At 52.4% G+C, this 1,136,012-nt stretch overlaps 7 protein-coding genes and 1 long non-coding RNA gene across 51 annotated transcripts; 3 read left to right on the top strand and 5 right to left on the bottom strand.

Annotated features, from left to right (window-relative positions):
• Positions 1-4,255: 4,255 nt before the first annotated feature.
• ADAMTS8 (ADAM metallopeptidase with thrombospondin type 1 motif 8) lies at positions 4,256-25,171 on the bottom strand. The gene is given in 12 exon segments (XM_030021179.1): positions 4,256-7,888; positions 9,658-9,833; positions 9,945-10,117; positions 10,443-10,626; positions 11,165-11,463; positions 11,668-11,835; positions 12,354-12,486; positions 12,739-12,978; positions 20,816-21,439; positions 21,441-21,549; positions 23,816-23,883; positions 25,052-25,171. Coding segments are annotated over 12 exon segments (3,027 nt in total). The 3' UTR covers positions 4,256-7,155.
• Positions 25,172-30,747: 5,576 nt separating this feature from the next.
• Positions 30,748-43,160, top strand: ADAMTS15 (ADAM metallopeptidase with thrombospondin type 1 motif 15). The gene is given in 9 exon segments (XM_030023356.2): positions 30,748-31,535; positions 31,537-31,879; positions 36,431-36,563; positions 37,249-37,416; positions 37,688-37,971; positions 38,320-38,497; positions 38,621-38,802; positions 39,421-39,596; positions 40,037-43,160. Coding segments are annotated over 9 exon segments (2,823 nt in total). The 5' UTR covers positions 30,748-30,957; the 3' UTR covers positions 40,818-43,160.
• A 19,168-nt stretch (positions 43,161-62,328) lies between these two features.
• Positions 62,329-198,607, bottom strand: SNX19 (sorting nexin 19). 17 transcript variants are annotated; one of them, XR_005932964.1, is made up of 19 exons: positions 196,608-198,607; positions 196,047-196,185; positions 195,224-195,324; positions 194,947-195,066; positions 194,540-194,670; positions 193,219-193,315; positions 192,754-192,940; positions 190,344-190,473; positions 175,748-175,932; positions 174,812-174,899; positions 169,567-169,739; positions 158,373-158,465; positions 155,491-155,585; positions 151,591-151,767; positions 87,203-87,362; positions 81,751-81,841; positions 70,314-70,402; positions 68,730-68,889; positions 62,329-63,459 (listed from the first exon to the last, which is right to left on the bottom strand). XR_005932964.1 is itself a non-coding variant. In XM_041125259.1 (12 exons), exons 1-11 carry the CDS (start codon positions 198,141-198,143, stop codon positions 169,592-169,594), a joined length of 2,862 nt encoding a protein of 953 aa, XP_040981193.1. In that variant the 5' UTR covers positions 198,144-198,607; the 3' UTR covers positions 163,076-168,337; positions 169,567-169,591. The 17 variants fall into 17 exon arrangements, 4 of the variants coding, with proteins under 4 accessions (XP_040981193.1, XP_029878387.1, XP_040981194.1 ...); XR_003924607.1 differs by lacking the exon at positions 70,314-70,402; XR_005932963.1 differs by lacking the exons at positions 70,314-70,402; positions 81,751-81,841.
• Positions 198,608-304,604: 105,997 nt separating this feature from the next.
• LOC115344448 (protein CEPU-1) lies at positions 304,605-656,971 on the top strand. 9 transcript variants are annotated; one of them, XM_030021741.1, is made up of 9 exons: positions 304,605-304,801; positions 514,514-514,598; positions 604,176-604,408; positions 627,288-627,413; positions 648,269-648,403; positions 649,113-649,233; positions 651,039-651,190; positions 654,367-654,399; positions 656,029-656,971. In XM_030021741.1, exons 1-9 carry the CDS (start codon positions 304,726-304,728, stop codon positions 656,127-656,129), a joined length of 1,062 nt encoding a protein of 353 aa, XP_029877601.1. In that variant the 5' UTR covers positions 304,605-304,725; the 3' UTR covers positions 656,130-656,971. The 9 variants fall into 9 exon arrangements, with proteins under 9 accessions (XP_029877601.1, XP_029877604.1, XP_029877600.1 ...); XM_030021744.1 differs by lacking the exon at positions 304,605-304,801 and adding an exon at positions 340,457-340,537; XM_030021740.1 differs by lacking the exon at positions 304,605-304,801 and adding an exon at positions 444,537-444,624.
• LOC115344450 lies at positions 656,870-660,469 on the bottom strand. The gene is made up of 2 exons (XM_030021755.2): positions 659,470-660,469; positions 656,870-659,330 (listed from the first exon to the last, which is right to left on the bottom strand). The coding sequence occupies exons 1-2, from the start codon at positions 660,368-660,370 to the stop codon at positions 659,317-659,319; spliced, it is 915 nt and encodes a 304-aa protein (XP_029877615.1). The 5' UTR covers positions 660,371-660,469; the 3' UTR covers positions 656,870-659,316.
• Positions 660,470-660,580: 111 nt separating this feature from the next.
• On the bottom strand, positions 660,581-975,966 carry OPCML (opioid binding protein/cell adhesion molecule like). Of its 8 annotated transcripts, XM_030021749.2 has the most exons (9): positions 975,842-975,966; positions 975,499-975,689; positions 780,041-780,125; positions 695,964-696,196; positions 682,439-682,564; positions 681,966-682,100; positions 681,755-681,875; positions 681,143-681,294; positions 660,581-663,674 (listed from the first exon to the last, which is right to left on the bottom strand). In XM_030021749.2, the coding sequence occupies exons 2-9, from the start codon at positions 975,557-975,559 to the stop codon at positions 663,574-663,576; spliced, it is 1,014 nt and encodes a 337-aa protein (XP_029877609.1). In that variant the 5' UTR covers positions 975,560-975,689; positions 975,842-975,966; the 3' UTR covers positions 660,581-663,573. The 8 variants fall into 8 exon arrangements, with proteins under 8 accessions (XP_029877609.1, XP_029877608.1, XP_029877611.1 ...); XM_030021748.2 differs by lacking the exon at positions 975,842-975,966 and having other exon boundaries at positions 975,499-975,787; XM_030021751.2 differs by lacking the exons at positions 975,499-975,689; positions 975,842-975,966 and adding an exon at positions 899,416-899,480.
• Positions 775,326-776,225, top strand: LOC115344451. The gene is made up of 2 exons (XR_003924524.1): positions 775,326-775,427; positions 775,971-776,225. It is a non-coding gene; the product is annotated as an uncharacterized LOC115344451 (long non-coding RNA).
• Positions 975,967-1,052,458: 76,492 nt separating the features above from the next.
• IGSF9B (immunoglobulin superfamily member 9B) lies at positions 1,052,459-1,103,079 on the bottom strand. Of its 13 annotated transcripts, none has more exons than XR_003924612.1 (23): positions 1,100,404-1,100,913; positions 1,094,762-1,094,959; positions 1,093,501-1,093,647; positions 1,091,779-1,091,930; positions 1,090,471-1,090,588; positions 1,089,512-1,089,653; positions 1,089,250-1,089,395; positions 1,086,624-1,086,766; positions 1,085,595-1,085,735; positions 1,084,152-1,084,268; positions 1,082,389-1,082,481; positions 1,082,135-1,082,285; positions 1,081,681-1,081,804; positions 1,078,609-1,078,784; positions 1,077,736-1,077,962; positions 1,077,490-1,077,574; positions 1,075,949-1,076,110; positions 1,075,134-1,075,179; positions 1,072,129-1,073,757; positions 1,063,327-1,063,448; positions 1,062,672-1,062,915; positions 1,061,943-1,062,335; positions 1,052,459-1,061,684 (listed from the first exon to the last, which is right to left on the bottom strand). XR_003924612.1 is itself a non-coding variant. In XM_030022536.1 (23 exons), the coding sequence occupies exons 1-22, from the start codon at positions 1,100,561-1,100,563 to the stop codon at positions 1,062,692-1,062,694; spliced, it is 4,383 nt and encodes a 1,460-aa protein (XP_029878396.1). In that variant the 5' UTR covers positions 1,100,564-1,100,915; the 3' UTR covers positions 1,052,459-1,062,335; positions 1,062,672-1,062,691. The 13 variants fall into 13 exon arrangements, 10 of the variants coding, with proteins under 10 accessions (XP_029878396.1, XP_029878395.1, XP_029878389.1 ...); XR_003924613.1 differs by having other exon boundaries at positions 1,052,459-1,062,128; positions 1,062,221-1,062,335; XM_030022536.1 differs by having other exon boundaries at positions 1,052,459-1,062,335; positions 1,072,129-1,072,476; positions 1,072,597-1,073,757; positions 1,100,404-1,100,915.
• Positions 1,103,080-1,136,012: the final 32,933 nt, after the last annotated feature.

The raw sequence follows: 1,136,012 nt of genomic DNA, 5'->3' as shown, positions 1-1,136,012 counted from the left end.
AAAAAAAACCCAAAAACCAAAACAACAAAAAAAACCCAAAGAGGCCAAACTCGCACTCCGCCATAAAAACCCTTGGACCATTTTAGATGATTCCTTGCAAAACTGGGGAGGCAACCAGAGCCCCAGCAATCTCCAGGGTTGGATTCTTAATTCTCTCTTAATTGCTGCTTAATTCTCCTTTTGCTGCTTCTTATGTTGGCTTTATATTCGCGGGGAGCTGTCGTGCAGCCCCGACGCACGGCTGCCTCCCGTCGCAATCTACTCCCATGCAAAGCGGGAGCAAAAATTCCCCCCATTTCAGCCGGTTGCACGTGTGAACGGGTTGTTCCCGCTATAATAAGACGGAATTTGCAAGGCAAGGAAGAATCTGCTCCTGGCTATCCGTGGTAACTCCTGAATCACGGAGGATTAAGCAAGAAACTCGGGCTGCCAGCCTTCACCTTCAAAATGCTGCTCCGAAAAGCGTCGAGCTTGCGGCGTTTGATGGTGAAAGTGCTGTAGATCGAGTGATTTTAGTCAACCGACAGCCGTATCCTGCTCGAGGCTTGCTCTGAGCAGGTCATGGCCTTTGCATGGGAAGGAAAGAGGGTCCAAACTACCCAAATTCATGTCTGGAAGACAGTAAAATTCGGCGTGGTCTACGTCCTCGCCGTGCTTCGGCAACATAACAAAATCCTCCCAAGTAAAGCATTGAAACCAACAGCCTTTAAACCCGCTACGTGCGGCCTGCAAATAAGCCATAAAACTGCACAATGAAACACCACCTTGACTTTCTTTTCAAGGAATTTGTTCGTTACACATCAACACCCCAAAAATAAAGCACGGCCCCAATGTCAGGAGAGCGATAGGGCAGCGGGTACCCCGTTGGGATGCCCCAGGCTTCCCCTGGAGCAGAGACGAGCACGGGATGCTCGGCCGGTGCAAATCGGTGTACGGAGGTTGGATTTTCCTCCGAATCCCTGACGTTTTCCCCCTTGGGAAAGCAAGCTGCCTCGGCCGACGGCAGAGTTTGCACGGTGGCGAGCTGGCCCACGCACGTGCGTTGATTTCCCCCCCCCAAAAATCGCCGTGTCTTCAGCGATTCAAACCCATCCCTGCGGGGGGAAGCCCTTTATTTAATTTCTTCCTCTTTCTCCCTTTTTCCTCACCACCTCCTGCAACGGCACACCCGCCTCCGGGCCGCCATCTCCGCTTGGCTCGTTAGGTTTCCAATTAACAGCGGGGCCGTTTGGGTGCGGGAAGCCGGGAGGTTTGGGATACGGAGCGCCCTGCACATCATCATCACGAAGGAGCACATCAGCCTGACTCCGATACGAATTTCTTCTCGCTCCAGCAGAAGAGGCCGGTTTATTAATAACAATTTATTAGCCCTCGATAGCTGAAGAGGTTCTCCAGCGATTCCCAGAGCCACGTTGTTCACCAGAGTAAATCGGGGAGGGAGCCGTATTGATTTACACCTGCTCGGGTTTCCTAAGCTACCGGGTCATCCTTTATTACCGTTTGTTTTTTCTGCGGAGTTGAAGTTTCTCGGCAAGAGGCGTCTCGATGAATTGCCAAAATACCAACTCCCGGTATTTTCCCGGTGAGGGGATTTGCTCTTACGCACGTTTTACAACACCGCGGGCTCAATTCATGGGCACGGGTGGAGCACCGCTGACATAAACCCCGAGTAATTCATTGGTAAATCTGCTCAGTGCATCTACTGCTCATTTATAGGGACGTGCAGGGACCTCGGGAGTCCTTTGGCTGAACCCGCTGGAATTTGGTGGGTATAAAACGCTGGTGGGAAAATGAGGAGAAAGCTTTCAAAAGGCGACTCTTAGCCTCCACCTTCGGCTTTTAAATGGGATGCAAACTGCCGGAGCCGGGGATGCTTAGCAGAGCAGGCCTGCATCGCTTTCGGGGCTTGCTGGCAGCAGCCGCTGCGAGGAAAGGGGTCCTGTCTGCAGCACGATGGACGCAGCAGGAGCCTGTGCCGTCCCCTTGAAGCCTTCCTTGTCCGTCTAAACAGAAATCGTCGTTTCCCAGCCACCAGAAGACACTCGGCTACGTCTCCCGTCCGTCCCCCACCCGTCAGAGTGTCTGGCCCTCGCTTTAATCCTTGACTCTCTCCCTCGCTTACCCCGTTCAGGCAATCAGAACGTGCGATTCCTGGCTGGAGGGTGCTTCACCCTCTTTTTGCAGCATGCGGGATATGTTTTCCCTTCGCTTCAGCGGCTCTCGGAGCAGATCCCGTGCTGCTAGGAGCCTGCTCTCCTGCTCCTGGCAACATGCATCCATTAACACCGAAAGCAAATGACACCTTCCCTGCACAGCCTTCCTCTCCTCTCCCTGACCTTGGCATCTCCGGAGGGAAAAACCTCTTTGCTCCCACCCTCGAGGACTCGCTGCCTACTCCTTAATTTACCACCAGCGTGCAGGAGCCGTCTCCTCTCCATCCTCCAGCCTGTTGCGGTCTCCAGGGCTCAGTTAATTTGCTTTAGCTCAACCCTGCTGCCTGCTCTCTTTGGCAAGCCCCAGTTTTCTCCTGGCATCGGGAGGATTTGGGATTTACGTCCTCTTCAGACCTGGGAGGGCTTTACTTGGTCCTTCAGTGAGCGCTATCCCGGGGGTTGAAGCATCCTGGTCGGCAGGAGAAGAGGTTGAAGCGGGCAGTTTAGGAGAGGAGCCTGTTTTCTAAGATGTTCTGAATTGCAACAGCCCCTCTGAAATGCCATCGCCCAGGAGCTCTGGGAACCAAACTGCTTGCTTGGGCGACTGAGGATGGATTTAACAGGTATCCGTATGGAGAAAGAGAAATCCAGAAGAGCAGAGGGGTCATAAAACTGGGATGGATGAGCTGAGCAGAGGATAACGGCAGAAAAGGGACATTATGGTCCTAGGACGTGTCAGGAAGGATGTTTCCATCGGGAATAAGGAAGGATTTGTGGTTGGAGCACCAGGTGCTGGTGTGACCTTACCAAGACACTGTGGTCACTTCTGTCCGGGGATAAGAAGTTCAGCCCAGAGCTGAGGAGGGTATTTTACAAGCTCAGCCTACAGAGCTTGGCTTGCAAAGTTTAGCAAAATAAGGCTGAAAGAGGGTACAGCTCCTGCCTACAAACACATGAGAGGGGAGTTATAAACCAGGGAAAGAGGAAAGCTGTTAAACTAAAGAAGAGTATCAGCACAAGGACAAGGTCTCTGGGGTACCATCATGGATACGGTGAGAGAGAACCTCCCATGAGGTTTATTTTCGTACCCCACTATTCTTTTTTAAAAGTTAAGTTAAGCTGCTCTGATTAATTTCCTACCCGGTAATATCCCAAAGCCTTTGGCATTGTTTGAAATTCCAATTATTCATCTCAAACCCAGTGACGGCAACAAAATGACAAAAAAGAAAGTGGGGGAAAAGCCAGGGCAGGGCTGTCGCCTTAATGAGCCGAAACCCTGGACGTGGCTGTACGGGCGCCAAGGGAAGTCATCTAAAATGAATGTCACACCTGGTTATAAATAGGGTGGCATGCGTCGCTGTGCCCATTAACATAGTGACACGTCCCACAGCGATGAGTTAACCCTTTCCCTTGCCCTCCCATGGGGCTAAATATAGGCAGCCTCTGCCCAGCCAGAGCAGCAGCAGCATTTTCTAGCTCCCTCAGTGGGTGGAAATCACCGATATACAGAAAATAAACCACAGCCGCTATTCAACATCAGGCCGTGCTTTCAGCTAGGACATCTAGCAGCAGAGCCTGTTTGACCCAAGCAAAAGTCATCCACATTACCTTGTGATGAGCCCATGCTTATTCCGATGAGATAGCTCCAAAACCTGCCTTGCCATATACCGATGTTCAGCGATCCTGTGTTTCAGAGGACACCACCACACCTAGAGAGGCAGCACCGAGTTCCTATCATCTCTGGTTATTATACAGTTAAGCAAAGGAGCCAGCATCCCCTCTGTTTTAGCCCTGTTTAGGCTGTACGTCCTCCTAGTAAGTAGCAGAATTATCTATACGTATGCACGCATAGAGAGGAGGTAGATGCTCATCAGCGGTCTGCAAAACAGCGACGATTCAAAATCTCTGGGGAACAATTTTTGCGCCCTGGGTTTTGTCTACTTTGTCATGTAATGTTTTGGTTTAGCATCTTAAAACTGAGTTAACCATTTATTTATAGCTGAATAAGCTATGGAAAAGGGAGATTTAAAGTATTGCTCTTGGGATGGAGATTAAAAAAATATATCCTGAGAAAAGTGCAAATAGAGACAAATGCAAAAAGGTAAGAGGCAGGAAATCCTTTATTGAAGGGGTAAAGGCAGAGTCACAGACTGTTTTCAAAGTCAAAACCAAATACAAACAAAAGGCTAAAACCCAGAAAAATTATATTGCCCTCCCCCCCCCTTAAAATGAAAGTCCAAAGCTTAATTTGGGTTGGATTTGTTATGCTTACGTAGCTCGGTTGGCAATCGCACCCTGATTTGGGGGCACCAGGGAGGAGGGAGACACCAGTCATATACCGAAGTGGTTAAACGGTGAGCAGAGACGTCCCCTCTCTGACCCCACTGCAGGTTTCGGAGTGGGGATGTGGGAGCAGCATGTTAAAACACAGACAGTCTTTTTTTTTTTTTTTAATTTCTTTTTTCCTTTTTTTTTTTTCTCTCCTTTCCAGACAGCTACTGTACAAAACCAAACAAAAATTTATAATAAATACCTAACACAAGAGGCTCAGTACATTGCTACAATCCTTCACTGAAGGGAAACATATATATACATATATATATCCTAATATATAACCTCTTTGACTTAAATCAGCGTAAAGGCTACGTGTTTCTACAGGAAGGCTAGGGCAGGAATCCCACTTACCATCACCCAGACCCCACACCTCAACCGAGCATCGCCGCCTGCGGTCCCCCCGCTCCCCACGGGGTCCCCATCCTCCTCCTTGCTGGAAAAGCAGCAGGATTTGCCCGCGGCAGGGAGTTTTTGCATCTAGGAAGGGAGTTTTTTGCATCTAGGAAGCTCCGGCTAAGCGACCGCGCAGTGAATATAAAAAAATTGGAAGAGACCCTTGGCATGCACGACTCCTGTGTGATAAATACAGACGTTTTCCTTGGCACTGTCTCAGGCTGAAATTTCTGACCCATCCTAAATGCTGGTTACAACGCTGGAGAGGAAACACACGCTGGCCTTTGAGTTAAAACCCTCACAGACTCAAAGGGGAAAAAGAAAATAACCCTGCAAGGCTATATGACTTTAGCATCCAGCTATTTGTTAGAGCGAGAGAGGGCTTAAATTCCTGGAGATTAATTAGCAGACGCAGAACATTGCCTGAAGGTAGGTCTGAACAAACAGCTCTGTATCCAAACTCTGCAGCTGGCCTTTATTTTTTTTTCTTGCCTAAAAAAAAAAAAAAAAAAAAAAAAAAAGAGGAGCCAAGCCCTTGGTACCCTCAGTCCTTGGCTGTAGCCCCCTTGGTTTCAATAGGAATCACCTACGGGAGATAAAAGCTGAATATCTCGGGCTTTCAAATGAAGGGTAGGGTTTCTGGCAGGGCTCTGGGGGAGCGGCTCACCCCACAATCCTATCCCGAACCTGCCTGGCCAGCGAGAAAAGGGTTTCACGTGAGCTTAGCTCAGGCAAAGGAGGCAAGAAAAAGGATTCACTCCGCAACTGCAAATGGGGAAGCGCAGACATCGCAAATTCAAGTCCTCCTCCTCCAGCTCTTCTCCTCTTCCTATGAAAAAAAGGCTGTTCCCACTGGAAAGTTGACATTTTGCTGCCAAAAGGGGAGCCAAAGCAGGGCATGGGCATCCGCAGGAAAGCGGCGAGGGGCATCAAGAGAGGAACCTGGAGATACCGAATCGCTCGTCCAGCGATGGCAAGACCTTCCCAAATTCCGTCCCCGCTCCCCAGGCACCGGCTGCTGCCAGCACAGGGATGGTGATCACTTCGAAAGAGGGAAATTTCAGGGATTGCAGCCGGGCTGGGGAGAGGGGGCCTGGCTGTTCCCCGCCGGGAAGGAAGAGCTCCAGCCTTGCCAGGCTCGGTTTTAGACCAAGAATTGCTCAAGCAAGGCTGGAGCCCGGCACCAGATCCAAGCATCCTCACGTATCCCAGGAAAGCAGAGGTGAAGAGCGGCACCGGTCACCGCGGCGGGCTGGGGAGAGGGTCAGCATCTGCAGGTCCTGGGCTCCTCCCTGCTGCAAGCCAGGTTAGCAAATTATCTCGAAAATTAAAGCAGAGCTGAGAAAATGAGCACGCAGGGGACTGAAAGCCAGGGATGGGAGAGGAAACGCTGGTACACCCAAGTGTCCTCTCCCAGGGGGGGACGGGGTATCGCAGTAGGCATTTCACAGTCAAAGCACTGCAGAATCGGTAATTAATTAGTCCTCACGGCAGCCCTGCAAGCCAGATTGGGTGTAATTAAGCCTTGGTTTTATGGCTGGGGAAACCGAGGCATGGGGTCGCAGCTCTAGGGATAATTCTGCAGATGCTGGGAGTGTTTGGAGGCAGAGGTTCGTCGTTGCCTCGTAGATTATAAATCCCACAGAAACCGCTGTGACCATCTCACCTGTCCTCCTGCCTAACGCGTGCCAGGATCAGGCCCTCGGCTCGTTCCCGCTCCCAGCCGAATGAGCGAGTTATCTCCCAAGCTAAACCCACAGCCGATAAAACGCTCCTCGGGCTCAAGGACACCCACGCTGCTGCAGGGAGGGGATGGCCATCCGATCCAAGCCTTTTGCAAAGGGATCCCGATTTTATCGGCAAAGCCGCCCACCCTGGACCTCCTCGACCTGCAGCTGGGACGGAGCAATGCCAAAGCCAAGCTCCTCATTTTTTCCAGCGCCAAACCCCAGCGAACCTTGCAAACAGAGCCTGCAACGATGTTTAACGACAGCTCTTTGGAAACACCCTACAGATCTGCTTATTTTTCCCCTTAAATTACGACTTGCCTGCGAGCAACCAGCCAGAAAGAAAGGAAAAAAGAAAGGAAAAGAAGTGATTCCTCCCCGTTTTGCCACCGTTATTCCCCCCTCTGAGGTAGACGTCGATGGGGTGGGGATGAACCGCTGGAGAGTGGTTATTCGTCCGGCGAGCGAGCCCGCGGCATCCTCGCCGTCCTGCCCCGGCGTTGCCGGCGCGGCGCATTGCCGCCGAGCCCGTCCCGACGCGGTGCGGCTCAGCACTGCCGTAGCACGCAGGCGGCGGTGACCGGCGGTGGTCCCGGCGAACTGCATTTCTCCGGGGCGGTGATTTTACCGGCGTAATCGATGCAAGAGGCGTTGCGCGTCCGCACACCCTCGCCGCAAGTTTGGGAGCAGGGGGACCAGGGACCCAGGCGCCAGAGCGGGCAGGGGACGTCTCCGCAGGGCTTGATGTCCTCGGGCTTGAGAGCTCTGTCGCAGGTGGACGAGGTTTGACCCTCCACGTCCCGGCAATCCACCGTCCGCCTCTGCCAGCCGGAGCCACACGTCTTGGAACACTCGGACCAGTCGCCCAGGACCCACTGGGAGGTCAGCATCGGTCGGATGACGTTGGCCGACTTCTTCTCTTTGCCTTTCTGCTTGCTGAAGGGGACGTCCTTGGGGATGAAGAAGGTGTACTTGACTTTTGGTGGGAAGACCTCGCTGGCGATGGTCAGCAGCTGGACGGTCAGGGGCTCCGGGAGCTGTCGGAAGCTCTGCAGCCTCTCCAGGGTCGTCATGGAGCCGCTGTATTTCAGGATGGTCCCCTTAATGAGGATGTCCTGCTCCATGGCCGAGATGGCAAAGTCTCCGTTCAGCAGGTACTTGCCCTCGAGGGTCCTCAGGGCCAAGTAATTCCCGTCGTGACGGACCCCTCGGTGGCTGCGCTGTTTGATGTCGATGTTGGTTGCCCCGGCGGGGATGGTGACGATGTCGTTGTAGCCGTATCTGCACAGGGCAAAGGGACACGGTTATTTTCCTGGACTTAAGAGGAGACCCGTGCAGGGGATAGCGCTTGGCGAGTGGGATCGTGGCTCTGAAGCCATTCCTTTGTAACCCAGAGCGCTCAGGAGCTGGAAATATTGCAGCAGTCACGGCAGATGTGTGCTCGGCTGGAAGATTTTGCTGAATTACATGCAAAAATGAGCAATGCAATCAAAGGAACAGCCCCATGGTTACCAGCCTTGCTGGGAAATTCCCCTTACCCCCTTTCTTTCGAAATGGGTAAAGTGCTTGGGACTAAAAGCCTGGCTCTGCCCAGTGATGCTGTCACTGGTGATGCTGAAGGATAGCATCAGCTATAGATACAGAACAGCAGAACAGGGGAGAGTCAGGGTGCTGCTGGCATTGTACACACAGAGGATATGTACATTGGCCAGATGTTGCTGCTAAAACCAGATCAGCAGTCAAACAGTTAACCCGACAGACATCTCCTATTGTAGATGACTTGATATTAACTCAAAAGCCTTTCCTAGAAGACCGCAAGTACTACGGCAACAAAACCATCCCTATCCACGGGCGGGCATCTCTGCGGCCTGGGCTTATCTTTGGAAAGGTTTTGCAGCCACCACCACGATGCAGAATTGCTCCCGTTGGAGGGCACAGAGCACGTTCCCATGCCAGGGGAGGATTTCCCTGCAAAGCCAGCCAGAGCCCATCCCCGGAGCACCACGGTTCCTGGAACGGCACCGGGAAGGCTTCAGTATTTGAGCCCTCAGCACCCCGTGCTACGGTAATTCCTTGCTACTATAATAAAATGCCACCCTGGCACGACTCACGCCGCGGGGCCGGCGGGATCGTTTTCCACGCATCCCCACGGTTGATGCTGCGGTCAGTAATTAGGTTTAGAGTATTTTGGAACAAAGCCTTCGGGTCAGACTCTGCTCTCAGTCAACCCGGCCTCCCTAACCCTGATCTTAATGGGATCTCTTCTTGGCTGTAGCTACCACGCTAATCTCTCTTTAGTCAACCACAAACAATTCATAGGAGAGTGGAAGCCCCATTTCAGCTGGCTCCCTGGAAGGAAACCATTTAGGAAATCTAAATTGACTGCGTGAGTCACCTCGCCGCATGGAATTGGACGCGTTGGGCTTTTGTTACAATCTTTTCAACAAAAGCCTTAAATTCAGCTCTTTGGCAAAGCAACAGAGATCTTGGGCGAGGGAAGCGGCTGCCTCGATGCCCATGTCCCAGGACTGAAATTCACACCCAAGCCCAGGGAAAAGTTAGTGAACTATTTATATCCCACATCAGCCCTTGAATATGTGTCCAACTCACTGCATTGGGGTGAGATGCATATTGTAAACTCCTCGGGGCAGCAGATTTACTTGCAGTGGTGTACCAAGCGCATCACCAGCATCATCACCAGCTATTATTTTAGGAAATAAACTCTGCTTTGGCTTGCAGAATGCTGCCCCGAAATAAACTTAGTGTAAGCTCCGGGGTTTGGGGAGGAGAGCAGGCTGTTACAAGGTCATCACAGCTGCAAGCCCTGGTTAACGGCACGGAGGCTAAGCCAAGCACTCCTCGAGCCTGGCTGCAGCAAGGTGTGATGTTTCGGGTGCGGAAAGCAAACTGGCTTTACGTGACTTGGGCGGAGTCCTAATATTCCTAGCCTAGCAGTTTTGCGATAAAAAAAAAAAAGAAGAAAGGAGAACAAGAGGGGAAGCTGGTTTTCCTCCCCCCAGCCCACCTCTGCAGACCCCTTCCCCCCTTACTTGGACCGGTTGAGCGAGCCGGATATTTTCCTGCAAGTCGAGCCGTTGCCGCCGCACACCCCGCATTTGTCCAGCTTCTTGGAGGACCCGACTACGTGATCGCAGCCAGCCTTGATGCACTGCCCGTGGACGCAGATGGAGAGGGTCTCCGGTCCGCACAGCGTCCCATCGATCACCTAGGAAAGGGGGGGATGCGGAAGAGCAATTAGGGCATGGCTGCGTGCGTGTGTTTGATCTGAGATGGGGTAACGAGGGGCAACAGTAATTATCATCACCAGGTATCTTACTTTGGCCTCAAAGACTTTAAATTCACTCCTCCCTCTGGCTCGGCAAAAGAGCTTGCACCGGTCTCGCGGTGACACTCCTGCGTACTTGGGAACCCACTCTAGGCGATTCCCTTCCAGATCCGTGAAGTTGTAGCTGTTGTACTTCTCGCATTGCTGCTCCCGAAAGCTTTTCCCTGAAAGGAAAGGCAAAACGTGACCCAAAAGCCACGGGAAGCCGGCAGGAACCTCCTCGTCCGTCGCAGAGATGTGGGAGCGAGCTGAGGATAGCGGGAGAACGCAAGCAGAGGAGGGATGCCGCGCACCTCCCACCCAGCCGGAGGGGATCCCAACCCCCGGCAGAAGGCTATTCCCCACTCCCCCCTCAAAAAAATATGAATAATCAAGGGAGAGCAATCCCTGGTGACGGGTTCTGGAGAAACGGGGGCGGGCAGTGAGCGTGCGTTTGGGAATTGCATCCTTTGCCTCTGCAGATGGGTGGATTTGCAGAGCTGGGCTTACCGTCGGGCGGGCACTCGTCGGTGTGGCAGGACTGGTACTTGGCACGCTGGCCCTCGCAATACCTGCCGCCGTGCTGGGGCTTGGGGCTGTCGCAGTGACGGTAGGAGAACTGCACGCCGCCGCCGCAGGTCCGGGAGCAGGAGCCCCAGGGGCTCCACGGGCCCCAGCCGCCGTCCACCGCCGGCTGCAAGAGGCCACGAGAAGCTGCTAGGTTCCCTCCCCGAGCCCCTCCATCCCCGGCTGCTCGCTTCCAGGGTGAGCGAAGGTCTGGAGCAATGCTAAAACGTCCCCCCGGCTCCAATCCCCGTGTCCCCGATCCAGCAAAGCACTGAAGCACGTACTTCGCGTGAAGTTATTACTGACTTCCACCACTCTGTTCGTGTGCTTAAAGTTAAGCTTGGGTTTAAGTACTTTGCTGACTGACTCGGAAATCGCTGCTAATTCCCCGGCAGGGCAAAAAGTGATGATTTAATTGCAGAACTGCGGCTGCTTGCTCTGGTTCAGACCAGCCCGTGCCTCAGCAAAAGGCACGGCAGCGTTTATCTACGAGCTGGGCTTGCCGGTAATAAAGATTAACGAAAGGTGCTGTCGAAGGAGAGGTATCCGGAAAACAAAGCGGGCAAATCCAAAGCTAGCCCAAGGGATGGCAGGACTGGGGTAAGAGGTTTGGGAATCCCAAAGGGTCGAGCCCCAGCCCGTCGGTCCCCGATCCCCTCCATTACCTGGGGCTTCAGGGCATCCTGCGGCACGCAGCGGCCGTCCCAGCACAGCCCGCCGGCTTTGCAAGGGGTGCCGTCAGCCCACGGCAAGCTGCCGTTCTTGGTGTGGCAAAGGGGCTCCCCGCTGTCGGTCCTGCACCAGAGCTGGGCGCAGACGTCCTCCTCCGTGGTGTTGGGGCAGTGCTGGAACTCCTTGCCGAAGATCTGCTGGCATTGCTGGTCCAGGCTGTACAGGGGTCCTCGGCCGGGCAGCTCGGCGGGCAGGGCGAGGGGGTCGGCCGGGGCATCGAGCAAGCAGTCGCCTGGGCAAGGCGTGAGAATTAGGCTGGAGACTCATCAGGGCTTGACGCCAGGGACTGCGCCAAGCACGGCACCCCAAACCTCTGCACGTGGTCTGATTCGACCCCCCCCCCTTCACCCCGCACACCCCTCCGGGCATTGCAAAGAGCCTGAGCAATTAAGGCAAAGGTCGTTTTGAGTGACGAGGCTACTGATCTGAGCCTTACCGTGCCCTCCATCCAGGAACTCGGTGAGGTACATGGCACTGCAAGGAGACCAGGGCTGGGTCTTGTTCAAGTGGATGAAGAGAGGGGCCATCATATGGTGCTTGCCGAGGGGCCCAAAGAGCCGCTCGCAGGTTTTGGAGTCGTCATGGGGCATGCTGAGCACGTGGCCTGGGGAGCAGAGAGCATCAGTGAGCTGCAGCCTCCCAGTCCCGGCCCTGCTCTGCTGCAGATGGTGCATGGGCAGCTGGGAGCATCTATAAGTTATCAAGCAGTTCCTATTGCTGCAAAAGCTATTCGCTCGGATAAATCAGAAGCGATAAACAAAACGGTGCGTTCTCGCTCTATCTTAGCAGTACAGCCCGCTGGACGCAGGGCAAAGCAGCCCAAATTAGTCAGCGCATCTCTAGGAGCAGCAAACCGAGGGGGAGAAGCGCTTGGCCGCACGCCTTCGCTCATCACGTCAGGCAAATGCACCGATGTACACCAGCTCGGGCACTTCTAAGCACCTTTGCTGGCGCAAAGCAGCTTCTGCCGGTGCCAGAATCTCCCCAGCGCTTCCCAAGGCTTGGCGGGAGGTACCCAGCCAGGAGATGCTGGCACTGGGCTGCGCCACATCCCCTCCCAGGAGCCGGGCTGGCCGTGCCGGGCTGAAAAAACCAAAACCCCCTTGGGAAGGGATGCATTACCCAGTTCGTGAGCCAGGGTGTAGGCTGCCTGCAGGCCCTCGTCCTCAATCACCGAGCAGCTTTTGTTGCGGTCGCACATGGTGCCGATATCTGCCACTCCCAGCGTGTCGCAGCTTTGGTGTCCGCAGAAGTCCTGTTGGCGAGCGGCGCCGAGGGGAGTAAGGCAGGGCGAAGGGGTCCCACGTTCGGCAACCCCAACATCTCCCAGCAGAGCTGGGCAACCCACTGGTGGACTGCACCCCAAATGCAACCGCCCCCCAATTGCTTTGCTGCGAGCTCCATTCATTGCGCGGTGCGGGGATCCCTCCTCTCCCTCCAGGGACACCTCGACCCTTTTCTTTCCCCCCACCCCGGTCCCAGAGCATCCCCAAGGGACCCTTCAGACCTGTCTCGTCAGCAGGATGGCAGTATCGTAGTGCTCCGGGTGCCGGTCGCTCAGGGGGTTGAACTTTTGCTGCCAGCTACAGAAGTTGCGCAGGGTGAGCCCGCCGTTGTCGGACACCTCCGGCCCTGCTGCTGCCTCGTCCACCACCAGCACCTTCACCACCACCAGGTTGATGGAGTTCTTCAGGCTGGGGTGCTTGTAGATACGAGCCGCCATGGACATCAGGGTCAGGATGTGGTTCTGCGGGGAAAGAGAGGGGCAGGCAAAACCTGGGTGAAACCTTTGCTGCGGGGCGCTTTTTTTTTGGTTAGGAAAGGAAAAATCAACCTCATTTACGAAGCCTACCGCATCCAGACCGACTCAGGCAGCCAGCTGGGTTGACGTCCTAAGTGCTGCCTTTTCTATACGTGATGCTTTACGCCTCATGCCAGCGGGAAGGACGGGCAGGACAAGCCCACCCCTGCAACCCCTTCTCCACCTGCCATGAACCCTTTGCACCCAGAAAACCTTCGGGAAAACCTCACGTGCCCGGCCGAGTGCTCTTGCATATTCCCAAAGCATTAACCCTGCCCTCGCTGCCCTGGGGCGGGAACCGCCTCACGCGCAACATCTCGCTGGTGCAAAACCACCCTCGCATCGCTGTAAAACTCCTGCCCGTGCTGGTTGGCAGGGTTTGAACCCAACGTCCTCAGTGACAAACCGGGGCCAAAGCACTTTGATGGCCAAGTCTTCGTCCAGCAGCATCCCTGCTCGGGCGACTGGGATGACCAGAGATTACTTAATATGTCAAACGCGCCAGCGATGTTTAGGCTGATGTAAACATCTTATCGGAGCATCGAAATTCCTCTTCTGCTTGGCACCCGTTCACGGCCCCGAAGTCAGGAGAAAAAAATGCAGCTATTACACAATATCATATTGGGAAAGAGAAAGCGGCTTCTCTCCTCCCCAGATGAATTACACCCCATGGTCTTGCTTCAGCGCCACTACCTAATTAAACTGGAAGGCCTCAGTGGAAGCCCTCTCCAACGGCTGAGTTTCACCCAAAATACACATTTCCTGAGTGGAGCCGGCTCCGCGTGCTCATCCATCGCGAAGCTGCCAGGACAGCGATACGCACAAAATGCCGTTTTCTTAGCGAACGAGGGAGATGTTTAGGGAGCTACCCTCCTCCACTAACAGCGACGGCATATTTGCTGCACCGAGAGCCGCTCGCCCAGGACAGTTGTGGCTATTTTAAATTGTTCTGCCACATTTTATCCCGTCACTGGCAGCTCCATGTGAACAGATGTTTCGCTTCAGCAAGACTTATCCCAAGTACCCTCCAGCTCATTATCCGAGGGCAGGCCCCAGCAAGGATGATGGGAGCACTGAATAGACTGGTTTATTTAGACTGGCCAGATCTCCGCGACATGACTCATGTCCCAGCCCGAAGCATGCAACAAATGTCACGGAGAAGTCACCGCCGAGGCAAGAAACGCAGGCGAGATCCCCACAAGCGGTTGCTCCGAGGGACCGGGAGAATTGTTTACCCCACGGGGAAAGTCCATGGGGAACCTTCCTAAAAATATCACAAAGCCTTCCTAAAATTACACGCATGAAGACCAAGAAGGATGCTCTACACTGGCGCCGCACATCATGGGACGATCCATCATTTCCAAGGCAGCAAATCCCGCCCCAACCTTTTCTAACCCATTACAAGTTTCTCTCCATCCCGGTAGTTGTTACCTGGGAGCTCTCAGTCCCTACTGCAAGTCCCCCAGGACACCAATGCTCACATCCTCAGGGTTACATCCAGCCAAGAAACTCTTTCAGCGCAGGAACAGAGGGACTCGGAAAATATCTGCCCGCCTTCCCTTCGTCTGGAAAGCGAAGATGGAAAGCGAACCGAACAAACAGCTATTTAGTGCAGATTAAAAGGTCAAATTCACTTGTCCCACCATCTGGTGTCTATTTATACCCATCCCTGGGCCGTGCGGGAGTTGGTTGGGTTTCGGATGGACCCCGACTGCTCCGGGGAGAGTGGCAATCCACCTGCACCGTCTTGGCTGGGCCAAGGGTTTGGAGCTGGGGCCAAAAGCAAATTACAGGATCCCCAGGGCTCAGGAGAGGCTGACTGAGCGCTTTTGGCCAACAGCCGGCTGCGGACGAGTCGAATCCCGCTTGTCCCGTCCTCCCCGTGCTTTTGCAAACAGGCTCTGGCTTGACGAGCCACCCAGGAGGGAACGTTGCCTTCTCCGGGTTTTCCTTCCCAGCATCAAGGCTGAGGATGTGGCTACTGGGATCGGATGCGGGGCAGCCACGGGGGTGGGTTTGGGGAGCCCAGAGGCACAAACGGACTGGTTTCTGCCTCCTTGCAAGGCACCGCAGCACAGCAGGCGCACGGCGCTTCCCTGCCGTTTCCAGCCAGCATCCTGGGAGATCTTGGCAGGATTTCTGTCCGACTGGTAAATACAGCTGGAAAATCAGCCCTTTACCTGCTCTGGGGGGAGAGGATACCAGCCCGATCCCGAGAGGATTGCGGGAGCACCCCTCCTCTGCCCCATGCGCTTTTATGGCCAGGCATGAACATCGCATCTGAGCCACCCCACCGGAGAGGCAGGGCAGGGGTTTCTACTGCCCGGTGATGCTCTCCAAATCCTTGGATCCCTCTGGTCTCAAGAAGATCAAATTCCTAAAATGGCGGGGGGATGCCTTTTGTCTGACACACCTGCATTACAGCAGCTCCCATATCCCTCCTGCCACAGCATCGCTGCTGCCGGGAGAGCCCTAAGCCAGGTACCACCAGCACTGCCCGACGCCGGACTGCCAGCAGCAAACAGCACGTGCAGAGGGTTAGCAGTGGAAAAAAAAATAAAAAAATAAATCAGAGCATGAGGAACTGAAATGGTTGTTTTAACCTGATAATGTTGAAGGATTTCACTTTCTGATGCAGGTTCTTGCAAAATCTCTTCTTACAGTCTCCTTTGTGGGAACCACTTGGAAGCTGAAGTCCGCAGAGATTCCCAAACCGTTTAGTTTTTTCTTTTTAATTATTATTATTTGGGGGGGGGGGGGGAAGAGAGAAACTGCTGTTACACAGACATTAACTATTATTGTGGTATGCACATAATGATCTAATATTGCCGGACGCACCCAGTGCAGACGGATGGCAGGGAGCACCCATGCAACACCCTGGCACAATTCTCCTCCCTCCGACACGCTCCCCAGCTCATGGAGATTAATGCTCAACCCGACCTGGGGCTGTAGGTTTGTTTGTTTGTTCATTGGGTTGTTGGGTTTGGGTCTTTTTTTTTTTTTTTTTTTTTTCCCCTCCTTTTTCTCTAGAAGCCAGCATTTCGGGGCGGGAAGGGGGGGAGAAATGCTGAGATTTCTGGAGTGCAAACAGATGGAAGGAAGAAAACACGGGGTCAGATGCGAGGGCTGCCCAGCTTTTAAAAAACAACTGGTAAAAACATATCCCAGCCTGTGTCTCTCCCCCGAAGCGACGTCTGCATGCTGGCCCCCCAGCTCGGATACCCGCAGCGGCCAGCGGCCGCCTTGCCAGCCTCCTCCTGCAGTTTGAAGCCTGGGCCAAGAATTTCCCTGCAAAAATGTGGGCAGCAGCCAAGGGAAATGGGGGACAAGCCGGAGGAGAGGGGGACACCTTGCCAGCCTGCCGGTGTGCCTGGCTGCCCTCCTGCCTTCCCAGCTCTCTGCCCCATGACTTTTCTGCTTGCCACATGATTTTTTTTCCCCCCTTCTCTTTCCCTCTTTGCTAGATTTTTGGGGCTGACCCACAAAAGAAGCAATTACCCCTTTTCAGGGCAGGGGAAACTGAGGCACATGCTGGATTGCCACCACCTCTTTGCAGGCACGGATGAGCATGAAGCAAAACCCCATCCCGAGAGCATCCCGGGGCAGGAACGCTGCAGTTTGCGATTGCTCCTGGGTTGCTTTGGTGGGAGCCGGCTCCCTTGACGCTCAGCCTTTCATACCGAAGCCCTTGATAATCGGCGGTCACCGCGCCAGCGGCGGGGTTGAAACGCGGCAGCTGTTTAACATTACGGGGCGACGCGAGGAAGCGAGTGCATCGGCCAGGGGAATATTTAGGGAGGCTGCCCGGTCCTCCGACCCCTTGCACCAAAGCGGATGCAGGATCGGGGTCACAGCCCGCGAGACAAATCCCGGAGGAAAAGCACCAGCAATGCTGGCGGATGGCAGCATCGGCGCAGGTCCCCCTTTGCTTGGCAAAGATCCCCTTTAATCCCACCCCGGTTGCCTTTGGGATGGGCTCAGGACGGGCCGGCTCCTTTTGTCAAGGGATTAAGCAAACTCACCCTCTCAAGCTGCACAATATCCTAAAGCGAGCCTAGGAGCTGGGCACGAGGGGACCTGAGGCTCCAGGGTGGCTTTGGCTTTACATCCAAGGTCACTTTGATGGTCAATCTAGGTGCGGGAGAGCCGGCAGCAGGACCCCGTGCCGCACACTCCAGCACCCGTCTGGTCTTAGAGGGGAGGGATGCAACAGCACTCCTAAAACCTCGTAAATCTGCCTGGAAAAAACACAGAAGTCAGGCGAGGAATCCCGGCTTAATCAGACCGATCTGATTTTGCCCCGGTCCTCGGTCGTTACCAGCTCTCGGAGTCAGGGATAGCAGCTTCCTCGCTTGCAAGAGCAAAGGGGAAAGAAAAGGGGATCGTAGCCATCATGTTTGCAGAGGAAAGCTTGGAAACGCGTCTCATCTGCACCCAAGAGACTGGAGAAATCCCACCACAGGAATCCGATTCTGCTGCCAACTGGCTGGGGATGCTGCGGCCGGTTTTTGTAACCGCCTGTTGCTTTAGGTGTCTCGGCAAACATCCCCTGAGCCTTGCAGAGCATCTCTGCAAGTGCAGCCTGCGCTGCAGGTGCTCAGCCCAAACGCCCTTTCTTCTGCACATCAGAGGGATTAGCCCCTACGCTGTCTCCTGCCTCAGTTTCCCATACTCAAAACCCCCACTTAATTCCGTTAGTGATGCTCACTGTCCTTTTTTCCTTTTTTTATTCCCCCCCCCCAAAGTGTTTTGGGTTCTCTGCAGGAAAAAAGCAAAGGATTAACTTGTGTGTCCAGCCCAGGACCTCACACCCTTCCCTATATAAGGGGGCTCTTTCTAATCACTGCAGGTCACATCCTGCCAAGTCCTCCACAACCTGCCGGCTGCTCACAGGTGTTATTGCTCAGCACTGTCCTGCTGCTAATACCCCCCCAAATACCCCATCTCCTGCAAGCATCAAGACAGAAGAATGATTAAACCCCCAAATTTCAGGTCTGGTTCTGTTCTTACTTCATCATTTCCTCCTGGTTTACATGAGTATTGATGGAGGTAGAATTAAGCTTTTGTTGTCTAAATCAGGTTAACAGCTGAGCTATAATGGCTCAGATTGATTAGAAATAAATCATTAATAGCATTTTCCTAACAACAGCGTGACATCGATTATAACTTGCAAGGCTTGAATGCATCTTATGGTGACTATCTTCTACTGGAGCAGTTACAGCTTATGCAAGAAAATAACTGGGAATACAAACAATGCTTGTGACCTTTAATAAATACTTGGTAATTAAAGTGTGGTTACGGGAAGAAAAGTCACTATATAAATATGGTTTCTTCTGACTCAACATTTCTACTCCCTGGGCATCCTCTAGTCAGCTCTCCAAGATCTCACTAGCCTGAGCAAGCCATCACTTTTTTTTTGGCCCACAAAATGTAGGTATTTAGGGACAAGTGAGGGCTATTTGGTCTCCTGAGTTAGCAGCAACCATGCTTCTCCCTGCATTTTTGTTGCAGAGAACAAAAGACACAGAAACACAGCAGGTGGCTTCCCCCCCCCCGCCCCCATTGCTACACGAGAACTGCTTGCTGTTTTCTCCCAAATACTTAAATCCAAACCGAGACCTTTAAAGGCTTCCTTCCCATCAAGAAATATCCTGAGAGATGATGCAAAGATATTGCTCTTGGGGACAAAGAGGAGATAAAAGGGTAAAATGGGAGCCAAGCAGACTGGAAAGTCACTGATAACTAAGGAAGGAGCTGTCATGGACCCACCAGGCAGCATCACCCACCCCCAGGGCTGTACCACCCAAACTGGGGCAGGGTACCAGCTTTTCCACCCCTTGGTTGTGTACATGTGCAGCACAGCAGCTTTTGGCCTTCAAGAACTGCCATGGCACAGATTTACCCAGAGGGTTGTTGCTTTTTCCCCAGCTCGAGCTGGGCGTTATCAGGATTTCCCCCCGCAAAAGAGATAACCTTATTTGTAGCAGGAGGCAGACCCTTGGGTGTCGCTTTAAAACCGTTGGGTGCCCAGCTGGTTGCAGAAGATGCAATACGCTATTTTTCCTGTCCTCTTGGGGAATCAGAGACCAGCTTCACACTACAGGGAGAGTAATTTCCACCACTATTTACATGCCTGTTGCTTAAAAATTCAGATGACTCCATTGAAAACTCTGTTTTTGACCGGCTGTAAGCTCGGGGCAGTTGTCTCCAAGTGCAGCATCCATCACTCCTTGACCCTCCGCTATCTGTTCCTGCCAGCCTGGCTTGGTGGCATGCAAGCAAAACCGACCAAGGGGCGAAACCTGAGCGATGCTGAGCAGCTGAAATCAGCTGGAGCTCTGAGGTTTAGCATTTCTCAAGGTCCAGCCCCGCCTGAGGCAGGCTGGAATTAAAACACTGCTTTATTAGGAGTGGAGAAGCTGGATGAAGCCCCCAGGGGAAGGATAAAGCGGGCAGAAACGGCAAAGCCAGGCTGCCAAAGCGCAGCCCCTGGTTTCAGCTGCCCTCCTGCTCCCTGCTGAGCTCCAGCTTCAAGGACTCCTCTAACAGCCCCATACCCAAGCAACCCACGGCAGAGGACGAGCGACTTCGGTGCACAGTTATCCCTCGCAAAGACCCGAGTGCGTTTCAGACCGTGCAAACCTATATTGGGACCCGAGGACCCGAGCAACCCATCACTGCAGGGAGCATGGCGGTGGGGAGCTGGCTTTGCAAGAGGCATGAAAAATAACGCGATGCCGATGAAAGCGGCGGGTCAACAGCCCTGGAGATGGACGCGGGGGCTCAGAGGCCAGCATGTCCGCTCCTGGGGTCTCCACAAAGCCTGGCCATGGGCAGGGTCTCCGCGGCCGGAGCACGTTTAAAGGAGGGGGAACATTTCTGGCGGTGGTGGCTGGGGGAAAGGGCTGTTCGTGCATCTGCTCGGCTGCTAACAGGTGGCTCAGGAGCGGGACTGCGCATTACTCAGCCCCTGGTTTATTTACTATTTGGCCCAAGCTCCTATCCGGAAGGGAGTTAAGCTCATCGCTTTGCAGCACAGCTCTTTCCCTGTAGCAAGAAAGGCATTAACCCCCTCTGTCCCTCATCTATGGGGACACCAGACTGATGGGACATCACGATGTCCAGCCTGTGCAGACAGAGGCTCCCCGGGACAGATGCTGGGTCTGGGAAAGGGTCCCCAAACACTGACCGAACCCTACAGATCAACTCTGCAGCCGTTGCCCCAGGGATTTACGGCCCCTACACGGCAAGGAAAGGTGGGGACAGAGCCAAGGTCCCCCAACCCGTCCCCAGCTCTCTACTCTCTCCCCAAAGGTGATCCCTGGCATCCCAGGGCTGCTTGTCCCTGCGGAGGCTGGGTGGGAAAGGAAGGTACCCAGCAGCGGGCAGGGGACTGGGGATGCAGGTGGGGGACGGAGATGTAGCAGGGACAGAGGGCTGGAGACGGGAGGAGGTGGAGAGGCAGCGGGGATGGGGACAGGAGGGGACAGAGGGATGGAGGGGATGCAGGGATGAAGGGGACAGCCGCATGGAGGGGATGGAGGGGACAGCTGGATGGAGGGGACGCAGGGGACGGCTGGACGGAGGGGACAGAGGGATGGAGGAGACGGCTGGATGGAGGGGACGGAGGGAATGGAGGGGACAGCTGGATGGAGGGGACGGAGGGAATGGGAGGGGACGGCTGGATGGAGGGGACGGAGAGATGGAAGGGATGGAGGGGCAGGGGACGGAGAGATGGAAGGGATGGAGGGGCAGGGGGACGGAGGCCACGACCAGCCCTTACCTCCACATCCTCCCCGTAGAAGCTCACCATGGAAGCATCAGCCACCAGCAGCGTCTCCACGTACCGCGCCTGCGAGACGAAGCGCTTGGCTCGGCGGCGGCGGAGCGGTTCCCGGCTCCCGGCTCCCGGTTCCCCGCTCCCGGCAGCGGGGGGGTGGGCTCCCGGCGGGGGGGCGCGGCGCTGGAGGCGGTGCAGACCCCTCCAGGGCGGTCCGGGCGAGGGATGCCCGAGGGGTTGCAACTCGTAAGCCTCCCCGTCGAGGTAAAAAGCGGCTCGGAGTCCTCCTCCTCCTCCTCCTCCGCAGCGGCTGAGCACGGCGGGGGCGTCGGGGTTCCCCTCGACGGCTCCGGAGTAGAAACAACCCCGGCGGGACCAGCTCCGCGGTGGCCCCCGCCGCCCCCCCAGCCGCTGCAAACGGAGCCGGGGGGCTAAAAAAGCGGCGTCGGGACGGAGCCGGAGGACGACGGAACGACCGAAGGCGGCCAGCCGCAGGGCCAGCTGCCCCGGCGGTGCGGGCAGGCGGGCGGGCAGCAGCGGTTGAGCTTCCCGCGGAGGCGGAGGTAGCGCCCACGCGTGACACAGCAGGAGCAGGTGGAGCGGAGCCCGGCCCCCCAGGAACCCCCCCCCGCCGCCCCATAGCCCGGGCCCGGCCGCCCCGCCGGGCTCTCGCCGGCTCCCCCGCAGCCTCCGCGCCGGCTGCGGAGCCCGCTGTATTTATACTTTCTCCCCCCCGGCTTTGACATAAGAGGTTTATTTTTGATCTCTCGCTGTTCCCCCCACTCCCCTCCCCTGCCAGCCAGAGCCTGGGGGAGGAGGAGAAGCGAAAGAAAAAAAAAAAAAAAAAAAAAAAAAAAAAAAGAAGAAGAAGCAGAGAAAAAAAAACCCCAACACTAAAAAAAAAAAAAAAACCAACCCACTTTTGGATGCGATTTGAGGCCAATCAGGCGCCGGGAGCCCCGCCTGCCTCCAAGTGTCAACTCCAGCCTGTTACTCTCCCAGCATTAACCCCTTCAGCCCAACCTCTGCCCGCCGGGGCCTGATCCTGCCCAGGCGGGCAGCAGGAGGTGGTCCTGCCCCGGGGGCTGGGGTTTAGCACCCTGTTCCCTAGGAGGATTTGCCCCGGGGTGTGTGTGTGTGTGGGGGGGGGGGGGGGTGATTCCTCTCCCATTTCCCCCAGCATCCCTTCACTGCTGGAAAGCACCAGGCCTTTGCCAGCTGGAGAGCATCTCCTCTCAGCCTGCAAGGCAGAAGGTGCCTGGGGAGGTTTTGCCCGGCGGTTCCCATGTCCTTCGCTTAGCCAGGGACAGAGCGGGCTTTGGGCCCCGGGGAAAGCTCCAACAGTGACACACGCAAGGAGGTTTCCATGCCCTGAACGAACAGCTGGGTCTGCATGGGGTTTCCTCCGGCTGCAATAAGGCAACGGGCTAAATCAGACTTGTGGAAAATACCTATGAGGATAAAACAATGCAGCCAGCGCCTTCTGTCACCTTTTTTTTTTTTTGGGGGGGGGGGAGAGGTGTTATGCGACTTCATTTAAAATCCAGATCTCCCCCTGTCAGACTGAGTTTTTCTTCCCATCCGCATTCCCTCGCAGCGAGTGAAAATCCTACAGCAGTATAAAAGTCTCAGGCTGTAAAACCAGGTAGCTACTGCCATGTGCTCAACGGTGGCAAACATCAGGAGATGGGCAGAAACATGCTGACTCTGGCTGGGAACCTGCTCAGCACCAGGGAACAACCAGCTGTAACGGAGAAAGGGAAATCTCTCCATATGTATTACTCCTTCTTTCCTCTTAAGCCCTCCTTCCCCATTAGTTCATGAGATTCCTGGCCTCTGGAGCGCCCTTTGTGCAGCACTGAGATATCCCAGGACGTCCTTGCTGCACTCCGGGGGTGGAGGGTCCTATTCTGCTCCATACCCTGATTTTCTAAACTTTTTATGGGGAGCAGCACACGCTCAGGACCGGGCTTGTGCTCCTTTAACCTTGCTGTGGATGCAAGCGCAAGGACCAGCTCCTCTGCACTGTGGGTTTTGTTTTGGTTTTTTTTTTTTTTTTTTTTTTTTTGCCCTTAGCCTAATCCTAAAAAGATCTAAAAGGGTAAAGCAGCATTTAGCACCTCAGAATTCCTGGGAAACCAGAGTCCGGCCGCGGCTGAGCAACGGGGCGCAGGGTTAAAGGCTGCTCTTCCTTTACTCGAGGATGTATTTACATCTGCCTCTCTATTATTATCTCCACTTAAAAGCCACATCCCTACCTATATAGTAAACACACAGCCCTGGCTCTAAATAGCAGTGGTGCCCTGGGGCCAAGGCTCTGATTACTTCTCTTCTTTTTAAAGTGTGGTTTTTGCCACCGTGGGAGGGGAGGAAATAATAATCATAATAATGATAATAAAAAAAAAATAAAATAAAAAAGCAACCCCAGGCACGGTGTAGTTCGGTCTGGGACATCTCTCCAGGGCTGCGTATCGAATGCGCTCCCTCGACACCCAGCGCCTTGGCTGCTTTCCTGCGACAGCCGGCTCCGGCCGCAGCCCCTTCCTCTCCTGGCAGGGAGCTCAGCCTGCAGCTGGAGCAGCTTCTTCGTAGCAGCCAGGGTGGGTTTTCCTCCCTCCCCAGCTTCGCTGGGCTGGGGAGAAAACACAGTTTGCGTTTTAAAAAAAAAAAAAATCAGCAGGAAAGCGCAGAGGCAGGACCAGAAGCCAAAAGCGAGCCCCGATTCTGTCTCCTCCAGCCCCAAACCCCAATGAAGGTGCCGGCATTGGGGCGTCCATCTCTCTAGGCTTTTCTTTGCCACCGGAGGGTAGGCAAGGAGATGCGGTGCCCCTGCTCTGAACTAGGACAGGTAAGGCTGCAGGCGACACGGGGCACGTCTCTCTGACAGGATGCAATTTATTCCCGGCTTTCCGCTCTCAGAGCCGCATATTTGATCTCGGAGGACATGCTTGCATCTTAGCTTGAAGGCACCGCTGGTTTTCATTAGCGGCTCGCTCTGCAAACGGTAGCTGGAATTTCTTGTAGCCGATACGAGCCTCGCCAGGCTCGTTACGAACCAGCTCGAAGGCATGCTGGGAGACAGCAAAACCTCACCTGGCTGCCCCTCCGCATCTCCTCCCAGCAGAGGATGAGGCACCCCAGGACTTTTTGGGGTTCCTGCTTCTTAACTCCTTGCAGGACACGCTGCCACCAAACCTTGCCTGCCACTCGGGGCTGCCGCTCTCATTTCTATGGGGCTGTCTGAGCATGTGAAAGCCATTAACTCCCTAGTCACTGTGATTTAAAGACCCTTTTGATCAAACAGCTTTGCAAACATCTGCCCCGCTCCCCTCTTCCCATCCCCAGCTCTGCAAAGCCAGGCAGCGGGCAGTTCCCTCCTGCATCCTTCCCGGAAAGCCAAGCCCTGCGCTCCTGCCTCCCGGCACCCATCTCCCAGCGGAGTTTTGGCTGCCAGGGTAAGGCCCACGTTGCATTTGCTGTTCCTGCTCTGCAGCAGCGAGATTGTCCCGTTTTCGTGTGTGTGTGTGTCTCTGGGATGCTTTGCTGTTCCCTCCTTGTTCTGCAAATGGGATCGCATCCAAACCTGAGGTGCCAGGCTGGTGTTTTAGGTATTCCCCCGCGTGCTTTGCCCTCAGGCCAGGGAAAACATTTGGGAAAATTGTTTGAGCTATCACCCAAAGCAGCTACAATCTCAAAAAATATTACCACTAGATGTCAGTGCCTCCCCATGCTGCCTGGTGGGAAACCCTAAATCCATCCCTGCACGATCCTGCGGCAGCAAAAGGAGAGTGAAGGGGGTCCTGCAGCCAGCACAAAACTCACCTGATGTCAAAAGAAGCATTTCCATTAGTTTTCCCTTTAAAGTCAGTGGGATGAAATGTCTCCCAGCAAAGCGGCTGGGCTTTAAATCAGGGCCCTGGCCTTGTGTCCTGCCAAGTTATCTTCAAGTGAAACCAGCTTAGCTGCAAAGGTTGGCAAGTGGGATTCAAGGAAACCGTTACTTGCCTAAGTTTGCAAGAGAAGGGAAGAGCTGGGCTTGATTTGGAGCGAGTGAGAACCGGCAAGTGAATTAAGTAGCAAAATGTGCAGTCCTAGTATATAAATCAGTAATCTCAGAGTTGAACGCCCCCCACTGCCTGATCACAGCCACGAGAGGGCCCCCCTGCCTTACAAGTGGTGGTTAGTTACCGTTTGGTACCTCAAAACCCTCAGTACCCCGTAAAAAAAAAATGGTTTTACCTTCCCCTTAGTGCAATATTTGACATCCCCAACCCGCCCCCGGTGCAGCAGCCCGTCCCTGGGAACCGTGCACCGACAGCGCAGGAGGTTCGGCAGCTGTGAGGATGATGCTGGCGACATCCGTAATTCCTGCTGGGTCCCTTAAACGTGGGGAAATCAGATTTTTAGGGTTTAGGAAAGGGCAGGGACAGCCAGGCTGGGACTCGGTTCGTGCCACCTCCGAAATCTCTTGGCACCGTAGATGCACCATAAGCTGGGTCCGCCAAGAGCAAAGGGCCACGGTTGTGATATGAGTTGAATTGATTTGATTTGATTTGCAAGGATTCTACCTCTGATTTCTAAACCATCTCAAGGCACCTCCAAGTTTATTCTCTGGTTTTAATTGCCTTTTGATTTGGAATGCAATTCATTGCATTCAATTACGTTTCATACTTTGATTTTCAGAGCAGGAAAGTGTCACCAGAGGGCAACCTTGCTTCAGGGTGGTTCTGGAGCTCCAGTTGTGGCTGTAAGGCAAGCAGGTTTACGGCTCTCCAAAATCAAGGGCTAAATCCTATTTCCAGCGCTGCAGCCTCCTCCCAGGCTTTGCCTTCCCTGGGGAGCTGCTTCTCCACTTCCCGGCTGGGTCTTGAGGTTTGCAAGGTGTCCTGAGACCAGCACATCAGCGAGAAGAGCCTGGTCCTTCCCCAAACCCCTTGCAAAGCTGTGTCCGACCTGGGGTTAAAAACCTCCAAATTTGACAGAGACCTCCAAGTCTGCCCTAGGGCTGCTTTTCCTATGAACCAGTCCATAAATAGTGCTAAATAAATACAGTAAGTTATAGTGAAAATACTCAAGAAACCATCTCCCCATTCCACTCTCGCGTGGTTTATGGGCTGACAAAAATGAATGAACTTCATAATGGTTTGCCTGAGTGACGAGCATCCTCGGCAGCTGGCTTGTGACTCTCCATCACCCCGGGTTTATTCCAGATGTGCATAATTTGGAGAACCTTTCAGGCTTACCCAGATCTGCAGCTTCACCCTTTTGCAAGCTTGGCGTCTTTAGGCATCTTTGGTTTGTATATTTCTAACGTGAATGCCACATAAAGCTAATTAATCAAGGATGGACCCTGTCTCAGGCAGGTGGATACAATATAGAGCTGTGTAGTCCTGGGCCATAAATCTTCAGGCTGAAGCTGTGTGTATGAACGATAAGAAACGTGTGATACTGTTTTGGGGGGATATGTGGGACCATCACCTAGCTCCTCTAAATTTCCACTTACTGTTTTAGAACACCCTAGAAAAACCTGTGTCTATCTTCCTTTAAACAGGAGAGGGCTTTAAATACCAAGGGAGGTGAAGAGGGAGGGGAATTTTGGATGCTTTCTGGGTATACGAACTATCAGCAACCCCAGGACCTGCAGTGCTGGCTGGAAATCAGGCAAAACCAAGCTTTATGATTTTTTCAGCACGCCTCGGTATTCCCATATCGAAGCCCTGCCAGAGGTGACATTATGTGTCGGGACCGTGCGAGAAGGCAGCAAGAGATGCTCCTGCTCCAGGAGCAATGAGGCAAGGCCCAGGGATCCTTCTCCTGTGTCGCCTGTGCATGGCGGGGGAGCAGGCTGGTTTGATTTTTGTTGTGTTGCACATAGCTGTGTGCTTGAAGACATTTAAAGCATAGATCCTCTTCCGTCACGGGGCAGGGAAAGTGCTGCTGCCATCCCTGTTGCGTAGAAGAACTGCGAGGGCTGCATGGGAAACCCAAGGCAGAGCATCCTGCCCATCTCCAGTCGCTATCATCCGAGCCAGAATAAATCTAATTAAATTCAGCATCTTCCTGGACCAAGGATGGGGCAAGTTTTAGGTTCCCAAGACCTCCACGTGCTCAGGTTTCTTGCGTACCTCTCCCTCAATGACCTTATCTAGACCCGGCCAGGTTTTTTTCTCCAAGTCCTTCTTTCCTGGAAAGCCGCCTAACAACTCGCTTTGACTCATCTTCAGTCCCTGGAGAGGATCCTCCTTCCTGCCCATGTGGTGGGGAGCTGGGAGAGCACAGCCTGAACTTTTGGGTGAAAGCCCAGGCCTCCTATCTGCCAACCTTTCAGCCGAAGACTAGTGAACGGTTTGCAGCAGCACCAGCTTTTCCCTGCCTCCAACCTTTCCTCTCTATCTTTGGCCTGGAGCTCTCAGACGGTCTATTTAAAACTGTTTCTTTTGTGAACTGCAATATCCAGGAGATATGTGAGGTTTGGGGTTTTTTTTTTTACTCTTCTTTTATTTCTACCTTCACACCCTTGGCATCGCAACGATGATGAAAAAAAGACAGAAAATATCTTGTCGTCACTTCCCAGAGGTGCTTGGGATGAAGCAGGAGGAAGGTGGGAGAAGGAGGGTCCGCACTGCAGACCGGCTCACGCCGTTATTTCAAGATCAGGGTGAGCTATGGATTAGGCCTGGGTGAGATAGGTTTTACCTTAAAGTGGTTTCTAGGCAAAAATCAAAGTAGGAGCTGAATTTACCTTACATACCTCAATATACCGTATTATCTGTAGCTGTTCGGTGGAGTGCAAAGGCATCTTCCATCGCCATTCCCTGCTTACCACGTGCTCTCCTTTAGGTCACCTATACCCAACCCATTTCCATTAAAGCCAGGCAAACCACAGGGCCTGAAAAGCAGACAGATTCAGCCTCAAGCACCTGGAAAGACATGCAGAGTGAGACCACGGCGTTATCTTGGGCCGGCTCCTTCGTGCAGATGTAAAGGGCTGCGGGGTGCAAGCGACTGCCGGGAGGTCCCCAAAGAAGGGACCTGCCTGCTCTCTCCTGGCCCTCACCCTCCCAGTGTGGCCGATGGCTGTAATCTGCCCCTTCGTGTTGGCAGGAGACAAAACAGAGATATTTCCCTTTGCCCACCCTGGTTCGAGATAGAAGCGCCCCGAGCAGACGCCACAGCCCTGGGACTGCTCAAGGGCTTTGTCTGGGTCCTCTCTGATGGCAGGGACTGGGGAAATCACATCACGTCCTTGAGCTAGAGGAAAAACAAAATAAAAATATGCCTCCCTTCTTGTCTGGAGCACTCTGAGACACGCCGGTAGCCCCTGGAGCTGCCTGTAATGGGTGAGCCCTAAGGGCAGTATACGCTCCATATAGTCAGCAGCTTTTCTACTCACCGCGGGCAGGAAAATGAAGGCAGCAGATGATTTGGCTTGCAAACAAAGCTCTGTCTCTGGGTAGGTGATTCCCACCTGTTCAGAGAGCGAGTGAGGACGGGGGAGGCTGCGAAAGAGCAGCCAGCTGATCCATCCCTTCGCTTCAACCCCAGGGATGCTGGCCCACCGTAAACATCATGGGACAGAGCGAGCCCAGCTAAAACCCAGTGTCTGACGGGATGGAGCGGGTCTCAGCTCAGGCAGAGCCAAAACGCTTCCATTTTCTGCCTGCCTTTCCCCATCAGGAGGCAATCAGATGTTCTCCAGGCAGGAGGTAAAGTCCTGCCAGTTCGCTTTGACTCATTCTTTTTTGCTGGAGAAGATCTACCAGATGGAGGGGCTGGAGCTCCTGGGGCAGCAATGACTAACCCTGGCTTGATGACCTCCTGGCTGGGATACCTGGAGCCAAGGTGCGGTATTTCTTCAGGGCAGAGACCTCCTTGCAGCTCAGTGTACGTGCCAGCCTGCGGGTCTTCTGCCATGTCTTTCTGCAGTGCAGAACACCAAACACCGCCTGAGATGGTGCAAGCGCTGCTGCCCACCCGTCGCATGTGACGGGAACGAGTATTTACTGTCTTTAAACATGAAGCCACAAAGAGCAAACAGAGCGGAGGTGGGGATGGGAGAAAGCACGACAGCTTCCCCATCCCGCTCAGGAACCCGGCACGGCTTCCAAAATAAGCTTCGCTCCCAAGATGTCCCCAGGAGCCACGGGCTCAGCCCAGAGCTGGATGCTGCTGCTGTAAGGTGGCACCTCTGGGACCATGTTACACCCTGGATGTTGCTGGGATAAACTCATCCTGTTGAACAGGGCAGTGCCGTGGGAAGGAGAAGTTCCCTCCTGGCACCTCAAGATGCTCAAGGTTGTGTCCTTTTCTCCTTGCACCTCCACTCTCTGTGCTGCCCGTTTTCTCTTTCTGGCCCTATCGACATCCCTGGACACATTGCACTTTGGCCAGCAGACAAAATCCCTGATTCACTGAGCCCAGCGCAGTCAGATGATTATTTTGGGTCACAAGTTCAGCTGCAAGGCACACGACTGAGCAAACCACAGTATGGGGAAGCGCTGGCACCAAGACGAGCCAGGCTGCAGGCTGCGGGCTCTGCATCTTGAGCAACAGCCTTGGCTTATATTTCATATATGTGCAAATACTTAAGCCACGCTTGCAGACTTTGTTGAGGCTTAAAATCACATCAGAACCAGCCTGTCTATGAGAAGGACTTAATTTTATCATGAAACCAACCCAGAGTGCTGGAAAGGAGCATGGGCTATGAGGACGTGCAGGACTTGGGTGCCCAGTGATAGCTTGGGAGCATTACAGAAAAGTCCATCCTTCCCTGTGGGTGCAAAACCAGCTTGTGTGGAAACAGAACTGCTGCAGGGGAAAAAGACCCACTGGGCAAGAGCTGTGCAGCCTGTCCCCATGTTGGCGTGCTTATTGCTGTCAGTAAATCTATTCCTCAGGCACAGATGGTTACTGAGGACTCTTCATCGCTCTCCTTTTAGCTGTCCCGCTCTCAAAAAAATCCCACCCACAATGAGATCTTTCTATCTATCTCCCAATAACATCAGCTGCTCCAAATACTGGTCCCCAGTACTCTTCTGATGATCACTGTGTTTGGTGGTCATGGGGAGATTCTGATGTACTCCGTGTAGCGTGTCCTGGGGTCTCGGAGGAGGGGACGTTATGGGTATTAACACTTAGTGAGTGCTCCCTTTGGAGACCCTTGAGATCTGAACGGGACTGGGCTAGGGATGCACCAAAAGCTGGTCCCCTGGGGAGAAGAGCACTGGGGTGCTCTGGAGGCACAGAAAGTGGGGCGGAATTTTGCGAGGGCGGCAGGTCTGAAGGTGCGTGGAGGGCGCTAGGTTCACCCGGGCCGTGAAAAACATGTTAATATCTTCCCGAAGAAGTCCGAGAGCTAAACCCTCGGCTGCCAAACAGCAGGTCAAGCCCGCTCCGCTGAACTGTCCCAAATACCAGCGCGGAGCAGAGGACCTTCCACCTTCACTTCGCACCCCTGCCCCCAGCCAGAGACCTCCCCTGCGGGGCCACAGACCTTCATCCTGCCCCTTCGCTTAGAGCGGGACCCAGCACCATCGCAGGACCCAGCACCATCGCGGGGGAGCAGACTGGAGCATCCCTGGGGGGGGGGGGCTGCAAGTGTCCCACCCCCCCCACAAGAACACAAGTGAAGAGGGGGTGGGTGTCCCCCCCAACATCTCATACCGCCCCCCCCCCACCTCAAGCCCCACGGCGGTGCCTTGTCCCCCCGCCCCCCGCCAGCTCCGGGGAGGCGGCGGCGGCGGCGGCGGCCCCGGGCGGAGCTCGGTTCTCCCGGCCCCGCTCCGCTCCGTACCGGAGTGGCTGCGGCGGGGCCAAGCCGCGCCCCGTTACCCCCCCCCCCTCCCCGGCCTTAAACCCCCCCCCCCCCCCCCCCCGCCCCGGTCCCGCCGTATATAAACCCGATGCGCCCCATAAGGCAGGTAGCGGCGGGGCAGGCGGCTCGCACGGCCGCTCCGCTCCCCTCCAGCCCTCCGCCGAGTTTTGGGAAGAGGAGGAGGAGGAAGAGGGAGGGAGGGAGGGAGGAAGGAAGGGGGGGGGGCCGGGTCCTGCTTTCTCCCCCCCCCCCCCCCCTCCCGGCTCCCCCAAAGCCCGATGCCGCCGGCGTGAACCAGCCCCCCCCCCCCCCTCCCCCGGGCCCCGGGACGATGCTACCGCTGCTGCCGTTGCTGCTGCTGGGCTCCCCGGGGCTGAGCCTGCCCTCGGGGGGTCCCCCGGGGGACACCGAGGTGGTGACCCCCCTCCGCCTGGACCCCGACATCAACGGGCGCTCTTACTTCAGGCGAGGCTCCGCCGAACCCCCCCGGGGAGGGCAAGCGGTTGTTTTCCAGCTTTCGGCTTTCGGGGAGGATTTTTACCTCCATCTCTCCCCCGACGCCCATTTCATCGCTCCCGCTTTCGCCGCCCACTACCTGGGGGTCACCCCCGGCTCCGTCCGCCCCCTCCCCGGCCTCCGCCACTGCTTTTATTCGGGGGATGTCAACGCCGACCGGGAGTCTTTCGCCGCCCTCAGCCTTTGCGGGGGGCTCCGGGGGGCTTTCGGTTACCGTGGAGCCGAATATATCATCAGCCCGTTGGCGGGGGGGGCGGCCGGCGGAGCCCACCGTCTGCAGCGTCGCAACCCCGGTCGCCCCGTCGGGGCCGGAGCATCTCGTTGTGCCGTGGGCTCCGGGCTCACCCCCGGGGTCCTGCAGGCACTGGACAAGTATCGGGGGCGCGGGGGGGGGGAAAGGGGGTCGGGCGAAGCGTTTCGCCTCGGTCCCCCGTTACGTGGAGACCTTGGTGGTTGCCGACGAGTCGATGGTGAAGTTCCACGGGGACGACCTCCAGCATTACCTGCTCACCCTGATGGCCACGGCCGCCCGCCTCTACAAGCACCCCAGCATCCGTAATCCCATCCAGATCTCCGTGGTCAAGTTCCTCCTCATCGGGCAGGACGACAAGGGGCCCAAGGTCACCGGCAACGCCGCCCTCACCCTCCGCAACTTCTGCGCCTGGCAGAAGAAGTGGAACAAGGTCAGCGACAAGCACCCCGAGTACTGGGACACCGCCATCCTCTTCACCAAGCAGGTGGGTGCAGGGGGGGGGATGACCCGGAGGGCTGCCCCCCCCCCCCCCCAATTTCGAGGAGCCTTGCACCGTGCTAAGGTCTCCTGCCACCTGCCCCCCATCTCTGGCGCACGCTGGAGGAGGTCGTGCTCGTGGCCGACCCCCCTTTCCCAAGGGACCCTCCACCCTCAGATGCCGGGGACGCGGTGGGGGGGGAGCAGAGGTGCGGAGCAAGCCCGCTTGAGCCAGCCCTTGTTGTCCTCTGGGCTGGTTTTGGCCAGCAGCCCCGGAGAAAGCCCTGCCAGGGGGTAAGCGAGGCCGGGAGGTTGCAAAGGCATGTTGCCCCCACGGGCAGAAACCTGCCGCTCCATCCCCTGCCTGCTGGCAAAAGCCTCGGCAGCCGGTGCCCGCCGGCTCTGGCACACAGCGGCCACCACCCCGAAACGCGGGGTCCGAGCCCAGAAGAGGAGGAGCGTGGCCCCGTTTCCCCCCTCCCGGCTGGGAAGAATTCACTGTGCCACCTGCCAAGAAAAAAAAAAAAAAAACCCAAAAACCAAACCACCTCTCCCCGCTTCCTCTGACTCATGCGCGAGGTCCTCCTGAGAACCTGGACCTCTCCTCCCCGTGCTGGCTGCTCTGCGTGGACCCGGTTCAGGGCTGGAAGAAAAGCACCGGAGCTACAGCCAGCGCTTGCAGCCCTCGGAGGGGAAGAGGCGAAAGTCTCCTTCACCTCTGCCGTGGGGCTGGCCGCGTCCCCAGGGATGGAGCGGGGGGGGGGCTTTGTCGACCTAACCTTTTGCTCGCCTTTGGCAAGGGCTACGTGGGGTGCGGGGTGCTTGCCGCGCCAGGATGAGCTCTCCATCCTCCCGCCCTGATAAACTGGGTGACATGGAAGCAGTGACACCGCTCCCAGAGCCTCCTCCCCAAATGCTTCTCTTCCCTGGGGTCCTGTCTCAGGGTTGACGTCGGTGCGGTGCCCAGCTGGGGTGTTACGGCCCGCACCCCCAAATCGCTAATGGGAGGGGAGGAGGATGAGCCCAGTTGGAAGGGGACGGTCGTGTTTTACCCTGGCTGCAGCAGGCTTTGCCAGCAAGAAGCAACTTGCTTTTTCTCCTTCCCCCATCCCTGCCCAGATGTCTTTGGATTAGAGACAGGTTGGGAACTCCCCTCAACAGCAGGGAGACCATTCCCAAAACGTTTTTCCAGCTCAGGCACTCGTGGGTGGGAAGGATACAGCATCCAGCTCGGTTCAGCTGCCCCTAGCCTGGGGTCAGCGCGGGCTGATGATGGCCTGGAGCAGGAACGATGCTGTGCGGGACGTGCGAGACCTCATCCCACCCATCCTCCTCGTCCCCCCCGCCCCGGGCAGGGGCCGTGTCCTCCGGCCAGCTGTAAATCCTGCCGGAGCAGAGGCAGGGTTGAATCCCAGCCTGCTGCAGCAGCTCCTGCCTGCGCGGGGTAAGCTGCAAAGAGGAGGATGATGCCTGCTGACACCCCTGCGGGGATGAGGCAGCTCCATCTCTGGTGGAAACCTGGTGAGATCACCGGAGCCACACGTGGGACGGATTCGGTCCCAGCAATCCGAAAGCTGCGGATCACGGCCGGGCTGCATTTTTTACACATTGCTAAACCAGCCATTCCTGAAATCCCAAGGCGAGCTCGGTGCAAAGGCACACGATCGAGGAGACATCTGCCTTCCTTGAGTGCATCCATCTGTGGTCCCCTGACACCCCAAAGCTTATCTCCCTGCCAAAAAGCTGTTATATAAGCCCCCAACTTAAATTTCATCTCAAGCCCAGTTGATAGGCAGTTTCCAGTTGTGTCAACGAGTGGCTGATGAATGGGGCTGTCCCATCCCGCTCGGCTTTGCTCCCACCCGACGTCGGTCGTGCTGGACTGCGGATTTGCCTTTGGGGAGCTCAGTCCCGCTCAGCCGGTGGGTGCAGATCTGCAGATCAGCAACTTCACCTTCCTACCTGAGCCGGCGCTTGTTGGAGGGTCCTGCAGAGCATCCAGCCTTCGGCTGCGCTCCTGCCTCTTGGAAATAGCGTCGCGCACCAAGGCGAAGGGCTCGGCCGTGCTTCCCACCCATCCTGAACCTTGACGTCCCATCGGCAAAGCTTTGCTGAACATCTTTGGCCTGCTGTAAAACCGAAGGGACGTCGCACCAAGGAACACCTGGCTGCAGCCTAGCACGCGGCAGATGCTGCGGGGGAATTTGGGAACCCACCCTCTGTAGCTCAAAGCTCAGATTTTCGGGGTTGCTTTGGGCAGACGTGAGAAGCTTCCATGGCAGGGAGAGCGCTTATGACCTGGTCTCCGAGTAGGCGAATTAATGTGCCCAACTGACCCGCAGAACATCTCGAGAAGTTCGCGAGGGGATGAAGAAAAGCCTTGGAAGCGCCCTCAGATGAAGGTCAGGCTGGCAGGAGAGCCCTGGTGCCGCATTGAGCGGGTTGCTTGGAGCCCCTCGGGGCACTGGGCATCCTCCCTGTATTTGGGCTGGCAGCGGGCGATATCGATGACGGTGAGCACACCGTGCAAAGGCAGAGCTGGCCCGTCGCATGCCACTTTCGCACCTTAAACCTCTCGCATTTCTCTCTCCTCCTCTCCGAAGCTCCATCCTTGCATTGCCTCCCCTCCTGAGCAGGCTGGACCCCCGGCAAGGCTGGAGGAGGCGTTTTGGGGGGGGGGGTCAGGACCCCTCATTAGATCCCAGAGATTCTTCCCAGCCTTTCAAAGAGGGCTGCCCCTAGGAGGCTGTGGCTGGAGGGGGTGGGTTTAGGGAAAACCCCGTTAAGAGCCACTCGTTCATGTATCCCCGTCGCCGGCAGGCGAGGTTCAGAGCGAGAAGTGGGTCAGTGTGTCAGTGCAGGTGTTGGGCCGGGAGCCAAAATCTCGCCGCGCCAGCAAGGAAACGGCAACTCTTCAAAGAGCAGCGAGCGGCCGCCTCTTCCCCGTGATGCTGTGTCATTCCCCCCCTCCCCGTGTCCACTTTCACCCCCAAACCCCCAGCGCTGGGACTGCCACAGGGGAGAGCACGGGCGGGGGGTCTTGGGCAAGCTCCATCCCTGGGTTAGCTCAGCATGGGGATGGCACTGGCTCTTGGTGGCATTTTTGGGACAGGGGACCCAGCGTCCGGGCTTGCCAGCCCCATTTATTCACCCTACGCTCGCCGACGGTGGCCCCGCCACCGGGGATGCGGGGTTGCCGCCTGCATGTCCCTGCCAGCATCAATGCGCGGTGGGATCAGGGATGCAGCCGGGTCCCAGCCGACAAGGAAAACTGTTGCAGAGCAGAGACATGAACCCGGTTGTACGACGGGGTTTTCCACCGGCTGCGATAGCCGGCCCGGACCCAGGCGCTTCTCCGCCTCGCCTCTCCAGAGATCATGGTCTCGCCTGTGCCTCCAGACTTTGTAGCCACAGGTCTCCTGTTAAAGCCATCTCAGCCCTGGCCGGGGCTCTCTGAAGTCATCAGGACTGTTATTTACCCGCGGCTGAACCTGCCTGCACGGGAATGCCTTCAGCTTGGAAACCTCGCTGGAAATGTTGGCAGAGCCGCTCATGCGAGATTTCGAGCAACCCAGGCGCTTTGGCTGGGTGAGCGCTGAGCATGAATCACGCTTATTTATAGCATGGGAGCGCCCGACGAGTCCCTTACGTTTTCTTTTCATGTGGAAAGCTGCTCCCTGTCCCCTGCACGGCCTCCCCTGCAGCTCCCAGCCCGGCTGGGACAGCACCGAGGGATGGGGACGATGCTCCAGCCTTCCCAAGTCGCCGACAGACCCCAGCGTGGGAAGGGGGCATGCGAGGACAAGGCTATTGCCAGGCTGCAGCGGCGGTACCTCTTCGAACAGGGACTTTTTAGTCGCACAAGCACCTCTGGATCCCAAAGAAGGGCAGATCCAGCCATGACGAGATCCTTCCCGTCCTCTGTCCCGGCAGCATCTACGTGGGGTCTGGCCGTCCTCGATTTGGGGGTGGAAGGCTGGGCTGGTTCCTTCTTCAAGCAGCGGGGCTCGGTTGCTCCTTGAGGGATGGCTGCAAAGTGTCTCGGAGAGACAGGAGGGCTTCCCTTAGCCTTGGGAACCTCTGGACCTGGTCCAGGGGCTTCTTGTTCCTAGGAAGAAGTTGAGAAATGAGGCTGAGAAATGGGCCGGCTGTGAGCCCAAGGCCAGGTGTCGTCCCTTCCACCCGTCTGCGTCCGATCCTTGAGCTCGCGCTGAAGAAGGGAGCCAGACTGACTCTTCCATGCCAAAACCATCTCCACCCCGGCCGGAGGAGCCATTCGGGTGGGAAAAGCCGTTGCTGAAGGCACGGGAGGATGCTACACACAAAAAGCGTCCCCGGTGCCAGGGTTAAATGCAAACACGTCGTTGCAGCCTGGTCTGGGTCAGGGTGAGGTTTCCTGCCTCCGCAGCCTGGTGCGATCCCCATCCCTTTGGGCTGCCTCTCCTCCTCAAGCAGCCTGGGATCGGCTCCCCGTGGGATACCGGGGATGGGGTGGGGATGGGGAACCGTGATGCCCGTGCCGGCGCCGGGACTAACCCCTCGCCTCCGTGCCTCACAGGACCTGTGCGGTGCCACCACCTGCGACACGCTGGGGATGGCGGACGTGGGCACCATGTGCGACCCCAAGCGCAGCTGCTCCGTCATCGAGGACGATGGGCTGCCCTCGGCTTTCACCACCGCCCATGAGCTGGGTAAGGCCCCCCGCTCTCCTCTTCCCCTCGGGAGGAATGCCAGGAGCTGGTGAGGTTCAAAATAACCCTGATTTCAACCTCCGGAAGATCAGACAATAACCGGTATCCGGTGATGGGGAAACTCCACCTTGGGGCACGAGAACTCCCCGAGCCGGGTGGGAAAGAGCTGCTGAGAAAGCAAAAGGCTTTGCCGTTGCTGTTGCTACCTCAGCTGGGTTTCCAGGATTCGGGAGTCCTGAAATAACAGGCGGAGGGCACACCTACCTCCGGAGACACTTGTGGTGCTCGGCAGGAGGAGGAGGAGGGAGAGAGGCGAGCGCTGAAGTCTCCTTCTCTTTGCAATTTCCTTTGTCCTTCCTTTCCCATGTGCTTTCCACATGCACGAAGCAGCCGGGACCGAGTGCCAGAAAGCTCGCTGGCTCGGGGACGCTGCCGGCAGGGTGACTCACGTGTGCCGGTCCTGCGAGCTCCCGGTCCCTGCCTGCAGTCCGAGCCAGGGCGTGCACGAGCATCATCCTTCCCCGGGTGTCTCCTGGGCTACCCACAGCCTTTGCAATCCTTGCAAGGGTCTGCCTCACTCTGTGCCTCAGTTTCCCTCATTGCAAGAAGCTGTGGGGGCCCTCTTCTGCATGCCAAGTGGGGTTATTCATGCTTCCCCCCCCCCCCCCCTTTATCCCTCACTCAGGCCACGTCTTCAACATGCCCCACGACAACGTGAAGGCTTGCGAGGAGGTCTTTGGTCGGTTGAAGACCAACCACATGATGTCCCCCACTCTCATCCAGATCGACCGCGCCAACCCCTGGTCAGCCTGCAGCGCTGCCATCATCACTGACTTCCTCGACAGCGGCCACGGTGAGCCCTCCTGCATCCCTCGCCCTCTTACCTGTGTCCCTGTCCCGTGGGAGCAGGATCCGTCCCTGGGGCTGGTTACCGGGAGAGGCTAATGGGCTGTAGAGCAACTCTTCTACCCCCTCTGCAAACAAAGTTAGAAGGAAACGGGGAGTTCGGTGGTGTTTCTGCACCGGGCAAGCTTTCTTGGTGCCGGGGTGTCCCCAGCAGCGATGCTGTCCCTCCCCACGCTGGTCCATACAACCCCCCCAAGGACCCATCCCCACTCCCACAGGAGACTGCTTGCTGGACCAGCCTGCCAAACCCATTCCGCTGCCCGAAGACCTTCCGGGGACGAGTTACAGCCTGAACCAGCAGTGTGAGCTGGCTTTCGGGGTGGGCTCCAAGCCCTGCCCGTACATGCAGTACTGCGCCAAGCTCTGGTGCACGGGCAAAGCGCGCGGGCAGATCGTCTGCCAGACCCGTCACTTCCCTTGGGCGGACGGCACCGGCTGCGGCGAAGGGCGCTTCTGTCTGAAGGGTGCCTGCGTTGAGAGGCATAACATCAGTAAGTACAGGGTGAGTACCTGCGACGTGAACCCCCCCCCCCCAAAAAACATCCCGCGGGGGGGGTCACCTCGAGTTTTTGCGTGGGTGCTGGCTGGGCAGTCCCCTGCCTGCTGGTGCTGGGGACCCGGTGCGGGGGGGAACACCGATGTGCAAAGAGATGGAGGTCCCTTGGGTATTGCATATTTGTCCGAGAGGGATGCCGTTGCTCTGCTCCGGCCAGCCCTGGGCAGGTTTGGGGATGTTTTGCTTGCGAAGGGATGGGCTCCGAATCCAGAGACCCCCCCCCCCCCCGCCCCGTTTGGGATGGAGCCGGTGCCAAAGGGGGATGCAGCATCTCACCCCGCAGCATCCCCGCAGGTGGACGGCGGCTGGGCGAAGTGGGCACCCTACGGGCAGTGCTCGCGGACGTGCGGCGGTGGGGTGCAGCTGGCCAAGCGGGAGTGCACCGACCCGGTGCCTGCCAACGGGGGTTCCTACTGCGAGGGCATCCGTGTCAAGTACCGCTCCTGCAACCTGGACCCCTGCTCTGCTGCAGGTAAGGGGCCAGAGCTCAGCTTGCCGGTGGTTGTGTGTGCGTGGTCTGTATAACACCACCATAAAACCAGCGCCGGAGGTCTGGGCTAGTCCCCAATCCCATGCGCGTCCCCTTTTTTTCCAGTGCCAGGGAAAAGCTTCCGCGAGGAGCAGTGTGAAGCTTTCAATGGCTACAGCCACAGCACCAACCGCCTCACTGCCTCCATCTCCTGGGTCCCCAAATACTCCGGCGTCTCGCCCCGGGATAAATGCAAGCTCATCTGCCGGGCTAACGGCACGGGCTACTTCTACGTGTTGGCACCCAAGGTTGGTGAGAGACCCGCCGGGGTCAATGTCTTGGCTGTAGGATGACTCCAGCATGCCTGGAAATGAAAGGATTTTCCTTGTCTGGTGGGCAGCTTGGATTAGATGAGGTTGTAGAGGAGGAGAATCCACCAGGCTGGTATGAATCAGCCTGTATGCGTCTGGTTATTTATTTCAGGGCTGGAGTTGGTCCGCGGAGGGTTTGCAAAGGTGCCTCTGGGATAGGTGCCCATCGTTCTGAGATAGAGGATGATAATTACAGCGCCGGGGATGTGATGTGCGTGCCAGGCAGGGTGGGCGGCCAGATGTGGGACTGAGCAGGGTGGTGTTAGCTGTGTCCCCAGGGCAGCCCGTTCCCTTTGCACCGATGCAACAGAAAGGGCAGAAAATGATGCAGATGGAGAAAAAAAGGGATGTAGTCCCGCACAGCTCTTCTCAGAGACCCTAAAAAGCTTGACTGCAAAGCAGAGCACGAGCAAAGGGCAACACGGTGCCTGCTAGTGTCTCCTCAGGACTTATCTGCTGGATTCGGGTAGCCCCGGGTTGGAGGGCTGCAGCTGGGAGGGCTTTGTGGGGTGGTAGAGAGAAATGCGGCAGCTTGTTTTGCTCACCCTCACGCAGGTTGTGGACGGCACCCCTTGCTCCCCAGACTCCACCTCAGTCTGCGTCCAGGGTAAATGCATCAAAGCAGGCTGCGATGGGAAGCTGGGCTCCAAGAAGAAGTTTGACAAATGCAGCGTCTGCGGAGGAGACAACAAGAGCTGCAAGAAGGTCTCGGGCTTGTTCACCAAACCCATGTAAGTGTTAGGTGACCACATGCGCTTCCCCCTCTCCCAGCTCTGCTTTTTGGGGTGGATGCAGGAAGGTCATGGAGATGGTAATGGGGGCTAAGTCCATCCCGAGCAAACTCTCCCGGTGCTAGCGGAGACGTGGGCTAGCTCTGAAGGAGAAGCAGGGCACGTTTAATGCGCTGTGGGCTTCTGCTGATGGAATTAGCTCCAGTACGTCCGTACTGTTGAGCCAGAGGAGCCGAAGCATCTTCCCGTATCGGGGTGACCTCAGCCTAGATGAAAGTCAGCGCAGGGAGGAGATTCAAAATGATCTTCGCGGGAAGGAGGAGATAACTGTAGGGGTGGGAAGATCTCAGGGCTGTAGCTGCAGAGCTTCAGGCTGAGGCCACGTCGTAGCAGGACGTCCCCCTGCCTGATGGCCTGCCCTGCCTGCTCGTCTCTTCCAGGCACGGCTACAACTTCGTGGTGGTCATCCCCGCGGGCGCCTCCAACATCGACATCAGGCAGCGGGGTTACAAAGGGCTGATCAGCGACGACAACTACCTGGCGCTGAAGAACGGGCAGGGCAAGTACCTGCTGAACGGCCACTTCATCGTCTCCGCCGTGGAGAGGGACCTGATGGTGAAGGGCAGCGTCCTGCGGTACAGCGGCACCGGCACCGCCGTCGAGAGCCTCCAAGCCTTCAAGCCCATCCAGGAACCCCTGACCTTGGAGGTGCTCTCCGTGGGGAAGATGACCCCTCCTCGGGTACGCTACTCCTTCTACCTCCCCAAGGAGAGTAAGGAGGACAAGTCCTCCTACAAGAAGGAGGGCAAGACCTCACCGGACCTCAACAACAGCGTCCTCAGCCTGTCCAACCGCTTGGACGGTGGGAGACCAAGCTACAAGCGTCCCTCCTACAAGTGGGCGGCGGGCGGCTGGGAGGCTTGCTCCGTCACCTGCGGCGACGGGTTGCAGAAGCGTTCGGTGGCTTGCCGCGACTCCTACGGCCAACCGGCCGCCGAGTGCGACGCGGCACAGCGACCGGCCGATGTCCGGCTGTGCGGGGAGCCCTGCCCAGCGTGGGAAGCTGGACCTTGGTCTCCTTGCTCCAAGAGCTGCGGTCGGGGTTTCAAGAGACGGGCGCTGAAATGCTCGGTCCCGACCGGGCGCCTGCTGCCCCGGGAGAGTTGCAATTTTCGGAGGAAGCCACAGGAGCTGGATTTTTGCACCTTGAGGCCCTGCTGAGCGGGTCAAGGGGTGTCTGCGAGGAAGGGCATGGTGTTCCTCTGGCTGGATGCAGCCGAGCAGCAGCCAGGGGTTGGGAGAGGGGGAGATGTCCATAGCACATAGCAAACGGGGTGGGGGGGGGGGGGGGGAAAGGGAAAAAAAGGGACCTGGGTGTGGGAAGAGAGCACGCATACCCCACGCGCCCAGGAGAGAGGGCTTTAACCGACCAGGTCGCTCAGAGACAGAGCAGGAACGAACATCTACCTCGAAGCTGCCGAACGATGCGGAAACCCACCGGCGGAGGCTGGGAGTCAGGGGGGACGGATGGAAACAAGAAGGATCGCTGCCCAGGATGGATCTGAGTTCAGGCAGGGAGATGCCTCTAAATTGCACTGTCGAAGACTCCCCCATCTTCCCAGGGCCAAGCCTACCTCCCCCCTCTCCGGACTCCCCCGACACTCGTGCTAAACGGGACCAAAAGGATTTACCAATGCAATGATGGCAAATTATACTGTCCAACCACCGGTGTGACGAGGTGCTGGGACTGATGCCTCCAGGGCTCGCTGGTGATGACTTTGCAGCCTGGGTGGTCCGGAGAGCCCCAGCAGCATCCCCGGGCCACGCTGGAAGGTGGTGGCTTTATTTTCATTTTCTCCTCATGTTTATGACCTGACCAGTGTAGATTTTATGGTGCTTAACTCTGTATTTTTTTTTAACCTCCTTCCTCCTGCCCCGATGGATGTAAACCTTGCGTAGCAGGGATGGTGTTATTCCCGGTGGGCTCTCTCACCTGGCTGAGGTTTTCCTATGGTGCTTCGGGATGGGGCTGTGCGAGCATCCAGTGTGTAGCTGGATGCTCCTTTACACCCCGGTCCAGGGCAGGTTGTAAAATGCCCGCCTGAAGTTTTTCAGGGATCACTTATGGACCTGAGATTTGAGCTGTCATTCCAAAAAAAGCAACAAGCAACTGTACTGTAGTACCATGGCACGGTGCCATACGCGGTCAGACGCAGTCCTGCGAGTTGCCGGTACTTGACTCCACTCTGGAAACGGTGCTCGCTGCTCAATGGGACCAGTATGCTGTACCCAGACATCCCACCGCCCTCTGCCCTCCAACCTTTGGGCCAGGTTGGGCTATTTTTCCTCTGCGTTAAGCCTCCCTGAGATATCATGAGCTGAACTCTAGCAGAGCTGGGGCGACTTCCCCGCCGTCGCTTTTGAGCTGCGGGAGTGGAAGATAAATTTGGGTCTAGGGCTTTCCTGGGGGTAAGGGGCTCAGCGGGGTTCAGGCGTGCGGGGAAAGAGGAGGCATTGAACATCTTGCTGCTGCGGAGCATCTACAACCAGTTTCCCCCTCCAGTGTTTTGTGCAAGGTTTTATTCTGTACCTCTGATGGTTATGTAGCATCGTGCCCGTTGTGGTCGGAGGCTGTCTTACCTCATGCACCGCCCTCTTCCCAACGACCATTTAACGCATCATTTAGGTGTCTTGCTCAGACCATTTCACTTTTTGCTTTTCCACTGATGAAGGTGCCTCTTAATTGGTTAGCTGTGACTGTGGGCAAGCCAGAGTCTCTGGGTCGAGCTATGCAGTTATTGGGATCAGCAGAAAGGGACTACAGAGATGATACACAGGTCATGGGTAGGCAGAAGATGCTGTCTCAGCAGCTAGAGGCTTGGAGCCTACCTTGCTGGCTTGGTCCCATGCAGGTATAGCGTGGAATCTTCTTGTGCCCTTTGGTCTGCTCTGAAAGGTCTCCAGCTGTGGGCAAGGTGAGAAAGATCACAAGAAACAGGACAGCGGTAGCACAGGGGTTTCCTCGCTAGACCGTTCCACCAGCTTAGCAAACCCCTCGTGACAATGTTTGCAGACCCATCCTCCCAGGATTTATGTATTGCCTTTTTGACCGCAATAACATTTTGGGTCTCCACGCTGCTTGATAGAGCCGGGAGCAGATGTTGTGGTTGCTCTGCACAACAGGGGGATGGGATTTAATGTTCTAGGAAATCCCTTCTTGGTCTCCATTCCCATGAACGTATCATCTAGTTTCGGAGGGTTTTCCTGCGTCGCTGAGCTTGCCGTGCTTTTCTTTGGGGACAGAGCTCCGAGGAGCTGCCTTTTTGTGTCTTGCCATCCAACAGATGGTTTCCAAGCCACAGAGGAATTGTCACCCTTGTTCACGGGGAGGGGAAGGATGGGGCAGGAGGGATTTCTTGTGTGCGGTTCTTTTGCCGAGTGTGCAGCAAAAGGACGGAGATGCCGATCGTACTGGCTGCTTTGTGTATACCATGTATACTAAACATCAATCTCTGCTGTTTGTGCGTCAATAGCAAACCTGAAATAAAACTGTATTTAAAGTTACACCTGGATCCCCGGGGGACGCGGTCGTGCCCATGTCATTTAGTTGGTAGCTGCAGAGCATTTCTTATTGCGATCCCGGCCTCTTTGAAGCCTCAACTCATTAACTGCAGAAAAAAACCCCCAACCTTTGAATGCCTAACAGGTTTATTCTGACTTGCTTCTGCTACAGGATTTGTTATTGGCAAAAAAAAAAAAAAACCCAAACCCCAGCCTGAAGGAGCCCAGCGGTGGATTAGTCCCTGCAAGCCCCGGGGCTCACCTGCACCGGGACGTTAAATGCATGAGGCTGGTTTGCTTTGGCCTGAAATCAGGATGCTTTTTTGTCAGGATAACAGCAATATAGAGTTAAACGGATTAATGTAAACTGGAACAGCACTCTCATATCCTGGAACAACCGTGTCTGCACATACCATTTTCCGGGACCGTCCCTTCCCGATGTGCTATTCTGGAGTCATCCGCTCCGTATGTGGACAAAGCCTCAGTCACGGCCCCTTGTCACATCACCTTCGGATGGTTCGGGAAAAGCGAGGTTAGCTTTACAGCTGAGCCAGCCTGGCACGGCTGCGGGGTCGCTGGGTGCCCGGAAAGCAGTGTGCGTTCCTCCTGCCGATTCCCAGCACACCCTCCCTGAGTCAGAGCCCTTTTTCCCCCGTTATATCGGGCCAACGGTGAGATAACCCTCTTCCTTTTAATGGGACACGTCAGCTCAGGGATGCCTGATGTCACCCCCTCCAGCTCTCACCAGGGACAGATTGCCTGGTATTTTATTTTCCCCCAGCAAACGCAATTTTTTTCTCTCCTATGTTGTAATGATTTGGCAAAATTAATGTGTTTTATTGGGGGCAACCTCGCTTTGCTTTTCATTACCATAAAGAAACAAACACGACACGCCCGACCGAGCACCTTCCCCCTTGCTGGCTCCTACAGGGAAATAAAGGATTGATTGCCTGCACCTCTTCCCACAAGAAAGTTCAGTTTCAGCGCAAATATATCCCACGCTGCAAAGGCTCCAGCTGCAAACAGCTTTATTAGGAACAGAGAGGGAGATTTCCAGCCGGCACAATACCCCGTGCCATAGCTTTCCCCTTGAGTATCCGTTCAGGAGAAGAAACCCAAGTTACAACCAACACCTTGCTCCTCCAGCACCAGATGACAGCCACGCTTTTAACCAGGTGCCCTTAAAAATCGCCCAGAGACACAAAAAACCCACACAAGCCCCAAGTATTTACCTGGTAAGGAAGGAAGAAACTGAGCCCCGATGCCAAAAACACCTGCTCAGAGGGAAGGCTGGTGTTTAGCCAAGTCATGGTCTGTTTGCTCAGGGGTCTTTGCCCCAGGAAAGCCACGGGGACTTAATAGGGCTGAGCCAAACACCGACACCTGGCACCAAGGGGGTGACACAGGTGATGTCCCGCATCCGTATAAAGCCCGAAGCCGCAGGAATAGGCTCCTGGTGAAAGAGAAATGATATGGAGCATCATATGCTGAGTCTAAGGGGAAGGGGTAGCTTCTCCCAGCATCATGAGACGGTGTCATCGATGGCTCTTGAGCTTCCTAGTCTTCTGACACTGAAATATTTTGTGTTTTGCTTCCCTTCACTGTGAATTTGTCTTCTTTGGATTCTCTGATGTCTAATAAAAGGCTGAGCTGGCTGCTTCTCCCTTCAGGGGACACTGATGCATCTTCAGCTGCATCCTCCAGCTCCACTAAATGCGAAGGAAACCTGTAGCTTTGAAACCCCAGCTTTGCTGTGGTTAAAATGGGGTTAAAAACAGCCAGGGAATTGAAGGGGGCAGACAGGTTGACAGACTGAAGGGCATGAGACTCATCCCCTTAGGCCAAGGAGTTGTGCCCAGCAAAGGGCAAAGCCGCACGCTCCCAGAAGTTACTTATACCCTGGGAGAGGCACAGGAGGTATTTCTGAAATGCCCCTCTGGTAGCATTTTATTTTTCTGTTTCCTGGCTTTGGCACATGGAGAGCACTGTGGGGTTTTCTGTAAAAGAAAAACAGAAACCTACCAAAAAAAAAAAAAAAAAAAAAAAGACCGACTCGAGTCCTCTGCTAGCACAAGTGCATTTAGTTCCTCCAGTTATTTTAGCCTTCCATCCACTTTCTTCACCCTTTTCTTGTGCACTTCCCCAGGCATCTGCTTTTGGCCACTTTTGGAGAAAGATGCTGGATTAGATAGACCTAATACACCTTTTCTTACTTTTTAAGCAGTAAAAATAGCATGAAAACTGAATCTATCCCCATGGCATAGTAGCACGAAGCATGGCTGGTGTTCATGATGGGACATCGAGATGTCCAGCCTCTTAAGCTCTCAACACATATAACAAGTGCTAAACTCTCTAAATGAATTAATACACAAGGGGATTTGCTGAGAACGAAGGTCCCGCGGTGCTCCAGCCAACCCACCGAGTGCTTTGCTCCAAACCCATCCCTGGCTGAGCCCGAGGATTGAAGATGGCTTGGACGGTCCATGGCGAATGCCTTTATGAAACTAAAACCCGATCCCACATCTGGGACCGCCTGCAAATCTGCTTGTTTTCATTTGTCCTAAGCTGAAACCCAAGAAGCTTGGAAAAAAATGTAAAAAAAAAAAAGGGAGTTACCTGAAGTATAATGTCAGGGAGAGAAACCATCGAGGGTGAGGGCAGCGCTTCTGCCTCGTCTACCTTTCTGGTCAAGGGCTTCGACGTGGCTGCAGATCCGCTCCCTGAGGTTGGGATGCTGCCTTGCTATTATTATTGCTATTATTATTATTATTATTATTGGGTTTTGCCAAGAGACAAAAGCAAAACCAGACGTAGGTTGAACAAATGGACCTAATTGATAACACATGTCCTGCAGAAAACCTCTCCCGGGGTGGGAAATAAACTGGGAAGGGCAGCGCAGCGCTCTGCTGTGCCCCGCGCCGCGTGGGGAAAATGGGGATGTTCGCATGAGGTCGGGGATATAAAATGAAACGCTGATGTGGAGAAGAGATGGGAGACCCCGGCCCCTCTCCTCCCTTCTCCCCATCGCCTCTCCCCGCGCCGACAGCCGTGGAGCTGATCGCCGAGGACAGACTGTGCTGGTTACGGCCGGTCCTCCCCGCATCTGGCAGGAAAAAAACCTGCTCTCCAAGCAGAAAAGGCCTTTTTCCCCATTCCGGCGGCTCTGAGGATGTGTCATTGATCCTAACCCCGGGTCAGGCGCTCGCAGAAAAGGCGGGCAGCTTTTCCGCAGCCGGGCGACGGAGACGAGCTCCAGCCCCGCTGCAGGACCAGCTGGGGAGGGATGCCAACCCCCCCAGCGATGCCGACCCTTGCTGGTTACTTGCAGCAGACTAAACTTCCCCCCGTCGTCCTCCCCAGCCAGCAAACTGACACGTTCCCACAAGCATTTCTGCTGGTTTTTTGTTTTGTTTGGTGTATTGGTTTTTTTTTTTTAATATTTTTTTCTAATTATACAACGCAGTCGGTGCCAAATTTGTCAGGCCAGCTCTAATCTGGCAAGCAGGGCTCGTGGATTTACGGCAAGCAAACTCCCACCTCCTCACTGACCGGCGGCAGGAGCGGGATTTTATCTTTTTGGAGGTCTCCATTCCATACCTTCGCTCCTATAAATGCATAATCCTTGAAGAAGCGATGGCAGAAGGAGAGAGACGGCGTTCGTCAGCCGAGGACCGTGTCAGCATCTCCGAGGGAATGAGCTGAGTAAATCAGGCAGCTGTTAAAGATTATAATCCTTAACTAGGTAAAGCCCTTGGAAATTGCAGCCATGGGGTGAGCGGTGAGAGCTTTCCAGCCGACTCCTGGGGAAGGTGCTGCGTTTGGATTTAGCCTAATTAATATCAAGTTCAGCCAAGCAAGCCTGGGAGGCGGATGGTCTCCCAAATGGTTATTTAATGTGGCTTGATTATTTATTTTTTAAAGCTTCCCCGCCCACCCCTCCTGTAAACGAATTTAGCGCTGGTGAGAGGTGTTGGATTGACAGCTCTGGAAATATAAGCCCTCAAGGAAAAATGTTTTGGAGTCGTGGAAGGAACAACACTGTACGTAATCCAGGCGTAAGGGTAATTATTTGCAGTAACAGCTGCTTTTTGCTCTAAATTAAAAAATAGAGACCACAGGGATTCAGCAGAGCATCTGAGACACTTTCAGGTGGCCGAAGCGTCGGGCACAGCCGGAGTTGGCTAAGCAATACACTCTCTCCCTCAGCCACCGAGGCACTCAGGGCCACATTTCGGTGTTTAATTGCTATTCATGCTTAAATACCGCACATTTTTCTCAGCCCTTAAGCATGTTCTTAATTTTGAGCAGGCACTTCAGCACTTCCCTGCTCGGTACGGCCTGTAAGCAAAGCAAATTCACACACATGCTGGAAGTTTACACCGAGGCTGAATCAAAGCCTTTTGGGGTGTACAGAGCTGAGAAAATATCCTAAATATATCCCTCCCCACGTCACAGAATAGGCTTTTTTCTTGCTAATATACTGCTTTGGCCTTTTCTGCAACTCTATATCGTTCGGAATATTTTCAAAAAGTGCAGCGCCCAGGCTCCGGATAGCAGAAACACATGTTCCCGAAATTATGGTCACTATAGGGACCACATCATCATGACAGAGATAATTAAGGCTCTCTGTGTTCTCGATGACATATGTTGTCCAGAAGCAGCCCCACATGCTATAGAAACACAGGCGTGAGAGGTAGGGGAAGGACATCTGGACAAGGGATGGAGGGGACGGTGCAGCGAGATGATGAGTAAAGAGTAGACTGAGTCTACTTAAGCCTGGTCTATCTGGGCATCTTAAAAAATCCCAGGGAGTTTGGGAAAAAAACCAATATCCCCACGCTAGATGTTAAGTGAAATTAGGGAGACTAAAGGCCACGTCTTCATCCATCTTTAGATACCTCCAGGATTTAGGGGGAGGTGAGATCTGGGTTTAGGGGTCTTGCTCGGGGTCGCACAGGATGGCTGCGGCAAGGTATGGCCTTGATCATAGTTTCCCCAAGTTGCCCATTAAGCCCCTGGCTTCAGCACTTACTTTGGAGGTGAGGATATATTACGTGGAAAAACAAACACGGAGGAAAATGGACACTGAAAGACAGGGAGAACCTGGGCTGCATTTTCTTCTCCCAAAGGCAGGAGAAAAAGGAGTGAGCAGGGAGAAAAGGAAACAAGGAGAAAGAAGAAAAACAAGGGAAAGCTCATGAGGGAGATGCTAATGCAAAGCAGCTGTTATCCCACCTGAATCCCGTTTTTTTTTTGGCTTTTCCACACCCCCGGAGCATTGCAGAACTGCTGGAGACCCTCCGTGAGTCTGTGTCTGCTGTGCTACGTCGTCCCCAGAGGGGCAGGTAAAACATGGCTGCCAAAAGGTGATGGGGGGAGGAAAGGAAAAATCATTTTTATGTTGTTTGCAGTGTGCTTTTTTTGGTGGTATAAACCTGTTTGAAATGTGTGTCTTTTTGTAAAGGAAATCTTTGGCTCAATCCCTTTTAAACTTTTTTTTTTTCTGCTTTTGAGGAGGAGAAAGGGAAGTGAAAAGAAAAAGAGACAGCATGTATCCCCCTTGCAGACCTTAGGACCGTCTCCTCAAGAGCAAGGATCTGACGTCTTGAAGAAAATGTGAAGCACGTAATTTTAAAGCATTTAAGCTCCTCTTTATTTAAAAAAAAAGTCCATCTCCAGTATAAATGATTCTGCATAATTCCTTGCATCCATTCTTCCTTCCTTCCTTCCTCCCATCCCCAATGCAGATGCAATTAGAAAAGCTTTAGGGATTTTGTTTTCTAATGCAGCTGAAGGGTTGCTGGAAGCGCTCAGCTGAGGTGGTTTTCTGATCACGGCCGACGTTTCCTATTTGGACCTGAAAAAGAAAAGTCCGCCTTAATTAGCGCGTCGCGTGCGTGTGCGGGGGAGTCAATGTTTTTGTTTCCTTTTAGTAAAGAAAAAAATTAAAAAAGGCACAAAATTAGCTCTGTTGCAAAGCCAATGGGTTGGTACAAAGTGATGGGCATCCAAATGTTTGCTTCTGAGCCACCCCAGGGGAATGCGCTCGGCCCCGCCACGTGCCACACCGGAGTCCCTTACCTCCACGCCCAGACCTGGAAAATATTCACCAAATCCGGCTGAGATTCGCTTCTAAAAATGCCATGGGGGGGGTATTTTTTTTTGGGGGGGGGGGGAGTTTACATGGGAAAAAAATAACGCTGCCCTTCACTTTGCCCTGGGTACCAGACTGCACGGCTTTTCTCTCCTCGCTGCCAAGGATTCCTCTTGCATTTTATTTTTGCATTGTTTCTGCTGGTGGGAAGCCAAAAGCACCAGGGAACCTGTTTCTGATTCATCCTCTTTCTCCTCCCCGCTGCTGGGAGCTCTCAGCCCCCTCCGTGGTGCGGAGACACGGCTCCATCAAGGGTTAACTCTTCCACCCGCCTTTTCACATTTTTCCTTTTTAATATTGCCTCTGAAGAAACAAACAGAGGCGAATCCCACCCTCTCCCCGGAGACTCTTTCTTGGCTTATTCCAGAGAACATGCAAATAATAATTATTTGTCCTATATTTTCTTTTTCGGTGCCTCATTTCAGCGGCCTCGGGGACTGAATAAACGAAACGACAAAACGAACAAGGAAACCAATAAACCCAAATAAATAAATAACTGATAAAACTGGAGTGGGAAGGAGATAAAAAAACCCGACAACATTCCCCTTGTGGTGCGGAGTGTAGGGGCTGAAAATGTCGATAAACCAAACAACACGGTGGGACAGACAGACAGTGGCTGCAGGGCTCCGCTGATGGATGCCAGCAGTGCGCTGCCGGAGGAGAGAGATGCAAGCACAGACATCTAGAAAAAGGCCCCAGATCCTCCTTATTCTGGGTAGCGAGTCCAAATTTTGGGGGATAAATCCTTTACGGAGCAGCAGTGAGATATTTCAGTGCCTACGTTTGCTTGGATTACGGTGACACTCCCTTGGGACGGGACCTTCTGGTTCTGCTTCCCACGTGCTGCTATTTCCATTCCTCCATGCTTTTATGCACCTTTTAGTCTTCTCCGCATGGCTTTTTCATCCCTCAAACTGGTTCGCCTATATATATATATCGCATATATATATATATATATATATATATACACACCTTCTCTCATCCTGTGGCCGTAGGCTGTTGCGCCAGATGACCTCTGAAGCTAGAAGCAATCCTGAACTCTTGCTCAAATCCGGGCTGCAGAGGCTCAATCCGTGTTCAAGCCGTGGTTGCCCCTGCGGGATGGACTCCAAACCCATTGGAGCTGTGGTAGGGCTCGGGTTTGGACCACGAGCCAAGGGTGAGGAAGAGATATGTAAGGCGTTTTGCACTAGACAAATGGGTATTTGCAAGAAATCACATTGCTTTGCTGGATCAGAGTCTAGCCAGCTGCAGGGGACACATAAAACTCCCCTCTTGACCCATCCAGTCCTTTAGTCTGCTGCTTTGCCTCTTTTCCCGGGTTCAACTTCAATTTCTGTGGGTGACTCCTAAAAAAAATACATCCTGCTGTACAGAAAGAATAACACTTTCTTTTTCCCAAATGGAAAAAAAATAGCAAGTTGCTGGGTGCACCCCAAGATGCTGTGAAACTCCTGCAGTCCTAATGCAGCATATCTTCCCGTCCAGGCTGCAGGTCCTGGTTGTGCCTGTGGTGTGCATGCTGGAAACACTGGTGCTCTACGTTATATACGCAAAAAGCCAATATTGTGCTTCTCCAAGCAGAACTATTTGGGGTTTGCCCGAAATATTGTGAAAAACAACGCAAAGAATGTGGCAAAATGAGGAAACTGGAAAAGCGACGTCACAGGTGTGGAGATCCTCTTTTCTCCACTTTCTGTCAGATTTTCTTTGCTAAAGCAACTCATATGCTGCTCATAGCCCACATCTGGTCACCCCTGTCAGGAGTTTGGGCTACCTGAGTTCACATCTGGATGCAGCCAGTATTTCCAAGGCATTTTCACATCTTACCAAAGAGAGATCTCCTATTTTTCTTTCCCAGAGCAGTGGATTTGTGTGCCTTTCCCCCTAATCTCTCATCTCCGAACTCCTCGAAGCTGGTAATGAAAAACTTCCCGCCGCATCGGGACTGCTGCTTTTCTACATTAAGAAATGCTTCTCAAGGAAGCCGACAACCATAACAAAACCATTTGCTAAGATAACATTATTTCAGGATCGCGGCTGCTTTCCTACACGTGCCGCAGCTTGGCTCCTATGGATACTAAATGGCCCCGACCTACAAACCCTCCCAAACCTCCGGAGCACGCCCTGCAAAGGTGATATCCATCCCAGCACATCCCATAGATGATTTGAGTTGCATGCCGGGCTGAATAGGGGCCAAACAAGAGGTACCAGGCACATAGGAGGGGTTTTGGGGATGCTCCAGGCTGCACCGCTGCCTCCCGCATCCCACCGCCCGCTGACACGTGGGTCTCGCCCACCGAAAACGGCCGGCTCTGGCACCCACATCACCTTTCCCTCTTCACCCACCGTGGAAGGAAACCTTTTACTTTAGCCTCCTGGCACATCCCCGCCTGCTAAACATTAACATCTGCTGAGTATAAACTGGTTAGCCGGGAGTGTTTGTACAGGCTTTGCAATCTGCGCTTCCATGTTTACTCACATTGGGCTTGTTTAAAGCCGATTTGACAGGAAAATGAATGTGCGTGGCTTTGTTATGACTCACGGCAATCTGACATCTCCCCTCAAGCCTGATATCACTTTGTTTCAGGGACAGCAGCCCGATCCACAGCCCGCTGCTGTGCACGGAGGGCTTTTGGCGGCTCTTAAATCGGGGCTGGGGGGGCGGGAGGGGAGGTAAACAAAACGGGGAGTGGTGAGAGGAAAATGAATGGTACAGGCGATGATATATGTATTTTATTGTGAAGAGGGGAGAGGCACGTCGGTCCCGGTTGATGTCACCACCATTTACACCCATTGATGATGAGAACTCTCCCATCTCAGGGTTGGGAAAGCGGACGATGGGGGAAATGATGCTAGAGGGCTCAGCTCTTGGGGTTGGGTTACAAAAAGCATTCAGCATCCCTTCCTCTTTGGAAAGCAGAGTCCACAAATCCTCATAGATGACACTATTTCCCTACAAAGGTGAAAGTGAGGGTGTGGGAGAGGAGCAGGAGGGAAAGAAATATTAATGCAGCCCCTCCAGACATGCAACCACAAATTGGGATGCTCCTGAGCTTTCAGCCACTACTTAGAGATTAGGGGAGCTCAAAAAAACGTGCCTTATCCTAAATTGTGCAAATCACATCCCAAGGAATCCTATAAATGCCCGGCGGAGGAAGAAAGCAGGGGTCTGATTGCACCTGATGGCAATGGGACGGTTCGACAGCAGGAGGCTTTTTGGGGCAGAAGGATGGTGGGAAGAGCTGCCACCATGGGCAGTTAGATGGGTTGGCCTCGGACTTGCATCGCTGCAGGGGGAAGGGAGATTCCCCAGGGAGGAGGGAAACAGGAGCCTCAAAGTAGGGAGAAATTCCTCCTCATTCTTTGCTTTCTTCAGAAATCCAAATACAGCAAATAGCCTGAGAAGGAGACTGCTCAGCAAATGGGATTTGGGCCCTTTTGGGAAGCTTTCTATCTCTGCTGCTGGGAATCTATCACGGGAATCTGATCTCAGGAGGCTGCAAAGCTGCAAACCCAGGAGGCTTGGGTAGCTTGGGAAATTCAGAGTTATGCCTTGCCCTGAACCTTGGATGGGAGCCCAGCTCTGATCTCGCTCCGCTTAAGCTGTGCCACTAAGCCCCTTCCCCAGCCTATGTCGATAGACCTTGCCCTGGTGAGTCCAGCTCTGCAGGGCCACCCCGAGTCCCACAGACTGGAGCTGGACAGATTAAACAGCCCCAAGCACGCAGAGAAAGTCAGCTTCTGTCCCAAAGCCATGTCCTCAGCCCCTTGCTTCTTGAAAGGACTCTTGCATCCCAGCCAATGTCGTATCTGCTCTCATCAAAGACTTTCCCAGTGTCCTTTCCTGGCACTGGTGGCTTCCTCCAGCTTTTTCTGGATGTCCCCTTTCCTGGGGACATCTTGCACTCATCAGCGCAATCCCAGCCCTCCCGCTCATTGCACAACCTGGGTCGAACGCCGAGACCTGGGAACTGGACGGCGTTTCTTGCTGGACTGCTCCGAACGAACCTTGTGGGCAACTTATTTATCTCCTTTGCGGTCCCTTGTGCAATTTGTATAAAAGCAGGGCGCTGGCCTCCAGCAAAACACAGAGAAATGCTGTGGCTGCTCAGATTTCCCCAAATGTCAACATTTTGACTAGGGGAAAAAAAAAAGGGGGGGGTGGGTTGAATTTTCCATCAATTTTAGGGAAATTTGGTGAAGACTGCAGGGATTCTGGCGGAGGGTAAGGCTGAATCAAAGGAGACCTCCACTTGGGTTTCAAGCTGGAGAATTTATCAATCTTTCTTTTTTTCACCCCTCTGCTATCTAAACCAAAAGACAGCACCTCATCAGCACGCGACCCAGGCACGGCGAGGTCCAAGAGGCAGCAAAGCATCCTCGTATACAGCATCTCCAGCACAGTATCCGGCAAAGGTTTGGGGGGATTAACGACAGGGATGAGAGTTTTCCAAGCTCTGTGACATTTTGGGGATAGCTGCAACCCACTGAGCTCTGGCCAGCTCGTTCCTTTGGGTTTCCTTTGAAAAATCCCAGTTTAGCACCTGCTTTGCAGACCTTTGCCTCCTTCCAGCTTTCTGTGAAGGAGGGAAGCAGAGGTCGGGTCGAGCATTTGGTGGGTCCCAAACCTGCGTCATGGGGTCCAGCCAGAGGTGCTAAAATAAGGGTGTAATTGTGGGTTGTGCTTTAAGCGTCTCTGGATGGAGAGGAACGTGGGTTGCCCCTATCGCGGTGCCTCCCCAGAGCATTGGTTTTCACTCTCGAGTGCTTAATATCTTGTGTTTACGAGAGCTAAAAATATTTACTCGGGGAAGAAGGGGCAGGGACAGGGGACATCGCTTGAAGATTTTATAGGCCCTGTTTTGGAAAGAGGCTTGTATAAAAATAACATGGTACTAAAGATAAAAAAAAACCCCAAAAACGCAACCAAACAACAACGCGACACCGAGCAGGACAAAGTCTCTGCACAACCCTGAGGACGGGGCTGGATGATGGAGACCCCGACAGGAGCCAGCCCCTTGGAGCCCTTGCCCACCTTTCATGGCCAGGAGGGTTTATGTTGTTATTTGGGCTCTCCTCAGCATTTCACCCAGCCTTTTCCAATGTCTAGTTCCTACCTCGCACATTCGCTTTTACTGCCTGCTAACAGCAGTTCCTGAGAGGAGGGAGATTTGGGGGTGATGCTGATGCCGGCAGCTCTCCAGGGAGAAGAGATCAGATGAAACCCAGCCGGGGCTGCTGGCAAAGAGTGGGAGGAATTTCGGCACGGGACAGCAGCAGCCTGGATGCCGGCCGGCCGGGCTCTTGCTCCCGACTTGCATGTTAGAAATATGAAGTGCTAATTCCCTTCTCCCTGGGGGCCTGGGCCGGCGTGAGCCGGGGTTATCGGCACGGGCACGGCACCCTATGGAAAAGGCCATGCACGGGGGGGACCGGCGGTATTCAGACTGAAGGCACAGCCAGTTCAGCCCCTTTTGCTTTATTTTTAAAGGGCGTTTTGTTTCCAGCGAGAAAAGGGAATAAATCAATGACGTTCATCGCCCTGAGAAAGGAACGCCTGTACCCCGCCACCATAAGACCCTTTTTGTGCTGCTGATCATCAGGCCTCCAACGACATTGTATCGGTGCTACGATGCGCTGACGTACACAGTCTGCGCATTGTGCGAGGCATTTCCAAGGGCAGATGGGGGCCCAGCGATGCTGCAGAGCGTCAGCGCGACCCCCTCCATTGGCATGAACCCCTCGGGCAATCAATGGGTTATTGTCTGCTAAGAGCGCCGGGTGGCACAGAGCAGCTTGGAGCGGTGGCAGAGAGGTCAAGAACATAAAGGTGACCCAAGAGGCTTTCACTTTGCTTTTTAACACCACGCGTTTTGCTTCAGTTCCAGCACACCTTGCATTTACGAGCTGCCAAGCACCAATATTCAACAGCAAAGCCTGACAAGACCTAACGAAGGAGCTCGACCTACAGGAGATGTCATCTAGCACAGGAATGGATCTGTCTCTGGGGTGGCAGACGGCAGCAGACAGGCAGGGCAGCCAGAGCTCGCATCGCTGCTCCATCGTGAGCATGGTGGAAGAAACGACGTGGTGCTCAAGGACCCTGGGAGTGCTGCCAACGCCATTGCTTCGGACCAGGACTTTTAGATGGTTCGCAGGAAGGCACATTACTGGGAACAACTCCGTGTTGCGGTTCAGAGCCCAAATATGGGTCTGATCCAAATTTTGCTACTTTGCCGTCGTTTCTGTCATGAGATGAATCCAAATGCGGGACTGAGACAGGCTCAAAGTGAAGCGAGCTTAGAAACCTGGAGCCGTGTTCACATCTGCCATTTCCAGCTCGCAGCCAAGCCTTACAAGTCTCTTGCAGGATCGTTAGTGCTGGTGACGAAAAAGCAAGAGCGAGCCCCACGCTCCCGCCAGCTCTCGGCTGAGCCTGCAGGCTTGGGAGCTGAAAAATAAACTCTCCATTTGTAAATGCAGCAAGTTTTCATCTGGGGCGATGAGTACAGAAAGATGCCCCTTTTTATAGCCAGAACCAGGAGAAATTGCTGCTGAAATTCCACCCTAAAGCCTAACCTCAGCCTTGGGGAAGCTGCATGCGACCGCACTACATCCCATCTCTGCAGATCGGGTTCGATCATGGAAACACCAACGTGGGTTTCGGCGGCTGGCTGGGCTGGGCCAAATTACTCGCTAAATGGCAGTATTCATTCACCACTGATGCTCGGATCTGCTGTCGCATGTTCACACGTGAGCAGATGTAAGGAGAGGAGCGAGAGCAAGGTCCTTGCACGGGGTGCGGCAGCGTGCAGGGGTGACAGCCTCCCCGGTTATATAGGAGCCTCGTGCCAGCAGGTTTTGGGGTAATCGGTGACAGCAGCTGCATTTGCTGAATCTTTCAGTGTTTTGCAAGCCAGGAGCATGGTGAAGTCAATGGAAACCTCCTGCGAGTTTTAACAGGGATGGGGTTGGGGCCGGAAGGAATCTGCAGTCTAAACGCCCACAGACCCTGCGGACATCTGGACATGGACCTGACCTCCTCCTCGGTCCTTAGCCGCGGCTGAGATCACATACTTTGGGAGGAATAAGCCTCAAATATCCTTGTTGCAGACGAGGAGTGGGCTTGTTCAGCAAAACCCTGCCTGGTCGCAGGGAGCGATCGCACCAGGAGAACATCTGTCGTCGCGAGCACAACTATGGGGAGCTGGCACATCCCATTGCATCTGGTTGTGTGCGGGGATGATGGCACCACCAAGAAGTACGGCTTGATGCTCTGCTTGGCCTCCGAAAGAAGAAAGCCTTGGTTGCTGGGGTTGATGAGATCCCCAGATCCCCCACTGCTGAGTTCAGGGGGTGTCTGATTAAAGGATGGGATCCTCAGTAGATAACCACGAGAAGAAGGAGGCAAGGTCAGTACTGAGCAGCTCTGTTCTCAAATTCCTGCTTCGTCCACATGGGATGATTTTCCCCGCTTGAATTCCTCACGTCTATTCAGACCACATCTGACTTCTATCCCCAGCACGTCTGTACAACTGGTTAGAGAAAACAAAAGTTGGGAGGATGGAGATAAGGTTTCTGAGGCTGGACATCTGTTTATCCCCTCGGCCCTGGGGGCTACCTGCAGCACGTAAGAAATTCTCCACGAAAAATCACAGGTTTCTCCAAGACTCCCAGGAAACCCCTGCCTTCCTGCCTATCTCACAACGCATCAGTGCTTTGCAGACAAAATCTCCCTCTGTGCCCAGCACAGATGATTTTTTTTTGTGCGTCTTGGCCCCACCAAACGGCCGTGAAACCCCGCCATAAACAATGAGTCAGCTAATCCAAACCACACGGCAGTAAAACGCTGGAGGTCAACCCAGGGCACGGTCCCGATCTTGAAAAGCAGAATTGCATCTTGAGCAAAACCAATAATAATCAGATATCGGTGGAGAAACACCCTCCCGCTTGCGTCGCAGCAAAGCTGAGGCCCCAGGAGCGAGCGAGACAGCGCCCGGTGTCACCGAGGATGGGTGCCAGGTCTGGTGGCACCCACTTGGGAGACGGTCCGCGGGGAGGTGTTGGCTTCTCCCGTCCCCCGGACTGCCTTGCTTTGCAGATGCTTCCCACTATGCAGTCTCTGGATCAACGTTTCTACTCCCTCGCTGCTCCATCCCTCTTCCTTTGGGGGTTATTTCCATCCCCATTTTGCTGGGCTCCCCTTTCTTTTGTTTCTCCCTTCATCACCTTTCTCTCTTCGAAAGGCCGGGCTTGGACACGCTTGCGTGGAGAAAAAAAACGACCTCCAGCCAGCTGCCAGCTCTGCCTTTGGCCCATTGCTCCGGTTTCATGTTTGACTCTAATTCCACAATTTATACAGCGGAGAGCTCTGGGCCAAACCGAATGTCTCAGGAACCTGCCAGAAACCTCAGCTTTTCCTAAGCCCTATAAACAGTTTCCTGCCTCCATCTCTGCACCTGCTGGCCGTGCCACGCTGCCGGCCAGGGATGCCGGTCCATCTCAGGGGGGGGACACACGGGATGCCCCCGGGCTGCCCCACGCTGCCCTATCTCACCGCCTTCCCCGGCTGCTTGGCAGGCACCGCTGCAAAGACTTTGCTTGCATCGAAACCGGCTGCTCCCTGCGCCGATGGGAAATGAGCTAATGACACTGCTTCCCCCGGGACAACGCCGTTTTTCCTGGCAGGCTGGGCACCAGCCCTATCCAAAAAGTGCATTTCTGCTCTAAGTTGTTTGCAGTTTTTTTTTATCACTTGCGTTTCGCAGGCTGGAGCATCCTTTGAGGGCTGGGTGCCCATACGGCCGGTACCTGGTCCCTGTGGCCCAGACCCCAGAGGAGGTCAGGGTCTAAAGGAGAAGGGTTTGTTATTGCTGGTCCCTTCCCACATCTGAGAGTTTTGAAATGCTCACTCGAGGCTGGCATAGTGAAGAAATTCAATGTCAGAGGCAGCTCCTGCGTGACCTTGGGGCAATCCGGGAGGAGGTGTGCAAGGAGCGGGTTATGGGAGGTGAGGAGGGAGCAGGCGAGCAGGGACAGGGACAGGCATCCCAGGCAAAGGGCCGTCCAAGAAGGTGCCAGCATGTAAGTCATGGAAACAGGAGAAGGAAAAACACTCAACTCCTGCCTCCGAGGGCACTTGCTCATCTGAACCATTGTGTTTCATATTTTTCCATTTGCACATGAGAAAAACCAAAGCAACCGTTGCAGCAGTTCAGCGATGGAAGTGGAACATCCATGGGAGATAAAGCGAATGATATGATTAGGAGTTTTATCTTCCTGGGGCACTGAGAGATTCTTTTGAAACTGAACTGCAATGTCTTTTTTCATGTTATTTCCCTCTCCGCCCCCATAATGTTTTCTGAACAAACAAAACCTCGGGGATGCAAACAAGCAGCAGGATCAGGGTTCGATGCCTGACTGCAATGAAAAGGTGCTTTCCTTGTTAACGCCGCAATGTGTTTGAAATAAAATTAGCGTGATGCAATAAACCGTGCCTCAGCTTGCTCTATTGGCAGTGGTACTTTCAGTGCAACAAAAGCTTTTTAATCCTCCTTCTGAACAGCCTTTTGCTGGGGATGGACCACTTCATCCCAGGGAGGATGCTGCAAATTATTGAGCACCATCTGCTGGCACCTTATTTATTCACTCACTATTTACTTGTATGCGACACGGGACGCCCTTTTCCTAATCGACCCAGCTCTGCTTTGCCAAACAGCCAAACAACCCCCCCTCCATCTGGTCTTGCTCATCACTGCAGCATCCCTGCACTGAGGCATCGCGGAGGCTTTTTGTGGGTGTTATACGAGGGTGGTATCGAAAATATACGTAAAGGTGGGATAAGAAAAACAGACGGGCAGCGTGTGCTGGGTAAACTGTTGCTCGGCAGAAGACTAAGGCAAAACCTCCCACTGAGGGCAGGACTTCACCCATAAACCTAATCATAATAGTGAATTCACAGCCTAAATTCATTAAATTGGCAGTGTCCTTCCCGAGCGCGAGATTAAAACCGGGAGATTTTGCAAGTCTTTATTGGCGGGATTCAGCACTCCAGTTGAAAAGGACATAAAGCCATTTCCTCCTGTATAAATCACCTGAATATTTTAGCTCGCTCCGAGGCCTAAAACAATGATTTCAGACTCAAGTTTGCTGCTTGGTAATTCCTCCTGGCAGCTGGCTCCATCAATCTCCGGCACAGGCACGTAACTCAAGCCTCTGACAAGTGCTGATTTACGGCTTCGGCTAGTAAATCAGCAGAAAATCATCCTAGTACTCACTAGTATTTTTCCAAGCGGAGCCTTCTCACATGCAAGGCGAAAGGTCCTGGGACCCAGCGTGACAGCCCTCGAGCTCATTTTGGGAGACAAACTACAGGCTGTTCTCACCCATGTCCGAGGTCCTACAGGCACGGCTGCCGCTGCCCCGGTGTCACTGCAAAGCGGGTGTCCAAACCAAAATCCCTGTGATGTGGAGGGATGGAGATGCTGGGAAATGAATACAAGGGCGTTTTCTGCTGTGGAGGCAATTTGTGCACGCGTTAAGTTGGCATTGCACCACTCTGGGAGTGCAGAGTGGATGGATGCAATATTATTATAGGGATTTAAGCACGGGGTCTATGGTAGCGGCGGTCCCGAGGGCTCCCTCAAAGGCCAGGGGCATGTCCTCCAGTGTAAATCCATGTGAGACGCAACTCGCTCCCTCTTAATTGCAGAGGAAGCAGAGGGTAACGATGCCCTTTAGGTGAATTAACTGAGTGTGTAACGTTATACGGGATGATGCTGGAGCAGCGTAAATGAGCCAGGGTCTGTGTTTCCCAGCTTGTATGTCTCTCCTGTGCACTGTTCTGCTGGCAGTACAGGAATGTGAAATTTTCATGACTTCAAAGCCACTCTTTCAGTCTGGGCTGTGTGATCCAAGCCAAAGAGCAGCCCTAATCCATCATCCAAAAAAGGGGTGTTTGTATATTTGTGCAAAATGACAGATTGGAGAGACCCGGAGCTGGAAACCAGATGCTTTCCCAAGAAATTAAAAGGGCTAAGGATTTAGAAATGCACAAATGCAGAAAGAGCTTGTGGAGAAAACATCACTGCGGCTACTGTCTTTAAAAACACTGATCCTTGGCTTTCCGTGGGCTGGAAATGGCAGCACCTCCATGAGCATCACAGGACATCTTTTATGGAGGGGACAAGGGAGATGAGACGAGATGACCAAGGTCACATTGGTAAGTCAGTGCTGGAGTGGAAAGCGGCAGCCAGTCGTCCCTCTGGACAAGAGGAGGTTCTCCTTTTTCAGTTCCCAACTGTTTCACCATAAATGAGTAAGTCCTTAACGGGGCCAGTTAAGCCAGCGAGTTCAAAGAAACTGCAGAAGTCAACATCCGCCGTCATTTAGAGCTCACTCTCTTTCCAAACAAATATCCATCAGTAAGGGTGGATGTCTGATGAAAAAGTTTGTTTCCGTCAACAGTCTCTTCATCGCACAGTCCCACCGGTTCCTCCCCGGCCGAAAGTAAAAAGCAAAGGACAGTAGGGCTGAAACCCATCCCAAAGCCCTACCAAACTATGAAAGCACGTGGTGATTTCGTTCCTGGCTTGGATTTCTTTCTTTTTTTAAAAATTTTTTATTTAATTGTTTGGATTTGGTCATAAGCAGGAAAAGCTGATCTCATTACAGCTGAAAATCCCCCGTGAGATCTGATGTCAGGCTCAGGCTGTGCAGGTGGAAGGGAAACCTCCCGTGTGAGCCCACCAAAAAGGTGGGCAGCTCCTGCCGCCCTCCAGCATCTTGTGGGCAGCAGCCAAAGTCCTTCGCACCCTCTGCTGAAAGCTACCCGAGGTGGATTAAAATCCCTCTGTGCATTTCTGCAGGGCCTTAATAGACCTCAAACAGCCCCTGGGTGGAGAGGCGTCTCCCCAGCACAGTCCCATCTGCGTGGGGCATGTTAGGAAAAAGCATTTCCATCACTGATTCAGTGGAGGATGCTGCTCCAGCCACGGCTGGGGATGCACTCCCGGTGGGATGGTGACTGAGAACCCGGCAGGGTGTTAACAGTTTGACAAAGCTGCTAAAAATGTGCACGGGAGGCTGGCACGCAGGCTGAGTCTGTAAAAATAAAGATCAGTCCCCAGGTGCTATCCAGGAACAGGGGATATTGCTTTTTTCAGGGTGTTTTGGAAGTGCTGGGAAGCTTCTCAGCCATCAAGATGGGATCAGCTGCCGGCTCCCGGGTCCTGCCGGTCCACGGGCGCTGGAAAACCAGCAGGATTTGTCGCGCTGCCTTGTGCTGTGCACGTAAGAAGGGGGTTCTGCACTGACATGCCCAGTGGTGAAGCACTCCCTGTACAGCACAGGCTCTGGCTGTTGTTCCCAAAAGCCCATGCAAAGAATCCTGTTTCATTTTATACGCCGTGATTAGCCACGTGTACGATGGGGTTGACCGTTGGTATGCGTGGCAATGCCAGAAGTAAATGAAACTCCTCCCTGGGGAAAAGGGTCAATTACTTTTGGCTGCAAAATTTGCAAAATTTTCATTATTTTTTCCAAAATGCCTCTTTGGAAAATGCCTCTGCATTTTGATTCAAAGAAAAATAAGCCCACGCTTTTGATTGTGCAAGTTAAAAAAAAATAATTTATATTTTTGAAAGCTGGATAATTTTAGCCAAACGTGGGGAACAGAATTTGAATAGGATCCATGGCCATTGGAAGGGCTTAAGAGAGCTTCGAAGAGTCTGCTGACAAGGGAGTATTAGCCTGTTGACACCTTTCAGATGCAATGAGTTGAGCTTACTGCTACAATACAAATAAGCAGTAGGGAGGATGACAGGCAAGCCCTTGCAGCCATAGGTGCTGTGAAAGCACGGATCCAGAAGACCGTCCCTGCATTAAACCGCTCGTGCGCTGGGACCTGGGATGCTTCTGCCTTATCCTGAGCTTGTAGACTGCCAAAAACAAAGGTTGGAAGAAAGGGATGGTGGGGAAAAAGAGCATAAAAGATAAAAGGACAGCGAGAAACACTGGTTTTTACAATTTAATTTCCTTCTTTGAGTGGGAGCTGCTTTAATAATATGCACAAAGAGTGAATAATACTTTAAAATATTCCCAGAGAATGAATAATATGTAATAATATTCACAGAGCATTTATTTGACTAATTTCCCCCAGTGTTTTTGGACCAAGATCTAACAGCCCTGGATCTTAAAGGGGAGATCTGCATTTGACTTCCTTGGGTCTGGATCAGGCCCCAACCACCTAACGAACCTGTGATCAAGCAAGCATCACCAAAGGGTCAACCAATATACCTCCAGTAAATGGGTCACTTTTCCCTGCTGATCTGCAAATAAATTATCTGCCAATAAATGGAACCAGAAGTGGCTTGGCCAGATGTTCCACCGGGGCCCCAGGGAGTCGTGGTGCAGAAAGGGTAAAATCGGGGGGGGGGGGGGGGGGGGGGGGAGAAAAAAAAAGCCAATAAAAAATAAAATATTAACATCCCAACCTCGTTTGCCGCTCGGTGCCGGCGTCGCGCTCACCTCCCCGGCCGCAGCAGCTGTGCCCGTGCTACGGAGCGAGGTGCAATGCCCCATCTGGGAGGACATGCCAAAAGCAGGATATGGGAAAAGACTGTTTTCAAACACAGATGGATTAAACCTTTATTCCTTTTTAAATTACATTTTAATGCGCTGGCTACTCTGGAGATGTCGGCAGGGCATGCTGGGCTTGAATAGGTTCGGGGTGAGTGTCCCCAGGGCATCTTGCTAACCCCGTCCAGAGTGACTCAGGTGGCCCTGGCAGATCTCCGTCCTCCCCAGCCCACCCTTCCCCATCCTCCTGTTATTTGCAAAGTACTTTTGGCAGCTATCGCAGCACCCACTCCTTGTGCCCCGCATCACCTCTAACTCCTCCAGGTCAGCTCCATCCCTTTTTCGGTGCTGTGGGGGTCCCCAAAGCAGCTCCTCTTTCAGGTGGTGGGATGCCTCCCAGGGTTTGTCCCACGGATACCTGCTCAGCTCCCGTCTCCCATGGGAGAAGCACGCAGGTTTAATGTCTTTGCACGTCCTGCAAGGCTGGGCTTGCTCCTCTTCCAAAACATGCAGCCACCTCTTGGAGCATTTTGTGTCCTTAACAGAGCTTCTTGAATCGAAGAATCGCTGTGAATTAAGCAAGAATTAAAAGGCTTGGTTACTTTGACAGCATAAATCGGGGCTAAGTGCGTGCAATGCGTACCTTGAGCCCCCTCTGCCCCGCTGGGGGTAGCACTCTGCAACCCCAGACCCAGACGGTGACACTTTGGTGCAAGATGCCACCGTGCGAATAAAAAGAAACCCGTAGATGGGTCTTGCATGAGACATGACGTGTTGAGCAGTACGGGTGGAAAGGGATCTTGGCACACCTGCAGCCTGCCACTTCTTGGGGTTTTTGGTGGGCAGTTTGACCGAGAAGAGGTGACAGAGGGGCTGTTTGGGTACCTCAGTTGGCATTTATGTACAGGTGGGAGAGCTGGCAGAGGGAATTCGCCCCGACCTGCAAACCTCAGCGTGTGTCTCAGAGGGCAACAGGTCCGAGCGCTCTGTAACCCACCAGAAAGTGGAGATTTACAGATAAAGCAGAAGGACATTTTATTTTGTTTTGTTTTTCCAGCTGGAAAGAGAAAGAGAAGGGAACGTTCCCACAGAGGATACAGCGTATTTACGGGGGTTTTTTTTTGCTTTTTTTATTGTGGTTGAGCTGAACTGTACCAAGTCACTTCAGCTCTCTCGAATGCAGGATTTTCTCACTTTCCGGTAAACTGCAGTTACCATGGAGAAGGCTGAGACAAGCCAAATGCAAAACATTGGAAACTACACCCAAACTCACCGCAGCCATATCAAACAGTTAATTAGAAAGACCGTCCATGTGTTTCCCATTCCCTGGAATGGTTTGAATCAATTGCCCTGTGATTTATCACCTGTTTTCTGTGTGAACGGTTCAGCTCTGCTCTTGTGCATGTGTTGGAAAGGGGATTTGTGCTGTACAGTGAAGGAGGGAAGGGAGATATTAAGGACTTTTAAAAAAAAACCCAACCCAATCATCAAATAACCAATTCTGCCCCTTCCCGCAGTATAAATCTCCCACTGGAATGATACACTTAGGATTTTGATGGGATTTCTAGCCTCTAGCAAGAGGGAAAAAGGAGAGACAGCTTTTGCCTTGCTTTGATTTTGGAGAGTGGAAGATCATAGCGTGCCTGGCCATTCCCAGGTCTGTGTTATACTGTGCCCAGATGGAAATTCAGACCAGTGTGTTTCCCCGGGGCTGTTTCCTTTCCCACCGCACATGAAATTGGGCGGGTGGGTGGGAAGCAGGGAGGGGGTGGCTGGAGGGGAGAGGAGAGAGGGAAAAGAAGAAGAAGAAGAAATCCAAACTTCCCACAAGATCTCCTCTTGATGGGTGAGGTTGTCCACCCGCTAAGCGGTAACACCTCGTCGCACATCGCGACGGTGGCAGAGATGCTTCAGTGACACGGCTTGTGGCCGGAAAGTCATTTGGAGATGGTCCTGGGCTGCCAGGCGGCGAGCAGAGTCCGTCCGTCTGTCCAAAGACATGGCTCTTCTCCAGCCTGCCCACGGTGAGCCGATGGCTGCGAATCCTCCTTCCTTGGGTGCCATCTCCTTTCGATGAATGCTTTGGGGTGACCCCTCCGCTGCTCAGGCGTCCCATCGCCATCGTGGAAAGCGGCCGGCCGGCCAAGCGCGTAACAGCGACAGGTTGATGGGAAAGAACCCGGAAAGTTTCATTCCTGAGCTTGCTGCGTCCCTCCCCGCGTGAGCCGGGGCTGCAGCCCTGCCATTCCTCCGTTCCCCCTTCACGAGGCGCGGGGGGAAAAAACACACCTCGGTCTCGCCTTGCGTGCAAGTGCTTCGAAGCGGGGTTGGTTCCTCCCGCAGGGACAGTCCTAGCATCCAAAAGCAGCAAAAGATGTCTTGGAGAAGATCCCTCTGCGTTTCAGCTCTTTCCAAAGCAAGCTGACCTGGTTTTATCTCTGCCATCTCCTTTCGCATCCTAAACTGCCAAGCTGCGCCTTTGCGGTGGATTTGCGAGCCGGGATCACCCGAGATGAATGCGGCATTATTAGAGTCAGCCATTCCCCCGCACCCGTGCTCCGGTGAAGTCTTCTGGCTGGGATGTGTAGGGCTGATTGGAAATCCTGCACATTTATCTAACCCATCCCCCAAAGCAGCTGTTGGCCTGAAAGGTGGCTGCACCTCTCACGATCCACATTCCACCTTTCCTGCCAAGACCGGGGGAGAGAGGGAATAAACGTTGCTTTCCTATCATTAGCAGATGATTGAAAAACCTTGCAGCTCCCCCAGCCAAGCGTGAGAGACACCGGCCCCTTTAAGAGAGAACCAAAAGGGTTTGACTGGGAAGCTTGGGGGTGAGGGTCACACCTAAGAGGGCTGGAAATGGAGATTTGTGTAGGATCCCACAGCGCAGATGACGACAGAGAAAATCTCTGTTCGAGGGGAAACTGAGGCAGCGACAAGAAGTGGAGCACAAGTGTGCCAAAATTGTCATTTATCCACACTCCTCTGTTCCCACAGCGAACATATAATGCATGCACTGGTTTAGCTTGAACTAAATTTACCTCTTCATCGCTCTGATTGCAGCCAGTCTCACTTCTGCCCTGACTCTGACCACATAAGTGCAGCAAGTCCCCTATTTGGCACATGGGGCTATTTGCCCCACCTCTTCAGATCGTGCAGAGGTCTGGAGAAGGTCTCCTTCTTCAAGAGAAAAGGTCAGGTCTGTGCCTCAGTTTCCCCTCTCACTGCAAAGGAAACATCTGGTGGGAGGGGACGCACAGTGCTGTCCTGGGAAGGCGTGAAGCGGTGACCCCCCTGTGAAATGGCTGAAAGACCTGGAAGGGCAGTTTGTTCTAGCTGGCAAGTTGCTGTTTTTATTGCCTGGGACCCTGCAATCTGCAAGGAAGGAAACTGGCCTCAAGCAGCAGGAAAAAAAAAGAAATTTCCCAGGAATTTCCAAAGGTTTTCCCACCCTGGGAAAAAATGGAAACAGCGGATGTGTGCCCTGAGATTGCTGCAACCCCTGGCACTACCCTAACCCACGAGACCCCAGCCCCAGCGTGACAGCCCTGGACCGGGGTTGAGATCCTGCAGGCAGCAGGGATTCTTTTGGTACAACCCTGCCGTATTTCGCGAACGCTCATTAGAGTTGGAGGTACTTCTCGACACCCTCTCCTAGATTTGCCGGAGCTGCTCCCTGGGAAGCTTCTGCGCTGGATTTCATCTCAGCCTTGCAGCAGTGACCCTGCGAAACCGCAAAGAAACCACTGACGCCTCATTTTGGGGCTGCGGGATGTTCTCCCCAGCCTCAGGCTGTCAGCGAGAGCGAGCTCCACTTGCCGTTTCGGGACCCTATGATGAAAATGGACCTGTTTTTTACGGCTGTCGGTGGGCAGAGCTGCTCGTGGGAAGTTTCCCAGCAAAGCTGAGCAAAGAGCAGGCGGTTTTGTTAGGGAAAAGGAGGAGAGAGGCTCTGCTGAAGGCCCCGAAACCTCCCAACAGGAGGGAAGAAAATGGCAGAGAGATTTGCAAGGCAAGAGGGAATGAGGCTTGCAAAGAGGAATGACCTCTGCAAAGTGCTCCGAGGAGAAGCAGCTTGGAAAGGAGGATCACAGCTACAGATGTGTGAGTGATGGATCCAAGATAATTCAGCTGGGATCCAGCTCAAATGGGCGGCTTTTCATCAGTGCATACGCTCCCTTCCATGACAGCTCCTCTTCAAACGCTCTGCTCTGACAGATTAAAACCCATTCCTCCTATCTTTGTTTTCCAAAACCAGAGTCAAGTCACTGGTCATTTTCCTTTCAAAAACATGGCCATGAAGCGTTGCGGCATTCAGGGGACTCTTTCCCTAATCTGAGGAGGGATGAAGCTTTGCATCAGGTTGCATTAACTTCCTTTGGTCTTACCCATTTTGGTGAGCATGTCTCTTAGGACTCTACCGGCACTGCACAAATCGAAATAGAGCTGCCAAAACTAGAAGCCTACACACATCCCAGGGGCTCACAGCGGCTGGCAACAGAGTGTTGGTCACCCCTGCAACCTGCAAGAAGTAGTGAATATGGAGGAGCAGAGCCAGAATTTGCTTTACAGGCATACATACGCCTTACCCAAGGGCAAAAAAACCCCCAACCTGCTTAAAAACATGAAGAGCTAAACCTGCTTGATCTGCAGGTCCCAGTGTGCCGGTGTGACACACGAAAGCTCTGCACAGGTGGGAGTGATGGTAGTGGGTGTTGCTGGCCAGAACGTGTGCGCTGTGAGATCCTGGAGTCGAGCCTCGTGATCTCAGACTCTGCAATAGCTTCAATTAAGGATAATCATCCAGGTGAGCACAGGGCACACTACATCCCTGCTCTGGGCGAATAGTAGGACGCAAGTTTCTGTGTTTGGAGTCTAGGTTACACTGCCTTTTCATTTATCAGGGAGACGCTGTGGTTTTTGCATTTTATTATATTTAATGGGGTATTATTTTTTTCTCACTGGCTATTTGTTTGAGAAATTTCTCCCAGGGGAGCTTCTTTTGATCGCTCGGTTGCCAGACAGAATGACATCAGACAGACGCTCAGAGGAATGATAAAAAGGCAGAGCCTTATTTCTTAATAACAGCCTCTGGCAAAACACAGAGCAAAGTTAAACACACTGGAGAGCACCAGGCCCTGATCCTGCTTGGGGTACAGGGCAGGGAAGAGAGGAGGAGGCTGCTTGTCCCCAACTTGTGCACCAACACCCCCCCATTAGCCAGGGATACTGCCAAGGTGTCATACTCTTCTTCAAAGCAAAGGAGAAGGGGTGGCAGACGATGCCAAGTCGAGTAGGTGCTAATGTCTTGCCCTGTCCTAATTATCCCTTATCATTTCACAGGGAAGCGCTGTGTGTCTCCTCTACCCTGGCTTAGCCTAGGTTTTCTGTTTAATCCTTGCACCCCACTGTAGCACTGTTACTGATGTCTCCAGCAGCCCCAGGGACTGACCCCCCAAAATGGTACCAGTTAAAGAAGATCTGAGGCCTTATTCGCAAAGGGGAAATCCTGTGCCTTGAGCAGCTCTCAGCCTCGTCCCTTGTCCCCATCCTGGCTGACAGAGGTTTAGCCGAGGATGTCCTCCCCAAAGGAGCACTTGCCAGCTTGCTTGCGTTGCAGGAGCTCGCTCCAGTTACTAGTGGGTGGTTTTCTGCTTTGCCCTCCTCCTCAAAGGCCACTTGCCCCCGCTGTGAGCATTGCACCTTTCCTCCCCAACCCATAGCTGTCTTGATCTTCCCCTCCTTAGCAAAGCAAAGGTTTGCTTGCGCTTCTGGATCGGTTCGTGCCAGAGTATGAGCGTGTATTGAGGTATAACACATGAGGCATTGCTTACCTGTTTATTTTGAATGATTTCTTTCTCTGGAGCCAAGCCCCCAGGACGTGCCTTCAAGAGGAGCGGGTCTCTGCGCTGCTTGGGGCGTTTCGCAGCTCCCGAGTCCAGGATTTCCCAGCGTTTCCGCTGATTCCTTCTGCTCTCTTCCTCATACCAGCATCTGAAAGCAAGAGTTTAATGAGATGGTCAGATAGTCACTTTTGGAGACGGGCAGAAGACCAGGAAATAAGTGATCAAAAGTTCACAGTTGCCTCAATACCCGATTACAGACATTGCAGAAATCCGACGGTTCCCAGTCAGAGCCCCTACAAAATTTGAAACTAAACTAAAAGCCATCTAAAGCTGTAGTTACATCTGGCTTTCAGTTTCTTTTCACTGCCTTCTCTTTTTAAGTTGCTCATAAATTCTTTGGATAAAATTCCTTTTGGGCTAAAGTTTTGTATGTTTGGACATTCCTCAAAAGTACATTTAAAAAAACAAAAGCAGAAAAACTGAGAAAATGGGTCTGGCAATTCACATATTTTGTCATGCAAAAATCCTGTCCTCCCCCCCAACTTTCCCCAAACCCTTCTGCCGCCTGCTCTGGTCAGCCAGACTGCACCAGTGTGCAAACTGGAATAACATGGCCAGAGAGCCGCGTGAGACCCGCGGAGGGGCCGGGTGGAAGAGCACTCGGATCTCCTTCGTCCCAGCCCCTTCCTCCTGGCACTTTTGCAGAGAAACAGGCCAGATTATTTTCTTTACAGCTCCTCTCCCACGGTTGTTCCCTGCTCTGCACCACCATGGGATGCAATGCAGAGGCAGGCAGATACGGGGTTTGCAGGCTGGGTAAGGAGGGGACAGAGTCTATAACAATTTTGGGATAGCATCAGCTAGGGAAAAAACTCATCCTGAACTCCCACAATCATATATAGCCCCCAATACACATGTATTCTCCAGCTAATACTCTGCTTCTTGACAACATGCAAAAGGTGGCACATGAAAATGCTAAAGCCCACTGTCCTCCACACATTCGGGGTGAATTTGTGCTCTCACCACTCTAAGAGGTGGCTGAGATGGTTTCAGGTAAACATGAGTCTTTAGCGAGCATCGTCCGACAGCCTGGGTATACCAGAGGGCTTTTCGTCCTCTCTGTTTCCTTGCTGTGCTCTTATAAGCAGGCTTTGTGGAGGACTCCTGAAGAGCAACCAGTAAATAGTGCTGTAAAAGAATGTTCTCCCTCTCCTCTTTTTTTTTTTTTTTAATGTACTGAATTATTTAGGAGCAGTAAGAAAAAGCAATGCAGCCAGCAGGAAGATCAAAGCTGGGATTGCCTGGGGTGGGAGCACTCCCTTCGCCCAGGAGCTGAGAACTTGCCCAGGGAACAGAGAACCGGTTGTCAGCCCAACACAGGAGATCATTTTCCATTCATGCTCCACGACCATTGTCTGGACCACAACGGCCATCCCCGGCCTCGGGCAAGACGGTGGTACCACGCTCCGGTGGGTGTCCTGCCCGGCGGAGGATGGCTGTGCAGACAAGAGATACAGTGTGGTCACTCCTGGGTTGGGGAGGAAGGGGATGCACGCGTGAATTCAGACTTACAGAGGGGAGTTTGTAGGAGTCTCGTATTTTCTGCTTTTGTTTGTGTTGACGCATTCCTCTAGGCTGAATTCCCGCTTTTCTGGTCAAGTCTGCAGAACATGGACACCCTGGTTTAACGTGTAACACGCAAATACAGTACTTGAATAAGTAAATCCACCAAAACTTAGTTCTTATAGATTTATGGGATCAAATTTCTCTTCCAGTTTTTTCAGGGGCGCCTATAGCATTCAAGACCGGTGATATGAATCAGGATTTCTCCAACTGAGGGCAAGTTTGGGAAGGGCCTTTGTGTACTTTAGATGGTTTTGCCTCACTTAGATGACTCTGCTTCAGCTGCAGATGCCTTAAAGAAGCTTAAAAATTGTGGTTTTGTCTCCGAGCTTTGGAGAGAGAGCAGGACCTGCTTTACCCCCTCAAGGATGCTCTCACAGCAGGGATCCTCTATCCACACCCAGAACTGTCCTGGCAGTTAAATTAAGGTCCTTAATACAGCACTTGTCTTCCTTGGCCCCTTCCAAGCCCTTCAACTCGAATGCAAACACAGCTTTACCGCTGCCCACAAGCACACGGAGATGACTTGACCCTGTGGGGTTAATAAATCTGGATCTGAGAAAAAAAAAACCAAAACCTAGGCGGGGAAAAATACCCCAACGAGACCCCAGTCCCAATGCCCGGTATCGCATCCCCTGCTGCTAAAACCCATCCGGCTCCAGCCGAGATGGACCCTGGGCTGCAGGCGACTGGCCTCATATGAAACAGATGATCTTGAGAGGTCTTGGAAGAGCTGGCGGGGCCGGAGGCGTCCCTGGAAGCAGCACTCCGGGGTGGGGAAGGGCAGCAGGAGGGTGGGACGGCAAAGGCTTCTTCCAGGAAAGAGCTAGCTGAGATTATTACACGCAGCTTGATGGAATTTCCAACGAAAAGGGGCCTGGGAAGGCTGGGGTGAGAGACGGGCTTTCCTGGAAAGAGGGGGGTCTGGGTGACTGTAATCTGGACAACACATGTGCACCCTCCTTGCCTCCGTGAACCCCCTCTGCTTTCTCCTCCCCGCTCCCGATTTTCCAAAAGGTGGAAAGTTTCCATTCCTGCCTGCTCCGGTGCCTGCGGGTTTACGCTGTCCTCCAGCTCGACACCCCGAGGGAATGGAGTTGCTGGACGAACTTCCATCAGCTGGAAGAAACAGGTGCCCAAGCGCTGGCAGGGAGAGCCCCCCAAAAGCAGACCTCGACCCCCCTCCGCCCTGAAAGAGCCGGGCGAGCAAACACGTGCTCCCCAAAACCGCGATTCCTGGATCCGGCATTGCCCAGAAACATTGCCTGAGAGTTAGGCTATTAATAACTGCAGCAATAACGCTTAACACGTGGACTGTGCCTTTTGCTGTCCAACTGCCTTTCCTGCATTAACCGCCTAATTAACTGATAGGGGAAGGAAGCAGGGAACAGCTCTTTCAGTCAGAGCCACAATGAGAGACGAAGGACGCATTTCCCCAAACTTAAATTCGACCCTTTTTCCTCTTGCCAAAACAAGCAAACAAACAAATAACTGAAAGTTCAGCATGGCTTTTTGTGGGACTATAAGCGATGGGGACGAAGCTAATTTTACAACCCATCTGCGAGATCGCTTTGCTGGCAGCCTGCAGGGACAGAGATGGGAGCGTTGGCTCCGACGGAGGACGACTCGCTGATCCACGTACACGGTTGCCTTTGCCCCGGGGACAACGCGGGTGACAGGACATAGAACAATGGCCTGAGACAGAGCTGAAAGGTTTTGACAGCAGCTTAAATCGGGAATCAGCAACATTCTTTCCCCTGGAGGTTACCGTGGCATAGATTAAAGGAGGACTAAAGTTCAAGGAAAACGTGAGCCAGCACTGCGCAATGCTGGCAAAAGGTCCCCTTTTGCGGAGAACGCTTTGAAAGCTTTGAGGATGTGGGGAAGAAGAACTGTGACCCCATTTTTAGCTTTTCTTCCTACCGCTGTGCCACCCAGATGGCCTCCAGCAGGTCCAGGTGGATCTGCTGACCTTTCCAACAGCGGCCCTGCCATTTGTCAGTGCGAAGGGATGAGGCGAGGCGACGGAGGGGTTTGCTTTCTCTGACGGCCCTGGGTGTCACACAGCCTGCTCTGGGGACGTGCAGCTCGGGCGAAACCAAGGCAAGAGGCTGTTCCCCACACCTCCTCTGTCAGACAATTTGGGATGCTGGTATATTTTGGGATTTCTTGGGTTTAGATACAAAAGGGGGCTCGTTTTCGGCGCTCAACCACAGATAGGGGTCCAGGTCTCCCTGCAATGTCTACCTGCATCTTTGGGACCTAACCACCCGTGAGTGCGTGGCTTGGCATCCCTGTCCTGGACTCTTTCTACCTAGCTTTCCTTCGCAGACCATGATACCTATTTTCTGAGCCAAAGCCATCTCAAACCTGTCCTGCTGTTGCTAAGGACGATTTGGGTTTCAGCTGGCAGAGAGATTACTGCCTGTGCATCCTCTGAGCTGCTGGTGCCTTATAGACCCTCATAGCGATACGTAAAACCCATGGTCCCCCTCTGTGAACCTCCTGCTTCGTGCTCGGTCACTTGATCCTGCAAAAGGGTTTGCAGTCCCGAGAGGGCTGAGGGTCCTGGGTGGTTTAGGGGAAGAAGGACCCCAGAAGGGTCCAGGCTAACCTCCTGGTGTCTATTGCAAGGAAACCTCGCAGGAGGTAGGAGGTTTCTCATGGGGGTTTTACAGTTTCTTCTCCATCCTGCCCTGCCGTCAGATCTGTGCAAGCCCCTGAGACTGTCCCACACCGACACACGCACACACACGAGGAGGTGCCGTGGATGAGACCTCGGGTCGCAGCTCTTCCCCTCTCCCCGCTGCTGGAATCTGCAAAGTCAGCAGCAGCCGCCGCGCAGCCTGCGAGCCGGGAGCTGCTGGATTTCCCTGCGGCAGCGTGGTGGCCCGGAGCCGAAGCATGTCCAGTGATTGCAGCGGGGCTCTCCACCCCATGAAAAATCATCCCTGGCAGGGTAGGCAAGGGAGAAAGTAACATGCCCAGCGTAGCTAGAATTAAGAAATTCCCTTCTCTCCCTGCAGACAGAGACACGAGCCTCTAACATGCAAGACCGCTCACGCCTGCAGTTTCACCACGGCCAGATGAAATCTAGGAGATAGGCTAGGAAAGCAGAGGCCCAGCTTTGATGTGCAACCACCGCCCGTCTCCTTTCTGTTACGCCTTCTCCCTTGTGCCAAACCACTATAATAGATGCTTCTCCTCTGCCCCCACGATTCGGGGGTCCCTGCACAGATGAATTCATCACTCAGATAACTATCCAGCAGCCACAAGGTGGGGAAGGCCAAGGTAAACACGCATCCATCCATCGGCAGATGCATGACCAAGCTCTCCCCCTCTTTGGGGGATTCACCCTGGGAGTTCAATCACAAAGCGATGGCTGTAGCGAGGCGGAGTGGGAGGGAAGTCAGCGCTCACCAAGATGGATCAGCCCTGCAAATCCCATGGAGCCACAGAGGATGCTACCAGCATCCCTGCCAACATGATTCATTGGGGAGGAGCACAGCCCACCTCTGAGGTGGTCCCAGCCTTTGCCGACCAAAGTGATCTTCTCCCGCAAAAGTTGCCAAGGGGAAGGTGTTGGTGCTGCATGTGCTGGTAGCTTCGGCGAGAAGGCAGCAAGGACGGGACGGATGCCGTCAGCTCACAGCCATTGACCTTTCTGAACTGTAGAAAAACAAAAATGGCATCCTTGCTGTTTAAAACATCCCCCCAAAAGGACAAAAAGGAAAGGGAAAGCGAGACAAATTCCCATGAAGACAACAAAGCCCTGAGCGTGTCTTCACCGTGTCTTCCCATCTTGCCTTCCCACGGAGGCACGGAGGGACCCTGGCTGATCTCCAGATCCCAGCTGGACAAGCAGCAAAAATTTTCCAACGCAACAAACTGGCTGATCCATGTGACGCAGGGAGCTGCCTCCTGAGCGGGGGGGCACCGAGCAAGATGCTCCCTCCCTTGCCCACCCCCATTGCAAGGAGCAAGAATTTGTGGCCTGCTGGGCCAAGCGAGATAAAAGATGTGCCGTCACCACGCGGCACGGAGGGGCTTCTCTGGGGGATGCTGGGACTGAAGGGATGGGGTTTTTTGGCTAAGCTGGGAGGATGAGTCAGGCTCAGGGTTCACAGCCGACCCAAAGGCAAATCGGGGTGGAAGGAGCTGGGCTGCCCAGTACCAGGCGTTAGCCAGTAGAGAGTGGGGCTGGTAACCACAACCCCACGCACATGTCTCATGTCTCCTGACCAGCTCTCCCGGCTGCTCTCATCAGGACTAATTTTAATCTTGATTAATCCATTCTTTCCACAGACTGTTAGCACATGACATGCCTCAAGGAGGACTCCTCCACCTCCCACCTCATACCAGTAAAGCCTGTTGGGTGCAAACCCCTCAGAGAGCTGCTCTACCTAGAGCTGGGTTGGTCCCTCTTCTGATAAGGGTGACCTACGGTGCATGCTACATTGGTCTTTGCAGGGTTAACCCTACAGGAACACAACTTTGAGACCTCTGTCTCTATGGGATGTGATGGGAGCTGGTCTGCGCCCTGAGGAGAAGGAGGGTTCAGCAGACACATCCACAGAGCGGCACAGCCGTGGGAGCAGCTGGCCAAAGTCAACAGTGATACTGGGAGAGGAGCTCAGATGCTAGCTGGGAAAACAAGGATCAGACCATGATGGATCTGAAAACGTACCGTGTTTGCCTGGAGCTGTCAAAGAAACGAAATTTATGTGCTAACAGGGTGGTAGCAAGAAAAAATCAGAGAAACAACAAGAGGGTGTAGCAGGTTCTTTCTATGCTTTGGTCTACCCTTCAGTCCCACCCTTGGGTTGATTTGGGTCTCTTTGGATGGAAGATGGTGCAAGAGTAGAAATCTGGAGGGAAGTCAGGATCAAAGCCTTAAGAAGTTGTTTGCACTGATACAGTGTAAGAAATAGGTGCATACTACAACATTTTCCTGCCATTGGTGTCTATTTTCCCCTTACCCTTTGCACGTTACTTACAGCTCTGCCCTGCGACTCCGTTGAGTTGGCTCCGATAATAAACCTAATTTATATCTGGTGGGAGCCCTGACTCCTCCCTCCCACCAACTCTGCGAGATACAAGTGCTCTGCCTGTATATGCTGATATAAGGGAAATGCGCTGCTCGCAGTGAGCACTCAATGCTGTTCCCATTGGCATGTGATATATCATGATTAACAGTCTCTCCTTCATGATATTACTGGCCCCAACCCGTGATCTTGGGAAGAATTCAAAGTCTGGCTTATCAGCAAAAAAATAAGCTAGTTAAACTTAAAACAGCAAGACTCAGCTCAGGCTAGAGGATGATTTATTAACAATCATGGACTTTGGAGACGAGAGAGGGAAAGGAAGCCACAAACCCCACATACAGCCTGTAAAAGTTCCAGTTTATAATCTAACACGAGTGACTGTACAGCTCAGGCTGAGAAATCATCTGGGATTCATCACAAGGTAGAGACAAGCAGCTGCAACGAGTTCACGGACAGGAGCGTCGCTCCTGTGGGCACGATGCAGAATCTAGCTCCTCCTTTTGAGCTGCTCCCCCAGGTACCCCCCTCTCCTGCGCTTCCCAGGCTTGGGGTGGCGAGGGGGACATGGCAAATCTCTGGGGGTGCTCGCCCAGTTTGGGCATGGCCCGGATCTAAAAGGAGTTCACAGCATCTTCCGTTTCAGTTCCAAGTAGCTGCAGTGCCCCTTTTGGGCAGCATCCAGTTGTTCCCTCTTAACCAGGCAGAAATATTTCCTTTCAGTATCTAATCATTTGTTAAAAGTAGGCATCTCTATTATAAATATGTATCTGAATATAAAATCTCACCTAAACCAAGGCAAACGACCTGCATCAATACTTTACACTGGCAGTTTTCTTACAAGAGCAAAATGAAGTGCTGGAAATAAAGTGAAAAGAAGATATCAGAAACAAGGTGTCACTTTTGCAAAGCCTTTTGATTTGGAAGAAACTCACTTTTTCCACTAGGAAGCCGTTACATCCCAAACCTTTGGCTCACACTGCAGGCGTTATTAATGATCACTAAAAGCTGAGGACCAAAGCATCCAAGCTGACACCTCCCTTTCTGCAAAACACTTACATTCATTCATAAAATAAAAAAAGAAACAAACCACCTGCCAATCTGATACCATCAGCTGGAATGAAAATAATTCAGGAAACAAAGCAGCAAGGCTGGATTTCTTAGCTTTGGCCATATAATTCTCATTAAGGCCTTGCATTTTAATACAGTCCCTGGAAACATGCAAAAACCTGAGGTTCCCTCAAGGGCAAAATCACAGCTTGGCTTTCAGAAGGGTCCCAATCAGAAGGGGACAGGTAAAATGTATTAACCAAGCCAGAAATTCTTACGGGAGCACTCATCAGGGGAAACCTTCCCTTCCCTGCTGACCGCCCAAAAGGTGTTTTGCTGTAAAGCGCATTATAGGGATACGTGAGCTGTTATGTGGGGATGGGAATGTGCTTGGTAGGGCTGTTAAAGGCAGGGCTTTAATTCCTACCAGGGCCAAGCCTGGGAGAACAGCTGAGCACGGCTGCTGGCATTTAATACCCAACATCTGCATCCTTACTGCTTTGCCGCGTGAGGACCACCGCCGTGGGATGGAGACAGATGCGGGTGGCAGCAGGTCCCACCGAGAAACCTCCCGTGCGTTGCTCTTGGAGGAGGCAGCTGCTCTTTGCAAGGGCTCCTGGGACTCGTCGCACCATTTTTTGGCAGCCAAATGCCAATGTCAGATACCTTTACCTGTGCTTCCTCCCAAAGCTGTGAAAGCAGATATCGCTCAGCTTATTGGAGACATCCTACCTGTGGGATACCCCAAACCTGAAGTCAACAGGGATGGGGAACACCTGCACATTTGGAAGAGGGGGAGAGGATGGGGGGCTGTCCCCCAGGAAGCAAACTCCTTCCTCCCCGCCAGATCTGCTGCCTTTCGAGCCGTGAACGTCAGCAGATACACGGTTTGCTATCTGCTTCCCAGGAGAGCGGCGATAGCTCGGACCCTGGGCTTCCTCGTGTTTGATCCGGAGCTGGCACCGGGGGAACAGGACGGGGCAGGCAGATAAGAGAGTTGAGTGCTGCACTCCGGAGCCGTCATCTCCGGCCAGGAAGGCAGAGCGTCACGGACGAGCGGGAAAGGCTCAGGCACGGTAAGGACATCGGATAAACTCCTCTCTCCTCCTCCCTGCGCCACAGGGAACGGTGAGGGTGTCCTGTCTCTGCCTCTCGCCTCCATTTCTCCATCTCTGAAACGGGGATGGAGCAAACCCTTCCGTTAAAGGGCTTCTGAGGTTTCTCTCAAAACCAACTACCTGTCGGGAGATGCAGATAACCCAGACACTGCCTTTGGTGCGCAAGGAGGGCAAAACCCAGGGGAAGAGCCCTTCGCTCCCCGGTTTGGCCCCCCTCCTTGCTGGGACCCTGTGCAATGCCCCTTTCCTATGATGGGGGCCTCATGACAAGCTAGTGAGGGCAGGGAAAGGTTTGCTCTCTGCAGCAGAGGTGGCAAAGCCTCCCTGCGAGGGTCATTCCCCTCCAGCCCCCGAACCCGCTCCCTTAGCGAGAGCCTGTGCTTGTGCATTCTTGTTTTATAGGGAGGGAAAAGCCAGCAAATATAAACCGAGCGAGCAGGGAAGCTAACGAGCTGCTCTCAGGCCTCGCTGCCCATAAAAACGAAGCTGCAAAAGGCAGCGTTGGCCTGGGGCAAGGGACCGGTGCCTGCACGGCCCCTGCAGCGCGAGGGTCTGCTAACCAGGGCTACCGTGCCGAGCTCGTGAGATGCCAGACCCCATGCACAGAGCGTTTCTACACCTAAGAAAAGAGTCTACGTGGTCCCATTTGGGGCTGGTTGGGTGCTTTCAGGTTCGGGGTCTGTACTGTGCCCACCCTCCATCCCAGCCATCATCTCAGGCAGCAGAGCTTTTGCTGGGAGGACAGCCTCTCCCAGCAGACACTTGCAAACCAAGCAAGAGTTTAGGGCTTTGAAGTATTGCTCGCTGCAGCAGCTGCGGAGGGAGCAGCCTGACAGCAAGCCTGCGTTTTCCATCCCCGCCTCTCTGAATCAGCGGCACAGGACGCTGGAGGAGCCTCCGGGCTTTTAATTTCTACAGCCAGGAATCAGCGGAGTCATGGGACACCACGAACACCAAACCTCGACCAGATCTTTGCTCCCTTGAAGTCGTAGCCAGGCTGGTGGAGCGCAGAGGGGTCAAAGCGTCCTGCTCACTTGCTTTCCGCTGGGGTAACTCCAGTTATTTCCATAGAGCATTTACGCAATGCTGACTGGGGGTTGCACATGCGACTATTTTGAGGCCCGAGCATCAGGCTGGTGTCTCCCAGGACCTGACCCCAAAAGCAGCAAGGACTGAGCTGGGAGGTTGAGGCACTTCCCCACTGTGTCCCCAGCATCTTCCCCAATTCAGCCGTCACCTGAATTTTCACCTCTAGCCCCAAACACTTATCCCCCACGCCAGTCAAATGCTTTTAGCTAAAACACCAAAACCACACGAAACGTGTGGTTTTACAAAAATTTCAAGCCAGCTACGTGGAAAGCAGCCTGGTACCGCAGTGACACACACGCCGTGCACGCCGGACCCTCTCCCTCCGAACGTGGGCGGTGCGATGCCTTTCCGCCACGGAAATCTTTCCAGGGCTTTGGAAATGGGGAGCCCTGGGTGCAGTGAGCTGTGCTCGTTCTCAGCTTCGCTACTTGGTCTGCCTCTGGTGTTGGGTACTCTGCTTTCAAACACCAAAGCCCTGCTCTTCCTAGCAGCTGAGCACCGATGGTTTTTATCGCATTAGTAGGCACCAATGGCATTTTGCTCCTGAGACAGCCCGGTCCCTAAGAGCAATGGTGTGAGTCGACCCCCCTCCGGCTGCCAGCGCAACCGACCGCTTCATTTCCAAATTATCCCCATCGGCCCCCACGGTTTATGTAACTTCACTTCATGTGAAGTGCATCCACTTCCTTCTCCCCGGAGAAAGAGATAAACATAGGGAGGCAGCTGCCAAACGGTGCGCGGCCAAACCGAGCCCAAACCCAAGGGAGCTCGCGCTGCACCCCAGGACCCTCTTTGGACATCTGGGTCAGCTCTGGGTTTTATTCTGAGTCCTCATCTACCCTAAAGAAACACGCTTGCATCGCTCTGATCCAGCCAGCACTCCAGTGTAGACAAGTAAATAAATGACCAAAGCTAAGAAGACCTACTGAATGGGAGTTTAGCAAGTGCAGACCGAAAAACAGACTCCTTTTTTTGCCTCCTCCTGTTTTAAAACCGGTCAGAGGACATAGGCAAATGCTTTCACTGTGGCCCAAGAGCCAGACGACGTTTCTCTGGGACTTTCCTAAGAGGAGGCAGAGAACAGGCTTCGTTCCCTGTCACCATACACTTTAACTCAAGTGGGTTGCACAAGAAATCACTTACACCTAACAGAAACATTCAAACACCAGCCTGACGATCCTGAGCCACAACCCCATCTGAGGACATTAGTCACCACTCTTGGAAAGACCCAAATCTGAAAGAGATCAGCATTGCAATGAGAAGTGGAAAACCGTTGCATATTAATTCCTGCTGATCCTAGCTGATTTTTCTCTTCTTGCTCTTATCAAGTCAGGAAACCCAAGCTGAGTCTTGATAAAATTTTAGATAAATAAAACCCAGCTTCCCTGGGTTTAAACCTTATGACCCAGTGGCAAGCAAAATACATTCCCTCCTCAGAGCTGGGCCTCTTACATCCCAAAACGGTGACTTGGCACCCCTCATCACCTTTTCAATATTGATTTTTGCTGTTTTGATGACTATTCGTCTCTCATTCATAAAACACCCACCACTTGGGCTCATGCAGGATTTGCATTTGGGGGGAGGCATTCAGGTCAGCTGAATCCACCGAGAAAAAAAAAAAAAAAAAGCCCACGCCAGCCCCAAAATCTCTTCTTTCTTCTGCATTTCCAAATACATGCTGGTGGGAAGCGTGAGGCCTCAGCACCACTGGCCCCAGGGGCTCAACGCCAGGAGGAGAGGGCAGAGGCATCGGTCTCTGCATCCTGCACAGAGCTGACATCAGTTCCTCCCGGTTTTATTGACACGGTCCCAGCTCTGGCCTGATTTTTTAATTGCCTCGTAATTCCTGCAGCACTTAGAGTTTTTATAAGCCTCCTGCTTTCCCCAAGGTCAAGAATGAGTGCCCCCAGCTCCCCCGTTTTCTTAATCACCAAATAGCGAGTGAGCAGTAAAAGAGGAACGCAGATGCCATTTCCTTGCACTGATGGGGTACGCGCGCTGCGCGGGGCGCTGCGGTTTAAAGGAGGAAAAATTACTCACAATTTAAGTAGCTTTGTGGCCTTGCTTGGCCCCCTCCATCCCTTGGTGCCAGGAGGTATCCAGAAAGGTGAAGAAGATGTTGGAAAATGACAGACGTCCTTCATGCCCTGAGCACTCAAGGCTCCCACTTTGGGGAGGGTTTTGAAGGTTTTTTGGTCAGATGCTTTGGAAACGTCTTACAGGAGACGGTAGCAATAAGAGGTGAGTTTAAACCTGCGCTGTTCACCAGGAGAAGTGGGCCTGGTGGACTGCCCGTGGGTGGTAGGAAGCAGGTGGGGTTTGGCTTGCTTTATGGCAATTAGGAACAGATCGAAGCTATACGAGACTCTCTTAAGCAGGGTGTAAGGGCTGGTTTGAGTCGCAGCCAGGCGGGGTTTTCTACAGAAGGTTTCTCATTAAAACAGCCACCACGCAACAAACCCGAGCGTGGCTGAGCACAGCCAGTACTGATGGAGACAATCCCATCTCACACTAGTGATGTTCGCATCGCACACGAAGAAGCAAAAGTCTCTGCTCTGTTATCTGGCCGAGACAGAGAGAAGATATTTTCCTCCCCAAACAACCGGGCGGATCCCCTGGGGCCCAGAGCCAACCCCTGCTCAGGGCAGAGAAATTCCTCTCCAGCAGACACCCAGCAGGCAGCAGCCCCAGGGCCTGCGTTTGCAAACAGGAGATATAATATAATATATGTTACTGGGTCACTTGGTCCTGTTTAGGTTGGCTGGGCGACGCGGAGTTAGCACATCTGCCAGGATCGCCCAGCTCGCAGCATGGTCACGCTCTGCAGCCCTGGGAAAACCCGCGTCCTCCCTGCAGAGCACTGTGGTGGGGGAAGCCGCAGGTTTATCTGCTGTGAGCGGCTCGAGCTATTTTAGCGGATGGTTTTGCAATGCAACTCCATAAAGGTGACCCATGCCGTATTGCATCCCCCACCTGAGGCTATACGGAACAGGTCCCATGGGAAGAAGGTAAGCTGGTTTTCGGTGACACATAGAGAAGGGCCAAAAGGACAGTGTTTGGAGGGAGGTATAAGCCAGAGGTTATTACCTGATGTAAGCTCAGCAGCGTGTAGCTGGCTTTGCAACATACTGTCCATCAGCAGCTCACCTCCGGGAGGGTCGGCAGCCAACATGTGAGCCTGCACAGAGATAGACACTGATTAATCTGATGTGAAGCCAACAGAGCAGACTGGTGCAAATACATCTAAAAGGCAAAGCCTGTGCTGGTTGCAGCATTTTCACTCCAGGACCATGAGCCCTGACACGTCGCCTCCTCCCGCTTTGAGCTCCTGTTCTCCCATCATTTGGGCAAGTGCAACGACGCCTGCAGAAACCTTCCCTGTACCAGAGGCGAGCGGTGGTCCCTGGAGAAGGGCAATGCTCAAGGGTGCCTGCACCAACCCAAATCCATCACCTGCATGGGAGCTGGAGGGAGGATGAGCAATGCAACATCCCCTGAAAACATCCATTAAAGGGAGAGAGACAAGTCCTTTTGACCTGCCAGTCAAACCAGTTACCCAGACTGGCGAAAATGGCCGGCCACGTGAATCCTCCACTGGGGCACTGGAGCTGCTGGCAACAGCTGATCGTGTTTATTCAGATGAGAACAATTTTCCTTCGCTTGTGCTCTTAACAGACCCAACCTGGAGGCCTCCAAGCCCGCCTGCCAACAACAACACGAGGGTGGGATGGGGACCATATCTATTTCCAATTGAGCTGTCAGCTGGCCTTGGGGGCTGTTGGGTTCACTGGACCGCTGATTGAACAAGCATCCTCAGCCTTGAAAGGGAAATGTGAAATCACACAGCCTCCAGCGCGCTGCTGGACCCCCCTCCTAATAATAACAACTCACCTTGGAGCGCTCACACCCCATCACTGCGGTACCCGAGGCCACGGGGATGGACAGCAGGGGCTCGGCCAGGGCCAGCATTTGCCACGGGGGAAGAGATGTCAGGGAGACTGCACATGCACAAATACACGCAGGCAGGGGGTAATTTGGAGGCCTGGGCCTATTTGGAGGCGCTGAGTCCGCTCTTCCCGTGAGAAAGTCAGACTGGAGCTTCCAATGAACCCAGTTAAGTTCAGAAATACCTCGCAGCAAGCCCTCTGGTAACACTGGAAAGGGACACAGCTTCTCCTGACCCCTGCTTTCCCTGGGTACCAGGATGAACAGAAATAGCACGGGAGACAGGGACTGAAGCAGAAAGGTCCCAAATGACCGCCCCCGTGTCCCAGGACAGGAGGCGGAGAGCCACTTCCCTGCACACGACTGTCTCCATCCCTTTACACGCTTCCCGGGAATGCCTTGTGTCGAGAGCGTTACAGACCGCACGTGCTCATCGTCTCAGGGCTGCACCCCAAGAGCTGCTTTTACAGACACCCCCCTATACCCTTCCCAAAGCGAGGGGCATAGACAGATAGGATTGGTCACAAAACTCAGCCTGCTCGCACCCCGAGTGCCTCCAGAGCCTGAAAGACTAAGAGGAGACAGCCATAAGACACCCCAAGCTCACACACTACATCGTTTTGGGGTAACACCAGCTTCTCGCTGCTGTCCTATAACGCCTAGACAACCCTATCACAGTGCTGATAAACTCAAAGATATCTAATGGTTGCTTGATTTCACATGCTGGGGCCGAATAATTTCATTAGCATCTTAAGTGCCAAAGAAGAAAACATGTATTTGGCTCCCAGACTCACCGAGCTCAGAGACATCCAAGAGTGAATCGAACCGCAGAAGGAACAGGAGCAACAAAAGTGAAATTAAAAAAAAGTCCTTCAATGTTTTTTCAGCGAGTTCCTGATGCTAAAGAGGCAAATCATGATTTGTGGGCACCTAGAGATGGAGAAGGGGAGACCAGCTGAAAAGGGAGTGAATAAGTAAGACTTTGTATGAGGTCTAGAGAGATAACTTGAAGGGAAAGAGAGCTAGACAGTGTTTTTCCAGCTGAATAGAGTTTTGCCAGACAGCATTTTGCAGGCATGTTTCAATTTGATGAAAACACCTATTCAGGATTATGAAAGCATTGGATTTCAGGAGGTTTAGTGCCTTGTACTGTGCCCTTATTCCTCTCTCGTATTCGGTCTTACTTGTAAAGACAAAAGGAAATATTTCTTCTTGCAAATATTTCTTTTTAGGTGAAATTCCAAACTTCTAAATTTAAAGAAGATCCCGACAGTCGGAAATTTTTGAATTTCTGACAGGATGGAAATTCCTTATTTCTTTAAACCCCTCTACTTTCTGCTGGTGGGCAGTCCTCAGGGGAGACAGAACCACTCCGGGACCACCAACTCTGGGGACTCTCCTGCCTCAGTTTCCCCACGCACAAAGCAAGGACGAGGCTACGCTTTGGGAAGGGGCGAACTCGTCTCCGGCACGTGCGTCGCATCAGGGCTGCCGATCCCCTCCGGTTCCCTTCCAGATGGCCGCGGAAATCCAGACGGAGCCTCAGGCTGCTCGCTCCTGGCTGCGCGAATACCGGCGAGAAGCTAGACTGAGCGGAGAGGGTCGGCGGAGGGCTTCCCCTTGGCGCTCGCAGACAGGCTCTTCCTTCTCACCAGACGTCTTGGCTGACGGCTCGCAGCGAAAGAAGCGCCAGCTTTGTCTCCTGGCACATGCCGGCGGCGGTGATGGAGGGCAAGACACACGGCGATCGAAGGGAAGCCGGGTCGAGCCGGCGGCTCAGCCTCCCCTAAGTGCATCTCCAGCACGCGGCCGCCCGGACCGCGCCGCTGCCTCTGCCGACAGCTTTATTGCTGCTCTGAGGGCTGAGAGAGGTCCGTGGGGTGACCTGGCCCTGCACCGTCCCTGCTCCACAGCTGCTCGGGCAGGGAGAAGAGTTTTGGAGAAGTGGGGGAGAAATCCCCTGGAAAGCAGCTATGGAAAGTTGGCCACCCTCGGGGAAGTTTCTGCTTGGCCTTCCTGGAGCTCAGAGGAAGGCTGGCAGGAAAAACTCCCCAGATGAGCTTTTTCTAACAGGAAAGAGGAAAAAAAAAACCTAAAAAAACTGCAGAGGTTTGCTAAGACTGCCCGTCAGCTGCTCTCGGCCCTTCCTGCACGTTGCCTCCTAGCCCTGACCCAGGTCCTCCCACAGGTGGGATCTCACCCTCTCCCCCACAACAGAGCCCAGCACTAGCCCAAAGGCAGTCTTTGATAGCCCCAGGTGACTGGGGGGCCATTAACCCCCCTCCGGCCCAGCGCTACCAGCACAGCCCTGCTTCACTCAGCTCCCCCTTTCCCCCAGACCTTGCTCCTTCTGGGATTTTAGCCATGCAAAATGCACGTTTTCATTTTTTAAAAGCAAAAATAGCATTTCATGGAGGAAAAGGTCTGCACGGATGGAGAGAACCACCGTCCTTGACTGGGCTTAGTCAAAGCCCTGATTTCCCCCCCCTCCGCTTTTCTTTCAGCATTGCCCAGAGCAATTCTTGGGCATCCTCGCTCGCTCCTGCAACCACCTGCACCCTCCCCAGGCTCCTGGTACCCACCGCACTCCACGCCGTGACGACTGTGGAGCATTTCAGACAGAGCCCGTCACCTTGCAGAAGACACACGAAGCGACGCGGGGAAATATCTCACAGGAAGGGAGAGCCAGGGCTGCAGTGGAAACAGCAAACATCTGCGTTGGATGGGATCACGGGGAGACGGGACGGGGGTGGCAGGTCCCTCCAGCCCTGCAAGCATCCCACCCACACACTGACATCTGCCACTGCAGGGAGGTCAGGCACGGAAATAGCACCTGGCGATGAAAATATTTGGCCGTGCCGGCAGCCCAGGTAGCTGCTGGGTGCGAGGAGTGCCGAGGCTGGGAAAGTTTATAAGGTGGGCTGCGGAAAACTGGCCGGCGGCTCTGCAGACAAAGCCTGCTTCCTTCCAAAACAAACAGCGCCCGCTCCAAGCACCAGCACATGGGGCTGCGGGGCTCCCAGCCACCACTGAGGCATGGCGGGGTGTGAGGGGGACACAGCAAAGGGAACTGGAAATAACTCTGTCCCTTAACCCTCGCTGCCCTGGCTGCTTCTGGGCTTGCAGTGCTGCTGGAGAAGGCTCCAGGAGGATGTTTCATTTGCACTCTCAGCAACAAGCCACCAGCCTAGAGCACCCACGCCCTGTCCCCCTCATAGCGACGTCCAAATGAACCGGTTTTAGGAAAAGATGTTAAAAACCCCATAGCTGACACCGGTTGTGCTCAAGAGCTGAGCCCAGGACCCCTCTGCAAACACAGGGGCCATCTCCCCGGCTGCTGCCTGCGATCCCCGAGCACTGACCCCGTCCCCCCATCCTCCCTCTCGGCGCGATTCACTCGCGGTGCCCGACGCAGACCGGTCCCAATAAATGCCAGTGCCCAGACGTGACCTAGGTGTGGAGAACGGTGGTGGGCGATGGCCGAGGGCCAGCTGCCCCGTTATGAGATCCCCCACTGTTCTCCACAAAGAATAGCCCCTTGTCCTGCCCCGACGGCTCCCCCTTGGCCAAGTGGGCCGGGGGCAGCAGGGCAGCATGGTGTTGGGGACAAAAAGCGTTAGTTTGGAGACCCAGAGACAAAGGAGCCACAAAAGGGGGTCAGACAGGGCTGCCCGAGCCCTTGGCCCATACCCAGCAGTACCGGAGCAATGGCTTCGTGCCAGGGTGCTGGCACTCCAAAAGGCAAAGAGCTGCTGCCCCTTCCCCACGAGGCTTTGGTTATTCAGCACCGAGGAACACATCGCACGAGTGACACGTTGGGGGACAGTGCCGAGGGGATGTCGGGGGAGTGAGGGGAGTATCACAGACATCTGCCTTTCCTTGGCTCGGCATGGAGCGGTTTGGATAGGAGCGAGTCCTCCTGCTGCATGGCAGCATCTCATGCTAAGCAGGGGAGGCACCAGGCAGACATTTGCTTCAAGCTGCGATGAGAGTTTATTTTTCCAGCTAAAATAATTTAATTTAGTGGAAATTTTTCCCCTTCTCAACCTGTCTTTTCCTGTAACCAGCCCATCCTCAGGAATGGCTGGTCAGTTGGATGGGAACCAAGCTGGATGGCATGTCAAGTCAGAAGGCACATGAAAAGCCAGCCCAGGTTATGTCATTTATTTTCCAACTGAGCGTAGCTGGGGGGTGCTTGTTTTCTTCTCGCCACCAGAAACATAAGGCCCAAAATGTCATTGCTAATGGAATTTACTATTCCTGATGTCAGAGCAGATACACGGGAGAGGGGTATGCTATGCTGCCTATGCGCTAGTATGCATGCATGCATACATTTTGTGCAATTCTGCAAAGCTCCCGGTCAGCAGCTGGAAATACTGCTTTTGCTGCCACGCTGCACGCAGAGATATAAAGGGTTTATTTTAGCAGAGCTCGCCCAGCTACTGAAGTTGTAAGCACTAACACAGCTTTATATATGTTGTCTTGCTGTTCTTACAACCGGAACAGACAGCATGGCAAAGGTGGAACAAGATGCACTGAGCAATGCTAAAAATAAGCAGGTAGCAGGTCCACGGCCGGAGCAAGAGCTGCTCACCTGCTAGGGTCTCAGCAAACCCCCTCCTGGCGAAGATCCTCGTACAGCAAGTGCAAGCACCAGCCAGGATCCTCGTGGGACGTGGAAGAGTTGGATATCTGAGCTGAGATGTCCACCTGTGGTTTTGCTAATATCTCCTGAGCAGCAGAAGTTAACGAGCCTGTAGAAACAAAAAATAGCTTGCAATTCTTTATAACAAGGCTGCCAGCTATACATTACGTTTAATAGGACAGTTATCGTATGTTAAATACTGGCATGATTGAAAACATATTTATAAAGGATTAACAGCTCTGTAATGGCTACGTGTCTGTTCTGAGGCCATTAAATCTCCCAGAATATGTTTCTAATCATCTACACAATAACCATCTTAATAAACCAGAATTAAAGGCATATTTGGGTGAGCGTGGATTCTAGACTGCACCTGGTGGGTTTTTGCAGAGGGGAAGTGGGGGGAAAAAAACTCAACAAGCATAAGAGGTTTGAAGAACACACAACTGCTGTTCGTGGAAATCCAGCAGGGCGTGAACATAAAGAGCGTTTGATGGAGACACATCAGTTTTATCTGCAGGTGCCACCTCCCTGGATCACCACTGACCACAGGTTTGTGGGACTAAGGTAAGGAAAGGCATCATGCCTGCAAGCCCAACCATGCTGCCTCGCTGCTGCATTTCCCACCTGCTAAAAAACCAAGCGCTGTCAAGAGAGAAACCCCTCCACAGCCCCCCGGGGCAGGAGAAAGCCTTTAGCTTGGAGCTAAAGCATGAAAGCACCCAGGACAGATTACTACTGTGGCTGCTCCAAAATTTTCCTTGCACTTTGATTTGGTGCATTTCTCGCCCAGCATCGCAAGCTCACACTCCAGCCACGCTCCTGGGGATGGATTTGGGGCAGCGGTACCCCGCTGCTAGCAAAACGTCCAGGCACAGCGAAGGCATTTAGCAAAAATAAACGCTGAGGCAGAGTTTGAAATGTTTATTTTCCAATTCCAGGCCATTCATCCAGTGACACCGCTCTATTCCAGTGAGTCCCCCTCTGTTTATATCAGATGATTAATGAGACACAGATTGTCTTTAGCCCTGACGGATGTTGCAGTCACCAGGGGTAAGTACGAATTCGGGCTTGATCTCCCCCTTTCTCCTCCCACCTCTGTCTGCAGCCACCACGCCATCCTGATTGGCCTGGAGAACAGATTTTTCTTCCCGTTTCATGCAATCAAAACCAAGATTTTATCACACCCTTTTTTTTCTGGCCTCTTCATCTGCCCTCTGCAATCAGCCCTCTTTTGGCTGGTTCATTTCCCATGATAACATGGGAAGGGAGTCTGAGCTGCAAGAGAAGTGAAGGGACAGATCAAACAACAAATAAAGGAGGGAGCCAGAAAGGTAAGGCAGAAGACAACTTGGGTTTAGCCTGCCTAAAGCATGCTACTGAATTACGGGAGAAAGATCTGCCAGGACACATACAGGGATGCTCAAGAATACAGCAACCACTGGACACTATCACCAGTTACCACAAATCGGCCTAAAACCAGTAGGTTTTAGGTACAGATTGCATTTCCAGAGAACACAGGGCTGTCCCTACTCCAGAAAATGCTACTTACAACTTCAGCATCACCCACAAACTTCTTTCTGCTGGGCTACCTACCTGCTCAACCAACACCTTTCCTACGCGGCACCCGTTAGCGCATCTCCCATCTTCCTAGAGAGGGAAGATCTGCAAAGCAGCTCAGCTTTTCCTGCTTCAAGAAACTACCGTAAAACACTCCCAACGGTTTATTTCTAACAGGCATGCTGCGTCGCAATGGAGAGGGACTGGCAAGCGAGGGCTGAAACCGGAGGCGCGGGGTCTAAATCACGGGTGCGGTGGCTCATTAGCCCCACTAATCAAACATCACTAGGTAATCATGATGCATAGAGATGGGGAAGCTGTAAGAAAGGGCAGAACATAAATCAGTGAGCTCAATTAATAACAATAATAGCAAAGACATCTGTGCAATGGCGATCAAAAGAGACTTCAGGGCCTTGGGATGGTCGGTAAGGGAATCTGGAGCACAGGTTATTTTTCCCTCTCTCCTTCCAGTTGCGGGCAGCGACACTGGAAGAAACAGACAGGCCCAGTCTATTAATACATAGCTCCGCGGCTGCTGTTACCACCACAATTTTGGGTTTTTCAATAATGGGATGGCCTACATGGCAACAGTCTTGCTGGCGTCGGATGGGATTCACCTTTCTCAAAGGGGGAAGAGGGTCTTTGCTCACAAGCTAGCGGGGCTCATCGACAGAGCTTTAAACTGGACTTGAAGGGGGAAGGGGATAATAGCAGGCTTGCCCGTGACGAGCTATGGGTTGACACGCCAAGGTTAGAGGGACGGGGTGCTAGCGAGGGCCCTCAGCCCGTTGCTCTGAGACGTGCTAGGTGTTCCTCTAAGAAGACGACACAGCCGACAGCCCAGCTGAAGTGCCTTTTCACCAACACACCCAGCATGGGCAACAAACAGGAGGAGTTGGAAGCCACCATGCTGCTAGAAAGCTATGACCTAGTTGCCATTACTGAAACTTGGTGGGACGAATCCCATGACTGGAGTGCGGCTATCGATGGCTACGGGCTGTTCAGAAGGGACAGGGGAGGAAGGAGGGGCGGAGGCATTGCCCTCTACATCAAGAAATGGATAGAAAGTGAAGGGCTGTCTCAAGAATAGCCACGAGCAGGTTGAAAGTTTATGGGTAAGAATAAGAGACTGAGGCAACAAAGGGAACCTCGTGGTTGGTGTTTACTACAGGCCACCCGATCAAGGGGAGCCTTTTGATGAAGGTTTCTTACTTCTGCTACAGGAGGCATCGCGCTCGCATCTCGTCCTGCTGAGGGACTTCAACCACCCTGACATCCTCTGGGAAAGCAGCACGGTGAGCTGTAGGCAATCCCGGAGACTCCTGGAATGCATTGAGGATAACTGCTTAAGCCAGGTAATAGACAGCCCTACCACAGGGGATGCGATACTGGGCCTGTTGGTCACCAACGCAAGTGAGCTAATCGGTGACATCGAGACTGGAGGCAGCCTGGGCTGCACTGATCGTGCGCTGGTGGAGTTCGCAGTCCTGAGGGATACGGGTCAGGTGAAGAGTAAAGTCAGGACCCTGAATTTTAGGAAAGCGAAATTCCATCTCTTCAAGGAGTGAGTTAATAGGACCACCAGGAAAACTGCCCTCAGGGACAAGGGAACAGAAAAGAGCTGGCAGCTCTTTAAGGATGCTTTCCATAGAGCATAAGAGCTCCTGAGCCCCAGGTGTAAGAAATCAGGCAAGGAAGGCAAGAGATGAGCACGGATGAGTCAAGACCTGCTGGTCAAACTAAAGGGCAAGAAGGAAATGCAGAGGCAGTGGAAGCAGGGACAGGTATTCTGGGAAGAGTTTAGGGACACTGCCCGGTTGTGTAGGGATGGGGGCAGGAAGGCCAAGGAGAAGCTGCAGCTGCACTTGGCAAGGGATGCAAAGAATAATAAGAAGGGTTTTTACAGGTATGTCAGCCAGAAAAGGAAGGTCAAAGAAAGCGTACCCTCCCAATAAACAAGACTGGCAAACTGGTAACACCAGATGAGGAGATGGCTGAGGCACTCAACTTTTTTGCCTCAGTCTTCACCGGCAATCTCTCTTCCCACATCTCTTGAGTGGGTGGACCTCCAGGCGGGGACTAGGGGAGCAAAGTTGCTCCCACTATAAGAGACGATCAGGTTCATGACCACCTGAGGGACCTGAATGTATATGTCTATGGGACCTGATGAGATGCATTGCAGAGTCCTGAGGGAATTGGCTGACGTAGTTGCCAAACCACTCTCAATGTTATTTGAAAAATGATGGCGGTCAGGTGAAGTCCCCCGTGATTGGAAAAAGGGAAACATTGCACACATTTTTAAAAAGGGTAGAAAGGAGGACCCTGGGAACTACTGACCTGTCAGCCTCACCTCTGTGCCTGGGAAGATCATGGAACAGATGCTCCTAGAAGCACATGGAGGTGATTCAAGACAGCCAGCATGGCTTCACCAAGGGCAAGTCCTACCTGACCGACCGATTGGCCTTCTATGATGGAGTGACTACATCAGTGGACAAAGGAAGAGCTACAGCTGTCATCTATCTGGACTTCTGTAAGGCCTTTGCTACAGTCCCCCACAACATCCTTCTCTCTAAATTGGAGAGATACGGATTTGATGGGTGGACTGTTCGGTGGATGAGGAATTGGTTGGATGGTCGCATCCAGAGGGTAGTGGTCAACAGCTCAACATCTGGATGGAGACTGGTGACAAGTGGTGTCCCTCAGGGGTCCATATTGGGACCAGTACTGTTTAATATCTTCACCAAAGACATAAAACAGTGGGATCAAGTGCACCCCCTCAGCAAGCCTGCAGACGACACCAAGCTCAGTGGTGCGGCTGACGCGCCTGAGGGACACGACACCATCCAGAGGGACCTGGACAAGCTCGAGAAGCGGGCCTGTGTGAACCTCATGAGGTTCAACGAGGCCAAGTGCAAGGTCCTACACCTGGGTCAGGGCACCCCCCGGTATCAATACAGGCTCGGGGATGAAGGGATTGAGAGCAGCCCTGCTGAGAAGGACTTCGGGGTACTGGTGGATGAAAAGCTGGGTGTGAGCTGGTAACGTGCACTCGCAGCCCAGGCGGCCAACCGTATCCTGGGCTACATCGAAAGAAGCATGGCCAGCAGGTCGAGGGAGGGGATTCTGCTTCTCTACTCAGCTCCTATGAGCCCCCCCGCCACCAGAGTACCATGTCCAGCTCCGGAGCCCTCAGCACAGGAAAGACATGGACCTGTTGGAGCTGGTCCAGAGGAGGGCCACAAAAACGATCAGAGGGATGGAACACCTCTCCTATGAAGAAAGGCTGAGAGAGTTGGGGTTATTCAGCCTGGAGAAGAGAAGGCTCTGGGGAGACCTTATTGCTGCCTTTCAGTACTTAAAGGGGGCTTATAAGAAAGATGGGGACAAACTTTTTGGCAGGGCCTGTTGCGATAGGACAAGGGGTAATGGTTTTAAACTAAAAGAGGGTAGATTTAGACTAGATACAAGAAAGAAATTTTTGATGATGAGGGTGGCAAAGCACTGGCACAGGTTGCCCAGAGAGGTGGTAGATATCCCATGCCTGGGAACATTCAAGGTCAGGTTGGACAGGGCTGAACAACCTGATGTAGTTGAAGATGTCCCTGCTCATTGCAGCAGGGGTTGGACTAGATGACCTTTAAAGGTCCTTTCCAACCCAAACTATTCTATGATTCTAAATGGGGCTGGACTGAAACCAGCTTGAATGTGTCACTGCAACAAGGCTTTTGCATCCCCCCCCAAGTACGGCTCGGGGCAGGAGCAGTTGACACATTTCTCCAACACTCAAATCTCAAATTGAAAAGCTGCCATTAACATTGAAAGGAAAAAATAGCTTTTTAAAAACTCCATACATTTCTCCCCCCCCCACCCCCCCTTCCTTTCCTTCTTTCTGATTCACCCTTCTGATATTTTGCTTGGACTCCAATCCTAATGCATTCGTCCTTCTTAGCACATTTTTGGGCTGCTTCCACCATTGTTCTTGGAAACTTTTTTTTTTAAGGACATATATTTAGATATACAACCTGGTCTCCCACATTAAAAATCCTACCTCAGGCTGGAAAAGGAAGAGCATATAGAAAAGGGAACCAGGCCCCAGGCCAAGGCTGCTGCCCGAGGCGTGCATGGAGTGTGTGTGGCAGGAGGCGCATGCTGCAGAGCTGTGCAAGCATGTGTGAGGTGTGCATGTAGCTGGGTGTGTATTTGTGCACGTGTGTGTGCAGTAGCTGGGCCAGAAGCACATGCGGGTGGTTACCTGGCTCTGGGTGACAGGGACCTCTTGGTGGCAGCGCCAGTGGGACATTTGTCTGCGTGTGGCATTCGACGGGTCCGTCTCCAGCACAGAAATGTCTCCCCAAAAGCTTTGCCAGCACAAACTGGGGGCTGGTTGCTGCAGCCATCCCCCACGTCCTCCCCGTAGCACCCACTGGGGCTGAGAGCAGGGCTTCAACACAGCACCGCGGCTCCTAATCATCCCTCTGCACCTCGCTCCAGCCCCTAGCCCGGGTCAGCGGGACATGAGCATGTCCTTAAATCGTGCAACGCACTCAAACAAGCAAGGTTTTGGGGAATGGCTAGGGGTTGCACCGGCCGCAGTCACCCCACGCCGGTCCCCAGCTGGAGGAGGCTGGGACCGTCCAGGTTGCTACAGATATCGCACTTTGCCAATGGAGCGGGTGGGTTTGGACAGGCTGGTTTTAATAACCCACGAGTGCTCAGCCCGCACCCAAACATCTCATTTTGAAAAGGCAGATCGGAGTCCAAGAAGCACTCGCAGGCTTTTCATAAACACACTTTAATAATCTTCATCAAGAATTTTAATACAGAGCGAGCTGCCTGCCAGGAAATGCATTTACACTGTCAGCTGCCGAGAGAAATAGCACTGCACCACTGCTCAATACCAGAAACACCCTCTCTCCCTCCCTCTGAGCTTTTCCTCTCTCCCCCTTTGTATGAAGTGTGGTGCTTAGGAAACTGGAGAGGCTAAAAACCCTGGCAGGGAGCCAGGCAGCTCCCTGTAGCATCCCCTGAATGGGGTGCAGCCCCTTCGCTTCGCCCCTCCGCGTGCCCACTGCCATCCTGCTCCCATCTCTTGCCAAGCTGGACATCGGCTGGCCTCATGCTTCACCTCTTTTTTTTTTTTTTTTTTTTTTTTTTTTGGGGGGTTTAAAGGCTGCAGCCAGCATCTTTCCTTCTCTCCCGTTAACCTGCTGAAGGTGGGGTTGCAGGCTCTGCGCAGGGCGATGGCTAGAGAAAGGCTGCGTATTTAGACTATGGGAATAACAGGGGGTTTTGCTAGCTACAGATACAGTTACAAAAGCTCTTCTTTCACAGCAAAGATTAACGGGATCAGAAAACATTTCCTTGCTGGCTGTGGTATTAAACAATTAAAGGGATTAGTCGAGGGCTTTACCATCCTCTGGCGCATCAGGTTTTGGTTTCTGCCAGAGGCAAAATACCCGATTTGATGTACTCCAAACCCAAAGGGCTGCTTATGGTGGGAATCGTATTTTACAGCCTTTTTCCCAACAGCTGAAAACGCTCCGGCTGTAACCACCCTCCATATGCTGCGCCAAGACACATCCGCGCCCAGCTAAGCCTGCTCTCCCTAGGTATGGATGGATGTCACCCCTCTATGTCCCTAGGCAACTGCCCCAAAGCCGAGTGCCACCTGCAGGGAAGGGCTCAGAGACTGGAGAGGGGACAGGGGGAGGTTGGAGAAATACCCCAGGGTGACTTCAGCATCAACAACTCCTTCCACACACTTCTTATCAAATCTTATATTACTTGCAGGGAGGATTTTTGAACACCGATTCCTGGCACGTGGGACAGTTCATCTATTTATAAGTCTGCTCCCAAGTGACTGACAAAAAGAAAGAATGAAAAAAACCATCCTGATCCAGTGAAATAAAATGATGAGATTAGAAATACACATACCAGATGGCCTCTCTGAACCTCATTTAGCAGAGGTGGGGAATGCCAGCTTTCCAACAGGAACAGCAACATCACCTCCACCACTTTTCCCTGTCCTTGTGAAGTTCTTGCCTTATTTATTTGCTTGAGATCAGAAAAACTGAGGGAAGCCGCCTGGCAGAAATACCAACCTTTTGCCAAATGTTTTGAGGTTTCAGCACAAATTGCCTTTTACAGGGAGGAGTGGGAAGAGGTAGAGAGAAGGTCATTTCTGCTTGAGGAAATGCCCAAAACACTTTGGAGAGCTGAAGGGGCTTTTTCATCATGCAGGCAGCCCGCGGAGGGGCAAGGTGCTGGATGGGTTTGGGGAAACGGCAGTGGGAAGGATGGGTGGGAGGTGTCTGAGTGGTTATGGCACGCGTGGGCTCCAGCCCTGTTACTACCAGGTCAACACAGGCTACAAGACACCTTAATAATAAACAAACCTTAAAATCAGTAAGAACTTAAAAGATGCTATCCCCCAAAACCTCTCCAGAGCAGACAGCAATCTCCCGTGGACTTCCTGAGCGGTGCAGTGCGCCTCAACTTATAGATACTCATTACCGCCCTTCTTCAGGTCTTTAAGGCATCTACAAAATTGCTTCCACCTCCTCCAGCGCTCACCCCCTTCCCCTGCCCGAGCGATGCTGCAACTTTGGGGCAGCGTCTGTCTATCCTCACATGCTCGCACACCGCTAAGAGCAAACTTGAGGCCACAGCACAGAGGCGGTAAGATCCCGTAGGAGCTGGTGCTTGTGGGAAACAATGACCGCAGACCTGGGAGGAGAAGAAACTTATAAAAACCTTCACCAGTAACACAGGACTCTCCGGCCAATCGACTGCAACCAGGAGCTTCCTCGGCACAGAGAAGCTATGGGCAGTGTTCGTCCAGGTGCATCCTTGCAGCGGCTTCTCCCTGTGCCTGGGGCATCCTAAAAAACCAAGCCCTGGAACAACACAAAAGCCACGATCATGCACTGAATGGCCACGGAGAAAATCTAGGTATCCCGGTGCCTCCTGTCAAGCAAGCTCGAAGCAGCGGGCTGCACCGCCGCGGAGCCGCTGCTCCCCGGGGGCTCAGCTTTCCACCAGCCGGTAGAGCAAGATGTTGTACCTTGTTTATGTTTCTATGGTATTACCCTGCCTGCTGGCTCCCATCCTACAGCCCCCACCGGCTAAATCTCTGCGAGGTTAATTTCTAACATGAAAAACGGCCTCCCAAGAGCAACTGCGGTTGATTTAAAATAATAAAAATGGAAATCTCAGATTTGATGACTAATCCCAGGAGACCAGCTTAAATTAGTGCTAACCAATCGGCCGCAAAAGACCAGAGGAAAATTCCTGCTGGACTTCCCAGTCCACTCCCTGGCTTCATTTTCCATCCCCAGATCCTTCCAGCCCGCAAACATATACAGTGTTGCCTCGGCAACTCGGAGACGAGATATATGTACATGAAAAAATGAGACAATCTCTTTCCTCGGTGATTGCCTGGAAGGTGGAAAATGTAAACCTATTCTAGTCTTAAAGCGATGTCAGCTTGTACCAGACACACTCACACCCCAATCTGCTCCTAAATGTGCCACCTCCAGCTCCCACATGAACATAAATAACCGTCCTCTCGTGGGCAACGTCCCGCCCCGCCAATGTACCTGTTCTCTCATCCCACGGGAGGATGCTCAGGACACGCAGACTCACCAAAACACACACCTTGCCCAAAGGCCTTTTCTCTCTTGCACACACAAACCAGCTTATCCCACCGTCTTCCAGGAGCTCGGGTTCATTTGTGAACTCCAGTTTAAGAAGTAAACACGGTTTCAGTCTAGGCTGGACCAGACGGACTCTGCTCAGCTGGGCTATTGCTGAGACACCATCCATCGGTGCCCCATCTGTGCCACGCTTGATCTTTGAAAAGTTCCTGCGCCCCGGGGCTTGTGCGTACATGAAAAATAAGCAGGCGTCAAGTACGCTAGGAGTTCAAAGCGGAGTATCTATGCCATATGGCATCTCACACCATCTTTAAATCCTGCTCTGGGTCCCCCTCCTGCTCTGCGCACCATCACCCTTTGCAGCCCACGGTGCCCTTGGAAGGGCAGCACGGCCAGCGGGGATGAGGCTGTCCTGCAATAACACAGGAACACAGGGATGTGCATATAGATCTCCCGCGGGCTGCTGCGGCCATCACCACCAGCCCCATCTGCCTGTGCAACCCTTCTTCGGAGCAGCATCTGCACTGTTGCAGATTACTCCCCCTTAGCTCTGTGCCAAACGTATCCCGATACTGGAAGTTTCATCTGCATTATCAGCATTTTTTCCTCTCTAACCCCATACCCTAAGGACCTGCCTGACCTGCAAGCAATTAACGCACTGGGTCTCATGAACTCCCTGTGATGTCTTGGCTGCAAAAGGACACGATGAAAAGACCAATTCCCCCCACTCCACCTCGGCACCAGTCTCTGCTTCCCTGCGAGCTTTGTTGTGAACTGTGGCTATTGGAGCGCTCCTTAGTCAGACGTTTCCCATCTGGAGTCAATCGCTTCATTGGTCCCCTCAACAGGCAGGAATCCTGCAGGATGTGCCTGATTGATTAAAACATGAACAACTTATCACAAATAACAGGAGGGCTCCAAAACAAGGAAAATAGCTGGGTGAAGAGGGCCGCTTGTGTGTCGTGGATACAACTGGCTTCCCTCCAGACATACACAGCATCCTTCCCTAAGCCTACCCAACCAGGGCTGTGTTCATGAAGCACTACTTTTTTTCTGCCCAGCCATACAGCACTTCAGTGTAATGCAGCGACAGTGGTATTTTGGGAAAGCCTGGGCAGGCAGTGCCCGCTACCTGGTGATGCCCCAGCTGCAAAATAGCTCATGAGTTTGTACCCAGGAGATATCTCTCTGCAGGGGTAAGAGGAGGATGGGAAACACCTTCTTCCTACCACAAGCGAGAAGCAGGTTGGACTGGCCAGGGACATAGATTCAGGGGCTGCCGTCTTGATTGAGCAGTAAAGATAAAACCCCCTTTGCTATCCTACTACAGCTGAGCACGAGTCAAGCTGGAGGCTCCTGGGGAGCCGTTCCTTTGGCTCAGACACCAAGTCCTGTGCCTGGGATGCTGTGAAAAGCTTAAAGTGAAATTCCGGCTTTCTCAAAAGCAGCACAGGCTTTGCCACAGGTCTCAGCGGAGCCAAGAAATCACTCCTTGCTTCCAGTCCCACCACCATCTTTTTCAATAAAGTTCCTCTTCTGACATTTGCCCCATCAGACAAATGGTTTAATGGTTAAAACCCACCGCCCCCTGTGCCAGGGGTATAACCAGATCCCCACCTGCTCCACAACTGCACTACCTGTTATTAAATAACCTCATCTCACATGGAGATTGTCATTTGCAAAACTGGGACAGCAGCGTTACCACCCGCTGCTGAGACATCCGGGAAACTTCCTTCGGGGGTGACTTTGAAATGCAAAACTGGGATAGCGGAGGATGACACATCATTACTCATAAAGACAAGGCAAAATATGCTTTGCCAAAGTGTGAAAAGTATTTATATCCAAATACAAAGTGTCTCTCAAATTTGCAATTCCCTGCACGCTCAGGAACCTGAGCCATATTTGTGGAAATGGCTGTGAAGGTAAGCTCATTTCTGCCATTAAAACGTGCCAGTGCTGGGGTACAGAGAAGATGAAGTGAAAAAAAAAAAAAAAAAAAAAAAAAAAAAAGGGTGGGAAGATGTGATTTGATCTGCTTTTTAAAGCAATAACAGTTTCACCGAAAAGCCTTACAAACTATAATGTGTAGGGTGGAGCAGGATTAAGATCATAAATAACTCCCAGAGAAGAAAAACGATGCCCTTTGACATGCTGGTAGCGTGTTATCTTTAAAGCCAAAGAAAGATAAAATAACTGTCTTCAAATATCACCACCTTTCATCCAGGATTGTTTTTAACTTGTTTTACAGGGATCGCTTTTTTCTATGGATACAGCGCGGCCACCTTTGGGCTGGAATGCAGCAGCAGCTTCACGAGGCAGGACCATGCTGTGGGAGGGGATGAATATTTATCCTATTAAGATGATGAGCTGGCATTGCAGATGTTATTGATAACAACCTCTCTGGATGGGTAATTAAACACTGTATTGAAACACTGGCTGTGAAGCCAGTCTCTAACTAGCAGAGACGAAGGTGAGGCCTGATCCAGGGGCAGAGCATCTTCTATGCTAGAAAGCAGCCCGGGACATGACTGGAGTGGGGATGCTGGATCGCCCCCAGTCCTGCTAGACTTTTCCCCCCTCCGCTCTGTATTTTTGATAACTAAGCATCCTGGGTTTCTACCACAAGACCTGTTCCACCTCTGAACAAGCCTTTTCCCTTTAAAGATAAAAGCTTGAGATCCAAACCGTAAACCCTACCCCAAAAGCAAGGGGTTTGCTTCCCCCAAAGGGGATGAATGCCAGATTCTCAGCTGAATTAGCCGTATCGCTAAAGCAGTAGCTATTTTCTCACCGGTAGCCCTGATGAAGGGCAGAGGTACTAATTCAGACCTATTGATCGATGGTTGGGAATACAGACCCGGTACCGAGTTAAAATGCAGGTGGAATTTTAGGTAGTTGGGATGCATTTCCTTAAACTGGAATTCAGGCAGGAGTCCAAGACTAACACCCCCCCGCCTCCTCTCTCGCAAATAGTGCCGAGGGCTCTTTAACGACCACGAGTGGTCTAGGCCTGGGTTAATGTCTTATCCATAAGTTATTCAGTATTTCCTTTTAAAGACAAAATACTTGGAATACCTCTCTTTCTCTCCTCAAATTGCAGTTGTGGCGGCTACAAAAAAAACCACGCAGCCTCTGCACTATTTCCATATGCGGCACTGACACTGGGAAGTGTCCGTTTCATGGGAGTCCCACCTCTTGAATTTTTATGGGAACTCCAGTGTTATGAAGTTTATAGCGGCGCTAATACCAGCAGAGATAAAAGCAGCCTCCTTGTTACCATCCGAGCTTGGTGGCGCTGGGAAAAGAGGCTCCCCAGACTGCTGGTCACGTCTCAGCGTATCCCAGGTGGTTTTTTGGGGTAGGCGCATCTCCCGGTCCTTCCACCGAGGTGACATCAGAGGGGACGATGTCCAGCGGGGCTCCCCAAGAAGCGTGAGCTGCACCCGCTGTCCCAAACCAAAGCCCGAGTACCAGCCTCGGGGCAGCTGCAGTAATCTGATTTTTCACCAAGTGTCCCATATATAGTCAGCGACCTGACTATATCCTGGTCCTGAACACCTTGGAAAACTGGGAAAGACTAACCACAGGTTTGGATCCATCCAACGTCTCCAGCCTGCTCAGGAAATTATGTCTTCTTCCCATGGCAAAGTTTGATTAACTTTCTTTCCCCACTCCTTCCTTCAAGTTTTTCAGGCCTTTGTTGAAAAAAAACGAACACGGAAAAGCCAAAAACATTTTGTTTTCTGGCACCAGAACTCCTCTTGGGAGGCTAATTCCCACGTAATGGATCTCATTGCTGCGGAGATACAGCTTTAGATACAGACAAATCAAACAGGCAGACTGAGCACTGCAACGCCCTTCGCGGCACAGAGCAGACAGGGTTTGGCCGGGATGATTATGAAGGGAATCCTTTGCTAAGGCTCAAGGATGCAACCTAAAACCGAGGCTCTTTTTGGCTCCCAAAGGGTAATGTTTTCCCAAGTGCCAAAAAGCCTTTAATCCTAATGGGATTTAGGGTTTAGTTTCTTAAGCAATTTGGAAACGCGTCCCAGGAATGATTCTCACATATCACTGCAAGGCTTTGTGCATGGACTGGCGTGGATTTAGGGAACACCACCGACCACCTCGTCCTCCTCTTTTGCAAGAATTATTTCACATGGATGCTTGCAGGTAATGGGGATTGGGTCTTTGCTTCGATGGTCCCAGTGTTACCGGGCCCCCCTCTTTGATATGAGCTGCTAATGGCTACTGTAATGTTACAGCTGCTACCGAGGAGCTGGAAAGGCCCTTGACAGGAGAAGCTTTCCATCCATCCATAGCACAGACATCAGCTACATTTTTGGAATAGCTCAAGCAATCAGGATTCCAGAGCTACATCATTAGGAGGGGAAACAAATGACATGGGGTTTGACATCCTGTGCTGCACTCAGTGCTGTAAAAACTACATATATATCCATACACATGCATATGTACATATGTATATACACACACAACACAAAGGAGATTCCCTGCTCCTGGAAAAAGTGCTCAGTAAGCCCAGCTCCCCTTTAAACACTTGGTAATAGCATCAGGCACAAGGTTAGGTCAATTATAGCAAAAAAGACTTCATACAAATTTCTGACTGGCTTTTTTCCCCCCTGCAAAAGGAGACCCATTTTCTGGTCTTCCTAACCCCATTGTTGTGAAGAGGAAAAAAATAACAAGCAGATAAAAAAATGGGTACTCTGAAATGTCACTCTTCACGATTTACAGAGAGAACCTCTGCCTAATCCCTGCCTGTGCTGCCAGATGCAGCTGAATGTACAAGTGGTGCGTGGTGAAGGTACTTTGGCATCAGCTTGGAGCTCAGCTTAACTGGAAAGGGACAAACATGGCTGAGTTTAAGGCATTGCAGAAGACAACCCCTGGTGAGCTAACAGGGATGTTTTAATGCTGAAGGTTTCTCTACAGGTGTGCCAAGAGGGGGTTTGCAGGCCGTTAGGTGCTATGAGTGCACATATTAAGCAACCATTCCTGTCCCAAGGAGCACAAACGTAAACCTCAGGCTTCCTCATTTACAGATGGGGAGCTAAAATGCAAGGGAGATGCTTGCAGCACTCCCTGGAGGAAACCCCGGTTCTAAATGCTGGGCTTTGTATTTTTGTTGCACTCGGCATTGGCCATAAACCCTCCCAGTTACGGCTTCAAGGTGCATTTGGAGTGACTCAGAAGATAAAGCCACATACGGTGCTTTAAGCCTTTGCTCCAGTTATTTACAAGTCACAGGATCCCTCTGATGAATGGGGGGGGCGACCAAGGGCTAAGAGGAAAAAATTGTCCGAGAGCACAGTATTTTCATGAATTTTCATGAAAGATGAACCAATGTTCATGCTGCTGCCCATTTCTTTCTTCCCTTCCCTGCACGTGTTTCCAATCTGCAGCAATATATGAGGACAGCACGTGGCAGCCTGGGTGGGTCTCCTCCATCTCCCTCTCCTACAAACGTTCCTGCAAATGTCCCCCCAGCCAGGCTGCAGTCGCCTCCCCAGCAATTTGGCAGCACTGGGACATGTTGGTGTCACTTTACTTGTCCCTCTCCATCCTGCTCTGGTCTCGCCCCGTTTTCCTGGGATAGGGGAAAGGCTGCCAGTGGCACAATGCGAACCTGCCGGTGCTTGGCACGAAGCAAACACACTTTCCCACTTGTGCAACACCTTCTGTGTGCTGATCAGCAAGGCTTTCAGGCACACTAGTGCTTCAGCTTATTAGATGGGAGGATTATTGCAGATAACCTGGGGAAAAAAGCCTCAAGCGTCAGGGAGGGAAAGGACTCGCTCCAGAAAAACGCTGGGGCAGAGTTCTTTGCAAAAGCCACGTCCAGTCCACAAAATCCCATTCCTTCCCCAACAAGTTCTTTTCTCAGGTTTTACTGCTGATCACAGTTACCAAGCTGGGACCCCATCTCCTACAACAGCTTCAAAGACAATTTTTCAAAGGCTTCTAAAAGAAAAACCACCCAAGTCACAGCCAAAATCTTTACCATCATGAACCCTGCAGCTGCAGCTAGCAAATATACTCAGGACAAGGGATGTAGAACAGCTCTTCCAAAGCATTCACACCAAAAAACACACACAAGGAGCCATTTTCCCTACCCTGTTTTCACATTTCTTGACAGGAATGGCAGCAGCTGCAGTGAAAGTGGAAAAGAAAGGCCTGGCCTAGAGCTCTTTGATATGTTGGTAAGGTCTCCTAAACGCCCATTTGCATTTGGATAGAGGATCTGGGTCACTCCGTAGTCTGTCAAAAAATATATTTTGGTTTTGTGAAAAATGTCAGTGAAAGAAAAAACATTTCCTTTGATATTTCTCTTTAAAAGGTTTCAGGCTTCCTTTGAAAAGAATATGCCAGAACCTTGCAAGAGAAGAAATATCCAGTTTGGACATTTCTAACAGAAAACTTTTATTTGAAAATAATATTCCCCCCACCCCCACCCCCAGGATCCCTCTCATCTTGTCTTCCCCCTCCCTCTGCTTGAACAGCAAATTGTTTCCATCTCCAGATTAGCGCATACTCAGTCCAGATTAATTCCTTCATTCCTGCCAGGTGCAGCTTCAGTTTCACTACAGAAGCCAGCAGACCTAAAGGAAGATCCCACAGTTCACTGAAGACATTCCACCGCTGAGCATTTATTAGCACCAACTCAAAGGTACCTGTTGTTTTACCAAGTCGCCTCCCTCTTTCCTAGTCCCCTTTGCAGCCCTCGTGTAAAATAGGAATACGAGAGGATGAACTTACCAGACATCTCTGTCTGGTAAAGAGACAGATAATTATAAATTGATACAGAAAATTTGTAAAAATAGATAATGGCACATCCTAGGATAGGGTCAGGATCCCTGCCTGAAGTTGGGTGGGAAATACCTGGTCCAGCTCTCCCCTCTGCCTGACTCCAGCCAAGGATCTAAATATTCAGGTGATTTTTGCCTTGCACATTCAAGGCAGATAACCTGACCTGGAGGCTGCTGTGTGCAGGATCTCTCTCCAGCTGGCTTGTTTGAGCTTTCCTTCTTTAGGCAAGTAATAATTAAGTATTCTTGGGCCTCTATTGTCCTATGGAGCCCACACTTAAATCCTGGCTTTTACCATCACACTGCCTTCATGGGCTTAATCCATAAAGGCAGGTCTGGAGAGGTGTAACACCTTCTCTGGTTCAGAGCCGGTCCAGATTTAAGCTTGCGTTTCTTTACTTCTATAGCCCAGGGACTCAGGCACTCCCTCCCTGGCCATCTCGCGGGGTCTGAACCCAATTTACCTACTACCAGGCTGCTCCGGCGGCCGAATGGAGAGGACAGAGATAAAGCAGGGGGGGAGACGAGGGGACAGCGGCTGCGAGCCGTGTCACCTCCGCTTCCCCGGGAAACGAGGAGCCCTCCCCTGCAAAAGGCTTTGGGCTCCCCAGATGAATGGCACTATTGAGATGCCTGTTACTAAACATCTCTCCAGCTCCGAATCACTACACAAATGATTTTTTTTGGATGCCTCGAGCCATCAGTAAAAGTTTCCCTTGTTTTCATCTTCTCAGCAGCTCCCAGCCACAGCAGAATGTTCTTCTCCTGCCAGGATAGCCAGAAAAACAGGAAAGGCCAGAAAAATCACCCCAAAAAATAGGTGTCGTGCCGCTCATAGCCACCCTCCACCGGCACACGTGGGGTTTGCTGCACCCACCAGCTATCCTGCAGGCAAATCCCTGATATTTGAAAACTGAAAAGGAGAAATGAAGGCAAGGGGAAGGCTGGACTTGTCATCTTGGGTATACCTGTATATGCCATTTTTTCCTGAACCATTTTCAGAGGTCCACAAATAGCACAACGGACCACAAGTTCACGCTGGTTTTGCAAACTGTTCCAAAAAGAAAAAATTTTGAGGGAGTAAAAATAGTCCCCTTGGACTTTTTCAGACAGCCTAGGCATAGGTTTGGTTTCTCTCACGCCTATGATTTTCTGATTCAAACTAGATTGCCACTTCTAAATATTCACCTTTTAAATTTAGTTGAAAGAATGAGAATGGAAATGGAAAAAAATTCCCTACAGACCAAAGCAAGTCTTGATTCGATAAGAAGCCCTTCAGATTTTTTTACTAGCTGAGAAAAATCAACAGAATTATTTGGACTGAGCCACAAGCACTTTCTTAATTATTAAGCTTTTAGGAACTGCCCGTAAACCACAGAAACCATTATTCACACAGGTCAGGCTTTGTATACCTGACCTAGGAAACCTCGCAGAAGGCAGAATTTAAGACTTCCTGAAAATTATGTCAAGCCAAGCTTTTCAGATGGACCCTCGCAGTCACCGGGCACTTGGGGAAAACAGCTTTAACCTCTGCCTAAAGAGCTGCAGATGCCACGAGGGGGTTTGGTCTGGGATTCAGCTGTGTGAGAACTCGATAGTTAACGAGATGACAGTATTAGCTCAGTTTATAAGGCAGTTTTTAAGCTGTTTTCACGTAATGTTTGCAAGCATGGGAAGAACAGATGGGCTGGGGACCGAGGTTTGCTCATCCTCGCTACGCGTGATTTGGATGCAGGCGAGGCGATCGCTCGCCCTTAGCATCCAAGCCCGGGGTGTGGGAATTGGCAGTGGCGGAGGTCGAGAGGGGAAATTTGGGTGGACCCCGTGCAGAAAAGGTGGATGGGCAGCCACCGCAGGGCTGACATCACCCCCGCTTACGTGGGCTGCAGATGATTTAAAGCAGGCGTGGGGCTGGGTGGGCCTGGGTGCTAATTCGGTGGGCTGCTGCCTAGAGGAAGCCAGCCCGAAATTTTGTCCCGAGGGTTCGGGGCTGAAATACTGGAACAGCCTCCAAAACAACCCCAGAGCAAGCAGCGAGCCAGGGAGGTAAATAAAGCAAGGGGCTACTTACTGCAGCCACCAATCTCAGCCTCTCCCCCAAAATACTTAGGAAATATCCAGTACTCCACTAACTTAAAGGCAGCACCAGTAACCAGGAGTTCTTTTCTTTTTTTTTTTTTTTTTAAGTGGGTTTGCCCAACCAGAAAATAAGCTAAAACATGTAGGTGTGAGCAAGCTGGCTTCCCCTGGAGACATAAGAGAGCAAATGCAGAGCTCATGTCTGTAATTTGAGGGGAGCTTTTTTGCTGAACATAATAGGTTTGTGGCCTCGGTGGTTAAAACAGGGGAAGGAAATAAAATAACAAAGCAGGAGAAACTTGCAGTTTGAGTCAAAAGTAACTGACTCTTTGGAGATTTTTCAGAAAAAAGCCAAATATAAACAAAATTGCTTTGGGTCAACTTAATATTTTCTCTGATTTAAAACAGTATTCTGTTTCACTTTGATTCATTCTTTTAATTTGGTAGTTTATTCTTTTAGTTTAGTAGAACATTTTATTCTCTTGGTTTGGTCAATTTTTGAAAATCCCCTATACAGAAAGAAGGGTCAAAAGGGTTTATTTTGAAAAATGTCAAAGCAAAACATTTCTCCATCAAAAAAAATGACCCCTTTCTGGCCAAAACGTACTTGCCAAATTAGACTGGTATTTGTGAGTCACTTCACCACATTTTTTAGTGAATTTACTATTTGTCAAAAAAAAAAAAAAAAAAAGGTTAACCTTACTCTAATGAGACCACGTATACATTGGGTTCACATAAACATACTTTCTGAAGAAGAAAAGGTATTGGAAAGATCTTCCACTTACTTTGCATTTGTTTCAGCATCTGTCCCTGCACTAATTGGGTGTAAAATAGAGGCACACAGATAAAATACAGACACCCCCCACCTCCCTTCCTATACATATTTCTCCAGCAAGACCTGGGGAACCACACACCAGCCCCATGGAGCAGAGCGATTCGGGTAACATATTTCAGCAGATATGCTTTTAGGTTTATTTAAACATCAAAGTGGGGCGCGGTGAATGGGATTGTTCAGGAAAAAAAGCCACTGGTAGTGCTGGCATCTCTCCTCCAAAGCAAGTCAGTCCAGCCATTAGCAGGATGTTAATACATATTTTTTTCCTCCTTTCCTGCACATTGCCCCCAAAGGCCCTTCTACTTTAGGGAGACTTTCTCCTCCCTCAAATGATTTTTGAGATATTGACTTAAATAAAAGCTCCTGATTGCCTAAATTAGAAGAAGAAATGGTGAGTCCTTACACGTGAGCTGTCAAGAGCCAAACCTTAGTCTCTGCCACTGGGGTGAAAGTAGTTTTTTGAAGTCTCTGCTTCTAACGAAATTAAAAATAATGGTGACAACAACAACTAGGGTCCAGCTAACAGCACTGAAAATTTAAGCATCTCCAGCCTCTAGACTTAATAAACCACAAGTTTTCACGCTTGTCATCTCCAAATAACTCTGGGCAGCTGTGGAGGATGAGATCAGCCCATGCTCCCTTGCACAGAAGAACTGCAGACCCATGCTCCAGTGTGTAAAATGGACCTTTCTGGTCCATTCCCATTCCCTGTACACCCATCCGACTGAAAAGCGTTTTTGGGAAGATTCTGCTAGCACTCACGGCCCAGAAATAGCCCACCTCTTCAAAGTAGCCCAAAGTCATACGGGATGCATGGCAAAACCTCCAGTTCCCCAGGCTAGGATTTGCCCCCAGGATTTACATGCACCAGTCCGAACAGTCCAGAAAAACCAACACTAGGACAAATTAACATCCAGTGAAGGTGGTAAATACAAGAGCTGTAATTACGGTCTCTGATAACACTCTACTGTCCTGGAGTCCCCAGGCTCTGCTTTGCTCCATATTTCTGCTATGGAGCTTCCTCCCTTCAGGCTGAACTACAAAAATCCCTACTAGGACAGCTTGAAAAATGTCCATTAAATCATTTTTCCAAAGGAAGATTGTGCTTTCATTTAAATAGAAAAAGCTCACAGAAAGCATCTGATTTCCTTGAAAGTGTTTGACTTGTTTTATTGGAAAATAAAAAGAGACCAAAACCTGAAAATTGAGAAATTCCATTTTGAGCAGACGATGATCAAGTTTTGGTCACTAATACCTTATTTCTTTTCCAACAAAAGTCAACATTTTCCTTTTTTCCCCCAGGCACATCACAAATGAACTTTTTTCCCAGGCAGGCAGCACATGGACCTTAACTTTGCATTCAGGCATCTGCGTAAGACCAGGAGACACACAGGACTACGGTTTTCAGCTGCCTGCACAAAGATCTGAAAGCAATGCTTGAACGGGGCCACGCTTACAGGACCGCTGGAGCACATAACAAGGACAGTTCGTCTCCACAGAGTTGCAGCCTGCCCCAGAAGAACATTTTAGCAGTTGTGCTATTTGCAAGCAGTAACGAGAGGGGCCACCATGACCATGTAGGCTGACACCAACGTCTACCCCCAAACCAGGCAGCTCTTTAAAGCTTTTTTGGGTTTATTCCACATCATCTGCCCGCAGATCAGACAGAAAACAGCACAGTTCCTTGCAAAGGAGGAAGGACAAGACCTCTGTGTGTACAGAGATGCTGTGGATGCAAACAGACCCTGTGCTGCTCTCCAACTCCCTTGCTTTCCCATTGACTAGCCCTCCATATAATATAAACACACAGCCTTTCTCTAAATCCGTCTTCCTAGTGCTCTGTTGTTAGAGGACAGGAGGCTATCTTCACTAAGATTGATTAAACCCCCCACATTTGCAGGGTTAATGGCATAAAAAGCTTTAGATTCAGCTGTTCTGAAAACAAATTTCCATCTCCCCCACACCCTGAAGCTCCCTCAGCTCAACCAGCACTTTGGTCTCCCCTGAATAATTCATGTCTTTTCCCAAGGTTGCTGTTTTTCTGCTTCCCATGAAGGCAGCCTATGAATACACCTGCTTGTTCTTGATTTTGTTAATGAATAATCCTGAATTATCCATGAAATGCTAAATGGCACCATGATCTCATCAGGCATTAACCATGCATGAGACAAGCTTAGCAACCAGGCAAAACACAGCAGCCCAAGCTGGAGACCACTTCAGACAAAGATGGACTTTCTGAGTATTTAGGCAAGGCAGGAAACAACAACATCTTTCCTGGTGATAAGGACATCAGCACCAGGAGAGATGAAAGAGGCTCAGATGGGGCTGGGGCTGTGTGTGTAGTGCTTGGGGATTTCACTCCCACCCTGACAAGCTTTATCAGACTTGGTTAAATCCCATTTTTCTCTTCCATTCTTTTTTTCCTTCTCCTTCCTGCTGCTTGTCCCATCTTCCCCATTTCTGGGCTGCCTGCTGCAGTAGAAGCATCTGTGGGAAGAGACTAACAGTTTCAGTCAATGCTTTTTCAAGGGCATCATGGGCAGAAGAGTCTCAAAGCGGGGAAATTTTTTTTACTTAATTTAGAGTCAAGCAACAGAAAATTCTGATCACTGGTTTGGGTATTGAGGAAAAAAACCCAATTAAACATTTATACACCTTTCTTCTCTCTCCCTTTTCCTCCCCTATTCCTAGTCTCAATTTCCCATGTTTTCACTGCAGGTTACACTATCTGTCCCATCTCCTTTAGGCAAGGTGGCTGCACCTTGTATTTTAACCTGTCCTTGCTGGGGTGCACAGGTTCCCTGGTGGGCTGATGTTTCAGTGCTCAACACGGTGTTAGGGGTGTTTCAGATCTGGCTGCAAGCAGCTGGAACCAGCAGCCAGCAAACAAACCAGGTGCTCATACACGGACACAGCAAACCCTGCAATTTATTCCCAGTATAGACAGGATAGAAATATCTAACCTACTCAGGTCTTTCCTTCTCACTCCTGACCCAAAGGAAAAACAGCACAAGAGAAATCGTGGATGAGTGGGATGGCAGTGCCTGACATCTTTGCATGAGCAAAGGGGCAGCCGTGCCGGGGAAGGAGGGCTGGCGCAGGGACCTGCAGGCACAGGACCGTCATATTTCACCAGTGAGGAACCCATCAGCTCCTTAATCCACCTGGCATCCCTGAGAGGTGGGAAAGTGTTTGCAGATGGGGAAACGGAGACACACGGTCACAGAGCGAGTCAGTACCAGAGCCAGGACGAGGATTCAGGAGGTCCTGGCACCCACAGCTGGGCTCAGCCCACCTGGCCTCCTGCCACGGGGTTGGGGTCCCTCTCCAAAGGCTCTGGGTTCCAAAAGGACCACCCCACCTCCTTTGGGGCATTAACCCGCCCCAGCCCTCCATCCGAGAAGGTATGACAACATGCAATGTAAATCACTGCAGCCCTGGACCGTATCAGCCAAGAGATGGCAGGTTATGGGCTAAACCTCTCGCAGACAGAGACGCCAAATCCAAATGAAATTGTGGGAGCCTTGGAGACTCCCAGTCCCTACTGACTCCGTTCAGAGCAAGATGCAAATGAGATGCTCTTCAAATTACTCTTGGCACCGGTACATCACAGCAAAGCAACAGCACTGGGGAAACTGAGGCACTGAAGGAGTCAGAGACTTGCCCCAAACCAGAAGCAAATCCTGAGGCTGGCTCGGGTACTTCAGCTGCAATAATCTGAGACTTCATTTAATCACAAAACCATTTCTCCCCTCGGCCCCAGGAGCCTGGCGTGCTTCATTCGATTCTGATCAAAGCCAGCGTAAGCTGTAAAATAAGGATGGTTTACAGTTATCTAATCATCAGCTTTTCAGTCCCTAGACATACTGGAGCCAAAGGTTTGAGTCCCACCAGGATTCACAATGTTGTTTAGCTCTAGGAGGTTCCCTTCTGATGAGAACTTTAAACTCCAGCTCTATACTGGGGAGATCTTTCCTAAGAGGGAACAGACAGGTAGCCAATTGCAGCCCAAATTGTCTCTTTTTCCTGTACTGCTTTGAGGTCCATGATCTCCATCCTCTCTGTTCAACAGACATCCTTACTCTCCAGGTCCAGATTCTGCAAAGAGCTTCGGCGTATTTACATGGGAAGAGGCTGCTAATTTCATATTTAAACAGGCTCCTACCCTGATATCCCATGCCCTGCGTGCTGACCCAATGGCTTACACAACACTTCTTGATCTGGAGGAAATGGAGTGATTAATGCTAAGCAAAACACTTTTGCAAGCTGACATGAGAAAGTAATTGCGTGAAGGAGAAGGGCTTAGCTAGTAACTTACAAAGCTCAGCCTTACTCAAGTTAACCCCACTTTGCCAGTAAATCCTTGAACACAACCTGCTCTTTCTGGGCTGGGCATTAAGTCCTGTTTACAGCTGTGCTAGCAAAGCCCAAGCAAAACACCGAAAGCTGGAGCAGCTCTTTAAGACACAAGCATGCACATGGGTGCACAGAAAGACACACTCACAAACCAGTTATCCTCCTCTTACATTATTTTGGTGCCTGGGTTTACCGAGATACCTAGAGAGACAGACTCTGGGAGTGTTTTCACACTCCAGGACTTTGTCACAGCATCTCTGCCCAGAGCTGGTGACTTACAAGCCAGCTCCTGCCCTGGCATCCTTTGGACGAGCAGTCAGCAGCAGCAACTCTTTACATAGACCTAGTCACCTCCTAACACCAAAATGGGATTTCCAGGCTCCGGGTGGAATGAGAAAGTGGCCCCCTTTCTCTTACCTTCTCCCTCTTCAGCGCAGGGAGAAGGATTTTATTGTATTTGCACAGCACCCTGCACAGGGGACTTTGATCTCTTTGATGCCTCCAGCTGATACTTTAGAGCCTCAGTAAACTCATTGATCAGGAATACAATCAGAGGAGGGGAAAAAACCCCATCCATCAGGATGTTTTTACGCAAAGTATTTGTTATCTCCTCGCTTTTCTGGATGGCTCAGAAGAAGAGTGAGATCAGAGTCTAATACTATGTCTACTTAGCACAACTGTTATGCTTGCTATTTAGGGATGCCATTCCATACTCAGGCTTTTCTGCTGGAGCCAAATATTTATCGCGTCTGGAGTAACTAGCTTGTAAAATGCAGAGGTGGGAAGTTTGTTTTTCTTGTTGAATAGGCTTTGAAGCAAAGTGCCTTTTGCCTGCCTTGTCTGTAGAAGTCTACAAGTCCACCAGAGGTAAGCCGTGTTGGAGGTCACAGCAGGATCTAAAAACATCTGCATTTTAGCTGGCGCTGAAGTGGTACAGACCCAACACATCTTGGACTACAGCAGCAAAACTTAGCCCAGTTTCAAGCACAGGACAGGAACTCATGCAAGTAAACTCTACCTTTCTATAACACTACGAATATCCTCCAAGTCCAGCCCAAAAGAGCAACACAAATAGCTTCAGACAAAAATCATGTTTTCTTTTCTGTCGTTTTCAGCTCCCCCCCCGCCCCGCCAAAATAAAATCACAGCTGATTTTTTTTCCATTGAACACTGAAATATTCTGCAGAAACATCTCACATTTTCCAGCCAATTCAGAGCAACGCTTGGTGCTAAAACATACACAACCCATTTCACTGTAAAGTGGAATATTCAGGGAGCCAGCTCCACAGCAAAATCCCTATTGCTGGATCCCGTTCGTCCCTGGCAAGGAGCCGTTGAATTCGTGGAGGAATCTGGATCATTTTTTGTCCAGTTATAAGGCAGAGACGTCAGAAGGCACAGACGCAGCCACTTCACAGCCCAATTCTCATCTCGAAGCATCATTTCACTGATTTCAAAGTGTCCTCTGAGCTAGCAGAGAAATCAGAGTCAGACCTGTGCTCATACACGCTTGTGTGCAACACATGTTGGGCTGACTTAACATATTTCTTAAGAATCATATTCTTAAGTACAAACTGTATTTAAAACACTGGAGACGCAGTCATCCGCTTAGAGTGGAAGTAGAGACAACTGGGAATGATGTTAATTCTCAGAAGTAAATTGGAAAAAAAAAAAAAAAAAAATGGCTGGGGAGTCAATGAAGCAACAAGACACAGGCAGGTCAGCCCAGATGGTAAGGGAAGCTGGAAGAGGGCAGTAAGGGCTGGCCAGGGACGCAGCTGGGCCTCGGAGGATTACGACGCTGTGGGAGAGGAGCAGAGGGAGTTCAAGGGGTCCAGGTCAGAGGGACACGTTAAGTGGATTTAAGGGAACAGAGTTGATGCAAGTCCCATGCTTTGGGCTTGGAGGAAGGTCTGATTCATACCGACGCCGAGTCATTTTTCCAGGTCAGCCTAAGGTCTTGGAAAGCAGGCTGACCGGCAATCCTGTCATGCCTTTTACCGACTGCTTTTCGACGCAGGGACACCGGGTACAGTCCAGATACAGGAAAGGTCTGAGCTTCCCTGCATTGGACCATCTCCAAAGTCAGCTCCATCAATGCAAACAGAGCTTTGGAGACACAACCGAAACACCGTACAGCCAGGGAGGTGCAACCCACTGCATTTATGGACTGGATATTCCTGGGAAGGACTGGACCTGATCATTACAGGCTTGAAAGCCAGTTTGCAAGAGCAAGCTGTGCCAGGAAGATGGCACAAAATGGAAACTAACCCATCGAAGAAAGCAAATTGCAGAGCTCAGCAGTCACCGGGCAGCCAGGAGGATGTAGGGGTGGTAGAACAGCAGCGGGATAGGCTACGGTAATAGCTTTCCAATGGCTTGGAATTTTGTTGTAGGTCGTCCTGAGATTTTTCTAGCCGAACCCCTGTGCTTAATGTACTTCGGATATTTGTGCCCAGGTGTTATTGTTATTTTACCATGGTTTTATCATCATCTAATAATGAGTGGGATTCCTTTTTGGCATCCTTTGCTCCTGACTGCTTGCCTGAGTCCCGAAGCGACGCACGGTCCCTGGCTTGCTTTCCATACTCACTGCTTACTAAACGCAAGGACAACCGAGGGGTACCCGAGCCCAGACTTGCAGCCTGATTCTGCAAAAACACACACGGCTCTGGGTGCGCAAGCCACCCCCGTGATTTTGGTAGGCAGGGGTTAAGCAGCAGCAGAAGAGCCTAAGTGCTGTGGCCTTTATCTGACAATTCAAGGAGCCGCAGCCCCCACTAGGAATTAAAGCAGCACGGAAAAAGCCTGCTGCTTGCAATGCCCACCCATGGAGACGCAACTGCAAGGTCGGGTCCTAACATCACATTGCAACGCGCTGCAATTGCTAGAGGCGGGGAGAGAAGGAGCCTCCCTCCTTTGGATGCTGCAGGGGGAATAGAGGGGAAGAGGCTCTGTTTTACTCAGCGGGCAGTATAGCAGGGCTAAAGCAGCCTCCCCCTCCTCCCAAATTACTATCGCAAGCAAGTCTTAGACAATATTGCAGCAACCTCAGCCAGTTTTCCTTCTTATCCTGGACCAGCTATTCTCGCCACGAAATGGCGGCCGCGTCCCCACTGCATCCCTCCCTCCAAAGGATGCTCAGGTGCTCCAGCTTCACGCAAACACAAGCAGATACCAGGGCAGGATCAGGCCTTTGGGGAATGCATCTCCCCCCCACCCAATGGCTTGCAAACACTAGCTTGCAAGAAGTCTTAAAAAAAAAAAAAAAAGGCTGAATTCCAGTATATTCCATTACAACATATAGTCTCAGATTAAGGTTCCCAAGCATGCCTTTAATTTAAGCTTAATAAAGCTGTTATTGTCCAGTCATTAATGACTGCTTATTAAAAACATATTTATTGCATATGGTGCTGAGAGATCTCACAGAGAGCGCCCGAGGCAACAATCCCTACCTCCACCCCATAGCGTTTAATGAGAGATACATGTGTATGGGGCCGTTAATTCACAGCAAGTATGTTTCTAATAAGCACTTGCGTCTCGGCTGAGGTAGCGTGCACGCATACCTGTATGTGCGCCGACACAAGATATAAATGAAATGCAGATTTAGGAACTGTGTTTTGACAGCATTAGCAGTTGCTTTGGGACAGGATGAAAACACATTACAGTGTGACACCTAGCAAAAGTCAGGTTTTGCCCTATATTAATAACAGTTTTAAAGATGTTTAGTATGGGTGATGGGCAGGGCAGGGTCCAGACCCCACTGCATCCTCCCTGCTGCCCAGCATTGCCCCCTACTTAGACACTGGGACCACAGGCCTGAAAATTAATTTTATCCTAAGAGGTTGACAGACTCGCTGAGATCCAGAGATAGTATATCAGGGAATATCAGGGATAAAGTCCTGTGCAAACACCAGGCCTTGTGTTTCACATAAGCCAAGGATAAGAAATAATCTGATATTAATGAGAGGCAAGCAGGCAGCGCTGAATTTTATGAATAGGACTTGCAGAAAGCAAAAGCCTTCTGCATCCCAGAAATTGCATTTTCAATTCCACGTCTATAAAGAGAGACTGTTCATTTTGGTACCTTAATCCCAATTATTGAAATATCAAGATTCTTAGCCACACCACAGATAAGAAAAGTACACGAAGAAGAAGAGGGAGGTGGGGTTACAAGCAATCTGCTGGGAATGGCATCTGACCTCGGCACCCACCCCTCTGCTTCGTGTGCCCAAAATACCATGCAAAACCTGTGTCCTGAGCCCCCTCAGGGAAATCGGTCCACAACAGGACAACTATTTGGGATGGTGATTTACAGTAAATTTTATGGGCGCTCTGTGCCCAACAGCCTGCTGAATGCCTCGGGATCTGCCAACCAGGCTAGCCACCAGCTTATTTTGTGAGGGGAACATTTGTCCCTCCTTGGGCCCATTTGCCCCAGCAACAACGATGTATCGGATGTACGAGTAATCAACCCCCATCTGCACTGCTTTGCCCACCTCCCCAGAGCCACCCAACCCACTTGTCCAGGTTTATTTGCTCAGCTCAATGAGCCTTGCTGTTTCTGTCAGTGGGTTTTTTTTTGAGGTCTGCTTTTGGAGCATTTCAAAACACTGCCCCCCACCCTTTCCCTTTCTGTTTTCCCTTGAAGCAGCTTAGCCAGAGGTTGGGGGTAGGAGGGGAAACGCTGCCAGAAAAGCTCCTAACAACCCTCTTTGGAGACAGGGTTTATACGCTCAGCTGTCCCTTGTAAACTAAGCCCTGTGTGAGATTTTTTTTCCTAAACCTTTCAATTCCCCCTCCTTGCTCTCACTCCTCCTGCTTTGCTCACGCTGCAAGCATGCAGAAAAAAATACTTTGGTACAAGAATGTCCTTTTGTGCTGCAGGAGAGAGGGGGCAAGAGGAAAAATAAAATCAAATTAAACAACCCGGGCTGCAAAAAGGCGGCGAGGGGACATCAATATTTCCTTGGCCATCCTTTCCCTGAGGGTTCCAGAGGGCTTCGCTGGAAAGAGAAAGGTCCCTCTTCCAGACCCAGGTCCCCCAGACCGCAGCATGGCCAAAAACCTGTTGCTCACCACCGCAGCAACGTCACCATCATGATCTGTAAGTGGAAGTGACAGCACAGGGGGTTTCTGCTGGGATCGTTTTCCTGTAGCCTGTGCACTGAGGGGTTCAAATAATGCCTGAACACAGACAAGGTCGAGGTCTACAAAAGGAACAGTCCTTGGTGGGCACTACTGATCCAGAGATGGAGCAGGAAAGGGGAGTCCCATGCAGGGTGGGGAGATACTGCTTTTCCCCAGAAGCAGGGATGCTTCATTGGTGTTAACTGGGTGGGAACTCACTTGTTTTAGGTGCAGAGGGGACCTGTCCCACTTGCATCCCTCTCCGAGGCTCTTGGTGCACATGGGGAAGAGAGAAGACAGCTGCTGTCCCCGCAGAACCTGACGTGGCTCAAACACTTTGGAAAAGGGAAACACTAAGCACTTTCTGGCTTGGAGCAGGATTAAAAAAAAAAAAAAAAAAAAAAAAAAACAACACAAAACAAAAACCAAAACAGAATTTGCTCTGTTGTGGCCAGAGCGGATGTGTCAGCACAGCAAGTCTCCAGGGCAAAGGATTTCTGGCTCCGGCTGGGACAGACTCAGTGCAGAAGAGAGGGTCCCAGAAACATGCGTCCCTGCTGACCAGATGTGCGTTCTCTGCATGCCCAGGAGAATAAACTCCAGCTAATTTGACCGAGCCAGGGAGCTGCTGTCACATCCCTGCCTTGCCAGCCCCAGGCGGGATGAAACACAGGCGACAGCAGCAGGTGCCCTGTGCCGGCAAGGTGGCAGCACCAAGCATTACTTAAAGCATCCATAAGCACAGCCCACATCTCCCTGCCCCATGATGAGCTCAGGAAAAGCTCAGGGCTGGGTGATGCTGTCCCAGGAGCCGTCACATCACGAGAAGGCATCGCCGCTATCAAAGCAGGTGTGAGTCTCCATACTGGGGTCTCACTGTCCTCCTGGCTGCTCGCTGACATCTGGGTGATAGATGAGCACCGTTATTCCAGCTACGCTGCCTCTCCGACGCAGCCTGGGCCTGGAGCCCGAGAGTTTCGCTCCCTGAGTTAATGGAAATATTATACACATGGAGCTGGCCCCTTCCCAAAGACAGTCCTGCCTTGCAAAGGGAGCCACTCCTCATGGCTGTCTGCTCTGCAGATGGATGCATTGGAGGGGACAGAGGGAAGAAGGAGCCAAGAGCCATTCAACAGGCAGCAAGACATGGCAAAGAGCACTTCTCTGTCCTTCTCAGTGCAGGCTGTGTCTATAAGATAGGGGCAGAAAAAACAAGTGGCCGCCTCCTGCACCCCAGAAAGGCTTGTTCCAATATGGTGGGGCAAGAAGGAGCCCAGGGCTCACCCATCACTTCAGGCATGAGGTGCAAAAGCAGCAGGACTCGTCCCTTCCCAGGTTGTCCTGCACTGAGAGGCCAACCGAGAGAGATAAACCCCCCTAACATCCCACTCGTCCAAGCTTTACATGGTGCAACAAGCCAAAATTCAAGACAGAAGAGGTCAGAGAAGGATTTCTGCCATCAGAGCATCCCTGACAGCTCCGCGGTGCCTGCGGCTGTTTTTAAACCACGTGCAATGCACTGGCCTTCCATCCTAGCCATGGAGTCCAAATCCAAGGAGGGTCTTGTTTTTATTAAAATGTTTTACATCTTTTATAACCTCTCTGCCAGCTGGACAGCTGCACGCTCAGGGCAATTATATGCCTCATCTAAACATCATCTAGAATGAAAGGACTTCATTTAATTAGGTTATTTAAATGACACGTTTGATGGAAAAAGCCAAGCAGACTTAACAGGATATTTAATGCTCACGTTAGTTTGCATGCATACAGAACATTATCTGAAAGCCTCAGAAATTAATGGCAAGACTTCTGTTGATTTCAGAGGCTGTAGACCAGATGTCTGCAAAGAGATGATCAGAGAGATGATACAGGGAGCTGCCACCTGGAGAGCCTGGGCACCGCTGCTGCACGGGAGGTTGCCGAAGGGGAATTTTCACTTTGGTCAGAAGTCTGCGGTTTTTCTTCCCTACAGAAATAGAACTGCCGCAAGTTTCACCAAATTGTTTTTTCCTCCTGCTTTTCTCCTGATTTCCTCTATGTGGAAAAGAAATCGGAAAGACGGTTTAAAAACGGAAAATTCCTTCCCTTCAACAAAACCAAACCTGAAAGCACATCCGTTGTTGAAAAATAAGAAATCTGGTATTTTGTACCAAAACAAAGAGGTGTACTTCCGATTCTTTCAACTCCTTACTCCCAAATTTGAAAAGCCTAAACCAAAGTGCAGATTTTAAGCTTATTTTAGAAGTGTGACAGAAAATGCTTCCAATTTCATTATCCTCTAAAAACCATGCTCTGCAGGTGCAGAAGGCGGAAGATGCACAGGGCATCCACAGATGGGAAGGTACAATCTCAGGCATCACACCGACAAGCACAGCACTAAAAAAAACAAACCATTTCGTACAGACAAGCTGCATTTAACCTTTTCAGATGGTATTATATCCATTCTGCTGCAATACGGCTAGCCGAAACAGCTTCTCTTTCTGCATACGCAAACGTAATCAGTGCTGAGAGTTAAGAGCCAATTCCTATATGCCATATTCAATATTTTCCCACTGAAACACAGAACAGCAACTGCAACAGGGAAACAAAGAAAAGAGAAAATACAGAGAATTGTCCTTGAGAAGCAGATAGGAAAGACATCTGTAACACTTAAATGGGAAATTATTGGAAAATTTTCAGATTTCACTAACTGCACAAAGTGTTTTGAAACATCCTTTTACTTTTTCCTAGCGGATGCTGCTTCTAACAACTCCCAGTTTCTCATGGAGAATGAGAAACTAACCTTTCATGTTTTTCCTAGATGCAACCCAAAGTTATTACTATCAGTAATGCAGCACCTAGAAGTCCTAGTGCTGGACCAAGACCCTTCTTGCCAGGCAGCAGAAGGCAACGGGCATCCCTCCGCGATGCCCCTCTCCTGCAGCCCCGTTGCACAGGGCAGTGAGCTTTACACGGCCCCACTTTTCCCTCAGCCCCTTCCAGCCCAGGAGGGCAGCCAAAAATGTCAGCAAGTGAGTCACCAGCAATGGAAAGACTTGTGCCGCTAAGCCCAGCTCCTGGCCCTGGCTCTCGCAAGTGACACAACCATTTTGGCACTTGGCCCTCGCTCTCTCTTTAATCTATAGATCTATAGTCCCCGTTACTTTGCTCCAGAGGTCTCTCGTAATTTTGCATACACACGCACGCGCTCCTTGGTCCCCATCTCTCCCCAGCGCTGCGGGACAAAATAGTCTATGGGGCTGAAGGAAGAAAAACAGAGGTGCCTCTTGAAGCTGCAGGAGCCGGTCTTAAATCCTGACACTTTTTGGACGTGAAAAGCTCTGGGAGGAAGAACCAAGCTAAGGAAAGCAGTAAAAGCCTCATGCTTGTCAGGAAGGTAGCAGGGAGCGTAATGCCAGCCCTGGCAATTTCCTGGCCATGGGCAGCCTACAGCTGTGGGACTGCCCTTTAAAATAGGTACGAAAGACCGTGGGCTGGAGGCAGCCGAGAGCAAATGAAATGGGAAATATTACACACTCATCATTAGTAGGTAATCTGTGCAGACAGGGAGGAGCGTGGACAGGGAAGGGAAAGGGTACGGGCACGGCGGCAGTGCCGGAGCTGAGACTCATGGGGTGCAGATGCCCCCAGGAGTAGCCTAGGGTGGGGTGCGTTTCGGCACCCGACGGCTGCCACAGGATTTGGCCTGGAAGCGCAGCTCAGCGCTAATGGCAACGACATTAAGACTCCTGGCATGCCACATATTCTCTGTACGAAGACATTTAGACCCAGATGCTTAGCAGTGCATCTTTTAGAGAAGATAATTTTCATTATCTTTTAGCACACAGACCTGATTTGATGCACTACCCCACCTCACGCTGTCTACTTTCCTGCAGTTTATACACCCCCTCCCTGCCGGGACAACTGTTCCCTAACTCCAGTTGCGCTGGCTTTAACTTCCATCACTGGCTCTTCCTAGTCCGTCTGTGAAAGCTCAGCATAATCTGTAAGGCCTGTGCATTTCCACGCAGCAGAGGTTTATGCAAGGAGAAAGTGTTTCCAGCAGATTCGGGAGAGTTCAACACACCATTTCCAAACCCAGCAGAATCCTGGGGAAACCTGTCCATGGCTTGGACCCTGCAGTGCAGGCGCTTCGGGAGGTCTGTGGGGAGGAAAACAGCCCTGGAAAATATAAAAGTCTGAGAAATTTACTGAGCTTGGCTTGGTACATGGTTGTGCATCAGAGCTGGGTAAATGAAGATCTCAGGAAAAGGTTGGTTTGGCTCAAGCCAAAACAAACTTTTTCCAAAAATGAATGCAGAAACCGAAAACCAGATCCACGAATAGCCTCAGTCCCTTCCCTGCTGTTTCCAAAACTCCACTTCTTTTGGTGAATTAACTTTTTGGACCTCCTACAATGAAACAGGCACTGCCGAAAATGAACAGAGGAACTGAGAGCACATTCAAATAAACACTCTCCTTGTGTATATTTGAATCTTTCATCATGTACTAAGTTTCTGTGTAGGACTTTTATTTGTATTTGTAAACTTTGAGATAAAGGTACTCTGAGAGTTTACTTCTTTCTAACATTACACAACCAAATAACCAGGGGAGCACAAATCCCACACAGACCTGTTTACCTTTCCCCGTATTTCTTTCTTCAATATCCTCCTGCCCAAAACTAACAACAACAAAGCAAACTAAGGAAATTGAACACAAACAACCTTGTTAGCATGATGCCTGTCTGCAAAAAGTTCAAGGATTCAATCCACAAATCCAGCCACAAGACTCCAGAAATGATTGCGGTATTGGCAGCAGCAAGAGATTAATCAAGTTTAATGATACTTTACTTCCCCCCCCCCCCCAAATTAATTTAGGTCTTCATGAACCATTTGGTTTCAAAACGGGTGAAGAAAACTGGCAACAAGATATACCAAGAAAATGGAACTGCTGGGTTCAGTGTAAGCCCACAGTTGTTGAGTGTTACATCCCTGTTTCCTCACATGGTACAAAACACGCTGGCAGCCTCATGGGACGTGGTTTTGAGATGCAAGATATCCCAAGCAATCACTAAATAGATGTGAGAGAAGGCAAAGTGTGTCCTTCTTTCTTTGCACCATAAAATGCAAACTCTGAAAAGACAGTCTGGAGACGCACTAGGATGGAAGCGCATCAATGTCTCCAAATTTTTCAGTCCCGCATCCGCTGAAAATGCAGACATTACCAAAAGCATCCCAAGAATTGTATCCAGTTATACTTTTACCTGTCAGCAGTGAAACAGGGCACTTGTATTTTTTGTCCCATCAAACACTTAGTGCAGACAGAGGACAAAGTCTGACAACTGGCCCAAGATGCAGTACCTGTGCAGACCTATTTCAAGTGCTTCTCACCAGGGAGAAGCAATTTCCACCATTTACACCTCACCCCGGCTCCTACCCAGATGGTTTTTAGGGAAAACCTATGGGGTGCAGGCAATACACAGCCTCCCTGAGCAAAGGGGGTGCCGAAACTCCTCCTGCGATCAACTCATTTTCTGTTTAATAATGGAACAAGCAAAAGGAACACGGGGGAAAAATAATAACCACATTCCTTCAAAAACTCCTCAAAGAGTTTCCTTGTGAATTATATGCACAAAAATCATTTGTGTGGGCTCTTATTTTATCAAAACCATCCCACTTCCTATGTCAATAAAGGGCCATTACCGGTTACATGATATTTCTGGCTTATAACTTGATGTCTTGCCCATATTTCTTTGCACTGGAATCAAAAATGTCTTGTCTGTGAAGTGCGGGTCAAATAATCTGGGTTTTACAATTGTTGGCAGCCCAGAGATCTTTTTTTTTTTTTTTTTCTTTCTGTTCACAATTGTTTGCTTTCTTAAACCAGTCAACACCTCTGCCCTCAGTTATCTCTTCTCTCCAGTAAAGCAAACCCCCCTACTGAAAACCCTGATATTACACACCACGCATCCAGGACAAGTCTCCATTGATTGCAGCAGGAGCCACAGGCATGGAAACCCACCCAGCCCTAAGCACTTGCAGGTAGTTTGGGGGACTGTCAGCAAGGAATATAACCAGGGACTTAAAAGATCCCCCGAGTGGTTTGCAAACACCTTGAATCGGGCTGAATCCAGGGTCTGATCCTGTCTCAAGAGACCACTTCCTTCCTCTTGGATACACAAATCGAGCATAAATTCCCACAAACTGATGGGGTTACACTAGCGTAGGACCAAACGAGAAGGGGAAGAAATGCCCTGCTGCATCCCTGCTCCGGGATTAATTTTCTGACCGCTTTAGCTTTGCAAGAGCTTCAGCTCCTAGATGGCAGCTCTGCAATAGCAAAGTTCCACTGGCTCGCAGCAACAAGCGGCGCTTTCTCAGGTTTTATTAATTGCAATGTAACTACCTCCACATTGATGTTTCTCTTTCTAGTGATTTCTTGGTCTCTGGGAGCTGCTGATATTGTGTCTGTCTTCTCAGGCTATTTGATATCATGATATATCTGATTCTCCTCAGCGCCTTTCTGTGCTTTTGCTGCTGACTGCGGTCCCTCCCATTGCCTTTGTAATTCTTTACCTCTGTGCATCAGCAGCACAGAGGCTTCCTCTGACTTTCAACCGAAGCCAAAATTGTCCTTGTCCAGCTGGGTCTGCCATTAGTTTTATTTTAATTTCATGTCCATCTTGCTCCAGCAGATGGGGATGAGGCAGATGCTTTGCCGCGGGGCTGCAGTCAGGCTCCGTGCTCCTCTCCTTACTTTCGGAAGCACCGTAAGCAGGACCAGGTTATAAATTTCTCCAGATTGTTTTGAAGCTGGAGGGGGAAAAAGTGCAGAGTACCCGGCATCCTAGCTTTGCTGCCTCAGTTTACAGTTTAAGGGAGAAATAAGGACCCTTGTGTTTATTTCACAGCTCTCCAGGGGCTCTTCCAGTGCTACATTAAGTGAAAACAGATGAGCTGAATGCACTAACCTCTTTGGGACACTGTCTCCAAACGTCTTGGAAGTCAACATCCTTGAAGAAGCATTCGATTCCCTGCAAGGTGAGGTTATTCCTAATGAATCTCTCCAGGGGAGCGAGAAAAGGGAGGTGGAATTTTTGCACATGCAACTGCAAATCCTGGAGATGGCTTTTGGCTGGACTGTGCTAATAAATAAGGACTAATTTTTGAGAGCATAACTCATGCTGGTGGGAGATAAGAAAGGAATGCAAGTTCCCTCTGAGAACAGCCTAGGAGAGAGTTATCCTCTGAGATCAGAGCAGAAATCATCAAGTCAACAGCAGAGGCCAGTCACCAATAATAAATCCAACCTCGGCAGAGCAGACCCTGAATCGGTGGAGCGAGGCACCGTCCCACCCGGCAGGCAGCAGGAAAACAGGAGGCGTGCCAAACTCTTGTCCCGGAGCACGAGTTTGGTGTTCTCGACACAAACTCCATTTAAACAGCAGGCCGTTTATCTCGGTTGTGAAGCGAATGCATTCCTCCAAGGTGAGGCAACGGGCCCCGTGGACGGGAAACGGTCCTAGTCCTTCCAGTAGTGGTTTCAGTGGCAATCCTGTTTGGGGAATGGTCAGGGCAGAGGTAGTCAGGTCCAAGCAGTTTGAAGCTGGAGGGGCTCCTAAGAAGCTCCAGCCCTTCTCTGCACTCACGAGAAGCGAGCCTCCTGGTTCCTTCTCCTCTTGTACGACTGCTGCTCTGCCTGCTCCTCATTTACCACATTTACCAAATGATGGAGGTTCAACCAGCATCTGAAAGTGCACCACTGTTTAGAGACCCTCATATTTCTTCTGAAAAGCCACACCTTCCTTTGCTCTCTTAGTTAAGCTTTTGGATTGATTCAAAGTATTGTCCACTTTGGATCTTGGAGACGTCAGGTAACCTTTACCCCACCACCTCCAGGCTTCCCTACATCAGGCTATTGATGTACAATCCCCTTCCCTGATCACTCAGTTTTTCAGAAACCCTGGATAATTGAATTAATCTTCTTGCCCTTTCTTTCACACTCCAGCTGTCTAAATCTTCCCCTCTAACTTTGACCAGAAGAAGGTTTTCACCACTACTTGTCTTAAATGATACTGCAGTTCTGGCCTGCATGGCTAGTTTGTCCCACTCTATTCACTTATAACAAGGTGATTCTCAAATATGGGCCCTGACTCATATCCACGTGCCCAGTAGTCATTCTGTAATGGAGAAATTAATTTTTAGTTGGGAATCCCGACCCAAATTCTAAAATCTGAACAGCCTAAAACTTGCAAAATTCTTAGTGCCTGTCCTTACTCTTCCAAACCCAAAGCTGGTTTTTAAAGGAATTTAGGTCTTCTAATCCTAGATACACACTCAAAAGCCTACCAAATACAAAACTGCATCCAATCCATGGGTGTAACAAAAGCCATTCTGCAGGATGTTTCCCATTCCCCATGCTTTTCCACAGAATCCCCCATTCTCGGTCTCCGGGGGCTGCGTACGTATCTCCCTCTCCTCATCTGTTACAACATTTTTTTGGCAGCCAAGCTCTCACTGTGGTGGGAGAAATGGGCTGACAAAACTCCTAGTGCAGCCTGGTCCCTTCCTGTCATTTTGGGACACTCACTGGTTTCGCTCTCGCTGCTCTGTGCCTCGTAATATCACTGCAGCCAGGTGACATCATGGTCAGGGATTATGAAATGCTCTTCCCTGCTGGCCAGGTGGGGCGTGACAGCAAAGAAACACATATTAAGTGGCCAGAAATAAATGACAACTACACTCCACGGCAGCAATCCTACTGCTGGTACCACTATAAATCCCGCCAGCTACAGCAGAGCATCCTCACTCAACTGATGCATACATCCAGCCTCCGAGCATGCCATTTTGGTACAGCACCATAGAAAACAGCTGGTTCTTGTCTCTTGTCTTTGCTATCAAGTGCAGTGTGGACTAAAGGGAGCTGCAGCAAAGCAGCAGCTCAGCAACACTGGAGGAGCCAGGGGCTTGTCTTGTTGGATGCCTCTTTCTTGCTCCACATGGAAGACGTTTGTCTCAACTGCTTCTAGGATCCTGCCCAACATCTAATAAGGGCTTGTTGACACTGGACATTAAGGAATAGTCATCTGAATCTTTCTGGATTGTATTAGCTTAATGGTATCAAACTCCTACATGGTGTTATGTTCAAATCTTCATTCGCTTTGGGAAGCCTGGGGTCTACGCAGTCCTCTCGTGTGTTCTGACTGTCCCTCTTGGATTAACACCTTCAGTTAGCTCAGAAAAACCTTTTTGAATGTTTTGGCACAGGCAGGCCAAGATCTTTGCTTCCTTCACCCAGTTTCAGAGACGGCATGATGCACGAGGACACTGTTAATTGAGCATTAGACCTTGTGCCAGGTCAGACTCCCTCCCCGGCCGGATCTTCTCTCTGACGGGAGCAGGACCGAGCTGCAGTGAAGCCAGAGAGTCAACAAGTCCCAATTTAAAATTGGACACCTGCCTATCAGAGAAGACAGCAGAAAGACAGCGCTGCTCCAGAGGACTCACAGTTGTGCAGGAAGAAGAGCGCTGGGGGCCAAGTTTTCCCCCTGCTCCCCTAAACTGTGCTGGGACAGAGGGAAAGGGACACCACAGACCTCTGGAAAGGGGGAGCTGAAGCCCCGCTCTTCACCACGGATCAGACCGTGTTCCTGGAGTGCTTGCTGCACCTGCTCTGTATTTACAGACCACTCTAATGGGAAAAAGTCAAGGCAATGGGACTGGGGAGAAAACAGGGTGGGAAAATCAGATCTCAGCTATGCAACACTGCATTTTTCTACGAGGATATTAAATAAAATCTTCTATATTAAACCAAAGCCACATTGTTGAAATCCTAAGGGGCTAATCCAGTTTCCTATCTAATCCCGCATCTCCCCAGTGCATCTTCGAACAGGCTCTCAGAGATGTGCTCTAAGTAAATGAAAAAACATGAAAAAAATTCACAGCAATCCTTTAGCCCACGTGTCTTAAAAATTATAAAGGAAAGCTGCCTTGAAAGTGAAGGATTTGGGGCTTTGCTGGGGCTTTTCAGATATCAGAAAACATGCTGTTGTCAGACAGTTACCCAGTGCATTGTCAAATTGGCAAAGACAGGCAATTCTGCCACAGCAGGCACTGTGAAATCTGTTTCTGGAATAGGGATGTGTGTATTAATGAGTCACAGCACCTACGAAGCTAACAAATAAAGTTTCAGCATCGGCTTTCCTGTTTACTGGCAACCATACCCTCTGCTCAACACACAGTAATTGCTATCGGCTCAGTAACATATTTGCGGGAACAGCTCATTTCAGTAGAAACTCCAATTTCAGAGCAATGGGCTCTTCTGGGGACATCAGCTCTCAGCAGTGACTCTCTACGGCCAGATCTTGCAAGCCATCAGTCAGCACATGCCAACTGATAGGAAAATCACCCCCATCCTTTACCCAGAGAGCCACGTCTCTCAATAAGACAGAACAAGAGGAATAACCTCATGTGAGAAGGGGAGGACGACTTCTTAGCACACACATCACTTAAAGCCTACCTTGGGCTCAATGAACTACGTTCCTAGTTTCAAATCCACCTTGTTAATTCCAGTGGGACCACGCTAACGTGACTGAGGACCCAACTCAGCCCATTACCTGGACTCCAACGCCTCCAAAGTCACTTTTTCCAAAGCCCGTTTTCCCCATTCACCACCCTGCCATAAAAAAACCTGCAAACACCCAACATTAAAACCTGCTGCGAACGCACTGGGATTTGTAGCAGCAAACACTGGCCAACATGACAGACACATCACCAAATAGCTATGCAGAGCACTCTATTTTTAAACCTTCGCCTTGACTACCTATTAACTCCTTTTCTCCTGGGACAAGGCGCAGAGATTCCTTTAAGTTTGCAGAAAGCAACAGGCCCAATTCCTGCCTTTTAACCTTTACGATTTGTTTTTATCTCCAGGAGGGAGAACTGCACCCCCTGGACTCCATTTCAAGGCCCGGCTGTGTTAGTTTTGGACAGGTCCTGAGCTGTTTCATACTTTGCACTGGCACGGACTTGTTATACCAGCTGCTTAATAACAACACACCTGCATGCAAGCTGGGTCTGGGGGCTGCAAAGTAACCAAGCAGCGGTCTTAATTATTGCAGGGTGACACAAGTGATGTCAGCATGACCTCATGGTTTACTTTAGCCGGATGATCTGATGCGATGAAGAGCACGTGTTTTCTCAGCTGTCCGTGGCCCCTCCAGGAGACCAGACTGACCTGTGGGCTAAACCTCTGGTCCAGAGGTGGACACCTGTATGTAGGAACTAGAGCCGTTCACCCATCCTTAATGAAGTTGCATCTCTTCCCTGTTGATGTATAATCAGTTTTCCTTTTGGAATGATTTATTGAAAGTGGTTTGGGGTTTGGTTTGGCTTTCAAAGCTGATGAAAAGACTAATTCTCTCTTTTGGAAATCCATGCCTTACTATGGCTGCCTACAACGGGCCAGGAAGCTACAAACCCAATGGCATCCACATAAAGACTGGGAAAACATCTCTGCGGCAAGCTGAAGGCTCGTGCAGGAAAATATGAGACACATTTACGTAATAATTATAATTCACACTCACACAGAACCTTTCAGCAGGGGATTAAAAAGCACTTTGCGAACATTATCGACCACAAGTCTTCTGTGAGGTAGGTAGGATTCCTCCTTTCTCTATAGGAGAAGCCAAGGCAGAGAGGTGTTTTTCCAGCCCGTATTTTGAGAAGGCAGCCTGCACGTTTGGAGGCCTCGGTGTTTGGATGTCAAACACAAAATCACAGGAGGCCTGAATTCCCCACTGGATTCAGTGCCTGCATTTCAGAGAGGTGACAGCTTGGGTTGTGATGATCAGTATCCTCACAAACCAGCTCTGAAATGTTTTGAGAAAGGCAACTAAGAGGCTCATACACCAAATAGCAGTGGCTACTTTTACAAGTAAGAACATAAGAAACTTTAAAATCAGGACTAGAGTCCAGGAGTTCTAATTACCAAAGCTTGGGTATAAATGCATTATTGCAGCATTATTATTGTGCTAGCTAGGAGAAAAACAACATGGTTGTTCAGTCTTTATGTTTTAGGGAATAATCAGATGCATCATGGAGCACAGTTCACCCCGTCTTCATTAATGTTTGAGTTTGCCAATAAAATTAATAGATTTTTGCTCTTCTCCCAAAACCTAACTACAGAATTGGAAGATACTAAGCCATACTGGAGGCAAAAAGAGTTTGAAATCAACCCACTTATGGTGCCCTAGAAGATCATCTCCTTCCTCGTCCCTTGCAAATAGGACTTAGCCAAGACAACGCGGAAACCAGGAGCTGCCAACACAGGAGGAAAGAGTTGCGACTGCGCTCTCAAGCCATCTCCTAGAGCCACAGTGATATCACGGCACAGGGGTTTTGAAAAGGTCCGATATGGGCCCTGGAGAGAGAGTGTTTATTTACAGACTGCTCTTGGAAACCTGACATTTAGACATATTATGGCTGAGGGGAAAGGTGGCCCAGAGCTTGCTGCAAGGGTTAATTCGTTAGCCCTGCTCCTAATACAAACATGTACAGACCTCAGTTATGCTACCCACATTTTTAAAAGGACAATAAAACATATATTGCATTGGCAAGATAGTCAAAAGCACCCCTAGGACTTCTTGTGCTCTGTACTCCTTAAAGAGGTTTTACTTGATTTGATTTTTTTTTTTTTTTGGTTGGGTTTGGGGTTGTTTGTTTTTTACTTATCCAATACATCTGCATTATTGTGAGGTATGTGCGTAAGCTCTAGGAGATTAAAAAACTTCTAAGTATTCGAACTATATAAATAGATTGCACTGGACCAGAGGTATCATTTTCAAAATACCTGAGTATCTGTCATCTACCTCCCACTGACTGCCAGCACAGCACACGCTCCCAGGTCCCTAAAGCCGTGCTGAAGTGAAAGCATAGACTCCCAACTCATCGGATGCTTTTGAAAGCTTTGCTCTAGACCACTCCAGTCTCAGCATTTTTCCCCAATTTCAGCACAACTGCTCCTCAGGCATGCAAAGTAGCCTTAAAATGTGGCTGTATTCAGAAAAGTAACTGTATAAAAATGACACCTCATTACCACAAACATCTGCCCCACATGTTTCTGGTGAGTCATATTTGCTCCATTTACAGAGCAGAAACACAAACACATGTTCTTACTCCTCTGACCAACACGGTGCCAGTGCAACTCGGGAAAAGCCCGTGAGGGTCTCCGTTGCCTCATGTTGTCATCGCAAAACGGCCAACTCCGCAGTCCGCATGGTAACAAAACAACAGCCTCCTTCCCCACACAACACCTTTTGTTCTAACAAATGCTCTTATTCCTTTTACAGGTAGGGAGACAGAGGCACTGGGGTCCAAAAGGATTTTCTTAAGATCAAGAACAGACTGATGAAGAGCCAAAAATGCCGACGTCTACAGCAATAGGGGTTGCAAAACTTCGGGTACACCTGACATGACCATCCCCTCCATAAATTTGCAGCCTCAAGGTATCACTGCTCTAGGCTTAATAGTGTGTTATTGCATTAGGCTAAGCATAAATAATATGCCAAGAGGCCTGCTGATGAGCTTTGGGAGCAGCTGCTGTTATTGTCATTTATTGAGTGGGGAAACTGAGGCACAAACCCACAACAAGCAGATGCCCACTGTAATTTAAGACAAGTTCAAAGCTCAATACACAGAAGTACTGAGTGATGTCAAAATACAGAACTAAACCTACACACAGGCGCTTCTGCTTGAGCAGAAGATGCAACTATTTCAATTCAGGTGAAACAGAAGTGCAAAGTCTCATAACCCAAACCGCCTGACAAAAGCATGTTTTCCCGCACTGCGATGCTATTGAACAAGCTCTAACACTTTCCCAAATCAGGGAATGCATGATAAATGGTATCAGAAACCAAACTGAGTTCCCCATCCGCACCCCCAGCACCTCAGTAACTTCAAAAGGACTCTCTGGGTAAAACACAGCAGCGCAACACAGTTTGCGTAAGGAAACACCTACTCCAACCTTAATCTACACCATGGAGAGACCAAGGAGAGCAGACTTGGCAGCATACATTGCCTTTCATGAAGCTGGGAGATCTGCAAGGGAAACGGACACTCAAATTATGACTAGAGTAATCCAGGTGTTTCTAAACCTCTGCGTGACACAAAACTGAGGGCTGGACCCAGACCTGCAGCAATGCAAGTATTACAGGTTGGGCCCACCTTGCACCGATGCCTCGGCAGTTGCTTGCCGACAGCGTTCACGCTGCGGAGTTGCAGTCAAGCAGATGAGACAGCCTCTTCTGCTCGAGTTTAACTGAGTAATATGAGATTATCCATCACTAAAATGCACCCAAAGCGTCTGCTTCCCTCCTGAGATGGTTTTATCTTATGGTGCCAGGAACTACATAATCCTGGAAAAAGCCTCAAAAATAAGTTTTCTTTCAACAAAGTGCTTGGGACCTACAAAACAAGCCCTGTTCAGTAATAAGCACATCCTCAAATGCTCTGCTGAAAACAAGCCTTGAAGTCACTTACTAGAGCACCAGCACTGCAGCACTTTGCCACAGCTTAACATATCAGGTCAGCTATTAGTTATTTGTTAAGAGAAAGAAAAAACCACCCCATTGCATACACTGAGCAAAGGCTCCAGGGCAATCGTGTCTTCCAGTCACAACCAGACAAGGCATCACTGAAGGGCAAGTTAGAGCCAGGAGAAGGCAGTTTTTCAGGCTGAAAAGGACTATAGTTGAAACTCAGAGGTTCTTCTGACCATCATGTGTTTCTCGTTTTGACCCTTCCTAATTTCACAGCCCCCTGCGCTTGCCATGGAGGGTGGTCACACAACCTCCAAGCTTTGACAGTATCCAGAGCCCATCCGAGATCATGCTTTGGCATCTATGTACAGCCTCTTCCAGCCAAAAATGGCATGCAGGGCACAAGCTCCGATTAGGAAAAGCTGTTTCACAATGAAATGCAATTACAGGACAACTGGTGGATTCTGCCAGGAAGAGTTTATTTTGGGTTTTTTCAAAACAAAACTAAACCAGAAAAATGTGTGATTTTTATTGCTGGTGAAAGGTGGTGGATTTGCACTCAAAGGAAGTACAGTATTGTGAAATGAGCTGGAGAGAAGCGATTTCTCTATCTGATTAGGTTCTGCAGTATCCTGAATTTCTTCACATCCACATCACAGCAGCAAGAACTCAGAATTACCTTTTTTTTTTTTTTTAAAGGATTTTACATTAGCTTTGATAACAAAAGTTACCGGCTTCTGACTGTAAATCAGAATATCCGACTTAAGAACTGTCAAAATTAAAGTGTTCATATTTCTCCCCTAAGATTTTTCAGCAGAAAAACCTCAGGTTTCCTACAGGAATTTTCAGGGACTGAGAAACATTTAACCAAAATCCTTCTAGAAGAGGCTAGTAGCCAGCATGGCAAGCAAGCCTCAGCAGGGGTCAAATCCTCATTCTACATCTGCAGATGAGTACACCATGAAGAACGACTCACCCTTGCTTATATCGTCTTCCCACCTCTGATGGTGTAATGGTTTGTGGTATTACCCCAGAAGCTGTTAAATAAGCCATCTGGGTTTAAACACCCCCCACCCTACTACTAAAAAGGCATCAGCTAATACATAATGTTGGAGAAATGGGAAAAAGGAAGCAAACTTCTGCACTGATAGTGGCAGAGAACAAGATGACAGAGGGAGGTGGGGTAAAGACAACCTCTAAATCCAACTCCCCTTTAGCTAAAGCATCACTGACTTCAACATAAGTGCCTACAATGGCAGCTTCAGCTGACAGCTCTAACAAATCACAGTATACACAGGCATTTTACTTGCCCTTCCATTACAGAGGCATAAGAGCACATAAGCAAAGAAGAATTCTGTTCTATGGGAAAGAAAACAGAAATGTTCTGCTGCTTTCAACGCAATTCTGCACGTCAGGGAAGCGTCCCCATCGCAGGGTCTCTGCGGTCCCTTCTCCAGCACCCATTGCGTTAGTCAACACACGAGCACAGACCAAGCGCAGGGATCTATGGTTTCAAAGCAAACACACGAATCTGGGGTTGCTTTACACCCTCGGACAATGTTCTCTCCATCATTTATCTTGGCTAGTGAAAAACTTGCACTCTTGATCAATTTTGTTTAAGGAAGCAGCAGTGAATTCCAGGCCACAGTGCTCTGACGGGACATGTGGATGGAAACCACCACTGCTGAGCACGCAAGCGCTGCTAGGAAGTCTTCCTTCAGAGAAGTCCCCAGAAGTGCTGAACCCTTCCCAGGGCACAGCCGGTTGCACCAAAGCTTTAGCATCGCCCAACAAAAGCAGTGCTGCAAAGAATAAGAGCTGGGAAGGAGTTTAGGCGGTGCCAGGATGCAATTGTTCCAAAGAACTCAGAAACCACAAAATAACTTCCCCAGTCGTGTACAAAAACAATCATTTTGGAAAAGCCTCCTGTGAGTACATATACTCATTTACACTCTGTTGTTATTATTATACATGTTATTCTCCATTGGTGATGAAATCCATATGTCTGCTTTTCCCTTCGTTCTTTCTACATTGCTATCTAAGGCTTTGATTTATTTCCTGGCTTTCTAAATTGATTATTCAGAGCCATATAGGAGGGAGAACATGATACTAGAGACCCAAAGTCATAAGCAAAAACAAAGGCGGGGGGGGGGGGGGGGAGACCATAGTGCCAAGTATCACACATCTGTAGTGTCTCTCAACAGAGGTGGAGGAAAACATTGAGCTGTTCTCCGAAATGAAACAGACAGGGATTTATTGCAAAAACTACGGTAAACTAAACTTATTGGGCAAGGGTTAAGAAACTAAGGACCCGATCTTATAAACACTAAAGCACATACTTAACTTGATTTCGACATCAAAGACTACTCACATGAGTGAAGTTATTGAGCATGTGTTTGCAGGGCATGAGGGGTTAGCGTTACAGTCATAAAAGTCTGAAAAGACTGGGACAGAGAGCACAAATAAGCAAGGATTAAAAATAACCAAAACAGAGAAAGCTGGCAAGGAACTTTTGGCAGCTAAAATAATAATAGTAAAAACCTCACATAAATTAAAACATTGTTAACATTATATATGCGAGGGATCCTCAATCTGTTTGTTTGCCAGACTGAGCAATGAGATGGTCTTGCTGTTGGGACCTTTGTTCTTTATCACCCCTCTTACTGCACGTCTAAAATTGGAGCCTTGTATATGAGAAAACAGCTTTATTTGCTTAAATCTTCTCACCCAAATAAGACAGCCTGCAGAGCAGGATGGCTGCAGGATCAGCACTGATGGTAACATCTTCCCAGTGGGACTTTCTCTTCCTTGATGTGTTGCTCCTGCTGTAACAGTGCCCGATGCCAGCACGTAGATGAAGCAAAAGGTTGTTTAAAGCTAAGACAACTTATCTACATAGCAAAAGCCGAAGCTGACCACCAGTCCTATTCCTTTTGCATCACTGCTAGAGCATCTCCAAGCTCCCGTCGTAGATGAGGGCCACAAGTCAGCCCATCCCCAGTAACCTCAGCCTCAGGGTACACATTCCCTGCAGTAAGAGCTGTACAGAGCAGATCTAACCAGGCAAGCCTCAAATGTTCCTGCAGGTACCACAACACAGCCACCGTGGGCCACCTTACCCTTTGAGGGGCCAGTTGTCATCTTCTAGAAAACCTCAGAAAAAGAATATGTTGCAGAAAGTTTATTATGGTTCAAAAACGCACTTTCAGACGGTGGACTCCTGCCTACTTCTAGATGGCTCTCTCCAGCAGAGAGGAAAAGCCTCACCCATTACTGCCCTTGTCCAACTTCTGCTAGCTCAGAACAAGAGTTACACTTTGAAATGTCAAGCTCAAGCTGGAAAAAGTTAGAGACAGCAAGAAAGTGAGGAAAAACCCACCTACCCACAACTTGCAAGTTTCCTGTGGGAAAATTAGAAAATTTTTTTGTGGAAGGCTGTCAGAAAAGGGATTTTTCCCATAACTTTCTTTCAGGGGGAAATGCTGGAGTTGCAGCCAGCTCTGTTCTAAAGCTCTTAGGTTTCCAGTATTAGGCTGGGAATATAATAAAAATAAGCTTCTTTGGAAGAGTGCTGGTATTTCTAACTCCTAATAGAGCTGATTTTAGGACCAGCACGAACAGTGACTAGTAGTTTTTAGAAAATTGTCAATGGGAGATACAGCAGTAACAATTAAAAATGTCAGTAGGAGCTTCGGAGTACAGTTTAGCTCCCACTCCCTTCCCCAAGCCATTTCCTTTGCTGTATTTCTCAGACAAATTATTATTCTCAGAGAGATGAGGAGGCTTTTGTAGGTGTCCGTCTCTGCTGTTCAATGTCCGCTTAAAGCATGGGCTACCAAACCTTGGCCGAGGACCTTGATCAATTTGGTTCTTTAGCCACCTATTCCCCCGCACTGCTCCCTCTGCTCAGCTATAAACACCTACCCCAAAGCACTCAACAGCCAGATGTCCAAAAAACCAACCCTGACATACAAGTCCCCTCTCAAGGGAAGCGGTGGGAGCGGCTCACTGTTCTGGCTGCTGGCAGCAACAGCTCTCCTTAAATCATCCCCCCCTCCTTGTTTCGTTACCCCATTTCAGATTGGTGTGAGGTCCCACCACATTGGACCGGGAGAGATCTGCCACCAGAGTCCTTGGAAGCTGACTTGCAGAAGAGGCAGCTTCTGCTGGTTGTCGCACATCAGCAATCATGGTTTCTGGGCTCTGCTCCTCCACCAACTCATCATTCTTAACAAGGCAGCAAGTCCCATTTCAGGTATTTAAGGCAGTTACGGGATGAAGCCCTCACGGCTCAGATACTACAGGACGGTCCTCTCCATTGCTCCTGCTGAAAATGAGCAGCACGCTAACAGAGCAGGGGTTGACAAGAGATACCCATTTCCTATATTTTAAGGAAAATCACATCACCGTGCTAGGAATTTCACCAAGTAACTTTTTTAGAGGTTCCTCCCCACATTTGTTCACTGGAAGAAGCTAACAAAAATAAAAGTGGAAGAAAGCAAAGCTGGCCACAAAAAGAAATAAGGGGTTTGTTAAAGTCAAACCCTTGCTTTCCTGGAATAGTTGAAATGACAATCCCACAGCACCGCACTCCAGTAAAACCCAAGGCATGTTTGCTAGAGCAGTTGATTTCAGACAGTCGATATCTAGGGACTAGATCAGCACAAACTACATGCAACAAGGAATGTGGTGCATTTTTATCCCCAACTTCTTCCAGCAACCATTAACTTCCTTCCTCTACTCTTGAACTGTCTGGGTTTTTGACATTTGGTACCATATCCCATACTCAGAATTGGCAAGAAGATTAAAGAAGTCTGTAGTTCTTGTCTTCACAAAGCATTGCAAAGGGATCATGTCATGGCTAATCCCTCCCCCACCACCTATCACTTATTATTACAAGAAAACTAAATTGCCTTGGAACCAGGAAAGTCCTTTATTTTTTTTTCATCTTAAGATTGTCTCCACTTACAATCTACAGCGTAACATTAAACCTCTCTCTCCGGTAACACTAGCCCCGCTGGGTGTCTGATCTCACCAGTGAAGAACCATCCTACCAGAGCCACGGAAGTGCCAGCAGACAGAAATACAGGATCCAGACTTCAGCTCCATGGGACAGGGAGACTACCTTGTGTTCTGATAAGACACAGCAGAAGGAAGAAAGAGCCTTAGGGATTTTCAAGAGTCAGTGAAGCCTTACAGCTGGATGAGAGAGAGCAAACACAAGGCTCAGTAGTTATTGCTGAAGAGATATTGCAAGAGAATACATCTCTTCCCTTGGAGATACCATCTGGGCCAATAAACAGTAACCTGAGAGGGGCTGTGGTTACTGAACTATGCCAGATAACACCCTTATACTGTCACCAAGACCTAGACCCACCCTGCTCCAATCACCGTCCCAGAAGGCTAACTTTTTTCCAGGCATTGCTTTGTTTTTTTGCAGAAAAGTTGTCCTGCCATTGCCCTGCAGACAGTTTGTTGCAATACGCTTTTGTACCCGCACCACCAACGACAGCATCCTCTCTGCTCCTTGATTAGTCATGGCCATTTGCAGGCACCCTGAAAGAAACACTGCAGCATCCCTTTACTTCTTTAACCACCACAGGTATAGAGCGGATGGTACCAGCGGCACTGAAGTTTACCAACACTTACCAAGGGAAGAACCGTGACTAGATACAAGCTTGGGATAAATAGAGGGAACCTATTTGCCCCCCCTGTTGCAACACAGAGGCACGAGCAGACACCAGGGACCCCTGACTCCCAGCCCTGTGGTCTGTCCAGCCTGGGAACACCAGTAAATTTTGCCTGCTCCGTGGCTTCTTGCCACAAATAAAAGCGATCATGCTTCAGGGGCTGCGCTTTCTTCCCATAGACAAGCTGCCTCTGCACATTCCCAAACAAAGCATTACACTATGTGAAAAGAAGGCACAAGCCCTGCAAAGCCCATCCCGCTGGCTAAGACAGGAAATATCTCCCATCATCTCAGCTAATCCTCCACCAATACAATGAGAAATGATGTCCAACAGCCGCCAAAAGATCATTAAGTGAAGAACAAAAATACTGCACCGCCCATTGCAACAGAGCCAAAGGCAATAAAAGGGGAAATACAAACTGCAGCCAATGCCTGGAAGGAGGAGGGGGCGAGGAAAAGCAGCAAACAGCAGGCAATGCCTTCAGCAAAGCCCCAGTGTTGGAGTACAGGTGGTTCGAGGACATAACAGCTTAACCCCAGCTCCTCAGGAGGCAGTATCGTCCTTTCCGCTGCACCAGGGCATCTCTTTTGCTGGAAAACAGGCTTACATTTCTGACAAGTTGACAAATACACAAGAGAGGGCACGAGGACTAAAGTAAGGCTGATGCGCCGATGGTAAAATAAGAGCAGACTCGAGTACGCAAAGCTGCCAGATACAAGTCAGGTAACCAGAAAGGTCTCCCTGGCCGTGCAAGCTCAGGTAACACCACATTTCACAGCAACATGCCAGCCTGACATTGCATTTTCTGTATGCTCAACAGCTTCTCCCCTTAGGTTTGGCTATAATGGAAGGACACACAGACCATGGCTTGAGTTTAAAGTACACCCCGACACCTGCCTCCAGCTAACACGGAGCTTCTAGCAACAAGAGACATCACTAGCAGGGTCCTACCTCTGCATCCTACCACAGAAGCACTATTTTTCCCCTTTCATCAGCACATTCAACTAACAGATTGGCTTTAGCCACAAAGATGCAACTAGAATAGCCATTTTAAATACTGTGCTCCCTGCATTCAGCATGATGCTGCTTATGTATTTCAGCACCAGGATATTAAGAGTTCTGGGTTACCCGGGATAATCACACGTAGCCCAGCATTAGCATGCCAGCTACTTTTAGGAGCATGACATTTGCATGCTCGGGACAAAATTCTTGCAATATCTCCCTACTGCTCCTCTCCCTGGTGCTCGAGAAGGTCTGTGAAATTAAACAAGGCCTTTGAACGGTCAGCACTGAGGGAAACTTGGCATCTGCTTAAATACCAGCCTCCAAAAAGCATTTCCCAGGTTGAATAACTTGTTTTTAAAGGCAGTATTCCTTTTTTTGTTTTGTTTTGTTTTCCAACAAGTGCATTTAAGGCAAATACATTTAACTCTTGAAGGAGCAGCATAGATAATCCCCTTTCCTTTGCTCCCTCTTGGGGCAAATCTGCCACTTCCAGTATTTTTTTACAGAGTTCACATACACAGTCCTGTCGTGCTGCTGCCACGGGAAATCTTGCTTTGGGGAATTCATCAGGAAAAAAAATTATCCCACCAGGAAGGTTTAGACTTGATTTATTTTTTCTTTCCATGTGACAAGAATAAAACCCTCTAATTTTGTGCTTGAATTCATGTTTTCGGTTAAGAGCAGTGTTTTGAAGTTTCAAGCTTTATCTCAGTAGAAAACTTCCACATTGTAAAGTCCACCCTTACCAATCAGATCTCCCGTTTAACCTTCTCAACATATAGCTCTCATCCTACATAGCAAACCTTGCCTGCCACCTGACCTCTATGCCATCCTCACAGCCAAGGACACTCCTTAGCTGACAGTGCCAAGTGATGCCAGATGATGAGGTGCTTTAGCTTCAATTGCCTACATGGCTCTTAGTGACAGGGAATATAAAAAATACATTTTTTTTTTTTCAGCCTACAGCTTGCAGACACCCCCAGATACCCTTGCACACCTAATATTTCATCAGCTCTTCTATATCTATGCTGGTTTACACTTATCTTCCTTTCGGCAGCAATTCTTCCACTGCTTCAGAGCAGACCTCGGATACAGAGGAGAGCTGTGCTCTGCAGTGGTTTGCAGTGACAGAGCAGTGCCAATTGCCAATCCCCAACAGCTGAAGCTAGACTTAATCCCCGGTACAAACAAAGGCCAGGGAAACAAATATAATTGGTTTTAATTTGTTGTTTGCTTACATTTTTGATAACAGACAGAGATGTTGGCGCCCTGCAGAGCACAATCTCTCCTCCGTGAGCTTTTCATTGCTGTCTCATTTCCATGCAGTGATATTAACTGATCCTCTCGCTTCAGGGAAACATCTCTTGTGTGTGCCGGAGAGAGCATGCTGACTTATATCCTGCTTCACAACACCACCCGGCATTCTCATTCACCCCAGACATTTGGGAACACCTATGGATAAGTTCGGGCTCACGGGTGCAGGGCAAGATAGCGTCAAGAAATTAAGATGGATGGGAATTTGCATAAACCCCACACACCAGCCCTTAAAGTAATGCTTAGATCTCAGCTGACTCCCCCAGGCAATTTTCACCCATCCAGATTTGAAGGCAAGCAAGCATATTATATTCAGTTTTGCAGTCAGATGCTTGCAGAAGTATTCGGGGAGACCCAGGAACCAATTGTCTTGCAGCACAATAAATGCCCGGGTCTCATTTTCGGCAAGGCTGAGCTCCCATCGATTCTGGTTAGTGACGTACATTACTGAGAATTGGGCCGTTTCATTACAGTTCAGCAAAACACATGAATATGTGATAAAGTCTGTGACTGGGCCCCCTCAGTGGCACCACAATTATGCTAATAACGATAATAAAAAAAGGATGTTCCCTCCCAGAAAGTTTATAGTCTGAAGAGACAGCCAGACAAGACCGGAGCAAAGGATTATCATTATCACTAGTTTCTGTGACTCAGAGGCGCTTACCCAGAAGTCACATACAGACTGCAATGGTGCTGGGAAGGAGTTCAGCATCCTAATTCCCACACCCGTACCTCCCACATGCAGAACTTCAGCAGCTCTTCTCCCTACACCTTCCCTGCTAGCGGGACCATCCAGGTTTGGAGACTAAAGCTATTTTTTGGAGGGAAGAGTCCTGCTGCTACTCAAGTTATTATCATATCCTCCAGTTTCATAAATACCCAAGACACTTGACATCAAAGTCTGGTTTATGACAACTCCCAGCTCAGATGTCTTAATTTCTGCACACAGGACACTGCAAGTTGTTCTATAACACATCATTAAAATCCTATGGGAACACTAAAGTGTTTACACCAAAACTGAAACACCCAACACCTTCCGGGAAACCTTAAAGGTGTTTTCCTTAAACTTACTCAACAAATCCTTTGCGACAGAGAGTGACCTATTCCAGTGTTTGGGTATTATATTCCCACTGTGGACCTATTGCCAAATTTTCCACATGAGTAATACTGAGTAGGTGGCACAGAGGGAATGCGCATCCTCGCTTCTCGTCGAGCTTGAGATCTGCCACAGGATCCGAACTGGCAGTGAGGCAAGGGGGGCCCAATTCCCACCTCCGCTGTGCCATTGGAAGTCACCTGCCTTCCAACAAGGTACTGAGCAAACTGGAGCGTGTGCTAGTCCTGATGCTTTGGGTGCTACTGGGTAACTTCATCACTTGGGTCTGGTCTGAGTTCAAATCCCACGTAACTGTATCCTCACCTAAAAGCCGTCGTTACTGTTAAGCAGAATCATTTTCTCCTGGAAGACTTAGGAAGAGGGTGGTTTCCAGTGGAGGTTGCTCCCTATTAAACTGTCAGATTTGTTCCAGGGCTCACAGCAGCAAAATCAAGTTTGCTACGTGGGGATGGCTTTTATTCAAAAGCCTGATGACTAGACTCCTCATGCAGAAGCTTCACCAGTTCAAAGCTCCCAAGAGAAGTCAATGGAGAGAGGTAAGGTGCCACCAGGCAGCATACACCTTAGTTGTTCTCCGTCACACCCCGAAGGTGCTCGTAAGTCTATAGAGAGCCTAAGATGCACATATTCCTGACTTTGACACCTAAGTGCGTATGTACATGTAGCACACTTAAAGATAATCCCCCCACCATCCCAGCCTACGCTGGCAACTCCTACAAGTCACAGCTGACAGCATGCTAATGTGGAATTTGAAGGCTTGCAAGAGCCCTGTTTATACATCCCAGCACGATACTTGTCTTTTTATTTGCAATAGAAAACCACATGAGACCCAGGTCTAGGTCAACTCCAGACCCTCCCAGGCAGAGCTGTTAGCTGGCCAGTCTTTCTTCCTCCTCTATTTATGCACCTGGTGATTTATGTACAAACCTCATCCATGACAAATTACATCCAGGGTTTGTTCCCCACCCAGAAGGGAGGGTGTTTCTCTCCACTGCGACAGTCACCTCAAATGCTAATCTCATCCTCCGGCAGGCTCGCAGCACCTCCCTGACTGGCAGCACTGACACACGTATTCCCTCTTCTATCATCCAGAGCCTCAGGGATTATGAAACACTTTGGGTTTGAGTGGTTTTTTTCAGGCCTGGCAAAATCTCACTTAATAAAGCTTGCTGTTTTGGCAGTGAACCATTAACAACTGTTCCGTGTCTGGTTTTCTCCTGCTTACATCTACCTTTTAGCAGCAGCTTCCAGACCACGCTTCCCAAGTTAGAGAAAGGTCCACAACATAGTGCCAACAGCCTTCAAGTTGAAGATATACAAGTTTACTCTTCCCTATCCTCATATCTGGTTACCCATCAGGAAAGGCAATTAAATTACCTGGTTGAGAATAAATCACCAGTAATAGCCATTATTCCTTGACATTTACTTGTTTTCTTCTATGTCACAGCAAGTACTTAAGTAAATATCAGGCAAACAACTACATAATTCAAGCATTCAATTTCAAAAGAGTTTCTGGAGCCATCACAAGTAACACAGGTCACAGGGGTAGAGTTTCTTTGCATTGACACTGCCAGAATTGGCGTCTATTTACGTTCAACTTGCCCAAAATTTCTAACTCTGGATCTATTAAAAGGGCTAAACCCTGGGGTAGCAGGTATTCAATTAATGTGGAACCAGAAAAGCCAACAGAAGCATGCATGGAAGCTCTGGGCATGTTTTTATCCCCAAACAGCTCACCTGTTGCACTATAAAGCTTACCATCTCTACATAGGTCTGCAGGAACATGCAAGCAATTGGCACACAGGCTACTTTTAAACTGTCTGAAGCAGAGAGAAAAGCATTGTTATAGGAACCTGGAAGCCACCTCAGCTTATTATCGAGCAGTTATTGAGCTCCCATTCTGCGCACAGTTGCTTTTGCACCTACCAAGACTGGCAGAAAATAGATCTCCCACATAGGATACAGTACTCTGTTTCAAGAGATTCAGAAAATGACTGTGATAAAGCATAAGTAGCAGCAACAGAAGTGATCCAGCAGATGTTTCTCTCTGATACTTTTCCAAAATGATGCTCGTCTTTAAACAGCCACCTAACATATGTACAGAGCAGTCACCCTGCTCACCAGTTTGGCCAGACAGTATCAGACACCAGTTAATATCCAACTTCCTATTTCATGCAGGAATCACCAAGTTTTCCATTACTAGAGACCTCAACACCCACATTGTACCATTTTGCCCACTCGCTTCCACTCCCTGTCTGTGGCCAATGATTTTCTGCATTCCACTTCTGCAAGTCTTCCCAGCACATTGCAGTAACAGATAGGTCAAGCTCATACTCAGATGTGTAATGCCAGTTCCTCCACTGGTTAGCCAAGCTCTTCACATCCATGTGGTAGCAATTAAAGGATGACTTCCATTCTGCCTCTGTTTTGCTGTTGCTTCCCTGGCTTACTGCTAAATCACTGTTTCTTTACTCCCCTTCTCACCCTTTTATTCCTATGTCAGTAGCATCTCTCCAAGGAGAGTCTCCATGAGACTTCCTGGAGTACTCTGGGTTAGACTGGTCTTCTCTTTGGCTACCCCTTCTCCAAGCGCAGATGCCACCTCTTGTGCCAGTAATGCACATAGACCTCCCCTCAGTGCCATTCCAGACCGCCTTTTTACACCTCCTCCTCCACCCGATCGTTGTCTTGCTGTGATCCGAGAGCCCTCGCTCCTGGGGCCATACACATAGCCCATATGCCACTCTCAACACCTCACAGAGGTTTCCTGAGCCTGGAGATGAATGCACTCTCCATCCTCCCACTATGCCATATTCTTCACTGCTGAAGAGCTTTCTTGCTCCTCTTTCCTTCACTCTCTGCCCCTGGACCGATGTTCTGTGCTTACGTACAGTGCCTCACCTCACGGTGATGATTTCCCTGCCTGGAAACAGAAAATTTCTGCATCATTCTCTTTGGGACAGACACCTGGAGTAACTCTAAAGGAACAAACCCCCTAACAACAGTATTGGCTTAATGCAATAAGTACAACCACAATTAGCCAAGCAGAAAAGGGGTACATCCACAGCTCCAAGGTATTGTAACCGCACAAGCAGCCATTCTATATTTGAGAAGAAGCCATGGGATTTATTTGTATCATGCGATGATGAAATAGCTTCTAATCCAACAGTAACTAAGAAGGATGTTAAGCCACAGCTAGTAAATGAGGTATTTTGAAATCAGCAAGCCCAGAGAACTTGTATTCAAGATTTAAAAGGGACCTGGCCAAAGAGTGCTCTGGATCATTAATGTTGACTTTTAATAAGTCTTTGGAACACTAAGGGCTGGAAGAAAGCTTATGCTGTGCCAGAGTTTTAAGAGGATAGAAACAGGATGACCCACATAATTATCCACCTGTGACCCTGACTCCTATCCCAGGTGAAATAATGGAACAGCTGTAAAAGAACTTCATTAATAAAGCATTAAAGGAGGGTAACAGCAAATGCCAACAGCTTGGGTTTATAGGAAGCAGATTTGTCACTAAGTTGAGAAATTTTTTTGGAGTTGAATATGTTCCTTAAGCTTGCAGGCTGGATGTAAAAAGAGTACAAAGTTTATTCAATTTAAAGCCAACTGAGGCCTTACAAAAACCTCAGCCTTCCTATCCCTGTACAAGGACTACCAAAACAGTTACAGAAACCCTGATGCAAGCCAGGAAATTGTGGGGTAAGGCAGGCAAGCGATCCTTGAGTCGCCGCGTGCTGCGGAAAGGCACAATCACATGAGTGAAGGGAAAGGAGCAGCCATCACGGGAATTTCCCCGGTGTGAAGTGCAGAACATCATCACTCCCTGCTCTGGATTTCCTTGGCTCAACGCTTCCACTACCGAGAAGCCCACTGGCTTCTAATTAGTTTTGTCTTCAGTGCGACATCAACATGACATTCATAAAGACTTCATTTATTTGAAACCAAATCCATAAACTGAAGCGCAAGCATGCATACCAGAGATGTTTCCAGGTACACACCAAAAGATGTGCCTCTGACGCTCAGAAATGGCAGTGAGAGCCAGAACAGAACAATATCCTACTGGTAAGGGACTAGTAAATTCATTACACATCATGAAGGCTTTGGGTTCTTGCCCAAGGGTAAGAAGAGAAATGTGGGGAAAAAAAAAGTAAAGTTGCTGTTCACGTCATCTTCCGGTATGAAGCAACGGGTGATGAACAGCCAAACTGCCTAACGCTTTTGGGTCCGATATTACACAAAGGATGGGCTTCATCTCCAGCAACATCTCTGCCCTGCCTGAGGCTTAGCAGCCCCCCTCCTCCCTCACCCCTTCCTGGGAGGTCAGCTATGGTGTGACCTTTATGAAAAGGCCAGTTTTCCAACCCAGGAGCCAAAAAACCTTCAGCCACGACCCTGTCATCTTCCCCTTGATTTATGCCTGCACGAGAGTCCCTAACAGCTCCAGGTGGAGCAGTGGCAAGTTGGGGAGAAAAGCCATTCTTCACTCTAAAATCATGAGCACACAGCAATGCACATCAGGTATCACCCCCACTCTGCCAAACAGCTGGGCTACCCTGGGCATCTCAGGGACAGATAGAGGGTCTGTGAACAATTTCAAAATCCCCCTGATGGTCATTGCTGAGCCTATATGACTTCATCTCAGTTACTGTTATGTTTTTGAGAGTCAAGAATAACATTAATTTTCCATATCTTGTGGTTTTTGGAGGGTGTGAATAAATTCTCTTGCTGTGAGTTATTTAGGTATCAGTAAACCCAACCCAGCAGCGGTGAGGCCATTGAGCAATACAGAAGGCCCATGACGGACATGTGGCAGGCAAAGACTCACCAGTATGACACATCATGAGGTCCTAAGTGCCAAGTCAGAGCCATCAAGAAGAATTGCAGATACTTCCTATGGTCATGGTAGGTCTACTCGGATAAGTTACCCAAATTCAAAACTTGTGAAAAATGAATTTACCTTCCTTTTCTATGTTTGGTTTCCTACCTTATACACATGCGTGAATACAAAATGCCAAAAGACAGCAAACTTGTGCCCTTTCACACTGCCAGGAATCACGTAAGCCCCCAAATCCTTCAGAAAAATAGCTTGTTGGCATACCAACAAGAAAAGCTAAGCCATTGTGATCTCTCACCGCCATGCTGTCTCTTCCTAAAGACGTATCTCAGCAGGAGCTTTAAACTGAAGTGTCATTTGGTCCAATGGCCACTGAAAGTTAAGCACAGCTCACAAGGACTTATAGCTAGTCTCTCACACCCTTATTTGCCTGATGTTGCCCATGTTGCCTGCTGGAACTACAGAGCAGCTAAAAGCTAGGACTACCGGTTCGGCCACGTCAATCAGAGGACTACAAAGCACACTCTGGAGAGCCAAGAATCAAAGCTGCTTTTGGTCTCAGGTTTTATTCAGCTCATCTCCATGTTTAGAACTCCACTTGCACGTATTTTCACCAGCTGATCCTTGTGAATTCTCAGGGTTGGAAGAAGCAGGGAGGGCACAATGAATGGTGTATCACGCCAAAGCCTGAATGCTTCCTGAAGGCAAACTCATACCCATGGTGGTTAAGGCTACTTTCCTCCCTCACCTCTGAGTTTCCCTTCCCTCCTTCCTCCAAAAAGTCTTGGTTTTTTTAATGTGTTCTCCTCAACTGAGCTAAAGCCCACAAAAAACCACGTGGAAAGCCTCCATTTTACTCAATGGATTTTTGAATCCAGCTCAAGAGGAACAAGCCTCCTACATGAACAAGTGCAGGAAGAACAGGAGGAGAAGGAGAGACCTCATTTAAGACTATACAAGGGGAAATTGCAAAAAATTACCTAAACCTTTAGGAACATATTTATATTTTGATTTCATGTAATATTACTTCCTGGTTTCCAGCACATATTCCCTGGGCGTCCCCTATCAAATATCAGGCAGTATTAAATCACTGATCCCCGATCCCCGTAGCTCTCAGAAAAACATCTGTACTAATTTGTTGGTTTTCCTTAACATGAGGGCCAGATGAACTCCTCCAGGGCTCAGCCAAGTGAGATCGCTGACAGATGCAGAATAGAAGTGCAAAGATTTTTCCTTTATTAAAAATAAGGTTCCACACTCCAAGCCCTGAGCTTGTCATTTGCCAGAGTGATGAAATGACACGCGGCAACCTTGACCCAACACTGTTGTGGATACAAAAACAGGGTTCTTACCTAATGCTACTCCACTAGCAAATGATTTCTGACAGCACACCCAGATTGGCATGGGCCAACAAGGTGAGGGGTCTGGCAACTGGATACAGCCCTTTTTTACTAGGGGTCTCCAAAATGTCTCAAAGGCATATAGTTATTTAAGTTCACTGACCTGTGAAGGCAGCAAATCTGGCACCCTGCTCACCACTTTCAGGACCCCGACTCCATTTCTGACAAAATTTGCTACGGCAGTTCAACACCAAGCTGCCTTCTTAGCAGGGGCAGCAGATGCGAAGGTAAGCCAGCTCTTTGTCCTTGCTGTTCACGACAAGGCACCTCAGTCCAAATCACCAGCGACAAGGCACCTCAGTCCAAATCACCAGCGAAGGCCCCTTCGCTGGAATAAACCGCAAAGCCCCGGAGGGATGCTAGCTAGCACCATCTTTGGTGGGCAATCCCTGACATCTTCCAACTCTTTCTTTCTATGCACATACAGTAAGTCAAATGCATGCTATAGGTGTACCAGGTAGTTTGCAGAAGCAAGCAGTCAGGAATTAAGAGGGGCAAGCCGCAGTTTGCTCCGATCACCTTAGCCATGATGTTTTGCATCAACGGCCTCATGCACCCCAGCAAGGTGCTCACACAGGCATTTATTAGCAATCATGCACATGTTCATCTCAGCTACTTCAATTTTCAACCACCACAATAAGCAGATCTAGCCATATTCCTATTTTGCAGATGAAGTTGTGATTGATCCTCTTCTACTTTTACCCTGGTGTGCAGAAGGCACTGTACTCCAAAACCCAGTTAATTGCAACTCGGTTGAACGACCAGCCTTCCTTTGAAACAAAGGGTAATTTTCATAAGAAAAGCTCCCTTCCAAGTTCAGAAGAGTCCCAAGGGAAGGTGCTGTCTGCACACAAGTAACAGTATGAAGCCTTCGTTTTCTCCCCCTCTGGTGGGCTTTGTGATATGGACGCTTCTCTTCTGCAGAAGAACTTGTACACTTCATACGGGATGCTGAAGAGGTATCGGAAGCTGCCCTTGCATTAATAGGAATATTAATTTAAGTGCTAGCTAGCTGCCAAGGAAAGACCTACTTGCATGTATAACCTCAGGCGTGTGTTTAGCCCCAGAAGACTCACCACAAAACTTGTCAGCGCCACGTATCTCTGCACAGGAATGACTTGCACCCCTTTGCCGATGCTGGTGGTTCACGGTGGGCATTCCCCCTTCAGGAAATTCTCTCCGGTGATGACCCAGTCAAAATGCAGAAAAAAACCCACAAAAACAGAACCCTTCACCAGAAGCCTGAGGATGAATCCCAGCCAGGGGCATTGGTCAGCCCATTGACAGGCTGTATCTGCTTTCAATAAACTTTTATAGCCTGTCAATGTGCTGAATCCTACGCAATAAAATTTGTGTCATAAAAAAAGTCTTGCAGTGCCAGTGTCTCTTTCTTCCCTCTTTTTAATTTGAGGACAGCTGGGAGGGACTGATTCAAGGGCCAAGTTTGTAAGATATTTTTTTTGGGAAAAAAAAAAAAAATCACTTAAAATTACAATGGGAATTTTCAGAGCCTCCTTCTGGGGAGAGAAGCCATTTTCAAAAGTGACTTCATTTCCAGAGCTGGCTTACCTCCCAGTATTTGAACAAGCAAGGAAAGAAACGTTCAGAAAGTAGATAGGTTTCAAGTTTGCCTTGATTGGTTTCAAGTTTATCAGTCATAAACCAGCCTTTAAAGTTCCAGGCAATTTCTAGGATGGTTTAGTTTATCAGGCTGCCAGTCCTGAACTTCAGCTCACTGACCAGAAGAGATGATCCTGCACAGCATTGCCTTCAGTAGACATCTTAATGCATAAACCTGGCACAAAGAACCTGAAAACCCTCGGCTGGCAAATCTGTAGATTTAATCCTGCAAGCCTTCTGCATGAACTTTTACAAGGGGCCAAGGTCTGAAACCCTTGGTTTGCATCCCTTCCCTGGGATGCACTGTTGTGGCAGTCGTTAAGGGCCATATTTAGCCAGCTTAAATCCCTTTCAAATCCCTGCGCCTAGTGAAATGGGGAGCAAGGGACATTTAAGAGCAATTCAGAGACCCCAGTAAAGCACCAACTGGAGACACAGGGACCAAGGAGCCTTTAAGGGCAGCTAACAGTCTCTTTATTCCCTACCTTTAAGATGCAGATAACATTGTTTTCTTAACGAGCATGTTAGGAAGATAAATATGCTGCCAGTGGTTAACAGGCTCCATAGCTCTCAGGATATGCAGCCCAATTCCCAGTCCCACTGATGGCTGTTTAGGGCAGTTCTCACCCCAGCTGATAGTTGTTTGTAATGCCTGGTTATCAGGCAGAGTTCTCCCTGGGAGAAGCAGGGCTTTGATAAAGCTCCTGTGAAAAGCTAAGAGTAAGCAGGAGGAATTTTCCCTGTTCGAATTGTTTGGACTGTCAGTCACCCCTAGCTTTGCTACGAGTAATACATGAGCCTAGGAGAGAGCTGTAAATACCATGTCCCAGCATGTGTCTAAGGGAGAGGGATTCACGCATGTAGGGTGCAAACAGCTGGAGCTATAGACAGCTGTTCTCCACCACAGCACATTGACTGATGGGGTCTCTCACTGAGATGTCAGCTTTCGCTAGTGTTTTAGGAAAGATAAGTCGCTAATGACCGCTGTTTAAATGATTCTTGGCAGGAAGAAAAACACAGAGGTCCTTTATGAAGAGTTGCTCTTTATCTGTCAGAATAGCAGCGCCAGTTAATTTTTTTTTCTTTTTTTTTTTTCCATGCTACATGTTGTCTCTGGGGTGGGTTGGGGGATGCACGTGGGGCAAGAACTGCTTTCCAAGCCTTCTAGACTAGATGTTAATGTCTAAGACTTGATGGACTGCCTGCTAGGGTCCCCCGGCTCTATCTTCTAATATCACCTTTTCAATTTTTAAGCACTTCTGTTTCTGGTGAAAGGTGGGGGATTGACAGCAATCAGTTTGAACAGCCACAGGAGAGGCGAGGAAAGCTGCTCTGCTCTGACACAGAGGGACCAGCTCAGACTGACAACACTGCGATCCATCCCAGGCGGATGATTTATACTGACGGGTGGCCTCTGGTCAGACTGGTTTCCCACAGGATCCCAAGCAGCAGCTCCTTGGAGAGTTCTGCCAGCAACCTGGCTGGCCAGAAAACAAGTAATCAATGCCTATTCTCCAGGTGGCATCACAAGAAGAAAAAGCAAAGACAACAAGCCATACCCTGATGACAGAAAACTTACTCTAAACTTGCATGACTTCATAAGTCACTCAGTTTTGCCTTCCTATTTACCCTGTATGTCTCGTACCGCTTTGGACTTCAGCCTCCACAGTGCACAAGCTTTTGCATGGCAGCAAAACCCAGCTGCATGCTTCTTGATCCAAAATAAGTATACACAAGGTGGTAGTATTTGCCAGATCCCTTCATAAGGAGCAGCGGAGGTTCCTATGAGACCGGTGGCACAGTCGCAGTGAAAGGGCACTGTCTAACTGCAATGGGCAGAGCAGGTTCTGGGGAATCTGGGTCCAATCCCCTCCTGTGTGACCTCAAAAAGGTCATGCTTTTCCTCCTCAGCCTCCCCATCTGCACAGAGATGGATAGCCAGACTGCCCTACCAAGTGGTGAGAATTAACTAGTGCCTGTAAAGCACGTTGAGAGACTCAGATGACAGGTACTATATAACTGCAAACTCTATTATATCATTCCACCATCCCCTTTGCCAAAAATCTGCCTTTGCAGAAAAGATCCAGACACCAAGTACGTTATTAAGTGAAGATGTCTGACAGTAGTTCAGCTACGTAGAGATGTTAAATAGTAATAATAATGAAACAATACTCAGCATTTGAGGATGCTGTACATCTTCAAAGCACTTCACCAAAACATTAACTGATTATACCCAAAATAAATTGCTCACAGATGTTTGAGATCCATGAGGTATTCAAAAGAAAAGGATGGAACATCATCCATCCTGGATCATACAGGGGATGCACGTGCTATAGCGTAATCAAGAGCTCAAAGGAAATAACTTGCAGGGAGTTCAGCTTTTAGTGCTCTTCTGTACACCTCAAAGCACGGTTTATTGTTAGAAAAAGAAGCACAGAGGCCTGAGCTCCCTCCTCTCGACTGCAGAAGAAAGTTGTGACGGAGCCAAAGTCTTATTCAAAGTTCAATGTCATACCGTTAAAACTCCTATTTCAACTTAATCTTAGCAGAAAAAGCTGCATGCCAGACAGCTTAAGGCATCTATGGTGTTTATAGCCACAACCAAAGGAACATAATTTGGCCCTCTTGTAGTAAACACAGCAAGCTCGTCCAGCAACCCCTTTTGCACTCATCTGTCTTAATTTAAGCATGGACCTCACTACTGCAATCCCACATTATGTTGCAGAATTAAGACTACCTCCCCCCAATCAGTTCACATCCATAGCTTATAAAAGCATCATGCCCCTCTCCTCTGTCCACCTCTCCCACTCCCAAAGCAAGCAGCTGCAAAAAACTGATTTCACGTGCATAACAAAAAGCTTGTTGCTGTAACTGCCTGGTCACACACATGCACTCAAAAGAGCACCAGGGCGCTTGCATCTAAATAAACCCAGGAGAACTATTATTTCCACACACAATTATTGGCTAGCTTTCCAACACTGGAGCTAGTTCCTGGCCTGTTCCCTGCCAGAGCACAGCATCTGCCTAGGCAGATGCCTGGAAAGACACGAGCAGGGACCTGGCATCTGCAATAACCATTAAGGTATAAAAGGTTGTTTGTTCACAGAGCTGCAGACTCGCTCATTTACAGCGCATGGCTGAACACTGCCATGGCCCTGGTGTTTGCCACTGACCCACTTTGTGGTTTGCCTACATTCTCTCACAGTCCCTAAGGGCAGAGCTCAGAAGAAAACAAGCCCTGAGAAGCCCCAAAACAATCACCAATTTAACACCACTTTACCACAGCATTAGGCCTGGCCTGTTTAGTCTGTCCCTTCCAAAAGCAAGGCAGCCAGCTCCGTGCAGCATGAACACCTGATCCCTCATCATCTCACAGCAGGAGTGCAGCACATCAGGGCAGATGTGCTGTAGCACAGCAGTAGAGAAAGCATAGAGTGTGGTCCAGGTCCAGGGTGGAGCGCACACAGAGCATCATCTTCGATAAAACCTTCAGCAACCGGCACAAATCAAAACCGAGAGGTCCAGCAGAACGTCATTTTGGGGGATGAGGCTAGCAAAGGACAGAAGAGCAGTGTCACCGTGGAAAGAGCAGGCAAGAGACAGGTCAGGAATAACACACTCCTGCCAGCACCACACAGGCCCAAGCCAGGAGCTTTCCAGGTGCCAATGACTAAGATAAAGGCAGAGCAGCCAACCTTGTGTCCGCACAGGATTCCAGCACGCTGCCAGGAGCTTATATCAGATATTGGGGAAGTCAAGGCTTGCTAGGAAAGGAGAACAGCAGAGTGATAGTGAAGACACATTGACACAGCCTGCATCCAGAAGAAAGAAAAGCAGCCTCTCGTTTTCTTTAGTATTAAAGCTTACAGCATGCAGAGTCTCACAGGAGTTTTGGTTTCAGCCTTTTCTACCATTTGCACGCTGCGTACTGGAGATCATCCTGCCACACATCATCAACATCTCCAAAGAATCCCAAGATGACTGCATTTAAAATGAAACCTCCAGTACCCTCCAGGAAAGCCAACGCGCCCTCAGTAATGGAGACAGCAACCTATTTAAAGATGAGCTATTTAAAAGCAGTAGCCTGTGGTACTTTGCCAAACTCTTTTCACTCCAGGAGAGCACCATAACACATCTCTCTGGTTTGCCCCCAGTTCACAATACTCCAACTCAGAAGTGGTGGGGGGGTTTCTTTTGCAAACCATATTGTAGTGGGGGGTCACTAGGTTTGAGTGCTTTAGGCTCTACAAGACGGGAATCACGCCCTTACACTGTGCTACAACTTAACTGGGTTTATATAGATTATTTTAAAGAAACTGTTCAAACACAAGCCGCACGCCACACCGGCTTGAGATATACACTTGAGGACACAAGCATGGAATAGTGGCTGAAAAGCTCACCTCTGCCTTGTGCACAGTTGAAATATCCTCATAACATCACACAGCACACCAGCTTGAGATATTAGGTATGGTCTGATATCAAGGGACAGTGCTGCATTGGACAGAAGGATGCTGCAAGAGGCACTGTGGATGTTGGTCAGAAGAAACATCTTTTGATGCGGCTCTGTCATTTAGGATCTGTAGCATAAAACATAAGGCATGCTGTCAGCAGGTTGCATTGCTGAAGTCTGAAAGTACAGCTTAAAAAAAGTATCTCTGTGTGGGGCATCAGAGTGGAAAGAGCCAAGACCTGCTGCAAATCAGCACTGGAGTGCATTGGCAGAGCCACACACGAGTTCCCAGGGCAGGTGCGAGCCACGTCCAGAGCAGAGCACTGCAGCGATGGGTCAGACACGGGCTGATTTTAGGTGCTTCTTGTGGCCATCCCTCACCCCACGTGCTGTAGGAGGGTCTGTGCACCCGCACGGTCACGGGAGGAGAAACGTGGAAGGGCAAAGCACACACAGCACCTGCTCAGGCTGTGCCTGGATCCAGTCAACACTGTCAGCCTCTCACTTGGAAAAAAAAAGCCACCACAAACACAGTTTCTCCCATCCAAGCCTCTCTCCTTCCCCCTCTGAGCTCATTCATGGCTCAGGCTCCAGGACAGCTGCTGGGTTGCCAAGTCCCCCCAGCTCACTGAAGCACAGAGCAACACGATCGGGATGATAGCTGGGCCAGCTGTTAGAAATCACTGCAGGACTCAAAACAACTAAAGACCAAGCAGGGGAAAAAATAAACCAGCAGAAAGCCCCTCGCTCCTTTTCCTTTGCCTGCACATTGTGGTCTCATTGTTACCACCATTCTTAAATCGCCAAGTGAGCCCTGGCCAAAATGACAGCTCATTAAGAATATTTAAAAAATAAGCTGGGTGGGGACTAAGGAGCCCAGGGAACAGGGACCAGGCAGTGGATTTTTTCACACCTAAGTGATTGTTTTGAATGCAGCTCAGGTCAATAGAAGTGACCTTGATCCTGACTGGGACCAGTGCCAGTGGACTCCAGTGTGAAGTCCCCCCCTCCAGGCATCAGCAGAGCCACACTGAAGTTCATGGTACTGCAAGAAGGCGAGCTGTGTGCCTGCACGACCTGCTGGTACAGGAGGGCTCATACACATTTCCATATAGGCTCTGCTTGTAAGAGTTGCCCAACTCTGCAATCTACAACCTTAAAGCCCTCTCTACAAAAAAGCTCTTTCTAACTACAGGGAGGTACCGTCTTCTGCAACAAAATCCAAACTCATTTGAAAACACCATTTTGTTTAAATTAGAGCACATTAAAGCAGGCAACAATGCCCCCGTCTATGTTTATGGGATGCATGTTGTCTTCCCCTGGTGACTTGCACAGTAGGCTACCAAATGTCCTCAACTGACACTAAACATCAGCAAAGGGACACGGAGAGGACGGAGAAGAGCAGGATGTCTGCTCCCTGAACATGTAGCAACCAGGAACAACAGAAACTCAACAGATCGGTAAGGAAGATGAGAATTTGAGACACAAATATGCACAGAACCCCCACTGACAGCAGCTGGGCTGCAACTCTGGCTTGTTCTCCCCAAGAGAACAAGGGCAGGGGAGGTAGCTGACCAAAAACGTTCATGCCAGCGCCCAAGTACCAGGTCCTGCCTGGGATGCCCCTCGCCAAGGGGGAGCGGGGCAGCGATCTGTCCCTGCACATCAGGTTGGGATGGGGCTTAAATGCCAAAAACACTGGTGATGGTGACAGAGGACTGCGTGGGAAGCTGAGGAAAAGCAGCAGCACTCAGGCACTTAAGAACATAGTATTTTCTCAGCATATCACCTTACTGCTGCTCCACAGCCTTCAAGGCAGGTCTTCCCAGCCCCTCTGTTTTCAGCAGGCAGGATGGGGGCTTGCAGCTGATTTCAATTTCAAGCCATCACCAGGGGATAATGTTATTGTTCCACAACCCCTCTGCTCTCTGCCTGGCAGGGGCTGTCTCAGTGGCAGTGCTAGGCCACCCTCCCTTTATACCCCACTGGTTGCAGAGGGCCCAAGCCAAGACACAGAAGCCTGGGAATCTCCCTCAAGATTTTAGGTGCCACTCTGCCTCTGGGGTGGGAAGGAGGCCAGGCTGACATGTCACTCTGCACCACCATCACCAGCCCCACAGGTGCCCAAATATATCCTGAGCATCAGGCCTCTTAAGAAGTATCTCCACACCTCCTTCATGCTGTGCTAGCTCCACAGAAGTAGCAGAGCCCCAGTCTGTCAGCTCTATTTAGCTTTGCTGCAAGCACATCTGATGAAGCAAAGCCAGAGGTCATGCTCCCCATTACAAAGCTGGAAATAAGGTTGCAAGAAAAAAAAAAAACCCAGAGCGGACACAGTTCTAGGCTGTGCCTGTCATCAAGATGTCTCCTGAGCTGTTTCCACCATCATCTCCCTAATGCACAGCAGTGTTTCTGTGCAGAGTGCTTCTCCAGCACTTGAACCCTCCCCATCTTTACTCGCCTCTTCAGGGCAGCATATTAACCCTGGTGTGTGGCCATCCAAAACACCCTGCCCCTCTTGGCTGTAAGTTAAGCACAGTGTTTCATGGGGGAGAGGAAGAGGACTGCACCTCTGCTGTTCAAGAGACTCTTGGCTCTTCAGAAGGAGCAATCATTGCACATACATTTCAGCAAACCCATGGGCTCCCACATCCTCTCAGCACTTTAAGAAACAGCTGACTAGTTAGTTATTAGAGAGTCTGGTCCAGATGAACTCCTCCCTTCCTGTCCTCTGCCTTCCAGAAAGCTGGTCTCTCCCTTTGGAGAAGTCTCTCACCTACAGCAAAGGCTCTGGCTAGAAAGCCCAAGGGTTTGTCATTTTTGGTGAGTACAGGAGCCACTACAACCTCTCTGCTGCGATTGCTTTTCTTCACCAAGCCTGCAGCAGAAGCATCCTGACAGCTTGCTACCCTCTTTTCAGCCCCAGCTCCCTGCACCACTTCTTCCTGCACCACAAGCTCGCCCCCACTGTCTCCAGGTGCATAAACCAAGAATGTTTCTGCCTAATTACTGCTCCTGGGCAACTGGCTTCTTTCTCTTCCATTCCTTCATCCTCTGAGGCTTTGCTGCATGCACAGAAGACAGGACAGAGGTACAGGCTGCTGCAGCCCAGGGTGCCCTGTGGGACAGTAATTGCAGAATGAGGTAAGGCAGAAGGAAGTGGGTGCTCTAGGATGAAGGGAAGGACAGCTGTGGCTGTTCCCAGGATCTGGAGCAAGTTAACTGATAAAAACCAGAGTTGGACCTGAAGGAAAGCTGGGCATTCACAGCCAAGAAAGCCAAACTGCTTTGGAAGAAGCCCTGACCTTTGTTGCACAATCTCTAAGCGAGGCACTCGCTGTACTCGGAGAGCAAGAGGCAAACTAGGGATAAGCAAACGCACACCCCCTCACTCAGTCTTGCACAGCCCAAAACACAGCTCACACAGGCCTCCAGCTTCCCACCTACCAAAAAACACAGCCTCCAAAAGCCAGCACTGCAGCTTATCCTGTGCAGCTGCCCCTAGAGAACTCAGTGTAAGAAGCAGCAAGATTTCAGCCTCCCTCAGGGCTCAGAAAAGCCAAAGGCACACACCATCCTGTACAGCCAGTTTCTGTAACTCTCTGTGCTCGACAGCCTTTGAAACCTCAGGGGAGAGTCAGCAGCAACAAGGACCTCAAGCATTCTTTCCAAAACAACATTAAACATACAACCGACTGCTAGGTAAATAAAAACTGCAAACCCTTTAGTTTGAAGCTTCACAACATTCCGCAACACAATCTTGTGCTTCCCTGGACAGTTGCAGTGGACAATTCATTAAAAGAAAACTTTGGTTGGTTCCCACCATCCCATAAATTCATCCAAATCCTACCTTATCATGCAAGCAGCAACTCAGATCCAGCCAGGACTTTCTCTGCTGCACCAAGCTGCCACGTGGTAGCTCAGGACGCTCTGTTAAAGAAAGACCTAGAAACAGGGAAAAAGAAAGGCCTAAGTCCTCAGAAAAATCAGGGTATAACATGCTTACATCCTCCTTGCTACTCCTCAAGTCTTTAATCTCCTAGGTCACTGCAAGCTTCTTACCACAAAGAAAATATCAAACGCACCAAGAGAGCTGCCCCTCTCATCCCTTTCACTCAACTGAGCCTGATTTATATAAATTCCCTGCCCTCACACCCCTGTGAGGACAGGTTAATTGGAGCCGCAAGGTTAACCGCCTTCTCTTCTATAGGTGGGATAGTTTACTTTCTTAGCTTTCTTCCTCTTTCTTGTTTCCCCAACAGTCACAGGTGGCACAGGGAACTGCCTTTTAGATGCGCTTTAAAGTCTCTGTGGCTGACTGATACTGGAAGACTTGGGAAGTCCTGTATTTTTCCACTTTATCTAAAAAGCTTTGTAAGGCTTAGAGAAAGCATGGGGAATTACTGTGCAAGCGACCTCATCTGAGTCACGGTTGTGCACCTGGAAGCACATACCTAAACCACCTGTACAACAAATACACATTATGCTTCCCTTCTTGTATGTGCTAACACATCCACAAAATTACAAGTTAATTTTAAACAAAAATCACTGACGTGCACTTCCAGCTGCAGCAGTGGGATATAAACAAAGCCTGCGTGTATACACACACGCATATGTACGCACACGCACACAAAATACACGTGCACACCCTTGTGTGCAAATTATCTGTCTTCCGTTTGTATTTGGCTTGGCTGCACAGCCTGCTCTCTGTGGGCTCGGCCAGTAGATATCCAGGCTAAGATAAACACCAGACAGCTGCTGGGAGCCAGAGATATTTTGGTGATTAACAGCTGTGTGGGGCTATACAACAGAGCCCCCCCCCGACCTCCGCGATCCCTCCAGAACAGGCTGTTTCATTTCAGATTTCTGTTTGTCAAGCGAAGGCTGGAAGCGATCAGAAGAGATTCGCTGCAAAATGCGCAGGTGGGAAACCTGGCGAGGAGAAGATGTTGCCCAAAATCCAATCTGTTCCCCGGCACGCTGGCCGTGGCAGCCTGTGTTGGCTTTGCCCAGCGCCTCTTGAGCAGCGCTCATAGCCGCAACTGCAAAAATGTGATTGCTTATTTTGAGGCTTCTTGAATCCATGAAGGAATAGCAAAAAGCTTACAGTGAAGCCCGTTCTCCTGGCATTTATGGTTTATCATAACCGAATACTTCAGAAGAAGGTCTTGCAAGTGTTTCACTTCAGGCTGTTTGCAAATGGGGTCTTCTATTCCAGTACAGGCATGCAGCAAGTGACAGTCTTGTCCTGGAGAGGAGAAGCTGGGAAAAGGAGATAGGCCTGGGCTTTGGAATAAGAATGGGGCTGATACACAGGGAAGACAAAAGAAATATTATTACCCCTTCATATCAAGATGGAACAGGATGCATAAATGACTGTAGCTGATAATTTCCAAAGAGCACAAGGAAATTCCCAGTCTGACTTCCCCAGTTAGAAAGGGGAGCCGCAGCCACGGCAGGACTGCGGAATGGAAATCCATCCTGAGCAGCAGCAGTCTAGGATGCCTTACGCACAACTGCGAAGCCAAAGACGTTTTGACAGAGGAAAGGGGTGAAAAGTGGGAAGTTGCTCACAATGCAACTACAAAAACAAAGTCTAGGGATTGGTTAATAATGTGTGGTCTGAGACAACAAACACATCTCCCCATAAAGACCCTAGTTCAAATAAACTGGTGCTGTTGTCATTAAAACCCACCATCTGCATGTCTGTTTTCCACTGGGTCTAGTGTGAAATTTAAAGGGACCACTGCTTGGAGAAACAGTCCCCCAACATCATCCTTTGGGGCACTTCAAAATCCGGATGTGGCTGAAAGACACCGTGACTTGGACTCATCCCTGCATAACATTTGTACTGAAGCTAAATGTATATAGCGGCAAATCCTTAAGTTTTTACGCAGGAAGCCTAAGTTGAAGGCAACGGCTTCTTGTCTTCAAAACGATGAAGCCCGCAGACCCTAAAAAGCCAGCAAATGTAGGTGTGTGGAAAGATGGCTGGTTACACCCAAGGCGACTGCATGCCTCATGGAGCTCTCCACCTCCTTTCCCTCTTTGCTCCCAGCTCCCTCCCTGCAGTGCAATAGGTAAAGCCCTGGACCTGAGAAACCAGGTCTAGTACTAAAGCTCTGCGAGCTCGGTGGGGGAGTGGAGACCTCCCTGGCTCTGCTCAGGTCACCCTTTCATGCCTGATTGCAGCTCATCAAGGCCCAAAGTCTAATAATGAAACAACCGAGGCCGAGAGCTCCCTCTGACAGCTTAACTGATGGTTGTAATTAGGGACTAGCCCACACAGCTTTTCATTAGTGCACCACACAGCGCAAGACTTATTATGACTGTTGTGGAGAGACTGCGCTTCACGTCCAGGAAAAAGGCATCAAGGCCCCAACCTTCAGGGAAAAGGGGAGCAGAAAGGCTCGGTGCAAATAGGGACCTCTCTGTGCTCTTATGGATTCGTAAATGGCCACCAGTGTGCATTTTCAGTGCAAAGCGAAGTTTCATTTACATGGAGTTTGCATTCTGGGTACATCCAAGCACATTTATATTTCACTGCACGCGGCATATTCATCATTTTCTAAACTTATGCGGCACCCTGATTATTCCCCAGACATTGGTGACTGCAGACAGTCTCCTGAGTCTCTGCTTCCTTCTGTCCAGACAATCTAAATAGACCTAGATGAGCCTGACCATCTCTTGCCTTAGTCCATGGGTCACTGGTTTTGGCTATGATTCACTTACCAGCCTTCTCTGAGTACTGGCTAAGATCTCCCGACGCAGTTGTGGTGATGCCGGGTAGCTGGGGTGTCTATATCACTTCCTCTGTTTTGCTTCCTGAAAAATTAAAAATATTTTCTTACATAGCAAAAGACTAACCATACTAAGAAATATGCTCATTTTCTAGACGACAGGTAGAGCAGAGTCCTCTGGGGTCCCTACTTTCTTCCTCCCTTCTGTCTTTCCAAGCAGAACCTGCTTCTCTCTCCTACACTGCAAACAAGACTTTGGTTTTTGTCAGTTTGATTCTGCAGCTTCGAGTTTCTTACTCCTGGGCACGGTCTGCTCTTCTCATAGCTGTTTTATAGAAGAACTTGTGATTGTAAATGGCAAAGTGAAGGAAAAGGAAGTAAACTGGTTATTGTGCCAGAATCAATCCTGGCACTCCTCCCATTTCTATTTTCTCTTACATTATAAAGCTGGAATAAATCAGAGGTGAGCAGTACACCGGTAAACTGATGAAAGGGGAGCAGAATCAGCACTCTCGTCCCTTGCACTGGTATAAAAAGGTGTAGTCCCATGCAGGCAACAGTTAGCCTGAATTACAAGTGGTGGGGAAGGAGAATAGATTCAGAGTGTTTATTAGCAGTCATAACCTTAATCAAATAACACTCAAGGATATGTAAAGAAATCTGTTCCACTGCAGCCTCCCAAGCCAAATAAAGGAGTAAATGGGACTTCTATCAAAAATCCCTTTTAAAACTCATGCATGTTGGGTTCTAAAAAAAATATCCCAATTTCTTGGGGAACCGCCAAAGCTCCAGAGGAGCCGCCCTAGATCAAACCAGTGGCCCACCACGCCAAGCATTCAGCCTCCTGCTGTAACCAGCTCCAACGCACTGGAGAAAGGTGATGCCCCACGACGAACCCGGCTGCTTGGGCAACTGTGTCCACGTGTGGAAGGAAGGGGATGCTCTCCCCGAAGCATCGGCCCTACAGGCATCTCCCAGCTCAAAGATCTCAATCTACCCATTTCACTTTGCATAGCAGGAGCCTGATTCGCTCCCTCTCCCCCATCCATGGGACTGCTTTAGCCGACGTTTACATATTATGTAGAATTACATGGGGGGGGAAAAAAAAAAAGAAAAGAAACAGACTCTGTGTAATAGAGGTGCATGTAAATAATCACTGGCCTAATCCCCTTTGACAATGAAAGATATCCAACCAGAAAATGTTCACGTCTGTAACTCAACCTGAAATTTAAGCGCAAGGAAGTCGTGTCAAAAGGGGACTTGGGTTCCCATAAAAGCCTCTCTACTTCCAGACCCTGGGCCCCCTAGCCAAAAAAACAGAGCAAACTTCCAGACATAACATCTGAGAAGTGCAGGCCTCACAAAGGGACTTGCTAACCTCTGCCGGAGAGACAACCACCAGGAAAACAAGCAGAGCGAAGGAAGCCTTCAAGCCCAGATGAAGTACCTGCCAGGGAAGAGAGGCACGCTTTCCATCAGAGATCTAGCAGGCTGTGGTACATTATCCCACGAGGGCTGCCGAAAGCCCTCTCAGGGGAGTCATTCGAAACCAGACTGGACAAAGCCCTGGAGAAGATTCGTGGCTGGTGTCTGTTCTCCTCTGCTCTTGTGCAACAACTCTGAAGTTGATGCGTGACAGAAGACTCTAGCTCCGTGTAGGAAGAGGAGCCCCTGGGCAACGAGAGGTGGATTAAATGACCTAATTGTGCTTTCAAGTCTCTTGCTCGACGACTTCTGTCCCACTAAGGATACACAGGTCCTACATGTGTGAGGTCCACCAGCATTGCACGGGCAGGACTGAAAAATCTTCCTGAAAGAAGCAGGCATCAGCTGGGGAGTGGAAGGCACCTCCAACGGAGCAGGCACTCATCTCTGTATGAGGATGCACGAGGTTAATGGCTCCTTTGCAGTCAATGGTGATATTAAAGAAGAGAAGCAACAAGACCCAAATTTTGGGCTACTTTTAAGAGTAAAGGGCCAGGTCAGGACCTGGGTTCTGGTTTTTCATGAAGGGAGAGAAACCCTAAGATGGCATCGTCTTTTCCAGGGCTAGCAGCTAGCCTGCTATATTCCCTGCCTTGCCTGCCCGCTCCTCAGCAGCTTCTCACATACTGCCAGAGCACCACGCTGCCAGAAACTCTGATCGTATTCTTCCAGCCATGAAGTGGGCACTTGCCAAGGGTGGATGAGAGTCCACCCTCACAACAATGTCCCGTGCTCCATCACAAAGAGCCCTTACGGGGACAAGAGCCTGTTATTGCTCTAGAGGAATCCCAAACTTAAAAAAGAAGAGCTGTCTCCATAGCACACACAGAAATCTCCTCCAGCCTGGTTAAGCCACAGGACTAGGGACTGGCTGGGGATACGTGAACACCATAACTCAACAATCAGGCCTGTTCGAAAGCAGGTAACTTGCTCGTCTTGGTTTCTCCCATTCTCTAGAATTGCATGGCCCCCTTTTAGCGAAAAAACCCTACCGAAGGCAGGGTGAACCACCGGCGCATCAGCTTGTGCTCCTATTGCCTCCATGCCCCTAACAGGTCCTGCCTGCGCTGCCTGCCGTCTGTAACGCTTGCACGCTGCACCCTCTGCCTGCACAGAAAGCAGTGACACCCTGATGAAAGAAATATTAAGAGGAAAGTGTTGGGAAAACGGGCAGCAGGCTGCAGAGAGCAAAGCTGCTCAATTGCAGGACTTCACGGTTTCCCCTCTTGCCGTGAATGGTGCTGGCTGCATTTTGTCTTTCTTTACCCAGAGCCTCCAGACACAAGACTCCACTGGTATTAAATTCCCACCGTGTGCGACAGTATCCCTCCCCTGGTACACTGGGGAGTTTCTCTTTGCTGGTTGGGAATTTTCCGATGAGATGGTTTCTCATCGGAAAATGCCGATACACTGAAATCAAAGCCCTTTGTGGGAACGTACCAGTTTCAGGGAATCTTTCATGGGAAAATTTTCTTCAAACCCAGGCTGGAGCTTTCCGCCTGAAAAGTGTGAGCAAGGGTGCTCCGCATCCAACATCCCCATCACCTGGCAGAGCTGGCGGCCCCCCCGGGATGGGGACACTAACACCCCCTCTGTATTTTCTTCTCCTCATCTCCCCACTCCTAGGACCTCTCACCGTGAGGTTCACGTCTCTGCAAAGTCATGAGACTTATTTTACCTCTTATAAATGCTGTAATCCTCAGGGATACAGACCCTTCAGCCCCGTGGGCAGGACATTATCTTCGGCCACGGGGAAGGGCAGATCTGGATGTGAAGCCACACTCGCTGGCACGTGTCTCTTTCCAGATCACTTGTCCATTGGCTTTTCCTGAGAAAAACCGGGCAGAACCTTGGGTTTACGCTGAAGCAGGGCTGGAAATGGGCTCAAATTTGGGAGGAGTTCCCACCAGGGAGCCGAGCCCTGTCCTGCACAGAGCTCTAGCTCGCAGGGCAGTGTGGTGGCATGGTGGGGTTCACGAGTGTCCCCTCATCCACCGTGGCTTTCCCTTGTCCCTCACGGGCTCTGCGATGGCTGAGACAACAGCACCATCTTGTGCCTCTGCTTGGCCTGGGGAAAAAATTTAAGGGACAGCCCCGAAGCTCCCTCTCGTGGCTTCTGCATCGAGCAGGTCACACCAGCCAGGAGCAGATGTTTCTCTGCACATCCCTTGACATGCAGGGTTGTGAGAAGGTGTGAAGGCAAAGCAGACCTTGCTGCTTGCTTGCTTGTTTCCCAAACCAAAGCATTTCAGAGAAACCACTCCTGGGCACGGCAGGACATGGCATGTTCGTGCCTAGTCTGCCCCCAACTCCATCCACAGCAGCTGGGGTCCACGCGAGGACATCGTGCAGGCAAAGGTTTATCCTCCGGGCAGGCAAGTCTGGATTTGATAGCTCAGACCTGCTGCCGCAGAGCATGGCGCGTTATTTCAGGAGCTACCAGGTTTCCCTAAATTTGTTCCCCAAACACCATCTGAAGGGCTGTGGTCCTTCAAAAGATGTTCAAAGCCAAGGGAGGTGTCTCCATCCGTGACCTGCTGCTGCAGTGCTGGGGCCCGTTAAGCGCTAACCTTACAGGCAATATAACTTAAACTGACAACAAAGTTGGCAGTTCAAGGTTGTTTCAGGAGGATGCTTCCTGCAAACGTGCCATTGGAACGTTGACAGTGGCTGCAAAGGCTTTCAGCACCTGCGGTTTCAAAGCTGGCACTTTTAACCGAATTCGACGCAGAGCTGGGGGGGATCTGCTCATATGAAGTTGTCCCTATTCTTTCCCAAGTGATTTCTTCCCCTACTGCAACCACTTTCTAATTTCACATCGTGACGAAATTGGGTCCTTCTGAAGTTTTCCTCCAGAATGATCCAGAGGGCTGACAGATTGCAAAACCTCTTAGTGCCGTCTTATCTGCCAGCGCTTGTACCGCACTCCAGGCTAAATACAGCTGCTGCCGAGCAGAAACGATGAACTTTTTCTTAAGGACAATACGATCTACAGACCAAACGTAAGGAGCTTTTTAAAGGGTATTAGTAGCTTTAGATGCAGCTTTAGCTACATCTTTGCCACCCGAGAAAGGTAATGACAGAAGTCCTGTTCCCTCACACTAATCTTATACCTGAATGTTTCAGGGTACCTGATCTGCATTCTTCTCTCTCTCTCACCCACATAATTTTCCTCTCAAGCCACAATACAGAAGTGCAGTTTTCAGTCCTGTTCCCCTCCTTCCCTCTGTGCGATCTCACTTTTTCATTCCTAACCATTGCGCTGTGCAACCGTCCTCAGTCCTTCTGTGTCCTCTGCCTCCCACAAGCACGGGGCCCTCGCCTACGCTGCTCTCCAACGTGACAGAGATACTTCGCCGAGGCTGCCAGCCAGGATCTTACCACGCTTGACTAGCGCAAGCTTAGCATTGCGAGTTAAGCCTGCCTTCCCATGTCCTTCACCACGCACGCTGAACTTTCCAGGGAATATCGCGCCTGACGGCGTGCCAGCCTTGTTGTTCGCTATCGATGAGATAATGTCTCTTAAATCTGGATCCCTGACACGGGAGCGTTCAACCCCCTTTTGCTTGTGGCTGCATTCCAATTTCAGGACAGAAATGACCAGGAGAAATATGAGAGGTTAGTGACATTCTTGGCTTGGAAATCGTCAGCCTGTCGTGGAAAGGAATGTGATCAAAAAGAGACATCGCTGGTGTTTATTTCCAAGCCCTTGATGTGTGATGCACTTTAATACACGCTGTTCTAATGCAGCTTTTGGGCTTCAGGTGAACCTTGCCGAAGAGGGCGGAACAGGTTATTTTTGTTGGCGGAGCATATTGGGTCAAGAACAGCCCTTAAAAAGGATCGCAGCGCATCGTGCCTATTTATACCCTGGACGCCGTTTTCCTCAAGACAGGAGAGCCAAGGGATGGACAGGCCCTGCATCCTGCTTTTCCACGCAGGTGGTGGCAGGAACGTTGCCAAATGCCATTTTGAACGCCTGCCTCAAGGGATAGGGGGATTTTCAGACGCTCCATAGGGGCTGCTTTGGAGATGCACATGAATCTCAGATAAAGCTCTCGAAACAATGTGTTTGTGCTGAAGTGTGTTGAAAATGACAGCCATAAGCTAGTTTATTAGAATTCGCTTGCACGGACAAAAGCAAAAGCTTAATACAGCTTGATGGAGTGTACGGAGCCCAGAGCAGACTTGGTTCAATAAAAGCACATTGCCTTCTGAGATAGTGATGAAGTACACTGCTGGGAAGGCTCTTTAACAGTCAGTCACGCTGGGAAAGCTCTGGTCACTTCATCTTCATCACTTCGTCACAAAAGGAGCAACAAGAAGCAATCTCCATCCTCTCAGAGTTATTCAATGGTTCCAACAGCCCTTTTTCTAGAGGAGCAACTTCCTCTCCCAAGGCCACATCCAGAGGGGCATGGGAGGTAATCTGTGTGAGAAATAAAGCATGCTGTTTGTGTGTTGGTGTTTGCAGCGTGTGCGTGCTGGAGACAAGGGAGGAATCCAAGAATTTTTATTGGCCTAATCAGACAAAAACGTTGACGAGATCCCTACCGGCGCAGGAGCACGCTCCCGTTGCACAAACAAATTCCTCCAGTAGCCCCGACTGTACGGGCGGCAGATAGCATCAGAGCATCTGTCGAGAAGAGGAGATTACCGAGTGCTAATGCTCTAAGAGGCCTCAGTTCCCCCAGCGGCTGCAAACATGAGCAAACTAGAGAATATGTTGCAGACAGACCATCCGGCAGCATTTTCGCAACAAACAAGTCACAAGCGCTATCAGCCATCAGACGGAGGGCACTAGCTGTCAGCGGGAAGAAAGCTCAGCTCCGTTAGCTGCGTCAGGAGCAGGGCGTCCTGCATCCTGTGCCAGCCAGACACGGAAAGGATGAGCCATCAACCTGACAACCTCATCTTAAGTAATACAAGCTCAGCTTCCACGGCTCTTTCTCACCGTCCTATATTGCGATAGCTCCCGAGGCACCCAGAAATGGCATCGATTCTCCAGGGGACACGGCTCACAGCCGCCCTTATGGCACTGTGCCCATCACAGCCTTGCAGCAATCAAGTGAAGCTATTAAATATCAAGTACTTCCCATGAAGCTGACATTTCTAATCCCCGCGCTGCCTTCCCTTTTCACACACTGGTGGCTGGGGCCTTTCCCCACTGCGAGGGGCTTTTTTCCCCCCCACTATTTCTCCAGCCTTATTGCTCCCTCCCACTCGCAGCTCAGAATTAAAAGACATAATAAAGAGCCCTTGAACCGGAGGGGGAGCGTCTGGTGGGGGAAGAAAAAAAAAAAGCAGGTCCCTTGTTTGAGCCCGGGATTCATCTGCCTCTCCCCGCGGAGATAAAGAGGCCCTTTCACCCCAGCAACCAGAAGGTTGAAGCTGGATATGTGCTTACCAGCGCGGCCGTGGCTGGGAGCTGCCAGCCTGGGGTCTGACGGCAGTGACATTTCTACCTCAGATTAGATGGTACGGTGCAAAAACGCATTAGAGTTGCTGGGGAGACTGCCCCTTCATAAGGCTGCACGCTTGGGAGCGAGCCGCTGTAGCTATGAAACCGGACCATGGCGTGGCTTCAGCCCCTTTCTGCAGATTAAGGTTAATAAGAGCCTCCCCAGCCCGCCGTGCCCACCGCGCTCTCCCAGCAGAGAGCAGACCGGACGGAGGTGGGAGCCCAGCGCCTCTAATATCCCCACTGGCGAGCGCGCTGTGCCCCTGCTTTTGTTCTCCACTTCTGCCCAGTGATTTTCATTACAAATATCCTCTTATCATGCACGCATGGGGGGAGAGGGGAAGGGGACCGGGCCCACACAAAGAGAAAGAAAAGGCTGCTTGCTAGAAAACCAGTAATTACAGGGCTCGGGCTTTCCTTACGGAGGATTCATACGGATTCGACATGGCAGTGTTTCACACATACGGCCCCTCCGGGGGCGAGCTCCTGTTTTGATTTCATTATAGGCAAGCTGGGCTGCCAGGGGAACTTTTGCCCCGAAATGAGTTCCCAAAAGGGGACAGTTGCACTTCTTTTATTATTTGCTTTGAAAGCAGTTTCGCTGCGGCTCCCAGAAGCCTCTGCGTTTGCTCGGGCGCACGATGGGAGAGCACAAATGCCATGAGTTGGCCTGTCATCGCAGCGCTGCTGCTGCCCTTAAGTATGGGAAACCTTTTTATACATGGTCACCACCTATTTTAGCAAAATCTGTATGTGTTGACTCTACCCCTCAAATGTCTCCTAACCCCACGCGTGACTTGTGAAGGCCGTGCTTTCAAGGTGCTTATAAAGATAAGCAAATTCTCAGTTTGTCCTTTTACAAGGGAAGTAAAACATCACCCACCTATAAATGGATGTAAGGAAAGCCTTGCAGGACCAAAACTTGACCTTTTGTACTCACTTGCTATAGGTATTGCGTGATTTTCTTCAGTTCAAGCTGAACGGGTTAGCAAAGTACCCAGAGTTTTGCAGAGTTAGGATGTCTGCACAGCTCTGGGTCAGGTTACCAACCCGGTTTTACAGCTGGGTGAAATGATGGCTCAGAACAACCAGGCCAAGTTCATGCTGGAGGTCCAAAAGAAGAGGAAACCAAACTGCCTCCTCCCTGCTCAAAGCGCGTGTTAGCAACAGACACCCCTCCTATTCACTAACGCATGCTTGTATATTGTACACAAAGCTGAAAGGGGGCCTGTTTGGGGTAATTGTACACAATTCCTCTGGGGAATGTATCTTGGGGCCAGTTTTTCACCTTCCTTGGTGCTTTGCCAAGAACTCTGGGACATTTGTAGGACACCTCGCAGTGGCAGGACTGATGACGAGAGCCAGAAAACTCCATAGGAAAGATGTTTCTCCCATTAGCGCATGCACTTTTAGGCAAGCTACCCTGATCCTTTGTGCTTTTATGATGTGCACAAGACAAGGACCAGCACATCAATCCACTCTGCAATCTCAGAGGTGAGGTACAATCATTTGATGACAAATACTATGAAATCTGCTGTCATGGACAGAGCCCCATAGTACTACAAGTCACTCCTGTCCCTGAAAGATCACAAACGCAACATTTACCTGTGTACTTCTAGGTGCCTGGATCCATTATTCTTGGGCCAAATGCAAAGTGCGGAGTTGGACTGTAGCTTAGGTTTCAGGTAACCCCAATCTGCTACTAAAAATGAGTCCCAGGTTTATGGTTTGGCTCCTCATAAAGACAGGACCATTTGCAAAACTCAGACCCAAGCCCGGCATTTGGTTTCCAAACATGCTGAATTTTGCTTTGGTTCTGTCTCTTAATTCCCATCGTCTTTTCTTTCTCTCCTTATTTACTTGTTAATTTCCATGGGTCTTAATTTCCTGCACCCCGAGCCCCGCTGAGACCAGCCTTTGCCTACATGGGATTGCACGCTACAGCCCTTCCCTCTTCGGGGAAAGGTCAGGAACGGAGGTTTAGTATGCCGAGAAGAAAGGCAGCAGCAGACAGACAGAGAGCACTCATAAAGATCTGGCTGTGAGCCTCTCTGAGAAAATGTCAGGTTGGGGAGGCTATAATAGCTTTAATCTGCAGTACAAGGGGATTAAAAGACTCGTTCTCACAGGACAAAAGAGAAAGGAGCGGAGCGGAAGGAGCGGAACAAGAGGAGAATGAAGGCTGCAAGGGGAGGAAGGGAGAAAGTTAAAGAGCTCAACTATAAAGAGCATCGGGATTTTAAGAGCTCCGTCTTCTAACGTAATAAATGTGAAGTGGCCTGCATGGAAAAGGGGCTTTAGCCAATGGCTTTGCTTTTGCTTTTTCACACTAAGCACACACACTTCAGCCTTCTTCAATCAAGGCAACTTGTTATGTTTGGCTTTGTTGATTTTCAGGGGCAAAGGAGTAGGAGGGGGAAACAGAAGGTTAATGAGGCTCTGCCAGATGCGACACTCCAGAGAAGCGGTGGGCATTATATTTTTTAAACAGTGGTTTATGGTCTTTGATCCTCACCCCTGCTGTCCCTCTTCCAGCACGTCCCTCAAACCCTCCTTGTCCTCAAGGGCCGTGGAAGAGCAAAGGGGCCTGGGAACAGGAAGGAAGTACGGCAAATTGCGGGACGCTCTCCTCAAGTACTGCTTGAGCAACCTTTTCAGCCGCTCAGCGAGGCCAGGAGATGAAGTGAGCGTAATTGAAAGGGTAAGGAAAGAAGGCGACTTTAAATACTTTTCAAAAGGGAAAAAACAACCCAATGCATCAATTGCAGGAGATGTAAGGGCCACCAAGCCACCAACACGGACAAGCGAGCTGCGCTCCAAAAGGGAAACCAGGTACTCAAAGCCAGCTTCTAGCATTGCTCACGTACTGCAGGAAACAGAGTTTCTTAGGACTGGATGCTAACCTCGAAGCAAGGCAGGACTGCCCCGCTAGATTAGCAGGGAGGTTTGGACATATTTACATTAGGACACTGCCAATGTTCTCCCTGAAGACAAGAGGTCTCTTCCCCCACCTGGAAGCAAGGACATACTTTAGCCTTCAAAAATCTTTGAAGAAATGGCAACATGGGAAGGTAAGGCAACCACCCAGGAGTCCTGTGTTTCCTCCCATTAACACACTCACCACCCTAAGGCACTCCGAGAAGAGAGAAGCGGGTTTCTAGCAGTCCACTGGGTTAAACAGGACTGAACCCCTTGCTCTGATCTTTTATGTTATCCACCCTCTCAGCTCAGGGGGAGAGATGCTCCAGGACACCACCAGGCAGTCAGATGTCTAAGGCAGGTTGTCTCGACTATTTTAGCAGCTCAGCATAGTGCTGGGGGCTGGCTAGTGCTCTGTGCACAAGTTGTACTCAGAGGGAAAAAAATAAGACTTTGTAACATAATAAGCAAGTTCCAGACAGGAATTAGAGTATAGCATATCCAGTGGAGACAGGGGGCTGGAGTGGCATTAAGGTAGGAAGAATATAATTACCTGAACTGGACTGCGGCCAGGATAATGGTATTAATTTATTTCAAGGAAGCCAGAAGTGCCAAAACCTGGATTTTACATTTAAATCCAGAAGATGGCAAATCACAGCATCCTGATTCCATTCTTCCAACTTTCGGCTGGAAGGAGAGGTCTCCTGATAGGTTTTCACCCCTAATGCCTACCGCCTGTGGCCACAATGGGAAAGCTCACCCTCAGCTTCATTTGGGAAGCCCGATGCCACCCCAGCGCAAAGCCCTGTAGCTACCGATGCTCTGCTACAAGGCACACATCACCGAGGCAATGCCTGCACCTCGTGGTACAGACAAAACATCACCCCACTCCCTCTAACTCGCCCGCAGGCAATAAAGCCACACTCAGTCACAAATATAGTCACAAGCAAGCTCTCTCGAGCGTAGCCCCTAGTTCGATCTGCTATTAATTACCCACTGTTCTGCAGAGATAAATGCTTAATCCTCTGGCTGTTGACACTGGAAATGGACCAATCTACCCTGGGGTGGATATTATACAGGGGAACTTGGCTTCAGCTATGATCCCCACATCATGTGCTGTACAAATGTTCACTGGCTTGTAGGTAATGGATTTCATAGGGTGTATGGGATTTTTCCATGGCAGAGCTAATCCAGAATAATACATGACTCAAGCATTCATTGTATCAGGTTTTTCTTCCTCCCTCTATTTTTTTCTTCGACGTCATATTTCAAATTTCATGTGGAATTTCTCATTTTCATTCTCTATTTCCTTATAGCTTACCAGCTTTCCTCCTCCAGGACCGATATCATGGTGAACTTCCTAAGCAGCGGTGCCCAAGGGATGTGGAGATGGGTCTGCACAATCCCTGCTTCTCTGAATCTCTTTCACTTTCTTCCAGGAGAAAGGCCAAAGATCTCCACATCGCTTCTCTGGTTTCACACTCACTGGAAAGCCTAAATCAAGAAGTTCGCTTGTCAGGAAGAAGGAAGCCATGCTGATGCTACCAGAGATGGGAAAACTGTTTTTCTGACCAAGCTGCTAAGAACTTTGGTCTTTCCCATGTCTGAACAGTCCCACTGATGCCACTGTGTGCCAGGAGGGCAAACCACTGTCTCAGACCCACTGTCACCAGCCCTGCTGCCCTAGCCAGGCATTTCAGGACACTTGGGGAGATCCCTGCTCCCCCATTCCCACTCCCACCTGGGCTTTCTTGCCTCTCCTCTACCTGCTCTGCTTTTCCCTTCCCAAGGGCTGTCTCACAGGCCGTTACTTGGCAAAGGTGAATTTTAAACCCAAACGCAGAAACAAGTTTGAAACAGAGTATTATTGTACACCGAGTCAGAACATAAGTCACAAGTACTTGGGAGCACCGGTTTGCTCCCCATTTAACAACAAAATAGGTTTTCAAGACAGCGCTCTTCTACACAGACTTGAACGGCTGCACCCACAAATAGCTGATACAAGGGCTTGAATACAGGAAATACAACAGGGAGTCAGTGCACGGTGGCACTCTTTTTTCTTCCCTGAAAACACAGTCAAAAAACCAAGCTCTGGCTCAACACAACAACTACTATTTAGCTTATGGTGGTGCCTTGAAGCTCTGTACCACTGCACTCTGTGTTGTACATACACACGAGCAGCCCCTGCTTCCAGGGACCTTGCAGTCTAACTAACCAATGCTGGGGGAAACTGAGGCAGGGGGAAATTAAATGCTTTCCTCGATGCCACATAGTCAGCGAGCGGTGGGGTGGAAGCAGATAGCGTGTGTCCAGTAGGACCTAGAGAGCTGAGCACCCACCTGAACCGTGTACTGCTCTACACCTAATATGACAGAAGCCTGCAACTTTTTCTTGAGATCAAATTTGGCCACTCTCACCACCCTCCCTTTAGCAAGAGGTGGCTAGAGCCATCTGCACAAATTCCTGCAGAAAAAGGGAGCTTGCTGGGAGTACGACACACACAGAGCGAGTTAAAAGTTTTTCTGTTGGCCTTGTCTGTTTTACCAAAGCAGCATTTCTGGTCTTAGTCCAATGGAAATACACTTTTAGCCCACCTGAATGCAGAAGTTTGCCTTTGTCACTGTCGTACTCAATTTAATCTGAAAATTATAGTGAGGCAAAGAACTGGCGTTAGAAAAAAGTTGAACTTTTTCTTGGATTTTGTATTCCTTAACAAGAAGATACAGAGAGGAGCTACTTGTTCCTACACTGTTCCTGGGCAGCTTCACCTTGGCTGTGGGAATGGACTAAGATCTATGAAGGAGAGAATGGGAGTTTGAAGCCTAGCCAGTAAGAGCATGAGAAAGGGCTCCGGCAACCCTGGTTTCTGTTTTCCTCGCTCTAAGAAAAGAAAGGGGGTTCTAGTGATTAAAACAAAGATCTTGCAATCCAAACTGCTGGGGTTTGTTGCCGACTCTGCTGCTGACTTCAGAGCGTATGCAAGTAAACCTACTTCATCTCTCTCTGCCCCAGCTCCTCCCACGTAAACTCAGAGGAGATGTTGCTACTTCGCCACGTGAGCAAGTCTGCAAAACGCAGGCTTCGAGGCCCCTGCGTGAAAGGTACAGAGGACGCACAGACCGAGCAGTTGTCTGGTACAACCACAAATCATTGTTGCACCGTCCCAGAAAAGCGCTGGCTCTCAAGCTACGCTCCTTAGAGCCTGCCAGCAGAAATCGCAAATTATTTCCATCAGGAGGATTGAATATCGAGTCATTTGCATAATTTCAGAGATCAGGGTTAACGGCAGGGATGTTAGGGCCTTCTGGCAAAGGAGAAATGTAAGCTCGTCCTTCCAACGCCACATTCAGTGTCTGTAAGGACTGTGCTAGACTTTTGCCCTCACGTGGAGCTGGCAGTGCATAGTTTGCAGTACATCTCTGAATGATCCTTTTCAGCAAACAGTCTCTTAGTGATATCGCTAATCAATAGCAGACTACAATCTTGGAGCTCCAAGCCCATAAAATTAACAAGGAAGCAATAGCAAGCAAGCACACCAAGAGCATCTGGGAAGCCACCAAGCACAACAGGGCTATGCTACATCATCCCTGGCTGATGGCTCCTTCTCCTACTGCCTTCTCCCACTCCTCAAGACAGCTGATATAGTAAATGGAAATCGTAGAAAAAGAAGGGAAACAGGAGCATGGCAGCGAAGGAGAGGGTGAAGTGGCTGCTCCAAGCAGATATTGCGCTTAAGGATATATAGGAGTCCTGCTTCTCAACCTGCTGCTCAGCCATTTGGGATTATCCCATATGGAGCATTCTCCAACCTTTGCCTCATCTACTCTTAAGCTACTTAACGCACGTGCTCCCTCCTTTTCCAAGCAGGTGGCAAGTCTACCATCTCAAAAGTGTCATTGCTGAGAAATGGCTCTGATAAGCGATGCAAAACTGCTTTGCTTCATTACATTGGATTCTGCCTAGTCTTGGGATGTCCTTGGAGCTCCCTAAAAATATACCTGCTGGCAGCAAGCTAATCCTTCCCTGTATTTTCACACAATACACGCACACAAACAACAGAAGCATAAAGAAGCACACACCGCCGTGTGTCCACTATTAAGCAGGTGCCTCTGGAAAGAGCAGCGTCTCTGCTTTCAGTAGTACGCGTGTTGGAGTTACATGACATTCTCTCCAAAAATGCCACAGAATATCCAGCTCCAAGAAACAGCAGGCTACGTGAAATGCACTGTTTGGTACTGTAACACGGAAACTAGCCATCGTCCTGCATGCTTCCCTCTTGCGAAGTCTCCTCTTCTAAGCGCTTTAATCTGTAGAAAACACCAGGAGCAGCGTCCCCTTGATCAGCAAAGTCCAGCACTGGTCAGTTCATATTTCTCCCAGGAAATACACCAAAACAGGTCACCAAACTGGTCTATTGGTGTATATTCTCCGTGTCCATATTCTCCGTGTCCATTTGCCCTCTCACAAACCTGACAGCCGGGCAGCATAAGCCTGCAAAACCACTCAAGTCTTGGATGACCCGGAAAAGCAGCTGCCAAATTGACATGCCATTCTGTGCTGGGTGGCACTGAACATCATGACCTGACAAGCTTTCTAGAGCCCTCTGCACACAGCTGTTGCAATAGCAGTCACAGTAAACCAAACCACGGTGACATAGCAATCCACAACAGAGCTAAGGTGGTGCTCTCAAGCCCATCGCTGTGGTCTAACCTGCTGGCTGTCCATGACACACGTCCAGTATTCCTCCTGGGCTCAGACATGCTCACTCCTCTTCCAGAGCTTGCTGTGACAAGCACTTTTGTGTGGGAGCTGATTTACTTGCTGTGTGTCACGTGTGGGTCAGCTCCTTTTCTCCTGTGCCTTCCAGGTGACAGCCTCTGGGACTAAAACGTGACTCAGCAGGCAAAACACACGGTAATCCTGAAGTCCAGCTAAGCTACTATTCTGCTGTAGCCTGGGGACAGTTCTCTTTTCCAGGACCACAGTCTACCCTGCTTGCATCCTGCTGTTCAGGCAGCAGAATATGCCAGAACGAGACCATATCAGAGCAGTGGCAGCAGGAGGCCCCTTATCTTTGTCCCTAAGGCAGGACAGCAGCTTTGATTTCTGTACTGCTTTCAACCTCCCAGTTATATGGGCAGTGGGGATGGGTGCCTGACGCTGACTTCAGGGCTATCAACACATCTCCACGCTCCACTCTCTCCCCGTCTTCCTTCTGGTAAAATGGATGGTGCAGCGTAGGCACACGGCAGGCTGCTTAGAGAGCAGGGACAGCATTTGGTCCTCCCTTCACCTCTCCTGGAGAAGCATCTATCAACAAGATACAGCCACATCAAGTCTCTGCATGCCAATGCTAGGAGGAGCCTGAGGCCACAAAAGCAAACCTTATGTGCTGTCTGCCTTTGGATGTTAGAGATGTTCAGAAATGTGGGGCAAGACAACAGGGTTTGTGGGCAGCCTGCATATCCTTCTCGGACTGTCCAGCTCAGCAGAGGTCAGGCATCTTCATTCCAGGCTCTCCAGCAGGTCAGCAATGGAACAGATGCTACACAGCAGAAAAGCATCTTCAGCCCCTGCCACTGGGTTTAATCCATCACCCAGCCAAAACAGAGAAGCCTGGAAGCAGCCTCATTTAGCACTGGCTAGAAAAATTCTTTACAAGAAGCTCCCAGACATGTTCAGTAAACACTGAAAATCAAATCATCTCATGCCTGTGGCTGCTTCTCTCCTCCACTGCTGGCTACACCAGCCCTGGTTAATGTGCTGAAATGCCTGCTTTGTCCAGGCCACTAGAGGCAGACGGCGCGACAGCTGCGGTCTCAAGCTCATCGCTGGAGCCCTTCAGAACCAAGAACTCCAGCAGAATGTCCAAGAGGCAGAAAACCAGGTGCCTGAAATGGAGAGAAGACAAAGCTTAGGCTGGTCAGGGCACAGCAGAGCTGGGAGATTGGCTCCAGACACGCAAAAGCCAAAGCTCACACAAGGAAGAAGTATTCTGACAGCCATCAGGGGAAAGACAAAAGATCTCGTACCCTAGAAGAAATCTTTCAAGGGATGGTTCAGGTTTTTTTCCACCCCCCAAACCAGTGGGTGTTTGAAGCTGCTGAGCAGCACAGAAAACACAAATGCATCTCCTGGAGAGAGGTGGCACATGCATTTCTCTGCACTTAATCACAAAAACATTGCTTTCCAAATGCACAGTGATGGGTATCCAGAAAAACACTATCTACACATATATGCAGCTCCCTAAACTCCTCTAAAAACAACAAACTAAACCAGGTTTCATCTTATTTCCTCTGACAGTCCCCTGACATCCACAAACTAAGCAGGCCCAACAACATAATTAACAAGACTGGCTCAATGATCTCCAGCCAGACCGAGGTCCTAGACATGCACCTTCATAATAAGCCAGCCAGGTGCCCTTTGATAGTATAAGCCTATGATAATTAGCCAGGTAAGTTCTGTGCCAAGAAGCTGGCAGTGTGAATCTCACGGCGAAGCCCTGACGGTAGCTTACAGGCCCCACAGCAAAGGCTATCAGGGTAATGAGACTATAGTCCATGTACCTGTTTATCACAGGCCGGCCCAGGGACTCCAGTACCAGGTTCCAGCTCATCCGACATTTACTGGTTCCAAGGATTTCTTGGATCACATCTGTCAACATCAGAGACAAAGCTTTAGGAACTGCACATTTCCACAGTAGTAAAACAGGGTCAGGTCTTCTGCTGGTGGGTACTAAATCAAAGTTTGTGACAGTGCTCTGAGCTTGAGGCATCTCATGCCCAACATTACCAGGACTGAAAACAGCCAGGGACAGGATTAGAATGCCAGAAAAGCATTCCAGCCTGGAAGGGCATATACTGGTAGTGCTTTTTCATCCCCAAAGGAGAGTAAGGGCCCCTTACACTGCAGCAAGGAGTTAAAAGTTCAGACTGCACTCACATGGATTAGGCAGCAGCTGCTTTAATGCCAAAGGTCCCCGTGTCAAACTTCAAGAGAGGGAAATCCAGTGCAGCTGGGCTCATGATTTCAGTCCAGTGGAAAAGCCACTCTTCAGAGCGAGAAGCCAAAGGCTTTGCCTTACGACTCTTCCCAGCAATGGTATGCTTTGGCAACAGGTGGAAGCACAGCGTGGCGCTGGCTTTCCTGAGCCCTACCTCATTTGAGGTGGCTCAGCGGGAACTGCACCACCAGCACTAAGCACAGAGTATGCGGCCACTCTGCTTCTGGGTATCACCAAGACACACGTCTTTTCTCTCTTGAGCTGTGCTGCTCCTCAAATGGTTATGCAAACTATCTAGAACTGGGAAACTGTGGTTTTTGCTTGCAGGAAACCATTCAAACCTCAAAGGTCACGAACATTTCCCACTGCCTTGGCACAAGCAGGCTCCATCTCTGTGTTTAACCACATTTCCAGAGATGCCAATGCACTGGAGGGTTCCCCAGCCACCCATACTGCTCCTTTCTCAAGGGCAGCTGACGTGTCCCCGGGGCACACTTACGAGGCAAGATGCCCATCAGGCTCTGCAGGGCCTGCTCTGCTGCTGCTTTCTTCTGTTCCTCTGTCCTGGCTGGTTTAGGCACTGCTGGCAAAACTCCTCCAGGCCAGATGGATTCCTGTAGCAACTGGAGGTACTGGACCCAACGCTGGGTGCAGGTCAGGTTAACCACCTGGACTTCCAGCCACCTGTGGGCACAGGGAGAGAGAGAAAGAGGTCAGGAAAAGCCAGGAAAAGGCTTGGTACCAACTCAGAAGCTTTCCTCCCATCAGAGGCCCTGGAGAGAAATATCAGCTTGCTGGGTTAAGTTAACATGCGGCTTCCAAGTCTATACGTTAAACATTTTCACAAGTATTAATTAGCTGAGTTTCCCCATGCACCAGAAGTATGTATATGATACCCATCTTATAGACAGAAACACTAATGCAAAGTCACAGTGGAAAAGCAAAAGCCAGGAAAACCTCCATCGCCCTGCTGCCCGCAGGAAACCAAATGAGTAACTGGTCCCTAAAGGGAGCATGGCTGAGGGATCTGACTGGCCTTAACCTAAGTTATGTCTATGCACAAGCAGCTGAGACAGCTGGGAGAAGCACCAGAATTGGTGTTTTAACTTGAAAACAACTGCTGTGACTGACTGGAAGGACATGAGCATGGTCTGGCAACCTCTGCTCCTCTCGTCAGTCCTTCTGCTACCTAGAGTCAAGGGTATCTCACCTGGAGACCAAAACACATGCTCCCAGGATGGCAAGGCACAAATATCCTGCTGCTTCCCTGCTGTCCAACCCTGCTCCATCCACTGGTGGCAGGCAATGAAATCATCGCCGCTCCCATCCAAAACCCCACGCTGCACATCTATTAAAAGGAAAGTTAGGTACCTGCCAACAAAACTGCTGGTCGACCCTCCTGCTAGGCCAAGACTGTGCCCTTTATACGGTAACAACCTGCAAATCCCGAGGCTGCGGGAACGCCACTCCACATAAGGGCTCAGAGACGTTTCCAGCCTGCACGGGGGAGATGTGTCCGCACCACCCAAGTGCTGGCCAGGGAAAGTTTCTAAATCAATCATGCAGACCCTATTTCCCAGACGTGAAGTCACTTCCCTGTGTAATAGCAAAAGCCACAGCCGTCAGTCAAAACTCGCCAGTGCTTAAAATCATTCCCCCTGGAATAAAGAGAGGTCAGCAGAAAAATCCCTGACACCACAGAGGCCAAGAGGAGGGTGCCCATCGATTTAGCAAGACCGGGACTCGGTGGTGCGGCACCAACGGCAATGGGCCGCTGACGCCGTCCTCATCAGCGGGAGGCTCCAGAGCAAAGAGGGGAGCGTCAGGATGGGCTTGGGGTAGGGAAAAGGCTTGCTATTTCACCAGTACTTCAAGAGTCCCAGAGGAGAGGAGTCCACAAGCAGGGCCAGGAGACCCGTTCCTCTTGGCAGCTGGCGTTCGTGCTTGCAATTCCGTCACCACTACGCCCCGGCAGCTCATAGTACATCCAAGAGCATGGGCCCTGCCAAGGCAAACTTTATTTAACCTGCGCTCTGCCAGACTGTCTGCATTCTTTTCAGGCGAGGCATTTGGGCCAAGGGCGTCCTTCCCCACGCAACCAGGACAACGCGAGCGGAGAGTTGGGAATAGCAACACCTAAAGGTACCCAGGGGCAAAGGAACGGCAGGTAGCCATCATTGGGGCCAGGGCTGCAACACGATGCTCCCTTCTTCAGCATGAAACGAGGTGCCAAGCTACAGGTTTTGAAGGATGGACACCTAGGAAATGCCAGCTCCAAAAGCAAACACCATTAAAAAAAACCTGAAAAAGCACCTTGGTGCAGCAGTAAGGCCTGTTATGTCTCAGAGCAAGGTCTAACTGGAGCATGGGCAATGCTCCTGGTGATCCCAGTAATGGCACTGGAAATGAAGAGACACGGATGTGGTGGGTTGACCCTGGCTGGATGCCAGGTGCCCACCAAAGCTGTTCTATCACTCCCCCCGCCTCAGCTGGACAGGGGAGAGAAAATATAACAAAGGGCTCATGGGTCAAGATGAGGACAGGAGAGATCAGTCAACCAATTACCGTCATGGGCAAAACAGACTCAACTTGGGGAAAAAACCACTTAATTTATTGCCAATCAACCAGAGCAGGGTAATGAGAAATAAAACCAAATCTCAAAACACCTTCCCTCCACCCTTCCCTTCTTCCCAGGCACAACTTCACTCCTGGATTCTGTACGTACCCCCGCAGCGGCGCAGGGGGACAGGGAATGGGGGTTACGGTCAGTTCATCACATGTTGTCTCTGCCACTTCATCCTCTTCAGGGGAAGGACTCATCACACTCTTCCCCTGCTCCAGCATGGGGTCCCTCCCACGGGAGACAGTCCTCCACGAACTTCTCCAATATGGGTCCTTCCCACGGGCTGCAGTTCTTCATGAACTGGTCCAGCGTGGGTCCTTTCCATGGCGTGCAGTCCTTCAGGAGCACACTGCTCCAGCGTGGGTCCCCCACGGGGTCACAAGTCCTGCCAGAAAACCTGCTCCGTGGGCTCCTCTCTCCACAGATCCACAAGTCCTGCCAGGAGGCTGCTCCAGCGCGGGCTTCTCACGGGGTCACAGCCTCCTTCGGGCACCCACCAGCTCCGGCATGGCATCCTCCCCAGGCTGCAGGTGGAGATCTGCTCCACCGTGGACCTCCCTGGGCTGCAGGAGGACAGCCTGCCTCACCATGATCTTCCCCACAGGCTGCAGGGGAATCTCCGCTCCGGCACCTGGAGCACCTCCTCCCCCTCCTTCTGCACTGACCTTGGTGTCTGCAGGGTTGTTTCTCTTACATGTTCTCGCTCCTCTCTCCAGCTGCCGTTTCTGTGCCTGCTGCAACTTTTTTTCCTTCTTAAATATGTTACCACAGAGGCACTACCACTATCGCTGATTGGCTTGGCCTTGGCCGGCGGCAGGTCTGTCTTAGAGCCGGCTGGCGTTGGCTCTGTCGGACACAGAGGGAGCTTCTAGCAGCTTCTCACAAAAGCCACCCCTGTAACCCCCCTGCTACCAAAACCTTGCCACACAAACCCAATACAACGGCCCTGATGCTCAGCCTCACCAGGGACCCCAAGTACTGTTGTTGCTACAAGATAGTGCCAGAGATTCAAAGCGTAGCTTCTACCTGTCTTAGAGGACAAAATGTCACAGCACAGTCTTGCCTGGGAAAAGGCCACGTTTGAAATATAATTGCTTAAAAGGGTTTTTATCTCCAGCTATCAGCAGAGTTTAACACCGTGGATCATGTTAACCCCTCCAGCCATCCCCAACCAAATTAAAGTGTTAAACTGTGGCTCCTCTAGGGGCAAGAGTTTTCATTAACATGGTTTTTCATTAACATGTTTTCTTATACAACCTGCTTTCCTAATTGAGAAAACATTTGACAAGCAACAGAAGTTCAGAGACTTGGGGACAGACCTGCAAACAGTACAACCCTGCATCTAGGGAGATCAGACTGAACATTGACTTGAAATTCATCTCAGCAATAGTCACTTACCATCCTTTAAAAGGTTGCAGAAAGCAAACAAGCAGCTTTCTTTTTCTTAGGAATGTTCCTAAAATAGCAAAAAATCAAGCAAATAGTGGGCAGAGTGAAAGCTGAACTTAGAGAAGACAGCATGCGTTTCCAGACAGCTCAAGAGTGGACTGAGAACTGACAAATGCTGGAAGGCCCCGTACAAACAACTTACCATTTCTAGCTCATTTATTTCCACAAAGTCACCAGAACTAGGCAATGAGGCCTAGAAGTAACACCTATAAATCTGGTCACATGTGCACACACTGCGATTATGCAAGTGCTTACAGGTCTTAGTTCCCACAGCTGCAAAACACCATAGATGGTTTTTTTTACTTAGTCTGGCAGCTCACTGCCTTCCACTTTGGACAGCAAGGGGCAGGATCTGAGAACGGCTCCGTCAGTTTTGCCCCACCTGCGCCGATGCGTGCTACAGTTCCATGCAAGCTCCTGAGGAGAGGCCAACTTGCCCCATTGCATGGTGCTCAGACAGCAGGATACTCACTGCTAGGAAAGGGGGAAGAGGCACCCAAAACCACAAAGTATACAAAAAAAAAAAAGAAAAAAAAAAAAAAAAAAAAAAAAAAAAAAAAAAAAAAAAAAAAAAAAAAGAAAAAAGAAAAAAGAAAAAAGAAAAAAAAGAAAAAAAGAAAAAAGAAAAAAGAAAAAAGAAAAAAGAAAAAAGAAAAAAGAAAAAAGAAAAAAAAAAAAGAAAAAAGAAAAAAGAAAAAAAAGAAAAAAGAAAAAAAGAAAAAAAAAGAAAAAAGAAAAAAAAAGGAAAAAAAAGAAAAAAAAAAGAAGAAACTAGACAGGAAAGGGAACAAGAAAGAAGGAAGAGAAACCAAAGCTGGGTGCAAACGGAAGGAAGACTAAAGTCACTCTGCTCTGAGGTCCCTTTCACCCATCTATTAGCATGTGGACCCATCCCAAAAGCACTGGGAAGAGAGGAACTGTCAAGACTGGTCCATCTGGCTCAGCATCCTCCCTGGGAAAGCACCTGACGCTCTCAGACACTTCGAAAGAAAATATCAAAACAGACTAGCCTGCCACGAAGAGTTTTCCTTCCTGCTCTCAACCTGAACCTGTTAAAAGTCACCGCCAATGCCCACTTTGGGGGGATGCACACTGCGTTTGCAGAACACACACAGGGGCGTGCACGAGCAACAGTTATTAAATGGTGAGAAGCAAAGTAACTCCTCAGTTCTCACAACTGTAGTTGCACCTCAGGGAGGGTCACACCAAGCTTTATTGAAAAATCCTACCTGAGCAAAACCCAGATTTCTATGGCAAATTGACCTTTCCATCAGGCAGACTTGCTGCACCAGGATCAGGATTAACAGCTCACACTTCTCACACAGGAACTCCAAATATGTGCTGGTCCAAAGCTGACCTTCGCCAGCAGATCACAGATGATTTTTCGTACTATTAAAGGTCTAAGCATTTGAGACCCATGTGCCACATCAAAAGCACCCACACGCCCGCTCCCAGGTAGAAATAAATCCAGCAAGAAATACAAATAGACCTATCTTTTTTTTTTTTTGGATGGCTGATGAGTTACTATTTCCATTCTGCTATTTCATGAAGAAATAGCCTTAATAAGAAAGAAAGAAAAACAAACCCATCACCAAACCATCTCCTTACACTTCAGTTGAGACCAGAAATAGATAGAAAGTGACCTCCTGGGCTCAGACGTTCAAAATGCTTTGATAATGCCCAATGCAAAGAGACAGACTGCAAAGGCTACGAAGTCCTGGACATTAGTCTGGAGGTGCATAACTTGCCCATGTTGTAAGGGTCCTCTGTTTGAAATAGCTGCTGATGGAGGAATGAAACGGCTGCTAAAAAAGAGCTGATTTAATGCCATGGCTTAAGCTGGAACTCCAAGGTCAGCTGAAGGGACTCATTAAGATAGGAACGGCAGAAATGCCCTGGGAATGAGAAACAAGGCCTGGGGGGTACATACCTTGGCCCTCCTCCGGCACCTAGAAGCAACAAGGGCTGCTAAGATGAACAGCCTATGGTAAAGACAGACTAAGAGTTAGGAACAGGCAAAACACAGTGTATGAACTTGGTTTTACCTGGCTCCTGCGAACTGGATGTATTCACTTAAGTGGACTACCCGGGGGGTTCACCTGCAGATAGAGAGAGCTCAACTCAGCAAGTAAAGGTTGGACAGATTAGATTTGCTTAGTCTGGAAAAGAAAGACGGGCCGAGAATGGACAAAGATCCAAAAAGATCTCCAAATTTACAAACGGCTGCTAGAAGCTGGTAAACCTCTGCTTTTCTCATCCATCAAGGTTAGGGTAAGAATTGCTAAGTTCACTTGAGCCAAGGAATGGTTAAGTTAACTATGCTGATTGTAATTAAAATCTGCAGCAATAGCAATTGTGATTCCCCCAAAACTGGGGATTTTAAGGATTTAGAGAAACACAAACTGGAGGCCATGTTAGGAAGAAGACAAAGATGAGAAAGCCTCTACTAGTCTGCTTTAGCTGTATAAATACAAATAGGTCTATAAATATACATGAGCTGTGCATAACAGTAGCAAGTCCAGCTCAACATCTACTACTTTCCACCCCAGAACAAGGCCTCCGTTTCCCTGAGGTCAGTTAACACAGCATGGTTAACCAGAAGCTCAAAAAAGGCCCGTGGGACCAAGGCAGTGAAAAAGATTTAAGAAGAAGACAACATCTGGAAACGCACAAGGCATTCAAGCATCTGACTCATGAAATCAAGAAAGGCTGGTACTTAAATCACCAGACCATCCCTCCCTTCGCAGTACTTGTCCCCCAAATTCCTCCCTAAACTGTGCCTCAAACCACAAGAATACCCTTAACTCAAGGGCTCAGAAAGAGCAACATTTCAATGCTTTGACTGTAAAACATTTCTGAGCAAAGCTTGTAAAACTGAAGAAACAGCTGCAGCGGGCACAGTTAGAAGAATGGAAAAACACAAATGGAGAGCTTTCGCCCCCAGGCTCAGCTTTTAGCACCTGCTACTTGAGCCCACGTCCACCTTCTCCACACAGCCGCCAGCAGAAACACGTGCAGCCGACTGCTGGCATGCTCGGCTCAAACACCTTCAAAGCAAACCCACACTTGTTCAGGCCATCAGTAAACCCTTCGCAGAGGAAGGAAACAGGAAAGAAAAGAAAAGAAAAAAAGCCCTCCATAAATCAAAGAATACAAAGCATCCTGAGTCCTTTTAAACTTCTGGCCAAACACACACATGCAAAAAGTAAACTATCCTTCTCGCCTTACTGGAAATGTTCCTCTCCTGCTGCCCTATAAAAAGTTTACAGTTGTATATGCTATGAACGATACGTCCTGTACCCCTGCCCGAGCACACGGTAATGAAGTGTTTGACCAGTGAGGCAGCGGTCCTGTGGCCGAGTGCCTTCCCCTCGAACACAGTGTCTTGCCAGCCTCGCACCTCCCAAGCACAGTTCCCCTGAGGGCAGCTGCACCAAAGGAAGCAAGAAACAAATCAAGCTGCAAGGAGTTCACGCTGGTAGCATTTCCATCTGACGTGATTAGACTTACCCACGCCAGCGCCTTGCCAGCGTAGGGCAGTGGGATTTTTCTACCTGCTTGACCCACGCAGTGAGAGGTGGAGCTGGCAGAAGCCCTGTGAGAAGTGGGTATGCAGGACTTTTTGCTGTGGGGCAGAGGAGGAAAAACAGATCATCCCCTACTGCCTGTAGGCATGAAACCACGCTTCGGTGTTGGGATTTGGGGCACTGCTCTCTGCCGCTTTATGTACTGCTCCCTCCAAAACACACCTGCCGCAAAAAGAAATTGTGTAAACACACAGGGCTCCAACTCCAATGTCTTCTCCCCCCGGTGAATTAACCTAGCTGCTCTGTTTTTCACTTTTCTCAAGTTAGATCTCCCTGAGACGCCGTGGGGCTCAGGAAAGGGGGAGAAAGCTACGTGATTAAGAAAAAAATCATCCTCAAACCCCCTTGATTTTTAACAAAGCATCCCGGCTTTCGATAACATCTTCATCAAGTATTTATTGAGCCAATTAAGCTCTCAGCGGTGCCCCAGGGAGAGGCCAGGCTGTCTCAGCCAGGTCCTGCTCAGAGCAGATTGCTTCATTAGCCCACTTCAGAATCAAAATACAGAAAAACACCATTAACCCTTCACAAGCCAGGGAAAACTAAAGCCAACAAGGAGACATTTCCTCTCAGTCCTTTTCTTCTTTGCCTGTTCTATTTGAAATAGGAAGTTGGGTTTTTTTATTTATTTTAAAATCTAGGAAAAAAGTTGGCACGTATCTAATTGCTGAAACAGAATCGAAAGAAAAAAAGAGAGATGCAGTTAAAATAATGTTGCAATTGTTATCAAAGCACAGAGTGCTTGCTTCATTCTAGTGGCTGTTTTTGGAAGAATGCTGCTTCTAGAAAGGAAAAAAAATTTTGTTTGGGACAGAGATTCAAAGCCAGATCCAAAATTTCCAGGTGCTTGGAGACAACTGAATCGAGGCCCATTTCCAAGTTGATTTTTATTTACTTTACATACACACACGAAGACACACACAGTCCCGAAGATCGCTTTTGCTGACATACCATAGGCCTGTGATTTCTACCGCTCCTTGCAGCTCCAGTACAAATAGCCAAATCCAGAGATGAGGAGGAAGGTGCCATAAGGTTGGTTCCTTTATATACAAACTCTGTTGCTGGCTTTTAGGCTGGGGTGCACATCTGAACCGCTGTGGGAGGGACAAGACCTTTGCTGCCATGTACCTCAGCCTGCCAGCACAGCCCCTCAAAGCACAGTTGCAAAGGTCTTCACTAAACGTGCCTAAATCAACTCTCATGGGGTAACAAGCCAGAACAGCGAATGGATTTAGTTGCCCCAGCTGCACTGACATTGCAGTGTTTTGGCAGCTTGTTTCTGCCAGCAAAAATCAGAGGTGCTGCCCAAGCCCGGAGTGGTAAGCTACCTGCCAGCTACAAAGCCAAAGGAAAGCGGGCTTTCCCAGCAACCGCGCTGGGAACAGCTTTAGCACAAACCTTCCTGGCTTCTCCTAGCACCTGAAGAGCACGAGTCAACCCTTGGCTTTAATGTCTTTTTCAGAGATAACGCAGGGAAGGAACGGGGAGGCTCTGCAGCAAATGCCTGCCCACGCACAGCCACGTCCCACCCCAGGATAGCCCCTATGCTGGGTGACACATGTGCAGCCCAGCTTTGTGCTGACCCCCGGTGCAACCCGGCACCGAGATGAGGTCTAGCTCACCGTTTCGGCTGTCGCACATGGACCCTGCGGGGCTCCAGACAGCCAGGGCTGGGCAGAATTGCTTGCCCACGGGCAGCGTGTTCCAAGCACGCCTGGGGTTGCAGGTGCTTGGCTGCCCAAGCGGGCAGGTTTACTCAGGGACATTTAAGAGGGTCAGGCAACACTACATGCCAGTGGCACTTTCAAGTCAAGAGGATCAAGGAGGCTGCCAAGGGTCTTTGTTTTTGCCAGTCCTGTTGGCACAGAGATCAAGGAAGAAAGAAGCGAAAAACCAAAAAAACCCCAAACCCACCCAGCAAGCAACTCCCTGAAGCTATGAGCTCCTTGACTCACAGCAGCAGTTGCACAAGTGCCCACGACACCTGGCCCGGAATCGACGGACTCCGGCACACAGCCCCGAAGCCAAGATGACAGCAAGAAGGTGAGGGCAGCCTGGGGTTGCGCACGGGGGTAACCCCCAGTAACAGCCCACCTGAACCCATCTTGTGCAATGGTCGGGCACCGTGCCACATCCCTGCCGAAGGAGGGATGGGAGACGTGCCGTGAGAGCAAGCTGCAGCACCCTTTGGACTGGCACAGATGTCCAGACTGCCGAAGGGACCCCAGGCCTGGCTGCAACGACCCTTGGCCGTCCCAGTAAGGACCTTTGTCAATCACAGGCCATGGATATCGGTCCGAGAAGTTCTCTCTTGGTAGGTCTGGAAACTGAGCAAGGCCTCGGTGGGAGGGCTAATGAAACCAGCCACACTGCTGAACAACCCCTCAACACACACAACGAAGCAGGGATGGAGGGGTACGCAAAACCTGACAGCATGGAGAGCCAGGAAAGGACAGAGGGGAGGCCACGTCAATGCGACAGTCACCCTGGAGACGGGAGGCCCTGTTGCTGATGGTGGTTTTTTACCTCTGCAGGGAGCGACTTCCATAGCAGCCAGCTCCGAGACTGCTTCAGGGGCCAAGGAGACACATCTTGCTCCCCCCAGCCTTGCATCTCCCGACAAACGTGCACTGAATGTGCAGGACAGCATTGGAAAGGACAAAATCTGGAATAAACCACAGCCCTGCAGGCTCCAGCTGCCTGCACAGGCTGCAGCCCCGCTCGTGTCAACCGCATCCTCCCTGTACCCACCCTGGAGTGTGGCATCGGCTTCGTCCACGTGCCATAGCCATACCTTGCCCAGATCGTTTCCATAGGCAAGCAGGGCCGCCTGCGTCGAGGCATTTGCTCTTCACACCGCAACCTAGCCAAACTGTTTATCCAAACCCTAGCAGACCGAACCCTCCTGCCAAAATCTAGGCTGCAACAAGAATTCGGATGCTGCAGACCTACTGCTGATAGGATGAAGGCTATTATGCCTCTGTGGCCTTGCCCAGCTCTTGATCCCCAGCAACGCTTGGCAAGATCTAGCACCTCAAATCAAAGACAACCCCTTGCTGCTACAGCCTTCCTAGGACCACTCAGCCCCGGTTTAGTGTATTCAAAACCTGTCCTGTGTACTGCCCGAGTGCTCCTTCTCTCCTCTGATCCCAGCCCAGGGCTCGGTGTCCCTCACCACAGCACCCAAGAGCCAGGCTCCCTGCAAGACCACAGCCCAAGACTCAGCTCCAGGGTGGATCTGAGCTCAGACGGAATTTCCTTTCCCATGGTAGTTCAGCAGTGGCTGAAACCCTACAAGGAAAACAAGCCAAAGCTAGCCAGATTCACAAAGGCAACCAAAGCTCGAAGAACTTGCAAGAAACTGCTCTCATAAAAGCCTGACAGTCATTTGTCATCAGTCTCAAAGCATCGCTGGCTCTCCCTCTACATCTCACACAGACTGGAACATCACCTCCCCAAATCCACCGGCTTTGCCGAGGAATGATGGGACAGGGGACAAAGCCTGGAGGAGCACCAGAGTGACCCAAAGTAAACAGCAAGCCAAGCAGTGCTGAGCTCCCGGCTAAGGCAGGGATGATTTGCATTTATTTTAACTCATGCTCAGTGGAACACGACACCATCAAAGCTGCCTGCGTAGTTCCACGCGCTCCCTTATATACACACAGGCGCTTCCGAGCCCCAGCACGCACTCTGCGCCCCAGCCCCGCTCAGGTTACAGGGTGCAGACAGCCGGGGTGTGCCGAGACACCTTCCCTCTGCTCGGTGGTTTGCACTGCCGCAGCTTTCTGTTGTGATGCATGGGAAGGAGCTAGGAAAAGCATACAGACCTGGATCTGCACCTAAAATACTCCCAGGTCCATCCCTGGGATCCTGGCACTCTGCTGGGGCTCCCCTCCAGAAGGGGAAGCAGATGTGGTCCTGGGAGAACCCCAGCAGTGGCTGAAGGGCACGATGAGCTGGTACCCGGTGGCTGTCACCCCGGCTCCACGGCTGCCCCCGGCTCGTCGCGGCACTGGCAGACCCCTGACCTAGTGACCATCGTGCCGTCGGGGACAGACCGAGGGCAGGGCGCAGGGTCACAGCCATGGCGCGGTTCGCGTGCTTGCCATGTATTTTTAACGCTGCTTTGACTCACAAGGCTCTAAAAAGCACAGGGATTCTCCAAATGCTTTTTAGCTCTTCCACCAAACATCTCCGGATCCCAGAATAGCCCCATCTACTCCCCTTTGCAAACAGGTCCCTGTTGCAGCCTCCCTATGAAAGAGATGAGATCTGCGTTTCCAGCCCTTGGGAGGGAAGCGAGAGCCAGACAGAGAAGGGGTGCGGAGCCGGAGCAGGGCAGCGGGTTTGTTTACAGGCACAGACCCAGCGCGCAGAGAGGCTGCTGGAAGCAATCCTCGGCCCCGGGGTCGTCCCGGCTCCCAGCGAGCCTCCTGGCCCCTTTGCCTCCCCTCTACCCGCCTCTCCTTTCGGCTCCGAAAAAGGATCACTCCCTGTTACATAACGGGATGAGCGCCGCGCGCCGCACAAATGCGGGCTTGCACGCACAACTTCTCTTTTACTTAACAATACCTTTTTCGGTCATACAGCCTTCCCCTCCCCAGCTGCCATTAAACTGACAGTCAGGCGAGATGGATAGTGCCTGGCTCCAGCTATTTCAGCTACGGAGAAGAGGGGAAAGAGGAGTGTGGTGGGATGCTCCACGCACAGAATGGCGAATGGAGCAGGGTAGGGAGGTCCCGTAATCAGCAACAGTGTGGTCAGAGCGATCACTCGATGTCACCGCAGGGGATGCTGTGGGCACCGCAAGCCCAAGGGATAAAGTCCCCAAAGGAGAGGGGGTTTGGCTCTCTGGAGAAGCTGGACCTTGTTCTTGGTGTTTCTCTGTTGATTCTTCTGCTCCGGCACAAGGCACACTCGGTGCAGAGCGGTAGCAATGCCCACGAAGGCAGCTGCGAGAAGGCTGCAGGAGCAGCACGCTACTCACCAAATACATGCTGGCAGAGTAACCAGCAGCAACCCCCTTCCTAACACCCAAAACACTGCTAGGACACGTCCGTTCCACCCACCACCTAACCCAGCCACTGATGGGAACAGAGAAGGACCTCATCTCTTGAAGGGACGATGCCTACTTGTACCTTGTGACCAGCAACGGTTAGAGACAGGATGCGTGCCCATCTGCCGCCCCGTGTTTGTCTGCCTGTTCTCAGAGGCGGGAGGAACGATGCCTTGAATAGCACATACTCCCAGAACAGCTTCTGGTATTTTCTCCACCTGTAAAGGGTACCCAGACACAGTGCCCGCCAGAACGCCAGTGCCAGGGCTGTGTCAGGTCTGGCCGAGCAGCGATCAAGTTGCAAATACTTAAATGGAAGACAAATGCCACCAAATCCACGCCGTGTCCCTGGATAGGCAGCTGGCAGCAGGTCTGTGCTAGAGAATTCTTGATCTGCTCAGGACAGCCGTGGCCACCTGGGCCAGCCATGACTACAACAAGTCTCAGCCACCCTTCTGTGTGGTTCAGGGACAGGGTGCAATGGCAAGCCAGCACGGAGCCCCCCCATTCCCAATTCTCCTCCACTGTGGAGGTAACCACATGCCTCATCTTGAATGTCCGTCTTGGGCATTATCTGAACAATGCTCTCATACCAGATCACAGCTTTCATGACAGGCAGACACTGACTGCTCTCAGAGCAGTTCCTGTGCCCACTGCAGTATCCTGCTGAGCCCCAGCCCTCCACATGGGCTTCCAGAATCACTAAAAAACTGCCACCCTTGATTCGAGATAGAAGAACTTCCACCCTAACACTCCTCCCTTTCAGGAGACCAAAGCGCTGTCCCAAGCACGGCCTTCTGGGTTGGGGTGGCGACTTCAGCAGCAGTAACAGTGGAGGAAAGTGTTCCCTGCAGCAATCCACGAGTAACACCATCCTTCTGGCAACAGGTCAGTTCACACTGTGCAACTCCTTCCCCCGTCCCCTTCACACCAGACCTGCGGACTCCTGACTGTCCCAGAACAAAAGCAGAGCCAGCATCAACATGTGGATTTCAGCATGGACACGTACAGTCCCAGGGACACAGGGTGAGTTCAAAAGGTTGCATTTGCACCCTGTCCTGATCATGACACCAAGGAGTCACGGGACTTCCCAACATCACCTCCAGCCAAAGGTTTGCCTGCAGCACACGTGGGTTCACCCAGACCCATTGAAGCAGAGCAGCTACAAACACATTCACCCTCGTGCTGCTCCACTAGCACAACTTGTGGAACTCCTCCACTTTCCAGAGCCAGGCGTGTGCTGTGTGTATGACAGTTTCTCTAGTGGAAAATACCAATGCCACGTGTCGGGGCTGCAGGCTCCCCGGGTGACCGGGACACAGCTTATTAGGAGGTGATGACGTGCCTATTCAAGCTCTCATACTTCTGTGCTTACGCACAAGGATTGGGTTCCAGCTCATTCCCCAAAAGACCAGAGCCCATTTTGGAGAAATGGGAGCAACACCCACCTCCTTCCACCCAAGGAAACAGACTCAGGAGTGATGGCCAGCAGCTCCTGACCTCAAAGCACTTTGGCAACCTCTGCTGAGGGCAGCTTAAATTACCAGATCGGTTATACAGTGATGACCTGCACATTCTGACGCTGGCTTTGAAAGCCTGCAAGAGAAGAAAGTGGGCAGGAGTGGGAAAAGCACTGCTCCGAGACTCCCCCTAGCCTTCCGGGAAGGCTTTCCTTTTACTCTGAAGGACCATGTCCTCAGCAAGTGATAGTCACCGACCTACACAATAAAACAGAAATGCTCTCTGTTTGTGTGTCTTGGCCTAGTGCCTTACCACACAGAGGCACTGGCCCCAGAAAAGCTTGGCAAGTGCATGCCAGCTGGAAAGGAAGTCTTTCCCTAATACATCTGTGGGTCACTGCCCAAGGCACAGGCACTAGCGGCCCACCGCAGATCAGAGAGGTGTGCATCAGTGAGAGCAAAGGCCCTGGGAGGCTGCACTCCGAGCTGGTACTTGACAAGTTGCTGTTTCCTGTGCCTGTTTATTCTCCTTTTGTAGAAAAAACAAGCTGAGCCCCTGGGCAGCGAGAGACCAGGAGGCCAGCAGAGGCCAGTCTCTCCCTAGAAAGCCAAGGAGCTGGGCACTCTTACCCCTTCATGAGGCAAGAAGCATCCCATTCCCAGGGCTGGATCCTTCCCTTCCCCTGTTGTTAAAGGACAGGAGGCTGCCTGCTAGAGCTGTGCTGCTGCTCACGGGGTAAACAGCTCCTACTGCATATCTCTGAGATGTTTACATAAATACGATATCTTCTTTACAAAACCTTGTTGTTTCATGTGACGGAATGCATTTATGTGCATTCAGGCAAGAGCTCCATTTTAGACCGTAACTCTAAAGGCAATGCCAGCCCACAAAGCTGTGAGGTTGGTCGCTGAGGCCTTACCTTTGAATGAGGGTCCCGAAGAGCAGGTGGAAGACCTTCTGGACGTTCTCTGTGCACAGCCAGCTCCAGTGATCCATCAGCAGCAGACGAAGCACATCCAGGGCCACATCAGCCAAAGCTGTCTCAGAGTCTGCCGGGAGGAAGAGGACGGTCAGATGAAGAAGCCAACTCGGTGCCTAAGCAAACCTGGTGGAAAGCATCATCCAAAACTCACTCTTTTGCGCAACAGCCTGCCTGACACTCTTCTCCCCAGCCTAATACCCTGCGCCACAGGCAGATGACCTGCTGCAGCACGGCCAGCATGGGGAGCCTGGCCCCACTCTCTTTCCTTTCCACTTTCATCCAAGCAGCCCCAACCTCCCTACCAAGGGGCACACCAGACCAGAACGTGGCTGCTCCGAGTACTCAGTTCTTTCCCAGTTAAGCTGAGGGATTATCAAACCCCGGTCCACACACGAGGATGGCAGTGTGCCCAAAACAGGTGAGAAAGAAGGCAGTGACTGTAGCCAGGAGAAAGGTACATTGCTGAGGACTATTTTCCTAGTCTTCACCAACACTTTCCTCTCTTCCAACGTGCAGTTTTCCAGGCGCAAGACTCCGGTCGGTGTCTGCAGGCTGCCATCGTGTGGCAGGTCCGAGTCTCAGCAGCAAGATGGATGAACCACATCTGGATAAACCAGATGCATCAGTTAAAACAAAAACCCCCACGCGTGCTCACATATCCCTGGTGACACAGACCTGGGACAGCAAAACCTCATTCTGACCCTCAGGAGGATGTCAAAGCCTACAGCATAAACACATTCTACTTGCTAGAGAATTACTTTTATGCTGCTTGGCCCCAAAGCATCATAGGTGTTATGCTGAACAAGCTTATTAATGTACCACAAACCTGCCCGAGACAACCACTCCTAGGCCAGCGCTCCAACCTGAGGCTACTGCATTGGCTCTGTTGGCAGAGTGAGCTCCTGTACAGCATCTTCCCCTACTCTGACCTTCCTCCACGCCTGATATTTCAACCACTCTGCCTACAGAGAGCCAACGAGACTGTTAACGCACAATTTACTGCTGGAGATAAAGGAGAGAGGGATACTGGACACCAGCACCTCTCCTTCCCTCCTCTTCCTCTCCCTGCGCATACGAGCTGGACTAATTAACTCCAGACCATTTCATTTGCAAAAGACAGGGCGAGTGCATTTGGCGCCTCTTGCTCTGGGCCATGCATAAATTACTTCTCGCTTGCTTTGCCCTTTGAGACTTGACTTCCCTGTGCAAAAACTGGAGCAGGCTGTTTAGCTTCAGCATAACCCCATACAAAGCTCATCATCAGCAAGCTCTGTTTATTCCTGTAGCATCCAAGTCCCCTTCCTCAGAGAGCTGCTGGCCAGCTTCTTCCGAGAAGTCACCCAGTGAGCAGATACGGACACTGGTTGCCTTTTAAGCCAGCCGCTCCCCAGACATTTATTCCCCTTACCCTGCCAGACCAGCCTGCCCTGTCTCGGCTCTGAATCATCACAGACCTGCAGGCATTTGACATCATTTATGTTAGATTTCCTTAAGAGTTCAGCTAACTTGGCCTGCCTGTCTCTTGTGCTCCATGCAGAGCACTGGCCTCCAATTCCAGTCCTGCTCCCCAGCAGCCCCAAAACAACACTGGGCATGTGTTCAAAGATTATAGGCAAAGCTGGTAGCACAGGCTAGGTTCTAGAATACCAGACCCATCCTGTCACAAGCACATGCTTTCAGTCAGAGCTCGCCAAACTTGAACCACTGGAGTGAAATTTTTTGAAAGTTCCAGCTGACACAGCTCAGCTGTTCCAAGAAAAAGATTAGAGAACATATTTTTGCTCATGTTCAGGATAATCTTGTAACCGCTCTGAGAGGCGGTAGCACCCCTGTGCTTCAGAGGAGGGATCTATAATCAGAAAGGGAACATCGTTCCTTGAACTGGGATTACGTATTTGCTATTCCCACCAAATCTATCCAAACTTAACTGAATCTCAAAAGGTCCTCTTATAATGCATGGACATTATCAAGGCTAACTTGAGACTACCAAGAAACGGTCATTTGGCCGTTTTTCAGTTTCTAAGAACTTGGTTTTATAACATTGGCAGTTTAAACAGTGTGTCCTTCAGAAACTTATTTATGCAGTAACTGTACTGAGTACACCAATGTGAAGATCTACACTGACACAGCTGAGCCAAGACCCAATTTGCTTCCACTAGCATTAAAGACCAGAGCAATCACCTAACAGGACTGGAGAAACTCAGTTTACTTTCACTTTAATCAAGGTGCAACAGGCAGGAGACTAGGTCCTCATAGTAAAGACCTTGCAAGCTGAGCCTGCAGGTGCTGGAGCTGTTGCAGTGCCAAGGCAGATACACTGAAGCACTAACAGAGGGGCTGAGCTCACCAGAGTCCGTGTCCGGACGTGTCCCCTGCTCTGATGTGCGCAGCCCGTCCATGTTGTCCTCCATGGAGCTTTCCTTAGCTTCTCTACCTCCCTCGCCTTCAGGAGCTTTGCTGGGGACTGCCTCCAGCAGCTTCTCCTGCTTCTGGATGAAGGACTCCATAGCAGCTAGTGACAGGGTGCCAGAGACCTACAAAAGCACCGGTGCATTAGTACCACAGTGGTGAGCTGCATACAGCCAGAGTTGAACAGATATACGAGATCTCCACTGCCCAGACAGCCTCCCACCACCTGCTTTGCACCTTGCTGTAGCCAACAGCACAACTAGGGCTGCTTATTGCCTTTCTTATCGCCAGGAACAAGGCTGCAGCAGCCGCAACCCTCGTGCACATGGATTATTCCAAGCCAGCACCCAAACAGGGCAGTGATTAGGATCATGAAAGGATTGCAGGAGGGATCTGAACTTACAGCACTGCCCTCCCGGATAGAGTACACAATCCTGTCATGCGCTTCATTCACACTCAGCACTGGAGCAATTTTACTGGATGAGAACCTCAGCCTGGACCTGAAGAGGAGAGACACAGCAGAGTCAGGGTTTTCTCCACAAGCTGTGAGTGATGAGTTTCCTAGCCTCAGCTAAGAATGGCGACCAGCCTCAGCGAAGAACCTGGACCAGCTATCTTTGTCCACTGTCACGTCCAAGCTAATAAGTCTGATCAGACCTAAAGTGGTTCAAAAAAGCATCCGCCCCCAGGATAACTAAGAGGTGGCAGTAAACCCATGCAACAAAAGCATTAAAGCGCTTTTCCTCAACTACACGTGGGCCTAGCCAAGGCTTTCCAACATCCAGCACATATACACACCTTCTTCGGCAGGTATGTTACATATAAGCTTACACGCAGATATAGGCATTTCTGGTCAGCAAGGTGTGAGCATTGCAGCATACACAGGAAAGGGTTCAGAAAAGCCTCTGAGATGAAACATACTCAGCAGGATTGTGAAATCCAATTCTAAACATGCACACACAGAAAGGAGGATATGAAAGGGCGTTTGGGATTGTGAGACAAATTATAAAATAGCCTGTTTATCATTAAGGAATGTCCTTTTTGGCCAAGATGCTTCAAAACTTGTACTTTTTTGGTTTGTCTTCTTGTTCAAAGAAGCTTTTTCTAGCAAAACTTCTCCCTTCTGGAAAATAAGCCATACTCATGCAGAAACCTTCCCTTCTTCTGTAACGGAAGAATCACTGATGAGTACAACAGGGCTTGCCATTGCCAGCAACACCAAATAAACACCTGGTGAGCAACGTAAGTGCAGTGACCTTAAACAACTACTCCTAAATAAATATTCAAATGTTTGCTGGGCAAGGCGGCATGCCACTGTGTGAAACGCATGAGAGAAGCAGGAGTGAAGCTGCAGGTAGACAACTTATAGCTGTATTTTGCAGTGACTCACAACATATATAGGTTATGCACATGCTTAAGGGTAAAAAGGAGTTCTCCAGCAGCATCAACACCTTGGCCAGCAAATGCCACCACCTCACAGCTCTCTCGGGAGGAAACCCACCTTCTGTGAAAACCTGAGCACTCTTAGAAAACCCTTTATGAAACAGGAACTCAAATACCCTTGCTCGGTATGTGAAAGAGCAAGCAATTTAGCTACAGTACAACAGCAGTGTATTATCCACAACAGGTAAAGCACCAAGTCAGTACTTCCCCAGAATGGAATCAGTTTCTGTAAGAAATCCATGCTCTGCATAAAGCACAGAGGAAGCTGAAGGAGCCCTTACCTGTTAGCCTTCTTCCCGTCTGTCTGAGATTTCCCATCCACTTCAGACTCACTAAGATCCTCCGTGGGGCTCTGGGGCTCTGACCTGGGGAACGCCGTCTTCAAGGTGTCCACGATGGCATTGACAACGATCTGCAAAAGCCAGCAGTGCCATCAACTATTGAATATATACTATTCCTTGAATATGAATTAAGAATTTTCAGACTTGCGCTCTATTTTCCATGATAACCCCCAGGCTCTTTGAGATGGCCTCTGACTCTTCCTAGCTTTATGGCTTTCTGGGCAAGCTGAGCCTTCCAAGTTTTTTGGCTACTACCGCAGCAGCCATATATGTAGATATTGAAGCCCAGGAGGCATGTCTAGGTGCAGCTGTAAGTGGTTCAGATAACCAGTTTCCCACTTGTCTACCTTGTCTATCCTGGAGACAACGAAGGGCTTCTTGACGAACGCGATCCTGGCGTCAGTGTTCAGGGCGAGGAACTCCTGCACCTCCTCACTGTTTGCAATCTCAGGGACTGCACACAATTGCTGCATGGAAAGATGTAGCTTTAGGTCTTTTTTGAGTCAACTTCCCTTTGATCACGTAAAGTGCAGGTGGAATAGATCTGATGTGCTCCACTGTCAGTACAGAGCTGTCCTGAGCACTGCTTTCTAGCTCACAGGGGCACACAAGCAAGTATCTCACCTTCAAGAAAGATTCTAGCAGACTTTTTCTGGCTTCCACTTTATCACTGTCCATGTTTCCAAATGGGAGATCAGGGAACAATTTCTTTGGGCCTTTGATATCTACAAAGGAAACAAACCCATTAGCAAGCTCAAGAAAACTGCGACAGTTGTATTAAAATCTTAACGCTCTCATGCTTAAGACTACCACTACACACTGCCCAGCATCAGCCCAATATGCCCCTCGAAACAGGGTAGCTGAATCAGACCTTAAATCCATGCAGAACTTGCATTCTGCTGCTATCGTATCATCCATGCCTTTAACGTTAAAGAAGTGAGAACACCAGTTTAGCCCAAGGACTCTAGATCACTCAAAGAACCCAAAAATTCTCAACAAAGCAGTTTTCCAGTCAAAACTCCAGATTTGTCAAAACCAAAGCATTATGCAGGAACACGGCAAATTCAATGAAGTTTTATACGTAAGTAGCGTTAGAAGAACCATTGCCTTCTTTTTAAAAAAAGCTTACGTTCAACACATATACTCTCTTATATGCAAACAAGACGCTTGCAGATACCAGTGTTTCTATTCATTGCTAAGGTACAAAACTACAAAAGCAAGTGTTGCGATCTGAATGCCAACAAGGATGTTTTGAAACACTGGAATTTGCTGTCAAAAGAAATAAATTTCTGCTCTAGCCAGCTCTGCACAGAACAAGGACATGGGCATCACAAACAGCCCAGCATCCCGAGCTGCACAGGCAGGGCAGGATACCCTCAGAGCAGTGGAGCACGGACTGGGGTGAGAGAGAGAAGGATTTTCTTAGGAAGATAACGCAGGCACTGACTTTTCAGGAACTTGCGGAGCTCCGGTTTCTCCTCCAGTCTGGTCTGGAGGTTGAGGAACTCCCGGTAACGGCGGTTCACGGTGTGGTAAGCCATTTGCTGAAGGCTGCCCGCGCTCTCACCCTCCAGGGCTGTCTCATACTGAGGAGGAAGGCAACAGTCAATAACCCTTACAGACGCCAAAACAATCCTGATGTGCTGCGGTCCCTGTTGGCCCCACAGTCCCCAGACCCCACGGAGGTCCCATCGAGCAATTCTTCAGATTGACCCTTCCCTGAAGAACAGTGGCTGCACAGCACGCGAACCCCTCATGACAAAGGGAATGGTGAAAACAGGATACAAAAGACTCAACCAGCCCCACACGACCCTTGGCCATGAGCGGGAACCCCTATCCTGCACCCGAACGGCCACTGGAAAAGCCACTGTGCCCAATATTCCCCACTGCCTGACAAAATTTTTTGTCGAGCCACACACAGAGCAAGTCCTCATCTCCAAACACCACACGTGCTCCCCTGTCAGGGCAGGGATCTCAGAAAAGGGGGGAGCACCGGGGGAGCCTTTACCTTGACAGTGTACAGGGTGTAGGGGTGGAAGCCAGTCCCGCTGTGCTCTCGGGCAGTGATGGTCCCCGTTATCCGCAGATTCTGGATGACGACCGGCCCATCGGGGCTGCTGAGGGGTTCAAAGCTGAAGGTGCTGACGGAAGCCGTTGGGGAGGATGAGAGCAGGGGCAGAGTCTGCCCAGGGTCTGGGGGGCTTTGTGGTGGGCCCTCTACTGCTCCCAGATCTTTCCCCAAGCTGGAGGGCCTCTGCGAGGAGGACTTCTTGGGGACAGCTGGGCCTTCCTCTTCCTTCTCAACTGCTGGGTCGATCTGGATGTCAGGGCAGGAGGTCAGTGCAAAAGCAGAGGTGGGAAGCAGGCCAGCATCCAAGCTAGGGGCAACACCCTCCTCCAGGTCCCCCATGCCATCCTCCGAAGCGGCCGCTCCCTCCACCACAGTGGAGGTGTCCTGGGGGGGTTCATCGAGGAAATCCCTCATGGGCGATGGTACCAACAGGTCCGCGTCCTGGCCCGCATCGGGCACGGGGGACTCCAGCTCCAAACCCTCGCAGGGGAAGAGGGAGCCCAGGGCTCGCGGGCGGAGGAAGGGCTCCTCTGTGTGGCACAGCCCACTCGCTGAGTCCTCTCTGTCCTCGACAGCAGCCCCTGCCTCTTGCCTGGGCACCTCCGTGGCCCTCGGGGAGGGGGGCAGCCCGGCAGTGGCGGCATCCGTCTGCGCCACGAAGGGCAAGAAATCAGGCACTGGGGGTGCAGGGGGTGGCTCCACACCCCGGGGCTTCTTGGAGAAAGCCCCGATGAGCAGCAAGTTGATCCAGTCAGGATCAGACATCTTTCTGATGGCCGGCAGCAGCACGTTGCAGGCAATCAGCTCCACCACAACAAAGCGTCCCGTTCGTGTCTCCAGGTGGGGCCAGGGCACCAGCGCCCGCAGCAGCGTGTCCACAGCAGCCCGGGCATAGCCCACCTCAGCCGCCGGGCTGCGGAGGGCCGGGTGCGGCCCCGCCAGCCGGCTGTACTCCAGCCACAGGGTCCGGCCACCCTCCGGATCGCCCCTCAGGGCCTCGCGGGCCTGCAGGTAGCTCTGCAAGTGATGGCCGTAGAGGAGGAGGAGGCGGTGGGCCAGGGCTTGGCGGTCCACTTGCCCCATCCGCCGCCTCAGCTCAGTGGCCAGGCCTGTCATGGCCTTCTCCACCTCAGCCTCGAAGGCTGGCTCGCTGCTGATGGTGCGGTACCAGGAGGCGACGAAGTCCCGCACCATTTTGTGGATGGTGCCGGCGATCTCCTTCTCCAGCCGCCCCGTGGCCACCGGGCAGTGGGGCTGGGGCTGCAGGGAGCTGACAAAATGCTCCAGCCGCAACCGCCGGCCGGGGTGGCTGAGGGCCCGGGGGCCCAGCCAGCCACCCAGCACCGCCAGCACCCCACAGAGCAGCCCCAGTGCCCGCAAGTCAAGAAGCAACTGCAGGGCCAGTAGCCATCCCAGCGCGGCCACCGACGCCAACAGCACCCGACGGACCCCCCACGGCCCCTGGCCTGTCATGGCGGGGCTGGGCAGGGGAAGCTGCCTGGGGCTCTGCCGACAGCTCAAGTTTGTCAAGGCTCAACCGACCGGGCTCCTCACCAGGCACCAGGGCTCGACCGACCAGCGTCCTTACTGGGCACCAGAGCCCAACCGACCAGGCTCCTTGCAAGGCACTGTGGCTCACCAGAGCCCAACAGACCGAGCTCCTTTACTGGGCACCGGAGCCCAAGTGACCACCAGGCACTGGAGCTCATCAAGGCCCAACCGACCAGGGTCCTTCACCAGGCGCCGGGGCCCAACCGACCGGGCTCCTCACCGGGATCGCTCTACAGTCGTCGGAGCTCACAACGCTGCGGGATGACAAGCCACACTCTACCAGCACCGACGCAACGAAGCCCACCCTGTCAGACTTCACCGCCCGGAGCTGATCCCCGACACCGCCGCAAAGCCTCCCTGCCACCGACCGCCATTTCCGGCTTCGCTTCCGGTACCTCCCCTCCCGCCCAGGAGAGCGGCCTAGAGGGGGCCCCGCGCCTCCCCGCAGCGCCCCCTGGCGGGCGGGCGGGCGGGCTCGCGGCGTTGCCGTTAGGATTTAAAAAAAAAAGCGGGAAGTTTGCAGCCCTGCGCGAGGCAGAGAAAAAAGTTCCTTCCGCCCTCTTTTTTGGTTTTTTTTTTTTTTGTTTTTTTTTTTGCATGCATTGGGAAAAGCGTGCAGCCCTGCGCTGGGTTTATTTTGTAGGTGTTAAGAGCAGCAAGAGTTTAAATGCACCATTTTCTTTGATTTTATTTGATTTTTTTTTTTTTTGCAGGCATTAAAAAAAGAAGCGTTGTATTTATTATGCATGCATTTAAAAAAAAAAGATGAAAAAGTTTGCATCTCTCTCCTATTTAAAAAAAAAAAAAAAAAGGAAAAGAGCCTGGTGGTGTACACAGGCAGCTCGGCTGCATTCCGGGTGCTGAGTACCCTGGAAAACACCTGGGCCACGTTAGCCTCATCAAGCCAAAAAAGCAGAAAAACAAGACCAAAAAAAAAAAAGGTGCATTGGGGTCAAATAGGGTTGGGGATGATTGCCTGCAGCTGGTGATTAATTGGAGGCAAAGCGCATTGATGCTGCTTATCAGCGGTGGGGCTGGGGGAGCAGCGGCTCCTTGTTGTTTTGTCGTGGATGTGGGGGGCTCCTGCTCACGGTATTTGGTCTGGATTTTGGGGTTGTGCTCAGAGGATTTTGGACTGAATTGTTTTGTGGTTGTAAAACGCAAGGATTTCTTTCTGTCGCAGCTGAGGAGGCGCGGATTCCGCGGAGACCCCCATCTTCTCTCTACGAGGGGCTCCCCAAAAACCACTCGTGGAGATGCTGGGGACAGCCTGAACAAAAGGATGCACGGGACGGCGGCAGGAATGAGCCTTCTCTGCAAAACAACAAAAAAAAGTCAGAGTAATTTTTAAAATCTTCTTGAAGCGATGTGGGGAGGGGGGTCGGAGGGGTCCCTGCTTTGTCCTCGGGGACCTTGCTGGGTGCAGCCGGGTTCTGGTGTTTGGAGCGTTGGGGGAAGGTGTTGCTGCAAGATTTGTTTGTCCTGAGCGATGATATTTGCGTTGTGTGGTTAAATACCGAAGGGCTTTTTGGGGCCGAGAGACCCCCTGGCTGCGTTGTGCAAAACCTGCCGGGGTTTTTCGGTTTCTCCTTCGTGCACGGTTGCAGCTCTTGGGTTTGTGTGAAGAGTTAAAAAAAAAAAAACCAAAAAACCAAAAAACCAGGAGGCAGAGGATGCTCCTGCCCATGGGAGCTGGTGTTGGGTGGGATTTGGGTGCTGCAGATGGCTGGGATGGGGACCGTGGGGTGAAATTGCCCACTCCTGGGTGGAGAATTCTGCAGTACTGTAAAAATCACCCCAAATACGTCAGTTTTGAGAATGTCTTTTAGCTGCGTGTGGGCACTGCAGGAAGACAGAGCAGCAAGGAAAACTCGGTGTAATCAAAACCTTCCTGTTTGAAAAAGCATCCGTTTGGAAAAGACTTTCAAAGGGGCTCTTTGCAGCTTGAATCCCCTGGGAAGCAGAGGCGTGACGTCGGTCTCTGTCCCAGCGTGGTGGGTCCCTGGCACCGCTGCACATCCAGGCGTGTTTCTGGGTGCTGGAGCTGCCTGTGTGCAGGATTGTGCTGTGCCCCTCATTCCCTGCGTGCTCCCACCCCCGCTTTGGTGCGTTATGGTGTAAACAAATACGTTGGACAAGTGCAGGTACCTGGTGCCGTGTGTTAGATGGGTATGAATAAACGATGAAGCAGGTCTGGATTTTATTTTATTTTATTTTATTTTATTTTATTTTATTTTATTTTATTTTATTTTATTTTATTTTATTTTATTTTATTTTATTTTATTTTATTTTATTTTATTTTATTTTTTTCTGCAAGTGAGCAAAACGCAGGTCTTGCAAACTGTTGCTGCCTCCTAGGCACGCTCCAAAATACGTGTATGCAAGGGAAAGCTTGAGCTCTTGGGGTTAACAAAGCTGAACAGCAGAGCCCGACTTCTGCTCCAGCGTTGAACCTCCAAGAGGTGTACAACCTCCTCCTTCTCTGCCGGAGCACGCCGCGCTCGCCACGTTGCGGTTAAAGCCTCGTGCCTCAGTTTCCCCCTTGCCTCCAGCCCTCCCCGTCTGCTCTGGTTCCCCTTCCCTCTTCGAGAAAGACTTTGGGGAGAGGAGTTTCTGCAAGTTGTTGCGTGGACTCGGCAGCCTTGCCCTTATATTCGGGTACCGGAGCTGGAGAATTCCGAGCTACCGGAGCGATGCCAACGCATTTTAATTGTGATGCTGGTGGTGACAAACATCCTCATTCCTCCACTGGCTTTTTTTATTGCGGGTGGGAGGGGGCAGTGGGGTCCTTTGGCAGGTACTAACTCTTCAGTGACATATAACCGTGTGGCATAAAGGACCCGTGGGGAGCTATTGTTCCCAAGTTGGGCTGGGAAGCGTGGCCAATTAAAAGAGATTAATTTATAACGTGTAAGAACCAGGAATCTGACAGCTTATTATTAATGGATAAATGCAGAAGAGAGCACGTGGCGCAAGGAGCAAAGAGCCTTGCTGATCTCGGGAGGTGAGATGCTGTGTACAAACCAGCTCCCGCCTGCCCGTGGGGACGAGGGTCCTCCCAAAAGGCTGATATTCGGGATTAAATCACCTCCCTGAGATGCTTTGCCTTTCTCAAGCACCTCGCTTCATTCAGATCACAAATTTTCCTCCTTGCAAGCATGGGGGTTGGGTAGGGAAGAATTTTGGGGGTCCTTAAACATTTATGCCTTAGTTAAATAGCGCTTTGCTTAATGGGCCACTCTCGGGAAGGGCAATACCTCTGCGAAGGTGCTTTACGAAAGTTACGGCTGCCTGGAAGTTTTAAAGGGGGTGGATGTGAATGATGTGGGAAAAAATGAACTGGCTCGAGTGCGCCATCTCCTAGAGCTCTTCCCAGGAGGAAAAATATCTGCAACTCCCTGGTTTGACAACAGTTTCCTACATGGGAAATAAGGTGCGATTCCTTTTCTTGAAATTTAGATGCAAAAGAGGTGATGGCGTAGCAAGGCACTGCTAGAGCAGGCAGCTTCATCCCAGGGCTGCTATCTGGTCTCTTTCCCCCCCAAAAAAGCAGGAACAGTTTTATTAGACGGATGGAGAAGGCCGGTCACATAAATCCCATCCTCGATCATTCTGCATAGCGAAACTGGGGCTGTCGCCCATGTTGCTGCGCTGTTTGGAGGACGAGTACCTTACGAGTGCAGCATCGCAGTGCTTCAGCGGTCAGGTCTGCCTAAATATCTGCAAATGAATGGACTTTTGCTTTAAAGTAGGAACTTGGAGGTCAAGCGTGGAAGACTTAGGCACCCAACTTCTTCTGTCATGACTTGAGCTCTGATGTGAGCTGCAAAGCATCTCCAGCACAGCCCTACAAGGCTGGTTATGAGATTTTTTTAGGTGCCTGCACCGAGTACAGGTGTTTTACAAGCGATTGCAGAGCCTTCCCCTGGCTGCATCCCTCCTTGCCTAGGTATTAGAGCAGACTGGCTCCCTACATTTGATCTTGTGGGTGGTTTTTTTGTTTCCTGCCTCCTTGGTAAGCAGGGTTATAAATATGGACACAGTCTGTACAGTGTCTGGAACAAAAAGACCATGGTGGGACCCTAGTTGCTATAGAAATGTTGTAATTTGGAAGGTCCTTTGCCTCTTACGTGAGCCTTTAAGTGAACAAACAAGTGTGTTGTCGCTTTTCTGCGATGCTCCGCCAGCTTTGAGCTTGGCTTTGCGCTCACTGTCCTGTGATGTTGATTTTTAAGGGGCTCTTGGGCACTGGAAGCTATTCTTCACATAAATATCCTGAAGCTGGGAGTCTTTCTGCTAGGGATGATAGCTCTGATCTACCTGGCTGATTTAGCAGTGCAGCTCTCCGCCTGCAAGGGAGCGCAAGGCGATAAAAGAGCTGTTGTCATACTGAGATGCTTGAGAGATAGCCAGCCGTTCCCAGTGCCACTTCTGCACCGTACAGGCTGAAGATGTCCCTGTGCATCGCTCGTCCCTCCCGGGAGGGTCCGTGTCAATAGAAGAGTTTTCTATGGAAACCCATCAGGTCAAGAGGGGAAGAGTCTCTTTGTAGCCAGTCCTGACCCTGGGGGGGATCTTGAGGTGTAATCAGGTTGTCTGGGTTTGAGATGGATCCTGTGTCGGGGAGCTGGAAAGGGGCAGGATGAGCGGTCCTCCTGCTGGCCACGTATACAAGCCCACCTTAAAGGATTTCTGGTGCCCCATGGTTTGATGAGCGTGGGTCACCATTGCATCCAAGCCTGTCAGCTGGACCCTGGCTTGGAGACCTTGCAGACTTGAACCACACAGGGACCACACTTTATCATATCATATGTATATGTGTGTGTGTATATATATATATATATATGTATCTCCCTTAAACCCTCCACCCAGGCTGTGCCCTGCTGGGAGGCAACTTCCCCACTGAATCCCGCACTTGGGTTGATTAACATACTCCTAGCTCATAAATCTGAGAAAGTGGTTTTGGGGAAGAACTTTCCTGCCTCCAGTAAAACTTGCCTTTAAATTATTTAACAAGCTTCTTAAGCAACTCAGCCATTTTGCATGGAATTTGTCAAGGCTCCATCAGCTATACACAGTGCAATGTGACAGTCATACTTTTATTATGAGCAGTGTATTAATCTTGGAATAGTGCTATTTGTTTTCCTCTCTTGCTTTTATGGTGCTTAAAAGCATGTATCTTCTCCTGAAAATCAATAACTAAAGCTATGAATAATAAAAAACACTGCAGTGAATGGCTCATAGAGATCCTATGGATGTAAGTTGCAGCAGTAATGACTCTGTTTGCTATCCATTAAGTATGTGAACTCAGAAGAATTATGCAGATTATAATAGCTGTATCAACATAAGTATGTTTTGCTGATAGACTTTCCTGATTGGATCCACAGGATATAAGTCTGCTAATCCCCTGTGCAGAGGACCTGATTATATTAGAGTGCTCTGCAGATCCTCAGATAGAAAGTTAAGAAACAATTAAAAAAAAAAAAATGTTGGCTGGTATGTGTGGTTTCTCAAAAGCACTCTGGTTGCTGCTGTATTTGGGTTTTTCTTGAAGCAGATGTGTGTTTTCTCCGTGTCTTTGGTGGAAGCCAAGAGCCCGACTCCAAGCCCTGGTGAAAATGCAGACGTGGATGGTTTATGTATAATAAGTGAAATTTGCCCCGCGCTGAGCCTTAAATGTCGCAGCAGCTTTGCGCTGCAACCGCTCAGCCTGAGGCTTGAGGAGCGATTTGGTGCTGGGAGGGGACCTCAATCAGTGCACGCGTGGCATAGCCTTGGTAATTGCTCATCTAAGCGGCCAGCTACCCTCACGCGCGCTGCTGGTGTGTGTAACTGCTAATTGCATGTGGATGTTAGATACATGCCTATGGACCCTTTTTTATTTCCCTCCTTGCCTGCAGCTTTCCAGTGGTTTCTTGGCTGAAGCTAATAATGGAGCTGCAATGGAAAAAAAAACAAACCAAAAAACCAACAACACCCTGTAATTAAAATAATCAGCTTGCTGTGCACTTGACACAAGGTTAAACGTCATGCAATTTTGTACGTAAAGTTTTGCATGTAAGATCTGCTTATTAATATCACCTTGCTAATACAGCGTGTCACCTCAGCAGATGACAGTATGCTCTACAAAGTCTGCTTCGCTCTCTTCGGTTTTCTTAAAAGTTGGGGAAACCGAGGCTGTGCCACAGGGAAGCAATGCATCCTGCTTCCATGGCTTGTCTTTCTGAGCTATGCTGCTTCCCTAGATAATGACCTAAACCAGCTGAACCATTTCCATAGTGTATGGGATGCACAGCCATATGTAATGTGTCTAAATCCCCCATCCGTGCGTCCGCTAAGTCTCCTTGGTCCCGTCATTTCTTGTGCTGCTGTGGGCTATTTGGTCACAAGCTCCTAGTGCCTGACAAACACCTTGGCTCCCCTCTGCCTTTTGCGTCAATGTTTGGAGATACTCTGGCAGTTGCTGAAAAGAGTGGAAAGGAGGTCGCTGCGTATTAGGACTCAGCAGAAAAAGATCTCTCCAGTCAGCAGAGATGCATACAAAATATGAAACATGCTTTTTTTTTTTTTTTTTTTTTTTTTTTTTTTTTGAGAGAGAGAGAGAAGATGAAAGCACCTTTCCACCAGAATATCTTCCAGCATCTCTGCTCCGTGCTGAGTGATTGCCTGTGAGGTAGGGGAGAGCAGCATCACAGCTCTGCGGAGCTTTGGGTATCGCAGCGGGGACTCATTTGCTCTGTGAACTGAACGAGTCTGGGGCAGCATTTGCAGCAGAACTCCTTTGGTTGTTGGGAGATATCAGATGTGGGATGGATGGCTTCAGCCATCCCTCGGCGTGGGCGAGGCTTGCAGCCAGCAGAAGTAGTAACTGGAGTGAGATTTTTGTCCTTGCGCCTGTCTCCTGGCCAGCACTGGGCTTGAACTTTTTCCTAAATTATGGCTGAAAAAGGAAGTTTAGGGGTTGATGGTGCCTCACGATCCATAGGGTGAACGTTTATAGCTTGAATCCCATCTGGGATGTGAATGCACTGAATTTTGGTTTCCAGGCTGTTGGGGGAACTCTAATGAAGGGTGCTGCATCTGTATTATAACATCAGCCATAGGGTTGGCTTCAACTTCTCTATACAAAGAAACTGGAAGAGCAATGGTATGGTTTGGGTTAGCATGAGGTATTTATTATCAACACTGGTTATTCTGTGGTTGGGGAACCTATTCTGCTTTATGCTGTCCAGACCGGGAAGCCATCACCTCATGCAGCAGCAGCAGCCTACCCTACACTGGCTAGCATCTCATTAGCAAATAAAATTGTTATTTTCGGGATAATGCTGTGAGTTAATGTGATGTGTGCATCACGAAACCCCAAACGTGCTGCATGCAGAATCGGGCGAGTTGCAGTGATGAATGTCATGCAAAACTCGGAGGCGCTAATTGAAGGTGGTTTCAACAGAATATTCAATTAATGCTCTCTGCGTCGCAGACAGTCTGGAAAAGGCGCAGTTTTCTCCTGAGGATCTGTGTTACTGTGCAACAAACAGATGAAAATGAACCATTTTACGGCCTTCTAATTGAAAGTCGATGCACCAGTTTTATTAAAATTTTCATGGTGGGGGGAACCGGGTGCCTCAAGGGCCCAGTAATGGGATGAATAAGCTCCCTCTTCTCTGCTGCCTCGCATCCAGCCCCGGGCAGAAGTGACTGAAAATAAATGCCTGAGATATCCCTCGTGGGATCTGTGACCTCGGCACCTCTTCTTGTGCACGCAGATCCATTTTATCTGCGCCCGCTGCACCTTTGGCGCACCCTTGAGAGGAGTGAGGATCCCTGGGAAAAATTGTTTTTACGGAACAAAGCAGGGGACTGTTGGGTGAGAAGGGAAATGATTTTTCCCGTCCTTCTTTGGGCAGAAGGCTAGGTTTCTTCTGGCTTTGAGCCTTTTGCCCTCTTTCTTGGTGCCATCGTGCCACGCGCTGGGAAGCTGGAGCTTATTAGTAGGAGGATGGAGCAGAAGGAGCTTCTCCGCTCTGCCCCATCATGTCTCCAGGGCAGGCTGTCCCTTAGGGTGAGGAATGAAATAATTGAATGAACTTTTTATTTTTATAGTCTGGCCTCCTGTCATCCTGCAGCACACCCTGTATCTCCGTGTTTTCCAGCCAGCGTTGGCTCCCTGGGTAGCTGCATCTCTTCCCAGCCTGCCCGCGGGGTCGTGGCAGCTCTTGAGGACATGGCTGGGAGCGAGTTGTTTACTCCCTCCATCGTTTTATTGGCTCCTCTGTTGCCCGATCTATCTGTTCCCAAATGTTACTGGCGTGAAGTTGCTGTATATATTAAGCAAAATGCCCAGACCAATGTGGTTGTCGTTACTGGTGCAGCTTCTGGTGCTGTCTGGGTCTGAGGAAGCAGCAAAAGGAAGATGTTCTCCATGCAACTTCCAAAAATCTGTGCCTTTGCTGGCTGATGCATGGAATCTGTTAGCTGAGGCCTTCCGTGGTGTTGCATATGGGTACTAATTTATACTCTTGCATCCAGTGATGATTTAGCTATTTTAAAGCATTATTTACGATGAGTTCCTATACCCATTTTGCCATGGTGATAGTGTTGTGATAATGGGAATTTACAGTTCTTTCCGACAAGAGACCGTAAACCAACCGGCTGGATATTTTGTTGTATTCCTACAGGCCTAATTTGTAACATAAAGCACTTAATAATTGTTATTAATGAACCTGCTGCGGTCGGTCTATAGACCCAGCTGGAAATCACATCTGCTATCAGATTTGCAGCAAACTCTTGTGAGTTGCGGGAGGCCTGAGCAGCTGACGTGGCCAGGAGGAGATGGCTTCAGCTGGCCAAAAGAAGTGCCCACGGATCAACTGGAGCCGTGCTCGGGCAGTGCGGTTTTGGGGAGGATCATGGAAATCTTAAAATCTGCGTGGCTGCTGAGTGAGGTAGGAGCATCATAATAAAGAGGGGAAAAAAACCAAGAAACTGCTGGTTTCTTAGGGACACAGTGTATTTGGGACAATTAAATGTGTGTTGATAAACAATTGCCAGGGACTTTAGTAAACATCCTTAGGGATTTTCATACCCATTCCTCACTTGAACAGAAAGCAGCCAAGATTTTTACAGCCAGCTAGTGGTTTCTGACCGGTTCCAGTTTCGGCTATCCAACCTGGGATGGAAAGATAACGGATGCTTCTCATTTTTTCCCACCTCTCCCACCGGGTTGTGTGTGACCTTGAGAAAGGCGTTTAATCTTCATGTGCCTGGGTTCCTGGCTGAAATAAGGCGATGTTGTAGTCTTCTGGGTTGCAGCCAAAATGGTGTAAAGATACAAGCAGCGCAAGCTTTATTGGCAATACCTTTTATTAAACCTTGCAAATCTTGCTCCCGGTAGTCCCTCCTGTTTATTTAGATTTTGGGATATTCACGGACTTGCGATAAGGGGCTCAGCACTGGGTGGAGGCATCTTCATTACTGGCATAGAAATGACAAATTAGAATATTTTTTTGGAAGGTGTACAGATGCTCTCAAGCGATGATGTCAGTAATTAGATGACTTCAGAGGGTTTAATCATCCAAGCATCCCCCAGCTAAGCCCTCATCTCCTGATTCACAGCCCCGTGCCTTGTCCACGGCGGTTGAAATGAGGTAATGCTTTGAAGTATCACGAGCAGATCTTTGCAAGGAGGATATTTTGCATAATTGGTTTCTGACAAGGCCTAAAATACTATTTAGAGTTACATGGCTGAGTGTTAATTTATGCCTGTACTCCTAAGCGTAACTTTGTTACATGAAAGCGTTATTTACGATGCGAGCTCAGATCTATTGTGTGTTGGTGATAGCGCCGTGATAATGGAGATATATAGCTCGTTGTGGCAAGAAGCTATAAAAGAAATGGGTAGATGTTTCTCTGCAGTTATGGACTTAATTTTTTAATGTGAGATATGGTAGCGATTGTGAGTGATGTGATCTGATAGTCAATAGGAAGCAGGATGGCAGAGGTTTTTCTTTTTTTTTTTTTTTTTTTTTTTGAGAAATAACTTTCTTCTGGAAGATGCTTTTTAGCTCATGCTGAGTCTGATCGCTTCTACCAGCATTTAAAGTGACTTGAAATCAAAATAGTGGGTATCGACTTGTCGCTTCTCTTTGTTTCTCTTACATATAATTCTCACATTTAATTAAAGCTTAAATCATATAAAAAATTAATCCTGTATATTTAAGATGATAAAATTTAGCCTAGAAGTGATGAAACAAATTGTGTTTTCCTGTAGTCATTTTGATGCTTCTTGACTATTTCAAGCATTTCCCCTGGGTGGAAAGGGTGACTCCTCTGTCCTCCTCCGAGGTGTGAATTTTGAAATACATAGATATTTTTATGCCCTTCCACCAGCAAAATTATGTCTTCAGCTGTGAGTTTTGGTGACGGTGGCTTTGTTTTGAATGGGAGCAAAAGGCTGGGTTTCCAAACTCCTTCAAAACGTTACAGGCAGGAGCACTTCTTGTTTTTTGCATTAGCTTATTTCTGTCTTACTTGATAAAGCACAACGGGGAAACAATTGAGGGAAAACAAGTTGAGGTCACAGTTGTTTCGAAACAAAGAATGCAAATACCAGATTTTGAGGAGTATCAGAGCAGGATGATTCAAGCTGTTGGATGTTATTTTTTTTTCCCCCTCTTCTGTGAAATGAAATTTCTGCAGAAAAAGACCTGACTCTGCAGAGCGTTTCACTTCCAACAAATCTCATTTCTCTGACGGAAAGCGGTTCCATCCCAGCTTTTTCCAGTCAGACCTGCACCTTACCCTTTCCTGGGCCAGATGTATTCCTTCGCTCAACGTGTTTCCTTGTAATCGAGACGGCCCCAAAGCACTGGGAAAGGAATCAAAACAGCTCCGGGTACTTCAAAGGGTGGAAGTCACTCTGGCATGTCGTGTTAGATGTCCTGCGACAACTAATCCAGTGTGTGATGTGACCCCTTTCCGGGTGTCCCTGCCTCTTTCAAAGACCCTGAAAAGAGCCCTGATAGACTGAACTCAACTTCTGCTTAAATCACCTGCCTATGATGCTTTCCCTGTGAAAATGCAGGGGACTGGGGAATATGAAAGACACGCCAGCCGGATGAAATGAGAAACAAGGGGAAAGCAAGCAACACGCACGGGCAGGCAAGGTGTTAGCAAGATGGAAAGAGTAAAGGCTTTACTGCAAACAGTAAAAGCCAATATGAAGCTATCACGCTGGACATAAAGCTAACAATTTACCAACAGCCCCGCGGCAGTAAATCATGGTTGAGCTCAATCTGAATATAAGGAGCACTGATGTGTGGACTGCGTAGGCAGTTCGAGATGGGGGAGAAAAGAAGTTTGCATGAGCGAGAAGGTCCATGTGCCGTTAGAGGATGGCGTACGGGCTAAATATGTGCAAACCTGAGGCTCATCTCGGTTGGGTCTGTAAAAGGCAAATTATGGGCTTCATGGGACAGCCTGGAGAAGGCAGTGAAACTGCTTGTTCTTGGCTTCCCCGCAGGCTTCCCCGCATATTCATAATTTCCTGGGAGCTACCTGTGGGAGTAAAACTACATCTGTGCTTTAGTGTATTGAGTATTAGAGTAATGCCCATAAGAAATGGAGGAAATCTATTGTTTAGTCTTAATCTTATCCCTAAGTGATGCAGAGGATGCTTCTTAATATTCTCTCTGAAGGCTGTTCATGATGATTCTTCACTTTTCACATTGCATTTAAAAAATTTTCCTTAAACTGCTATCACTTAAAATCTTCTTAGCAATTATGGTTGTTTTAAAAAAAAAAAAAAAAAAAAAACTTTAAGAAAATCCCCAAGGTCAAAGCAGTCTCATCTTTATATGGATTGCAATAAATTACTTCAAGTCTATTCATAGCATAGGGAAGACCTTTTTATGTAGAAAGGATCATTATAGAGTTGCCAGGTCGTTAATTACATTGGGTTCTTCTACTTGCTATGTGAGTCATTTCCATGAAGCAGCTAAGATCATGGTGAGAGATAATGCTGTAAAAAGTGCATTAAAATGCTTCAAATGTCCTTTTGCTCATATCTGTACATCAGTCAAAACGACAACTGATTCAAAAAGGGCACTGCCAATTTAAATCAATAAATTTTTACTGGTGTGGCTGTGGCCAGTATAGATATTTTGAGTCCAGGCAGGGGGCTGGTAGCATGCTCGTTGTTGGTGCTCAGAAGTATTAAAGTTTAATAGACTCTCCAGTCCCATTCTGGCTGCCTGTCATGTTGGTGCAAATCCAGAGTCGCTCCATCGCAGTCAATGGAGGGGTGCAGGTGCGAGAGCAGAATCTGTCCCTCTGTGCCTTATTTACCACTCCAACCACCTGCTTTAGGAGATAAAGCAGCTGCTATCTTTCTAGCTTTAAATGTGACATTCAGCCAGTTATATGCCTGGTCCCCTCATCACTTTAGATGCTTGTTGATTTTTCTTAAATGTCAGAAGAGTTTTTAAACTTCATTTGAATTCGGCTGCCAAGCTTCAGTGGCAGCGCTGTCTCCTCCCGCGTGGCTCTCCCACGAGGTCTGTCTGCCGTGTTTGGGAGTCCCGTTGGCGTCTGGTTGTCTATTAAAATGTTGAGGTGGGGGGAAATTAGCCCTCTTCTTTACCTACAGGGAGAGATTTTTTTGCTGCGATTTACCTCCCTTAATGCTATCTCTTTTCGTAGGCATTGGCGTGTGGCTGGGCAGGGGATGGTTCCCATGATGGCCAGAGAGGTGACCAGTAGATAAGAGCAGCTTGGCTTTTTCTAACGTGCTTGTTCTTAAAACGGTTGCCAAAATAAATGTTTTTGCAAGAGTAAAACTCAGCCCCTTCTGTCTATGTTTTCCTCCTCGAGCTCCATCAGACTGATTTGGTGGTGGGGAACTGCCTTCTCTTTCAAGTTGAGGCATGATCTTTCTCCTCTACTCACCTTGGTGGTGATGGCATCAGGAGGAAGAGGAGGCTTCATCTTCCAATCTTGCTTTCCAGAGGGATCCCTCATGGTGTGTATGGGGGGGAAAGAGTCAAGGGAAAGATCTTTGAAGCTCTTGGCTCTGTTTCTGCCCACTCTCTGTTCAGGTTAGGTGTCTCTTGAGGGGCCTGTGTGAGAATGCAGGCTGTCAAGAGGAGACTGTTTAATTCTGGTTAGTACGAGAAAGAAATAGCAGCTTGTCCAAGCTGATCCAAAAAGCAGTGTCGGACCATGGGGCTGCAAGGCGAATCCGTTCTGGATTTGGCTCCCACAGGAAGGGCTGTGTAAGGCGGTGTCAGGTGAACCCAAATAGATCTCCTTCTGCCTCCACCACCCCTGAGCAAGGTGGGTTGTGGCTGGGAAGGCAATCCATCCCAAGCCATGCTCTTCCAAGGTCTCTAAGCCCCAGTGGCTTGCCAAACCCTCCTTAGTGGGTCTATGAACGTAGAGGAGAAGTTTCCTCTGCATGGAAAGGTCCATTATCGTCACCAATGTGGCCATCTAGAATGGTTCACGCTTAAGATTATCAACATCTTCAAAACACGGAGCTCATCAGTAGCTGTTCTAAATCAGCATCGCTTTGTAGGCTTAAAGCTTTCTATCAGCTGGAGATCATCTCAAAGCTCGAAAACAGTGGTTTTTCTAAAGCTGTGCAGACAGACATGTGTGTTGTGAGCACAGGGAGGAGGAAGAAATGAGATGTATGGCCTCAGCATACCGGGCACTGCTTTTGTGCCAGTCGAGTAGCGTTTGGAGCAGCACCGAAGTGCCTGACCTGAGCTCTGCTCTCCACTTGTGCAAGGGGCAGGGTGGCCATGGGGCAGGCACAAATGTGCTCTGTCTCATCGTGAGCTCAAAGCCTTCACTATCAAACCTCCAGCTCTTCACAGTCTAATTACAACTTGACTGGTGCATTGGTTACGATGAGCAATGAAGATATAATCACTGCTGTTATTTGTCCTTCCCGGCTCCAGCTGTTAAAACAATTCCTCCTTCATAGCCCAGCCAATTTCATGGCTGTAATGTGTCCCCACCGCTCCCAGCCCGCTCCCGAGTCCTGTGCACGAGGAGCGATGCACCGGAATCTCCATGAAAGCAGCCTATTTCCTGCATGAAGCCCGTGAAATTGGGGAAGATAATATTTTCAGAGCTGCTGGTACCCTGATTGCATGTTTGTTTGAAATGACAGTTTATGTTGTCTCTCTCTTTCATTAGGGAGGTTCAGCGATCGCGATGTTATTAACTAACAACAGCACTCACTGCATATAAACATGATTCCACAGAGACACTCCAAGGAGCACTTGAAGGCAGAGGGGAGGGAGATGGAGAAGGAAGAGAGATGTGATGTTTCTTGCCTGTTTTGTTTTGTTTTGTTTTTTTCCCCCTCCCCTTCCAGAGGAGGGAAGGTTTGGAAGAGATTTTTAACTAGATTAGAAGCTCAGAAGAGTTTCATTTTGTACTGAATTCCCTGACAGCAAAGGGGAAGCGTAGCACTGACTCGCCAGCGTAAGATGTCTGGCAGTTCCCACAGCGCTGGGCTCTGCCAGGGCTCAAGGACTTCCAGTGCGCCAGGAAGCTGCTTTCTGTATAGACCCATGTCTTAAAGATGGGTCTCAAACAAAACCTTACATCTCTAAATGCTTGCTGCTGGCAGGGCGCAGGCTCGATCGGCCACTTGTGCCCTGAGGGTGGGCAGATGATGGTCTTCTGATCCCCTAGCAGATCTTTTCCAGCCTAAATCATCCTACAAAGGGGGCTGAGCTGCACCTGGTGAGATGCAATGTGCCTTGCTGCAGCTGTATCTACCTTGCAGTGTCCGTAGTATCTCCTGAAGCAGCTCCTTCTTCAACCTAAAACCCCCTCACAGCTCCAGCTCTGCACCAGGCAAATGCTGTCACTTAATTAACAGACCATGACTCCATCCCAGGCAGTCACTACATGAAGCCTCATCACCAGCCCTGTGAAATCCCCTGTGACAGGGCTGCTTTGCTTGGCGTCTGCGAGGAAAACCAGGACTGCAGGCTTGTCTTCTCTTGATGCAATTTAGAGATGGGAATCAGTGTGGACTAATGAAACTGTTGCTTGGGGGGGGGGGGGGGGGGGGGGAAGGAGGAGGGGCCTTTCAGATTTTTTATGTTAAGGACATTATTGGGTGGTGAGTTGCTGGAGTTTTCATGCACATAGGCTTCTGCAACTAAAATACCCCACTCAAAATGCCAGCCAAATCCAGAAGCTGTAGCTTTCCAGGGGTGCCTCAAAACCTCCCTGAACCAAAAGTCTTGCTGTGCAACCTAGGGGCAATTGGGCTGCAAGAACAGCATCTTCCCCAGGGTCTGCCGGCACTATGGGCTCCATGCTAAAAAATAACAGTGTCTGGGGACTGGAGGCTGATAGTGAGGATGAAACAAAGGTGTTCAGCTATGGCAATTGCCCTTGGAAATACCAGAGGGGCAGCCCTAACTGTGGTGGCTGTTGCACCCCTTGCTGGGGTTGCTAAGAAAATAGAGGAGCTGGTTATACTGTCAGGACTGGGGCTCGTTGGAGGGTTTTGCCCTTATATCTCTCCTGTGTGCGTGATGGAGGAATAAGATGAATTGGTTTGGCGTGTGCATCAGCACCCAACCTGCATCGCGGACGTGCTGCTGATTTCCCATGCTGCTGGTGCTGCCTCTTATTAAACATAAATAGCTGTGAAACGGACTGCTGGAGGCAGGAGGGGTTTATCTATCCTGAGGTATGGAGCTTGCTTTAAATGGAGCCAGCAAAGTTGCTTATAGCCAAGACTGCCCATTATAAGATCCTGTTTGCAGCGAGTTAACTCTCTGCCAAGCGATAATTGTTCAGGCTAAAAATTTCCATGCTGTAAGTCTGCCTCGGGCTATATGAAATGGGGGAGAGGGGATGGTTTTTTGTCTGTTCTTTTTTTTTTTTTTTTTTTTTTTTAAAAGTAACTTAACAACGGAGCTGAAGAGATCTAGTCTCTCCATGAGATGGAGGCAAAGACTTGGAGTTTGGCAGGGGGATGCAAAGGCTGTGCAGAAGCTGAGATTCAGTGGTGGGTAAGAGCAGGGAGAGGAGCGATGGGTCTAGTGAGAGATAACTGTCTATTTTCATTACTACCGACTTGTAAACAGGAGACTCTGCTGTGGCTCTAATAGCTGCTGTCTCGTTCATCCCCGTATGGGCTGGTTGGTTAATGTGGTTCTCCTGGCTAGATAGGGAAAATATTCACGAGAGATTGTTAAAGAAGCTTGATTAAAGGTATAGCAATTTAGGAAGTAGCAGAAGGCTTCTCATTCAGCCTTAATTTGGCCATTTGCATGGGTTTGTTCACTGTGATTGTTTTGAATGATGTAATTGGGTGTTATTTTCTCTATGGGAGCCCTTTATCTATTGCGAGGAAGTGCTAGCTACAGCGCAAACATCCCTCCCCGGGTTCTGGTTTGTGTCCGTCCTGCCTGCAGGAATAACCATTGACAACAAAAAGACAGGAGAGGCTGGAGACATCCTTTGGATGCTGGTTTCCAGCAACCTGTGGGTTAGGGAATTTCTGAGCTAGATGTGTGAGATTCTGCTCCTTCTCCAAACCTTTTTCTCCCTGAATTTGGTCTCTTGCTGACCTTGCCCAGATTTCTGCCTTTCACAGCACCCTGTTGCAACAAGTTTGATGAGCTAATTGTATGTGTGTGTGTGTGCGCAGAGAAAACACTGTCTTTGGTTTTGCACTTGAAGGCTGCAAAAACCAGTGTCTGAACTTCAGAGCTGCTCATCCCCCATGGCGTCAGTGGAGAAAACCAGTGAGCTGCATCCTTTCCCCTCTCCCCCGGGAGGGGGATGCTGGGCTGCGGTGGTACCCAAGACCCTCTCCCCAAAGGTGAGGCGGTGGGCTGGCACTGCTGCGGTGGAGCTGGGCGTTGTAGATGCATCCCTGCGTGTGCCAGCTGATTAGAAAGCAGAAGAATGGCAAGAGAAAATGAAAATGGGAAGGAGCTTGACAGCCCATGGAGAGGTATTTCAGCTGCAACACAAAACATTTGGTGGTAATTATAGAATAACCTTCATTTAAATGCAAATAAGCCTGTAATTAAGATAAGGGCTCTGTCATTTGCCAGTATTCCTCCTTCCCTCCCTTGCCAGCCATGGGTTTCGAGATGTTCTCCATCTCATTGTGGCGCTGCCTGTTTGTCTGAGGCCTCCTATGGCGAGGGATGGTGAGATGAGCAATAAAGGAAACGACTTCTGCTGCACTTTCAGCCCATCCCAGCCAAGCAGAGGAGTCGGAGATGGGACTGCATGTCCTACTTGGACCCTATGGCTGACAGCTTCAGCTAAAACCCTCGCTCCAAACACTTCTCAACTCTCCAAGGCTCAAAAGCTGGATTTGGGGTGTGCTTGGATATTACCGAGATGCAGATCATCTCCACAGGCCGTGCTGGAGTCTGTGCTGGGTTGTGATGCTCGGCAGAGGCTGCGGGAGCAGAGATCCTCTGCCATGTCCTGCTGCTTCTGGGAAGAGCTTGGGGATGAGCTCAGAGCCTTGTTCAAATCAAAGCTAGGGTGGTCCACAGTTCCCATTGCAAATGTGAGGCGCAAGCGGCGTTGTGGAGAGTACTTCCAGCCTTGCTTGTAGCTAGGACTTTCAGGAGACTGGTCTTTGCTGGGAGAAAAAGATGTTACCCTTGGCCTTAGCCACTAAGAACAGGGTAAAGACAAATTGGTAGGTTGAGTTGGAGTGAACTGTACACGTACGTCCACACAGGGCTGGTGGACAGGGTGTAATAATGCAATGACTACGTTTAGGCACTCCGTCCTGGAAGCATCAGCATCACAGCACTGACAAAAAGCAAATGATGACTTGTAATACTTGGAAATATCAGTGTATAGGGAGGCAGCATCCTGCCATTGCTTGCTGGGAGCACTTGCACAGGCAGCAGCTGGGTTTGCACCGGGCCTCCTTGCTGGGGAGGGAAACTGGAGCGCTGGAAACAGCCGTTGCTGGAAAGGTTAGCCAGCAACCTTTGCTTAAACTGTCTCAATCTGTATGAAATGTTATCTCTCTGCCTGACTAAAGATATGTGAGCCGAGGGAGCGGAGATGCTCCCAGATTGTATTTATCTAGCCCTTTGAAAGGGCGTTTGAGGAATTAACTCGGCAGCTTAGGAGAACTTTAATGTATCGATAAGTGGCTGGTGCCGCGTCTCCGCCTGCCACAACGTGACACCTGCGATGGAGCATCTCCGTAGTAGAAGTGGCCTGGTTAAGAGGAGGCAACCTCCTTGTCCCAGTTGTGCAAAAGCTGCCAAACTCCCCAGTACCACTGGTGCCCCTTCCTTCCCAGGCTCTTCCCCTCCCATCCCGCTGGGAGCTGGCAATGCTGTCTGGATCCATCCCTTAGAGCTGGGAGCAGGCGATGCTCTGGCTGAACTGGCTTCCCCGAGCCCATCTGCATTGCAGATTCCCATGAAAATGATGCCTGGTATATTAATGTATTACCTTTTTTTTTTTTTTTTCCCCCTCCTTCCTTCTCTGGAGGCTTCTGCAGGTGTCGGGGGAGGACTAAAGGCAGGCTCAGACCTCGTTGAGGTGGAAGTGGAGGCAACTCCAGCCTGCTCTGGGAGCAGGGTCTGGGGTGCTTTCTTGGGATGATGGTGGGATTTGGGAATTACAGAGTTGAGACCTTGCAGCAGTGAGACTTTCCTGTTCAGTGGCTCCTGGGGATGGAGGCAGAAAGGCAACCAGAAGCAGCTGGAATAGATGGTGGTGTAGATGCTTCCCTCTGGACTTCTCCAGTAACGTATCTGCAGGGGAGAGCAGAAGACCTTGTCATCTCTAAGCTGCAGTGCTAAAGAAGTCACATTTCTCTTAAATACTGGCAGTGGGATTTGATCCTGAGACTGCTGAGCTGAGCAAAGGAGGCAGGAGAGGCTGGAGTGCAGGTTTTCCTTGCTGGAGAGGACCAGAATTTTACAACCTGCTGGCCCAGATGATTTCTGTGCTCCCAGCAAGGTCCAAACGGTCTCCATCCAGAGAAAGAGCGTGGGGGAGCGTAAAGGTGCAATTAAACAGCAAGGCACACCAGCAGGCCTTCAAACACGCCAAAGGAGGAAAAAAGGAAAGAGCAATTTACTGGTGAAAGTGTTCTTGAATATACAAAGAATATGTCAATATAACTCTGCTTTTAATATTTGATACTGGCCTATGAATAATTCACCTAAACGTACAGCCAACTTGGTGACCTCTGAAGCGATACTGCATGCACCGGTGGAGCGGAGAGTGCATGGGCTTGGGGAAAAATGCTTTATAACGGCAAAGGGGACAAAGAAGCCTTGGGGGAACCCACGGGGGAAGAGTCCCCGTGCTCTTTTCCCACTGCCCACGAGATGGCAGACGGTGCCCACGCAGGCACCCACACCTGAGCACCCACCGGCTGGGCAGGTGGGAGCTCGGTTGGGGCGAGCGAAACCTCCCCTTGGTCCAAGCTGCCTGACTCGCCAAAAACTCAGCAATTTGGGGCTTTTTTTTGCCACACCCGAAGTCATGAGTTGCTGTTGCATCCCAAAAGGTGCGAGAAGCTGAAGAAGCTCAGCGCTTTGGTCCCCTGCAGAAGGGGAGGAGGCGATAGGATTGCTTCTAGAAGCTGGACTTGCTGCTTGGCGAGGCTAAGCTTCTCAGAGGTGGCTCCTCAGCTGAAACGCCTATGCTTGGGATCCTCCCAGAGACAGAAAGGACCCTCTATCAACTTATTTTCTGTAAGATGGAGCTAATGCTCATTCCCTCTCGTAGGCTGGCTGATGGACCCGCTCACGAATGCTAACAAGGAGCCTTTAATGTGGTGATGGACATGGGAGGGGAGCCCCGTTGCCCTGGGGAGGCACTGCCTGCAATGCTGGGAGGGTTTCCCATCATTAGCTGTCTAATTGTGCTCCCAGGCTGAGCAGAGGTCTCGGTGTCAGGCTCCCGATGCTTTATTGATCACTACCACTTGTAACGCTTCATTTTCTCCATTTTCTCCATTTCCTCCAAATCCAAGCAAGCTGGCGGATGTCTTTTTTTTTTTTTTTTTTTTTCCCCCCCCCTCCTCCTCCTGGCCCCTCTGAAATCACTTTGAAGGTTTGTTTGTGATTTCCTATGCATTAAATCTGTACTGAAGTTGAAAAAAAGAGTCGTGAAAGGACTCAACCCAGTACCTGCCTGCAGAGGGGATGCGGGCTCTGCCTTGCGCCCTGGGGGGGTCCGCAGCTGCTTCGCCTGGGGTAGGCGGGGGGGGATATTTAGGTCTGTACGGTTTGCAACAGGAGGGGTGTGGGTTAGTGCTCCCTGTTAGTGCATTGGGGGTGCAACCCTGTCGTCGTCCCCCCATGCCAAAACTAGCAAAGGAGGCCACTGTCCCCCACGCTGCCGCAGCACGGCAGAGGGCAGCAAGCCCCCGCCAAGCCAGCCTGTCCCTGTGTCCCGTCCCCCCCCTTGCATTGCCCCTATTGCTACAATAGTTCATGTGCTACAAACAGGCCCAATTACAGTATTGATCTCCTACATGCTGGGAGCTGCTGGTAGGTCCCTCCCCAGCTGGCTTGGTAAACAGAGCTCTCCATCAGCAGGCACTTCATGAATGTCACAGAGCAACTTTCTCATCATCCCCCTGTGGCCGTAGCGGGCGGAGTGCCGTAAGGAAAAGGCGAATTGTCTTGTGAGGAGTAGGAAGGAAGTGGGTCACCCCTTCCCCAGCCACCAGGCATTTTCTGTGTCCTAAAACTGGGTTCGTTTGCCAGAAAAATGCACGTGGGGGGCTGCAAGAAGCGGGTAGATGATGATGTCCCATTTATGCTACCAGTTGGTCACTTCTTGACGGTACTTTATGGGGCTTCCCATTTTCCATGGGTTACTTAAACGTGTTGCTAAGAAAAGCGAGTGCTGCTGACCAGAGAAAGCCTTCCTGGAGAGGTGGGAGAGCTGATCCTTGCTCTGGTTTAGGAGGAAACATGCTCAGGATGTCCTGTAATGCAGTCAGCATGTGTTGCTGGGGGTGCGAAAAGGGGATGTGGTCCATGGCCCAAGTTGGGGGATCCAGCTTTTTTTTTTTCCTTGCATCATGTGTCTAAAAATGAAATTACTTGCTCTGGCCTGAAGGGATTTCATCACCCTGAATCTTGTGTTTGCTTTTGTTTTGGTGAGGAAGGGGAAAACACTGAAGTTTGGTTTGGTTTGGTGTCTGCCAGCCTTCGTCGCTTTCATGGCCGAGACAAAATCCATGACTTTGCAAAGCCCTGGCTGCAGGGCAGGTCCTTGAGGATGGGGGAGTTGAATATCCTCCCTGGAGTGCTTGAAGTTCAGAGCAGACACGACTAGACAAGTGTGGTGTATAATGATGGGTCATGAGTGGATGAGACCTGCATTTTTTATTTTTTTTTTCTGGCTGGTAATGTAATGTACTGGATGGAAGGCCTTTACTGTGCAAAACCGCTGCAGCATATTGGGCATATTAATTTGCTAGGCCTCTAATTGGAAAGCCCCCTGTGCTCTTGGGAGCTGGACCGCAGCTCAGGAGGGTGCTGCTGTCTCTGCAAGCCCAGGGCGAGCAATTTTTCTCATTTTGCCGATCTGGTCACCCTGTGCTGCTGATACGGGTGAAAATTATGAGTGTGCAATGTTTGCTTAAAAGCAGTTTCCTTGTACAGGTGGTTGTGTAGGAAAGCTGCCTCCCTTCTCTGTCCCCAGGCAAGGGATGCTGTGCTGAAAGAGTGAAGGTTTCAGAGGTAGTGTCCAAGCTCCGGTGGAGCTGGTGGCATAGCATTGAGGATGCATCACAGCCAACGAAAGCCGTGTCCGTTAAGAAATGGAGTCCAAAGCATTGTTTTCATTGACTCTAATTAGAGATATTGTGGAAGGGTCCAGGGGCATCCCTCTTTCCTTGGGGTGAGATGCTTGAGGAACAGAGAGGAGGGCCGTGCTGCTGCCGTGCTTTGGCGGTGCAGGATGACTTGGTACCTGCTGGTGGAAGCAGCCTTGTGTTCCTGAGCTGTTAGTACTTGTTATCTGAGTGTTTGCACACAAGGTGATAAAAACAAACAGGGAAAGGGACAGGAAAGCCCTTGGTTTCGGCTTCTAGGTGTGCTCTTGCATCGGCTGAACTAAGTGGTCCCAAGCTCAGCTGTGCAGTCCTGCTTGAACATAGTATCCTCATCCAGAATGGGTTGAGTTGACCTTAGCTTGACTCCTGATACGTGTCTGGCTTAAATTATTACTAAGCAACTGTGGGAAAACTTGTCACAGTAGGTGTGAGATGAAGTGGGTGACACTGTAATATTCATGTCTGCTTGGTAATGAGGTCCTGCTCAAGCTCCTTTGGGGTGGGAGCATGCTGGCGGTCTTACTTAAAGCATGTCGTTCCCTACCTACCACAGGGTACAGAAGACTCTGCTCTGGCTTTGCAGGCTCCTTGAGTAACAATAATAAGAGCAACCCAATGGGACAGTTCTTTTTTTGTGGGGGGATTTACCAGGAAGGCTAGCAAGCAAGAAGGATTTAAAACCCTATTTGTATTCGTCCAGTGTTGCAATTTGCAGCCAAATCGTGAGAGTTAGATGCCGAGAGAAATCCATAGTTGCCATAACAACCAACAAACTATAATTAGTCAAAGAGTTGAGGAGAGGGGTCCAAAGAACAAATGGAAAAAGGAGCTGCTCTTTGAGGGATGCTGATAGAGATCAGAAAGCCTGGTCACAAGCGTGTTACGGGAGAACTAATCTCTCCAGAAGCCATTCGGTCTTTAGGCCCCTAGTGGAGTTGTTTGAAACCATATAAACTCTGGATTTTCTGATGTTTTCACTTCTAGAGGACAGAAAGATTAGAAACACCCCATGCATTGAGGCTGTTGCTTTTGAGGTGTGATTGGGTTGCACTGGCAGAGCCGGGTAGGCTGATAAAGGGGTTGTGGGTTTTTTTCTTGACCCAGAGAGGTGGGGTGTAGGATGTGAGGAAAACCAGAGCTTAAGGAGCCAGGCCGAGCTGCGGAAAGGAATCCTTTAGCTTGGCAGACACGTGAAAAGTGAAGGTTTGACACTGCCGAGTAGCCAAAATGCGTGTTCCTGCATTGCAAGACGGACAAAACTCACCGTAGCACTAGCAGTAAAACTTTATCAACGGTATTTCAAACTCTGCTGGCTTACCCGGAGAGGCTGGAGGTCTTGGGGCCGTTGGTGCTTGTGTTTGGTTTTACTTGCTCTGAGGCTCGGCTCGGTCCTCCTTGTGTGATCGGGGCAATGGGGATCCCCTTCTTGCTGGCTCCTGCGGTCGCACGAGCCTCTTGCCGAAATCGGGTTTAGTATCCCGGTGTATCTGGGGAGGTGGACTGGCAGGGCTGGTGGGCTTCCTGGGCTCTGCTCTGCTCTCCTACTGCAGGCTCCTGGAGGGTTGTGCCCTTGGCTTTCCTAAAAACAGCTTCTCCTCTTTGGTTTTGCTAATTTGGGACTTGGCTGTTGCTAAGACTGAAAACTGTTACCGAATTTACAAGAACAGCAGAAATTGCTCTTAGCGGCAGAAAACAATCCGGTGGCAATTTAGGTCAGGATTAGCATCAAAGTCCTTTCACGGGCCCTGGGACAGAAATCCCCATTTGCTGCATTTTTTTTTTTTTTTTTTTTCCCCTTCTTATTTGCAGCCTGTTCTGATACGGGCTGCTCTGCTATTTGGTGTCCCATTTCTGCAAATGGAGTACCAGCAATAAAACCACGTGTAGTGTGGGGAAAGATAATTAGTTCAACCACGACCCCGAGCAGCGCTGCCCCAGCTCTGCCCTCTTACCCCTTTGCGTGCTCATTTCCAAGGAGGCTGTTCTCGTTCATGCAGGGGCAAGAGCAATGCAGGCAGCATCCACGTGGAAAAAGTCATGCTCGCACGAAAAAAATACCCATGGAACACCTCACAGACAATATAGAACAAAAAAAAAAAAAAAAAAAAAATTATAATATGTCTGGAATACAATAGAAGCAAAATCTCCTGGCAGCAAACATTCATGCACTTGACTGCCAAGAAAAAAGGACCTTACAGAAGATGAGACATGAAAGGCATCCCTGCACAAAAACTAAAAGTCGGAACACAATAGTATATATTTCAGGCATATGAAAAGGAAGTGCGGTGGTAATACTAAGGAGACAAGATACTCTAACACAACCGGGAGCTGAGGAGAGAAGAAACTCAATCAGCAGTGACACAGGAGGCTTGGAGAAGGCAGCTCTTTGAATGGATTGGAGTCCTTTTTTTTTTTTTTTTTTAAAAAAAAAAAAAATCCTGCTTATTTATTTTATTTTATTTTTTTTGCTGGGAATTAATCTTTCTCCATTTTTCTCAGCTTGTACAGGAACAAGGGAGCACATGAATAATACATCGCCAAGACCAAAAAGATACAAGGGGCTGCATGCATGGGAACTCGCGGCATCGATAAAAATATTATGCTGTGTGAGGATGACGCTACTGGCTTTCGGCAGTGGCAAGGGGTGTGCAGGGGAAACGGGAGCCGGGGGGAGATGAGGAGTGGGCCTGCTGCTGGGTGGGCTCCTCGGGGGAGACTGGGGATGCGGCGAAGGAGCGTAGAGCGAGATGGGGCTGGGTCCAGGGCGGTGCTGGAGCTCACGCTTTGCTTCTCACCTGGGTTGGTGCCTATCAAAAATAGGCTTTTTTTTTCTGTCAACGAAGATTTGCGTCGACTCCTACTGCGGTTCCAAGGGTTTGGCATCCGTGTGGGGCTTGCAGTGATGTCTGCAGGAGCCTTTCCGATGCAAAAGGTACCGGCGTTGCTCGTGTTGGTGCTGGGGGTACCGCTGACGGTGCTGCGAGGGAGGGATGCTCAGAGAGAAATCCCCGAGCTGCTTCCTCGCTGTCATCCTGGTGACAAGGAGGGAATTCCCAGCTGGGTGTCTTGCACATCTCTTCCCTGTCAAACCCTAGCAAGACTTTCTGCCTAGCCTTAGAAAAATTTTTTTTTTTTTTTTTTGTGTGTGCGTATATTTAACAAAAGAGATTATTTTTGTCCCACTAGAGTGACTTGAGCTGGTGCTTCAAGGGGAAGAACCTATCACTGAGCTAAAACTGCAGGAGTTCTCAGCGCCTTGACTCTCCTGGCCAAATGAATTGGTGCCAAAGCAGTACAAGAGCTGATTTTTTAAAAATTAAATATTCAAATAGAGTTGGAGGGCTTAAGCCTGGAGTTTTTCTGTCCTTGAAAGGTACCAGTGCCCGGAGGCAGAGAGAGACCAGGGCTCTCCAACAGTTTGATGGCTCTATATGAGGAGTTAAATTCCTTTTTAATAGGTTGCTCTCTCTATCCAAGATCAGAGAGCTCGCCTTTCCCCTCACTCATCCCTGGCAAGGCCCTGCTGACTGCAGTTCAAGCACATACGTTATTTTTAATGATGTCCTGTAACAAGAAGCCCCCTGCAATCCTCCTGTTTAGATCTGGAGCCTCTAAAGGACGGCTTGGAAAATCTGAAGTGCTGAAGCACCTTGGGAAGAAACAAAAACCTCAGCCAGGCGTTTCCATACCGTGACAGTGTGGGTCCCGCAGCCGGGAGATTGCAGCCCTGATGCCACAGCTGAAGGCTGGAAGGGGGCATTGATTTGATTACCTGTGATTTCCCCAATCAAGCATCATTTTGGGGCCCAGAGGGCAGCAAGGGAGATTTTTGGTCTGACCCAGCACAGCTCTGCTGATGCTACTTGCCGTAAAGCAGGCATTTGGCTGCAATCTCGTAGGCTGACTGGCCTTCAGAAACAAAACAGTCAGTTTGGGGTAGCCTTTTATTATTATTTTTCATTTGTTTTGCGAGAAGCGAGCCTTCAAAAAGAAAACTCTGCTGCTATTTTAGTGGAATTTATTCCGCAGGCCAGGAGGAGGATAGGTAAGGATGAAAGGATCCCATTCCCAGGCCAGAAATTCCCAATACCTAGAGCTAAATTCAGCTTGTCTCTCTAGCGAGGGGCTGGCTGGGGGTATAATCTTACGCAGCTCGCGCTGAAGATGAGTCCGCAGAAATGCGAGAGGCTGGTAAAGAAAGGCGAGCGCAGCTTGTACAAGCGTCCCGTCCCCGGGGTCCTGTCCCGAGGGGCTCGGGGAGGATGGGACCTCGTTGATTTGCCTGGCTCTTACTTTGTTTACCTGTCCTAATGCTTTTTATGGGGCTGCCATAAAAAACACTCATTAGACAGTGTTGATTTTCAGTAATGTTGATTCACCAAAAGCTTAATCAATCTTCTGTGACCAACGACCCCATTCCCGAGGGAGAGCAAAGCTGTTGAACAAATTAGCCTTACAGATTGGAGGTAGAGCTTGCAGATGCGACAGCCTGGGTACCAAAAAGCGGGCGGTATGTGGATTTGTGTAACGTGCCCAGGAACAATGGCACTCAGCTGCCTCTTTTTTCTTTTTTTTTTTTTTTTTCAATTTACATCTTGACTGAAGCACGCTGGCAAGGCATCTCAGCCCTTCTCTTGTCTCACCTTCCCTGTTACGAGCCCTGCTGTCTGCAGGCGTGGGGAGATGGAGCAAGGAGGAGAGTTGTTAATGGAATCGGCTGAAATGCAGATGCTTTCCGTTTGGTGCCTGGCTCCGCTGCAAAGTCCTGCGGTGGCTGTCAAGTCCCTCGTCTCTCGGTGCTGTGGTGCCTTGCCCTTAATGATGAGTGCAATGCTTTTTCACCTCCCGGGGTGCTGCGAGGGTATAACCACATCAATTGAAGATGGGTTGGTTTTGCAGCGGGAGGTTGTTAAAAACAGCCGGCATCGAAGTGTACTCTTCGTCTCTGCTAGACCAAACTGCTTGCAGCGTGCTCGCTGGGAGAGGAGCGTAAATGCTTCGAGTGTTTTCTGTAAATGGGAGGGGATATCCTCAAGCTGTAGCGAGGGAGGGGATGAGATGCTGCTAAACACATCTAGGAGGACGGATCCGGACCCCACGCCCTGGGAGAGAGGGTCTGCAGCATTCCCGCTGGCAGAAAGCGATGGGACTTGGTTGCGGGGAGCTGGGGAGGGTGCTCTGTCCCGCTCCCGCCGGCTTTGCGACCTCAAACCGGTGTTGCTCAGAGGCTCTGCAACCTGTTCCTCGTGCTCCTCGGGGCTTGCAGACCCACCGACTCATTTCACACCGGTTGCCACCTGGCCGTCAGGTTGGTAATGACTTTCTTTCTCCCTCCTGGGCTGGATTTGAATGGCTGGTCCGGAGGTGAAAGGCCCCCGTTCCCATTACCGATCCAATTTCCTGGACTTTTACCGGGTAGATAGGAATTGCCAGAGCGGAACAGCCTGATGGGCCATCGAGCCCGGTGTCTCTTCTCTGACAGCAGCTTGTGTTTGGCATGTAATTAAAAAGCCTTAGTACTATTTGACTTGTAATTTAATATCATGCTGCCACATACATATCTCATTCAAGAAAGAATAGGCCCTGACATTCGCAAAGACAGCGACAAGCCCTCTTCCTCGCGTGCCGCATCCGCGGGGTCAGCTCTGCATCCGCGCTGTGCATCGCTCGGTGCGCGCGGGCAGGGACTCTGTGCCCTGAGCGTGCGTTTCGCGTGAGGTTCAGCATGCCGGCGGGGATGCTTCCCGCCGGCACGGGGGAAAAATTTGAGGAGAGCGGAGTTCGTAGGGAGCGGTGTTACGGCTGCTGGTGGGGGAGTTGCTCTGTGATTTATTGGGTTCTGCTGCAAACACTGAGATTAAGTAAAGTGCCTTAAATGGTCCTTAAAAGCTGGCTTCGGCAGAAGAGATGAGCCTGCATGATTACAGCCTGTCTGCCTCAGCGTGGGTTTGCTTGAGCCCCTCTCAGCTGACATTGCTGCCTGACTTTGCGCTGGAGCAGATAAGGAGAGTGCACAGCCCTATCCATCAGCTCTGCTGCAAGGGCAGGATGGGGTGCGGGAGGCAGCACCGCATCAAGCCATGCTCAGAGGGTTTGCTGGCAGATGTGTGCCTACTCTTTTAGCCTTAACACAGGGGCTGGGTTGCTCTGCCGTGCGGCGATAACCACGTGGGAGATTGCAATCTGCTGTTCCCGCGTTCGCTGCGCTCTGTCCCGGGTAGGTGTCTGTACTGTGGGTAATGCAAAGCAATGCGGCTCCATACGTATGTGTTCTGCACGGTGCTTTCCCTATAGCTTGCCCTTTGTTCTACCGATGGGCTGGTGGCCACCCTTCCCGGAGGGGCTGTCCGTCACAGGAGTTGCACATCCCAAAACGCAGGAGCAGGGCACTGGACCGAGGAGAGACCGCCTGAGCTGGGCGCAGAGGACTGGGTGCGAAAGCCTGTGGAAGAAAGCCTTGTGGGTCTCAAATCACTCTGCTCACGATCAGAAGCAGAGAGAACTTCTGAAACTCAGTTTTAGTGGGACTAAGATGATGCTGCAAACCTTGCGCTGGCGGTTTTGCAAGGCTAAAGCTCACCTGGGAGGGGGTTGCTCGGTGAGGGTTTGCATCAGCACCAGGGCTTGCCAAACCCCTCTCCATGGGAGGGGTCTACTTAGGACTGATTAATTAGGCCACCTGAGTGCTGTTCCCTCTAATTGACTGAACCTACAAGAAAACAAACCTGGGCTGATCAATAGAGAAATAATTTTGCAAATTGCGGGCATAAATCATTCCTGATCGGCGTGTGCTCACGTTCGTTAATGAATAAACCAAACTAAATCAATTTTCTTTATTAAAACGCAATTGTTTCATCTATTATTACTTTAGGCAGGCGGCGTGAAGAGGGGGACAGCGGCTGCTCACCTGCCGCACGCTCGCCGTGCTGAGATGCGATCAGGGAACCACCGGCTCCGGTGTGTGCGTCGCACCAGCGGGCGTACTGTGCCGGTGCCCTGGGCAGGCAAGTGGAGTGAGGAACATCTTTTTTTGGGAAGCCGTATGCCCAGCCAGCCAAGTGTCATGGGGTATTAGTTAGCCTCATTACCACACTATTTCTATCTGCAAGGAGGAGATAAAGGACCCAGGTGCCTGTGGCAGTGTTTTGTGTCGCTGCTGTTTTTACCCAGTGCTCGCACCGCAGTCGCTCAGCCCCTGGGATGGGAGCCCAGCGGCATCCTCCAGCTCTGATCTTGGGTGCTGGCTATTTGGGGTGGTTCATCCCGCTGCTCTCTTTCCCTCCGGGAGATCTCCCTTCTTTTTCTGTGCGTTTTGTTGCTGTCAGAGCCAGAATGGACCAGCCAGGCAATTGATGCCTTGCTCTGTCCTTGGGCCTTTCCCATCAGCAAACGGTGGTGATTTCCCCCCCCCGCCCCTGCCATAAAGCGCTTTCAGGTCCGGAGGGGCTCTGATCTGCCTCTGGGCATCCAAACCGCTGCCCTACTCAGAGGTGAAAAGCAATTTTCTATTCCCTCAACAATAGGAGAAGGATCAGGGCTGCTTTGTGTGCTGATTTACAGCCTTTCTGGCCAGGAGGAGAGTTGCTCCGGGTCATTTGCCTCTTGCTGTATGTGATAACTGCCTTCGAGAGCTGTGCGGGTGCCCTAAGTGTCTGTTTAGGGAGCCCCATCTTTTTATTGATTTTTGAGTAGTACAAATGAACAAATAACAGTGCAACAATAAAAACGGGGGGATAAATAATCTGGTACTTGGCATGCTTAGCTGAACGGGGCCAAGTGAAATGCAACGCGGACGCGTGCTCGGAGAAGGTCAAGTTTTTAAATCTAAACTGGAGCTAAGTAAAATATTGGCTAACTAACTGGATTCCAAAGCTCATAAAATGTTGATAGTGCTGAATGTCGGCCGGAATATATCTCCTCATCTTTTAGACAGGGAGCTGGTGCTTTCCTTGATCTTCCCTCCCTGGGGAAATGCTCCTCGGGAGCAGAAGGGAGCCTGTCAAGTGGCTTGTTTTCCTCCATGTTGGCAGGGCAGAGCCGGAAAGGTCGCTCAGGTTAAGAGCAGCAGCAAAAGCTAAGCTACAAGCGGTGCTTCAAGTCGCCGTGCTTTGATTTCTTAAGCTGAGCCGCAGGCTGGGATGGTTGCAGAGGATGCTTGGGAGAGGAGCTCTGGGCTCAGAGCCTGGCTGAGCGTTTCCCTGCCGCTGTTGAGCGTAAGGAGAGAGGGTTTGGGTGCAGGCAGTGGGAAGGTGTGCCCATGTCTCCTTGGCTGGGCGCCGGTGTCCCCCTGCGATGCAGGAGAGCACCCTTGTAGTTCATGTCTTGGGCTTTGTCTGGCATGGACTTACCATGAGGGTGGATGTTGTTCCAGATGAGATCTTCCGCTAGATCATCTGTAATGGCTTAATAAATCTGAGGGTTCAGGTTGATGAAGAAACCACTTGCGCTGCCCCTTCTCTACCCTGGCAGAGCCCACCAGCTCCCAGGGAAGGGTAGGTTGGTACCCAGGGGACCTGCCCCTCGCTCGGCTGCTGAAGCAGTGTTGGACACACCAGCTTCAAACCACAGTGCCTGCAAAGCTTCGGGCTGGGGCCTGAACCAAGCTACTCCTGCAGTACAGAAAATAATAGTGCCTACCACAAAGAGGTGTTGGGAAGACGAGTCAGTTAACGTTCGTGCAATGCTTTCAAACGGGGAGGCTTTTGAAATCGGGATTCGGTTCTTTGCTTTTCTTTCGCCTTTGTTCCCTCCGATGCTCTGTAAGGAGTGTGGCTCAGTGGTGTGCCGGTATCAAGGTTTGATGGCCTCTTGCTCCCTGGGAGAATTACGTTCTCCCTCGATGGCTTCACTTCAAGGCAGCGTGTTCAATTGGTATTCTCCGTATGGCGTTTGCTCTTGTACATAGTGCATTTTTATTCAAATAATGGTATTGATCGTGGAAAAAGTAATGGAGAAAATAAATGAAAACAAATAAACACAGAAGACTTGTACTAAACTTTTTCAAGGTCTGGTGCTGAAAGTCAAGGAACTGTCTGTGTCCTCTGTAGGAGTAGTGACCGGTGACGCAGCTGGTACCTCTTTTATTAGCATGTAGTTGCAAGATGCCTACGGCAGCAAAAGGGGTATAAACATGCAAATCATTGGGGCAGGCACCTGCTTGTAAATACCGATCACAACCGTTACGCAGTCTACCCCAGTTATGAAGATATCCTGGCAAATATACGTAGCAAATGGGTTATTGGACCAGCTCAGCTCATGGAAGAGGAGATGGACTGCTGCACCTCCTTGCCAGGGTACTTTGTATGGTCTGCTTGGCTTGCTTTGGCCAGGCTTTTAGCTTGTGATAGCCTTGAAACATCTAGGCTTGTGTTTTGGGTCACGGTCCATCTTCTATCATTTGTTGACTTGAAAGCTGGCATAACCGCCCTGCTTTTGCATTTGATGTCAGGAATGTCATCAATAGTTTGAAGCATCAGAAGCATCATACTGATCTCATACCATTTGAAGATGATGACTTCGGCATAGAGCAGAACTACAGTTTTAAAAATTACTCTTTCCCCCCCTAGAACACATATTTCACTGATATTTCTTGCTCCTTTGAGAGTTTTGTGGTGGGGAGAGGCTCTCATTTTTTTTGTTAGAATCATTTCCAGGCCTTGTGGTTGATATGAAGGCAAAAGACACTGTCTGAAACAGTTGGAAGGACTATAATTTTAAACTTGTTTGTGGTTTTGGTGTTTTGTGTTGTGTTTTTGGGTTTTTTTTTTTTGAACTAGCCCATCATGGGGAGAGTGTTTAAGGGTGAGTTGCTTCAGCAATACTCTATTTTTGCACCCAAAGGATAGGACTTCCTTTCTCATTTGTATTGGACTAAGTATTTCTGGATAAAAAAGCAGACAAAGAATCAAAAGTGCAGTTTCTACTCGAAAGCGCCAGCTGGGTTTAGGGATGCCCTTTCCCAACCTGGTGCAGAAAGGCTGCTGGGGTGCAGAGATGGAACAGCACAGCCAGCGAGGAGCAAATGCCCCAAAATTGCATTCCAACCTGTTCCCCAGCCACGGGGAACTCTCCTCTCCCAGATCAGATGTGGCCTTCAGGTGGTCCAGGTGGGCATTTTACCTCGGTCTTGCACGTGGCTCCCCCAAAGGTTTGCGAGTGATGGAGTGTGCCAGGGGAGCTGGACGGTTCCAGCTGACAAGATAATGAACTGCCAAATAAAGCACGGGAGAGAGGGAAATCCATGATAAATCCACCTCTCATGTGCTGTGGAGGAGACGGATAAACTCCCTCTTTCCTCCTGACAGCGGGATTTTTCTCTCCCCCACCGGCCACAAGAGACGTGGCGAGGATGCTGCTCCCATCGCTGCCCTTCTCCGGCACGAGTGGACAGACGGACAGACACACGGGGCTGTCCGCATCGTCGCACCGTGTTGCATCACGTCCTTCTGGAAGGCTGTGCGTGGTTGGGGACAGAAGAGCTGTCCCCAGCAGTGGCACGTCCCTTCGTAGGGCTGTCTCTCCCTTCAGTGTTGCTAAATGACTGTTGAACCCTTGTGCTCAACCGGTGACAGCTAATTTTGAGGCCGTTGGGCTGTTGTTCCCCCCCTCTGGGATGAGGGGCTCCTTCCCCCCTCTCCCCTTGCTGTGCAGTGGCTGAAGCTGCTTCTCCAGCTGGATGCCCCAAAGTGCAAATCTAATCCCAGCTCCCAAATCCAGACCCTGCTACTCCCACTTCTTCCATTCCTCTCTTCACGGGGGTGTGATGTAGTCTTAAATTTTCTCTGAAATCAGTGAAACGCATGTGCTGATGAGATAAATGGGGGTCACGGGAGCCTCTGGAGGTGGAGAGCTGGGGTATTTAGGGTGTGGGGTCGCTCGCTGCACAGGCTGTGCTGGCAGTGCATTAGCGGAGAAGCGGGGCAGGAGATGAGGTGCATCACAAAAGCAATTTAGCTTGCGGGCCGCAGACTGGAATAATGAGAGCGGTGGTGGGTCAGCACTGGGGTGTGTCGCTGGGGCCAAGCAGCCCCAAAATAGTGCCATTGGGGGTGTCCTGCAAAGCCTGACGGAGCCGTGCTGCCTGCCCGGGCTGGGGTCAGGCTGGCTCTCGGCTCTCCCCGGCTTTGCCCAGCATCTCAGAAGAGGTTGGCCTCTTCTTTTCAGTGCATTCACTCTCCCAGCTCTTTTTTCCATGTCTGATTAATAAATCATGAAGTTTGCCCAAGACTCCCTCCGTCCCCACCCAAATACAAACATTCCCCGTCACTGCCACCTTGCAACTAGCAAAGCTGCTCCCTCTGACAATCAATTACCCTCCGGAGATGAAATTATTGTTTAATGGCTTTTGGAACAGGCTCTTGCTCTGACATTCATCACAATCAATAATGCATCAGCGGGGACAAAAGAAATTACCTGCCTTCTGCTAAGTGAAAGAGTCCATTTGTATTCTGCACGGCCCCTTCACGCCCACTGAGCCGGCAACCACAGGTGGATCGCGCCGATGGCACGGAGGGCGGCTGGCTCCGGCTGAACTCCAGTAAAGTTTGCTGAAACTTTGTTGTCGGCGCTCTTATTAGCGGAGTTGGGTGTGAGAACCAGGATTAGGGAATGGAGGATGCCTAGGGATGGGGGATGCGGGTGAGGGTGTGGTTTGGGACAAGCTTTCCTTAGGATAAGATTAAGGTTGTGGCTTGCTGAAAATACAGCTGGGATGGAAACCTCACTGCTGGAGTAATGAAGGCATCTGCGGTGCGGAATCAATGCATTGGGGCAGGGCAAGGGGTGGGTGCTGGGATGGGAGGGCTGCGGAGGCACTGGGAGGGGTGGAAGGAGAGACAGGACCACGGTGGGGGAGCCGAGGAGGCGGTGGGTATCCCTGAGCAGAGGTGCTAAGCCTGGCCCAGGTTGCCTTGTGAGCATCCTCTCCCTGTGGGGATCACTGCTCACCGTGGCTGTAGTTCGGTCCTTATCTCCAATAAGGCAGGAAGCTGCTTTGGTCTTTGCTCAAAGCTAAGAGGGCAAAGCATCCTCCGAGGGTTAGCTCTGATCTATCTAACTCATCTCCTGAGATGTGGTATGATATCAGCGTGTCCCTGCAAAGGGATCGGCGTGATCGATGCATCTGCAATGTGAGCAGCGTGTCTCTTAATGTGTCTGCAACACGGTGTGTCTGCAGCCGGGCCTCCGGGTTATTCAAGGTCCTTGGTGGGGGGGAGCAGGGGGGGGACCACTGGGTCCAGCGTGCGATGCTGCAGCATTAGGGAGCAGCGCTGCATCCCAGCAGTCTGAAAGAAACCAGTTGTTACAGCAGGCTGGGTGTCTGCAGGGAAAGTTTTGGTTTTTTCTGCCTTTAAATCTTCATATAAAAAGCCCAAATACTCAATAGGCAGAGGATGGTCCTGGTGCTTCTTCCCTTAATGTGGCTTTTAAGGTACCATGCCTCCGGCAGCATCAGTCTCCCAGCGTATGCCATGACCTGTGCCTTGGAGGATCTCACGGTGATTAAGTAGCACTATTTTATTTTAAGCACCCGTCCCAATTAGTGATGAAGTGGGGAGCCTCATCAGCTCAGCGCCTTGAACGCCGCTTGCGTTAGAGCCACTTGATTGCTATTGTTTGTTTTCCCACCTCAGCTGCCGCTTTACCTTAAGCATAACCGTGGGAGCTGGGATCAAGGCAGCAATGGGTCAAGCGGGACCAAGTATGCTGGGCAGGCTGCCGAGGGTCCCTGTTCCTGCAACGCTCTGAGCAAAGCGAGTCCCTGCTGTTGGACTCTGGGGTGGGAAGTCCCAAATTCCCTAATTCTTTCCTTTACTGCTTGAAAAAGACCATCTTTGATAGGGAGCCTGTTTCCACAAAGAGTTTGAGAATTTGGCAGCCTCTAGGGCTTCCCAGGATATAAACTGGCTCCCACTGGGAGATGGTGTATGAGCAAAAGCACTTAACTTCTCAATTTCCCAACTTGCATTTGCTTTGGCTCGTTGTGGGGTGCTCTGCTGCTGGTTTCAGCACCGGGCCACCTTTTCTTGCATCAGGTGTGTAAGCCCTGAAGAGCGTCCTGTGCAGCATCAGTGCTGCGTGGTCCTGAGTAACACCACACTTCTGCGAGGGGAGGATTGTACAGCAAATTGTGCTCAAGAGATGTGATTTTTTTTTTTGGGGGGGGGGGGTGGCGAATTGGCTCCTTGCTGAAGGTGGGTTGAGCAAAGGGTTTCGCCTCCCCGACTGGCTCTGAATGCATCCCTTCAAGCGGAGTTTCATGGTTTTGGGGCTTGCTGGCGGGTGGCTGACTAAAGACCAGCACTTGCTAGAGACCATCCCTTGCTGTGTGATTCCCGGGCGGCAGCGAGAGGATGTCGAGCGAGAAGCAAGCAAACACCAAGGCTGGAGAAGGGGAGAGGAGGCAAACGGCATTCGCACCGGCACCTTGTTTAGCTGTAATCTAACATGACTTTCCCCTCTGTTGGCAAAGGGGCGCACATGATGTTAACATTCATTATCATGTCATATTCGATTGACTGCCAGAACGCATTACGCTTTCTCCCGTAACGTGCTGAACGCTGACAAACCCCATTCGCTCGCTCCGCAAAGGTCTGCGCCTCTGAATCGTCGTGGTGTGCTGGGGAGGTGGAAGGCCATCGATACAAACGTAATGAGCATCGTTCCCGGGCGGAGGGCTCCCCTCCGCCGCTGCTCGCGGGGGCAGTTACCGCTCAGGTTGGGATGCTGCTGCGCGGGGTGGCTCCTTTGCAAAAATAAATTATTAATAATAAAAACTAATGAGAAGATAAGCAGGGTGCAGCAGGAGAGAGAACGCCCTGGGGGTGTGCGTGCATGTGTGTGTTGCTGGACTATGACTAGTGTGGAGCAAGGCGGGAGGGTGATGCAGTAGTCTGATTCCCAAGGCTCAGTGATTGGGGATGTTGGCTTTTAAATGCCACCTGCAATCCCAGAGGAGACCCTGCATTTCCAAGCAAGCTCCGCTCGGGGCTTTGCCCCTGTGTTATCGCCTCCGTGCCCAGAGAGGAAAACAGGTGCTTGCAAAGGGAGAAAAAAATCCTGTTTGCTCCCTGTGCAATAGCCACTAGACAGTGAAACTCCTTTTTCTTCCCCCAGGTCAAATTTAAACCTGGCGAGGGGGAGCACAACCCTGGAGTTCCCTGCACAAATGTTATCACCAGGTGTGTTTTAGGTGGATATACACATATATGCTTACGCTGCATGCAAGTACCTAGTGACTTCTTCTGCACCTTGCCTGCCTAATGCTTCTCCCACGGGTTGTTCTTTCAACCTGTGGCACCTACAGACTTGGGTTTGGTCTCCAGATGGCCCGTGCAGCAGATATTCAGAAAGCCAAAACCTCCAAAATCCTCTCTGGTGTTCCCCCCAGTGCAGGCCTGTAAAATAATACACCTTTGCCCTGACTTCTCCCAGGCTGAGGTTTCTGCAAGTCTACAAACTTTGCCCAAACTCCCTATTGATTGACTCAGTGATTAAGCTGTTGAATCAGCGCTGCCATATTCGTAGTGTCTAACTGTCATTTTTCTCCCAAGATCTTAAAAGGATTTTTAACTGTCAGCTATATCCTGCATTTGCTCCTAATAATCAATATTGATTTTCTTGTAATACCGTCCATCTAGATGCCATGCCTTATTTGTTGTAAGATTAGAATCTCGATGAGCTTATAAAATAAAGCACATGTTTTTCTCATGCAGGCGTGCATATGCAGAAATACCCTGTTAAGATAATTATCTTGCTTCTGCTGGAAAAAAAAATTGAGTTATGCTCTGCAGCTGCAAAAAAATACGCAGCTTTGGCCACTTTGCTCTTGCTCTAAGGTGACTTGTCATTAATATGGTGACAGAGGTACCCTGGCCCTGGGATGCTGCTTGCCCACAGGCAGGGAGCCGGTCAGGGAGGCGAGTCCTGGCTGCTGCTGTTGCAGTTTTCTTGTGTGTGTGATCCTGTCCGGGGAAGATCTTAGCTGTTAGACTGCGAGACCAGGGTTTATAAAGGCTTTTTAAAAAAGATTTTTCCTCCACAAAGGGACTGGTTTGCATAATGATCATCTGACATTGAAATCTGCTGGAAGTTAGTGGGTTTAAGTGTTTTTTTTTGCAATGGGCGGTGGTACGTTGTTGTTAGAAACCATGAAACTGGGTTTATTGGTTGTGTTTAATCCCCCAGTGCCTTGGGGCTGGCCGAGAATCAAACTGTTCTGCTACGCAGTGACATAAACGCTAGCCTAAATATGTGGCTAATACGTTCTGCATGGCCAAAAAATGGTATTCCTATGCTGAGTGGAATTTTTTCAGGAATCTTTAAGCTTATTAGTGTTTTTGGTTAGAGTATGGTAGGATCTGACTGGAGACAAGCTCCCATTTCCGAAGCAGGAAAAGATTTTTCTATAAGGAGAAGCAGCAGAGATAACATTAAAACAAAAGGTGACTGAATGTGACTAAAAATGTGCTGACGAAAACACAGGGTTTTACCCGAACTGTTGGAAGAAAAAGTCGATTTTCCCATTTTTGACAGAGGACTGCCAGATAAGATGCTTCAAATCGGCTTATTGAATTATAAAACACCGACATTTCGAAGCAGAACGCTTTGCTTTGAAGTGAAATGCTGTGATTTTTCATTCTGACATTTCCCAATTGATATGTTTGGTAACTTTCTGCACACCTGGTAAAAGTGAGACTGGGGGGGCAGGGAACGTGAGGCATTAAAATAACTGAATTGCTGAATGGGTAAAAAATTCTATTCTCTAGATAATTCTCATTAAAACCAAGCTGTTCGGTTTCGGCTTCATCTCTCCATTGCTATTCATAATCACGGCCCAAAGTACCCATCAGCCTGAATATTTTTTTTTTTTTTACCAAGCATGTCAAAGGTCCTGTTGAGTTTTGCATCTCTGAACCATTGGAGGGGCTTTCTTGAACATGAAGATTTTTCTCTTCTTTTCCACTCAAAACTTCCTGATTATTGAAATTAACTCCCAAGGGAGGGGAGGCGGAAATCTTTTCTGCTTTGCCATGGTTTCATGTTCCTTTTTTTTGCTTGGTATAAAAATATTGTCTCCCTTTGGGTTTGCTGTGAGGAGGATTTCGGGGACAAAACTTGATAAATTATTCTTGATTCCACACAATTCAATTTGGAGTTAAGCAGGATAATAAAGTTGCTGCTCTTGCCAGAAATAGCTGTTGCAGTTGAGACAGAGTTGAATTGCTTTGGGTCATTTTGAGTTTTCCTAGTTCCTTGACGTTCGTTTAGGATGGAGGGAGCAGAGCACAAGATGGGGGTCACCACAGAGCCTGGAAAGTATTTGGGGGAGGAAAACAGATTGGAGATCTCTTCGATTCCCCCAAGTAGCAGTCCATTTGTGTGTGTTGGCTTCAAAATCTCTTCTGGCAGAGGATATGCAGCTGTTTCCCATAGATCATGTTTGGACTTGGTCTTTCGCGGATGCTCGCTCCTCATCACCCCCTCTGTAGGCTCTTGGCCATAGGATGGGATTTGTCTCCCCGCTTTCTGCAACAGGGATGCTTTCCGCAGCGACCTAAAGAGGGGAATGTGCTTGGAGAGAAGGCTGGAGGGTTGAGAAAGGCACCAAAAAGTGCCTTGAAAAAAAAAAAAACAAACCAAAACAAACCAAAAAGAACCCCAATCTAAGGAGAGAAGGAAAATTAAACATGAAAAGAAATGAAAAGGCAGCGAAAGACAAAGAAAAGTTCTGCTTCTCAAGCGTCTTTTGTGGCTCTCTCTGCACATCCCGCTTGGATTTCCTCTCGGTTTGGGGGCTGGAGGAGGGGGGCAGAAAGCTGCGGCTGAGCCAAGGATGCTTCGTATGGTAATAACGCCTCCTGAGAGTCCCTGAGCGCCGCACACATGAAAGCCCTGCCCCTGGCACTGCTGATTATACAGCCTCTAATTGTCTCCCATGTCTGCTCACAACATAAATACTGGAGAAGAGACAAACCTAGATACTGTTTGCTGAGCTGGCCAAGCCAGCCAAGTTCCTAAAATAAACCCCCCTGTTGCATTTGGGGAGAAAGAGTCGGGTACATGGGAACCATGGGTCCTTCCCGCCTGGGGATGGATGGGTGGGCTGAGCAGAGCTCTGGGCCAGGAGCGGTGATGCCAAAGATCTCCCCAGCTTGGTGCCTGCAGGGAGAGGACGTGCGTTTGGGTTAGTTTTGGGTAAAGCTTCAGCTTAGCCGCATGTACTCAATAAAGCTTTTAGTTCAATACCTCTTAATGCTAAGCCTCAGTGTATTAACTCAAGACTTCCCCGTGATCGGGGCATAAACATACACGAGCTCTTACTGCAAAGAAAACATTAGATGCTTCCCTTAATATAAGATAAAAGCGGGATATATCTTCTCCTCTTCTTCTGTATATTATCACATAGTCGAAGCTGCCCATTTGCTGTGACTCACGTCTAGGACCTTTTTTGGTTCCAAGAGGACCAGCATCATCCCAGCACAGCCCCGGGGGCGATGAGGAGGGGGATATTCCCATTGCCTCCTCGCTCTCAGGGTCTGTTTGCAAACGCCTAGCCAGATGCTCAGCTCCGCATGACAAATATTTCAGGCAAGTGTTGCTCTCGCATCGTGTGCATTTGCAAAGGAGCAATTTATCAGAGCGATTTTTATCCTCATTAAGGCAAATTAAGCCCACAAAGCTGGCAATGGAAGGGGAGAGAAAAAAAAAAAAATTGGTGTTCATGAAATATTTATTAAAAACAGCCATTGTAATAAATATTTGAAACCTGGTTATTAACATTAAATCATATCAATGTCAAGTGCGTGTTTCACATCGTCTGTTCTGCTAATTGGGTGCAGGGGTCGGCAGACCCGTCATGCCGTGGGGTCAGCCGGCGCTGGGCACCCGGTGCCACGCCGGGGCCGATGGCGATGCGTTGCTTTTGGAGGGTGAGGGCGAAGCCTAAAATGCAGTAGATGATAGAAATAAGTGGAAGGAGAGCAAGCCTGAGGGCTTGCTGCGAGTGGCGTGGCTCTTCTGCACCCGTATCCCCGCATGCGTGCCCCGATTGTAACCCGAACGCCTCCGTGTGAGAGCCGATAATTATTTTCCAATACAGTATAAGCACCGTGGTTCGCCGATGGGGCAAGATAATTATCCCGAGGAGGCGTAAAATAAGGACTTGTGCTATAAACCACCTGTCTCCATGAGATGCAAAACAAGAAAATAAATCTCCAAACTGGGATAATAACACAGGCAGTAAAATCAATATTGATTATTAGAAAGGGGGGCAGGAGGCAGTAAAACTCTCTGCGAGGCAAAAGTAAGATTATTGTGGATAGCTGCTGTTTAAGTGATGAGCAGCGTGGGAGGACGAGGGCTTTTCCTGGGGGACACGTGTGTGGTTTGGCTCTTTATCAAGACCTTTGTCTTGATGTATGTGTCTGTAAAGGATGGTGGGGTGGAGGAAGGGGCTGTGTTTTACCCAGGAGGTGGTTTTGGGGTATCTCCACCTCTACGGCGGGATGTGCCAGCATCAACCCTCAGATGGGGCTGGCAGGAGCCAGGTGAGACTTTTCAGAGGCGGCCCTGCAGAGGGGAAACCCCAAACGTTTGGCCATGTTGCACGTTTTTCCCCAAGCTGTTGAAGTCTGGGAAAAAAATAATTAAAAAAAACTCGCATAAAAGTGTCAATTAGTAACAGAAGCAGTCTTTGGTTCAGCTGACCTTTTGTTTGAATTTTTATATTTATATTTATTAGAAAACAAAAAAGCAATAAAAGCTTGAAAGGGAAGCAAAACACTTGGTTAAATCCCAAACCCGATTACCCTCTTCCCCCGCTTTCTTGCAATAACTGCTGGAGACGGAGGTGCCTTGTGGTTGGTACTCATATGGACGCGAACTCGCTGCCTCGAACGGGTAGGGTAGAGACGTGGACATCCTTTGCTTTCCTTGCACACCTACCACCGCCTTACTACATGGCCTTTGGCAAGTAATGCCTCTCCGTGCCTCAGTTTCCCTGCCTGGAGGTGGTTATTTACTGCATAATTATTCAGAGACTGGTGGTAATTATTTAACGCATAATTATTTAGAGACTAGTGGGAGCATAAAGTGTGCTAAGCAGCTGGATGGGCACCCAAAAGCTGCAGACATGAAGCTCCTGGCTCCAGGTAAGCTCGGTCCTGCTCATCCCTCGCGGGCACCAGGTCGGGGAAGGAGGATCCCGCTGCTGGATCGGCTCGGCTCAGCCTCCTCCCAGTGCGGGTGGATCCATGGTGGCTCTGCTCTGTCCAGGCCCCTTTGCAAAATACATTTGAGTGATGCCAGCCCCTCCAATCTGAGCGGTAGTGGGTATTTTTTAAAAAACTATTTGAAACAAGCAAATAAATAAATGGTAATTTAGTCGTGGACCCAGCCCAGCCTCCCATAAAAGCTGATGCAGACCAGATTTACAGCACCGTGCTGAGATGCTTTTATGTGAAACAGAGCTTCAGAGGGGAAGCCATCTATCAGGCAAGGAGCTGGAGTGAATGAGATTTAAAAGGCAGCTTCCTTTTGTTCCCTAATAGGTTGGACACTTTGGTGTGAAAGTGGGGGAGGTGGGAAGGGGGAAATCAGAAGGTGTTAGGAATGACATTTATAACGGCAACACCACGCACCTATTTTGGTAATAGGCTTTAAACATTTAAGAAGGTGAATCCTCTTATTTCCTGTGTTTATTTTCTCCTTTGTTGTAAATTTATCAGTCAGGGTCGACTCTGCTGCAAGCTGTGAGGAACCTGATGCAAAACAAGAGACCTTGGGTCCTCGTTAGTGCGGGGAACCTGTAATTTCCCAGGTTGCGAATCTCCTGTGTTAATTTGAGTTTGCTTTTTAAACTTACTGTGATCGCCATGTCTGGTGGCCACGGGCAGCTCTTCTCCTCTCCGGCACCCCTGCTCTCCTCTCGGTACTTGGCTGGGGCTGGGAGATGACATCCCTTGGCTGAGTGCATCTGGCACGCAGGACCACTGATTCTCTCGCCGTCTCTGTATCTGGAGGCAGGGGCTGGCCGGTGGCCACCTCCCTCACCTCTCAGGTAGCCAGCCTTGGGTGGAAATCCCCATGCTGGCGAGCCGAGGCTGGGCTAGACATCCCCCCAACCCCCAAACTTACCAGTAAAGCTCCTTCTGCTGCCTTTTAGCTGGAAATTAGGGAGCTCTAGCCTTGTTTACCTAAAAACTAATTTTCCCCTGGGGAAACCAGGCCATCGCCCTTCCTCATTTTTGGGTTGAGGTTGGAGCAATGCTGGTCCCCCGCTTCCTGAAGCTACCGTTGCTCCTCTCCACACATGCAAAGGTGATTTGCAATGTCATTTGCACTTGCTACGGGCTTTTTCCTCCAGAGGAGTACAGGCCAGTAATTCCAGTCTGCCAAAGCGGGGTGGGGAATCATTAGCTTTAATCTTTGTGAAGGGGAGAGAGCAGGTGAGGGAACAAAGAAATAGGGACAGCAGAAAAAGAAAAGGGTGGATGAGACGGTGTGGAAGGAAAAGTCAGCACACGGAGAGATCAGATGGGAGAGACAGCGTTCAAGGGTGCGGACGTGAGGAAGAGGACAAAGGGCTGAAGGCAGGGGCTGACAGCGTGCAGGGAGGCAGAGCGCCGAGCAGGAACCCCCCCACCCCGGGACCTCTCGTTTTGGGGGAGCTCAGTGCCACCCACGTGGGTGCCACGTCCCCACTGGGTCCAACCCAGGCTCCTTCTCCCCTCTCCGCATGCACAAGTCCTCTCCTTGCCGTGGCATGTCCCCCCCCCCGGGTGGCACGGCGATGAGGAGAACGTCCCCCCCACACTCCCCCCCATCTCCTCGCCCCTGGGCAGCCCTTGCTCCTTGCTTCTGCTGGCTCCTTCCCAGCGCCAACAGGATCCAAACCCAGCGGTCACGGGCATCGCTGCCTCTGAGCTGCCGGTGACTCAGACAGAGCTGTTATAAAGCTGTCCGTAGGCTGTAATTCTCTAAAAAGCCTGGGCTTAAGCTGGGGCTATTTATCTCTCATCCCCTGGTAGAGCCAGAGGTCGGGAAGGAAAAAAGGAGCGGGCGTTGTGGGGAGGAAACTGGGATCCTGCAGAAATTGGAGGCTGCGGCCGTTGCTCGCGAGGTTTTGCACTTCTCTAAAGCATCTTGCTTTGCTGTCAGCCCTCGGGATGGTCCCAGCAGAGCTGGGTCCCTCCGGTCCCTCCGGTCCCTCCCTCTGCCGACCCGGTGTTCAAGCAAAAGCAAAGTCTGCTTAAGCACGAGCTTCGTGTCTCCCCGGGGAAGGGATGGGAAAACCAACATTTCTATCGGCTGTCGTGTAACGTCTAAGGCATGGCTGGAAGGTGCTCGGGTGCTTCAGCGGTAAGCACGTTACAAGGGACTCTATTAAGGGGAAGGTGCACAAGATCTGCTGGGAAAATAAGTTGTCCCTACAATGCAATATCCAGGTGATTCAGATTGACACAAATCAGCCCGCTGAATGAGAAAACAGTTTCTAAAAAGACAAAACGCATTGGCTTTTTATTTTAGATTTGAAATGACTCAGCAGCGCAGGTGGCTGGTTCTTCCATGCTGGCTAACAGATAAAAAGAGAAAACAAAAAGGTGGTGGAAATGCAGAGTTTTGGGGTGATCAGAGGCTAGTCCCCGCTGCCCTTCGGTTTCCCCTTTCTCCCCACTTAGACGCAGGCCAGAAAATACTATTTTTGCAGGAGGACTAGAAGAGTTGTCTGGTTCGGGACATCTCTGCCCTGGGATCAGGGTCTCCAACGAGGAAGCAATTCCCCATTCAGCTCAGAGGTGCAGGCTGGAGCAACGTCTGGAGCGAGCGCTGGCTGAACGTTTATAGGATATGATTTCAACTATTATTATAACTATCCTGTATTGCATCGTCTAATAAAGACATCAATTTAAACCCCTTACAAGTGGCAATTACCTAATAAAATGCAGTAAGGATCTTCCAACTTGGCAGTAAAATTAGCATTACCAGGTTTTAATTAATAGCCCAAGCCTGAATGGCTCTTCTATGTCCTATGCAAGAGGAATGGCTGCACGATCGTGCATGCAGACGGGACAAGACTGGGAAAAAGAAGTCAATTAGCCCCGAAAGGGCTCCGTGCCTGGGAGACAGATGGGTGCCGGAGGTGTTGAGCAGCGGAGGGGACGTGTGGGGTCCAGCTTGTGGTACTGGAGCGAGCGATGGGACTGCCGTGCTGTCTCTGTGGGTCATTTGCTCCTGACGCCGCTCGCCTACAGACCGAGCAGCAACTCCGTTGGCGTCGCAACCCTCTCGCACGAGAAATCCACGTGAGAGCCCAAAAGCTCCTTGCAGCTGAGCCGGTGGCTCAGGGCTCTTTGCAAAACACTTGTTCGTCGAGCCGTACGGCTTTGCCATCGCCCCTTCTCCTCCCCCCTCCCACCAGGGGTGATGTTGTGCTTTTTCGCTTATTTTTCCCAGATTTGTTCAATACCGTGCAGCCCCCGTCCAGGCTGGATGCCAGCAGGGTCCCTTCCCTGCCGAAGCAGAGCTCTGCGACGATGCTGCCTCTGGGGATTCGGGTGAGCTCTCCCTTGCCGCTACAGCAGCACGCACAGACAATATTTGATCCAGTGTAAAACGGGCTGCTACAAAGTCAACCTGTCAAAAACCGCTGAACAAATTTGAAATGGCAGGGTGACTTTATACCTCGCTGGCGCCTTGTATCGTGTAACCGCAGGATTTTTGATGTGCTACAAGAAGCCCTAGAGCTAGGCTGACTTGCGCTGTCAAACCCTGGTCCTCCCTGTCCTTTTTCTTCGCTCCCCATCCTGTTTTCCTCTGCGAATTGGTAGCTCGTGGCTAGCTGGCAAGCTGCCTGGTCGAAGCAAATGGCAGGGGACGCTGCGCCGATGGAGGGAAGGACCCCCGGCGCGTTTCTCAGGAGGGTGGCTCCATCAGATGGAGAAATCACAATGCTCCGGCAAGATTGCTTTTCTGGGGCGGGGGGGAGAGAGAGAGTGCGCAATCTGCCTGCAAATGTGCATGTTGGAGAAGGGAAAATCAAACAGCTGCATTTAGCAAAGCCAATTTCCTCTCGGACTGGGAGGCGGCGGGGCGAGGGAAGTGGAAGCTTAGATTGGTGCTTCCTGAGCTAATTGTATTGACAAAATAATGAAAGTATTTGTATGTGCTTGGTCTTGTTGTGTGTATACAAACTATAGCAAATAGAAATCCACGGGATTTTTTTTTTTTTTTTTTTTTTTTTTTTTTGGTATTGCAATTCTCAGGCAATTTGGAGCTGGGAAATGGTGGGAATTCACTGTGCTGGTGGGTTGGCAGGAGACTTCATCTCCCACCTTACTCTTGCTCTCGCTGCCCAGTGACGAGCAGGGGGACGGAGAGATGGGGTTTAGTCATGCCTGTGCCGCCGACACACCTCGTGGCCCTGCCAAAGTCGCACACCATCTGTTGTCTCCCCCGATGCCCCTTAATTTAAAGGGTGGCTTTTGATTAAGGACCACGAGCTGGGTTGATGTGTTGGCTCTGAGGCAGAGTCCTGGTGCGGCAGCCAGCAGCTTCCCGAGCCCTCGGGATCTCTGCGAGCGCGGGGCTGGTTTCTAGCAGAGCTGAACGAAATGCCATCCCGAAACACATGGTTCCTGTACCCACAGCAGCTGCCCACCTTCCCTCGGTCAGAAAACCTGGCTGCTTCCGCTGACTGTGTACTACAGCGTGATTTTTTGGGGTGTTCTTCCTTTTTTTTTTTTTTTTTTTTTTTTGGCAAATCTGCTCCTTTAGCCCGTTTCCAATGCAGCATCCCTTCCCTTCGCCTTCCCTTGTTTTACGGCATGGTTCATCGCATGCTTGTGCATGAGCGTGATGATGGAGAATGGTGCCGCGTGAAGAATAATTGCTTAACATGCTTGCTGATCCCCGATCTGGGAACAAGCTGCCAATATTTAGACAGTTTGGAGCTGGGGATGGATCCCGCATCTGTTTGTGGTCTTTTCAGGACTGCGCATCGCTTGCAATGTGATACTGGAGCTGCAGGCGTAGCTCCGTGGGACAGAGCCTGGCGTCTTTTGCTCATTCAGGGTTGTGGAACCCAGATCTGAGACTTCTGGGTGCAGCTGCAGGGTGAGACAAGGGATCTGCTCCGGGAAAGCCTTGCAGCATTTTGAACAAGGGGGGTCACTGCAAATATCTCTGCTTTGTGGACAGAGGGGTGGAGAAAAGGAGCTAAATGACCCGTGCTGCTTCTTTCCAGGCACCTTTGTGGTCTTTTTCGCAAGTCCTCAGCTCCCTCATCCTCTGCCAGCGCTCTGCAGGAGGGAGCCCTGCTGCTGAACAGCCCTTTCGGCATTTCCAGCCGCCCTCCCTGCCCGGCTTATCCAGGGCAGCGCTGGCAGAGGAGGGACCGATAACTTTGGAGACAGTCAAGAGAAGCCAGGAGCCCTTCATGAAGTGTCACTGATGTGGAAATACAGGATCAAATGAGTAGCAATTCGTGTGTCACCGCATGACAGAACAAAACCCTCTACCGAGGAATTAAAGCCATAAATATCCTACAGGGCCCCTTCCTGCTAACATGTTCCTGACATCTGGAGTGGCAGCCCACTGGAACCTATCTGCTGTCAAAGAGCTGTTGCAATTAAGTCGTGAATGCAGAGGGGAGAAGGGGGAAAACAATTTTTTAAATGACTTGGCAGGTGATGGAAAACCAAAATACCCTTTTCCATTAACGCGAGCAAATTTACCTTAAAAGGAACTGGGTTAGAGACTAAGTAAGTTAATTGCCGGAGTCATTCAGTCAGTTTTCAGTCTCCTTGGGGCCGGTGTGGGAGCGATGGAGGGTCTATGGTTGGGTTCCCACCTAGGTCTATGCTGCCGCAATATTTAACGCTTTCTCGGGCTTCTGTGCTCCGCCATGGCTTGATGGGCACGCAATGGCGTGGAAATGCAGCCGTGGCCAGCAAAGGGGAGGCAAGTGAGGGTTTTAGCGAGGTGATGCTGGGGTTTGCAGTGCCAGGCAGGAGCTCTTGGGATTTTTGTTGGGGGGCGGGGGGGGGGGGGGGGGGGCGGTGGCTACTGCCTGGTGCTCCCATCGTGTGGCAAAGGATGGGGGGACTAAGGAGAGCTGCTGGGTCTGGATGTTGTTAGCTGGGACTAGAGGGGAAAGGGTATCAGGGTGGTGACTTGTGGTGCAATTAGCTCGAGTCGTGCCCTTAGGAAGCTGGAGGAGCGTGTCCCTGCATCCTGGGCTCTTGGGGAGCCTGGTGGGTGCAAACAGCAAAGACCCAGGGATCCCTCTCTGGGTGAGCATTGCCCCGGTCCTTGCTGCAAAGGGGAGCTGATGCTTGGAGATGGGAAGGGCAATGTGGGGCTCACTGTGTTGTAGTGACGGTTCCTGAAATGCTGTTCTCAAAATCAGTGGGGTATTTTTTTCTCTCCCAGCCTAAGGAGGTGCTATGCACTCCCTTGCAGATGGTCCCCACCCTGCCGTCCCTCCTGCGCTGCAGGATTTCAGATGCCTCAACGGGGCACTAGCCACGGCATCCATACAAACCTTTACCACCCTGCAGAGAACCACCAACACGGTGCTGTGCAAGCGGGGCGTGCAAGGCTGCCCGGCCTCTCCATCCATCCCAGCCATCGGCAAACGCTGCAGCAATGGTGCCTGCAAAGCCTCATTTGAATTCTGCGTGGCTGCTCGGTGCCATCCTGCTCGCTCGCCTTTCGGTGCTCTTCGCAGAGGTGGGACTGCGCTCAATGCAATTTGCATTTCTGGAGTTTACAGGAGGTGTCACGAAGCAGATATACTGGCAAGCTGTGTCTCGCAGAGAATTTATTTTGTCGGGGTTTCGCTCCCTCCTTTCCAATCTGGCCGGCTTGATTTCGATTAAAGCATCTAGCTGCTCCGCTAGATTATAAGACACAAAACCCAATGGCAGGCTTTGTGTTGGGCTCGTTTTTTCCTCCTCCTTGCCCCGCCATTTGGCTCATCTCCAAAGGGCCAGCCGTTGTGAGACTGCCGCGTACATGTCTTCACTGGAAATTTTTCTCGCTGGCCATCTAAAAATCAGGAAGCAGAATTGATCCCGTATGCCTCAGATGACCAGGCTGAGCTCAGAAATATTGGATGGCCGTTATTGAAAGGCTGAGAAGTTCAAAAGTGCTTTGGTGACTTTTTCCTCTTCATCTTATTTAAGGTACCCGTAAAGGGACCTGGTGTTCAGAAGGAAAGTTCCCAGCCCTGTCTGAAGATTTGTCCTTTTAAGATACTGAAGAGGCTGTTTGAAAATTGCCAATCACTTTTGGCTGCAGTTTGCTAAACTTTAAATTATTCCACTGGCAGCTTGGTCTTGATCAAACTGTTTTCTGTAATTCCCCCCCACCCCCATAATTTGTTGCACGAATGGGGCGGGGGGGTGGAAAGACCTAAGCTGAATAACCTGCGGCAAGCGGTCGGAGCTGTTCCCGTGTTCGCTCCCTTTTGGTTTAAAAGCGATGATATTTTCTTCCCAGCCCCGTCTGATTCAGCACGTGCTCTCAAGGGCTCTTTGGGAGGGTTGGAATTGCTTGTATCCGAAATAAGCACAAGGGCTGCGGCATCACCTGGAGAGGAGCGTAGTTCTTGCTGTCCTCCTGGGGTTGGGTCCATCTCTCAGAGGCAGGGGAGAAACCCATCCTTTCTCCTTGAAGGAGCTCCTAGGAGTCCTTGCCTCTCCTCTGCTGCCCTGCAGGCAGCTGCTGAGGGCCTATGTGCTTTGGACATTTCCATTTGCTTTAAAGACGGGCAAATTGTGGCCTCGAAGAAGTTTCTCAGTGGTTTTTTTTGGAGGAAAGGGGCTAAAGCAGCACCGACCGAGTCCTGCCATGCGCGCACGTGGCACGGAGGGGCTGAGCGAGGAGCAGGGATGGGGAGGAGAGAAGCGGTGTGCTGTCTTGCCAGCTCTAACGAGCAAGGCAATTGCAGGTTTGCCGCAGCGGTTTCAAGGGCAATGCCTTCATTACACACCATCCAAGCTGTTCCTCACCGCGTGCACCTGACCGCAGGGTCCATCTCTAAGCTCGAAACACTCACCAAAATCAGGCAGGGCTTTGTCTTCTCTTCAAACCTCACCTTGCAGAGCCCATGCTGGAGCATCAGCCAGGTTGCTCGGGCTACAAGGCCATGCACTTGTATTATTCCGGGTAAATAACGTTTAGTTTCTCACTCGGAGCGAATGGCCTCTGAGTCCATGCAGTAATTTCAGGCCAGTTTGCAGTGTCTGGGAGTTTAACTCTCCAATTTGGCCTGCAACAGCGCTGGGCAAATTGCTTGCAGCAACTAGTTTATTCACCCCCAAACGCGGTTTTGTGCTGACCCAAGCGGTTTACTCAGCACATGTTTTCAGCCAGGAAAAAAGAAATTAAAAAAAAGCAGCAAACTGTTTCCAAATGGTGCATGTTTTCTATAGAGCCAGCTATACAGAATTTTTTTTTAAGGGATGGTGAAGGAAAAAAGCCATCTGAAAGCAGTCTATTTCAGCTGGTTCAACTGTTCCGGTCATGTTTTCAGCCCTAGAAACACACATACGTGTTTTTTAATTGACCCGTTATGTCAGTGGCTTGTTGTTTTGAGTTTTATCAGGAGGCCAAACATTCTGTATGTCTTCCCTTTACAGGAAAACTGAGGAGAAAGCACTGAAATAGGAACTATCTTATTTTGCACACGCTACCGGAGAACCCTTTAGACCAATTTTAGATTTAGACCTGGATGACACAAGGTCCCTAGGCATCATCTTGATGCTTTCCTTCAGTGTGAAGAACCACTGGCTTTTAAGGAATAGCTTAACCCTTTCCTTCAGCCCCAAATACCGAGGTCCATCCCTGCTCCAGCTGTTTTCCAGCTGTTTTCCGGACAAGCGTCAGCCTTGACTCTCTCAAGGTCACCACAGCGAATGGTATTGAACGCTTGGCTTCCCCAGGAGCCAGCTTTGGATGGCTGTTTTGCCACATAAAGCTGAAGGGCACCTCTGTCTCCCCCAGCCCCAAACCCTTCTGGCTTATATCACGCACCCGTTAGGCTGCTTGGGAGATTGGGAACTGCCAGCTCCCTAATAAGAAAGGACCTGGAAACACAGAGTGTGGGGACTGCGGTGTCTTGGCAGACTCGTCTGGACATGTTTATTGCCCAGAGCCTGATTATTTATAGACAGCTCTGTAAGTCTTTCACTACGTCTTACTAAGCAGACCTGATGTTTCCTCGGAGAAGGGCTGCTCAAATGCATGCCGGAGCCGGCCACGCGCTGCTGCCCGGGGCACCTGCCTGCAAAATCCCACCTCTGGGCACGTGCTCTTGGTGCTGGGATGCTACCGCTCTGTGAGGGGCAGCCGGCACGTCTCGTCATCCCCTAAAACATCCCACGGCCACAGCAGCTGGCACTGGTGGCCCTTCCCATGCCAAGGCATCAAAAATACACGCCAAAGGCTGTGACCCCAGGTCCTAGGCATCGCTCGCCATCCTGGGGCCACGCTTTGGCTTCAAACAGCGCTCCGTGAATTTATCTATGGGATTATGAGCCTTGGGGGCTGCAGCTTAGCATGGTGGGGGGGCTGCCTGAGCAGCGCTTGGATCTGCTGCTGAAAGTTTATGGGTGTCCTACGGCAAACGGGCTCCCCAGAGAGAGGCGGCTGCAGAGATGAGGCACTTTGTTGGAAATGGGTGAAACACTGCAACAACGGTTATGATTAAAAAAGGAGAGCGTCGTCGATGGTTTTGTCTTATTTAATGCTGACATCCTGAGGTCAAGCTGTTCCTCTCCAAGGAAAGCACAGCAACATTAGTCAAACACAGAAATCTCTAGCTTTGTAGTTTTGCTGCATGATTTATAAGCCACGGGTAAGAAGAAGTTTTTCTCTGAAAATACTAGGGAATATTTCTATCCTTTAGTTTTTTTGTTGTGTTCCCTTGCTCATTTTAACTTCAGTTTTACAACATCAAAGCGCTGGAGTCGAGCTCTCTTGGTACCCGTTTGCAGCATTCGGTATCCTACCATGTCTGGCTGCTCGCTCTTGCCAATCGTACAGCAGTAATACATCACATAGACACCATCCCACGTCCCTCTAGATTTCTTTAAATGAGTACCTCCTGTTCAAAATAGATGGTGAAATACTAGTAATGTATATAACGCGTTGCATCATCTGGCACAGGAGGAAGAAATCCATCTTCAAGCCACTTGGCAATGAGTGGCACGAGCTTTGTCGGTGCTCAGAGCATGGGGCACCTGAAAGCCAGGTCTCTGCCAGCATCGGGACAGAGGATTACTCTTCCAGTCCTGAGCCCTGCCATGGTGTTAGGGAAATGTCAGGTTTCCCTCATGTTCCCTGTGACCATAAAATGGGTGTTTGAGGGAAAGGTGGTTATTGCTGCTCTCGACTGGTCCTCGCATTTTGGCTCAGGGACTAGCTGGCACCGCGTGAACTGCTGATCAGGTCAAAAAGTAAAACTCCCTTTTAGTAAAGATTTCAAAGTGACAGAGGGCTTTGTTTCATTTTGCATTTGCAACTCTAATGTAGTCTTCCCCTGCACTCCCACCCACTCCTCACACTCAACCCCAGACTTTCTACTCACATGGCTATCAGTGTCACTTCTGAAACATGTCTTTCCTTGAAAATCCAGCTTTTCATCAATTAAACATTTCTGACAGCTTTTCTGAAACAAATCCTCTTCAACAAAAAAAAAAAAAAAAAAAGACAAAAAACCCTCTTTGCTTTCCTGCAAAGTTTTGGTGGTTTTACCTTAAAAGACTCCGGCAGCCCTACCGCGAAGGGGCCTGGGTGATGCCAGCAAGATTTTGGGGCAGCTTTGGGCTGTTCCCATGGGTGCTGTGGGGAAGAGCCCCATGCCTGTATCTTGTCACTGTCACCGTTGCTGTTAATCAAGTGCCACTTAGCACTTGTGCAGGTCACTGGCAGGGTGGGTTGGAGCGGGCTGGGATGGAGGTGTGTGTGCTGGGTGTTTCTTTTGTGCAGTGCGTTGCTGCTATGTCCTCAGGTCCCCAGCTGGCTCGTTTGGAGGATGTTTTATTTCTCCTCCTCTCGCATCTCCTTCTTTCCTCCCCTAAAAGCCCTCCAAGTACGAACGCACCCGTCCTTCCCACGTAGCCAAACCCCCTCTCCCCGTCCCCTGCTGCGCACCTCTGTCAGCGCACTTGTGTCGCTGGTCAGGCTGGTTGGGTTCTGACTTTCTCCCAGTCCAGCCCAGCTCACCACCGGCCGCTTCTTGCGGCGACTTCCAAGCACAGGCAGATAAAACGTGACCGCATCGTTTCTAACGAGGGGCACGTTTCTGGACCCATGGTCCCACGGCATGAACCTCGTGCAGCGTGGGCTGCAGGCGTGAGGCTTGCGCAAGGTGTTCTCTGCCTTGGCTCTAATCAGCTGGTGAGCTGTTTTTCTTGGAAGAGCAGGTAAATCTCTTGCTTACTTCATCCCCTTTATCCTCTTCTGCTGCCTGACTTGAGTCCTTCAATGTGACAAAAGAGCTGATGACCTGAAATCAGTCTCTCTCTCTCCCTCGTACGTCCCCTCCTGTGGTTCCCCCTCTCACCTGTATTTGCACCATCCTGCCTTTGGGGAGCAGGGGCTGAGCATCACAACCCCAACACGCCAAGTGCCTTATAAACTGTAAATACAGCAATCGCAGCATCCTCTTGGTGAAAAGCAGAAAAGCTAGCAATAGATCTGCAAATCTAACCTCTGCGGCCAACTTTGCCCAGACCTTGCCCTTTTGCCCCAGAATAGGTCCCATATGTTACGTCTTCTAGAAATGCACTTTAAGACAGTCTACTCCCCTTGATTTTACTGAAAATACTTGTTTTTTTCAGACATCCTTCTCCTCCCGTCTGAATCGGATTTAATTTTCTTGCCTAGTGGCACTTTGAAGCCCCTAATGAACAGAAGGTCCCGTCCCTTAGTGCCAGTCATACAAAATTGGTTTTGTGGGCATACAAATGCTTAAATGATAAGACTGAACTGGCAGGACATGATGGCTTTGCAATGACTTGCAGACTCCTTTAATTAAGGTGAACATGTTTAGCTGGAAAAAAGCACAGTCCATGAAAGTATGCTAAGCATGTTGATTTAATTGGCAATTACTGAATTTAAAGCAAGCATTCAAGTGCAGCCAAACCCCTTGTAAGACAAAGTCTTAGCCCAAAGTCCTCCGAGGCAAGCACCAAGAAAATGAGGCTGAGAAAGATTAAATGCCTTGCCCAAGGTTGTGTGGAAAGATGTGCCAGCGCTGCGAAATGAGCTGGTTTTTACTGGAGCAGGCAGTCCAGTGGCTGTCCTTCCTCTGCAGCATCTCCTCATTGAACAATGCTGCTCCGGCAGCCTCGTAGAGCTCGGGGAGGCTTTTTTAACATAATCTTCTCTTGTAAGTTGGCTTTAATGACTTGGTGTTATTCCCTTCCCCCTTTCCAGTGGCATTGGGAACGTCATCGAGCAGCTGGCGCGAGGCTTGTGGTCGGTCTGAATCTGGTTTTTGTGCTACTGGCCCCAAAACGGTCTCCTGCCATCTTTCCCCTCCAAACGCATCGGTGTTTCGGTTCTGGGGCCGTGTCTGCACCAGCCACAAACCAGCACACCAAATCCCGGCCCCCTTAACCTTAGAGGAGCTTTGGGTTTTTTTTCATTAGCAGCGGGTGCAGAATTCTAATTACGCTCATTAGGGGTGTTTATGCTCCCCTCTATTTTCGAGCATCCTTTGGCATTAAAAATCCCTTACAAAGCGGGCGATGTGGGCGGGGAGAGCTGACAGTCGCTTCCAGTCCCTATAACATAATAATCTGCCTCCTCCCCGCGGCGCAGGGAGCCCAGGCACAGATGTGATGCCGTGGCACCGAGCGCGTTTGGAGGGACAATGTGTAAGGAGAGAGGCTGCATGCAGCCAAGCGGGACAGCAAGCACCAGCCAAGGACTGACAGAGCTCATCGGTGCTGGCCGGGAAGCGGCACTTGTGCTTTTTATTAAAAAACGGACGTTCTTTGCTATAAAAAGGACTAATGTGTGAGTTTTCTCGAGGTTTGGTTGCAAGATCCTCTAAGCTCCCCTTTGGGGAGGAAATGTTTCAGTAGGAAGGTTTCGGGGAACCCCAGAGCTGTTACGCCGAACCCTTTGTTTGCCGCAAAGTGTCATTTAAATTATGCTTTTCTAGCAGGGAAATGTGCATTTTGCAGCCAAGCATCTGAAACAGCCGGTGCCTCCCCGAGCTTTGTGAAGGAGGGAAACTCCCTCCTGCAACAGGTGCCCTTCCAACCGCAGCGATGGTTTCTAGGACTGCCTTAATGCTTGCTAAAGGAAATATAAATCCTTGCCTATATGCCGAAACACGGGTCAGTCCCCGCACGGCTGCTCCTCCGCGTGCTGCTGGCTGCACCCATCGCGCTTCAGCACTTCTGAACTTCCATCGAGGAAAAGCGGAGAAATCAATTAAATCTAGCACCGTTTAAATTTGTTTTCGTGCGCCTCCAAACAGCAATAAGTCGCGGCGCAGCTGGGGAAAGCTTTTTGCGTTTTGAAGCTTTGCATCCCGTATCTGGACGGAGTGGGAGTTGCAGGTAGTAGCGAGCAGTGAATATAGATAGGCGTTGCAGAGGTGCACCAGGCTTACGCAGGGACGGGGACGATAGAACAGGCTTGTACGGCGTCGCTACTTCTGCAATTAGCTACTCAGGACCTAACGGAGCGAGGGATTTCTGTGCAAGGTGCTGACCTATAGATGCGATGGTGCCGTGCGTGTGAAAACTGGCTGGAGGCCAGGTGGGCGCGCGAGGAGGGAGAAGGGGCTTTGGGCAGAGACGGAGGGACTTCCAGCCCGGCGAGGAGGCGTGCCAGGGAAAGGGGCCAAAAATCCAGGGAACGGGGCCAGGGCAGGGTTATTATAATTCCTTGGAGGATTGATTTGCCAGCTACTAAAGCAAAAGAAAGCAGCACCCTGAAATGGAGACTAGCTATTTTGCGGCAATTAGCTGTCGCTGCCGGCTGCTGCTTTTGGAGGGGAGCCGAGGGCAAGCTGAGGGGCTGGGGAGGCGAGCGCCCGTGTTGGTTTGGGGTGGGCTGCTCGCACCCCTCGCTGACACGTTGGGGATGTCCATCAGACCCTCGTGCCGCGAGGCTCAACACACGCATCGTTTGGAAAGGAGGGGGTCGTTGCTGTCCTCCAAAGCGAGGAGCTGCTGTAGGATAACATGATTTTAGGTCCCTGTGGGTCTACAGAGGTACCATAGCCAGTTACGGGGGTCCTCAAATTAATAAATCTGACCCTACTTGGCGAGGCCAGGGGCATCGTGGCGTGGGAAGGGACACTGCTCCCTGCGAGCCTCGTGGGCTGCCTGCGAGGGTTCAGCCCTCTCCAAAGCCCCTAAACACAGGACCTCCAGCAAGCGAGGAGCTAAACGGACACGTGCATCGCTACGAGTGCCTGTATCAAGCGCGTGGTGTATTTATATATGTGCCGCTTATGTTTTTACATGATGACCATGCACATAGCACATGGAAGAAGGTGTACATGCTTTGCAAATATCTGCCAGGATGCCAGCATTGTGCTGCAGGAGAGGGAAGCGCGGGACGAGTCAGTTGATGGGGGCGGGAGGATGATGGCAGAAGTCTCTTCTTTTTACAGAAAGTGAAAAATCAATCCTTGACCTTTAAAGTAGTTTATGAATTCCTGGCTTAGGGATCAATGTGCATTGATTTTTGTGTGTCTGCGTGGGCTCGCCATGTACACTATCAGGTGATGAAAGCTGAGTTTTGCTGAGTCTGGAGCGGACAGAAGCAGGTGCTGTCTCTGCCAAGCTGCCAGGAGTGAAAACATTATTTTTCCTCCTTCTTCCCTGCCTTTTTCTCTGTGGCAGCGGTGAGTCTGGGGGGCCGAGGTCACCCGGAGATACCGCGTTTGGTATTTCGGTGACATAGCACCTCCCTGCCTCCTGCCAGCTGCACAGAGGCTCTCCATTATGCTGCAGAGCATCCAAGAAAATGCTCCTGCCACCTCCTATGCCGCACAAACCTGCCCAGGGATGCTGCAGGCTGTCTCGCCTCAGTATTTAAAGGGTCTGCAAGAGAGGGAAGCTGCTGCCTTGTCTTGGGGCTCAGCACCACTGTCGATCCCCCCCCCCCCCCCCCACGTAATTCAGGATGGGGCCATGCCTGCTTGGTCGAGGGGTGATTTTTGGCAGCATGCAGGCCCGGCTGTGTTGTGGTGGTGGAGGAGAGGACAGAAAGCTGCTCCGGCGGGTGCATCACCATGCAGAGACTTGGCGGCTGTTGCGTTTGTGGCTCTTGCATTAACCCTCGGACGAAGTGCCCAAGCCCGGGCTAGCAGAGGAGGTGCTGGTGGGAACCCAAATGCTGGTGACAACTGCCTAGGTAGCAGCAAGCAAAGCTTTCCCATTTCTACCCCAATAAAACAGCACTTTTCTCTAAGACTGCAGACTCAGCCAGCGCTGAAGTTAGCTTAATGAATTAAAACTCTGTGTGGCTTGACCCCGGAGGTGTGACGTTCCTCCTTGTGAATGAGGATTTAAGGGAGGAGATGCGCTGGCAACCGTTTCCCGACCTGCTCCCACGAGACGTGCGAGCAGAAGCAAGGCCCTCCTGTGCACATTTCTATATATATTTGGTGTATATTCATGTCCGCCCACTGATCTCCCGAGATGAAGCCGTGCGAGCTGACAGCTGCAGAGGAGCCGAGAGGTGCTGGGGGTGGGATGGGAACAGAAGGCTCTGAAGCCTGCTCAGCTGCCACGGGCTGGGGAGGGGAGCAAGGAGACAGAAAGGCTGACGTGTCTCAACTCACAAATGTTGAAGAAGGCATGAAATATCGGTGCCCGACAGCATGGGCTTGAGTCGAGCCTCCGGCATAGCGTAAGGATAATTGCTGTTTTCTGCAGCACGCCCCAGTTCCTAATGGGCCAAAAGCACCAGCTGATCTTTAACGGGACCGTGCTGGGGTTCGGCACAGATGGGTTTGAAGAGCTCCGTCTCCATCCCGTGAAGTGTGGGAAAATAAGGTTATGAGGCTTGCTCTCGCAATGGGGAAACTGAGGCACGGAGGAAGAAGTAACCCATGGAGTCTGCAGCAGAGCCAGGAGGCAAATTCAGGCCCATCTCAAGGCGTTTTTCAGAAGATCCACCTTTCCCCCTTGCATCCTCTCCCTCAGGGTATTTTCCAAATCTTTGATCTACAGTGAAATTTGGTAGGAAGTATACTCGCCTCTGCTGTCGTAAAATCTACCTTTATTAATCGGTAGCATAACAGGGCGCCAGAATTGTCCCGAAATGTTGCAGCGTTGCTTGTTTTTAGCCATCTTTGCTACCTGTGGTGGATCCGTAGTGAAATGCAGAGGCTCCCCAGCCTTGTCTCTGACTGTTTTCCTCTACCGTGGCGAGTATGACAAGAGGAAGATGCTTTCCTCTCTTCTGGTGGCTTTCTCACCGCATCCACAGATCCTGGCTAATGCATGCTCCAGGACTTGGTGTTGGCAGTGTCGTGCCAGATCTTCGCTTGCAAAAAACCACCGACTGCCCCTGAATCCTAGAGCTGCCGGTCCCGGTGTGGTGGGAAAGGGTTGGAAGGAGCAAGTGGATCAGGAGATGGGAGGTGGGTCCTGCTGACACCGGGGGGCTTTACTCCCTACGCCAGGACCCTGTTGGTCTCTCCCTGGTCAGTGGTGCCTGGGCAGGGTTTGGGGGTCCACAGGGCGGGAGCTGCGAGGGAAAACAACCCGCCTGCTTGGTGGGGATTCTGACGCCACTTTATTTAATCCGACAATTTCTCCAGCCTCTCCTACTGTCTCTTCTAATGTATTCATATTTGTTTGATCTCCTACAAACTTCTCCTCTCTGATCTTCTGATGAAATAATAAATCTGGGGCCCTTGAAGACACTTCACGGCAGGAGAGTCTAAACGAAAACCCTTTTAAGCATTTAGAGTTTTTTAATGTGACAATCCCCTCCTGCAAGGGTACCGTATATACTGGATTGCTCGTGGCTGCTCCCTGTGAAATGCAGGGCCATAAAACCTTGTTATTTCCAAGGCTGGATCAGCTTCCCCGTCTGTGGAAACACAATGAAGTGGAATATCCTCCTGCCGCATTGCTTAACAGCTGATGAGCAGATGCAGAGGATACCCGTACTTACCTTCGAAAAGACGGACACCTGTATCCACGGTGTGATAGGTATAAGGCAGACATGCTGTATGCATGATGGGGAGGAAAGAGAAGTTGGAGGGCAGATGTTGCTTATTTTCACTCCTTGAACTGCTTTAAAAGATAAAAAAAACCAACAAAATGGGTAGGAATGGTTTTTCTGATGCCCGGCTGGTGAATGAAAGGAATGGGGGTAATTACGGGCAGCTCTGCTCATTATAAATGGTGATAACAACCTTTGTACAAGCTGTGATCCGATCTGTTTGCAGTCCTTGCTACTCTGCTACTTTAGTTGTAAGGCAGGAATTAATTAAAACCAACCGCCTGGGAACTGCAGACAAGTTGGATCCAGGTCCCGAGTTTTACTGGGAGCTCCTTAATGGCAGAAAAGCTCTCAGAGTACCCACCGATGATACCAAAGTCTCCTTCTATTCGACTTGAGATATTAGAAAGTGCCGGAGTATAAAGTGATCGGGCAGCTGCAACCACGCCGAGCGCTCGGTGTCCTGTCGCAGAGCTCCCTCCTGCCCGCGGTGTGACGGAGAACACCTCTGCCCTGGATTGAAATGGAGTTTAAATGACGCTCTTAGAGAGACGGCTCCGCGCTGCTCTGCCGAGGCTGCCGGAGCCACAATCATTAGAGCTGCTGAGCGGTGACCCCGGCTCGAGCATTTTCCAGCGCTCGGGCACGGATGCCCTGCAAAGCCTCTCCCGAGCCACTTGTGCTGAGCCTGCAGTGATTTGCGGGGTCTTTGCAACTTCCCTGCAAAACCTGAGCTTTTTCCTTCCAGCTGTTCCTATGGGCACAGCCGGGGAATGGTTGTCTTCTGCTTTAATATTAATGTTTCAGGAGTGTCGCGCCGTGCTGTCCTTGCAGCTCTCTCCTTACGGCAACTCCGAGAAGCAAAGCAGCCATCCCCCTTGCTATTGCAAAGGCAAATGCTGCATTGTGTCTTGCACGGCCGGGCGCTGCTGCAAAACCCGCTGAAATCAGAGGGCTCTGGAAAACGCAGTGCCATCGTGTGGCTTTGCTCCTGGTACCTGCTTGCAAGGCAGGGAGAGAGGCTTGGCGTCCCCACACAGCTCCGCAGAGCTGGGATGTATTCCCCGTCTCTTATTTCTTTACAGTGTGTAATGATGTTTTGTCCGTTTAGTGGTTTCGGCTGCTGCTGCTCTTCATTGCATTGGATCCCTCAATCTGCAGCGTCTGATTACATCAGTGTCTGGGAGCCCCCTAATCGCATTTGCTGGCGTTTAGGTTTTGCGGAGGATGAGGGCAGGTTTTGGGAAGCCAGCAGCAAAAGACTATCTAAGTGCTGGGAAATGAAGCGGCTCTGATCCGGGTTGTGTGTTTTTGCAGGGCAGAGCCACGTTTAGGGAGTCTCTGGAGCGCGAATCTGCGTGCGACGGCAGCCCACGGGAGGTCCTGGCTCTGCGATGCTCCGGTACCATGGGGTTTTGAGCTGCTGGGTACTCGGAGGCCGGTAGACTTCCAGAGCCCATCCTAGCTCTGAAACAGCAACAGTTCACCACGCACACAGCTAGTGCCATTGGGTAACTGACCCACCGGGTCTGCACCCAGAAGCCGTACCCCAAAATGTCTTCAGCCGTACATGCGATGCCCTGCAGGATGATAACGTGCTGCAAAGGCATCCGCAAAGCCCTCCGAGCTGCAGGGAGAGGTCCTGCTGCTCTCTCTGCTGTAAAGGGAGGGAAGCAGCTCCGTCGGTCCCAGTGACGTGGCCATACAGGTTAGAAATGCCACCGAATGGCTTTGGGAAATCTGTCGTGTGCCAGCTCTAGACCCTGAGCCACGCAGGGCTCGTGCAGACCTCTACGAGCCCCTGCCAGGGGCCATCCTCTCACCGGAGGCTGGCACAGCCCAAAAGTGCATAAAAATTGCAAATCTTCGTTTCTAGCCAAGGGGAGGTACTTTCCCTCCTCCTGCCTTGGGGTGGAGATGATAATTCCCTTTCTCATGTGCTAATGGATGTCACTAAGTGCTTTGCAAAAGCATGCATGGCTGCAGAAGAGCCAAGCGCTGTCATGATTCGCATCCCAGTGGCATTGCGAAACTTCAGTCAAGAGCGAGAACAATACTTTGTGCTGGATTTTGCACGACGGCTGGCCGCAGCTCTGCATTGAGAAAAAGGGGAAGGCAATGGAGATGGAGAAAATGCCTTACCCAAGGTCACTGAAGGAGAGAACAGTCCAGGTATTTTATTTCCAGGACCAATAGCCTTTCCTTGTGCTTCTTTTTATCATCGTAGTTCTCCCCTTTTTTTTTTCCCCCTTTCCAATGTTGGCACCTGCTGTTTCGATCCCATCCTCTGCGAGTGTTTGAGCAGTCAAACACCCGGATTGGCTAAACATCCTTAAGTGATTTTAAAATGAGGGGAAAAAAACAAGCTAGGAAGAAAATAATGAAGTTTGTGGCTCTGAATCTTAAGCAGTCGCTTTGGTCGGGGCTGTGCAGTGCACACGGATGAACTCACCCCTTTGCAAAGCTTCCCAGCCAATTGGCGGTTCCCTCAAGCCAAGCTGCTTTATAATTAAGTGATAATTGTTTTTGCTGGGGAGCACACAAGAAAGATAAACAGCTTGAGGAATCAATAAGCATCAAGGTCATAGGCTGAGTTATTTACTGAATCATCTGCAATTTATCTCCCAACTTTTCTGTACAAAAGAAAACAGTGACTATTTCACAGAGGGTTTAGAAGTACTGGGGTGAGCATCGTTACTTTAAAACAAAACGAAACATTGCAAATTTGGTGGCTTCATTTGAACAACCTTCAGAATTAACCAAGGAAGATTTGGGGGCAAACTGTCAAGGTGCAATAGAGTTATCCACGCACATGCATACACACGTCCACACATGCACTAGCTCTCTTACATTGGTTTAACCAAATCGATGTAAAGCCCTGCCTGGACACTTACTTCTCATTAGCTTAAATTTGTCCTTAATTGACGTAGACCAAATGGCAGCGAACTTGGTTTAAACTGAGCTGAGGACCCCCTCGCATCTGTGGATTTGAATTGCTTTGAAGCTGAACTCTTGCTCGGCAGAGGCCAGTTTGCAGCGTCAAGCAGTCGTTGAGCACGGCGGCGGGGTGGAGGGAGCAGGAGGACCTGCGGAGATCGACAGCGACGGGTCCTTTTTTGCCAATGCCAGCTGAAAGTGGCCTCTCTGTGTGAGGGCTGTGTGGCGGTCCCAGCTTCGCCCTTGGCTTGATCCAGTTGCGAAGGGCTGGCTAGATGCATGCTGCCCTAAACTGAGAGACTGCTCCTGCGGTGTAGCTAATGCATCGACGCCTGTAGGCGACAGATTTGTTGTCTCCTCCTTTGGGGTAGGAGATTTGTTGTCTCCTCATGCAGGCTTTGCTGGAGACCCTCTGCATGTTGTCCAGTCCCTGAAATAACAACTATGGAGCACTTTCCACCGGGGGACCTCAAATCTGTTTATTATGCCTATTTTATTTATAAGGCAGTAGAGAGGACCCAACAGGGGATTTAATTTGCTCAAGGCTATCTACTGAGCCAGCAGCAGACCCGGGAGTCCAGGTCCCACCCTGGTACGTGATCTGCTGGGCAGCACTGTCCCCTCGCACCGTGCACTAAAGGGGATGTTTAATTTATACAGCCTCAAGGGAAGTGCAGGAAAGACTTTTCCCTGGGTGGTGACACGCATTATCCTCATTACCTTACGTGAAATCCAAATATTAGTGAGCTGCAGGACTGAGAAATGAATAAATCGCCCAGATGTAGGACCCACGTTTCCAGGACTCCGGTGCCTTGAGTCCTCTGGGTAGGAGAACATCTCTATTTAAAATATTTCCCCTCTGCCGAGGGTTCGGAGGAAGGTGTCTCATGCTGCTTCACCCATGGCAGTGCCGCACTGCTGGCTGACCCCGAAACAGATTAATGAGATCCAAATCAATCTGGCAGCTCGCTTGCTGGTGCGAGAAGGCTTTTGCCAGCACCATGGCCGCGAGCACCTCTCCCACCGCAGCAATCTCTTCATGCCGGATCCTGCCTCCCTGCGTCTCGCTGTATTGATTAAGTAATGTGACCGCCAGGCTTGTTTCAGATAAAGTAGCTTTGTGGACGGCAAAGGGCCGGATGGAGGCAAGCGCTGCTGGCTGTTGTGGCAGGGGGGTTCTGGAAAAGCTTGAGCCTGACCCGCTCCTCTCTGATCACTGAGCTTCAGTCTGCTGCAGGACCGTGCTCTGCGGCTTCTCCTTTGCATGGGCTCCCTGCAATGCCCTTGGAGACGCTGCTGGACCCTCCGAACCATACAGCTTTTAGCATCCCTAATCTCTCGCTGGCTTTCCTAGCTCCTTCCCATTGTTCTCCCTAAGAACGTCCCTCCCCTTTTTCAGTCTCCTGCTTTGTAATACCCTGACGATCTCCATCACTTTGCTCCCCCTCCGACCTGCAGCATTCATTAGTCCCCCTTACGTGGCTGCCAAAGCCTCCTCCTATTTCTCCGTCCTGGTTTTCTGTGAGCAAAAGCACCAGAACAGGTACTCGGAGCATGCCGTGCTCGTTTCCCTGTGGCGTTGGAGCTGAATTTAAACGAAGGCTGGAGAGGGCCGGTTCAGCGAGCTACCAGGTCCCTGGTGCTTGCAGATGGCAGTGGCAGGAGCTGGCGCGTTAGCAGGGATTATACAGCCCGTAGCTGTGTCACTACCTACTGTCCAGTCCTCTGCACCCAGCCTGGACAGCAGAGCAGATTTCCAGCATCAATTTTTTACATCTCTACTAGCTGCCTTGTGTAGTAGCGTTTCAGACAAGGTCTGCGGTCCCCCTGGACTTAGGGGAATGATATTTCATTTTTCCCATCGTCTGCTTGGTCAGTGTTTTGAGATACTTCCCACGCTGTGGAGTCCATGGGTTCAAGTAGCCATTAGAATGATATAATGTGGCTATCTTTGATGGGGAAAAAGTAGGGCTGCTTGACCCAAAGGTCCCTTCCAGTGCCCCGTACAACTCTCTTTTGTTCAGCTTTTTACTCTAATGTAAACCCGGCGAGTCATGCCGCAACCCCCTTTCCTGCACATCTGCGCTTCGTGCCACCAGATGCTTTCTAAGTACCGTGCCTGTTATCTTGGGTTCCTTTATCTAATGAATTTATCATATCAAGGAAGCAATTCACACACCTCCTTCACTCTCGTCAAAGGCTGGAGTGCATTACCCATCATGCTAGCGTCCAAAATTACAACTTGGCATAGATCAATCCTGGCTTTTGAAATCCATTTAAATGGATGTAGCGATCTCCAGCAAGTAAGACTCGAGAGAAGAGATGCTGTGTTAATCTGTAATGAAACAAGAACTAACCCTGAAGGGAAGGACAAGCGCGGGTGAATGGGGCTCTTGTTGGAATGAGTATTTCCCATGATGTTCTCATTCTCTTTCCATTTTTGCTATATAGCCTCTATTTTTCTCGATCCTTTCTTTCTATGCGTCGCCTTTTTCCTTTGGAGATGCTCTATATAATGATCCCATCACTTGAGTTTTCCCAAACAGAAACGAGCTCTTTCTTTTACTTCATTTGCTCACGACCCTAAGAAATTTTAAATGGAGATGGTGTTAGTGAAAAGCAAGCTGCAAGCGTGAAGATGACAACCTTATATTATATTTATAAAGTCTGCCTTTAGATGAGTTTGAATATACTTTCTGTACTTCAGGAAAGAAACTTTTGAAATTACTCTCCCACACTACGATTAATTTAATTTCTTAGAGTTGAAGTGTTTGCAAAGTCAAAAAGTGCTTCCATTCGCTGTATCTCTGTGTCATAAACTTTCCGGCTTTACAACACAAATTAAATTGTTTTGAAGCTCCAGACTGAAATTTTCAAAAATGCCTAAAGCACTTTGATTAGAGCGGGTTGAAAAAATTTTCTAATGAATCAGTTTTCAAAATGAAAAACACAGATTCACCGAAATCAAATCATTTTGTGGGGCCATCATCATTTTCTCATTTAAAATTTCATCAAAATGTTTTATTTCAATGAAGCCAAATTCCCTTGGTTCGGTTGATCATTTTGCGTGTGGGCTAAGTTGCATTTTGTAGTAGGAAACAGCATTGTAAGAGGAAAACAAAGCCCTTGATGGGATTGTTGTGATATTGCTGAGGTCAACTTTTGGTTTTTTAAATTGTTTTGGGGAGGTGGGAAACTTGCTTTTCCTGGTTAATGAAGAAAACAATGCAAGTTGGAATTTCCCAAGGAAAAAAATGTGGTGTTTGCTCCAGCTGTGGTCTGGGTCCCTATTTCTGTTGAGGTTTCTCCTAGCACTGGCCCCATCCACCCACCACTTTCCCATCTCCCCTGTCAGAGGAGCTCAGCTGTCGCCGCAACTCATAAATCAAAATTTTGTCTGCAGTGTAGCTGGGACGAGATTGCTTTGAAGATTAATTCCTTTGAAAGATTAGGGCTGAGGGCAAGATTAGGACCTTTCTCACCCCTTGAAATGGCAGCGGCGATGTGAAATGTCTCGAGGTCTGAAGGAAATGGCAAGGCTGGGTGTTTGCAGACGTGGTTGTGGTTGTGTTTGGGGAGGGCTCGCCTGGAGTGGTGGGGCAGCGGGTCTCCAACGAGCAGAGGTTGTGTTGGGTGGTGGGTCACTGTTTGCCACGCGTGCAACTCTAGCATCCTGGTCTCCATCTGCTCTTGGGAAACATGCCTCCGTTGGAAATGTGGGAATTGCATCCTGGAGGCTGTGGTCCCCCAAATCCTATCCCAGTGCTGAGCCATGGGAACCTGCTCTTCTCAGTGCAATCATGCACATCCCTACGGTGCTTTTCACATCTCTGCTGTGCTTTGGTTGCCGTCGATTGTGCACCAGCCTCTCTATATGCAACACCAATTTCTAATTCTCTCTAAACATAAAATATTATCTTTTAGGGTATGGCCTGCATGATAGGACTCCATCTGAGGTCAAACCCTCCTGTGCTACTTGTTGAAAAAAATTAAGGAATCATCCACGTCTTGAGGAGTTTCATGTCTAGTAGGTGACCAAATCATGGCGGGGAGGAGTGGAAGGTATTGCCGCCCTATATCGTATGCCACAAAACAGCGCTGAGCTGACTCAGAGAGAAGCCACCATCCTAATAAAAGACTTTCCCAGTCTCTTCAGAGCTCAGCCTTGCTGCCAAACTCCCACTTTTTGCAAACCCAGTTCTCGTAGGTCCCTCATGCCCATGCCATTGGTATTTGCTAATTTTCCCCATTTTTTGCATGATACCTGTAGAGTTGGCAGAGTTGGGGTGAAAGTCCCACCGCTGAGGTCCTTTGCAGGTGTTGCTTCCAGTGGACCTTGACACCCCTGTGCCGTAAAATCCCACGAGCGCGCTGGGCTGGCCGGCCAGGAGGCTTTTCAATTTCCCGGTGCTGGCAGGTGCAGTGCGAGGGTTGGGATTTAGGGCTTGGCCCAGCCATTTCTCCTGCTTGCTTGCCAATTAATCCCCTGCCGAGTAAATACATTCCCTACGCTTTATGATCCCGCAAAGAGTCTTAAAGACAAACAGAAAAGCAAGAAGGAAACAAAACAAGCCTCCCGCCAATAAATTAAATGCACCAAGGAAAACACAGAAAAGACCAAGCAAACCCCAAGCAGCCCCTTCCTCTGAGTTAATTAATTGGAGCCCTGTTTGATGACAGGCACCCTCTTAAATCCCCCATTGCTGAATGCAATTTTCTCAGTACAATCACTCAGTGTCCCTGATGGACAGGAGCCCAATCACTTCTCGACAGAAGGCGAGCGGTGCTGCAGCGCTGGAGTGAAAATAATAGATTTTTAACACTACTGCAAGGCTTGTAAATACCCAAAGAGAAACAATTCCCCCCCCCGACCACCCCTCTGTCTCTCTGAGGAGGCCACCACTGACAGGAGATGTTGTTGGGCTTCAGGTGGTGTTTCCTACAGCAGGAGACATGGTGGTGATCGACCTCTCCCACCGGTGTTTGCAACGGGTGCGGTAACCTGCAAATGGCTGGGCTGCGGGCTGCGGTAGATTATTTTTTGTGAAGGCAAAGACCACGCTGCTACCCCCTGCCCATCCCTGGGGTGGCAGGACAACATCTTGGGGTGTGCGACCACCATGCAAAAAGGCTGGGAAGGAGAAAGGCTGGATGGGAGTTGCATGTGTGAAAGCGTACGGCCGGCGTAAAACTCGGGATGCATTTCGCGTAGCTCCGAGTGGCTTTTAGCTGTTAAATTGCCAGCTGCGTCCTTGACTATGAACCAGCCCTGAAGATTTTGGTGGCTGCCTATGCAGCGCCGGCCAGCCGCCGTGGGTCGCGGAGGTCAGTGCTATTAAAGGCCTAATTCTCGGGCACAAGGCTAACGACTTAACTATGTTTATAATATTAGTGAGAACCCATGTCAAATCCATTGTTGCATGATGTGACCAAATCCATTACTGCACACATGGAAATCAATTACTGCACATTAGGGAACATTTAACACTTGAGCCTTTTCCACCGCGTTGTTTGCACGGCGTGGCTGGAGGAATCGTTATCTGCCACTCTGGAAATGGATTTTCCCTGTTTTTGTTTCTTTTTTTTTAACATCTGTAACAAATGCGCACAAAGGTACGGAGCAAAACATGCAAGCAGAAGAGCTTGGTTAATGGCGAGGGGCTGAAGCAGAGCTGGATGGGGCCGATGGGTGGTACATGAGCTGGCGTTACTACCGACAGCGCTTGCCCCAAATGAGTGGGAATAAATGTTTCCCTCTGCCGTGTTCACATGTACTCCTCTATCTGACGTTTCTGTCTCTCGGAGCCACCTCTCCCACGCAGGCAGCAGACACCCCCGTGCTCATTGGCCCACACTTCTGCATTTCTTTTATCTTTTCTGTGTATTTAACCAAAAAAACCCCTGACACACAGATAACCCTGCATGTTCATGCTGGTGTCACAGAGGATCAAGCAAGAAAACAGCGCGTTGGGACGTGCTTTGGTGCGGGAGAGCCTGTGCTTGCTGGTGCTCGGGGAGCTTTGGCTTCACCTTCCTCTTTAAAAGCAGTTGCCTCCTGATGTTTGCAAGGGCTGAGAAATGATTTGAGGCCACAGATAGAAAAAGGCAATGCATAATAGCAGGAAAGGAGAATCCCCCTCCTGCGTAACGGGATTGAACGGAGCTTTTTCCCACCCTGGAGCATCCCTTCCCATCTCGGGGCGGAGGGTGTCTGATGCATCTCTCCTTTTGCAGCAGCCCTGTGCACCCCTCTCCTTGCACCCTCTCCTAAATACGCAGCCCCACATCGGGTTTTTCCTTTCCATGCCTGCTTGCATGTCCCACCTTTCCCCCAGCTCTAAGGTGTTCACTTAGCAGGTGCTCGCCACCTTCCTTCTCTTGCGCACACCCTCGCACACGCACAGAGATGAGGGAAATGGATGAAGGTTAATTTTTTTGGTCCCTCTCATAATGACTCATCCATAACGATTTCTATTGGTTATATTTCCTTGTGTGACAGAAACAATTTACTGCATTCCTGCAAAGCCTATTTTCTCTGCATGATCTGCTTGTGTGGAGGTTTGGGGAAGTAATTTACAGATATTTTGCCTCAAAATAGCTTACAAAGACAAAAGAGTCCTGTTGACACCAAGGTGCACTCCTCGAGAGCGAGGGAAACAGGATAAAACAGCTTAAAAATAAAAACACTTTATGATAGTCACTGAAAGTCAAATTCTACATCACACACCACGGTCAAAAGCTTTTTGCCGGCGGGGACTGGGGGAGGCGCAGGGCTTCTCCAAGGACCGCTTTCGATTCGGGCTCGGGTTTAGGAGGATCCTCGGTGACATAAATCAGCAGGACCTTCAGTGGGGTTTTGGGATGCTCCTTATGGATCTGGTCCCGTACGTTGTGCTGGAGGGGAAAGCCAGCCACAGGGTTGCCATGGGTCATGAGAGCATGGTGCTCCCCAGCCTCCTTTGGGTACGATTTCGGTGTGTCTTGCTATAGGATCAGGGCCAGAAGCCCAGGAGGAAGCAGGCGATCATGAAACGATGCATTTTGGCAGAGCCCAGGTTTTCTTTCTGTGTTAGTGCCCACCGGCCCTGCCATAACCTGCCCGCCTAGCCAAGCTGCTGCCGGCGCTTGCAGCTCTCTCCCCATTCCGTGAGCAATGAGCTCTGAGATAATGACTATTCAAAGTAATTTGCTCAGGCAAATGCTTCTGCTAACGTGCTCGATGCTCTGTGATGGATAGCTCGGTTATTTCTTGGGTGTCCACTACTCCAGGACCTAATCCCCCCTCCCTTCTTGTTTCTGTTGTCCCATGAGCTCGGCATCTCCTGTGCCTAGCAGGGCACGGGAATCACCTGTGGCTGATTCAAATGGAAGCGGCGGGGGGGGCATTTCGTGTTTGCTTCTCCATCTGCTCGTGCACTTGGCCTTGAATTTAGTTAGTGGGCATGGTGGCAGAAAGGTGAGTGTTGCCATCCGCTATGAAAGCAGGCAGGGCTCTCTGCCTTGTCCTGCAGTCACTGATGTAGATAACGACCCCCTGGGCTGGGAGCAAAGGCTGCCGGCGCTGTCACGCCAGAAGCTGCATGGGGATGGAGGCAGGTCGATGTACCAGGCGCTGGGTGCCTTGGCCAGGCACGGGGGATAAATTAGAGAGGGCGAGAGGAGGGGGAAGTGTTTCTGTGCTGAAGAGCTGGGCTGCGCTGATGGTCACGGCTGGAGTCAAAAGGATGCGGTGCACGCGATGCGTTTGAAACCTGAGAGACGGAGCAAGAGCATTTGGCGTGAGCCTGTGCTGGTTTAACCTGAGATGGGGGAGCACAAAAAGATACCAACTGGCCTAAGCTTTGCGCTTTGCACCCAGACTGAATCCGATCTGGGTGCTGTAACTGGCTCGTTAGTGGTACCTGCCTCCTAACTGCTTGGGATTTACTGGGAACTATGAATTGCCTTTTTGCTTTCCCATATTTCCATGCTCTGTTGTTTTTGGGGAAAAGAAAATGCTAGTTTTGTAATATAACTTGGTGCTGTGAAACCTAAACTGACCAGAAATTTCTTAACACGTGCTGCTTTAACGCATGAGGCTCTTAGGAAAATTGCAAGCTAATTCCAGGTGTCAAGGTCAGGATAAGCATTGGCCGTGTCTCTACGTGCCACTTAAAATGATCCACTGCTCTTCAGCCTAATGTAGGGGTGTATTTTGGAGGCAGAAGGATAAAGGGGCTGTGTGTCAGCAAGGTGGTAGGGGCTGGCACAGCCCTTCTCGGTCCCACTGCATCCCGCAGGGCTCCCCATCAAATACCGTGTCTGGAGGAGGTGGACGGAAACCAAAGTTTGGCTCTTGCTTGGACCCCCCCCCATATTTTTGCAGAAGCTGTTGGTGTTCTGCTCCAAAAGAATGGATGTAGGCACGCGGTAGAGCTGTGGTGCTCGAGGGAAGTGCTCGTTGCTGCCGGCACGGCTCTCCCTGCACCCCGGAGAGCCCAAGTCAGGGACTTGAGCGCGGTACCCGCCTTCTTCCAGCACCCGAGTGCCCCTTGCTGTCCCCTCGCAGGGCGTCAGCACGATGCTGGGGTGTTGGAGGGGGTCAGGGCAGCCGCGGATTCGGGCGCGGGGAAAGGCAGCCGCTTGTTTGGGGGAGCGGGTCAGCTGGTAACGCCGGCGGCAGCAAACAAGGGCTCTTTATCCGCCTCCCGCCCCGCGAACACAAGCCCTTTTGTTGCTGCGCATCGCGCTCGCGGCAGCGCCCGAGGACCGAGTTTGAGTGCTGCTGCAGGCTCGGGCCAAAGGCTATCGTTAACCGAGGCTGTCAAGGGGCCCTTTGTGTGGGAGAGCAAAGGCAGACACGAAGCCGGTTACCCCTCCGCGTGCTGTGGGTGACCAAATACGACGTGGCTTTGTTACCTCGGTCCCTGCTGCAGCGTGGGGTCTCGGAGGGACTTGGCTGCAACCGAGCGCCCGCAGCCCTGGTTGCATTCAGTGCGGAACAAAACTAGGAAGAGCACAAAGCAGCGTCCTCATTCTCCATCCTCTCCTCCACGTCATCTTTCTCCTCCTTTTGCTCGCTTGCCCGGCTCCCCTGGCGCAGTCCCAGGGAGCTGCCTCCGGGAAGGTTCAGGGGCCGCTTTTGCAGCTCAGGAGCATCGGTAGACGTTGTCCTCCCCGCCTTGAGGGCTGCAGAGCTGGGTTTGACCATCTCCGGGAGCTTCCTGGAGATGAGAAAAGGTGGTGCCTCTCCTCCCGGGAGCAACGGAGGAGACGGCATCAAGGTTTTAACCCCTACTTGGGGAAAGGCATGTTGACGGGCAAACGCCAGCCTGTGTGAGTGGCAACAGGAGAGGGGAATCGGCTGCCGCAGACGGGCCAAAGGGCAGCTCCACGCTTTGCCGTGGCTGTGTGAGCCCGATGACAGCCCCGCTCTGCTCATGCACGTCTGGCGATCGCATGTCCTCATCTGCTCCGGCTGCTGCGTCTCTCAACGTTGCCCCAAGAGCGCTGGTGAGAGCGCGACGGTCTGCACCAGCTTGTTTAAATAAGCTCCATCCCTTTGAAGGTAGGGAGCTGTTGGCGTTAGGTACCGTCAGGCGCGCACACGCGGTGGCAGCAGTTGCCACCAGGTCCAGGTTGAGGTCTGAAAGCAAGACCAGTTCGGGCTCAAGGCTAATATGTGACGCCAAGGGCTGGTTGCTGTGCTGCTTTCCCATTTTTTTTGAGGGAAACTTGAGGTGCTGCACGTTGGCCCAGCCCAATTAAATCCATTGTAGGCAATTAAGGAGCTTAATTGGCTGATTGGATTTGGGAGGCAGAAGGCCACAAGTTGCCTTTCTGTTGGTGTACTCTGCATCCAGTGGACCTGAGAGCAGGGCTCCTGGGGTAAAGCTACTGATCTGGGGTTTGTTCCCAAATTCAAAAGAACTGGCTGATCCCTGACACTGGGTGTCTGATGCAACCCCGCTCCCAAAAAAAAGTTATAAATTTTGAAAAGTCACTATTAGAGCTATTTGGACCCAACTTTCCTTGTGAAATAGCAGGGGGTGATTGCCCATAATTTTGTTGATTTTTGAATTTTTAGACCGTCCATCCAGCATTGACGCAAAACTCTCACCTGAAATTTTAGCTGTTGAAAATTCCCCTTTTGAAAATATAAAACGAGTTCCCTGGACACTGAACACATTTTTTTGCAAATTTTGTTTGAGGACATTTTTACTCAGGGCCCTTTTTAAAAAATTGCACACAAATCTGGAGGATATTTTCTTCCTTGAGCCATTCTGACCCACTGTGAATATTTGGTTCAGTCCCAAATGACACCAGACTTGGAGCAGATATAAACTTCACCTCTGTGCAGAGGTCTGCTCTTGTGCCCATTCCCTTGAAGCATTCAGGGAAGGATTTAAGGGATGTACACACCTTTTGTGGGTTTGTTGGCAAAAGGCTGAACTTTTCCCTAATTTAGGCAGCTTTGGTCATGTTTGAGGGTCTGCATTTAATGTCTTTTTTCTCCCCGTGCCTGTTGCAACAGGACAAAACCCCGAACCACCAGCACGCAGAGCAGGTAGCAGGGATCTTGTGTAACCAAGCCCCAAAAGAGCAGCCTCGGCCAGTGAGGCTCCTTTCTGTGCTAATTTGAAATGAGGTGAGCGATGGCAAATTGAGTTTCAAGGGCAGCAGAGACAACTTGTCAATTTAGCCTCGGCTCCTCTCTGTCAGCGCAATCCTTAGGAGCTGGATCTGAGGCTTGTTTACGGCAGTGGATATAATAGCTGCAATCCCCCAGGTAGATTAAGCAATTTCTTCATTTAGGACTCTCAAAACTCTATGACATTTTGAGGGATTTTTCTTGACCTTGCGAAGGGCGAGCACCACCTTCCCCTGCCACCCTCATGGCTTTTTCTAATGACTCCAGGGGAAAAATAGTGCTTGTTGGGATGGAAATTGCCGTGGGATTGGTTTAGTCAGGGAGGTGTGGGTCTGAGCCGTTCTGGAGCGCAGGGAAGTCTTCCCACCACCTCCTCTGTTGGGTTTTAGTGGTTGCGCTCCCAGCTGGGGATGTGGTTCTTTGCTGAGTGATGGCTGAGCAGGTCCTGTCCTCTTCACGTCCCTCAGTTTCCCTGTCTTAAATGACCCTTTGTTTAAAAAAAAAAAAAACCAAAATAAAACCACTTGGAGATTTGCTGGCAACATGTGTTGGGCAAAAGGAAGGAAAGACTACTCTCCTGGTAGCATCCAAAATCAAACAGGTGCTTTGTGAATACAAGAGTAGCCCCAGTCTTAGCACTGAAACACTTAAAATAAAACATCAGACGATGAAGCACCGGGGGAGACATCGAAGCAGCGACAATGTCAGGGAGAAAAGGCGTGAGCCAGCTGCTAAGACCGCTCCCCCAGACGCAGTTTTGGAAAGCCCTCAACCTGTGACTTCAATATAAAGCTCAAGTTTGTACTTGTTGAGTGAGAGGGCTTACCTGATCCCCTCGGTGCTAAAGCCTCGTCCGTGGGGGTGGATAAGCAGCTAAAGCTGGAAGCAGCTGCTCAAGTACTAATTTCTTCCAATGTCTACGCGCTGTCGAGGGCTGGAACGTGGTTGCAATGTGAGCTGTAGATGGTGTTGTCTTAGCTTCTCCTGGGCAAAAAGGCAGCTGAGAACTGCTGTGGGGTTTTGCAGGGGGGCCAGTGGAGCAGAGACCCACAGAAATCTCAGTAGTGCTTGAGCAGGCAATGCATTTACCTCCTGCATGGTTCAATGGGGAACAGGCACCTCTGGCTTGTGCCTGTGAGAATCCCATCAGGCAACTGATCTACGTCTTTAGGTACCTAAACGCCTTTGCAAATCTCTCTCTCAGTAGCTGCCAGAGCGGCTCAGTGCGATAGTGCATCCAGTCCAGGACCGTGTTTGCAGTTGCGGGCATCCCTGGACACCCAGGGAAAGGTGGAAGGCAGTGGTGGAGCAGGCAGACAAGGTCAGGGTAAGGGGTGGATTGCCATGAGCAGGGATGTTAGTGGGCTAAATGGGCAATGAGGCATCTCTGCTTGGATGCTGAAACTCCTCAAGCAGGGAAAAAAAAGCAAATGCAACTTTTTAAATCTGAAGGGAAAAAAAAAAAACCAACAACAAACCAGTAGCAACCTGAAAGCTTTCAAGGCAGGGGAGCAGTTGGTGACATCCCTTCTTACCTCCCTGCTCCGTTTGCAGCTGATACGCTGTCTGATTAAGTCTCAGTAGCATGAATGTTCACAGCTGCATGTAGGACATGGAAAGTGCCTAATGACTGCTCGAGCTGGCGTAATTCCTAAGTAGGTATGGCATGTGGTTGCTCTGTAAAGGATTTCGGGACTGACAGTCTGTGAAAAGTGATAGAGGAGAGAAATGCCAGAGTGGGGAATTAAACACATGCACAGATTAAATGAACTCAGCACTGACAAAGCAGGACTGCTCTGGTATTGCCTGAGCCTGGCTTGGGCTCACGTGGCCAGGGAGCAGCGAGCGTTTTGGGGCGCACACACGGACAGCGGGTGAGGACGGTGCGTGGATGGGAGGGGACGTGCAGAACGAGCCCCTGGTCCACCCCATCCTCATCTTTTGGTGATGCTTCTTGGGGTTTCTTGGATGCTCTGGAGGTTTCCACGTGGAGCAGAGACCCACCAGCTGCCTGCTGCGGGTGCCAAGCCCGAACTTGCCTCCTAACAGCTTTCTGTGCCTTCTGAGCCAATATTTAGGGTAGAAAGGTGCAGGATCCATCCCCCTGGCCTTTGAGTCTGGGGCTGTCTGGCCATACGAATGCTTGCTTGGGGGAATTGTGGCTTATAAATCCCCTTCCCTGCTCGTCTTCACCTCTCCTGCTGTCCCACCAGCCCTCCCTCCCCTCCACACACACATCTTCTCCCCAGGTTTTCATTATGATAATTAGGGAATTAAAATAATTTTCAATATTTTTAAACCAAATGATGAACTCACGGGCTGCTTTTGCTACTGCCATATTGCTAAGTGTCTTAATAGGCCTATTTCCTATTTAGATATACTTCATATGTCATTGCTCAGATGGTCAATGTGCAACAGCCACTATAACCGTTCCTGGTTATGCAGTGAGAGTAAGTGACCAGTTTGTGGAAGCCTAATAAAAGAAATTATCAGCATTTTGGAACAGAAATAAATACCTGGCAAGAACCGCGTAGCTTAGGAGGACGGTATGTGGATGCAATGATATTTTAGCGTCAGGATGCCAGTTGAAATGCAAATGAAAGTGGAGTCCTCCAGGCTGTGCGTGCCCATGGCGGGGACTGCCTGGGTCACTTGTTTTTATTCCTTGTACCCCATTGGCAATGTAGGTGCATGGCGGAAACCAGCAGCAAACGGGAGGTTAGCAGGGAGAAGCTTGTGCACTCCAAAGATGGGTTCTTAAATTCATATTTTGGGGCAGGATACCGCTCTGGGCTCTTGGGCTTGATCCCCAATGTTAGAAAAACCTCTCACTGGTTTCAACAAGCTGCTAAAGCTTGCTGAAAAGCAGGAGTTTGGTTTGCTCCATGACTCCGGGGTGTTCCAAAAGGCGAGCAGGAGCCCAGCCTGGCTCTTAACCTGCACAAAAGGGGCACGGGTAGGTTTGCTCTCAGCTGGAGCAGGTTTTCTTCCATCCCTCCCTTCGGGGCTGTTGGGGCTATGATGAAGCAAATGAAATAAATAGCCCAGGGGAAAAAAAAAAACCCAGACCCCAAAAGAAGTCAAAAGTATCATAATAAAGGGTAAAGTGTTGGAATAAATATTATTAGAGCATCTTCGGCAGCAATAAAAAGATTAATTTGCTGTTGCAGGAAAGAAAAAACCCAACAATGTGCTTATGCTAAAAATTGCTGCCAAGAATTGCTTTTCATCTAGTGCATTCTGTTTTACTAGTTTTGCCTTGTCGCCCTCCCCTTCTTCCCCCATCTCTCTGAGATATCTGTATTGCTGTAGGTGATTGTGAAGGTCTTGATCTATTGGTAGGATATCCCTCAAACGTCTCACACGCATCTCCCCAGGGCTCTGCGACTCGGGATTTTACTTTTTTTTTCTTTTTTTTTTCTTTTTCCACCCTGAAGAAACTGATTTGCCACCCTTTGCTCTAAGAGGGTTATGCATACTAGACTGGCAACATCTGATGTATGGCCACATTTGGAGCCACAGACTACAGCAGCCTTAATAACATTCTTCTTTACAAAGTGCTTACTGTTAAATATTTATGAGACGATGAAAGAACAACCACTGCCATCGTCCCTGAGTGCACGAGCATACCTTCTCCCTGGGGTTTAACAGGCCTGTGTTTTGGAAGGCAGGTAGGCAGCCTCCCCTTTATTATTCCTATATAGCTCTGGGCTCGCCAAGCCTCGACCTGTCCTTAATAATTGTGTTTTCAATGGCTGAATATTGGGCATTACAGATTTACTCAGGGCAAGGGACTCTGTGTGGAGTCAGAGGGCTGTGTTTTTTAAGTCCTCTTCACTGCTCCAGCCTGGCTTGGGTCCAGGAGATATGATTTTTGTTGATGTGCAGAGGATGGAGGCTCGTGGCAAGCGCTTGGCTGCGGAGCAGGAAGAGTTGGAGTGAGATGAGGTCCTGTTCTGAGATGCTTTTTCTGCCCTTTTTTTTTTTTTTTTTAATATGTTCTCAATTTAGGGCCAAACTCCTCCTCTTACCTTAGCCCCCACCACCCCCTGGGAGGTCTCTGAGGCTTTTTACACCTCCAGTTTGGCTCTCATCCCACTTGTAAGTCTTTTACAGTCTCTGAATGCCAGTTAGGTGCTGCCGAAAGAGTGGCTGGAGGGGACAGAGGTGGCTTTTTTCCGCCCACGGGGAGGATAAAAGCGCCGCCGCCGCTGGCTAACGATGCCTTTCCTTTGGTTTGGGAGGGTTTATTTTGACAGTCGCAGATCCTGGCTCTGTTCTCCACAGTGGGAATGTATCACTGCTGGCAATTCTAGCGTTACTTACATGCGGCATCATTAAAGCAGTTATTATATCCCAAGGGGAGATGGTCTAAACTCAACATTTCCAATTGTTTTGAAGTTATCTGATTTTATCCGAGCGATAACAATCTACAAATTGCGCTAGTCATCTCCGAAAGCGGGCTTTCCCATAATGTCCTCTTTGCGTCGGCTGCCGGGGAATTGCTTTAATAAGCATAACTAGCTCTTATTAGCATTTCCACCCATAGGTTTGGAGCTTTTTTTACGGAGGAGGTGGCTTCACCCGTCGCCTTGCAAAGAGGGAAAGGGAAGCGCAGCCGGTGAAGCCCGCTGTCCGGGATGCTGCCGGAGCACCAGGCTGCCTCAAGGCGCGTTGGCACTTCTGCCGGAGGTGCCAGCCAAGCTCCCGAAAACCCGCACGAGTGTGTGAAAATGCGCAGAGCGGCTTTAACTCCTTCAAACATTGCCTTTGATAATTTTTTAGCCTCGGGAAGGGGGTTTTGGTTCGGCGCCAGGCTGAGTTTCCAGTTGGCGCTTCCTTATTTTTATTTTATTATCTGAACACTGAGGGGATGGCGAGCACATTTGTAGCCTCCAATTCAGCATAAAGTGATAACGCCGCGCAACTGAAATGCTCTTTACTCCAGTAACTTCTACTCAATGATAGGGAAGGAGCTCTAAACCCTGTCACGGTGGCAGAGCAGTGTTTCTGTACAGCCTACTGCAAGCCAAGGCGCCTTTATTAAAGAAATGAGATTACAGCGAGGAGGCTTTTAGGGTAGACAAATTGGGGTGATTCTCTAGCTTGCTGCTTGCTACCTATTTATTCAGGCAATGGGGAATGCTGGATGCGGGGTTTCACTGCCACCCCGTTATCTCTCCCTCGTGGTGAGCAGAAGTGGTCCCTTAGGATTGCCTGCGCTCAGAGGAGATGCAAAAATACAGTCAGGGCTGTGCAGTCCCAGCCCCTGGACTATTTAAGGTGAAATTGTGGCTTTAATCTTCCAAGAGGAAGTTTTTAACCCTTGTAAGAGAGAACAAGGCGACTGCTGTCAAAGGTCAAAGAAAAAGGACCATGTATTTATGTACTCTCATGATTTTTATGATTACCTGAGGACGTTTGGGGCATGGAAGACTTACTGCATATATATTTATTTATTTCCTTAGTGTATCTGTATGGATGGCGCATACATGGCATGTGTGTATGCGATGTGTAGGCAACTCAGTGCCATGGGGTTGACTGTGCTAGAAACCTTCGCCTCCCAACATCTATATTACACTGCCAGGGGCACAGTGACTGATGACCAGGGGATGTCTGGGTGTGTGAAGCGGGGGAAAGGGATGAAGGACCAAGCCCAGCGATTGAACAATTTGGCAGGACGCTGGTGCTGGAAACATCACTTGGTTTGACAGTTGCTGCTGTAGGCTTGAAACTATCCCAGCCATTAGATTGCTTGTTGCTGCCGGGTGAGCCCCCAGGATGTGCGTGTTGAGCTGTAAATGGGACACATAATATTACTAATAATTTCACAGACAGCTCTGTTCATTTCTGAAGTGAGAGGAGACACTTGTGCTATTCCGCCTGGCTCTCTTTATGGTATAATCTCCCATTGAGATTCAAGGCACAGCTTCGCTAATTAAAATGATGAATGCCAGAGGAAGGGCTTGGGTTTGGATTTTTTTTTTTTTTCCTTCTTCTGGTAGGTCTAGCTGGTATCTGCACACGCAGAGACTGCTTCAGGCAGAGGATATTTGCTCGCTGGATGAGTACCCAGGATAGATAGAAACGCTCCCGTACCCACACACAAATACTGGCTGAGAGATACCTGAGCCCCACTGAGAACTCGTGCAAGCCTGGGTTTTGTGTTGGTGCACGCGACACGAGAGCTGCCGTCCTGCAGCAACCACCTCGCCTGCCCGCAAGGAAGGTGCCGAGCTTTGGGACGAGGTGGCTTCGTGGGTTGAGCATCCTTCCCAGGGCGAGCTGCGGCTCTCCTGGGGACGCCGGCCTTGGGATGGGGGGGGGCGGATTTAGGGTCACTGCTGAGCTGGGGTAGCTGTAGGGCTGCTGGCACGATGCGCTGGAGCTCCTGCAGAGACGGGGACACCTCTCCGCTGCTGTCCCATGCTCCCCCGAGCGTTTTATAGAGCTGCCGTGCTGCTCCCTACTGGCAGCCACGTATTTGTGACACGACATTTATTTTTTTGCGGATGAAGCTAGAGCTCTAACTTGCCTCATCCCAGCCCCCGGGGCAGAAAGCAAGGAGCATGGGCAGCTTGCGCATCGCTTACCTTCCCAAAGGCGCTACCAGGGGCTTCGATTTTAGCTGCCCACCAACACTTTTCTACTTTAAATGTCTTGTGTTTTAATTAATAAAAAGACAGGCTAAATTAAGAGATCTGATGGCCTCTCTTATCCTGTAATTAAAGCCTTTTTTTGGAGTACAGCCTTGAGTACAGGCATGGAGGCACTCGAGAACAATGTTTCCATGCGGTGGGAAGATCTGGGAGCAGATGTGTACTCCAGCGGGTTGCGAGTGGAGGGAATGAATGAGCAGAAATGCATCAGGATGGTTTGCGTGGGGGATTGAAATGTCTGTGTCATGTGCTGTCACCAAAGCAGAGCTTTAAATAGGAGCTCTCTATAAGGTGTTTGCATAACTGGTGTGCTAATATTAGTTCCTGCATGGGGCAGGGACGCTATATCGGGAAAAGGGGCTAATCTAGAGAAAGCAGGATTATTTTTTTCTTGGGGTTTTTTTTTTTTTTCCTTTTTCTTGTTACATCCTCTTTGCCCTCCCTGTGTTTGTGACCCAGCGGATGGAAATGATGGTCAGGTTGGACATGCCCCTGAGGGTTACGTATGCAAAGGAGGGCAGGGAGGCTGCCACGTCCCCGTGGTGCCGTATGGGCCCGTGCCGGGCAGGGAGCTGCCCGGGGCATTCACTATTGTTTCTCCTCCCGACAAGGTAGCTCTTGTCTGAGCGCTGGCTCTCAGCTGGAGCGTCCCGTATCCCTCGTCGGAGACGTCCCAGGGCCATGTAGCAATCCCCCCAGTCCCGACGGATGGACAGAGCTGCCTCTGGCTTCCCCAGGACAGCGAGGGCTGGAAGTGTTCGCTGATTCACGAGTAAAGTGCAAAAAACCCCCATACTTGGGCGAGAAGGAAAAGATGCCCAGTGACTTGATCAGTGCTTGCTTGCCAGCACGTCCTCTGACCATGCAAGGAACAAGTGACAGCCTCGGGAAAGGGGTGGCATGGATTGCCCCAGGGTCCCAGCCCAGGGAGCAGAGGGGATGTGTGTATTGCCCTGCCGAAGTTGGTTTTTCTGCTCTGGGGGTCCTCCCTTACACCTTCTGAACGGGTAGTGACTCTGCACGTGCTTTTCTACTCGGCTCCTCTTAAATTCTGCAAAACCCTGGACATGGTGAAACTCAGGTCCTCCATGTGCTGTCACCTAAGTCTCCCTTTGGGATGCAGCTCAGTGCGGTGAGATCTCGTCCCTATGCACTCGGGAACGTGTGAGCAGATAGTTTCCATCTTCGGTCTAATTTCCATCAGTCTTTGGCTGGCAATTTTGCAGCTAGCTCCTCCGCCTCTATCCCAACAGCTGTGCTCATGGGGGCATGGGAAGGCATGAAAATCTTCAGGCAGATGCTCTAACTCGAACTGCTCTTTAATTCGGATGATTTAAATGGAAATCATGAGAGCTTACTGTGGGATGAGTCCAGCCGCTCTGCAGCAGTTGAGTGTTGTGCATTTTACGATCTGAGCTTTTGCAGGACTGGATTAGTTTGTTTTCATTTCTCCTCTTGCCTGCTGATCACCCAACTGTCTCAGTGTTTGGGTGAGATGCAAAGATGCTTAGAAATACCAATAATAATTAAAAATAACAGGCAGTGGAACCAAAAATGCAGCCTGCAGTTTGGCTAGCGGCCATAGGAAACAGCTCAGTCCCGAGGCACAGAGATAGGACCTGCATGAAAACCCCGTGTCCTGGAGGCTCTGGGTGGTGGTGGTGGGGTTTCGACAGATAGCAGCCCCCGACCCCTTCTCTAACTCTCCCCGGAGCACACATTTTAAGAAGTGTAAGATGTATTTTCTATCTACGTCGAGTCACTCAACTCCAGCGTCCCACCCTCCAAATCCATCTGGCTTTCTGCCCACAAGATTATGTTATATAAACCACCCCTAAATGCAGTGTCTGGGAAAGTGCCTTTATGTTTTAATTTCCAAATAGGCAGGCAAAATTGAGTGCTCTGATTGGCATCTGCAATCAGAGCCCCATTCAGCAGGAGCTGTGAAGGGAGCTGATTGCAACAAGCGCTGCTCTGACCTTCTGGGGCCTTTGCTGCTGCGTCTGCTTCATTAACAGGATAAATATTTTTCCAGAAACAACATTTCTGAGCTGCCAGAAGTCATGACAGGGATGAGGACTATACTGTGGCACGGTCTGCGTCGAGGCAGCTCTCACACACACTCTACAGCTTAAGATTTGAGGGATAAATAGGTATTTTTAGCAGGCTGGTGATGCTGCCTGGGACGTGGCTGGGGACACCTGGGCTCTGTTCCCGCACTGCCACCGAGTGGCACAGTGTGATCCTCCCTCCTTCCACGCTTGCCTTTCCTCAGCAGCTTTCCTCCCTCTTTTTCCGTTGAGCTTATGAGCAATGCAGAGCAAGGACCCTATTTTGGGATGTTTTGTCTAATGGAGCCTGGATGTGATCCCGGTGGCTTGGGATATCGTCCCGGCACTTTCAGTGGCAATGATGGTAAAGAGCAACTGGAGATCTGTGTCCCTGGAGCACTCCTGGAGCACATCAGGGACATGGGCATGGCTGATAACCCTCAATCCTGTGCTGTGACCGCGCTGCTGTGCCCGCGAGTTGGTACAGCATCAAATGCCACGGAGTGCCAGAGCCCGTATTCGTATAACAGCATGTGCGGCATCAGCTGAGCCCCTCCAGTGAGTTACAGCCTGGTCTCTGCTCCTGGGGCCTCTTAGCATCCTGCAGCCGGTAATAGATGTTTTTAATTCTCAGGGAATTATTGAACAAACATCAGGGAAATATGTTTTACAGTCCAGAGCCGGCTCTGAGCATCGTTAACATTGTTATTGGAGACGAAGCGAATGATTTAAGCAGGGACCTCTGACAAAGACGCACACCTGTCCATGAATAAAAGGCTGCAATTTAATACCCACGCTGTTAATTAAGAAGAGGATGAGGGTCAAGTGTAGTGCCCGTTTCAAAGGTCTCCCGAGCCCGGCAGGCGAGGTGACAGCTCTAATGCCTCCTTCGCCGCTCCTTGGCATGCTGAGCGGGCATCGGCTGCGAGAGGGGGTCTCGTAAGGGCACACAAGTGTCGGGCACCTCATGTCAGCTGTGGTCCGATGCCACGTAATCTCAGCACAGAGCCAGGCGGTGCGGCGATGGAAATGAGCAGATGCCGCCAGCTCCGAGAGCGGGAGCGCATCCGTCTCCTATCAGAGCGGAGCAAACTGCCCTTCTGGCCAGGCACTGACAGCCGTCAACATCCACCGCTCCGGCTGGAGTGGGGAAAGGCTGGCGCATCCCTTCATCATCGCACGCCAGCGCCTTGGCGGCAACACCTTCCCCCCCCCCGACCTGCCGGCCTGCCCCGATGCCAGGGTTTTGGGGTTTCATCCGTTTGTTATGCATTGAGCAAAAGACATCCCGTCGCCCCGTGGCAGTGAGCTCCTGAGCTCCTGCGTTGCCAGAGACGGCTCAAGGCATCTCACCAGTGCTGGAATAAGTGGATTTGGCTTTGCCCAAGTGAGGGGCAAATGCAGCCAGCTCCGACGATCCTAAACCTGAGCGGTCGCATCCACGTCGGCAATGCAGCTTTGTGTGCAAGTGCTCAGGCCAGTGTGTACTCTGGCCGTTAAGATGACACTATTTGCTTTCAGGGTGGCTTTGCATGGTTGCACATCATTACTCCTTGCTCTGGAGCTTGTCAGGGCTTTGCGAGGCATGAGTGCAACGAGGTGATCACGTCTCCCACGTGATAGATCCCAGCTGGCCACGGCCGCTGTTGCAGGTGCAGCGGCACCAGAAATGTTGTGCTTGTATCAGTTTGGCGTATTCGGTATAAATTGACATAACTCACGTGCCAGGGCGCACCACAGCAAGTGCCCCAACAGCCAAGCGATGCCAGAGCAAACGTACCTGTGAGCTGAATTCAGAGGGAACGGTGAAGCAGGGAATCGCATCTTCACAGTGCTGTGGGCTGAGATGGTAAAGGGAGAACTCGTGCAACGGACCCGGGGCTGCGGCTGGGAAAAAGCTTCGTTTCCACTCCCTTTACATCCTCCCTTGCTCTGCTGAGGTTCCTCCTGTTGTGTTAGGGCTTGCAAAGACTCAGCTGGGCTGCTTGAACCCATCTGCCTTGGTCACAGCTGGCTCACGCCAAGGCATGGTACACCCTGCCCCGCTTGCTCCTGCTCGCCTCTTAACTTCTTTGCTACTGAAAAGGCTGATTAAAAAGACGGTGCTAGAAACATGATAATCCTAGGAGGGCCTCAGAAGCTGAAATCTTGTATTTTGGCTGTCAGCAAGCTCTAGAAATGCTGGTAAACACTGATTTTGCTTCATTTGGATGCAGAGATGAGCCTATGGGAGATTTTGGAGAAGCAGAGCTTGTTTGCATGCATGTTTAAGCGCACAGGCGTATTCGTACACATGTTGGCGTACAGTTTGGTTCACTTCACTTGCATCCTGCGTAGGCAGCCATGCAAGGAAATTACTTCTGCATCAGTTGTGTTGCTCTATTACAATAAAGGACCGGCAGCTGGTGAGCTCCTACCGCTCCTCATCCGCCTCCCCTCGGACCAAACACCATCTCTTTTCCAGCGTAACTTATCTCTTCTCCACCCACACATCTCAAATTGGTTTTGGTGTCGTACTCTACAGCTTTCCTATTGCCCATGGCTCCTAGGAGAGAAGGGGGGCTGATGCAAATGCTATATCCGTGGTGGTGAGATGCTGGTTTTTGATTAGGAGGAGGGCTCTGTCCTGCTGCCTGCAACATCTGTGTTTACTTCTCGTGCGAATGGCTCAAGTGCCCATCTTGCATGCAGCAGCGTAGCTTGGAAAGTCTCTGGCAAGCTCTTTGCAGCTGGATTTCTGGGGAAGCGGCTCCCCTGGGGGTCTGCATGAGTCTGTGATACTTTTGAGTCTTTTCAACCAAATTGCGCCCAAAGGTAGTAGGTTTGGTGTAGGCAGCTTGGTGGGGAGGGGGGAAACCACCCAGTGAAAGCTGCTGCGGGAGGAGAGGCAGAGGCGTGAGCTCATCCTTTACTAGAGCCTTGGAGGATCCCCAGATGAGCGTATTGTTATGAATTCCCCGACGGTGGGGAAAAACTTTGATCAGAGCCTGCACCTCATTAGACATCAGAGAATTGAGCCATGAGACACCGATCCATAGGCAGTCAGGCTTCATTAGTTTTGCTGCTCATGGGACTGCCTGTTTAAGGAACACGTAGATGCTACAAAATTAACTTTTGTTTTTAATTATTTTTATGAGGACTTGGTGTCCCCCATGTTTTTGTGCTCAGAGGGCTCTAGCGAGATCTTTGTAGCAGGCTTTGGGTGGCCAAAATCGGTATGCTTTGCTTTGTCAAAGCAAGCCAAAGTTTTCTTTTAATTGAATATTAATATGCCTATCTGTCTGCCGTGCCCAAAGGATCGTATTTTGGATCATGGGCCACATGGGCCAGGTTTCCAGCTTGGGTTCCCGATCCTCCGCCGCATGTCGATGTTTCTCCTGATGCTGCATTGCAGGAGCTGAATCCCGACCTGTGTCGAGCCGATGCTTTGATTCAGCCCAAAAAGCCCAAGTTAAACATTGCAGTTCAAGAATACCAGGCAGCAGAAATGTCAAAAAGAAACATTTCGACATTTCCCAACCAAACCTTTTCAGAACTCTCTGAAAACAAATAGATGGAAGAGGCAGAGGGACTTGTCAGCCGTGGTTTGGAGGCAAGCAAGCAGATTTCAGAGCAGCAGAAGTCCCCGCGGGATGGAAATCTGGGCTGGCTTTAGCCACTGAGGCAGAACCGGCTGCAATTTGGGGCTGGGTTTGAAGAGCTTTGAATTGATGGGGTTGTGTGAGCTGAGCTGCCTGGTTTCCGTGCTCAACTCTGCCTCTGCCCTGCCCTTGGTTTTGGAGGAGCCTCTGCCTGAGCATCCCTTCTCGCAGAGTGAGGCGGAGGACAGCCCTGAGCGTGGAAGGCTCGGCGGTGCATCCGTAAGAGTAATTCCTGTAAAACTTCTCGGTTGAAAGATGTGGAGGGAGATAAATGGGGCTCTGAAAAGCCCGATTTGCACCATTCTCCTTCTCAGCTGTGCTCTGAGGAGAGATGTGGCAAAACACAGAAGCCCCACGTGCTACAGACAGACCCCACAGCTGAGGGGAAGGAATTACTTGCTCGCAGACCGTGTTCCAATCGAGATCACAGCTCAGCGAGAAAATAGAAGCAGACAAGGTAGTCCTGCTATTGCTTCCAACCTACTTGATATAGAAATGGAGAAGAAAAGCCGAGTGCAGAGCAGATGAGAGACACATTTGCCTCCTTGTGTGCAGGCTGACAAGAACCGGGGACGGACGAATTCATCGCAGGTTCTCTGTCGAGTGGAGGCAGGGAATAGGAAGCCATCCAAGCTGATTAGTGAGAGGTCTCTCAAAGAGACAGGCTGGCTGGATTTAATTCCCTAGTCAGCATTCCCAGTACATTGATCTCCTCCTAAGTAGGAGGGAGGGGGAGCAGAGAAGAGGGATGGTGGGGAGGGGGGAGAGGAGAGAAAAATAGGTTAGGAGGTGGTGAGAGAATGAAGGCAGAGGTTGAAAAATGAGGAGTGGAAGAGGAGAGGAAGAAAACGGAGAGGAAAACGGCAGGGATGCAGAACCAGCCTTGGTTATGCTCCAGCTGTGCCATCAGCCAGCACCAGAGCTGCCATGTGTGATGGAGGCATTACTGGTGAATAATGAGGGAATCCAGCTTGGTTGTCCTCTGCTAGGTCCTCCTCGTCCATGCTAGGGACGCAGCAGCCCTCCGTCACGCTGCTGGCTGTCACCGAGGAAGGGCAGGGGATGCAGGAGCAGTTGGACCTACGCCTGACCTGTCTGGGTGGGGAAGGAGGATGATCAGATGCTTACAGATGTGCTCCAGAGCATGGAGCAAATGCAGGTAGCTTTATCATTCGATATCTCCTCCAACACCATGGCTGGAGATGGGAGAAAGTCTTTGCATGACAGGTCCCCCACTTGCAACAAGCATGAAGCTTTAATTTCTAGCCCCAGCTGGTTGTGAGATATTGGGCATTAAAAGCACATTATTCTGATTACTGTCTTACTTCTTTTTCCACTTTTATTCCTCACTTGGATTCCAGCTTGATTTTAGTGTGTACTCCCTCAAGATCCACAAGTGCCAGAAGTCAGTGCTGTATACCATTCGAAAGCTCAGCCTCCCAGCTTTCAGATGGTATAATTAAAGCATTAATCTCTTACTCGAGCAGTCTGTAAGACAGCAGCTGCTAAAATAACATAGAAGGACTGCTACAAAAAGGTGCTTTGCTTCCAAGATAACTGCAACAACTTTTAGGGTCAGCAAACACCCTCTTGTGCTGGGGAGGGTCCAGGGGCAAGAACAGTACTGGCCTTTGAAACTAGAGGCTGCTATTGAGTCTCAAATCTGCTCCTCCCTAAACAGTTGCAACCTGCTATAAGGCAAAACATATTTGAATCTCTTCATGCTTTGTTGAGTTTGGGTTGGGCTGGTGGCTTCTCGCGTCCAAACCTGCTTCGCTGTAGCTGAAAGACCTTTGGGAAAAGCAGCCTTGAGCTTGGCGTTGCTGGGAGAGACGGTGCCGTGTGAGTCGAGGATCCGTAGCGATGCTGTTGGATGCAGTCTCAAAAATTGTTGGGCTTTTTCTTGATATGGGAACGCTGATTATTTTTAATTTTTTTTATCATATTTGCGGGAGCTCTGTTTTTTGGTTTGGTTTTTTTGTTGTTTGGTTTTTTTTTTTTTAAGATGCTGTTGTGAGTAGCTGCACTTAATCTCTGTGAAGAACATTGATTTCTGGAGCAATATTGAGCCTTAAGAGAAAGAGGGCTCTGATACCCCATGTGGGAGCTCTGCAATAAGGGGCAGCTCCCTGCCGTATGGCCGCAGCGGGACTAAAGAGTAGGTACCGGGGTGTGACTTCATCGAGATTACTGCTCGCCTGTAAGGCTGGGGATGTTTGCTGTCACTTGACAGAAGGGTGACAGTGAGTGTTTAGCCTTGATTAAACACCAAGTATTGGCTTCAGAAGTTCCCCAGCCCCACCAGAGCCCCAGGCGAGCCTGAATCCCTTCTCTCCTGTTCCTTTGGTATCTAGCTGCACAGGGCAAAACATCTGCAAGGTACAAGGGGAGGTTTGGGATCTTCACTCGTCTTCACAAAGGTCCAGTTTTGCGCTTGTGTAAATATGGAAGGCTGAGTAATCCGTGGAGAAACGATACCCTGGAGCTTGTGGAAATGCCCTGCTTGCTTGCAGGCTGGGATGGCACCGTGCCCCGGGTAGCAGGACCCGTGGCTTTCCGGAGCAGTCCTTGGAGGGGAGTGAAGCCTTGGTTCCTCTCAAAAGAGAAGCAATGAGCTCTGCTAGGGGGAGAAGAGACTCTTCCCGAGGTGCTGTGGCCTCCGAACCCATGCAGGGTCTGGTGGGCTGATGCTGGCTGGACTCCAGGTGCCCACCCAGCCGCTCTATCACTGCCCTCCTCAGCTGGACAGGGGAGAGAAAATATAACAAAGGGCTTGTGGGTCGAGATAAGGACAGGAGAGATCACTCACCAATTACCATCACGGGCAAAACAGACTCGACTTGGGAAAAAATTAATTTAATTGATCACCTATCAAATCAGAGTAGGATAATGAGAAATAAAAGCAAATCTTAAAAACACATTCCCCCCACCCCTCTCTTCTTCCCGAGCTTAACTTTACTCCCCATTTTTCTCTACCTCCTCCCCAACAGCGGCGCAGGGGGACCGGGAGTGGGGGTTGCGGTCAGTTCATCTGCTCCAGCGTGGGCTCCTTTCTCCATGGATCCGCAGGTCCTGCCAGGAGGCTGCTCCAGCGCAGGGTTCCCACGGGGTCCCAGCCTCCTTCGGGCATCCACCTGCTCCGGTGTGGGGTCCTCCCCGGGCTGCAGGTGGAGATCTGCTCCACTGTGGACCTCCCCAGGCTGCAGGAGGACAGCCTGCCTCACCACGGTCTTCATCACCACGGGCTGCCGGGGAATCTCTGCTCCGGCGCCTGGAGCACCTCCTCCCCCTCCTTCTGCACTGACCTGGGGGTCTGCAGGGCTGGGGCTCTCACATCTTCTCACTCCTCTCTCTGCCTGAAGTTGACAGGGTTTTTCCCTGCCCCCCCTTCTTAAATATGTTATTCCAGAGGTGCTACAACCGTCACTGATGGGCTCAGCCTTGGCCGGCAGCAGGTCTGTCTTAGAGCCGGCTGGCATTGGCTCTGTCGGACACAGGGGAAGCTTCCAGCAGCTTCTCACAGAAGCCACCCCCGTAACCCCCCCGGCTACCAAAGCCTTGCCATGCAAACCCAACACACAGGGTTTCTCTTCATCAAGGCAAGAGCTGCCGATGATTTTCATAGCTTGATTAACGCTCTTCAGACAGATTTCCATTGGCTGCTGCAGAGGAGCAGAAAAAGATGGATGTTTTCCATTACTTGATGTAATGACTATGAGGCAGCCTAATGAAACCTTTACAACCAAAGTTTACAGAGAGCCCGCAAACAGTGATCAATAGCCAAGCTGGAGCTCCCGTGCATAGATTAGTGGGGGCCATGCTGCGGGAGACCAGTGGGGAGAGACAGAGGATGGAGTTGGGAGCACCCGAGCAGGGAAAGGATAGAGACGGAGTGATGTCTTGGCTGTGAGACGGGTTACACAAGACGGGGAGGTGGGAGTCGGTGGGTTTTGTCACTCCCACAGCACATGCCTGCATTGTTCAGCTCTCCAGTGCAATGTCACTGGCTTTTCCATTCCCTCTGGGGGTAAATCTTTGCATGTCCAGGCTCTAAATTGTCTGCAGAGCTCTCTTGCTACTTTCCTTCAGTTGCAGTGCCCTCAAGGGAGAAGGAAGGAGCACAAAATCCTTGGGAATTGGTAAAAATTTCTCCCAGAAGAATCAAGGTGGCTCTATACTGAGAAAAACCTCTTAGCCACATCCAGGAGCCACTTTAAGCTCCATGCTGTCCATCCAACCCAGGGGAACGATGGCCAGAAGCAAGCCCTGACCCAGGCTGCTCTGTGACTCGGATGAGGCGTTGCATCAGTCTCCTCTATGTACTGGCTTAGCAAGTACTGCTGAGTGAAAAATTAGTGCAGCACAGCCGGTTTTAATTGACTGGCCTGTTGGTAGATAGATCACTTTCCCAGGGTTGTTGTCCAAGTGTACACTTAGGGCCATCTTTGCATGCATGGCTGCAACACGATGCTAGAAACTTGCTTTACGGACCTGGACTTCATTACACTGAGAGCAGGGAAGTGCGTTCCCAGCTGAAGAGAGGTTAGTCTGTAATTTTCGGCTGAGCGAACAGGTCGGGCAAGGTGTCAGCGAGACAGCATCTGTGTTAAGCAGGAGATGTCCTAGCTTTTGCTTATTGCAGAAGACAACTCCTTCAGGCTCCTATCTCCTCCCTTGTAGCTGGTGGCTCCCACCTGCGGGAGCCGTGGTGTTGGGAGGGCAGGGACGTGGTGCTGTTAGCATCGCCAGGCGCTGGCAGTAATGGGATCCACCTGCTAGCACACAATGCTGGAGAAATAAAATATGCTCCATTGTGCCTCCGGAATAGCTGCAATTAACAAAAACCGAACAGCCGAGGGCTGGATTCATCTCACGGAGGCCTTGCGAGAGAGCTTGAAATGTACCCACGAGCACTGATTGGGGTCTCGAGCCTAATTAGCCCCCAGAAGGCACCCAGATAGGATGCAAGACTGATGAGGTGTGGGCTCCATGCAGGTCTGTCCCCCACAGGACCGTGTAAGCTGCTGTGAGGAAGGGCTGAACGCCGTCCTCAAGATGCTGTCAACCTGCAGCTATAGCCAAAAAGGGCACGTGGGCACTATCAGAGCCTCTGCTGTGCTGGGCAAAGCCGTCACCCTGCTACCTGCTGCTGAAATGCTGCGAGAAGCCATCTCCAGCCCTGAAGACGGGCTTGGGCTGTCCAGACTAGATTGCCAGGCTCCATCAAGCGTGATTATCTGCAGTTTTGCCGGCAGGCTCCGAGCAGAGCGGCTCACATCCACACCCTAGGATGTGACCGTTCTGACCCTCCCTCCCCAAAATGGAGGAGATGCCTCCAGACCATGGGCGCTTTCATCCCCCTTGGTCAACAACCAGCCAAGTCCGTGAATCCAGACGTGGCACAGCTGTATCCAGGCAGGTCTCTATCCTCCTGGGAAGTGGTGCTGATGTCAGGCAGAGCCCCTGGGGTTGTACTGAGGAACACTGCGGGTTATATATATTTCATAGGGACGGAGCATTAGATTATGGCTCTGGACCTGTGTTTTATTCATGACTCAGCCATTTCCCCATCTACAAAATGAGGGTAATGATACATTCTTCCTTTAGAAAGAGCTTGTCGTCTCCAAGTGTGTTAAAAACTCTGGCAACAATGCACGTTAATTGAACATTTTCACTTTTTCGAGTTCCAAGAGAAAGTTTTCAGAGAGGATAATTCTTATTTTATCTGTATTTAATACTGTGAGGTGCGTGGCAGAGTAAAGATGGTCACATCCAAGGTGGGAAGAGGAGAAGGGACCCTTTGGGTCCACTCTGTTGTGGCATTGGGTCTCAACCTGCTGAGCGAGCACTTGTAAATCAAGCCAGCAAAAATTAAAGGCCCCAGTAATGAGTTGGATTAATCTGCTCTGACTTTTGTGTCTAAAAGTTAGATGTCAATGTCGGGGTTGATCGCCTCAGGCTCCCTACTAGTCGGTGGAGAGAAATAGGCATCTTCAGAGGCCATTTATCTCCTCCCAGACAGGCTGGTTGGATGAATTGCCCTCTGGAGGTGCTGGTCTCTCTCCACTGACAAAAGGAGCTCCTAGTACATCTTATATATTTATATTAAAAATATATGGGGGGGACGAAGGTGAATTCTGCCTGTTAGGATTGAAAGGAGACAGGTCTGCAGTTGTATAGGGACTTCGGGTGCGGAGCTGCAGGGATGCTCTCAGCAGCTGGTGCAAGTCTATACCTAAAGCGAGGTGATAACCAGCCTTTTAGGAGTTGCCCCCTCCCACACCTTTTACATCCCGAGGAGTGTTTCCCTACCGAATCTCCCGACCAAAGCTGGAGTTTCTCTGGCATTATAGCCACATATACTTCATGCTTTGGCATGAAAACCAGACGGATGCCCTGCAAGCATTTACTGCATAGCTGCATCTTGCACGTATAGGCAGGACCCTTAAACTGCTGGGTTTTGTGAATACCAGCAAGCAAATAACACAGGTTCAACTGCCAAAGATTTGCATGTAGACACTAGGATGATGGGCAACATTATAAAATCATAAAACGGAGGAAATGGAAATACTGGGCTCCTAACTACCAAACCCCTAAGCTCCGTGTGTTTTGTCTTCCTAAAAACTGTTCCAGAGATGTCAGAAACAAACTACTTGCTTCCACAGTCTCTTGTGTCCTCCTTCTGTATTTCAAATGAATAATAGATAAAGGAATCATTTTATTTAAAGAGAATGAGTTGAATGGAGTTTGCTTAAAAAAAAAAAAAAAAATCCGCACAAAGAAGTGCCACGGCACTCGTCCCTGATTGTTATTATAAAAGAAAACTTCCCTTTTTCATTTATTATTGAAGTAAATTAGGTTGATTGTCAGAAACTTGCGTGTCGGGTAAAAACGTTGCCATTATGAGTTGCGGCGAGATGAATGCATTTAATTTACCCCTTCGGTACGTTCAGCAGGCGGCCGGTGAGCGGCTCCGGCTCTCGGCTCCCCTGCCTCCTCCCGGCAAGGCGATCGCCACGTTTCCTAGGGGATTCTCCATGGTGGGATTTTGTCTCTGCAGGGTCATCTTGTCCCCCCCGCCCTAGTGCTGGGTAGGGAAAAAGAGGACAAGGAGACGTGCTGGTTTCTTCCCTCCTCCCTCTGACAGTGTGCTGTAGCAGCCAAGTCCTCGCCTGTTTTTTTTTTCAGAGCCAGAAAACTGCCTGAAAGCTGCTCAAAACAGGCAGGAGTCAGGTGTCGCTTCCAGATTGCCTTGGCCTGTGGTTTTCTCCATCGGAGCCGCTGCCCGCGCGGGAGCAAGGCTGCATCCCCGGGCAAAGGATGAATCGGCAGCCAAAGGGGGATGCAGGCTGGCTGGCTTTCGGAGGCTCGCTGGGTACCGCGGGTCCGTAACAGAGTCGTATCAGAGAGACAAAAGTATTTCGGTGCTGCCGCGGGCAGTCCGTGACTTCGTTGGAAGTCAAGCTGTGGATAAACAGTTTTCGGCTCGGGACAAGATCTGTTGGTAGCCTTCCAAAACCACCGTTTCTGATCTTGCTTGGATCAGAGGGATGCTGCTGACTTCAGGCCCACATCCAGCTCTTCCATGGGTAAATGCAGCCCCCTCCTAGCTTGCGATGGAGAAAACATCGCTCCTGCCTTCCTCCGGTGCTTCCAGGTGCCAGGAACAAGTCAAGAGAGTGTTTGCCTCTTGGAAATCAGAGCAGTGGGATGCTATTAAATGCGCTGCAGGAGTGCGGAGGGTGTGAGCGGAGCTTCTGGCAGGGACAGTGCAAGCAGAAGTGTTCATCAGCCGGGGTTAATGGGACTGATGGAGAGGGAAGACCGCCGCCGTTGAGGTTTCAGCCCCAGTGCATGGTGAAGGAGCCATTGAATTTCAGGTTATTGCTTGTTCACTGCTCGCGCTGTGCAGGCCAGCCAGGCAAAGGCTAAATCTCTGTGTTTCTACTCGCTGCACACCTTGAGTGCACGCAAATCCACGTCTGGGTCAACGGTGGTAGAGGCTGAGATAGGTGGAAAATTCCTGGGGGAAGCCCAGGTCGGGAAAAGACATTGGTTGAACCGTGCGCTTTGCTGCTAAATACTGGCAGTGCAGGGGAATCCTTTGGTGGAAGAGCAAATGAACCCAGAACAAATGAAGGGCAACGTCTTGAAGCGGAAAGGGAGGTGGGGGGTTGCAACCAGGTCTGTGCTAGAAGTGGTTGCTGATATAAATCAGCAGTTAAGGGAAATCTTAAGAGGAGGGTGATGCTTGGCTCTGCTCTCTGTATGTGTTAGTTTAATGCGCAGGTGAGAACCTTTCCCTGTTCCTGCGTGTTTGTGCCGAATTTGAGCGTTTGAAACTCGTTTCACCCAATGTTGTGACCATGCAACATGTCCTGGGTGCTGTCCTTAGGCTGTGCAGGAGCCCTGGGTGTCTTTCAGGTGGTGCACAGCGCAGTAACCACGAGGTGAGCTACATAAAGCTCCAGTGACTTCCGATAATCACTGAGCATGAGAGCTCAGGGCAAGAGCAAATGAAGGACATCATCTTGGAGAGGAAAGGCAGAGAGAAGGAGCCACAGCAGACCTTGGCACTCAAAATGTTTGCCGCTATAATATTGCTGGCGGGAAGCATGGTTTTTTTCTCTGCCAGTAGGTCTATGTACACAAAACTTCCACCGTGGTTGCAATTACACCGCTCTAAAGTGTTTTTCTGTCATTGCTTGTTCTGTCCAAGGAGCAGAACAACCTGTCCCCGTAACCCGTCCACACTGTAGAGCACAGAGCCACTCGTATGCAGACAGTTATTTGGGAGCCTGGCAAAGCCAGGGCAGCTGTTTGGGTCTATTTGTTTCTTGTCTGGATTTGCAAAATTGAAGCCAGAAGCAACTTCTCAAGAATAATCTCTCCAGCCACCCTTTTGTGCTTTATTCTCACCAAAAGTCAACTGCAAATGGGCAGGAGGAGAAGGCAAAGAAGGAGAGGGTTTGATTGAAACTTCCCCCCACTTCATCACGTCTGGTTTAGCTGGAATTTCAGCAAGTCGTGGGCAGGAGATAGCGATAGCAGAAACATAGAGAGCAGGTTCAATGACAACCTTTGGGTTTTGATTTCAGGGTTGGCAGTGCACGATTGTGCTTCCCAAGATCAATTGAAGATCAGCTGCAGCAGCGCAATGAATTTAGGGCCAGAAGGGACTTTTAGATCACATAAACAGGCCTTGGAAAGTCATTAGATACCTCTTTCCTGAGCCTAGGATTTTGTGTTTGTCTAACATAAATCTTCCAAAAAGGTGTCCAGGGTTGATTTAAGGATCTCGGGAGATGCTGAATCCAGGACTGCCACTGGTAGTGGATTTTAAAGGTTAATCACCCTTGCTGCTAAACATTTGTGCTGTATTTAATTTGTCTGTCTTTAACTTTTGGTTGTTAGTTATTGTGGTGTGTCTATCCCTGCTAGGAGAAATCACCTGGCATTTTCTCCTTTGATCAAACTGGACCTCCCTCTTCTCTCACCCCCCTCCCCAGACTAAAGAGTTTCTCAATGTCCTTCAGCTCAGCTGTTTTTTATCACCCAATCTATCCTTGTAGCTCTTCTCCCTTCCAGGTTTCTCCAACTTCCCTTTTGTAGTTATTTTTTTAATATGAATATTAGAAAAAAATTTAAAGGGCTCTGCAAAACTGAGGGGAGATTTTAAAAGCCAGCAGGATTCAGGGGATAGGAGAGGGTAAGGTCTGTGTCACGCTCCTCCACCACAGAAATAGTCCAGCTGAGCACAGGGGGAGCCCGGCTACTGCTGGGCTTGGGCCAGAAATCAGGGAGAAAAATAAAGCTTTGTGTTTTTAAAAATGTAATAGATTTTAAATTGCATTTCCTTTAATGAATGAGTCACCCAATTACCACAGCCTGAACACCTGTGCCCAAGATTTGAAGTCTCCAGAGAGACTTTCGCTTTTAACAATATTTATTATGATGAGTGTTATTGCATTAGATGGAACCAGCAAAGGAGGGAGGCTGTGGTCGTGGACAGCATCGGGACAGCGGTGGGTTATCTTCCCCCCCAGATGCTCCAACGCCACAGCGGTGCCACCAGCATGCATGGCAAGATTTTCCAATTCTGTATCTCCCAGTGATGTCCCCAAAGCACTTTGTCCCTTTCCATCCTGCTAACCCCTCACTCTCACCTAGCTCTCGAAGGAGGACAGGAGCATGCTTTGCCCAAAACTCTGCATGTTGTGGGTGGGCTGGTGGCCCAGAACCGTCCAGATGGGGAGATTTGCCTTGAGATGAGCTGGAGACACCAAGGGCTCTTTTTTTTTTTTTTTTTTTTTTGGTTTAACAAGTCAGGGGTAATTCAAGGAGCAATTGCCATGCAGTTACGTCTGGTTTAATGCCTGCATAGTTGTGCAGGCACTGGGGGAAGGAACTAAAGGAACCAGTATCTGCAGCAGAAACTCAGAGAAAGCAGGGGCTTGTCTGCTCAGCCCTTGTTGCTGCTGCTGCCTCATTGCTGAAGGAGCCTGTGGAGTTTACTGGTAACCACAAACCTGAGCCTGACGCAGCTCGTTGTGCTGTGAGCTGCAATGCTGCTCAGAGGAATTGGGTTTTGCTCTTCCTGGGACTGATAAATTGCCTCCCAGGTGGTAGGTGTTGGTGGGTGTCGTGGTTTAAGCCCAGGTGGTAACAAAGCACCATGAAGCCGCTCCCTCACTCACTCCTTCCCCTGGTGGGATGAGGAGAAAATGATAAAGAAAAGCTCATGGGTCGAGACAAGGAGAGGGAGGGATCACTCACCACTTAAGGTCATGGGCAAAAGACAGGCTCAACTTGGGGAAGAAACAAAATTGGTTTCATTTACTACCGATCAAATCAAACCAGGGATAACGAGAAGTAAACCCAAACCTTAGAACACCTTCCCCCCACCTCTCCCTCCTTCCCGGCTCCACTCCACTCCTGGGTTTCTCTCCCTCTGGAATGGGGGTTGGGGTCAGTTCTCCACACCTTGTCTCTGCTCCTTCCTCCTCGGGGGGAGGACTCCTCACTCCTCCCCTGCTCCGGCGTGGGGTCCCTCCCACGGGAGACAGTCCTCCACGAACTTCTCCAGCGTGAGTCCTTCCCACAGGCTGCAGTTCTTTACAAGCTGCTCCAGCGTGGGTCCCTTCCATGGGCTGCAGTCCTCCAGGAACAGCCTGCTCCAGCGTGGGCTTTCCCACGGAGTCCTGGCCATCTTGGGGGGCATCCCCCTGCTCTGGTGTGGGCTCCTCTCTCCCCAAGCTGCAGGTGGGCATCTGCTCCCCCTCTCCCCTCCATGGGCTGGGGGGGACGACAGCCTGCTGCCTCACCACGGGCTGCGGGGGCATCCCCTCCTCCGGTGAACCCTCTTCCCCTTCCTCCTTCACTGACCTCGGTGTCTGCGCAGGGGTTTCTCTCACATTCTAATCTCCCCCCTGGACAGCAGGTTCCCCTTCTTAAATCTGTTCTCCCAGAGGCGCTACCACCGTCGCTGACGGGCTCGGCCTTGGCCAGCGGCGGGTCCATCTTGGAGCCGGGGAAGCTTCTAGCAGCTTCTCACAGGAGTCACCCCTGCAGCCCCTACCCCTGCTACCAAAACCCCCGCCACACAAACTCAAAACAGTGGGCCACCTCGTCCTCGGATAAAAGGCAGGCAGAAGGGTGGTTTGGGCAGACATACAGCTCTTTGAGTGGAATAGGTGCTGTCTGGTGGGAGAAATAATTTTATTTTCGGTGTCACGGGCTGCGCTCAGGAGCTTTGCCAGCAGGTGAGTTGGCCTCTCCCGTTTGCTGTCTGGAGACCTCGTTCTTGCAAAATGGGAGAAGGCTTTTAGGCATTAATCCCCCACCTCGTGGCTGGTTGCTTTTGAAGCTTCGGCCAGACCTGGTCGTGTGGGTAGCATGCACTGCATCACTTTGCGGTGGTTACTATCCATCTCCTCTACCTCTTCAGGTGAAGCCATAGCTCGAGAGATGCTTTTGACCCTGCTTGTGCCCGTGCATGGGCTGCTAGCCCGGGACGTGGTAGGATCTCTGGCTTGAGCTATCAGGTGTGTGGCCACGGGGCTCTAGGGTGAAGTGAAAAAGGACGGGGAAGGTGGATGTGCAAGATGCAGTAGGAGGCAAATGCTCTTTGCTCCCCATCCCCTGTTAGTTTTGAAGCACGTCCAAGGCTGTGCTTTCTCCTGGGGCAGAGCCCTGCAGAGCACGGAGGTTTGGCTGTGCGTTTTGTGGGAGAAATGCCAGTAAAACTGGTGCTTGGGGGAGGAAATGGCTCTCCTGGTGTGTATGTGCTACCTGTGCTCTCTGTCTACGTGCCATGCAGGCGAGCCTTCTCCAGAGCAAATTAACATTGCATCCCTTAAGATAGCCAGGAAGGGGCTATGCTGTGCTGTGCCACCCTCTCCTCTGTCATCTCCCCCACCCTGGGCAGCAAAAGAAGGCAAAGACCAGTCCCAGACTGAAATATTAGTTGTTTCTTGCTTAGATGTAAAATTTCTGAGGGTGTTGGTGCGGGCACAGGGAGGGGGAAGATGTGTTTTTGCAGCAGCCGGGTGCCTGTCGGGCTTTGAAAAGCCACACCTCGGAGGCATGGGTACCGAGACGGTTCAATTTTGACACCTCTTGCAAACCAGTGGATGATTTGAGAAGGGAATTAGATAGCGTCTTGCCTGGTAATTTCACATCCCTCCCACTCCAGCGTTGAGCGGATTGGGGCCAAAAGCCCGTTGCGTGGGGATGGGCAAGCTGTTTCGGAGCATAACCCAGGCGGTGGGCTGCGGCTGTGCTGGCTGAACGGAGACAGAGGTGTAATTATCCTGGCTCCCGTTGCTCTTTGTGCTCTGCCAATGCTTCTGCAGGCCAGAGGGCTGAACTGATGTATTTACGCACCTTCCCCTGTCTGTGTTTAAACAGCACCTTGGAAAATGCAGTAAAAGAAGCCACAACTCTTCTCAGTGTCCTCTAGGGGTTTTAATTTATTTTTATTGTGTTGGATGCTTGCTTCATTGTGTTTTTTTTAGGTTTGGGTTGTTTTTTTTTTTTTTTTTTAATGCTGGAAGTTGGCTTTACTGCAGAGCAGAGGTGGTGCAAAGAAAGAGGCCACTGAATAGCAGTGTTAATAGGTATGATAAGTCATGTTAGCACAGAGGGATGTGGTAGAGCTGTCAATAAGCTGTGGGGTTACTTTAGCTCCATGTTTAATAGCAGGTCTGTATTTTTCCCCATAGTTATAATTGTTTTGGGCCCCTGTTTTCACCGGGGCGCAGCCTGAATTCCCTGCTCTGTTCATCTGCACAACCAGGCACTTCTCCTGCATCCTTGTGATGCAGGCTGAGGGTGATCAGTGCTTGGGGACAGTGTTCCCTCCACAAAAAAAGCAACCCAAAAAACTGCTGTGGAGTTTCTTACATTTTCCAGCTCAGGACTGGGCTGTGCAATGGAGAAGGTTTCTATGCGTCTCCTTAGGCCATTTTGTTATGCTCATAAAAATTTGTTAGAAATTATTTGCTGCCCCAGTAACTAAACTGGCAGCAACAGTTCAATTCTCTGCACCTGGCATGAATGAGCATTCTCTTCTCTTTGCAGGCCCGGCCAGGCTGACTTTCAGACACGTCGACTCTCCTGACCATGCTGGACTGCTGCATCACCTCGAGGAGAAGACATCTCCGAGGTACTGTAGACTGGGGTTTTGGGGATGGTTTTTTTCCTGATTACAAGATGATGTGTGTCTGAAGGGCATAAATCTGTTTTCAAAGCACTGAAGGTGGTTTATTCTGTGTCTGTGAGGTGCGAAGTTTTCCATACGGTGAGTTTTTGGGAGTGTGTTTTCATCTGACTGGCATTAGGTAACCCTGCTTAATCGAGAACTGGAAGCTTTTGAAAGTGATTTTGAAAACCTGGAGATGTTTCAAGCTTATGAGGCTTTTGACCTGCCTTATTTATGCTCGCCTCTCGCATTGCTAAGGGAGAAGCTTAGAAATGTGAATTACGTGAAATACGGTGTGAAATCTTTTGAGATATCTAAATCGTGTGCATATACACATAGGTGCTTCCATCTTCTTAAAACTTCATCTCTCCTTCCTCAGTCGATCCGTGCCTGGTTACATTATGCTACAGCAGCTGTGGGCAGAGTGGGTAGGAGCAGGTGAAGGACGTGGAGTTATGCTCCCCATCTCCCTTTCCCGGTGGCATCCTGCCCCTCTTTCTGCTTTCCTCTTCGTGCTCTACCAGGATCCAGATGCAACGTCCATATTCAGATCCTGACTCGGATGTGGGGATGGTGGGAACAACCTCCAGCAGGCTACAGGCTGCGCATTTCTGAGGCTTACGTGTTTTTTTGATCTGTTTTTTTTCTGTCCTATTTTGCAAAGCTGAGAACCATGTCAGAAAGTATGGCTATTAGACTGAGAAATGAATATTTCTACCGAATCACAAGTTTCCAGAATCTACCTGTTTTTCATACGTGGGTTGTGTGCTCCTCCTGCTACTTTTCCTAGCAGACGCTTTGCTGTTGCAAGGCTCAAACCTGTTGGTCGTGCTTTGGATCTCTCCTGCGCTGCACAGCCGTTTTACATGGCCTTCGGTCTTGTTGAAGAAAGAAGAAAGCTAAGCGAATGCCAGGCAGTGTTGGAGGTGTGGGGGTGCGGGTGGGCTGTGCGTCATCTTTCCAAGCATATTGGTGAAAAAACCCAAAACTTCCAAGCTTTTGGAAGTTGCAGCTGATAAAAGGTGACCCTCTAGCTGCTGGCTCTCCAAGTCCCGTCCCACCTCGGTGTCTATAATCCCAGTCCAGTGCCGGCAACCCGCAGCACTGCTGCAATGCCCGTGGTACAGTGGTGAGATTGGAGGGCAGAGACCAACTTTCTTCCTCCTGTGGCATCAGAGCTGCGTGAAAGCCCCTTCCAGAGGCTGCTGCAGCTGAAAAGAAGGGATGGAGGAATGGAACAGCAAGGAAAGGCAGAAAGAGGGAAAGAAATGGAGGGAGCAAGCCAGGCGGCTTGAGCAACCTTAATGATCGCAGGCTTTTCCAATCATTTGGTGATGCTGTGTGTTTGCCACCTAATTTCATCCCAAACACCCTAAACTGAAAATAAAGTGCTGTTTAATAAACAGCAGTCGGCATTTCATTTCCCTGAATGTTCTGGTAGCAACTGCTCATTATTCCAATGATTTCCCCCCCACTGTAATTATTCGGAACTGACTATTCACAGATTCCTCCATTGACTTATATATCTGTACACACGCATGCTGAAATATGTATATATTTTGGTGTCCTATTGAAAATTCAATAGGATCCAATTTCAACCGCTATTGCCTTCCCCCTGTGCCTCCCCTCTCCAATTTGTCGATGCTACAGCTGCACGATGGAGAAGAAAGGATGCAGCGTCTAGCACAGACATAAACAGCAACGTCCAACTGAAATGGGGAGAGAAAAATTACTTCCTTGTACTACCACGCTCTTGACAAGAGCTGGCTTTTTCTTTTTTTCTTTTTTTTTTCCCTTCCCTTCTTTTTCTACTATGTTCAATTTTCTGACTGTGCCGTGCAGGTTACAGAACTAATCTTGAACGTGCTTTGAGCCTACTGTACAGCACCACAAGCCCGTAAAGATTGGGGCGGGGGGAGAAGGAAAAGGATCATGCAAGGAATGCAATTAGTTTGGGGTAGCAGGACGAGCCGGAGAAGCTAGAATTGCAAATGCAGGTTATTTGGGGAATGCGAATCTTGTTCCTCCCAGGGCTGGCTTACCTGGGTTTCTTTTTTGGCAGCTGAAGAGTGGGAGACATGACTTTAGATGGGACAAAATCCCTAGACAGGCTGCAGGGTCTCAAATGGCACTGTCATCACAGAAAATGTTTTGTAACGTGCGCATTTATTTTTCCCTCTGCCTTCATCTGGAGTACAAAGGCTCTCGTGTTTGAGGCCTGCCAAGGATAGACCGGTAATTAGAGGCTGTGCTGGATTCAGAGGTGTTGCATCGGCTCTCGAAAGCAAAATAGGTGCTGGGTGTGTTTGAGCACTGCAGCAAAGGCATCACTTCTGCTGCGCTGAGGGTGGCCCTTCCAGAATTAAGAGTATTGGTCAATAAATAGCGTCTGGTGGCTTTCCGTGTGTTTCCCAGCTCCTGGTGAGTTTGCTCAAGGTGAGATTACCTGGGACATCAAGGTGGCTGCAAGCTCCTTTATTGCCCGCAAGCCAAACCGGTGCGCTGGGTCCGTGCTGAGCCCTGGCCGTCTCGCTGTGACCGCTACCTTCAGAGGGGCTGGAGAAGAGCTGTGCAAGGGTTTTCACCCCCTGAAATGAATATCCTGTCGTCAGTTTTGAAAAAATGGTTGGAAATGTAAAAATGCAAGAGCTCTGAGGACAGGTATTTTAAAAACAGTATGTCTTGCGACGTCTTCCAGGGCGGACCCAGGCAGCTGGCTGAGTCTTTGTCTTCACTCTCAGTGTCCCGGAGAGGGTGGTAGAGAGCTTGATGAGGAAAAAAAAAAATGAAAAGAAACATAGGGATGTGCCAGGGCTGTGTCACCCTCAAGCTCAGAAGCACGCACAAGGTAGTAAACATCCTCTATCTCCTCGAGCCATCTGTTTGCAGAGTCTTTGCCCATGCAACAGTGCCTCTTCCCTGGGTGGACTTGTTGCCTCCTTGTAATCCGTAGGTAAATAGACATCTAATCAACTGGAAAGCAGGGAGCGGAGGCGGTGAGCCGCGATAAGAGTCCGGTTGGGACGGGGACTAACGGCAGCACGTGCTCAGGCAGGTGGGTGCTGGAAAACGTTGCTGCAAAATCTTTGGAATAAGGAGGAATCTGGTTCATTTGGGGAAAGGAATAAATTAAGGGAATAGTGGGGCCAAGCAGACTGTGGCCATTGAGCGCCTCTCCAGAGGCTCTTACCACCTGGCCAGGTCAAACCCTGCTGTTTTACTTCTGTGTTGCAACATGCTTGAAATTGGGGAAATTTTATTCTGTAGGTAATGCAGATGACCGGTCCTTGCACATTAGGCGAGGGCATGGTTTACAAGCATGGTGCTGTGTCCATCCCCTCCCTGCAGGGATGCAGGTCTCTCCTCCCTCTGAGCTTGTGGCTTTGAGAAGTTTGGGGACCAACCCAACACGGGAAGGCGTACATCAGAGCTGGGTGGCTCTTGCAGGGTGCCATCTCATGCCCGGGCGGGCACATTGCCTGGCTGAGCCAGCCCCTTCTCCATCCGCTCGCTCTTTTTGCTGTGAAGATCATGTTGTCCGTCAGCACGTAATTTGCCATCATAGAATATCTTGAGTTGGAAGGGACTTATAAGGTCCATCGAGTCCAACTCCAAGTTCAATTTTAATGGGAAACGAGGTGTGCTCAGCACCAGAGCTGCTGGTTGCTGGGCTGTTTATCTCTAAAGGGTTCCATGCAACGTGCTCCGCTGGGGCTGCTGCTTGGGAGAGCCCGCCGCCGAGGCTGGCGTGCATTAGGGCTTTGCAGACGTGAGCTAAGAGCAGGGCCAGCAAAAGGCACCTGTTTTGGGAAGGTGTTACGGGGCATTCGGAGCTGGGGTGGTGACCCAGTGCCCTTTAGTACATGGCATTACCGTGTTTAATGTACTCGGCGCTAATCTTTCTCTAAACAGAAGCGATCTTGCTGAGTTCAGCACTGAAGGAGCAATAACCAATGAAGGAGATGAGATTAAGAAAACTCACAAGAATCAAATGTGCTAGAAAGGGCTGGGGAAGTGCCAGGGGCACTGCAGTAAATGACCTCCCTGGGAATCGAGGACAAATAAAATCCATGCCCCGTCTCTCTTCTCCCAGGCGCCTTATGCCGATGCCTTAGCCCTCCCCTCCCTGGTGAGACCATAGACGTTGCTTTCAGGGTTATTTTTGCACCGGAGTACAACAAATCCTCTGTGCTATGGGGCCGAGACGAGGATCCGTGTCGCTGCATTCAGAAAAACTAACCTCTCGAGCTCAAGGAGAGCTGCTTCAGTTGGCAGTAGCATTAGGTGCTTTATTCTGTCTGGAACAGCCTTGAGAGGGCAAACAAAACCTCTGTGCTGTGGCTCTTGTTTCCAAAGGCGCTCTGCAGGCAGGGCTGCCGATGATAGTGGCTTTTTTTTCTTCTGCAAGCCAGAAACGGAGCCCAAAATTTGCCCAAAGGCCATCAGGCTGGGATGAAAACAGGGTGCAGCAACCCAAGGGAATCGGCAGTCCCAGTCCAAGCTCTGCCGGGCTCGGTGGGGATGTAGAAAAGTCTTCTGCTCAACTTGCCGTGGAGCCGTTTGCAGATGTTCAATGGGGATCGTGGGGCTTTCACCAGAAATGGGGAGGAGGTGACGGGAGCGGTAGGGTTTGATTTTTTTGCTACCCGAAAGCAGGGGTAGTAAATGTCTCGGTGATGGGCTGGATGGAGGTTTTCCCCCAGCGGGTTTACTCGCCACCAGCGTGGTCCCCACGGCCTCACGGCAGCACGAGGACGTCCTTCACGGAGCCTGGGCATCCCAAAACGTCTCGGTAGCGGCCGCTGCCTTGGATCCCTACCCCTAGCGCCGTGCAGGCTCGGAGGCTGCAAGGATGACTTGGCAGTGATATATTTACTACAATTACCATCTCTCTTCCCAGAGGAGGAAAAAATAGATGAATAATATGTTTTGAAGGTGTCATGGAGTGAAAGCAAGAGAGGAGCTTGAGCCTGAACTTATGAATAACTTATAGGCTTCCTCCCTTCATGCAGTCACTCCATTTGGGCTTATCTTTCTCACCCGTAGGAGGTGTAATTAAAGGAGCAAAGCCGGGCATCCACGTGCACGGCGGCTGCCTGTGGGCACTCGTCTGTCTGGCTCCGCGCATCCTGTGCACACAAGGGCACGGGAGTGCCGAAATGCTTTTGTATGCAGACGTGGGCTGGGGTATGTGTTGGGGGAATTTGTAAAGCTTAACTCCCCTCAGTCGCTATCCCTCATTAAGAAAAAGTGTATTTAGCACATAATTCATCTTTGATATTTTGGTATAGCCGGTAGCATTGTTCCCTTAGCTCTCTCTCCCCTTGCACTGGTGAAACTAGGAGCAGAAGTAACCTAGGATGGGGAAAGGCTGCAAGAGGAAGAAGCCAAGTCCTGCAACCCTTACTTAAGATTTGGGAGATTTTTTTGTTCAGTCCTTGACACGGCTGGAAATTCCCTTCCTGACCTCGTGCGGCGTGTTAGCCTTTCCAAGTCTTATTTTTCTAGCCATAAAATGAGAAGTAATTTGCTCTTGTCTCAACACCTTTCTCTGCTTTCTCTGTTTTGACTTTACGAGCTCAAGGGAGAGACTGTTTTTTACCGGGTGTACATACAGAGTCTAACATAATGGAACCAGGATCTTATCAAAGGCTTGTGAATGCTATTGTAACGCATATAGTAATTATAGGTATGTATATGTAGGGATGATGAAAAAAATCCAATGAAACATGGCATTTCCCTCTGGAAAAATGTTAGCGGAATAAAACCACGCCTGGGAGTATGTCAGTTCCAGCAAAAAATGTCTATTAAAAATTATGCAGTGCTGTTCAGCAAGGTCACAACGCTCCTTTTAGAGCCAGTTAGAGGTTTCGTTTCAAAGCAGCATGTCACTTTTTTTTTTTTTTTTTTTTTCCCCCTGCAGACTTTTAGCTAAGGTGTTGTATTTTGGTCTTCTGTTCAGATCCGGCATGTAGGGGGGGAGACAGTCATCTAAAATTTTGTGGAAATCTCTGCCAAAATGTGCCTTCTGCAGCTCGATATGCATGGAGGTATGGTATCCCTGTTTAACACCATATATATGTGTGTGATTTCCAATGAATAACTTCTTCCCCCTGTCCCCCTATCTCGGGAGTGCAGCCCTGCTATCTCTATGTTCATATCAGTCCGGCACATAGATATGTATGAGTGTAATGGATATTAGGCATTTATTGCAAGGCATTCTGTTGAACATCACCTGCTGTTCAACATGAAAAGTTGATGTTCCACAAAGCCACAAGCCGAAGGCTCCTTAAGAGCTGTTCTGGTGCATCGGGTAAATATACGTGCTCGGAACAAGCACTGTGTGAATTAATAATGCATAGAGCAAATCTGTAGGAAGAGCAGCTACTGCATAGGGCCGCCTTATAAACTGCTCTCTCTGCTTAGGCAAATAGACAGGGAAGTTGTGTTTTTTAAAGGATAATGGGTAGGTAATAAACCAAACTAACCTAATCAACCGCTTCCAGCTGCTCTAAGCACGGTAGCTGACTTGGCAGCCGGGGTCAAATTCGGAAGCGTTGCGAAAGGTGGTAAAAATTGCTGTGTGGCATCTTGCGTTATTGTAGGTAACTTTTGTGTTGATGGAGTGGTGGGGAAGAAGTGGAGAGGATGAGATGATGTGGTGGTGGTAGGAATCCTTACCAAGGGTGTCTCCATCCAAAATGTATCAGCTGGAGGTTGCTGGGGCAGTGAGAGGTTTGTGCATTGCTCTGTTGAGCGGGAGGAACAGCTCAAGCCCCGACATCGGACTGGGTCTTAAATACCCCAGAGCCTTTCTTTGCTTCCTGAGAAATATCCTGCTGAACCACACGTATGCAGCCTGGGACTGGGTCATTAGTGGTACCATTGCCATGAGCTTTTCCCATCCTAACGAGCTGGGAGGTTGTGCAGGCCACTAGCAGGCTGTAGACTGCTCCTGGTGGTACCATAAAATGGTGGTGGAGAGCTCTGGATCAGCTGGACCTCCTCGAGATCTGTGGTTTGAACTACGACTTGGTAGAGGAAAAGGAAGGAGAGCTGAAAGCGCTCTGCATCAGGCCACGGCTTTCCACCAGCTGCTGGTTTGGCAAGACTTCCATGAAAACTGATGGATGAAAGCAGTGGAGGTCTTGGGGAAAACCCAAGGATGGTGGGATGCATCTCCCTGGTTAGGGACAGCATGACCCTCTGGCTGGCTGGTGGCAGGGACGTGCAGGCATCAAACAGGGCTGTTGGGGACATCCCACCGGAGCTGCCGATCTCTCCCCGGCTGCCAGCTTTTGAAGTGTGGATCATTATCGTTAGACCTGTCGATGGGACTTCAGGAGAGGGGCTGGCGCCTGTGGTTTGTCACCTTTTTTTCAGCAGAATGGCTGGCCCAGATCTGACTTGGAGAGTCTCTGGGTGGCAGCGATAGAGGAGAGAGAGAGAGAAACACAGCTGGATTTTCCAAGAGTTTGCAGCCAAATCGTCTTCTGAATTGCAAAGTGAACAGCTCAGATTTTGGAAGCCTCTGAGGAGGAATAAATACTAAAAGCCAAGATATCTTTTTTTTTTTTTCTTTGTCATTTTTCTGCCTATAATGTTGTTTTAAGGGCCTGTGAGTCACCTCAAGCAGCAAAATAAGACATCCTCACCACCAATGAAAATAATGAATATTTCACAAGATATTATTTATTTAGGTTGTGTCAGATAGGAGTCTCGGGGTTCACTGCCACTAATATTCTCCATATTGGACAAAGGCTGAAAAAAATAAGATTTTTCAGGACCTTGTGTACATAGGCATGTTGGTGTCGTGCTCTGACATCGGGTTGTGGTACGGACAGATGTGGTGGTTTTAGGTACCTTGAGTTGGAGAAAGGTCTACCTCGTTCCCGCTGTTGTGAAATAGGCACCAGAAATTGGCACGCGGTGAGGAGTTTAAGTAACGGGAGCGCGTTCAAACCTAAGCAAGGTGCGAGCGGCCCAGATCCCGCTCATGGCAGGAGATAGTCTTGGTGCGAGGAATTGGACGGGGGGGGGGGGGAAAAAAAACAACAAAAAAAAGGCCTTGATGTGGAATAAAAGTAGATTTCTGCTACAAATTCAAGAGTTATTCCCTATTAAATTTGCTTTTAGAGCAATTTCCCTGCGGGAGTTAGCCCTATAGGAGGAAGAGACTTGTTGGGACAGCGCTGGGGCTCTCCCCCGCGGACAGCAGCCCCCCGAAAGCGGGTGGTAGGAGGGGGAGTCTCCCACCCATCGTCAGGCAGGTGGTGAAACTGAGTCAAGGAGGTGGGGGGGGGGGGAGTGTCACCCCCTTTTCCCCGGTGGGGAAGGGCAGTGCCGGGCTGGGGGGGGCGGGGGACATCTCCGGGCGGGTTGGGGGAAGAGGGGGACGCGGCTCCCCGGTGGGACACACACACACAGCCCCCCCACAGCCCCCCCACAGCCGGTGCGGGGGGGGGGGGGCCCGCAGCCAATGAGTGCGGCGCGGGGGAGGGCTGCGTGCGCGGCCGGCGGCGTGTTGCAGCCGGGCGGCGTGTGCGGGCCGGAGCGGCGGGCACGGCAGCGCCTGTCCCTCGCACCTTGCAACCCCTTCCGACCCCCCCTTCCCCCCCCCCCCTTTTTTTTTTTTTTTTTTGGTTTTTTTTTTCCCTCCCCCCCCCTGCGGTGCTTTTTTTTTTTTTTTTTTTTTTTTTTCCTTCCCCCCCCCCCCTCCCCTCCCCCCCCTCCCCTTTTCCTTGCGCTTTGCTCCGGGAAACGCTGGATTTTAAACCTCTCCCCGCCAGGCAGTGAGTGGGGAAGGAGGGGAGAGAAACGCAGCCCGCGGTGAAACATGGCCCAGGCGAAAATGCACCACCCCGTCTCTTGGGTGATCTTCGCCGGGATGGCCGCTCTCCTCCTCTCCCAAGGTAGGGCCGGGCGGGGATGCTGCGGGGGATGAAGGCGAGGGGTGCGGAGGCCCCACGGCAGCACCCTCGGGGGGGCTGGGGGGGGGGGGGGGGTTGGTGAGGAGCCCCCAGAGCGGGGGCAGAGCTGGGAGAGGGTCCCCAGCCCGCTGCTAAGTTGCGGGAGGCGGGGGGGGGGGGATACGGCATCTCCCAATTCGTGTTCCTTCCCCCCCCCCCCCGGTGCACCGGGCTGTGGGGGAACTTCTCCCATGGCGCAGCACCCCCCGTGCTGATTTTTTTTTTTTTTTTTTTTTTGGGGGGGGGGGGGAAGCTGGTGCCGAACGACTCTGCCATCTCAACTTAGTTCCTGCAGGAGCAATGCATCCAACAGGCTGGGGGCGGGCGGAGATGGGGGGGGGGGGGGGCGGGGCTTCTCTGTGCTGCCCCCCCCCCCCCCCATCTTTGTATTGCCGGACCCGTCTGCAAGGTCGTCCCAAAAACTCGGTGCAGCCCCGGCTCCTGCCTGCCCCCGCCGGGCTGGGGAGTTGGGAAGTCCTTGTCCAACCTGTCCCGGGTGAGCCAGGCTCCCTCCCCCCGGGGGATGGTGCTTCGCGGGGGGGGGGTGTGGGGGGCTATGCAAAAGGAAAAAAAAAAAAAAAAGAGCAAAAAGCAAGGGGAGAAGCGGGGGGGGAAAGGAGGAGGCAGGAGCCAGCCCCATCTGGCCGGGAGCGCCGAGCCTGTCAGCTTGCGTTAGTCTCCTCGCAGCCATCTGGAGGGGCTGTGGGAGCGGGGTTCTCTCCGTGGGAGGAGAGGACGGGGCCTCATCCTGCACCGGGCCGCCTGCGGAGCTGGGGCTGGCGAGGAAAGCCGCTCCCGGGGGCTGCGCTGCACCGTACCCGGGGTGCGCCCAGCTCCATCGCGGATGGTACCCGGGGCTCCGGCCGGGAAGCCCGGGCTTCGCGGGGGATGGAAGGATGGAAGAGCTCCCGGGGGGGGGGGGGGGGGGATGGAGGCACCCTCTTTCTGCACGGGGAAAGGGACGGCAGTCGGCAGCTGGAGCCAGCTACCTCCCTCTGCGCTGCCCCGGTGCCCACCGAGGGTTGGGGACGGGGTTCGGGTACCCGCATGCCCGAATTAGCCCTGCCTGGCCGAGGTGCTCTGCAGCAGGGCTCCGGTGGGGTGCGAAGCCCCTGCCTGCGTGGGGCAGGGGGCTGCTGGGGGCTGGCGTGTGCCGGAGGAGCTGGGGGAGATGGCCAGCCGCCATCTCCGCTCAAAACTTCTCTCTCCTGGGCAGGCTGGGCCCGCTCTTGCGGAGAGCCACCCCTGCCATATCGACCGGCGCGGGCTGCTTAGCATGCACATCACATGCCAAGGCATTTCTCCTCTTCGCCTTCCTCCCTCGCTCCCTCCTCAAGCTCTCCTCTTCTCCCAGGGTTGCCGCTTCCCTCTCGCGCTGCTCGGGATGCTGGCGTCCCCTGCACCCCCGGCTCCCAAGGGGGTTTTCCTGGGAATGGGAGCCCTGGGCCCCTCGGGGAGCCCAGGTGGGGTGGTGGGAGGGCTAGGGGCTCCCCAGGAGGGGGGGCAAAGCCGCCCTTCCCTCCCTTCTTTCTCCTGCCCAGAATTTGTGCTTCGTTTATTTATTTATTTATTTATTTGTAACGCTTGCTTTTTGGCTTCTGACTTGGCTTCCTTGAAATCTTATTCCCTGCCTCTGGTCATCTCTCATGCTTCCTCTCCCTGCTCCCATCAAAGCTTACAGATCAGAAAGTAGTTGGTGGTTTTTTTCCCTCTCTCTTTTTTTTTTTTGTTTGTTTTTTTTTTTTTTTTTTTTTTCATTCTCCTCGGCAGCAGAGCGGTGGGGAGGAATGCGCTGCCTCCCCAAGCAAAAAAAATCTCCCGAGCCTCACTGCCTTGCAGGAGTCTGATGTGGGTGCCAGAGGTCCCTGAGTCACTGCTGGGGTGGAGGAAAGCAGGGAGCCACGTTGCACCGTGGTCGGGGGGGGGACCCAGGGCAGAACCGAGAGGGGCACAATACTGCGCAGGGCAGCCTTTGGCAGCAAAAAGTTTGGGCCTTTTTTGAGCTGGGAGATGTTGGGTGTGCTGGGCTGTCGGAGTCGCCCTGGGAAGTTTTCTTGCATAATTGTATTTAAAAGAGTCATTAAAAAAAATGAAAAAACCACCCAGCAAAAGCAATTTTGCTTTTTAGGAAAAACTTTCTAAGGGGGTTTTGACAAATTGGGGGTCATTCAGCCCCAAAGGTAATACATAGGTATGCATGCATTGCCAAATATCAGCAGTATGGTGCTGCTGCTTCATGAACTCTTCTGATATTCACAATATTTTTTTTAATTTCTAACTTTTCTCTCTCCTTGGTATACAAAAGCGGAGCTGGCTTGCGTTTGAAAATGCGAAAATTATTGTCATAGGAGAAAACTGTGTTTTGCGCAAATCTCCTACAAATAGCTCAAGAGATCTGTGCTGCCCTCTGCAGCAGTTTATCAATACTCCAGGTCATTTACCTATTTACAGCCAAACAAACAATAAGAAAAGCGGTTTGTGAGTATGCTTGAGAGCGGGGCGTGAAGTGGGGTAATTTGTAAGTGCTTAACCATCTGCATTTGTACAAACTTCCATAGGTCCTCCAAGTTTTGCGGTTTCACTGTTGTTTTTTGGAAACGGGAGCTGTTGAGCGTCGCGTCCGTCAGGAAGGAGCTCTCTGAGCCCTGAGATGTCCAGCGTGGTTTTGTGCACGGCAACGCTGCCGTTCCCAAGGGAGCTATTGCCTCCTGGGTCTTGGTGCTAGAGAGCAAGGCCGGGGTGCTTGCTTGGATGCTGCATCTCCATGGGAATGAGATGCAGGTGTCCATCGCATCAGCGCGTGGGCAAGGCAGAGCCGGCCAAAGGTCCGTGGCTTGGGGAAAGGAGCTGGGAAGAGGGAGGCTACGGAGGGTTGGGATAGCCCCGGGCGTCGGGAAATGAGCGGCTGTTTGGCAACACAGCTCTCCTTGTCTTTGCTATATTTTTTCTGCGTGATTTTTCAATAGCGCAAATGAACATCTAAAGCATGTTTAAGGACCCAGCAGCAGCAGCGTTTTCCCTCTTTCCATGTTTCAAAGTAGAGAGATGGTCTCGGGTGTGCCCGGTGTCTCTGACTCGCACCCACCTGGATTTCTTGAGGAAGAGGAGGGCTTGAGCAAAAATCCCACTCCAGCACCTGGGAGTGGAAGAGAGAAGAAAACTCTTCACTCAACCACGCGTAAAAGGATTAACCAGGCTAAAAGGTCATAGAAGATTTAGCTGGGCCTTTAGCATCAGTAAGCCAAGAATTATGGGAATTTGATTTACAAATTAGCATAAAGACCTTATTCTAATAAGCATACAAACTGAAATAGGTATGTAAAATAATAGCATATGTCAACATCATACACGGAGCGTTCCTCATCCGAAAGAATTATTCGCTCTGTCGATGTGGCTGGGTTGCAGATAACTCCCAAACCGAAACACCGGCTACGCTTGTGTGTGATGAAAAGGCTGGATCTGGCCCGGAGACACATCCGCAGGGAGGAGTGGCCGGCTCCTGCCCCTCAGGAAGGGCAGGATTCGGGAGCACCGCGTGGGTCGGGGCTGTGTGTCCCGGGAGGATTTTTTCTCGGTGGAGGCGGGAGGGGAAACCTTCTGGCAGTTCGTGCAAGAAGGTAATTGCGCTAATGAATGTGTATAAGAAAAATTACATGTATCGACATCTTTCCGTGAATACCCGGATTTATTGTTCCCCGGGGAAAATATTGGATGTGACTTCATGGTGGATAATAGTTACCGTGCAGGTCAATAAAATGTGATATTCACCCCAACAGCAGAAAATAGCTATTTAATAGGTAATAACAGTAATAATCAATACCTACATGATTAGATAACCCAGTTATATGTAGTACATAAAAGGAGGGGAATGTGTTCTGGTTACTCAATAGCCTGATTTGGAGCGTTGCTGAACATCTGTCATTCTTGTTGATTTTAACTGAAGCTGTAAGCAGGTATCCAGCACCTCCGAAAATCAGGCCGCCACATGGGATTAATTGGCACATTTTTAAGACTCAGCAGGGTAAATGGGAGCCCAAGCAGACCTTTGCTATTGGAAAGATGCTTTTGAAAGCAGGCTGCGCTGTGCAAAAACGTGGCATGGCACCTAAAATGCCTAACGGGTTGGCACTTGGGATCTCGGTTTGGTCAGTGGCTTTGCTGTGGGTGCTCTGTGCAGCGTTGCACGTGGGGTTTTTCATGGGTGGGGTATCACTGCTTCCCCGGGAGCATCCCTCCACTGATCTGGTCATGCAGCAGCGGGCTGCAGTGGGTTTACAAGGAGTAAACTTGTGGTTGCTCTACGCTGCGTATATGGAGAGTTCTCTATCAAGAGTTGTCATGTGTAATGAGATACCTTAGAGTGCGCTGTGATGGGGAACACGGAGAGAGTTGTCTAGCCCTGTTTACAAGATTTGGCGGTTCTGCGTGCCCTAAAGTTACTTTTTCTTTATCTGTGTAGGCATTTTGACCATCGTAGTAAGCCTGGCTTACGTTTTTTTATCTGTCGTCTTCTTGTGCCAACCACGACTTGTGCACGAGACGAGTGCATTTAATATTGGAAGTGTCTGCTTCATGTATTTTTCTTGCAGCTTTTGCTTAAACATATCCATATTGTGATCCACACCACCCCCCCATTTTATTTTTTTTCCCGTGGGGAAAAAATTGATCAGCTGACAGATCTGGGTCAAGTTAGCAAGCAGGACTTGCTGTTTTCTGTGATAAACCGAGGTGGAGGGGGGAGAGCTCACTAGCTTGCTTCCCAGGCAACTCGCAGTCAGACGGCAAAGGTGGGCTCCAGCCTTCCTCCTCAGCTTGCGAAGCACCACGTGGGGAGTATTTTTCTGGCCATGGGCATCAGAAAAAACCCACCCTTTTTGGCATCTGTCTTTCCTTCTCAAACTTCAATAGTGGCAGGAAAGGGCGAAATGTTCTTTGCTTGTTCCCCAGTTGAAGGGATGCCTTACTAGAGCAGAGCTTTAAAGAGGATAAATACGGTTTTTTTCAGTGTTACCACTCCTTGGATGCGCAGTGGCACATCTCCCGTTAGACTCAGTGGGACCCAAGCACGATCAGTCTCAGATGTTCGTGGCAAAGGCTTGCAGCTGTCTTGGAGCTGCAACTTGGAGTTGAGCTCTTGGTTTCAAATAGGGGCCAAACTGAGCAAGGTGCCAGATTTGGGGATACTGTAGTGGAAGTCCAAGCCCTACTGCTGTCTCCCATCTTCAGCCAGCATCCTGCACCTCTGCACCTGAGTCTTTCCGTGCCTTTACTCCCTTTTATAGGCAAAACCCAAAATTGCACAGGATTAGCTCTTTGTCACTGCATCCCAGCTGGGGCATCCGAATCCCAGGGGCCACCAGCCCTTTTGCGGGTGCTGGTGCATCCTCCAGGCATCGCACACGCCGTGCTCCCAGCACGTTTGGAGCTGTGGCTGCTAGCCTGGAGGAGCTAGCCACCTCCCTCTTCCTTACCGAGGCACGCACCTTGCTCTTGGTTAATAATAAATCAGAGGTGCTGCCGTCGCCGTGCTCTGTTATCTCCCGCCAAGAAGGATATCATGGATTTTTGATGCGCTTACAGTTAATATGTCCAATGCTGAAAGCTGTTGTAAATTAATTGACCCCTTGACCCCCTTGTCCTGTTGACTGTTCCCACTAAAGACAGTGTTCGGTTCTTGGCATCCTCCACCCACCCCCGGCTTTCCCTTCCTCTGATTCCTCCAGCTCTCGCATGCTTCGCTTACTAATCAGGGGGAGCCGAAAAAGGCCCTCTGAGCAGGGCTTCACGCAGCCGAGGAGCCGCGGCTCCAAAATGCTTTGTAGCAGCCGTGCGGGGAAGCCAGGATCCCGGGGACCCGGCGTGCATAAATTACTGGTGGTTGGAGCATTCCCTTTAAAGCACTGGGGAGGCGGTGATGGAAGCTGGCACGGCATCCTCTGCCTTCCCACGGGGACGAGGACAGAGCGACGTAGCTGCTGCCGGGCTAAAAAGTCACAGTGCAGCGGCGAGGACCTTCTGGAGGTGGGGGGACCCCAGCATCAGCGGGGTGCAAGGGTGCTCAGCACCTCGCTTGAGGGCACCTCTGTCCACCTAGGGAGCTACGGCTCGCGCCAAGCGCTCGCTTTTGGAGCTGCGGTGGATCTGGCTTGCAGGGAGGATGGGAGCGGGTTGCTCGGCAGGGGTTTGGTGGGAAGGAGGAGAAGAAGATGCTATGAGCCTGGAGGTCCTGGACCGGGGGGGTGCGTCCCGAGTTCGCGTCCTTTGCTCATCCTGCGGCGATTCTGGCTTTGTTGCGTGGTCTTTCCCCTTCATCGCTTGGCCACGCGCTCCGTAAGGATGCTAGCCGTCTTTCTCCTCTTGTGTCTGGTCGAGCTACTGTGGATTTGCCTTGAAAACGGGGACTTTCCCCCGCTGTGTAATTGTACATCGCTGAGCACAGGGAAACCCTGATTTAGCTTGGAAAGGAGCTTTCTGACACTCAGCTCGGGCGGCCGGTTCGCATCCTCCCGTGACTCGCGATGGGAGACAGCAGCTGCTAAGAAGTAGGAAATGCCACAGGAAATTGCGTAATATTAGAAACGAAGCAGAGTGGGCTTTATTATTTATTCCAAAACGGAATAAACCAGAATAATTGCGAATTCCCAGTGAAAGTAAATTCTGGGAAAAATAGGGATTGATTTGGAAGTATTTTTGTTCTGATTTGGAGCTTACAGAAGCTTTATGTACGAAGTTGTGAAGTGATTTCAAACAAAAAAAAAAAAAGAGATCCGAAGGCTGCATTCCAGCAGTATCAAAAGAGCCTGGAGTCTCGAGCCTTGTTACGTTTTTTTAGTGTTATTTCTACAAAACAGATCCTCTGCTAATGTTTTGATTTTGCCAGAAACGGCATTCTTGATTTAAAGAACTGGTTTGAAAGCCAAATCTGACCCGCCTCATTGGAAGCGTGACAAGCACTTGAAGCAAAGCAAGGTTCATTAATACTGTAATATTATCTCGCCGTTTAAGTGGGTATTTTCCCCCCCTCTTGTAGGGGTTATCAGATGAATAGCACTAAGTTCCTGGGTTGGCTTGGTTGTTTTCTAGCTTTTATTCCCTTTCTGCCGGACAGATGGTATTTATAGATCAGAGGGTGCCTGCGTTAGACTTTTTTTCGCAAAGTCAATCCCCAAAGCCGGCACCGGGGTTTTTGATAGCGGGCCAAGGCATGGGAGAGCGGCAGGGCTGGCTGGCAAGAGGTGAGTTGGATTTAGCGTGAGTGACATCTCTCTTAATAAGCCGTTTCTGGAACAAGGCTGGCGAGGAGCAGGATCCATTAGAGGCCGGAGTAGTGGCGAAGCCAAAACCGCGTGGTCATTGAAGACGACATTTAAAAAATTGTATTATTTATTGTTTACCTTTTGTGCCACTTTTCTGCATGTCAGCGCTTCCCATTGTACGTTTGGGGCTTCAAAACCTGATGTACCATTAGCAGCCAGCTCCAAAGCCCCCAAATAATGCATAAACTATGATTATTCCTTCTGATCCACTTGTGTTTATGTAAATGGCTGGAAAAGCGGTTTTCAGCTTATTTCAGAAGCTTAAGGGATTCATACCAAGCCTATTATTGAAAAATCAGAAAGTGAAAAGCAACTTCTGAGACAAGGAATTAGCAACTCAATGGCAGCGTGCGTACCGCTGGCTGTACGGGATCTGGCTGTATCACAGACGGGAATTCCCTCGGGATTCAAAAATCAAACCACATGGCAACAGGTTGTCGGGCTTTGCGGGGAGGGGGGACTCGAAGGAGTTTTTGCAGTTCGTCCCGGGTGCGAGGCTGGAGAGGGAGCCGGGGTGCAAACCAGCAGTGGTGCTTGGTGGTCGGGTTTTTTGGCTGATGGTGTGCGAGGAGCATCGCTGGCTGCAAAAGCCACCAGCCGCTTGGCTGGTAACCCCAGCTCTGTATCCCTTGCGTGCACGGGTGCACACCGGGAAGGGGCGAGCACCCCTATGTCCCCGGCGTGGCTGTCCCCGCCGTGTGTGAGCCTTTTTCCTCTGTCCCAGGAGAGATGGGAAGAGATGCAAATCCTCCTTGGGGCACCGGCCCCTTCCAGCCAGCCCCACAGCATCTCATCCCTCCTCTGCTGCTTTTTTTTTTTTTTTTCCCTGGCTTGGTCCCTTTCCCCCTTCCTTATGTTAATTTCCCACCTGAGCACCAAGTACTTTATAAATAGCAAATCTGAAATGAATTTCCTAGCAGCAATCATTATCTCCCTCGACAGCCATTAAACATTCACACAAGCAGAGCAAAATGACAAAGGGGATTGATTTTTACAGTATGTTGGGGGGAGGTAGGAGAAAGGAAATATGTTGACAAGGCTTTTTTTTTCCCTCCACTCTCCCCTCCCTTCCAGATCCTCTATCTTGAGGAATTTAAAATCACCCAGTGACTTCTTTTTGAGATCGGGTTGGAAGGGGGTGGTAGAGTGCAAAGTTGGAAATAAATAAAAATAAATTTAAAAAAAAAAAAAAAAAAAAAAAAGCCCTATTCCTTTCTTCTTCAGGCCCTGCAAGCCTCGCTCCAATCTGTCGGCTGTGTGCGACTGGTAAACATGAAGTTAGTTACGCAGCCCCGGCTGTTGAGATGAATATGTCAGAGTTAATGCCTCCGAAGATGGAGGGGTGGGTTGGAGGGGATGGGGGGGGGCCAATCTCCGCAGCCTTCTCAGCAGAATAAATGTGTTGATGCAATAGTTGGGAGCCGGCGAGCTGCTGCCGTATGAGGCACTGTAGCTGAAAATTTAACTTTGATTTCAATTTTCATATTTGTCAGCAATAATTAGATTCAAGAAAGGTTTTTGCCGCTGTTCTAAAATACTAATAAGTAGGAGCCTTTGTAGTACGGCTAATGGAGTCTTTTTTTTCCTAGTGGGCTAGAAAAATTCCATTAAAGGGAAAAGTCATACTATATTACCATGCTTCAACATGCATTGACTTTGCTGCCACAGGAATATCTGCACTGGGAGACAGCGGTCCTTGCTCCGAACTGCACGGGCGATGCCCAGGAATGGGGCCGGTGTCCCACGGTTGCGATCTGATGGGTCTTCCCGGGGAGCGGGGAGGGCTGGAGGAGACCCCTCCATGCCTGGCTGGGGCGGGGGGTGATGCTTTTCGGGGTGGCTGGAGGCTTTCGAAGCGCTCGTGAGATGATATTGCAGTGGTAGCCTGGCTCTCCTCCAGCTCGCTCGCTTTGGCAGTTGTTTTTTTGGTGTTGCAAATTCCCGTGGGGTTTAAAGCCTTAGATCAATTAGGGGTCTCCCCTTGTTGGCCCTGCCAAAGGCAGAAAGCCCCTTCTCCCCCTCTCCACCCTGCCGCGTGGGTTTCCTTGGCGGCATGTGCCAGGTTTTATCCCAGAGCAATGCCAGAAAGGAAAGTGATATTAAATTTGCTGGCGATATGCACGGCAAATGGGGGAGGCTCTAAGTTGTGTCATTCTCAAGTTACTTCAGCCTATTAAGCAAACAAAAGCACTTGTGGAGTGAGAAATGGAAATGGCCAACGCGGCCCGATTAATCCTGGATGTACAATTCCATTAATAAGCCAGCTTTTAATAGGTGGCTCTTTCCAGGAGCTGCTGAGACTAAGAATTGATGTATTCACTATAATTGTATTGCAACTAATAGGATAGGAAGCAAATTGTATGGAGAACCTGTTCCTTCGCCACTGTTTTCCAATCAGTTGAAATAATGCTTCCCCCTGGAAGAGCCCAGCAAGGTAATGATACTTAAATCTAAATAGAAACAGGAATATTTTTAATTTCGGCGGAGGGGATTTTGGCTCGTGCTTCTGCTTCCCCATAGAGCGGGCAGAAGCCGAAACAGCAGTTTGCAAAAGTGCCGGAGGAAATAGAGATCCCAATCCCAATGGAAATGCCCCATGGCTACTGGGCCAGCTCTCTTGGCTGGGCGATGGGATGCGGCTGCTGATGCAGAGAGCGATACCAGGTCTGGGAGCCTTCAGCCTCCCTCTTGAGAGCTGAGGCGGGGGGGGTTTCTGGGTGCCTGGGTACGGGGCTGCCCCCCTGGCATCTCACCCGGAGCCTTTTGTTCTTTTCCTTGGCAGCGAGAGGGGCCTTCACCCTCTGCCGTCGATGCTGTTTGCTGGGAGAGCTCATTAATGAGCCTGAGGTCCTCACTCCTTTCATCCGCTGTATTTATTCAGCCCCACGATCCCAGGGCACTGACAGTTTGCTGATACTCTCTTTGCAATGAATTCTGTTTTCATACCCCTGCAAAAACTCACCTCCTGCCTTGTGGAGCAAAGGTACCTTTGTGGCTGCGACTCTGGGTCCCCGTGGTATTCAGAGAAGGATTTGGGCTTTTATCGGTGAGCATCTCTCCAAGGGCTCTCGCAGGAGCAAGCGCAGCTGCCGGCAGCACGGCGATGCCGTTGGTACGGCGCTGCAAATCCCAGGCAGGCTGGGTGGATCAGCACATCCGAGGTAATGCACGGCAGTGCCCCGGGATGCAGATTTCCATAATATCAGTGCAATTGTGGAATAATGCACGTTAGAGCAGAGGAAACATCAACCCGTTTCCATAACCAAGATCTGACTGATTCAGAATCCAGGCAGCCCCTGATTATTGCAGCCATCCCTTTGCTAATGGGCTGTGGAATTTGGAGAAGTTTGCAGCCACTTTTTGTCTGTTCGTCACTGCTGGCCACTGGTTCGGGGTTGTTTGTTTTTCACTCTTTCTCCCTATTTGTATGCATGCTCTGACCCTTCTTTGGTAGCAGGCTAGAGAGTAAATATAAAGGGGAGGGAAAGAAAAGGGAAAAAAAAAAAAAAAAAAAGCCAAGGCACAGTTCAGCTGAAATCCCTGAGGAAACAGATGTGATTGCCTTACAGAAATGGCTCCAATAAGGCCAGAAAGGAATATTGCTTTTATAGCTTTTGGGATATAAAACATTTAGAAAATGTGATTGACTGGCAGGGCCTAATTTATCATTTACCCATTTCTCTCTCCCTTTCTCCATCCTCATATCCACCCAAACACAGAAGTATGTTCTGATGGACTCATTTCCACTTTTTTGCTTTCCGTCTCTCTCCCGCACATAACGGCCATGCAAACCCGTGTTTCGTTGCACGCCGAGCCGTGTGCGTGCACACGCGGGCACGTGTTCCCCTGTGCTCCTGACTCCTTGTCCCTCTGCCTGTGTCATGGATTTATCATCATTCTGCTAAGCACTCAAACTCCTGTGGCTATTTATAATTAATGCTCAGAAACCTGCCAATCCATTTAATGACACTAGGAGGTCATGGCCTCCCTTATAGCTTCCCATTAATCATCATTAGAACAGTTCTGGGTTTTTTACATTCTTTTTAAATGTTAATTCACCTTTATAATGCTCCTTTCAGCTCTGACTGTAAGGGGAGACTCTGTAGTGACTCCAGACTGTCTTGCAAGTGTGCGCAGGTGAAAGGCGCAGTGGGACAATTGCAGTTGATAAAGTCTCTTGGATGTCTCCCGCTGGAATGAATTACACTCACAAACTCTGCGAGATGGGATTTCTTCACTGCCCTCTGCTGCCTGCTCCTCGCAGCGATGCTGGCACAGCTCCCTCCCTCCCGGCTCCATCTCTCGGGTATCGCCGAGCCCCTTGCGATCGCTCCCTACTTCCAGAGACCCACGTACCACTGGGAACCACGCAGCAAGCAGTTCCCGGAGGGGGAAAAGCTCATCGACACCGGCGCAGAGCTTGACGGGGCCGTGCGCGCTCCGCCAGGTTGTGCTCCGCCACGTCTTTGCTGGGCAAACTCGCTTCGGCGTCAGGCGGGCTCACGCGTGGTTCGGTTTTACGGGGTCGTGGTTGTTGCGTCCCCTCGGCAGCGCGGTTTGGGTGGAGCGTCAAACTCCTCGTCCCTCGTGAGGATTAACAAAAATCCCACTTCCCAGAGGGCAGGGCTGCTCACAGTGGTGCATCCATCTCCTTTTCTTTCCTGCTGCTGCCCTGCAAGCAGGAAAGCCTGAGCCCTTTCCCCGTGTCCCAAAGCACCCGCTGTCATCGTCACGGCCCCAGACCCTCTGGGAGCCAATGCGATGGCACAGCAGAGGGGGCTTAGCAGAGATGTCAAGCGGCAGCTTGGAGGAAGGAAAGCTCCGGGTGCAATCTGGTAGCTTTTGGCAAGCAACCACTCCTCTTAAATAGCCCCCTCTTGGCTTGCTGTTGGAAGCAATCGTCCCCTCTCTGAAGTCAATCTGTGCTTGCCATTAATGGGAACGGGTCCAAAGCGGTGCGTGTCTGATCCGGATTCTGGTTTTGGTCCTTTTGGGAGGGGTCCCCGGTGTGGTGGCGGTGCACGGCTTCGCAGAAGTTTGCTGCGAGGCATGGAGCCGCGTGAGCCGCTTCTCTGACGGAGCTCCCGGAGACTTTTCGTAGCCCCGGGTGATCAGCCCGCAAAGCATCCCGTGACTCTTGCTTCGTGATCGTGGATTGCTCGGCAAGACGGGGTGAGGCAGCACTGACACCCAGCCCCTCTGGTGAGAAGCACGTGCAGCCCCACGCGGGCTTGGGATGGGCGAAGGTTCGTGCTGGCCTCTCTTTTGGGGTGAAACAGGATCACTCCTGCTCCTTTGGGGACTTCTGGTCTTGGTGAGAGCCGAGCCCAGCCCCGTTTCTCTGAGTAAATACGCCAGCAGCATTTGGCTTAATGAACTGTGGCTTTTAATAAATGGCTCTTATCTTGCTGAAGTGCTGCTAAATTGTCAGGATTTAAAATTAGCCTAATAGATTTGCGGGCGATGTTTTATTCACTGGTTAGTTGGAAAGAGACAGAGAGAGGGGGAAGATGGCTCCACCCAGTTCTCCCTGAATTATACAAGAGTTATTTATTTGTTTGGGCCGAAGGGGAAATGTTCTGGATTAATGTGCAATGCCTCAGCACCTGACTTAATGAGAATTTAGAGACCTATCCCAAACTGATAGTCTCCAATTAATCACTCGGTGGCCCCTCTGCTTTGCTGTCCCTGGAATATATTTTTCAAAGTGGTGGTTGGGTTGTGGTATCCACTGCTGCTTGCCAGGAGAGGGGGACGGGGATGGACTAGGGAGGGTTTTGGGTGCTGTGGTGGCTTTCAGGACCACTTCTTGCAGCTTTGCTCCATGTTGATGTTGAAGTAGAGCCTGTGTATCTCTGTCTGTACCATATGTATACCTGTGCAACTTGTATTCTTGAGCATAAAGTTGAACTGGTCCTTGCTAAGCTTCTGATACATCCCGTGAACTTGCATGAGCCACTTTGTGCCTTTATTTCTTTTGGCGATGCGGAGCCAGTTACGATCCTGTTGACAGTTTGGAGACATATGGAGAATCCAGGCAGAACAGTGTTTTATAATAGAGTAATATAGGATCTGGTTGGGATGAAAGATGCCAGGGAAATGTCAATCACTATCATTATCCTAACAAACTGCTGTACCTGCGGAGATGATAATATTTAGCAATTATATAGCACCTAACAAGCTCAAACAGTACAGACGGTAGGTAATTAAATCTCCCAAGACTTCCTTTGGGTGGGTATTTTCCTAAGAGCGTGGCCCAGCTTCTGCCCAGAGTGTTTTGTGTGAAGCTAAATGCACTCCTCCCGTTTCACAGGTAGGGAAAGGTAGCAGTCCTGCTGAAAATCCTCAGCAAGGATGAGCCAGAGCTCGGGAGCAGGCTCTCAGCAAGGGCGGTGGGCAATCTTGGCACTGCGTTGTGCTGTTGGCTCCATTTGCAAGAGCGTAGCGTGGCCTTGACTTGATGACCCAGATGGCCAAAGGTGCTCGGATGCTGAATGCCTCGGTGTGCTCGTTGCTTGTCCTCTCTGAAATTGGGGAGAGTTCGGGTGCTGGGCGCGAGGACCCCGCCAGCATCCCTCAGTGAAACAGAGGTGGTGGTACAGATGGTTTGCTGGGCTGGATGGTCAGTGGTGTGTTTTCTCCTTTGTCCTTCTGGCTTGCTGGGCTGCTGCTGTTTCCCCCTTGGTTCGTCATTCCCTGCCCAACCCGCATCCCTCTTGAGAAAGCGTTTCAGAAGGTGATACTTCTCAACCAACATCCCAGGTTTGGCTGGAGCAGCCAAGATCACAGTGATTGAAAGCAAGACTTTCAGGTTTTCCCCATTTGTGTTCTTCTCACCTTGCTCTTTCTGGAAAGCAGCAGGTGAAGTGATACGTGGCTGCTTGGATCCAGCCGGGATCCTCGACCCCTGCCCAGCAGCGTGCTACTCCAGCCCGGTGAGGCAGCGGTCTCCCCGTGACTTTGTGAAGGTCAGCGTTCGCGTCTGAAGTGGGTCTGGTAGTAGCAATGCATGATGCACAGTGTCAGCCATAAAGGAAATATTGTATATAAAAGATAAGTTTTTTTTTCCTTTCTTGTGGCAGAGGAACAAGGCGCCGGGTTCATTTAGCATTCATAAAGTCTTGCTTTGGAAACGCCTTTAAGTACTGCTGAGGGAGACTTGAAGGAGTGTGTTTGAGAGTCAAATGCACATCTCCTTGGGCTCTCCTTTCATCTGCTTTAAAAAACACAATCTTTTTTTTTTAATCTTTTTTTCCCCCTCTGTAAAAATACTAATCTTCTCCAACAGCAGCAGACACCCAGGGTGCAGGCGCTCAGCAATTAGTTCAGTGAACAGAACAAGCGAGGAGCAGAGGGAAGGAGAGACTCAGCCAAGTACCGGGAGGACGGCAAAATGCAGCCTGCTAATTAGGAGGCAGCACAGCACGGCGTGACGGGACGGCGCCTGCTTAATTCAGGTGCAAAGCCGCTAAGACGCGATGTGCGTCGTCTGCCCGGGTGGCAACGCGCTCGCTGGGATGCCGAAGTCATCCTCGGGGATGCTGGGTTGACCTTTGGCAGAGAGGAGCACCTAGCAGGGAATTTGGGTCTTGGTCTGGACCCGAAACCAAGTGCTGAAGGAGCCCAGGGAGGATGAGGGGAGGATGAAGCATGCAGTTTGGCTAGATTTACAACCTAGCAAGCGTATTCCCAACTTCAAGCTGGCCGCGAGTCTCTGTTGGGAGAAACACATGGAGGTTTTGGCTTGAGTCCTCCCCGGACTCTTGGCCAACGTGGGGAGAGGAGTGGCCGTCCTCTAGAGGCTGGGCTTTCCCAGCAGAGAGTCATCATGTTGGACTTCATGTCAGCGTGGAAATTCAACGGGCGATTCCTGTTATCGCAGGAGCTGAGACAGAAGGAGCAAGCATGGAGACAGAAGAAAGCAACAAGTGTTGTCATCATCCAACCTTCTTGAGATTGTGAAGAGCCAGCTTCACGAGAAGTGTCAGATGGGCAGAAGTTCAGCTCAGCCCCTTCTTTTGGCTGAAACTTTTCTCGTCCTTGAAATCTCTCTCCTTTGCTCTTCGCTTGCGGGAAGGGAATTTATTGCAATGAAATATGTTGTCTTGTGGCTTTTTATGAAAACAGCACATGTCACTGCCCCTATTTCCTGGAGCCAAAGGATGTGGCTGGATTTCAAAAAGAAAAGGACTGGATGATTTCATTATTACTAACAACTGTTCCCACCAAGATAAGGACAGTCTAATCACATTCCCTGTGCAGAAGTACCAAGGGAACCAAAAGGGAACGTTTCCATTTGATTTTCTGCCTTGTCTTCTGTGTTTTGGTTGTCTTCGGTACTGTGCAGTGCCAGAAGCAGGCTGCGAGGCTAAATGGACTCGGGGGGGGGGGGGGGGGGGAGTCAAGGCGGCAATACGTGGGGGAGTGTTACGGTTATCAGGGCACTCGTGTCCTAGGTTGGAGATGCTCTGCCAGCAGCAGCCTTTGTCCAACCTGATGCATGGATTTATTTCACTGCCTGCCTGCGGTCAGGACTTGAGCTCCGCTGTCCCGAACTCCTTGAGCGAAGTCTGAACTGATAGATGGAGGCTTAGCACTGAGCAGAGGGGTAGTTTTTCAGCTTTTTTTTATTATTATTATTTGCAAGTCCCCCAGAAGAAAAGTGCCCCCCCCCCCCAAAAAAAATTAGAGCTTACTGCCAATAGGTTTGCTTTTCTTAATTACATTTCATAGACTTCCTATGCAGATACCCCTAAGAACTGATCCGTAGCTGAAAATTACCTCCGCAGTGAGCATGCTTCATCTTGCACCGCCAAGAGGTGATGCTGACCATAGTGCAACCCAGGTAGAGCTAATTTGGTTCATAACTGCCTGCCCAAGAGAAGGTGAGGACTGGGGGAGAGTAGAGCCACGAGGTGGAGGGGGGCAAGTTTCAGCTGTGCCCTCTAACACGCTCTTCTTCTGCCTGCACGGAGTCAAGCTGCCAAGCGTCCCTGCTGAAAAGCTTTGTGTCGCAGGGAAGGAACTCTCTAGGCTTTGATTTGCCTTGTAGCAAGAGATAACATTATCGTCTCGTCCTTTAATGATTTGAGGACAGAATATTTTTCACATCAATTTATCTATCTCGGTAGCCCTGATTCTGCTCTCGTGCTGCTAGCGGGTGGATATTGTAAAAATCACTGCAAGCGAAGGGGATGAAGAAGTAACTCAGTCTTCCTCCTCACCCTCTCCTCGTTCGCATGCCCTTGGGACTTAGGAGCTTCGTAAAGGCACTAATTGATCGATCCTGTTGGCACAGGCGACGAGGAGTTGTCATTTGGTGAGCAAAGTGGGGTGCTCTCTTCTGGAGCAGAGGGTCACCGATTCAGGTCCCAGCAGCGACCACCCAAAGAGAAAAGATGACTTATAATTACATTCATAATTGAAAGTGATTAATGGTAGCAAAAGAACTTCGAGCGATTTCTTGTAATTAAATACTAATTTTAATTCCTTTGCAGTGCCGAGCACCATATTTGGTTTACTGGTGATATTTATGGCTGCGCCTTAGCACAGTTTAATATCTTAAAAATACATGATAAGTGATTAGCATTTTTTTGTAAGTGGGTAAACAAGTAAATATCAATTAATTTGTTTACTTTCTGTCTGTAATTAGTGATTATTTCATATTTTTGAGGATCTCTGTTCTGGAGGATTTGTGGCTTTGAGTGGAAGCAGAGGAACCCTTGGTTGCTCCCAAGCCAGAGGAGTCCTGGTCTCTGCTCCAGGCTGCTCTAGCTGCCAAAAAAAAAAAAAAAAAAACCCAAAAAGCTAGGAGAAGGAGGCAGGGATCACATCTGCAGCGGTTTAGGCTCAGAGGACATCACGGCCAAGTTTTGAGCCTGCTGGCAGTGAAGCCTCTTGTGAGGGCTTGGAGCAAGAGGAAGGGGAGTTGTCTGTGCACAGCAGATGCTCGCTGGCTGTTGCTTGGTCTTGAACAGAAGTACCACAAAATCAGCTGCTTCTGCAGCGTCTGTAAGTGGCACCTTTCAAACTCGGCTGCTGCTCGCGATGCTGCGTGTCAAGGGCTGCTCGGGGCTGCCCCCCCTCTTCCCTTGTTCCAGCTGCCAACATCATCTCCTCCCCACCGCTCTTTGGAGAAGGCTTTTCCCCTGCCATAGCCTTGGCCGGACCTTTGAGGGTAGATTTGCAGAATTTAGTATTTCATCCTTAATACTACCGTTGTATTGATTTGGTTTTGAATTTTGACGTGTCAAACGGGGCGTGCCACCGCTGGCCAGCGTGGTTTGGGGTTTGGCTGTGAACAGGGAGATGATGGATGCTGGTTTGGGTGGCTGTACCTGGGTGCAAGCGTGGTGGGGAGGACACCGAACCAGGCAGAATTCCAGTCCTGGGGAGCGTGGGGTATGTCAGAGACCTGCCAGCGCCCATGGAGAGCCACAGTGATCTGCTCTAACTGAAAATATCATTAAGCCTGCGTTTGTTCATTGCCCGTACCAGCTGTACGGCTCTCTTTCAAGCACTATAGGATGAGCGTTACATGCGTAGATGTGCTCATGTCCTTCCTGCGCCTTGACAAAGTTGTTTTCAGATGAGCCAGGCTGGGAATCTGTTTCCCGAAAACTTGGTCCTGCTCACATAGCAACACACTGGGCCAGAAAGCACTTGATGGAAATCATGTCTCTTCCTCACCAGTTCCTTGATTCCTTGCTAATGCTTTTCATTCCCTCTTGCTGCTTGAGCGAGCTGATCGTCTGATTAAATTAAGACAGACACAAAAGCAGCTGGCCTGCCAAAGCCTAGGATTTTATTAAAAATAATATTGTTTACAGAGTTCTCTCCTTTTATGGCGCATATAAAACAGCGTGTTCCACCCGAGCAGCCGGCAGGCTCGCTGCAATTTACCCGGGAAGAGATGGAAAGACATTAAACCTTGTCTTGATGGGGAGTAGGGAGGGCATGGAGGAGAGGGAGGTTGGGGATAAGAGACAGAGCGTAGCTGTGACAGCAAATGAGAGGGAAGGAAATGCAGGGGAAAAAAAGCAGAGAAAAGGAAGGATGGTTCCCTGTTCCCCACCTCCCCTTTTCCCCTCGCATACCTGTGCTGAAATGAAGCATTCAAAAAGCAGAGAGATCATGGAAAAGAGGAGATAAACTAGGCCAAAGAGCTTCAGCTGGGGACCCGGTCTCCACCTGAGCAGGGAGGAGAGCTGCTTGCCCCCCTTGCAATATTCAGGAGCCCTTCCTGGGCTATCTGTGCGGGTGGAAAGGCTCCTCCGCTCTGTTCTCAGCTCATTTGAGGTCTCGCAGATGCTTTTGTGAGCCTTGGGGCAGTGGGGCAAGTCGGTGCTGGAAGGTGCTGGGAGCGCTGGCTCCCGTCCACCCAAGTGCCCCAGCCTACCAAGACCTCACCAAAGAGCCTGGTTTGTAAATCACTTATTTGTAGTTTATTTGCACTTTAAGGGTCTGCCAGGGACAAAGGAAGGGCATGCGGGGTATGGCACGTAGCAGCGGGTCATGGCGTGAGGGGCTGGCAGTAAATCAGGGAGAGATAAAGGGTTTTTTCCAAGGTCACGGAAGCAGCTTGAGATAGCACCCAAACTTGAACCAGGGTCCCCACCTCCAACACACCCTCGTGCTGGCTAAAACGGGTTTGTGGCTTACTTTGGGAGGCACAGAGGAGCCTTGCCAATGCCCTGCTGCAGGAGTGCCCTGTCTCTGCTTTGCTTTCTGTCTTCTTTCTGTGTCTTCTGTTTGTTTGTTTGATTTGGTTCCAAATAATTAATTGTAAAAACCCATGGCTAATGGTTTGAATGAAGGATGGATGGTACTTTAATTAACTTGTGAAAGGATTATACACTTACGTTTTCAGTCTTCCTGACCCCAGCCGAAGTAACAAGGCTTGAACATCCCCGCGTTTCGAGGGAGCCGAGCACTGCATGAACGTGAAAGCGTGATGGGGAGGGGGGATCAGACGGTGGTCCCCCGGGCTGCGCCGGCAAAGCCACTCAGACCGTGCTGGGAAGACGCGACGGGGATCCTGATTGTAGTTAGCTCATGGGGGCCACTCTTCTCCCCTTCGTGGATGGGGCCTTGGGTCCCATGGGGACTGTGGGAAGAACGCTTCCCACCCCATTTCCCTGGACCACTGAGCCCCGGTGTGCTCGTCGTGGTGAGCACCTTCTGATGGCTGATTGCGTGCTGGTTTTGACAGCTTAAAGGGGTTTGGTGCTGGTGAGGGAGGTATCCCATGAGTTGTACAGAGACTTTAGAGATTGAATAGACCTGAGCCTTGTTTTGGGCTAATATGTGTGAAATTTGGATTGAACGTGAGCCATCTGCGCCTTTTTTATAAGATGGTTGTCATACAAGCTTCCAAGGTCTAGCGTGAGAAGAGATGCCATCTACTTTCCAGTCTAAACCAGACAAAATTCAGCCATTGAATCTGGTTGGGAATAAGCTCAGCATACCAATCTCGGAACTGAAACTGCTGAGCTCCCCTGTGCAGGAGGATTTCTGCAAAGCCAGGAGGTGAGGAGATCACTAGACGAAAGAGAGGTCTTGGTGGAGGTGGCCCTGGGTCACTCCTTGCTAGCCTGTAGGCACGCTGAAGCTTGATGGGTGTCAAAACCTGTATCGATTCCTCAGTCTGAAGACAGTGAAAGGTTTGGGGCTATAGCAACAGGTGCTCCAGCCTTTGCAGCTCAACACGTTGCTGTCTCATCAGTTATTTGTGTCTCAAGAATCGCTGAGTAAGATGCCGAGAAAATCTTTGAAGAAAAGCACTGAGCTCCCACCACCCTCCCAGCCCTTCCACGTGCCAAGCTTATCCCCAAAACTAACTCCTCCCCATGACTTCTCTGCTTTTTAGGACAGCGCTAAGAGACGAAAGGTGTTTCCTGCATGGATGTTTTAACGAGCAAATAAAATCGAGACCCAATTCCAGCAGGACTGGTGAAGGAGCAAGACTTTGGCAGCTTCCCTGCTGCCTGGTTCAGAAAGTTGGGACCAGGCTGGGTCAAATAATTTTCTGAATGAGTCAAAAGTGCTTTGAATATCTCCGAGGGATGGGGCCGTAGCTTGCATCATGCTACTGAGTCACCAGGCAATTTCCTGTCCCTCCCAGTGCAAAACACTCCAGGTGGGAGCTTCAGCATTGCTGCTTAAAACAAGGCTGATTGGGCTTGTTTTCTCATGGAAAATGCATGAGAAAAAATGAATTTCCATGCTGTATTTTGGATCAGAAGTGGTTTTTACTCTAAACAAGGCCTTTTTGGCCTTCTTTCAGTAGCGGTAGCTGCCCCTGGAATCCTCCTCACTTATCAGTCCCCCAGCAAGCTGCTCTGTTTGATTGCTGATCTGCCTTATTATGTTTTTAAATGCACTTTAATATTTTAGTTTTAGTGACTTTTTCTGAGGCCAAATTCCAGCTTCTGAAGTGTGTACCTCTCTTTCACTTCAATGGCAGCCTTTCACGTTTATCCCAAGGCATAACATGGTCCTTACGCTGTTTGAAATTAGATGCACTGATTAGAGCATCTCTCAGCAGCTGCCGCTGTTCTGCACCTCAAAGGACGGCTCAGAGAAGAAGCTGGAAGTTGGAGCTGGGAGTATTTATGCACTCAGCATGTGGTTTCTTGGGACTTCACGCTTGTTGTAGCTCTCTTCAAGTGACCTGGAAGTAGATGTCTTCTTGTAGGTCATGAAATGCCTTGGTGGTGGTGGTGATGTGTTTGGTAGGAGGTCTGTGATGTGCATGGATCGTGCCCGTGAGGATACGTGTGACGAAGCCAGAGAGGAGAGATGAACACACAGGGTCAATTGGAGTTCTTGCTCTTGCCAGTTTTTGGGTTTATTTTTTAGCAAGAAAGGTGAAATACTGAGCAAGTCACTAAAAATTGTTGCACCTGATATTCTAGCTTGAGAGTGCTTCTGGCTCAGGTATTTAGTGTTTCCAGTTCTTGCTGAAGCCAGCAGCGACCTAAACTCTGCTGTGTGCGCTTGGAGGTGCTCAGCACCCGTTGCAATAGGGTGCAAACCTTGCAGAGTGCTGTCTGGCAGTCAGGAATGTGTGCCTGGAGTGCTGTCTGAAGCCTAGTTAGGCTGCTGCTCCTCCGATTGTAATCGCTCCTTGGAGAAACCTCCCTTTGTTTAACAAGAATTAAGCATTTTGTTAAGGGAATTAATTTCGTTGTTTTGAGGGTTGGTTTTTTTTTTTTATTCCTCCCACCTCAGTGTGGTCTTGGGGAAATTGTATGTGCCATAGGGAGGAGGCGTGATGGAGAGGACTGATGTTGCAGATGTTGGTTTGAGCTGATGGTACCTGGAGCCACAGGATCTGCACGGGGCTTGGCAGAGGAGCAATCACAAGTTCTGGCAATGACATGTTTTGCTCTTAGAAATACTTTTCCTCCTCTAAATGCTTTCTCACAGGGGGTGAAACTTTAGTGTGTCAGCGCTTCGGATAGGGGGAAGGAGGACATGTTTCACAGAGCTGGCTGGCTTCAGGAGCCACCAGTCCCATTCAGCTTGGGTGATGGGGGCTTGTCTGAGAGGTAGAGCTGTGCCCAGAGGTCTGACCTGGTGTCTCGCTTGCCTGGGGGAAAATGGTGTGCTCTAAGTCAGCTTGGAGACAGGTACTGACCCACCACAATAACCTTTCAGCCTTCAAATTTTTGCAAAACGGATAAAAGTCCGTCTGCACTCCAAGGTGCAGCCTTGAAATGAGGGTGATTAAAATACCGTGGTGCTGGGGGACATCAGAAATATGTTGGATATCTCTGTTGAAGTCAGGCCAGCAGCCACCCTGCTCTTAATGAACAGCCCTTGCTTTCTCTCCAGGTAGGAGTGATATTTGTCTGAATTGGTTTAGCTTCCTCAGTTTCTAAAGGTGGCCAGAAAACCTGCTCTGATTGAGTTGCCTCGGGAAATTTTCAGTGCTTCTGTCAGTCAGTGTCTGAGACTTAGCTGTCATTTTTGGCTGAGCTCTTTCAATCCTCCCCTCGTCAGAACCCTTGAGTGGTGTGAGAGAGGGGACAGATGGGGGCCGGTCACCCGTGATGGGCTGAGTCAGATGGGATGCTTCTCTAGTCAAAGCCAGCGTTAATACATGAACAGTGGTAGCACCATGGCCAAATACCATGTAAAGGGGGACAAGAGCTGGGGGTGAGTAGAGACGAGAGACTATGATAACTCTATCCAGCGAAGCGGGTTGTCCCTGGAAATAGAACATGAATAAGTAATCTGGATAAATAATGGAGCTGTCTGAACTGTAACATAAAGAATAAAAGTGCTGAGCGCGGCTTGCTGTGATTTGTGGGGTCACTCCGTCTTGGACGGTGGAGCCCTTGTTCCCACTGGTGAGCAGGTGCTCGCAGACGGATCTCATTGACGTTGCGGAGATTACTTGTACGGCAGTCGCTTGCCAGCGGGAAGAAACAGTTCACAGTCCAGTCCGTTGTTATGCTATTGTAACACGCTTGTGAAACCTGAAAGCTTGCTGTGTCTTAGCGTGCTGCCGAATAACCTCTGTAGGCTTACAAAACGGCAGGGCTAGATGGAATCCCAGCTGATGTCGCCCTGGAGTGGAGTTGGGCACACGTGGGACAGCCTTCACGGGCAACTGAGCTGCTCTTTGGTGATGGAGGTGGGATAGCTTCCTGCAGACCTTCCGCAAGGGTTTCACGAGCCTGCGTGAAAGTTACTGCACGTACCCAACCAAAATCTCTGCAGCAAATTAGGCTGTTTGCTTCTTCTGCCTCTTCTAAAGGGTGCGGCAAATGATTACTCATCACTTCCTTCATATGATATTTACGTATGGGAAGAGTGCTGTCGTGTCTTGCTCAGTCTTTTCTTTTAGTGACAAAGCAAACCCCAGCGTCTTTCATCTTTCTCTAGAGTTGTCTGCATCTCTCACTAATTTCATTGCTATTCCGTGGCCTCACCCCAACGCGTCCGTGGCTCGGACGTGCAATCAATTGCATCGCATCGGTTAGAAATGTGTGTCTTGCACTGTAGCAAATGCAGTTTAGATCGATCTGAAAAGAAAGGGAACCTTCAGCTGCAGGTTCGGCGGAGCCAGATGTGCCGTGGAGGAAGACGACATGGTTAGTGCAGGTCAGTGGGTAGGTGCTAACACGTTAAACCACAGTGACTTAACCTTTAGCTTTGTGAAAGCGTGATGACCGCCTCGGGATGAAGTACTGCAGCTGAGGCCTTGCTTTAAACCGAGTGGAACAAACCGGTTCTCCTTTGTCCTTCTTACAATGCTCATGTTAACGTAAGATTTGCCGTCTTTTGTAGCCTGGTTGATTCCGTTGTAGTTTGTGGTCTGCTGTAACACTCTGGTCCTCTTCTGCACATGGTTCCCTAGCCAGTCTTCCTTGTTTTTATATGTGCATTTGATTTCTCCTCCCTACGTGTATCACATCATGCTTGTCCGTATTGGATTTCCTATTGCTTGGTTCCAGAGGTGCTTTGAGATTCTGGTCCTACCCTTGGAGCCATTCCAGCCCCTCTCCTCCTAGCTTGGCATCATCTACAAATTGTAATAAGCATGCTCCTGGATCTGTAATGCAAACTGTTAAATGCAAATGTTGGAGAGAGCGGGGCTGGGGACATGTCCCAGAGGAATCCCACTGTAGGTTGCCCTCCTAGCTTGGTTGTAAATAATAGATAAGCGCTCTTTGAGAGCGCTTTGTCAACAGGCTGTTATCCCTCCTCCCCTCTGCCCCTAGCCTCAGTGATTACATCCAGATTCTGTTTCCTCAACTTTCCTCGGAGGGTGCCGTGTGGGACTGGCATCAGAAGCCTTATTAAAGTCAAGGTATATCATGTCTACAGCTTTCCTCTTATCCACCAAGTCTAGTTATCCTGTCAAGGTGGAAATTAGGTTGGTTTGACATGATCAGTTCTTGACAAACTCGTGTTGGTGGTGGTTGTGTGTTTTTTTTTTTTTTCCCCTCACTTTATTAAATTCCTGGGACTTACAAGCTGTGATAGTTTCATCGTTTGTTTTAGTATCTTCCCAGTGATTGAAGTTGAGCTGATTGCCTACAGCTCTCGGCTTTTTTTCTTAAAGATATGAAGATTTCTTGCCCTTTCTGCTAGCCTCCATGAACTCCCAAAGAGCAGCGCTGGTGGCTCAGGAATGATTCTGCTCGATTTTTCAGCACTCTCAGGAGAGCTTCCTCAGTCTCTGCCAGCTTATTTGTTTTAACCCTCTTCTTTCCCCTCCCTCCTCTGGTGTGAATGCCCACCTCCCTATTAACACATATTTTGGAGCTGTCTGCTCACCATATACCTTCCTTCATACAGATAAAACCAAACACGACAGTGAAGATCTCTGCTGCATGCTTTCCTCACCTGCTTGGTAATGGACCTAACCTTCCTTTTCCTTTTCCTTTGAACACACGCAAGAGCCTTTTTGTTCTCCTCGCGTGTCCCTCGCTGATTGAAACTTGTTTTGCATGTTAGTGCTGCTGACTTTATCCCTGTATGCTATTGCGATTCTGTTATATCCATCCCTAATTATGAGTCCTTGTTTCCGTATTTTGGTTTTTTTTCCTATGGTTCCTTCTTTATTTCTAGGTCACTGAATGGCTCCTGATTCAGCCATAGCAGCCTCTTACTATGCTTCCTATCTTCCCTTTGCATGGGGATAGCCTGCTATTGTGCATGTAATATAGTCTCTTTCAGTAACTGGCAGCTCTCCCCTTCTTTGTACCTTAAGATTATTTTCCCAGGAGACCCCATCTACCGGCTTCCTGAATTTGTTGAAATCTGGCTTTTGAAGTCTGTTATCCTTATTCCGCAGCTTTCTTTCCATCGGGTTGTGAACTCTATCATTTCATCACCACTCTCACCCAAATTACCTTCCCCCTTAAAGCCGGCAGTCCGTCTTTACCAGGCAGACCCCAGTCTCAGGCTTTTCCCTGCGCCTTCCCAAACGCTGAGCTCCCTTGAATGCATAACAGGGGCTTGATGGACCGTGTCCTGCCGTGCTGCGTTTGTGCTTTTAAGTACTGTGCGTCCTTCCGTCTGTCCCTTGGGTCTTGGTTTGGTAAGGGCTTGCCAGGGATGGAGCACCCGTGCCCTTGGCTCTCATCCTCTCCATGCCCTCCCCGTCTCCTGCTTGCACGTTTTGGGTTGGGGGCTCTCCTGGTTGCGTCCTATTCCAGCTGAGGACGTTAGGCGGTTTGCTGTCATCTTGGTCACCTCAGCTGCTTGTCCAACCCACGTGGCACGCGTCCGCATGTGTCCAGCTCCTTGTAGGAAGGACTGGCTTACTTCTCTGCTGCTGCTTTGTGCTGGCAGAGCCTCCTGCGTCGATGCCCCATGCGCGGCGACTGTAAGGCTTTGGTGGCCGTGGCAGACCCCGTGGGGCTGCGATGGGGCCCCGGGCACGCTTCTTGTCACCGAGCCAGCGACTGTCGTAGCGGCTGAGAAGGCAAAAATAGCTTACACTTGACTCTGAACTTTAAGGCAGCAGGCTTGGGTGAAGTGAATCCCATCCTCCATAACGAAGATATGTGGGGCCGGGTTGGCAAAGACCTTTAAAGACCAATAAAGCAATTCTGCACGGCCCACAAATCTTGGTGGGGAGCTGACAGGGACCGCAGTGCCGGTCAAACTGTCTCGACTCGGGAGCAACGGGTCTGTCTGGGAGCAGCCTCTGGCAGAGATGAGACCTGCGAAGTAGCTGCGGTCGCGAGCCGAGGGGTCGCAGCAGGGCGCGCTGACGGTTGCGAGAGCAGACCCGTCTGCTTCAGTGGTTTCTGTGGAGATAGCGGGAGGGAGTCCCCTTTCCCATGGGCTTTGTGGTAGCTTTTTTAAAAGCAGGCGAGGCCGGTCTGTGGCAGCTCAAGCGTGGTTCGTGCAGGGGGCTTGGATGCGCACGTGGAGATGGTTGCAGAGTGGCTGAACGGGGTTGAGAGGCACCCAGCAAAGTCTGAGATTGCAACAACAGACTCAGTCTGAATAATGTCGGGAAAACAATCCTATTTCCTTCAAGTCTAGCGCGAGAATAAGGGCACGATCGGCCCCTCCAGCAGTGCCTGAGAAACCACAACTGCGTAGGCTTTGCTTCTGCAAAATGCTGGCACCAGCCACGGCCGAGTTAAACCCTGCAGAAACCCCTGGCTGGCTTGTGCGGTTGGGTTGGGGTTAAACACGGGGATTTCAGGGCTGAGCCTCCCTCTAGCTGCTCCCTGTCCGGACACCCGCTTAGCCATGCACAACGGGTGCAATTTGGCATCTCCGCGAAGGTCGTGGAGCTGGCAGCCGGGCGCAGCGGGGCTGTGCGTGCCGCAGCGGTGTCCCGGCGTGCCGACACGGCGGTGGGGACGCACGTGGGCTCGTTGACGGACACCTTTCCGAAACGGGCTCTCGTGTCCTCGGCCCTGTGCTCGGGGACCTGTCACCGGCGCCCGGCTGCTGACAGCTGGATGCGCTGCTGCAGAGGAGGCACGAATGCAGTTACGCTGCAGAAAATACAACCCCCGCGCACACAAAAGCTCAGGCGGACGTGCCGTGGGCTGGGCTGGCAGTGCCTGGGTCCTGCAAAGCTGGCTGGGACCCTTTCCCCTCCATGCACAGGGTCAGAGAGATGCAGTCCTTCCCAGTAGCCCACGAGGATATTAAATTTAATGTGTTGATGTCCAGAAATTATCATATTTGGGAAACACTCATTAATCTCTGTCTGCTTTCCTGGGTTTTATTGTCTTCCCTTCTTGCGAGCCCTCCTCTGCCGTGACTCTTGCTCTCAATTCATGTCATCATCTTTCCACCCAAGTTTTGTCTCCCACCCCTTCTCCCCTCCCTCTCGGCTCCAGCCACACCTCTGCACCCAGGGAAGCTCTTTGCAAAGCCTGTGTCCCAGAGCCCATCAACTGCAAACTGAGAAGCAGGGGCAGAGCTTTTTAAACACATCTAGATTTTATTGCTGGTTATTTTTGTTGCTTTGTAAGGCTGCAAGAGCAGAAGGGGGAGATGGTTGATAGCTTGTTGGTTCTGGCTATGGGTGGATGACAGGCGAGCACCTCTCTGCACCTCAGCCTGATCCCCAGCGTCGCCTGCTGGTTTTGGCATGGGGATGCTCTTCCACACCACGGGCTGTGCGTCGTTGGCGGCACCTTATCCCCAACCTGTACCACGGGGATGGGTCCCTCCTTGGCGCTGCTGCTCAGTCGCTAAACCGGCAGCCCTCCACCGTATCTCCAACCCAGTGTGCATGCTCTACTGTACCTGCTGTCCTCCCATCTCTCCAAGCCCTAGATTTCTTACTATCCCGTCACATATACAGTGAATTTTCTCTGCTCCAATGGACAGCATGGTGAAGGGGAGAAGGCTCGCTCTTGCACAGCGGTGGCAATAGCTGGGGCTCCTGCTGGCTTGCAACCGCACTAGCCACATCCCTTCCTTGGAAGTTTTCTGACTGCTAAGCATGCTGATTTGTAGAAGTCGAGCAAAATAGGCTTCTTAACTTAATGAGTAAACTAATTTGTCAGGTGGGCGCTGTTCTGTTTCCCTCCGCAGTGCAGGTCCTCTCTGCCAGCATTGCACATCTTGACACGCCGGTTACTGTACGGTTGGGAATAGCTCGGCCCCATCAGCAGGGCTGTGATTTGGCACCAAGGCTTTTTGCACACAAAGGTTTTTGTTTAATAAAGCATAAGACTGAACAGTTTGCTCTCACTCGTAGGTTCTGAAATACGCATTTAGTTTAGGCTTAATGAGGAAATTGTTGTATATAAAATGAAATGCCTTGCGATGGCTCTCCAGGACGCAGCTGCTGTGGCGCGAGAGCTGTTGGGACAAGTTAAGCTGGAAGATCTTGGGGGTGGATGCTGAGGGCTAGACCTGGAGTGATGAGGATGGACCTGCAAGGCAGGAGGGAGAGGTGCTTGTGGTGAAACCCTAGGATGGGAATGACTGCAGCAAAGGAGTGTAAAGAGCTGTATAGAGGAACGACTTGAATCTTCCGAGTACTCTTATATATAGGCAAGTTTCCTCGTGTAAATAAGCCTTACCAGTGTCAGTAGAGCTATTGGATGAGCACCGGTCTCCTTAGTGTGTACGGTCTGTGGATCACAGAGGAGGACGTCTGGGCTGAGCTGCATCAGAGAAGCTCTGACGGTGCTTGACGGAGGTGCAGAGCTGGGATAGGGAGTCCACGCAGGGCTGTGTGGTGCAGAAGGTAAATGCCTATTTTCGGGTATGCATGGGAGGAATAGCAGGCAAAGAATTTGGAGATCTTTAGCTGAAGGTGAGCGCTAATAGCTGGGTGTGTTCCCCAGTACCTCGACTTGAAGCACATCGTACCTGTGGAAAGGCACAAAAGGTCTCAGCGGCTGTTTGTGATTTTAAACAGGACTGGATTATTTCAGGTGTTTAGGTATTTATTTTGATAATTCAGCAAATACGGCAACACGCGCAGGGTTGCAGTGGTCTGTAAGGAAAGACTCTGGCTAGCTGAGGAATAGCTTTCAATGAAAGGGCCTAAAGATGCGAGCTCCATCCATCCCTTCCAGTTACACGGTTGGAGCAGTGGGGACGAGTTCAAAGCCACTGCACAAATAAACTCTAATAGCTTTCCTCTTGCATTTATGTTATTAGGGGGTTCGTTTGACTGGCATTATGATGATAAATGAAAAATGCTTTGCACCATTACGTTGGGCGCTAATGCGTAGTGGGAAGAATTTCTACTCATTTAAAAAAAAAAAAAAAAAAAGGCAGCGGCAGAGGGGAATGTGATGGGTTTGTGCAGCGGCGCCGAGCTATTTGCATGCGACTGGCGACTGCAAGGGTAGCCCCGCGCCTCCCACCTCCAGCCACGCTGCTGCGGCACGAACCTTGCACGAGTCCCCCCCTCGCCCCTCTCCTCTTGCTGGGTTGGGGTAAGGGGAACGGTAAGGAGGGCCATTGCCTGAAAGTCCTCCTCTAAAGGGTTGCTACCACTTTGTATGGAAGAAATAGATGTATCCACAGCCCAGGGCTCAGCGTTGCACTCCATTTTGCACCGCATCCCGCCTAACCTCATCCCTGCAGGGTTTGGGATGCCACCTCCATCCCCAGGTATGAACCAAGAGCAATAGCTTTAGGGTGAGGAGTGCCCTGGGCCCCCGAAAGCTTGTGCCGGAGTCTGCAGCCACCCTTGGAAGCCAGAGGAGAAGTTTGACAGTCCAAAGGCTTTCCTTCATTTTAAAGCCGTGGAGCAAATTGAGTTCAGAGGGTCACTGTTACTCCCAGCTGCCGCGACAGAAATCCCTAATGCACCGTATGCCAGCTTTCTCCAAAGCTTCGGCTGCTTTTTTATGAGGCACTGTCACTCTATTATCTGTCTCTGAGTTGGTCTTTAGCTCTTTAACCTCATGAGAAGGGAGTGGAAAAAAAAAAAAAAAAAAAGAGAAAGAAAACAGGATGCTCTCGAGAGCAGCTTTTCATCCTTGGTCATGGAGCCATAATTGGGTGCTTGGCGAGAGCCTCGCTTGAAAGGGGCACGTTTGAAAGGGTCCCGCGCCAGGGGGGACACACAACCAGGGGCTCGCCATCCCCTTTGGGAGGGGAGGTGGATGCGGGGGGGTTGGAGCCGACCAGAGGCACCGTCGTCAAACGGGGACCGGCCGTCCTCGGTGGTCCCCTCCCCAGCGTGGCCGTGAAGGCAGGCGGGGAAGGGACGAGGTGGGGATGCTTGACGGCAGGTAAGGCTTGGAGGGGACGAGCCCCAGCCTGAAGAGGAGGAGGAGGGCTCAAAGCCTGGGCTGTGGGCTGTGGCACGGGGTGGTCGCTGGCCAGGACGCATCGCCCGGGTGCTGCCGCTGTCCTTAGGGGTTGTGGGTCCCTAGTGCAAGCTGGCAGGAGCTGCAATTGGGGAGGAACGGATGGAGCGAAGAAGTGATGCTCCAGGAGCAGAGAGATCAGTTCCTTGATGCTCCTGCCCAACAGTTTGGGGCTGCAGCAAAAGGGGTGGTGGGATCGTCACCCCGCTGCTCTGAGCTGTCGCTGCTGCTTTGCGGAGGGAAACTGAGGCAGAGAGGTTAGGCGCCAAACCCAAGGGCGACTTCGCAGCCGCGAGCTAAACGGGAAGGAGAAGGGGAGCAGCGGAGGGGCTACGAATCCACCCACCACCCCGCTCCTTCCAGCAGCAGTGTTTTGCTGCTCCTGGCCAGCTGCTTGGCAGGCCTTGTGCACCGTGGCACGAGACGGCTTTTGCTCAGCACTCCCTCCTGCATGCTAAACATGCTGTCTCCCTGCAGGATCCTGCAGCCTTCTGCACTGCTCTGCTGCAGAGGGGGTGGGGAGACGGCGTTCGTCTTCTAGCACAGCAGCAGGCGGACGGCGGGGAGGTGGAAAGCAGCAGGACGGAGCCCTGCTCCCTTGGGCATGTCCCTGCGGGCCCGTTCTCCCCCCAAAATGAGCCCAGCTCCCGCGCAGCGAGCGCCCGACCCGAGTTGCCGTTTGCCCGGGCGCTGCTGCAGCAGCACGTTAACAGCAGACGCTTTCTCTCTTGCACGCTCGCCCTGCAGGGACGCGTAACGCCCCGGCATCACGTTGCCGCCTGCCCCGTGGGTTTGACTGCCTTTATTTTGGTTCCCCGGTGGGTCTGTGGGTGATACTGTCCTGGACTGGGGTTTGCAGATGCCAGTTCCTTGCTCGACCTACAGCAGCAGTCGCTAGTGCTGCGGGATAAGGTGGTGCTGGTGTTGCATCCTGACCAGGGTGCTGAGGCCGCTGACGGTGTCTAACCGTGGGTGCGCGGGGTCTTCTCCGCGTGTCGCTTCTGTATCAGCGCGGAGACTCTGTAGGAGAAGTTTTGAAGGAAACAAAGCATTTCTTAGGGGGCACTTTGTAATTCATTCAGTTAAGTGAGATCTTATGTTGAGCTGCTTGGGAATCCGTTGGCTTTGGTGCCATCTCTGGGAGCACATTCCCCTTTTCTGTCCTCGTGCTCGCGCCGTTTTTCTTCCAAAATACTTTTTTCAAAATTTTTTTTTCAATCGACTGGGTCTCATTCTTCCAACACCTCCTCCAAACTGACTTGGAGGTGGTTTTCACCCAGTGCTGGGAGCTGCGTGCTGGGAGCCGGGGATGGCTGGGGCCGCGCATGGTCCTAGGCTGAGCTTTGGGGCTGTGGTGGTCTCTGCTCCGCAGAGAGGTTCATGGTAGCTGAACGGTGAGGGAGATGAGCTGCAGAAAGGATGCACGGCCGCGGGAGGAGAAGCATGAAGGCTTTTGTCTTGCAAGAAGCCTTCGGGAGACCAAGCTGTGGCAGGCATGGGGAGAGCTGGGAAGAAGGGGAGTGATGAGGTGGTGTGTTTGGGAGGAGATTAAGGCTGATTTACAGGGTGGAAGGGAACGGGCAGCTGCATGAGGAATAGCTGGGTGCTTGGGAGAGGTCTGCGAGTCTGGAGGCCCGCAGGGATCCTTGGGCAGTGGGACGTGGTGGTGTCCACTCCGGGTCAGATCTCCGTGTCCCCAGGTAAACTCCCAAGCCATAGCCATTGCCTCCACTTAGGTTACCGGCAAAGGTGGCATTGCACAGGGGTCTGCAGGGCAAGAGCACACAAGGCAGCTTGTGGTCTTCAGAAGCATGTCCCTGGTATTTCCAAAATGCTCCATATTTTTAAGGAAGATCCAGAAAATGCGTAATTGAGCTTTTTCCTCCTTTTCAGAGCGAAAATAAAGCACTGAAAGAGAGGGAGAGGACACAAAAAATGGCCTTTTTTTTTTTTTTTTTTTTTTAAGGTTTTTATTCGTGCTTAACAAAGAAACCACCATGGAAATACGTGTCTCTTTTTTGGGGAAAAAGACATTTTGAATGGGGTGAGGGTAGAGAAGGAAAGAGAGATCACATTAAAAACTTCCACCAGCTCCAGTAATGAGATTAAGGGAGCTGCCAGATGAAACCATCTGCCTAATCTTTTACCCAGAGCCGCTCTGTTCCCAGCTTCCATCCAAGGATGGGACCGAAGCCACCTTCTGCCATGGACTGGCCTGACAGAAGATGCTCCGTCGCCTGCCTCCCCGCAGCCGGCGAAGGACCGCTCGCTCCAGACACGGAGCTCCTCGCTGCCAGCTGCTGTGCTGAGCACCCGAGGAGGAGGGGGAAAGGAAAAAGGAAAAGAAAAAAAAAAAGAAAAAAAGAAAAAAAAAAAAGGCACTCATAAAAAAGACAGTTTGACATTTTCTTGACTGTTTTGAAATTTTCCTAGCACAACAAGCTGTTTATCCGCCACTCCAGCTCTTATTGAATTAAAGTGTGGAGGGGGTGTTAGGAAGAAATCAATTCGTGCTCCATATGCTGCTCTGCCAAGGAACGTGGCTCTCTGCACACTATGGAATATGTAGGGAAGGGTGGGGGAAGGAGAGATAAATCCATCAGCTAACAAGATAAGTGCCTTGTTCCTCCATCTGTTACTGCTGTGTCCTTATCTGGGATTGCAGCGTGGCAGCAGTGATACATCTTGTGTCAGGTATTATATTCCAAATTCATATGAATGAATTTTCATGCTCGCAACAATCCATGATCCAGCTGCAAGCCCTGCCGTGGGCGCGGGGTTTGCTGCGGGGCAGCCGTGTCTTGCGGGCTCGTCCTCGCCCGGCTCCTCTTCTGCTGTTGTAATTTGTGACTTGAGAGGGATCGAGCAGGCACAGCACCGGCTCGGCAAGGGGACGGTACAGCTGGGAGGAGGGCTTGGAGGCCGTCCAGCCTCGGGATGCCGACAGCGCGGACATGTGCTTTACAGACAGGAAAATCAGCCTGGGAATAAAGTGCGCGTTTAGAGGTGGCAGGAGGAACAAGAACTTCTCAGGGCTTCGCTTTTCTGCTAAAGTCTCTTTAGGTGGGGTATCGTAATTTGCTACGGCAGCTCTGGGGCGCGAAGGCTGCGGTCCAGCCCACGTGTCGGGTGGTTAGCAGGGAGAGAGGCAGTGCCAAAGCACAGTTCGTATCATCCTTAGCTAAGGGTTTTTCAGAGGCATCAACCTCCGCTCCTGATGGAGGAGCCAGATTTCTGTGTTGGACCAGATAGCCAAGTTTTTGGGAGCAGAAGGTGGATGGGATGAATCCCCACCCCGCTGTGCAACCTTGGGGAGCTCATTTAGCTGTACATGCCCGAACTCCGAACGGTCTTCTCTGCCCAGCTGCAAACCAACTCCAAATGTATCTGGCTGCGAAAGTGCCGAATTTCTAGATGGTGCCTGTGTTTAAAATCAATTTAGCTCTGGACCGGCCTCAAGACCTGTACTGGATTCAGTGGCTCAATATGCGATGAGCCAGGCTCTTCAGAGCTGGGAGCCGCTCTCCAAGTCTAGTCTTAAGGCTAATCCAAAGCTGTCCTCACCAGATCGCTGGCACGCTTGTAATTGACTGTACAAACGAAAGCTACGGAGGAAGTTTATGGGCGGTCTTCAAAACTCTGGTCTCTGTATGACCGGATCACTGCCTGAAATCTTGGTCGTTACAACTGTCTAGTCAGCTCGGGGTTTGCAAAGCTTTCTGCAGCTCGAAGGGATAAATCAAAGTCTGGCTGGGATGCAAGGACACTTGTAAAATCCACAGCATCATCGCAGAGCGACGCAGCTGGGGTGAACAGCAATATCAGCATTTGCTGCTATGTTTTTTTGAATGCACTCATGTTTGCTGTCGTGCCAGCTTTTCCTGGAGAGGACACTGTAGATATATCGAAAGTTTAGATGGGAAGTAGGAATACATCTAAGTCATCTCCAACTGGCCATACTCGACTGAGCCTCTCCTGACCTGCAACCCCTTGGGTTGCCCTGGAGGACTCGCCGCTGCCGAGCAGATGAATTAAGTCTGCACAGTCTCGCAGGCAGCTTCGCAGAGGGTTTTTTTCTCTGCCTCTCGGCTCTGGAAGTGCGATATTCCTGGCTGGGCTTTTTGCCAAACTGGGCTATGGGCAGGGGAGGCTGGAGGTGGGGGAAGCCGGAGCGAGATCGCTGAAGGTCAGAGCCAAATCCCATCCTTTGCTGGGAGCAGGAGTGTTTGGAGCTGGCCGGTTTATTTTTAGGCTTGGTTTTAGTCTAGGTTCATATCTGCTAGTGGAAGGCACAGACTGTGGCACCGTTCCCAAGCCAAGAATTTAGAAACCTGGTTTTAGAAGTAAAATCTAATTTGGAATTAAAGCACAGGAATTGCTAATATGCTCGTGGGAATAAACCGTGGCTGGATCCTATTTTCCGCTTCTCGTGTGCGAGACTCCTTTGAGTAACATCCATGGAGAGGGATCACTCAGGGTGATGCTTAGGGCTGGGAAAGAGCAGGTAAGAGGAGTCAGTCATCACCAAGACCTTTGGAAAGAGAGGGAGATGCTGCTGTTAAGTACCTGGCTCCTAAGCATCCCTTTTATCTGGGACTGGGAGTTAGCAAGAATTCAGCCCCTCTGAATAAATGGCAGATGTTAAAATGTGCTTAGCTTGGGGGCTGCTTGTTGGGGTGAGCCAGCAGGAGATGAAGCTCTCTTTCTGCTGCTTAGGATAGCAGTCCCAGGGCACAGAGGGACGCGGGAGTTGAAGCAGCAATAAAAGCAGGAGTTGTGCCTTTTTTCTGGTGGTCTGTCCCTCACCTTTCGTGCTCGCACGTCTTGGCTGCCGAATGAAAGGAATAAAAGGGAGGGCACTTATCTTCGCTAGCGTGAGCATCAGGGTAAAGAGCACGTTTCACTTGCAGAGTGGTAAAAAGTTTCAGGAAAGGGTAGGGAACAGGACCCTGAGCTCAGCTCGCCCCGGGTCTCATCGGAGCAGGGGAGGCACGGTTTGATCTTGAAATATCCTTTCTGAACCTGTGCTCGAGCTGAAAAGGGAGAGAAACGCCTGTGTGAGAAGCGGGAGCGCGTTGTCTCTGCCCTGCCTGCGGGAATCGGTGCTGGGACAAAACCCAGCCTCAAAAGCGAGGGCTGTGAAAACCAGGTGTGCCAAAGCTGGAGAGGATCTTTTCTCTCATTGCCCACCTTCTTGTTCTCGAATAAAGATGCTATTTTTATTTTCCCTTCTGTTTAGCCCCGATGGGCTTAACCCATCTCTGCAGAGGCGCAGAAATCCCAGCTCTAATTTCAATTAAGAGCGCTTCTTTTGATTGCAGCCCAGGCTGGGGTTTGGGATCTATTCCTAATCCCTATATTAGCACTGATTCATCTCTTCCATGAGTATTATCATCAGTGGCCCTTAGGGAAGGGAGGGGAGGGATCTTTCGGGAGGATAAATACCATTTGTTTGTGTTTGTATTAGCTTCCACGCTGCATCCTGATTACATCCCGCATTTTGACACAACAATTATTATTAATTTCCCGGCGTCTGCATTTGGATTCTCGCCGACACAAAGGGAAGATGACGGATAATGTCAGGCTCGGTAATTGGGTGGGGGAGGGATGGAGAAGGGGAGGGGGGCAGATGGGATATTATTAGATTGCAGTTCTCGGTGTGGAGTGGGGAAGGTATTTCTCAGCAGATGTCGGCACCGGCTATTTATCCGCACGTTAGCGCCGGCGGAGCGATTGTCTGGGACGCGCTCGGCTCCCTCACCCCTGCCCCTCTCTGCCTCCTTCCGCATAGAAATCCCATCAGCTCTGTATTGTGAGAATTGGCTTTTCCGGAGAGCCCTGCCGGTTCCCTTCTGCTCAGGCGCTGCCGTCTTTGCAATTAACTTTGCAGAGGTGAGCCCCGGCCGGTGAAGAAGCGAGCCGCGGTGCCGTGGGAGGGCTTTTCTCTGCAGGTGAGGGTTTTGGAGAAGCCCTGGTGGGTCTGAGTCCCTTCAACGCTGGGAGTTGTAAGGAGTTGGTGCCTGTTGCAGAAGCAGGAGCTCCTGTGACTTGCCCAGCATCACTGCGGGCAGAGCCAAGATGGGAATGTGGCAGTTCTGCCTCCTCGTTTCAAAGACGTGGTCCTTGACCCAAAGCATCGGATGCTTGGCTGGGGCAAAGGTGGCTGCTAATGCGCAGCAAGGTTGATGGAGTGACATTGCCGGTGAAGAAATCAGAGCAGGACATGTGCCCCGGTGTCCCTCCGTCCTTGCCGCCGGGGATTTTTGATAACTGTCTGCTTTTTTCCTTTAACCAGTCATCATGGGAGAATTGCAGCAGGGCCGGTGCATCGAGCACAGCCCAGGTGATGCAAAATCTAGAGAAATACTCAGGAAAGCCCTCGTTCAACAGCCAGCGTGCAGAGGGCCCTGTTCTTCTCCCAGATCTCGCATCCATCGCCTGATTGCTGACTCGCGCTGGTTCAATGCCTGGTGGCACCCGAAGCAACGCGCTGGGAGGGAAGGTCTCCTGCCCTTCCCGTGTCTCGGTGTTGTCTCGCCCCTCCTGCAGCGTTTGCGCTTGTGAAGCGCTGGGTGGTTCTTCGCCCGCGCTTCCCGGGCGGAAGGAGGTTTGAGTTCAAGCTGGGAAAATAATAAATAAACCGAAGGAATTAACTGTGATTCGGTGAGCATCGATTTCTGAGGTTGCTCGTGAGACACGGAGAGATGCTTGCGATGGGGGAGAAGCTGGAGGAGAGGAGGAACGGACAGGTCTTTGAACCTTTGGGGAACCTTCCTCCTCTTCATTATAAATCTGTGCAGGGCAGGTGATTTGCTGGAATATCTTTTCCTCCTCCACACAGGTACTGACGATGGCGATGGAGTTGCTCTGGTAGCTGGTGTATGGGGTTGGCAGGGGAGGAGGGGGCCTGTAGCCTTGTGGGGCTTCAGCAGTGAGATTCCCTGGCTGGAGCATGGCAGGGATCTGGGAGATTAGCAGAAAAGCTGCTGGTGCCTGACCCTTGCTGGGGTTGGAAAGTGCCTTCAGAGCCGCGCGTAGAGCAGCAGCACAAGGTCAAGCTGCATCTCTGCCCGAGAGAGGAGCAAGCACATTGACCTTGTAACTTGTAAAATCATCCAGAAGAGGCGTGGGGGTGGGTTTTGTTCTTTTAATGTCCAAGCTTTGGCTGTGCCTGGCATCCACACTCGGCACCGGGTCCCATCACACAAACAAGCTATCCCCCTGTGCTAGCCCCTCGGCTAGATGTTGGTGTCGGCATCTCACCACCGCGGTGATGGGGCGGGAGTAACGCTCTTTTTCTTGGATTTGCGGTTCTTCTGCTAGCCGTGTCCTCCTCTAGTGTAGCCAAATCCCTCTGCGCAGGGTCCTGCCCATCCCAAGTCCTCTCCCTTCAGCGTGTCCCAGAGCTGAGCCCTGGCTCCCCTTCACCTCTCCTACGAGGCTGGCCGACAGCCACGCAGGTTTTCCCTATAGGGCGGGATGACAGGATCATGGCATACCTCCAAGTCGGTCAGGATTTCTCATGCTGATGAGCCGGGCCTTCCCAGTCATCCTGCAAAGCGTTTAACCCCTGAGGCACTGCTCCCGGGGCTGGCAGGTTTCACCCAGAGGGACGTCCGCTCCATCGCAGCGATGTCAAGGCAGTTTGATGCCAAGAGCTGTGTTGCTTGGAGGTTGCGCTTGGCTGCTGGAAGGGTTACATGCATGCATCTATAGGCTGAGATGTCGTGCTGTGAGCAGTGGCTCACGCCTGGGGTCCTGGTCTTGGTGGGGGCAGAGCTGGGATTGCAGGGGGAGACCCTTGCACTGGCTCCAAGTTGGAGTCCTGCCCATGGATAGAAGCGGAGGGCGCTTTTGAAAGCTTTTTACTGAAATAGAGCTGCTTTTCCCGCTGCGCGGCGGCTGCTCTGGCCGAAGCACAAAGCTGGGCATGCCGGAGCAGCTGGCTTTGTCTCCACCAGCGATGCAGAAGGCGTTTTGCGATGAGCCGAGCAGCTGGGCTTGCAGAGGCAGGGCGAAGCCGTGCCGGGGAAGGGATCCTGGTCTGCAGTGACTGGAAAAAGAATTAGGAGATTCTGGTTCAGGTTTTGCCCCTTCTGGCAGCTTACGGTGTGAGCAAGGGAGAGCGAGCTGGGCTGCGAGAGGGGCTGGAAGCGTCTGGGGGTATTCGTGAAGCGTTTACCTATGGGTTGGAACGGGCATGGCTTGATGCTGCCAGAGAAAGCGATCGGTTTGATGCTTTGCTCTGAAATTGGGCCAAATCGCAATCTCTGGAACTAGCTGTTGAAGTTGAAGGACATGATATTTGGTCTTTTTGGAAGCAAGATAAGCTGGAAGGGCAAGAAAGGCTGAGTTAGGCAGGGGTGATGTGGCGTGGTCCCACGCCGGCTTGACTGCGCACTAGGACCTGAGGGATGAGAGGAGCATCTTGGTCCCCGCTGCAGCCCAGCCGTGTGATCCTGGCCAAACCCCTTCTCCTTGTTTTCCCTCTCAAACTTTGATCTTTTCTTTTCAGCCTTTAAGCACTTCCAGCCGTGGATTTGTATGTTCAATATCCAGCACAATTCCTGCGGTGTTGCTAGGGGTTAGCATAATGGCAATAGCAATGCAGGGAATTATCAGAGATGTTATCAGTGCAGTCAAACCCCAACTTTGCAGCTTTTCCCATTCACCCCTAAAAGCAGGACTGGCTTTCTGTGTGGTGTGACCTGTAGGTGCTGGAGCCAGGCCATCGGGTCATCTCATCTAATAGCAAATCCTTTGTCCTTAGAACAATAAATCCAGCGTTTCATTCCCTCTCTTGCATCTTTTTGTGTCCATTTGCACATTGAAATCTCTTCAGCTGACTCCTGCCAGTCTTTACAAAAAGCTTTTGCTGCTTCAGATGTTTCAAAGATTGAAGGGTTGCCCATCAACTGGAGAGCTTTCCTTGTAAGCAGCTCTGGCTCCGCAGAAGGCAGTGGGAGGGAGGTGAACGTATTTGGAAGAAATGGGGAAGGGAGGCAAAAAGAGAAGGGGTTTTGTACCCTGTTCTCCTGGGGGAAGCATTTTTTATCTCTAAATCTGTGTAATTGATGCCCAGATACTCTGGTGATGAGTGCCTTAGAAATGCATCTGCAGTAATAATCTAATATCCGTTTGTTAGGGCTCCAAGGAAATCTAATAGAGCTTTGCCTAATAGAGCTCCTTTCATCCCAGGATAAAATGCAAGGAGTTTGAGACGGAAAAGACCAATTTTAGGTCGTGCAGTTCATCTCCCTTCCAACGCAAAGTCTCAAGGTATTTTACACACATTAAATAATTAAAGAGCAGTTGTGGTCAGGGAGGCAACTAGGTGAAGAAAGCATCAGCTGGTGAGCGCGCAGCGCACCTCCCCGGGTGTGCTGCCGGCACCGCTTGCTGCGAGGAGGAGAGCCGGGAGCTCGCCGGGACGGCACGCTCCGATCCTGCTCCTGCAGCGAGGTGTGAGCCAGGAGCACGGGGTTTTTACTGGGGCTTTGTTGGTTGTGTGCTGGTCTGGACTCTGAGCAACGCTGGGGGTGGAGGTGATGCCCGACTCGCCCGATCCTGCCCGGCCCAGTTGGGCGCCGGTGCTGCTGCGCTGGTTGATGATGATGACTATTCTGGGACATCATCCCTGCTAGATGGGGATTTATCAATGCTGTCGGGATTCAAGGCTAGCTATGCCAGCCAGTGCAGAGCAGCAGCTTGGTGGCTGCGGGCGCGACTTCATCTCTTTACTGACCGTCCACATGAGCGATGGAGGATGGTGACGGCCGACAGAGCTCGTCTGACCTGGAAGTCAAGGTGTCCCTTCTGCAGGAGCAGCCCCAAAGAGGAGCTGTGACCTGAGTTTCCAGTTCACTGGCAGCTCCTGGCAGTAATCGTAGCAGAAGAATCTCTTTCAGTTTCTGGTGGTTGCAATCCCTTTGCGTCGGTTGGTTATTTTTTTGAAAGAAAGCACGTAAAGGCTTGGGCTTACGTTTACAAGTGCTGCTCTTCGGCTTCACCCCGCACGGGAGTGGGACCAGCCCCACATTTGGGTGCCTCCATTGCCGGACCCAAAGCAGGGATGACCCCTGCTCTTCCCTGCCTTGGTTGCGCATCTCTGGGAAGCAATGCCGTGGAGGGTCTTACTCCTTTCCTTTTACAGCGCTTCCCCTAATAGCCGGTGGATCAGGCAGGATCCGGCCCTGGGGGCTTCCCTTGTCCCTGGGGGTCCGGGGGGAGAGCAGCTCCTGCTCCAGCCGGCAGCCGGAGGAGGCAGGGGCAGTGGGGGCTCCCATGGGACTGCAGCTGCCGTCAGTTTTAGCACATTTGTCTCCATCTTTCCCAAGACGAGGGGTGGCAGGAGGGTGGGATTTGGGGATTTCCAGAATTAATGATATCTGCAGTGAGGTATCTGGCTCCTGCGGCTCCATGCGGAGCGGAGCCGGCAGCGAGGGGAAATCACCTGTGACCGGTTCCTCGGATCTGCCCTCCTGTAAATAATCGTAGATGAAAATGTCAAGCTCGGAGCTCCTAATGCGAGGCTAAAGGAGGGGATAAGGAAGGGGAAACGTGTGCGTTGGCGTGGGAGGGCGAGAGATGGAGAGAGTGATGGAGGGAGAAGGTTGGTGCGTGACGGAGATGCAGACCCTGGGTAGGGAGGGCTGGGGCCGACCTGCTCCACAGGGAACGGGCTGGGGGAGATCCCAGGAAGGTGCTTGCGATCCAGTGTGGGACTCTGCCGGGATGGGAAGGTGCGTGCTGCGGGGTGGCCGGGTTGTGCACTATCTCTCCCTTAGGATGCTCTCCCTGGGACCGTGGTCCCAGCTTCGGGCCAGCTCCCACTCCCAAGAGTTAGCCTCGGGGATTTTCGTAGTTAAACATGCAGATGTGGCCTTTCACCCACGCAGAAACACACGGCGTGGAGGGATGGCTGCTCCTCTTCTGCCGGCCAAGGCTCTGCCACCTCCTCTGGAAAGACAGTCTCCTCCTGGTCCTTTGCTTCTCTGCTGAGAGTGCTAATTAGAGGGCCAATTAGTGTTCAAGGTCAATTTGATTTGCACACTCACTCCAGTAGGAATTGGAGGGAGCCCGTCTCCTCGTTTTTGCACAGCAGACGCTGCAGTGACTGGGGGTCACCGCCGAGCCGGGCTGAATCGGAGCCGGGGAGCGGGAGGTGAGACGGCTGCTCCCTCTCCATCACCACCCCAGCAGCCTGGCGATGCGCCGTGCACATCTGGGCTGCCGCTGCGCACATCTGTGCAGCGCTCGCGAGGTTGATGGGAAGCGGCAGGTAACGGTGTGCTGTGAGGGACGAGGGGAGGACCATCGAGGGTTTAGCTAATGGAGAGCGAAGCTCAGAAGCGCTCAAAGAAGAGAAAGAAAAAAAAAAAAAAAGATTTGGGAAGCTCACAGAGGCAATAGTGAAATGAAAGAGGAATGGAGAAACGAAGGGTTTGGAATTGTTTAATTTACGTTTAAGCACCGGAGCTGGTGGTGGTTTTGCTGCAGAGGACAGCAGTAGATTGAGGAGCGGGCAGGTGCCAAACAGCCTGTGCACGCAGTCCTCAGCTGGGGTCGTTGTCCTTGTCCTCGGTTCCCTGTGCTGAATCCTGCTCCAGCCCCGCCAGCTCTCCAGACAGGAGCACTTTGCTTTGTCCGGGGGTTGTGACGGCAGTCAGGGGATGCAGTATCCTCTCTAGCAATTCATGTGTAGGGGAAGAAGCCTGGCAGCTCTCGCGCAGCACGGCTGGGCGTTAGGTCTTTTGTGCCATCCCAACTGGCTTGCAAATTTGGCTTGTCTGGGTATGGGACAGGGAGCAGAGCCTGCTTTCTGTGGCCGCCCCAAGTGCAAGGACACAGCAAAGGCACAGGAAAACACCTTTATGTGGTTCTTGCCCAGACTTGAGTTTTCCGTCGGGGTTTGACAGGCGTGGTGGACTGCCCTGCGCTACCGATGTCAGTGCACAGAAAATATTTTGTACCCGCGGTGGGGGTCGACCCCCTGCACATCCAGTGTGCCGACAGCCCCCCACCCTGGCCCTGCCGTCAGGATTTCTGGGCACAAAACAAGGAGCAGACGGAGCGGGAACCTGCGCAGTAGCCGGTGCCCGCACCCGGCCGTAGGGCACGAGCTCCCTGCCTCCTCGACCGCCCCATCCCCGTATCCCCCCCCGTGCCCCGCAAAGCCCCGCGGGTGCAGAAATACCCATATGGCACGCAGGCAGGTCCAGGCACGTGCCCCGAGAGACGCAGGCACGTTGGCCGTCTCCTCCGCCAGCTCCTGCCTTCCCCACAGCCAAAGCTGGCTGTGTGAAATCTGTGCTGGGGGCATCCGCTTGATACCAGCTCCAGTCCAAAGCCGATGAGAAATGCACAGACTGGCAGTGCCGGACTGCATACTAATGGTGCGAGAGCTTGCAGGGAGCAGGGAAGAGAAAGGGAAGGAGCCAGACTGCAGCTCCTGGCTACCCGCGATTGATTTATTACCAGGTTTGCTGATGAATGTGTGAGAAACACTATTGGTGGTAAAGCAGAAAGCCCGTAATTAAAGTAACAGCTTTCAGTTTTTAAGCACTGCTTGTGTGTTTTCTTCTCTCTGGCAAATTTTGTGTCTCGGTGCCGCTCGGCAGCATCCCCCCCCCCCCCCCCCCCGCCATCCCACGCCGAAGCTGCCTTTTCGGCTCCGGCGTGGAGGTGCTGCACCCAGCCTGGCAGTCGGCGAGGGGCGGGTTACGGCATGATTTGGTCAGCGGCTGATTTGGAGAGGGAACGTGGGATTTTGGAGACGTGGGCTCTGCCATGGTGGCGTATGAACCTGGGCTGTGCACCGGGGAAATTCCCCTCCTGCCCTTGCACGTGGCAGAACACTGCAAAGGGGCTGGGCAGGGTCCAGGGGTATACGGGGCAACGATGCTCTTCCCCAGCGTGGGGATCGGGGTTTTACTTTAAATCATCGCTGCACGCTGGCAGAAGATGCTCAGCACCTTTGTTGTAAGTGGTTGCCTGCGTTTTACGTGCTGCCAGGGCTTACTCCTGCCTAGACCAGGAGCTCGCTCCTTTCCCCTGCGTGTGCGCGCATGTGGTACGGCACACGCGGGTCCAGCACAGCCCAGTGGGCTCAGCAGCGTGAATATTCCTTATCTGCTCCAGCGCCGAGTCTCTGCGGCTGGCTCAGAGCGCCTTTCCTGGCACTAACCCGCTCGATCCCTTCTCTGGGGCTGCCAGGGTGTGGGAGAAAGGGACCCGCCGCTTGGCAGGGTGTAGATCGGGTGATCCGCAGGAAAATATCTGGTGCTCTCAGTTAGTAAATTGAGCAGAGAGGCACCCCAGCCCCTGCGAGTGAGCGGCTGTGATGGATGGGCCGGCAGATAGAAGGATACGTGCGGTGAGGGATCGGGGGGTGGAAGGGGAGAGGAGGTGAGCACTCTGCTGATGACAGATGGACAGACAAGGGTGTGTGTGTATAGATATATATGTGTATATGTATGAAGGTAGGTAGGGAAAGGGTCTCTCTGATGAGAGATAAATTGGGAGAGATGGATGGATGGGATATTTATAGTGATGGCTAGGTAGATAGAGCTGGATGTGTGTTGATGAATAGGTGGATGATGGATAGAGGGCATGGATTGTGAGAGCTGGTGAGCTAAAGGGTATATACGGTGCTAGATAGATTAGATGGAAGGATATATGTGATGATAGAGAGATAGTATAAGCAGCAGCCTCTGAGTCGCCAGCAACGCTGCTGCTTTTAGCTACTCTGAGCTCTGGTGTAATCTCATTTTGCCCTGGTAAATTCCTTATCAAGGCAGCTTTTTTAAATGAAATCCCCTTAAAAGAAATGGAAAAAAAAAAAAAAAAAGAACAGATCACAACCGGCAGCACTCCCCAGCTCCTCCGCCGACAGCCGCTGACCCGGGCTGGCCGTTTCCATGATTACAAATTAACTGATGCTCTGTAGCAGCTCCAAGTTTTTCCCAACAGCTGCGGCGGGGTCTGCCCGGGTGCCGGCACAGAGATGCTGTCCCTTGGCTGCCACCTCCCTCCCCAATTCGGGGAAGCCTTTCTGTCCTCGGGCAACCTCACCGTGTCCCCACGGTGTCGTAGGCACGTAAGGCATTGGGGTGTGTGACTGCTCTGGTGCTGGCTTGTGGGGAACGTGGGTGTCTCTCCAGGCTCAGCTCCGGCGCTTGCACGTTTTGGCAAGCCCCGGTGCGATTCCCAGCATTTGTCAAGAGGAGGGCTAGGAGATGAACGTTGGCTCCTTTCCCTCTGCCTGCCTCCTCCTGCAAACAGCTGAGGAGCCCCGGGGACAGATTGTGCACAGAGGAGACCGAACTTCCAGCCTGCAGGATTCGGGACCGCGTGCCGGTGGTTTTTCCTTATCCCTGAGCAGGCAGACAGACTCGGCAGACGTGTGAAAGTCTGTCGTTCCTCTGTGCCGATAGCAATTAAGATGTGCTAATGGGTTCAGATGAGCCCCTAAAAAATGTGGATGTTTCGCTGAGCCTTCTGGAAGCTTTTGCTCATCTGCAAACGTTTCTGCTGGTGGGAAACGAAAGCTTTCTGCGGCAAGTCCTAGCACAAACACACCTTCTGCGGTGGCATCTGGAGTGACCCTCCTCATCCCCCACACGGTGTGGAAGGGCAGGGAGCCCTTGAGATGTTTTCTGAACATCCCCATAGACGTCTGACCTCAGCCCGCCTTTGAGAGCCGCGGGATGCTATTTTACCTGTCACTCTCTGTCCGTGCAGGGCCTTCTGCTGGGCAAGGACACGGGAGAGAGTCAGGAGTCCTGGATCTACTGCAGGCTTTGCCACCGCTCTGCTGCGGTGGAGTGATTCCCCTGGCAGCTGGGCACTATTTTTAAAGGGTTTGGCGGAAAATGCAGCCCAGACCTCGTTGGCTTCACTGTCTTAGGTTGCTGATGAAGGAGGAAAGTACTTAGGCTCTCCCTGGCTTTTAGCTTCACCCAAGAGCTGGTCGAAGGGGTGGTTTCATCTGGTGACGCTCAGCACAGCGGCTGGGGAGTCCTGGCTGGTACTGCAGGACCTGGAGCCACGGGTGCCCTGATGCTTTGCAGGGAAAGGCTGTAGTTGACGTTTTCTGGCTGGTGGTCACTGATGCTGGATGCAGGCTCCGTGTTGCCACTATTTTCAGTGGAACTGGAAATACTTTCCACTATTTTTCACTATTTTCCTGTTTCACACGAGCAGTGTGGTTGGCTTCCCGAATTGGGAGCCTGCAAAGCGTTTCTGCTACAAGTGAATTGTATCCCAGCCTTTCTGGTGAATACCCTGCACCAAAAAAAAAAAAAAAAAAAAAAAAAAAAAAAAAAAAAAGGGCGAGTACACTGTTGCTTGTTTTATTTTATGTGGTGGAGGGGTGGGGGAAAAGCTGAGCAGAACTAAAGTGCTCACACCGGGATTTCCTCTCGTCTTCCTCCATACAAACAGCCTCGCAAACTAAACCCGCTTGGCCAAGCGTGTGTGAATCAGAGCATGAAGGCTTTGTGTAGCGTTGGCTGCAACCCTTGGCCAGAGTATTGCATTTTATTTTGGTGGAGGGGCTCGGCTCTCCAGCACGTGCAGCCGCACGCTGGGGAGAGGAAGGAGAAATGAGAAGTCACTGCTGCTGATGGGGAGGTGGGCTGCCGTGGCGTAGCAGGGGTGTAGCATCACCCGCAGCCCCTTGCTGGGCTGTTTACGTGGTTCTGGGTGCTCCGGCGAGGGGTTTTGGGCTGGCACGGAGGTTTCTGCATGAGTTCTTGCCGGTAGCCGAGGAAATGAATCCAAACTCGCCGTGCCTTCATGCAAGTGCTCTCGTGCTTCTCCCTGCCCTGTAGCGTCACCGGTGGAAATCAATGGACGTGAGGGAGTGAGGTTGGCTCCGGCGGAGGGTGCGCGGTGCTCCCGGGATCCCCCTCCTGTGCCCGGGGGTGCTGGCCCGAATCCAGCCCCTTTCTCAGTAGGGCGGGTGAGGCCTCTGCCTTAATCTGTGCACAGTAATGATGCTTAAATAGGCAACGCCGAGAAGGTGGGGTTGGGTGGGATTGTAGATCCTGCCAGCCCAGAGCTTTCCTTTGATGCTCCATCGATTGGAAACATCAGGGGATGCTTGAGGAACTCGATGGGAGGCAAATATCGGGTGGAAACAGAGGCGGGATTGCTTAGGAGGGGAGACGTTCTGTGCCAGCGGGCAGGTGGTATGATGTCCTTTGTACTAAGTTTTCAGCCCCTGACAGTAAAAACTTAGCTAACCTTATTCTTATTTTTATGTGCCTATAGTTTGCTTCAACGATCTGAAACAAAGCTGTGGTTTTCAACTACGCTTGACGGGAACTATTTGAATTTCTTTGAATTTTTCCCTTCTGCTTTGCAAAACGCTAATGCTCCTTACGGAGGCGCGGGCTCTGCTCCAGGCAGCCCCCTCTGCGGAGTGCTGCCTGCCTGCCTGCTGCCTGCCTGCCTCCCTGCCCGCCACGGCGCGTCCCCTTCCAGCCGGCTCCTCGCTGCCTTTTGATTGATTGATCGTCGTGGCAGTCTAATAAGCGATAACAGCACATATGACAAACTAAACAACCGTCTAATGAATTGATTGACATCCGAAGGATTTGACTTGATGCACAACCCCAGTCACAGATAAGGTTAATGAGGGAGAAATTAAAATGTAGCTCAATGGGTAATGAATACAGCATGTGCCTTGTTGTAACACATGCCAGATCCATCACTCTGAATCAAGTGATGGTAGCAATTTCTAAATTATTTATTGCACCCCTCATCTTCCTGTCTCAAGGGAAGAGGCACTCGGACTGGCTTTTGTATTTTTTTGTATATATATATAACTGTATCTATCTATCTGTGCATTGTGAGGATCCATAGCCAAAGAAAATTGCTTTGAATTTTGCAATTTTCATGTTGGTTTTTTTTTTGTAAACTCAATAGCAAAAAATATAACAATCCAGAACCTGTCATGCCATTTGAATCATAATAGCTACAAATTCACTCCCCTGAATAAATGGAGAGGCTTATTTATCAAATATATACAAGATGTCTGTCTAGTTGTTAACACACAGAGGTATGAGTAGGCAGAGGAAATCGAGAAAGTTTACATATTCACTGCTATCTCCAGGGACCTTTCCTTTCCTCCTACTTCTTATTCCCTCTCCCCTCCCCCAATCGCATCTCCAACTTGCTTTGACTTCCCCTGTTTTTCTTTTATTTTTTCCTTAAATGCGCCTGGCTGACAAAACTTGGGCTGTCAGAAATGATCAAGAGATGAAGTTGCCAAGGAAGAGGAGAGAGATTTGCATGGAGCTTGCATCTCCCCATGTCTTGCTGCCTACATGGGAGGGTGTCTCCTCCGCTAGCCAGGAGGAGCGCTGGGGACTGTCAGTCTGCTTGAGATACTTACGTGCTCCCGATTATCACGTGCATTTTCTTCCACTTTAGGAAAGGGGAAGCCAGATTCACTAGAAGTGAGTCTATACTGGTTTTCAAAGGTCATCCTCAGGGCCAGAAGCAGATGGAGGGAGAAGCAGCCAACGAGCATCATATGGGCTCCCTGTATTATTATTTATACTGGAGCTGGGGTATTTGGAGCCAGGACTAGGTGATGTGTTGCCCCAACGAGGGGTATGGAGTAGACGGGGACAGGGTGAATACTTGTTTGGGTTTGTGCTTTCTTGTGAAATTGCTGTCGGTGAGAGGGTGTTTGCTGCCCACGTCGGTGGTGTTGGACGCTGCACGGCTGAGAAATTATTCCCGCTGTGCCTTGATCTGGGCGAGCTGTGAAGTCCTCGGCGCCGAGCCAAGCTCTTCTCACGAGCCCGGCGAAGCCCACCCTGCTCCAGGAGGGCAAAGCCACTTCTCCTCCCGCTTTGTGCCCCCGGCGGCAGCTAATGAGTTCGTTTTTGACCTCGGCATCCTTTCCCTAATAGCGAGGCAGGGACAGAAAGGACTCAGGTAGCATGACTTCATCGCAGATGGAGCGAGACTGGGCAGCTAGAGGGGAAAAAAAAAAAAAAAAAAAAATATTCTTCTCTTTGCTTATAAAGTGCAGCTGGGTCTGAAGCCATTCAGAGGAAGTGGCTGTGGATCCCCCCCGTGCCATTCTTCAAAAATAGAGCCATTCTCCTCCAAGCACTCTTCCAGGATTCATTTGAAACCCCCCATTGTACCTCGGCGGCTATTGGGTTTGGAGCGCAGGAGTTGGTGGCTATTAAGAGGTCTGCTCCTGCCACAGGTGTCCTTTGGAGACAGTGCCTCTCTATTACGGTGCAGCAGGTAGATGCCACCACCCGGCATCGGGGAGGCCGGGAGAAGCAATCTTAGCAAGGCACCGGCGTTTCAATTAACCAGCAAGACAGCCAGCGTTTCAGCACCTGTACATCTCTCTCCCTAGCAGCCGGGATGCATTGTATTATAAATAACAATAAGCAGGCCCAGTCAAAGGCTGTAATTGAATCTCTTCATTTTGCTGACTCGGGCGAAAAAAGCCCCTTTGAGTGAATTACAATGCCTGTGTATATAATTTGGGAGACACGTAAAGGTAACACGCTGGGTGTAATTAAAGCGAGCGTCGCTCCCAGTCGGTGTCACTGCCCTCGGGGCACCCAGGAGCTGCTTCGACGGTCTCGCCATGGGGAGGTCCCACCGCAGGTGTGGGGAGCATCGCTCAGCTCTCCAAAACTTTCCCTTCCCCTGAAAGGTGGTCACCGGTGACCAAACTTTTGATACCCATTGAAGAGGAAAAGCCAAATTCCCTCCTCTTCTTGCAGCACGGGACTCAAACCTCAGCTCTTTTCCCTCCCGTCCCCGGCGGCTTTGCCCCCCCGTTGCGAGGGGAGGCGAGATGGCAGCCCACCTGGGCCAGCGGTGGGAGCAGCAAAAGCTACGAAACCACGGGATTGCTCCTTGCAAAAGGGTCGGGAGCGGTGGCCTGGAGACATATCTCGCCAGTATAGATGTCTCGGGTGCATCACCCTGGTACGGATGTCTCTGTAGTGGTCCGCTTGGGTCCAAGTGTCTACAGCTGATGTACATCAGCTCGCCTCACAGGCTCTTACCGGGCTCGGTGACAAGGATTGTCCCTTGTGGTGCTCATCCCCGTGGCCGGCTTGGCGGGGAGGGAGCCTGACTTGGGTGCAGGAATGCCCCCCCGCCACGGACACGAGCCCGCGGCCCTGCTCGGCTTGCCCGATGGCAAGAGGCTGAGCCCTTGCTTTGACGGTGTGGGGGCATCGCACAGAGCAAGCCGGCGAGCGGGGACTTGCTGCTCTTCCATCCTCTTACGGCTTTTCCTTGTAGTGGTCCTGCAACCTCCTTCCCACGTTGCCCAGCTGTTCCCCAGTCGCCAAAAATCTTCATTTTTGTGATCACAGAGACCTCCTGCCTGCTCGCGAGCTCCTGGGAGGTGCCCATCACATGCACCTCGGCTGCAAGCCCAGCATTAAGAAAGTTTTATGGATTTAGGCGAATACTAGATTCCTTCCGCGGCTGAAATCGAGTAGCGCAGATGATGTTGCCGTACAGGAATGAGCAGTTTGGTCGTCCTTCACTTTGAGTAGTAGCCAAGGACGTCTTTTGGCTAATGGAGAGAGCCAAAATTTGATGCCTTCCAGATTTTCAGTTCCCTTCCATCTCTTGAGCCCGACTGCAACGCTCGCCTTCGGCACACACCCTCCTCCTCTCTCCCCTCTGATCCAATCCAGACGTCTCCTGAAGGCCGGCACATTTTTCAGCCCAAATTTTGCACTGACAGAATATATTGCATCTGCATCGAGGTGGAATATAAAGTGAAGAGGAACTGCGGGGGGGAGCGCAGGGAAATGAGGTTTGCTGTGCCGCAAGAGCATGGGGTTAAATCAGCAGCTGCAGCCAGTGGTCCTTGGTCCCCGCTTGCTCCCTCTGTGCTGTTCAGGTTTTCTTGAAGGTTCGCGTCGAGAACATGCTCCACTTTTCCTTTTTTTCCTCTCTAGAATCCACTTTGTGTGTCACTTGCTTTTATTTTTTTTTTTTATTATTATTATCTTAAACATCCATTATTTAGAAACTGCTGGAGCCTGGAAACCAATTTCCGTGCTTATTTCAAAGAGTTTGCAGCGTTTAGGTGGTTATGTACAGGCTATTATGTGAACTGACCATGGGAAAACAGAGCCTGGCGCCCCACGGGAAGGGGGTGGCGGACCCCTGGTGGGCAGGCGTGGGGGTAGATGCGGAATAACTCCTGCCTGGTGGACGTCTGGACCTCGAACTGACTGCGGGATGAAAATCAGCATTGCTTTTAGCACAGGGTCCTGTGCCGGGGGAGGGATGGGAGCCCAGAACCCCCCTGAAAATGGGGTTTGTGGTGGGCAGCGATGCCTCTGGGCATCCTCACTCAGGGGACGCTGGGCACCTGCCCCGGGTGCGGAGGTGGTTGTAGCGAGTGTCCTTCGCTGTTCTTGGCTTTGCAGGGCTCAGCGTGTAAAGCGGCGGATCCCTGAGGATGCTTTAAGCTACTAAAGGGATTAGGCAGGGTTATGAGCAATCCCAGGACGCAGGAAATGTCGAGGCAGTTTGCAGCCAACCTCCTCCTCCTTTCCTCCGGCCAAGTAAAGGAGTGGAGGGACCTTTTCATCTTGGTTTTGCATTTGTGGGTGGGTGGATGGACGGTTGAAGAAGCCCCAGGTGCAGGATGACTCCCTCTTCCCAACAAACCATGCGGATCATATTTAGGGCCAGGGAGGTGGTGGGAGGGAAATCCAGGATTGAGGGATTGAGTTCATCCCTCTTGTAAGCCCGTCAAAGTCAGCGGAGTCGTGGCAAGAGTGGGGCTGGCCTGGCGCATTCACGGCCCGAGAGCAATCCCTAAATGCTATCGACTTAGCGTAACCCTCCGCTGAGCTGGCTGGCAGTCACGGCGAGCCCCTGCGTGGCAGTCAGAGTCACAAGGATCTCTCATCAAATGCAGTGCAGACCGCGGGGGACCCCTGGGCCACTTCACTGCCCTGGTTTGGAGGTGAGGGAGTACCGCAGAAGTCACCGTCACGAGGACCTGCAGGTGAAGGGAAGAGCTGTCCCAGCGGGACACGCTCCTTTTTTGCCTGTGTTAAGCCCCGAGTCTTTTATCCTGAGATTTCAAAAGAGCTGAAAAAGATCAGTCAGTGGCATTATCTCTGCTTTTGGCAAACAGGGAAACCGAGGTAGCAAAGCTGAGCCGGAGTGAAACAGCCCCTGCCTTCCCTTGGGTGCTCCCACCCCTCTCCAAACTTCCCAGGGTGCCAGCGTATGCAACCCGGGGTTTGCAAGGGGTGTCACCCGTGGGGTGCCTCTCCCTCCCCGTGCCCTTTAGCAAACCAAGCTGTAATTTAACTCACGAGCAAATCAATGGGGCATCGCACCCATTCCTCCTCAACACCCGTGCGGGCGCTCCTCCCGGCGGGATGCCGGTTGAGCATCCCTGCCCTAAATTTGAGGAGTATTGACGTGAGCGTGCTGGGTCGACTTGGTTTGGCAGGGCTCGTGCTGCAGCCCAAACCTGGAGGCTCTGTAAGCATCCGCGCAGCAAATCCGTCCGTGTCGTTGCTCCCAGAGCCACAGCGGGCAGCCCCTTTTACAGGCAGCAAGACTGAGCCCCTCTCGGAGCCGCTGCCGTCCTCATCCTCACAAAACAAAGTTAAGGCTAAAATCCAAGCTGTGCTATCGATGGTGGGAGGCAGGCGGCAGTGATGTTGGAATTTTCTCCGCGTTGCTGCGAGTTAATTCATTCCAGTAAATCATCCAAAATAATTTGCGGCGAATATCAATTTTCTGTGTGAACTTCTCGCTGGCTGCACAGAAGTATCTTCTGCCGACACGGCTCCCTAATTCTGCTGATCTGAGACAACAAAGCAGCTGGGGAATAAACAGGAGGCAAGCTGGAGTCCCCAGGGCTGCTGGCGTGAGGGAGGTGCCAGGGCTGAAACACGCTCGCAGATAAAACCCAGCGAACGCAGGCGATGATTAAAGGCTAATTTGCTGTCTGTGTAGTGTTAAGCGTCCCCTTTTCCTAACGAGCAGAAGGCACTGCCAACCACATTCTCCTTCGCCTCCTCTCTTTTATTTACCTTTTTAATTATTTTAATGCTTTTCCGAACTTTGATAACGAATACGTCTCCTGGGCTGGGACTGCCGAGCCCACCTCGGCGCCGGGCCAGTGGCAGAGGATGATTTCGGCTCTAGGAAAGGCTTTAATGGGTAGTGAATGTCTCAAAAAATACCCGGTCTGCTCCGCCTGTCTCGTGATGGATTTCAGCCTGTGAGTGCCGGTGCTGGCTGTCACTTGGTCAACCTTTCTCCCTACCAGCTGGTAGAGCAGAGCTGTCCCAGAGCCAAAGGCACGGCTGTCCGGGAGCCGTGGTGTCCTGGGATGGCGGCTGCAGGTTGAGGGAAACCGCCCGTAAGCATCTGAGCCACCGTCTGCCCTCCGAAAAAAAAAAAAAAAAATCTCGGGGAAGAGTTTTGGGTTGGTGTGGTTGTTTTTGAGGATGGTTATTTCACGGTCTGTCTTTCCAAGGAGAAACACGAGTGGTGTGGGTTCCTGGGGCTGCACACAAAGGGTGATCCTGAGCGCAGGATGCTCTGCAGGAGTCACCCAAGGGGCACGTGTCCTGCCGCTGCAGCCTAATGCCAGCTTTTTGGAAGCACAGTTATTTCTGCAGCTTTCCCATGCCCGGGTGCTCCTGTCTCCTAGAGCACGGGTGTAAGCTGAGGATGGTGTCCGGGAACGAGGAATCGAGGGGACACCCAAATACCCCGTAACGCCGTGTCGCTGACGGGCCGTAGCGATGCATTGCCACTGGTCAGCACGGCGTCGCGGCAGCTGGTGTCACCGGTTTACCCGCGCTGATGCGCAGAGGTTTGCTTAAGCATAGCAGTGCTTGCAAGGCTATGATGGGTTAGTCCCTGGCTGTACTGTGGCTGCGTTCACGCTGGGGATTGGAAACTCCATTTTGGCTTTTGTTTCTGTTGAGAAGGGAGCAGGTTTGAGGAGAGTTGGGATGGAGGGAGCTCCTTCTCCCACCTGTTATCATGGAGAGGATTTGCCAGGCAGGAGTTTACCAAAAGGAGAGAAAGGAGGAGTCGTTTCCCCACTAGCAGGGTCTAATGCAACTTATCTCCATGGTACATATTGCAGGTGTCTTCAGCATCACTTCTCGGTGGCTCTCTAGCCCGGATTTATCTGCTGAGGATACGAATGCCTTCGGCTCCTCACCTGCAGAAACCGGCGGCATTGTGGTTTCCATCCCAGGGGGAAGGAAAATTGCTCCTTGTTGGTGCTCCCTGAGGGTCAGGCAGCTCGAGCACCCTCTCCCACTCCGACCAGGCCAGCCGGCTTGCAAAACCGATGCGCTCTGATGACGGGGGTCTGCCGGAGGCGCAGCCCCCCCGGGGGGGGGGAGCTCGGCTCCCTGGCACAGCCCAAAATAGATCTGGGGCACCCATTTGCAACCAGTGCTAGGATTGCACATCGGCTCCCGGTGGGGGAAGCGGCCCTGATTAAAAGAACTATTTATAAAGAGCCTGGATGCGGGGAGAGGAAAAGGTGATAATTAGCTGGTGGCGGCGGCTGCGCTGCAAGCCGAGGCTCGGGATGGGTACCGGCGCAAACAGGCAGATCCGTATTCCCGGGGCAAACGCGGCTGGGATGGGGAAAGGAATAACCCCCTTCTCCTTTGTCTTTCTCCAAGAGGCCCTGCTGATTAATGCTATTTTATTATCGCTGGTTTATTTTCACGGTTGTGGTATTCGCTCTTCGTTCCCGGCAGTGGGAGCAATAAGGGCGTCGAGGGCTGGTTGGAAATTGTGTCTGTCTGTGGCGAAGAGGATTCATCAGCAATGGTTTGGGTGATGTTTTCCACCAAGAAGGGTTTATTTGTTTGTTTGCTTATTTGCTTTTTAGATGGCTGTGAGACAGAATGAATTTTTCATGCAGAAAAAATTCAACAGTGTTTTATTGTTTGAAAAATTGGCTTTAAGTACATGTGTGTATATGTGCATATAGGAAAAAAAAGTGGAGCTCTTCAGTCATCTCTGCTTATTTATTTGTTTGATGTATTGTGCAGATTTATTTAATTGATGGCAGCACCTGGAGCGCGTTTAGGCACTTCCTAAGCTCTCCCAAAGGCTGGGGTTTGGGTTTGCTTCAGCGGCACGCAGTCTAAGGACAGACAGACACGGCGGTAGAGGTCAGCAGAAGGGGAAGAGCCGTAGACAATTTATGTATGAGCTAAATCTCTTCCCTCTGAGCCGCCGAGAGCCAATACCTGCAGCCTCTTGGGGGCTGGATTAGCTCCCTGTCACCTCCCCAGAGTGGATTCAGTTTATATATATGTGTGTGTGTGTATTTCTCTTTCATTTGGCTGGGACAAAAATTGCTGAGTCAAAGATTCATTTTCTTAGCAAGCCCCTTGGAAGGCAGATAAAGGGGACGGCAGCGCTAGGCAGGGCTATAAATAATGCATAGAGCACAGGAGCAGCCAGAGCAGCCCTCTGCTTACAAATAGAAGATTTCTCAATAACGTATTACCCTGTCTACCATCCCCAATACTGGCACTTCTTTGCTCACCTGAGACTAACACCTACTGCTCATTGAAATAAATAAATAAATAAATGAGGCTAATAAAGCCTCTAGTTATCACTAGTCCTGCCTGATCCTATCGTTGCAGCCCTCGTTAAACCCTGCTTGGCATAGCATCCTGGGTTTAACGCTTCTGAAAGTCACCGTACTCAAGGTGATGTGAGGACAGGGGGGGAAAACGTGCCCGGTTATCCTTCTGCCTGTCTCTCTGCCTGTCCCCCCAAGGCTTGAAATGCTGCTTTCCTACCATCTCCCTTTGTCTTTGGGATAAGCTGCTTGTCCATTGAAAGACAAAATATCCCCCTGTATGTGCGTGGTTGTGCCGAGCGGGAATGCCAAATCCGAGGCCGTGGAGGAGGTTCAGATGTAGCTGAAGTTGGGTCTTCACCCACAAGGGTTGCGACGCACAGAAATGCATCTTAGGGATTCGCTCTTGCTCCATATCATTGACCAGCTTGCTTCCAACCGCTTGTTTTGAGGTCCAGCTGCTGGTGGTCTGAGTCACTCCGGTGTTGAAGATGACTCGGAAAGTCTCGTCGGTGGGGAAGGTGGAAGCCCATGGCCTCCCGGTGGCTCAGCAGCCCAGCTGAAGCGTAGTTCAGCCTCGGCTGCTCTGCACGAAGGACTTGCCTGCTCGGGGTTGTAACCGGCTCCGGCAGCCTCCGTGGAGCAACGAGGACTTGTGTGGGCTCAGTCCTGTGCTCTCAGCGATGCTCCGCAGAGGCACGAGTGAGCCCCAGCACAAAGGGAACGAGGGTGTTATCGAGCTGGCGAGGGCTCACGGGGGCTTTTTCATGCAGTCCCAGGCTGCGGGGGGCTTCAAAGGCCCTTTTCCTTCCCTTTGAGCTCTTGTTCAAACAAGCCTCAGCCCTCAAAGCGAAAAGCCGAGCAAAACTGTTGCACTTCATCCAATTCCCATCGAGTCTCGATGCAGAGCCGTAAATCGGTCCCAGGTTGGCCCAGGGGATCCGGGCGAATAAACGGAGCTGCTGGCTCCCCTGTCTCGTGGTGTACGGACAGCAGATGCTGCTGAGCGAAACCAAAAAGCGGCAAACGTCAATCCGACGAAAGAAAATCTTTCTTCTCCCTTTTTTCTGCCTTCTTACAAAACGCACTGTTACTCCTGAAGTTTCTCAGCCTTTTTTTCTTGGTCTTTGGCCTCAAATCCCTTGTCGGGAGCTACCTTTGAATCCAAAAGCGTAGCTGTGGGGGGGCGGGCAGGAAGGACACATTTCACGGCCAACCTGGACAACCTTGGAGAATTTGGAGGAGCTCTGAATCATCCCCCTTCAGGGTGCTGGGCAACCTCTCGTTAAGGAGGGTCAGGAAGGGAGGTTGGCTTGGGAAGGGTAGCCCATGAGTGCCATCTTCAGGATTGTCGTTACCTTTTTTTCCAAAGTTATAACGAGCAGGTTGGGTACTGCTACTGCAGTTGGCTGCTGATTTGAGCCCGCTGAAAATCCAGTGTGGCCAAATTATCTGTGTTTTACCTCAGCCCTCCTTCCCAGCTCTTGCTGCGGCCATGCAAGCTCTGGGCAATGCCTCTTTGGCGACGTTTCTTTGGGTATCTTTGCACTGCACCGCACTGAATTGCCTGATTCAACATTTTCAAGGGTATTTGGAGGAAATGTGGATGGTTCATTGACTGGTATTTGAAGGAAGCGGAGAATTTAATTAAAAAACATGAGGGAAAATTAGTAGTAAGGGAGACTGATTGCAAGGCTTGACGTAGGTACGGCAGCCTGGCCGGCGCAGGCAGGGGCACTGGGAAGTGCTGGCTCCCTGCTCCATCCCAGTCCTCTGCCCTTGGGGAAAATAATAACAAGGGGAAGCGGAGGGGAAAAAAAAATGGCTGTTTTTTATTGTTGTTTGTGATTTTTACATAAATTTTGCAGATTGCACAGCCTGGGGTTTTTTTGTTTTTTTTTTTTCTTTCTCTTTTCTGTCTGCTCTGTTTAATGCAAACGGCACCTTCCTGCTGATTGCAATCACACACTGATTGAGAGAGGCTCACTCTGCCTGGGCTGGGGAGGGAAGGAGGGAGCCTTAACCCTTTCTCTCGTCTTCCCTCGTCCCTTCTTGCTGGCTCACTCCTTCCTCGCTTTCTACCCTTGCTCTGTGACTCGAAACCCCACTCCCAAAAGGCCTTCTGCTTATATATGCGCAGGACGGTCCGCAGCTCTAATAGTGAATTTATTTTAATAAGCGAAGGCTTTGAAATAGATACAAACCTGCCTGCTTCAGGGCACGGGCCCAGCTCTAGCTAATGTGATTAGGAAGAAACTTTTCTTGCAGAGAAATCATCGCCTATCTGCCTGCTGCAGACCGGTGCCCCGGGAGGCAGGGAGCAGCGGTCACCGCGGGAGGCGGACGCCTCTGCTCGGCGGATCATTGTCTATTCTGTCCCGGTTCTTGTATCCTCCTCATCAGCTCAGCGTCGTGGCTCCTTCCTACGGTGCATTAAACAACACCCGGCCCATACGGCCCCCTTGCTCTTACCCGCTCCTTGCGGGCAGATTGATGGGAAGCCTCCTCGCGACTAACGCACGGGCTTTGCGTCCGTGTGTGCTTGCCCCGGCGCAATTCTGCGCTCCCAGGGGACCGGGGCTGGATCCAGGAACCGGGGTTACGTATATAAAGAGCATCACGGAGAGCGGCCGTTTCGGTGGTGGCTTTGCACAACCGCTGCTGGAGCCATCCAGGGTTTTTGCAAAGTCCTGTCCTGTGAAAACTTGTAAAGGCTCTTAAACCTCTGTAATCCATAACGCAGCAGACGCACGCCTTTTCACGGCGGAGATGCGCAGGCTGTGGGCATGGGCTGGGAGTTTTGATGAGTAGGATTGCTAATTGCTGGCGTTTGTACCCATCAGCTCTGTGATCTTGGATCTAGAATCCCACATGTCGCCTTGGGGCTCATCACAGCGTGCTGAGATCCGGCAGGCACCCGGTGCAATGAATCTCCTCCCAAAAAAACCCACTCCCCTGGGGAACGGGGATGAGGTGATTGCTCCCGTTTTGCGGTAGATCGCCTGTGCTTCGGGCTGGGGAGCTGGGGAGCTGCGAGGACACGCTGCACGGGGCTGATAACTGCGCTTCTTAAGGGTTAACAGCTTCACGCCAAGCGATGTCACCTGGTTTTTGTGCATCACGCAAAAATATGAGCAAAGATGGTCCCGGTCCCCTCTTGCAGGCATCTGGGGCTGCAGTGCCGCTCGGCAGGAGTTCAGCGAGGCCAGGCACGTGCATCCCGAAATTCGGCTATGCCCATTTCCCCCCCCTCTCTTGCTCTGTGATAAAGGCACCATAAGAGATAGGGAGTCGAGCGCTTTGCAGGCGCAGCGATGCCTGCGCCGAGGTCGGGAGCGAATGTGGTCCACAGGCTGATAAGTTACCTGTGAAGGCAATGACTTTGGGGATTGGATTGCGTTGCCCAACTCGGTTATGTCTAGATAAGATCGTGGTTTAAGACATCGATCATTTCAAAGGAACCTGCAGAGGGATTTTAATGCCTCGCAAATTGCTTTTCCTTCTATTCAATTTACATTCACGATTGCACAGAGCATATTTAGGAGCTTTCCAAACCGCCACAAACAATGACAAATCTCTCCTGAAATGTTCTCCTGTTGCAGTAAATTTGACCTGACAAAAGAGAGGGAGAAACTTCAGCCTCCTCCTGCGCCGTAAGGGCCTCTTAACCCCGCAACAAGCTGCGGCTTGGGCTCTCCAGCTCTGTACCTGCTGCCCTCCATAGTGAGCGCAGGGAAATGCTTTGCCGTGATGCTACAGCATCCTAGGGCTGTGTCGGGATGCACTGCCAAGAGACGTGCATGAGAAAAGTCGCCGATCCTGAAATCACATCCCTGTAGAAAGCCTTACTGATGGAGCTGGAGCCTCTCAAAGGGCTGCTGGCGTAGATTAAATAGCCAGACGGGGTATACAGCTGCCTTTGCCACTGGAGACATGGTAAGGAAAGACAGGCATCGCTTCTGCAGGAAGAAACTCCCTCGCTTTAGTTGAGGTGGTGAGGTTGAGCCCTGGGTCCCAGCGCCTGTGGGAAGGACTGGTTGCTGTCCTGCCTAGCACGAAAGGAAGACGAGGTGATTGGGAAGGGAGCAAGGAGCTGGGAAAATAAAAATACAGATGAGGACCTGGCAGTATGGCTGGGATTCATAGCAGAGGGGCTCTTCTACACGTAATAGCGAGTCTTTAAGCAGGTTTTTCCAGGGATGCTGGCTATGGCATAGGGCAGGAGAGGTGCCTCTGGATTGAAATGCATTTTTTGCTGTTAGGCAGGCTCGATAGCGCTGCCAGCCCTGTCGCTGCCTCTCCGGTCCTGCCCGGCCCACCGCCTGGCTGGGATTCTCGCTAATTGAAATGTAATCAATACGGCGGTGATTGATTTGCTGGTGAGAGAGGATCCCTTTCTGCCGCCGGAGGGCCAGGCTGCCCTGATATCTGGGGAAACACACGAGTCTATGGGCTCACCTGGGGATCTTGGCTGTGCTATTTTGGGATTCCCAAGCTGCCCCAGCAGGGCTGGGTCTGATCCTCCTGGTTTAGGAGATGCAATGCGCTTTAAATCTTTTGTCCTTATGTGCCCAGCGATCTCTTTGCTCCCATACGCGTGGGTTTGGCATAGGTGTCTTTCCCATGGCTCCTGATGGGATCGGGGACGGGGAGAGGGCTGGAAGAGGAGTGCAAATGCCAGGAGGAGGGAAGGATGTTTTTGCCAGGCAGCCTCCAGGACTCGCTTCTCCCCGGCATGGCTTTTTCCCATGCTTCCCCAGCCATCAAGCCGTGGTCAGGCAAACAAGTCTCTTGCCTGTGTTATTATTTCATTAAAGATGCTAATTCCGGCCGGCTGTCTTCCTGCTCTGCCTCTGCATATTCATGAGCTTGTGGTGTCCTCCTGCTGCCGTGGGCAGCCAGGAGGAGCTGCCGTCAGGGCACGCAGCGGGTGCGTGGTCCCACGAACGGGAGCGTGCCGCGCTCAGTTCGGCCCGATTCCCCTCCAGATCTTATCTGCTGGTTACCGGGTGCTTTGAGAGCCGGCGCAGAGATGCAGTGGGTTTGCTCCGAAACTCTCATTGGGTTTTTCCAGGAGCATTTGTTGCCCCAAAGGACGTCTGCAAGCCCGCTTGGTTCCTGCTTGCTCAGATGCACCTGGGTGACCCCAGAAAGCACCCCAAAGCTTCTGCAATTAGTTTCCCAAATGGGAATCTAAAGATCACAGAGGCCAGCTGAGCTCCTTGTTTGTCACGGCCAAGACATCCGAGTGAAGCATCTCGCTGTGTCAACGTCCTCCGATTTGCTATCTGGCACCTGCTGAGCATTGCCTGCTCTGATTGAGCCAGAGATTTCAACTGGAAAATGTCAACTAGCCTTGGACGGATTAAGCCCAGGAGTTTTGGCGTTGTTCCTGGCACCTTTTTATCTCGTTCTTCCATGAAGCTATGATCCCAGGAATGACCATGCTCGAGGGGAAAAAAGCAATCAAATGAGGCAAGGAGTAAAGCTCCTACAACAGAGCAAAACCTATTGCCAAGGCCCCAAGTGTGGACAGGCTTCCCAAGTCCTTTCATTTAGCTGGTGCTTCTGTTTGGGGATGGTGTGCTTGGCTCTTTCTCTGATTTTCCTGTGCTTTGGGGGTCTGCGATAAAGCCTTTCAGTATTACTCAGGAGTCTGGGAAGGGCTCTGAGGAGCTGGAGGCTGTGGTGGTGTTTCTGCTTTCCAGCTAGAAGTGGATGCGGTGCTGCAGGCTCTCTACGTGGGGCTTTCGAGCTGGTATCTAGCATTGCTGCGAGCATCTGTGTCCCAGCTCCTTCCATCTCATTCCTCCTTTTTGGAGCCATGCGATAGCTGAGCACAAAGCTACTCTGTCCCATGGGCCCTCTTGCCCTAAGATGGCTCCAGAAGGCTGCCAGCCCCATTACTGTTCTTGATTTAATCCCGGCTTTTGCGTTACAGTCTGAAAATCCTCACGGCCGTTAGGGCACGTCACATTAGGGATCCAGAGATGCGTGTTCAAGCCTTGCTCTGGGCTCATGCTGAAATACTCCCACGGTTGTCACAACCACGGAGGTGTGCCGGGATGCTCAGGCAGTGGGAGAGGACTTGCTACGTCGCTTGCTCCTGTGCCATCAGCTGCAGAAGCCGACGGGCTCCAGGGCTTTGGCGGAGGAGCGAGATGATGTAGGTTGGGGTGGCTGGGAGAGTTGCTGCTTAGCTGTATGTATGCTGAGCCCTAGTGCAGAGCTGGCTGGGATGCTCTCGAAGGAGCTGCTGGACGGCCAGAAGTCACAGAGTGACACGTGAAAGGAAGCACCAGCGAACATCAGGTTGGATGCTGGGCTTCAATTCGTGATGGTTCGGAAGCTGCTGCACAAGCAGCTGGGCCGTACGCCAAAGCAGGAGCGTTGGGATGGCTGGGATGGAGGTGCAAGGGCAAGAGCCCGTCTCCAGCAGTGCAACGTGTCACTGCTTATGTGTTGTGCTCAGTCAGACTGACCTCTGAAGCTCGTCTTTCCCAGGTCGTTGGGATACCCAGAGAAAATGAAATGGTTTCGCGCTCGCATCTTCTCCCAAGTGCTGCGGTTAGACTGGGAGGCGAATTTGAGGCTTCTTCGTCTGGAGGAACATGACCCATGGGTCTGGAAGCACCAGGGCCCTCTCCTGGCTGGGCAGGCAGCTGCCTCCAGCCCACCTTTGATCTGCTCCTAATGCTTTCAGCTTTTTAGGGGCTCAACCCCTTTCCCTTGCGTAGCCCTAAAAGGTGGAGAGCAATTCTGATTTTTCAGTCTCTGCTGCCCTGTTTTGCTGCCTTGTCCATCCGAATCCAAGCTGGCACTGTGGAAAATACCATGTTTATATTCCCTTCCCCTGCCTTGCCCCTTCAGAGCCAGGTCTCTCGTTGAATTAGTGGATGTACCATGGCCGATCATTAATCTTCCGTGGCTCTCGAGCAGTGCTGGTGAAGCTGTGGACTCGTCTCTGCAAAGGGCTCTGACCCTGCTCAGGGCTTGAGAGGGTCCCCGAGGTGTCACCCAGCTGGTGGTGGCAGTGACACGGTATCGCTGTGCTGGCTGGCAGGGAGCGCAAGCGCTGGGCTCTCTCCATCTCTCTTCTCTCCTCCTGCCTGGAGCTTGCCAGTTTGCATTGCATAGGAGGAAATGGGAAAGTCATAAATCAATCCTGAGTGTTTCTCTTCTCTTTAGGGGAAAAATAATAACCCCAAACAAAACAAGCTTGCAGTCGGGAGAAAGGAATTCCTAATGACAAACTTACTTCAGCTAGGACACCAGGGGCTTCAGCAATATGAGATTAAACCTGCTGTGCTGAGACTCTATTACTCCATATATTACTGTGTGCTGCTGGACTGATGGTTCTCACAGGCGGAAATATAACCCTTTGAAATGTCAAGGCACGTAATAAAGAGACCTAGCAGGGGAGGCTGGATGGCTCCGGGGATTGATAAAGCCTTTACAGTGCTGGCTCTGCTGTGAGGAGGGGTGGGTGCCCGGTGGAGCTGACACGCTTTGCTGGCCCTTTTGTTAGATGGCTTGAAGGAGAGAGGTGGCTTGGGAGAAATTCTCCTGGAACAACCCTGTCTGGCCAAGTTTGCTTTGGAAATAAAGCAGGCACCTCAAAATGAAAGCTTGGATGAATAGTCAACTCCTTCCGCCGTCCTCAGCTGTACGTGTTTGTCCCTGGGGTGGCTGTCATGCTTATACCTCTTAATTAACTCTTAATACCTCCCATGTCCTCTTTGCGTTGCAAATCTCTAGTGGATGGACCATTTCCCTGGGAGCCGGAGTGGGTTTCCTGAGTTTGTATAGGACCACACTGTAAATCTCTTGAGAACGGTCTTCCTAATGGCTGGTGGATACAGTCATTTCAAGATGAAGGTAGGCAGCAAATGGGATCATCATCAAGGACCTCTTAGCAAATCCTTAAGGGTTAGGAAAAGCATTTGCTCATCAGCTGGTGGATCTGTCATTCCTATTTTTGGGAACAGGCACAAGCACGAGCTGCTGGATGAGCCGATGCCCGTGGGTCTGTTCCTGCTGTTCCCGTGAGTCCCGCTTGCCTCTGCCGTGCAGCACAGGGCTCCCTATTCCCCCCCGAAAAATGCTGGTTGGCGGCTGTAAACTATGAACCTTCCCATCTCTCCATAGCTACTGTGGGCTCGTTAAGGCGAGAAGAGGGGAATAAATCTCCTGGAACTCATGAACTATTTACAGCTGTGCTGAGCAAGCAGTCCACAATTATTTATTTATTCTCCCCAGCTGGGCTGTGCTTGTGAGCCCAGGGAGTGGGGAAGGCTGCCAGGGCTCCCCGTGTCTAGCTCCATGCTGTCTCCTCTGCCCTGGGGAGGCACGGGGCTCCCCGCGGGCAGGCAAGTCCCCGGAGACCCCGAAAGGCAGCACACGTGCGCTGGGAGCATCTGTGTGCGGTGCTAGCTCCTGTTTGTGGCTTGGGAAGGAAGAACATAACTAACCCTTCCTTGTGCTGAAGCATATGTGCAGCCCTGCTCTGGCCGGGCATCCTTGTGCCCAAGGCCATAAAAAGGAAGAAAATCATACTGCAGAAGCAGAGAGCATTTTGCACGGCAAGGAGATGTGTTGGAGGAGCCCGTTGCATGTGAAATGTATCTGCAGCTGGTTTGGGGTGTAAGGGAGGGTGCTGGTGTGAGTGTACACGAGCACATGCAAGTAATTCTGCTCAGGCAAGTGGGGAAGGGCTGGTAGACAAAGTATTTCAGCTTGCATGGAAGTTGCTTCCCCTCTTTGGACTCCACTTCCCTGTCTGTAAAATGGGCGCATGGGCTTTCAGCTCAGGAGAGTGTGTGGTGAGCAAAGTTGATGAAGGCTTGTTGCATGCCATTTCCATGAGGTCCTACTTGCTCGTGCAGATGATGAAGACATGCAATGTTTCTAGGGAATGGAGTTACTTCTTTAGCTTGAAAGTCAAAGCCTGTCCTTGAGGGGCTGAAAGTTTGATGTTTGACCCCTGCTCTGAGCCTTTTGGCTGGGGATTGCCTGTTGGTGCTGCTCTACCTGCTTACTTTTATTAAATTGCCTTTTTTTCCCTGCAGCATCCCCAGACAATCAATAGGTATTTATAAGTAATCGTTACAATAATTATGCAGCTGCCCGGGTTTTGTAAAAACTAGTCTTTAAAATGGCCAGGAGGCGAGACAGGGTTCTTCAGGTCATACCCACAGCACCCTGCATTGCACATGGATGTGTATGGGAGGCAGCGCCAGCGCTCGTCCCGTTGTCTTTCCTGCCACGTCCTTGGGGTGCTGCACCAGCCATGCATCTTCCCCACCCCCAAAATTTGGGCTGAAGGAGAGGATGCCGCGAGGAAGCAGGAATGGCCCCTTTCGCTCTCTTGGCAGCGCTGGCGCCTGCTTACTGGCACTCATGCTGCTTCAAAGGTTTTTTTTTTTGTTGTGGGGCTTATGGGCCAAGGACACTTCTCGCCTGCAGCTTTATATCTGTCAGTTTGATCAGCAAATGGGGGAGAGGGCCATAAAACTGCAGAGGCTGAGTCCTAGTCCCTTTAATCCCGCCAGGAGGGCCGGCGTTATTTCTCCGCCGGGAGCGCTAATAGGATTCTAATACGCTGGCAAATGGGATTTTTTACAACTGCCATTCTGCAGTTACTGAGACGGTGTGTCACCGGGACAGCCCTATAAATTCTTCCAGAGACAGAGGGGGCTGGTGGCCTGGGGGGGGGAATGGTGCCCGCTGCCACCCACGGTAGCCCTCGCTGGTGATGCTTGCGTCTGCCCGATCCCCCGTTGCTGCTTTCCGTGCTCTTGGGGGATTGCCACAGCTTGGCTGGGCAGTATGGCCGGGCAATATGTGCTCGCGGTTGGGCTGATGGGGCAGGGGTGGTTTGGCTGTTTCTAGTAGGCTTGTAGGGTTGGTATCTGGCACCGTGGGCTTTCCCTCCTTGCACACGTGTGTGCCAGGACCGAGCATCTCTCTGAGTGCTCTCAGCAAGCCAAGCAGTGAGTTGGGTGCCCGGTGGCCTCCGTGTGGCCTTTAAGGAATGAATAAGCCCCAATAAACCTGGGGAGGCTCTGGCAGGACCCATTTGTTCCTTCTCTCCATTACTAGCACCTGGATGGGTCTCCCCTGTCACCGTGGCTCTGCATCGCTGCCATCAGCCTTGGCTAGGGCGGCTGGACAGGCTCCAGCGGAGAGGTCGCATCCAGCTCCCGGCTGCTGTTCCCACCCAGCTCCGGTGCTGGGGCCCACGGCATTGGGACCATCGAGTCTGTGGCATCGCAGCATGGGGGTTTCTCAGCGGTCGCTGCAGGGTGGCCGTGCACAGAGCACCCACCCCGGGCAGGGAAACCCTCTGGGTATATAGCAGGGAAAGTCAGGGTATAGCAGGGCTCGTCTTTGGGGCCCTATTCCTTCCCTCGCTTTCACGCGTGTGGAAGTGTTGATGAAATTATAGGACTCGTTGCATAGGAGGGTGATGCATTTATGGCCTGGCTATAAATCCCTCAGCTAGCGCAGGGACAGCAGAGCAGGCAGTACCCCTGGGTGCGAACGAAGCTGGCTCCGTTTGAGCATCACTTGGGCACCCGTGGGACATGCAAGCAACTGCTCTTCAATCCCTCCTCAGCGGGCAGCGCCCGACTTGAGTGCCCAAGCCATAAATATTGTATTACTGTATCCAATCTCAGCTCTGGATTGATTTTTCTCCAGCCCTGATCGTGGAAAGCCAGGAAGATGGGATTATTTTCCAGGGCAATCACAGGTTGATGGGTCCTTGCAGCTGCTTCCACGCTTTTTGGCATCAGTAAATAAGCAGCTCCCTGTACTTTTCTCTGAGTAGCACCTGTTTCCTTGGGACGTCCGCTGGGATTTTGCCATACTTAGCTGCAAATTGGTACAGGAGACTGGCCCGACCCTTCTTGTTTTACAGCAGTATAGGCATGTAGGCTTTATCTTATCTGTTATCACCTCTGCCCGATAGCTAACAAGGTCCCATCTACCTCTCTTGCAAATCCTATTTGTCATCACATTTCTACAGCTGCCCAAAAGTCCCAACCTGACGTCAGGCATCCTCGTGCTAGGTGCTGTACAAGCAGATTGCAAGAGACAGACCTGCCCCACAGATAATAAAGCAGCTATCGTTATTCCCATTTTACAGACAGCTGAGCCAAGGGGAAACGCATGGTCCAAGTTAATAAAAGCTCGCAGAATAATCCCCCGTGATTTATCCAAGGTTATAAAGGAAGTCTGAGGTTTGAAAAGAGATCTCAAGAGCACTAAACAGAAATTTGCCGATCTGTAAACAGCGTGCTCCAGGCTTTTAAATCGCTGCTTTAGGAATGCAACCAAAGCAGCAGAGTTTCTTCCCCAATTAAAAAAAAACACACAAAAATTGAAGGGAAAAGTTCTGCATGTAAATCGGCACCAGAGAATGAGATCGTGTTGTGCAATAAATAGGTGAAGGCAGGAAAATGTCACATTTTATTGAGACAAAATTTGTGATGAGAGAGAGTATCTTCTCTCAGACTAACTGATATGTTTGGGGAAAAATAAAACAACAGCAGACCAGCCTTTGCACAGAGTCACAGCGGCAAGAGGAGGTGGAGAGGGAGGAGGCGGTGGCTGTCCCTGGTAGGGGCATCACAGGTACCTTTGCAGCAAGGACATGGGAACAACATGGGGAAGGGCTCCTGAGCTGTCACCAGTTACAGCAGAGAGTTAATGCAAAATTGGTACCATCTGCTGCGCTTCAGGATTTGGTTCCCATGCTGTTCAGTCCTGCCTGCAAACATCTGTGCAAGGAGGGGATGTCAAGAGGGCTGCTGGGGACAGCAACCCTTGCACTTACCAGGCGGCGTTTTAGCTCAGGCTGCTCCAAATTCTCCCAAACTCTGAAAAATCCCAAGCTTTTCTCTTCTCAGACCAGTGGCTGCAGCTCTCCATGCTCCTGAAGCGCTGGAGCTGGGCTTGAATCGATGCAAAGTCTCTCAGGCTTTGATGGGGACGGGTGGGATGTCCTCTCCTGGACCAAGGGGCTCTTCAAAGCCACTTCTTGGGCTGCATCTCCCCCTGCTCCCTTCTTCCCAGAAAAGCCAGTGGAGATAAGTTCCTTAGACAAATTAATCCCGTCCTGTCACCCTTTTTTTTAGTTTCAGAGTGAGACTTTCTAGTAAATCATCTGGTATCGTGGCTCTTTGCTTCCTGATTCTCATCAGCGAAACACCACCCTTTCCCAAGGCGCTGAAGTAATGAAAAAAAAAAAAAAAAAAAAAAAATCAACACCTGAGCTACGCCAGCAGCTCGGTATAAACAACCAGGCACCTGCTGTGTTAATAGTGTGGAGGAGAAGCGATGCTGGGGGCTTCAAACGCTGCCGAGCTGTCGCTTCGGTAGCTTTGACGACTGGGTGTTCACGCGAACTCCCTGGATGGCTCAGGCTGGCCGGGTTTTGGAGAGCAGCAGTGCTCCTCAAGCACCCCTTGCTGCTTTTTTGGACCACGCTGATGTGGTGGGTGCGAGGCGTTGGGATGCTCTGGTTGCGTTTTGGGGTCTTGGGGGTAATTCTGTCTGAAGCTGTTGCAAACCTTAAATGGTGCGTGTCTATGTTTTGGTAGGTCCTACCCTCTCTGTGTGCTTTCAGGAGGTATATCCCACTCGGTGACATGTGATGGGCACAAGTCACTCTGTCTCCGCGTGCTTTAGTTTCTCTCTCATTAAAGCAGAAATACCAATGCGAGGGTATTCACCTCTTTTTCCATATCCAGCACCCTTTCTGAGCAGCTGTCTGCTTGTGGCTTTGCATAGCGCCCAGCGTAGCGGGGTCCTGCCTGGGGAGAGAGCTGCAGCTTCTGCCACCGTAGAAATTAAATATTAATATCGGTATCGCAGAAGCTGTTCTGTTCACTAATTTTCTTCTCTTGTGTATGACCAAGTGCACGGTCTCATTATGACAGGTCTGGAGAGGGGAGTTTTCTCTCCCATGGTCGAGACAAGACAGTGCCTCCCTGGGGAGAGTCCCCACGCTGAGCTCGGCCGTGGAGGATTTCCACATTTCCCCCTCCAACCCCCAGATTATTTCCATCCCCCTGCCCAAATCTGCCAGGGCGATGCGTTTGCATGCGCTCTGCATTTGGCAGTGCTACAGCAACGCGCTTGCAGCCCCTTTTCCCCCCCCGAGGACTGCGGCTGCAAAGGGCAGGCGGGGATCAGGATGATGGAGCCTGGCTGCTGCAGGCTTTCCCAGGGGCTTAGTTTTATTCCTCTCATCCCCCTTTTCCCTTGAGCTTTTTGAGGAAGCGCCGTTTCCCCTTGCAGGGCCACCCGCGTTGCAGCAATGCCGCGCGGCGCAAGGACCGATGCGTATTTCAGCGCCAGTCCCCGGGAGAACCGACTTCACAAAAAAACAGGGAAGGGGAAAAAAAGTGTGAGAGGCAGCAGCCCAGAGAAGGGACGTGGGCTTTTTCCTTGCCTTACCCCCCGAGCTGCCTGCGGCCAAATCCTTTTGCTCACCGAGGAGTCGGGAGATCGAGGACTTGGGCTTTGGCGAGGAAGAAATGCATCTCCCAGTGCAGTAATGCACACCGGGGTGAGTCCTGGAGGGGGTTTTCCACCTCCTGAAGCATCGGACACCGGCCGCTGCTGGCAAACTGATGGGATTTCAACAGACACATCCGTTTCTGCAGCTAGGAAACAAATAATAACAACAAACGGCTCGGGATGGGGGAAAGCAAGTCGGAAGAAACATTAATATTTTGCTTGGAGAGCACTGTTTCATTCCTGTCCACACCAAAATAAGATGCTCTTTTCCCATCCAGAAGGAAAATTAGATTGTAGTGATGAGCTCTGGGTTTTATTTGTGGAAGGGTTCATATGGGAGGAGGAGAAGCAAGGAGGAGAGGGAAAACATAGACCTGCCTATGCTCTCTTTAAACCTTAACATGATTTTTCATTAAATAATTTTATATTAAATATTTTTTATTAATTTTTAATAATATTTTTAATGAATTTTTAATGCACGCTGGATAGTTGAGCTTGGAAGAATCTGAAGCTTTGTACCCAGTACCAAGGCTACAGTGGGTGTGAAAGCCATGCATGGCCAAGTCTTGTTAGGAGCTGAAAACTGTCTACTTGACAGGATATGGAGAATAAGACGAATAGATCAATTTTCATTGCAGCAAAAGCCTAACAGTAGAGGGCCTCAAATTTCCTCTGGGGTCTAATGTTGTTTAACTTATTTCTTAATGGTCTGAAACACAGGGTGACCGGGGCTGTGGCCTTTGACTGCAAGAGAAATATAAAGTTGCCCTAATAATGGAGCGTTGGGAGTTATGAAAAGGAACTGGATAAATTAGATTGCGGTCTTGTGTGTGGCAATGTCTGTGTCCTTCTGGAGAGGTAAATATCATTATTAAATAAGGGGAAAGGAAAAAACAGGCCAAATTTGCTTTATATGGAGGAGAATTTATTCTAGGGAGAGAAATACTGTGCTGGGCGATGCTTTGGCCGTGTGTCCGTGCCGGAGCGGTGGGATTTCACGGTGAGCTGCGCGTCCCTGGCGCTTGCAGAGGGGTGGCTCCGAAACGTGCTGCTGGCAAAAACCAGGCAAGTTTCTGCGCTCAGCAGAGAGGCGAGGAAATTAAAAGGCTGAGGAGATGGGTTCTGTGTGTGATTTTATGGGAAGGAAAAGCTCTCGGTTAGGCACTGGCAGGAAATAGCGAATATCTGCTAACAAATGGTGCTGATGTCCTTAGTCACGCTGGGTGGAAGTGACCCGATGCAAAATAGAGTTATAGATTTCTTGTGCTGCTGGGCATATGGCTAGACTGGTATTTAAGCGCTGCTTTTGCAGCCTGTGGGCTGCAGCTATAACTGGAAGGAAGTGCTGATACAAAGATGTTTCTGGAGACTCCCCACCATATCCAAGAAAATAAAAATTAAAAAAAAAAAAAACCAAACAACTTTTGCAATGCAACATTATAAAAAGGAACCCCAAACTCTATTTAAGTACTTAACGAGAATAATTTTTTTGACTTAAAGGTGACTTTTTTCACCCCACAACTGTTTTGTGAAGCCAACAGAGGCTCAGCCAGACCCATTGGGGCATTTCTTGGTGCACAGCCCCACTTCACCCTGCTTGTCCAAACCTGGTGCTGCCGTGGTTCAGGTTCCATCTACTGTCCCCAGGGCTGGCACAAGCCCTTGGCATGTCACAGGCTGCTCGCTGGCCCTTAGGGAAAGCAACAGCATCACCAAACTTTGCAAACCGACTGTTAAGTTCTCCTTGCTCCCCGGGTTCGCTCCGTGGAAAGGAGCTGCAGTTGGGCAACATGATTTATGTTCCCTGCAGCAAGCATTTGGGCTGGTGTCCTCCTTGATCTGGGTGATTCGTGACACTTCACCTGTCATTTAAACTTCTGAAGTTGTTGCACCTGAGCAGAGCAAACTTCAATGAGTGGTGAAGAAAAAAAAAAAAAAAATTAAATCCAGTACGTTCATGTTTTTCTTTCCCTGTCTACAGCTTGTTGAATATTCTCCTTCCTCATCGGGAAGCGGGAATAAAGTTCATGGCATTGGGAGCATAATCGAGCAAATGGCCTTTGCGCTTATCAAGTGCCTCTGTTCTGCTTGGGCATTTAATCACCCGCAAAAGCCATTTATTGCCTCGTATACTCCTCTTCTATGAACATTAGCCCTTAAATACCTGGCATAATTAAAGGTAAGGCTGCAGCGCTGCGCTCCGTCTCCTGCCCGTGGAAGGGTAACAGATGAGGTGGGAGTTCTGGCGGAGTTCAAGGTGAGAGCCGTAAAGCCCATTTTCTGCATGTGTCAGGGACATTATTTTAGGAATGTCTAATTCTGCTGGTGAAAATTGAGGCTGGCTCAAATAATAATTCACGCTTAATGAACTTAGAGTTATAGCCCCGGCTCTGCGATTCCCTCTGTGCCTGGCGCGGTCGATTGGCCTTGTCAGATGTTTAAAGGATGGTGAAGAAATGACAAAAAGGATTTGATGGAATTAGGTGGAATTCCCCCCAAAACCTATTTCTTTGTGTTTAGATCCCTGTCTGGGAAGAGAGAGAGAAATGCGCTGCAGCTTTGGCTGTAATCCAGTCGGCTCCTTGATCGGAACTTTTCAGGGCTTTAACCTTGCGCGTTCTTCTTGCAGCTCAGCTCTTCTAAAGGCTCGTGCCCTTTCTTTGTGTGAGGGAAAATAAACATAAAGTATTGATGAAGGGTTAATACCTGGCGCTGTGTGTAGGTAGCACATTTAAGTACCTGTCTATCACGTTCCTGACGCATCCTCGGCTACCTAACAATCAGACGTTCAAAGGCTTGATCCATTAATACAGTTATCCTTGTAACACCCCTTTGATAGTAAATTAATGGGCTGTGGTATGTAGAACATCAGACTATTGCTACTTCTGGGTTTATACACTAGCAAGCTGTATCGCAGGGAAATATTCACCCTCTGATGAGCTTGGGGAATGGAGGCAATCGACCCAAAGCCACGCATCAAATTATTGCAAGGAGGGAGCTAAATGTCAGTCTAACCCGTACTCAAACTATCCGTCCCGGCCGCCGGTTAAATACAGACTAGGTGACCGTCCTGCTTCACGCGCCGGGGGTTGAGGCACCATCTGCTGACGGTAGAGGTGTGCGTCCATACAGGTTGTCCCACGATGGGTGGAAGCTTGGCGCTGAGGTAGCTGCAGATCTCCTCGGCAAGGTGCTGAAGCAGCTGACGTGGCATTTCACGTGAAGTAAAGAAAACGGTGATTATTTCTTTCGTCGTACGTTAGGAGCTGAACTGCTGGCTGTTTGCTCAGCGCTTGTTTCTGCCCCTGAAAACCCTCCCGTGCAGCTAGTGACCTGCGGAGGAGAAACGCCTGCGGCGTTGGGCCGCTGGTGCTTCTCGGGAGGGCAGGTAGACCTGCGGCGGACTGCACGTCAGGCTTGGACGGCAACGCGGGCAAATGCGACTCGGGTGCATCTGGCAGCTCCGGCATCGTGGGAGGCTCTTCCCAAACTTGCCGCAGACCTTGGGTGAAGGAGGGGTTCGCGTTGGGCTGGAGCGACGCCTCTGCCTCCCAAGCACGCTTCTAGCGCCGGATTGCAGAGCCCCGCATCGCTTCCTAGAAAGACGAGGATTTTTCTGGCTGTTGAAAACACTAGGCATCTGTATAAACAATTGTATTAAGCTGCTGTTGTAGTAATTGTGTTTGTACAGTGAAGCAAAAAGGCTCAGTTTACCCCTCTGCTGTCTGGAAATGATTCCTCCAGGTTATGTGTGAAGCATTTTTTCAGTGCACTGATTTCATTCAGGGGGAAAAAAAAAAAAAAAGATACTATTACAATGACATATTCTTCCCCAATGGTAACTTTATCCCAGCTTCTGGCTCAGTGCAGAATCATAATTCATTTTGTCACAAGGATAGCAAATAAATAATAAGAATAAATTGAGCAGATTATCTCATCTTTAAGCCATGCCCAGCATTCATCAAATCCATGCCAAGAAGCAAGACTTTATCTGCAGTCAAATTGATCCTACAAGAACACCTACCTTAAGCTCCATTAGTGTACCTCAGAGCCGCTCACCCATCTCCCCGGTCCTCGGTTGCTTAAAATGACGAGTCATTAAAGTGACACACATTCCCAAAGTGTCTTTCTTATAAAAGGTCTAGTGAAAACATATGTGTTGCTATTTCTCACCATTGATTTTTACTGAAAGGACCAAAATGTACAAAGGCTAAATCCAACTCGGTAGAAGTTTGCTACTCGCGCTGCAGATGCAAAAACATCCATTCCTTCTCTCACTTCAATGAAGTTTTAATAACACATGCTGCAGGGAGTTTCCACAGGACTTAAGGTCTCGTTACTTTTAGAGGAGATGCTACCGTACATTTCCTAGTGTACCGCAAAGTGTTATAAATAATTGATGTGGAACTACACAGAATAGACTTACTGCCGTTCTACTAATTGGTAAACAGACTTGTATTTCACTTGGAGTATATGAGAAGTATTACCACTTTCAGTGGGATGATTCACTTGTATAAATTTAAGCTTATGAATAATTGTTTGAAGGGTTGAGGCTTGCTTTTATTTATTTCACAGCGCTCCAAAAATGGTAGGTGTGTCATCTGAATAAAGGTGAGGTTTGTTGCCCCAGAAAATATTGACTCTAAAGCTTCATCTAAACTAAAACTGGAACTGAAGGAACTAACTTTGTTAGCGAGGAACAATTATTTCACTGGAAGCCTCTGTGTGCAGTTGAAATAATGTTCACCGAGCCTGCTCTAAGACCCCTCCCAAGTTATTGCAAAATAGCACATACTGAATGCGAAATAAGGTTGTTAATTTGCAGTCGTGCTCTCAAGGTGTGTGTAACGAAGGCCTTGCCGACAGCACGAGACTTGTCTCCCTGTACGGTTTAATATGAATTTAACCTGATATATCGAAGCTGGAAAACATGCAAGGGTGAATGGCTCTGCTTTGGCTCAACTTGATTGGGAACATATTTAAGATTAAGCTGGAACAAGCCCTTTTTAAACTGAAATAGGTTCACGCTCACAAAAGTGTTTGCCCCCGTTTAGGTGTGTTGGTTTAATAACCGGCTCTTGTTAAAAGGTGCAGGCTCTTGCTTAGCTACACACCCTCTATTATTCCCTCCGGGTGGATGCCAGGAGCAATTTTCTGATGCAGGTTTGAGTTACCCTTGTGCAAAGGGAGTGCAAACTGGACATGAAACCATTACCAGGTCAGAGGAGAAACGTGCTGGCATGGGTTTTGTGCAGCAGAAGGGACAAGCCGAGGTGAAAGCTAACGTGGCAGCGGTGCCAAAGAGGGAAACGTTAGAAAGATGGACTTGCAAAATACTCAGGTTTGCAGCAGGTACGGCAAAAAGTGGCGCTGGGACTCAAAAAGGCAAGCTGCCAGCATGGTGGCCCACAACATTTCAGGACTATATATAAATATCTGACCTATTTCTTATGGATAGCACAATAAGGACTCGATCAAAACCCCATTGAATTCTGCAGGAGTCTTTCCATTGACTTCAATGGCTTTTGGATTGGACCCTATAAATGGCTCTTGAGGAGAAGATAGTGGTGCATTTGCCTGACTATTTTTATAATGTGTTTGATCACTCACTCGGTGATTTTTCAAACTTTAGCCGTTCGCAATGGGGAGCTAGTGCAAATTACAATGTTCGATGTCCAAAGAAATGTCTCTTGAAATTGAACTGAGACTCATAAAACAGATAAATGTGTTGGCATCCCATGGCCGCAAAAATGAAAGGAGAGCATTAACACTCATTAAAAGGGACAAGTCAGTGCCACGCTTCCAGTGACCCTGTCACAGAAACACGAAGGTTTTGTCATTTTATTTTTCAGTTCTCCCAGCTTTTGGACTAGCATGGGGCTTGTAGGATCAGTGGGCCCGCTTGTCCCCTGTCCTCTTGCTGAAAAATGGGAGTCTGGGGAAGGTCCAAGAAGCTTCCCAGAGCGTGGCTGCAGAGTCACATCCCCCTTGGAGAAGTTTCTTTTTGACGCTGAAGCTTAAGGGCTTGTGTTCTTCTGCCATGGAGCTATGCAAGTTCTCATTGCTCATATAAGTCCTCCATCCTTTGGGTTCCCTTTTAAACTCTTCTTTTTTTAATGATACCTGGTGAAAGGGAGGTTAATTATGCCTTGCGGAAAGAGGGGTCTTATCTCGTACCTTTGCACGGTGTTGCCTGTTGAATTTCATGGAGGAGCTCCTCCGTTTCTTCTCTTTGAGGACTGGGAGGGTACTAGGCAGCAGGTTTGTGGTGGAAGGCTTTTCCATCACCAGTTGCAGTGAAATCAAAATATCTGGTAAGGTCACTTCCACCGGAGCTTTTGCAGAGCGTCGCTGATGGGCATTGTTTTCATAGGCTGGAGTATTATGTTCCAGCCTTGTCTTTTTGTCTTCTTTTATATATAAAAAAAACCAACCCCAACATCGGAATCAAAATGAAAGCATTCAGTGAGGTCAACCTGGGAATATTCTGTGATGTGAAGGAAATTCACATTTTCAGAGTTTTGCCCCAGGTTTTGCCCCAGATTTCGAAGTCTCAGAATTTTTTATAAAAGAGAATTTACATGTTTTGACTTTTTTTTCAGGGAATAAAGATGTCTGGTTTTACTCCTATTGTATGATGCTCATCTAGACAGTAATATTCAATCTTTGTCAAACCTAGAATTTTTCGACTGAAGGCACAGAGCATTTGAGAAATATTATGTGCATAGATTGCTTTATATGATAATAATGGAGTGTTTTTCTTTTTTTTTTTTTAAAGCCTTTTGTGGATGTCTTAGAAGCAGTCAGTGGATTAGGTATAGAAAACCGGCTTGAGGTTTACTCATCACGTCTCAGGCAAATTGCTGGGTTTTGCAAGGACGCCTGCTTGCTCTGTCATCCTTGCTTCTTTTGGATGGATACAGCATTGGCTGGTAGTCCCAGCATTTGGTCCAGCAGTTGGTTTCAAGGAAGAGATGATAAGTTTTTGTGGGAATAAGGGCACCTGAGGCTCCTCCACAACCCGCGGCTCGAGGTCACCTTCTCAATGTCACCACCTGTCCCAGGGCTTGTCATTTAATTCTTTGCTTCCCGCTCTGATCCTGCCAGTGATAATCCCCTATCAATATGCAGAAGGGGCGAGCCTGGGACAGCCGTCTCCCCTGCGCCTGCTGTGGTGAAGATGACCAAGGACTTTATTTAATTTCTCCTCCACATCCTTATGCTCTAATTGCTCCCCAGCAGACCAGCTTCGTTGGAAAGCTTCCTGCTGTCGATGTTCGGGGATTCGGCTCAGGAGCTGGTTTGTGGAGGTTGTGGGTGGGATGGTAAAATCTCAGGTTGCTCTCTCTCTGGTCTGACTTTGCTCGTTGCCCAACGGGGAGACTCCCTGAATGTGGGAGCAGTGCTTGTCCTGACCCCCTTTCTCTTCCAAAGATGCAATATTTCCTGGGTCGCGGTGTCCTTCTCTGCTATTTACTGAGATTTAAAGCCTCGATTTTCTCAGCAAATCCAGCCTTTATGTTGCTTAAGACAAACAAGGACAACTTTTCCATCAGACCTACGTGAGTTTGTGTCTGTATTTGTCTTCTAAAAATCGCACTGAGGGACCCAAAAAGCAGTGCCTGACCCAATGAGCAAGTCTGGCTGAAACCTCCCCATTTTTAGGCTGCTTTAGGTAACAGGCATTCAAATGATCTTTCTAGAACTCAGGAGAGGCCAGGATTATTTTGACCATGAGGAATTTCAGTGACTGTGCTTATGTATTTCACGCAGCGGATGGTTGCCCAGATGCTCTTTGGAAAGAGTTTCTCCGTTCCAGGATTCAATATTGATGTGTTTTGCCACTCGGTGCTGGAATGGGCTGTTGGAATGAACTGACCAAAGACTTGGGTTTTTAAAGAAGAAATAAAAAATTTTAAGAAATTAAGTACTTAAGAATAATATACTTACTTTGGTGAATGGACAGCAATTTGTCAAAGATCTGGTCCATGCAGCTGAACGCGCAATTAAACTGTTTTTATACCCTTTTTAAAGTAAATGAGAGAATTATGTCCTATGCTTAACTTTTAAGTCCCTCTGACCTGCTTAAGTGCAGGATCTCGTGTTTCTGCGTGATGGGCTTGTCCGTCGGTGCTGTCCTGGAGGGCTGTAAAGTGCTGCTGAGCCTGGTCCTTGCGTGTCCTTAGGAAAGATCCCTGCCTGTCCCCTGGTCCCTCCTGCGCAGGGTCTCAGAGTCTGGTCTGATGCAGATCCTCCTCCATTAGCCACAGCAGGACTTTCTCACGATTGAAATGCGCTATTTTTTGCCTAAAGGAGAACTGAAAATTAAGCGAACTGATCTGTTTAAACCTTTATAAATACGTGTTTAATATCTGCTTAATGTGAGATGGAATTTATGAGCCGTTAAGTGATGCTAGTTCGTTTTTATAAGAATAGAGAAGTCTAGTGGGAAAACTTCCTCCTGGGACATAATCTCATATTATTATTTTTTTAAGAGAGAGAGAAAGAGAGATTTAATATGTTATAGTTGACGTTTTCAGTGACATTGGAATATTTCCTATGCGGGAGCTTTCACAAGTGCTTTATAAATCTTTAAGGGTTTAAGTTAACGAAATCCTTATGCCAACGGTAAGGATTAAGCCTCCTCTGCAGACAAGTAAACTGAGGCGTGGATACAGAGATGGGCAGAGCCAGAAATGGGACCTGTGAGTCCTGCTCTTGGTTTATGGTAGTCCCCTTAATGGCTTTCCCCCAAATGATGAGACAATGCTCTGTTTCACATCTCCTTGGGGTTTTTTTCTTTTTTTTTTTTTTTTTTCCTTTAGTGTGGTTTTGCAGACATTGGTACAAGCGGAGTATGCACTGCTGCATCTCCTGCTGGGTGCTACCCCCTCGGGAGCCCCCCAGTCCCTGTCCTCTGCCCCCACTTTCCTCCCATCAGTTTTTTCCTTTTGGGGTTTTCTTTCTCCTTTTTTTTTTTTCCTTTTTTCTTTGTTCCTTTTTTTCCCCCCTTTTCTTTTTATTTTTTTCTTCCCCGCCCGCCTTTTTTTTTTGTGTGCGTGCACGTCTGAAAGGATCCATTGATCTGTCCGCTCAGTTTGCTGGGGAAATTCCCGATTCGGATGCTCTCGTGGCCTTTCCGCGTTGACGGTGCTGCAGTAACTGATTGCCTTGAAGCCGTACAGAGAAGCACCGTTGCTGCAAGGGCAGCCCCCTCCCTGAGCACAGACTTGCTGCATCGCAGGGCTTGGGGGGGGGGACGAGAGGTGGGGGGGGGCACTGGTCAGCCCGAGGAACGACTCGGATGTTGTATGCGACGTAGAGATTTTAGTCTTGGTGACTTTGGGGGTGGTACTGCTGCTTTGGGGAATAAAGAGCTTTCTGCTTCCTGCAGCTGGTGCTGAAATGAGATTTTTTTTTTTTTTTTCCTGCGTGAAAAACGTCAGTGAAATCCCTCTGTTGCTGTTGCAGTTTGCTTCTAACATTTTTAGTATTTCCGAAAGATCGCCAAGGATTTTTGATATGAAACTTCAGTATTTTCTCTTTTTTCCTAATCCTGCGTTTTGAGGAGGGTACAGATTGGTGGGTGGGGGGTGGATGCATGGACAGGGGAGATGTCACAGTTTTCATCTCATCAGGTATCTCCTTCCCATCAGAAGAACTAACTTGATGCTGAGCTATTTTTCCAGTTCCAGCCCCATTTTCTCCCATTCCCAGGAATACCTCGGAGGTCATTAGCCGGGTGATGCAGGGAGGTAAATCCTCGAGCGGGGATTGCGTTCTCGCTCTGCAGATGCAGGTCTGAGGCAGAGGCTCGCAGGCGCTGCTGACAAAGCCTGTGCCATGCCAGCAGTGTCCCTGTCCCTGTCCCCAGCTGTATTTATCATTCAGACCCTGTTCTAGGTTCATATTTGGTCCCTGGCCTGCAGCTGACGCAGAGCATTGAGGCTTGCATCTCAGCTTCCTCCTGCCTGCAGCTAATTAGGTTCAGCAGAGCCTCATTAGGATCTGCTCCAGACCAGGGCTTTAAGCCTTTCCCTGGGGGGGCTCAGATGGGAAGTCAGGATGTGGCCCATGGGGATTGAGTTTTGGAGTCGTGAGGTCCCTTTGCCTCCTGCCCCCCCCCCCCCCCCCCCCCCCGTTTTGGGGGTGCTGGGGGGGTGGCAGCATCCCGGCAGGATGCTCACGCCAGCCCCTGTCCTGGGTGGAGCTGAGAATTACTAATAACCCCATGGCAGAGCAGGGCTATCTCAGACTATCGGCAACCGATTGTCGGGTTTCTTATGAATAATTAAAAAAAAAAAAAAAAAAAAAAGGAGAGAGGCAGAGAGAGCTGAAGAAATAATCTTTTTACATTTTAATCTGAGGAGTTTTCAAGCGGTTTGATAAGGCGGGTTGTAGAAATGTCAGCTTCCCCTTATCTCTAATTGACTTAAAGTAGAAGCAGGCTTTAATCCTTGCATGCAGAGGAGCTTCTGATGGGGAGATGAGGGCAATTGATTTCTGCCTTTTTAATTAACAGTCTGGCTGCTTTTAAAAACAATAGGGAGGAGGGAAAGGAAGGGGAAAAGCACGTGGTGACATTTGGAGCTGGTGGCACGGGCCGGGTGATGGACAGGCGCTCGGTGGGTTCTCAGGGAAGCTCAAGGTGCTGCCCGGTTTCCAGAGAGTTGGGTCAGACTGGTCCCAGTTTAAAAAGGGAATAGGCTCCCAGTGTCTCTGAGCAGAGGAGGTAGAGAACGGGGCTCTGGGCATTCCCGCAGGGCTGTTGCATTAAGCAGACTGTGAGGATTAGGGTTATCAGCCCGGCTGTGCCACGGGTGTGTTGGCTCGGCTCGGGCTGTGGGAAACGATGGAGGGTGGCTGGCTGTCCGGGGGGGGGGCACGTCCCGCACCCACCGCATGGGGGCAAACCCCGAGGTGGGTTGAAAAGGGCTGTGGTCCCCGCTGTCCTCTGCCTCCTCCGTGCAAAGAAACTCCTCGTGCACGAAACCCGCGTCCCGGAGCTGCTGTGATGAGCAGGACCCCGGTTTTTGGTAGGGATGGGGCGAAATCGGCCTCTTGGATGCCATTCCTTTGCAAGGCTTTCCTATTGCCTCCTCACCTTGGCGGAGCTCTGCTCACCTCCAGCCCACGCACGGACAAGTACGTGCACGCACGTGCGGGACGCATGCTTAATTTTGGTGTAGGGATAGATGGAAGGCGCTTTCCGCACGGGCAGCCGAGGAGATAGAGGTCCGCCTGGTGTCCTCGCCCACGCTGGATCCCCCGGCATCACGCGGGTGAGCTCCGCAAGTCAACAGCTTCCTGCAAACCCCAAATTTTGCTTGACCCTGCCGGGCAGGACATCAGGCAGTGCGGCGGGTGGGATTTTTCTGCTGATGCGGCTCTTCCAGCCGATTTCTGGGTGGGCAAGCGGCACAGATGTGCCGACGATAATGGCTTTCACAGTGGGGGGAGCTCGCTGCTGTGACTGTTATGGCTCCATTTGCTGTCCTGCTGCAATATGCTTACACTTGTCCGCTTAAGTGTCAGCCACGCAGCGGAGAGGGTTGTTTATGCAGCACTTAGTAACATCTACGGGGTAATGGGCTGTGCAGAAGACCCTGGGATAATTGGTAAAATGTCTGGAAGTGGATTAGCTGCGTGTCTGGGTGGCGGATATTTGGAAATATATACATACGTTCAATCTTTAAATACATATTAGGCTAAACTCTTGTTTCTCCCAGGGACTGCAGAGGTGGGGTTAATGTTGTGTGAATGGAGTGGGTTAAAATCTCATCTCTCTGGGCAGAGCTGGGAGAGGCCGTGCTGGACACCTGGCTGGGTACCAGGAGGGGCTGCGTGCTGATGCCATGGCCGTGCACGGTGGGATGGTGGGCTGGAGGTGGACCAACCTTCACCAGGATGACTCCCCTGCCATGCCACCATGGCTAAAAGGCTGCCGAGACAAGGTGATTTGGGGATTGTGGCTGAAAGAGAGCAGGGAGATGCGGGAGGCAGCCACGGGAGCATCCCAGGAACAGGCAGCTCTGTGATGCCCGCAGCTTGTTTGCACTTTGCTCAGGCTCTCGGTGGAGGAGGTCAGGCGGTTATCTGCCTGCAGTGCCCCAGCTCCCCTGGGCTTCATCCTGCTCTCTTGCATTCCTCAGCCTTCTTTTTATTACTATTTATTTCCAAGCAACCTGCTCTCTACCAGCAGGAGGTAGAGGAATAAGTAAACTTGCCTGCCCAGGGATGCGAGCTGCTTCGTACCGCTCCGAGCAGGAGATGGCCACTTCCAGATGTGGGTTTTTGGGCCACCCCGAGCCCTTCGGCTTTGCACAGACCCCAGGGATGCATAGCCCCGTATGCCTGCTGGCTACAGCCTGCCAAACTCTCCCACTGCTCATTATATTCCAGGCGCTTTCAATGAATTCTTTAACGAGCAACCTGCGAGGCTGAGCAGATGAGAGGAACGCGGAGTTTGGAGAGGAGATGAAGAAATGGAGAATGCTTTTGATTTGTGAACAACTGCCGTGAGTGGGAGGGGAATCGGAGCTGGAGCATCCCTCTTGATGGCTTGGCTTGGAAACAGGGCTCAAAAACAGAGACTGGCCCCGTTCTCGCTGGGGTTTTTAGCCCAGGACGCAGCATTGCAGGACCCGCTTTGTAGCACTGTGCGAAGGCAATGCAAATCCCAAAGGGTTTGGCATCTAGTCCTAGCAATGTGTTTCCCCCGTGGTTTATAGGTATCAATTTTTCCACTTTTAAAGCTCCCTAATAATTCATAATTTCTTAATACCGTGTGCTGTCTCTCTCCTTCAGACAAATCAATTTGTTACGGGTTATGTCTGCTGCTGAACCGTGATGGGGAGGAGAAGGAAGAGCGGTGTTTTCTCTCCACTTTTCGCATTCCCTTTCATATCCTAAGGGTTATCAAGTCAGCCACCAAAATGCCGCAACCTACCATGACGGGTATTTAAAGGAAAAAACAACCCCGACAACAAAGTAATTCAATAGCAGAAACGCATCTGAAACGATGAAGTGAGATGCAAGTCCGGCTTCCCCATGTACAGATGTAATAGAAAAGCATTATCCTTGTGTGAGCCACTAATACGTCCTGATGGAAGGAGCCCACAATTCAATTTATATCATGCGGTTCCAAATAAATATGAAAATGCTGCCAAATCTGCCCAGATAAATCTTCGCTGGCTCCAGCATCCTCCTCATCTGCAAGGAAAAATGAATGGGGGAACAAGCATAAGGGCAAAGGTGTAGACACCCAGGGTTCAACAGCCTGACGGGTTGGAGGCTTCACTCCAAACTTCCAAAGAGATTTGGCAGACCACAAGGTTTCGTTCCAAGTTAGTGGAGCTTAGACTCGGAATTGTATGGAAAAATGGGAATTAGACCTCTAAAATCATCTAGGTCCTTTGGGAAGCATTGTCCACGTGGTACTGTAGATAGGCACGCGGTTCCCATGCCCAAAGCTCGGCGTGGGTGTAAATTGATACAGCTCCGGCGGCTTCATCGATTTCACATCAGGATCCGGCCGGAGGGGCTTTTTCTTCAGCCAGCCTGAGATTTTTGCAGCTTTGTGGTTCGGTATAATTAACATCTGGGAGGAATTAAAGGGGTCTTGGGGGAGAAAAGCGAGAGCTGAAGTTTAAATAACAATTTAGTTTCAGCACAATTAAAAATAAGCTGCTTTGTGATTACCAGGGCGGCTGCTTACATGGATGGGGGGGAAGGTGGTTTGGGGTGCGTTTACCCGGTATAAACGGGAGCTCTGGGAGGAGGAGATAACGGTAGTGCTGAGCAAGGAAAGGGCAGGAGGCTGAGTAAGGACCAAACCTGATCCTCAAGCTCCAGGGAATAAATCCGGGTCACGTGAATGAGAAAAGCAGCACGTAGCGCTGGAGCTCAGCGATGCAAGTGCTCGCCACTTCGGGTCTTCTCTAGAGCATCCTTGTCATTCTTTGTATGCAAATGTGGACAGATCCGAGCTCCAACTCCACTTATCAAAAAAAACCCCCAACCCCAAAACCCACTCTAGAAAATGAAATATTGTGCAGGTTGGGTGCCAAAGACCCTCTTGAAAATGATTGGTATCAATGGCCATCTGTGAATCCCATGCGATTTCTTTAATTGCTTTATTTTCACTCCTCTGATTGCATCTCGCAGTGTAGAATTTGAAGGCAGGGAAAACTGAAGCAAACAGAAATTGTTTTGTGCAAATGAAATGCTCCGGTTGCCCAGCAGCGAAATGTTTGGAGAAAACTTCGAACCGCTTCGGGTCTGATTTGAAATACAGCCGAATTTTTTAAAACTTGCAGCACATGGAGGTTTTTATCCTGTCTGTGAGGCTTTGCTGTTATATACGCACTAAGGAACAGCCCTGAAGTAGCTTTTTGGGCGTTTTGGCCATCTCCATCCTGGCAGGAAGGAATGACAGAGTTCTTGGGGAAATGAGAAAGTGAGAAATATACGAGTGATCAAAGGAAATATCATTTTAACCAAGGTTTAGCTGGCCCGTGGAAGTCACTGGTGGAAAATATCGCCAGTAACAGTTGAGCGGGAGAGTCGAATGAAGCTTCAAACTTACACACTGGTGACGGGGTGGGTTTGTGGAGGTGAGGATGCTTCGCCGCATCCCCCAGCGCACCCACCTGCCATCTCTCTCCTCCCCGCATCCCCGTCGGTGATGGACCTGCAATAGCATGAAACCAAAAGGAATTCATCAAAGTGCAGCGAAGGAATAAACCTGCTCATTTCCTTACGCAACTGCATTGTACTTTGTTGGTGAGAGGCAGTGGAGTCCCTGTTTTTGCTGGCTTTATGGATTTCCATATTTATTACTTGTTTTGTGCCGCAGGGGGGAAGAATGTTTTGCAATCGGCAATTTCAGCGGAGGATGCGAGGGTTTGGAGATGCCTGCGCTACTCCTGCATCTGTAGGGTGGCGGCAGCGTTGTTGCTGGGTTATTAAATAGAATCTATTAAGGTGGGTTTGGTTTGGGTTTTTTTTTTTTGTGGTTGCTTGTTCTCCGTGGTTTTATGTGATGGCTTTATTTAGATCCTTGCTTGGGCATAAAACCCTGAAGCACAAATGCAGCCTCTGCTTTGTTTTGGGGGGATGTGTACATGGGAATAGCGCGGTTTGGAAATTTTTAGGTTCTTTGTATTTTGAAGGGCGGGAGGTAAGCAGGCAGCAATAGAAGAGGCATTCTGGAGAAGAGGAGAAGCCAAAGTGACCCTCGACTGACTCAGCAAAATTCCCAAGGGTTCTTATAAATACCACTAAATGCTTTTAGGCCTGTGAGCTCTGTGCAGAAGGTCTGTGGCACGCTCCCTACCGCTGCTGCTTCGGTTCCTAAGTTGATGGGGACCTTTGCCTGAACTAAACACGCTAGATTTATGGGAGGCTTGAAAATTTTGGTTTTAAAGACCAGAAGGCAAGTGGAGAATGAGGCAGGAGAGATCTCCAGGCCAGAGCCTCTCCGAATGTATATGAAAACTGGAAATCTGATTTTCTTTTTTTTCAAGTGGCAATGTGGGACGTGGCAGCTCTGGGAAAGTTTCACAGCCCCTTCAAGCCTCTCCTCAGAAATTATCAGTGAGGATTGGCTCAGGTCAGAAATGACACTGATTTTTTATTTTGAAAGACATTGAAACTTGCTTTAATTTCCCTGCTATCTTTCCTTTTCTCTTTCTCCACTGCAAGACATACCCAAATGCAGAAAGGAGAGCAAACGAAACCCCTGGAACTGCTTTGGGTGGAAATTACAAAGGATTTTTTAATCTCTTCTAAATTTTTTTCCTTTTTTAAGGAGAATTTGATCCAAATAATCTCCGCAGAAGTAGTAATTTTGCACAGAAACCCAGTTTGCATTTCCAAAATACACCCAGAAGAAACATCATCAACTTCTACCAGTTATCGCTGACTTTTATTTCATATCTCATTTGTCTTTTAATTTCTCAGAGCTCCCTTAGTCGTTAGTTTTGGACCGGGGCTTATTGCAGTGATCATTTCCACAGCAGTTTGTACCCGTTTCTACACAATGTAGTTGGTGGTCTGCCTTGCAGGCAGTTTGGGCGATGGTGGTAGCTTTGTTCCTTGTACAGAGCTTTGCATGTGAAGCTGAGATTGAGTCTTCTGGGTATTGCAGTTGCCCAAATAATAAATAATATTAGCAAAAGTCAAGAGTACCGGGTAATTGGTCAGTGACATACTTTGTGTTTGAAATTCTGGTGCTGCTGCAATAGACTTGTTCCTTTCCTTTATTGACCCTTGATTAAATTTTTGTAACAATTACAGACCAATAATAGGCAGCTATTGATTTCTGTGGAGGTGAGTATCAAGATTTACCGACCTACGAGTGGAAGCTATTGACTCCGAGGAGAGTAATAGCTGGTACCGAGTAGGGGGGTTGCTCATCGAGGCACGTTTATTTGCATGCCCGATGGGGCTGGTTTAATGTCTCTCCAGCCTCGGGACTGACAGACTATGGAAATGCGGCACTTTGGCGTGTGTACCTGCCCGGTGACAGCTATTTCCTCCTGGTGTGTCATCAAATATGTTTTGAGACTGGAAATCCAATGTATATCTACGTTAGAACCGCTTTTGTAGGAATTGAACCTTTTGTTGGCAAAATCCAGTTTTGATGAGTTCCCAAATTGATGGAGAAGTTGGGACCTGCCAAAAATCCCTGAAATGATTCCTTTTGGTATTTTCAGTTCGACTCTTCTGCTGAATTCAGCTCTTCTGTTTCGGGAAGTGGTTTGTGCTTGATTCTTCAAGATCTTTCACTTTCTGTTGCGTTTGGGAGGAAAAAGTGCTTGTGAGCTCGCTTTTCATCTCAAAAACTCTTGTAAGATCCCACTCATGTGCTTATCACCTTTTGAAATTGAGGCTGTGTGTGTCATCCCAGGCACTTGAAATTAAAAGGTACTTTGAAATAGTGCCTTTAACGGCATCGTAAGGATAATAGGCAACTTGAAATCGGCTGCTTCATCTCCAAAATGACAAGAACCTGCTGCTTGAACTGCTGGTCTGGATCTGCAGATGATGCCGTCTCCTCCATCGCCCGTGTGGACGTGCCAATAGGTGGCAATCTCTCCACGCACACGGACGCGGCGTGTGGCACCTCTCGTCGCACATACCATCCCTGGTTTGCAGGAGCTAATGTGGGAATTGTACGTCCGTTGATGCGATGGGTCTCATGTGGAGGGAAAGAGAAGGAAAAAGAGGGATTTCATCCTTTTTGTAATGCTGCTTTAGGACTCCTTGTAAAGTTTGGTGGCTTTGCTGGGACCAACTTCTCTGTCCTTTTAAGAGCCTTTGTTGGCATAATGGGATCCTTGATCTTGCAACTGCATAAATCACAGGCAGCCAGTTCAAGTCAATTCATATTTTTGCAGTTCGTTAGCAGCTCGGGAGGAAATTGCATTTACTATAATTGCCTCTAATTGCACCAGATTAGTGATTACAATTATTGATGGTGGCTGATTATTCATTAGGCTTCAAATCAATTCCCCTGCTTCATCACTACCCAAAACAGTAACTCTGATGAAGAGAGAAAGAGGTCTGGAGGAGTCCACGTCCACGCTCCTGCCAGGGAGCCTGCCTGCCTCCAGAAGTCGTGTGAAATCAGCACTCGAAGCTGATTAGTGCCTTGACGTGATGGGAGAGGTCGTTAGTCAGGACTTGGGATGCCTTCGGTGGCCGGGAGCTGAATTAAGTCAGATCTTCTCCCCGCGGTCGGCACTTGTCCCGTCTTGGGTGGCTTCCTCAGCGGGGCTGTCTCTTTTATTTTTTTGCACCGTGATTGAGGTTTGTGGAAAAGAGTTCCGAGAAGTCGTGCGGGATCTTGAAGTGATTTGCGGCCCCGATACCACCCTCCGAGGCGTGGAGGGCGGTCGGAAAAAGCGAGGCGAGGGGAGCAGCTCCCCCAAAGCAAGCCCCCCCCCCCGGTTTCCCATGGCGCGCAGCCCCAGGTGCAGGCAGCCAGCCACCTGCGCCGCCTCCGAGAGATGCCTTAATTGTCACGAAAGCTGCCTGACTCGCATAATAACCGGCGCTTCGGGTCGAACGCGTCCCCGAGCAGCGCCGCGTCAGCCTGCTTGGATATTCAGCTAAGACGCTGCGCGTTGCAGTCCCCTTCCCTCTGCCCTTCTCTTCAAGCGGGCACCCAAGCTGCAGGTGGGGTGGCTGCTTATCTTGGGGGTTGCCGGCGGCGGGGGGGCTGCGTTGCCTTCCCACCGGGATAGGCATGGCTCTGAGAAGCTGAAGCCGCTCAGGATAAGGCCGAGGAGCTCGTGCAGGGTGGTAGCGGTGCGGTTTCTTTGGCTGGCGTGGGCGGTGTTGGCTCTGGCTGGAGATGATGCTGCTCACGGGTCTGACCCGTCGGACTGTGCTCTTCCTCCCATCCCTGGTCTGCGGCTGAAGGTTGCTTCAAAACCCCAAGCTGTCCCAGTAGCAATGGCAATTGGCTCCTCTGCAAATCTTAATTATATTTATATTGCACCGACTGGTGGGTGCTAGTACTGGATATGGTGTTACAGAGCTTGAACACGTTCTCAGAAGTGGTGGATGGGTTGGGAGCCTTCCATATTCTGGGAGTCTGCTGCCAGCCATCCCTTCTGCTGCCCTATGGAACCGAGATCCCAGATCCCTTTCTGATGGAGGGACCAAGGGACGAACTCAGTCCTTGAAGCAACGCTAGCTGTTGGCCTCTCTCCAGCGATGGAGCTGCCTCGCAGGGATCGAGGGAACCGTGTGCCAAAATTATGCCCATCGGGCAGGATTGGGAACTGCAGTCGAGCAGGATGTGCAGGTCCCAGATGTCTTCTTAAAGGCCAGTTATTATCTACGTTTTCCACCTATTGATCTTAGTTCTGCTGCTGTGCTCAAACATTGCTAGGAAAAAAGAATCATAAAAAGCGGGGGGGGGTTGAGGGGGTGAATGGCTGGTCCTGTTCATTAATCTCCCCTGTTCCCGTCACCAGGAGGAGCAGGGCCTGAAGGCTCAATTAGCCTTGGTGGCTGCGGCTCGGTGACACATGACAGCTCCCATCACTTTCTTCCCAAAGCCCTTCCCTCCCCAAGTCCATCTCCAGCTGTTTATCCCCCACAACCGGGCACTGCAAGCCCTGTCGAGGCTTTGCGGGGGGAGACGAGGTGGGGGCTACTGGTGCAACATGGGCATTGCCTCCTGCACCCGGACGGGTGAGGATGGGGACGTGGTTGGCGGTGGTGGGCAGGAGCTGGCTCTGCTGGGACGGATGGGGTCAATGGTGCCTGTCCTCTTCAAATGGAGGATTTGGGACTGCTGCAAGGTCTGTGGGGATGTTTCTTTTTTGAAACCTGAGGGTTTTATCTAAAAGCGGAAGGATCAGGATTCCTGGATCCTCATCCTGCCCTTGCAATGATGCGGGTGGGTGGGAGCCTGGCGTCGTGCTGTCACCATCTCCAGTGCGTCTATCACCCGCCAAGGCAGGGAAGGTTTTATGTAGGGCGAGATGGACATCTCGCCTCTCAGTATAAATGTCCCAGTTGGAAAGATGTAAATCTGGGTCCCCTGAACCTCCTGTGGTGCTAGCAATTGTGTTTGTCCTACGGGAGGTAAAATTCAGATTGCAGTGCTAATGCAGCTAATATCTCCTGCTGGGGTTGAGGCAGAGCTTGCTATGTTTTATGCATGTCCCAGTAGCATTACCAAAATGTTCGAGCATGCCAGAAATGATATGAACAGGCACCAGTGCCTCCACCGTCTCTCCTGCTACCTGCTTGCGGTAGGTGGGTGGGCAGCAGGAGAGAAGGTGGATGTGCACCATGAGCTTGTTGTGCCTCTTGACTGCTTCCCAAAATGCCCTCTGATTCCCACCTTCTTGATTACCTTCTCCCCCTCTCCTGGGCTCGGCAGGACTGAGCAGCATCTATTCCTTTTGGAAGTTTCTACCTCTTCCGTTGTGTCTGGCTGGCCTGTTTGCACATCTCTGGTTTTCCTCCTAATTTGTCTGAGCGTATGCTCAAGAGTGACTTGTTCTGGTGATTGTTCACAGAAAAGAGTTATTCTTTTGTCCTGCTATTTCAAATAGCTATGAGCATCTCAAGTCCCCAGTTATTTTGCAGTTTACATTCAGCAGGTATTGCCACAGCAAAATTCAGGTGCTCGGATTCCTCTCCCAGTGTCTCTAAGTGTCCACCCTGTGCAGTGCCCTTATGTAGTAGTACCTTGCAATTGTCTGTAGGATTTTGGTAGTGCCGTGGAGAGATCTCCTCTTCCACTGAGGTGGAAACAACTCCAAAGCATGGACCTAAAGCAGTTTTTAAAGTTAGAAAGGTGTTAGCAAAGGGAAAAGACACTCCAGTATTTTCAAATCTGATTTTCGAGGACTAGACTCCTGCCGAAAGTTGGGGATCAGCAATACCGCGAGCACCTTCCACACGTTTGCGTGGAATTAGTTGCCATTAATACGAATGTACAGAAAGTGAGTTTTGAGCATGTCTCTTTGAAAACTTTAACTTGCAAAAGTTAAAGAAAAAATAAGGTACCGGTATGGAATAAAAATGGCATCATCAGAACCTTTCTAGTAGAGCAACACAGCTTGAACTTGACTAATGAGCCCGAGAGTTTAAAAATAGATATAGATGGAGAGATATATATATCTCACCTTTGTAACTTGGAAGTATTGGCAGCTGAATATCTTCGGGTTTTGTACGGTCTGCAAACACACAATTTGGCACGATATTCGATGTCCACTATTTACTCCAGATTTTCTGCATCTTGCTGCTTATAGCTTCGTTGCTAGAAGGTCCTCTCCATCTTGTGATACTGTCCAGTGCTCAGAAGTGACGTTAAGTAGGTGCCAGGTTTGTCCTGGCGGTACCTGCGACCTCAGTGATGGGAGAGGGGTTCCTGTAATGCCAAGTCAGCGCTATTTAGGGAGTCGAATAAGGAGATCTGCAGGCTTTTGGGGAACCAGGATTCCCATTTTGGGGTGGAAAGATCTTTATCTGCAGATAAAAGAAATTAGAAAGTGAACTAACAAGCTGAAATCGTTATATCTGGGAAGCGTTCTGGATAATTAGCATGCTCACAGACAGTGTCCTTGCAGGACGTGCACCCTAAGAGAAGAGCGTGATTCCCTGCCTCCTTCCTCTCTTGCCTAAATGTGCCAAGGGAGTTTTCAGGCAATTTACAGCTGACTTAAGAAATCAGTCTCTCCCGGCAGACAGGCGGGAACTCATTTTGGGGTTTTGAAGCAAACACAGTTAAATCTTCTTTTCCCGGCTGAGCCGCTTGTCTTGGGAATGACAAGAGGGCTCACGGCCGGGAGCTCTTCCCCGCTTCTGCCACGGGACCCGTGGATTCGCCTTCGCTGCAGGTCTCCAAACTGTGCACGGCTTTGCTGGGGGGGACACAGGTTTTGTAGGGACCAGGGATGGAAAATGGGCTCCTGCAGCCCCATTGCCACATGCACTGTTGTCACCGTTTTTAAGGCAAAAGCACAAAATGCAGTGACTTGTCTGGGCGGGCACAGCAGAGCGGAGGGGGACCTGCTCATGGGGGTCCAAGCCCAATGGCTTACTGCTAAGCTGTTGCTTCTCCATCTCTTTCGGACAGCGTTCCATCCCATTTCTTTGATGGCTCGGAGTGAAGTTACCTGCAATTGTCATGGAAACGAGCTCTGATGGAGGGCTCGGTTGTAGCACGCAGCGCAAAGCCATCTGACCCTCGCCCGTCTCTGGTTTTCCCCCGTTTGCCGCGATATCCTCAGCCCAAAACTTCCCCGGTGCCGCCGTCGGGCTCTCGCAAACCGGCTTTCTGAGGAAGGATGCTCAGCACGGGGTGAAAAGCTGTGGGTTGGTCGTAACTGCTGTGGGAGGGTCAGGCTCTCTGATGGCCTTTGTGTTGCCTGAATTCATAGTAGGTGCTTCCCCCACCCCAAACTCCCTCTGTGCCAGGCCCGAGAGAAATTTCTGAATAAGTGGAAGTTGTTGGAAAAACATCCTGTGTCAGAAATACAGATATATCTATATCAAATTGTACCTGAAGCAGAAATGCTCTGTTTTGACTAATGTTGCAGGAGGAAAATTGAAGTGAAACACTTGGAGTTTATCAGAGATGAGAATTGACATTTTTACCTTTTTATTTTTTTTATTTTTGATGCTATCACTCGAGTTTTGGCAAGCAATGCTATTTCATAGCATGAGCGTTCTTCCGTACGTGCGCGTGTGTTGAGTTTGGGGCTGTGTTTTACGGTTTGGGGGCAGCGAAGGGGGTCTTGGGGTTGCTTCTGTCTGGCAAAGGCAAGGTTTCCAGTGAGCTGTGGGGTCACGGCTGCTATCTGGCCATGCTGGGAGATGGTTATGGAAGCAACGCTGGCTGCATGTGGGATAAAAAGGCAGTATCTGCAGATATTTTTTCCCGGCTCTGCCATGGACACAGTCAGACCTCATGGGAGTCAGAAATGTGCTCCGTGCCTCAGTTTCCCCTTCTACATGACTTCTCCTTAGCATTAACACCGCCTGAGCCATGCGGGATGTTACTGGGGCACAGCCCAAGAGGGAGGGAACAATTTGGAGAAAGAAGGAGTTTGGAAATAACTTTTGCTTGATGCCCAAATCCCCGATACGACCGAAAGCGCTTCGGAAAGGTCCCAGATGCTCGCGGGGAAGCGGGCTGCTCAGCCAAGCGGGACGGAGAGGCGCATGATACAGCGATGCGGTGCTGGAGAACGACAGCCTTGTCACGCTGACTTATGATGGATGAGGAAAAAACCTATTTCTCATCGGCAGTGGGAAGATGTGAAGTGTAAAGAAGGATGCACCAGGAGTCTCTGGGCGATTCATCTTGTGTCGGGCATGCTCCTGGAGTCGGCAGAGTCGAGAGAGAGTGTGCGCCAGCAAAGCCAAAAGGCACAAAAAAAGGAGGGGCTGGGGGGAAAATTCATTATGTGAAGGATAATCTCACCGGGAAATATCAAAATGTCAGCAGCACCCCAGATAGGGGTAGAGAAGAAAAATTAACTGGGGGCATTTGTCAGCTGTTAAACCAGGCGTGGAGCGGAGCAGAGCGGCTGGATGCCGAGGCGACGGCCGCCGGAGGGATGCGGGATGGGAGGTGTTACGGAGGGGGGAGCGGGGCAGAAAGGGAGCTTGCCCCCCCCGGAGCAGGGGAATTTTGGCATCGGGGCTGGGCTCTGCCGTGGCGGGCAGCCTTGCGGGGCAGTATCTGCTCGGTGCCCTCGCTCTGCCACATACCGTGGGGCGCAGCTTTGAGCTTGGGTTTTTTCGTGGAGGGGAAAAAAAAAAAATTACCCCATTCCCTACTCCCCAAGAGCTACTTTTCACCCCTCGGGAATTACTCTAAGTTTCAGGGTTTGTTGTTTGTTTTTTTTTTTTTTTTTTAATTGCAAAAGACGGTGCCTCTCTGCTGACAGAGCAAGGGCTGGCGACCTCCCAGCTTGGCCGCTGGTTCTGGCCCCATTAAAGCGGTGTGGAGCCCCATTAGCCACGGCGGAGAGCTGAGGGGGCGAGCGGGCTGCCGGGTCCTTGCCGTTATTTGCACAACTGGAAACGGCCTGACCGCAGCCTGCACAAGGGCCTCATTTCATCCCTGGCACAGAGAGTACCAATTTCCAGCAAAGGAGCTGAGCTCCCATCTGGACTGCAATAGCTGTTTGAAAGAAAGTCGAGACCGAGCTCTGCCAGAAGAGGAAAACCTCGGTATTCTTCCTGGCCGGGATACTTACGGGGTTTTAGTGTTTTATCTCATCCTAGAGTGAATTCGCATGCTGCTGGTCAGAGAGCAGCACTGACCTGCCCTCAGCATCCCTACAGGAGCTGGGGAAGGGTCTGGGAGGCTCCCGATGCCTTGTTTTCCGTTTGGTAAATCTAAAAAGTGGTTTTGCTTCGAGAAATCTCCTGGGTCAGGTGGCAGCAGTAAATAGCCGGGGCGTTTAGAAATGATTGAGCCATTATTTCAAAGTGTCACCAAGCCTGCTTGCCCCAGCAGCGCGTCTGGCAGCGCTTTCTGCTCGGCATGCAGAGAGCACGGAGAGAAAGTTTAATAGCTGGAGTCCCAGGGCACAGTATTTGGTATAACAGTTGGGGCTTGACACCAAATAAAAATCCCCTATTAAAGAAATCAGGTTAATTTACTGTGTGAAATGAACCAACTTAAACTGCTCCCAAATAGACAATACATTGTACTTTTTCGGTGGGAGCGGGGAAGGATCGGAAGCCTCTGCAGCAGCCCGTTGGTCTCCTCCCTGTGCCGCTCCTGGGGCTGCGGTGGCTGCTCTCTGCCTTCACGTGCCTCTCTGCCCGGCCGCGGCGTAAAACCCTCCTTGGTGGAGGAGCCGGGCGATGCAGAAACCCTACGGACGGGAGCTTTCGGCACCTCAGAGGTGCTCTCTGATGGGCTCTGCGGCATCCAGGGAGCTGCCAAGTCCATCCCGGGAGCTTTCAGAGAGGAGCCTGCATGTGCCTAAAACCAAATCCCTGCTGAGGTCCAGGAAGAGGTTGCAGACCTCTGTAGTATTGTTCTTGTAAGCGTTATGTGTTGTGACACTCAATCAGGAGCACGCAAAGCTCAAGGCCCTGGGAGGAGACCTCTGCACCGAGCTGCTTGCAGACTGAGCGGGGACCCAGCACGAAGCGAGGTCCTCTCCTGTAAAATACCAGGGTACCACTGAGATCCCCGTTCAGTGCTCAGAAATGGACTTGAAATGCCGATCGGGCTTACAACAGGCTGCCTGCAGGTGGGCAGCTCTCCGGTGGGGTGTGCTGAGCCCAGCTCCGAGAAAGCTGGAGGACCAGGACCGCTCGCTGTGACCGCGGAGGGACGCCTGGGATCTCGGCTCCGCTGCCCTTCGAGGCGGGGGGGCTGCATCCCGGGGACCCGTAGCGCAAACCCTTTCGGTCCGTGCGTGGGATTCGCAGGCGTGGGTGGGAGATGAGCGGCGTTAACAGCCAGCACAGCCCCGCTCAGCGTTGGGGTGTCTGGCTCTGCGCCTCATTTTCCCCATCTTCCCACCGGGCGACAATGCTATTTCCACCTGCATCGGCTGAAAGCTCTTCTCCAGCTTGGGGCTGGAAGAGCCTGCCTGCATTTGTGTCCTTTGGCAGAGATAAGCCCCAAATGACTTTTCATATCGATTCTCACCATGAGCGACGTAGGGAAACAGAGGCGTAAGTGCCGCTCTTTTTTCTCCGCTGCTCTGTTAAGTGAGACTTTCTTGCCGAATCCTGAAAGGAAAAGACAGTCTCCTCCGCAACCGGAGACCCCCTTCTCCTTCCCGCCCCAGGAAACGGTGGTAGAACTTGAAACCGATTAATAATACACAAAGGGATGATGTGGTTGGGCAAAGTGCGACGGTTTCCTTGGCTAGCTTGTGTTATGCTTTTATTAAGCTGCGATCTAAAGCAAAGGAGAGGGACTGATTTTATAGCCTGCAGCGTCTTGTTTGCAGATTATTTTCTAAAGATGCGCGGTAGAATATCAATTGCCTGTGATGAGAAATCCCGGCAGGTGCTGCCTTGAACAGAGGAGGCTGCACGTTTCGGCGCAGTCCCTCCCGGCATCGATGCGCTGGTGCAGGCGGGACTCGAGCTGCTGCTCGGTCCCACGCTCAGACTCGGTGTAATATGGGCTGCCACGGGATGGAGGTGGACCCTGGGGCTGGGGAGAGGCTGTCGGGGTAGGCAGAGGGCTGGAAGGGCAGGGGACGCTGGGGGACTGCGGCAAAACCCCGCTGCGTGTGCTGTTCCTGTGCCTGGAGACCCCTAAATCCAGAGGTTTTAGCGGAAGCACAGATGTTCAGCCCTGCGTGTCCAGGTTTCGGTGGCATTGCTCATTAACGCTCGCAGGGAGCGATGCAGCGGCTGGAGTTTGGACAGGGGACAAGGGAACAGCCCGTGTGTCAGATGGCAGAGAAGGGCAAAAGGAGAGGAAAAAGGAAAGAGGAACCAGAGAAGCGCGGTGACTTGCCCAAAGTCATGCCGCAGCGCGTGGGGAGGGAGTCAGGCGCCTGGCTGCTCTCTCAGCCCGGTGACCTGTCTGCTAGATTGTGCTACTCGAAGTAAAAGCATCTTTTCCTTCCCTTGTGGGGATGTATCGAGGACAGCTCGTGGTTATTGGCATGTTTCCTAGCCGCTGTGGCGAAAGCAGCTGAATTCCTGAACGTACGGCGGGGAAAAAGGAGTAAAAAGAAGCTAGGCAGGGGTTTTGCTTTAAGAAAATAATGCTCTCTGGTTCTCTGCGATGCTCTGAACCCTCCACGATCCCTTCGAGCCCCCTTAAGCGCCAGTCGATGGAGGGTGCAGACAGATTCCTGCCATCAAGCAGAAGCTCGCCAAGAGCCACAAAGCCCAATCAGCAGGAGAGGAACAATCGAGGCGCTGGCAGTCTCGGAGCTCTTCTGCTGATGAAGAAGAGCAGGGTCCGGACAAATTTGGAATAAGAAATCAGCCACTGAGGAGGAACACCTAGTGACCTAGCTGGGGAAAGGAGGCAAAAAGTTCTTGGCTGTTACTTCTGTGTCTTTTCAGAGCATCTTTAATCATATCCTGCATCATCTTCATCAGAGGGAAGGTGGTAATCAAGGCAGCAGGCTGGGGATGATGCTGTTTCTATACGCCACCGAGGCTGTTCTTTTTGGGGTAGTCATGAGAGTAGCTCTGGAGTGTAAGGAATGCATTCTGGATGCGTTTGGCTTTTTTTTTCTTTTGTAGCCACTTAGGAGTTGGCTCATATTGTGCTAAGGACAGGGATTGAGATGCTCTTGCACAGGGAGCTAAAGAAAGACAAATGCTATGTAGTCTCTTACTTATTTTTTTTTTTCTCCTGCCTTCTTTCTTTGTAGTGGTAAAATGATAGAATTTCATGCAGTCAATTGAGGCTATTGAGTTGTTTTGCCACTAAAGTGCTGGAGCATTGACTGTATAGATTCACACTGTCCCTTCGGAATAACATCCCTTTTAACAATGTGCCATCAAGGGAGAGCTGTGCAAGTTTTAAAAGGTTTTCCAGGGTTGTATTTCTCTCTCCGTCTCTCTCTTTCCACTCAATGCACTGAAATCAGACCTGAAGCAGGTTTCAAGGGAAGTGGGACAGCCCGAGCCGTGGCCGGGAGGGAATCGGTTGTGCCCGTGCCCTGCTTTATGGCAAGACACCAAATCCCGGATTTGCTTGGGGCTGGGACCGCATGGGAGGCTCGTTTCTTCCCTGCTGGGTCCATCACACCAGCTCGCTTGGCTCCTCCAGGAGTTACTGGGAGATAGCTGATGCTTGGTACTTAAGATAAAAGTAAGGGATAAAAGGAATGCAAACCCAAGGTTTGGAGGGAAAGCATACAGCTGAAGAAACCTTATTTTCTCTGAATTTCTGTGATTTCCTCCCCCCTCTGTGTGTGCTTGCCCTCATTTTCTGTTAGCTCTTGTCTGCTGCCCTTCTAGGAGAAACCTTTGCTTGAATAGAGCAGCAAAGGGATGTGCCACGTCCTTAATTCATGGGCTGAAATCTTATCATGGTCCTTATCTGCTGTGATTCAGTGGTGGCGTTGGTCTTCGCTCTCCATAGATGAGATTAAAATGAGATTTCCTCCAAAAGAGAAGAGCAGCTCTGCTGTGCGTCACCCGGTGTAGTTCCCGTGACTGTCACTGCTCTTGGGCATGCGTGGGCACCCGGCGGGTTTCATGTGGGGCTGGCTTAGCTGGGCAGATTTGGGTTCGACGCCTTGGGGTGTAATCCATGCCTCTGCGTGAGATGAGTGGCAGCCCAAAAAGGGCTCAGGAGGTATCGTCCAGGGTGAACATCGGCCTCCTGGCTGCCTCCTGGGCTGCCTGCGTTACTCAGCGGCGGAGATCTCCCGGGGAAGCACCGTGCCCGTCGCCCCGTGCCTGCTATTGAAGCATCTCCCCGCTGCGACATGCATCCTACCAGCCCATCTGTAATGCAGATCTCTCCGGGCGTCCTTGCTGCGTTAGCCCTGCTGCTGATCAGGCTGTGGCTGTGATTTTTATGAAACTCAGCTTTCCAAATTTCAGCTTGTTTTAACCTTCAGTCCTTGGTTTCCTGGCTCTTCGGTGTGTGCTCTTTTAATAACTGTAACCCATCTGATAATGTTGTTATAAATTAATGATCTGTTTACAACCTTAACTCTGTTTTAATGAAGACTTTTTTTGTTGAGGAAAATAAAAGCTGCTGTAATTATACCTTGTAACTGCAGGGTTTTATAGCCGGTGAACTCATCCAACAAGCAATTTCGATTAGTTTATCCAGGCAAATATTCTGGTGTTGATTTCATATATATAAAAAAACCACACAGCTACTTCCGTGAGCAGCAGAAATAATTATTCCTGGATCCCTATGTGTCTGTGTCTCGAGAGCAAACTCGTGCTAGATTTTCCGATGTCTTAAGAAAAGTTGAATTCACAGTCCTGCCTTTCGCTAAGAGCATTAATAGTATCTTTCATCTGACTAGCTTCCTATTTTCCCCAAACTTGTATCTTGGAGATAAACATGTCCTTCTATCAGATTTTATTGAAATGGGTTATAAGGTTTAGAAATTACTAGAGATGGGGAAGGGAAACAGCCGGGCAGGCACTGCTGCCATGTAAGCCTCATTTCCTCAGGAAACCAGGCAGAAAATGCTTTGGGTGCCATTAAAAAGTTGGAGCTGCAGGTGACTGTCGTTTAAGGGTAAAGCTTCGGAGATAGTTGGAAGCTGTTTCCCAAGTGCTTAGTTTAGTCTGTGTTTTCCAAAGCGCTCGGCTTGGACGTTTGGACAAATTCCTGCATTTCGGCGGAACTCAACAGCCAACTTCTTGAGCACGTTGGAAAATTTAGCTATTTCTTTTGGTACCTCCATGGAGCCGGATCCACCAGATTCTTCTGAAGGTGTTGGCCATCACAGACCCTGGTACCTTTATTTCATTTTGCTGGGGACTCCCAGTTGTCCTGAGGTTCGCCAGCAAGCCTTCGCTTTCCCCTAGCTGAGGTTGAACCTGATTGCCAGAACATGTAAGGCAAGGACAAAGCTGAAGAGCGAAGGCAATGGGCTGGGATTTGGCAGACCTCAGTTTTGGGTGGCCCTCAATGCTGTCCTTTTGGCAGAGTTGCGGAGGTGACTGCCGTTGAGTGTGTACACTCGGGAGCATCTATTGCTAGGTCCAGAAATGTATGTGGGATTGGGAAAATCAGGTTAGTCTTCCATCCTGATGCTGCTATAGAGGAGTGCGCAGGGATGGTGATCCCACCATCTGAGGAGGCTTCCTCCTCCTCCTGTCTCTGAGCCACCCCTTCCTCTATCTGTCTAGAAATACCCCCTAAGCATCACCCCCTTCTCCCTGCCTTGCTCAGCATGGATGCTGGGAGGCCGTCTGCGCTCAACCCTTGTTCACAGCGTTCCCATCCCGCCCCAGCCCTCCTTTTGGCCCCGCTCTCCTGTTATTTTACTCCCCCCATGCCGCCGTTAGCTGTGGACCTTGCTTTCTCCCCACCCTGGCTGGAGCCGCTCGTCTTCTCAGCTTTCTGCTCATGTTAGATTTGCAAGGTTAAAAATAACCGGTGCTGGGCATGAAATATGAATTCTGCTTAATGAGGGCATTGGGGAATCGGTGCCACTCTGCACCCAAAATATGCAAGTTTTCTGTCTCAGCAGCAGCTTTTGCAGTCCTGGTGATGGCACCTACCTGGTGTTTCTTTGTGGACCACCTCCTTGTCTGCAAGGTATAGAAAGAAATGAGTTTCCTGGTGATTTTGCTTATTTTATTTGGGCTTTTTTGGTGCGGTCGGACCCTGGGTCTGCCTTGTGGATTCTCCACCTTATCATGATATTAGTAACAATAGTAGGAGAATGATTTGGCGGGGTGGGGGGGATGTCTAGTGAGGACCTTGGAGCGGGGATGTGCTCTCCCGGCTGGCACGCTGGCCTCGGCGCGTCAAACCGCTTCCTTGCCCTGCAATCAATTCCTCCAATTCCAGCCCCCTGTTGCAACAACAAAAAATTGTGCAAAAGCATTTCCCGCCCCTGAAAATCCATTACTGTCCCTGTCACCGTCCTTTTCTCATAGTTGCTTTTTTTTTTTTTTTTTATTTTATTTTATTTCTTTTGCTGGGTTCAGTGGGGCTGTTTTCCCATACTGATTATGAGCAGTTATCGGAGAAATACTTGGCCGAATGTCAGCCCGCAGCCACCTGAGGCGGCAGGACTAACAGTTATCAGTATTTGAACAGGTATGAAATAGGCTCCTGGCCACGACTGGGGCGACGTCCTTCTTTGTGTCCTTGCGACGGGCAGGAGAGATCATCTATTTAAAAATACTGAGCGTAGAGGGGGGAATCGGGGTTCGGATCCGAGTTTGGCCAGCCCTCGGTGGCTCGCTCCGTGAACTTGATTTCTCCCTGTGCGGGATAAGGTCCCCAGATGCTGAACCAGGACCATGCATATGGACGGTCTCGCTGCTGTGACCCGCTTTGAGCTGTGCTGCCAAAGCTGCTTTTAGATCCATCATCACATTTTAAAATTCCTTCTCCCTCTTTCTAAGTGCAGAGCTTCAGGCGGTGTTTTTCTATCATTTTGTTTTACTTATTTATTTTTTAATTCCCAAATGGTGCTGCTATCTGAACCTCGGGGACGGGAGCGGGAACACCATGGGAAATCGATGCCTTAATTTTCTATCTCTTCTTTTTTTTCTTTTTTTCTTCCTATCTCCGCCAAGAATCTGCATAAAGCGGCTCCTCCACATATCATTTATTCATACGTATTTTAGCGAGAGAGGATCTGCCTTGCGATGGAGATGTCATTTGCAAAATAATAAGGTCCCGGTTGCTGCAAAAAGAGCACCCCCGCTCTTCCCCCAAGAGGTCGTTCCCTCTAAATTATAAATCTTTTTAACCATTACCTTGTGGGTATACATGAGCACAGCACTTAGATTAATTCCAGGTCTTCTTCCTTGTCGCCTCCTTTGCTTTTTTTTTTTTTAACGTACACATAAACCATTCAGCTCTCTTGATTGTCGGATCTGTATTCCTAATTGGTTCGCATCAAAGGTTCTCTTTGCCTTCAGCTGCCGAGGTCTCTGCATTGTGAAGGAACGTAAGTCACAGATATCATCAGATAATTAAGCCGGTATTAGGTGTCGGGAAGCGGTGCTTCCCTTTTTGATCCCCTCCTGTGCCGTACACGGCATCGCAAACACCCGGCAAAGCCCCAGCACGCGCTGGTCTCCTCTGCTGCGGAGGGTGGGAGGGAGGAGGTGGAGGCATCAGTACTGCTTCCAAGGAGGTGAAAAAGGGCAGTATTTATCTTTACGGGGTCTCTCCCGCAGCAGCTCACCATGCAAATGCTGGGGGACAGCGGGGCGCCGGCGTTTCGGTGTGCAAAAGGCTTTTTTTTGGCCGCCGGCCGCCCTACCCAGCAGGACACGGTGCAGACCCTCGTGGAGGGCACCCGTGGGAACCAGCGATGCAAGTCGGCTTTACATCCCTTCTCCCAAACGCAAGACCGCGGACCCAGCCCTTAGGTCTAAAATTTGGCTCAGCCCTGCCAGAGACAAGGGAACCGTGCTGCCTTATGCCGGCGGTGAATCCCTCCCTATATATTTACGGTGCATCGGGGAAGGATGCTTTTATGGGACATCTCCCGTGAGCCCACCCCATTACCCTCTTCCCGTTCCCTGAACTTTGGGCTTTGTTCCCTGCATCTGCCCTGAAAACCACCTGAGGCTGAGCCAGCTGCATCCCAGGAACTGCTGACGCGGCCGCTCTTACGGAGGGGAAATTATTAATAACCCAAGGTGTAATTATATATGTCTTAAGCCTTGCTCAGGCTCCGCCGACATCTTTCCAGAGGAGGGAGGAGGGGTTTCAGGGAGACACCTTGCTGTTTAATAAATAAAAGAAGAGATTCATAAAGTGTCTGGCAAGCACATTCCTCACATAGAAATGTTACGGAATAACACAGGATGAATAATAGAAAAGGTTATTGAAAAATTCATAATTTCCAAGCGCCAGTGAAGGCCAGGCTTCCATGCCGTTTATTTGCCTGTAGAAAAGTGATTAAAATATATATTATTGTCCTGTCTATAGGAAAATGTATTATTAAGTGGATACTAGCATGACATTTGAAAAATCCATTTCGTTCCATTTAGTGGCAGGCGGTGGGAGGGGAAGGTGGTGGTGGGGGTCTTTCTCCTGCTTTTGTGGAGGAAGGTTTTACAGGCGTTTTAGTCAGGCCTTCAGGAAAACAGCAAAAAAATAAAAAGGGGGAGGGTTTAATTATGGCCCCTTGCCTCTCAGCGGTGCCATTCGTTCTCCATTTTCATGCCTTTTGCATTAAAAATGAAATGAGATTTCTTCACCTTTATTTATTACCCTAATCGCCAAGAAAGGGAACCGAGGTCGGATGGCGGGTTCGCTCTGGGTGGAGGGACGGGGGATTTTCTCCATGGACCACATGGGTGATGGGTGGGTTTCTGCCAAGTTTTTGGGTGCTTTTTAGAGGTTCTTGTTATCTCACTGGACATCATCTCAACCTCAGAGGCCTGGAAGTAGATGGGATTTTCCTGCCTACAAGTTGTACAGATGGAGCTGGTGGGGCTGGTGACGTTCAGGTTGTCACACAGGGCTCATCCCTCTTGTTTTTGGGTGCTTTGCAGTAGCTTTATAAACAGCAAGTCCATGCACAGGCCACGCTTGCAGACCTGTCCTGAGCGTTGGCTTGGGAAGCTGGAGGATTTGGGTTTTTTGGGGGGATGCTGGGTGCGTTTCTTGGTCTCGATCCCTTTCCTAACCCATCCAGGCAGCCCACTTGTGCAAAGCTGGGTGGGAAACCGTGCCAAGAAATTTTCTTGTCGGAATGCCCAGATTTTGATCAAAATGCCCAAATGGTCAGGACCGAAAATTGCTCCCGAGTTATCCTCTCGGTCTTGTCCTCTTGGACAAGTTGGTGGGTGTCTCCCCGCCGAGCCAGCCGCATCCCTGCTGTGTGTTGAGGGCGGGTGTTTTGGGGATGGGTGGTTGTGGTGCAGAGCTCTCTGGGCAGACACCCAGGTCAAACCGGTGTGCGAATTTGTGGTGCGCCCATGGGATCCGCTTCCCACAGAACTCCATGGAAAAAACACCTTTCCATAGGCAAAAGATAGGGGTCAGCCAGCAGATCCGTTTGGGATATTTGGGCTTTTTCTCCAAGAGCAGCCCTATGAGATGGGCACTTTGGGCATGGAAGTCGTGCCATGGGTAGCCAGAAGCCCCTTACCCCCCAGGGAGTACGTTTTATATACTGCCTGTGTGCGCTGAATTTATCTGGGGATTAAAAGGGAAGAACCAGACCCTCTGTTAATGTTGGCAGGGATGCGTCATTTCACGTCAGCCTGGATCCGTCCCCAAGAAGAGAGGTGGAAGCTTTTCTCCCCCCCCCCGCTTGCCTTAGATCTTGAGCTGAGTCTATATTTGCTGCGTTAATGAGTCGGAGCCTATCTCCAGCTCCTCTTTAGTTTTATTCATAGATCCCATCTGGGACTGTCGGAAATAGAAAGGCAAAACCTGCAAAGAAGCCATGTGGCAGGAGAGGACATGAGGCAAATAGCTGCTTCTAAAAAGAAAACAAGGGTTGGGATTGACTTAAACTATTCATCAATCTGGAAGGAATTGCCACATATCTTCAATTAAAACAATTTAAAAGCCAGGGCCCCTTTTTTGGTGGTTTTTAATGAAATGTTTTGATTCTGAGGGAGTGTCCAAAATTGAGCAGGGCCTCCAGCATCTCCAAAAAGCAGCTCGCAAAGCGCTGGTGTCGATCATCTCTGGAGGTACATCCATCCATCCATCCATCCTTCCCTTGCATGGAAAGCCTCAGACCCTGCCTCTCCAATTAGATACCTGAAAGTACGTAAAACCGAGCGCTCCTGCCAGTGTCGCAGCGGCGGCGTGTCTGAAATGTAGCGGTGTTCATTGTGTAGAGCTCTTTTTAAATCTGCATGGAAAATCAGGTTGGGAGGACAGGAATATAGAGATCTCGCTGCAAAGGAGAACTTAATGTACCCAAAAGCCGTTGATAGACTGCCTGATACCCGGCAGTCACAGCCAGATGGGCAGCCTCTTCCTCTGCTGCCTAGAAAAAAAACCTCTGAGCAGGAAAAAGGCTGTGCCCAGGAAAAATGGCAATATTCGGGGCGGAGAGGGGGGCTGCGGCTCGGGGTTCACCCTGGAATTGTGAAGGATGGGGGGGATTAGGTGGGGAAGGAGTGTGGGCAGGCGGGCAGCCAGAGGGATGACATCGTGGCAGCGGTGTGCGCGAGGCTCTGTGGTCAGCATGGAAAATTGCTGGACACAACTTTTGCTATCAGCTATCTCTCTTTTTTTTATTTCTTTTTCTCTTCCCCCCGCCCCTTACAATCTGGAGCTAAGCTAGCCTCTTTCTCTAGCTCTTCCTCCCCAGCCCCAGTACCCATCTTGGACGATCTAAATTAAAATCTGTTATCATTTCCTGGATAATCCCCTTTGATGCCCTGAATACAGCAGAATCTGTCCTGCTTCAACCTTGCATGTAAGTGCTGATAGCTTTTGAACAGCTAAATGGCTTTGTATATCTCATACAAATGTCTGTCTCATCCAGGAGCTGGCAAGCACTGCGCAGTCGGCTGGGGAAGCTTTATGAGTTACAAGTGGAATTACTTCGGAGAGATGCTAAGGAGGCCAAACCTTTCAGTACACGTTCCCTTGGCATCTTCTGTCTGGCAGGGACGGGGCTTGCATTGTCTTAACCTCTCGAAGCAGCTAATTGGCGTCGCGGTACCGATGCAATTTGTCATTGGGGCTTTCCTGCATGCAACCTGCTGTGCTGGCCCGGATCTACCACTCGGTGCTTGCCTGGCGATACCAGTTTGCCCCAAAACCGAGCTCCTGGTGGGCTTTGTGTTGAGGAGAGCTTGTGCACGAACTTTGTTCGTGGGCTTTGTGCAGAGCCGCGGATGAAATGAGTGTTTGTGCGTCTCTGCCCAACCCAGCTCCTGGTGCAGTCGATGTCCCCGGCTTGGACACCGGTGCTTGTTCTCCCAGCAGAGCTGATGTTTGTACTGGGGCTCCTGAGCTGCATCCCCAGCGTGTTTGGCTCTGCTTGTGCTGCTTGTCCTTTTCCACGTTGGCTTTTCTCATTTTTGAGGAGGTTGCGGAAGCTCTGCCAGACCCTCGCTCCTCTGCCTGCCTTTCCCGGGGAGCTGGTTTGTGCTCAGCGGTAAGGCGAGGGATGTCTTTGTCATTAAATCTGCCCATCTTCACCGCTACCTCTCGGGCTGCCATCCTCTCAGGGGAGGTAAGAGAAGACAGAGCCTTGCAGAGGGGATCTTTCCCCAGTGGGAGTGCATTGCAAATCGGCAGAGCAGGGCTGGCGTCGGGAGGTGAGCGGGCTGCCGGCGCTCCCGGCACGTCCCGGGTCCGCGAGCGTGCCTGTTGCCCGCTGTAAAATGCAAAGTGCAGCACAAAAACTAATTGCCCGTCTAAAATACAAGCCTCTCCGTCTGGGAGAGCGGCCTGAGGAGCAGCCGAGAATCACTGTAGCCGGTGACGTCTTCGGGCCCCCTCCGAGGACCTGGTGAGATCTATCGGCGTCTGGGGAAAGCAGGGGGAAAAAAATTTGTGAGAAGCTGGTAATAGTTTAGTAATGGCCTGGTGACTTGAGCTGATGTGGCAGGGTACAGCTGTGACTGAGAAGCATCTTTACAGCTCTTAGCCCCAGGTGACGGGATATGAAAATGCAGCCCCCTGCTTGGGGAGCTGTGCTTAGCAGAAGGGCCAGAGGAGAGAAGATTAAGGGGAAAGGAGCCAAAGGAAAAGAGAGGCAGGGCTTTCTTTTTACAAGAAAAAAAAAAAAAGCAAACCCTTTTTAGTTGCGATCACTTCTCTTCCTTCTCCGCCTCGCCGTCCCTCCTGCGGTAGAGCTGTGCTGGGTAGCAAATGAGTCTGCATCTCTCAGTTAAATTGTGGGAGCATCCATGATGGGCGCTGGGGCGGGCGGGGGGGGGCTGCCGGGATTGCGAGTTGGCTGCAGTGTGGATGGGAGCGGGTAAGGGGAATCTGTATTTCTGCAGATCGACAGCCTTCCTTTTAGCTCGGGGGGAGAGGACAGGGGCACGCCAATGCAGCCAGCGCCAGCTGCATTCATTTCTCAAAGCTGCCTGCTGTGCAGGAACTTATCTGCCAACTGGCTGGAGAGCCTGCAAAGAGCAGCTAAGTGGACTTAACCTTCCACCTCTGCTTGTGCTTCCTCAACAAAAAAAAAAAAAAAATAAAACCCAAACAAACTCCTCTTGCTGAGCAGGGGCTTTATGTGAACTAAGGGCTGGGGAAAAGCAGGCAGCTGGGCTGTGGTGAGCTGCTGGCTCAGGCCAGGCAGCCCTGGCTCCTCCAAGCATCCAGTGTCCCCCTGGAAAGGGGGATTCATCCCGGCTTGCTCCTCCTTTCTCTCCAAAGGCTCTGAAACCTCCCAGCTGTGCCAGAGGGAGCTTCCCCTGGGAGGGAAGCCCAGAGGTGGATGGTAAGAGAGGCAGGAGGCAGGAGCTGACCTTGCAGCATCAGGCTGGAGCTATTCCCTGAGCCCAGCTGGATCACGGCACAGGTCTGGCACGGGATCTGGCTCTGGATGGCACCGCTCTGCCTCCCTTCTAAGGGATGATGATTTTTTTTTTTTTCCCCTTTGGACAGATGCTCATGGCTGGGGACAGCAGCTGCAGGAAGAGCAGGGTTGGATGCAGCCCATCCCGTAGCATCCTTCTGCAGAGGCGGGTTGGGCTGGCAGAGCCGTGGGCACGGTGCCTTGCCCTGCTGCTGAGAGGCAGACGCCTGTGTCCTTGTGGCTGGTGACTCTGGTCCAACGGTGGCTTCTGCCAGTGACGTTCCCGGTGCCCGCGGGCAAGGTCGGCGCTTCCAGGGGCTCTGCCTCAATCTCCCCCCCCGCCCCCGCTGCTGCGGAGCTGGGATCTCGCTGGCAAACTCGGGGGTCGATTATTTTCAGGCTTAGGGATCAAAGGTGGTCACTGTCGTGATGGCGGGGGGCTGAAGGAGGGCAATTCCTTGCTTGGGGTGTGAGGATGCCGGGGCAGAGATTGAAGCTGGAACCTCAAAATAGGCAGCATCCCCATGCCGCCGCGTTTCGGGGGCTGATGCCTATGGGTTGGGTTGGACACTGGTGTGCTGAGCTGCTTCTGTCCTCTGCATCCTCTGGTGCAGCCTTCCCACTGATGGAGTGGTTTTGCTCCCCGCCTTCCTCCCCTGTCCCTTTCCCTGTGCTGAATCCAGAAGAAAAGAAAAAGCACTTGCCCCCCCTTAATGAACTCGGCACTAATCGCTTGTGTCAAATCCTTGTGCTAACAAGCTAACGAAATCAAACAGGCCTCCCCGGGGAGAGCCAGGGAGTCAACACTCATCCATTAAAATGGTAATTTTGTATTTTTCACTGAGGCATTTGTCGCCTCTTGCCCTTGTGCACTCGTTAGTGCTTTGGCCTTTAAATCACAGTTTTGAAAAAAAAAAAAAAAACCAAACACCAAAAAACAAACCACAAAACCCAAAAACCCACAATAAAAAACTAAACCACAAAACCAACCCTCTTCAGCCTTCTTCCCTTCTTCCTCCTCATTCTGGGAGATGCTGAGCTGTGTGCAGGGGAGTGCGTCTGCGTATGGGCCATTATTTTGGTTCAGTAATAGAAAGCAAGTGCCTGTTGCTTAAGAGATGACTGCTTTTCTCCTGGGGGGATTGGAAAACTGATCCCCCGCCCCCACTCCTCCAAAAAAAGTGACTCGTGAGCATTTTGCTTGAATCCAAGTGGTAATTTCAGGTCACCCGTTATTCGTGGGCTCGTAATAGCTTCTTGCTCACGAGGTTTCTGCGGGCCGCTGGGAAATCATAGAAGTATTTGCAAATCCCAGGAGTTTTTGCAAATGTTGTCGGCGGTGTGCTTTAATGCAGGAGGTAGGGGCTGGCTGCTGTTTGCTGCTCCCCTGTTATAAAAAGTTAGTTAGCAGGGAAGTGTGCTGAAGGAGCGAGCTTTTATTAGGCATCCAGAGAAGGTGGACAAATGCAGCATTCCTTCATCAGGGCTCGATCAGATCCGGCTTTTCAGCATAAAAGCTGCTTTTTCCAACTGCCTTAGCTGCTCTAATGAAAGATATCGCCTCTCCCCGCAAACCTTGCTGCTTCATCACCACTACGGTGGGAAGGCTGTTAAAATTACCATGCGTGCAGCAGAAACGAGGAGTTATTGAAATGCAGCATCTCCAGAGCAGCCCAGGAGAGGAGGTGCTGCACCGGGAAGACAGGAGCCGAAGCGCTGCCCCTCGGGCGTTGCACGCGTTAGGGAAAGCCAGTTTGCTGCCCAAGTGCCTCAGTTTCCCCATTGGTAAAATAAGAACAAAGAAATATCCTTCCCGGTGAGACCTGCATACGGAAAATGCCACAGGAGGGCCGCAGATTGCGGTTGTGTCAGCGATGCTGAAAACAGACATGGTTTTAAATCAAGATAGCGCTCGCTCGCTGCGAAAAAGGCACGAGCACAAGGTAGGGCGTGGGTTTGGTACGGGGGTCTTGTTCGCCTTCTCCAGCCTGGGTAGCTGTTTAGTTAAGTGACTGGTTCCCTGCAAGTGAAGTCGCCCGGCCTCTGCTGAAGCAGGAGGGTGTTGTCTTGAACTTGCAGCTCTTTGAGATGGGGGCTCTCTCATCTCTCAATCGCGAGCACAATTAAATACACCCTAACGACGTGTCAGGCGGCGCAGGGATGCGAGCGCGACAGCAGTGTTTCCCTGTGGAGCCTGCAATGTAGAATACAATGAATAATCATGCCTGTCCTCCTCTCCCCACACGGAAATATTCCAATAAATAAATAAAATAAATGACATTTTTTCATTTCATTAAATTTTTCCTCCTTTTTCTTTTTTTTCTTTTTTTTTCCCCTTTTCTATTTTTCATCAAAGCTCTCCCTCTGGTGAGCAATTTCCAGGCAGCGTGGCACTTAGCAGCTCAGACGAGAGGATCTGCTGTAGTTGATGCATTTCTCATCTTCTTATCGTCCCATTTTCTGGCATGAAGGGGACTGGTAGTTCTCCTCCCGGGTCTGGTTTCTGCTTGCCGTGATCCAGCTGCCCACCGTGCTCTCCTGGAGCTGGTACCGTTTGCACCCACGAGCTTTTGCCTGGCTGATAGGGAGGGGAGGAAACCGCATGTGGTCAGGAGGGGCTTGATTTTACTTATTTGGTGTCAAAACGGGGCCAGGCCGTGGGTATTGGTGCTGGGATGGCTGTAAAAGAGCAGGAGCCGAGGAGGGTTACGTGTGTGTGCACAGTGGCAATGCCACGGGTATTCTGCAGGGCTGTGGAATCAGGATTAATGGCTCCAGCATCCTTCAAGCAAACTGTATCTCAGAGCGCTTTCTAGAGTTAAATGACACAAGACGGTGGGTAATATATGGTGTAAATCGCAAGAAAACAGCGGCACAAAGATATGGCAGGGGGAATAAATTAAAGCCTTCCGTCACAAAGCCAATAACGGGGAAAGGGGGAGTGGAGAGGTGGAAACAAGGGAGAGGATATTTATTTTCAGATGAGGTATGAAAGCAGCAGAGAATCAATGACTAGAACATATAGCATCTCATGCGTATCACCAATATATACACAGCCCTTGCTGCCAGCCCCAGCCAGATGCTGGCGGGGGCTGAGGGTGCCCAGTTTCCCAGTTTCTTCAGCCACTGTTCAAAAGTGATGCAGCGTGTGGCTGGCTCATGGCACCAGGCTCCTGTGCTGAGGTTTCTCCCCTTGCAGGTGGGGTTGTTGTTGGTTTTGTTGTTGGGCTTTTTTGTTGGTTTTTGGTTTTTTTTTTTTTTTTCCAGAGGTGCTAAGAGATTTTGAAATAGGTCTCCTTAGGGTGTCTCAAGCTGGGTCCATCTTCCCACCTCTTAGCTGATCCTTCAAGGCCAGTCTTGCCTGCTCTCATCCAGTAGATGCTGTGAACCTCATGTAGAAAACTGGCTTTAGCTTCACACCTTCCCCAAACATCCCGAAGGAGTAAAGTATCATGCATCACGCTGGTAATGGGATGCTAAAGGTGAATTTTTACAACGTAACTGAGATAGCAGCATAGTTGCATCAACTCTTTGGAGCCTAAATCACTTGGGAAAGCAAGCCACGAGCACCCCGCTCCCTGCAAGGATGTCAGCAGTTCTAATTTATGTGATTTATTCAAGGTCATATAGTGGAGTGGGACGAGTTCCTGGCGAGGAAGCAGCATCTTTTCCAGGCCTGCTTGTATCGGGGAGGGGGCAAGAGGTAGAGGAAGGAGGGAGGCAGCGAGGGGAGGAAGATCCCTCGTGCGCCTTGTTCGACAAGTTTGCAAACCAGGGAGCGGGTTTGCAGGCGTCCTCACGTCGCTGGCTGTGCCGGGGAATCTGTCTGCTGCTCCCCGGCTCCCCGCTCGCCCCCTCTGATAAGGTAATGAGATGCAAGTCTTTGGTGTGTTTGACAAGCTGCTGTCCTACAGCGCGAGAGCCGAGAGTGCTCAGAGGCTGGGAGAGGAGATTAATTAATGCTAAAAGACACAGTTTGATGTGGCAATGAAATTTCGATTATAATAATCTCTAATTATCTTGTAGCACAAGTGCCTCGGTTCTCCCAGGTGTCTTCCCCAGTTTGAAATTGTTATTTGTCGGCATCAAAGAGAGAGAGGAGCCGGTGCAGGGGGTGCACGCCTGGTCCCTTGGGTTGGGGAGCCCGTCTCTTGCCGGGGCTGTTCTTTAGCGGGGACGTCTGTCTGCTTCCGTGGACCCTGTCAGTGTCAGCTGTCCCAAATCAAGGCAAAACGGGGGATTTTGGGTCTTCAGTGCCCTTTCCATAGGGCGTGATTTTTGGAGCGTAGGGAGCCAACCTGAGGTCTGTGCAGCTGTTTTGTGGCGCTTCCACTTTGCCTTTCCAAAGTGTGTCGTTCAAACACCTGGTCCCCAGTGCTTTTTTTTTTTTTTTTTTTTTCCTTACGGTTTTTACTCAGAATCAACTTGTTCCCAGGGAGAAGTTTGGTCTTGACAAAATGACACTTTACCCAGGAAAGCCATTTCCCTCAGCAGGCTTCTAGGTGCTTTATTGCCTATCCTCCAGGCTCAGCGAGCTTTAAAGTCCTCCTCTCCCATCAGCCTGAGCCTTTCTATCTCAGCATCTTCACTGTGAAATTGTGACCTGTCCCTTCCCAGAGGAACACGGTGGCCTTTCGCCGAGGGCCCCGTGAGCGGGGCTGGACGGTCGTGCTCCGTGCGCTGAATAGCAGATGGGCACGTTAGCATCTCTAGGAGCAGGAATAATTGGCTGCTGTGCTCGGTGAGGGCTGTAAGGGGGTCTGTGCTGCTCTGAATCATATTTATCTACTTAAAATGGTCTCAGGAGAGGAAGCATCTTGTTTTTGAAGTCTCTGCCCTCGTGGTGTGCTTGCCATACAGAGGCTTAATTTACCCGGCGCTTCTTTTTACCCGGGGCTGCGAAGGCAGGAGGCATCCTTTAGCCACCATCGTCCCCCGGCCCTGCAAAGCCGGGTTGGGTTCCCCCCCTCCCCAGGGACCGCAGCAGGACGGGGGAAGGCAGGGCGCATCCCTGAGCCCGGAGTGGGGAAGGGGTACGGCGTGTTGCTGGCTGTCACGACCTGTTGCGTTATCGTTGGTCGGAGCATCGTTGCACTTGCTAGGATGCAAAAGGGTGGGGGGGAAAAGCAGCCAGCTCCAAGTGAAGCAGCTTTCCCGAAGCCCTCCCCATGCCTTCACCCTTATGGGTGGTGGAAAGTCCCCCTCTGGTCCCCCACTGCCCTCCGATGCATCTCTGCTGCAAGGGGGCAGCTCCAAGCCCCCCCCAAGCCGCAAACAGCAAACCCGCTGCATCCCACCCTTGCACCTTCTGCATCTACGGAGAGAGGATGAGGAAAAGCAACACAAACCACCAAAAAAAAAAATAAAAAAATCCCTGCGTGGGTTGTTTTGTGTTGCAGATCTGTTTGCAAATGAGCTTGGGGGCTTGCTGGGTAAAAAAGGGCATGCTTGGTAAATCCTATTTCACTTCACCAATGAGCTGAGAAACTCTTGGATAATGGGTTATGAGTTGTAGATCTGTTTGATTGCATTGTTGCAAAGTGGGAATTGTTTTGCAACATAGATTCTTAATCACTGAGGCATCTGTGATTGAATGCGTCGAAAATTGGTTGAAATTGAAAGTTAACTATACTGCAGACGGCTTATTCTTGTGTATAATTGAAAATAAATTCTAATAACTCTTCTTGAAAAGGGCTGCCAGGAGGAAATTTCCAACCTTGTCCTTTCCTCAGCCCCCTCCTCCAAAACCACAAATAGTCTCCCCTCCCCTCTGATCCTTTTCTTCTCCATCCTGTAGAGCTGGGAAATAAAATCCAATCTCCGCACGTCCCTCCCTGCATCGTCAGCTCTGAAATATATAACTTGCAAATAGTTCCTGTCATAACGCCTGGGGATGGGAGCGGAAGAAGAAACTAGAGGAGGTGGTTGGTTGTGCAACATATAATTGCACTGTGGGGTAAGGTACAAGAATAAAACATCAGCAAAGGGAGCATCAAACCTTCTACAGTCGCTTGCATGGGCAGCTGCAAATTTGCAGGAGCTGGGGGCATGGCCACTTATAGCCTAAAATTATTTCCTTTGGTCTGCAACCAAGCACAGAGGTGCCTGGCCGTCACCGAGGCATCTGCTCTGGGTACAAATGAATTACTCCTCTGTTTGCCCATGGAGGCGATGGAGAGATCAGGGTCTTGTTTGCCAAATATTTCAGTTCTTCTCTGAAGCGTTTTGAAGTGTTCATGGGATGGTTAATGGTGGAGAGGAGGTCAGCTGCAACTCCTGCTTGCTCTCTTGTAATTCAAGATCCAAGGGATGTCCTATGGAATTGAAAATTAACAAAATTAAGCCCGATACAGGGGAATTTTATATCCATAATAAAATTTTAGTAGGGATACAGTTGCCCCGTGAGACCTCCTGCCCCAAGTTATTATGGAGGCTGAGAGTTTAGCAGACCTCAGGAAGAATTGACTGCTCCGGAGAATAACGTCATCTGGCGCAGTTACAATGCGGGGCAGGCATCTTTGACAATGCGGTTCCTGCAATACTCAAAGGATAGCAACGGGGAATTCAGGTCTCAGTGCACTATCTGGTCTTTTGGGATGTCTTTCTACACTGACTAGACCTCTACGACCCCAATTCTAGGTGACTCCTCCATCCTCGTCCCACCTGCGTGCATCCTGCCCCTTAGGACTCCAATGCAACCCCTTGGCTTGCCAGTTCCACTCCCCCCCCAGTCACCTCCATGGCTGGGTTCCTCACGCTCCGGGGATTTTTGGGTTAGAGATGACGATGCGTACAAAAGGTTGTGCCTCACCATTTTAGGCAGATCACAGAAGTGAAAATCAAACGGTAGCCTGCTTTTTGCAAGCTTGCGGCGGTCTGCTGGGGGGTTATTCTTCGTGGGACAAGAGGTTAGTTTTGCTTGACAAAGAGAAGGGACTTTTTTTTTTTTTTTTTTTCCTTGCAGCACTCTGCACTGTGCTCATGCTATTTTTATTCTTTTTTCTACCCTCGTGATGGGATGAGGCAGTCAATAGGGTGCTTTCGTGGCCTCGTTTCAGACAGGGCTTTGCAGAAGTTGAAGAGATGGGTTATTATTAAGTCCTCGTCATGCTAAAGATGCTTTGAAGCCACACCTGGACCTGCTTGTGATCTAAGCCTGGACCACCAAAGAAGAGAGGGCAGGGCAGTACCCAGGGATGGGGAACAAAAGAAGAAAAGCTTTTTTGTGTGTATTGACTCTCCTTTGGTTGCCTTGGAAAAGCAGGTTCTGTGCTGCCCAGAAAACTTTGGGCAATGCTACCTCCTTTTGGAAGAGTACCATGACTGTTACAAGGGATAATATCTGTTTAAAGCTGGGTTTTCTATGGAGTCCTTCATCATTACTTAAAGGTATCATCCAAATTTGGCATTTGACATCTTTTGGGAAAGTGCCAGCAATGAAATAATGCAAGCAGTGGACCGAAACTCAACCTGAGCTTAGCGACGTCTTTGCTTGTATTAGAAAAGTTGCACAAAATCAAGTAAATTGATTTTAAATCAATTTATTTAAAATGGTGCAAATTCCTAATACAGACAGAACTAGTTTAACCTTTGCTTAAATTGATTTTGCTTGCAACAGTAAATTACTGAGTGAGACTGAACTGATTTAATGGAGGGTTAAGCCTGTTTAAGTGTGTCCATTTTCGGGGTTTTCATTGGTTTGGAGAGTGAGGATGGCCCAGTCATTGGGAGCTCATGGGGGACTCGGGAAACCTGATTTTTCTTTCTTGCTCTGCCACAGATGTTGGCAAGTCCTTCTGTCTGGGCCTCAGTTTCCTACGTGTGGTGGGGGATTATAAAATTTTCCTGTTTTGTAGGGGCTTTGGGGGTGCGAACTGGACACCTTAGGCACTGTCTGTCCTGAAAAAAATAGCTACTTCTTTACTAACTCAGGTTGAAAGAATAGGAAAGTAGCTGCTAACAGTTGTAATGTGAGTTGGTCAAGCTGAGCTAGGGCCATATTTTGGTTTGCAGGATGGAAAAATATGTATTTTTGTAACGTGAGGTCTAAAACCCAACCCTGCGCTCTGCCGGCGTCCCTCCTCCATCCATCAAACGCTGTATTTGAGGATGCATTGGAGCATCCCCAGGACGGGGAGGGCTGCACGCTCTGCAGTCATACATGCCTTTTGTTTTGACATTTGTCTTTCAGGGCTTGTTCAAAGAGATGGAGGGAGGCTGGTGGGGATGCGCCAGCTTAGGCTGGCTTCTCCAAGGCTCACCAGTGCTGAGCCCCGGCAGAGAGTTTAAGGTTAAGGCGGTTTTGCTGTACGCCGGAATGGCTCAGACCTGGGTCTTTGGGAGCGAAGGAGCCTCCATCCACCTGAACAAGTGTTTTTCAGTGGATAGTAAATTTGCCGTGTTGCTTGTCTGGGAGTGATGTGATCTGAATTAATCAAAATGCTCAACTGCAGGAAGAAAAAAAAAAAAAAAAAAGGGTCTAGATTGACGGAAGAAATGGAGTGGTGATAACTGTGTTTTAATCCAGTAGCTGAGGGCTTAGAGCAGCCGCCTGGGAAACAATCCTCCTTTGTGCCTGGGGAATCTGAACCCGCAGCTCGCCAAGAAGCGCTGAAGGACGTTGGCGGATGGGAGGTGCTGGGCTGCCCTCCTGCTTGGAGCTTTCTGCTTTGTATACCAATAGGTATTTATTAATTAGGAATCCGAGTGGCTCCCTCGTTCAGAGGTTAGGCTACTCGCTAGGGAAGCTCTGGTCCCTATTCTCATTAAGGTTTAATTATACAAAGTAAAATATCATCAACAGGAGGGAGCAAGCCCCCCTGAATGCTATATGAGGGGGTGGCTGGCAATGTGCCGGCAAGCGGGAGATGGACACGGCTTCGGGTCCCTGTGGAAGGGGGAAGCCGAACGGCTCCCGTCTGGGGTGGAGGCCCTTGGGCAAAGGGGACCTTTTCACTTCGCCCCCTTGAAGAGCTGCGGTGTGAATTTGGGGTCTGCAGCCTGCAGCTGCGGTGGGCATAGGACAGCGCTGATGCCGCGGAGGTCGGTCGGCACCCGAGCAAAACCAGGTATCGCTGCGGAATGAATGGCAGAGTATCCGAGGGTGCCGTTAACTGAAATACCCATCTGCGTGCGTCTCGGGAGCCTATAAATTTCAAGGGATAATGAGTAGCTGCCATACAGAAAGCAGCAGGGCACTAACCATTTTCACTCACGTTTTGGAGCATCTTCTGCCCAGGCGGTGGGGAGGAAGGACAGCATTGTACCTCCTCCTCGGACCCGCCGGAGGGTCCGACACCAGCACGGCCCATTGCACGGGGGGCTCATCCCTGGGGGGGATGGCGTGTACACGGGTGGCTTCATTTTGAATTGGAGAAATGATGTTTGGTGAGTGGAAGAGTCTCACCTCCCTGTCCGTGGTCACCCCAAGCTCTTGCTGCCTGCGGCCCGTGTCTCTGCTGGATCTCCGGGTCTTTTACCACAGCAGGCATCTTGATCCTGGTTTTTACAATGTGAAAACCGAGGCAAGGAGCTAGACGGTGGTTTCACTGTCAAGATGAAGACAAGTTTCTTAATTTCTCGCTGCTCTGGTCACCAGGCTGCAGGTTTCGTTCCCTGGGTGGCTGCGGACAGAGCAGAGTCAGATGGGCATCGTGGGCTCGGCCTCGCCAGGAGGAAGGGAGGCTTTAATGAGTTCATGTTTTGGAAGTGCTCTCGCCTCTTCAGGTGAAAGTTGCTCTCCAGGAGAAGTGCAAAGAGCGCTTATTTGCATTCTTATTGCAGGCAATATCCATAGGGAGAGAATGTCAGAACAGCTGTTATGTCAAATTACCTTCCTCCAGTAACAGGGGATTTTATCTGTCATCTCGTGGAGGGCAGAGGCACTTGCACCCCTTGGGGGAAGCCTGGTTTTGCATATTTTTTGCATCTAGTGCTTTGTGAAATGACTTCGCCTAGCCCGGCGCAGTGCAGGAGAGGCGCCGGGCGAGCAGCTGAGCGAGGTGGGTGGCAGGTCGAGGGATGGAGCGGAGCAAAGGGGATGGGGCAAGGGCTGGGGGCAGCCCCCGTGCTGCTTTTCCCCCGTCGCTTTGCCTAGGATGATGCCCAGGTCCTTCCCCATTCCGGGCTGTCGTAGGAGCTCGGTGTGTCCTGCGTTGTGAAGCCTTTATTACAGGCTTTCAATATAATCACTTCTTAATTAACTCAAGCGATGGCTTTATTTCTTGGAGCTCATTTCTAAGGGCTTAATTTTATTTCTACACAAAATTAATATTTTACGTTTTTCTGCTCGGAAGAGGCGCCCGTGTCCACGCGAGGGGGGAGAGGAGGAAGCTGAGCCAGCGTGCCTTCTCGCACCGAAACGTTTTGCTGCCGTCTGTGTTTTCCCAAGCAGCCATCAAGTTCTAGTGATGGTTTGCAGGGAGGAAAAAATAAAAATAAACCCAAGCATGGATCAAGATCATTAAAAGGCTCAATCTGGACCGCACTAAAGATGGGCGATGGCAGCAGGACTTGGCCCTGCCTGGCCTCTGCTATGCCCATCGCATCTGGGAGACAGCCAGCCAGCCTTTTTTTACATTTAGGCGAGATTTGGGGGCTTGCCTCTCGGCTATTTGTGTAGTAAAGCCCTGCAGCGGCGGAGGGGATGCCGAGCACGCGTTCGGTGCATCTGGACTCTCTGTGTCTGCGTGTGGAGGGCTGGCTTTGGGGCAGGGATTGCCCTTTGCTTTCAGGGCTGCCATCCAGGCCAGGGCTGCTGGGGCCACTGAATAGCAAAACGTGCTGCCGGTGCTCGCTCTCCGCACCTTATCCTGCCACGAGCCCCCCAAGCAGCCCTGCCTTCCCCTCCCGCTAGTGGGACACGCATAGCTGAGGCTGGTTTTGTGTATGGGGACCCCATCGTAAAGCTCCAGGCTGGGAGGGGAGGTTCAGTCCCAACAGCGACGCGTTGTGCCTCGGTTTCCCCTTCCGTGAAGTCGTGCTGATGCTTTTTCTTGAGGTGCTTTGAAACACGTCGGGACCCTTAGGAGAGCAAGGTGCTTCTGCTGTTGTCCACGTGAATGCCTCCAGCTTGCCCGTGCCTTTTGCTCAAGACAGCAGCTCGGAGCAGGTCTAAGCCAAGTCGCATCTGACGGGGATCTCTCCCTTCCCCTGCCGCTAATCCCGTCCGCGCAGTCCAGCCCTAAGCTGCTCAGTGGCATTAGGTTTCTAAATAAGCTTTGGCTGGGACAGGGCACCCCGGGGAGAGGGCCACGGATAGAGCTGGGTGTCCCCAGCCAGGTGAGCCGGAGAGCCCTGAAATAGCCACGGGCCGGGTCGGATGGGCTGGATGCCCGCAGCCTCTGTTCCAAGCACTTTGGGATTAAATCATCTCCCCCAAGCCCTGGCCTGGGAGCTGGGACTCAGTCCCGCAAGGGTCAGGACATCCAGGCTCTGCTCCCCGTCCCCTGATGGACATCGCCCGCATCCTTGCTGGTGGTACCCCCGGGACGTGACCGTGCCCTGCGCCCACGGGTCGGGCGGTGTTAAATGCTGTGTGTGATTAATTGTAACAGCTGGATCATGCTCACAAGCTTTGATGCACAATTCCTTTGCTGTGCTATCATTCCCGTGCTCCAAACATAAAGAGTCTAGAGTGAGTTAAGCGCTGGAAGTGAGGCAGAGGGACGCTGGGAGATATTAAATCTCTGTAGCCTTTCAGAGGCTCCATAATTCATAATCCTGAAACGCACAGGCTGATAATTGCCCTAATCACTGGAGAAACATGGCCAAAATGTACTGAAATAAGCCATAAAACTCATTACAAGATAACAAGATTCTATCTATTCTCGGAGGTCGCGTTAAAGCTCGGCAGGTCAGGGAGTTAATCACCTCCTCCAGCAGAAGCAACACCGATAAGCGGCGGCGCAGGGTGCGCGCCCGCAGCCTGCCTCTGCCCGGGTCTTGCCTGCCCCTTGCCCCGTGGTACCCGCTCTAGTTTGGAGAGGGATGCGAAAGGGATGGGATGCAGGCGGGTTGGGGAAGCTGGCGTGTGGTCGCTGGCGTTTGGCTCGGCAGGGAAGACATACTTTCCCCGGGGAGACCAGAGACAGGACTGGGGTGGCTGAGTTTTCCCTTCTCATCCGGAGAAGCAGCAGCCTCTCCGGAGTGACGGTGCTTGCCTCGCCGTGTGCCGCAGCCCACGGCTCCTGTAGGACCCGCCTTGTATTTTCTGCTACTTTGCACGAGCAACCGAGCCTTGGTAAAACACAATTTCGGGGAGGGATCCCTCTGCAAAATTTTTTTGCAGGGCGTGATGCTGCGTGCCCTGTTTTTCGGGGGATTGGTAGCTGGGATGCTTTCCTCTCCTCCAGCCCTCCTGCTGCCTATCGGTTTTGCTCCGACCCAGCTCCGTGCTGCGTTACATCTTGGGGGGAATTCAAGTGTCTCGAATTGTTGCTTGGGGGCACCCGCTTTGGCTCCTGGTTGGGAAATATCCCTGTTAGGGGTCTGACGGAGCAGGGGGACGGACTCTGCGCTCGTGGCCCTCGGAGGGGCCGGGGAAGCGGCTGCAGGTGCTCCCCCATGATGGGACGGCCGCATGCTGGCACCACCGGCAGCCACCTCCCCTCCCCGCTGGATTTGTAGTGATGGATACCGGGCACGTGGCTAATCCATAATCCTCGGTAAATGCTGCTGATGAGTCAGTGCTCATTTAACATGAAATAGCCCTCCTGTGAAATCCATCTCCTTGGATTTAGCAGAGCTTCTTGTTGACTAAATATTAATTGGTTATTAAAAGTATCGGTGAGGGGGAAGAAATTCCACGTTTCCCCAGGGCCGTGGCTCGTTCTGCCTCCCATGCACGTGCCCTTTCATGCCCTTGTACGCAGGGACCCCTACTCCTTTGGTGCCTGAGCCCTCCTTGCTCAGAATTGTTATCCTCCTTTTATTTACCGTCCTCAGCCTTGAAGAAACTGCAGGGAAGGGAACCGAGGTCCCCTGGTACTGATACTGGCAACACCTCCGCACATTCCTCCTCCTCTGACCTAATCGTCCTTCCTTTTTCCTTCTTTTTCTCATGAACTTTTAAAAAATTATTAGTTTTTCCCCTCTCCCCTGCCTTGGGGGAGACGAATGCAACAAGGGGCAACAAGAGCAAGGGTTGGTCCGTGTGATATCGGGGAGCGAGAGGGTCTGGGAGGAGGGAGAGGAGTGGTGGGATAGTAAAGTATCTTCCAAATCGTACCAAATCCCGCCGCAGCTGCGGATGGGACTGCTGGAGGGAGCCATGAATTTGATGGGAAGCTGCGAGCATGGGGACTGGGAGAGCTGTGCCTTCCCCTCCGTTACACTAGAACTGCAGGACTGTGGGGGATTGCCAAGCCCAGAGGGGGCCGAGGACCAAAGCATCTCCTCTCCTGATACAGCCTGGGGGGGGATTGAAGTGAAGGAGACCCTAGACCCTGGGGTTTATTTACAAATGTTGGGGAAGAGGATTGCTGCTTAAGGATTAGCAATAATACTCGGGACGGATGCAGCATCCCTCCGTGTTGCTGCTTGGGGAGGTTTCCGTTTGCTTTGCTGTGGCTGGAATGGAGCGTTTTAAGCAGAGAATTAGGAGAAATACGTACACCCGACATGAACTTCAGTTGATCGTGGGGAGGGTGGTCAGTGGCAGTCTGGCTCTGCTCTTGGTGCCAGGCTGAGGAGACCCACCACAGCACTCTGGGGTGATTTGCAGTGATTTTCCTGTGGACAAGCTGTTGGGCAGGATTTTAAACAGGAAAATCATGTCAGTTGGAAAAAACACATCATTTTTTCCAGTAAGAAACGAATAAAAGGAATGCTTTTTGTGTGCTTGCATAGACCTGTGTCCTGCTGGGTGACAGGAGCAACAGTTTAAAGCTGTCATGCATTTTTCTGTCCCCTAATCCTCCCTCCTGTTTCATGAGGGATGGCAGGGAGCCCCGTGGGTCCTGCAAATGAAGATCCCCACAGGTGCAGAACGTGTTCCTTTGCCCAGTGTGAAAAATCAATAAATATGCTTGCTGCAAAAAACCCACAATACACGGGAAAACTTGCTACAAAGCGGGGAGGAGGGAGAGCAAGAGCTCCTCTCAAAGGAATAGTTGTTTGAGAGTGAGACCGTAGAAAACCGATAATAAAGCCAAGCTCTTTGCTGGGCAAGTAGAATAGCATCAGACCGAGGACGCTGCGGGCACCCGGCGGGAGGACACGTGCCTGGTGAAAAGGTTTTGACTCTCACCCTGGGTTTCCCAGAAGGGTTTTTCTCGCGTTCCCATGCCAGCTTTGCAGCCGTGAGCGGAGCCAGTCAACGAAAAGGGGCTGCCATCCCTCTCCGCTTTCCTGGAGCATCCCTGCGGGCCGGGCTGTGGGGATGCTGGGCACCTTCCCCGGCTTCGGCGGGACTCTGTCCCCATCTAGCGATGGCTGCTCTGCGGCTGGCACTGCCGCAGCCTCGGTTAGTGCGGGAGGGCTTCGTGGTTTTTTTTGCTTGATAGCTCCCACGCAATGGGAACAAGCTGAACTTGACCCTTGGCTGCTCAGGGCTGCCTTCATCTCCCTGCCTGGCAGCACCGAACCCTCGCCAGGCAGCGGGAGGGAGGAGAGTTAAACCCACCGCACCGACTTCTGCCCTTAGAGCTACAAGTGGGAGAAACCCTGGGAGTTGAAGGGGGTGAGGAGCAGCCAGGCTGTCACCATTCCTGGTTTTATAACGGTGTTAGAAAGAGCGACCGGTAATCCGTTAGAGCGGGCTTTTGTTTGCCCTGCTCTGGGCTGGGGCTGCAGAGCAATTAGGGCATCCTCCGAGCAGGTATCGACCTCGGGTCTTCGCAGGAAAGAAAGGGAGAGGGGTTTACGTCTCACGTACCTGCAAAAGAGGGGCGCGGGGCAGGGTTGGGGTGTCGGGCGTTTGTGAGTCCGGCGAGGGGAGGAGGAGGAGGAGGAGGAGGAGGAGGGAGGGAGGGCAGGTCGGGGACGGAGGTGACGGAGCGCTCGGTGCTCCAGCCTCCCGTTACGAATGGGAAACGCCGGCCCGTCTCAGTCTGGTGGTTTGCAATAAAACCCCCAGCGCCCATCACGAGCGCAACGAATTGGGCCAGTCTCGAGCAGAAGGATTTCTTCTGTGCGTGTGCCGCTCTCGCGAGCGACCGTTAACCCTACCCGGGAGCAGGCAAGTACCAGGCACGGTGTATTTGCAAACATACAGAGCACGTCCTGCAGAGCCCGGGCTGCAGCGGGACGTGCTCTCCTCCCACCAAGAGCATCATTCCGCGTGCCCCGTCTGGCGTGCCGCTGCTTCTCCACGCGCCCTGCCTGCGCGCAGGCGATCGCCGTCACCGCCGGCAGCCCCTGCCTGCTGAACTGTGGGGCATCGAGAACTTGGAGAGGCGTATGGATGGGTGCAGGCTGTCCCACGGCTGTTCCTCCCGTCAGCTTGCTGCGGGAATTGTTAGCGGGATGCTCAGCCTGAACGAATAACCCCCCCCCCCCACCTCCACGTCTTCAGCGGGTCTTAAATATACCCATAGCCTTCCCGTTCGGGCAGCAACGCGTGGCTGCAGATGCTTTGCAAAGGGATGAGACCGAATTTCTCCCCCTTGCTAGCTGGAAGAAGTGAGACTGTACGTCGCGTTTCTACACATTTGAGGTTTTCAACACACAGGTCGTATACCAGCAACGAGCGTGTTGTAAAGGCGGGCAGGTGGATAGATGGAGATGATAAAACTTCTCTTTAATAATAAAAATCTCTTTTGGTACTAAGCTTTCCTTAGTGTTAGGGCCTGTTAGGCTGCAGATAGCGTTGTAAAAGATGGGGTAGGAGCCTTTTGCTTAAATCATTCAGGAATGAGCTGGAGGAAGCCCTTCATGGGTCAGTCCTGAGCCGCAGGAGGAGCGGGAAGGCTTCCTGGGCTCCCCTTGCGTTTGCATTTCCCGTCCCTTAAACGGGGACGATCTGGGGAAATTAATTGAGAAGTGCTGAGGCATGCAAAGATGAGGCCGCTGAAGCGCTCAGCTTAGGTGCATTGAGATGAACTCCTCCGTCTCGCCTCCTCACCACCATTTCTCTTCCTTTAGTTGTTGTTTTGCTCGTCTCCAGCTCTTTCCTTTGCCCCCCTTAGAGGGGAAGCAGCCGCGCGTGCACGCGTGTGGTGGGAGGAGGTGGGCATTGGCTCAGCATGGAGCAAAAAAAAAGCCATAAGAGAGGGAAAACTGGACTCAGGGAAGCACTTTGAAAGTAGAGAGTCCTTTAAAATAGTGGGAATAAAAGAGGAAGGGAAGTGGGAGGAAAATATCTTTCAATTTTTGCCATTTCAAAGCTTTAAGCTGACCTGATTTCAAAGAATGCATTTGTAATACTTTCCCTCTTTCTTTGCTCTTTTTTTTTTTTTTTTCCCCTAATAGGTAAGTGACATTTTATTCTACTCATCCTTAAGGCAAAGTTGGATTTTTTTTTTTTTTTTTTTTTTTTTTTTTTAAAGCGGGGAGGGGGATAAGACATACAGTGAAAGAGCCACACAGGCACAGCGGCCGGTGGCACCGGGAGAGAGGGATCCGAAAGCTGCGCAGGTACGTGGCTTCAAGCGGGGACCGCCGCCGACCCGGGGAAAGGGGTACAGCCCTCGGGGGACACACGGCCACCGTGGCCGTCGCAAAATCCTCCGTTGCGTCCCGTTTTGAGAAAATCATTGGGAAGAGCCTCAGGAGGGGCCTTCCCGGCAGCCCTCAGGAAGCAGAGGGAGATGCTGGTGGGCAGCAGCATGGGCTCGCTCCCCGTTTCTGGGTGGTCCCATGGGTTCTGGTGGGCTGGATGTGCTAACGGTCAAGTGTATGGATGTGGTGGTGGCTCACTGACGTTTTTGCAACCTGCTGCTTGTTCGTCTCTTTTATTAATGATGTTGGGTGTAGCAATGCTTTTGGTGCTTTGGCGTAGGGGAGAAACGTGATAGATACGGAAATTAATCCAGTTAGCACGTGGAAATACTGTCTCAGCTCCTGGAGTACGTATTGCAATGATACTAGACATCTCCTTGCCTTCCCGTGCATCCCTCTCATCCCCAAAAGCTCCTAGGGTAGAGCTGGTGGGGCAAACCTTGCTCTTGCATTTCTGGGCTGCGGCGGAACATGGGAACCACGTTGCGTGAATATCTGGGGTGGTTTAGTGGGAGCTGGTTTTGCTGATGGTTTGTGGTAGGAATGAGGTAATTTCTTGGGGGCCTTTCCAGACTAATCTCCTGCGAGTGTGCTGACTTGTCCTGAAAATTTGGTCTGGCAAGGCAAACCTAAATTACAGCAGCAAATACCCTGGGCACCATCCAGGAGCGGGCAGGAAAGAATTATTGCTTCCTGCCCTGTTTTGCTCTGCGGCAAGATGTCTTTATAACCGTGTGTATGTGAGCAGGACAGGGTATTGCCAAGCAGGTATGCAGCTGCAGGGCTTTATCTGGAAGTCTAGCAAGAGAAAAAAGTAGCTGTAAACAACAGCAAAAAAATCCGACCTAAGCAAACAGCAGCGCGTCCTTTCTCTCCTGGCATCCCTGCGGAGCCCAGACGAGCACGGAGCAGCATGTTGTCAGCTCTTTCTTTATTTTTCATCTCCCTTTCCGCTCCTCATCAACCGAGTTGACCACTGCGTCGCAATCCCTCCCTGCTTGCGCTGATGCTCCGAGCAACCAGCTGCGCGGCTGGGTTATTCCAGAGCCTGGCTCAGGCTGAGCTGCTGGCAGGGGAAACGTGGGGAAATCTGCATTTTTTTTGACTTGAAATTGAAGGCAGGACTAGGAAAAGAGGCTGGTAGAGAACAAATATGGGCCGCAGGGACCTCAAGTCTATATGAAGTTGTTTCGTTGTCCATGCAATCCCACCCCAGGTCCACGCGGATGTGCAGCTCCCTGGGACTCTCCGAGCTAGTTGTTCTTCATTAGCAGCTTGCTGTGGGGGGAATATTTTTTTAAACCATACCCTTGTTTCTCAGCTGCCTGTTTTCTTCACCGAAAGGAAGCGTCCAACTCTTCTCCAAGTGCGTTTTGCTGCTCCAGCGCGGGGGTGTTAGGAGGAGCAGGGATGGAGACGTGGGGAGACATTGGAGGAGACAAGGTGTGTGTGCGGGGCCTGAAGTGTGTTCCTGCAAACAGATAATTAATTTGTATTAAAAGTACAAATTGAGCCTTTTTGGGAGGCTGGGAGGAAAAGAAAGATTTGAAAGAAGTCAGTGTTTTGATTTCTGTTTTGAACTCTCGTGTTCTTTTTTTCCCCCACCCAGATTTGCAGAAGAAAAGGGAAAATAGAAAGTAAACGACTTAAAAACCACTTTGCTCCAAGAAGATAATTTTCCCTTCGCTTTGATGTTTTGTTTCAGGGAGGGAGCCCACGGGTAGGCTCAAGGTTTGCTTTATTGGGTGACACTTAAGATCTCGTCCCTGCGCTCCCGGCGAGTCCCGAGCATTGCTGGCAGCAGCGGTACCCAGGCTGCGGTGGTGGCCTGGGGGACTCGAGATAGATGGGCAAGTCGGAGCGAAACACACCCAAGGGGAGCTGAGCTGAGAGGCAAAACACAGAGTGTGTTTGAGGCAAATATTTGGACAATCTCAAGGCTTTGTTTAAACGAGGCGTCAACTGTTAATAGCTGGTCCCGCAGGGAAAAGCGGATCCTCCTGCCGTGCGCAGATTAGAGCGGGAGAGCGTCGCCGATGGGGAGACCGCAAAGTCAAAGCGGTCCCAAGCTTTTGAGCTTCTGCTCAGATCCCGCTTGGAAAAGGAACAAACTGAGCAATTTCTTCCCCAAAAGGGTGAGCTCGTGCATCCCTTCGCCGCGGTTTGGCGTCGGGTATATAACACGTGCCCTGCGGTGCCGGGGCACGGACTGCGAGGGATGGGTTTGGGGCGGTGCTGGATGGAGGTTTTCTTCTGTGGTTTAACAAGCGAGCTTAATGAGGTTGTGGGAATATATGGGCTGGGAGACTAATGCAGCAGTGAGGCCGTTCCCTCGCTCCTCCAGCCCCATTATCAGACTTCACAGGAATTAGGAAGCAGCACTATATAGATTTTAATAATTTTTCCTTTGATCTTGCTTGTCCTCATACCTCTCCCCTTCACACTCTGGTTTTTGATCTCTCTTGTAAAGTGTTTACATCCCACAATTATTGTAATTACCTGTAGGAAACCCAGGAACATGCTGCTGAACCTGCGTAAATCAAAAGGCTTTTAACCCTTTCCGTGCCGAGCAGTCCTGACAGCAGATGCCTCTGAACATGCTCCCCATTGCGTTGCCCTGCTGGTCCTGGCTTTGCTGTATTAAATGCGCTAAATGCTACAGGTGTTAAACTCATTGCTCAGGTTTTAGCACATGTGTTGGGGGGAGTAAAATAGCTTCTTCTCCCTCTTCTCCCCTAATTCGCTCTGCCTGCCCCTGCACCTCCACCTTATACCCCCAAAGCAAAGGCTGGAAGCAGTTCCTCCTCAGCCAGGTGCTTTGGACTGTATAAATGTAAGAAAAAAAGCCTGCACCGTGCTGTGGAGTCTGCAGTTGGTAAGAAAAGGGCCTTGATCAAGAGCCAAGGAGAAAATAAATGGACATGCTGCTTTTAGCGCCTGCCCATCCCGTGCACCGGTGCCGCTGAGAGCCTGCAGGTTTTTTGCTAGTTGACGGCTGCAGCTCGGCCGTGGTGGGACTTGGGTCCAGGCGCTGCCTATCAATCCCATCGGCTCCCATCAGCGCCGACTGGCAACTGTTGTCCTTTCTCATTTGGGATCGATTTCCCCTCTCCTTAGCCATCTATTTATTTATTTCTTTGCTGCTCGAGGCCAGCTCGTTGTGGCTTTTTGGGGATGCCCAGCTGGAAATGCCACCGGGAGCAAGACAGCGAGCGATAGCAGAAACATAGAAATGGATAATCGTGAAATATGGAGCTGTAACTCCATCGCACCGAGGTGGTAATTCCCCAGTAGGGATGTGTATTATAGGTATTGGTGGAAAGGGTTCAGCAGGACCCGTTGGAGGTTTGGTTTGCTGCAGCTCCAGCCAAGTCAGGGGTAGCCGGTTCCCTGCCTCCCTTGAGTGCGCCCGACGCGAGAAATTCAGCCGCAACCTGCTGCAGGGAGCCTTGTGCTCGCAAGCCAACGTTGCCCAGGCCGTGAAAAAGCTTTAAGGCTAAAGCCCCAGCAGATGAGCCATCCCTATAGGCGTCCGCCGCTGCAGAGGCGTGATGGGCTCAGCCATGCACGATGCTTTCTCTCCCTGAGCGAGATGGAAAGCATGGGGGAAGCGCCGAGCACCGCAACAGGTCGTGTTTCCTCCCTCTCCTTTTAATCCCTGATTTCGGACAAACAAGGACCCAGAAAGGGAGAGAAGAGGAATTAAATTAACGAACACAATTTCTCCCTGTCATTGCACTCTGACTAATGAGTCTATTTCTGGGTAATAAGAAGGAGCAGGAAGTGACAAGGCACTGTAATGAATTAGTGGCCCAGAACCTCGTTAGTCAGAATAATCTTTCCATGAAAGATAAACGATGCAAACATTAATTATGAAGCCGTGTGCGGAAATGCATTTTGTTATTTGGCATCCCAAGACATCTCTCCAAGTTATTACTGGAGTAAGGTGCTTCAGGGGGAAAAAAAAGAAAAAAAAAAAAAAAAAAGAAGAGGTGATAATATGTTGATCTCCAAGCCAGGATCACCTTTGTGAGGTGACGCATAAGCCGAGCAGCAGAGTGATTTCCAGGGGTGTCCCTCCCTGCTTGTATTAATCATCCGTCTTGCAGTGACGCCTGCGGGTGCCTGCCAGCCCAGAGCCCCATGCCAGGCACTCTGCAAACCCCTGGGCATGAAGAAATGCCATTTCAAAGAAACGCGTCCTAGGAGGGTTTAAAAAAATAATAGTAATAAAAAACTAGTTGGGAGTAGGATCCGGATTATTCGTCTATGTCACTTTGCAAATGGGGGTTGCAGAGTTTTGGCTGCAAGGGTTTTGGCCACAGCTCGGTCATTACTGCTTTCTGAAAAAGGTGGCTTAAAACTGGGGCAGGTACATCCCTGCGAGCCACAGTCATGCCTCAGATTGCCAGGTAGGTAATGGCACAGCAGCAGCTGAGACCAGGATGGATTTTAAGGGTGGGGAAAGAAGCAGGAACATATTTAAAAAAAAAAATAGAGAGAGATATGTATATCTCTATATCTCATGAGGGAATAGGGAAAATCATTCCACCCCCACTCTCCTTTCCAGCTACTGGCTGCTCCCACCACCACTGTATTAGCACGGCTTGTCCCAATTTTCTTCTTTGTTGTTTTTATTCCCGATGTATTCTGGCTCTTCTTGCAAATTTCGAAGAGGCAGCGCCCGGTGTTTGGTCGCAGCGACGGCTCTGCCTTCCAGGTGCAATTACTTTGCAACACAACTTTATTTTGCGTGGCGTCTTTCATACCAAGCAGTGGGGGAAAACGCTTTCTGGGGTCTGGTGGGGCTGGGGAGAAGGCAAGGGAGCGGTACCCGAGGGAGGGATGGAAGGAGATGACTGTGCTATCAGTGTCTGCATCACGTTTTAATTCGGCAGCCCTAGCAATGACACCTTGTCACCCGCCCCGACGAAGACGCCAGGGTGGGTGGAATGGATCTGGTGGACATGATGTTCTTCTGGGACTCTGCTTCCCTCTGATGCTCTCCTTGGAGGAGCTTAAGTCCGTGTCACTCCTGACCAGGTTTAGTTTCGATGCCCTGGGCGGGTTTTATCCAAGTAGCAGAACAAGTCAGATACTCACACAGATGCTTTTGCAAATCCTGCCGAGCATTTCCAGGATTATGTAAGTGTTATTTTGCAAACCCTTCTCTTCGCCTCCCTGGATCGGAGATCACTGTCTGTTAATGGGAAGTAATAGTAGTACATTGCCTTTGCAGAGGGTTGCGAGGATACAGGCATCTGTAATTACAAGGTGCTCAGAAAGTGCCGTAATGGGGCCAGCTATGTATTGTGGCAATGCAAATACTTCATAATAGTATCTCTGCTGCTTCTAAGAGTCTGACTCCGAACGCATTCGTACCGCTCCAGCTGCATTGCTCTGAGATGGGTCTACTTAACGTAATACAAATCTAATGGCCTGTGCGTAGCTGTGACGCTGAGAGGGTATTTCTGGGTCTGGGTGAGAGTCAGTTGCACCAGTTTAAGATGTCTTTATGCTGGTCCTCTTCCCTGGGGTCCACATCCAACCTACTTAACTCCTGGGGGCCGGGCACATGGTGGGGAAGAAGAGGTAAAAGCCCCCTCGGGTTAATTTGATTTAACAAGCTGGCTGGCGGTCCCGGTTAGCTGGCCTTGCCCGAGCACGTAGCCTGCAGCAAATCCGAAAGCAAACGCATTAGCGCACCCGTCTTTCCCCAGAGGCGTAAGCAAATGCGCTCCACTTTGGATTGCAAAACGTTAAGAGCGGTCGGTTATTGCAGCTCTGCCTCGTCCTCCGTCCCCGTCCCCGTGTCCTTAAGTCTATTCTGAATCCCAACCTGGGATCCATTTTCTTCAAGGTATTGTAGTACTAGGCTTCCGCTGATGGCAGTGGGTGGTAGTTGCCTAAATGCTTTGAAAAAGCATCTTCGGTGGGGTCTTTCCCCTGCCCATAAGGACATAAAAGGAAAGCGATGAGGGGCAGGAGGGCTGGGGATGCTGTGACATCAGCCTCAATGCTGAGCTGGGACCTGTTGGGTACCCATATGGGGAAGGATATTTGTTCCCCTGGTCCCTGGGAGAGATGCTATCTGTGCCTGCTCCCTGTTTCTGCCCTGCCCTGGCACCTCCTTGCCCCAGGAGGCCAAGGCAAGGGAAAAAAAGGATCAACGAGTGGTCCCGGCTCATAGGGAGCCCTCAATCACAGCGTGAAATTACCTTACGCTCCCAGTAATCATCACCATCATCATGGCTATTGTCTCAAGAAGAGGAGAGAGAAAAGCAATAACCCTGACTTTATCTTTTTAAAATGTTATTGTTGTTTTCTGTCAATTGTTAGCTAGTTGTGCCGGTACTTGAGTCAAGGGAAGAGAGAAACAAGCTGGAAATACGCTGAGCAATAGCCGTGCTAAACCACTTCTACTCAGAGCTAAAGGATTCTGGTGTCTGGATAATTAAGGAGCCCAGCAAGCCCCCCTACGCACCGGGTTATTGTGTTTCTGCCTCAGGTGCTCTTCTGCATTTTCAAAGTGCACAGGAATGGATCAAACAGGATTTACTCCTTTCTGCAAGGGCTGGCTGACAAGCTGGGATTATGCTCTGTGAAAGCATCTGATGAGGAATGAAATGAGACATTGCAAAAAGCGGTCTTTAGAAAATACAGCGAAGCGGGTGGGAGGGGAAGGGAAGCAGCAAACGGGGATGTAGTCCTGGCTCTGTGGCCGGGTGGCTCCTTGGGTGACACAGGGACGGGAAAGGTGACCCATCAGGGCTGGCTGGGATGTTGCCTGAAGGAGCATTGAGGTTTCAATCGTACTTGGTTTTGAGAGGGAGCTTGAACCTGAATTTCCCTGAAGGGGTCCTAACCTGCTGGGTGGGCTCGTGTCTTCTCCTGTAATACCCCGTCATGACTTTCTGCCTCCCTGAGACCTTCTCCGAAGCCCTTTTTGTCCTATAAAGCAATCTTTTATTTTGGTGGGTTGAGGACGCAGCCCATAGAAAAAAGGGAACCCTTATCCTAACGAAATATGCCGAATCCCCAGGGGGGATGTGACAACCGGCAGGGACGTTTCTTCAAGGAGCACCGTTATGGCCAGACAGTCCTGTTCTCTTCGAAGAGCAGAACCCCAACACCCTGGGGAACCTTGCATCCCATTTCCCCTCCTGCTGCCTACCGAAGGGTGACACTTCAATCTCTGGATAGGGCTGGAAGCGTGCTCCTTGCCGTGGTGGGATGCAGCGTGGGAGCAAGACCTAGAAGGGAGCTGCAACCCTCCCGGCTGGGCTTTTTCCACGCCAGCGCAGGCTCTCGAAGCGCTCTGTGTGCTGCCGATTGTCTTTTGCAAGCAGTTGTCATTTTGGAGGCTTGACATCCCCATCAGGGGATTGTGTTTTCCCCCCCGCTTCCCATCTCTCCTTCGTCCCCCACCCCGGTTTCTGGCCCCCGCGGCGCGGCGATGTCAGGCGGCTGATGTGCCGCAAGGCAGAGGCGAGCGGGCGTACGTGCGCGGGGAGCACAGCCTCCGGGAGATAATTGACTTCGGAAGCGCTTCGTATGAGATCTGGGAAGAAAGCAAGTGAAAATATGTTATTTTACAACCTTGATACCCCTGACCTCATTGGAAATAAATATACACATAACAGCCTGGAGAAATCAGATGCCGCATTTAATGGAGAGGCAGGGATGGGAGTGCGGGGCTGTGGTGGCCTCGCACGGCTCCGCCGGGTACTACAAGGCTCCGCTACGGAGTAGAGATGCCTGGGAGGATGCGCAGGGTGCTGGGTTATCCGAAGGCAGAAGAGGAGCAACCCCATTTTCCCCATCTTCCTCCCCAGTGGGGGGCTCCGGTGGGATGCGAGGCAGGCGCTGCTCTTGGCGCTGGTGCGGAGGTGGACGTGGTCTGCTGTGCTGGGGGGGGGGGGGGGGTTCAGAGGGAGCTGGGTCCTGGGTGGGCTGCAGGACCTGGAGAAAAGTCGTGTCCCCCCACCCCGGTATGCCATGGTCCAGCTGCAGTTTGCACCCCCAGAATGTGAAACTTTGGCGTCGACACCCCCGGTGCAGCCAAATCCCCTGGGCCAGGTGGGTGTCAAGGGTGCTGGGGGGGGGGCGGGGTATTGATGCTGTGCCCCCCACCATGACCACAGCCTCCCAGGGGGGCCAGGGCACCTTGGCTGGCCCTGCTTTCCCCGGGTCCCTCTCTGCCATCTGCGCCAGGGTCGTTAAAGGTGTGAATTAGTGCTTGTCGTGCGGTGCTACTTAAAGGTAATGAAGTTTACTTGGCTGGGTAAATTACCAGCTCTCTTTAAATGGCCCTTTTTTTCCTTCATTGCTATGCAGATGTATGCTAATGCGATGGTCTCCAAACACAACTTTGATGACCTTCTAATTTTTATTTATTTATTTACTTGACGAAGCAGTTTCGGCTGGCAGTGTAATTTAATTAGCATCCTCATTGCAGAGCCGGCCTGGCAGGCAGGGGAGAGGAGCCGGGGCTGCAGAGGGGCTTTGGCAAAGGAGATGGGGGGGCTCCCCGGGCCGGGGGTCTGGCAGATCCCGGACCACGCAGGGATGTATTTGGGGAGCGACCGCACACCGGTGGGGTATATCACACGGAGTGGGGTGAAGCTTGCATTTCTGGGGTGGTGCAAAAGAAGGGCGCTGAAAATCAGCTTAATCGGGGGAGATCTTTGCATCTTGGCGGAACGAGGGCACTGCAGGGAGCATCTCCTGCAGGCAGAGACAGCCTGTGCCGTGCTGCCAGCCGTCCCCTGCCCGGGTGGCCGCTGCCAATTCATTTTCTCGGTGTGGGGAGCAGCTCGGGGGACAGGCCAGCCCCAGGGACGGGAACTGCGAATGAAGCGGTATCGTCTCCTCTCGCAGAGTGTCTGCCTTGCCGTAATGAATCGCAGCCCAGGAGGAGCGCCTCCGACATCTCCGGTGATATATCTGGAATTTCTCTCCTGCAAGGGAACGTGTGGCACAGCAGTAATCAGGGGCTGTCTTGGGAAATCAGGTGCTCGGACACGCAAGGCGGTGACCGAGTGCCCATCGATAGGTTTGAGAAGGGGCGGTTTCCCAAATCCCCCTCTCCTGCTGGACACCCCCTCCTTTTCCCCCCTCCTTCGCTCTCGTGCTGCTTTGTCCTTTCCCGTTCCCCAAACCCCCGTGGTCCTCTCCCACCTGCAAAGCATCCCTCCTCCTTCCCTCCGTCCCCGCGCCAGCGTTGGATCGCAGGCAGCGTGCTGCTGGTGCCCCAGGGCACCCAGGCACGCCAGCTCCAGCTGCTGCTGTTTAGGCATAAGTGTTTACATTTGTTTATCGCAAAGACGCCCCTGAGATTTCCCGGCTCATCCGCAAGCGAGGCCGGAGAGCTTAGCGAGGAAACCCGTGAAAGGCGTTTGTCAGCAAAAAACACCCCCAGAACCGGCACCGGGCTGCGTCCTCTGCTTGTAGGTGCAGGGAACAGGGCTGGGTGCCCGGGTCGGGGCTGTGGGATATGTTGGGACCCGCTGGCTGGGGCCGGGGGGAACTTGTCTCCTGTCCACAATGTTGGGGTGCCTCTGGAGTGGGACCGGGTGCCATCGGCCATCCTCTCCTCCCCCATGGTTCGCTTGAGGTGCTTGTCTTGCAACTGTCACTCCCTGAGCCTGGCATAGGGAGAATAAGAATAATAGTAATAATAATACTAATAACAAGAATGAAGCGCTGGCAGCGGGATTGCAGCCTCTCCTGCCCATTCGTTCCACCTGGTTAGAAGCTAATGTGAAACGCAGGGGAGGGGACTGCAGCTTCGAGGGGCTTGGCTCAAAGGAGCTTCTCACCGCCGTCCTCTGCCCTCGCAGATCCGAAACGAGCCCGGGCAGGAACCCGAGCACCTCTGCGCACGCAGGTGTGCATCACAGACGGCTGAGATGTCGGTGCTGACCGGGGAAGAGCCTCAAAGCCTGCAAGAGGAGGTGGGAAGCATTGCTGCTGTCCCTTGCGTGGGTGCAAAGCGTGATGTCCGTGGAGCGTAGGGCGGCAGGGCCGAGCCTGAGGGGTCCATCGATGTCCATATGGACCCACTGAAGGTCTCCAGCTCTAAAGAGGATGAGCTACCCAAGCCCCTCTCGTTAGATGCTGCTCAAGCCCTCCATCCTCTGCCCGGCAAATGCAAGCAGCCTTGTGCCAGGTGGGCAGAGAGGAGGCTGCACGCCTCTCCCTGGCCTCTCATCTCCCCGTTTTGTCCTCGGCCAGGAGCTGAGAAGCACAAAGCTATTTTGGTGAGTGTCTGGTCCCCCTCCAGCCCTGGGCTGGGCCAGAGCTGGGATGCTGGCAGCAAGGAGGTAGTTCAAACTTTTATTGGCGTATTCATGTCCTCCGATTGACTGATAAACTGGCTCCTCATTATGTTTTTGTGTTCTACTCGTCTTTTTAATTAGCCTAAGGGCCTCATTAGCAGCAGCAGCAGCAATGACTCTGTGATCAGCTTTGCCTGGCATCCAACCTGCATAATGTCGCACAGGCTCCGCGCAGAGGGGTTACCTGCGAACGGGGCAGAGCTGCTGCCGAAAGCCGCCCTCCTCCTCCCCAGACCCCTGTCCCCAAGGGAGGGGGCATGGGGACAGTCCTGGAGGTGGATGGGGAGCGGAGGTCTTGGCTTCATGGTGTGATGCTGCAAAAAACAAGAGGGTGCAGGTGTTGAAATGCTGCCCAGAGCTTCTGGGTCCTCTGCTTTGCTCCTCTCCGAGTTCACGTGGGGTGGCTCTTTTACGCCTCAGTTTCCCTGCTCTTGTACTGAGCCTCTTCCCCAACTCCTGCCCTCAGGGAAGTGGAGCGTGAGGGTCCCTCTGGCCAGGACGGTGAAAGGCTGCAAGTTGCTCTTGTGCCGGGGAATGGGGACCTGACTTTGCCGGAGGAAGCCAAAACCTCCAGCGCCGCGTAGCAGCCAGGCAAGGCGCTGCTCTGGCAGCCAGCTGGTGCCCCCTTGCTCTGCCTGTGCCATCAGGCAGCCAATTAGCAAGAAATTAATATTGTGATTAGCAAATATTATGATTTTCTATCTGAATCTGTAATAAGCTGATTATTCACTCGTGAGTAGCAGCCGCTGCCGGTAGATGCAAGCTGCCTTTCCCCCACCGTGCCGGTACGGGGCAGCATCCCGGGCCAGGGGCCTCATCCTGCCCAGGATGCGGAAAGCCACCCCATCACTCGCTGGGCTCCAGGGAGAGCCGTGGAGAGCAAGGGTGCAGCCGTGCGCTCCATCCCCAGCAAGGGCAATGCCCGGAGGGGAGCGGGCAATCCCTGCCTGCCCAGCAGCCCTTGCAGGCAGGAGCAGGCAGGCAAGGGCTTTGCTGCAGGAGCGTGCAGGGCTGCGGCTTGTCAGCAGATGGCAATCCCTTCCTGCAGCACTGCAAAGCAACCTGGTGGCACTTTGGGGACCGCAGGGGCTGCAGGAGACCACCCTTCTCCAGGCAGCACTGCCCTGCTCCGGCGCTGCCGGCAAACTCCCGCGGCAGCTCAGCATCCCGCAGCGCTTCGCTCCGGAGAGAAACGGGCTCAGCGGGGTGGGCTGAGCTCCGGTTCGTTATTTTCTGCCTTACGTGGCTTGTGCCGCAGCTCTGGGGCTGGGGCTGTGGTTTCCTGCTCGTTTTCGGAGCGTTCCCTGTGCTCCTCCCCGCAGGAAGGTCTCAGTGGGTTTTCTGTATCAATTAAAGTGCTTTATCGGTTTTGAGTTAGCAAATGTCCAGGCTGACGTGGGGCGCGCTGGTGGATATCAAAATCTGCTTTTCCTTTGCACGGTCTGTCGGGGAGGAGTGTACGTTTGGGGTCTTATGGAAAGCAACATGCATTCAGGCATTTATCCTTCAAGAAGGCACTGGCAAACTTTCCTCCCGTATGGTTCCCAGCATGCTGACGAGGTATGACGATGGATAATTTTCTCTGCGTTGTTAAAGAGAGAAGTTTTCCTCCCTCCTGCCCTTTTCTGGTTGGGGAAAACGAGGCACTCGCAGTGATTTCTCAAAGCCAAGGAGAAGAGGGGCAGCACCACAGGCAGGGGAAGCAGGAGCAGAAAGCGAGGTTTCGTGTACTGAAAACGGTGTGCCCTCCCCATACCTTTCCTGTGCACACCTGGGACTGCTCAGTCCTGTTCTCCGTGTCCATGGGCAAAAAATACTCCTTCGGAATGGCTCAAATGTGAGCATTTACGACCAACTCCTGCTCTGGGTCTTCAGGCGCACAGGGGCCAGGTCTGAACTGCCTTCACAAGCCAGGTTTCTATTCTGGGCAGTTCTGTACGTGTGAAATAATCCATATTTTTGCCTGTTTCTATGTGGAAGAGGGTGCGGGATTGCTTTAGCTAGCTTCTCGGTGGAGAGCTGAGCGCTAGATGGCGAAAACGAGCCGTGGAAAAGCTCCGTGGTCCTCACCCTGCCATCCTCCCGGCTCTCACCCCCTCATCTCTGCTGAAGACTTGGGGGGGAAAAAAAAAAAAAAAAACAAAAAGGAGATAAGTTGGGGGAACACGATTTCTCTGAGCGTGGAGCTGCAACTCTTCCCTGACCTTGAGCGTCCTCAGTCCGGGATGAGATGCCTGTGCAGGTGGTTCAGCTTGGCCCTCATGCTCTTCTCCTCCCTCCTTCGCTCTGCGACACCACCAGACCGGTGGCTTGCAGCAAAGCTCCGCTGTCCCCGCTTGCTTGCACGGGTTGCGGCAGACCGGTGCAGGCGTGGCATGGTGCGGGGCTCTGAGGCCGGACAGAACTCATTGCTGCGATGGGAAGCGCTGAGGCGGGTGGGAACTGGGAGCAGCAAAGGGCTGGTTGGGGGGTTGGGGGGGATATTCTGCGGTGCTCAGAAGATGTAGTGTTCAGATTCTGCGAGAGAGATGCAAGGCTGGGGGGAAACGAGAGGAGACGGTCCTGCAGCAGGCTGGGCACGGGCTTGTCCTGGGCTCCTGTAACCCCCTGCGTGGGAAATGACTGCACCTCTCGTGGGCACCATCCCCTCCCTGCCCGTCCCGGGGTGTCTCCACCGTGTCCCCAGGCCGGACCCTCAGGGATTTCCCCCGTGGGTGTGGGTTGCTTCTCCTGCCAGTGCCACATCGTCTCTGCCCCTGCGCAAACGCACCGGGCATCCTTGTAGGAACGACAAGGCAGCAGCATCTCCTCTCCTCCTTCCTCCTCCTCCTCCTCCTCTCCTGTCCGGCGCTTGTGTCTCAGGGTTTTGGGGCTCCTGAGCTATGTCCAGGGGCTCTCCCCTCCGTTTCGGGGAGCGGCTGGCTGCCCGTGCTGGGCAGAGCCCTTCCCGGCTCCTGCACGCCGTGGGCAGAGCGGGCTCCCGCTGGTCAGCCATTTGTTTGCTTTCCTGCCATCCGGCTATGCCGAGCTGAAATTACTTCTCATCGGAGCAGCTTCGCCGCACGTGTGTTTACGACCTGTGCCTAAGGCATGTTCCCTCCCGTCGAGAGTTGGCTGGGGCTCTTGCAGCTGCTTTTCCTCCCGATGCCAAGTCTGTGAGGAGTTTGTTGCATGCTAAAACCACAACAGTCCATCCCAGCAGGGAGGAGAGGCAGAAGCGCTGGCTCAGGGAGGGCCGTATGGCCGTCTGTTTGTCTGTCCGCACACGTAGCCGTCCTTCTCCGCAGTCTCTCCCTAATGCCGACAGCCCTTGATGCTCCCATTTACTCAGGGGCCATGGACAGAAAGAGGTGAAGTCGTCGCAAGCTGGGGAGCCAGAGGCATCCGTGGCTTTTCAGAGGCATCCGTGGCTTTTCAGAAGCATCCGTGGCTTTTCAGAGGTGAGCTCAGGAGAGCTCACATCGTCTCCAGAGCAAGCGGTGGGGTTGCTGCACAGTGACACAGGTTTTAGGGGGGGGGAAGAAATGAGAGCGGGTGCAGTGAGGGGTCCTGGGGTAGGTGGAAGTGGAAAGTGGGATGGGAGAGGTGCTGCAGAGCAAATGCATCCTCTCCCTGAAGCAAGCATTTATCCAGGGAATTTATTTTCTACTGTGGATTGGCCACGATCTGGAATTTAGAATTGAGAATTTCAACTTTCTGCCTTTCTTTTTCTTTTTTTTGTCATTAAAATTGCCCGGTGGTTTTAGGGAAAATCTTGAAGTAAGGTTCTAAACTACCCCAAAGGCTCAGCAGTTTGTAAATGCATTAAACCTCTCTCCCGGACCATAGCAGGGCAGGTGACTGTGGGGTTGGCGATGCTGCAGGAGTGACGCCGAGCAGCCAAGCGAACAAAAGGCAACCCGATGGGGACATGGGGACTCTTATCCAGGCTGAGTTAGAGACACCAGCTCTGTAATCACTGGCAAAAAGGAGATTAAGAAGGGGCTTCGTTGAGGGCTTACACATTTCTGAAGGGAATTGAGCGGATTGATGCCACGAGGCTCTTTGAGCTAGTGTCAGATTAGAGGAACAAGTGGGCATCAATTTAAGCCAAGACGCTGCAAAGCAGGACACTAAAGGAATTTAGTCGAATATACATATATTTAAAATATTTTCCTATGTGCTGTGATTAGTTAATCTAAGTCATTGACTACCCAAGGCAGCAGTTGGAGTAATCAGTGCAAATGACTTTAAAATGAAGCCAAGCTGGTAATTAGGGATAACAAATGTCACGTCAGGAAAGCGGTGACTTGGTTCAATGGCGCTGGAGCTTTGCAAAGGTTGTCCGGACCCTGTGTCCACCCGGTGAGCGGGGAGGAAGAGTAGGAGATAACAGCAGGCTGTTTCGTGACTGCAGGAAGCTGATGATGCAAAGCATGTTGGGCCATGCTAATAGTGTGCTACCCGGTCTGCCTTGGGGTTAATGCTCTCTGACCACCCTTTTGGGGATGGTTTATGGGTGCTAAGGGACCTTTACTTGGAGAGGAAGCAGGAGGCTGAGGAAGGCTGCGCACACAGCCAGAGAGTAGCTAAGCGAGTCGGCCCAAACACCAAGATGACTTTTAACTCGCCATCAGTATGCTTCAGAGTTAACATCTATCGGTACAAATGCACGATAAGACATCTGACATGTCTGCAACGCTTAGCACGAAATCTCCACTGTCTGTACTATAATTCAGAGCAAGCGCAGACCTTTTCTGAAGGGAGGGACCATTTTTGCATGTTTGTGAAGTGCACAGCAGGGTCCTGATTTCAGCTGTTATCTCTGGGGCTTACTGGAACAATAACAATATCTGAAAGCGTGGAGTTTTGTAATGACCGTTTTTACAAAGTCTCTTCTAGTTGCGTATGAATTTTTTTTTTTTTTAAGTCGCTCTGCGAATAAATTTAACGCAGACAAAAATCATAGCCAGCCCCCTGGAAAGTGTCACCTTCACAGTGACGCCGACCGTGGCACTGACAAAATCGCCTGTCGGGGTGACGCGCTGGCAGATGGCAACCTCCGCTGGGACAGAGCAAACGAGCAACTAGAAATCCTGCAAAGAAACGGCCAAAATAACCCCCAATCCACCCAGTAATGAGCGCAAGAGCTGTGTCTGCTGGGAGAAATGGGCAAGGGACCGCTGCCGTAGGAGGGTCCGGGGGGTAACAGGCTGCCTTGCGCGCTCCCCGCCGGCGTTTGCCGAATCTCCGCTAAGCCCAACCACCTTCCCGGCAAAGACAAAGCTAGAAGTAGCCTGGGAGTGTTTTTTCTTCCTTTTCTTCCCCGTCTTTTTTCTCCCCCTGCTCTTTCCTCACCCATGACTCCAGCAGACATCTGTCTAATGAATTTGAAGGCATTTATACTGGCCAAAGTGAAATGTATGAGGCTGATCGCCTTCATCTTATTACCGCTAATGGGAGCCCGCGTAGATAAATCCTCATGGATCCTGATGGAAACTTACCTTTAAATATCTGGCGTTCAGTGTGAAATATGGTAATGCCGAGTCCAGGGGAAGGGGGAGACACACGCGTTGCCTGCTGCAAACCACAGGGCTTAATTTTCTCCGGTGGGGATTTTAAGAGCGGTCCCGGCGAGATGCAGTCGCGGAGGAGGGGACAGCGGCTCCGGGCTTGGGTTTTTGAGAGACGGGGGGTTCAGTGGTTGCCTTTGTGGGCGATGAGGGCTTGGGCACCCCTTGGCTTGACCCTGCAGCCGCGTGGGGCTGGTGCGTCCCCGTGGGTGGTGGCAGGGGGCTCGCTCGCAGGTTTTTCAGCCCCTGGGGGACTGCTTCAGCCCCCGTGGGCTGGATCAGAGCGGGACAGCGAAGCCACCGTCTCGCCCTCCCCACGTCCATCCTCGACGCTGGGCATGGGTGGCCGTGTCCTCCGTGGACAGCAAAAGGGAAAGGAGGTGCTGTTTCCCAGGGCTGTCAGAGCGACAGTCCTGTTGGTATTTTCTTTTTTTTTTTTCTTCACCAATAAGCCCTGAACTCACTGGCTAATTAAATATCAAGTGGCTATTAAGCACATGCCTCGGACTAAGGTTTAATAAGGCGGTAATAGGTACTGTGTATTTTAACATGTGTACCCAGCCTTAGGTGGTAAACCTCAACCCAGGTGCTTCTTAAATAATCAATAGTTATTTATTAAACATGGAGCAGCTATCCAGCTAAATTTAAATTAAAGGCCTAGCTGGGAGATGAGCTTGGATTTAAGGTATTAAAGAGTTAGCGGTCTAGCACAGCGTGTACCGGCATCCTAAAACTGCTTATCTTAACCTGACCCCATCCCTGCACGCCTTCCCCCACCTTGCCCGGCTGCCCGCGCAGGCAGCCCGGCGGTGTCGCGGGGCTGGAGGACCGGGACGCCCATCCCCGTGGCCTCCCGGCTCCCCGGGGGCAGCTCCGTGCCTCCGTCTCTGAGGCACGGAGCAGCTGCCGGGGGAATAGCAGCAGAGGGAAGCAAAACATTGCCATTTAATTTGAGCCAGCTCCCCGTTTGCTCTGTAAATACCATCGAAGGTTAATGTTTTTAAGAGTTTTGGGCTGGCTTCTTGCCCTCTGCCGGCAATCTGGGTGCGTAGAAGCCCAAATGAGAGCTCTCCTGGTGCTGCCGCTTCGCACCGGAGCCCTCCAGCTCCTCTTGCCTCCTCGGCGTGAGGCTCACGGGCGCTGGACGCAAGAGTCTTCTTTTCTCTGTGGCCTTCCCCAGATAGGTGATACCCAAGGACCTGCAGGAGCGGCGGGGCAAAATACCCCAATTAGGGCAGCAAATTGCATCCGTGGGGTGGGCGACAGTAGCTCAGGGCGTGCAACGTTGGTATAAAGCTAAATGCAACTCTTGGCATCACCTTCCCGTACCTTGTCTTCGCTTTGCAGCCTTAGAAACGTTCACTTATTTTTTTATCATATTTTTCTCTGAAGGGGGGATGGGATGGCTCTGCCCTGCTCGCGCTTGAACCAGATGCTTTCTGGCATCTGGGGACTTGCAAACCTTCCCCCGCAGAGCAGCTCTCTTCTGGGTTTTGTCTTCACCGCTGACGCGGCCGGCAGCCCCAGGCTGCGAGCTGGTTCCCAGCAAGTTGTCTGCGCCTCGAAGCGGCTCGCTGTATGTCAATAACTTTGCTGCAATTGGTTCAGCGTTCCTCGGGGGGGGGGGGGAGGGGGGGGGGGGAAAGGGCCTTAACTGCTGCTGTTTATCCCTCTTATTTTCGGTTCATTTTATGCAGCTTCAAACACAGCCGACACTCACCCGGTCCATTAATGGAAAATAAAGGTCAGGGCTGGAGGCACCGAGTGCTGCCATCCCCGGCTCCCGCGTGGTGTGCGGCGTGAGTGCGAGGGCTGCAGTCTTTTCAATTTTCTTTCTGATCTGGTGGAAGCAATCGGGGCTGGATTGGCCGCGAGAGCCGGCAGCAGCGTTCCCTCCGGGAAGAGCGCCCGGCACAGTGGGTCCCACCAGCAGCCCAGCCCAGGGACGGGGACAGGACCGGACAGGGTGGCTCCTTGTCACCCCTCGGTCCAGGCTGGATATTTTGCAGTGTTGTCTCCTGGGTTGAATAGTGCAGGTGAATTTTAAGAGCCAGTTCCAGCTCATGGCTCTGTTTCCGGGATTTGGGATGATGTTGGGTAAGCTGCTGCCCCAAAACCTTGCTTGTCCTGAAATAATGCTGTTAACCTTCTCCTTGAGGGAGATTTACTGATGTTAAGGACTAAAGCAAGCTGAAGGTTATTTGCTAATGTGCTGGTGGTTTCAAGGTAGATCCCTCCACTTCCCCAAAGCATACCAGGAGCTGTCATCGGCTAAAATATCACCGGTGAGCAGCATGAGTTGCCGTACCGCACGGCCCTGGGGTCTGGGACTGAGGGTCCTGGACTCCATCCCCTCCGTCTCGGTGGGAAGCGTGGGTAAGGAACAGGTATGCTGCTTTTTTGTCAGGGTGATAGGTAGGGCTCGATGCCCTGGTTGGGTGTTTTCCATGGAGTCCAAGGGGATGAGGCGCTCTCATCCTCCAGGAGATATCCCATAGCGATGAGTTATTACGCAAGGATGGACTCCTGTCCCTTCACGCTTTGCTGGCGCTTTGGCATGCAGATCCTCTTTCGTCACACAAAATTAGGGAAGCCCGTACCCTTTGAGATTTTCCCAGCCTGCACTGTCATTTCTAATGCCTTATTCTTTTCCCTCCGTGCCTCCCGAAATTTGCTGGTAGGCTCTTGCAGGGCGGCTGCCGTGCAGAACTGGCTCCGTTTGCCTATCAAGTGGCCTCGGGGCTCCCACACCTCGCTGTGCCTCTCGCACCTCATGCAGCTCTTTGCTTTATCACCTTTGACGTGTAAACCTGACCAAAGAGGAGACCCCAAATAAAAAAGTCAATAGCAACAGGTTAGCAAGAGCCGGATGACGGCGGGCTGTTGCAAACCTGGGTGGGCAGCAGACCCTTACAGAGCTGGGGGTTTTCCCCTCCAGCCTGCCACAGGCACCGGATAAACTTACTCAAGGCAGCCAAAAGCTGTATTCGTATCTTGCCTTTGTTTGCGGCTTTTTCTCCGGGTTTTAGCAACGTGCGAAGACAGCTCTTGCCTCTCTCTCGTGCACAGTCGCCATGTGATGTCTCTATCGGGCAGCGGCTTGTGCCGAACATCCTTCTCTAGCATGGCAGCGCAGCTCTGACCAGCGCTCCCCCCCAATTTCCCAGCTCTCTCGGTCACTTCGTGATGTTGATGTTGCTTCGTGACAAAGTCCTACTCGCCACCGCCCTCAGGCTCTGCGCTACAGCCGTAACAGAGGGCTGGGGGAAAGGGGAGCTTCGTTTCGAAGTTGGGTACAAACTCCTTTGCGGTTTATTCCTTCCAAGGCAGCACCCACCCATCAAGGCTTCCCTGCGGTCAGGTTGCTTCTGCTTTCTTGCATCTCCCTGTCGCCTTATCGCCCAGCTGCTCCTTGCAAGAGCTGTGATGACCACCCCTGCTCGGTGACCCAGCGCCGAGGAGCATCTCCAGGACCTCCCCGTGGGCAGCGAGCCCCGGGGCGGTGGGAAACGCGCTTTAGAACCCGCAGATCCTCTTGTTTGTATTTCAAAGCACTGGTGGAGTGGGACTGGGACTTTTGCCAGAATCTTGCTAGAGGGAAAGTTTTCTCTGGCTCAGTTCACACGATGAAGGATTTTTTATTTTTTTTTTTTCCCCCTCTGCTTTATTCTGATACCTTTTTAACAGGATCAGCTAAATAGGCAGATAGAGTATACCAGTTCACAGGCCCCTAGAGGTGAAAAGCCATCGCAGATTAAAGTATTTTTTGTGATCTCCAAAGCAGCTGTATTTTATATGCTGACCCTGTTTTCCTGATCCTATTAAGTGGTATCGTGAAACACAGCACCTCATGGCTATACGCGTTTGGCTTTCTGTAAGCAGGGGGTTTTCGGTCATGTTTCATTTTGGGGGATCGCGTGCCTCTGACTAGCCAGACCCCCAGACATAAGGTCTCTCCTTGGGCTGGAAGGGGATTTCCATTAACCTAGGACTGAATTCCCATAAGGACCTTTGAGAAACCTCATCCCCCACATCTTGAAGGTCACCCTCTGCTCTTCCAGAGCGGCTGATGGTCCGTTTGGATGGAGGGAGCTGTAACAGTTCAGGGGCCAGGCTGGCAATTTTTTATTTCTATTAATCCCTGTATGGGACGCAGATGCTGTGGGCAAGGCTGGGGGATGTGTCCTCCCCCCTTTACCAACTCTCCCATTTTTTTTGGGGGGGGGGGTGCACAGCAGGTAGCTTCATTACACCCTACCAGTGAGCCCGCAGGTGCATTACTGCTCCTCCCAGCACGTCTCCATCCCTCCTCTGTTTCCATTGCAAGCCTTGGTCCAGGGACTGTGCAGTGATTTTGGGAGTCAGCATGACCCGGCAATCAGAGTCACGGACTTCCCTCCTCCCGCTATTCTTGCAGCGCTGAAAAAGCCAACTGCTGGTCTGAATGTTTAAAACCAAGCCTCCTGCAAAGCCCTGGACCCAAGCACCCCCTGAGCTACTTGTCAGATCCAAAGGAGCCTGCCCAGGGACCCCCTCCCATGCTAACGAGTAAGGACAGTAACGAATGATCATCACTATTTGTGTTGAGGACTATGAGCGCTGTCACCGCTGTCTGCGCTGGCGATTACAAAGGCTGCTCCCGCATCGTGCCAGCCCGTGGGAGAGGAGGAGGAGGAGGAGGAGGAGTGACCGTGATGCTCGGGGCCGGCCAGCCCAAAAGTGCCCCTTGGCATCCCCTCACCGAGCACGGGAGCGACCGGCGGCAGGTCCCCGCGGTGCTCCAGCCACCTCGCCCTCCTCCTCCTCCTCCTCCAGGTATCAATCAGCCTGGCAGAGCCTGCTTCCCCAGATGGGTCTCACTTTCTGTTCCATCTCATTTGACACTTCATCAGCTGTAGACAGCAGAGAGACATGTCAGCTCCTGAGATCCATCCCCTACCTGCCAAAAGGCTTGTGCTCCTTGGCAAGAAATGTGATTAGTCCGGTTCTCAGTGGAGATTTCTCTCGGCATTATCTTGGGGGAGGCAGTCGCAGCCCCCATCCCATTTCCTTCCACTTCCCCAGCCCAGCAAAGGCTCCTTGCTTATTCTGGCTGGATGTAGAGGTGACACAGAGCTCTCCGTGCTTGCTAAGCTGATTTGTGCATACGCATTGGGACGCTGGTGCTGTTCCTATACAAAGAGGCTGTGTGTCTGGTGCAGGACACAGACGTGAAGGGCTGCACTCCTTATTCGCTGGGTTAAGCTCAAGTCGCTACCCGCTGTGCGAAAGTACCAGCAGCATACATGAGCTCGTGGTCAAAAGAGGGGGAAAAGCCTTTTTTCCCCCTCTATGAAAGCGCCCTGAGCGTGGCGATCTCTCCTGGAAGCTTTGACGCCTGCTCGGTGCGGAGGGAGAGGCTGCGCAGCAGACGGCTGCCGGCAGATGCGGCCGTACCACGCCGGCAGCCTCGTACCTTCCCATTTCATCTTTCCAAATTCTCTAGCAGCTGGGAAGATGCTGAGCCACCCCCAAACTCCCCCAGAGATCCTGTTGCTCATCCCTCTCCATAGCCGGTCCTCACCCATGTGTCCCTGCCGCCGTGTGAGTGGTGCCGCTGGTGGGAAGGTCCCTCTGTATTTCTCCGCATTTCCGAGGCTTTCTGCACGCATGTCAGTGTCCCATAAACAGTAATGATGGGCATTATGTTTTGAGGCCGTTTGAAGGGAGAACGTAAAACCTAATAGGTAAAAATATGCTTCTCCATGCAGGTTCCTTAGGAAAATAAACACAACCTGGCTTTCAGCAGTGCCTGCGTGGGTTTTGTGAGACCCCGCTCCATGGGGCTGGTGATCCCAGGGGCTCGGCTCTTCCCCATGGAGCTGGGGTGCGATCCCTGGGTCCCACTGCTATCAGCTCAAACCAGAGGAAAGATGCTGTCTCTGGAGTAGTTGGCAGGTGGAGAAGTTAAAGGAGGTGAGGATTTAAGAGCCTCGATTCCTCCCGTCGCGCACTGGGGCTGTGACTTGTGATAATGCCCCTAGGCACCGACTGTAATGCACGTAATAAATTAAAACCAAAAATGTGATTACTTTGTCGCTTGGAAGACAAATGCATGTGCCTGGGGAGTAACAAAGCATGTTTGATTTGTTGTTGTTTTTACTATGTTTACTATTATTATAACTTATTCCAAATTATTCCAGTCTGAAACAGAGAGGAGGGTGTAGCTTGCAAACCTCCTTGGAGAAGTGGGTTTGGGGAAGGGACTTACAGGAGGCAAATCCTATAAAGCTGAGGGTCGTGGCATGGAAGGGTCTTGATTATCTGGATGCCAGTGGGGAAATTGAGAAGGTCTGGATAATGGAGGGAGTTGAATGGGGCTGGTACACGTCAGCTGGATCATTTACGTGAGCATGGCACCAGGGGCCGGTGCAGAGACAAAGGCGCAATAGGGGCGAATGCTTTGCAATCAAAATAAATCAGAGAGAGTTGTCACCACCCCCCCACACACTTTTGGGACAGAAAGCTGAGGTAGAGCCTTGCTGGATGCTTGCTCACGCTGGGTAAACTTCAGCTCGGAGATGAGTCCTTGACTTTGGGTCCAGCTTGCTTCTCCATCCCTCCCGCCGAGCAGCATTGCCCGGGGAGCGACGCGCTCCCGAGACCCTACAAGGCACCCACAGGGATGACTCAAGGAGGATCCGCTCTTATTGTCTCGCCCGTAACAGCAGAAATCTCCAAAGAAAGCTCCATCTCCCATCGTTCCTGACTAGGGAAAAAAGAAATGGAGCTTCTAATACCCGTCTCCACAGGAGTCTCTAATGCTAAAGAGCTTAGAGGGAGCACTCATGACTTTGAGAAGAGTAAAAGCCTCCCTTGTCCCCTAAGCGGTGTCCGGCTCAGTGAGCCAATACGCTCTGATAACATGGCAGATGGGTATTTCTAGCATTTGTTTTGATGATGAAACTGTACACTGTGCTCAAAGATGCCCCCAGGACACATTGTTCTCTAGATAAAATGATGAAAATTAAAACTAAGTTTCCTAGGTCAAAAGGACGCTCGTTAAACCATTCAGGCCTAAGAGGAAAAAGAGCTGGGGGGGGGAAACCCAGCTAATAAAACCCAGTCCTTTCCTTAAAGGAAAGTGCCTCTGGGGGAGCCGTGCGGGATGCGGGATCTGTTTGTTGTTCGCCTGTGCTGAAAAAACTGGTTTTGGATGATGATCTTGGTGCATCGGGTACCGTGCACGTGGTCCCCTGTTAGGGAGCAGGTTTGGAGCTGGGATGCTGGAGGGGCGGAAAACTCCGGGGTAACTCTTGTTTTAGGGTTACATCCAGTGCACTCGTGCCAGCCAGGAAAATGCAAAGCCATGGGATTTAATCTAGGGAGAATATGTCAGGACTCGGTTGGCTGCATCAACAGGCGGTGGGAAATTGGGGATGTGCTGGTAGAGCTAACAGTGGGAGAAGTATCGCAGGAGGGGGAGCGCAAACTATCCCACTGTAATGCTGCAAGGTGTGTGCTGCTCTGTGCTTTGCAAAAAAAAAGAAAAAAAAGGGGCAACCGGAGGAAAATGCAGATTTCATGTAGGTTTGGGTCCAAGCAGGGACCACGCGTGCTCCCTGCTCCCTCCGCGGCCGCTGGCCTTTTGCCCTCTGCTTTCCAACCCCCTTGCTGTTTAAGAGCAAGCCCGGAGCTTCTGAAGAACCACGTTTCCCTTGGTGAATGGAAAAACACCACGTTGCGGAGATGGAAATGCCGATCAGTGGGAGCAAGGGGAAGAGAAGAGCAGCGTGTGGCCTCTGCAAATTGCAGGAAAAGTGGCACAGTTATTCAGAGCTGCTCAGGTGGCTTGGGGAGGGAGTTAGTTTTAGCGGTTAGATGGGAAAAGTGGTCTTGAATTCCTTTTATAACCACATTACTGAGACAGCATGGGCAAATTGTTTCCCGTCTTTGTTGCCCCAGTTTCCCCAGCCGCTCAAAATGGGACTGATTTTTACCTGCTGCCTAACAGAGGTATGAGCAAAGCTCGGCTTGTTCTTGCCGAGTGCTTGGGCATCCCTGGAGAACTGATGCCACGGAAAGGCAGGGTACTTTTGGGACTCAAAAGCAGAGTACCAGGCACTTCAGCTATCGTATTTAGGCTATATACAGTTGTTACCCCATTTGAGAATATGCAAAAGCCAGCCAGGCCACCCATCAAACGATCAGATCTCATTATTCACATAGTTTAATAGATCAATTAAGAAGAAAAATTGTGTTTTGGAAGCGACCTCTCCTCTCCCCTCCCTTCCTCCCAGAAACAACCCCAAACCAACAATCCTCATGCTTAGTTTTCTGTGTGTCTATTTTTATGCGATATGAACCGTGCTGTAGCTCTCTGACTGCTTTTCCCCTTATTTGATACTTGATTTGCCCTCCAGAGATCAGCAAAGAGCATCAAACGTCATTTTAGCTCTACCCTCTAGATCAAGGGAGAAGATTAATAGATGAGGGCTTTTATTGCGTGGGTATGTGTGTGTGCGTACCGGGGTGTAGAGCTCTCTCTTCTCCTTAAACGTTTTCTGTCTACAATCAAATTTGAGACTCTCTGCCCCAGAGATGAGCACCAAATTCCTCCTCTCTCCTCCCAAAAAACCCATCAGAAATATTAATCCCCTCGGCAGCAAGAAATGCCCCGGGGCTGCGGGGTTTTTCATCCTTTTCTCCATCCTCCACCAACCCCCATTTATTTTCTGTCATTAAACAGTCTCTTTTTGATCTGGGAATTAATTTCCAGATAAACTGAGACACACAGAAGTGTGCATGGATGTGCGCATCCACGAGCAAGAGACGGTTTGGTGGCACCAGCTAAAATTACGCTGGGGATCAAGCTGACTTCTACATCAAGCTACGTCCCTGAACCACAGCAGGCACCAAATGCAACAGGTGTTTGTAGGGTTAAACTGTTCAATGGGAAAAAATATACGTGAATGTGTGTATAAATATGTGTATATATATATTTATCTTTTTCTTTTTACACCACCCCCTTCTTTGCAAGCTTTTTTTCTCTGGGGGGTGGCAGGGTTTTTGTTCAGGAGCTGGGCACCTTTCTCCACAAGGAATATTTTCAGTGCACAGAGCTTGCTTCCAAAGCCAAGCCAGTTTTCCTGACGCCCCAGCTGATAGGGAATCCCGCTATAATCCCAACTTTCCTTTCTGCTTTGAAGTAAGTCTCTAGTCAGGGTGGTTAAGCACAAAAGCACAAAAAGGCAGATGCTGAGGGCTTAAAAAACAGGAGAAAAGAGAAAAAAAAAACCCAACCCAGGAAAAAAGCTTGTAGTGTTTCTTTTTTAATCCCTTCATGTTTTAAGGGCTGTGTTCACCTAATGAGAAATGCCTGGGGGCAGGGCAGCCCTTCGGACCAGTAGCGAGACGTGGGCGATGGGAAGAGGTGGGAATTGGAGTTCATTAATGGATTTCCTTAAGGGCAGGTCGTGCCTCAGTTTCCCTTTTTCTGCTGTCACCTGGGCTGAACGGGGCAGCGGGGGCAAGCGCCGGGTGCTGGGGAAGGGTCCGGGGACCAAGTGCAGCCTTGGGTGATGCTGGGGGCACAAAGAGGCGTCGGGATGCGGGGTGCAACCTGAATCCAGACCTAAAAGGTGTTTAAAAAAAAAAAAAATCCTCTCTGCTTGACTTTAAAGTGGATTTATTCGTAATTCACTCTGCATGTATGTACTATTAAGGATTTGGGCTCTCAGAGGTTTTGGGTGGTTTTTTTTTTTAAGACGTATTACATTTTTTAAAGGGAGCACGAGAGGGGAAAAAGCAGCTAAGTTCACCTTTAAGGATTTATTATCGTTTCTCTAGAGCAGGTATTTACTGGGGGTATTTCTCTGAGGAAATGACTGTCGATTATAAAAAATAAAATAAAATAATAAAAAAAAACCCCCTCTCTCCTGAAGCCAGTAACCTTGCAGAGTGATGGATTGTCTTGCTGAAAGTGGAGTTAGGGAGAAATGGAGAAGGAGAGGAAGAAATGTAGATACCGTAGTATACTCCGGGGGGTCGGGAAAGGGATATGAATTATTAAGTAAAATTAATAATTGAAATAATTAACAGCTGCAAGAGATTTTTGTCCATCCTCCACATAATAGGGTAGCAATGTTTAGTATCAAGCTGTAGTAACCACTAGTAATTTGATGTTAATTAATTCGTTGGCTCAGCATTTCAAGCATTTATGGGTGTTTTCTTTCCTTATAAATATATTAATAAGTTTAAGTAATTCTACAAAGTAATTTCGAAAATAAAAAAAAAAAAAAGTCCTAGCAAATGGCAAGTCATTTATTTTTGATCAGTAATTAAAATGGCTTTTTCCCCCCATGCATGTACATCAGAGGAAAATGGCTTTGTTCCGAGGAGCTTCTAATTTTTATTCTTCTTCCTCTGATACGAATCAATAACATTTGCTGTGTGGGGGCCAGACCGCTGCGCTCTCGGCGTCGCGATTTTTTTTTTTTTTTTTTTTTTTTTTTCATCGTGGGCTTTTGGAGTTTGTTGCTGAGTCTTCCGAAGACCAGAGCTTTTCCTTCCCCTGCCCCCATAGCTCTGACCCCCTTGGATAATTTAGGAGGGACTGGAGAGAAGGCTCCAAAAGATGTAGCTTAGTGATGGTGGCTTGTATTTGGGGTAGGTAAAATTTGGGGGTGCTGGATACGTGGGGGATGGCTGTGGTTAGGAGGAGCTGAACCCCTCTGAAAGCCCTGCCAGGAGGTAGATCCATCTAGAGGTAGATCCAGAGGCGGATAAATGGGGTGCAGCGGGGTTTTTTGCAAACGCGAGTGCTCCGCAATGGGGTCCGAGGTGCAGGATGCAAACGGATGCAGGGATGCTTAAAGCACGCACGTAGCTGGGAGGGTGCAGCCCTGCTCTGCTGACCTTCACCTCCCTCTTCGGTGGGGGGAAGACCCCAAATGTCCCTGTTTTGAACAGCAAAGGTGTCAGACGCCTGTCCCCGGGTTCTGGTGCCTTCTGCTCACGTGCATCTCGCAGCAAAACAAGCACCCTGCGGCCGATTTGGTGCAGTGGCGTTGTTCTTCGCTGATGCCTCAGGAAAGGGTTGATCTGGATGAAATCTTCTCGGGTTGTTGCAGCTCTACAACTTCTCGGGAGGACCAGGGAGCCCTCCCAAGGGTAAAAGCGACCCCAGCAACGCTGAGCCCATGGTCCAGGTGACGGCAGGCACTGCAGCTGGTTATCCCTGTGGTTGAGGCTTTGCTAGATCAGATGCGGGTTTTAAGGACTGTCCCGTGGAACCAAACACTGCCATACCTCACCGAGTGGAGAGGAGAAATTGGGGCGCATGAGGCAAGGAAGGGAACAGGGAGAGGTTGGTAACAAGAGGTGGAAAAAGAGCAGTGACGTGGGGATTTTTTTTCTCTGGGCTGGGCTCAGAGACTTCATCGCCTTTCTGAGTTTGTGCGGGGCTATGCATTAAAAATGGCGTTTCCCCAGACGACAACAGAGAAGGGGTCTTCCGTGGGCTGACAGCCCCAAATTCAGTCCCAGGCAACGCTGCTGGAAGCAAATTCCCTTTCAGAGCCAAGGCAGCAGAGACGGTGCCCTCTGTGCCACCCTTTGCTTTCCACCTGGGGAAACGGAGCCCACACTGACACACGGGAGAACAAGGCTCGCGGCTCCAGGCAGCGTTATTTTGGCTCTGGATTGGGATCCAGGAGCCCGATGGGGTGGGATGCTCGGTGTTTGGGATGCTCGGTGTTTGGGATGCTCGGCATTCGGGCTGCGCGCTGGCCGCGGCAGCAGATGGGAGCTGTTGGATGGGAAATGGCATTGCTCTCCTCAAGGAGCATCAGCATCTTATCTGCAGGCAGCAGCGGCGGTTCCTCCCTTTGCAGAGCTCAGCACAAAATAACAGAGCGGGGAAGGGACTAATTCCCATCCTCGTCAGCAGATGGGGGTGAGATGTATTTCTGGCCTGGCTGGTGGGAGAGGAGGTTGCAAGGCATTATAGATATCCAGGCTGCTTTTGTGTTGGGTAGCAGGGGCAATTTAGGTGCTGAGCTGGAGGGACGGAGCAGGGAGTCTCAGGAGATGGAGCAAAAGGTGGGAAATACTTTTTTTTGCCTCGCCCCAAATGCTGTGGGAGCTGCGAGGTGCCCGGCAGCAGAGACCGACTCTGCTCCTGCCCCAGGGAGTGAAGGAGCATTAAAAGTTTGAAGTTAAACTGATGGAGCTCAGCTATAGCAGCAGACTTCTGCGCATTTCTCCTACTCAGGGATTTGCCCTATATTTAATTTTTTTCCTGACTGCTTTAGTGACTCTGTAAACGTTGCGGAGTTTTTGTGTAATTTTTTTTTTCCCTTCCTGCTAGATGAAGTGGGTTTGGTTTTTATTGAATCAGTTTCCTCCGAGGATAGAGGTTGCGAGTGGATAAAACCTCTTTCAATCCCATAAAAATGCCGTCAGGGGATTCACTTAAATTTATTTAATCCTGTGCACTTTATCGCGGTCACTTCATCATGGCAGGTAAGTGGATGCTAATGGATCCCTTCTTTTTATGGCCTGCAGCCTCCTGGAATTAGATCCCCCAGCTGCAAATCTCTCGTTTGTGGTTGGCATTTTATCTTCTTTCTTTTATTTGATTAGCGGGGGGGGGGGGGGGAGCGAGAGGCCGGGCACCCGTTTCAGGGTATTAAGGCCAGGACAGCTCGTTGCTCTAATCTAGTCTGACCTTCTGGGTAGCACCAGCCCAAATTTCACCTGCAGGAGATGCTCGGCGAATGTGAGGACGTGAAATCCTCCCTCCATCCCTCCCATCTGAGCCCAGTGAGCCGGGATCTCTTGGTCTGGGGTCATATTGCCAAAAAGTATGGAAAGCTTTTGCTCTTCTCCGCCTCGGCGATGAGTCAGAGTTGATATGAATATGCCTCTTCTGATGGCCTGATTCACTGTCCTCCAAACCTGACAGGCCTTTTTCATGGAAACGTTGAACTTCATTGTCACTAAACCATTTTCTTTTATAAAGTTGAAGTAGTTGGATGCTTTCAGGTGAAGGTTGTTGAATTGCCTGCTCCATTAATGCTTTTAAAACTGGGAGATTTTTTGCTTTGGAGTCACAGTTCTGCTTTTTTTTTGAGGACCTGCTTCAGTATTTAGTTTTGGCTGCTAAATCTGAAGCACTTGTCCTGTCTGACCGCGGAACTTCAACCTGTGTTTTTCTGCTGAGGCTCAAGGCTGTGGGATGCTGCCCCCGTAACCGTGTGGTCCAGGCCCCCCTTGGAGCTCCAGCACCTTGGCTTAGAGAGGGAGGGCTGCGTGGGCTGTCCCTCGTGATGCTCTTGAATCCTTTCCCACCGGGAAAATATAGCTGTCCAGGTTTAGCATCATGCCAGTGATGACGTGTGGAGCTCGGATGGAAATTCAGACCGACTTAGGCTTTGGGGAACGTCAGGGCTGCAAGCTTTTTGCGTTGGGGCATCACCATGTTGTCCCCAGGGGCAGCAGGAGGGACTTCTGCCCTTTGCAAATCTGTCCCAGAGCGCTGAAAGGCAACCTCGGGCAGTAGTTGAATGTGTTGCAAGGTCTTACCTCTAGCAAAGCCTTAGCTGGGGGCTATAATGCAGAGTTTCCTGATAGCAAAATGTCCTTTTACAGTACCAGGCACCAAAATCAGTCCCAACTCCAGAATATTCTGCCAAGGAAAAAGCAAAGCCCGGCGTGGGGAAGATTAATCTAGCAGGACACTGGTTGTTGGCAACAGGGGAGGAGCGGTGTGCGCTGATCCCCGAAGGGATTTATTGCCTCTTGGAAGGGATCCCCCACACGCCAGAGCATCCCTCGGCATGCACTCCCCTCCCAGTGCCTCCCCGGGCAGGGGAAGGCTGGTGTCAGTGTTAATGAAAGAACTAAATAACTCTTGAAATGCAAAGCCATCGGCTGAAAAAACAGAGGCTGATTTTGAATTATTAAGGAGCCCTATCACCACTTGCTGCAGAGGGAGAGAGGGGAAGGGAGGGGATATTGGTGTTTGGGAAGTCCAATTATTTCTGAACTGCAGACAGTCTTATTAACTTGGGCAGAAAATTAATTAGTCTAATTAGAAAACCTCATTGGAATTTGGTGAGGAGTTACTGGGGGAGATGATAGTGGCGGGGGGGGAGCTGGGGAGTGACAACAGCCGTGGGAGGGAGGGGACAGAGGGAAACGCGAGCGATGGGGGCGGCGGTCAGATTAATGGGAGCAAAGGAAGCCTGGGAAGAGATGGGAGAGAGGGAGGGAGATATTTATAATTTTTTTTAGTTGTAATGGTCTAAATTTGGCAATTATTTTTATTTAAAAAAACCAAACATGTCTATTCCTATATGCGCACACTCATATATATGTATATATTTTATATATATACACACACACACTCATATATATATAATATATATAGAAAATGCGGAGGAGATTTATCGGAAGGTTTCTGTGGGTGGTTGTATTTATTTCTGATACGCCAGTCCGTCAGCATGGGGTTTTGTTAGAAAGTGCTGGGTGGGTGGTTTTTTTTTATCTTCACGGATTTATGAAGTCCTTAAAACATCTGTTCCGTCCTGATTCCAGAGTCCTTTAGCGGCTCGGGGAGAGAGAGAGATGTTCCTCGGCGGAGCTGTCTGGCTGCACACGGTTTGGATAGAGACGCGTTCGCTGCGTGTTAATAGCGGTGATGGAGGAAGGGGGAAGGGAGCAGGATCCTTCCTCGGAAGGGATGGGGCGAAGAAAATTCATCCCGGCAGTCCGGGCTTGATGCTGGTGGGGCGAGAGATGCTGCAGCACGGGAGGGGAAGATTGGGATTTGGGATTGGGCTTTTTTTCCTTACCGTAGGAGGTCAGTCGGAAATCAGCTTTTTACTCCTTTCCTCCTATGAACTGTTGGTTACAAAAGCAAGCGTGCTTTCACCGTGCACCACGTCGGCTGATTCTTGACCTTTTCAACTCGGGAGTATTAAGGCCAGAGATGGGCAAAGACCAGGATCTCGTAGGCAGTCTCCCTAAGCCATCACAAAAACCAGCAGCCAACCTTCGAGTATTAAAAGAGCTCTAAAAAATAAGATAAAACACAGCTTTGGAGGAACCTGAGCGCTACGGTGTTCGGGATCTCGGTCTGATCTTTGGCTCACTGCTTTTCCAAGCTGAACCGATGCGTCGGTGTAACTTCCATCCTATCCGTAGCAGGGGCTGTGCCTATATTTGCAGCTCAACTGCCTGCAAGCGTACCCTTCCACGGACCCCACTGCGTCCCCCCCAGCCGCAGCCCGTGGCCGAAAGCAGCTGCCCGTAGGTGACTTTGTGGGGTTTCGCAGCCGCTGAGCCAACTCTCCAGCCTCGCAGGCTGCACGGCCCCCGGGTTTTCCCCAGTGCCTTTGCTCTGATGGCTTTTCTGCCTGTTACTGAAATAACCTGTCAAGCTCAAGCTAATAATGAGCCATAAGTCAGATTCTCTCTGGTAGGTTGCCCTGGGTGTCTATCACAGTCTTTAGGGGTGACCCAATTATGATAATTGGCCAATCTTGCTACTGGTGTTGAAAAAGAATTGCCAAACAAAGGAAGAGAAATAAAAGCTCCCTAGAAATTCGCAGAAAACCCAAATATAGCTGTTTTTCAGACCCGCTTGTGGCATGAGATGCCTTTAATATTAACCTCTTCGGCCTGCCCTGCTCCGATACCTGCGGAGAACGGCGAAATAAAACCCCAAATGCAGCAGATCACATAGGTGACGCTCCACTCGGGTGCGGCATTGGTTACCCCATCCCCAGGATTGCTAGCAACCCAGAGATACAGCCATTTGCTCAGCTTCATGCCCAAGACTATGTGTTTAGAGCTATAGTTTCACTCCCACTCAGTCATAAGACCTTGATTTTGCAAGAATATTTCAGATTATTCAGAGACAGACTCAAGGGGGGGAGGGAAGTGGAGTGATTTCTTTTCCACCCAGCTGTATATGACATGTACCTTCAGTTAGTCAGGGCAAGATAAAGAGAATAAAGACAATTTTGGTCCTGTCCTTCCTCCTTTCTGTCCCCCACCACCCACCTTCTCTTTCCCCACGCACTGGCCTTGTGTAGTGCACCAGTATTATTTCTGCATCAGAATAATAATAATATGGAGAGAACATACCGTTACAACTGCTGTGACCTCCTGCTCAGCGTGCTCTGCTGAAACGCTGCTGGAATTGCAACTTGGCACAGATCTTTTTAGTGAAGGATCGCTTCTGGCTAATCTATAATTTACAAAACACACTCAGATTCACTTTTTTATGGGGTGTTTTGATATGATGCCATTTAAAAATCAGAAAGAAACAATGCACGTTTTAAAAGGTTGCTCTTGCTCTTTTTTTGGGGTGGGGGGGGGAGGACATTTTATTTTTCTTGCTGGTACCATCCGACCAGAGAAAGGGAATTTCTTACTATCAGAGCTTTCTGGACTATTCCCTGCAGTGCTGGGGCCAGAGCCTCATGTCACACCTACAGCTTCAGCATCCAAGCTGGCTGCGCTTGCTGCAACCCTTTGTGTATTCCTGTTGGCTTCCCCCCCCGCCCCGCCCCTCTTGGCTTGTGATACAAATTTAGAAGCAAGAAAACGATGCATTTATTCCACCCTCCGCTTCTGCTCAGGAAGGCTGGGCAGGGAGGGAGCGGAGGACCCCTGTGACACCCCCCGGGCGATGCTTGGACCTTCCAGCTGTATCATCACCTCCTACCTGCTGCAGCCTCTTAGGTCTGGAGCACTGAAAAGTCCTCGCTGAGCAGAGGATGTAAAATTCCTGATATACCAAGAGTAGGAGACTTTCTGCTGGCGGTGGGGTGGCTCAGCACGGAGAGCAGAGCCTTTTTTGGGGGACCAAGGCTTGCTTCTTGGGTGGCAGTACTTCTCCCAGGTGTTTTATTGCCTGCAGGCTCCTCTACTCTTCCGTATGCCGTTTTATGGTGCCCCTTTCTGACTAATGCGAATCCCATCCGGCATATATTAGCAGGAAGGGCATCGTTAGCAGGAAGAGCAGCACTGTAAGAAACCAACCATGAATCTTCTCGGGCTCGCAGGGCTCTGCGAATAGCACAGGAGGGATTAAATATGTTCATCTTTACAGTCCAAAGGGAAGGGAAGAGGTTTCTCATCAGACCCTGGCTGCAGCGTGTCCGTGGTATGATGATGTAGCTATAATTAACCTCCTCCCCGACAGAGACTGAGCTGCTTTTCAATCACCCGTGAGTTGCCCGGCATGGGAAGGCAGTGTCTTGAGCAGGAAAAGCTTCATATCTGTTGATAAATAGAGGCCGTGATCTTCAGCAACCAGGTACTTGAATGCAGGGAGCATCGGGAGACCTTGTGCTCATTTATATCCGTGCGCAGGCTGAAGTAGGTAGTGTTTTATGCCTGCCTTCATCCATGCAAATGGGGAACGCCAGCCCGCTGGCAAGGAGATCTGCGCTCTTCGAGAGATATATGGGAAATAGCGTAACTTTTCTGATATTTCCATGCAGTCCCAAAGAGCTTTAGCTGTTATTTTATTAAAACCTCGAGGATAGAGGTGGACAAATCACTTTCTGGGGACAAATCCCCCCCAGTCTGTTGATGTAGCTGGGGGGATGATCTTCCATCGGGTGGGTTGGAGGCAGTTGCGTGATGGGGAGGCAAGCAAGGCTTTGCGCCTCGACGGAGGGTCTGGGTGTACAGCCGATCGATGACGACTCGGTCGCCTACAGTGGGATAGATGGATGCAGCGGGGTGTTGGTGCTAAAAAATGGGGTGAGGTGCCCCAAAGCCCTTGAGGAAGGTGGACTGTGGAGCGAGGCGGTGGTCTGGAAGGCAAGACAGAGTGACATGCTGCCTGATGGGGGCTGGCGGGATGGGACGTTGGGCTCCGCGTCCTTGGGGATGCCGTGATCCCAATTACTGGGTTAAGAGGCATCAAAGTCAGCGCGATGTCTGAGGAGGAGTAAACCAGGCTCTGGGGAGGAGCACGTGAGTGAGGAGCATTAAACAGAACAAAACTGATAATGAATGCTGCTGTTATAGCACCTGTCACAACTGCTCAGGAGTTTAATACTGTGCAATTTCAGAAGAGAGAAACATCTTTCTGTGATGATTTCTTTTCTTTTTTTTTTTTTTTTAAGAGGAAAAATATTCCGCGTTCCCAATGCTTATCTTCCGTTTTAGCCTTTTTTACCCCTTTTGTAAAGGGGGGGAAACTGAGGCAGCGTATTGCACGGGCAGATCTGGGGACAAGGGCTGCTGTGGGTTACTGCAGCATTGCTCCATCTCCTGCCCCACGGGCCTGTAAGTCCTCGGGAAGGAGCTGTGCAATCTTAAGAAGCCCACATAGCCACGACTTGCTGCACTGTTCATATTTAGGTCAGCAGAATCTAATTCCTTTTAAAACCCTAATATTATCATTGTAATTGCAAATGTTTTCATTAGGCGCTCGCACTTGGGAGCCTGGCACATGCCTGCAAAGGGTTTTTGTTTCTCACTTGGGTGTCCCGGCTGCTAAGCGATAGCAAGAAATACTTTGTCCCCCTTTACCCCCACCTCCAAAACCCAACAGCTCTTCCCTGGGGGAACCAGCAACGCATCATCCTCCGGAGAGTCCTACGGCCCCGTACGACGACCAGGAGTTGCAAAGTATCTTGGTAAATGCCGCCACAGCGCTCGGTCCCGACGCGATATGGATTCTTTTCTTTTTCTTTTGCACTACCTGCCTCCAAACAGGCCTTGCGCCGAAGGCTGACTGAGCACCTGGGGAGTCAGGGATTTGCAGCCGTACCCATCCGAGCATCCGAGCACGGGCGTGGAGAGACGCAAGAGGTGTTGCCAGGCTGTCGTTTTTCTGTCGCCTTTCTGCCGCGCTTTAAATTCACCGGCAGAGAGAATTAGCTTTCCTTAAGTGAGTTATTGTGTCTCAAAGTCAGGGCTCTGCTTCCCGAGAATAAAACAAAACTCTCTGGAGATCCCGTCTTAATACCACCTGCCTGGAAGTCCTGATAGGGGACTTAATGCCGAAATGAATATTCATCCTTTGCGGTGGGAATTCTGATCCCGCTCCCCATTTCGGGGGGGATTACAGCCCTCTCCCAGCGGGGTAGCATGGTGGTGGCTTGCTTTGGCACGGGGAGCAGAGGAGGGGCCGTCTGTCCCCAAATATCCGTGTGCCAGGGCTGTAGACCTGATTTTTCAGGCGAGGCTGGCGAGATCCTGACTCTGGGTTAGGACAGGGCAGAAAAAGTGATGCCACCTTCTCTGTACACTCGTTTCTTTCAAGTTTAAAGACACGGGTCTGAAAGATAACGCCATGCTGCTGCTTGCGGTCATCTGTCTGTCTGTCTGCAATACCTGTATGAGCGTCCCGGGTGCATTGCACCTTCGTGCCAGGAGCCACCAGCTGCAAATAGCCATGCTGTGCGGGAATTGATCCTCCAGCTGGAAATACTAGCGAGAAAACTGCAGGAAGCAGGTCCCGCATAGCAGAGCTCCTTGCAGCTTAGTTGTCCCTAACTGGGGCTGGAGAAAGCTCTGCCAATCCCTGCCACAGCCCGCAGGAGATAGCTGGACTTCGTTATACCTTGTTTAAATAACGTTTTTGTTTTTACAGCGGCTAATCTCTCCAATTCCCCTAACGTGTTGCCGCTCGGCGATATCTGCCGGGGATAATTGGGATGGTGCCGGGATGTGGGGCATCTCGATCCCCTCGCCAGCACTGGAGGATTTCAAGTGCAATTTTTTCTTGCGCATCCAACGGCAGTTTTCCTCGCCAAAATCACAACCTGTGCAAACTCTGCCCTAATCAAATCTATCAAGCCCCAATTTAGGAGCCTAGCTGCTGTCTGTTTATCAGGGAAATGGACTCAAAATTGGCCCCTTTAATGGAAACCAGGCTCTCGCACAAGTGTTTGAATTAATGGCAGTGCCTGCTGCGAGCCGGCAAGTTGGGCATTTGATTCCAGTTACAGGAAATTGCCATAATTTCTGCTCTGCACTCCTCTCAAGTTACACTAAGCATCTATCTTTTTTTTTTTTCCTTATTTATTTATTTTGGGAGAGGAGGATGGCATTGTACGTGGGCGCTTTCCCCACCCGAGGCAGCCGAGGGGTTGTCTTGTTATCATGGCAACCCCTGCTTAGCAGCAGACCTTTTGTATACTGAAAAAGGGAGAGAGAAGGGAGGTCTGGAGGAAGAAAAAAATGGTTTGGAGGAAGAAAAGGATGCAAATAAGATCTTAAGGGCTGGTTTCAGAAATGGGACCATTGATGCATGGCTGTTGGGTGCTGCCTGCAGCTGCCGTGTTTCTCTGCTATAATCAAGCTAGGAGAACCAAGGAGTAGCCCAGGAGATGTCCGATTGCTGGGGCCGGACCTCCGAGGAGCACTGGGGTCCTTGGGGTGCCATCCCTGCAGAGCATCCCTCCTCCTGGTCCCTCGGAACCATCCTGCAAAGCAGCGGGGTTGGCTTCTCCTGGCAGAGCTCCTCGTCCCGCAGCAGGCAGGCATCTCCTTGGGTGACCTCCTGGAGAAGCAGCTCTCTCGCGCGCATCTTTGCCGAGGGAGACCGGCTTCTTAATTTAGATGCCTGAATACAAGTATGTAAATATCCCACCCCGTGCTTCGGATGCTGTGGGTCTGAACTGTTTATTTTATCCATGCCTGAAGGTCATCCTCGTCCCCCTGGATGCTCAATTGGGTTTGGTGCTCTTGGTTTTTTTCTCCTCCTCTCCTCTTCCCCTGCTGGCAAAGGTTACTCGGGGAGACTGAACTGCCGGGGGCCCAGGGCTCTGCTCCCGACTGTAAAACAGGGAAAATATTGAAACCGAGGGAGGGCCGTGAAGATGAATGCATGGATGTTTGCCACGCATTTAACACTGTCAGGAGAAGCACCGGAGAAAGGCTGAGGAGGAGGTGAATAATTTTGTCTTCGGTGCAGGTTTGAACAGAGTAAAATAAATAAGGCCCGGAGCCACCCGAGCAATGAAGACCCGTGCTGAAGCCTGCTTTGGGATGGGGATGCGCCAGGAGCTGTAATTAATGCCCATGCTAATGTTCAAGCACTCGACTCCTCGACCCTCATGCTGGTCGCTCAGCGTGTCCTGGGGTCTCTCTATAACGCAAAGCAAAAGGATGAGCTGAAATCTCTGGGCACGGGATGTGTCTTTGGGTGTTCAACGACAGCAGTGCTAGAAGATGGAGAGGGATCCTACATCTCTGATGCAGTGGCAGAGGGGCTACTGGCTTTTTCCTTTTTGCCCTTGGGTGCCTCTCTCCATAGCAGGCTCTATCTCCAAGACCCAACCAAGAGAATTGAGTTTCTTTCTCCACCCTTTTAAAATTATTTATCTAGCTGTTGTTTTGCTTGGGTTTGGCGTGGCGCGGGATGACTTACATCTGCTCAAGTTAGGATCCTTTTATTTTAAACCAGACCTGGCCCTAAGTCATGCAGCACTCCTCGGCAGAGCCATAAATTTTCAGAGGCAGCCTGGCAGCCAGCGACCAGGGTGCGGACACCGGGAGAAATGAGTTTCTGGGTGTATGGAGGGAATGAGAAGCTGTTGGCATCCCCCTGCAGGGAGGGAAGGGGTGCGGGGGCGGTGGCCCGAAGACCCCAAAGCACTTGCTTGGGCCGTTTGTGTAGGAAAATGGGATGAGGCGCTCCTCTTTTCTCCCTGAAAAAATATTGGTTTAAGAAATGATGGCAGGATGGCAGTATAGGACAGCAAGTAAAATGCGAAGGAGCATAGCCTACAGGTGTGTGTTGTGAAATCCATAAATAAGGCTTAAAAAAAAGAAAAAATTGTGATATGCAGCTGCAAAGTTCCCAAATGGGGTAAGGCGGTGCGTACATCGGCGTTAGCTGCCTGCCAGCGCTATCAGGTCCTAGCGGCAGTGGCTCAGACCTGCAGAGGTGGCTCAGGAAGGAGGAAAGTGGGACCTGATCCTGTTTTCCCCATGGAAAAACAGGGAAAACCCCACCGCTGTGGGGTTCGACAGTGCATTAGCAGAGTTGGCAGCCGTGGGGGAGGTGATGGTTTGTGGGTTTTGGGTGCCTGCTCTGTTTTTCTGCTGGTGTGTAAGTACTGGTGAGCCCTTCTGAGGCACGCAGATGCCCCTTTTTGCTGGAATTATGTGCCCCCGTCTTTGCTCCGGGGGTTTTGTCAGCAATTCTGCACGAGGTCTTCACCCTTGCGTGGGTGCAGGCATCTGTAAGGGCGTGTTGCCACCACTGTTTTGCACCACTAAAACCCGTATTTAAGCAGTAATCGACGCTGGGGCTGAACGCTGCCGTGCACTTGGGAGGAGAAACCCAAGGGTATCGTTAATGCCTCGGCATCCATCGCCAACAGGCAGCCTAATTCGGGCCGTGCTCCTCAGGAGGAAGGTTGCAGCTATCTCTTTCTGCCCCCTCTTTGCCAGACAGCACCGTCCTATGATCCCGACTGACCTTCTTAAAAGGGATCAACCGCGTAAAATGAAGAGATGAAGAGTAAAGGGAGGAGCCGGGGAGGGGGAGGAAGAGGAATGAAATTAGGAGCAGATATTAATAACCATGTTAAATATTTATCTGACCTCCTTTCACACGATCCTTTTTAATGGTGACCCAAAAAGCTGATGTGCTAATATTCGCTCTGGCTCTCCTTTCTGCCTCTCTGTCAAAGGCTTCGGGTTTGAGGAGGGAAAAAAACCTCTTTCTCACTTGCCCTGGGAGGAGTTGTTGGGCTATTGGAGAGATTGGGGTCCCGAATGAGCCTCTATTAAAAAGGGACACTGCTGACGATGGGACTTGTGATGAGAGCAAATGTCCTTTGGGGAAAGACAAACAAAATTTAAAAAAAAAAAAAAAAAGGCGATGGATCAAAGGGGTGGGAAAAAAGTGACAATATCTCTGGGAGTTGCAGTGGATTTGTCTGGCAGTCACCAGCACCTTTGCTCGTCTCCCCAGACACGCAGCCCGTGTCTGGTACAGATCGACATCAGAGGGGTAACCCTGAGCCAAACGGCACGAAATTCCGAGCCTTCTGTGGGCCTGGGGCTTCTCCATCTGTCTGGGGCATTTTTGCACTTCAAACCCTATCCTGCAGTTCAGGGATCCTCAGGTCTCTCCTACCCCACTTAAAAAGACAAAACCAGTAAAATTTCTTTGGAAAGGCAGCCTCTAATTAGACATTTGCTGCAGAAATGGGCTCTAATCGTGTAGTTCTGCCTTGCTCCATCCTTAATATTGCCCATTCTGACTGAAGGATTTGGGTTTTTAAAATTTAATTTATAGATTCTGGTTTTTTGTTTGTTTGGGGTTTTTTTTAGCAGCCCTGTTCTGAATGACTCCAGGCATTGTGAACTATTGCTTGGGGAAACATTGCTACCTTTAAAACTCGGGCTCAGACCTCAGGGGCCGGGAAGCATTATCAGCTCAGTGAATTACGGGTGATGCACAAGTCATTAGTGAAGGTTTGTGAATTCCTGACCGGTTTTCTTCCTCCATGCCTGAAAGCGTATTGTGTTTGAGTGCAGAAATACGTGCTGTGGTTTGACCTGTTCAGCTGAAGATGAGAGTGGGAAAGTGCAGGAGAACGGCAGGGTTTTGGTCGCGGCTGTGGTTAAGTTCTCCGAGGCAGGTCTGAGCTGGGGTACAGGGGAAAATCAGCAACAACTTAGTGTAATTTTAATGCGGGGAGCTCCTTCATGTCTTTCTGATCACATATTTCCTGCTTTTCCATTTATCCCTTCAGTTTCCTTCTCCCGTCAGCTCCTGAATTGCAGGAGCATCGACTGTGCATCCAAACTGGTCCGTGTTTTCCATCAACTCGTCAGCTTGCCTTTTGCTGCTGAAGTGCCTGCTGTGCTTTCTCTCTTGTTTCGGTGGCTCAAAGCCCATAAAAAGCCCTTGAGAGCCGATGTGAAATATCCTCTCATATTATAGTATTTGTCTTTTTAAAGGAAACTGAATTCATTAGAAGCGGGACTGAATACAGTAGTGGGGTTTTTCTAATCTCGCCAACATCAGCCCCCTGGGACGACACCCTTTCAGTTGGCTTGACTAGATCCTCTGAGATGTAATTCGTGTTTTCAATTTAAGCACCAATTAAGCAACAGCATCGCCTCACTTGGCCTCAGTTTCCACTTTGCAGGATGGAGCTGACGGCACTTACCCAGCTCTGTAAAGTGCATCTGAGATCTAAACCCTGTGAGTCTTTCCCTTGCTCCGGCAGCCTGCAGCCTGGGGAGCCAACGAGGGTTTTAGTAGGGCAATGCTTATTTTTTGAGGGTTAAATTAATGACATTAGGGATAAAAAGGAGCATTTGAGTCCAGTGTCAGAGCACAGTGTAGCACAGCACCGGACTGTATTTTTCCAGCAGGATGGCTGTTTCCAGGACCTGCTACAGGAGTATGCCTTTTAACATTAACTGCATTTATTTTTAGGGGAAAAAAACCCACGGTTTTTGCATTCCTGAGCTTGTCCTGGATGGAGAGTGCTGCTGAGAGTCTTTTGCGAAGTCCCTATCATCACCGCCGCCAGCAAAACAGAAACGTGTTTAATCTTACTAAATGTAATCCTGTTGTAGAACAGGAAATTCTCCGCTGGTCAGAGAGGATATTAAGATGCCTGCTCTGAAAAGTGTTTGAAATTATCATCATTAATCTGGAAATGATTATTGCTTAGTTCAAGCTGAGTAACGTGAAAAATAAAGTTAACCTGAAGTGTATATGGTGAAAAGTAAATTGGATTTTTAAAAAGCTCTCGTTTTCCTAATGGAAGATAAGATTAATAGCACGGCTCAGGAATGCAGAAAAAGTGCACATTTCCAAAATTTAAAAGCAACTGGTGTTTAAGATGTTTGGAAGCCTCCCAGTCAGGCAGGTTTCTGTCCGGTGCTCTCCCAGCACCCGCTCTGTGAAAAATCAGATCTCTGTAAATTGTATTAAGAGCGCCTCAAATCACTGATCACCGAGAAAATAACAGTGGTCACCCAGATAAAATGGTTCTTGCCTTTCCTTGAAGTGGGTTTTCTTAGTGTGGGTAATAAGCACGTTCTCTGGCTCCAGAAAATATGTAGTGGTGTTTTAACCCACGGGACCAGGGGAAGGCACTGTTGCAAGATATTGTGTGCAATTACCCGCAGTCCTTTTTGCAACCGCTGAGCTCGTTGCTCTTCTCTTTTGCATCAGCAAGGCTGAACTGGAGGTGGTGCAGGTGGCAGGCGGGCTCAGGCAAGAAGTGGTGAGTGCAGGTGTGTGAAATGGGCTTCGGGCACTTGATTTCATCTGAAGTTAGTGTAAGAGGGGACCTAAGCCCCTCTGATGAGCAAAGCCAAGTTGTCCGGGTCTGACCGCCGGCCGAGGTGCGCTAACGCAGAGCAGCTGGGAATCCCCATCTGTGGGCCTGGGGGCTTCCTCCCCAACCTCTCTCTGAAGGTTTCTGGCGTTAATGTAGCCTGCCTCGCCAGCGTCTTTGACCAGGTTTGGGTTAGTTTGGGTGATGGATGCGTCCTCACGCCTGAGCTGGAGCTGCGCTGTTGTCCTCGCAATGGGAGCTGCAGTTGACGACTTCTATTTCGGAGCTGAGCCAGCACCTAGCAGATGGAGAAAGCCACATGACGAAAAGGAGGGCTTTGGGGGGAAGCTTTTTTGCCTTGTGTTTCGAGCAGAGAGATTTGAGATAATCTCTGATATTCCCCTCTTGCTGTCGGTCCTGTCTCAAGTTTGTCGCTGTGAAGTCTCTCCCTGGTCTATTTTTTTTTAGCTTTCGCTCTGATTTGGATCTGAGAGCTGTCTCCTACTGACACCCACTGATCTCTGATAGCACCACAGTAATAAATCCTGGGTTTCTTTTGCCTCCTTGATGCCCTGTCTTGCATGGCCCTGATACCCAGGTCCATGGGGCTGGCAAACTCTCGTCCCCACACGTGCCCCAGAGCCTGTGTTTGTGTTGATAGAAGGTTAATGCCAATGGGGTTTCACAACTTTTTGATTTATTGTCTTTTGGCATTCATCACTCTTTTCTTTAAATTAAAACTCCCTCCAGATGGGGTCTCTGACACAGATTTATTGATCTGCAATAAAACCTCCCTCATAACCTGTACAGCTGCCCATTCATCTTTCAGTGAAGGAGGGATCATTTCTCTGTGGATGTCCCAAGAATGAAAGCAAGCTGCTAACTTTTTCCCTCTTCTCCCTCCGCCTGTCTGGTTTCCCCCACGATTTCCATGCCTCAGCTCAGGCTGTTTACAAGGCACTAGATGGGAACAACATAATCTCTGAGCTAGCCCCTGTGCCTCTTCTATCTTCAGGTGCCCAGAAGGTGACGTGGTGGCAGACAGGCCAGCCGGAAAGGTCCCAAATGATGGTACAAGCCGTAGGAGTCTATTTTAGATACTGCAAGTCCTAATGAGGCTTCTATCCCCAACCCTCACAGGGGTGTGCAGAGGGAGGGCGTAATGGCAATAAGTTGTGGCTTCACTGGTGCAAGAAATAGCAATAATTAGATGCTGAAAGAAATTCTAGTAAGACAAGTTGGCTGGAAACTGTAATGATCTCCTTGTTTGTGACTTCTTGCTTTCACCTGTAGGTTTTTTTCCACAAATAACTCCATTTCCTAACCTAGGAGGAACCCATCTGAAAATGTTGTCTTAGGTGGTGATGCGATTCTGCTCAAGTTTGGTTTTTCTAGTGATGTGATCACACCTTCCAAAATGGTTTCAATCTTGGGCCAGAGTAACTAGCAAGATTGGTTGTTTTGAGAAGTGTGTGTGCGTGATACAAAATATGATGTGGAAGTAATGAGTTTGTGCAGTTTCAGGCAGATTGACAAAAAGTACGTCCCCACAACAGATACCGATGTCTAGACTCACCCGACTAAACTCTTCTTCCTGAGTTTCCCACTGCAGAAAGATGAAAATGAAGTCGAAGGCCAAAATTTCAGTAGCCTGAAGCCATCCCCTCTAACTTGCATTTGTGGTATGAAGCCTGGTCCCCGGCTTGATAGGCCTGATGCTTAACGTCCTCAGGAATCACGCAGTGTCGCTCGTTCTTTGGGAAGCAAATGGGATTAGGGAAGGATCAGTCGTTCTGACAACTGAGATGGGTTTTTCTAGGTGCCTCAGAGCACAATGCTGTGTGAAGCAGGATTACGGTACGTCTGACCGAAGTCACTTGGCGTGTTGAATGTACACAAAGATGACTACCTGTGTAAGTCTGTCAGATGTTGGCTGTGCACCTGAAGGATGACTTTGGGTAACCCTGTTGACCCACCTACATCCATCCAGGTCACCGTCATTCCCAAGAACGTCTCTCCTGATGCTCTACCTAAACTCCAGAGATGGTCAAAGCTGTGCCAGCAGCTACTTTGAAGGACGTGCGGGCAGGTGGAGCTGCAGGAGAAATGCAAGTGCCGGCAGAGAGGCGAACGGATGGATGAGGTGGCCCAAAAATGGTAGATGGGAAAGACCCGAGAGCTGCATGGGGGGGTGAGCACTGCCCATGGATAACTCGGGAAGAGTGCCGGCCTGGGTGGGGACACTCACGGGAGGATGGGCGAGCGTTGAGTCAGAAGGGAAGGCATCATCATTTATCACCATAATCAGGAAGCCAGGCTGAGAAGGTTTTAATCACTGTGCACGGAGCTGGAATGCAGAGCAAGTTTATGGTTTACAGTGAGCGGACTGACACAGCTGATTGATGTCAAATATGTCATGATGTATATTGTAAAGCCAGGAGATTTAATGGTGTAACTCCATGGTAGTCTTGGAAGTGAGGCACTGCAGAGCAGGGAGTGATGGATGGGCTCATTTACATGTAAAATTGCCGATGGCATTGACAGCACTGGTATGCGGAGGGAAGATAAGAGGGAGACAGTGAGATTCGCTCTGACCCTGGTATTGAAATATTAAAATACAGCTGTAGGATCATCTGGACTTTGCAAACTGAATGTACGTCTGTGTGTATTTGAGCGTATATATACACTTGTTCTTATGGTTATAATTACGTGCACAGTATGCGTTTGCGAAGTAGACAGCTCCACGTAGTATTATCAACTCTTGGCTGAGGCAAAAATAGTTTGTGCTACTCCTGCATCCTCGGGGAGATGAACTGCCGGTGAATCCAGTTATTGCTTAGCTTTGGAGGAGCCTTGGTCCCGATGCTTTTGGGGGTAGCTTTGCAGAGCAGAGGCAGCCGGGCTCGGAAGAGCTTCCTCCAGGAAAGCACAGGCTGCTAGCCTGGGGCTCAGCACGTCCCACGGCACAAGGCTGGATTTCCAGCTCCAATGCACCATTAACCCAGATTTCAGCGTACTCCCGTTGCTGCGGCTACGTGTCAGGAGCGGGACTGGCGTAGAGGTTGCCTTTGTAGCTCAGGATCTCCCTTCTAATTTTGGTTGACTTAAGGGCAGGGGGGGAAGAAAATAAAACGGAAAATTTTGGCTGCTGAGGTGATACAAACCGAATGTGGCAGAGCAGAGAGCCTAGCCTAAATAAACTGTCAAAACATGTTTTGTTTTCATTATGCCTGCTGCAAGCCCTCAAAATTCCCGGTTGCGCTCTGTAACACGATCCTCGACTTATTTCTTTAGGACAATGTCGCTAAGATTTGGTGAGCTGCTTGTAAGGAGCCTGTTGAAGGTCATTAGGAGAAGCGAGCCTTTCCCTTGTGGGTGCAAACGCACTGCTCCTGGAGAAACTTTGAGGGCTGGGAAGCAAGGGAAGGGAAAATCTCCCTCTGTAGCTGCTCAGGCCGGCTTGGGGAAGGATCCGGCAGCAGCCAGGGGAGGGGATGGGTGTGAAAGAAGAGGTTATAAAAGGCCCTTGCTCCCTAATGAGGGTTACTTACATGGCATTTACCTTCATCCGCTCGGTCCCTGTCGCCTTTGATCCCGTCCCTCATTTCAACCTACTTGACAGTCAGTGGAAGGGCCTAGATTGGGATGTTTTTCGGAGGCAGGTTGACTAAGCACCAACTGAGCTGACCCTGATATAAACGCTTAAGAGGCTTTGCAGGGGATTAAGTGACTGTATTTTAATCTTGCCTTCTTTGTGGGGATGTGTCGCGGGTCCCAGCACGCTGCCTGGGGCTGCAGATTCACTCTCCCTCCCTGGCCCCGGCTGCTGATGCTCCCGGGACAGATGGACCAAGTGGAGCAGGCAAAGGACAGTATTTCCAGGAATTAACTTGAATTGCTCTTTCCTTAAATGAAAAGCCTAATATCAAAACCATCCTTGCAAAGGACTTTTTTTTTTTTTTTTTTTTTTTTGCAAATTTATGAGCTGCTCTGTCGTCTTTGGAGACAGTGTATAAATTATAGAATAGCCATATATCTGAGCCAGAATTGGAGGCAAAGAGTGCTCCAATAGGGACAGCAGTCGTGGGGGTGAGGGGAAAAGGATTTAGACTTTTTTTGACTTCCTGAGCTCATTTGGGTTCTGATCCCAAATCCTTGGAAGATGGTGTGAATCCCATTTTCCATTAACTCTCACAGACTCCAGAGGAGAGAGCCCTTTTCTGTGCAGAAATACGGATTGCAATACCAGATCAGTGTAGTGCCCTATCTCCAAAAGCTGCCAGCGGCAGATGCTCAGGAAAAAAGTAATAGAGAGTTACGCTGGAGTAATAAATTTTATCTGGAAAGCTGTGATGGAGGCTGTGCAAACAATTATGCCAAACCTGTCCTTGCCCAGATGGGTTCCTGAGATAACATAGAGAATCACCAGTATTTGAAATGTCGTTGCCTGTGGGAGAACCGAAAGGGTCATCTCTGTCCCCGTGTAGCCCCAAGTGTTAAGAAATGACAAGGGAATAGAGAAGTGTTGATACTGGTTTGTTATTTTCTTGCAATTCCCCTGCGTAGCAACTTGAATCTGTCTCCAGGGCAAGAGCATTGCGCTGGAAGTGCCTCATATAGCATCGGTCCTGAAAAACGGAGATTTTTTGTGGACTCCGGGTTTGTGGCGGGGAGTCTCTCAAGCGCGGTCACTTGCAAGAGCTCTGTAGCCATCCCCTCGCTCTCTCCTGTACCTTCCTCTGGGGATTCACGCAGGACAAAATACTTGGACGCACTCGGGGTTGCCCTAACGGATGCACTGGCATTGCGGCTGCTATTTGCTTGGGTTTAGAGGGTCTGATGGTGTCAAAGCCGCTTTGGGTCTAATTGCCCCGCGTTTATAGTGACGGCCGCCGGCGGAGGTTTGTGCCCCCGGAGCACCCAGCCATGTCCCCCAGAGCCAGGGGTCCGGCACCCCGGCTCCCGGCAGGCAGAGATCTTCCCGGCTGGCTCAGCTATTCCGCAATGGTCTCCTGATGCCCGCCGGGAAGGGTTGTGTTTCTCCGCCGTGCCCTTGGCTTGTGCCACATTAGTTGCCGGAGCAGCCCTTGTTAGAAAAAGAGACTGAGAGGTTTTAAATTGTGTTTTGGTGTAAGGCAGTAAGGCTGCTTTGGTTTATCCCAATAGAAAGTAGCGAGAGACGGAGTTTGAAGATTTTTCTGTGAATCAACCAAGAGAGCAGAGACATTTAGGGGAGACCTGGCACAACCTGTTGATGGCTGTGTGTTTGCCAGGGTACCAGCCCAGCATCTCGGTTCCTGCAGAGGCGGGGGGGGGGAAGATGTCAGGGGGCCGGTCCCTGCCATGGGGAGCAGCAGCGCATCCCGAGGGCACGCTCATCCCTCGTTGGGGTTTGCTCCAGCCTTGTGACATTGCGTTTCGGGAGGTTGCCTTAAAAATGTCATGATTTAACCATCCTTCAGGTGCTGCTGCCTTTCGGCAGCATCTGGCGAGAGGGAAGGGTAGCTTTCCCAAGCGTGCAGCAAGCCCCCCCCCCTCTCCCCTAGCAAATGCCCCCCCCCCCCAGGGTCCCGATCCCCGGAGCTTCATCTCAGCTCCCTCTTGTGCCCTCCACCACATCCCAGTGGCAGCCAGCCGCCCCGCCATCCCTTACCCGTGAAGTTGAGGCTACTTTTTGTTTGTTTATTTTAATTATCATCTTTCTCCCTGGCTCGGCGCTCCCGCAAGGGAGACAGCGTCTGTGCTAATGGGATTATGCGTGCTGTTTGCTGATATGTACGTGTTTGCCACTTCCTCTCCCTTTGAATTTCACCCAGATAATTGATTTCTGTCTCTTCCTTGGCACTTGCTTTTGCGGCGCGGGGTGTTATTAGTCCCCTTTTGTTTCATTGCTGAGCGACGAAGCCTTTACAAGGCAGCCCAAGCAAAAACAATTGTTGAATCTCTCGCTTTCCCTATTAACTAACAGGGGATTGCAGGCGGCTTGAAGCCCTCGGAGAGAGATGTAATAACATCAGCGATGGCTTGGGAGCAACGTTGCTCCTTCCCACCGCAAGAGGTTGGGTGGATTGTCCAGGTCGTCCACTGAAGTTGACTCTGGCTGTCTCCCGTCCGTCCGTTTATCCCAAGATGCTGGGAGCTGAGGGACCGAATGCTTCCCCGTTTTGTACGTGGGGAGCCGAGGGTGGGCTGAGATTCGTGGCACTGGCACGGGCCCTTCGCTGGCATGGACTCCCCTTCTGCCACGGTTGGTCAGGAGGTGATGATGGAAGGTGGTTTGTTCTTCCTAAGCTGGGACATGCTGATTTAGGGAGACCAGCCTTTCCAGGAGAACAGGCCAGTTTCAAAGGAGTGCTTGAGCAGAACTAAGAAATACAGGGAAAATTAAAGCATTTTGCAAGGTTTTAATTTTTTTTTTTTTTTGTAAGGGAAAAAAAATGATTTTCTGGCTCAAAAGGGAGAATTGAAGCGTAGCTGAATTTTTCTTTTCGTTAATAAGCAAAAAAAGTTGAAATGTAAAGATCACATTGACTTTGGCCCAATTTTTACTTGAATTTAAATAATTTGGGAACTTTGGTTTGTGAATCTTTAGGGCTTCTTTCCCCCCTCCTTCCCCTCCCTGGAAAGGGCAAAATTTTTATAGAGCAGGAACAGTTATTTTCTACCCAGCTTTTTCAGACTGCGGAGATTTCCAGAAGAACATCCTGTCTAATGTCACACAAGCACTCTGAGCATGGAGAAGAAATTCAGTTGTTGAGCTAAAGAGCAGCTCAACTCCATGGAAAATAAATACAAATGGGTCTTAACTAGCTAGGTTCTCCTTTGCTCCAGTGCCTGGGCAGAAGTAGGATGTGCTCCCCCAAAACACAGGGAGCTGGCTCCCTCTCTGCCCTTCTGGCTCTTGGCTTTGTTTTCTTCTATTTGCATAATTTCTCAGCTTGTTTTCTCTTCCTATTGTCTTTTCTCTTTTCCCTTCTTTTCATTTATTTCCTCTTCTCTCGCTGCCTATTTTCTGTTTGATTTCTGCTTTTTTCTTCCCTCCCTCGCTAGCCTAGAATGTGGCTAGCATGAATGAGTGATTTCTAGAAGGAATAAAATTGTTTAAGGAGGAAAAAAAGCAACAACATTTTCTGTGCATCACTGTGTAAAATGTACAATAATAAAGCAGAACCACACTAAATGAATTGTGGTAAAAAACCCAAATTACCAACATGTCAAATACTATTAGCACTCAGATTTGTAGAAAGAATGTATGCACAGAGGAAGCTTTCCTTATTTTATTTTTTCCCCCCCCTGCTCCCTTTGTAAACAAATGCCAGCCACTCATAACAGCTGGTTTTGGTGCCTTGAATGAGTAACTGATAAAAAGAAGAAAAGCAAGACACGTTCCCCAGAACCATTTTTCATGATGTCAGGGTATCAAGGTAATGTGTTACTTCTTGCAGGAACTTCAGATGTGTTCCTATGTGTGAGCGAAAGTCTCATTTCCTTTGACGGGATTAATGATCGCTTATTCCACCAGAGAAGGGAGATGGAAGAGAATCAAAACTAAGAGGGCCGAGAGAGAAATTCAGTCTGGGAATTGATTTGCTGGCATGGACTAGCAAATCAAGGAAGGACGCCTTTAATAAGAGGGCTTCCTAAAGGACCAGGTGTCTTGTAGCATCCTCAGGGACTGTGCTTATTGCTGGTGGAGTTTGCATTTAGTTGGGTGGCCCTGACTATCGTTGGAGGAGGCCACCATGGCTGTTCACGTTCAGCAGCCCAAACAGCTGAGTTAGAGCACCTTAGATAGGGAGGAGTTTTTCCTCATCCAAAGCATTTTTTATTTTATTAATGAAAATTGCTCTTGCGATGATTATGGTTATTTTTACTTGTATGGTTGAGTTTGGAAGGATGACGAGTTCAGCCAAGAGATAAAAAATGTTTTGAGTTCGGCCAACAAAACCACATGTCCGTGTTGTCAATGTTTGCTCCTGGGTGAATTCTTTGAAGAGCAAAAGGATAGAGCATGACTCCGTCTCCCTTTCGTCAAAGTGGCTCCGTTTTGCATGAATAAATATTTGTTGGGCCAGCAGAGATTTTATAGCCCATCATCCAGGGCACTCAGCAGGGATGGAGGAGACGTGTGTTCAGGTCCCTGTTCCAATGGGTATTTAATTATTTATCCGCAGCAGAATGGCTCAGAGAAGAGACTGAGAGAAAGAGCCAGAGGCCAAGTCTGTAGCCCGATAGCCAAGATATTCAGTCGCCAAGAGAGGCCGTGATTTTTTAATACTGCAGATAACTGGCTTTTATAGGGTTCAAGTGGGTTTTCTGCTCTAGGTCTGAGCAGGAAGGCTATACTGGATTTTAGAGATTGCTCCCGATAAATTGGGCTGGTTCGGGGAGGGGGGTGGCAGGGGTTTGTTTGTATTTCTCTGTATGGAAATTTTCTAAGGTCTAGGAAAGGTTTCTAAGGCCTTTGAAATGTCCAGCTTCTTCCAGGGAGGCATAACTCTTTCCCTTCACGTGTTATCTGTTGGACCTCTATGTTCTCTTGCTGCTTGGGTATCTTCCACCAGTTTCCCTTCTCAAAGCACAACTTGTACAACCTGTATTATGTCTGTCCAGGCTAACGCACACCCAGGCTCCCAACCAACGCTGCAGAAGAGGACATGCTTAGTGCAGGGATACTGGGGCATTTCTTTGAAGAGCTTTCCTCCTAGTTCAGCTGCTACAGCTGCCACAAAGTTCAGCTGAGGTAGCTGTCAAGCCATGTGTGTCCTGGACCAAAGGTCTGCAAAGAGTTCACTTTATTCTAGATAGAGGCAGTTAGCTTAAAGTGAGTTAATTAGCAGCTGAATTAAAATGAAAGGAGAATAGTCTAATAGACCCATGACTTGCAGAGGTTTCTTCCATCCGTGCTTTTCCAGAAGGGCTAGGACTTTGGAGACGTTGTGCAGCTTATGATGAAGACACGCTCTCAAGTCTGCATGCGTCCAGGAGTCAGACTCTCATCCTTGGCTATTAAGTGGGAAGAAAAAGGTCACCCTCTTTCACCTTCCCCCGGGCAGCTCTTACACCAAAGGAAAGCTGAAGCTGCTTGACAGAAAGGCTGTGAAGAAAATTAAACAATACAAAGTATTTGTTGTTCCTTTGAGGTTCATTTGTTACCGATTTGCAAAATTATGCTGCTCCCCCCCCAAATATCTGGGATACTTTAAAATAATTACCCAAATCAAAACAATTGACTCAACTAGAAAATGCTTTAGCAAACACATTAGTTTAAGCATCTTCTTATTAGACAGTGGTTAATAAGAAATAATGCATTAATTGTGCAGTTAGTAGCGGTAGGTTCCAGCCTTCTTAAGAATTCGGATTTGGTGCATAAATGAAAATAGCTTCAAGGTGTAGGCTTAATCTAAATTTGGAGGAAGTTTAGGCTCAACTTCGGGTTGAAACCTGCCCGTGCTTTGAGTGGGGGACTAGATCGGGTGATCCCCAGAGGGCTCTTCTGACCTAAGTGATGCCCCTGTGAAAGACATTCTTCGTGTCCTTGTCACATTGCTTGGATTTTTTTTCTTTAGTCAGTGGAAGGAAGTCTCTGAGCAGCTGTGAAAAGTTGATCTTTGTTATTACCATGCTTTGGTTTCCTCTCTTTAAGTGCTGCGCTCCTGAGGAGTGCCAGAATGAAAGCACTGAGGAGATGGTCAATGAGAGCTAAGAGAAGCATCCCAGCCAAGACACGGGTACCGCTTCCCAGTGACGATGTCCTTGACGGCTGGGCAGCCCCAGCGGTTACGGTGACTTTATCCAGCGACCTTTGTCTTCTTGTAGCAGACCACCCCGACGTATGAACGCATGTTCCTGCTGGGGTGCAGCTTGAGGAAGGCCATGTGTGTAGTGCTGCATTTTATATTAAACAAAAATAAATTCTCTCTAACGTGAGTTTTTCAGACAGGTTGTCCTAATATATTAACTTCTGTCTGTGTTTTGAATAGTCAATTTCACGGTGAAATGAGTTCTTAATAATATATTTACCACCTGGGAGAAATCTCCCAGCCATCTGGAAAGGAGTGGGGATTTAGTGCCTCCAAATGGAGATTGGTTTTTTATTTATTTATTTTGCCCGTGTTTTCTCCCCGCCCCGGACGGGACCCAGAAGATGCTTTAGGTCCGAGCTGGCCACTGCAGCAGGTTTTTGGGTCTTTTGCCCCGTCTCTGACCGGCATGGTGGCGTCAAGAAGCTCGTGGAGGTTCTCCGCAGCTTCCCAGGCTGGAGACCGGTGTTAAGGCAGCACGGGGATGCGTCCCCTTCGCCAAGCCCAGCCTAGGATGGCTTCTGTCCCGGGCACTGAGGGGCTGGTTTGGACGAAGAGGAGTTTTGCTTGTAGATGCTGGCAAAGCCTTACTCTTTCGATGGAGATGTCAGTGATACATGACCTAAATCCAGGCTGGTTTGTGTAATACATCTTTTGAACTCGGATAAAATGGAAGCCAGATGCAAACCAAGCTATCCCTTGATTACGTGGGGAAAATGGTAAATTCATCATCACTTGAAGTCTTTTAAGCAAGACTGATTGTCCCGCTAAAACCTATCCGTTGCATCAGCAAGAAGTTACCAGGTTTGATAGTGTTTGCCTGAGCGCAAGGGAATAATCCTTCTGTTTGCTACAGGGCTTACAGGGTGAAATTGTGTGGCATGGCGTCTTCAGGCTGTCAGATTTGATTGTCTCTTCTGGCCTTTGACATCGTGGATTGATGGAAACTCATCACGGTCTTTCTCTTGTGTCCTTACGTAGCTTCCCTATGTGCTAAAACCTCATCTTTTATATCACTGGAGTATGAAATTCCCACGTGCCTTGGGGGATCTCAGTGCTCACCTAACGTGAGTCCCTGCAGGAGAGGAGGAGTCTGGTGGCTCCAGGGCTTGAAAAGCATTAGTTTTGTTTGCAAAAGTGATAGCATTAGCATATCCTGATCCCCTGCTTTAATACTCTGCACAGGTCGCTCATGTGACATTAAATGAAACTTTTTGCTGTGGGGTTTTGCACAAGCCATGTGTGGTGCTATCAAATCCACAAAATTGCTCAGGACGCGTTTGCACGTGTCATTGCGGGGGGGAAGCTCCGCAGCCCTGCTGTCTGGATATCTCTTTGCTGTCTGAATAATCTGCGCTGTGGAAACGGGTGTAATCTGGTGACTTTTGACTGCCCAAATCTCTCGTTGGGAATGGTGGGAAAGCCCAGAATATAAGGCGCTAAAGTGATGGGGGGCAGCAGGGTTAGCACGCACCCGTTCCTCTGTAGTACCTGCTCACGTAGTCTCTAACACTGTTGTATATGCAAGCTAGTATGATTTAGGTTGCCATCCCTGCAAATGGCATAAATCTCCTTTACATTTTCCCTGGGCTGAAAGAGTACAGGCAGGAAAGCAGGTCTCAGCCTACCATTTTCTGCTGCTTGACTTGCCGCTTTGCAGGCTGTAAAAGGTGAGGTCCCCTTTGACCGAGGTTGAAAGCAATAAGGTTTTGTTTGTCCGTACCATTTATCCCATCCATTTCAGCCATACGTGGCAGGGGATGCCTCTAGCAATGCACCCCTTTGAACTCTGCGGTCTCTAATTCACTGCAGACACCTGGCTGCTCCTGAAATATGTATGGGGGGAAAAAAAGGGAACCCTGTTAGGAGCTGCATTTTACAACAGGTTGCACCAAACCCCTGGATTTAGCTCTCCTTGAACTTGAAGTTGGCAATAATTGAAGACCAGATTTTGCAGCTGCTGTTCTGACATGATATTGCTGCCGGGTGTTATGAAAACCACTAGAGCTAGAAACCGGTGCTACATACTCTTCTTGGAGTTTTAGCTTTCAAACATGTGAAGCATCAATCTCTAGCTAGCGGCTCATGAGCTATCAGCTCCTACGATCAAGTGGAAAAGAGTATTTCAAAAGTGCTTAGTTACTGGAACAGTACAAATGCTTTCTGGACCAGTAAATGCTTCCATGTATTGGTCCCGGACCATGATTAGGAAGATAAAAATCTGGTCCCTGAGAAAGTACTCTGCCTGGCTGCTCTTATTGCAGAAATGTCAAAATAAACAGGAGGATGAGGAGGGATGCAGGGCCTCTGGGGTCACTTAGCTCGTCCGATGGGGCTGCTTCCAGGTGTGTTGGGGCACGTTGATTTTATTTTTATTCTCCCTAGTGGCAAATATGTAATTTTCTCTCTTGATCTTTTAATATGAAATATTTGTTCTTGAATCTATGAATAGGCTGATAGTCCTCATCGTAAGGATTTATCTTCAAGGCTTAGGGCCATTCAAGCTATACCTGAAATTTTTAGAGACATCGATGATCTGTGGGGTAGGTGGGGGGTCAGGCATACTCTTGGGTCTAACTAGAAAGCGTGGAAAGTTTATTACTCCATATTTGATGTTGCCAGCACCGTAACTGGACTATCTTAATTGAGTGAGCATGATCCACGTGCTTGAGTGCAAAGACGGCGTCGGTGTGGCTTGAGCTATAGCCCAGCTCTATCTGCCCAGCCTCTAGAAATCCACCATACAGTCCTACGTTGAGTAAGCATTGCTGCGAGCATTGCTTTTATGTACTTAAGCACACCTCATACCCTTTGTTCGTGATACTGCTATCGAAACTACCAGTTACGCCACGCAACTGATGTGATTTTACCTATTTTAATGAGAATTGTGGGCTCGAACCCCGCAGGATGATGCTTTGGGGGGTGAGGATTGTTGCCGTCTGTTTTAACGAGAGCTGGGTAGCACGTGTGTTTTTGAACGCCGTATTCAATATGTGTGGTGAAGAACTACATTTTATTGCATTGCTGGCTATTTGGGAGCTGTGCTATTTCCTTGCGTAACTGTGGTGTTCAAGGGCAAAGAAGCTTGTAGCCTTTTGCTTTGAAAAGTTGGGCGGCTGCAGCTTGGGCAAAGAGAGCCTTTGCTTGCTGGCAGGTGAGTGATGGTGTAGGGACAGATTTGGTGGCAGGAGCAAGCGAAACTCCTCCGGGGACCCATTTCCTACCAACAATTTGGGATCCACAGCAAGATTGTCTCAACCTCGCCCCTAAAATGACCCCCCAGTCGCCGGCACTGTCAGGGTTGAATTTCCACGTGTGACGTCACTGCGCATTAGCTTGATTTATCTTGAAATGATGTAAAAGGTCGGGATGTTTGAAATTGAAACCATCTCCATTCACAGTCCATTTTCCATAAGCCGTTTTACTGGTGATGTGACATGATATCAATAACAATGAGGTTTCTCGCTGCCTGCTATAGTTGTTTATGGAAAGGAGTTTCGGAAAACATATTATTACAGAGAATAATGGATGGGCTGTAGGGAGACAAGGAAATAATTGCATTGAGGGGGCTTGAAAACATCATAAAGCCAAGAATGGAGTTTGGTTGGACTCTCATGTCACAAGGTCCCTAGGACTAAACTAATTCTCCATAAATCTGTGCAGCCCATTTAGGCTTACGGGCTTTCTTTTCTTCCCTTCTCTACTAGATTTGTTTTTTTCCCCCTTCTTTTCTTTTGAAGAAACACCACAGAGGAGATTGAAGTGAATAAAACCCACCCAGTCCACAATTATGGTGATTAATTATCCATTTGTATTTTGTTAGCACCTCTGGATTTTCTGTCAGGGGGCTGAGAATCATCCAAGCACAGAAAAGAAAAACATGCATCCTTATTCTAAGGATCTTGAAGCTTTGTTTAAAAAAAAAATTTTTTTTTTTTTTAAAAGCAACTAAAGAATTAAAAGGGAAAGAAAAGGAGCTGCTACGGAGTTGACATGCAGATCAGAAATGTTGCCAGCACTCTGGCTGCTAAAACCACCTGCCTTTTGCTCTGATTTGAACGTTTGCCACTGTTGGGAAGAGCCGAAGCTGGTAAAGCCGTTAATTTATAAGCAGAGCCCGTTTGAAGCAGGTTGTAAAAAATAAAGTCTCTTCCTCTCAAGTGCTGGGGTAGGAGGGTGATGAGAGGGCAGGATGAGATCCTCAGTGTGCTGGTGCTGCTTTCAGGGGACTTTTTGATCCAACCAGGCATGAAGTTGGAAGGAGTTGGGCATCTCGGTCTTTCCCCGGCCGCTCCTGCGTGCTGATGCTGCCCACCACCCCGGGCTGCCCGTGGGGGGAACCGCATTCTCAGCCCTGAGAAACACAGGGGAGAGCAAACATCTTCCTGAAGCTGGTCTGAATATGTCCCCTCCAGTGGTCCTCCCGTTGGAAATTGCAAATAGATATATCACAAAAGACCCATTGACTGGCCATTTCACAGAGAAATTTTCCCTCTATTTTCCAGTCAGTCATTCCCCCCGGCCCTGTAATTTTTATTTGCATTACATCAGTTTGGGGGAAGATTCAGAAAATCAGGACTTAGACCAGTTCTTTCACAGGTTGGATGAAAGGGCCTTTTCTGCCTCGTGTGGGGGTGGGTTGTTTGTTCAGACTTCCAGGGTCTGGGAATAAAAAAACCCACGAGCCTGGAAGCATGGCGTTATAATTATCATAGGATTAAATCGCAGGATTAAATCGGTGGGAGCTGGTGGTTACTCATCCATGGGCTTCCTGGGATCCGGGGTCAAAGTCAGGATGGATGGGACAATTTATATTCCCTGGACGTGCCGGTTGCGTCATGTTTCAACCCTGTTTTTTCCGCGTTCGTGGGGTTGGCGTCCTCCATTAGCGCAATAAAGACTCGCGCTGGTTGTGCTCTGTGATAGCTGCTGAAACCTGTGATGACTTTTCAGGGGGGTCTGCACACCTACACTGCTCCAAAAGATTCCCTCCGGTGGGAATCGCTCCACACACTCACCTAACCTCAGCAGTGCTCTGTGCTAGTGCTGGGTGAATAATGGCTTTTTTAATTATTTTTCACAGCTTGGTTGGTGGCCAGAGCAAAGAAATAACATTGGCTTGGGGTGACCTCGAAGAAAAGTAGGGAGTTGTTTTGGGTTTTGTTTTTTTTTTCAATAGCGTAAAACCAGTGTTTCTGTCAAATCCTAATGAAACAGTTTATGCAAACCTGAAAATAAACCCATATGCTTCACTTACGTAGCCTTTTTTTAACCTTTATATAAATGTCAATTTTTTGGAATGACAATGACATTTCAAGTGAGAGATTGAGATGTAACACGCAAGAAACATCACCACGAGATGTTTTGACTTCTTTTCAGCTCCCTCCTCTCCCCGTTCTATTTATTTTCTGCAAAAACTGTTCGCTAAACCTGACTTGAATCCACAGATAGTTTCGGTTCCTGAAAATGACGTTTTTTTCTAGCAAACACGCTGTCAGTTGAACACAACAACAACAACAAAAAAATCCTACAGGCCTTGCTCACCCCTTGTTGCCAGCCCCAGCCCTGTGCTTTTCAGCACATCTTGTTGCTCAAAAGCATTTGGGCTGGGAAAATCCTGTCCGAGGGACACGAGGGTCTTTTTGACTCCTCTCTGGCACACAGACTTTTTGCTTTTCCCTCTTTGCAGCCCTTAAATTTTGCATTTCTGGCCAAATACTGCGCTTTGGTGGCTGTCTGCAAGGTTGGAGGAGAGCGTTTCGGGGCTTGGTCGCCATCCTAGCTGATGCAATGCATCGACCGGGCTCCTCTGCAATCGAAAGCGAGATCCGAAGCCAGAAAGCAGAGTGTATTTATCGCGTCTCGGTGGCACCAAAGAAGAGCTATGCGTTAGCATCGTTATCGCCGGTCTCCCCGTGGATTAACGGAGGCGCGGGTCAGCCAAGTGACATCCGCAGCCTTATGTGAGATGAGTCGGTAGCAGGAACAAGATGCAGGCTCTGACTCAGGAGAGCGATGAAGTGCAAACCTTGAGTATTTCATCAGTCAGGCTATTGCTTAACTACTGGCTTACAAATCAGTCCGTGCCCACGTGCTTTCCTGAGTCACGGTCTAGGAGGGGAAAAACGCTGCTCCTCGGCGTCTCCATCCGAAGTGTCCTCCTTCACCCCCTTTTTTTTCTGCCTCTGACGGTGTTGCGAAAGAAAAGCTCCGCTTTGCTTTCAGTCATTTGAAGGAGGAGACAAATCAAGCCTTCGCAGTGCCGCTTCGCTTCTGTTTCACCCCAAACAGCGCGTGGTTTTTCTGCCGACCTGGGGAACTCGCTGCTGCGGGAGGGTCCCGGGGGAGCAAGGATGCCCCTGTCCCCCGCTGCCGTGCGGGTTGGGAACGCAGGGCAGGGTGAAACCACGTCGCTCGCTGTGTCTGGTGCGAGCGCTCAACCTTATTTACAGCAGGGGAAAATTAATGGGAGTCAGCTTTCGAAGGTAGATTATTTCATTATCATCGTAATTGGTACTTATAATTAGTTGTTACTCTGGCGTGTGATGTGCCCTGAGCACTGTGGCCGCAAAGTGCAGGAGCAAAAAGGAAAGGCTATTTTTCAATTTTTTTCTTTATTATTAATTATGACTGCTGTTTATTTTGTTGGATATTTACGTACTTGCTATTTCAATCAAGTAACCTCAGCGTGTTTCGCTTTGCAGTAGGCAGGTGGTAGAGCTTTGCCTGGCCTGGCTCTGGTTCAGGTTCGGCTCTGCCTCCTGCCCTTCAGTCAGTCGTGCCTCCGTTTGCCCGCGAGCAAATTGGGAATACCTCTGCCTGCCTCGCTCTGGGCTGGGGCCGGGCATTGCAGAAAAACTCAGTGGTGTTGTTATTAATTGCTGCAAAGCCTCAGGTGGGGATTCGAAGATGCACCACTGCTTTTCCCGGTGGGGACAGGTGAGGGGGGACCCCGGCACCGCCGGGAGCCCGGGCATCTTGCTAGAGGACAGAAGCCTCTTGTCAAAGCCAAATCACCCTGGAAAGCCCCCAGATATTTGCCGGCTGCCCGCTCCGAGTCAGGCAAAGGGCCTCCTTTGTGGTGCGTCAGCCTTTCCACTGCCGAAACAATAAATGGCCTTATCCTCGTTAGCTGACGCAACCTAACAAAGCGCCATTGATTTTGGTAGGTGCTTCATCAGTGACAGGGATGCGAGGGACGGGGTTTACGACCCCACCGGCTTTTCCAGGCATCCGCGTACATGCGGTTGGGTTTTAATGAGCGCTTTGGGCCGCAAAGTGGGTCAGCACTCTCATCTGCTCCGGCTTGCCGCCCCCCCCACTCCCCCCCAGCCCGCCTCCCTCTTGCAGCAGAGACCCGAGGAACTCGCCGCACGGTGGCACGAGGTCCCGCATCCCCGGGGCTGGTCCCGGCTGGGGATGGAGGGGGACGGGGAGGCGGGGGGGGGGGGGGGGGGGGACGGGGGTCCTGCTGAGACACGGGGCTGTAACCTGCTGATGCAGCTCCCCACGGATCCATGAGCTTTGTGCAAATGGCAGTCGTGGTGCGCTTTGAAGCCTGAAACCTTGAGCACTTCAAACAAGCAGAGGACAGGCAGATGATGTATGGGAAATTAATATCTAACAGGGCTAAAAATTGTTCTCAATGTCGCCCTAACTCCCCTGCCCAGCTGAGCTCTATGTACTTTTATCCCATCCAGAGCATTTAGCACAAAGAGACCCCTTACACCCTTAATTTTCTAAAACACAAAGCCTTCCATTTCACTGCATCCAGCTGAAACGTTCCCCTTTTCTCTCCCATTTTCCGGCTCTCTTTTGAAACCCTCCTCTCCCTTGCCGCAGCCTCTCAGGGGACAAACAGAAACCAGCAAAGTTTGGAAAGGAGAGCAGGTCGGTAACCCTTTTGCGGCCGGTTTGGTGCAGGGAGGGCAGCGAGCGGCATCCTACGCCCCAGCTTGTGCATCAGCGTTTGCGTAAGCAAAGACCTGCCGGCACAACAGGCACGTTTAGCACCGGTCAGTGCACGGCAGAGGATTTGTAACTGGAAATCGGGATGCTTGAAATCTCATTTATGTCGCAGTAGGGGGAAAGCGAGCGAGAGCTGCCTCTCTGCCGTGGCGTAGAGCAGAGCACCCCGGCGGAGCTCTTTGCGTGGCGGGGGCTGTAGGGCTGGGGAGGGAGGATGGTTTCGACATCAGGGCACCAGCCCGAGCCCAGGGGTAGCTGGGTTCAGCCCTGGGCTTTCGGCGGCACGTTGCTCGCCCATCTCTGGGGTTTGCACCCTGTCTCCTTATCAGCGGTGGGGAGACGAGTTCGGGGAGGATTGCTGCATGCTGGGTGGGAATGGTGTGGGCTGGAGTGAGCCTGGCGTTTCATACCCCGGCCCTGCGTGGACGGGGTGTGCCTGAGATTAGCAGGGCCGGGTGGAAAAAAACCCCAAACAACAAACACAACAGAAGACAAGTGATGTTTCAAAATACTGCCAAGCAGATTTTCCCGGGCTGATTTGCCGGCCCTCGTTTCTGGGCTGGTGCAAAAACACGGAAGGAAAAATACTTTTTTAGCGCTGGCAGGTTAGAGCTGGGTGTTTTCTGGATGGTCTCCCAGGGGCACCCCTGTGCCGAGCCGCGACCGGGGCTCTGATAAACAGGCTGCCTCCAGCGGGGCCGAGCACCCACCGCCCGTGTTGGCTTCCAGAGGTGGCTACAAAGCAGGATGGTGCTGGGAGCCAGAGCCCTTGCCAGGGCGTCAGGCCCCTGGGTCCCATCGAGCTGGGGTTTCAACTCATCTGTAAACACAGCTAAAGCTCCTGGGGTTGGCGTGCCGGCGTTGTGAAACGGGGAAGGGTGGGATCGCCCGTGCCGTGCCGGCTTCCTGGCATCCAGCTTTGCCTGGGGCCTTTGATTGCTGCATTTTTATTAACGCAAAATCCAAGAGGGCTTGCAGAGGTGTGTGGGCGCACAGCGCACGTGGGCCGTTCCCCCTCCCCGGTGCCCCGGAGCCCAGCTGCTGGTGCTGCAAACGGGGCTTGGGCTGGGGATTGCTGATCCTGGAAGGTGACCCTCGTCTCCGGAGCTGCTAGAAGCAGGCGGGAATCGCACCCGGAGCCCGGCTGGTGCAAGGGCCGGGCATTTTCTGAACGACTCCCGGGTATATATGTGGGGGGTGCTCGGAGCCTCCGTGTGCCGTACGGGGGTAGCACCACGGTGTGTTTGGGTCCCGAGCGTGCTCTGGGAGCGCAAGACCAGAGTCGCAGGGGTGCGCGGGACATGGCTTTGTAGGGTGGTGCCTGCTTGTCGTGCTGTTCCTCTGCATTGGAGTGAAATTCAGTGGTTTTCACCTTTTGCTGCTTCTCAGCAGCCCCTGGAGAGCCCCTCTTAGCGATACTGGAGGTCTGACGTATCCTCCTGGATCCAAGCTGGGATGTGTCGCTTACCAGCCTCCCCCAGCCTCCACAGGGACAGCTTAATCTGACCCAAAAGAGTGTCTTTTTAAGCAGGTGCAGATAGCAGGCTCCTGTCCCCGGCCGTGGCATCCAGAGCAAGGCAGCATGGAGCCTGACATCTGTCAGCCGTTGCAGATCTGTATTTCCCTGCGAGACAGCAGGAACCAGCGGCTCGCGAGCTGTCCCCGCAAAGCTGGGATGACTTCCATCGCCGGAGGGCCTGATCCTCAGCTGGTGTAAGCTGGCACCGTGTCACCGAGCAAATGGGCCAGCTGCTCGGTCGGTGGATGTTGATGCCCGTCCCCGAGCAGCCAAGCCCGCTGCACTGCTCTGCAGCTGAGGGCCAGTTTGAACTGCTCTCCTCTCGCTCCCTCCTACTCTTTTCCTCACTTCTCCCTTTTAATTCTCTCCCCGTCTGTTCATCCCTCTCCCCTTCTGTTCATCCCTCTCTATTCTCGAGTCATCCTTCTTTTTCTCCATGAAGACGGCTAAGGGGAGGAGGGGGGAGGAGAGGAGAAAAGCGATCCAACTCGATAGGTTTTTCCAATAACCTTCCCTAAAATCTCACCAGGTTACATTACGCTCTAATAGACTTTAAGCCAATCTGCCTAATGCCACTGCAAAGGTCAATTAAATTCACCCTAAAAAATTTACTCCTGGCTCATTATACACTTGGAAAAAGAATTAGAAGCACAGGCTGCCCCAGAGGTTTCTGATCTTTTCCTAATGAACATGTCTCCTAATGGAAGAAAAAGAAAGAAAACCACCACCAAAAAACCCCACCAACTTTAAAGGAATGTTTTGCTGGTCCATTGGAGAGAGTAGCGTAGAGCTGAGCATCTCCTGATAGCAAAGGTGAGGAGGAGGAGAGATGGGCGATGCAATGTCTCAGCAAGGTCATTTACACCCAGCAGAAGGATTTGGTAAGTCGGACTCTCGGCCAAGCATTTGGGCGAAAGCTTTGACCTCGCATCCGTGCCCGGCCCTGGTTGCAGGGTGCCATGGGTGGCTCGGCTTCGCGCTCCTGCCAAGGCAGCACCGACGTTGATTACTCGCTCTGCGACTTGCCGGGCCGGTTGCGACTGCGCGGCACCGACCCCGCATGCTTGCAGCCCGCCCGCGGAATAATTACACCGGCAGCGTGCCGCGCCTGTAGGGACTCGCAGGCTGCATGCTGGCAGAAAAGGAGGCAAAATTAATCAAGTGAATGATTAATTGCAAATTGTGACCCAGGTTGCTGTAAGCGACAAGTTTTGAGGGATGTTCAGGCTGAAGATGCTCCGTGTGAAGTGCCTTTAGGGAGCCCGAGAGGTTTTTGTTTGGGGTTTTTCTTGAGAGCGTGGTTGAGAGGGCTCTTTAAACCCCTGTACCTTTGAGCACTCACAGTCACTTACTGTTTATCAGATTTTCATCCTCTTTTCTAATGTGTAGATCTAGCCAGGTGCAGGACAGAAATAAACGCAAACGTGCTCGCTAGTCCTTTGAGCACCCAGCTGTGGTGGCATGAGAAACTGCTATCCATAGTGCCCAGGACTGTGCTGATTTTGAATCACTGTCAATGTTGCCTAGGTTTGTGTTACTTTTGAATTGGGTTTTGAATTTTGAATTGGGTTTTGAATTTGAATTTGGTTTCCTGCCCTGGAAATGGAGTTCCGCGGTGGGGAGAAGGAGAGTACGTTGGCTGGCCCCGTTCGCAGCGCGCCTCTCTGAAAGTTTGCTAGATGAGAAAATAAACCACCAAGAACCAGCAAAGGTGCCTGGAAATGAAATGAAGTGAATCACGGCCAATAAAAGCGCAAGCGCGCCTTTGTCAAAATCGCCACGTTCCCATGGGAAGTTTACATTTCAACAAAACGGCATTTCTGACCAAACATCCCGCTTCCCTCCCATTTGCACAGGGGTTAAATGGCCTGGGGTGGTTGGCTGAAACCATCTTCAGGACTGAACGTGTAACTTCCACTGGTGCAAAGATGCCATTCCTGATAAATACGAAGGCTGAGGTTCACCACACCCAGGCTCAGTCGCTTAAATTCTAGGTGTCGGGTCTAACCTGGTCATCTGTGGTCCTCCCGGAGAGGACAAGTCCATCCCGTCCTGAAGCAGGTGGCTAAAGGATGGTGGATACCTGGACACCATCTCTCTCCTCTTGGCTGGATGGGAAGCCTAGTCTAACTACCGTAATGTGAACCAGGTTGCAATTCCAGTCTGAGCTGTTGCCTTTTTCCAAGAAGCTGCTGGGAGTTTTCCTGCAGAGAGATTTTTCTGGCATGGCGAAAAGCTTCAGGGAAACTAAGAGACTGGGCATAACTCCCTTCAGTTTGTCTTTAATTACAGCTAGGGAAGAGGTGGTAATTACAACACACCCTTCCCTTGCAAAGATCCTCAGGTGAAATCAGTGCTCGGAAATATGCATACTAATCAGGAGCATGTTTTTTTGCCAGGGTTGCTGTTGTGTTGGTTGGGACTGAGCGGAGCGAGGCTGCCCAGATGGCAAACAGGATCGTGTCTGGCAGAGGAGGCTTTGCGGAGCAGCTAGGACAGGGAAAGCTGTTCTCTCCCTCTTGCTACGGGTATTAGGTGGGAGCTGGGGACAGCGGTATGGTGCTTGCAATGTCAATTATTAGCGTGTTTAGTAAATTACCTAGTAAATTGGCCCTTAAAATTTCCAACTGCGTGTCCTCTCTTGCACTCCAAGCCTGCAGCTGAGTTGTTTACACTCTTTCAGCAGGGAAGATGGATCAGCTCTGTCTCAGCTTCTGGACGTCTTGCAGAGAGGAACCTGAGCTGATCCTGCACGCCGCTGCCGAGCTGGGAGATGGAGGGAGGGTCGGTCATGCCCAACGAGCGCAGGAGCCCTCTCCTTGGCCCAAGTTAAAGCCAAAAGAGCCGTGACGGGGAAGGTGGACCCCAGGAGCTCGTGTGTTCTTGCCATACGCATGTGTCCACGGCTTCCCAGCAGGTTCGCTGCTGTTTGTGCGTGCGAGAGCATCTCCCGCGGTTCGCCTGATTGCTTTCCCTCTGCGTGCTTCTTCTTGGCGAGGGCTGTGCTTGGTGTGGCGAAGAACCGCCGGCACGGGGGGGGATGCGCTTGTCCTCCTTTTCTCGCAACAGCAGGCTGGGGGAATGACTGGTAAAACAGAAAGGCAGGTATCCATGCCACGGGGAGGGGGAAGGATGCTCTGTCTGGTGCCTGAGATGGGCGAACCAGTGCTGGAGAGACTTGGCCATGGTCTACCGGCCACAGTCTGCTCCATAAGCCAACCTGGAGAATTCACCTCCCTCGGTATCTCTACCTGTGACTGAGTAAATAGCTGAGAGATCATTGGGAATGAGCCTTAGGTGACGCTTCCCAGCAAGGGCAACCCCTCCGATGGGGGTAGATGCTTTGCCCCTTGCTAGACTCGTTTCAAAGCTCTGGGGGAGCGCGGCGAGGGTGACGGCAGGTCTGCTTGGCAGAAAAGCTGGTCCTGTGTGCTTTTGGGACTTGCCCTTTGGGGTCAGGAGAGCATTGAGGTGAAGATTTGGGTTTGGCTGGGACTGATCCCAAGCTGGAGACCTTTCCTCCCCCCGTCTCTCCGGTTCTGCTAGCTGGAATGTTCACGGTCTGTTTTCCATTGCAAGGCATATTTTCCCTTCCGTGCGTTTCCAACTCTCCTTTTGCCTTTTCATGTGTACTGTAAAGGTCAGCCCATATCTGGAACATGCTTTAAATTTGCACAGAGAGCAGGGGGCAGGAAGAGAGGGGAGGGTAGTGCTGCAGCAGCTCCAGCCCTTGCAGATGGAGGTTTGCTGCTTTTTTTGCTACTTCTGTGAAGGGATGGCATACAGGACCGCACAAAGACCCCCAAACCCACCCGGAACCTGAGGAAACAGCAGAAGCCCCCCCGAAAGCGCAGCGCGATCGCATTGTAAGCCCGCCGGCTGTCGCGAGCCGCTGTCCCTCCGCCAGCCTCAGCTTTTTGGGGCTACATCAGCCTCGTCCTTCCTCTCTCCCCCGGGGAGGATGCTCACCTCTGCCAGCCCGCTGCTGTCAGCTGAACCACCAGCCGCCTCCTCCTCCATGCCCCGCTGCGCCGGGCATGACCCGCTCCCCCTTCCCGCCCGCCGCATCCTGCATCCCTTGCACTTTTCCCGTGAGCGCAGGGAGACGCTTCGGCGCAGGTTGGCAGGCTCAGCGCCGTGCCCCCCCCCCCGTCTCGTCTCCACGTCAGGCCCTTACCTTGCCTGTCAGCCGCTGCCTCTTCTCGCCGGGACCTAATGCTGCTTCATTTCTGTTTTAATTTTGCTCTGGTTTTGCGACAGCCACCGGCAGGTCAGGAGTTACAGAAAGGTTATTGGTGAGTGATGGGTATTGACATCCTTAACAGCGCCCTGACCCCATCAGTCTCACTCTGTTCTTCTTTTTCCTTACACTTGCCCTGGGTTTTTTTTTTTTTAAATTGGCCTTTTTCATGCATAAAGCTTGCTTCATCAGATTTTTACCTAAAGCCGTGGCTGGTGAAGCAGAGGGAAGCACTGATTTCCTCTGGCTGAGTATAGGCGCCGAGGAAGTTTTCATCCTCTGATTATTTTGCTATCCCGGAAACCTCATGTGCTACTTTTTTCCTAACTTTCTCTCCCCTTGTTTCCCCGATCTGCCAGCACACCTTTCCAAATGCCCACCTGCGTTGTCTTGCTCGTGCCCGGGGCTGCGGTAGCATCAGGGGGCTCTCACGAGCAACCGGCTCCCCTCATGCAGAGGCCAGGCTCCACGCTGGAGGCTCAGCATCAGGAATAAACTCATCCCTGCTCCCATTCCCCAGCCCCATGGTCTGGTGGGTGCCCTCTGCAAACAGCTGCTCTGCAAGGTGCAGAGCTTGCCCAGCAACGTGCACTGGGCTGTAAAGCACAGCGGTTCAGGTGCAGCCTGCGATGCTCAGGAGGAGTTTGGGAGGGGGAGGCAGCATTTCTACCCAGTAATTAAAAAAAAAAAAAAAAAAAAAAAAAAAGAAAAAAAAAATCCTTATTTAATAGGTGTTGATGATATATCCCAGTGTTTTCCCTTGATTGAGGCATGGTGCAGTGCCTGGCTCGGTGGGGTCCGCTCCGTGGTGCACCTCGTAAACCCCAGCCGCTTCAGTGCCGGGGCCGCGGTGAATAGCTGCTCCCCGATGGGCAGATAAATACAGGCCAGCAGCTCCCGGGCCTGGCAGCCCATCATTGCTTCATCTGGAAGGATATAAACCTCTGCACAGGCTATTTGGAAATACGGCAAAGCTCATTTTAAGTGCGTCTTATCTCCCCATTGAGAAGCTTCTGTGGCTTAGCAAGGCTGGGTTTGCCTCCCTCCTGCAGCTTGTCCGCGTCTCTGCTCCCCATCCCAGCGCTCTCCTTCCCTCGATCCCACGATAAGCTGGCGTGACGTTATCAGATGCTTCAGCACTAAAACTCTCGGCACGCAAACTTTTTTTGCTTTATTGTTGCATCCATAAAACTGGCTGGGAAAACTGCTGAAGCAGTAACCCTGCTTGGTTTTAAAGGCAGCTGCAAATCAGCCCCACTCTCTGGTGCAGCACTGAGCCGTTTTTACGAGCCCTAATTAAACAGGATCTGCCCTGTGGTCTACCTTCCACCCAGCCCATCTGAGGGATGGGATTTAACTGCCGGGGTTATGGTTCTGCGTCCGTGGGCTTTGGTCCCTCTGCAAATGAACTGCAATCGGATGGTGAAAGGATTAAGGTGAAGGGAAACAGCCCATGTAAAGCTGTACATCACGCGTGTGTTTCTGCAAGGCTCTTATCCGAAGAATGCGGGTCGGGGACCGAGTCAACCAATTCTGGGCTTGGGGAAGGAACGTCTAACGCCATTTCGTGACCCTGAAAAATGGGAACGGGCATTAAATATAGGGAATACTCATTCTGGAGTGAGCGCCTCTAGCACGCGGCAGGGCTGTCGAGGCTCCTGGGTACTGCTGCCTGTAAAGTGTCAGGGCAGAGTGGTTTCTCGGTAGCTTCAGGCTGCCTTGAGCCGAGGTGGTCCTCGGAAGGGTTATGTGCACGGGCTTTCCATTTGCTTGTTTTGCCACGGAAAACTTTTCAGGGTTTGCTTCTCCCGATGTTTCTCCGTGGTGGCATGAGGTGCTGCTCGGTCCCTCTGCATCTCCCCCTGCCCCGGGGGCTGAGCGGGGAGGGGAAATACCGGCTACGAGAGAAACATCACCGTCCTGCCGGGGCGGTGAGGGAAAGCGCTGGCGACTGACACTTGATGATTTATTTGAACCCTTGAGCCTTTCCAAGAAAGCAATTTCTTTGATATTTCTCTTGGCATTTGAAGGGGGGGGGGGGGGGGGGGGGGGGAAGGTAGTATTTCCCACGTACGTTCACTGTTTTCATCCTTCCCTTCCCCAAAACGATGTTGATTTCTCTCTCAGCAAAAGTCAGCTGCATCTTGCAACCCATAAACAGGGTGCGGAGAGAGGCGGGGAGGAGAAGCGGTGCCTGGGAAGGTGCAAACGTGTCGTGCGTGTGGGGAAGGCAGCGTGGGGACCCCGTCGTCGTGTTTGCACGGGCAGGAGCGTCCGTAGTGGTGTCCGTAAGGAGTTTCATGGTATGGCAGGCTGCCTGGCGAGAGGCTCCTTCCAGGCATCTGTGCACCCAACACTGGGCTCCCACAGACATGACATCCACAAGCAACAGTGAAATATCAGCAGCATCATGACTGGGCTTAAATCTTTACTGAGTCTCCATTTTTCTTTCTTTAAACGCTTACAGAATAAATGGAATTTATAATCAGAAACCATAAAATCTCTGATTTATGGTTCATCTTGATGACAATATTTAATAACTCGTGTATATTTTATTACATCTTTTTAATGCCCTGTTGTGGAATTTTACTTAGGCATTTCGCCCTCTATATCAACCTGTCGCAGCACAGATGGGCTGACTTTTTTGCTTTGGGCTGACGACCGAGCCAAGCGCGCTCCGGGCTGCGCTCTGCCCAGGGCCGCCGTCAGTCTGTCCAAGCGGGCTCTGAAAGCGGGGCTGGACGTCCAGCCGTGGTCCGGCTTCTTCCAAGAGCTGCTCCCCAGATTGCAGCTCCGATGCTTTTCCCTGCCCAGGCAGCTCCTTTCCAACATCCCCAGCCAAGTTTCGGCGCAGGTGGGGAAAGAAATTCAACTGTAGGGCCTCTTTTCCCTCCTCAAGGACTTTTTGCTTGGAAACGCGTGTCTATTTAGGTTATTGCTCAAGTGCATTCTCCTCTGGAGAGCACTCCCCGCCTTTCTGGTACCATTAGTGCAAATTAGCTGATGCATCCTATCAGCCCCCAGCCTGCTGCACCCAGGGTACCAATGCTCTTCTCAGCGCTCGCACGGGGAGGGGAAGCTCATAGCAGTGTAGCTGCGTTCTGGCTTTGTCAAAAAGCAGCAGCTTCCTCCATCCCTCCCTCCCAGCTGGCTTTTCTAACCGGCTGCTTCCCAGCCCTGGGCTGCTGGATACCGAGAAAGGAGAGTGGGCTGGAGGGGTTGGGCAGCAGCCGGGGGTGGATGCGTCTGGAGAGTTTGGACGCGAGAATGGGTCGCGGGCGGCTTTTGGGCACCTGCAGCCCGTTTTGCACGCACAAGCCCGCGCCGGCGTGGGGACGGGGGACGTTGTTCTTGGTCCTCTCCGCGTAAGCTCCAGGGGGGACCGCAGGATCGGGGGCCGCATCCCTGCTCGAGCCCGGCGAGCGAGCCGGGAGCGTTCGGCAACGTCGGTCCGGTGGTTCGATTTTCTCGCTCTTCGAGAAGGGCGCTGCGCCAGGCGGAGCGCCAAGCCTTGCTGCCCGGGGCGAGCCAAGGGCGAAGGGATGGGGCGGGAGGAATAGCTGTGAGCGCACCAGGTCCAGAGCTGGCAGGCACCCCGAGGAACTTGTTCGGCACGTCTGCGCCGCACCGGCGTTGCTGACAGTTGCTGCCCATCCATCCTACGCTCTTCACCCCCCCCCCCCCCCGCCCTTGCCCGTTCCCCTCGCCTCGCTGCTTCTTGGCAGGAGCCGTGCCGGCGGAGCAGCCAGGTGGAAAGGAGGAAACGGGGCGAGACGGCTCGTTGGCGTGCCCGGTCGCGTACAGGCAGGGCTGCCGGCCTCGCTGCCCGCGTACAGCCCCCGTGTGCTGGCGGGGAGGACGGCGAAGCCTCCCCCAGGCTCTCGGTAGCCATCTGTACCCGGGCCAGGGATGGCCGGGAGGGTTTTGCGGGGTTCAGGGGGGGACCTGGGGGACAGCAGGAGAGGTTGAGGTCGGGAAGGGAAAGGGGGAGAGGGTGGAAAGCAGCCAGGCAGGGAGGAGAAAGCAGCCTGGCATCGAGCGCATCGTATTTGGGTGCAGCAGGGTCTGGCTCCTTTTTAGGTGCAACGGCATCAGGTGCTTTTTAGGTCGGGTCGGGCGCTTCGTGTTGGGGGGGGGTTGCGGGAGAGGAGAGGGGCTGTCCCCGTTGCACGCCGTCCTCCTTTCTGGAGCAAACAACCTTAAGACAAGCCAACCCCAGGTGAGGGTAATTTCTTCCCGAGTTCCCAAAAAATTAACGGCCTGAGAGAAGCTGGCTATTAACCAGGTGATGCCAGCTGGACCGGACTGAATTGCGCCTGCAGGCTTTCTCTCCCCGGTGCGACAGCGATGAACTTGGTAGGGCTGCGACTGTCTATTAAGTGAAGAGATGCTTGCAGAGCAATGCCACTGCTGGGGACTTCGTTCCCTGCCCAGGACAGGCGACCCTGTGCTGTCCCTGGAGCCAGGCGCACCGCAATTGCTTGGCTCTTGCACGGAGAAGGCAGAAACACCGACTACCTGATTTATATGGACTTTTATGCAGCCACCAGTCTGCCGGGCCTGATGGATTCCTTTGAAATGAACAGAAAATTTCAGCCTCCTTCACAACGTTTTGACAGTTTGGGGTTTTTGGTTTTTGTTTTGGGTTTTGTTTTTTTTTTTTTTTGTGGGGCTCAAACTGTTTTGCAGAGAACTTACAGGGCTAGATGAAATGTTTGTGCTGGGAAATGAGCTATCTTCAAAAGGGCTCCTGTTCCCTTGCAAAACATTTGCAGAGTTTTCATCTGCGTGTTTTGGCTCCTCTGATACGAGGCAGGAATCGTCCTGGGAATTGTCTTCCCGTTGGTTATTCTGCTGTCTCTGCTCCTGCCTTGCCTCTGCTAGGAAATAGAAAAAGACAGAAATGAGAATAACTCCAACCAACCACCACCAAGAAAACATTCTCTACGCTGCAGGTCTTGCTGAGCTTCGTTGGTTCTGGTCTAAACAAGGTGATCGATCCCAAACAAAAACCTGCCTGGTACTAGTTGAATGGCGGAGGTCTCAGATCATAGGGGTTTGGAGGAATTTTTGCCATCCCTGACTGCAAAGCAATTGCCCCAGATTTCCCTTCCTGGCTGTGTGTGCGTGATTTTTTTTTTAAAATTATTTATTTATTTCAGACCATGACCAAAGAGGACCTTAAGCCTGTGTCGCTGCCTGGGAGGAGCCAGGATGATTCCTGCACAGATTTGAGGAGAAAAAAAAAAAAAAAAAAAAAAAAAAAAAAAAAAAAAAAAAAAAAAAAAATCTTTGGCAGGATAAAACTCCTTCCCTGGTAGTTAACAGAGAAGCTGGGGAGGTGGCTTCCCCAGGCATGCGCATTGCAAGGCTGGGCTGCCCGGCTCTGATGCTAAATTATAGTCTAGCAAAGGAGAAACCTCCTGAGGAGGTGGGAAGTGATCACAGCCTATAAATACCTTCCAGGCGATGTTGGAAATGAAGAAAGGGAATTATTCATGGTCTCCAAAGGTGGTAGGACGAGGAGCGGTGGCCTAAGAGCTAAGGAAGGGAAAGTTGGTTTGCCTGGCCATTAGGAAGGTGCCCCGCAGCCGAGCAAGCGGGCAGCGTGGGGAGAGTCCCCAGGGAGGGAGCGCAGGCGCCGGCCGGCAGCGTGGGAGATGAGATGTTAATGGGGATGATGAAGGGAAGGAACTTTCGACAATGCGAGAGGTCAACCTGTTGACCCAAGCCGGCTCTCTCCTGGCCCTACAGTCTATGCGGTGCCATGGTAAATTCCACTTACCCTGCTTTACTGCGGGCACTTTATAGCTTGACTTAATGGCTAGGAAATGTCTTCACTTGACTGCTCCCCTTAAGACGAGAGGGCTGTCTGTGATCCCTGGGTTTAAGCAACAATTCACTGTCTGTAAAGGGATGATGCCTTTTTATTAGCTTCCCTCTCGGAGCCTGGACTCTTGAGGTCCTGGCTCCTCTTTGGCACCAATTTTTCCCTTTCTGACCTCGCTCCGGCCGCGCTGCCTTGCGGATTTGCACAGGCCGCCTTCGGGAGCGTGTCTTTTGAGTTTGCATTCTCCGAGGGCTGATTTGGTGATGGTGCTATTAAAGCTGAGATCAGTGGGTGGCATGGGGCTCCCTGATGCTGCCGTGACCCCTTTTGATACCAGCCTGGAGAGCAGGAATCAGCTGCCAAAGGTGCAGAGGATGTTGCCGGCAGCAGATGCGCGCAGTGCTACCAGCCCTCCTGTTTTTACTGCGGGTCTCGTAGGTCTCATCAGAGTTGATGTTTTTCTTAATGTTACTGGCATCACGCGATTGCGCAGGAACCTGGGCTTTCATTTAGCAGCAGCTTTGAGATGCTAGGGTTGCAGAAAAAAAAGCACGGAAATACAGCTGGAACCTGTAGGCTAATAAAACCAGCCCATCTTAATTATGACCGTTTTTATTTTTTAGAAGTCAGAATGAAGGTTTGGAGGGGTGGGGAGGGGGAATGCGTGCCTAACGGGGAGCAGTGGAGGTATGGAGGTTTTTAAGCGTGTGGTGCCGTGCTGGCTGGGGTCGTGGCGATGGAGGGATGGCCCTGTATTGCAGGGCTGGAAAGGAGCTGGAGAGGTGCGAAGCACGGGGAGCTTCGGCTCATCCCTGGAGGGACGCTGGCCGTGCTGGATGCTTTTATTTAAGAAGCAGTGCCAAGGCTGGATGGCTGTGTCCCCACACCGGCGGGCCGGGACGAGCAGCGTGTCCAGGAGCGATGCCCCAGGGTTGGGGGCAAGTGGGTGCTGGCAGCATCCCTCCAGCTTGCCTGAAGGCTGCGCTCCCCAAGGAGCCTCCACCTTTCCTTGGACTGAGTAGTGCATGAATGCCAAAGGAATCTGCATCCCTTTTCAGAGGCTGTTACAGTAAATTGTTAGCAGGCAGCGGCGCAGCAGAGGAACTGTCGCCATCGGCGGCTTTTTGTTAATCTGATCTGAAGGGTCCCCTTGTGAATGCATCTGGAGCGGTCCCCGCTCTCCCTGCGAATGCAAATTGCAGCGTGCAAGCTCCTGGTGCTTTTGTCAGGTCGGAGGTAGACAAGGGAAAGCTGACGCACGAGAGATTTTCGTGTCTCCACCCGGGTGGTGTGCTCTCCGCTTTCGCATCCGCGTCTTTTTGCTTTGCCCCCATTTGCCCATTCCTAAATGCACGTCAGGGCGCGGCGAGTAAGGATAGAGAAAGCCGTCTTTGAAACTCTGCCTGGGAATCTTCCATCGAACCACGTTTCCCCCCCAGAAAGCACCTTTATTGCGAAAACCACATGGTTTCCTGGGACAACATCCATTTTTCCAGAAAAATTGATTTTCCATTGGGAAAGTCTAAATTTAGATGATGGCTGGTTGCCTGGAAGGAGCTCAGCAGTTTGGCTGTCTGGTGGCTAAACCAGGAGGAGTTGTCCTTGCTGGCCAGGGAGACCTGCTGGGAGGCAGCGGGGAGCCCCCCCAGGCAAGCCCACCTGGAAGGCAACTTGCCACGTTGTTGGTGTCCCATCTAAAGGGAGTTTGTGAAACCCAGATGACGCTGCCGGGAGCTGGGAGCTAGCTGAAATGTCCTTCTTGTGTTAGCTGAAGTGGTACTTCCAAGAGGGGGAGGGGAAAAAGCCATTCCATGGAAATTTTACTTTTTGGGAATTTCTGCTGAGATGGGGAAGTTAGGGTTGGTGGGTTTTTTTTTTTCATTAAAAAAATATATGTATTTGAGTTTCAGTGGATTTCCATTTTCTAGCCAGCTCTCTGTGAGATACCGTTTCTGCAGGCAGCGTATGACTTTTTTCCCCTCAGGAAATTTTCTAATATCAATTTAATTTTGACTCTCACAACTGCATCTATTCCGTGGGGAACCTACTCTACGGCCTCGCCAAGAAAGTGTTTCCTCTTAGCTGCGAGTTCATTTTGCAGTTTAAAAACATCATTCAGTCATTCCTAATGAAAGATATAATCAACTTTCAGGCTTCATGGCTTAGCCGAGCCCCTAATGGAGATGGGGAAGCTATTCCCGTTATAGCTCAGCCCGTATTTCCCACGGCAGGCGTGCTCGCACCTTGCAAAGGATGGGTTTCACTGGGTGAAACTGCACCCAGAGGGACTAGAGCAGGTCCACGTGGTTGCAAATCCAGGAGTTGCTCCCTGGGGACGTGGTCTCGCATCCCGCAGGGATTTGCTCTCCTCTGTAATTGTGGTGATGCTGTGCTCCACAAATTCTGCACGGCTTCTGCAGAAGCAGATGATAACGAATTTGGCCCAGCCAGACTTAAAACAAGGAAAAAGAAGGAAAAAAACCCAACCCCCAAACCACAAAAAAACAGCAAAAGCAGAGTTTGTGTCCCATCTGATTGTATTTTCATGCCCACACGTCGGCTCTGCATAAATGTTTTTGGAGCGCCGGGGGGAATAGTCTCTCGTTGCAGTGACGTGCTGTGCAACAGAAAGGGTTTGGGTTATTCGGAGACCTTGCTGAATTATGCCACGGATACGGTACCGCACGCTCCCTCCTGTGCCCACATCTTCCCATCCGCCGCCTCGTGAGCAAGTGGAAATACGAATGCAAATAGCACCGGGCAAATAAAATCAGGTGGAGATACGGAGCAGCAGGAGACCTGTAAGTCACATCGGGTCTGTCTGCCCGGCTGGGACTGGGCTGCACCGAGTAACCTGAGTTAGTTTTAAACAAGCTCGTGCGGCACCGGAGGTCCGAATGGGACCTGATGGAGCCGGGTAGAAGTTAATCAGCTGAATATTTACCCAACCTTGTGGGGAAGGAGCCCCGGGCTGGTCTGGGTGTAGGCAAGCCCTGGAAACGTGCAGGTTGAGCTCGATGGGCAAAAATCCCGTTGACTCGAAAGGCAGAAAGCCAGGGCAGCGTCGGGAAAACTCTGGTAGTTTCTGGAAAGGTGGCTCGGGGTTGGGATGCTGGGGGGCCGCTCCTCCCGAGCGGGGTGCCCGAGCCTGTCCCCTGTTCGGGGTGGCCTTGTGGACTAGCAGATGGCTTGTCCCTCCCTTGCCGTGTCAGAGGAGACCAGCACGGTGCTGCCAGAAGTGCCCGAAGGACCACAACGTCTTCAGAGGGGCTGTAGGGGTGAACCGATCCCTTCAGCCAGGGCTGGATGCTCTCGCTCTGCAGCAGGCTTTTAGGTTTCCTTCCCCCGCCCAACCCTAAAGTAGCCTATGAATAATCAAAATTTCAGAAACTGAGAAATAAACAAAAGCTCCAAATCCTCCTCCCCTCCCCCCAAAAACAGATGAGCCAGCAGAAATTTTTGATTTAAATGTTTGGGTACAAATTACCTGACAATCCGAAGGAGAGGCGTTTTGAACCAGCACTCGAGCTTTTCGTTCAGAAAATATTGAAGCGTCTCGACCTGACAGTTTCAGAACTCACCCATAAAGCTTCTGAAGTGAAAAATTAATCCGAAGTAACCTCTTTTTCTGCTTTTCAAGAGCAGATTGGCTTTTGATGAATGCTTATACCTCCTCGATAGATCCCAGTCAACCGAGCCCAGCTCTTCCCCCTTGCCTGGTCTGAATCCCCGGAGCATCGGAGTGTCGGCATGCCTGACGGGCTGGTCTGGGCATTAGCGATGTCTCCGGACGCCTGGAGCGTTTCCATTCCTACCTCTTCTCCTTTTGCTGCCTCTGTCAATCCGTGTCCGTCCTTCCTTCTTGCAACAGTCAGGTGTCTTTTGCTGCTGCCTTTTATCCCTCTGAAACTACCTCGTGGGATTAGGTATGAAATGGAGGGTTGTAGCATATAATAGCGGGGCTGTAATTACCTTACAAATACAGTGTAATTACACCACGGTAAGGCTTTTGAATAACCTCATCACCACCCACTAGTCCCTATAACTGGAATTTCTCTACATTTCAGCTGTAAGGTTACCTGCATCTCCTCAATTGCGGCTTTGGCTTCCTGGTCACTGTGGCTGTGTGTTTTTAGCATTCAGTGGCACCGCTGATTTTGCACTTACACTCTAATTAATTTGCAGCCATGGAGCTAGCCTTGGAGTTGTGTGAGCGTAGCGGAAATTACAGGTGTGGAAAGCATAGCTGCCATGTAATCATACCACCATTGCTGGGTAATTGCACCCCTCGTGCTGTTAGCGTATAACCACGTTAAAGTTTTGGTGGGACCTCCCCTGGACCAGTTGGCACGGGTTCGGTTGGGCAGACGGAGCTGAGCTGTAGCAGATCCCTCCGGCCAAGCGCAAACCTCCTTCGATTAAAGGCTGTGAAACAGCAGCTTGCCCCATCCATCCTGCTCGCGGCTTTGAGCTCGTTCAGCCCAGCCTGGACATGGCTTAGTGACGCCGCTCGGCAAACTTCGGGTCTGGCTTGATGAGCGACCCGAAGCTAATTGCTGACCCCCTCGTGCATCTCCGTCCCCCCCCCCCACTCCATTAAAACGAGCACAGCCATTTCCCTGCCTTTTGGAGCTGGTCGAGATACACAGATGACGAGCGCTGTAACATAATGGATTTTTATTATTATTAAGCTCCCAGTGACTCTTTCCCTGTCAGTGTAATAAGGCTAATGAAATGTCCCAACCGCTCATGGGAGTTGGGAGGACAATTTGGTCCGGTTGTCTGTAGCATTTGGAAGAGGCGAAACGCTGGTGGTTGTTATTTATTACGGATCTGGTTTACTTAGTGCTGTGTTTATTGAGTCTGTCTCCCACTTGCAAATGCCGAATACAGTTCCCAGCGCTGCTCCCGGTGCCAGGGATCCTTCCTGCCGCTGCTGAGCTGCCTGTGAGTTGCCAGCTGGACTTGTTGTGGACTCCAGCTCAGGACAGTGGGCCAGGTTCCTCCCTGGTGTAACATCATTGACTTTAATTAAGCTACGCCAGGGAGAAATTTGGCCCGCTTCGTTTGCTAGCTGTGCGCTGATGCCAGTCGAAAGGCACGGTGGGTGCCAGCAAGGGCTTTGACAGCCCAGTTTCAGAGTGGGACAAAAGTCCCTCAATCTTTGTTTGCTGCGGGGCGGCAGTGTCCGCTGATGGGGAGAGAAGGGGGAATCAAATGTAGGGCTTCACATCTCGCGGTTTTCCAGGTTTCGTCTCTCTGTCCTCTTCCCCGACTGCCTGGAGGTATAGAGAAAAGAAGAGGGGGGAAAAAACAGGCAGCAGATCCTTAAGTAATACGAGGGCTGTCTCAAAGCTGAAGAGCTGCCGCTCTCAGGCTCTGTGGACCAGACCCAATTTGCTCATTACGCGCTCGTAATTGGCAGCGGAGACCTGTGCTTAGAAGCAAAGCCTTGTTTCCCGGTGGCAAAGTTTACCCGACAACGACGCCGGCCTCACCGCCGCCTCCCCACGCGGGGCAAATTTTGGGAGAGCCCCCTTCTCTCCTTAACCCATCCCTTGGAGGGTCCCGAGTGCGGTAGCCCCAGCATCGCCCGGCTCGGTGACGGTCGCTCCGGCAAGCATCACCTCGGCCACCAGCCATCCTCCTTCCCCATCGCCTCCCGAACACTGCCTGGAGGCAGCCGCTTCCCGGGGAGATAATTCAGTTGCCTGGTTCAAAGCGGAGTTAAAGTTTCTGTGCTGGCAGATCTGGGGCAGAGTTTTAAGAGCGTCTGTATTTTCTCCCCGCGCCACCGTCTGAAGTGAGGCACATCCAAGGCTTGCGGCCCTCGGCTTTCATCCGCCTCACCGCAGGCATTTGTGAACTGCTCTCCTCTGAATCGGCTCTCCCATTTTAATATTTCCTTTGGTGTTTTAGAGAGTGGCTCTCGCTCTTTAAACGCAGGGGCATTTTTTTTAAAAAAAATACATATAATTAAGTCTAAATGCAGCAAAGTTGTGGCTTTTAGTGCATGCCCACCTCGGTCTGCTGAGAAGGGCGGTGCTGGATGAGGTGGGTGCTGTGGTGGGATGAGGTGGGTGGTGTTGGGTGCAGGGGGGGATATATCTGAGACTCAGACACAAGGAGGTTTGCATCTCCCACCATCTCCTGTGCAGGGCTCAAAGAGGACCCTGCTTGCTTTGCTGCTGGCACTGGGGGCTCCTCCCTGGGGGCTGTGAGGTCCTTTTGTACCCGTGTCTGCACATCTCGGGTTGTCTAAGGACACGGGGTGCGGAGAGCAGCAGGTTTGGTGACAGCAGGGACACGCATGGAAAAGCTGTGGTGCAAACAGTTGGAAACTGATAACTTGCAGTGATGCCTTTGCCAGGAGGGGAAAAAAAAAAAAAAAAAAGACCCTGTAAATTCACTTTGTTTTGATATTCAAATACTCCTTTCTGTGTGGTGTGTGTGCTAATGTGTACGCTGGTGTTATGGCATTATCAGAACAAAATATTCAGATGATTCCTAACAGAATTTGTGTTTCACAAGCTACTTGGAAATGTTGGCTTGGAAACAGAAATGTAACGTTAGGAGCCTGCTTCTCCTGGGAGGTATTAACTGGCCCTGAGCTGCTCTACGTGGGAGCGTAGGACCCGGGTGACTTCTCCCAGCAGGCAGGGACGGGGGTCCAGAAATCCCTGCTGGGAGAAATCCCCCTCCCCAGCATGGAAGAAGCTCCCTAAACAAAGATCAGGAGGAGCCCGTAGCCCCTCCTGCCCTCGGTCCCTCTTCCACACGTGCTGACCGGGTGTGGGAAAGGCGCAGCGAGATGCGCAAGGCTGTTTTGAAATGGCAGCTTCTGCTCTGCTAATGGCACAGCTGAACCCGGGTCAGCATCCCAGCCCGTCTCTCCCCTCCGCGCTGCTAGCGGCACCATCGGCTCCGCGCCTGGATTCCTCAGCTGAGACCGGGTCGAGGCTCTTAGGCCTTCGTTCCCACCGAAATGAGCAGCAAATCAATGCAGGCCTAATAAAAGATGATTGGAAATTGCTAATAGGAGCGTGGGAGGGCAGCCCTGCCTCCCGGAGCCAAGATGAGTATGGATTTTCTTGTGCCAAGGACTGTAAACACTTCTGAATTCCCCAGGGAGCCCCGCATGCTCACCTTCTCCCTTTGTCCTCATCGTTCTCCCACAGCCTTCAGAAGAGAGCCCGCTAATGGCAATTAGCTGTTAATTAGCTGGAAGTAGCGGCGGGGGCTCAGCCTGCCTGCTGGGGTGTGAAGGAGCGAGCTGGGACGGGGCGCGTGGCAGGGGCAAAAGGAGCCTCATGGCAAAAGCCTGCAAGATCTCCTGCCCTGGCCAGTTCGGTCCGCATCCCGCGGCACGTGTGAAGGAGCAGGGAGGGGATAAATTAGATGAGGGAGTTGGGGCACAGACTGGAAAGGCTCTCACTGCCTTGGTGCCGGGCTTCAATTTCGGCTCCCGATAGCTGCTCGTGCCGGGCACGCCTTATTTATGGACTCGCATCTCTCCCGCTCCTCTCCCTCCGGCAGCGTCGTGCCAGCAGCTACGGTCCCAGCGCCCCGCGGCCTCCCGATCGCTAATAGATCACCGCCGATAAACACGCTCTTCTGCTCTGTATTCGGCAGCCGAACCCCCTCCTGCCCTTCATGTTGGTGGTGCTGGGGAATGATGTATGGAATCCAGGTCGGTTTGATTCATACAAGTTGTGTTCACCTTGCAGAACAGACTGTCACAAAAAATAATAAACCTCCTTGTTTTAATGCCCGGAGAGGCTGTTGGACAGGCGGCAGGATGGGTTTAGATCCTCTTCCAAGGAGTGAGGCGCTTTTGAGAAAGACTGATTGCGAGCCACGGAATGGCTGCACAAACAGTAAATAATAATTAGAGCCGTGTCTGGAGGCTGCGGTGGGGAGCGGGGTCCCACCACGCTACGTGTGGCACTGATGCTCCGAAAGGGATGGTTCCTGACCCACGGTCCGTAAGGTCTAAATGGACGTTGCAAAGAGCAGGGGGTTGCCAGTGAGCGGTGAAGGGACCTGTCCCTTGTCACCCAGGAGGAAAGGTGGCACGGTCCTAGATGCTGTGGCTTGCTGGCTAGTTCGTGCAAAGCTGCTGACCGGTATGGCTGCAGTTTATCGTCGCTTACGTTCAAGGGGACTTTACCAGGAGAGGCAAAACCCTGCTGGGCGACTGCTCGCCCCTTGATATATGTAGTCCATCCCCTGGACTTTGAATTTTGTCATGCCACCGCATGGCCCTTCCTTGGGCCCAAGCCAGCTTTCGGGAGGTATTTTCTTCGGAGTAAATTCACTGGCACAGGGTAGCTGGTGATTAGTTTCTCGCTGTAGCCTCATCTCTCTCCTTTTTGGGCAGCAGCTCAGGTCGCGAGGCCTCTCTCTGCAGGGCATCAGACCCGCCTGGTGCCCCCAGCCTGACCTGAGCTCGGCTTCTTGGTCCTTCTCCCTCGGGATGCTCTGCTGTCTCCCGCTTCGGGGTGCGATGCCCGAAGCCCCGTCCTTCTCTGTGCCCTGCAGCAGCCCGCGCGTGCGCACGGCGCCAAGTTAAGAAGTATTAATGGGGGGAAAAGTTAACCACGTTTATTGAACTGCAAAAAAGGTTGTTTTTATATACCTTTATTGGAATATAAAGACAGCTTTTATAACCTTTTAAAGGGGCATAAAAGCAGCTTGGAGACTAGAAAGCTCGTTCCAGTTGAAGGCAGGCAAAAAGAAAGAGGGAAGGGAGGAGAGCAAACATCTGCCGTGTCCTGAGGTCAAAAGTAACCGGGGGGGTGGTGGATGGGGCAACTGGGACGCCAGGTCCTGAGCTGGTTGTGGTGTCGGACATCTCGAGGAGGTTTGGAGCCCTCGCTGCCGTTAGCAGCCCTGGCTCTGGGCTTTGACACACGTTCCTCCTCTGGCGACTGCAGAGCTGGTTCCTCAGACCACTCTTGGGAGGGGTAGGTGTCATACTTAATGAGCTAACCTCTTTTATTTCATTTTCTCCCCGGTCCTCTGTGAATAAATACTGCTTTGGCTTCGTTCCTCCTGGAAGGAGGGAGGAGGGATCTGTAAAGGTCTCTCTTTGAGGCTGGAGGGAAAGTTTGCTCTGCAGACTTGCTCCAGCCTCTCCCATGGCACCCAGCCTCCCCGGCGGGACTGCAGGACTCCGAGGTGGACCAGCTCGCAATCTCCGTGGCCCGGGCAGTGTCGGTTAATTTGGGATGCGTTTGTGTCTGGGGCTGGCGCGCTCACGGACGGCGTATCCTCTCGTTCCCCCTGCTGCCCGCAGCATTTGGGGGCGAAGCGCGGGGATGTGCTGCCATCCCCCTTCTCCGTGGCTCGGGATTTGCTGCCTCCTTGCTCGTCCCAACCAGCCGGTCCGTCTGCTGGCTGGGATGCGGTTGAAAGCGTCATCTTCAAAGCCAGGAGGAAGCTCCTTCCACCTCTTCCAGGGCTCCTGGACGGTGGTGGGAAAGCGTTTGGCGTTGCAGGTGGTTACAGCCCGACCGTCTCGTGCTGGCACGCTCCTCCCAAGACGGAGATGGGTTTTCTCCGTCCGGCGGGGGAGATGTGCCTTTTTCTTTTCCTCGTTCACGCAGCAGTCGGTCTGACGCGACATTAAAAGAGGAGAGTGACCTTTACACTGGGCTCCAGCTCAGGGGAGGGGAGAGCTGAGCCCCCGTCTGCAGCAAGGCACATTTTGAATATGGATAGGCCGTGAGGCTCGGTTATCCCCACGCCATCTCCCAAATAATAAGCTTCCAGAGATAATGCTGTAGGGCCGTAAAGAGGACGGGAACAGGAGCAGCTGCTTCTAATTTCGCTTCATGGGGAGGGAGGCGATGCTGAGAGCACCCCGCATTCTCTGCACATATTTTTCATCATTATAGGCAGAAATGCCAGAGCGGTGACAGATATTAATGCAGTTCACGCCGGGAGAAAATCTTCTTTCCATCAGACTCGATGTGCAGCAAGAGGGCAGTGCCATTTGCAACCCTAGGGAGGATATGTTTGAAAGGTGATGTGTTTTTTACCCAGGAAGTTATATTCCAAGACAAAGTTCGTTTTGGAGAAAGGGCACCTTAAACCGTCCCGCTGGGGGCCACGGCATCGGTCCGTGCCCACACCACGGACCTGGGTGAAGGTGCATTTGCAGCAGTGCTGGGAATTCATTTGGATTTTGGCGTAACTCAGATTACCCTCCGCCGGCTCCGCAGTGGCTGCGTGTCGCCACGGGGGTGTCATTGCCCCCTGTGGCAGGTTTTGCGAGCCGGCGTCCCAGGCTGTCCCCAGCCCCAACCTGCAGCGATGCTGCGAGCTTTGCAGCCTTACTCTGCAGAGGGCTGCACTTCCATGCACCCCTCAGCCTCCTTTTATTTGCTTATCCCACTAAATATTCATCAGTAACATTTAAGACAAAGGAAAGAGATAATTACAAGGGGAGAGTTTTTTTGCAGTATTAAAGGTTAACAGAATTCTTGGCATTTGTGCCTTGTCGATCTCCATATAATTATGCTCATTTCCCAGAATTCAGAGGCAACTGTGCCTGTTAACGCTCAAAGATGGTATCCCGGGAATTAAATTTATGAGATCGTTTCTCAAAATCTTCAGATTCAAACCAAGCATCTTGCTTAATGGCATGACTATTATTAATATTATTCTTGGATGCATAGCGCTGCAAGGGTCAGAGGACCAGTGGCAAAACTAAAATTGATACAGGCAGACAGCAGCACGCCCGGCTTTTGTTCCCGAGGAGCGCTCGAGCAATTTGGCAACCTCGGCGCCTTGGGAAATGAGACTTAAGGTTGGCAAAAGATGGGCCCCGCGAAGGTGCAGGCATTCAGGTTTGAGGTACATCTGAAGAAGCCCCTTTTTGGCTGTGGCTGTTAGGGAGCCGGAGAGCAAAGCTTGCATCTCGCCGCCCTGTTTTTGAAGGTGACTGATCCAGGTCCAAAGGCAGCTGCAGGCAAAAGGCAAATCAGTGTCTCCAGGAGAGTCTGATTTTTCAAAGATGCGGAACACCTGGCAGTGGGTTGGGGTTTCACTGAGAGCTGCTGAGCGTGCTCGGTGGTTTCGAAAGAGGGATGGCGGGGGCTCTGCTCTTAATATCTGCTCTTTATTGAACACCGTGGTCTAAATCAAGATACCTACTCCTCTCCCGGTGCCTGCTCCGCCGGGTTTGTGTGGACCGAGCGGCTTTCTGGTAGGAAAGGGCTTCGCTGGGGGAAATGAGGTGGAGGGGGGGTTGAACGTGGCGATGGTCCAGTAACAGCCGGGGACGTTTACCTTCTGGCTTGTCCTTGGAGTTTAGGATGTGTGTGTTGATAACCAGATGGGCTGGGGAAGGCTTGGCGTGGTGTGTCCTGTTTGGGGCCATCCCGGGAGAAGGCACAGCAACTCTTGGAGCTGCTCCTCCAAAGGGTTATCCAGCGCAGAGCTCACAAATGCCCCCAAAACTGTGGGCAGAAGTTCAGGGGGGAGAAACTCACGTCTTCACGTTTAAGGCAGCTGGGTTGGAGCTCCCGAACGTCCGCGGTGGGACCCGAGGCGTGGCTGGCTTGGCTTTTCAGCCTATTCAGCTTTTTCGCTCTTCCCGTGTGCACTTACTCCTGTTAAAGCGCAGAGTGGATTGAGTTGTAGAGCACTGGGTTAATGTCATACGCTTATAAAATGCTATTAGACGGCTAATGGCATGGTTTTATCTGACGTCGTCAGCTGTCGCTGGCACCTGATTCATGCCGATCAAACGCCGCTGTGGGTGCGGAGCCAGGGTAAAGCGTGCCTTTCAGGGCGTTAATATAGCGGCGTAACCTCACAACAATGCAACACGGAACAGATTTATATAAAACCAATATTGATTTGTACCGAGGATCAATCCCAGTTCATAACTTTCACTGTGCCAGCGTGGCTCAGTATCCCCTCAATAATTTTTTTTTTTTAAACTCCCTGTGTAGATGTCGCATATTACGGCTGCACATATGGAGGTGTCACTTTGTAAAATACGCGTGTTGTGTTGGCTGGGCTGCTGTAAAAGGCTCAAACGCCGGGAACCGCGGGAGAAAGGAGTAATCCCCACGGAAAAGCCAGACCTTGGGGACTGCTGTGCATCCCTCCCCAAGCTCGTGTCCAAGCTGCAGCGCTGCCTGGCCCATCTGTAATGTACATCAGAGCATCCTCAGGGATGCTGTCGTGTATCTCTGTGTATTATTGGGGATGGCAGTGCTATATGGGGTATTTTGGCACCTAGTGACGAGGCTTTCCTCTTTCCCAGGTGGCATCTTCTGGGTTACCTCCTGAGATGTTGCAAGGAGGTGAATCCTTTGCTGGCTTTGGCTTTGAAGCACCAGCTCGGGACAGGCTTTTGCAACCTTTTGCAGGGCGGCTTGTCCTCCATCCCCTTGGCTGCAGCGAGTACGAGGCAGTGCAGCTCAGCCGGGGGTGCCCTGGAAGGAGTTAACTCGTGCTTGAAAATCCCAAGGCCCTGAGCACGGATGAGAGCAAGCGACAAACCCAAGCCCAGCAGTTTTTTAAAGGGCAAACAAAATGTTCCTTTTTACGGCGAGGCGCCTGGTGCATAGTGCAGGCAGAGCAGGCAGCAGGGCAGCAGATCCCGGCGTGGCTTTAGGGGAAGGCTCCCAAAAGCACACTTCATTCGAATTTAATAGGACGGTTACTGTAAGTTTATATAAATGCCAGTTAAATATTAATGGCATCTTTAGTGGGGATTAATGGGGTCTCCTGCGTTGTTTTTAAGCACCGTGAAGAGGGTGCCGGTAGTCACTGCCTGCCTTCGGTGTAAGGGATTGAGGGCCGAGTGCCCATGAGGATGCTTCTTGCATTCAGAAAACTGGCCTAGAAATGTCCCCGAATGGGCAATTTCTCCAGCTCGGCACAGGAATGCCTTTGGGGCAAGAAGGGCTCAAAATGGCTCCAGCCAAGTAAGGCTCTCAATCATTGTTTCTTAATTGGGGCCACCGTTAACGAGGGAATAAATGAGTCAGCGTGGGGAGCGGAGCGGGAGCCCACGTCCTTTGTGTCTGTGGTGAATGGTTGTAGACATTGAGGGCTCAGTAGTTATTCAGGAAAAGCTCCCCCGGAATCGTGTGTCATTCACCTGACTAATGCCAAGAAAATTAAGCACTTTTTTGCAACTCCGGGCTTATTGGAGAATAATGTGGTACGCGATAGCACGAATGGGGTTATGAAATCATGTTTTCATTTTGAAGGAATGAGAATGGCTCGAGCATAAATTATGTTTCTGATCATATTTGGCAATTTCAGATTAAAAATAAATTTCCACTTTGGGGTTATAGATTGCCATCTATCAGCTTCCTGAAAAGGAAAAAAGGAATTAAAAGAAAAATCTGGCTGTACAAATTGCCTTGCTATGACCTACTTATTGAAAGTAATTTTTTTTTTTTTTCCAGGAATGAAAATCTTTCAGTGTGGGGAGGTGTGGTATTGTACGTATATAGGTTTGCAGGCAGGTATATAGGCACATGTGGTACGGGAGGATCTGTCAACCATCCCTGCAAGCAGCCACACGCAAAAGAGATGCCAGAATTGTGCTAGATATTTCTGAGAAAGCCGGAAAAAAATGCGGCAATCGTGTTGTTTTACTTGAGAGAGGAACCTTAACTGCAGTTTTGCATCTGGTTATCAGCCTTCGGGACCACTCAAATCTGCAGATTAGATGCTTAGGCTTGGTTTTGCTCAAAAAGCCCGAGATTGGGGCGGCAATTGCTGGAAGGCTCCCGGGCCTTGCAGAAGGAGCCGGGGTCCCTTGCAGCAGGCTGGGGGAAACGCCGGCCCGGGCCAAACACCACGGTTCTTCCCCAGGGGCATTTTTGGGGGACCGATTAGCTCTCTGCTCTGCCTGCAAGACTCCCCCTCCCCGGCTATCGCCTCTCCGATCGCTCCGATAGAGATGGCTCCTCTGCAAAGCAAACCCACGGGCTCTTGCTCCTTCTAATCCCTTCCCCGTCGGTGATTTTGGAGTCCTCCCTGCCAGCTGCCATCTGCCCAGGGGAAATCCTTCCCCTGCCTCCATCCGTGCCGCTGCTCCTCTTCCCACCGCAGTCCCGAGCGATGCCAGCCCTCCCTGCTTGTGCTACCCTGTTTGTGGTCTCTGCCAGGAGAGGGGGGCCTTTAGCCTTGCTGGAAAGAAGGAGGTTGAGGAGATAGATATGGAGATAAATATACACCTGGAGCGTGCCTGTGCTTTGCTCGTTCTGGTTGTCTCCTGCCTGTTGCTCGCCATGGAAAGAAAAAAGACTTTTATCTAAGTAGGAAGAAAGGGAAGAAGCTGAAAGCAAGAGGCTGCATTTCGTGCTCGGATAGGTGCTGCTTTGCGAGCGGCTTAGCCCGTGTACGGCAGACTCTTCTTCTGCTGTGGTCAAAAATCAGCGAAGGAAAAAAGACTCTCTCATCCCCAGAGGAGGCTACAAAGCTCTCTTTCTCTGGCTGCTGAACCTTCACAGCTGGACTCAGTTGCTGGCTCCTCTGCTGCTGGAGCAACTGAATTATTTAAAGGAACCTTGATTTCGTTTTCTCTTTGCTGTTTTCGTGCATTGTGTTTATTGTCTATAGGTATTTTTTATAGTCTGAAGCAATTACAGCTGTCAGAAAAGAGACGAGCTGTGACAGGCTGATTTATATGTACATTGTATGTATGCAAGGGAGGGAGAGCTGGAGACTGGGAGATAGACCAGGGATTCCGCTGGGCTGTAGTATGCAGGAGCTGGCGATATTGGATTTAAATTCCTTGGGATTTTTAAACAAAGCCGATGATCTCCTAACAGTGGGCCAAATTCAGCCCTTGCAAGGGCCGAAGCTGCTCTGCAGGTCACGTTCTGCCCCAACCTCGGGCGCTTTCGGTGCAGGCAGGTGCTTTCTCCCGTGATTTAAGATGCTCCTGGCAATCCAGACCCGAATGCTGTGTTAAAAGGTTAACTGGCTGTGGTTATTGGAATCCCTTTGGTTTTGCTGACACAGGAGACGGTCTCTGCCCGTCCAAAGGAGCGGCCTCGCAAAGAGAGCGAGCTCTTGCGTGATGAGCGTGGCGATGGCTTGTAGGTCCTGCACACCAGGGTGTTCCCCGGCAGCGAACGGGTGGCACAGTGGGGTCCCCATCCTGCCGGGGGTGCTTGGACCCCGCAGCGATCAGCAAAAGCAGCGTCTTTTGTTCTTCGCTGACTTGCGCACCCCGGTGCGATGCCACAACCCTTTACGAGGAGTTTCACCCTGCCGCTGATGGTCTCTCGCTTTTTGCAGTTAGGTTTTAGAGGCCCCTCCCACGTAATTTGTGGGCCCGAAGGATCTGCTGAAGGCAGGCGTTTACCCCTCCCCTGCCAGACGGGTCAGGAGCAGAGTGGGCCGCAGAGATTAAACTCCTTCTGCCAAGAGCTGGGGAAAGCTGCTGTCCCCTTTGGGGAAACGTAGGACTCGAGGCAGCGTGGCCCGCCAGCACTGAAGTCAAGGAGCAGAGAGCCTTCGGAAGAGGAAGAAGTAGAGAGACTTGCAAAGCAATCCCCTTCTCATATGACCTATCAGCACGCACAATAATAATAAAGCTTTATTTGATTGAGTGTTTCCTCTGCCCGGCACAGCTCATAATGTTTTAGAGATTAAATAGCACAGTTAGTGAATTAAGCAGTAGTTTACAGGGGATTCAGAGACTCCAGGGATTAGTAACGGGCTATGGATCCTTTCACATCTAGGTCACCAGTTTGAATCCAGCTCAGGTTGGCAGTGATTTTTAAAAAAAAAAAAAAAAAAAAAAAAAAAAACAAAAAAAACCCCCAACCAAAAAAAAACCACCCTGGTGCTGTGTAATAGCTGCCGAGCACGCGGTGGGGAATGGAGGGAGGGAGGACTTTTGGATGAGGTCCTGTGTCGCAGAGAAGTCACTGGGGACAGCGGGTGGAAGAGGCCTGGTTTCCCCTCACGCTGGGTTGCCACAGCCCTGGGGGGGCTTCCAGGGGTGCAGCGCCCCGAAAGCTGTGGCTCGGCTGCTGGATCTGCACTTGCTCAGTGGCTCCAGGACTTTGTGCTCTGAGGATGGCTCCCCGGCACCTTTTACCAGCATGAAACTGTGCCTGGAAATATTAATGTGTTTAGCCGCTAGCGGAGGGAAGGAGGAATTACTAGGCATAAGCAAATGCGTTATTTGTTAAATTATGAGCTGATAAAAAGTACGTGGGTACCGTGCTTGCAGCTGGGGAGGAATTTGCCACTTAAGCTCACGCTGCGTGTCTGTGAGGTGCAGAGGACCAGGAGGGCATGCTCCTGCCTCTCCTCGTCACCACCTGCCCGACTCGGGGAAGGGGCGGGGGGGAAATGGTTCCGTGCCTCAGTTTCCCCTCCTGCGTAACGGCTTTGCCGCCTGGGGAGGGGACGGCGCGGAGGTAGAGGAGGGTGTGTGGTAGAGGTAGTCCGGTGCTGTGTGCAGGTAAGCACGCCGGGGAAGCGAGTGGAATGGGGGTTTGGTGGGGTTGGAGGGGGGTGGTGGTGGGGGGATGATGTCCTGACATCCCATCCCCCGAGGAGCGCGGTGCGGCAGGGGTTAAAGTCTGGCGTGTGGAAGGCGCTGGGCTCGGCTCCGCTCCCCGCCCGCCCGGGTGCGGGTGTGGGGTGGGTGCGGGTGTGCGTGGAAGCCAAAGTGCCGGTCAGTGATGGAGCCGCTGCCATGACAACCCCGGGAAGTCAGCCTGCGCGCCGCCCGGGGATGCTGCCGGCCAGCCGCGCCGGCGGGGCTGGGATGCTGCTGCCGCCGCCGCCTCTTCCTCCTCCTCCTCCTCCTCCTCCTCCTCCTCCTCGTCGTCCTCGCCCGTTCCCCCGCTCCCCGTCCTCCAGCCGCTGAGGGCAGCTGGGGGCTCCGGCATCCCGGCGTCCTGACATCCCTCTCCCCATCCTGCATCCCGGCGCCCTGCATCCCGCCTGGACCGGCGCGCCTTTGGGACCCGCCAGCGGGACTGGAGGAAAGGAACTGCCGGGCGCCTCGGAGGAGGCCTTCGCCCGCTGTGCCTTCTTGCGTCCGGACCCGTTTGCTAGCTCGCTCCGGGGGTGGTTTTTTTGGTTTTGCCTGGTTTTTGGACTGCCCCCGCTCCGCGCTGCGGAGGGGAGCTGCGAACTCGGGACAAGTGTGCGGGAGCGGGGGCGCAGCCGGGCGGCTCCCCCGGCACCTCCGCGCCCAAGTGAGCCTCGGACTGCTTCCCGGGAAGAGCCGGCTCGCCCAGCGTCCAGCACCTTTGCCACTTCTCCTCCTCCTCTTCCTCCTCCCCCCCGGCCCTCCCGTCCTCCTCCCTCACCCAAGGATACTGGGGACTCCCTCCGGATGCCGCTCGGCAGGCTCAGCGCTCGCAGGCTGCCTTGCCGGGGGCTCTCCTGATCTCCGTGGAGCTCCGCATCGCTCGCCCCGGTGGTTTTGCTCCCCCCCGTCCCCCCACACACGCACCCCATCCCTCCTCTCCCCCCCCCCCCCCCTTCCTTTTCGCTCCTGGTGGCCTTGTCGGGTGTCGGAAAAGTCCCTGCTGCCCAGGATGGGGGTCGGTGGGTGCTTAGCCCTGCCCTGGAGGTGCCTAGTCGTCCTCTGTCTCAGGCTGCTCTTCCTTGTGCCCGCAGGAGTGCCCGTGCGCAGCGGAGATGCCACCTTCCCCAAAGCTATGGACAACGTGACTGTGCGGCAGGGGGAGAGTGCCACGCTCAGGTAGGAGCAGCTGGATTTCTGCCTTGGGGGGGGACTGGGGGGGGGGGTCCTCCCGCACGGGGAGGGCGGCCGGTGCCTTCGGGGACGTGACTCAGTTTCCCCACGGGGGATGCGTCGTGGCGATCGGCGGCGCAGGACGGGTGCCGGGCAGCGAGCCGAGAGGGAGGTTTGGGTGCCAGGGGACTGGGCTTCGGCTCAGCCCCCCCCCCCCCCCCCCCCCCCCGCCCGGTTGTCTCTGGGAAAGTTACTGGGGGGTGAAAAAAGGCGAGTGCGATTCCCTCTTGGCCCCCTGCCCTACGCCGGTGTGAGGCACGGGCTTGGCTCCTGCCGTCGGTAGTCATGGCTCGGGTACTTTGGCCGCGTTGGGTGGGGGTAAACACCACTCTGCGCCTGGGGTGCCTCCATGGGTGTCAAACCAACCCAGCCTGGGGAAAGGGGGAGTTGCTGACCACCCCCCCCCCCCCGCCTCGTAGGGTTTTGTGCCTTTTCCACACATCCAGACCTTCTGGTGCTGCCCTCCTTAAAAATCCCCTTGCGCCGGAGGCAGGGGGTCGAAACTCTTTGGGGTGGGGGGAAATGTGGGGCTGGGCGTTGCACTGGGGTCCTGTCGCCTGCGGCAGCAATCTGAGGGGTGCAGGGGCTGCCAAGGAAACCGTAATTTTGATCGGCGTAACTTCTGGGACATCTAATGCCCAGATACTCGTCCCTGTCTTCGCAGCAGATGGGCGCAGTCATCCCAGAGGATGTTTGATAGGGACATTAAAAATAAAAAGCCAGGTTTTAATTGCAGTGCTGGGAAGCGGCGCTTGCAACTCCGGCATGCTCGGGAGTGACTTTCCTCCGCCTGCGTGTTGCATAGGTGACACTAACATCTGCGGGGCCAGCTGGGTGTGTGCGGTGAAAGCCGCACTCCTGCTTTACGCCAGCGAGTGGAGCAGGGCCAAGCCAGGGCAAAAAAAACTAAAGAGGAATTTCAGCCAGGTCTCTTTTCAAAAGGTGGGAGGACTTAAGCCACGGGCTCGGTTTGGCCCCTGGAAACGTGAATCCCCTCCCCATGTATTTCCTGCAACTCAGCTGTTTGCAGCCCAGCCTCTTGCCCCCCCCCCCAGCCCTTGCGTGTTCCCAGGAGGGAGGGAGGGAGCTGTGTTGTGGCCATTCCTCCAGATTTGTCTTGCGTCATGGCACGACTGGCCAAAGAGGTTTGGAAATGGGTGGCCGAGGGTGGAGGACAGGGTATCTTGCTTAGGAATTTGCCCCGCCGAACAAAAAAAAAAAAAAAAAAAAAAAAAAAAAGTAGCTCCTTTCCTCTCCTGAATCACTGGGTTTTCCCAAGCACCGAAAATCCTACAGATCTTGCCATGGAGGGTATTGAAGAGGGAGGGATTTGGGTTACTGGAGGTCTGGGCAGCAAAATAAACAGGAGAGTGGCAGAAGCAGGCTGGTTTGGGCATGGGTGCTCTGCAAACTTACTGGAAGGAGGCGAATTGCTCATGCTTTGGTGGGGGCCTGCAAAGGGTTTCTGGCACAGGGTCTCCGGCACAGATCACGCCGGCGCTCTGCCCTGGCACTGGGTGCTCGGTGGAGAACAAAGGAAAGCTGAGGTGAGTCAGCAGGAGGGATGCTTTCCTTCTGTCCGTGAGGCCTGGTGGGAAGGGGGACAAATCCTGCCCCTGGGAGGTGGCCCTGGGGAGGGAGGGCGGGCAGCAGGTTGTCATCACCCCAGAGCTGCCGTACGTGCATCCCGGTTCAGCCGGAGAGCCGGTCTGGTGGCAAGGGACGTCCGTGTCCCTACGCGGGCGGTCCATACGAGAGTGCCCCAGGGGACGGACACGTGGGCTTTGAGGTACGCAAGCTGTGCCGATGATATTCCCGCTGTGCCGATGAATATTCCCGCTGTCCTGCCCCTAGAGCGGGCGTTGCTCTTGGAAGTTAACGGCTTGCTGCTCCTGCTGGCTCAGTGCACTGGTTTGGTAGCCGGAGAAGTGGAGGACTGTGTTTTGCACTGGCATTTTGGGACATTTTCAGTCTGGTTTGAGGTGGGAGCGGTTAGTCCGGCAGGCAATGGTACACGGCTACATCCCCCGGTAGGTCCCGGTCCCTGCGGCCGTGCTGCGCTGTGGCAGGAGCTGAGAGGAGAAAAGCGCGTGAAAACCACACGCTTCCAGAGGAGGAAATCAAGGAAGCGTGAATCTCCCTGCCCGCTCCCCTCCCAGCCCCAGCCCAACGTAACCATCGATCCGTTGTGGAGGAGTTAACTTGTTCAGAATAGCAATGCTGCTCAGAAAGGCTTCGGCAGACCCCGGTCACCTCCTGCCCAGCATACAGGCAGCAGCCCTGCCCTCTCCCCGGCCCCGCAAGGGTGGCAGTAGGGGAAGGGTGCACGGGAAGGGAAAAAAAAAAAAAAAAAAAATAGGGTCTTCTCTTTTCTCGCTCGTTTCCACGCGAGGTGGGAGGACAGTGAGTCGCAGCCAAGGATTTGGAAGGAAAGAGATGTTTCTAGAGGTCCCTTCTTGTTTTTCCGCAGCCAACAAAAGGGAGAGCAAGCTGAGAACTTAGCAGAAGTTGCCGCTTCTCTGAAGCGCTCGGAAAGCCCTGTCCCCCGCCGAGGGAGAGGGCCTGGCCGTTGGAAATGGGTTATTTTATCTGGGGTGGCGGGGCGCTGAGGACCCCAAGCTGCTGTCGAGCAGCGGTGCCCTGCCAGGAAGGCTCTTTTCATTTCCATCTCCGCCGCCCCTCCGAGCAGAGCTAATTCAGCGCCTGAGAAAGAAGCTGGATTGACGGCCGCGAGGAGACTCTCCCGTTGTGAAGGGCTCAGGCTTTGCTCCTTGCAAACCCAGCTACCGTAAATCTACCATTAGGAGTCAGTTTAGGACCAGAGTCACCAGAGATGTTCAGATATTTCCTTCCGACTCGTGATGTCTGCTGAAAGGTACAGTCATGTGTCTTGCCTCGGTACCAGCACTTTAGATCACTGTATTAAATTTAAATCTAGGTTTAGACCTTGGGATAGAGCTACCATCTGGGACAGGAGGGGCAGGATTTACTCCTGGATGCGGCAAAACCTGCAGGAATAGGAAAAGGGTTTGTGGGCGTTGGGTCCGACAGCTTGGCATTTCTACTGATGCGTGCGTTGGTCCCTGAGCTGGGGCTGCTCCGCTCTTGGGGTTACACCGAGGGCTCGCGTCCGTGCGAAGGTCAGAGCTGGCTGTCTTGCTGGGTCTCGCAAGGCCACGGCGTGAGGATGAGGCCGGTCTGCATCCCCTCCCGCCACGTCCGGACAGCGTCTGCCCTCACCAGTAGCAACTGGTTCATGCTGGAGAAGACCCATCCTGAACTTTCACGCAGCGCTTGAACCGAGTCCAGGCGTTGCTGAGACCTTTGGAGCAGTTCTCTCAGCACCAAAACAAATGGCTTGATTATGATTTCCCTTTAATTGGCATCAGTCAGCGCTTTCCACGGCAAGGCTCTGATGATCCCATCAGCATGCACAGGCACTTGCGTGGTATCCCCCCGAATTCGCTGGTGCCCCAGGCAGATGGCGAGCAGATCTGGCTGTAGGGCGAGGGCCGCTTCTTTCGCAGGCTCCTCTGTACGTCTCCTCTGGTTTTCTTGGTAGGGTGATGCAATGCCTTTATTTGTTCCCCCTTTGATTCTAATGTGAAAAGTCAAATCTGAGTTTAACATGAGTCAAAGCGTTTTTATTTTTTTTTTTTTAACCCTGATGTTTCCTATGGTTTCCACTCAGGCTTTGAAAAGGGTCATGCAGTTTGCCACTGAGATCTGCCGTGGTTTACCTAAGCCTGTTTTGCAAATTTACTTTGCCCCTGTTGTGCTCTTGAAATAATTTTGGAGAAGTGATAACTTGGCCACGAAACAAAACAAAATCAAGCATGTTTGTTTGACGGATGCAAACAGAAAGTGCTTGTTTGCGAAGCAGAAAAGAATGTTTCTCAGAAATGGGTCTGGTTTTTGTGACTCTCTGCTGCCCCATCTTTCCCCCTTTATTCACAGGAATTTGCCTTTTTGTGGTGTTATTGTGTAATGTGGAAAACAGGGCCGGTCTCTGAAGGATAACAGCGTGGTGTGTTCCAGCATGCGGCTTTCGCTTGGGTCCTGGGGGAGGCTGTGTGTCTCCCCCCGCGCCGAGGCAGGGCTGCTCCTGCCAGGGCTTGAGCGATGGTGATTCTCCGCTGAGGTTTTGGGCAGCTGCCTTTGTGGTTTGCAGTCGATGAGTGCAGAAAGCCTGCCAGGAGAACCCGCTCCGGGCTCTCCGTCCCGGAGAAAGCAGCGCTCGCCATCCCCGTAGCCTCGGGGCTGAGCCGTGGGGGGCTCGCAGGGCAGTGCCAGGCGCTGGGAAATCAGGAAAGCGAGACAAGGCAGAGGTTGTTCGCGAAAGGGTCCGGGAGTGTTGCTTGTCCGGCCCTTTCCCACACGCCGGCACCCCCGAGGACACCCCAAGTTACGTGCTGCTCATCGCAGCACTCCCGTCTCTCGCCCTGCCCAGCTGACTTCCCCCATCCTTGCACAACCACCAAATTCCTTATTGCTGGATCAGCGTGCATCTCCTTCCCCAGAGGTCGGACCTGTGGCACGCTGCTCCCGTGAAATAGTCATCCCGTTCAGATGGTCTCCAAGCCCAGTACCCGGTATTTGTCATCCTGCTACAATTATTTATTTCAGAGTCTCGCCCGGCAGAGACTGAAGCTCCTGGTTGCTTCCCTGCCCGCTTCCCAAGCCCAGACCGGGGGGATATAGCTTGGGCTTGCAATTACCTTGCTTTTCTTGGTTACGGAGCAGTGAAGGAGTTCTGAGTCCTTGGGCTTGGGTGGTACCAGCCCCCAAGTGGTCCTGTGGGCGTGGGGTGTGGATGGAGCTAAGCTGCCGACTCGTATATTGACAACGAAAGTTTATTCTCCTGACTCCTTCAGTATCCAGCACGCTCACCTTCTCCTTCAAACCTCTCTCCTTTTTCTTCCTGAGGGCTAGGGAATAAATTCAGGGCTGTGGTGACCCCCCCCTATATTAAGGTGAAGAAGGAGAGAGGATGCTCTCCTGCATCTGCGCCCTTACGTGGGAAATCGAGGCAAATGTGAGCAGTACTGAGGGTTAGGACTTGAGTTTCTGTTCCCATCAGCGCACAGTGCCACTTCACCCCTGCCTCTCTCCTCCTGCCATCATTGCTGGGTCCTCCTTTCTGGCCAGGGTTTTCTTGCCATGTTCCTGGAGATCTTCCATCAGAGGGGCTGCAGAGGCCCCGAGCGGCACCCACGTGCGATGCTCGCGGCTGTTTGTAGCTTGTGAGTCGATTGCTTTGCTTGCGATGGCATGTTTTTGAAAGAGGAGTTTATTGCTAAAGTGACATGTCAGCAAATCTTCGCCACCTCTCTCCCATCTCGGAGATGGAATCAGCTTAAAGTGGGGAAAAAAATTGTCATATGCATGGATTATTTTTTTTTTTTTTTTTCTGAGCGCAATTTCCATCTGAGATGAGACAAGCTCCTGATTGCTGTGCCAGAGGAGGGTTTCCCTTTATAGCTCTCCTGGTAGAGCTGCTGCCTCTAGTTCACTGGAGCTGTCTGGGCTGGGGTCTCCTAGGGGACAGGCGTGCTTTTCTGGAGCTGTCATCTCCATCGTAGGGTTAAGCTTCTCCGGTCTACCAGCTCTGGAAAGATTTAAGTCAAACAGACTTGTACCCTGCTCCTCTGGGATGGAAAGGGCTGATGGGGAGGAAGAAAGGCGAGGAGGAAGGGAGGTCGGAGCAGCCTTGGAGGTGACAGAGCTGGCTGGCGGAGGGTTGCAGGGGTGGTGTTTCTAATCGTTAAGCTGGGGTTGTGAAATGGAGGTTCAGTTCTTAGCCCTGTTATTAACTCCTCATGTGACGTTAGGCACCCTCCTAGGTCCTATAAATGTGTATATTCGTGTGTGGCAATCGCAACACTTCCTTTTCTCTGGCTCTGTGAGTCATCAGCTTGCGTTGCAGTCTTTTCGTGGCAGGATACACCCCTCTGTAAGGAAAATGCTAAGAGTGTCCTACTGGAGGGCGCCGCGGATGTCCACCGGTGTCCTGCCCTTGCTTGGAGTTTGAAGAGGCTACTGGGAGCAATTTTCAGTCGGAGGTGCCCGGGAGTTGTTATTGCAGGGGTATATGGTGTATGGTTGGGGCACTGCAGAGCTGCTTGGTGGGTGGATGGTCATTAGGTAGGAAAGCAGAATCAGCCTGAAGGAAAATCAGGGACCGTGGGACTACTCGCAGCCCCAGGCTCTGCTGAGAAGCTGCTCTCGTCGTGACCGTGAGCTAACCTAAGCCTCGGGACCTAAGCGCTTGCGGGTGACAGCGCAAGGGATGGCAGCTGGGCTCATCTCTAGCTCTTGGCCGTCCTGATGCGCTGCGCCCGTGCTGCCCTGCTCTGCCTTGGCAGGGTCCTCTGGGCAACGAGCACACCGCTGCTTGGCATTGCACATTGTGAACTGGAAGCTCCACGCGTGTCTTAACGAGAGGTGGGCCGGGGATGTGGGTGGTCTTCAGCTTGCCTAAATCATTGTCTCTTCTGCCGGCTTCACTGGAGTTACTGCAGCTTGTGCTGTTGGAAAGATCCTCCTCTTGATCTTGTTCTTTCCTCCTCCCAGACCCGCCTAAACCTGCCAGTTTGAGCTCAGACACCCGTATTTTCCTTCAGGAGGAAAGGGGAAAATCAGGAAGGAACTAATCTATGACTGCATCAGTGGGAGAACGGGCTAATAGAAATTGTAATGAGAATACAGAGCCAAACAAACAAGCAAATGGGAAAATGCAATCCCCCCCAACGCAACAGAGAGATTTATGCCGACAAAGGGGCTGATCCAGTGCTCATTAATGTCACCACGAGTCTTTATCCTAACTGTAATGGACTGTGGATCAGGTTGGAAGACAGCGTTTTAGTCTTGCCACAGTGTGCGCACTGTTGACAGGTTGCATGTGGAATAGCAATGCAGAAAGCCCTCTCCTAACAGAAAGAGTTTGCTCGTCGTTGCACGTGGCACCTTTGCAAAGCAAATGGGAAATACTTTCTGCTCTCCTTAGGTTTACTTTTCAGAGGTGCAAGGCTGTGAAGGAGCCAAGTCTGAGACTTGGGCTTAGCCGTCTGGATGCTGCAGCATCTGCTGAAATGCCAAACGTGTCTTAATCATTAGTATATTAAAAATCTTGCCTTAAATAAGGATTCTTCAGCTGGCAGTGAGTGGTGTTGGCTTTCACCACCAGCAGTCATGCTGGGAAGCAGTCGTTAGTTTATATGCAAAGAGAGGAGGCAGAAGAGCAGATGGGTGGGTACGGAAAGGCTGAAGGCAAACTTGACTTTGCAGCTGGATTCTCCCCTGGAAAAGCCAGTGTCAGGGAGATGGGGACGAGGTCTGGAGAGCTGAGCCTGGCCTGGAGGTGGGGACACCTTTGGGGAGAGTGCTGAATAGGAAAGGACTCCAAGGGTCAAACAGGAGACGTGCGAGTCCAGCTCTGCATGTTAATGAGGACAGAGTAAATAAGGAATAGAACCACCTTCCAACATGAGCAGCTGGTGAAATATCACAGGTTTTTTTTTTTTCCCAGAGATGGGAGATTTTGACCGGCTCTGCGCCTGCAACCATAAATGGCTCTGACACCTGCGTCTGTTTTATCAGACACACGCAGAGCCCCGGACATGATCCAAACGTTCATTACTTTGGATTTTTGAGTCTCTCTTTTTTTTTTTTTAATTTTTTTTTCATGGTGAGATCATTATTTTCCCAGCTTCACATCCTCTGTTCAGCAAAAACGTTGTGTTTTTCAGACTTACGTTTCTTACACATCTCTAATGAGAAGCATGATAGAAAGCTGTCAAGAAAAGCAAATTCTCAAAGGTACAAAAGAAGAGCAGGGCAGCTCCAGGTTCAGAGCCACTTCCAAAACTCAAGATGGTTTGGACATACAGATAGGCACAGCACTAATATTTGAAGGCATATTTGGGTTCTTACCCTTAAGTCCTCCAAATGCTGTAAATTATAGGTGTAGGGCTTTACTCCAGGATAATCTTTATTATCTTGAATCCCTGTTCCTCTCTCACAGTCCAGTACAAAGCTCTTGATGAGTTCAAAGGAAGAGTGACCTAGGTGAAAACTTGAGCAAGTATTTTCCAAGTCTTTAAAGGTTTGATGCTTGTCTTGCATTGCAATTCAGTGGGAGCTAGGCAAGGACCTGCCTCTTGTACTTTTATTAAAAAAATTCTGACTTGTACAGTTTGTTACATAAGAAAATACAGACTTTTATTTCTGAAACAGATCTTTTTACTAAAAAATCCATTTCTTTCTTGCATACCTTGACTGGAAAATGTTTGGTTTAGAATTTCCTTGTTGGGAAAGGGACAGATTTGGTTGGAAAAATAGTATTTCTTTCTTTTAATCTGAGTTTATGAGTTCATTGAAGCATCTTGTCAAATTTTACAGGAAACGCTCTGATTTAGCTGAAGTGAGATTTGGGGTTTTAAAGTGTCTTATAGGATATAGTGCAATTTTGATTTCATTCAGTCTCAGAAGGGAAGGATTTCTGGATACGCAGAGTTTCCCTTTAGCTGAAAAAAGTCTTTCCCTTCTCAACTCTGAACTGCTTTACATTTTGGAGTCAATTTTTCCATCACACTTCATCCCTCCTATTGCTTGCTTCTAGCTGGGGGAGCCGTTCTGCTTGGAATCGGACAAAGTTGATGTCGAATATATGTTTTCCGAGGCCAGATTTCAGGCTGCCCGGTGCACGTCGTGACCCTGTTTGCTCAGCAAACTTGCACAGTGTGAGAGTCGGGGCAAAACGTGGCAGCGTCGGGAGGGAGCAGTTTGGAGGTGCTCTGGTGGTGTGTGTGTTAAGTGATGTGATTTAGTCCTCTACAAACACGAGGAGCAAAAGGTATCTGTTAGCCTTGAGTTGTGTACTCACGAAATTAAAGCAAGCCTCTGCCCTCTCTTGTATTCTGTGGCAGGGTAGGACGTGGTCAGGAGGTCAAAATCCCGTCTTGGGTTGTTACTGCTTCGTCATGGAGGTGGTTGGTTGAGGGAGACGCCTTCACTGGTGCATGTCAGCTGGGTCTCCTGAATTTCTCCGGTTGTCCTTGGCTCGCGGAGGACAGCAGCTGCAATTTCCTCGCTGGTTTAAAGCCAGCAGCATGCAGACTGTTGACATCGTTTCGCGAGACACGGGGCCCTTCACCTCAGACACCTCTATGAGTCTGAAACCAGCATGCCAGCCATTTTTGGCCATTCAGAGGTCCACCTGGTGACCTCCCATCCATTCAAGCGGCACTGCCCGAAGTAGTCTCAACAGAGAGCCAAGGTCTGAAGAGATCGCAGGGTGATAAATATCCTCTTGGTCCTTCTAGAAAAGACTGAAGGCTCGATGGCAATGCATCGCATGGGCGAAACTTCACCCGCCCTGCTGGGACTGACCCTCCGGGGTCGGTGGGAGTTAGGGCACGAACCCCTTGCAGGTTCAGCGGGAAGGGAAGGTGCGGAGCGAAGTCCTGAGCACAAGGGTTTTGCGGCCCCCGGCGGAACGGGAGGCTGAAAGCTTGCGGCGTGCGGAGAGACGCCGCAGGGCTGCCGAATTAGTGCGATGGGGAGATGTCAGCTCTTCCTCTCAGCTTCCCTTTGCAGCGCCAACTGTCAGTAATTTAACTAACGTTTTGTAAATAAATGTGGCATTCGGACAGCTGTCACCGCGCCTGTTATAAACACTCCTTTTGTCACTAAAAGCTGGCAGTACCGCTCCGTTTCCCCTGCAAATGCAGCTACCACTGCCAGTTAGCTCCTGAAGCCAGGGCTGTCAAGGAATCACATGCCGGCCGGTGGCTGGGAGACCGTGGCTTCGCGCAGGGAGCCCGGCGAGGCATTGCCAGGGCCTGGTGCGAAGGCAGCTTTTGCATCTCGAAAAGAAATAAATGGCCCGATCAGCGAGCAAGAAAACCCATCTGAATGTGGCTGTAGGTCTGGTAGGTTCCCAGCCAGGATCCCGGGCGGTCCAGCTGCAGCGCCGGTGGTGGCACCGGTTCCTCTGCCATCTCGTCCCAGCCCCGTGGGAAGCGCACATAGGATGAGATGGGGAGCCCAGCCAGGCCCGGGCTTTGATGCGCCAAGGGAGCAATTTGGCACCGGCACGGCAAATGCTTTTCGCTTTGGAGCGTGGGCTCCTCGCGCGTCAGGCTTCGGTTTCGGTAAAATCGGTCTCTCGGGGACCGGGTTGGATTTGAGCGGAGAGAGCTGTCCTTTGAGCCCATCAGTCTTGCTCAGCACGCTTGTCCTATTAGGAGCGTATTCAAAACCTTCAGGCGGTCTGGATGCTTCTCCTCCTAACAAACCTGGCTGGAGAGGGGATGCGGTTGTCTTTCTCCTTGCTGGGAAGGCTTGATCCTGTACTGCTTTTCTCCTCTCATCTTTCAGGGACCCTTGCGGCTCTAAACAACCCTCCCCTGGCCCCCGGTGTTTCTCTCCTAGTATCGGGTCGTATAACTTCCAGCAGTCAGCACCTATAGCCTTGCCGTGCTGCATTGATGTGTGATGCAGGCAGTACAGAAATCAGCACATGACATCTCTCTCTCTAAGCTGCTGTAAAATTAGCTTCATCTCGAGTGGCAGAAAATGATCATATCCTCGCTTGAGGGTGATGAAGAATATTCCTGAGTCACTGCTAGTGATGAAACAGGCAGAAAATCCAGAGTGATACACAACTGCCCACTCAGTTTTAATCGCCGAGGCCATTTGCTGCTGCAGAGCCTTAAGACGCAGCTTCCTCCTCCTCTTCCTCCCTTTCATCCATCACTCCCCTTAGAGGCCTGGGCTGCGGATCCCAGCAGGGGCAGAGCAATTTCCCGTCACACTGGCGAGGCTGCAGGCTACGAGCATCTCGTGCTTCTTCGCCGTTCCCCTGGGAGGAGAGGAGGGGGTCAAAGCTTCCTTTTCTTAAAGCGGTGGGAGGAAAAAGATGGAGCCTACCCTCCTCGGTTCTCCTCCTTCCAGGCTGCCATCCTGCAGCCTGGGAAAAACTCTCCTCTGAGCTCACCCTCATCTCAACAAATTTTCCCTGCTGCCTCCGAAGCAGCTGCTGTGCCCACAAGGACGTTTCCTTTCGCGTTTCTCCCCTGTCAGCTTTAGTTCAAAGCCATCTCCCTGGATTTTTGCGTCTTGGATAAAGCCACCTTCTTTCTTACAACTGCCAGCTCGGTGCCTGGGAAACCTCTTGCCAAATTTGCTGGCGACTAAGGCCAAGAAAACCCTTCAAAACACTGATGATCAGAAGCAAAGCGCTGTAATGCTTCCCTTCCTTGCATATGCTCCCTGGCAGCATGTTAGCGCTAAGGACTCCTCGAAGGAGGCTTCCTGCAAGTCCTGCCCTGCCAGCTTTCCCCCAAATTCAGATGGAAGCCCCCCGCGCTCCGGGTGCAGGTTGAAGGGTCTGTTAAACCCTGGCAAGGTTCACGTGAGTCCTTCAGCTTGGGAATCGCCTCCATCTTCTGGTCTTCCGTGTGGCTCAATCGCTGCCGACCTGGTTCGGCATCGTTTTGGGGGGAAAACCGTAGCGATTCTCCAGTTTGCGCAGGCGTTTGAGTGAACGGTCTCTTTTCTCCAGTCAGGTCTTGTCAGTATTTATCCCTTAACCTGATTTTTAGATGTTCTCTATCCTGCAGATTTGCCGGGATATGCTATTCACACAAAACTCTCCTGGTGTCAGACTTCTGCTAGGATAGCTTAATAGCTCCTACCAGCCTGCGAGGGGAATAAGCAGGGCTGGCAACAGTACAGACGTGCGGGTATAAATGTGTCAAAGCAGGGGTTTTGCCAGCGTAAAAAATATTGCAGAAGCTCACTCCCCCCCCCCCCCCCCCCCGACGGAGATTGCTGTACCAGCGAAAGTTTTCTGCACCAGTCGGCCAAATCCGGGCAAGTTTCTGCGAATCCCGCTCTCCTCTCGGTAATCCTCGGCAGCTTTGCACGCCGGGCATTTCTTTGTCAGCGCAAGCAGGTGCAGAGCTGCAGGACATGGGTTGAGCATCTCGCTTTGGTGGTTATTCCAGCGTACAGCTACTTTATTCTCGCATCAGGCAGAGCGCGATCAGCACTCCTCTTCAGCTTAATTTCCTTTTTCCTCATCCCTTCCCCAAAAAGCGGAGTCTGGGTGGCGCGTCTTGGGTTAGATTCAGCGGGAACCCGGGAGACAAGTATCGAAATGAATAGATGGGTGGTAATTTGGGGTTTTTGAGTGTTATAACGAACCACCCCCAAGCACTCTTGCATTCTGCGCACGCCAGCCGTCGTCGCACACAGAGACCGAATTTGTGTGTGTATATATATATTTATATACCTTGTGCAGGGCTAATGAATGAAGATAGATACATACAGGGGGAGAGTAATTTGTGCAGATACCTGTCGAGAGAGGCAGGAGACGGGGATAAAGCCAGCGGGAGCCGGCGCAGATGGCGAACGCAGATACTGCAGCCGTACCTGGGAAAAGCGGTCCCTTGGCAAAGCGGCGGTGGGGGCCGCTTTGGGGAGAGGTGGGGGGACAAGCCCGTTAGTAAATGCTCTAATCTTTTCTCCGGGTGGTGCCAACTGCTGCTTGTTTCTCCTGCTGTGAGTCTGAAACAGCACCGCTAACCTCTGGCAAAATCAGGCAGATAACAAGGGAGGGAAGGCTGACTTTGTCTGCGGCTTTTTTTTTTTTTTTTTTTTTTTTCCCCTGGCTTGGGAAGGAAGAAATAAAGTTGGATTTCAAGTGGGGCTGTTGCAGTAATGGAGGGAAATGAGAAATGCTCTTCAGCCGCCTTCTCCTTCCTCACGTCCCCATAAATAACCCTTCTTGCTCGGAGACGGCTCAGCTCTCACTTAGAGGAGAGAGCTGGGTTTTGACTGTTATTTTTTTTGCCGCAGCTCAAGGGCCCCTTCCCTTTCCTGCCTGCAGTTCACCTCGTCGGAGCCTGCTCCCCTCCCAGGACCGCTCTCTGGGATAGCGGTTTCTCTTCGGACGTGGGCTCTGGTTTGCGGGGAGCCCCCGCGGTGGGCAGGGCTGCCCCTGGCAGCCGCGGCTCTTGGGCACGGGCATCGTTGCTGGCACCTTCCCCTCTTTACCACCGTGTTGCTGATGCCAGGGACGCAAGCAATGGTGCTACCTTGGTGTCAGTCCCGGCTTCCTTAAGTCAAACGCCAGCGATGAACGGAGTGTGAGCCTTTGGGGGGGATGGACAGCAGCAATCCCAGGTGCCTGCTCCTGGGGAGATAGCCGAAAACGGCTTAAAATGTCCATGACAGTCCGCGATCCTTCCATGCCCACCCTCTTGTAATAAAACCAGGTCCTGCCATGCGATAGCTTTAACCAGCGTCATCCTTCTGTGGGTGAGGCAGAGCTTGCAAACTGTCTGGGGACCAAGGGACGAAAAGTGTTGCTGTAGAGATGTTTTTTGATATCCGTGGCATCTTCCTCCAAGGGGTTTTGGCCAGTTTTTTGCATGCAGTTTAGCCGCCCTCTCTCTAGCTCACTTTCCTACAAGTCGTTCAGAGCTTCTTTGTGAATTCATGGGAGCAAGGTGCAGGTGATCTCTCTTCCTCTGCATGTCCCTTTTCCCCTTCACCATTTCTGCTAACTTTTGTGAATCAGCTGGCTGATTTTGGTGAGGTTTTACAGAGGGCTGGGTGCTACATTTCTACGACTTCCATGAAAATAGGCAGGTAGAGGTCGAGAGACCTCGTTAGTCCTCTGAAATAATGACAGAATGAGCTCAACTCTTGTACGAGACACATGAGAATCCACATGGCCTTGGCCATATGCAAGACTCAAGGGAAGAGGGAGCTCCAGCCTGAGCTTGCGTCATTTAAGACTACCCATTAAAAGCAGCAAGGAGTCCAGGTGGGGAGGGATTGAATCCTCCAGATTGCGTGTAAGGAAAACTGCAAAGATGATGTTGTGTTGGTGGAGACAGGCTGCCAGTCCTGGTGTCAAGGAGAAGAGACAAAAGCTCAGGGTTTCACGCTTAATGCAGCTGATATCAAATGAGCGATGCTGCACTTAGCTTGCCTGAATCGGAAGACTGCAACAGCTGGTCGCTGTGGCATTGCTGAAACCGGCTGGCTCACCCTTCCCTTCAGTTAAAAAAAAAAAATAAAGGCCAAAAAAAAGCACAACAGCAATGACAAAAAAACCCCCACAAACCCAGTAACTCGCTTCCCAGAAGTTCCTAATGCTACAACAGGCAAAGCACTGGAGATAAAAGAAATAAAAAAGCGGGGGGAAGAGGGAGAAAATGCATTTATGAGCTCTCAAACTAACAGCATGCAACTCTCATATTATTTTTCCTCCTTAGCCTTTGAAACAGAACAACGGCCCGGAGCCTTCTCGGCAGATGGACAATGTGCGTGCCTTAACCACTTAACAGCCATTAGCCTAATTTCACGTACTGGAGCCAAATTAAATAATAAGTAAGAGGCTATGAAAAGCTGGTTTGGAGGCTGCGTTACTGCCTTTCACTTGATAACCTTCTCATAAACAGATGCTCTCTCTCTACCCTATTAACCTTGTCTGAGAGCAGGGAGGGGGGCTTTGGTGAAGCAAACAAGCCAGACCTCGGTGGGGAAGGGGGAGGCGAGCCGGAGGGGCCAGATGTGGGGGTCCTCCGAATTTCTTGGTTTTGCTCCCCCGATGCCCCAGCCGTGGAGGAGTCGCCGAGCAAGAGCCCATTCTGCGGTTGCGTCCAGGTCATTTTAACGTGCCAAATGATTCATCTTGATCAGTGAGCCCATCTGTACCTGCTGGGTGAGGCTGCGCCACCCGGAGCTGATTTTGTGGACAAATCTGCTTTACTTGGAGGAAAGGGGAGATGGTGCTGATCGACACGAAAGGGGAGGTGGCCCCGTGGCTCGGTGCCTAATCCCTCCCCGGTTTTGGCTCGGGCAGGGCATGGGGTGGCTGCTCCATCTTCCATCCTGGTTGTACCACTAGCTCGCCCTTTCGGATGAAGTCATTTTGCTGCTCTTTGCCTCTTTGCCCCCTGTGTTGAGGCATGAACAATAGTACTTGCCTAAGCTTTGGGAATTTGTGAGTATTAGTGAGTTTACAAAATGCTTTTGATGTTATTTTGGTGATGGGAGGGTGAGGCGTTTGCAGGTGCGTGCAGAAGGGGTTGTGTGTATTTATTTTTTTTGCTGCAAAAGATTTGGGGGTGGCTGCCTTATTTTGTCACCAACCCCCCTGCCGCTAACTGTCGCTCTGTGCTTTGCGTCTCGACTTTGGGCCTTTTTGAGTTTTCAGGGGATTATAGATGACCGTGCAGCTATTTTTGGTGAAAGGTTTTATTTATTAAAAAGCCATCTTCCTTCATTAAAAAGATACATTGATGTGAAATAGATGAGCAGCTCTATTACTGGCGTGTAGCGTGCCATGCAAGCCCGGCACTGCCGAGATGATGTGCTGCACGCCTTCCCTTGATGCAAGAAATATCTCTTCACGGAGCCACCCAAAATTTGGTGCATGAGCCATCCCTTTGCCCCCGCTGCAGGGTCCATGGCCCTGGGATAGACATGAGAAGGTTTGTTCTTGGTACAGGACTTCCAGCAGTTCCTCGGTGCCAGCAGCAACTTGACTTTCCTTCCTTGTTGGTTTTCCTCCTTCGTCTAAGTTGTCACCCAGGCTCTGCTTTCATATGCAAAACCTGTCCTCTGACTGGCACGGAAACCGATAAAGCTGGGTTTCTTATGAGTTTGCTTCATTTTGGTCCAAGCAGGAGTAAATGACTTGCCGCCTGCGGCGGGAACGTTTGGAAGGGTTTTGTGTTGTGTGGATTCTTTGAGGTTCCGATGAGGATGAATCTCATTTTTCTGTGGCCTTTTCCTCCGTGGGGCACTCGCAGAGTCCCTCTCCTGTACCTGGCTGCTTATCTGTACTAGACTTGCAGGTACTTAATGTCTTTGAGCCATCTGTTCCTCTGTCAAACTTAGTTAAAATTGGCCAAAGGCTTCACAAATTATTGGGTAAGATTGCTAGTCAGAGGCACACAGGCAAAGATCATGATTGCATAAGCTCATTCCAGTAGGAGTCAGGGCTAAAAATACATGGGGCTGTGTTATTCGGAGACAAGGCAGCTGGGGAGATGGGATCTACATCCAACCCTTCCCCGGCGTGAAGGATATTAGACTTGGGTCTATTTTTTGGTACCGTAGAAAGCTCCTCCGTAGAGATGGACTTTGCTTTGGGTAGGATGTGCTGCCTTATCTTTTCTTTCTTTTCATCACGTGGCTTTCTGTCCAAAACGAGCCCCGTTCGCTCTTTTCCGAGGCACCGACTCTTACACCGAGATGCTGCGGTTGTGCTTTCAGGTAGCCGTTTGCTGAAGAACTCCTCCGATAAGGGCTGGGATGTGGTGTTTTCTTGGCGGTGGCATGCGGCATCGCTGGCACGGCAGCGGCTGCAGAAGCAAGAATGCAGCTTGGGCAGTTAGTAGCGAGCTTCCCTTGCTGGAGGAAAGGAAAGGGGAGGGTTGTGTGTGGGTAAGAAGGTCAAGTGAGCAGGAGGAGTCCCAGGTCACCGTCTCCCCCAGGCCAGTTTGAATGGGCTGAGCTCTCTGCTGGACACGCTGGGATGTGCCTCCTGCAGACCTTTTCAAGAGCCTGTCTCTGGTTTTTTTTATCTCTCAGCACGCTATATATCAGCCCGAGTAAGATGCTAGCTTTGGGAGCGCTGGTCCTTTCCTCCGAGAGCTCCCCTCCAGCGCTGGCTGGATGCGGTCCTCCCAAGCGCAAAATCCCGAGCGGGCGCCAGATGGGATTGCCCGTGTGAAATGGCCAAGGAGATGTCAGTGGGGATCATCGGTAGCGAGAAACATGTGGAGAGGCTTCGCGCCATGCTGTTCGGATGGATGGAGTAATAACCAGCTCCTTCTGCGCACGCTGCGTGTTCCCGCCGTGAGCGCTGGCTAATGCGATGCCCGCGCGGCATCGTCAGGCGGAGCTCAATGCGCTCACGTCGCCGACCGCTTCACCCGGGAGTATGTTTCAAAACGAGGATGTTCCCAGTCAGATCAGTCTTAGCTTTGGGCATCTGGTCTAAGCAGGTCTTGGAAAGAGAGAGGGACCGGTCCATCTCCCAGAGTCTTGTCATTGTCTACAGGGGGACATAGATGACCAGCACGGGCTAAGGTGAGATGAACCATAGCTGTCAGAAGAGAGGAAAAGCAAAGGAAACAGCAAAACCCCCCTCAAAGGCTGGGCTGCTCTCGATCCATTAGCATTTCTGTAGGAGCCCGGAAAAGCACGAGCAATCTGGGATACTTGCTCCTGTAACTGCAGGTGTCTGAGATGATGGATGTCTGCATCTGAGCATGTTGTCTAGTCCCCCTTTGTAGTTGCTGGAGAGCAATGGGCCTTTTTAGGGTGCAATTCATCCCAGTCTAAGGCAGATGTCTAAAATAGGTCAGACAGATTGTGTCCTAGCAGTGCCTTTTTCTCTCCATTTGCTATAAAATGGGGTCCAAATGGCTAGCTTGCGTGTCGAGGTGATAAATCCCAACCCAAGCGTTTAGAGGAAGCCATAGGATCAAAATAGGAAATATCTAACATTGATCAGGGTGTGGTATTAGAGCCAGGCATGGGTGCGAAGCAGCAGGAATGCACCTGATACTTCACCTAGCAGAAATGGGGGAAGAAACAGGGTGATTTTTTTTTTTTTGGACCCTGAGTCCATTTGCGTCTCATTCCTCTGACTTACAGCAGACTCAGCTAAGCAATTCTGCATGTGGCTTGTCGTTAGGTACCTCACCCGGCAACCTGCAAGTTCATTAGTATTCTTTTTAGTGCTAACGAAATGTCCAAGCTGCATCTTTTCTGCATGAGAGGCTGAAACGCCTTAGCAGTAAGGGAAAAATCAGGCTCCAGCGCTATGGAGACCACCCAGAGCCGGCCCCTTCTGCCAGCAAAGCGCTGTTTGTGTCCGGGTGGCAAAACCACAGGAGCAAAAAAAAACCCCAACCAAAACCCCAGAAGTGGTCCGAAGAGAATTTTATCTTTATAATCCTATCTGCAACAGGGCCTCTGCCAACGTGGCAGTTTGAGCTGAGGATCTTCCCACTCCAGCACAGCCATCGCTGCAGAAATATCCATAGGACCAAACATCTGCAGGTAAAGAGGCAGCGTTGAGGATTAGGTGAGGGATGCTCCGCTTTCTCCTGCCCCTATAGGAACCTATAGGGCTGCTTGGCTCCGCTTCATGTGTTGGGTAACGCGTGCGCAAACTCCTTTTCTGCCTGGGGCGGTGAGTGCCAAAAAGGCAAGGCAGCGCGAGGGCCGTGGCTGTGCCCTGCCTGCCTAAGAGGCTTTCATTGATTTTTATTTTCTTCAATGGAAGCAGAACTGACATCCATTAACCAGCCTCCCGGCCTCTCCAGAGCAAGGGATGGAGGCAGCAAAGGCTTTATTGCTAATTTTTTTCTCTTAGGCTTATGTGTTTCTCTCCCGTTGCTCTTTGCTAATGCTCAGCAGCTCTGGCTGCAGCCTGGGAGATGTAGAGGGGTTTGAGAGCGGAGCAGAAGAAATATGAGGTGGAAATGAAGCTCCTCTAATCTGACTTATCCCCAGTGTGTATCTGTGTTTTGGGAGGCCCCCTATTTATTTAACCAGCTTAGACGTCCACAGATAGCTCTGTGAAATAGCTGTGGGGGAAGATGGATGGGAGAAGCTGTCTCTTCTGGCTTTATTTGGCAGCTCTGATGCTTTCACTGCTGGTCTGCGAAGCTCTCCCTTAGGGATGGAGCACGGCCAGGCTGTGAATAGCGGGGTACGGGGTGAGCTCGTGGGGGTGTTAGCAGGCACTGGGAAACGGGGTGCTGCTCTCCTAAAGGCAGCTCCGGTCAAAAGAGTTGCTTTCCTCTCCGGAGGTTTTGTTCGAGAGAGGTTGGAGGTGAGAGATGAGAGGGGCTTGAGGCTGCAGGGGCAGCAAGAGGCACGGTCTCCCCGCGGAGGTCCCCGAGATGCCGGTGGCTTTGTCACCAGCTTTGGCTGCACCCTTCCTGTCCCCCACCCGACTGCCCGTCCCCCAGGTATTATCCCAAATCTCTGTGCAGTTCTTCGGGGAAAAAAACTTTCTCCTTTCTTAGGATCTGTGGTAGGTAGAAGAGAGCAAAAACCGTTTGTGGTTGAAAATGGACTCTTTAATTTAAAGTTTTGTGAAACAAATAATATATATTTAACGTTGTATATCTTTATATGATGGAGATTTATGAAGCTTATGTATATTTTATATATACACATTTCATGTTGGATATTTAATGTCTCCTGAATTCTCGGCAGAATATTTTGCTCGGTGTTTTGTTTATTTACTTTTCCCTCCCTTACTTTTGGTGTTCTTGTTTCTCATCGCTAGCTGTCACTGTGCAGCTCTTCAATAACTGTGTTTTGTATTCAGTTGCAGAGTTTTCTTTGGGGGGTTGGTTTTTAATATACTGTTTATGAAGAAGCCTGATTTTGGGAACGATGTATGTGCGCAGCAGAACGTTTCTACAGCGAAAGGGAAGGTCTCAGAAAAACAAAGGAACACGCGAACAAGAGGGGGAAAAGAAGATTATCGGACCTTTTTGGACAGTGAATACTGCAGAAATACCTTTGACATTTTGCCAGACTTATTAGACAGGGCCCGAGCTGACTCAGGTACCCAGTTTCCAAATGTGTCTGCCTGGACTGGACCTCAGCTGCTGATTTAATGGCAAACCTCTTGTTGCGAGCCCAGCCGTGCTGCACCGTTCCCTACTGGAAAAGCAGCCTAGGCTCTGGTTTTTAATGAAGAAGTTGTTAATGCTGCGGTGGGTGTAAAGGCTCCTGCCTTTATTAGGGAAGGACAGGAGCTTCCTCACTCCCTCACCCATCCCCGTGCGCTTGAAAGATGCTCGCAGTCCCCGCGCACGCCGTGCATCGATCCCACTCTGGTTCTGGATGCTGGTGCAGTGAAGTTAATTAACTCGATCAAAGCATCTCTCCTGTAGATCAGGATCCTTGTCAGGATGCTGTGTCCTTGGCTTTCTGGGTGGTGGTTTTAGTGGTTCATCTCGCCCTCGCAGCTGCTCCGGTGACTTGGTGGGACATGCTGTTGTAGCCAGCGCAAGGCTGATGGGAGCACTGGGATCGTATGTCCTGAGCTGGGAAAAATTCAGATGCTGGAAATGGAAGCACTGGGAGCTGTGGGCTTCATGCTTGATTGCTTTCCTGATTGGTACTATAAAAAAGAGAAAATGCATTATAGAAAGAATATTTGATTTAGAGAGTGCCTGGATGCCGACACCATCTCTGTTTGTTTTCCTTCTTTCAGCACAAACCTTGTAAAATTTTTATGAAGCATTAATGGATCAGAGATTTTTTTTCTCAAGCAAATTTTACGAGGTGAAGGTAACCGCCCCCCCCCCCCAAGTCCGGCCCAGTTTAGCACTCGAGAAACGTAGGACACGGAGCGCTTTGGGGTAGTTCTCTGAGCCGTGGCTTGCGGGAAGGGTGCAGGGGAGCGGGAAGGGAGGGAAGGGTTCATTCCCATCCCGGTGCGTGTAGCGGCGTTGTGGTGGTTGGCCCTGGAAGGGGAGAAGCTGCTGGGAAGGATGGGCAGGAGGTGCAGGCTGTGTTGAAGAAGCGGAGGGATGCAAATGTGGATATTCAGCTCGGTGTTGTAAACTAACCCTGAACTTGAGAACACTTGCGATTCGGCTCTCGGTTCGTGCTGAAGGACGTCTGAAGGTTAGCGAATGTCAAGGGGAGAAAGAGTGAAATGTAGCATCCCGGCCGTCCTCACCTGGGTCTCCCTTCAGCAATGCACTTGCAGGCAATAACTTGGTCAGAAGTGATGGATGAGAGGTTTCTTTTCATTTCTTTTTTATTTTGTTTCAATCTTCTGGATTGAATGCTATCCTCCTCCTTTGGAGGAGGAAGGCTAACCTGGCATCGGAGCAAAAACTCAGAGGTTGTGGTTTCTCTGTCCAGCTCTGCCAAGGATTTCCAGGCAGGGCTGATGGTAGAGAGCTTATTTTACAACAGTGCCTCAAGCCACATCCCTTCAAGAGTTAGCTGGGTAAGGGGAGCAAACAAGCCCTGGCAGCAGCCCTGCAGAAAAGCATGGAAAACATCCAGCTCCGAGGAGCTTAATGGGAAGTTATTAGCCTGAATATCTTCCTTATTGTGGAGGCTGGGCTGCCTTATCATCCTGACAGCCCCGAGTAATTGATGTCCCTTCAGAAGGAAGCCAAGCTGAGGTTTTGTGGTTCGGTGGGAGGCTTTGCTCTGCTTGACCTTCCCGTTGAGGAGCAGCTGGGGATTCTAACCCCACCGGTGCAGCTCCGGGAGCTGGGCACAGGGCACCGGCCAGGAGACGTGGGCAGGGAGGGATAGCGGAGGATGGACAGAGGGCAACTGAGGACACCGATGGCTCGTGGTGGCATTCAGAGCTGGGGTTGCCATTTGGTCCCGTGTTGAAGCTTGTGCTCAAGTCCTGTGGCAGAGCAGGCGGGGAGTGTTGCAGAATCGTGAGTGATTGCTCAGACTCGGGTGGACGGCCCGTGGGGCTTGCTTACTTTACTAAATCAATACTCTGATGGAGCTTGCCGCCCTGGGAAATTTAAGGCCTGGGCAAGGATGAGTCGATTACGGGTTAAAGAATATTTGCAGTTACTGTAGGTAATGGGATGTAAACCTGCTGCTACTACTGTGATGCTGAGAACATCTGTAGAGGGCTGGCAGGGGGCTGTTTCAGCTGCTTCTTAGGACTTTTTTTTGAAAGAAAGTTTCATGGGCTGCTACAGAAACGGTCAGGATTTGTGTGTCTGTGGTTCTGGTAGGGCTTTCACATGTATAGGGCTTACTTTGGTGGCAGGAATGGAAAATAAATGCCTCAAATATTAACTCTTTATGTGCGGGTCCCCATATGGCGTCTCTTTAGACTATCCTGTCTCATGTATTTTTTTCTGAACTTTCCTGAAATATGCAGTAGCAATCAAGGCAATTAACTATAATTGCAGAGAGACTACCTTGCGAAGGCGGGACGCAGGAATAGGCAGGTAATTACAATGAGTTATAAATGGATGGTTATTTACATCAGGAGTGATGCACAGGGATTTAGTAATCGGAAGTGTGAACTGGTGGTTGCAGCAAAGGACAGTTGTCTGGGGTCATTTCACCGAGACCCTTGCGTGCCTGGGCACCTCTCTGGTGCTCACCTTCCTCTCCTACACGGGGAATATGTACTCACCATCTCGGGATCATTAGCAAGCTGTTAGGGTCTTTAAGAGCTCTCAGCTATCTTCAAATAAAATGCAAAAGATTATTTAATTAGGCTCACATCTGAAGAGACATGGACTTTTCAGGGCAAGCTGTTAGATCTGATTTCTGACTCGAGCGATGCCTTGCTGGCATCCTGCTGGCCGTAGCCTGCTGCCGAGCGGCTCGAGGCGGGCTGACAGCGAGTAGCTGCGCTCTCCTGAGCGAGCAGCACCCAGAGTCGACCCGTGCTGCTGGTCGGACCGGTGGCTTTCTCTTGGTCGCAATGTCCTGACCCCTCGCAGTTGTAGAGGAGTTGCCCGCCTTGCCTGATAGACGGGAAGAAAATACACCTTTTAGGTCTTCTCTCCTCTTGGGGAATTCATGGGGCAGAACGATGTAAACTACCTCTCCATTGCTACATCTGCTCGAGGCAGGGTAATGCATCTGTGTAAGGGCCAGCCACATATAGCGATGTGCTGTGCTTTGCTAGGGCTGACGGGAACCTCAGGGTACCCCACTGCCACGTCTCTCTGGAGGAGCACTTTGTAGACATCATGCTCTACTCTGAAATGATTTTTTAATCTAGATTTGAAAACGCTGTTATGAATAAAGGAGGATGCCTTTCCCGTAGTAGCGACAAGCAGCCTGAGAGAGCAGCCATTAAGGCAAGCAGCTCAGAGGAGCGGTGTAGTTGGTCTCGTTTCAGGAGACAAGGTACTTTGGTGGCAGGACATCTTGTGAGTTGTGTCGGTTTCCTGGCCCTGGTCTCCCCAGAGAGGCTTAAAACTTTTAGTGCCCTCTTGCTTGGATGTACTTAGCAACAAAGAGATTTCAATTATTTAAAGATACAGGAAGACATGAAAGCCATTAGGAAGGGACCTGGTGCCCCCCGGAGATATTGCAGTCTTCTCCATGCTTCCCCTAGACATTTTGCAGGACTAGCTGCAAACACCAGCACCGACGCAGGGGAGAGGAGGCGCGTGGGCTGAAGCACGGATGATAACTACCTTGGCCTAAAGTCAGAGTCGGTTTTCAAGCGGCCCCAAAGTTCCGTTGTAGAACTGGCTGGGTGGGTGCGATGAGGGGCAGCTTGCAGCTTGGTGTGGACCCCAAAAAAAGGAGAATAGCAAGGCGGGGTGATGCCAAAAGAGGAGACCGGGCGGAGGGGTGTTAGCCAGCCCTGCCGCTCCAACTCTAGGTTATGTGCAGAGGGTCGAGACGCGGTATCCCTTGTGTTCATCGCTCCTCCGCTAGACATAGGACTTGATTCCCGAGGACAGGCAGTCCAGCACCTTTGGGGATGCGATGCGCGGTGAGGGTCTTCCTTTCAGCTTCTCCTTGAAGGAGGATTGAGCCTCTGCGATACGCACACACGCACCAGAAGGAGATAGTCTCGGCTGAGCGCGTTTCGTGTGCTTCATTGACACGTCATCCTACTAAGAGCCTGAATTTATGTGATGCCTGTTAAACTGCAGAGGAATCTCAAACCTCGTGCGAAGCAAGGCATTAGATACTGTCAGGTTTGTGTAGGCAAATGCGGAGCTGTGATGTGCTCGGAAATGACTCGTACTCTGTCTTACACGTTGAAATCCATTTTAACCAGACAGACAGCAGGTCAGGACAACGTTAGCCTTTCCTGTTGCGTCTGCAGGTCTCGTGGAGTTTTGTTTCTATTCCTGCAGCTCCTAGTTATGATCAGAAAGGAGTACAGCCTAGGCTTGGCATGCCTTCCCCTCTGATTGCTTGGTGATTCACACTGGGGAAACAAGATTTAAACCTAGTACCGTCTCAGTCACCAGGTCCTGCTGACAAAAAGGGCTTTGTTGCCTGTGACACAGCTCCATCTGTGATACTTGTCACCATTTTGCATTTTACTGTGATTAAAGCTAGCCGGGGAGGTTTCAACTAAATGGCTTCTTTTTTTTTTACAAGGGAGGGCTGGCTTAAAGGAAGGTCGTTTAGGAAGCTGTTTCATGCACAGAGGGGAATTTCTGATCAGAGAGAGATCTTGGTGGTTTATGACGAGGTTAATCTCACCTACTTCAGCCCTATAAAACTTAGTCATGTAATCAGCCTCTGCAGGGATTTTAGAGGAGCAAGCGGCTCGTCTTTCGAAGGGTATCTGTGGCCGTTTAGAGATGCCCTTCTCGGACAGAGAGGAAGAGTACGCTGCTAGCTCGGGTACAGACGACTAGGCATCCAGGTCTAGGCGAGATGGAGTCCTTTCCAGCCTATCTGTATAGCGTGGGTTTAAGGGTGATGTGAGCACAAGGAAGCGCTCGCTCAGATGGCCAGGGGAGTTTTGGGCAGGCTTCCTTCCAGCCTGACCACAGGAAAGCCTGGCTGCTGCGGCAGAGCTTGCTGTATCTTGTGTCGAAGCTGTAATTAGCTCAATCGCAAAGCCGGCGGCTGTGGTTTAAAACTGTACGTTAATGCGTGTTCTCCACAGAGCACATTGGGTTTGTTGTTCTCGTGAGCATGGAGGCAGGTCACCCCGCTGCAATGAGCCCTGTCGTTTAGACAAGACTAAAACCAAAGTTTTTGACTGCTTACCACGTTCCAGATAGTTATTTCTGCTGGCAAAGGTGGTTCTTTTAGTGTCTTCCAGATTTCACCATTGTTATTTTTTAAGTTCTTCCTTTATGTCTTTCTGTTGGCTGTCCTAAATTGCTGTGCGGGTGGCATCAGGTTGTTAAATTCTGGGACTTTTACCCCAGAGGTGGTTGTGTTTCACTGATGAGGAAAGCAGCTCGCTCGTATATCAGCTTGCGTTGTTGGACCCGTCATGATGCAACGTGATGCACAAACAGCAAATGGGTTTAATTACCTTAATTTCAGTTAAAATTGTATTGTGGTCAGAATAGTATAGAGCAGGGAACTCCCTGGCCGGGCTGAGGACATGTGAAGTAGGTACGGTGGGTGACCAGCAGGTCTTCTCCAATTGCAGAGTCTCTTCTTCACACAGAGCAAGTACATTTGATTTATTACAACTGTGACTGAAAATAGTACTGGAGCAGTAGGAGAATTAAAAACATGCGTGGCATGTATATGATACAGAATAACTAATCTTTCCTGACATTTACTGTCAATCATGGGTAAGGAGAAGATAACTAACTCTGCCTCTCATGTTCTGTGGTCTACAGTCTTCAGTCATGAAGATAAATGTCAGGCATCAGCTGTCCTTTAGTACAACCGTATTCTGGCAGGCAGCAACATTTCAACAAATTCTTATGCTGGAAGGTGAATCTTTTGTGGAGCCCAGATAACGCATCCAAAATCCTAGGGACTTTGTGTGAAGAGGTTTTGGTCCCAAAAGAGAGGGACGCAAAGTGTCCCCTGCACCAGGAGCTGCCACGGTGGCTTTGGTGGCCGTGGTGATGTCCCCATGAGCCAGATGGAGCTTGGAGGAAGGCCTTGTGCCGCTCCGATTTCCCCGAAGTGTTTATGTCCTACATAGATCAGCCTCTGTAGTCAGTCGGACAGGGGTTCTCTCTTCTCATGGCAGCCGGATCAAATTCCACATGCATATTTACTGAAGAAGTAATAATGCCTTTCTAGGCCACCTCAAATCATTTCCCCATTCATACCAGAGCTCTCAAGTTATTTGGGGGAAAGGGAAAGCACGGAAAATTAAGACAAAAATGGCTTTTTATTTTCGAGTGTGTCATTTGAAATGGGGGGGGGGACAAACACGCGGTTCTTGTCGTTTTAAATCGAACTGCTTAACTGGGAGTTATTTTGGAAGGAGCGTTAAGCGAAGGAGGTTCAAGTTCAGTCACCAACGTGGGAAAAAATATTTTGGGGTTAGCCTGAAGAGATTGGTTTTATTTCATGGCGGGGGAGGGTGAAGGAAGCATCTACCCAGCTATATCCTCCATGCAGAAAGAGCCAGAGAAAGGACATGAGGACCAGAGGGGACAGAAATGGGGAATGTGCCCCCATTTAAAGGCGCAGGGAAGGAGCACAGCTGCTTTAGGCACCTAGGCATTTTGGGAAACTGCTTATTGACATTTACAAACACTATTTCCCTCACAGAGGTGCCTAGAAGGGCAGAGTTAGCATTACTATTATTAATAATAAATAACAGTAGTTCGGTAAAATGTGTACTTATCCTGTGTCGTTCAGTGCACCTCCCCACGCTTTACAGAGGAACGATTGTAAGCACATGTGAGAAGGGTAAATATGAGACAGGGAAGCAGGGACTCGTAGGGAGATGAGATGGAGATCAGGAGGTTCATCTTTTTCCTCCTCTTGTCCTTTTTCTTCATGGCTTATACGTATAATTATACAGTTCCCAGTTAACTGGGATCTGGGTGCTATTTAGGGCTCACTGAGGCTGGTCATTTCTGCATGCAGAATAAGTCCACGGCAGGTGAAAAAGTGGGAGAAAAGGTCGTGTAACGTTCCTGTCATACAAAATCTGCTGGCGAGGGGGGAAAGAGCAGGGCTATCGCATTGCGAGCTACAAATAGAGCCGTTAGCGTGCCATCAGATAGCTGCTGGACATCGATAGCGCTTTATCAATGGGATAAAGATAAATGTGAAGATAAGAGAGTCGGTTTTGCCTTGAAATCCACTTGCGGTTACCAAAAGGCTTTGTCTTCACGTTGATTTCTTCATTCCTGCTCCTGTGGTAAATGCCAAGTCTTGAAATCTTATTTATGGTGAAGCTAATGAAAAAATGTCCAACAGAGCCAGTGCTTCACCCAAAGGATATGAAGATCTTCTGTGCTGTGTTAATTAAGTGAGGTAACAGGGAGACTTCTGAAGCCACCTGACAGTGTTTGGATGGCTAATTCTCTCCAGCATTGAATTAAAAATTAGGAGCATTTCAATAAGCGGGGTTAGGTGCCCCCTGAGTTACAGTTTCAGCAAGATGCACTTAAGCTCAGCCTTTCTGCGTGATTTTGAAAGTCTGACTCATTTCCCAGCACTTCTCGGCAGCTGTGAGGACATGAAACTTTTTTAGATGGTTGATAAGATTCTTGTTGTAATCACATGATTCAGGGAGCTGGCGCTTTAAGGGAAAGTGTGCTAAAAATAACCAGAATTGGTGACAAGATAGTAGCAATTTTGGCTTTTTGTACCACGAAGGGCTGGTTGCCAGCCCTACGGAAAGGAGTCAAGGGCTTCATTCTGCAGCACGGCTCTGAAATGTCATTACCCCCATGACAATCTGGGGGTAAAAATAAAAGAGGAGAAAGGATAGGGAGGAGAAAAGGTGGAATGAAAGTGAGAGCAAACAGCGAGAAGAATGGGAAAGGGTAAATATTGCAAAATAAAAAAAAAGAGGCAAGGGAAGCAAGGCACAGCAGGTCTTGGACTAGTGCTGCATGGGCCAGGATGGTGTTAGAGGAAGACAAAAGGAGCGAGACAGAGCGAGAAGCACAATGACTTTAGTTTGTAGGCAGAGACTGTTAAGAGAGAGGAGAGGGAAAAAAAGAGAAAAAAAAAAAAAAAAAGGTGATTTGGGTTCTTTTATTCATTGCTAACCATAAAAGGCCCAGACTGTGTTGCCAGTGGCTTTAAAATCCAGGACCCTATTAAACCTTCCTTGATAGTAACTCTCAGCACTTGGAAACAGAATTAAAGAAGGAGCGAGCGTGTGCGGGCGAGAGGGAGGAGGGATGGGGGAACCGGCTGAATCGAGGGGAGACTTGGGGCGAAGATCTTGTCTTTCTTCTGGCAATGCTTTTGGGGGATCGAGTGGCTCAGGCTGCCTGTTTGCCTGGAGAAGCCCGATAGGACTGGCCGCATCCCGATGCCCCTTGCAAAGGAATCGCCCGGGCTGCTGCTCCCCAGAAAAGGGCGCTGCCCCCCATTCCCAGGTATTAAATCAGGATTTATGCCTGCTGCTCACAAACCAGCTGCAGCTCAGGGGAGGCTGCGCTGAATGCGAGATGAGATGGGAGAGATCAGCAGATAAATGCGATGGATAAAGCCAGCAGCAAAAGGTTCTTTGGATTAAGTCCCTTTATGATAAATAGCAGGCGCGTTGCTGTCTAGTTTGAGGTTCACACCAGGGTAAGGAGAGGCTGCACTGGCCGGCTGCTTTGCAGCCAAGCGAGATCAGATCTGGGCAGTCCCCAGGTGGGACTGGGAGCGCACTGGGGGAAATGGGTAATTTCCCCCCCTTGGCCTCCAGCATCACTGGTGGTCCCCTTGGCCCCCGTACATCCCCACGGACTGTCCTTCCCCGTGTGCCACTGTAGGCGTCTCATTGCCAGCCTGCAAACCCTGCCCCGCATCCAGCTCGGGGGAGAATTGTAATTAAAAGAGCTGTTCCCCGAGACCCAACGACTTATTGATTTTGTGTGTGTGTGTCTGTGCGGGCGTATGCTCCTTTCTCCTCAGGGGAAATAGAAGAAACCATTCATTTTTAAGCGAGGCTCGGACGTGACACGCGGGTCTGTGCCATACCACGTCCTCTGCTCCCTTTGACACACGCGGAGCGGTGCAGCAGGGCGAGGAAATAGCTCCCTCGGGAGATGCTTGCCACAGGGCCGACAGGGATATAAACCCCCTGAGGATTTCCCTTCCCCGCTGGGTTTTTGGTTTGGAAAGGTTGAAATACAGAGATGCCTGCTCCGCACCTTGTACCGAGGATCTCCGGGCAGGGAGCCAAGGGTTTGGGGAGCCTCTGCAGCCCTTTAATAAGGATGTCGCTTGGCTGGGAAAGGGGGAGAAGGAAACAGGGGTGCTGTCTCCATTTGAGCATCCCTCCTCTGAGCCGACCGAGGGTAAACGGAGAGGCGCGGGGAGCTGCCGTGGTTCGCTCCGGTTCGTGAAGTGGGTAATCAGCCCTTTTTATGAAGTCCGACTCCAACCTCTTTGAATTTCACCCTGTGTTCTCCCTGTTGCAGAGTAGAGAAGGCTGATAAAGGTCTTATCTGGTTGCTGTGCTTGAGGGAATCGGTGCTGGTGGAGGGAGCGTGGCTGTGACCAAAGCCTCGTTGGGGCTGCAGCGTGCTGAGCGTGGCTGGGGGATGGAGACCAGAGCAGGGGCAGAGCGGGAGGTGACAACCAGAGAGGCATCGCTGAGATAGCCAAGAGGGTCAGTGCAAGGAAATGCCTTTTGGGGTGAGCTGCTTTCCCTATGGAGTTTGGGAATTGCCTCCTGTAGATGCATACCTTTGCCTTTCCCAGAAGGATGCGGTGTGTTTGCAGATTGTTTCTTGGTTTGCTTTAAAAGAAAGGTGACAAAATGCAAGATTAACCCGAAGAAATACGCGCTTCCGTCATCGCTTTGCCGCCTTAATGGAAATACAGAGGATGCTGCATAGTAACTAATCAGTCAGTGGAGGAGTAAGATGGTTAATGTGGCAAAAACACTCATCTCGGTGACTTGTCTGGGAGAGGCTAGACAGCTTCATGCTCAGTTATCGATTTGAGAAGTGGAAGGAGATGCCGGCAGTTTGCCATTTCTGCGGTGAGGAGAACATCAGGGTGGGCAGATTTGGGCGTTTGGATCCCTGGAAAAAACCCTGTAGCAGAATAAAGAGATCCTTGGGACCTCTCCCTCCTTATAATTGTAAGAAGAACCAAAAAAAATGCTCTAGTCCACAAGGTCTCGCCCTAAATCAGACGTTTCTGAAGGGGCTGAAAGGAGAGGAAGGAATCTCATTAGCCGCCCTTTGAAAGCTTAATTTCAGGCAAGCCTGCCAAAGCACCGGTTACCCCTCGGATAGGAAGCGTTAGCAAGCTCCGACGGCAGCTTTCCGTGTTCAGAGCCGAACAACCTCGGAGAATATCTTGAAGTATTATTTGAGGATTTGGCCTGCTGGAACTGGGCAAGCTACAAAATCCAGATATTGTTGTACTTGGCAAGAGCATCGCGCTCCTTGCAGAGGGGAAGGCTTTGTCCTTTGCTAAAGCTTGAACAAACTTCCATTAAGAATTAAGTGGAGTCCTCTGCATTTCAGCAGTCCCTCACAGCAATCTCGGATGGTTTCCTTTGCGTTTGCCCTGCTTAGCTCGTGGACATCTGCAGAGCATCCATTTTCCTAGAAAGCTTTGCTTCCATCTGCTCTATCGACTTTGGTAATGGAGTTAAGACCCCCCTGCTTCCTGAGCCAGGGCACGGAGATTATCCCTCTAATATAATTCAAGGAAACCCCTCGGCTCCCAGCTGGCTCAAGCAGTTGCTGGGTGATAAAATTTGCTCCAGAAACAAAAAACTGGTCAATCTGACTTGAGATGCAGTGCCTGTGGTCAGAGATGAATCTGGAACAGCGGTTTAAATGGCTCCACCAAAGTTTTTCTCATTTTCTCTCAATTTAGAGGCTGAATGAGCCTTTTCACCGAGGATGCTGGTGTTTTGCAGAGAGGTTTGGGGAGGTGAAGTGTCTTCTTCCAGTTGGTGGAGTTTGTCCTCCGACTGGACCAACGTGTAAGGGCTCTCTTTGCCTCACTTTGGCACAAAACCTTCTCTGCTTTTCCGTCACCTGTCTTGTAGTTTCAGACGTTGTGGGGATGGGACTCGGGAAAACCCCAGGTATTGAACGTTGAGGAGAGGAGGGGACGTGAGTGATGGCATCCCCTTTCCAAAGCCTGTCCTGCAGCTCTGAGCGATGCTGGCTGAAAGTTTCCCATCGTGTGTTTGGCATAGAAAATTTTCTATGGGAGCATCTTCTTTTTTTTTTTTTTAAAGGGGAAATTTTACTCTGTAAAAAATGCCCTCAAAAAACCAAAAACGAAACACAAAACCGTAGAGGCAAAAGGAAAAGATTGATTTTTAGTTTGGATCCTTCCAGAGAGGAGACTGTGCAATCATGCAGTCCCTGTCTGTCTGCCTTACCCACTCATTCCCCTCCGTAGTTTTTGAGCCCTTTGGCCAATTTCTACCCAATTTGACAGAAGGAAAGAGGTCTCGGAGATATTAAATTTCTATAAATTTCATTAAAATAGGTGGCTAGGTAGAAGGGACCGGCTATTACAGCAGCCCCACGAGACTGGGGCTCCAGCATATGCAGAGCCTTTGTTAAACATCAAACAGTATCTGAGGAGAAAGACCTTCTGTATAAGCAATTTCAGGAAAAAAAAAAAATATCTTTGACCGGCCCTTGCACCTTAACAGCCGCCTGGGATCCTGGCTGTAGAGCCCTTGAAGGCCGTGTTACATTTGTTCCACTGACTGTGGATGGCTTGTTCATTCAGAAATGAACTTGTAAGTCCTCGAAATAGGTCACGAGCGGGATGGAAGAAGCGTACGGGTCTTGTTCGGTCGTCTCTGCACCAGAATAAATTTCAGCCGTTGAGATCTGGCCGATTTCTCCCCTCCCCGGCATGCTCCGCTTTCTTGCTTGGCTAAAAATGCTGAGCTCCAAATTGGGAATTGGTTCCGAGCAGAGCCCCGTGCGCCCGGCGGGGAGAGGGATGCGGAGGGGTGGGAGGCGGCAGCCGGGAAGGCCAACTGAAAGCTCTGTATTATTAAGATTTTTAGATATACAGTTTTGATAAAAGCTTGCAAGTAGCAAATTTGCTATCAAGCCTAATGTAGCATGGCAGATTTTGTCTGAGCTTGCAAAGGATCACATTTGCAGCTCCTCTGAGGCGGGGAAGTGGGCTCAATAGGCTATTTTCCACATCCATGCTCTGTTCCTAAAAAAAAAAAAGGGGGGGGGGGGAGGAAGGGAAAATAAAGACAATTTCTCTTTTTTTACCTTACCCTGATTTTGCATGTGTTTGCCCTGAATGTTAATAGCCAATAACTTGCATGCTAAATGCAGGCTTTGCCATGGGATTTGTTTTTTGCTGGGTGTGCAAAGTTGCTTAGGAACACTCACAGATGGATTGCAGCGTTTTGGCAAGTCTGGCGTGTTACTGATCTGTTGGCATTTTCATTTTGACCCTTGTTTAGTGGAATTAATACCTCTCTGCATCTTTCTGCACCATGCTAAAGCTGCAAAGCTGCTGAACTGGTGGAGGAAGGCAGCAATAGCACGTTCTGAAATACCCATCAAAAGTTGTTTTTGTTCTTTGTTAGGGATACTAATCAGGGACTGATTTCTGCCATCTGAGCCTGGATTAAAAACTATTGACTCAAAAAGCGAAGTTTTGGGAGAGAGACGGTTAAGTTCAGCAGTCACGCCACTGGTCCCACCATCAGCCAGGGGGGAAGCCGACACAGATATCGTCACTGGACTCCCATGAAAAAATTCCTGCTGGATTACAAAGTCACCCAGTTTTAGCTCTGTGAGTTTGGGCACGTTGTTTGCACGCTGGTCGTAGTTTTTCCAAATCCATTTTGTATTCAGTCGGTCTTGCTAGCTAGTCATTTTTGGTTTGCAGTTCACTGAGAAATGCTGCAAAGCCACCACCTGGGCACCAGCTGAATGTGTGACCCAGCCGGGGCTGGGTTTCCTCACTTACCTTCTCGGAGCAATAAGACAGATATTTAGACGTAGCATGTAGGAGACTGGAAGTTTTCCTGTGCTGATATACTAGCATTTTTCTCATGCATGAAGCAACTCTTCTTATTTTAGGAGACTGTGGCGTATTTTCTTGCTCAGGAGAGCATAGGGAGATGGCTTATTTTTTTATGGGATCAGGCATGTGTTTTGTTAATGCCCTCTGTGATGTGCTACTGGTTTTATTTGCACCATTTGCTGTAATTCTGTGGCTTAGTGACCCAGTGTGCTTCTGCCCTGGCTCGCAGCACCAAACCCGAGCATCGTGCAACCTCTGGCTGTGTCCCTGGATCTTGTATTATCCTTTTTGCTCTTCATTCCTTTCCCCCATTTCTGTTTGGCATTTTGTACCTTGTACAGTTTATTAATGCTCCTTTGTCACTGCCTGCCTGATGGGTTTTCTTTTCGCTTTCCTGCAGCATCCCTAATCTTACAGTCTTGGCTTCATTTAAGGGGGGGAAACAAAACCCTGCTGCTTCTGCTAAATCAAGTGGTGTTTGTGTTGGGAAATGAGAGAGTGATGCCATCAAACTCACTTATTCTGGAGATTGGCTAGGTTCGCATCCCGGCTGCTTGCAAATCGCGTTTTGTGGAGCCGGGGAGCTCACTGCTCGGCAGCACGTCTCCCGTGGCCCGCGCCGTGCTCCTGACGGGAGGGCAGCTGCTTATTTTTCCCAATATTACAGGGAAACTGGGGGGGTTTATCTTTTCGAGGGAGACGATAAGCCTCTGCGGTGCTGCCCCGCGCCCTCCTGGGCAGCACCCAGCACCGGCTGTGGCAGAGCTGAGCCGGGGCGACGTCCCTCAGGGTTTCCCTGCATTGTACCAACAGGTCTTGTAAATGTACAGGACCATTTAGGCTTTTAAGACATCTGAGGCCACTTTTCATCGCAGGCTAGGCTGCTGCACAGTTTTACAGGGTCATAAAAGCCCTGACAGGAGTCATAAAAGCCTCCAATTGCACTGCACAAACCCATGGAGTATATTTTAAGGGCCCCTGAGTTTTCATTTTGCTGCTTTTATGGGAACTCATAAAAGCCTCGATGAGCACAGCCCCTGATTGGCTCCTCAGCACGGAGGTAGTTAAAATTACAGCCACCGACAAATTGTTCCAGTCTAAATAAATCAGGGCTTTGCATGTAGTATGAGAGAGGAGCCCCGCTCCCCCGTGCGAGCCAGGCTGCGCGCACACGGGGACACGCGTGTGCTCCTCATGCATTTGTCCCTGGTGCCTGCGCAGGATCGGTGCAAACTCCCCCCTGTCCCCGGCGACGTGCCTGCTCCGTCGTCCTTACGGGCACGTCTCGGTTGTCCTGCGATGAGACACGATGCATCTCGCAGAGCTTTCTGCTGGGCTGTAGGTACCGCTGCCTGCACGCTCGCTTCCCTTGGGCACGGTTTTCTGCTGCATCACTCATCTTGCATTATGCGCGCACACGCGTAACGCCGTCCGCGCTCCCACCAAATCCACACGCGGGTACCCGGTCGCTCCGGCACCCCGCCGCTCCGTAGCCTTTTGGCATCGCTCGTGTCCCCCGTGCCCCACGCTGAAACCCCAGTGGCATTACAGGGCTGTCCCTGCTTTCTCTGCGCAAACGGCTACTAGACTGGCTGTCACCGGGGCAGGGACAGACCCCAGCGCGCGGTAGCGGTTGCAACGGGAGCTGCTGGGGATTGGCAGGGTTTTCTGGCTAAATTGTATTTCCATTGAGCAATGTCAGTTTGTCAAAGGGGAAATATTTCACAGAAATAGCTGCTTGTGGCTTGCCTTTTTTTTTTTTTTTTTTTTTTTTTTTTTATGTTACCTAGCTCGACTAAAATGAATAAGAGCGCCTTTGGAAACTACAGAATCGCACCTCTCGGTGTGGTGCGACCTGAAAACAGGAACGCTCGGGGTGGGTCCTGCCTCCTGTCGCTACCTGGGGCAGGGAAACGTTTCTCGGTGCTGGGAGTCTCATCTGCCCAGCTGCCGCGCTGAAGCAGTTGCAAGCGAGAAGGGCCGTGGTGAAGGTCAGCGTAAGCAGGAGGAAGGAGGCGAAGCACGTGCGGTCGGAGCCGTGGAGCGGTTGCGGCGGCAAGCCAGGGGTCTGGATTTGCAATGGAAACTTCCTCGGCTGTCGCCCTCTTCTCCGCGCCGTGCAAGGTGATGGCGAGGTCGGGTCTTGTTTGCTGGGCGTGCGTGGTGCCGCTCACCCTGAGCCGTTCCCTGCCTCTCGTTTCCACGGGCATCTGCTGCTCAGCAGCCCGAGCTTTCAGCTGGGATGTTTCTAACCCTTCCCCTGAGCCGGTTCTCGCCGGAGGGAGGAAAACTCAATACCAGCGGCTTCCTCCATCGCTGCAACCGCCTCCTTTCCCCCGGCTACGTGCCCAGGGCATCGCCCGTCGTGCGAGCTCGTTGCTTGTCGGGATCTGCCGGAGCCGTGGTGGCTCCCAGGGGCCGTGCGAGCAAAGCCAAGCCCAAGGGGCCAGCCTTGGGTCCCGTGTTCCCCGTGGAGAGGAGCCGGCAAAATCTCAGCTGTGTGACCTTCCAGCCTGGAGTCAGTTTGTCACAGCTTGGGAAAGAAAGGAAGTGATCAGAAAGGTTCTCTTTGCTCTGCAAAGATAAATGTATCTTATTTCTGTCTTGCTGAAGCTTTATATAGTAATTATATCAACTACAGCTGATCAAAGCATTTGTTAAAGAGAAAACTATCTCTCCTTTGCTTTTGTTACTGTTTGCAGCCAATTTGACAGGCTTTATATCTCCGACTACATTTTCTTTTATTTTCCACGCTTGATTTCTCTTTTTCTCTTCCTTCCCCTTTTTGGCACCTGGCACATAGACGTATCTCCCTCCTCCCCCCCCTCCTCTTCCCCTTCCCCCTCTCTCCATCTGGCTTAATAAAAATGTTTTTTAAGCCATCCCAGGGACTCGGGAGCAAATAGCAGCAGTTGTTCAAATGATCAATCTACCTGTGCCTCCTGCTCCGGCCGGGCAGGGAGGTGTGAGCGGCAAGCGGGGCATCTCAGCCAAGCACGAGAGCAAGCGGAGCAACTCCCCTGGTTTTCTATTTTCCGCGGTTATTGTTTCTTCAGGTGTTTATAAGGGTTTAACCTCTCACCTCTGAGCACTTTTCATGAGACTGGCACAGATGGGCTGCCCTTTTGTTCAAGCCATATCCACAAATCCCAGAAAGCGCATCCTTGATGCTGCTTTTTTTTTTTTAAGGGTTTTTTTTTTTTCCCATTGACTTTCCATCTTTAATCTCATTTAAAAACCTCTCGCTCCTCCAATGTCTGCGCTTCTTTCTCTCTCTCTGTTATTGGCTTTATGGCCAAATGCTTTAATTTATTTGCCATACAATATCTCTTTACCACTGTTCTGGGGATACAAATTGTTTGAAAGACATTACAATAATATCAATGCCTGGCACATCTGTTTGCCAGGGCGCAGCGTTTCCAGTTCAGCCACTCAGGGATGAGTGGGAGGAAGGTATCTTCCTCTGCTTGAGCATCTGGGGAGATTGACTGTAATTCCCTGAGCTAAAACTTAGCTGGGACTTGGGGTTCCTAAGACAAAATGTACCAGGCAGCCCCTCCTTTCCCAATATTAGCGCCATGGTATTTGCATCAGCCAAAATGAGTTGCACCCTGATGCTGGTTAGTAGTTAATTCACTCCTTGCACAGGAAAAGGTTGGAAACAACGCCTGGAGGAAGAGTTCCGGGCTCGCGTTTCTGGTCAAAGTTGGGGAATTTGGGTCCAAATCGCTGGGGATGGTTGTGACTTTGTCGCGGTGGTGATTTGGCTCTAGCCCTGTTGACAAGGGTGCTGGACTTGCAGGTGGGTGCGGCTCCACTGTCGGCGGTGGGAAGTCATTGCTTTGCACGACGAAGGCCGCGCCGACGGGAGCTATCATTGTACCCATCGCTCAGCTGGGAACAGAGCTGCAGAGGGGTAAAACGTCGCGGCCGGGGTTGCAGAGGGTCTGCAGCAGTCTCAAATCCGATTTATTTCTGGTGATGCCTTTTAGCAGAGAGAAACCAGCCACTTTGGGCTAGGCTGGGTGTAGCGCTGTTAAAATCACCTCCGCGGTTCTGCCAGCCAGCAATTGCCTCCCCCGTGGTGTTTTTAGCTTTCCTTATCAATGCACTTCATAACTTCTAATGTACATTGATTGCTGTCTATTTCTCCTTTTATTTTTGCGTTATGCTTGATTGCTGCTTGAGCGATAAGAATAGGGCTTTTAACCAAAATTGTCTTTTTTGGATTGTGGAGTCCTGACTTTTTGGCTCTCTAATAAGTTTTGTGTTACGAGCCCACATTTCTCTGTTGACATTTTTCCTTCCAGCCAATTTCTCCCATAATTTTCCCCAGCATTGGAAATGAGTCCTTTTGAAGCACTGAGTATATATATTACTGATTGGGGTAAGCCTTTATTATCTGTTGTGAATGTAATCAGGTCCTCATCACTAGTTTCTTGATAATCACTGAGCACTGGTTCGGTCATTAATTTCGCCTTTATCCATCATGTCTTCTTTCCACGTTATTTGCTAAATAGGTTGGACGTGATTGCGACACTCAGCATCTGAGCTTGTAACTCTTTGCTTTCTTAATGTGTTTACATTGTCAGTGTAATGCTGTCCCCGGTACTCAGGTCTGCGGTATTTTACTATGAAGGATGCTCAGCCAAGTACAGTGAGCCTGCGTGGAGGAGATGAATACTCCTTTGTTAGACGATCACCATTGATGGTCTTTAGACCCTGATGTTTCAATACTGCCTGCCTGTGAGCTCTAATTTATTATCTCCCCAAATCAAGCTCTTCAGGACTGAGCTGTTTATCTTTCCCCTCGTTTGCAGCCTGGTGCTCGTGCAGAAATTCATCCCGGTCTGTGGTTTCCCTTCATGGTCTGTGCCTGCTTAGGCCGGCACCGTTTGTGTCGGTAGCAATCCATACGTATCCAATGGGTCTAAGAGATCAACAGCTCTAAAAGTAGGAAACTGAATGGATTATAGCAAAGACTTTGACAGGCTAGTCATTCCGATCACTCGGTAATGCCAATAATATCACCTTTCTTCTTGTCAAAGAGATTTTCCAGTTCCTGCTGCCTCTTAGGAAGTCCTGCAGCACGGATGGATGGAGCAGCAGCGGGTAAATGGCTCCTTTGGGCGGTATTTGCCAAGAAGGGTTGCATTTGCTCACCGAACAGCCTTTGAGTTTGTGCCCTGCTTGCATAATTTTAAGCCTTCCCCTTGCACCGGGAGCGTAACACTATTCCGAGCCGCTCAGATCTGTGATATTTTATATTATGAAAGGCGCTGCCCAGCAGCGAGCTGCATCGTGTCCGCAGGGTCGCAAGGCAGCCGTGGAAAACCTTGGGGTCTCGTCCCGCTCCTCTCACCCGGGGCGGGCAGGGGCAGCCCCAGCCCCGACACATCGTGGGGTGTCGGGCGGTGGTCTGTGCGCATCTCTCATCCCCATTAGTAGGGGTACGGGGAAACTGGTTTAGCGGGGTACCCTCAACAAATTAACACACCCTATTGATTGAAGGGGCTAATTAGCCGGGATGGGGCTTAGTGTTGCCATGCTTTTAGCTTCTGGTACCCAAACCAGCTTTCTTACACCTACACTGGACCTCTGTCTTCTAATACTGCATTGTGCCAATTAGAGCGACCTTCGGTGTCTTTGGAGAAGGGTTTTCAGAGCTCCTCTGAACGCTACCAGGAGAAAGCTAAGGCTGCAGACATTAAAAAACCCAGACTTCCAGTTGCTGCTGATCCTCACACTGGTCTAAAACGAGCTGAGCAATGACAGGGGCCTCATGGTGGGAAGACACGGTGACTTGCAGGATTGAGCAGAGTCCTGAGGACACCTCTGCTGTCCTCCTCCTCCTCCTCCCCTGGCGATGTGCTGCTGCTAACTTTTTTTACCTGACAAGCCACCGTGTTCCCTCCTGGCCGCTTCTGTCTCACGCAGTGACTTGGTTTGGGGGGATTAAGCACTTTAAATAGGGAATGAGACTATCTGTGATTACATTAGGCTTATAAAAAAAACCCCAAATACAAAAGGGCTGTGAAATCTGTTTCAAGCCACAGACTGGTTTTTCAGCAATGGGGGTTTGGAACAAACTTCCCCAAAAGTTGTTGATTATTTGGTATTTCTTGCTGTGTCCTGCCCAGCTGGTACTGGCTGTCCACGGGCAGAGGCAGGCACACTCTGTGATAATCCCTCTGCTTTGGGGGGTGGCCAAGTTTACGCCTCCCCGTTCTTATTTGGTGTGTTGGATTTTGGTCTCAGGGAAGGTAGCTGAGGGTGTCATTGTTATACAGGTGACAATAGCACACAAGATGAAGCACCAGCTCTGGTGCTTGCTGCTTTTCTGAACCAGGCTGCTGATGGAGACCACGAAGGGTGCGCTGTGAGTTTTGGAAAACGTTGTTCAGTTGCCACCGGACCAACTGTGTGCTCAGGGCAAAATTCATTTGACCAAAATGCAGAGCTGTAAGTGGGGGTTGCTGGTGGGTAAGGAGGTCCTCTGGACCGTGTCAGGGATCAGCAGAGAGCATCTCCAAGAGGAGCTCATCCCAACCTGTGTCAGATGTTCAAGAGAATTCGTAGGACTCGTGCTATGGGAGGACCTTAGACCTCTGCCATCGATATAAACAACATGCTGTTAGAAATCTCGGTCAGAAAGACAAATCCCACCTTTTAGGAGACAATGCCACTGGACGGTGATTGCAGCATAGGTAAAAAGCCTGCTAAAGCAGCAGGTTTTGTCAGTCCATCCAAGACCAAGCAACAGATCTCCAAATGGATTTTAAAATTCTTGATCGTGTCCTCCTCTCTTTTAATGCACATCTCGTTTGGCGGTCATCTCTCCTCGTTCTCGCTTATAGTTTCAACTTCCCTTTCTCCAGAGGCATCAGCCCCTCTGGATAATGTGCCCTGACAGCTCCTTTTACCAGAGCTTTCAGCATCGGTGTGCAGGGCTCTGTAGAAATGGAGGAAAATCCACCTTGTAAGTGCTTTTATGGGCTAAAACCAAACTGCATTGAACAACGAGCCTAGCACCTTCTGCCACCCCCGAAGCCGAGCAAAACCTTGAGAGGCTGAAAAACGTATAGTGGCTGAGCTTTGGGATTTTTCTTCTCTTTTCCCTCCTTGTCTTTTTCCCCCCCAGTTGTGAAAAATGAAGGGTGCGAGAGAGATATTTTACCAAGAGAAAATCTGGTGGTCTCCCAGGGAAGTGGTAAGGAGCAGGGAAGTGTGATAGCATCCGCTTTGTCATATTTTTCAACCCAGCCCCAAGTCCCTCAGCCCTCCCGGGGCAGAGAACTGGGCTGGAGACCCTCGCGCTCCCTGCACGGGCACAGATCCTGTGCTGGGACGAGGCACCTGTGTTAAAAGCAGGCTGTGCCTCCAGGATGCCAGGCGCGCATCTCAGCTTTGCCAAATCCCCGTCATTTCTGAAAAGATTAAAGCCAGGCTTTTGAAAATCCCCAGGTTTTCTGCTGGTTTCTTTTTTTTTTTTTTTTCCCCCTTCTTCCTCCCGCTTTCTGTCCCCTCCATCTCCCCGCGCATCCAACGCTCGTCGCTGTCATCTGTCTCTTTGCTGTACGCACGTGGAGAGGGTCCTTTCTGTTGTCCAAGCCTCGGGAGGTTCTTTTGGTTTTAATTAAGAGCGAGTGAAGGCAACAAAGTGTTTTGTAAGGGGCAGCATCTGGCGGTGGGATGTCGGGGCAGGGATGCAAAGCTGGGTGGTGCCTGTGCTGCTGGGGAAGGAGCCGGGTATGTTCCATTTCTTTTTATGCTTTATAATTTCATCTGTTGTTTTAGGATAATATAATTTACTTTGTTTTTAATACAAGGGCCGCATGAGCTACCATCTGTAATGTTTTGTGGACCCTGACATAAATTTCCATTACGGCGCTTGTTAAAACCTCTCTTTATTGCCCTGAACATCCACGGCGCTCTGCAAATTTGGGGTTTTTTTCCCCAACTGCCTTATGAATTCACTAGATTTATACCTGCCAGGAGTCTTTTGGAGGGTGATGCTTGGAGGCAGGGAGCATCTTTTTTATCTTCAGCCCGTACAGCGGAGCTCATGTCCCTCGTAGGGGCTCAGAGGCCACCTCGGATGAGTAAGCAGAGGGCGGCAAGTCCTGCTGGGACCATGCAGCCATGAAATATCTCAGGGTTAAAAGCTGGAAAAGCTTTTATGAAATGTGTGTGTCTTGTCTCTCTCCTTACCTTGCCCCCAAATCAAAATTTTTCCCGCAAGTGCTGTTGTTTTATCAGAGCAGGGCTTTTCCTAGAAGGGACCTTTTTGTTCTGTTCAGTGTTTGTGCAGTGTCTAGCCTCGCAAGATCCCATTCTCCATGTGTTCGTAGGCATCCTTCTAATAACCATGATTAATAATGAATTACAACCATTAAATCACTTTAAATATCTACGAGCAGTGCGATGGAGACCCCTTGCTTCCCGGCAGTGGTAATGCCATCCAGGTGTGGATAAGCAGGTTGCTCTCTCTTGTGCCATGGCCACAAAAGGGGGGACCCTTTAGAGGACTGGGGTGATTTCTCTGGTTATCGCTTTATTTAGCACTAATGCCTGGAAACATGGGGTGTGAATCAGGAGAGAGATTCCCGCGTCGGCTCTGTGGGTCAGGGGTGTGTTAGTTCATCGCGGCACTGCCGGAGATTATGTGAGGTAGCAGCTGCTCTGCCTTCGCAGGCTTCAGCCGGGCAAAGCTCGCTTTATGGCAGCTTTATGCCTGGAGAGCGGGTTTCCTGCAGGCAGAAATAATCCAGATTATAGGCACCTGCTGTGTTTGTGTAAGGTGGTGAACTGCCGTCCGGAAAAGCCTGTGTGCCCGTGAACTTTGTATCTGATTAGGGACTGTGCTATATCAGGGCTAGAACACGTCCCTTGCCGTAGTCCCCGTCTCCTGCTCTGATGATGGACCATCTCTCTACGGTAGGATCCAAGTGATGCTTTAACCCTTGTCTGGTTGAGCCTGTATTGCCTCTGCTTCAACAAAGTTGAGCCATGCTTTCCGGCTTTATTCCGTAAATCTGCCCATATCGATATCAACAGGATGAAGGACGGCTGTCGGCAGAGCTGGTAGGACCCCTCAAAGATTAGTGCAGCCGAGGGGGCCGCGTGTCCCATTTCTTCTCACCCAGGGCAGTGAGGCTGCCATCCCCGCGGTGCCTCCCAACCCTCTCCAAGCTCCCCGCGCCTGTCGTAAAAGCCAGCGCAAAATTAAGCAAACGCTCCCCTCTTGTACCCATGCCAACCCTGCATTAGTCAAAGCACAAACGAGGAAAATTTGTTCCTCTCGGCTGCCGGGAAGCCAGTGCTGCACGCTCACGTGGCTGAAGACAACGGCCGGGATTTTCCACTGCCCTGCACCTTGTCTTTCTCACTCCTGTCATCACGCTCGTTTAGTCTTAGCATCCCGCTGAAGTTCAAAGGAGGCTTTCGAAGGCGAGGCACAAATGGTGCCCGGGTGCTCAGCTCGCGGTGGCTTTCAGAGGTGTCTCCGGGCCACGTGTGCCCGGGGGAATAGCAGAATGCCTGCATGGGGCGGGAGACGGTAAAAATAAGAAGCTGTTGTTTCTAGATGCTCGGTGGAGTAGAAAGAAATGAAAAGCCTGTCCCGCTGTGATGAATTCCCCTGGTCATCATTTCTGACCACAAGCGGTAGCTGAAGTGGGGCAGAAGGAGAAATGCTGAAGCATACTTAGGTAATGGTGAGTGAAGGGAGGGAGTATAGAAGAGGAGTGGATAAATTATTTAAGGTACAATCATTAGAGCAACGGGGGGGGGGGGGGGGGGGAGCAAATTTTTTGCTTTTTGCTTCGCTTGCAATATTGAAAATGGGGAAAAAAAAATCATTTTGGATCAAGCTGGAATGAAACCTTAATAACTGACGTCTGAAGGAAAATGAGGGAATTGATGCTAGGTTGAGCGCTCCTCATTCAGTGAGAACTGCAAAAAAGCTTTGCTCGAGTGTTTTCATAGCGAGACAGGCCAGAAAGCCAAGAGAGCAGCAAAGTCTGCGATTGTGCCTGTAGCGGTCTGTTCCTGCCACTGCTCTGGGTCTTGGAAACCAGGGAGAAGAGAAGAGCAAACTCCTAGTGCCTCTCCTTTGGGTGGCACCTCGTGCTTTGCACGGACGAATCCCCGGATTTCGGGCGGCAGCCTGAGGCCACACCTGGGATCCGGTTTGGCAGGGAGAGCATCGCTTGCGTCCCTGCTCCGTTGGCGGTGGGTTCTCCTTCCTCGTGCCACGTAGCCGGGCTGTCTGCATCTGGCTTTCTGCTTCCTTCTCCCCTGCCGTGGTGGGAGACTTCCTAGCGACAACCGTCCCCTTTTCTGGACTTCTCTTTTAAGGGATGAAGCTGCTCCAGTCTCCTGAAAAGCACGTGATGCTTCTTCCCATGCCCTGGCAAAGGCGATACTGGAGGCTCTGGACAAGTGCTTTTATAGTCTTTTAAGATTTCCAGAGCCACTCTTGGAGGGCCGTTAAGACCTTCGGCTGGTGATAATTGGATTTGTAAGACAGTGCAACATGTGATAAAGTGCTCTTGTTGGACAGGATCCCAGTTTTCTTCTATCATTCCTATTAATGTGATAAATGTCGCTGTCTCAGCTGATAGGGCCGTGTTGGATAATAAGATTGGAATCAGCTTTGATTCCTCCAGCTCAGTTCTGCATCATGGCTCAGCAAGAGCAGGCAGGGAGAGACCTGGCAGAGGTGCCCATCGGTGGGGCAGGGGCATATATGCCTTCACGCCGGGCCATTTCCTAGCTGGCAGGGCAGGAGATGAGGAGATGGGTCCGAGGCAGCGGCTGCAAGCTTTCAAGCTGCTCAGCATGGAGCGGGTGAGGAAGGTGGCCTTGGAGGAGCTGGAGCAGAGGGTTGGATGTGTCAGGCGATGAAACCTCTCCTAATTAAAGCTGATAGCAAACAAATGCGGGAGTCCGAGTACAGCTGGGAAGCGCAAGTCCAATTTGGAACTGAGCAGCTGTGAAATTGGACCCATCGACCACAGCTGGGGCTGGATGGGGGAGAAACAGGGAGTATGGCTGAGCGAGGGGGGAAATCAGGGCCGGGAGAAAGCCGTTACGGCTATAGGGGCTATCGCTGCTCCCATATGTCTTGACGTACCATAGTCTATAGGAGGTCCTACTTATTCTGCTCCTTGGGAGCTGTGTAGCTAACCAGGTCCTGGACTATGGATGAGTAGAGGGAGAGGTGGCACTTCGGTAGCCCAGCGTGCTCCATCTCCTCTGCAACGGTGGTGGTAGCCAAAACGGACAAAAGCTTTCCTGACCCGTCAGCTGTGCTCCAAGGCATCGTGCTGAGGCAGAAAAAGGGGGACAGGGCGGGGTTTTTTCCATGTCAAACCTCCAATCTGTCTGAGAAGTAATGGTTACTCTTGTTCTTTGTGTGAATATACGAGAGATTCCTTTTTAAATCAAATAGTCTTCTAGTTGGAGATGGTTTTTTTTTTCCTTGTCCTTCTCTTTGTCTCTCCCCTTCATTCCTCTGAAGATGTGTTGTGCTTTACGGTGGCTATTCCTTGGGGATGGGATGTGTGTACTGGGGAGAGTGCTTAATAATGCTGCAGTAGGAATCCAGTGGGCATCGTGCTGTGGGTGAGCAGCAAACAGTTATGACATTCTGCTCATGGTTTTTTGTAGGACCCGTGCTTTTTCTTGCTAAATGAATGCCAAATTAAGCCTCCTTCCTTTACAAGTGTGGTTTGAAGAGGCAGCTGGAGGCACCAGCCTTTGAAATTAGGTGGCAAACTGAGCCACCGTCTATTCCTGCTTAATATTTTGTGCAAAATGAGGGCAGCGGGAGGAGAGTGCAGTGAGGGTGCTGCGTCCAGCCTCCTGCCTGCCCCTTGCAGAGCTGTTGGCCCTGCTGCAAGCCACATGCAGAGACAGAGAGCTGCTCGAGGTCCCTAAAACGTTGCTGGGGTTTGGTGTGGAGGTAGCTAGTGGACAGAGGCAAATCGTTAAACACCCCCCGTGTACAAAGTCAGCTGCACGGACTTTGCTAGCCACGCGAGCAGAAATCACGGTCAAAGCACAGGGAGGCTACTGCAGCGATCGTCACCAGCATTATTATCCTCAGGTACCCTTACTTAAAGACCAGCTGTTTGCTGCACTCAAAGGGAAAGAGGAGCACACACTGTTCAAACAGCCAGACGAAGTACCCTGGGCCTGCTGAGTCCCAGTTTTGTAAATGTTATTTCCAATCTTCATTGACTTCCTGGCGTGTCCTTTCCACTAGCTCTGATTGCCTGCCTCTCCCGCTTTGGGAAGCTGGGGTTTTATCCTCTTTGTTGATTGCCCTGATCTATGCGAAAAAGGGGAGGCCAGCAGGCAGCAACAAAGACAATCAAAATTTAAAATAATATTAATAATAATAAATTAATTTAAAAAAACCAACCAAAACCCCAAGCCCTAAATGATCTGACCTGTTCGTACCGTCCACAGCTTGGAAGTGAGGTACTTGAGCACTCGAACCAAAGCCGAGCGGGCTTGGGCAGGGCTGCAGAGAGCAAGAACTGCAGCAAACTGCTGCTCTTCTGGGGTTTCGGAGGCGAAGTGTGGCTTGCGGGTTTGCTTTAGCGCTGGGAGAAACCTGGCGAGTCTTGCAAAGGCCACAAGAGCTGCCAGAGGGAACTGAGATGTTTGGGGTTTGACAGCGTCAGCATGGCCTGACGTGCGTTGTGGCAGGAGATAAAAAGACGGAGAGGAGCAAGCTTTGCCTCTTCCTCTTCATCTTGTTGAAGGCGCATCCCTTAAATATACATCTGCTCACGGAACGGGCTTCGGCCGTCCCACGTTAGCGGTCCTGTGCCGTCACGTCGGGGCAGCCAGAAGGATTTGGAGTTGAGTTGTGCGCTGGGTTTTGCTTGGTTGCGTTTGGAGCCGGCTGCGAGCGGGCAGGGCAGCAGCAGCCCCGGGGACTGCCTCGTGCGTGCTTCTCGCTGTCGGCTGTGGCGGTTTTTGCTTGGGGAAAGAGCGTCGGGTACACCCCAGAAACGTGCTCTGCAAGGACGAGAGATCCCGGAGCAGAATCAAAAAGCAGCTGCTTCCTTATTACACCTGGCCTTGTACCCAGCGAGTCCATCATCACGTTGTCGGGACTCTGACACTTCGTGTAGCAGAGAAATCCTGCCGGGTATAATCAGTGTTAGACAAGCAGAGGGATGCTGCCCTGCTTTGCCTAAGAGATGGGTATCAGCAGAGATATCGCAGGGTAACGATTTCCAGCTGTGAGATAAAGGCCAGGCAGAGGAGAGATGCTCAGGGGGCCGCGAAGCCCCTCTGCTGCTCCCCAGATGTTGGCAAGGGATGCTCCCACCCATCCGTCGTTATTTCCACCAACTTCCACTCGTCCCCTGTGTCGTCTTGCTGTGTTTTGCGGGGCTGCAAATGCCCGGTGTGCTCCTGGGGAGCTGCGTGTCTGAATGTACGTGCACCCGGCTTGGTGGCCTGGCTGCTAAGCGCCGACCCTCGGTCATTCTCTATTTTAAGTTTTCTGGAGTCTAATGTGTTTTATGGCAGCCCTGGAGCAAAGGAGTACTCCTTCATGTAGCACTTTATGTGCCATAGTGCAGTCTTTTTTTATTATTATTATTATTATTATTATTATTATTATTATTAAACGTAGGATTTTTAATCTTGAGAGAACGGATATTTATAATTTACCACCTAGGGCTTGGTAATTAATATTTGTGTAGAGCTCTCAGCGATGTCTTGGATGTGAAATGTATTATATAAATAAAGACCGTCTTGCAAGCAGCAGGGGAAGAGGAGAATTAAAAAAAAAAAAAAAGTGTTTCTGCGATGTTTCTGGGAATAGGTGAAGCTATGAAGTGATTCAAAGTCCCCAGCACCCAAAGGGGCCATGGGGAAGAGCCGACCGGGATGTTGTGTGCGTAGGTCAGAGGCTCCCAGGGCTCCAGGCTAGCAGGCTTTTCAATCTGGAGGCTGTTCACCGCATGTGAAATGAATTTGTGTTCTTACACCGGTTCCTAGCAGACCATAAAATATGATGCACTCGCGGGGTCTTTGGCTGCTTGTACGGAAAGACGGGTGATTAAATGGGCCGTGGAGATTGAGCTGCAGCGGAGGTGCTGTAGCAAGGGTACCGTCGCTGCCGCTGCCGGGATGCTCGCGGGGTTAAACGGGTCCCTTGTCCCCATCCCCTCGTCCCTTCGAGCCAAATCCGTGGGGGGAGAGGGGGTACCGTGGAGCAGCGAGGCGGGAGAGCATCCCTCAGACACGGTCCTGCACGTTCGGGGTCCTCCGGGGAGTCTAAGGGACGTGAACCCCGCTGTCCCTAGGAAATGTCCACGTTTTTTCAGGGCAAATTGTCCTGGTGGCATCAGGAATGAGAACGCATGGGAAAGCCCAGCTGCCCCTCGCGAGGTCACCAGCACCGGGCCGCTTTTGGGGGGCATTAGGGATCCCCGAGGTCTAGATGGGGTTAAAATACTTGCCGGCAAAAGCTACGCCTAATCAGAGTTTGATTTTAAAAGAAACCCACCAAAAAAACCTGAAAAAATGTGGGAAATAGTTGCCAGCCCCACCCCAATACCCTGCATGTCTTTGCATGCAGGAGCCACTCACCGGGGTGGTTAAAAACTTCCATCCAGTAGATCCCATTACAGGTTTTCACCTTAATATTCATTTCCCTGGAGAAGGGCCATCTGGGTCAACTGGAAGCGTTACTGAACTAAGCTCAGGCTAGCAATTTTGGGTTGGGGAAAGGAAAAAACAATCTAGAAAAACTTGTTTCATTTTCCAGAAAAACACTTGGATTTTTGTTTCAATTACGTTTTTCGGCTTAAAAAAACGTAACAAACTGTTGTTATTAAGATTAAACAAATGCGCTAACTAAAAAGAGAGAACCTGACAATGAAACAAACCCTTTATTTTCTGGTTGAACAAAATATTTAATTTGACCCAAACAATTTTTCACCTGATTTTTCACTTCTGTCATAAAATCAATTTCCCGCATAGCTCTGTTCTCCCACGCTGCCGGCGTGATGGGGTCAGGGAATCCTTTTCGCCTTTCCTTTCTTTGTGTTATTTTTTCCTTTCCCTCCCTTTTTTCCCTTTTCTATTTTTTTGTCCCTGTTTTTTTTGCCTTTTCACCCTTTTTTTCTTTTTTTCCTTTTCTACTCTTCCTTTTTGTCTATTTTCCCCCACCCTTTCCTCTTTTCCTTTCCTTCTCTCTTTGAACCTCTTTGAACTGCGCTAATTATAACGTAGCTCTTATGTAACTAATATGTGCAGGTAATATTGTGATTATATATAGAGAGCCATATGGTCCTGTGCAGTCACTTTCAGTGTTGTTAAACCACTGAAGCGGATAAACTCCATGTCCATGCACAAAGTAATTGCACAAAACTAATTTGTGTTTGCAAACAGAACTGAAATTAAGTATGTAAATAAGCAGAGCTGCAGACTAAATATTATAGCGGGGAAGGAGGGGGGTGGGGAGGAGAAAGTGGAAACAACTTCATAACTGCAAAGTACAATCAGTGCATGAAATGGAAATGGTAAGTGTTTATAATGTGCAGAGAGCTAATGCTGTGAACAACTGTTAGAGGGTTTCAGGCTATAAATCCCACGTGTCTCTCCTTCCCTAGCCCTGCCTCCAGCTGCAGCACCAGCTCCGTCATTCGGGGGGAATATATATATATATATATATATATATATATGTATGTTATAATTTCATGTTTTTTTGCTGGGAAATAGACATCGTTTAACCCCATGTCATTCGTTTAGAGACTCTGTTTTACTTAAAAACTTTTTAAAAGGAACATTTTGTAGCCTAGGGTGAGCAATGTGAATAACGGATGCAGGCATACACTTCTGCGATGCATAAATTTGGGGTTGAGGCAGCAGCTCCCTCCCCGCCAACGGGCAGAGACCCCCCCGCCGCGGGGCTGCGAGCTGTCTGCTCCCCCCGACCTGGGGAAGAGGCTGCTTTTTATTTTGGGGGCTGCCTGGGGACTCTTGGGTATGGGTTACTATGTCGAGCAATAGGTGGCATGGGCTCTACGAGGACGTGTCCCAGGGGGATGCAAATGGCTTTTCCCAATGCCGTCATTGGGGAGATTTGTGTCCAGGGCTGCGTTCGTCTCCCGTGTGCGTCCCAGCGAGCGGAATATTTGCAGGAGGCAGGCGCTTTGCACCGACTCGAACCCCGTCGGGGTGCCCAAGCGGGTCGCAAGCCGTCTTTGTGCGTGCCACGGCCCCAAAGCTGCACGGGAGAAGCGATGCTGGCTGCGGCGGAGAAGCTCTGAAGGGTCCCTCGCTCTCCCAGCCGGCAATGGGAAGGTTCCCTCTGCTGGCAAACGCCAGGCTCTGGCCTCTGAAAAGCTCTCCGTAATTATACTGAGCCGGTGTAAAGCCAGAGAAAAGGTTTAATTGCAGAAGTGCTTGGGAAAATGTCACTGAGCGTACACACACGTGATATCCTGTATTTACCAGCAGAAAAGGTGCTGGCGGTCCTGGTTCCTATTTATAACCCTGTTAAAGACTTGTCTTGGGACTGGAGGAAGAGCTCAGCTTCTCTCTACAAGTTTTTGCTTCTTCTAAAATTAGCATCGTGTTTGGCTCCCTCAGATGGGTGCTTGCAGGTGACTGTAAAATGGGTTGAAATCTGCCGGCGGAGGCACGCTGCGCGAGTGCAATGTCATTATTACTGCTATCATCATTAATGGTGATGTCCTTGTCACGAAATTGGTGGATTTCAGCGCTGTTAGAAACCGGAGAGCTTAAAAAAAGCTACCCAGAAAATAAAGCGGAATGGCTGTTTACCAGATGGATAAGGGGCAGAATTGCTTGAGGGATATTATGACTCCTTGTTTTCAAGATGGTGCAAAAGCACAAGGTATAATAGATACATTAATTGATAAATAAATAAATACTCCTCGAAAACAGATGGATCCCCTTGAGCCCAAAGCCATCTCTCTCTGTTTCTTTTCCAAGCTCGTACTTCGGAACAACGTACGAGCTGTGCACAACACGCACACGCGCTCTCCTCTGCCGCAGCGTGTTGTCAGTGCTTGCTCTGTACCGGGTGGTTTTGCCACCGGTAATACATCCGAACTGGCTCCAAGTCACCGAATTTCTCTTCGTCATAGGGGGAAAACACCCCTGCAGCGGCCTGCATGCCTGCTTCTGCTTGGGTCTCCTCGCCCTGCTGCAAAACTCTGCTCTTCTCTGCAAATTGGATGCGATTCTGCAGCTTGGGGGGGAACCACGGTGCTGTTCCCCAAAGCTCTGCTGTGCATGTGTAATGGGCCTTTGCAGAACTTCTGCAGGGTGATCTGTTACTGGGAACAGCCCGTTTGATGTTTCATTTCTAGGATGTATGGCTCGCCGCTCTGGGTCATCTCTCAAGCTCCTGTCTCCTTGCGGTGAATCAGCAGGGAGGGCTGCGATGGCGTCTGGGGCACCCGCAGGAGCTTTTCTGAGCTCTCCGAGCAGGCACGCTGGATGTTCCCCAGCAGCAAATATGAGGGCTAAACATAACCCTGCGCACGCTTTGGCTCGGGAAGGTTTGTCTTCCAGCAGGCGTGAGGCTGGGTGGCTCTCTGGTAGAAACCAGAGGAGGGTCTGGTCCTGTTGAACCTTGCGGAGCATCCTCAGGTTTAGCTGCTAAATGAGAGCTCTTGTGCAAGAGCCACAAAGGCAAAGCTAACGCCTGACCTTTGGCGTCACTCTGAATTGCTGCACGTCGCCCGGGCTGAAATTTGGCTTCGGCTGGGCTGAATTCGGGGAACTCGTTGCAGGTTTGTCGCCGTAGGGTGGGGGGTCAGACTCCTTGCCTTGACCTAAGCTGAACCCCAGCCTGCAGTAAGGAAGGCTTCGGGTTCGGTAAATGGGAAGGTAAAATCTCCAGAGCTGCTGGGAGAGGCTGCTGTGAGGCTGATTTCTACCCTTAGCCGTGATCATTTTGTTCTGTTGTTGTGCAAATGTTTTAAAAATAACTAGGGAGAAAAAAAATGCAAGTGCAGGGGGAAAGCACTGATAAACACAGCCTGAAATGCTGTTACAGGCAGACTTTAGAGCCTGAAATCACCTCAAATGTATTCTGAATTACCTTGAGCATATTTAGACAGATCTATTTTTCATTGCAGGACATTAATGTACTGACTTGGGGGATTTTTTTTCTCTGCACAAACATTTCTGTCGCATGCTGTGAGGAAGGAGTAATAACCCTTCTTAGCACGAGGACAAGAAGAAAGACTTTGCGAGGGTATGGCTGGGGAGATAGTTGGGGGCACGGCTGTGAGTCTGGACTCCGGGGGGGTATTTTTTCCAGTGCAAACCAAGGCAAACTGGAGCTTTGGAGCCGACTCGGGCTCTGGAGCCTTCTCCGAAGAGGCTGAGTGTCGATTTTCTTACCTATCTTGTACAGTTGATGAGGCTCTAGTGCTCTCTGCAATATTTATGTTCCTAAAGGTTTGTGAACTCCCGTGATCTCCTTTGCACAGGTTAGGATTCAAGGTGCAGACTGTATGGCTTAATCTAAACAGTGGCAAATTAGCTTTTTCTCCCAGGCTCTGTGCTATTAGAGCACCCTCCCTCTGCCAGGCAGGGGCTCTATGCAAATTTCTGGATGAATTAAGTAGGAGCTTGAGCATCGTGTCTCCCAAATCCTGGTTTTGCAGCTGAACAAGCAGCTTGAGGTTGCAGCCCCTCCGGCTCTCGCCGTGTCCGGCAGCGGGAGGACGTGGGAATGGGGATGCTCTGCAGGGTTGGATGGAGGAGGAGGAGGAGGAGGTTGCTGGAAAAAGCCAGCGCAGCTGGAGGCCCGGAGACGGGTGGGAAGGTCTGTCTGAACAGCAGGCGAGGGGCAAGAGGAGCAGCGCGGCAGATGTTGAGGGGCTGGCCCAGGCAGGTTTTAGGAGAGGAGAAAGCAAAGGCAGGCGGGCGAGACGGGCTTCTCCGGCGAGCAGCTCCTTCCCGCGCAGCCTCCTGCCAGTGCCGGGAGAAGCTTTGCAGGGGAGAAGAAAGGAGGAAGACTTCTCCCTCTTCCTTTGGTAGCTGCAGCTCCTGGGCTTTGCTGGAGCAGCTCGAGGGAGGGGATGGAGCCAAAGACTTCTCCCGGCTTCTGGCGCTTCCAGAAGTAGCCCTGAAGGAGACAAGGTGAAAGGGGTATCTCCCTCCTCCTCTATGACTGGCTCGCTGCCTGCTTGGAGTAACTGTAAACCTTCCCTGTGTCCTTATGATTAATGACTGAGGCAAAGAAACACCACGGCTGCTGCTCAGCTCCTGTGGTCAGCAGCCTCCCACCCATGCTGTGCCCAACCCCGGGGAGAGCAGCCTTTCCTCGGATACGGGACCTGGGGTTATCCTTGGATAATATCCTTGGAAGCCCAGCGGCATACCTCAGGGCGAGCGACTATCCCTCCGGATAGCTGGGAGTTCGATGTTGCCCTTTCCAGCGAGGATTTAGGTGTGAAATCAGGGCAGCTTCTGCAGATGCCCTCTGGGCAAAGGCTGTAGCTGGGGGTGAAAGCCATGGGAAATGGCTTGGCGCATCCTTGCTGTCCCCAGCACCGGGCGGGTGTCCAAGCAGATGACTTTACAGCAGTGATGAAACAGGGAAGCAACGAGAAATCTCTCCTACTTTTTCCTCTTCCACTGGTGCTGCTCCCACTCCTCTTCCCGAGGTCATACTGCGTTTCTGTACTCCCTCGCCTGTGGCATGGCTGTGTCCTCTAGTCCTTCACGTAAACACTTGGTTTCTGCTTGTGGGGAGTTAAGAGGAACAGTATCGATGGTGAAAGTCTGGGATTTTCCCCTCATCTAGGTACTTTCCCAATTAGAAGGGAAGATGGAGATGTACAGCAATAGGTAGGTTTAGTATTCTGCTAAAAAAAACTCCTAAAGGTCATCTTCCTGCAAGTATAATTTAAAGAAAAAATGGCGAGTAAGAGATTTTTCCCATCTTTTAATCAGTCGTGCTGCTCATTTGCCAAAAGGCGGGTGGCTGGTTGGTTCCGGTCCAAACCAAGGTTTGTCAGCCTTGCGTTGCCCTTAGCTCCAGCATGGCCATGCATGAACCTCCAAGGCGGCTGCCGTTGAGCTGTATCCGATTCTCATCTCCTCCGTGGAGGCACATCCATTGCAGGGCTAACGGGGTCCTCTGAACGTGATAACGATTAGTTAAAGAAGCTGTTGGATGGGGATCCACCTTCCCGGCTTCGGGACCCCTGGTTTGAAACAGGCCTGCAAATAAGTTTGTGGATGAACTAAAAAAATAAATAAAAAAAATAGAGATATCTCTTTTTTTTTTTTTTTTAAAGTCAATAAAGCCTTGGTTGTCAGAGAGGAGCGTGCCCGTAAGCTGGTGACCTTGGTGGTTATCAGTGCTGTCGGAGATCTTTATTGCTTCCATCACGCTTGCCAGGGATGAAGTTTTACTTGTGTTGGTGGCGTGACTGCTCGCGACGTGACTCGTCTGGGCGCTGGGGGGGACGAGCTGCTGAGCACAGCTTTGGGAGCAAGGCAGTGGTTCTGTAGCTATTTTCCGCAGCCTGATGCTGCAGCGGCAGCATCCTTGCTGCATCCCCCAGCCCCTTGGTCCCCCATGCAACCCCTGGGGCTGGCTCCGTGCCGTGCAGACCCTCTTCTCTTCACCCGTGGTGGAATGGGAGAAAATGAGGTCAACTGCACCAGAAGGGTGTGTGGACCACTCTCTCCCTTAAGTATTGAGGGGGTCCAGCTTGCCTGGCGCAGAAGGATTGAAAACTTGGAAGGCGTAGGGTGGAAGGAGACCGATAGCGAAGGAATTTGTCTCAACCACGCGTTTGCCCCAGCCCCCCTGGTTTCCCTTGTGGGAACTGGCTGCTGGTTGTTCCTGCCTAAAGAAGGCAACGATTTGCAAAGTAAAAGGCAGAGAAAGCAGCAGTGTCAGGAAGACAAAAGGGAACATTAAAAACCAACCAGCTCCTCCAGAAGAAAGCAGTGTGGTCTAAAGAAGGATCCTTGAAAAATATAAGGCATGAGTCCGAAGGAAGGAAAAAGGGAGCATGCCAAATTCCCCTCTAATCCCCTCGACAACAGCCAGATATAATGGGTTGCCAGACTTTCCCCTGAGCTTGTTTTGCTTTGGTCTGGAGATTTTTGCAAACTCTGGCATGCTGGGAATTTTAATCAGGGCCAGGGCCTTGCTCATGGTGGTGTTTATAAATCCGAGTGGAGGAGAAGGTCCAGATTTTGCCCTTAAAAAAACAAAAAAACAAAACCCAACCAAAAAAACCAACAACAACAAAAAAAGCAAACCGGAAAAAAAAAAAAAAAAAAGCGCTGCTCCAGAGAGGAAGCTTACAAGCTGTTCCCATCCTCATTCTGTCCCGGCTGATGGAAAATCACCAGCGCTTGCCTCATGTAAATGGCACTTTATCCACTGGAAATGTGAATGCTGTCACCAGTGCCCAGGTCTGTCAAGCTTATCAGCTGAGCTAGTGAGACGGAGAGATGCACCCAGTCCTGTTCACGCCAGGAGAGTGATAGATAATAACATTTTGAGGGGAGAAAAGGCAGTGAGGCTGACGGACGGGAATTAAGGCGCCCGGTGGAAGTCCATCGCTTATTCACTCCTACTTTCATATTCAGGGGAAATGGCGTTTGCTTTCCGGTTAGTTTTCTTTCTTCCTTTCATGCTTTTTAGAAGTCAACCCGGCAGAATTAATTCTCTTCTCCTCTCGCTCCCATCTCTGCATGTGTCACTCCTCATTTGCACCTGTAATAGGGTCTGGCAGATTTACATTTGGGGCTTTGGGTGCCGAGAAAAAGAGGGATTTTTCGCAGACAAAGCAAGTAGCGGCATGGGAGCAAGGGATGCCCAAGGAGGCATCCGCAATGGGCGACGGTAATCCTCTTCCAGAAGTGCTGCTCAGGCGGAGCTGTTCGTGTTTGAAGATAGCTGGGTATGAGGGATTGCCGCCGTGGCCGTACCGCGTTGGCGGCCAGAAATCTGGTGACGGAGCTACCACCGAGAGCTTTGAAGGCAACACCACGGAGGTGGGCTGGAAAGAGGCTCCGGCAGTGGCTTTGGGGGCGCTTAAAGAGGTTTTTTTTCTAGCCCTAAAAGAGGGTATACGGGAGGAAAGGGAGCCTGGAGGCGGCTTGTTGCAGAAGGGGGTGGCTGGGCAATAAAGCCCAGAGAAAGAGAGGTGCAAACACTGGTTTTGTGGGAAGTCATCACTAAGTTGGCATCAATGCGTGGGTAGAAAGGTTTCCAGTCTGCTGGGAAAAGGACCACCAGGAGGAAGGGTCTGTTCCCGTGCAGCTTGCAGGGAGAGCTGTGGGATCTCTCCTTAACTAGCACCGTGCCCCAGCCCTCTGAGGGATTATTAATGCAGATCAGAGCTGTTTTCCATATGTATGATCCTGAAATATCTTTTTCCAGAGTGAACCTTAAGCACGAGCGCTATAATGTAATGAGCTAAACTGCTTGTTCGCAGTTCCACTAAAAGCAAATGGACTGGGAATTTGTTTTAAAAAACTGGACAGAGCTTTATCGGCCAATTAATCAGAATGTATAATGGATAAATTAAAGGGCAGAGTCAAGCGAGGCTGCCAAATAAAAACCAATAAAGTGCAATCTGCAAATGGACATGACATTATGGGATGCCGCACAACAGAAGCAGAGAGGGGAGAACGGCGCACGGCCTCGGGCCTGATGTACATGTCAGGCTCCCCAGGTCCCCTTGGCTTCCCAGCCCAGGTCTTGGAGGGCAGCCCATCTTGTGCAGGTACTTGCCGTTCCAAGCATGAGAAGTGTTGCTGCTTGAGGGGTATCACCATTCCCCTTGTCAATTGGAAGTTGGCTGGGACGGAGGCTGCTGGAGGTTTGGGAGCCTTTGCGGAAATTCAGATTAATTTAGGACCGGGGCACCTTTGTGGGCAGCCCTGTGGGCCCAAGGGGTGATTTTTGCAGTGCCCACGGGACCAGCTTTTTGCCTGTTTTATTGACAGCGCTAGAAATAGCAGCATTTGGGGTCCCTGGACATTACAATAACTGCTCCGCTGCTTTTATGGACAAAGCCGGTTCTTCCAAGGAGCTCAGGCGGGGGGCTAAAAGGAAGAGCTGGCAACTGTAGAAATGAGTTGGAAGAGCTAATTTCCTCCCAAGCTGTGCAAACTCTCCACAGTTGATCAGACACTCGAACGACCGCGCGGAGCTGCGTGCGGCTCCATCGGCAGCACGGACCCCTCCGGCTGCGGCCGGCCCCGGGGAGCCGTCGGGAGCGGAGGCTGGCAGATTTACGATCCTCCTCCCTAGGCGCCTCCACGGATGGGGAATTTTCTCCCCAACAAATAAACCCAAGCAGTAAATTGACTTTGCAGGTAGGGTTGGGGGCTCGGCTGTGGGATGGAGGGTGCTTTTCTTCCAGGCTGAGCTCCCTGGCTGTGCTTACGCTGCACAGCCAAGTTGTATCCGTCCTCTAGGTTTTTAAAAAAAAAAAAAAAAAAAAAAAAAAGACTTTGCTTGCTAGCTGCCATGTGGTACTTCTCAAGAGCATAAAAATCATCCTACTTCCTCGGGCTTTGCATCGTGCTAGTCGTAAAGTCGGGCTGCCGGCGCTCACTGGGAGCCCTCCCCTCCAGGTGAATGCGGCTCCGTTGTGCTTCCTGGGAAAATGAGGCTGCATCTGCTTCTCATGCACTGGGTATCGTCTCACAGCACAAGCTGGGGCCGCTTCCAGGTCACTTGGCTCATCACAAGTGTTTGATGCATCCTCTGAAGGGACAACAAAGGTGTGAACCTGTCAGGAAGCAAAAACACAAATAACCAGAAATAGATTTTTAGTTGATTTTTTTTTTTTTTAAGTGCAAGTGTAAAAAAAACAAACGTGAAAGCATTTCTTTTGGGCTCTTGCTAGCTCAACACCAGCAGGGTAATAGCAGCATCAGGGCACTGCGGGAAAGGAGGGAAAAATATTTAAATGATTTAGTTTACCGAGAGGAGGTGACTAGAGCACTGGCCGTGCCTTTTCTTTGGGAGCTCTGGATGCCAGACTGATCCCGCCGTGCGTGTTCCGTGGCATTGCTCCCTGCAGAGAAACTTCCATAAGGAAATCTTCTAGTTGAGAGACGAGGCCAAATCCTGACGAACATATTGTTTGTGAGCAAACACCAACAGCTAGCTTCTCAGCTGCTGCAAATGGCATAGCCATGTGGTGGCTTCCACCGAGCTATATCAAATCCTCGCTTGTCTTTATGTGCACCAGCTATTAACATGTTGCTCCTGACAATACCGTTGCGGGTTGAGCCAGTGCTGTATCTGGGGGGTACTGACGGAGCCGATGGTCAGATTGGTAAAGGCTTTCCCCAGTTCCCTAACTCCCACGTCGTCTTTTGAAAATCCCCCTCGGTACCTGTCTGCTTTTCCAGGGCCTTAAATACTTGCGCCTACCCTCCTTTTTCTCTCTTGCCCCCAAAACCACAGGGAGTCTAAACTAAGCGGCATGGTTTGTAGGATACAGACTTCTCATCCTAGGCATGGATAAATGCTCCCTGTTTCCCTAGTTGGGGGTCAGGGGCTGAGCGTTATCCCAGTAAGGAGATCAGGATTAGGTCTGGTGGGTGTTTTGTCCATCGGAGGGTCTCGGTGCTGAGGAGAGGCGGAGGACGAGTCACGGTCCCTCCTCAGCCCTGTGCCAGCCATTCCCATCGTCCTTTTTGCTACCGCAAGCAGCGAGGTCGTGGCGTCGTGGTTTTGGGAGGGGGTTGCAGTGTGAGGAGGGAGCTGGGTTGCCTTTGGGATTGCGGTGGTAAGGGGAGCTGCTGGCGTCCCTGGCTTGCAGAAGCACGTGGTGCTGGTCCCCTCCTGCCTGCACACTTTCCACTCTCCTTCCCTGCCGCGGGCTGCAAAGAGGTTCCTAAGTGCTGTTAAAAAAGCTTCTCCCAGCTCTCCTGGGGGTGCTCGGAGATTAGGGCAAGCTCGCGGGCTACATCCTCGTGGGCGCTGAGCACCCGCATCTCCCTGAGCATCAACCCCTTCAGACAGCTTCGGTGCTGAGCTTGCCTGAATAGGGGCTCTCGGGATTAGTCTCCTCGACTGCCTCCGCTTCCAGAGGCTCAGAATCAAAGAGGATTTGCCCAGCGATAGAGCAAATCTTGAACAGCACATTTGTTTACTCGCGAATCACGACCGTTTCTGTGCGCCCAGGCCAAGCTTTGCATCGCATTTGCGGGCAGCAGAGACCAAGGGAACTCGCTCAGCGAGGCAACAGCCCCGTTGAGTGCAAATATCCCGCCTCATTAAGCGCAGGGAGAAGCAAAGTGCACGAGAGGCGTTGGGCGCTGTCGCATCTTCCACTGCTCTTTGCAAGAGATGCTCTTTGTCCGTCTGGTGACGAAGGAATAGCTCCTCACCTGCTCTAGAAGAGCTTTCCTCCACGCAGTCTCTTGCTGGAGCCTCTGCAGCGGGGTGGGCGAGCTGACGGCTGCAGCGGCAGGGAGAGCAGCGTGGGAGAGGGTTGGAGCCTAGCAAATCTGGGCATGTTTTCTTCTTTTGGACAAATAGCTTATTCTCTGAAAAATCAGTTGTGGGTCGGCCAGCGCCATCTGTGAAGCCCTGCCAAATCTGGTGAAGAGTTTCAGCCAGGAAGGAAAGAAAGAAAAGGAAAAATTAAAAAGCTTGGAAAATGTCCATTTTCAAAACCACTTTTCAAAACAAACATTTCAGGTCTTTCTTTCCAAATTACGTTTTCTATTGACATTTGCCTGTTTAATAATATATGTTTTTAAATGGTTTGGAGAAGATGACCTCAAGTACTTAGGTTATTTGACTTGTTGCTTCTGTGGAGAAAATATTTTTGCTTCCCAGACGCAAAGCTACGGGAAAAGCAGATCCAGTCTGCTCAAGGACCTGGTTGGTGCTTGTACAGTGACTATTGTAACCTGGGCCCATCCATAGCAGGGTCTACAAGTCCGTATCGGTGGGAAGGCTTAAGGACTGACTTCTCTGGGGAAGGGACACAGTCTCGGGGTGCAAGTGGTCCGAAGTCTGCTCCAGCTTTTAAGCCAAAAATTTAATTTGGGGAGCCATGGGTTGCAAAAGTGACTGGGTTTGCTATTTCAAAGGGAGCTGGCTTTTCTGGAAAACCTGAGCTACACCTGCTTGTGTTTCCACTCCCCTTTTCAATACCACTCTTCCCCGGTATCTCCTCTTCCTTGACAGCCTTGGATTCCTGTCTGCTTTTCTGCGAGAGCTGTGAGCCCCAGAACAGTATCACCCATCCTTTCTCACTATCAGATTTTAATGAGGAAGAGGGAATGACTGGGGGTGGTCGCCAAGATCTGGGGCCACGCTCTCATGACTGTAAGCGGGCAGAATCAGGTAATAATTTAAGTTGGATGAGACTACGTGGAAGTCAGGCAGTGTTAGTTTGCCTCATGCTTTTAAAATTGCTCTACCTGCAAACCACAAGGCATTCCAGTAAAATACACTTCCAGACCAGTGAATGCAAGGAGGCCTGGTGTCATCAGCTTGCTAGAGCACTTTATTTGGCTAAATATGCCATTGATTTGTTTGGGCTGCATTCCGACTGTGTGGGCTTTGTAAGTCAATACAACTCCAGTCCTACTCTCTACGCTTGGTAATTGCTAGGTAGTAGATTATATTTAGAAAGTGCAATGCCGAGAGCACGTGTGTGCGCTTGAACAACAGGCGACGGGAGGGTCATCACCGGGAGGAGAGCAGGGTGAAGGCTTGATGGGGTGTTGCACAGGTTGGAGAGCAGAGGGAGAAGGAGGCAAGCGAGGGTACTGCGTTTCCAAGTTGCTTGAGGGAGCTGAGGGAGAGACGTAGTTGTGTCCGCTCCTGCTGGTCATGGCCGTGAGTCTGTGCTTTCTGAATATTGCAAGTCTCCGTCAGCTGCAGGTCTGTCCCACCTTGGCTGTGCCTATGAGGGTATGACCTATCCCTCTGATAAATTTTAGATGCTGGCTAGCGAGGCACTGTGTTTGGTGGAGGAGACTCTGCCTGGGAATTAAAAGACCCAGGCTCTATCTCCACTCGCTTTCCCTTCCCCCCGTTGTGCCGTGCTGAGCGTGATGGGGTTTAGTCCCCGATCTGGGTGTCGTCCTCTTCCCCAGTGCAAATCTATTCCCAGCATCACGGTTACCAGCATGGTAGTTGCTGCGATATGTGACTATACACTTATAAGTGACTATACTAACCCCAGAGTGAAACGTTATGGGTGGCAAAGGAGTCAAATAGCAGGCTGCTGGAGCCAAGGGCACGCTCAAGTGGGATTGGGCTTTCTTTCCCTTTCTCTTAAGAAAATGTCTCTGAAAGCCGACGGTTGTAAATACTTGATTTTTTCCTGTAGAAATGCGGGGTTTTCGTCAGGCACCTGCAAGTCCACCTCGCCAGCACAACATACAGCTCCCCAAACCTGTTAAAAACCGAGGCAGAACTATTTAAGAGGTCCGTTTCTCAGTGCTCCTGGCCAGCCCCGCGACGCCAACCCATCTTCCCATCAGCAAACGCGCCGCACGCTTGTTACGACGCAGCACAGCGGAGCCTTCGCTGCCAATCAAGGCGCATTCATTTGGCCGTGCAAGTGGCGGTGCAGGGCCTCCTTGCTCTCTCCGCCAACGTGCAATTAGTATATATTTAGAATAACAAATTCCTGGCTTGCAGGAGGAATGTATTTGAGGCCGCTTGTGCCACTTGCAGGAAGGAGGGGTTTGCGTGGGTGCTTTTTGGGGGAGAAAGGGACACCTGAGCAGGCAGGTTATTCCTTTCGTGCTCCTTGCCTGCATGGATTTGCAAGTCCGCCTGCTGATCTGGGACCTACACCTCTGCCCTCAACATGCAGGGGCTTGTAAAAGCGGGAGGTAATCTTTGCGTTTTAAATGCCTTCCCCCCTCCATTTAACACGGTATGCGGAGCGCTTGGCGATGGGACGTTGGCAGACGAGGCTCTTGTCCCGTACAGATGCTGATTTACAGCACTCTGCATCTGCCCACAGGGTTTTGGTTTTTTTTAAACGCTGGTACTTATTAGCTGCCTTCCATCTAGCGTCGCTGTCACTTCCACGTCTGCCACCGATTGCCAAGGAATAAATACAATTAAAAAATGAAATGAATCAGCATCTCTCTAGGACAGAGAGAAAGAAAAAAGCAGTGCGTGTGTTGCTTCTCCCCCCGCCTTGCTGGGCCTGCTGCATCCCTTCGCCATGTGAATTTATTCCCCCAGCAGCTTTTAGTTTATCTTCGCTGGTGCTGGAGCACAAATAAAGTATGTAACAAGAGTCTTTCAGGTCCATTAGAAACACAGAGGGAAGTAGTCAATGTTAGCCAAAGGAAGCCAGCAAAGGATGAAACCGTCAGGGTTGAAGGAAAGCCATTTCCAGGCAGGGAGGAGGTGCTAATTAAATTAAACTTGAGATTTCTGCCACTCATTCTTGAGCAAATCTGAAAAAAAAAAAAAAACCAAAACCAACCTTTAAAAATAATTAAAAAAATAAAACAACAAACCAAAACAAAATCCAAAGAAGCAGGTGGGGAGGGGATGTTGCTGACTACATGATTTCCTGCAGTTACCCACCCGGCGCCTCTATCCGAGCGTGTGCGTTTCTGCATCTGCCAGAGCCCTTTGGAGATGCCTTCCCTTTGATGCTGTGATTGATCCCCCCAAGGGACAGGCGAACACTACCTGGGGAAGCAATTTATGACTATTTTTAGCTTTGCGAGCACCGGGGGATATTCCACGGGTAGGGCTGAGCCCTGCCTGCCTTAACCCCTCACAGCCCACCCCGTCCCTGTCTCCACACGTTTGGTGGGAGGATGTGAAAGCTAGGAAAACGGGATCCTTTTTACAAAGTTAGGGATCCTTATGGCTCACCTTCCTCATGCAAAGCAGCCGTGATCTGTGAGGAATTGCAGCGTATTTGTAGGCAGAGATGCTGCCCTGAGAGAGCACTTAGAGGCAGCAATGCAAAGCAGGGAGGAGGAGGGATGGAGGAAATCTGCTCTGGTAGAGGACAGAGCAAATTGTTTAGAAAAACCAGGAGTTGAGTTTGGAAGTGGTGCTTGCATTGATGGCAGTATCAAAAAAAAAAAAAAAAAAATCATTCGGGTTCAGCTCACAAACAAAATGTTTCAAAATGTCACCGGATTTAAAATCCAGGAAAATATTCTGACTGGATTTTACTCTTTTGCCTCGACAAAATCAAAGTAGTCTTCTGTTTGCTTTTGAGCTTTCAGATTTACAGCTGATAGAAAGCAAATGTAAAGGAAAGGTTGCAGCAAAAGACTGTTTTAAACACAAGAGTTTTGAATTAAAAAAAACAGAACAAAAAGGCGGGCAAATTGGCGCGTTTGTGGAAACACATCGGTGCTTCTCCATTTGCAAAAACCAGGATTGAATAACAAAACCAGTGCTTTCCGCAGAGCGTCTCATCCACCCCTCATGATGAGATGGGGAGAGAGGGAGCCAGAGCTCCTGGGTGCTTCTCCAAACTCTGGAAAAAGCTCGGGCTTGGGCCAGGGCTTTTGGATGGGCTTTTGAGTTCTCGGCAGCCAGCGGACACGATTCCCGTCGTCCGGCGCGATTCAGGAGCGCGGGAAGGAGCACTGCGGGTGCACAGACCAGGCTGTCAGGGGAGATGCCTGGCCCCAGCCCCGCCCCCGGCACCCCCTCCCAAAGCAATGCCGCAGCTCCGTCTCGCCTCCGGATGGATTTTCCCATCCTCCGGTGTTGGCCTTTGTCATGGCGAGCCTGCTTACGGCGTGAGCGAGCGCGCTCTAATTGGTGGGGAATCGGTCCTGAAATGTCACGGGAAGATTTATATCACGGCACAGCCTCTCCAGGTGCTAATTGTGCTATAGGCTCTCGGATAATGGCTCCTGGAGAAAAATAATCCCAGGCTCTCCTGCGCTCTCTTCCCTCCCTCCCCCGAGTTCTTTTTCCTTTTTTATTCTCCACACTCTTGGTGGATCCTGGAGGGCTGGGAGGCTTCGGGAGGGGTGAATTCCAGCGGTGTCCGGTGCCCGCCTTGCAGGGAGAGTTAATTCTGTCCACAGCAAAAAGTGGGAGCGGGTTTAGTAGGATTGGGGAATAATAGAAAAGGTCCTTGTGGATGTGACTTAGGGATGGGATGCAGCTTTTCAGTACTGCTGGCACAGGGGAAACTCCTGGATGGATTAGAAATGCGGCTCTGTGGCTGCTGGGGGGCTTCCCAGCAAGCACCCTGCCATGGGCCACGGAGCTTTGCAGCCCTGGCAAGGGGAGAAACCCCAAATTTCCTCCCCCCAAGAAAGAAAAAAACCTCCATTAGCCCCCAGAGTGGCAGTAGGTTACAGGAACAGCCACCCCTGATGGTTTTGATCTAGCCGGTCCCACCCAGGCAGCCTAATTTCGGTAGTCTTCAGCAAGGTAGCCCTGATGGAGGTCGCTGCATGTAATCAATGATATGTTTTTGTCAAACAGGACAAGTTTTTTCCTTCCCCTGACTGAAACAGCAATATTGATCTTCTTGGTCAGTTACATAAAGACCGTCTGCATTAATCTGATTTAATGGGGATTTAGCTGGCACGGGAGTGAACCTGTTACTGTTCTAATCTCATTTCAGCAACACATTGCTGCTTTTTTTAATACTGTTTTCCTTTCCCCCATCTTTGCTGTCCATCTTTTTGGATCAGCCTTTTCCTGGCCGGTTCCTTACTTGGTTTTGCAGGTTTTCCATGAGTTTTTTCCATGCTGGGTGTGCTCCCCAGGGGCTCAGCCATCCCAACCGTCGGCAGTGCTCCCAGCAGCCCCCGAATCCTTCTGCTTATAGGCTTGCATCCCCAAATTTGGACCACGTCTACTTATTTCTCCCTTATTTCCACAAGGTCTGGTGGCATCCCCGGGTGCTCCTGCACAAAGAGGAGATGCCGGCTACTGCTGTGGCCATGTAAGCCCTGCGCTGCTGACCTCTCCTGCACCCAGCCCTTTCCTAGAAGCTGCTGGACCATGTATTGAGGTCCACAAATTCAGCCTCGGAGGCGAGGCTGAGCTGGGAGAGCTGGGGCTTGCATTGTGGCTGCAGCACCAGATTGCCTGATTGTCGGTGCTGCAGCGAAGCCGGGAGGCCTGATGGGTTTTCTCACCTCCAGATGGTGAATACTATGAAAAGTACATGAGTATCAGGGGAGGGAAGATCAAACACCATATTTTTGGCGCTTCTGCTGGAGGCTGGGGAGTTGCTAGGACCGAGCAGCGAGAGGCAAATTAAAACCTTGCATTAATTCCATTAACTATGATCATCTTCTCACCAGGGATGAATTTAACCGCTCCACCATTAGTATTATTATAGACAAAAGGTTGCATCAAGATGCCCATGCAACATTAACTCGACCCCATAGCGGAGATGCGTTGTGATCCAGCCTGCGTATGCGTTTTCCCTCTCGAGCCTTCCCCATGTTGCTTTGACTGCCTGATGAACCCGCAGACCCTCCATCCCTTCTCCTGCTGCCTCCCCGGGCGGGTGAGCGAGGAAGGTGTTAAAAGGCAACGGCGAGGCACCAGTTTAATTTGCCAAGTGACTGGGTCTGCCGTCACGGCAGCGTGCGGCGCCAGCTGTGCCGTTAGTGCCTGCACAGCTGGACCGCTGTGCTCATGGCAGGCAGGGCTGCTCTCCTTGATCTTGCTGTTGAACCAAGAGCAAATACATCATAAACACACGGTTGCCATTTGTAGCTCAAAGTTTCAAAGTTGGCGGCAGGGGGGAACTTTTGGGGGTTTCGGTCTTTGCTGAGCTCGGTTTGTGTGCTAGGGGAGGCTGGTATGTTTTATGCATGCTGACATCTGTGGTGTTGGGTTGACGGTTGGACTCGATGATCTTAAAGGTCTTTTCTGACCTAAACGATTCTACGATTCTATGACATCTGCTTTCTACGGTGGTCTTAGCTCTTCGTTCAGTTCTCTTCCTCTGGAGGCGTGGGCAGGACTACTGCTTATTTCAAAATTCATCTGTAAGGTAGAGCCAGGCTTTTCCCACCTTGCAAAGACGCCAAGGAGCTGGCCCAGAGGGTGCATCCACCCCACAGCTGCAGAGGTCCCCAGGGAACCACGTAGCATGAGACCTCGGAGCATTTGTCTGAGCTCCGGTGGCAGGTCTTTGGACTGAGCAGATCCCTCTGCTCGGCCGGGACGTGGTAGATTTGGGATCATCTTCTCCTCCTTAGGTTCAGGTTTGGCTTAATCCTCGTTTTCCCCGTTGCCCTGGAAACACTGCTGAGGAGAGTAATGGGAGGAAGGCGAGCCGGGCGACCTGGTGGTTCCCGTGCATAGGGTGGCTGCGGGAGCATCTTGCAGGGACGGCCGGGAGGGTTGTCCACAGCACCGGTTACGGGGCTGAGACACCCAAGCAAGAGGTTATTTGCAACTTTTGGCGATTAGGGAGCCTCCGTAAGGACAGCTTCAGCCGATGGGTAGAGGAGGAGACAGAAAGGTGCCAAATCAGCCGGGCAAGTGCCAGTGAAGGAGAAAAAGCTCAGAAGGAGCTTCCTCCTGGTTTTACTGCCGGGTGGTTGTGTTTCTCTTGTTGAACCAGTAGAAATTGCTGCTTTTTTCCTCCTCTGGCCATCTCTGATGTCTCCCTTGTCCGTCCACCTTGCCCACGCGCTCTGTGTGCTATGGGAGCTTCTTTTGGGTTCCCGTTTCTTGCTGGGGCTGGTGGAGCAGGTTCCTGGTCTGTCCCACCCCAGGCTGGATGTAGACCTCCTCAGATCCACCTGGGGTCTTTCCCATCCCTTTTGGGGGATCTCAGAGCCATCACCGCTTGCTGCACAGTCTGTGCAAAGTCTAGCCCAGCTCTGTCAGCCAGGTCCTCGCTGCCTGAATGGGTTTGTCATCGTTGCGGAGTCAAAAGCCTCAGGGCCATGCCGGGACACGTTTGTCACCAGCCAGGTCCCTTTCTTTGGCTTTGTATCCATCCTTCGTGCTCTGTATTAGCAGACATCTGCGGCTCGGGCTTTGCAGGCAAAAGCGATATCCCGGGCAAGCCCAGGGCTCCGAGATCAGACGGGCAACAGGAGAGGAGCAGGACGGGGCTGGTAGCACAAAGATCGGCAGCTTTTTTTTGCTCCGTGCCCCACGGCTTCGGGGTCAGAGGGAGCTTGTCGCCGCTGGCCGAGGCAGCTCTTTGCAGCAGGGTGCATAACTTGTTGGGGAGCACTGGCGAGTTACAAGTCTGCAGCGGGTAATTTTTCCTTCTCTTTTGCATGGATTACACTTGTTCTCTGCTTGGCCTTTTCAGCAGGGAGAGTAGTTTGGATACACATTACCTACGCGGCAAAGTGTGCTCTAATTGGCCGAGAATTGGTCCCAAAATGTCAGGGAAAGATTTATTTCCCGGTGCAGCCTCTCCAGGTACTAATTTTTCTATGGGCCGCCAGATAATGGCTCCAGTGCACAATAGCTCAGAGTCCCTAATCAGGCTACAGAGCTGTAATTGGGTTGAAGGGATTTAAAATCATTAAAGCCACATTCAGGGGGAATAAAAAAGGAACCCCCACCTTTCTTTTCTCCCCTCCATCCCTCAAGACAGAGTGACTGTGTTTAATGAGCAGCTCCTAGCATATCGCTTATGATATTCTGGTAATTGTGTCGGCAGCAGAGCAGCCCAAGAGGAGGTTACTGAGCATTCAGGAGTGAGAAAGTCTCAAATCCTGCCATTTTGGTGATTTTCCTGGCCCGGTACCCAGCCCTGCATTGCTGGTGGGTGCAGCGAGTCCGGCTCTGTGCATCTCCAGGTCCCTCGTTACTGCTGGATCTGAGTGTCCTCCAGCCTTGGGTGCAGAGTGAGGTCAAGGTTATTATCCCAATTTTATGGATGGTTCTGGGTCTACACTGGTGTTTTGGTGTCATCCGATTGGTGAAATTGGTGAGAACTGGTAAAAATCAGTGATTCTGCAGCGGGTGAAGAGTGGCAGGTGAGCAAAGGCCTCCCACGCTGGGTGGAGCGTAATTGTTTGGTCTTCCTTTAATTTGCTTTGATTTTTTCCCTTCTGCAGCATCCTGCTTCACGCTTTCCCTTTTCACATCAGGCCATTTCTCCAGTGTTTTGAGACCTTTTAAATTCCAGATCTGTCCCTCCAAAGCCCTTGCAAACCCACTGGCTTAGCGTCACCCAGCCCTTGTAAAACGTGTGTCGTCTCTGATAGTTCGTGAAAATGGGGATGGCCGCTGGCACCAGGCAGGCCCTGGCAGAGCCCAGCCTGACGTGTCCCGCTTTGACAGCTCGCTGCCGAGAGCTGCCTTCGCTCGTGGCTGAGATGGTGTCAGAATATAAATGCAAAACCGAGAAGTTTTGTTTGGGTCAAATGAAACATTTTGCTTGACCCTGCAGGATTTTTTTTTTTTTTTTATCCCCGGGTTTTGGGGTTTTTTTTCCCCTTCCATTTGTTCATCCACCAAAACCATATTATATGACACAACTCTACTGGAAATGCAATGGCTTTTGTCTTTTAAGCAGCACTGCTGCACTGCCAGTGAATTAAACCGTTATCTGGCATACTACAACTTCAGGTATTAATTTCCTCTAAGCCGCACAGTACACCGCTGCACCCTCAACTCCTCTGGAAGGATCATGGGGAAGGTGACGTCAAGAGACTCACCGACGGCGGGGAGAAGATGATGTCCAGGTTTAATTGGCAATGATTGTTTTGTCTTCTGTACAAAAGCAGCAAATCCCCAGAAGCTGGTCAGGAGCACAGCTGTTTATGGTGAACAGAAGCTGCTGCTTATCTCCTTGTAGCAACCTGTCTCCAGGAGATCACGGCTTAATTAACTCGCGTGTTATCGAGAGTGAAACTGTACAGACATTGTTTAAAAAAAAAATAAAATTAAAAAATAAAAAATAAGAAGAGATAAAGTGGGAAGGAAGGAGGCGACCTGGGAGCCAAGTGGAGTGAACTCTATGGAGAGCTAAGGCACGTGGCCGACGGTGGCTGCTGGAGGCGACGGGTGAATTTGCATGTGATGGATGAGCCGGGCTGCTCGGGCAGGGGAGAGTGATTTCCCCGAACCCAGGCATGGTGCGAGGGTGCAGAGCAGTGGTGGGCTTGCCCAAAAATGCATGCGAGGGTTTCCACCGGAGGGGTTTTGCATCTGAGCTCTGCTTGCTGGTTAAGGGACCGCAGGGAATGGCTGGGAACCGGAGCCTCCCGGGCAGCCTGCACATCAGCACGGGGGCTGCGACACCTCATCCGGGCTGTTCGAAGGACAAGCACGCTGCGCCGCGAGTCCTGGCCCCTCTACCCCATTGATTTGGAGGTGGGCAACACCCCTCGGCCTCAGGTTTCCCAGAACAGACCGGTTATTTTCGGTCTGACCAGCGTGCGCAGACCGAGCGGCCGCTTGCCGTCAGCGGGCGGGGAGAGCCGAGTCGTTCCCGAAGATGCTTTTCGCTGGGCAAAGCCGAGTCCTGGCTCTTGGATCCAAAACTCGTTTCAAAAGCTGCGTCAGACAGCCTTATCCCTGGCTTCAGCAAGCTTTTTATCAGTCCCAAGCGTGAGGGCAGTTGGCCATGCGGATGCCCCCTCTTTCTCCCAAGCGGTTCACCCCAAAACTGGCCTTGCACCTTGCTGCAGACCTTGGAGCAGGCAGGAGAGGAGCTTGGCCCTAAGCCTGGCCCCAGATCTCAGCAGAACACAGCAGACGGTGCTGGGAGCAAACCCCGCTCCTCCTCGGTGTCGTGGGGCACGGCTGCAGATCTTCCCGGGGATGTAATGAGAGGTATTGCTGAAGGAAATTGCAAAGTAGCGCTTCGGCGAGGGATGCGGAGTCACTTAGAGCGCGTGCAGAGGGAAATTTGACAACCTTTCCCATTCATCGCTCAAAGTGCTCTGCAGATCAAAGCCAGAGAGACAATAATACATTTTGAACTAAGAACATTAATTTGTATCCAGAGCATTTTAATAAATAATTTTTTAAAATCCAGTTCAGCCCTGTCATCTCAAGCCAATTCCATTTAATATCCAGCCCTCCGACTGACAGATTTTTAACACCGTAATTAGCATGTATGGCTCTTAAAAGCCTTCACCGGTATCTCAGGCCGCCTCTGCGTTACAGCATCTTCTCTCCCCTCCTCCCGGCCCCCTTTTTCGATATTGTTATTCCATTTGTAGTTGCTTATTGTGCCTACCGAGACAGATTAAAGACAGGAAGAAGCCGGAGAGTTGTTCTTAGGGGCTCCTGTGCGGTACGGAATAAGCACGGCAGAGCTCACGGATTCCAAATCCGGAGCCCCGCTTTTAAAACCATGTGTCTGAAGAGTGGAGGTGGTTTCTGAAGCATTTCATTGTTGCTTTGTTGGGTCTTTTTTGTTTGATTTGGGTTTTTTTTGGGGGGGGGGGGGGCTTGAGGGTTTTTTTTGGAAGGGGAAGAGGGAGGAGTGTGAAGGGTTTCTTTTTCCGTAATGAAAGCTGAGGTTCTTGTATAACTGCATATGACTGAGAGCTGGGGCTTAAAAGGAAAATGAGAGGTTATGAAATACTTGGTCATATTGTAAGGTTTGGCAGCGCCGAGAAATATCCTCGTGTGTTACTGCATGGAACAAAGCTTCGCATGTTCCATCCGAGGATGAAAGCGGGTCCAGCAGAAGGCGAACGCAGCACAGTCCCCTTATTTCCTCTGCTCAGTCTTTAAGTGGGATGTAAATTGTATATAGCGCAGGCGTGCTTAGATCCGAGTCTCCTTCCTCCAGCAGAAATTGCTGGTGAGCGGTGGAGACGTTTGCCAGTTCCCATTTGTGTGCGTGATCTGATACACAGAAGGAGCACGATTTTGTTTTCCTAAGCCACCGGAGTGTGAGCAGGGGGGAACCAGACCTTGTCCAGAGAAACGGAGACGCCAAATGCTTTCTTCTAGTGATTTTGTTCCACTTCGCTGTTGGCTAAGGATGGGCCCAAAGCAAAATCCCAGCTCTGAACAAAAGCCTGAAAGCTGAACCGGCTCCCAGACTGTGGTTGCTGCTTATCTCAGCTGCGATAGGAATCAAACCTGGAAACCTGCGTCTCTCCGGTAGCAGCACCTGACCTTTGGAGCATAATTGCCCTGTCCTGCAGAGGTGTAAGCCTCGGAGGCATTCGTCTGTCTCTAAATCTGCAAGAGTTTCTGTGCTGGAAGACTTAATGCTTTGCAGCAAGCACTGTATAACTAACAGTCTTTCCGGGTACCTGGGAGCTAGGCGAGCGTTATCCTTTCTGTTTTGCCACGGGATGAAAATCAAAGTGAGGAGAGCCAGTGCCTGGCTTTCAGGCAAAGCGTACTCCAAGCCCTGTTTTGCCATTCGAGACATGCTCACGCGACCCACATTATGCGAGCAGCGGGCGGGCACAGAGTTGAAGCCGGCACGCTGCCCGCCTGCACCGATTCGGGATGCTCGCCTCCACCCCACAGGCAAGCCTCGTGCCACCCGGCAGCGAGCACACGGTGTGGGGTGGTCAGGGATGCTCAGGCTCCCGAAACCCCTGCTAGACACCCAACCCCTCCGGCAGTTACAGGTGCTCACGACGTAGCACGGCTCGATTGCATTAAAGCACGGCGCTGGCTTCTCGCCGCTCCCAAGCACGGCAGGGCGATCCGCTGGGCTCCAGGGTTGCCCGTAGCTTACTCAACGCGAATTTGCAGGAGACCGGAGCAAAGCGCTTGCTCCGACTCGTTATTCCCACCGCAGCAGATGCTTTGCAGGGGGACGCTGCCCGTCCCCCCCGGCCGCGGCGTGGGGCCACCCAGCAGCCCCGCCAGCTGACGGCTTTGACAGGATGATGGGCTTTGGCACCTTCCCTTCGCCAGCTTGGAGCTGGCCCACGGCGCGCCTGCCGGGTCCGCGGGGGCTTGCAAATAAAGTTTAGGGCTTGCGCCTGGCTTTATTGTCGGCGCTTGCCGCTTCTTCGCGCTGCTCCGGCGGTATTTCTTGTCGCTGGCTCGTGGCTGGTTTGCAGCTGCAGCGTGCTAACCTTCACCCTGGTGGGGGTGATTATCCTGTGGGCCCCAGAAGTTGGTGTAGAGTTAAAGCTGTGCTGCAATTTGCTTGCAGAGCGAGGCTAAAACCCCTCCCTCCCCTCTGCTTTTCATGTTAAAGATTGCATTTAGTAGCTGGGTTGGGTGCCTGCTTTGCGGGAGACAGCTGCGGTTCCTTGTAGTCTTTTGTTTTCAGACTGCCTTTTTGGAGATAAATGCTAACATCCACCGAGGAATGATGGGCGAGCTCTTCTTTGTAAAGCCTCACTTTCCTTTCTTTCTGGAGTCCACGCAAAATGTCAAGCGCTCTTTTTCTGCGTCCTAAGTGCACCCACTTATCCAGGTTCCTGGTATTTGGGGAGCAAATCCGTTTACTCACAGCTAGGCTCAGTAGGAGGCTGGATGCCTGTTTCTCGCTGTTTGCTCCGTGCCGGGCTGAAGCCCTTTGAAAACTGGAGTCTTAGACCTAGAAGGAGTTATCTGCAACTTGCAGATGGCAAAAATCAGTGATTTTTGATGCGGTGCCCGAGATGAGCCAGTGTGGTCGTCTGCGTTTCCCCTGCCTTTTACCCACCGCTCTGGTTTCTGCCGCCATGAGCCATGCAAACGGGTTGGTAGGAGATTCGGGCACAAGACACGGTGTTTCGTAAGCAGGTTGCTGCCTGATGTGCGGAGGTTTCTTCAGCAGCCTCCGACCCCCAGGATCACCCAAAGCTGGTGTCCCCGCAGCAATGAGACACGCAGGGCGAAGGTGACGCTTTCCCTAAAGTCCCAGGCTCAAAGGTTGAATTTGCTGTGGGTCAGCTTTTGTACAAGATGGGATTAAAAAAAAACCCCAAACAACCAACAACCAGTTATGAAAGTTGAGCAGGACAAGGAAAGTTCAGGCTGCTCTGTAACGTCAAGGTGAGCAAGGCAATGGCATTTACGTTGGAGATATCCGGGACTTGGGATCTGGGATTAGTGTCAGCTCTCATGTGGCAAGCTAAATTAGGAATGCAGAGGCTGTCTCTGTTTATGATACGGGGTTGTTAGGCGCTTCAGGTACTGTCATTCTTATTTAAGGATATATTTAAGGATTAACAGTAAGAAGTCCAGCATTAGCAGGAGAGAAATGAATGTTAGTGAGCTTAGGCTTGGAGGGCTTATTTTTGATCATCATCATGTGAGCTGCTTTAGGAGAGATGAGCTCCAAGATGGGGGGGGGGGGGGGGAAGATTCTTGTATTTTTGCAGGAAAAGAAAACCTTTTGCAAGTTTAAATAGAGATCAGAACTTAGCAACAATGACAGCTGCATGGGTGAAGCTGCGTAACTCCCCGAAGCCGGTGCCTTTGCCGGGTTGAGGATCTGGCTCACAGCATCTAGCCTATTTTTAGCCTCTTTTTTTTTTTTTTTCCCCTCTTTCTTTTTTTCTCATGCAGAATATGCGCGATCAAACAATGTCCGCAGATTTCTTTGTTGTTTGAAATCATTCAGTGTTTTTAATTGGCAACCTTTCTGTTTCGCCTTGATCACAGTTGACTGCAAGTAGGTTACATTTGCTATGCGTGCTGTCTCAGGCACTTGGGCTGGCTTGGATAAGTTCTCTCCTGATGCTGCTCCTTTCAGTTGGGTGCAGGCACAAAGATTTTCTTGCTGCCAAACATTTTCTTACATGTAAACTCCACGTTTCACTTTCCCCAGCTTTGGCTCTGATACCTGCTGCCCACAAGCACTGGCACCGGTGAGAAGCTGTAAGATTCACAGCTCTTCACATCCCAAGATTAGAAAGGCTCCTCTTAAAACAGAAATGGGCGCAAAGAGCGTTTCTTTCGTGCGATGAATTAAGTCGGTTCTGATGGCTGGAAGGCAGAAAGAGGGAGGTCTCACCGTGCTTTCACCTCTGTTTTAAGGAGTAGCTTAAAATGTGCATCCCGGGCTCCCGTCTTTGAAGTCTCCACGATTCTTGTCTGTTTGGTTTATTTTTATTTTTTTAATTATCATTATTTTTAAATATTAATAGTTGTCAGGTCCAGCTTGTCCTTGGGGGTGAGTTCGGGTATGCTGCGGGGTGTGCTTCAGCCCTCTGCACTGAGCCCTTTGCGAAACCTTTGCTGGCTGCTGGGATGGGGACCACGCAGCTCTGGTCCAGCACTCCTCGGGTGCAAGAGAAGAGGGTGGCCGGGCTGAAGGCAGGGGACAGAAGTCGAAAGGGTGCCAAATTTTGTGTTAAGAGCTGGTGCCGGAGCTAATGGCCTGCCGGGTGGATGCGTCCGCTGCTTAACCAAGCTGGACAACTAGTGAGTCTCCATTTGTTATGTGCTTCCTGAAGCTGAAACGATCTCTATTATCCCACATAATATCGCATGACCTACATTTTTACTTGAAAGCCTCTAGCTAATAATTAGTTTGAATTTCGATTTATAAACAAACGCATTCATATTCTAGTTTTTGAAACAGGGGAAGAAAGCAAGCCTCTCGATGGATGAAATCCCCACCTCTCCCTGCCGGTCTCTACTTTCCCGCTGTTCTTCTGACTTTGGGGATGGGCAGGGAGGAAGGAGTGGATTTGCTGGGCTGGCTGAAGGAGGAGGGTTTGGATGTAATGAGACCACTGGGCATTTTCCTGGAAAACTGCAGGAGCCTCAGCGCTCGGGAGATTTGGGCCATCTGGATAAATAGGGTCAAGCTCCACGTTGGCAGCGATGAGGCGGTGCGGGGCGGTGGGGCGGCTTGGCCTCGCCAAAGGAGCTGCGGAGAGCAGCAGATCGCTGCACAAAAGCGCCTAGCAGAAGGCACATCCCTTCCCTTCCCCGGCTCTCCCGGCACCGTCGGCGTTGCCACCGCTTCTCCTCCTCGCTGTCCATCTGCCCGCTCGGCGCAGCCGCATCCGAAGGCACGGGAAGCAGCGTTGGCTTCGGGTCAACGCCGGGGACTTGGCATGTGCGCGCGGGCAGGGGATCGTTAGTCACCAAACGGGTCGGGTGTTAATTAGCGGTGGAGGGGAAGAGAGGACCCATGGCTTGCGGAGATGTGATCTCTCCCGGAGAGGAGAGGTGCAGCTGGGCTGCATCCAGCTCCCAGCTCCGGGAGATGGATGCGCTTTCCTGGTGGAGAGCTCAGATCCCACCCACGCTGGTGGGTGCACACGATGCAGCCGACGGCAGCTTTCCCCGTGAGGTCTGCGGTGGTTGTGGAGCTGGAAACACCTCTCGGTCTGCCTTTCTCCGTGCACCTCAGGGCTTTCTGTTGCTGGAGGTAGAAAATGCAGAAAGCTGTCATGGTCACAATGCTTATACCAAATCCCCGTGTCCTCACCCAGTCATTTGTTGTCCAAGCTTTCGCCCATATTTCGGCTTGGCCTCCGGTCTCCTTTTTTCATGGCGTGATACCGTGTGCGCAGGTCTGATGGTTTTTTCGGTGGGGTTTTTTTTTGCTTTTAAAAGAAAGAGTGAATGGTAAAACTGTCAGAGCTGCGTCTCTGGAAGATGCATCCTTTGCCTGGACCAGGTCGTCCCTTCCTAGCCAGCACCCATCCCTCTCGCTCTTGCGTTCAGCAGCGGTAGCCCAGCGCGGCCATGGGTTGGATCATTGGAGTCTGTTTTTTATAGGCAGATCTCGCAACACAAGTGGCTGCACCTGGGATTTGATCAAAAGCTGATGGGGGAAAAAAAAAAAAAAAAGAAGCCTGCCCTTCTGCTTAATACAAAAATCCCCTAACACACCTAGCCGTGTACGGCACCGCGTGGGTAATTGTCATTCTACTCCGAGCTGATGATGTGTGTATGCCTTGAAGCAAGACAATTGCTAGCCTTTGTAATTTCCTTTATGGAAAAAAAAAAAAAATCCAATCAAACTTAATAGGGACAAGACCAACAGAGTTCTGTGAAAATTAGTGTGAAATTCTATAGAAAAGGGTAGACAATGAGGCGTCCCTGGTGGGATCCCACGGGCGAGTTTCGCCATGCCGTGGGAAGGTTTTCATTCTCCGGTTGCTTCGGTAGCGCTTGCCGATAAGGTGTTGTCCTAAGCGATGCCACTTCAGGTGCTATTTTTATTCAGGAAAATGTCAAATCCTTTCTCGGAACTTAGTGACTTGTTGTCTTGGTAATTTCTTGCAGAAACAAGATCTATAAAAATCCCCTATTTTCTTGGCACCAGGCTTTTCTTGTCTATTTTGGATGTAAATATTTTTTAGCATCAGAAAAAAATAAATGGAAACTGCTTTAATAGGACACGAGCGGTGTAATTTCTCCCCCAGAATGGCTCTTGTAGGGCTTCTCGAGGCAGAGATGTAAGCAGGGAAGTAACTGTGTGCACTTATATTTATGATCCTAGCCCAGTGCCCTTTGAATAGGAGTCCTTGTATGCCGAGATCATATCTGGCCCCATTCTTTCTTCATGCACTGTTTCCTAATCTAAAGCCCAGCTCTCTGGGAGCTGGAAATCCAGCGACGAGAGGGGTTATATTCATTTTGAACTGAGAGTGGCGGGGTGGGGGGAACCTATGCTCTTTTTTTTTTTTTTTCCCCTTGAAATTTCTGGGAAAGATGACATTTTCAACAATAAATAATCGCTTTGGGAATACCTCATTTCCAAACCCGAGCCATTGCGAGTTGTTTGCAAATGAAGAAAAAAAAAAAAAAAGAAAAAACCAAACCCAAAACCCATATGATGCCTCTGAAACACTGAGATACTCCACTGGGGGAGGTCGGGGTTGGTTCGTGCAATACCTCAGCCAGCTCCAGAGAGGAGATTTCTATTCCTGCCTGGTGGGTTCCCACAGAGGGTGGCCAGCTCTGCCCTGTCCTAGCGGGGTTGGAAGCTCCGGGCAGTCGTGGTGGCCGCTTTGGTGGTGATGGAGGAGGAAGAGGAGAGCCTTGCTCTCGCCGTGATCGGTGTTGACACCTGCGTCCACGCGTTGGGTCTCCCTGCAAGGTGCAAGAGGAGCGGGTGCTTTGAGGAAGGCAGGGGCTGGTTTTGGGGTGCTCCTGCCATCGTTCAGGCTACTGGGCTCTAATGCATTTTAAACGTGATTCGAGGGAAAAGCAAGGCGGGAGCTGCACGGCCCTTCTTGGGAGAGAGGGAGATGGTGAGCAGTGTCTCTCCAATCACAACAAGATCCCCGGAGTCCAAAAGGAGCATGGCTTGGGCACGAAAGCCAGAGCTGCCCTAATAAAACATTTACTGGGGTTTGGAGACCTGTTCGCTCTGACACGGCACATACATATTAAATGATCAAAGTTTCCATGCCTTCGGAGGAGCCGGCTGCTAATCTAATGCAACCCTTGGGCTTTGCTCACCACTGGCTCTGCATGAAAGCAAACGGCGGCTCTGTTTTCCTATTTAAAAGATTTCCGAGCTAAGCCAGGCGGGTCGCAGTTCAGGAAGCAATAGGATCTGGCCTCTTAAAGGCTTTGGCAAGGAGGGGCTTGGGAAGGTGGGTTAGGGGTTGAGGATGGATTGGTCTCCATCTCTCAAGTCCTGTCCACCTCTGACTCTGCTGCAGGCTATCTCGGTGCTGCTGTGGTCTCTCCCTCTGCTCCTCCTCCTCTTATTCTTGCTCTTCCCCTCCCTAAATCAGCCATTGCCCAGCCCACCAAGGGCTCTGCTGGCTTTTCAGATCCCAGCCTGAGTTGCAAAGCGCTACCAGTGGTTTAAAACCAAAGCAAAGGGGGGAAAAAAATCCCCCAAAACACCAACCACCAATCCCACCCTCTTTGGATTTATAAACTGAGCACACTCGAGCTGGAAGGTACCGAGGAGGAAAAGGAAAACACAAAGCCCCCAGGGTGCCGTTTTTCAAAGCAATGCAGCCCTTTATTTGACTGCCTACACTTGTTTTAGCTATGCAGGGAAGCGAGCAGGTAGAAAGCCTGCCGGGGCTGCTCTTTCGGAGGTGCTGGGCTCCCTCAGGCAGCCGCTGGTGCCAAGCCGGCTCAGCACCTCTGCAAAGCACTGGCTGTCCCATCGTCTGCTGCTTTTGCAGAGCAAATACTTCACCTACTGATTCTCACTGCTCCAGTGGTTTGGGACTGATGGGTTTGGCTTTCCACTTGGTTACAGCATCTTTTCTGCTTCTCGAGCGTCTCCCGTGTCTTTCATGTAATTCCTTAACTAGCTTCCATTTACTGACAGTCCCTTTCTTTTAAGGTACTTGAATCTGTTTGATCATCAACAAATTTCTCTTTCTGTTCCTCTGATAAAAAATTAAATCTGGGCACTTCTTAAAGGCTTCCTCTCCAACCTCCTTTCTCTTTCTCCTTCTGTGCTCGGTGGGGAGTCGGCCCCTTTCTAGGAAAATAAAATAAATAAAAATTAGAGTTCAAAGTGTGACATCTCCTCTTAAAAAGAAGAAGAGGCTGAGGAGAAGAAAAAAGACCCACCGTATATTCTTACAGACGTCATCAAAATAGAAAACTATAAAGGACGTGTTTTCAAAGGCTCGTACAGGGACTGAGTTGGTTCCGTGGGAAACAGGGAACCAAAGTCTCTCCTGGTGCCTTGAAAGCGCGTGGTGCTTCTCCACCCGGGGAGAAGCGGAGAGGGAGCGCAGAGGATGCTGCGGTCCCCGCCTTGCCGCGGAGGGGCAGGGTGGGTTGCTGGTGAAAAATGAGTGGTGGGGATGGTCTTGGGACAAGAGACTGAGACAGCGTAAGAGGTTGGGTGCTGGTGTCGCCAGCATCCGCTGTGTCCTTGTGTCACCTTGGCGTCTGTATGCGTGTCTGCCAGCAAAGGCGTCTCCTTCCTTGCTCGCTGCAGAGGAGCTTTTGGGAAGCGAGTGTGTGATGGGAGACGGAGTAGGGAAAAAACACGGCGAGTCCATTAGGAAGGGATGCTTCCCGGGGCAGGACAGCAGAGCCGTGGGATGTCGGCTCCTTTTGTGTCTCGGTGACGGCCGCCGTCATTCGGGGTGTGGGGATGCACAGCAAGAGCTGCTGGCCCTGCCAAAAGCCGCCCATGGCTGGGGGCTGCGTCGGGCCAGGGCTCAGGCGTGGGGTCACCTCTCGTTTCCCACCCGGTCTGGAAGCGCAGTGGAGAAAACACCCATGCGTTCGTCCTCACGACGCCGTGGAGCTGTTGGAGCAGCAGTCTGGTCTGTGGGTCTGCTCTCGCAGCTGAGCGGCATCTGGGAAGTCCTGCGGGGTGGCAGATGTGTTAGCGGCACACTGTTACCCAGGTAACTGCCTTTCCTCCCCTGAATTCTGATGATTTGGTTTCTCACCATACGCCGTGGGGCCCCGTGACTTATTTCATCCTGTCCAAACCCACCGGCACCTTGGCAGAGAGCAGGCTCCCCTTTTGCACGTGCAGCCTCCCAGCCCGGCTCCCTCCCTTCCTAAAAGGCTTTTTTACCTCGTGGGTCAGTACCTGGGCACGGTCGAGCCTGAGACATCGTGTCCCGTTGAACAAGCTACCGTGGGACTTGGAGCAGCCATGATGTTCCCCAGGGGTCTCATCCAGCCCAGCGACTGTGCATAAAGGGTCCAATGTGCCGGTGGTAGTCAGGTTGACGCCTGCTTAGCGGTTCAGCTGGAGGCAAAGGCTGTTGGACTCAGGCAGCGGCGGTTGCATAAACTAAAGGCAGTTCCCAAATGCGTGTGAAACCTCTTGGCTGGCCCAGTACAAAGGGAGCAGTGTCGTGGTGAGGCAGTTGTGCACAAAGCGAGCTCATCTCCAGGTTTTTGCGTGTGTTCAAGGTCGGCAGAGCCCCTCTGCTGCAGGCAAAATACCCGTGGGCGCAGAGACCAGCCCCGTGCTATCCAAGCCCCAATTTTGCATCTCTGTTTTCTAGGAGAACTCATAACAGCCAGGAAAAAAAGGACCAGCACTAAGTCCCACAGCTCCTATCATGCAAAAGCCCTCCCCCAGCTCTAGGCAGGTGACTCGCAGGGGCGCAGAAGGCTTTAGGAGGTTGAAGGTTGTTTCAGACAGTAGGTTTCCCTCTGTCGCTTCATCGGCTTCTGCACCTTTCCTGAGTTATCTTCAGGGCAAACTCCTTCCCCAAAGATTTCCTCCAACAAAACTCATCTCACCAACCTCATCCCGTCACTTCCATTGGTGCTCATGGAGCATCCTGGCTGTCCGATGTGGGACATGGATGTCTGGGAACCCGCTGCTGCAGCCCACGGCTGTGACATCCGAGTGCTTTCAGCAATGGCAGAGACAACTGCCTGATGCAATCGATTGTTTCTTTTGGGGAGGAGGAGCTGCAATTAATCTCTGCTTGTCTTTGTTGCTTTTTGTTGTCTTTCTGGCTGCTGAACTGCTTGTGTGGAGGGAAAGGTGTCCACTTAACGGTGGGGACCCTTGCTTGGTGAGGAGGCACCGGGAAACCTTTTGCTTCCGAGATGCTCATTCAAATACCTGTTGTCTAACACGTCTCCGGTGGTAGTCCAGCACTCGGTGGGTGGCACGAGGAGGGAGTTTTCTTGCTTTGCCGCTGATGGAGCTTGGGCCACGGGGTGGGCTTGCACCCAGCGACATTCTAAAGTCTTGGGGCTGGTTGTCTTGCCGTGAATCGGTCCCTTGCTCCTGCTCCATCTGCCTCTGCGTCACCTTGGATTAATTACAGTACAATGCAATATACATTTATATGGTGTCTGCACAAGTGTCTCAGGGCCCTTTGCAATCTGAAAAATCTAATTAAGGTGCAGCCTCCAACATGAATGCTTATCACCGAAACGTGTACAGCGAGACAGAGGCGGTGTGCCTCCACGGCTCAACCAGGAGCTGAATCCACACTCTGGTGGCATTATTAATTACTCAAAGCTTGGTGTCCGAGACACAATCGATACCGTGGGCCTGGCTAGATAGGAAGCTTTAAGTGAGCGTGAGGGAGCAGAAGATAACCATCAGCTAGAAACTTGGCAGAGGCTGTTCTTGGCCTGGGAAGAGGAGGAGGAGTCGCTTTGCAGAGACATGTGCCGTAGCAGCACATGTTTACCAGTGACTTTGACGCTGGAAGGTTATTTACTTGATGCTGAAAGACGTCAGTGATATTGAATTTTGGCCTGGGGAAGGTCCTGCCTTGGGGACCAGGCTGGTGATGGGCGCAGCATCGTTCTGCAGGGTTTGCTGCAAAACTTGTTTGGCCTTTTTAGTTGGTCTCACGAGTGGTACCAGCTGTTGGGAACGCTGAGGAGGGAGGGAGGGAGTGCCAGAAGTGCGACGAAAGTGTAAATAACTGGGGGAAAAGGGAAAGGAAATGTGAAGTGGCCCTTTAAATATGAGCCTCCAGAGCCCGGAGCCCAACTAGCGTTCCCTCAAGTATTCAAATGAGATTGCAGCATCAGATTGGTATGCATTAGGCTGGTCTCAATGAAAATTAACATGTAATTGCTTCAAATGAAGTAAGTGAGGAGGTAATCTGTTCTTAAATTGGATTCGCAGGATTTTGTGGTACCATAATGCAGCTGTGAAATGAAATATATTTTAAGGATGATGTCCTCAAGGGGAGAGGGGAGGAAAGGGGGGGTCTCTACTGGGAAGGGTCCTTTCCCTCCCTCCCTCTCTTGTTTTCAATCTCATTAGTGCCATTTTATAAATGGGGAGAGGGTATTGGTGTGACTGGCATGGCTGGAGAAGGTGCCATTGCTTTTGGCTGCTTCATGTTTCCTTCCTTGACATCCTTCCTGTCCCTCCCCTTCCCCTCCTCTGGTTCTCCGCTTTCCTTGCAGCGCCAGTGCCCCTCCGGCACCTTATCTCAGGGACAAGCCCCCATCCCATCGTGATGGGAGGTCATGAGACGGGGCACTTGAACTTTATTCGTGTGGCAAACAACCTTCTGGTTATGTGATGGGGGAAGATCTGGCTATATGGTGGGTTTTGAGCGTCTGTAAGAAGCTGCGTAGGTTCTTGCTAGGGAGCTGGTTCCCGTGAGGAGATAGATGTCGGAGCAAGAGGTACTAGTTACCTTCTTGTCTCGGTCTCTTGTGACCTTGGATGGGGAAGCAGCCTCTTCTGCCAAAGGGGAATGACCTCTCCCCATCACCTTGGGACCCAGAGTGGTGCTGCAAGGCTTGGGGATTCATCCCCAAAGGCTTTGGGATTCCCTGCTCCTCCCACGCGATCTTGTGTTGCCTCGACCACTTCTCTCTCTTAACGTTAAGGGTTTGCTCATCGTCCTCTTTCTGTCCATCTCTGTCTATCTGCCGGTAGAAGCGACATGAGCTTGGGTGTTGTGATGAAATTGCAATTAGGAGCGTGAGGGAGAACTGCTGTAGGAAGGTGATGTGGTAGCCTGCGATTATTCTCAGGCTACAAATATATAGGTAGTGTGTAGCAGCATATATTTGCTACAGGTAGACCCAGTTGGTCAGCGGCAGCCAGTGCAAGCTCCCCCCATCTCCCCATCGCAGCCCTGTGTTACGGTGTCCTGGGCTACTGGAGAGCTCCGCCAGTGCCTTGAAAACCTGATACCTGATCTTGTGCTCTTCCGTGGGTTGATTTCCCCATGCTGTCCCCACCAGTGCCCTCCGTTTGCAGCATTTCTCGCTCCCGCCTGCCCCCTGCTCCTCCCGTCCCGCTGCCTCCTGACTCGCAGCATCCTTTAGCAGCCAGCTCCAGCTCACTCCTCGCTCGCTCTCTGCAGTCCTGGCAGAGAGCACTCACCCCTCACCGTTCCTGTTTTGTGCCTCAACTTCTAAGGAAAAGCCACTTCAGTGATAATTTCCCACTTGTAATAAGTTAAGTGCATCGCTTCCTTTCGAATACATTTTCAGTGCAGTTAAGCTCAGCAGTCCCTTGCCTGTGTGCTTAGTTAAACGCGCTCCTTTGCAGACCGTTGGGGTGGATGGCATCGCTTTATTCCCGGGCCATTAGTGTCAATTGCGCAAAGCAGAACCAGGATTTATTCAGGGGGCACAGCTCGTAATTGAGCGAGTTCAGCGCCGGGAATCGGCGCTAACTGCTGGGAGTGCAGCCTGGAGGAACTTCCCCGCTGGGCTGGAGGAGGAGAGCGGGAGCTGCCGGCGGGGGCTGAGAAGGATGGGGAGTTGGGGTGTCTTGAGTGGCTCAACCCAGGCCTTGTAGGTGGCAAAGGAGCATTTTTTCTGGAGGAAAGTGCACAGCAAGGAGAGATCTCACCAGGTTTTTGGAGGCAGAGAGAGGAGACTTCATCTCTACACCTCCTCAGATGAGGAGACCTTCTTTTACAGGGTTTAAACTGTTCTGTAACACTTGGGGGGGGGAGAGGATGAGATCATGACAGAGTTATTTTCTTCTTGTGGCGTTTCCCACGCCTCCTCTTGAAGCCTCTCAAGGCGGCGTGCAGGCAGCTGCCAGAGCCTGGACCTGGGCTGGGGTTGTACCCTCCCTGCGGAAGGGGGGACGCTTTCCTAGGCAGCCCTGGAAGACCGCTGGGGAAAGGGTGACTTTCACCCAGGGCTGTTCGCCTGCTGGCATCCAGGAGCCCCCCCCCCCCCCAGCAATTACTCGGGCTTTGGGAATGCGAAAAAGGAGAAAAAAACGGGAGGAACAAAATGTCCCTCGAGCTCAGCGCAGGATCCTGGCACCGCAGGAGCTCCCCGGCGGGCTGGCATTTCATTAGTAAACCGGCCGTGTCCCTGCACAGCTGCCTACAGGCGATTTGGTGCTGGCGTCACCCCCCGTTCCCTGGTGCCATTTAACGCTTTTGGAGGGCACCCAAGCAGATGGGCCAGGAGCACGCTCCGGGGCTGCTCCCTGGGGTCAGCTGCAGGGGTGGGAGCCCACGTTAGGGACACGCTTCGTCGACGGGCGGTCTCGGAGCGGCTGCCCTCATTGATGTTTTGTGGCACGCTCCGAGATGCTGAGATGGAAGATGCTATAGATGTGCAGAGCCCTGTTGTTAGCAGAGACAATAGGAGGATAAATAGAAAGGCTGGATGAGCCGAGCACGGGAGCAGGGGACTTGGAAAGGTGCTAGTGCGCTGCTGCATTGCAGAGAGATAAAGACTTTTCCAGACAAGCCATCCCTGCCTGCTGCATCGTGACCTGCCTGCTTTGCACCAGTCCTCGGTGCTGGTGCGGGGGTCTCCCGGGACCGGCGGGGTGTTGGGTGCACGCAGGGGTGCTCGTGGCTCCTCCGTATCCTGCCTTGTGCTCGGTCAGCAGGCTGCAAAGTGGGAGCTCCGGCTCTTTTTGCAGCTTTTCCTTCCTCCCCAGTCCGGTTTCCTCCTGTTTCCTCGGCATTTGCCAATAACCTCAGCTAAGGCAGCATACTGGGAGTTGTTTGCAGCTCTGCGAATCCCGGGCAATGAACCAAGGCAGATCTTTTCGAGCCCGGTATATTATTATTAATGTAATTAGTGTGAATCATTTGCATGTATAAACTTTCAGTTGAGGAGATCAGGTACTTTACAAACACGCGCTAACTCACCCTCCCTGGCAAGGAGGTGCCAAATACCTTTCAAGCCTGGCAGAGGGCAGAAATGAAGGGCAGGGTCTTGCAGGTTGCAGCGTGAGCCGGTGGGAAAGGCAGGACCTCCCAGTCCAGAGCCCCGGCTCCCCTCTGCAACAACCGAGATGAAACTGTCTGGGCAGGGAAGAGAGGGCGAAACACAAAGGGGTTTTATTTTCCATTTCTGAGCGCTGCTTTTGACCAGCTCAGCAGGATTATGAAGAGGCACTGGGGTGGCAGCTGATCCGAGGGCACCTCCTCACCCTGCAGCCTTTGGAGATGCTCCGGCTGCTGCAAGGGGAAGAGCGGAGGTAGGCATCGGCCCCAGCGGGGCCCCCCCTTTCCCGCCGGACCCCGCTGCCGATTTAATCATTCGGTCAGCTCCTGCCTGCCAGGCGGCAGGCTCCCCGTGCAGGGAAGCGGTTTTTCGGTCCCGACAGCCGTCCTGTGCCGTGACAAAGTCCTCTTCGGTGGCGTCACATCAGTGTGAGCTCGAGGGATGCCCTCCAGCTGATCTTGCAGTTGGGGGTGAGGACGGCTGGGGTGGTCGTGGGGCACAAGTGAGGATGGGCATGCCAAGAACCCTGCTGCTGTGTCAGCCACGCAGACGTGCAGATCCCAGCAAGGATGAGCCTCGAGCCCCCGTCAGAGCCACCTCGGTGAGCGGTTGGGGCTTTCAACAGGCCAGCACCAAACCTACGGACCAGTTTAATCCACCAGTCCAGCTGCCACTGTGAATGCCCCCTGCATGGGTTTGCACCTCAAGCCTAGTCACCCAAGTTCGATGGATGGAGATGGGTGTCCCTGCTGCTGCCCCGCTTGCAGCGCGCGGAGGGGTGAGCGGGACGGGATTATTGCTGGAGATGCACACGCCGTTTGCCACGTGTGTATCGACGAGCAGACGCGCTCTCGGTCCGTGCTGCGTGTGTTGCACACACGCAACACCTGAAAAAAAAGCCTTTGCTGTTGGGTTGGTGCTTGGTGTGTAGGGTAGCGTTGCGTGTCGGTGCGTATGTGAGCAGACGGTGCTGCAGTGAGTGTGTGTAAGCGTACGCAGTCTATATGTGCACGGAAAGTGAACAGATGCTGTAAATCCTGCTGAAGAAGGGCTGGACTGGTAGAAACTGCTGGTGCATGACTTAACCCGCTACGGCAAAGAGTAAGGAGAGGGAAACCAGACTGGCTTGTGGCAACGAGGATTTGGGCTTAATATTTATTAGTATAAAAGCTTCTAGACTACCCCCATGACAGCCACATTCGGGCCGTCCATGGTGTGTGCATCCCAGCCTTATGGGATCGTCGGCAGCACCTTTCCCAAGGAGCATGGGACAATCTGACCCCGGTTTTCCCTTCGCTCAGGAATTGATGGCCGAACTTCTATTGCCACCAGACCATAAACATCATCGGAAAGTCTATGAGAGCAGTGGGACTGTGCCTGAATGGGATTGAGTTGTTCGCAGCCTGGCCTTTAATTAATCCTAATAAATAACAATAAAATGTGATAATCACAGAGATAAATCTGAGATGTGAAGCTCCTGCCTCCGGCGATGGTCTAGTTTAGTTGATCATTTATAGCGCAGCTGATGGTGCAGAGGCTGGAAGGTGCTGCCTGGGACATGAGATGCTGGGGACAAGGCAGGGCCGGATCAGCTTGTCTCCTTGCCCAGCCTCAGTGGGAGGCTTTTGCACCCAGTTTTAAACCTCAGCCTAGTTCCTGCAAGCTGATTTCCAGCTTGGTCTAGCCCGTAGCAGAGACAAAACGCTTCCAAATGCAGAGGGATCTGGGAACTGCTGGGTTAGACTTGGAAGAAAAAGATAAAACATCTAGGGTTGCTTGATGGTGGGTCGGTGTCGTGGCACAACGCGTGTGAAACTTCATCAGGTGGCCTGGATTTGGGAAGGCGGTTTCTCTAGGGTGGGCACGCCGTGAGAAATTTGGTGGTGGTGGACGGAGAAGTGAGCCCGGGGTGGGGGGGGTCAGCTTGGGCACAGCCCCGGGTTGGGCCACCAGGTTTGCTGGGGTGAGCCAGGCTTAGCCCCGTCCCCGCCTCCCCGCGATGGAGCTTGTACCCTGATAATTGCAATGAAAGCGGCAATCAGGTTGGTAATTTCGCTGAGCTCTTTTCAGTTCTAATTAACATTATTCATTTCTTGTGTGTCCTGCTGGGTTGAGACAATCTGTGCTCTCCAGCCCAGCCCGCTGGAACACCAGCGATCTGCATAAGAGGCAACAAAAAAGTGTTGTGTGCCAATTACTACACTTCAGTAATTAAAAACCTCCTTCCCCCCACTGCCGGGCCACCTCCTCTCCCGTCATTTTCTGTGTGCAAACTCGCAAAAGCAAAGAGAGAAATTCAGGAGGGCATGTCGTTGCTGGCGTGTGCCATCTGTGTCTGCGCCAAAAATGCAGGGAGGTACCGGGGGCTGTATGAAGCGTGGGCAGGATCAGTGGTCAGGGCGCTCAGCCGTGGCACCCTGTTGCTTATTTATTCCTGATACTCGATTGTGGTGGCCGCAGTTTGGTCGTGGGCTCTTTGGGAGCGGGTCTATGTCTGCAAAGCAGCCTGCTCCCCTCCGGCCAGGGCTGGTTTGTCCCCACCGAGGGCTTTGTTGGCATTTTCAGCCCTGCTCGTCTTTGCGCTTGTGTTACCCAAGGTGGCAGAAAGCTTAACGGCGTTGCTTTCCCTCTTCCAATTTCTGTCTTTGATCGGTGTCCCTGCAGCCAGGCAGGCTGTTGGCTGCACCCCTGGGCCCTTTGCACGGGGTGCGGAGGGTACAGGCACGAGGACTTCGACTGTACAAGCTCAGCCCCTCAGGCTGCGGGGATGCCGGCTGGTTTGGGGGAGAGCAGCCAGTCCCTAATGGACCGGCTTGCTTGTAGGGAGCGGATAGCAAAGCCGAGAAGCTTTGGCCGCGGGAAACATTAATGGGTCTGGAAAGGGCAGCGCCAGCCCGCGCCTGTGTCCCCTTTGCGCCCACCGTGCGTCGTTGACTGGGGAGTGTGGGGCAAGGGCATGAGCAGGCGGGTTGGGACAGGTAGGGAAGATGTACGCGCACAGCTCTCACCTTTGGCCGGCGCATGCAACTGTCTTAAAATGCCCAAACTCCGTCGCTTGTGGTCATTTTGAGGTGCCCTCAGTGGCAGCAGGGAGCAGGGGGTCTGGTGCAGAGCGAGGAGCTACCTCTCTGCAAACCATCGCTACCTACCCCCAGGATGGCACAGCAGCGGTGTGTTAGCAGCGTTTCCACCTCCCGGAGGAGAAGCCCTGAGGCTTGGGGCTCTGGGTTTAGAGGGAAAGAAACAGCAGAGAGAGGGAGCAGCCTCGTTGTCTCCTTGTGCTGACAGACAGCAGTTTTTCATCTTCCTGGAGGAGAAGGCCTTGCCTTCTGAGCAGGAACATAACCAGGATTAAGGATCTTGAGCGAGAAAATTACCTCATCTGTGCTTAATTATTTTTACATCTTCTTTTTTGGAGGCGAGCGCTGTTTTCCGGCACCCCGGGGACCTCTCTCCCCCCTCCCTCCCTGGCACGTCATGGGCCGAGAGGGAGGGTGAGAGCCTCCAGCGAGGCAGAAGAAGCATCTCGGGGCTTTGCACCTCGCCAGGAGCGGGGTGGAAAGGGAGGAGGCTGCAGGCTCGGCGGTGGCTTTGCTCTCCACCTGCGCTCGGAGCCTGGCTTCCCGGCCAAAGCCAAAAGCTTTCCGCTCGGCTGCCTGCGTGCGGGAGAGGAGGGCTTCCCATCCCTGCTCCGGGCTTCTGGAGAGAGGAGCTGCTGGAGGAGGGAAGGGGGAGCAGATGGAGGGGCTGGAAGAGCATCGGGTCGCTGCAGCGAGCCTCGGCCGCGGGGACCCCGACCGGCGCTTGCGCGAGGAGGACCAGGGCTTAGCACGGTGGGTTGGAAGGAGTGTGACCCGCCGTCCCCTAAATAGCACGCTGTATCCAGAGGTCAAAGTGCATCTTTCCCAGGAGCCGTTTCTGCGCTTTATTATATATATATTGCCTCAGGAGCTTTAGGAGGTAAGGAAGAAAAGAAAATAAAATACCAACTTTAAGCTTGCCGATCCCAGGGACAGAGAAGCGTGTCTGGGTGATAAGAAGAGTTTGTGACCGAGTGCTGTGAAGGGCGAAAGCACTTATTTCACTGTTGCCTCATGCGTTACCTGAGCCCCGTTGCTTTTCAAAAGCACTTAAATGCCCATATGATAGAGGGAATGCTTGGATTGCACACTGTCTGCCTCCATTATTATCCAGGGATCTCTAAGCTGATGCATTTCACAAAAAAACTGGCATGGAGGAGGAGAGAGGAAATATATATTTTTAGTTCAGCCTGCTTACAGGTCCTCAAGGATAATCTCCGCAGAAGAGACCGGTCTGAGAAATTCAAGCCACGTCTGGCTTCTCATCACCCAGTCCTTCTCTGCGATATGGCTTTGGCAGTGAGGGTGGACACCCCTGTGTTCGTTCAGAAGTACCGCTCGCTGCAACCGCGGGAGCCTATTTCATGGCATTGCAACGGGCAGGCCAGAGCCAAGCACCAAATATCCACCTGCATTTTATTCGAGCCCCATAGGTAGCAGAGCTGATGTTCCGAGTACGATATACTAAAACCATCCTCTGGGAAGAAATCTCAAGTTTTGTTCAACTTGAGCAACTAAACTCTCAGGTTTTGCTCAAGTTGTAATGCAGCCGAGAGCAAGAGCCAAGTTCTTGGTGTTCAGCCCAGGCTGAATCTATTGCGCTTTTTTATGTAGATAATAAAAATCTGCTCACATTTAATTTATTATTATCGTAATATCATTATGGAACAGCAGTAAAATTGTTTAATTTATCGGATGTTTTTCACACCAGAAAGGAGGATGGTGCAGTAGCTTGGGTACTTGCCTAGCAAATCAGCAGGGGAGTCCTGGGCTGCAGACTATTCGTCTCGCCTTGGGCACGTCACCTCACGGTCATCCCGAACCTCCAACTGTTGTGCGTTGAGGCCGAGTGGGTTCTTTAGGCTTCTCCTGTAACGACTGGGGCCAAAGAGATACCTCCAAAAAGAGGCTAGATGAGACAGCTTGACCCAGGTGGGTACCTGTGCCTTCGCTGGCACCAGTAGCGGACATGGGAAGACAAGTCGCCCGCCGGTAAGGAGACAGCTCACCCTGAGAAAAGGACACAATCCCTGAAGTGTCAGGATGAGTCCGCATGCCACAGATACGTTCCTCCTTGCCGTTAACTCCCCTGCTAGCGCAGTCTGGCATGTATAGCTCATTGAGCCCCTTGCATTCGTTGAGGCTACCCCGTGTGAAACCTCCCAGAGGCTGCCGTGCTCTTTTTCAGTGCCTCCGAAGTTAATTTGCATCCCAGCCACTGCACAAGTAATGAAGTAGATTGGGGAGAATATAAACAGTGGATCTTAGGCTGAGTGGTTTTATGCAGGGACATTATCCTCCGTCGCCGGCATCCAGCAAAGCGTGGCTAAGTCCTAACGGCTCCGTAATCGCAAACTTGCTGGGAGGGAAGCGGGGTTTTAGCTGGCTTGGGTGGCTGCAGGTTTCTGCTGCCTAGGGAAGGGCTTGGACAGCGGGCAGCCTCTAGGCCCTCTCCTCTTTGCTCATCTGGAGACAATTCGGTTGAAACGGAGCGTTCAAACCTTGCTTGGGGATGTGGGGATGGAGGGTTACAGGGCTGGCAGAGACCTTCGGGAGGAGCAAAACTGGCCCCTGCTAATGTGGACAGGAAAATAACGTCCTCCAGGAGCAAAGTCTCAGAAGAGAAGAAGTTGGCACTGTGTTGTCTTCTGGGGGGGGCTCAGTTTGTAAATGAGGCTGGATATAGAAGATTTCTACCTCCAAAACATCACTCGATGAGTGGAATGCTTAGCAGGGCTAAGGTGCAGTAAGTGAGGGAGACGCAGCGATGCAGATGATGGGCAGGGAAGGAAGAGCTGACAGAAGGGACAAATGGTAGGAAGCTCAAGGTTTCTCTTTAGAGGTGTGTCAGAGCTGGTTTTCTCCTGAGATAAATTTTCCTCGCTCCTTTGTGAAGCAGTGCAAGCTGCTTTCCCGGCTCCGCTTTGCATTTCTTTGCCTGGCTGCAGGGATATGAAGGTCTGTGGAGAGAATGACAAGTGATGGGTTTGGGCAGGAGGTAGCAACCTGCATCCTCCCCAAAAAACCTGTGGTTTGGACTCAGGGTGGAGGTTTTGGCTCGGCTCTGGTTGTCTCTCAGTTTGCAAAGGAGCAAATGGGAATGGAGGAGCAAAAGGTCCTTCGGTGACTGGTGCCGGGTGGCTCTGACCTCCCTACATCTTGTGAAGGTCTTGGAAAGATCTCTGGTGCCACCAGTTTAGATGGATATCGGTGCCCTGAGCACTGCAGGTAAAGCGCTGACATTGTCCTCTTTGGACACTGAAGGTGCTTGGTCTCTGCAACCGCTGCTGGCAGCAAAGCTAAAAATAGTGCCAGGAGGACTGGGGGGGGCTGCGAAGGGGGAGCAGAGTGCCCAAAACCAGCGTGCTGACGGGTCACCTTTCTGCCTCTCCCCAGGTGCTCCGTGGACAACCGAGTCACCCGAGTGGCCTGGCTGAACCGCAGCAGCATCCTCTATGCCGGCAATGACAAGTGGTGCTTGGACCCTCGGGTGGTGCTTTTGGCCAACACCAAAACCCAGTACAGCATCCAGATCCAAGATGTGGACGTGTACGATGAGGGCCCCTACACCTGCTCCGTGCAGACAGACAATCACCCCAAGACATCGCGTGTCCATCTCATCGTGCAAGGTAAGAGGAAGGGAATTTGTAGAGGGGTTGGGCTCGGTGCTTTGATTTCTGTGCCTCCCTTTCACCCTGTGTCTTCTCCTACGTCGAGCATGTAAGACAACTTGGTGCAAATGTAGAGGCCGATCCACAGGCTTGGAGAGTCGCAGAGAAGCTGGGCAATGCATTTATCCAACTTTCTTGGAGTAGTCATGGGGCTCTGATACAGCCAGCTCTGCCTCCCAAAGTAGTCACTGGCAAACCCATGTTGCTGTTTGTTGTTGTTCTTGCATTTTGATGGGGTTTTTTGTTTTCCATGCTGGAGGCAATGCTTGAAGTCAAACTTGTGTTGGGGGAAAAGAGAGAGCTGGCAGATTTGTGTACTTTGCGGGGGTGTGTGTATGCCTACCAACAATATGTGTTTGTGTGTTGAAACACTGTACTTCTGTGAGGAGGAGGAGGAGGAGGAGGAGGAGGAAGGCCGGCATGGGGTGGCGGAGCGAGGCTGCACCACTGCTGCGTACGTGTGCTCTTCAGGAGGCGTACGGGCACACGTGGGCTCTCGAGAGGGGACATACAAGCCTGGCCGCACGTGATGGTCAAGCAGATGGGTGTTCATGCAAGATAGCTCCCACGTCCGTGCTGCAGAGCTTGGTGGGGACGTGCGCTGGGCAAGGGGGAGCCTGCGTGGTGGGACATACGGGGCCCACTGCGCTCTTAGGGAGGCAGTCTCGGGGAAGATTAATGGAAAATGTCTAATCCCTTGCTAGCAACCTTTTTTCCTTCTTCTGTGATTTGGCCAGGAGCCCTTTTAGCATGACATACCAGCTTGAGTATTGGAATCTCGTCTCGGGCTAATTTTCGAATGCTGATGGGTGTATTGATTTGGAAACAAGCTGGGTTAAAAAGGCATTGGTCTTGTACACAGAGTCGGGTTGAGCTAATCCACCGTCAATATGCCAGGCCTGAGCGTTATTGACAGCCTAATGAATAGAAGGGGGGGGAAAAACCCCAACTCAGGGCCTTTATTTCCCCCCTCCCTCCCTTCCCGTTTTCTCTTTTCTCTTCGAGCAATCGAGCAAACTAAACAGAGCCGGACTTTCTCCATCTCCATTAACAGCAGAGAGAAAGCGGATGCATTGCCAGCCCGGGTCCTTGCTGTTTATCTTGCAATCTGTTATTACCTGCCTGAGTTTCTTAAGCCAAAGTCGATCATGCGCAAGTTCTGAAGTCGCTATCAGATGCTGGGGTGATGCAGGACAATTTCTATCTGTTCTCTCCTGCTTCCCGTTTCCTCACCTAAATTTCCCATATCACCAGGCATCCAAGTTCCATCCCTCCTGTGCCTTGCTATATCATTAGGAAGAGATGTTTGGGTACTGGAGGAAAAGGTCGCATCTTAACTCCTTGCAGCGGTACAGTTAAGTACTGGGGGATTCGGTGATGAGCTCAATCCTATAACTGCTGAATATCCTCACTGCTGCCGATAGAAATACCGGCTCTCGGGAGCAGGCCCCCTAATTTCAAGAGCTATTACTTGGCTCACCCAGCCCTTTCTTGGGTGGAAGGTGGCAAGAGCGTAACACGCAGCAACGCGCTGGAGCGGGACGTGAAAGTGAATATTGTGTCCAATTAAAGGGAAGCCTGCCTTAATGACCCCGATTAAAATTTGGCTGGGGTGCCAGGATTAACTCTCCCGCCTTGGAAAATGGGCCCAATAAATACGCAAGCCAGTATAATCCTGTCCTAAATGATGTTCAGCTTGTGGGAAGCGGCGCTAACCCCTCCCTCCCAGGAAAGCAGGGTATCCAAGCGCCAGATTTGAGGGATGTGCCAAGTTGAGCGCGTGGCTGTGGGACCTCTTGCCCCTTCCCGCAGCCTGATAGGAAAGGAGAAGCGGTGAGAGGAGGTGGGAGAGGGGGGGGTCTCCCCTTTTAAACAGGGTTAGTCCAGGTGCAGCCAGAAAGGGGGAGGTGTGCAGGTTGCTCTAAGCAGGTCCTGACTTTCCCCTTGCTGCACAAGGAAGGGGCCTGGGGCGCAGCTCTGGAGGCAGGAGTACTCCAGCCTCTCAGGATGCAATTAAATCGTGCCCCGGGGCAGGCTGCGTTCTCCAAAGGGACTGGCCGTGGTGGGCTAGGAGCTCTTCCCATTCCAGCCGGGGTGTCAGCAGCCTGCTGCTCCCCTCGGCAGGCGTGACGGGTGCGTATCGGCTAGGGTCCAAGCGCCCTCAGCCCACGCCGTGCATCCCTCCTTCTCCCCAGGTTTAGGGGATATCGCTGGGAAACGGCCGTGGACGGAGGGAGCGAGGAGCTGGGGCATCGCTGGTGTCCGCCAAGGGCTGCTGGAGGAGGCAGTGCTATGGGGGAAAAGAGCAAAAAACAGAAGAGGGATGGGGGTGAGAGAAGGAGCTTCCTTTAGGGTATGAGGGTTGGGGATGGTCCCCCAAGGCAGCAGGAGACAATCAGCTAGAAACCACCGGGAGCCAAGGATGTCCACGCTGCAGCCAGGGAAGCGCTGTACGTTTATTTCTAGGTTGACTGTATTGATGGCTGAGATCCCAAAATAGGTGGGTAGAAGGCACCTCAAGAGCTAATTTAGCCCATCCCCCTGCAACGAGGCAGAGACATCGCTGGCAAACACGTTTGAAAGCTATTCTTGAAAATCTTTAACAAAGCAGGTTCTTCAGTCTCCCTAGACGATCTATTCTACTGCTTCACTACCTTTATAATTAGAAAATGTATAGCTAATATCTAACTTAAACCTTCTTTGTTGCAAATGAAGTGGAGTTTTTCTCAGCCTATCCCCAGCGGATGTGGGGAACAATTGATCAATGTCCTCTTTGTAACAACCTTTTGCTTTTGGGAAGGTTGTTATCGTGTTGCCCCTTAGCCACCTTCTTTCTGAAATGATGCAAGCCCCATTTCTCCTACCTTTCCTCATCGGTCAGGCTTTCAGAAACACTTGTCAGTCTTGAAATCCTGCTACAAAAGGCAAAAGGTGATCGCTGCCGATCCAGGAATAGCAGGTCGGTGCATCTCTCCTTCCCGCTGCCTCTGTGCTAATGTGGGACAAATGAGCCCGGGAAGGAGCCGACAGACCCTTGGCATTGAATGCATCAAAGTTCAGACCTGCTATTTCGGGGACGGCTTTAAATGAGGTCAGGCTCGGTGTTGGTAATGCCAAGTTGATGTGAGCCAACAACATAGCTGCAAAACATGCAAGGAGGTTCTCGGCACCTGGATCTCCCCAGGAAAGAAGCTCCCAGACTGGAGCTGGACCTAAAATGAACAGCTCGGGGAGCTTCCATGTCAATCGGCAGCGTCTGGAAGGTGGTCCCTGCCTGTCCCGCTCACTCAGCCCTCATTTCTTCTTACGAGGAGTTGCCGTAAGACCAGACAAAGCACGGGGAAGCAGCAATGCCCGCGTTTGCAGGAGTCTGCCTTGGACCCTGGGAAGAGCGAGGTGTTTCTGGGTGAAAATCCCAAAGAGGCAAAATCCAGGGAAGCCCCACTTGCCACAGGCAAGGTCTGAACTTGGAGGGACGCAGAAACCCAGAGGGAGAAAGAGGATTTGGGCCCCGTCGAGCTCTGAGGAGCGATGCTTTCCCTTCCTCTCCTCTCCTGTATCCCACTCTGGTTTCCTTAGCGAGTCCCACTTCTTGCCCCTGCAGCGGCATCTCAGGCGCAGCCTCCCCCTTCTCCCCGCAGGACTCTTCAAGCTATTTAAGCTGTTCTCTGGGTTCCTGGGTTTAAAAGAGAGAGGGGAGGCAGGAGGAGGAGGAGGACGGTGTCTGGAAAGCTCTTATTTGTATTGATAATAAGCCGTCTCCAATGCGCGCCTGCAAAACACTCCCACTGCCTTGTAAGATGCATTAAGGAAAGTTGGCCTTATCTCGGCGCGGGAAATGGACTTGGGGAAGGAGGCACAGAGCCTGCCAGAGTTTAATCTCACTTAGGCACACAAATTTGCATGATAGAAAATGGTGGAATTTTAGTGCTTAGAAAGAAAGAAAGAAAGAGAAGGAAAAAAAAAAAAAAAAGGCAGGCAACTGGGGGATATTAGCGCTTTCCCGCTTCTTTATCAGTTTCCTTGGCCCTATCTGGCTCTTTCTGTTGTCACTGAAGCAACTAATCACCCCTCCCCTTTTGTTTGGTGTAAATGAGTTTTCCCACTCCTTCCCGGGCCCGGGTTAATCTGCAAATCCCTGCCTTTGTTTGGGAGTTAATTACCTGCTCGCCAGAGTCGGGGGGCTGCGGGCGCAGGTGGCACAGGGCCGCCCCGGTGGCGGGGGGCACACGTGGCGTGCCGGTGGCACCTCGCTCGGCGCCGAGGCCGCCCCGGGAGCATCGCTGCCAAGGTGTGCGCCGGCGAGATAAAGCCGCCGGTGGGGTTGCGGCGCCCGAGCCGGCTTTGTTTCAAGCGCCGAACTCTGCCCAATTAATTTTCCTTTGATGCCATAAGCCCCTTTCACTCGGGGGAGAATACGGATAACTTTTTGCGGCCGCTTTTCTGCCTTACACCAGGGTGCGTGGGAAACGCCTGCCCTGCCGAACGGAGGGGCAGCGGTTCACGTGGCGGCACAGGCTGAGAGGAAGGATCGGTCCCCGCAGCCGTCATCACTCTTGTCGAAAGACCTCAAGGTGGCTTGCAGGGAAAACAGAGTAGGTGGGAATGCGTTGCTTGTGCCTGGCTTTTTTTTTTTTTTTTTATTTTGGCTGGAGATGCTCGGAGCATTCCTGACCACCCTCCACCCAGGAGCTTTGGCACCGCTGCCGGAGCCGGGGCGTCCGTGGGGCTGAGCCTGTCCCCTGCACCACCAAAGCCACTGGTGCTGGGGGTGAGGAGGGGCAGAGGGATTTGGCCAGGGCTCGTTAGGTAACTCAGCGGCAGATGTTGGCCACGTATGAAGCCACGGGCTGGAGTTTCACGCTGGGCAGGACGCTTCCCAGCAGAAACCACAGGAGCTGCTTCTGCAGTGGGTTTTTCTGGTGCGTCCGCACCTTTTTCCCCCGTGAGAGCAGCTGTCCTTTCTAGAAGCAAAAGCAGGTTTACATAATGCCTTCTAAAAGGCACGCGGAGAGTTTTGAGAGCGTCCCCGAACCGGCGGAGGGGAGGAAACCAGCGGCACAAAATCGAAATCCTCCCTTGCTTCGCCTGCGCTCTCGGCTCCTTTGACTGATGCATTCCTTCCCCATCTCTCTTTTGTTGCTAATCACCGTCCCTCCGTCAAAGCGTCTTTTTCTTTTGTATCAGGGCTGTTGTCGAGGACTGAAGGTCTCCCACGCGCGCTCTCGCGCACTGCCCTAGTTGTTGGCTTTCTCTCCCCGTTTCGCTCTGCCCCCGGGGAGCATCTCTGCTGCTCCCACATCCATTGCTGCCCCCCGGATCTCTCCGTCTCCCTTCCAAGGTTACCAGCCCTCGCTTCTCCGCAGGGGCCCGTCAGCCCAGCGGGTGGGTTTAACCCACTGACGCGCTTGTCCGTGCTCCCTCGCGGAGCGGCCCCATACCCGGCATGCGGCTGGGCAGGCTCCCTCCGGCCTCCCCCGAGTCACTTGACCTCTTTGCAAATCAATTTAACATCTGTGAGGCAGAGATAATAATTGTCACCTACTTCACAGGGGGGTTGATGAGGATTAATTCATTAATGTCGACAGAGGTCTTTGAAGATGGAACGCGCTATTTGAGAGCTAAACGTTATTATTAATTAGCAATTATATCATGGGGCAGGAGCCGGGGGGGAAGCGGAGACTCCAGAGCCCGTACTGGAAGCGCTTGCTCCCGGCTCACACGCCTGCCCTCGCTGCAGCTTCGGGCTGCCCCAGTTACGTGCCCGCTCTTGCTGCTGGAGGGATGCAGGCGCGCCGCATCCTACTGGGGACGTGTCCCACTCGTGCTGCGGCACGTCCTCCTTCCCGGAGCGCGTGGGTGAGCCCTGCTGGTGCAGGGGGAGCAAAGAGCGGGAAGGGATGGGGAGGCGAACGGTGCTCGAGTGCGTTGACCGCTGCCCTCATTAGCGAGAGAGCAAGTTGGTAACAGAGACGTAGCGGTGAAGGGAAGGCGTCCTCCGTGCTTGCCTGGCACCCCAGCGATGCTAGCGGGCCAGGCGCTGCCAGACCCACGGGAAGATGTATCCTGTTCCCGAGGAGAAATAATTGGCAGGAGAACAGAGCGAGGGGAAGGAAGAACCAGTGATTCATAGGACACGCAGACCGTTTTCATTTCCTTCATGTTTTTCTTTTTTTGCGTACACCAAGGCTGTGGCTGATTTCTCTGTTTTTCTCCCCCGGTGAACTGCTAATGCTGTAATCCGGCGTGTTGCGGGCTTCCCCTAAGCAGTGCAGACACGAACCCTTCGCGGTCCCCAGCGGCTGCCCTGCGCCCTGGGTGCTGGGACAGCACATCGATGCCCTCTGGGGCCATTTCCACCTCCGACACCCCCGTGGCTCTGCTATTTCCCTCCTCCCCAGCCGCAGCCGCGTCCGCTTTTGTGGCGGCAAGGTGAGCGCAGCGTAACTCTCTTTACTACTCCCTTGGAGAGGGGCAGAGCCGCGGAGGCTGCCCTCTGATCACCTCTCTTCTAGAAAACAAGAGCTTACTCCTCTCCGAGCCTTTCTAAGCGCGCGAGCTCCCAGCGGCCCCGTTCACCCGTCCTCTCCAAAGGCTTTCAGGGAGAGGTCATCCGCCTCAACCTGGAGCCGTTCAACAGTGGCTCCGCTAATGCCGTCAGCGGAGCGGGTGAAACCGGGAGGCCAGCGGCACGCTCCACCGGCGGCTCTCCAAGCCGAGGAGGACTCGAGTTGTCCGCAGGTCTCGTGCTCACCCCCTGCGTGGCGGGTCCCCCTCCTTCCCCGCGGACTTTGCCGGCCGAAGGGGTGGCACGGCGGCACCCGCGCCGCCGGGATGCACGTCGGGGCGTCTCCCCGCCGCCACGTACGGTTTCCAGAGCACCGTTGTTTGGTGTGATAAAGCCGGTGGGGGTTTAATGAGGTCACTGCAGTTTAATGCTACTGCGGTAATCTCTTTTGTTTTACTACATTAAAACATTTGCGGTGGAACGGTCGGACCGCTGTAATGCGATAGCACTACCTTAATGTTATTGTTACCATGGCAACGCTAATGGCGGCTCAATAACATTATTGCAATTTAATCTTATGACAATAAAATTAAGGGTAGAACAGTGAGACCTCAACAATGTAACGTTACTACAGTAACAGCATTGTTATCGTAATCGCGGGAGCAGAGTCAACTCGTCGTAGTGTAATATTGGTACCAGTGCTTTATTGTTACTATAGTAACGTGGAGCATCCGCCGAAAGTCACGGCAGGGGATGAATGGGAGGAGACGTCACTGGTGCGCCGGTACTACAGCTACCCCAGGGTTGTCAGTACAGGAAGGTCACGCCGGAGTAAAGTCACCTTACTTGCCTAATTCCACAATTGCGGTGTTTTTATCGGGGCCTTTCTTCTTCTTCCTCCGTTGCCGGAGCTCTTTGGAGCGGGTCTGTTGTTTTAGCAGCAGTAACTCTGCAGGGAAGGATTTAAAGCGCTGCCTCCATCCAGTTCCAGATCCTTCTGCCCGGCGTTTTATAGCATGTGGCTGTTATGGAGCGATAACATTTTATATTTATATGTCATCTTCCATCGTGAAGGATCCCAGCACAAGCCACAAATTATTGCTGTGCTGCAGGGCCCGGCAGGCAACCCGGCGCACGCTGCGTGCGAGAGGAGGGGGTTTCATCCAAGGGCGCCGGAGCTTGGATGAAAGGCTTTGCTGCCCCGGAGAGATACCCACCGATATACCTACCTGCTGGGCACCGAGCCCTGTGCAAGTGAGAGTCTCCTTTGGTTCGAGGACTTATCCCGAGTCCCCAGACTTTGTGAGACGGGGCAAGGGGTCTTTGTGCATCCCGAGCTGCGCGCCCCAGGCAGTGCCCTCCGTCGCCTGGGTGGGCACGGGGAAAACTACCCCCCTTCCCAGCTGGCAGCGCAGCTTGTATCAGGGCTGGATAGGCTTAGCGGGGTAGGCAGGCAGCGAGGCTTGCTGCTGCAAAAGGCGTTTATTATTGCAGTGCTGGTCGTTGCAGGGGAGGCTCTGCAGCTCAGCATCAGTTGTCAGCATTTCACGCAGCCTCAGGCGTGGCGGCGGTGAGGTTGGATATGGCTCAAGCAAGCGGTGTCCTGGCTGGGGCTGCGAGATTGAACGTCTTGAAGCATCTGTTCCTCAGGCTCGCTCGTTCAGCCCGGTTTCGTGGGGCTCGCCCCGAATCTGACAAACGGTGCGAGGCAACACGTTGGCCGAGCGTGGCTGCTGGGGTGGCTGTCGATTTTGCACAAGGCGCAGGTGACATCTCTGTGTCACGCACGGGCTCGCTGCAGTTTTCGCCAGCCTCCAGGGGAGGGAGTCAGAGCTGCCGATCTGTCCCCAGCATCTCGGCCGCATCCCTGCCGCATCCCTCGTCCTGCCCAGGGATGCGCGCTTGCCGTGCCACCGCGCCTGCCGGCCGGGCTGGATGCCCCCGTTGCTCGCTTGCACCCCTGAACTACCTACACCGCCTTCTCTCTGGCTTGGTAGGCAGGGATTTATCCTCTGCTTTGAGCCCTTGGGCTCCCTCTCGGCTTCTCAGCCCATGTCCGTCCCTTGGCGGCTCTTCTCGGTGCATTTGAAACCTGCATTTGGGTGCGCTGCCGCCTGCTTGCCCGCATTTCACAAGCCCAGCCTCCAGCCCTAGCACAAATCTGGGCCTGTTCTGCGAGGCAGCTGCTTGGCTCCCCTTGTGCATCAGCATTTGATCTCTCTCCATGGGTATTTGGACTCTGACCACCGCTGTAATTCCTTGTTTGTCCTTTAATAAAAGACCCGTGAGCCCCCTTGACACCGGAGCTGGAATCGGTGGGACCTGGGGTGTCCTGCGTGCCAGCTCTTCGTGGCAATCTGGTACTGCATCTGTCCTGCCAAACCGGCTCCTCCGGGAGTTACATGTTTGAAAACACGAGCAGCGGCTCATCTCCCATTCAGTGTTTTTCTCCATCATTTGCTTTATTAAATATTGATTTTCTGTTGCATTATTAAACCTTAAGTCCCGAGCATAAATTCAGGGTTGATACTTTAATCTGGCTCTTCTTTTTGGCCTTTAGAACTGATTTTTCCGGCCAGTCCCCCCGGAGGCAAGTCCAGAAGTGAAAGCCTGTTGCAGAGGCTCAGGGAGTCGGAGAGCAGGAGCAGGGGGCTCTTCCCGAGGGAGTTTGGTCTCTTTGGTGCAGCCTTTGCCATCGAAGGCGGCATCCACAGGGATCCTGGCTTGCAATCCTGCACAGACCATGGGTGAAAGGAGGTTGGGGAGGCATCAGCCAAGCTTTTCAGGGAAGCTTGTATGTTACTGTCTGGGGGAAGGATAGAGCCCTCTCTTTTTTTTTTTTTTTTTTTTTTTGATAGTGTGGAGGGATTGCAGTCCGAAAGGGGAATTTAGTCTGGAGCCGCTGCGTGGGCAGAGTGGCCGTGAGGCATCCCTCCAAATGCCCCGCTCTGTTTGCTCCCTAGGGATTTTGCTGCCTCGCTCCACCAAAATTGCCGTGCTCAGGAGCAGCGCCCTGTGCCGGGGAAGGAAGCCGCAGATGGCGGTGTCTTGTCCTAAATGCATCTCTTAAAACGCAGCTCCTGGGCGATGCTGTACAAAGCTGTGCTTTTCTGCCGTACAAATCCCCCCCCGGCGAAACCAGAAGTCGGTCTCGGCCAAAACTCCAGGCAAAGCCAGAGGCGTGCGGGTGGTGGGATCGCTGCCGGTGCCAGGCTCGACAAAGCCACCGGCCAAGCGGGAGCGGTGCAGGCGGCCACCGGCACGTCCCTGATAGCCAAGGTGGGTCGTGTTGACCCGCACCGGCTGGGCTTCGCTCGCCTCCCCTTCCCTATCGGAGAGCTGCACGCAGCCAGCCGCTGCCAAAGCCCCGCGCTGCCAGCAACCAGGTGTCTGAACATGTTTCCAGAGCCAAGATAATTCCGCAGCCAAAAGGGAGGAGGGGAAAGCAGTGTGGCAGCGCTGGCAGGTTCAGAAGGATCAAAAAAATAAGGAGGGGGGGGAAAAAAAAAAAAAAAAAAAAAAAAGAAAGGCAGGGGGAGGCTTGCAAACGGCTTTTGGATCCCCATCCAAACGGGGCACGCTGGGCGGCATGAAACCCGCGCCTGGCAGCCGGCGCGCTGAGCAGTGATTTAAAACCAGGCTCCCAGTGGCAGGGAAAGAGGCAGAGGGGGAAGCAGATGTGAACACAATGCCGGAGATAAAGGAGAGGCCAAGGGAACAGCTGCCGAAGAGCCGGCCGGGCCCTGCCGCCTCCTGCGGCGGGCACCGAGTGCTAGAAAAGCTCCAGCAAATATCCACGAGCTTAAGGATGGGCTGAAGGGAGTCACTGAACCCATGGGAGAGTGAAGTGGAGGACCAGGGGGGAAATGTCGTGTTTTCTGCGCTGTTTTTTCTTGGGTTTTGAAGGAGAGGTTGAAGCTCGGAGAAGGGCGGTTTCATTGAAACACGGGGAGAGTTGTGATCTTGTTTTGCCCTTCTTTTCCCATCTGTTCTGGTACTGCAATGGAGGAGAAAGAGATTTAGCAACGGGGAAAGGGGAGGAAAAGTGGGAAGCAGAGAACAAAAAGGCAGGGACCTTTGGAAAAGAGGTGGATATGTGGTCCTTCAGAAAAGACATGGAAATATGGTCTTGAAAGATTTCTGGTTTGGGTTTTTGGGGTCCGGCTGGTTGTCTGTCTGAGCAGTTGGTGGTGCGGAATAGCAGTGAGTTCCCTCTGCCCCGTGCCTTGGAAACGACGTGCCTTTGTTTGTTAGTCTAGAGCCGGATCCCTGGAAGAGCCCTACAGCACGGCCCCACCGGCTGCAGGCAAGGGGATGGGGAGGTCTCATTGCTCTAGGTGGACCCATGCTCGTTTTTCGTGTCTGGGTTGCTGATGCCATCTAGCCAGCAGTCGAGATGCCCAGAAGACTTCAGCTCTGGGTTCCTCTCCTTTCCTCCAGTAGCATCTAGCGTAAGACTGGGACAAGGCAGTGAAGGTTGCAGACCCTGACCTGGCTTTCTGTCCTACGTGAGATGAGCTGAACAGGTCTCAGTCCACCCCGTTTGCTGCCAAAGCCTCCCCATCACCAAGCCCTCGCGGTGACTGGGCTCCCCAAATTGTACCCGGGGCTGTCCTTGCCTGGACCAGCCTTGAGACGAGGGGTCAACAGAGAAGTCTTGCCTGGACCAGCCTCGAGATGAGGGGTCAACAGAGAAGTCTTGCCTGGACCAGCCTCGAGACGAGGGGTCAACAGAGATGTCTTCTCCATGGTTTGCCCTCCTTGTAATCCCTCCTCCTCCCAGCCAGCCCGAGAGCTTCAGCCTTTGATCCTCCTCCTCTTTTGCAAACACTTCTCTCCGCTTGTGGAATTAAATCTCTCTCGCAGTGTTTTCCTTCCCTATCTTTTCTTTTTGGCCAAGTCTGTCTGAAATATTATTTTTTTTTTGCTCCTTCAGCAGCAGGGCTATAAAATTGATGGCCTCGCCAAGCTTTCCGAGCTGAACGTTAAACCCTTCCTGCCTTGGCTCCAACAGGAGTTCATTACTTTCTGAAAAGCTTCGTTGTCTGTTTGTGCTCAGATGATTGTTGTTGTGGAGGGGAGGATGCTGTCAGCGGAGAGAGAGGAGGAGGGGCTGGATTTGGCCAGGACTGCTTTGTAATCAAACCCTGCTCTCTTTTCGTTTTAGCAAATTTTCAAATGGAAATGGCCTCTTTTAGCAAAATTGAAATACCGGCACCCTCCCGAAGGCAGGAGCACAAAACTCAGGCCCCTAATTAACATGCAGCAAAAGGTTGCATCGCTCTCGGAGGCGGTAGGAAAACGCTGCTTTGCAAATTGCCTGCGAGGACGATGCTCAGCCCTGGGCAGGTGGGAGCAGGGGGCTGCTCCAGTCGCCCCGGGCTTAATCCGTGGGGTAGGCACGTGTTGCCACACCGCCTTTCTCGGTGAACCTGTCACAGTCGTCCCTCCCGAGCTTTTTCATCCTGGGAGCTGCCCTGGGAAGGGTGAGCCCCATGCAGTGCTGGCAGGGTCCCTCCGGCACCGTGATTTCCTTGTTCTGGTGCTGGGGGTCACTGGGCGGGTGTGTTTTTGCATGACGCAAATTCCTTTCGGCCTTTTCTGGCAAGACGAAGCAGAAGTGTTTTCTCTGGTTTACCCTACGCCGATGCTTCTTCTGGCTCCCCGTCTACCTCCATGGTTTTTCGGCACTTAAAACACAGCAAAGCTGAGGTGATTACAAGGATTGGAGATGCAGTGACACTTCCCTGCCAACTAGTAATTGATTTATTAAAGACATTACAATACATTCATGGTTGAGCGTAAGAGTTTCCTTTGAACTCGCTTGAAAATCCAAAGGGATTGTGCCTGTTTGCAAGTACCGCGGGCAGAATAAATCTGCGCTCCCCCATTGCCTCCCCCCCGTGCTGCCGCAATTTCATTTCCCTTTGACTGGCGCGAGTAAATATCACAGCTCGACAACTCCAGTCCAGTGACCGGTGTGATCCAATTTAATAGCATTTAAAAATTCAAAGTGATTGTTAGCCAAATGGAAATGTAAGATTTCATACCCAGCCTGCCTTGGGGAGGAAAGGAAGAGTGAGGGAGGGTGCGGGGGATGTAGACAAATGGACTAGATAAAAAATAATGGAAAGTAACTTAATTAAAGAGGCTCAAGCCAAGTTAAAAACAGTAATGATTTTGAATCGGAGAACCACAGGTTTTAAAAATGAAAGGGAAAGAGGAAAGAAAGGAAAGGAAACTGTGGATAAAGAGCCTCCAAAATGATTAAATGGGAGGAGGTGGCGGCGGTGGCATAGGAAGGAAGGGGTAAAAATAGTCCTTCCGTGAAAGGTAAGAGCACACGGGGAATAGACGGTGCCATTGATGAGGCTGGGCATTAGAAAGACAAATAGGGAAATTAAAGGGCGCTCTGGTGGGAGATAACTCTCTGTGGCTTTTCTGGCGTTCTCGGAGGCGCGAGGGTGGCCGAGAAGAAGGCTCCAGGGCTTCGTTTAGGAGAAACGAGAAACGAAGGAGCAGTCCTAATGGAAAAGGAGAACAGCCCCCACGTACTTCGGGCACGCCGATATCCCTGCCTTGCGGTAGCATTGCCTTCCTCCTTTTCCTTTCCTTTTAACTCTATCAAACATAGCCTATTTGGGTTGAAATTTGGTAATGAAATTTTAATTGTCCCTCTGTGCATGCGGATATCCTGCTGTGCTCTCTACAGCCTGATGACTAATTTTTAACCGCAGTGCTCTTGTCTCCTGCGGCCCATTGGAAATACCTGGCCTGGCAGCCGTCCTGGTGCCTTCTCCGTGCTTCCTGAGCGCCGCGGAGCCTGAAGAGCAGGTGCCGACGGAGCATCGATCCGAACAGGCGCTTTTGGGCCATTTGCTCTTTGGGCCTCATTTCCCTGTCTGTACAGTGGGGATAATAACGGTCCCTTATCTCATGGGGCGGGGGGGCGTTTTGATGATAGGGTTATTAATGCCCACGCTGCTGGCACACCCCGAGAAAGCGGAGGCGGCGATGCTCGCAGGTACCGAGAGAAGCCGGGCATCTGCGGGAAAGGGTTGTCCTCGGGGCACGTGAGATGAATTAAAGTAGCAGAGACCAACCTTACCTCTACCCTTGCTGAACCTTCTGAGAGCTAAACCTTGCGGTGCTAAGATCGCTCTTTTAAGGACATTTTAAGGCGTGGGAAGGACAGTGTGCGTCATCGCTCGGGCTCTGGATGGTTGGTATTTGCTCTCCTGCTCGTTTCTGGCAGCTTCGGCCAAGCCTTGGGTTGATCCCCTGGGTTTGGGGTGGTTGGCGTGTTGGGTCAAGGTGGATGCTAATGAGGTGCCTCGGGTAGGGTGCAGGATGGGAAGTACTCCATGGGAAGGGTGAGGAAGGCTTGGGGGGGCTCTTGGAGCCCGAGGAGGAGAACCTGCGAGAGCAGGGCTGTGTAAACAAATTACTAAGGGGAGGAGGGAGTGGAGCGGGGCATCTTTGGGAAGGTAGACCTGCCTCTGCCGGAGCGACGGATGGGTTCACGAGTCTTGTGCAAAGAGGTGTGTTCCTATGGGGACTGGAGGAGCGGCAGCATCTGGAGGCATAAATCACCTCACCCGTGGTTCGTTTTGAACTGCTGGGCCTTGCCGACCTCCCGCTATATAAGCAAACAAACAAACGGTCTGGTCACAAGTAGCAGCCTCCGGACCACCTCACTGGAGAATAATAGGGCCGTGCTCCCCGCCTGATCCGTTAATTTTTCACCGGAGTCAAAGGCGAATGCAGGAGGAAGCCCAAGCAGAAGTAAAGCCTCTGGCTGGAGCACGAGGAGGCACCTGCAAGGGCTGGAGCTCAGCGCACAGAGGGTTTGGGGACAAGCGGTGATGGCACGGCACCCGTGGTGTTAGAGATCGTTTGCATCCAACCCTGCTCCCTGCACCGACGAGGGCAACTCTCTGCACATCCAACTCTTGCTCCCCGTCGTGTCCCTCCCCTAAGCTTGATGCCGGCACAATGCCTAACGGCAGTTTGCAAGCGGTGATGTCCAGGAGGGCTGGGAATGCAGCCTGCGTTCATCTGCTGTCTCCTTTTTCACGTGTTCATCGAGAGCCCCGTGGGGCAAAGGCTGTATTTTCGTGTCTTGTTGGTACACCACTGAGCACAGTGGGGTCTGAGGGTGTCAAAGATGTCGTAGGGGAGCTCAGGAGGGGAGGAAGGATATAAATAGTTAGATAAATAGAGGTGAAAAGGACGCAGATAGACCCAGAAGGTACAAATAGACTTCACTTGCAATTCAATCAAAACTGCGGGCTTTCACTCGGTTCAACATTAACGCCACGAATCTCGACAGCGTTTGAAGCAAAACCGTCGGGCGCCCGGCGTCCGTCGCAGCGTTTCGGGAAGCGCCGCTCATCCTCCTGCAAGGGCGGGCGAGCCACCGCGCTTTCCCTGGGCACGGGCTGCGCGACTCCTCGAATTAGATTAGTGTCAGTGTGGAAAGCGTAATCGTAAACACTTACTTTGTGCTCGAGTCGGGGGAGAGGGAGCACGAGTGCGAGAGCGCGGAGATAAGAACAAATATGCGAGAGCGTAGTGTGTTTTTAATGGAAGGGAGATTTATTTCTCTCTGTGTCTTTTTAAGCCTCTAGATAGATCATAAAAAAACCCAACCCAACCCACACACAACCTGTCTGCCTGAAATAGCCAAAATGTAATTTAAAGAGCATCATTTTAACTACTACTTCACTTCAGAGACACCTGCCCTATATTCATTGGAGATGCAGGCTGCATTAGAGCATCTGATTTATCTTTGGAAAGGATGTTTGAGCTCCTTTGTTGCTGCCGGGTCCCTTTTGATGACTGAAATGGCGCAGGGCTGGTTCGGCGCGTCTAGCCCTCTGCGTGATTCCCGCTTCTCATGGACAGAGAGCTGGTGGGGCACAGGGAGACCCTCCCCGCTCTCCAGGAGCAGGGTGGAGAGCAGGACCTTCACCGTCGGTGTGGGGCATGGCCCCTTGCCCTCTGGCTGGTTTTGGGGAGACGAGCTGAGGTTTTGTGCCGAGTTTAGCGGGACAGTGCACGCTGATGGACCAGGCAAGGAGTATCGTGTAAACTCGCTGCTCGTTGGTACGGGAGACTCCAGGTTGACTGGGTAGTGTTATTGTTATTGGCACATCTGCTCGAGATGCGTGCCCTAAACTAGATCCGTGCATCTTGGCTTACGTGAGCCCTGGCTACGCATAAGCTGTGGCTCATACGACTGTCCCCGTGCAGAAATCTCCCCACCTACAGTTCCTGCGACCATAGGCTCTGGGTATCTTACCATCTTATGTGCCGTTGTCTTTTTAATAAGCCTGCAAGGAAGAGAAATACTTGTCACTGTGTTGATAGAGAGATGAGACGCAAAAAGACCAAGCGTTTTGCCCAGAACTGCTCTGGCAGAGCAGGGAGCGGTGCAGGCATCAAGCTGTCCTTCTCTGCAGCTTATTGACCTGCAGCAAGGAGGCTTTTCTACCATGAAAAGAAAAGGAAATTCCACAAATCGTGATTTTCTCACGGGGTGTGACCCAGTGGAGGAAAGGACCCAATGTCGTCCTGCATCCCTCAGGAGATGGCAGTGCAGGGGCTGGTCCCAGAAAGCCCCGAGATCCCGGGTGGCTTGCTTCTGCTGGGGGACAGCTATCGAGGACGAGGGAGTGTGAGGACGAGCGGGAGGAAAGACGGGGAGAGGAGAGGTATTGTCAAATCCCTAGCTCGCCCTTTCTGATCTGAAGTTCACTTGTAATATTTTTCTTGACTCGGGTTGCTAATGCGTTTTGTTCTCCAGAGTGCGCGTGGCCCGACTTCCTGCGCAGCCTTTAATTAGTTTCTGGATGATGACATCTCCACTGAGAATCATCTCGTCGTGTCCCTCCGATCTCGGGGGGAGATAAAGGAATCTAATAAAGACATTCAGCATTTCTAGGTGATGGGTTTGACAAGCTTCGTATTAACAAGGAGTCGCGTTCAAACTTTCTCAGGCGCCCTCGGCACGCTGCGGCTCATCCCCACGCAGGGACTTTTCCCGGGGGGTCCGACGGAGCCTCCATCGGCACCGGGTGGGACGAGAGGGGCAGAGCTGGGGACCCTGCGTCCCCAAGCAGGGTGAGACAGAGTCGCTGTCAGTTTGATGGTCATCCTGGACATAGTTGTGAGAGAGGCTGTCGTGCCTCGAGGAAGGGTGTCAATAACGGGGGAAAGATGATGCAGGTGTCTTAAGGTTTCGAGATCCTTCAATTTTCTGCTTTTTATGAGGCGTTGCTTGACTTGCAGGGGGGAAATCCCAGGTGGCTCGGAGTGCAAAAACTGGAAACTAGATCCTTGCTCCATGTGGCGTGCGTGGAGCTGAAAATGAGATCTGTCTAGACAGGGAGCTGAACCGTCAAACAGTCCTTGTCCATCTGCGTTTCTTCATGGTTAACGAAGCAAAAACTTTATTCTTAAATCTTTATGGGGTTCTTTGGGTTTTGGGGCGTTGTGGGGTTTTTTTGGTTTTTTGATAATTTTTTTCTGAAAGAGGAGTATGAAGTAGTTTATAAAGGAGATCAGCATCGTTAGACTCCTTTTAGAGAAGGCAACAAAGTCCAGAGCAGTGTCAGGACTTCCTTTGGGCATCATAATGTGAAAGCAGAACTCGGGTCTCCCAAACCTAAATGATGGATTCTGCCTGCTTTATAAAGCTGCTTATTAATAGTCATGCTAAGGAAACTGTTGCTTGATTCCCCAAAGGTGTAGGGCTTGGTGTCAGGTGTTTCTTCCTTTTTGTGGTAGGAAAAATTATGTAGATCCCTTCAGAGCCTTGAAAGCAGGGGACCAAATCCAGCCAGGCAGCACCCTGGCTCCTTAGGGTAGCGGCAGTCTGGATCCAGGTTGGTGACCCGGACCCGTCCGAAAGTCGGGAAAAAGTCCTTGTGCTGGAGACCCGACTCTCTTTTCGTGCCACATTTATTTTGGCGTATCCCTTGTCGACTGCGGTAGGAGTATTGCTGATTTATGCTGTCGTAAGTGGAATCAGATTGGGCTCCCTTTTGGCACTTAGCTATAAAGTTTGTCTGCAGAAACCCTGCTGCTTATGTGGTGAATTATACCCTCGTTCACAAATGCTTTACTAATGAATGATTGGAAACGTCTTGTTTCCCCCCCTCCTCCTCTGAATTATTATGATGCCATGCCGTATAACCTGCTGCAGAGGCGGGCGTAAAAAATTTTGTGTCCTCCAAGCTCGGGAGAGCTTTGCTGCAGCAGGAGCCGTTATCCGCTTGGGAAATCGTTTAGACACATCTCGGTGCCGTATGACACGTCTCATTACGCCTTGCTTTAAAACGAGCAATTGCCATTAGTTATTTATTAATTGCTTATTAAGGTCGTGACGTATGTCCTCTTCGTTTCCAGGCTTCTTTCTTCATGTCTTTGGCTGCCGCCAGGTTTGCTCGGAGGGGGCTCGGTCCCTCTGCAAAGCCGAGCCGAACCCAGCACGCCGGCGGGGAAGGGGGTGATCGTGCAAACCCAGGGCAGAGGCGGCCCCGGGGGCCAGGATTGGCACCTGTAATTGTAAGGGGGTTGTATTTGAGCCTACGTGACCAAGCAGCATAGCTAAAAGCAGGCTCTAAGGCTGCGTTTGCCCTTCCTCGCGCCCGGTGGACTTCTTCAATACGGCTCCTGAGCTGTGTTGATATGACGGAAGGATGAAGCCCCCTCCGCTTTTCTCTTAATTATGGTTGTGTTAGAGTGACACAAACTGATTTAAAAGCCCATTATAATACACCTGTAATTGAAGGCGCAGGTCTCTCAGTTTGCTCTCTGCCTTCCTTAAAAAGGCAGGAAGGTTTTGAACGCAAAAGAGGGAGAAGGCACGACGGAGGCGCCTGGCACCGTGGCAGCCGGAGTGCCGTACCTTCTCCGGAATCGGTGGCTGCTGCCGGAGCCAAAGAGACTGCTCTGGTTACGACCTGGAGGGGTCAGATGGGGAGCCCGATGCTGGGGTCCCTGCCTTGCGGCTGGTCCCGGCTGGCTTTGGGGGACCCCTCCGTTGGCTGGCCGGGGAGCGTGGGCTCGGTCCGACTCGTAGCGTTGCCGTGAGCAGGGCAGGGGCACCCGGGGCTCCCCCTCGCCAAGTCCCACAGGCGGGACCTGTGGTAGCAGTGCTCTGTAAAACGTGGGGAAGTCTGTGGGCGACAGCGGTAAGACACCGTTATTAAAAGCAGGAGCAGCGGCAGCCTGACGTTCAGGAAGCTGCCGGTGCACATCACAGATCACCTGCAGAACGCGAGTCTGAGTCTCCCTCTTTTTCTTTCTTCGAGACACTTTTATAGTTGTTCTTTGTTGTTTCCTTTGATCTGGAGCAGATGTCGCTCGTGCCGGAAGATGGAGGTTTGCGTGTTTTATGAGAGGGAAGCGAGGCGTTCGCTAGGCTTACCGGGAGAGCCCGCTGGCTTGCAAGGCTGCCGCCGGGGGCTGCGAGTCCTGCGCGACGCCGGGCGCTTTGCTGGGGCAAGCACCCGCTCTGCCCAGCTCCCGCGTGAGAAGGGATTTGCAGGTCTGCAAAGGCCCCGCGTGTATTGCTTGGCTCCCAAAACTTGGGTAGAAAGAAGGTGGTTAAGGCAAAAAAATGCCATTGCTCCTTGAAGGCGACCGGCTTGGTGAAGCTCATCTGAGGTCTCCTTCCCCGTCTCTGGTGGAGGGGTTGTTCCAGGTCCACGCTCCCTTAACACTCGGGGGCCTCCTTGCCTCTCGCCTGACGCGTGGCTGAAATTTGGGGTGCCCGCGGAGCCCAGCCGTGCCGAGGGAGGCAGCGGCAGGGACGCGGCAGCGGGGGGACAAAAGTGCGGGTGAGCGGCGTGGTCGTGGCACGCAGGGAAGATGGATGGGGAATTAACGATGATAGAAGATGGCAGGGCCGAGGGGTACGTGCATGGGATGGGTGAGCTTTTGCACCTGTGCTGGCTCTGGGACGGGTGTTTGGAGGTGAAAGCATGGCAGGGATATAGTCTGTGCCGGTGGCAGGAGGGTGTCTGTGTGCCAGGGAATGTATCTGTGTAGGCAAGCGCATATGCTTGGATCCGTAAAGACATATATCACCTGACTGAACGCCCTCGAACGTGTAACGCGCCATATGGTTTGGTTAAATATTTAAGCAAGCTGCTTTCTGTCCCAGAGACTCTGCCTGTACGAGCGGGCGCCAAGTCCGGGCAAACTGGGGGCATGCCCTGGGCAGCTGCAGCGGCTGAGAGCAGCCTAGAGACCTTTCCCATCATCACGGCAAGGATAGGGGAAAAAAAGAAGCCGTCGGATCGATAAAACACCGGCCCACCTCTGGGGAAATCTGCGCTGTGTCACTGGAGCAGCTTGGCCAACACTGCCATGTTTAATCACTTCTGAGCAAGAGAGATGCTGAACACAAAAGGACTGCCCGCAAGGAGAGGGTTCCCGCCTGGGAAGCCTGCGTTTATTTAGCTTTATTTATTTATTCATTCCCATAGGGGCGCAGCTCCATCTGCGTCCCGCGTTCAGCATAAGAAATTTCTCCTCTGCCCTGTTGCCACAGCGATGCCAACTGACGATGAAAGCGTTTTAACGCAGAGGGAACGGGAGCACTGGTGACCATTAAATACTATTAAATATATACTTGTGATCGCTTGTTTAGTAAGGTTTCCCTCCCTTGTGTTGTAAAAGCCTTACAACATACCTGTTCAGTCTCCGGAAAGGCATTTTAAATGGTTCATGTGGTTAATTATTCAAACATTTAATTAGCATACAATAACCGTCGTGTTAAATCCTACCACTGCACGTTTAATTTAAGCGTTAGCTAACGACTTTGCTGACGTTGTCGCTCTGGTTTACTTCCCAGCCATTCCTGCCTCATCTCGTCCCAGGTGGGCTGCAATAAATTGCCTCTCCCCGAGCATGTCCTGAGCTTGCCGGGGCACATTGGGCTTTTTCCCTGGTGCGTGAGCGGCTCGAGCTGCTTTCGCGCTTGTCAGAGAGAATCGCAAAGTCTCCCGTTGCCCAGCCGAGCAGCAACGCAATCATCTCTCCTCCTCTGCCCGCTCTGAGCAAAATTTAAATCTCCTGTTGTATTGCTGAGGAGGAGGAAGATGTAACGGTCGTGTTTCAGGAGATCCAAGTTTAATTTGTTTTAACTACGTTTTAGAATCTGGTCAGTTGATTTGATTACAGATTTTTGCCCCTCGCCTGGGCGGGTGCAAATCTGTGCGTGCGGTACCGGAGTCACAGTGCAAAGTCTGACTTGATTTTTTTTTTTTTTTTAAGTCTCGGTGAGCTCTGCAAACATGCTGAATTGGGTTGATGTGGATTCCGTAGTTAAAAACATCAGAAAGGTTCCTCTGTGATTTAGCGAGCATCGCACTGAAGATGATAAATACTGCTCTAGTTTTGTCAGGCCTTGCAGCTGGAAGCTATTGCTTCTTCCTGGGCGATGGCGGGCAACGCGCTCCGCCTCCACTTGTCTCTTTCCACCTCTCTGAAACGGCAACGGTAATACCTCCTTGGCCTATTTTTGTTGTCCAGACCGTAAGCTCGGTCTTTTTAAAGCGCACATGGGTTTCCTGGCTAGTGGTCCCAGCCTCGCCAGGAACACAGCGGGGCAGTTGTAGCGCCGTTGTAATTAATTGCATCTCCTCAATGGACTACTTGGCTATTGGCAGAGCATCTCCCAGCATCGTGAGGGCTGGGGGTCCCGGGAGGCCTGTGCTGTCCCCTTACGCTGGGCTTAATGACACTGATACATATTAATATTTCTTTTGGTGTCATCTTCGTGCCCTCCGCTGTCCTGCCCCAGAGCTCCCACTGTACTGGGAGCGTCTGATCCATAGTTGTCCTCCGGCGCATGATTAGCGGATTAGCCGTCGTGCCCAGAGCAGCAAAAAAATGAACTCCCAGAAGCCCTTCAAAACAGAGAATAATTCATTACCCACCTTGATTTCCACTTAAAATGTACTTTAACTACACTTCCAACTACAAACCCTAAATCACCCTCGTGTTCACAAAAAATCCATCATTTTTTATTTTATTGCACGGCACTGGCATGACATAATCCCTTCCAGAGCGTCTCGAAGCGCTTTACGGATCGATAAATTACTTACCTGCACAGCAGAGGCAACGCATGCAAGGCCATTGCAGTCATTCCGCCTCCGTGCAGCCCCGGGAAGGTGTTGGGAGGTGGGGAGAGGCACGGAAGGGGTGCTCGGGAGTGGGGTCCGAGTCAGGAATAGGGGTGTTGCAATGGTCTGGGCTGCAGCTTCAAGCGGATCGATGAACGGGGCTCTCCCAGGGAGGGTGGAAGGAGCAGGATGCTTTGCAAGTGATTTGTGACTCTCCTGCAAAGCGCCGCAGCAGGGTGCCGATCCGCTGCTAGGCTCCGGAGAATGGCCTGAAAAAGAAATAAACCGAGGAAGGTGATGGTCTTTATTATGTTCTGCAGGTGCAGGCTGATAACAGCAGCCGATCGTTTTTCTCGTACAGCCCTGCCACAGAGCTTATGGAAACCCCAGCCCTCCCTGGCAGCCGCAGCGCGTCCTCCGCTCGCGCAGCAGCAGGGGCCGAGCGCTCCCTGCTTGCTCCTTATCCCTTCTCCTTCTCAGCCTCCCTGTTCGTCACCCCCGGTCCCATATGCGTGTCCTCTCTTTGGGTCCGGGCCCCTCATATCTGACCTGCTCCTGAGCGTTGGTGACGGCGGTGCCAATGCAGCAGAACGGCTTTCATCACGATTGAATTTCCCTTCCGTTGCACCGTGATAGACCTTAGAGGCTCCTCGGTAGACTTGTCGTCTTCGTGCCCAGCTCCTCTTGGTGCTTTTCTGGTTGCAAGGGCACGACAGCCTACGCAGCTGCGGAAAGAGCTGCAAGCCACGTGCGTGCTTTGGGTGCTCTCGTTGCGCCAGGAGCGACTGCTGCCTTTGGGGGAGTTTGAATTGGGGGGGGTGTTTTCTCAGTCGGAAGCGGCTCTGCTGGAAAGGGTTTGTCGTGGCTGGGAGGATGGGATGAGCACTGGAAGCGGGGTGGGGAACAATTATCATCCCGCGCACCACGGAGGTGCTGAGGAGGAGCTGTCTCGAGCCTCCCTAAAATGACTGAATCCCCTCCGGCTACAATTTCTTCCCACTTCAACCCTGTCTTCTCTGCCCCCCCTTTCCTCTGTGTGTTCCTGTCAAGTCAGATGAGACTGATGGGCTACCGCATAGCTTGTCGAGGTGGAGGGAGGAAGGAAATTCAGCCTCTTTCACCCACGTCTTGAGATTTGGGTTGGAGCAGAACCAGTTGCGTTTTCATTTCCCTCTTTGTGTCGTTGCAGTGTCTCCGAAAATCACCGAGATCTCTTCTGACATCTCCATCAACGAGGGCGGCAACGTCAGCCTCACTTGCATAGCCACGGGCAGGCCAGATCCAACAATCACCTGGAGACACATCTCGCCCAAAGGTAAGAGCCAAACGTTACCAGAAACATTCTGGGAAGGGCACAGCGGCATTTGCGAGCGGCTGGGGAGCTGTCGTTGGCTGGTTTGCGTGGCACTTCACTTGCACGGAGAAGGTGATGTGCGCCGAAAAGATGTGACTTAATGCGGGAGTTGATGACTCTGGTGGAGAAACATCCACCTCGCTGGCCTGGGAGAGGAGCTTACGGTTTTGCTTGTGCGGAGGACTAGCAGTAGGTACCAGGTTGGGGTTGTCACGCTTCAGAATCGAACGTGCTTGTCCAGCCCTATTTTTCAGGGAAAAGTTTTCAGGGAATTCTCGCACGTCGCTTCAAAGGAGCACTGTAAATAGCGCCCATGAGCAGGAAAACACACGAAGCGTTAATTGGTGGCCTTGTTAATTGGTGGCCTTGTTAATTGGTGGCCTTGTTAATTGGTAAGCAAAACCTGAGCAGAACCGCGTGGGTGCGACTGCTGGGAAGCAAATTCCCACATGTGCCCGTTCGGGAGCATATATTAACCGTTTCCCAGCTGCTGTTTGGCATCTGCTTTGCGTTTTGCTGCCCTGTTATTCCCGGGTGGCTGCGAGGTTCTCACCAGCGAGCTGGGGGTGAGATCTGGGGGTTTTCGGTGGGATGAGCCATCCGGCCAAGGGGCAGTGCCTGGCTCCGATCCCCTGATCCCATCTAAGCGCTTCAGTTCAACCTCGGTCATTTTTCCCCTGAGGTTTTGCAAACGTGGGCTGTTGACCCAGGCAACTGCCTCGAGTTCTTCTCGGGGATGCCCCGGCCGGGCTGTCCGGCAGCCGAAGGAGACGATGCGGCAGCGGCAATGATGGATGGTGCCGCGTCTGCTCTCTCTGTTCAGCTGCTTGACGATGGCTGCAGCGTCTCGGTGCGGCTCCATTGATTTTTTGCTATTTGTGTGCTCTGTAGCAAACTGCTGGGCTGGATCCATCACTCCCCATAGCCCTGGCAGAGAGCGAGCCGAGTTGGCAGCATCTCGGCCCCTTCCCTTGACAGAAGCCTCTGTAAAAACCGTTCCCCCCTGCCCCGGTGCGCGTGTCAGCCGATCTGCCTTAGGTGGTCGTGCCTCCGAGACGGTGGCCTTCAGCCGGGGTCTGGGCATGGATGAACGATGGATAGAATCTGCAGAGTGTGGATCCAGGTGCTCCTCTCCGGCGCCGAGCGTCTATCCGTGGCATCGAACTTGCTGTTGCTGTAGCTGTCACCATGGTTGAGGCGGTCCATGCACTCCCACCTTGAAGCCTTTTTTCTTTCTCCTCTTCCTCTTGTCTACCCTGACAATGTGTTTTTGTCTCGCTCGACCTCCTCACCACCTGTTTTTCACGTGCGCCTCATTTTCCCCGCATCCCCGCTCTCCTTCCCGTATCCCCGCTCTCCTTCCCGCATCCCCTCCTGCTCCTCCAGGACCCTCCTCTCCCACTCCCGTGCCCCTTGCTGCCTTCTCCCGCACGCCATCCATCCTCTCCTAACCAGGCTCCCGGCTTACGACGCCTCTCTCTTTTGCGAGGGCTATTTTCTGTGTTTGCTGCCATCCAGCAGGTTTCTTTCCCCAGGGAATCTTTACCTGCGCTTGAACCAGATGTTTCCATTTTACTTAGGACTTAGCTGCTATGGAAACTGAGGATGCACCAGGAGAGGAAGAGTGAGCTAATCAGAAATTACCTGTGGCGCTGTGTAATTTGCAGCAGCCGCTCTTACCTGATTTTGGCCATGATTAGGCATTCTGCTTTCAAAACTCAAAGGGAACAAATGATCACAGAGATTTACTTGAGTCTGGCCTCCTGCTGATGGAGGGTGCTGAGCCCCAGAGGTGGGCCGAGACAGCTTCGGTGGCTGCCCGTCTCCGTAGGCAGCTCCTCTGTTTCTCTCTCTGGGTCTGCCAAGCCACCGAGGGGCACCTCTGCTTCTCCATTTTGCATTCGGCGCGCGTAGGAGAGACGAGGATTGGAAGCGTGGGGACCGAAATAAGAGCCCCAGGGCAGGTGCACAGAGGCGTTATAGCAGATGCCGAGACCGTAACCCTTTCTCTAGTAGGATGGACTCTAATTTGGAGAGCCAGGAGTGAGTGGGGACCCCAAGCTAGCTGCCAGCCCCTCTCTTGGTTGTAGGTCTGCCTCGCCGCTCATCCCTGGGGAAGTCTCGAGCGAGCCGCCTCCTGTTCCTGCTCGCCGTCTTTCTCCATCTCGCTTGGAGTGGTGGAGAAAAGGGACGAGGGAGAATCAGTTAAGGGAAAGCTGGTGCATAATTTAAGGGTTTACATAGCAGATGGGTAAGCAGCTCTCGCCCATGTCACTGGGGAGAGGCTTTGATAGTGCCGTCCATGCCAGCCACAGACAGACCAGTAGCTGAAGGAGCTGGTCCCCGTGCTTACACCGGTGAGTGCTCCTCTGTGTGAAGGCACTTCACGGGCTTTATTATTTTCTTGGCAGCTGTAAGCCTATTGTGCGGCTCTCAGTGGGAAATGGAGCAAATGAGAGCGTTTGCTTACCAGGGGAGCGTGCGGACGGGTCCTTCAGGGGATTTAGACCGAGAGCAGCCCAGCTGCTCCGTGACCAATCTCACTTGAGACTCTTTTCTGGCCACTTGCAGCTCCCTTGACCGCTCGGCTGTTTTCTTGCCCGTGCATTGCTCTGGTCCAGTGCGATATGTGTTTAGTGGCTTGGTCCGGTAAGCTATGCTGAATTTTCGTGTCTGCAGCTGTTGTCACGTTATGGGAACTGTTAAGCCTGCTTTTCAGGCTCTGTTTAGTTTGGGGGCTGGAAGAGTTCCCCACAGCCCGGAGGAGGACAGCATTTTCGCTGTATAACTCGAGAGCCGAGTGAACCTGAGCAAGAGAGTCTTCTGCTGGTGAACCGCATGAGTGCCGGCCCTGTTGGTGCCTCCGTGCCTGCTCAGAGTCTTGCGTGGTGGCTGGCCCTACCCGTGCCCATCCTCATCCTCCTACCGCGAGCAAAAGCAGGACGCTGGCTCTGGAGAAGGGTTTTGCGAACCCGCGGCCGGCCCAACCGCGATGCGTTACAGCCTATCTTCCGTCCCTCTGCCTCACCCCTCTCTGTCCTTTATTTTCTCTCCCAGTAATGCTGCGCTAACCCACAGCAACTCCTGTTGACGCAGCTGAACAGGTTGAGGTGGAACAGGAGGGGAGCCGGTGTAGTCGCAGCTGCTTCTGCCTCGGCGGAGGAGGCTTAACTGCATCAGGGCTCTGCCCTGGGCTCGGATGCTCCAGCTGATGGCGCGACTGCCGCCAGAGCTACCAGGGACCAGGGCTTCAAAACGCAGCTCACCGAAACTATACCGGGCAGCCAAGCTCCGGCATGCGATGGGGTGGCTCCGTCCCCCCTCGGCACCCCTGCGATGCCAAGACCGTTAGGATGGCAGTCAAGAGAGGCGTCCTCAGCAGGGTGAAGGGAGGGAGGAGGGCAAAGAGGGAGAGAAGGACGTAGATAACCACGGTCCGGATATAACATCCAGCATGAAGGCAGCATCTTTCTGGAGGACACGTAGGTTCTGCAGAGGACTTGGATGCCGGGGTCCGAAAGGCGGTGTTGCGCGTGCCCACGCACATTCCTGTTTGCACCCATAGGTGCCGAGCATCTCTTTGTTTCCGAGGCTTCGGATGTATTACGCTCCCCAGCCTCGCAGGGCGATGCCATCCGTAAACTGTGGAGAGGTCTTCTAGTTAATCGTCTAGTTTGGGTTGCTCGGGTGTTTCCATAGTTACTGGGCTCTTTATTTATTTTTTGGTGTCACTTTGATGGTGTCGTGGTGGTCGCCATGTTGCCAGGCTGGTTTTCACATCTCAGCAGACCAAGGCTGGCTTCTCTTGGCTAGGAAAGAGCGCGGTGTCCCGAGCTGCCGGGCACAGGGCAACGCCAGAATGTGCGGAGCCGCTCACTAGCAGAGCGAGCGGCACCGTGTCGAGCTAACCGGGGGATATTTATCCACGTTGCAGACGTGAGACTCGTCACGCCTTCCATTAAGCTCGAGAAACATGCCGAGGAATTGAAGTGAGGGCTCTCCCAGGAGGGACGAGGGCTCGGCAGCCTCTGGCCTGGGAGGAGCAGGCACGGCTTAGCTGTAATGATAACGAGGGCTCTGCAGTCGGATGGCAAGTGTGGTCATCCTGCCGTGACGGTGCCAGGGGCGCGAGGAAAGGATGTAAAAACTAGGCGCGTGCATGCAGATACCTCCACTGGCTCCTCTGGCTGGCCGGCGCCAGTCTGCTGCACGCAGACGTCCCGAGCCAGAGGCTGCATCCAAGTCGTCATCCTTAACGACCCTTGATGGACTTTTCTGCCATGGTTTTGTCTTAATTGCTTTTTGATTATCGCTTTAGTATGACAGATTCTGGTGTAAGGCTTAAGACGGCGGCTGCCAGGGTAGGAAAACATTATGGTTTGGCTTGATGGTGTATTCACTCGGAAGAGGTCCGATCGAGAGGTCTTTATAGCAGAAATCTCTCATTAATCTCGGGATTAGGCTGGGTGCTGAAAGCTAGATCCCGCGCAGTGCCAGAGTCCTGAGCCGAGTCCGAGCCACGATTTGTGGGGTAGGTGCAACCTCGGTGCTTCACCAGGCAGAGGCATGAGACAGGGGAGATGCTCAGAGGATGCCGACATTGCCACGTCCCCGATATCCTCTGTGATCTGTCCGTTTAACCTCTGTGGCCCTCCGCATCCTCCCTGGAAGAGGTATGATAGCGGTCCCTTGTCTCACAGGACCGACGGGAGGATAAATACATTCAAGACGTGAGGCACTCAGCTGCAGTAGTAATCGCAGCTCATATGCGCACTTAAGATAGATGAGACATGGTGCCCTAACGTGGCAGAGGTCTCGTGAGATCATCTGTCTATACATCAGCAGCAAACCAGCGAAGGGACTCTGGGAGAAGTCTGGTATATTTGGATATATTGATTCTCTCTGGCTCTTGGCGGGGCTTAAAACAAGAGGACAAGCGACTGCAGAAAAAATCTAGCTTGAAGAGTTGCTTGTCCCTGGGAAGGGGACACGTCCTCCCTTCTCGGAGGTTTGTCCGTTAAGCACATCGCTGCTTGTCTTCGTCTTTCCAGGATCCTCTCTGGACAGGAGGCAGGGGCTATCTGGAGGTCGGACATCAGATTTGCAGCCCGGCCAGGAGGCACAGAGAGAAGGGGGATCCGCTGGGGTGCGAAAATCTCTGCCTGCTTCCGTGCCACCTCGTCCCTCACAGTGATCAGCTCAGCGTCCCGTGAGATTGCTCCCTTTAACTGCCTCGAGTCACCTAGTTAACTTCAGACCGGAGAGCCGTGCTCTCTGCTGGTCCTTTTAATGGGGAAATATCTCTCGGAGAGAGCAGAATGGTTTGCGTAAAGTTGCTTCTGCGTTCATCCCGGGTCTCGTGTTCCTGCGCCCTCTCTTATCTCCTTTTGAGATGTTGCATGAGCCAACGCAAGTGGTGCCTCAAAGAAGGGAAGCAAGTCCTCCTACTGCGGCTATATGATGGAGCACAGAGCCAGCCCCGAGCTGCGGCGTTGGGTTGGGTTTGGCCACCGTGCCGTATGTGACGTCCCGCCTCACCCCGTTGCGTGCGTCCCCCCGGGTCTCGCGGTGGCTGGGTGTCTCACGGAGGCTCGTCCGACTCATTCGGTGGCCGAGCACCTCGTCCTCCTTCCAGGAGGCGGTTGCAGGTCTGGGCTCCAGCTATATTAACTGAAGCATTTCAACCGGCTCCAATCCTGTCGGCAGCTCAACCGTCCCCTTGTTTACTGTTGAAATAATTACTGCTTTGCCATAATATTAGCTCTGAGCCGTGACTCCATTACCATTATCGCCGGAATATTACCCATTTATTATCTCCCAGCAACCCTGGAAGATGAACACTAGGCTTCAGAGACCAATTGTTTTACAACAGACAGGATCTTGGTGTGCATTGTTTAATGAGGTAAACTACATTATAGCCGGCATTAATTTGGCTGCGGTGCGCTCCGCTAAATCATTGTTAACCTGTAAATCTGCCACTGGTTTTGACGCGGGCTTAATCGGTGCGCGCTGGACGGATCGGCCAGGAAAAGGGTCGCCGGCGGCCTGGCTCGGTTTGCGTCACATGGGATGGGAATAAATAGGTTGGAGTGCTCTTGGAGAAGCGGGACTCTGAGATGGACACTAGTTTTGTGCACGGTTGCGATGAAGGAGAAGCCGGCAGCTGGCATCACCAGGGGTTGCTCGCCAAGCACGCGGACGTGTGCCACGACCGGCAACGGGATCGTGCTGGGAGCAGGGTGAATATTTAGCCCCTTGAGCTCCAGCAGCTTCCCCATTGGCTCCCGTGGGAAGAGGATCTGGCCCGGCAGGAGCCAGGATCCAGTGGCATTGTGTCACAGGCTCCAGGGTTTGCTTTCCTCGAGGAGCGACTTAAACACGGTTAGCGTGCCACGTGCTAAGCGCTTGGCTGTGGGTAGCTCCTTTTAGTGTTTCCCCTCCACTGATGTGCCCTGATTCCTCCTGCTCTTTCTAAGCAATGGGAGATTATGTACTCGTATGCGTAGGTATATATAAAAGTAATATTTTTGATTCCCCGCGTGGTAGAAATGAACTCTCTGAGCTGATTTGTTTGCATATTTGGCATAGCTGCCTTTGAAATACGCATCTTGGTACAAAAATAACAAGGCCCCTACCAGCTACAGCTGAGGCGATGTCTTTCCCTAAAGAAAAGGGGGAAAAAAACCCTCTCTGCTTCAGCATATTCCCTAAACATAGCTTTGCAATGTCACGCTTTCTCTTCTCGCTGGAGACAGAGCGTGCTCGACTCCTTACCACAGCCTGGGGAAGCGGGTGGGCCAGTCGCTCTTGTGGAGCAGTGGTGCCGCCGGTTGCTGCCCTACCAGGGGGCAAAAGCGGGCATCTCTGCCCGCACCCCCAACTTTTATCCTTTGGCTTATCCTGTCGGTCACTGGCTACTTTTCCCGCAAAGGTGAGGTCCACTGCAGTGTCACAAAAGGCCGCGATCGGTGCTGCTGCCGTGCCCGGTGAGAGGGATCTGGCACCCTGTACAAAGCCATATTAAGAAGAATGTCAGAGATTTATTTTTCTCACTCCCGAGCCGACCCGTTTGCGTGACAAATCTTGTTGGCCCTGCGTGTGCAAAGTGGCGTCGGCGCCAGGACTGGGTTAGGGCAGCGGGGAAGTTTCTATTTGCTCCCGTTGCCCAGGGTAAGGGTCTCGCTGCCCCCCACCCGAGCGTCCCGCGCTCCGGCTTTGTGCGGAGACGGTGATTTTGACACCACCGGTAGCGTTGCCCGCGCCGGCATCCTTTCTCCATCCCCAGTGATGCCTCGGTTGACCACGGGAAGAAGGGGATATGTTAGTTATTTCTTCAGCGTGGTGGGACGAGGTGGACAAAACCCAACACGTCGCCGGTGTCGCCTTGCTGGATTTTCTTCGGCGCCAAGCGCGGCTCCCTCCTTCCCCGGTAAATGTGTGGCTTTGTGTCAGCGGCTCGCTCCCTGCCTGGGACTCGCCTTTCGTTCGGCTGGCGTGGGGAAGAGCAAGGGACGGGAGTGTCTGAGATTCGAGAGATCTCTGCGCAAATTAAAACCTTTTATCAGCCCCTAATAGCTGTGCAAACTAATTATATTTGGGCCAAACTTTGCCAGCGACTCCCCCGAGGTATTATTATAAAAATCTGAGCTGTGGAAACGCGTCCCCATTCTGTCAACGCCGGGTCGCTTCAGCTATAGAAAACTCGGCTCCGGCTCGTTTTAGCTCCCGTGATGTGCTTTGCATAAGCCGCCGCAGTTGTTTTTGGGGAGGAGAGAGCCCGGTCGGGCTGCCTCACACGCGGCCCAGGTCTGCCGAGCCAAGGGCAGGGCTGGGCTTGGGGGAATAGCACCGAAATATTTATTTGCCTGAGCCCCGCTAGCCCGACTCGGCCTGGCGCCGCTCTGCCGTGGCCATCGGCGTGGCCTCGGGGCTGCGGGTGCATGAGCGGGGGTACCTCCGTCCCCGGAGGGTCGGGACATCGTGACGAGGGGTGGGAAGGATGCCTGGAGAGGTGGTGGAGATGCTGAAACCCCAGCAGGCGGGCGATGGGGTCGAGCGGCACAGGGAGGAAGCACGGCTCTGCCGCGAGGCTGCACGTGGATGGTTTTCCTGGTGCCGGCACCTCGCTGGGGGGCTTCTGGTGGTGTTGGAGCCGATTTCCCCCCAGAGTTGCACCTTTCTTTTTCCCGGCATCGGCATTGACTCCCTTCTCCGCTTGCTGAGCTTGCACGGGGCAGGGCACCGAGGCCGAAGATGTCCCCAGCGTTCACGTGCCCTCACCGTCCGTCGGCGGAGGCAGGGCGAGGAAATGCTTTGAGCTGAACTCCTGCCCTTGTGAAGCTTGCCCCAGTGGGAGGGAGATTTTTTCCCCCCACTGCCATTCCTCTGCCATCCTCGCACTCTTCCTCGGCGCAGATTGCCGGCTAATGGGGTGGAGCTAGTGCGAGCGCTCTCTATTAATGGAGCAGAATATAAACAGAATAAAGCCTTCATTTCCCGGGCTGTGATTTCATTATTAATATACTTTACAGTTCACAGGTTGTTCATTTGCTTCCATGTTTTCTCAGCTGGTGTAATCTGCGGCGCGGAGTGAGAAGACTCATAAAATTTCCATTTCCAGTTGAATGTGCGTCCAATTTGCCGTGAAATGTTTCTCTCTGTCGTGAATATTAAGTGCCCGAGGAGTCGGTAGCCGCGGGATTAGGCGGGGCAGGTTGCCAGGCCCTCTCTGCGTCCTGGGGGTGCAGGAGAGAGGTGGGTGCAGAGAAGGGAAGGTGACGAGGCGAGGTCTAGGGACCGAGGGAAGGACCATGTGGTGGAGAGAGGAAGAGGGAAGGGGGGAGGAGAGAAAGAAACCATGCAAAATATGCTGGAGGGAAAGGGAGAAAAGTTGGGGAGCGGCAAAGAGGTTGGCCGCAAGAAGGGACGTGGTTGGTGAAGGATGCTCCGACGGAGCAGACCTGCGCTCTACCTCCTCATTTCTCTGTCCCGTGACCTTGATACTTGGCAGGGAAGATGTTGCACCGGCGCCTGCTCCGGTTTGTCAATCAGTTGTTGCCGTCTATGCTCAGCCAGCGCCGTGGGCTTCGGGGCTGCGCGCTTCCCTTAGCCTGAACACGGGTAGGAAGGTTTTCCTTGTCTCTGACAAGGCTGAGAAACGCTGCTGCATTTGTATCGGCGAGAAGCTGAAGGGCGCTCGCAAGCCGGAGCTGCTTGGCTGCCCTGTACCAAGCTAAAGAACAACGGCAAGTAGCCCCGGAGTCGCGGGCATCGTCGCACACACAGAAAAAGTGCTTATCATGTGAACTGGGGCCAGGGGCGGTGGTAGCGGTAGGGAAATCACGTTTTGCTCATGGTTACGCGGCCAGCAGGAGAAGCGTGGAGATTTGTTGTGTATTTAGTGTATTTTTAAATGGTTTGTAGCAAATTGAACGGTCGCTCTGGGGCAGGGCAGCAGGAGTTTGGGTAGTTGGGGCGGGTGGTCTTGCCACGAGGCTCGGCAGGCCGCCGGCAGGCAGCCTGCGCCGGGGCTGGCGGTGCCGTGGAGGGGTGCCCACAGCTGCAGTGCCGCTGGCAGCGGGCACATCTGGCGGCACAGCTGGCACGATGCCGCAGCTGGAGGCGGCGAGGGATGTGTGCCCCGGTTACCCCTCCCCTGCCCGCCGCCCCGTCCCTGCAATAGCGGCGCGTGATGCGGCGTCACTGCCGGGGGGAAGGGGATAAAAAGCCAAATCCCGGTGTTGTGCCCAGGCCATGGGGATAAGTTGGGTGCCACCCAGAGCCGATGGCACCGTTTCCTTCCGACTCTTTGCTGAAATGACTTCTGCCACAGCATTCCTCACTGCAGGGAGAAAAAATGTCTCTTCGTTTCCCATCTTCTCTCAGTCAAGTCAAGATAATAATAGTCTTATTCTGATCCCCTGAACTTTCCCATCTGCTTGGTAAAACAATGGCAATTTTTTTTTCCTCCCGGTGTCTCTCTCTGTCTTCCTCTCTTTTATTTTTATCCTTCTACAGTATAATTTAAAGCCAGAGCAATGCCATAGCCCATGGGTTTTTCCCCTTCCTGGGATACACTGCTGATATTTAAAATGGCTTTTCCCTTGCAGAGCAAGGCCTCTTGTCCCCCTCCCACTGCCCATAGTGGGGCCATTACCTCCACATGGAGGCCTGGAGAGGGGACGATGGGCTCGAGCGAGGGGGCTCAGCCCAGTCTCCGTTATCCCCATTCCCAGTACCTTCCAGTGCCTGGAGGCCAGCGCCACCCATCCCTGCAATTTCTGGCATGGCCCCCCGCTCCCCATCTCCCCTCCCAGGGTTCACGGCATCCTCGCCAGTCCCCCATACCCCCTGGCCGTGCCGAGCTGAGCCCGTCTATCTCGCCGCCCGTGTGTTTCCCCGGCTTCTTTCGATAAGCCATAATATTGCGAATGATCCTCCAGAAATGGAGACATCAGTGCCATAAAACACGAGGGACAGAGCAAGGCCACTGGGCTGGAAAATAGCGTGTCTGAAAAAATAAAGACGGGCTAAAGATGATGGAGAGGTGACAGCAAGCTTCACCCTGCCGCCATTCGGATAGCGCCGGGGGGGGGGGGGGGGAAGAGGGGTCAGGAGGTCCCGGGAGAAGGAAAATATCCCCCATTTGCAGAAAGCCATGGTGGTGACGGCATCTGGGCTTGCCAGGAGCCACGTGCAGGGATACGCAGGGAGAAGGGAAAGTTTTGCGGATCCCTGTGAGTTCTTGCTGGCGCTGGGGATGGATTTAGCTGGTACTCGCTGCTTATTTTTTCACTCTAATGCCATTATGCCATTTGCTTCCCATCCTAGGGATATTTTCTTAATGCGGCTGAAATACAGCTTAACTGAGGTTACAGCCATTTAACGCTTTGGATTGCAATTGCTTCTTAAGAGCTTGTCCTATGGAGAAAGCCTTTGGGTTTAAATTTGCAGCTAGAGGGACCCTACGGTCCCGGTCGCCAGCAGCTGTTTTTCACACAAATCCGGAGGAAAGCAGGGAGCCTCGAGTTTCGCTGGGGAAGGGGATGCTCTCGCCTGCGGAGCAATGCCGGTCGCACGCAGGGGCGTGCGGTTGAGAGGGGATGCGGCGGATCTCCCGGCTGGGGAGTCCCGTGACGTTTTTTCGGGTGCTTTGCAAGACTCCCGCAAATAGCAGGCAGGAGCACCTCATTTCTCGGCGTTACCCTGTGCCGCCTCTCTCCTTGCCGAGCCTCGTGCGCCGCAGCTTCTCCTAGAGATGGTGGGAAAGCCACGGGGAATGGGATGGGCTCCAGGAAAGCCACGTCGCAACGGGATTTAATTGAGGAGCAGCGCTCCTGCAGACGGGATGCGTGTGTTTGTCTGGGCGATTTTCTCCAGCTGCAGCCTCTCTCGCTCTCCGACATCTTGGTATCATTGCAGAAAACTATTTAAACGCTACCCACTGTACCCCATCTGTTGGGCAGTCCCTCCATACGTATGGGGCCCTACCTTGCCGCCTCTCCAAAGGAACTTGCCGGCAAGGGCCGAGAGCCAAACAACGGGACAAATTAAATCAAAAGCACAGCTTTGGCACCCAGGGGGAAAACGTGCATCAGCTTTGACTTATTGCACGGCGCACGCTTACAGGAGAGAAGCAGCGGCTTTTGTCACTGCAAGGGGCCATGAAAAATGAATTAGGGCCGCTGCTGGGAGAGGCCGCGCAAGAGAATCTTTCATTCTGGTGACGCTGTCCTCTCTCACCTTGCGAGCAGCAACAGGGAAAAAATTGCGGGGAGGAAGAAAGAGTAAGGGAAGAAAGAAGAGAGAAGACTTCTTGTTGGGTGGCTTGTTAGGGTCTGGCTCTAGGTTGCAGGAGAAAGCACGGGAAGAAGAGTGGCTCAGGTGCCCCGAGAGCGGCGTTGGTGCTCGAGCGGGTGCACGGAGCTGCCGGGAGATGCCGTCTCATCGGTAACTCTCCAGAGAGGGCTCTGCTCCCTGGGGGTCTCGATATTTGTTTTTCATGTGCCTTTGGCACACATTCCTGCAAGGAGACAGAAAAACTGCGTGGGAAGTGGCTCGGGGCCGGTGGCTCGGTACCTTTCTTCCAGGAGCGTCCGTCCATCCCGGTGCCAGTTTGCTCTAACGGGGTGGTGCATGCCGTCCAGACCTTTTCCTGGGGCTCGGCATCCTTACTGGTGCCCTGAGAGGAGGCAAGGGCTGGGAAAGGCTGAGGACGGCCGCTGCCAGTTTGCTGAGCCCTGAGCTGCCTCCGAGCTGGCCCGGCTCTCCCTTGCACTGAAATAAAAGGGCTCGTTCTTTATTCGACTCGTTTGCTCCCAAATTAGAGCCTCATTCGAGGGTGGTTGGTCCCCGAGTTGTTTTGTTTTGTTTCTTTAAATATTAATTTCCATAATCCTTTTATTTCCCAAGGAAGTACTTCTTGCAAACAAAGGGTTTAACGCTCCTCTTTTATTCCCGGTAACAAATAAGTCGTCTGAGGCGTGCAAACATCCCGGCAGCGGCGAGCCATGTGTGCGTGGCGGCTGCCCGATGGCGACAAACCACGTTTGAGGATGACTTGAGGCACGCAGGGGACGGGGGAGAAGCGTCCCCACGGGATCGTGGGTACCGCAGCAGCATCTCCCTGGAGATGCTCGCCCAGAGATGATGGGCAGCGAGCCCGGCCGGCGCCGGGAAGCCCCCGTGCAGCCCGGGATTCCAATCTTTGGTGCGGAGGCATCTCCGACGTGCCTTTTTGAGATGGAAGATTTGAGAGCCGAAGGCCGGGAAGCACAATAGAAGATAGACTGCTTGTATCTCATTGTCTGGAGAATAGATGGGCTGCGGGCTCCCGGAGAATAGGAGCTGCCACTCAGGTGGCTTTAATAGAACAGGCGGCAGATAGATTTCAATAAAAGAAATGAGTATAAATATTGTTAGCAGAGAAGAGAAGAGAAGTGAGAAAGATCTTGTTTGACAAGTCACGGTGGGAAACTTTCAAGGACTTTTAAGCTAAAAACTCTTCACGATGGTGCTGTAACGGGCAGCTAGATTGACTCGGACGTGTTATGCAGCGCTGGCGAGGCGAGCGGACCCGGCGGCCGTCCCCGGCACGCTGCGGTGCAGCTTTGCGCGGGAGGCCTGACCCCAGACGTGGGGCACGGCAGCGATGTGGCCATGCCAGGGGAGCCCGCTCACGTTTTGGCTCCCCGCGCCTTGCTTTGGCCATCCGCGGAGTGGATGGCAAATACAGGTTATAGGCTATATAGGCTGTGAATATAGGCTGAGCGACCAGGAGCAGGCGACGCGGTGGCCTCTGGAGGGTCTCCGCAAAGCACGCGTCCCGGCAACTGGCGAGACGTGTCTGCTTAATAGTTGAAAGATTTGAGTTATCGTAGGACAGGTGAGCCCCGAGCGTGGTCTCAGGGCTGACCAAGGGTTTGCACTGAGCGAACGCAGCCACGAAGGTGGGTGCTGTCTCAGATCTAGCTCCGAGTAGCGCACAAAGTTGAAGAAAACGTCCTCCCTGGCAGCAAAGAGCAGAGGTTTGGCAGCGGGCTGCAGAGCCACAGCCTTCATGGTGGCTCCCAGTCGGTGGTTGCGCTCGGAGGGCGCCCGTGGAAATCCCTGTGTCCTGTCCCCGTGCTGGCGGGCAGCCGGCGACGGGGCTTTCGGAAATATTCACCTCTGCTCACATCAGCCCAAAATCACACCCAGGAGGCTCCTCCGTCGCATCTTGAGGAGGAAGATGAGGCACCATCAGCTCCCCGTTACGCCCAAATCAGTTGTGAGGAGAAGAGAAGCTGTGGTGCTGCGCGGCCACGTACGAGGAGAGGCTCCCACGGCCCAGGGGAGGAGGGGACGCTGATCCCGGTGCAGTGGAAGGACTTTATGGCAAGCGTTGATCCATCGCTCGGGTTGTGCCCGCCTGAAGTGCGATGGTCGGTGCTGGCCACCCCTCTCGCTCGCAGCCCGTGCTGCCACGTGCGAGGGCATGGAGCAAAATTGGCTGTGAAAGTGCTGCCGAATCCAATTCAATGAAGGGTACGAACAAGGAAAGCGGGATATTTCCCCTCTCCTCGGTGACACCAGGCACAGCCAGTCACGGTCGCCGCCTCCGGGGCTCAAGGATGAGGAGGGACCCGGGGCCACAGCAGTGGAGGTAGCTACCGCAAAGCTCCCGCAGCCCTGAGCACCACGCGAAAACCAGGTGGCAAGAACGCCGTCCCCCGGGGCTTCGTGCGACGTCAGGCCACGGAAACGTGCCAATTAATGTGGAAGAACATGCAAGAGGAGAGATTTCTTTCCTCGTCATCGGGAAAATTCAAAAAGAGAGAGACTTGGCCCTGTGGGAGCGTGACGCAGTCTCCGATACACTGCGTGCCTGTTTCTGGGGTTACGGTCCTTCTTCTTAAGGCTTGTGAGAAATGAAAAAGAGACTGTTCACACCACATACCTGCAGTGTGCTGGTGCCGTAGGTGTGCTTTCTAAAGGGATTGCTCCTCTGGGGGGTCACAGATGGAGATGGGCTGGTGCCCGTGGTACGGGGACGTAATAATCACGAGAGGAGGAGAGGAGCGTGCTGTGCTTGCCTGGGTCGATAGGGTAATCTTAAAAAAAATCATTTTTTTAATGATTGCTCTGGATGATTTCCAGCAGGTTAATTACCCCCAATCCTTCTCTGCTGGAGTGTGGTGGCGTTCAGCCGGCACCAGGGAGTCGGAAAGAGGGGGTACGTGGAGGGGAAGCTGCCCTAGCCGGTGTCATTCGCCTGATCAAACAAAAATGGGAAAGGGAATTTTTGAACTGCCTGAACTTCGTTCTGCATGTGTTAATTGAGCAGTCGGGAGCAGGTAATACCGATTAATGAGAGGTGAAGCATGTGTTTCCCCCATCTTAGGCCGGGGCACGTGCTGGAGGCAGCCTTAGCTCTTCTCTGCCCACGTCACCGGGGCTGCCCTACCTGCTTCAAGAGCCCGGGTTTGTGGCGATTCCTTCCCCCGCCTCCTGCCTTGCACGCCGGGAGCCGAGCTGCCCATGCAACACTACTAAATCGCTCGCCCTGCGCTTTTCCACCCGCTGTCGTAGCGGAGGAGAGGTGAAGTGGGTCTCGGGTGCCGGCAATTCGCTCTTATTGCCTTTGTGCATTGTATTTATTTACTGTAAACTGTTAAAGGACGGCCATCGCTACTGCATCGGCGTGACGTTTGAAATAGATGGGTCTCGGTTTTAGCGTGTCCCTCAGAGCCAGGAGACTGCGCAACGTTAATGTTTATTGCCAGAAGTAGCCGTAAATTGATAGTTTGGAATCGCTGTAGGGACTGTAATTAACTAGTTACTATTTCACCTCCAAAAGGAGCAATGTTTCACGCTCTTACTTTTACTTATCTGGAATCGGCCGCTGTCAACATCCACTGAAGCCCGTATAAAGATTTATAGACCTTGGAGGTAAATATTGACTAATGGGCAGCTTGGCTTAATGTTCACCTTGAAGGACAATAAATTGTGCTATTGATTGAACCGAGATGTCAATATCTGCATTGTTGTAAACATTTTAATAAAATTATCTCCATAAAATATTCTCCTTCTCCGCCTGATCCCACTAGACGGTTCGGTGCCCGGCAAACGCAGCGGTGCAGCAGGCGGGGTAGCGCCTCGGGACCGGCCCTGGGACTTTGGGCATCCAGAGACCAAACCCTTTGCGGGACGATCGCTGAGGTCGCGCCTTTGAGTTTTAGCGGCGGAAATATCGCAGCCCTGGACGGGTGGGCTGGCTCGCCTCGATCGCCGAGGCGCAAGGAGTTGGTACGGGCACACAGCAGCGTGAAAGATGCACCATTGCTGCCGGGAGCTGCATGCCGCGCTGCCCCGGTTGGCGCGATACGTCGCATGGCTCAGAGCTGGGGCGGGGACCGCTTCCCTAAGCCGCGGAGATGTCTTGTCCGTGTCATCCCCGCACCGCCTTGTACGTACGTCTGTCTGTTTTCCCACGCTTTGCCTTCCAGAAATCGGGGCAATGTGGCTCTTGTCCCTTTGCGGCTGTTTCTCACAGGAGACGATGGTGTCCGGGGCGGGTGCTCATGATGCCTGCAAGACGACACGCAGAGTGGGAGAACTTCACCAGCGTTGTGATCTTTAGGAGCTAGCGTGGTGCGCAGAAGCGATAATGGTAGCTGTGCTGCCTGCCTCGCTCAGGGCACCACAGGTTGCTGGTGGGAGCTGCAGCGGGGCATTGGTAAGGTCTGCGGGACGCTGTGGTGGAGAGCTGGCGGTGCTGGGACCCGCCTCGCTCGCTGTTCAGCGAAGCTTTTTTAACAGCATGGCGGGCACGCAGTGTTCAGCCAGGGAAAGCCATAAGCGATATGTCCTCGAGACCTGAGCGTGGCCGCAACGGCGAGCCAGGGGACGGCGGCACGTAATTAATTTGGGAACTCGTGTTCGCTTTCTGGTGAGTTGTTATGTTGTCAGAGGCTCGATGGAAGCAAACGGGTAGGAGGAAGCAGAAGGGAGACGAGTTGGGCTGGGAAAAGGAAGAGAAGTGAGGGATGGAGAAAGGCAAGGAGGGACGTGCGAGGCCACAGCAATCTCTCTAACATACCTGCAGTGGCTTATCTGCACCGTGTGAGAGACGTGGTTTGGTTATTTCTACCTCTGTATTTCGGGCTGCTCACTGCCATGGCACTCGGCTGTCTCCGGCTGGAGGCTCCCGAATGCCACACCAAATGCCACACCGAATGCTGCCGAGCTCCCCAGCTCTGTTCATGATGTGGGCCATTCGTTATGTGTCGAGTCTCTCTTGGCTATTTCGCAGCTCCAGGCTGAGTTTTCCCCCTTGCTCCTTTGTGCTCGTGCTTCCCCTTCCCTGAGGTTTTTTACGGAGATCTGCAGAGATGCAGGTCTGGCAGAGCAAGTCCTATGGAGCACGTGGCGGTCTGCACACAGGCTCCCACTCACCGAGCAGGTGGATTCAGGCTCCGGTTTTCCATCTCCCTGGTTCGCGCCAGGTTAGTTTGTCATCCTCGGCTGATGAGCGAGGAGTACGCTTTTGCCTAGTCCGTGGCTGTTCCATTTCTGGCCTGTATTACACTCTTAGTATTAATAATAATGATGATGGGTGCTGGCTGTGGCAGTTTTCTAGCTCCTGAGGAGATGAGAGAGCTCTCCCGTTAATTCCCGCAATATTTCAGCTCCTAATTGTGCTCAAGCAGAGACAGCCTTGAAGAGTTCCCACCGTCGATTTGGGCGGAGCGGGACCGGTACCTCCGGTGGAGCTCCCAGAGCTGCGGGGCCCCAGACCAGCGCTATCTCGAGCATCCCCGAGCTCCGGGCGCTCTCGGAGGTAGGGACCACGGTATTTGGGTGCCCGTTGCCCTGCTCCAGCTCCAGCCTCGGGCGAGCGGTGGGAGCAATCCCAAAGGGCCCGATATACGTCAGAGTGATTGGAAAAGTAATGCCCATTTGAAATCTGGGCTGGGGCTTGCGTTGTTTCTAGGCCAGGGGAGCTGAGGGTCCCCCAAAGCAGCATCTGTGTCCCCGTGCAACCCGGTGAGCAGATAAATGTCCCTCCTGAGCCCTGGCAGCCCCAAGGGACCCCAGCAGCCACAGTGACATGGACACCCCGTTGCTTTCTATAAAGCAAGGTCTGCGCTTCGGGACTGTGTTTGCTTAACCCTGGCCCCGCTCCCTGGGTCCCGTCTATTCGGTTTCTCGTTCCTGGCAGTCACTAATGAATGGGATTTGTCCAACTATCAAAAAGACTTCCCATTATAAATAGGCAAAAATGCAGAGGCCAGGGAGCTGAGCGGTCGGCCGGTTACGCTCGGTCTGCCCCTCGGCTGACATGGGATCCGGCAGCGCAGGCAGCGGCGAAGCGGCTTTACGGACCCGATTTTCCTGTGAAGCCCCTTGTGCGGGAGGGGATGGGGGGCACACGGCGGATGTCCCGTGAAGCGGTGCCCCTGGGGCAGCGATCCCTCATGTTGCTTTATTCCTTGAGATAGGAATAGCTGGCGCTAAGGAAGCAGGATCCGGCCGGAGCCTCTAGCATCTTCCTAACGCTATCGTCATCAGAGCACGAACAACACCAGATTGTGCTCAGGGCAAAAGCAGGTGTCAACTCTGGCCCAAAGCCTCCCATTTTGGTCCAGGACGGGCTCCGCACGTTGGGGTCGACGGGCTGTAGCCGAAATCCCGCAGGCACCGCCATGGAAGCGCTCCAGACCCCAACACCCTGACCTCTTCGCACTCTGCCTTTCCGTCAGCCAATTACTGCGTGCGCGTATCAGACTTCCGCGCTACGCCTGAAGAGGAAGCCTTCATTTCTCAATTTCCTGACCTTTTGCGGGTGGAAAGCCGCCCCTTGCAATTACTTTAATGAAGCCTTTTGCTGGGTAACGAAACGCGCTCCAGCCGCTTTGCTTGCAGATCGGACCAGGGACGCCTGCTAAGGCGAGAGCTCGTTATTCCCGCGTGTGAGCCGGCTCCGGCGCGCTCAAGGAAGCGCCTTTGGTTGTTTAGGAAGCGGCATGTTATCTGAGGCTCTGCACAAACCTGAGTCAGATTTGCGCACGGAGCATCTGAAGGCCGCCGGCCGTGTCGTTATTTTATCGGCAGGCAGCGCTGTGCTACAGAGAAGCCGATTCTAGGTCAGCCGTAAAAGGGATATTTTGTTTTCCGCCTTCACTCCTTTTTTTTGCAGCGCCTGGTGCTGCGGGCCTGGTGGATGTATGTAACGCTGCAATTTTTGTGTCTCCGAAGGATATTGATTTTGGGGTAATGCCTTCGTATCTTGCCCTTCGGTTCCGCTAAGTAACGACGAGCCCGGCCGTTTGGACCGTGAACTGCTTGGGAGGGAATTTCAGCGCGGGGCCGAGGGCACGCGGGTGGGTGGCAGCAATTTATCACGGCAGGTTGCACTGGAAAACTCGCTTCACCCCTTTCCGAATCTCACAGGGCGGCGCGGGGCCGCCTTCCCAGTTAGGCGCGCCCGGGACGGCGGGATGCGTCCACGGGGTCCTCGGTTCGGCTGCCGAGCGTGCGGATGCGCGAGGGAGCAGCGGACATGCCGAGTCCCAGGGGCTGCCGTGGAGAGGTGGCTGCCACGAGGTCCGTCACGGGGGAGAGCCGAGGCGCGGTTTCGTTGCGGCTGAGCGCGTTTGCGCTAGTTTGAGCCGACGGCGCCGGCACCCGGGATCACAGCAGCAGGATCCCAGCGGATGCCCGGAGCGCTCGCCGCAGGAGCTCGCCGTGTCGAGCTGTGCAGGGGCGTTACGGAAACCGGCTCGGGACCCCATCCGCAAACCCCCACGTACGCGTGCTTTCCAGATGGCCGCCTTGGCGGGCGGTAGCACATGACCGCGCTCGCTATTGATGTACTGCGGGGAGAGACGCTATAAAAGTATCAGCCGGCGGGACGCAGGCGGCGCGTGCCCTGACGGGAGCCTCCCGCGCGTACGTTTTGCACGCATTTGTTAGGAGCGAGACGCAGACGGCCGGCCAGTCGAGCGCGGTGAGCCGTAGCCCATCGGGTCGCGCTAGCGCGGAGACGGCGGTAGCCAGTCGGGGAGCGAGGGCAAGTGTGGGATCACCCGGCTCTGCTGGCCGAGCTTGCCGTGTTCCCCGGGGACTGGGGACCTGCGCTCGGCCTCTCTGCCGTTGGCACTCGCTCCCAGAAACAGCTGTCCAGAGCTAATTTATTTCCTAATGCTGCAGTGATGTTAATTTATAAATTACACTGGTAATTCGAGCTATTATTAATTTCAGATGGTGTAGGGCAAGCCTAATTAAAATATGACACCGATTGCCACACATATGTACCGAGGACTACCGTTTAAAATTTATAGGAATATTAAGCGTGACACCGGTCTCCGAGATGCTTTGCACGGTAATTACAGCATCTCAGCTGCAGGAGATCTGACGGGGAGACGTAAACGAAAGGAAGGGGGAAGTCATCCCGTCTGGGGCCTGCTGAAAACCCGCTCGCGCCATTTGTTCGGCGTTTCTCCAGGACGTGTGGTGGACACGTCCTAATAGCTGGATCTCTTTATTTAACTCTGCGTTTGTTGTAACGCCGCAATCTCCGTCAACCCGGAGACTATCACAGCCCAACACCTGCGCCTCGCCGGCCGAGTGCCGTGGGTTTCTGGGAGCGCTTTGAAGCAAAGCGAGCTCTTGGAAGAAACGTGGAGGGGGTTTAAGATGCTGGATGAAAGGAAAGGCTGCCGAACGCATCTGCCCGGCTTCGAGCGAAAGCAGGAGCTGCGGCGCAGCCCGGCTCAGGTGGAGGAGAGGGGGGTGAGCGCAGCCCACTGTGGGGAATGCAGAAACGAGCCTGGAGCAGCACAGGGACAAAGCATTTCGGCCAAAGGGCGATGTTGGTGCCGTGACTAATGGGCATAAAGTGCCTGTGAGTTAATCGAAGCTGAAAAATTAGAGGTGTCTACGTAGAGCCAGCCGAGCCCAGCGGTGCCTCCCGGCAGGAGGGTGGGGTGTGATGTGTAGACACCAAGGAGAGATGATTTTGGGTCATCGTAGCGGGGCGCAGGTTTGTCGAGGACTGCTTCGCCCGCCCCGCGCGCACGTTGGGGACCTCATCACCGGCAAGTGAGGCTCTCGGCGGCGCTGGGGCCACCGCGGAGATCCGGTGCTTGTGGACGCCTTTCTGGCAGGGGTTTTCTCAGGACGGCAGAGCACGGGCACGTGAGCGTGTCGGGGCTGGGCCTTGCAGGGTGGGCGTCCTAGGGTGACGCGACACGGTTGCAGATGGCGACCAGCCGGCGGGCGTGGGTTCGCTGCGCCTCCCCGTCACTCACGGCCCTCTCCCTCCACCCCTACAGCCGTGGGCTTCATCAGCGAGGATGAGTACTTGGAGATCACGGGCATCACGCGGGAGCAGTCGGGCGAGTACGAGTGCAGCGCTTCCAACGACGTGGCGGCGCCCGTCGTCCAGCGAGTCAAAGTCACCGTCAACTGTGAGTAGCCCGGGGGGTGTCGGGGGACGGGGTCGCCGTGCTCCCTCGCGAGGGAATGGGATGTTGGTGGTGGGAAGTTGGGCAACCCCAGCCTTTGGGTCCTGGAGCGAGACGGGCGGCAGCGGTTTTTCCAAGTGGGTGGTGGTTTGCCCTTTTTTCCCCTTCTTTTCAAGCTCCATGGTTTTTTTGCACCGCCTCCTCCTCAGCCATCTCCATCCACCTGGGTTTTCCACCCATGGTGAGACGCTGTGCTGATAGCCTCTGGGGAGGGGAGAGAAGTGAGCGGTAAATAGGAATTTTTTTTCCTTTAGAAAAAATGAGAGAGAGAAAGAAAGAGTGCAAGGAAGAAAGCGGCATATTTCGTGCTCGGAGACAGAGGTGAAGACCTTCCTACACCCCTCTCTGGCCGCCCCTCTCCAGCCGCCCCTTCAGCTGCTCGGGGTTAGCACGGGGGCACATGTGCTGCCTGAGAGCCGGGGGGCTCCAGTTCTCAGAGAAGCCCTCGCCGGGCCACAGCGTGGGGTCCCCCGTGAGCCCAAAAACCCCCGGACGGCAGCACCGGAGCGGCAGAAGCCGGGCATGGCTTCAGAGATGATTTTGGCTCCTTCCTAAGTGTGGGGAAAGAAAAGGGAGCTTGAGGAGCAAGGGGAGGGGGTAGGACGCCCCAAGGCTGCCAGGCGCCAAACCCAAACTCCCATCTTCCCCGCAGACCCACCATACATCTCGGACGCGAAGAGCACCGGGGTGCCGGTGGGGCAGAAGGGCATCCTGCTGTGCGAAGCCTCTGCCGTCCCCTCCGCCGACTTCCAGTGGTACAAAGACGACAAGCGGTAAGAGCCTGGGGCGGAGGGGATGCAAAATGGGAGGGCACCCACCAACCCTGTGGAAGCCGTGCCCGGTGCCACCGGCTTTGGAATCGGCTGACTGGGCCTGTCTCGGCAATGGGGCCGCGGTAACCGGACAAATCCCCGATAACCCTCGATGCAAGCTGGGTTCAGACACCGAGGCAGGTCCCCTCCGATGGCAGCGGGTCGTGCCGATCGGCGGGAGCTGCCGCCGCTCGGTATCTATTAAAAGCAGGCCAGGTCTTCCTATTGAACTTGGCGCGGCAGAAAACAGACGAGGTGAAGTTGAGGGGGGCATTTTTCCAGGACCGTCTTTCCGCCAGCTGGGTTTTGGCCTCCATCTGGGTAGGCAGCGCAGGCAGGATCACCGCTGCCCGTGCCTCTGGTTTATGGTCTCACGGTCAGTCCCCGCTTGGGTGAAGCGTAATGGCCGACAGCGATATTGGCAGCGCGAACCCAAGCACTTGGGCACGGATGAAACCCCCGTCATCTTTTTAAATGCTTTGGCCGGAAGGCAGCGTCGGCCCCTCGCTCTTGGAAAGGCAAAAGAAACGCGGTGTTGGTCGAGAGACAGGGTTCGCTACGCTGCAGAGACGGCCTGCCCGGCGTGGTGGGGAAAGTCGCCCTTTTAGGTTGACCGGCAGCTCCCACGTCCCACCTGAGCAGCGGCACGGGGACGTGGCTGGGGGACGGAGGAGGGGAGCGGTGCAGCCCAGGCTAGGGTCCCACTCTGGAGCAAATGTCTGTCTCTGACCCCGGGCAAAGTTTTTTAACCTAGTTTTGCATTGCTTCTCTCCGGGAGGCCCGGAGGGGCCGTGGTGTAGCCCGACACAGGACGAGCCACTTAGGTCGCTAATAAGGAGGCACGGTTTAGCCGAAAAAGACACCATGGCAGCTAGAGGGGAGGCTGGGGCCACCTGCCTTGCCTGTTTTGGGAGGAAAGGAGCAGGTGGAGCATATCTAGTGGGGGACGTTTGGGTGGCAGGTGAAAGGCTTTGCTCGGAAGTAGGCTGGATCACAAGGGCCCGCGAAGCGGCGGCCGGATCGGCGGTCGGAGCCCGGTAGGGGTGACGATGGTGATCCGGCCCCTCCCAGGAGGAATTCGCCAGTAAAAGAGCCACAGGAGCGGAGGCACAGGAGGGGGAGGCCAGTTCGGGGAAGTTGACGTGCTCGGTTCAGGCTTCGGCGTTCGCGCCGGCTGAGAAGTGCCTCCCCGCCGCACAGCGCGGAGCCTGCCGCGGCACGGGCGTTCAGGTCTGCCAAAGGGGTTTGCCGTGCATGCTGCCAGCACCGTTGGGGGCACGCGGGGAGCCGGCGGGGATCAGGGAAGGGGAAGGTGCGAGAAGGCGTCCCGCAGAGCCGGGAGGACCGAGGAGCCCTCAAGGCCGATGGGAGAGGGAAACCCAGCTCTTCCGCCAAGCGGGAAGGAGCCGTTCTCGGGTAGCCTCCTTGGGCGCGTGTGCAGGTTTGGAGCATCCCACCCCCTGCACGCCGTTTGGCAAGTCCCAAAGCCATCCCCTTTGGTGGCAACTCTGCATCTGTGAGGATGCCTCCAGATGTCGTGAGGACGGTGCAGGCCAGCAGCTGAGGGACGAGACCCAGCAGAGCAGCATCCATCTCCCGTATATCTCCCACTACCTCCCCTTCTTCCTCTTCACGCCTGGTCTTTCCCCAAGGTCGACATCCCCGCCGTCAGGTGGGACCAGGGGATAGCGGGTCACGGAAAATGGCAAGCACTTCTCCTCCCGACGCCAACCCCGTGACCCTTTCCCCTTCTGCTTTTCTCCCAGGCTGGCTGAGGGACAGAAAGGACTGAAAGTGGAGAACAAAGCCTTCTTCTCCAGACTGACTTTCTTCAACGTCTCCGAGCAGGACTACGGCAACTACACCTGCGTAGCCTCCAACCAGCTAGGAAACACCAACGCCAGCATGATCCTCTACGGTGAGTAGCGCCGAGGGACCCAGCCAAGGGAGGGGGCCCGGCTTAACGGTGAGACGGCCCATGTACGAGACGCGGCACGGGTCTCTTTCTGCCTTTTGGGGGAGAGGTGCATTCGCCACTGATCCTTTCTGCCCCGGGGTGTGGGTCGGAGGCTGCGGTGAGCCCGAGGAAAGAGGAAAGCCTCCCAGCATAACTGCAGGCTCGGGTCCCGCATCTGCCGTTGTTGAGAGGTGTTCGGCACCGCGTTTGGGGTCCACCATCGATGCAAAGTTGGGACTCAGCTGCGGGTTTCTGTCCTCTCGCTCCGACGAAACCCTAGGAGAGCCTCCGTTTGAAGGCGTCCTCCCATGTCGAACGTCGGGAGGAGAGATGGCGCTTGGGGTCGTTGCGGCAAACCCGCGGGACCGCACCGCGGGCTGCCGCGCGGCACGCCCCCGTGCCCACCCAAGAGTAAGCAGCCCCCCGTGGCTCCGCCGCCTTCCAGGTCACGTTTTCCGCCTCCGCCAAGCAGCTGCGTTCTTCCTGATGGTGCCAGAGGGAGATGGGAGGGTGCAGAGGGCGGGGAGGGGGAGCATCTCTGTACCCTCCTCCGGGGTCTGTTTTCTCTGTCTGCTGGAGCTGGGATGAGAGCGACGCGTCCGTCTGACACCAGTTGCAGCCGGGATGGGTGTCGATCGCTCAACGTGTTTGTCGAGCCTTTTCGGGCGGCGGCAGAGCCAGAGCAGGGGGCCACGCTCCCCGGATCCCTGTCACAGCCGCCGAGACCTGGAGGTGGATGGCAGACCTTGTCCCTGGCTGCTGCCACAGGGATATTTCCCCACCAGGGATGCGGGGCAGGCGGTCCTCAGTGCCGAAGTGTACGGGAGAAGTAGGACTCGGGGACCTCCCTCTTCTCCCGATGTGCCCCCGACGTCATTCTCCTCTTTGCTACCCGGCTGTTTGGCCTTGTCTTCTCCTTGCCTCTTGTTGTTGTATGGTCAGAGGCGAGCAGAGGGAGAGACGAGCCTTCCTCATCCCCAGACCCCTTGGTGGGGCGGCTCGGGGCTAGCAGGCCGCGCTCTCGGCAGCGCAAAGCATGCAGGGCTAGCGGGCAGTCCCAAAGTTACGCGTCGGGTCGTTCGGCGTGCCGGAGCAGCGTGGCACGGGAGGCGTGCTGAGGCCCTGGGAAGCGATGTCCGCTTCTCACCGTCCTCGGGGAGGGGCTGGATGCAGTCCCAGGGAGCCCCGGGCCAGGGAACCGGTTCGTCTAGGGAGAGCGGAGGATGCTGGGCTTTCCTGGGGGCTGCCCTTCTCGGCCACGGGGCCGTGCTGAGCCTCGCCACGGGGGTGGCATCACAGAAGGGACTCATCCTCACCTGCCGTCGGCATCAGTTCCCCCGAGCCGCCATGGCATCGGAGTCTATCCCATCTCAGACGCTCGGCTCCGTGCCTCCGGCCCCGATATAGAGCTAACCTTGGATGTTAACGAGCCTAACAACCGTTTTTTCCCCCAAAAAAGTCTGTGCTGTAAGAGATGAATGTTAGCGTCTTTACCTGCCTGTTAAGCTGTCGTTAGCGTCGCCTAGGAACTATCTCGGTTCTCTTCCCCGCCAGCCTTCCTTGTCATCGGTGTCCCCAGTAACCCCTTTTTTTAGGGGGACCGATGCCTCCAGCACTGCGGAGCCATCCAGGCCCACCTCCGTCTGTGCCACCGCCTTAGGGCGGCTGTGCCAAGCGCCCGACGTAGCCTGAGCCACACATACATCCTTAGCTTTGATGTCATAGGCTCCCTACGGGTTTACGACGTTAAAATCTGAAGTAGTGTGGGACCTCGGTTTGGCATCTGCAGACGCAAACTGGATGAAAAGCTGCCAAAAGCAAAGACAACTTGTCTCTGCCGATGGCTTTGTCAGAGCTGTTAGTTATTTGGTTTCTAACCACAAAGGATGCTTTGTAGAACTCGTGCCACAGTGGCGGCAGCGTTGGGCAGGACGCGGTGCAGCATCCCACAGAAGTCTAAGCTTATTTTGCCATGCCCCTTAGCTTTGTTGGTCTGATGGTGACTCCCTTCGGCCAACAAAACAGGAGTCCTTTGACCACCCGTTGCTTCCATAAAGCCACGTCCATTTAACGATCCTTTCCGTCTTTATTAATTGAGTCTCCTCAGGCCGCCCTCACCTGCCACGGACCCGAGGGGACCGTGACATGCGGGCCTCCCCCATCTCCCGGTGCGGGGCTCCCCAGTGCCGCCGGGAACCACACGCGCACACACACCCCACCGCAATCGGCAGCGACGTGGTCAGCCCCGCGTGCCACTATCGAGCGTCATGGGGCCGAGCTCACCAGTCCCAAATTAACCGGCGCCTTCAGTCTGGCCATTAACACATCGCGTACGATGGCTGCGCTACCTGTAGCCCAAGAAACATCTCACCTGTGAGGTTCCAGGGTACAATTTTGTAAGTATCCCCTTTTCCCCAAAGCCGAGCGAGTGTTTCGGAGTTTCCCCTCCCCTGCAAACGGAGAATCGATCCGTGTGGGTACTGTGACGTGAGCCTTTCCGGCACTCTGTGACAGAGGCTGACTTAGTGTACATCTTTTAATCCTTTTTTTAATCTAATTTTTCGGGGAGGTCAACCGGCGCTTTATTTAACGTGTAGCACTTGTTATTATAGGCCAGCGGCCCATTCGGCACTGTCTGTGATGTGACAGAGCGCCTGGCAAAACCGCATTGTTTTGTGAAGTTGGGGAAAAGAAAAGCCCTCCACCTCTCCCCCGTCGCGTGGTCCGTGTCTCTTCCCAGAGGCCGATGTCGGGTGATAAATGCGTTTGGGCCATTGCGGGGTTATCGAGAGCAACGGGTGGCAATCCCGTGCCGGAGGGGAACGGGAGGAGCGTGGGGGAGAGCTGTGCCCCCAAAATCCCCCGAACGGCAGCCCCCGCGCTTTGCTTTTCACTCGGGGTGCGACCATGGACTTCGCCAGGGCCCCCCCCCGGGTCTGGGGTCCCGCAGGCGGCTCGGCTCACGCGGCACTCTTCCTGGACGAGGGGACCGTGGCCCCGGAGGAGCGGGGCGCGATTTGGGCAGCAGCAGCGCGCTCGGTGCCCCATCCGTTTGTTTTTCCCGGCCTTGGGTCGAGGGCAGGCTGAGCTTTCCATTGCCCTTTTGACTTAACTTTCGCTTGTTCTTTAATTTTTAGAAGAGACAACTACCGCTCTGACACCCTGGAAAGGTCAGTAAATCGGGGACCCCCGCAACGCCAGTGCTCCCCCCGCCCCGTTTCCCCACGGGCCCCTCCGGCTCCCGTCCCGGCGGGAACCACGGCACCCGCCGCCTCGACTTCCCGCCCCGGGATCCCGCCGCTCCCGCTGCTATAGCGATGGATTAGGGCTTTCTCGCCGTTGTCCGGCTGCCCTCCCATCCCGCCTCCTCCCCGCCAGCCTTCTGTGCCCATCTGGTGGTGGTCCGTGGCCTCCGCACACCCCGCTCCCACCCCGTCGCAGCTGCGCCCTCCTCCCCATCGCCAGGGCGAAAGCGGCGACGTCTCCGCGGTCCGCTTTCCCCGCGTTGCTGCTTAAATGGGTCTTGGGGCGGGCCCTTCCTCCTCTGGGATGCTTCTACTGCTTTTTTTCCGGGATGCGGTAGGGGTGGAGAGGCGTCTAGTCCTCTCAGCAGTGTTACTCGTGGCCAGAGCGGCCAGCGCTCTGCCGTGCCATCTTACCGGCCGGCCAGCTGGCTTGGCGTTATCTCAATTTTGGGGCTTTGTAGCTGGGCGGCTTCATTTGTGACGCGTTCAGCAGTCAGCCCGCAGGATGACTTGTAGGGGTCGTTGTAGGGTAGGTTGTCGGGAGGGCTACGGAGGTAGCACGGAGATGATCGCGTCTCCGGATCCGCCCTTGCGCGTGGCTTCCCGGCCGCGCCAGGATTTGTGGCTAGGCGGGAAGCATCGCGAGGCATCCGTGAGTGTGTTGGAAGAGGGCTACTGGTGGGAGACCCAATGGTTAACGGCCCTCAGCGCCCCAGTCGGGCTTCGAAGCGAGGGCACACGTCCCGGGGTTTCAAAAAAACGCGGGTCAATCGGACCTCGTGGGCAGGGTGCCGGCCTGGATGCCTTCCCGAGATCTTTTCCCAGCCTCACGTTCCCCTGGGCCAACGATTTGGGGTGTTCTGGTGAAAGCTGCCGGGTCGGCCAATCTCTGCATCCTTTTCCCATGGTGAGCTGTGAGCTCCTCACCCACTGTGACCCACAGAGGCGCGGATGGGCTCGGCTCTTCTCGACCGCCCTCCTCATCCCATCTTGTTCTTCCCAAGACGGGCCGGCCCCGCGGGCAGAGCACATTACCAGCTGCGAACCCCACGCGAGCTCTGGGGGCGAGCGCCGAGGGCCGAGCATAATGCTGCCGACGGTGTCTGCGCCGGGCGGGCAGCCGGTTATCCTACCCCCCCCCGAGGAAGACCCACGGGGAAAGATGGGGAGTTTGCCCCTGTGCTGGCTCACTGGGGCTGGCAGAACGTGGGTGGTGCTGGGCAAAAGCTGTCATCTCCCCTACAAGCGCATCTGGAAACTCAGATTTTGGAGCGGGGCGAAGGGGCTTGGAGGAGGTTGGTTGGCGGTGACGAGCGGGAGACGTGCTGGGGACAGGGTGTAGCGGGACCGCGGGGGGGGTCGCATCCCAAAGACTGGGGTCAGCGGGGACGGCCGGCACCGTGCCGTCGAGGACGCCCTCGCACGGGGCAATGCCGCCGCGTGCAATAGCAGCGGGGGCCCAAACGCTGTGGTTTTGTTGCCTTTGTTTTGTGTTTTCTGGTTTTTGCTGGCTTTGTGGCTAACCACGCGGGCGTTTCCTCTCCCTTCCCGCAGGTCCCGGCGCAGTGCATGACGGGAACAACGGTGCGTGGCGGCGAGGCGGCTGCGCGTGGCTGCTGGCCCTCCCGCTCGCCCAGCTCGCCCGCCAGTTTTGACCCGAGAGCCGGCCCGCAGAGTAGTGGCGGCGACGACCACAGCCGGCAAGCGCACGCAGAAAGGAGAGGAGGAAGAAGAAGAAGTGTTCACCGTTTCCGAAAATAATCATAAGAATTGAGAGAGTATCCGGCCAGGCCACCCGGGGGAGGGGGAGAGAGGAAAAACACGCAAAAAAAAATGCAACGGGAATTTGGAAAGGAGAGAAAAGAAAAAAAAAAAAAAAAAAAAAATCCCAGGCTTCCTGCTGAAGATGCAACGCGACCGAGTCTTTTTCTTTCCCCCCCCCCTTTTTTTTTTTTTTTTTTGCCTCCCACCCCTTTTTCCCCCCGTTTTCGCCGCTCTCTGCCGCGGGCCACTGTGGAGGATGGGCGGGGCAGTTGGGGTGTGGCACTTCCCACCCCTCCCTCCCGCGCCATAACCCCCCCCCCGCTCCCCCCCCAACCCGTCCCCTTCGCCGCCCCTGCCCGCCTGCTCCCTCCCTCCCGCAGGGACCCCTCCGTCCGGACGCGACGGTTTTTTTCTTTGCCGAGATTTCCCCGTCTTCTCGTGGACCGTGCCGCCATTTGTGTTTCTGAATATATATATATATATCCATGTATACATATATATATATATATGTATAGATATATAGATCTTCAACAGTTATCACACCGCCACGAACGGAAAGGGCGGAAGGAGACCGGCGTCGAGCCACGCATTCATCGTACCACCCGTGGGCATCGTGAATGATAAGGGGTTCTGAGTCATGGTTAATTTTATTAATTGTATTTTCTGGTATGAACCTAGAACTCTTAGTTCCTAAACAACAGAAATGCAAAAAAGAAGGGGGGGGGGGGGGGGGGGAGAGAAAAAAAAACAAACCCAGAAAAGAGAGGGGGAGCCAGCAGAGAGAAGAAGTCGGTTCGCCGAGCGCCGCTCAGCCCAGGAGGCGACTGGCCGAGGAGGTTTGTGAACCCGGCGAGTCGGCATGGAGGAGGAGGAATCCCGCGCCGAACCCCCCCCCAAAACCGGCCTAAAAAGCGGTCGTCCGAACAGTTCCTGCTGAGGGCGCGGGCGACGCTGGCCGCGCGTCGAGGCGGAGGGAGACGCTGAATCTTTTTATGGGATATATATATACAGTATATATAAATATACATATATATATATATAATTTTTTTTTTGTTGTTAGCGTTCTAGCCACGGTTCCCAGCAGGGTCCTTCCGCTGCCATTACTGCATGCTGTATATGGAGTTAGGTGTGTATCGGTCCTCGACAAGACGAGGCGAGCGTCTTGGTCCACGCGTCCCCAAACCCCCTCGCCTTTCCGCCTTCGGGTCACCGGCGCGGTGGGGACGAAGGCCCGCGGGGGACCGGGGCCCCTCACCGTCGCCTTTCGCCGTGCGGCCCCGGCCCCTTCGCGGTGGAATAAAACGAACCGAGGGACAGAGGGAGATCTATATAGCTCCGTTTTATATTTTTTTATATATATATATATATATGTATGTATACGTGTGTGTGTGTGCGCGTGTGTGTGTATATATATATATAAAAAAACCAAACCAAAACAAAAAGAAATAAGGAAAAGAAGGCGAAGCGATCGGCACCTGGCCGCTCCTCCCGTGGCCAAGCTGTCAGCCGAAATGCGGGACCGGTCGACTCGCCATACGTTTCGGCGGGCGTCTCCCCTGCGGTCGGTTTTCCTCCCTTGGTTTCCTTTCCTTCCCCGCGGCCAACGGCGGGGGGCACGCTGGGGGGCCCGGGTGCGGGCGGGCGGGCGGCGAGGGGGCTCTCTCTGCCTATCCATTAAAACGATTGTTCCATGTGGCCGCTCCGTCTGGTTGTGGTGCTCATTGCCGCCGGGGCCACCCCGCACTCTCCCCCCGCGCCGCCGGGGACCGGGAGGGACACCGGGGGAGGGACTCCGGGTGGGAACACCGAATTGTTGTTAACGGGCCGGGACGATGTCGGAGGGATGGCGCCCGGACCTCGCCGGCAAGCCCGACGGGGATGCAGGTAAGGCTTTGGTGAGTAGATGGGGAGGGTGTTGGGGTGCCACTCCACCCTATTCCCCCCACGCAGGATCCTGCCCCGGGGCCCCAAAGGCTTTCCGTGTAGCCCTCCGCCCCGGTAACGCAACGTCGCGGGGGATGCTCACGGCGAGTCCCGCGGGAAGGAGAGACGCAGCGATGCGAGGCAGGCATAGGAAGCCGGGCACCCCTGTGCAAAGCCGGAGTTTGGGCGTAGGTGGGCCACGTCGGTCTCGTCTCGGCCGGCATCTTGATTTCTTTGCTGGTGTGCAGCAGCTTACTTAGCGGATATATTCCTCGGCCTTGACCGTGGCCTCTGGGGCGCCGGCTTCTTTGAGCCGCCGGCACGTTTTTGTAGGATCGGAAGCTACAAATGGTTAGCTACATCGCTACGATGGTTAGCGATGGCGGGACTGTTTTGCAGGGTTTTTTTTATTTCTTGACCCTACGATGAATTTGCATCAACGGAGCAACAAGCACGGAGAATGGGGAGAGCGCAAAACGGACGGTAAGGAGTCGCCTGGCGGTGCGAGACGCAGCGGCCGAGCGACGCCGGCACAGGGCGAGGGAAGAGCCGAGCTCCAAGGCTTCGTAGAACATCCTATGTGAGGGACGGGACTGCTGGGCATGGGTCAAGGGTGGGACGGCATATGGAAGCTAAGGGGGGGGGCCGTTGCCCTCGCCCTCTCTCTGTTGGAAATTTTTTGGTGCTCTAGGTGAGAGGTCATGGAGCATCCGATGGCAGGGTTTGACGGCTGAGAGCGACGCTGCTCAATGGATGCATTTATGTAGTAATTTATTGAAGTACATACGGGTGTCTCTCAGTGGCAGGGAGGGACAGAGATCATGGCCTGAAACATGCCCTCCAGCCCTCTGGATGTAGTGGCCAAAGTTGTCATCCTTGGGCGTGGGTCAGGCGTCAGCAGGGCTGCGGAGCAAATCCTCCCCGGACCGGTAAGGGAGCCAGCAGGCACCCCGTGGCCGGGCTCGCGGCTGGAACGGGCCTTGTCCCCTCCCTGGCGCTCGGTGATGGTATGAAAAGGGACGATGTGGACGAGGCGTATGTAGGTGTTTCTCTCGAGCGGAGGTGGGTCCATCGCCAGATGCCGAGCGGAACTGGCATGGGAAGCGTTAGCGAGGACTGGACGGTGGCGGGATGCACCCGTGGATGAAGTGAGCGTCACTTACCAGTGCCTGTAGTTGTATTGCATGAGTCCCGGCTCCCCAATGGGGTTTTGGGTTTTTTTTGGAGAGGGGGAGACGCTCAAAGCAGAGATGGTTTCCCATCCTGGACCCCCTTCTGGGGAGGCTGCTGGGTTTTGGAAGCACTTACCTTTCAGCCAGGGTCCTCGAGGGGGACAGCAGAGGCCTCTGCGGCGCATGAAGTTGCAGCAGCTTGTAGCGGTGCTGGGACCGGAGCCGTCAACTTTGCCGTGTGCTGCGCACGAGTGCCCGCCGCCGGTGGCAGGGCGGTTTGTCATGGGTTTCGGGGATAAACCTCTCAGGACCGGGCTTTTCATTCGCACATCAGAAGGGAGACTCTGTTGGGTCTGGGCTAGTCTGGCAGCCCCCACTCCCCCACGGTCGCCCTGGGTGCCCCCGGCGGCCTTACCATTCTGGGAATGTATGGCCGAGGAACGCCGGTGTTGGGATTTCCCTAGGGAAACGGGGACCGTCATCTGCTCAGCAGCTCCGTCGGCGGCACGTGGCGACAAGGAGACCGGGCACCCACAGGCGATGCCCATCATCTGGGTTGTGTCTGAGCCAGCAAGGTGCAAGTCCCATGTTAGGAGGGGAGCTTGTTGAACGTTTTGTCCTGGTTGATGGGGCAGAAAGATGGGGCATCCCCTGGGCAGTGGGGAACACGGCCTGCCCCGCAAGCCGTGAGTTTTCAGGGTGGGGCGGTAGCCGTGCTGGGGAGATGCCGAGGGTCGCGGCTCTTTTTGCTCTCGGGCTTCGCCACCTTTGGCCTTTGACAACGATGTTTTGCCCGTGTCGCGCACCGTCAGATTGCGACGGGAGCGAAGCTCCCTTAGGAGGGCGTCGTCGGCAGAGGCGTCTCTCACACGGGTAAGTTTAGTTGTCGGAGTGGGCATCGTTACGAGGTGACGGAGAAGATGCTCTGTCGCTGGAAGGAGGCTCCCGATCGCGCCGCTTCCGACGAACGTAGGTGAGCGATGAGAGCAAAGCCAGTCCTTACCCTGCAGGAGCTCCGTTGACAGGTACGTGCTCATTGGCGGCCGGGGGACGGTGGCGGGTAGGACCCGGGACCCATCGGCGGAGCTGCGAGGGATGGGCCAAACGCCAGCAGCCCACCCACCCCCCCCATTGGGGGGGGGGGGCTCGAAGTGTCGCAGGGAACGATCAAAAGCAGCTCCGACTAAGCGTCGGGCGCCGCATCCCTTCCCGGGGCGCGCGGGATCCGCGAAGCAAAGCCCCGAAGGTACAAAGTTCGTCAAACTTTATTGATACACTGCACAATCACAACCATCTCTTATTCTTGCCGAATTAGAAAAGGTTACAACTACAATGTAACATGCACAAATCTCAGGTAGTATAGCCACCCTTGGAATACAATGATGGACGGAAACCGAAGACCGGCCGCCAGCGCGAGAGACCCGCAAACCACGCTCCCCCGACCTTGGGGTGCCCAGCTGCCCCCCCCCCCGCCCCAAGCCTCCAGCTGCGGAGAGCGGCGGTCGTGAAGGGGGGGGGGGTCCGAAGCCCAGCCGAGCTGTGGCGGGGACGGCCTCGGATAGCCGACAGACATTCCTCACATTGGCACGTTACGCGGTACGAGACAGTCGCACGCCGACCCGGCAGCGGAGGATGGGGGAGCCCACATGGCACTGGGAAGAGATGAATGGCGGGGGGGGGGGGGGGAGCACGGGGATGGGGGGGGGAGAGCGGCCCCCAGCTCCGCCAGCCTTAGCGCACGTCGCCTCCGCTCTCTGAAATGCCGCGGGCTCCAGCCCCCCCCAGGTGTCTGGGGCTAGTTCAGCGTTCGTGCCGCGAGAAGAGAGAGACCTTCGGGGCTGGGGCAGGGCGGCCGTCGTGGGGAGGCACAGACCGGGGAAGGTGTCAGGGTGAGGCGTCTCCCGTGCCCCCCCCCAGGGTACTTTTGGAGCGGGCACGGAGGGGAAGGGCGTGCCCGGCGCCAAGACGGAGGCATCCCCATTCCACGAAGGCACCTGGGGCCACGGGGCAGGACTGGGATCACTGCCGGTGCCGCCTTTCCGGGATGGCCGGCGGAGAAGCGGAGCAGCGCCGCAGGGACCACGGGACGGCACCATGCCGGATCCCCGTCTGTCGGGTAAGCCAGCGCTTCGGGCCAGCGCCAGAGCCCCCCAACCCCCCCCCCACGTCAGGCCACATATTTTTTTTTTGCCTATCGGCCGTGGTACATGTTGAACATCAAGGGTGCGGGGCAGGAGAGTCCATTGAGATTTTTGTAGCCATCACTTTTTTTTTTTTTTTTTTTTTGGGACATCATCGCACCATATGCTGATCGGCGCAGGTCCCAGGTGGCCCATCGATAGCGGGGACAAGGACAGGGCATGGCTGCGTAGAGGACGAGGTGGTGGCCCATAGCAGTCTCTGGCTCAGGGTCTTTTTTTTTTTTTTTTTTCCTATCATCTTGCACACCGAGGACCATGAGCCCCAGCCTCGTCGCAGCCACAGAAAGCCGGACGGTGGGACGAGGAGGTTTCGGCGGCGGCAGAGTTTGTGTGGGAAGGACAGCATGTGCAGGGCCGTCATTCTTAAGCTGTCTCACTTACAGAGGGAGAAGGAAGGGGTGAGACGCAGGGAGGCATCAGGTCGGGACGGGGTGGGGGGACGCTTCGTGCTCTCGCTCGGTGCATCACCGCGGAGTCGAGTCTCCGTGTCGCAGGCGCAGGGTCTGGCACCGCACATGACTTTTTTCCTGAGCGGCACAGGAGGGTCCGTCGCCAGACCGCAGCCCCCAAAGCAGTTCCTGGGCGGCCACGGAGCATCGGGAAGGCTCCGGGGCATCGTCGCGTACCGGGCGAGGGGGAGCGTGGGGTGCTGTCGGGAGCACGATTCCGTACGTGGGGAGGCGACACGGATGCCGCCACGGGAGGCAGGGGTGGAAGTTCCCAGGGTGACTGGAGGAAGCAGAGGGTAGAGTCTGGGTGCACCCGTTTTGGCGGCGAAGGCGTGTCGCAGCAGGGAGGATGGGCCAGGGGCATCGGAGCCGTCCTTGGCCCCGTCGTGCCGGCGCAGCAAAATCCACGGAGCCCGAGCCTGCTCCGCAGGGCCGAACACGTCGGGCCGTCCGCAGCCGGGGGCACGCGGCGGGCGTGCGAAAAGGCAGAGCGCGGATGTCGCGGCTCGGGGGGTCGCATTCCGTGTTTCTTCCATCCCTCGGGGAGGCGGAGACGCTGGGCCAAATGCTACAGGGAGGCCACGCCGGGAGGCAGACCAGGGAGGCGCGGTCCCATCCCGTCCAGGAATGTGCCAACGGGCACAAGTGTCAGAGCCATGGCGCAAGGGCCTCGCGATTTGGCGTTTCACCACGTCATTCAGCACCCCTGCCCCGCGTCAGCGGTTCTGTGCTTTTGATGCGCAAGTCAGCAAGTGCTTGGAAAATGAGCCCGGACGAACCTCCCCGTCCAGAGTGGGTGGCACATCAAGGCGAGAGCCCCAGGGTGGGCCGTGCCATTAGCGGGGGCGGCAGCGGAGCGGGCAGGGATCCGTGGGGAGGAGGGGGCTCTCATCCCCGCAAGAGCTGCCGAGTTCACGTTCCTGGGAGAGCGGCCTCACGTCGTCAGGAAGGTGTGGGGTTTTTGGCGAGGCGGGGTACGACGTTAGCTGGGAGAAAGAGTAGCGGCAGGTGCACGACCCTCGAAGGATAAGCGGTTGTGTTGGATGACCCTCCTTGGAAAGGGACGGCGAGCCTCGCGGAGTGGAAAGAGCCCGGGAGCGGAGGCGAGGCCAGGCGCCGGGAGGGCAGCGATGTTGGGGGCGCTTAGGGAGGAGCTTTGGTGGCGTGAATGGACGTTCAGGACCAAGAGGGCTGACGACGGCAGAGCCAGGGGCCTTCGACGTCGGGGTCTTCTTGGGCATAGGCGGCTTAGGGAGACGACGAGACGGACATCCCTGGCGACGGTTCCGGGTGGCGCCCGCCTCGGCGATGAGGGAGCCGCGGGGAGACCCGTCCGCGCCGGACCACATCCCCGGGGCGACGGTGGCGGGTGACGGTCTGGTGGCACGTGGTGGGGTCTGTACAGCGTAACCGGCGGCGAGAACGATCCCGGCACGCGGGAGACGGGGCCATCCTCGGACACTCGGCGCCGCCGCCCGTCCTCCGGCGCATCGCCCGTCTGACGGAGAGGAGTCCCCGGGCGGCGCGGCGGGGCGAGCCCGCGGCGGGGGAGAGGCGCGGCGGGGCCTCCCGGGACCCTCCGCTCTCTTATCAAAAGTCGAGGAGGAGGCGAGCGAGGAGGGTGGCCCAGAGGCAGAGGCCGGCGGCTGCCCGGGATGCCGCGTTGCCGCCATCGTGCACTGCTCCGGGCCCTGCGCAGGGGAGACAAGAAGAGCAAGACAAAGGACAGCGTTAAGGGCAGCGCCGAGCGGACATGAACATGCAAAGGACACCCTCCCTCTCCCTGTGGTTCCCCGGCCCCTTTGCATCCCACCTCCCCTGCCCCGTGCTGGGCATCTCCCAGGGTCGATGCGGGCTGTCGCATTCCCCTTCGGGGGGGTGGGCGGCGGAGGGCATCACTGGCATCGGTGTGGGGTCCCAGTGGTGTCGAGGAGGTAAGCGAGGAGCTCGAGGGACATTTAGGGGAGGCACACTCCTCGTTGGAGGAGGAAGATGCCCATGGCCGGTGCCAGGCCAGCCCCACCGCCCTCGTGGCTTGCCATTCTTGGAGAGTCCCGTGCAGTGGCAGGTTGGGAACAGTCCCTGTGCAGGGTCAGGATCTATAGGTATGAGCAGCCGTGCCCTGTCTGTGCTGGTAAATGAGGGTCCCCAAGATGGCAGGAGCCAAGCAGGACGCGGAGCGGGCACTCTGGGCGGGGGACACGGTGTAGCCGGGAGCGGAGCATCGTCAAGCAGGCAGGCAGGTATTTGGGACACGAGGACGAGGATGGCGAGGCAGAGGTGGAGCATCCCACAAGGGTGTGGGTGGCGGGCTCGATGGTGCGGGCCACCTCGTTTTGGGCAGATTGGCCGTTCCGCTCCTGCCGCACAGAAGTCACCGGGCAGGCGGCAACGATGGAGGAGGGCCGGGAGGACGGACGGCCAGCAGTGGGTTCACGTCCGGAGGCCATCGAGGGGTTTGGCAGGCAGGGCATATGTTGGGGCAGGGAGCACGCACCAGGAGGACCCCGGTATCTTGTGCCTCAGGGTTTTTTGGTCCCAGGCGGCAGCGCTAAGTCGCTGCGGTGGCACGCTCGTGCGCCGGTCACCGCAGGTTGGCTCTCGGCACGAGCTGGGAAGGGCTGGCGCGGGAGCAAGTCTCACTGAGACTCGCCGGCCAAGGAGGAGGTGACGGTGCGTGCATCCGTAAGTCTGTGTGTCCAGGGCAGCTATGAGAGCAGATCCGCAGGGGAGGCCCCACAGGGCCACCCCGCCGGGCTCTCGGGGGCATCGGGGTTGGGGTCACCAGGACGGTGGCCATCGCAGGGGGCCGGTGCGGGGCTCGTTCCCATCAGACAGGTGTCTAGGCTGGCCCAGGGAGCAGCGGTGACACAGGGCGGCCAGATGCCATTTAACAGGGCGGATCAGCGAGGCAGGCTGCCAGGACGCCCATCGTGCGGAGGAAGCCTGCATTTCGGCCTGAGCGTATGCGGCCGTGGAGAAGACGCGAGCAATGGAGATGTGCCTTAGAACAACAGAGACATGCGTCAGAGCAACGGAGACGCGGCACTGGGAGAGGCTGGGTGTGCATGCAGGTGGAGGGTCACGGTGCAGGGCACAAAGGGCAGCTCACGATCGGCTGGATGCCGATGGCTGGGAGGGGACTGATGGCCAGGACCAGAGGGGATAGGAGATATCGGCCGATGGCCAGGACCGGAGGGGATAGGAAATGTCAGCCCTCGGAAGCGGAGCCATTCGTGGGCGGTGATAAAGGCCCACCGACGCAGGAGACAGTGTCGTCTGGACGCGCGGAGTCTCAGGTACGTGGGGGCATTCCGGGGTTGTGGCGTGGGGGAGTCCTCAGCAGTCGGGCTGGGCGAGGAGGAGGAGGAGGACGTGGGCAGGCGGCTGTCGACATATGCATCCCAAGCAGAGGTTTGTCGCATCTTGGGGGACAAGGGCTGTTGTTTCATAAGGATTCAGGTCGTCGGGTGCACAAAGGTGCTCCTCAGCATCGGAGGAGACAGCAGGGCAGACCACGGGAAGCGGGGACGGCTGCCCAGCAGCCCCTCGAGGGGCATGCGCGGGGCCTGGAGGAGAGACCGGGCACAGGTCCACCCACGCTCCCTACCCCTGCGGAGAGGCCAGAGGAGGCAACGAGGGCCGGAGGGAAAGGGACGGAGCGGGGCAGCAGCCAGGGTGGCCCGCAGGGCCATGGGGTGTGCCGCAAGCCAGACACCTGGTGAGGAAGCGCAGTAGACAGATGAAGACAGAGGGTGGTTTTTCGGCCAGGCCAATCGGTAGATGGGCCTGTATTGAGAGAAACCAATGGACGGCCATTGAGGGAGGCAGCCCAATGGCCTCATGAGGTCAGGAGGGCGACCGGGCCAAGGATGAGGGTGCTGGAGGGACCGGAGGTCCAGCAAAGAGCAAGGGACAGGCAAGACGACCTTGTAGCGGGCGTCTACTACAGATTGGCTGGCCGGGACATCGGTGCTGATGAGTTGTCATCTAGGCACTCAGGAGACAGGTCTAGATTGGCAGGCCCTGTACTTAGGGGAGATTTCCAGTTCCTGGACATCAGCTGGGACTGTCGTAGCGCTGGCATGAGTGGGCCTTGCAAAGTCTTGAAGTTTGTAGGAGCAAATTTGTCAGCACAAGCGCTCAGGGAGGCAAGTGGGAAAGACGCCCTCCTAGACTCACCATTTGGGAACAGAAAAGGACTCGAGGCAGACATGATGGCAGTCTCGGGGGGTGGTGACGACAGTGACAAAAAGGCAGAGTTTAAAATTTCCAGTGTTATGAGGCACGAGCACAGCACAGTGCCTCCCCTGGAGTTCAGGAGAGCAAACTTTAAGATGTTCGGGCAGCTATTTAGCAGAGTCCCCCAAGAATCCGCTTTTGGGGACTCAGGAGTCTGCGAGTGCTGGTCCGTTTTTAAGAAGCACCTTCAAGAAGCACCGGTGCGGGCATCCCCTCCACGTCATTGTTCAAGGGAATGGGGCAGCAGACCAGCTCGGCCAAACCGGGAGGTCCTCGTGGCCTTCAAGAGGAAAAAGAAAGAAAATCATACGCTCTGCAGAAGTGAGGTTGGACTTTGCGGGAACGCGACGGAGCCGTGGTTTGCCCACGCAGGGAGAAGACACAAAAGGCCAAGGCTCGATTGAAGTTCAAACCAGCCGGCATCGGGTCCGATACCCACAAGGGCTTTCTTTGAGGATGTTTGTGGTGCGAGGAGGTATAAAGATCACCGTCATCATCAAAATCTGTCTCTCAATCAATAGGGACGAAGAAGAGCCGGAGGCGGTCCGTGATTTTTGCGTCTCCATTTTTAATAATAGGGACCCATATAATAAGGGGACTTTCCGCATGGGGAGGCCAAAACCATGAGGGAGCCACCGCATCAGCCAAATGTTCGTGGGTCTGCAGGGCCCAAAGGGACCCACCCCGAAAGAGCTGGCAGGCATCACGGCAGGACCTCTCCGGATTGTCTCCTGGAGGTCTCGGGAGCCCTTGCTGACTGGAAGCTCACCGACATTATTCCAGTCTCCAAAAAGGGCACGAGGGAAGACCCAGGAGCCTATGGAGCCATTACTGTAACTTCAGCTCCTGGAAAAATCAGGGAGCAGATCGCACCAGGAGCTCTCAGAAGGCACGTTGAGAACCATGCAGCAGTCGGGCACGGTTGATGCGGCTTTGCTGAGGAAAAGTCCTGTGTAGGTCATTGGATATCCTTGTTAGACAAGGTCATCACCTGCCTCACCAAGGAAGGGATGTCGCAAAGGCAGATGCCATATTTATGCATTTTAGCAAGGCCGTGGATCCCATACCTCCTGGCATCCTTCCGGATGAGGCATCCCAACCCAGGACAACCAGCTTTGGGGTACACCAGGCAAAGAACTGGCCAGGAGGCCAAGCTCGAAGGGCTGCAGGGAATGGGGCAGCAGGCGGCCAGCCACCACAGGGCCCATTCCATTGCGTGTATTTCTGAAGGGTCCGGATGTGGGAGCCGACCGCACTGTTAGCCGGTTCGGCGACGAGACCAACCAGCCAGGTGCCGTGGAGCCTCTCGAGGGGCAAGATACCTCCCAGAGGGATCCTGACAGACAAGAGCCTTGGGCCGCTCTTCGTGGGATGCAACCGAACGAGTGCAAATGGTGGATCGCGCTTCTGGGACTGAGTCAGGCCAGGCGCAAGTCCCAACCAGGAGTGGGCATGGTGGCCCACCGCGGGCTCAGTGGGAGCCAGTGGCACGCTCCAGCAGGCGAAGGGGCTGACCACCTCCCTGGGGCACGTCGAACGTGGTGTCGCTAGCCACTCAGCAGAGGTCCTGCCACGTTCCATGCTGGTACAGTTAGGGTCCCCGCCATTTAAGAAGGATGCACAGCTTCTCAGACACATCTGGAGGCAGGCCACGGAGCCAGCAACGGGGCTGGAAGGTTTGTCCCATGAGGAGCAGCCAAGGACTTTGGGTTGGCGTCGTCAGGAGAAAAGGAGGCCAAGGGGCAACCTCAGCGTTCCTCGCCGCTCACCTAGATGAGGAAGTGGAGAGGGAGGCAATGAGCTCTTCTCCCCCGTATCCAGGGACGGGGCCCACCAGGAACGGTTCCAGTCCGTGCCGGGGAAGGTTCGGGCCAGACAGGAGTGAGGCCGTCTTTAGCAAGAGGGTGGTCCGACCCCGGGGCAGGCTTTTTAGCAAGGCAGTCGGTGGCCCATGCCCATCTCCATTTCAGAGCCATTTGGGCAGCACTTTTAATGATATGCTTCAACTCGGCGAGCCCCCAAGCAGTCAGGCTGTTGAATGAGACGATCGTCTTGGGTCCCTTTCAAGGGAAATGGTGTCTTTTCTTGGATCGTATTCTATTCTATTTGGGTAGAGGGAGAGGTGTGTGGGCATCATTAGGCAGGTGGACAGAGATAGAGATGGGTAGGTAGACGGCCAGACAGCAGACAGGTGGATGGCAGGAGAGAGCGGGAGCCTGTCCCCACGGGACAGGGGCGGTGGAGCGGCGTGGGTTTTTTTCAGGTGAGGTCAGGCAGGTGGCGGGCTGGCTTGGCAGCCAGATCAGGAGATGGTGCAGGGGTGATGAGGTCCCAGAGAGGCAGCTCGCCCATAGGCCATCCGGGCAGGGCCCGCCGCATCCTGATGGCGAGGCGGGCAGAGAGTGAGCATGAGAGAAGGTCGTCTTTTGCCGTCTCCCCGCCTGCCCATGCGTCGGTGTCTCTCCTCAGTTTTCCCGCATCGATCCCTGTGTCTCCGTGCTTCTCAGTGTCCCAGTCAGCCCTGGTACATGTCAGCCCATCTCGAGGCCTCCTCTGCGTCCGCGTGTGTCGCTCTGTGTCCGCTGGCATCCATGTCGCCATCCCGTCGTTCTCCTTCCGTTCCTGCCCATCTCCATGTTCCTGTGTTCTCTTCAGCATGTGTTTGGAGTTTATTCCTCTGCGCCTGCTTCTCCCTCCCCATCTGCCTGGGTCCGTCCATCCCTTCCCACCTGTGTCCCAGTTGTCCATCTCCATGCCTCTCCCTCCCCAGATCCGTGAACACGGTCGGCACCCCTGCACATCTCTCCACCCATCTCCCCGTCAGCCTGCTTCCCTCCGTCCCAGCTCTCCGCGTCCGTCCCCATCTCTGTCCATCAGCATGCGCTTGTCTCGGCCCACATCCCCTCACTGGTGTCAGTCTCTGTTGACAACCGTCTCTGCCCCCACCTCCGTATTTCCCTCCACATGTCAGACTTTATGCATCTCCCGGCGCCTTGGTGCAGGGCTCCTTCTGTCCGTGTCGGCCCTCTGCCCGCCTCTTGGTCCCCCATCCCCCTTTCTTGGCGCCTGGGTCTGCATGCCAGTCCGCACCTCCACTTCTCCCTCTGTCTCAGCACCTGCCTGCCCACTCCTCTGTTGTTCCTGTCCCTGCTTTTTCACGGTCTCCCTTGTTTTTTGGCTCTGTCTGTCTGTGGGTGTGCCCCCACGTCTCCCAGTCCCCATCCTGCAATTCCCGTCCGTCCCCACATCCCTCCGTCGCTGAGGCCATCTCTTCTGTGGGTATCGCGGTCGCTCTCTGTCTATGTCTGCCCCTTTTTCTGTGTTTTCACATTCCTCACCCCCCATGCCTGGCCTCCCTTGCTCCATCTCCAGCCTCCCGCGTTCTTTGTGCGCTCCTCCTCTCCGGCTCGCTTTTTCTGTGTCTGTGTCTCTTCCCCCTGCCTCACAGAGTCCGTTTTCTCATCTCACTCTCCGACCCTTCTCCCCTTGACGTTAATCGGTTTGCGTGCCTCGGCTCCCCGTCTCTGTCTCGGTTCGTGCCCAACTCCCTGCCTCTGCATTGCCCTCTGTCTGCCTCTCTCTGGGTGGCCAGCCCGCACACACTCTCCACTGCTCTCGGTCGTCATTCTGGTCCCTCATGGTCCCTCCCGTCATCCCTCTTTCTGCATGTCCCTGCCTCCATCTCCTGAGGTGTCCCGTCTCCCTCGCCCCCTTCATCGCCATCCTCCTTGCCTCTCGCTCACTCACCTTTCCTCTCTCTGCCTCCCTTCTTCCCCTCTGCCCATGCGCCTCATCGTCCATCATCATCCACCTCCCTGCCCATCCATCCCTCTCGCTGCTACCGCCTTTTTGTCTGCGCATCTCCTGCCGCCCGCTTCTCCGTACGTCCGCCTGAGTTCCACCGCCTCCCACTTTTTATCCCTCCGCTTCCATTCCTCCATCTCTGTGGCGTCAGTCCACGCGCACCTGGTTTTGTAGCGGTCTCCCTATCCTCTTCTCCTGCCATCCTCCTGCTCTACCTCTCTGTCCTCCGCCATCTGTGTCTCCCCATCCCATGGCCTTCTGCCACCTGGTTCCCCATTTTCCGTGGATCCCCCCACATCCCCCTGTGCCACATCTCCCTCTCCTTCCATCTCTGTGTCCGTTCGTGCTCGCCCGCACACCGCCAAGTCCCTCCCTCCGTCTCCCCGGTTTCGGCCTCCTGGCATCCCCCTCTCTTTACTGATGGCTTCTCCACACCGCTCTCCCCTTCTTCGTCTGGCTCTTTGACCATCGTGAGCTCTGTAGCCCCGGCTGTTTCTCTGTCTGCCCACTGGCACACGCTCTTTCTCTCTGCGGATCTTCTCGAGTTTGTAAGCCATCTCTAACTGTGCCCCGGCGTCTCTCTGGCTGTATGCATTTTTCTTCCATGTCCCGTGCTCATTTTGGTCCATCTCCGGAGTCCCGTCTCTCGCTCTCTCCAGACATTTGCCGTCGCACGTCCAGGCCCATTCTGCATCTCTGTCTTTGTAGGCCTTTCCCTGCCAGTCTCAGCCGGTGTCCCGCATCGGCACCCTCCCCGTCCTTTCTCAGTTTTTGCGGCTGTCCGCACATGTCCTTTCATTTCGTCCCTCCTTTTTTCCTTTAGTTTCCTTTGTTCCGCCTCCCTCCCTCCATCTTTTATTCCCTCTCCCCACATGCCTCACCATCACCATCCGGATCCTGGTCTCTCCCGGTCCACGTCTTTCTGCACCTCCCTCTGCCCCCATGTCGCTACTCCTCGTTCCACATCTCCTTCCGACCCTCTGTGTCCCTGCGTCTCTCTCGCAGCGTCTCAGTCTCCCCGTTCCTCCATCTCTGGTCGTGGCTGGCGGGCCGTCTCGTCACCTCCGCGCGTTCGGCATCCTTGCGTCCCCCTTGCCCCGACCCCCCTCGCTGTCTCTCCACAGGTCTCCTTCTCCCCCTCGCCGTCCATTGCCATCTCCCTCTGTCCAACTCCCCCCAAGGCCCTCTTTCTCCCCATCCGTGGCTCTCTTTCCATCCAGCCACCCCCCTGTTCATTTCCCCGCCTCTGCTGCTTCAGGCGGCTGGCTCCACAGTTTGGCGTCAGGGTTTTTGGCCCGTCCCCAGCTCGACGCCTTCGTCCCTGGGTCTCTCCGTGTATGTGCGTGTGCCCATCGGTCCCTCTGTTTTTCATCTTGCCCTCCACATCTCTCTTTCCGTGCCTGTCTCCCTGCCCTGCGTCCGCGTCTTTCCCTCTGCACGCGTACCATCGCCCTCCTCGGCGTAGGTTGGTCCATCCCACCCATCACCCTCCATCCTCCTACAGTGCCTCCTCGCCTCTCTGGGCGCCCTCCCGTGGGGCACTTCAGTCCTTGTTCTCCTCATGCCCCCCTTTGTGTTTTTTTCTGTGAGTGGTTTTCTCTGTCTCCCTGCCCTCCCACTCATTCCACCGACTCATCGGTTTCCCCTTCGATCCCCTCCGTTGTTCTGGCCCCCCCCTTTCCTTCTCGGCCCCTGCCTCTCTGTGGGTTGGAGTGTTTCCCTCCAGCTGCCTCCCCATCTCCGGCGTTTCCAGGCCTTCCCCCTTCTCCACACCTTCCCTCCTCTCTGCCCGTTTGTCTGCCTTTTCTTTGTCTCGGTGAGCACTTCAGGGTCTGTCTCCAGGCCTCTCTCTATCCCCATCTTTCCATCCTCATGGCTTCTGCCGTCTCTTGTGCGCTCTCTCAGTTTCATGCCGTCTCTCTCCAAGCCTGTCTGCCTGCATCATGCCACATCCCTCTCGTTAGGCGGCCGCCTTTCTCTCCGCCGGTGTCTCCGTTCCCATCTCCCCTCGGCCTTCTCCACATGCCCATGTAGCGGCATCCGCTCCCTTTGGTAGGCGCCCGACTCTACCCCCCCGACCCACGCGCCGAGGTCTCGGCGCCCTCGTTCAGCGTTCTCGTCTTCAGGCGCACGTCCGTTGCATTCCGTGGGTCCTGCTTCCCACGCTGCTCCGCGTCTCCAGCCCCCAGCCAGCCGTCTTACTGCGTGGCCCTCTTTCTGCCCACGTCTTTCTCCCTCTCCCCCCATCACTGGCTCATCCATCTCTGCCCCTCCCATCTGGCAGGGTCCGTCTCTCACTTCTGTCCACCTCTCCAGGGCTCCCTTTGCAGGTCTCCCCGTTGAGGCCTGTGCATGTCTCTGTTTTTCTGTCCCCACCTCTGTCCATCCAGGCCCCCTTCTATGTCTATGTCCACCTGTTTTCCCATCTCTCCCAAGAAGATGCCCTTCATTCATTCGTCCTTTGGCCAGCCGCGGCCCTGGCCGCGTCCGCACATCTCTTTCTGGCCACCTTACATTCCGGCACTGTGACACCACCGCCCTCCCACACTGTCCCTGTGCAGTTCCACGTCTCCACAGGCTCATCTCTTGCCCTCCCCTTCTCACCCTGAGTGCCTCTTTCCATCTGCTTTGTTGTTTGCCCCCCCCCCCTTTTTTTTTTTTTTTTTTTTTTTGTCCTGTCCGAGCCTTTCCCCACCTGTGTGTCCCTCCCCCATCCCCATGTCTCCCATTTGAGCCCCCCCCCCAGCGCGGAGTCTATCCGTAGACATCTGTCCGTCTCCGCCCCATCTCTGATTTTCTCCGCTGCCTGTGGCATGGTTCTGCTCCTCATCTCCCTTCTGTATGTCTTTGTCATTTGCAGCGCCCTCCTTGGCGTCTGGCCATCGGTCACGCTCTTTTGTCATCGTCTTGGCGGTCCTGGCGTGTCTTTCTCCGCCTCGGTCTCTGTGCCCCTGGCTCGGCACCTCCCTGTCGTAGCATTAGTGCCTCTCTCTCTGCCTGAGTCTTTCTGTTGACGTCCTTCTGTTTCGGGGTTACTCTCGGAGCCTCTCTGACCCTCTCCCTCCTCCTCCCTCCCTGCCTCGTGTCTTTCTTGCCACCTCTGTCTGCAGCAGGGCAGCTCCATATCCCCCTGCATGCCATCTCTGGTTTTGTTCCTCTGCCTCTCTGTCTGTGTGTCTCGGTCCGTCACCTGTTGCTCTCTCTTCTTGCCCCTTTCAGTACCTCCATCCACACACTCCTCCATCTGTGAGCATGTCCCTCCCCATCTCCGGTGTGCCGCGATGTGCCTCCCCCGCCCCCTTTTTGTCTCGGAGACGGTGCCCATCTCTGTGGGAGCCTCTCTCTCTGGGCGCCTCTCCCCTCCCTCCCTGGCCCTCCTCTGCACCCGCATGTGTTTTTCTGCGTGTTTGTGTCTGTCTGTCTCTTTCTGTGCGTGTCGCTCTGTAGGTCTCTGTTACTCCCTCCTCCCCTCTCCGCGTCCCTCCTGCTCAGTCCTCAGTCACTCCTCTTTGCGTGCGGTCATCTTGGGTTCAGCGCGTCCCTGCTGGCACAGGTCCCTGCATGTCACAGTCCTCCTCTTGTCCCCTGCTCAACTGTGTCTTTGGTGGCGATTCCCCCCCTCGCTTTCGCTGGCTCCATCCCCTCGATGTACCCATCTCTTCCCCACAGTGTCCTGGCCTTGCTCGCTCTTTCTGTCCATTCTGTGCGTCCCGATGGCAGGTGCTCCTCTGTCTCTTGGTACCCTGTGGTCTCTCCCCCATTTGTGTCTGTCTTCCCTTGCCTGCTGTACAACTCTCCTCCCCACACATCTCCCTCTCGTCCCAGTGCCTGCGTCTTCATTTCGTTACATCTCTCTCGTGGCCCATGCAAGTTTGCTGCTTCGGTGTTGCCTCCCTCCCAGAGCCTGCCAGAGTGTCTCTCTGTTGTGGCCTGCCCGAGTTGACCGAGCACATGCCTCTGGGCGCCTGCCCGACTTGGTCTTTCCATCTTGCCACCTTGCCCACGTCTTGGTGCCTGCTTGCCAGACTCGGTCTGTTTCTTTGGCAGTCCGCCTCCCTCCTTGTACCGGGCTTCCCTGCCTGCATGACCGGCTTCCTTCCTTAAGTACTCAACTAACTGACTTGTTTTTTCTGTCCCTTGTGTCCTGCCCACATGACCGACCTCCTTACCATACTTACGTAGCCTTTCTCTTGCAGCCTGCCCGACTTGGTTTAGCAGAGCAGTCTCTCTGCATTGCCGGCTGCTTGCCCATCTTCGTGGTCTCTCTGTCTTGCTGGCTGCCTGACTTGAGTGTGCTGGTCTCTCTCTTGCTGTTGGCTTTGCTCCTGGTGCCTCCCTGCCTGATTTGGCTTGCTTACTTACTGACTTACTTTATGGACTTGGTCCCTCTCCTGTAGACTGCCAGAGTCAGTCTGGATGGCGATGTGTCTTGTTGCAGTGTGTATGTGTGTTTGTTTATACAGGAGCAGGGTAGGGGAGTTGGAAAGCCTTTATTGGAAGAGGATGGGTCAGCCGGGAGAGGAGGGAGCAGCTCATCAGCATTCCGACAGCAGCAGATAGCCATTGCGGGCGGAGAGGCCGGTTGAATGGGTGGCTTGCCCAGCTGGGGGCCGTTGGCCCCTTGGTCATCGAAGAGCGGAAGGCAAGGTCAGTCGTTTGCTCAGTTTGACTCTGTTGCTCAGGCGTCGGGGCCAAAGCAAAGGCTCGCCTTCCCGGCAAGAGGCTGACCGTGCCTCTCAGCGCCATTCCCCGAGGTGCTCCCGAAAGCACATGCCACCTGGGCAGCCCACCCCAGCCACCTGGCCCAGGACCCCTGCCCAGGGGAAGCGGGCCTGCCCAAGGTGGCCCTGCTCCCCCAGGACTCACTCTCACCTTGGGCCACGCAAAGTGCCGTCGCTGTTTGCTCCATCCCTGTTCGCTACGCTCCCCCACTGCCTGCCAGAGACGCTGCCAGCTCAACCGTGCCCACCCGCCCTCGATGCGTACGGACGGCAAGAGCCAGACAGCGACTGTTGGCAAGCGCCCCAAGGAGATGCCCAGAAACTGGCTCAGGGGAATCTACGGACACCTAGAGACAGCCTGCCACAGACTAAGGGACCGCACAAGAGAGAGAGAGACGGTAGCGTGGAGAAGGACCAAGCAAGGGAGAGCAGGCAGAGGAAACAAGGCAACACATGAAACAGCCGGACAGACCACAAGGCCCGGAGGCAAAGGGGAAGCACCGCCCCACAGAGAGAAAGAGAGAGAGGGGAAGGACCACAGGGAACCATCGGACACACCGCAAAGGGGGAACAAGACGGGAGTCGCCGGCACACAGCACAGGCAACACGCACGACCGCACAGATGCAGGCTAGGTCACGTACGAATGCTCCAGAGGCCCCAACTCACTGACACAGGCGGAGACCAACACCCACCCGCAGATCACAAACCACTGCGGAATGCTACAGCTGCCCCCAAGGCGAAACTGCTGCAGAGAGACTGCCGCAACACACGCGCGCACCACAGCAACAGGCTCGCGCGCTGAGAGAGGACAACACACTCTGAGGAAAGCAGCGAGACGACACACGTGTTCCGAGACAACCGCGCAGCATGCAAGCCAAGGGCGCTCCGCGCTGCCTCAGACTCAAAGCGCACGTAGACCGACACAGCCAGCGAGACCAAGAAATAGCCTCGTCACCACACGGACGCACCGCTAGGCAGAGGAGCACCCAACGTGCACGGAGCGAGAGGCACTGAGACTGGATGTGCCACGGCAGGGCTTGACACCCGCAACCGCTGACCCACGGACAAACAAAACCAGGGACACCCGGGCACCCTGCGAAGGGCGGCGCAGCTGCACACGCAGAGCCCGACACGGAATCCCTCCCAAGACACCGTCTACAACCTGAACAAGGACCCGGATGGAGAGAGGGAAGACACAACAACTGCAGGAGACGCGGAGCCACACAAGGTCCAGCAGCCATCCTCAGACACCGGCAACAACAGACCCGACAGGGAGGTGCCCCGAGACGCCACACCGCAGACAACGTGCACCCGTGATCCTGGCTACAGCCTCACAATCACCCACCCTGACAACCCCACCGTGGTGCTGGGCGCGGGCGCACACCGACCCCGCACCAAGGCGCAATGCAATGCTCGGATGCGACCGCTCCAGAACCCCCATGCGAACGCCGAGACAGCCACATAAACATGCCCGAACCCACAGACAGAGCTGGGCACAGGCCAGGGTGCACGTTGCCGGCAGGTTCTCTCACATCGACATGGCAGACGGGTGCTCAACATGCGCAGGCCACAGCCAGAGAGAGAAAGCGCACGCACGCCAGCAACGCAGGGAGGTGGGGACATAGAAGCACAAAGGCGGCCACAAATACCGAGTCACTGACGACAGACTCCGGTGCCTAGCCTCGAGGAACTCTACCGCACAGGGACAGACCTCCTGCCGCACAGCACCCTTTGGTCTCCAATCCCCCGACCACTCAACTACCACGAGGTGTGCTCTCGACCACTCAACAACCACGAGGCGTGCTCTTGGCAATGACCGGCCCCGCTTGGGGTGCTACAGAGGATGATGGCATGCACCACGGCACGCCTGGCAGACTGGCCCACATGAGCAAGCGCAGGCACAAGGGCTCGTCAAACCCACAAGGCCACTATTCTCTAAGAAGGCGGCAATCGAAGGCGGCAATCAAACCACAATCAAACAGGGCGGGACAACATAAAACACACCACGCCACAACAAATGAGAAGAGGATGCCACCGTAGACCCTCACCTAAGAGGATAGAATGGGAACATGACAGACCGCAACAGACGAGTCCATGATATCCCCAAACAGCAGCGACTAGAACACGCCAGAATGGACTACGACACAGCGCAACAGACCGAAGGAGGCCACAATGCCATAGACCAGAGGGGAATGAAACGGAATAGAGCGGCACATAGCGGCAGGATAGAACGCAACATGTGAAACGCAAGGAGAGCGGAATAGAACAGACCGGAGCAGAGCAGACCCAAACACCAGAGAGCACAACAGTACATGCAAGACTGGCAAGGAGCAGAGCAGAACTGCCCAGGCCCAAACACAAGATTGTTTGTTTGTTCAAACATAGAACACACCCAAGCCCATAAGACCCTCACGGAGCAGAGCAGGACAGACCTGAACAGATCATTGGCACTGACGACAGCAAACCCTGGCCGAGCAGAACCCTTGAGAACAAAACAGAACACAAGCGAGCAGACCAAAACAAACACACGGCAAGAGATTCGACCCCAATGGAAAAGGCCTGACTGTGCTGGAGCGGAAGGGAATGGAACGAACAGAGCCGAGCATGCCAAAATGGAATAGAACAAAGAACAGACTGCTACCAAATAGAAAGACAGCAAATGGACCCAAAAGCATTAAAACAAAACAAAGCTTGTTAGCATTGATGACACAAGATCAGGAAGAAAAAAAAAATCGGGGTTGGTGCAGGGGGAGCAGGGAACGCGCCACACGACAATACTAGAATACATTAGTTCCTTTGGAAGGGACCGACTCCATTCACGGCATCTGACTGCCCAAGCCTTTCAGGCCTGACAAACTAAAACCGCCAAAGGGTGGCATGAAGGGCCTCACCCCAACACCTCAGCCACCCCGCTCAGGCATAGGAAAGCCCTTGCGGGAAAAGCACACTTCACAGCATCTCCTTAAAACCTCCCCTGGCACCGCAGCCAGGGAAGCCGGACCGAGCCATGACAGCAACCCACGCGAGACACCCTCCGGCACTTAAACATCCTTCTGAGGGGGCCCAGAACACCACACAATAAGCAAGGTGAGGCCATACCAGCACTACCGACGGGCAGGTCATCGCCTCTGTCAGCCAGCCAGTAGTACCGCAGGCAACGCACGGGACCCTGCTAGGGCCACTGTCCAGCCCCTCCTGTCCTACTCTACGCTCACCTCTCTCACTACACCATGCTGGGTGCAGACCCCGGTACTTGCCCCTGTTCTATTTCACACCTCCCGCAGCTCCCCAAATTCCTCTGCCAGGCGCCCATCCCTCAAGACGGGTGACAGCACCTCTCAGTTTAGGATCATCGGCGTGCTTACTTACTAAGGGTAGGTGCCCCTCCTCCATCCGGATCACGGATCGACGCTTCGAACGGACCCAGCCCCACGCAACACCGCTAACGACGGGCCCCCACCGTCCACCCGGCCCTGCACCCTGCACGCCATGTGTGGCTCACCATCACACGATTTCTCTGAAAGGATGCTGTGAGGGACGGCTTCAAAAGCCCACCCACCTTCCGGAAACGTACACCCACCGCCTCCCCTTCACCTGCTAGGCGGGTGACCATATCATACAAGCACAACAACTTTGTTAGGTGGGACGTTCCCTTCCTGAACCCCTGCTGACCACGCCTGACAAACACGTGGTCCTTCCAAGTCTTTTCCTTGACACCCCATATGATCTTCTCTGTCATTCCTCTAGGCACCAAGTTCAGACAGCCACATCATTACTTTCCGAGAACTTCCCTCATGCCCTTGTCGTACACCACCGTACGGTCCCCCGGCTCCCGGTTGGCAGAGACCCCCTCCCACCCCCAACTCCCAAGACCTTCTGGGAACCAGTGAGAGGGGACCCATCTGCCACCTCCTTCAGTACTGCAGGAGGAACCCCATGTGGACCCATGGCCTTACAGGCTTTCCGCCCGTACAATCGGTCCCTTACAATCTCAGAGCCCGTAACCGGAAAGTCACCCCTCCCACCGTCACGGCCCTCTGACCTCGCCTATCATCACTAGTAGGATTATGAAAGAAAGACAGAGAATGCGAACCGTGCCCTGCCTCCCCTCGCTCTTTGTCGCTCTTTCTTTCTCAGGCGGCCATCGTCTTCGACACGTACCACTCGCCTGTTTTCCTTCACCTTCCTCTTGCTCTTCCCAGATTGCCACAAGCCTTTCATGCCATTGGCCCAGACAGCAGCCAGTTTCCGCTCTAGTCCGGCTTGGGCCTTTCCCCGTTTCTCTCTGCCGAGGTGAACCGCAGCTCCACGACATTCCCCAAAAGCCTGATCTCCGTACTGGAGACACTACCATTGCTTTCTCCACCCAACCACAACGATGAGGTTCCCACTCGGCCAAACTTCCCTTCAACCCTGCCAGCCTGAGTTTGCCCCCAAAGGGATGGCCCGTTCCTGTGCCATCAAAGGCCATTTCCGAAAAGCAGACCGGCGCTCCTGGACCCCCAGGCCCTCAGCAAGACGTTCCCAGGGGCCACCACTCACTACCTCCCAGAGTAGGTGACACTTTGCGTTCTCGGCAGCCGGGGCAGCTGCTTTCCTTGCATTTATCCTCACGGTGCCCCAAAACTTTCCAACCCTGCTGTTTCAGGACTGCAGTCGCCTTCCCATGACTTTCACTTGCCCAGTATACCTTAACACTAATAAAGGCCCACTTCCCAGGAAAGGGCTCAACATGCACCTGCCCGAGGACAGCACTCCCTTCGTCTGTTCCGCTGTCTTTCTCTTCTCTCTGCCCAACTGCTCGTGCTCTAACCCTCCCCATTCTCTTCCTCATCCCACTGACGAGGACAATGGAGGGAGGAAAGGAGCAAAACACCGAGCAGCGGCCACCCGCCAAGGTGATGCCACAACACACCCTGGGAGCCTGCCGCCGTGGTCGCCACCCCGGTCGAGCCCTCGCCCTGACGATGGGCACCCCCATGCCTCTGGGACCCCTCCTCTCCAACCCACGTACACCCCTAATACTCCCAGACAGCTAGGTGCCACGCTCCTCCGGAGCACCTTCCAGGCCACACTGTCGACCCCTCCTCCCAGCTCTCTCACACCACACAGAGGACCAGAAGCCTCATCCAGATGTAAATAACCTTCTCCGATCCCCTGCACTTCTGACATGGGCAAGCGTTCGAGCCACTGGCCACTGCTACAGCGCTGGCCCTTTCGCCCCCCTGCGTCGCCACTGAATGACACCTTCACATCTTGCCACGACACTCGCACTGTCCCGCTGCGCATCATCCCTTCCCACCCTGTGCTGAAAAGTGGCAGCCCATTCCCCCTAGTGCTCCACACCCCATCACCACCTATCTAGCAGCCCCCCTCAACAGCTACAATGACCCACAACCACCACAATCCCTAGAAGCCGCCTGCCCCCCCCCTCGCCAAGCCCCGAAGACATGCCCACAACAAAGCGAGGCGCCTTGAGTGCCAGGCTCACCAATGCCCCACAAGAATAACCAAAGACGTGCACCCCAGGGACAGGGGTAGCCCCAGTCTCATCCGAAACACGGGCCGCCCCCACGGCGTGGCCCTTTGCCCCCGCCACCCACCCCGAGGCTGCCCAAGTCTATGCCGGCGCAGATGCTGAGCCTGCTGCCCGACTCCATCCTCTCCCTCGCGCTGGAGCCCTGCCAGGGGAAGGCCGGCTCCTGCCGGCCGCCCTTGGCCCGTGACAGCCCCCTCGGCTTGCTGGAACGCCATGGGGACATGCCACAGCTGCACACCACCTTCCTCAAGGACAGCTGACCAGTCCACTGTTCCGCAAAGACCTTCCCACCCTCGCCGCCTGCCGCAAACCGACCGGCCACGGCGGTTGATGCCTACACCGCCTGGCCTGCCGCTGCTGGTACAACACGACAGCTCCCAGTAGTCCTGCCGGTACAATGCCCAGGAAAAACCCCGCACGGTGCACCCGAAGCGCGTGCTCACCTGGCCTGGGGTCCCTCCTCGGCCCTACGCTCCAGCGACGCCACGGCTCAGCCAGGAGCCTCTTCTCCGCCTGCAGCCCGGGCTCCATAAAGAAGACCAGCTGCCAGCCGACCAACTGTGCTGCGCACCCCTAAACACCCATGAGCGATGTGCCCGCCACTGACCGCCACCCGGCCGCGCGTGCCCACTCGGGCCGATGCGGATCTCCTCATCTGATGCCTCCTCTCTGCGGGACCTTGCCGCTCGGAGCTCGTGTCGTTCGGCACCTTTACGGGCCAGCCACATTAAATACAGCCAACTCCGCTCTGTTGCTCCATCGACGGCCGTCTGCCTGCCTCTCCTCCTCTTCATCCTCCTCCTCCTCCACCTCCTTGCTATACCTTGCTGAAAAAAAAACCAGGGCACCTACCGTACAGGATGATGCTGGCGTTGGTGTTGCCCAGCTTGTTCGTGGCCACGCACGTGTAGTTGCCGTAGTCCTTCTCTGAGACGTTGAAGAAGGTCAGCGTCGACAGGCGACCCTTGCTCTCGATCCGCACGCCCTCCAACCCGTTCGCTAACCTGCAGGGAAACACGGAGGCCGGTGCTCAGAGTGCCGCGCTGGCGGTCTGCGACATATCCCGCCCCCTCCCCGGGTGCCCCCTCCCTTGCCACCAGCCACCACCACCGTATAGCCATGTGTTCGCCCACCGGACTCCTGGCATCCCACTGTTGCCCTTCAGCCAAGAACATCGCCCTCTTTGTCCTGTAACCCATCCGCCCGCCCGCCCCACACAGCTCACGTGAACCCCACCGCGAGGCACGGCCACCATCCCTGGGAGGAACGACTCTGGGGCCCCCTCGGCATTTAGCCAAGCACTGGGAGCCACCAAAATGAGTGGACCCCAGCCTTCCTCCGCACAACGCCCGCGGCCACCGCCAGCTCCCGCCACCTCCTCGCCCTCCAGCCCCGAGGCCGGCAGGCTCAGCCCTGGCTCTGCCAGGCCCCAGTCTCCCCCCAGCTCCACGGCCGGCCCCTTACCTGGTGTCCTCCTTGAACCACTGAAACTCTGCCACGGGGACGGCCGAGGCCTCGCACTGCAGGATGCCCTTCTGGCCCACTGAGGCGCCCGTGTTCTTGGCGTTGGAAATGTACGGCGGGTCTGCAGAGACGCCATGCGTCGTCACGCCGGGCTCCGCGCGCCCGCCCCCCCCCCCCCCCCCCCCCCGCTTCCCCCGTCCCTTGCGCTCACAGTTGACGGTGACTTTGACTTTCCGCACGTCCGGGACGGCCACGTCGTTGACGGCGCTGCACTCGTACTCCCCGGACTGCTCCCGCGTGATGCCCGTGATCTCCAGGTACTCATCCTCGCTCACAAAGCCCTGCCCTAGGAGACGTCCCGAACGCGTGGCACCGTCGCCCACGGACGCCAATGCCGGGACTTCGCCTGCGCCCGTGCCATGCCCTCCTCCGCCACCCTCTGCCTGTGCGTCTGGCATCCCCTTGGCCCTAGAAGCTGGGGACATCACTCAACCAGCACCCTTTCCCCCATACCAGGGCACGCCAAAGAGCCAGCACCTCCACCCTCCGCAACAGTCACCAGTGGACCGCAGGCAGCCTTCGGGCCACCCCAGGCACCTCTACGGGGACATCCATCCATCCCAGATGGGCCAGGCGAGACCCCTCCTCAGACCCGGGCGTCTCCTCCGCCGAGCGCAGTCTCACCTTTCCCGGAGAGGTGCCGCCACGTGACGGTGGGCTCCGGTCTCCCAAAGGCCAGGCACATAAGGGTCACGCTGCTGCCCTCATTCACGGTGATGTCCGACGAGATGTTGACGATCTGGGGGGGGACTGCGAGACACAAAGGAAAGCAGAGCCACCGTCAACGCACCAGCCCACAAGGCCCCATCACCGGACGTCGGCATCCACCCCGTCGCCGATGCCGCATCCCCAAAGCCGCATCTGGGACCGGCGCTGAGCACGGACCTGGGGCGCCAAGGGGTCTGCTCACCGGTGCCCTGCGCTGGGTGGGGGCCAGAAACGCCGGCACCCCCCTGCCACAGCCGAGACCCTGCTAACTGGCTCTCGTTACGGCCCACGACGAGGCTCCTATTTGAGTATATTTACTAAAGCTGTTTAAATTACCAAGCGTCGGCTCCATTCGATACCGGCCACAGTGATTTATATTACTTGGTCCCCAGATACTCCATCTAATAAATAACTTGGCAATCTCCACACCCATAAATATCACCAGCCCTGCCAAAAAGCAATTAAAGCCCGCTCGCTGACGCCACTTCCCAGCGCTCTGGAACAGCCCACGTGGTCCCCGAAAGGGTCTGCACCCCGGGAAGCGAACGAGGCCATACCAAACGACCCGCCCAAATCTAAATACCGCTCTTACCATACCAGAAAGGATGCCCCGGCACAGAAGAGGCGGCATGGCGGGACGAGCCACAGCAAAGCTGCCGCATGGTCTGCGTGGCCCGATAGGCCCTGTGAGGCAGTAAATTTCCCGGCACCTTGACACATCAATATAGAAGTACCATCTGTTACAGCAGAGGGAGATTGTCCGAGTCCTTCAGGGGAAAGCGGCAATCCAAAAATGAAAAGCGTGCACCGGCAGCCGCTGACAAACATAGTTAAGGCTCGGAGCAGAGCTGGCTGACTCCAACGGTGTGGCCCTGACGAGCTCCACCAAGGAAGGGCTGCCAACAGCCCTTCCTCACTTAGATGAGATGACCATATCCCCTATTACCGGCATCCTTGCACCTCTCCCCTCCATTAACAGCACCTCCAATGGGTACCAGGAACACCCAAAAGCAACAACGGCATCCAAGACGAGCCGTCCCACAACCGGGTGTTTGCCGCCCGCTCGCAAGCCTGCGAAGCCATCCCTGCCCACGAGCAGTATTGCTGAGACATGGCAGCGGTGCCAGGAGCGGGCGCCGAGACTCTGGGACGTCTACCCCTGCTCCACACGGCAGCCCATCTCCGCCTCGCACACTCTTACCTACAAAAGCCCTGGAGCCAGATGAGAACGACAGCACGCAACACAGGGCGCCGGCAAAATTGCGGCCATCACGCTATCCCTACCATGCACAGGTCACCGCTCTCACTTCCCGCCCGGGCCCCTCCTGGCTCTTCTCTGGGATGACACCCTGCTCTAGGCTTCACACCACCTGAGGGGACCACACAAGCCATGGATTATGGGGGAAAAAAAAAAAAAACAAACGTCACGCTGACATCAACTGCTTCTCACAGCCTTACTAGATACATGCGCCTGGTGCAGACCGCTGCTTGCAAATGAGCGTGGTGCCAGAGGAAGGTGGGCACCTTCAGGGCGGCCAACACCAACTCCAAACGCTCGGGGGCTGCTGGCTCGAGAGGCCCTGCACGCTCGCAGCTCCTCTCCCTCCCTATGGGGCTGTGCCGGGGCGAGGGCGACGAAAGGCACGCTGAGCAGAGCCGGGACTGCGCCAGCAACCCCACGTGCCCGCCTTCGCCCCAGACCCGACCGGCACCCCAGCTGCTGGGGGCTTCCCGCCCTCCCTGAGCGGGTGCTGGGGCGCTCGGCTCTGCGCCCCAACGAAGAGCTCGAACTACCTAAAAAGAGAATGACGTATCCCCAAGGAAGCCAAGGCGATCGGCATCGCCCGGCACAGATCTCACCTGCTGGACAGGAGGCACGACGAGCTCCATGCACCTTTCCATGCACGGCACCCGCTCCGCTCCTGTATTTGTTGCATCGCCTTCCCATCCCACCTCCTGCACGCAGCCCTGCTGAGGTCAGACCGTGGACAGAGGCACCCTGACAGACAAGAGGGATTGCAGACGGACAGATGGACCAGACAGCACCCCAGCTGTAGACCTGCACGGCGCCAGCCTAAGGATGCTGATGCAGCCTCGGCCGTGGCTCTGTCAAGGCGGTCCCCCGGGACGATCACCGTCTGTCCGTCCTCCGGCAACGCACCCCTAGGACAGGGCCGCTCTCTCCCGACAGGAGTAACCTGTGCTGGGGGAAAGCCAGAGCGTACCAGAGCATCCTCGCCCTCCTGGCCTGCTGCTGGCCCTCTCCCAGCTCACAGCCAACATCCCTTTCCCATCCCCTGACTCCCAAACCGCTAGTACAAAGTGACATGTGGACACTGGTGCTCTGGGCACAGATGCGAGCCTGTCCCCCTCCCAGGCACGGAAATACTTTCACGCCTGCGCAAAAAATCACCGCTACCGATAACTGCTATGGCCCCGACGCTCCCATTTGGCAACCACCAAGCCACACGAATAGACACATCAGCCCTAAAGCCCTTCCATCAGCAAAGGGTGCTGACACAGCGGGCCGACGTGGCGGCAGGTCTTGCAGGGGAGAACGGTGCCTCCCGACCCCCCCGGCCGCGTTGCTGAAGCCGCGGGGGCAGGGGAAGCACTGCTGTGCAGCTGGCCGCCCGAATCCAATCAGAAATGCCCCCAGGAGCTGGCAGGGACGTGTGGCGCGGGGACACCCATGGAGAGCGCAGAGACCCCGCTGGACGGCTTGATACCCTGCCGTGACGGCAATCATTGCCTGTGAGGATACCAGGACTCGGAGAAGGATGTATAAGGACCTTGATTACATTTCTATAGATCCCGCTGGCCAGGCTGTCAAGAACAGCAACTCGAGGGTGCACCAGCTGTGCCTCTGGGGGGACTTAATGCCACGGGAGGAGTGGGCGGCAGCTGGGCCCACGCGGCGACAGGACCTGAGCGCCGGCAGGCAGGATGAGTCCAGCAGCCAACACGACCATGCGGATAAAACCTACCTGTGGCCACAGCCTGTAAATACGGGTACAGCTGAGACACACGCGTGGCTGCCCCGACCAACGTGTGCCACCACAGCTGCCGCGGCTAAGATGGGTGCAGCTCGGGATGGGTGCTGGGCAGGGAGTCCAAAAGCTCTCCCGTCCCCTCTAGAGCCCTCCCGGTCCCCGAAGGGCCGGGTCAGATAGCCCTGCTAATACCTCAGAGCCCGCCAGAGTGACTATGGGTGCTGTTCCTAGTCATGTACCTGTTGACGGCATCCTTTCCCTGGAGGACCTTCGGTTCTTTACATTTACCTCCCCCTGCCGTACATCCTCTGCACAGCCAATATCCCGTAGTTATGACAGCCTCTCCTCGCTACATATAGAAGATAAGAAATGACGGCTAGGCAAACATCCGAACAGCAGGAGAAATGATGACGGCGGGGCTGTCGCTCGGGTGGGGAGATGGAGCATCGTCGCCCACTCTGCCTTTCGCCAGGTGAATGCTTCCTCGTGCGCAGTTTATAATAGCTTGCTCCCCTGACCAGCTCCCGTTAGCCCACATGCACATCGCTACACACCTGATCGTACAATAGCTAAGGAAAATGGGCGAGACGCTCCTCGATCGCTCAAGGGCAATAAAGCCGTAACAGGCAGAGGCCCCCATGTGTGGGATACCTGCCCAAATGAAGCAGCCCTTGGCTGCCATTGGGACGGGACGCAGATTCCCATGGGGCTGCCGGGGTTGCACCATGGACAGACTTGGCCGTCGCCCGCTCTGGGGGTCCTCCCCGGCCCCGAGACCGCTCACGGGACAAGGGTTGAGATGCTCGCCTTCTGGAGTTGCAGGGGGGGAAAGCGATACGGCAACGCACGTTCCCTACCCTCCTTATGCACGGTCCTGCCTTCCTTGTAAAAGACTACGACTACAAGCAGATTGAATACAGAATAAATCCGGAGGAAGCGAGGAGCAGCGCAGTCTCACCAGAGCGGCGAGCAGCCTGCGGAGGATTTCATTGACCCGCCTAATACTAATCACAGGCAAGTTCAGTAGGCCCAAAAAGACAGTTGCACCATAACTTCTTGTTCATTCGGAAAGCCGGCGAGAGAAATTGAATGCGAAAGCGATGACAGTAAATGCAGTAACAGTAAGCCCGTGATTTATCTCCTTCCTTTACCACTTCAGACCCGAACTGCCCGACGCGCTGATCCACGCTCTCCGTCAGGCCCAGGCGTGCGCCAGTTTCTGCTGCCACTCGTGGGGACCGTGAGACGCCATCCCTCCCCTCACCCTCCCAAACTGGGGGCTGCAAATAGCCCTGCGGGGCTGGCTGTGCCATCACGCTCTGGGGACGCTGCCCGTGTCCTTTCACGCTACGTGCGGTGCTCGGGAAGTCCCTCGCATGCACAGCCAAGCAATCTCTGGGGCTCTCCCAAACGTCACCGGTCCCGGTGGCTTCTCCGGGTGCCGGCTTTGCCCCTGCTGCTACTGTGCAGCCGGCCCGTCCGGGGATGAAAGCAATCGGAGAGTTTGGACCTTGCGAGCCGCTACCGGACACGCAAGTGTGAGGAGGGATGGCCGCTGCCTTGCCCGGGGGTCTGTGGCTCCGGCCTGTGCTAGAGGGGACACCTCTTCCCTGCTAAACTGTGCGGGAGGAGACGTCACGTCGGTAATCCGTGCGCGATCGCTGACTACGCATGACGCCGATGCACGCGACTGTGCGCAGGCTGACTCATCTCCCAGCCGCTCCTCAGCGCCGATCCCTACCGGAGGGGCTCACCGCCACAGCCCCAGACTATTTTTAGCTGCCAGATCGTTACCGCAGCACGCCTCGGAGCGGAGAGCCTGCGTGAGCGCTGCGGCCGACAGGCGCGACTGATGTCCCTCCTCCATGTCATTAGCTCCTAAGCCATTAAAAGAGACCTCTTCCTACACCTTCGGTACAGTGAGACGATAGACGGATATCTATGGGCTCTTCAAAACCGCTGGACGACGGCCACTTGCCCAGCTCTACCTGAGGAACGGGTGATGTAGGGACGGCCCTGCCTGCAGAGGGGCACGTCTCGCCTTTGGTGCTCTGTGGGGAGGCAACAGCCACCACAGACACCGGCCTGCCTATGGCGGGCCGTGCCCCCGCCCCAGCACCACACTTAACCACCTCTTCACCGTAGGCAGGATGGAGCTGTCAGAGGCGTCACCGCGCAACGACTCGCTAGCATACGGGAAGGCGGCACAAAGAAGGCAAATATGCCGAAAGTGGATGTTTTGCCTGGGCTATCTATCATCTTCACGGATGAGAAGCACGGATGAGAAGCGCGGCGGGACAGCGCTGGTGGCCTCCGGTCTGGCCCTGCGTGTCTGCTGAAGGCACCGGCAAGACAAGATCTTCCCAAGAACAGCTCCTGCTGGGGGCTGACGCCCTTAATGAAGAGATGCGGGCACAGACCCATGAGCCAGCTCCCGGCTGGGGAGAACCTGCTGCCAGCTAGAAACAGATGTGTTTCCCCGCTTCCCATTCCTCTTTGGCTTCAGGGCGTGGGGGGGGACACCCACGAGGATGAGCACAGTAACCCTGCACGAACGTGCCTTGACGTCCCATCTAGCTGGCAGGGGAAGCAACGGGGGGCAAGGAGGCGACGTCAGGAGTTTTAACAAAGTGTTGATCGAACCTGTTCCAACAACAGCCCAATCGGAGAGGCTCATCAGAGTTGTTTGTATCGGGGTAATGGATTAAGCGTGTCCAACAGCTATGGTTTGGTCAATGGAATGACTTCTGTCAAATTTCTCAGCCAAGCGAGCGGCACGTCACCCTGCTGCCACCTCATGCACTCTACAGGCGCTTCTTTTCGGGGCAGATCTTTCCTTTCCCTTCTCTGGCTGTTAAACACTCCCTTTTCTTGGCCTTCCCCAGTAAAACATTCTTTGTGTGAACCTTTTATGGGAAAGGATCGTAACGTGCCTATTTCAAACGCATCCTCTCTGCCATGGAGATGAGATTTTTTCCGGCCTGGCTGACAGCCCCCCCAGCCACCGCATCCCTCCCCCTACCTGTGTGTCTTTCAGCACACCATTGGAGCGTAGCTGAAGGGGAAGGAAACAAACAAACAAAAAAGCATCCAAAATAACCCCGCTACAGATGCCTTCGGAGCCCGGGACCATCGCACAGGACCCCATAGTTCGTCCTCCTCCCGCAGGAGCGGACCGCAACGCTGCAAGACCTGTTGGCATGAAACGCTGAGGGATGGACAAGCCAGCACGGACCCCTCGGTCTGAGCAAAGGCAAAATGCGGCCACGCCAGGGACTGACCGCTCACGAGATGTCGCCCAAACAAAATGGGGGCATACAAGTGCCCCGTGCTAGGCAGCGTCTCCCGGCCGCTCGCCGTGCACCCTTTTTCTCCAGGTTTTCGCCCTGAGACAGGGAAAGCGATAAAACTGAAACTAAGAGTGTTATACCTACTGTGTAACCACCTGTCAGTAAATTTATGAACAATTAGGAAATGAGAGTGCTTCCCAGGGAGCTATTTGTGCGCACACTAAAACATTCTTTCTGTTCGGAAGTATAATGGGGAAACAACTTCTCTGGTCCTCCCCCCTCTTCCCCATTTTTGCTTTTTGCAGTAATTAATTGGCTGCCACCGCGCTTCCATTCCCTCGGCTCCCAGTTCCCGCGGCATGTCCCAACGCCTCCGATGCCTCCGCTCCTGCCAGCTCCTTTTCACCGATTTCAAGAAGCCTTGAGAACAGGAGCCCGAAGACGCTCTCTGGGCACTCCCCGTCCTGTCCCATCCCATCCCGTCCCTTGCCTCCTCTGTGCTCCCATCCAGATTTCAGGTTAGCACATTATACTGGCTGCTCTAAGGACAGCAGCTGTTCCCACCTGGGCAGTGCGTGCTGTTTTCTTCCTGCCAGTCAGAAGACCTGACTCTTTCCAGACGTTCCCCCTCTCCGTGCCCGCACTCCTTCATTACTCTTTCATTTTTCCCCTTTGCCACCTCATGCTCTTTCGATGCTCTGTGCTTTTCTGCGTGTGCACGTTTCCTTCTCTCTTCCCTTTGTTCTACAAGTCTCTGGGCTTTTCATCTCATCCTTTTTTTTTTTGGTTTTTATTCCCCCTCTGCTTGCTTCCATCTTCAATCTTTGCTATTCCTTCCAGATTTTCTCTGGGGTCCCTTTAGCTTTGAATCTGCCACCACATCGCCACCAGTTGCTGCTGCATCTCCCTCGTTTAGCTGTCTTGGCTCTCTCACCCTTCCCTCTGTTTCTTTGGGGAGAGAGGAAGGCAGGACGAGGTGGGGGTCCGGTTGCTCCTTTCAAGCTTTCTCCCATCCCAGGACACCGGTATACATCACTTGTCACGGGCACTCCTTTCCACCCACGGGAGCACCGCGCTCTGTGCTAGGCAAGACGCACGGCCATCAGCCACCACCTTCGGCAAGATGGGCATCGTTCTCCGAAACCTGACGTGCTCTTCGGGGAGACCGGGAAACAGCACCGGGGCAGCAGCGCTCCTTCCCAGCGAGCCACCTCACGAGTCCAGCGCCGACCCGATTCCCGGCCGCAACCTCGACCCATGCCACCCCGGTCCGGCCGAGGCGCGGCGGGCCACCGAATCCCCGCGTCCTCTGGGACCGGCCGTGCTCCTCTCTGCCATGGGCTGGAGGCGGCTCTGCGGGAGCGTGGCGGCAGATGCCTCCCACTGCCACGAGCTCAGCGATTGCTGCCGCGTTCCTGGACAGCCCTGCTCAGCGCCGCCTGCGCCGTCGCCGTCCAGCGCCGTGACTTACATGCCCTCAAGTGTCCTGTCATAACCCTTACAGGCTCACGATAGCTAAACGTGCGTACCAATTCAAATGCATCAAGACTCCTGGGCAAGCCTCCAGCACGGTCCCGGACGGCAGAACAGCACGGTGCCTTGACAGGCGGACACCTCCCCGCTCCCAGGACATACCATCGGCTCCAGGGCAGAAGCGAGCTCTGCTCCCGGTCGCACGAACACACATCAGGCCCAGATGCCGCATCCCATCCTGCTTCTGCCTCGGGGGGAAAAGAAAGCGTTTCCCCGTGGCCTGCTGCCGCAGGGACGCCTGGCATGGCACCGCCACGCAGGCCAGGGTCTCCTCTCCTGCTTGCGGGCATTACGAGCATGTTTGTTCCCCGGACGCCTGACGGGAGTCTCGCATGAGACCCGCAGGCACCGAGACGAGACGCACCGAGCAGCGGTGCTGATGCAAAGCCCCGGCGGAGCGATGCTTAGGGATTGCTGGAGGTTTTGACCGCTTGCCTATGCTTTCGCTTCCCAAAGCGATAGCTTTCAAAGGCCCCCTGCCTGGGAACAAAAAAAAAGCCTGCTCCTCCCCAGCAGCTCCCCCCGACTCTTCCTAACGGAGCTCACCCTGATTGATTTTGCCTGCACGCTTGCTCACGGTTGTGTTTTGTCCCTCTTACACCGTCCCGCATCCAGCTAAATAAACGGCTCTGCCTGCACCGGGCCCCTTCCCTCCCCACCCACGCACAGGCCCCCAAAGGAGGAGGTGGGAAACATTATTTTAAACGCCACAGACATTATGCATTTTGGGCTCTCGCTCCTGACGGGAAGACATCTTTCCAGCCAAACTGATTTTTTTTTCCATTTCTTCTTAACAGCCCTTTGATTTCCTTTTTCTTTCCCTGCACTCCATCCCCACCGGCTACACGCTCGACCTCCGGGAGAGTCTCCTGCTTCTATTAACCGTTTCGCTTGTCCCTGCCAGGACAATGAACCCGGCGCTGCGAGGACTAGCCCGAGCCGAGCCCCTGAACAGAGCCGTTGACGAAACACTCAATTAGACCCGGAGGCACGGCAAAGGGAAGACGTGCTCCGATATGTCACTGGCCCATTTGCCACCCCACCTGACGAGCAGCTTAGACGCCAAGAGGGGAGAAATGCGCACAAGGGAGGCTCTTCTACCCCTGCCTGTGCCACCTCAGCTGGAGATCTCAGCCACCACCCCGTAATATCTGTGCCCTTGTTCCAACGATGCTAAGAGACAAGCTTGGGCAGATACGGAGGACCTGGGATGAGCCCTCAGCCTTTTGACACCTTGGTGCGAGGAGCTGCCTTCCTCCTGGGATGCCCTCTTGCTGCTGCCAGCAGGACGGAGGGTGGTCGACCCCCTGATGCCCATCCCATAATGAGCAGCCTGTACAGGATGGGCAGGTGATGAAGACTTCACCTGGGACACCACGTGTCACCTGGCAAGACAGAGGCATGCCCTGAGCCCCAAGAACCACCTTCGCCAAATCTCGCCAGCATGCTACGTGAAGCAACGGGAACCTCTGCCAACGTTTTGTGTCGGACGTTTTGCATTGTGTCAACCGCACATCGTCTCTTTTCCACACTATCGTCTTGTTTCTTAGGTAGACAAAAAAAAAACAAAAACCAAACAACTGCCTGGTAAGGGGCAAGTATCCCAAGTGCAGATGAAGCTCCCAAGCAGGAGCAGGGAGACGAGCCTGCTCCGGAGGTCACAGCCTGCCAGGCATCGCTTGCTCTCACCCTTTCCCTTCTCCGGGCTGCTTCCGTACACCGCATGCATGCCCCTCACGCTAAACTCCCCAGCGTCTAAATGCTAAGCACTTAACAGAGAAGCACTTTCTACATTTAGAGCCTATTATCGGGTCTTTCCTACAACAACTGAAGAAAGCTAAGCTGCTCCCCTCAGCTTGCCGTGCGCCATACGGCCTCCTAGTAAGCTTGTAGTAAGTATCGTGGTCTTAGCTCCTGCCTGGATATCAAAGGTAGTGCGACGAAAGCAAGCTGAACCGCAACCGTCGTGAAATCTGTGGTGCGGAGGGGAGCCCGGAGCCCAGTCGGCATTGGGGAAAAAGAGCTCAACGGGGCCAGCATGGGGCGGGGGGCGGGGGTTGCCCTTACAGAGACTCGAGGAGCCAATTGTTGTCAGGAAAAAGGATAAAATAAAGACTTGGTTTGCTTTTGAGATGCTTACTGCAGAGCTATGCCTGCATCGGTGCTGCTTTGAGAGGCGGCAGACACGACGAGGGACACAGGACCGGCTCCGGCAGAGCATCCTTAGGTGCATTCGGAGAACTGACCGCAGGACCGCAACCTCGCTACCACGAGCAAAGGCCACAGTCCTTTGAAAGCCGCCCTGGCTCCCAGGGTGAGGAAAGCGGCAAACGCCGAGACGGGAAAATGAATTGCGCTGACCGGAAGCTAACGGTAACGATGCCGACAGCCAGGAGAGGTTTTAATGAAAAATCTATGGCGAGTAGGATTAAGGCAGTACAGAGGAGGGTTCTCTAAATAAATCAGAAACAGAGGACATCTGAGGAATACCAAAGACCGCTATGGGAGGGAGGAAGGGATGGCCAGTATCGACGTTCCCCGCCGGACAGGGTGCCGCGCGGATCCTGAAGTGACACCATGCTACGCTATGGCACGTATGCCCTCCTCTCTGCAGCCGCTGCTACGAGGAGGACAACGGGCTTCCTATTTCCCGGGGTGCCGACTACACGGCCGCAACCGAAACACAGACCCCCAGCCCCACTTTTCAGGCTGAAAGACAGCCCGTGTCCCAAAATGGCCCACGCCACGGAGGCACGGCCGCGTCCTGCCTATGGTCTACCAGGCTCCTCGCACCGAAACCGTTTTGCGGCACGATGCGGGAAGGTCTGCCGGCTCATCCCTGTGGGTTCGCGCCTCCCGGGAGCGGAGGTGGGCTTCACGGTGGGTCACACTCAGAGGCAGGAGGGCTCACCCGAAGTCCGGCCCCACGGCACCCTCCGCTCAAGCTGTTTACGACAAGAGGAGGATGAGGCGGCTCATCTTCTCCTTACGCGAGATGAAATGCCGGTTCTCTCCGCATTCCTAACTCTCCCCAAAATGCACCGGCATGCCGCAAGCACTCGCACACATCCCTGAAAGCGTCTGTCCCGTTGTCACGAGGCGGCCCCTGAAAAAAAGAGGAAAAGGGAGGCAAAAATCCCCTCTTGGCTTCCCGGCGCCTACGCTCTTATAAACCCTTGTGAACAGCTGTGGCGATGAACCAATCCCAGAGACACATTAATAATGACACAAAGAGACGCATTTACTGTTGACTGCGACTCCCTGGCAGATTTATTGCCGGGTTGCTAGGAGGGAAGGCCAGGCCCTGCAGTAGCACAATTAAAACCCGACTGAACACGGGGGCAAAGAATCAATACCCCATCCGGCCACCTTTTCATTCTGCAAAATACAAATATAAATTAATTGACCTGAACGCGGTCGCTAACCCATCATCACTACCTGCTCGCCAGCCGGCACGGGCAAAGCGTGCTGCCAGGTCGCGCACAGCCATCATCCTGCCTCCTGCCCGTCGCTGCCAGGACAGCTGCCTCCTCGACAAAGGAGGGCCCCAAACCTCGCTTCTGAGGCTGTATTTCGGGCCAGGGGAGCTCCACCAGAAACACAGCATCGATCCTTCCCTGCAAAGCGCGTGCTCTGCTGGCGTGCGCGGTGAGGACCGAACGCACCTATGGAAAACCGCTCCCTTCCTCCCAGCGGCTGTGTGCTATTGGCCCTCGTAGAAAGCCGGCTCTTCCCCGGCATGCGAGCACGGAGACTACCAGCCCTCGGCTACACCGACGGTGCCGGTGGGCGATGCCGCTCGGCCTGAGCCACCAGAAAGCACGTTTTAGCTTCCAAAGAACTCATTGGAGCTGAAGTGGGGACAGAGCGTGGAAGGATTTGCTTCTCCAGCCCCCGGCATCAACAAGACAGCAAAGCGGCACCTACAGATGGATTTTCTTGGCAGACCAACTCAGGCAAACCGTGTGGCTTGAGCTGAATGCGTGGAAAGAGAAAGACAGAAACCGCTTGACCTGGGCCTGCGTAACCACGTATCCCCAGCTCCTCTCAGGCTTCCCTTTGGCTGCAGAGAAGCAACGCTGCTGAGAACCGCGGTCACTGCTGCTGTGGGCGCGATCCAACGGGACTTGCTTGCACCAGAGGAAAACTTTTCCCGGCACAGTTAGCAATGCCTCGCCACCAGACAGTCACTCTGGATGCAAACTCTCTCTCTTCGTCGTCCGCCTGCCCACCCGAGCCTGGCAAGTGCCTGAAAAAAGGGTGAGGGGAGCGGGTGCTGAGCACCACTGCCGGTTCACCTGATTTCATGAGGCGCAAAGCACTCGTATACTTCACCGCTGTTGACCGGATGGATTAGCACGATTAGAGAGCAGACGGGATAAACCGATTAAACTTCGCAGACAGACGGCTCACACGCAACTCAAAAAGGGGGAGAGGGAGAGACCCAGTGAAGGGGGATGGAGGGGACGCTCCCAGCCAATCTCCACTCCCCTCTTCCCGAGGCGAGCGCTCCCCTCTCCGACGTAGCCCGGTGCGCGTGGTGCGGGGCCCCCCGACGCGCTCCTGCCAAGACTGGGCGGGAAAACCACTCAGATGGTGGCCGTGATCAAACCCTGCCTCCTCCGAATGAGAAGGATACATAAATACCTACATGTCTGTGTTGGGGGCTTCGCAGAGACACGTTGAGGCCGAGAAATTTTTCAGATTTGCTCATTGCAAAATCAATACCCATCAGCTGTTTGAAATTAAAGGAAAGATTAGGTCCTGGTTTTATACACGCTTTATTGTATTCCGAGAGCTTTCGACTCAGCCCGATAAATCTTCCTTAAGAGGATTAGGAAACTTTCATTATCTTTATCTAACCTGAACTAACACTAACTCTGAAAAATTAATCTAGAGACCGGACAAAAGCCTGTAGCCGGCACAAAGCCGCAAGGATCCGGAGGCGGCGTCCACCGGGGTGCTATGGCACCTCCGATCTGCCAGCACATGGATCCCCCCGTCAGAGTGGCCTCAGGAACGCTGCTGGGCAACCCAACAGCGTCCGCTATGCCGACACTCTCACCTACAAAGCCCTGCACCAAAAGCCCTTTGCCGCCCCGCAGTGACTTCGACACGCTCTCACGATCTGCCCGCTCACCCAAAACCGTGGAGCCTCACGTCATTGGAGTCCACTCCGCCGCCGTGGCCGGCAGTGCTTTGCTTTTGGCTCTCCCGAAACATCTTCGGACGCGTGCCCAAGCGCCTTACCAACAGCTGCCCGATGCAGCGAGCCGAGCGACGCGGGCCCAAGCAGTGGAGACAGGTCAAATTGACAGTGGGGCCAGGCAAGGGGGGAGGAGGAAGAGCATGTCGGCCCCAGTTTCAGTTCTCAGGTGTCCTCTGCCCCACGTGATGACCATGCAACACGGTGAGGCTGAGACGATGCCAGTCTGTCTCCTCCCTGGCACGGCGGGCGCTTGCCTACGCCCCTGTTCCTGTGCCGCTCAATCCCTGAAGCAACGGATGTTGGTCGGATCCCTCCGTCTCCATCACTGAGAGGGCTTCCAAACCCTTCACAAGTCCAGACAGCCTTCCGTATCGAGCAGTCAGTTCAGCAATAGCGCGAGGCACGTTAAGACCTACCTTGCACAATGAGATGGACACGCGAAGTCTTGGGGTGATTGTCTGTCTGCACGGAGCAGGTGTAGGGGCCCTCGTCGTAGACGTCCACGTTGTGTATCTTGATGCTGTACTGGGTCTTGGTGTTGGAGAGGATGACCACGCGGTTGTCTATAGACCACTTGTCATTACCGGCATACAGGATGGTGCTGCGGTTCAACCAGGCTACCCGCGTGACCCGGTCGTCCACGGTACACCTGCAAAGGAAGAGACAGAGGGTCACAAAGCTGGAACAGAACGCATGGCGAGCATCCCAGCTCCTAAAAGGGGACACGAGCGGGATGGGAGCTGCGGCGCCAACTCCCTGCCATGTACAGGCGAACCACCGGCACGGAGGTGGTGCGTGCCACAGCCGACCTACTCTGCTGCCATGTCCCGCATCCCCCCATCACCTGAGATCTCACAGAAATGGTGGGTTTGCCACAAAAAAACCCCTGCCTTTTTCTTTTACACGGAGCTGGGGAACCGCAGATGAAAATACCGTTACGTTTGACCTCCGCAAGCCACGCGGACTTTCCGTACCCCCCCTCCTCTTACCAACCTCCACTGCCGTCCCCACCTCGCCCTTGCTGCTCACTGAGGATATCGGACGAAGCTGTAAAATTTGCTGAGGGTTTGGCTTGTCGGCGCAGCCCTCGAGCCATCCCCAGAGTGATATACGCACCCGCTGCCAGGGCAGAGGGGCTGCGGCATGGGTGCGGGGAGAGGGGAAGAAGAGAAACAGCCGGAGACGGCAAAGCCAGCGCGCGGGGAAGAGAAGGGAACATTTGGACAAGCAGCCGTAAATCCTACCAGCGCCTTGAAAACACAACGCGGCCGTTTCCATTATTTATTTCCTGCCCAGCTCCCACCCTCCCCGCTCCAAGACGCGCGGGGGCTCGGCAGCTCCGGTCCGCGGCGCTGACTTACGCTCAGCAAAGAACGGAAGCGGAGGGGGGTAGTGGAATTAAAATGTTCCTGGAGATCACGGCTTTTTCATTCCATTCGATAGATTTTTCTTGATCTATTTACTCATGGCCTCGGCCGCCACCACGGCACCCGCAACAAAAGCGCCAAGCATTTGGCTGAATTAAGAGCCCAGCGTTTCTCAGAAGCTTCGCCTTTCCCACCAGAGGACCAGGGCAGGGGAGCTTTCTCTCAGCACAAAAGCAAACTGGGAGAACTGAGCTAGGCACGAGCTCATGCCGGCAGTGGCAGTGCCGCTACAGCTTGGTGCAGCCGAGACCGTATGAAAAGGCACGTACAGTCAATCGGGAAGCTCGTCGTGCAAGTCCCTCTCCGCACGCCTGTAAATTCAGAGACAGGCCGGCGGGCCGTCCCCATCCTCGTCCCCGGCATGGCGTTCTCCTGCAGAGGCTTTGGGGGTGTTATATGCCTCCCTTGCTGGGACCACAGAGCGTCACCTCGATCGAGATTATTAATCGCGCTGAGGGAAGGGGCGATACTCGGCGTGTTTGAGGGTCCCCTCAGGCGCTCGGTTCAGAGGAACGAGCCATATATCCTCCCGCAAACGAGTAATTTTCCCCTTGCAGGAGCCGTACGTCTCCGCCAGTCACATCGCATACGGACGCTGGGAAAGACGGAGGGCCCGCCACGGCACTGCCGGCGCGCCAGGAGCTCACCCGGGTGTCGGATGCGCCCCGGCACCGGCTCCGCTCTGCCGGACCGAGGTGGCCTCGTGCCTGTGGATGGCAACATCCTTGTTGGGAAGGCGAGCCCTCCCTTTTTTCAAATTAACCAGGGGAAAGCTAAGCGCGGCCGAGTTAAGTTCGGCCCTGGGGGATTCCAGTCTAGTGGACTATTACTGCTGTCTCACTTCATTATAATGAATAATAAAGAGATACTTACGCACGGCTTCTGTAAATTATTCATTGCGTGCACTGAAAAATCAGGGCAGCAATATGTAAAACAGACAACTTGCATGTCTGCACTCATACAAATATCCAGACTACAGCCCTGCGAGGTACTCTTGGGTCCCCTCATTAGGGGTGAAGAACAAGGACTAGGGTTCGAAGCGACAGGGACGAGGAGCTCGTGCCATCACTGGGCGCGTGCGACCGCCGCTGCCTGGCTTCAGCTGGCGGGTACCGGCTGCACTTCCCGGGGAGATTTGGGGCCAGCCCAGGGACCCCACGAACCAGGGTCGCTCGTTCTGCATTTAACGGCTCACATTTACGGCTCAGAGCCGCGCCTGCATGAGCACGCAGGGACACCCGTAACACAAGTGGATACGCTTACGCAAGGAAGGGCAAGGACAGCATCACCATCCCTTGCCCATAGCACGTGGCGACCGGGACCACCCTTGAAACTGCTCAGGGCAAACGGGCGGGACCAACTTGGAGACTCCTGCTTCTAACAAACTCAGGCCGAGAGCAAGGAGGCAAAGGCTCCTTCTCCACATCCCTTGAGCTCGCTCTTCAGTTGCTGCCACTCCATAGCTGATTTGGGACCGAGTCCCTTCAGCTCCGCTTGCTTCCCATCGTGGTCCTCTCCACCTGAGCCTGGGCCGTCCCCTGCAGCTGCAGGTGGGGAGGGACCAGACAAACCACCCCCCTTCAAAAAAACAGCCAGCCCTCCCACACCTCGTGCCAGAGCAACTGTCGGCAGAAAAGCCACCGTCCCATCAGCTGCCACGGAGAGCGCGGCGTTTCTGGGGGCACCTTCTCGCCCGACCTCGCCTTCCCGCCATGAGTTTTCCCGTGCCCTGGGAACGGGCGCTTCAAAGGCAAATACCGACCGACACCCCAACGTGAGGAGCACCCCGCCAGCTTCTTTACCTGGGTCAGAAAGCGATCTCCATTAGGCACTAAGCCACCAGCGCTCCCTCATCTGCCGGGCTGTCTTTGCTACCTATTTCCAATTGACCAGGATTATGATAATGTCTGCAGTAAGCAAACAGGTAAAGAGACTTCTGCAAAGTGTTTAGATAAAGCAGACAAGCTCTGACAAAGCTGGATAATAAAGCGGGCCAGGAGGTTTTCCCTTGAAGGGATCTAATTAAGAACAAAGACAAACCCCCATTAACAGTCTCCTGAAGGCACCGTATCCATCTCTAGAAGAAAGCCTGCCTTACGAGGCCGGAAGGGACAAAAGACAATAAAGCGCCTGTCAGACAGGAGGAAAATAAACCCGTCCTGGCTCCATGGTTCACCTGGAGAAAACCCGCCAGCAAGGCAGGGGGAACGTCTCAGGACTGATACCGTCTGCCCAAACGCGAGCCCCCAGCACCGTCCTGGTCCCGGCTCCCCCACGCTGCCCTTCTTTGTGCGACGCAACCCATCCCATCTGCTCCCGAGCCTCCGCATCCCACTTAGACCCTCGCTGCCTTCGAGCAGAGACTTTTTGCCATCCGCAGCCCTTCGGCTGCCTCCCACTGTGACCACTCTCCACCAGAGTGGCTTGCTGAGGAGTCTCGGATGCCGGGCTTTGCCCAAGCTCCGTCCCCCCCAGTGCTCGCCATGATACGTGTGGCCTCTCGAAGGCACCGTCTCCCGAGATGCGTATTGATCCCCTTGCTCTGCAGGGGGGACAAGAGCTGCCGTAGAGATCCCGGCACTCTGCCAGAGACGAGGGCGATGAACCCAAACACGGCAGCGTGAGAAGATGCACGAGGGAAGGAGTTGGGGGCAGCGGTGCTGTGCCGCTTCCCCTCTAATTGCCCCTATTTCTCATCCTTAAATGCTAATTTTGAAGTTTGCCAAGGAATTATTTCACTTAGTGTCAACAATACAGATAACTCCGCATACACGCTCTTTGTGTTCAGCGGCACAAAGTGACCGTCTCCCTCCTCCTGGACCTATTAGGGGAGACCCCCGCATCGCTCCCGCGGCAGGCTCCTGCCTGGCCCCATTGACGACACTGACAGCGCTCCTCCTACGCGTGGGACGTGACATACGACCCGCTGCCTTCGTCCCCTGCCTTTCCTGGTCCACGTCACACGCCTTTCCTGTACTGCTGATTTGGCCGAGTCCGGGGCTGCCCTCAACATCTGCCCCATGGTGAGGGAAATGCCGTGTCCAGGGTCGGCACAAGTTTTCCGGCACGACTTTGGAGGGATAAACGGCACACAAAGACTTGGAGGAATAAAGCCAGCCTCGCAAAGCCCTCTCCGTGGGCGCAATGTATCCCGAGGGATGGGATGCTCAGGACCCTGAAACGTTGTTGCACACCCCAAGTGGTCCAGGTGAGGGGTTCACACCCGCAGGGCCAGGACTGCTGGTCCCCAGCTGAGCCGAGAGGCTCGGGGCAGATACTTGTCTTTGGATCAACCCCAAACCCTCCCGCTTCCTTACGGAAACCAACGACGCTCTACTTTTACATGCTTCTGTGGCCCTTCAACCGCAAACCACTTTTCTCTCCTGTAGGCAGCGTGTCTCGTTGAAATGACAAATGGAGAGGCTGAAACCGGTCATGAACGGGCTGGCTGACCTGGTTTTTGGCGGCTAAAATAGCTCACCTGGATCGGGAGCGAAGCCCCTTGACAGAGACGGGGTGGTGCTTCACCCTGGGAAGTTTCCAACCGAAAGCACATGTCATGGGGGCAGAGCAAACACCCCGGCACCCTTTTCTTTGAGAAGAAATTGTTCATTACGTTCGCAGGGGGCTCCTCATGGGATTTCTCCTGCGCGCCCGGTCCTCGCCCCAGCTACAAAGTTAACGGGCTCCGAACACCTTTTATTCCGGGCGGCCGGAGCAAAGGCAGAGGAGATTTATTTGTAATCGTCGGAGACAAACACGCTTCCTCACAAGTAAACACAAAAGAACAGAACCTGGCGGGGTTCCCACTTCGTTAAAGATGCAAATTAGAAGCAGGCCATCAAAACACGGCGGCGCCTCTAATCCTCTCCCAACAATGTAAACCGTCACATTAGCCGCGGGTACAATGGCATCTGCGGCGCGTGACGGCGGGTCTCGCACAATGGCTCCCCGAGGGCAGGACTGCACCGCCTGGGTTTCCGTCACTGTCATCCCTGATGTTTATTCTCGGTGCAGAGGGCGGGAGGCGCTTTGTCTTCATTCCCGATCCCTTCCGCTGGCACCCTATCTCCTCTCTGAGGCACCCACAGTATCCCTTTTCCCAACTCTCCCACCTGTCCCGGAGCCCGGATGCGGGGTGCACGGCCCCACGGCATCCCCACACCGTCCCAGCGCCCCGAGGACGGAGGGGACCCGGGATGTGCCGTCTGGCATCGCCCAGCACGACCACCTCCCATTCAGCCCTTGCCACCCGCTTGGCAAGTCCCGACCCGTCGCTGCACCCATGTCCCCTGTGGTCAAACAAAGAATGTGGGACATGTGGGGAGCTCGGCCAGCCTAAACTGTTCTCCTTTTCCCCGTAAGCTCCCTCCCTCCACCGTACACCAGTTACCCCAAACGCCTCCCGCAAAGCCACGGCTCCCACTCTCTGTGAGCTTAATTAATTGCCTGGCCCCACCGCACCGCTCCGATTCCCCAAGCGCTCCCAGTGCTGTTCAAACAAGCTCCGGACCACCGGCAAACCCTTCCCCACCAACCACCCCCTCCCCAGAGCTCTCCAAGGGCTACAGGACCGCCTGCCCTCCCCAGAGGCTCAGGGCTTGTTGGGGAAGGTTTCTCCCTGACGGTTCTCCGGCAGCAGCGGTTTGCCCACTCGCTGCTGAGCACCAGAATAGAAGCTGCTCCCCGTGAAAAATCAAAGTCCAAATAGATACGTTAGAGGTTGCTAAATATAAAATATCCATCTGCAAAGATAATAAGCCTGTGAGGGCAGGGGCTGTCGAGTTGCTCCATTTCAGAGAGTTTAATGGTGTTTTGGTCCATGACTGCAGCTCCCAGACATTAGAATGATAACAAGATGATGAGGAGGGCGGGAGCTGTCTGTGCGAGGCATCGGAAGTCGAGACATAACGCTCACCGTGCGGCCCCCGAGGGGGCCACGCCACACGAAACGCCACCGGCTGGTTTCAACCCAGCATTCGCAGGGCTTCGGGCGGCCCCTGCGACAACCGGGGGGATGCAAAGCTTGAGCATGATGCTGGGTCGCCGCTGAGCTTGAGCCGACATCAACGTGGGGAGGGGGTCTGCGCCCTCCTCTGCCCTTGAAGGTGCTCGTCCTGCACCCGCACCCCGGTCCAGGAACCGTGGTCCCGGGTACCGCCGTGGGCGGCACGGTGCGATGCTAAGGCCGCCGCAGGCAGAGCTGCGCTGCAGGCGACTCGAGAGACGGATTGTAGTTCGCAAGGGGAAGGGACGTGCGGCGAGGCGAGCTGCTGCGCGGTGCCCCCACTGCCGCTAACTGACCTCACCTTCTTCCCGAAGCCGCTCAAGGGATTTTTCTGAATTAACGCTCCACGTGGAGCAAATCCAGAAACGGCAGTCAGCTCCGTTAAAGCAAAGTAGGCTTTCCCTTTCATTCCTAAAGCCCTTCTTTCACTCCCCATTGCTTTTACTTCCAGCTTGCAGGGATGCGCGCCACCCGAACGACATCACCAGCGCAGGGAAGGGCGGCGTGACGGGGTCGGGCGCTCGCGCATGCTCTGCTCCCAGCTCCCAATTGATTTTCCCACCACGACTCCCTTGCTTCTGACACGACAACGTGACCGTATCCTGATGACTCGGGGTTCCGCTCAGAAACCCTCTGCAGCCCCCCAGAAGGTCGACGCTGCCTTCGGCGCGCTCCGGATCGGGGCTCTACCCGAGCCCTTTCCTGCAGGGAGCCATCACATCCCTGCCCAGCACAAAGCTCCCTGTTGCTCTCCCTGCCCTGCGCAAGTCACAGGCGTCGCAATCTGCTCCGAATCGCATCGCCGATCAGAAAATAGCAGCAACGCTTTCTGCCCTCAGGACCACAGCGGGTTTGCAGACAGCCTCTGGCTAGAGCCTAGCAGCCCCCCGTTCCCCGCGCGGCTGCGATCCGGCCACATCCACGTGTCGGGATGCTCCCCCAGCGCAGCAGGGAAGGTCGCAAGGCGTCAGGCTAAGCCCCAGTGGCCAGCAGCTGTTACCAGCTTAAAAGAAATCTTCATAAGGAAATACGAGACGGCAGCAAAAGAAATAAAGCGGGAGGCCTTTGGATAGAGCAAATCAATGGGGATGTTTATAGAGCAGGTGGCACTTAAATGCTAACATCAGAGTCAGTCGATGCCGGTGGCCACACCTGGTCTCCCGAACAGAGATGAAAATGAAGGCACCGAGCAGGGGCAGCCAGTCCAGGAAAACTGCAGACACTGGAAGAAGCGCAGTGAGGCATCTGTCCTTGCCCAAAATGGCACCTAAGCGATCGCATCCTCTCCCCAGAGCCAGGTCCCTGACGCAGCCAGGCACCGATTTCCAACTTGCTCGTGGCCACCAGGCCATCCTGCTGTTTGAAGAAGGCTGGGACGTCTTTCCAGCTCCTCTCCAGAGAGAGAGGCCCAACATCTGCCAAAATTTACCATCAAGGCATCATTACTCGTCCTAGGAAACATCGGCAGAGAGCTGTCTTCTCGCCGGGGAAGCCAAATTCCCCTCTACCGTACACAGGGGCTCTGCCCTACATCCCAGCAGGGAAGAAAAGACCCACGGAGAGGCTCCCAATGACACCATTGCCACCGTGCGAGGGTGCCGATTAAGGGACACAATCCGGCAACCCCCCCCGGCTCGCGGCACACCGGCATCAGCAGAGCTCTGCACCTCAATCGGCGCCCGTGTACGAATTCAATCAGCGCTAATCTAACACAATGCAGCACCTGCGCCCCAGCTGATTTCTAGTGTTCTTCAATCAAAAGGAGGAGAAGAAACACAGAATTTATTGCTGGCAGTGCTAGAAGACCCGAGCGGTCGAGAACCTGAAGCTCTCTATGCCTGTGGTGGCGTTTTGGGGTTGGGTTTTTCCCCTGCTATTGCTTTGTTCTGTGTTTTTTTCATCCACCTTCCCAGGCAGGGAGAGACAGAGGTAACTGTTTCGCGGTCACAGGTAGCCATGTAGTTAAGTACCGGTAATTAACGCGCGGCAAGACGAGGCTCTGACCCCTGTGACTCACCCATCCAGATGGGACTGACGACTGCCGCCATCTCAGCCGGGCAAGGGGGCCGCTTTCAACCCGGGAGAGAGCGGCCGCGGCTCCGGCAGCATCCCACAGTTGCGAAAGAAGAAAGGATGCTGGCTGGCAGCCTGATTAAAACACGGGCCGGGGTGTGTTCGCGACGGAAGGAGCTCCGGTACCGCCGGAGCAAAGCGATCGTACGCCTGTCCCTGGCTTGCAAGGAGGGAAAAATCGGTCTGCCACCCCAGCACAGGACAGGGCGGCAACGCAGCAAGGGGGGTGGCAGAAGGGCGTGCTGGTGACAACCCCGAAATGGGTCCCTGGGGGAAGCAGTGACACTCAGGGCGCTTTCGATGGAAACCCGGCCGGATCTCCATCGCACGCGGTCCTCCCTCCAGCTGGCTACACCACCCTCCCCGACAGGAGCAAAGCTCTTCTCCCGACCCCCTGTTAATTACCACCAAAAATATATTTGTCATGAAACGCCCGCTCCTATCTCTGCGGCTCTTAAGGGTAATGGAGAGGTTTCAGTCTTTGGAGGATAAGTCTCAGGCTCTTGGCTGCTTGCCCAGGAGGATTATTTTACATCAGGTTGAGTTCTGTAGTAATTATCTTCAAAACAGCTGGACCGCTGGATAAACTCACGGTATCTTAATGCACAATACAAGAGCAAATACAGAGAATTAAACTGCAATTTCAGACGGGCCTGACAGATAGGCGGAAAAACCACTCGCCAGCGTTTCGGAGGCCGAGGCTCCGGGCTGCTCGCACGTCAGGGGTGGGGAGGAATTTTCTCATTTGAAATCAATTCAAACTTCCCCAGAGAGCGAGCGGAGGGGGAAAGGAGATTCCACATGAAGATGATTCACCCCCAAGTTCACAGTGGAGAAAAAAGCGCACCGTTTTCCTGACCCTCACAGCTGAAAAATGAAGCGGTATTTGATCCCGGCTGGAAAGCCTGGCGTTTCGCACAGCCCCAAGCCTTCGATAAAAGCCCAAACTTTCCAAGCGCTCAGCTCCACGCCGCAACCCTCACTGCGGTGCCGGCAGGCAGCTGTGCAGGGAAGAGTGAGGGGAAAATCAACTCTGCACCCCTCGCTCCTGGATGTTGCTTCCAGCGCCTCGCATATCCCATCCCAGAAGGACGGAGGGGCCGACGGACAAACCAACTCCCCCGAACAACCGGCCCAGACACAAGCACCCTCACCCCAATCAGCGGGGGGAATTAAAAGGAAAAAAAAAAAAAAAAAACAGCTTCCCTCAGGATGGTGCTGCCGCAAAACGTAGGTGCGAAAGCCTCGCGGGCAGAATGACTAACCTCTGAAAGAGGGAAAATCTGCCAATGGAGGGCAAAGCCATATCACACGGCGACCACCATGAAGCGCTCTGGCCAAATGTGAGATCTGTAAATGACCTGGGTAAGCCATCGGCCCAAGAATATAATGGCCAATTGGCAGGAATTTCTCCAGCAATTAGGCAAAATAAAATAACCCACCAGAGGAAATCCTCTGCTCACCGCTCCCGCGCCTCCGCTGACCTCTCTGCTTTCCACCTGCCGTTTCGCCGCTGGGACGAGGGCTGGATGCTTCACGCAACGGGCACCAAGGAGCCAGACGACAGCCCCACGGCACCACCGGACGAAGAAGCTGTCACCGGCACAAGACGATGACAACGGCCACCCCCATGTGGGAGGTGGCCGAAGACCTCTCCCTCTCCCGCCGGTATCCCCTCTCCGAGCATCTCCGAGGGCCGGGTGCACTGATCCCGGCAACCCCGCAGGGCATCCGCGTGGCCAAACGACTTTGTGCAATTAGGGGGTTTATTTGTTTGAGTTGTACGTGAATATACCAAATTACATTATCAGATCATAGTCCTGCTTCTGATTTATTCCTTCTTTGTTCTTCAAGTCTTCGTACATCTAAGCAATTAACCTCTCAAAGAGCTGGAGAACACATAATTATCCTCATTTGTCTAAACGTCACCAAGATGGCTGCCTTTCAATTAACCTTCTGGGAATGGAGGGAAGTTGGAGTGATACAGTGATCATTTCCAACTTCAGCGTAGGCTTTTTTTTTTCCCTTAAAGTAATTTAATTGAAATATTCAGATGATAAAATATAGCGAGATAACTGTTACTGCAGGTAACGGGATCAAGAGGGGGCTCGCAATCGAAAAAGAAGTCAAATGAGGTACAGTAATATTATATCAATACGTGGCACTTCCATCTAAAAATATCAAAGCACTTTGTGCTTATTAATGAAGGGAGCCTTTCGCACTCCCCTGCCGGGCTGCGGGCTAAGGCTTACGTCACTTCTAGATGTCACCGCTACCGACGGGGAAACCGAGGCAGGGGATGAGCTCCGGCGCCTGGGAGGCCGGGAGCTTGCAGAGCCTGTCCCTGCGTGGCCGGGAGCCGCCCGAGAGCATCTCCTCTGCGGCCGGTCCTCCCTCCTGCTCCGGGAGAAAGTGGCTCCATAACGAAGCGAGCGTGGAAGACACGGTCATGGCCAAGCTGCTTTTGCGTTTGTTTATTTTAACAATAGACCCCGTTTTGCTGAGATAGCGTCTGCCACGCCGAGCGAGCGAGGGATTCGTTCCCACCCGTTGCCTCGCTAATAAACATGCATCGCTTCCACCAGAAAGTGCCAGGTCAAACTTTGCGCCCGCATTAAGCAAGACACCAGTGTCGTCTGGCGCAGGAGAGTAATATTTATACACACCCCCGCACGCAAATATATATAAACAAGCAAACGCCAAAGTTCATCGCATCTCCTCCCCGACAAGCGTGGCTTCTCAATTCCTCGCAGCACCACGGCCTCGCTCCCAGCATGAAATTGAGCCCTCCAAAAAGCAATTTCGGCTCTGGCACCTCGCTGAGCCCCGGCATTCGGCCTCCCGCCCCAGCGGAACAGAGCTGGCCGCTGCAGGGCAAGCGCTTGCCCTCCCTGCAAACTCGGCGGCTTGGGAGAGGCTGAGACGGAGCTCCCGCACAAAGGGAAACTAAGGCACCGAGAGATGGGGATGCACAGGACTCATTCCCCGCATCCTTCCCTCCCAGCCTCACTTGCAGATCGGCGTCGGTATTTCGGCGTTGGTATTTCAGCGCCGGGCGGCCGCTCTGCCGATCCGTGCAGACGAGCGGGGAGGAAAGGACGTGGGAAAGCGAGACGGTCCCTGTTAGGGACGCTGTAAACCCGCGTCTCTCCCGGTGCGTTCATCTGGAGAGAGGGAGCGAGGATAACGTGACAGCCACCGAGTTTATTCTCGGCACAGGCTGACGGCGACATAATTAAAATGCAAGCTGGAGTCAAGGTACCTATCGATAAATCTTTGCTTTTGGCTCTTAGGCTCGACAGGAAGCCTATACCTGGCGCGGGGAGTTCAGACCGAGGGGGAGGCACGGATAAAGGCTCTGCTTTATGGACGGCCATTTTAATGTTTCATTTGAGTAATGGGCCTTGCAAATTAGCACCCCGGCGGCCTGAAATACATATTTTTCCAAGGACATGCAGGCTCCCGATCCGACAGGTGATGTGGGCAAACAGTCCCCGAGGGGAGCTGTGATCTCGGTGCTTCGCGGCTGCAGTCATATTTTATCCTAGCTGGGATGACGAAGAAGAAAGCGGAGAGCTTGGGGGGGGATTCAAAGGCTGGGGGAGGAAATGGAGCAGAAAACGACCCTGTGCGAGACCAGCGAGGGGCTGATGAGCGGCAGTGGCAGTGGCAGGGAGCGGCCAGGCAGCCTCCGGAGGGAACCGAAGCTGCTCCGGCACGGCACGGCACGGCACATCTCGGCCTCTGCCCCTCGAGGGAGCCCAGCGGCCGCCTGAGCAGCACCGGGGCGGGTACACGGGGGCACGTCTGCAGCACGTGCCTCCCCTCGCACGATCAAAACTATGGATTTCTGGCTCTCAGCGGAGCTCGTCTGAGCATCTGGCTCTGGCCCGAATGTTCGGAAAGGCCGGAGGTGCCTTTGACGCTGCAATTTCACTGGGGAGAAGGGGGGATGCCTCGGTGGTGGGGAAAAGCACGCCTGCAGCCCGTGGGCTAGCTGCTGCCCGACGGGGGTCCGGCTCCTCCATCGCAAACGTGGCAGGAAAGATCTAACATCCCTGTGTTAACTCGGAGAGGACCATCGGGAGAACGCTGGAGAAATATGTGCGGCTGAACACGAGGGGGAGCTCGGGCCAGAGCATGCAGGGGAGCGCGGAGCAGAAAGTGGAGCCTACCCGCTCGCCCCCTCTCCCCATCCCTCCCTTTCTGCCTCCATCTGTCTCCCTCGTCTCCTTCCTTGCCCCTTTCCTTCCCCTCTACCCTCCCCACACCACCGTGCACATAATCCGCCTGGCCATCACCTCCCTGCGCCAGCACGGGTTGCACCGCATCTCCGTAAAACCATACGGAGGGAGAAGATGCTCGGGCACCAAAAGGATGCATTCGAGCTGCCCCCAGACGCACGTAACTCCGCACGGCATCTTCCCTCCTTGCACCGCCGCCGCCGCACGGAGCTGGGCGTGCGGCTGGGCACGTGTGCAATAACAGAGTCGAACGTGTGCCTGCACGTTGCTCTGAACCTCTAATGATGAGCCGGACGCCTATAATTCTCCTCCTTGTTGTCCCCACAGAGAGGCACGGGGTGACATCTCCCCACCGGCGCACATCCCTCTGCCCTGCTCCTCCTTGCCAGCAAAGCAGTTAAGACATGGAGACGAGCACAGCCTCTGCAGAGCCAAAACACAGCATGTTCAGGGCACAAGAGCCTGCCGGGCTCCCAGGAACCTGCTGCCACTTCCCCATCCCCAACCTGCCACCTTAGGGACGTTATCTGGATTTCACTTCAAGGACTATAAGGGACGGACGGGCGGGCAGGCTCGAAAGCAAGCTCAGAGCCCGGAGCGGGAGTTTGCATCCTCGCTGCCGGCTCTCAGGGCTGTTAGCTCAGGTCCAAAGCATCCAGACGGGGTTGGGGAGCAGGCTGAGCTGGTGGGACCTCACCAAGACCCGAGCTCTGCCAAAGCCCCGCCGCGTAGCATCGTGCCGCGTCACAGAACCAGGAGACCAACTCCCGCTCTCGGCGGAGCACAAACCGGAGCCCTGAACGACCCCATGCCCTCAGCACGATTCGCCGCACCTCCCGGACGACTGCAGCGCGGGGAAGTTGTACTTCGGGAGCGGTCGGCTCCGCCTGCTGCTCCCGCTCGCCCTGCCAAGTTTCAGCCATCCAGGACCTGATGCGGAGAGACAGCTATGAACTCGCCGGGAGAGGCAGGAGTTTCAGCGCAGTGCATCCAGCGCTCCCGAGGCACTCCGGAGGCACGGCAGAAAGCCTGCGTGCCAGCTGCCGGTGCGTGCTTTTCCAGCCGGCAAGATGCTTCGGAGCAGCCTCTCAGAGGTACTGCGTGTGCTTCTCTATCCACACCAAGACGCTGCTATTTTATACACCAGCACCTCCCTCCGGGCCCGCAAGGTTGGACCGCAGCTCACCGGGGTGAGTGCAACGACTTCTGCCTTCCTCTGGAGCCGCAGGGCTGAGCTCTCAGCAATCTCAACCACCCAGGGGCATCGCATTTTGTTTAGAGCTACCCAAAAGCTATGAAGAGTGGCCAAAGCCAGCCCGGACGGTTAATCTGCAGTACCATCGCCACCCTAAGAGCCCAAGTAAGGGAAACTGAGAGCTGTTCTGGGAAATTCCCGCGGCTTTTCTACCTGTAATGCCGAAAAAGGGGGATGGTGACGCCAACGCTTTCTGCCGCCCGCCTGCGCACGCCCATGCACGCCTACGGAGCGGGGAGATGGAGGACCGGGCCGAGGCACGCAGAAATCATTTTCTGCTGGCAAAGCCACCGACTCAAGGAGAAACATAAAACCCTCGATGAAGGGCTTGTCTAGTTTATTATAACATCGGCTTTAATTTATGCGCCTGCCTTTTATGATTGTTCTCTATCACTGTTCCTGGGGCTTATTTATAGACGGCCATTAGCAGAGAGAGCAAGCCCTGATGAGTGAGCATTTGCAGCGTCTGCCATGGGACCGGGGATATAAACCAAGACGAGGAGGAGGCGGCGAGCTCTCGCATGGGGCTGCGGCGAGTCCTCTCCCCGAAAGCCGAGAAGGATAATTTGATCTCGGAGCGTGATACAACTTCATTTCACGTGGCTCTCTTCGGGCAGGCTGCAGCCTCCTTCACGTGCACTTTGCTAAATTCCCTAGCCCTGAACAAACTCGGTGCTATGCCGCTGCAGCTCGAACGGCGGGGAGGCAGAGAGCTTCGGATCCGACCATCCACACCAAGCACAAAGAGGCTAGGGATGCAGGGAAAGGTCTCTCGACAGCGCAAGAGGAGAGCTTCCAGGTCAAGGAGGGGGAAGGCAACCTCAACCCCATGCCGTCCAAGCGGCACATCACAGGCTGCCGACGCCGGCACTCATCCCTGCCCGAGCATCCCTGCCCCGGGCCCATCTCGTCCCCTTCCACCTCAAAGCAAAGTGCCTCGAGGGCTGCACAGACACCCTGTCACACGCAGGGGACAGGGGATACCGAAAACTTCACGCCACAAAATTATGCCCATTTACAAACACCGCTCTGCAAAATCCAGCGCAACCCAGACAGGCGATCCTATGCTGGTAATTAAATCTGCACCCACCGAAATGATGGGTTCGTTACAGGCGCGGACAGGGTCCAGCCCAGCCTCAAAATACACTGACGTGCAGGGAAGAATACATTGGTTAAAAACACAGCTAAGCGGGTAGGTGGGTCCGTTGGCAGATGGAGATGGTGTAAAATGAATTTGTATGATCAAAGCCTTCCCATACAGTTCGCAGGTAATTTGTGACGAGAACAAAAGCTTTAAATTCATCCACTAAATTATTCACTACAAATCGTCCTCTCGGCTCCTGCGTTTGTGTCCTTCAAGCTGTTCTAGGCGGTGATTACGTCCCCTCGGTGCAGGGGGAGGCCTCGGGGAAGCGGCCGCGGGAAAGACGGAGCCGCCGATCCGACACCGGCGGTTTGATTTACAGAGAGAACTGGGGAGAGGAGACAGCCGCCCTCAGGAAAAAAGAAACTATAAGCTCTAACTATCCCATCAAGGGAGGTTTCTGGGTTCTTGATGTGTGGTTTTTTTTTTTTCTTTCTTTCTTTTTCCACAACAAGCTCCTACTGCAGGCAGAATAGATGATGCTAAATTATTTTGGAATATGCTGAGAATGCCCTGCTTGGCCAACCAAAGCCTCATAAATCATTCCTCTTCTCCCACCCCCTTTCTCGTTCTTGATCTCTCTTTCAAGCAGTATAGTGCCAGCTCGCCGGGGAGCCCATTGCCCTGGCACTGTGAGGCACATTTTGGGCGGGCACTGCCGAGACACGACACCGGAGCCAGACCTGCTGTCGAGGGGACGAGACCACGCGACTGGGAGAGATGGACGGCACCAAAAAGGAGAGCCGCTCGGGCTGCTAACGAGGTCGCTACCTCCCAGCGACCAGTTTGCGAGCCCACCTTGGTGCAAGGCAGCCCTACGGCAGCCCGTAGCCGAGCGGTGCCAAGGAGCTGCCTCGCTGGCATCGGAGCCAGGCACGCGGGCATTGCTCCGGCTCACCACCACATGCCGATTTGCCAGCAGGCAGCTCGGCACTTGTTGCTCTGCTGCCCTTCCTCTGGAGTGCCTCCTATGGGTACGGCACGTCTTCCTGAATTAAGGTTCATCGATGGCTTCTGGAAGAGCCGGGCTCACATCAGGCACGGGACAAACTATTTTGACCAGCCCTGGCATCAGCTTGAGCACAGCTGGTTACCCTCACCCTAAGATCAACAGGCTTTGGCCGGAGAGAGGAATTCTACGCGCAAGTCGGAAGGGATGGGAGATGCGGTGGCATCCAGGTGCCTGATGCTCAAACATCACTCCTGATGGAGCCGGTGACTAGGTCCGAGTTCCCCTCTTCTCGCTAGCACGGGTTCCCTCCAAAGCGGGGGGAGATGCTTGCGAAGGACCTGGCAGGGCAGAGCGTGCCAGCAGTGGTCCGGAGCAGAGGGAGAAGAAGGGGCTGGGGAGAAGAAAGCCCTGCACGGAGGAGATGCGGAGCTCGTTAGGCATTTGTGCCATAGCTGGAGTGGCTGCGTGGCCCGGCGCTGTCAGCCTGGCTCCTCGCACCACGACTAAAATCTCACTTTTCTCTAAAAAGGCCAAAGCTGAGATGCCATGTTCGAAGGCAGAGGCCCCTCCAGTTGGGACCGATGGGGGGAAGAGCACTTTGGATCACAAACCACAGCGCGGCAGAGGCGCAGTCATTTTCTAATACCTGCAGTGACATTTTGTGAGTCCCTCGCACTCAGCTGTGACACCGACAATGTCATAATAGGGATATGAACGCTGCGCATCTCTGCGCTGGCCCGGTACCCGTCACTCAGGCATGATGGAGAGGCAGCAGGCTTGGGAAGCCGCTGACAAGAAGGATTGGCGAGCAGCTCTATTTGTGGCTCTGGTCAAAGACTAAACCGTGTTCCCTCCCTGGCTCACAACGGCTCAGAAAAAGGCGGGTTGCCATCTTCCACGGCCTGGCCACGAGGTGACCCAGGAGGTCTCGGACAGGCATTTCGGGGGGGTGGCAGGATGAGGGCAGAGTCCCCTGAGGTCACCCTGGACAGCCGCAGGCGGGAGGGACCCCCATCATCCATCAGGGCTTTGAGGCGATAGATGCGCACGGGGCTGCAGGACGGGGCTCAGGGTACCAGGGGCAGAGCGAGGGTCCCCCACACCTCAGCATCACACCGTCATTCCTCTCCACCTTCATACCCACAAACATGAGTGGGATTTTGCTTGGTTTTTTTTAATCGATACCCTTCTGCCCTCCCTGGGAAAACACTACAAAAACACTAAAAAACCAAAAAGCAATAAAAGCCTCACCAGCCACCCTTGCCTCTCCAGAGCCTGAGCTTTACGACACCGTAGCTATTTATCGCTCACTGTGTTTTGCAAATACCAGATGTGACGCTCATCCTGAACAGCCTAGTTTAAGGCCCCTCGGTTATTCCATAGATGGAGCTGCTATTTTAGACAAGACAGACACGAAACGAAAACAAAACCTAAAGCGGGAGGGGGAAAAAAGCCCTCTGAGCACTGCAACGGTGACAAAAATCCATAGCGAGGCGTTCATCGTTGTTTGTTAACCCGGAGGAAGGTGAAAAAGCCAAGTGGGGCTGCCAAGCGCCCAGGGACCACTGGTCCCAGCAGCCCTGCGGGGCTGGACGGGAGCTGCCGGCGGGCAGGGAGCTGCTGGCAGCTCTGCCAATGCCGCCACCGGCCCCGGGGCAGGGGATGAACCAGCGGACAAGGGGATGGACTAACTGGATTTGCGCATCACCACCTCTCCCACACCAGCCTCCTTGCTGGGAGAAGCGTCTGGCAATGTGCACACACGGCTCCCTCCAGCGCTTCTCCCGCCACGTGTTGGCACAGGGCGTTTGGGCCGCCCAGCTGCAATTCCCACGTCTTCCATTGGGACCTCCACCGGCATCAAACTCCCTTCAAGCCGGACCACCCGTACCAGCAGGGCCCAATGTACCCAATATTTCATCCCCAATGTCCCGAAAGGGCTAAGGAACATGCGAACACGCTCCATAAACCCACCATTAGAGATCCCCTGATGGAGATGGATTATAATTTGCAAATGATTAAAACACAATTAACGGTGGTAGGGAGGTACTCGAGGCTCTGCAAAGGAGCTGTGCAAATGAGGAGTTATCGGGACCTTCAGTGTCCTAAGCACCTGTCAATTCTCGGTTGAAACAAGTGCATTAGCCTCGTCCAATATCCATCTAACCTTTCCACTCTCCCTTGCTCTGTTTCCCTGGCAACCATTTAAAAGTGCTGGAAAAAGGCACAGCTGCTTTCAGAAAAAAGAAAAGGAAGAGGAAAAAAAAGGCAATATGTTCTTTTAAGGCGTGCGTGTGCTCATTCGCTCTTCCCCCCTCTTCTCTCGGTCTCTCCTTTAGGTGCCTGTGTTTTCCCTGCCCAGCTTGGCTCCGACCCCGAGCGCTCTGCACGAGCCGCCGCACTTGGAGGGCAACGAGTAGGGTGGGGATGGCCATGCCACCCTGCTTTCCCCGGGGATGGCCAGATGCGTCACGAGCCGTTGCAGAAAACCAGTCGGGACTACAGAGAGACGGAGGGGAGCAAACTCAGGAGCTGGCTCAAGCATAGGAAACTGCTGAAAGGGGAGATGCTGCCCCAAAACGGCCCGTTCCTACAGCGCTCGAGCCAGGGAAGCTCGGCGCGTCCCGCGCTCCCCGCCTGGCACGTCACGGCGGAGCCGTGCCCGATCTGCGCAGCTCTACAGAGTGGTACAAGCATACAACTCGGTATTTTGCGGCATTCCCTCTCACTCTCCGAGGAGGAAAACAGCAGTTAACAAAGATCAAAACTTGAGGCTGTCGCTAAACCCTCCGCTGCCACCTGCTAAAGGGGGTTATTTTTCCCCCCTTGCTTTTTCTCCCCACTCCCTCCTGCCCGGGCATCACCTCCCAGCACATCCACGCCAATGAGAGTGGCATTTGTCCCGACGCCTTTGGGGCTCAGCTCCAAAGGGTAGAAGGAAAATGGCAATGAGAGCAGCCGTCATAAAAGCCAGAGTGGGCAGGACAGCTCTTGAAGCCTGTCACCGCCGCACTCTCCTGTCTCCGCAAGCAAATGCCAGAGAGGGGATGGAAACGCATCCTCTTCTTCCTAGGGGTGACCCAGCACCCGGAGCAGCCCGCTTTGGGCGAGGAGGATGGGGTGGAAGAAGGAGAGATGGGTTTTCTAGGTGCTTCAGGAGCCATCACGAAGGATGGAGCTGGGGAAGCAGCCGGCGGGGTGGAAGAGCAGCAGAGGTGGGACGAGGGCACCCAGCACCCTCCGACGAACCCTGCGGTGCTTCGTGGCACTGCCCCGGCAGGGAAGGTGCAACGTCAATGCTGTTCGGTCCTGGAAAGAGCCGGGAATCTCCTCAGAGGGGAAGGAGCCTCACAGTGCTGCATTTGCAGGACTGAGCGCAAACCTTCCTCCGCACCGGCAAGGCCCCAGGGGAACGCAGCCCCAGGGGACGGCTCCATAGGCGATTGAGCCTCATCAGCTCCGCTTCTCGCTGAGCGGCTCGGTCTACACACCGATTTGCTCCTCCGTGTACCGGCCCGGCTAACGGCAAGCACAGGAATTGCTAATAACCCTGTATCCCCCACGCTTCGTGGCGTGTCCCTCCCCAGCATCGCAGGCACGTGTGGCCACCCTGATCACCTACAGATACGACCTCAAGCAGCACCGAAACCAGCGGCAGGGGCTGAGGACCACCCCGCAGTGAGGCGGAGGGCAGCAGCATCCCTCTTACATCGGGGCGAGGAGCAGAAACGGGTGGCAGCAGTGCGGGGAAGAGCTCGGTTGCATTAATTGCGCGGTTTGAAGCGCGCCATTGCCCCTTCACGCTCGGCGTCTTAAACGGAGGGAGGGGGGCAAGAAACAATCCATTAAACAACACGCACTGGGAAAAAATCCCAAAACCAAAGGCAAAACCCCACCCTAATCTAATGTTGTACAAACACTGGGCACCCAAACAGCCGATCTTTGTCAGGAACCTTAGTTCCAAGAACCACTTATAGGCTTTCATCAACACATTATAATATTAATCAAGACTCATAATGCAGACTGATTTGCATGCCAACAAATATATTTACACTGTAAATTGTTTGTTGAGAAGCCTCAGAGAAATATGCAATTCACTGCTATTGAACTTGGGTAACAGGGAAAAAAAATAAAAGTACAAACTCCCTGTAGAGTTGGTTCCTCCTGGTTTTGGCAACACAACTCATTAGCATGCATTCTCATTTCCACGTGGGCTTTTGCTCGCAGCCATTTAGCTGGATCGCAGCAGTCGGAGATGGAAAGGCTTATTAAGGTCCTCGTAGCTAAATCCAGGCCACTGTCTCCTCAGCGGAGGAGACGCAGCCTCAGGTAAACCTGTCCAGCTCTAGCCGACAAGCCAAAGCACAACAACTGTCGCCCACGGGGAACATTCTCCGACCCCCGGAGTGACCCCGGGCTATTTACTCAGCCCCGAGGTTTTTACTTCCCCAGCACCATGTGGGGCTGCCGGGACGCATCAAAGCCGAGTGACCCTGGAGAAGTCCTGCTCCCGTGGAGGGGAGGACGGCCACGGCACAGGGAGCCGAGCGGCTGGGGAGGCGACGGACAGAGCTCCCACCACCCACAGCCCCCGGCTGAAGTCTGAAAAGCCTGAGGGCGGGTGGTATCACGATGTCAAGCTACAGAGGACCACGGCGGCACGCGGGAGGTGACTGCATGCTCCGGTATCCTCCCGCATCTCCCTCCTGACAGGGAAGACCGCTCGGAGAGACGGCTTGGTTCAGACCCCAGGATTTGGGGGTTTGACCTGCACCGAAAAGCCCTTACGGTCTCCAGGGCAGTGTGTGGCGAGGCCAAGAGGAGCATCTATTGCCCGTGTTATTACCAGCGGTTTCACAACACAATCTGTATCCCCAGCCACTGAAGGAGAGGACAAGATGGGAGGCAACGCGACTGGGAAGCGGCAAGAGCATTCAAACGGAGACAGGGCTCTCTCCCCTCTCACACGGTTTGCACGCTGATGCCACATTCCTCATCCCGAGGGATGTTCCCCTCCTTTCTCTCCCGCTGCTGGGCTCCCTTCCACCCCTGCTCTTCCCACCGCAGCACGCAGGTCCTGCCAGATCTCCGAGACGGGTGTAAATGAGCGTCTGCTGCGCTCCCCGTCCGGCCTCTCCCCTCGCCGCCCGCCTGGGGCTCTGGGGCTGGAAAGGATGATTAGCAAAGGTGTTAGAAGAGAATTAAACCGAGTATTCTGTGGTGCCTCTCTAAGCTGCTGAAGAACGGATTAGCGGGAGGCATTGATCTCCTGGTTCAGAGATCTTCTAAAGAGCGAGGCGGAAAAATAATGGGAGGGAGGAGGGGGGAAGCTAATTAACACTTCCAGGGTAGCAAGCTCTCCATGTGGAGCTGATATGAACAGACTAGATAGAAGGTGCTCTGGTCAGCAGAGTAAGCGGTGTTTGTTCACCCAGTGGGTGTCCTTGTGTGGCAAGCGGGAAGGAGCTGGGGGACAGGACCAGCACGGAGGGAGGGGAGATGACAGCTAGCAGCAGGGCGCAACCTCTCAGGTCACCGCTGTCCCCACCGGGTCGGGACCGGACCGCAGCATCGCGCCGCAGGCTGCTCTCGCGCAGGTACCTCTGGCCACGGCTGCTGCCTTCGCTCTGGTTTTGTAAGATCGAAACGCGAAGGGAAGCAGCAAGCTGAAGATGCGCTCCCCGCCTCCCAGCTAGTTATCCTGCCCCCCGGCTATTTGGCTATTTTGGGATGACACTAACGTCATGTTGGCTCCCACACACAGCGCTTTTTATAAACCACCGTGTGGCCAGGGCTTCATCCCCGTGAAGAACAGCGAAATGATCTGAAAGCAGGGAAAGCATTTTGGCGGAGCAGTGAAAATCACAGGAATAAACTTTCAGGGTCCATCAGGTAGTTTGATCTGTTTACATTTAATACTCCATTTCTCTACGCGTGCGAAGTGCAAGCCCCTAATCCCTGCTCAGTAATTACCAACATTAGAGGACCAGAGCACAGTCTTGACCGTTCGCGCTAGCTAATGCATACACAACAATTTCCCTAACCCTCTCCGCGCCACAATATTGAGGACAGGCAGATGCCTTCAAGCTCTCTGTTCGCGACGATTGCCCTACAAAAACATCAGGGAAGGAGAAAGAGGTTGGTTGGGGGCAAAGGGGCATTTTATTTGATAAAATCATAAAGAGCGGCACATCCTGCAGAGGAAGAATCTCCGAGACATAAATGTCAGGTTTATGAACAATTGAGCTGCTCTGCGCTTGCCCGAAATTGCTCTTTAAGGTCAGCGCCGTAAGCGTTCCCGTGGGCAAACGGACTGCGGGACGAGTGCCGAGCGGAGAACGGCGGCTCTCCCGTCACCAAAGCGGGACCGAGACGCGGCACCGGGGTGAGGAGCCACGGCCCCGAGGTGCGGCCGCCCACACGATCCCAGACGTGCACACGTACTGCCTTTTGGAGAAAGGCCTCGGGAACAGAAGGAGCATCGCTGCCTCCAGCCCGCTGCCTGCCGAGCCCTGCGCTGGCACTCTGGGAAAGCATCAACCCCGCTCCCAGAAATAGATTTCTCTGCGCGGCCACAGCACTCGGATCGGTTGTGCCAAGATGCACCTTGGTCTCCAAGTGCACGGGATGCGGACGTACCCTTCCCCCGACCGAGGGCTGGGGTCTCTCGTTGCCCTGAGAGCATACCCTCCGTGGAAAAGAGTCTTATTTTGGCAGCCGATACCCGTATCAGAATTTGGTAAAGGAAGGCTGGGAGCCCACAGGGGAGCCAAGGGAGAGCCCCGGACTATTCAGAGAAGACAACGGGCTGAGCACACTCCAGGGGCACATAAATCTCAAGGAACGACCATCCAGATTCGGCTTATCCAGCTTAGCAAATGGGCTGGCTGAGGGCAGAGGGGCGAGCCATCAATAACGTCAAGAGGCCGCTTCAAACCGATTTGAGAATGAGAAATCCTGGCAGAAGCCGTAAATCCTCTGGCACACCCTCAGGTGCCAGCAGGGCTCCCGCGCAACACCCAATTTTGCAGCAATGAGCACAAGGTCAACCGGCTTGCCCTACACCAGGCACGGTGACAGGAGGACTGATCCCGAAGCTGGAGACCCCGGGATGCCTCTGCTCCTCCTGCCTGTCCTCCAGGGAGGTCACCCTACGAGGGGACCCCTAAGCCATAGGGCGCTGGAAAGCAGCTCAGGGCCCAAATCAGAGCAAGAAGGAGCCGTGGAACTGATCTTGCAAAGGTTACGGCAAACAGCCTTGATAGGAAGCGGGAAGGTGGATCGCTAACACAAGTTGTTTTATATTCCTCCGGGTTGTTACGACGGGGCCTTGATGGGCCATATGGTCTTGTCTTGACCCTTAAATCATCTTATGCCCTTCTAACAGCAGCGATCGCTGTCGCTGGCTTCCATTCCTTGTTATTCTTGGCACTGGGAGGCCGGGATTGTGAGGCAGCTCAACCCCGTAATGAGATGCATCAGATGGAGACCATCTGGAAGGAGCATCCAACTTTAACCTTGAGGGCTACTTGGAAAAGGACCTTCAGCGAGCGAAAGCCGCCTTCCTGCCGATAAACAGCCCTCTCTCGAATGCTCCGTGCAACACGCCAGGGTCTTGGGAGCCGTCAACCTCCAAAGAGCTCAGCAGTAAGCCTCCCACGCTTGATGTCTACAGGACGGGTTGTCCATCTGCTCCCTGCCAAGCCACCGTGTCCTCGCGTGGTGGGAAAGCGGTCGAGCGGGGCCAGAAAAGCGACTGCAGGCACTCGGGGGAAGCGGGGCAGCAGACAGCCAGGCGGGTCATGGCCGGAATAAATCAATTATCCAATGTTTCTCATCTGGAAAGGCAGGAGGGAACTTGGAGGAAGATCCAGCTCTGATCAGGGAGCTGCAGGGGACGGCTCTGTCCACTGGCATTTTGGACCTTACTTGCCTTTCCCCTCACCTCTTGCTCCCAATTTCCATTCGCTAATAGCCGATCCTTTGCATTTCCATATTTCCATCTATTTAAGGGCTCTCCACGCATCTGACAGATACTGCTGGCAAATCTTGCCCGGCCACCCCGAAGGAGATAAACTTTGCCGTTAGCAGAAAACTCATTTTCCAAATGACTCCAAGGCTTCTGTCTTTGTTTCCATCCCAATTCAGAAAGAAACCCATAAAATAGAAAAAAATCTTCACACCACAAGTTTCTGAGAGGAGAACCCGCTCTAGGTGGATTGAAATATTTCCCGTCAATGTGGTCTTGCTTCTGGGGGCGAAAAAGCAGGAGGGATTTGTGCCGCTAGCCTTAGGACCCCAATTTCACTGAGCAAAGCCCCGAAGCACCTCTAAGCCTGCACTGAAAGCCTAGGAAAATCTGTTACTTCAACCATTTGCTTAAGTGCCTTTCTCAATTGTGCCTTTGTTCTTTCCATTTTTTAATTAAGACCGAAAGGCCAGGGCTGTAAAAAGAGGCGTGGGGAAGCTGCACACGCGGGAAGAGGGAAAGTTCATTTGAATGGAAATTGAGAAGCCAAATCCTCGGAAAGGCTTTCAAAAGCCCACCTTGAACGATTTTCTTTGTTGTCTGGTGGGTTAAACACCTCGTCGGAGCTGGGATATCTGTCTTGAAATGCCTCTGCAGATCTCCCCAAAGACCGTTCCCGACAGTGCGGCCACACATGGGCATTTTTTTTAACAAAGAGCTCGGGCCAGGGCCGAACAGGAGCGGGACACGAGCGGAGAGCACGAAGGAGAGACATACTTGCCGCCGACGCATCTCCGACGCCTTCCCTGCCTCTCGAAAAGCCAGGGCTTTGCTGACAAAGAAATCTCTAACCAGCCTAAGTACATCCCCACGGCCTGACCCCAGACGCTGCTTGAAATTATTCGAGAAGGATCAGGCAAATCATTTCATATAAATCATCCCCCTGAGACACACCAAGAAAAAAGATTCATTAAAAAAAAAAAAAAAAAAAAAGAGCAGCACTTAGGCACAGAGAGGCTGTGATGGAAATAGCAACCCGAAAGGGCTTCGGGAGGGCGAGTTTTTCTTCCCGCCGAGGGTGACCGGAGGGCACAGCGTGAGCTGCGCAGGCAGCTCTACCGCTGACAAACATCTCCAGGTGGAAAGATTTATTCCCAGCCACAGAGTTCTGCTGTCCAGTCGAGCTGGCTAGCATGAATCGTCCACGCACCTGATCTTAATTTAACGTCCGTCCATCCATCTCGCCAAAGCGGATGCCAACGGATACCGAGGCCCCGAGGCAGGATCGGGCTCGCCATCTGCACAATGTCTCTAGGAGGAACCCAGCAGGCTCAAAGAAGATCCTGAGAGGCAACACTCCCTCGATGCTTCTCAAAACATCTACAAACTCTTTAATTCCTCATCTGGGGTTGGACAGCAAACAAGATGAGGGCGCTGTCAGATGACTTTGCTCCCACCCTTGGGGCCCACACAATTATAATTTCCTATTTTGCCCTATATAAATCTATCAGAGGCTGTGCCCGTTGATCCAAGTTGGCATCCTGGGGAAGGAAAAGCCTCTCCCCGTGCAACTATCCATCTCATATTTGTCCACTAAAGAAGATTTAAACCTTTCTCCAAAGTGCCCGGTGCTGGTCAAGACCTCAAAAGAGGACACCGTACAATCCGCTGCGGACACATGGGGGAGAAGCAATTTGGGTGAGAAGGGCTGACACCGCTTGCTAGGAGAAGAGCAGACTGGCAGGGCAGGGGGACGAGACGGGGACAAAAGCCACAGATTTGGAGCAAACCCCCAACTCCTGACCCAGATTCTCCGCTGCACAAAGTCACCTCTTGATGATTTTCAGGACAAAAACAGGTCAAGAATGGTTGCAAAGCTCCTTACACCTGCTCTCTGGCCCCAAGAAAGCTCCCGGAGCAGTGCAAAGGGGCTGGGACTTGGCAACCTTTGCCGCTCATGTTTCTCTTCCTGCTGTCAGCATCCTCATCCCCACGAGCCCCGTGCGGGATGAAGGTGCCTTCGACGAATGCGGGATGCAGTGCTGATAACACCGAGCCACACAGGGAGCGTGCGAGCCACCCCACTGTGTTATTAATACGTGAACTTTGCCACCGCCCTCCCACGCTGCCTGCTGATTTTTATACCATATTGCATAATTAATCTGTCAACATTCTGTGACGAGGTATAAATATTAATAATACGATCACACAGTTGGCTGTTCCTTTTAAAATTCAAACTCTGCAAAGATAAATCGCGCACTTAATCTTAGCAAGCTTTGAAGAGTGTATTAAAAAGGGAGAAAAAAAATAACAAAAAAAAAAAGAGGATACATTTGGTTTTGCAACAGGATTGCCTGTTTTTACCTGGAGTTGCCCTCCCTTTATCTCTGCCTCTCCCCTTCCTGATCTCCCCCCCCAGATGCGAGTGTGACAGTAGCATTTGCTCAAACGTTTGGCTGCACCGACACCGAGGGAGCGATAGCGGGGAGAGGTGGTGGGTGAAAAGCAACCGGTGTGCAAGTTCTCCCTCCCCAAAGTTAGAACCAAAGCATAGGGCTGTGCGGTGAGACACCAGCTGTGCCTGGGAGAGGGGGTCCTTTGCTGGGTTGGGTCCTCCCAACAGCCCTGCACAGATTCAGCTGGGAAAAAAGCCAGAAAGGGCTTTAAAAACTCCCATCAAGCAATGTCTGAAGGGCAAAGAATGGGGGGAAGACCGCATCCGCACAGAGTTTCGCAGCTGCTTTCAGTGCCACCCCAAAAACCAGAGCTGGACGTTTAAGGCTGCGGTAACTAGCTAAGCCTACGGGAACAGGAAGCTCTAAGCACCACGAACTTCGCAAATGCCTTTAAAAACACAACTCGAGAGGCCCCGAAGCAGCTCGGCACTTTGGAAAGTGCCAGTCTTGAAACACACGAGATGTCCAAGCTAGCACGAGCAGTTTCTGAGCGCTTCGCCACGTACGCGTCCTCACAGACCCTTCCTTAGACAGAAGGTCGCCAAGTCTCCTGCCTGAAGAAAACCTGTGGTACGGTTTGCAACCGAGGTCTCCGAGATGGCACTCCAAACGAGCATCTACCAGTGCCTCCGTGGCTCCCCGGCCCCAGCTCTTACTGGTAAGCTCTGCATGCAGAAAGCTCCCATAAGCCTTTGTAGGAGCAACTTTCCCATTCGTTCTGGGCTGCAAGACCTCAGTAACGCTCGCTGCCCACCCCGCCCCGGGCTCGCCACCCCAAGACTTCTGCTCCACGCTACTTTCTACGTATTAGTCATCTCCAGTTGAGATGTTGCCTCTTCCTGAGCTGCTTCTGCTCCCCGAGACAAAAAAAAAAGTGCTTTCTGCCCATAATGTACATAACACGTTGTGAGCCACAGGGGCTCCTCTCTTCTCCGTGCCTATTTTGTCCCAGTTCAGGTGCTCTATCTAACCCTGCCGTTGTTTCTAAAAGAGAAGGACAGGGAGGAAAAATCATAGTACCCTTTGCAATACAAATAAGGCGAAGCAATGGCAAACTCTTCCCTCAACACTCCAGTCACTTTGTTTTAGAGAGTACTGAAATGAAAGGGATACTTTAGATTAAAAGATTTGTTTAATGGTCTGATTAATTCATTCCAAACAGACAGAGACTGTTCTGAGGATCTCTGTTAGCTCTTAACCTTTCCAGCTTGGGTTTTTTTTGTGTATAAGCGAGGATGTGTTTTAATTTAATATTCAGCGCCTGCTGCGCTCTCTCTGGGTTGGATCACATGGCTTTTCTTCTTCACATGGAGAGGGGACCAAATGCTTCTTAAAATAAACAGAGAGAAGCTGGTAAACAAGGAGGGCGAAAGCGGGAGGGCTCACCTGACGGCCCACACGCGCCACGGGCAATTACCCCATTCACCCCGGTTCAGTTCACAAAATTAATTAGCACTGAACGCTGCTGGTCCATATTATTTATGAGCTAACGAGCAGGAGAAGCTGCACCAGGTGGCCAGAGGCAAGTTTCCAGCCCCCGGGGAGGGAGAGGACCCCAACCCTGTAATCCCAGTGAGACACCTCGCAGAGCCAGGAACGGGGCTGGGACTTCAAGCGCGGAGGTTTCGGGGAGGAGAGCTCGCCCGCAGGGACGGCAAGGCACGAGGAGAAGCTGTGATATCGCTCCTAGGTTTTTGGAGACCTGGATCCAAGAGCAAGGGGTCCGGTCAGTGCCCCGTGCCCAGTCTTCACGGGCTCTGTACATCAGCTATGCCTGCACCCTGCGGGACACGCAGTCCTCAGGCCACCGCGGTGCCCGTGCGCCCTCGGGTGCGTGCAGGGCAGCGTTACAAGGATGCCATCATTCATACAAGCAATAGAGTCCTGCCGCCCCCAGCTGCACGAACGGCCCTGGTGCCTTCTGGTCCTCCAAGGAGACCCGAGGAACGACCAACCCGAGGCGTGGGCACGCACCGTGACAAGACGGACGGTTTCCAGGATCCGCACACAGGCTAGACGTGACGGAGGTTCAGCTACCGGTTGGCAAAGGCCATCTCTCTAATGGCTCTCGCTGTCATGTTGAAATTCAGGGAGGCCTATCACGTCATACCGGTCTCCTGCAGGCTTTGAGCTGTTTCCCTTTCCCTCTTTTCTCTCAAGCTACGAAGACAGATTCCTCCTCCGATTGAAACATAAGGCCACTTTGTCAGGAGGAGAAGGGACAGTGACAAACAGGTGCATTATCACGGCGGGCGAGCGTGAAGTACTCGCACCAAGCCCTGGCTCAGAGAAACGCAACGTCTTGCCCTCGCTGCTGCCGCTGTTTCTCCCATGCCAGGCTGGCTGACCACCCCACAGCCCCAGGCTCGGGTACCCGCAGTGTGGCATCACCCCCGAGGAGAAGCAAGCTCAGCAGAGCGACGGGGAGATGATCCCCAGACACTGCTCAAGCAGCAGGCTGGGAGAAGACGAAGAGGCATTTAATTTCCGCCTGACGTGCTATCACTTACGCGAGATCACAGCTTCTGCTCTTGCTTTCACTCGTCCCCCTCCTCTAGAACTGCGGAGAAATATCACCGCTCGCTTCAAGCGAGGCAGAAAGTTCAGCCATGGCATCTGCTAAGAGTGCTCCACGTCTAGTGCTCATCTCGTAGACAAGCCTCTAACCGTGGGCCACTCCATGCCTCGCCTCCTCCCCAGCCGGAGAGGCGGCTCTCCGCTCCAGTACAACGGGACCGTAACGGGTTCACGCCCAGGGGACGGGGAGCGAGGGGTAATCGGAGGCTCCGTTAACGCAAAGTTGGGCTGATTTTGGGTTGCATGGACAACCTTTGAGCCGGCAAGTCAGGAGCGCTCAGCTTGGCAATGCCACCCCTCTTTCAGCGCAGGCATTTGCTCAGAGCTCCCTTGAACGCAGTGTTATTTCCACGTCCAGCCTGCTACGCGTGCCACAATTAATTTCGTCTAATCGGTCTATCTTTGCCTGTTTTACTGACAGTCCACCAGTCCAGATGCTATGTTATCCCCCCCATACCAATTCTGACATCCACAAATGAAACAAAAGCCAAAAAATAAGCTGCCCAGCCAGAAAATCATTTTACTTTATTCGTCTGTTTATTATTTTTCGCCCTATACGCTCACAATTTTTCTTTTTTTTTTCCCGTTTTGCTGGTTAACAAGCAGGGGGGAGGGGGGAAATCATATTCTAGAGTTTTTGCTTCTATACGCCTTTTTCCCTTTTTTAGCACAGAACAGATGTTTCACACGTCAGCGTCTCTCTTGACAAAGGCGGCCTTTTTCTGTTGGGGAAGAGATGCTGCGAAGGAAATTTTCCTCCGAGCTCTAGTCCCAAATTTCTTCAGCTTTCCCGTGGCTCTTCCTGTGCCTCCAGCTAGAGCACAAGAGAGAGCGTGTCCTCCGGGCTATCCCAGCGCACCGGTCTGTCTCGAGCGGTCACCCAGCCTCGCACATTGCCTTCAGGGCGGTTTCTACAAAAATGGCACAATAATGGAAACTGCCATTAATGGAAGCAAACAACTTTCATTAACTTCAGCTGTAACTGTCCCATAAGGTAAACGGCCTCCACAATTAAAGACATAATGCCGCATTAGACCTATAGGAGGATATAACTCCACTAAAACCCTACGGACAAAACCGCATTTAGACTACACTTATGGCACAAAACCCCAAGTGCCAGCCAGTGATTGCAGTCACTAGCTGGCCGTTATGGCCTTGACACAGGGCAAGGAGAAAGGAGGTCCTTTCAGCCATCACTTCAAAGAGGCATCGCAATCAAAATGGTACAAGCCCAGGACTCAGTGCTGGGACATCTGGCTATTTTTTGGCTCACTGTATCTACTGTGCTTGTTTTCTCCCCATGCCTCAATTGACTCGTATGAAAAATGGGGATGATAATAGTCAAGCTAACGGTGGCAATCTTTGAAATATTAGCTCTGCTAAAACAGGTGAGCTGTCTCAGCTTACAGAAGTGACCCTGCTAGGATTGCCAGAGACTGATTTTTTTTTTTCTGGCCTGAACAATATATCACTAGCTCATCTCTGCTCTGTGATAGTCAGGGAATCAGGGTAGCAGTCAACTAGCCGTGCTTTGGCAAATCCCCCCGCAAGCATGAAGTACTGAATATTGGAGCACTGAGAGAGGGAGGAGAGGACCGGGGCTTGCTCTGCCTCTTCCTCCGGCTTCCTTATAGGAGGACGACCACACGCTCAAAGAGAAAAGCAAATAAACCTCTCGCTACAGATAAAGACCAAAGGCGCACACCTCGCGTGTACGAGAGGGCTTCAGAACTCCAGAGTCTGTTCTCGCTCGAGCCGGCGGCACAAACTGGTTTCACAAGTATGAAACTATGGCTAGGACTACGTGTTTGGCCAAGAGTCCCAGGCACGAAACCCCAAGAGCATTTTCACGCCATTGCCTCAAATGGAGCAATCCTCGGCTCGCCGCTACATCCCCACCTCACTCCGTGCTCAAAACCCAACACTTTGGAGCCGCGTCTCCTCCAGAGACACCGCGATCGGTGCTGGCACCAACCCCTTCCACAGAACAAGATAATGTGCATTATTTGCTAAAATAAGTTTGACATTAATTAGCAGGAATCTCGCTGGCAAAGACTCACGCTGCGCAGCAGATGCGATGCGGGCTCACAGCTCCTTCCCTCCCTGCCGGGTGGATGGGGGGAAGAGCTGGAGTCACGGAGTTTGTGTAACGCATCCAGGAAGACTGCGTCAAGAGGGACTGTCACCACCAGTGCCAAGCTGAGATGTCCTCCAAGCAGCAGGCTGGGAAAGAGACACGTGTCAACTGCGATAGACAAGGCAAAGGTGGGGGACGGCTGGCATCGGGGCTCTCCGCTCCCCCCGGGAAGTGCCGGCTTGGTCACAGTCATTTGACTTCCTCCAGAAAGTGGGTAGCGAGCAATCGAAGCACTCGTCTGAAAGCGCTTGTTCCCTCCAGAACATCAGCTTCAGATTCAAGCCAGGCAGCTCAATTCCTCATCCTCTGTGCTCGATAAACCCTGGTCCATAAAATTTATTGCATGCTTCTAGATGACAACTGCAGGAAAAAAAAAAAACCCAATGCTGGAGTCGCGTCTCGTGTAGACAGCCTTTACAGATGGCATTGCCACGGCTGATTTACATGAGACAAGAGGCGGGCCAAACCTGAGCGCCGTGAAAAATCCCATACCTGGGCGTGAAAAAACCCCTTCCTCTCCGCAGCCCCATCTCGCTCGCTTGTGACAAGAGCCCTACTCCACAGGCCAACTACGGCGTCCTGGTGAAAGCTACAGTGCGTCCGGGCACTTTGGAGAATCTGAGCTTGCTCACAGCCACCCTCACCAGGCTGTACATCGCTACGCAACCCACGTCCAGCCATCCTTACATGCGAATCGCGCGTAACAGACATGGCGCAGGGCAAGACAGAGGACGGCAACGGCAGGAAACCTCTCTCTGAGCCCAGGAATGTTGCGGTAGGACCTGCTGCTACCTTTCCTATATCGACCATGAAAAGGAGTTCGGTCCTCCTGCGTTACACACTTAGCAAAGCCGCAAGAGTGGACGGTCAGCCCCGGGGAAAACGTGTGCTCTCTCCACAGCTGAGGAAGGGGAGGTTAAGACAGATGCTGCTGATGGTACAAGACAGAATAAAACCGAGCAGCCACCGACCCTGAGAAAAGGGCAAGGGCTCGAGACGACCAGGATATCTGCAGCGCAAGATGAAGCACAGACAGGTCTAGAGCACCCGGGGGAGCAGGGAGCAAAACCGTAAGGGTTGTGGAAGGTCAGCACTGAAGGATGCAGGACCAATGTACCGGCAGACGTGGTCCCTTCCCTCTCACCCACACCAAACTGACCGCGGCCACAGAAGCAAGGGCCATGTGAGCAGAGTGACATCTCTGTCACGCTCCTTCCTCTTCTGAAAGCTTATTAACCAACAACAGGGGAGAAACACTGCAACACCGAAGTTCGAAGCAGATAAGGACCCAAATCACGCAGCATCCCTACATGAGGTGAGCTGACCACTAAGCGGTCTCCGGAAGGCCGGGTGGGAGTCAGGGTGGCGGTGGCCTCCTGAATCCATCCTCACCCTTTGGTTCTCCACGGCAGAGGGGCTCAGGGGCTGGGAGAGTGGGTAGGCAGAAGGAGGAGGAGGAAAAAAAAAGGAAAAAAAAAAAAAACACAACAAAAAAAACAACCCAGAACAAGCCACGCCATGGTGAATGGAGTGGAAAGATTTCTGAAGGAGCCACGTTTGTCACATTAAAGTGAGTGAAAGGCAGGCGCGGGCGCTTCCCTGCCTGTCAAGTGCGTTTGTCTCTGGTCCCGGGAATTTTCATTATTCATTATTCGCCCGGCGTGGACAGCAACAGGAGCGCAAGGCTCTGTTTAATCCCCACCTGATAATGTATTTCTGATAAGCATGACGGAGCCGACGCTACCGACCGGATTCACATTGCCAGCGGATAAAGTGCCATTTACAGGAAGCAGGCGCTACGAATTTAGATTGGGGAGATAAGGGGACGTGCGGGCCGACGGGTCTCAAGGGCGTGAGGGAATAGCAGCGACGTGGGTCTGGGGACAGAGGACACATGCACACCGCTGCCTTGCCGTCCAGTAGCGAGGATGCACGCATGCAATTAATATTACACATGACCCAACTGAGGACAAATCAGTGGCAAAGACACGGGAAGAGTCTTGTGTTGACTCTTGTCTCATCCAACCTGGGTCTCCCCTCTACAGTACGGACTTCAAAACAGCAGAGGCCAAAAAAACCACCCCCGAGACACAATTCAGAGCTCCAGAAGTGCATCACGCTTGGAGAGAGAACTAATTTGGCAGTCGCCTAGGGTCCATGTCCACTAGCAATTATCGCGCCTTGGATCAACCTCATTGACTCCAATACTACCACGGTACACAGCTACAGCAATGGGCCATTAATATTTATCAGGCTTCATACGAGAAAAAATGGCTTGTATGATATGTTCTGTGTAATTATGTCATGTATTTTAACAGTGGGTCATGGCAGAAGCCAGATAACAATAACCTTGTCAACTAGCAGGATTTATAACCTGGTTAAGACACATATAAAGGTACCTGTATTATTGCAACCCATAAGTATTTCAAGTGTGAAAACTCTAAAGAAGAGGTATAGGTGCCAGAGGGCTAAAACTATGGTTATTTGAGAGAGAGAGAGAATTTAGGTCAAGTATAAATATGGAAAAAGTTCTTGATGCCAAGATCTAGAGGGCTGTGCAACCGCCTCCCGGGAGAAAGGAGGAGATGCTCCATTGTTTTTGACATTTCAAACTAGACTGGATGGAGGACTAAATATTACATATGGTAGAGAGGAGCTTACACGTTAGCAAGGAGATAGAGTAAAATACAACCCCGCTATGAAAAGTGGCAACGGGAAGATGACACAGCCTTTCCATCCTATTCCACAAAGCAGCTCCCCGTGCGTATTCGGAGCCGGATCTACTGATTTTGGGTGACACAGACAAGTTTGTAGTGCTTTCTGCTCCTGTCAGCCCCACGGAGTCGATGCAGCCAGGAAGGAGGGAGATGGAGCCTCCCCTGACTGCCGCATGATGAGCGGCATTACTGCCATCCGGAGTACTGGCTCTGTGAACCCGCAAGAGACAAGGAGGCTGCGCGGATATGGACGAGGACGAAGCTGCAAGAGCCCAGCTTGACTTTTAGACCCCAGCCTGAGCTGGTAGAAAAATCTTTTTTTCCCTCATCGAGAGCCGAAATGCAAACCTGCTAAGGCTCCGGGAAGACGGCGCGTGAATATTGGACTCGGTCTCCCTGGCAGATGGGGAACACGGCTAAAGAGCCCAAGATGCAGTCGCTAACAACGTCAGTCATTACAACAAGACACGTCAGCACATCCAGTCGCAGCCACCAAGAGATGTACACGGATTTACCCACGCCGAGGCTCCGGCCTTTCTGCGCCTATCGCCTAATGACCTTTTTGGATCCAGGATCTCCGTGCAAATGCCACGGACCAGCTCCTCCAGGAAAAGGGGAGATGAAGACTAGCCAGTCCCAGAAGACGAGAGCATCCCTGCAGTCTCGCAGAGCTCACGGCAGCTGGAGGGCAGCGGGAGAAGCGCAACGTAACTCCCTCCGCACAGCAATCATAACTTTGCAACAGCAGCTCTTTAACAGCTTCCCTCACTAACAAGCTGCTCTTGTTTTCATGTTTTGGAATGGCTTAATCCTGTATATGATAACATCCCCAACAAGCGAGTGCATTAAACTGTGACAGCTTTTCACTGACCTAAGCAATTGCATTGCGAAAACGCCATTAGCGTCTCTGTCTTCTTCATCTAATCCCCCATCCCCTCCCTCTGCCTTTTCCCCAGCCAGTAAGAGCTATGCTCAATACCACTATTAAATTACCCTTAGAAATACGCTCCTCAAAGAAAATCAATGCACATGTGTTTTAACACTTGTCACAAATAGATCAACTGGGCAATCAAACATATATTATTCCACCCGAGGTTTAAATAAATAAAAGGGCCACATGTTGATGGCGTGCTCCCACAGCCAGCGCGCCTCCTGGGCTGCTGCCATGCCCGACGCCGCTCTCCGCTCCATCTAAATCTGCTCTAACAGCGATGCCGCGTGCACTGTGCTGCTATGAAAAAAGGCACAAGGGGGAAGGGTCAGGCCCCAGCGCACCAATGCTCATCACACCCGGCTTTGCAGCGACGCTAACGTACGCGCTGTGAAGCCTGGCACCAGCACAGGCAGCGCTCCCCAGCCGCAGCATCAGGCTGCGCGGAGGCTGCTTGCACGGGCTCGCTTTGCTCCTTTTTCAAACCTTTCTCCTCGTTCCCCTCCTGACACTATTACTTACTGCTCTGGGTGCCAGTGGGACGATTCTGCCTGGGAGTATGTCTTGGCGTCTGCATATAAAGGGCCACCAGCGATGGTTTGTATGGGGAACATGCACGCGGGTCTAAAGTGCCCGATAAATAGATCGTGAGCCTTGAAATCTATTCCTACTGTGAAGACGCTTGCTGCAACTATTTTTACTTCAACATCATTTTCTCTCTTCTTTTTTTTTTTTACCCACCCTTCCTCTTTTTTCCTTGGTCAAATCGGGACAGGGAGGGATTGCTGGCTGACTAATTAAAGCCCCACATGTTAATGAACTCCCAACACTTTACTGCCTCAGAGTGTCTGCAGCCCCACAGGAAATTAATAAGAGCTTTAATCACGAAGAGACTTGAAAGGTCAGTGCCTGCTATGGGTCTCCAAACACAGAAGGCAACAGAATCATATCATATTTTAAAAACACCCCGCTGAGAAGCCACGGGGACGAGGCCAGAGACAAAATAACAGGCAGAAAATGAGAGGTGCGGCTGCCATCACAGAGTGAGGGAAAAGCGGGACGGGGGAGGCTGTAATCACACGCTCTGCCTTTGTCTTCTATTTAATCTGCCCTACTTTTGTTATTTCTTTTTTTCCCAGTGCAAGGCCAGATTACATGTGATCGATCTGCTTGAGAGTAACCCTTTACCAGCCTACCTGACGGCTCGGCTCGTAACCTTCCTCTCCATCAGCTTGCTAAACGAGCTCTCGCCAGTTTTCCCTTCCCGGCTATTTGCGTGCATCTTCCTAAAGCTCCTTTCAAGATATTAGGAGGTACGTAGATAAATTGATATTGTAAGTAGATGCTCCAGATGGACCAATTACTGAATTAATCCATAATACCTACCTGGCTAGAGTAGCTAGTTATTTACAGCAGTCACCAAAGCACACACATAATCTATTCGTTCCTCAGCGGTTGCGGTACCGAAGCACAGCACTGCAAGCGCCAGCTCCGCGAGGTACTTGTAGCCCGGCCCCAGTGAAACTCCAGGGCTTGAAGGACTTTAGCTCGAGGAGCATCTCCAAGTAGAGGCACAAACTCAGAAGCACAGCTTGGAGCGAGCGCTTCTGGGGCCAGGCAGCACGGCCCCAGTTAGCAAATGGACTGGGGTGATGTTTCCGCATGCCTATTCCTGGCACAAACCTCGGCCCGTCATGGGTTTTACTATCCACTCCAACAGGAGCACCTCTAGGTCCAACAGGAGAAACCATCTCTAGGTCACAGCTATGAGTCCAGACCTGATCTGGACACCTCAAATTGTCCATAGTACAGAAGATAACAGACCGATATTCAATGCACAAGTCAGGAAAGCCTCAACCTTCCCAACCTGGCCAGACAAACCAAGCTCAAAGACCCTGGGCCGTTCGTTTGAGGACCCTCAAAGCGAACGCGCACGAGAAAAATATTACTGTGCCCGAGCTTTGCATCCGCACACAGCTCCTCCTCGCCTTTCCAAACCCCTCCGAGAGGCTCCGGCAGCTCTCCCCTCTCCTCCCACCCTCCCCGATTTCTCTGACCTCTGAACCTCCAATGATGTGATTTCCTACCTGATTGATTGTAAAAGCTTCAGCTACTCTAATCACAGATCAATGGCCCGCTCTGTGGAGAGAAAATCATCCTCGGTGGTGTTTATCATCCCTGCAAATTTCTGCCGTCCTCCTCCCGCTCCTCTACCTCTTTAACCCTTTGCTGCCTGCAGTCTCCAGTTGCTCTCGCATTGGGAGCTCCTCAGGACGGGCTGAGGAGGGAAGAAATTCCCCCAAGACCTAAAAGCGACTGCTTGCGGCACCCTCACCAGCACATTTTCTCCATAAACCTCCGGTCTCGCCTTGAACAGAAGCCTTTTGCCCCTCACATCCCCCAACCTCCACAAGCTGGTTGCAATCCCCATACCAAGAAGGAACGAGGGCCAGAAATGAGTCCAAGCAGAAACCAAACTTGCCTGCAAATTGGAAGGAGGTGCTGAAGGAGCAGGAAATTTGGCCGCCCAAAGCGAGCATCCAGACCTAAGAGCCGAGTCTGGCTCAGCCACGGGCCAAAGCGAGCTCCTGCGAGGCTCGTACTCAAAAGCGAGGGATCAGACCCAACGCATCGCTGCTCCAGCCCATCTCCAGAGCGCGTTCAAAAACCTTTACGCTCCAGAGGCCTTTCCATCTTTAGGTTTACAAGCTAAATCCCGAGAGGGAAGGAGCCCGCAGCACTGCTGCCGAGGCTCAAACAAAGACTCGGCAATACATAGCCCAGGAGAAAACCCAGCGTTGCAACGGCATCAGATACGCACTTCAGACGCCCTCCCGTTTGCAGGCACACGGCAAGCACTTCTTCCCTCGAGTTCAAAGACTCTTCCCTTTGGGCAGGTTATAATTGAACACCGTGATGTTACCCGCACCGGCCGCTTTTGGAGACGCGGCGCCGGACGAGACTCATCATCGCTCCCCGTTTCTCTCCAGCAATTCCTCGGCCTCATTTTGACTTGCGGTTCCTTATCCCCTCTTGGGATTTGGCCCCATCTACAGAGATAATTGGAAGCACACCCTCCGCATCCTCCTCCTGTCAGGAGCCAGCTGTCTGATGCTTTAAAAGGCAATCTCCCTGTTTTCCTCCCCACTGCTCCCCGCGAAAGCCTCTGCTGAGATCCTGGCGGGTGAGACAAGCGCCATGGGGAGAAGGAAGAGACAGCCCTGCTCCCTTCCCAAATAACTCATCCTCTGCGGGCCAGCCTCAGTTTCCCCTTTAATTTTCAGCCAGATTTCATCTGACGGCGCTTTAGAAAGCGGTACGAGAAATCACCATCGGAGCAATAATACAATTACAGTCCCTCAACGGCCATAGCTGAGGATGCAATAACTGCATGCATCGCTCACCTCTGGCTTTGGCCTCGCCACAACCCCGGCTCCTCCGAGCGACCCCCATCCCCACACTGCCTGCTGCCCCCCAATCCCCACTCTTGCGATGTTTTTATTACATTTTATTATATGCTGACTGCACAGGGAGAGGGAAGGAGCGCCCAAACCCATGGGAGATGCAGACAGCAAACTTTCCTGGCGAGACTCCCTCCCTCCCTGAGACAGAGGATGTCTTCCCTTTGCCGCCGGCGGTGGCACTGACGTTAGCCTCCTGAAGAACTGGGGGATATATATATATATATATATACACGCACACAGAGATACATATATATAAAAAGAAGAACGACCCGCTTAATGAGCTCTGATACCCTCCTTGTAAAGAGTGGGAAATTATCTGCGAGTCTAGGAATATCTTCATTAAAAATGCATTTAGCTGTGGAGCGCTCCGAAAGAGAGACCTGTAATACATGAAAGATTAGCCCCAGATTGCTGATTGGGCTCTTTCACATCGTTATGGTAATTAGGCTCGCACAGGCTGTTGTGCTGACTCTGACACTTTGCCGGGCTTGCCTTTGTCTGGGATTTAAGGTGGATTTTCCCCCTGCTCCTCACCCCTTCTCCCTCCCCACCAATTCCTCCCTCTCTGCTTGTCTCGGCCCCCGGCCGAGGAGCGGGCACTACCTCAGCTCATCAATATGCAAAGTGCCGCGATCCAATTCACCGCGCTCCCCCGGCTGCCTCTGCCAACCCCGGCCCTGCCTCGCACGGAGAGAGAAGAAATTAATGGTAATTACGAGGTGTGAGTGGATATTACAGCTCTCAATCTAGTTGCCACTGAAACCAAATAAAAATGCAACTTAATCAGCCGATTATTAAAGCGGGGAATAAACAAACGGCAACGCGCCCTTGTCCTTCCTAACACGCTGCCCCGCTCCCCTGCCTGCGGACCAGGGGGGAGCCCAGCTGGGTCATGCCTCCGGCAGACAAACCTTGCTCTGTTCTGGTTGGGGTAGTTTTTTAACCCCTCTGTGTCATTTGAAAGGGAAATCCTGCTCAGCCCATCCAGCCTGCGGAGCTGGAGCGAGAAAATCATGCTTCAGACAAGGTGTGAGGGGAAAGGAAAACGCTCAGAAGGTTCCCAGGGAGGACCACATCTAATGATTGCGGTTTTCAACAAGTCTCACGGCTCACTCCTTGTTGTGAAGTACTGCTTTAGCTTTCCTGAGCTGCTGAACCCCCTCCGCGGAGCACACGGCTGCAGACCTCCTCCGAACCGCAGCAGAAATGCTATGGCAAGGCTTGCAGCTGCCTGCGAGCCGCTTGTTTAACCTCGACAAGGAGAAAGGGCCGTGTCGTGGCACGTAACCTGCGAGGCAGCAAAGCCAGGAGCGTGCCATATCACTGCTCGGGCATCACTGCATCTTATTCTCCTGAGCTACAGCAAACAGCAAAACAACCTCTCCCTTCAGTCTTAACTCAGGATCCACACGCAACGAGGCCCTTCAACGCTCCCCAGCTCCTGAGACTCAACCAAGACCTTTATTATGAAAGATCTAAAGCAGGATGCCAGCAGCTCCCAGGCAGCAGAGGTTTCCGAAACCCCTACTTGCCACCACCTGCTGAAGCACCTCTGGGGTAGAGGGGGATTTTAGATGCAGCGGCCAAATCCAGCCAGCCTAGAAAGCAGGGAGTGCAACCAACTAAAAGGCCACCCCATCCAGCCACATAAAGAACAAGGCGCTGCCTCCTCCCTCCTAAAACAGGTCTGGGCTTCTCCACTGCCACCATCCTGGCTGATAACGCTTCTCTGATCACCCCGAGCCAGTGCCAGCCCGTATCATCGCTCGCTAATCCCAGCCACGAAGCCCTCTAACCCCGCTGCTCACCCTCTTATCTCTTGCTCCCCTGTCTGCCCACCTTAGATTTCAGCTGGCGTTTGCCTAATCCGGCTCCGAGTCCAGGGGATCTTGGCGGAGCCACTGGCTTTGTATTAACCTTATGGCACCGGGGCAGGTTTGGAGACTCTCCAGATGTGATCTGAGCCTCTGACTCAGAATAATAATAGACAGGAACGATCATAAATTAATCTCCTCGCCCATCTCTCCCTTCCTCATACATGTATTGATGTGTTTCTACAGCCCCTCCGCATCCTCCCTCTGCTCTTTTCATCCGTCTATCCCCTGGCATGTCCTTTAATTACCTACCCATTAGGTTTCCTCTTTCCTGGCTCCACATTTTATCCCGTCTCTGATTGCAGCGGGGAACACACTTTAACCCTACAACAGACCACGGAGGAAGAGTTTAGGCAAGTGTCCACACACAGGGGGGTGCCGAGCTCCACGCTCCCCAGGGAGGTCTCAAGAAATTCCCTCTTGGAGGCAAAAAAACTTCTGATTTAAGTGGAGGAGCTGTTGTCGCAGCTGTAAGCTGGACACCTACCCGTGGGGACACTGTTGGGTTGCCCGTCCGCTCCAAACCGGGCACGGGAGAAAGCCAAGCCGCAGCTACCATGAGAAGGACTGCAGCTTTGGAACCCCACCCTGTCCCCTTCTCATCCCATGCCCCCTTCACATCTTTCTGCAAAGCCTCCGTCTTCTCCAAGGCCTTGCACATAAGGCACGGCGAGCAAAGAAGATGCAATGGAGATTGTTGCTTTTCTAGGTAGCAGGGACTTGCAAAGAGGGGCCGGGGCTGCCCGGAGCTGCTCTATCCCTGCACGGTTTCGGGAAACCGTGGTGGGTGCTGACACAGCGTCTGCCTTCAAAGCAGATGAAACTTTTTTCAAATACCAGCCCCCAGAGCCAGCGTTCGTGTCCAAAAAGCACAGCAGAGGCTTTCTGCGAACACCACCACCGCCACAAATAAACCCGAGCACCGGCAGGATGACAGCTGTAATGAACCAATGCATACGTCCCACTTGGAGGTTTCGGAGAGGCTGTTCAGCTGCTGATGACTGATGACATTTGGATTTCGGCGAGACAGTTTTCACAGGAAATCTGCAGAACAGCCAGTTTGAAGACACCCCCTCCGCTTCCCCTAGTAATTGCTTAATAAGCATTGTATCGCAGCAGCCTCGTTTGCTGCACGCACGTCTAGCGGTGAGGGACAACACCACCCTGGGAAGCCGACACTTACATACTCGGGAAAGGACCTCATGAAACCTCCTGTCCCAGACTCCACCATCGAGGCAGCACCAGCTGTCCCCATCCCCTCCCCACCGCATATTTGCCTACGTTGCTCTTAAAAGCCGCCTGCAGTGAGACACAGCGATCTCTCTTGCTATCCTCTCCCAGCGCTTTCCAGTGCTTGCGACCGGAGAGATTGCTATTCCCAAATATCTAACCTTGATCTTCCCTCCTGCAAATTAATCCGATTCCTTCCTGTTCTGTCTCGCGGTGGACACGGAGGGCGATCGATCGGTCTCTTTTCTATAACAACTTCTGACAGATTGGAAAAAACGAGATCGCATCTCCCTCTTTCGCCTTCAGGTCCCGCAGGCGGCACTCGGAGGTTTGCCGGGAGCATTGCTTGGCCCCGCACAAAATGCCCAGCCCTGCTCGGCAGGGAAAGGAGCTGGTCTGCAGATCTGCTCCCCTCCCTCTCCTGCTGCTCTGAGAGTTGTACTGGGGGGCTGAAGTCCCCCAGCCTAAAGGACACGGCGTGGGGAAGGATATGAGAACTAATATCCGACAGACCAGATGGTCATTTCTAGTTTGGGCAACAGAAAGACTCCAAAAGGCAGCATTCAAGCCCTGCTCCCCGTACGCGCGCACGGCTGCATCTCCCCCCAACCTTGCATTTCTCCCACCGAACGCCCCACGAGTGGGTGCCCCAGTCCCGGGCTGCTGCCTCCTCCCGGGAAGGTCGGTGCCCGAGCTGGTTCCTTGGCCTGCGTGCCACGCCAGTATCTTTGCCACCGCGGCTCGGCACCACCGCAGCCGTGGGGATGTCAAAACAAGAGCGAGCGGCTCTCTCAGGAGCGCTGCTATTTATACCCCGAGGGACTGATGAGCACCAGAAGCAAGGGAGAGCACAATGGCGAGCGGCAGGAGCTTGATTACCGAGGGGTATTTTTAGAGCGTGCCGGGGGGGTGCGTGTAAATCCTCTACCCCCCGGCGGAGGGTTTTCATTCCTCCCCTCCCAAAACCCCGATGGCAGCGCTGGCTAACGCCATGCCCCTGCCGCTCCGTGCCTCGTGGGCGCAGCCGGCGTTATACCCTGCCTGACAACTCGCTTGTGCTCACAACAGCAGATGGGGAAATCGCTGCAATTACACTCAAAAAGCCACGTCCCCGGCCTTCCTCCCGCCCCTCTGCACACATGCCCGGCATCCTGCAAAACAAAATAATGGGCGGCAATTGAAATGCTTACACAGTTAACGGTACCTCGCTCTCGACTGGCAGAGCTGGAGCCAACGTACTGCACCGGCGGGTGCTGCTCCTTTAGCTGGCAGCGGGAGCCGGAGCTGGGTGTGTGCGTGGGAACCCAGCTAGAAACCATCTCCAGTCAAAGGGGAGGCATCAGCTTTTATAAACCCACAGGTGACAGGCCGGCCTTCCATTGCGGCTTAATCACAGGCAGACAGGAGCTGCTATTTGCAGGCACATTAACACAGCTGTGTCAACTTCTAGGTGAATCAGCTTTGCTTCATCAGACACATCAACAGACTCAGCACTGCCATCTCCTCTCCTGCTCAGATTTATTTTAATTGCGAGATGCAAATAGCATTCTCTCTCGTTTTCCTACCCACATCCATCTGGAAATATCTCTCAGATCTTCTACTCTTGCGTTCCCGACTTTTTTAGCACTCCCCTCTCCTCTTTCCCACCTCGCCCAGTTCCAGATCCAGGCTCAGGTTTGCAGAAGGGACCAGTGAGTCAAAAACGAGAAGGGTCTGGGTCGCAGCAGCCACCTTCTCAAAGACCGGAGTGTCTAAAAGCTGGGCCCTCTCTGGCCGAGACCTCAAAAATTGCTCCTTCCAAAGATACCAGCATCCAAGCGTCATCCTGCCCGTTGCCTGTGCTGGACCCAAGGGATGGGTGCCAGCATACCTGGAGTTTCAGAGCCCACCTCCTTCCCCCCTGAACATCTCAGCCCCATATCAAAGATACCCAATAGTTTCTATCTGTATGGAAAAATGCTAGCCCAGCATCTCTGAAAGCCAGGCTATGTCTTCAGGGACCTAAGGTGGGTACAGGAACAGAGGAGTTAAGGAGAGAATAACTCCACATCTACTCAGGTCTAACCAGCCACTTTAAAACCTTCCCCAAGGGGTTCGTGGATCTCAGCCACCCTAGGAAAGGTGTCTGCCGGCACTCGGCTCCCCTTGAATCCATCAGCTCTTCCCGACTCCCCTTGGATACGCAAGAGCCATTTCAGACTTGTCCTTGGACACCTCTTACACGCAGCAAATTAATACCGGCAATCAATCATTAATCAGAGCTCTCCTCTAGCTACCGGGGAAGGGGGCTGAAGCAGGCCAGGCTCTGCTCCCATTTATGTCAGACAAATGCAAGCCCGTGGAGCGACTCCAGATCTACACGGTGCAACAGACAGCAAAACAGGGCTCGGCACTCAATCACGCAGCACCCGAAGCCAAGCACAGCAGTCAGCGGCCCAGCATCTGGGCTATATTTGACTGGCTCCAGCAAGAACGCTATTAGCAAAGAGAAAAGGGAAGAAAAAGTACACCAGTGGTTAGTCACCCACCCGGCACCCGGCCTCGCTAAGAGAATGTAATCGTTAGATACGGCTTTTCCCATTATAGTTCGTTAATGACTTGCCATTGTCCTCTGAACATGTGAGGAGGGAAGCATGGAGGACAGAATCTCTCCGGCTGATTGCAGAGGTGTCCTGGACTCGCCACACAAAGCCCGCAATCGTAATTAAAAGCTGCTATTTCCCTTTTCTTACAAGGCAGGTTGGCAATTAAATCTGCTCTGTCAAGAATTGCGTTTTCCCTTATATATATATATACACGCATTCATATATAGATACAGGTAGATTTTAAATGCAATTATTTGCAAAATAAGAAATGGCCTCACTCTGCAGGCATTTAAAAAAGACTCCCATCATGCCAGAGTGTATAAATATTTTTAATATCCTTAACGCGGCCATCCAGCCTCGGCCAACTGCTGCAGGGCTGTTTCTGCTGTGCTTGAAGCCACGGCTGGACTGACACCCATGCCCACCCTGAATTACGGGAGCTGTAATCCGCGCGCCCAACCGAGGCTACTAACCCGCTTATTTTAATTATCTGTGACACCAGCTATAGATATGTACTGTGAAACTCATGATCTTGTGATTTCTAGCAGCTCTCTTCAGGGACCACGCAACACATTACTGCCACAGACAACAGCCCTGCTCATAAACTGCTCTGCCTGCATGTGCCGAGAGGCGAGCGTTGGCTTTTATGGGCTGCACCGCCTCCCAACTATTTGTAGCTACTGTAAAAACCATGCGGCAGCTGCCTGGAAACGGGCAGAAGAGCAATTTGGGGCAGATTTGAGAGCCAACATCTCTGATCTCCTAGAAGGACGCAACCTGCTGGGGGAACGCGGGAGGAATCGCCGGCAAGGCTCTGCTCCGGCCGCAGAGCAAACACGAGGCGGGCGACGCACACATCAGACACTCAGCTGATGCCACCCTTGCCCATCTCCAGCAAGTCGGCAGGGTTTCGCCCATTTGCCCCTACCGTGAAGAGCTCCAGCAGCACCAACACACTGCGTAGCCCCCGTGTTTTAGCGCGCCTTGGTCCCTGCAGACTCCTAGAAGCAGCCTGCCATGGCTGCCTTTAATAACTTTGCAATCAGGTTTAAATTGCCGCTGCAAAAGGTTTATAAAAGTTTGTGTTGCCTGCTAATTAAACCCATACAAATGCCAGCTCTGCATTAATTTACTGTAAAATTAGTGTGAGGCTACAGTGGGTTATTTGCAAGAAACTTGCCCACGCTGAACTACCAGCGAGGAGCAGCTGACCTTGGGAATTATCTCCCCAAACCCTCCCTGCCACAGATCAGACGCAGCTATTCTTCGAGACACCACATGCAAATATTGTTGCTTTTCAATTATTTGGCGACTGATCCGGCGGCTCAGAGACAGCGGCTAATTAAAATCTAATTGAAATAAAATCATTTCCAATTCTGCCGCCTTTCATCGCCTCTTGGAGCAAAGGTTCCTCGTCTCGCGGACCGGCTGTCCTCGGTCCCGTTTGTCCCTTAGCTCTGCAAACAGCCCGCATGCCATCCTGCTCTCTGCCGGGGTGTTTGCAACGGGGCTGCCGCAGATGCGGGGCCAGGATACGTCCCCACGGGGTGAAGGAGGGAAGGTGACGGGGGGACAAGGATAATCTGGAGCGGGGGGGGAAATAACTATGAAGCGAAGCGAGGAAAAGACAGAGGATGGGAAGGAGAGGTATGGAGCAAGCAGGGGAGGGAGAAGAAAGGACGCATCCATGGCAGAAGAAGGAAGCCAGCCCCAGCCCTCCCCATCTCCGTACGGATCAATGAGGCACCTCTTCTCCTGGAGCAGCCCCCCGACCCTGCTCCAGCTCCGCAGCACCCGGACCAAGCAACGGCTGAGCACGGAGGACAAATATACCCTCGGGTCCGCTCTGGAGGCTCAACCACACCGGTTGCGCTTGATCTGCCTCCGTGGGAAGGTATCACGGTGCAGGGGGGGGGGACGCAGCAGAAATTAGCACGATGGCAACGCTGGCGCAGCCTAATCCTACAAGGCTGAGCCAAGGGACCCCCTCCAGCCGCACAGCGGGGTGGGCAAGGAGCAAGCCGGCTGCACAAACCGCCTCTGTTTCACCCTTAAAAGCAAGGAAAAAAATCATCTGCATAATTCAAGCAGAGGTGGCAGAAATGGCTTCCCGATATAGCTGCGCCTCAGTCACCAAATATAGAACTGGACACACTGTATAAAACCCAATTACTACTGTGAAAACCTCTCTCAGACATACACACTTGAGACTGTATTAACTCCAGCAACACAGTATATCTTGTCATGCCAATAAAGTTCTTGACACTGAAATTGAGAGGAGGGAGAGCGTCTATATGTACACGGGGACCGGGGATAGAGAGCCACGGAAAGCAAAGGATACAGGAGAAGCAGCTGATTTTAACAAGCCAGTTTAATTTGCCTGACACATTTGCCCTGGTATTTTTTCTTTTTTTCCTCAACGACTTTACAGCTCAGCAGGAGTAATCATAATAATAATTAAAAAAGCCAACCAGGGTTATAAATAAAATGAGAGACAAAGAAAGAAAGAAGCACACGCAGTGTTTAGAGGCAGCTAAGCCGCCACGCCGAGGTCTTTGGAGAGAAGTCCTCCCGTACACCCTGCCGGCTATCCTGCATTTATCCCTTTGTGGCCAGATCAGATGCTCTATCTCGAGCCGGTCACTCGGCACCACAGCCACGTGCAACCGGCAGCACGAGACCATCCCGTGGCAATGCCCAAAAGCGCGGGGATGGGGAGACACAGCGGCCAACCCCCCACTTTTTGGGGTGCAGAGGTGATGGAGAGGCACGGGGGGGGGGGGCTCAGGGGACTGTTGCAACCCTTTGCTTAAGCGGAAGGAAAGCTGCCAACGTGCCTTCCCCTTCCCTCCCCTTGTGTCTCCGCATTTGCTGCATCCTCCCCATCCTCGGGCGGCATCTCAGGGGCGCAGCTCCCCCGAAGACACCCGCTGCAAGTCCCTGTCCCTGGCAGTACCGCTTGCAGCCGGCTCCCACCTGAAGCGCTTGGCTAACAAAGTCTGCTGCTCCTCGGCTTTCACTCCAGCGAAGCGTTCTTCATTATTAATCCTCACAAGAGGTTGCAGAGGATCACATTGATCAAATGATATCTGCATTAGCAGGAACACAGCAGAGCTGTCACTACATTACGCAGCTCTTTCTCCCTCTCAATATTCACAGTAGCTTAAGGGCTAAACAAACTTGGTTTGAGGAAGGAAGGGAGAGTGGAAACCTTTTGCCTCTGCCACACAATTAACTGCGGGCTGTGGGAAATGGCAGCGACGTCTGGAAGCTCGAGGCCGGGGAAGCCGTGCAGGGTTGGGATACCAGGGAGGCAGAGGCACCAGTTCAGACCCAGCCTTAGCCAGAAGGATGCTGCCTAGCATCAACGACGGACCTGCTCCTGGTGGACGCATGTCCACAGCAGCAACTTGCCCCCCTTCCTCATGTGGAGACCAGAGGCAGCTCCTGGAAAACCAATTTTCCTCGCCAAGCTCGGGGGAGTCCCCAATGGTCAGGGGATAGAGGCTACGGGAGGGATGAGGAGTATGGGTACCGCCTCTGCTGTGCTTCTGCAAGGGATGCAGAGCACCAGGACGTAAAGTTCACAGCTGCCTCCAGATGTGGGAAGACTCAAATTGCTAAATATACGGGGGGGGGAAAAAACCAAACAAACCCAAACCCCTCAGCTTTAGTTTCATTCATTCCCACACAGTCTTTTTTCTAGCACCCACCAGCCACCCATCAACATGCCACAACCTGGGAGCAGCCGAAGCGAAGGTCCCCTCGCATTGCCGAGGTGGCCTCGCGTTTGGGATGGAGATCTGCACCGGTTTCTCCTCGTGCAAACTGGTCCACCATCAAGCGGGGACCAAAGAGCAGGGAGAGAGGAGGAACGCACCCGGCTGCACGCCTCGCACAAAAATTTCTGTAGCAAGTTTAATTTTAAAAAATAAAAGAAAAATCACGGGGGGACATAAGGATTTGCACCGGGACGAGAAGAGGTCCTGCTCTGCCCCTCAGAGCGTTGGCAAAATCCTTCCCATCCCTTCGTGCTCTTGGGGGAAGATGATGGTTCTTCATATTAATGGTAAGTGTCAGTGTATCAATTTCAGACTCTCCGAGAGTTGAGATGAAACATGTGCCAAGGTCAGGGCTGGAAGGCTTAAGTGTTTCTATTGTCATCCGCATAATAGCATACGGATTCATTTCTATCATTTTTATCTCTCTTCTTTTTTAATAATCCTATAGCGAGGATATAATTCTCTATTAATACATTATAGAAGAAGCTTAATGGAAAAAAGCGGGGTGCTGTCTTTTTTTTTCCAACTTACAAGCAGCACATACAGAAAGGTGGGGTTTGAGGTTGCCTGTTCTCTTATTTTTTAACTGAAAAAATGCTTTCGATAGTTGACTTGCCTCTTCTTTTTTCACATTACCTCAGACAAAATAGGAATATATAGCTCTGTCTCCTGGTGAGGCTCACTAGAGGTCCCCCAAAATTGGAGGTTTTCTAAGCCATTATTTCACGGTGCAGGGTTTAACAAGGACATCTCTTTCATGAGGTTTTCTCCCCCCCCCCAAAATCATTAAAAAAGGAGGTGACAACAAAATCCACCCCCAAAAGCGGGGTTTCAAACAGCCAGCTATCCCTCATCCTCCAAAGAAATCATGTCTCGAACAATATAATCCTAACAAGTTCTCCAGATGTCCTCTGAGCCTTCCAGAAAATAGAAGACAGACATATCTTGAATTTTTAATGTGAATAACAGTCAGAAAAGTAAGAAAGCAAACAAACAGGAATGAAAACAAACAAAAATGAAGCTTTTTAGTCCTTCTATATATGTAAATCTCATCTCCCATAGATTCCAGCATCTGGTTTTCCCTACTCTGAAATATGTCAGCATAGCTACCGTAAAAGAAACTACAGCAAACAACTCTGGAGCTGGCATTACGAGGTCTGCTTTGGGAGATCTCCCATCCATGCCATAGCCGCCATCACACACAGCTACCGGCACACAAATAAATGCCTGTGCACCCAGTCCTTGGGAGGGTGAGCCTGGGCTTCGTCTGGACAAGCCAACTGCTGTCTGCAAAACACCTGACGTGCCACGGTCAATGCTGGCTTCTTGGTGTCAACTCAACTGGTTGACTGTGGTCAAAAAGGAGCCTCCAACCATCACCTTGCCAAAGACGACTGGTCTTATGGCATCCTGAGATGCAAGTGTAGCAACATGGAAGAGAAAGCAAGGGGTGCAACCGCTGGACAACTAAAAAAGCACTGACCAAGGCTGGTGATGCTGTTTGTTCCTGCCAGCACGGCTAAGGAGCAGTGACACACGTGGCACGGCATCAGCTGGACCTGCCATCTCTAATTGGGAGCCCAGCTTCCCGCCAGTCACCGCCATCAAGCAGCCTGTCACCTGCCAGTCACATTGCATGCAGCCCTAAAATAGGCAGCCCTAAAATACCGCATTGTTTTAACCAAGCGCTGGCAGCTAGAAATGCCTGCTGGAGGAGAGGAGGTGGGAAGGGGAAGACAGAGCATTGACAGACCGAGAGAGCGACAGCCGTGTCCCTGCACCGATGCCAAGCCTAACATGGGGGAGCGTCGTCCCCCACCGCCACCACCACGCCGCAAGGCATTTCTTATTCCCTTGTATAGAGGCAGCAGGAATGTCCACCTCCCCTCCACAATGATCCCTTTCCACAAGGGCTTCTCCTATGACTTATCGCCACTCCAGTGGAAAAGCCTTGCAGCTGTATTCCCACCAACACAGCCCTTACTCCTCTTGTTTAAAATATGATGATCAGGGTAAACGGCTTCCAATTCCCTGACATCCAAAGCCCAGAGCAAGGAGATAAACATTAACACTTCCAGAAAGCTGCAGCGATAGAGAAATTACGGCCAGCTCTTCTGTGGCTCCAAAGACCCAGCTGAATTCATTCTGGGGCCTCCCGCTATTCCCAGCAGAGCACAGTGCAAGAGCTGGACGAGACCCAGAGGTCCACACTCTCACCCTGTTTACTAAGAAGCCAAGGATATCCAGAAACCCAATATTTCTAGCATAGTTTAAAAAAAAAAAAAAAAAAAAAAGAGAGAAAGAGAGAGAGAAGCCACCCTTCTATTCATAGCACGGCTCAAGAGGATACAAGCTGTAATGCTGAGTGAAAGCATCCTTGGACGACAGCCCCTGGATCCCTGCTGTGCACAGCGGGGCTGAGGCTCAGGGAAGCAGCCGCAGAGAAACAGGATTCAACCTCTACCCAAACCACGCGCTGAATCCAAATGCCAAAACATCCCTGGGTTCACAAGCAGGGCTATGGCGAACACAGGCTCATCTAAAATGCTTTTAATCTTTGCTCCCGAAAGAGCAGCCTCCTCCCATGGGATTTCTATGGGAAAAGAAAGAGCTGCAGGTACGCACGGAGGGGAAAGAGAAGGATGAAGAAGCCTCTTTTCCCATCCTCGGAAACAAAGTTTTTGGCAAAAGCCTGCCCCACCAACACTTGCTGCCCCAGAGCTGTTGCTTCGCCGTGGCAGGGTGGTACACACTCGCCGGCTCCCTCGGAAGGGACATCGATCTCATCATCGCATTAAACGCCGTACCAGCGCTCACCGTGTTGAATTAGTGCCGGTAGATTTCTCTGACTAGAACATGTTAGAAATCACAGTTGGGTTACAAGAATCAATTAGGGCCAGATGGGGGTGCGAAGAAGTTAAACAATTTGCCTTATTGTAGGATTTGGCGCTACGGCAAAGGGTTCCTTACATTTTCATTTAGATTTAAAAATCACTCGAGTGCACCCTCTGTATAATTCAATCGAGGAACGGAAATGAAACTACCAAGCGGGTAAGAGATATATTGTTCTTCTCCGGAAGATAAAAGTGGGAAAAAAAGAGAGGATTAGAGCACAGATCCTCAGCAGGGGGAAATCTGCATAGGGGCACCAAAGTCGACGCGGCACCATCAGTTTACAGCAGCATCACCGTACTCCAGAGAAGGTACGATCACGTCCTCTCCCATCAACCCTGATTCCGTTTGGTCATCAATGGGAATTCAAGGTAGACATCTTGTAGGACAAGGTTTATGGGGACCGATGTTGAGTCACCACCCTATCCCCAGCCAGGACGGGAAGCCAGTCACCTTCCCGTCGACGGGACAAGGACCCGTGCAGAGTGGCTCCCAGCAGAGCCGGGAACTGGTAATGAAACCTAGCCAAGGTTAGTCAGGGGAAAAAAATACTCGCTAATATGCAGCACACCTCCACCGCCGCAATAAAGACGAGATTGAATTGCAGAACGTGGCTGCGGGTCTTGTTTCTATACGTTTCAATGTTGTGCTCCAACAGGTCGGAATATTGTTAGCAATTCCGTCTGCAGAGGAGACATTGCTGAGCTGGGTAAAACATGTGGCAAATTTCTTTCTGCGCTCATCTTGGATCAGGTGAAGCCATTTGATTATATAGGCTCGGGGGTTATTTGCATTATGGGATTCCCAACACTCCTCCCGAAATGGTTAGGAGCATTATGTAAATCAGCCAGAGGGGAAGCTTTCGACAAACGTCTCAGCTGATGGAGCAACTTTAATCTCAAACCTGGCTACTTTTGCAATTACCTTGTACGTCTTTTGCCACCAACTGCTTCGTAAGGGAAATCCAGCCTTTACGGGGGATCCCTGAGACGTTACGTTAGAAGAAGGAAAAGGGCAAAGATCCTCTTCAATTTTCCATCTGCGTGCGTGGGCTAATGCGATGTGCTTTCTTCAGACAAGAGGAAAGGTTAAACGGAGCCCTCATCGGAGAGGAAAGCCAGAAGGCTTAAAGCCAAGATCTGCAAAGGAATCTGAGAGCTGGGCACCCAAAGCCCACTGAAAGTCAAAGGACGATGAACATCTAAGCCCACAAGGCTGTTCTGAACCGTCTAAATGGAAGTAAGCCCAGGTGCTTTCATGCCTGGGCTTGCCTGCTCCTAAAGAGTACCACACGCAGAGAGAGAAGCGACTGGGATCCATCCAGCTTCTCTCTCCCCTTCCCGCTACGCATGATGTGAAGGCAATACAAGGCTGGCAGGGATCAGCAGAAGAAACAGCAGCACTGGAGGGTAGGAAAGGGATGAAAAAGGCGGGCAGAGAAAGGAAGCTCCCTGTCTCGGACAGGTCCCCTTTTTCAGAGCCCAGCTTGAATTTGCACCTACTCAGCATCACTCAAGACGCTCAGCTCTGTTACATTTTTATTTCTACCTTTCCTCACCTTTTCCACACACCAGACAAAACTGGGACTGTGAAGCACCACGACTTCTCCAAGAGAAGTCGCTTTCTCGGTCATCGACAACTCTTCCTGGGAAGCAGTGGATCATTCAACACGAAATCTCAGAACAAATGACACTGTTGAAAGGAAGAGGAGCAACATCTAGAGACTCCTTTCCAGCTGGTTTTTAGGAACCACTTCATTTCTGTTGTGTGTTGAGAGTTGCCAAGCTGCTCCCGAGCTCTCTGCATTGGAACGTCCATATCTCCCTTCAGATACACCTTGATTAATTTTGCTTCATTCATTATTTAAGCCTGGTACCTTCGTGTAAAATATTGAAGACCTGACTCATTCTTTATTATTAATCCCTGCCATGCACCCTAGGAGGCTCTGCGATCTCCGTAGCCTTCGATCCGCCAGAAGAGAACAAACTCATCTCAATCCCTCGGTAAATATGAGGGATTGCTGGAGGGATGCTGTCAGCATCATGCTCCCTCTTACCTCAGCTGCCGTACCGCCTCGCCACGGAAAACACTCTTAAAGGCTAATTCACTTTCCAACATCTGCACGGCTCATTTGCTGCTCTCCCCTCTCCCCCTCCATTTCTCCGCAGCTGGCATTGAAGTCGGTCGGCTCCCAGTAATCCCCGTTCGCGGATACAAATGGAGCGAGCCGGGAGCTGCGACTACGGCCAATTAGCCACCGGCCAAGGGCAGCTCTGCCAGCGAGGCCACGTGGAAATCCCGCTCGTCCACGGGGGCCGAGCCAAAAGACAACGCGGGGAATGCAATGGCGACAAAGTCTCTCGTTTCAGGTGCTTTCAGGGTGGTGATGGGGCATCGTATGATTTTTTTTTTTTTTTTCCCCACCAGAGTCCCAGCTGGCTCCCATCATTTTCAGCCTAACCTTGCATTTCTTTTACATCACTGACTGATTTCAGAGGCAGGGGTAGGAACAGCCTTTTTAAGCCTAACCTTGGGAAGCTGGAGATGGGAAGGCTGTGGCATCATCCAGGACACACCAATACCACTCCCAACTGGTTTTCTGGATGCAGAGGGACTGCAGTCAGTGGTCACTCCTATCTCTAAGGAAAGCGTCCCTGAGCTTCCCTTCCCGGGCACTGGTGCTCGCCAGCTTAAAAGCAAGGCGATCAAACCGTGCCTAGGCTTAGGAGGAATTTACATCTGAATTTCACAGCTTGGGTCCAACTCTGTAACAGGCTGAACAGAAACAGAAAATATACTGAATGCTTCCCTCCTTTGAGCGTGGATCTACACCCTGAGATGAAACTCCATGGCTAAAATTCATCCCTACTTCAAAGGCACCAGCACAACTCAAAGGCAATAAACCCAGGAAGGGGAAAAGAATGAAAATATTTCAATGGCAAAAGACAAGGCCTCGCATTTCTACAGCTCTCGGAGTACTTTGAAACATAACGGAGCGCACAGTCAACTACAGGTCACAAAAGAAGTCAAGTTCATGTCTTGAAATCAATCCCAGCTGATGGAAAGGGAATTTTGGAGCGATAAAACACTACTAGTTGGAGCCACAATTACGCAAAACCCCAGGCAAGCACCTTGCGTTGGACACTCAGGGTAGCGCTGAGCTCAGCTCAGCACAGCCGTTCTGAAGTCAGATACCCTGTGAGGGTTCACATTCAAAGCTCCCACCATAGCTGACAAAGAGCGATGGCCAACCCCAATCGTAGAAGGGTTTGGGTTGGAAGGGACCTTTAAAGCACCCTTTAAAAGAGCACCCTTGCTTCAGATGACTTTTTAGGGTGCAATCAATTGCCCTCGCGAGAGACCCAACGACCACCAAGACATTCAACAGCTCCCACTAGATTCTCAGCCGACAAATATAAGCTCTTGCACAGGGGGGGACCTTGCCTCCCCATGCCCACCCCCGCTGACGACGAGTTCACACCAAATCCGACAAGGAGCAAATTACACATTTGTAAATATCAAAGGCAGGTTGTTTTGCGAGCAGCTCAGCATCTTGGGTTTGGGTTTTCTTTTTTCTTCCACAACCCCCCACCCCCCACCCCTTTTAAGCTTTGTCAATACCAACTGTGCTTTTCTTCCTGGAAACTGTATAATGATGAGAGAAACTGTTTATTTTTCTCTTTAAAGGGATGAAGTATTTTTCACCAATATTTTACATGTCCGTAAAAACGATTTACGGGATTGAGTGGACGGGTCACACGATGCCCTTTGCCTGCTCAAGGGAAGGGGGGAAAAAAGGTCACTCTAGGGTGAGATTTCAAGAGCTGCTTTGCTTCTCAAAGGCTTTTATGTGAAATACCATCCCCCTGCGTTTTTGGCAGGGGAAAAGAGAATGGGACTCTAAGCACTAGCCAGCATGGGCTCATCTCGAGAAAAAAGATGGTGCAAGACAAATATAATTGCATTTGTTAAGGCACTAAGGCAGACAGACAGAAGGAAGGCAGTGGATGTGGTTTGCTTCGGTGTCAGCTAATCCTCTGGAACGTGTGCAGGCAAGGCAGCCCCAGCAAGGAGAGCAGGGGGCAGTAACAAATACACTCGTCATGCCTCCAGCGTGCGGTTAAAACTAAAAACCCAACGGAGATAATAAGACCCACGCACTCCCAGTAAAAGTCAGATGAGATCTCATAACAAGTATCAAGTGCAGTGTTTTTTCCACCCTGTGACAGAAAGGCAGCCAAGTTCTAGAGAGCATCCAAAGGAAGCGACGAGCGTCGTGACAGCGGAAAGGGGAAGGCTCTTTGCTGGATAATGAGAGAGGGCAGGATGCAGGATACCCACGTGAGGGTCCACAGCTGACCCCCGCGACTGAGGAGCATCTACGTACAGCTCTTCCTCCACCACCTTGGCTTCACCTCCCGCCTGCTCCAAAAGAAACCACCGTAACTGATCGGCCATGTAAGCCAGAGACGGCTGGAAGGAATAGATTTCCTCCCTTCTTTCTCTCTCCTTCTTCTTTTTTAGATTTATGACAGAGAGCTGAAAACCAAGAGCCTCTATTCCTGGAAGAGCGGTGCTGTCTGGGAAGCCCTGCGGCTGGCAGATGCACGAGGCAATTAACCCCCGTGCACGCAGAAAGGGAAGGAGGGGGACTGCTTGCAAAATACCCAGCAAAGCAAAGCGGAGCCGAGGTCCCCCGCATCCCCTGCTTGCTGCCATGGGGCACAGCCAGCCAGGGGACCGGGGACCTTACCTCCCCCAGGAGACAACACCGAGGGCTGTAGGAGCTGCCACGTGAGCTGCTGCCCGGATCCTCCAAAGTATTTAGGCAGCCAAATATCTTGCAGGTCCTGAGCCCCTCAGAGTCTTCTCATGCCTGAATCCACACTCCTGTACCACGACGCGAACCGAAGCCCCACAGCACCTAGCAAGATCAGCTGCTAATTAAACCGTTCCCTCGACAGCTTGCAAGTTAGTTATGGCTCATTATCCTCACTTAACTGACTGGAGAAACTGAGGAAGGAGAGAGATTAAAGGATTTGCTAAATCTCCAGCAGCAGTCAGTGGCAGAGGCAAACCCGGAGCTCATAAACATTATAAATCCCCCACCTCGGGGCTCCCAACCCCGCACATCCCTCCACTTGCCGTTTTTACTACTAACTATTGCTTATTAAGCGCTGAGCGCATGCAAGAAGCAAAGCCTGGAGAGTGCGTTGCTCGAGAGCTCACGTCTGGAGGGCAGGTATAAAAGGGAGAAGATGCTGAAAAGCCAAAAGACCATAAAACCTGCCTCTCCAAACACACAGCCCACAGGAGAGGTTACCCAGCCCAAACTGCTGCACTTGACCGCGATGCTTAAAACGAACGCGGTGCCCTTTTAGTGCCTTCGCCGACTGCCAGCAGCATCTTGAAGGAGCCGAAAACAGCCCCGATTTTCTCCAAGCGAGCCAATAAATCAGCCACGGGAAGGGCTGGCGAAGCGGAGGGCCCCAGGGAGAGGCTGCAAAGCCCGGCAGCAACGAGGGAGAGGATGCTGAGAGAGGAGAAGGAGGAGGGCTTGGGAGAGAGAAGCAGCAACGAATTTAAAGGGAATAAAGGAGTCAGGAGAGCGGAGGAAGGAAAAGGAGCTTTAGAAAAGAGGAAGAGATTGACAGAGTGAAACAAAGATGGAGGAGAGGCACAGAGAGGAGAAAGAGGGAGATAAAAATAAAGGAGAAAAGCAGAAGAAGGAGGTAGCGGGGAGAGCGAGGAGGTGGTGAGCTGGGGAGAATTAAAACAGTGACAGCAATTTAGCAGCAGAGTTTTATCTTTGAGTTTAACAGGGAAAACCAACCCCCTGCTTAAGGGAGGTGGGTTTCTCTCTCCAGCTGTCTCTAAAGCATGGCCACCGAGGAAGGAAATAGCAGAATTGGGTCCTTCCCCTCCTACTAGCAGTGTTACTGTTCATTAAAGATGGGATATCGCCTGCTCCCCCTTCCTTGTTCCTCTGCCGTGCCGGATTATATCCTCATTACCCCCTCAACGACAGTTTGCCAATCATCATTTGGTTGTTATTATTATTCCTGATGACAAACTCCGGCAGCTCCCGCTCCCTCGACAGAAAATCCCTGCCTCCCATATCCTGCCCCGCCACAGGGAAGGATCTTTTTTTTCCAAGGGGAAAAAAAAAAAGACCATTTCAAGTGCAGCATTTTTTTTTTTTTTAAACTCTGCTTATCTGTTTCCTTGCGTTCTGTTTGTTATTTTGCCACAGATGGGCTTGGTTTAGAAACAAACAGGATTTGCTCTGACGCCAGTAACTTCCACCCCCCCAGGAAAAACAAAAACCCAGCAGAGCAAGTGGGAAGTCGGGACGCGGGGCTGTACGTCCCCGTTCTGCAGAGCAGAACTCCATGCCTCCGTCCACCCCATCCCTCCGCACATCACGCCCTGAGATCTGCAAATTGGGCAGCCGGGAAAGCAAAGCGGGCAAGCGGAAAGAACGGATTAGACCTTAGGTCTGAGACTCCCTTTGCCCCCCCTAGTTTTATCCAGGTAGAGAAACCATGCCTCTGCTTGCCATGGAGAGCACGTCTGCTGAAAAACAGGGGGGTCCTGTAAAACCCCGTCGATGGACCCCAGAGGGTAAAAGCCCACAGAGATGCCATGAAAGGGACGGAAGGAAACGTTCATTTCCAGCTCTGCTGGGCTCCCTGGTGACATCTCTGGTGCCTTGGCAAAACGCTGCTGACACCAAGATGCGATGCCGGGGAAGAGGAGCAACGTGCCAGCGGACATGGCTGCCCAAGGACGCGTGGCCTTGGGGCTCGCGGTGGGATGCTGACCCACACAGAGACCTAGCAGACAGGTTTTGGGAGTTTTCAGCCCTGGATGTGGCAGCACGCAGCTGCGAGCTCTGCCCAAGTCGAAACCAAGAGGGTATTTATGGGTGGACGAGCGCTGGCAGGATTGCAGGCAGCCCAACTGCAAGAGAGCTCAGCTGGACAGACACACGGAGCCACAGAAAGACACGCTAGCACCAAGGGGGGAAAAAAAAAAAAAAAAAAAATCACACAGGATCGATATCTCCCGATAAGGGCTTACTTCCTACAAGCCTTAAACCCCACAGCCCTCCTCCCTAAGGCAATATCTCGCCACAGACACAAAGCAGCGATTTGAGGGCAGACGTAGCGTCTTTCACCACTTGACCTCCCCAGTATCTCGGCAAGGCTGCCGAGCAAAACTGCAAAGCAAAAAGATCCCTCCAGAGATGGGAAATCGGGGGCATCCAGTTTGTCTCCGTAACGGTATCAGGCAGGACTGGCGCTGGAAGCACCGTTCCTCAGAGCTTCACCTTGCAAATAAATAGCTCTGAATTGCAGCCAGAAGCAATGGGATCTTTCAAAGACATTATCTGGAAGCAGTCAGTAGAATGCACCTAAAGTCTCATTAATCATCCCACCGCTTACAGTACTTCTTAATGGCTTTTATGGTTTATCCTTTGAACGCCAACAAAGAGTGTGATTTCTCCTGGCTTATTCTATTAAACAGAAATCAATATCTAATACAAATGTGCCGACGGTGGGATATTTGGAAAGGCCAAGGAGGCACCTGTCGGGCCTTTTCTCCTCTCCTCTTTGATGTGGGCAGCACGAGGCACAGACTCCCTAAGGGGCAGGGATCTGCTAATCACGGCTCCTCGCTTTGCAAAGCCGGTCCTAATTGGGAGAGAGGCCGTGGGCTGCGATGCCCTTCGGGGGGGGGGCAGACCCTTGTACAGAGCCTCTGAAACCACGTATGTTGACAACATCTTTTCCCCGGTGCTCAAAACCAAGGAGGCAAGTGCTGCGAGTGTGCAAGAGAGAGAAAACGAAAAAGAAAGAGGGGCAGGAGCGGCGCAGGGCAGTTTTCATCTCTCCTTTCTACAAGGGCTCTTGTGAACTTGAGCAATGGTTGCAAGGCAGCTGAACCAACCCCAAGCACAGGTATAAATAGGCTTCTAGGATATTAATTTTTGCAGCTCAAGAGGGAGGCAGGCAGGTAGAGGAGGCTTCAGGTCTTTCACTCCCTCTTGGCCCCCTGGAAATGGAACTAGGGGGTGGAAAGGAGAGGGGCAAGAGGGGATTTGCTTTGATGAATTAACTGGGAAATGCGTGCAGCTTTAGGACAGGAACGATCCTTTACCAGCGACGCTTTTCAGCCCAGCTCATGCTTAACTGGGGCCCCAACCCACCACCCCAAAGGTACCACAGCAGGAGCCAGGAGAGGAAGAGCAGCCAGCAAACTGAATCAGCTTTGGGGTTTAGCCTGCATTACACAGGGCCGGCTCCTACGCTTGCAAGAACAGGACCCAAAACAGCTACAAAAAGCGGCATTAACCACCGCAGAAACCAATTCCAAGATCCTAATAGAAAATGAAATTTGTATTTGTTAAAAACCACTTAGAAGGTTTGGAGCCTTCTTTTTATACATCGCTTGGAAACACGCTGTTAAGTAATTTGCAATTTACCAGGTTTAAACAGTTAAGAAAATCCTTCCTGAAAACACCAGAGGCAAATCACATCACTCCAGAAATGAGCTCCTTCATCCGGAGTCTTCAGCGGTACCAACTAGCTCACGGTGCCAGAGAAAGGACAAGGCTCAGCCCACCCTACCGCCACTTTAATACACACCCAGTGTCCCAGAGCACGTGGGAATGAGAGAGAGGAGGTGGGTGTACGTCTCTTTGGTGCCACTGCCCTCTGAAGCTGACACCCGGAGCGCTCCGTCCTTGCACCTCCCAACCCTGACCCATCCGTGCACCTCCGTGACCAGGAGCAAGAGGACTCAGAGCCCAGAAGCACCCCAGAGGCACCAAAGTCCCCTCGCCGTACTCGTTGCCTTCCCGAGGGTCCAGCTCCAAATGCTTCCCTACTCGAAAGATACCAGCAAAAGGATCCGGAGGAGATCAGAGATGGAGAGCGCGAAAGATGGGGAAACAGCCAGCCCAGGCAGCACACGCTTCCATCAGCCCCCCACACGTCAGCATTGGTGGCACCCTTCTGCAGCACCCTACGGTATTCGGTATTATTTAGCACGGCTGATTGCGCTTGCTTCCTTCTTCCCCTTTGGAAAGTTTCTCTTCGGGGAGAGAGGAGAAGGAAAGGAAAAAAAAACAAAAAAAAATGGAGCTGAATAGTTACGGATGCTCGAGGCACTTAGCTACACTTAGCAACCCTGAGCCTGCCAGAAACATCCTCACACAAGTGACGCTTCCAGAATTAACTCCCAGCTCTCGGCATGCTTCAAAAGAAAAAAAGGAGAGAAGCACGCTAAGCCCCTTAAATGGCAGCACTTGGTTCTGCTTCAGCCCTGGTTCACACTCAGCTGCTGTTATCCAAAAGGAGACGGCAACCGAACGCGGAATGCAGACTGGCCGGGGCACGGCTTCTTACCTGCCGTGCATCGCCTTCGCAAGCTGCTGCCGAAAGCAGCTGGGAATTTGGGGGTTTGGTGAGCGTCCTGGCCCGGGCTCGAGACTGAAACCGCTGGCCGGGCTCGGGTCTAGCTCCTGGTACCTAATCCAAGGGGAATCACACAGCAGCGCAAAGGTGCATGCAAAAGAGCATCGAGCGGAAAAAAATGGGGGGGTGGAAGCACGTGTGGGAACATCCCTGGCTGCGGCGCTGGCGAGTAAAGCCCTCCTGGCATCAAGTGCCCTGGCCCGAACAAGGGGTGTCTGCACAGAGCTGCTGCTGCGCCCACGGCCCGAGTCCGTGCATCCCCGGGTCGGGCTGGGCAGGGGGCTGCCCCGCGCTAGCTCCCAGGAGAGGAGAGAGGAATCGCCTGCTCATCTGCCTCCGAACGAATAAAGGGAGGCGATGAAAAGAAAATGTCATTTCTCTGGCAATGCAACAAAAGGTCATTTTTTTTTTTTTTTTTTCCCCCTCTTTGCCAGGGAAGGGCGTCTCCGGTTTAAATAATGAAAGCTGTCGGGATTGTTCTTGCGCCTATCTGGATCTTTTTATTTATTTATTTCGCTGGCTCCCACTCTGCCGGGCCATACATCACCGCAAGCCTCTCTGCAGCATCAGAGTCCTTCCAGAGACGCTCCTGCTCTCGCCACCCCAACTCCGAGGCAGAGCCTGCGGCCAAAGCAAACATCTCCAACATCTCTCCTCCGAACTGAAATGTATTTTAATAATTTAAAGCTTTATGGGTCCTTTTGGTTGCGTGGTAAATTATTCACAAATTTCACAATGACAACACCACCCCGCGCACGCGGAGCAGGTGCACCTACACAAAGAGAGATGCTCTTTACAACTTCTGAGATGCTAAATCATGTGAAAGAGAAGGGATGAAAGACGGAGGGAGGATGCCAGCCTCAAAATCACATCCTCCGCTATTTCCCTCAAATAGATAAACACTCCGGGAGAGTTTCACAGGGCATATGATGATAGGAGACATTTTTGTGGTACACAGGTGTGAGAAAGGGAGACAGGAGGGAGAATAAAACCTGATAACACTTCACTCGGGCAGCGGCAGCGAAGGCAGGTGCTTTTCTTTCCCCAGCTGCACAGAGCTGAGAAGAGCAGAAGGGAATTGCCGAGCAGCCGAGCCGGCTCAGATCCCGACCAGGATCTCACCCTATAATGTGAGAAAGCCTCCAGCAGCGAGTCAGCTCTGTTCTTCCACCAGACAGGTATTACGCTCGCATCAGCTCATCACTTGGTTTTCAAAACTTGGGTGCGCGAAGCCTGGCTTCTGCCGACAGCCTATGATGAGGCCGATTGTAAGCAGCCAGATTCATTCCTGCCAGCCAAGGATGTATTTTTTTTTCCAGGGAAACTGAAAGCAGGAGACGGTCGGAGCACCTAAGAGACATGTTTGTTTGCTGTCAGAAACGTGGAAAAAAGACCATCTGCTAAAGAAGGCGCTGTCTGATAAGCTGAGGGCAAAACCTGCCCCCTTGAGCTCAGCCTAAGCAAAACCGGAGCAGTGCAGCACACAGGGGAGCAATCCCAAACACCACGAAAATGAGAGGGATGATTATTATTAACTCCAAGACCAGGAGTTACAACTTTGTGTCTTATCTGGGAACCACCTATGTGGGCGCACACATACACACGCGCGCGTATTTGTAGGAACCAGCTCCAGCTCTCACGCCCCCTTTCCCAGGACACGTGCACCTTGTTTCCATATCGCACTCTGCACCCTTAATTTTTCCGCATCAAAGACCTGCTCAGAAGCCAGCAGCTCCCGTTGCGATTTCGAACCCCTCAAGCTCTGGAGTCGCTCTGAACAGCGTATGCTGAAAAGGTGTTTCATAAACAAAACGGGAAGAATACTAATCCACTGATAAATCCGGGTGGGTTTTTTTTCCCCCCCCTTGCTTGCTGCTGGTGAGGATTTACTGAAAGCTTGCCACGGAGCTCTTACACACCTTCTCCAGCATTTTGTTCTGTCTGACCTCCTGCCATTTCATCTCATGGAGCCTGTCTACAGGGGGACCTCTCCAGTGACCTGCTAACAGGGAGTCTGGGGGCTTGTTTTGCTGGTCACATCCCACTGGGAGATCCTTGGGATGCCCTGGGAAGGGGAACAGCGATGACAGCTCAACACTGGGGCCCCGTGGGGCTTTTCGGACATCCCCGGGGCATAGTGCTGCTGCTGAGCGTTGCCCCACTCCCCACGCCCACAGGAAAATATTCTCCAGCTTTGCCGTGAGGACAGCAGGGGAGAGGCGATGCTCACGGGTGAGGTGACAGCAAGCGGGATTTATCACCCGACACGTTGGGAAGAAAAGCCGGTCCAAACTCAGCTGAGCACAGGGGTTTTGCCTCTGCCTGGGCTTGCGAGGGACATGACCTTTCTGAAAACTCTGGTTATTTATTTTGATAATCCTTTTGTTGGGATAAACGCTTTGCTCTCGCTATGGCCCCAGGGTCATCGGAGTTAATGAGGAGAGGAGAAAGGCCAAGTGAATGGGATTTGTCCTTTGCAACTGAATGCATTAGTGGAGGAGAGGTGAAATGAGGGGGCTGGACTCTTTCTCCTCTGCTTTTTACTTGAAAAAAGCCAACAGCAGCAACACACAGCTGCAAAACAAGTCTCTCTTTCTATCTCTTCCTTACTCCTTTCTCTCATTCCCATTACTCTCCTCGTCGCTCTCCTTCAGTCTTCCCTAGCTAACAACATCACCTCCATACTCCAACCCATTCTTCACAACCCATGGCCTGATGGGAAGAGGAGAGGAGGCTCATGTCCACACACTGGATCCTCACGCAAAACACCCCCAAGGTAGCACCGTCCTACCCCGTCCAAGGACCCACACCTTTTTACAGACCCTAACACTGAGGCTCACAACTGCCCTTTGAGCAAAGGGGTGGAGGGGAATCCGCCTACGCCTCCCTGCTCAGATGCAGCCATTTTGGTGCAGAGATCTGCAAGAAGAATATTAAGCTTGGTCTGAATGCAGCAGCCTCGCTCAAGATTTATGAAGGATGAAGGAAGGAAGATTCTGAGGCAAAGCATCATCTCAAAAATAACTGCCGAGTCCTAGCGGGTATAAAAGATCTGTCCATAAACCAGTTTGTCATCACCAGTCAATAAAAACGCAAGCGACGGGAGGAGAAGGCGACAGCCGGTGTCCCTTGCCCTCCACGTCGCACCCAAGTGATCCTGGCCGGACCGTCCGCACACACAGGTGTGCAAAGGCGAGCGCGTTTTCAGCCTTGCTCTGAATATGCTTGCCCTGCCCCGAAGTCTCAAGGTGAGCATAGTTACACTTATTTCAACGCGTGGAGCAGCGGTCTAGGAGCTACACGGCAGACCGATGCCCGGGCAGGACCAGGGCATTTAGGGGAGAAGGATGGAGTCACATCCACAAAAAACAGCTGGGGCATGGCATCAGCACCGAACCAACATGCTGGTACCTACCAGACGTCCAGGAAGACCTTGTTTTTGCCTGCCACCTAACGCTAACGCTTCAGCCGCCTTCTAAGACATAGAGGAGAGGAGGATCTGATGCCGCATTGGGTGAACCACCCGCCCGACCTCCCGGGGCAAAGCCTCCCAGCTGCAGGCAGCAGACAGACAGAGCTGCCCAAGGCATGGGAAGAGTGTCTTTGATGACGTGCACCAAGCTGAAGGCACTTGGAAAGCAGATCAGTACGTTGCTGTCATTAAGTTTGTCTTTAAAGGAGGTTGGTGGCTTTTCTGTGTTTTTTTTTTTAAGGCTGCCTGATACAAAGGAAAATACCCCAGTTGGTAAAAGATGAAGGAAACTTCTGTCATCACCTTTCCTATCACAGGCAGCCCAGACACTCCTAGCAACTTCTACCTGCCAGCCCCGGGAAACCTTCACATTTGATTTCCCCATATCATACCTTCAAGGAGGGGACATCCCTGGGAGAGCGGGGAGGCGACGCCAGTTCAGCCGCCACGGGCTGACAGCAGCAGAGAGGGACCCGCCAAAGCTGGAAAGGATCTGTCAGAGTTATCCAGGCTCTCATCCAGCTGGGGCAGGCCTGTTTCTTTGCTGTATTCTCCCGTGCTCTATCAAGTCAAGTTTTAAATAGCTCAGATGATGGAGCGGACTGTGTAGACTTCAAGATCTCTCCAACAGGAGGATTTCTTCCCCTGCAAAATCATTTATTCCCTAACGGTACATCTCATCTCAGCTTTTGCCCACTTCAGCCTCTCCTCACCTTCCAACCCGACGGACCATGTTCCTCTACCTCCATCCTCCTGTAGCACCCTTTGGCAAATACCTTTACCCATCGAGGCACGGCGACCACCCGCGGCACTACCAAGCCAGCCTGAGCCAGGAGACCCAAGGAGGCAGGAGCAGCAGCGACGTGGGGAGACGAAACCCCTTCCTCCCAATCCCCAGCAATAAGGCAAATTATTTGGGTACCTTCTCCGCTATAACCTGCCTACAAAGGGGAACACGCCGAGACATTACTCAGGTTGATTTAGAGCCACCAAGAAACGCATCTGACCAAGCACACCAGCCGCACGCTTGCTCGCTTGCTTGTTCTCCCTCTCGCATTTATTTTTTTTTTTCCCTTAACCTTATGCCTGAAAAAAGCCTCGCCATCCCTTCTCATTACTAATCATTCATATCAACCTCCCAGGAAGCACTCTGGGGCCACTTGACTATTAACAGGGCACTAAATGCAAGGCGGAGGAGGATGTATTAATATCTAATAAGAGTGACAGATGATGTGAACCGCTCAGGCACTCCAACTCAGGTACTCATGTCAGGTACTGGAGCTAATTTAAAATAATAATAATAACAACAATAATAACAACAGCAGCAGCAGCTGCCTTCATTTTCCAAGTCAATTGATTCCTCAGCAGGAATGCCATCTTGACAGATTTATTTTGATCGAATTGTCTAATTGAATACAGTTCTTGTTTCCCTTCACTTTGTGACCTTTCACGCCTGTGAAATAAATGCAATTTGGAGAATTATTCCTCAGCAGCAAATTCAGCTCCTCCAGGGCTGGGGTGCCTGCTTTGTCTCTCCAACTTGCCAACAAAACACTATCAAAAGAGGCCTCTGCAAAGGAGGCACCCAGTCCTGGGTGCTGTGCCGGTATTTCTTTTCCACTTCCACATTAAAAAATGTTAAATAAAGAAAACAAGTACGGGAGGTTTGCAAGAAGCACAGCCAAATATACTTGCTGTTTGGGCAGATTTTATCTTCTGCCTATTCAGGTCCTCGGTGTTTGCTGCACTGAGGCTTCGTTCAGTTTAATGGAAGAAGTTTTGCTCCCGCTTCTGTGATGCTACTGGAATTAGATGTGCCGTCCCCTTTCCTTCATCCAGCAGAGACACGGGCTTCAACCACCACCAGCCCTTCATCCAGCTTCACCTCCTCCCCAAGCCCTCCCAAGCGCATGCCAGGCTCCTGCCCGGGATGCTCTGGTGTGCCAGACACGAGGCAATGCTTCCCATAAATTTCACAAGAACAAGTATCAAAGATTAAAAATAACTAAGCCCTGTCCCTCGCAGACAAACGTGCTGTCTGCGCGCCAAGAGAGGTCCTGGTGAGAAGAGTTGCAGCTGAATCTTTTATAATAATATCAATCAATATTAAAAATGTATGGCCTGCTCAATTTTTAAAGCATCTTAAATTAATCTTTAAACACAACTATTTTGCTTAAACCAAAGGCTTTTGGTAGCCTGAGAGTGGTATTTCCATCTGTTCCCCCGGGTTCATGCCAGGTATCTAGAAGAGGTCTAATAAGTAAGTAAATAATATACATCCAGCACAATTCCCTAGAACCATAAAAGGGGGGGGAAAGCAGAATTTACTATTAAATTCGTTATTGACTTAGCAGCAAAAACGTCTTTGTCTGTGCACTATGATAGGCCCTATCAACAATATTAAAATAGCTAAATCTACTGGGTTTAGGCTGGATAACGAATACGGCTGCCACCCCTGGAGATCAGGGCAGTACAGAAGAGAGGGACGGGGGTAAAGCGAAGCTACGGGGCCGTAGCAAAGTTGGACCGAACCCATCCGACCCTCTCCAACACACGCCCCTACCTAAACCAACATAGCAAAATTTGGGCGATACCCGCACGCTCCATGGGCTGCCCCACGGCCGGCAGCATCACGAGAGCTTCCCGGGCGTGGGAAACACCACTCAGCCAAGCAGCGAGCTTCCCGGTGACAGTGTCTCTAATATATTCAGGGGAATGTGGCATTTCTGACGGCAAGACTTCTGCCTCACTTGCCATTTAATGTTAAGAGGCTTGTACAGTCAGCAGCGTTTAAAGAGTAATGACTGTTTTCATGGTAAATGCTCTGTTAAATAACCCAGGATTATTGTGTTGTGTTATTGCATATATAAAATGGCATTTCAAAAAATAATAATTGTTTTAGAGCTAATTGATGTTTTTAACTGGCTCCGTGCGTGGAATGTTTATTTGTTGGAGGGACGGGCTGCTGTCAGGAAGACAGCAATAAAGGCAGGGAGGCTTCCACCTGGCGAACTCACTTGCAGGGTCTGCCTGGTTTTCATCTGGTTCAGGTGCTACACCTAGCCAAGCAAGGGAGAAAGTTCAAGCCATCTGCCCTAAAATGCAAAAGGGAGGGAGCCAGGCCAGGGCAAAATCCCCTTGCAGGTGCTGGCAGGCACCTCTGCACCCCAAACCTGAGTGTCCACCCCCTGCTGCCCAGCACAGGAGCATCCCTTGGCCACACGCAGTCAACGAGACACCGGAGAGTCGTTGTGCCAGCAGCGCTCCCATCTCCGCCCTCGACATCTGCTCTGCAAAATTTCCTCCTCTCAACCCTCCAGCTGTGGTCCGTTATCCACGCGGTGGCACTTCAGAGCCACCGAAAACTCCCCCGGGGGATGACACGTCCCCCTCCCCTGTCCCCAAGTGTTATTTCTGCAGACAAGCAAAGGAGAACCGCCCTAGCACCAGCGGGCTGATGAATCACAGGTGAGCAATCCTGCTGCGGGAGGTTAACCATGATCATTCCAGAAGGGATTTGGACGGCTCAGCCCTTCCCCTCACCCGCTTCCCGCAAGGCCACCGTTCCTCGCCACGTCCCTGGGGACACAGCCCCGAGGCCAGACAGAGCCACCACCGTCACCTCTGGGAACCTCCTGCCCACCGCGCGGTTAATTTGGCATCTCTCGGCATCCCGCCGCGGCCCTCCCCTGCCGGGCTCTGCGCAGAGGGAGCTCGAGCACAAAAATTTAGCGACCGCAAGGCTGCTGAGAGCCCAAACTCCCTGTTTACACCCCTTGCAGTCCGCAGGCAATTCAGTCTGCCATCAAAGAGCGGGGAAGTACTCTTGGCTTTCAAACCTGGAGCCTTTGAGCTCCTCTGACAGTAACAGCCTCGCTGACCCTTGTCTGGAGGCTTGCGGGGCACTCAAGCAGTCAGAAGCACTGGCGGAGTCCTGAAGCTTTGCAGAGGCAGTGACTTTTGGGATGTGAAGTTAATCACACAGGCGAGCGTCTCAGAGTTGCCGGAAGGGAGAGCGGGGCCATCAGAGATGGCAGTTAAAAGTCTCAACCGTCTCCTAAGATCTCCGTGTCCAGACACGAGCCCGGTGCCAGCGCGCTCAAATCACAGGGCGAGAGCAGGGGGCTGTTACGCAGCTCCCAGGGGGGACCCACTGGGTCACTGGGTCTCATCCCTCGCAGTCAGGCAGCCGATTAATCCAAAAGGGTCCGCGGCATCTCTCCTCCATGTACCAGTGCACCACAAACCGCCTCGCAACGGCTTATAACAAACCGGAGACCCGTAGAGCAGAGGCCAAAAGCCACCAGCTCTGAATCATCACAAGAAAGGAGAGGAGATGAAAGCTATCGCCATGGCCTGGACCCTCCCAGCAGCAGGGAACAGGTAAAAGGAAAACGTTTAAGTGAAGCGTGCGATGAGGTTTGCAGATGGGCAGGGAGGAAAGCTCCCTGCTCCTCCAGCACGGGAAGGACGGCATGAAAATAATTGGACTGTGAAATCTAAGGCAAGACTGCCAGGCCAGGAGAGTTCAAGACCACAAGCTTGCTGGTTTGACGTTCCTCCTCACCCTTAAAAGTCTTTGCCAAGACAACTGCCTCAACGTCATCACTTGGGGTGGACCCTGCGGTCTGTCCCAGCCCTGGCAGCTTCAATGCTGGCCAGACTCACCCATTGCTGCCCTACAACAAGAGTTACCACCTTCTGCTGCAGCCTTTCCCAGGCCCAAAGACAAGTTTGACTCGACAGTTTAGGAGACTGCACCCCGCTTGAGGATTCACGGAGAGGTGACAAGAGTAGTCTCCTTTCTTAGCATCACCCCAAGCACCGTACACATCCCGTGATGATACAGCAGAGGCACAGCCCGCAAGACGATGGCTAAATCCAGCTCTGTGCGCTCTAACAGTACGAGCAATATCGTTGGCTGCATGCACAGACGCTATAAAACAAGATACAGAAGTGAGATCCTGAGGGCAAAACCTTCTCACCCTCATTTTCTCCGAACCCCGTCCTCTGCAAAAGCCAGAGACAACCTGTCCCCAGCTCCTCTCAAGGACAGGGCAACTCTCCAGTTCACTCTTTTCCTCTTCAGAAGGAGCCTTTTCCAGGTCCTGAGGCTCTGTCTCAAACCTGTCCCCTCCTTGGAGGCAACTGGACCCCAGGAGGACACTGCCCTAATAGGTTACATCTCATTACTGCAACCGCAATGTCAAACTCCGTCTCTCTATCCCTTCAGCATCTGTCTCCACGGTATCTAAGTGCCTCAAATGACTACAAAAGTCCCTTTGTGTGTTTTCCCAACCCTTGGCTGTACAAGTACCATTTAATCAAGCTCAGTAATGAAGGCAGAAACGAGCCAGAACAGGCTGCGCAGCCACAGGCAGGATCAGCGCAGCCTTTGAACGAGAGGTGGGGGCCGATCCTGCTACCCACAGGTGACAAGGGGGTCAGGAGCAGCAACGGGGCCGGGTACCTCTGCGACGTTCCGAACGGCCCAAGCAGCCTCAAAGCTCCAAATAGCCCACGGGCACTTCAGCTATAACGTAAGTACATGTGGTAAATCCCAAAGCTGTCCCCTACGCATTAATGCCGTGGGGTATTTATTTCTCCAAGGTTCCCAGGCTCTAGTCTGACCCTCAGTACAAGCAGCACGCTCCACCTCAGGACCCCGAAAACACATTTAGGGCAGAAAGTCTGCACTTTTGAGCGTACCCTTGCCTGGCACCGCACGCCCAAACGCTGCTGTCGGCTCCCAAGCTCACTTCTGAACGTGACGCCTGCCCTCCAGGCTTGGGTTTCTCCCTCTCTCCAGCATCTACCCTGCATGGATGCTGTTACCGCATGCTTTAATTAGCACCTTCCCTCCAGTCTGGCCAGTTTCTCTTGCTTACAGCATTTTTTAAGATGACTACCACATTTTGTAAATCGCACATCAGGAGAGAGATCTCCCTCACATGCCATCCCTGCCAGGGGTCCTGCTCTCCCCGGGGCATCCCTTGGATGCTTCAAGGGGAGTCGCACACCCACCAGCACAGCCCGATGGAAGGCGTTTGGGACACACAGCTTTCCTAAAATCAACTCTTTTGGTCAGAGCTCTCTCCACGACTGGTGTCATACCGCCAGCTCCCACCCGCAGCATTAAACCAGCATTAAAAAGACAAATAGCATTAAATCACGGCTCTTCCCTCTCCCCTCAAATCTACAAGTCCTGGAAATGTGATTATATGAAGATCTCCCCTGGTAAAGAGCTAACATGCACGTGCATAGCCGTAGGAGCACCGTTAAAAGTTTGCAGCCACGATCTGAGACCATCTTAGAAAGACCACAAAGCAAATAACAGGCACCTCAAATCCAAAACTTAAGTAAACTAATCAAAAGACATGACCTTTGCTCACCACCTCATGGTCCGGGGCTTGACCCTACTCTTTTGAGTGGTTAACCATTACTATTACTGGCAGGGAATTACTATTTCCCACTAATCACAAGGAAGGAGAAACACGGTTGCAGCCAAGCCACTGCTTGCAGCCCATGTTGCACTGGTGCAAATGACTGCAAATGACCTTTATTTCTTGGAAAAGCATGCTCAGGAGCCTCCTGCAGAGACCCGAGACATAAAAATCACCGTAAGCTATTCTGGACACGGACTATCTCTTTGCTATACGCTTGCACAGTGCCTGTCCCAGCCTCTAGGCCCTACTATAGTATAAATAATGATAATCCCTCACTCAGCAATACAATGGAACGCTTGCTTGCTACTAAAAAGTATTTAAAATTCATACCTACATTGGGAAATTATTCAGTAAACTCTAATTACTTATCAAAAGCAATGACGATATTTTTAAGGAGAGGGAGTGCCCATAAATACAGAGCCATAAATAAACTGCTACTCAGTAGCACGAATTAATTTGTATTTAATTGCTAGAAATTGCTATCAATTACTAAGCATTCCTTGCAGAATAGACAAATTCTTTTAAGAACAATTTCAATTGCTAATTGGGAATCTTTTTTTTTTTGCCCCCTTCTTTCTCATCCCAGCTCCTGCAGAGTGCAGGAGACATCCATCCCAGCTGGCGGGGCTCTGCACTTTGCAGGAGCTGGGCTTCTGGGGGGGGGGGGGGGGGGGGGGCAGAGAAAGACCCATGAGGAGCCAAGGAGCCGCTCAGGCTTCAAGAGGTTTCACCACCTTTAGCAAAACCCCAAAGGCGGCAGGAAAACTGGTGGCGAGAAACCTCCCTTGACATAGCAAGGATAGCGATTCCTTGCAAAGGATTGAAAGGAGGGAGCTAGGAGCTGGAAGTTACACATCCATCGTGCACCGAGGGAGAGAAACACCTCCCAGGGACCATTCATCTCCCCTGCACGCTACGGCAAAGCCATTCCAGACCCTGCAGGGAGCCTCCCCGCGTTGTATTGCTCCTCTCCGGAGCGCTGACCCTGCCCTCCGTCAGAGGCAGAGGAGGCTGAAGCGATGCTCCTGCATATGCCGGTGCGGCGGGAGGCGAGCCGTGCAACACGCCTGGCTGCCGCTTCCCCGCGCCTCCGTGCCAAACAGCCCCGGTATCGCTTCTGACTCATTTTCTGGTGTTTTCTGCTTTGCTGTTGGCATAACATCCTATCTGCACAGTTAATTACATCCACGCTGAGTGTGAAGGACAGGCTGATTCTCGCAAAGAGCCGGGGGCCGTGCAATCCTTCCCGCTGCTCTCGCAAAACAGCTTCCACGTTTGCTGGCAAACGGCAGCAAGGCGCTTCGCCGCGGGAGACGGCAGCACCCCGCCGCCCCGAGGGAGCTCTTCCACGCGCCGTCGGGCTTCGGGGCTGCTCTCACCCCCACATCCCTCCGATCTTCACCCAGCAGCCCCGACGCGAGGTCAGACTGATGGCCACGACCATCTCCCCGATCCTCATTGCCCCCCGAAATGCAGAAGAAACGTTTGCCCACGACGGCTGGGAAGACCTCTGCTTGCGCAGAAAGCAACCTGCTCCCCGCCAAAGCCCGTCCTTCTAGGTTGAGGCACAAGGAAAGCCGTGGGTGAGAGGGGATCAGAAGCAGGGGAGCGCACTGGGAAGAACTGCTTGTGTCTACAGCTTCAGTAAAGAGAGACCTGGGGTCTCCGGGACTGTCAATCCAACATCGAGGCATCACTCCATCACCGGTCCCCCCAGGACCGGGCTGACAGTCACAGGGAGGCAAGTGCCAGCCATGACAAGCAAAGCAAATGACACGCACATCTCCTGCTTACAGTAACAGCCCTTCTGTGTCTAATCCATCATATTTGATGCAGATCTCTTACCCTGAAGTGTTGTCAATGAGGATTTAATTTAGTGCTAATTAGACAAATATTGCACGTTAAACACCCATTGATTATTAAGAGACAGTAAGCACGGTTTAGCTCTGCAGTGTGCATGGACACGCTGTATTATATCTGGGATGAGGCTGGCAAATGTCTTGCTGTTTCTAATCATCAGATAGTAATTAATGTCCAATAACTTGTAACTTGGTTTATCATTATAGATTTAGGGAGGCAGTAATAGTACTGTATGCTAATTAAATATCAATTGATTATTTAAGGCATATAAAGATTTAGCAGCTAGGTAATAGATATACACAGTTGTTAAACTTTAATAACCATCACACAGCATTCTCCTGTACTATTAAGTTAGTGTTTAATGAAAGAGAGCGTCGCTGCTGAAGGTAACTTTGGGATGGGATTTTCAAAAGTGCTCGGCAGCGTGCAAGCCCCTACCCAAGGATCAGAGTCCTCCAACTGCGGGGAATAGGAACAAAAGTCAGGAAATTTGGAGCCCCTGCTTTTTAATGAGGCAACCAAAGTCCCAAGGTAAGGGAGGTGCCCGGGGTCATAGCGAGAGGCAGTGGCAGAGCCCAAAGCGCTCCTAAACTTCCCATCTGACATTTTGCATCTCAGCTTCTCTCTCACTCCACGCAAACCCCTCAGAAAGAGAGACAAATTGCCAATTCCCTGCCAGAGGAAAGCTTTCAAACCCAAGCCCGGCACCTGCTTGCATCCCACCAGCCGGCAGGGCAGCCTCATCCGAAAACCTGATCGGAAAAGACATGCGGAAGAAGCTGAAGTCTGGAGCGATCTCCCTCGAAATAATAACCAGAAAGGAATCGATAGCTGTCAAGCGGCACTGCAAGAAGCCCATCAAGTCCTGCCACCCCCTCGCCCACGGTGCCCCCTCCCCATAGCTGCCTCTCCTCCCCAGGGTGTCCCCGTGCTCCTCGGATGGAGTCTGACCCCATGCCCGGCGCCAGTGATTTGGGAGGGTTGGGAAGACCGGGCTCCTTCCCACGTGGGAGGAAAAGAAAGATGAGAGACAGAAGCCCCGCGTCTGAAAGGGAAAAGATAAATGGCTTCTGAAGGGAAATAACCTGCTGGACTCAGTGGGTTTGGCAGCACCCCGCTAAGTGCAGCATCAGTCTTGAAAACCAGCTGCAAGCTCAGCAATCGCAGGACAAAGCACGGGTTTCGGAGAGCGAGGCCGAGCAGATGTCAGAGCCCCTTCCCAGAGGGAGCCTGCGGCCAGGACCACGCGGTCTCACCCACCCTCGACAGCTCCCGCCTTGGGGCGGTGGGCTAGGAGAGGGGATGGCGAAGGGATTCAGCTGGGAGCCGGCATCACACACCCGGCGTAATCCCCGCTCCAGGTCCAAACGCAAGCGGCCAGCCGGAAAGCTGGCGAAGGTGAAAACGCACCGCGTGCCCTCACAGCTCGCCAGCTCCTGCACAGCGCAGGATGTGGCCACCGGGGAGAGCCAGCACCTTTTAGTAAAGGGAGCTGCTTCCCTCCGATGGGCTGGCCCCACCGCTGATTTACTGGGGGATAAAAGCGAAATCAAGGAAAACACGCCAAGCGCACCTCTGAGAGTCTGCGGCCTCAGTTACAGAGTCTGGGCAGGCCCCAGCCGCCTCTTAAAACCTTCTCTTGGTCATAACGGGTCTGCACGGTGACCAGGGGAGGGGTGGGTGCATTCTGCCGGGGGGCTGGCTGGCTCTGCAGCGGGCGCTGGAGCACGACATCCTTCGCAAGAAGGGGAGGAGGCGTAGTGCCACTCGGGAACACCGTACAAAAGGCGGCAGAAGGCAGCAGGATGAGGCCAGCAGCCACCCTGCAACGGGCTGGCAATCCCCATTGCCTGGAAGGAAAACCAACCCAACCTTACAGACCGGCGAACACGCTCCACCCTGGACCTTCTCACACGGAGCACCACTGGACGGAGTATACGACGAGACAGCAGCAACTGCGCGTTGCTACTTCAGAAACCTTCAAAGTCCTCGATGGCATCCCAAAATGCCAATCCTGCAGCACACCGATGCTATGAACAGACACGCTCGCACACCAGGAATCCTGCGCAAGGAGATTTAGAACACGAAGACGGTCCCCCAAGCCCTTTGTGCAATCGAGCAGGACATTATCGGCCAGCTGCAGCCTGAAACTACTGCAAAGGTTGCTTCTCCTATCAGTTGGGCAAAGAGTTCCTACTGGGCTGGGTCTCAAAAGCAGGGAAGCACCTTACAGCGGCCAGCCTGTTTCCTTACAGCCGGCTCCAGGCGGTGGTTGTCACCTTAGGCTTCCCATCAGCTCGCAGGGCGGTAGCTACAGCCTTGCCTGGGTCACCGTCTGAGGCATCTCCTGCTTGCCCCCCACCCACGGGGCTTGTTACGCTGTCGTACAAAGGATATTAGATTCGTCTGACACATTTTCTCCTTGGCAAATCTCCGCCGGCTGTGGCACAGCTTCTTATCCTTTCCTAGCTGATCACAAAAATTTTGCTTGATTGTTTGCTCCAGAGCTTTCTCAGGATGGAAGGCGAGCGATCTCCTAGGACAGTTTCTCCTCCCTTTTCCACACCAGGCACTATATTTGCCCTTCGCCAGCGGTCTGGAGCATCCCCTGCCCTCTCGGATGAGCGGCAGCGGTCCTGACGTCGCTCCAGCCAGTTCCCTGCAGAGCCAAGCAGGAACAGCATCAGCCCAGGCAATTTATATGGGAACCCCAGCAAGAGAGTAGAGCAGACCAGAGGAGGAGCAGTGAGCAAGAGAAACCCCTCTTAAATAGTTTTGCAGCGGGGTTTACCCGTGCTGCAGCAGGCAACAAAGAGAAACATCAAGAGCAATGAGACAAGGCAGGGGAGGCGTCGCAGCAGATAAAGGATTCTTCAGGTATGAGACAAAACCAGCTTTGGAAACCTCGCAGAAGTGAGTTTAAAGTCTCCGGAGGATATCAATTGAGAGTCTGTCACTTGGTGTCAGGATAACTTTCCGGACAGCTCTCGGAGCTTGTTAAGCTCTCGTTTGGGCTGCATTTGAGCTCTGGTGGCAGTGCTGTCTGCTAGCACGAGCGCTGACACAAGAGATGAAAAAGACCTGCCGAGTCCACGCAGCTTCTCCGTTATCCCTCCAACATCCCCCACCGTGACCTGCAACACCCCCGGCAGCGACCGGCGCGGGCAGCTCCGCTGGTGTTGCTCCAGGACACGCTCCCTCAGGGAGGGGATATCTCTAAGCAGGGGCAACGCACCAAAACCGGGCTCCTCCGGCCCCAAAACAGGGGCTGTGGCGTCCGGGAGGAGTTTGCGGGCGCAGGATGGGATATGTGGGACGAGGTGCAATGGCCCGTGTAACGCACGCAGTCAAACCAGACAGTCGTAAGGGTGTCTCGGCATCGCGATCTATGGCTCCGGGAAGAAACTAGCCGCTTCCCCCACAGCAATCATTTCATCAAAAGCCCTGCAAGACTCCCGCTGTTCCCGCTAGCCCTCGATCCCTAACTTTAATTAAGTCCAAACAGCTTTCTCGCAAGAACAACGGAGGAGAGGGTGACTCAGACTGCGATGGGACCAGCCGGCGTAATTATCATACAGTTAAGAATATTAATTAAAAACAGCCCTCCCCCCAGTTAAAAAAAAAAAAAAAAAAGCCAAACTAATCAATTCCACTTAAAGGAATATATGGGGATAAGGAGGAAGAGCAGGGAGGGTGACGGAGAGAGAGATGAGATGGGATGCGACGTGAATGCTAACAGCTTCCCACCGTAGCCGCTGCCGCAGTAAGCCCCAGGCCTGGCTGCTTCCAACAGTTACTTAGAGTCTCCTTGGAAATGGGCTCAATCTTTTCTTCTACCTGCTGCTGCATCAGAGCAACTCCTGTGATCACACAAAGGACTTTAAATCTCGGCTTTAACTGCCTTGATTGAATTAAATGCAACAACACGGTAAAGCAGCCTCTTCATTTAAGGTATAAGCATGGAGGCTTTCTCTTCTGCTAACGGCACTCTCCCTCTTTCTGAAATGATGAGTTGCTCGTGGGTTATGCTCTTTAAGAAAGAAAGAAAAAAGTCATCTGATAAAGTGGGTTATAAAACCGGTGGTGGTAATAAACGGAGAGCAAGGAGCCTGATGCAAAGCCAGCAGAGAAGGCAGAAACCGCTGTAGGGATGCAATATCTGAACCGTGATTAATACGTGACCGTGGGTGACGGTGGAGGGAGCAGCGCAGGAACCCGCAACGCAGGGGGGACAGAGAGCAGCGCTGTGCCCAAGAGGGGACCTCACCCGGGCGGCAGAGCGGAGGGTATCGATGAAGGATGATGAGCGGCTGGCTCCCAAGCGTCAAAGCCGAGGGAGGAGAGGCGCCCGGTAGCAGGACACCCCTCTCGACCGCAGTCACCACGTGGGACAGACCGCGGGCTGCGGACCGAGGAGCAGAAGGGGACGAAGCCAAGCACCGACGTGATGTGATGGGTACAGCCTTGCGGTGGCTGCCTGTCCTCCGACAAGACTACTGTCCTCTGACCGAGAGCTGCAGGGAGAAGGCATCTCGTGTGCCCAGGTTCATGCTTGGGAAGGGAAAGAGTTGGGGAAAACTCAGCCTGCAGAGACACTGCAGAAAAGGGCTGCGAGCGGAGGAAAAAATTATGAGAGATGTTGTTCTCTGCCAGGGCACAACTCTGGTGCTCCCAACTCCTACCCACAGCCATAAGTGCCCGAAAAACCCTGGGCCACGTCACTCCAAACGAGATCAGCAAGGACCAACACAACCACAGACTCATCACGGAGGGTGAAGAGCTTAGCTTCCATCCCTCCTTCCAAAAAAAATCCACGTTCGTCCTCCTTTCGTGGGACTTGCTTGCTTCTCTGCAAAACGGGGACAATAGCAGCACGCTCCCGTGGCTCTTACAAGCCGCAACGCAGAGCGGGATATGTTACGAGAAGGTGCCCTGGGAGCATAAACCATTTCTTTTTATCAGCCTCCATTATTATCACATTAATGTCATCTCTGCTCGCAGGATGAATGCTCAGGTGCCCAGGAAGCACTCCTGGCTCTTTCCTGCCCCTCCGCGGGAGCAGGGCACCCTGCCGGCAAATGCCCACGAGAATTACGGCCGGGTTCCCGGGCGCAGACACGGCTATCGGTTCCTTTTTATGAGCCTTCATTGTTATTACCACCTATTTCTTTTTACATTCCTGCCAAAATACCAAACATTAATCTCCCTCGCTCCCTGCAGGCAAAACATGGGTAATTGGATTTATATGGGTTAGAAATTTGTTAGATTTTTTTATATATATATATATACACACACAGAGAAAATATAAACAAATAGCAGGCAGCAGGGGGGACGCACTGCCCCGTTGTGACTGGTCCTGGGACCTGGGTACCAGCTGGCTCAAGCCAAACCCCGCCACGTCTCGGCTCCCTGCAGCCGGCACATCCCCGCGGTCCAGCCGGCCGTGCTGACTGCTGGGCTCTGATTTAGGAACTCATCCCACAGCGCTGAACTTCACGCGATGGGAGTTACCAGTCGTGGCTGCTTCTTTGGTTCATCCCTTCCCACGCTTTGTTTTTCCCTTTACTCATTCCCTTCTTGCCCCTGCCACTTTCTTTTTCCCCTACCAACTTTTCGCCTCTCTTCTTCCACTTTCTCCCTCCTAGCCTCCCATTCCTCCTCTCTCCAGCTCCAGCCAGGAGGTGACACCACACACAAGCCTTGGCACACCAAGAGAAGAAAAAGCAAGATGCTCTGTGCGACGGCTCGTCGGGTTTCCCCGCTCTGAACCCCACCTGCACTGGAGATGGCACAAAGCACCTTATCAGCGTCAGCACAATTTACTGATCCGATCCTCCGCCACAATAGTTGTTATTCTCATTATCTTCCCCTTCCACGGAGAAGCAGAATTTAAGACTCATTTTTATCCTGAGGAACAAGTCCATCAAGTGAGTATAGTCATGGAAACAACTCGTTTTAAGCAAATCTTGGGAAATATTCATAGGAAAACAGAAGTACAATATGTGAGCATTTTGCACTAAAGATCCGACCTTGAAGGCTTCTGTCTGTCAGGGAAGACAAGACCTACGCATCAAATCAAACCTGCAGTAAGCAACCCATTACAGACTAAGAATTGTTAGCAGGGGCTGGGGTGGGGAATTATTTTTCTCATTAAAAAAAAAAAGAAAAAAAAAAACCCAAAAACACCACGAAGAAGAAAGACCAGAACATCCTAACCCTCAAAGACTGCTCGCAAGGACGGAAGAAGAAGTGATAGTCACCGAATCAGATATTCCTTATGAACTGTCTGCTCAGCTGCAGTATCTAAAGATTATCACTTAAAACAATATGTCCAGCTGTTGTAAAAAGCATCCGTGGTTTAGGGCTGAGAAACGCAAGGAGGAGGCAAACTGTGAGAGCAGTCAAGGGAACAGAGAAACTCTTCAGAAACCGGGAATGTGAAAGACAGCCACTGTGCCCCGGTTTCATTTTGCAGCGTTAACACCTAATCCTTCTCTAGAAACAAAGACCCGAGCTCCTGGAGCAGCGTGCGTGATCCAGGGGAAGGACGGCTATTACCGCTTGCAATCCCAGGGAGTTTATTATGCTCGCAAAAAGATCTCGCGTACCCTATAGCGAAAGGATTACTAACAGTTCAGTGTCAACCCCCGGAGCTGAATATCACCGCTTGTAACTATTTCTGGCTAGTAGAGCTCAAAAACTTAGCGGGGGGGGATCGCTTTTTGCCAGGCAAAAGGACATTCCCAGGGCTTGCATCCTGGCCCTTGGAGAGGTGACACCGAGTGACTCCTCCTCCCGCTGCAGAGCCGGACCAGCTCGCTGCACTCTCAAAACCACGTTTTTCTGAAGCAAAACCCCAGTGCCCTGGTTACGATCTCTGTAGCAGCAGGGCTCTAGCTCTCTGCTGCTCGAGTCCGGTCCCACGCTCGAGGCAAAGCCTCTCTTGCCGTACCCGGCACCAGCTCGGCAGGAGAGGCGTTGGCACAAGCAGCAGCGAAAGCCTCGCCGGCTGAGGGTCAACTCCCCAAAGCCGGCCCCGAAATCTCCCCCTCGCACAGCAGGGACCGTGTTGCTGAGCGGGGACAACCAAACTCTCCCCGTGCAACCCAAGCGGGCAGCCCACGCAAACCAGCAAGCCCTACCCTGGCCCGAGACGGAGACCGACAATTCATCCAGCAGCAAGGACGCCAGGACTTCAAACTCCCTCCAGCATCTCCTCCCGTGATGCTAGCAAGGACAACGGCATGGCGGGGGCGGGGGGGGGGGCTGCTCGGCTGCTCCAGCCCCACCGAGGTGGGAAAGGGGCACGACCGGGGAGGTCGGGTACCAGCTGCACGGTCTCAGCATCTGCATTTCGGCAGCAGCGTTTGCCTTCGTGTAACGGGCTGGGGTGGAGGGAGCCCTCCCGCAACCCCCCGACCTTTGGCCAACCACCCTTCCAACGGCTGCGATATTACAGTGAAATTAGCGGGCACTGTAATTATAACTATCAGGAGCAGATAAGACAAGTTAAATACCAGCTACCTAGGGAGAAATTATTATGCCAGCCAGGAGGATCCAAATGCCAGAATCCGTGGCTGTAATTTCACTGAGTCGCCAATTACAGCTCCGCCACGCAGCGAGCTCTACCTTGGAAACGGCAGGTATATATTTAGCTGCTCCAGAAAACTTTTGGGGTAGGAGGGGGAGGGAGGGGGCAGCGATGGAGCAAGTCCTCGCTAATCTGCTCTTCGCTAATCCCCACGCTTTTAGCATTTGCACACAAAAAGCAGCAACTCTCTTCCCACTTCTCAGCAAGGATTTAACAGCAGAGACGTGGCTGCATTAATGCTTCTTTTCGCTGCCGGGCACCGCGGTTGCACGTTGCACGGCGGCAGGTGAGTGTCACGACCTCCATTAACAGGTAGGTAAACCGAGGGCTGGTGGTTTGACTGAGACAGAGGCAAAAAAATCTGATTTCCCGACTTCCCAGACCCAGAGATTGTGGTCCTGCCGCCTGCTCCTGCTGGTTTTATTTTACTGAGGCCTCATCGTGTGCTGGGAAATAGACTGCGGTAGATTATTACACCCAAAAAAAAAAAAAAAAAAAAAAAAGAAGCAACATTGTCAGAAATAATTAAAACTATAATTGCAAAAATAAATGGAAGAACGGCATCTCGTGATGTTTTATTCTGGCTTTTTATTTTTAATTGGAATTGTTCTCATACTCGCTAATTGGCAAAATACAGCCAGTCGCAGAGTCTTGGATGCGAATGAACAAAGCTACCCCGGTTTTTTGGTCTCCTTCGTGGACAAGCAATGGGGGAGGCCACAGAAGCGAATATAAAGGTGGAGGGGGATTTGACTTGAAAATCTGCCTTTAGATAGAGGGAAAAAGCATCTCTGTATTATTTAGTTTAGAGAAAAGCCTAGTTATACATGCCTAACATCTTTTGTACAACCTTAGCACCACCGATGAATGCTCATTTCTTCTAATCATCGCTGACAAGCAACTGCTGTTGGCTCCATTTTACAGATGGGGAGATTGAGGCAGACAGCAACGGCGGAGCCTCCTCAAGTCCTGGTGTCCCTGGGGCGACAGCCAAGCAGAAAACCCAGCACACCCTGTCTCCCAGCTGCTCCTTCCAACCACTGAAACGCACTCTCTTTGCTTTAATAAAAAAAAAAGCCGGTATTTCTTAAATACTGATAAAACTATAAAGCCTTGAAATTTTGAGCAGCTGTTGTTTTATGTCTTTATGAACTGTACTGATGCCTGTTATAAAAGGTCGGTTTGCTGGCGGCACAAGCGATACGATCCTGTTTACTATACATCCCCGTTTTAACACCTCTTGAGTATTTGTCACAGCAGCGGCGTTACCTGCGGTTCAGCCGCTGCCTGCATTGCCTTTGCGCTCCGGCTCAAACTCCGGCAGCCCTCTGCGATGGTGCAGATGCTTCCACCGCTGCGATGCAGTTGGGATGAAACGCAACCCAAGGTTTCTAGCCAGGGTCAGCCCCTTGGGATTGCTAACCGTGCTGGGGACCTGCCAGTGATACCCCCGTAGCAACCTAGGGGACGGATGGCCGTGCCCCGCGGCTCGCAGGGCACGCATCCAAGAAGCATCGTGCATAGAAAGCCGAGACTCGGTGGCACTCTTCCCAAAAGCAGAGATTTAATCCTTGTTTCCACATCAAAACCCAGCTGGGAAATTAAAAAGTGACCTTCTTCAACCTCCCTGTCCATTACCAGTGTGCTCCTTGTTCCGTTCCATGTCCCAAACTGGTGCGTAACACGGGTTACTCCTGCCATCTAAACATCTGCCCTGCTTCAGAGCAGAAGGTCTTGTATTTCAGAGTCAGGTAAGAGGCAGCTTGATTTTCTTTTGAATAGCACACAGAGAATTTGGAAACTGCCTTGAGCTCCCCAGAGAGGAAAGGTGCATGACTATTACGGGAATTGTTTGTTCTTACAATAAAAAGTCGTGAATGATCAACAATCTCTACTTAAAACAGGGGAATCATTTGCTGCTGATCTAAGATGACCTAGAAGTTGCCTGTAGATGGAGCCTTAGTTTCTGCAAGGATTATGCTGAGCCTCCCTCCGAAAAAGGGTGGAGAGCTGGAAATGGAAGCACCCAAAATGCAATACAGGAAAACCACAACCAGCCTGAAAAGCCTCCAGGTTTCCTCCACCGCTAGCGTGCGGTTCTGCTCTCTCTCATCTCTTCCCTTCCGCAACGCAATGTGTGGTTAAAGAGCTGATCTTGGAAAGCAAAGAGCTTCCATCAGCCCTGCCGAAGCCAGGGAGACTCACGGGCCCAGCCCATCTCATGACCAGGCACGCAGCACCGTACGAAGCAGGATGGGAGAGGACCCGATCCCTCCAGACCTAGCAGGACTGCAGCTAATTCTGCAAGTGCGACAAGCTGGAAGTACAGGTTTCTCAGTTTTCCAAGGCCCAACTCCTCGGTTTGAGCCCCAAGAAAAATGCCATTTTGCAGGGAGGACAGCAGAGGACACCTCATCTGCTCCTACTATGGGTGCACAGACTATTTGCCGGGAGAAAACCTCATCAGGGGTCCCAGGCTAGACATCTACCAAAGCATCGCCCACACGGAAAGACTATCCAGGGCAGTTTCCCCTTCCTGGCTCTCCTGAGGGTATTGCAGCCCGCAAATAAATACCAGCCACATCCTCAAGAAGCTCCACCTTTGGGCTGCTGTGGGCAACCCGCAGTTGATGCTACCCCTTTGGGCCGCTGCGTGCAATGCCTTGCCCACCTCCGGACCCAAGGCAAGACAGAGAGCCGCTCGCTACTCGGAGGCTGCGGAGGGGCGGCAGCAGCAGGGAAATTGGGGTGGGAGAGAAGAGGGGGGCTGTTGGGAAACAGCAATGCAAGAAGAGATGGGGCAGACTGAGGGCAAATGGGAGCTGGAGGCCAGAAACCCAACTGCAGCAGGGAAAAGCTAAAGCTGAAAAGAAAAAAGGAGAGGGTGAGAGCATGGAAAAGATGCACCAGAGAGCCTGGGCAGGAGCAGACGCTGAGGGGGTAAATGGGTAGAGAGCAAGTGCTTTTGGGGTAAAGGGTTCCTCTAAGCGCCGGCACCCGGAGTCCCACCAGGGGATGCAGAGTTTCTTACACGAAGGCTAAAATACCCCACCGCTCCGGGGCTGGCTGCTTCACAAACATCCCCTCTCGCAAACAGCACAGAAAAGAGGCCAGAAGCTTAAAAAAAAGAAGGAGATCCAAGTCAGCCCTCTGCTGGCAGCAGCCTCGGCCAGTACTGGAGCTGTGGGGGCTCCCCGGGGAAGGGGCTCAGGCCCCCAGCTCACCCACAGCAAGCACCCATCCTGCTCTGACCTCCACGAGCCTTGCTTCGGAGAGCCCCGAACCACACGCTTCACCAGGGAGACAAATTCAGAAGGCGAGGAAAAGAGCACCAAAGCCAAAGGCATCTCGCTGGGGGATTGTCGTCTTTTCTTTAAACTGCCTTGCTCACTCCGGCTCAGGTTAATCTTTGTTGCGGTTCAATTACGAAGAGCACACGGAAACGTGCCCTCTGCTCTCCCGCTGCGCCGCAGACCCCAGTTACGTGGGGTGACGACAAGCGCGTCCCAGCGGGTCCCTGGCCGGGACCGAGGAATAGGGATGCGCCCGGCACAGGCGACACCCCAAAGTCTGGCAGGAGCTGTGCCGGGAGGCAGGCAGGCAAGCAACCGACACCTCTCCCGGCAGCACAGCCCTCGAGCCGGAGCCCGTTTCCCACCACCACGATCACGCAGCGAACATTTCCCCTCTACGAAGACCACCCCAGCCACGGAAAGCCTGCCTGACCCCGCCGTGCCTCCGCCGCCCAGGCGAGCGGAGGCCCCTCTGCTCAAACCGGCGCAAGCTCCTCATCCCCGCCGACGGCTCGGCTGCTAACGGAGAGCGTGACACGCTCGGCTCGCTTGTGCCATCCCTGTGCCTGGCTTTGGGAAGAGGACCTGCTCTCTGCTGCAGCCCTGTTACTCTGGGTCTGAGCGAGGGAGCAGCCAGCCTCGCGTGGGGGGCACACGCTGCTCGCTATCGCAGAGAAAGCGGCAGACTAACTCCTCCGGACTCGCTCGCTCCAGGCTCACGCCCCGCCGTCCCCCGTGCTTCTTCTCCAAGTCCCAGGGTTGCTCGCCCAGCCAGATTAACCGACTCGGGTCCTCCCTGGGCTGCCTGAAGCGCGAACAGCACGACCCAAAGCCCTGGATGCGAGCTGACTCCCCACCGCCCTCCGAAAAAGGCTGGGCTGCTATCTGCTCATCTGGCCACGCTGCTGCGATGTCTATTGAGTGCTGCCATCCTACCCAGGTAATGCACCATGTACACCTGTAACTCGTTCAGGGAACGAAAAGGGATGCTCTGCCGTATTGTGCAGCATAGAAGCGGCCCATCTGCATATAACCTGCCTGCATTTCTCCTACAGCCAACAGCGTAAGGTAAAGCATCCATCAGAATTCATAAGATGCACCCCTGGAGTAAAAGATTGATTTGATATTAACAGATTCGTGCAGAGACTATAAAGCGATCAAGGCGAAACACTGACACCTCGGAGGCATCGCAGCCCTGGAAACCCGCTGGCGATGCAGACTGGCATCGGTGCAGGCAGTGCGGACCCCCCCCACCCCTCCCACACAGACACACACGCACGGAGACAACTTTGGGAGCGTGAGGCAGCGCTAACTCGCTGTCTGCCACCTAAGCCCCTTTGTCAGCTCCTCGTCTGGCACCCGCAGCCCCCCGCCAGCACCGACGGGAGGTTGCCAGCCTCGCACCGCAGCCCGCTCTCCGCCACGCAGCACCGGCACATCGGTCCCCCAAAAAAACCGCTCTGCCAGCGCATCCCCTGCCACGCCGGGAACGAGCCCCCGGGATGCATGCGAAGTCTCCAGCCGGTCCCAGGACCACTCCGGCAGCCCCGCTCGGCGCACAGCATCCCACCGAGAGCCGCAGCCAGGATCCCCCCCAGTCCCCCCCCAAGGCAGAAATCCAGCTGCTCCTACCTGAGCGTGGCACTCTCCCCTTGCCGCACAGTCACGTTGTCCATAGCTTTGGGGAAGGTGGCATCTCCGCTGCGCACGGGCACTCCTGCGGGCACAAGGAAGAGCAGCCTGAGACAGAGGACGACTAGGCACCTCCAGGGCAGGGCTAAGCACCCACCGACCCCCATCCTGGGCAGCAGGGACTTTTCCGACACCCGACAAGGCCACCAGGAGCGAAAAGGAAGGGGGGGGGGGGGGGAGAGGAGGGATGGGGTGCGTGTGTGGGGGGACGGGGGGGAGCAAAACCACCGGGGCGAGCGATGCGGAGCTCCACGGAGATCAGGAGAGCCCCCGGCAAGGCAGCCTGCGAGCGCTGAGCCTGCCGAGCGGCATCCGGAGGGAGTCCCCAGTATCCTTGGGTGAGGGAGGAGGACGGGAGGGCCGGGGGGGGGGGGGGGGGGGGGGAGGAGGAGGAAGAGGAGGAGAGAAGGTGCAGAGCAAGAGATGAAGGTCACAGATGTGTGTCTGCTCGAGACGCTACTTTAAGATTCAGTTGGGCACACGCTGCGGAGATCTGGCATCAAAAGTTTATAACCCAAGGAGGAAACGTAAGTGTCTCTGGCAGGAAAGGGAGGGCGGCCATAAAAACAGGCTGGGGGAGCAAAACGGGCTTGGAGTTGGGTTCTTTGCCGGCTGTTGCTCTTTCGTTTAAATAATAGAGGGAGAAGGAAAACGAAGACGGGGAAAAAAAAAAAAAAAAAAAAAAAAAAAAAAAAAAAAAAAAAAAAAAACCCCAAAAGCTCCCCAAAATGCCGATTCTGTCGCAAGATCGAAACTTCCCCGCGGAGCTGCAGGCGACGTCCCCGCCGCCCAGGACGCAAGGCAGAACCAGCGATGCTCCTCGGCTCCGCAAACTGGGGTCTGGGAAGCGGCTGCTTCCCCCCCCACCCCGCGCCTTCTCCTCGCCCCAATCCCACCCCCCCCACCCCCACCCCCCCGCCCCACCACCGGGGGCTCGGGGTGGGAGGTTGCTCTCCCAACTGCCGCTCAACCAAAAAACGGGGAGCGGGGGAACGAGCGAGGACGACGAGGAGGAGGAGGAGGAGGAGGCGGCGGCGGCAGCAGCATCCCAGCCCCGCCGGCGCGGCTGGCCGGCAGCATCCCCGGGCGGCGCGCAGGCTGACTTCCCGGGGTTGTCATGGCAGCGGCTCCATCACTGACCGGCACTTTGGCTTCCACGCACACCCGCACCCACCCCACACCCGCACCCGGGCGGGCGGGGAGCGGAGCCGAGCCCAGCGCCTTCCACACGCCAGACTTTAACCCCTGCCGCACCGCGCTCCCACTAGCCAAGGGACACACACACCCCCCCCCCCCCCCAGCTTTAACCATCTCAACCCCGGCTGCAGAGAGGACTGTTCTGCACGCAGCATCACGCTCGTACAGCCCCCGACGAGCAGCAGGGTGCTGGCTCCCTTGCCCACGCCAACCCCGCTTTGCTGCATCTTTCTCTGCATCTTTCTCCGCATCTTTCTCCGCATCTTTCTCTGCATCTTTCTCCGCATCCACCTGTTGATGAGTCTCCCACCCCACTGCGTGCAGGGCTGGGACCGCTTTCTGCCCTGTGCCTGGGCAGCAGGTAGCAGAGAGGGGCTGGGAGCCTGCCTGCAGGCAGGGCGGTGAGAAACGGCGTCCTGCCGCCACGTATTTGCCCCGCAGGATCGCGTAGTAGGCTGGAAGGGAGCTCCAGAGGATCTCCCTGCCCTGTCCCCACTCCCTGACACAGAGATCATGGCAGCAAGAAGCCCCAGGGCTTTCCGCCCCACCGGTTACAGCAGGGCAGCGCCCGAGATCAGCGGAGACACCCAGAGACCACCATTTACCTCCTCAAAGAGCAACTGAGGGCACCAAGACCTCGGTGATCGTCCAGACACATCCGTCTCTGTGCCTACAAAAGAAAGCCAACCTCACGCTGCCATGTCCCGGCAGCGTGCTGTACAGTTCCCCATGTCCAAGCCAAGACAGGCCGGACCTTGGTTGGGTGCCTTCCTCCAAAGGGCATCTGCCTCTTCTACTGAATATATCACGGGGAACCTGCACCTTCCAGGGGCTAGAGGAGAAGCATGAAGACCAGTGAAAGAGCTTTAGCTATTTCGGGACCCCAACCTCATCCAGGGACCCAAAACACAGCTGCTAAAACCGATAAAGAGGGTTTGCGAGCGTTTTTCAGTGATCTCAAGCCCAATTATCAGCATAGCAGGTCTCTTGTATGTGGCAGTGGGACACAGCGATCCTAAATACACCGCTAGCCACAGGCTAGCACTGCAGAGATGCGTGCTGGCTGCCGGCACCAGCTATGGCTGCAGGCACCAGAGGGATGCTCACTGCAGCTTGGATAAATAGGACAGCCTAGGAGCCGAGCGAGAAAAGCAGGACTGAGTTTTCCATCAGGAAGCTCTTCAGCTGCCGAAAAGTTGGCTTAACCCTGAACACGCAGCTTGGCTGCTTCCTTTCCCCCCCCCAGCAGTCGACGCTGGGCATCCTTCAGGGGGGAAGGATGGAGAGGAAGGACACCCCATCTCCTTCCCGATCTGTTCCTACCCTGGCACAGAGGAACCGCGTCTGCTGGCAGGGAGGGAGCAGCAGCAGAAAGGAGTCAGCGCAGACCCATTGCAGCTCCCCACCAGCAAGACAGCCCGACCCTGGGCACTGCTGAGCCTCATCCAGCAGCAGGATGAGCTCCAGCGGGGAGGGTGCTGCAGAGACCAGAAGCTCTGCTGGGTAAAATGGTGTTTACCCCTTGGGATAGGAAGCTGTAGTCGTAGAGTGTGCGTAGCAGAGAGCCTGCCAGAGCTGGTGTAATTCATGAAAGGGGAGTTTTAAAGGGGAAAAAAGCCTGTCTGCTTCAGAAAGAGTCTCTGAGGAGACTGGAGAGACATGGCTACATGAACAGATGTAAAGGCAGGGCATAAACGGGTAGACAGATAGCTAAACTGGCTGCTACGGACAGCTGGGCACAGGTAAGCATATATGGAGCATCGGGGAGGGGAAAGAGGGGGCTGGAAAGGGAACGTTATACATATTTACGTAACGGAAACCTGCTTAACTGTGTAGGGACCCAAAAGCCTGGCACAACTACGCAGGAGACTGCGGGAGATACGTCTCGACCATACTCACCCCGGAGGCCGCTTTGCGCATCCGACACGGGTGCAGGCAGCCAGAGCAGCCTCTCCGGCCCCCGTCTTCTGGACCACCCCATCCCAAATATCTCCCAGTCCCATTGCTCTGGTTAACACTACCTCCTGAGTGAGCATGCTGCCATCAAATGAAGGGAACAAGCCGGGACACGGGAGAGAAAAGGGCAAGGGAATAAGAACTCGAAATCCAGGAGGCTACAAAATCGGGATGCAAACACTAAGTCAGCAGGCACGAAAGCAGAGCCGCTTTTGTACCTAGACGGTTTGCAGACCTGAGGTTGTATGGGGTAGTCATGCGGGTGGCTTCAGTTCAGGTCCCTGTCTAAAAATATCGCCTAGCTGAGAGGGACTCAGAGGCTGGCACAGGCCCTGGGGGCATCAGGCATATGGCAGTGGCGGATCCTGCTCCTCACAGTGACGTTAACAAGCCCTGACCTTCTCTCATCATCCCAGAGGCTCAGAAAGAAACTGAGACTGCAAGGACAAGTCCCTCCACCTCCCCGTCTCTCGCCTCCCAGCCGATTGTCAATCTCAGCTTTTATTAGTGGTGCAGTTTGGCCTCCATCTCCCTCGGAGATTTCTCCCTCGTTGCTCTAATCAGGAGCTTGCAAATGTCAAGAGTACAGGCCTGGAAGTAATTAGTGAGGGACCGGAGCCCGGGGGCCACGGAGTGGCTCAGCAGCAGCGCTGCTCCGGCACCGCGCTGGGGAACAGCCTGCAGCCACCAGGACCTACGGACGGCTGCCCTGGATTTTATTCTTCAGCCTCACTGCTGCTCCCGGATTATTTTCCCCTTTCTCCACGCAACTCAGGGCATGCTGAGATGCTCTCTGTGCAGCAGGGAGCGAGTCCAGCTCCTTTGAGATGAACCGCAGCGAGGGATGTGGAGACTCCAATGACACCGGGACGCTACGCACTTGGCCAGCAAGTGTCACCTCCCTGCTCACGAGCAGCCTTGGGGACACTGCCTCTTCCAAAGGAGCTCCAAAGAGTATTTCTAACTCCTTTTAAACAAGACACAGATATTCACAGCCTACGGCCTTCCCACAAGCACCCTGCCTGGGTAGGGGAACGCTATGAAGCACGGACACGGCTGCACCAGCGAGGTGCCCTTCACCCCGGCTGAGCGACTTCTCCCGCGGAAGGCACAACAAACCACCATGTCCTTGTCAAAGGGGAAAGCACAGTCCTCAGCAGGCAAAGAAAACTAAATCTTACGGCAAAGATAATGGGAAATAGCTTTCTTTTCTTTTTTCGAGGTGAACTTTGGCGTCTCTAAGCCATTCAGCCTTGTTCGCAACTGAAGGGGTTAATGCTGCGCCCAGGAATGCAAAAACCCAGCAGAGCTGTAGGGGAGAGCAGTCCTTGGAGGACCTGGGCTTGTTTAATCAAAGAGCTAATCCTTGCTCCCAGGGATTCGCCCTCCAGCACTGGTGGAAGTTCTCCAGATGTCCCTCTGGAAACCCCAGACAAGCTTTTTCAAAGACGCCGGCTCCTCTCCAGTCCCTGGCTTGCAGACAGCTGCTCGGCGCTTTCCGAACACGGGGCTCTTTTAAGGCATCTCTCTCCCGGGGCATGTGAAATTTCTAATCCTGAACATCTTGGCCACACTATCTGGCCAAGATGTATGTAACACCTCCACGGCAAATAGAGCGAGCTGTGTCTTGTTGGTATCCTGCTACGTACAGATGGCGTCTGGGCTTGGGGCTATAAGATTTTTAACTAATATCTTTCTGCACTGTTATCCCCTCCTCCCTTTTCTCCCACCTCCTCTTTCTCTCCCTCCTTCTCTCCATCTGTCCCTACCCCCTCTTTTCTCCACCTTTTCTCTTGCACACTTGCAGCTGCTAATTTTTACCCAGCATATTTGGCAATCCATCCCGACACCTCTTCCCCCACACCCTGCTGCCCTGCTTCTTCCTTTTCCCATTTGCTGCCGAATATTCTCATTTCTTCACCCAAAAGCAAGAGCACGCACAGAGAGCACCGTGCATGGGCAGGACGAGCACGCACGCCCCATGCAAAGTAGCACAGCAGGGAGAATCGCATATCACAGTCCCGGGATAAAGCTGAGCATCCACCGGCGCGTGGAGAGGAGGGGGGACACCAAAGCATCACCCCCTTCCCAGGATGAAAGCCTTAGGAAAGCCGCTTACGGCTGGATTGACCACTGCCCAGCCAGTGGCACACGCACAGCTCTCTCCCTCTGTCACCCCTGCCTCTCTCCGGCAGAATTTATTTATTCCACTTAATTTTTCCAGTTGTTTTATCTTGTTTTATCTTCACACTAAATCAGGCTCTCTCCGCAAACTGAACTTTTATTTTCCGTGCTGTTACATTTAATGCATTTTATCGCATGAATTTAGCAAAAAAAAAAAAAAAAACCCCGCTGAGGTAATTGTGAAAAAAATGCAGCCTATTCTTCAAATTGATCGTGGTGCTTGAGCTCGCCTGGGCAGAAAATGCAAACTCAAGACTCATGCTCCTCGCTAATACCCGACCGCTGGACTGGCTTGGCAGTCAATGCCCAGGTAGCCCCTCTGACACCATCCTCGTGCCCTAAATGCAAGCACAAATCCTCCCCACTTCCATAAAATCCTTCCAAGAACGTGCAAACCCAGCCTGGGGTCACGCCGACAGCGTGGTGAAGCACGTCGTGGTTCAGGAGGACCTGCAACACCCGCTCAGCTGCACGGTGATGGCTGTGGATTTTAACAGCATTACTTTACACTTAATGCTCAGCATGCAGCTAAAATCCCAGGCTGAACCAAAGACATATGGCACGCTTAAAATGTGTGTAAACCTGACAACTGAAATTCAGAAAGGAGGCAGCTCTGAAGACACCCACCTTGCAGAGTTAAAAGCAGCCTCCCTCATTACGCCAAATATTAAAGAAAAAAATCCAACTCTGAAAACACCCTGCGCTGCTCAAGCAAACCTCGAAGGAGCTGGGACACCCGGGTACAGCAGAACCGTGCAGAGCCGTCACAACATTGCCCGAAAAGCTTGAAAGGCGAGGATTTCATGTTCCAGCAGTCTTTCTGACAACGATCCAGGATTTTTTTTTAATTTTTTTTTTTTTTCCTAAGGAAATCAAAATGTTAAGATCTTCTTTGTGATGCCAAGATTTTTTTTTGTTGCCATTCCTGTTGGTATTTAGTGCACTTGGGCAAGTTTTCAACTCCCATGCCGTTTTTCCATTAAAACCTGACTCTCGAGGAAAGGGGTGTGGGGGGGGGCAATTACAGACATGTGACATTTTGCTTAGTTGCCAGAACATTTCCATATCAAAACACGCCAAAGTTCAGCCTGCTTCACGGAGGACGTTGTCTTGCAAAAAAAAAAAATTGCCAGCTGATTATCAAAGAGCACAACAAAAACCCCACTACATTGCATAGTCCCTGCTGGCATTTGCCAAAGAGATGCTTCCAGGAGCCCATTCCCAAATTTCCCACATCCCTGGGAAGCAGAGGCAAAAAAATCAGACCGGGGCCGAAAGGAATTGGAGCATCAGAGAAGAGAAAAAAAAGTGCAGGGTGGGGGAGTACCTTCAGCTGGGCTTCCTTGGGGTGGACGGAGCCCTGGTCCAAAGAGGGGTGTCTGCAGTCACCCCACAGCAGGCAGGGCAGGGGACGCCGGGGGGGGACACAGTGCTCGGCTGCGGGGGACCCGGGGGGGAGCTTCAGCCTGCACTGACCCACAGGGACAAGCGAGGGGGGCTTAAAGGCTATGTACCGGCAAGGACACCCCATTAAGGCACATTTATTTGGGCGCGGGGAGAGGACACAGGTAGTCCCTCCCTTCCCCTTAATCATAGGGTGCAGGCAGACAATTTGCAGCCTGCGGAAGGGCTCCAGCACCTACAGCACCTGCGGGAAGAGGGAGGGAGGCAGCCTGTCCCCACCTCTGCGCGGCGTGTGCAGGATGAGGCCAAACCCCCTTCGGACAGCGAGCAGCAATTAAAAGCCTGCTTGCTTCGATAGCACCCCAAGGGACGCGGGTTTTCCATAGCGGGGTTGCTCAGGGGAACCTGACGGTGGTACGGGTACCTTTGCCCGCGTTACGGGCACGCTGCAGCTCGAGGGCTGCTGGGGACAGTCACTGTGCATGGGGACAGAGCCTATGTCCCTCCCCAAAAAAGGGCAGGGCGGGCAGGTTTGAGGTTGCAAAATACCCCTTCTTGCTCTGAACCCTCTGAGCTGCAGGGGACAGGGGAAGGGGACAGGGGAAGGGGACAGGGGAAGAGGACAGGGGAAGGAAGAGCTGCTCCATCCACCCATGGCCCAAAGTCCTATTTAGAGGAAAAGGAGGGAAAGTAGGTTACGAACAGCGGAGGCAGACGAGCTGCTGTAAACAGGGCAGCAGCGCCGCACACTCCCACAGGCTCTCGTCTGTTCGGAGCACGGCCAAGCACGGGGCAGCGCAATGGCCCCGTTTTCCCCCCCCCGGCCGCCACCTCGAAGGGCCCCCCCGTAGCCCCAAAGTGAGCGCAGGGGATGGGAGCCGACGTCGGGGTGCCGCTGTTGACGAGCGGGTGCTGATGGAGCTGTGGCACAGCACGCCGCACGCACCCCATCTTCTCAGCCCCAGGGACTGGGGGGTGCCCCCAAAAACCTACAGAGCTTTTCTGCGGAGGGAGGGACACAGACATTTTGTCCGGACGCACACACCCACCACATCCAAGGAAGCGGGAGCACAAGTCGATCACATACGCTCCCTTCGCAAAATCATCTGTCAGCCTAGAAAAAGCCAAGGGCCATACGTGCACTTGGGTGCCCACCATGCACGAGCATCTCCGGTTCACCCCAAACCCTACAAACGAGCCTGACTCAGCGCTGGCAGGCAGAGGTCCGAGTTTGGCAAAAGCCACGGCAAATGTTCAAGGGCCGCAAGCTGAACCCAAACCACAAAGGCAGAGAGAGGGAAGAGGGGGAGCAAGTAGGAGGAGGCCACGCAAAGGATGGTGGTCTCCAACCGAGGGGGCACCGGCCATGCCAAGGTCCAAGGGGCCAGGAGCACGGACGGACCTGAAGGCATCTCTGAGATGGAGGAGTTAAAGAAAGACGTGCAGATGGGAATGAGCTCTGACAGAAAAGGAGCCCGGCTGGGTTTGACGTGGTTTCTCCATCGTTAGTATCATACTCACGTACCACCTAATGACTTCTCACTGGGACAAGGTGTGGAGGCACAATCACGTTCCCAAATTAGTCCGGGAGTAGGAGAAACACCAGAAAAGAGGCTCTTGATCACAGATGGCTCGGCATTGCTGAGCCTGGGCACGCAATGTGCATTTGAGCCTTACCAGCCGTTACAGACTAGAAATGGAAAACAGGACCCGGGATTTAGTCCTGCATCTACCACAGTCTCGCCCTGACCGTGGGCAAGGCGGCGAGCGTCTCGGAGCCCCTCAGCTTCCCCCACCTGCCAAGCGGAGCAGGAACATTTCTTCCTTCTCCTGGGAGCATTACAAGGCTCATTTCATAGACGCTTGCAAAGTGTTTTGTGAGCTCTTAACTGAACGAATAAAAGAACAAATAAATAGACAGCACATAGCCTTGTTTATCCTATTTCTAAATATGAAGCCATTGCATAGCCTCTGGGCTTATTTACAAAATACAGAGACGTAGAAATGATCAGAGCGCAGTTGTGCCACCTACGTTAGAAGCGGGAAGAGGGAAACACCACGCTCTTGGCTGTCCTGGGAGGCTTCGAAACGGTGCCCGCCGTACACGTTCCGAAAGTTAAAGAAAGGAAAATCATCTCTCGCCATTCTCCTCCTGACATTTTTCACACCTGGATGACACAAGAGCCACCCACCTCGGGGCTGGCTGAGCCAAGACAACCCGCTCCCATGCTCGGAGGCAGGAGGACCAGGCGTCCCCCAGCACGGGGCTGAGCAGCAAACCCATCGCAACGCAACGCAGCCACAACGGACTGCAAGCCCTGGTGCTCTGCCCAGCCCCGCTCCGACGCAGGGCAGCAGGGTTTGCCAACCCGGCCCAAACCTCAGACCTGCCTCAGTATCAGCAGGGTGGCCAAGACAGCAAGATTTAAAGAGAGGGAGGGAAGAAGAGAAAAATTTGCCTAATTATATAGAGATGAATGGGAGCTCGAAAAGCTGTCTTCCCTTGCAAGCAACGGCTTGTGTCCCGCAACACAAGAGTCGAAGCACTGCACATTGTGCTCCACCTGCCCACCAGGTAACCCTCATCCCCTCCATCCAACCCAGTCCTCTCCTCTCGGGCAAGATGGTCCCCAGTGGCCCCACGGCTCTCACCGTGAAGCAACGCACCCCTCGCCCCGTCTACCACCACCCCGGGCAAGCCCGGCAGCCTGCCTCTGCCTCGACACCCTCATTTTTGCACCTACGAATGCATCCGCTCTCCCAAGGCAACCAGCCAACACGCAGGAGCCTTCAGAACGTCTCGCTGGTTTGCTGGAGCTCTCAGCAGAGGGGAGCCGAGCGGGGTCTCTGCAGAATCGGGGAGGAAAATGCCCCCGTACCCCCTCCTCGCCCCTGCATGCTCACCGCCGCGGTGCTGCTGGGCAGGTTTGGCAGTCGTGTTAAGCAGGTAGAGGTCTAAACGCTTATTCTCAGCCTGTCTGAACTACCTGGGCTTCACGGGCTGCAAGTCCCAGGAGAAATAAAAATTCTCAGTATTTTCAGTCTTTCCTCTCTGTGGCCAGTGCAGATGATGTTTTTTTCACCTTTGAAATTCTTGCTTCTAAGGGCTGAAGGGAGGGGAAAAAACATTAGGTGAGGGAAGGATCTCGGTTCCTGCAGGCTTTGGAAAACTTCCCTGGGAGTTTGATTTGAGCTGTGGGTAAATGCCAGCGCAGGTCCCCCGTTATCTGAACCAGCAGATCTGCTCCGTGCGTGTCTTGCTGCTGATTTATTCCCAGTGGTATTGGGCACAATGAGATAAATACGCAAGCTGCAAAGCCGGGGTACGGATGTGAACATCTCCATCTTCCTAGGTCAGTTTTAATTCATCTTTTAGAGTCAGTCTGGTCTGAGCTGTTCACTTCTGACTCCAACCCAATTCTCTTCAAAGCCCGGGTCTGCCTGGATTCTGGGATTAAAATCTAGGTTTGCAGCAAACAAAACCAAGCTTGCTTTATGAGGAAAAGTAACCTTGGGGGAGGGTTTGACTGCAGTTTCAAAGGCTGAGCAAGGTTTCTGTACACAGCACTGACTCAGTTCTGCTTGCTGTCAGCAATCCCTGCTATCTCCAGGTTGCTGACAACCCGACAATCTCTGATACCGCAGTAAGGAAACAACCTGCAAGCCGCAAAGCCCGTTATCCCATTTTGCAGAGAGAATAATGAGGTAGGAAAAGACAAAGGAACCCAAATATCTTTGGAGAAATAAGAGACCTGCCCAAGGCCGCCCTGGAAGCCCAGAGTCCCTCCAACGTGCACCATTCCCCATGGACACACGGCCTTGGAGCATCCTAGGTTGCTACCAGGAGCTGGCTCCTCCACCAACAAATAGCCCTGAGGCTCCTTCTAGCACATTGAGGGCAAAGCCCCTTTTACCCCACCAATTCAATCAAGGACACACCGCTACAAAACCATGACCGTTTCCAAAACGGCTGGCACCGGTTCCAAAATAATCTCCCCAGGCTCGACGTGGTCGGTGCGAGGCACCTGCCCAGGGCTATTCATCCCCAGGTAAAAGCGTCAGAGAGCACGATGAGCTAGACAGCTCCATCGCTCGCCCGCCCAGCCTGCAGCTCCTCACGTACGTTGTTATTAAAGCCGGCATTTGTCATGTTAAGCAGCTGTTCTAACACAAAGCAAAACCGTCAAGGAAAATACGAGCGTTGCAGATGCGCGGCATTTTCTTCCTAACCCGCTTTATTTTTATTTATTTGTGGGTTTTCCCCTCCCAGCTCCTTCACCCTTTAAAACTACCCCTGCTATTGCAGCTGGCTCTGCAAGCCACCATCCTGATAAGCAGCCACTTGCTCGCTTCTTCTGGACTTCGCAGGCTCTCCTATTCATTGTTGTTTCTCTGTCGCTACAAATTGGCACTTCTAAAGAGATTTCCAGGCCAAGTATTAACCCCCTCCGGAGCCCAGCCACATAAACACACGCGTTATTTGTCAAACGAGAGGAAGGCAGTCAAGCTGTAGGGAAATTTAAGTGACTTGTCTGAAACGGCACCGAGGAGCGAAGGCAGAGGAGCCGAGACAGACAACCCTAACTGCCACAGGATCTTCTCTCTTCCTTCCAGCCCCGTCTGCAGCCGAAACCCTGAAATCCTCCGTCTGCCCGATAAATCAGCAAATGCAGGCTCCCTTTCAGAGCTAGAAATAGGACCCAGGAGTCCTGACATCACACAGCCATATTTAAGCACAAAACAAGGTTTCCTCTCGTTGCAAATTCCAGTCCAAACTCCTTTTAGAAAAAGTTTTATAGAGGTTTTATTTATTGCCAACTCCTGGATGATAAAAAGAGGCCACTACAAGTCCTGTTTATTTCCCACCCTCGCAGGAATCGGAGGGGCTGAGATGTGAAACAAATGAAGGGCTCCAGCACTGACCCTGGGCTCGTGCTGGTTTGCAGACCGCTGGGTGATTATTTTATAATAGCTGATAGCATCTGTGATTTAATGCAGCTGTTAGAAATTAGCAAGGACTCTATCGAAGGCGTCCCAGTCACTCACGATAACAGGCTAATAAATCATTCCCCCAGTGCTCCGTGGCATTTATGGTTCTATTTTAGAGATGCAAAGCATAGATCCGGCTGCTCTCCTGGATTTATTTTTATTTATACTTTTAATAATGCAATTAAATAAATAAATTTAGGATGTTGTGACTCTGTTGCCAAAAACAGCACCGACGAGAACTTCCCCTGCATGACTTCCCTTCGTTATTTTCTCCCCGCTAGCCAATTAAACGGAAAACAAATGGCTCCAAGGCTCCTCCAAGATATTGCTTGCTACGCATGGGGTGAAAATCTCGTACCACTGAAATCCGGGGGAGGCGGGAAGGGAGATGTGGGAAGAGAGGGGAAAGCTGGGGTGACTTTCACTCTTCTCGCTGTCCAAATTTCCTCCCACCACACCACAATCCTGAATATCTAGACGCTACATTTCATGGAGGCATACGCCAATGCGCTCACAGTTGCCCAGTCTTCAATTAGCCACCAAACCCAGCTTTATTATTTTCTTATGGGGCAACGATTTGGGGCATTCCTTACGCTCCTGGAAAGAGTAGAAAAGCAGCAACTTCCCCCATATCTACCTATCACGGCTGCAACCTGGGTGCTTAAAAACCTCCCCTCAAATAGGATGCCTGATGCCAGAGCAGGAGGAGGGTCTCACGAGGCTGGCTGACCAGCCTGGCATGTCTTTCTCCACTGAACCACATCACGATGGAGCGCACCCTGCCCTGTCTGTATGCCTCCAAATAAAACCAAGGGAATTACACGTGCTGCCTGGGTTGATGTGCCTGCTCCAGACATCCTGCTTCGGAGAGAACGGCCGAGGGAGGTGGGAGCACCACCGCGGAGAGGGAGCTAATCATGCAGAGATGGACGTGAGCTCCAAAAACCTTCCTTTTCCCTTGCAGCACGACAGAAGCAGCGTCCCAAATGGCTCCACAAACCTCACAAGAGACGCACCGAGGAGCAACGCACCCCTCGCTCTGTCCACCATCACCCCCGGTGGTGAGCCCAGGAGCCTGCCTCTGCCTTGACACGCTCATTTTTGCACCTACACACGTGCTTGCTCTCCCGAGGCAACCCGCCAACACACACGAGCCTTCAAAACATCTCCCTGATGGGGCGACTGGCTTGCAGGAGTTCTCAGCTCCTGCCTGCGCTGCCCGCTGCAAAAAGCAGGAGGGCTGGGAGCGGAGGGGAGTCGAGCGGGGTCTCTGCGGCATCCTTGCATGCCAGGGAGAGGTCACGATGCATCTCTCCCGCTTTTTCCCTTAAATGAACTCCCCGCAGCCAGCATGTCCTGGAATACAACGCGCCACAGATTGACAGCTTCAGGGTCACAGCTTGTTTCAAAGGGCTTTTCTGCAAGGTTTCACCACGCTCCTATTGAACGCCACCGAGGAGAAGCCAGGGGCACCCAGCTCAGCCGCTTCAAAGCGAGAGCTTGTTGGGTTACGTTTTGAGCTTTTGTGAAGTTCTTGTTCTTTTTCTTTTCTAATCTCCTTAAAATGAGCCTTATCCTGTGATCTCTCACATGGCCGGTTTGCATTCTTACAGGGAGCCTGACGAACAAGGTCAGCTTCACCTCTGGGGGGTCTCCATCACTTGGAGACCTGACCCATCCTGAGTTTGGTGCAGAGCCCACCTGCACCCCGGGTCAAGGTGGGGAGCAAGCATCCCGGTGTCTTACCTCAACGTTACCAACCCCCTTGCTTTCCTGCATTGCAACCCACCAAAATAAAAAAATAATTTAAAAAAAAAAAAAAAAAAAAAGACTGTTGCTTCTCCTTCATCTAAGAATATTTTCAGTTAATAAGGAGAAGGAACCAATTTATTTCTCAGCCACGCACTAAACTCTGGTGTTAGAGAGTTTAGAGTAAGCCAACACCCAATAAAGTCCGTACAGACTTCACTGGAGCTGAATCAGATCTCTGCTGGGTCCATTTAAAATGCTCTAAGCATTTTCATCATACCCTTACTTTTAAGTAGAGTTACAGTCAGAAAAATTACTCTGCATACACGACCCCAGAGGTTTCATATTTCTTCTCCTGCGGTGACAGTTCCTGAGCAGATCTGCTTAATTTACAAGTTGGGAGATAGGGTTGCTTTCCCCGCCCCCCCCCCCCCCCCCTTAAAACTGCCAGCCCTGCAAATTCCTCTGGAATGGAAATGCTTGCCTCCCCTTGCTGGCTCTGCCACCTCAGCACAGGACGGACAGCCCTGGGCACGGCTCCTGAGACACGAGCGGATAGGAGAGGGAAACCCAGCTGGCTCCCGATCCCGGAGCTGCAGCGGCGGCTCACCGGAGATGAAGCACCGGGTGCCCTCGTCGCCCGCATGCGACACAGAAGCTGGGAGGACGTGAGGATTCCCAGCGATAAGATGGAGATCACACGTAAAGCACCAGCGGAAAGCCACCATGACTAGCTGCGGAGGGTTTTTTTTAATTATAGAAACTGATTCTTTGCAATTACCGTTTAATATAATGGAATCTATCATTAAAGCAATGGGTTCAACTGCTCTGATCTTTTTCCATTTAAATAAAGACGGATGGAGAAGGCTCTGGGAATTGGCACCACCCACCAGACAGACCGGCATCTCTAACTCGGGAGCGCTACCGCAGTCAGGTCAGAATATTCACAGCTCCCCGTGGAGTGAAAACAAACAGAGCTTCTCCCTGGTGCCCCAAGCAGGGAGATGCTAGGTGTGCGGAGGAGGAAAGGGCACAGAGCACCCAGCTTGGGACCTCAGAGCACCTTTTCTTTGCTCCCCCAGTAAGTTTTTTCGGTGCACGCGTCTCCCATGGATGGAGGAGGCGTCGCAAGCCCAACAGCCCATCCGGGGTCTTTCCTGCCCTTCCTGATACTGCCAGCAGCCTGCTGCCATCCTCCACCGATCCTTAAACACAGTCCCCAGCCCGACACCAAACTTCTCCTGATGTCCTTCCTAGCCAGCAAAGAAGTGCTTTGATGACTGCAAAACCCCATTATTGCCTTCCTAAAAGAATCAAGTCTAGCCAGGTATTCCCATGGGTACAGCAAGGCCTAATCCTGCATCCAAGATCCAAAGCAAAAGTCCCACTGCTTTCTGCAGAAAGCCACTTGGTACTAATTATTCCCTTCCTTACCACAAATCCTCCTCTTAGCATGCAAGAAACTAAAAAAGCCTTGATCTCAAAAGAAAGCAGAGGGCTTCAGTAAGCACTTTTAGCAATATTTTAATAATAAAAATTCTAATTAAATTTTTACATGTTTAAATACATTTGTCATGTATTTTCATTAATAACATTCTGTGCCATCTTTAATTTGATAATCTCCTCACCCTCTGCAAATAACCTCCTCCAAACACTCCAGCCTATCTGGCACGCCAGCGGCACCGAGAGCTGAACAACTCTCCCAAGGCCACGCTGCCCATCGGTGGCAGTGGTCTCCACTCCTCTGCTGTGATCGATACGAGAGGGAATGGGAAATGCAACTGAGAGGGCAACCTGAAAAGGGGTCTTCACGGCAGACCCAGGAAGCCACATTACACCAAGCCTCTGGCAAGTGGAGATGTGGGAACATTTTTCTTGCTAGGAGCACTACAGGTCCACACAAAGCAGGTGAAGAAGCAGGAGGACAACAGGCACCAGAGGCAGTTCTCAGAAAACATCCTATTTTCAAGACCATTGGCACCCTAAAGACAAGCCACTCAACTTTCCAATGCCTTAAGGATCTGCTGAGCTTCAGCTTTTCTCCCTAACGTGGAAGAGAAAAGTGGGAAACAAGAAATGACCCCAAATACGCCTCTGTCCGTTCTGACTTCTGTGATACCATCTTGAGAGAGGGCAAAAATCCTGTCTCCGAAGACTAATTCAAGCTACTGGTTGATCACAGCCTGGAGCAGACTGGTATTTAGTAGCTGGGCCGAGCTCTTCTGCAGTTTTGTATTTATTTTATTAATATTATTATTATTATTATTTTTAACCGTGGAATCATTTTATTAATATTAATAAACCCGCAGAAAGTGCTAATTTCCTCCATCATTCTCCTAATTACCTCTATTGAATTGTGAGGATCATCTGCATGAATAATGACTCCCCATGCATTTGCTTCGCTGTTCCGCCTCTGTTCAGCAAAGAAACCGGCAAGAGCTGGATCCTGCACCCACAGATGGGAGGGAAGGATCTTTCCAACCACCACCAGATGCCTCCTGCATTGGCAGCCGTAACTAACGGACTCTCCCCCAGCCTCAAAAGCCTGGCAGAGGTCACCAGATTCATTCTGCATGAATACAAGGGATGGGACAGGTCTGCCGAGGGGAAGGCGACTGCTCTCATGCTACTTCTCAGTGCGCAAAGCCTCTCTCTGCTCCTCTGGAGCTCCAACGCCCTCACAAGCAGTTCCAAACGAAGATTGCATGGGCAGCCTGTTGCACAGCGTCCAGACCTCCCGGCCACCCCAGCGCCAACAGCGGTTTTGCTACCGGTTTTGGCCGAGGCAGAATCTCACCCTGGATTTTGGTCCCAAGGAGCTAGCAGCATCACCAAGGAATATCTCCCTTAGGCACACACTGACTGGGACCAGCAGGTCCTAGATCGGGTAGGGGAGGTTACGCCACAGGGACAGCTACTCCCAAAGCGGGGTGTGCAAGACAGTCTTCCCAGGAAAGACTGAGAACAGAGAGACCTTTTATTTTGTTGTTGTTATTGTCGCTGCTGATGCCAAGATGTTTTTTCCTTCCTGAGTCATCTACAAGGTCCTGAAACCACAGGCGGCATGGGAAGGCTTTCCAGCTCTGGAAACACCCCAAGTGCTGGTGTTTAGCACAAAAGCTAGGAAGGCTCATCAATGTCACTTCCATGGCTCCTTCACGGGAGCCCTCTGCGAGGTGAGCCAGGAGGAAAAGGGACACCAGCACACCTCTACAGCGTGTAACTTCAGCACAGCCTGGCAGTAACAGCTGCACAACACCCTCTGGCTTGCTAGGGGACCGTAAGTCTTTAAAAGATGTATGATGTTCTTGGATGGGATCCATTCCCCTGCAGCTTCCACATGCCAACAGGCTTGCACGAACGCAGAGGTTTGCCAGCACATGGCAGTCTGACGCTGAATCTCTGTGATGGACCCTTTGCAGGACCTGACATCCTCTGCCACCGGTGCTGACCGCTGCAGGACATCTGGCTAGGGAGAAAATTCAAAGCACGAAGGAGATCTCCACAACCATCCCTGCTCTTATCATGGAAAAGCAGCTCCGACCAGCTGCTTGCTCAGGCAGAGGGAAAAGACAGGACGTTTCTGATTCCCCCACCCCGTTTCGCTTGCTGCGAGCATACTCAACTTGTGTGACACCCAGACTTGCTGCCCTTCAGCCACAACCCTAAGCTGCAAGGTGGCCACAGGCTGCCTTTTTGCCTCCAGAAAGTCCTCTTCTGGCAAGGGGATAGGACACACTTTGGTGTTTTCCTTTGTTGGCAGCAGCATGGCAGGGAGAGAGACGGTAGGTTAGCAAGGCTCTTGCTTCACAGGAGAGGCTGCCTGGATCATATTTGTATTCATTTTCATGAACTCCCCATAAAAGTCACTAATAGAACACAATCTGCTAATTAAATTTCACGCAGGAAGGCATTTTCACCTTAGATTAGCAGTGTCCTTGCACATTTTTTGCTACTAATGCACTAATAACATCTTATTTATCTTATAAATGAATTCCGTTAGACTTATCATTAAATTTGAGATATTAACGTGCTCAAATGAACCCACATGAAGGGGGGGGAATAATTCCAAAGGGATGGAAACCATGAATCCATTTTCTTTCCTTTTTACTGCTAGGAAAGAAAGGCAGCGGGCTGACAGCTCAGGGGAGCAATGTCCTGCCTTTAACTGCTGCAGAGGTGCAAGCGAAGGCAAAGAGCCCCCACCAGCCCCAAGGTCTCGCTGCCAGGGCTGTGCTACCCAAGCAAAGGGCACGCAGAGCTTCTGCAACCCCCGGTCTTCTTTGTGGGGAGGTCTACATTAAGTGCTTTCACGCCATAGAGCACGTAGGAGAGGACCGAGATGCATCTCACTCCATCCCGTCGGGGTCATACCTATAAGACCTGCATCAAAACTCGGGGCTCCTATTTCCCAAGGACTCGCGCTCCCCCCGGAGATGCCCCATCTGGGTGTGCAAATAGGCTGGAGAGGCCAGCTGCCGCACCTGCTTCCCAAGCCGGGGCCTGGATTTAAAATATTTGTCGAAGGGAGGGAGGAGGTGGGGGAGAGGCGTTCTTGATCATGAATCTTGGCAGGATGCAGCTGCTGTCTGTGCTTCCCCGCGACTGGCTAGAAGATGGATAACAGAGAGGAGGCCAAGCTGCAATGTTTAAATCCAGATCTGCTTTCGCACGCTGCTGAGAACCCTCCCCTTCTAGAGCCGTATTTTCTGACTACACGTCCTCAAACCTCCCTCGCACCCAGCTTCACGGGCGACACATCACCGTCCGTCCGCCTGAACATCACGTAAAGGCCTGATGCCAACCAACAACAACTCAGCACACACCGAGCTACGGCTCGAAGAAGGGGATACGTTTTTATATCCGGCTTTTCGTTCTGCTGAGGCTTTTTATCCCAAATCGGGGTTTAGACTTTATGCACCCTGGATCCAATCCTGCCCTGGCTGAGCAAAACAAAAGCAATGACTGTTTCCTCCTCAGTACCTTCGTACATGGCTCTACGGTGCTTAATAGCCAACTTTGCAGAAGAAAACAACATCTAACCTCCGCTATTCTGACAGCGGCATTTTCTCCCCCTTTCTGAAGATCCAATACTTTCCCACTTGTAATTGGATGAGGCAACATTGACATCCAGTGGCCGATTAGATTAATCGCAGCGGAGCCAGTGTATTTTCTCTGGGGATGGAGCAAGGGCTGGCAGCGCAGGCTGAGCTGCAACAGGCAGAAAAGACGCCAGCATCCCACCGCCGTCCCCTCCTCTGCATCTCCCTGCCAGGGCCACCACCACAAACCAGGGGAAACTGCATTTCAGGGCTTCATTGTTCCCAAATCCTCCGCCATGCTGGAAGATACTACGGCCCCGCCGACATAAACCAGCATCTCTGCTCCAACTGAGGATGCGGTAGTTTACACCAGTTCGCCCCCTTATTTTGTGTCCCAGTCTTCTGGGAAGCCCAAACGCTCTGCAGGGTGCAAGCCGGCTGCCAGTGAGCTGCCCCGCTGTATTTTACCCCTAGACATAGGCTTTGAGACCATTATAAAGCCGAGGAGCACCAGCCACGGCTACTTCTCCATCGCTCCTTACCTACACACACACTTCTTGCAGGACACCCACTGCCCCAGCAACAGCGCTGCTTCCTGGGTAGGACAGCCCTGAGACCCCTTTGCACACTGGATTTTTCCCAGTGGCTCACCAGCACCTGGTGTAACACTTCACAGAGATGGGGACACGCTGCTTTACTAAACACGGGGCCAACCTGCGAGGGACCAGCCATTCCTCAGGCATTTACACCATTGCCTACTCCCGCATGCAGCCAAAACCTCCCAGTTCAGCATCAGGCCTTGCCCAAGGAATATTTTGGCTCTGATATCTCAAGTTCGACCTGGATCTACCTGCCCATCCGTTTGCGGCACACACCTTCTGCCCATCACCCAATCCCACCAGCTCCCGGTTGTCTTTTAGCCGTACGGCACCACGGCACAGGGCTGGTTATGGGTAACTTCACTTCTTTGCATTCTCAAAACGCTTTCCAGATGCAAGCTAGAGCTGCCCATCTGCAAAGTCCAGGGGAATTTCTGTATTCCCTGCTTACAGACAACGAAACTGAGGCACCAAGAGAGCAGGAAGACCGCGGCGGATGGGGGAACGCTGTAAATCCATGCCATCGAAGCCTGCATTCAGGCCACTCTGTCAACTACAGAACAATTTGCATGCCTACAGGGGCAGTTAGATGTTGTTCCCTCCCCAGACAGCTGTAAAAAAAAGAGGCTCCCCCTCCTCAAATCTGCTTTAAAGGTTCTCCAGTTTCTGTGGGGCTTTAATTTTATTTTTAAAAATACTAAGGCAGATTACATGCTACGCAATTAAATATTGATTGGGAATTCTCCCCAAGTATGTTTCCCCTCCATCTCTCCGCCTCCGCCGGGAGATGTCAAGTTCTGTTTCCCAAGCTGTCCCCATCCAGTGATTACGTTCATTAGGACACCAGCCTTGTGGTTAAAAGTACTTTCTTTGCTGCTGTACGTTTAATTAGACAACTCTTTCCTAGAAATTATTTATAGCCAAGCTTGGGAGCTATTGTTAGTCCGAATGTAAATAAGATTCAAAAGGGAAATCCCAGGGCACCCCTGTGGCTGGTGAGCCGCTCACTTCAATCCATTAGCACTGGTCCCAGCGCCCCTGCTTAGCACAGGCTTCCAGGGGCTTTATGGCTGCAACTTGTGCTGTTTAACAAAATAATAAAGCAAGCCAGGCTAGGCATGGGTTTCCAATTCAACTTCTGATGGACGACGAGTATTTTCCCTCCTGTCAGTGCGGGGAGCCTGGAAACCCCCCAACTCACAGAAAGAAAGGGATGTGGCTGGAGGAGGGCAGCAGACAGCCTTTGCGTTCAGTGGGGAAAATATCAACTTTAATTAGAGCAATATACATCTTTGCAAAACCATCTGAGAGCACCTGAGCAGGGTTATGTGTTTGTTTGAAAGGGCTGGGTTTGGAAACGTGCCTAGGAAGGACACAGACGGAGCCCAGCGGTCTCAAAACCCTTTGCAGCGAGTCCATGACAAGCTACAGCACCGCGGCTTCTGAAGGAAAAGCGAGCACATCGGTCTGATCCTCACCAAAACGACCAGACCAGCTCATAAACACAACCACCGCCTTCAGGCGAGACGTTCATCCAAGCCCTGGTCATCCTCCTCGAGTCCCTTTGCAAGCAGCATGGATGAAAGACCAAATATCTCTGGTTTCAACCCAAATTAAGTACCGGGCTGGACGGGCACGCTCTTCCCACCACCCTGCAAGAGCTTTGCTGGGAGCATTTGCCAACCGCTGCATCCAACGTGCAGCAACGGGGCGATCAAGTCTGGATGCTTCTCCCTCCTGCCAGCCCAGCACTCGCAAACCAACCGCGCATCATTTGATGGATGATTCACAGGGTTAATCTTGCATTTTCACACCTTCGGTTGTCCTCCTGGCATTTGAGGGAGGGGAAAAACGCACTCAAGCGGCGTTATTTAGCAGAACAGCACTCAGCGGCTCGGAAATAGCTGCTCCACGCAGGGAGAAGCGGCAAGGCCAGGCGCGTGAAGCGGCCGATAATGCAACAAAAATGGTAAATCTCTAAAATCTGCAAATAGTGAGGAACAGCGGGCTACAGGTCGCTGCACCAGGCGTGCCCACCATGGACACCGCAAAGGCTGGCTTCATCCACGCGCCGCACGGCTCTGTTAGGACCGGGAGGAAACGCAAAATTAAACACCAAAAGCTCGGCTGCCAGTTTTGATTTCGGCTGCCACCGTGCCGAGCTCCCCGGCGCTGCAAAGCCACCTGCGCGAGGTGTCCCAGCCCCGATGGTGACGGTGCCAGCAAGCCTGCCATCACCGCTGCCAAGCCCAGGCAGAAGCCATCACCGTTCTGGAGAGTAACACCATGGGGAGGTCTATTATTTTAAACATATAATTGATTCTAATTCATCACTTATCGCACGGTGACAGATTTTTATATAGTTTATTATCTCAGTCGCAGCACGGGGGCCCGGGGGGGCTGGCTCCTATTGTTCGGCAGTTCCTGCTCCTGCCTCATCTCTAGCTGCTCCCGTTATCTGTCTGATTAAGTTAGGGATTCTGGTATCTCAGGGTCCCCAGGTAACTGTCAGCGCTCATATCCTCCCCTTGCAGGATTAAAGCAGCCTTTATGCACCTCTCTCCTCCTTGACCCGCCTGTCACACACGGTCTCCGTGCTTAGCTGATGATTTGGGGACCACAGAGATGGCCATCGCTCCCCCTGCTCCCAAATGCTCGGCAGCAACACCGGGGAAGTCCCCGAGGACCTGGGTACCACGGCACCAAGCCCTTCGGACCTTGCAGAATGCAAACCCGAACGCTGTCACCTCCATCCCTCCGCGGTGGCATCCCTCCCCTCCCAGCACCTCCAATGGGAAACTGCAAAAGCAGCAAAAGTACCCCAAAGTGCCCGGTTTAGCACAGGGATGCGCAAACACAGCATCGCTTCCCAACCCCATCCGAAAACAATTCAGCCCTGATCCGCAGGGGCTGGGTGCTGCCGCAGCCCGGAGAGCCCCACTCCTCCTCCCCAGCGTTTCCCCTCACACTGGAGCAGTACGAGACCGTAGCTAAAATGGGTCAATTTGGAGAATTTCCATTTCACAAGGCGCTTTTTGCTTCTCCACACTTTGTTTCTGTTCGGTTTCGAAATGAGAAAATACAAAAGCACCCGCACACTTTCTTCCGAGGAGCTCAGCGACTCCAAAAATACCAGAAACTAGAATTTTCTTTTGACACTTTAAAGAGTCACTTTGCAATTTCAGTATTTCATTTCAGCATTTTAGATTATTTTGAATTATTTCTACAACATTTCACGATGCTAAATGCAACACTGAGCATCACACAGCACAGCTACAAGGATGTCATTATGTGACATAACATAATGATTGAAACATTTTACAATTTGATCCTATTTTAAAATCATTAAGGGCTGCTGCTTCTCCATTCTGATTGAAACATCCTGAGTTTTTTTCCTAGATCAAAGCGTGTCTTGTTCAAAATGTAAGGAAACAGTTTGACATTGTTCAAAAATGGCGTCAAAACCAGTTTTTACAACACAAACAACAGAGACTTTCATCTCCATGTCAAACTACTTCATTACAACAACAAACGCGAGGCACTTTTATCTAAAAACTAGGATGTTTTAGTTGACTTTAAGTAGCAGCTGCCCTTAATTATTTTAAAAACAAAAGAAAACATTGCAAGGATTAATCTGCTTTGGTGCCGGTGATGTCTCATAGAAATTTATGAATAATAAAAACAAACCTCCAAACACAGTCAAATTCAAGCAAAACTTTAAAACAGCGAAATTCTTTGCGATTTCTCTGCCAAGGAGACCAGTGCAAGGGAGGTCTATGCTGCTACACCACGCAGTGGCGATGCTGGCAGGGATGCCTTGTACACTTGCGAACCCTTTATCAGCCATCACCAGTCCAAAAAGTAATTGCAGACCGGGTCCGGCATAAAAACCAACCGCCCTGACCCGAACAGTCTTCCCCTGGCAAACACACCTGGGAGGCTCGGGAAGGGCTTTTCACCTGGGGGGGAAATCAAAAGCTCACTTCTGGCTTGGACTTGATGTCCCAGGCAATGCCATCCCTGATGTCCCCTCACTTCCATGAAACGGAGGCAAGGGATGCTCTGTACAGCCAGGAATGAGTAACGTCACCTACGCAGACCTTGCTAGGCATATATTTGATAAGAAATACAGTCAAAATCTGATTTAAGCCCAGCTCGGCAAGCTGTGGTTAGGACAACTCTGCTCTCTGGACTAGGCACTCTACCACTCTCCTATTCTGAGGGCAAAAGAGCCCCAAGAAGTATTTTCTCTTGCCTGGCTTCTGTCCAGAGGGGATAGCGGTTCCGTAGGTTTGGGACCATCACGTGTTTTTTGACACAGTACCTAGCACCAAGGGAGCTGAACCGGTCAACCCCTTGAAACTGTAGGAAGTAAACAAATAGCAACAATAACTATATATATGACTTAGACTAAACAGTGTGGTATTTTGCAAACGCACATGATTGCACGTACAGGTGGAGCGTGGATGCTACCGTCTGCCCAGGCTGCATCAGAAAGCGTTGATTCAGATGGGATCAGAGAGACCCGGAGAGGACCACTCCAAAACGGAGCAAGTTAAAACCGCCGCCCAACCAGATTAATTCCCATTAGCAGCAACCGGCTTGGGGGAACACGACTTTTTCTCATCCTTCGGGTGCCCGTTTGCAGCAGCGGGGTCCCGACACCGCGGTGGCAGGCAACCAGCGGCACGCTCGGGCTGGCGGCAGTGCCCGGCACGATGCCGGCGTTCCCTTGAGCCCTGCGTCCATGCAGCATCCTTGGAAACCAAACCCCTCGGCTCTTACAAGCGCAGAAGAGGCCCTTGAGGTGCTATCGGCCGCTCCCCGAGCGGCTGAATATTCCTGAGGTGGGCTGGGGCTGGGCTCTCGGTTGCAAAAAGGAGAGCACTCGTTTCCCCGCCAGCTATTGCCTTTGCTGCTGACATTTTGCTCGGTGCATGATGAGCTTCCTCCCCCACTTCCCCTAGGAATGACACCGCTGTTATCTCCGCTGCATCTAAAGCACACACAGACTCAGTTTAGGGACAGTTAATTTCCAATTCTTTCCAGATGGGTTGGAATAATATCCCCAGGTGGTAAATACATTATTAAGAAGGCAGTTTGGTGTGAAATTGGCTATTAAAATATAGATAAAGTTTAATATATTGAGCTCCTTGTCAGAAAAATCACTTTAGAGGGAGCTTATTATTTGTTTGATATTAAAAGAGTCACAGCTCCGCTCCAAGTGACAAATGGGGAGGGGGAGGAAATGCCACCAGTAATGAACAAAAGCTTTTTAACATTTAAATTTAGGTTTCCGCTCAAAGCCCCATGCTGTTCTGGGCATGCCCGCCCAGCAGATCCATCCGCCACTCCTCAAATGCCAGCGGCCGAGGGTGCCAGCATCCCGCGCCCATCTCAAACCCTGGCCACGATGCCGGGGGATGAAGATGCTTTTTCTTCCCCTTTGGGGGAATTTCAAAGCAAGCAGCCTCCCCTCTTTGCTCCACGTTTCCTTACCCTCTGGGGCATTTAGGAGCAGAAATCCAGAGAGGAAAAACCAACTTCCCAACCTCCCCAGCGGTATCACAAACCCCAAGGGGCAGCGTGGGATGCTCTAACTGCACGCCGAAAGGCAAGCCTCCCCTCCCGCTGGAGCAATGTCCCATCGCTACAGCTTAAAAAGTAAAAAGCTTTACAGCAAACCCAAACTGAAGCTTTGGGATCCGCTTCCCACCTGACCAGCACGCGCAGAGCAGCAGCATCCCCACCTGGGTGGGATCCACAAAGGATAATTATGCAAAACGTCACTGGTCCGGTATGGAATAACTAGAAGGTGAGAGACAAGCTGCGGCTTCCCGCTGCTCCGTACAGGGCTCAAGTTAGGTCTCCTATTACTAAGACTTCATTAGTTTTACAAAATATACTACAGAACATTTACTAGCAGGCTATGAGGAATCATAAATAATTAAAATTAAATTACACTTGTCAAGGAAATGAACGAACTGCTTCTCCGCGATGCATTATCCTCCTGCACTTATTTATTTATTTTTAAATTGCTTATGAACTTAGCAGGTTCTTATAGACAGGGGTTAGAACAATATGCTCTCTGGACAAGAAAAAAAATACCACTGACCTGATTTTTACCCCACTTAGCCACAAAGCAGAAGAAATTACAATTTAAATCAATGGTGCTGCAGCGCGTGTACCCACATTTGAAATCAACAGTGGTGTTAAAAGTATTATTAATCAGCATTATTATTATCTGGCAATTAGCAAACTTCAATAATTGGCACTTATTAGATCTTCCACTTGATGAGAATTTACTGTCAGAAGCCTTTGAGGGGAGGCACAATAACAGTGGAAAACATCTTAACTAATTAATTAAGCCTCCCAACAGCCCCAGAACCCTTATGAAAAGGAAAAAAAAAAAAAAAGAAAGAAAGAAAAAAAAAGGCAGTTTGTTACTGCCAGAGTTCGTGTTAAGGCTCCTTACCCCCAAATTAAGAGATTGCTCTGGGCTAGCAGACGGCATCTTTGCACCACTGCCCCTTGCAGAAATCGGGCTCCTCACCTACGTCTTTGAGCCTTTTATTTGTACCTATTTATTCCTTTTTTCTCTCCTGCTTGCCCTCACCTCCTGAAAGTCCCTTCCACAAGTTCCCGGGGTGCAGGGGTGCAAGCATCTCTCCGGGGACCCAGGGAGCAGAGGCACGCGATCGCCTTTTATCTCCCATTTCTGTTCGCTCTTAGATTCTAATGGTTTTGATGTTTTATTAAGGGTCCTGTTCGAGGCAGTTGGAGGCCTCCTGTCATTTGGGATTGACAGCAGAAGAGCGGGGAGCGAGGAAGAGGAGGAGGAAGAGGAGGAGGAGGAGGAAGAGGAGGAAGAGGAGGAGGAGGAGTGGGCAGAGATGCAGGGAGGACTCCGCGAGCCCAGCTCCGTCACTGAGCTTGGACCAATGCCTCAGTTTACCCCTTTACCACGCAAAAAAACCCTGCTTTCAAGCTTCCTTAATATCTGGTAATGGGATTGGAGGTTTCTGGGATGAAAGGTGGGATAGGTGTGCATGGTACTAATTAGTTAATCAATAGTTAATTTCTTCAATATTTGCAAAAGCAAAACAAACAAAAAAAATCCCTGAAAAACAACACGGTTTATCCAGGAAGGTTTACACACACAGATTTACATTCCCGGGGTTGCACACGCTGGTCCTGGCACTTCACTGCACCAGAAGTTGCTTTTATTTGGAGGCTTTTTTTTGCCCTTCCCCTGTAACACAAGGAAACGGCCCAGCAAAGGATGCAAGAAGCACTTTAAATAACCCCACTCTTCCTCCCAGCGGTGAAGGAGACAGCAAACACGCAGCAGGCGGCATACTGTGGATACGCAAGGGGAGAGCCAGCCACACTGCACGCTGTCCCTTGGAGAAAGGCGGTGTATGAACAATAGTAGTTAAATCTATTTAACCTGCACGCTGCAGCGAGGATGGCAGGGAGACCCCAGGGAGCACAGAAACCCCTCAAAGACAGCCAGAGCCTGGCACCAGGGCTAGGATGAGCTGGTGGCAATGGCATACTGGACTTCCCAATCCTTTCCCATCCAAAGGATGCTGGAAGGGAGGAGCCCCCGGTCTGCAAGCACATCCCCTGACTACCAGCCCATAAGCCTTCGGTAGCAGAAGAGCCAGGTCTCATCTGCAGTCTCCTCCACGTCGCGTTGATTAGCCAAGCGCCAGCCCCGAGCTGCAGCTGCTCCTCCGAAGAAAACTCCCACCCCTCCATGCCATCTCCTCCTCGTTTCTCTTCCCTGGCAGCCAGACGCGTGCAATTATCCGCCGAGCCCGGCTCCCCGGCCCTCCCGCTCTGCCCCCGGCTCCGGAGAAGTTTGCAGCGAGTGCGACGAGTGCCTCCGCTAGTAGAGGAGGAGGATCAAGGTTGCTGGCGCTGCTTTCAAAGAAGACCTGGAGAGGTTTGGACGAGAGGCGGGGCTGCCTGCAGGCTTCCCCAGAACATCTTATTAGAGTCACTTTCACACATCACTTGAAAGCCGCCTGACAATGTCCTTTCCTTAACAAAGCAAATATTGTATAAATTAATAGCCCTTCAGGGAAAGACAGAGGCAAGCGCTTCCCATCGCAGGCCCAACGGCCGCTTTCTGCAAGCCGCTCTTGCAGCCCACCAAGAGCGAACTGCTGGCAGGCTGGGGAGGTGACATGACGACGAACCCTCCACCTCCACCAGGACGCACAAGCAGAGGTCCCTGGATGCGAGATGCACCCCAAAACCTCCATGGAGAAGGCTGCAGAAAGCAAAACAAGCGTTGAATCCTGATTGCTCTCCACTGCTGCATTCCTGAGGCGAGCCCAAGGATCTCTCTTATATTGCTATCAATATTTCAGCGTGCACCGTTGTAATTTATGAAGGTAAAATGACGCTTCTGCGAAAGCCATCACGTATGCGGCTCTCCTACTTGCAAATTTGAGGGCTGCTCCCAGTTGCTGCAAGTCGGAGGTGCAGAAGGGCTGAGGAGAGGAGACGGGCTGTGGTCTTTGTTCAAAAAGACCAGGAGACACCTCGATTTGAAAGGGATGGGAAGCGCTACCTAACCTGGCCACCTCCGCCTGCCACTCATTCCCGTTGCGTTTGGCCCCCGGGTCACAGCAGTGAGGATGCTGGGCTGGGATGCCCTGCAGGCGAGCTGCTAAGCATGGCCAAGGGTAGTTTGGTTTCTACCCTTGCAGTCCGGTTTGTGCTGAGAAGGAGCCGAAAAGCCTCGTAAAGAGGCTCAACATCTGGCTTTGCATGGACTTTGGGGGCGGGGGGGGCATTGACCATGCAGTGCCTTGGCTTTGCTGCACCAGCCTGGGAACCTGTGCACAGCCCAGCCCGCCTCTTCCCTGCAGGACCCCTAAGAAACATGTCCCCAGCTGCTTATCATAAAGAGAAAAGGCTGGCAACCACTTTCGCCTTTTTTCAAACCACCACGGAAAGGCCTGAGAGCAGACAGAGCTCCCTACAGCCCTGCCAGCCACTTTTGAACTGCATAAACCTCCCAGAGGTGCAGCCCTTGGGGGCTTCGCACAGTGCTCCTAAAAATACTCACGGAGCTGGCACTAGTTTCTCTCCCTTCCCTTACTTTGCTGCCTATTCCCTTTTATCGTGTTTAAAAACCCTGAGCTCCCTCCTCCATCCATCCCCGCAAAGCAGCTCCCTCTGTGAGTACCCTCACCAGAGCCCCACAGTTGATTTAACCTCTGTTATCTCCGCGATTAGCCCTGCCACAGAGCAGATAGTTGGCTCTTATCAGCCCATTAAAGAGCCAAAGAATGCTGTTACCAGTTTTTTATCTGCAAAACGCACACAAAGCCCCGCTGATTATTCTATTAATTTGTTAATGAACCTGTCTTGCCAGACAGACTCTCGGTGCCTTTGCAAAGTAGGGGTAGGGAATTTTAATCTTCCTAGGGGTTCGGGCCCTGGGCTCACAAGGTTTTTCAGCTCCAAACTTCTGTAGGATCGGCAACAAAAAGTTCACCCCCATTATCAGCTGCCAAACACATCTGCAAGCGTTTCGGAAACTGCTCCCGTGCGGTGCCGCTGCTAAATACAGGCAGAGAGCAGCCCTGAAAGCGTGCGCCAAGGCACGGCTTGCTGCATGAGTCCCTTCCACAAGCAGCACCAGGTCCATAGCTCTGCAGGCACCCGCTGCGGTGCTGAGCTCAACAAACCCGAGCACTTCGAGCTGATGTTGGGTACCAGCACCTCGAGCCCTGTGGGCCAGGCTTGAGGGAGTGCCAAGCACCCAGACTAACTCCAAACCCTAAATTACCCGGTCAAGAGGGCCAGAGAGAGCCCACGTTGCCAGCACCACGGGTGTTGGATCCACCTGGGGCTGGAGATAATCCTACGGGTCCTGCTTCCAATGAAAGACAGAGCTGGGACCCAACGGCACAAAAGGAGCGAAGTCAAAGCAGCTGCCTTGGACCTGACACGGCAGGTCTCTCTCCCTGCCAAGGTTGGCTCAAAATCTTCCGATTGACTCAGAAATAATGAGATATTAAAAATAATAAATTTGAGGTTGCGTTTGTCGGCCCTCTGAGCCACGGAGATTTGCAAGTGCGTGCTCTCTTGCTATGCAGGAGCCTTACCGCAGTACCTTAATGCCTCCCAATCTTTAATATATTTACTCTTGCAACACCCCTGTGCAGAAGCGATATTATTATGACTGCGGAGAGGCACAGAGAGCCTGGGATGACACAGAAAGGCAGCAGCAAAATGAGTGATTCAGCCCAAATCTTCTAAATCCTGGGCTGTTGCTCTAACCGCCAGACTCCTCTTCCTCTCCCTCCCCTTATATTCACTCATGGCCAGAGCTGCTTCTACCTGGGGAAGGGATGAAGACCAAAATAACCAGAAAAGCATGGTTGACCTGTCAGGACGGTGTGCTGCGTTCCTGGCTTGCAGCATTTGTCTCCTTGGCCCACCTCTCTTCCCATCATCCTGAAAATAAAACCCACTTGCTTTTCAGTTATTTTTAGACAAGGATAGCTGGATGCTTAAGTACTTCTAAAGCTGCCAATTGCACAACAAATTAAATGCATAACCCTGGAGCACTCAGAGGATGAATACATTACGGACAAAAGAAACATGTCATCACACCCACACACAGCTTTGTTTACTTTGCATTCATACATGACTCTGTTGTCACCTCCATCCCTGACTCCTAATGATAAAAGACAAAAGACAGAGAATTCCTGCTCAAACCCCCAAAGTCTCCATCTGATATGCACAAATGTAATTTGTCTCAAAGCCTCCCGAGGCCCCCCCCATCGCAGGGACATGCATACAGAAAGACTTGCAGGTAGGACCCCGCTCACAGCAAGGAAAGTGCCACCGAGTCTGGAGTAGGAGCTGAGCCCAGGCATCGCTCTGCCTCTTCGCAGCCCTGTCCAAAAATCTGGGACCAGCCTTCGTTGATGCTTAGGCATTCACGCCTCTGGAAGCAAATGATTTCCCGTGGAAAGAGCTGCCACCATTCCTATAGGAGCCCCTCCTATTTACTTGCCAAGAAACGCGAGGTGTTTGTATTCACGCTTCTGGGTTTCAGCGGTACTCTCCAGATCTGCCATCCTGTTTTTACGCTGAACCAGGGTTTGATCTGAAAACCAGAACTGATACTACACAAGAGTTTCAAAGCCATGTTGCCTTCATTAGATCCACCACTCGGAGCCTCCTCATCGTTCATCCTTGTCTCCTCTGAAATGAGTAACCTCATTTACAGGCTACATTTTGATGCCTCACCCCAAGTTTTCTCTGATAGATCCCTCAATTCCAGGACAGACTCAAAGTTTCTTTAAACCAAAGCTTTTAAAACCAAAGCAATCACAGCACCTGGCAGGGTACGGACCAGCTGGCCTGCAGGTCTACTCCATCTGCTGCTGGCAACGGCTTTCCAGGTCAAAGCACGTTTTCATTGCACAGAGCAGAGACAACTCATGCTGTAAGGAGGCCAGAGGATCTCTACATTAAAGATCACGAGCATGAAAGCATGGGGTCCGTGGCTGAAAGGGAAAGGGTAACGTGTGGGAGACAGGCAGGTCTTCAAAGAGACAAAAATACCCATTTTGTACCCAAGCACACTCTCCCACAGGTCCTCGGGGGAACAGCCAGGGAAGGTCTGCCTAGGAGATAATACTGTGGGAAGACCAAGCTCCACACAGCCCAATATCAGGACATTTATTCCTGACTCTCTCACATTCTTATACCCAACAATGTATTTTGAACTCTTCCCTAAGGGAAAGGCCACAGTAATCCCTGCTTGCCACATGTTCTTGGTTCAATTCTGGAGACCGATTTAACAGGAGACGTACTGGGATACTGCCGATGGTCGGCGGTAATCACCCCGAGCGAGGTGATCCTGCGAGCATCTTAACCATCAAATTCAGCGCTGACCTAAGTCTGCCACACCACTGGAAAAACAGGCACCCTTCCAAGAACAGCTTTGTACTACCAGAGAGTCCATTGACAGCACTCCTTGCCAGACATTTTGTCTTTCTTTTTTTTTTTTTTCCACCACTACAAGGTAACACTTGCAGCACGAAGACAAACCCACCGGTGCATAGTTTGTCAGCTCGATGGCTTCCTGCAGCACTGAGCACAACTTGGCGTCAGCTCCTGACTACAGTCCTAAGCACGACGACAGCAATAAATATCAGTAACAGCACACGAAACGGAGCCGAGCTGGAACATGCTGGCGGGAAAAATATCTGGAAAGGGGCTATTCTGCTTTCTGCAGTCCGGCAAAGGAAAACAAACCTCCAGCCCCCAAGCCTTGCGTTATCGGGTAGCCCGCTCCTCCCCAGAGCATCCCAGCATCGTCCAGGTATCTTCATCCCGAAGGACTTCTTACAGCCCAGGATCCTCCCAACAGGCACTGTCGTCTTCTTCTCTGCCTACACCTTTCTGTCTAACCAGTGCTTGGTATTTGAGTCTAAAGGTTAATTAAGTGTGGCTGCAAGAATGAAAGGCCACAATCAATTACTGTGCCTGCTTGTCCATTTGAGTCAATTTTTAATCATGGTGATTTGGTATTTTGGGAGGCATGGGGCGAGGAGAAGGGTGAAATTCTCTTTCTTCCTCTCTTTTTGAAAGATGTTTATTCGAGCTGGATAATTCCCCTGTCTCCAGGCAGATAGCATGCCTTCCCCTGCCACCTTCTCTCACCTTCCCTTTGTTTCTCTGCAGCGCTCCAGAAGAAGGAAGCCAGCAGAGATGGGGCAACACAAGAAAAACTGGCTTCAATATATTCCCACCGCAGCTTTCCGGACCTGCTGCCTGCCCCGAGTCCTCCGGGTTTTGCCTGACCTGAGGCTGGAGGGACTGGAAATGGACCCTGCACGCTCAGGTGGAGCAGCAGATATGCACGTGCCCCCAGACCCTCATCTCCAGCAGCTCTTTGAACCCCTGCCCAAAACTTGTTCATTCTAAGATATATGCCTCCAAATCACCCAAAAGGCACGGGGCTGCCCACCTACCTCCTCATGCAGATAAAAGCCCTCGCTGTGCTCTCCGGGCAGCATCCCCCGAGTACCCTGCTCACAGCTATGCCGTAATGCACACAAACCCTCCAAACCTGACCCATCCACATCCCCCCCCAAACGCTCACTGCAACCACACCAACTCTTGTCCCTTAACATACACCCGCCACCCTGAAGGCAACACGCTCACCCACCCCCCAACAAGCTCCCTTTGCCTGTTGTAATAATTAACTATTTAAAATTCAACCAGTGCTAATCGCAGCAGTCCGGGCTGTGTTCTCATTACCCAGGATCAATTCCTGTTTAATATTCACCTCCAGGGGCGGATGTGGCTGGAATGAGTTGCTGATTTCTCTCTCGCTACGCCAAAGCTAATGAGTGGCTCCTGCTATTGTAGTACAGTCACTCTCCTGTAATCAGTCAAAATAACAAGCAACAGCACCTTCCAGGGATGCAAAGTCTTCTACATAAATATACATAGACAGTCCGCCACACCAATGGACTTCACATCTCAATGAGCTATGGCCAAGGTGCAGCCCTTCCCCAGCTGTAGGCGTGGGGACAAGCCCACGGCCCAGGAATTAGCTCTTGTTTTTACGGGGCGTCATAGCCATTTATAAGGGCTTGTCTACATCTGGAAGCTCCTCTGGATTCAGAGCGTGGACAGCTATCCCTGCATTCATGCACTCACACTTAGCACGAAGATGCTCCTTGTCCCTTGGTAGCTTCAACAGATGCATTGGCCCACCATAAGAACGATCCGCAAGGTCATTCCCAAAGAACTCCACATGTGCAGTACGTGCCACGCGGTATCTCACAGCCCTGAGAGTCAATCTTCCCCTCAAACCCTTCTCCATGGAAGAACACAGAGCTCTTGCAAAATAATAACGGGGAAAACCCACCCTGCCTGCTGCTTCCGAGGCATTTGCTAACGGATCTTGCATGGGATGTGATTAACTTCCATCGCCCTCCTCTCCCACCCGAGGGAAAAACGGAGATGCCTTCTTTTCCCTTGGCTTTTGTAAGCACTGGGGGAAAGCTAAAACCCATTTCTCTGGGGAAAGCAACATAACACATCGAGCTGGTGGGACCATAAATAACAGCACGAGCGGGGTAACTGGCCTCACTCGTGGGGATGTGCAACTAAACTAGCACGCAAAAAAGGCCTCCTAAGGCTGGCCGTAATTAAAGGGCTGAATTGGTGAGACACAGAGAGCAGGGACGAAGAGGGTGGCCCTTCTTAGCAGGGCTGCAAAAATGTCACCTGCACATCAGCCAGCTCGTCCACGTGGAGATGCCAGCGGCACGTCATCCAGGGACGCACGGGGAGAAGCGAGTGCCATTTCTCATCAGCCCTCCTGCGGACAGGTCACAGGACAGCAAGAAAATGGGAGCTGGCAGGAACCTTCATCAAATGACCAAATGAGCCTATTTTTGTTCCTTAGCAGCAATTACGGGCAGAAAATTAAACCTGCATCTTCGCGGCAGGCAGTTGTCACCTCGGTGGGTGGCAGCACGCTCCTCGCTTAGCTGCCCCACAGCGGTTGATGGCAAGGAGCAGGTCAGGCAATACCTGTCCCCTGCCACCACCGCGGGGACGGGAGGGACCTTGCCCTTGGGGAAACCTCCAAAGGGAGATGGAGAAATGCCCACTAGCTCTGCCCAGCTCTAGCGATGGCACTATTGATGGAGCAAAGGGAAATCGTCTACCTGGCGCGTGTCCATCACCTCCCAACAGCTCACAGGGGAGGAGGAAAAACCACAGATGCCTCAAGGCAGTTTGCCTGCTGAAAATCAATAACTAGTATTAAAAAATGGATCCAGTTCCCATTGGAACAGACTGCTCAGGGCTCTGCCATAATTCTGCAGAACAGTCAATATTTACTGTAAGTGTCTCAAATAAAGACTGAGCTTCGATTTAGAAAGATCGTTATTGTGCGTTAATAATATGCCAATTGATTATTAAACATATTTACCGAGGGTATGAAAAATAGGCTAGGAGATGAAAGGGCATCTGACGCAGGAACATGATGTTAACTAGGGAACCTAATTGCGCAGAGCTGCATTAGCCAAATTATCTTTCTGTCATTAGGAAACATTTTATAAAGGCATTAAAATGCTACAGATAGAGGAACGATACATGAACATTCAAAAGAGTTGGGCAAGAGGACAAATCGCATCCTGACGATGCATTGCCTGCGTCTGCTTCTCCCTCTGCACACCGGCAGCACTGGAGGACCCACCGCTTCGTGCCGGTGCTAAGGGCTCTCACTGCCTTAAAAACTAGAGGTGAAAGGCTGGGTAGCAGAACAAAAAGCAACCAACCTTTATGGATAACCTCAGTGCCATCTACGCCAAGCCCCTGGATGCTGCGGTGCATTTCTGTCGTCAGAGCGCTCGCGAGAGCATCGCAGGGTTCAACGCGACATTTGGCTGGGTGCTGAATGAGGCTTTTTGCTGTCTGAGGATTTTCACAACGCGTCCACAAATGTCACTTCAAGTAACACTTGCGGCTCAGCAGTCAATTCTCACTTTGAAAATACAGGGAAACGTCAATTTCTGCGTGATTTCCTCCTAGTCTAAATCGTACTCCTCTTGCTGAAAACCCAGCGTAACCGATGCATTTTTTTTCTTGTCCTTTTTCCACAAGTTCTTGATGAAAAGTAAATCATTTTCAACTTTGATCTTCATGTTTCCTTTACGCTACCCTTCTTTCTGACTATGCTACCCTTTTTTCTGACTATGTTTCTTCCTTAACAATTTGACTCGAGTTATCTCCCGAAATAAGGCTCTGTCCTCCCATCTGCACCACACAAATTACTGAGCAGTACAGTGCAATAGCACAGAACAGGCCACTCTCTTCCCTAGCAATAGAAATTATTTCCATTTGGAGTAATATATCCCCTTGCTCCTGCTCGATAGATTGCTGCTCACCAGGCATTCAAATTTTGCTCATCTTATGCCGCAGGGCAATTTTGAATGCACCAAAGCTTAGGCCGTTCAGCCACGGGATGCTGATCAGATTTGTGTTAGAAACAGGGACCTCCCGAGCAAAAGGAGGACTGGGATACATGGTCTCCCATCTTCCCTGAAGCCTGCGGAGGTTTAGGTGGAAGGACTTAGTTCGGAGCTACCCAAAAAGCGTGGTGCAAACCAGCAGCACTGGGAACCTGCAGAGCTGGGCTTTGCACTCTGTGCACACACGCTACTTTGGCTCCACACTGAGTAAACTCATTACGTTTGGGCTACTGGGCACACTTTACATACAGCTGATAAAAAAAAAAAAAAAAAAAGAGGAAAGAGATCTAAAGCAGCACTATTTTACCAAAAAAGAGAAAAAAAAAATATTTAAGGAAGGGGGGAACTAAAATTAAATTCAGACCCAAAGCACGTGATGCTTTCCAAGAGGGAGCGCTGGGTTTCATGCCTGCATGCCCCATACCATGCCTGCTCATATCGCGTCCCCCGTCTGCCCAGCCTCGGCAGCAAAGCCAGCGCTCTCCACGTCTGGGTTTGATCCTAGTCTCCAGGCGGCGAAGGCTGGATAATTCATGCGTTCTCAGAGGCAGCAAGAGAAGGTAGGTATAACTTGCCTTCAGGCTTCCCACCCCTCCTCCTGAGATGTTCCTGCCTGGTGCCAGTATAAGACTTTCTACTTTCTGCTCTAAAAAATGGGCTTCTCGGTGTCTTTTGCACGGAGCATCTCGCAGGCACCCCGCTGCCGATCCACCCCGGCACACCAAGCCCCGCCGCAGCACGATGCGGTGCAGTGGCACGGCTGATAAAACCACCTCCTCAGCCCCAGTGCTTTCCCACCAGTTGTCCGCCTACCTATTTATCTAAAAATGGGAATGCTGGAAATCCTTGGTGCTCTACCAGCACCTTTCATCGGAGGATTTCAGAGCATTTTGCAGACATGAAGAGAACAAGCCTCCCCGCTCCCCTAGGAGGAGGAGTAAGTAAGATTAAGATTAATCCCAGTTCAGGAAACTAAGGCCTGACAGGTGAGGAGAGGGGGAAAAAACCAACCCAGCAGCAATGCAAGAAATCACACTGGGTCCCCAGTGCCTTCGATTTACCTTCCTCTGGTTGAACTACCTTGCCCAGCCCTTGAAACACAGCCACAAGTCCCAGCACCACCCTGGGTTGAACAGAGACCTCAACCCTGACTCCTGCCCCCCCCCCCCCCCCCGAGACCATGGTTATCGGCTCCTCTCCAGCATTTTCCCGTGTCCCCCCCCGCTTCTCTGCCCTCCAGGAAGGCTTGGGAGAGAGACAGCCATGACAAGCTCTCCAGAGATGCATGGACCCGTTTGCAGAATAAGACTTTTTTTTTTTTTTTTTTTTTTTTTGCGGTGTTTGATGGAGAGGGAAAGTTCCCCTCAGAAGAGACGGCTCTGCGGCAGCCACCGCCACTGCCGGAGGGAAGGTGACGGATAGGGTGGCGGATAGCTCTCCGTTTACCTCTCCTGTCTGCCTGACTGCTGCTGGAATGAAGATAATCTATGAGCAGTAGCGTGCATCAGCACCGCTCTCTCCCCCGTATAAATCAGGAGGGCGAAGCCGTATTGAAGGCAGCGCTCCCCGAGCCTTCCTCCTGCTCTGCCCGCAGCATTATCCATCTGGTGCTGAAGGTCAAAGAAGCCTCTGAGGACAGGATAATCACTACAGAGAAGAGGGTTGCACTCCATCACTTGCAGGGTGGAGACAACACGAGCCATGGAAAGGGTGCAGACGTCCCGCCTTGCTGCACTCCCTTCTTCCCACCCGCAGATGAAGCCGTCCCTGCTTCCACCTGGGCTGAGCTTGGCTGTCAGCCATCCCGGTGGGACTGGGCATCAGGAGATTCTTGGCAGCCTTGCTTGCAAGGGTTGGGTGGGCTTGTCAGCTCTCCTGCTCTCCACCGTGGCCCTCTCTTGATATGCAGAGACCTTGATTATCAGGTCTCTGGTCAAGACCCAGAGGAGCAGAAATGGTTTCGTGCCTCCTTTCAAGAGAAAAGAGCCTCCAGGAACGAGACTACTCGCCAGCGAATACAGCCAGCTGCCCATCTGGGAAACACAGCTACTACTGCCCAGGCAAGAGGAGAGGAGGAGTAAGGCATAAGGAGAAACACTCCTGAGACCCTAAAGAGCAGCTCCGGTAGCATGAAGCTTCACTACTGATGTCTCTCTGGGACCACTGTCTCCACACCCATGGAGGGACCCTCGGAGCTGGGCAGGGAGGACGAAACCCAACCCAAGCAGAGCGAGGGTATCCCACACCGGGCTGCAGCGTGCCGTGATGCTGGGCTCGGAGCCTGTCATTTATCAGCCCTGTTGACGCAGTCAATAACCTCATCCCTCTTTTTGACATGGCCGTGATGGAAGAGGAGGTCAGAGGGTGTCCAACAGGCCCTGAGGTGTGACTGATGGCCAAGGTGGGGGAGAAGAGCCCGCCAGCCCATCAGATAGCCTCCCCCCGCAACTCCCCGCCCCAGCGTGAGCCTGGCCCTCATCCACCGTAAAGCTCCTTCCTGCATCCCTCCTAGGAACTTGGCAATGGCCTTAATTTATCTGCTGCACAACTTAATTAAAGTCAGTGCCAGAAACGAGCTGATCGAATCATCGAATCTGCCCTGGATCCTTCTCCCCTCATTCCAGCACAGCCACTGCCCAAAGCACCCCGCTCCTTCGCCAGCTCTGCACTCAGGGTTTCCTTTGATTCATGTTTTTCCTAGACAAGAGCGACTTATTCCTTACTTGTTTCCCTCCGTGCCATTTTGCAAGCCACGGTGCAGAGCTGCTCCTGCACAACTGGCAGAGGAGCGCATGCAAAACGCAGCCCCGTTCCCCTTCTCAGGACATGATTTCTTTCTTCCAGGCAGTAGAAAGGGTGCTTGTTTTAGCACAGTGGGTTTGCAACCCCACCGTAAGGAGAAGCAGGATGGCCCTAGGAAATCCAGGGTTGGTACTTCTGGCATTTGTCTCTGCCACTCAAAAGCCATAATTGGTCCCCGCTTTAGGGAGGAAAAAGAAATAACCTACCTCCAAAACCACCTCTCCAATCAATAAGCATTTGTCCTTTGCATCTGTGGCATGGTGGCTGTGGGCTCCCTGGGGCTGCTGCCAGCCTATTTTTCTTCTCCTTTCTCTGGCCCATCGCTTAAGCTAGGTGCTGAGCTTCACCTCCAGACCCTCTCTCTCCCCCAAGCCGATCAATAACTAACCCTCTGCTAATGACCTTTCCATCCCTCTGGAGGAGCAGATCCGTCAGAGAGCAGGGACGAGCCAGGAGCTTGCTCATCCCTTCTTGGACAGTGACTAATTGCTGCCATTAGATACAGAATTACAGACAAAGAATGAAGGCAGGGAAATGACTGACCCTATGTTTAATGCAACCGATGTCCAAGTGTCCATCGCTACCGCAATGCCGGAGGAATTATAATGCAGCAGGGAGGCGAAAGTCCTCTCGTGGCCATCGCTGGGCCCGACTGCACGCCCGAGCTGGGCGAGTCATTCCTTACTGGAGAGAGAGAGATGTTGCTGGTAGCAGCAAAGTTTTCCCCATCGCAAAACATGACCTCTATCTAAGACTAGTTAAAAATCTCCTGCAGAGCAACAGTGTGCATTCCTCTCCTCCTCAGATTCATTTTGAAGATCTCCAGCACAATTCAGAGCATGACCAATACTTTCCCCCCCGTAGCTGAACCGCTCGTTTAATCACCGAGAGGCACATTGCAGGGAACGAGGAGAAACGCATGAAATCGCCATTCCGCACCAAAAAAATAAGTAAATACCCACAACTGCCTCAGCCAGCCCCCTTCCACAACACGGCCACTCTCCGGGCATCTCTGAGCCCAAACGCATCCCCAGCCCGGCTCTCACGCTGGCGATGCAGCTGGGCTGGATGCACAGCTTTGCCGCAACCGGTGACGTTGGTGCCAGACACCTTCCCCAACGGGCTGCGAGAGCTTGTGACACACCAAGGGCAAACGGGCAGATGCTTTTGACTTGTACGTGGAGAAACCTGGCTCAGAAAGTCACTGGAAGAGAATAAACAAGCAATTCCCACCAGTGTGGAAAGCAGGGGGAGCTTTTCGTTGCTGCTATCGTCACCACTGTTGTTTTCCTCCCTGCAAACTCCAGGCCAGACTATCCCTTTTTGTAAAGCATCTCTCTGATATGGAAAATTTCAGCAGCTTTCTGTGCACAGCTGAAGCAACATATTCCCATCTCAGCTTTGCCTGCCTGTCTTTATGCATCTGATTGAGCCTGAAGATCTGCACTTCTGCCAGTTGCAGCTTTGCTTTGGACTCCAAGTCAAGTTCCTATACACAGGTCTCTTTTGTGGGGGATTTCTAAGCCCTGAACTGCCAGGCACAGAATGAAACAGTCAACGCAATTATTCTGCGCTGGATCAAGCCCAGCCGAAAAGCAGCAGGCACCTCTCCGCCCGCTCCTGTTGGGTTTAGACCACGAGTTTACCGAGGAATCAGTGCAAATTGTATAGCTAAGCATAAGGATCCTATTAAGCTCAAAGGGGTTTGGTAACGTACCGACGGCAGCGACCCCGCCGTGCCTTTCCGTGTCGTCACAGGCAGCAGGAGCGGAGGTGGCCGGACCGATGCCTTGCACGACCCCTCGCTCCGGCAAAAACCCTCTGGGCTTGTCAGGCTCAGCCCCCCGCGGGACCATGACCCCCGGACTGGCCACCACCGCGTCCCGACACTGGCTACACCTTGGGGCTGGCAGGCACAAGCAGTTCGGGTCCGTGACGGAGCAAGAAGAGGAGCTACCTTTGGGATTTGCTTTGCAATCGGGACCGGATAGCTATCATGTCTTTGTTAGGATAAGAAATGACTGGTCATTGGAGTCAAAGCAATTAAGAAGAGCGATTACCATAACACGCCACATCCTTCTTCCCTGTCTGCTGTCTTGCTTAATTTCCCAACTCCATGGCTTTCTGGGGAAAGCTCACATGGGGTTTCTCACGCGGAGCTTTTAACCCCACTGAGTTTTTTTGCCCCATCTCACCAGGAGGGGCTGGCTTCGCAGCCGCCAGCCCGCACTCCCTTCCCTGCCTCCCGCACGCCTCCGGCGGCGGCACTTTAACCGCGCCACGAGATGATTTACCGAATTAAAAAGGAAAAAGTCCTTAGCGCTGAATCTTTCCTACAGGTGTGGTAAATATTCATCAGTGCATCACCGCACACGGCTCCGTCGCGTCACTCCTGCCTAGGGCCCTGTTCTAATAAGGCAGAAGCAAGAGAGTGAAGGGCCATATTTTTGGGCTTTTGTTTTTTTTTTTCTAAAGCCATTTCAAGTGTCCCTTGTGGGAGAGGAATGCAGGAGACATTTTCTAAATATACACACACGTATCTTTCTCAGGAGCGATATCATCGGCTGCAGACAGCGACAGGAGGTACAATTGCCAAGAGACAGGAGGTACAATTGCCAAGACAAAGAGAGATTAGACAGACAGACAGACCGAGAGCAGGAGAAAAATGTGGATTTAAAGCATGATTCATCTAGAAAGACTTCTAGACTTGCGAATAGAGCAAAACTTTGCAGAATCATGCTCTGAAGTGCACCCACTCCACACTCACGTTTATCAGTGTGCCCGGCAGAATACTAAACCCGACTAAAAAGCCAAGCTAAAATCATCTCGGGTAGAGGGAAGCGAAGTGGCAGACCTTGTAGTCCCTCGCCTTGCCCCAGCAGCTAAACAGCCACAAAGAGCAGGACTCGTTCCCTGAGCCCAACACAAACCTACATCCCATCCGCACAGGGAGCGGGATGAGCATCACCGTCCTGCATCCTCTGTGATGCAACCACCCGGCTCATGTTTTCCCAGAGACAGGGCAAATATACCCAGCTCCTGGGGACTTCTTTTCCCTGGCCCGAGCTGTACTCACAGCTCCACAGGTACCGATCAGCAATTTAATCTCAAAGGCAGATATAGCCTCGTTTGGGTGCTATTTTGGCACAAATCACCAGACAGTGCGGCATAGGTGGATGGAAAGGTGCCCATCAGGAGCGCTGGTCTCTGCCCTGGATCTCCTTCTACCAGGAGCTAATCCTGGTGATGACTGATCTCAAGATATATGAGCCAGCGAAGGATGCTGAAGCAAAACAGTTGCTATCTATCCTGGGAAGCCTGAGCTGCTTCTCTCCCACTACTCTATTGCTATTCACCGACTGATCGCACAGAGTGAGGTTTATTCTTTGCTTGATTGGCATGCACTTAATTAACGTTAATGGAGCACTCACATCACGATCAAGGAGAGACTCTGAACCCCAAAGTATACTAAATCTAAAGAATTACAGCAGAATTCATGGCCTAATTACAGTGCATTGTTGAAATACTACTTAAATATAGTGATTATTAAAAGCATATTATTGATTTGGGTTTAACTGCTATGTAAATAAATCTAGTCGAGGGAAACTGAGCTACAAATTCATTACCCAGCCGTAAATCCTCAATAAATATTTTTTCATGAATCAGTTGTTGTTTATTATACAATAAATGTCTTATTAAGTCAAAATTAATTGCATATTTGGGGAAACTTCATCGAAGGCTCCCTCCCTCCTCCGCTACACAGGCGCTTTGCCAGACGTCCTTTTAATATCCCCCTTCCCAGCTACCTGTGCCCCCCGGGACCGGCGGGGAGCAGGTGCTGCGCTTGCCTCGTGCCAAAGCAAATCCAACCGGCACGGCGTCGGAAAAGACGTGGTCCTGCCACCGCCGCCTGGGGCTTGGCTGCCTGCAAACCTTGGCAATTAGCAAAACTCGTCAGCTGCCTTCTCCTCCCCCAGCCCGAGCACCCCGGTTCCCACAGGGGACCCCCTTTTTTATCCCACGCTCCCTCCTGCAACATGCCAAGAACACGTATGAAGCAGCCGGCCCTGGCAAAGCAAAGCCCGCTGGGTCTTCGGGGGCCAGAAGACATCCCCCGGCAGGGTTGGTCAAATAAAATAAACAGTTTAAGCCAGAAACAATGAAATTTTAATGAATTTCTCATTTCTTCCACAACTACAAGCATTCAGGTTCCAAAGCTGGGTGATTTTCATAGGTCCCAGCAGCTAAGAAAGAAAGAACATGAATTCCTCTTTGGGCATGAACTATCATGATGAATAATAAATAAAATAAAAAGCAGCAATATTTTGCATCTACCAAGAGCTTTTCATCTGTAGAGCTCAAAATGATTTACAACAAAAAGTAAGTGTTAGAGGTGTTAGGAAAGCAGAATTTCCTTCCTCTGGGAAATCTCAGTAGTTCAACATTTGTTTTCATCTTGAGATAGGGTGAGAAGTTGAAAGGTTTTTCTGGAATCATCAGTTCCACAACGCTGAAATTCAGAAATGGGGACTTTTTTTTCTTTGTTTCATCAGACCGGTGCATTGTACCAAACCGCATTTGCAACGTTTTGATGTGCCAATTTCAAACAAAATGTCTTAGTTTGAATTTTCCCCAGGAAAGAAAAAAAAAAAGAAGTGGGGCATAATAGATGCTCCCGTTTCCAGTCCCTTCCTACCATCACAAATGTAAATCTCAATGAAACCCAGATTGCTTTCAGGAAATACTTTTTTCAACAAAATCCACCCAGCTCCAGGATCCCTAAAGTTCATTTTACAGACAAGGACACCGGAGGGTCGCAGAGGCAGGGCCAAACTCCCGTGGAGCAGGAGGACATGAAATATAATCGTTCCCATCCTCTACTGGCCTGTCCATCACGGAAGGCAAGAGGACGAATCGCTGCCCGCGCTGTGCCTCGTCCTGAGCAACAAAGGCAGATGGAAAATTGAGTTTGGTTTACACACAACGACGCCAGGACAGGAAAGGCTGAATCCATCTACCGGAGAAAAACTAATGCTCTCATTAGGAAGCTTAATTATTAACATCAGCCTCCAGTTATTTTCCCTGACACTCGTTTCATTTCTGACTTCAGAGCAATTGCTCTTTGCAAACCTACGGCACGCTCGGCGCACGCTCCCTGTCTCTGCAGCCTCGCAGGTAACCAGCGGCCTCGCCAGTGACTCTGCCGCACGGATTTCCTTTTCCACTGGCCCTCCTATCCCCGGGGAATCGATATCCCGTCGTTCCTAATGCCTCGAACAAACACCGAGTCCCCGTTTCTGCCTCCTGCAGATGTTTGCAAAAGGTGGGTGCGGCGCAGAAGGAAACAAGACGAGGACGGGACAGGATCATATATATTTTCCTTGATGTACCATTTATCGGAAACACATCAGTAGCCTTTCCAGAGCTCCTGATGGAGAATTGATCGCTAGGTCATAAAACTAAATCGTGGTGCTCGTAAGAAGAGTAAACACGGGAGCCGGTGGAGGGAGACGGCAGCGGGAGGCAGGCGCAGAGCTGCAGAACCGGCTGACTCGATATCTGCTTACGGTCTCCAGGGATTTGGGAGTCAACGGGATAAATTGGATCAATGCTGAGCTTCCCCTGAGATCCCATAAATCCCTAAATAACCAAGCGCATAGCCCTTTTTTGACACCGTCAAAACGGAAACAACCAAGACGTCTACCATAGGTGCCCAACTCACGAGGGCAGGAGGACCCTGTCCAGGTGCACCCATCACCCTCCTCAGCAGCAGCAACACACGGAGCTGAAAACATGAAAGCCAAGGAGGAAACTGCTTTTTGCCTCCACTTTCCTGGCTGCCCGAGGGGTTGCGCACATTTTGCCCTATCCTCCGCGAGACGCGCGGCCCAATTACACAGCAATCAATTTTGGGAGCACTGAGGAGATAATGGAGTGATAAGAAACAGCCACTGCGGATTTGTCAATAGCAAATCATGTCAAACCAACTTAATTTCCTTTTTTGACGGTGTAATTGGTCTCATGGATCGGAGGGGGGGAGCAGCAGATGCGATATACCTTGACTTCATTAAAGTGCCTGACATCGTCCCGCGTGACATCCCCTACGAGTGAAGTTGGGAAGAAAGCTCAGGCAGCGCCGGGGGTGGAAATGTCATCGGCTGAACCGACGTAGGGAATAGTTGCCGAGCATTTCCCCATCACTGGAGAGGGCATTTCAAACGGGTTCCCCTCGTCTGCCATGGGCCAGGGTCTACTTGCTTTGTATTTCAGCAGTGGTGGGGATAATAAAGCAGAAAGCGGCTGATATCTTGCAGAGGAGCCTGGAATGCTCCAGAAGCGAGGATCAGAATTCAAAATACTCGTGATAAATTAGACAAACTGCCGAAAAAAATCAGCGAGATGAAATTCAATAAAGACAACTGCAAAGTAATACGCTTAGGATGAAGAAATCAAACGCTGGATAGACAGTGGTACTGCGGCGCAGGGTGTACAAACAGACAGTCAATCACCAGATAAATACAAGCCGACCATCAGACAGCTGCAAGGGAGCCAGGGAGGGGGCAGGAGCAGCGGGGAGGGTCCAGTTTGAGATGCTAGTTCCTAAGGAAGACCATATCGCTAAGCAGGAACGAGTTATCTTGGGAGAATGTGGATTACGGTCCTCTTGGAGATTTTGAGAATAAATTAAAGATCTTCCTGAGACATTCTTAACCCTATATTAGTGAGACGGTGGCCAATCTCTTGATCATTGACGTTCTCTCTGCTGCCTTGCAGCAGGTATGAAACCACAAAAAAGCTGTGTTCTCCCTTTCACGAGGTCTCTATAAATCCATCACGGCAGCTGGTTAGGAAGCACCCGCATGTTTAAAAGCTACTTTTATTGCTAAATGCCATCAAAGCATTGTTACAAGATAGCAACAGGTGGAGAAAGAACTAAGGGTTAGACAAAGTTTGGGCTGATATTTTCAAAGTCAGCTATGAGACAGATGTCCTGTTCTTATTAAAATTAATGGGAACTAAGCATCCTGGTCTCCCAGGTGACTTTGAAAATCTCATCCTCGATTCCCATTTGCTGCCCAGTGCCTACACCACCGCCTCCCTCTTTCCACCCCAGGGCCGCTGAGAGAAACAGGGTTACGAAAAACAACATTTGCACTGGAATAATTTCTTTTTTTTTTTTTTTTTTTTAACTCTCACACTCACCTCCCTCTCTCCTGCTCCATCTATAATTTACATACATATAACTAATTGCACATTAGGAAACAGAGGAGGGGAGGGGAGGAGAGATGAGAGCTCAGATCTCGTGCAACTGGGAGCACACCCAGGTAAGGATGGGGCACCCATCCCAGGGGCAGCCTCTCCTGCCCCGATGGCTCCCCGTGCACGGCAGCCATCTGCAGAACTAATAACTCTGCTAAGGGCATTCATCCTCCGTCTGCAAAACAAATCACACTTGCCGGCCCTGACAGCCCCAGCCCTGGGGAATCGCATCAACTGCAAGCCCAGGAAATGTGCACAGATTACAGCCAACATTATTCAACAGCAAGTTAGATCCCCACCATCCAGACTGGCTAATATACTGGTAAAAAATGCACTAGGCGGGAGGGATGTCTGACACAGCTCTTCATAACCAGGAGGAAAGTGCATTGAGAGAAAGAAGAGTCGAGAAAATGATACACTTCTGCTGCGCCACGTGCCCGGAGGCACTAAAATATTCTCTGCCTTGGCTAAGCTGGACGCTAAGAGACTCCCAAGCCCAGCCGGGCTGCCATGGATGCTCAGGGCTTCACATACAGCCGTGGGGCGATGCCAGGCATCCCGCACAGCCAAGCTGCCCCGCGTCACCTAAGCTGCAACGAGTACCCGCACGGTCTAGAGGAAATATTCGGACAAGCCCTCTGGGATCCTCTGCCTTCTCAAGGATACCTGCCGCCTGGTACTGTGCATCTAGCCATTAAAAGCCACATTGTGCACCCACTGCAAATAAAAGCGTATCAAATGCTCCTAGCAGGACTGCGGACCTTCGCATCTGCTGCATTTGGAGTGGAAGAGGCAGGTCCCTCTGGGTCATCTATCTGAAAACACTGCCCTCCCTATCCCCATCGCATCGGGGCTCCCGGAGGATGCTGAGCCTTGCACACCTTTCTTCTCCCCACCCCTCCCCTTCACACAGTGCAATATTAAGCTACCTGGAGACTGGCAAATGTAGCCCATTGCTGATCTGTTCAAGTCCAGGCTCAGCAAAGAGGTGCGAAGCTCCCAGCAGAGCTGAGAGCAGAAGTAAACCTCTCCCATCCGTTAATCATAATCAGCCAGGTGCTGGCTTGGTTTTGAAAGCGGCAGGACAGAGAGGAGGGACCGACGGCCTGAAAACCAGCTCTTCACCAGAGATTTCTTCCCTCTGCAATTCCTCCGCATCCTCCCATCTCCTAACACATCTCTCCTGACCCTGGGTCAAGACGTCCCTAGCTGACGCCAGCCCCGGGCCTCTAAGAAACAGAAAAGCTGCCGAAAGCTGATGATTTCCTCCCCTTCCCTTCCCAACCGTCCCGAGATTGCGGCTAGAGGGAGAGCATGAATCACCCAGCGGGGACGGCAGCACCCAGGTACGGCGAGGGAGAGGAGGTGGGGAGCGAGCTTGCATGTCACCCACAGAAGACACATCCTTCTGGGACTAAATTGCATTCGATATAATAAACTATCATCTTGAAACGAGTGCTCCAATTGAGTTTTGATGTAAACACTAATATTTTCTCCACTCCGCTATTCTCTTCCAGGGAGATCTCATGTATATTTCACTATGTGTCCTACCTACTATTGCTCTCATACATCAAAGGGTTCGAGGACAAGGAGCCTGATTTTGAAAACATTATTCTTTTAAAGATTTATTCGCTCCTCTTGACCACCTCCTCTGCTGAAAGGGAGAAGCTCTCCATAAATTATTTTAGCATCCTATGTAAAACACGCACATGCATGCCACCCTCAGCTTAGCAAACTTTGCAAGGACAGAGACCCTCTGGCCCTTCTCCCTCCTGGTTCACGCTCTTCTGAGACCCTTCCCTGCCCTCTCCGTGCCACACTACTCCAGTCACCATCCCAATGCCATCCTATCGTGACCCCAAACAGCCACGAGAAGAGGCATGAGTACACTAAGCGACTTGCCCAAGGCCATACGGGGAACGTGTGGCAGAGATGCTGTCCTACCTGGCATTTCTGCCCAGGTAAAACCAGTCCCAGGGCTCAGCCTAACACAAGCAGGGCTCAAACACCTCTAAACCCCGCTCAGAGCTCTGCACGACAGCAGCGTGCACCAGAGCCCATACGCCCGCCCTGAAAAGTGTTGGCTCTAACCGGTCTAGACAGACATATGTCGGAAGAGATGAAGTATTCATATCCTCATTTTGTAGCCACAGAGCCTGACTTGCACAGGGTCACAGAGGACAGCTGCAAGAAACATTAAAAACTTTCAGAAGGCCGAATAATACACGGTTCTTTAAGGAACGGCACATGCAAAATTAACCACTCGTTCCCTCTGCCCCCTTCCGCGGCAGATGCTGGGAGGCACTCAAAGGAAGCTACGTTTATTTAAAATTAAATAAAAGAAGCTAATTTTGGCATGCAACAGCTAATGCACCTGGGGGACTCCTTGCTTCAGGGCACTGCCAACAGAAGAGGAGTAACAAAGTTAAGAAAGCAATTAAGAAACTGCTGCAGATACTCGATGGGAGGCTGGCTTTTGAACAAAGCCACAGCGTACACAGTTACGAGAGGAGATTTCACCCCCGCTTCTGCCACCCCACAAACTCGGGAAATGACTGTCTCCAAGCCCCCACAAGCTTGCGGCACATCAAGCGGTCCTCGGGCTGTGCCCTGCTCCTCAGAGTGTGGATGTGCCCTTTCAGCCTCAGCTTTTGACTTGAAACTGGGAGGAAACACCCTCTGCTTTGCCCACCCTGATTCCATGGCTTGGAGAGCAGCTGGAGAAGAGGAGCAGGATGTCCCCGGGGTCTCCAGACCCTGCAGCAATCGAGGAGCTAAGAACTACAGTCTAAACTTCCAACCAAGCAGCTCCTTCTCTTAACTGCATCCCTGGGGTCAAGTTTAATTCAGCCCTGGTCGCAGGGTAGGCACTGCCAGCTTTTCGCCACGTTTGGGATGGGAGAAACTACAGCAGCACTGTGGCGGATAGTGGGGAAAACACGGACCTGTGGAACTGAGTGATGATCTGGTGGCTTCTCCATTCGCCGTGGAGTTTTGTCAGCACCCTGTGGAAGAGCTGCAGCACTGCACGCTGCTCCCTGCTCCTCACCAGGCAGCCCACCCGCACGCATCCCCACGCTCCCACGTCTGGCATCTTGCTACGATACATCTTTTGGGCCCTGCTTAGTGCAAAGCAACACCTGGCATCCCCGCCACAAGCACGCCAGCTTGCGTGGTGCCAGGATGCACAAGGTACCCGAGGAGGCACGTGGTGCCCGAGGGATGCTCGAGGTGCCCGAGGGATGCTCGAGGTGCCCAAGGATGCTCAAGGTGCACGAGGGATGCTCAAAGTGCGCGAGGGATGCTCAAAGTGCGCGAGGGATGCTCAAGGTGCCCGAGGGATGCTCAAGGTGCCCGAGGATGCTCGAGGTGCCCGAGGATGCTCGAGGTGCCCGAGGGATGCTCGAGGTGCCCGAGGGATGCTCGAGGTGCCCGAGGGATGCTCGAGGTGCACGAGGATGCTCGAGGTGCCCGAGGGATGCTTGAGGTGCGCGAGGGATGCTCGAGGTGCCCGAGGGATGCTCGAGGTGCCCGAGGGATGCTCGAGGTGCGCAGGGATGCTCGAGGTGCGCGAGGGATGCTCGAGGTGCGCAGGGATGCTCGAGGTGCCCGAGGGATGCTCGAGGTGCCCGAGGGATGCTCGAGGTGCCCGAGGATGCTCGAGGTGCCCGAGGGATGCTCGAGGTGCCCTAGGGATGCTCGAGGTGCCCGAGGGATGCTCGAGGTGCCCGAGGGATGCTCGAGGTGCCCGAGGGATGCTCGAGGTGCCCGAGGGATTCATGGCTGCCTGCAAGGCACAGGCGTGAAGCCGGGGCACATCAGAAGGGCTGCGCAGAGGCCACGCAAGCAAATTAGGGACTGGGAACAGTGCACAGCCCTCAAGGCTACTCTCTAGCTAAAATTGCCCACCACAGGCTGCACGCGGTGTTCTGGCTCTGCACCCCTTTGCTCTTCAGTGACTCATCGATATTTTGAGGCCGGAAGGGATGATTCTGACAATTTTAGTATGGCCTCGGAAAAAATTGCAAAACACTGACTCAGAGCAAACAGCGGGTATCTAGCGACCATCCCTCTGCCTGCCTGGTCCACGCAGGGAGACCACAGAGAAGAGGAGGAGGAGGAGGAGGAGGAGGGGTAGGACTGCAGAGCATTTCCTAGTCCCTTTCAAAAGTCTCTCTCTCTCTCTCTTTCCTCAGCCCGGCTGGTTTCTTGCAGTGCAGAAGCCAGAATGCAAATGGAAGCAAAGTAAAAAATTTCAAAGGCTTCAAAAAACACTGCGTTTGATTCGGGCAGGCCTGGAGGCACTCCTGCTTCTGTCTCCGCTCACACGCTCGCTCAAAGTCTCACCCCAGAGCAGCCCGCCCGGTCCCTCGTGCTATTTTAATGTGGGCACACGCTCTGACCCCAGACTGGAGCAAAACCAGGGAAGGACACGCATCGTCCACAAGGGATGCACGACCTACACACAGCTCGGAGAGCTCCAGCTGAGCTGAGCTTTTGCTTACCACTCCCTCCCCAAATAATCATCCCAAGAGCCACAAGCAGAGAATATTCCCCCAAAAGCCAATTTTCAAGATATCGCCAATTTGTCCATACCGACGCAAAGGATTTGGAGAGCCATGAATACTCCCAAGCTTTGGAGCTGTCTCTTCTGCAGCAAGGTAAAAGAAAATGAAAACACACCTCAGAGCAAGCAGAAAGCCAGGACCAGCAAGAAGAGAGCCCACACCAGGCTTAAACCCAGTAGGACGTAACTCTGTCTTTTACCATTCCCTCTGCTCAGCGAGGGGAGAGCAATACCCTGAAACGGTCCCTGCTCCTCTGGCAGGGTTTTCCTAGGGAAAACTATAAAGCCAGAAAACTAAAACCCACAAAATTCGGAAGTAATAGAAATTGGGTTTTTTTTTTTTCTTTTGGCACTGCTCCTCCATTGCTCCAAATGAAAGCCAACCACCAGCAAGGAGCAGGACCTCTCCTTTCACTCCAAACGGAGCAAGGGTGGCAGTTGTTTACCACTGGTTACCTACAGTGCAATGTGGGGATGGGTTTGCTTTTCATTCCCTATCAGATGGCTTCAAATCAGGATTTTCTGAGCACACGTTCATGGCTGCAGAAAGAAACCTGCGCTTACATTTTTGGTACACGGGACACTGAGTAACAGAAGGGTATTTCTGGCTCAGAAGCGGCCCAACAGTAGCTGAAACGTCAAGCACAGCTGACTTGCATGATTTTCCATTGATTAAGATGACAAAGTTGGGCCAAAATCTTACAGAGACAGATTACAGAGGGCTGATGCCATCTAATCTAAGCCTCAGTTCACTAGCTTTAGGCCTAAATCCTAGCTTAGTCTGGAAATGATCCGTGCTTCCTTGGTTATCTCTACCAACTCAGGGAATAAGCAGTCATGTAAAACCACACGCTGAAAGATGCGAAGGAATTAATGAATAAAAAAATATTATATGCTCTCCCACTTTGGAGCTGTTCCTTGGGGAAAAAAAAAAAAAAAGGCGACAGAGGGGAGATGCCGGCTCCAGAGGAGGATGCTGCTCTCCTGCCCTGCGGAGCATGACCCCCTCCCTGCCCACCCCCTGCAGCTGCCAGAACCCCCCATGCCAAACACTACCTGGGCTTTGCCTCCGGCAGGGCACTGCTACAAAAAACAAAAAAGCGGCAAGTCAGGGTCCACCCCCTCTGCTCGGCCAGCACGGAGGAGACCGAAACCGTAAGCTCGTCGAAACGACTCACGAAACTCCCCTTTCCAAAACCTGTGCGAGAGCGGGAGCAGGGGAAGGCTGGAGGGATGCAAAACATCCCAATGCCCTCCGAGCATTGCGGGAGCTTGCGGCGGCCGACGCCGGCGAGGTAAAACCGCACCACGAGCCCCCCGGCAGCATGGCGGTGCCGGGGGGAGCTGTTTAGCTGAGGGTCTCACCCCTGTATCAACAATAAATACTTCTGCAATAAATATGCAAAGTTGTAACTGATTTGCATTGATATTTGGACTGGGGGGGGAGCTGAGGGGAGAAAGAAATAAAGTCCATTATAGCGCAGAGTAATTTAGGATATTACCACCGGCATCTGAATTACAAATCTACCTCTCATTACTGGTATGTTAACCGGGAAAGGCAGCTTCTCAACAACATGCAAGGCAGAGTTTATTAGCATGAATTTGCATAATAATTAGCTCTGCAGCAAGCAAAGGCTGTTGTGCCTTTCAAAAAGCCAACTTTCAATGTCAATATCCAGCCCCAATTTGGCTCCCGCCCTAGGGCCCTCCGGCAGCGAAACACCGCCGCAGGCGTTCGTTCCTTGGCAGCCGGCTGCCGGTCTCCCTGATGCTGTCGCCTGCATCGGGGACCCGTGGAGGTCCTGCCTCATCGTCCCTCGAGCAGGTCTTGGGCGCTGCGAGGTACAGGAGAGCTCCTGGGAAGGGTCTTTGGCAAGCCAACCTCACCGCCCGGAGAGTTTCTGCCTTGCCCGGACAGTTTCTGCATTGCACAGTGAGTTTCTTTCCCTGGTACGTTAGCAGACTTGGCTGCTGGATGGCTACAAAGAGCCCCCAAAATCCCTCTTCAAAGCAGCCCTGTGCCATTCAGAGCTGCTCTCCATCCCCGCGCCCCCGTAATGCTAAATCTGCTACAAACTCCTCAGCATTGCCCCTCCCGCAGCCCCACTGCCAATTAAGCCTTTAGACAACATGGTTCGCATAACGTAATTTAGAGAAGATGCAGCAGAAAGGTATTTGCTATCTAACAATGCCAGGATGAAGAAAAAGAGCGTGGTAATAGAGGGAATTATATTTATTCTCCATCTACCCGAGCTGGCCCCTACAAATATGATACTGGACTGTACTGATCGATGCTCTCCAGCCTGGCATTTTCCAGATAGCCTTGTACCAATAACATATTCTTTACTAGCCCGAATAGAAAAATAAAGGCAAAAACATGAGGCTATTTTAGTCTTTTTGCTGAAACTACAAGTTTCATCTTCCAGAGCTCTACCTGTAAATATATCTATTTGCAGGTGCATTTCAAATGCAAATATCTCAATTTGAACAAGACAAACAAAACACACTTGCTCGTGGGAAGGAGGCTGTAGTATTTTGTTTCTCCAAGTGTTTTCTTTGATATTTTTTTTTCACAGCTTTTCCGCAAAAGGTCTTGCCTGGAAGAACTCACTGCCTCAAATCGCCTGTGCTGCAGGCAGCTTCCCTTACCTTGCACGCTCCAAGCCTTCTGTTTCAAGAACTTTTTTGGGCACCCCAAACGTACCCCTGGGTTAGAGGAGATGCTTAATAAGATTTCTGCCCCGGGAGGTCACGGAGGGAGTCACACATCTGTTTGCAAGGCAGCTGCAGACGGCAGCAAAGCCATCTGCGCCCGGGCAGCAAGTGACAAGTGGCGTGTGCCTCGTGTCACAGCGAGAGCTGCTCGAGAGGAACCAGAGCCTCTTAGTGTGAAGTGTTAATTGCTACGTGTGTAGCTACCCCAGCCCTCTGCTTCCTTGCAGACGAGTGCGGGAGGCTCCTGTCTAACTCCTCGGCGTGACCCGCAGGGCTCCTGGAGACGGGGCACGAGGTTTCCTAACAGAAACCCACCTGAGCTCGCACTCGCAGTGCCCAGAGCTGCTTTACAAAGGGTATAGCTGCTGTTACTGCTGTTTTAAAGACAACGTGCCTCAATTTCCCCTAGGTGGGTGTTATTCCCGAGCAGGGACCGAGCTGATCGCTTCCAGACAGCAGCATCTCAGCGTCGGCTTGAACTCTGCTGTTTCCAACACAGGAAAAACCTTGCGCATCTCTAAAAAGAAATGTATTACCCAACTAAGTCTCAGACCTGCCATCTCCAGGCCTTCGGCTGCAAGTCCTGCTCTTTGCAGCCTCTCCCCACCACGACGCCTGTGACTCCTGGCCAGCAAGAGCTACTACGCACTGGCTTTTCCTTTCAGCATCTCGCAGCACTAGAAATACTCCTCTCGGAGAAGCCGATCAAAATAAGCTGCTTTGGACCTTATGCTGTCCCCAGTCCTGGTTTCATCAGAAACCCTTTTAACCCACCATCTCCGGGTGTCGTGGTCTCCAGGGGCAGCAGCAGCCTTATAGAGGATAAAACTCCCTTAGGGGATGTGGCAAATCCTTGTTCTTTAGTACTCTAAAGTCTGCGTCCTCCATACCCTTGAAAACCATACCTCAAAAGGAACAGGCCTTCTAATTACATTATCTGCAGTTATTACTTCAGACAGGTATAAAATAGGCTGGTATAAAAGGAGTTTGAGCAACTGCAAATAAACCTCAGCACCTCTGCATGTCCTGAACCAAACCCACCCCTACCTCCCCGGGAAATAAGATGCACTTTGGAAGCATTTAACACCACCTCAGTTAGCAGGCGGCTTCAGAGGTCCCTGCCCTTGAAAAACAGGCAGGGGGAAAAAAAGGAGGAAAGTGTGGTCCAGGTCCTGAGAGGGCAGAATAAGGCAGTCGGGAAAGGGTTGGTGTTGGGGACTGCCAGCATTTATTTCCCTGGGTTCCCGTGGGATTTGGGATGCGCGCAGGTACCGGCTGTGCCAGCTCCAGACCGACGCGAGATGGTGCTGCTTCCCCAGGTACGGGTAGGGATGCTCCAAAACCACCCTCCTCGCTGTCCCTCGTACTCTTGCACTGCACAAAACGAGGGGCAGATGCTGGAAATGCCGAGGGCTGGGAAGGGGTGGCACAGCCAAAATGCTGGCAGGAGCGCGTACAAGTGCAGCTCCTGGTTTTCAGCTCATTTGAAGTCTGTTCATAGGCAGAGAGAGAGAGACAGACGCGTAAATAACTCTATTCCAAAGCGCTCTCCAGCTCAAGGAAGAGATTTGTAGTCAAAGAAGGAAATGCTTCAGAGAAAAAAAAAAAAAAAAAAGTCCACTTACGAGTTGAACAAGTGAAAAGCTATTGTAAACCAGCTAAACACTATTTTTTGTGCAAGTCAGGCATTTGTTCCCAATTTGGGCTTTTTAAGAAAAGTTGGAGAAGCTTTTCCTAATTTTGTGATGAAACTCTATTAAAAAAGACATTTCCGTGCTCTTCCCATGCATGGTTTGCCTTTTGGAAAGACACGGAGCTGAGGATCCCGCAGAGCTCATCAGCAATCTGCCGCCCGTGTGTGCCACCCCACGATAACAAACCCAGGCAGGGACATGGGGGAGAAGGGGGGAATAAGCATTTGGAACATGATGATTCTGCAGTGAATTTAAAAGGAGTTATCAGCTGCTGCTGGGTAAATCAGCTTGGCTAAGATAAGAACCAGAACAAATATTTATTCCAAATTTACACTGACCTAAACCTGAGCGCTTGAGGGTTGAATAATTTCAGTGAACTATATATTTTTGTCAAATCATTTCCTGGGCTTCTTGCATGGGTTGAAAGAGATTTAGCTGGGAAGGATAAATCCTGGCTGCTCATATACTGTTGTCAAAAGGATGGGATAGAAACACGGATAGAAACACTGATAGATGGCAATAAAAATGATCTTTATAGCGTTAAGTCTGTGCTGTTTCACGACGGCAAAAGCAGGCCAAGTGATTTTGAACACCGCCTCGTTCAAAGGGCTCAGCCGGCAAAAAAGGGTCCCAAATTATCAGAAAGCTCTTCATGACTGCTCAGACAAGCGCCCCGAATCACCACCCCTTATCAGAAGGCTCAGCTCAACTCCTCAATAGGAGTTGGCCTGCAGCAGGTATCTAGCCAAGGTTGGAGGCTGCATCTGAAGGAGACCACCTATCCCCCATCGCCACACCGATCCTCGCTCCCCAGGACAGGCAGGCCAGTGCAGGCAGGACCTTCTTCTGCCTGCAAGCATCCATCCAGCCGCTGACACGGTCCTTGTCATCGCAGACACCGATTTGCAAGCTGTACCTGACACGAGGCACAGAAACATCCAGCTCTCGGCTCCCGTCTTACTAGCGTTGCTGTTTTCCCTTCGCGGTCCACGTGGGAGACCCTTTTTCACCGGGAAATTTTACCTGCTCTATCTACCGCTCCATCCTCGCAGGAATAAGAGCGCAGGCACGGCACGACAGGAACAAGCAGAAGCCAAGTTTACATAAACAGCGGAGAGCACGACGTAAAGGTTATTTGTGCCTGCGGGCTGCTTTGGGAACCTGTGAAATACAGAGGTCTCAGGCTGACTCGCGCTAGACACAAAGTTCCTGTAGCACTAAAGACTGCAGCTTTTTTAAGCACCTGAGTACTGCAGGGGCTCAAGGTGCTACCAAAAACAAGCACGAGGAGCTAGAGCTAGCGGTGCAATGTTATTTAGCTTCCGCCATCCCTTCCTTGTGCCGGACAACAGCCCCATCGCAACCTCTGCTCAAGCAAACATCCGCTCACTTTGCTGAGATTTCCCGTCTCAGTAAACACTGGGCAGAGTGCGTAAAGACACAAAAATTAGCATTAACACGGTATTTCGTACTTAAAGCTCTTTATAAGCTCTTCAAACAACAGCGTGAGACTTATCCACATTTTACGGCTAGGGAAAATGGAGCCACGGAAGTTAGGTGACTTATTCAAAGCCAAAGACAGAGCAAATAGAAGAGCCAGGATTAGAGCTAACAAAGCGGCAGAGATGATCTCCCACCCCCATGGATAACAGCGGGAAACCTGCTGGTCCTAACACCACAAAGCAAAAATAACCCAGAAACAGGCAAACCTCGCAGGGAAGAAGTAAAGTTGTGCAGGGCCTGGTTTGTGGGAGAGGAGAACGAGTGGAAAACAGGGGACTGGGATCATTGAGGAGCATGTTCCACCCTCAGCTCCAACACGGACCTCCTCTGGGTGACCTTGGGCAAGTCACCTTCATCCCTCTGCAACTGTGGATGGGACAGATGGGGAGAAACATCTCCCCTTCGTTAATTTTCCTTATTCTCTGCTCTCTTAGAGGCAGAAACTGCCTCTTACCACTTGCTCATGGACGACCCAGATTAATTAGGCAATTCTGGAAGCTACCAGAATACACTACAACAAAGAGCAAAAAAGCACTGCAATTTCTTTACCTTTTCAATCCACCTTTAGATTTTGGGGAGGGACTAACAATGTTCCTTTAATACCAGAAGGTCTTGCTAAAGGGAATGCAATTGAGAGAGAGGCAACGAGTTACAATTGGACTCACAAAGCTGGCACAAAGCGGGAGCCAGAGCATGCGTTTGCATGTATATAAATACATCTCTCTGTGTGTGTATACACGCATATGGACTTTGGATGAGCGGGGTGGGGGTGGAGCACATCAACTTGGGGAGAGATAAAAATCAAATAAAACCCCACAAAAATTAAAAAGGGGAGAAGGCGTTTTACTCAAACAAAGAAAGTCATTTTTGCAGCCATTGATATTTCCCACCCCCCCCCCCGCTTTTTAATTTTTTTTTTTTTTTAAGTCGGCATTGTGCGGAGCCGTGTTCCTTTTCAAGATTTCAGATGTTGCTGTGTTCAAATGAATCCCATTTTGTCACAATCAATGACTTTCCCCGCTCGTGATTACCTCCAGCCCTTTGGAGCAGGCAGCGCCGCTGGCAGCCCTCCAAGCCCCAGGCAGGCAGGCAAGGCAGCGGAGCCCGCACCTCTCCAAAATCCGCAGCGGAGGTAAGCTGGAGAATGTCACCTACACCTGGGTAATTTTTAATTTTCTTTCTTTTCCCTATACTGTTAAATTACCTCCAGCTTATTTGTCTGGCTAGAGGTTAATGAAACATTAATGATGTTAATGAGCCTTTCATGCTGCAAGTTTTTTCAAGAAAGAGATATAATAGCTGTTTTCCTTCCCTTTTAATCTTTTTCATCATTCGGGAGTTGCAGGGCCAAAGCAATTAGCGACTCAGGCGGCTCTGTCTCCCCTCCCGGTCACAGCCCAGTGGGGCAAAGAGAAGAAACCTATTAAAGCCCCTTCACATGTCCACAGGTGAGGAGCTCGCAGGCTGATGCTACCACGCTGCTTTAGCCAGAAGGCAAAATGCTATTCGGGGGAAAAACAGGGGGAATTAACAATCTGGAGCTGTCGGGAATGGTGAAGTGTCACCATTAGCTGTGCGCCGTTTGTTAGAGAAGGTGACGAGACAGGTGATTTTCAAAAGGTGAGGGGAGGTTTGGGTAGGGCTCCAGCAGCCAAGGGGTTGCTGGACACCTTCCCCCATGAAACGGCTCAGCAGAAAAAACCCACCCCATTTCGGTTTTCATCCTGGTGAGCTCTGATTTCGGGTGCGTGACATCCCTCTGGACCACAGCCAGCCAAAACTCGGCCCTTCCTTCCCAGCTCGTTTTGTTTAAATACAAAAAGTGTGTGTGGGGGGGGAAGACACAGCAAGAGAAAAACTAAAAGATACAGAGAAATGGCCGCTCAGAAAACCGCTCTACACCCTGCTCATCTCTACCCTGCTGCCTCAGATACCAGAAAGGATTTCTTTATCGTTCCCTAATCCCCTCAACGCAACCGCACGGTAAAAAAAAAAAAAAAACACCGGTCTCGGCCCATTTTACAGATGGCTCGTCCCTCACTGAGCAAGGAGGACACGAGCCGGGGGTCCCTCTCACCACAGCCGAGCCCCCCGCTGCCGCCACGCTCCTTGGCGTGCCGGGAGGCGATGCTGCCTCTGCCTTTCTTGATGGATGCATCGGTGCCAAAGGGCACACAACTAAATTACGAGCTGGCACTTACAAGGAGTGAGGGCTCTGGCTTGTGCTTCCATTAGAGGGTATCTATCTGCATTTAAAGCTGTGGCGCTCTGATAAGGAGAAGGGAGGAAGCTAGAGAGACCTCAAAAAATTGCCTGGACGAACTCCGAGATAAGACTTTTCAGACAGACAAAAAAGCCTGTCCTGATTTATAGAGCTTCGTCCGTCCTTGACAGTACCTCTGGAGCTCCTGATCTCGGCTGTAAAAAAGAAAGTTCCATCAGAAATGTATGTTCTGCCCCCAAACTATTTATCCAGACAACCTGTCAACCTACCACAGCCAGATCCTCTCTTGACACGGACAAGGCAGCAACACAATCGGCTGCCTTTTATTTTTACCCTCTCCTCTCCCCTGTTCCTACTAATCACAGATGCTTTGTCCGCTCAATAATAAAGATCCTGGGTGCCTCAGTTTCCATTTTTTTGTTATCGTGCCTTTCAGCCAGCATGTTTATTTATGACTGCTACAAAGCGCTTTCACGAAAAGATGCCATTAGGCTGGACTGATGCTCCCTTGACATTGAGATCAGAATCTGCAGAGACGCCATGCAACGGCTCATCTTTATGTTTGCCTACTTGTCTTAATTCCTTCTCTTCTATAATAATAATAATTATTATTATTGTTATTGTTATTATTATTTCCATTGCAAGGGCTGCCGGGGGGAGAGGCAGAGGGGCACTTGCAGCACAAAGACATGAAGCAGCTCTGACTGAGGCCACAGATGGTATGGGCTGGCTTGGCTAATTCTGCCCTCTTTCAGGGCAGCTGTTGGCACGCAGGCTCTTAACAAGCCCATTAAGAGAATAGGACCCCAGACTGACAAGGGCGCAGTAATGGATTTATTCTCACTCACGACGTGGAGACGGCTCTCCCGCATGCCACAGCAGGAGCTCCCGCAGCAGAGCCAGAAACCTGGAGAAAAGACTGATTTTTTTGGGGGGTGAGGTGCACAGTGGTGCCCGCTCGCCGCCCAGCGAGGGCATTGCTGGGGAGCAGCGCACGACAGCTGCGGGTTAAGATCTCAAATCCGGCAAAACCCACACGGACACTGTGCTCAGCCTGCGCTGATGAGTTCACCGGGTCTCTCTGCTTACAAAGCCAGACTTGTCACCGAAAAAGAGGAGTAGCCACTCACTGCGATATCATTAGGGTGACAGCCATGGTGGCTTTAACACGCTCCCCAGAGCCCCCACGGCCCCGGCAAGCCCTGCTCCTTCTCCTTTCCCCTGAAAACTCCTCGCAGACTTCGTGCACGACCACAGGACACAGCACAGCTCTCCAAAGGCACGCAGACACCTATGAGGTCTTCTCAACCTGCTTAGCAGATGAGAAGGGGGAAAAAAAAACCCCGCTGCATAGGAGCCAGCTGGCCCCTCCGCTTCCCAGCCCTCATCCACGTTGGAAGGTGGGCCCTGGGACACGCTCCCTTTCCAGTGCCATCCCCCAAATGACAGCGTGCCCTGCCCGCCACGCTCAGGCGAGACGCTGGGGCGGACAAAGAGAGGTTTTTGTATGATCTGGCATCTCTTTCAGCTGTTAGCCAAGGCGCGTCCTTCCCCGGCATCGGCTCTCTAATTAGTTCTATTGGTTTCAACAGTTCGGCGGACTCGGTGAATGTAATATTTAACACCCTAGAGGGAAGCCTTTCACGCCGATGCCTCTTTCATCATCTCTGCCCATCTGGTGCTCACTTTAAGCTCGCAAAGCACCACCTGCTTGGAAAACAATGAACTTGTGCGGTTCCCCGGCTTCTCCAGACCAGCCGGACCCTCCGGGAAAGACGCGAGGGAGCAAGCCTCCCCACGGCAGCAAGCCTTGACGCCCATCGTGTGTGTCATGTGCTCGTTCAAAAAGCAATTATTATCGCATGTTTATGCCGCTGCCCATCGGGGATGCCGATTCAAAGGGAGCAACGCAATTTTTCCCGCTATGGCTTGCTCGAGAAGACCCCATCAAATGCACGCCACGTCCGCAGGGACGGGGAGGTGGGCAAGCAGACACCCTTGTGCTCCCCCCGCTTTCTCAACGGCTACAGCCTCACCATCACCATGTTTCTCGGTTTAATCAAGGATGAAGGACGGATAACTGGGTAAGGGTGGTTAGCAGAGAAAGGTACGAAAGGATCGGTGGTGCAACTCCGCAACAGCAACAGGTAGCAGTGGGTGGTGTAGGCAAGTTAGGTGATGCCCAGGGGCAGGTTGTCAGGACCCCTGCTGCAGCAGGCGATGCTATGTGGCCACAGACACCTGCACCGTTACAGCCTCTCTAACAGGTCTGAGCAGAAATGGGAATCGAGCCCATAAAAACCATTTGCTTTCTGCAGCCACAGCACCACGGCTGATGTTTGGAGACATCGCTGCGTCTGGAAATGATTAGATTCCTTCCAGTGACTGACACCTGCTAATAACCTGGAAGATGGGTAGAGGATACTCACATTGTCATCTCCAGCTATCTACAACTTCATTTTCCATCATCTTTGTCACTCAAGGACAGCAGCAAAGGATATTATTGCTACTGGTATTGTTATTGTTATTATTTAAGCCAGGCAGCAACAAATCTGCAGGTATCTGGGCTGGGTTGGGCGGACGCATTACACCGGCAGATTCTCCTTCAGATCGGAGGGAAATTTATTGCGAGGATTATGTATAATGTATTTTTCTATTAAATTAAAATAAGCTTCCCTTTACAAAGTTCAGCATGTTAGCCGACAGCTGGAAGGACAGTGGTTTTAACCTCACGCTTAGCCACAGAGTCAGCCGCACGGGGAAGATGGATGGATGAATGCTCACTCTCAGGGAAATACAATAATCTTCTCTCTTTGCAACGGTGAACTGTATTTCTGGGCCTCCTGCCTCTCTGCATAAAGCCTATTAGCCACTTATCAGTGCTAAAAAAAAAAAAAAAAAAAATAAATAACACCAGTGCACAACAGTGCCAAGGGCAGGGAAGTTAAAGGACATTATAACTCTTTAATTACATCAGTCTTGGAAAGAAAAGAGCTGTCATTCCCTCTTCCTTCCCTCCAGGGAACACTTGGTATCTACCTTGGCCAGAACCCCCTTAGGAAAGTTGTCACAACATATGTCTTCCCTGTGATTCGTGCCAGAGATGGGTTTAGTCCTGTATTAATATTCCCCACCCACTATTTACTGTGCTTGCATACACACGCAGATACACACAAACATGCCTTTCATCTCCTGCCTTGAAAGGAGAAGGGGGAAACCTTAGTTAAGCTTTCAAGATAAGAGAGTCATGTGCAAGTCACTGGGTTTAGCCTGCAGGGAAGATTTTCTTCTGAGAGCGCCTTAAGGAGGGTTGCAACGTGTGATTGCAAAGAAACAACCCCTCGAGGGGCTGAGGACCCTGCCCTGGGGACGGCCACCGAGATGACACCGGCTAAATGCAAGCAGTCATCGCGCCGCGCACAGCCCATCGCGTACCATCCCGAGATGCCGAGGATGCACAGAGCCATCAAAGAGCATCCCGAGAGCTCAGAGTGGTTTTTTTTTTTCAAATAAGCGTGTTTTTAAATATATTTCTCCCTGACAAAAACATCCTTTGTAGAAACGAAAACGGTTGTCAAAAACCCATCGCCCACCTCCTAAAAGATCCCATTACATTTCTGTATTGAACTTCTTTTTCATCAAGAAAGTTATTGAAATAGTGATGGAAACAGCCAATAGCACTTTCGATTAAAAATGTATCACGGCGTTTTGTGATTTAAAAGCAAACAAACAAGAAAGGCAACATAAAATGTTAATGTGCACGTGAGCGGGTTTGATTTCTGTTTGCTGTTTGTTTGTCAAACATTTTCAACTATCAATTAATTATCAAAACTGGGCCAGAAACCTGGAGCCTGGTCTGCACGCCCCGTGACGCCAATCGGGGAGGCTCAAGCGAGCATCACCGTTCCCACGAGAAGGGCGTACAATTCGGGTTGCAGAGCGTGGCCACCGCTGGCAATCACAACTTCCCCACCGAGCACCAGGCTACGGGATGGTTTCTGCAAGGTCAAATTTGGCTGCACGGAAGAGCAGTGAGCAATCGTCCTTTCGCCCCTTTGAACCAACGCCAGAGACCGATGGGGCTGCTACCCATCAACAGCTCCCTGGTCACCTTGGAGGCAAGGCCATCGCTCTGTGTTGTCAGAGCCACAGCACGAAGCCCAAGACGTCTTTTGCAGCGGTCTCTGACACTGAAGGACACGCCGCTAGAGATGGGGCAGCTCCCATAAAGGCTGTGCAAAGGGAAAGGATTGGGAGGTGCCTGGGTCAGCCCCACAACCTTCCCTTCTACTGCATTTTCAAAAGCCCTTGCAACACCAACATTTACTCCAAAAGACAGCGGGGGGGGGGGGGGGGGGGGGGGGGGGGGGAGAAACCATAGGAGCTGAGGCGGGTGAATAAGGAGATATGGCAGAGTCAGGAGGCAATGGCCCAAGGGACCCATTAACAAGATTCCTCCCACACAAACTCCAGGAGCCCAGACCATCAATAAAACCCGCTCTCCTCCCCAGCCAGCCTTGCGTGGCTCTGAACTTTCCGGCTACAGGCTGCAGATTGGATTCTTCCGTCATCACCATAAAAACAGATGAATTGTCCACGGCTGAGGGACCTGTGATAAGACAGGACCCTTTAGGCAACAAGGCACAGTTCATAAAACCGGCGCTGCCTTTCAGCAAGGGCTGGTTCTGCGCTGCTGGGGTGGGTGCCTGGTCCCACACGCTGCAGCAAACTCCCCCCCACGCTTTTCATACCAAAAAAAGAGGGGCTGGAGATCACCTGCCCTCTTGCAACCGAGCAGCTCAACGCGGCTAGCTATTGACGTAGCACATCCCAGGGCGATGCCTGCATCGCGCCCTGCCTCCTCCATCCCTCCCTTGCCAGGGTGTGCGAGGAGCTCCCTCACCCCAAATTTCTCAGGAACAGCTACAGACCTCGCTCTGCTCTTTGCTGCAGGAGCCCAAAGCACTGGCCAAAGCCCTTTCACCGCCGGCTCTTGCGCTTTAGCAGCAGGCAACTAGTCCTGCGTGGGCTGGGAACGGTGCGCCCTGGTCATGGGTAACGTCTCCTGTTGTGAGCTCCAGTCCCAGGAGATGCAACGAAGCAGCACCCAGCTCGCACCCGTACTGCGATGGTGGGGCACCCTTGCTGAACCAGCCTTGGTGCCAGCGAGGCCCCAGATGGGACATTTCTCTCTTCCCACAACTCTGGGGGCAAAGAGGGGATGCCAGCAGCACTGCTGGAAAGCACAATCCCAGCCATGAAGAAAGTCTTCGAAAACCAGCAAGAAGCTAGAGCAGATAGAGCCCGGGCTCTGCAATGAAGGCATTTCTTCCTGTTTTGTTTTGCTTTGCATTCTCATTGCCAGGTTCATTATCAGGGCCCTTATTCCTACACACGCTTCCCATTTTTCTCCCTCCTATCTCTCTGTGTCCAACGCAGCAGCCTGTATTAGTTTATGTTAACAAGCTGTGGCAGCAGTAATCCTGGCCTCTCCGGCTCCACCGCCTGTTTTGCTGACCAGGCACACTGTTTGTCTCTGCTGCCTGAGAGCTACCACCTAGGCACAGTTCCTGGTCCCTCGAGCCTTCCTCCACCTCAAATCCAAGCATCCCTGCAGGAATTGCACTGGGATATATCCCCTGCCAAGAGCCGTGACCACACTGTCACCGGTCGGCGATGGAGCGCAAGTCGTAAAAACATTTTGCCTGCCTCTGCAGAGCGCCGAATGAATGGCAAAGCTTGTTTTCTCCCCAAAACCAGACCTTTCTTCTTTGCTGCTGTGCTGCAGAAACAAGCATCACCCCCGTGGCCCCAGCACGACGGGGGCTCCCGTGTGCCGTGCGGCACCTCCTCCCGCTGCCGGCAGGGCAGGAGGACTCGCTGCCCTCTCCTTCCCACCCCACCCCTGCAATCTGACAGCCCGCATTTCTCTTTTCAGCTTTGACTTCCTCCTCAGCCCAGGTTGACAGCAAACAACACTTGGAAAAAGAAGAAGAGGAGCAGGGGGGGAGAAAAAAAAAAAAAAAAAAGGCAGGCATGAGGCAGCTGCCGTGGCGGAGGGGGCGAGGAACAAAGAGAGATTTCAATCACTGCTCCGCTGCTCCAAGGGCACGGCAGCACGATCGAGCTGCCCGACGTGTCCAGGAGGGGAAAGGGAAGGCGAGAGGCAGGGGAGCTTGGCCACTGCCCCGAAAGCAGGACGCCTGGGCTCAGCCCTTCTGCCGAGGCACCTCTCACCGATGGCGCGAGTTCGCTCTTCATCACTTCAAAGCCCGTCTTCCCACGCAAGCTCAGCGAGCAGAGGCTGGGTGCTGGACCCTCTTTACCTCCCCTCGCTTCCCAGGCACGAGCAATCAGACAGCCTGAGGCGATAAAATAAACCTCCATGCTACGGTTCCAGCCCGGCGCCGCACAAAGCTTCGTGCCACCGCACCAAGACACTATGCGGAGCCCTGCTGTGCTAATGGCGGGTCTGGTTTTAGCGCAAGCGTTTAACGAGCGGCGCGTGTGCTGCTGATTAACAGTGTGGCTCTCCGAGGCCAAAGAAGAAAAGAAATTCAGTGCAAGATTGCAAACAATTACTCCTTTTAGATAATCACTGTTTTACAGTCCAGACGCGTGCATAAATATTGTATAATGCTCGGGCTCAGCACGTAATTGTCAGATATTATTCAAACCAAGTCACTACTTTATTGGCAAGAGCTGTGAGCTTGTCACATCTCAGGGTCAGCGACTGGATGGTTGAAGGATTTTCAGGGAAAGCTCAGGTAACGCAAGCAGCAGACCAGCCGTTCCCTAAACTGCTCGGCACCAACCTTTGCAAAGTGATCTCACATTCACAAGCCCGAGGAGGCAGAAGCCCACGCGGAGCTGCGTTTCTGTGCGCGTACAGGGACAGGGAAGCGAGGCAGCAGGGTCGAGCAGCGCCCAGCCGGCAATCCAGGGCGGTATTTGCGACCAAAGCCCTCGCGGTGCAGTCGTGAGGCTGTTTGCGGGAGCGCAAACGCACGCAAGAGCCGCAGAGCCTGCCTGCCCGCAGACGTACGCCCGCACATCGCGGGGGAAGATGCTCCTGCAAGAGCTGTGCGCTCACGGTGCCGGGGGCCGAGCTCCAGCCACACGCCACTCTGGACAGGTCTCGTTCCTTTTCTCAGCCGAAGCTGTTTTGTTTGCAAACCATCTGCTCGGCGCCCCGCCACGCCGGCAGTAGCGAGGGGGCCCAGATGGACGGGTTCTTTGATAATTCTTTAAAACAAAGCACCCAAGCACAACAGCACCATATGCCGAAGGGCCAGCCAGCTCCGAGAGCTGTCGCACGACCCTCCCTCCTTGGCTCGGCCGTGCAGGCAGCGTGCCGTGCAGGCAGCGTGTCCTGCCCGGACCCCAGCGCGCTCCCTCACCTGCCGAGAGCTTGCAAGCATTTCCAGGGGCCGCTTCGTCTCTGCCGAAGGCAAAGCGGCCAGAAGGAGGTTCAAGCTCCTGGGCGGTCTCCAGCCTGCGCGCCGGGTCTTGATCTCCCGTGGGCTGGGAGGGACGAGGTATCGCGCTGCCCTCGAGCTTTCCGAGACGGAATAGGGGGTAAAAAGAGGAAGGTGGAGAAGACGAGGCTGCTTCTTTTGCAGAGTTACTTCTTGGCCCTGGTTCACACCTCGTTTAAATGCAGACACCTGTACGATTATTCTGCACAACAACCAGGGCTGGACTTGGCTCAGAGCATCTCACGGACAAGCTCGGTGGCACAGAAGAAAGCCAGCTGCTTACGGGCAATAAACCCCTGCCTGGAAGCATGGCTTCCTCCCACTACAAAAGCTCTGCTTCACCTCCAAAGGCTCACGTCTCCCAGTTTTGCTCTGGCACTCTGAGAAACTTTCTCATTAGAAGGAGAGGGCAGCCTGAGATTCCTGCCCCATCGCAGGAACCGGGGCTTTAAGGAAAAAAACCACCTTGCAAAACCCACGCCACAATCAGATGAATTTTGATACATGCCGCAGTGAAGGACAGCTCTGTGGGATTTCAGATAAAGGCAGGCACAAAGGCTGGCGAGATTGGACTGAGACCTTTCAGGCTATGCTTTCCTGCCCCTATGCCTCGAATATCAAATCCTCCCCGTCGCCAGCAGCCCCGAACCCCAAAGCTCTGGAGAGCTGGGTGGAAGGGACTGACTCCCAGGGGGGAGATAACAGGAGCTCCCCAAAGCCTCTGCTGTTTATAAAGCGGGCATGCCAGAGCAAGGGAAACCCCTTCCCAAGCAATTTGCATCACCAAGGATCCCCGCTGTGGTCCCACACCACGGTCCTAGCACAGGACACCACTCTCACCCAGCTCGTGAGCAGGCAGGAATTGCACTAGCAAATAACGGGGCTTCGGTAACCTGACGGCCCGGCTCCCGAGCTGCCAGCATCGCCCCTGGACCGTACTCTCAATAAAGATCAGTGGTGAGTGTCAATAAGGAAAGAGATTACATCGGCTTCCAGAGAGAGAGTGCGAAAAAATGAATCGGAGCAAAGAAAAGCTGCTTTAGAGTACGAGCGACCGCCAGGCACCTGCGTGCAGCTAAGCAAGGTCTGCAGGAGCATGCTGCTACCCTGGAGGCCCTGGGGATCGCCCGAGCTGGAGGACAGTGCGGGATGAGGGAGAGATTTGGGTGGTTCAGGGCATCCTTCCTCTGCCTTTAGCCCTCTGCCTGGCTGGCCTGAAAGGGGCCAGAGATGGAACACAGGGTGATGGGGAGAGGACCTCCCATGCCAACGCCTCCTAAGCTCCTCTTCTCGAGGCATCAGACTCGCATCTCATCTGGTGTGCGGTAGATGAGTGCTTTTGTTAACACAAATCACACGGGTTGCCTCCAACAAAGCCTGAACCGGGGCGCACAACTGAAGGAAAGTAACTGTGAATGTTGATAACTTTATCATCCGACAAGACACACATGAAAAGCTTCTCTTCTGCTAATGATACACTGGAGAGGCGCTGAGCTGAGGAGGGACACAGTGCCTGGCCGGCTGGTAATGAAGAACAACACAGAGTGCACAAAATCAGCCCCGAGTTCCTTTCAGCAGCCCTTGATCAAGCAGCGCCCCACCAAATAATGAAAATCTTGCTCTATTGTATCTATGCAAATCGCACGCGCCGCTTGAAAGCACGCGCATTAATAACTTATCTGTTGGGCCAATAAGAAAATAAAAGTATCGCATTATCTTGTCCACTTAACCATTAGAGCAGCTCTGAAGTGCATTCATTCACCTCCTACAACGCTCGCGGCTTCCAGCTCTGCTCCCAAGTACCGCATTTGCCACCATCCCTGACGGCTGCTCTCCCGGACAGACGGATGCCGGACCCATCCCGGAGCCACGCGGTGAGCGAACGGGCACGGGACTGGGTCTGAAGCCTTTAGGGGTAACCACTACGACTGCCCTGCTACTGCCTTGGAGGAGCCCTGAGCATCAAGAAACCCACGTTTGCACCCTGAAGGCAGAGGGTGTCCGGCAGCCTTCCTGCCGCCTGTATTTCTTTAAGGCCAGCTCGCGAAGGATAACGTTATCCAGCTGGAATTGCACGAGGGAATTCAGGTAAGCAGACTGTAATTAACCGAGCTGGCACGCTGCCGCATCCGACAGATGTAGAAATGCACCTTGGGAGGAGGAAAAGGAGGAGGGAGGGAAGAGCAGAAGAGGAGCGACGGCCACCCAAGGCGCTCTGCTGCTCCTTGCCCACGCGCCCCGGGGGGGATGCGGGGAGACGCAGCGGGCGCGAAGGAGCGGCCGACTGTGCGGCAGAGCCTTCCTTCTCCTCCCAGCCGGTGGGCAGGAGCAAAATCCCCTGGGAAATGCAGGCAGAGAGTTTCAAAAGCACTGGTAGCGGGTAGGAGCTGGAGTCTGGCTGTCCAGCATCCTTGGGCAGAGATGGCCAACAGCTCAGGCACTTGGAGTAGGAAATGGGGAAATTTGTGCTCCTTAGCTTAGGAGGCTCAAGCCACAGCTTTGCTGTCAGGCGCATCGCGCCTGGCTTTCCGTAAGCAACCAGAAAGCAGGATTTGTATTACTGACCTGGAGCCAAGCAGCGGTAATCTCCATCCAGCCCAACTAACTCCCATGTCAGCCCCACTTCCCCAGAAATAGCTTGTAAGAAATTTTCCCAAGTAAATGCCTGCAAGTGCACGTCCTTGATTTGTTCTGCTTTGGCCTGTCTCACGCCGGCACCCACACCTCCAAATCCTGCAGAGATGAACCTCTCTGTGCCCAAGGTAACAGACCTTCAAACCTGAGCCCAGACAACATCCCTTGAGTGTGGCAAGGGCGTAAGAGCGGCACTGCCTCCCGCCCTGCCCCAGCAGGCAACCCGACCTCGAATGGCGAGGCACGAGTTTTTCCCTTTCTCTTTTTGCTTTGTTTGATAATTTGACTTTTCCCTGCTCTGCCTTGTAATCAGATTGGCAGTGAATTATAGCAAGGGTGGCTCCGCTCATTTTAGATGTCAGAGCCTGCAGTAATTGCAGCACCCACTTAAATTTATGTCAACGGGAGGAAGCCTTTGTACGGAAGAGAGCTCACCCTGCCAGCGCTGAGCCTGGGAGAGCCTTCGCTCATCATCTCCGGGGTCTTGCTCCTGCCTTCCCACCAGGCATATGGGCAGCACACTGCCGAGCAAAGCTCCCCTTCGAAGGGGAACGTATTCGCCGGCTCGGTCCTGCGCTGGGAGCCCATCTGAAAAGCACAGCAGCCCTGGCCACCCTGCCCTGCCTGTCTGCAGGGGCTCCCCACGCCCTGCACGCCTTAAACCGAAAAAGCAGATGCTTGCTCTGCACACAGACTCTCAAAATCTTCCAGAACAACTTCAGCACACGCTTCTGCCCGCTCCTCTCATAGAGACAGCCTTCAGCTCAGCATTTCAAGACACGTGAACCTTCGCCTCTGCAGGCGTGTGCCAGGAGAGGGAAGGAAGCCGACGGGGGAGCAGAAGTCGTCCCGACCATGGGAAATCTTGCTCTCCAGGTGGGAGCTTTGCCCATCTGCAGCAGCAAAGGGTATGTGGTGGGGGCCGGGCGCGGGAGCCCGGCATCCCACAGGTGGGACTTGTGCGTGGGCACCTTGCCACAGCTGCTGCGCCGAGCCCAAGGGCACCCAGCTGCTGGAAACGCTCCAAGGGAGCTGCTGGCAGCTCATTATCCTGCAGGAGCAGGGCCCAGGCTGGGAAAAAAGGAATCTGAAGCAAGATCGTCCAAGAGCTTCCCAGGACGTCACCTCCCCGCTGCCACCCCCACCCTTCAAGCAGAGTGACACGGGAGGGGACTGGGGGACCGGGCGCAGGAGGAGGATGAAAAGCCTTATTAGCATCCCAGCCACGCAAGAGGTTTCGCAAGCGCCAGTCTCCGAGTGGCAACATCCCCAATGCCAGCGTCAACCGGCCGGAGGCTCCTCGTACAACAGCGAAACGCCCGTCTCCTCCCCTCCGAGGACAGGTCCGAGGGGACTCGCCGGGCAGCCGGACCCTTCCCCAGCACCAGAGCCTGCTCGGCCCCTGCGTGGTGGCACGTGGGCAGGGGTGGTCCCTTGCCTCCTTTTGCACGTGGGAAGGATGCAACCACCTCTCTCCAGCTGGATGGGTGGGTGGAGGAGGATAGGGAGAAGCAGCAGTAACCTCGCAGGTCAGCCAGTGTTTCCAAGACACTGGAGTGTCACGTTTGCTATCGTACTGCTTCCCCTTCCCCTGGCCTCTCCAGAAAGCTCCTATCCGCATTGCAAATGGGCAGCTGTTTCTGAGGAGCAGGTTAGGTTAAAAACAAACAGGAAAGGAAAAAAAAAAAAAAAAAAAAAAGCCAAAACCCACAATGCCAAAAACAAACATTGCAAAAGACAGAACACATCAAATATTAAAGGAATCACACTCCTCCTGTCAGCAAGGAGGACACAGAAACTGTTCCCAGATGTGGCAGGGCTGTCACCTTCTCTGATCAACTCGGCTTCAAACAGCTTGTCAGAGGGATGTTTGCGCTTTCGGGATCCCTAACCCCGGTGCTTCTCCCACCCTGGGCTCCCTTGGAGGGCCAGATCCTTCACTGGTGTAAATCAGCCTGGAGGTGCTGCCAAGAGCTCTCCTGACTGCTCATGCAGGCTTATGGCAGGTTCCACTGGCAGCAGCAAGTGCTGGTCATTGAAGGGGAATGGGGTGACAGATTCATGGCGGGGGGGGGGGCAATCCCCAAAACACGTGGTTTGGCCAAGACAGCTCACAGGGGAGGGCACGGCACCCTTCACCCCAGGCACCCATTATGGCCTGAAAGGAGATGCTCAGACCCGCAGGGCGCACCCAAAGGACTGCAGCCCACGGGCAACCCAACGGTGGGGCAGGGACACCGAGGGACGGCAGACACAAACCATTTTGCACAGGACCTCGACCCCCTGCACTGCCCTTCCCGTCGCCGGAGGAACTGGGACAGACCGTGCGTAACCCAAGGTGAATACAAGGGAAACTGGGATTAGGAAGAGGGGTGGAAAGGCGTTCGGCTTAAGAAGCCCCTTCTTGTGGTAGTACCCCATGGGTGAAGGGTATGTGGGTATTTTCCTCACTCTAGGGGCAGGGCTGTCCTCTGAGGAGCAGGATTTTGGCTCTTACTGGGGAAGCAGGAGACGCCACAGCTGGATCACACTTGAAAAGCAGCCCCTTTCCCAGTGTATCCATCCCAGGCAGGTCCCACTTCCCCAGCCTGCGCGGCTCCAAGCACGGCAGCAGCTCAGAGGCTGGATCCTGCCCACCATCACCCCAGCACGGGCACACGGGGAGCGAGAACAGCCCTGGGCTCTCCCTCCCCTCCCACGCCGTCCCTGGCACCTTGCACCACGGCTGCAATGTCCTTGATAAGAGGTGGCACACCCCGGCCATAAAGCAGCCCTCATTCTGCAAGGGGAAAAAAAAAAAAATGATCTGTCTGGGACCGGTCCCAGTAGCTGGACCGTTGCTCCGAGCACCTGATCTCACCTTCCCAAGGGAAATATTAAATATCCACGTCTCAGCTGCCTGGAAACTCTCACGCAGGGTGCTCTTCTATCTAGACATAAAACAGCCACGCAAAGACCTGCAGTGTGCTGCCCTCGACTCCCAGGGATGCTAACTCTGCGTCTCAGGGTGATCTCCAGCCACACATAATTACGTTCACAGTCTGGATTCAGCACTTTGGTATTTTGCATCGCTGCCTGAGATTCGACCTCCGAATCTGGGCTTTGCAAGCCTATGAAGTTCATCTTCGCTCATGGTTGATGCCAGGAATACGAAAAAAAAACCAAAACACAACAGGCTTTGCAAGGTGGCCGCATGCCAGGTTCATCTGTTCCCAAACTTACTCAAAGTTTCATGAAATCCCTCCCTCCCTCCCTCTCCCTGCAGCACACGAGCTGCCTCCCCTCCTTCCCAGACCCCACCAAAGACCTCTCTGACCTTCCCCCTCTGCAGCCATTCCCTCCACGGCACAGAGCTGCCTGAGGGTGCAAAATAAAGTGGTATTCGATTGAACCATCGCCGGCGGGGCACTGTCTGCGCCTCACCTCACCCCGTGGCCTCTGCCCGTGCCGCAACCTTTTATTGCGGCAGCAAATTGCTAATGGCCCGGTGGTTAGGCGCAGAGATGATATTGGCTTTCCCATCGAAAAGTAGTTTTGCAGCCATTTCCCCAGGTCTCTGCTGAGCGGCGGCGGGTCCCGTTTAGCAACCACGTGAGCAGACACTGGGGGGAACCACGGCCTGGGAGCTCCTTCCAGCGCTAATTTAGGCACATTAAATATTCAATAACCCCCAGAATAAACACACAGAAGATCTCACGGCCCTCTGGGACTCCCGGGAAATGGGTTCAAGCAGGGATCTCATCAGCCCAGGGATGCAGGGCCAGGACGGGGTGAGAGGTGCCGACAAGGACAAAGAGAACCAGCTTTTCCCTGCCCCAGCATTGGCGATATCCCAAACCCAAGCCCTGGGCTCTGTCAAGGCCTAATGAATAATTTTCAGAGTGGCCAAGGCCCTCACACCCCAAAACGGCTCTTCTGAGGGGAACACCAACCCCGAGCGGCTGCTGTCGAGGGGGTGCCTGTCCGCAGACCCAGCCCCTGGACCTCCCTCTCTCCCCTCCCTCCCCCCTGTTTTAACTTCTTCCAGAGCACAGAGTGATCTGCTCTCTAATCAAGGGAGCTCTAATGTGGTAATGCCAGTAAATTGTAATTAATTTTCCCCCTAATTGATGCGTGGGAATATCCAGGACCCTCATTCTCCTGCCTTCAATTCCTTTATAAATATATGATTTGACAGGTTAATTTGAAAGTAAAAGTTCGGTTCTTTACAGCAATCCAAGCAGAAGCCCCAGAACACAGCCTGCTGTCTCGCTACGTGAGGCGTAATGAAAAGGGTTGAAGTTAGGTTACAGTCGTCATCATCATCATCTTTTTAATTCCACTAATTTAATTTTTGTCGTCGTCCCCCCCCCCCTTCTCGGAAGATAATAAAAGCTTCATTTCACAGTCCAGGAAATTTGGCAGCAGAAGGTGATAGACAGCCAAGGAAAGATGGGAAAGACACATAAGAAGGGTGCACTTCCTTCAAAGTTAAAACACAGTGCTCAGCAGCCCGGAGAAGGGCGGAGGAGGGCACGCAGGACACGGAGGCATTAAGAAACATCTTTCCCAAGGCGGCAAAGGGAAATCAGGCAACACTAATGATGGTGCTGGGTGCCAGAGGGTGCAAAAGCACCCTGCACCAGCAGGTAAACACACCGACAGCTCGCTTCATTGCTATCTGCCGCAGAAGTGCCGGGTCACCTTCCAGGAGCTTTAACGAGTTTGTGGGTGCTGTCTTGCTGACATTAAGCTTTTGGGGGTTGAAACTTATCAAGTCCGAGGCTACTTTTTCTACCGGCCAAAGCACCAAGCGAGCGCACAGCACCGCTCCCACCCAGCGCTGCCCCTCGCAGAGCCCCAGGGTCCTTGCACACAAATGCAAACTGTTCCCGGGGTCAGCAGGGGAAACAGCTCAAACGCGATCACATGAGAGATTCCAAAATCTTTCTCGACTTGTTCCTAATAAGAAGCATCAAAAACGACCCTTTCAATAAGAAGAAACAACCCGGTTTGATACATTTAACCTTTCTAACGAGAAGTTGCATTGAAACATCCCCTTTCCCACTTCTTGCATGAGCTTCAGCGCTGTTTCCCGATTGACAGCCCGCTCCCTGCAATCTCCGCAGGGCTCCAGGCTGCAGCTTCAGGTCTGGCATCGAGTCAGTCTGGAAATGCCATCCCCATCCCCTGCGTCCCTCAGCACCAGAGGACAGGGGCTCCGCGCCTCGCCGTTCCCGTGAGAGTTATGATAAAAGCTCAAGGAGCTGGGGAAAAAAAGGACTGAAGTCACCCCGGACATTCACCAGGGGAATTGCGAAGGATAAATAAACGTGAGTCTTAGATGAGGATGACTGGCAGAGAGTCGAACTTCAATACCGGCTGCCGAGGATATTTACTGGAAGCAGATCTGGACTAAGTAAAGCATATGGGAATACTGTTCCTCCAGAATCAACACCAGTGCTGTCTCTCGCCAAGCTGTGTTTTGGGGCTTAGGGGACTTTTTTGGTGGAAATCTGCAGGAAAATGTGATGGGGAATGTGAAAAACATGCCTGGATTTATGTCCCTATCGTGCCAAAATGATGTTCAAGCAGTACATTTTACAAAATCCCTGCTCCCGTTTGCTGTTTTCTAACCACGTCTCTCCCTCTTGGTCACAAACTGCCCTTTTCATCCACGTAGCCAACTGCAGTGGCAAAACACCAACAAAATCAACCAACAACAAAGGCAGGCAGAGAGAAAGAGAGGCCTTTCTTGTCCTTTTTGGAATAATTCAGAGATTTGGTGGAGTTCCAGGAAACGTGACAAAACTATCAATTTTCAGTTCCAAGGGCAACTGATCTGATCCCTGTCTGTGCCTACCCCCAAAAAATACTCGTACCAATTGGTTCCGATTGCCTAAATTCAGGGTGGAGGAACTGCTCAGCCCCATCGCACCGGCGAGGAGCTGGGAAGTTTTCTGAGCGAGATGCAGCAGGGACCTGGTTTTCCTATTGCATGCATCTCCCTCTCTCTCCTGCCATCTCTCATAAAGGGGAGAGATGTCAACTGACAATTTCTCAGCGAGAAAAAAAAAGAAAAAGAGAAGAAAAAGAGGGTTTGTATCTACTTTAGGTTATATTTTTATTGCCAGACGTTACTGTAACATTTGCTCTGATTACCAGATTAATCACCAGATTGCAAAGCCCATTAAATAAAATCAAGTCGGACAGTTGAGGTGTTCCAAGAGCGATGTCTCTCGGTGCATGTCCCAGCCTGCTTCTCCCTCATCCTTTCTCTCCTCATCACTCAGCTCGAGAGGAAGACCTTTCCCCAGCCAGGATAGAAGTGGAAACACAACATTTCCCTCTCTCCTGAGGCCGTGAACCATTGGGAAATACCAGCTGTATCCCAGCCTCTTCAGCATCACCCCACTCCCAGTCCAAGCTCTATTTCCCAGCCCCACACATCATCAATTAGGATGATGGACAGCACAAACAGGTGAAGATATGTTTCACAACCCTTGGCTCAGGTCTCTGCAAATGAGCGCTGTAGATCTCCCCTTCTCCTAATGTCACCTGTCAAAGCCTCCACTCTTCCTGGGAACAGGATCCCGCATCAAAGCACAGTTAAATGGGGTGTAAATGCCTCTTTCATGCACAGAAAATGGGCTGGTTGGCAGTAATAGGGGGAACTGTAAATGCTGTCAGCGGCTACATTTTGTTTATTGATTTACACCGTGTAATGGGATGACTCGATTTGAATCATATACGCAGGTGTCATGTCCCATTCATCGCCATCGGATTTAATAAGAGGAACATTGCACCGCTGAACTTGGCTGTGCAGTGGGGCACAGAAACTCCCGAGGGCTCACGCGGATCCTAAACCCCTGGGGTTTGTGAGCCTGCCAGCAAAGCTGGAGTTAGGAGGTTGGTAGCCTGGGGCTGGAGCCAGCCATCCCATACATACAGTCCATGCAACGCTCGCTATGGCATGGGGACAGTTTTTATGCTTGCTCTAGGTTTTGGGCCGTGTAATTCCTTGCTAGGTACGCACAGATTAACCCATCTACCTTCCAAAATTGCCCATCTCTGCTGGTACAACCCAAGCATGCCAACTGCATGGTTTGTCCAGCCCTCCACCTTTGCACAGCCTCCCCAAATCCCAGCAGCCCACAGCACCGAGGGAGGACAGAAAGGATGAAGCTCCCCCATGCCTAGACTCTACCTGCACCATCCAAACCCCAGGCTGAGTTCGCCCTAACATGGAAAACCCAAGGGATTCCTTGCTTCTGCATCGCCTGTCTCTCAAACGACACAGAGGAATTAAATCTCATTGCTTAATTTCTGCAGCATCTGCCAGGCCTCCCACACACCCCCAAAAATAAGGAATCCAATCAAGAACCTCTGAGCATATCACCCCAGTGGTTACGATGCCAATTAGGAGAGAGTCAACCATTCAAATGGCCAAGCAAAACAAGGCAAATGACAAGTAATTTAAACCCTGCTGGGCACTCTCCAACCGAAGGCAGGCTGCCTTGTTGCAGTGAGCTGCGGCAGTTGCCTAATTAGTAACCACTCAGAAGCCTGCAAAGAGCCTTAAAATCATGCTCCAGGTACAGTGGTGCAAGACATACAGCAACAGGGTGTTAAGTTGACCCCAGCTCCCATCACCTGAGGCACCCAGAGCCATCTTCATTTCTCAGACGGGGACACAGGGGCACGGCAAGCTCACGCAGCCCATGCAAACGTGTGGCAGGGACAAGAACAGCGCATCCCATGTCCTGGGACTGCAGGCATCCCTTCCCATTCCCAAACCTCCAAAGCAACCCAGAGCTGCCTCTGCAGAAAGAGCAAGGTCGCTCCCAAGCACGGCGGCAACACGACTCAGCACCCCGGCCCCAAGCCCCCTTCCTTGCCAAGCGAGCGGAGGCAGGCCAGGACGGCATCGTCTCCTTTTTTTCAGGTCACGCTTCCCCTTGAAATACCATCACTCGGAGCAATGAAGCTGTCACTTTTTGTATTTTTAGTTTTTCAAACCTTATATTTCATTCCACCGCCAGCTGCTGAAAAGGACGAGCAAAAGGCCAGAGCAGGGAGCAAAAAATCAATACGCTGCAGGAAGACAGAAGATCTGTTTCTATTCTTCATCTCTGATGCTGGGTACCCAGGGAACATCGCTGCAAACAAGGCTGTGGGCTAGTGCCCTCCTGCTGAAGCCGAGTCCTCTGGTTCCCCACCCCAGCCACTGCACAGAGGGACACCCACTGCCAGGGAAGTGGCTGGCTCTTTGGAAAATGCTTTTCCTACATGGAATGAAAGAAGCTGAACAAATCCCACACCGACCGTAGGCAAACAAGGCAGCCCTCAGGTAGGTAGCACCTTACTCAATTCTCTCCAAAGCCCTGTCCTCACCTGCTCCATGGACCCTCTACATTTCTCCTCAGGCTCCTCCTCCTCTAACTCATCCCACACAAACTCCGCATTTCTATTTTCCACGCCGTCTGCGGCCCTTCCCTTCCCTGCTCATCAGCAATCACACACCAACTTTCTACTCGGAGCTTGTCCATTGCCGAGGCACTCAATTTTCACCTAATCCCTTTATCTTCTCTTGCTCCCTCTGCATGGGGAGCGAGGTCCCCATAAATATCTCCAAAGCCGCCTTGGCATCATGCTCCTTCAGGCTACCCTGGCTCCTCTGTGAAGGCAAAGGATGAGAAGTCGCTCGTGCTCAGCCCACTTCATGCTCTGATGACCTGCTGCCTTGTACAGCGTGCGAACGTATTGGACACATCCAGACAAATCATGCTCTTCTCTACAGGCACGATAAGGAAGCCAGTAGCTACAGGAGCTCTCAGGGTGAAATAGAAATGAAGGGATTTGGATCCCAGGCAGTAGAAACATCTCTTGGAATAGAAACCAGACTCTCTCACAAACCAGCCCCATCTGAAGGGGTTGGAAAGACCTCTCTGCAGCAGCCCGGGGGAAGGCGGTCACGGGAAGGTGCTAGTAGGGGCTTTCTTGGTGGGGCTGAGGGGGCAGAGGCTGAACAAGATGCAGGACTAAAGGCTCTCTCCTGTTCTAGGCATCACTCTTTCAAGAGCTATGCAATGCACCTAAAACGCCTAGAAATTGAGCTTATACGGCAGTTGAATAGGTGAAGTCCTGAGGAACAGCACGATGTGATGGCTGGTATTAGCCCAGCTGGTAACACCATCCATCCATCCATCCGCTCCTTCCAAAGGGGCGTCTTCTCAGCGGTAGCCTCCCCATAAATCAGGGGGTGAGGAATAAGCATGGAGCATAGGAACTGCAGAAGCGGCAGCACTGCAGTCATAAATCAGGATCTAATTCAATCTTGCGAGATGCCTCGTTTGATTAATTTATGTCAGCATTTTCCGTTCCATCAGCGGCTGCTGTCCCTCCCTGCATCGCCTCTGCCTCTCACTCTCCTCCACGGTCCCACGCCGGACAAGCCGGCAGGCTCCACGCGGGAAGGCTGGCCACGAAGGGATGCAGCCAGGCTCTGCTGTCTGCTCTGCCCGGCTGGAGCAGGTCTCCGTGGGACTTGACCAAGCCTGACCTCATGGCCTTGGCTGAAGCCCTCAGACCACGGATATGGTAGCTGCACCCACCTACCACCCCAGAGCGGTGGATGGCAGGGCCACCAACTTCCTCGGGAGATGGACCTGTTTGACAGAATAAACTTTTCTGACACCTTCCCGACACGGCAGAGACTGCCTCTCTAATCCTGGCCTTTTCCCCTGTATCGCTCTCACTGACAGCATCCAGCATCACTGTACAAAGAAAACCTGTCCTTTAAAATGGGGCTAGGGGTGGCTGGGTGTGTTGTTTTTCACAGCTGGAAAATCGAACGCCTGTTGCAACCGCAAAATAAAGATGGACCTCACTGAAAACCCAGATGCTGCATCTGAGCTGGAGTTTCCTGAGGGAAAGAAATTACCAAACTAAATGGACATGAAGCAAGGAAAAAAAATAAAAGCCATGCTAGCTCTCCCTGCTGAATCTCCCAATAATGAGAGTCGGATCAAGAGCTGCATATATTAACTGGTATCTCAAGACAAGAGGGTATAAAAGTAACATCCCCACTGACCCCAGCAGCCTCGGACAGCCCAGCCTTGCCTGGAAACTGCACATCCTGAGAGCGCATTACACACCCCGAATTTCTCTCTGCACCGCTCATTTATTTAGTAAGGAGGTAAGAGACAGTGAGATTGGTACTTGGGCCATCTGTTTAAGCTCTCCCTCCTCCCTCCCTGCACAAAAATTAGCGAGAGTCTGCAAGAAGTAACAGCACATGTTTAATTCAGCCCTGCAGATTGCTGCAGCCATCTTTTGAGCTTGGTTTATGGAGGGTCAAACTCCATAACGAGGGTTTAAATAAATCACCGGGTCAGAGGTGCAGACAGCCCAGGCATCGATGCACAGGCACTGCATCCTTTTCGGGCAAGCGACGGACACCGCTTTTGCTCTCCGTGAGCATTCCCCTCTGCCAAACCCGGGGCCAAGAGTTAACACAGGCACTCAGATAGCTTAACCCGGTACGGCCTGGTTAGCATCAAAGCAAGCTCAGATAAAGCCGCCCGTGAGATGCAATGCCTTGTTTCAGAGCAGCCAAAACCTGGCGAAGATCAGTGCCAGGTCCCAGGTTGGAGGACTCCGGCTTACTGCTCCCCCAGGGGCTGGCAGGAGTTTGCTGGAGCACCGAAAGATCAAGCTACCCTGACACCGCAGTGGCAGAAAGCAGACTGTTAAAAACGCGTCTGCTGAACCCGAGGAGCTCTGGGCATCTCCGTCCAAGTGCCAGAAGGCTGCAAACCACAGGGGCTACAGGCTGACACGCTGCCCAAGCAGGTCCTCGCTGGCACCTTGCAGCTTGTGCGAGGGAGAAGGTGGCAAGATGGCTTAGGGGCCCAGGGACAGCTGTGCCTGCTGAGTCTTTGTGTTTAGGAAAAAATCTGTGCTTTCACCCACACGCTCCATCCCTCAACACAGCAATGGAGAGGCCCAGCTAGGGACCCTGTGTCAGGCTGCTACGCTCTGCTGTCGGCCCGAAAGCCAAAACGCGTTCGCGGACCTTCGCTAAAGAGGCACCAATACGATGGAGATGTTCCTACATGTCTCCTTCTCCCCTCCCAGAGAGCCTTTGCCATGCGATGCCCAGCTAAACGCTGGATCTGTATTGGACTACCAGCCCGGGGACAAGGCTGACTGAGCACGTAGCTACCACAGACGCAGTTGCACCATCCCATCTGCCTTCCTCAGCCCTCACGCCACTCCAGAAGATGAGGTTTATAAGGAAGGAGGCAATCCTAGGGGGAAAACGCTGCCCTTCTCTTTTCACCCCCAGCTCAAGGCAAAGAACAGCTTCGCTTTTGCTGCTCTGGTCCCGTGCCCTCCTGCTTCAATCTCTTCCCTCTTCGCCTCTGCTCCTGCCAGCTGTAGCCCTCTCCTCCCCGCACATCGCCCTGGGACTCAGCTCCCACCGGCACCCGGCTCCATCGCCCTTCGCCAGGCAGCGGGGAAGGCTCCCCGCCGGCTCCCCTTCAGATGAAACTCCACTCAACCGATTTGTATTCATAGCAGCAGCAACTTACAAGGTTTGGAGTGATTTCAGAACATCTTCACTGGCAATTTTCTCAAAGGCTGGTCTTCAAATGGCGACAAACCTGCCTTGATCTTTTCTGCTGAGCAGCAGGAGACGGGCTGAGCCTGTCCTCTTAATTGGTGTTACTCTCCCATTATTTCCAGGCTGGTAGAAATCCTGCAGACTCCTTTTCTGGCTGGTGGGCAGAATGGGATTTCCTTGGGACTTAGTGGAGAGCAGTACTCTGAGGCAGTGATATCTCAGTACATACCTCCCCAGGGAAGGAACCTGCAGCCAAAGGCTTACAGGCACTGTCATTTCACGCCTGCCTTGAAGCGCGGCAGAGATGCCCTCTGCCACTCTGCAGCGAGCCAAAAGACGCAGCCGTCTTCATCAGCCTCCACCGTACAGATTGGGAATGCCACCCAATAGTCAAGACGAAGGCGGGTCTATTGCACCCATACGGGGTCAGGGCAAGCTCTCAGACTAAGGTAATCTCTCAGAAACTCAACTGGCTTTCAAATATATTATTCAAATGTCAGTCTCAGCTAAAAGCCGTTCCAGTTGCCAAGGTGGATAACTCTGGGCACGCTGCAGATCACAGCTGTAATGTCCCCATCGCTTCTGAGGCTTGCCCGTGACAATATCAGCGCCTAACGGCTACCATCAATAACTGTGAACGTGCCTCGGCACAACTGGTCACCGAGTGCCGGCACTGCTTTTTCCAGAGGCGAGGGAAACTGCTGTAAGACAGCATCAGTAAGCTGGCTGTGGTAGGCAGGAGCCCCAGGCGTGGGTCTGCTTGCCTCCCAGTCCGGCCCACTGAAAAGAAAAATCCTCCAAGTTTGAGCAAAATTGCAGGCAAGGAAAATCCCTTCCGTTACCAAACCATCAGCGTTAAGCTAGAGTTATGTCTCCATGGGAGCAAGGACAAAATGGAAGCGGGTTTCCAAAGGTTGCGCTATTTATACTGATAGCTCAGCCAAGTCTGAGACAGACCTCTTCATTTTAAATCAACATAATATTTATGATAGATCACAAAATATAATGGGCCAGAACCTCAGCCAGTGTAAATCAGCACAACTCTCTGCACTTGTGCTTGACCCAGCTGAGGACCCAGTTCTGGCTGTTGGCTTTTAAAGCTCTATTTTTCTTCAGCTACGTAGCTTTTGCCAGCCACGTCTGGGCAAGAAAAACCCAGATATGGGGAGAGACAGAGACCTGTTCACATGGTCAAGGCTGTAGGACAGTCTCAATAAGTGAGGAAGAGGAGTATGTGAGAGGTCCTGGCCTGGAAGGGTCTGGAAACACGTGAACCGGCAAAAAAGAAGGTAAATTTAAAGAGTAGTTGACGCAACAGACCAGGAAATCTTCCCCTTGTGTACTGTGCAATCCCCACAGAGTTCAATGACGGGGGAGTGGGAGTGCAGCTCCACTTGACTCTCCATTTCTGGTGGAGCCCGAGCACAAAAGCACTCCATTTAAAGCAGCCTTCATTTCATAACTACATGTCAAGCGCGTGCAGATACTGCCTACGGGCAACGGGAAAACACAGTACCTGATTTTTTTTTTTTTTTTTTTTTTTTTGAGAGATGCCAAGTGTAGGAGGATTCGACAGCCCTCTGCCCATGCCCCAATCACCCCGCCTGCCCTGAGCTGCTTCCCTCCAGATTTAGGAGGCTAACTGCAAGGCAGAGTTGAGTTTACTGTCGTGGTTTATATATCTTGGCCTCAACAATCTCCAGAGCTGTTTATGTTGTTCCTGTGTCTCCTGTTGCCTCCGTGCCCTTGAGATGAGGAGTTTTGATGAGGTCCACCCAATCATCCTCACGTAACCCTAAGTACCGCTGATCAAATACGTAGTGAAGAGCAATTAGAGCAGCATGCTTCGCTTCCACAGGCCTGTTTCTGCGCATTACCCAACAGCTCACTACAAAAAGACAACATGATGGATATCAACTACATATTACTTATTAAACACCTAATACGGCTTTAACGGTTCTGTTTACTGAAGAGTGTTAATCTTAATGAAAACAATATTTGAGGCAGACTGGCAGGATAATTCTCAACCCTTTTATCCAGGGATCTCAGAATACAGAAACAGTAATTGATCCTCACAGCATCTCTGCAGGTATTACACCTTTTTAAAAGGGTAAACAGAGGCACACAGAGGTTAAACGGTTTGTACAAAGTGCATTTGCTTCTCTGAGAGTGTTGGTAGTGCAGTCCCTGAGCCCTCAGGAAACCCACAGAAGCATGTCTCTAACAAGAGAAGTCTGTGGCTTTTTATCCCACTTGCCTCTGACAAGCCTGGTTTGAGCTCTGCGATGACGGAGGAGCAGAAATAGCGCTTCACAGAAATTAGAGATGGAGGAAACCCATAAGGAAGCTCATCGTTATACTAGAAGAGATAAAAACGCATCGGGGATCTAAACCCCTATGCTTTGGCACAGAAGTCAATCACTAACTGACTGAGATTTGCAGAGAAAATCTTTCCTAGGCAAATGATCATATTAGGCTCTGTGCACCTTTCTCCGAGGTATCTGGTAGTAGGAGCTATCGGGTACACCCAACTAGACCGGTATCCCCGATGCTCGGGGCTGCCAGAGCATCTAAGGCACTCAGGTACTCCAAAGCATCAGCACCACTCGTGCTATGTGGACCAAGGACCATGGGCATAGGCAGTGCTGACAGGGAAGGGAGAAAGGAGGGCTAGAGCTCCCTTAGCCCAGAAAAATCATTTTGCTCTCCTTTACAGACAGCCTTTTCAGCCCTGCCAAGCCAGGAGAGGGTTTAAAAGAGGAGCCACAACACGGCATAGGAAACACCACCCTGTGGAATGTTCTCGAAGTAATTTCCTAGCACTAAGAGTTCACAGGCTGCCTCTAGAGTGGGAGAGATGTCAAGGTTCATAATATTTTCCTATTCTTCAAGAGAAATACTTTTTACCATCCCAGAGCCTTCATTATCACTACTTGGGTCCATCTGCTAAAACTCATAAATCTTTCCCAAAATATCCCCCAGCCAGAAAAGCACACCTTAGTCTAAATTCTAAGCAATGCACAGACCCTTAATGACAAGCTCCTGATAACAAAGGCACTTGGGTGTCAATCTATCAACCCATGGACTGGCAAAAAACACCTTAAGAAAAGGAGAGGAGAGTCATAGCTGAATCACCAATTTCATTAGGATAATCACGGTCCAGATGCGTTTGCATTTGCGTAAGATTATTTGATTTCCCCCAGCACTAAAAGGTATTTTATTACACACCAACACCACCATAACAACAGCCCTGGAACGCGAAGGAAAGCCATCTAAATTAATACTGCTCTTGACTTCATCTCGCCGTGTCAGCGAGGGCTGTCGAAGAGCCCCTTCGCACTCATGGGCACCACGTCACCAAGATGACACCTATGTATCTATGCCCATAGCTCTATATACTAGCATATGCGCATACCTACATAAATTTATGCATGTACATCTATGTGCCCAGTTCTTCAGCCGGGGTTTAATTTCACCCAGGTATTCTCCTGGCCTCGGAAGGATTTATTCTTTTTAATCACACCGTAATGCCTTAGCAGGTGCTTATGCATCTGCAGAGCAAGACTGCATATTTAAAAGCCCTTTATCAGCTTTAGTGGAACTCTTGTCTCCAAGGCCACAAGCACACCCATGCAAAACAACCAAAAAACCCCCAAACCAGCATTTAAAATGGGTGTACAGAGAGCAGATCTGGCAAATCTGGACATTTCCAACATCAGTACCTCGGCAGATGGAGACCGAAACAAATTGTTCTTACCCTGGAGTAATTTCACAAGATTTTATCCATACAGCAAAGTCACTTTCCGCCACCAAAAATGATTTTCTGCCGTGCCTGCAGATATCGCCAGAGCACTCTCTCAGCTACTGCAAGTCTTGCAACTTAAGAGGGGAATTGTGGACATGCAAGTCACGTCCATCTGGATTTACCTACCGCAGCCTGGGAAATGCATCCTCTTACAGCCACAGAGCTGACAACCTGTTAGCATCACCTATTAGCCTGATCCCGAGCGGGCTGCAATCTAACCTGCTGCAGCTCAAGGGTCTATCAGCTAGGAGAGATGAGGGGAAAGCAGAGACAGCAGCTCGGGGACTGATACACAGCAGGTACGCACGAAAGCAAGCAGCAGAGCATTTACACGCGCATAGCCTTGTTAATGGCCTTGCAGCTTGCGCTCATCTGCCCGGGTCCTGAGGATACATACCACCAACGTTGGCTCAGCTAGCCTCATCGAGAAATGAATTCCCATCCCTTCACTAATGCAGTAGAAAGTCTAAATAAGTGCTTTCCACGCACTTTGGACTTGTTTACACGCAGTTCCTGTACTAGCTGTACTGGCTCAGCAAGAAACAGTACAGCCCAATCCAATGGATATAGTTATTCTGCCAGAAAGGCGCTGCGTCAGGCATAGCTTGTTTGCACATGCATAGAGAAATACGCCAGGCAGCCCTGCCTGCCTCCGGGCAGCGGCGAGGGCTATCCATCATTAGGAAGCCCAGGAACGAGCCTGGACAGGCTCCAGTGGGAAAAGAGCAGACACCCATCGCCGAGGTTTGCAGCCCCAGGGGATGCCCAAAAGACGGCGCAGTCCCAGGGACGAACCCTGGTTTTTCTTACTGCGATGCAAAGCTGCCAGCACCTTCGCGGTGCGATGCTGGCACCCGCAGCCCTCTCCCTGCCCGCACGCCGCTCCCAGCACAAAGTCCGCATCTCTCCCCTTCCCTCCACACGCACTCCCCCGTCACTCGGTCTGCCGCAGAGAGGCAGACGGCAGCATCCCTCCCGTTGTATGTGTTTTGCTGGGGCTTGTCTGGCTAATGAAAAGCTGCTTTGGATCCCCCTTTGGGCTTTTCAGGAAGGATTAGCAAGGTTTCTCCAAAGCAGACACGGCGAGACAGTGTGTTTCTCTAAATACATCGGGGACTTCTCCAGCGCTTGGCTTTGGCAGGGGCTAAGTGCAGTTGTCTCACAAGTTGTCTCCTTGCTTGGGTATACAAATAGGGAGGTGCTGTCAGGCATCAATATGGGGCTGCTAGGGCTTTACATCTCTCCTGGGTGCCTGCACAAATCCAGCCCAGGCTAATAGCAAGTGAAAGCTGTTACCTGCTGACGGCTTGGCCAAGGTCTAGCCATGCGCCCACGCGCGCTCAAATCAGCGCGGGCCGAGGAGAAGCTTCCCTGCAGAAGACGCTGACCCTTGCGTGGCTGACACCCAGGGCTGGCAGCCCCCGCAGGGAGGTCAGCAGAGCCCAAATAATCCACAGAGCCACCGCCTCACCCTCCTACGTGTCCCCATGACGGAAGACTCGGGGAAAGGCCACCCGCTGCTAATGGCTAGGGAGCGGAAACTCTGAGGCTTTACTCGCCATCTTCTCGACCCACTAGCCAGCATCCACGGCCTTTTGCTCAAATCCGGCCACAAAATGAAGCGACTTGCCCGTGGTCAAGCAGCAAAGCCATGGCAGAGCTGGGGCCGAGGCTGACTTCCAGCTCCACGACCTCCTCAAGACACCAGGTCTTTAGGGAACCGCTGCGGAGTCCTAAAACTGGTGCCGGTCCCACTGATCCCCTCGGCCCCAGACAGGCTTGCAGCTGACTTGTATTTCTCATTTGGAGTAACTGGGGCAAGTGATTAGCTCTCTCAACAACTCTTATGGGAAGCTGCTCCTGGCAGGGGTAATTGAATGTTATCCCAGTAAAACAAGGGGAACAAGATGTGATAGCCATATCATCTCAAAATAGGCTATACACAGGCCATTCATCCTTCCCTCTGGGGTCCTGGCTTTGTTTGAGCAAGATTATGAACTCCCCTTCAGAAGAGCTTCATCATCTCCACATATTTCCCATTGGCCATGGGCAGGCAGGATCAATAAAGATGTAATCCGAGAGACAGCTGCAAACACAAAAGTTCCTAATGAATTCCCGACCAGACAGACAGCCCAAACACGCGTCCCGTCAGCTGGGAATTTGTGCAAAGCCATCGCTCCGACACGCTTAAAATTTCCCCGTGGAGGGCAGGACCAGAGGCAAGAGAGTGTCAGATGGCTCCCAGTCCATCTCGGAGTCCGGCGTTATCCCCGGAGCAATTACTCCACCAGACATCACCACCTCCGACCGAGGGAGAGGTAGGAGGCAGAGGAAAGTGTATTTGAAGAAAGGACTAAGGAAATGACCTGGAAGCGTGGCCCTGGGGACCCGGTGGGGAAGGAAAGTTCACACGTGTACAATAAGGATGACTCGGTAGCCCAAATCTTTTGCTCCAGCAAAGCTAATTCCCAGGATGTACTGCTAGTACCACCTTGGCTTTCCCTTTCTTCCTTTTCTCTTCCTAACTCCTCCTTCTAAATGCAATTTAGTGTCTCTAAAAGTACATATTGTCCCACCATCTAAACAGTTCTACTACAGATGTAGCAAGAAAAAAAATGCACATGGATTTATGTGTTCTTAAATTGTACTAGACAAACTGACATCTCTATGGCAGGTAAAAGTTGCACTGAAGGGGATAGCTAGAGTTTTATTTCACGACTGCATCCTCTGTTAAGCCACAACTTCCCATAGCTGCTAATAAGTTAAAAGCCAGTCACCCCAAATTCACTGTTATTCTGGCAAAACACATTTACTGGTGGTTTTCCAGGTTTTTGTAAAACCTTCTTTTGGAAAACACATAAAAAAAAACTTTCTAAGCCATCTGGGGAAACTTGGGTATTAAATTCCCATTCAAATGAGACACTCACCCACAACTCCTGGGTGGGTTTGTAAATCCCAGTTAAACTGTCCTGACTTTGTATTAAGCCCCTTGCTCCCCTAGAATACCCAGTGGATCTACTGCCACTATTTAGCTGAGAAACTCCTCCAAGCGATAGAGATCTGTCATTTTCAAAAGCTAAAGGAACGAGATGCTTATCCCAGCTTCCCAGAAGTCGTTTCTGTGCGCATGCAGAACTGCAGACACTTCCACCTATGAAGCGCCCCAAACACTCGCATCCCTCACCTATGTCCACAACAGCCAAAGAGGGGAAACTCTTCCCTGATGGGGCTGTGGTGCCACATCTGGTCAACAAAACATGCTTAATGGACTACCAAATAGCAGCTTTATTCAATAAAGTAGCCCACTCGGTAGCAGGTTGATATACAATATATATACATAAGTACAGAGTACAATCACAGAGGTCTGCCAGAAGCGAGGATAAGTACAGGGGTATTTAAGCAATGCCCTGCAGCTAAAGGTCCAAAGAACCAACTTTACTTATTGTGAGCACGGGAAAGCATCTCCAGACAGCATTAGTTCAAGGCAGGGCAGATAGAAATGTAAAAGGTCTCACATTTTCCCGTGTAACGCAGAGGTTAAGCAGTACGTGTGTGGCCTCCGGCCCGACGGCAAACCCACGTGGGCTGGGGTTGTGGGCAACGAAGGGGTTTGCAGCTCTTTGTATCCGCTCGCTGCTTGCCAGGCCCTTCCTAACCCACCAGCAAAGCCTGGAGTCAAGTCTTAGAGAGTAAATACTCCGCTCGGTAAAGGTAATTTGAATGCCCAAGTGACTCGCATCATACAGCAGGTTTTGCTACCACTCCTGCTTCCCCAAAAGTTTATAAATGATGTTACTGATGGCAATGGATCACTGGAATCAATAAGCGCTCTGCTGCAGTTTGTATTGAGCTAATAAAAACACTCAGCACAAGGTACCGGCCCTGCTTGCAAACACTTCGCTCTGATTGACTTCAGCGGCTCTTTGGTTAAACGGTGCAAGGATTAGGAGAGGGGGAGGTCACGTTAGCACAGGCGAGAGGTCCTGAGGCTGGTATGCCAGCTCCAAACCAAAGGGCCAGGGAGAAGAGATCAATTCTAAAATAGCATGAATTATCTGCCATTTCCTAGTACTATCCCTCCCAGGCTCCCTGCGAACTTCATTAACACTTATTTGCCAAGGTAGGTGACGGATTTCCCAGCTCTGGCCAGTGGGCATCACTCCTCCCTGCAGTAAGGAAGCAGAGCTGTTCAGAGACCTGCCACAGGCCCTTTATAGGTACGTGATGGGAAGGATTTAAGTGGCAGGACAGGAGGCTTTGAAATCAAACACCTTCTCTTCTATTATAGGTGTTGCTGTGATTTTTTTGAATGGCCACAATGTGCCTGCCGTGAGAGCTCATGTACCTAGCAGTACTCAATTTAGCTGTATGAATAGGATTAATTACTGAGCGATTAAATGACTTGCTCAAAGTCAAAACGAATCAGTGGCAGCACCAGAAAAATAACCCAGCAGTCCTGGCTCGCAGTCCTTCACACCTGACATCAGATCACACCACTCCAGTCGCCTGCTTGGTTGATATTTATTCACGTAATTGCAGTCGACTGTCAGTCTCCCTGCCCTTGGGTCGCAAGACTCAAGCAAAGCGGACCACCGAGTATCCAAAGCAAAAGGAGGCTCACCCTGTTGAAAAGGCTGCTTTGTCATTTGCTCCTCTCCAAAGTTAGCTGTCAAGAGCATCTGGGCATTTGGCTGGATCGCTCCCTGATATATGAGGAGCATGTTGAACATGTGCTGCCTGCAGTTGGTACAAGGTTCTTTGTCAACCCAAGCATTGCTTAAGTGCCCATAATAGGGAACAGGTTGCCCAACAGTTCCTCCTCCCTGATATTGATTATGGGGATGTAATACTCCATAGAGCAGCAGCAGCTGTCTTTCACCGGCTGGATATTACGCATAATAAAGCACTGCAAGTTCCTTCTCTCATGCAGTTATTACCCGATGCACCACAACAACTCCCGCAAACAAGCTGCGCTGGCTCGGACTAGCCGCGGGCATCCCTAACTTAAAACAAGCGCACAGCAGGGACTGGCCATGTACCGCAGGGACTCGTAAGGCGATAGCCCGTGAAGTCCAGTATCCTGGACAATCCCTATTCATTTGGAGGAACATTCGGGAAGCTCTATAAAAGAGTCTATACATCCAAAAGGCAAAGGGAACGAGCAAGATCCTTCACTCATCCTCATCGTATTGATGGTAACAACATACACTATCAACTCTGCCGTCACCAGCGTCACAGCAACCAAATCAACTCCTGTGTTACACGAGACTTGCACTCCATCCGCTGCCCTCCGGTTTCCTGCGAAACTCTTAATGCCCACGTACACGCACGCTTCCATTTGACTTAAGCAAGCTCTTGGTTTTAGTCTTACAAACGCAGACCGCTGCATGTGCACACACACAACAAAAAACAAGCGGAGGGGTTCAGCGTGGGTCCCCTCCTGCCTTATTCCAGTACGCTCCTTTTCCTTACAAAGCACGCTACGCGTATTACAGCAACAGCTGGAACGAGAAGCTTTTGTGCAAAGTTCAATACACACACAGAGGAACAAAATCTTTTACCAAACCTGCCTGCAATCAGAGAAGAAGAGTGAGCAAAATGACGCACTGCTGGGGAAGAGAGAAGCAGACTGTAAAACAATTTGCTGAAGGTCACGCAGTCAGGGCTGCAACACAGCAGGGACGAGTCCTGCGTCCTAGGTCAATTCCTTAGCCATACCACTTTCTAGCTCCCATACACATTTGGTTTTACATCTTTTTGTATTCCTTCCCGCAGGCTGCGAGGCAGTGCTCCTTGCCCGGAGCAGTCCTCCCAAATCTCCCTCCTCGCAGGCTCTGCCTGCACAAAACCAGCCTGGAAGCCAAGAGCTTCAAGCGAATGAAACCACGACAGTCTGAAGGGAAACGCTTGGGCACCTTTAACCATTTCTGTTGCTCTGATTTTTATTAACAAATGGCTTCCCTAATAATAAACGTGATCTCTCTCAGGAAGCCAGCCAGGGCTGGCCAAGGAGGCAACGTGTGCTCCCGCGAGCTGGAGTATCCCAGGGGAAGACCCTGCATCCCCGCATCTCCATCTACACGGACATAACCCTTCCTAACTGCTCCATACCTTCGTGTTTGCCCTGGATGAAAGCAGCTCTGAGCCACGGCTCATTTTGCCAGGCTGTCACTCACCGCGTTGTTCATTACAGGGAAATGAACTCCGTTCCCAAGCGTCCGGGGGACAGAGAGTAATTGGGTTCTGTGCAGCCTTTTCACTTAATTTACTCAAGTTGTATTTATTTCTTACAGAATTAGGTTTTAGCGGCTGATAGACAAGACATCAGAAAAAGACAGAGGCAAATGGATGGGATAATAAACTTGGATAGAGAAAAATGATGTCTCTCCATCTATCCTTTTTTCTTCCCCTCACTGTCTCAGTCATCTCTGCCACTCTTTCATCCTTTTACTAAGGAACATGGAGGGCTGTTGCTAAAAAGCTCTCCTTCATCACCATGTGGCTTTGTAAAAGGTAACCTTATTATCTAAGTTCATCCCAATATGGAAAAAAGGATATTTAGCGCGGGTTAAAACATGCCAGCAGGACAATCAGCTGAATTTAATGAAATCAAAATGTTTGCAAGAACCTATTGATTGTGTTGACATTTTCAGTGAAAAATTATCAAAATGTTATTTTTTATAAGGTTGAAGTACTGCATTTCAACATATTATAATTACATCTGATAGCCTTATGGAAAGAAATTTTGAATATAATATAAAAGTCAGAAGAAATTGCCTCAACTTGCCAAAATGAACCATGCTAACTAACACCAGGACTTCAGAAGACTTTCTCATGCCGACACTCGAGGCAAAGCAAGACCCAAAACCGAGAAGCCCACCCCTGCCACCTGGCTTTAAAACCTCTTCCAGCAGCACAATCCTGCGCCAGAACGACAGAAGGAGGGGAATGTCACGGGCTGAGTAATTAAACTTTGTTATCTCTGCCCCAGCAGGCAGGGACCAGCTTTGATGAGCTGAACATCAGCATCTCGCATCTCCGATGGCCACAACACCCCTGTGTGCATAATCCTGCGATGTTAAATCCCTTCTCTGAGCTAACACGGGATCTAAAGAGCAGCCACCCTCAGTAGGCTATGGTTTGCAGCAAACCTGGTGCTACCACCTCCTTGGTTTGCTCGGAGAAAGGGCATGGGATGGCACAGGAGGTAAGAAGCAGAGGAAGAGCACACATGGCTTTGCCTCACCCTGTGGCACCATAAATTATGCAGCTGTCTTCATCCATTATTCAGCATAATTTATTTTGAACATTTAGATCAGCAGTTTGTGTGAGGCGAAAAAAAAAACAAAAACCAAAAACCCAGAAATGGAGGGGAAAGGGGGGGAAAAAAAGGGAATTAAGTGAAGGAGAGAGAGAAGCACTGGAACGGACAGTCTGGTCATTAATCAAAGACGGGCAGTGAGATGACAGGATGAGAAGGAGCAGCTGGAAAGCCACTTAAATAATAACAGGAGCTCCAATTCCCCCAGCCTTTGAGGAGCAGAGGGTGAATGAAAGGCCCTGTGCATACGCCGTTTTAAGGCTATAAACAGCTTTAGCCCCTCTTCCTCCCAAAGGCCAGAGCCCCTCGCACGCTCAACAGAGAGCAGGGCTGCAAAAGCAGGGTTGATCAGCAAATGGCTTCCCCCCCTGGTTTGCAACACCTCCAGCGCCCACCTCCTGCAAACACCTGGGTAAAAAAAGCCTGCAGACCGCCAGCATGCGTCCATCCGAAGGATGCTTTCCCCAAAAAACTCAGGGCAGCCCTGCCAGGAGGGAGGACGCCAGCCCACATCTGCCATCCCGAGCTCGCCAGCCAGCCCAGCTTTCTGAATTACAAATGCTTTCTCATACATAAGTTTCAATGTACATTAGCATATTACTCCACGACTAATAAATTGGAGGAAATAGCAACTTGCCCAGCAGACATACCCCAAGCTCGAGACTGGTGAGTTCAATGAATAAATTGCTTACATGAATTATTTGCTCAAATCTAACATGGACAGCACTGCTCAAGAGCAGCTGCCCCAAAGCCACAGCATTATCAGCAGCTCCGAGGTACTCGGGCGCAAGAAGAAAAATCGTGACCAAGATAAGCTAGGTCGAGTTATCGCCACGAAATATCACTTACTGCAAAGAGGAGGTGCCCTTGGTTTGCAAAAGTCTCCCTCTGCCAAGGAACTGACAGGTTCCCTTGCAGGCACCTTCGTCAGCATCTCAAGGGGCTTCTCAGACACTCATTCCCAGTCCTGCAGGGAGCAAGGAGTTACCATACGCTGGTGCTACAAGATCCTCGCGCAGGAGCAAGTAAGTGGTGGACTCAGGTTAGGGGTGTTTGAAAAAATCACAGGGGGTTGCAGGAGCATTTACAGAGGAAATGCAAGCTATTCTCCGGAATAAATCAATAAAAGTTTTGTTTTGTGCCTTTCAAATCCGCAGGGGACCATCGCATCCAGCTAAGAAGAGCAAGTTTTGTTTGCAGCAGAAAGAAAAATGTTTCTATTGTCAAATTATCATGACACCTGAGGTGCTCGCTAAAAACCAAAATACCCACGAATCCCTTTCCCATCAACACACGTGTTGGGAACACACGGAAAAGCAGGTGATTCGTACAGTAACCACTTGCATCCCAAGTCGGCACAGCAGGACCGTGTCCCAGCCAAACACACCGGCACCACCACCAGAGCTCGGTGTGAGCCAGGCCAGCTCCGGGAAAGCCACCAGCGCTGTTGAGCAGAGGGTAATTTAGTCCATGCATGCCCCTCCGCTCCCATTTTTCCAGGCCATAGCCCTGGAAAGGCAACGTGCTGGATGGGGAAGGGACTGGCAGGCTCCAAGAGCCTTGCCCAAGCAAGCAAACACTGAAACGAGAAGAGGAAAGCTCCAAGTTTTGATAACTCCACAGCTGCTCTGCCATCAGTGTTGGCATCACCAGCATCACCAGAGCACAAGAGCAACGACCCCAGCAGCGAGCCTGCCCGTGCTAGGGCTGCAGCTCCTGCTCCTCTCCTGACAGCAGCTATCTAGCCGGCTTTGCAAAAGCTGACAAGAGAGGGGAAGCAAGGTGGGAAACGAGGTAGCTGGACCACTTCGTGCACCCCCACGGGGATGGGGCCATCGATGGGACACAGCTAGAGACATCGATGTCCCGGAGCAACTCATCACAGCACCTGCCTGGGAAGGGCACTCGCCTTCTGGTTTAGCCATTTTTCAAGTTGTCACCGTTGCTTTCGCAAAGAGTTACCAAGGTCTCCTTCTCCCTGAGTAACCCCAGAGGAGAAGATGCTGATGGTGTTTCACCGGACAGGAACGTTTTAGCTAGAAAACCAGTTACCTTCAGGGGAGACACAGCACGGAGCCTCATTACCACTCAGGATTGAAATGCTGCACTGGAAATCTCTATCATTCCTCACACCCTGATGGTCTGTCGAGTTTATCAGTGCCCGGTTTGCAAGGAGACATGCTTCATCCCCACACCTCACCTACCCTTGGCTCCTCTTCTTCTCAGTTCCTGGGAAACTCAATACAACTAAGCTGACTTTCAAAGCTTTAATGGGACCAGATGGTTCCATAAAATATAAATGCAGCGATAAAAATACCAACATACCTCCTAGTGATTAACTTTGGATCTACCCTGACTAGGAAGGATTCAACTGAGCTTCGTCGAACTGGCAAGCTTGCCGCCTTCCTCCTGCAGATGGGTCCATAAACTCTCTCTGTGCCTTTCATCTGTTTCAAGAGCAATGCCAGAGGTCTCTCCCACCTCTTTATGGTCCTCCAGCCCCTTCTGAAGGTTCGGTCTGCCAACCAGCTAACATGCCGTCCAGTTCCTCCTCAAAGAGGTGTTATGACGGGAGAAAAGCTATAATAGCTTTCTCATAAAGGCCACGTTACCAAATGGCTTCATTTGCTGCAGTAGAGGATATTGGGCAACCCAGAACAAAGCAGATCCTTTCATGTCACTTAAAAATACCAAGAAACTTTCATAGATTGAAAACTAAAATAAGACTAAAATTACCACACAATTTCACTCAGTAATTTTTGCTGGCATGGAGATGATCACTCCTTGCTTTGGTAGTGAACAGATAATTCCAGACTTCAAAGGCTTATTTCAACATTAAGTAAACTTGTTAAATTAGTGGTTTGAAAGTTGTAATAAACTACCTAGATGAACATGACATGGCAAACAGCATGGCTTTTAGAAAATAAAGTCACACCTCTCTAATCTATTACAGTTCTTTGAGGAAGGCAACAATACCTTCAAGAAGAGCAGGTACAATTTATTGGACTTTCAAAAATGTCTTAATTAATAATAACCAGTACCCCTGAAGAAGCAGCAGGCTATGAAGATGAAAAACATCTTCCCGCAGATGCCTTGTGAAGGGATGTCATTTGAACAAGGAATTTGGAGCGTAAAGTACACAACCCAGGCAGCAGCTGGAGAAGAGCAGCAGCTTGTCAAAAGCCATACAAAGCGGGGATGTGGGAGAGTGAAAAATAAAAGTCAGATCTCCTGAGTCACGGCTCTCCCACCCCTGTATCAGGCAGATCCCAAGCACGACAGCGACACGGCAAGGAGGACGTAAAACGACATGCACGGTAGCTAGATTCAAGCCACCGCGGCTGAGAAAAATCACGGTTTAACAACCCAAACCCATGTCCCAGAGCTCCTGCAGGGTTTACACCGCCTGTGCTACATCTTCACCCTTGCACCTTCAGGAAACCGGAGCTTTCCTCACCCATCCCGGATAAATCCAAGGGGTGCATAACACCTCCTACCACGGTGAAAACACCCCCTGAGGCCAGCAGGCAGCAAGCACAGCAGAGCAGCAAATGGACAGAGAGATGGAAAGGAAAGAAAGCAATGACTAAAAAGATGAGAAGTTGATAGCAGATTAAATCAGCCAAGCTGGGGTGAAGTTTTAAATGGCATGGGGAGAAAAGGTGTCAAGTTTGAAGCATTTGCGATACAAATGCTATTCATTTTAGTCAGAAGGAGAGGACTGTGGGAAATTCAACAACATTATCTAACACAGGCAATTAAGAAAACAATGACAGCTGAAATTTAATACAGACAAGTACAAGGTAATGCCTATCAAAAGCAACATTTCCAACAACTCATACACACTGATGGATTCTAACTTAATTGTAACCACTCAGGGAAAGAAAAAAAGCTACACATCGCTCTGGACAACTTAACAAAACCATCTGATCAACAGACAACGGTGGCCAAGAAAGCAAGACACAGTGAGAAAGGGAGAGAGAACAATAACTGAAAACATTGCGATGCTGTCATGGAAGAAAACAACATTCCCAACTTGCAAGATCTTCTTCAGCATCGGATAGACAGATGTATGTAAAAGGGATAGGAAGAAACAACAAAAAAATCTGATCCTAAACACATTTCCATACCAAATGGAAAAAAATTGGGGGAGTATCATTCAAGAGGAGGATAAGAAAGGAGAAAAAAACCCCAAAGATTGCAGAACAAAAAAGTAAGGTTAAGTGGTGCCTTTTATTCATCCTCCTGTAATGAAAAGCACGTATTCACTGACACTGAAAGCCAACAAATTTGGAGGCGATAGACAACATCTCAGCAGAAACGCCCAAGCTGCTCTGGGAGCCTTTGCCATAAGCTACCAGCGATGCACAGAGATTATCAGGTTTTGCAGTAGCATCAGACACGAGCACGAATATTGAAGCCCACAGACCTGCTTGTAGGATAAAAATCTATTAGGATCCAAATGGAGGCCAAAGCGAAACCCCTGGAGTCTTTCCCATTTGTGGTTTTGGGCAGCCTGGTATTTATTTAATGACAGCTCTTTGTAGAGGTCCGAGGCCAATTACCAATGGCCTGGAGTTAGGAAAGAAAATTTTCCCTTAGTTGTCTCTTGGGAGGACTTTTCCCCTTAGCTCACGAGGAAGCCAAGCATCAGAGGCATCCCCGCAATGACTGCCGCTGGAGGCAAATCAAGTGACGCTGACGGGAAGGACAGAGGTACTTCACACGGTGGATTTACTCAGGAAGAGATGAAAATCGGAGCAAACATCGTGGCCTTTCGCGGGGAAGCGTGCTTCTCGCAGCATGCGGGAGAGGAATGGCCGCCGGCAGCAATAGCAAGGCTCAGCAGCATGAGGCACTATTGATTCAGCTTTGACGGACGGCAAAAAAAAAGCGCTGCTGGCCTGATCTGACCTGGAGGGAGAGATGACACAGCTTAAAAGGGCCTGGGTTATTCACTGCCATTTATAGGATGGCTGCACTGGCAGATTAATAAGGTCAGTATCTCAGCTGCGGAGTCCAAAGAGCCGGCGGGAGGATGAGGAGGACCCATGGGAAGAGGGCATTACGGGAACCCTCCCATCCATCCCTCTAACATACCAGACGAGGGGGGAAGAAAACACTTTCCTTTTCCAGTAGGACACTTTATTAATTCCTAAAGTGTCGACAACCTTAGTCGGGAGGCGGGGAGAAGGGGAGGCAGCTCGGTGCGTGTTTACGGGGACCTGCGATTTGCAGCCACGGTCTGCCACCGCTCATAACCAGGGGTGGATGTGAAGGGCAATCTGAGCACATTTGCAAACAGATTTAATAATAAGGGGCTGTCTGCCTCGATGTGTCAAGCTAGCTGCAAGTACTGCAAAAGAATATCATCGAGTGTGACATAATGCAAAGCAGGATAAGGTCATTTGCTTTGCTTTCCTCTGTTTTAAAGCATCAGAAAAATTCTTTTCAAAATGCAGCTTTCACAGAAACATGACCGGCTGCCTGAGGAACGGCTCGAGATCAAGCGTTTGATATTCAAAATTAATCCCAGGAGGACGAGGCGCAATACATTTGCTTTCCCTTCATCCATTTCCAGGCTGGAGATATCTCTCGTCCATTAACTCAGCTCTCCCCCTCCTCCCTTATCCCCCGACCAGGTTTTCTTCACAGGCTCATAGTTCACCTCTCTTTTTTTTTTTTTTTTTTTCCTGAACCATTGATCTAAATGAGGGGTCTGATCCCATGCTCCTCATTCAACAGGGATTTTCAGCTGAGTGAAACCTTCACGAGTGAAATCTTAGATTTTATCATCTCCACAAAGCCAAATGCCACAAGTTTGCAGCCAAAAACACTCAAGGTGAAATTAAGATAACTAGGGACTCCCGCAGCTTTCACCTTCGGGAAGAAACAGAAACAAACCCGAGAAGGAGGCCTTTAATGACAACTCCAAAAAGTTATTTAACTCAGATCTGTTTAGGATTTAAATCGGGATCACTGCAACACAGGCAAGCAAAAACCTTGCACGTGGGGAATGTTTCAAAACGCAACGTCTTGCTTTTTTCTTTCACACCAGAGTGCCTTTCCAAGCTGTCCCTTCCCCACAAAGCCCACCGCCTCCCTCCACCTGGGCACTGCCCGTCGTGCCCAGTGCTGTCACTACAGGCGCGCTTCCCCGCAGAGCTCATCTCGGGGCGAAGTCACTGGAGGGGACAGGAGCCCCATAACATGCCTCCCTCTGACACTCTCCGGTCCTAAACAACCACTCGGGTGCCCAAAACAGAGTGGCTGAGCATGCCCAGATGCTCCTAGCACAGCTGGATGCTCCCAGCACAGCTGGATGCTCCCAGCACATCCCAGTGCCCCACCACGGGGAGCGGCTGCTGGAATACACGAGTACATGCCACAGCAATGCCCTGGGGAAAAGCCGAACTTAGGGAGGGAAGTTAACTTTGCAAAATACAAATGCTCCATAGGAAATGAGGCATAAGAAATGGAGCCCTGGCGACGACATCTCAAGACGTGTAAACATCTGGTAACGGTTATCGCTAGGGACACCCAGTAACTCACCCAGCGTTGACGGCAGCAGAGATGCTCGGGGAAGTGTCGAGGATGGGGTAACGCATAGCTGAGAGGCAAGGCTGTCTACCAGTTGCAGAAGTGGGCACGGGAAGTCAAGACACATAAATCCAAGTTTTCTCACCACCACAGCGCAACTGCGGGGAAGTCCTGCCGGGAACACGTCGGGGTCTCTTGCAGGCTGTACGTGAGGCGCGGTGCAGAAGGACAACTGCACGCAGCTGCGCTGCAGCAGCAGATCCATAAAGGGAAAGGGCAGACTGGTCCCAGGTGAAGACTCACCAAGTTCCTCTTTGCTATCTAACCCTTGGCTAGCTCCTAACATTATCAATAACTGCTGTGCAAAGCTGAACTAAAAAGAAAGCAAAAAAAAACCCCAAGCAAGCTGATATTCCAGGAGAAAAAACAGTCCCTTCCTCCTCCCCAGACATCAGCAATGCTGCTGAGATTTCAGTTGAAATCTGCCTATGGTGTCTGACTTGGGAGGTGACCCTAGAGTCACCCAAGTCTATGGTGACTTTAGCCCAGCTAAAGAAAGGCCTCAAGCCGCCAACACAGTGCTTGGCCCAGCACCATCCAGCAGGATGGTTGCACCCTCCTGGCCAGGCTGCGGAGTATCACGACAGCTCTTGAGTCTCAGCCCACAGGGCCAGTAAGCTCACAACAAGCACCTGGACGGGCTGTATCCTGACCCACAAACAGCAAAACTCTCAGGAGGCTTTGGGAAGCAAATGCCATCGGCAGGTTGCTCCTGCCCTCTGGTCAGTGCAACCCAAGGGTTCGTAGCAGCTGGCACTACGGCCGTGCCCACGGCCACCAAACTGAACGGCTAAACTCATTCGGGTAGAGGAACGCAGACCCATGCCCAGGCTGAAGAATGATTGAAACCCTTTAATGATATGGGAAGCTTTGCTGTGCACGGGGCCCGATGGCTCAGGATAACCAGAAATGGAGAGTCAGGACACTCGGCATCCACCAGCTCGCCCCAAATTCAGTGCCAGCCATGAAGGTGAGTCACCCTGCAAGATGACATGAGGACAAGGTATACCCACATGCCGTCTGTGGCCACCTGAGCTCACTGTTCAGACCCAAAGCAAAGGACCCAGACCTCCCCTCCTTCTTCTCCTTGCACAGCACTGGCAAATACCTGCAGTCCCTCCCACACGGCCAAATCCATCCCATGCTCATGCTTCCCAAAGGTCCTCCAACATTACAGCTGCCCCAGCTGGTGTCTGGGCTCTGTTCAGCTCTGCCGAGGAGACCTATTCTTTTTAACAAGCATGTTAACATAACATACAAAACCCTCCAGCTCTCAAATTTCTCGGGAGCCCCAGAGGAGTACAGGAAATTCTTCTTAATTACAATGTGTGTGTTAAATAAGGACACCAGAAAGCAGTGTTTTAAAATACCTGGGAAAGGTTCTGAAGACATCACCACTGCCCCTGTTCGGGTTTAAAGGGTGGCCACCACATTTAAGGGCTGTGTAATCCCCAGGGCCTCAGAGGGGTTGATGTTATGGCAAGGCCACCAAGACTCCCATCTGAGGGGGCTTCAAACACAGCGGAAAATTTGAAGCTGTGGCTGGAGAGAGATGCGAGAAGCCACGGCCGTGATGCTGCAGAGGAAGCAGCCCCCGACAAAAAGTTTTAACTAAATAATTACAAGCAAGTCACTATTCCTTTAACAACAGACCAAGCCCTTGAAAATCTAGTTGCAATGCCACTGCAGCCTCGGCTCATTTGTCATCTGGTGAGTAATCACTCACCGTCACAGGAGTTTAACCCTGTCACAGGAGACAGCGGCTCTGTCACTCCCGGCAGCGACACGGCGGCAAGCAGGACAGCCGCGCGGGGATGTGTCTGCACAGATCCGCACCTAATTCCTGCAAAAGTGGCTTTTTCCAGAAGGCACAGATGCGTGCGTGTCCCTGAGTGCACATCCCTACCTTACACCCGTCCGACTGGTGGGATGCTCACCATGACCTGGACGGGTCCAGCCCTGCTCCTCCCCGGAGCGCTGCCACTTAGAATTCGCTAATTAAGTCCTGTTAATGAATTGCCTCCAATGCCTATTCACAGCACATTTGTGCTCCCCCTCTGCCAGCGCTCTCGCCAATCAGTTGGCTGTTGGGAACTTGTCTGAAATCTGGGGGAACGTGCCAAGAAAGCCCATTTCAGCTTCACGGTCACGAACGCTCACGCCAGGAGCGCAGCTTAACATTGCATTCATCCAAGGAGGGAGCAATCACAGCCTGCCTGGGACTCTGTCTGTGGCAGGAGAACAAGAATATGACACATCATCCATTTTTTATCAGGTCATTCTATGGCTACAAGAAGTCTCTACTCCCAAGCAACTACCTACAAACAAGCTACAGATCAAGTGCCACTAGCAAAAATTACCCAGCTACAGCAACCTGCTCGGAAGAAAGCACAGTCCATCCACCAGCGGAAGAAAAACAAGCAGGGAAGGTGAATTATTTGTACAGATGACCACCCGGCCCTTCGCATATTGTGCACCACCGATACCCATGTACAGCTAACGCGCGAGCAAACGAGGGTAATTCAGATATACGCTCAGTTGACACTAAATATGTTTGTTCCTTAGACGCTTCTTTTCATCCCCAGGATGTCTCAACATGTGAGCACGTTAATTCCCTAGTGATTAACTTCTTTATTTATTTAAAAAGAGTAGAGAGGTTTTCACAAGCATGACTGTCACTCAGCATCTCTCACCGACAGCGAGACGGGGATGATTTGTGACAAACGCTCCGTGCCACGGTGGGTGTCTCCTCCAAAGGGAGGTATCCCCTGACCAGGGCACTGTCTGGGGTGGGGGGGGCTGTCTTCCAACCACTGACTGCAGAAACAGCTCCCACCTAAATGATGCTCAGTGTCTGGGCTCTTCCCTTCCCTCCAAATACACACCAAAAAATGCAAGACGATTAGACAAAGTGCATTAGACACAGCCCACGTGCATTCAGGAAGGATGGGACACAAGCCCGTGGTGGTGATACGCAGCAAACCCGGAGAGCATCCCTCTGAGAAAACGCTCCCCGGGAAAGCACCCGCTGGCAGCCAGCATGAGAGGCAGCTCAGTGAAGAAGAGAAAAATCTTTAAACGCTGATAGAAATGCCACAGAAGCAATGGTAAAGCTTTGCAGCTGGTTTCCCTGCCTTCCCAGAGGGTGGCCAGGGCTTCTCCTAGAGAGAAAGAGGAGAAATGAGAAACACTCCTGCTTAAAATGAATAAAATATGTCACTCCTGATCTTGTAGCTATTAAATCACTGGCTATACAATTACTTAATTATGTAGCAGCAAAGGCGGGGGGGGGGGGGGAAGAGGAAGATGGTATTTTTCCTCCTGAAAACTTCAATTTGCTACCTCAAGAAAATAATTACTCGATTCAAACATTAAATAATTGAGACATTCATTAGTAGTCCTATTGTATGATTAGCACAAGGAAGGTACCATTTAAAGACTGAGAAATTGATTCACCAGGGAAAACGAAAGCCAGCCTTAATGGGCTAAACGAGAGCACGGCTTCGAGGGCTGGCCAGCTCAGTGGAGGACGGAGGCAGGTTGCCACCATGCTTGGCTCTGGCTGCACCCACCAGGACTTTCCCACTTGGTGGCCCACGGAGCACGGCTGGGGCTGGCAGTGCCTCCAACCCAAAGCATCCCCAAAACTCCCAGCGCTGGATTCAGACAGTGTGCTGCACCCCGGCGGTGGAGCAGATATTTGCAGCCCGATGCAAAGCCCAGCCGGCTCCTATCTCTGTATAGGTACACGTGGTCTCCTTGTCCGCACATAAATACTCCCCGCGGCATGACCAGAATCAGGATTTGTGTGCTCGCTTGCAATGCATGAACATACAGGACCCTTCCCTACGTATGCTACTTCTGCATACCACTGCCCAGGTTGCACAGGTCTTTCCAGAAAGCCCTGACCTCCCCTCGGACCCAGCACTTAGCACCTTCATTCACTGCCTGGAGGAAAAAAAAGCTGCTGGTTCCAGCAACTCAGACCTCAGCTACACCTCAACAGGAACCTCGTGCGAATTCACTGCTGCTGCAATAACCAGCTGCCAAATAATTTGATGCGGGAGATGGGAAGCAGGAACCCTTTATCCCTCTAGATGCAATCGAGCGGTTTACAGTGTCTGCAGAAAAAACCCTGCTGCAAACGTGCTCCCGCTCAGCACAAGGTGGGGAGAAAGCCAAGCGGGGTGGACAGGGGACAGCGGCTCCTGGGAAAGAGAGAGGGCAAAGGCAGCACCGAAGGGAAAGCAATTACAAGCAATTATTGGCAGAGGCTGCCATGTGGAAACACTCTCATTGTTTAAAATTTGACCCACCGCGAATATCTTTCTTAAAATGGTTATTGCCTTATCCTCGCGGATCTAAATAGCACTCTCCATGCTTGGCTGCTCTAAGGAAGACAGAGCAGCTTTGAGCAGCGGCTGGTGAACGCAGAGGATTTTTGGTCGTTCGCTATTTTCCCTCCCAACCCATCTCACGGGGTTCCGAGGCTAATTGGAGGCACATCACAGCCTGAAACCCAGGCAAAACATTGCTGCTGCAGCCCACCCACTCCCTTAGCACCACACAGCACAGTTTTCCTCCAGGCAGCACTTCCAGGGAAAAGGCCACGGATAGGACAAGCATCCCTCAGCTCTTCCTACGGAGGAGACACGCAGAGCAAGCTGAGCTGCTGCAAAAGCCCCTGATTGTAGGACAGGCAGCTGCGATCCTTCAGCCCTGTTTATTCCCCTTTAACAAGCAGGGAAACCAGGGAGTTTGAAGTCCTAGACAAATTATTTACCCCCAATTTAAGCCTGGAGTTGAAAACTGCAAAGAGACAGCTTAGAAGTGAGCATTTTTATAACTTAGATCATGAGATTGCTTCTTTTATGAGCTGGCAATTTGCAAATACATTTTTTTTTTTCTTGGAAAATACCATTACATACACAAAGATGGGCTTCCCTAGTGAGGGAGAGACTTGTCTTCATCTCACTCTGAGGAACTGAAAACCCCACCTTTCCCCAAAGATTTGGGTTCTTCCCAACAGTGTATAAGGCAGCTCAGAGACTCTTTAAGTGGAGCACGAGCTCCTGTGGCTGCCTTAGCAACCCTCCCCAAAGCTGCATCAATGTCATCTCCAAGCGATGCCACCGGCACAAGAGCGCCGAGATCTCCGCGCGGTAAGGCGCCGTATTGAACTGAAATGGTCGCGGAACAAAAGTGGCCATGTTAATCTCGTCTCCATTAAAAAATAATAATGGATCAAAGTTTGCCCAATAGAAAAGGACAAAATCAGCGGAGAATTACTTTAATTATTACCTTCAAGCTTGCAAAAAAAAAAAAAAAAAAAAAAAAAAAAGGGTATTGCAACCGAGAGCACACACGAAAGAAAAACTATAAAGGAAGTACTTGACAGTGCCCCTTTAATTAAACTGCTCTGAATATCATTAGCAATGGACCTTTGGAATTTAAAGCCAATTACAGTCTAAATACAAAAGTTACTTGCTAACCAAGAAGCTTACGCAACATCTTTCAGAAGTGGGCTTGGTGCACAGGGAAGAGCTTTTCCTCTGCGAAGCGCTTTTATGCAAGCTGGGCACCTCAGCACAGAGAGATCCAAAAAGATAGGAGCGAGAGGATCCCCCGTTACACTGCAATTACGGGTCCAAATATGCCCACCGTACCCTGCAGCCCACACAGGGGTCATCAGCCAACAGATGATGGACCTTTAACCCAAGCTAGCGGAGCTTCTGAATTGCAGGGAAGTCACACGGGGCTGCTGAAGAGTTAAATATTTGGATCACAGAGGCCAGCATCTTGGTTAGTGTCTCGCGCAGGCTCACGCTGCACCACTCGGTGCTCCGGGGGCCCAAGCGTTCAACACCAGCTCAGGAGAAACTCAAGCCTCCGGAACAAGCTTCCCATCACGGCGCTTCCAAATGAGACTCTCTGCTGCTCACCAGCCCAAAAAAGGTACAGGAAATCTTTTCCTCTGCAATCGCAACACACAAGCTGCCGAGCTTCGGCATCGCCAGGGATGCGGCTCTACCTACAGTAGACCTGGGATAGCGCAAAAGAGTGGGACGTGCCCTGGTTTCTGCGCATCCCTCCCACACTCAACAGGCAGAAGTACCTAGTCACCAACAGGATAACGGAGAAAAAGAAGGAGCCCTACACCCTGGGGTAAAAGGCAGGCAGCCTGCCTGCTGTCACTGCTTCTTGCCTTTGAAGGATCCCTCGGTTTCCCGAAGGTTTAGATCAGATCCTGGTTGTGGTGCAGCAAAATTCTGCATTTTCTCTTCTGGACAAAGGAATATGACTGCAATGACAGGAGACAGTGGCTGTTTGCATGGAAACAGCTCTCCCCGTGCCACGCTGGCACAACAGGGCAAATCCTGCTGCACTGGTGTTTCTGCTCTGCGATGGGCTTTGGAGGGCAAGAGTAAAACAGACGGCATGTGGAATGCTTCACCCCAAAAGTCAGACCACAACAGGGCCAAAACCATACCTTGGATCGTCTGTGAGGTTCATGGGGCTCATGGCAGCTCTGAGAGAGAGGAGCCCAAGCTCATGTATTAGGGGGTAGGGAGGGGACCAGGAGGCAAAGACTTTGTTCTTCGGTGCCCGAGGCTTCTCGTCATTAAAGCAAAACAATAATTAAGGATCAACAATCACTCTTCTTTTCTCTCACACCTTTCACCTTTATGGAAAAATTCTACAGACATATTACAGACTGCGCGAGTGTTTGACTTTCAAAGCAAAACGGGGAAATATCTCCCTGTCACAGCATTCGGTGGGACAGCGACAACGAACCCAACAGAAATATTCATTGCCATATGTTCCAGGAATGATTTCCACAGACATTCGTTAGTATCATCGCCATGAAACTCTGCAGGACTTTCCTGCAAGGGAAGTGGCAGTTGCTAATTAAACTGCAGACGTCATCCTGAGCACGGAAGGTGAGGCTCAATACCTCCAGCTGAAAGGCCAAGAAAGGGGAGAGTGATGGAGCATGCTGCAGATGCCCAGCTCCGTCCCTAGCAGTAACCCCTGCTCTTCCTACCTGTTTGAAAAACGGGCTTTCCAAGTGAGAATAATGATTTCTACAAGCTCCACATATTTATGATTTTGGGGAAACAAACCAGAGCACGGAGACACTCTCTTGCACAGCTTTGCTTATGCAAAGTTACTCAGATAAACCTCAAACAGAAACAAAAAAACAAACCAAAAAAAAAAAACCAACCCCAAAACCAAAAAACCAAAGCACCAACCTTATAATTAAAATAAAAGTACCCAGTGGTTTGGGAAGCCAAGGCTGGTACTTTCCTCACGATATTTAATGTTAACATTTCCAGCTAATTTATTACCTAATTGCAGGGCAGCTGAACATCTTGAGGGGCTTGTGTGTAGCAGAGCTGAGGAGCATTGCTCCTCGCTACCAACCGGTTTATGCTTCGCCTCAGCTCTGGTGTCCGGCAGACGAAGTTGCTGCCAGCCAGGAGACGCTCCAGGGAAGCGACAGGAAAGCAGAGGCAGCCAGCAGTGGGCAACTCCACGTCTCAACGCTTGAAAAAGCTTCTTCAGACAACCTGCGTGGGAAATCAAGCCCAAACCTGGGAGATGTGCCTAGGGGAGCCCCAAGAGCCTTTTGACCTGGAAGAACCAACTCATGATGGAAAACAGAATTGTTATTCCAAAGTTGCAGGCTTAAGACAAACTCTCAGAGCCTGAAAGAGCAATTCAGAAGGGAGTTAGAAATGGGGCTGATGGCTTTTCCAGGCAATTTCTTCCATCCTTAGCCAGACTCCCAGGGGAGTAGCACAAACGAGAGAAACGGAGCAAGAGGAGGAGGACAGAGCCAGCCTCACTGCTTAGACACGAGGACTGACTTTGTCATCTTGCAGCTTCCAGCCTCCCTCCAGGGCCCACCACATGTCTCTTCTACCTGCTCTGAAGCACGCTTTGCTCTTCTCAGTCCTAAGAAGGGAGCACGACCCCTGAATGGGAGAACTGTTGGGCTCCATTTCCAAATTGCTCCTGACTTGCTGCACAATGTCAGGCTCTGCCTTGCTTTCCCCATGTGTAAAGGAGACCTCAGCAAATTGCTCTGAGACCCTCAGGAGGAAAGAGTGTCACAAATGCCGTTTTTAATAATTTAATCATTGCAGTCCTGCAGCTATCCCACTCAAGGATCTCCCCACGGAGCCAGCTGAACACGTGTGCAAGAGGACTGCAGAACACAGTTATTTTGAGAAGATGGATAGACAGGCAAAAAGACAGGGCTTGACAGCAAGCAGAACATTTCAAAGAATCTCAGCTGTTCAGTAGTCATCCATCATCCACTGAAAACACCGGCAAGCCAGGGCTGTGTAATCACAAGAAAGTATTTAACACCTGTGTTCACCTATACAGAGTCCTAAATCGCATCTCTCGGGCTGGGCCCCCAAATCTGGCTCATTGCCACAGTAATGTCACCAGGGACATCACCTTGAATTTAATATGCAGAGAGTGAATTGATGTTGTTCTCTAATACACTTATACGTACCTATTATGCATTTCAGGTGCATTTCTATATACATATTCATCCCCAGGTACAAAGCATTGCACACAAAGTAAGGTAAGTGCCGGAATGAACACGTCAAGCTTTGCTGATGGGGAAATCGAGGCAGGCTAAGGGCAAAGTGACCTGCCCGGTGTCCTGAGACTGAAAACCATGGCTTATATCCACAGTCTGGCCACCTAGTCGGTAGATCACACTGCTTTTTTTTTTTTCCCCTCTGACCCCAGTCAAGAAAGTAATTGAATTATTTTTTTTAACACAGGCTGAGCAGATGCCCTTGTTGGTGGACCCCACTGGTGGCAGTGATTAAGCGCTCTTCCTTGCCAGTGGTGCAGACAGCACAGGGCAAAGCCCCACGATGCTGATGAGCAAACAAAGACCTGGGTTTTGTTCTCTCCCTCCACCTAACGAAGCACAGGATCACTCGAGGATGTTTGTTGGTTTTAATCAATACAGAAAGAAAATGGTCATGTCTGTTCCCTTCCAAGAGAGGAAAACATCCCCTTTCTGCTAAGTCAAAGGAGTGAGCTGGAGAGCGAACTCCTCAAGGGAAGAACCACTTCTCCGAATTCCTGAGTCTACCTCTAAAATAAAGGGGAAAAGTAATGAAAAATACTCTCTTTTTTTTTTTTTTTTTTTTTCTTTTTATCTCGCTGCAGCAGCACTTACAGTCTCCCAACCTGCAATTTTCCAAGTAACATCCAGGAGAAATCACTAGTGGGGTCACCCTCACCCCAGCCCTAATGGGACCCCCGTGTGCTGGGGGTGTCAAGGCAGCCTCTGCTCAGGGCAGCTCATCATCCATACGGACAAGGGGACACAAAGCGACTTTGGCGGTGATGAGCTGGGGATCCCTTCGCTCCTTCGTTCCGTTCCCTTCCCCTTCTACCTTTACAGACACCGTCCGAAGCCAGCTTGTTTCCTAAAGCTCTCCAAAAAGATTGTGAGCATGGAGAAAGCAAGCTCAGGGAAGGCAGGCAGCCAGAAACACTCCTGGGGTAACCCCCACCAAGGGCAAGTCAGGAGGGTGAGCACGCCTGGGGAGAAGCCCTCAGATTGTCCTGGGGGGAAGCAGCAGTCCCCGCACGAGGCATCCCTCCCGGGGAGGGAGCGCGGCAAGAAGCCATCTGCAAAACCACCCCGGTGGCTCCTGCAAAGCCCTGGCCTCTTTCTGCAGCCGAACAAGCCCTCACCTACCAGCAGAGACCTCAGTGGGACAAATGGGTGTCCTAGAGGTGACCCACAGCCCTGACACCCGTGCTACCTGGGTGCACAGAGCCGTTCCGTACCTTCGCCGCAGCACCCGTGCAAACCCTCCGGCCCCGCTCCGTGAAAAGAGGGGGCTGCAGCATTTGTTTTAAGGAATGAACTGGAAGGGAACAGAAGGACCTGGCAGGCAGGCGAGGGTTTGGGCTTTGCAATCTGGATAATCCATCTGAAACTCAGAAAGCAGCTAGGAGAATGGAAGAAGGAAGGGAGAAAAAGTAATGAATAAAATAAAAAGGAGCACAGATCTGCCTGCAGCCATTCCAAGCAGCAGTTTTACCTCCAGTGCTCCAACAGACCTGGGAGCTTCCCTAGTAACTAGTAATATGCTCCTGGGAGCCAGGGGATAGTTAGGCTATTTGGGTAATCATATGCAAACACACAACCTGCCCACGGGCGCTGGGACGGGGTCAGGCCAAGGGAAACCTGCCCTTTAATCCTGCTTTGGTGCTCCCTTTCAGGGCAGGAGTCTGCAGAGCCATGGCTCCAGGGGACTGACCAACCCCACGAACCTGCGATCCCTGAGCTCCTACACACCCCAAAAACCCCAAAACCAGTACCAGCCCTCCCTCTCTGGACAAGGAGGGGAGGGAGGGAAAGGGAACACGCGTGTCTGGAAGGGGAGACGGACAGCAAGGAGACGCAGCAGGAGACCTGCTAACAGATCCCCGCGTCTCGTTTAAAGAGGATGAATCTGCAGTGCAGGCATGGCATGAAAATAGAGAAAAAGCACATCAGCGCAAGAAATCTCTAACAGATGGGACCGTGAGCCTACAAGAGAAGACGGGGATGGAAGCTGGTAAATGCACGTACAACAAAACCTTAGCTTTTGCTCTTCTGCCCGGTACAAGAAACTTCGAACAAATATTAGATGCATTGTTTTTCTAAACACCTTTCCCAGAAGTTAAACACCATGGAGACTGGAGGAATTCGGAGCAATTTCCCACATGCACGCCACTGTCAAAGCTCCGATCAGCGCACTTAAAATGGACACCCCGACTGGAATTTACTGTCTGCGGAGACAGCACAATTGCCTGTCTTTGTCTTCCTCCTCTGCTGCACAGAGGAGGAGGAAGGAGAAGACGAAGCAGCCAGCTCCTCGGGATGCCTGAGTGCCTCTGAGGTGGGATCTTCCCGAGATGCCGAGGGGGAAGCCGGGGCAAAGGTTTCTTTAGCCAACGCCATTCCGCTTGAAAACAAGGGCCACCCGAGTCATCGGGATACACGAGCCCGGCAGCGCTGGAAGCTTTCCATCAATCCCAAAACCATATTTTTTAGGGGCATTATTGAATTAGCAAAAGCCATTGCATCCCTGCATGCTTTACACACACAGATGCTCCGGCTCCACCCAAATTTCAGGATAAAAAGCCCAGCACTGTTCCACAGCTCAAGAGGAGGCTGGCAGAGGGCTCCAAGACTTACAGATATATTCGAGTGCGACTTAGTTGGTGGCTCTCTCCCTTTCCCATTAGTGCAGCTGCACGGCAAACCCCTCTGTCTGGGTGTACTAAAACTGCCACGAAAGCTGCTAAAGCTGCACTCACTCACCCAAAATTAGGGCTCAGAGCAGCACTTGGTATCCGCCCCAGCAGGTATAACCCATCCAACGCAAGCCAAAGGATGGGCTTTGTGGTCCACGGGGGGCTGCTGCTATTAAAAGAGAAGATGCCTTGAACCAAGCGATAGCAATAACTCAGTCGAGGCTTGAAAGTGAGACTGGTGGCAGAGCCGGGGCTGGAAAGGCAGAGTTTCTCCTCCCAGCCCACCAAGCTAGCAAGGCACAACGTGCTCCCTTTGTACTTTTAAAGGAGGAGGTGATAGCGGAGCCGAGACTTAAGAGGGGAAAGCCCAGCAGTGCAATACAGCGTTTAAAATGCGATAATTAAGTGAGCATCTTTTGAAGATGCCTGCGAGGGGTGCTTCCCAACACACCAAGGTTAGGTAGCTATTAGAAGTGGTTTTGTTTTCCCTGCGAGATGGGCCTGTTAAGCTGTTGGCGTCTCCTCTACGGAAAAGATAACTGATCTCCTCAGATCACAGTATATTCGACTTCACAATTAATTTAGATAACTCCAGACAAGCTGGGTTATTAGGAGAAAAAAAAAAAAATTAAGAGAAATCTGGAGATTAAGACTTATAAATCTGCAGGCATTAGGGAGAATTGAATTCTTTCTTATATGGATGTAAAATCAAGTCTTTTTTATATGATTCAATAATAGATTGATGGGAAGGCTCAGAAACATAGATTAATGATCTTTTTTTAAAGGAAAAATTATATAAGAAAAAATAAAAAGAGAGTCATATAGCAGAAAGAATTACTACTCCCCAAACCATGATTAAGGTTTAGTAGGTTACGTTCAGAACAGCGTAAAAGGGAATTTGTGGATTCCCAACCACATTAAGTGAGTATAAACGGAGATAAAGGAAGCAGCATGGTACAGTAAATTATCGGCCCTGCAACATGGCAGAGTGGGGGAAGCACGTCTCCAGGAGCACGGGACCAACAATGAGCCAGGTCAAACGAGATAGTGATTTTGCATCAGGAAGGAAGATGTGGCTTAAGGGACCCTGGAGCCTTCCAAAACATCTAAGAGAGTTTTACCGACACGGGGCAATTGCATTGATGGCAATGGAGCTGGGCTCCATCGATTTATGCCAGCCAGAGAGGGGGACATCAGCTTTTCCTAGCAAAGGGAAAATTGTTCGGACAGGGTCTGAATAGTAGAGGCACAGCACAAAATAGTCCTGACGTTAATACCCCACAGCATCTCGCTTCGCCCAGTCGCCTTCATACTTCATCCCAGCATAACTGTTTGAAAATAAACACAATGCTCTTCCTACCAAAAAAAGCCACTCCAGCCCCTCTGCCCAGAGCTTTCCTTGCACTCCTGATACTTCAGTCCCCAGCCTTTAAAAAAAAAAAAAAAAAAAAAAAGGATAACACCACAGGGTTAACACGAAAATAAGCATCTTCAAAAGCCGCAAGGCGCTCAGATATTATGGTAATAGGGGGCATCCGAGTACCTTAGATAATCTGGCTCCAAGTGAATATTTCTCTAATGCTAAGTCCAAGCCCTACTCAGCATGAAGTAGCAGCCAAGCACATTGTTAGCAAAGCTATTGTTTATTGCTTTGTCCAAAAAGAAAGCACTATCTAGGTCACTCATTACAGGGGAGAGCTGTGTATGAGAATGCAGCCCGGGTGCCGTACGTGCTATGGAAATGAAGGCAATAAATGCGAGAAGAATAGCGGCGAAGGAGGTGAGATGTGCTAGTGAGCAGCTCTGGAAGGATTGCATCGAAGGGGGAAGGCGGCGTAGCCAGAGCTCCTGCGCTGCGACACCGAAATCTAATTCACACCTCTTTGCTGACTGCCCTTTTGGTTCACAAGCATGGCAAAAAAAAGCAGAGAGGACACCGGGGCTTATTTTTAAAGCTCGCCTCCGAGGGTGAAAAAAATCGTCCTCAGCCAGGAAACGGGAATTTGCAATAAAATAAATAAACGTCTAGTTAAATAAATAAAAGGCCCGTGGCCGATTCTCACGTTTGGCATGGTGCCGGGGCTCTGCGCAAAGCAATTAAAAGGAAAATGGATTCCAGCGGGAAAAAGAACAACTTCCTCCTCTTCAGAAAGACATCTTTCTGATGAGACAAAACCTTTACTTCACTCAGTATGGAGCAGAGTTAAAGGCCAAGGCAGTATTTAAGCTTGCAATTAATTTCCAGTCGTTTCGGAAGGCTGTGACCAGTTAACATTTTGACTGCAGCGATTTAACACAACATGTGCCTCGAGGGCCAGGCAGGGACAGAGGTGCTACCGGAGCACCCAGGAACATGGAGTTAAATCCAGACCTCTGCAAAGGTGGAGGAGGAAAGCTTTGAAACCCGGGTCACCGGGGCTGGAAGGAACTTCAGCAGGGTTTTTGATGGAGTTCTGAGGTTTGGGTGGGTTTTTTTTCTTCCTATACTGTTATCCACAGACACTGCTAATGGCAACTCTTTTGTCTTTAATCCCAGGGATTTTATTCTAGCACTTTCCCCCCCCAAACGCCCATGCAGCCTACTGCTCTCCACCCCTACTTCCATTAATTGATTTGTACGGATCCTCTTGTCAAAGGAAATTGCCCGAGAAGTCCAAACCCTGAAGACAGTCACAAATTTTAGAAGCTGAAGATTTTGTGCGACGGCAACAGCCAGTGGGAGTTGGGAAACGTTATTGCTTCACCTCCTTGTTTGAAAATTAAGGGTCTTGGGTTAAATCAAAGTTTCTCTCTCCCTCTAATAAGATGACAGCCTAGACCATTCGACTGACTGCTGAGACACCGACTCCTCGCTGGCTTTAGATTACTCAAGTGCTCAGAATTTAATCTCAAATGGCTGTTATTGGATTTTGGCTCGGACTAGCTGGCTGACGGGCACAGCAAGAGAAGCCAGCCCCTACGCACCCGTGCAGGCGTCCACCTTCTGGAGTTTGAAAACCTGCTGCTACGCAATGGTTTTGCAGGAGCTTTTGCTCCAGCACCTTCTAGGAGGGAACAAGCATGGCTCAGGAGGAAAGAAAACACCGGTTATAATTTGTTCGAGACAGGGCTGCTTCTCTGTGCGCTGCTTCTTACGCACAAAGGCATTAATTGTAAGCAACAGCAAGGAACTGTGCAAGAAGTGATCCCTCCAGATGTGTTTAAGCTCACGGTGAGGCAAGGCAATTCTCCAATGTACACACGTATCTCAGAAGGGTAAATGTTTCCCAGCTTCTACTGGCGTCTTCATGTCATTTACACAGCGCTGTCAATCACTGCTCTCCCAAGAAGGGGAGCAGTGTAAACTCATGTTTAATGCCAGATTTACACACATTTCTATTCGCCAGTAAATGAGACCATTACATATGTCGTGTCAATTGATTTTTATAGTCTTCACTTTGCGCACATTTGCACAGCGGAAGTGCCAAGGAATGCAGGCACTTAAAATTGGACCTGGCTCCTGGTCTCTATGCATCAACCCATCGAGAAGCACATCCTGACCTTCACCTGGTGGCATTAAATTTCTCCCGGCCGTGGACCTTCTCAGCTTTACCAGCTGATCCCATCTCTGCTACGCAAACCTTTCTCCCCGACCCGTTCCCCGCCACAGGGAGGGATACATCTGCGTCCCGTGTTTCACGTACACACCAAAACCCCAGAATCTGCCCCAAACTTTTCCTCTGTGCATACTGGACGTAAGCCCTCACTCAGGCTCAGGAACACTTTAGGCGACATCAGAATAAAACTCAGACCTGCACCATCCCTTAGCACAGGGCTAGTCGCACTTTGCTGAGGGCAGATGCACGCTGACCAGCACAGTTACGGTGCGGGGTGCTGTGTCCCCCCCCGCAACGGCACCAACGTAGCCGGCGTTCAGCTGACAAGTTGATTCGCCATCCTTTTAAAGAAAGTCCTTCTCGTTGCTTCTTGCCAAAGTAAAGTAACCTTCCTCGCTGAAATTATCCTTTGTAAATACCCCCCAAGGAGTTAGCAATTCCTTTCTCCAAGATGACTCATCCTCCTACACAACGGACCATGAAAAGAGCAATCACGCTGCCATGTCAGTCTGCTGCAGAGACGGCACTCCCCTCTCTGAATCAGTCCCCGAGAGCGGTTTTGGGCATAGCTCTACCTGCTCCCCATAGCACCATCCACCCACTGTGCCCACGCCCACGCTGCTCGTGTCCCCACCTTTGACCAAGCTCCCCCGTGAGATTGCCTCTTTGTACGGCGCGGGGCTCAAGCGATGCCCCGAGATGCCACCCAGGAACAGCAGAAGATCTGCAGGAAGCATTTTGCTAATGCTCCTATAACTTGGGTGCTCTGCCTTCATCAAAATGCACAGCAGCACCTTCCAAGGCTGGAGAAAAGGAAGATGATCCTTTCAGGGGTGGCTTTTCCCCCCCCCACCCCAGCCAAGCAGAGCCTTCTCTCGGTAATTAACGGCTCCAGCCCGCGCGTTGCCTGAGCTCCACCAGCAACGCAGCAGAGGCAACGACCTCCAAGAGCAAAGCCCTGGATTTCGGCGGAGCCAATGCTCCGCACCACCCAGGCCACACCATAAAAAGCCAGACTGCGGATGCAAGAGACAGCAGAGCCATTCAAACCAGCCACGGGCAGTTTAACAGAAACAGAGCTTCAATCCAACATTAATTTGCAGCATCCTGGGCTGAACACTTCAGATAAGCAGCGCCGGAGCCAGAGAGATGACAGAGAAAAGCTTGCGTCCGTGGCACATCCGTGCATGCACACAACACCCTGCCTGTGGTCTGCTGTTCGGCTGCTGACGACCTGTATAACATAATAGCAGCACGCCGAGGTGTCTTCGCAGGCAGACCCCTTCTCCAAATCCCCAGCAAATGTTTCTCCTCCCCGCAGGGCTTAAAGCCTCATCCTGCTCCAGTTATTCTGAAAGGGAATTTAGTGCCTCACCATAAATTATACGAGCATTGGACATAAGCATCATTTATGCACAAATCACTGTTCCCTAGAACAAAGCTAGTATCAGCCTCCTGACAAAACACTTTTTAGTAGGATTGGCAAATGAATAAAACCTCCCAATGAAGACCGACATGCCGATGAAAAAGTCCTACTGATTTTAATAGAAAATGATCATTTTCCTATAGGATTTTTTGACCCATCTTGTTGAATTTAATGGAGATTTTCTATTCCAGTCCACAATTATGCAAGAGTTAAAATACCTCCAGAGACAAGGAGATTATCTATTACATTCCATAGGATTGCAGAGTAATTTCCATAGAATCCTGTTATGTTTCTACAGAGCCTGACAAATTTAATCCCTATTGAACTTTACAGGGACTTTTCCATAAGGGACAAATAGACACTGACATCTGTTAGCTGCAAAATGAGTAATACTCAGAAAATAGAGGCCTTACACACCACTGCTGTACTCAAAATGGTCAAAAGATGTCTTGAACAAGCAGCTTAATGGGGAAAATGCATTAAATTGGTGTCACATGGCTGCATTAGTACGGTTGTGTTGCAACATTTCTTTTATACAGAATGTCATTTATACAACCAACGCTTTACAAATTGCGTTTGCTACCAACGTGCACTTGATCTCATCATCCCATGCTGGGACTTTCCTGTATCAGCACAGAAAGAGTGAGAGCAATCTAAATAGAGGGGGAAAATGCCAGTTTAAAGCGTGGAGCTGGCGATGTATCTGTGCACATTCCTCTGCCCTAATGTTACTAATAAATGCATCGACTCCAAATCTCTCTCTCATTGAACTCTACTGCAGAGCTGGAAGAAGGGCTGCACTTCTCTTTCATGCACAGTACTAAAGAAAAAAACATTCAGCTGAGCTATCTGGAGACTGAAGTCTTTTAAATTTAACCATAAGGTAGTTATAACTAGGAACAAAACAAGCAGGGACAGCCTAAGGTTTCCTACGCCAACACGCCAATTTGTCCTAGACTGGTTCAGGGAACAAATTAAAAGACACAGCAGCCCCCATGGGTCTTTTCCCACTTTCCCTTGTGCAAGCTGGCATCAAACACTATGTACGCTTGCAATACAGCTGTATCGGTATCACCCGCTCAGCCCTTATAGCCAGTTATTCATCAAGAGCCCAAGACTCACTTCAAGAGGTCCTTCAGGAGGTCCCAATTTTGGATGCATCACCCCTGCAGAGTTGCTCTGGTTACTGCTTAGCCATTCCCACACACCCCAAATACTTTTTCAGAGGTTGTGGATGCTTTAAGCTCACCCTGGATAAAACAGAGCTTGAGTGCCCCTAAGCCAGGCTGAAACCCCTGCTTTGTGACAAAGACGTACCTAAAGAAATATCGGTCACAGCAGTGACTGTAGTAAGCCCTTGTAATAACATCATAGCAATAGTGATAGCGTAGTAATAGCCAAATTAACCTTCAAATTATACAGCTCACAGGGAAAAATATCCTAACACAGTATAAGAGGCCTCTTAGAGAGGGAGGGCACCTGCACTACGGACCTAACACCCCTGGTAAGTGTGCGGCAGCGGTGGAGCTGAGGGGACCAAGCCAAAACCGGGCACCCCGAGCCGCACGTCTGACGACACTGCAGACATACCCATGGCAACAAGAAGAACAAGCACCTCCATATGTCTCCCCAACTGCACTTCCTTTCCAAAGAAAAGGACAACGTGGTAACCGAGCACAGCAGTAAAAAATATGGCTTTAATATTTTATCATTTGCCAAATGCTAGCGGGGTGTGGACGGTGGGTGCAGGGAAGGCTGTGGCTTGGTTTTGCTTTTTTCCTTCTTCTGAGCCATCTGCAAAGGAATAAAGTCCTTAGACAGGGCAACTCTTTTTGCTCCTTAATGCCCGGAGACCCCTCCAATGCGAGCACAGACCATGAAGGGGACGCAAGGCATTTCTGGCATGGCAAAAATCAATATATGTGTGTGTCTGCGTACAACTCACACCCACGCTGCTGCCCTTGCCTCTTTGCACTTTAATCAACCCCTGTGTTTCTAGAAACCAAACCCAGCTTCAACACACACAGACTAATAAAGACGCCGCATGTCCCTTTTAGGATCACATTACAGAGTGTGCCACCATCCACGAAGAGAAAGCCTCATTGACTCTTCAGTCCTAAGCGTTATAAGATTGAAAAGTGGGAGAAATGAGGGAGACTCGTATTTCTAATACCCATAAGGAAGCAACATGATAAAGCCTTTGATCCAAGCAGACAGCTGTGGGTTTTCACACACACAGAGCTCACGGGGAGAAGTAAAAAGACAGCTATGGAGAACGAAGAACAAGCCAAGCAGATACCAGAGCTCGGCACTTAAAACAGAGACTCAAAGGCAACTCTCCAAATAAGCATTTAGGAGTAAAACAACAGGGTAGGATCTTCAAAAGGGCTCCACTTGGGTCTGAGCCGGCTCCCATCAACCCCACGGGTGCAACCCCCACTGACACCGTGCTCAGAGACAGGTCATCGAGAAGCTCTTCTGCAGATCCCATCAGGTCACACAGCCCATAAACCCAAACCTGCACACAAACACTACCTGCATCAACACAGGCAGCTAAGATGCTTTCAGGGCTGGATGATAGGTGCACGCATGGGCCAGAGAGAGGATTTGTCCAGAGATGGGCTCTAGAAAAAGCCTGGGAACCGCATCCATCTGGTCAGGCCGGACCAAGCCTTCTCAGACACCCTGTCACCAAGTGGTCAAATCTCTCCTAAAGAAGAGGGTGGAGATAATCTACCTGGCAACAGCTTTCCATGCAAAGCATGGAAGAAATAAAGGCTCATGTCTCTGAAAGGCAGAGAATATCTCCTGGGATGTGAGCCACCCAAGGTTAATAGAAACAGATGGTTACACAAAAGGACATGCTTATTCCCTACTAACCTGCCAGAAAGCCAGGCTTAGCCTACTGACCTCCTTCCAGCCATGCATTAAATTAGGCAGCCATGCCTAAAATTTCATGGTATAAAATAAAGACAATAAAAATAATCACTACTGTTATAACTGCATACCCAAGTGCTAGGTGGATGGCCCAGTAGCCAATGCAGCTCAGGAAAGGCAGAAGCAACGGTAAGAGGGGTGGGTGCCCATTAACTCCTGCACCAGAGTTCATGACAGCCAAGCTATCGTCCATCTTGCACTTCTTATGTCCTTACACCACAAAATCTGGCCATTGTGGCTGGCACGTCACAGAGGAGGGGACTCCTCGGGTCCTCAAAGGACAAGCTCGTTACGACCCCATCTTGACAGGTTGCGCATCAGTGTCAAGGCAGTTGCTGGTAGAGCGTTTCAACATCCCCTCTCGTGAGCTGACGTGCCACCAGCAGTGCAGGGGGATGGCACAACGACACAAAGAGATGCAGCTCATCAGGGCTAGCAGCGCTTAAACGAAGGTCCCATGCTGGGCAAGATCCTGACCCCCCGTGAATGGGAGCCCCACAGCACACTCCCACCAATGCTGCGTCCCTATCTATAAGAAACTCCTTGCAATATTTCATCCAACACAAAATCAAGTATGGAGACTTTGCAGCACAGGGAAAGGCACATCTTGTCCCTAGCACCGCACTTCGAATACCCATCGCTCAGCGCAATTTCATCCCAAGGGTTAGGAAGGTCCACACAAGACAGAAGGTGGTGCTGTCAGCAAAATTTAGCTTTGTTAATAACATCGTGACACCGATGTGATAGGCTTCAGGTAGCCTAAGAAAAAGCTTTCCAAAGCGATGGCATCCCCACAGAGCCCGTGGGCAGGGCTGAGGGCAGGCGTGCTCCTCCGACGACCGGCGCAGCCTGCTCTAACCCGACGCCGAGCTGGCCGCTCCATGATCCGCTGCTGGGGTAAAACATCACCGTAAGGGAAAGTTTGGTGCAAGCTTCAGCAAGAGAAAGTTTTGCTTTGCTTCGCTTTAATTCCTGCCTCCTTCATGGCGTACCATGGCTCTGCCCCAGGCCGTGGTGGTACAGAGGCTCGGCATCACCAGGACGGTGATTTGCAGTCTGCTCAGATGCAGCTGTACATCACTTGGGAGAATGAACCTACAGTTTTATAAACTATTTATTAGCCCTGTCCTGTAGCGCTACATCAATATGGCCATCGGTGAAGCAAGGCAGGAGCTATAAAAATACCATCTATCCAAAATAAGCTTCATAAAATCAAACAGAGGCCAGTACAGCCTAGGATGGGATTGTGGCTTGACATATAAAGGGCCTCTCAATCTTTGAGATAGACCATTAAAATCCTCAAGCCCTTTTGGTTCACAGAAGTCTAAAACAAAAGGGGAAAAATAATGACACCTTTTCTGGTGGAGCAGGAGAAGGCAGCACAGTAGTCGTGCAGTATCATTTGTTTCTGCAGAAGTCAGATTACTCCCTTCTCCCAGCAAGACAACTACCGGGTCCAAAAAAAAAAAAAAAGGGGAAAATAAAAAATAAATAAAATAAAAGTTTCTTTTCCTCTGCCTTCCCCACCCACAAGCTGCTTTTCCACAGGCAAGAAGTTTCTCCTCCCTCTGTCAGCAGTGATGTATTCTGCTCTGCACGGGAAAGGCAGCGCAGAGGGTGGCAGCGGGGGAAAGGCACGGCTGAAGCACACCGATATCCCGGCCGGCGCTCCCCTCCAGTTCCCCGAGGCAGCGGGGTAAGGCAGAAGGCAGGTCAATACATTGTCGGAGATGATGATTAACATTTCCAGCCAGTGCTCCCTCAAACCGCCTCTAAAACACGTCTTAATAAACTGCATTGCAAATAGCCTTGTATTTCTACCTCGCTGCATCTGCCAGGGCGAGATAATATGCCGACCTGAGAAAAAGTGACACGCTGGGAATGAGCCACCGAGAGTTATATGACACGGCGAAACCTTGCTCAGCACATCACTCCCGGCCCCAGGCAGCTCACGCCGCCGGCCGGCAGCAGCCGCGATGCGGATGTCTCGCCCAGGCTTTATAGGGCTCTGTATGAAACGAGGGGTGCACTTCGAGCAAAGAACATACCGGCTCGCGTGGGGTTTGGGGCTAAAAGGATTTGAGGGAGAAAACCGCTCTGAACTGCTATTGACTGTGAAAATCACTGTACAATGGAAATGTTTGAAAGCTATGCACATGATAGTTGTTTTTGCGGAGGCAGGTACCATGCTTTAAAAGGTCAGAGGGAGGTGAGAGCAAGTTTAAGCATCATTTTCCCGGAAAGACAGCTCCGAAGCTTTGCAAAACTTCACTTAGTGCCTCCCCTGGGGAACCCGCCCAGGTCAGCGCAATCGCACCCACCCCGGCTTTGGCGTGGACAAAACCCCTGCGTTTATTTGATGGCAACGGGCTCCGTGACGGTTTGCAGCGTTGCTGAAAAACTTGGCTGGATCAAGCACAGCACGTCTCAGCATCACCTTTCCGGGGGATTTTGAACCTCCACTTTCCCACATCGCGATGCTCAACCCCGTGCAGAAGACGGACAGTGCTGCCAATCCAAATTGCAACTCAACTCCTCAAAGCAGCGAACTGTAAATGAAGCTTGCACACCTTCACGCCCTTCTCCTGCAGTATCAGTCCGCTTCAGTAACATCAGAAGAGAGAGAAAACAGCTTGGGCTGGACATGGCGGAGGGAGGGGGGGACGGGACAGGGACGAAATAAAAAGATTTGGGTTTACCTGCCCAGGAACCTCCAACCAGGCAAGGATGTTTTACATCCCCCGCTGTGGACCTTCAAGTACTTCAACATTAAGCAAATGCCACTTACCTATGAGGAAGAAGAAGAAATAAAAATAAAAGTTTAAGCTCACCAAGGATTATAACACTAAGCATTTTAAAAGCAATGGAATTTGTAATTCACTTGTAGACTTGAGGAGACACAAAGGGAAAAACTCAAGTTTTAAATACACTTTGGTAAAGGTCAGCTTGAATGGCCCATGGTTACAGAGGCCACCCTGCGGGCTGTTTGTTTTCTTATTTATTTCTTGCAGTCTCGTTTAGCTGTTTTTTCCACCTCCCCTATTCGGACCCACAGAAAAGGAAGATGCAGCTTCAGAGGCAAGTGCTGCCTCTTCCCATCCCAAAACTTAAACCAACACAAGAGAGTCACTTCCCGCTTTTTCTTGCAAAGTTTTTTTCCTAACAGCAACATTGCACGTCCTAGGCCAAGGTCTAACGTCATGCTTTCCACCTCTGCAGTCCCAAGCAGGCAGCGCTACCAACTATTTCCAACATCAGCCCTGGTGCCCCGCTCTCTGGGAAGCAACTGCTCGACCCACCCCGCTGCCTGCGGAGAAGCACCCGCGCCCACAGCCGCGAGCGGGATCCATCTTTCCCAAGCTCTAGCTGCCGCAATTCATCCCTCCAGGTGGGGATGTCCTACCTGAGCTCCAGCCCACCGGCCAAGACCATAGCCGTGGGACAAACGCAACAAGCTATTCGTCCTTTGCTTTCAGAAAGCCCAGTTTGACCTTCTCTAGGACAAAGAGAAATTCTACCCTTACCAATCCCCATCAAAAAATCTGCCTCATAGATAGAATAAATATTAAGATATCCCTTCGAGACACATGGGAAGCCCTTCCATTTTTTCCCCAGGCATCTGGGAACACGGAAAACCGAGCGAGACGGCGGCTGTACCCATTAGGCTGTGGCTCCATAGGCTGTTGTAGGAATTGAGGATGATGTGACGGGGCATGTCTTGCTAATGCGTGACTGTGTGTACTCTAAATTACTTAAAGGGTACCTGGGGCTACGGACAGATGCTGCTAAAACATACAATTGAATAAATAAATGGAAGGTAACGGAGAGGGGAGGGATGCGATGGGACAGCGATTGGCAGAGTTGTGTGCCAAGGTGTTAAAAAACTCCCACAGAGCTGCCTAAACCTCTTCCGAGACTCCACTGCTACGTGTTTCAGATGCTGAGAAGATTGAACTAATAAAAAAGAAATGAGAGAACTGTCACTGCAGATTACATGGTATTTATTCCAAAATCTGCTCATTACAGAAATTTGCAAGACAAATGGGTTTTTAGCAGGAAATGGCAGCTTTTCCTTAAGTGTATAACGAGCAGCAGAACTGGTTGGGAGCTGAATCTTTCTCTCCCTTTTGAGCTACTCCGGCTCCAAGTCTTACCAACCACCAGAGAAATACTCACGAGGCTGAAAAAAACCCATTTTTTTTAACATTCTCCACCAGCCTCTTCATAATCCTATAAGAAACTACGATTAAGAAATATTTGAAGCAAGAAAAGCTCATTTGGCCTAGAGAGTTTCTAGGCGGTGAGAGCTTCTCTTGCTCCTCAACAGCATGCAAGCGGTGTTGCTAACTCTCCGGATCCTTCCTTCCTTGCAGGGAAAGCCCTTCACGAAGAAGAGTATTTGTGGTCAGGCTTTAATCCCCCTGCCTTGATAAATGTTTAATTCCTGGGCCTGCCTTCGTATCTGAATATAGACTGGAGGTGGTTTGCATTCTGCCGTATCCGAGTGCTTCTAATGACATTTTGGCTTCCTTCCCAGTTAATTCCAAGTGCCTGAAACCCAAGCATCTCCCTTCTCCCCCTCCCCATCATGGATGCACATGCGGATATTTGACTGATAATATACAAAGCCATAATATGCGGTTTTAAAACAAGTCTCTGCAGCAAAGTCTCAAGAAGGAAGAAGAAGAAGAAGAAGGGGGAAAATATGCCTTGAAATATTACAGAGTAGGAGCTGTCAAGTTGAAAAAGCTTCTACAAGGTTTTCAATGCCATAACTGTGTTATTTAGCTGGGGATGAGAATTTTCAGACACACATCAACTGGAAAAAAGGGGTTTCGGGGGGGGGGGGGGGGGGGGGGGGAAGAGAGGCGGCCTGTCTTATTTGCGGCTCTCCTTTGTTGGAAAGCAATTACAGCCTTACTCAATTTATGACCCAGAATGCACCCTAATCTACTTGTAAATGCGTCTTATTCACCACACAGCACTTTCAGATACAGCCAGGGTAAATAAACGGGAGATTGTTCCTACCTACGTTGCGGCACAACTGTTAATTGTAACGCCCCATGAAACTTAATTATGCAAAGCAGAGTGGCGACACTGCAGCCATTAATGAGATGTTTGATTCAAGAATAATTTGTTGTTTGGAGCCTCGGACTTGTTTTGCCTGTCCCTTCCACTGTGCTGCACTAATTCTCAATTTGTGCTTATTTTAATAGGGTGGCAGTGGGGCACAAAATGGCTCGGCTGAGGAGGGAACAGGAGAGCTCCAGGTTGGGATCCCATTTTGCAGGCATGCAGCACCATATGGGTTTCTTCCACTGCAATGGTCCCAAGTTCAGCCTGCCCTCCCCAGAAAAGCAAGGGAAAGCCAACAATGGGAAATACAACATTCAGCCAGGTAAAACGCTGGGGATGCTACTGAGCACTTTTAGACACAGGAGTGTCTAGAAAGAGGAGGACTTGGCTATTTCTAGACCCCAGAAACTCCTACAGCCCCGCTGGGACGTACACAGGCACGGATCCCATTCATTCCCTATATGCACAAACACCCATGCTTTGCTTCCAGCTCCTTTGCAATGGTTGAATCCGAGCACTGGTTTGGGCTGAGCCATCATGTTGCCTGCCTGTTAAGTAGCATTATAGAAACCACAAATGAAAGTACAGAAGAGGACAAAGAGACAAAGAAAAAGATGAAGACTTGGTACAAGAACTTGTCGTACACCCACTGATAAGGTGCGTGATAGATAGAGGTACAAGCTGTTGCATGGAGACTTTCCCCGCTGCTCTAAGAGACTTTCTCCCTAAACGGGGAAAGGAGATTGGTAGTCAGACCAAAGTCTATTATTTAAGCCTCCGGTTATTGATAGAAACACACTATCTTTTTAAATTTACAAGCAAGCAAGCAATTCAATTCCACCCATTTACAACAGCACAAGATGTTTGCTCATATCTGCCGTGGAGATACCAGAGCCTTTCTCCTCTCAGTTCTCTCCCAGCCTCTGACTGCAGAAATCCCCCCCCCCCCATCATCATCTCTGAGCTTTCCACTCGTTTTTCTTTCTGGAGACACGCGCTCCTTTTAACTCAGGCCGAGCACTGACCCACTTCTCCAGTTGGCTCCGTTAATACCTGTGATTAGTAGGCTTTGGAGACAACGGCCACCCCTAGCCCATGAATCAAGAGGATTTCTTCCCTTGCATGGCACCAGCAAAAGGAGGGAGAATGGGTACTTTATCTCTGATATATCTGCTGTTGATAGGAAAGACATTGTTGGTCTACTGCGACTGTCTATTTTTTTTCTTATAAATGCGACTCTTAAAATAGCAAGTCACGAAGAGGGTTTTAGACATATTCAAGGCCCTTGGGAACAAGCCCATCATGACTACACGATTGCAGCACGCAAAATTGATGGCAACCGAGATAAAGAGTAACTCGCAATCCGGCACACCGAATCCCACCGATGCCTCTAATAAGATCAGGACAGATGACAAGGCACTCAACTGTGCCCTGGCAAGGTCATTACAGAGCATTAATAAAAGAGTCTTATTATGAACATATCACTCAGCAATATTGCATTTCCCACCTTCGCTGTTAAGAGACAAAGAAAGCGGTAGTCCCTCACGTCCCAGACCTGCGGGGTTTGGGTTTTGCTGCCACAGCCAACCAGGCTAAATATGCCCACGGGAATCATGCTGCCCCACGCAAAGTCCCAGAGGCAAGCCAGTCTTGCTAAGAAATGCTAATCTTACTTAAAAGCCATAACCAGCTACGTGCATCAAACCAACTTCTACTATTCTCCTTCCCCTTGCCTTGTCTGACGTCTGACCCCCTTACAGCCCAAACTAGCTTTTCCTCTGAAGACACTGCTCCCACCAAAGCAGCAGCCAGCCCTGCTCTCCTCTGCCACAGCATCCAGCAACTCTGCTCTCTCTCTTTTCATCTTACACAGAGGAGAACGTTTAGGTTCTTTTGATCCTCCATCCGTGGCCCTTTTTCCATTGTATTCTGGAGTCCGAGCCAGTGAGAACTGGCTCCACCAGAAATTTGCACCTGGCTCCGCTGAAACTCTGAGTGAATTTATGCCAATCCCACTGAATGTTTTTTGGCTTCCAGAAAAATAAAAACCATGCCTGGAGAAGGACGTGATTTTTTTCAAAACATTTTGGTTTTTTTCCACTGTCTGATATTTCATTTCGGGTGTTACTTTGATTTTATAGGAAAAATCAAAAACAATCTGACCCCAATTGTTCAGAAGTGCTATGAAAAAAAAATATCTGATCTTCACAGAGCTCTGGTCCTATTGCCCTAATTCTCACCTTCTCTTATTCTGCAATTTCCTTCTTTGTAACACGGTGACTAGAGCTGTGTACAGTGTCTCAGACGTGCACTCAGCGAGGGCTGAGATATTATTGTTGATTTATATGGGCTGGCTCTGCTTAGGGAGCGGTGATTTACTTTGCTGTGTTTTCACAACGCTGCTATCTCTTTGGAGACAGATATCGCCCTCATCTTCCCCATATCCAAGCACCTGGTGCTAAGCACTCGGTCACAGATTGCTAAGACACTTCCACATCTTTCCTCTTCTCTCGCGCTTTGTTTCAAGGAAGGTCATTACCACGTTCTTGCTCCCTAACGCTTTAACAGCCCAATTAGGAGACACAGCAGCACTTCAGTAGGTGCTGGCCAGAGCATGCCCTTATCCCTGGAAAGCAATTCTCCCTCGGACTTAAATAAGGACCCAATTTTATACCTCACTTATCTCCACAATGGAACAGGTCGGAAATTTTTCTTCCCAGCCTTATCTCGTACTGCAACTCTGTCTTTTCTTGGTCCCCTTCTTTTGATGCTGCAAAACAAGCAGACCTTGCACGTAGAGGTCTACAGGTCTCCAATAGTATTTATTTTTCTCCTATGTAAGCAGGCAAGCCCTAGTCTCAGGCAAACCTGCACCCTAAGCCCAGCTAAGCGGCCATGCCAAGATGAACCATACTTCTCCCCGGGTTGTTTTTTGCAAGGGCAGCTTGCTTGGGGAGCTGTGTCTGCAAAACACTCCTTGGAGACAGAAAGAGGAACGGGAACAAAGACACAGCAGAACCTGACCATAAGTACCTACTAAAGGGACCTGTTACAGTTTTCTGTACGACGCCTTTTGCCCACTATTTTGCAAGCGCAGATACGTCAGTGTAATATCAGGCTTTTAAAAATGCTCAGAAAAAGTTGCTTGCTGGTCAAAGGCTGGTTTCCAGCAGTTGGAGAACAACAGAGCGATCTATACATGCCACTTTGCCATCGTGAAAAAAGCCATCTCCACCCAGCCCCCATATACCATAACGCGCAAGCACTTATCAGATTAATATTTCCGCAGCAATTCTCCAAAAGAAGGGAATCGAGACACCTTCCATGCCAGAGCTATGGACCAAGTCTCCTACGGACCAAGCCTCCCACGGACCACTCGGATGCAGAAATCGGAGGATCGCCACTTTGTTTTGCATCTCCCTTCGCCTCTGTTTGCCCCGCTGCAATAAACCTTGAACGCCAGCTCCCTAACAGAGACATTGAGAAGCTTAACAACTGAGCAGCGTTTTAAGAGCCTTGGAACGAGCGGTGTTATGTCGGTACAATGGTTCACACCGAACAATAATGTGTTCTCGCTCTTGGTGCAGGCTCCCGCGATGACTGTCCTCAGCACAACTGTCAACTCGACTCCCAATGAAGGATCTTTATTATTAGTGATGAGCTAAGAAGCAGGGTGAATGCAGCTTCATTTTGCAGCTCCAGCAGTTAGGGAAAAGAATAAATCTTGTAAACCCGTAATCGGTGTTGAAACCATGGAGTAAGAATAAATGTGGAATACCATCAGGTGAAATCTTGCTTTAAAGTCCATGTTTTCCCTTGCTGCTCCCTACATTTCTCCTGCGAGAGGAGCACAGGCTAGACACCAGCTTGTCTCCTCTCCTCTCCTCTCCCACAGCCTTTACTCTATAATTTGTACCATTTATATCCCCGAACAACTTCCTACACACTTTGTAAACTCTAATATGCTCTTAAGGAGTTTTACGCAGTTCCTCTCTGATGCTCAGAAGTATAAAATCTTTCGGTGACGGTCGCAAAAGGCAAGATCAAATGACAGGTTGATTTAGTGTAGCTCTTACTAACAGCTTGCAGGAATTAGAAGTAAATAGGAGGTCAAACAGCTCGCAAGCAATTTGACATTGGCAAATGCAGCTTAGTTAGGCTCCTCCAGTAATAAAGAACAACTGCGTCTTTCCTTCACCTGACTGCTCAGCAGAAGTAGAAAGGTCATTACCAGCTAAAGATACTCCAAGAATAACACTTTAAACCTTTATTATTTTTAACAAGACACGGGTATTTTAAGTAGTGCCTGTGCAATAAACTGGCGGCATGCTACAGTGACTGGAAATGGCTCAAAATAATAAAAAAAAAACCAACTGAAATTGGAAACACAATATGTAACCATCCATGGTTCTTAAAGCTATGTCAGTCAGTTAAGCAAAAACTATGCCTGGGCATAAGTGAGCATGAAATTCAATATAAACATCCCCCCCCCCCCCCCCCCGCCGCCCCGCTCATTCCAGACACCAGTGGTAGAGAAATAGACAAAATACATACAAAATGCTAAAGTAAAATATACAATGAGCTTTGTATAAATAAACAATAAAGAAAGAAGATTTAAAAAAAAGAGCTGTCCTCATGATATATAGTATTGCTGGGAATGAACCCATTCTGCAATTGTCTGACTTCAGATACTTTGGGGATGCTGATTACGCCTTAATTCTCTTTCATCAAAAATAGAGGTAATTAAGGACAAAATAATTCCAGTAAATGTCAACTGCCTAAGACTCGGGAAAACTCAAAAGAGGCAAAGTCATACACAAATGTTTTGAAGTGAACAACAAATGACTTATGTGCTCCAAACAATTATTTTTTTTTTAAAGTATCCCTAATGTAAACTAACCAGATGCCCTCGGTGAAGAGGGTGAGAAATTGCCTTGACAGGCCACTAATTCCCTAGCTGCAGATCCCTTCTGTGAAGTGGGGATTATCAAAATAAATAAATAAACAAACGAAAGTAAATGCAAGAGGAACAACATGGCTCAAAAAGCCAGAGAAGGCCATTGCGATTATTACAAATGAGTGCAACCATAAAAATATTTCTGAAATAGTTCCTATTTGAACAACGGTACAGATTTCAGGTGGGAAAAGCATGTCCCTGGATTTTAAGATCCCCACTAGCAAAGCACCCAGCTCTCCCAAGCTCCTCATCTACAGCTATGGTTTCTGCCCAGGGTCTGTGTTCCCAAAATAGTGACAGTATCACTAAGCCCAAGTCAGTTCCCGAGTTCTCCGCACCTCAGTTTCCCATCTGTCTAATGGGAATAATAACACCGACCCATTTCACCGAGACACGAGCATTGCAGAAGCACTTAGATGCCATGGTAACAGGCGACATTACACCCACCCACGCTCCCCCATGCCGGCTCCATTATTCAGCAGAAATGCAGGCAGACCAGCAGCCGGGCCAGACGAAACCTCCTCTCACACTGGATGAAGGATGGGCAGCAGCACTTGGCAAACCTCAGTTCTGCTCCTAACTCTGTTTTACAAGTGCCGGGGTGTCAGCAGCCCCTGCCCGGGCTTTTTTCCCCCGGGGAAAACTCCCCAGCCCACGTCGTCCCACCAGGACACGTCGCTGAACACCATGCATGGGCTCTCCTCCAGGTCTTCTCCTCTGCTGGGACCCAAAAGTCCTGCGTGCAGGGGCAAGGGAGCACATCCCCAAGGTGCAAAAGACTCCTACAGCGACCACATTATATGCAGGTGCTAAAAAACCCTACAAGCAAGATTACCAAAATGGCTGTGAAATGATGATGTTCCTTGCCTGGAAGCTGAGTTCAAGCCCGACATGGGCTTCTCCATGTACCTTCTTCTCTGGTGCCCTCCTCTACCTCCATGAGGTGGGAAAGAGAAGGACTGACCTGCAACTCATGACACTTTCACTAAGCTGCAAGCAACTCATCATCACGCCAACCTAGCAATTTCCCAAACGCATCCCAACCGGCCACACTGCAGGTAATTAGAAGCCCACAGTCATCAGTGATGCAGGAGGATCAGCAGCGAGGCGCAGCGCCAGCTCCAGACCTGCCCTGGGAAATTACGGGACCACGTGGGTCACACCAGCTCATGTCCGGATGAACGGCTTAATCAAAGGTAGGATGGACAACAGAGCAGAAATTTTAGCTAGAGACTGGGCCACGCAGGCCAGCTTGGTCGGAGATAAAGAAAATCGGAAATGTCAGTACTAGGTTTATACATTCATGAGCCGTCCAGATAATTTCACAGCCGAGTTTTTTCCCTGGCTTCCTACCCTGTTGCAAACCCCAAAGCCAGGCTAAAACCAAGGTGTTCGAACACTTCAAGACCTTCCACGAAGCAGAAGAAAACCAGTGAGGGACACCTCTATGCCGACCTCCAGCTAGGGCGGAGGAAGAGGGCCACCGAAGAGCCAGAGGCAACCAGAGAAAGGCAGAAATACCTCCCCGGCTAAGCGAAGGATGCGGCTCCACACCACTTTTGTCATCTTTCCCCATTCGGCACCGGCAGACGAGCTCCTTGGTCACAGCAGAAGACCAGGGCCGCGGAGAGCAATTCTGAGCCGTCTCTGCCAGCAACGCGTATTTGTTGCTCCCTTGAGTGGGTGCCTCAGACAGGCTTTGCTGTATTTTAGACCTGACATTACCCAGCAGGCAGTGAAAACTGGATACTCATTAACTCCGCCGAGATGGGAGCAGCTCCTATAAAAGGTACTGAAACCGTTCTAGCATTCGGTGTGTGTCATTTAGCAAGACACGGGGCTGTGATGTGTCCCTCTCGCTGTTTGGCTTTTCCCTTTCCCTCCAGTTTTATTTTTTTATGCGGTGACATTTGGAAGAGAAAGCTGTTGAAAGCGGCAATATCGGACACTCGATTCATTCCTGCTCCCTTGCTGTCACTTAGCAGAAAACATTCAGAAATTTAATATTTGATCTCGTTCCATCCTCCTCCTTCCCTTTGATCACCTCCTTTTGGCGCTTCTATCACTCTTAGGACAAAGACGCTTAATAAATGGGAGAGATGGGCCGAGGAGGGAGCTCCGAGCAGGATCCAAGGCAAAGGCATGAATCAGATTTACAAATTACTTGCTACCCGAGATTTTGGCAGAGATGTTGATTTGTGTACTTCACGCTATTTCAGGCCAAACTTCCCGGAGAGGGACTCTCGGCTGGTTAACAGGGAGTTAAACAAGGCATAATAGAGGCAAATAGTTAACAGTTAATGGATTGCCGAATACTCGGCCAATAAGTCAGTGCTGAGCTTATAACCATAGCGTGTAGCCACCAGGAGCATCATCTACTGATGGATTTATACCAATCTACTACTAATATCTGCAATATGTTTCTAACATCTGCTAACCACTTATTAACTCTATACAGACTCCTGAAGAGCTATCAATAAATGTAACACTAATAAGAAGGGTGACCCCGTTGCTAGCATCAGAACAGAAGCAGAAGCTCATTCGATCAACTTTTCTAGCTGGACTTCTTCTCTCTGCCAGAAATCTCATGAGAGCATGGGGCAGGATCAGAGCAGAGCACTCAAGGTCAGAGAGTCCCTAACCAGCCTTGTCCTTGGGACTGCAAAGCCCCTGCCTCAAACTTCAAGGCAGTAACATACATTAGGCTGCATATTCCTCTTGTCTTCTCTGTGGCCACTACCCAGTTGATATTCAACTTCCAGCCATAAAAAAAAGAAGTTCATAGCGAGATCAAGTGCAGTGACCTCATTCTGCATGCCGCAGCTTCATGTGTTACAGTGGATATTTTACTTTTTCTATATGAGAGGTGAAAAGCATATATTTAGGGGAGGCACCATAGCGAGAGCCGGCGGGAAGGACGGCACAGAAGTCAGATTTCTTTTCCCCGGAGGAAGTCATCCTCCTTCTCCACAGCCTGCTCACCTGCACGCCCTGCTGCCGCTTCACCGGAGAGCGTGCAACGGGGAGGAGGAAGGGGGACAGCACCCTGCTGCCTTCTCCTTGCCCTTGGCGACGGTCCCTCCCCGCCACCCTGGTTGTTAGCACGTCACAATGCCCTAACATCGTGCGTCATCATGTGCTAACGTCGCGCGTCACAACGTGCTAGCGCTGCGTGTGGCTCCTCGTGCACGCTTGCAGAAGGAGACTCCTCACCGTACAGATGGGGAAACTGAGGCAGGCGGGTTCGCAGCGGCCAGGTTTCCGCCGCCTGTGGTAGCTGTGCTCCGTTTCCAGCTCAGCTCTCAAGGTCAGACCGTGCGCGTCAGCGGCATTCACACATCCTGCAGGGACGGAGCCAGATTGCAAGCCAAAGCCCAACTCCTCCACCCTCTGCAGCTCCACCAGCTTCAGAGTCACACGCAATCTGCAAGCCAATGCATTTGGGTTCAAGCAGAAGTTCGAGTCCCAAACTAACACGACTGTGCCCCGACTTCATGTCCAGAGGGGACCCTATGTCAGCTTACCAAGAGAGGCAAGACACCCATTTGCCCATCACTACTCCTTCCAAAACAAATAGGTTTATCTTCACGCACGCGGTTGTTCAATCGGTCCAAGATGAGCTACTCTTATGGAAAAAACCAACCTGCACCGTGGCCAGTGCCACCGTCCCACACTCCACAGAAAGGCTGCGGATCTGTCGCTGTTTCAAGAGTCACTTTTTGCATCCCAGCCGTTCAACATGACTCTGCCAACTTCTACCACCTGTTCTGCTTTCCCTGCTTTGGCCTCTGCCGCTACAGCCCTCGGTAGTCAAAAAATGCCCTGGCATCGCATGGATCCTTCCAGCGAGCAATGGGGTTTACAGCCTCCGCCATGGTTCCATCAGGCACGGCTGGCTGCAATGCTAATGCATCGCCATACCGCCGTGTGGAGTAATGGACATTGCAGCACAAAATTAACGGTGCATCTGCTCCTCACTGCAGACGCCGGAGAGAGTGGGCTGTAATTTCGTCTCCGATCCCCCAAATAATGTTTGTTGTCGTGCTGTAATCTTGGCAATCAATGTAACAGCTGAACAGATCGTTTCGGCTGAAATATTTGCTAAACACACTAAGACCTTGAAACCACACCTCAGCGTGTGCGTATTGTGTATGGAATTACATACTGAACTAAATAAGGACTGGATGGGGGGAGAAATGGTGAGAGTTGCCAGCCAATTAAAACGCAAAAACAACAACAAGGAGAAAAAAAAACCCTGCCATGTTTATCTCCAGCACCTTTCACTAGCAACATCTTATTGCCTCTAAAGCAGAAAAAACAAAGCTTTGAGCACTGTTTCGAGCACACCGCCATCCAAGACGTATCAACTAAAATGTGTATGCAAGGCTTTCAGAAGTGGAATTTAATGGTCACAGAAATCAATTGGCCAAACCAGCTGTACACTTATTAACCTCCCAATGTCGCTCTGACTGAGCACTGCCTTCACTCATCTAGCTATAAATAGGCCAAGCCACAAAATGTTTTTATTTGGGGAATTTAGTGAGAGTTCCTTTTTTATTTCTGTTTCTAACCTGCTTGAAGTGCCAGCCTGGGAAACGAAAGCAGCAGATCTAGTGAAGACAAAGCCGCAGGAGACCAAGTTATACTCATGGCCACGCTACCGACCAGCTGCATGCCCGTCTGCAAGTGATGGCATGCTAGTATTTCCCTTCTTCCCCTCCAAAAGTCGCGTTTATTTCAACTAAGCTTTCTGAAAGAAGGCCTGTATCTTCCTATGCATGCATACAACAGCTACGCTGCAGGACCCTGACCTTGGCTGGGGTTTCAAGGCATTAATGTAACATCTACAAGCATACGAGGTTCGATCACACTGACTGGTTCAAAATCATGCTGCGTTTTACAACCGGTCAACGCCACGATCATTGCAACGCCCACGCGTACCACTGAAATAACACAAGGTCTTTGGGGACAAGAGAGAAAAGTTGGTCCTTTTTTGGTCAAACTCTTGTGCTTCCAAGTTTTTGATTTCTTCGAGCACTGTGAAGCATTTGTATAAATTAGTGCAGACATCTGATATACATCAAATTTGACAGGCCCGGGGTAAGTTCAAACTTCTGGTCACAACATCCATCACAAGCACTGAGCTATTTATCAACAATTGATCGAAACAAAGAGGGAGAACAAAACCTTTCACTTCAGTAATTGATACCTGAGGACTTACAAGATCAGGCCCACCACCACCACCACCACCTCCCAAAGACTGCAGGTTGCTCAGTTGTCCCCCAAGCGCTTATCCCATTAAAGCACCTTGCCAAATGTGGATCTTCAGGAGACCTGACACTAAAGAAAGAGCTAAACCATCTCAGGGACCTGCGCAAGGAATGACCCTTTCTCCTCCAGCCCAGTCATAACCCTGTAATACTCTCATGCAAAACCCTTGATCACCTTAATCTAACAGGGAAAAGGGTAAAGCTGGAAGATCAGAGATGTTACTGATGGAAGTGGGGTCTGGGACTCTGGATAAGAGGGGTCACTCTCCTGCTCTGCCACAGCCTCCCGGTGAGACCTTGAGCACATCGCACAGCCTGCTTGGTTTCAGCTCCCAGCGGGGTCTGGATCTCCTTCAAGGGTGCTTTGGAGAAAGCACACAGGCAAGTCTGGGGAGCCAAGATAAGACAGCAAAAGGGGCAAAATCATTTCAGCAAGACCCAAGCAGCCTTTTAATCCTCCCAGCCCTGCCAGATCACAGCTGCTGAATCGCAGCATTCTTGACTTGGACTCAAAAGAGAGAATTTGGGGTCACTGGGCACCTCTGTGGTGACCTGTCAGGCTCGATTCCTTGGCTGTAACATCCCATCCATTTCTAAACATCTCATTCAATGGGGTTTCAACCATCTGCACTGCACAGGGACTAGTATCTTGCCCGGACTGCAAATTTGGCTTGGATAAAACTGGCAGTAGCCAACGAGTGAAGCCAAGGGGGCAACAGCTTGAAGCCAGGAGAGCCACACCAGCACAAACACCACCTCCACCGGTGCAGTTATCCCGGCACCCGTGAGACTGCGAGCTTCCCTCCCGAAGGGAGATGAGGGAACCACTTTGCACATCTTTATCACGCCGCAGACTCTAATCCGGCAGCAAGAGCCAACCTGGCTTGCCTGGATCCCTCATGAAGATGCAAGCCTGCCAACCTGCTGAGAAGCGAGCGGCTGCCAGCGCTCCCAGCCTTGGCAGCTCTCCCAAGGTGGAGAAGCAATGGGCTTTCCCTGGAGCCACAAGGCAGACAAAGGAAGAACCGTGCTTCCTACAAGATGTGCGTGGCCCTTGCCAGGGGACACGTGTCCCCAACAATTCCCCGTCTTGGCACACGACTCCCAGGGAGTTGGTACACAACCTCGTTGCAGCGTGGCTCGTGAAAGCCATGTGTGCCAAACACGGAAAGAAAAAGCATTGTTTTCCTTTAAAAAAAAAAAAAAATTAATTTAGTAATTTTCCACACATTTGCTAATTACTCATCAGCTTTTCTAATGAAGGTGCTGTGCTGGGTACTGGGAGACCAAGGGAGTTTCTGCTAAAATCAAACGTTGAGTAAGTGCCGCATTTACCAAGGGATAGGCAGCTTCAAAGCTTTCCCTTCCACTTAGATTTTAAGCACTTCTACAAAAGAGCATCGATTTTGGGTTAAATTGACTGATTTTATTCATAGCTGGTTCATATGGTGTATTCAAAAGACAAATTGTACGAGACTGCAAGCTATGGATCAGCTCTGATAATTCAGAGTCCTCTTTCCTCTTTTTTTTCTTTTTTTTTTTTTTTTGTTCTAAATATTTTCCATGCTTATAATTTGCTATTATTTGGCCCCTGCCTGGACAGAAAAGGCATTTTCACAGTATGGGAGCCTCTCTTTGAAGGGAGAGTATTATATTTTAATGCCAATTACAACAGAAGTAAGAATCAGACATTCCTGCAACTCTTTAGAGCCCCTGCATAGGAAATAGCCTATTTGGGGAGGGGACGTGTGTTTTGTTCATATACATTATATTTATGCAGATTATTGACTCCAGTTTAGTTGAAATATATAATAAACGTGTATCAAGCACTAAACACTTGTGACAAAGATCAGCTCTAATCCCTCAGGTGTACTGCTATAGCTGTTAAGAGAAGTGCTATATGAATACTCTTTAAATACATAACACACCGGGAATGTTTAAGGCTATTGCCCGTTAGGCACAAGGCAGCAAGAGCAGGAGAGCCAGCGATGCTGCCAGATGCCTTTGGACACGGAGGAGGGAGGATCAGCTTCTGCCACCCCAGCGCAGGTCACCATAAAGGTCCCAAAACATGCTCCCAGGCTGACTTCAGCACATCTCCTCCCCTGCCACAGCTGCCCAGCTACAAACAGCTGGACACAAACCGAAGCACAGACGTCACACCTCTAGCCCAAACGAACTGTGGTGTGAAGCTGGGCAGCCCAACCGCTGCGACTCAGTTTCCCCACATCAAAAAAGGGGGATGCTAAAAGCCACCGGTGAGAGGAGTTCAAGGGGGGATTGTTTGCAAAAGGCATCCGAGGTGTTAAGATATCAGCTGCTAAATTAACGTCTGCATCATCACTTATAACCCCATTAACTTTGGTTACGTTAGACATTTCCTTGCAGCAACAATGTAAGCCTAAAATGGCAGCATCCCTCAACGCCACATCGTGAAAGGCTGCAAGACCCATTTTTTTAACTAGGGGGCAAAGAAACCTAGACTATCAAACTTCTTTCTCTAAAAAACCAAAGGTTTGGTGACCCCAAAGTATTTCCTGCGTTGAGCCCACTGGATTGTTTCGAGGAAGGGGAAGAAATGAACAACTTCAAAAGATGCTGAAGCACAAAAACATGCAGAGCATTCGGTTCAAAGGCCCATCACAGAGTTTCCTTCTGTTTTATTTAAACCCTTTGGGAATATATTTAAATAGTTGAAATCAAAACAAGACAGCGAGGTTTGCAGGGGGAGGGGCTGAGCTTCCCTTCCTCCCCCTCCCTTTTTCTCTTAAAGGAATTTTGCCATCCAGCAAACGAGCAGAAAAATGCGTTATTCACCGAGCTCTGCTCAATGGGCAGAATAATAATAACAAATAAATAAATAAAAGGAGAAAGAGTGCATGAATCTGAACATATAATGAGAGCCTGGTGGTGATGAACTAAGGGGGATGCAGGACAAACCACCACTGAGAACTGGTGCAGGGAACAGGACCCGGCGCCGTGCCAGCACGCGCGCTCCCCGACGGGTGCCAAGCAATTGGGAACAGCTCCTGCAGCGGCGGGCAATCCGGATTAGTAATTCCAAGGAACCTATTCACGTCACACCCCAAACGCGAAGGCTTGAAAAGAGGGGAAAAAGGGCACAGACTGCAGAGCGCGAGGTCAGGAATGCTGCCTCTTTAGCTGAATTTCGTACTGATCTGATATTACAGAAGTAGATACCTTAAAAAAAAAAAAAAAAAAAAGCGCATCCCAAATCTCACAGCACCCCCAGTATGATTAGATTCTCAGCAGCCAACCGCTATAACTAGCTACCTTACACAAGAGCTACAACACTTGAACAGGAGATGGGATTTGGACCAACCTAGGAGCATCTACACTTTCTTTTTGCCATGAAGTCCAACTCTCAAGCATCTCCACTTCCCCAACAGGCCAAAACCCAGAATCGCTTTTCGACACATATCGGCACCTGCTGCCACAGTTTGCAGACAGCGAAAGCACAGATGCCAGGCATGTCTCAAAAGCAGGCTCTTCTGTTACCGTTTCAGGGCATCCGATGCTACTAATTGATACACGATAATGCTCTCATTTACTCAGCAGCAAGCTGAAGCGTTGATAATTGATGGATTGGTTTGCCTTTGATGATCTGCAAAATTAAAAGCCCCGACCCTGCAAGATACTGAGTACCCCACACGAGAGCCTGCAAACTCTCAAGCCCCCACTGCAGTCAAGCAGAAAGGAAAAGCTCTCAGGACCAAGCAGGATTGGGCCTTAATTCAACAGCCCCCATGACTGTGTGTAACTGTATCTATTGATATGGATTTAATTGTGGGTTTATATTTTATTATTGTCAGAAGAAATGAAATTAGCAGGAAGGAGTTGCTGATCCTCCAGGGAGCATCTACATTTCCAGCCCCAGAGGGCTTTTACTTCTGGGAGAGGGCAAATAGGCAACAACAATTTCAACAAGACATCTCTCTCTGCTCCTTTTTGATAAAAAGGTTTGCTGCAAAAAAACCCACAAAGCCGAGGGGACTGCAGGCATTGCATTGTACTATGCCAGTCTTTGCAACGCCTTCCTCTCCTACCCAGTTTCACTATGCTTTTCTTGAGAGGAGAAGCTTTATTCCAGCCCAGCCTTCCTAGGATGCAGCCTGGAGAACATCAAGTGAAGTGCACACAAAGCTGTCTCACAAGCCAGTCGCCAAGTATTTTTCTCCCAGCACATTCAGCAAGCTGAACAGTTAGTAACAGAGAAGGGGAGAATATCTGGCCACGCTGACATTAATCAAGACAGGATTTCTCTTACAATTTTTACAGATTTCTGACCCAACGTTGCCCACACGTCAGCAACATCAGATTCACGAGGTCAAGGAGACGTATGCTTGAAGGATGACAGTTGTATGGCTCCTCTCAGATTTGCACTGTCAGTCAATCCATACTTTCTCTCAATAAATTATTGCTTCTTCAGAAATGACTCCCCCATTTGCAAGTGATGATTAGCACTCTAATCTTGGCATCGTTACTCCCGCGTCTCAATTCACACAAAAAAAAAAAAAAAAAAAAAAGAAAGAAAGAGAAAGGGGAAGAGCAATAAGGAGTCGATACCCACCGTCACGCCACCATTTCAGAGCCAGCTGCCTACGAGACAAGTCACGACAGCAGTCCTGTCCAACTGCTTGTGAACAATGTCACAAGGAACTGAAGAGGACACTGCCATCTGCATATATTCACCTCATTACTGTCTCACCAGCTCAAGTCACCGTGGCTTATCAGGTTTTAAGACGCGGTAAGGTCATCGCTACCGAAGTTCTCCTATTCATGTCCCAGCATTTGTTCTAGCTTATTTCTATCTAGATTCTCATATTATTGCCATTAAATTATGATAATTTAAGCATCCTGCATTCTGGGCAAAGCAGACAGAGATACCCCATCAGGATGCCTGCCAGAAACATGGGCTGGCTGCACCTTCTGAATATCTCTTAATTATCTCTTTCTCTTTCTAATGGGGAAAGGTCTGAGCTCAGGTGAGTGCTCCCTGCTCTCTTCTATTTGATTCAATTCTACGGCTCATGAAATATGCTCCCACTTCCTTCGAAGGACAAATGAAATGAAACAGCCTCTTGGAAGGAGACAAACGACGGAGGATACGGGTGAAGAAATAATTCAAGAGACTTTGGGAAAGTCGTATGGTGATTTTGAAAGGTACCCAAAGAATTAATCCAGGAATAGAAGTAACAGGAAAATAAGTCAATTAATTCACTGAAGCACTGCGTGGACCTGTGGCTGGAAGTCTGCCACAAGGAGCGCCAGGGGAGGCTGAAAGGCACTATGGAGCAGAGGGACACCGCGTTTTCAAGAAAGGGCCCGAAAGGTGGATTTGCCACACGTACACTGGGGATGTGGAACTGGAACAGCACTGAGCTGGCGGGCAAGAGCCACCAGGATTCACCCCTTCTTCTCCCTTTGGTGAACCCCCACTTCGGGTCTGAAGGGAGATAACTCGGATGGTGGTAGCTGGTAGCACTATGCCCACTTGCCTAACGGCAACTGCGAAGGACTATGACATGTCTTCAAGGCCCTACAGGTAGCTGATGCAGGAAAAAGGGGATCTCTATGAGGTAGGAGAAGACAGCTAGGCACTAAGCAGCATCATGGGTGCTACAAGGCTGATGGGAGAAGTCAAAAGAAATTTGGCAGAGAGATGGGCGGACAGGTGGAGTGTCTTCAGGGCAACTGCCGTGAGCAACCGCCACCCTTGGAAAAGTCCTCCACAAGCATTAACACCATCATTGTGGGGAGGCAAAAGCAACAACTGGGGTCAGCATGGGCCAACTTTTGTCCTTAGAGACCCCTGGAGATACTGGACTCTCCTAGGGGCCAGAAGTGGGCCATCTCCACCGGCACAGAGCAGTAGCCCTTGCCAAACGTTTTAGCGGAGACCACTTTAACTACCTTTTGTTTGTTCTTCGAGGTTATCCACGGTCCCAGCAGGGACCGCAGAGGATGTCTATCTAAAGCACCGACTGAAGCCAGAGGTAATTAAATATGAGGGGCCTCCCATTGTCAGCGTTGTGACTCTGTTTTGGCAGCCAGCTCCAGCAGAGCAGAAGAGGGAAGATTTGATTTTAATCACACAGATTTCAGGTTTTATTTTGCTCATTAAAATTTCTGATAAGGATTTAGTCTGACATTATGCAGTATTTTGGAAGAGGATGTGTGGCGGGGGGGGGGATGGAGAGGCCTCTGTTTCCTCATGATGAGAAGATCTTTCTGCCTCCCCATGACAGACACAAGGATATGAGCAGGTGTTATTTCAAAGGGAAAGGATTTCGGGGGAAGAGGGGAGCAGGAGGGAATCATCCGCACCAAATCAAGGATCTAAGCCTCAGATTACAGAGAAAAAAGGTCCAAAGTCTGAGATTACGTACCCCATTTCAGAGCCACCTCCCAGAAGTCACAGATCGGATACTCTCATAATGCATTTTCAGGCCCCGTCAGAAGGAAGTGAGCATTTCACCGGGCAGAACAAAACCAGAGCCTTCCAGAGCCTCCCAACCTCCCCGCATCCCTTAAGAAATTGCTCCAGAAACAGGCTGGCACTCACCACACAGCTGTCTTCTGGCGAGGGGAAAAAATCACGGAGCATGGGAAATGAAATCCTCGCGACTTCACTCCTTTCTGGAGCATCCTCAAATACTTTGGAGAAGAGGAAGCGGAAGAGCTTGGACAGGGGAGGGAGCAATTCACCATTGCCCAGGAGTCCCCTGTTTGCTCATTGATTAGGAACCAGCAAATGCAGGCAATTTGCCTCCTATTTCTTCAGCTAGCTTCACACAAATACTACTTTAACACCTACTAAGCATTATTCATCAAGAACAAGAAGTTTGCACAAACCCAAAATCACCTGAGCAAGAGAATAAATTAGCAAACGGTGGGCTAGCTATTGCCAAGCATTTGAATTTGTACCCATAAACACAAAAGCATTTTGAAACAAGATGGATTTCTTTGTCCCTAGAGGATGTGTTGTTCTTCTTTTAATAAGCCTTAAACCCGCCAAGTTCTGCAGTGTGAATTGCGCAGAAGAGGAGATGAGCTTTTAACCGTGGCTCCCTGTGCGCTCTCAGTCTGTGTACCCACCATCTAAAAGCCAGGCAGGAGATCTGGGGAAGGAGCAGAAATCTGTGAAACAGATTGAAACAAAATCTATGAAATACCCAGTAATTCCCACCAAACCAAGGGCAGCCAGAACGACACAGCAACAGGTACTCAGCCAAACATTTCAAGCCCATCTGAAGGGCTTGTGCCAGCAAAGGATCACAAAGGTTCCTGGTGCATTTACACCAGCACCCAGAGCGATAAAATACCACTGCAAAAGGGTTTGGCACTGCCAACCACCCCACAGAAGCATCACTTTCAACCAGTCCCCCTCGGACCTCCCCTCCATAGTGACTGTGCCACAGTTGCGTGCAAGGCACTGCAATTATCGTGCTTGGAAGACAAAGAAAATAATGCAAGAGAAATCATGCATGTATTTTTAAATTCTTCTAATGGAAATCAGTAGCTGGGAATGAGCAAGAGCACACATCCTAAGTGCAGTCAACTCTCAAGGGCCCAGAAATTCATCCTGGATGCCAGTAATGTGCTAGCTACAACCCGTCCACAACTGGATCCGTCCTTCCCACCGTGCACCATGCTGCCGGCAGCGAGTCCCCGTATCCTATCGCAGCGGCTGCCGTAACGCCCCAAGCAACATCAAGGGCCTCTTGCTCATCATTCTTCATGGCCCTATCCGTCAGGTGCTTCAAGCCCCCCCCCCCCCCCCCCCCCCGGTACCCATTAAGGAAATCAGTTCCAAGTGAAAAAATCAATGACAAGGCTTGGGCTGAGACCCAACGTGCCCCAGCAGGCATGGCACATTGGGGGGGGGGCACAGGCATAGGAAAAAAAAGCAGTCTGCATCCCACACATGGAGTCCTGCGCAGGACCCCAGAGTCACTGCGGGGCCACCCCCCCCCCAGCAGCGAGGGCACCTCCTCTCAGGTGTTTCAACTCATTTATTAGATCTCTCTTTTCTCCCCCACCTTCCACTGTCTTTATTATCTTCTTTTTTTTTTTTTTTTCCAACCAAAGGGAAAAGAAAGAAAAGGAAATCTCTCTACCACAATAGCATGTCAGGCTCCTATCATTTTCAAACCCTCCTCTCCCCTCCCTTTCAACTCTCCTTACTTAGTGGAGAATTTTCCTTCATTAAAATTAAGCCTCATTTCAGGCTCATCTTCTTTTCTCTCTCTCCTTTTCTCCAAATTGAATGGAACGTGATCTCCATCAACCTGACCTCCCCTCCCTTGCCTCTCGCTTTCATAACCAAACCTTCCTCACCATGAAAAAAATTACCCTACCAGCCATTCTCCCCATCCTCTCCTCTTACTACTCCACTGCAGGGAAATCAGCCCCACTGAAGGTGACAGTCTTTCTCCCAGGAGCCTCCACAGTTCCCCCCTTCACTCTCCCCCCACACCTACCGCTTTCAGCTCATTCTTTTTAATTGGGAGATATTTTCTCCCACATAATGGAATGAGACCTTCTCCCCTCCTTATTTTCTCCCCACTGTTTTTACCCATCTTAATATGCCTGCTTTCTCTCCTGGAAAGTAGCAGGAATGGATCTGGGGGGACCCCTTCCATTAAACCATACCCTGCGAGAGTAGCTAGGAGACTCAGCTCACACGAGCCTTGGCATCCCCTTGTAGGAAGAGCAACCAGACGGTGTTAGCAGGACTTTCTCCTCCCTTCCAGGTTCCTGATAACGCACGGCACCACTGGATGGTTCACAACTGCTTGCAACTGCCTTCAAAGACATGTTGGAAAGGATGCCCGACGAGATCCGTACATCCAGCTTGGCCGGACAGACAGACTGCCCCTTTGCTCCGTGGCCAATGCTCAGTGGGGACAACCCCATCCCACTTGCCTATTTCTCCTGACTTTGCCCTTCTTCCCTCCCTCCCTCTTCCCAGCACCACTTTCTCTTCCTCGCTTGAGCTTTTTCTCCACCAAAAAGTGTGTTTAACATTCTCTGATGCTCAAGGCCAGCCAGCTCGTTAGCTCTGCTACACCTGGATCAGGATCTGGAGACAAATTGCTGCTTCATTATAGGAGCTGAGGCTCTAATCCATTTTTTTTCAGACTGTTTAACTTGTAAGGACAACAGATGGATACAGGGCTGCATAATGCAGACTCCTTAAGATCCATCACACAGTCTTGGAAGTGCAAAAACACAAGGCTGAGGAATGCGAAACTAGAGCAGATCTTACAGCGGTCACCTTAAATTAGGCACAAGGAGAAAATGTGCCAAGACTAGAACTGGACTGAAACCGCCAACTTGTTTTGCTGAAGATTAGAGGAAAAACAACCTTTTTTCCTCCACATCCCACAAAGCCATTTAAGTTCTTTGCTTCTCTCCAGTGAAAAAGAACAAGCAAAAAGTGCGGTAAAAAATTAGCTAAGAAATTAACATACTTCTACTTTATTTTAGTTACGAAGGGACAGTGTACAAAAGCCACGGCCTGAAAAACATCAGGTCTTGCTTTCTGATTTTTCACAAAGACAACTGAAAACCCTGAACTATGCAAAAACTTCTGGCAAATACGTTCATCTTGGTCACAAAAAGACTTTCTGGCAGGGGAAAAAAAAAAAACCCAAAACATTAAAGACCTGTTCTAGCTTAGAAAACATCCAGCGCAATCTTCCTCTCAGCATCTCAGACAAGAGCTGAACTCAGCTGCAGAGATCCCACACGGCGGGGGAGGCTCGCTGCTCCCTGTCCTCCCCCCCAGATGTGCAGAGCAGCACATCTGCCCACCCTGCCAAGCCAGCCGCTTGCTTTCCCCTGTGAAGAGCCCCAGAGACCTGGAGGTGACCGTCCCGGTGCTTTCATCCACCAGAAGTGCACGTAGATACCTATAGGGTGAGTACGGTAGCTATAGGGAGCGGTGCCCTCCGCCCATGCCTACAGCCTTGCCAAAACCCGGCGCTCCCCAGCCTCCGCTAAGCCAGAACACAGCAGCCGGCAGCGGCACATGCTGCGAACACCCTCTCCTTCGAAGACTGGGGAAAGGTGCCATGTAGGTTGACTGAATTTCTGAATCATCAGCCGTCAAGAGGCGTTTTCACTCCTCCGTCAGTTTAACTGCTACCTACCGGCAGCAGAAGGTGACTGCTGACGACCTGGGAGCGCTCATTTTCCCCCCACTGAACGCAATTGTTTAGATGACAAGGCTGCGAATGCTGCAATTTCTCAGGTCTTAAAACACTTAATTCATCTCGGAGGTGATACTGAAACGGCGAGGCTGGCATTTACCCTGGTACTGCCAGCTCTTCCTGAAGAAGCCTTTGCTCCAACCAAGCCCGGGGGCTCCCAAACCAAAACGGTGCCCCGACTGGCAAGTGCCCTGCCTCGGGGCAATGCCTTCCCCTCGCTGGAGCACGTACTGGGGACACTTGCCCCCTCAGGAGACAGTTCCTGGGGTACCGGCAAGCCTTGGCAACAACGCCGCTCATGCAGGGACGGGTGACCGTCCTTCCCAAAGCCAGCGAATCCCGCGGGACCACCCCACCTTTGCAGAGGAAACCTTGGACGCCCGCCCCGACACGCTTGCCGCTGGTTTAGGGATTTGCCCAGACAATGGCAGGACAGCAGCTCCTCCCCAGGGGCAGGCGGATGAATAGGCACAAGGCTCGCTATTAAACGCACACAATAAAGCATCCCGGCTGCCGGCATGTAGGTTCACTCAGCATTTATTCACGTTTCCCGCTTCTTGGACTCTCTCCTGGTCCCTCTCACAGCTTGGAGGCAATAACTTGCCTTCTTATCTGACCCAGAAGGACAGCCAGCTGTCAGCACACAAACATGGCCTTTGTTTATCCTTAAATGAAAGCTCAGTTAATTAAAACCAGAAATCACTTTCTCTTATCTGCAGCCTCTGGCCTATGCGCGGCGGACAGGAGGATCGCCACCCCCCCCCTCCCCATGCTGCAGACAACAGCCCCGACACATGCTGTCCCAATAACCCTGCCGGCGCCTGTTGCATCCTCCTCCGGGATGCGTTCCTGGGAGATGGGATTTGTAGGGCAGCCAAGAGCATCTCTGCGCTCCCGGGCAGGTTAACGCCGCTCGGCGCTTGCTCGTTCCCCGACGGCAGAGCTGCGGTGCTTTCGGCTTACGTGCAATGAGTTTAACGGTCTCAGGGCTCTGGGTTTGCAATCCTGGGGTGATAAAGCTGACACCGGGGGACCGCGCTGCCACCGATGCCCCCCTCGCAGCCTGCCACGGCGTATCGCTCGGCCCCATGCAAAGATCTTGCCCTCTTCTTCCCAGCAGCCTGCCGATCCCAGCCGCCGGAGCTGGCTGTCACCCTAGCAAACAGCAAACGGGCAAGAGCCCCCGTCGCCGAGGCGGGGGGAGGCTGCTGCCCACAGCCAGCCCCCCCCGCTGCTGCCACGGCTCCGGGCGTGCTGGCCCTCGCCAGCAGCAATCACGGTTATGCAAGGCAACAGCTTGATAGAGTGCCGGTTCTGCATGCTGAAAATTGAAAGTGATCGACTTCCACCTTGCGCGTAAGGCAGAGAAAATCACATTCAACTCATTGAGAGGCTTCAACAGCAGAAAGATTGATCAACTTGATGAGAAGTGACTCTCTCTCTCTGCCATCCTCCTTCTCCCCCGCCCTCCTCTCCTGTTGATACCAGTTTCGGTGCAAACAAGGCAACCGAGGGCCAGGAAAGGAGCCCACTTGTTGCTAGCTGGGAAGCACGGGGGATGCGGGGCTGAGATGCTGCCGGTACCCTGTCCCCTGCCTGCGGAGGGCACTTCTCCCAGGTCCACTGGGAGTCTCTTCCAGAGCCCACCCACGAGTCTTGGCAAAGCCCCTCTAGTTTGGGCAACACACAGCTCTCACCTTACGGGCACAAATAACTCAGTAATGCGGTGGTCCAAATGGGTCACCACAGGGTAGCGGTGTGTCCCACCACGCGCATAGATGGTACCAAACCAACCATACCTTAAACCAGTAGAGATATTGCTATCCCTAATACAGAGCTACCCTCATGCCACCACACATCGGCCCTGCCAATCTCACCGCAATGATTCAGTAAAAGCAGCAGAAAAGCGTATTATCCATCCCAGGGTCAATTCTCTGCCAGACAGGGAGGGTGCAACGGTTCAAGCTATACCGAACTGCAAAGCACATCTGGTGACTGACACTAATGTACCTGGGTGTCACAGAAAATGAAGCAGTAGGCTGCATCTCGCTCTGGGGAGATGAGGAGGATGCCCGGGGTGGGGGACCGGCATCGCCTGCCCCCGCCTCCCTTTGGCTGGCTGCCGGCACGCAGGCTGCTCCCTCCCCTCCCTCTCGCCTCGCCCGGCACTCCTCACTTTGCCATTTACACGTGTCACACCAAAATCTTTCTCATTAAGTGGAAATTGAATTTCGTTAATTAAAGCAAAAGAAATCAATTAACCTTATCAGCAAACAGGAGCCATTTGAAACGGAATAAGGAAAAGGCTTCTCTCCCGCTCACCCCAAGCTTTCTCTCGATGCTTGGAGCTGTGCACGGGCAGCACACCATGGGCTGCAAACAAGCGAGATGGGGGACTGCGTGGAAGGTGGGGAACCGCTGATGAGAGGAACCGGAGAGGAAAGGGATTTCAAAGCAATTAACACCCCCAAGATTTACCATCAGGTTGACAAGCTCTCAGAGTAGCCATCACTCAAACTTAAGGATTCAATTAATTTTTTTTTTTCCCTCTCCCCCCAACTCCCCCCAGTAGCTTTGCACTGAGTAGCAGAATGACTCCAGTGAGGATGGAAGATTTAAAATCAAACAGAGCAGCACTATTTTAAAGAAGATAAAAGCATAGTTTCTGTGTGTCCCCCAACCGTCAATGTTTGTTTTTTTCTTCCTTTGCTGTACGCCTTATTGGCACAGCTTAGAAACGCAGCCATTTTGTAACTACCCCTGGATATTTGTACGTGCTCGTTTTTCTTTTACATCTTGCAGAACCTTAATCCCAGACTCGAGTCTCGTAGGGAAAGGCCTGCTAGTCTACGATGCTTAGTCCATGCTAATCAATGGAGTGGTCCCAGCAAAGGACCCGGCATTGGCTCTGCCAGAAGACCTGTCCCTAGTAGATGTGGTGGTGATGTGAGACAGGAGAACGCAGGACACCCTGGCTTGAGCACACTTTTAACCTGATTTTTGACCACTAGTCAAGATATTGCATGGCGGTTTTTTTCCAGCCACGTGGGACAGGCTTGTGCTTTACGACACAACCCTCTGCAAAGGGCTAGGTGAGAACGAGGGAAGCTTATCACTGCTTCCCGTGGACAAGGATGCTCCAGAGAAGAGCTGACATTCAGACTGCTGGTAGAAATCTGCAGTCTGAGCATGAGTCTCTCTTCCAACCCAGGCAGATGATCTCAGCTCTTTGCTGCTTCAGGTTGTCTCTTGGGGTGGATGTTTCCACCCAAATCTGTTCTGGCCAATCTTCTCTACCTCTAAAAGCCTAAGCTGAAGGAGTCCTTTAATATCTCAGTCTCTCTATGCAATAAAAGCATCACAATAATAATAGCTCCTGCCAAGCACCCTTAATCTGTAGGGATCCAGGCACTTTAGAAAGGAGCAAAGCTATTATACTGGGGGGACAGAGGAGAAAAGAACAGGGACAGAGGAAAATACAGGGATTTGCACAAGGAAATCGGCAACCCAGGCAGCATTCGCGCCCAATCTCTCAAACCTCCCTCCGAAGGCTGAGCTTACAGCCTGGAAAGCAAAGGTACAGCACCCAAAAAGCAGCCAAGCTGCAGAGATGAACGAGTCAGAGCAGTGCCCGCGGAGGGCAGACGCTGAGAGCAGGGAAAGGGAAGGGGTTTCGGTAAGCGGGTGAAACGCTCCCCGCTTTCCTCTGCGACCCTGAGAACAGTGCTTTCAAGACCGTGCGCACCCTCCCCTGTCAGGGAGGAAAAGGAGGCAGAGGCGAGCCCCCCAATTTCACAGCCCCCCAGGACAGCATGGAGTCATCCCCCTCCACCACCTCCCAGAGCCTCCAATCTTCCGTGAGCCCGACCTCCTCCTGGCACCATCCCTCACCCCCCCCCCAAATCACTCAGAGAAACCTTTCCATTATTCTTTGTCCCCCACCAAAGCGCCCGCTGGCTGCAGAGACCCTCAGGTATCTGGGGAGCGGGTTACAGAGACGTACCATTGCAGCAAGGAGCCAGAAAACCCCCGCGCTGTCCCAAAATTGCCTTACTGCAGGCTCTCCACACTACTAGCCCCCCTGCTCTGACCTGCACCCATTAAATACCCAGCAGCCATCTCTCAAACCACTCCTCCCTGTATGGAAACAACTAACTAATTACATGCAGATGGGTAAATTAGCACTACCCCAGGGAACACACACTCCAGGAGGTCAATCGTTTAAGAGTAAACACCCACTTTCTCCGGGATGCTGGACAAATACCCCCTTGTGCTATATGTCAGTCAAAGCCCATACCCATTCCCTGCAGTCATCAATTTTGACAGCAAACTCTAGAAAACTCCTGTACCAGCCTAATGAATCAGGTGGGTTCATGCAAACCCTGAGCCCAAGGATGAAAGGAGGAGATGGAGATCTCCCAGGGGATTCAGTTTTTCCCCGTGCACCAGGATGCTCAGATCTACCAGACGAGATGCTCCTTCTGGGACCAGGAGGACCAGCAGGCCAGGAGAGCCCAGGAGTTAGTCAGCAGAGAGGCTTTCCTGCAGGAATCTCATCAGTATGAGGAACGCTACTTTGGGTACAGGGCCAAAACAGCGTGTGTTTTCAGCAGCGCAGACAAAAGTAGGGAAGAAAAAGATGCAAATATCTCAGGAATGTGCCCGGCAGCCTTTTGTGCAAGCACATTAGAATACAATACAAATGTGACTAAAAAAGACTCAACAGAATAAATACTGCACTTATAATAGGCCTCAGAGAGAGAAAGAGATTTAATGGCAACATATTAAATGTAAATCAACACAAAAGGTAACTGGGAAGGGAAGAGATATACCAGCTTAGGGATTATAGCACAAAGCTGTAATATTTACTCACGAGATTAAGGCACTTATAGGAAATGAAATATTGTCCTTTTGTAATAATTCAATCCCCCGCCTTTATCCAGGAGGATTGGACATATCAAGCTATTTTAGAGATGCAGACATAAATTCACACCTATTATTAGCAGAGGGATGTGGACTTGGCGCCTGCATCTGTCATGGTTGCTTCTACAAGAATTCAATGTTTTCCAGGGGAAACTCATCTTAGAGCAACCAGACTTCAGAGCTACAAGCAGTCACCGCCCACCCATCCATACAGACACCCAGCAGCACCAGAGCTGCAGTGACCACAGATTTTGGACTGCTTGGACAAACCAGAAGATGACTGCTGACCATTTGGGGGGGATCTTTCCTCCCCACGACTCTCATCTATGGAACACATCCTGGGATCTACTGACCTGCCGGTCCACCAGCTGCTGCCCTGGGCAGTTGGGTCTGGAGGATGCTAAGGGCTAAGGGCAAGACAGCTCCCACGTCCTTGCGGGGTAGGTGAACACCATCACCTCAGTCCTCTGTTTCCACATCTGCAGCTTGGGCATGTTTTCCTGCTGCATAAGAAGCTTCGGGGCTATTAGCCGAAACATGCTTGAGGAATGCAATATATCATCACCGCACATATGTTCTCTCCCAGTTTACTATATTTTTTTTCAGGCAAAAATAAATTTTAACAATTCAATTTGATTTCCAGGTGCCAGGCAGAGCTGGCAGGCAATAAAAAAGATGATCTCCTGATTTCTCAACCACAAACCTTTTCCTAAACTAGATACCTCAGCTACTTGCACGGCCCCAATCAGTAAAGCATCTTTAGCAGCTCACAATCTTTAATAGACTTGTCCTCCGCAAACCCCTCACGAGGTAGGAAAGGGCTATTATCTCCTTTATACAGGTAGCTAGAAATAGTCTGCCCACGGCATTGTCTCGCTGCATTGGAGACCTGCCCACGAAAACCTTAAATCAAGCGGGGCAGTGCCAGGCAGCCAGCCGGAGCTGCTGCAGCTAGGCTGAACTGCTCCTCGCCTGGCTTTTGCAGCCTGGGGCAAACTTAGTGCTGCCAATCCTAAAGACTTCCTGATGACTGAAATGGCCAGTTTAAAGTAAAAAAAAAACCAAAACACAACAACAACAACAAAAACCAAAAACACACCACAAAAAAACCCAAACCAAACAAACAAGCAAAAAAACCCGCCAACAGCACAGAAAAAAACAAGGGGGGCGGAGGCGGGCATAGAGAAAAGGCGGGGAGGGAGAGAAAAAGAAAAAACATTTCCTAAAGTCAAACAAGAATTCTTCACCACCCTTTAAGCCAGAAACCAGGGAGGCAAGAAAGCCAGAGCTTCCCACAGTGCTGTCTCCTAGATGAGCTGGGGAGCCTGGTCAGCACAGCACAGCTCACGTCTTGGAGTAATGTCCCTTTTCCTGCATTATTTTTTTAATAACCAGCTCCTGGTGGAGAAAAGTATATTGGCATTAAAGTGCTGCTGCTGCATGCTCCAGGGAGCGAGCCCAGCTGGGGTAATGGGAGCATTAGGAGAACTGCTGGTATAGCAGTGCTGTATGCACTAAAATCAGCCTCCAGTTAAAAGCTCCCAGGTTAATTCTGGCTGACGATCAACGCGCCGCTGCAACAGCCTCTTCAGATGCCACGTCTGCGGGTGTCCCCTCCGGTGCAGCTAACCCAGAGCATCGTGCAGTGCTGAAGTGGTTAATGCCATTTTGAGTGCACGGAGAAGCTGATAGACACAGTCCCACTCTGCTCTTTACTTAATAATAATTATCTGGATAGTAAACGCGACCCTGCTGTTTTGCTCTCTCAAATTTTTTTGTTTCCCCAGCTATGGCAGTGTCACTTCTCCCGAGGCAGCCTCCCCCACTTGGCAGAGTTAAATTGCATTCTGATTCTATTAAATGGTACTAAATGTCTTCGAAATCAAAGAGCAAATATAATTTAAGTGCCATTTGGGTCTTCCCACAGGTTCTCAGCTGTTCACTCAGCAACCAACCTGTAGAAAGCTGCCTGGTGACAGGGGTATAGTTTAAAAGGAAGCACACAGCCAGTATACACAATACAATTCCCTTCCACAACACATCCTTTATGAAAATTCACAATGCACCGTGGTTACAGCTTAAAACAATACGACCGCTATAATAAGAAGAGAGGAGGAGGAGGAAGGGAGAGTCAAGACAACCAGTGCAGCCAGGGCCGGAGAGCTGGTAATGGCAGCATTCATCACGGCATCAGGACGGGGTGCGTGCCTGCGCCAGGGAAAGGGAGGCTGAAGAAAACCGGACCTGCAAATCTCACCTGGATCAAGATCTCAGCACGATGCCAAACGCAGCCCAAAGATGCTGCTCACACCAAAGCCCTGGGAGCCCCACAGCCCTAAGCGCACCCCACTAGCATAAAAACACCACCCTGTTTTTACAACCAACGCGGCAGGACTCAGGCGGGGAAAGGTTTCAAGCAAGGCTGAGGTGCGTGCGGCCTTTCTGGGGAGATCCCAGGGAGATCCCGGGGGAGCAGCAGTTGGCAGGCAGGGAAGAAAGGGGGGGAGAAGCAACTGCTCTAGGAAGAAAGAACCTGTAAGCAGGAAGTTAAGATGATAAAGAAACCTTAAGGTGTCGGTAATGTATTGCAATTTCAAGGCCGGTTTTTAAGGGCAGGGGCTCAATAGAAGCAAAAAGCACTTAATTAAGGTTTTCAGAAACACCGATTGACTTGACGTACTTTCATACTCCCAGCAACTAACAACCAGGCATGCTTAAAGGCAAAGTGCAGTGCAGAGAGAGGAAGGCTCCTTTAATGCACCTGACATTAGGTAGCAAACCGGGAAAAATCCCACCCGAGCAACTTCTTGGCACGGTGCATCACTCCGCTGGCTGCAGCTGAGCCAGAGCTCACCTACAAAAGAGCAAAGCTGCAGCCAGCGCACCTCTGCGAAGCGAGGAGGCAGCCTGCCAGCTGACAAAGTTGCTTCTTATCTCCCACCTTGGAGAGAAACGGTCCCAGGTGCGGAGCTGGCAATGGCACAGAGGGCAAGGCTGAGCCCAAACCGTCGCATCCCCAACAGTCAGAGGGAAGGGAAGAAATACGACTGTGTATGGCCTTTCTCCAGTCTAGCGAACAACAAAATAACTGCCCCCCCATGCTGGATTCTGGCAAGTGGTTTCTCCCTCCCCTTTCCCCACTGCTGCCATATCATACGTAGACCCCATTAGCTCCATCAACGCTCATCCTCTGCCCTCCACCACCTCACCCGACACCCAAGGCACGACTGCAAATATAAGGGTGCTAAAAAGGTGGATGCATAACACAGAGCGTGATTCGAGCACCAGCAACAAAAGCCACCGGGAGGCAAAGCTCATCCGAAGTTGTCCAAACCGGGGGCAGAGGCGCAGGAGAACTCACTCTTCAGCTTCCTCAGCTTGAAGACACAAATAGTTCAGGCCCTTGCTCTCCCTTGCGCTGGTGGAAGTGACTAATTGTATTTTGAGAAAGAAGCAAATCATCACTCAAATCATCTGCCCCAACTCCAATAATAGCTGATCTTCCTGCAATGATCTGCCACGCAGCACTAAAGCAGCCGCCTAAGCCTCATTAGGCAGCAAGCGCTGCGCAAAGATGCTGTAAGGTCAGAGTCCAAGGTTGTGCCCTGCCAGGCCACAGCTCCCTCCTCGAGCCACGTAAGCATCCCCTAAAACCACTCCGAGCTGCCAGCAAAGGGTGCCTATTTGCAGCAAGAAAGCGCTTACGCAGAGAAGGCATTAGACAAACATCTCGGCAGCTCAAATGCCATTCGGTGCATACGGGAGCAGGCAGATAACAGCTCTCCAAAAAATACTCCTTGCTGCTGAAGAGGTAGCTCCGATGTGCAGCTTTGGAGGCTAGAAATGAAGTATTTTGTGGTGGCTTTAAGGACATGGAATCAGCTGCCAGACTCTTCCCCCGTGAGCTTTCTGCTCTGGGGTTCGGAGAAAGCCGCGGAGCAAGCAGCACAATTTGGGGGGTGCAGCCTCTCCCCGTAAGCCCCAGCATAACCACCCGGCGCCCAGCCAGCATCTTGAAGAGAGCAGTTCCCAATCCTCGGTGCTTTTTCCAAGCCTTTATCCCCACACTTGGAGATACTGAGGTGCCGCTGGCCAGCTTGAGAACCAGGCAGGGGTTTCCTAAGGAAATTACTGGGTCACCAGGGACGGATGCACTCCTGACTCCTGCCCCATCGCAGGAGAGCAGCCCCAAGCCCCAGGGATGCTGCTCTAGCCTGAGGCACTGCTCCGAGTAACAGCACAGGAACAACCGTGAGATATTAGACTGCTAACTGGCACCCGAGGCACTTGGCAGGTGCCATCGTCCTCCCCCCCTTCTCCGACACACAACCCACCCACGGGAGGAACCACAGACCCCTTTTTAAGCCTGCATCGCTCCCCTGTAGCGAGAGCAGCTGAGGGTTTTTAAACATTCAACACCGCCTGGCCAGACTGGGCTGCACTACAGAGCTGCTCAGATCAAAAAATCTTCAGCTCAGAAGATTAAAAGGCTCTGGGGATGGGTAATAGGATGCAGAGCTTTTCACCTCTAGGTGGCTGGCCCGATTTCTAGGTCAGGAACAAGCAAAAGCTCCATTTCTGCCGCAGCGGAGGAAGCAGCCGGCTTCGCTTCAGCTCCCGGCTGTCAGCTCTCCCCTGCTGGGGGAGAAACAGCAAAACCCCGGCTAGGTTGGCACCGCTTCATCCCGTTAACCGTCCTCAGGGACCCGAGACGGGCCGAGGCCACGAGCCCCAGCCCACTGCACGGCCACCGAGGAGAGGGTATTTGCAGAACAGGGGACGTTTTGGAAGGGAAGGCTGCCCCACGCCTAGGGCAAACAGGGATGTCCTCTGCGCGGCGCAGGAGGACTTGCCTATCGAGGGATGCTCCAACCCTCTCCGTGCAGCCAGGAGGTCCCCACACGGCACGCACGCCTCTGGGAAAAAGCGCGGCACGCTGAATTCACGCCTCGGCTCCCTCCCCGACGATTCGCAAGCCCGAAATTCTTGGCTGGGCTGGCAATCTGGCACTTTCTGCCGGTGCCGACTGCACGTTTGGGGAACGGCGTTAAAAATATCTCGCATGCCCGCACCCTCACCGTCAAGACTCCCACAGGCGCGCTTTCAGCTGTGCCCCCTTTGCTCTGCCTGCTGCGGGGAGGGGTGCCGCAATGCAGGCAGTCGCTGTGCTGCCTTCCCATCTGATTTGCAAGGAGAGGTGGGCAACAGATGGAAGGAGCTCTTCATCTCTTTCTCCATTTTTAACCCCGCTGCACGCGGCTGGGAAGCCGCTGCCGAGGAAGAAGGCGGCGCTTTCGAGAAACCCACCTTCAAACCATTGCTGCAGCGTTCGGGGATATCTTTAACTCGCAGAACAGAGGGGAAGAGCAGTGGGACTGCGTCTGTAGGCTGGATCCAACAGGCTGGGCTCAACGGTGTGGATGAGAGAGGACTTTTAAGAATTTAGGAGAGGCTTTCATCATCTTGGGGACAAGCCATCTGTTGTCACAAGGATGATATCATAGTTACTATATCCTGTACCAAATGTTTCTGTTGTACTGAGGTTAAGTCATCATCTACATTCCCTGGAGTTCACCAAGGATGGGACAATTCCTCAGGAGCCGATTAGAGCCAACTTCAAAGTTTAAGGATAGGAGCCCCAAGAGAGCTCTCAGTTGGTCCCTCCATTCAGATTTTGCTCAAATAGGAAGACGATCCCCTCCTAAAACCCCATGTCATCTCATCCAGCTTTTGCCTTCTAAATGTTAGGTGCCCAGTCGAGCAAATCCTCCAGGTTTCCTCTACCGCCAACGGAGAGATGCAAAAAGCGAGCAGTAACTCTTGGGTCATCCATGTCTCTCTAGTGACTACGGAGGAACCTGGGCACGTACCACAGACCGGACTAAGTCCCCAGAGGAACCGTGTTTGCAAAGAGGTCCTCCAAAACAGTGCATTTATAACTGATACTATGACACCTGCCTGAATTTGCAAGTAACGATTTCTGAGGCCGGGGAGCAGGGGGGGGGGAAACAGTTTGACTGGGCTAAAGCCTGCTGAGCTGCAGCAGATGGCTTGCTGCAAGAGTGGGGAAGGAGGAGAGAGATCCCTACGCAGTTATGAAAGGTTGCCTCCTCTTCTTAGTCTGCTCCTTCCCCACCTCCTTCCCCACACTCCTCCTCTCCGAGACAGAGAGAAATATGCGGGAAATATGCTGGTGAAATCCCACACAAGGCGCTACTTGACTGACTTCTCTAAGTTACTTCACTCCCATCCAATTTATCCTAACTTTGCAAGCAAAGCGTGGCCCACTGAGAGCAAACTTGGCCGGCTTGTCAGCGTTCAAATCACGTAAGACTTGCCCTGCTGCACCTCGGCAAGGGCTCACCAAGTTCTTCAAGGAGACCTCACGCAGCTCAGCAGCACAAGGTGAAACCGAGTGGCTACAAAGCAGCATGGATCAAACCCAATAGAAACATTTGTACCAAGCTCCGTGAAGTGAAACCGCCAAGCTTCTCACGGCTTTAATTATGACTGGCAACCTTCCATGGTATTAATAAAACTCGTGTTTCTATGGCACCTTTCATCCCACAGGTCCCTGAAGTCAAAGCCCTTTGCTGATGTGGTGGGAGCGTGCGCGCCGAGGGCGCTGGGATGCAGCCACCTGCGGAGCGCAATGCTCCAGCCTCTACGGCAGCAAGCAACGCTGGCCAGGCTTCATCCCCCTCCCGCATTACAGGGGTGCACGACGGGACCGGCTCCGCTATCGCAGGGCTGACATACGCAGCATCAAGCCTGTTTTATCTAGCTCAAGGCAGAAAGTAACGGCTGAAATTGGAAGATGAGCAACATGCTCCAAATCTGATCTCCTGACTTGGGTCTTTCTAGTGGCTTGTTTCTCGTGCCGTTTATCTTCCCATTTAAATACATACTGCTTTTCAATTTTTCTTTTTTAAGGTCCCGGAGCTTTCTCCCTTTTGGGGGGAAACCTGCCCCCCCTGAACTGGCTCATTCTCCATACCGCTCCGTCTGCTAATGGGAAGCGATATATATGGAGGGCAGCCCCTGCCCTCGCAGGGAGGGCAACAACCTCGGGGGTTTGATAACCCACACATCTCTCTTCTTCCCCCCTGCACTGAAGCTCTTCCCCGTCGCAACAAGCTGCAGAAGGGGACCGTGAAAAAATATAAGGAAGCCACCCCCTCAACACATCCATCCATGCCTTTCTCAAGGTCACCTGCAGTCATTTGACATATTTTCTCCAGTCGACTCACTGGCAGCCAAAGCCTCGTTTAAGCGACAGAGCAGCCTTTCCAGGAAGGAAACAATTTCCTCGATGGCGAAGGAACAGAATTATCCATTTGGAAAAACGGCGCCTCGTCAAGCTTGACACGTACAACAAAGGCAGCCGTCCTCCGAGACTGACGGAGGCACAGCAGGCGAGACGAGCGGAATCCCACAAAACATCATTTGGAGGTATAAAATATTCACCATAAATTGCAATGCCGCTCGGGACTCGGCATTCAAAGAGCGGAGAAGAAAGCTGAGCCTCAGCAATGACATTCGGCTCGCGAGCTCAACTTTGTCCCAAAGCCCCGAGGAGGGATGGGAGGCCGGACGCAACGCTCCAGCAGCAATGATCCACCTCCCATTCCATGCTTTTAATCAGCATCTCCCCCAGTTTTTCATCAAGAATATTAATATCCTTAACACCATTTTACTAGGTAGAGAGAAAGAGAAGTAAAAGGTGTTTTAGAGAACAGCTGCCTCGTAGACATCCGAGTCCAGACCTCTACCCATTAGGCAACACTTCCCAGCGATAAGGATAAAGCAATAGATGAGGAGGCAGAAGACTTCCACAATGTCCCAAAGGAAAGAAGCATGGAAACATCCTCTTACAGGTGGGGAAATTGCCACGTATTTAAGTCAAGATGAAGTTGCTTTAACGGAGAGATCAGGCCGGTGTTTGATCCCAGGGATGGAGCCAGCTACCTGCATCCCCTGAGCTGAAGGTCAGATCAGCTGTTCCTCAGCACGGGTTGAGTGGCCAATCACCCAGTTACCCACGAGTTACCTTTCCAGTCTGTATTTGCCCAGCACCCTGCTCTAGCGACGGTGGCGGGGGGGAACGACTTCATCCACCACTCGGCATATAAATTCCTCAGCTGCTCTCCGACTTCTTTTTTTGTTTTCTTTCTTTCTTTCTTTGTCTCCTACCAGATGCCCAAATTTCCCACAGAAGGTGAACGCTTCCCATGGAAATTTCACTTTTGATGAAAACCCAAGTTTCTGTCAAAAAAACTCTTCCCCTGTAAAATTTTCCACCAGCTCTAATAAGTAACAATAACACTTGGATCTGAACAGCCCCTGGCTTGGTTTTGTTGTTTGCAAACCCTGCTGGAGGCTTTGCCCACCTGTAGTTATTATTTCATTGCTTTGTTCCTGGCTGTCAAACTTCATCTCTTTTTTTTAACCTTAACACCATATGTTTCCTAATGAAAAACGTCTCCATATTCACACCTGAAATTAGAGTCTTGTGTGAGTGCTCTTTCACAGAGCCCTTATGGAATTTCACTCCAAAGCTCATGGAAAAAGAAAAGGCAAGAGAGGGGCCTTAAAGAAGAGAGAGAAGACTCTTTTCTTCTCATCTCCCTGTGACCGTTCAGCAGAAGCTGCCCTTCACTGGAGGTCCGGGTTTAGCTTTATGGAAAATGCAAATTTCAGAAGGGGGAGAAGAAAAAGAGCTTGGGCATCGCTCACCACAGCCGTGAGAGCCGCCTTGGCTTTTCCCCATGAGAGCAGGGTGGGGAAGGTCAGCAAGGCTGCCTTTTCTAAGCCGAGGAACTCTTTAGCTGTAAAGAAGGTGCCCAAGAGCCTCTTCATCTTGCCTCTTTTCAGAGGTGACCTTGCTGTTTGAGAAGATTCCCCTTGGATATTTGATTTACTGACTTCCCCTTGTCTTTCCGAAGGGGCTGAAAAGCAGATACCATCACGCAGCTTTGGCAGAGCCCCACACCCAGGTACACCTCTTGCAATGGGGATGGCGGCCCCGCAGGCAGCTCTCCCTGGGAACTCCTTGGTGGTGGGTACCACACACACAGCAGCTCTGCAAAAAGCCCCCAAAGCCCCCCCCGAGCAACATCCAGATACAGACAAGGCACCACCGCGGCTCGCCGGCAACAACCCCGCTCTGCGGCACGCCATGTCCTCAACACCACCGAGGATTCACGCCACGGACGGGAAGTTTCAGAAGTTTCCAAGGAAATCTGACACGCTTTTACAGGAGAACTTGAAAAAGCAGACTGCACCATTGCTTGCAATAAGGGCTTAAAGAGCCTGCGCAGGTGTAAAATGGACATTTATTTTATTTCTTGCCTGCAGCACCAGACAGCTAAGCGGGACGTGGCACCGGGGAGGGCCACGGGAGAGGGGCCGCGGATGCCTCCGCATCCCCGCTCGGCACACGGGGCATCACACGGCGAGGACGGAGGCGTGGGAAACACGCTCGCCATCAGGCTGTGCTCGGCCGTGAGTCACCTCCTCAGCCCCTGCTCCTGCCAGCGACGCCTCAGAGGCCGGGCTGATGGGGCTGTCAGCAAGGCTTTCTCTTTACTCCGAGCAACCACTTAATGAGCCAGCACGTTGCGTGTTTAATTAAACCGTGCTTTGCATATTTGTCATTCTTGAGTCTCGGGAAACTGAGCAGAGCTGGAAGAGGCTGACGTGACACCTGCGGGCACCCCAGGGCTCCGGCGAGCCCCCGCGGCACAGGGTGCGCCCAGCCCCGGCACCCAAATCATTCACAGCACCTCACCCTGGCCCCAGAAATACTTTGCAAAGGACAAAGGGGGTCCAGGGCTTCCCCTGTCCTGTGCCAACAGTGCGGCCAGTTACTGCGCCTGCTCTTCCCTGCCAGGAACATGCAATCCCAGGGCTTGACAGAAAACATCATCAGTGCAATCAGGATCGCATCCTCCCATTTCCTCAAAGCCAGCGGGCAGTAATGAGAAAGAGACGCCGAGAAGGAAGAAAAGCAGCTTGACGGCAGAGCTTCTGGATGTGAAACAGAAAAGCGAGTTGCTGCAGAGGAATTTCTGGAGGTATTTAAGTCCTGGATGAGGTCCTGCACAAAACGTTTCTGTTTTGACAAGGAGGATGTGCAAGGTGGGAAACTATTATGTTTTTTTCACGCTGACTTCAAAGCCTCAAGCAGAGGTCAGTGAGCGGCACCCGGAGCGATTCCCGCAGCCCCCGCGGGGCACAGGGACCCTTCGCTTCCCACCACCGCGTTTCCACCACCAGCCCACGAGGACTTCTCGCAAAAACTGCCGCTGCGATGTCAAGGATAGAGAAGGAACAGGTTGAAAATGTGTTTTGTTTACGTGTGGGCAGCAAGACTAGGGAAAAGATTTATTTAAGACGTTAGGAGACGTTTCGAGCCCCCTTTCCCCTCCTCCATCCACTTAGCAGCAAGCAGGCATTTTCCTTCCCGGCTTATCCTTTGACAAGAAGTCAGATTGCTTTTTCTGCCTCCCCCTCAACACCTAAAAACTTGAAACCCAGGGGGACACCCAAGTAAAAGACCAGGGCACCCTCAGTTTGGGTGCAGGGCTCTCCAGCCCTACTAAGGCTGCACCAGCCCGAGCTGCTCTCCTGTCACACTGGAAGAAAGGACGGAGCAAGAAAAAAAACAAAAGAAAATAAAAAAATAAAAGGAGGGCTGAAAATTGGATCCATTTATTTTACTTCAACCTTCACCAATAGCTGCTGGTTATTTACCATTATCTCTCCTTGCAGTGTTGGTGTTGAGCAGGACTACCCTCCGCAGGCTGCTAACAGCCTATGATTACCAAGTAGCGCAGCACTTGCTGCAAAACCAGGCAGCGGCCAGCCCGAAAAAGATCCTCCGTGCCAGAGACAGACAAACAGCCTCTCGCGAGGGGGAAGGCGGAGCGGAGGGGAACAAGAGAGCCATGCAACGTGCTGAGATCACGCTGGGCGCACAGAGGGATGAATTCTCCTCCCAGGGGACTCAGCAAGGGCTGGGCAGCAAGGATACCCCGAGCACCCGCTGCTCGCACCTTGCACCCGCTCCTATAAATTTGGAGATGCCACGCATAAATATTTCCCACTCGGGAGGACTCTCGCCAAGGCAGAGCTGCTTCTCTGCTGCACACCATAGGGACGACGACACATTGTTCAGGTAAAGGGTATGGCTGTGTATGTCAACTAGCTCATATGCTTTATTTGCCCAAGATAGTATTTGTTTGGCCAGGGCAGGAGGGGGCACACACAGCATCTTCTGTTTTATGAGAATATATTGCCCCTTGGGAAGAGCTTTAACTAGCTTGTACCATCAACCGTGGATGAAGGAGCACTGGAAACGACCCGCTCCACTGCATTTCACAATTAATCTACGGTTTCCTAGTTAGCTTTCAACAGCAGGGCAATGCACTTCACTATTAACCCCAAGTTCCCAGAGACAGGTAGGATGTTTCCAAACCCATTCCCATGAGAACACCCCTCCTGCCAAGAAATGGACAGAAATGAGGGAAAGCTTGGATGGGTCCCTCTACAGAAACGTGCCCATCACTTCCATCCGTCTATGCCAAAGGCAGGCGATGCTGTTCAGCACAAATAAATTAGACTGGGAGTAACGCGTGCCCCCAAAGCTGCAAGCTCAGGCGCTGCGAAAGCAAATCCGACCAGATGAGTTAAGGGGGAGCAAAGACAAGGGGCTGCTATTCAGGTCTGCCTTGGCTTGGTCTTCGTTTTTCAAGCAATCCCTTACCTCTGCCTCCAAATTAGCATCACGCTCCTAAAGCTAGGCTCTTCCCCTGGTGAGTAGCCAGCTGGGGATGTCCTATATCTTAAACCAGATGCAAAATATACGTGCTCTGCTGCGCCCCTTCACCGCTGCAACCTCCGCCTCGAGCCCTATTTGCCGCAGCCTTGGAGGGCACGCTGGCTGCTCCACCACCGACCCGTTCTCCTCCCATCTTGTCTCGGGCAGGTCAACGCTCTGTCACCCTTCCTACCCATCCCCACAAAGCAGAGGGCTCCGGAGGGAGCTGCGGGTGTCTTCCTAGATTTATGGCCTCTTTATTTATTTATATTGATTTTTAAAAACTCTTTTAGAGGAAAAAAAAAAAAAAAGCACAATGACTCTGCCGATCCCTGGAGGCCAGGCAGTGGTTAGTGCTTAATGCATCTGCTATTGCTCCGTGCACCTGGGGACACCCAAGCACCCTGCAGACATCCAAACCGGGGTGAACCCCCCAACCCAGCAAGCCCCAGCTTTCTGAGGGCGAGCAGCCAGCATGGGACCACACCATCCCCATCCCCATGGATGCCAGGGTCCTGCAGCCAGTAGGTCCTGCACAAGCTCCTAACTTTCCTTGTAGCTCCTGAAAGCCCCTCAGAAACCCTCTTCCTTAAGCTTAAAGCTTACCAGTTATGGCAGCCCTGTTGTGGTTCAGAGTAAGTTGTTGCAATGATTAACTACCCTCTCTTTAAAAATTGGACACCACTTCTATTGCAAATGAGTCCAGCTTTACCTTCCAAACTGGATCCTGATAGACTCTTTGCTGCTAGATTAAAGACCTGTCTATTTTCAGCCACTTCTCCCCACAGAGAAATATGTAGACCACAACCAAATCACCTCTTAACCTCCCTTTGATAAACTAATCAGGCAGAAACGCTTCCCTCACACTCCAAGGCGAGACTTACATGCCTCAATTTACCCACGTTTTGTTTTAAACTTTCTGTGGGGTATTTTTTCTCCCACCTTCCTTTGAAAAATGCTCTCTGGAGCTGCACACAGCCCCTCTATAAAGATCCTACTCGTATACGTAACACCACCTCCAAACACTCGCTATTCCTCACGTGTTCCCAGAGACACTTCTTGCCCAAAGGAGTTCATATTTATATTGGAAGAGTGACACAGGCTGAGAGAAAATAAGGATTATTATTCTTGTTGTCTAGATGAAGGAACCGAAGCACAGAGATGAAGTGATTTGCCTGAGGTCATGCAGAGTTTGAGGAGCTGCCTGTGCCTATCCATGCCAATAGTTATTTAGCTATAAGAGTATCGATAGATGGCAATGAAGAACACGGTTCAGCTCCTGGATCTTGTTGCTCTGATGATACTCCAGGCAGCTATCCAGCCTTCATTGCCCTGACAACAGGATTCCACCACAGAGGTATACAAGCTCCCCGGGATGGGAGGCTGCTTGTGGGGTTTTCCATCACAGGGAAGAAAGGAAAGGCCCTGCTTGAGCACCCAGACCAAGGAAAAAGCCAGATTTCCCACCAGCCCCATAGTCAGCTGTCCCAACAGCCCCGTCATCTGGAAACACTCGGACAAAGGTCCAACAGCCACCTGAATCCTCGCTCCCAGGGGGTTCGCTGCAAATCCTTGCCCGCACCCTGTCTGACGGCACACCTAAGGCGGGTGTACCTTTGCATACCAAAAAGCCTTTCAAAAGCAAGTTGTGATTCTTGCTGTGCTCTTCAAAATGGAGACAGTCCCTATTCCCCTCCCTGGCTTTGCAAAGCTTGTTACATGACTTTGGATGGCAAGTCCCCCGCAACCCTCCCTGACCACCCTGTCTCCGAGAGAAATGCCTGCGTTCTGGTTTTCCGTCTTCCTGGTGACTCAGGGAAGTTTGAAAAGGTGGTGGTGGGGGGGGTTTATTCCTACCCAACATGTGGATCCCCACAAAGCTTCCAGCAGCCAAACATGACAGAGCGATGTGACAGCCAGCGGAGATGGCAGCCTCCTCCAGCTGGGTGCTGAATTAGCAGTACTACATTCAACTCCTGGCAGGATACTTCCGATAGCCTCAGAGATTAACGCAGCCATCATAAGCAATTTTTTTTCATGCTGCCAAGTACCCATGGCCAATACGGTTCTCCTCACTTCTTTTGACACCGTCCCACTTCATTCTCCTAAGCCGCCGATTAGGCAGTCAAAGGAGATGAAGAGAGATCCCGAGAAGCAGCATCGCTTTGCTTACTCCTCTCTGGCAAGCTGACATGAAGAGATCCCACTTGCTAAACAGTCAAAAAGAAAACGGTCCAGCACAGCACATCAAAACTGCACTTTAATTAAGTTTGGATTGTTTTTTCTCTCCCCCTCTTGCCTTTCTTTTTCCTTCTCTTTTTTTTCTCCTGGCATCAAGAACCAAATTGAGATGCAGGTGAATTCATTTTCATAAACTATCAGTTTCCATCAAATCTATCTAATCCATCTCTCTCTACAAAATCCCTTAAGCAGAAGATCTTGCTCCCACTCTGCCTTCCACAGCTGTGTAAGCCTCGCAGAGCTAGCAGAAATACCAAGCGTGGGTGGCACTACAAGTTCCCAGCACTCTCTAGATGTGAATATCACTGAGCTTACACGTCCTCGCCGTTCCATCTAAAACATATGGCTTTAATGTATCACCAGTCACTTCCCATCAAGATCAAAGTTTAAATATATCTGTGGACTAGGACAGGAACAGCAGGTGCTGCTCGTGGGTCCGGACCGAGGGACCCAGCTCAGCAGCGTGAGGGGGCTGAGCTGGGATGGAGAGGAGATGCTCCACGGCTGGAGCACAGCTGCAGGGAGAAGCTAGGGATGGACAGAGGGACTGGTGTTTGGGAAAGGGGTTGAGCCAGCTGCTGCCCCAGGAACAAGCACCCCTCAGTCCCAATCGCTCCACAGATACGGTGCAACACCCCAAAGATGCCTACGGCCGACTGGGAGCATCCAAAGCAGCACACCAAGCTGATGCAGGCAACATCCCACAGCTCTGCACCCGAGCTAAAAACTCACAACCCACACCGCTGAGCAGGGCAGAAACTCAACCAGTCTTGCCTTGAATTTCACACTGGCTTTTCTACAAACTCCGGTTTGCGCCAGTCCAAACTCTATTACCAAGGGACTCAGCCTGCCAGGCAAGGTGTTGCCAGTGAGCAGGATTAGGGCTGGGGAGGTAGGGGAGGAGGCAGGAGGAACATTTCAGTTAGTAAAGAATCGCCCAAATGTATTTATCAGGACCACACACAAAGGTAGTGGCTGCAGACTGAATGCAGTTGGTGGCAAGTGTTTCCCAAGGCTGCTGGGAGCTGGAGGGCTCATCAGAGAATCCTAATTGGTTTCCTCTTAAAACCCCCCAAATGCATAAATTAAAGCAAAATAATAAACCCCTGCCTGTTTTTTGTTATTAATAACATTAACACAGCAAGACAACACTGCAAAGCAACTTTCTACACATCCTCTCCCCCAAGACGGAGCAGCCAGGAACGGGGGAAGCCACGGCAGCCAGGGCAGCTCCCGCACCCCGGGGCCGGACTGGGGACCGGCAAAGATGGACCCAGAGGAAGGCAGGGAGCCTGACTGCAAGGAGGACGTATAGGGGGGAAAAATTGGGTCTGCTACAACCTCCGTTTTGTTGGTCTTCACGGCTTGCTCCTCCCAGACAGGCCTCCTTACGCTCATCTTTCATCTCCCCCTTCTCCTTTTATGATCTCCTTTCCAGTGCAGGCACACGCTTGCTCTCGATAACTCGGATCCTCTCCACTTTGTAGACGGCTCTGCCCTTTCATCACAGCCTCCAGAGGCTCGAGCAAACGTCAGAGCCTCGCCTGTGGCTACCCTGGACCAGGCAATGCCGGCAAGGCAAAAATCAAAGCAAGAAGATGATGCTCAGGCTGCGGTTCTGATGCCCATCTCAAGCCGTAGCCTGACATCTCCCAGGTTGTCCCAGCCCTCGGTGGGCGATGAACCTCGGTGGGATCAAGCAGACTGAAGGTGGGCAATGGACCTCTCAAACTTGGCATTCAACTGACAGCCAGAACTACAACGGCGAGGCCAGTTTCCCTACTTCAAATGAAGTTTCCGCTGCTCTTCGACAGATTTAAGTTTTGGCTCGACAATCTTACCGAAGTCTCCAGTGAATTAAATCTCCTTTTTAAGAGCTCAGTGATACTATTTTCTAAGTTACGTGGCAAGAATCTGATGGGTGAACTGAGAATAGGAGCCAGCCCCGGTCTCTGCCTGTATAGTGAGATTTAATAAGGAAAACACAAAACAAAACAGACCTTGCTCCTTTTACTCTTGCTTTTTTTTCCCCTCCTCAAAACTAGATTATTTATATTTTAATTAAAGTGAGCACAATGTAACTCCATAAGTGAGTTTGGCCACGGAGCGTTGTCTCAGCTTGGGCTGGAAGATAAACAAGCTCAAATACTCTCCGTGTGGCCCTGCTCTAAGAAACACAAGGATCATGCTCACAATTCATCTTAAATCGTTGCAAGATGATGCCCATTAGAGGGGAGAGAATGGGTGTTAATGAGATGAAGTGCAAGAATGGGGGGAAAATGAGTAAAAGCAACAGCATGAATAGCACATGAGAGGCAAATGAAATAATTACTCTGCTCACCATTGTTACAACAATGCAATAAATTTAATGCAATTCCTAAAGGCCAACCAGTCTTCTTTCTTACTTGCTGCTTCTTTCTTTCTCCCCCTTTTTTTTTAAGTTCCTTTTTACAGTTTCAGAATTATGCTTTAATTAGCATAACATTTAAATTAGCGAGTGGAATCTTAATTAGCTGAGGAAATAGACTTTTGTTGGAGTGGTTGCTAAAACAAATAAATCCTCTTCCTCTTTCAAGAGCCATTTGCTTATGGCACATTTAATAGCCTAGTGTACCATAAACAATTTGAGACAAGGATAAGTAATTAAATTAGAAAACATGCCGACAGAAGTACCCCAGCCTGGCCTTCTCGGAGCTAAAAGAGGATAATGCAAACCTTCCTTCAGCAGGGGAAAGTGTCCACGCCGGGTCTGTTCAATTATTGTTTGCAGAACTCCAGTTACCCCATGTTTCGGTTTCAGTATTGGAGCCCCAGGGGTGGTTGATCCTTGACCCAACGCACTCAAGCTTGAAGAAGGGCTCTCATGGGAACCCAAGGAACGGGTTGCAGAAAGTTCAGCCAAAAGGAAAAACCCAGAAATGGCGTTTTCTCTCGTATAAGGGCCTTGCTGGAGAAAAAGCCCACAGCGATGAAGGGCTGGGTGCAGCGGGCAAGAGTGGGACAGGAGCCACAGGTTGCAATGCCAAGACAAATCCCTACCAGAAAACGTTCTGAGCTGCTGTGTTTGAGGGACAGCAGCTAAGACCCAGGAGACACAGGTCAGGGACCACCTTCTCGGTTTGATCTAGCTCTGTTCCTAGACTGGTCCCTCTCTCCTGGGTAGGAAACGTCTCCCCCAGCTTTAGCAACCTACAAGCCCGGCATCTAGCCTCAGCACTGCTAGAGAGGGACCAGCACCTGAACAAGGTACTCATCTCACCTATCCTGAAAACCTACTTCGTGATGAGAAAAATGCCCTCACCGGGAGGCTCTTCTCTCTCTCTGTGCCAAGAGAGTACCAAGTCAGGTACCTCAGGCTACAGCACCCATGTTTTGCCTTCCCCACACCATAAAAAGCAATAAACTTTTCCCACCCCTAAAAAGGTAGGCTCCTTCTGTTAATAGGTACGAGGCTCGTAGATGAAACAGGTAAGACAGACGGAGCCATGCAACACGCCCACCTGAACCCCCAGCAGTGGTTCTGAGCACCCTTTGGAGGACACGCTTCAAGGTCCTCGCCAGCACAGGCAAGGCGCACAACGTGAGTCAGTCTGCACCGGGTACTTCATAAGCTAGATAGTCCAAGGGTGCAACAAAAATAATAGTCTTAAATCTCCTGCCTTCCCAGCTTTTAAAGATGAGCAGCGATACTCTGAGTCGATAGAGGTGGGAAACAGCAAGACCTCGGGAAGGACCTACTCATACGCCTTCCTCTGCCTTGCAGAGGACTGGATGACCATTGCACCCAAAGCATCTTACAGCTGACGAGCAAAGCCCTGGGTGGCCCTGCATGTGGGAATGCCTCTCCCCAGTGTCCCTCTTCTCCAACACAACCCCAGCAGCTGAAGACGGAGTGTTTCCAGCAGCAGGGCCGCTCTATCCCGCTCCGGCCAGGCAACTGCAGAGAGCAATAAAAGTTTAATGGCTCCCAGTGGGTCGATTCAGAAAGAATGAAAACGCTATAAATCCAGCATAGTGCTTATGTGGAGCTTAAAAACAAACTGCTCCAATCACACTTAGCGAAGTCGTCCAGCCTTCACAGAAGACGGGGATGAAAAGGAAAGATTTAACCTTAGCCATGCCTTGGGCAGCATTCAGACTGGGCAGAAAAAATAGAGTTTGGGCTCACTGGGAAGATTTTCTTGGCTTTGCTTTTACTTAGTGTGATGTAAACCCGTGTACGTGCATCCCTCACACAAGGGCTCACACTCAGAAGCATCACCAGGACTCACCAAGCAGGTAGGCTTTGTGAAACAGAAAATCGCCAGGGATCAGGCAAAACACACCTCCTTGCTTTCCAGGCAAATTAGCCATGCTGAGAAGCCCCTATTAAAGCCTTTGCTACATCAAAGTTTCCCCATGCAAACCTGTGCCATACCCACTGCTTCATTTCGCTTCTCGGTGCATTATAATAGCCAACGATTTTCAGTAACAGCCTCTTTCAAGGAAGATGCTCTATTACAGGTCTAACTCATTCCCGGACGTCACTCTCTCTCCATCTTACCTTTCTTCCCTGCTTCACTACACAGCTGCAGAATATGGTGCCAGCTTCTTAGGAGGATGGGAAAAGCAAAACTCCTTGCATAATCACCATCTCTCGCAGCAAAAATGCCTTCAGAGCCATGCCTCTCCAAACGAGGCAAAGGTGCACAGCAAACCTATCCATCTTGTGTCCACTTGCTCTTTCGTGCTAATAAAGCAAGGCATGTAGATGGCTACAAATAACAATTAGCCTCTGCTCTCCAGTGGGGATAAAAGTCAATAAAAGCAGAGAGGAGCCAAAACCCAGCTTTTTCCACCCACATTCTCCTTTTCCAGCAGCAGTGGTAGTGCCATCCTCTGGGTTCACAAGTTATTTCTCACTCCTTAGCAAGCTGCTCTGCCCTCAGCAGAAAGAGCTGTTAGGTGGCAAGGGGAGGCCAAGAAGAGCAGCATTTCACAAGTACACCGACACGCATCTTCACCTGACCTCAATGGCGGGGTGTCTGTAGATCCTCCAGATGGCTTGGAAAACCCATGCCCTGGGCAACGCTACCCATCCTGAGCCGATCGAATCTTTCACCACGAATAAATTATCCAAGGAATTCAGACTCTTTTCCGTTTGAAAGCTGGTCATAACCTAATCTTTGTTTTTCCCTTTCGTTGGCATCCATCATCAGCATTCACAGCAGAGGCCAGGCAAACCACCCCACACAGCCAGCTCCCATGAAGTATTTGCTCTACCTGCAGTGGAGGGTTGATGACATAAATGAAGTGATCTTTGTTTCTAATCTCTGAGAGGGTATCTTAAATATAAAGAGGGTGTTTTGATACTGCTGAGATAAGGACATCCAGACTAAAGGCAGGCTATCCTCCAGCGTCTCCCATCCACAGCTTCTCTTTGGGGACCCTAGCACCTACAGACTAATTACGCTTCATTTTTAATAGAAAATCCTGTTTAGTATTTTGACTCACCACTTCTAAAGCCCAGAAAGCTCCTGAGATACCACGCGCACGGCCGCAATGTTGCGCCACACGAACATCCCTCTGCCAGACAGCAGCACTCTTGCCCCAGAGATTAATGGTTCATGTGGCAGTGACTCTAAGTCCTAAGATTATGTCTACATTGCAGTCACAGAAGCCGAGCTGGCTTAAAACAAGCTATGCCCTCATCCCAAATAACACTGTTCATAGACATACATACGCACACCAAAAAACCCCAACAAAACCAACCAACCAACCAGAAAGAGATTCTCTCTTCTGGTAAAATACCAAATGGTAGCCAAATTACACATTGCGACCACTAAACATTTCTCCTTAGGATACTCCTAGCCCTCCCCTGCTTTGTTAGGGGCAGGGGATGCTCAGGACACAGAAGATGGGATGCAGATAATGGCCAGGATGCTGCAGCAGAGAAAAACAAGCTGGAGCTGGAGGGATGAGGTCTCTGATGGAGACTGAGGCAAAACCCTGCCCAACACCTTCATTCCTTTCACAGCATTGAACCAGCTCGGCTATTTATTTATTTTTTTTTAGTTAGGTTTCAGCCCCCTGGAACCCAGACACCCAAAAAAAGCCCAGCTTCATCCTCTAAGCCATTACTTCAGCAATATTTATAGCTTTCCAAGAACAAACAAACCTATCATGCCGAAGCCCGTGCGTTAATGGCACAGCCTCGGGATAGATGACTTTGGGGAAATCACTGCGGCAAGCGCTGAATGATGATGGATGGCAGAGGAAAGGGGGGAAAAAGAAAGAAAAACCAGCAGTCTGCAGAAACAGGGGGACAATTTACCAACTTGAGTAGAGTCACACCTCCTTGCTCCAGTGACAAATTTGCTCCATTAGTCCTATAAACCATACTTTGCCATCACCGCACTGCAAAGTACAGACTCGCACTCAGTAATGGGCCTCTCAAGGCAAATGCATGCCCAAAACAAACACTTTCCAAAATGCCTAATAATTTTTTTTTTTCCCCACCACATGTAAAAAGCACCCGACTGCAGTCAAGCCTGAACTCAGACCTTTCTGTTTCTTCCACCCACTGCAAACGTCTAGAAAAAAAAGCCTGGTAAAAACCCTCTGCCGTGTCCCTGGGCTGTACCAACACTTCTGGGCTTCCCACTGCACAGCACAGCTCTTTCATGCAAGCACAGAGTGTCTTCTTTACTATAGTGCATTTATTTAATGAAAAGCAAAAGGCTGGCACAGAGCTGATGGGAGTCAAGACTCCTCTCTGACCACCCATCTTCAGACAAGTGATTTTTTCCCCGTATGCCTAATTTCCCCCAGCTGCAGCCCAAGGACGCTAACCCCTCTGTGCCTCGCAGGCGACCGGCGACGATTAACACGCCTGGAGATCCACTGATGGAAAGATGCTGCGGGTAAGGGAAAATGTGATTCCCTTGGACACAAACTCTGACGTCCTATCTTAATCCTCAGCCGCAACAGGAGCGTTACCTTGGGATCTCACCCCATGTTATTAAAGCACTCCAGATGGTTTTGATCGGGAAGAGACATTCATTGCGATACCCCAGACGCTGAGCTGACATCTCAGCAGCTGCGGGAACATCACAGAGAAAATCAGTTCCCCACCAGAGTGTTTGTGCAGCAAGGGGGAACTCGTGAACTGAAGCAGAAAATCCTCCGCGACTGCTCTAGACTCATAATTGCCCAAACGCCGGGTGGTAGCAAAAAAAAAACCCAACCAAAAACCACAAAGCAATGCCTGGCTTTGAAACCTGCCCTGCTCTTCGACCCGGAGGCACCGGCTCTGCTGCCGCCCCGAGGAGGCGAGCGAGCCACAGGATGCGGTGTCCAGCAACAAATTAAATGCCAACAGAGCCGTCTCGCTCAGCCCAAGCACCCCGTGGGCAAGCGAGATGAGCTTGCTCCGGCTCTCCGGTGCTTGCTCCTCTCCAGTCCCCTCCCGTGCATCCCTCCGCACCGCCTCTCCTCCCATCCCTACCACCTTTTCCTTCGCCTCCCGTCCTTCAGGCTTTGGAATCTCCCCCTTCCCACGGGTTCTGCCTCGCTCTCCTCCCCTTGCAGCGATTGCACAGAGGGACAGAGCCCGTGTATGCATCGTAGTTATTTACAGGCGCTTCTCCTTCTCTCTGCAGCTCGCTATCAGCACGCCGGAGGGAGCGAAGCCAGCCGGAGCCTGCCTCGGACTAGAAAGCCAAGCGGGTTGCTCATGTTATTGAGATGCCTTTGCGCAGGTCAGAGGCAAGAGAGCGGGGCGAGAAAAGCAAAACTCCTTGCAGCCTCCACGGAGGTGCTGCAGGATGCTCCCTACCCCAAACTGAGGCTGGATGCTGGGAGGTATCCCGCTTCCCAGCGTGCAGCCCAGTTGGGATGGGAGGGAGGAGCTGCCACCCTCCATCCACGCCCTGCGCAGACCTGGGAAAAGAGACGTCACCGTGGCGGGCAGCGTGATGTTGCACCACGGGTGGGCAGAGAGCCCGGCCGTAAGCAAGGGACGCAGGGAAAGCTCCCAGCAGAAACCAGATGAAGGGGAAAGCCGAGGACCGGCACGGGGGAGCGGGCAGGCTGCCCTCGAGGTGGGGAGCAGGCGGTCACAGCAGCCTAACCTTCAATCACCGCAAGGCAGCGGTGCTTGGCTGCGAGCAAAATAAAAGAGATCACTGCGGCCTTTTAAAGAGCAATATAATCTCATGTTATTACCATACAGAGCGGCACACGGAGAGGCTCAGCACAGCAGGAGAGTTATGAGAAGTATGGCTGCTCCGGAAAGCGCAGGCCGGTGCTTTTTGAACCGTGCTGGCAGAGCATCCCTCCGACTCAGCCACGCGTGGTATTGCTGCCCGGCGCCCGTGCCCTCGCCCATCGCCTGCCCCTCGCCGGGCACGGGCTGCCCCTGCGAGCCAGGGAAGGGTTTTTCATAGGTGAAGCTAATGAGGCTGATCATCCGCTGATGTTCCTTGGCAAAACGCTGCAGAGCTTTCGCTAATTTACACCACCAGAGAGTCTTACCCCAGATGTTAATTATCATTCTGTATTTCGGGCACGCTTGATGACTTTGGTTTCTCCTCCTCCGCACGCTGGACGGTTTCCCCCTTCGCATCAGTGAGGCTGGAGCCGGTCCCTCCTGCCAGCTCCTGCCAGCACAGATGATGGCACAAACTCCGCAAAGGGAGAAAAAATAATAACCGGGACCAAACGACTTGACAGAGCAGTGCCAGAGCCACATTTTCTCTCTCTCTCTCTCTCTCCTTCACATGGAAGATGAACAAGGACTTTTTAGGGGATCACTAGAGTGTGGGACAGGCAGACACTTTGCTAGCGAAGATACCCTGGCTGGAGGGCTGCAGATGGAGCGGGGAGGCAAGAACATCACTGGAAAAGGCACCTAAGGGATAGAAGGCACTGTCTGGGTTAAATGAGGTTCCTCTCCAGCCAAGAGTACCTGTTCGAGCCAAGCTTTCCCAAGGCGTCCACCCGCCGTGAAACCTTCTCAGCCGCTTGTTTTTTGCCATACTGAATACTGAAGGCCATCAGAAATAATGCTAACTCATGATGCTTTCACAACTACAATAACACAAGTCAGAACGCTTCTGGAAAATTTTTGCCCTTGTTGCCACGAGACACTTTCTCCTTTGAGAAGACCTGGGCCTTGGAGGACTCCAGGCTCAAATGTACAGCTCTGAACACCGCAGTCCCCTTGGCCAAGGGACCATCCCACCGCCCGGCAAGTGGGTATCCAGCACCAAGGAGGCCAAACCCTCATTTTTGGGGTCCTCTACCTTCCACTGCAGCCCAAATGAAGACTAATGATGATGGTCCCACCCCTCCACAGCATACAAGAGCATCTCCTCCTTGAAGGGCAATGATACGAAGATGCAGACAAGAGAGGGCAATACCATTTAAAACTCAGCTTCCTCTGCAAGTCAAGCCCACGTCTGACCTGGTGGCAGGAGAACGGCTCAACTGCTGATAAGGAAAACAGCAGACCAGGCAAATTTAGTTAGACTGGATTATTGGAGACCAGCACTCCCCAGGTTCTCCGCAGAAGAAGTATAGTCAGGAGTCTGCGGTGAGCTGTTCCAATGAGAGGCAATAATTGAATTTGTTTTCATTTAATTTGAAGGGCCTTTAATTAAAAGCCAAGCCTGTGTGTGCAGAGAGATAAAGCTGAGCACGTGGAGACCAGGGGTAATTTGGGTGCTGAATGCAATAATTAATTGTAAACGTGGAGGTCAGGAGACGGGCTCTATCTCTCTGCAATCAGCATGCCGCGCTGGCCAGCCGAACGGAATGGGCTCGCAAGCGCCGGAAACGCTTAAGTGATTTTTGAAGCCTTAATAGCAATTATAGAGCAGCGTGGAGGTTAATTTGCAGAGTTCATTAATCAGAGAAATAAACACGTCAGCGATCACCACGGAGAGGGGAAGCAGAGGAGCCTGCGTCTGAGACGGAGAAGGCCGACCTCGGCACCGATGCTAACCACGGAATCTGTGACGGTGGTTTGCATCCTCAACTCAGGGTGAACCCTAGCTTTTCACACCAAACCACCAGCCATAAAACCCTCAGCCACTCGCCCTGGGGCTCCTGCTAGCCGGAGCTAAATATTCCCCAGCGCCACGAGGTGTTAACCGGATAACAAGACCGCACTGCTCTCCAGCTGTCATCCTATTCCAGCTGTCATCCTATTCCCCTGCAATCCCAGCTTCTCATAGATTATTATTTGATTATTATTATTATTGACAAGCTTCTCAACAATCCTGGCCACCAGCCTTGAAGTTACAGCTATCACCCTCAAATTGAGAACTCGCCCCACAGCCAGTAACGTGGGAGTCCTAAAGCCTAACCCTCCCGGGAGCATCTTCCCCAAAGCTTGAAAGAAAGAGATGGAGCTTTAACACAGCACCTTCAATGATAAGATACGCGAGGACACAGAGCGTCTCTTAAGGAACAACACTCAGAAATAAAGAAAATGGCTTGAATCCTATTAGGTATTAATGAAGTTAACAGACAAGGGGCTTCCTGGTCACGCATCGTGAGAAAGAGCGGTGCTTCGTGGCAGAAGTATCTCGGGAACGAGGTGAGGATAGCCCCAACCTGCAGCAGGACAGAAAGGGGCAGAGGGGTATCGTTGCTGCTTCAGATGGCTTAGACAACATGGAGTTTTGCAGCAGGAGGAAAAACACTGCAAGGAGCCAAGGGGGCTGGCATCACCCCGTGCCGAGCGGCGAGAGCAAGCGGGCAGCACGAGAGCTTTGGCAGAAGCCTGGTAGAGAAGGAGAAAGCGCTTGCAAGATGAGGCTGGAGAGCTCCAACAGCTCCCCGCGTTCACTGGGCTCTCCTGACTCGCCTTTCCCCTTCAGCCTAAGGAGAGGTGACAGAATGGGGTAAGGCTTTAGCGAGGTACAGCGATGCTCCGCGCTCTGGGGGGAGGTTTCTGGACGAGCTGGGTGGCCCCTTCCGAGGCTGGCAGCTCCGCCTGTACCTGCTGCTGGGGGACCAGCGGGAAGGGAGCTACAGAGGATGCACGCACATGGAAAGGCATCGAAGGGAGCGCCGCACCAATCGCTTTTTCTCGGGCTGGTAATTGCTCCCCGGAGGAAGGCTGTACATCGCGCTGATTTTTTTCTTCCCCTCCTTCCTTCTCCGCAGTCTATTTCAGGAACTGGTTTCTGAGGCTTTTTTAAAGCCATGGATGCGCTTGCATGGAAGACCTGTGCTTCCAAAGGCAATGGGCAAAAAGACTCCAAACCCAGCGCAGACAGGTCTTGTCTTGCTGATCTTCTTTTTGTCCTAGTACAATTAACAGTAGCCAATTAGTACAGCCATTGCCCTGGCTCTTCTGCTACTTCAGGCACTGTTATCCCTGGGACCTCCACGTGGGAAATGAGTTTTACAAACCTCAACTCACTTCAGGGATTTGTTTTTACAGGAGCAGCTGTGTTCTTCAAAATACTGAAGAGTACCTACGACATTGAGCAAGGAAAAGCGCCAAGCTCAGCAACTGGGACAGAATAATCCCACACACTGGTACAGGCTGGGAAGGGATTAGCCAAGGAGGAGGGCTGCTGAGAAGGACCTGGGGGTTGCAGCGCACCTCAGGTTGAAGGAGATGAGCCGCAGCTATGAAAAAGGCAAAGAACCAGCCTACGACGGCAGGTCACCCAAGGAAGCCGCCATTCCTGTCTAACTGGCACCAGAGAGAAATCAATAACCAGCACACACACGTGTGACTGTGACCGCGGTCGTCTCCTGCCCTTCCTGCACGCTCTTAACAGGAGTCCTGTAACGTTACTGACGGGCAGCTTAATGCATCTCCTCCGTGCCGATCTCCTCCTCTCCCCCGCCTCCACTAACTCCAAGTCTGGGGACTTGGCCAGGATCAGCGTTAACTTTTCTGCCTGCTAGAACCGTGCTTAATTAAACATTTTAATTAAAATCTACAAGAGTGATTGCCCCTGTCATCCTCTGAAGGGAAGGCTAATAAAGTCCCTTTTATCCAGTCCAACGAGCGACCCAAGGACGTGCTGCTGGGCAGCGGTCTTGGGTGGCAGCAGGAGAAAGTGTCTGTAAGGAAGCGGGTCCTTGCCTGCACCCGAGCAGCAAATGCCACAGCAGAGCCAGAGCTTGGCACGGACGCAAAACCTGGACGCTTGGAACCTTGGGCATGGAGACAAGAGGATGCAAACCACCCAGTAAGGCGGCATCACTCGCTGGATCTCATTTCTTCAAAGGGTTTAGACCTCAGACCTTTGGAAAGACCTTCAGGAAACTGCTTTCACACCGCAAGCAACCTCGGTTAGCATTGGGGCTGGTGGTACGTGTCAAGCCCACCTTTCACCAGCTCCGTCCATCCGTCCTTTTCCTCTACACCCCCCATCCAAGTGCTGGAGGGGCTGCGGCAGCACAGAGCATCCTCTTAGCGCTCACCCTGATTGCAAGTGAAGTGTTTGAGCAGGATTTCAAAAGTTTTCTCCCTCGGTGCCCGTCAAGAACAAACAAAGTATTTGTTGGTGGCGGAGTAAAAAATTCATCAAAATAAAATAAAATAAAATAAAATAAAATCAGGAGCAGAAATGCACATATCTACATTTGAGTAAGCAGGGAGAGAACACACTCGGAAACTTTTTGATCAGAGCACAGAGTCTCAAATCCTGACAGAGAAAATGTATTCATAATTTATTAAAAAAATAATTTATAATTTATTTTAAAATTCATCAGACTCTTTTTTTTTTTTTGGCCTCCCTTCTGACAAACAAGATTTTCCTGTAATTCCCAAGAAGGGTAACCGACGGAACAATATTACTGAAGGCTCCTCTCTGCTTTCAGAGGTTGGGAACATGAAAAGATGCAGCATTGGTGCCAGCGACACCCTCCCCCCCCAAGTCCCTGCTGACCTGAACCCTCCCAGAGATGCTTCTGGGAGTCCCCCAGAGTCCCCCTCCCCTCCGCAGGGGGTTTACAGATACAAAGTAAGCACCCCCCCCACCCCGCGAACCCTCCGGCATCACCCGGCCGATGCCCCCAGCCCAGCGGGCAGGAGCATCGCAGCCACCTCCTCAGCTGCCGGTGGGTACCGCCGCCACGCTGCGCTTCATCCGGCACTGAACCCTGGCTCTGACAGGTGAAAAAAAGAAGCCAGGGCAGAAAGCTGCAGCTCGGAACCCTCCTGCTGTACTCTTTATCCAGGAAGATTATGAGGTTTACTGCTGCTTCTCCATTATCCTAAATAAAGCAGCCTTTCAAAATTGCTTCAGACATATTAGATCATGTACTTTTTACACTTCCAGAGACACTGGTTATAATATCTTTTTAACAACACTGGGCAGAATCTATTTTCTTCTTCCACTGAGCTGAAAAATACTGTTTTCTCAAGGAAGAAGAAAAAGGAGGAGGAAAAAAAAGCTATTGATTTTGTTTAGGGTCAGAATAAAATATCATTGGAGTGGGTGTTGAAATCCTCAGCCACGAATTATTTCCAAAGTGACAGTTTGGGCTGTGAAGATTTTTCTTGTGAAATAAAACAAAACAAATGAAACATTCTGTTCTTCTTCTACAGGTATACGTTTGAGGTTTCCACCAGCTCCAGCTGGTTCCTGCTGGGTATATTTAGCGTTTCAATCTATTCCCTTCCCAATCCCATGCAAGCTGGAGCCGATGCACGGCCAGGACCAAGCCCCGCCGCCCACCCGGAGTCACACCGTGCCATGGGGCGAACAGAAACGCTACAGGCGGGATCCTGAGGCACAAGTCTCAAAATTGCAAGTGTAACAGAAACCTCCTCCTCCGATGCCCGAGGGATGCTGTCGGCTCTCCGTTCGACCCTGTGCTACATCCCTGCCCCTCTGCCACGCAGAAGAGAGGATGGTACCTGGCACACCGCGACGCGGCATCCCTCCGGCCAGGACAGGAACCTTTCACGCTGCTTTTGAAGGCAAAATACCACCAGGAACCCCCAAGCCCACTGCTCTCAGCTAGGTTTCACTTCTCCAAAGAGTCAGAAAATTACCGCCCGTTTATATGCACAATCCACTTCCCTCTAATCTATCCACCTATCTCTGCTCGTCTGCTGGTACAAGAGATGAGTATTGGCTTTAAATACAGTAATTCCTTTATAAATAAAGAACAGGCAACACTTGTGAAAGGGAAACCAGATGTCTACCTCCCTCTTCTGTGCTTTCTGCTCCTCAGCATTGTGTGCAGGAGACAGAAACATGCCACTAGAATGAGGAGAGCCACAGGTCCCTGCCTTCCTCTCTCAATTTTATTTTATTTATTTAGATTTATGCAAACGCCAAAAGAGGTCACCTATCCATATGCTCTCAATGCCTTTGATGTAACTTTAAAACGCGTCATAAAAATGTCCTGTGCGCTGCAGTATAGTTCAGTATCACACACTACCAGGAAGGCAGGTAACGGAAAAGCCAAAATCCTCCCCTACCACACACAGATACGCTCCCTCCCCTGGCACGCACCCGCGCGCACAGGTCTATTTTAGCTTCCATCAGCTCTTTCCCTTCCCCATCACCTTCTGTTCAGGGAAGCCGCAGCCTTTTTCCCCACACATCTGCTACTCCGCTCAACATCTGTCCCTTACCAGTCCCTCCATGTCCCCCATCTGCGGCTTTGGGCAAAGCACCATCTTGGAGTTGCTCCTGCCACAACCTGCCATCCCGTGCAGCAGCCAGAGGGACTGTCCAAACCCAGCCATTGGACTGGGACCCCTTGCTCTTCTCCATGCCTCCGAGCATCAAGACGTGGTGGGCTTAGAAACCTCTTGGCTTCATGGAGGCAGCACCAGGTAGAAATAACGAAAGGACTGCAAAAGCATCAAAAAATTCATTCCGAAGTCTGACCTCATGGGACTGCCAAACGGGTCTCATGGTGCTACCACGTTCAAAGCAGGTCAAGGTGTCCCCAGGCACACGGAGGCTGTTGTGACACCAGGGGATGGTCTGGACCACGCTCCTGCTCGGGACGATCCACCCACCGACACGGCCACACCTGAGCCACCAGCCAGCCTAACACCCAGCAGCATTTTGGGCAGGAAAGACCTGCCCACAATTCAAGCTGCCACGAGGATGTGAATTTTTAACCTGTGAACTTCCTGGAGCCAACCTTCGACCAGGAGTAGAGTTCCTCACTGCCGCCGCCTGCCTTCGAGATGCCACAGGATTTCTCCGCAGCAACTCTTCACGGTTCCCGGCCATCGCCCCTTGGGAACGCGCGCAAAGAGTGAACTAATGAGTCTATTAGACTTAATTAAGCTAATGTGAAATTATTTACTTAATCTGGGAAGATCTTATGATGGCAAGAAATCCCCACGGAAAAAAGCATACAGCTGCCTCGCACGGTCTGGCAAAAAGCTCGCAAGCAACCGGGTGCTGAGATGCTCGACAGCAGGGGCGGCGTGGACCGGGGGACTCAGCTGAGGCCCTCCTGCGACTGGCGTTGGACCACACCACCAGCTCAAGGCACCTGGCTCTCCCAACGCACGCTGACATGGCCAGGAAAACCGGCCAGCAAGCCCCGGCCATGTTTTGCCTTCATTTTCCAAATGCACATCTATCCCCGGCCAGCAAATCCATCCAAGTCTGGCACCCAGGTAGGAAAAGTTTTCAGAAGCGGTTGGCCCCTCTCGCTCCCACGGACGGCGAGCATCCCTCATCCCCCCAGCACCGCATCCAGGCTGCACCTCATCGCAGCGGGCAAGGGCAGAGGGGGAGCGCACAGAGCAAAGGCTGCAAAGAGGAAAGGGGATTTTGCCTCACGCATTTTGCTCGCTTTTTTTTTTTCTTAATGTAAAAAAAAGCTTAACACTTGCTTTGAATTCTTAATACGACTGAGTTCTTTTTGCCACTTATTTTGTTTTGTCATGCACTACATACAATTACACATCTCTAATCCGCAAATCCTCCCCCGACACCAGAACACGTGCCAAGCCTTTACTTTCTGCAGCCACCGCATTAAAGGCCTTTCGAGACTAGCTCACATCACGGAGCGGCGGGATGCCCTTGCATCACCCACGGCCGTGATGCTCTGGACCTGGAAGCCCCCCCACCCCCAAGGACAGACGCTCGTGATGGCGATGCCCCGTCTCTTGCCCTGCATAGAGGAGGGGTCTCCAGCCCCGGCATCGTGGCTGGGAGCCCTTGCTGGGATTAAGTCCTGGAGAAGGAGCCGCCTTCCATCCCGGCTGCAAGGAGCTCAGCTCAGCATCTCTCAGATGGAAATCACATTTTGCAAATCTCCCACAGTGAATCAACTCACCAGTCAGATATTAGCTCAGCAAAAACTGGCAGGCAAATGATCTAATTAATAATCAGCACTATCAGTAGTTTCCGCTTTTCGCAGGCAGCCAAATCGGCGAGAGTGTCTCTGCAAACGGGAAGCACGGCTACCTGGGAACAAGATGTAATTATTGCCCCAAGGTCGGACAGCGGCAGCGCCGGCAATCGATGCCCTGCTCACAAGTCACCTCTTCAGGCCACCTGCAAGGGGACACAGAAGCCTCGGTGGCCCCTGGTGACGCCCAGGCAGGCAGTGGCTCCCCAGGGACGGCAGAGCTGGCTGGTTCCCCATCCACCGGCTTTTCTAGCCCCTCCACCGAACGCAAGGAAAGAGGAGCTAAAAGCTCCCCGAGCGCGTAGCCCATCGCGTGCGGGCTCTCGCCTGCCAGCATCAACTCCTCAACCAAGCCCTAGAGGGGACCGAGGTCCTCCTTGCACGCGGCTGCCATCCCTGCCGCAACACCCAGGGGAAAAGGGCCGGCAAGAGCATTTCGTACGGAGATATAAATGGCCTGGGAGGGTGCAAGCAAGGACAAGAGTTTCCCCTCCATGCAAAAAGCTTCGCTGCGGCCTCGGAGCTTCTCCCGACCCCACTCGGGGAAAAAAAAAAGGAGGAAATAAGAGAGACATCAATTTCCAGAGCTCAGCGCCAAAATCCGGCCTTCGCCTTTGAAAGCGTAATTTATTCAAGCTGCTTTATTATTGCAGAGCCCAGCGTAGACGGGGGATTATGGAGGGGTCACAGCTGGAGCAATAACAATAATAATAAAAAATAGTTAAGTCGGGAGAGTATCTTGGGCGAGTTCATCATGCATCAGGGAGACGCCTTTTTTCGAGCCAAGGTGTTTTGAAGCAAACGAAGAAGAGCATCCCAGCCCACCACCAACTTAACGCAGAAGTGGCATCGAACGAACCTTTGGGGGAGCGACGGGGATGGGGGCTTCACACCCCCTCTGTTTGTGAACCCAATTAGACATATGTTGAGGAAAGGGTGTACGTATATTAGATTTTAATTAAGCAGTGTTAATTATAATCTATGAGATGTGCTTACTGTTTATCTGATAATTATGAGAAAGCCAATTTGGCTGCTGGCTTGTGACTAATTAAGTGGAATTAGTAATGATAATTATAGATTTAATTTTTGTTTGCCTTTATTGGCAATGGGGGGAAAGCAGCTTCGAGGGCTGGGTGGGGCAGGCAGGGAAGGGATAGGAAAAGCCATGGGAAAAAGTCACTGGGCCAGGGACTTGGCCCAAAGAACGAGGACTCACGTAGGATTTCCCAGCAAAAGTGGATTTTCCATGGAAAAAAAAACAATTTGGGGTTAGAAAAGAAAGTTTTGTGGACACTGGTTGATGCAAACAAACTTCTGCTAGGCAGCAGTTTCGCGGAGAGATTGAGCTGGTTTTTTGCCAGCCCATTGCGCGAGCTGCCGGAATATTGAAAAAAATCTGAAAATCTGGGCAATTCAGGGAGTTTGGCTTTTCCAACCCACAGAGAGAAATTCCCCGGGGATCTCTCCCCTTCCTCCCACGCCCGCCACGACCCCGACTCCCGCTCACAACTGCCAGCGAGAAAAGGGCAAATTTTGAACGCTTCTGACTTTTTTTCCCCAGTGTAGTTGATAGGCTATAAAATAAACATCAAATACTGCAAAAACTGCCCAAGCCCTGAGAATGGGACTTGCACATTTTTCAACACGCCCACAGGTTGCTACCGCTGCCTGGCTGCAAGTCTCCTTGAAAAACGCATCTTCCGCCCCCTTCGAGTATGCACCGTGGTCACACGCTGCCAAATTGGCCCAAAACGTCGCAAGATAGCAAAGCTTTTGTAAGACGCAAAGAATAAAAACACAAGGAAAGGGAAAAAAAAAAAAAATAAATATACTGCAGCTGGATTTTTAAAAGGCCCAGATAAACTTGCAGCTGCACGACACCACGTGGAGCTATGCAAGCTAAGCTAATGATAATTAAATCTCCTGCTGCAGGGGTGAACAGCAATTTCACGCTAGGCCTGATTCCCAGGATGAGAGCTATCCCGGGAAAAGCTGCGGCAGCGGTGCGGGGCCGGAGGGTCAGACCGTGGAGCCACTCCGCTCGCTTCCCAGGCAAAACCCAGGCGAGTGCCGGAGCTGGGGATGCTCTGCCCGGCTCCTTCCCGCAAACCGCATTTCTGATCTCCAACACCGAGCTAAATAATACATGACAATCTCAGGTATAAATTACAGGCTGGAGCGGAGGGGAGACAACGCGGGCCGAATGCATTAAGGCAACAGCCCCCTTGCAGCCTGGCTTATTTGCAACCCCGCTGCACCGGGGGGGGGGGGGGGTCCCCGCTGCGGCACCCCCCAGGTCACAGCGGGGCGAGCTCTGCGAGGACGGTTCGGTGCAGGGCTCGGCTCCGGGGAAAGCACCTGACCTGACTGCAAAGCGGCTTTTTGCATCCAAAGCCAGGGCGTTCCCGGGAAGCAGCCTCAGGAAGCGGCCGCGGGGCTAAAGCGCTCCTCTTTGCGTGCCGGATGAGTCCCCGTTGCCGACCAAAATAGACGCTTCACCCGGCTACCGCACAGCTAAATTTGGTCCCCAGCCCCCCCCCGGATAAATGAACGCAGCACAAGGCCATTAGGCAGATCTCTCGTGTCACATCAGAAAACCTTCACCGCGGCAGGCAGGGACACAGCCCCACCAGGAGCCCGTCCTCACGCCTCCCGAGGAAGAGGATGGTACGGAGGTGATGCTGCTTTCTGCCAGGCTGCTGGAGGAAGCGGACGTGAGACAAAACCCAAGTCTGGGCCACTTGTGAGCGTTAAAGATTATTTGCCAGACAGGCTATTGCACCGAGCTCTGTGGCGGCTGGTTAGTAGGAGCAGCACAAGAGATTAAATGACAGCAAACTCACAATTTCTTTTTTTTTTTTTTTTTTTTTTTTCATTCCAGCACTGACTTGAAAATAGGCCTGTTTATAAAAAGAAAAATTCCCCATGAGTCACACCGTTTTCAGACAAAAAAAAAAAAAAAAAATATAGCCAGCATCAGCCTGAAGTGACCAAAACACACGCTCGGATGGACAAAATTTGACTTCATTCTGACTGATGCTCGGCCACACGCACCCCTACAAACTCCCTCCACCGTTTCCACCTGGAGCTGTGATCCAGCAGCGCATCAGGATCCATCATAACAGAGCATCACATTCAGGTGCATTTGCTGAATCATTCATTCAGGCTCCTGTACTTAATTCCTCTGTGATACAGAATACCTTCACTTCCTGTCCTAAAGAGCTGTGGGATTCACTGGGAGGAGAGTGCAGATGGCTTTGGCTCTGACCTCATGCTCAGCTCTGCAGGGGAATCATTCGTTTGGATTTCCCTGATGAGCATCAAGGTAAGAGAGGTCAGTGTCCGGCCCTAGAGAGATAAAAAATAGTTTAGAGATGACCCAACTCCACACCGGGATCTCTTGTTGAACACTTCTACCCGTGGTTAGCAAAGGACGAATTGCTGGGTGCTTACCTACCCCTCTGAAAAGAGGAGAAATGGGGTCTTAAGAGAATAATGCTTCGTAATACTAGGCGTGCTGTTGGATAAGAAAAAGACAAGGCAGAAGCCAGGAGCTGGTAAAAGCTACAGCTTGTAATTTCATTGCACCTTCTCTACTCAATAAATGGGTTTCAGTCAGAGCATCTCTTCCATCCAACCCAAAAAGGACCTGAAGGGTAAGTTGATTGCATTGATTGTGCATGCATTTTCCCGGCAGGGAAAGCGGCCCAGTCCCTTGCTGCTCCCATCCAAAGTACTCCACTTACTTATTACGGGAATATCGCCAGAGACTCCAGGGCCAGGGAGCGGGACGCTACGGAGAATTCATTGCTCTCTGAGTGCTAGGAGCATTAAGAGAAGGCAGAGCAGGGGGGTACGGCAGCGGCTCAGCTCAGCCTTTTCCCCATCACGGCCACTGGCAGCCTATCACTCCTGCTACGGGTTTTGACAGCCCCGTGGGATCATTCTCACATGGCTGTCTTTAACCCTTATGAGAACGGCACACAGGAGCTCGCCTGCAGGGAGGGCAGCACAGATCTGTCGAGACAAACTGCCCTCATACAGCTCCTGCCCTCCACCCAGCCAATGCTCAGCCCTGCCACCCCTCACACCTTACACGTGCATCCTCCTCTTCCTCCCCAAGCAAGAAACCCCCTCTCCATCCTACCTCGATCCCTACACCCAGCTGTGACAACGCTCGGGCGTCCAGCCCCTGAGCCAAAACATCTCCTCCACTGCTCCCAGGCTCCCCGCTGCTGCAGAGTCTCCTGGTACCCATGCCCATCCCCAAAACCCTGCCTCTCCTCCCCGAGGGGTCAGGGAAGAGTGTAAATCACTGTGGGAAGCAGTGCCAGACTTGGTACGAAACACAAACTCATCTCACGAAGGTCAGCACTGCCCCAGGGATGCGCTGGTCAGACGGCACTGCTGCCATCACCTAGCCTAAAGCAGCCACTGCGCGGGGCCGGCTGCAGAAACGATGGGTCCGAGCCCAAATTCGTCACCAAGTCCCAAAACCGGAGCAAAAGGCTGAGTGCAAGGTCCGTGTCCAGCTGCCGCATCCTTCGCCCTCAGCCGCCCGGTCGCGTCCCCCCGCCTAGGCATGGCACGCGTGGCCAGGAGGTGGGAAGGGGACATCCCGGAGCAGTGCCAGCCTCCCTGCTCCGCTGCCATCTCCAGAGGCAGCGATGACAGGCAGGAGACAGGGCAGGTCGGCAGCCTCACAGCAGCGCTGCCCGGGCCTGGGGACGCGGGGTTGGGGTACCTGGCTTTGCTAATTAACCCCCGAGGAAATCACCTGCCGACACAGCAGCGCGCTCCTTTAAGCAAGCCGCCTCCGCCTCTCCCCGCAAGAGGCTGAGCTGTGCCTCGCCGTAGTGTCTTCGAAGGAGAAGGCTATCAGCTCAAAACAGCCGAGACCTTTAGCTCAAATCCATTAATCCTCTTTATTAAACCCGGGTCACCTCTGAGTCCTGGCAAATTAACCAAGCATCTCCCCACTGCAAGTACATCAAGAGGAAACGTGCTGTACAGCGCCTGTAATTTTCATGGACCAGGGCTCCAGGGTCAGAGGGCTTCCCGGGCTCCATTCTCTGCCTTTGTCAATTTAAAAGGGAACATCGGCTTGCTCTTGTATAAATTACGGGAGAGGCAGAGCGGGGGCCCGGGGCGGTCGCAGGGCGCTCTGCCGGCTCCAGCCACGCCAGTGGCTCCTTCTCCTGCCCGAGGATGGGAGCAGGGGACAGCAAGGCCACAAGCACCAAGTCCCCCGGGGGGGAAAAAATGGGGTTGGGGACATCCTCCAAGCACACCCTCCCATCAGCTGAGCAGCCGGGGTACCGCGCTTGGCATCGTCCAAGGCTACCTTGGCCACGTGCCTTCTCGCTGCTTCTAATAAATGGCACATCCCCGGTGCCAACCCAGCTGGGGAGCGAGAGAAAGAGAGACTGGAAGGGCTTTGCTCCAGCTCAGAAGTGGGTGGAAAATTGTTCCCTTGTTGCCTGAAATTTCACCATTTGAAACGTCTCCCCCTTTCTGCGCTCTCCTGTTGGAGCCACTCTACTCTGAATACTCACCAAGCCAGCACCAAAGCGAGAGCGGCTCTATTTCTGAAGAGCCAAGGACATTTAGCTGGGCTGGGGAAGACCTGGGGCCAAATCCCTTATAAACACTAATTATACACCCAGTAGAAGAGCTCCAAAAGAGAAAGCCAGCCCAGCTTGGCCTGGGGAAGAAAGACTGTGTGGGCTGAGGGATAAGGGCAGAGCAGGGACTGGAGGTCACAGCACTCCCTTCCTAGGATGGCTCTCCTCCTGCTCCTGGAAACAGCATCCTCAAGACAAGCAAACTTTCCAGAGCCAAGCAAAGAGTGCTTATACGTGCTGTGAGTGAAGAAATAGACATTTTTCAAGCAGGAAAAAAAAAAAAAAAAAAAAAAAAAGTGGGAAAACTGCCAAGCGGCTCTGTAAGAGCTATAAGCATCACATCTCCTTCCCTAAGACGACTCCACACCAGGGCAGCTCCCAGCACACTCTCCAGCCATAGTTCTACCACAGGGCTATAAATCCACTGGCTCTAGCTGAAGTTGCTCTGGTTTTACACCAACTTAAGCCAGCAGAGACCAAGCTGGGGAACCGTGATCCAAACACCAGGATGTTCACCCTTAACTCAGTCCAATGGCACTGGGGTTTCTCCACCTGGGTTTGAGTTACAAGTAGGATTAACGTGTGGCATCTTAAATCTCCTGGCCGTCAGCTCGTATCACAGCTTTAGTTTTTTATTAAAAACATCATTTCTTGCTGTATTTAATCACCGCAAGGTCATTTCAGTGACAGTTGTCAGCAGCCTAGCCAAGGAACCAGAGGAGCAGAGCCCTGTCCTGCTGACCAGATAAAAGGAGGAGATGCTGGGTTTCATTTCCTTGTTTTCAATTGAGAGGTGCCCACCTCGGTGTGCAGATTAAGGTGTGGGTGGGCCGATGTCAGCCCCCCACGGCTTGAGATGGGAAGCTGCCGTTCACTCTGCTCATCAGGAGCCCTGAGGAGAGAAATTGCATAGTTCTCCCCACGGCCCTCTGCCCACCTCGAACCAATTTCTGCTCCTTTTAATTCAATTCAGCTCCTCCTGACCTTGGCTGGCTGGAGTTGCAGAGTTTCTCTCAACAGATAGCACCAATTACAGAGGTGTGAAAATGGAAGCCTTTCAATTCGGAGAACAAACCCAAGAAACTGGGACTTTATTGAACTGAGAAACAGGGGGTGGGAAAGGGGGAGCAGGCGGGGGCACGGGCTCAGAAATATTGCCTGTGCTCACTCTCGAAACCAAATGCTTTGGCTGTTCCCTCCGTGGAGGAAGGCGAAGGCTTCGCCTGGGAAGCGGGGCTGCCCCAGGGGCTGGGACGGCGAACGCCGCAAGAGGTGCGGGTTGCGATGCTCAGAGCTGATGGCACCTGGGGACCAGGGATGCAAAAGCCATCCACTGCATCCCTGGCATCACGCCTCACTCGTTAGCAGCTGCAAACCGGCGCTTTCACACGCCGTTCCCCAAGGGGCTGATTTCAGACCCCCGAAATCAGATCTGACAGATCTGACAGAAACTGAGTTTGCTTCCCCACAGCGGATCCGGGCTGGATTCAATCTGCAGCATCTGCAGCCCGATCCGTACCGTTAGGCACGGGGGCACCTCCATCCACACCACCTCTTTACGCCACTTTTTGTCCGCCCACGAAGCTATTGCCAGCCAAGGACTGCTGGGCCAAGCCTCTGGAAACCCACACCCCGAGCGCCAGCACGAGCCCAGTTAGATCTGGGTAGGAGGGCTCTGGCAGGATCGCTTAACTGAATGCCTCGGCAGAGAGATCAACGCACAGACAGTCTCTATAAAAACTGCGTTCCTACTGCACAGTACACCCTGTGATGATCAGAGAGTCCCCAGACAAAAGCAGGGGATATTCAGTTCACGGGAAGGAGGCAGAGACGAGCACCTCCCCAGGCTGAGCTCACTGAAGCTCTTTGCCCAACATGCCCCGATGCTAAAAAAAAAAAAAAAAAAAAAAATTAAAACTAAAGCAAGAAGTCCTAGATGCCTGGGATAGAAAACGGGGTTACCCTCACGCAAAGCAGCACCACCGAGCATGGTCCCCCATCATCTCTGGATACTTCCAGGTATTTCAGGGGCTGCAAGGATGCAGAAAAGCCTTCCCCAGACCTGAAAACTCCCCTCCCCAGTCCTGTCTCGAGCCAGCTGCTCAGACCATCTCTATCAGCACAACGCCCACGTACCGACCAAGTCCAGGGTCTCCCTTCGAGCCAGATGTAACCTTTTCCCAATGAGGACAACCTCAGGTTGCAAAGCTCTGCCTTCCAGGCCAACACAGAAAGAGCAAAGAGGTCCTCCCTGCCTGAATTTTGGGCAACCGCCCGGCTAGCTGGCACACCTGAGCATCCCCTTTTGGAGGCATCCTCCCAAGCCTTAGAGTTGGAGGGCCACCAAAATGAAGTAGTGGCTCGTTCGGGCCTCTCTCTCAAGAGCTGCCACGACTCAGCAGGACTCTCAACAGCTCGGAGGCACGTGGTTTTAAAGCCAGTGCACGGCACCTCCCATATCTTCAGCCAAGCTGCGACCGCAGCTCCCCCCAACGCCTGCCCATAAATCCTCCAACCTGGTAAACAGTCGAATTACGGCTCCCCGCCATTGCTTAGCTGCTTTTGACACTAATTGCTCTGCGGAGTGTGTGCAACTGGCAACACCTTATTAAAAGTGAAATATATTATACTGTCCACTTATTGCTACTTTATAAAGATAAAGTATCCCGAGGATACAGAAAGGCTGGCAAAGGCATCGACTCTCAGCCTCAGAGCGGCCGGCAGATGCTGCAGCGCACAAAGCAGACACAGGGCAGGCATCGCCGGGACAAACACGCGCTCTCCGTTAAATTGCAAAGAGCATTTCCATTTGGAGCCCAAGGGTTGAGTGAAGAGGGTGCTTGAGAATTTCTTCTCTGTTCACCTCCTGGTTTCAACGGGGAGTTCATCACTCGGACCTTGGGGGAAGCCAGGCAGAGATGAGACGCGAAAGGGTGGGGGGGATGAAGCACGCACTGCCGTCCCACCAACTTCGAGAGGAGCAGAGGGTGCCCCTTGGCTCACAAAGCCAGACTAAGTCTCTTGTTAATCGTGAAGTCGCATTTGCCTGCCTCCAGACATCGCTGCCTCTCCTGCCAGTGACACTAACCAGGGCATCAGTTGCTCCCACGTAAGCGCAAGCCCAAGAACCTCATAATGCTCCAGCTCCGTGTCAGCCCCGCACAGGGATTTTAGGACCCAATGTATTGATCTCACAGTCCTTCTCCTGTGTTTCGCAAAGGAAGAAGCTGAAACCCACTGTTTCACAAGGAAAAACGTGCAGAAACCTCCACTTCAGATTTGGAGCTACAGCGAGGACATGTCTTTTAACACGTGTCTCTGCACATGCCTCGGGCAAGTCATTCTCCCTCTTTATTCCTTGGCTTCCCTGTCTGCAATAACAGGGACAACGAAATTTCTCTTCACCGTGAAGTGTTTTAAGATCTACTGGAAACAACCGCTACACAAGAGCGAGACCTGACACCACCGAGTTTCAGTAATAAATGTTTTGATCCAGTCAGGCCTCAGGCCTCGTCTCACCATGTAATTTGGGGATAATTTTTGTTTTTATTTTGAATTGATAGGCTATTTCTGGTTGGGAACACGACAGGCAGCAGAAAAGAGGAGGAAGGCAGACACGGGGGATGCCATCAAAGGCACTTCTGCAGCCTGCAGAAGTGCCCACAGAGAGATGGTGTGTGGGGAGGGCACAGAAAACTACCTGTGTGGGGGAAAAAAAAAAAAAAAAATCAGCTTCTGGTGACTCATTTTCAGTATAATGGAGGTATTCCTCATATACATCATAAAAGTCATTACATCCGCATCCCTCCTGTACTGTGCAGAGTACAGATGCTATTATTTATCACTTATTGGTCATTTCCCATGTGGCAGAGACAACAGACCCACCGCCCATCAGTCCCCAGGACCACGGGACACAGAAATATGGCCTGCATCATGCTTTGATTCCTGAAGGAAATGGCATGTCCTAAGCAACAGATTTGAAATATCCAGACTCTTTGGTTCAACAAGTTCAAATCCAAGGAGGATCAATACCTGCTCACTCCTGAGGTATCAGCAGGTAATTGGGTATCATGCAGTGATGAGCAACCTAGTTTGCTCAGAAGCTGCAAACTTTAATCTTTATCCATTCCTGGTACACAGAGTGGAGAGGGAGGAACAGATCAAAGGAGAACAGATCAAATTCAGCTGCCTTTGGACTCAGATTGCAGAAAAAAGGACTCATTCTTAAGCAAAACGGCTCAGGCTTCTAAGGTTCAGCATCTTGAGAGGACTCAAGTACAATACAATGCAGAGAAGTTGCCATCTCTCCAGTGCAGCCACCTGCAAGCCCGGTGCCGCTTCCCTTGGGTTTTAGGCTGCTCCTGCCACCCCGACTTTGCACCAGAGCCTTCTCCAATTTCACACCGTGGCATTTGAACACCTCGACCTCTGCAAATGCCTACATCCTCTTTCGGCTTATGGACCTCCTACCCCGGCCCCCTCCCCAGCGTCCCGCTTCCAACCCCACGACGCCCACGGCATTTCAGCAAAGGGGCTCACGAGTGCCCGTGCCGCTTCGTCCCACGGCACCAGCCCTGCCGCCGGCTCCGGTGAGGGCGAGGAGATGCTGGTCCACGCTTTGCAACCTGGAAGGTCCCACCTGGCTATCGGAGGTTGCCACCTCAGCCACGGAAAGCAGAGGTGGCAAGGTAGACGGATGGGCAGAGAGAGACAGAAAAGCGCCACGGGCAGCAGAACTACCTGTTTGACAGATTTCCCTGCCGATCAAAGCTAACTTTACTTAGAGGATTTGACATCTGATTAATTACGTCGCGCTGGCTCGCCTCAAAAGGTTGCGTTTCCGGCAGCCCTCGCCTTTCAACCTCGCAGCGTTTGGCGGCCCAGCCTGCTCCCCTGGTGCCAGCAGAGGAGGGGACGGTGGGAGGGTGGCTTTGCCAAACGTCCCGGCCCAGCCCTGGGAGGCAGGAGATAAGGAGGGCGAGGGACGGCCGGGGACAGAGCCCCTTTGTCTGCGGTGCCTTTTGTCACGGCTAGATAGGAGGCGGCTGCCTCGCGCTGACATTTCGGTGACCAAATTAAAATGCACCGCCGTAGAGACTAAATGTCATTAGCCTCATTAGAAGTGATCACATTAAAATAAACAAAAAAAAAAAAAAATTAAGTGGAAATTAGCCAACGCCATTAAATAAAATAAATAAAGGGGCAGATCCGGCAGGGACCATGCAGCCCATGCCAACGGCCATCACCTGGACCACCGAGCCGGGAAGGGGTACGGCAGGAGCAGCCAAGGTCTCCGTGGGCTCTGCTGCCACCCAGGAACATGCCAAGACAGGTCCGGCCACGACGTGGCCCCATATGTAGCTGCCTGTTTGGGATAAGTCTATGGGGTCCTTTGGGATTCGTTTCCAGACAGTTTCAGGATGCTCCGCACAGGCTGGCTTTAAGGACTTCAATGCCCGTGTCCCCTGGGGCTGGTGCTGCAGGCAGCGCTCTGCCAGGACCTCTGCCAGCAGCTGCACCGTGAAGGATGCGTCCCGTGTTGCGCTGCTCTAACAGGGACAGAGGTGGTTTTTTAGCAGAATCCAGGTTTCTCTCAGATGCTTCCCATTCGATTACTGGACACCACCGACCGCATTTCTCTTATGTGCTGCGACAGGACTGCCGCACAAGGTGGAAGGCTTGGCGAAAGAAGCGCTGGTTTGTCCTTGTAAAGAGAGGAATTTTTCCTCTAACCCCTCTTGCTATGCAAACGCCATTTCCTTTGGGGCGGGAGAAGTCATCAGAAGGCCCTTGCAAGATCTTGCTTATGACAGAGCAGATTTGAAAGCCCAGAGATCTCCTTCCCCCTCCTTCCCTTCTGTCAAAAATTATAATCATCATTTTCCAGCTTGCTGAACAATCAAAGTGTGGCCTATATTCGCTGGAGCTCCTTCCACACGCCACATGCATAGCAACAAGTCCAGGAAACAAAAGCCAGAAGTAAACAGTTGGGCAAGAGGAGGCGATGGGCTGGCAGGTGGACAGCAGAGGAAGGCTGCTCAGAGAGCAGGTTGTGGGGTGCTGGCAGCCTGGCTCCCCCCCAGTCTCACCAGTTCGGAGCTGCTCTGAGGGCCCAAAGCCCCACGTGAAGACCTCTTCTTCCATGCTCTGCAAGGAGCACGGGAAGAAATGTGCCTGGGCGATTTGGTTAGCAGAAATGGCAATGGTCCTGCTGTACCAGAAGGAAGCCCAAGCCCTCCTGCTGCAGGTTTAGCTGGTCCTCATGCGGCTGACGAGCCGCGAGGACCTCGCTATAAGGTGAGCCACGAAGGACAAAGCCACATCAAGCACAGGTAAGCCTAGCTGCCCCCCTGGGAAGCTTGTATCTTCTGCATAAAACCCCACTGATGCTCCAGCTCTGGTCAACACAACGGACCCCCCTCACCCTGTGATTTTGCTGTCCAGACAGTCTGAGCTGATGAGGTCCAGTCTCAGCATCTCATCCTGAAGCACGGAGCTCACAGGGAGGTTTGCCACTCTACCCCTTCCCCGTGGTTTGCAGCCCGCTTCAGTCTCCAGAGCTGTCAATCCAGCACTTTTCACTAGCGCTGAATTCACAGAAAAGTAAATCTAAAAATAACTCTTCTTTTTCCCCCTTCCTTGCCTCATCTCACACGTGTTCTGTGTGCACATGACTCTGCCGCACAGGCAACAGGGCCAACTTCTCCAAAACAGCTCCTCCCAAGGAGGCTGGTCTCAACACCGATGCACCGACGGGTCTCTGCAGCTAGCTGAACCTTGGTGCCCAAGGCTGACGTGTCTATCTGGGAAACTCAGCCCATGGAGACAGATCCAGGACGCGAGATCCGTGAGAGGCACCAAGTCCCCTTTCCAGAAATCCCCTGAAACCACCGTCACCGCTTGCTGCTACCATGCAACCGCTCCCTGCTTCAGGTGATCTTGAAGAACACCTCCTCTGCAAAACACTCTTCCCCGGCCCTGCCAGGAGAAGCTCACCACCTCCACGCAACTCAAACCAATGCCCCAAACCACCGCCTTTCACCACCCCACGCTCTCTGAGCCTAAGCCGGGACTAGAGGTAGAGCCCGCCAGCTCCAAGGTCCCGCTCGGCCAGACCCCACAACACCTGGGCTCGTGCTACCATCAGTTCACAAGGGCAATGCATCCCGTGCCATTCCTACCTCTCTAGACCTCGCAAGCCACCTTGCTCGGTCACCCTTAGAGGGTGACGATACAGTCCCAGAGCTTTTGAGAAGCAGGCAGGAAAGTGTTTCTTTCCTCTAAGCATGAAACGAAGAGGAGTTCCCTGGAAAAACCCACCCACTGAGCAGCAAGTGTCAAAGCCACCTCTGTATGTGCTGTTGCCGCATTGGTAATTATAAGTACCATGCCTTCATTAGGGAAAGGGAGAGATGACTGGGAGGCAAGGAGATTTGCAGCAGAGCTGTTATTATTTTTAAGTTTAAACAAAAAGGAGAAGTGTGACAGCTGAGATCATTCCCCATCCTGCACATGCCAGCAGCCGAGAGCATCTCGGAGGATGCTCAGGCCAGAAGGTAAGAAGGGACAGGGACCAGTGTCTGGCTTTGCCTAACTGGGGAGGGGGGAAAAGGATAGAGCTGCAAAGCCCAGGCTGACCACAGGGTCATGAAGGGTGTTACAGAAAAAAAAACCACAAGTTTTCCTCTGTCCCTGCCTGACTGCAGCAAAAGGATCCTCCTGGGTACCCTGCTCCCTCCACAAATGTGCCGGGGTTCTTCGCAGCACCCCGGCAGCCTCCTTCTACACTCCTCGCCCAGCAACTCTGGTTTCTACCCGAGCAGAGCACAAACTTCGAATTCCATATTCAAGTGTAAAATATGAACACGGCTGTTTATGCAGCTCAAAATTCACCATAACCAAATATTCAAGCCTTTGGGGAAGATTTTCAAAGGCACCAGTTAAGGCACCCAGCTCCCATCGGTTCCTTTGAAACGTTTCTCCTTTTTCAGTTTTTCACAGGGATTCGCACCAGCAAAAGCTCCTCCACCCAGCCATCTGCAACTAGTGAATGCACAAAGGAGACGCTGTCAAAGAGAAGCTGCTGGAAACGCAAAGCAAGGTTCACCACTTTGGGGCATCCTGGAAGGCAGCTGCTGGAGCCACCGGTCCAGAAACCTGCAGCCCCCGGAGCAAATTGTTCTGAAAACTTGTGCCGGGGGGCTTTGCACGGAGCAAAAGCTGCACGTGCCCGTTCTCCCATCACGCTCCCTCCCCACATCATTTGGAAATGAGAGCAAGTGCTGCTCCTCCCCAGCAGAAACAAAACGTCCTCTAAAAGGCCAATGCCAGCTTTCTCCCTCTCCCAGGAGCCAGGGGATGGGGGAATCGACCTCTGGCAGGGAAACTACAGCCCAAGCCTCAGGCAGAGGAAGACCAGGCAGTGTTTTTGGGCTGACACCCACCGGTGCAGGCTCCCCATCCTGCTGGGACCTCTTCCCCAGCATCTCTGACTGGTGGAGGATTGATGGCTGCAGTGCCTTATCCACTACTACCCCCAGCCTTTGAGAGAGCACAGAAAATCCCTTTAAGTCCCTCTCGCTCATATTGAAATGACACTAAAGCGGAACTAATGTGCTCCAGGTACTTATTCTTGGGCTTAGTCGCAGGAATCAGCAGCCCTCCGCCAGTCTGGCATCCCCCGCCATAAAGAGGTGATGGCAGCAGGAAAAGCATGCTCCCGTAGCAGGGGCTCCATACTAGGAAGGGATGGGAAGGTGTTTTTAACTCCTGCAATGTCTGTTTCTTAACTTTAGACTGCATTTAAAACCACCACCGATGCCATGCTGCCCAAGCGAGGATGAGGCAGGAGAGGCAAGGGATTGAACAGCCAGAGTCTCCGAGGGGACATAAAAAGCAGGTCCCTGGTGCAAGGAGTGATGGCAGAGCACTGGGGGACTCTCCAGGCTCTGCAAGCTTTATCTTGACCGCGATGCCCAGGACCAGTGAAAAACAGGATCGTCTGTCTCACCCCGCGCTGCCAGATTTCTGACCTCTGAAAGGAATGACAAGTCATTTCGCCAAGCCAGCAAAGGCAGCAATATAAATGTCTGAAGAAGCTGATGTGCATTGATTTTTGCCACCTGTAGAGCCACGATGTCATACCGTAACTGCAGATTAGCCAAATATACTCCCCCCTGCCCCAGATTCGTTCTCCAGTGTATCACAGCCCACCTCGGTACATCTCAAAACAACAGCACCCAAAATGCCCAGCAGTTCAAAGCATTTGCCAATAGCTTGACGATTAAATTACCCACGCCACCTCCCCACCCTGCAGCGTTGGGCTCATTAAAAATTCTCAGCATCCTTCCCATCAGAAAGAGCCCACCTCAGAGAGCAACTGATGTCCAGGAACCCGCCTCCCTCAAGGCACCAGATGACAACGGCATTAAGCCTTCGAAATTATTTTGGATGGAAACTTGTCTTACAGAGAAATAAAAAGCTGCAGAGTAAGACGCTATCTATGACCAGAGGGGTCAGGGTTTCATTATTGCATTAACCTTTCATGTCTTTAGATTCCACAAGAGTAAATTGGTAACGAGACGACATGAGCCCCAATGGGTAAAACGCATCTTTCCTAACAAAAGTAAGGGGGAGGGGGAAGAACAGAGGTGGGAGCAGGAGAAAGAGGAAAAAACTGGCAAATAAGCTATTACAGCTAATAATAACTTTGCAATGCTATTTTCTGCAGGAGCCTTCAAGTTGTGATGTTTCCCTTCACTCTAATTACACCTTCTAAAAGCAGGTTCCCTTCTCACTTTAACCACCCCGTGCGAAACTCCCGCAGGATTTGGATAAAAACGGAGAGGGAAAGAGTTCACACTTCACAAACAGCCTCTGCATATCCCAGGGGAGTGTCACCTGCATAAAACACATGGGATTACGCTTGCAAATAATAAACAGCCCCAAAAAAAACCACTCTGGGAAAGGTGCAGGCTCCAAGGGTCAGCAGGGACCACTCGACTTCCCTCTGCACCAGCTGCCACCCGGGGAGACTTGGCCAACATGACTTGCATTACAGCCCACGGCAGCGAAACCACAGCTGAAATCAGTGCTGCGGCCAGGCTGAGCAGGGAGGGAAAACATCCAACCTCTGCGAGCCGTGCAAAAATAAGAAGGTGAGGAAACGTTCCAATCCCGTGCTTCAAGGCAGAAAGCGGTTGGTATGGGGGCAGGAGGGCAAACTACCAAGCAGCCAGGCCAGTGCACTGGAATATTTCCCTTCCTCTAATGCAGGCAGCAGGTTTTGGCTTCATGGATTAACGGCTGAGCCCAGCTGGGCAAAGTCCTGGGCTGGTTTGGCTCGGGGGACGTTCAAAGCCAAAGCAGATATTACTGCTTAATAGAATAAGGAGGGAAAGCTACAACCGCGTAAGCGCGGATCAAGAAACCTCTCCCAAGTTACTGGGGGCTTACAAGCACAGGCCTTTTCCTCTCCCGGCACACAGAGATGTCAGAGCTAGCCCGGGCCTTGGGCCAAACAGCCACGTCCCGAGGAAGCTGCAGCAGGGCACCAGCAAACCGCAAATGCCTCGTGCCAGGTCTCTGAGAGCTCCTGCAGCTTAAGGGCACCTTGGTGACAGCCCATCAAGTGTCACACGTCCTCCCGTTCGACCTGCGCTGCTGCCTTGCATCCATTTCTTTGCAATTTCGACCCGGAGGAACCTCGTCTAGCAAGAGGGTGAAAGAGCCAACGCTCTACTCGGCACAGCGTTGGCGAGGCAAGCTGCCCCCGCGCCACGCCAGGCACGCCTGCCTTATCTTGCTCAAGATAATATTTCCAATAAAAAAAACCCCTTGATTTGGCAAAGTCGGGCAGCTCACGCGACCGCGTCACCCTTCTCGTGCTCACGTGCTAAACTACAGGCGCACCATTTTGGTTTAAGGCGTTGCTGAAGAGCTGGAGGCGTTGCTGTCAGGGGTCCTCCGCCAGCGCTCCTCAACCAGCCAACGCGCGCCCCAGGGGACGGCGCCGGCCCCCCCAGGGCTAACGCACATCACGTCCCCCTGCAATCCCACGGGGCATCAGTGGTACCCGGCCCCGTTCCGGGGGCTCTCCTATCCGCTGACTGCTCGGGCTGCAGCGCGGGATGCGGACGGTCCCACGGCACGAGCCTCCACAAGCAAGTTTTAGCCCGAGTCCCGTCGCGTTCATCACGGCTGTGGAAAGAGCTAGTTTCCAGCTGTGACACAACTAACCTCCCCCCTGCCAGCCTCATCCTCTTCCCACACATGCCAGCCCTGCACAGCAAAGCGCTGTAACTAAACCATGGAAAGCTGCTGAAATTATAGCCGTGCCTCTTCCCTGCCCTCCTGAGTCCGACATAATTCTCACTGACGGTCATGAAAAACACATGTTGGGTTAAGATCGGATCTCAGCCTCGACACCCAGTCCCCATCTGCTTGCACAGGGACCGTAATCTTTTCAGCTGCTAAAAGCGCACATCATTGCCAAAAAAATGCCGGCGACTTTGCCCCCCGGCGTGCAGCTCTGCTGTCCGCCCCCATCGCTCCCTCCCCACGGATGCAGTGCAGGGCTGCGCTCGCTGCCCCGCCACGACCCACCCTCCGAGCATCAGCACGGAGCCAGCGCCGGATCCAAACCTGACATCTCCCCCCTCATCCTCCCCCGGCAAACCGTGGGGACGAGGCCAACCCACGTTTTGGGAGCCACCTGCTCGGCTCGTGGAGGTTGCAGCACCTTCGCCACAGCCCGACGCGGTCCCCCGCCTCCGAGTGCCCGGATCGGGGGGTTCGTTTTCACTTTGCAAAAGGGAGCGAGGGGCAGGCACCCGAGTTTGCCTGGCAGGAATCAGGGAAGCAGGGATGAGGGGGAGCACGGGGAATAGCGTGGCAGCTCGGGAGGGAGGAGGCGCACAGGAGGTGCCCAACTTTGAAGGGGAAAAAGCTCCGTGACCCCATCATTTACAGCCAGAGGTTGCCCGAGGGGACGGACTCTGACCAGCCCGGGGGCTGCCGTCAATCCCAGCCACCAGCGCCGCTCGGGTGGGTGCCCGGGGGGGGTCCAGCCCTACCGCGGGGGACAGGCACGGCTGTTTGAACCCCACTCGCCGGGAGCGCTTGGCAATTCCCTGCTGCAGAGCAACTCCCTGCCTGCCTGCATGCGTGCGTTCGTGCGCAATGTGCATGAAGTCCGGGTCCCCCGCACGCGCACACACCGCTCGGCTTTCCCACCCTGCGAGCCGATACCCTCCCGTCACCTGGAGAAAAAGCTTTTTCCGCTACCTGGGATGAAGAGCAGGGCAGTTGTGGCCGTGAAGACGATCCAGCAGGCAGGATGGTACATCTTGGAGCTGCGGTAGACTAGCGGCTGATTTGCTTGCTGCTTGCTGCTGCCGCCGCTGCTTTCGTCTGCGTTGAATTCTGAGCAGGTTTAAATCCAATGTTTGCAGAGGGAGGGAGACTGAGTTAGCGAGCTAGAGAGAGAGAGAGAGAGAGAGAGAGAGAGGAGCAGGCAGTCAGTGTCTCTGATTTTTTTCCTTGCACACGCACGCACACACACACGCACACAACTAGCAGAAGGAGCACCAGGCTCAGTGCGTGCACCGGGGAAAGCAAGACCTCCTACCAGGCACCCATTGGTTCGAGATGCTGACTGACACACGCACACTTGCTCTTCTGCGGGTCTCACTCTGCAACCAGGGAGTTAAATGCAGGCATCGACCTCCTGAGCATCCCTCCCAGCACCGGCTGGCAGTGCTACCCGGGATGGAGGGAGCAGCCCGGCACAGGGACGGACACTGTCCCACCGACTCCTCGTGCACCACCCTGGGCTTCAGCCCCTTGGCTCACCCCTGCCCCTCTGCGGGCTTCTCCTCCCCTCCCCGGGAAGCCGGTGGCAGCTCTGCCTACTGCCAAGAGAGGCGAAGCAGCGAGCGATCCAAGCTTTTTAGCATGAGTGGGTGTTTTTCGCACAAAATCTCTGAAACCGAGAAGCATCTTCTCTGTGCATCCCAACCAGAGCCTTATTTTTTCCCTTCAGCGGGCTCACAGAGCCCCAAAAGGACGCCAAGCCCAGAGTACCTGTTCCTGCAGACCCCCTACCCAATACCATCCTCTACCCACTGACGCCAAGGAGTGTTTCCTCAGGCTCTCTAATGCAATCCTCTCCTTCCAGGCTGCTACGGTTTCCCCCTGATCCCTGCTTTCCCCTATATCCCCCTTGGCCCGTTCCCACACCCTTGCCAAACCCTGAGCATCCCCGGCGCAGGGCATCGGACCCGGCTTTCCGCCTCTCTGCCGGCTGCCCCTGCCACGTCCCCCCTCCCAAAGCCACCCCTACATCAAAGCATTTGCCAGCTAGGGCTTGAGTTTGCTGCATTGCCAAAAAAAAAAGGTTGCAAAGGTAAGTTTCAAAAAGAAATAAGCACTTATTTTTGACATTTTCCAAACAAAATGTTTCTTATTTCGCCTTCATTGCAGCTTTGTTAAAAAGAAATTGTAAGCATTTTTTAATGCTTAAAGACAAACTAAAATGCTTAGTTTTGCTCAAAACGATCTCTTTCCCCACTGACTCATGGCTAAAGGTCTCTTTTTGTGTTCCAGGCCAGCCCAAGTGTACTTTTAGGCCAATACTTTCGACTTCCAGCTATCAACCCACCACAGCTTTTTGGCACCAGTGGTCATAAACTCCTCCACCCCCCCTCCCATCACCCGTCCCAGGGTTTCACCCTGCTCCTCGCTTTAAGTCTCTGTGCTCATCTGCCTGGGCATCCTCTCACCATCCCTGGTCCCCCAGGACACGTCAGTTCCCTGGACTATTCTCCCTCAAGACCCCTTTTCGCATTAAACTCATCACCTCCGGGAGTTTCTGGAAGAGAAACTCTCCACATCGGGCATGCACGATTCCTGGAAGGATGATGCATCCACGAACACCCGGCTGCAAACATTCATTCCCCCAGGTTGCTACAGAGCCAGAGTTGGAGCCCTCCAGCTCCTCTCTGCCACCAAACACCTTGCATCCAAACCCGTACACAGAACCCCAATAATTTCCTTCCCTGCTGTCTTTCTTCCCCAGGTTTCTCCCACCCACTTGTTGCAGCTCGACACAGACTAATCACAGAGACGGCAACCGCATCCTCCTCCAGGCACACACCTCTTATCTCACATTATTTTCATACAAAGCAGCACCAGGAGGAGCAGAAACGGCGCTTTCGGTGCGCAAAGCTGTATCCTTCGTTCTCTCGAAGGGGTACCCTCACCCAGCGAGGGATGGGAGCTGAGCATGCACCACCAGGACAAACTTTCTCTGGCTTTTAGCCGCTAATCTCTATTCATTTTCTATTCCGCATGAATAAATCACAAGTTTTTTAAAGCTTTTAACTCAGCCATATTCCCACATTATCTGCTGATGGCATCCCATCTCCCGCATCTTTAGGAACACGCCGAAGAAAACGTGCCCAGGGACTTTTTTCTTTTAATAGGAGTAAAGTTACGTTGTTCGCAATAACCTTGACCTCTGAAAGAGCTAAATCATCACACTGAGTAAAAAACAAGCCTAGTGTCTCACTCAGCTTGAAATGAGGATGGCGATATTTCTGTCCTGAATTTCCCTTTAACTGACACCCAAACAGCCAACTTCACGCAAATTTATCCTTTGCTTCACAAGTGTTTTGGGAAACCAGCTGCAAGGAGGCATTTGGGATTTCCCAGGGCTGCAAGGCACGTGCCCGCGTCCTACGTGGACAGCCCAGGACAGGGACATCTGTCCCCGGAGGGGACCGTGCTGCTTCGGGATGCAGCTCCCAGCCAGTGAGCTGAACCCTCTGGCTGCAGTTCACTCTCCAAAACCCACCCAGTGAGCTCTGAATCCGCCCAAGGCAAAGAGAAATATTGTTATCCTCAAGGAACTAAAGGAAATGAACAAAGAAATCATTTCTAATTAACAGAAATGTTTGATGGGCTCAGAACAAACATGTTGCTCTGCTTTCAAAATCTGAGTTGAAAAGCTATATTTGGGCAAATTTCAAAACAACACATTCTTACTTTTTTTCCTCCCACCACAGTTCTCCTGTATGCCTTTTTTTTTTTTTTTTTTCCACCTGGCAATGACTATGAACCAAATCCAGCACACGCTTAGCCGCTTTCCTTGCATCTATTTTGGCCAATTAGGCTGGCACCTGAATTGCCGAGCGCAGTTCTAAGAGTGACCTTGGACCAGACCTTTAGTGCATCGACGCCTTTGCTGTCCCACCTGCAAAATGGGAACAAATGTGCTTGGTCGGACAAACAAATCTATCACTGCTCACTAGCTCTCCCAGACTGAACAGGGCACGGGCCTGTTTCATTTGTTTGATTTCCAAGACGCACAAAAAAAAAAAAAAAAAAAAAAAAAAAAAGTATAAATATGTATTTAGCTGGTGGAGCTTTTCTGGGCTATTTGGGGTTGTTTGTTTTTTGATATCAAGCAGAGAATCTAAAATGCATATTTAAATTTGACAGGCAGCACCCGATCTGTGAGGAGACATTATGGTCTGCTGGGCACATTTAAACATTATTTTAGCGTGTATTTTCAGAGTTTTTTTTCCCCAAGCTGCCTCAATGCATATTCACATCTGGGACCAGTCTAGTCTCTGCGGCAAATAACGCATGAGTTTTCAATAACGCAGATTGCCTCACCCTCTCCTTGCACGGTCAGGGACAGGAGGGGTGCGGAGTGTTATAAACGCTCGTGACAAATTGGAGGAGCCAATTTGTATTGGATAAAAAAAATCGAATTTATTAGCAAGCGATAAGACGGAGCGTCCCAAAAGCGGGAGCGCAGGGTGCGAGGCAGCAGAACGGCCCTGCCTTCGTTCCCAGACGCTCCACCACCACATCCAGCCGCGCATCCCCAAGGACCCAGGCATCAAAGCAGCTTCCACCAGGTTGATCCCTGCCGCAGAACGCGACCCAGATCCCTCGACGGAGCAAGCCAAAGCCGAGCCCTGCACGATGGGAGGATCGCACGAGTCCGCCGTCATCCGCCCGCTCTCCATCCCAACCCCAGCCTCGCCGCCCCAGCTACCCGCAGCGTTTGCACCGGTCTCCACGGATCGCCCCTTCCCAGCCCCAAGCCGAGGTAATTTCCAGCTCCTCCGCACCCTTTCGCGGGGCTGCTTCTTTTCAAAGCCCCCCCCCAAGCGCTCCCTTACTGGGTTTCTGCTGCCCTCGGGGGTGTGAGCTGCTGGGGGAGCGATGCGGGAGCGCTGCGAGGAAGGGATGCAGAAGGCTCAGGGGAAATAGAAAGCATCCAAAAAGCGGCATGCCTGTGGGCTTCACCTCCCCTGCCAGCAATGCCCGGCACAGCTCCCTCCTCCGCCCCCTCCCTCCTTCCTGTCCCCTCCGGCCCCCCCTCCTCTCCCTGTGTGTGTTTGTGTCTCTGCCTGAATGAAAGGCTACCCTTTTCTCCTTGACATCTTGTTAGAATGTGAATACAACATCTATTGATTTGCATTTCATGCAAGGAAAGAGGGAAAAAAAAAAAAAAGTAGCTTTTTTTTTTTCCCTTTAAAAAAAAAAAAAGAAAAAGAAAAAAGAAAAGCCTCTCTGAACTCTGAGCTACTACAGGAATAAACAGAAGATGCAGGCAAAAGCAGCCTGAGCTGCCTGCCCCCAGCACCCCGGCAGGGCTCTGCACCCCCAGCTTTGCCCGTTCAGCTCAGACCTGCTATTCAAGCATCGGTCACTCCCGACTCCTGCGCAGGCCACGGAGAGCACAAGGACCTGCCTGGCCATCTTGTAGACCATAGGAACTTCACCAATCATCCCCAGGTACCTGTACATCGTCAGGCAGATCTATCACCCTCCGCAAGTACTTCTTCATCCCTACAGCCGCTGCCAAGGGCAAACACGGCCAGTTACCCGCAGCTGGGCGAGCAGCTCGCGCCCCAGCTCCGTGGTGAAGGCGAAGGAGAGCAATTAAGCTGGTCAAGGCGACTAAATTAGCAGCAAAAGCAAAGGGAGAAGCAGGCTGGTGCTCGGGAGGAGACGCAGCAAGCAGCACTGCTCATCTCTTGACGCTCCTGAGGTTTGCATTAACCTGTAGGCATGCTCCTTCCATGCAGGTCCCCAGCCACGGTGACACGGACACCAACCGTCCTGCTAGACCTGCCCGGGGGAGAGCATCCCGCTCCTCAAAACCAGAGCAAGCAAACCCAGCAAGCGGGGACGCTCCGGGGAGAGAAACCCCACGCCACAGCACCAGGAGAGAGGTACCGGCACGAGTGGGTGATGGCGAACGGCTCTCCCTCACCTACCGCAGCGGGGTGCTGGGTGGATTAATTAGCATTTGTAAAGCACTTTTTGAAGATAAAGGCGGCCGCAGGAGAGCTCAGAACCGGGAGCGAGATGGAGTGGGGATTGGGGAACCCAGTTACGGCAGGGTTTCTTATCTGGTGTGCAAGCTGCAGCCCTGGCTGGGCGAACGCCAAGCAGGTTCAGATGAAAGGTAGAATGGGAAAATTTCCGCAGCGTGAAAAAAAAAGAAGAATCAAGCACGTGCTGCTTGGGAAAAATGAGCAAGAGAGAGATGAAAAGATGGGATCTAAGTCTCTAAAAGCTGGAGAGACCTGCTATTGATTCTGGCTTGGGAAGAAGAGGCCTGAACAAGAGCTGGTGTGTTGCTAAGTGCACTTATCTCCTCTTGTTATATGGCAGAACGGGGCCAGATGGACAGGGTACTAATTCCCGTCAAGAATCATTACCAGCCGCGTGCTGGATGAGGTACCTCCAAAGACGTGCTATGAGCAGCGGTGAACACGGCAGCACCGTGAGGCCAGGAACCCCACAACGTCCCTGGGCAACCTTTTCCAACACTTGACCACTCTCACCGTAAAAAAAAAAAAGCTTTTTCCTATGTTTAAAGAGAATTTCTTGTACTTGAATTTGTGCCCGTTGCCTCTTGCCCTCTCTGGGAACCCCTGAGAAGAGCCTGGCCCCCGTGCATGCATGCTCCCGTCCACCCCCCCAAACACCCAGCCTCCAGAGCACCCCAGCTCCTGGGGGAAATCCTTGTGGAAGGAGGATGGTGGGAAAAGCCAGCAAGGGAGTTTGCTCCCCTCCTCAGCCGTCAGGAGGTTGGGCCCGCTCCAGAGAGCGATGAAACGCAAGATACCCTCACGCAAATCTTTGATCATAGTAATTATCCATTGTCGCCGTGTACAAAACATTATCTCCACGCAGACATCAAGCTCTTTCCGTACCACCCGCCATCTCCACACACCCCATCGCTCCCGGCTCCCCCATCCCGTCAGCTCTGAACACACACTTGCCAGCACCAGGGCAGGATTCTCTTCTCCCATTGACGGGTCAAGAAAGTAGACTTTTGTTTACCTAGCTTTGATCAAAATGACTGAACATCAGGGAAAGAGCAGGAGAAAAGAAAAGAAAACAGGGCAGAAACGATGCATCCTGATCCATAAGCAAGAGATGGTTCAAGGATAATTCAGGCATTGCTCACTGGCTGTGTGCTTCAGGGGGTTGGGTTTTCTTGTTTTCTCTCTCTTTTTTTTTTTTTTTTTTTTTAAAGAACGAGAGAGAAAGAAAACATTTTTTCTAAGCTTTGCTCCCTTTCATTTTTCTCCGAGTTCAATGGCTTTCCTCGTCAAGCCTCTGTAGCTCAGGTAAGAACAGAGGGCTCCAGATTAAAGAGAAACACGGCAACAAGCAGAAAGCCATCAAGATAACAGAGAGGACAAAGTCAGGAAAGACAAAGGAGAGAAGTCTGCTTTCTGCAAGATTCCCACTTTTGGCTTTTATGTAGCTTACTCCAGAAATGGGGACCAAGCTGCACATTTCAGACTCTGATCCCAACTCTCTCGGCTTGGACGTGGGGATACAGGGCAACGAACTGCATCAGGAGCCCTCGTCTCAGCAGCAGGGCTCAGCGTGTCCAGGGCTCTCACAGACATCTAATATACCCTGGATTTTTATAGATCTCTAGGTGGGTGGACAGACAGACAGCACGCTAGACTGACAGCTCTAAATACCTCTCTGCACGAGCGTGGGTAGTAACCAAGCGTAGTGCCTCCTGCCAGAGCATCTCACGTGCCAGCGAAAAACCCAGCCGTGCAGCTCACCCCAGCCCTCGCTCCTCTACCAAGGCACCCAGCGAGACATGGTTTTGGGAAGAGGACTTGGTTTCATCACTCCCAATCCCAACAAGAGCCCACCAGCCGCTACCTGCGGCATCACCCACCATGGCAAGGTTCCTGCAGCCGTCACGAGATGCAGAGCTGCCTCTCCTTGCTAGGCTGCCAGGTGTCCAAGCCCAACACTTCTCCTTGGGACCAAAACCAACCTGCAAGTTGGGAGGGGATTTGCCCGGAACCATCGCCCCCATTGCAAAGCCAGGCATCCCGCAGACCGAGGGCTTGGCAGGGTCCACATCTCCTTTCCAAATGACTCCGGCAATGACATACGCCCAGGGTCCCGTCGGGCTCTGCTAGGAAACCTTCCCTGCTGTCTTGTTTATTGATCTATTCTTAGCTCAACTTTGACTCGTTGCAGAAACAGCGAGGAGCCTTTCATCCTGTGACCCCGAAGCACCTTAAAGAATATGAGCTGAGCCTCATGGAGAGGAAATATTGTCCTCTCTGTTAGACGGAGGGGTCAACCAACGTATGAGGCCAGGAAGGCAGGCAGCAGGCAGGCAAGCAGAGCAGGGAACAGCAAATATGGAGGAGAGGCTTTAGCTGTGCACAAGGTGAAAGGCAGCCCACGGACAGCACGGGCAAGATGAATGCACGAGGTGCATCAGAAATTGGATGAACCGGAGGGCTCAAAGGGCTGAGGGCAGCGGCACGAAGTCCGGCCGGAGACCCACCACTTGTGCTGCAGCCCAGGGTTTGAGAGAGGTGGTCCTTCCCCTCAACCAGGAACCTCCTCCTGGAGCATTCTGGTGGTCTGTCTGCTCCAGACAGCACCCATGAACCCACTGCCTTCTGCTTAAGGCACAGGGAGGTGGGATATATGTGATCGAGACCCCATTTTCAACCAGGAGCCGCAGAGGGGAGGCTGGGTGATCCCTTACTCTGTGCAAATAGCCCCATCCTTGGGATGCTCCCAGGGCAAGGGACCTCCCGGAGGTTGCAAAGAAGCTGCCAAACCACCGTGTTCTCACTCTGCTCCCGGATGAAAACCACTTTGTTTCCTTTTTTTATTTTTTTTTAATCACGTTGAAATGGTGATCGCCCAGTTGCAGGGGCAGCCCTGCCCCAGGAGCATGACGAGGACATCTCCATTAAAGATGGGAGATGCTCATTGCCGCGTCGCTCCCCTAACTCGGGGAGGGAGAGCAGGTGCCGTGAGAGGGGGCACCGCATCCTCGCACAGCACAGAAAGGATTTTCCATATGCTGCCTGATCAGTTATACGTTTCTTAAAATGCTATTGCACAGATATTTCAGAGGCATCATGTAGTACCATCTGTTATGTTATATATTGCACCGAGCCCGGCCAATTTTGAGATACTGTAATTTTATCTCCTCCATTTCATATGCGGCACAGGCATTTTGCAAGGCGAGTTGATGGGGAACGGGAATTTGCAGAGGGATGGAGCGCAGGTAAACCAAAAGGCAAGGCCCAAAAATGAGCGGCAATGGCAGCTCCCGCCCATCCCAGCCACCGGAGAGGAGTTTTGGGGCTGCACCCGCAACATTTTCGGTCAACCACCTCGCAGCAACGCCCGCATTGCCCAGGGCAGCGCGTGCCCCTCTCCATCTCTCCCGCTGCATCGCTGCCTCCGACAGCAACGCCGCGGGGTGGAGAGACGCCTCCGGCATCTCACAGATGTCCTTTTCCCTGCTTCCCCCGGCTCTTCCAGGCGGCACCGCCGTCGCCCCGTTCCCTATCGCGCCGACGAGCCGCGGCGCAGCACATCACGCCATGCAAACCCAACGTCCTCTCGGCAAGGGACGCTGCAGGAGGGCAGCTCCACGCCAGGGTTATCCCCTCCGTTATTAGCTTTTTTCCAGGGAGCAGCGGCAGCAAGAGGAGCTGCCAGCGGAGCCAATTATTCTGCACCTCGGCCCCATTCGAGAGCCCATCAGCAAAAACCATCTCTGCCTTGCAGGGTGAGCAGTGACAGGCCCTGACAAGCATCATTAAGGTGAAACCCTCCACCCAAGTTATCCGCATGGGTAACTCCATGCTGTAAGAGCCGGGGAAAGACTGGAGGCCAAAAAAAAACCCCTGAAGTTATTGCAAAAAATTAACTGAAGCAGGCGCGCAGGGCAGAGAGGGGGAAGCCCTGTCCCCTAAGATAAAAAGGTGCAAACTTTTGATTATTAAAGTGAGTGCTCCCAACTCATCAGCCGGACACCGACTCCGCTTTTATCAACTCTGTCACAAGTGCCAGCAAAGTTTGGTGGCACTCCACTCAATTTATTCTGATTTCATTAGGAAAAGAGACATTTAAAGAGCGGAAACTTTCAGATTTCCTGTGTTTTGCTGGCTCCCTCCTCTGGCACTTGGAAATATTTTTATTTTGTAATGGGTTTGGCCATGAAGTAAACGGAAATACGTCCGGCGTTCTCCTTGGACCTGCTCTTCAAGACAAGCAAGCCTTGCTCTGACTCATGCGCTGTCAGAGAATCTGCTTTTAAAAGTTTTTTTGGTTTGTTTTTTTTTTTTACATTCTTGCTACAATAATTAAAAGGAAAAGGAGAATTCACCAAAAATATTACCCTCGCTACTGTCTAATATTAAAAAACTAGTTAAATACACTTTAAGAAAAGCAATGGCAGGCAGAGTTAGCAGCACCTGAGCACATCCACAGCACATTGCTTACAATGACCGGAGAGGAAAATGCCAGAACCTCACAGCTAACTCCTTGGGTGTTTCCTACCCAGAAAGAGTTTCTCCCTGACCACCATTAAGAAGACATCACCTGAAGTCTGGAAGCCCCGGGGCTTATTTTTCCCCAAAAGCAGAGGCACCCCGCAGGGCCATGGCAAGCACAAGAGGCTGCGGTGCCGCTTCCCATGCCTCCTGCGCAGCCTGTGGCCACGCAGCAAACAGAGGAGTTTGCAGACGGGTTAGATTTTGTGACTTTTTTTGGTTTTAAATAAAGATATGACCATCTCCTGCGGAGGTCTGGCACCGCCTTCACACAGGTTTTGGTGCCAGGCATAGATTTCTGCTTTCAGTTGCATTTATTTTTTTTTTTTCTTAGTTCATTAGTAAGCATTAATACCTCAGGTTTGTGTGCATCTAATATTCTTCCCAGCACTTCAGTTTTTCCTTTGAAAGGGATATTTCAAGGGCTTTTTAAACATTATTTCGTTATTGTTCACGAAACACTTCTGATGGAAAACAGCATTTCCATTCTGTTTTAAAACTTGTAAACAACCTTTCCCCCTTATAAAGAAACAAAGTATGTTTATCCATCCACCAAGCACTAGCAAGCAGAGAGCTACAGGGAGCCTGTTAACTCCGGGAGCTCAGGGTGGTAGGTGTTCAAAAATAATAAATAGTAATGCTCGCTCCTCCATCTTTCCTCTAAAGTTTCAAGGACTCTTGACGCCACCACCCAACTCAGGCATGCAAAAAGAGCCAGACAGCCTCACAACACTGTGCTGTCAAGCCTGCCAGTTCTCTTTGCAGTCAGAGAAGCCAAAAGACCTGGGACCCGGCTCGCCTCACCCCAGCCTTTCCTGCTTACACCAGAAAAAGCTGCTCAGGTCAACCAGCACCAGCTGGCAGGACTGGGAGGGACCCAATTTCCATGCATTTCCATGCAATGCCAGGGGAAAGATCCATGCTTTGCCAAAGAGAGCTGGCAAATTTGAGCTGCGGTTGGGGCACCCATGTAAAAACAGGTTCTTTATTAAAGCATGAGCTTAGTTTAAGAAGATGCATCCCTCTTGCATGAGTATGCAGCACGCTGCACACGAATAACCTAATTGAGGGCTCTCTGCTATGGGGCACCTAATCTAAGCAGATCCCATACTAACAACAGAAGCAAGCCCTGGTCCCCGAAGGACTTGGGGGTGGGTCTCATAGCAAGCACGTTATCTTCTGGCCATGGTCCCCTCCCTTCCCCAGAGAAAAATGTGAGCCAGCCCTCCAGAGTGGGGGTGGATAGGGAAAAGGAAGAAGTCCAAAGCAAGAGGAGGGAACCTGTGACCGGCATGGGGAGGGAAGCTGCTGCTCCAAGGCACTGCAAAATCACTAGACCCCCTCAAGTGCTGCTCCCTCCTTCCCCAGGCACACGGCACTTTACACCTGGAGAGTTACTTCTGCAAGTCAGTCATCACACATGCTGATCTGGAATACCCAGCCAGCTACAAGCTACATAAATATTGACAGGGTATGTTATTAAATAAATAGTTCTGCTCAAGCATTCAATATTGACCACTTCGAGAAGGCAAAACAACACGGGGTTTCATCCAGTCCCAAACTGGATAAGCACAGATGCAACCGATGCACTGAATACGGCCCTTTGCTCGTGTCCTGGACACCAGCTGGGAGATAAGGAAGGAAAGGAAAGCCCTGGAGAGACAAGGAGGCAAAATCCTTGCATGGGAATGATGCCTTGACAAGACATTTGTTTTTCTGGTTCTGTTCCCTTCTGGTCAAGTAACTTGAAAATTCAATAGCGTGCATGGAGAACTGGGGCAAGGGAGGAGCGGAAAGGCAATGTATTCCTCTGGGGACAATCAATCATAGAAGGAAGGCTGCCGAACCACCCTCGAGCTGCCCAAGTGTGTTAATGGATGGGATTAGAGAGCTCCTTCTGGGGATCAAAGAAAAGCTCTCCCCCAGGAGCACGCTGCCTTCAACTCTCAAAGTCCCAGAGGACTCCTTTTGCAGCAGCTCCCACAAATATTTTCTTTGGGGGGCTTGCAATCCCCGGAGTCTCATTAAGGATGTTGAAAGAAAACAAAACTTAATTTGAGGGAACCACGCTTCATCCGGTTTCAAGTCAAAATTACACGCAGATGCCGGAGTTGCGTTATTTGGATGCAAAGCCTTGGGTCTCAATTTCTAACTCCCCCCTCCCCAAAAGGTATGGACTGGTGCATCACCACCACCCCTGCACTGTAATTAAACTGGAAATTATCATTCAGACTTTCAGCTCTTGTGCGGCCAATAGCATTCATCTCTCTAATATCAACCCGTAAAAAACCTAATAACTACAACTGGTGCTTGCTGGAGAAAATCAGCTTTACAAGTCATCTGGTTTGGATCACAAGAGTTCAAAACCAAGAGTGGCAGTAGCCTTGCAGCTCATGGCCCCCGGTAATAGGAACTTGCCTATTTCATGAACTCAGAAAGCAATCCAAAGGAGAATCATTCTTTATAATTGTTTTTCAACTTCTCCTCCAGCTGGAGGAATAATGACTGCACAATTCTCCTAACAACATGATCATAATCTATCAGTTCTATGAACTATAGAATGAACCCAAAGAGATAATTGGTGCAGGCACTGAATGATAAACATGTCAAGATTATGATTTCTTTGCTTAAAAATGAAACGAAGATATGATTGGAAATGCCATGCTTGGGGAGTATGAGCAATATTCCCATGCTCCATCATCTAAATTAGTTTATAATTTGCATACACTTGTATTTTTAGGCATTGTTCGAAGGCAGGGGAGCTGTAAAACATTAAGATCCAAACATCATCAGACTTTGTCCTTCAACAGCACCTTCCCAGTAAAGATCTCGACATGCGTCAGAAAGTCCCATTAGCCCCACAAGCAGCTGCAGAGGTGCAGCTCTGCCAGGGAGTCTCAGGAGGGTTTATCACCTCCTTTCCACGAGGGTTTACAACCCCAGAGATCTGCTGTAAGCGCAAGGTTCGTACACGCGCCGGCGGCAAGCTCAGCAGGCAATGAATTTTAGTGTTGCACCTTTCCATCTGCTGTTTCCCGACACTCCCAGAAGGACGACAAACCCAGGCTGACATTCGACTCATAACAAAACCGAAACCACAGCAAAATTCACCTGATATCCAGTTTTGTTACAAGCGTTGTTTTCACAGCCCTCTGAGCTTAGCAGACTGCGGTGCTTCATTGGGTTAAACATGAGAAGAAAATACTAACAAACCCAAACCACATTCACATGCTGAAGCGGCCTCTGCCTCTGCTTCTTCAGCTGCACCCTCCTTCATTTTTCAGCAGCAACACAAATGAAAAAGGGAGGAAGATGGGCAGAAATAACCCACCTCCTGAAAGCTGCTGCAAAAACTCAGCGTGGGTTTTTTTTTTTTTTTTTTCCTCCCGGTATCTGGGGAGGGGATATTTGGGAAGAGCCGGGAGCTCCAGGTCTGCTGCAAACCCTCGTCCTGTATCCCACAAAAGCCCGTCTCCCCCTGCCCAGCGTGCGGCAAAAGCCAGCTGCCGGCGAGCCGTACTTGGAGGCAACGCTTCACCCGGGCAGCTCTTTGCTACGGGCAGGGCAAAGAGGATGGGGAAGAAGGAGAAAGGACCAAGGTGCTGCAGCCTTCGCCAGCCCCAAAAGCAGGGGTGGGCTTTGCTGCAGCCCCTCCAACCCAACGGGTCCTCCCAAGCGCTTTGCAAACCGGTGCGCAGGGAGCGGAGCCTGGCCCAAAAACCCAGGCGCAGGGACAAGGGACGGGGATGGGAACCGCAGAAAGGGATGTTTCTGCTCTCCGACAGACTCCGCAGGAGCTGGGAGCAAAGGGGGAAAACCAGTAAAGGAAGCTAGAAGGATGAAAGCACCGATCCCATCCTTTTCTCTGCTAAAATAGAAAGTCCCTTAAAGCAAGTCTACTGAACTAAAGAAGGCTTCAGGCTCCTCGGGGTGCTCGAGCAAGCCAGGTCCAGGTGCCTTGCCCCATCTCAAAGCCCCGGTCCTGGTGACCGCATGCTGTGTCACAGGAATTGCTCGCTGGACACAGCCAGGACAGGAAGAGAATTTGCATTAAGTCTTCCTACGGCATTATTTTTTATTGCTTGTATTTACCCCCTCCTTGCTTTGTGCCACCTAATCCAGCATTGCAGCAACGCAGCCGCTGCAGGGCAGGCCAGCGGCTGCACGAGCACCGCTCCCCTCACCCACCACCTGCCAACGAAACAAATCCACCTTTTTAAATAAAAGCAAATTACAATCCACTTCGAATAGAGACCCTGAAGGGCAGCCCCTCAGCTGAAGTTACCCAGTACCTTTGCTTTCTATACGAGTGTGGCAGGGGTTTTGGTAGCAGGGAAGGGGCCGCAGGGGTGGCTCCTGGGAGAAGCTGCTAGAAGCTTCCCCGGCTCCGAGTCGGACCCACCGCTGGCCAAGGTCAAGCCCATCAGGGACCCACACTGGAGCAGTTCGTGAAGGACTGCAGCCCGTGGAAGGGACCCACGCTGGAGCAGTTCATGAAGGACTGCAGCCCGTGGGAAGGACTCACACCGGAGCAGTCTGTTCCTGAAGGACTGCAGCCCGTGGAAGGGACCCACGCTGGAGCAGTTCATGAAGAACTGCAGCCCGTGGGAAGGACTCACGTTGGAGAAGTTCGTGGAGGACTGTCTCCCGCGGGAGGGACCCCACGCCGGAGCAGGGGAGGAGTGAGGAGTCCTCCCCCCGAGGAGGAAGGAGCAGAGACAAGGTGTGGAGAACTGACCCCAACCCCCATTCCAGAGGGAGAGAAGCCCGGGATTGGAACCCGGGAAGGAGCGAGGGGTGGGGGGAAGGTGTTCTAAGATTTGGGTTTACTTCTCATTATCCCTGGTTTGATTTGATCGGTAGTAAACGAAACTGATTTTATTTCTTCCCCAAGTTGAGCCTGTCTTTTGCCCATGACCTTAAGTGGTGAGTGATCCCTCCCTCTCCTTGTCTCGACCCACGAGCTTTTCTTTATCATTTTCTCCTCATCCCGCCAGGGCCAGGGAAGGAGTGAGCGAGCAGCTTTGTGGTGCTTTATTACCAACTGGGCTTAAACCACAACGACGAGATACAAACCGCCATCAGCATCACTTTTACGGGACCCCGCAGGCACAGACAATTTAGCCCAGCTCCCACTCGCAGAAGCCCGGAGCTCTCTGCACACAGAGGGCTGCCGGCGGGACCCGAGCGGGTTTCTAATCCGGCTGCAGCACAGGGGAAAGGAGCTCTGGTGCATCTCAGGTGCGGGAGCCACGGGGTGCTTGCTTAGTCTCATCATACTTGCCCTCGCTCCTCCTGCCCTTTCAGTTCATACTGGGAGCAGGCAAGAAGCAAATCCGGACCAATCCTCATTTGGTTTTGCAGATCCCACCAAGCCGAGCCCCTGTAAACCCTGGGGTTTCCAGCTCCCACAGCAGACACCAAGCAGAAGGGACAAACCCTTGGGCAGCCGAGGCTAAACCGACCTGATCGCATCCCTCTCTCCCCGATATATTGTCACTCAAGCCCTAGGAGCGGTATTAAAAGCTCTGTGATTTTGACTGCGTTTTAATGCGAGCCGTGTCCCTCGCGCGTTGGGAACGCAGACAGCGCAGCCCTGCCTCAGTGCTCGGGAACCGGCACTGAAGCGCACCAGAAACTCAAGCCAATTGAATTACGTGCTGCAAGTAATTTGTTCAAAAAGCACTGACATTCCTGTCAAACTATTCACAATTCCTTTCTTTTTTTTTTTCTTTCCTTTTTTTAAAATTTCTGACTAGCTCTGTAAACCATTGGATAACATTCAGGAAATGATGGGGATGATTTTCTCTTCTTTCCCCATCATTGCCGTCAAATGAAGTTATTTGTGAATACATCTGCTGGAAACCAAACCAAACCAAACATGACGAGTCTATTTTCACCGTCGGCAAGGCGAAGTTGCAGGTGCTGAGGTATGCACAGCCCCATGCGTCACCCCTGCATGCAACGCCGGCAAGGCGCTTGCAAGAATCATGGGGAGCGGTGTGGCCACAGGGCGACTGCAAGAGGAGCTGGGGTGGGTTTTTACACTGGGGGAAAGTTGCACAGTAATAATCTAACAACAAAAGGCTAAGCCTTCCCACTGCAGGGAAAGCCATAATACACAGGGAAAAGACGTCTGCTTTGATAACGTATAGGGGTTTTTGGAGTTGCATTATCCCAGTGCAACCTATTACTAAGTCATTAGCAGCAAAGTAATATTCTAGTAGTTAACAATTTGACTAATAAGCCTCTGTGGCAAAGGCAAAAGCTAAGACAAAAGGCGCTGCGTGAACCGGCAATTTGTCCTGATGATAAACTCCTGAATCAGAGGCAACCATGCAGCGTTGCTGTGGGAAGCATCAGCTTCCAGGGGTCACAGGAGCTCCTGCCATCTACCCGCTCCTTGGCAGCAACCATTTATATCTGCACCGCAAACCTCCAGAGGTCACAAACGAGAAATTCTTCATCAAGCACAGCCCCAGAGCCCATGCACAGCCTCTACCACCTTCTCCCAGCCAAGCTGCAAGAGCCCTTCCCTCTCCCAGCCGTAGCTGGAGGTCCTCGCTGGAGAGCTGGTCCAAGAGCCGGCAGAGGCTCCTGGGCTTCAAACTTCAGAGCCAAAGCCTGAGGTTTTGCGGGGCAGGGGGGGACACACAAAGCCGGCAGCAAGGTACACAGCCCAGGATGGGAACCAGGAGCCAAACGCTCTGGCTCGTGGAGCCACCGTGTTCATCATGGCCCTTTCGGGATTTAAAATCTTGATGCTTATGAAATCTCTTCTCAAGAGGACGCCTGGAATAAATTGTCATCTGATAATAGCTACCAGGTGGCAAGGGAAGAAAAAAGCAGACATGCACAGAATGTTTTGACTTCAAACTCATGTGGATTGTCAGAGAGGGAGTGTATTTTGTGTCCCTTCCTCATCCCTGCCTCCCCCTCACCATTTTCACCCCTTCATGGATTTTTCAATTTTTTTTTTTTGCTTTCTTCAAGTGGAAGGCAAACTCCCTGGGGCAGCAGCTGAGAGCCAGAGGCAGAGCCCAGAGCAAATCTCCACCACCATTCAAAGGCTCAGGGGTGGCCAAGTTGGGGTCACCATGCCAGCTCACCATCTCCTCTCTAATTAAGCGAGCAGACGAAGAAAGCCTCCACAGACATCCCAGCTCCTCTCGCCTTCTCCCTTCATCCCTACCCCCTGGCTTACCTGTCTGCCCCTTCTCGCTCCAGTCCTCTCGCCATCATACCTGTAACCTTTCCCATTAACACCCGCCCAGGCAGGGAAAACCCTTCCTGAGCTCAAAGTATCTGCTTTTAATCCATTTGCCACGGAGCCTGCCTCAGCCTCGGGTGAGAAGCAGGCATAAACCTCCCTCCCCGTCCAGGATGACATTTCCAGGGCAGGGTAGCAAAGGGCATCCTTCTCACGAGCTTCAGAGGACAGTAAAAGGCAACGCCGTACCTCCCTGCCTGCATTTGAGGAATGCACATCCCTTTCTTCCTATTCCAGGAACTTGATGCTTGCTCTGTGCGAGCCTGTGAACACACACACACAGGTGGATTACACCTTGTTCTTAGCAGGAAGGGATATTGACTTGGAAAATATCAAAACCACCTCTGAGCCCACAGCACCTCTTCTCACAAAACAAAAAAAGACAGAGGTTGAATGAAACAAGAAAAGCCATTTTACTACACAGATGATCTGAGGAAATTAGCTTTGGTAATGAGGACGTCAGCACGGAGAGCAAGAAGGAACTTTTAAATGGCACCTTGAAATTTTAGAGGTCTTTGCCACGATGCACATGACCCAGGAGGGACTGCGGCAGCAGCGGGAGCTGGCAGGAGAGCAGAGCTCCTCGGCCACCCCACGTGCGAGGGGCCGTCCAGCTGAAGGTATCGAGAAGTAACAGCCCGGAGAGCATCAGCCAGTCACCTGCGCAAGCGGCCAGACCTTCTCGGGTCCCGAAACCACGCAGGCATGCCCTGCGTGCGCCGACAGCCACCCCTATGGCATTTCTACGGCATTTCTGGTGGGTGCTGCCAAACCGGGTCAGGATGGCTTTTCTGGGTGCCCAAAGCGGGTGTCACATCCCTACCTGCGCTTCCCAGCTGCTCCCATTGCCCCGGGCAGGTCGGCGCTGCTGGGCAAACGCAGCATCCCAGAGCCAGCCTTGCCTCTGCTGCTCTGCCTCGACAGTTCAGTGCCTGCTCCAGACACGACTTGAGGAAAAAGAAAGTGGCCACAGGCAAGCACTAATGATGACTGCCAATATAATGACACACATAATACAGTCAGCTCCATTGCAAATGTAATTGCAATCATAATGCAATCAATACCGATGGAAACACCATATTTATACAGGGCCTTTCATCACTCACATGTAATGCAGTCAGTGCCAGTGCAAATATGCCAGCATCTGAAATAAAATATTTGCCATACATCTCATGTACGGGCAGACCAAACACTGCATTCAGGAGAGCCTTGCGACGTTGAAGGCTTTGGGAGGTTTCTGGGCATGCAACAAGCTCATTTAAAAAAAAAAAAAAAAAAAAATCCCGAGTCCAGTTATGCTTTGTAAAATAATAAAGCCCACATTCACATTGAATTCTCCTTAGCGTAAGTCACAGTTTCCACATTGCTCTCCCTGTCAGTTCTCCACCCCGGCATATTGCCATGGTCAGGCAGTCATTAACCTCCTGATGGGGAGAAAATGGGGAGGAACGTTCCTGTCTGCTGGCCGGGGCAGCATCCAGATTCTCCACCCAAGCGCTGCGCCGGAGACATGCGGTCCTGCTTCATCCAGCGATGCCAACAGGACCGAGCAGTCGAGCCTCGTCATTACCTGCCGACATCCCTGTAGATACCAGTGTGACTGGTCCCATTAAGGTGACAGTGCCCACGTGGCAGCAGCCCCCCAGCTGCGGCGCCAAAGGACTTTGCCCTTACATTTCGGAAAGCGCAGCGTTCCTGAGGCTCGTACAACCGTACAGCCCGGCAGCGCCGGGAGAGCAGAGAAAGCCTTCCTGCCCTCGCCCGCCATCCCATCTGCCCTCTGAATCTGATCCAGACAGTCCATCATGGGTCTTGACACATTTAATGTCTCAGTAAAGAAAAACACGATGTGTTGATGCTCCTGTAAAGCTCTGACAACTGACAGCCTAATGGCTCCTTATTTTTTCCCAGCTGCAGTTTAGAAAATGAAATAAATTTAGCTCCTTAAGCAGGCTGGCTGCTCCTTGAGTAACGTGTTTGCTGTGCTCCCAGGCACTGGCACTGAGCTGTGGGACCGGGCAGCAAGGGTGGCCACGGGAAAGGACAGCACGAGGGGTGGAAGTGGACTAAGGAGTTGTTCGCTACTAATTCACCCATCCAAATCCACCCGGTGTGCTCCTTGGTCTCTTCCCGCTTTGTTGGACCCGAGAGCCAGGACCCAAAACTCCAGCTACGGGTGATGCTGCTGTCCTACCCTGGAAGGGGTGGATGGGGCAACAGGACCCCTCTCTGGTGACATCCACGCCAGGAGGACCTGGTGCTCCTCGGCACGTCAGACCTCTCCGGTGGGCAGTAAAAGCCGATAGACACGGTCGAAGCTTCGAAGTCCCCTTCTGCTGGTGGCTGCAGTGTATTAAGCAGCGCTGCTGTAATTAGGCTAAAGCACTGTGTGGCCACAGGGCTGAGAAAGCATGATTGAAAGCCCTTCATGGGGAAACGGCCAGGTCCTTGTGGAGCACACACCAGCCATTACTCACCAGCGGCTGAGTTAGTCCCGCTCACCCAGACGAGTCAGCGAGCCTCGAGCCAGCAGCCTGGAAGCCCTTTCTCCGAAATATTTCTAAGGCCATGAGTGATGAAGGATGGACAGGGCTGGAGATGAAGCTCTCATCTCACCACGAAGCCTCTGGAGGGCAGGAAAGGAGGCTCGGGAGTGGGGACACTACATGGGGTCCAGCACCCGCTTCTCTGGCCGCCCGTGCTGATGGAGGAACCCACCCATCTCCCAGCAACTGGGATGCAACCCTCTCCCCAGCGCAGAGGAGGAGGGATGGAGGCGGGGGGGGGGGGGGAGCCTGCTGCCTGTCTCCCCCCACCCCTGACAGTCAGCATGGGACATGACAGCATCTCCAAAGCATCACACAGCTGGCAATCCCAGGCAGGGAGCTGGATCCCAGCCACCCAGCTTTTGGGGGACCTCCGCAGCACCTGCCATCTTTTAGAGGGCACTGCAGAGGTAAAAGCCTCCTTGATCTTAATAACGTGGACCTTTCAGATTCAGCCAAAAGCCTTTTCTCTTTCATTTGCCCCCACTAATGAACGCCTCTTAGGCAATTTCCCCCCACCCATGAAGTCTTGCCACCTGCTACAAAGCACTGCTGCTGAGCGGTGGTAGCAGATGCTGCTAGACCCCACCAGCCAACATCAGTGAGCAATAAGCACCAGTAAATGCCCCGTGGCTTGCAGGGTCACCACCAGACCCCCCCAGCCTGGATGGTCAGGAGGCTCTCCTGTAAACCCACAGCTCGCCACCGGAGGGGAAAGCCAAGCGAAGGGACAGGACCGTTGCAAAGCCAATGGAGACGGATGGGAGGGTACGGTGACAAAAGTACCTACCGACACTGCCAGCTCCTGGCTCACCGGCTCATAAACAAACTCATCTCCACCAGCCCGAGCACAAACAGCCCCCCTCAGATAAACGCACGGGACAGGCTCACCCCTGCAAACGCAGCCCCTGCATCAGCACTGGCAACCGGCCCGCCTCACACAACCACCCGAGCTCCGCTGCATCCCCACAGAGCCCAACGGAGCGCGGTATGGGGGCCGCGGCCCCCTCGCACACCCACAAAATCCTCACGGCGACAGGGAAAGCTCACGCAGCCGCTCCGAGCAGCCTCCCCGCGCTCGCACCCCAGCTGGAGCCCGGGGGGCTCTGCCCACCCGCACCTCCCGCACGCAGCCCTCCCCGGCGCAGCACGGCACACAGACTGTTCCTTTCAGCACTTTTCTCGCCCCAAATTCCCTGCTCTCCCCCTCCCTCGCTGCCAGAGGCTATTTTTCTCCTGATCCAGGCCAGCTTCAAAACCGGGGCTACTGCAGCACCTCTTTGCAGGTGGCATCTCCGTCTCTCCAGAGGAGCTAGATGCATTTCCATCTGTACTTGGGATGACACCATTTCTTTTTGGAAGCATCCAGGAGCCAGAAAAGGGATGAGAAGGGAAAACGTTGTGCAGGCCACTCTAAGGCAAAAGACGTTGAGATTTTCAAAGAGCACGTTGAAGGTAGGAAAGAAAAGCCAGCGCTAACTGCAGGAGGACTGGCGGTGGCCAAAGGGAGTGAAGGGATGGGAAGCAGCAGAGGAGAAACGAGGGGAGCTCCAGTGCATTGGGAGCATCAGGGCAAGGACGCAAGCAACCTCATTTCCCTGGCTCTGCTACAGATGAGCTCATCTCAGCTTGAGAAAGTTGTTTCATTTCACAGCGCCTCCCCTCTCCCCCCAAAATACCTGTCGCTGCAAGAAAGGCACGTTCAGGAAAGCGAGAGAGGACGGGGAGAAGGCAGAGAGGAGGAGAGCAGTGAACTGATGCTCGATAGCTGCCAGAGCCAGCAAAGGGGCTAGTCTCCCTCGGAGCACGGCAAGACACATGGAGTGATGAAGCCGCCAAGAAGTTGTAATCAGGACTAATAGTTTGAGGTTCTTAATATTCCTGCAATCCAATAAATCAATGGCGCTAAATACGAGCGCGGGAAGGCGAGCACCGGATTGACAGGACAAATTAGGTTCGGCTGCAGGGAGAGATTTCTCAAACGGCTTGTTCCATCTGAGCTCACAGCGAGCTCGTGAACGCGACGTATGGCGAGGGTGCTGCAAGAGACGTCCCTCGGGCGAGCCATGCCTCCTCACCGGACACCCCTCCTGGCATCAACGTGGTCCAAGGGTCCGTGCCGTGCTCAGGGAAGCAATAGCAGCCCCACCACCACCCCTTGGCACTCCAAATGTTGACAAACATTAACTAGTTGTTCACCTTGCTGGTCCCAGGGCACCGGTAGGATTAGCTCGGTGTTTACCCTATTGCTTTATGGGTGCGTGTAAACCACCATTCAAGTGCCAGGAGTTATTATTCGAGATATCCAAGGACTGGGATTTACGATAGGATTAGTACCCTAACACAGAGCTGCTGCTACTCAGAGTGAAGACCATGACTCCTCCTCTGATCCTCCTGAGTATCCCAAGAAAGACTATCATATTCTGGAGGAAAACGGGGATGCATAACCTTCAAAACAGGAGAAAAGGAATAAGGCAGACTAGCTATTCAGAATCTTCTAGAAGACACCTTGCAACTACAGGAGATCTAGATTAGATCTTAAACAAAAGCCACAGCTATAACCTCAGTCAAGTTATAAATCATACCTATGGAGTAAATGACGCAAACACGTTCAGCATCGACTTCTGGGTTCGGGACCCAAGATGCCATACGGACAGCTCCTACCAAATTTATCTTATTCCATACTCAAGTCAAACTTAACACAGCCCAGAAATGTGTTAGCAGCATAAAAAATTGAGTGGACGGACGCGTATCTATGCACTTGTCCCCGTGTTAGCCAGTGGAACATCCGCAGAGAAACTGGCACAGTCTGCGCGATCATCTCCATCTTCTGCTCTATCCTTCAGGAAATGAGATGACCAGACTAAATATACCAGTCTCTGTATCCCTTGTCATATGGTACTTTTCCAGGTCCTTAAATCATTTTTGTCTCCATATGACAAGGGATTGGAAGGGCTGAGATTATTTATCTTAAAAAGGAGACAAATAGGAAGTCTTATGATAAATGTGTATGAATTAATGAATGAGAGAGACAAAGTACATCTGGTATTTCTATCCTCCCTGCCTTGCAACACAAGAAGTCCCCTTTGATTCCACTGAAATAGTGACAAATTCAAAACTGATGAAAAGAAACACTTTCCCCAACCAGCCTATGAAATCCGTCGAAGCCAAGATCTTGGAAGGTTTCAAAGGCATTTATATCAATAACACGGCTATCCAGAGTTAATGGTTAATGCTAATGAAAAGGAGATAATGAGTTTAAGCCCCTCTCTAATGACTGCATTGGGCTGGATATAAGTTGTGGAGTTTAGCCAGCAATTCCAACCTGAAAAAGCTCTAATTCACATGATATTTGCAAGTCAGGTACAGCATGGATTTACTGGGGGAGATGGGGTTCTTCCCAACTCCTCTACCCCTGCCGGTGATTCAGGGCACATCCCACAACCCTAGCCTGGGCTGAGCTCTGCTCTAGGTACTGTACCTATGAATTCAAGCAGATATTCCTAGGAAATGTTTGCATTCCCCTTCCTCCCCTCCCACCCAAGAAAAAGAGCGCAGGGAGGACTGGAAAGCTTGTTTCATCGTATACCAGCTATCAGTCCACACTAGGACTGCAGTCTGAAGCTCTCCAGTACTTATTATTTCTTGTTAAAACTCATCTATATTCCTTACCCCTGAATTACCCATACAGGAGAGCACCACTGCTCTATTTTTCCTGGGAATTATTCCTTTGTCTTTGGTCTCTCGCTATCATGATTGTTATTGATATCAAAAGCAGTGCCCAGAAACTTCAAATGAGAGGCAAACCTCGATTAAGTACACTTTGTGAGAGACGCTCCCTGCTCTAGAAAGCACACTCTAAGCAGACTGCACAGATACAAGAGGAAAAGAAGGATTTGAAAACATCCCCAAGGTCACAGAAGGAGTCTGCAGTGCAGTCAGGGAAAAAAACAGTGCTGAGACATCCCCGTCCGTCAGCCCTGCCTGAAAGCCACCCCTCCTCCTATTTTCACACCACCTGCAGCTGAAAATTTAGTGTAGCCATTCTGCATGTGCTGTGACGGCGACCAAGCCCGGCCCACAACATCTCCTTTCTTAAAACTCAGGGTCTGGACACGCACGGTTGTACGGACCTCAGCTCTTACATCCGTGCATCACCCCAACATCCTCCTCTACCTCCCAACACGTTCGTCATGGCTGGCAGGGACCTTTGCACGTGACAGCATCTCTGTCTGAACAAGCCCCTAATATTAAGGCCAGGTAATTAAGGCCAGATCTGCAGTAGGTCCTGATTATAGACTGGGGAGGTCAATAGACCAAGTCAACAGAGGGACAGACTCCTCCCAAGGGTAGCTCACAGCACCGAATACAGGAGCCTCTCCTTCTCCACTGACACGACTTGGGACTTTTTTAGATAGCTGAACGCAGACAGTATGAAAATCCTCCAGCACGTCTAAGCTCTAAATCACAAACCAAAAACTACTTGAGCAGAATGGCGTTTCCCTACACAAATATGTTGCAAAACACTCTGCACATCTGTCCTGGACATCAACAGCTGCAATGATCACCTTAAAAGGTTTGAACATAGCAGAATGTTCTTTACTCTGGAGTGTAACCTGCTCATTACTAAGTGCTATATAATGCCAAGCTCCTGCTGTAAAAGGCTCTTCAGAAATGACAACATAAAGAATAATGGCCTCCAAAGCAGGACTCAGGTGAAACTTGACAGTTAAAGCCAGGAGAATTTTATATCAAAATCCTGCAAGTTTCACAGGAACATAACACAAAGCCATAAATCACATTGGCTTTGCTTACAAGGTTGGTGGAACTCAGGAAATATAAAACCCCAAAACTTTTGATGAACAACCCAAGTCCTGAGCTTGTTACACGGTTCTGCGCAACTGTTTTTCAAACCCTGTTTACCAACACATCCTCAAATAATTCACCCAGTTCTGCTGAGTGCAAGGTAAATATTACTCAAAATAATAAAGATACAGTCCTGGCCCAAAGAAGGCGCAACATTTTGATGGCACGTAGAGGACACGTCTCGTGATGCCAAAGGAATGAGTCCTCTGACGACTGCTGTAGGAGTCCAACATTGCAGCGTCTGAGCTCAGCGGAGACAACTCCCACCCTCAGCCCCTGTGCCCCAAATCCCTCTGCCCAAAGCAGGGACAGAAGCCTTCCTTACAACTGCCTCACAGGCTTCAGCATGTAAATAATGAGCAAGTGCTCCAATACTAAATAAAGGCCATAAAAAACCACACAAAAAAGAACAGGGTCACCGCAAGCACTCAGAGAAGACTATTCTTCAACAAACCACCAGCACTTTCCACTATGTTCTCCAGTCAATGTCTCCTACCTGGCCCTGAAGAGCACAGCACTGCATGGCCCAACCCTCTAGTCCAACCCTCGCTAGACATTTTATGGGAACATGTATATTAACAAACAAAATCTGATGCAAAAATAAAGTCGGAGAGGAGTTTTAGTGGTTTCATTTAGGCTGTGTTGCTTCCACTCGCCATGGGTTATCGATCTCTCCGGAGAAGAGTCAGCAGCCATAGCTGACGTGCCGTCCCTCAGCCAGGGGTAATATACGACCCTGTTGGGAACCACAGTTAACAGATGAACCCATCTGGCAGGGGAGCCGGAGAAGTGATTGATTTACTCTCCATCCTGGTACTTAGACTTTTCACCCTCAACAGGCCACGAAGCCTCGTTCATCATCTTCATCAATCAAATGGGTAAATATCATTAAATCTGCAGGCCACAGGCAGCATCATTTATATTTTGGGTTGGTTGGGTTTTTTTTTTTATTTTGTTTCAAAAGTTTGCCACCTCCTCTCCCCACATCCCTTATTGAAAAACAGTGCTTCCACCTGTCAGGGATTTGGTGAGGCAAAATGGAGAAGCTGAACCCTGATAAGATGGGATGGTGCCGGGCTTTGGGTTCTTCATCTCTCCCAAGCCACTGGGGATGCTCAGAAGAACAGAGTGTTCCCAAATACGCCAGAGATGCCTGGCCCCGTACAGCATCAGAGATGTCTGGTTTGATTCAGCTCACGATAGCTGCGTGCTACTGAACGCATCGAGGGAGTTTTGCTGCAAGGTTGACCCAGGGCACAGCATTTAAACACACCAAAGCACCACCGTGCAGGATTTGGCACAAATCAGGGTAATTCCTCAGAATTCAATGGAGCGGCAATGATCTACCTATGCTGTTCATCTGACCCATAACTTCCCAAGGACAACGCTCTGCTGTACAGGTACTTCCACTTTATCACAACTGTTTATTTAAGCATCGACTTGTCCCTTAATGCACTTTTTGAAAGTCTTTTTTTCCAAAGCACAGGGCCTGTTTAAGAGCACTCATCGACACCGTCAACCAGAGTATGTGCAGAAAGGGGACATAAAACCCATTAAAAAGCACGGGCAGGTTTGAAGCCATCCTGCAGCAAGCTGACATTTCATTCTGGCAGGCTCCCTCCTGTCCCACAGCCGTGCAAGCCCACCCTCTGCTTAGCTGAGTGCTCCGAGAAGACCACAGTCAAGGCTGGATGGATGGATGGACAACAACCACTGACAAGTTCGCCGCCTTCTCTCCCAGCAGGACACTACATTAGAAAAGTTGAAAAAAAAAAAAAAAAAAAAAAAAAAAAAAAAAGGAAAAAAAAAACCACCGCCACAGTGGAAAACACTAGACAAAATAATCTGACTCAGGCAAATTTCAGGCAAGTTCAGAAAAGCCTGGAGTGAAAATCCATCTCTAACATGACTGAAAGAGCCACATGAAGGAACAGATGCAGCAGCCAGCCCATAAATTAAATCACCGAAGAAAGGTTGGAAGAGCCAAATGAAATTCCACCTGCCATTACTTCCGAGGCAGAGAAAGGGCCAGGCATACCGAAGGAGGGCCAGCACCGCAGCGATGGATAGGCAGACGAATCATTTTATTAGCCTTAATTGCCATTTCAATACCGTACCCGTGTCTCCACATAAGCCTTCATTTTGTGCAAAGTTGTCAGTTCATGTCCTGAATGGGCCAGGCTTGTTATCAGCAAGCCGTTTACAGCCCCTGGGCTGTGCATTAATTAAAAAGGCTTTGTGCTGAGGCTCATTCATTAGCACACTGCTTCTTTAATCACTGCCTCTTCAGCCACCAGGACAATCTATAAATCTCCTCAAATATGAAATAATGAAGTGGAATGGTTCAATTTATTACAATGTAATAAGTCAGGATAATGTGGGGGTGGACAGGGTGGCACTAGAGCTGTCTCCTTGCCCAGTCTTCCCATCTCATTACTGACAGCAACCATGAATGAGAAGAGCAGAAGGGATGCAGGCGAGGACAGTGAACGCATGGGACAGGGATCTTCCCATCTCCTGCCGTCCCACCCACCCAAACCCCAGCTTGCCACGGGTGATTGAGGATGATGCTGAAAGCCAGACATGATTTCTTGGCCCCGGGAGGAGAGAAGCAGCTTTTGCCCTGAAGAGGGCCCAAAGATTTTCCTCTTTGATGCAGACACCATCTGCGGGAGCAGCTAGCAGCATCCACTCAGTAGTGCGGTGAAAGTCCACCTGCTCTGCATCCCCGTTTTCCCATTTGCATGCCTATTTTCCCACTTCTCCTTCCTTAGACCTCATTCCATCATCCCTGGAAAGATCCAGGTTGAGATGGATAGGCAAGTGCCAAGGAGCAGATGCTCCAGGGAACATCAGCAAGCTACAAAAATCCACGTATTAACTCAACACAAAGCTTCTGTTTCTCCTCTCATGGCTCATCTCCCAGCAGCTGGGCTCTCAAGTCAAGCTGCCAAATAAAATATGACTGTACATATTGGGTTAATTAACAAAGGGAGAAGAACGAACACTAGCCTGGCTTTGCATTTCTGACATAAATGCATCAAGGACGCCTAACTAGCGAGGGGAGGGCAAACATGACTTTTTCTCTTCGCAAAAATTTGAGACTGAAGATGCCAAGGGAAGAAACAAAACTTCCAGCTATTTTAGAAAAGCAGCCACAGTTTCCAAAGAAAGTGCAAAATGAAAACTGCCCATACAAAAGTTAACAAAAGCTAATTACACTCTTTCATAAAAGGGAAACTTCTAGAGAAAAGCAAGATTTGTAAAGAACGTGGTGGTGTCTTTTAAAAAATTACCTTTTCCTATCAAAAGATACATAAGAAGAAATATCCAGTCCACACCATAACAACTCTACAGTTTGCTGCTTTATTTTCAATGCTCTGCCTATTCAGTCTTAGAAAGTCTGGAATTCTTATGCACTAGCAGTTATATAATTAATGTGTCTAGTAATATAATTAATACTATATATTGATTTATCCAAGTCAAAATGTATTCACAGGATTGACTATAAGAAAAAAATTTAAATCATCAAAATATCCCATTTCAACATTTTCTTTAAAATTGAAATCTGTCTTAAAGTCTTTCTTCATTTCAAAATCTAGGTTACCATCATTTTTTCAGATGGAATATGCAAGCAGATGCAAGCTATAAACGTGCACCATTTTAACTGACCCAGCCTAACTTTGGTGGGAGGGGGTGCCTTGGCCCATGAAAACACTCAAGGTTTTGATTCTTTGTTCCCATTCATTACCAGAAGTGCATTCAAAATGGTGTTACAGGATGGGAAAATTATTTCTTCCCCTGTGTTAGAAAGGACCGAAAGTACACACTGTTCAAACCCACAGATCTTTAATACTAACAATCTGCTAAGTGCTAATTTGTCAACATGATACCTTTCATCTCCGAGGTTCCCAAGACACTTCATTTGCTCGAGAGTCACTTGTCCCACCACAATAAGATTTCAGATCATCCATACGGCGCCTCAAGCAGGAGGTTTGGTTTCCTCTTCCCCTCCAAGAAGGGCTCCTCCAGGAGACAGGCGACTAATTACTATTCAAGTCAACAAATTAACCCTGTCCCTGGCTAGTCCAAGAGTTTTGAGGTGCTTTTTAGAGGGAACAGCATGCCGAGGTCCTTACCATCAGAAAACTATATTATACAGATCTTCAAAAAAGCTCATCACTACAAAGCTATGAGCATTCAATCCCATTAATAAAACACATCACTATATAATTATAATATTAGGCACTTAAATTGCAGTTTTCATCTGCAGCTCTCAAAGTGTTTTACCGTAGTAAATTAAGTCCCCCCTAATTTGGGCTGGTCAGAGTTTTCCATTTGAAGCTCAAATTCTCCTCAAGGAGAATTTGATTTTGTGTTCAAAAAGAAAATCACAAAAAGGATCTGTTCTTCCTCAACACGTTCATTTCCTTCTGGCAAGGGATATACAGGGAGGAAAACTCACCCAAAATCTATAAAAATGCTATGGGGATGAAGAGTCAAAATGCTGCCAAGACAGCAATTGCCGTGAATCTATAAACTTTTTTGGTGGCAGCAAAATTGTTTTTACTGCAAGCTGCTCAGGATGCGTTTGCACATCACCCCTCGCCGCACCGGGGTCTCCGGCTCGCACCGTCATATTGGGGGTAAGCAAGGCAAAAATGCCTCATTATGTGAACAAAACCACCCCGACAGCCATTCTTCTTCTTCTCCGAAGGACTCCCCAGACCTTCCTATCACCAGCTTTTTGGGGGGGGTGTCAAGTTGGCATCTCCTCCCTAAGATCTGCACCCTGGTTTTGGACCGACAGGGATGAAGCCACACTTATTGCAAGCTGACAGCGACATCGGGGCACGGCTGCCCTTGACTAGATCGAGGATGACAGCCGCTCCTCCGGAGTCACATCTTGGCCCACGCTGGAACAAATATGCTTCCAGCAGGCAACGAAGCTGAGTAAATCAGAGATGACAATAAAAGTATCGAGGAAATTCTCTGTCTGGGAGATGGAGCACACCCGGCGCACAAGGTTCAACTTTAATTTGTGAGGAGACCTGTGCGCTCGAGAGGTTATCGCATGAATACCAGTGTAAATGATATCACCATGGGCACCAAACAGGCAGCTTGCTCGCAAACCTATTAGCTGGTAAACACCAATCTTCGGTAATTCCAGCTATTAAAAACAACTTAAAGAGAAATCAGATCTCATTTCAAAGAGAGCGCAGGGGTCTCGATGACTATTTTTTTTTGAAGTTTTCCCGTATTCATTTGAATTAACAGTCTATGACTTTTATATGTTCAGCTGCTGTGCTGCTTCCAGGTTTATTAAATTTACAACCAGAGTGACAAGATGGCTTCTTATTTTTCCCAAAGACCCCCCAGAAGAAAGGCAAAGCTTCTCGGGCATCATGCTGAGCTGCAAGCGAGGAAACCATGGGGGTCCAGAAGACCCGTTCCCCAGGACCACACAACAAACCAGACAAACATTGCTCCATGCACCTATTTAGTCAAGTTTCAAGAAATTTTTTATATAAGTTGTAGCCCCACAAACACATGCATCTTTAGACACACACGTCTCTCTCCAGGCACGTTGACAACAGCGAACAGATTAAATAATTAAACGTAATATTCCAGTGCAGTGGAGAAGGGTTAACCTACCCGCTAGTAAGGGATAAATACCACAGCAGCATCCACCTTTGGGCACTAGCAAATATCTTTGGCATTTGCATCCCCATTCCTCCTGCTGCCCAAACCTCACCAACTATTTATTCCCATGGCTCCCCTCTGAAGAAAGGGCTTGGTTTTGACATCTCAGAGGCACAGGCTGGAAAGACTGCTGAAAACATAATGGAAAATATATATATTTTCCCCTACCGATGACTGAAAGCTCTTTTTCCCTGAAACTGCTTTTCAATCAGCTCTCATTAAAATTAAGCCCTTGTCCTTGGATGTGGAGAGTTTTTATGGCCCGTTCTCACATGTTTGATGACCAGCCGGCTCACGGGATGAGGCATCTCCAGGTTTCGCTTGGTGCTTATATGTTATATGTGAAGGGAGAGTCTCCCTCGTCACAGGTAAGAGGATTTAACGGTGTTCATCACAGACCGGCGTGGATGCTCCCTGCGATGTCTGGGTAAAACCCCATTAAATCCATCCCGTTTTTTACAAGCCATGAGAAGGGAGAAGAAAGGACACGGCCAGGCGCAAACCACCGACATCTATTGTGCATCGCGATGGGAGAAGAGGCTAGGCTACGGGGAGATTTTTCTTTTGGCACTTATTGTCTTCTAAACTCCACAATCTATACAATATCTATGTTTGTAATCACTCGAAAATTTTCAATTAAATGTAAAAAACCAGAAACAAGTAAATCTATTCTCTCTTTTGACTGTTTTATTGATTAAAATGGATGCCTGAGCTGCGGCCACTGAACCATGAAAAGCAATCTGTCTTGGACGGGTAAGAAATCGTTAGGAAATCGTTGTGCTGAGGCAAGAATAACTGTGCATGTGTACACACACACACGTGCACACACACAGATGGTGCACGAGCACGGATACACACATGCTATGGTGGAATAAGCCGTCTGCAATGAAAAAAAATTGTAAATACATATATTTTAATATCAAGTTTGAAGCAATCTGAGGTGTTAGCCTGTCACAAGACCTCTTCTCATTTTCTAAGTGTCATCATTTTCCTCGGCAGTAAAACTTTGTCATCTCTGTTGCTGTGGAGCAAAAAAACACGAGGTGGGAGAAGAAAAACCTCAAGGTCTGTCATTTGTTACAAGCTCCAAGAGCAAGGAAACCACTTCTTGAGTCATTAGGAGATTTTCAAGTTGATGACAAGGAGATTCTCCAGCTGATGTTTCACCTTCATCTTTTGGCCCTGTCCTTTCAGGGAGAAGTGGAGGACGCTAAACGAGTACTAGACATCACCAGGAACACTTAGTTTTGCAAAGCCTGGCTGGTTTAGGTGTGAGTTAACCTCCGGCAAGGAAAAGAAGGGAAGAAACTTCCCACGTGAAGCTTCTGCCATGAGCACTCAGTTAAAGATTCCCAGACTGCAGTGGAGATATCCAATATTGGCTCTTAACAGCCACAGGAACAGATGGAGAATGCTTTGGTCTGTGCTAACAATACTCTTCTTTTTAAGCAAGACTATCCTGATATCAACTCTATTTTATCTGAGCACCTCAAGTTGAAGCTTAAATTAACCAAACATTGTTTTTCTGTTGTAACCCATCACCATCCCACACGCTAAAAGCCTTGGGGAGTTCAGCTCTGCGAATTCTCAGCCTTTGCAACAAACAGATCTTATTTGCTGAAGCCAGCCTGTAGCCTGCTCATCTCCAGGCATCCTGGACCCACACATCCACCCAAGGGAAGAACCCTAGAGCGAGGTCAGGTTCGGCAAGCCCTGCTGTAAAGCGCGGCTTTAAGAAAACCTCGGCTAATAACCGCGATGCTCGCCCTCCCCAACAAGAGCAGCCTGAAACTCGTTTCAAAAATTCACTTTCTAGCAGGTTTTCACAGGCTGGGACTGAGGCCCCAGCAGCTTTCTCCCACCAGCACGAGTCCGGCAGAGAGGCATCCTCGTCTTAGCAGCGGAAAGACAGACAGCAGCCGCCCCGCCAGCCGGGATCTCCAGGAAAGATGGGAATGCCGGGCAGGAGCACTCAGCATTGACTGAGCAAGACTGGAAGGCTGGGAGTGTTCGTCAGAGCAGCGTTACTAATGAATTTAGCGCTGAAACAAGCTGTCATTTAGGAATGTGGGGATACCCACCTCCCCACACACTCGTCCGTGGTATTTGTTAACGGGTAAGAACGAGGCACAACAGCAGATTCAGCCTGACTCATGCAGTTTGCGCTTTTATCGGGTGCCTTCCCCCCCCCCCCCCCCCCCCACTTCAGGGTGCAAACAACACGTATGAACGGAGCTGAATGGGAAGGGGTGTTTGGGAAATGCTGCTCCCCACCATTTCTATTCTATTTATTTGTGTGTGTGGTCCAAACTATGAGACCATGACTGCATCTCATGCTCCAGGCAGCCGCTGCCAGGGGGTCAGGACAGGGATGCTCACAGATGCTGGGCAGCAGCCAGGTGCTTTAGGAAGAGCCCCCAAATAATAAAAATTTTATTACTGATTTTATTTAAAAAAAAAAAAAAATTGGAAGAGAATAAAGTTTCAAGTCCCTGAACTGGCTGGGCCAAGAAAGGCATTGCCAGGTTTTACAGAGCAGATTAGTACTGCCATCACCACGGCCGCCTTCTCCATGCAGCATCAGATAAAAGCAGCAGCAAACATGAGTGAATTGGAGGTGATCTACAGAGCCCCAGACACTGGCTATAGGGTGGAGGACCACGCAAACATGTACCCAAGAGGAGGCTCTGAACGGGTTAGCATCCCTCAGATGCTTTAATATATTTTCCCTAATTAAGCTGTTCAATTCGCCAGCTTAAATAGCTGCCAATAGCTGCTACAAATTGATTTATCTTTTGATGAAGGTAAAATTTGCTGGAAAAAATGAGAGGCAAACAACGTATGGGTTTAGGGGGATTAAATTACTGTCTTGTGTTAAGATTCAAACATATTCTGGAGGCAGGATGAGCCTTTAACAAGTAAATTGTTTTTATACTATACATTCATTTCTATGTAAACAGAAGTATACTAATTTACACATCCACCTACAATACCTGCTAGATAACACAAGTATGTACTTAAAAGCCAGATGAGATCCCAAGCTCTCCGTGGGCACACACACACAAATAAAAAGCAATCATCCTGCAACCTGCCCGAAGGGAGAAAAAAAAAAAGCCTTCTGGAAACACAGGCAATCCATCCATAATAGATATGGCCTAAAGCAGTCTCTACGTGAAGGGTCACGAACGACTAACACGGTGGAGGTCAAGTCTCACAAACTGCGTTTCAATTCCCAAACCACTGCAGTCCCCTTGTATGGCACGAGCTTAAAGTTTACCACCTCCACTTCATTATTTTGCAGGGTTTTTTACTCATCAGTAAGAAATATAAGGTGAAGAGGGATAAATATTAAGAGTAAATCACAGCCAGCCTGACAAGACCGAGCAATAGTAGCAGCCAGCCCAGGATAATTTGCTTGATCTCAAATGAGAAGTTTCCCCGGTGGGATGGGACATTATAACCCAGCTAAGTAAGAGAGGCGAGACAAAGAGTTGGCCTCTGCAGCTCCAATATCACAACGCACGGGGCTTCGAGCACCGATGTCCCCGCAAATACAGATCCTTCTCCTTTTCCCAGCAAAAGCCGTGCTCGTCTCACCTCTACAGCAGAAATGAAATTTGTCTCTGTGCTTGCTCGCTCAAAACCAGCTTTTTCACTTCAGATCATCTCCAGCATCAGTTTCTCCAAAGAGGGAGTTAAAGAGAGTTCAGTGTGAGGGATGTGGCAATAGCCATGGGGGTTTGCATTTACTAACTGTTATTCTCTGCATCCACTTTATCAGCTATTTTGGACATATGCATTTTCTACACAAGCACACGCTAGACATCTGAGAGTGGATAATTTGCCCAGACAGGCAGTAAATACATCCCATCTCAAGCTTCCTCCTAGAATAATGTGCTTTCCTGTGTCATCTGCCATGTAAATCACCACCTTGCAATTTATCCTAAGCTACATTTCAACCTGTTTTGGACTGACCAGAAAAAGAAAAAAAAAAGTAACCAGCAGAAGGTCCAGTAACCCCTTCTGCCACAGCTGAACATGGATGCTTCTTCCCTGGCCAATATTTTGAATTTATTGAAGAAAAGACATCTACTGAATTTATGGCTTCCCAGCCAAATTTCTGACTCTTAGATTTAGAGGAGTCCTAGATTTTCTTCTTACTATACAAAAGGCATTTACATAAGTTTTTGTGCAACATCAGAAGCTCATTCCTTCAGCCTGTTTCTCTCTCCCACCATACAAGTATCGAACAACTACCCACCCCCTAGTTACTGCAACTCAGTAACTTAGAGGTGGACTAGAAAAACCTCACGAATTGCATGAGAAATTACATGCCTGTGGGTTTGGTTTTTTTTTTTTTTAAATCTTCCCGCAAAACCAGAGTCAAGTAAAGATGGCACTGTCTGGGCTGCAGCCTTCCAAAGGAAAAAGAGAAAAACAACATTTTCTTTCCAAAAAGTTGGCCCAAAAGTAAACAGAAAAACCTCCATGGGAACTTTCCACCAGGAAAACAAGATATTTCCACCAGACCTCCTTTGAAAAAATTTTTATTTCCCACAGAAATACCTCAAACCAGCCAGGCTTGCCGAAAAGATCGGATTTAAGCAGATATTTAGACATCTTGAAGCCTAAGCCAGCTTGGGGGAACACGGTCCTGGGGGGACCCCTCTAATCTGTGTCCTCTCTGGCTGCAGAGAGAAAAAGCCTCCCCTACATCTCTGTGTTGTCAATTTTGTGTTCAAAACACTTGAGAATCTCTCTTTTGTTCCTTGACTGTCTCCTTTAATCCTTTCCTCAGTCATTATTCAATATTTGGTTTTGTGACTACATTATTTAACTTGGCGGAGCGTTTTGGGACGCAGCTTGCATAAAAGGCTCTATTTTTAAGAATCGGAGGGGACTGTCGCACGAGCAGGGAGGAGACAGCGCTGACAACAAAGAGGAGACCAAAGCTTCACCCATCAAAAAAAAAAATCTCTGGGGAAAGTAGGCTGGCAGTCACAAAATCGTCATTCAAGGGAATAAATCACCAAAGCAAACTCCAATGTCGGTAATTTTGTGACGCAGAAAATTGATTTGTACTTTACAATCAAGGAGCGCCTTCCTTGATAATGTATGCTCAGCATTTTAACATAATTATTTGCACAACAGTTTTAACATTTGCAGCCTTCTCTGGCTGTCAACCTGGAAGTAGCAAAAAAAAAAAAATAAATTTTAAAATACTCTTCTTCAGAGACAGGATTAAAGAAAAAAAAAAAAAAAATCAATCTCCGAGCAACCTCCTTTGTATTTTGTTGTGACAAGCCTGAATTTAAACAGCCTGTGAAGTCAAAACAACAGGAGAAATATCAATACACATTAATTTAATCAAGAAACACTATTCTGCCACGCCAGGCCAAACTCGGCTTTATTTCCGCCACGGTTTCCGCGGGAGCTGCTAACACCCCGCTGCCTGCCCAAGCCACCCGTGGTGGCCGGGGGTCTTCTCAAAGCCTCCGAGCCCCCTCTCCATTTGCATGCCTTCCCATACCCAAATCAAAATTCCTGGTGATGCAGAACCCCGCTAGCACGTTGCCATGTCTCCTCCCGGAAAAGGCTCATTTTGCTGGCAAACCCGCCCCGGCTGGCCGTCCTGCTGCGTCCTTATTGTCTACCGTGGAGCTTTCAAAGGACAGGCAGATAAAAGGGTAAACATGTTAACAAAAACTATCTCCACTGCACTTGACTTCGTCAAAACCTGTGCGCGCAGCGCGACACTTTGAAAGAAGAATCTCATTAAGAAAGGGAGAGTTGAAAGGATAAGCCCCGGCATACCAAATGCAGAAATCAGATGTACTTGACCTTTCAAATGAATGTACATTTTCTGACTGACTGTTCATGTCAGAGTAATTCAAACAGACACCTGATAATCCTCTTAAAAGACTAAAATTTGGATACTGGATTGAGCACAATGCAGTGTGATCTGTGGGTGGTCTCATCTCTTTGCTTGGTCCTGCCCTTGCCCCCTGTTTCCCAAGGCACCTTGAAGTCTTCTCCCCTCCCTGGGCTTTCATGTCCCCACACACGCACAGAAGACGTTTCAAGTCTGGGATTCATTAACAAGGTAGCGTCTTCTGTGCTGGCACAGCTGGAACCCAAAATCTGAGGCTCCTTAACACAAATTGGGTGATTTAGCTCTTTGGGCGGACAATATATGCCCCAGTAGCAAGGTACAAGAGTGAGACACCTCCAGCTCCATCCAGACAGACTCCAGCCATGTTGACCCCATGCACAAGTCAAAGGACCATGAACCCCACTTGGGTCCTGCATCTTGTATATCAACATGCGTCACGTACGCAGGCTTACCGAGAAAGAGAAACCCTACGATTAAGCCATGAGGATCTCCAAAAAGCCCAATGGCTTCACAGGGAGATATTTATGTGGTGAACGGCTGCAAATTGAGATGTTCACCAGGCTAAGGGGGTACTAATTACTGCCCAAAGGCAATGGTAAATGAACACAGAGAGCAACTACAGGATTTCTCCATGGACAATGCTGCTGGAGAGGCCACTGCAACGAGATCAACTCCCTGGCTGCCCGCCCGGACCACCTCCCCTTTACAGGTTTTGGACATCTCAGAGATTCTGGTGAGATCTAGCTACCTGCCTTGCTCTACAGTTAGGTTTCCACCAACAACTTCTGGGCTTCGTTTACCACATCCATAAAAAAAGAGGCACAGATGCTGCCAAGCCTTTGAGATCACAAACCCCGGGGAGTCCACAACCCTATAAACGCTGGAGGAAAAGGGGGTTTGGGTGTCTGTCTATGACCTGGATCTATGAACAACGACACAGTGTGACAGACCACACAGTGACTAATAACAAGTTTCTTTTGAGGAACACTGAAAATCAACAGCGTTTCCAGTGGAGTCCAGTGGTGTTTTCTGACCGGGAAGGAAGCTGGATATACACCAGCCTCTTCTGACGTGGCAATAACGTCAGCCCCAGCCACGGCGGCGCACGTACTCGCACCCGCACGCACGCTGCTAGCTCCTGCTCATGCTGCATGGGGCTCGTGGTCATTGCCATGCAGGACAGGTACCACACGGCTTTGTATCCTCTGGCGAGCCCTTTCCTCCCTCTGAGCTCCCCAGCATGTAATATTAATTGGCTAATATTTGTTTAGGTCGTTCCTGACACTTCGCCTTTTGATTCCCGCTGCAGTGCATCAGCGGCACTGGCGTGAGTTGCTGGAGAAGCATTGCCTTTGCTGGGGGGGGGGACGGAGAACGCAGCAGGCAGCCGGGGAGGAGGGGGGGATTGGGGGTCTGCAACGCTCCCAAGTCAGCCCCCAAACCCACAGGAGAAGCTGCAGAGAAATCCCCTGGAAAAGTCGAATGCAAGGGGATAAACCAGCTTATTTCACAAGGCGACGGGCTCAAGCACACCGCCCGTGCGGTGACTGCTCGGGGGAGCCGTGTTTCTCTGTCCCACCCCTCCTACATTCCAGGTAACGGAGCTCATTTTGTGGATTCCCAACCAAAACCCCCAAAACCCCCAAGTTCCTATTCTGAACCAGCGCCAGGGTCTCCCAGCAGGCTGAGCCCTCCTGTTTCCAAGAGCCCATCACCGCGGCATCTGGCCTCCATCCCTAAAAGGATTTCTGTTCATCTGATGACTCTCCAAAGGCCACCCAAGAACAGCACGGGGCTCTGCAGACCTTCCAGCCCAGTGAGCAGGTCAAGACACAGCGGGTGTCACCGGTGGAAGCGAGCATCTCTCCTCTGGTGGGGACCCGTCCCCTCTCCCCCCCCTGCAAGGGGCTCTCACGTGCTCACCCCACCTCTGAGCCCCACGCTGTCCCCAAACTGGGACCCACATCGGCAAGTGCTGGCAGCACCAGCCACATCCCCGCTGCCTGCTGACTCGCAGGCGTGTTTTTTCTCACTCGTCGCCCCTCCTCTCAACACCTCCTAACAGCTCATGAATTTTATAAACTAAACTCATTGTAACCAAACCATGAAATTGCAAATTTAACTCTGTCAACAAACAAAGCCTTGGCAGGGAACTGGCGCTGGCTGAGGCAGGGCTGCCGTGCCGCCTGGCCACCTGGCAAGGGGGGGGAATCTCCTCCAAGGGTCAACGTGCCCGGCTCGGTCCCCCCTGGGCTGTGGGGCAATGACACAGACCGGGCTGCGAAGGATGCTGGAGCATCACAACCTGCGCAGCATCGCAACCTACGCAACATCACAACCTACACCCGGCGCTTTCGGCGGCGCCGGCCATTCCCGTCATCCTTCCCCTTCGCGGCCAGCCCCGCCACGGACCCGAGAGGCACTGCAAAGCCTCGGCAGCCCCAAGACCCCCGGGCAAAGCCATCCTCGTCCAGCTGCGAGGGCTCTGCCGCAGCCCCCGGGTCCGGCCAAGCCTGGCTCCCGCCTCCGCCTCGGCTGGCAGCGCTGCACACCGTGTCCATGTCCAGGGCGGCCAGGAGAGCCCTCGTTAAGTTAATGGAGTGCTAATTTGCTGGCAGACCGAGGGGAGGGATCGGAGGCGCTGCCTCATTTGCTCGGTGGAAGCGGGCCATTAAAAGGAAGGGTGGGGGGTCTCGGGATGGGGTGGGCGGCGGAGGCTGCCACGCTGCGGGAGGGATGGAGAGGGGTCTCCCCCGGGACGGCTGGGGCTACGCAAACCATTTTAACAGCGTGAAGCAGCCTTCGGCGCAGACAGAGTGGGAACAAACTGCCTTGTCGCTGCCTGCGCCGAGGAGGATGGCAGAGCACCACCAAAAGTGACCATCTCCCCATCGCCCTCACCATCTTCAGCGTTTGACAGTTGCAACCCTATCAGTACAGTCACCTCAGCCAACCCTTCCTTCCCACTCGCGCGGGGCCTCGCGCCCAAAAGCACTTGCGCCAGGTCGGAAAAGCGCGGCGATAACCGCTCACGCGCGGCGTGTCCGCGCCAGGCTCCTGCCAACCTACAGATGCCACCTCCCTCCAAATAAGCGCGTTGCCACAGGGTGTTTCTATGGCAACGAGCATCTCCGATACAGCCGGCACCGAGACTCCGGCACCGCTCCGCTGACGTGGGAGGCCACGGTCCCACCGGCTCGCCTTGCTCCAGGCGGGACTCCCAGAGCAGAGTTCAACCATCAAGAGGCCTCAAAACCGACTTACCGCTCCTCAACCGGGGTGGTCAGCGGGTCACGACCCGTGCGGGTATCCCTCGGTCTCCAGACGAGAGGACGCGCGGGAAGGACACGGCATCCCTCCCGGGGATGTCGCCCGTCCCGCAGCACCGAGCCCCTGGTTTGCAGCTGGTCCCGGCACCGACAGCCCTGTAAGCTCCCACCCCTGAGAGCAGCAGCAGAGCTGGGGTCATCAGTCACAGAGCCACGCTATAGGCAGCCTTAAATCCCAGGCCTACCTTCCCATCGATCTCCTCAGCTCCGTGAAATTAAGAAAAACGCAAGACAAACACAAGCGAACATCCCCGAGCAGGCTGTCTAAGAGGCAACCAAACGGGACCAATTCCCCCGAGCAAGGCTCGGGGAGCTGGCAGGCAGTTCCTAGCTGAAAAAAAAAAAAAAAAACCAAACCCAAAACAAAACCCAATTCCAGACAGAACGCCAATCTCAGCTTAAACATCGCCCCAGGATCCCCAACTGGGGGGGGGGGGCCTGCAGCACCCAGCATTGCCAGCGTCCACAACCATCTTCATGCTACGTTGGAGGCTGCAGCAGGCAGGAGAGGGGATGGGGCTAGCAAAGACCTGTGCCATTTCTACATGGAGTAAATTTGTCCTCAAAGGTGGACAGAAACAACGCAGAAGGCCTGAAAGGTCTCCCTCCCTCCCAAAAAAATCACATCCCAGAGCAGACCCACGCTTTAAGGATTGAATGTGGCTGGACAACACAACATTATTAATGTCTATTTTCGATAAGTGTCTCCATTCCACCCATCCTTCTCTCTCTCTCTGGCTTTTTTAACCATCACTTTAAAGACTTTGCTGTCCAACTGTGCATTTTGAAAAAAACCTCTTTTATTAAAAAAAAAAAAAAAAAAAGAAAAAAAAAGAAAAAAAGGGGAATTTAAAAGCTTTAAATCCAGTTCTCCGGTCTCCGACCCCCTGAAGATTCCTGCACAGCAAATAAAGTGCTTAGCCTCCCTCCTTAAAAAGATTTAATCTCCCATATTTCCAGAGCTTGTATGATTAAACCCCACCTCTAATTCTGCTTTCAGAGCCACAGCCGAATCTCTGCTTAAAGGAAAGAGGCACAGGCGCCTCTCCTCACATCTCCCTTACGCGCAGGGGAGTGGAGCTGCATCCACGAGGATGTGGGGGAAGAGCTGGAGGTAGCAAAGCAGCTCCGTGCATCCCTGGCTCCTAGTGCTTCCTTACCAGAGATGGAAATACCCATTTTAATGTAGCCTTCAAGCACGATTGAGCCTCCTTATAAGCAGCCCTGAAGGAATAAAGACGGGAGGTAGCACGGACACTCAGGATATCTGCTGGACCAGCTTGCTAGCTCAGAAGCTCAAGCTCCCAAACATCATCAGCTCTATCAAATCCATGGCAGCAGGGAGAGAAAGAGCCTCAAACTAGCAAGGAGAGGAGACCCAAAACTTCAGCTGGGAGAGTTAGGGCGGGACAGAGCCAGCACCAGCTTGAAAACCTGATAAGAGAGCATCCAAGCAAGAGGCCTGAGGGTCAGACCACCGATCTCCAAGATGAGACACTGCCCCTCACGGCAGAGGACTCAATGCAACAGGGGACGTTGCTGGAAGGAAGAAGTTGCTACTGGACCCTGGTGACTTTGTTACACGCTAATCACTCATTTACCCTCAGCTATTCATTATTGACCATTTATACCAGGCAGTGTCCTACAGGACAGAGTGACAACCCTCCCTGCCCCGAGGACCTTCATCCCAGGTCAAGAGGAGATGGAGCGTTAGCAATGGGATTGCGAAATAAATACCTCACCATTGCAAACAAAACTGGCTTCAGACAAACGCGGGCAATGTCCCTGCATTTCTCTGGTTTATGATATGCGTAGAGTTCGTCAAGAACCTGCACTAATAAGGTGACAGGTTTATTGAAAGCCTGGGAGAAATCGACTTTCCAGTGAGACACGGCACAGCGACCTTCACCTGCTAATAATCTGTAGGGAGCTCAAGGCCAGCTCTCCAAACACACCCAGCACACGGCAAACATGTCCCAGGGCGAGATGGAGATAAATCTCCAAGGAGCAAGGCATTGCAACAGCCAAGAAGAAGATCATTACCGTAAGAGTGCTGAGCTCTACCCAGCATCAGGAGATTTGGGCTCGGGTTTGATGGGAAAACATCCCCAGACACTTGTGCTGGGGAACTTTTGCTGAAATTCCATGGGCAAACTATACCAAATCAAGTTTCAAACCTTCCCCATCCCCTTGTTCGACAGAGGCTTTTATGCTGCCAAAACCTATTTATTTCTTGCAAATCTCTATGAGCTACTGCTCATGAATAGAAATGCTTTTATCAAAAACTGTTCGCATTCTCCACTGAAAATTTTAAAACAAGTATTTTCAGGGGGAGGCAGGTTGCCTTCTGTGAGAAAGCCACATATAATGACCCTTCGGAGTATTTTTGCTTCAAAAACCAAAAGAAAATGTATTTTAGGAATGTCAGCCTATGAGATGGGAACAAAAAGCCAATACCAACGTTTCCAAGCTCGGTTTCAAATAACTTTACCGCAGACATCCCCCTTGGACCCGCTGCCTCTCCCAGGGGTCCAGGCGTGTGTCCGCAGTGGGACCCCCGCCACCTCTCCCATGCCGGGGACTGCGCGGAGCACTCGCTGCCCAGCCAAAAAATGCCATCGGGAGGAGGGAGCGTGCCCGGGAGCACGCAAAACCAGCCACTGAGGAGCCCCGGCTCATTTATCTTGATTTCTCTTAGCAACGCCAGCGAAGGTTAGAAAACACGGGCTTCGTTTTCTGGTTTTGAATTTAGCACGAGGCAAAAGCGAGGAGCACGGCGAGGGTGACGAGAGGGGCTGCGGCAGCCCCCTGTTTCCCCGAGGACCACCCCGCACGCCAATCCTGCCGGGAAGGGGACCCCCAGCGCCGCCTCCCCGAGGACATCGATGCTACGAGTTTCCCAAACTGAAGGGGTTTCGGGCCCTGCCCTCTGCAAGCTGCTGTAATTACTGGGGCAAACCGCAGCATTTGCACCAGCGTCTGCAGGCTGCTGTGCATCTATCGGCTTTGGATGGTTAATTACTGCCATCTCCTCTTGGGGTTAAACACAAGCCCAGAATTAGAGGCAAGCCCGCTGTCCTTTCTGAAAGCCTTAATGTACATGTCACTTTGCTTTGGAAATCGCCGCATCTGTTATATTTGGATTGCTCTGGAAAAAAAAAAAAAAGAAAAAACCCAACAACTCCCTAATGCCAATCAATTTATTGTCTCCTCACCCCTGGTAAACATTTCTATGCAGAAGAGAAAAAGCATCTCTGGTCCTTACCACCAGAGCTCCAAAAGGGCAATGATATGTCTGGATAAATGAACAGGTAGATGTACTTTCATTAAAATCACCACATTTAAATTACTCACAGATGAGATTGAAGACATGAGGTTAAAAACTTAATTGACTAAATCAGCTGAGACGCCGAGGGCTGATTATATAATTTAAAATAAATGTAATATTGGCCATCAAAAACTGCACAATATATTATTACATATCAAAAGCCATTATTCAAGAAGCACAAACAATATCCTCCCAAAGCCCCAGCGGATTTAAGAGCATCGCCCTCCCCGGTTTTCTTTGATTGTTTTTCTTCTTCCGCAAACCAGGCTGGAAAAGAAAAGCAGACGCCTTCCCGTGACTCCCCAAAATTCCGCATCGGAATAAAACTCTCCCTGGCTGCTTTCTCATCACAGACCGTACCCCCACGGGCAGTCACCAGGTTTTAAGGCTAAAGGGGGCCAGGCACAGCCACCCTGCCTGACCTCGCGTGCAATTTGGGCTGTACCCTCACGTTTCTGCATCACACCACTAACCAGGTCCTTCACCCACATTTTTCCTAGGAAAATCTTAACACCAGCACTCAGAGCAGTGGAAAGCCCTCTCCTCTTTCCGTAAATCATCCCCTTCAAAACGCTTTGGGCTATCCAGGCGCCCTCCGCTTCCAGCTTCGTGCTTGAGCTTCATTTCTGCTAGCCGCCAGCAGCCCCAGCACCGGAGCCGGCGGCTGCCACCAGCCTCGTACCCATGCCAAGGGACAGGAGCGCCGTCCCTACCTCGGCATCCTGGGGACGAGATACCCTAGCACACACGATCTCCACTCTCCACTCGCTAAAACTCATCCCCACCGTCCACCCAGAGGTATAAACGTTACCTTCTGCCTTACCCCCTCACGCTCTGAATGAGTATTAGCCGAAAGCCTGAAAGCCCTTCAGAGAACAAGCCCGTTCCATGGAAATCCAGATCAGCTTGCAAATGATTTCCTAGCCCAGACTGGGAGCTCATTACAGCCTGGGCGTTATCAATTATGGATGGCTCCAGCGGCCCCCCAAACCTGGGCTGCGGTGCCACAAGGAGCCGTTTGTTCTGCGCCTCCAAACCTCGTCCCCCCCATCTCCTCCTGCTCCCCATCGACGGGCCGGAGGAAGGACCCAACCGCAGCATCGCTAAACCCCCCACAAACGCAAGGAGGGGAAGGTGGGGAATAACCCCACGAGCCTCAATATAACGTTAAGAACATGCAAATCAGCCCCTGGGCTCTCAATTACACCGATTACATTATAATTACAAGCAGTGCCATCGAGGGTTTCTCAAAACCCACGTCTGTTCTTAAAGGATCTGTCAGGGAAAGGCTCCTCTACCGCAGGAAGAGCGCATTAGTATGCGTGCACCATGCACACGGAGGAGAGAGCGCGGGCTCCCGGCGCACGCAGCCCGGCTGGGAAGCAGCCCGGCAAAAACCACGACTCTCCCGGCTGCTCGCTATGCCGGGGCTGGCAGACAGCGGTGCCGGCCCTCGCCGCTCTTCCCGCATCCCTCTGCCCACGGAGCCGGGCGTGCAATTCAATTAGCCGTTCCCATAGGTCCCGGGGTGGATGGGTTGCGTCAGTTGGGCTCTGGCCCAGAGATCCCGGGGTCCCAAGGGATTGCTCGTGCAACCGGGTGCCTGCAACGGCTCGCCCGGCTGCCAGGACGAGCTTTTCCCAGGGACCTGCAGCGTGGAGGGAGGACGACACGGAGCAGGGGGATGCGTCGCTGCAGGAAAGCTCCTCGCCACACGTGCTCCCCAAAAGCACCGTGCAATCTGTGTTAAGCAAAGCAAGAACACGGTGCCCCCTTTCCCGGACCCCGTGGCAGCCCGGGCATCGGGGACGAGGGCCGTGACACGGTGCTGGGAGCTCCAGTCCGCTCCCACGCAGCCAACAGAGCATCCCACCGGCTTTTAGGACAGAAAGCACGTTGCCTGCCCCACGGAGCGTGCCCCGCAGGGTGGCTGCATTACAAAGCCATTTACTGAAAATAAAAAGCCAAAAGACCCAACCAAATGCACTGTAATTGCAGGGTTTTCAGGCGCCAGGCTCTCTGACTCCGCGTACGAGTGCTGTGATAAACCAGGGTTTGGGAGCCGTGGCCAAAAGCAGTCCTATGCCCTGCCTGAAATGCCTCCCAAATACACACACACAGAGTTTCTTAAATCCTACCTGCTCCTCTCCTTCTCTGGAGGAGGGGGACCGGTGGCAACAACCAGCGGGAGGGAAGCCAGCCCGGCTGGGTTGCCGCACATCTGGCAGCTGCCGAACTCAGCCCGCCGGGATCGCTCCTCTCCCCGCGCTCGGGGGTAAAACAGGCGGGAGGGCATCCTGCAGCACGCAAAAGCAAGGGCGCTGCCTCCCTCCCTGCTCCCCCCTTGCCTCACGGGGTTTTTAAGGTGCTGGGTGCTTTACGAAGAGCAGCCAAGGGCCGGGAGCGGGCGGGAGAGGTGTTAAGATTCCCGGCACGGCCCGGGAGGAGACATCCCCAGCATCCCGCTGCAGAGTGAACTAATCCTGCCAGGTTAATTCTCTTCCTCAGTTCATTCCAGCTTATTAAAGCCAGCAGGCACCCTGCAGAGGATTCATTACCTGTGTCACTTGAAGGCAAGGCTGGGCCTTAATGAGCCGAGAAACGGGGGAGCGATGCTCCCACCAAGACGGCCGGCTCCGTCCTGGATGCGGGGGAACCCGCAGCCCCATTCCCACGGGCAGCGCCATAATAAACAAGAGGAACACGCAGAACTTCTGCAAGGTCCCAGGCTTCATCCAGACGTAATCTCGCTCCCGTTTCCTCACATACGCCTGCTCTCCCCGGCTCTCACCCGACACCCCAGCCCGGCCGCACATCGTGCCCTGGCCTCGGAGCTCGCTTTGCCTTTATTTGCTGGGAATTACTGGCAGAGGGCAAAAGGAGATGAATTTTCAGCTAGGTGAGTGAGCACATTACCAGCCAGAGAGATGGCAGCTGCTGCAGTACATCTTCATCCCTTTAAATAGTTCCCAGCCTTCCCCCCGCAGAGCCAGGCTGGCTGTGTAAAAGAGATCTCTCCTAATTAATCTAGTCCTCTCCATTGCCGGTGAAACAGAGCCAGAGCTGGCAGATAAAATATTGCAGGAGCTAACAGAGGATGGCAGGCTTGGGTTAGCAAGGCAGAAAGCAAGTGGTGGACTTCAGCTGAAGGGGCACAATTATTTTACCACCATGCTATGCCTCTATTCCTAGACCTGTCTGGCATCTTCCAGCACCAGACTGCCTTTTTCATCTGGGTTTTATCCCCCCTCCCCATTTTCCACTCCAATCCCTTTTTTGTCGCTGGGTGGCTATTTAATTTGTTGTATTCCATGCTTTCCCTTTCATGAGCAAAAAACTTGTATCTGGGCTTTCTTTTTCTCTCTCACTTCATTTCCAAAAATTTTGCTTTTTGTGGAAAAAAGAAAAAAAGAAAAAAAAAAAGAAAAAAAAAAAAAAAAAAAAAAAAAAAAAAAAAAGAAAAAAAGAATGGAAGGGAGAATGCTAAAGGAGCCAGGAGATGAAAGCGGCTTTTACATACAGTCATGAGAGGAAGGATGCAAAGAGGAGCAGAGAGAGCATCAGATGCCACTCGAACCAAGATTTTGGCCATACGGGGGTGAGACGAATCGGGCAGCAGCTTCCAGGGGCTTCAGCAGAGCAAAAACATGCCTGAAAGCACAGTGCCATCCAAAGAAGCTGGGAGAAAAACACGCCGGGGACACTTGGGAACAACTTGCCACCTGCACGGGGCTAGTCTGATGTTAGCACCTTAGCCTACCGCACGCTGCCTTCCTCCCCATTGCTTTTCCCCAGTCATCGTCTCCCGTAGCAGCTCTGCTCCACCTCCACACACTGTCCCTGTGAACCCCCCCTTGCTCTCAGGAGCAGCATTTTGGGCCTCCCACACCTTCTCCGCAAAGCAGCTCAGCAAAATCTACACCCACCCCCCCCCTGCAACACCTTCTCTATTTAAGCCCAAGCAGGACTGCTCAAGGAGGAATATTATCTGCAAGAAACAGGATGTCTAAAAAAATCATCTTTGCTGGTGATCAGCGAAATTGAGACAACAAACAGCACAGGAGGGATGCAATCCCTCATTTAAACCTGAGCGAGGAATCTGGTTGCCAGATCTGGGCCCTGCTGATGAGAGTATTTAAAAACCAGTGGGAAGGTTCGCAGCGCACGCAGGGCCAAATTCACCCCAGGGCGAGTCCCCCGACTCCTCGTGGGGGGTCACACCTCATTTGGCTGTGGCAGAGGAGGGGGGGGGGACAGAGAACATGACCGGGGCTTGCCTTAGATACAGGGGAAAAAACCCAACCGTACGTGACCGAAAGCACCCAAAGCCCATGCAGCCGTCCTCACCGGCGCTGCTAGCAGGGCTGGCCGGCTTCCCTGGCCTCCAAAAAAGGTTAAAGATGCCATCAGGAACCAAAAGTAGATGACAACTGGGTGTCAGCATCCTCCCACCTAGGAGGATGCGGAGGCTGCGTGCCTACCAGGATGCCCAAGGCAAACCTGCTCGCTATTGAACGCTATTTCATCCTTGCCGGCTGGCCTTCATCTCCTTGCTCTTTTACCCTCTCTCCTCTCCCATCAGGCTTTAAAGAGCATCCTGCAGCTCCAGCGATGGCTCTCAATTACTGCAGAGGCAGGAGATGTTTGCTTTTACTAAGATTTCCTAAAGAGTCGAGCAGCAGCGTTTGAAGAGGGATGGATACCACAGCTCTGCCAGGCTGGGACCACCCGGCAGCAGCAACATCGGCTCCCACCGTCGTGCCGGGGCCTCTGCACAGCCCCTCTGCTCCTGCACATCTCCTGGATGGCTTGGACACCTTTCCCTGCTCACTCTCCTTGCTTTCTAGCCTGGGGCTCCCTCTGCCTGTCACCGTGCTGTGCATGCTGTCCCCTGTCCCCAGGGCTGCTCGCTGGGCCTCTGCAAAGCGTTGGGCTCTATTTGCTGTTGGCAAGAGCCACGTTTCAGCCACGTACCATTCGTGCCGTCACAGAAGGACGGACCTTCTGCAAAGCTAAGGTCTCTCCCTGCCTGCCCATCGGTGCTGGCTGGGGAGGGCAGCGGGAGAAGGCGAGCTCTCATGCGTGGGTGGGGGGAAATTCGGGGCTGCCGATGACAACCGGTGGCCACATCGTACCTCCAAGCATCACCGGTACCTCCTCCTGGATCTATCAGGCTCCTTCACGTGGTGGAAGAAAAAGCAGCAGTTTCCCTCTGGGAACGACGTCCCTAGTGACAGGAGTGGGAGGATGATGGCAAATCACTGCTGTGACCAATGAGCCCAGCTAGTTTTTTCCTCTCGTCCTACCACCGCCGCTCGCCCCGCCAGTCACCGTGCCGCTGCCGAGGCACATCTGCTCGGGACGACAGCCGAAACCGGCGAGCTTGCGATTACAGCTCGCTCCCTGCCCTCGAGGGAGGGCAGCCGCTTCTGCTCCCACCCGCAACTCCCAAACCCGTCACCGGTAGCCAGAGCACAGCGATAGCCACATTATAAGGGGACCGGGGGAAGGTTTTCCCTCAGCTCGCATCCAGTCGACCTCAGGTCTCGCCTCCTCTTGCCTTCTCCTCACCTGCACCGAGCTCCTGCAGACTCTGCGAGCCTCTCCTGCAAGCCTCAGCCAGCTGAGAGCATCAGCGGGCACCGATCTCCTACTCCAGAGGCTCCTTCCACTATGGAAATTTGTTGCCAGCTCAAGTTTTAAAAATACTGATGGCTGTTATACACACCACATGTTAAAAAAAAAAAAAAAAAAAAAAAAAAAAAAAATCAGTAGGAACTATCCGGGCTTAAGTACAAGCTAATTGCAACCACCAAGAGCTTCCAGCAGGAGCGCAGGCCCTGTGCAGATGACACATGCAGATATGTCAGCACTGCCGAGCGTGGGGAAATAACAGCATCCACGTTACCATGGCTCTGGAGATTTTACAGGCTTTCCCACAGCAATGGCAAAAATAAAACCCCACACCTTTCTGTGCTCAGATTCGCCTTCCCGCTCAACACGGAGTTTGTATCGCCGAGCTGGGATATGCTCTTTAACAGCATCTCTTCCCAGGGAGACCAGGCACGACCCAGCAAAAGGGGCCAGCCAGGCTTCGAGTTGAAAGACGAGAGCCCTGGCATCGCGGTGCGTGTGTTCCCCCGGCTGCACGCTGCCAGACGCCGGCAGAGACGGGGGGGACCTGGGAAACCTCGTCCACTGCCCTAGAAAAGGCTGCTATAACCTCGGCTAGAAAAGCCTACGCAGGATGACAGACCCTCTGCACGCCTACGGGTGGGATGGCAGCGGCGTTACCGGTGAGGTTTGACTCGAGAGTTAACGTTCACGTGGGGCAGAGCGGGATGCAACCGTACAGCTGCGCGGCACAGAAGCGCCAAAAGTCTTTTGCAAAGCTTTGGAAATGCTAAGGGAGCCCTGTCACCCCACACTACCTCCCTGAACCACCCCCCCCCCCCCCAGTCTCTAGACCAAGGCAGGAACCCTACAGCAAGCCACGGGAAAGGCACATTTCACCTTCCCACAGGTCCTGTGCTTCCCAGACGTGCAACTCGGCTGCACCTGGATCATCCCGCCTCTACCTCCACGCTCGCAGAGAAGCAAACCCTTTGCCCGGGACCCCCAGCTGCTCTCTCCGGCGGGAACCGATGAGCTCCACCGGGCTGCATCGGCCCCTCGTGCCTCGACCCCGAGCGGGCAGGAGGGTGGAGAGAACCCAAAAACCGGGCAAAGCCCGGAGCGTTCGCCTGCCCGGCCCGTGCGTACGGCAGGGAGCAGCCATCTGCTCCCCGTCGGAGCGGGGCAGGAGCCAGCCCTGCCATCTGCAGCCCTCTTTAGCAACGCTCGGCTCCGCAGGGTCGGCCCTGCCTCCTTCCCAGCCCGAAACGAAGCTCCTCGTTGCAGGCAGAGCAGCCCAGGCAGCAAATTGAAGATGCTGCCTGTTTCTCACCAGGTCCCCCACCAGCGCGGGGCTGGGCAGGGGAAGCGCTGGCAGGACCGGGGCTGAAGACCCTGCCATAATTAGTTTGCAAATGCTGTTCGCCTAGTGCCGTCGTTTCCCCGTACCTGGAAGGCTGCAGCATTATCTCCGCTGCCGCCGGCAGCTGCCCCTGCTCCGCGCGTTGCCCCTCAGGAGGTGGGTTGGAGAATTTTATACTCGCCCCCCCACCGCGTTTCAGGTCTTCTCCCTCCTCCCTCTGCAAACCCCGGGGCCACCACGGGCCGGCAAACCCAGCGGCGCTGCTTTTCAGGCTCCCCCCTCTCCCCTTTCAGAGTCAGAGCATCCCCAGCGAGGCCGATACCCAGCCTGGCTCCCTGTCGCACCTTGGCGAGATAAAGATGGGATGGGAATCCTGCCTATCAGCAGGATCTGAAGCCCTCCGAAAGGGAGAGCGTGATAAATTCACCCAGAGAATCACAGGCACAGAGTGCAGGGTGATGACTTATCCTTCACCATACATACAGATTTATTAAAAATTTAAAATTGCTACATAGATCTAAAGGGCCGGGTTATTTATTTTTGCAAGGGCTGATCAATCACACATGTCCCCAAAGGATGCCAGACCTTTAACTACTCATCTGATTATGCCTGCTGTACCTGTGCTGCTCCAGCCCCAGCGCTTAATATTTTATCCTCACGGCTCCTAGGCAAAGCCGGAGCGGAGTCTGATCTCCTGGCAGAGAAGAGACCTGCCTTTGGCTTTTTATCAGCTCCTTCTCAAGAGCAGAGGTGGAAGGAAAGAAATAACTTTTCTTTTGTCCTCTGCCCCTCCTTTCAAAGCAACAGATTTACTTTCAGTCATCGCCATCCTAAAAATACGGGTTTTTCAATCATGAAGGGCAAAGCTGCCACGGTGTTTCAGCTGCCTGGGGAAGGGACGGCCGGAGAGGCTGCCACGTTCTGGCCCCCGCTTCGGTCCCGGGACCGGCACGTGTGCTCAGCAGCGGGCACCCGCCTCTCCTGCAAACCACATTTTAACAGTAGAATCGAGGCTTTTGGCGGCGAAGGGGATAAAGCGTTGGAAAGGCAGGTTTTTGTAGTCTATAAACCGCAGGGAAAATCTCACGCAGCCTCGCCAGGCTGACTCCAACCATGTGTTTAATCTCACCCCCATCTCAAGCAGCTCCCCCTCCCCGCAAATGCCGCAATGACGCAGCTACGGGCTGGGGGGGGGGCGAGTCTGCGACAGGGCTCGGGTCCCTCCCCGTACCTGAGCATCCTCCAGGGCACATCCAAAGAGGCGAGGATGCGGCGACAATTGCCAGGGCTTCTCCAGCCCCGACGCTGCCACTGCCGAGGGACCGATTTGTCCCCCCGGGAGGATGAAGATGCTCAAAACGGCTGGGCTGGCCCTGCATCCACCCTGGATTTTGCAGAAGACACGTAACCAGCTACTCCGCAAAGTCGGGAGCCAGCAGCGCCGAACACCTAAATAAATCCCCGCCTGTTGCATCTCTTGGCATGCTCAAACTGGACCCAACCTCCTGGACCCGGTCCCCATCGCTACGCCAATGGATGCGGGCAGAGGATGAGCGTCGAGGACCAGCGTGTGCCGCGCGGCTGGGAAAGCGCCGGCGCTCCCCACGGAGCGCTCTGCGCAGGACAGAAGCAGCTTTTCATCTAAAGGCCGTATTATTCCGGCACGTCTCTTTTGTGCGTCGGGGCTAATTGAATGGCGACGGCGGTACTAAGCAGCCCTCACGATCTGAAACCGGAGTCAGCTGAATCTCTGAAATCATGTAATTTTTTGCATGACTGAGTGCACAGATGTAATAAAAAAAAAAAAAAAAAGAGAAAGAAAAAAGAAAGAAGGGGGGGAATCAGGCCCTTAAATGAATCCGCGATTGACAGCAATGAACGGTTGGAGGGAGCCGAGTTGCAAAGCGGCCGGCGGGGAATTGTCCCCCTCCGAGCACGCAAGGGACAAGATACATCCCCTGATCAAAGCTGTGCCCCCCTCGAAGCAGAGGTTCTCTGTTGGACCCGCTTCACCAAAGAGCAATAGGCTCATTAGCAGACCTAGAGCTCATTAGGGAAATGCAGAGATGGCAATTACCCCTCCAGCCATGCTATGCCAAGCGTGGACACAGTCTGGCTGGGGGGAAAATGAGGGGAAAGCGACCGGGAGAGACGAAAGCTGAACCTGGCTGGCTGAGATCTTCCTCCACCCACGCCACAGAAAAAACCCTCCGGAGCTATTGCAGGCCAAGACGCCCCTTCTGAGAGCCGGAGGAGTTCGCAAGAGCCCTGCTCCCTCCCTCCTTTGCCAGTTAACACTTCTCCATGCAAGTCCTTTCCAGGGCTCCCAGTACAGCCACGGCCACCGCTTTCAGCCCCGAGATGCCCAGGGACGCATCCCTTTGCTCCTCTGCATCTCAGGTGCTGCACACGCAAAGCGGAGGTGACGGTTCCCCTGAGCTAGGGGAAGGACGGCTTCTGGCATCCCATGCTCCATTTCTGCATCTGAACAAATAACAGGGACAGAAATTCGCCCCCACGGCTCAAGTCACCCAGCTAAAACCCAACGCTCAAACCTGCTGCTGAGCCTTTATACGACTGCGGGGGCCAAGCAAGCATGCAGGCATTGCAAGGGCACATCTAGGTAAGATTAATAAAGCCTGCGTAGGATTGACAAGCAAGAGGGCGAAAGGGAATAGCTGGCTATTATGATTCCAGGCACACCAGGTGCCCACAGTGCCCACATCAGGAGGAACAAAAAGAGTTTTCAGAAGAATCACGGTCAGTTAGCTAAAGATTTATGAATTTTATTCTTAGTGCACTTTAATTGCACCTATAAATTAAAAATTAACTAATTCTGTACTGTGTAAAGTGACTGCATTCACCTAAAAAAATTGCACTTCAACTTTTAATTCCACTTCAATTGCGCACACGCACCAAGGCAGCGCTGCGCAGCAACCTCGGATCAGCCACTCTGGAAATTGCCGTCGCAATTTCATTCCACCTCGGCTGCGCACATACATTTTTTAAAAGTTACTGCTGTGCTGTACAGAGCAACATTAATTGAGTGTTAACGAGCTGTCTGATCAGCTTCCCACTGTCCTTATTACTGGACGTCAGGGTCTCTGCAATGTCCCAATTAAACAGAATCAAAGAATACTTAATACACGGTAAACTGGTTCCCAGCCACTTGAACTGATTAACCAGCTGTTCCCTTTATTTGGGTCCCCGTTAAGTGATGCTCCACAGTCTATATTGCCCAAGCAGCTCCTATATTCTGGGAAGGAGCAGGGTTTAAACGGAGATTTCTAGGAGTGGCTGAGGGAAGCGCATCGGTTCAGGATGGCAGACTCTGCGCCTTGCGTTTCATCCCAAAACGGGATGGTGCAGAGAGACAGAATCGTGTGTTTGGGGTATAATTCAAAGCCGGCACCCGGAGTCGCTAGTTATTTTGCAGTCCTGTTTTGTTTAACCAGCTCCTGCGATAAAGATAAAAAAGGAGGAAATAACTTGGATCACTGAAGAAGAAATCCTCCCATCTTAATACCAACGTCTTATCTTAACACCAACAGAAATAAAAGACCTGCAAAACCCGTTGGCAATATGAGATCAGCTCAAAATGCAAGGAAGGACCGGCAAAACCTCCCTGGGCATTTCCTCAGGGCTGGCAGACTGCTTTGGCATAAAATAAAGTGCTTTCTGGTTTTGCATTCACGTTAGCTCGGATGGAAAGTACACGTGCAAGAGATTCCCCGAGGAAAAGCACCCCAGGACCCGGCCGCACGCTTTCTGCCCCAGATACGAAAATACCGAGGGATGCACCGCGTCTCCTAGCTCAGGTAAAGCTCTCCATCTTTCATCCTCCCAGGTGGACTCATTGCCAGAAACAGGGAGGGGGAAGGAAACACCTTCACGTAGCACCCAGCTCCTTTGTCACATCGTTTCTTTCAACACCAGGCTCTCGCCCCGCCAATCCCGAAAACTGGCAGCTTCCCTCCCGCCGGCAGCATCCCTCCCACCAGGATCACGCACGGCCACGAGGATGGCCGGTACCCACGCAGAACGGACCATCGCATCCTTCTTAATGCCAACGCTAGTCCAGCCGGGCCGTGCAAAAGTCCCGCGCAAAAGCTGGGGACGGGGACGGAGCGGGGAGTCCCCGCGCACATTTTCCAGCTGCAGGAGGAAAGATGCTACAGCTGTCTGCAGGCTCGGCGGTGACACCAGTTGAGATAAAAGAGAATTTAAGGTGCGGAGGAGAACTAAGCAGATCCTTGTAGATTGGAGTCGAACAAGATAAGGGGGCAATGATGAATATAGAAGCATTACGCTAGGACAATTCAAAGCACATGCAATTTTGGCAGATAGGAAAAAGCGATAGCGCAATGTACTTACAGTCCCCGAGCAATTTGCAAAGCCGGCGGCCAAGGTTTCCCTGTGTCAGCCTCAGCCAGGCTCGGGCAGCCACGCTCTAGGGGGCAAAGAAAACAGACTTTTAAAAATCATCAGCATCTAACCTCAGGAGAGAAAGCCTACGCTTTACCAGTGAGGGCATTCCTCAAAGCTCAGGCAATAACATTTTTACTCGCTGCTTATTTTACAAGACATCGGCGGAGCGCACAGCGCAATTATCAAAGCCTTCAGCTCCCCCCGCTCCTAAATGGAACAGTCAAAGAAAATAGTCTAATTTGACAATTTTCAGTCGGTTGAAATGATACGTGGAAGAGACATGGAAGAAGGAAAGCATATTATTCACTATTTGACAAATTATCCCCATTATATGGAAGGCAAATCTGAGCCCGGGAGATGCACAAGGCTGCCGGGGACAGCACACATGTTTTCGGCAGCCACCGAAGGGCATTACCGCCGCCGCCACGCTGGGTGGAGAAATCGCCCTTCTCCGCTCAGGCCTTGCTCGTGAAGCTGCAAGACAAAACCAAAGGAACGGGACCAAACAGTTGGCAGAGTCGGGTCTGAAATCCATCACCCCCTCTGGGTACCCCACTGCTCCTGGGAACGGCCTCATCTCGACCACACTTTTCCCTTTTCCTCCTACTTCCCCGCTTGCCCACCAATTCGCATCCCACTGTTTTGTAACAGCCCCACGCAAGCACCGGTCCAGGCGTGGACGCCCTGCTCCTCCCAGCCCCAAACGATGCCGCAGACGGGCAGGGGATGGCACGCACACCCCGAGGGGACACCCGTGCCATCGTCCCCCCACGAAAGGGGCCTGGGAGCCGTGTGAACGCAGACACCCCCTCCTTGAGGTCCTGCACCCCCAACCACCCTCCCCATCGCTCCCGATCCACGCAAATGTATTCATGAATTCGTTCAGAAAGTTCTCCCTGTGCTCGAGCGGGTGCTGCTTGTAATTGCTGGCGGCCAAAATCTGTTCTGTTTTTTCTGGCTGAGGTACCAGGCAATCATCAGCTGTAATTATTTCGAGTCTTGTTACAGATGGATCTCCGAGTTTTCAGTCTTAAACAGAATTCATTATTCAAATGCCGGCTCCAGCCTTCTGCAGCGGGGTGGGCACGGGCGCTGCCGGCCCCCCCACAGCCGCCACCAGCAACAAATGGTTGCGGGGAAGGCGAAGACGGCGGTGGGATCTGCTTGTCAAAGCCGCCCCGCTGCAGTTCCCCGCCTTTCCCACCCGGCACGCGTTTTGGCTCCGGTTTGGCCTTGGTGCCCAAGGGGAGCGGGGCTGGGGAGCTGCGGGGAGCTGGGTCCTGGTGGTCAGCATCATCCATGCCGGGTCCAGAAAACCTCCGAAGATTGGCTCTGCCTGTTTCCGAGCTCACTTTGGATACGTGACAGCACGAGAGAGGAGCCCCGGGTGCTCAGGAGTGACTCAAAGCACCAGGAGAAGGCGTTACTGGACCAAACGGCAGAAGTGAAATTGAAAAGCAAATCAATCTGAGCTTTCTCTTAGTCAAACCATCCATTTCAGCGTTGTTTTCAGTGAAAAGGGAGAAATTCCAGTTTCGCTTACCGTACAATGACTTTCTGCTTTCAAAACAGACATCACTTATTATTTTAAAATGCAGTAAAATGCTTTTGAAACTTCAAAAGTCAAACATCCAGAGATCCTACAAATATACCGGGCAGAAACATTCCCCTACCAAGGGGAAGCACTCACAAGGACAGCGGCAGGCTCGGGGCAGGCAGACAGGCAGGGCTGCGGGCACGGCTCCCTGCCAGCGATGCTCAGGCACAAGCTACCTGGGGACCTGGCACCAAAAAACCCAATGCTGACACTCCAGGAATCACAATTTACAGCCCGTCTTGGTGCGATTTCGGCTCAGCGCACAGACCATCCCGGCGGGAATCGGGGCTGTCCCCGCACCGAGTGCTCAGGGAATGCAACGCATCACCGGGAGCCCGAAAACCACAGCCCGGGAGCATCATTTCCAGTTTGCTGATTGAGGCCACCCGGTTCACTCCATATATTTAATTTTTTGGCTCCGTGTGTTAACGCCACAGAACCCCCCCACGCACATACACAGTTGTCAGACTAAACCGGCTCTGTTCAGCGAGGGTTTGCAGCTCCTGCGAGCGCTGCAGCCCCCCCGGCACACCTCCCTCTCCTCCCCTGGAGCTGGCAGCATCCGCGCTCCCCGTCCTTCCCCAGCGCCTTTCCCTTAAAACACATACAGTGCATTGGTTGCCTTGTGGTCAAGTAAACGCTTACCTCCTGGTCTTCGCCTACGCTGTTTGCACATTTGGTCTCTAAAAAAGTCCCCGAAATATTCACTCGAAACACACTGCAAGCGTTTTAAACGTTTTGGGGTTCAGATCCTGAGCGTGCACAAAGGAAAGCAGGGGTTTGAGGTTAAAGTGCCGCTGTGGAAGTTGGCTGTGAAATGCAATTCCTGGCTCCTCTGCTGAGTCCCTGGGGCATTAAAGCAAAGCTCTCCCTCTCCCGCCCCCAAAGAGGTGCTCGCCTGCTTTTTTAGGGTCCAATCTGGATAAACCCACGGCACATCCCCTAGCTACAGCAGCGAGCAACAGAGCCCCGACTCAGGGCTGTTGCCGGCCAGCACGGGAGCAGAAACCCACCTGGAAATGCACGGGCCTGCAAATATTTTATTGCACGCGTATCTTTGCGCATGCAAGCAAACCGCGCCAGCAGCGGGACAGGGCCGTGGGTTTGTTCGCAGGCGCGAGCAGAGCCCGGGCTGCAGCAGAAACAGCTCAGCAAAACTTTTGCAAGAAAGAGCAAAGCCTCGCAGGGCAGAAGAACAAATCCTAATACACGGGTCACGCAAGGAAAAGCCAAGGGTCTGCGGTCCCCCCCCCTGCGCCGGCAATCCTGCACCCCCGATGCAGCTGCACGCCTTGCTCTCCTCTGGCTTGTAATTCCCTTTCACGGAGCCAGGCCATCCCTCTTCTCCCTCCGTGGCCGCATGGATATCGGGTTTATGACAACATTAAGATTTACAGGGAAAGCAGCTAATTTCCATTCAAATTTTCATTTTTTGTGTGGGAAAAACTAAAACCGGGTTGTTTCCTGGCTGCCTTCCAAGGCCAAAGCGGGGGCAGTTTCCAATTTAAAAAGTCAATATTTTCTGCAGGAAACTTCAATCCACCCCCCTCCAACCAAAAAAAAGATGGGGTTTTGTCAAAGTTTCCCAGGGGGAGGGGAAGAGGGACACTTGTAGCAGGCAGCAAAGTGTTGCTAATCTTATGCACATACAAAATGGCAACACCGCTTCCTGGTGGGATTTCTGGTATTTTGTTTTTATAAAAATTTTAATCTCTGTATCCCTCCTGCTACTGTTTGTATTTTTTGTGTGTCTATTTGAAAAGCAAACAATATTGCCTGCTCCTGCGGCGCTCTGGGTTTGGTTTTGCTTTACACTTATTTATTTTGCTCAGCAGTTTAAATTATTAGTCCCTGACCCTGCAAATATCTTATTGCACGTGGATCTTCGTGCAGGCAAGCAAGACGTGCCGCAGGCTCATTTGCAGGCGTGAGCAGAGCCCTCGACCCAGGTGCACCTAAATGCATTTTAACCCAAAAGAAATGGCCCCTGCTGATAACCCCCCCCAGCACAAAGGCCAATTTCAGCTTTATTTGCACCAGCCCTGAAGGTATCAGCTCCCCTTGAGTTTGGTGGACAGGCTGGAAACCGGACAGCGAAGGGTCAGGAGCAGCTTTAACACCTCTGGGTGAAGCCGGGGGCTGTTTCAGTGTCCCAGGAGCTCGGGGAAGGGAAGCACGGGGGTTGCTAACACCAGAGAAGAAAAACTCCCCTCCTGCTCCATCCCTCCCCTTCCACCATTGCTGGCTCAGGGATGGGACACGGAGAAAATGGCAAAAAAGAGCTGTTTTGCATCAAGCTGAAACACAAAAAAAAAAAAAGTCTCATTTTCTTTCCTGAAATGAAAACCTAAATAAAACAAGTCATTCCAGGAGCACCAGAGCTAATGAACCCTGCTTTCCTCTAGATTTACACCTCGTGGTTGAATGACTCTGGTGCCTCACGTACTGGGGGAGAGGGGGGACAGTTTCCCCTGGGGGCCACCGGCAGCGCTTTTGGGGTGCCCCAAGCCCGGTTCACTTGGGGTCGGTTCACAAGCAATACACAGCAGCAGGCTAAACCTAGCTTCAGACCACCCAGCTCCTATTCCCCTTCAGTCCCTTTTTCTTTCTCCTTTTTAACCTTCCCCACAGAAGCAGATGGACCCAGCTCCCTCCCAGCCCCCAAAACCCAGCGTGACACCCCCCGCCATCCCACCAGGGTGTTTGCTCTGGGGGCAGCTCCAGAGAAGCTGCCAGTCCCTGCGGGACAGGCAACACACCTTACTCTTATACCTTCCAACCAAACCACCCTCACCGGGATCGCTGCCCTGAAATCCAGCTCCCACCTGGCACCCTACAAACATCTCAGTATCAGGCAAGCCAGCAAAAAATGGGGAGAAAAACCCTTCCTGGGCAATAAATGGCAAACCCAGCCCCATTGCCCCCTCCGAGAGCAATGAGGTTTCACACTCAGCGCACCCAAAACCGAGAGCAGGGCAGCCCGGGCTCAGAAGCACCTCGCACGCGTAGCCCTGCTCCCTCTTTCGCCTGCAGTTTGGGGGTACACGGGCAATAGGGGGGACCTTCTCTCCCCCAGGACGCAGCTCTGCAGCCTCCATCCCTGGCTCCCCAAAGCCTCCTCCTCCTCCTGCATTGGAGTCATTAGCAGCTTGAGAGCCAGCACAGGGGGGAACAGAGCCTACCAAACCAAATCTGCTCACACCAACCTCAGAAGGACTTTTATTACTCTGGGAATTTGGTATTAACTTGTTATTCCAGCAGCCCCCAAGCTGAGACACACGGGGAGCTCCCCAGGGAGCTGGGCAATGCATGGGGACACTCAGTGACACTAACCACACACAAGCCTTCCACTTGCAATGTACGGGGGGTGATTTGGGAGAACACCTCTTGGCAACCCTAAATCCTAGCCAGCTCATTTTTGCAGGGGGCACGCACAGGGGTATCGAGGCATAGGGTGAACGGTAGGTGTTTATTTCACCAGAGCCTTGCAGCCACTCTTGGGCACCCCATAGCAGTTTGGGAGGTGATTTGCACAACGTGGCTCGCTCCCAGAGGAAGAAAAACCCCAAAATCCCCTTTACTGAAACACCGCAGTTGAGAGAAGGCTGCTGCACACAGCAACAATTGCTTACCTATTAAAAAAAAAACCCCAAACAAACCACAACCTTTCTATTGTAGGTAAGAAATTAAACCTCCAAAAGAAAGAAAACCACTACTCACCCCCAGCCTCCTCCACGCTCTCCAGCTCTCCCACTCCGCAGTGTAAGATCCCCTGAGGGCTCAACACCCCCCCAGGCTGCTGAGACCCCCCAGCCCACCTGCAGCACCTCTCCAGCTGCAGAGGGTTAAGCTGGGCAGGGCTTGGGGAATCATCCCAAATTTCCTGCAGCTGGGCAGCCCTGCACTGAGCCCCTGCAACCCTTGCTAGCAAGTAAAAAACGTATTGTGGGAAAAAAGCATGGAAATAGCACCCCAAAAACCTTGTTAGGGCTGAAAATGCAGAGAGCTTACCGTGGAGCTTATCATGCATTTGTTAGTGAGAGGCTTAGTTTTTCACAAAGCAAAGTGATAGGGCTGGGGAGGAGGCACACAGGGCTTGCACATCTCCCTGAAAATGGGCTGCCCCCCTGCAGAGTCACCCAGGCATAACCCCCCCTGCAACTCCTGCTAGCAAGAAAAAATTGCATTACAGTAAAAAGCATGGGAGTATCACTCCAAAGGCATCCTGAGCTGCAAACGCAGAGAGCTTACTCTCGAGTTTATCATGCATTTATTAGTGAGAGGCTCGGTTTTGCACCAGAAAATAGGGTTGGGATTTCACTTTTGCCTGCAGGAATTCCCTGCCAGGCAGCTGACAAAGGGTGTAAGCCCACCGTCCTGCCCAAATCTGGGGAGCTGGGGGGGATCCAAAAGCCACAGGCTCAGCTATTTTAAAGATGCTGTAGAATCACAAGAGGCGCACAGGGAAATGGGGGGACCCCTGCAACCGAAAGCCCTTTGGGAGGGAGGGGGGCTGGAGAGCCAAATTCACCCCCTCGTCCCCCCCACATACAGTGGGTGCCTGGGCTGGGGGGTACGCACCCCACCTGGGTCAGAGCAGCCCCGAAGGGTGCTGCAGGTCCTGGGGAGCACATGCAGGACCCCCACGCAGCCCCATCGAAAGCTCACCCAAAACCACACCGGCAGGGATATTTTTTTGCCGGTTTGCAAGGCAGCCTTTGTGTCTCTCAGGAAAAAAAAAAAAAAAAAAACAAAAAAGAAAAAAACAAAAGCCCTGAAGAAATACAATTAAAATATTATAATTATTGGTGGTGGAGTATTTGCTTTTATCGGCTCCTATTTAAAAAGATGCAAATAGAGGTGATTTTTGCATTCCAGTCAGCCCGGCTCCCTCCTGCAGGGATGGAAACATTTGGTTTAGTCAACTTTGTTGTGTTGATTTTCTAGTTTCATTCTTCTTTTTCCTTTTTATTTTCCCCCCCCCCATTAATACACTCACATTCCTTCCCTGACAGCCGAACCCCCTTCGTTTGCTCTATCATCTCCCCATGCTCGCCCCGAGCAGAGCCCCGGACCGGGGCTGGGGGTTTGGGGGGGGGGGAATGGGGGGGGGGGGTTTGCAGTCGAAGCAAGGCAAGGGCTCGGCTGGGGCAATTGTGAGCCCAGAGCACCCTCCTCTGGCCAAAATGCAGCCCAGCACTCCCCCCCCCCCCCCCGTGACATGCCGTGTCCCGTCCCCCCCCCCCCCCCCCCCCCCCGGTGCAGTGTACTGTGTACAGTGCTGGCACCGTGTCACTGTGCCAGGCTGGTGATGCCCAGACCCCCACGCCACGAAAAGTATCTTCCCCCCCCCCCCCCCCCCCCCCCCCCCCCCCCCACCACCACCCCGCCAGGAATTCCAGGGAGCGGAGAGGTGGCTTTCGGATGGAAGCCATCCCTGGGGACAGGACAGGTGACACAGGAGAGGGGACAGAGGGACAGCCGCTGGCCTGCGGTCCAGCCAAAAGCGGCAGCGATGCCGCTTACGGCGCTGTGCTGGGGGGGGGGGTCCGGTTGCGCTGCGCGGTGAGCGGCTGTGATTGAACCGGATTATTTTGGCTGTGAGGGGGCAAGGACCGACGGCAACGCTGCTGTACACCCTGGTCGGGGATGGGACGGGTGCTTGGAACCGGTGGACGGTGGGGGCGGCTCATTGCTGTTACTGCCACGGCTTTTAAAACTGAAATTATTGTGCTTTGTGGAATGACTGTTTTGGTACAGGCTGCATAGGCTCAAAGGGGGGCAACGTATGTGCTGTCTTTCTCGCTGTTAGGACTTGCTGCAAATTGGTGCAATTGCCCAAGTATTTTTCTTTCCCGTGCAGGGAGCTCTCCTCTCCCTGCACCTCCTAACCCAGGTGAGAGAAGTCACCCCCACCCTGCCCATCTCCCTTCCCCACCCGGCACTAGGAGAAAGGCCCTGGGACATCCTCAACTGGGTACTCACAACCCCTCACCGGTGCCACTCGTGTAAACAAAGCAAATTTCTGCAAGATTCTGGTGTTTGGACCTCAAGAAGAGGGGAAAAAAAAAACCCCAAAAAAACAGCATCAGCAAAAAGAGAGGTCTTTGTCCTTTATTACACTCACAAAGCAGCTTCATCCCATGTCCAACCACCCCCCTCACAATGCAGTACATAGCTACTGAGGCTAATTAACTCTCTAATTAAAGATTAGAGCACTGTTGTTGTTGCATTTTCCCCACAGGGATGGTCTTAAATGCAATCTTGGTAAGTGTTATACAAAGTCGTAGTTGTGGCTCTGGCCGCTGGGTTTGGAAAGGGCATTGCAAGATACAGAGGATGGGCAGAGCTGGGCAGGACACGTTCCTTCCGATTCCTCACCCTTTGCACTTATTTTGGGAAAGCAGAGAGCAGAAGGAAGGCAAAAGGCAGGGAAAATAGTTGTGTGGGTAGATGGGAATACACCCTGGCTGCATCATTCCCACCCTCCAGCTCTGGGTGACGGTGCTGAGGCAGGACAGCTGCGTGAGGAGGAGATACCGCAGGGGATGTGATTAGGAATAACACGTGAAATCAGCCTTTTTATTCTCCGCCCCCCCCCTCCAAGACCAGAAAATTGTGAAAAAAAAAAAAAAAAAGTTTCATGAAGTTTCAGACACTCGGGGGGACCGGTGGCGATAAAACCCTGCAGAAAAGCAAGTAGGGGGGAAAGGAGAAGTGCAGCCTGGCTCCAGCTGCCCACCCCCAGCTCCTGGGGGTCCTGGCAGCACCCCCCCATATGCCCTCCCCAGCCCCTTTCTCCTTGCTCTGGCTCCCCGCATAACCTCAGGGCAGTGCTGAGTAAGGCTCTTGTCCCACGTTATTAAGTTTACCTTGACCATAAAACCCACAAGATTATAAAAATGCAAAAAAGGCCATTTGCTCTTCACCTCCTTCGTCCTTTATTTTGCACTTTCGATCAGATTCCAGAACAGCCGATTAATTTCCCTGTTTCTAACCCATTTTGCTGCTGGCTTCTCGTGCCAGAGGGATTCCCCCCCGGGGCGGGAATCTCTGCAGAAAGAGCCAGCCCTGACCCCCAAGGTGGGGGATCCCACGCAAACCCCACTTTTCTCCTAAAACTAGCCCCTATATTGGGGCAGAAATACTGGGTTGGGGATGTTTTCCCAGCAGAAGCAGCCCAGCTCAAACCCCTAACAGCCATCCTCAGCCTCAGAGCAACAGGCTGATATAAATGAATCATATCAAGTCTTTCTTCTTTTTATTTCTCTATTGTTTGCCCTTGTTGTGGAGAAATCTATATTTTAACCCTAATTGTCTCCCTGTGGTAATGATTAAGGCATGGCTGGATGATTTGCATTACAAATGCCACAGGGCTTTTGGTCTGGCCCTGATGAATCACAGGCTCTGTGTCCAAAGCCCATTAACGTGTGTTTGTTTTTGCCATGGTTTATGAATACCCCACCAGAGAAGAAAGCTTCTCGCTCCTCCAGTGGTCACCGGTTCGCGTTCCCCATCAGAGCAGCATCAAAGAGGGGCAAAGCAGGGACTCTGAGAGTTTTATTTTTCCCTTGGGATGAGGGAATCGGCCTAGAGCTGCTTTCCTAGCTCCTCGTCTCATGGATGCAGCACAAAAGCCTGGTGGTGGAAAAGGTGGTGGCTCAGGCCACCCTCCCTTGGCTTTGGTCATACTTTCAAGTATTTTCACAGGCTGGAATTAGCCGTAGCAATTCAGGAGCTAAATCTGTGCTTGGGGAACAAACACAGCTAACCCGGGACGAGCTGATGAGCTTTTAAGTCATCCCTCTGAGTCATCCCTCACACATCTGAGGGGATGTTCTGCCAGACACAGACGCGGAGCCCTGTCTGTCTTACACATTGCCTTCCCCTGACAGCTGCGTGCACATCGCTCCAGCACCGCTCAGCATCCCTCTGCTACCTGCAGTTACTACACGAAGGGGCAAGCAGATACGCTGCAGGCAACAGCCCCGGGGGTTTAATGCAACCTCTGCTAACGCATTAGGGATGGCTTTTGCTGTGCAAATCTTCCCACCGCCTCTAAACCGAGCAGGAAAGTTGTTTTCTACGCCAGGCTTGAGCTAGGACTGTTCGTCTTCCCTCGGCCCACCTCCCACTGAAACTGGACGTTTGCAGGCACCGGGCTGGGTTTATTTGCCCTGCGTGGGGAGGTTGGGATGCTTTCCCCGTCGGCTTTCTCGCTGGTCCCCAAACCCATCGTTGGTCCCAAGAGGGACGTGGGAGCAGAGCGATGCCAGCTAGCTAAAAGCCCTCCTAGCACCACCTGCGAGAAGTCATCAGCTCTCACCTCCGGCTTCCCAGGGGGGCTGTAAGCACAGCAGTGCCTGCACGCAGGTCTCAGCCCACGTATACACAGCTGTGGTTAATACAACCTCCACGGGAGGGGAAAACCCAAAATAGATTCATTGTCTGGGGAATTTAAAAGTTATATTTGGAATTAAACACAATAGAACTAGATAATTACATAGCCAAAATACCTATATATAAAATATTTTATATGAAATCTGCATATTAAAAGAATTCCCGCAAGAAATCACACAAAGCAACAAAAATGAGAGTGGAAACAAGTTTGTAAATAATGAATATGGATTAGAAAAAAATGAAATATATTCACTTAGAAAGTGGAGTAGTTGCTAGGCTGGTAAATATCAGTCTATAAAGAGCAAATTGCAGTGAAGCCTTAGTTTATTTAGTCTTATGCGAGGTTTTGTGAAGGCTCAGTCTAACCCTCTCAGCAGCTCCATAAATGGAGTTTTCCATTATTGTTTTGCAGATTAAAAAACACAGGCTGCTAGTTGAGGAAGGACATTAACCTTCTTTTTTATTACTTTTTATAAAATGACATAACCAGTTTCATTATATTTTTCAAATCTCAATGAAATGAGCAGTTTTACTGGGATTTACACATTCCCCTGCAGCATGTGAAACTTAACAGTGCTGTTACAGGTTATGAGACCCCGGCACCAAAAAAAAAAAAGAGTCAAAGCAAGTGTAGCTCATATCTTTATTCATATTTGTCAAAAACCACAAAAACAGCCCCACAAAAGGTTGGAAAACCGGCACGCACATACAAGAAAGCATGTCTTGTGAGTTGGAATAAATTAAAGAGGGTGATGCAAATCCTGCTAGAAATCACCATTTGGAACAGCAAAGGAAAAAATGATGTCTCTTGACTTGAAAAGCTGAGAACACGTCCCCACCTCAAATTAATTTTGGATCCACTGCCTTCCCAACAAGCAGGGCTGTTTAAAGCCCGTACCCGAGTGACGCTGCATCCCCAGCGGCATTGCCCACTGCAGCCCTGGGGGCCACCCCAACACCCCCCCCCCCCAGCCACCCTCTGCAGAGAGGAGGGGAGTAAAACCCAGCTTTCACCAAAAACACCTAGTCCCACCCCACTCCCAGGAAGAAATCTCTCCAGCATACAACTCAAGCAAGCCTTAAGGTTTGCTAAGAACAGGGAAGAAAAACAAATACATACATATATTTTAAATTAAATGAGTTTGGGTCTATTTTATCATGCCGAGCAGGAGCCAGCAGCGCAGCAGTCTCCCCAGCAGCCCCACCTGAGTCGAGCTCTGCCCAGCAAAGAAACACTTTCCAAAAAGCTCTTTCCTTGCTAGAAACGAGCAAAAGCACTGCAGCAGCAAGAAGCAAACACCCCCCCCCGCCCAGCCATACCTGAGAACATCCCTCTGAGGGTGCCTAATAAAGGCAAGGAGGAATTTCCCCCCCCCCCCGCCTCCCTGTTCCCCATCGAAGCTGATTAGTGTGAACCACTCTGCCAGCAGCTGGATTGGGTCTCTGCCTTTTGCCGCAATGGGAATGTCGCTGATTCAGCCCCCCCCCCCCCCCCCCGCAATCCTAGTTGGGGAGAAGGCAGTAAAAAAGAGGAGCCTCACCCCAAAAGCTGGAGGAGAGCAGCGGGGTGCAGGATTTGGGGACATCTGCCCCCCCCCCCCCCCATCAGCTCACCGCACCTCCCACACTGCAAAGTTTGCCCAAGTCCTAATCCCACTCTATTTTACCCCAAAACACAGAGCCTTTGGGGCCACAGAGAATAAAGGGATGTGGTCGGGGGCATTGCCGCAGTTCAAGGGTTTCATAAGGGGACAGAGAACCAGTATTTATTTCCACAGAAGGCGAACACACACGAGTGCCACCAGCCCTGAGCGATCCCGGTGCAGCCTCTGCTCTCGGGTCCAAGCATTTGGGGTGGATTTGGGGCCGCGAGCTGGTGCCCGGAGCTCCCCTCTGACCACAGGGCTTCAAAACGGTCCTGCGCTTGGTTTAATTGAAGCAAAGAGGTCTGAGCATTCAGAGCCCCGAAGCAGGGAGGGGACGGCGGGGAGAGAGGGCTTAATGGGGCTGGCAGTTATTTATTGATTGCATTTGAAACAAAATATGACAGTTAGCATAGAAATGAACTTCAGTCCTATCTGAGCCCATGGAGAGGGGCCGGTTCCTCCTGCTGCTGGTAGCGCCGTGCAGAAGAAGTGACAGCTCCGTGTGTGAGCAGCCACGCAAACACAGGCACATCTGGAAATGAAGCATCGCTGGAGAAAGCAGGAGGCCGAGCCAAGTCCGTCTCACGCCGCAGCGTTAGGAAACAGCCCGTCTTCGCTCCCTCTGCAAAACGCGCACTGCTTCGCGTGTTGCTGTTGGTGAACGTAAGGGCAGATCTGATATCCATAAATCAACATATTACTCATTTTCGAGCATTGCAGTCTGACAGCTGTTACATGAGCACATTGTTAGGAACTGTCAGGCAGTGATACATAGTGCCTTTTACAACATATGTTGACTTTTATCTAATGTTGTTCCATAATTAGCCCCAGGGAGCAGGAATCTGGGCAGCCGGCTGGCTGTGTGATCTCGGCTAACCTTTCCTGCCAGGGGGAGAAGGGCAGAGCCGGGAGGGCTGCGAGCCGGGAATGCGTCAATGGATGCAGGAGAAAGCAGTCGGAGCGTGGATGTGAGCGGTACCCACAGCCCATCACCCGGGGACGGAGTGGGTCCCCTTCCCTTCCCGGGTCCTTGAGCGTTTCGGAGCCATCCTAAGAGGTAAAATAAAGCCCCAAGGGACTTAGGAGTTTTCCTCCTAGATGGAGCCCTGAATTTCAAGCTCAAAACAGAGTTGTGGCCCTGGGGTTTGGGATGAGGAGGGGACCCAGGGGTACTTCTCCTGTGCGTGGAGGGAGGGAGAAGGCAGGGATGATTTACTGATGGGCATAGTAGATAAATGAAGGAGCAGATGGTGGAGTTAATGAGTGGAAAGGGTAGATGGATGGACAAAGAGACAACGGAGAAAATGTGGTAATTGATGGTTGCGCTTCTACCTGGATGAGGACAAACGTGCTGACGTGTCCTCAGAGCCTGGCTCCTGTTCAGGAGCCGGCGATGCTACCCACGGAGGACTGGCTCTCACAGCAAGCTACTGGGAAAGCGGGGAGCGGGACCCCCTCCAGCCGAGCGGGAGAGGACTTTGGTTCCTCTGCGGCAGCACAGCCATGCCCGGCATCTCCCCTCGGTCCGACTGCGGTGCGGTGAGCCCTCCTGAGGCTGGCAAACCAGGTCAAGCCCCCCAGCTCCCCAAACCGGCTGCAGATCACTCTCCTGCATCCCGAGGCTGTGCTGCTCTCACACAGACGAAGACCCAGCAGCCCGCAATCACCATCCCACTCACCCCCCCCCCTGCCCCGCAGTCCAGGACACCCTTCACGAGCATCTTTGCTGTCACCAAAAACGATTACCCCTCCCTGTCTTTCAAATATTCCCAGACTCCTGCTCCACCAAAACAAGCATCAGAGTACTCGGTAGACGTCGATCGCTATAAAGCAGCGCTCAGCTTTGTGGTTTCATCCTGCAAGTGGAGAAACCAAAGGGACTGCTTGGCTGGCGGCGGGGGGGGGGGACACGCTGCCCGACTGCAGCAGCCTCCCAGCCGCCTGGGCTGGTTTCTTTTCCTCGCTGCAGCTGCCCAAGCTCGAAAAACGGGTGAGGAAAATAAATCAATAAGACACAAAGATAAATACGCTTTTCAGAATCAGCCGATTCCTCTGGACGTGCCGTGGTGGCTGCATAATTCATAAACTCGCCAGTAATATGCAAATGGCGTAGGTCCCGCCAGGCTGGCCCAGATGGGCCCGGCTCTCTCCTCGCCAGTAGCCGGCACGTCGGGCGCAGGCGACGGTGAAGGCGGCTGTGCCGAAACGGTGAGCGGTGCCGAGCCCCCGCCTCGTGCGCGGTGCTGGGGTGCAGAGCTTTCGCTCGGGCAACAGGCTGGTTTGCAGGTTCGGCTCCGGTGGCTGCGATCCATCGCTTCCCACTGAGCTGCAACCCGTATCGCTTTGGGGAGAAAATATTCCCTTGCCGTTTGCGTTCAGCCTACCCCTAAACCCATCCCTTGTGTCACGCTGGTGGGTCACGTCCAGCACAATGCTCGTTCCCACGCAGGCTGCCCCTGGCTGCAGAAATCCTCCTTTTGGGGTCTGAAGCAACCACAGACCGCAGGACCCCACCAGAGAGTGACCTGGGAGCAACCCGAGGTCTGGAAGAGGCTGGAGACTGAGGCACAGCTCAGCCCGCAAGTGCCCATGAAAATTGCTTTCTGGGGAGTAAAAGCCTGCCGGCCCCCCGGCCGAGCACAGACCTCTCCTGCTCAGCCCCCACCCATCTCCAAATCTTCAAGGCAGAGCTTCACCTCCACCCCGCAAAAGCCATTTCCATCAACGTCTCCGAGAATAAACCCCAGCCAAAATTCGAGAAGCTCTTACAAAGCAATTGATAAAAACCTCTGCACGCGTCTAATGCTGCGCCATCCATCAGCCAACTCACCCATAGCACGGCACTGAGCGCCAAGCAGCGGGGAGCAGAGATGAGCCTCACAGCCCCCCAGGCCCTCTCACTGCAGGGTTACGGCTATTTTTCTGGAGAAATATGTTTTTCCCAAATATTTACGCTGTCCCCATCACCCTGGAAGGATGGGGCGTTCAATGATGATCCAGCAAAAGAACTTCATGGGTGCTGCAGTTTTGTGAAACCCCGGGGGGGGGGGGGGGGGTTATGTCACCACATCAAAGATGTCATCCCCCCCCCCCCCCCGTTTGACACCGCATCCATCCCAGGGAGCCCGTGCCCTCCCCCAGCCACCACTGATGGGTTTTATCTGAGGATCTGGGTATTTCAAAAGGAGGATTTGAGAGGTATTTCCTTCCCATCTTTGAGACAAACACAACAGTGAAGGAAAGTGCTGGGCTAAGACCTTGATGCAGCAGAAGGGCAAGAAAACCTACACGTTTTTATGAGGGATTAGGGCAAACTTAGTTGCATCTTAAGCTACTAAAGGCTTATAAAAGCCCCAAAGAATAGACTGCATGCCTCAGAAAAACCTCCCAGGGCTTTGCTAAGAAAAGTCAATTTAAAATTAGAGTGCAGCCTGCTTAGCTGAAGAGCCATGCTCTGCAAACAGCAAGCCTGGCCTGCCTGAAAAGGAGACTTGGGGGGGGGGGGGGGGGGGGGGAAGGGGTCTGGGTCCCCTGGGCAGGGTGGCACCAAGCCACAGTCCGGCTCTGATCACCCAGGAGCAAATGCCATCCTTCATTACGGCTGGGTGCACCAGGCGTTAATATAAAACCACACCAACTTCTCAGATGGAAAAAGTACTTTATTAGGCATTTCAGCATCATCGAGGACTCGTTTCATGCAGCGCGTGGAAGTCAGGGAGCCGGCCTGGGGGTCGGCAGCAGCCCCGCCAGGGATGCTGCAGATGGTACCCACCTCGCTCAGCCCCTGGGCTGCTCAAGGCTGAGATTTTCTCCCCTCCCAGGGGCTGTCGACAGCCTTCCCTCTCTCCTACCTTCCCCTCTTCGCCACTCCGCCAGTTCTTCCTTCATCCTGACAGCAGTGCTTACCAGGAGTGGCTGCTTTTCCCAGATAAATAGCTTAATTAGCTTTCTATTGACTCAGGCAAACACACTCCTCAGGCAGCGGCTGGGAGAAGAGAGGCAATAAAGCCCCAGGGAGCAGAACCTACACCCCAGTGGCACAACGGGCTCTGCAGTGGGAAGGGCTCCACGCTGTCAGACTGCGGGCATTAAAAAGGTCTTTGCCCCCTTGGAATCGCAGGTTGGCTGAAAAGGGCAGATTCAGCCCCAGGGTGGGGGTTTCTGGTCCCCACGTGAGTGTCCCTCGAGTAAATTCCATCCTGTATTCGCTAGGAGAAACACACAGAGGATGAGACCGTGGCAGGAGGACAAATCCAGGGTGGGGGAAATTAAAAAAAAAAAAAAAAAATTAAGAAAAAAAAAAAACCCAAGCGTCTGCTGGACAGCAAGGCTGGAAATCAAAGAGCGAACACCAAATATGTCTGCAAGATGCAGGGAAAATTTTTAATCTTGGAAATTGGCAAAAGATTTGAGATAGCTGGAGAACAATCAGCGCTTCCCTTCATGCCTGGAGGAACCGACAAACTTTGCATAAACAATTTTCCTTCCCTCTGATCTGGAAAGGCTGCCACCGAGCAGCAGGAGAGGCCAGCGCCGGTCCCCAGCGCCCTGCCCGGCAGCTGACTTGGAGAAAGCCAAACCCAGAAGGACCCCTGGAGAAATGACATTAATGGCCCAAGAGCAGCAGGGAGGGGGTAATGCAACGGGAGAGGGTTCAGCAGCATCTGCCCCGAGCTCGGCTTCTGATTTCTGGTCTGGGAACCCTGGGCTGCTTCCTAATCAGCAACCCTCAACCCAGCCACCCTGAACCCCCACGAGCAAATGTATTTCCCTGCCAGGTTAAATGCCATCCACGCAAAACAGTGTGGGGGGGGAGAATTAAAAATAATAACCTCCCATGGGCAAGCCCCCACAAACTGCGCCGCCCCGAGATGTGCGCCAGCCCCGGACGGCCCAGGCATATTAATGTGATGGAGGATGCCGTCCGCCTCGGCCAGGCACCAGCTCCAGCGCGGGAGAGAGATACCAGGAGCTCAATTTGTGTTTGCCTGAGCCAAGGAGAAAATCTAATTAAACATGGCGTCGGGGCTTGGAGGAGCTGGGGATGGGGCTGGAATATAAAGCGCAGCTGCTTCCTGCAGATCAGAGGGCAATATTAATAAACTCGTGGAGGGGGACTGGAGGATCAGCTGGTAATATTGATAAATGTAAAGCAAAGACAAAGCAGTCGGGGAATATTGGATGGTAACGCTGATAAAAATGCAACCGGGACCGTCTCAACAGCATGCTGCAGATGGCCCTGCCGGGGCAAGCACTGCAGCTGCATGCCTGCTTCCCAGGCAGGGGATGCCACGGGGCGTCCCAAAGAGCCCCACAGCTTGGCGTAGGGTGAATTTTGGCCTGACGGGCTGCCACCCCCACTGCTGTGCCCCCAAACCTGCAGCCCCAGAGCAGCAGCCACTGCCCTGCACGTCCCAAAGGCAGGTCAGGGCAGATAAGAGCCGTCAAGGCGCGGGCACAGCATCTTGCATCAAGCCCGGTCTAGGAGCTGGGCACGCAAAAGGGACGGGGAGCAGGGACGGCAACGGGCAGGGGTTGCGTGGGAGAGCAAAGCGGGGTGGGCTGGGGGCACACAGCACCGGAGATGCTCACCCCCTGCTCCAGCGGCCGCAGGGCCGGGTACCGATGTGGAACGGAGGGCAGGAGCAGCACGGAGGGGACAGCACAGCCTCCGCGGCCGCCTGCGCGGTCTCTCTCCTGATCTTGAGCACGGGAGATGGAAGTTTGTTTTCTCCCGCGCTCAGTGAAGGAGAGCTCCCGCGTCCCGGTGAGGCTGGAGCGAGACAGAGGAGGGAAGGGACCGTGGCTCTTGCGGCAGGGACGGCGATGGCAGCCGGCATCTTGTTCAGCCTCTCTTGGAGCAAGGGATCTGGTAGCAAAGGCACAGCTAGGACTCAGTGCAGAAATCCAGCACAAAGCCACCTCTCCAGGCTGGAAGGGACGTCCCTCACCCCCTTGCCCAGCCTTGCTGTCCTGAGCACCCCGCAACTCCCATTCCCCAGCGGGGAGAAGCGAGGCACAGGGAAACAGCCCCAGGTCCATGACGCAGACCACCAAGCCCCAGCTGCCCTGCAAGCTCGGACAAGGAAAGCTTTGGGTGGGGGGGAGCAGGACAGGAGCCCCTCAGAGCCTGCCTGGGTGCTCGGCTCCGAGCCAAACGCTCCCAAACGCGGCGCAGCTCCCCACCACCCAGCCCCTGCCCATTTGCACAGCTCCCGGGGAGGGACGTCGGCCACCAGTGACCTTGAGCACCCCTGAAGCCCCTCTTGCAGGGACCAAGCTCCCGTAGCCTTGCGCCCACCGCTCCCTCCCCTCCTGCGCTGCTTCAGGTTACCCCTCCCCAGCCCCCCCCCCCACCAGCAGCACACCAGAGCCAGGGGATCGGAAAAAGCCACCAAGTGCATTTTAAATAAAAGATTGTATCTTTCAGAGCTATCGGGAGTGATGATTTAAACATGAAGTCAAAGCCAGTAATGGTGTTGTCAGAGCCGTAGCAGTAACTCCAATCAATAATTCACTGATAGGCAGTAACTGTGCCTCCAGCCAGACCTATCTGCGGTGGGCACGGTGCTTTCCCCCCCAGGGCGAGACGTACATCCCCTCGCCTTGCTGCGACCTCCTGTCTCCCTGCCAGCATCGCCCACCCCTGCAGCAGAGATTTGGCCCCCACCGGGGCTGGGGAAGAGCCAGGGGCCAGACCCGGAGCCCTGCAGGAGGAGGATGCTGCCTGGCTCTGGGGATGGGAGGAAAAACAAATTTGTTACCTGGGGACATTCAAAACGCTGGCCTTGGCTTGTTGGTGATCGCAACCGAGGTCTTCTTTGGTTCCTGCACCCTTGGAGAGAGCCCAAACCACCCCCGGGAAACCACAGGTCTCCCTGCGGGACTTAAAAGCCCTGCCGAGGGACACCTGTGTGACCCCAGCCCCATCAGCACAGATGAGTTACCCACCTACGCCGGGGGTGCCGAGGGCTTATAGCCGCTGTGCGCGCCGGTGCTCCCCTCCCACACCCCGGTGAGCATCCCTCATCCCCACGACACCCTGCCCCTCCAGCCCGTGACCCGCACACCCCTTGATGAGCTCCTGCAGCATCATTTAGCTACACAGACACCTCGGTCACAGCCCAACGACCTCGTATTTGCCCACTCATTTCCCTCTAATGCAGCATAAATCAGTTCCCCCCTAACAGAGGATCCAGCTGGGGGGGGCTGGCCCCCCACCTCACCCCTCTTCCTTCCCACAGGGCTTCATCCAGCGTGGAGCAAAGCTGGATTGGAGCACCCTGGACTGCCGAGCAGCCCCCGACTGGGCAGGCTGGCGGGGGGGGGGGGGCAGCAGCTGGGCTCTGCCCACCCTTGCTGGGGCACAGGGTGTTGCGGCACCCACGGCAGGAGGGTCCCAGGCCCCTGCACCGGCAGAGCGGAGGTGTGCAAGGTCCACGTGGGAATCCCCGGGGCAAGCCAGGAAAGGCAAAGGGCTGCCCTCGCACTCAGTTTCGGGGAGCGGTGTGTGGAGAAAGGCAGCCGGCAAGGGATGATGTGCGAGTGGCCGTCCTCCGCATCCCTGCCCACTGAGGGGGTTTAACTGGGAAGCCCTGGAGTTGGTACCCAAAGATGCTGCACCGCCCCGAGCCGCATCCCCAACGCGCCGAGGGGTGCGAGGGCAGAGCGCCCTCCCGCAGAGCAGCCAACCCCTAAAATCCATCGTTGCAGGGAGGCTGGGGGGGGGGCTCGATGGGGATCCCAGCACCCCGGGGGGAGCAGCAGGGATGGCTCAAGGGAAAGCAGGTGGACAGACAGACGGACGGACAGAAGCAGCCCCTCCATCCCAGTCCCACGGGGGGATACCGGCACGGCAGAGATGCTGGAGGTGGTCGAGGTCGAGGTGGCTTCTTCTCCCTGCATCCTTACCACCTTACCTTCGCCAGCGCCGGGAGCTGCCGAGCCAGCACCGCCACCTCGTGGCACGGCCACCGGCGAGGCCGGGGACAGTGCGGCACCGCACACCGTATAACGCACGCCGTATAACGCACACCGCACGCTCCCGGACGCGGCACACGCTCCGACAGTGTACGCAGGCTTTATTAGCGGGGGAGCTGCCGCCGGATGAACTGGCGCCGAAAAGGTGGCAAAAAACTTCAAAGGCAGCCAGTAAAGGGGAGCGGAGAGCGGGGTCAGCCTGGATAAAAGAGGGGAGCGAGAAAGGGAAACTGCGGCGGCGGATGGGTGGGATCCCTGGCCTCAGGGGAGACAGCGAGGGACCCAGCCTCCCCCCATCGGATGGTGTTGGGGGTCTCTTACCTCCTAGTCCTTGCTCGACAGCAGGACTTGGGCATCGGTGTCCGGCTCGGTGCCCGGCATGGTGTCCGGCTTGTCTTGGAGCACCAGCTGGGACATGCTGCAGCAAGCCAAGGTTAGGGGGGGGGTGCACGGGAACCCCTGCCCTGGGCAGGCAGCGAAAGGGCTGGCTTTCCACCAGGATCAACCAGCCCTTTCTCCTTGCAGGGGGTGGGGGGTTTGAAGCCTGCAGGCTTTAATTCCCAGGAGGAGGGTGAACGGGAGCCTGGGCTTCAACCTGCCGAGGGTCGGCAAGCCAGAGCACGTGGGGTGGTCTCCGGGCGAGGGGAGCCCCAGGCAACGTGGCAGCCCCCCCCCCCCCAAAGGCTGTGCTGGGGGATGCTCACCAGTTTTGTATTTGCTCCAGCCCTTCCTGTGCCGCCTCGTCCCCTGGCATGCCCAGCACGCAGCAGACCCGGGTTTGGCTGCAAGAACTGTGCCGGTCCCCTCAAGGTGCTGCAGCCGCCACCGCCGAGCTCCCCAGCCCGGCGCACAGCGGCACATCCCACCCCATCCCCAGCTGGTCCTGGTGGGCACCACGGGGCTTTACCTCTGCCTCCAGAGCTGGATCGTGGTCCTGTCCTCCAGGAAAGAGTGGCTGAGCGACCGTCCCAGCGGATGCGCAATGAGACCCACGTTATCCTGCCAAAAGCAGAGAGGGACGAGGCTTTCGGGGCCTTGGCACGGGGAGCCGTGGGGTGGAGGACCCTGGTCATGGCACAGACAAAGGGTGGCCGAAGCCTGCTGCCTCCGAGGGTGCAAATGGGAAGGTTTCTCATTTGAGAGCGTGCGTAATCCCAAAGCATCCCCTGGGACCCCCTCCATCCCCAGCACCTCGCCGAGCTCCCAGACACTGCTGTGGGGCACGGCCACGCTCAGCCCGCGGATCGCAACCTGTGGGTTCGGCGCGCTCTCCGCCTGGCACGCCGGTGGAGCCGACGTGGACTCTGCCCGCTGTGCCACCGCGCCAGCCGGCGTCCGCCTGAAGAACCTGGAGGTCCCGTCTTCAACCTGCAAAGGCGGCAAAGCCGCCGTCAACCGCCGGCACGCCGGTGGGAGGACCATCCGTTGCATGCTGACCCTGCCTTGGCATGAAATCCTGGGAAAAGCCTCCCTGGACCGTTTAAATCCCAGGCATCGGCATTCGCGTGCCTCAGCCTCACCTCGTGCAGCCACTGCTCCATCAACGAGACCGTTCCCACGTCCACCGCAAGGATTCCCTGGAAAAGAGGCGGCCGCTGAGCCCCCCACCCCAGCTGGCTCTCCGCGGAGCAGGGAAACCGCCGCAAAGCCCCTTCCTTGCCCCACCACTTACCGGGGCACCAGCAGAGGGGAAGGGAGCACCGACGCTTTTCTGTACTACGATGTACACCAGCCACGTGGAAACGATCATCCCGGGCGTGCAGCGGCAGCACCACCGATGCCCCAAACCTGGCACATTATTGGGTCAGAGCCGGAACCGGTGCCGCGGCAACCGTGTGCCGGCACGGGGCTCCCAGAGCAACAGGGACAAGGGAAGGGTGCAGAAAGCAAATCCCAATTCAGGGCACCCATGGGAGCCAAGATTGTGGCACCCAGCCTCGGGGCAGGGGGATGCGGGGCGCGATCCTCGCGAGCTTTTTCATAAGCCCTCCTGCGAGCGTGGCTGAACGGGATAGCAGAGAGCAAAAAGCGTTGCTGAAGGTTAGGGAGACCTGTGTGGCAGCGTAGCTCAGGAGATTCGGCAGGAGAACGTACCTTGGGGCACCCCGACGCACGGGAGGGCCCCCCTTACATCCTATTGCACCCCACGGGATGCTCAGGGCAAGGAAAAGCCCAGCATCCTCCCACATCCCAAGGGAAAAGCGTCCTCTCTGCAAACATCCCTGGGGCAGCCCCCCTCCTTCCGACAGCCCCCCAACCTAAACCAATGACACCAAGTCTTTTTTTTATTTTTTTATTTTTTTTTTAGCAAATGTTTATTTATATCAAAATACAAAACATTTCTGAAGCAGGGTAATGTTACATGAGGAGCAAGTTAATCGATTCCAAAACCCATCATTCTCCTACAGCATGGCTAGTTGTACGTAACATTGCAACACTGCCAGAATTTCTTATAGTGGGTACATTAAAATAAAAAAACCAACCAAAAAGTCAATCTATGATCATGCAATGTTACCAGCGATAAATTGTTAAGTACTCAGCAGGCCTTAAAATCCCAACAGGCAGAGACCGAGGGACCAGCTACTCCCAGTAAGGCAGGGCTTCAAACTCTCATTTCTTCCAATTTTTTGTTGGCTTATTAGCATTTACTCATTAACTGACAACAGTCCAAGAGCCAAAGGGACCCAACTTTCTTGGCAGAGTGGGATTATTGCTTAGAGCTATCAAAGCAGACCCAACTCCCGGCTGTCCCCAGGGAGGATGGGGAAGGGCAGGGACAGGGCTCGCAGGGCGAGAGCCAGGAGAGGTCTGCCTCGGCCAAGCGCTGCGTAGGTCGGGCCGAGCTGGAAGATGTAAAAACCTCCCGGCTGAGGGGGCTCAGCAGGTCGTTATCCCCTTAGAGATGAGCTCGGAGTTTGCCCGGCCGCTGCCTGCAATTGGGGGGCCGGGAGGGCAGCCAGGAGGAGCAGGCAGTGCTCCCGGCGAGGTCTCGGTTACCTGCCGAGGGCAGGCTAGCACCCAGTCGGAAGGAGAGTTTGGGGTGAGGGACCCCCGCTTGTGCCCCTTATCGCACACCTGGGGGAGCGATGCTGAAATTTGGCTTCCTTCCCCCCGCGGTCCCGGACCAGCTCCGGGCGGGAGCCTGGCCATTCCCGGGGATGCCGATGCCGAGCACGCCATCGCCGGTCCCTCCTGCTGGCATTTTACCGGCCTTCGCGAGCACAGAGGCCAAGAGCAACAATACAGATACAGAGAGATTATATAGAGCACGGAATAAGTTTCGTATAAGGCTTTGGTACAGCACCATCATGTCAGATTTATTTGTAAATCGTTTACAGAAAAAAAAAGCTTACTGAAAAAATAGTGTTTTGTTTCTCTTATTTTTTTTATTTTTTTTTTTTTATTTTATTTTCTTCTTTTGAGGAACATACCTGAAGTTCAAAAATTAACCCTCTAGTTGCCGTCTGGGCTCCCATCAAATGCTATTTTTGCTGTGTGCAATTTAAAAACAAAGCGACTCGAACCCAACTCCCACCAACCTGTTACACAGCCCGCCCGGCTCGCAGCAGCCGCCCACGCTGCCCAGCCGGGCAGCGGCCAACGGTTCGCAGTGCACAAGTCAGTAAAATCAACACCACAGAGATTCGGCAGCTGATCGCTACTCACTTTTTAGTAAAAATTAAAAAAAACCCAAAAAAACAAAGAACAAAAAGAGAAAAAAAAAAGTCACGACGACAAACATTACGGAACCAGTGGTACTAAAGTTTCCTTTATTGTTATTGTTATTTAAAAAAGTCAGTTCCACTGGTTACCATTGAAACAGCACCAAAGAGCACCCTAACGTGTGTTATACATCGTAATACTCGACATTCAAGAAATGGAAACGAGGTTGGATGGTCTAGTCTTTATATCCATAGGCAAGAAATTCTTCTTAAGAAGAGGAAAAAGTTGTCCCATGCAACCAGAGACCTGTTGGGTCCGGAAGAAGATCCTGCCTTAGGGGAAAACACTATGAAGTTAGGAGGCAATTAAATCAAGAGCTACCTATGGAGGTCTACCAGGGTTCAGAGACTCTACAAACCTATCAAAGGGGATTAAAAAGTCCAGGCTCCCCAGGAGAGCCAGGGATGCTCCCCTGGGAGAGCTGGAGATGCTCCCCGGGGGATCCAGGGATGCTTCCCGGGAGCTGGCGCACAGGTGTGATCTCCGAATGCCCAAAGGATGGCTCGACAAACTTACGGCGATGTAAGTGTTTCCACAGGAGGATTTCTATAGGGTTTTCCCAGGCGGGAAACACAAAGGGACCGGAGCCCGCACAGCCGTACGGAAGGTCCTGCATTCCCCTGGGGCTGCGGGAGCATCCCTTGCCTGCTCTCCGCTGGCCCCGTGGAGAAAAAAAAGAGAAGTTTGGCCTTAAAGTGCACGTGGGAGGGCAGGGAGGGGGTGCCGGCATCTCCCACTGAGCCGAAATCTCCCCGAGCGGAGACGGGCGCTTTCCCACACAGCTCTTCCCACCGCTCCCAACAGCCGAGTGGGAAGAGCCTGGGAGGGGGCAGGAAGCAAACACCCCCCAAAAAAGCAAGCTCCCGCCAGATGCACGCAGCTGCGGTGGATGGAGGAAGCGGGGTTGCGCGTACAAAAAAAAAAAAATAAATAAACCCAAGGGAAGCAGGACGATGCTGATGGCACAGTCGCCCCTTCATCGCACAGTGCCCGGGGAGGAACGGCTCTTTATGTGTCTGTTTGGCATCCAGAGGGTTAACGGTACTGTGGAAAGTGTGCTTTGTAAACATTTTTTTGTGGTTTTTTTTCCTGTTTTTTTTCTGTAAGTGATTCCAGGGGAGATGGGGAAAGGAGAAAGCTGCCCGCCCCCCAGCCCACCCCTCAGCAATACCCCAAAGCCCTGCCAGCCGGGGGGCAATGCAGCCCCCCAGCCCGGACACCAACCGGTGAGAAATCTCATCCCTTCTCTTTCTCCTCACGTCCTTTTTCTTTTTTTTTTTTTTTTTTTTTTTTTTAAACATATAAAATACTCACTTATGTATTTACTGCTAATAAATGCAAGTTAGTCCCATCAAACATGCTTTGCTTTGATATCAAGAATTGGTGCTGAACAAATCTTGGCTCGATATTAGAAACATCACCCCCCCCACCCCCCCTCCCCGTCCCCCCCGACGAAGAAGACAGAAATATCATGGAAAATACGGGTGACACCTATGGAGGACACGGTGCCGCTGCGAGGGGGCCAGCTCCTGGGCATTACATTCGTGCCTCGGCCGGTCAGGGACACGGCATGACAACGGCAAGGGACCTCTGCCCGATCCCGGAGGGATGGGAGCACCCAGGCTCTGCACCACCGTCCCCTGCCTCGCCGCAGGGACGTCTGAGCCCAAAAACCAGCATCTGGGTGCCGCACAGGGCCGAGAGCCACGGAGACCCAGCCCGAGGAGAGCAGAAGCCCCCCCCTCACTGCTGCCCAAAGGCAATCCCCAAATCCTTGCCCGAGGAAGGCGGAGGGGATGGCTCGCCACTCGCTGGCGTCGCTCAGTCCCAAAAAACTGGCTCTTCTCCCCCTCGTCGCCTGCGTGCATGGGGGGAAAGAGGGTTGGGGGGTTGGGGGGGGGTTGCTGGCGGGTCCGTACTGTTTTGCAGGAAAAGCCCCGAGCACCCCCGGCACCTTCCCCACCGCGCCTGCTGCCCACCAAGCCGGGGCTCGACGCCGTTTCACCCACCGGGGCAGGGAAAGCCCCGAATCCCACCCCGGCACCCAGCCCGGTACCGGCAGCCTCCACGACACCACTAAAACCCTGATGGTCGGAAATCTTTTGTCGGTTGTAGAGGTATTGACGTGCCTACGGAAGAAGGTGCCCTGCTCCGGCCGGGCGCGGGGATCCGGGGAGACGCCGCCGGGGTGACCCAGGCGGCTCTGCGGGGCTCCATAAACCGTACGAGGGTTTCGTAAACCCTAAGGATTTATGAAGGCGGTGAGGATGGGTGGCCGACAGCACCCGGCGAGGTAGCGGCGTGGGGAGCTCGTCCCCGCAGAGTCCTCCCCGTCCCCGCCGGGTTGCAACCGGCCTGGTCCTTCCCACCAAAAATAGCACCCTTGGAGCTGAAATTCGTCTTATTTCTCTGGGAAAAAAAAAAAAAAAAAAAAAAGAAAAAAACACCCCAAACCCCAAGCAAGACACAGCCCTCGGTGGAAACACCATCACCTCGCTGCGGCACAGGGCAAGCTGGCAGCAAACGGGGTGCCCGGGCTCCCCCCCCATTGCCGGGCTTTTTCCCTTTTCAATTTTTTTCTCTATCGAAACAGCAACGCGACAGCAAACAGCAGCAACGCTGAGCCGGCGGCGGGACGGCAGCCGGAGCCGGTGGACCCCCACGAGCCCCCCAGACTTGCCCAGCCCCCCTCTCCCTCGCCACCGTATTGCTCAAACAGCACTAGGCATGGATACAAAAATAAAACAGCTATGTGACTTAGATATATATAATTTTTTTTTATATATATATATTTGTATATATATTTTTGTCTATTTATAGGTGGATGGAGAAGCAGCGAAGCCAAAGCGCAATATAATGTAAAAATACTCGCTCTGCTCCCGCTGTTCAGACTCTCCCCACCTCTGACAGCCTCTCTCATGCTGCACAGAAGTTTCTGACACCTATTACTAAGGAATTATTTTAAATATTTATTCTCCCCCCCTTCTAAAATAGAAAGTAAATATATATTTGTTTCATTTTATATACAATGCAGTTTCAATACACCAATATCATTTCTTTAGATAGAGATACTGGGGCTCATTTCGCAAGTCGGTTGTTTTGTTTTGTTGTTTTTTTTTTTTTTAACGTAAGTGCTGGGGGGGAGTGGGTGGAAATCAGAGGAGCTTTCAGACCACAGGACTGCCTTGTCCCAGGAAGCTGGGCACCCCCCTTTGCAGCCCTCTTGGTCCCCTGTAACCTCAGGAGAACAAGAATAAAAGCCCCCCTGGGACAGAAATTGTCGTTTCGATGGTAAAGCAAAAATCTGGGCAAACCCTCCTCCCCGGGGGGATGCCAGCCCCTCCATACCGCGTGTCCCGCCCCACTGCAACCAGTATAAAAATCCTTAGCTACCACTACAGTGCATGCTTTTGACATCCGAACCCCCTAAGCCCGGACCAGCCTGTCTGCCCCCCGTTTCTCTTGCCCACCCCCCCTCCCTAGGTACGGTCCTTCGTCCATCCATGCACGTATCAAAAGACAGCCAGAGCCCTGGGGATTGGGGATGCTCGTCGGCACGTATCCTGAGGTTACCCAGCATCACTGGGCAAGACGCCTACTGCCGCACAAATGATGAGGAACAGACAGCTTAGACAACACAAACCTGGCAGGCCAAAACACATATAAACAGGAAAAACGGGGAAACCTGGCATCCAAGGAGGGGAACAGGCTCCCACCTCCAGCCCCTTTCCCAGAAACCAGCAGCTCCGCACCGGTCCTCACCGTGAGGGGATGTACAGGTTGATGGAAATTAAGCGCAACGCCAAGTTTCTTCTTTTGCTGGCGCAGGCGTGGGCAAGTCAGAGATGCCATCGCTGCTTCCTCAGCCTCTAGTACTTGGCTCATGTGCTTCCCCAACAGATTTCAACAGTCACCTCTAACAGGAACAAATTGGCTTCCCAGCCTTTCCTCCTCTGCTAACAGAGGCAGGGAGGAGTAAAGATACTTAAAAAAAATTAAAAAAAAAAAAAACCAACAAAAAAAACCCAAACCACTAAGCTGAAGAGGGGAAATGGGACTAAACATCCTGTTTTCTTTAAGGGTTACCCCATGCCCAGACAGCACAGGGATGGGCTCCTGGAGAGCAGCGGGCACGCAGCCTGAATTCGGCCACCCCTGTGTCAGGAGCCATTGGACGCTTTGGCTGTACGGGCTCCAGCATCGTTGGTGAACAAATCCCCTCTATGCTTCAGACCCAAAAAGTCCTGCTAATGAGGTTTTTTAAAAAAAATAAAAATAAAATAAAATAAAATAAAATAGAGACACTCTGAAGAACATCCTGTCCTGCCGAGGAGCCACTGCTGGGACTGGCTGGCACGGCTGGCGCCACGTTCCTCAGCCCAAGGGACAAATTTAGCCGTATCCCTCTTATCCCTTCTGACTCATGCTTTTCTGGGAAGAAGAGATGCAAAGCAAAATGCTTACACATGAGTAACCGGAGAGCAGCATCTAGAGGGACTTCAGAGAAGGGTTTCTGTGTAGTGGTGCTTTTTCTTTAAACGATTGCACCAGAGATGAGGCAACGTGACGTCTCTTTCCCATGTCATGCCCCACGTGCGTCGGACATGCAGAGGAGAGGAACTGTCACTCCTGCTTCTCAATATCACAGCCCAAGGGTGAGTCACATACAATGAACAAAGAAAAAAAAAAAAGGGGGGGGGGGAAGTAAAAATTAAAAAAAAAAAAGCTATCTTGTCGTGTGCAGCAGGGATGCAGTGCAGGTCACGCTTGCCGTGGGGCAGCTGTGCCTGTCCATTCCCAAATCCCCCCCGGGCTCCGGCTGCTCCCAGCCCCTACCCGACTTTGCCCATCCCAATCCCCCCCCTCCACCGTGGCTCTAAACACTCTCCCCTAGAGACAAACATACCCCCGACATGCAAATCTACTGGACTTCTGCATACCTATCTATCTTTGTCCTACGCTTCTCTATGTATTTATATCTCATATATACAGTTGCATTTTACTCTGGTTCCTTAAAAAGATTTCCTTCTACAAAAAGCATCGACTCTGCCAGCCCGGGGCCACAGCGAGCCCACGCGGGATGTGTGGAAATCCCTGAAGGCAGCCGGCAGCCGGTCCAGCCTTGCTGAAAAATACCCCCAGCCAAGAACTACAGCTGAAACCAACCCAAAAGTCGGAGAACTCCCAAATCTACATCACTGCCTGAAGCAGGAGAAACCCAAATGCCAGGCAGATTTCGTCCTAATACAGACTGCAGCAATAAGTCTCGAATGCGTGTGTCGTGCCCGGATGCCCCAAGACACGACTAAGCCCTGCCGGGACCGTGCCTGGGCTGCTGAGCACAAACCCTAAGCCCTCAAACACGCCTGGAGGTAGGTACGGCAAAGCTGTTATTCCCTTTATATTCCCTTTACATTTATATATCCAAACACCATCACCTCCAGCCTTCCTCCAAAGCGGGTGGCACCGAACCAGCTGACAAAGAGACAAACGCCAGATCAACAGCCTGGAGCCCACCAGCGACCGAAACCAGCCTCCAAGTCACGAGTGACCGACACACAGGAACAGCAGTGAGCGTCCTACCCTGGGAAAAGCATCCCTGCTCACAGAGACACTCCCCACCAGCTCACGGGGACCACTCTGCCCGGGGGGAACCCACGCACCCACCCGGCGAGACCACAAACTGTGTTGGCGGTCCGGGGATGCCGGTGCCTTCCACCAAGGGCTCCAGCCCAGGTTCCTAGTGCAGGTGTGTGGCGGAGCTGGGAAGAGACCCCAGGACCCTCCAGCTCCCCCCATCCTACAAACCCATCACTCCAATTGCCCACGGACGCAATTAACGGCAGGCACAGAAACGGGGCCCCGCAAGCGAGCCCTAAACCCTCCCTCTCTCCTTACTTACTAACTTGCGTTTTCATTCACGTCAACATTGCAAAACCAAGCCTCTGTGGGTTTGCACAGCAAAGTCACCTTAAAAATAGGCATCCTCGATCGCTCAAGCAGCTCCCGCCGGAAAACCAGGCGAAGCGTTCGCTCTGCCCCACCGCCTGCCTGCAACGGGATGGCACACATTTGATGGAGAGGGGGCGAGGGACGGCACCCCACGACCACCCCCTCTTTCCGAGGGACCCCAGCGACACCCCCGTACCTACCTCTCCGCTTTACCTCCCCCGGCCCGGGGCGGCTGAATCCTGCAACCCCCACGGCGGCACGAAAACGGCGCTGGAACGTCCCCACCACGGCCACCTCGCAGGCGGAGGCACCAGCAAGGACCACCCAAAGCAGGGCTGGCGCCCACTGCACCGAGGCCTCGGCAGAGCCCGGGGACAAATATTCTTACAATTCAGAGGTGTTTTTTCACCGTGGCCCAGGATTTTCCAAGGGACCTAATGAAACGCGTCACGTTCGCAACGTGCAAGGAGGAATTGTACGCTTACTGATAAAACAAGAGCCGTCTACCTCAGACAAGCTTACAAAATAAGAGAGTTTGGCCCAGGAAGATAAAAATCAAGATATATTTTGCAGCATGAAAGAAAAAAAAAAAAAAAAAAATGAAGCAACAGCAGCTGTGTTTGCAAACCACCAAAGCGAAACGGAGTTCAAACAGGGATGAAATGGGGGAAGCGTTTGGCATCGTCTGACACAGCTTCGATGTCCCAGGTCCACGGGAGGAGAGAGGAGCGACCCCCTGAAGGGCATGGAAACCAGAGGGCTGGGAGAAGCGAGGAGGTTGCCAAAGCAAGAGGTGAGCCCGTCTGCCAAAGCACGGCCTGAGTCTATCGGAAGGTAACTCGGTCTAGCGGGGAAAGGAGTTAAGGATGGTTTTAGGGAAGAGCCGCTTCCACGAGGCGCCCGGGCGGGATTTCCCACTCCAGCAGCGTGGCAGGTACACGGCTGAAAGAGAGAGGGCTGCAGCTCCAGCCTCTAAAGGTCGAAGACCATGAAAAGCAGGGGGCCCAGCGGCTCAAAACACCTGCAAAAGGAAAACAACTCTCAAAAGACTGACCCAGCAAGCTGGCACGCTCCATCAACCTTCCCTGCGCTCCAAGTCCTCTAGAGCTCCTTAAGACGGGATGGGGGCACGGTCCCGAGGTAGCGACCTCAAGAGCCTGAAGACACCGCCTTGCCCGCGCGAACGGGCGTCATAAATAGTTTGGAAAGCACTCAAATGAAAAACCAACCTTCTGTTAGAGAGGTTGAGGCAACGAGAGCAAAAAGGAAGAGCAAGTCAGCTGCGGCACGGCCAGCACAAAGCCTCCAGGCCTCCCCCCAGCCGGGGCATTCCCCGGCCCCGATTGTCACCTGTCCGTCAGGAGCAGCCCGGCTCGCCTCCGCGCGGCAAGAGCCGCTGCCGCTGAAGTTACCGGCGAGCTGAAGTTAGCCAGGCAGAGTTTTCCCCGCTGCCGAGCGGGCGAACGGCATTAATTCAAGTCAGATCCGAGCGGATTCTAGGGAAATCCCTAAAACACACTCAAATAAAAGAAATTCGCAGTCATACTGTTAGCGAAGTTGAATTCTCACTCTGATAGTTGAGGGTCTTACATCAGGTCACTCGTCACATACTCAATAAAAAGCCCTGGTGCAGGCTGGAAAGAGAGGGGCATTTCCACGAGACCCTCCCTCCTTCCCGAGACAAACCTGCTCACGGTCTGAAGACCACCTACACAAAGTTGTTAATGCTCGGAAATATCTCGCTATCGATTTCAAGGATTCATTGTCAAGCGGTTCAAACCTAAGTGAGGGCTTCGAGATCAGAAAAGACGCGGTGCTCTGCTTTTTGTGGTTGCAGGTTTCCGAGCGTCCTGCTGGAAGAGGAAGCACAACCTCTAAAACCAGGTATTTCTAGGCAGAGCGATAAACAGGCTCCGACCTAAAAGCTCCCGGGGACTGTGGTGTGGTCGGAGTGGCCATAACCCGACCGTCCGGCTGAGAGCTGGCGTCTTTCTCCAAACATCTAAGCCCTTCGAGGTTCAACCAGCAGCAAGAGCAATAACCAAGGCAAAGCAGAATTAAAGGCGAGATTGCAGAGAATCTCTTGGCAATTCTACCTGGGAATAAACAAAAGTTTCCCATGCAAATGGAGAGCCTGGGGCAAAAAACATGCCTACAGGCTCTTCGATTCTCCTGACGCTTCTTTTACAGCCTGAATCCACTCAAAGCAAGAATATCCACGTGAAACATTTGGTATTTTATTCCCAGGCAGGCTGGAGGGTTTAGCACTTTACCGCAGAGGAAGAAATGTGCAAACCTGGATGCAGCGGTTGATTTTACCACTTCAAAAAAAAAAAAATCTCTAAGTATTTTAAAGGTAGGGATCACTTGCTATTAGCACTCAGCATTTACGTAGCACTTGCAGTCTGTAGGAACCAAGTGCTTGTCCAAAGTGCTCAAATATGACTTATCCCCATTTTACAGATGGGAGAACTGAGGCACAGAGAGGTTGAGTGACTTGCCCAAGGCCACGCAGTCAGAGAGTGGAGGCAGAGCAGGAAAGCAAGCCCGGCTCTTCTCAGAGCAGGCTACACCTTTCCTGCTAAAAAAGAAAAAAAAAAGAAAAAGAAAAAAAAAAAAGGCCTATGCAATCCAGAAAACCACCGGCCGCCAAACCTACCCTAAGTATTTTGAAGAGGAAATACATTCTGGTGAAGAGTTAGAACAGCTTTACCGAGAGGGGAACAGCGGGTCTCCTTGGATGGGGCAAAGGGAGGGACAAAACCCCGGAGGGTGTCACAGCCTACACGGCCAGGCTGGAGCAGGAAAAAGAAAGGGAAAACAGTGAAACCAGCAGCAATGCATTTTAAGCTGACGCGAAACGCCGGGCTTAGCTTTGCGCGGTCGCACCAAGGAGCCATCCATCTCCATCCGCAGAGCCGGGGATTTTCCAGCTGCTCTCGCCTGGGCTCAGCATCTGCCGACAGAGGCTTTTGGGACCATGCAGCCAAACCCCCTTCGCCCGCACACCTGCAGCAGCATCTCCCCGTTTCGCAGTTATGAATAAAGATTACAAACGTTACCATAGTAAGAAATCACGTTACTACACAGTACTGAAGAACATTCGCCAGCGATATACGGCATGTTGGGAAGAACTAATCAAAACCACCCTTCATCAAAGCTGACACACACCATACTTGGGGGAAAACACCCCTGGATAAAAACAGTCCCATACCTGCGTGCTCGCACAGTGGTGAGTACGCGTTAACAAGGTTCAAATGCATTTGCACAGACAAATGGCGATTTCTCACTTCTCAGACCAATTCAAAGGCTCGGGGTCTTTCTGGTTTTCCCTTTCAGAGATAGGTAAGGAAAGATGTCACGGATGGTTTTGTTGCTGTTATCTTCACATAAAAGGAGTCTGGGAAGGGGGAGGCAGGGAGATTTTCACAATTACAGCTTTCCTGGGATTATTTGGTCGTGTTTTTATCATAATCAGATTCATAGGATTACCAGTTCCCGTCTAGGTTGTTAGTTTCTTGTCAATTAATTACACCCTGTGTCATTTAATTTCTTCCGGCGATTGAGGGCCAGCTGCTCAATTCCACACTTTCTCCCTAAACACGCGCTGCAGAAGCAGATGTCAAAAGCTCTGTCTATGCCTTTTAAGCCTAGAGATCTTTTCCGAAACCGAGGTGCAACACCCCCCCCCCCCCCTTCCCACCCCACCGGAGCCATCCGGGGTGGGGGGAGAAGCGGATCCGAGGAGCGCCCAGCCCCAGGCATCCTTCCCCGTCCCCCCAACCTGCCCCAAGGCCCCCCCCCAGCTCGTCCCCACCACGAGCCACCGAACCCCCCCCCCCCCCGGCAGAGGCGGCAGCGTAGGGGTGTCCCCTCCCTTCTCCCCTCGCCTCCGTCCTCCGGCGGCGCGATGTCGGCTCCCTCCACCCCCCTCCTGTTTAACCTTCTCGGGCCGGCGCTAGGCTAAAGCAACGTGGCGTGCCCGCCGGTGTCGTCGTGGTCCACGCTGTTGAGAATGGCTGTCTGGTCTTCGGGGAGCTGCCGGTGGCAGAGGTCGTCCTTCAGCGCCGAGAGGCGGGCGAAGGGGTCCTGACGAGGATGTCTCTTCTTCTTGCGGAGGCAGACAGCTTCGTCAGGCCACAGTACCTGAGAGCTGGGAAGGTGCTGAACCTGGGAGGCAGAGCCGTCTGGAGGGGGAGAGAAAAGAGATGGGACCAGAGCCGGCAGCCGTCGGCAGCACCGGCAGCAGGCAGAGCACTTTGCGTGCCGTGAAAGGGAGGTTACGGCAAGTCCGGCCCCAAACCGGCCGCTCGGCGAGAAGGGAAAACTAAGTGAACACTCAAAAATAAAATGCAAACCAAATCACTAGAGATGGGAGATGCATGGAAGGGCAACTCGGTTTGGAGGCAGGGGAGGGACAGCCTGCGGGTGAGCAGCCCGGGCAGCCATCCATTCCCGGGGGCAAGGGGTGAGGGCAGCATCCAGGCATGGGCTTGGAGACCCGTCCCCGGCACTGGAGCCAGCAGGGACCTGCCCGAGCTCTGCCCACGGGGAGACAGAGGGGATGCTGTTGGGAGCCGCAGGGTCCTCGCACTCACTGGATTGTTTTCTGGATTTCGAGGAGCCCTTGGATGACTTTTTGGGCTTCTTTATCCGCTGGTATTTCAGAGCTTCGAGCCTCTCAGGTGCAGCAGCGTCCCCGGACGGAGATGGACATTTTCTAGGAAGGAAAAGCAGACAGGCACCGTCAGCGGCTCTCAGCCACGCTCGGGCCTCTGGACGTCCCCGGTGGGGGATTGGTCGACCCCAGCCAGCTCTGCCGTGGAAAAGGAAAAGGTGAGAAACCCGGGGCCGAGGAAGCGGGGCCAGCCAGGCGTGCCGGAGCGCGGGGCGGGAGGAAGCGAGGCGCCCGTGCGTGCCGCTCCGCGGGGTCCCCGCCGTCCCCCTACGTCTCCTCCGCCTTGCCGAGCGGCACCGCGAGCCCGGCCGGTCCCACCGGCGACGTCCGACGCCGGCCCCGCGAGAGAGCCGCCGGCACCCCAGCTCACCTGCCTGCCATGCCAGCACCACTAAACAAAAAAGGACGGGGCAGATCCTATGTCCGATAAGGCATTTCTGGGAAGCGGTGGGAAACCCCTTGGGATGGAGAGAGAGGAAGAGACAGGCAGAAGCGGCACGGCAGCATCGAGACGGGCACCACGAGCCACCCAGGGCGGACAACACCGGTGCCACAAACAGCAGAGAGGCAGGATCCTGCCCAGCCCTGCTCCCACAGCCAAAAAAACCAGGGGCCACACGACAGACAGGGACACGAAGGGCACACGCCGACAGAGCCAGGAGCGGTACCTCATTCCCAGGTCCCTGCTATAAGTGACAACAGAAACGCAACAGCACGGGGGTGTCTATTCCTTAACACCAAGAGGCTTGGGAGCTGGGTTTTCTTGCCCTGGGAGACAGGACATTGAAATGAAAACACTGACAAGGTTTTATTGCGAGAGACAAGGAGGGGATTTGCAAAGGGATGTTTCCTGCAGGAGAGCCAGCAGTTTTACGTGGTAGTTTTCCAGCCTTAGCCCCTGAGTAACTCTTCTACAGGAGCCAGCTCGAGGTTAAGTGGTCTCCCCTTTGCAAAGGGTTTTTTTGCTCTACTTTCTTCACTGTACCTGTTTTTCCCATCCATGGATCGGACAGTATGACTGCTGTGGAGAGCAGGGCAGTAGAGGAAAACCACCTCCTTAGGAGAGCAGTTGGTCCAGCTCTTATTATCTATAACACAGCACAGCATCCCCCCCTCTCGCTGCTTTCCCATTTTCTCCCCCTCTCTATTTTGCTTTCACGTCCTTCCAAATTGCACCAACACCTAATGCCACGAAAGGAGAAATCTGAGTCAAGGCAGCAGAGGCCACAGGTAACGACCTGGCATCAACCCGAGTCACCGCAGAGCAACCCGCACACGAGGTGCCCAGAGTTGACGGGAAGCATCCACACAAAGCGCCCTTCATTGCAATAAAGCCAATGCTTGAAGCCAGGCTCCGGAGAGAAACGCCTGGAGATTTAAACCAGCGTGCCTCTAACAAGCCTGTCCTACCCTTCAAGAGGAGATGACACTCTTCTGCTCTCACAAGTTGGTCACCGGAGGTCAGCGACCAAACCTTTTCAAAACAGCCATGCAAGAGGACAGCGCTGATAGCAACTCCTGCATCTTCAGGCCTCTGTGACCGGGGTAGGGATCAGGAAACCCTGCAAGCCACAGGCTCTTCACAAGGCAGCAGGATGGGCAGGTAGAAGAGTCACCTCGACTGACTGCAAGGAGGCAGGATCAGTGCATTCAGACTCCTGCTTTGTCACCAAAAAGCCGTGGCCGAACTCATCCGCCTCGCTCCCGATCCGTCAGTAAGGTGCGACCCATCCGGCGTTGCAAAAACGCTGCCGGTGGAAGCGGCAGGGAACAGGCAAGCACACGGGCTCAAGCGCGGAGCCCCAGCGCGCCGGGTCTGTGGTAGAAGAGCACGTCCACCTGCGGTGGCTTTGGAGCTTCTCACCTCCCTTGGGTTTCAGGCGGAGCCTCTCAGGCATTGAAAACACCCCGCAGGCTTTCGCCTCTGCGAGTCCCTACTCATGCCACCACTGCGGAGAGCACGGCGTGATAGCAACGCTTTACGTCTGAGATCCCGAGCGGCTGCTGGAGCGGCGATACTTCAGCTGGAGCGGCACAGGCGAAGAGCTCCCGAAGGATTTTTCTCCCCGCGGGGAGCAGACGGGGTTGTTTTTGAAGATGCGTGTGATCGCAAAGCTTCTCAGTTCTGCCGTCAGCATTGGAGAGCACCAAGAAAAGTGCAGCATAAGCTGATAAAGCAGCTGGGACGCAGCAGATGCAACAGAAACCCAAAGACTGGGGTATAGAAAAGCCCCACATTTCCCATCGCAAGAGACATCAAGATGTGGATGCTCCTGGAGAGCCTCTCTGTTCCAGCTGCCAGCAGAGCAGCACATCAGCCAAAGATGAAGCAACTCATTAGACAAGCTGGTAGTCCTGCTGGCTGGATCCAAGCGAGAGCTTTCCCTCGGAGGAAAGACGACGTTTACAAGCCCGTTGAGTCGCAGTGCTTAAATGCCTTCTTCCCAAGTGCGACCAGCCTCTCGTGAGGGATGCTGCGAGCAGCGGCTCCAAGCTCCGTTGGGGCACTACCCACTGAGCTGCACGCACCAACGCTGACAGCTGACGGACTGCACCCCGTACACACGCTGGCTCAGAGCAAGACCACAGTGACCCAAAGGGCCAAGAGCACGGGACTTCCCTGCAGCAGCTTCAGCTTGAATGGTCGATAGCAGGCTTTTCCCATTTATATCCGCCATCCTACGATTCCGTCATTTGCACAACAGTTACATTCAGGCAGGTACTCGGCTAACGGTGACCTCAACTGCTCCAGCCTCGGTCCATCTCCCGTGGAGCTCACGTGTGCCAAGCCCTGGATGCCGGCGAGCTCGGCGATCCTGCCGCTGTCCTGCCCATCGGCATCTGTCTTCTACCGCCTGCTCCTACCACCCAGACAACTTTGCCAATATTATTAAAGCTCAACTTGTAAAAGGCTCTTGCTCTTTCCATTCTTTTTTCCTTCTAAGAAGATGCTACTGTGGCATGTTGACAAAATTAGACAGATTTACGCAAGGGATTATGAGGAAATTGCCTGAAGCTCGTTTCCACTAGTTCTCCATAATTGGACTTGTATTTATACACACAAATATAAACAGCGAGCGCACTGAACCCATGTGTCACTATAAATACTGTCTGACCTCTGGCAAGGAAGAGATACAGAGGACGAAACGATGTTACTCATCAGCCAAATTTTATCTGCTCTACCCACCCTTTATTTCTTCAAAGGACTCCAATTCTTTCAAATTAATTTGCATTTAAAGCTCAGCCAAAAGCCTCTTCCTGCCCCCAGAGTTAGCATTTTGGGCAGCTGCCCGTGCACGAGAGATATCTTGAGCACCAACAGATGAGAGGTTCAGAGAGGTGGGCGAACTTCTTCTAGAGCCTGCAGTGCAGAGCCAAGCAAAGGAGCTTCAAGAAGCACACGTGAATTCCTGACGCAAGCCTTCCAGAGGTGCGACAAACACCCGGAGCAGCCATTTTCCTCAAGTCTTCAAAGGACGACCCTTCTGAACGAGCAAGGGTCTGAACTGCATGGACAGAGAGGTACTGGAGAGGCCGCAAAGGTACGGAGAGACCTCAAAGAGCCCCAGGACAGGAGGAGGTAGCTAGGGGAGAAGAACTATCCAACCCAAACACACATCTCGGCTGCTCTTCTTCAAACATCTTTCTACGTACAAAGCAAAGATGCAAGGCAGAAGGCCCATGAAAGCATCATTAACCTCTTCCCACCCAAAAGGGGGAACCTATATGAACGAAGGGTCCAGGAGATTCAAGGGCACAATACATGTATTTCACCTCGTGGAGGTCTCAACACACATTCCCTGCCTCCTCCTCTCCTTGAGTCAAGACATTGACATCCAGGAATAGTATGGACATGTTAGAGCCTCCACTTGGGCCAGAGTCCACCGCGTCTCAGCCACCGTGTCCTTCAACCAACCCTTCATCCTCCTCGGACGAAGAGCTCAATTCACCTACGTGAGGCTCCGCCTCAAGCTCAAGTCCTGCGCGATCCCATGAGATGTCCTGCAAGTCGGAATTCGCCCTCTGCTCTGAGGCAGCGCCGGCTGCTGCCTCCATCCCGGCATGCCATCGCGCATCGCTTGAGATCCTTCAGAGCGAGAGGTGCTAGAGAAACACAGCGGTGACAGCCCCTTGCCCCAGAGCTGCTGCTGCCAAGGCACCGCAATGACGGAGGAAGGGGCTGGTCACAGCAGGGAGCACACCGGAGAAGGGGGTCCCTTCTACAGGTCTGCAGACACCACGACTCATCTACACAACGGACTTCACCATGCTGACGGGAGAGGAGCGGGGAGGAGAGAGGGCGAGGGAAAAGGGGCCGGACTGGAGAGGAAGAGGGGGATACAGTCATGGGGAAGGGGGGGAGAGAGGAAGATAAATGAAAAACAGGAGTGAGAAAATATATAAGTAAATTAAAGAGACTGAAAAGAAAAAAATAATAAGAAGAAAGAAAGAAAAGGAAAACGCACTCAGACAAGCGGACTCACAACTTCTCCAAGCAGGAGGCGGCATGAAACACATGCAGAGGATCAGCACATGGACAGTCTTTAAAGGGGAACCTGTTTTCTTTCAAGCGGGGAGCGAGGGATGCTCCTCCTCCCGCACACCAGGCGCCGACGTCCCTTCATCACTCAACGCTACGCCACGGCCAAGCCCCCGAACTCCCGGCGCCGGCAGCGCTGGCCCAGCAAGGGGGAGGCCGGGGTGGCCGCCCAGGGCAGGCTGCAGTGCCGAGGGGCATGGGTGCTCGGTGCCTTGTCTGTGGTTTTTGGGTTTCCCTCTGCAGGGAGAAGACAGCGCCCTCTTCCCCGTTAGGAAATGCACCACTGCGTGCTGCATCCAAAGAGAAGAAGATGGGGAAAACTGCTCGTGCCGACTCAGTAACGGCATTTTTTTGATCCCTGCCCATCGGTAAAAACTTCCTGACCTTCATTCACCGAAAGCCAACGTGCTGCAGCCGCCACCGGGCCCGCAAACTGCACCTCCCTCTCCTCCTCTCAACTTTTATTACTGCAGTACAGAAATCTGGCTGGTCTGGTATAAAATCCCCATGCTCCGCATGCACTGACAATTTTATGACCCCAAATCATCAAGAAATTACTTGGCTGGGCTCTTTACAGGATTCCTCGCTTATTAAAGTGAGATTTATTCTTCTGGCTTCCCCTTTTTGGGGATAATGAATCTGGAGTCACTCCTGCGACTCCAACCCCTGGCAGCATCTCCGAGTAAGACACACGGCTGCTCCTCCGCAAGCATCCTGCTGGGCAATACGACCCCGCTCCTGAAACCCCATCAGCCCGCAGCACCCAGCACGGGAGACAGGAGCCAGCCAGGATCTGTGCAACAGCCACGCCAAACTCGGACCTGAGCCTGGACTCACATCTGCTGTGCTAAAGCCACGTTCACTCGTGTCCCTAATGCTCCTGAAGCAGGGAAGCACCACAGAAAAAGAATAGAGAAAACAGTTAACGTCCTCAGCGAGGGCTTCCCCATTTCTCGAGAAGTCTGGCACAGCCCAGATCTCACCAAGGCTTGGTTCTAGCTCTGCTCCTCATGGGACACCCTTCTCTGGGATCGGAAGAGGAAAACAGAAGAAGGTGGTCAAGTGCTCAAGAGCTTTGGAAGGCTGCAAGGCTCGAACTGGAGGAGTTTTGCCATACCAAGAGGATGGCTCTTCCACAGAGCACACATCCTGTACCTGCTCTCATCAGCCGTGACCCGACACTCCTTCCTCACCTCTCCTGCTCTCCCCACCCCAGGACAACCCTACGCATCAGCTGAAGGAATTCCACTCTCCTGGAAACATCCACCTGACTTCTCTAGGCATCTCATCTCTCTCTCTCTTATGAGGCTCTTCTCCACGCCAACAAGGCTCCTCAGGCTGTTAAGAGAGCATCGGCCAGGACCTTGACTCTTCCCATCCAAGGCAGCAAAGCTTAAGTTTTTGTTAAGACCTGTCCTAAGGAAGCTTGGGCATGGCCAGGCCCTAGAAACGGTCCCATCTCCAATCCCACCTCTCCTTCCATAACCAGCCTGGCTGACAGCCAAACGGGTCAGCATTCCAAATCCTTGGGGTCAGGAGTGACTATTATCCCATCTGGCTTTAGCGGTTTTAGTGATATTTTCTGCTTCTAAGGTCTGAAAACCATCTCCCAATTACTCCATCCCAGTACCACGGATGCCCATGGCCATCCAGGAAACTGGTTCCATGAAGGCAGCCCTAGAGGTATTTTCTTGGGAGAGTCTTTCAAGATCTGCTTAGGGCTGTTTAATTACAGCTGGGTCAGAAGAAGCCTTAAAGATTTCTCCGAGGAGTATTTCAGAGAGGGAGGGCTTTTACTATGACTACACTTGTGACGGGAATGATAAAACACCTCACCGGCAGTCTGAAACTGTAGTTATGCTGCTGCCAACCACGCAGTCCATCTTGAAAGAAAGACTTCTCCCATTTCCCATGATTGAGGAGACTTGGGAAAAAGAATACAGATCCAGGTACTGCTGGGAACAAAATTCTCCATGTCCTGGACTGCAGCTGGAGACTGATTTTCGGAGCCCCACTCTGAAAGCACTGTCTGCGGCCGGTTGCTCCAGACGTGGCTGTTTTACCTGGCTCCAGGGGGTAGCCGCGAGCTCCTCCTGGTTTGGATCATCCGGGACAACCCCACCTCAACACGCACCTCCCTAACACCGCACAACCCTCGCGCCACGCAAGCCCTGCCAGGGCTGAGGGGTGCCACGTGTCGCCATCCTCCGAGAAAGGAAGGACGGCCACGGGGAGACAGCAGCTCGGCTCATCCCAAACCTCAACACGAAGACACGGCTGCCAGCACTGGGCTCTCCAGCCCCGCTGCCACCCCAAAGGCAGGGGAGCAGCGGCGTGCCGCTGGGAGGGGAAACCCAAAAGCCACAGAGACTGTGCGTCCAGAGGTGTTTCCTAGTGTTTTCAGATTCCTTATTCCCCTTTAAAGGAAGAGATGGTATTGGAAAAGCCCCTTCCGTGTCCCCTCTCATGCCCCGCTCCCGGCCACCCTCCACAGCGCCCACACCATCCTTTCGGACATGGATCACCCTTACCTATTGAGCTGAGGAGAAGCTTGTCTCGACAACACTGCCCAGATAGCTGAGATTAATCAAAAACAAAGCAGTTATCAACACCCGCAAGGAGCCGAGCTCCGCAACACATCAGCACGTCAACAACTCCAAAGGAAAAGGAGGGAAAGAAACCAAACCGAAACACAAACGAAACGAGGCTGGAGAAGAAAGGGGGAAAGAAACAGAAGAGAAAGGAAAAGAAGAAACGAAAACAATAATCAACAAAGCGAATGGATACACTGCATAAAAGCACGGACAACAGTGCTGCTCTAACACGGATCTGTCCTGGAGCTGGGTCTCCTTGGGGTGCCCTGGTTAGGAGACGTGGACATACGTCTACATACTTAATTGCATCGCTCCGTAGCTGTGTTTTCCAGAGGCACACAGAAGTCGTTTCAGGCTCGTTCAGCTCCTCTCCCTCCCCAACCTCTCCCCTGAGCCCTCCTCTTCCTTTCCCCCCTGCGCACCCCCAGGCGTGCCGTGCCGGAGGGGTTTTCTAAGGCCATAACGCTTCCAGGTACCAGAGGGCGGGAGTGAAATGCGGAGGGCACTGCGGGGTGAAACGCTGCCTCCCCCCTCCCCGAAACACACTTCTCCGTACGCCTCCGACCGCGCCGGCTCCGCGGGGCCGGGTGCCCCGGCCCCCCGACTCCTCTCCGCTGCAAGCCGGAGTGGGGCGGGCGGTGTTTCAACCCCGCCAGACAACAAGCCGAAATGAAGCGAGACGAAAGGATGGGACGAAAGCACGGCTACGGGGTCTAAGGTGCTGTGAAAGACAGAGGGAAAGAGGAGAAAGAGAGAGAGAGGGAGAGAGAGGGAGAGAGAGAGAAAGAGAGAAAGAGAGAAAGAGACGCTTTTTGCCTGGAGCAACCCTGGTACCTGGAAAACCAGCCGCTACTCTCTAGTGCAGCCACATCCCTCTTTAGGGCAGGATCTGAGCGTGCCGGCAGCCTCCCGATCTCCGCTGGGGTTAGTTTATTTTTATTTTTCCTCCTCTCCTGACATGTTGCTGGTGTGGCTAAGTCCTTGATCTCTCCCTGCCCGCGTCCTGGGGCTGCAGCATCCCTTTTGCAGGTGGGGCGGTGACCGTGATAGCTGTTTCTGTCATGCATTAAAGCTCTCTAGACTCCGCGGGAAGGAAGAGGAGGAAGACAGAGGCGCGGCGGCGGCGGCCCTAACGTTCGAAGAAAGCCAAGAGCCAGCAGCTAGAAGAGGAAACAACCGCCAGTGACACCAGGACACTTACCTACGCGAGCCAGGAGCCAGGTCTTTGCACGCCTGGTAGACGGCCCGTAGCCCGAGTCACGGCACTCCCGGGTTCCCCAAAGGAGCCGCCGGGGAGGAGGCAAGCGTGCGCCGCCGGCGCCGGGAAGGTCGCCTGCCTAAAACCCAGCTCTCCGGGGCAGCGGCCATGCAACCCGCGCCCGCGGCGCCAGCCTCTTCCTAGCAAAGCCCGCGGGACGCCGTCTCCAAAAGGGATGCTGCAGCGCGCCCAGAGAGACCCTACGAGTTGGGATGGCGATGGCGGGGAGGGAGTCAGAGGGAGCGGGTGAGGCAGGGTGGGGGAAAAGCCGGGAGGGGGCCGGGGCGGGGAACGGGGCGGGGGGGGTACCACAGGGGCTCACGCACTTACCCCGTGGCGGCTACCGTGGTGGATGTCGGCTCCGGCTGCAGAATCTCCTCGCCGGCCCTCCTCGGAGAGGGGATGTCTCCGAACACGTCCATGGTGTCCACGGGCAGGGAGGAGCCCTGGGAGCCGGAGTAGCCGGTGGCCAGGGAGGCGAAGGCGGCGGTAGGTCGGTAGCTGGGGCTGCCTCCCCGGCTGCTCGGCGCTGGGGATCCCGTCGACGGCGTGGACTTGCGGGAGAAGCTGACGGCCGCCGGGGGCTGCAGGGTGATCTCCGACACCTCCGCCTGCTGCTGGATGAGGCCCGGCCGGGGCCGGGCGCGGGCGGTCAGCTCCGGGGAGCTGTTGCGGGAGCTGAGGGGGCTTTGGGTCAGAGGAGAAAGCCTCGAAGGTTGTAGCACCACCTGATGTAAACTGGGCTCGGCCCTCCTGACCTGCCGAGGGCTGGGCCGAGGTCGGGGTTGGGGCTCGTACCACCTGGTGTCCAGGCCGAATGTGCTTGTGCCGCTGGGGCCGACGGGCTCGGACGGTTCGTGGTAAGGCAACACGGGTATGCCCATACCTTGGCTGGTATGTCTTAGCTGCCCTTGACATCCCATGGGTTGCATAGGTTTGTCCTGCCACTTGGTGGTGGTGGGCACGGAGGGTTGGCCCCTGCCGGGCGACTTGCCGGTCCAGCTCTTTGGTGCCTCCAGGGGCAGGATGCCCGGGTAGGACGCGGGGACCACCTGGAGGGAGGAGGGGGGCGGCCCCCGAGGAAGGCAGCCGGTGGGCTGGGCGCCCTCGGCCGCCTCGCAGGGCTGGAGCTGGTGGGGGAACGGCGCGGGGGCCGGCTCCAGGCCGCCGAAGGGGAACTCGGCCCTGCCCCAGGGCTCGGGGGACCGGCCCCCCGTGGGGGTCTGGGCCAGGGGCAGCGTGCTGTTGGAGGCGTTCTCCCCGTTCTCCTCGGGGATGGTGGGGTGTCCGAAGGGCCCCTCGGGGGGCAGCGGCGGGGAGGACATGACCGAGCTCAGCGGGCTGACTTCTGGCATGTAGAAGGGCGGCGGGTCCACCTCCCCGGGGCTGCTGCTGCTGAGGTAACCGTAAAACTGGTGGTGGAAAGCCCGGGGGGCCGGCGGGCGGGCCTGGCCGGTGGCCTGCAGGGCGCCGGGACCCTCCAGCGCCCGGTGGAACCGGGGGCTGTATGCTGGTGGCTGAAGGTAGGACTCCTGGCTGGAGGAGAGAGGGGTGAGCTGAGCTTTCAGGGCGGTGACCGAGGCCGGGACGACGGGGTCGTCGTTCTCCTCGTCCGACTGCCTGAACTCGGGGTACATGTCCGTCTCCTCCACGAAGGGGAAGCCCTCGATCCGCCGCGTCTTCAGGGATGGCTCCATCTCCGCCGGGTCCATGACGAAGCGGCCGTCCGGCCCGCGGCTGATGAGCTCGATGGGAGTGGTGGCCTCGGCTTCGGCCTCCGCCTTGGAGACGCTGTACTTCTTGCTGCTGATGGCTCGCTTGGTCTTCTTGTAAAGGGAGAGCTCCTTCTCCTTGGTGGGGCTCAGCATCCGCTTGGCCTGCGGGCCCTGGTCGTCAGAGGACTCCGAGGGGGGACGGAGGGTGCGGATGCTCTCGGGACTCACCTTGCCGGAAGACAACCTGGACCACAGGGGAGAAAAACCGAGAGAGGGGACGGTCACCCGGAGGGGAAAGGAGGTCTCCTCACCCAGAAGAGCCGCCGGTCAGATCCAGAAAACAAAGTGCTACCGGCTCTCAAAAGAGGAACTGCTGGGAGAGATTTGCGGGGGCTAGCCGGGACGGCAGAGTCTTGCCCGGCCGCGGCACAGGCCAGAGGACCAGCAGCAGCACACATCATCCCCGCTCCTCAGGAGCGGAGCTCAGCACGCTCGGCATCCCCCCCCAGGGCAGGCAGCTCACACCAACGCCTTGCGACAAGCTCCACCAATGCCTTGCGACAAGCTCCACCAACGCCTTGCGACAAGCTCCGCAGCCCCAGCAGGACAAAAGACAGATCCAGAGCCCACTTCCAACTCCTTCAAAGGTCTCCTATGTTCACCTGAGCTATCCATGCCCAGGAAAGCCCCCGAGAGGAGGGACATCAGGCAAACGTCCCCTCCCGCAGAACTCAGCATCTCACTTGGAGATGCTGATGGATCATTTCAGACCAACTTTTTCTCCTGTTCTCAACAGTCAAACTTAAGGCTGAGAGCCTCAAAAGGCAGAAAGCATCACTCATCCCTATCCAAAAGCCTCGGACAAACAGGATTGAAAGGCAAAAGGTAGCAGATCCAACACAGACAGTGCAGGCATGGTTATTTCAGTGCAGTGGATAAACTGAAAAAAAGCAAGATTAAGATCCACCAGCAGAAGGAGATTTTGCAACGGTCCAGGAGCCAAAGCATCAGGCGTCCACATCTCAAACTCTCGCGCTCACATCGGGAAGATGCTCCCATTCATTAGCAGCTATACATGCTTTTGATGGGCTCTGCAAGGAGCTATGGCTACTGCAGCAGCATGAACCACCACCTTTGGGCACGTGTGGAAAGAGGCTTCAGCAGGGCACGCTTCATGGGAAAAGAAAAGATACCGATGTAAGATTCTCTGAATTTCCCAAGAAAAAAACAGAGCCAACAGAGAACGACCCAAAAAACTACACTGAGCTTGTACGAAGGACTCTGTATGCAGCAGGCCAGCCCTTCTCCTAAGGAGCCCCTTCAAGCTGGGCGTGTAATTGAGTTCCAGCGGTCAGCTCCACCTTTGGTCAATGCTCAAAGATCCAACGGGGTCATCTCTTAGCTTAAAGTTTGCTGCATTTGTCCCTGCTGCTTTCTGCTCCAAAGCCCGTTTGTCTCCTGTGAACCGTTGTGTTCCCACAAGTTCAGGGAAAACCCAAAACAACTCGTCAGAAGCAACCAAACAAGGTCAGACATTTCCATTTGAGCCTTGCGACAACTGTAGGAAGGAGGCACCTTGAAGACCCACAGCCTGGTGCTGCAGCTAAGACAGATACTTACGGAGACTCCAAACTCTTCCTGCAGTGGGTTATCGAGAGAGGAGGGTCTGGAAGAGAATAAAAAGGGGAAAGAAGAGAGAACACTAAGGAGGCGCAACACGACAGAGACAAGACAAACTCAACATCAAGACAACAAAAGACACTCAACAAGAGGCCAAGGTTTCATTGCTCCAGCGCTTTAATGGTTGCTGACAACAAACAGCTCCCGTCACAGGGTCCTGCCCGTCCTACTGCCGCAGTCTCGCAGGCTAGAGGAGAAGGAGCCAATTCCCCTGCCCTCTCCGGCTCCCCAGCCGCCCTTTTCCCTAACGGCCGCTCCTGCACGGCGGCTGCAGTCCCAGCTTTCGGGAAGCAGAGCGGCAGGGTCTCTCTCCTTTGCGGGGGGGGTCTTCTCTAGCCTAGCGCGGCCCATCGGGCACTGCCCGCTCCGGGTTGGGCAGAGCTGGGCAGGGAAGCAGCTGGAGAGCCCAGCTCTGGGGGGACCTCGAGGAGTTGAGCGGTCCCCCCTCCATCTCTGGCCCAGAGGACACCCCGGCCCTAAACCCCCGGCTCTAGGAGTTATCACCACGCGAGAGCGCTCCCTCGGAAATCCCAGGCTAGTTTCTCTGTCGCCTCTTCACCCACCCTGCCTCTCCCGCTCCCGACCACGGGCGCTTTCAGGCACAGCCGAGGGATGAAGTCAGGGCTTCACCTGAGGACGCGCATGGACGGAAGAAGAGACAGACAGGGAAGAAGGTTACCACCACAACACAACCAGGGAGGAGAAACGAGGAGGAGGCGGGAGGGAGGAAGCAAGCACACCGGGGACCGGCTCACCTTTCTTGCGCTTGAGCTTGCGTTTGCGTTGCTTGTTGACGAAGCAGGCGGCGAGTGTGCTGAAGAGGATGGCAGCAGCCAGAAAGCAGATGGTGGCAACGATACCAGCCAGCACCGGGCGGGCTAGACCCTCGTCTGTCAGGTCAGGCTGAGGGAATACGTCTGGGGGAAAACCACGACAATTAGGTGTTACGCACACACCCCTGCCTGCTGCCTTCCCCAGGGACCTACCACAGCAGTGAAGGCAACTCGTACCAGGAATGATAACCTCTAAGTAAAGACCCTGCTTCCAACCTGGGGAGAGCGGTCAGCGTTGCTGCAGACCACTGCCAAGGGATTTAGCAACCTTGCACCAGGTAAACCTTTTTGTCTTAGCTGATAGACCCCCAGGGAAGAAGCCTCCACGCCACACAAACACGCGCTTATGTGCAAGCACACACAACTGCACCAAACCTGTGGTTATCTCCTGGCTGAATAACCCGCTGCAGCAGCACAAGGTATTTTACCCTGTTTGTCAGTGCTTCATTTCAGCTTTTCAACGAACCCTGGGCTCCGAACCCTCATGACGGCCCTTCGCTGACCACCAGCGCATCCGAACCACCAGCAGACCTCAGCTGCGGCCCTTTGCGGATGCAAGCCCAGCACACACCAGCGTTCCTGCCGTGCACTCGCACGCAGGCTCAGCACGCTTTCGCCAGCCTGGGAGGGCAGCTGCCTGGGGCCGGGGTGCACGCACGCCCCGCGGGCACTGCCAAACCCCATCAGAAAAATTGTGCGAGAGGAGCAAGGGCAAGCAAGCAGGCAGTCTGCAGCAGGCAGGCTCTCTGCACCGTGCCAGCACCACTTGGGGGCAGAGAGAGACTGCTGCATTCCTGCGTGCAGCAGAGCTGGGTGGCTCCTCAGCTTTTCCAGAGAGCCACAAAAGCAGGGTTCACCCGCCGCATCCCCATCTCCTCCCTGCTGCCCTCGCCTTCTCCATCGCAATCACGTACCCTCGCCTGTCCCCTGCTCGAGAAGCATCCTCCAGACTGGACCGGGGTGCAGGGTACATGCACGAGCTGCAGCGTGTTGCAGTCTCCTGTTGCAAAGCTTTTTTTCCCCTTTGGACTCTGCACTGCAGCGCTACGTTTCCCTCTCTGCACCTTTCATTCCCATTTCCAGGCTGCGCAGTGCCCGGTCAGAGCTTTGTTCTCTGGGCACCCCGCAGAGCTGAAATGTGCTGCCACTCTGCAGCAGCGGATGCCCGACAACGCTGCGCTCCGCGGGAAGGACTAAATGGGGCGGTTTGTCCTCGCCCGCTCCGAGTGCTGCTGGTCCGTTTGCATCAGGAGGCGGCACGGGGCCAGCAGCGTGTCCAGGACACCAATCCTAACCGTACGCCCATCGGCCCAGCTCACAGCCCCAGCGTCTCAGGCAAAAGCACAAAACCAGCCATCGCTGGCGTAAGCAAGTACTGATGCGTGACCTGAGCGCTAGCTTAGGTACCTGCAGAAGCAGAGAAGCTCCCACAGCTGGGGGGAGAAGAAGGAGCCATCCCTTACCTGTACTGGACACGCCAGCAACGTTGCTGGGTTCGCTGATGAGATCCTGCATGACCGCCAGGACGCGGAACTCGTACCAGGTGTCCTGAAACGCCAAGCACATCCGTCAGGTCCCCCGCCACAGCCTCCAACCTTACCCAGCTCCTTGAAGATCCCGGCACGGGGACTGAGCCACCCCAAAAGCTTCCCCAGAGCTGCAGCAGATGGTGCAACACCAGAGGTATGGTGTGGGCAGCCCCTGCTTACCTGGGACAAGTCCTTGGCAAAAAACTCGTTCTCGGTCCCCGGGATACCATCATCCAAGATCTCCCACCTCTCCGCGACGCGGAACTCCATGATGTAGCGGTCAATGGGGAAGCTGTGGTTAGCGGGAGGAAGCCACGACAAGAGGACGCCTTGCTGTGTCCGGTTGGCTGTTAGGCACCTCGGTGGGGTAACCAACACCAGAGGCTCTGGAGTTGTTACAGGGAATGCTGCAGACAGAGCAGATGGGACAGGGGACACCTTTGAGATGGCGCAAGAGACGCTCTCCTACGTGTGCCCCATCAGCGGCAGACGGACCACCGCAGCAGCGGCAGGTCCCACCTTTCAGGAGTTTAGGGCACATCTCAGACGTGTGCTCTTATCTCAGAGATACGAAAGTGGCTTTCCAAAAAGCAGGGGACTAACGATGCAGTGACTCCAAGAAAAAGGGGCACAGCGTTAGAAAACCTCCTGCTTCCTCCCGCCTCCGCCCGAAACAGCCCCAAGGCAGGTACTAGTGCAAGGCCCTTTGTGTTAGCTCCCGCTCTGAGCTGCACGCAAGTGATTTTGTGCTCTAATAATACCTCCTGACCCCAGCTGAACTTAAGGAAGATCTGAAAGGTGACTGGTACAGCACAGTTCTCCTACGCCATCTCTTAGGACAAGCTTTCAGGAGCCTCATGCATCCAGCAAAGTCTACAAGCTTCAACGAGGACCCTCCACGAACTATCTTCTACGCAGCTGGAAACTACTGCTGCTGATCACCATCTCTGTCCCCAGCAGATAGGACACACGGACCAAGGGAAAAGGCCACTTCTCCCCATGGACCCCCTGAATCCCTTCTCCCTCCTCCCCTTGTGTCCACAGAGGACCTACCTAGAGTGTTCACAGTGACCACCTCACTGAAGGAGCTGGTGCCCAGCTTGTTTTGAGCCAAGACGCTGAACTGGTACGCGGTCTCGGGTTCCAAGGTATCCACCAGTAGCCAACTGGAACCAGCTGGCACAGGGAGAGACAGCCAGTCGTGGGGGCCAAACTGGGCTCTCTTCATCCTGCGGAGAGAAAAGGGAGGATCCTCCTCAGGGAAGGTGCCTTTGACAGGGAGGACAAAGAGGCAGCATTAACTTCTCAGGCGAAAATGGAGCTTTCCCGAGCAATGATTTGGTTTGACAGCAGCAATGTGTATGGACGTGGGGCAGCCGCTTGCCAGCCAAGAGCTGGCTTGGGGACAGCGCACACGAGGACTGCCAGGCACGGGGCACCATCCCGTTGTGCCACACCAGCATCTCCCGACTCACGTGGACACTGTCACCAGCCCTCCCCTCTGCCGTGCACCACCCGCACCCTCTGAGCAGGATCAGGGACAAAGGCGATGCCAACAGCCCCACTCTGAGGTTATCTCCATCAGATTCCCACGGGCAAAAGTGGAAGCTGCCGCATTTTTACTCCGGTGAGTGCTGCAAAGGGGACGGCTGGAGCAGGAGAGGGGCCCTGTTCCCATTTATACCTTGACAGCTCCCAAGCCAGAGCCAAGTTTTCCCTCAGCTGTAGCCCCGTACATGCAATCTCCCAAGAAACATTTAACTAAATCACCATTTTTGCCATAGTTGCACAAGTCGGGGGCTGCCAGCACAGCCCAGGGCATAACTTGGGGTTTGGCAGTGCAGCAGAGGCTCTTGCGGGGAGCACAGGACACAGCCTTTCTGCAGGGGTCTATAACCCTCAAACCCAGGGCAAAAAAAAAGCTCCCAGAGCCGCCCCAGTGCGACCCCAGCACACACGAGCGTGCAGCCACCCTCACAAGCCGTAACCCCGCCGGGAATCAGCACAGTCAAAGAGCCCCATGTCCCGAAGCAGCGTCACTGCGCTGCAACGATATTGCAAGTATCGGTGCCCACGTTAGAGAGATGCTCTAGGAAGTCCCAGCCCTTGGCTGCAGGTTTCGGTGGTGTCCGCAGAGGATTTGGGAAGGATTACTGCAGACAGTCTCTTCTGCATAGGTAAGTGGGCATATCTGTAGCCACTGGCATACAGCCAGGTAAATCCATCGCGTAGAAAGTAAAAGATGGAGCAAAGACAAATAACGCCGCTGTAAAGGGAGCAAAAGGTGAGGCGGGAAAAGCAGCAGCAAGCTATGGAAGCAAGCAAGTCGGCAGAGAGCCATGCACGTGCAGCGTGCCTCCACCAAACCGAGCGGCTGCGGGCAGGAAAGCCTCTGTATCACCGCGGCTCTGGCTGGGACTACAGCTGCCAGGATCCCTCGCCGCCACAGTGGAGGCATGGAGGGCAGCGGAGCAGCCCGTCACCCAGAGCAGGTTTTCCCTGCAGCATTTAACCCCACCACATTCGCATCCCTTCTCCCCAGCGCTGCTGCGGGCAGGCACGCAATGGCGAGGGGCTGAGGGTGGGGAGAACGGAGGGTAAATGCAGCGCGGGGATGGGAGACCACCCTTGCCGAGGGACAGCGTGTACGCAGGTGGGATGCTGCGGTGGCCCTGGCCATCCCTGGGGAGCAGGGTTTGCATTTCCAGCATCAACAACGGCAGAAGCGGGAGGAGAGCATGAACTCCACAGGAGGCGAAGCCGTGTTTTGCTTGAGCATCCCATAGCCACAGCAGGGAGGAAAACACATGGATGGCTAGCATCCCTGGTCCCACAGCCTCCAGGGCTCACATCGTACAGTCAGGGCAAGAACAGGTCTCTGCCTCCCTACCCCAGGTCCCCACAGCACCCTGTAAATTACCTAAGGCAAGCTTAGAGCAAAGATCCTTCCCTGCCACTGGCTGCTCTCCCCGGTGTGGGGTCTGGAAGAGCCTTGAGGAGGCAGGAACCCAGCAGCAGGCTGCAGAGCAAGAGCAGCAGCAGCTGCCACCTCCCTCCAAGGTGAGCCATGTCTCCAGAGCAGAGAGGTTTAACCACTCCTTCCCAAAGACGTTTTGATCAGAGCAAGGTCTGCACCGCTCTGCTCGCTCCCTCATTTTTCCCCTCTGCTCGCTCCATTCCTTCTTCTTTCCATCTCCCGACAGACTGTCCAGCCCCACCCCGCAAGTGTCCAGCCTCGGGCTGGAGCACAGCAGAAATCGTTACAGGCAGCGTCCACCCTATCAGCAGTCTCCATCGGGGCAAATTAAGGCAAGGAAGGAAAGAGAGAGCAAGAACAAAGGCTGAAGAATGCCAGCCCAGGACTGGGAAGGGAAGGCGTCATCCCCTCCACGTTTGCAAGGACAGCTCTTCAGAAGAGGAAGAGGACGAGGACAAGAGCAAGTGCAGAGCCCAAAGAAAACCCCAACCTCACTGCAGCTAAATTTCACCCTCCCCTGGGGTGAAAGGGTGCCCTGGGGGAAAGCCTGCAGGGACGAGCCCAGCCCCGTTGCGGGAAGGCAGGAGGCACCCACTGGCTTTGGGTACCGGGTAGCGCAGGCTGGCACAGGAGCGATGGGAGCGAAGCCCTACAAGGCTCAGACCCGGCCAGCATCTCACAGTGGCTGGTTGTGAACTCAGCTGGGATTTAACCACCTCCAGGGAGCCGCAGAGCAAGGAGAGATCATTTCTGCTTAGTCACAGCTCTTCCAGGACGCACTCTATAAAGGTTGCGTTTTCCATCCTCTCCCTGGCTGTTAAGCTTCATAAACAGTTTATCTTGAAATTAGATGCCAGAGGCAAAGTTACATGAATGCTAAGCGTCTCCCTTGTACCACAAGCAGAATAAAACCTGCTGGGGCAGACGGAGGTACTGGCTAGCACAGAAGGGAGAGGAAATACAGGAACTACACGATCCCACCACCACCCATCTCTCCGAGGCACCAAACGGGAGCTCAGCCCTTTAATACCCGCAGGCACAGAGCTGGGCACGCCACCCTCACCACCCTCCTCCCCGCCGGCTGCTCGAAGCTCGGGTCGGCTAGGAAAGAAAAGAAGCAGAGAGCAAAGCATGCCGGGATGACTCACAGAGGGCCGTACCAAACTGAGAAAGTCTGCTCGTATCCACCGTCGTAGCCGGGCTCCCAGGAGACATTGGCAGAGGTCATAGCGACCACAACGTGCACGCCGGTCGGGGCGTGAGGGCTTGTGCCTGCGGAGAGAGAGGGATGGGTTAAAGGGGAGCAAGACCACGCACTAGCCAGCAAAGGCAAGGGGGCTGGAAGGAGTCTGCTCCCAGCCTTGGTTCGAAGGGACTCCTCTTGCACCAAGCACGGGCCACCTGGAATTTCTGCTAGAAATAGCAGCAGGACAGCTGCGTCCACAGGTGGCCAAAATAACAGGGCAGAAAAAGGCAGCTCCACCAGTCAGTAACATTTAAAGAAGACGCTGCTCTTCGCAGGAAGCATCCCCATCTCCTGCCTTTACCGACACGCTGCCTGGGGGACTCAACCCAGGCGCCCGTCCCCTGCCCTGCCCGTACCTACGACGGTAAGGTGGGTGCTGGCAGTAATGCTTGCGACGATGTTGGTGGCGACGCACTCCCACTCGCCGTGGTCGTCCTTGCCGAGGGAGCGGATCTGCAGGGTGCCGCCGGGCAGCGTGTTGTGCTTGCTCCTGCTGGGCTTCCCTACCTTGGGCAAGGAGCGGGGGGAGCCGGGCAAAGAGAGAAAAAAAAACACGACTCAGAAGCGGGTTGCGGGGCAGGGTGAGGCGGCAGTGGGGTCACTAAGCTACCTGCGCGGCCCAGGGGACACCGCCGGCCACCGGCAAGGGATCTGGTCTCTCCGGTCGTGGCAAGGCAGCCGGTTCCCCCGTTTTCGAGAGGACCTGGCGGGGCAACGCAAGAGGCACGCGTCAGGGAGGCTGATGCTCAGCACTCGCACACAAGCGGAAAACCCCACAGCACTCACACGGACACCGAGCCCTGCGCCGGGACTCAACCTCCGGCATCCAAAGCTGAAACCGCTGCAGAGGGAGGCGTACTGGCCACCCCTGGCAAACACCCTCCCGGGCCAGGGAAGGCACCGCCTGCCCCAGGAGATGCCCAAACTGCCCCTCAGCCTCAGCCAGCGGCAGAGGAGAGGCAGCACCCTTCACATCAGAGGTTTGGGCAGCAAGGGCCCCACAGGGACGCGGAAGGATGGCGTGCGTGGAGGTGCCCGGGAGCTCTCAAAGCCGAGCAGAAAAACGGAGCTTGTAAGAACTCATGTCTACGCCCATCAGCCAAAGCTGTGCAAATCCCACGTTGTCCTGAGTCCTCTTCAGCTGTTCTTCACGCAGGGGTCTCTGCTGATCGGCACCAGGACCCACGGTTCGATGCCACGCAGGATGAGCAGAGGAGCGGACGGGCACGTGGGGTTACCAGCGCCAAGCCCAAGTTGTCAGGAGTCTTTCAAGAGACTGGTCAGCGCTGGTGGGCTGACGGGGAGCGAGGGAGCTTGCTTCTGCCACTGGGAAACTGAGCCCAGCCCAAGCCAGCCCTGACTGGAGTCAGCGGGGGGATAAGCCCAGAGTCATGAGATGAGGAGGACCGCCAGAAGGCACAAGAGGGGTTGAAAAGAAACCTGAATAAAAATGGGGAGGGGAGGGGAGAAAAATAAGATGGAGAAAAAGACTAAACAGGCAACAAGTTTTAGGTAGGTCACTTGCAATCTGTGCAAGTCACGGTCCTCCTCATGCTAGTAAAAGGAACTCAAAGAGATCCAGCATCTAACAGCACAAGGACAGAGGATGGTGCCCACTGGGCAACGCGGGGACTCCGCTCACTCTCAGGAGCCCTAAGAAGGGGATGGGAGGCTTGGAGAGAAGATCCTGACAGGGGGACAAAGAGCCCAGGAGGTCCCCTGCATGGTGGCTTTCCTACGGGAGCAGCGAAGGTGGGAAGCAAAGGGAAGGCTGGAGGAGGACTGGAAAGCCCTGTTTGCTCCCAGGCTGCGCCACCACACCGGATCCTACCCTGCTCTACAGAAAGGGACATCCTGAAATCATTACGTCCAGCATCATTAAACCAGCTTCTTCCCAAGGTCTTCGAAGTCACGGGGCAGCAAAGCAGCTGCCGACTGGTCCAGCCCCTTGCCGAAACACAGCCAAGAGACCCCCCCAGACACGCTCCGGTGGCACGTCCCCTCCCGCCGCGGGAGGTCCACGCCACGAGAACGGCATCGCCGGGGCTGCCACGACCTGCCGGCGACCACCTCGCAGGCAGGCAAGGAGGAGGGCGTCCTGCGGGCAGCGCTGGCGAGGAAGAGGAGGGGGCCGGGGTGGGGGCAGCGCTCAGCCTTGCAGATGCCGCCGTGATGGTTTCACGGGATTAAAGTACTCGGTGGCCACAAGCCGGGCTTCCCCCACCCACCTGCGGGACAGGACGGCAGTGGCTCAGCCCAAAGCGAAGCAGCTGTACCTGCAGTTTGTTCTTACCGGGACAGAGTGTGGCTTCTCTGTCTGCAATATTCACCAAAAGCCAAAGGCACTGCAGATTTGTCTGGCAGGCCGGGTACCTTTCTCCAGGCGATGATGGGAAAGGGGTCTCCGGCAGCAGCGCAAGGAATCAACAGCTCCCTCCCTGCCTCCTGTCTGTACTCCCAGCCTGGTAGCACCGTGAAATAGGGGGGGTCCTGCAGCCGAGGGAAAAAGCAAGGAGCGTCAACCCCCGCCAACTCCCACCGCGCACGAGCGGCTCCCCACCACCAAACCCAGCCCTTTTCCAAAACAAATGAACCACCGGTTCAGGTAAAGTTGAGACATTGCAAGGAAAGCCGCAGCAGAGAGCATGTGCTACGGAGGCTCTACGGTACACCAAATTATACACCCGGAGGGAAGTTTTCTTCGAACAGCCGCTGCACTAGGGCATCCTTTTTAAGGAGGTAAACAGGAAAAAAACTACCCACATCGCATCAGACATCAACCTGATTTCATCAACTCCGCAGCCGCCTTAGCGGATGTGTCTATGATACAGAAAGCGTTATCATGTCAACCTTAGCGACACACCATGAATCACCGCCGCTCACAAGCACAGGACTTTTTGTTCAAGGAAGGAAGAGGCAGCCGCTCCCACCCCAGCAACACCGGGAACTGCACTGGGAGCCCAGCACGCCTCGGGCTCTGCACGCAGCAGGACCACGTGGAGCATCTCTAGAGCTCAAATCATCCATTTATTAAAATCCTCCGTGAACCCAAGCCCAGGTCAGCAGGGCTGTATTTTGTTGGCAAAAAGGCCATCCCAGGGACGTGTTTCCTCAACCTACCCCGGTCCAGTGCTACCCAAGCCCTTATACTCATCATACACCGGCTGTGGCCCAGCCCATGCCAAAACCTATGCCCCTGATCCGGCAGGTTATTTCCAGATATGCCAGGCAGGGTGCACTCAGGGTTTGCCTGTCCTGGTGGGAAGCACACCTCCACCCGCAGCACAGATGCGCCTTCGTGCTCGAGCCTCTGCTGTTCCCCTTCAAGGATGCTCGCGAGGGCCCGCGTTCGCCTTTCTCAGCACAGGTAAGAGACGAGGCTCAGAGCAAAAGGCGACAGGTTTTTGCTAAGCTGAGTAATGTAGGTGGAAAAGCTGACAGGTTTGGGGGCACAGAGCCCTTCTTGAGCTCTCTTCATAGAGAAGGGCTTGGAAAAGCAAAGTAAGACCTGAATTTCTGCACAGAATGAACAACCATCCAAATAAGCAGCATGGAGAGAAAAAACCACCACCTCATCCATCCCTGCAGCACTGTGCCGAACAGGAAGGCAGAACGAGCGACACGCACGTTGCAAAATCTACGTTAAAAAAGCCTAACTGCAGAGTGAGATACCTCCGCAAAGCATGCATGCATTCACGCCGCCTGGCCCGGAGCTCCAGCATCCTGCACAACCACGGGAGCTCTTCTTGGCACAAGAGAACACAACTCACGGCAAACATGCCGGCTGCAGAGCAAGGATTTTAGCAGGCAAGTTACCTTCAGTACCAGTCGGGCAGGGGGAGACTGGCCCATCGTACCCAGGGCGTTATAAGGCACACAGGTGTAAGTGCCGAGAGCATCTTCGGTTGCCTCCTCTATCCGGATCGACCCGTCTTCCAGCAGGTTCCAGCCAGAATACTGCAGCAGTGAGCAAGAGAGAGCTGACTTATCCTACACCCACCACAGCTTATTATTCTCCCTTCGGCCAAGCCCCCCGTCTACGCCCAGGGCGGCTGTCACGTCCCCGGACGATGCCCAATTCAATTCCCAGCATCCAAGCCATCTCCTCAACCGCAGAGAGAGGAAACATGGGCAAGATCAGCCCGTCCAAACGCAGCCCTCCCGGGAAGGGTTGCCCTGCTCTGTACGCACCCAACGACATCCAGGTTTATCTTGCAGCTGCCCTCCTCCCTACACACAGCCAGGCTCCTTCAAATAGCCCAAAAGATTTAACATCAGAATCTATCACACCCTAAGTAAAACTTGTCCTGGTGGCACCAAGGAGACAACTCCACCCGAGGGGCTGAGGGCACCAAGGACCAGGAACCCACAGCAGCAACAGGTTTAAACGGAATTAAAACTTTGGATCGTTAATATTTAAGTAAAAATTTAAAATACTGAGCGTTTTCTTTAAATATTTAATGGCTAATATCCTTGCTCAGACTATCAAACCATGATTATAGGAAGACAGAGACTTGTTAAAAGGGTCTTTTAACTATCAGTTGCCATTAGAAAAAAAAAAACAGGGCCATCAGGAGGTGACTTTAGAGGGAAGCAGGCATTAGGTCTGGGAGATGCAGACAGTGCGCCTACAGGCACCCGGGGCTCCACACAAGAACCCGAATTAACTCTGCCCACAGCTGATAAGGAAGCACAGCGTCATCCCACCCACGGGGCTGCTTCTCTCCTGACGGGCAGGCTGGACCCGCAGGGTGCCCGGTGATGCTCACTGGCATTTGCAGAGGACACGAAGGTCTGAACCCCCTCTGTGCCCCCACGCATCCCTCCCCAGGGGCTTTTTGTTACCTTCTCGATTCGCAGGGGACGTCCGTCTTTGTTCCACTTGACCAGCGTGACCGGGGGCTCTGCCTCGACCGGGCAGCGGATGTATCCATGTATCCCGATGGGAACATAGATGACGGGGGGCATGTTCACCACGCGGGCAGGATCTGGGAGAGCAGCAGCACCGCGTTAGCACGGGGAAAGAGCCCGTCTCTCCCCCACCGCCTGGCTTCAGAGGATCTACATCGCTTTTATAATGAATTCCAAACCCAAACACCACCTTGGCTCCCGCAGGCTGTTATCTCTAGGCTTGCTACACACAAATCCACTGTAATACCTGGCATTTCTGGGAGGCTTTACTCATGCCCAGGGTGTTCCTACCCGGGGCTCATTAAAAGTTGCATTTAAGAAGAAACATTAAATACGCCTGCTCCAACATCCCCACTGACTTGCGTCCTGCTGAAGCCCAAGCTGCTCCATCACACTCAGCCTGCGGCGCACGTGCAAGGTGCGATGCATACCCTGCAAGCCGCCCGCCTGCCCCGCAGCCTGGTTTTGCACAGCAGCAGTGAAAACTATTTCAACTCCCAAGCCTTAAAACACACCAACTGCAGCAACGAGATGGGAGAAGGGATCCGTGGCCAGGCTGCCATGAGCCCTTTACCTCCTGTTTGTACTCGCAGCTCGTGCCTCATCGAGGCTGGGTTGCGTTGAGCATCAGACACCTCCACCCTTTCCAACAGGATGCAAAAAGCTTAAAATACATACCTAACCCCCCACCCCGCGCTGCACCACCCACACAGAGAGGCGTCTCACAATCCTCCAGTCTAGAATGTGTCATTAACAGTGCTTCTAAGAGCTTTTTAATTAAGTGTGAGTGGGTTGGAGAGAATCTAGACTTTCTTTAATAAGAAGCTTTTTTAAAAAAAGTTACTTTTAATAAGAAGAGCGAGTATTTCTACAATCTCGTCTAGACACCGGCAGCGTGAGGTTATGGGAAAATCCTGATGGGGCTTACGCTGCATTAAGGGATGAATGCATTTTTGGGGGGGGAGCAGCTTCCCTGCGCTGCTGATGCAAAAACGCAAAGCTGGGGTTAAAGGTAAGCTGTTTCGAAGGAAGGGATGGAGGATGGGGGGGGTGCCCTCTCCTTATTGCCTTCTTGGGGCAAAAGCTACCGAGTTTGGGAACTCTGCTCCCTCCCTGCCGAAACACATAACCCCAACCGCTCCCTGAAACCATCCGCCCCCGGCAATGGCACCATAACCCAGATTGCCAAGCACTGCATATGGAGCGGGCTTTACCCCCCCCTCCGCTTAACTCCACCTCTTCGGAAATGTAATCAAGGGCTCCGGCGGCGTGGGAGAGGGTAATGGGATCGAGCCTTTCACTACTAGGTCACTGGCTGGGGGCCAGCCCGGCTCACTAATGACCCAGAGCCAGTGTCCCCATCCGACAGCTGCTTCGGTGGGTGGGAAGCCTCCCTCCCGAGGCATCAGCCCCCCTACAAATGAGAAGGTTTGCTCCGGAGGAAAGGGGTTTGCAGCACAAAAAGCCAAGCACACCTCCTTGCGCCAAAGCCTCGCAGGGCCGTCTGACCGGCAGATTGTCCAAACGCCGGTTTTCCTGCCATTAGAGCTATTTTTAACAGCTATCAGCCTTGACGAGTGGTCCTGGATTAGAGGCAGGGCAGATTTAATGGCCTGAGGCTGCATGCTTTCCCAAGAGCTGCCCAGCCGGGCGCATCCAAGCCCCGAATCACGCCTCTGCCTGGGCTCGGCACCAGTCACACCATCCCCCTGCCCCTTCATCCATCCCCACAGGGAAATGACGGGACCTACCAGCCCTTCTCATAGCAGCTCCCTGCCAGCGTGGGGCTTCCCACTAACCAGCGCTGGGTCTACAGGCAGCAGCTCTAAGGCAGCCTTCAAAACGCAAGTCGCGAGGCCACTTTGCACAAGCCTGTCTTTCATTATAAAATAAAACCATTGCAGTCTTTTACAGCAGAGCAATATTGCAATTGCGAGCGGCAGCAATTGAGGCCATTACTGTCGAATGCCACAGGACGCCGGTGGCACACTACCCATTACCGCCTGGGGAGCCAGAGAGAACAACCGTGGGAAGCAACGCTCCTGCTACAGCCCCTTCTCCTCAGCTTGTTTAGATCAGTTACCGCCTGAAAAATATGACACGTAAAGCTACCGAGCTCACAGAAAAACCATGCTGCGGGAACAAGCCCCCATAATAAACACCAACAAATACGAGTAGGCAGTTGAGAGCAAGAGCCCTGATCCCATGTTTCCCTGCCCGACACAATGATGAAGACAGCACGCCAGCAGCAGCGGTGGGAAGATGCCCGCCTAGTCAAAATGCACACGTATCAAAGGTGGACACCGGTCCCAGCCGAGCGGCGGTACCCGGGATGCTCGGGCTACTTGCTTGCTTGTTGCCCGCACCCTACAAGCACACGTGGGATGCTCTCAGCCTTTTGCTGAGGATGATTGCATGCTCATCCAAAGGCTGCTGTCGCGTCAACCCGAGCCGCCTAGCATCGTACCGGGACGACAGAGCCTCTGGGGCTGCCTCAGAGCCGGGAATTGTCAATCCCAGCCCCCACCCCTCAGGATCAGGCCCCGCTGCCCGCACTCACACTGCACCGTCAGGTAGGCAGAGGCTGATGGCGAGCGGCCCAGGCTGTTGCTGGGGATACAGGTGTATTTTCCAGCATCCTCTGGCTTGACACGGAAAATGATCAGCGTCCCATCGATCAGGATCCGCACCCTCAACTTCAGGTCGCTGCAAGAGAAGAGGGGAGAAGGATCATGGGGAGACCCGGGGGAGCAATGCCCACCCCATTGGTGGTCCCAGCACGATCTGGGAGCAGGAGGAGGACACGCCAGCTGCAAACTCACTTCTTGAAGTAGACGTTCTCCTCCTCCCAGTACCACAGGTAGGTGAGGTTCCCGGGGTACGCCTCGGCCTGGCAGGTGAAGAGCGCATCCTGGGAGATGTTGACCGTGATGTTCTCCGGAGGGGAAACGATGAAGGGAGGTCCTGGAGGGGGGAGAGAAAAACGTCACCCCCACCAGCACAGGTGTCCCCACAAGGGTTGCTCGGGCTCAGCTCCATCGCAGCATCGTTGGCTGGGAGCTGCTGGAGGGCTCTGGGGTAGAGCTGGCCCCGATCCCCCAGGACCACAGGGTGCAGGGGCTGACCTCGAGGGGCACGGTGGCTCTGTTATTCCCAACCCTTTCCCCTAATCTCTGCAGCTTTGGGGAGGGGGTCCGTGGCGCACGGCTCTGCTGCTCCCAGGGCACACGAGCTCACACCTCCCTTCATCCCCAGCACATCTCCAGGATCACATCACCCGCGGGGAAAAATGCAGGGGGAAAACAGCAAACTGCCGGGAGCGGGCAGCGAGCGTCCACAGCTCGCCGACACGGTGAAAGCGGAGCAGATGACACCCCACGCTCCTCTCTCTGCCAGTAGCTGTTGACCTAATTAAAGATTTATTTAATAAAAGAGGGAGCGAGGAGCGGGAGGCCTGCCATACATCACCGCTATCTGACAAGGCGCTTTGTGACAGCCTCAATCTTCTCCCCGCTTCCCGAACAAAACCAAGCTGCCACCGGGGCCCAGATGTTCATCGGCACGGCCACCGCGGTTGCCCCAATTAAGTGGATTCCTCTGTCCTACAAACGGGATGCGGAGCCACAGGGCAGCAGGCACGCCGCCGAGCCCGCGAGGCTTGCGGGTCCCTTCGGGGTGGCACCGCAGCCCACCGAGTTCCCCCCCACGGAGCCCATTCCCAGCCCCCCGGGGTTGGCAGCGGCTGAGGATGAGCTGGAGGGGCTCGGGTGGAAGATCTCACCTTGAACGAGCAGGCGCGTGGTGTGCACAGCCTCTCCCTGGATGCTGTACGCCCGGCAGGTGTAGGCACCCCTGTCCTCCCGGCTGACGGAGAGCACCGTCAGGCTCCCGTCGCTCACCTGGGAATGACAAGGGAAGACCCTGGAGCGCGGGCAGGGACCCCAGGGGCAGGGGGGGTGAACCCTAGCGCCAGCTCAGCACCCTCCCTCCATCGGCTCTTCCCACAGCGGAGAGCTGCCAGCGCTTTTAGGGCCCGATGAGAAACGGGTTTCCCCGCTCTGCAAGACTTCGGATATTAATAAACCAACACACGCGTTTCTGCTCGACGCCAAGGGGAAGGAAAAAAAAAAAAATAATAAAATAAATAAATAACCCTCACAACATATTCATCTCCCGCAGAAGTGACTGGCAGGCGGCAGACTCCAAAGCGCTTCTGCCAAGCGCCCCGGCACCATCAGCGCTTCACAAGGAGCGGGATGCCTCGCCGGAGCATCCCCTGCTCCCAAGGGACCCCCTCCACCCCTGGGGTGGGGGTACCAGGGGGAGACCCCGGCTCGGTCGCCGTCCTCCCCGTGGGGCCACCTCGCAGCTGCAAGAGGAGCGGCCAAATTCCTCCCCGGGGACACAGCCAAGGAAGGACAGGCGAGGGACGGTCACCCCCGGGGTAGCAGCCCCCCCACGCACAGGGAGCCCTGCTCCCAGCCAGGCTTCCCACCCCCCCCACCTCATTCTGCCTCATCCTTCTATTTCAATTAGTAACAAATGATTCCTAATTACTCTCATTAGTGCCTGCGCTGATTCCAATGCCTGATTTACCAATTACAGCTCAGGGGGGAATCTCTGCCCGGGAGACTCTGGGATGCAAAAAGGGTCCTGGGAGCGGGGGGGAGGATGGGAAAATCCTCCTTGCCCAAACCTCCCGCTGCCCCAGCCCCACAGCACCCATCCCGTTCTCCAGGCTACAGCCCCCACCCCATCTCTGGGATCCAGGACAGCGCCTGGCCGGAGGACAAGCATTCCCAGGGAGCAGCTCGGGTGCCCTAAACGCTGGGGGGGGGGGGGGGGGGGGGGGGGGGGTGTGACCAGCCCGCACCCGAGGGCAGGCAGCATTAGAGGCTGCTGCTCAGCAGAGATGGATGGATGGGGGGGGGGGGCGAGGAATGGGCATCTCAGCAAGGAGAAGTGCTGAGAAAGCACACCCGGCTCCAGGCACGGCAGAGCTGCCGCTGCCGTGGCCCCATCGATATACCGTCCCCGCCGGCGGGGCGCCCAGGAGCCCCCCCCGGGGCAGCCCCCGCCACCCACCTACCTGGTACTTGCCATTGGCACCCAAAAGTTCTCCCTCTTTCAGCCAGGTGACGATGGGCTTGGGGTTCCCGAACGCCATGCAGGTCAAGGTGACGCTGCTGCCTTCCTTCGCTTCTACGTACTGCGGCGGCGTCTCCGTGAAAGTGGGGGGAGCTGTGGGGCAGGGGGGGGAGACCGTGGTGACCCCCCTCGTTTCACACGTGGCTGCTGTGGGTCTCAGGGGGGTGGCGGGCAGGGGGACAGAGAGGGGGGGGCTGCCGCCTAGAAACAGGGGACACGCCGCACATCCCTGCGGCAGGGCTGGGACCACCCCAAAGGCAAAACGGGGCTGCAGGGAGGGGGACGACAGCGGCTGTCACGGGGGGGGGGGGGGGGCTGTCCCCAGGGACACCCGCTGCGGGCGTCCACTCCGGGCCACATCGCACCCCAGCCCTGTCCCCTCTCCCCCCCCACCAGCGCCAGGGCACAGCACCGCGTCGTCCCCCCCATTGCACATTAACTTGCTATTGTCAAAACATGGGAAAACACCGCAGTGCAGATCGAAAGGCTCCTTCCTGATTAAAGAGGCTGGCAGGATTACAGCCCGCCCCTAATTACCAGCAGTTGTTAAAGCCCACTTTCGAGGAAGACAGGTTGGCAATTTAATCTGCTCGGGGAAAAAAAGAATTATATTTTGTTTCTCCCCAACTGATTTTTATTTTCCCCTAAGAAAATTAAGCATTGTAATGAGCTGGGGGAAAGCCACAGCCTTCCCCCTGAAAGCAATTCCTCGGACCGGGAGCATTACAGTTATTATTTTGTTATGAAGCCCCTGCGTGCCCCATAAAACCCCAAAAGCGCCCCATTTTGCACAGGGGGTCGAGCCTGGGGAGGCACAGGGCACCTGGGGCACCAATGACCACTTCCAGCCCTTCGGGCCAGCAGTTCGCAGGATCCATGCGCCCCGTGGAAGTGAAACAGGCACCATCCTCCTCCTCCTCGTCCTCTCGCTTCCCTCTCTCCCTCCTTCCCAAGCCCTCTGAGCTCATTAGCAGGCAGGAGGAGGGCAGGCAGGGGGAAAGGAGGCAGCGGCAAGGCAGGGTGGCAGGCAGGGATGGGGCTGGTGGTGCTGCACGGCCCTGCTTGCAAAGCTTCCGCTCGCTAATTGGGCTCAATTAGGTGGCTCTGCTCCGTGCCGCAGCCCAGCCGTCCCCAGGAAAGGTTAAATTAATTGCTCAAGGTCAGGCAAGACCAGCGAGGAGCTGCCGGTGCCCACATCTCTTCTCCAACCACCCCACTGCAGCAGGAGAGGCACAGCCCTGCTGCTGGTCTAAAAATAAAGACCTCTTCTGATGTGGAGAACGACAGTTCGCTAATTAGTTTCATACGCAGCCTTAATAAAACGAAAAAGTAATTTGAGTAAATCTGAATTTCAAGAAAACAAAGATTTGATTTTCTGATCTGTTTGTTAAGAGGACGCTCGTTCCCAGCCCCGTTTCTTGATGTCTCTCCTTCAAACAAGCTCCGCGTAATTAAAACTGCGCAATCCCTAATAAAAGTTTGTCCCTTTTTAAGTCACGCCCTGGCTGGAGCAGCCAGCCTAGATGGCTTCAGGCTCGCTCGTCTGCAAGGCGCAGATCCCACCGAGGTCCGGCGTCCATCCGAAATCAAAGGGAAACCCGTCTCGGCACCGCACGCGACCCCACGGCGATGCCGCAAGCCCCCCCCGCCGCGCTCGGCTCACCGTTGACCGTGAGGTGGACCCAGCTGCCGTTGTGGAAGGTGTCGTACTGCTGGTCCAGCATGAGCACTTTGCACTCGTACCAGCCCTGGTCCTCGGAGCGGACCTGCTCAATGCGCAGGGAAGCTTTGTCGTGCAGGCTGGCCCGGCCTGCGGGGAGAGCACAGCCGTCGGTTCGGCAGCCCCCCCCGGCCCCACGCGACGGCCCCACCGCCACCACCACCAGAACCAGACCAGTCGTCCCCCCCCCCAGAGCATCGCTGCAAGGGACACCCCAGCCCGGTGCAGGCACCGAGCGGCTGCAGCATCTTTGGGACCGGGCAGCATCCCACCATCCCTGCTTTCGGGGCTGGTTGCAGCCGGCCGGCAACACGCTCGCCCATCCGGCGAGGGCAGAGCGAGCTGCGGCGGTCAGGCAAGTTGCCTCGGCGGTACAGCCGGCAAGCAGGCGCACCCCAAAGCTTATCCCCGGCCTGGGAGCCTCCCAAAAAGCAGGGTGGCCCCGGGCTGACCCCGTGCACGGCCTGGGAAACTGGGGCTGGCAGCAAAGCAGCCCGAACCCGCACCCCAGCCCGGCGGCCACTGGGCTCCAGCGTTGCTCAAGCATGAGCTGAGTTTGGCAGGGCTCAGCCCAGGCTCGGGTGCTGGCATCCTCCCTGCTGCAGGATTTCCCAGGGGAGCAATTGGGGTGGAGGAAGCCCCACAGAGCCTGGAAGCAAGACCCAAGGAAGGTCCTCAGGATGGTGCTCCCCAGGGAATGGCATATGGAAACGGGTCTGTCCCACCACGCCACTCCACTCCTCCACTCGTGGCTGGTCCCCAGCCCAGACACCCCACCAGAAGCCACCGGCCACGTGGGGTGGGTGGCACGTTGGCGAGCTGCCACGTGGCCTCTGCAGCTCCGACTTGCCACCTCCACCCAGCACGTGGCCCCGGCTCCATCCCCACCGTCCCCCCAGCATCCCAGCATCCCCCCTCTCAGGCTCACAGCTGCTCCGGGGTGCAGCGGCAGCAGCGGCAGCCGCCGCCACCACACGTCACCCTGGGTTTCTCTGCCTCGCTTGCTCCCATCCCACGCAGCCCAGCTGGCTTCCTAGCACTGCTGCTTAATTAAAACCAACTGGGTGGAAAGCGAGCAACGAGAGGCAGAGCCCGCGCGGTTTCCGACGGAGGAGCGGATGGAGCGGAGCTGCGCATCCCAGGCTGCGCCGCAACCGGGACCCGGCACGTCCCCCTCGTACCCACCCACGCCCCCCGGACTCACCGGCATACTCCGGGTCGACATGGGGAGGGTAAAACCCAAACTTGATGAAGATGGGTATGGGGACGCCGAACTTGAACCACTCCACGACATAGGGAGGGGGCTGCCCCGTGAGCGGGTGGATCACGTCGCATCCCAGGATCACGCTCTCGCCAGCGCGAGCGGTCACGAACTCGGGCTCCTCCCTCGAGCCGAGGGCACCTGCGAGGGGGCGAAGGAAGAAACTGTGGCTGATCCCATCCCTGGACCCCGGCACTGGTGTTAGCCGGAGGACCGGGACTCCCGGGAGGGCCGTAGCGGAGATGATGCGCGGCCACGTGGCTCTGCCAAGGGTATCACCCCAGGGATGAGTCTCCCCCACCCTGAAACCCAGGGGGGGTCCCCGAGCCCCTCCACCCAGCTCCAGGGCTACCCCAAGCCGCTACAGGACTCAGGAGGGTGACCTTCAAGTACCTGCTGCTCTGGGATGGCTTCCCACCCCCTGCACCGGGGCGAGGGTGGCGCCCAGCGACCCCGCAGGGGTTTCGGGGACCCCCTGTTCTCAGCAGAGGGGGTGCCTGGAGCACGCCTAGCGCTGCTCCCCACCTAGCAGCTCCGTCAGGGCTGCCCCGCATCCCCGCGGCGGGGAAAAGGCTGCTTTTGCAGCCCCGCTTGCGCCCCTGCATCCTCCGGCGAGTGGGACCGAGCGCGCAGGGACCACCGACCCGCAGATCCAGCTTTCCCGCAGGACCTGAGCCGCCGGAGCAGCGATGCTCCAGCCAAGCCCACCCGTCCTCAGGCATTCCCGAGAGATCCGGGCCTGAAACCCGGCTGCAACCTGTGCATCGAGTCTGGCACCCCGCTCCTCCCACCCAGCCCCAGCCCCCGGCTGGGGTAATTAAACAGGGCTTTGGTCTCAGCCTCAGATGAAGGCACTGCTCCACCCCGGCCGTGCCTCCTTGCTCAGCTGCAGCCTGTCGTCATCCTGCTCTTCGCCATCAGCAGCAAAGCTGCATCCTCAGCACGGCTTTCAGAAAGGGAGAGGGAAACCCAAGGCTGGGGGGGGGGGGGGGAGAAGAGCCAAGGGGAGGTCCCCAAAACTGCAGGCGCAGGGTTCGGCCCCACGTCTCCCTTCCCATCGAGGAAGGGCCCCCCCCCCCCATTTTTCCTGGCACACGCGGCCACCGCCTGCTCCGGGGGGGATGCTCGGGGAAGCACGTTCCCACTCCTCCGCTCTGCTCCTCGGGGCTGCCGGTGATTGGCGGCGAGTGACATCACCGCTTCCCCGCCACGGGAGCCGAGCATCACCGGCTATTTTTGGCTCTGGCACAAGCGCGTACCGGCAAGAGGCCCGCGCCGTGCCACCCAACGGGCACGCCGGCCGAATGCCCCCACGGGAAGGGGAACGGGCAGAGCCGGCAGTGCCGACAGCCCGGGCCGCTGCCGAAACCCCCCGCGAGGTGTGCCACGGCAGAGGAGAAGAGCCCCGAAGCCGGCCAGGCGTCCTCTGTGCCCGCAGCACCGGCAAGCCGGGCACCGGGGCTGGATGGCGGCCGTTTAACCGGGAGGGCTGGCTGGTGGCAGCAGGGAAGGCGACGCCGGGATGCGGAGCCGCGAACCATCTGTGAAGGAGCAGACGTTGCATCGCACGCCCGCCGCAGGCACCCGGCCCTGCTACGGGGTAGCGGGGGGGTCCCCGCACGGCACACACGCACCCCGCTCCTGCCCCCCGCTTTGCATCGCCCTGACGACGGCTCTCGCACCTCTCCATCCCTCCTTATCGCCGCATCGCCGGCGAGCTCGAGCGTTCGCACCCCGTCGGCAGGGACGGTGTCAGCCCTCCCTTGCCACCCCGACCCCGCTGCACCCATCCAGGGGGGTGCGTTATGGGGCTGGGAACCCCTCTCCCTGCCCACGGTCCCCCCCCACCACCACCACCAGCGCCGATCGGGGACAGCGGCTGTCACGTGCCACTCAAGAGCATCCAAGGACGCGCGCTTCCCCGGCCGCCTTGCCCGAGCGAGCGGGTCCCCGGCACCTCGCCGCCTTCAAAGGGACTGTCCTGCTTCCCAGCGGCGGCAGAGGACGGAGGCGGCAGTGCCCCCAGCCCCTTCCCGAGCCCCCCCCTCCTGCCCCAAGCCCACCAGCTCCTTCGGGTACCAAGGTGGGATCTTGGTTTTCAGCTCCTCAACGCCAAATGGAGCCTGGGGATGCTGACGCTTACCCAGCTGGAGAACCACGCCGCCCAAGAGACCACCCAGACGCCCTGGGGATGGGCACCGGGGAGGGACACTCACAGCCCTACGCTGGGATCCCCTGACCGGCTCCCCCAGCAAACCAGTGGGTGACGTCCCCGGGGAGGGGACGAGCCAGCCAACTCTGCCGGACCCACGCCCGGCCAGGGCCGCCCGGCTGAAGGAAAATAGGTCAGCCCCAGCAGCTCGCAGCGCCGGTGTCTGATCGCGAGGCCGGTGGGGAATTGCACGCACGGCTGAGCATCGCCTCCCCACACGCACGGCCGACTGGCAGCCACGGCGGCTAACCGGCCCCCGGCTCTCCCCAGCTGCCACCCGCCCCGCCACCGGCCCCCGTGCCCTCCTGTCCCCGTTTCCAGAGATGGCGGGAACGCAGCGGGGAGATGTTTTACAGACCCCTCCTCGGCCCTCCCCAACCTCCCAACCTGCTAACCCCGCGCTCCCAGCGCCGACCAGGTTTTCCTCCCACGTCCTGGCCGCTGAAGGCACGTGAGCGATGGAGACTGCAGCTCGCGATTCAAAGAAGCGTTTCTCACCCCCACATTTGTGGGGAAACGCTTGAAAACAATCCACAGACGCCAGAAGAAGCAGAGCGCAAACAGACGAGGTATTTTTAAACCCACTTGATTTTTCCCAGCCAAGTTCAGGGGGGGTTTCAAGGCTCAACGTGTGGTTTGGAAATAGGGTCAACATCGGGGAGCTGCAGCGGGGACACGAACCCCAAATCCCCCCTCGGTGTGGGAGCTCACGCGAAGCTGGGGGATGCCTCATAAAGAAAAACAAGTAATCAACAGGCTTCGTCATCCAAGCAGATCCAGGAAAAATAAAAGCACGCTGTGTGCCAGGAGGCAAGAATACAAGATGCGGAGGTGGAGTTGAACAGCATCCCAAAGGGAGAGGAGGGAAAGCTGCCGCCACGTAGAGACGGTGCCACCGCGGGTCTCCCCGGGATGGCGATTGCCAAGGCTGGGAAGACCCTCGCCCGGGCCTGGGCATCCAGTTCCTCCCGTCCCGAGAGCAGAGATGTAAGGCAACAGGGGACTCGGTGAAGCTGGTGGTACCCAGCATCTCGGGCGCACTCGCTGAAGCGGGACCCTTCCCGCAGACGCTTCGCGAGAAGGACGCGGCCGCGGCAGAGCGGGTTTCCAAATGAACTAGCGCTGCACCTCGGCTCGCGGTGGGGATAAACACCGATCCCACGGCAAAGGGACGATGGTGAAGAGCCTGGGAAGGCTGCCCTGCCCAGCGGACACCCATGCCCTGGGGTCAGAGAGAGGATCCCAACCTGACCCTCCACCCCAGGCGCTTGTCCCCATCCCCGTCCTCCCATGGGGATGGGCTGAAGGAGCAGGCACGAGGCCCCGAGCCCGTGGACCCCTCCTCCCCGCCGAGCGGAGACGCGATCCGCTCTGACACATCCCGCTCACATCAGCGGAGGCGGGATATGGCGGGGATCTCTGAGGACAAGGCCACCGGCGTGGCATATGGAGGCCAGCAGGGAAGGAGAGCAGGCAGCCAGCACCACGAAAAAAGCAGGGCAGCGACCGCAGCCTGCGGCAGGGGTTGGGGGGACACCCGTTCCAGGGAACCAGCCTGCAGAGCCGGTGCATGGGATGCGGGGAGAGCTGCCTGCCCCCCCCCCACAACAGCTCAGTGGGGGCTGCAGCCCCCCACTGCAAGTTTGGACCCGCAGCCCCCCCCCCCCCCGAAAGCATCCGCCTGTCCCCTAGTGGGGGGCAGCCTCGGGGGGGGCCAGGAACACAGCCCTCGCCCCCTCCCCCAGCTGGAAAGCAGCATCTGGGCTTTCAGCGCGATTCCTGCGTTTTAAACCCGATTTTCCAGATGGATGGAGGGCGACGCGCAGGTCAAGTGACGTGCCTCAAGGTCGCGTGGGGCCAGCGGAGGAGCAGGATTAGCTGCGAGGGGTGGCTTGGCACCCCGTTCACGGCAAGATGGTGACTTCAAACCCCCGTCCCCGGGGACAAGGGGTGTCCCGCGGGACCGCCAACACCGTCCCCACGCAGGCAGGCAGCTGCCCTGGCACCCCCAGGGGAGCACGCGTGCCCGGGGTGCTGCCCCACGGCAGCCCCCCACCTGCCGCGGTGGGTCCCCACTCCCCGCGGTGACACGGGTGGGACGGTGCCCAGCTGGGTGACAGCTCAGCGAGCATACGTGCTGGCACGGGTCGGTGCTCAGAGAGGCACAGAGACGGAGCGTGCAAGAAAAAGACTTCCTCGTGGGCACCCCGGTGTCCCCGCTCCCGCCTGGGTGTCCCCGGCACCCCCTCCCTCTAAACGCCACCGGTCCGGCGTAGAGCATCCCCACGTGCCACACGGCAGCCGCCTCGTGGGAGCCATCATCTCCCAGCAACGACCAGCAGCTACCTGCGCGCTCCCCGCGAGCTCCCTCCACGCGCCGCAGGGCCGAGCGAGCAGAGCAGCTGCGGCAGGAGGACGGAGCCGAAATCGCTCCCAGGCGAGAATTCCTGCACCCGGAGAGCGCTGCCGGGGTGCCGTGCCCCTCAACCCGGCGCATCCAGACCCACATCGCGCCGGTACCCACGGGCAGGCTGTTCGCATCGCCCCTCCCGCGGAGCGGCGCGTACCACCCCGATGCCTTCGCAGCCCTCCGACTGGTAACTGGGATGCAGGCAGCGCTCCGAGCTGCCCGCCAGCAGCTCCTGAATCACGCTGTTCCTGGCTCAGGCAGCCCTCCCACCAACGCCAGCCTCTCCATGGTGAAGCAAGAGGAAGGGAGTTGTTTTTCCAAAGGCCAGCTGGTCGCCCAGGGCCCGCCGCTCGGGAGATGCCTACCGCAGGGGAAGGGAGAGGGAAGAACTCCTCCATCGGCACGGCACGGGGCTGGACCCACTGCTCGCCCATCTGCAGGGCTTCTCTTCCAGCCTGAAGCCACGACCTCCAGGACGGAGGACTGGAGGTGAATGGGAGCTAAACCATCGCGCCACAGCTCCGGAGAGGAACTCGCAGGGTCCACCCATCACCAGCGAAGCCGCATCTTCCAAGTCAAAAGCCAACCAAGCCGGGAAAGCATCACCGCAAAAACCCTCCGGCAAGCCAAGTCAACCACCGAGACGCGCGCATCCCTCCCTGCCCCGCGCGCTCCCATCCAACAGGTCCAGAGGAGCAGAAATCCTCCGGGGAAGGATGGAAACGGGAGCTGGGCCAAGCCCCTTGGCCGCTCCCGGTGCCAAACCATCCCCTTGCCAGAGGAGAGTGGGGCCAAAGCCGCACGTGCCAAAGCCGGTGGCTGCCGGTCCAAACCCCTCCACGGCTGACGAGGCACCGGCCCTCGCGTGCAAGGGCTCTGTGCCGGGAGCGAGTAAAGGATGCAGCACCGGCACGGCCACGGCGAGCCGCTCTGACCGGCCAAGGTCAGCGCCGCGAGCATCACCTGCCGCTGCGTCCCGGGGGGGACCTCTTCGACGGGAGCCCTCGCCCAGGACCGGCGAAGCCGAATCCTCCCTCCGCAAACCGCGCCTGCCGGATCCGCGAGCATCCCCGTGCGGCGCTGCGTCACGCTCGTGGGAGAGGGAGGAAAAGCCCCTCGGCATCACGGCACCGCCGGGAATGCCAGGAGGCCGGATCCCTCCTCCGACACCCACTCCCGGCGCGGTCACGTCCCAGCTCTCCTCCCCCACGCCGTAAGAAGGGATAACGTGCCCTCCTTCCCTCTCTGAGCCGATTAACGCCTGGAAAGCCCCCGGAGAGCCAGGCCAGGCAAGAGGGCCGCTCGGGGCCAGCGCTGCTGCATCTCAGCCCGACTCGGCGAGGAGGAGGCGGCATGGGAGGAAGGCCACGGCCAAGGGAAAAGCCCCAGCGAGCGCGCTGGCGCGTGGCGAGCCCCAGCTCTGCTCCGAAGCCCCGTCCCCAAGCGACGGGGGGTGACAGCCCCCCACGAGGAGGGGACGGTGCTGGGGCGAGTCCCACTGGCTCCCCGTCCCCACGCAGCCCTCCCGCGGGGGCCGCGCCGGCCCGCAGCACCCCCTCGCCCGCTACGCCCGGCGCCCACCCACGCGTTACTCACGGCGCGCTCATTCATCACGTACACACCGCTCCGTCGTACGCGCGGCACCCCCGCGCCCGGGGGTCCCCGGCGCGCGCCCACCCACCCTGGCACCGGTTCGGGAGCCCCATCCGAGCGGTTCCAAGGTATTTCCAAGTTCCCAGGCACCGAGCTCGCCGCTCTGCTCCTCTCCCTCTACAAACCACTGCTGCAAACCACCGCCTCGCCACGCCGCAGGATGCATTTCAGGCAGGCAGCAGCCGGCCGCTGCTCAACAGCAAGAGGGGGCCCCGTCCCCCGAAAAAGGGCAACCCCATCCCGACACCACCATCCCACCACCCCCCCCGGCTCCCCCCTGCCATCAAGGAGCCGGCTGCCAGGCAGAGACGCCAAGGGTCCGTGGCAGGGTGCAGATGTGACCCCACACGCTCCAGGAGCACCGTGATGCAGCGGGGAGGAGGGGGAGGTTGCGGCACCCCGGCGCACGCCAAGGTGCCCCCTCTCCCGGCCCACCCGCGCCCGCCGAGGCGGCGTTCCCCCGTGCCGTGGGGAGGGGAGCGGCGGTGGCCGCCAGCCAGGCATCGCTTGCTGCCGGCGGCCACCGCATCCCCACGGGCAGGGCTCGGTGACGCCCAGGGCGCAGGTCCCGCGTCCCAAGCCGGGTAGGGACCACCGGGGCGCAAGGGCCGCCCCGTGCCCGGCGAGGTACCGGCAGCAGAGATGGGAGACGGTGCTGCATCGGCAGCGGGCAGCTCCCCTTCTTCCTGCAGGGATGGCTGGGGGGGAAGGAGGGGGCTGGCAGTTGAAGAAAAAGAAGCCGGAGCAGGAAAATCAGGGTTATTCCCCGCCGCTGTCTCCCTCCTGACCTTGGACAACCCTGTGCCTCAGTTTACCCTGGCGCAGCAGCCTGCCTGCAGCGGAGGGGGAAGGAGGGCAGCCTCCCCTGGGCAGAGGGGAGCAAAGTCACCCCCAAACCCGCAGCGCAGCGGGGGGGTCTGCAGGGGAAGGCACCGAATCCCTTTTGCATTTCTCCTTGCCCAGCCGGGCTACCCTTGCAGGGAAGGAAGGGCAAACGCTGCCGGCGCCCCTCGGAGCTCCTGCCTGCTGCTTCCCGCCCCCCCCCAGGCTGGGAGAAGAAAAAGGGGGAAGGAGAAACCCTTGCCCGTCCCCGGCCAGGGCACCACGCCGCCCCGCTTCTCCCCCCCCCCGCACCCAGCCAGGCGTGCCCCCCGCAAGGTTGCCTTTCTCCCGAGGGGAATTTGCAAACGGAGACCCAGGCAAAAAGAACCAAAACCTGCCGCACACCAGCGCCGGGAGCCGCTGCCGGCTCCTCCTTCCTCAACTTCCCGACTTCCCTCCGGGAGGTCACTGCCAAAAACGCCTGGGGAAGATGCACGGGGGGGGGTGGGCTCCCAGCTTCCCAACAGCACCCCCCCCCCAAAAAAAAAAAAAAAAAAAAAAAAAAAAAACCGGCAGCGGGGAAGAACGAACTAGCCAGCGCCTACGCTGCAGCGCCGGCGCCCGGGGACACGGGCAGCGCTCAGCCCCCCCCCTCGCTCCCCGCACAGGCGCCGGAGAGGACGCAAACCCCCCCCCCCCCCCCCCCGGAGCCGCAGCGCGCCGCACCCCCGGGGCGTGCTCCCCCCCGTTCCCGGTGCAAGCTCCGGGACGTGCTCCCCCCCCCATCCCTCCGCTGCGAGCTCCCCGGTGCAGGCACATCCCCCCCCCCCTCGCAGCCGGTACACCCGGGGGGGGGGGGGGGGGAGGATTGCAGAGGCGGCCCCGCCGAGCCCGGCGGACCCCCCCCCCCAAAAAAAAAAACGGGGCACCCCGGAGGAGGACGTCCCGCCGCCCCACTCACCTTGGACGGGCAGCCCGCGGGCGCCGAGCACACTTGCTACCAAAGCGGCCACATACCAAATCATAGTACTACCGGCCCCCGGTGAGCAGCATCTTCCGCCCGCCGGGCGGCCCGGCCGGGGCGGGGCAGGGCTCCCCTGGGCCGGGGTAAGGTTCCCCGGGCCGCAGCGGGGCTGGCCGGGCCGGAGGGGCGGCTCAGGGCCGGCCGCCGGCCGCCGCCGCTGCGCCCATGCCCGCGCCCATGCCGCCGCCTCAGCCGCACCTGCCCTCCGCCGCACGGCGCGGGGCGCAGCCTAGCCTGCGCCCTTTAGCGGCTCGGTGCCGCCCCCGCCTTCCTCCCATTGGCCGGCGCCCCGGCGGAGTGGGCGGTGATTGGCCGGCGGCGGGGCCCGGGCCCGTTTCAAGGTGGGTTGGCGCGCGCGGGGCCCCTGCGCCGCAGTATCATGCGCACTGCCGGGAGCGGCGGGCGGTGCGCCGGATCGGCACGGAGCGGATCGGCACGGCACGGCTCGGCTCGGGGTCACCTCCGCCGACCGGTCACCTCCCGACCGGCTCTGCCACCCGCCCCCGAGCGGCGTCTCCTCCCGGTCCCCAAGTGTGCCCCCTGCACCGGCACGGTGTCACCTTCCCGCTCCCAGATGTGCCATCTGCACTGGCTCAGCATCACCCCCCTGGTCCCAGATGTGCCCCCTGCACCGGCTCAGCATCACCCCCCTGTCTCCAGATGTGCCCCCTGCACCGGCTCAGCATCACCTCCCTGTCTCCAGATGTGCCCCCTGCACCGGCTCAGCATCACCTCCCTGTCTCCAGATGTGCCCCCCTCCACCAGCACAGCGTCACCTCCCTGCTCCCAGATGTGCCCCCCTCCACCAGATCAGCGTCACCTCCCGGTCCCCAGATGTGCCCCCTGCATCGGGCTAGCACCACTTTCCTGCTCCCAGATGCGATCCCTGCACCAGCACAGCATCACCTCCCTGTCTCCAGATGTGCCCCCTGCACCGGCTCAGCATCGCCTCCCTGTCTCCAGATGTGCCCCCTGTACCGGCTCAGCATCACCTCCCTGTCTCCTGATGTGCCCCCTCCACCAGCTCAGCATCACCTTCCTGGTCCCAGATGTGCCCCCTGCACCGGCTCAGCATCACCTCCCTGTCTCCTGATGTGCCCCCTGCACTGGCTCAACATCACTTCCCTGTCCCCTGATGTGTCCCCTCCACCAGCTCAACATCACCTCCCGGTCCCCAGATGTGCCCCCTGCACTGGGTCAGCACCACTTTCCTGCTCCCAGATGCGACCCCTGCACCAGCACAGCATCACCTCCCTGTCTCCAGATGTGCCCCCCTCCACCAGCACAGTGTCACCTCCCGGTCCCCAGATGTGACCCCTGCACAGCTCAGCATCACTTCCCTGTCCCCTGATGTGTCCCCTCCACCAGCTCACCATCACCTCCTGGTCCCCAGATGTGCCCCCTGCCCCAGCACAGCATCACCTCCCCATCCCCAGATGTGCCCCCTCCACCAGCTCAGCATCACCTTCCTGCTCCCAGATGTGCCCCCTGCACTGGCTCAGCATCACTTCCCTGTCTCCTGTTGTGCCTCCTGCATAGCTCAGCATCACCTCCCTGCTCCCAGATGTGCCCCCTGCACTGGCTCAGCATCACTTCCCTGTCCCCTGATGTGTCCCCTCCACCAGCTCAGCATCACCTTCCTGCTCCCGGGTGTGTCCCCTGCCCTGGTGCAATGTCACCTCCCCCTCCCCTGATGTGCCACCTGCCCCTGCTGCCATACATCGCCTCTCTGACACCCCAATGCCACTTTGTGCCCACGCAGGGTCACGTCCCTACCACGGGCTGAGCCGCCTGCCCCCCTGCGCCAGCTCCGCATCACCCCAACATCAGTTGTGCCATCTGTCCCTGACACCTTGCACCACCTCTGGGTCGCGTCCCTGCCACCTGCCCGCTGCCACTGCAACCTTATACCCTGCATCAGCTCGGGGTAACATGCCTCCCGCCATCTGTGCCCCCGGCAGAGATTTGGCGTCACACATCCCCCCCCCCCCCCCCCGCATCAGCTGTGCCACCTGCCCCCTGCACCAGCTCACTGTCCTCTCTGCCAGGACCCTGCACTGCTCAGTCACCTCTTCGCCACCTGCCACAACTTGGTGTCACGGTCACCTGCCACCTCACACCCGGCACCGGCTCGGTGCCGCTGCCACCCCTTGCACCAGCTGTACCACCCCCTCCTGTCACCCTGTGCCACCTGTGTCACCTCCCCCTGCTCCTGCTCTACACCGCTTGCCCCCATCCCTAACCCCCTGCGCCCTGTGACAGCTCCGTGCCACCCTGTCCCCCCCAGGCCGTGTCCCTGGCACAGCTTTGTGCCCTGCTGAGCACACCCCTCCGTTTGAAAAGAAACAACTGGGGTCCACTCCAATGGAAAACAGGTAGAAAATCAAAAGTCCCCCTGCGCTCTCCCGCCTCAGCCCACCTCTCCTCCCTGCAAAGACCTCTGGTGATGCCAGATGGGCAAACAGCCGGGCTCACTCCCTGAGGAGCGTGCCAGCAAGAGAAACGGGCCACTGAACTTCCCCCGAGATGACAGGCAGCCCAGGAGGGGACAGGCTCGCACGGAGAGTGGGGCATGCCGTTTTGTCCCCAGCACTCACCATCTTTCCCTTGCCCACACCGTCGGGAGAGTATGTGGGGAGAAGTTGGAGCAGCTCCTGATCTTCCCACCTCTTCCCACGCACATCCCAGAAAGAGGCAAAAAAACCCCAACCCTTGTAGAGGATGCAGGCGTTTGAGGAGCGCGAGGAGCATCCCACACCTTCTGCCCGCAATTACGTTTATTGAGGGTCAGGCATCGGCGTGGCCCCGGGCAGGAGGCGAGAGCCTGCAGAGAGCATCTCCCAGCCCAGCCCGAGCTCCCGCGAGCTCCCGGGCAGTTTGCTTCCCTAGCAAAATCCAAGACCTCATAAAAGTCTGACTCAGCTCTTAGTCCTGAGGTCTGAAGTGAAAGCTTGCAAATCCGCAAGGTGGGTCGGCGGGGTTGGCAGAGCCAAGGATGACCCTTGCGTTGGGGCAGATTTGCTCTTTAAGCTGCTCTCCGGGTCGCACACCGAGACGGATCGGTGCAGCCTGTTTCCTGAAAGTCAGGTTTGCAGCAGCTCAGGAGGGCTGAGCCCCTTGGCCAGCACCCTCCCCGCTCCGGTCCCGCCAGCTTCAAAGCACCCAAAAACCTCCAGCCATCACCCAGTGCCCGTGAGGGAGCAAGCCCAAGGCGGGCAGAGCTCCATCCACCCTCTCCCCAGCCGCTGAGAGTCAATATATTCTCATCCAGCTGGAGACCATGTTACCAGCCAGATCATCTTCGTGTCTTTAGCTGGGTTTTGCCACAATTTCAAAGAGGAAAAAAAAATAACGAAGGGTATCGATGACACCTACGCTAACACAGCCCAACCCGGGAGGCATCAGAAGCCCACGGTAGATGGGGAGGCCCCAGCCCCGCTCCCGCTGCGTACGTCCCCAAGCCGAGCACAGCACGGGGGCCCCACCAGCATCCCTCGAGAAACTGGAAATATGGGCTTGGGTTGGAGCACGGCTGCTGGTTCACACCCTTGTTTCTCCAGACTAATTTGCTGGTTTTATGAAATCCATTCCCCACTGTTTTCACACTTCTCTCCCTCTCTATTTATAGCTGGGTTTATTTACATGAACAGGGCACTCCGTGTACTTTCACGTCAGTCTGCGGTGGCAGAACTGGGAGCGGGTGAAGGCGGCAGGCAGCAAAGCAAGGCAAGGAGCACCCAGGTCCTCGGCCACGGCCACCTCCTGCCCGCCACGTGGGAGGCAGGTGGGCAGCCCTCCCTGCCGAGATGGGAGCTGCGGGGGAATGAGCCGGAATCGAAGGAGCCACGCACGCTCCAGACCCACGCGTGTCCCAGACCCCGTCCGGGCGCAGCAGCGCGGTTCCCATGGGATGCAGGCGACCCCGGAGCCGGCACCTTCCCACCCCGCAGGTGAATCCCTTCTCTTTCCAAGGTGGAGCGGCTCTGGCAAGCAGCGTTTCGCTGGCCCGAGCCATATCCGTTTTTTGTGCCACTGGCCTGGGGACCCCCGTGGCCTCTCTGGCTCGAAAGGCGATGGAAAGGGGAAAAAATTCATTGCAGACCAGGGCTCGGTAAGACTGCCCTTGCCCTCCGCCCCACCGCTCAGCCACGGAGAGCGCAGCCTACCACGCACAGCTGAGTCACTTGACAACTGCCCAGCAATAAATTTACCACTTTGCCTAACAAGAGGGATAAAAACGTCGTTGCTTTTTGGGTTTTTTTGGAAAACTCTGACAGATGAGGCAGGAGTCCTCAGATTAGCACAAGAGCAAGAGACTTGGGGGATGCAGCACTCCCCATCGCACGCACGGTCATCTGGGAGAGATGCAGCCCCGGTCGAGCCCTGCTGCCAGCTCCCTGGGACTTGGCTCTCGGGGTCAGGGACAGAGGTTTAGGTTTGGGTATCAGCACAAGAAAAGCGGGAATGAACCGCAAGCCCAGGCTGGACATTGAGAGACTTCCAGCCCTCGGAGCAGTGAGGTCCTGGTTCAACCTTTACGCGGGGCAGCAAAACTACTTGCCGCTGGAGAGGGGCTGACCTGAAAACAGGGCTTCCCGGAGTGCGGGTCACTGCCGCTCTCCTCCTAGCCCCTCGCTGCCGGCAACCTGGCCGGGAGAGCAGGAGATCCAGACTCGGCTGCCTCCCACCTGGCCGCGGGATGCTCCAGCCTACACGGGGCTGAGTCTCCCTGCACAAGTACATGATTATTCACAGCCTCCAGCATTTGCATGGTGGAGTCACGAGTCTCACAACACCTGATCTCCCGGGAGAGCTGCCTCCTGCACTTCGGGAGGCAACGGCCCACATTCGGAAAGTGGGACTCGGTGTCTCACGGCATCCCACATCGCCCAGCTGTCACCTCCTCCCCGCTCTGCCCGGGGACCTGGACAAGGGAGCCCACCCCATCCCTGCCACCGAGGCGAGGAAGACAGCTTCAGGGCAGGGACACGCAGGAACCCTGAAAACACGGGCACTGAGCGCAGAAATGCTGAGCCAGCCTGCAGCGTCGCTGCACGCACAGCGAGCCTGCCACAGGAAAGACCAAAAAAGCCCCTCGACGGAGTCGCTGAAGGATGAGCAGGCAGATGGGCTCGGCTCACGCCGAGCCGGGGTTAGGCTCATTCCCTCCCCGTCCCCTCTCCCATCGCCGGTGGCTCATCACCGGCGCGTGACTCCAGCTGGCAAGCAAGGAATAATATCCTGCCATGCCTTCCCGGCTCCACATCCAAGTCGTGGAATAATCCACCTGTGGTATTTCAGAAAAGACACACTAAATTCTGCGGAGAGGGGTCAGTTGAGTCACGTTAACAACTTTTTCCCTCCTGTTAGCAGGTCTCCAACGTAGCTGATTACTCATCAGCCCACTAATAGACTCACTCACACAGCACTCCCTGGATCAAGCAGCAGCGATTGTCTGTCTTGTCTTATTAACCTCAAAGAAGGATCCGACTCCGGTAACGCGATACCCCATCCTTATCTCGTCACCTACTTCTCCAGCCAAAATACATCTCTCCTCAGTGCAGGGCATCCCCAACCCAGTGCCGGCCAGGGGAAGCCAACACCGTCGGGCTCAGCCTCGCTGCACCGCTCCGCGGGACCTCGGCTGGGGCAGGAGAACCCAGACCCATGGCAGCCACCTCCAGGCACCGTGGGCTGGGGTTTGCTCCCCCGAGCAAGGGGCAGCAAGGCACTGCCGACCTCCCTGGGTACCCACCTCACCCTCAGCACGAGGCAGACCGTCCCCAAACTGGTGCCGTAGCCCCCCATCCTACTGCCCCAAGTCCCCCCCAGCGCTCCTGGGGCTGGCGGCCGTCTCTTCCCCCCACCCCCCAACAACCCAAAAAAAGGATGCCGGAGCGTGTTCTGCTCGGTGCCACCAACTGCAGCCCCCTCCAGCCTGGCAGCACCAGCACCGCCACTCCCGCCCCCCCCCCCCCCACAGCACCCCAGCACTGCCGCCCACCCCATTACTCACTGGGCCTCTCTGGTGTACTGGGAACACACCTCCCCGCACGGGGAGCATGGGCACAGCACGTGCTCCTGGGGGCTGGGGGACTTGTCATCGGCGCTGTCATCGCCGTGAGTAATGACACTTTGTCTTGGCTTCCCCTAGCATGTCCCCAAAAAGCCGGGAGCGTGCATCTCTCCTTGCGGGGGGGGGGGGGGGGGGGGCACAGCCCCATGGCAGCTGCTCAGCTACCACCACCTCCCCTGCACCGGTGGGGAAACTGAGGCACGGGGCTTCGGCAGCACGCCTGCCCTGCCGGAGAGCTGAGCTGCCAGAGGGAGAGGGACAGGCTGGGCCACTTCAAACGTGCTGTGGCACACTGGGGAGGAGAGGTGACTCGCTGAAGGTCGGGCGGCGAGCCTGGCTCAGCACTGCGAGGCAGACACTGCTGTCCTGGTGCTCCAACTTCTCGCTCTGGCATCCTTTCCAGCCCCTGCACATGCAGCGTGTCATCAGCTGTGACACACTCTGCTGACGTCCCTGAATCATGTGGCATCAACCTCGTCGGTAATTACCAGCGGCAGGAGCTCGGAGCTCTTCCCTCTTCCCTGCTGCAGCCAGGCACGCTGGGCTCCCCGGTGCCCGTGGCTGGAGCCCACTCCAGCCCTGCATGGCTGCTGCAGGACCCTCTGCCGTGCAAGCATTGCCCCCCCCCGCCTCAAAATCCCAGCAACAAGGGCATGTGCTGGCCCAGCTGCAGCAGGGGACAAGGCTGTCGGGGTCCCCCTCCACAGCGGGACCCCGCAGCACCCCGAGAAGGGGACGGGCAGGCAGGTGCCAGGCTGGGCTCCAGCAGCAAAGGGGGTTGCAGCCCGCCTGGGGAAGCTGATGGAGGGGGGGCCAGGCTTGGAAAGGGCTTTTGCTGCCGGAGAGAAGGGTTCTCTTGTAACGTGCCAAGAGGCAAGGGAGGCTCAGAGAAGCCTTTGTTCGGAAGGGAGCAGAAGACGGCTGCAGGGGGCTGGAGCCACGCACCTCCCTGCCCAAGCTGCACCAGCCACTGTGCTTCTCCCTCAATCCGAGTATCCCTGGTGGGGGGCCAGCAGGGTCTCAGGGCGGCCCCCGAGGACAGAATAGCCGGAGATCGTCCCCTGCGGGATCACTTTGCCCACGGCCGTGCCAAGCAGCCCCCAGAAACCGAGCCGTGGGGAGCAAACTTGGGGGGTCTGCATGGGGGGGGGAAGCAGGCAGAGCCCAAACTGCTGGGGGGACCAGCTGTGCCCCTCCAGCCCCAGCTTCCCCCCCCCCCCCCGCTGCTCCCTGCCCCACGGTGTGTGGGCAAACCCTCACCTCCCGTAAACAACTGCCTGACAATCAGAGAGCTACCTGTAACAGGATTATTGGAGGCCACAGCCCTCCAAGCCGTCTGCTCCCGCACACGCGAGTGAGCCCAGGCAGACTGAAAAGAGACCATGGCCCTTCCACGGGTCCACTCCAGCCGCAGCCCAGATGCCACAATGAAGGGCTCAAGGAAACACAGTGTGCCTGTTTCCCCTGCTGCCCCGCAGCACACAGCCCAGGACCGGTGGCTCAGCCCCGCTGGAGGCTCCCGGCTCTGCACCCTGTGCCCCCAAGCTCAGGGCATCGCAACGACAGCCCGAAACCTCCCCTGGGTCAGGAGGGACCTGGGGGCTCAGGGGACGCTACAGTGACAGGGGCAAAACCCCCAGCCAGAAATCATGAAGGCAGTGATACCTGCCTGCAGGTCCAGGGACCCCCCCAGGTGACCCCTTTACAGCCCTGCCACGGCACTCCCAGGGGACACAAGACATCACGGGGAGAGGTGACAGCCTCCCGGGGCTCTGCGGGGGATGTGGGGGTCCCGCACCACCAGGACACACAGCTCCCAAGCCTGTCCCTTCACTCGAGGCTGGCACAAACTAGAGACATGAGTTGGCTAGTCCTCAGCTCGCCGCTGAAACCGCCCCGGCGAGCCAACCCGGCCGGCGAGCAGCGCGGCGGCTGCCGGCATCGCTTCCCCACAGCTGGGCTTGGCCCCGAGACGGCTTCCCCCCCAACCCTCCCTCTCCGCCAGGCAGCAATCAGCCCTGCATTCAGATGGCTGCCTGGGAAGATGATTAAGCAGCGAGTCAGACCACTTTGGGGACAAATGTGCAATCAGCCCTTGGGAGCACGCCTTGCTCTCCTGGAAGGGTGACAGAGCCCCAGGGATGCCCCGAAGCAGGGTGCGAGCATGGGCAGCGTGGCACCCTGCTTTTGCTGATTCTCCCCCATCCCCAAAAGCAAATCTTCCCCCGGGGTGCTCACCCACTCCTGCTTCATCCTTCTGACCCACGAGCTCCCAGCTCGGGCAGAAGGACCATGAAAAGGCCCCCCCATCTACCCATCTTCGCTGATGAAAGGGCTGAGGATGGTCCTGGGAGGGGAGCAGCTGGAAATCCTCAGCTCCAAGCCTGTTCTCCCCCCATCGGACAGCATCAGGAGAGCTTTCGGGGCCCCGAGACCCTGGGCGACTGGTGACTGACGCGTGCCCCAACCCCGCTCAGCTGCAATAGCATCCCCAATAACTACCTGGGCAGCATGACAGCCATGCTTTGACCCACCAAATTCAGGGAGAGCCCCCCTCTGCCGTTGCCCTGGCCCCGATTCTCACGGATTTGATCCCCCAGATAACAACCATTTCCCTCCCCATCTCCGGCACTGGTGTGTCGATACTGCCACACACTGACATTTCTTTCCCCGGATGCCACTTATTTATAGCATGCCTGACCTTTTCCCCAAGTTTACATCCTCCTTTCCCTTCCCTTCCACCCACCGAGCGCTGAAAACCACCCCCGGCTTTCTCCCAAGCCCGGCTGTGTGCAGACATCCCCCAAGGCCCAGCCAGGATGCGGTTTTCCAGCATCCCCACCAACAGCACGGGAGGACAAAGCTGGGGGTGTCCGCCGGGCATGAGCCCCCTCCTTCCTTCTGCAAGGAACAGCTTCCAGTTAAACCAGCTGCCCGGCTGCTCTTTGAAATCCAGATGGCCCCATAATTCTTGCTGGGGAAGAACAGAAAGGCCATTTCACCGCAGCCCCTTGCGAAGGCAAGAGCCGGGGAAAGCAGCAGGCTCGCTCTGTGTGGGTGGGATTTGCCAGCGAGTCGCAGGGAGGCTGGAAGGGCAAGGGAGAGCGGGGAAAGGTTCGGCACACAAGCGTTGCAGCCCAGCTCAGGGCATTTTGGTGCCGTTTCTTTGGGCTGCGGGGGAATTTTTGCCATTTTCCCTTGCCTGTAGCAAGACCTGACTCCTGCCGGGATCCCCCATCACTTGCTCCTTGGGGAGTGCAGTGGGTCGCCGAGATTCCCCCCTTGCAGGCACCTCCCAGCACCCAGCCTCGGCCCGATTTGGGGAAAATCTCTTCCTGGGACTGGAGATGCCGCTCCAGTGGCGAGAGGGAGGGAAAGCACGCTAGAAAACCATTTCGCTTCGGCAACCAGCCCTTAGCAGTGTAAACCCCCTTGCTCCTGCCAGCCGGGGGGGGGGGGGGGGGGGGCTTTGGGTGCCAAAGGGCATCCCGGCTGCCGGCCCCTTGCCCTCCCCGCTGTCCGTCCATCCATCCATCCCTCCCCAGGCGATGGGTTCTAGCGGCTGCCCCAGCGCCCCAACCCTACGGCAGCTGGCCCACGCTGCCTGTGCTGCTCTAATTACTCCTCTCGCACCCAGCGCCGGGCCCTCCGACCAAATTACGATCGATTCTTCGCTCCAGCCCAATCAATGCCATTGACTGAGGCATCAGAAAGACAAATTTGGGCTCCCCACCCCGGGAAGGCGGCGGCAGCCTCGCGGCGGGGGGTGCCACCGTGCATGGTGAGATGTGGGATGCACAGGGCTGCCTTCGCTTGATGCTCTCTGTCCCCAGAGCCATATGGATAGGGCAAATGCCTTTGAGGACCTGAAAGCACCAGCTCGCTTGTTCTCCGGCCACTGGATACAAGACAACCAGCAGCAGGGATCAAGCTCCTGGACCGCACAGCCCCAATCAGCCAGAAATCCCTGGCACCGAAGGACTTCCCTCCCGAAACCTCCTCCCCCTCTGCCCAGCTCCCACTCCCATCCATAAGGGAAAGGATTTTTCTCTTAACCTGCTGAATCAGCAAATCCAGCCTGTAACCAGGGCTGCATCCCCGTCACCTGAATTAAGCAGCAGTGATATTTAATAGCGCAGGCAGCTGATGAACCAGCTAGCCTGGGAAGGGGGAGAGCTCACCCGGGCAGCAGTCAGCCCTGCACGGGACGGGGAGGCTGTGGTCCTCCCCTGCCCCGGCACGGGGACGAGCTGTCCTTCTCCATCACACCACGCGAGGAACCAAAAACCCCAGCCCGGAGCTGGGCTCCCCAGTAGCCGCAGGCAAGGCTGCAGCAGGGAATAATTGAATCAGAGCCCCGACATGGGATCGCTGGCTAAACCTCCCCCCGGCCCAGTGTTACACAGATGGGAAACAGGGGGGGGCTGGCCCTGAACCCCCTCCTCCTGTGCCTCCCAGGAGCAGATAATAGACCCCGCATGAGGAAATTACAAGGAATTTGCAGCCATCCCATCTAATCCACAGGAGAGACATCTGAATCCTACAAGGAGCATTTGGCTTCTGGGTACAGAAGAGCTTAGAGACATGCAGAGGCATTAAAAACACACATGGGGATTAAGCCGGGAAGTGGGAAGGGAGAACACAGCTGGAGACCACGGGTGGCTGTGGGAGAAGACGCTTGGGGCTACCCAAGGGCTGTGGGTAAAGAGGCTTTAGGCAACGTCTAAATGTCCCAGTGCCCTGATCCAGCCTCGGAGCCCGAGGCGGCAGGGACGGAGGTAAGAACCCACGGGATGCTGCAGGACAGGTGGGATTTGACCATGGTGTGCAAAAATAAGGTGTCACGGGGTTTTGGGCTCCAACACCCAAGCAGGCACCGAGCACTGCAGCACATGCCCAAATCCACAGCCAGGTACGAGCATCCTGGCCTCGAGCAGGGCAGAGCGAGCCCCGAGCATCCTCCCTGGCCAGGTCTGTGCTGGTGGGGTCTTCCAAGGATAGACTTTGGCAACGTCCCTCATCATTTAGGATTTATTCTGATCATCTCTAATCCTCCGCCTTGATTGCCGAGGCTCCCAATCTCATTAGCTGGGCTACGCTGAGTCGTTATTTATGTCGGGGGGTGTTTAAAATTGATATTAATCCCATCTCGATAATCTGGCATTTATTGATTTTTATTTTTAACTTTGCATTTTAGTAAGACAAGCCGAGGCAGCTCCCTGCTTGCAGGGGCAGCCCCAGCCCTGCACCCCCAGCAAACCCTCGGCGGTGCACCGTGCGCTGCCCTGACGACACCGAATGCTCCCAAAAACCTGGTTGACCCCAACCCGCCGAGGAGATGTTACCTCCGGCTTTTGCAGGCTGTGAGCATCACCAGGGGCACGCGAGCTGCCAACGTACCCAGCCGTACTGACCCCCAGTTGCTCTCCTTTAAACCCATTATTATCATTTTTCTTAATTATCACAGAAAGAGGCAGCTTCCGCTCGGCACGTTTGGGGACATCCGCGCTCGCAATTGCCTGATGAGGAAGGAGCCATTAGCACGCCGTCAAAACAGCTTCTCAAAAACGAGCTTTGACAAAATTGTCACAGGAGAGGCAGGGGGAGCGAGGGAGCCCGGCGCAATTGTACATCATTTTGACAGCTCGCATTAAGGCAACTTCAGGCACCTCTGGGAAATTACCTCCCCGTTAAACAGAGCTCGCAGCAAGCGCGGCGCCTGAGGGGCGAGCTCGGCAGCCCAGCTCCCCGGGCAAAGCCACCACCGGGCAGGATTTGGCCTCACTGGGGCAAACCAGGGCAGGAGGGTGCTGGATGCACACGTTTGTGCATGGAAACCGAGGCCCCCGCGCCTCGGTTTCCCCCAGTACGAAGCCCTCTTGGCTCCGAGGGCAAACGCAGAAGCGACGGCTGCTGAAGTTGCCGCAACCTGGATGCTCGGAGGGGGATTTTCTCCAGCCCCAAGCTCCCCTCTTCTAGCTCACAGGAACAAGCCACCTCTTTGCTGCAGCTCGGAGTTAATGGCTGTTTACCCACCTCCTCTCTAGACCCACGGCAAAAAGCGAAATGCCAACAACTTCGGGAACAGCTCGTGTTTAGCTTGGCAGGACGGCTATTGTTCCTACGTTGCAAATGCATGTATCACACAGAAATGTTTTGAGCGAAAGCAAACTGTTCCCCCCAGTCCTGCTACAGCAATGGCAAGCATCGTCTTACAGCTAGAGGCACGTCAAGATGGGCTTTTCAGGGTGAAGCCACCTCCAAAAGCTCCCCAAATTATGGGGTGGGAGAAAACCAGCTGTAACTTCCCATCCCAACCCCGTAGCAAACCCATCCTTACATCCCAATCGAGCTGCTCTGGGCACATTTGAGGCCAAAGCCGGCAAGTTTTTTGCACAAGGTAAGAGAAAGCTTGACGGAGCAAAGCCAGGGAGTCAAGCACCAGGATCACACCGGCTCTATCAAGCGCATTGAGAAGCTCATGGGGAGAAAACCAACGCAGAGGTGACGGTCCAAGGGAGAGGTGTGGGGATGGGGAGGGCAGCTCAGCAGCCTTGCTGTGTTTTTAGCTCCTGGTTTTAAGAGCCAACAGTTTAATAAGGAGGTTGTTTTAATTGGAACTCCAGTCACTATGAAAAACACAAGGGGAGTAAATATATAAAAATAGTCATGTTTCTAATGGTTCTGTGGTACCTGCCTAATTAAATGGAGCGTTTTAATTACAAATCAAAGTTAGTGCCATTTTAAAAAAAAATAACCTGCAGGCATTCGCCTTGATTTGAAGAGCAGCTGACACCGACTTAGAAAAACAAGCTTGGACCCACTCGTTTGCAATGGCACCAAAGCGGATTCGGAGGGACCCCGGGTCGGGCCACAAGCACAGCGGGAACTGGGAGAGACAGGCACGCATCAGCATGGAGAGGCGACACGGAAAAGCAGCTCCGTAAAGAAAATGAAGAGCTGAAGGGCAGAAGCGATGCCAACCTCCCCCGTCTTAACCCCCGGTACTGAGGAAGCCAGGAGGAGATGCACCGCTTGGAAAATAGATGGATGTTTTATGGCAGTGCCTGGTTAGCCTGGTGGGATGGCTTTCCATCAAGCAGCGATATTGCCTCCGCCAGTGTTAAAACAGGGCAGGTGGAATACGGTAATTCCTAAAAATGTTGGGTGAAGAGCTGCTTCATTCCCCCCCAGCCCCTCTTGTCAGGGGGATGTTTAGAGGAGCCGACAGAGACCGGGAGGTTTGGGGTCCAAACCCGCTGCAGCTGCCGGGGGTCCCTCACACTTTGCTCCTACCAGGGAAATCCAGCGCTGGAGGTCCTGACTGTCACTTGGACCCAAAGCAGGAGGTTGCTATCCCCCTGGTCCAGGGGTAAAGGGAGCTGGTGGTACCCATAAGATGCTCCTCAAAGCCGGGCACTCATAGCCCAGGATCTGGGAACAGCTAAGCAGCAGTCAGTAAAATACCAGAGAACTGTAGACATCGAGACATGTGCATCAAGATGCCAACCATCTGGGCACATATGATGAGCAAAAAGCCACTTGCCTGTGTTGTTCCAGACATCCCAGTTCCCAGTGTCGGGCACCACCTCTCTGGGGCTGGAGACACCCAAGAGCTTTTCATCCTTCCCCTGTACCTGAGGGATGCACAGCCATCACCGGCGGCTGTGTGACTGACAGCTCCCTGCCTAGCGCTCCGAAACATCTCCCCAGCAATTACCTCCCCAAAAAGTTATTAAGAAATGTCTTTGTCTGGAAGGGATTAGAATGGCACTCATTAAAAAAAAAATTGGCATGAAGAACTATGTATATTGCAAAACAAAATGTGTTGCTTTTTAATATGTTTTTATAACCCAAACAAATTTGTTTCTCACACTCCCAGGCTGGAAAAAGGAGCCGTCCGACAGTTTAGGATTGCAGTTTGCAGTCAGCTCCGCCAAAGAATCTGTTGCAAAGCTGTCGCAGCAAATAAATGCCGTTTCCCTGCTGTGCTGCAGCTCCGCCGGCACTCTGGTCACCGCACCGTGGCTTGCACGGCGGCCTCGGCTCCCGGCACCGCTGCGGGGAAGGCGAGCGGGAGCTCTGAGCCACAGGGAAAACAGCCGGAAAGCAGCAGCCACGCGTACCTGCGTCACCCCCGGCTGACAAGGACACGGTGGCCTTGCACAAGGCTTTCTGCAGACAGCACAGCCTCCGCAGGGGCATCGCTCCGTTCCCCCAGCCCTGCTTGCTCTTGCTCCGCGGACCGCGGCCTCGCCAGGGCGGCCGGGCACTGCCCGTGCCGTGGTTTGGAGGACAGAAACCCTCGGCTCGTCTCCCCATCCCCATGTGCTCCTTCCTCCACCAGCATTTGCATTTCCCTCTCGCCGCCTGGGCCTGACTCCTCATCAGCAAAAAAGGGAGGAAAGAATCACAGCAGATCTTTTTTTTTTTTTTTTTTTTTTTAATGGAAACAAACGTACAGCCCCAGCTCCTTGAACCCTGGCAGAGATGCAAAGGCGTCTGAATATACAAACGTCTCCCTGTTGGTGCTGCAAAGCCAGAGACGGGCTGGGGGGATGCGGCACCAGGCACAGCCCGAGCAGCCCTGCAACATAAAGCCAAGGCAGGCTGGGCCACAGGAGAACACCCGTGGGGACCCACCAGTGCCTTTCTGATCCCCACGGCCAGTCCCACCGGAGAGCAAGCCACGGCAGAGAAACGACCCTTATATCCTTGGTCAGCTGGGAAAAACCCCCAGAACCGAGCATCCGTCAGGATCAGGGGAAGGCAGAGCAATTCCCTCCCTGTAGCAGCACTGCCCTACACGCCTTTCCTCCCCCCAAAAAAGTCCATGCCCGTCACCTGCGTTTTGTCATCTGAGCAACGAGACAGGGTACAAGATGCTGCTCCCAAATTACCCACACAGGCATCCCAACTGGAAGAGCTGGAGACTCCTGACTGGTTCCCTGAGGGGGTCCAAAGAAATTACACGCAGACCCCCCCGCAGGAAAGCTGCCTGCAGCAGGCAAGGAGCCATCCCAGCCAACCCCCGGGGGGGACACACAGGGAGCCTGCTCTGCTTTGTGCTCAGAGAATGGCTGATTCACGCTTTTTCCAGGCATCCCCTGCAAAACCTTGGATAAGGACAAACCTCGAAGCTGAGCGGGTGTCTTCCACAGCGCACCACGCTGGGCTTCCCTTCGGGAGGGATGCTGCGAGCCAAAACCATGTATTTTTTTGTAAAAACACAAGAGAAGGCCTTACAACTTAATTAAGGAGAACTGAGCCCCCCTGCGATAAATCAGCCCAGCCCCAGACACCTGCTGCTCCCCCCAGTTGCTGCTCCGACCCTCAGAGCCTGCTTATTTTTAGGCAGCACTGAAAAAGTCAAGCCTATTTTCACAGTATATTTTTGCACTTAATTTTAAGTCCTTAAACGACGCAAAGCGCCAGATCAAGAGCAGTGCAGGCTCAGAAAAGGAGCAGGAATCCCCCAACACGAGCTGGGTTAGATGCCAGGGGACAGGGAAAGTGAAATAAAGGCAGTAAAAAAAACCCAAATATCCTGAAGAAAGGAAAAAGTCAGGACAGTCTTCAGACCACTTTCTGCCTTAATAGGGCAAGGAGCGAGCAGTGCAGCCGGATGCCCGTGAGCCATCCTTGGGGACTGCACGTTCGGATGGAGGATGCTGAAGTGAGAGGGGGGGACCCAGAGAGGAGGGGATGCCCCCAAGGGACTGGCAGGGCAGGACAGACCAAACCAGGGCAACCAGCGCCTCGTCCTGCCTCCGACCGCAGCTGGGTCTGGGAAAACCACCTCCCTGTGCTGCCTGTCCTCTGGGCAGGGCCAGGGAGACGGGGACCTCAGCCGGCATCACGGCCTGCCGGGAAACCCCGCGGGGCTGGGACAGGGACTCTGGGAGACACTTTGATATTCAATAGCTGTTATTAGCTATTAACGCGTGCCCGCACCTCGCTTCGTAAGCACATAGGGCCGTGCTCTCAGCGCAGCCACCCTTGGAACACGCCGGGACGCGGTGCGGTGCTCCAGGGATCCTTCCCGGGTGATGGCAATTGCACCTCGAGGCTGCCAGGTGGGAGCGGGAGCAAGGAGCCGAGGCCCGTTTGGCAAAGCTCGAGGAAGAAAAAAATAATTCAAGCCCTCCAAAGCTTGCTGCGAGCTGAGCAGCCGAGCAGGGGGGCTGCAGCCTGCTGTGGGGCACAGCTGTGACCCACCAGAAACCCCTCCAGGAAGCCTCCTGGCACCCCGCAGACACCCCGTGCACACAGATCAGCTCCGGGGACAGCCCCAGCTCTTTGGTCCACAACCCACATTTCACGTTAGGGTGGCGTAGCCCCCTCCACCCCATCACCCCCACAACCCTTCCCATCCCTCAGGCCCCCTCAAATACTCCTAGGCTGCACCTGAAGCCACGCACGCGCGCTCAGAGTTAAACAATAGCATCGACGCTTTATTAATTTGCGAGGATAGAGGCAATTAAGGGCCCTTCGCTTCGAAAAATCCTAATTGGTTTTCTGCCGAATCTCCTACGGACACGGGTCTCTGCTCAGGTAACTCGTCACACGAGCAGCACTGCGAGGGGATTAGAGCAGTGGGACACGCAGATGCCAGCGGATATTTATGACTGCTGCGAGATAAATAGCAAGGTGACGTGGGTGACGCTTATCCCCCAGCAGCGCTCCATCACCGCAGCCTCGCTGTACTGAAGGCATGATAATGGCTCCAAAATGTTTGGTGTGATGGATGCTGCGCGAGAGTGACAGTTGCTGGGGCAACCGGCTGCAGTGGTACCCAGCCCTCCCCTCGGATGGGCTCCAAAACGGACGGGGTCCCCCCACCCAGGCCAGGCAGGGCCAAGCTCATCAGCAAGAGAGCAGCATCGCACGGCACGCTACGCCGAATTTTTCTGCGTAGCTGCAGTTTTAATTGCTTCGTAGGGGCTTGCAGGTGCATTAACAGGAGCAATATTAGGGGCACACCAAGGGCGGCGAGTAAGGACCCCCCCCATCGGTGCTGCGGCAGGGTGCTGGGACTCGACTCACCCAAATTCACCGCTTACTTCTCGGTAAAAGCAGCTCCCCAGCCACCGCTGTAATCCAGGGTGCTGCAGCCAGGCATCCAGACCTACTGCCTGGCTCAGCCACGGGGCATCCGGGAACACGCCACCGCATCTCTCTGGATAACGAGGTTTTCCTCCCCAGGAGCGGGAGCACAGCCCGGCTACGTTCATTAGTGCCTGCGAAGCCACGTGGAGAGGCACGGCTGCGAGGGCACTGCACGGACCCTGCGGAGAGGTGCTAGCAGGAGCTGCGATGCCAAGCCAACCAGAAAAGCTCTTGTCCAGCTCAAAATTACCTTTTGCATCTGGTAACCGAGTAAAACACAATTTTCCTGCATACTGAGCAACACAGGCACGTTTTCCTGCCCGTAACCAACACCACGAACAAACAGGACTCTCCTAACAGACCTGAGCATCCACTCCATGCCCCGAGCCCCCAGAGCCGCATCCCCTGGAGCTCAAGCCAGACTCCCCACCCCAACCACTTCGCATCATCTCAGACACCGCGGAAAGCCGGGTGCTGCTGAGGGAAGGACCCGCTCTCCCAATTCTCCCTACCCCAAAGCACACGCCAAGACCTGTTTCCCAGGGGAGGGGACACCCTCTTGCGACCAGCGCCCCGCAAACACAACCAGTGCACCCCCACCACCACCATCACGCAGCCCGACTGTGCTGCTGGTACCTGGTCAGGAGAGCCGCAGGGACACTGAGCCAGGGCAGAACAGCCAAGAGGTTAAGAAGGGCCCCGCTCCCCTATTTAAAGCTTCATGCTCCGCACCTGCAGCCCCCATGAGGTTTGGGAGGCTCCAGGTGCTCCCCATCGGGAGCTGTTGTGGCTCCTGCATCCTTCCCCACCCCTCATCCTGTTCCTGCTGGCGGGCATCCCCTCGGGAATGCTGTCCCCCTTCGTCCCCCTCATCCCTGGGAGGGCCCGTGCTCCCAACCCAGGGTGGTGATGTGCTCGCCCACTTAAAATCCCCTTCCCCACTTGAACCCACATTGATTATTTTCCTGCATTAAGAAGCTGCAAACCTGCCGGTGGCTCATCCCTCGCCCCTGCCTGCCCTCTCCGGCGCCCTTCCATTAGCGTCTCCATCCATCCCGGCATCAGCCTCGCCAAGAGCTCCTTAAAAGACCTCTAAGCCAGGAGTAAACCTCGGGGGGAGATGCGTGCACCTTACCCACCGGCAAATCTCGCACCGGCGCAGAGGCGCGCCTGTATTCACCAGACTCCGGCAAAACCCACAGCCCCAGTTGCGCTCCAAGCACCGCCACGCAGCCTCGGGCACGTTGCAGGGACGGGGGCTTGGGGACATCCTTTGGGGAGCCACCCGGGGATAACCTGGGGCAGGGGATAGAAGTGCAGGAGGCTGCACACCCACCCCCAAAGTGGGGTGCCCGTGGGCAGCGGTGTCCGGCCGTGGCCCTGCAGACCATCAGCGTCACTGAAATCCCTCCTCGCTGGCTCGGGCTTGCTGGGAAAGCTCACATGGGCAGCCCTGGGAGAACGCAGGGGTGAAAACCGGGTCCTGGTGCTTGCTGTTCCCCAACCCCCAACGCTGTCTGCCACCCCCCAGGGGACGGTGCTGCGGAGCGGGGGGCCGTGACCCGTGGCGACGTGAACGTCCCCATTGCAACCTGGCCCTCCTGCATCTCCTTCTTGCATTAATCATCTCCAACGAGCCCCGGTAGAGGGGGGGAGGAGGAGGGGGCCGGAGAGGGGAGGTGGGCTGTCACCACTCAATGGGAAAAAAGAACACCCCGTCCCCCGTCCCCCTACCCTCCTCCTCCTCCCCGGTCCCCCCCAGTTTGATGCGCAAAGAATAGACCCATTTGCTGGCGGGGCTGAGTAATGCGTTGAGCCGCTCCTCCCCGGCAGTGAGTAATCGTGCTTTTGTCTCCCTCGCCGGCACGGTGTTAGCCGGGGACGCGGCACTCCCGGCACAGCACCGCGGCCGCTTCAGCCCCCCCTGCCCCGCGTGGGACCCGGCAGGATGAGACCCCGGGGCGGCATCCCGGAGGTGACGCCTCGGGGGTGACGCGCGACGGTTTCACGCCACGCGGTGCCACCTCCGCCCGTGGTGTCGTGGCAAGGTGTGAGTGACCGTTTGGGGACATCTGGGTGACATCTGGGCAACATCCTCTGACCGGGTTCCCTCTCGCCGTGGGACCCCCAGGTCGGCGTCCCCATGATGGAGCGGCACGCCGGGCTCCCCTCGCCGCGCTCCTGGACCCCACGAAGCATCAGGTCCGTGGACAAGCACCTCCCCACCGGGTGCCATGGAAACGTGGCTCCTGTGGGGAAAAAAAAAAAAAAAAAAAAAAGTCTCCGCTTCCACCTGGTTTTTCCTCCTTCCCGAGGAAACGCCGGAGGTGTGAAGGGTTTGACCCCAGCCGCGATGGGTTGCCGGCAGCTCCAGCCTGCGGTTGCCCCCGGGGCGGGGGGGTTTCTCCCCCGGCTGTCCCTCCCAGGCCACGTCTCAGGGTGCTGTGCGGGGCCAAGCGCCGCGGGATCCCAGAGCATCCCTCCCTCCCTGGTGCTGAGTCACTTGGTGCCGGCAGTACCCAGGCTGCAGCAGCAGCGCGGGGCTGGCGGGCGGCTCCTGCTCCGGTACCCACGCGGCAGATGGCAAGCCTCTCGCCTTGTGATTTTATTTTTATTTTTTTTTTAATTTTTGGCTGTTATTTCAGTCCGCGGCCCCCTCTCCCTCCCTTCCCCCTGCCACGTCCCCTTGCAACCTCCTCCCGGGAGGAGAGGAGAGGGCGGCCGTGGTGGACACCGGGTTTTTGCATGAGGGAGCAGAGTTTTCGGTGCCTCCCTGCAGCCTTTGGTGGCTTCCCTGTGGGACATGGAAAGCCGGCAGTGTCCCACGTGGGACAGCAGTGGCTGGTGCACTGGGGTCCGGCCAGCCCTGGAGCTTCCCACGGCCCTGACACCGCGGCCGGCTGAGGTGGATGATGCTGATGTCCCCCAGCTGAGGTCCACACGTTCCTTCGCACATCGGACGGCGGCCCTGGGCACGGGGACGTCCTGGGGTGCCCCAGTGAGGGGACGGGTCTCGGGACCGTCGGTGAAGAGGTCCGGCACTGAGCACCACCCTGAAGGGCCATCAGCGGCACGAGTTTGCCAGGTCTCAGCCTGCAAGGGACTGGTGCCACCAAACTGACGTTACAGCTGGAGGGATGTCCCTCCTCAGGGCCCGGTCTGTCCTTCACAGGGTCCCCGAGACCCCAGCGCCACAGCCAGGACCGATGCCCCTCATGCCGACAGCACCTAATGAGGTCCCGAATGTGGGTCACGGCTGCGAGCAGCGACCTGATGCACAACACCCCCCCCAGCCGCCTGCCGGTGGGCGATCAGCGCTAACGAAGGGCGCGGTGACGAGGCTCTTGGCCGCTCCTGGGGAGATCCGAATTCTCTTCCACTCCCTTTGCCACAGCCGTGCACAGCCGAGCTGCAGGAGAAGCCTCTCCGCGGCGTTACGAGTTCAGCAGCTCAGCTGCGCCGGGGAAAGAAAAAGAAAGAAAAAAAAAAAACCCCAGCGCGAGCAAGACAGACTATAAATAAAAGCTGGAGAAGTGGGAGGCAGCAGCCACAAGGGCTTTCTGAAGCAGCAAGAAAAGCAGGTGCACGTTGGCTCCGGCACTCGATGCCTTTGTGTTTCCCGAAGAAGAAGCCCGGGTATCCCTAATAGCCGGGCTCCGGGTGGGAGCACTGCGTCGATGGGGAGCGGGGCCGGGCTTCCCTCCCGCGAGCTGGGAAGGCACAGATGTCTGAAGAGCAAATACCGTGCGGAAGGGACGGGAGCGTCGCCGAGCTTGGGAAGCGGAGGGAGCCGAAGAAGAGGGAGGAAGGGAGGGAATGGAAGGCTGCGAAGGGGCTGCCGACAGCAACGCAGCCCCGGCGGCTTCAGGGTTAATTCGAGAGGGGGGCAATCCTCCAGCCAAAATTTGCTACCGGAGTTAATGGTGGATGGAAGGAACTGCCGGAGCTCAGCACCTCTCAGCCTCGGGTGCGTTCAAACCAGGATCCCCCCCAAAAGTGCCCCGGCAAGCATCCAGCCATGCAGGAGCGGTGGAGGGAGGCGAAATGCCTTCCAACCCCCCCGGGGTCAGCTGGAGCTGCCGGGGATGGGGACCCCGCGCTCCGCCGGCGCCTGCCAGCGCGCAAGGAGGGGAGGGAAGAGAGGAAGAGAAGGAGACAGATGGGCAGCGATGGAAACATAAGTTAACTCGAAGGAAGCGGATAAACAGCAGGCAGGGAGCAGATCCCAGCACATATGCTGCGCCACAGCCAGCCAGGCACGGGGAGGTTCCTCGCCGTCCCCGCTCCCCGGCCCTGCGGAGGGGACCGAGCCACGCGGGGAGGTCGGCGGTGGGAGGGGGTGAAGGCTAGAGGCTTGGGGGGCAAACCCCAGGGGGGGGGGTTTGAAGCCAGGGCTTGCAGCAGAGAAGCAGGAGCGCAACCCGGGGCGGCCGGGACAAGAAGCTTGGGTGAGGTCCACGGCCACAGGGCGTTGTGGAAGCCGAAAGCAAAAGCTGGACAAAACCACAGAAGAAGCATCCGTGAGATGGACACGACTCCCAGCTTGGGAATGGCAGACCAATTCCCTGCAGTGGCTGGACTGGGGCCAGGCGAGGTCTCCTGCCTTGGTTTCCCCAGCCAGGAGAGGGGAGCGGAGCGGCATCAGCTCATGCAAAGGGTCGGCGCTGGTGCAGCGGCAGCTGCGGGTCGCTGCTGAGGACTCGAGCAGCTGATGGGAAAGGGAATAAAGTCAAGCGGAAGCCGAAGCGGGGAGGCTGAGACCCTCAAAAGTCCTTGAGCCATGCGGCACAGAGCTGCCTGCCGATTACCGGCTACCCCAGCGCCAACACAGCATCGCGGCCCGCTCCGGCCACGCCGCTGCGGCAGGAGGGGGACCCCGGCCACCCCCGCGTTGCCCCCAGCGCCCACAGCGGTGCGGTGGGGGTCCCCGCTGCGGGGATTCTCCCGCTGCCGCAGCCCCCGACTCGCCCAGAATAACAAGCAGGCAGAGGCGCAGAGCTACCAAGAGCATCTCTCCGGCGACGTTCGGCTGGGTGCTAATGAGCCCCAGGCCCTCCGATCTGCTTGGCAAATGTCAGGACCCAGATCGATTGCTCGAAAAGACACCCAAAGGCTGCTGATAAAAGAAAAAAAGGAGAAAAAAAAAAAAAAAACAACCAACCAAACCCAACCCACAACAAGCCCCCCACAGTAGCCAGCACATCCCCCCTTGCATCCCAGCGCCGGCAGCCCGGAAAGCCCTGCCCGTTGCAGGAATGCGTGTCGGGGCGATGGGCCAGCGAGCGCGATGGGCACACACAGCCGCCCTTGTTCCCCGCTCCCCGGCGGAGGGTCAGAGCTGCCGGCCGTCCTCGCCGCACAAGGGGAAGCCTGTTCGGAGGCACCCGCGCTCCCCGGAGGGATGCTAACGCCTTCCCAGCGGTTGCCAGCACGACGGGATGCTGCTGCGGGACCCCCACGGCCCCGCGCAGCCCCCTGCCTCTCGCTGCCGGGGAGAAACCGGGGCATCAGGGGCCCGAGTGCTTTAAGGGACACGGCTGCTTCGCCGAGAGCTTTTTCAACGTCACCCAGAGTCCTCGCTGGCGCGGGGCGTTGCAAGCAGTTGGCCTTTGCGCCTCCATCTGAGACCTTCCTCCCGAGAGCAGCCTTTCTCCTCCGAGCCTGCAGACATAAGCATCCTCCAAGCCTTTGGCTCCCGGGCCCTCCAGCAGTGTACGGCTGGCCCTCAGGCGCTCTTGGAGCTGTCACTCAGCCGCTCGCTACCTTCACGCCGATTCACCGTCACCCACGCGGCTCCCGGCGCTCTCTTCACAGCATCCTCCCGCTTGCCGTGTCCTTCGCGGGCCACTTGTCTTTGCACGCCCAGCGGTGTCCCGCTGGGTCCCCCCAGTATCGCATCGGTGCTGGGACTTGGGGAATATCCACCAGGGAGGGTTGCACCCAAGGGATGCTCGCGGCAGAACGGGCTCCCCACAGCCGCTGGCTCGACCGCGCACCGTGGCTACAGCCTCCCTACACCGACGGCCCCGGCTGCTGGGGCCATAATCCATTTACCGTGTGAAAATACCTCCCTGTGCGGAAGGCAGGTCCTGATCGTCCCATGGACACGGCGTCCTCTGCCCCTCCTCAGCCCCGAGGAAGAGGAGGGGGCTGGAGGGTCTCCCTGCCCCACCAGCCAAAAAGGCAGGAGGAAGAGGAGAAAAGGGAGTGAAAGGAGATGGGAGATGACCGCTCACCTGGCTGCTGCTCTCCGGTCTCCAGGACTCCCGATCTAGTTATTAGCCGGGGAGGTAAAGCACAAAGCAGAGAGGGCTGGGGGAAGAGCCCAGGCCCAGAGATGGAGAAATAAACAGGTGATGGACAAGCTAAGCCAGGGCCAACGAGCTTCCGAAACGGTCCACGAGACGGACCCTGGCTCTGAGCCGCCGCAGCTCGTCCTGCCGTCGGTTACGCCGAGCCGGCGAAGAGCCGCGGCAACATTTCAAGAGCCGGGAGAAAACACCTTCTGACAAGAGACTTAAACTGCTGCACCCACGCAGCCGAGTGGAGATATGGGGGCTGCGATACCGCCGGGAGCAGCGCTGCCCGCTGCAGGCACCTCAGTCTGCCGGGGAAAGGCAGCGCAAGGAGCAGTGGCTGGGAGAGAAAACCAGGCAAGCGCAAATTAGAATTAATAAGGCACAAATTGTTAGCGGCGAAAGGGATTAACGCTGGGAAGAAGAGGCTGCCAAGGGGCACGGGGAGAGAGAGGCACGTCCTCGGGTTTCCGCTCAGCTTGGAGCCGCATCTCCCGTCTCGGCAACAAAATGGGAGCCAGCCCTGGCCCTGGTTTTATCCCAGCACTTTCAGAGGGGAAGCCTCTGCAGCATCCCCCGGTTTCTCCCAAGGGGGGACAGCCGTGCCCAGGACCCGCCGCAGCCTGCACACGCCAAACCCAGGATCCGCACCACGCCAACGTGTGTTTAGCGACGCCAGCAGCCGGATCCTGACCTATTCGGGGAGCGGCTCATTCGCAGCAGGCAGATCAGCTCCGTTCCCGGCTCCTGCCCCATGCAGGGCTTGGAAAGCAGCTTGCAGCCTTGCCTGGCACACGGAAGCCTGATTCCCAGCCCAAGAGCATCACTGCAAGACAAGCACCGCAGCTTCCCGTGCCCGGGGATCTCTCCCTGTTGGGCAGAAGCAGCCGCAATCCCGTCTTGTCCGTCCGGGCATCCAGCGGCACGTGTCAGGAAGATGCTCTGCAGCGCTGCCCGGTCGTGGTACCCCCCCCACCCCGAACCACCGGGCCACCTTTGGAGACCAAGAGGTCACGAACAAGAGCCCACCGGCTTCCCTCGCCTTTTTGGCAGCCCCCCAGCCCCGGCCGGGTTGGGTAGCAGCCCTTGTGCGGTGCCGGCTGCGGGCGGCTGTGGCTGCGGCGGAGGTGGGAGCGATGACTCAGGAGATAATGAGGCAGATCAGAAGGAGGAGAGGAGAAGCGAGCGGACGTGGCGGGGAGGCAGCTGCGTCCTTCGGGCCTACACCCGCTCCCCCTGACGCGGCACCGCAGCTGGGGTGCGGGCACACGCGCCCCCGGTTGCTCTGACTCACCCGGGGGGCACGGCAGCACCGGGGCGGGGGGATAATTTTAGCCCTCCCCGGGTACATCCATCCATCCCTCCTCCTTCTGCTGGGGATGGAGCCGTCAGAGGCTCCCAGGTCAGGAGGCAAAGCCCCAAAAAGTGGGGCTGCATTTGGGGCACCGTCAGGATGATGCCTCTGGGGTCTGTCCAGCCCCCACCCATCACCCGGCTCTCGGGCTCTGGCTGCTGGGTCCGCCCCGCAAGGGAGCCCACGGACCGGCCGCCCTGGTTTTGAGCGGTGCCTTTCATCCGCAGAGCTCCTCCTGCTGCCAAACCTGCCGGTTCCCCAGCTCCCCATGGGTAAACAGCCTCTCCTGCCCGGGGAAACTGAGGCAGGGAGACAGCAGACTTGCCCAAGGCTGCTGTTTGCGACACAGCCAGTGAGGGAAGCCAGGAGTCCCGGCTCCTGTGTTCATCTTCATCCCAAGCTCATTTATAAAGTCGTTTTTCCCCGCAGAGCAGCGCCAGTCACCTGCGGGGCGGCCAAGGTCACTGGATCACCCTTCGCTGGCCCAGCCCGTTGGTGGCTTCGCCCCCCCCCCCCCCCCCCCCCCCCCCAGCACCAGAAGAAGTCAGCTTCTGCAGCTGAGAGCCACCCCTGCTTCGCCGCGTTTCCCCGGGGCACGGCACATCACCCTTCCCAGCCTCAGTTTCCCTTCTTGTCCAAGGGCATCCACCCGCTACAGAGGCAGACCTGGCGCTGTCAGGTGCCTCGGTTTCCCCCGTATCGCTGTTCAGCCTCGGGCCACCTCAGCCCCCGGCAATGCTGGGAGCACCAGGGACCCTCCCAGCACGGCCCAGCGGGGCCCCTCCGGCTCACAGCATCTTACTTCCCCGGGAGCCGAGCCTTGGCAAGGAGAAGGAGCTGCTTATGCAGAACAAATGGAATCAATCAAAACAAAAGGCAGCGGGCCTGCTTCTAGTTATTACCCATCCAAGGGTTTAAAATGCATCTACAGGCATCCACAACCACATGGAAAAGGGGAACCCGCCGGGGCCACCCCGGCAGGCAGGGAAAAGTGCCCACAGTGCTCGGACGCGGGCGCACGCACCACCGGCCGGCCGTTTGCCCTGCTCTGCCCCCCGGGGCTGCTCTGCCAAGCCCTCGTCCCGGGGGTCTTGGGGACACGTCCCGATCTCTCGCAGCTTTTCAGCCCTCTGCATCGCACCCCCAGCCTGTTCCTTGGGACCGCATCGGTCCCGAGCCACCCGCCGGTTAGGGACGACGATGCCACCCAGCAGCCGGGGTGCGTGGAGCAGAGGGGGCGATGAGGAGCGGGGTGCCCGAAATAGCCGGCGCTGGGTGCAACGAGGCCCCTGTAGCACCACTTCCACGGACACTACAGGCGCTCGGGATCCACCGTGGAGGATCCAGCCCACGCTGCCAAGTGAATTGAATCTGTGCCTGCTTTCTCAGGGTTGCCGCTCCTGCCAACAGACTCCCTGAGCTCCAGGTAGCTTCTTGCCTCTCCCTCGGCTTTATCAGCTCATGGAAGAGGTGATGCTGGAGGTACCTCTCCGCTCCCTTCCCAGCTGGGGCAGCTCTACCCCTCTGGCGTCGAAACAGAAGTTGGCAGCGGCGAGGAAGGCCGGCGAGAGATGGTTTATTAATGTGCTGAAAAGGCAGCAGCTGGGCAGCGGCACGTCAGGGCATGCACGCCGGAGGGACAAGCTGGCTCCTGGCAGATATGGCCAAGAGGACCTGCGGGGGACGGCGCTTTTGTGGCCAGAGGCTGCCGCAAACCCCACAGACATTCGTTCTGCACGGCTGATACTAGACTGAGACAAAACTCACAGGTAACAGCAGACCTGGGCACAGTTGTCTCAAGGTCCTGCTCCTTAGGCCGGCACCTGTGAGCGAGCCACGCTGGGGTGCAACCCGCTCTTCTTCCCTACGCGCGCCCAGCACGCGTGCCGGGGTGTGCCTCAGTTTCTCCTTGCTGTCAGACGTTGCCGGGCCCGGAGGACCCACCTGCAAATCCTGGGACCTGGTTGTTGCAGAGGCGGCGGAGGGCCGGCTCCCGCGGGGCTTGGCTCTCCAAACGTTGAGACGTTTGCTCAAGAGCAAAATGACGCCACGCTGCCGGCACGTGGGGCGCAGCCATGTGCTGCGCAGCCGTGACCCGGGCAATTACGAGATGCCAGCCGGGCTTTGCGGTTATCGGAGAACAAACCGGACCACGCAGCTCCCCTCGGTCCTTTCTGCGTATCTGGGCTCCCCATCACGTCCCCCCCCGGGGACCACGTTAGCCGTGTTTCTGGCTTAATCCAGGGTCCCGGGCACTCGTGGGAGGGGATGGGGGGGGGGATCTGGGGCAGGGCACGACCCTCACACCGTGCTGAGGACACCGAGGGCTCAACCTGAGCCCACGGCCGAGCATCCCTGCGGGAGCCCGACAGCTCCGGGCAGGGATAACCCGCTGCTCTGCCCTGCGCCCGGCAGCGTGTCCCAGCCCGGGGCGGGGGGGGGGGGCGGCCGGGGACGGTGCTGGGCGGGGAATGATGCTCGCCGGGGGATGATGATGATGATGATGATGATGATGATGATGATGATGATGATGATGATGATGATGATGCCGCTCGCCGCGCGATGCCGCTCCCCGCCGCGGCCGTGGGCTCCCCCTGGTGGCGCCGCCCCCCCCCCCCGGCCCGGTCCCCCCCGGGAGCCCCGGGAGCGCCCTGCGGCCCGGGCAGGGGTGGCATCCCCCCATCGGCAGCATCCTCCGCACCCCCCCCTCCTTTCCCACCGCCAAGCCCGAAGCTCCAGAGCGCCAGCACCCCATCTCCAGATTCCCCCCCCCCCCATTTCCAGCCAGCAGAGGCTCAGTTTAAGCTCATTCAGATCATCAAAGATGGGCCTTAATTAAGGCTTTTGCACCTGGGTGCTTCCCAGCATCCTAAGGGACCCGATGCTCCAAGCTGGGCCCCCCCTACCCCAAATTGCTGCACCCCTGCTTTGGGCTGTGAAGCCCCCGTCACCCCCAGGATGAGGACAGCCCCCTCCGTTGCAACACGGCGACTGCTGCAATGCTGCGGACCGCACAGCTTTTATTGCCCCCCTGCCCTGCAGAGACCCCCCCCGGGACGTACCCAGCACCCAGCCCAGGCCCCCGCTCAGCACTGGCCTACTGGGGGGCGGGGGGGGCATGGCCAGTTTGCAAGGATTTTTGCCGCCAGAAGACTAAATCTGATAGGAATCAGGAGGGGAGGGGAGAAGAGTTACTATTTTCTTTTTCCAATTTGATCTTATTAAAACTTCATTCAAAGAAATAGACTTTTCATTTCAAATCTCATGCAAGTTTCATGGCACTGCAGATGGCGGAGCGGGAAAACGCCTGTCGGAGAGTTTAATAACAGCAGCCGGCCCTTAAACGGGTTCCTCACCGGGGAGGGCTCTGCCAACCAGCCCGTGGCCCCGTTGCCCACCCAGAGCACCCCCCCCCACTGCCCAGCACTTTAAAGGGCACCCCCCCCGCCCGCTCCCATCCTCTAATGGCTTTGCTCACGTTCTTCCTAGTTAAATCTGCAGCACTCTCGCATTAATAAATCCCCCCCTTCAACATGCCAGATGCGGGCTGCCAGCACAGGAGCCATTAGGAGATCAGCGTGGCCGGGCCATGTCCTGCTGTCACCCCTCACCGCACGCCGTGCCTCAGTTTCCCCCATCTCTCGAGCAGAGATCCCCCTGTCGCTCTGCTGCGAGGGGAGGCAGCGAGTGACGTGCCAGGCAGCGTGGCAGCATCTGGGGGGGGGGGGGGGGGTGTTTGGAAGCGGCGGTGGCATCGCCGAGGCCTCTCGTGGGACCTGGTTATAAGCGTGCTAAGCGGTGCGGGTGCCTGGGTGCCTCGGATGTCTCCTGAGGACAGCAGAGGAGCCTCCCACCCCATGGCAAGAGGGGAGGCTGCTTCTCAAGCTCCGTGGGAGCGGTGACTAAACAGCATCCCCAATACAGTCATTAATAAACATCGATGCCGCCCGGGTTCTGCTCGCCTCCGCTCCGTGCTGAGCCCTGCTCAGCATTGCAGCGAGGTGCTGACTCATCACGGCTCGCGGGGAACCAGCTCCCCCCAGCTCCAGCCTCTCGTCCCCCCGGCAGCCGAGCAGGGACGGGGCTCGGAGGGGCTACGCAGACCCTCCGGGCTGGCGCAGGGGAGCCCGCGTTGGCCTCCTCTTTGTGCCGGGCTGCTGCAGCCGCCGCAAACATCGTCAGGCAGCTGCAAAGCGTCTGGTTTCCTACGGAAGAGGGAAGCCCGGTCTGTCCCCCCAGTTCGTCCGCCCAGAGGTGGGTACGGAGGAGCCAGGGGCGCGGGCGGCTGCCCCGCTCTGGGGCCCTGGCCGTGCCACGCAGCCCCCCCCCCCTCACGGCTGCGAATGTCGGGGTTACCTGCCACAAACCGGCTCCCCGTTGCTCAGCCGTGCTGCGAGGGCAGGTGCGTGCCGCAGCATCCCCGCGCTGACGCCAACAGGGCGACGGAGGACGTGGGGTGTTGAGACGGAGCCCGCCCGTAGGGATGGGGCACACAGGTACCCGCTGACGGGCATCCGAAACGGGTTCATCACCCGCTGCGAGGCACCCTGGACCCCCTTGCCCCCCCCCCCCCCAACACCCAAGGGTGCTGCTCTTTAGCCGGCGGCACGTACAAGCAGCCGCTGCCGACCCTCCCCGGCGCCCTGGGGGGAGGTGGAAAGGGAGTTTCGTGGGTCCTCAGCCCACCCCGAGGTCCCCCCCACCCTGCTCGGTGGGGCTTAGGGACCGGCTCCGCGGCCGGCTGCGAGCAGGGCAGCCGAGCCAGGAGCAGGTTGCCACAAGAGGGAACCCCTGGGCTGGAGAAATTCGTCCCAAAGCTGCTTCACGGCTTTGCACCCACAGCCCCTGTAGCCAAAGAGGGATTTTTTCTTTTTTTTTTTTTTTTTTGGCTGGGCAAGGATGCTCTCCTCTCGCTCAGCTCACTAGCAAGGGGCCTTGGACCCCTTCTCTTTGCCCCAAACCACCCGCAAGCACCTCCCGTCACCCTGCCCCAGGGGAGGTGCAGTCCCACGGATACGTGGCCCTGACCCGGTTTTTGGTTCGTGGGATTCCTGCCGCTGACCTCCTTTCCCCAGCTGATCTGATCCGAGTGATGAGGGTCAGGCAGGACACGCGACTCGCGCTCGGGATGCGGGGGAGCGCTTAGTCCAATGGGGGAGCGCAGCAGGGCAAGGTTTCTTAGGCATCCGATAGTACCACAAGAAAAAGCCACATATTCTGCGTGGGCGAATCAGTCAGGCGAGGACAGCTGGGACACTCGTATCATCACGGTGAAGGAAAGCCAACAGGATTTCCAGGGAAAACGTAGCTGGCCTGGCTCCGGTTGCCACCCTGTAGCACCCACACAGGCGTTATCAGGAGCAGGCTTTGCATCCTGGCAGGACTTGCAGCACCCAGGAGGGAGCTTGGGGCCCTTTGGTGGGGCAGAGATAAAAGCCACCAGAGCTGAGCACTGGTCCCCAGTCCTGCCATTCAGCTTTATATCCCCAACAGCTCTTGGAAGCCAAGTCAAGCTTTGGCCATGGATGTGCGTCTTCCCCTCCACCTCCCCGAAGGCTCCAACCCCCCCAGCAGAAGAGCACAGTATTTAGGTTGGCTACGTGGCTCTCCAAACAACAAGGCCGTTCCAGGCTAAAGCTCCCCGTGGTGCTGTTAGCAAGAAGCCCACGGGAGTGTCTGTTTAGGTAAAAGTATCGAATAAACTCCAGGCTGGGCAGGTTCCAGCTGACCACAACCTGGGCCAGCAGCTCGGCACTTGCGGGGTCCCCCCACTTGTGGGCTGCGGTCTGAGTTCCCCAAGCCTGCATCTGGGGTCCTGGCAGGAACATCACTGACACATCGGTGACGGGGCACCGAGCACGCCTGGAAGGGACGCGGGCAATGCTTCATCGCGTGGACCAGTAGCACCAAGGGGGACAGACAGGCAAATAGAGGTGACGAGAGCTACAACGGGGTCGGGAAGTTGTCTATCCAAAACCCTGGGATGACAAGATTTCCCTGTGGCTTTAATCTGCACAGGGACACTTTCAGGAGAAGGAAAAACATTCCTTGGAAGACAAACTAACACTAATGTATTGGGAGAAGGGGGGGGATGCTGGGGAATTTGTCTGCCACACAAGGCCAGAGATGCTAGTACGAGGAGCGAGGGAGAGAAAGGCAAAGCAGGGAAAGGGGAAGAAAGATGCCAGGAGGATGGAGAACAGAGGCATGGACCGGCAGGATTAGCAACGATAAACTTGCAGCTAAACTGGGCTTATGTCAGCATGTATTACCCGAGAGTGACGGGAATGATGGGCTTGCTCGTCTGCCATTTATAAGTGGCAAATTCTCCCTCCATCCTGTTTACTATGAATTAGCTGGCATATGTCTAATCGTCTTTGCAAGCGCAACTCAACTGGCAGAGATTAAGGCCCTGCTCCTCCTCCAAACCAAGCACTGCAATTCACTGCAAGGCAGGAGGACAGTGCTTTTTACCCGCTGCTCAAGGACAGCGGGGAGGGAGGGTACGAAGGATGGCACCCAGCTACACAAAGCAAGTCCGCCCTGTCCTCACAGGCCTCCAGAAATCCGAAGCCCTAACGCAGCTGGGCTTCGGACCAAGAAATCCCCGTTCCTACTAGCTGGCAAGGGAGCTTGGGCAGCTCACATCATGAGACAAGCCCTTCTTTCTGACTGCTTCAGATCTCAAGGCATGGGATGCCCATCACCCGGTTAACTCGTCAGGTAGATGGGGATAAGGAAATAACATTACCAGGTGCCTGAGAGATCAAGAAGAACCAAATTCTTGACTCCTTTCCAAGCAACCTACTGTACTTGAGCACAGTTGCCAATCCAGAGCCCGACGTAGTACTGATTTCCATGGGTGTCATCAAGAGCCATTAAAACCGGCTTTAGCTGGGGAACCCAGCGCTGTCTGCTGGAGACACGCAGAGGAGAGCCGGAATGGCGAAACCCAAGGCTCGTGATTAAACACTGGAGCCGTGCAATAGGCGTGTGCGTGGCAGGGTTGTTTGCATGGCTAACTGCTCGCCCCAGGGCATGTGTTGTTTGACGAGCAAGATGCTGCTTGGGTGGTGGGAGACCCTTGGCTGACACGTCGACTGCTAGTCAAGCATGTCAAAACAATCTCGGAGAGTTTGGAAAATTCAGCTCGCAGACAAGACTGCTCCACCACATCGGCGTGAGCCCTCAGAGCCAGAATAAACAGTGACTCAGGAAGAGAATGAGCAAAGGTGATTACAGGGGGATAGGTCCGCTGGGAGGCAGTGAGAGGCACTGCAAAAGCAGGCTGTTCGTACCTGCACAGTAAGGGTCTGAAGACCTGGCTGCCCTCTTGCTGTGATGCTGAGGAACCAGAGCAGCTCCTCCAGCCCCAGGGTATCAGCAGCCCGAGCGTAAGATCAGGGCTGCGGGAGCCCCAAGCTTTGCAGGACATCCTCACTCTGCTTAAGCAAATATTTTTCCCTCGTTATCCCTGGCCGTCTTTCAAAAATAGAGATAAATTCAATAGAGCGTTAGCTCTAGCAGTTATTAGCGTGTTTGCGAACCAGCGTCTAGGTGGGATCGGGAGAGAGAGGAAGCATCTCCTTCCCACTGACAGTCAAACCTTGCTTCTACACCCCAGGCAGAGGAAAAGGGAGTAGCATCCATCTCCTCCACTCAGCCCTGGCCTGGGGGAAGCTACACTTCGCTATTACCAGCGACGCGTCCGGTAGCGTTAAGACCTGAGCCGGGCGCCCAACCTGCCGCTCTGCGAGTCGGTGCCATCTCCCGGGCTCGCCTTGGCAAGGGAAGAGAGCAGTGTAACGTGATAATGACCAGCTGGCCTTGTAATCTGTAGCTCCAGTTTGCTGGGGGATGGGGCAGGAGAGAGAGGACTTGGCTGTGAACAGAGCTAAAGGAAATCTGCAGCACGATGCAGGCAGCCCGAGGGGTGCTCGCTGCCTAATGGGTCAGCCAGATGCTGTTTGTTCGTCAAGGGGAGAAAAGGGCCGCACGCACCAAACGCGTGCGACGGCTCCCTCGCGCCTCTGGGCTGCCGGTGGGATCACAGCTTCCTCCCTGGCTGCGGTTTAGGAGGATGCTGAGAGCCAGGTAGACAGCGATGCTTGGGCAGCGTGGTGCTGGGAAGCCAGGGAGACCGGGTTCCTTGTTGGGGAACCTAGTTCAAGGCCACCTCTAATTAGTATCGCTCTCTTCTCCATCCCTGGACCAGCACAGGGTAAGTGAGCTCGACTC

Source organism: Aquila chrysaetos, chromosome 8, assembly GCF_900496995.4.
Source record: "Aquila chrysaetos chrysaetos chromosome 8, bAquChr1.4, whole genome shotgun sequence".
Lineage (NCBI taxonomy): Eukaryota > Metazoa > Chordata > Aves > Accipitriformes > Accipitridae > Aquila > Aquila chrysaetos.
This window is presented reverse-complemented; position numbering and strand designations above follow the sequence as displayed.

Coding starts and splice junctions, on each gene's coding strand:
- SNX19 (XM_041125259.1), bottom strand. CDS start 198,143: ATGACAGGCCAGGGGCCGTGGGGGGTCCGTCGGGTGCTGTTGGCGTCG. Junction 190,474..192,753: donor ACGTCCGGACACGGACTCTG/GTGAGCTCAGCC, acceptor TCCTCCCGGCAG/ACTCTGAGACAGCTTTGGCT. Junction 174,900..175,747: donor CCTGATGGGCATCTTGCCTC/GTAAGTGTGCCC, acceptor TGATGTTGACAG/ATGTGATCCAAGAAATCCTT.
- LOC115344448 (XM_030021740.1), top strand. CDS start 444,543: ATGAGTTGCCGTACCGCACGGCCCTGGGGTCTGGGACTGAGGGTCCTG. Junction 649,234..651,038: donor TGGTACAAAGACGACAAGCG/GTAAGAGCCTGG, acceptor CTTTTCTCCCAG/GCTGGCTGAGGGACAGAAAG. Junction 651,191..654,366: donor CGCCAGCATGATCCTCTACG/GTGAGTAGCGCC, acceptor TTTAATTTTTAG/AAGAGACAACTACCGCTCTG.
- LOC115344450 (XM_030021755.2), bottom strand. CDS start 660,370: ATGAGCACGTACCTGTCAACGGAGCTCCTGCAGGGTAAGGACTGGCTT.
- OPCML (XM_030021747.2), bottom strand. CDS start 877,535: ATGTGTCTTGACTTCCCGTGCCCACTTCTGCAACTGGTAGACAGCCTT. Junction 682,565..695,963: donor TGTCCATCTCATTGTGCAAG/GTAGGTCTTAAC, acceptor TGTGTCTCGCAG/TCCCCCCCCAGATCGTCAAC. Junction 663,675..681,142: donor CGCCAGCATCATCCTGTACG/GTAGGTGCCCTG, acceptor TCCCCTGCGCAG/GGCCCGGAGCAGTGCACGAT.
- IGSF9B (XM_030022529.1), bottom strand. CDS start 1,100,563: ATGCCGAGGGGCTTTTCCTCCCTCTCCCACGAGCGTGACGCAGCGCCG. Junction 1,093,648..1,094,761: donor TGTCGACCCGGAGTATGCCG/GTGAGTCCGGGG, acceptor CTCTCCCCGCAG/GCCGGGCCAGCCTGCACGAC. Junction 1,085,736..1,086,623: donor GTCCCCTGCGAATCGAGAAG/GTAACAAAAAGC, acceptor TCACTGCTGCAG/TATTCTGGCTGGAACCTGCT.